Source organism: Carcharodon carcharias, chromosome 26 (genome assembly GCF_017639515.1).
Source record: "Carcharodon carcharias isolate sCarCar2 chromosome 26, sCarCar2.pri, whole genome shotgun sequence".
Taxonomy (NCBI): domain Eukaryota; kingdom Metazoa; phylum Chordata; class Chondrichthyes; order Lamniformes; family Lamnidae; genus Carcharodon; species Carcharodon carcharias.
Window position 1 is genome coordinate 19,497,311 of NC_054492.1, and position 1,096,305 is coordinate 20,593,615.

The 1,096,305-nt window shown below is 42.4% G+C and overlaps 3 protein-coding genes, 1 long non-coding RNA gene and 1 other non-coding gene across 13 annotated transcripts; 3 read left to right on the forward strand and 2 right to left on the reverse strand.

Moving 5' to 3' along the window:
- The first annotated feature begins 3,300 nt into the window (after positions 1 to 3,300).
- LOC121269822 (protein unc-13 homolog C-like) lies at positions 3,301 to 603,206 on the forward strand. Of its 5 annotated transcripts, XM_041174809.1 has the most exons (40): positions 3,301 to 3,448; positions 34,985 to 35,014; positions 48,168 to 48,267; positions 51,603 to 51,720; positions 59,746 to 59,869; positions 72,890 to 72,963; positions 82,363 to 82,438; positions 89,496 to 89,655; positions 110,599 to 110,721; positions 121,535 to 121,837; positions 135,027 to 135,090; positions 268,887 to 268,951; positions 325,159 to 325,237; positions 329,772 to 329,843; positions 332,267 to 332,486; positions 334,650 to 334,877; positions 344,420 to 344,561; positions 364,104 to 364,273; positions 370,952 to 371,067; positions 371,939 to 372,102; positions 378,618 to 378,768; positions 381,633 to 381,701; positions 384,592 to 384,681; positions 387,249 to 387,377; positions 403,952 to 404,085; positions 423,010 to 423,095; positions 461,204 to 461,330; positions 467,180 to 467,276; positions 467,466 to 467,609; positions 468,012 to 468,089; positions 482,612 to 482,689; positions 506,318 to 506,406; positions 512,353 to 512,502; positions 512,813 to 512,936; positions 530,158 to 530,214; positions 536,715 to 536,795; positions 551,640 to 551,787; positions 600,800 to 600,892; positions 601,014 to 601,173; positions 601,878 to 603,206. In XM_041174809.1, exons 1-40 carry the CDS (start codon positions 3,346 to 3,348, stop codon positions 602,161 to 602,163), a joined length of 4,902 nt encoding a protein of 1,633 aa, XP_041030743.1. In that variant the 5' UTR covers positions 3,301 to 3,345; the 3' UTR covers positions 602,164 to 603,206. The 5 variants fall into 5 exon arrangements, with proteins under 5 accessions (XP_041030743.1, XP_041030744.1, XP_041030745.1 ...); XM_041174810.1 differs by lacking the exon at positions 110,599 to 110,721; XM_041174811.1 differs by lacking the exon at positions 121,535 to 121,837 and having other exon boundaries at positions 3,303 to 3,448.
- On the forward strand, positions 508,336 to 508,407 carry trnag-ccc. The gene has a single exon. It is a non-coding gene; the product is annotated as a tRNA-Gly (tRNA).
- Positions 603,207 to 718,171: 114,965 nt separating the features above from the next.
- On the forward strand, positions 718,172 to 720,939 carry LOC121269776. Its single transcript, XR_005941410.1, has 2 exons — positions 718,172 to 718,369; positions 720,672 to 720,939. It is a non-coding gene; the product is annotated as an uncharacterized LOC121269776 (long non-coding RNA).
- Positions 720,940 to 919,789: 198,850 nt separating this feature from the next.
- Positions 919,790 to 931,526, reverse strand: rsl24d1 (ribosomal L24 domain containing 1). Its single transcript, XM_041175312.1, has 6 exons — positions 931,361 to 931,526; positions 925,466 to 925,579; positions 925,297 to 925,369; positions 923,642 to 923,705; positions 921,765 to 921,850; positions 919,790 to 921,595 (listed from the first exon to the last, which is right to left on the reverse strand). Exons 1-6 carry the CDS (start codon positions 931,439 to 931,441, stop codon positions 921,522 to 921,524), a joined length of 492 nt encoding a protein of 163 aa, XP_041031246.1. The 5' UTR covers positions 931,442 to 931,526; the 3' UTR covers positions 919,790 to 921,521.
- A 21,285-nt stretch (positions 931,527 to 952,811) lies between these two features.
- On the reverse strand, positions 952,812 to 1,079,445 carry rab27a (RAB27A, member RAS oncogene family). Of its 5 annotated transcripts, none has more exons than XM_041175140.1 (8): positions 1,079,295 to 1,079,445; positions 1,069,123 to 1,069,177; positions 1,039,519 to 1,039,635; positions 1,005,750 to 1,005,922; positions 982,812 to 982,897; positions 973,837 to 973,940; positions 970,985 to 971,108; positions 952,812 to 954,129 (listed from the first exon to the last, which is right to left on the reverse strand). In XM_041175140.1, the coding sequence occupies exons 4-8, from the start codon at positions 1,005,900 to 1,005,902 to the stop codon at positions 953,928 to 953,930; spliced, it is 669 nt and encodes a 222-aa protein (XP_041031074.1). In that variant the 5' UTR covers positions 1,005,903 to 1,005,922; positions 1,039,519 to 1,039,635; positions 1,069,123 to 1,069,177; positions 1,079,295 to 1,079,445; the 3' UTR covers positions 952,812 to 953,927. The 5 variants fall into 5 exon arrangements, with proteins under 5 accessions (XP_041031074.1, XP_041031076.1, XP_041031075.1 ...); XM_041175142.1 differs by lacking the exon at positions 1,079,295 to 1,079,445 and adding an exon at positions 1,069,477 to 1,069,573; XM_041175141.1 differs by lacking the exon at positions 1,039,519 to 1,039,635.
- Between the last annotated feature and the right edge of the window lie 16,860 nt (positions 1,079,446 to 1,096,305).

Sequence of the window (1,096,305 nt, forward strand, 5' to 3'; positions counted from 1 at the left end):
GATCACATTTTTAAAAAAAAGTTATAATTTGTATTCCCTGCTTCTGTAGATATATTTCATAGTCACTCTGAGTAAACCAAAATGTAATCCTGTCTATGTAATGTACATCCTTCCTCAGTTAAAGCATTAGTATCAATTTTTGGCAGATTTACTTATACAAAGAAACTAAATCCAATGCAAAAATACAGTTAATGAACTACCAAACAAAGGTAGCACTGAGGACAAAGCTGACTGCAGTCTGGAAAATTAAAAGATTTTCTTTGTGTGTAGGTGGGGAGCATCACACGGTGCTATTTCCAGGATTAAATTCCCCTCTGAATCAACAACTAGTTCTCCCTGGAAAAAGAAAAGAACTCAAGCAGATGCTGATAGGTTCTTTGCGCGCAAGCAGAGACTTCAGGGAATATGATTATACTAAGAAAGTGAGCTAAACAATATAAAGAATAACAAACTTGCAATTATAATACTTCTTTAAAATTCAGGATGGGAAAACTTACTGAGAAAACTGCCAATATTCCCATAAATGTGGTTAGCCCTTTTTAGGGGCTTCACAGATAGTGTCTGTGCCTTAGAAACACTTTTAATAATACTGGTATGCACAGTTTTCCCACAGATATTGCTAGGACACAAAAGATGGTAAATGTTTTCTATAATATATTTTCACTATTTGAATGGTATGCTGTTCTGCATGTGGGCTAAAGCATTATATGTCCACCCTCAAATGATACAGAAATTCTAATGGGTGGAAAATGGAACAAGAGCTTAATGTAATCAGTTCCTAACCCAATTTCCATCTCTTGCCAGTCCAATTTATAGCAGTTTTGAACTGGTATTGGCACTGAGGTACCTCTGTGAATCTCCGTATGTCTGTAGGCGTTGACCACTCAATGCCAGTTCAATTTTACTGTTAGCTAACTTTAAGATTAGCACAGATATAGTTCTTTGCTAATTGAGTGGGTGAATAAAATGAAGTTTAAACAGTTCACAGGCCATCAGTTGCATTTAAACCTTTGACCAGTTGCAGTTACACGGTCGAGCTGAAGCTTTATGACACACTTCATACCATTTTCTACAATTTGATTTGGGGAAACTTGGCTGTGGACCCAATGTAAAACAGTCAGTCCCTTTGTTTAGAAACACAATGTGCAGTGTAATTGCCCTAAAGATAGTTGACTGCTTAAATAGAAGTTGGTTACAGCTACTGTGTTTAAGAACACTAGAGTTTTAAGGAAAATTCAAGAATCTGTGATAAAAATTCTTTATAAAACATGCACTTCTGTAAGTACTTCCAGAATGGAACTGGTCAGGTTGAGGCGTGAGAATCCTGAAGTTTTGGTTCATTACCTTGAGGACCATGTGGTTAAGGAAAAATTTCAGAGTTCTTGATTGGTCATCACTAACAACTAAGATGCTGATTGTAAATGGTCAGTGGAACGAACAATCTTAGGAACTAGTACTTTAAAAAAAAATAAAAACATAACATACTGGAAATAAGGAACAGGTTGGGCAGCTTTTGTGAGGAGAGAGAAAGAGTTAATGTTTCAGATCCGTGACCCTTCTTCAGAACTTCTTATTCTTCCATGGATATGTGCCTATCTTATTTAACCAACGTTAGCCAAGAGGAAATTGATCGATTTAATCTCTCGAGTATGCCAAAGTTGTAATTTAGAAAAGCAGATTAACATAAAACAGGCGAGTCTTTTCAATCAGTGGAAATTCCCTTGTGCAGTAACCAATAATCTCTACTTGGTTGTGCGCACTAATTTGGTTACAGGGAGGTATGTCACCCTCTCGTTTACAGCAAGAGCAGCCTAATGGTAATGTGACATTCTTCCGTCGTTCACATCCCCATCTCAGTGGAATTAATACTTCCCGTAATCAACAGCAGGATACAGGCTTATACCATTGAGTGCCATGGGTGTAGACTTTTCCTTGGCGGGTTATCATTGAGGCAGGCAGATGGACCGGAACAAGTATGAATTTTTTTTTTTTGGGGGGGGGGGGGGGGGGGGGGTGGCAGGAGTCAGAGATCTCAAAAGACCGGAAAAAAATTGCACCCTATGTTGCAGAACCTTAACAAACTTTGTTGCTAGAAATCAGTCTAGTTTTAAAGGGAACATTTATTTGCCGGTGTGCATTTTTCTAAGCAAATTCCTGTGATCTGGACAACACTGCGGTACTATATATAAACCTGCTCAATCTAAACCGACATCTGGTCAATAAATGTTGTATTTTATGTTGTTTGAATGTTTCGCGGATCTCAATGGGGTTTGTCAAATGTAGTTAATCTACCATAATGCCAGATGTGGTGTCCAATAGAATTGAACTAACCAGTGTCATGTGAATTAACCAAATGTACATTTCGGAACTCAATGCGCGGTCCTGATAAGTAATTAGGATGTCCGACTTTTTACTTCACACACCGGGAATCGCTTTGAAGAAATCATTTGATGTGCACGACGCACGAAGCCGCTGTCTTGACAGTAATTGGCGGGCTACACAGTTGGCACACCGCACCATGTCAGGCAATAATGGATGTATTTTTGCAAGAGAATTATTTTCAACAGGTGCATGCATCTAATAGGGTGAAATCGGTGAGCCTGGTATGACTTTGCACGTTGAAAAAAGTTGCAAGTTTATAACGTGAAAAGCCAACTTTGTATTCCGCCCCTGAAAAAGACGGGGAAATAGATATCCATCCACCTGCGCGAGTTCCCAGCGACTGTGAATTAATTGTTCGACTGACTCGTGTGGATTGTCTAAATGACTATATCACAACAGCCTAATCACATTCGTTGATAACTAAGCTTTCTGCCTTTTAAAACACGATTGTCTGTCACGTACGACACTGTTTACATTAGACACTTATTACAAAGGGGAAATCAGGCAAATATGCCGGAACCGTTCATACAATCCCTTCATGTTAACTGCGTTAGGAACTGTACCCACCTATTAGACAAAAAGGGAACTGCTGTTCCTCTTTTTTTTAATTGAAAAAATATTTCGCCTCTATATTGACTGCATTTATTCAAAATAGCCAATCAAACCATGTGACCTGTAGAAATAGGTTTCCTCGTTTTAAAGAGTTCCGGGGAAAAAAAGTTATTTCCCCTCATACTCACTCACGCCAGTTAGATGATTTACTGCGGCTTCAAAGCATCAAGTTCCTGACAAACCAGAAAAGCTCTCCGGGACTCAGGCAGCCAGAACCCACCCCGGCCTACCGCCGGAGCCGATTGGTGGGAAGAGCTAATCTTGCCGGCAGTCCCCTGGGCATGGCAAAGCCTGATTGGCTACTGGGGATGTCAGTCACCGACCTTGCTTGCTCTCCCTCATCGTGAAGTTATGAGCCACACGTTCGGCAAAGCTTCACTCACACCCGAAACTCAACAAGGAAACACAAGGGGAGTTAGCCCGCAAGTGAAAATGTCACTCCTGTGTGTTAAAGGTAATTAGTTTCAATTCAATAGCCGAGTAACGTCCTTCTGAAGTGAGTTTTTTTATTGCGGGGCGGGGAAGCGTTTGCTTTCTGCCAACCTATTTATTTTTTATCAAACAAATAAGAAAAAAAAGAGTACTTTGGGAGGGGGAAAAACAGGTGCCAGATATTACTTAAGGCACATCAGACGTAACCAGATTTCTGGTGGTACTTGTTGAAACTCGCTGGATAAACGAACTAGTTGCTGGATAAAACTTATTCTTCGGAAAAAAGGCAGCCTTTGGGTTAATGGGGAAAATACAGGCAATTTCTGACTAATGTCAAAGGCAGGTTTTGCATTTTCAGCTGTGATCCATGCTTTGCACCGCGTGAAACTCTTTGACACTTGTTTTCTTCCTCCCTCAGACTGCCTGTGTGTGTGTGTGTGTGTGTGTGTGATTTTTCCGCTGGTGTTATTTGAAGGTTACTTCTAGACAACAAGCGGAGTGGAGCGGGCGGGGGCGTCGGCAGTGCGCGTTTGTGCGCGAGGAGCCAGCACGCGCGTTCGCGTGCTTCTCGCCCCCACCTCTGGGGAGGGCAAGTGTCCTTTGGCATCTTCCTCCCTCCCCTTTTCCCATCATTGTGTGGGGACACTTACAGCAATCCACACTGCTCGCTAGGTAAAGCGTGCCCGTGTTGGAAAGAAGAAAATAGATGGCTTTATAAATGGTGCTGTAGCGAGCGCCGTCCAAATTATAGGGTTCAATGAAATTAGAATTGGTGCCAAGGCTGCAAGCATGCACACCCGTTTAGTTAATTTATTTATATGGCACGTCTTCACAAACTCAAAAACCAAGTAAAATTGCAACGAAAGAGTCACATTTATATAATGCCTTTCATAACTTAGGTTATCCCTTTACAGTCAAGAAAGTACTTTTTGAAGTGTGCACTGGTGTAATATAGGAAATCTGGCAGCCAAGTTGTACACAGCAAGGCTGCACAATGAGCAAAAAGCAAAATACTGCAGATGGTGGAAATCTGAAATAAAAACAGAAAAGGCTGGAAAAACTCATCAGGTCTAATAGAATCTGTGGAGAGAGAAAGAGTTAACGCGAAAGAGGCAAATGGAAATCGTGTCGGAAGGAAGAGCAGTATTTCTTCAAGATAGGCATTCCTGGAAGAGAAGTGGCAGTGAATCAAACAATAGAATAGTTTGAGTCATACGGATTCAGTGTTAACTCTGTTTCTCTCTCCACAGATGCTGTCAGACCTGAGTTTTTCCAGCATTTTCTGTTATTGCACAACAAGCAATGACCAGATAATCTGTTTTTGATGATGTGGTTGAGAGGTGGGGATCTTGTGGTGCAGTGGTAGCACCCCTACTTCTGGGCCAGATGCTCTGGGTTCAAGTCCCACTCCAGGAGTTGATGACCATGGAAGGTGTGTTCATAACGTGGTCAGACAGGCTGGTTGTCACCTGTAAATCCTGACAATACACCAGATCGCAGGCAGTAAGTGCAGGAGAGTTTCCTGGTCGGCCATACTGCAGAAGGCACTGGCAAACCACTGAAGTACTTTAACTGCCACCAATCCATGGTTGCCAATGCCCTCGTAGGACATGGTACCTGGAGGAGGAGGTTGAAGGGTAAATATTAACCTGAATATTGAGGATAACTCCCCAGCTGTTCTTCAAAATGGTGATATGGGCTCTTTCATCTGAGAGCATGGATGGGGCCTTGGTTAATCATCTCAATCTTAGTACTGCACTGGTGTGTCAGCCAAGATTATGTGCTCATCCCAGCAGTGGAGCTTGATCCCATAACCTTCAGACTCAGAAGTGAAGAGTGCTACCACTGAGCCACAGCTGACAACCTAACTGTAAACGCTCCTTCCTTATTTGTTTGAAAGGAATAACTTTTCAGGAACCACAGAATGAAAGACACAGAAATGTCATGAATGTTTTAAAAATATCACTTGGTCAAATTAGCCTGCTGTAGATTCTAACTGGTCTATGCAGTTACTTATATTCCACATGAGCTTCCTCCCACTGCTTTTCCTCTGACACTATTTGTCACCCTACTTTTCCTCTCTCATGTTGCTTATCTAGCTTCCCCTTAAATGCAACTATGCTATTTGCCTCAACTATCCCTTGCAGCAAATTCCACATGTTTACCGCTCTTGGAATAAAGAAGTGTCTCCTGAATTCCATGTTGGATTTACTGGTGACTAACTTATTTTTGGCCCCTGGTTTTGGTGTCTTCCCCACAAAGTGGGAACATCATGTTTATGTTTATCTTTTCAAAACCCTTTATAATTTTAAGGGTGCCTATCAGGTCAACCCGAGACACCAGAACTGTGCGTTGTACTCCAAATGTGGTCTGACCATACAATTTAACAAGTTCTTTGCGTTTCAATTCTGTTTCCCTGGAAATGGACACCAGTACTTTGGTTTTTTTTTTAATAACCTTGCTAACATGCAGTTCTACTTTTGTGATTTGTGGATGTATACTTCTAGATCCCATTGCTCTCCTACTCCATTTAGATTCTTGTTATCCAAACAGAGTGTTGAAACCTTATTCTTCATACTGAAATGTAACCAGCCCTTCACTTACCTGTATGAAGTAATTCAGTTGCCAGTTACACATCTCTTCTAGTTAATATTTTATATTTTATCACAGTCTTTCTCAGCATTAACTATACTATCGACTTGGTGTCATCTGCAAATTTTGAAATTTTGCTTCTAATTCCCAAGTCAAACTCATTTATGTAAATTGTGAACAGCATTGGTCCCAGCATTAATTCTTGTGGAACACAAATCCCCACCGTTTGCCAGTCACAGTAGCTACCCTTAATCCCAATACCTGTTTTATTTAAGTTATTGCGGATTTTAAGTACTTAATTAGTAGGCACAGTTAATTGTATATTTGTATGACATGGTAAACATTAACTTGGGATTCATTTGTGCCCCTTTAAAAAGGAACAGACTGAATCTGTTGTTATTGGGTGAAGAGGTGTATGTTTGCAGTGTGTAGCTCTGTAGAAGTATGTAAAAAATGTTTTAAAAATCCCCAGTTCTGTGCTTTCTGGGATATAACATTGTTGAAGAGGATTGTTGCACAAAGATGAAAGTTGGAAACTAAGAATATTTCAGACAGGTAACCAAATTCCTAGTGGTCATTATGCCAAGGGGTCTTGTGGTGCAATTGTTCCCTGCCTCTGGGCTAGAAGTTCTGGGTTCAAGTCTCACTTCAGGATTTGATGGTTATGGAAGCTGCATTCATAACGTGGGCAAACGGATTGATTATTAGTCTGTAAATCCTTCCAATATGCCTGATGGCAGGTGATAAGAGTTGGAGAATCTCCTGGTCAGCCATACTGCAGAAGGCAATGGCAAACCACTGCAGTACTTTGCCAAGCATAATCATGGACCTATCATGTGGAAGTCCATGGCTGCCAATATCCTCTTTGGACATGGGACCTGAAGGAGGGGGAGTGGTCATTGTAGAAAATGGCAGAAAGCAAATTAAATTGTTGGGATTTGATTATTCTCTCATACTCTTGAAGTCTGAACCATGTGATAAATGGAAGAATGAAGTGTTTATGTGGACGTGGGTTAAGTCCCTACCAAATATGGCCTTGATATTGGTGCTTCCTATAAGAAGTAAAATCAGAAGTAAAGTATTTTGAGATGGATGCCATCAGTTGGATAGTGCTGAAGGTTTGATCTTTCCTTTGACTTCTTGAATGAAATCTGCACATAAAGGCATTTCCCAGATCATCTGTGAGACATGTCCTCAATTTAATAGGAAGCCTATGCCCATTCCATGGAAGACTACATCATGAATATTATAGATTGTAGAAAAGATTGACAAAATTCAATTTGGGGTCCTCTGGATTAGTACTAGTGTTTGAATTACTGGATTGTGCTCAGGTATCTCATGGAGTGGCTACTGATTCTAATTGGTGTTTTGTTCTCAGAAGATGATCCTTTTGGATCAGATGTTTGCTACCTTATCAAAACATCCTGAGGAAATTAATTTTCTTCCACCTTCATGGAAGAAATTGGACTTTCCATGCTGATATAAAAGATAGTGTTTGTACTTCAACAGTTTGTGGGACAGATCGGTTAAAATGTTATCTTGATTCGCTAAAGAGTGGGGATTGACACAAGGTTAAGGAATATAAATATACTACTTTAAGTTGTCATTACCAAACACGTTGAGGATACTAAAGATTCTATGTAAACTAGCTGGAGGAAATAGTACTGATGTAGTCTCTAGTGCAATAATTTATTCAATTGAGTGAACCTTCTATGGAAATGGCACAAATGAAACTTGACATGGAGCATGATAAAGCAATTATTTTTCGACAGTCAGTTTCTGTAATTTTCCTGACCAGGATGTTATTGTGTCCCTTCAAAACTGCATGTTTCTGAGTGTTAGGCAAGTATTAATAGGATCAGGTGATAAGAATTCTGGAGAAAAATGTAAATGGTCTTAAAGTTACTTAGATAATTTGCTCACCCTACTTTACAAAGGTTAAAAATCTTGCTAAAAGATGATTATTGAAGGATATATAAAGCTTATCGAAGAGATTAGTGAGAAATGTGATAAATTGTGAAGTGTATTGGAGGATGCTATTGTAAGCCTTCCATTGGCATGTGACTTTAACGAGATAGTTGCTGTGGATCCAAAGGTGTGGAATAAAGACAAAATGTAAAATAAAAATATTTTTAGAGACCTGATGACAATTTTGTCCTTTTACCTTAATACATTAAGAAAAGGTTTTTAATAGACAACATCATGGAGAAATGCATAGAGACCAGATGTGGGACACCGGCAAAGTTTCTGTCTGAAAATGAACAATGATTAGTTCAGAGATGTGTGCAACATCATGGACCTGAATACCATAGCTGAAAGTCCTTTCAAGAACTGATTTTGTGAAAGGAATATTGCAGTGAAATGCTGCATAAAATTTTAGTTGATCAACCAGACTGCAAGTTGACAGCCGTTGTGGCATGGACGATGCATGCAAAAAGTTCGCTCCAACCAACCATCAGTTAATCTTTGGACAAAGTCCCCAATCGTCTTCTGTTCTTTGTCCTTGGGTACTAGATGGCACTGCAAGTAGTTACATTTTTTTTCTGCACGCTTGAATACTTTGCATGCAGGGAAACTGGTTTTCATCAAGGCCAAGGTCTCAAAGAAAATTCAGAGAGCAGACAGGTGTCATGTAAGACCATCTGAAACAGACTTCAATTCAGTAGATCTAATATGAGAAAAGAGAGGCTTGTAGGAAATGGAAAGGTCATGGTGGTAAGACAGTACTTTTCAAAGGTGAAAATCAGACTGATAAAGATCATTCCTCACCAGTGTTGTAATGTGTATTTAAGGGATAGCAGCATGCCATCACTAGAAGGGAGATTTCATGTGATCTTTTTCAGTTTCACTTTGACCTGTGAGCAGAACACAGTTCTGCTGCTGATGTCTTCAAGCCCTTTATTCAAGTATATCTGTTCTCAAGTGCTTAGTCTAAAGAAATGTGTTTACCTAATCCCTGAAGAGTGCTGCTTTTTTTTGTTCATTTATTGGATGTGAGCATCACTGGCTAGGCCAGTATTTATTGCCCCTCCTTAATTATCCTTGAGAAGGTGGTGGTTGCAGTCTGATCAGAACGTCGAGGTTCATCTTATGTCATGTAGCACAATCTAAGGCTGTTTACCATGTTGTACCTGTATTCAATTTTACTGTTTGAGTGCAGCTCTAGCAACATTGAAGAACACCATCAGAACAAAGACTGCTTGATTTGCACCCGATCCACAAACATTCACTCCCTCCACCACTGACAAACAGTGTCAGCAGTGCATACCATCTGCAAGTTGCACTGCAGAAACTCACCAAGGTTCCTTAGGCAGCACCTTCCAAACCCACAACCACTACCATCTAGAAGGACAAGGGCAGCAGATAACTGGGAAAACCACCACCAGGAATTTCCCTTCCAAGCCACTCAACAGCCACTTGGAAATATATCGCAGTTCCTTCACTATCACTGTGTCAAAATTCCTCCCTAACAGCACTGTGTGTACCTACACCATGTGGACTGCAGTGCTTCAAGAAGGCAGCTATCCGAGTTCAAAATTTTGAGTACAGAGCTATGGTTTCTTGATTTAGGTGTATCTGAACCAGACAAGCAAGCCATAAAAATTCACCTAGCAATTGGGAAATAAGTTCTACATAGGCTGAACATGTCAGGGTTAACAGTAGAAGAGATAAAGACCCCAAAAAGATATGGACGACATTGGAAGACTGGTTCAGAATCAGAAAATTTCCCATTTCTTCTACTAGAGTTCGTCATTTCAACAAAAGCTTCTAGAATCCGTAGATCACTTGGTTAGCAAATGCACCAAGGGTATATATTGTGATTTTTTTTGAAACGTAGAGCTAATAGACATAGTTGTTGTGTTGGTGATCACATCCACTCCCATGGAAGCATCCAAGCAGGATTTGACAGACCAGCCCAAAATGTACAGCATTGAAGAGCTACTCGAGGATGGATGTAAGTATGAAGCAATCCTAACAGGTTGATGAAGTTTAAAGCCCTAAGCACAACCTCAATTGTTGATGCACTTATATCTCTTATGTGCCTATTGTCAAGAAGTGAACCCCATTGTGTTTACCCAATCCCTTATGAGGGGTGCTTTTATATCGTTATAAAAACATAACAATGAGTAAAATGGAATTAATTACAATATCTTGGATTTTGTGCAGCTGGTCCAGGTTAACGAGGCTCCTTGTACCCAAATGCTCGTGTCTTGTAATGAAAGTCCTGAAAAATCTTAGTAAATTGAGGGCTAGGTAGTAATAACGTGAGTGATCATGATGTGCAGAATGTAGCCATCATATCCACAGATTAATTGCCCAGATAGGGTATCTGGATGACCTATATTGCAATGGAGTCTAATGAATGGAGGGATGTAACAATTGTGGGATATGCAGGAAAAGCTATTGGCAAGTTTTAAATAATGGCTGAATGTTCAAGATGATGGCTATGAAGTGAGGTCTGTGGAATGCAGAACAGAGTGCAAGAATGGAGAACTTAAAAGCACAGTGCCAGCACTGAAAGTGAGTCCAGAAATAACTCGTGTATCAGAAAATCACATCAGAGAAATAGCTTTTGTTAATGCAAGAGGAAAATCTCTGTGTAGTCTCAACAGACAAATGAAAGTGGAGGCCAAAGCTTGAGCAGATTATATGTTGAAATAAAGGTCACAGTACAGTATCATAACAGAATGAGAAGCAGAAGTCCTCTAGAACGTGGTGTTTTGGTGGCTGCCAATAAACGAGAATAAGCTAATAAGACAGACAACTGAGGAAGTTAAATAGTTGGAGAGAGTTTGGAGTTTATTTTGAAGGATCAGAGAAAGGTCAACTAACCTAAGCATTTTGGTGCATTTGTGCTGAAAACATCCTTGCAGATTCGACTATGGAGAGACTAGTTCCCAGGGGTTTTGACGATTAGGACTGGGTAGAATAGGTTCTCCCTTAGTTGGAAAAGTAATCTTAAAAATCCTTTTGGCCCTTTTATTGACTTACTCCATGAGTGTGTAGGTTAATCGACGTAAAAAGCTGCATTTCTGCAGGGTAACACTTCTCTGAGGGAAACGTTTCTGAAACTGCTCAGAGGGCGCAGGTGCAGAAGGAAAACTATAGAAGCTAGACAAATGTACCTATGGCCTGAATGATGCTGTCAAGGAATGGTTTTATGCTGATATGTTTTGTTAAAAATAGGTTGTGTTCAACTAAAGGCAGATCACACACTATTTTGTTGGCACCATAAAGGAAGATTTTCAGGCATCTTTATGATTCAAGCTCTCCATTCTTTCACTCTATTCTGTCGACCTGTGAGGATAATTGGGTTAATGACTTCTAGTTGGTACTGCAGAATTTGCGAAATGTCTTAAGATTTAGGGTAGAATTTAAAATTGGGAGTCAGAAATATATTGGTTTAGATATTAAACAAAGTAGGGCTGGAATAACTTTCAGAATAGGATTGATGATTTAGTTTTACTCCCATCTTCGTTAATCATACTCTGTCATCACGGAAAGAGACCTAGCAATTGCAAAGGATGATTGGTCAGTTGAATTGGTTTTGCACTTGGACTAGACCAAATGCTAATTTTGGTGTGTTGAAATTAAGTACTATGAAATATGCTCAAGTAGAAAATGTTTTAAGGGCAAATAAAATATTAAGCATGCACTTCTCCATATTTTTTTTTAAAAGTTCCCATCCTTGGGTGTCCAAAAGAACACGAAGCTAGTCGCTTTTAACAATGCTTCACATGCTAATAGTCCTGATGGGTGAAAATTGGAAATGTCCTTTTTAGCTTGGGAAAATAAGGGATGTTAAACGTACTTGGCTGTCAAAACACTGGCTTATGTGGAGCAGTGGATGTGGGATTGTATTTGTCAAACTTTTTAAGTGAGATTCTGTACCAAGGGCACGTTATGTAGAAAATTTTGTTCATTCTTGTTCATTGTACGATAATGCACATTCTCTACGAAAAGTGAGAGTGAGAAAAGGTTATAGACTGACCATGCTGGCTTGAAGCAAATGCTGGAGCAAAAGGAAATATCTCAAATTTAAATGAGTGGTAGCAAGTCATCAACAGGCAGATTGTTTTACAAAAAGAAATGCAAGCATGAAAAAATTGTTAGGGGTCTGAGAAGGAGCAGTGCTTTGCAATGTAATGCTTTGTAGAGAATATGGAATTCTTTGAAATAATTTGTTCTGAGAGATGGAATCTGTTAATTGTTTTTAATTGTAAGCAGGTGATGGGCATTAACTGGGGATTCACTTGTGTCACTAGGGTTAGAGCACTGGCCTTGTAAACCAGGGGTTGTAAGTTCAAATCTCGCTGGGGCCTTTCCTGAAATTTTAACATCAAAAATCTATTTAGGAGGTGGCAAATCGAGATTCGGCCGACAGCGCCAAGTGCCTTCTCGAGCCTCCACGTCTACAGGGACCGACCCAGGCTGCCGCTAAACTGACCGAGAGGCCCTGCTGGCTGGCCGTTTTTGTGCATTTTCGGCATTTTTCCCGTCTTTTGGTTGGGCTTGTAAAGCGGCGGCCTGAAGCCCAGGCATGCCCGGGGATGGGTCCCCCTCACCTGAGGGACCAGATTTGCCCCGGTGGGAGCCCCGGAAACGTGCCGAAGCCGGCCGGGGAGGCTAAGGGGCAATGCACCTCGGATTGCATTGGCAAGGCTGTGGAAAGTGGCTGCCGGGCCCACGAGACGTTAGAGGCTGCCCTCGGCCTGCCCTCAAGAAATGGTTAACCAAGAGGACTTAGTCTCTGGCAGAGAGACTAAAAAGGAACAAACTGTTTCAGTACGTTATGAACTAGGAGGTAGTTGGTGACTGTTCTTGTAATGCAAACTGATGTGTACAATTAATGTCCAGATAACCCCTAACTATGCAGATTGCTTCGGTAGTTTTAGTTCACTTGCACTTTTTGGCAGATTTAGTATTCTGCCAGATGTGAACCAAGAGTTATGTAGTTTAAATGTGACCTTATCAGAGACCGGCTTTCAAAAAATGTTATTGCTTTTCAGTGACTTCTCCATATAGTTCATATTTAGAAGTATTTAAGTCTTGTTTGCTGGGCAGGGCAAATATGAGACCATTTGTGCTAAATTACTTCTCAACACTGTCAATACCATTAAATTCAAATGTTTTGGTGAAAATGATGCAAGGGGTTGTTCAGATATCGGGAATGTACAAAGCCTTTGGTTCTGAAGCTACGTTACTCTTGCTGTTTGTGTGAAATTATTCTGATTTCTTTTTTTGCTGAATTCTTTAACTCATTTCTTTTAAAATTGAGGCAGGAATCCCGGGCAAATATGTGAACGTCTTGTACATCGGTACCCATGGGGCCATTAATTTTTTTACAGCATAGATATAATCTTCAGTGGTTGTCAAAGCGATTTCTGCATTCTGCACTGTTAAAATAAAACCTGTGATAAAGGAAATGACCTGTGTTTTTGTTAGAAACATTTTTTGATTTATTTTAACCTAAAACCTTTTTTGTTAAAATCATATTCATAATATTCATGTGATACTTGAAGAGTTGCAACTGATTGCATTGCGTTTTTGCTGTAGTTGTACATTTAAGGATTCAAAAAGTTCTTCGGCTAAAACCTTGGTAGGGACCATTTGTTGGATAACTGCCTATTAAATAGTTTGGAGTGTGGTATTGGTCTTTTTCACTACTCCAGGTCGGTTGCTTGATTTTGTTAAGTTTAAGGGAAAACGATTTTGCCTTGCGACATGCAGATGGCAGATTGCATAGTTTTTCCTTTTTTAAAAAAAATCCGCTGGTGGGAAGTGAGTGTCGTTGGCAATTCTTTGTTCATTCTGAGTTGTCCTCTAAGGTGGCGGTGAGCTGATGACTCCCTAAACCGTGGCAGGTGTCGGTACACTCTCAATATTTTTTTTTACTGTGGCGGTTTGATACATCTAAGTTTGCTATGCCATTATGTTAAGAGTCAACCACATTGCTGTATATCTGGAGTCACATGTAGGCTACCAGGTAAGGGTGGCCAGTTACGTGTCTTGCAGGACATTAATGAATCAGATGGGTTTTTACAGCAATCTGGTAGTTTCATGATCATTAATGAGACTAGCATTTTATTCCAGATTTATTAATTGAATTAAATTCCCCTGGCTCATGAGGCAAGGTTGGAATTCCTATCTCTGGAGCATTAGTCTGGGTCTCTGGATTACAGGTCCGGTAACATTCTCGCAATGCTTTGTCACTGATTTCAATATCCAAAGCTACTTTGTCCATGACGACTGCTGGAAGTGCCATTGGATCTTTTTACTTTTTTCATTTCGGTCATCTGGACTTGGGGAAATTTACTCCATTTTAAAGGTGCTGTATAAATGCAAGTTATTAGATAATTTTAGAATCAGCCATGTAATTGGGGAACTAGAGTCACAGATCCAAGTAGAGAAGACTTGCTCTCCAATTATATTTTTGAAATAGTCCTGCAATTTTAATAACTATTGTATGGTGGAGCTCTCAAATCTTCAGATTTATTGAGTTTGGTTTCCAAACTTGTGGGAATTGAATTGTTGACCCCTGGAGTGCTATTTCTGTGTCATAAGCACTTCACTGTGACCAAGAAAGAAGGAGAGGGCCAATGCCAGTGCAGTAAATAAAACAAAAACAACATGCAATGTTGCTTGCTCAAAACATGGTTAACAAATAATTATAAATCCAAGCATGTACATTTTGGCAAACAGGGAGATCTGTGGTAATGTACTTGTGTGGAATGCAGAAGGGCTGCAAGTTTTCCTAACTTTGATTATTCAAATCCCTCAGGAGGTTAAACAAAACTGGATAAATTCCATTTGGTGCAAATTGTGCGTGTCCTTCAAAAGAGGAGGTTGAGGGCATCTGATGCCCTTGTTCAACTAATTATTACATATTAAAGTTTAAAGCTTTTTTTGTTTCACTTTTAACTCAGCAAAGTGTTCAACTAACTGCAAGTATATGGTCAAACTTAAAATGGATTGTTTTTCTTTCATCTAGAATCAGGTTCTAAAATACTTGTAGGAAATAGCTTTGGAAGCTTGTGTCAAAAGATGTTAACAGGATACACCCATCCTAGTGTCGACAACATAGTGAAGAATTTTATAAAAGTATTTCCTATTGAGTAACTGTGTCTTACTGATCCTTGCACAGGGCCCCAGGGTATTATTTGATTATTAAATGTATTTTTCCTCTGAATTTGATAAGATTAGATTCCATATATTACTTAATGTCTTATATTTGCAAAAGTGCGGCAAACTGTGCAGCTTGAATGCAGCTACAGTTCCGAAGAAGAGTTGTGTTGGACTCAAAATGTTAATTCTGTGTTCTCTCCTTAGATGCTGCCAGACCTGCTGAGTTTTTCCAGCACTTTTTATTTTTATTTATATATTGGTTACAGCACTCCTACTGTGTTCCTAAAAAAGAGCATGCTAAAGGAACACTTTTTACATTAAAAACCTACTGGCTGCCTTGTGTCTAACTAGCCCAGAAATTCTCTCAACTTTTATTAATCCTTTATAACTCTTTTAACTCACCCCCCTGCTTGCCACATTTCCCACTCACGGATCTTTGCCAGCCTCACCCAGTTCACCGACCCTCCTGTCTTGCTGCCTCTTGAGACTCATGGCTTCCCTCTGGCTCTCCCAGTTTGCTAGCTGTTTCCCTTTCCCCAATCTTCGATTTGAGAGGGGGGCACGGGATAAGTGCTGTGAGTTGATGGGGTGGGGGGTGGGGGGGGTTTCAGGGAGAGACAGCAAGTGGCGGGGAGGGGTCAGGGAGAGACAGCAAGTGGCAGGGTTGGGGAGGGAAGCGACAATCAGGAAAGGCGGTAAGTTGGGAGGGTCGGAGAGGGAAGCAGCAAATGGGTGGGTCGGTGAGCAGGAGGGAAGCAGCAGAGTGTGCTGAGTAACCATGCTGAAATGAAAAAGGTGGCAGCGCTATTGGGCGAATTCCCCTAATTTACCAATAGCATTAAAATGAGAACGTGTTCTTAGAACACGCTTTAAAAGAGATACCTGTGCAAATTGTACTGGTGGCATTCAGTGTTCTGTTTCCAGGGCAAAGTGTTCGGTCACAGGTTTATGTAAAAGGTAATGAATTAGTAATGTGTCGTAAACTTGTTGCTGATCTAAAATGTCACTACCTCATCTAAGGTGTATGTCAGAAAATGTTGTATGGAATGAAGTATAACTTGTCATACTTTGAAAAGGCCTTTGAAAGAGGCTGGTTTATATAATATATTGTATAAAACACTGGTGAGGCCACAACTGGAGTACTGTGTGCAGTTCTGGTCACCACATTACAGGAAGGACGTAATAGCTCTGGAGAGAGCAGAGGAGGTTTACAAGAATGTTGCCAGGGTTAGAAAAGTGTAGCTACGAGGAGAGATTGGATAGGTTAGGGTTATTTTCCTTGGAACAAAGAAGGCTGAGAGGTGACTTGATTGAGGTGTACAAAATTATGAGGGGAATAGATAGAGTGGACAGGATAAAATTGTTTCCCTTGATAGAGAATTCTAGAACCAGGGGACATAGATTCAAGATAAGTAAAAGAAGGTGTTGGGGGGACATGAAGAAGAACTATTTTTACACAGGGTAGTGGGTGTCTGGAATTCGCTGCCCAAGTTGGTGGTAGAAGCAGGAACTTTAAACTCTTTTAAAAGATACCTGGATCTGCACCTAAAGTGCTGTAAGCTACAGGGCTATGGGCCGGGTGCAGGAAGGTGGGATTAGAAAGGGCGCCTGGGTATCCTCAGGCTGGCATGGACAAGTTGGGCCGAATGGCCTCCTTCTGTGCTCCTCCTTTTCTATGGTTCTATTTGGAATACTGATCTTTTTACCTGAGATGTGTGACTACTTGATGCTGACATCAGAAGGCCGACTTTCCAGTCGTGAGCATAGTCCTCTCTTGACTTCTTCTTTCAAGTAGCTTAGGTAGGAAAGTGTCTTGGCGTACCAAAGAGTGTTATGGACTTGATTTTCCAGACAGGTTTCTCATTAGAATCATCAGACTTTACTTACAGGCTGCAGCAGCAGTTACATGTTTCCATCCACCTCCACATCTGGAAGAAGGACTCCTACTCTATGGTTCCTCATACTTAGAGCTGATTCGTTCACTCTGTCACATGATACTATACAACACAATAAGTCTTACTTACAATAAGTCAATAAGGACCACGTTCTACAATGGTTACAGGTAGAACATCATCTTCAAATGATCCGTGTGTTTGCGGGTGATCTGGCCCTCCACTTCTAAGTGGTACGAAAAGGGCCCGGTCACAGAAACTATTACACCAGGTAACTAACTTGATTCACCACTGAAGTTTTGGACGCACACTGCTTCATCAGCTAAATTCTCACTCATGACCATGCAAATCATGAGTTGCTTTTTGATTCCCTTGACTTTTCTCCACCTTACTTCCCGATTTGGAGGGGATCAGGATTAATCTTGTTCAAAGGTGTCGCTTCATAAGTAACTCTGAAGGTGAAACTTAAGGTTCTGTTAACCTGAAGGTGCTGTTAAATGCAGTACTGTCGTCTGAGACGATTACTTCTGGCAATCCATGTATAGAAAAGCTTTGATGTGACTTCTATAGTTGCACCTGATGATGGTGAACTAATCTTATAAATATGTAGCCATTTGGAATGTGTGTTAATTATTAGTAGGAACATGGTGCCGAGAAATCTGTACATTCTCACCCAGGGCCTACCAGGCATTCCCATGGGTGTAGTGGGGCTGCCACAAGTAACTTCTGTAATTGTTGGCGTTGTATACAGTGTTTAACCACCACCTCAATATCACAGTCCGTGTCCGACCACCAAATGTAACTTTGTGTGATCTTTATTGCTGAAATTCCCAGATCGCCGCTGTGCAACTCTGCTAAAAGTGGTTTCTTTCCTTGTGAGGGAACAACTACTCACACACCCCATAACAAAATAATTGTCAGTGGTACTGGCATTCAATAAACACAGTAAATTGTAGCATACATAGGAAGAAAGTAATTAAAGTAAATTAAATAACATAAGTTAGAATGGTGGGACAGGTGTAATGTTGCAGCTGTGAGATGTGGGAGCTTTTGGATGCCAAGGCGATCCAAGGCAAACACGTCTGCAGGAAGTGTAAGCAGCTAGAGGAATTCTGCATCAGGATTATTGATCTGGAAGCCAAAATGCAGACACTGTACAACATAAGGGAGGGGGAGAAATACCTGGATACTTTGTTCCAGAAGACAGTCACACCTCTTAGAAGAGGGTCAGCAGTGAGGGACAGGAGGATGTGACTGTCAGTGAGGTAGATAATAGGGGAGGAGCCTCAGGCTTTGCAATCCTCATAGGTTTGAGGTGCTCACAATCTGTGTGGATGAAAGCAAAGTCTGCAAGGTGGATGAACTGGCTGGCATGGCACTGGTACAAGAAGCCGTTCAAGTGAGGGAGAGCAAAAAGGAATCTAGTGATAGGAGATAGTATAGTGAGGGGGATTAACACTGTTCTACGCAGCAAAGAGTGAGAGTCCAGACTGCTATGTTGCCTGCCCGGTGCCAAGGTTTGGGACATCTGCTCAGGGCTGGAGAGGAACTTGCAGTGGAAGGGGGAGGATCCAGTTGTTGTAGTCCATGTAGGTACCAATGACATAGGTAGAACTAGAAAAGACGTTCTGCAAAGTCAGTATGAGGAGCTAGGTACCAAATTAAGAAGCAGAACCTCAAAGGTGGTAATCTCTGGATTATTACCTGAGCCATGTGCAAATTGGCATAGGGCAAATAAGATTAGGGAGGCGAATGTGTGGCTTAAAGACTGGTGTGGAAGAAGTGGGTTCTGGTTTTTGGGGCACTGGAGTCAGTATTGGGGGAAGTGGGGGCTGTACTGTTGGGATGGTTTACACCTGAGCCATGTGGAGATGAGTGTTCTCACAAATGGCATAACTAGGGAAGTAAAGAGAGCTTTAAACTAAACGAGGGGTGAGAGATCAAGCTTGGGTAGAGGTAATAATTCAAGGTGTAGAGTGAAGATCGGAGAGCAAAATACTAATATAAGAAAAGAGAGTCAGAGAATGGCAGGGAGGGACAGAGAGAAAACCGTAGAATACATCAACAGTCAAGACTAGATGTAACAAAAAGACAAAACTGAAGGCCCTGTATCTGAATGCACGTAGCATTCATGACAAAGTAGATGAATTGATAGTGCACATTGAAGTAAATAAAAATGATCTGATAGCAATTATGGAGGTGTGGCTGCAGGATGACCAAGATTGGGTCCTTAACATTGAAGGGTACATGACATTCAAGAATAGGAAGCTAGGTAAAGGTGGAGGGGCAGCACTATTAATCAAAGAGGGCATTGGTGCAGTAGTTAGAGATGACCTTGTTTTAGGAGATCAGGATGTAGAATCGGTTTGTGTAGAGATGAGGAATATTAGGGGGGAAAAAGTCATTAGTGGGAGTGGTCTACAAGCCTCTTAACAGTAGCCACAGCTTAGGACAAAGTATTCAAGAGAAAATAGTGTGCCTGTGACGAAGGGACAGCAATAATCATGGGTGATTTTAATCTACACAAATTGGAAAAATCAGATTGGCACTGGTAGCCTGGATGAGAAGTTCTTAAGCTTTCAAAATAGTTTTTTAGAGCAGCATTTTCTGGAACCAACCAGAGAGCAGGTTGTTTGATTTGGTATTGTGTAACATGACGGGATTAGTTAATGACCTCAGAGTAAAGGCACCCCTAGGTAGCAGCGACCACAATATGAGTGAATTTTACATCCAATTTGAAAGGAAAAAGAATGGGTCTAAGACTAGTATCTTAAACTTAAATAAGGGTAACTGTGGGGATGAAAGCTGAGCTAGCTGAAGTGAACTGGGACATTAGACTAGAGGATAGATCAATAGAGAAGCAGTGGCAGACATTTAAGGGGATATGTCAGAGTATTCAGAATAAGTACATTCCTACTATAAAGGAAGATTCTAAGGGGAGGAACACCATCTGTGGTGAATAGAGGTGTTAAGGAACGCATCAAATTTAAGGGAAAAGCATACAACTCTGCAAAGATGAGTGGAGGGATTGAAGATTAGACAATATAAAGAATGGCAGAAAATGACAAGGTTGATGAGAAGTAAATTAGAGTATGAGAGGAAGCTGGCTAGAAATGTAAAAATGGATAGCAAGAGTTTCTACAGGCATTTAAAAAGGAAAAGAGTAAGTAAAGTGAGTGGTGGTCCTCTAGAGAGTGACAATGGTGAGTTAATGGAAGATAATAAGGAAATGGCAGGGGAAATGAACAAATTTTGCTTCTGTGTTCACTATAATGGATACAAAAAACATTCCAGTAATAGCTGCAAATCAGGAGGTGAATGGAAGAAAGGAACTTAGTGAAATTGAAATCACTAGGGAAATGGTACTGAGCAAATTGATGGAGCTGTAGGCTGGCAAGTCTTCGGGTCCCAATGGACTACATCCTAGGATTTTAAAAGTGGTAGCTAATGCGGTAGTCGATGTGCTGGTGTTAATTTTCCAAAATGCGCTAGATTCTGGAAAGGTTCCATCAGATTGGAGAGTAGCAAATATAATCCCTTTATTAAAGAAGAGAGGGAGGCAGGCAGGAAACTATAGGCCAGTTAGCTTGATGTATGTCATGGGGAAATTATTAGAAGGCATTATTAGAAATTTCCAGAAGGCATTTGCTAAGGCGCCACATCAAAGATTATTGTGGAAAATAAAAGGGCATGGTGTAGTCGGTATTGTATTAGCATGGATAGAAGATAAAAGGGCATGGTGTAGTCGGTACTGTATTAGCATGGATAGAAGATAAAAGGGCATGGTGTAGTCGGTACTGTATTAGCATGGATAGAAGATAAAAGGGCATGGTGTAGTCGGTACTGTATTAGCATGGATAGAAGATAAAAGGGCATGGTGTAGTCGGTACTGTATTAGCATGGATAGAAGATAAAAGGGCATGGTGTAGTCGGTACTGTATTAGCATGGATAGAAGATAAAAGGGCATGGTGAAGTCGGTACTGTATTAGCATGGATAGAAGATTGGCTGGCTGACAGAAAACAGAGGGTATGCACAAATGGGTCTTTTTCTGATTGGCAGGATGTGACGAGTGGAGTCCCACAGGGGTCTGTGTACAGGGGCCTCAACTTTTTATGATTTACATCAATGACTTTGATAAGAGTGAAGACATGGTAGCTAAAGTTGCAGATGACACAAAGATTGGTAGGAAAGTATGTTGTGAAGAGGACTTGAGGTTGGAGATGGATATAGGTTGAGAGAGCGGGCAAAGATCTGGCAAATTGAGTTTCATGTGGGAAAATGTGAAGTTGTTTACTTTGGCAGGAAGAGCAAAAAAAGCAGAATACTGCTCTAAATGGAGAACGGCTGCATAATTCTGAAGTGCAGAAGGATCTACGTGTTCTGGTATATGAGTCACAAAAAGTAAGTATGTAGGTACAGCAAGTAATTAAGGCTAATGGAATGCTATCCTTTATTACGAGAGGGATTGACCATGCAAGTAAGGATGTTATGTTTCAGTTATATAGGGCATTGGTAAGACTGCACCTCCATTCTGTGCACAGTTTTGGCCTCCTTATTTAAGGAAGGATGTAAATGCATTGGTTCAGAGGAGGCTTACTAGATTGATACCTGGATTGAGTGGGTTGTCTTACGAGGAAAGGTTGGACAGACTAGGCTTGTTTTCACTGGAGTTTAGAAAAGTGAGGGGCGATTTGATTGAAGTATACAAGATCCTGAACAGCCCTGACCAGGTTGACTTAGAAAGGATGTTTCCTCTTGTGGGTAAGTCCAGAACCAGGGGGCACTGTTTTAAAATTAGGAGCCGCCTTTTTAGAACAGATGAGAAATTTTTTCTCTTTGCGGGTTCCATGACTTTGGAATTCTGTCTCAGACGGTGGTGGAGATGGGGTCATTGAATGTTTTTAAGGCAGGGGTAATAGATTCTTGTTAGGCAAGGGAATCCGAGCTTATCAGGGTTAGATGGGAATGTGGAAATGGAAACATAAGGTCAACCAAGATCTTATTGAGTGGCAGAGCAGGCTCGAGGGGCTGAATGGTCTACTTATGTTCCTATTTTTTTATGCTCTTATACCATCCTGACTGCTCAATTCATTCCTTCGAGTGAAGAATGGTTTGAATTCATCAGGGACTGGTTCCTGGGACCATCCTTTCAACACTGTCTCACCCTAGAAGGCTTGGATCACGATTCGTCCAGTTTCTTATCTGTCTTGCACAGACTAGCAAGGAACCCAGGAAATTCATCGCTAATACGATCTTTTGGGGAATTGGGGCATGTTCATTGCTCTCCTGCAAAGGAAGGCAGCTTAGGGCATCAGCATTGGTTATATGCATCCCTGGTCTGTGCGCAAAAGTGTACTCGTATGTGGATAAAATTGGAGCCCATCTTTGAATTTGTGCAGAAGCTATGGGAGGGATAGCTTTTTCTTCTTTGAATAGACCCAAGAGTGGTTTGTGGTCAGATACTATCATAAAGTGTCGGCCATCCACGTATTGATAGAATTTGGAATTCTGTCTTAGAAGGTGGTGGAGGTGGGGTCATTGAATCCGAAAATAATCGATACCCCTCTCCTCGATTTTGCAAATACTCTTTTTTTTTTGGCTGTGGAAAGGGTCCTGGACAAAGGTTAACTATTAGCCTTTCTGAACTCTCATCCATCTTGTGTGATAGCACTGCTCCCATGCCATAGGGTGACTTGTTGTAGGTTAGTATCAGTTCCCTTGTCATTTCATAATTACTAATAAGTTTGAAGAGTGCAGGAGTTATTTAACTTTGTGAAGGCTTCTTCATGGGGTGACTTCCAAACCCAATACTGGTTTTTCTTCAATAATGAGTGTAGAGGGGCTAGGATCATTGATAAGTTGGGTAGGAATCGCCCATAATAATTAACCATACTTAAGAATGACTTGAGTTTAGAGAACAAAAACAGAATTACCTGGAAAAACTCAGCAGGTCTGGCAGCATCGGCGGAGAAGAAAAGAGTTGACGTTTCGAGTCCTCATGATCCTTCGACAGAACTGAGTGAATCCAAGAAAGGGGTGAAATATATGCTGGTTTAAGGTGTGTGTGGGCGGTGGGGGGGGGTGGGTGCGGGGGGGCTGCGGTTTGGGTCGGGGGAGAGAAATGGAGGGGTTTGGTGTGGTTGTAGGGACAAACAAGCAGATCATCAAAAGATGTCACAGACAACAGAACAAAAAAACACACGTTTTTAGGCAAAGGTGCCTCCTTAATAGCTTTCTCTTCTACTGGGTGTAATCCTCGGGCATCCGCCCAGTGGCCCGAATAAACAACTTTGTTTGCTTGAAAGCTGCATTTTTCTTTAAGTGCACCCTGCTTCCAAAAATTGTTTCAAGACTTCCGCCAAACTAGCCGAGTGTTCAGCATCTGTGAATCCCATTATTAGGATGTCATCCAGGTAGACCACGACTTGAGGTAATCCTTGTAGCAAACTTTCTGTCGTCCTCTGGAAAATTGTGCAGGCTGAAGAAACACGAAAGGGCAGACACATGTATTGATATGACCCTTTGTGGGTGTTTATGGTCACAAACTCTCTGGAGGTATCATCCAGTTCCAGCTGCTGATATGGTGCCTCATATCTAGTTTAGTATAAGCTGTCCCTCCTAGTTTAACATAGAGATCCTCAATTTTGGGAATAGGGTACTTGTCCAACTTGGCAACTTTGTTTACTATTAGTTTATAGTCCCCACAGATCCGGACAGTCTGACCCGGTTTTAAGACAGGGACTGTAGGTGCTGCCCACTCAGAATTGAACCAGCTGTATGACCACCAGCCTCTATTCAGTGACTGTCTGCTCCCTCGGGGCATGTGGCACCAGCCTTGCTTGAAAGGAATGAGGAGTCGCTTCCGAAACAACATAGGTCTTAGCCTGTAGGCCTTTGATTCTCTGCAGTTCGTCTCAAAACCTTGTGATGTTTCTTAAGCTCTGGCAGTCCTCCTACTCGTAACTGGAAAAGTTCAGACCAATTTAGTTTAATTTCTTCCAGTCAATCATGACCTAGAAGCTTGTTCCTCACCACCTACCATCTCTGGGAGTTGTGCTGTTTGGTGTTTATAATGAACAGATACAATGGTAATACTCTTCACTTGGATAGCTTCGCCAGTATAAGTTTTCAAATTGGCTGAAGTCTGCTCCAAACTCAATTGTTGAGTACCCTTATTTAAATATTTGAAGGTGTGCTCTTCCACTCCATTGGTTAAAGTACCAGTGTCCACTTCCACCATTTAAAGGTTTTCCATTTACCTGCAGAGTAACAGTGATCGTCTTTGTTTTCCATATTTTTACATTAAATAAAGATTAAGTATCAGAATTGGTGGTTTCTAGGTTCTTCCACATTAAGTTTTTCAGGAGTGTGATTGCTTCCGCATTGGTAACAATTCATTTTCAGATTTGCTACTGAGTTGTTTCCTGTATTTATTTTAAATTATCAGGTAGAAGGGACTGTCTCCTGCTTTGCAGCGGAGTCCTGGCTTTGCACGCCACACCCAACTGTCCATTTCCGCCCCAACTGGAAAATAGTGCCATTTTGTGCACCTTGTATAGGCTGCATGTCCCATTTGGTGCTCTCCGTCGTGAGTGCTATTTCCAATGCTTTTTTAAAATTTGAGGTTTACTTCAGCTAATAATCATCATTGAATGGCATCATTTTGCACACCGCAGACCAAATGATCCCTGAGCATATTGCTTAGGGTCTCCCCAAAATCAGTGTTTGGTCAGTTGTTTCAATTTCGCCACGTGGAGCAATGGTCTCCCACGGGGCTCTAACCTTCAAATTGAACCTGAACCTTTGCATGGTGACTGAGGGTATGGGTTGAAAGTGTCCATTAATGAGGTCTACCAATTCACCGAAGGTCTTCGAATTGGTGTCCAGGGCTGTCAGGCTTTGGATTAAATTTTCGGTTTTACTCCCACAAACACTTAGGAGAATTGCCCTCTTTTCCTCCCTCGTTATTTCATTTTCCTGGAAATAGGACCCGAGGCATTCTAAACATTGACACCAATCCTCTGTGGGTAGTTCGAAGGGTTCAAACCTGCTAAAATGTAGCATACCTGTTAAGTACATCTTCCTTTTCTTCTGTTTAAACAAGATACTCAGTTGCTAGGTGAGGGACAATGCTGGACCCGATTTTATCCTCTTCACCAGTTTGTTATGGACTTGATTTTCCAGACCAGTGTCTCATTAGAAACACCAAACTTTATTTATAGGCCATTGCAGCAGGTACATGCTTCCATCAAGCTCCACAACTAGAAGGAGGATCCCCACTCTTAAGGTTCCATGTGCTTAGAGCTGACTCGTTCACACTGTCACGTGTTACTACACAGCACAATACGACTTAACCCTACAGTAACTACATTCCATTAAGCTACAGTTACTACAGAAGCCAACCCTACTTTTCTGCACATCCTGAAAAAGATGTCCAAAGAATCTTCAGAAAATGAAGCAGACTTGCTACCTGCTGCAGTCATTTTTTTGTGTAATAGAACAAATGAATTTGTATTTACGCAGTAACATTTATATCCTTGATGTCCCAAAGCACTTCCCAGCTAATTGATTGCCTTTGGACATCTTTTTCAGGATGTATGGAAAAGTTTCTGCCTTTGGTGTGCCAAGACAATTTCCTACCTAAGCTACTTGGTAGAAGGAGTCAATAGAGAGTGTCCACCATCCAAAAGACCTAGAAGCAGTGTGTAATAAAAATGAATACCCTCATCAAGTTTACTTAAAGATTGTCCAATATTATAAAATCCAGCTCGCCACTTCTCTCATCTGTTAGATCCTGACACAGAATTCATCCTAAATTCAAAATAGTTCTTCCTATAAGCTTCATTTACATGGATGTATACAAAATGTGTCCTTTTGCATATGTCATTGTTGTTAATAGGCAAATGTGTTAGCCAAATTGTATACAACAAGGTCCCACAAACTATAAATAAGACCAGTTCATCAGTTTTAATAGTGTTGGTTGAGTGATAACTGTTGCCTAGGATATTGGCGGAACTCTCCGCCTATTCAGATAGTGCTCTGGGATCAATTACATCCCCTTGAACAGACAGATTCCATTTTATTTGAAAGCAGAACCTCTGTCAATGCAGCACTCATTCAATATTGCACTGAAATGTACTGCAGCAATTCATGATGGCCCCTTTTTAAATTGCAGCTGCAGCCGTTAAGAGTTACCTGCCTCATTTATTGGCGATCTCCCAGCACCAGGCACAGTCCAGAATCTGAGCACAGAACATTTAATTAATGGCCCCAGTTAGAAAATGCTGATGTATAATCGTGAGTTTCACTTGCCATTGGGACAAGGGATTTCTACAAACTGTTGTAAATGGAAAGATTTAGTTTTTGAAAAATATCTTATAATGGTGGACATCTTTGAGAGCTGGTTGAATTCAAGAAAACATTGCTTACTATCTGTATTAGAAATATGCTTTACCTCCTTTTTTAAAAAAAAAACATTTGTACCCATTAGATCAGCCTAGTTTTATTGAGGAAGTAATATAGAAGACCTTTTGAAGACTGCTTCAATTTGTCATTGAATATGTTAGATGGGCATTCCATAAGATTTAGTAAGTTTCATGGTTCATTTCATACATCCCATAAGCAGTTGCTATGGATGTGAACTTAAATTGTTATTTTGGATTTTGAATAGAATGAATGGTGGGTTGGGAAAAGCTGTGTAGTTGAAGGAAGAGATGGCTGGTTGAAGGAAGAGATTGTTGTCTTCCTGTTTTCCATTAGGAAAAAATGAACAGAAGCGCTTGGTTGTGATGTCACAGTGTAAACCTGCAATGGATTGTTCATGCACTTCAAGAGAACGTGAGGATATTTGCTTAACTTCATGTGATGATGGATTATTTGCTTTATTAGTTGTACGGTAAAAGAGCATTGCTGGATAAAAGACAAATGCAAATTACGTGTTTGTCAGTTCTTAAACCAAAGCAGGTTATTTTTAACGTGAATGAATAAAATGACGCATAACCTAATTTGTTATTTGTTCTTTACTTCAAATTATGGTGATTTAGGTAGACATTCTGTGATGAAGTTGCACATTTGCATCATTTATAAATGAAGTGCCGAACCTCTAAAACAAAATTCAACATGAGTACTGACAGCAGCTTACAGTACTCAAGATAGTGCATCCAGATACTGCCACTATTGCAACACACCATAAAAGGAACAACTTCCATTGGAATTCACCTGGATTATTAGTTGAACTCAGCTATGCTATCCAGAACTCCTGTTAGAATTTTAAAAGGATAGGCCTTGTGAATTATTTTTTTCATTTATTCTTGAGATCTGCGCATTGCTAATATGCAGCATTTGTTGTCCACCCTTAAGTGTCCTTGAAAGTTGTTGTGAGCTGCTTCCTTGAGTCACTGCAGTCCATGTGGTATAGCTATACCTACAGTGCTGTTATCAAGGGAGCTCTGGGACTTTGACCCAGTGACTATGGAGTGACGGTATCATTCTGGGTCAAGATGGTGTGCGGCTTGTAGTGGAAGTTGCAAATGGTGGTGTTCCCATGCACCTGCTGCCCTGTCCGTCTAATAAAGGTTGTGGGTTTGGCAGGTGCTGCTGAAGAAATCTTGGTGAATTGCTGTAGTGCACCTTGTAGATAGTATATGCTGCTGCTGTAGTGTGCTGGTGGTGGAGGAAGCAAATGTTTGGGGGTGTGGCTAAGGGACCAGTGAAACTGGTTGCTTTGTCCTGGATCATGTTGAGCCTCATGGTTGTTGTCGGTGCTGCAATCATTCAGGCAAATGGAGAGTATTCCATCGCATCCCTGATTTATGCCTTTGGTAGATGGGGCTGGGGGGAGGCTTTGAGAAACTGGAAGGTGAGTTGCTTCATACCAAATTCCCAGACTCTGACCTGCCTTATGGACATTATTTATATGGCTGGTCCAGTTAAGTTTCTGGTCAATGGTAACCCTCAGGAAGTTGATGGTGGGGCTTTGGCAATGGTAATGCTGTTGAATGTCAAGGAGTTGTGGCTAGTCTCTTATCTTATTGGAGGTGCTCATTGCCTGGCACTTGTGTGGTGTGAAGGTCACTTGCCTTTTAGCAACTCCAGCTTGAATGTTATCCAGGCTTTGTTGCAGGTGGGCAGGGATTGTTTTAGTATCTGAGGAGATGTGAATGGAACTGAACACTGTACAGTCATCAGTGAACATTTTACTCCTGACCTCATGATGGAGGGAAGGTCACTGATGAAGCAGTTGAAGATGGTTGGGCCTAAGACACTATCCTGAGGGAAGTTCTGTAGCAAAGTCCTGGGGCTGAGATGATTGTCTTCCAACAACCACAATCATCTTCCTTTGTGCTCTGTGTGATTCCAATCAGTGGAGAGTTTGCCCTCTGATATCCATTGACTTCAGTTTGACTATGGCTGTTTAACATCACACTTGACCAAGTGTTGCCTTCTTGTCAAGTCACTGTCACCTCAGTTTTGGAATTCATGTCCTGCTTTTTCTGCCCATGGCATACCCCGGCAATTTTCTACATTGGGTAGATGCCTATGTTACATCTATACTGGAACTGCTTGGCTAGAGATCTGGCTACTGCAGGAGCCAGGAGATTGTTGGGATCATAGCCTTTTCTGTATTCAGTCCACTGAGCCATTTTTTTGATGTGATGTGGAGTGAATTGAATTTGGCTGAAGACTGGCATTTGTGTTGGGATGATTAGCTTTCAGTAACCACAATCATCATCATTTGTACCAGCTATGATTCCAGCCAGTGGAAAGTTTTCCTTCTGATTTCCATTGAACTAAATTTTACTAGCCATCTTAAATGCCACACTCGGTCAAATGCTGCCCTTTTGTCAAGGCCAGTCACACTCACTTTTGGAATTTGTCTCAGTCCATGGTTTGGCCAAGGCTGTAATGACATCGCAGCCAGAGTGATCCTGGTGGATTCTAAAATGAGCAAAAATGAACAGGCCATTGATGACTAAATGCTGCTAGATAGTACTGTCAGCGACACCTTTCATCACTTAGCTCATGGGGTGGTATTTGGCCAGATTGAATTTTTTCTACTTTTTGTGCACAGGACACTCATGGACGTTTTCACACTTTGTCAGTTAGATGCCCAGTGTTGTAGCTGTGCTGGAGTGGCTTAGCTAGAGACACAGTTACTTTGAGATCATTAGTCTTCAGCTGAGATGTTGGGGCTATTGCCTTTGCTGTATCCAGTGTCTTGAGCCATTTCTTGATATCACATGAATTGAATTGGCTGAAGACCGGCATCTGTGATGGTGGGAATCTCAGGAGGAGACCGAGATTGTTCATCATTCAGCACATCTAGCTTAAGATGCTTGCAAACACTTCAGCCTTGTGTTTGTCACGAAAGTATAATAATTCTCATAATATTGTGACATTGTAAAAGATTAATAGTGGGGTTTGGATAGTTTGTGTGTGGGTGTGATTTAATTGAATCAGACAGCTGGTCTGGAGGTTTTGACGACTCAAAAGAAACTAGGTTTGAAATGCTAAATGCGGAAATCTTAGAATGTGAGGTGAGGAGAATTTGCATTTTTAAATAAAATCAGGATAGTTTAAATTTCAAAGAGATGGTAGGATGTTACACCAAGCTGGAGAAGCTAGGCCAAGCAGTGTGTTTATTTTTCCCAAAGGTTACTGACAATATTAGCACCATGAATAGATTTATATTATGGTAAAGTTCCAAAGACACATAGGAGCAATGGAATTTATGTTAAAAGGGAGAAACATGTGTAACGGCAAATGAGGCTGTGTGTGTCAGAGGGGCATTTCAAGATATTACAGAAGTGTGAAAAGCCTCCAGCAGTTGTGTATTAGCTGCTTTCTACAAAAACTGGGAAAAGCCATTTTGAAATCAACTGTCCTGGATATTGTTAACTGGCTGGAATGTATTTAAAATCTATTTTTTTTGTTTACTGTTACCTTAACGGGGGTGTAACTGGAAGCCAGATTAATTAGGGGTTTTAGGAGTTATTATGGTACATTAGTAATTTGTAGACCTATGATGTGCTATGATGTTGAGAGGTTTTTTACAACTCTAACTTAGAGTCTTGGTAGACTTGTTACTACTGAATTCAGGGCATGCATCTCGAAATAAAATACAAATTGCAAAATTGTGGTGACCGCGTGATCCTTGTGGATTTGCTTCACCTCGCACGCATCACCTGCAGCGTCATAAGTGTTGCAATGCTTCACTTGAAAGAATAAAGCAGTTTTTATCGTTCAACGAAATTATATTCTAAAGTTTCTAAACCAACCTGTTAAAGCTAAATACTAAATGTAATGAAGTAACACGGCAGAACAAACTTTATTTTCGCTCTTGCTTTCTGTTAGATGAAACCAATGCTAATTCATTCATTTGTTCAGCTAAGATTTACGGAGTGAAAGACGTAAGTGTTGATGGACCATGAGGAAGCGGAGTGCACTCTAAGCAGCTAAGTGCATCTTAACTTAATTAAGGGTGGATATCATGAATAAGTATTACAATTACAGTGATTGAAAAAGCCTTTGCAAAGAACACAGGGAAACAATAAAGCATAGCAAAAAAAAAATGAACCAGCAGCAACAGCATACGTGATGTGGTTGATTTAATTCAGTGAACTATTGAACATTTGTCCACTATATTTAATACTTAAGGTAATGATTACAGAATGAGAGGGAAGCCTTTCCACGTTTTGAGACTGATTATGCTTGACAGAAATGAACGGAAATTAATTGGAATTGGAACAAATTTATGTCTCATGTGGGGTAGGGAAAGAGTCTGGCCTGAAGGAAGAACTCTATTATGCAAGAAACAATTTCAATATTTGCTCAACATTTTCTCCCAAACTGATAAGCTTCATATTGTCAAGGCCTGAAACTTGGAAAGATTCCATAAATAAACTTTGTCTAAACATATCTGCAGCTACTGATTGAGGGGGTGACAGTCAGAACAAATGGAGATCATATTGGCCAATCTGTTTAGGTTGTGGAAGGCATAATGTTGGAAGGGATCCTAGTTGAGCATGAATAACAGGATGCCAATTAGCTTTCCAGTGTTATGCTTTTTGGCATGTAAGTGAACTTTTTAAAATAAATATTCAGTTTAAAATTTCCTGGCATGCGAGTAAAATGTTATAGCTTGGGTTTTCTCTCAATACTTTTAACTTGTGCTCAAGTCGGAAATACAGTTTCTATAGACAGGCTGAGCCACTAATGAACCAAAATGTGTGCCTCGAGTGGGATAGAGTGCCATATGACTAACAATTACTCTTCAGCTGTAACATATTGTACTGGAGTTCACATGGAAGCCCCACAATGTTCTCTGAAAGGCTGTAAATGCCACCTTGTCAGACCATTACATTTCAGATCTAAATGAATAGAGCTGTTGACAAACAAGATTTTATTTTGGGATATTCAGCACCTTGTCAGGCAATATCTGGGTATGAATTATATTGTGATGTTTACTTCTCGATTGACCTCATTTAGATTTAAAAATCCTATCTGCAACATAAAGCTGGGTTGGTGGGGAAGTGAGGTGTGGGAGAGCAGCTGTGGTGGGATGTCTGTGGAATGCTGCCAATTTTTACTTTAGGCAATGCAAGCCTATCCAGACCCATTCTGCTGATGTGACCTTATTCATAAGACAACAGCAGGGTTTAATTGCCATGGACTTTCTCCTCAAAGCATGGTCCAAGTTTAATTGGCAGTTCATACTGCAGCTCCTGGACAATGACGGGGTCAGAGGCCGAGCACTCAACTGTCCAGTCCGGAGAGCGATGATGTAATTGAGGTGATTAAGAATTGGATAGAGAAGGCAGAGAGAAGCTATTTCCTTTGGTAGGAGAGTCCAGGACAAGGGGGACACAGCCTTAAAATTAGAACACTGTCATTCGGGGATGAGATAAGAAAGCACATTTTCCTGCAAAGGAATGGAAGAAACAACTCTCTTTTCGCTAAAAGCTTTTGAGGTTCTGCCAATAGAAAATTTCAAAACTTAAGATTGATAGATTTTGGTTACAAATGGGAATAAAGGATTACAGAACCAATGAAGGTAGATGAAGTTAAGCTGTAGATCAGCCAGGATCTAATTGAATAGCTGAACTGGGTCTGAATGGGTTCCTGTTCCTATCTGCTGGTGACACTTAGCACTACCACCTGAATAGCTTACTCTTGTTTCTGTGCTCTGAAACAAATCTCCAAATAATACACCACAGAACTTGTAGTTGGTAATTGTCTGAAAAGTAAGTGATTCATAATAGGTTATTTATGTGCTAATACAACAAGATCAGATTCTCAGAAAAAGGAGTTCACAAATTAATTAGTCATAATTTGGCATAAGGTGGCTAAGGCATGACAAATATGACTAGTGTGGGAATTAGAAATATACTGCGGTGGCATTCAGTTAGCGTTTGATTTGACCAACAGCTCATGATATAAAACCAGCATTCTGAGTGCAGGACTTCTCAACAGTCACTAAGTTATCCAAAAGATATTTTGTAATTAACCAGCTAATACCATTTATATAAATGTGGTTTCAAATGGCACCTTTAAGACTTATCTCAGAAACATGGGGATTATTCCGTGGTCAAATGTGGCACCCATTTTGCATTAAAAAGATGCTAAGAACAACAGAGTTGAATGGCCAGTTAACTTTTTTTTTAAGTGATGGAAGTTGAAGCAACAATCTCTGACAAGGCAGCAGGCGAACTTTTCATGATACTGCAATATCAGATACTGAGCTATCCACATATGGATACAAATGAAATTGATTTCACAAGAACATTCGAAATAGGAACAGGAGTAGGCTATTTGGTCCTACGATCCTGCGGCGCTGTTCTTCAAGATCATGGTTGACCTTCCACCTCAATTTCATCCTTTAGCACCCGAAATGTTATCTAGAATAAACTCAATGACTGGAATTCTCTACCCCAGAGAGCTGCTGATGCTCAAAGGTTCACAACCCTTTGAGAAAATTTATCTTTATCTCAGCCTTGAATAGTCGACCCCTCGTTCTGAAACTGTGTCTCCGTGTTCTAGGTTCCCCAAGGTGGAGAATCATTTTCTCAGTGTCTACCCTGTCAAGAGGGTGGCAGTGGCATAGTGGTATTGTTGCTGTTGCTGGGCTGGTATTCTAGTGACCCAGGGTAACGCTCTGGGGAACAGGATTCAAATCTTACTACGACAGACAGTAACATTTGAATTCAATAAAAACCTGGAATTGAAAGCCTGATAACCATGAAACCATTGTCGATTGTTGTAAAATCCCATCTGGTTCACTCCTGTCCTTTTAGGGAAGAAAATCTATTGTCCTTACCTGGTCTGGCCTACGTGTGACTCCAGACCCATAGCAATGTGGTTGACTCTTAAAATGCCCTCTGAACAAGGGCAATTAGGGATGGGAAATAAATGCTGGCCTAGCCAGCGATGCCCACATCCCATGAATAAATGGAAAGAAAAAGCCCCTTCAGAAGTTTGTTTCAATTCTCATCTAAATTCAAGGGAGTATAGGCCTAGTCTACTTAATCTTTCCTAATAGGACAATTTTCTCATCCCAGGAACCCTTTCAATGGCAATTATTAAAGCTTGGAAATTTTTTTAAAAAGTCACTATCATACTGTTGGCTATGGATCTGTGCTTTAAAGGAGCATTTTTTAATATGGTTTGTTTCTCTGCCACCCTGCCCCTGCATCTCATCTGAGTGTTGATTACTGGCAAAGGCACATTTCCAAGGTTTTTTCACACACGGCCCATGGCTCATGTGTAAGCATTGATTAAACTAGAGATAAAAACAAAAAAAACTGCGGATGCTGGAAATCCAAAACAAAAACAGAATTACCTGGAAAAACTCAGCAGGTCTGGCAGCATCGGCGGAGAAGAAAAGAGTTGACGTTTCGAGTCCTCATGACCCTTCGACAACTATTTGTGCACAGTCGAATATCTCAGATTAGCCTTGAGCAAACACCACTAACGGTGAAATCAGGATGAAGAATCCTGCTTGTATTTTTTCCTTACCCTCTTCCCTTCAATCAAATAAGTAATAATAAGTATTGAGATAGAACTTTGGGGTGTAAATTAAAAGGTGACCTATCAAATCTACCATCTCTGACTTCAGAGCTAATCGCAGTATGTTACCAATTTGCCTGCATAACAATGCTTCTGTGTTATCTGGTCATCTCCAATTGCAACTTTTTCCTTTAAGTTTGTGAGTAAGTTTATTAAGTAAAAGAGAAAAAAGTACCTCTTTTACATTTGCCTTTGTACAATTTCTTGGAACCAAATAAATTTTTTCAATTGTGATCTATCCAGCTGTATAGTAAAATGGTCACTGAAATGCCTATTTTAAACCAAATACGGTTTGCACATTTCTGTGACTAGGTTAAGTTGTCAGTCAACAAAATGCAGTTGGAACATTGCCTTTCCTCTTTTTATGATTCATTCTCACCTTGATGATTTCTTTGAAACATAAAATTCATGGCTTTTGATTCTTAATTTCTGGTGTAAATTCACCTATCTTATGTAGCCGTTATTCAGAATTCACAAAATTACTAAAGATATCTCTTCAACCATTTTATACTAAATCCTGAAGGCCAGTTGGAAAACAATTTTGTACGTGCCATCCCAAGTTAAGGGAGGTCACTTGCACTTAGTGTATATAATGTTTAATACTGTGCAAAGGCCCCTCAATTCCATTCTGATTTTATTGAACCGTTTTGATCCCTATTGCACCATTTTGAGCCTTTCTATTTCTTTCATCAGCTGCGTTTGAAAGCTCTTTTATTCCACCAATGTACAATTCAAATCTGAATTATAGTTACCTAATGAAATGTGCTACTTTATTATATAGTGATTTAGAATGAATGTGCAATGACAAATCTACATGCATATTTGACATATGTTTAAACTGTATTGACACCCATTTTTACCTCCTTTTTTACATTTGTCTAGTTAAAAGAGGGAAACTACATGGACCGTCAGGTAAGACATTTACTTTTCTCATCTTTCCTGATGAAGTATTGCATTCGATTTACATACAGTGTTCCTTGGTTTAATTATGCTTTCACCAAGATACCTAGACAAGTGTAAATAATGTGCTGAATTTAACTTTTTTTTCAAAAAGCAAAGGTTTATTTGGCTCTGGATCACTTCCAGGGGTTAAAGTTTCAACTTTGTTTCCTGACCCCAGCCTGCATTTCCACCTTGAACAGAACGCAAAGGTGGGTTGGTGATCAACCCACTCCCAGAAGGCAGGATGCAGCTTTAAGTATGATAATGAGGCTGTGAGCCTCATTGTCATTGTTATGGCACAGCCAATGGTAAATGCCAAGTTGTTCAAATCCCAGTGGGAAACATGAGACAACTGCAACAACTATTTTTCAATTTGTATGTTTCGAGATGCGGGCTTTGAATTCAGTAGTAATAGGACTACCGAGTCTTGTAGGTTTTTTACAAAACTAGATTGAACATTAATAAGAAATGATTTTAAGCACATATGTCTACAAATTACTACTACAATAACTTCTAAATTCCCTAATTAATCTGACTTCCAGTCACACCTCTGTTAAGGCAACAGTAAGACACACTGATTTAAAAGATCCAGGCATGGCACCCTGAAAAATCCAATTCAAAGTGAGTTTTCTTAACTACAGTTCATTGTAGACAGCAACCTGAGATGTAGATGCTGAAGGCTTTTCACACTTGTTAGATGTTAAAATTCCTGCTTTTACACACAGCCTTCTCTCCTTCATACATATTTTCCCCTTTGAATGCAAATTCCCATTGTTTCACCCTGTCTTTGGACTTTACTTCCTTGATCTTAAAATTTATCATAGTGCCAATTTTACCAGTAATCTTTGGGGAAAAATAAACACACTGTTTCTGAACCTGGCTAGGTGACACACTTCACTCCCTCTCCTTAAATCCAAGCCAGTCTGGTTTACTTAAAGTTGCAAATGCCCTTTTACACCTTGCATTGAAACTTCCCCCACGTTTACCTACTTAACATTTCAAACCAAGCTCATCATCTAATACATCGTAGCCGTCAGACCAGCTTCCTTTAATCCAATTAAGATGCATGCACACACGCACGTACAAATTCCAATAACATTATTATATCTTCCTGACAGTCATGCAGCCTTTGAAATTTAATTCCTGTCGCCAGGTCTCAAGGTGGGAACTTGGTGGATTCCAGAGTTAAGTGCTTTCTTAACTACATCCTGGATCCATGTGCCTGCTTGAGGAGCTTCTGCAATAGAGGCATCCACCCCACCCACAATGACCTTTCCCATGATTTTCTATAAGCTGCTTTTGCCCCCTACTAGGCCCTGATTCATCATCAACACCTAGGGATCAATTCCCCCCATTGTGAGGTCCCCAACTTCCTGCCCTGGGCTCAGTAGCTCCCAAAATCGTCAGTCAACCCTTACATCCCCACCCCCTGCAAGTGATTAGATTTCTTGCCTGGTTGGAGGCTCAGAACAATCAGGCTGGCCTCCAAGCAGGGAATCAATCTTCAATGTCTGAAACACATTGTGAAATTAAATCTCCACATAGTGTGGAGAAATAACGAATTGTGAGTTTCCCCCAACCTTCTGAGGAACCCCACCTTGCGGATTAGGTCAGTAAAACTTCTGTCCATGTCTCTGGCACATTGGAAGATAGGGCAAAGCACTGCTCTGAAACATGGAAGCCAAAAATTAACGAGGGCAAATGAGGGAAGAACTTGTAAAAAGAAAATGCATGACAGATGTTGCAAGTCACTGTGATCTTCTATCTGCAACCCTGTGTGCCAAGCAGTTTTAATCTAAGGTAGTGGGAAGACAAACAACCTTCTTTCTATTTTCTGTCAATACTGTTTGAAAACCAGCTGCTAGGCAGTATGAAAGAGCAGTCTTGGATGAGTCTAATCCATTTGCCCTCAATCCTTAGCTTCATTTCGTCAACTATCCATACAATCGAGATTGAGAAGCTTCTAATTTAACTTCAGTGTCCTCTGGTTTCCAAGATCTGCTAATAAGAGCTTGTTCAATGGAGCAAACTCACAACCTGTGCTGTTGATTCCTTGAGACAGGAATATTTTACTCGCATTCTTGGATTTCTTTCTTGCATCAGTCAACAAAAGATTTAATTTTTGATGTGTTACATAAGCAATGTGTTGTAATAAGATTGTCAAACATGAGGTTTTTGATGACTATGTAAACTGAAACTGAAGCTTCAATGTTTTTCCAATACTTCTAAATGAAGGCTTGGATTTTCAATCCAGGGTCAGGTTGATGGGTGGTGTTGGGCTGGATTAGAATCTGGGTTCGCTGCCCACCAGAATGAGTGTGGACACTGCTGGATGCAGAGGTGGGTTGTGCGGAAGTCCTACCTCTGTACACTGGCACTTTGTTACGATTATTGAAAAAAACGAAGAAAACAAAAAAAGCTTGCTCTCTCATCCACCTATAACCTTCTGCCCACCCCCTATGCCTGTCATACTCATGGCAGCCTGTGACACCTACTGATCTCCATAGCCCTTTATAGCTCTATGCTAACCAATGCCCAACACCCTTTGTCCTGGCCATTCCATGCAACTCACTTAGTTTCCACCATGGGCAAACCTTATGAGCCATGCTGGAAAAAAAAAATAAAGTATGTGGCTATTGATGCGACTTAAAAAGAAACACTCACTGATTTGAAAACATACATTCAATAAGTTGAAATTCCTTCAACTAATGTCTTATGAAGACAAACATCTCTGTTCTATAACCACTTGGAACTGCCAGTCAAGCTGCTCACTTAACAGGCACCCTACTGTGATAATGTTAGGTTGTAAAATCAGTCACAAAGCGCACATCCTATAATGATTGCCCTCAGGCTTATATCAACAGACAGAGTGAAATATCAAGTACTGATTTTTTCAAAAAAATTTAAAGCCCAGCAGAGTAAAATCCTTGGCAGCTCCAAAGGGCTTTGACGGTTGTTATGATGTGGCAGATGTGTGCCAGACAGATCAACTCTACGAGGAAAGCTTGATTACGCGGTCAATTTACAATTTGTATTTTATTTCGAGATGTGTGCCCTAAATCCAGAAGTAATAAGACTACCACGACCTGAGGTTTTTTTTTTAGAAAACTAAATTAAACATTTATTAAAAAACAAAAGCACATACATGGGTCTACAAATTACTACTATAATAACTCCTAAAATCCCTAATTAACCTGGCTTCCAGTTACACCCCTGTCAAAGCAACAATAAAAACAAATAGATTTAAGCAGACCCAGGCAAAGCCACACAATACCCTGGGCAGTCTAATTCAAAGTGAGTTTTCTCAGCTTCAGTTCCCGTAGACAGCAACTTGATTCGCAGACAAGAGGCTTTTCACACTTGTGTTAGACCTTAGAATACCAACTGCCTGACACACAACCTCATCTCCTTTTATATGTTTTTCCCTTTTTAATGAAAATTCCATTGTTCCAATAAGTCTTTGGAACTTTACCTTTCTCATAATATAAATCTTTTCATAGTATTTTATCAGTAACCTTTGGGGAAAAATAAACAAACTGGCTTAACTTCTGACTAGGTGTAATATACTACCACCTCTTTGAAATTCAGACTACCCTGATTTATTTATTAATGCAAATTTTCCTCACATTCTAAAATGTCAGCCATGTTTATGTATTTAGCATTTCAAACCTATCTGCTTGTTGCTAACTCACCTCTAGGCCAGTTATCTCCAATTAAACTAAATCCCCCACGCACAGAGAAACTATCCAACCCCCACTATTAACCTACTTTTACAATGAATCACAATTACGGGAATTGTTATAAATCACAATATTATGAGAATTATTTTACTTCCATGACGATCCTTTGATAGCTCCCATGAGTTTATGCGCAATCATGTCCACCAAGATGCCCTGGGACCATATCCAAAATGGTACTTTACCTCTTCAAAAGGATACCCTGGCTACCCAAGTAAATCCAGGAGGCAGCTGCTGATTTATATAGGCAGTTACCTTTATGAACCATGGATGTGCAATATAGAACCTGCCCTCATTTTCCCCCTCCTGTGAAAATAGCGCATGCTGGGTTTGGGAGCTGGACTTCTAGATTCTGGCTTCTGCTGGCATTTTCATGCAGTTGGAGAGCCTCTCCATCTATATGCAAATTCAGGCCGAAGTGTGCTATATCCTTGAAACATACCAACCTGAGTTCTAGATAATTTTTTTTCTCATTTTGCTGTCTAAGTTTTGGTATTTGGAGGTTCCTTGGATCACAGCAAGTGTAATATCCATCCTTCATAGATAACCAGATTCAGTCATTCATTTACTGTCTGAACTGAGGAGATATTATACCTTGGAGTTTGAACTTGGTATGAAATTTTCCTACTTCAGCCTAGCACCGTGTTAATATATGACTCAGTGATAACCTTTTGAATCAGCAAGTGAGAAAGCTATGGGTTTGTTTTCCACTGCACGGTTTAGCATGTAATCTAGATTGGCATTTCAATGCAGCATGCATTTCCCAGTGTGATTTTAAACTGAGGTCCATTCTGTCTATTCAAATGGACATGAAAAATCACAGGCCATTATTTGAAGAGTTGTGAAACATCAGGAATTAGAGGTGATGTTATGGCATGGGTCACAGTTGGTTGGGGGCGGGTGTGTAGGAGATAGAGAATAGGAATAAAGGGAATGTTCTCTGATCAGTATATGACCATTGATATTCCCAAGTGATCTATACTGGGGTCTCAGTGTTTCAACATTTTTTATATTAATGTCTTGATAAATTAGAGAATTATATCCCTACGTTTTCAAATAACACAAGTTAGGAGACAAAGTAAGTTATGTGGATGGGAACAGAAAATTACTAAGAGATTTGGGCAGACAAAATGAGTGGGCTGACATTTAAGGAAAATATGAAATCTTCCATCTTGGATTTAAGAGAGATGATTATTGTCTTAACGGTGATAGACTAGGAGCTGTGGAAGATCAAAGGATTTTAGATGCCCAAGTACACACATTAGTAAAAATTTGTGCATAGGTACAAAAAGTAATCAAAAAGGGTAATGGGATGTTGGCCTTTATCTCAAGGATGTTTAAATTAAAAAATGAGAAAGAGATGCTACAGTTGTACTTCAGGTGGAGGAATCTAGAACTGAGATTGATAGACTTGTGTTGTGTGAACAAATCAAGTGATATGGAACAAAGGCAGGTAGATGGAGTTAACCTACAGATCATCCATGATCTAATTAAATGTCAGAACAGTCTTGAGGGGCTAAATGGCCTTTGCTGTTCCATTACCTCATCGGTGGCCACTGTTTGAGACTAAGCCAGGCTGTTTGCAACATTTAAAGTTTTATTTAACAGCAAGATTCCAACCCACATCCTCTCCACCACAAAGTCTGCTTACTTCCATCTTTGTAGCATTGCCTACCACCGGCCGTACCTTAGTCCTCCTGTTGCTGAAATTCCTTTGCAATGTTGACTAATTTAGTGTTCTCCTGGCTGGGCTGCACTTGTCGTTTACTTTAGCTCTCCAAAACTCTGCTGTCCACATCCTGTTGCTGAATAAGTCCCCTTCACTCATTACTCCTATCCCTGGTCATCACCCAGCATCGCTAGAAAATCAACTTTGTAGTAACTGATGTCACAAGCACAAATAATTAAATTGACATTTTCTCTAATTTTGGGACTGTTTCTGATGGTTTTGTTCCTAATAGCTCTTGATTCTTGTGAGTCTTTGCCAATTCAAGTTCCTTATTAACTCCTTCTCCCATCCACTAATTTTAATGGACTGAATATGCCTGGCTGGGCATCTACAATTCCCCAAGTTATGTTTCCTGTGGGTACCATTCCTTACTAGAATGTGGGTCTATCAGTAAAATGTATTTAGCATTCCAATGTACTCCAACTGTTCAACATTTCAGTAGTTAGAAATATTAAGGCTGTACTTTTTTGTTTTAGAAAACGCATGAAGTAAAATTGTTAATTGTTGTAACATTAAGTAAATGCAAAGAAGAGCTGTTAACTGCTTTTCTTTTTATTTGTCTTTTGCTGATAAAACTTGCTGTAAATTCAGCTTGTTTTGCAAGGAAAGTCTTAAAACTGGAATGTGAGCTTCCTATTGATTTTTAAAACATTCAATATTTAACTGGAGGCATTGTGCCAAGTGCAGATGCAGATCAACATTATTCAGAATATGACTAATTCCATTTGAAATATGCACTTGTACCTTTTGGGGAATAAATTAAATTATGCATTTAGCTTTTAATGGCCTGAGATATGGATGCACAACTCAAAAAAAAAATATTTTCAAATGGACATGCCTAAAAACAGTAATAAATAAATCATATTGAAGCTGATTTGTACCTATACAGTTTATTAGCATACTGTATAAATCAGCAAAGACTTAAAAAAAACATGCATTTATGTTTAGAATACAGCTACAGTGTTTGACACAAGTTGGTTGAATTAGTTAGTACTGGCACTCTCGGTAACAATTAAAACTACTTCAAGTTAAAGATTCTTGTGTTGTACAGAAAAGAAACCATTTCTTCTATAATGTGCTATTAATTACAAGAAGAAAAATTAAAGTTTTGCATAATTTGTGCCTTTTGTATTTCTTATGGTTATTCTTAACATTATCACCCGAAGTGAAACGTATCTAATAAAAGTATTATAATTTGGTGGAACAACAATCTCCTTTTGTAAGTAACTTATCTTCTGTAGTATTTTGGGAAATTTTTGGATCATTCAGCTGGTAACAATAGTGTTTTGCTTTCTTGTGGATAAGATATTTGAATCAATCAGTTGGATGTCTGAAGTACATCTTGTATAAGGGGAGCTTTCATGTATGAATTTCTCCTGTGCTAAGGATATGCTAAACATATGAATTTCAATTTTATAGTAGACTTACAATTCTTGTTCTTGAGCTGCTATCCGCTTCTTTCTGCTCTTCCTTGCTCTACACTGCAACAGTACTACTAGCTTTATTGCTCTTCGTTCAAACATGAATGTGCAGTTGAGTAGCTCCCTTTTAAAATACTCTACTCTAAACCCCAGGTTCCTGACAAAGGAGTAATCTCTAGGAAGTCTTTTTCTAGAGATTTACACAAATTTCAAATGTGGCATTGTAACAATTGCCATTTAATTCATAATTTTCCATGTTTTTCTTAGTTATTACACCCCAGCATATTTTAAACTGAGGAAGAATTCAAGATTGGTGGTTCAAACCAGTTTTGCAGGAGTTCTTTGGGGCAGGATCATTTATTTTCTCTTACTTCATGCCCAGTACAGGCATGGAGATATCTCAAACTTTGAAGCTATAATTTTAAAAAGTGGACATCAAAGGCTGTTTAAAGTGGCTGTCGCATATCATATGTCTTGGTAGCCTGTAGCTCTAAACAGCTCTGAAACTCAGACAAATGTTTAATTACATATGGACAGTCACAGCGATTTGTGAAATTCACGCATCCCTTTTGTTAAGGAGGGGCCCTTAACAGAAAGGACCATGGACAATAGAGACATTGAAACTGAATGAGTGCTAGATGAATATGAAATAGATCTCATCTAACTTTCATTATATTGTGATGGCTTCTTATCCCAAACACACAGACTTTGGTTGTCTGAAACTTGGTTTGAAAAGCCTCAACACAGGATATTTACTGATCTAATGCACAACCTTATTTGGAAAAGGACTTTGGACTTGTGACAGGTCACATGGGTAAGGCAGCAACGTTTGTTATCCGCTTTTAAAATATAAGGGCAGCAGATGTTCTAAGATTGAGACCATTAGAAATATCATCTAAGCCATCAAACCAGCTGCAAGAAACTACACAGCCAAGGTAATACATAGTTATACCTTGAAAGTAGGACAGAGACTCTTTCCCCTGCCCCCGCACCAACCCCTAACCCGTTCCAACTTCAAATTCACCTGAGAACCGACTTCTTGGAAATTCGACTACAAGAAGCCTTGCACCTTACTGGGAATCCTCTGCTCTTACTAGACCTCTGCTTCAGCTAAAGCATCAATTTATCCTAGAAACAACAGGCCTGCTACAAAAGACACTGGAATAATTCTATCTTGTAATGGTATTTTTTTTTCTTCATCTGTATATAATCTTTGTGTGTATAAGATGTCATATTTGAACCTTTAGGGCAAATGTGTGCTAATAAATAATCCTTTAAATTTTAAATTCACAAAAGCTTGCTGCTGGAAATTATTTAAATTGGGACAAATCACTGAGTATAAGAAAACATGCTAATCTCACACATTAAAGCACTTTGATCATGGGCAATAATAAGCCACATAAACCTCTGTCCGTGCTACTTGTCAGTCCAGAAATAGCGTTTCTTCTCCCTTCTAGTACAGGATTGGTAACTTAGTATATGGCTTTAGTATTGCCAATGTTTAGTGGATTAGGTCTTGGCTTCCATGCCTGGGATGCACCCAGGATTCCATCCTTGGCCCTTTTCAGTATTGATGTGCTAAACCTTGATGATTTCATCCAGGACCATGGAATCAGCTATGATTCATGTACCACCGACAATAATCAGCTTGAGTTACCTCGATTCCATCATCCCTCCTGGCTTCAGTAAATTTGTTGTAGTATAGTAATATGCGGTGTAATCATGTTTAGGCTGGTGCGGGATTGATAAAAGTCCAGACACTGCATTCCAGGTCCTGCGAGATGGGATAATCATCAGTTTTAGAAATTTTCATTTATTAAATTTTCATTTTTGTTTTGGATAGTAAGTTGGGGGAAAAATACAATTTTCCCCCCTCCCCAAAATATCAATTTTTTAAATCAACACAAATCATGCCCAGAAGAAAGCAGGTGTTGCATCACATCTGTTACAATGTAACGTAGCATACTGTACTTGCCATGTTGGGGTAATGCAAGTGATACATGTGCATCTCTGAAACCAACTAATAAGCAGGCAAAATGAAGGCCATCCAGTTTGGATGTTCTTGAGGGTTGTGGATCATCTTTGGGTGCTACTGTGGGGACTATATTCTATATAATTCAGCAAACTTTCATTCCTATGAACCAAAGATAGCAATGCACCATTGCTGTTACTCCTGCACAGATTGTGACTTGAAGACTAAGGCCTTTGGTGGAAAGTTGGATTAGGACATATACCAAGGTGCTCTTTACAAAGAGCATTGTTTCCCAGCAATATTCATTATCTACCTCTTGTAGCAGTGGATATGGTTGGAGTTGTAATGATAAATAGAGTAACCTCAAAGTTCCTTGGCAGGGGATGGCGCTTTTGTGACTCAAGTTGGATGAAGAGTGGGGAAATTTGATTCTGCTATGTTTCTGTCCTTTTTTTTTTAAAAAATACCGAGTAAAGTTCTGAAGGGGCAGGGTGACTCTTTGCAGTCACTGCTCCCTCCCATGTTGAATTCTGGCTGTTGGACTCCTTAGCGTCTAAAATTTAATGCGGAGGTACCGTGTTGTTGCCACTGTTATGTACTAATGGAAGTGCTGACAATTGATTGCCGATCATAAAGATTCTCTTTATTCAGGAGGGAGCTGGCACCCAAGTAACAACAAGTGGAATTCTGGCCAGAGCCTTTTGCAAAGTAGCGGAGGACCCATCTGCAGTTGCAGTGAATTTGTTGACATTCCTTCAATTAGAGGATAGCAGTTTGGATCATTTATTTAAGGTTCAAATAGTAAGGCTACAAGAGAGAGCTTTTGAGAATAGTTTTCAAAAATGCATCCCCGATTAGATTTCATTGTTTTACGGTCTAAATTTAGACCTCTGAGAATGTGATTTGGTGACACCCTGTGGCCAAAATGTGCACGCTCCAATGAGGAACTACTATGAGGACCTGAAAACAATTTACTTTGCCTTGTTAATTTCAGTTGTCTGCATTCTTGATCATTTTCTTTTAAGGAATGAGCACTGATAGCGTCCAAGTTATCAATTCAATAGCAATAGTATGGTTGTCAATTCAGTGAGAGAGGCAGGATTGACTGGGTGGTGGTAAATCCTATTAGGCTTAATTGACTATCTTGTTCTTGAATCAAACAATTTTTTTTCTCACTGTCAAAATTGCTAATTGTCAAGGCACAAATCCGTTCATGTTTGACTTCAGTTGGCTGCACAGCATATCTAAAGCACATTTGCTTGTATAGATTTCAGACCAAATAAAACACTTTTTGTTGGAAAATAACACAATCTGAAAGGCAGAACAGAAAACCATTGTTCCAGAAATGTGAGCATTTGGTTTCTAAAAGTTAAAATGAAGTCAAATTAAATTGAGCAATAATTCTTTTCATGGCTGTTGAACGGCTTTTTAAAAATGTGATCGATCTAATGATTAAAATTTTAAATGTTATTGGTTTTAATATTAAATACATTTACGGCTTCCTTGCCAAGCTTGTTGCACTTTAATGCTGTTATTAAGAGGAGCAAGGAAGTTCTCCCCAGTGTTCTGACGCATGTTTGTTCCTCAACCAACAATCACTGAAATAGATTATCTAGCCGTTAGTTTATTGCTGATTGTGGGATCTTGCTGTGTACAAATTGGCTGTTGCATTTCCTACATTACAAACAGTGACTACAGTTCAAAAGTACCTAATTGGCTGTAAATCATCTTGGGATGCCCTGAGATTATTAAAGGTGCTATATAAATGCAAGCTCTTTATTATCATCATTTAAAAACAAATCCAGCATTGGAACTCTTGGGGCATTTCTATTTTCGAGCCCTATTTCAATTTTAAATCGAATGTTTCTCTTTCTAATATTGCTCTCTTGATTTTGTCCTTCAATTTTGAAGTTTAATAACTTTTGCTTGCCTTTATTCTTTTAGCACCCTGCTCCTATTATCAATTTTGAAGTTCGAGGGGAGCAGGTATTCTTTGGCTAAGCACTAGCTTCACGGCTCTCAAAGCTCATATTCTGTAAATTGACAACTTGATATCATCAACATAACCAGGTCAATCTTTGACAGTGCAACGTTTCACTTCAACTGATGGAGCCATTGCTAAAATATATACTAATCACTGCCTCACCATCTGGATCTGTAAACTCGCATGCACCACCTGAATTCTTAATAAAGTGGGCTTTCTGTCTCACCTTCCATCATTGTCAGGTCCTTCCCTCCCAGTTCATGCAACAGCCAATAAAGGCAAATGACACATCGATAACCATCTATCACAAGCCACAATATATTGGTGGAAGTGTATTCAAAGCATCATTTCTGTTTGAAATATACTGGTTGGTGTTCATCCTGTGTTTAGTTTTGATTTCATAAATTTTTACATTTCATTTTATACACCATGCTTTGCCTTTATATAACTCTAATCTAGAAATGACTGTTATGTCAGTGGGTGATCACGTAACACACTTATTTTACGAGTAATTAATAAAGGAAAAATAATATGTCATATTGGGGAAAAAATATAAATAGAAGCAGACCAAGCAAAATGAGGTGATTTGGGCACTAATATATGGGATGAACAGAGGACGAGGAACACTTTTTTGAAAGCTTATTTGCCGAATCAAACTGTGAAGGCATTAAGACTTGTTTGTGGTTGAGATTGCCTTGTATATTTTCACAGTTCCTTGCCATCACTGATTTTGGCAGAGTAGTGATAGAAGCACTGAAAATTTCAGTGTATAGGCTTTCTAAAAAATCCCACTAAGTATACATTCCACAGCCCTACTGTTAGTTTGATCACTGTATCACGAATGCCATCTGGCAACTCTGCCTAGTTGCTTCCCTGGTATTGGTTAAGTTATAAATTTTTTCAAGTTATAATGAAGGGAAGTAAACATGACAGAAAATCAATGGGTTTAACTTTCCTAAGTGTACAGTTCTTCTCCTGTTTTTGCAATATTAAATGGAGCTTTTAATGCACTTAATATTTCACATCTGCCTTTGCCCTCGCTGAAACCGAGTGTTACTATATTTGAATATTCTCATTATTCAAATCCTCATCCTTCTTTGCACATCCCCTCATGGCCTTGCCTGTTCACTGGATCCACCCCAGTTGGTGAAGTTAAAACAAAGTCACAGCAGCATTTTTTTTGCTGGACAGAGTTTATTGACTTAGTTCATAGTCAATGCTGTTCCACACTACCAGTTATCCCCATTTATAGGTGTACAAATACCAACCACCTGTTCAACAATGTAATTTCCATTAAACCATAGCAATGTAATTAAGATGATATTGACATTGCCTCTTCCTATAATCTCCTTCAGCCCTACAATCTTCCCAAGATATCTGCAGACCTCTATTTCTGGCCTCCATGAGCATTCCCAGTTTTAATCGCTGTACCACTGGTGGCCACACCTTCAGTTGCCTAGGCACTAAGCTCTGGGAACACCCTTCCTACTACTCCCTGCCTCTCACCTCGCTTTCCTCCTTTAAGATACCTCTTTGACCAAGCATTTGGTCATCTGACTTAACATTTCCTTGTGGCTCAGTGTCATGCTTTGTTTCATATTTCTCCTGTAAAGTACCTACGGGCCTTTCATTACATCAAAGGGATAACAGGTGGGCTGTGCTAATGTATGACATGGATGATGATATAGCACTGACATCAGTCAGTCATGTGGTAGACTTTCGAGACAGAGGTTGGAGCTCAATACCTAGGAGTAACATGTTTAGATGTAACAAATAAGTGTTTAGCAGATATTGGAGTATGACTACAGTCTTTCTACTAATCCAGTATCACACCGAGGGTTCACAGATAAAAGGGTCATCTCGGAACAAAAGGTGCATAAGTTGTTGTTGAATAAAGTAAGGTGAAAGGGCAGGGTAGTATTAGCACTATCATATGCATCTCCAACCCAATTTGATACATTTTGACACATGCAAAATACTGAGGATGCTGGAGGTGTGAAATAAGACAAACTGCTGAAAATACTCAGCAGGTCAAGCGATAGACAAACGGATGAAAGGCCACAGACCTGAAACATTAACTTTACTTTTTTGTCCCACATCTCCACTGTTCAGCATTAGCAATCTCTGACTCAAAGGGAACATTATTGGTTTCATTACTTCCCTTATCTTTCATTTTTTGTGCACACCACAGGAGATTTGATAACTTTTTAACACGTTATGTAATAACATACTGGAGAGTACCTTTGCAATGTAGTGCAACTAATATTTTTCATTTTCCAGAAAAATTTAATACATATGTAACTCTGAAGGTTCAAAATTTGAGAAGCACTACAGTGACCAGACGAGGAAATGAACCCTGCTGGGAACAAGATTACATGTTGTAAGTTAAAAATGTTCTGTTGCTAATACATCTTATTGTATCGGTATGCGGCACAAGGTGAAGATTGCAGTTATACCATAGAACTGGTCTCTGGTGGGAAAGTATGAGATTGGTGGCTGGTGAGATTGAAGTGATGCTGTGTGCTGCAACTTGTATTGCGCTTGTCAGAAGGTTGCTCTGCACATCCATGCTTCTATGCATCACAGACTTCCTCTTGCAGCCACTTTGCAAGATTTGGAGAGCCAGGGTAATTTTTGCTTTTATTTGATTTTTTAGAAGGTGGAATATGGAGTTTGGTGAAGTGGCAAGAGAATGCTGCAATTCTTAAAAATCCAACCTTACACCAGGCTGCACTTGTACTTGACTCAGCGTGAAACCCAAGCAGCACGAAATATCCTCCTGGATAATCTTGCCCTCCATGGCAGTAATGTACACAAGAATTTTGACTTGAAAGTGGCAGTGAAACTGCAGCATAAAGATATAAAAGTGCACAATTTATTTCCAGCAGTTTTTATAAATGCGGTGCAATGGGGTTTTATCCGAGAGTGCTGGGTGGGAGATGGTCAAATCTAGATTTTAGAAGCATGTGTGGATTAACATTTCCATATTGTTTCACCCAGTCTTCCCTACGATAACTTTGGAGAATCTGTGAAACCTTGGAAAAATGGCTGTATTGATTTCTTGGTAATTGCATGCTGATTTCATTGTTTATTTCATGGTGTCCTTGGGTTTCACTTCTGAAGTCATTCACATTTTAATTGTTCAACCAGCTGCCATCAGTGGGTGTTAGCTGTGCTTAACTAGGGCCCAAGGCTATCCCACTGGCCATTCTTCACTACCTGCTGGCTTAGAAAGGAGTAGAGTTGAAGGAAGCATGTGGTACAGGTATTGAAGATCATTACAACCTGAAGTGTCTTATACTATCCACTTAGCAAAGACCTCTTATGCAAATGCAGTCTTAGGTTAGCTGTGCGATTGGTGCCACAGGGCACGTGCATTGGCAGGGCAACAGTGCAGCGTCCAATGCTAAAGCATGGGCATAACTGTGCACTTGGAATATAGGTTGTAGCCAAAATTCTGGACATTCTCCTTCTGTAATGCTCCGATGAGCCTACAGTGACTTGCTGTTAAGATGTATTATAATTGTTTACATAGTATAGTTTCCTCGGAAGCCTTCTGGAGACTAGTAAACATTTTTCCCTCTCGAGGCTTCTCGGTCATAGATGAAACGTTCACTGCAACAATTTGCTTTGATTCTAAAAGAACGTACCGTGTCTCTGAGTGCTGAGCACTTATACAGCACATGCTAACAATTTCAGATCCTTTGGTAAAATATTGTCTTCAGGTTATTATTTAGATAGGGAGTTTGATAATATGTGAGCCACATGTACACAGCTTCTTTGCCTGAATGTTATTCAAAATCCAGGAAGAATTGCACAATCTATAGATATATTGTCTTAGTCACATCATTAACTTGAACAAAAAAGGTGGACTACCAATATATGGTGATGTATATTAATTATATTACTGTGTATTTTAAACACATGACCAAACAAGATATTACAGAGATGACATGGCCTCTTTAATGCATTTTGGTTACCTATTTTAATAATCTTCTCAAAATCACTTTTGGGTTACTCGGTGACAAAATTTATCTGAGAGACCCCTGATTTTTAATTGAATGGCTGGAGACTTTTACAGCATCCTATTTTATTAACCTCCTGAAAATAAAAACAGGAACCAGCATCTTATAGGAACATAGGACATAGGAAGAGGAGTAGGTCATTCAGCCCTTGGAGCATGTTCCACCATTCAATAAGACCATGGTTGTGGTCTCAGCTCCACTTTCCTATCTGCACCTCATGATCCTTGACTCCCTTATCGAGCAAAAATCTATTTAACTGTGCCTTGAATAAATTGAAAGTCCCAGCTTCCACTCCCTTCTGGGGAAGAGAATTCCATACTCAAATGACCCTCAGAGGAAAAACATTCTCCTCTTCTCTGTCCTAAAAGGGACACCCTTTATTCTTAAACTTTTTCCCCAAGTTCTTGTTTCGCCACAAGAGGAAACATCCTCCTGGTATCCACACTATCCAGTCATCTCAAGATCATCCACATTTCACTAAGATCACGTCTCATTCTTCTAAACTCTGATGGATATAGATCTGACCTGTTCAAGCTTTCTTCATAAGATACGCACATCATCCCAGGAATGTGTCAAGTGAACCTTCCTTGAACTGCCTCTAAAGCCATTGTATCTTTTTTCAAATAAGGAGACCAAAACTGTGCACAGTACTCCAGATGTGGTCTTGCTGAGGCCTGTACAGCTGCAGTAAAACTTCCCCACTTTTATATTCCATTCCTCTTGTAATAAATGACAACGTTCCGTTTACCTTCCTAATCACTTGCAGTACCTGCATACTAACTTGTTGTGCTTTATTACCAGGCCGTATAAGGACTATATAAGAATCAGGTCAAAATTCTTAAATCGATCAATTGATCTTTAGGTTGTGTGCTAACTGCAGAGATGGATAGATATCAGGGGACTTCATTTCAAGTTTCGGGTCTTCTGTAGACATCTTATTTGGTATATTGTGCTGATCATTTCTGTAAGCATTTTTGCCCTACTAACATTTCTGGTAGGGAGACTTCTCCACAATAGAATGCAGATTGGTGTTGCACTGAGGTCCTTCAATTGAATACAATTGGCCTAGCTCCCAGAAGTGCCTCTACCCTGTCAATTTCCTTCCTCGTCTGAAGTTCGAAAGTGCTAGCTAAAATTCTTGCCTCCAGCTTGATTGTTAGTTTTCTCTGGAATAGTAAACCGGGCCAAAACTGGCTTTGAGGATAGCCCCTGAAGTAAATACCAAATGCTCACATAATTTAATCCATCACTGCAACAACACATCACACATGCCCTGATGCTGGATCTCAATACAGAAAACACTTCCCTCAGTCATTGTATAAAGTTTTGAAAAATCAAGTGCAATAGGATATTGATGGATGATTAGGTTATATGATAATTAAACCAATTGTTATATAACCTTTTTATTTTATTTAAATTTTCCTAAATGTGATTCATCTTAGCAATAGATATGAGAGATCTTTCTTCATTATTTTTCTTTATAGTCTAATTGGGGATATCACAGATTAATTTTGTCTGAATCTGTTCCTTGTAACAAGAGACTTTCCAGAATTATTAACACTCGAGTATTTGTTGTTTGAGTCTGTGCTTTCCGCTTTTCAAAAGGCAACTGGCCAATTAATGAGCAATAATTACAAATATGACCTGCGTTACATGCACTGAATTTAAGAAAACTGTATTTTTCTTACAGTGAAATAAATGATTTAAGGAAAGGTCTTGTTGTTGAAGTATGGGACAAAGGCTTGATATGGGACACGCTCCTGGGCACTGTATGGATTCCACTCAAAAAAATTGAACACGCAATGGAGGTAAGTTTTTTTTTTTAATTTTAATTTTGTATTTCAACCTGATTAAGGAATGATTAATTTTTGAGGTTATGGGTTCAAGTCCCACTCTAGAGCCGGGATTTTTGGGCCACGTCATGGCGGCCGAGCCAGAAATCCACTGACTTTTGGAGGGGTGGGAAAATCCCACCCTAGGACTTGAGCACAAAAATCAAGACTAGTATTCCAACTCTGTATTTAGTGGATGCTGCACTTTTGGAGGTGCTGCTTTTTGCCTTCCTTCCCAGGTGGATGTAAAAGATCCCAAGGTACCATTTTGAAGAAGGACAGGGAAGTTATCCCTTGTGTCCTGGTCAATATTTATATAAGTATCAACATCACAAAAACAAATTCTGATCATTATGGTATTGCTGTCTATGAGAGCAATAACTGGGCAGTGAATGTCCCACTCGCTGAGAGCTGCTGGCCAACCAGAGGCTGGCAGCTTTTCACTGTGCCTAGCTAGCACCCTCCCGACCAATTAAATGTCCCCATCACCAAATTCTTCCCTTTTATTTGTAATCCAAGCTGGAGCATTGCAAATATTTGACACACAAGACAATTGCCCAAACCAAATGTACAGACTACAAATACATTCAATAAACACTTCACATATCTTGGAACTTTCTTTGTGTTGGAAAACATGTATTTGGTGTTCAAAAGGTAAGCAAGGTGCTGAATCCTGAGATGCCCTTTCGTAGGTTGCTGGAAAGGCTTCAGATGCATTGCAGTGTCTGTGGAGAGCTGGCACACTAAGTCGCAGATGGCCTTTTGAAGCTAAGTGTCCTCTTGAACCACTCATTAATCAGCTAACTCTGCCTGGGTTAGTACACAGTCTGAGAGTTTTGTGCTTCTGGCCTCCAAAATTGTGCACCTTGTTCCATTTGTATCAGTGATCCCTTTTTAAATAAAGAAAAATTTTCTCTGTCGTATTTGCATTCATCAGTTCTGCTTGTTAATTTATTTTGGAGAGGTGGGAAATGTCATCCATTTTTCCAACTAAAATTGCTAGTTCCAATAATTTTGCCTTTATTTTTATCATTTTCTCTAATTTATCCAAATGTCCCTATTAAATTTGTGATATACATCCTTTAACCTTCAGCTTCATAATCTTTGATTTCTACAGCTACTTTCATGTAGAGTATAATAAAAACCAACAAACCTTTTTTCATTTTTATAGAAATAGAACTGGCAAGTATTGTATAAAATTATGTCTACTTCAGATTTTTCTTAAACTGCCCTAGTTTCACTGAGAAATTGCATTATTCAATGAAATGTACTTGTAGCAAAATACCATTGATTAGCTTAATATGAATGTAGCCTGACATCTTGGGATTGATCTGTCCCCTTGAGCAGAGTCTTTTGGAGGTGACGACGGTCTTGCCTGCTGGCAGGAGAGCCAGTGAGAGACCCTCGTTGCTTCCTTTGAGGAAGGATCACCAAACAACGAGCCAATCAGGCAGTGGTGTGGCCTTTCCCTGGAGTCAGGACCCCAGGTGTGGAGTTTGGTCTACTGAGAGCTACCAGCCAATCACAGGCTGGCAGCTCTTTTGCTCAGCAGCACCACAGTGGCTGTTGCAGGAAAAAATATCCACCAGAGATCCAAGATCGCAGAGGCTGCAGGTAAGTAATAGTGGGGGTGGGGGAGTTGGCAGCAAGGGCAAAGTGGGCCCCCCTCCCTCCCTCCCAACGCCAAGTCCATTGATTAAGCACGGAATGGCTTTGAAGGAAGGACCTCCCACACCCGGGAGATGACAAGCAGCCCACACAGGCGAACTTGTCGTGCACGCTGCATGGTAACAGGCCGGTTCATAGCTGGGCTAATACCAGCAGCAATGGGATGAGGCCCTTAAGTGGTCATTAATTGTCCACTTAAGTGTCTCAATTGGTGGCAGGGCAGGAAGTTCAACCACGGACCTACCTGCCCCAAATTTGGTTGGGACGGAGACAGGTAAGTGTTGGGGTTCTCACCCACCACTCTCCCACCTGACTAAATGCCATCCCTGCCTCCAAATATGCCACTGGGCAGAAGATTCCATCCCTTGTGTCAGCTGCTGAATCAGTTGGTAGAGTTCTTGCCTCTGAGCCAGAAAGTTTATGCATTCAGGTCCAACTTCAGGACTTGAGCACAAAAAAACTGGGCTGACACTTGCATGTAGTACTGTCAGTGACGCTGTCTTTGAGATGCGCCATTAAACTGATGCCCCATTTGCCCCCTCAGATGGGTGTTAAAGATCCCACAGCATTATTTCAAAGAAGAAGAAGGGAGTTATCCCTGGTGCATCTGGTAAATATTTACCCCTCGATTAACATAATTTAAAAAAACAGATTATTGGGTCATTATCACTTTGTTGTTTGTGGGAGCTTGCTGTGGCTGTGTGCTAATTGGCAGCTGTGTTTCCTACATTACAACAGTGACTACATTTTGTAAGTACTTCATTGGTTGCAACCGCTTTGATACAGTCTGTAGTTGTGTAAGGTGTTCTATAAATGCAAGTTTTTTTGATAATTTTGGTTTAAAACTATTGATTTTTTAAAAACCAGCTTGTGATCCTGAACAAAAACAGAAATACCTGGAAAAACTCAGCATGTCTGGCAGCATCGGAGAAGAGCAAAGTTGACGTTTCGAGTCCTTATGACCCTTCAACAGAACTAAGTAGAAATATGAAAGGGGTGAAATATAAGCTGGTTTAAGGTTGGGGGGGGGGGTGGGGAAGAAGAAAGGGGCTGTGGGGTTGTTGGGACAAGCAAGCAGTGATAGGAGGAGATAACCAGAAGATGTCACAGACGAAAGAACAAAGAGGTGTTGAAGGTGGTAATATTATCTAAAAGAATGTGCTAATTAAGAGCGAAGAGCAGGACAAGCAAGGTAGCTCTAGTGGGGGTGGGGTGAAATAAACGATGGGTGAAAACTTCTTCAAGGTAGGCATTTCTTGAAGAGAAGTGGCAATCAATTTAACATGGAAACTCCACACAAGGGGGAGGACACAGAGATGGTGCCAGGGATCGGTCCCCGAACGGCAAGGAAGGTGCGACCCCCAGCCAGTATCCCTAGGTACAGGGATCTGGACGACCAGCTAAAATCAGCTGACGAACTGATGATTGTAACCGATGATCCTGAAACTAGAGCCTTGGCCATCGGCCTCGTGGAAAGCATAACAGATGCGATACTGAATGAAAGGAAGGTTGGTCAAACTGGTAAGCGGTCCAGGAATACAGTAGCTCGCCCAAAAGACGGAAGCAGAAATACGAAGGCAAAGGAAAAATGGGCAGCTAAAAAGGCACATTTTAAATCTACACAATTGGTATATAAAACGGACAGAAGGAAAGTTGCACGTCAAATCATGGGTGCACCATCCACCCTACTATGCCCACTCAGCAAAGCTGAACTAGAGGAGAGTTTTACAGAAAAACTTTGCAAACCCAATAATAAAGCAAACCTACAGAAGTTTGCACCATACAAGGGAACGAGAGGCTATGACTCTTTGGAAGAGCCCATAAGTAAGGAAGCGGTTAAACAAGCAATACATAGCATGGATAAGAACACAGCAGCAGGTCCTGATGGGATGAAGTGGGAAAACATCAGTGACATCCAGGAGGAGTTTGAAGACAGGATTCCACGCCTCTTCACCCTCTGGCTCATGTCTGGTTCCATCCCTCGGATGCTGAGAAAGAGTCGTACGGTTCTCATTCCCAAGACTGGCGATACCGAAAAACTTAAAAATATAGTCAACTGGCGGCCAATAACAATCGGCCAGATTTTATTATGGCTCTTTACTAAGATCAGCGCCAAATGCTTAAGTGAAGCGGTCCAGATCAACCCCAGGCAGAAAGGGTTTCTGGTGGCGACTCCTGGTTGCGATGAGAACATAACGATTCTCAGTAATATCATGAAAGGGGCGAAATGCAACAGGAGAGAGCTGGCCATTGTCCTTGTGGATCTGGCTAAGGCGTTCGATTCCATAGGGCATAAAATGCTCATAAAAGCACTGCAAAGAGTGGGGCTGCCCAAATCATTCATCAACATGATAACAGATCTGTATACCGAAACAGACACATACATAGAGAGTAAAGATGAAGAACAAAACCCATTAACATCATGAGAGGGCTCAAACAAGGTTACCCATTATCACCTATACTGTTTAATATCGTGATGGATGCTCTGATCTGTACCCTACAAGAGGCACAGTTGGGCGTCCACTTGCTCTTTCGGGGAACAAAGATGTGTTGTTCAGCTCTGGCGTTCGCTGACAACATTGCTCTGCTCAGTGACTCCCATTCCGGCATGACCAAGAACTTGGCCATTGTACAGGACTTCTACCAAAAGATGGGGTTGGAGATGAAAGCCGGGAAGACCAAGGGCTTCCACTTCATCCACAAAAGGAAGACGTTCCTGTACAACAGTAGAGCGAACTGGCAGCTGAAAGGAGGTCCGATCTCTTACATACCACCAGGAGAGATGGAAAAATATCTGGGTGCCAGAATTGACCCTGGCTGGGGGTAACTGAGGAGCAATGGGGATCCAAAATCGGTATGTGGATAGAGAATCTGAAGAAGGCAGCTCTTCGGCCTATCCAAAGGATTGAAATCCTTAAAACGCATATGATACCCAGAATATATTTTCACCTGATCTTTGCAGAGGTCTCCCAGAACACACTAGTTAAACTGGATCACTATATCAAGAATGGAACAAAAGAAATACTACACCTTCCGCCGCATACAACGGATGGTTTACTATACAGCAGTAACAGGAATGGAGGTCTAGCCATGCCGAGGCTTGAAGTCCAGATTCCGTCTGCCATTATCCGGAAACTAGAGGCATTGGAGAGCTCATTGGACGCGGTGATAAAGGCCTCGTTTGAATTCAGTGGTATTGAAAATAAACAAACAATCCACTCCCTGAGGAACCTCAAAGTGCTCAGAGAGATTGAAGAAGCCCTCGAGGATAGTGGAGGTCTAAGAGGGATACATGAAGGAAATGGCGTGGACGAAGTTGGTATTGCTATGGGATGGACGGATACTACCCAAATGTCCAGACCCAAATCCGTCAATAGATACGTGGTTTGGAGGGAGGTTGAATATTTAAAGTGGACCGAACTCCAATGCCAAGGAACGGGCATCAAGTACTACGGCAATGACTACATCTCAAACTCCTGGTTCAAAACCTGTTTTAGCATTAAACAGTCCAGACTCATAAACAGCTTACTACTCTCTACCCAATGAGATCTATCTTAAACAGAGGCAGACAACTCACAAACAAGTCCTGCAGACAATGTGAGGCCCTGTTCGAATCACTGGTTCACATCTCCGGCAACTGTCCATTTGTTAAAAACGCACGGATCAAAAGACATAACAAAATCCTGGACTGCTTGCAACACCTGGAACCGAGGCTCTACGGGAAGGACGGGTCCCTCTGGAATCGTTGGAGAAAGCTTGGGCCGAAAAAGAACACACATACCAACATCTGAAGGATGAGATAATAGAACTGTCAGTGCAATTCTTCGGATTTGTCATGGGAACAAAAGGGAAGTGGCTTGACTTGAATAACAGCCCTCATGTGATTCCTGAAGATTCACAAATACAAATCCTTCGCCCAGCTTCCTTCGAGACTGACTATCTCCCTGACATTTTTTTCAGTTTTCCAGGTATTTCAGTTTTTCCAGGTATGTGATCCTGAAACTCAGACGCCAACAATCCTAACTATTGTTCAAATGAAAGTGGATTCACATGTTCTAGATGCAAATAAGATGAATCTGTTTGTCATGTATTACTTGGGGATGACAAAAATCTAAGCTTTTGTTGCTGTTTCAGTGCACATGGATAATAATGAGTTGAGTACTTGCATGTGATCAATATATTTTTTATGCCACTTTTATTTTGCATGAAAAGCTGCAGTAGCAGCTGTTTCTACAGTGATGCCAAGAGCAATGAAAATATTGCTTTCTGCTAACATTGCAGGAGTTGGGAAACCATAGAGCTGAAAACTTCCTACTTCTTTCCAACTGTATTTTAACCATTACCTTGTGCAAATTTATAATAACCTCTTTGTGTTTGTACCAATTTACCCATACATCAAATCCAAAAATGCTGTTTAACACTTTCAGGGCATGATATATTTGAATCTTGCTGAGTGACTCTGCTCGTATGCCATTCAATGTCGTTCCATTCAATGTATGCTCCTATTCCTTGCTTTGCCTTCCAAAGTGCAATAGCTCACATTTCAATTCTCTGCATTTAATTGCAACTGCATTTAGTCCCGATGTTTTTTTTACAATGGGCTGAAATCTCCTGTGTTTTTGATATCAGAAAATATTAATTTTGTGCTTTCTAAGTCTAAGTCCAAGTTCAAATCATAAATTGAGAACAGAAGTATGCAGAGTGCCAACTCTTAGGAGAGATCACTGTCAAAGTGCCTCCAATCTGAGCAATATCTTTACCCATAACACTTTGTTTCCCATTGCCCAACTTTTTATCCGTATTGTTTCATTTCCTTTCACAATTTACGACCTGAACTTGTGTGAATAGCCTTCTATGGTCCACTTAAACAAATGAATACATCCTGAAGGTCCAGTTAAATAGCATCTATTACATTCCTTTTGTCTATCCCATCATTCGCTTCTTCAATTTGAGAAAAGCTCATTAAATTTGGCAAAAATGACTTGCCTTCCAGAGTCCTTGGTTATTGAGGCCATTTTGAAATGGGAAAGAAGTTGGTGTACATGAACGCGAAACACATCATGGATCATTCCTTCCCAATCTCAAGTGGTGTGACATTTAAAAATCTGACTAGGTACTCCCTTTTGTAAAAAAAAAAGATTCAGTGACAGTCGAAATGTACTCGGCCACTAGAGTTGGTTTTTAATTTTTAAAACTTGCATGCTGGGTTATATTTGCGATGACTGATTTTGATGCTGAAAGTGTCATGTTACCTTACCCTATAAAAGGATTTCTTCTATGTGATCTCATGCAAAATGAATATATATTCCACATTCTGCTGTGTAGTACATCTTTGCCATTGTATTGGAGTGAGGCTCCCTACATTGGTGCAAAGGAAGAATATTTCCTCATAAGTCGAAATGTAACGTATTTATGGATATGTTGGCTATGATAGCTGGTTTTATCCACCTGGTTCTGGAACTTTTCTGTTACAGTTTAGGATTGTTTTTATTACTATCTTCTTTCTCAAAGCTGCTGTTCCTGTTACTTTTTCTATGCCATTCTGCTACTGAGGTGGATACTAGAGGGGTTATTCAATTGAGTGTATTTTTGCACCATGCTATCAAACCAACTAGAGATTTACAGACTGAAGTATTTAATACTGTTATTTAACAATTAAATGCTAATAAATTGAGATGCACATACAAATAGACATGCACGACGTGTCTAAAATTTGTAGTTTGTGCATCATGAAAAACTCTGTATATCATCTTTGTAAAAATGGCTTTGGATTGACAGGGCCTAATATAAAGGTTGAGTAAAGTTTTTTTTTGTTTCTGAACAACAATATTCGGTTGTTTTCATTTTTCAGAATGTCAGATGTATTCTACAGTACCTCATGCATATTTATAACTAACAATAGAGAAACTAATTGCCAGAAATGCTACAATATGTTCCAGGATGAAATTACCATTTTGGTTGGCTTTGTTGACTAAATGAAATATACAATGGAGCAAATAGGATTTATTCCTTCAAAGGAATGTAACTGCTGATTAAATAAAGAAATGAATGCAGCTTTGATCTTCAAGGTTACTGAAATTGTGGTGTTCCCTAATAGCCTACATCTCTTCATTGTAACTTTTCATATGCTCTTAGATGTCACTTGTAGCAGCTTTAGGATTGCAAAAAAATAATTTTTCTGTGAATTTGCATAACTGAGGTATTGTAGATATATTTGACCATCAAAGCATCATATAAGTCTGATTCCTTGTGCTTTTCCTATATAAGTTTTTTTTTTAAGAGAAGTTCACAATCTCCTGATTTGTAAAGTTGTTGTACATATATATTTATTAGGAAGGACTTGGGATTTGGTGGATTTTGAATTCTGAAGTTCTTACAAATGGGGATGAAATTTGTGGTGCAAAAAATCCAACGTTGCATGAAATCCTGTTGGATACCTACTTTGAACTACCTGCTGGTGAGTAAAGAGTTTTGTTTTCCTGTTTTAAAAATTGATTAATGGAAGAGGTAAATTAACTTGGGTTAACTCGGTTTGCTGTAGCTGACACAGGATGGGGACATAAATAAACTTGCAGAATGGGCGTGTAATTGGCAAATAAATTTTAATATAGATTGTATTTTGGGAGGAAGAATAAAAAAGCCACTTATTGGATAATAAGAGTCCAAATTGGGAGAGGAACAAATGCACCTTAGGGGTACACATTGACAAATCACTACAAGTAGTGACACATTAATAGGCAGTTTATAAAAATAAAAGAGGCAAATCGAGCATTGGAGTTCCTCTTGTACAGGGATAGAATTGAAAAGCAAAGAAGTCCTGTTAAACTTGTATTGAATCGTGGTTATATAATACTTGGGAATGGTGCAGATATCCATATTATAAAAAGGTGCAAAAAGATTCACGAGAATGGCACCAGAACTAAGAGGATACATTTATCAGGAAAAGCTAAGGAATGACCTTATAGAAATCTTTTAGATAATGAAAGGATAAATGTAGAGAGTGTTTCAACTAGTGGGAGAGTCGAAAACCAGATTCCATAAACTTAAAATAGTCGCTAATAAATCCAATAGGGAACTCAGGAGAAGCTTCTTACTCATTAAAGAATGCGGGACTAGTCACTACAAGGTGTAGTTGAGGAAAATAGAATGGATACATGTAAAGGAAACTAGCTAAGCATATGAGGAAGAAAGGAGTAGAAGGATATGGTGATAGGATTACATGAAGAGGGATGGGAGGAGGTCCATGTGGAAGATAAATGCTGGCAAAGACCAGTTGGCTTGAATGATCTGTTTCTGGACTGTTGACTCTACTTGGTTAAAGGGTGCATGCACTATGTGTAGGCTTGGCATATAATTAAATGTGGTTTGTTTTCTTGGGGTTTGAGTTCAAATTATAAAGCAGCCCTTGAGTCTTGTACAGTGGGGTTGTATGTCCAATTCTGAGCATGGGTTTATCAGTCTTTTTTATCAGTAATGGCACTTCTCATGATTATCCAAATACATGAATCCTGGAATTACACCAGGGAAAACTAGCATCTGAAATAAAAACCAGAAATGTCAGAAAAACTCAGCAGGTCTGGCAGCATCTGTAGAGGGAGAAATAGCATTAACATTTTGAGGCCATAGGACTCTTCAGGGCTAAAACTAGCATCTGAGTGCTTATTAATTGGCTAAAATGACCTCCTCTGCTATTTTAAGCAAATGAACACCACCTGTAAAATGGTGGTAATAGAAATTTTGAACAAACCCGGTGAATGCCCGAATGCTAGCATCCCATTTTGACACCTAGGCTCTTTAAATCATATGTGGTTAAGCTACTTAAATCCACAAATGAGTTTGCAACCCTGATCATTGTGTGTTATCTGTTTCTGCATTTGTCTTGGCTCTTTCATTAAAGATTTATTTTGCAACACGTGGTGATTTGGACTGACAAGAAACAATCATGAGAATGCTGAAGCTCCACAGGGCAGGAAACACAAGGGCAATGGAATTTTATGTAGCATGCTCCATGGTGCTTCTGGACATTTAGGGTGTGCGTCTGAATTCCTTCTTGTTGCTGTTCTAGCAGTGGCACTAACTTAATTAAAATGCATGAGTGTGCTTCCACCACAGTAACATAGCGAACGTTATAAGATTTGATAGGGTGCCACATCAAAGATTATTACAGAAAATAAAGCACATGGTGTAGTGGGTAACTTATTAGCATGGATAGAAGATTGGCTGGCTGACAGAATTTCAGCATTTGTGTGCTCTTTCCTGAGAGATTGGAATTTAAAGATGAAGATGCCCTTCAGAATGAACAAATAACTAAAGGAAACTTTCCATTTTGATATTTTCAGTGCATGGCTGGGGTGGATATCAGGAAATTGTTGCATTCCCAGCCCATGATTTTCCATGTATTAATTTAAGTGATTAGAAAATGATAGCCTAGTGTTGCAGGGCTGGCTGGTCTGCCCTCCAGGGTGTGTTCCGAGCACCAAAATGGAAAATATTTTTACCTATCCCATTAACACTTCATAATGACTTGATTTTATGAATTTGAAACATGAACATTCTTTCATCAAACATTGAACTTCCTTTAAAAAAAATTCTTTATAACTATTACATATTACACTTAGCATTTCATACCATTTTAAACATTTTTTCCTTTTTGGCAAGAGGAACTGTTCTTGGTCTCTGTAGAGCAACTCTCTATTTTCTCACTCCAACAAAGTTTTTTAAAATAATGTTCAATAATATTTTCATAAATTTAGGTTTATGCAGATAACTTCATGATTCAGTAGTGTCAGTCACTCCTGAAAACACAAGTGTCTTGCTCTTATGGGAATTTCTCAAACATTCCTATATCTAATTTATACAATAAACTAACCAGGTTCCTAAAAAGTAGTCCCCTGTGACGTCAACCAATATTCCTGTCTTTTGCACTGTCTTAAATCACCTGAAGGTGGTACAAGCAAACAGTTGGTGAGACATGAATCAGTAAGGTGCTTTAATTCTCATTTAGATGAGCATGTGTAACTAGTTTCTGCTTCTTCCATCATGGGATGAGTGGTGTTGGCAAGGCTCACATTTATTGCCCATCCCTAATTGCCTTTGAGAAGATAATGGTGGGATGCCATCTTGAACCACTGCAGTCCATGGGGCATGGGTACACCCATAGGTAGGGACTTCCAGGATTTAACAGTGATATATTTCCAAATCAGGATGGTGTGTGACTTGGAACTTGCAGGTGGTGGCATTCCCATCTTCTTGTTTCCGTTGTTCTTCTACGTGGTGGTGATCATATGGGTTTGGAAGATACTGTTGAAGAAAACTTAGCGAGTTGCTACAATGCATCTTGTAGATGGTACACTGTTGCTACTATGCACCGAATTGTCTGAAGACTGATATTTGTGACAGTGGAGATCTCAGGAGGAGTCTAAGATTCACTTGGTGCTTCTGGCTCATGGATGTTTAGTTTTGAGCTGCTGGATCTGCTCTGAATATATCCCATTTAGCACAGTGGTAGTCATACACATATGATGGAGGTTAGATGATGGGTCTTTGTCTTCATGTGGGATGTATTGTGGTCATTCTTACCAATACTGTCATGGACAGATGCATTTGTGACCAGCAGATTGGTGAGAATGAACCAAGTAGGTTTTTCCCTCTTGTTGATTCTCTCGCCACCTGCCATAGGCCCAGTCTGGCAGATATATGTTCTTCAGGACACGATCAACTTGGCCAGTAGTGGTGCTACCAATTCTTTGTTTGCTATAGACATTGTGCTTTGGGTGGGGGAATTCATTCTGGGCTTCTTCTAAGTGGTGTTCAAAATGGAGGAGCACCGATTCATCAGCTGAAGGTGGGAAGAATGTAATGTTAAGCAAGAAGTTTCCTTCCACAAGTTTGACCTGATGCTATGAGACTTCATGAGATCAGTGTTGAGGATTCCCTGGGCCCCTCCCTCCTGATTTTATATCACTCTGCCACTGTTGCCTCTGTCTGCCCAGCCAGTGGGATGGTGGTGGAGGAGTCTAGGATGTTACTGAAGCATATGATACTGAGTTTGACAGGCGAGTTTTTGATTCCATGATACTGGGATTCTTCATGTGCAGACTTGTTGAATTTGGTTTGCTTGGAGGACCATTGGCTTCCCCGGTGTAGGCTGGGTACTGACAGGTGGTGCGATGAAAATACTGATCCATTTGCAACCCATGGGAATCACAAGCCTAGACCCTAAGGACCTCTGCTCTTGCCATCATATACTTGAATGCAGAACACTGTGCACCAGTATGGTACCAATCTGCCCACACCAAACCTAGTGATGTGTAACCCAACTCAACAATGTGCATCATCACCGGTACCCTTCAACCAATTCACCTCCCTGGCTCCCAGTCCTGGCGAATGTTATAAGATTTGATAGGGTGCCACATCAAAGATTATTACAGAAAATAAAGCACATGGTGTAGTGGGTAACTTATTAGCATGGATAGAAGATTTGGCTGGCTGACAGAAAGCAGAGTGTATGCAGAAATGTGTTTTTTCTGATTGGCAGGATGTGACGAGTGGAGTCCCACAGGGGTCTGCACTGGGGCCTCAACTTTTTAAGATTTACATAAATGACTTAGATGAGGGGAATGAAGACATGATAGCTAAATTTGCAGATGACACAAAGATAGGTAGGAAAGTATATTTTGAAGAGAACATGAGGTTGCAGATGGATATAGGTTGAGTGACTGGGCAAAGATCTGGCAAATGGAATTTAATTTGGGAAAATGTGAAATTGTTTGGCAGGAAGAACAAAAAAAGTAGACTATTATTTTAATGGAGAATGGCCTCATAATTCTAAGGTGCAGAGGGATCTAGATGTTCTAGGACATGAGTTACAAAAAGTGAGTATGCAGGTACAGCATGTAATTAATAAGGCTAATGAAATACCGTCCTTTATTACAAGAAAGATTGACCATTCAAGTATGTTATTTTTCAGTTATACAGGGCATTGGTGAGACCACACCTTGAATACTGTGTGCAGTTTTGGTCTCCTTATTTAAGGAAGGATGTAAATGCATTGGAGGTGGTTCAGAGGAGGTTTACTAGATTGATACCTGGAATCAGTGGATTATTTTATGAGGAAAGGATGAACAGATTGGGCTTGCTTCCACTGGAGTTTGGAAAAGTGCTGGGTGATTTGACTGAAGTATACAAAATCCTGAATGGCCTTGACAAGGTTGAAAGGATGTTTTCTCTTGTGGGTGAGTCCAGAACTAGGGGGCACTGTTTTAAAATTAGGGGGTCGCCCTTTTAGGACAGAGATGAGGGAAAAAAATTTCTGTGGACTGTGAGACTTTGAAACTCTCTGCCTCAGAAGCTGGTGGAAGTGGGGTCACAGAATCACTATGCAGAAGAGGCCCTTCAGCCCATCGAGTCTGCACCGACATGTGAGAAACACGTCATTGAATATTTTTAAAGCAGAGGTAGATAGATTCTTGTTAGGCAAGGGAATCGGAGGTTATCGGGGTTAGAAGGGAATGTGGAAATCAAAATACAAGATGATCAGCCATAATATTGAATGGCGGAGCAGGCTCGAGGGGCCGAATGGTCTTCTCCTGTCCCTATTTCTTACGTTCTTATGTTTTAGCCAGCATGAAGGTTGAGTTTGATTTGCATGGGGCTGGTAATCCAAGGCAGCTTGCTGGTTGGGGGATGGTGAGAGATTTGGTTAGCATTTTTGCAGAACTGGTTGACTAGTGCCAGGGTGGTGGTTGGTGAGGGGTAAGGTGCAAGATGCACAAAAGGTTGGGCAGCTGGAGTAATTTTGTGGGACCTTCTCTTCTGCCTCCACCAAAACAAAAGGTAAACATTTCTTGTGCTCATTTTAAGAAACCTCTAAGGCAGTTTATGTAATTCGAGGCTGGTAGGAATGGATGGAATGTTGGTGGAACAGATTCTTCCAATTTGAACATACACATAGGACTTCAATCGCAATTTTTGTCATGGGACTCCAATTTAATAGCCTAGCGCCTGAAACCGGCAGGAACGGAGGCTTTCTGTCTGCCCCTCAAGACTCTAACCAAGCTGAGGTCCTCCCAGTCATTGAGTAAATGGGGCAGTAACTGACTGACTGACCCAACTTTTAGATTACTACCACCTTGTTTATGCTGGATTAAGACAGTTAAAATTGTCAGCCTTATCCTTGTGATCTTTATTTGTATTCTTACACCTTGCTTCTCAACATTAGTGAAGCATATTACTTAAATAAGGTGACTTCTAAATATTCTCCAACATTTCCAATTTATTGGTCTTTTTAGTTTTTGAAACTTCCTCTTTTTTTGGAAAAGACTGATGGTAGTGTTAGGTGAATTTGACTCCCCACCTGTGTTAATGTTTGTGTTTAATCTTGTTCCTATTTATAGCTGGGAAGGAACCAACAGCCTTCAATACTGAGTATGAGTTGCTTATCAGTTTCTGAAGTGAGCTTGTGAATTGTCAATTTATGTGGAATGACAGTCAAAATCTGTGTGACAAAGGCCATGAATTGGGAATACAGCTGGGAGCGCCTTTACTGGATTGCCATCAACTACATCAATACCTCCTCTTTACTTTTCTATCTTTCCTTACCTATTAAGAACGATGAGAATAGGAGCAGGAGTAGGCTGTTATGATCCTTGGGCAGACCTTGGGTCGTGACGGGGAGATCTGGCTAGGAACCAGTAACATTTTGTTTTAAGTAGATGATGTTTGAGATTCAAAAAGCTTACTAAGTGAATAAAGCCACAAGAGTTCATGGGTTTTGAGCATACAAAAATAAACTTGACAATACAAGTTCAGAAGGATAAAACAATTTGAATATTGCTGAAAAAAAGAGACCTTTTTTGTTGAAGCTTTACATCTTGCACTCGACAATTGGCAAGGATATCAAATGTAAAGGGGACGTCAGTTTGTATTATATGAGAAGAATGTGCTGATTGGTTGGCAAGTGAACTCTGGTAGAGGTGTTGCCATGGACAGTGCACCAGTTGCTGATGACTGACAGTTAATTGCCAAGCATTATTTTAAATTTAAACCAGGCTGCTTGATTCTGATTGGTCAAGGTGTTGCCTGTAGGAATGAACCAGTGAATAGCTGTCACTCACTTTGTTTAGCTGGAACATTTGCAATGTGTGTACATGTTCTTTCTGTATACGCAAATACACCACACTGCAAGCCTGATTGACATCTTTATATTGGTTGTCAGTGTAATTCTTAGCTCATGGATTATTTAGCAAATTCTTTCCAATTGCGGAATCGCATCTAGTGTTGAACATTGTATTTTGAGTTTTGCAAGCACAGGCTGGTTGGATACAGTCTGTACCTTGCCCATTGTGAATAGTGGAAGAGACAATGCTGTTTGATATGATCCGCCAGTCTTTGGGCATATGACCTGCATACCTAGCGTTGACAAATGGCACACCCCTTCTGATGCTGTAACCCTGTGTTCTAGATTCCACAGTTAGGAGAAATATTTTCTCAGCATTTACTGTGTCGAACCACTTAAGAATTTTATATGTTTCAATTATATCACCTCTCATGGTTCTAAACTCCAGGGAATATAGACTTAGTCTGCTCAATATCTCCTGAAAGGACAGTTTTCTCATCCCGGAATCAGCCTAGTGAACCTTCATAGCACTCCCCGTGGGACAACGATGCCCTTATTTAGGCAAGGAAATTAAAACTGCAGACTGTACCCCAGATGTGGTCTCAGCAATACCCTGTACCCATTTGCACCAAAAAGTAACATACCATTTGCCTTCCTAATTGCTTTCTGGATCTACATGCTAATTTCCTGTGATTCAAGTACACGGAAGCCAAGGCCCCTCTGAATACCAAGATTTCCCGGGGTCTCCCCATTCAAAACATTCTGCTTCTTTATTTTGCCTGCCAAAATGGATAACTTTGTACTTTGCCACATTGTATTCCATCTGCAACGTTCTTGCTCACTCACCCAACCTTACTTTCCCCTCTCCGCTTACTTTCCCACCTAAATTTGTATCATCAGCAAACTTGGATTCATTGCCCTAAGTCCCTTCATCGAAGTCAGTAATATAGATTGCAAATAGCTGAGGCCCAAGCGCTGATCCTTGAGGTACTCCACTGGTTACAGCCTGCCATCTCGAAAATGTCCTGTTTATTTCTTCTTTGTTCTCTGTCCATTAACCAATCCTCAATCCACGTGAATATGTTACTCCCAATTCTATAAGTCCTAATTTCACCGAATATCCTTTGTGACATCTTATTAAATACTTTTTGAAAACCCAATCACACTAATCCACTGGTTTTCCCCCTCAATCCTCAACTGTGTTACTAGTTCCATCCTCAAATGATTGTAACATATTTGCCAAATGTGATTTCCCTTTCATAAATTTACATAGGCTCTCCTTAATTGTATTGTGATTTTCTAAGTGCCCTGTTATCACATCCCTCATCATAGATTCTAGCATTTGCCTCCTAATAATGGAAGGCTAACTGGCTTATGGTTCCCATTTCTCCAATTCATTCCGTCTATCATCCTTTCTCTCTGCAAATGCAGGTTCTGTAATCAATGGCAGATTTTTTAAACACTCAATGCATACGCCCCCATTATTATAGAGATTGATTCAAGTTAATCAGGTGTGAATGTAACAAACACAAAATAGTTTAATTTAAAAAAAAATTGTTCATGAGCTGTGAGCATCACCGGCTAGTCCAGCATTTATTGCCCACCCCTAACTGCCCTTGAGAAGGTGGTGGTAAGCTACCCTTTTGACCCACTACATTCCATGTGATGTAGATACACCCACAGTGCTGTTAGAAAGGGAGTTCCAGGACTTTGACCCAACGATAGTGGAGGAAAAGTCATGTAGTTCTGGTGTGTGATTTGGAGGGGAGCCTTTAGGTGGTGGTGTTCCCATGGATCTGCTGCTTTTGTCCTTTGGGGTAGTACTGGCCCTGGGTTTGAAAGCCGCTGTCAAGGAGTATTGGTGAGTTGTAGATGGTACACACTATTGTCACTATGTGTTGGTGGTGGAGGAGGGAATGAATGTTTAAGGTGGTTGGTGGGGCGTCAGTCAAATGAGCTGCTTTGTCCTGGATAGTGTCGAGCATCTTTAGTTTTGTTGGGGCTGAACTCATCCAGGCAATTGGAGATCATTCCATCCCGACATGCCTTGTAGATGGTAGACAGGCTTCGGGGAGTGAGTTACTCATTGCACAATTCCCAGCCTCTGCATGACCTATTCCTGTTCCTTCATGGTCTCCCGTAGGAAGAAATGCATTTATATTGTGTCTTTCACCACTTCAGGATATCCCAGCCTGCTTTACAGCCATGAATACACTTTTAATGTGTATTTTAATGTTATAATGTAGGAAATGCATGGTCAGTGTTATAATTTTTTTTTGGTGATATTCATTAAGGGATAAATATTGACTGAGGAGAATTCCACTGCTCTTCTTCAAAATAGTGCCAAGGAATCTTTTGTGCCCATCTGAAAAAGCAGGTGGGTCCTTGGTTTAACATCCTGTCGAAACAATGTACCTATGAGTGCAGCAGCCCCCCTGGTATTGTATTGGATGTTAACCTAGATTTTGTGTTAAGTCTCTGGTTTGGCGTTACGCTCTCCATAGGGGCCAATAACTTTTTCAAAAGAAAAGGTTTGAATTCCTGGTGACTGACTCATGAAGGATCACACAACAAGATTTCATGTTTTAAGACTTTTACTGGAACAAACAAACTAAAATCAATATTGACTAAGCATTAATTAGTAGGTAACTAATACGCTAAACTGCAGAATACTTATTAGTGTTTTAACGCATTCGAGCCTTTCCAGGGGTTCCATCTCTTTCCATATTCTGTCTGGTAGCTAACAGAGAAACAGCCTTTTTTCCCCTCTCCTTACTGCAGTAGCTACTATCCCTTTCTCCCTCTCCAGGACACACACTGTCCAAAGTCTTTGAGACAGTATGTCTACAATAGCAAAAACAGCTGCCTCTCCCTTTGTGTTCAGTTGTTAAACCTGGCAGGTGGATGTCAATAGGACTTAACCTGTGTTCCCATCCCCATGCTAACCAAGTCGCATTGGCTTATCGCCAGGCAGAACCGTTTTACCTTAAATTGAAAGAGACGGTTTAAAATATAACCATCTAGTAAAACCTCATATTCAAAATAATAGGACAGAAGCCCACAACTTTTTGACTCCTGCCTAGTAACTCATTGGTAACTTGGTCATTAGGCCCCTTGTTTGCAGGTTTAGAGAGTGTTTATGAACAAATCACAGTGAACTGAACCTTGCCAGTGCATTTTACGTACACCTGCCCCTTCCAGGGAATCACTGGATTGCTATAAGGCATAAGATCCCCAGAAGATTAGTTCTGACTTCCATTGCCTGAATATACTTAAGCCAAATGGTCACCCAGCTGAGAATATGTAACAAAGCACAGCCAGGGACTGAATGAGCCCTCTGTCTCAGTAGTATAGAACTCAGAATACTTAAATGCTAAACCATGCAGAGTCCTGGGAAATGGAACTGAAGCTGTAACTTGCTGAACTACTACTGCAGTAAATAAGCCAACAGTTACCACATACCTACCATGAGGCTGTTAGCACCACTCTTGAGGTTGTTTCCATCATAAATGAGAATTCCAATCATTACTAAAATCAATGCTGGCATTTATTAGCAACCGTAACCATCAAAATGGTTGCTGTCACTGTTTGTTACAGATTTAATGTATCTTTTTAACTGACTGCAGCGATTAAATTTGGCATGGTGACTTACTTCCTTCAATCTTTTTAGAAACGGAATGATTTTATTGGTGTGGGGAATTCTGTGTGAAGTAGTTGAATCTAAACTACTTATCTTCCATTTTCTAACTTTTTGCACAGCTTTTTATTGAAACGTTTTTGGCTAGCTAGAATTAAATTAAACCTTTGGGATGTTTGAATGATGAACAAATAAAATCCCAGCCTTTTGAATTGTATGTACTTGCAAAATATATTTGTGGCTTACCTTTGCATGAATGAACAGTCCTGCATTGCTTACACTGCATATGCCTGATGTTGCAGCGGTAATACATATTTGGCTGTCCTGCTATGTAGTTTTGATGTCTTGGCCATATAAAATTGGCAGTGTTCCTGCAGCACCCTTGGTCCAGGTTCAGTTTAACAGAAATTATGGAGGTGTCTTGCGTTGCATCAACTTTGTACACATTGCAGTATAACTGTTATATGATGTGCAGTGGTCTCCCAGGTGGTTTGCCTGTCTGCTTGAGAGCTTGGTGCCTACTTGGTGCTGCACAAACATTGAAATTCAGCCGGTATTCATGTGGTGGAGGCTACATACACTCTCATGTTTGGAGATTTGTTTTGCCTTACCAGACCACAATAAGGAATTGGGCTGACATCATCATCTATTGATTATGTGCCGCTACTGATCTGTTTCTTTAACAATACCATTATTTCAGTTAGTGACCGTTGGAATAATACACTGTGATCTGCCTAAGGGCAGTTCCTCTGCTCGTTTCTCTGCACATCATGGTCTTGCATTTTCCCTCTTCTGTTGTTAACATCAATCTTTTTCTCCCTCTTGGCCTACATCCCTCTAATCTTCCTTCCGTTACCTCCTTCAGAAAGCTTTCATGCCTTAGAACATGTCCAGTATAGCCTTGTTGCTTTTTGTTAATCATAGTCACTAACAATCTCTCAATCTTGTTCATTGCTCTTGCTTTATCTCCAATTGACCTGCTCCATCCTTATCCAGGACCATATTTCAACTCTTGTCCACTTTTTTTTTTCCAAGGTCCGTTCTTTAGCCCTGTGCAACAAAATGTTCCAAATCATGGAAACATGAAATTACCTAGATGAATATTGTATTTTAAAATCTAAGTAAAGTAAAAATATTTGAAGATGGCAGGGTTGGAAACTTGTCTCAGGAAGTGTGCAAGGCGATATCAGATTGGCCACCCGTTGCCTGAAGTGGAACTGAATATTGGGCATAGTGTAAAGCAAGTGGCTGATCCGTTATCTCCCGTTTTGTGCCACTGCCCGAGTCAAATTTTGAGTTAGAAATTGTCAATAATGGAAAGTATTTTAATGAGAAACTTCAATCAACCAAATATTAACTGAGAAAGCACATGTGGTTTAAAGTCAGAATTGGTAAATGTAATGCAATTGCATTGACTTCATGGTGAAGGGAACCGCAGCAGGTTAAAGAGGGGGTATATTGATTTTTGAAATATCGGGGGGTTGAGAGGAGCTGGCACGAAAGAGGAGTTGAGGCCTGGAGTAGATCAGCCATGATCTTTATTGAATGATGAGGAAGGCTTGAGGGGCTGAATGGCTTACATCTGCTCCTATTTCTTATGTTCTTATGTTCGTCCTGAGCTGGTATTCATTGGGGGCCCAGACAACATACTGGAAATTGAGGTAATAGCACACTTGGAGGACACCACTACAGAGTGATCCAAGTTCAACTTGATCTCGGAGTTGGATATATTTAAGACCAGAATCAGTATAATTTAACACTACTAAATTTAGGAAATGAGGAAGGTATGAAAACAAATATATTAGGTGGGTCATCCAACAGCACACAATTAGGACAGAAGTGGAAACCCTTCAAAGGTGCAATATTGAGTATTATATATTCTAAACTAACCAGCTTAGAATAAACATGCTTGACCCTAAATTGTATAACAATCGAATTTAAAATGAGATAAGATAAATTATCCCTACAATTCCTGCAGGGATAAATGCAGTTCATTGGAATGTATATAAGAATGTTAAAAAGTGCAGAGACACAACAATAAAACATTTTCAACAATACAAAAATAATGGTGCAGTCAGAAAAAAGTTGAAAATCCCCCAAAAATGTTAAGGGCTTAAAACTGAGGATTAATACCAGTCAATTCTAAATGATTCCTTTCTACAAGTATACATAAAAGAAAACATTAGAAAATGTAATCTCCAACAAAGGTAACCTTTGCAAAATCAAAGACTTCAACATAAAGAAGATGCAAGTCCTAGAGTTGTTTGGGGTAGATGTTATTGCCACAAAGTCTGGAGAGTTGGACTAAACATTGAGAGTTACTGGACATTTGTGAGGTACAAAAGGCTTAGAAATGAGCTAACCTGTCCAGGTTCAAAAGTGACAACATGCATGAGGACAATTAGGAGATTTTTTTTATCTTGCTTCTGCACACTTCCTACAGTTTGGCAAAATTACAGAGGTTTAACGTGCCAATCCAGACTGACTTAAATTTGCAGTGATTATCATGGCATTAATAATTTGGCAGACTATTATGGATAATATATTTTCCTTAATATTTGGACATCAAATGGTGGATGTTGATGGATAATCTCTGAGGAATTTGAGCTTTCTATTGATATTAATTGGTGTCCGCATTAGGCTTAGTAAATCTTCATAGCTAGTTTGTGCAGTAGTGTAATTATTTTCATTTATGGAAGTGTGATTCTTGTTTTATTTCTCAGAAATCCCAGAGGATGAGGCTCAGTACTTAATAGAACGTCTTCGAAGTATAAATGCACAACTGGAAACTGAGCAGGTATGCATCTTTTATTACGCGTGGTGATCACATTACTTGAAGTGTAGAAGCAAGGATTACATAATTCCTAATATTCCTGTATATGAAAGGAAATAAGTAATGCGTATTTATTATTTGTGCAGTGGACTATGCCAAGGTTCTATCTCCTTTGAAGGATGACTTACCAGAAAGACAAACAGGTGTGCTTGCACATGATTGCTTTGTTTGGGGAGAAAAAATAATTGCTTTGCCGGCTGCTGGACTTTCTGCCAATGCAGAGGAAGATCTGTACCTATGAATGGTCAGGAAACCCTCTCAGGTTTCTCTGTCCAGCAGTGTTTCATATTTTAAAGCGGTATTATTGTCCTCAAATGATCTGGTGAAAATGTCTGTACAGCTGGTCTCAGTACCTCCAGATAGAGCATTTCCCTCAGTACATATGACAACCAGCACTTCTGCTGTGGCTATGGTAAACATACTGTAATGCAAAACTGGCTTTAAAGTCTAAACATAAGCATCCATTTTAATATTTTCAGCTGCTCAATTTTATTATTATTTGTAGGCTACTGTTACATCTTGATACTTAAAAAAAAAACTACTGGTAATAGCAGAAGTAGCATTTTTATGAGTAATAGTGAAAAATCCTGAACAGAAGTTTTAAAATCATAACCTGCTTGCCTCTTGTCTGTCTTAGCCCGTTTTCTCTCAAATCCATTATTATTTTAGCTTTTTTAATATTTTCCATCTTTATTTCTTGCCTATCTTCCATTTGCATGATTCTCTGAACCTCTAATAGTCTAAATAGTTCTGAAGGTTAAATGGGACTGACCATTCAGGTCCGTGGTCTCAAATTACCAGTTTAATTGATTTTTTTTTCTTTTATTTGCCTTACTTTGCAAGCCATAAAATACCCAAACAGATAAGGTGAAAATATCTCAGGGCAATAAATGCGTTGTCACCAGTTAAAAGTTCTATCAACTTTTGTTTTATTTGCTGTACATATAGTGGTATCTTCACTTATGTGGTGACTAATTAATTGCAGAAATTTTCTTGTAAGAATTATGATGTGTCTCAATATTTCAGCAACCTGCTGATCTGAGCCATGTAGTTTAATTCATGTCCCTCTCACTATTTGCATACTGATTAGAGCCTTGGAGTGCTCCAGAACATCTCTCGCAATGGGGTAGATTTCCTTCTTTCATGCCAAGGCGTAAAACAACACCTGGACCAAAAGCAGGGAGGAAAATCAGACAGAATGATCAAGCACTAACATTGCTGTTCTCCTTGCAAATGTCATTGCTCACTAGAATTACAGGAGAATGTAATCAATGCTAATATGTTTTTCCAGCCTACTTCCTAATTGCTTGTTTCATCTTTCTGGTCTCCTGGAAATTGAAATGACTGCATGAACATAAATGATGAACTAGGACTTAATGAATGTTTAAATAATTTTTCTGAAATATATTTCTAAATAGCAGTTGGAAAACTTTGATTGTACAATCCATAAAGACTTTGATATGAAGTGTCCTGTATTGCTTATTATTACTTCAATACTTAACAGATGAGTTACTGGCTTATGTTTTGGAGTACTAGTGATCTGTCTAAGGGAAGATGCTCTGCTCAATTCTCCTCCACTCATGGTCTTAGCCTCCTTTTTCAGTTGCTTGATAGAGCTCCCCATTTTCAATTGCAATTTGTCCAACATCATTCTCTTTCTCTTCTAGGTCTACATCCTTCTAATCTTGCTTTAGTTACCCCCTTCAGCATGTTTTCATGCCTTAGAATATGGCCAGTCTAAACTTGTTGCCTTTTCTTGATGTTCACTCCCGATCTTTCTTCTCCCATGACCCTGAGAACTACTTCATTGCCCTTAAGTTCTCTCCAACTGACCCACTCCATCCTTACTCAGAACCACTTTTTACAACTCCTAGCCTTTGAAATTCTGCATTTCTTAAGGCCCACATTTCAGCTCTGTACAACAAGACGTTCCAAATCATAGAAAATGCTGGAAAAACTCAGCAGATCTGACAGCATCATTTTTGCAGTATTTCTGTTTTTATTTCTGTTTCCAGCATCCACAGCGATTTGCTTTTATTTACTCCAAACCACGGTCTTAGCAATTGTCGTCTTAAGATCTCTACTCATACCTATGCTGAACAATACTTCATGTTTGGAGAATGTATTCTTTGCCATTGTGACACTAGCTCTGAATTCTTTATGCCAGTTAACCATCTCCTGGCAAGATGCTTCTCATGGACTTAAATTGTGATACATTGAAGTGGATTATAATCCTAGCCTCTTTGGGACTCCCCTGGATCAGGCATACTCCTCGGATGATCACTATCACTTAAGCTTGAGAAAGACAGGCCCCACAAATGCTTAAATGGGTCTGAAGAATTGATCCAACTCTTCCTAAAGGATAAGAGTTACCAGAGAACATTACTGCCCTCTAGATAGCCTTTTGAACACACTTTGGCTAGATTATAACAACCCAGATATTATAAGAGTCCAGGCATCTCTCCTCAACAATGTAACTCTCCACTGAAGACTGTACAGGACTGGATTCTCGAGTTGGATACAGAAAACTATATGGGGCAATGTACTTTCTAAATAAAGTTTTTTCAAGAACCAAACATGCAATTCACTTTTGATGGTAATCATAACATTGATAGTTCTAGGAAAGGTAAATATAATCTTGTTTCAATTAGAGAATCCACCTCTTATTAATGTTACAGAGCGATATTTAAGATATCCATTGACATTTAAAGTAGTGTTTACCTTACATCCCCGAGTAGAAAGCTACAGAGCCCAGCAAGATACCTCGATCCCAATTAAGGGGAGAATGCTGCTACACTACAGCAGCCATATCCTTACCTTGAGAAATGCTGGAGTGAATCCAACAAATCTAAAAATTCTACTGTGTATTTCCAATATTTATATTATTAAAGAACGGAACCAGCAGGAAGAATGTTAAACACTCGTGCTGGACAACATCTTTGTTTCTGTCAACATCCTTCATTTTAATCAGCATCCTTGAAGCAAACAGGATACTGAGGTGCAGATAGTGGTCACTACACTCAGTTCCCAGGATTTAGTTTACAAGTTATTTAGGGTCATCCATAAGGCTTTCCATTGTTAGATTGTGGTATTTTACAGTTTATCAGTGCTTTGCTGACGTGAATTAGAGGCCAGTTCCTGTTTTTTCAGGGCTATCTTTATGTTAGAGGACATGCCGTATCCTATGCCACATAATGTTGCCCCTGGCGCACATTTATGCCCAGGCATGTTTATAAACTTCTCTCCAGCAGATGAACTCTGCTTTTAATTTTTAATCCTGTATCATTAGGAGAATCACTCTTTTACAGTTATAACTCGCTATTTGTAACTGGATTCTCTGAACTCCTCCACAGCCTGTTCCAGCTGTTGACTATTTATCTTCACCTCTGCTTTCTCACCATTATTTCTTCCAATCTCCTTAGCTTTTATTTTATAATACTTTAATTAACTAATTTGGTTCTAGCGGCTAGCACAGAAAATCTACAGGTACGAGGTGGTGGTGTAGTGCTATTGTTGCTGGACTAGTGATCCAGAGACCCAGGGTAATGGCCTGGGCACCTGGTTTTGAATCCCACCACAGCAGACAGTGAAATTTAAATTAAATAAAAATCTGGAATTAAAAGTTTAACTTACGATTGTCGTGAAAACCCATCTTTAGGGAAGGAAATCTGCCGCCCTTGCCTGGTCTGGCCTACATGTGTAGTTCCAATATTTATGCACCATTAAAGACCCGCAGCGATGTGGTTTATTCTTAACTGCCTCTGAAATAGCCTAGCAAGCTACTCAGTTGTATTAATCTGCTCCAGTGTAAAAGGAATGGAACTGGACGGACCACCTGACATCAACCTAGACACTGGAAACGACAACAACAAATGCAGCAAAGTCCTCCTTAGTAACATCTGGAGGCTTGTGCCAAAATTGGGAGAGCTGTCTCACAGACTAGCTAAGCAACGATCTGACTGTCATACTCATGGAAACGTACCTTACAGACAATGTCCCAGACACCTCCATCGCCATCCCTGGATGGCACTGGTATACAGTCAGGGAGTCCTCAACATCAACTCTGGTTCCTATGAAGTCTAATGGTATCAGGTCAAACATGGGCAAGGAAACCTCCTGCTGATTACCATGTACTGTGCCCCTTGCCCCCCCCCCCCCCACCCCCCTGGTGGATGAGTACTTCTTCCATGTTGAACAACACTTGGAGGAAGCACTGAGGGTGGCAAGAGTGTAGAATGTACTCTGGGTCTCCTTCACCAAGGATGGCTCAGTAGCACCACTCCTGACTTGAGCTGGCTGAGTCCTAAAGGACATAGCTGCTAGAATTGGTCTGCGACAGGTGGACAAGAGTGGGGAAAATATTCTTATTCCCACCAGCCTGCCTGCCGTGGATGCATCTGCCCATGACAATATCGGTAGGAGTAATCTTCTGGAGACAAAGACCCATCCTCATATTGAGGGTACCCTTCACTCTGTTGTGTGGCACTGTGCTAAATGGGGTGATTTCAAATGGATCAAGCAACTCGAGATTGGGCAACCATGAGGTGCTGTGGGCCATCAGCAACAGAATTGTACTGGATCACAATCTGTAAGCTCATGGCCCGGCATATCCCCCACTCGACCATTACCACCAAGCCAGAGGATCAACTCTGGTTCAATGTAGAGTGCAGTAGGGTATGCCAGGATCTGCACTGGACACATGTAAAAATGAGGTGCCAACCTGGTGAAACTACAACACAGGACTATTTGCATGTCAAACTGCAAGTGACAGAGCCATACAATCCCACAACCAACGGATCAGATCTAAGCTCTGCAGTCCTACCGCATCCAGTCATGAATGGTGGTGGACAATTAAACAACTTGACTGGAGGAGGAGGCTCCACAAACATCCTCAATGATGGAGGAGCCCAGTACATCAGTGCGAAAGATAAGGCTGAAGCATTTGCAACAATCTTCAGCCAGAAGTGCCAAGTGGATGATCCACCTCAGCCTCCTCCACCAGTCCCCAGCATTACAGATGCCAGCCTTCAGCCAATTCTATTCACTCCACATGATGTCAAGAAACAGCTTAAGGCACTGGATACTGCCAAGGCAATGGGCCCTGACAATATTCTGACAATAATACTGAAGACTTGTGCTCCAGAACTTGCCGCACCACCAGCCAAGTTCTTCCAGTACAGCTACAACACTGGCATCTACCTGGCTATATGGAAAATTGCCCAGATATGTTCTGTACACAAAAAGCAGGACACATCCAAACCAGCCAATTATTGTCCCATGAGTCTACTCTTGACCATCAGTAAAGTGATGGAAGGGGTCATCAACAGCGCTATCAAGCAGCACTTGCTGAGCAATAACCTCACTGATGCCCAGTTTGGATTCTGCCAGGGCCACTCAGGTCCTGATCTCATTACAGCCTGGGTTTAAACATGGGCAAAAGAGCTGAATTCCTGAGGTGAGATGAGTGACATCAAGGCCACATTTGACAGAGTGGCATCAAGGAGCCCTCACAAAACTGGAGTCAGTGTGAATCAGGGAGAAAACTCTCCCACTGTTTGTAGTCATACCTAGCACAAAGGAAGATGGTTGTGGTTGTTGGAGGTCGGTCATCTCAGCACCAGGACATCACTGCAGGTGTTCCTCAAGGTAGTGTCCTAGGCCCATCTTCAGCTGCTTCATTAATGACCTTCCTTCCATCCATAAGGTCAAGAGTGGGGATGTTCACTGATGATTGCACAATGTTTAGCATTTTCACGATGATTCAGATACTGAAGCAGTCCATGTCCAAATGCAGCAAGACCTGGACAATATCCAGGCTCGGGCTGACAAGTGGCAACCGACATTTGCACCATACAAGTGCCAGGCAATGGTCATCTCCAACAAGAGAGAATCTAATTGTCACCCCTTGACATTCAATGGCGTTGCCATTGCTGAATCCCCCACTATCAACTTCCTGGGGGTTATCATTTGACCAGAAACTGAACTGGACTAGAGGAGGTCAGAGGCTAGGAATCCTGTGGCGAGTAACTTACCTCCTGACTCCCCAGAGCCTGTCCACCATCTACAAGGCTTAAGTCAGGAGTGTGATGGAATACTCTCCACTTGCCTGGATGAGTGTAACTCCAGCATCTCATGAGAGGCTTGACACCATACAGGACAAAGCAGCCCGCTTGATTGGCACCCCATCCACAAACATTCATTCCCTCCTCCACCACACAGTGGCAGTAGTATGTAACATCCATAAGATGCACTGCAGGAATTCAACAAGGCTTCTTAGACGGCATCTTCCAAATCCATGACCTCTGCCACCTAGAAGGACAAGGGCAGCAGACACTGGGGGGCACCACCATCCGGAAGTTCCCTTCCAAGCCACTCACCATTCAGTCTTGGAAATATGATGCCGTTTCTTCACTATCACTGGGTCAAATTCCTGGAACTCCTTTCCTAACAGCATTGTGGGTGTACCTACACCACATGGACTGCACTGGTTCAAGAAGGTAGCTCACCACCACCTTCTCGAGTGTATTTAGGGGTGGGCAATAAATGCTGGCTTAACCAGTGACATCCACATTCCATGAATGAATAAATAAAATGGATAGAATGAATGAAATGGTGAAAACGTATGCAATTTATGTATAAGATGTATTAACTTTGCAGGCAATTCAGTGTATTTAAATTTAGAAGTATGCTACAGCATTTATTGAGTACATAATATACACAGGTCATTTTCACATGAGGATATTGTTTACAAGAAAATATGTCATTTTACTTTTTAGTTATGCAATAATAATATTGTTTTGGCATGGGTTCATTTACCTAGTTTGCACAGTTTCATGGCACCAGAGGCCATAACTGCACTAGTTTCATGATGAATTAGTCTCTACTTACAGCATACTGCTAAGATACACCATGTGCCATTATGTACATAGACCACAACTTCTGTTTACTGGCCATTGTCTGAGGCTGAACCAGATGGTTTGCAATTTCTGTGTCCCCTTGAACCTGAGTTTAACTTCCAACCCCATAACATTTCCATCACCAAGGCTGCCTCCCTTCACCTCCATAATATAGCCTGTTCCTAAGCCCATCTTCTGTTGAAGCCCTCATCCATACTTCTGTTCCCTCTAGACTTTACTATGCTGGTGCTCCTCTGGATGATCTCCCAACTTCCAGCCTCTAAGATTCAGCTCAACCAAAACTCTGTGGTCAGCATTCTACCTAGCACCAGTCCCATTCACCCACCCCTATGTTCACTGACCTACATTGGCTCGTAGTTTGGCAAGACCACAAACTTAAAATCTCCTCCTGGTGTTTAAATCTCTCCGTGGCCTCAGTCCTCTCTCTCCAACTGGGCGCTCTGTGTTCCTATAGTTTTGGCCTTTTGTGCATACCTGATGTCAATTGTCCTGCCATGAGCGGCGGTGCCTTCAGCAGCCTCAGCCCTAAGTTCTGGCATTCTCTTCCTAAATCTCAATGTGCCTCCCTCTCTCTTCCAGTTAAATATTCCTTAAAACCTACCTCTTTGACTACCTCTTCACCTGTGCCAATATCTCTGTGGCTTGGTGTGAATTGTTGTCTGAAAATGCACCTGTGAATCATTTTGGAACGTTCTAGTGTGATAAAGGTGCTGTACAATGCTACTTGTTGTTCAAGTAAGAGTAATTGAAAGCAGAAAACTGCCAGAATCGCTTTTCATTTTTATGCTGTTGTCATTCCTGTCTCCGTTTGGCTTTTAGCAGCATAATATTCATTTTATGAAGTGCGTTGGTAACAACTTTGCATGAGCATTATCAAATTACTCCTAGTTTGTTTAGAGCTGGATATTGCAAAGAAGTGCTTTCAAGAAGAACCATATATCATGAAATATGCAATATTTTTAAGTGAGAGTTTTGTACTTCTGTTTTGTGCTTTTACTTGTCTTTGCCAGGCACTGGGACACTTTTCCATTTTAAGAAAATGATGTACCCACAATTTGAGCTGGGTTTGGGTGTGTACAAAGTAGAACATCATTCATTTTTGCTTAGCAAAATGTCTTATTCTCAACCCCTGAAGAATGCTTTCTGCTGCATAGGGTAAATTTTCTGTTTGTGGCACAGGGTTCTCTTGTGATGTCTCTGAGCAAGGGTGAAAATTTTGGGTGAAATGATGTGAAATTACATAGTTTGTGCCATCCTACTCTGTTTAAGATCCTGGGTTGAAACTGCTCCTGTTTTGTGTAGAATTCTTAAATCTTGATTCACTCAGGGTAGGTTTAACTCTGGTGCCTGGAGCCCAACCAGTTTCGCACTCCCTCCACACACAATTTTAACGATGTCCTGTAGTAATGTGATATGCAATAACCTTTAAGACAAGTATTGTAATGTAAGATCACATGATCTTAATACCCAATAGCAGAGAGACATGGGCTGCCTACTGCTGTGGGGAAAGTCTTGAGTTAGGCACTGAAGAACGAAGATAGAGTTTTGAGTTGTGAGCACAAGTGTAGCTGCTGAGTTTAGTTTGTAAATAAACAGCATGTGTTTATTCTGACAACGATCTCTTGATGTTCTCTGTCTCTGTACCAACTCCGTCACTCCGAAACAAGCGTGCAGCCCAGATCCTTTAGCCTTAACAAACCAAGGGCACTTGATCCAACACACCCAATAGCCTTTTGAAATTTGTTAATAATGTGTTTAAGTTTTGGTATTTTTGTGGATTGAGTGTGAATGGGGTGGATGGGTAGATATTGTGGGGGTTAGGGTGGTGTGGTTTTGTAGATTGCGTTGTAATGCAGTTGTTTTCCTGTGATCCAGAAGAATAGCCTGGTCAATCAAGACATTTTGTTAACGCACACAAAAGCGGGTTATTTGTTTGCCATTCTGGGTATCATCTTCAGAGCACACACTGCAGCCTCCACTTTTGTAAACTTCTTGCTACCTGCAAGACTTCATATTAAATTTGTTTGAATATTTTGCATGATCTTGGTGATGTATACTTGTATGAATACTTGTATGAATATTATAGTTAAGGCACAGGATAACTTTGGTTATAGCGAATTAGCTAAGTAGTTTTCAATTGCCTTGAAATTGCTTTGAGAGATAATGGCATCCCATGCTTTAAAAAGTTTGTCTGAAATTGCCTGATATTCAAGAGGAGTTATTTAAACATTTTAAAATTGTGGAGAGAGGAATTTCAGACAAATGCATTATCCATTCCTATGCCTTTAGCATACAGTGTGATTTTATGGGCATCATCTTGCCTCATATAACTATAAAAAGACTTCGCTGAGACCAGGGCTTGCTTGTTATGAGGGTTAGTGAGTGTATGAAGGTAGCTTCAACACGTGTGAAGGTATTTCTTAATATCTTCTCTTTCACTTTTCAGGAAACCAATGGAAATGTTATCCATTCTAAAAGTTATCCAGATCAGGTCCAGTTATCTTTACCTGTCCTTCGAACTTGTAAGTATATTGCAGTATTTCACAGAATTGTTATGCTGCAGAAGGAGGCCACTTGCCCGATCATGTCTGCACCGGCTCTGAACGAACAACTCACCTGGTGCTATTCCCCCACCTTCACCGGGTAACCATGCGCATTCTTCCTTTCTCAGCTAACAATCCAACTCCCTTTTGGATGCTTCACTTGAACCTGCCTCCACAGGTGGTGTTTTCCAAACTCCAACCACTCACTGCATTAAAAATGTTCCTCCCCCTATCACTCCTGCTTCTTATAATTACTTTAAACCTGTGCCCACGTTCTTGGCCCTTTCACGAGTGGGAATAGGCAAAAATGAAAAAGTCATCTCGATGGAACCTTGCTATTGAGATTCTCTAATTAAAAATTGAATTGTTACAAGAAATTTTGTTTTGACTGAACTCCTGTTGACTTCAGTTTATAATAAGTAGTGAGTTCTGCTGCCAAAATGATGATTACTGATTTGGAAGCTTCATTTAATCTGACAGCATTGGCACTCTAGCTTCAAATAAGCATATAATGATTCAAGTGAACCCTTGTTCTGAATAACTTTTTAAAGCCGTTCTTCAAAGGCATCACCAATAATATGACGCACCAAATCAACAGAAAACAATTAAAGAACTTTTATAGCTGATTTTAATTCTATTTAAATGGTTAATCTTTAGAGATCCTGATGGTCAGACTCCCGCTACATATATATAATTTTCATACCATTAAAAATGTTTGCCTCCCAATCACCTGTGCACCAAACGCCTAGAAAATATCCATAAGTGAACTAATTGGCTCAAATAACTTTATAATTTTTTTTTTAAATTCATTATCTGTTATGCAAACTAGGTGGTATTGATTGAGGAATAAATATTGGCCAGGGCTCTGGGAAAAGTGCCTCTGCATTTCTTCGCAAGAGTGTCAGCACCTTGGGAGATCTTACAAAAAAACCCTGTAAATTTAGCGCCTCTCAAATACTTGGGACATCCCAAAATGCTTCTTAGGCTATGAATTTCTCTTGAAATGTAGTCACTGTTGCTACATAGGTAGCCAAGTTGTACCCAAGGCCCCACAAACAAAAATGCAATTAATGACTGTAATGTGTTTTGGTAGTGTTAGTTAAATCATGCCCATCTTTCTACCTTCTTCCTTTTTCTCTTTTTTTCTCTTTGTCTTCTCTCTTGTGCCAATTGGTACTAAGGAGAGTTTTGCATTTAGTTGCCCTGTAGCTGGCACAATGTTGCTGCTAGTCTGTCATATTGAGTCGATTTCACTGAAGGCAATGTAACTGAAGCAGAGTGCCAACTATAGCATGATGTTCACTTAAAATTGTTGCAAAAGTAATGTATTCAGTTTAACAGACTCTTTGTAACAGCAGGTAATTGCCTGAAGCTTTGCAATATTAGCAGATGCCACTCAAGGATGGTATTTATTATTCAGAGCAATTGTCAGTAGATATGCTCATATAATGCAAAGTTTTATCATTGAGGATTGGGGATATTTATGGAACTGCCTCCTCCAGTCGAGTTGTTTTAATTGTCCTCCACCATTCACGTCTGGATGTGGCAGGACTGCAGAGCTTAGATCTGCTCCGTTGGTTGTGGGATTGCTTAGCTCTGTCTGTCACTTGCTGTTTGACATTCAAACACTCCTGTGCTATAGCTTCACCAGGTTGGCACCTCATTTTTAGGTATGCCTGGTGTTGCTCCTGGTATTCCCTCCTGCACTCCTCATTGAACCAGGGTTGATCACCTGGCTTGGTGGTAATGGTAGAGTGAGGGATATGCTGGGTCATGAGGTTACAGATTGTGATTGATTGTGTACAAAACTGCTGTTGCTGATGGCCCACACCACCTCATGGTTGCCCAGTCTTGAGTTGCTCCATCCATTCGAAACCTATCCTAATTAGCAAGATGATAGTGCCACACAACATGATGGAGGGTATCCTTAATGTGAGGACGGGACTTTGTCTCCACTAGGACTTTTTGGTGGTCGCTCCTACCGATGGGCAGACCTGCGACGGGTAGGTTGGTGAGGATAAGTATTTTTTTTCCCCTCTTGTCCACCAGCCGCAGACTATTCTAGCAAGCTTTGTCCTTTAGGACTCGGCTGGCTAGGTCAGTATTGGTGCTACCGCACCACTCTTGGTGATGGAGACCCAGAGTACATTCTGCGCCCTTGCCACCCTCAGTGCTTCCTCCAAGTGGTGTTCAACATGGAGGAGCACTAATTCATCAGCTGAAGGAGGGCGGTATGTGGTAATCAGTAGGATCAGGAGGTGTCCTTGCCCATGTTTGACCTGATGCCATGAAACTTCATGGGATCTGGAGCTGATGTTGAAGACTCCCAAGGCAACTCCCTCCCTACTGTATACCACTGCGTTGCCACCTCTGCTAGGTGTCTGTCTCCTGCCGGTGGGACAGGAAGTACTCAGGGATGATGGAACATTACCTGTAAGATATGATTCCGTGTGTATGACTATGTCAGGCTGTTGCTTGACTAATCTGTGAGACAGCGCTCCCAATTTTGGCACTAGCCCCCAGATGTTAGGAAGGAGGAATTTGCAGGTTGACAGGAGTGAGTTTGCCATTGTCGTTTCTGGTGCCTAGGTTGAAGCTGGGTGGTCCGTCTGGTTTCATTGTATTTTGAGGCTTTGTAGCGTTTTGACACAACTGAGTGGTTTGCTAGGCCATTTCAGAGGGTATTTAAGAGTCAACCACATTGCTGTGGGTCTGGGGTCACAAGTAGGCCAGACCAAATAAGGGCAGCAGATTTCCTTTCCTAAAAGGACATTAGTGAACCAGATGGTATTTTATGATAATTGAGAATGGTTTCTTGGTCATCATTAGACTTGTAATTCCAGATTTGTAATGAATTGAAGTTCCACCCTTTGCTGTGGTGGCATCCGAGTTCCCAGAGCATTACCCTGAGTCTCTGGATTACTAATCCAGCAACAATACCATTATGTTGCTGCAATAAAATTTTAATTCGAGGGAAATGATTTCATTGTAGGAACATCCATTGTCATTCGTTGAACGTCCATGAATGACATAACTCTCATGCAAATTTCTTTTGCACTTACACTAAGGAAGAATATATGCCTGATGAGATTCATTTCTCATTGTTCAGCGGAGGTTTTATTATGATGCCTGAATCCTGAGATGATCCAGAAAGGAACTTGAACCCACAATCTTTGAACTCAGTCAAGAGTGCTACTATTTGAGCCATGGCTAAGACAAATATGCCATTGACTTAAAAAAAAACACATCACAAAAAAAAAATCACAAAACTCCTCCCTGAGAGTGCAGAGTCTCTGAATTTATCTTAGCATGTATATCTCGAGCTGCACTAAATCAGTCAGTCTAACACCTGAATGCCATGGTATTTTTTTTACCCCTCACTTTATCCAACAAAGATGTTTTCTGCCTTTTTAAAAAACAAAAAACCCCTCAAATTTTTCCATGGTCTCATGAGGGTACTAACTATTATGCGAGGCTTCCAATACCTCAGGCGGCTGGAAACTGAGAGAGTTAGAATCCCTTTCGGTTGTGATACATCTCAAGAGTTGGCATGTGTTGCCTGCAAAAGCTGTGTGTGTGAAGTCAATTGCGTCCTACGCCATGGGAGAGTCCACAATGCTTGTGAAGCTATGTCTTCACTCCACCTTCTGCTCTCTGACAAAAGGGGATGAAATGTAGTCAACTCTCTTTGAATAGAGAGCCTTAGTGACCTCCATTATGCAACAGTCAACAGCAAATTAATATGTTGCAAGTATCTCCAACTCTAATTGCTCCCTGAATATCGTGGGTGGGTTTGCCCTCTTGCTTAGAGCTCCTTTCTTCCTCCCTTTTTCAGCAACTATGTCACCTCTGCATATTCTCCCTGACATTGCTGAATTCCAAGGGGAATATATACTACTGCACCCATGGGCGCAACTGGTTTTTACAGAAGCCTTAAAATCAGGCTGAAGTCCTTCAGCAGCTGCCACACCACTCCCTGTAAACATTAGCAACTTCAAAGAACTCTAGAAAGCAGAAAACACTTATATAATCGTAGCAACAGCCAGTAGAGATCAATCAGCAACTAACCTACAGGTAGTTGATGATCTCTTCAAATAGCGTTATGGGGGTGGGGGCTTCCTGCTGCTGAATGCAGGTTTGACTGTGCGTGGCAAAGGAGGGCATTAGCTGGAGAAACGCGCTTCCAAATGGCATGGCTGGCATCAAATCAGTTAAATGCTGATTGACACATTTGCCTACTCCTATGCGTCCGACCCCTTGATCCAGGCTGTCCTCCCATGGCCCGATGTTAACTTGCTTATTTTGGACACATAACACCCAGAGAAAGAAACAGGGGCTTTTCTATAAGTATGTAGATGGGGACCTGGCTGCAATATGTTATGGAAGCCAGACTTGCCACTTCAGAGAGCGGGAAATCGGGAACTCCAAATCCTGACAGACCTTGGCATTTCCTTGGGCGTGCAGATGGGGAGTTGGCTGTGCATGCACAATTCGGCATTTTGATTTTTTTGGGTTCAGGTTGGTCCCAGTGGGTCTATGCAAAAAGGGAAGAACAAAAGAACAAGTCATTCAGTCCCTCAAGCCTGCCCCGCCATTCAGTAAAATCACGGCTGATCTGTCCCAGGCTTCAACTCCTCTTTAGTGCCAGCCCCTCTTAGATTTTTGAAATATAGGAGAGTTGAAGGCTATTAACTTCCTCTTTAAATACTTTCAGTGATCTAGCCTCCACAACTCAGAGGGTAGCGAATGTCTGGAATTCTCTACCTCAGAGAGAAGAAATTCCTTTGCATCTCAGTTTTAAATGAGTGTCCCCTTATTCTGTAACCATGTCCCCTAGTTCAAGATTCCCCCCACTAGTGGAAACATCTTCTCAGCATCTACCGTGTCAAGCCCCCTCAGAACCTTGTACATTTCAGAAGGCATGAAAACCCGGATTGTGTGACCATTGTGTAGACAGTTGCAGGCAAGTGTCCCACAGGGGAGGAGGGGACAAGGAGAGTCCCCACATTGGGGGGGTGGGGGCGGTGTCCTAGGTGGGAGATGGAGAACGGCCCCAGTTAGATTGAGGGAAAATAAAAAGGAGCAGCAAAAGAGGCCCCAAGCAGGAAAAGGGCTGTGGTTCGCAAATTTTTAAGTGGAGGGGGCTCAGGAGAAGTCCTGGCGATCAAAGAGGATTCAGGAGGTCTAAGAAGAGGGTTAGTGTTTCCGTACTGAGATGTTGGGGCGAAGGTACCCCTTTGGAGCAGTCATATTCTGCTCGGCACAGCTGAAGAGTTGAAGTTGTGCTTGAGTTGACGCTTGAGGCTATACTCGGAAATCCAGGGGAACGGAATCTCGGGAGACGAATTTGAAACCCTGCAAGGTGATCCATCGTTGAGGCCATCCTAGTTGGAGTGACATTTGGAGAGAATTCCAAGGTGAGATCTTCGAAGGCAAAGACTGGAATCCCTCATGGGAGAGACAGAGTTCCAACGAGATTGGTTGATTCACGGCTTTCACTGATGTCTGGGTGGGTTGCTGAGAAATCCTTGGAATCAGTCTTAATCACACTGCACAATAAATGACAGATGCGGTGTGTTCCTCCGCAGTTTGCCTGTTAGTTCACGTGTACATCATTAAAACTTGGGGGCCTGGTCTAGGATCATAACAAATATTAGTCAGAGGCTTGAACAGGGGATCAGTGACAGTTTGCCTGTCAGGCCAGATCTGCCAGTAGATAGATCATGGGCCTGAAGGATCTCAGGCAGTTAACAGTGTTCTTACAGGCCTCGTGGGGAAGCCTTGGATTTCTCTTGTCCCTGTTTTTTTAAAATTAATTTTTCAATCATTTGTTTTCTTATGTACTTGATACAGGGTGTGTAATATGTTATTGGCTTGCAAATTGTGCTGTATCTTAACAGTTTTTCAAGATCTATGTGACTTACTAAGACCCCAAAATTGTGGGCTGGAAATGCATCACCGGCCTTAAGGGGAAAAGACGAACAAAAGATGCCCTTTTTCCTTGGCCAAACCAGATGTCTCTACCTTTGTGTATGCAAATAAGGAGCCTTGTACTTGTTTGGGGTCTCTATTCTAAAATTTATTTGCCTTGAGGCAACTGACAGCATTACTGGTTGCACCTGGGGAAGTTCGCCTTTTGGAACATCTGCAACAAAGATGAGTAACCCAGCTGATGTGGAGTTGGTGGAGCTCCTGCTGACCACACTTTAACCGATTCCTCCATTTGGTGCCACTTGCGAAATGCCTGACTCCTGACCTCCCAGCTGTCCCGATCTCTAGTCTTCCTGGCCTCAGTGTCCCTCTTGCATGACTTCAGCCTCATTCCCCCCCCACCCCACCCCCAATCTTGATTCCCTGTGTCCCTTCACTCTCCCACAGCTCTCCAATCCACAGCTGGATCTCTGGAACCATTTGCCTGAAAGCTACTGCAGTTCTAATGGCCTGACTTTCTGAGCTGTTGTCTACACTGTTCACCAGTGGGCTGTAATGCCACACTGGTTCCATGACACAATATCAGATGCTTCAGATATCACAATCTTTGCCCAAGTGATCAAAAATAGGTGTGTTGGAATTTCTAGATCATGTTAGGTTTTTCCAACTAATTGGTAAAAACCTGCTCTTCAGGGTACTCATTGAAATGATTTATTTGACCATGAGATCAGTGAGGCATTCTTCAAATATAGTGTCATTTACTTCTGAAAATTATTGTCCTTGGCTATTTTCTGTTCCATCTTCCTTAGCTCCCCAATCCCAATCTTGTGTACTTCCTTGCTTGTGGGAAGCGGCTACGGTTGGCATCTTGCCAAGTGGCGTTTGAGTTTGGAACCTGATTGTATGATCTTGCTGTGCAGCCCACTATCTTCTTGCCCAATGCAGCTGCACAGATCAGGCAGGACTGATGTCCTTCGAAATTGCTGTTAGGATTCCAATGACATTTTTGAGTGCAGTGCAGTAATTTGAAATTATTTTCAAGACCGTTAGAGTTTTCGTTTTGGTCAAGTTTCACCTTCACTCTTTTTTGGTCATTTCTTTACAGCAGTCGCAGACGGGGCTTGTGAAGACTTGCATTATGACTATCAAAGCGATCCTAATGATTCATCAATAAAAGCTGGAAATGGACAGTTGACGCATCGTTCTGGCATAATTGACTTGTACTCCAAAACCAAACAGAGACTGTTGCCAGGAAAAGAATTAAGGTAGAATATTTATTCATTTTCAGAATATTTTTAATTATATGAAAACTGAGAACTGTTTGTATTTTTAAAAGTTTGTCCTTGATTCACTCAAATTCCCTGGGTACCCATTATGGACATTTCATTATTTTGATAATTGACAGCTGTTTTATTTTCTCAACCAGTTTCTTCAAATTAATCCTATGGGATTTTACCAGTAGTTAAACGAGTTATTTGTAAACTGGTGGAAGTTAGTCACATATTATTAAACGGCAGTTACTCTGCTTTTAAATGCTCAGTGTCATTTTACCTGTAACCTACCAATGGAAATTGTTTCGGAAAAAAATCTATTTTACTTCCATTTTTACCTTGTAGGCCTTGGAACAGATTTGGTTGGTGCTCATTGTGGGTCTAAAGAGCTGTTATGTGTATAACACGTGCTCAAGGTTCATTCTAGCCCTAAGATTTATATAATTGTGTCTGGTGCACCAGAGTAGCATTCCAGATGCACAACTGCTATTCCTAATTTTAATGTTAAAGTTTGATCCAGATGGCGCCTTTTAAGGCTGCCTTTCTTATTTGCCTTAGCGTTTTTGATTTATAGGCAAATTCTTGCAAGGAGGCCCCAAGTGTCCAACACATCTGGAACCCAAAAAACACTGGCTGCTTCACGAGCAGCAGACCACCCTTTAATAGTTGCTGGAGCATAGCATTCTAGACTGGACACTGGTAGCGCTCCAAGAGCATTATGCAGTGGTAGAGTCTGAAAACTGTCAACGAGCTTGCATTATACCTGAGGAGACCTCAGTGATTGTTAATCATCCTCAACTGAGTTCTCAGTAACTGATGAATTCAGAATTAATACACACACAGCTGTTAAATATGTTGGTAATTTTTCAAATTAAATGGTATTGTCAAGGAGGGAGATGCCCCAAAGTTTAGGCACTTTGACTTTGGAATGCAGGGTAGGCTTTAATTTAAAGACAGATGTAAATTATTTCATGGCTAATATTTTCTGAAATTTGTCAGTAAGTAACAAGGTAATTCAAAGCCCGTTTTTTAAAAAAACTATCTAAAAATATTTTGGAATAAATTTTCTTTGCATTTGCCTGTGTTAATAATTATGTTTAGTATGTCAGTCTGCTTCCTTTGGAATTTAATAACGGTTACATTTGAAGCTTTGCAAAGAATGAAAAAGCAAAAATATGAAATAATTTTTGTAGCATTTCATAAGATCACGTGATATAATTACATATATGCTTACAAATTGCAATATGCAACACCCAGTACTTCAGACATTCTGTGGGCACTTAGGGCCCCAACATGGTTGGCAGGAAGCATGAGCAGCTTTATGATTGGAAGTCTGTCACCCATGTTATTGGGTAAGGGCAAACAAGAAGTCTCCTTTTACCCATGGAGAATCCAACATTTATATATTGAAGTAAAGGTCCCAACACCTGTTTGACATCTGCTGTCTGAAATGGGTTTGCTCTAAGGCAACCAACACCATGGTGCATTTAACCACCCTCTTGATAAACGCCACAACTGATCCCAGATCCCTTATTTTTGCTCCAGCCTCTTAATCACAGTGGCCCAATGTTAAAGGGGGTTTTGGACCCAGCTGCCTGCGCCCACTGTTCGTAAAATTTTTCGGCAATAATGTTTGACTTTTTAGGAATACTAGAAAGATTAACCACTGTTAGAACTTTATTCTTTGTGACTTTGTTACGGAACATGATGGGAGAAGCGCATGGTGAATTCCAGCCCTACTTCTCCATGGGTCGCAACAATAATTTCAATGTTTAATTCGCTTACAAAACTGGCGAATTGTTACATTTGATACTGTTATTCCCAGTATAAAAAGACTCTAACCAAACTTCTTTCAGTAAGCACAAAAAAATTGATTTATTACAAAACAAATAACTTGTTTATTAACTTGTTTTTAAAAAGTAAACATGCAAGTTGTACTTTAGAAGTGTAACAACTTTTCCCTTTTTTAAAAACGCAGATATTCACACCCCCATACACTCTCACACAAACACAAAACAGAATAAAACAAACACAGTCCCCTGCAGAGGCTGGAGTATGGAAAAGTTTCTTTTAAAAGGATAAAATTCAAAGAGATCTCCACTCTGTTCATCTAACAGAATTATGGTCACAATAGTTTTGGAAGTTCCTGCAGACAGATTCTTTGGAGAAACTGTCCTTGATCACTCTTATCACAACTTTGAGACATTTCTGAGGAAAGTTTAGTTTTAGCGCAAAGGTAGGGCAGAGAGGGAAAGAGAGCCTTTCTTCTTGCTTCTAAGGTGCGCCCACACTCTCTCTCTCTCTCTCTCTGTCACTGAGAGGTTTCTTTTTGTTTAAGATGTTCAAATAATACTTTTCTCAGGCCAGGTGTTTTCAACCAATCAGCAGGAGTCTTTAGCCTGGCAACTGCAGTTCTTAACTTAGATATACAAGGTATCTCTTCCCTCCTTCAGGTGTTCCTTGTTGGACATCTATCTTAGCCCGTGATTTCGTGATGAATGGCATAGTCACAGCCCAAATTAATACTGCTAACTTTTAAAAATAACTCAGGAGGAAGAATGTTGAAAATTCAATGTCCTTCAATTTTTTTCCAAAAAACTAGTTTCTTACAGTTTGGACATATTAAACAGCAACAAAAGTTTGACTATTCAGCTAATTAGCATTAGAGAAATTGAAGTTCTGATCAAGAGATAAACAAAGTGCTGGTATGTTCTGTGGATATTATCCAATTGTTTTCAGTTTGGAAGCTTGTCTTGAGAACTAATTCATAATTTTGGTCAATAATAAAATACACAAAGCTAAAGATTGTTTTGTCCTGCTTGACCAGAATGGGGTCCTAATTTACTGGTTCAGTTGGAGATGCATAAATTCCATGCTGGCACCTCATTGTCATGATCATAATGTAGGACAATATGTCTGCTGCGCCACTGACTCCCTTTTAACATGTGATGTAGCCAGCCTTCTGCTCTTAAAGGCAGTCTATCCCTTTTTAAGGAAAGCTGCACTCGAGGGCTGAAGGCTGCCAGAACATGGTTTTGAACAATGAAAAAGGTGTGAAATACCAGCTCAGGGAGAGCACTCCAAGATTCAGTGATGTCATTCCGAAGGTGGTGTGTGACAGGAATGAATGGGTTGCAGGCAGGCTGGGAGAAGGGTAGCATATGTGCCACCTCCCCAGAGGATGAATTCTGCTGCTGGGGTCTCCAATGAAGACTTAATGGGGCAGCCAACAGGAGGTGGCTATTGAGCATGCAGAATGCGATGCTTGCTGCATTGGCAGGCTTCTTGGAAAGCCTTCTGCGATGTACTGTCGCAGAGTGTTGAGTCCAATTCCAGAGTGCCAGAGAGCAAGGTGCAGAGCGTGAAGTCCATACTTTCCACCATGGAAGTGATGATCAACTCCACGATTGCACTAGCAGACCAAGCTGTGATTAAACATTTGGTTTCCACTGTTTCAGTTTCAATTGCAGTACAGACAGAAACTATGCACAGTCTGATTGCTGCAGTGGAAGCTCAGACTGAGATCATGAGATGCTTGATCCCATGTAAGCCCAGCTTGCTGCTATGCAGACTCAGACTGCTTGCCATTATTGTTATGAATCTCAGTGCTCAGTGACATGCAAGCGCTCTCAGCAGTCCAGCAGCCTGTCCTCCAACAAACTTCTAAGGCGCAGCCCCATGAATGTGCCGCTGGCTCTGTGAAATGCAAGCCTGTTTTCCTACTTCTGGATTACTTTTTTTGCTCCCATACTACCACTTTGCCAGTGTCCTTGATGTTGCCTTTCAGCCTGTCAGCGAGACTGCTGCAGCCCATGTTGAGACGGAGCAGTCTGAAGTCAGACCCTCATGGCCCAGAGTTGCTTGAAGGCATCCTGCAATACAATCTGCTATTTCTCAGTGAAAGTCAACCTTGTCATCAGCTATGCTGCAGCTGCAAGACATGCACTAAGGGATTACACAAGGCTGAATACCTCAGTCTTGTTTGTATAATTGGATGTGTTGTTGGATAAAAATGCGATGTAAAGGTTTTTGTTGGTGGTCTTTATTGTTGAATGATGACTTAACGGCTGCTTGATGCAGTGTTTTAGATAACGTAAGGTTGGGGAAATGTAGGTCTCTGGAAGTTTGTATTATTGAAATCAGAGGCTGTTAATCCATTCTTCCAGCCTGTAAGGTTAAAAGGGCTCCAGGATGCCTCCTGTTGTTCCTCATCCTCCCCCACCCTCTATGTAGAGCTTTCATCCTCTGCTTCATATCCCGGTCATGTTGCAGACTAAACTGTACTGCAATCATAGCCTCCATACGTGGGTCAGGGATTCCTCTGCCTTCTGACTTAAGCATGAGCTCTCAAAAATCAACTCTTAAAAACACTCTCTTCCACCAGCTCCAGCCTAAGCTAAGATAATTCAAAATAACCCTGCCTGCAAGTCGTGTGTGTGCCCCTTTTATATATCACTGATCAAGGGCCCAGTTTGCAGCTCAACGCTGTGTCATTGCAGAGAGACGTCTGAATTCATTTAATGGATCTGTGTGGTCTAAATTATGAAGTCTGATATCTCACCTCAGCCAGGAGGGCTCAGCGGCATCAGGATTTCACTGATTTAGATATATCGGTGCTTGTTGGGGACACCACATGGGTTTCCTTCTCGAGGGCGCATCGGAACTGGTTGGTGGCATGGCACACAAACCAGGAAGGTGCAAGGCTTATGGAATACCATCAGTGCTACAGAAATTAAATTTGCACCCATAGTCTCAGTTATTACAGTCAAAAGAAAATGGCAATCATGTCAAAAATATCTGATACTGAAAAATTTCTAGTGTTTAAGAGGTTATAGTGATTACAATACAACTTACCCTTGTTGACACGCACCAATGTAAAGCAGATGTTGGTAGCAAATAGCTCCAGCCTGTCATTTTCTGAATAGCATTTAGTGCCAGAATTCTGTAACTCATCTTACTACTTCCACTATGATAAGCAGTTATTGGTGTTGCTGTAAGGTTGAATATACTTCAAAGGAGTATGAGATCTTCATAATGGTCAGCAATTATTAACAAGAATGTATAGTTGCAAACTGCAGTTAGAGTTGTTGTGGGAGGAAAGGAAAGAGGACAGTAGTAAAAACAGCAGCTTACCTTGGAATGTTCTTGTCTGAGAAAGTGCCAAGATTTTTAATTGGATCTTTCAGCCAGAGGCAGATGTCTAGCTGTCGACAGCCAAGCTGGTCTGATGGTAGGTTTTGAAGTTGGTGAGCTGTGCTGCCAAGCAGGAATCAGGTAGGGCTTTGTGCTAAGGAGCTCTGCTGGCAACCAGGAATGATTTATTTATTATTTTTTGTGGAGCCGCATTGCCCAGGAAAGATTAGCTTTTCACGTTGAAGTGGGCCGAGGGGGTGGGTGGTGGTTGGCGGTAGGGGAGGTAGTTGTTGCTGTTGAGCAGGAATGATTTGTTTCTGAGCTGAGAAGTTGAGTTGGCAGGCAGGAATTATATTGTTCCTTAGTTATGTGAAATGGGAATGATTTGTGTTTAGTGTGGATGAGTTGTTTCCAGTGGCACAATTAATGCATACTGATGAAAATAAATGCACAAAAGTTGAAACATCTGTAAGAAAATGGGGAAGGAACTTAGCAGAAAAGAACATAAACCATGGACAGCATTGGCCAGTACTGTCTTTCAGCTTCAAATAACCTTAAGCCAACGTTTACAATTGTTTATGACTCTCAGACATTAATGGGAAATACCAAAGCCATTAAAAACACTATGCTTTGGGGGATATGCTAAAATGGGGGAAAGTAATCATTATTCTTGTGTGGACCTAGAGTAAGCTTTGACAGGCTGTTTACACACTGAGCCATCAAATCTGGTGACTCTTGTTGGATGTGCACGTCTGGTAATCAGGAGCATCAAGATTTTTTTTCTCTCCCCCTCTCTCTCCTCCCTGATCCAGAGGAACTGAAGACATCTTCTGTTCCTTGACTTTTTTTTGTGCACTCTTCAGCTCAAAAAATATTGTGCCCTAATTTGTTGGAAGTTGACAATGTGGTGAGATAAGGGTAATGGGGCACCTGGCACCTGAGCAACTGGTGGGGCAACGATAACAAAAACAGAATTACCTGGAAAAACTCAGCAGGTCTGGCAGCATCGGCGGAGAAGAAAAGAGTTGACGTTTCGTGTCCTCATGAGCCTTCAACAGAACTAGGTGAATCCAAGGAAAGGGGTGAAATATAAGCTGGTTTAAGGTGTGGGGTGGGGGCTGGGGTGTTGGATAGGGGGAGAGAAGTGGAGGGGGGTGGTGTGGTTGTAGGGACAAGCAAGCAGTGATAGGAGCAGATCATCAAAAGGTGTCACAGACAAAAGAACAAAAGAACACAGGTGTTGAAGTTGGTGATATTATCTAAACGAATGTGCTAATTAAGAATGGATGGTAGAGCACTCAGCATCCACAGTTTTTTGTTTTTATCTCTGGTGGGGCAACGATGTTTCCTTAAACAATTAAGCTTAAAGGTTGGGAAAGAAACTGAAGAAGGATTAAATAGGAAGGTGAATTAGGGTGGGTGAATTCATCAAATCAGGTTCAGAAAAGAGAAAGAAAGAGAGGGAAAAAATATTGGATTAAGAATCAGGAAAAGATGGAAAAGTAAGGGGGATTAGAAAAAAATTGTTTTAATATTTTTTAAACATTTTGCATCTCTGGTGGGAATTTATCACGAAGCAATGAGACTCCACAATTGTTAAATTTCTGGTTCAGAGGTAGAATGACACTACATTAGCAAGTCTTATGTTGATTAAATGATACTTACGCCATTAATTGACAGATGTAACTTTGTGACAAGCTTAATAAGAAATTAATGTGAAAATGAAGTTCTTTAAAAATAACAGCAGCGATGTGTTGTTTGTGTGAAGTAAATGATGGAGCATTGTAAATCAACAGCAAATTCTGAAGACACTCAAATCACAGGTATCTTTTAGTGCCCTAAATTGCTGGCTGATTTGGGCACCATCAACATTATCGCCATTATTTCAAACAAGATCTGGCCCATCATTTTTTGTTCTGGTTTTTAACTGAGATACTGGGGTCCTTTTGGCACAAATTATGTTGCTTTGCAATACTTCATTCTGCATTCTATGAACAAAAGCTATTAGAAATAACAAAAGTGTACGACCAACAAAGACATTTAGAGCCATCTGTCTGGTCCCAGAGTTCAAATGGAAAAAATAAAACCAGAAAATATTATACCCAGCAGGTTTGGCAGCATAGCATGTGTGCAGAGAGAAGTACTTAACATTTCCGGGCCTGTGAGCATTTATCAGAATGGAAAACTCTTATTTTTCTCACCAAGTGTACGCTATCCCTCTCTTTAAATTACGGATGTTATCAACTGCGATTTGCTCCCCTGGACATTTCATTCCAAACACTTAACACCCTATGGATGGAATTTAATTCCCCACTCATTTTCCATCGCCCCCCCCACCCCCCCCACCCCACCCCCCAAGCAGGTGTGGAGGTGGGGTGGAGTGCCCGTCATCTTCCTGACTCCCACTGATTATGTCAGAGGTGGGGAAGGTAGAGCCTTGCCCAGAGGCCATTTGAAGTCCTTGAACGGCCGCTAATTCAATCAGTGGATGGGTGGTGGACTGGGGGGTGTGGGTGTGCATCACATGGGGACACCACCTGGTAAATGATGATGGTCTCTCTGCAGGCTGAAGTAGGGGCCTCTCCTAATCAAGCACTCTGTGACTTATGGAGGGCTACCCTGGCAGCAAGCAATGCTGCGGTGAAAGTCAAACCCCAAGCACCCCACCCCCCGACTCAACAGGGCTTGCCTGGCTGGCCCGGGAATCCTGTCGGACGTAGTCCATGATGGCAGCTCTGGGGCAAGCTGCAACATATAGCCAGTGGCGCTCCTGGAATTGAAGAGCTGCCAGCCCTCCAATTGACTGGCAGCTGGAGGTGGGATCTTCCCCCTTAAAGGCACAGAAGCCCTGGTTACAGGCAGTTAACTACCTGATAGGATTGAATTCCATTGGGGCTTCTGAAAATGGTGGCCGCAAGGTTGCCACTGGAAAAGACCACTGCCAAAGCCGTTAAATGTTGTCGTATGTGTGCAGTAGTAATATCTGACCTGCCTATTTACGTTGCCCCTTCTGAACTTGATCCATGCCCTGCCTGTTGTCGTTTCCCAGGGTTCAACTTTGTTAATTGCCTTATGAGTCTTGTATACCTCAATAAGTTTCCTTCTCAGCCTTCTATTCTCTACTGTAACTTGTTTCTCTATTCTTTTCAATATCGTACCAGTGGATTTGTAATTTATTTCATCATGTTTAAACACTTTTTATTCACATTACATGTTTGAATATATTTGGGAGGTTTTCCTCAATCTAGAGTATCAATCTTTACTAATTCATTGAGCTGGAATTTGTCAACAATGTGCTATTCCCAACGTTGTAACCGGAGCTGTGCACCAAATCCGCTTTCTCCCTTTTTGCCTTTTCCCATGTGATTATAATTAAAATTTGAAGTGCTAGCAGCGTACATGCAAAACACATTTGATTTAGTGATTGGGGAAGTTTTTTTTGGTGAAACCTGCTGAAGGTGCTGCAACTATGGACAAACTATTAGTCTCCTGGTCAAACAGGGGTGCTCAATGTCACAGCCAAACTTTCCTGCCCAACTCCATTGCTTTTAGCATAAAATTTGAGAGCACAGTGTTTTTCAAAATTAAATTTAACTTGTAAATATTTCACATTATATTGGTTTCACTTTATTCATGTGTTCATCATCATTATTTTGTTGAGACTAGCTTAGTCAGAGAGCGAAATGCTGGCATATCTCATGGTTGGCGTATATCGATGGTTACAGGAGAGTTAGTCTTTTATCGTGGAAGGAAGAGTGTCGTGTTTTGTGTTCACTTTTTATTGAATGTTCATGTTAGTGTCCAGTGTTTTACTCGCCACTCTGTGGGACTTGGCTGAACTTGCAGGTTCAGCTGGCCCTCCCTTCTATGCATTGTGAAGGACATTGTTCAAGATCGCTGTTGGTGGGGTAATTGAAATGCTGCAGGTGAATTCAAGGCCCTATAAGGACTTTGCCAGCCAACACTCTGAGATGGACACATGTTTGGACAACACTGAATTTAGGCCCCTGATTTTCTTACCCTGACTGACTGACTGACTGTCCCCACCACACCCAGGATGGCAGGCCATTCCCCCTTCGCTTCTCCATGCCCCTGACCCCACTCCGTAACCACCAACCCCCCCCCCCGTTACTACTGACTCGCTCTTGTCAGTCCCAAGCCGCCATGCAAGAATCCACTCTCCTGCTCTCCTTCCGTGTGCCGTAGAATTAATCAAGGAAAAGTTCTGACCTTACACACTTTCACAAAGCCGACTGTTGCACACCACCTTTAAATAATCATGAACCAGGTGCCATGAGATTCTCTTGTGCCAGTGACTTTAGCCCAAGGATAGGGCTTTATTGAAAACTGTTTCAGGTTAATGAGTATTTATGACATGCAAACATATCATACTTATTGTAACATAAGTATGAACCCGCCACATGCCGGCGTAATTTTGTACACGCTGACTTTATTACTGCATCTCAACCTGCCGTTGGGAAATAGAAATTTTACATCCCACTTAATTAATGCCACATTTCCTGCTCTTGTGGGCTCCATAAAGTTATACCCTTAAAGTTTCAGTATAATTGACTTAATATTTTATTTTCTGACCCTCCTTGTGTGAACTCATAGTGGGTAATTTTCCATTGTTAGCGACGTGCTGAAGTGGTAATTCATGATAGCTGGAGTGTGTCCTGAGAGTGTCATTGACCAATCTCGAGCTTCGCATTTAGCTGCTCAGAATGCTGTGTTTTCACTAATACACTGGGTTACCTTGTGTAGTCAATTTAGTAAATCAACCAATCTATAAATGAAAGACTGAAGTCCCAAATCTATGGAGTCGGTAACACTGCTTTTACACCAATGGTAATGAATTATGATACCCCAGAAGGGTATCAAACAGTTCAACTGGAGCAGGCGAAACAGTCGGCAACCGTGAATGTTGATCCCAGTTGCTGGACAGCTGACTGACCTCAGTTGGAAACAGCTGCCACTGGTTGCTGGCTGGTTGGTTGTTGCTGTTTGGAAACAGTCATCACCTGAGCAGTTTTCCTCTGCTGTGAAAACAGTCCAATTTATGAAAGGTAATTGGTGAATCCCACTCCAGTGGTCAAGGCCTTGTGCATGTATGCAATTGTGAAAAACTAGTGAAGAAACGGAGACACTGGCAGTAAGTTTCAAACTTTTATTGGTAAAACACAATTAAATTAAACTTTATGTAACAGAAAAATAATTTGTCCTCTGGCCTGGACAGAATTCCCAAGTTGCTCTGGGATCTTGATTCCACCCAGCAGTTACATTTGAAAGTCAAATCAGAGACAGGTCAGTATCCCATTCCTTTTAAAAAAAAAGGAAAATATCACATATTTCAATTGATGAGTTGTTAAAGTTCAGGTACCAGTGAATTGGCAGTAGGGAAGGTTAACACTGCAGTCATTGCTCTCTTATTGATCTACATCTACAAGCAGTTGTAGCCACAATTCAGGCCATTAAATTACCTTGCCATCATTTGGGGTGTACAGGTTGCCAGCTGTTTCTCCAAGGTTTGGAAGCATTTGGGGGTGACTCTGCTTTGATGTTGTTGGGGCTCCAGCTGTTGTTGTCACTGACATTCTTGCTGCAATGATAAAACCATTCATGCCATTCTGGGAGGCCACTGGGCCAATGCAAATTTACACATCTGTTTCCCTTTAGTCACAAAAAGGGATGTCAGTAATATACAAATAAGTTACCTGATTCTGAGAGCGCCACAATTTCATTTTGTAGCTTCGCCTCCAGCTTTTCCCTTTTGTGTCAGGATGCTCTCTCTTTTTTAAGCTTCTTGATTGCCTTTTCACTCTTTCAGAACTGTGATTGGCTGGGAGGTGAGCTGGGGGGCTGGGGTGGAGGGAAGGGCCTCAGTCACCTCCGGGTGGCCCGGAGAACCTTTCTGCTTCCACCCGCTTGGGAAGTTTGCATTGGCATCTGAGTCATGCACTCCTTTTGCCCAGCCGATATCCATTCACTCGTGAAGGTGACGAGCTGACTGTATCGGGCCTCCTTTGTTTGAGCAGATGAAGAGAAATAGGCAGTTAGAAAGTCACAGATATCGCATGCTTTCGTTTTAGCTCTCTAAAAGTATTTGCAAATCCTGATCGTATCTGCACCTACCAGTGCCCTCTTCACTCTCATCAGATCCGTGCCAGTGAACATCATCACTGTCGCAGTCTGCCTCGACAGTGGTGTGGATAACCCTCGGCATCCTTCGTTCTCGCGCTGCTACTCAACTGTAGTGCTTCCTTTAGGCCCTCTCCAAATGGGTGAGGGGAGAAATCCGCACACGTGTGCAAATGGAAAGCTGCAGCTGTGTTAGTGATTTGAAAATAGATTCTACTGTTCCCAGTGCAAAATGATGCATGACGTTCCTCCTGGTCACTGATGGCACTGAGGGTCTGTTGGCTTTCAGACCAATAATGTGACCAACCTCTGCTGAGTGGAAGGGTTTTCCTTGAGTGTTGAGGCTGGATTTGATCCATGTGTTTGGTTCTAAGACTGGAGGAATCTTGAAGGGTGGAAATGGTCTGTTTCTGCCAACTGCATAAATTTGTGACTCCCATACTGCAGTTTAGGCCGTTGGACCAGCCAAATTCGGGTCTGTCTGAACTTGGCACCAAATTCAAATTGTCTACTCAGTTCGAGTTTCCCTCCTATGAGTCACGCCCAGCCCTCTTATCACTGCCGGCAACAATTGGATCTGTCGGAAATGGGGGCGAGATCTCCGCATCTGGGTCTTTGGGATGGAGACGATGGGCTTTCAGCTTTCAGAGCCTGCCTGCATTCCTTAATTGGAAGGCAAGTGCACCCTAACTGGCCAATCCAGTCAAAATCAATGTTCGGTTCCTGCTTCTGACGGTGTGGGGTTGAGACCCACATTTTATGCCAGTGTCAGGGGCCCCAACCCAAAATGCAAAATCCTTTCCATAATGCCAGAGCCTCCAGCTTCAAGAGCCCACCCACCATCCTTAATTGGACAATGAGCTCAACCCTGGCCATTAATTGCCCGCCCCTGTGAAAATCACATAGGGTTCGGTTCTTAGGAACAGTCCCAACCCCTCCCACCTATGCCCGCAGGGAATATTCTATCCAAAGGACGACTTCTAAAGTACTCTGGCTCAGTGCATTTTAATAGAAAAATCTTATTTAAAAATGTGACCGTGTTTTGACCACAGCCGGTGTTGATTGCTGCGTAAAACAATTCCCACAGGGAAACTGGACTTACAAGCTATACCCTTTTTTATATCCTGAAAACGATGTACCAATCTCAGAAGTAAGAGGTCCATTAACTTTTGGCATTTTAAAAATTGTAAGTAAAGGTTTATAAACAAGAATAAAAGAAAACTTAAGCACACAAGAGTACAAGTACCCAATTAAGGTTAGCCTTACAAAACATTCCCCTAAAATAGACATCCTCGTTGGTTTGACTTACAAGTAAACACTTCCAGGGAACACCCCCTTATAAATGTTAACTATAGAAAAGATCCAGTAATACACAAGGCAAACTGCTGTAGCTTCAGTAAAAACATACCACATGACCTCTACCCTCATCCACTGCCATTGAAATTCAAGACCTTGCAACAAAACTGCTTGTTGCAACCTATGACTCCTCTGGCTTGACTGGATGGTTAATTCAAATGGCATCCTCTCCCAGTCCAGAACTACCAACTCCAGCTATCTCTAGCTAAGCTCTCCACATTAATTCTAAACTAGCCTTTTCCCCTTTTCATCCTGGGTTCCATTGTTCTCGCACCTCTTTGAAACTCAAATTCTTCCAAATATAAAATCCGTCATGTCTCTATCTTGTCTTTGCTTTCAAGTCAATAAAATATAATATCCCCACTACTATTTACATGTGGAACTCCTGCAAGATGCAAACCTGTTTCTTTATGCCTCTGATTCCCTTTTGATATTCAAACAAACTCTCAACTTTTCTAAATATGCAAATGTTAGATCTAACCTATTTACTTCTCCCTCAAACTTAATATCTCTATCCTTTTCATGTTTTAAACCCCTCAAACAACCGGACTCCTATCATTCTCTTGCACAGCTTAATTAAATCTCTCTCACTCATGCTCTGTCTCTGGCACTTACGCTAGCTTTCTCCCTCTCTCTGGCACTCATTCATTCTCTCTCTCTCTCTTTCTCTTTTTCTCTTGTGCGCTCTCACAGCTGCCTTTACAGAATAGCACAATATTCTCCAAAAATATTTTTTAAACATCCATTCATACAACAGACAAACCGAAAAGCTAGGTGTGAATATATTTAATAAGTACATGAACATGCACAAGAGTTTTCAATTGGAGGACTCCACAAACCGATTGAATCTAATAACTTTTATATATGAAATGTGAAATATATGTTTATGTTTTACATTTCTTTAATCTCTTGGAGAAGTGGTGTTCTGGTCTTTTAGGTTCCAAGACGATACTTTGGAGTCAACAGGAATCGGAGTTGCTAACCTGGTCTTATGTAGAGACCCATTTAAAGCAGCCCTTGTAGACCTCACGTAGGCAGTCCAGAAGAAGTGAACTGCAAATTCAAAAGGTCTCTTTAATATTTCAGTTTTACTGTGCTGAAAAATTAGCATAGCAATTTCAATTAAAGTGTGCAGCAAATTGAAGATGAGATTTCATCAAGTAGTATCACAGGCCTGTGCTGTGTAAAAGACTGCCTGCTTCACTAGTTGAAAAATGTATTTAATTGAAAATGGGCCTGTTGAGATTTCTGTGATAAATTTGATAAAAAGTTTTAATAAAACACCTTTTCTGCAGTAATTGTATGCATTAATTGCATGACACAAGGTGAGGTGATTGGGGTAGGCAGATTATAATTCATTTCTATTATGGAGTTCAGTGAGTAAAGATGATAAATTGTTGCTGGATTCTTGGAAATTTTAGGTGAGGGGAAAATAGTTCCCCTCACCATCGGCCTCTATTATCCAGAAAGCTGTACGATTCTGCTTGCAAAATTTGCTCACCGGATTAAACATAATTTTGTGCTGCACCACAACATTCCCATTTGAAATGGTGGGTAATAAACTCATGAAATTTTAGGACTATAGTAGCTGGAGAAATAGAACTAGAAAAATATGATTCACCAGCATTTTGACATTAAGTACGAATACATTGCAAAAAACCTGTAATGGACCTTTTTCCCCAGATACAACTCCTTCAGCAGGAATACTCTCCAATGTAGTTATTATTTATTATTAGGTCTCATATTGCCAAAGTGAATTTCATTGGTTTCATTTTCTCACATCCCTTTTGGCAGTGATGTAATCTATCACATTCAAACATCTCCCTCAAGTAGTAAGTTATAAATGAGCCTTCCATTTGATCTTTCACCAGTAAGTGGAAGAATAACTGAACTGAAGCAAATTTCCCTTTTTTAAGCTGGTATATTCCCCACTAAAAACAGGCAGCTGCCTATACATGCCAAAGCGCAATGCCCTTTATCGATTAGCATTAGCGTCAGTTTCAAAGTTGCTGGTTATTTTAGGCCAAAACTGCTGTGTTTGCTTAAACAAATGCAAAATACTGCAGATGTTGGAAATCTGAAATAAATCAGAAGATGCTGGAAATACTCAGCAAGTCAGGCAACATCTGTAGACAGCAAAACAGAGTTTACATTTCAAGTTTGTGACCTTTCATCAGAACTAGACCTGAAACATTAACTCTGTTTCTCTCTCCAGATGCTCTCAAATACTGAGTATTTCCAGCATTTTAGTTGCATTTACTTACTAGTTCACACCTCCATTGAGGTGCATTGAATACAAAAATAAACATAAGTAAATCACATCCTGTTAATGTTCAGCTCCTTGCTGTAATTAAGCCCATTGAAAAGAATATTCCATCACACTCCTGACTTGTACCTTGTAGATGGTGGACTGGCTTTGGGGAGTCAGGAGGTGAGCTACTCACTGCAAGATTCTCCTCCCGACTCACCAGAGCCTGTCCACCATCTACAATGCTCAAGTCAGGAGTGTGACGGAATACTCTCCATTTGCCTGGATGAGCGTGGCTCCAGCAACACTCAAGAAGCTGGACGCTGCCCAACACAAAGCAGCCTGCTTGATTAACACCCCATCTATCACCTTTAACATTCACTCCCTCCACCAGTGATGCACAGTGGCAACATGGTGTAACATCTACAAGATGCACTGCAGCAACTCACCAAGGATCCTCTGACGACACGTTCCAAATCCACAGCCTCTACCACCTATAAGCATAGGGGCAGCAGGTGCATGGGAACATCACTACCTGAAAGTTCCCATCCAAGCTGCACTCCATTCTGGCTTGGAACTATATCTGTTCCTTCACTGTCACGAAGTCAAAATCCTGGAACTCTCTCCCTAACAGCACTGGGTGTACCTACACCACATAACTTGCAACGGTTCGAGGTGGCGGCTCACCACTACCTTCTCAAGGGCAATTAGGGATGGGTAATAAATACTGGCCCAGCCAGTGATGCCCACGCCCCATGCAAAATTTAAAAAAAAAACCCCTTCAAGTGCTGTGTGGTTACAGTTTTTCCAAAGTATTGACTGTAATATAAATAAACCTATTTGCACTGCAAGCAATCTTGATCTACACTTCTTGTATAGTACAGCACTATAACAGCAACATCTCATACTGACCTTCAGGTGTAGTGGGCAAATTGCATTCATGTAAATACCCCTGCTGTTAGTGATGGGGATGGAAATTGTTTTGAAGTTTAGATTTCTCACGTTATCTTAACAATATGGCGTTCACATTGCTAACTTAATGGCTGCATTTATCACAAATACAACTTTTTTGCAGTGTGAATCTCAGAAATAGAAATTCATTCTACTCCAAGAAAATTATTTTTTTGCCTGCGATGATGCAGCTAATTCACATTTTTTCCACACATTGATAGTTTACAGAAGTTTTGAGTTTTCATTCTATTATTAATTCATCTATTAGCGATATAAATTAGCTGATCGAAACCAAGGTAGATCAAAAGGCACTGGCTGTTTACATGGAACAAACCAGGGCACTAAATCTTTCTGCAGTTGAAAATTTGTCCCTATGTAATTGTTCATTTAGTTGGTTTTTGCCATGAACACAGAGGCCTGGAATGTCTAATCTTGTAGATTTGGGAAGTATCTTTGATAGGGCTGGAGTTCTTTGTTTGTTGCAAGAATGCTCTTCAGACTTTGGTTGATATCTGGGTAGAAACATAGAAAATAGGTGCAGGAGTATGTCATTCTGTCCATTTGAGCCTGCTCCGCTATTCAATTTGATCATGGCTGTTCCTCTATTTCAACATTCTACTCCCGTGCTCTCCCATACCCCTTGACATTTTTAGTGTCCAGAAATCTATCTATTTCCTCCTCAAATATATTCACTGACTTGGCCTCCACAACCCTCTGTGATAGAGGACTCCATAGGTTCACCGCCCTTTGAGTGAAGAAGTTTCTCCTCATCTCAGCCCTAAATGTATCCTGAGACTGTGATCCCTTGTCCTAGACACCCCAACCAGAGGAAACATCATCCCTGCTTCCAGTCTGTCCAACCCTGTCAGAATTTTATCTTTCAATGAGATCCCTTCTCAGTCTTCTAAACTCCAGTGAATACAGGCCTAGTCAGTCCAATCTCTCCTCATATGACAATCCTGCCATCCCAGGAATCAGACTGGTGAGCCTTCGCTGCACTCCCTCTGTGGGTAAGGAGACTGAAACTGCACACAATACTCCAGGTGTGGTCTGACCAAGGCCCTGTACAGCTGTGGTAAGACATCCTTCCTCTTGTACTCCAGTCCTCTCACAATGAAGGCCAACATACCATTTGCTTTCTAAACTCTTTGCTGCACCTGCATGCTTGCTTTCAGTGATTGCTATACAAGGACACCCAGGTCCCTTTGTACATCAACATTTCCCAATCTATCACCATTTGGATAATACTCTGCCATTCTGTTTTTGCAGCCTAGTTTGGGGTGCCCACGTGGAATGGGCTAGACAGTGGCTGCAGAATGCAGCAGTATATGTGGCTGGTATTTTGTTTGAGTATGAGAGGCCTGTTTGCTGTTGATGCTCACTCTGCTTGATTGGTTAATCCTGGGTGTGGACTCAGAAAAGTAAACTAACTGGAGAAAGTGCTGGAAGCCAGAGCTGAAGCATGGAGTAGACATTTTAAAGTACTGTGAATAAAACCTGTAATGCACACACAAACTGGTGTCATCTCTGCATAACTCTTGAGATATAAAATATACAACTGCTGACAACCCTACTACTGTCTATTAACTTTCGGGGAAAAATGATTTTTTTCAAACAAATGCCTTCCTGTATGCAATTGATCTACTGGCCCTTTCAAATTTTAATAACCGCTCTGCTGTTAATAGCAACAGTAGATGTTGAAGCAAAGAGATTTCTCGTGATCTTGTGGCTCAGTAGGTAATGCCCCTGCCTCTGAGCGCAAATCTCCAGGTTGAAGTCCTACTCCAGGACTGGTTGCCCATGGAAGGAGTGTTCGAAACACAGATTCAAGCAGGTTGTTGAGCAGCCTGCTAATTCTTCCAACACTTCCCCACTCTTCCCCAAAGGGAACAAAATGTGTGAAGATATGAAACACACAAACAAAATGTTGCTATCACCCAGATGATGGAAAATACTTCAGATGGTATATTTCCAACATTACAAGATGACTACCTGAATATGGGTTGACATTTTCTATGCTGTCATGAGTAGAAGGAAATTTACACAGATGCATAAATAGAATGGGATTTGGTAAAAGGATTTCTCAATCGTGGATTTGTCGTGGATCTGCCCCCCCCCCCCCGGCCCCTCTGTCAGTTCTTTGTTTTTCTGCTCCCAGCTGGAAAGCAGTCTCATGCCTTCATTTTGAAGTGCAGTACATGTTGGTAGCTGAAAGCTGACTCTCTTTAATTCTTACCAAACCGCAACTTGTGTATGATCAGTCATGTTTTTGATTTCTGGCTCTCTGCACGATCAGTCCCTGATTAGTTTAGGTGGTGCATGATCAGCTTCTGATTTGGCTTCTCCAGGTTGATGGTCATCTATTGATGTCATTTTGTGTCGCCTCCTGACGGGCCCTCTAATGTGTCATTTACTTGGGGATTGTTCCCCTCATTATAGCTTTTTATGTTATTTCCTTAAATTTTATGACTTTCTACTGAGATGAAGGTGGTCTTAGGTAGCTTTGGTGTCCGCTTAGTTGAAATAAGAGGGCATGTGATATCTAGCTCTAATGGTTAACATTTGGCTCATTGTCCCAAATGTCGAATTGATGTATAGATACCATTGTTGTATGTCCTGTAGAATTCTCATTATGGAAGGTGCCTTTTATGTCTTGGTAAATGAGCTCATTGGCTAAATGGGCTCTAACTGCATGCCTTCCGCTGTTCTCCTAAAGTACTGCTTGTAATCAATAACCGGGAGAGACTGATATAAGAATAAATAGTGATAGTTTATTGAGACATATGATGGAGCACCAGATCATACGTGCTTACTCAGAAACCTCCAGAACTAGACTTCCAGTTCCCAGTTGCCTGTGCTGTACAGTGATTCATCAGTGCTGTCACATGATCAGTTCACTTGCATTATCTTAATGGGACAGGATACCTTACTTTACTACAGCGCCTATCAACATAGTCTGATTATGGGAATGGCTTCACTATTTTTTTGTAGCATCTACCTTTGTTTGGTACAAGTTGATTTAAAAATAGTAAAAGAATACAGAGTGGTGTGTGGCCTTACAGAAATTACAAAGTTACAGGAATTACATGGTCTGTATAAAATACATATAGAATCAGTGCATAAAGATGTTTGTTAAAGTTAAGGTAGCAAGACTAACTTAAAATTACAGCATAATTCATTACATGTTCATGAGGAGTAAAAATCACAAGAATTACATAGCCACAAAAATTGATTACAGAAATTAACACAAATCTTACAGAAACAAAGATGGTTATATGTTGTTAAGGAAAATGACAGGTTTTTTTTTGCAATACTACAAGCTAAAGGACTGAACTAATTCTTCAGAAACAGGACTAACTGCTTAGAACTTTGCAGCTGTTTTACTTCACGCAATAGACTTTTGGATCTTAGGGAATAGAAACTGATAAGTTTTACTTGCCAGGAGGTATGATGGTCCCAGACTAGACTCGGACTGCTCAACCTTAACGTCTTTGCAGCACTTGTCAAGTTTGGATGCAACTGCTAACAAAGACCTAGTTATGTGATGCACAGTGTACTGCATTGACTACAATTAAGCAAAATATCGTATTGGGTTAATTGATATACTTTGTTTACTTCATCATTATAATCATATATAATCTAAATTACAAACCGATTTTAAATAATTATTAAACCTAAACTTTCCACATGCCCATGCCTCCCTTACTTACATCATTTTCATGGTTTATAAAGAGGGGATAAAACTGTGCAAAAGGTTTTGGTTAGCATGTTCTTATAAATTGACTAATGTAGGAATTATATTTTTGTCAAGGGAACTTAATTTCCAAAATGCATGAATAGTAAAGGTGGAATTTAATGCCCTCTCCTGTGGCGATTTAGCTGGTGGGGGGGAGAGGGTGGGAGGTGCCATTTAACCAGGTGAGAGGGTGGTTGCTGGCGATCCCTGCCCTTCCAAGGTCCTTCATCCCGGTGAAGACCTGCCACTGTCCAGTTAAGTGCCTGCGTGGACCTTCAATGGACCTTCCCTGAATGAGGTGATGTGGGGCACTCCTCGGCTCTCCAGCCAGTGGGCAGGACCCTCGACATCTCCATTTTAAATCTTGTTCTGCTTCAAATCTGCCAGACTAAAATTGGTATGCTGCGTTCAAAGGTATGGGAATGTATGAGTACCCTAAATAGTCTAGAAAGAAATAAATTCTTTGGCTATTTAAATGTAAAATGAGGCCTTTTAGTTGTGTTCTAGGTATTTGCTACTTGACAATTTATTAATTTGTATGTAGATATGGAAGGGAATTTTGAATTGGGAAGAGCATGGTAAATAATAAACTGCAAGCTTTTGCTTTCTTTAATGTAGCTATTATAATTTTATAGCAAAAAGTAAAATGGTGAAAACAATTTTATGCTGTGGGCACAAGAATTAAACTCCATTTGAAAAGAAAACTCTCAAATAATTTCAATTGAAACAGTCAGTTTTTTGCTGTTGGTGCCTGTGCTTAATACTCAGGGCAGGAAGTGTGCAAAAGTTTGCATGCTTCATAAATCATCACCTGTAAGGAAACTGTAGCCTTTTTAAAATCCACAGCCAGCTGATGGCTAAAGGAAGATTGTAGAGCCAAAGCAAACTTGTCAAGGTTTACCTGAAATGCCAGCTTAACGAATGTGATTTTACATTTGGGAAACATGGGAAATGAAGCTAAATCTGGCAAAGTGTGATGCTGTACTCTTCGGAATCAACAACATTGTATTAACATCAGAGGAAAGACATTGCAAAAAGTAAGCTAGTAATGGTTGGCAGATGGCTGACAGTGGACCTGGATAATGCATGACCGTTGATTTTCATCAGAATTTATCACCAGAACAATCTATGTCTAGATTGCAATGTCAACCAGTCCCTTCATTACTGTCCTCGTTTGCCAAAGGTTATTAAATTGAACCTGGCTTCAGCAAAGAACTATGGTTATTGACAATTCCTTGCAGTAGTCCATATGTTAACCAGCACTATTTTGGTGGATGATCAGATCTGGTATTTTATTATATTTGGCTTTTGTACCATTATATTGATGGAAATTTGTTTAAAACAGCATACAGTTAACTAGTATTTTTATCAACAGTGAACTTGATAGCAAAGACTCTTTTGACAGCAAAAGTGATTTGGAATCGTTCTCAAGTCGCAGCCAATTATCTAGTCAACAACATTCATTGGAAAGTAAACCTTCATTAGAATTGACTAATAGGTGAGTTGGCTCAACCTTTGTACATCTTCAAAGCATTATTTTATGTTGTGCACTGTAATGTAACATAAACGTTAAATGGTTAGATTTTGTGGTCAATGGTGAAGCAATGCGCTTAATTTCATATTGGCGCCAGCTGTGGGGGATCTCTGGGGTCCAGCAACAGGTACCATCACGCAGGCTAAGCAGCCAGTCCCCCATTGAAGAAATCTCTCAGACAGCATACAGGAAATAATGAGCAGGTTTTATCATTCACTTTTTTATAATTTTGCAAAAACAAAATAATGATTGGGACATACACATGGGATTAAAATAGAAGCTGAGATATAATTAATGTAAAAAGAGTATCTTATTTCAGAAGTCTGTGTAATTTTTACCATGGAATGGAGAAATCTGACATTCCATAAATATTAAATTAGTTTTTCAGGGCCAGAAAGATTATTCAGCAGCAATTATAACTCAAAACACCTTTTACAAACCAAATTACACCTCATTAAACATGCACAGCTTTTTCAAGAGTTTTTACAGTGAGAATAATCATGTAAAAAGCAGAAGTTCACGTCAGTTCAGTTATTTCACATTGATTTTCATCTGCGAGGTCTACAGCAGCGCACCCTGTGGGTGAGCGGGAAATCCCTGACAGCAGCTTCTGGATTTCCATGTTTCACTGCATGTGTGCAGATGCCAGGAGTTGCGCTCATTTCACAGAGTAATGATGACGAATGCTATCTGTCTCACCCTGTTGCAACTGCAAAATTTGGAGTTTTAAAAAAATTTCATTTTGTTTTTTTTCCTCATCAATTAAAGAAGACAGCAGTGTGGAATCCCCATGTATCCAGTATACTCTGATAATGTTGTAGAACAGGTCCCATAGCTTTGAACAACTTCATTGATTGCAGTGTAGTCTTGGCTTCAGATTGACTTTGAACAAAGTATGAGTAGGGCTTTCAACAAGTTGCACTTTGCCCCAGAAAAAAAAAATTGTAACTTTTTATTCCATCAGACTAATGGGATTAACATTATAGAAAAAAATACTCGTTGGACTTTTTCTTTCTATTTAGGATCTTTCTCTTAGTAATTCACAATGAACACGTTCCCCAAGATTGGCGTTAACAGACACATTCATTCCACTCCCACGTTAAATTCAGCAGTAGGAATGAGAGATTTGAATAGCTCCATATTTATTGTCTGAGCTTACTGTACTGTTAGTGTCATTACGCTAAGCAAAAGACCACTATGTGGTAAAAGGCTTTTTAATACTTAAAATAATCATCTCCTGCAGAGCAGGAATCTTCATGACTGGTTTTCCTCTGTCTAATGCCCTGTACATGCCTGTCTATGGGAATTTAGGGAAAGGGTGGAAACTGTAACACAGGTTCTGAACATGACAGATTGATGGCCGGCTGGAAGCTTGGGGTGGTGGGTGGGTGGGGGTGGGGCATTGGCGTGGGGGTGGGGTGGGTGGGGGTTGGGGGGGTTGGGGGGGGGGATGAAAACCATTTCTACCCCTTTACTAGTTAGAAAATGACTGGTGTCAGATGAACTTTAGCGAATGATAGTTACACCTTCTAATATTTTATTATTTACTGCTTATGTAGAATAATTCTTTTTGGGTCAAAATCAATGCAGGAAGCATTTTTTGAAATTTGTGGTATATATGAAGTTCTTATTCAGACAGTGGCACTCCTGTAGCAATTAATTGCACCATTTTACTGCTTTCAACGTGAAGTATTTGCTTGAACAGGGCACTATCTCAGTGCTGTCTTGCAGATGAATTTGGAGAAATGGTTAAAAATAGAGACTGAAAACTTTTATATTAACTCTGTTTAAGGAACTATTTTCCCTCTTGCTTTTCCTCAGTATGCAGGTGTTTCAGATTTGATGTGCACCCATTGTAGTGAGTTTGTTTTAATTCTTTATTGTTTAATGATTTTAAGTATCAGCAAAATAAGGGATCAAAACTTGAATGTAATGAACAAAACCGTAATGCATTTTATGGATAACATAGTTTTGTTTGTGTGTGTGGTTGTTAAAAGTACTAGGCTCAATTGTAGATTTGTTGCAGGTGAGGTTAATTATGTTATTTTTATCTTTTATTCATTCTTGGGACATGATTGGCATTGGAAAGGCCAGCATTTGTTGCCATGCTGAATTCCTCAGCCTAGGTAGTGGAGGTTGTGAGTTTGTGAAGGTGCTGTGAATGTGGTGAAGCGGTGTACCCTGAGATTACCTTGGTAGTGGAGGTTGTGTGTTTGTGAAGGTGCTGTGAAGGTGGTGAAGTGGTGTACCCTGAGATTACCTAGGTAGTGGAGGTTGTGAGTTTGTGAAGGTGCTGTGAAGGTGGTGAAGTGGTGTACCCTGAGATTACCTAGGTAGTGGAGGTTGTGAGTTTGTGAAGGTGCTGTGAATGTGGTGAAGTGGTGTACCCTGAGATTACCTAGGTAGTGGAGGTTGTGAGTTTGTGAAGGTGCTGTGAATGTGGTGAAGTGGTGTACCCTGAGATTACCTAGGTAGTGGAGGTTGTGAGTTTGTGAAGGTGCTGTGAAGGTGCTGTGAATGTGGTGTACCCTGAGATTACCTAGGTAGTGGAGGTTGTGAGTTTGTGAAGGTGCTGTGAATGTGGTGAAGTGGTGTACCCTGAGATTACCTAGGTAGTGGAGGTTGTGAGTTTGTGAAGGTGCTGTGAATGTGGTGAAGTGGTGTACCCTGAGATTACCTAGGTAGTGGAGGTTGTGAGTTTGTGAAGGTGCTGTGAATGTGGTGTACCCTGAGATTACCTAGGCTTGACCAAATTGCTGGGAGAAGTTTTAGGCACTTGAAGTTTTAAAAAAAAACTAGTGGATGTAGTTGGGGCATGACCTTTTGGTCAGACTAGGAATGTGAATGCCTGATCAGGGTCAGGCTGAGATAACCAGATGACTGGACAAATCAGTATATCGTCTAAATAGATGAGACAAAGTTTGTGATTCACAAAACTCTGGGCATCGTTCGTGTTAAAGTTCAAGTCGTTCTGTGACTATTTGTTAACTCGTCTGTAATAGCTGGCATACCAAACTAGACATACAAGATAAGTACATTGAGGTAGCACAAAGGTGATATATATAATTGATGGAAACTGTGAATCTTTGAATTGTCTCTTAGGGCATTCTGAGAGAGAATTCCCTGTATGCATTCTTGTATTGAATATACTGCTGCTGCTTTACCTACAGCTGACTCTGTGCCAAGTGTCTTTAGGTACTCCATAACAGTGGTGATGAACTGCTGCAGTCCATGTATGTTGGTACACTCAGTGCTGTTAGGCAAGTGAGTCCTTGGTGTTTTTGACCAAGTGACAGTGAAGGAACGGCGATATAATTCCAAGTCAGGATGGTATGTGGCTTGGAGGGGGAGCTTGCAGGTGGGGGCGTTCCCATGCATTTCCTGCCCTTGACCACCGAGGTGGTGGAGTTTGCGAGTTTGGAAAGTGCTGTCAAAGAAGCCTTGACAAGTCATTGCAGCGCTTCTTGTAGATGGTACACACTGCTGCCACTGTGCACTTGTGGTGGAGGGATTCAATGTTTAAGTTGGTGAATGGAGTGCCAATTAAACAGCTGCTTTGTCTTTTATGGTGTTGATCACCTTGAATGTTACTGGAGCTTTACTCACCCAGGAAAGGGGAGAGGATTCCATCACACTCCTGACTTGTGCTTTGTAGATGCTAGACAGGCTTCGGAGAGTCGGGAGGTGAGTTACCTGTTGCAGGATTCCTAGCATCAGACCTGCTTTTATAGCCACAGTATTTATTTGGCTGGTCCAGTTAAATTTCTGGTCAATGGTAACCTGCAGGATTTTGATAGGGATTCAGTGATGTTAGCATTACTGAACATCAAGAGAAAATTATTAGTTTCTTTCTTGTTGTATCTGGCCATTGCTTGGCACTTGTGTGGCAAGGATGTTATTTGTCATTTATCAGCTCAAACCTGAATGTTGTGCAGATCTTGATGCATGGTGGCTTCAATGTCTGAGGAGTTGTGAATGTTACTGAGTACAGAACTGAATACTGTGCTGTCATCAGTGAGCATCCTCACTGCTGATCTTATGATGGAGGGAAGGTCATTGATGAAGTAACTGAAGATATTTGGGCTTAGAACACTCCTAGAGGACTGCTGCAGGAATGTCCTGGGGCTGAGGTGGTTGACATCCAACAACCTGAACCATATGTCTTTGTGTTAGGTCTGACTCCAATCAGTGGAGAGTTTTTCCCCTGATTCCTTTTGACTGAAACTTTGCTAGGGTTCCTTGATGCCAAGCTCAGTCAAATGCTGCCATGATGTTGAGGGCAGTCACATTCATCTCACCTCTTGAGTTCAGCTCTTTTGTCCATGTTTGGACCAAGGCTGTAATGAGATCTGGAGTCGAGTGGCCTGGTGGAACCAAGGAAACTGAGCATTGGTAAGTTGGTTATTGCTGAGTAAGTGCCACTTGACAACATTGTCACTGACATCTTCCATCACTTGGCTGAAGATTTGAGTGTAGACTGATGGGGGTCTTGATTGGCTGGTTTGGATTTGCCCTTATTTTTTTGGACAGGACATAACCTGGGAAATTTTCCACATTGTCTGGTAGATGCCAGTGCTGTAGCTGTTGCTACAGAAGTTTGCAAATTGACTTGTCATCTGACAGTTACAAGCATTTGGCAATCGGTAGCAATTAAACGTTAACTGACTGTCAAATGTCATCTATTTAGAGCAGTTCATCAGCTATGATTCCAGGAGCATTATTGCCTCTGAGTCTAAAGGTTTAGGTTCAAGTCCCACTCCGAGGACTTGGATACATAAACTAGAATGATGCACCAATGTAGTACTGAGGGAGTACTGACAGTTGGAGGTGCTGAATTTCAGATGAGGCGTTAAAACAATGACCCCATCACCATAAGACATAGGAGCAGAAATTAGGCCATTCGGCCCATTGAGTCTGCTTTGCCATTCAATCATGGCTGATAAGTTTCTCAACCCCATTCTCCCGCCTTCTCCTGGTAACCTTTGATCCCCTTACCAATCAAGAACCTATCTATCTCGGTCTTAAATACACTCAATGACCTGGCCTCCACAGCCTTCTGTGGCAATAAATTCCATAGATTCACCACTCTCTGGCTAAAGAAGTTTCTCCTCATTTCTGTTCTAAAAGGTCTTCCCTTTACTTTGAGGCTGTGACCTCGGGTCCTAGTCTCTCCTACTAATGGAAACATCTTCCCGACGTCCACTCTATCCAGGCCTTTCAGTATTCTGTAAGTTTCAATCAGATCCCCCCTCATCCTTCTAAACTCCATCGAGTATAGGCGCAGAGTCCTCAAACGTTCCTCATATGTTAAGCCTTTCATTCCTGGGATCGTTCTCATGAACCTCCTCTGGACCATCTTCAGGGCCAGCACATCCTTCCTGAGATACAGAGCCCAAAATTGCTCACAATATTCTAAATGTGGTGTGAGCAGAGCCTTATAAAGCGTCAGCAGCACATCCCTGCTTTTATATTCTAGTCCTCTTGAAATAAACGCCAACATTGCATTTGCCTTCCTAACTACCGACTCAACCTGCAAGTTAACCTTAAGAGAATCCTGGACTAGGACTCCCAAATCCCTTTGCACTCCAGATTTCTGAATTCGCTCCCCATTTAGAAAATAGTCTATGCCTCTATTCTTCCCACCAAAGTGCATGATCTCACACTTGCCCACGTTGTATTCCACCTGCCACTTCTTTGCCCATTCTCCTAACCTGTCCAAATCCTTCTGCAGCCTCCCCGCCTCCTTAATACTACCTGTCCCTCTACCTATCTTTGTATCATCTGCAAACTTAGCCAGGATGCCCTCAGTTCCTTCATCTAGATCATTAATGTATAAAGTGAAAAGTTGTGGTGCCAACACTGACCCCTGCAGAACTCCACTAATCACGGGCCACCATCCTGAGAAGGACCCCCTTATCCCCACTCAGGTGGGTGTAAAATATTCATTATTACCATTTAAAGCAGAGCAAGGTGTCCTGACCAATATTTGTCCTTCAAACATCACTAATGCAGATGATCTAGTTATTATCTGTACATTGCAGTTTATGGGATCTTACAGTATGCAATTTGGTTGCTGTGACTCCTACATTGTTAGCGATTGCACTTCAAAAGTACTTCACTGACTGCTTTAGATGAAGAGGGATAAGGTGAGGCTCACGTGGAGCACAAGTACCAGCACTGACCTATTGGGCCGAATCGTGTGTTTCTGTGCCATACATTCTATGTAAACTTGAATTTTGTCCCAGCAAAATATAAATTTGTGTATAGGTTCTCAACTTAAAACTTGTGATTTTTGCTTTTGGATTAAAATGCAGCTTTTATTCCAGATAATATGGTAGGTAAAGAAAGCTATCAGCATATCTCTGAAGTTTTATGCATTTGAATGTCCATTTGTTTTACAGATAGATTGCTTTCCCATAATCCCAAGGTGGTTGACATTTGTCTACTACGGAGGCAAGGTTCTGTCCTTTCATAGAAACATGAATAGTGCTTTATGAAACTTAAATGAAACACCAATTAATGAAGTTAGAGTGACTAATTAATATTAATTATACCTGCATGTTTAATTACTTACCAACTAAATTTCTAGCTAAAATAATGGCAGGCCAGGTACCAAATCTCTCAGTTTGGTCAGGAAACCCAATTTTCCTGCTTTCTTTTGAATAGCAGAGCCTCATTGAAGTGGAGTACAGTTTTTAGAAGCTAACTATGTAATACAGCATAAGGTTGTAAGAGTAGTTACAGTCTCCTTGTGATAGTCTCATGTAGGATGCACTTCTCATGTAACTGTGCCCTGCTCTGTTCACATCAGCAATCTGTTAATTGCTCAGCTGTCATTAGCAAGATGGCATAATTTTTTTCAAAAAACTGATGCCTTTACTTTTATCTTTTGTTAAAATACTCTTGTGTGCTGGTTGGCTTTTAAATATAGGTACTATTGCCCTCTATTTCAACATTTTTAAAATCATTTTAAAATAGAAATTGTATTTTAATTTTTAATGTAAAAAAAAAATGCTTTCTTTAGAAGAACATTGCTGCCCAGGTTCGCTTTCAAATATAATTTCTGCCATGTTTATCTCTCCTCCCACAATATCTATATTACATTGCATTTCTCTGTGTGTGTTGCTCATCCTGTGATATTGGTCCTTTCTTCCACGACTCAGTTTAGTAATTGGCAATCCATGTGTTTGTTCTTTCTTGCCTCATGCTTTGCAGCTTGCCCTCCCATGCGTGCAACAATTGGCTTCCTTCATGCATTGCTTCATTTTCTGGTTGTAACAATTTTCTCAAAGTATGACCTGCAGGGAATCTGACTTTAATCTCACTGAGATAATGATGCAGGAGTTAAAAAAAAGAAAGTTCTATTTGAGGGAACGAGGTGAAGGGCCAAGAGCTAGAGTCCTGGACATCAAGGCTAAAAAAAAAGGGTAAGAGATTAGGTAACTTCAAAAAGTGGTGATTGTGATACTGAGCCTAGGTTTTAAAAACCTGATGATTCTTGGAGGACGATTGAAGAAATAAGGACTTGGATCATTTTGAGGTTCTGCGAAAATGATTTCAAGTAGGAGGCAATGTGATACTTCATTCAATGCAGTGATGAATCAGGGGGAAGGAGGATTGTGCAAAATGGCACATTTTAAACCTTTAAAGAACAGAAGAAGAAAATTCAGAGGAGCATTGATTGAGGATGCAGTATGGACATGAAAGGCTCACAATAGAGATTGAGAAAGTTAGGGATAAGAGTAGTATAGGCGGGATTCAACCTCATTTCCCGAGACCCTGGCTGATCTGGCTTTCACCTGGGTTAGCTACCCTCTTAACTATGGGTCAGACCGAGATTCAGGTCAGGACAAACAACTCAGGATGTCCGTTGTTTGGATTCTCAAACAAGACGGTTTGTTCAAGCTTGTACAAGCATATGCAGGGAGAGCAGCCTCTTAGTCCATCAAGAGGCTCTCTGCCGTAATTACAAATTCTCGTAACTTTTATACTTTTTCTTATTGTAATACATTTGAGTACATTTGAATATATCCACTCGGTAACCGACACACAGGTACTGTGTTAAAATTATCCTATTAAGTACATAAACATGCGATTCTGCTAACCAATTATTCTAAAGGGTGCATACATAATTATATTATCCAATCAAAATTAATACACATACGCAAAGACCTTGGTTCTCACAACTCAAGACTGGTTGTGTTTCATCAAAGCCCCCTCTTTGTCCTTTGTATGTCTTCCCATATCTAAGCTAAAACCATCTGCCCCTTCCCTATGTGAGAGGGGAGTACATGTAATCTAATTTATATTTTGCTTGTGTCTTCAGCCTGACTCTCAAGGCTGTGCATTGTTCATCTGGTAATCGTCAACTCTTAATATGCTTAGCAGCCATGTCTGCCTGGAGATTTTAAGTGTTCTTCAGAAATTCTTACAGCGTTCTCTTTTAGCATTTTTAATTCTCCCTTAACAAGTAGGATTCTTTATAAGGATTATCTTATCATTAGAATTTCATGCGTATAAGACATCACCACTTCTCAATCCCTGCACTGATTCTAGTTTATTGGCCTGATTCCCTGATGTTTGTGCTTCTGTTATCTCCAGACTGGACTATTTCAATGCTCTCATGGCTGGTCTTCCACCCTCCAGAACCTTGAGCTTGTCTGAAACTCTGCTTCTCATATTCAAACTTCTGCTCACCCATCATTCCTATGCTTGCTGACCTCCTTTGACTTGCATTTCACAACACCTCAAATTTGAAACACTTATCTTCATCTTTGAATCCCTCCATGATCATGTCCTTCTCCTTCTCTATAATCTCTCCCCAGCCCTACCACACTCAGAACTTTGCATTCCTCCAACTATGGACTCTTGTTCATCCTCAATGCTTTGCTCCATCATTGACAGCTATGTCTTCAGCCATGTTGGCTCTCGGTATTCACTCCCTAATGCTCTATAATGCGCTGTTTCTTTAAGACCCTCTTCAACCTAACCTTTGACCAAGCTTGTAGTCATTGTGCATCCCTCACCCCCACCCCCAATCTTTTTGTTTGACTATGCTCCTGTGATGTGCCATGAACCATTTTACTACTGGGTGTACTTACATCACATGGACTGCAGCAGTTCAAGAAGGTGGCTTACCCCCACCACCTTGAGGGCATTTAGGGATGGGCAATAAAAATGCTGGTGTAGCCAGTGTCCTCACATCCTGTGAAAGAATATTTTTTAAAAAGGTGCTATATACATTCAATTAGTGTTGGTGGTATTGTGGTTATTTTTCATTGGAGCTTCAGTTATTGAGTTGAGCTTTCTTGATTACTTTTGTAAGTACATTGGTTCTAGCTTCACTACAGTTCCCATCAATCACATTAAGCCATCGCTACCTTCATTTTGGCACTGGAGTGAAAATAATAGATCGTTCCCTTCTGAATCTATTGAACATTCATGGCGCATTCCAAGGCTTGCTGTTTGTGAGCCCCAGCAGCACTGTTATTGTCTAAAAATGCTGATAATATTTTGTAGGAAATCTGCAAAGTCTTATTATTGACAGCAAGATTGGGCATTCCAAAAGCAAATCAAGGCTTTAAACAAATTTCCAAGCAGAATCTTTACATTTTATGAATTTTAGTTCTTATGGTAACTGCACTACTTTGTGGTTCCATCTCTCCTGCCATTCTACTAGCTAAAGTAGCAATTTTGCTATTGCACCTGACATCTTGAACATCTCGAAGTATCCCAGGCCAACCTTTTACCTGCACGTTTCCCATGTAAAGCCATTTTTGAAGGTGCTAAAGCAAGTTTACTGAACAAAAGCATCAGTTGCTTTTTCTGACCTCCTGTAATCTAGTTCTCTTGCAAAGCTATTTCTTGTAACTTAAATGAATTCTTCTTTCATCTCTTTTCTGCTTTGATGGAAAGTTAGTCACCAGTTTCATTTAAAAAACAAAAATTCCTGAATAATAGGCAAGATTTAATTGTATGGAGGAGCTTTTGGAAATGCCAAGGGAGGATGGAGACATGAAAGCAAGGATATTGGAGGCAAGTAGTGGATACGTTGAGATAGCTTACCTATAAGCAGAGAAGGGATGAAGACAGTTTCTCCTGGTTTGTACCTTAGGGTGATTTATTGACAAACTTGTTAGGACTTCTGTTACAAAGAACTGCACTTAAAACAGAATGCTTTTATTAAAATGTGGAACTTGCAATATGAATGAACTTTCTTGCTTCAGTTTGATATGGTATTTTAAAATAAAAGAGTAATTGAAGGTGCTTTTGACTTGGTGTGTCAAATCAACATTTTAAAATAGTTTTATAAATAAATGTTTAATTGTGTCTTATGTCATGTGACTTAGCACAACCCCCGACTAGTTATTTATCACCTACTCAGTAACAAAGCTTCTGTAATCATCATTTTTAACATGCGGCTTTCTAAGACTGCATTAATTAGAAGGTGTACCATATATTTTATATTTCACGCATTAAAGTAGATTATCAAACTGCTCTGCAAAAATGATTTACTTCTCAACTTTTTGGGAGCTTGATTAAAATAATAAACATCTAATTTGTCTGTCTAATTTGGCCTTTATTATCTTCTGCATGCTGAAGTTAAAGTGATGAAAAATATTGTGGTCTTCAGACCTAGTGGGAATTGATGTATTATTTTGTTTTTTTTCTACTGCACTTTGCATGAAAATAACAGTTTGTACATGGGAAGGCAAAAAAAATTGCAGAATACTTTGTGCCAAACATGATGCAGAAGATTTATTTGTGATTTCTGCAGTGGATCAGTGGAAAGCAGGCAACACCTGTCTACAGCCCTCAGTCATGGCAATTCCCTGCCAAGTTACTCTGAAGGAAGTGAGAGTGATGCTGTACATGACTCTACTGTGGAGAGTGATTGTGAATCCCGCTCTACTGTGTACAGCTACCAGCAGAATTCACAAGGGCAGCCCAGTGACCAAGAGAATAGTACGTGCTGTAGTCAATGCAATTCTAACTGCAGCTGCGTTTCGCAGGACAATCTGAAAATGGAGGAGGACCCTGATGGATCCTGTAACCATACGTCTGAAAGAGAAGACAACATGTATGTATACTTGGAGGCATTATTATTGTAAAACTAAGGAAACAAATTTGCTTTACCTCCATAAATCTCGCGTTTTGCACTATATTGCTTTTCTCCCACCAATTATTATTTGCGCCACTTTTGCAGTAAAAACCTACAATTTTATTTAACACTGTGGTAACACAAAATCATTTTATTTAGTATTCAATAAACCTCGAGTAATTTGGAGATAATTTGAAACAGCAAAGTCCTGTTTTCCTTTGTTGCATTTTTTTTTTGTAGCTCCTACTGATTTATTCTAAAAGGAAGAAAAAGATATGTGCCTACTGAGGGACTTGTATAGAGAAGCCTCATTCTATTGTGGTACTGTTTAACAACTCTTAGTTCCTCACTCGAATAATCATTCTTCATATGTGAGTCTAGACAATGAGTGCTGAGAGGTTGTTTTACTAAAAGGGCATCACAATTGAACCTCACCTGAAACTAAACTCTCTTACATAAAAACAAAAAATAAAAACAAAAAAACTGCGGATGCTGGAAATCCAAAACAAAAACAGAATTACCTGGAAAAACTCAGCAGGTCTGGCAGTATTGGCGGAGAAGAAAAGAGTTGACGTTTCGAGTCCTCATGACCCTTCGACAGAACTAAACTCTCTTTAATAGGTATCATCGGTTAGCGAGCAGCAACACATATGGCTTGTTTTTTTTTACTTTGCCTAACTCCAGAAATAGTGGGTTTAACTTAAAGTATCCCAATTGCTGATAGCCAAAATTACAAAACTCAACACCAAACAGAGACTAAGTTTATAGCTACCTTAGTTTGCAAAGCTCAGTACCACAAAAGTGCCTGTAATAACAGCAACTGCTTGCATTTAAATGAGTACCTTTAATGTAGTAAAATATCCCAAGGAGCTTAACCAGAGCTTTTTTATTTAAAAAAAAGAAAATGACACAGAAATACAGAAGGAGTTGGAGGACAGATGAATTATTAGGTCAAAGAGAGAGGTTTTAAGGGGCATCTTAGAGAGGAAGATACAGAAGTGCAGAACTTTAGGGGGGAGGGGTGAAATTCCAGAGCTTCTGGCCAACGCAGCTGATTCCATCATTGGTAGCCATGCGGTAATTTTAAATCAAGGCTGTTCAAGAGGCTAGAATTGGAGGAGCACGGGCATTTCAAAGGTTTGCAATGCTGGAAGAGGCTACAGAGATGGGGCAGTTTGAGGTCATATAGATGAGGATTTTAAAATTGAAATGTAGTTGAACTGGGAGAGAACTGGAATAGTGAAGTCTAGATGTAATAAAAGGCATGGATGAGGGCTTCACCAGTGGATGAACTGAGACAGGGTCAGAATTAGATGATGATATGGAGATGGATGTGGCAGTCTTGGTGAAGGAGTGGTCAGTAGCTCATCTCCGGGTCAACACAGCACCAAGGCTGTGATCACTTTGGCTCAGTTTTGGACTCTTGCCAGGGACAAAAGCAGTGGTCAGGAAATGGAGTTTGTGGAGGGGATCAAATACACTGACTTCAGCATTCCCATTATTTGGTTGGAGGAAATTTGTTAATACAAAATTGGAGGTTGGACAAGCAGTGTGACAAGTTGGAGATGGTGGAAGAATGAAGATAGATCATGGTGAGATATGCCCGAGTGTTGTATATATGCAATTTAATGTCCTTTTATCCACTGAGTTGAGATGAGTCCTGTTCCTGTGCTGCTTCCTTAACTGAACTGTTGACTCCCTTGCTCATGTGAATGTAATCTAAATTGAGTATTGCCAAAAAAAGAGACATAGCGTTGAAGCTTTTCATCTTGCACTCGTCAGGACAAAATCACAAGAATTCCAAATTTCAAATGGAACGACAATTTTTACCACATGAGGGTGCTGATTGGTTGGTAAGTGGACTCTGGTAGAAGTGTTACCATGAAGAATGCACCAGGGAACAGTTAACTGCCAAGCTTGTGCTATATGCTACATATATTCAAAGGGCCCTCCATTGCAAACAGAGCACGTCCACGCATTGTGCCTTTTTCAACCAAACAGAAGCCTGGGGGCAGTCATTCCATGGTTTATTCCACATGACAATGCCTTGACCAATCAATCAACTTGCCTGGTTTGAATTTAAACAAAAGCTTGGCAGTTATCTGTTCCTTGGTGTATTCTCCATGGCAATGCCTCTACCAATGCAGTATAAGTTGTTCCCTTTGAGATTTGGTATTCTTGTGATTCTGCCCTGGTGAGTGCAAGATGAAAAGCTTCGACACTGTCTCTTTTTTCAGCAATAATGTAAAACTAAAACTCAAAATTCGATTTTTTTTGTGACTCCCACTAATTATGGCACATGGGATCATAAATATTAAAAAATAAAGGTAATCAGCAATGAAATGAATGGAGTTAATTCCGGGATAATGAATATGTCAAATGAGAAGTAAACCAATTGAGTTTTTGTAACATGTTTTGTTGGGGCAGTGAAAATTACAAAGATTAATAAAGGTTAATGTAGGTTAATGAAATGCATGATGTGGCAGAGGATCTTATAGGCCAGAAAGGATCCAAGTTTTAGATCAGTCTTGTGCTAAGTCATCTACCTTTTGTCTTTTGTCGAGAACTCTCAGAACTAGACATGGAAGTTTAACGAACATTGAAAACCATTTTGACGTGAAACTTTTGCTCCCAAGAAACTTCCAAAATTTACCTTTCAGCTTGTTTTCAAATCTTTTGGACAAATTAATTCTAATACTGTGAATGCTTTGGGTGCATGAATGCAAACCTTGAAAACTGCATGAAGCTTAAATTCATCTCTACTGAAAAAGTACAATTCTGTTAACACCAATTTAGGATTTGACAAAAATGTAATTGCTTTTTGTCACTCTTTCTGTTTCTCCCTGAGCTTTCTCATTTTAAAATTAATAACTATTTAAATCTGCATTGTTGCCTGAATAAATTCCTGGAATTAATTCTTCAAATCATTTTCTCATCATTGAAAAATTATAATCATAAATCCACTTTCAGTATCAGCAATGGCATACTTCCATCCACGTTGTCAAAATTACCTTGCGTGTGTTGAGCTATTCTAGTCATTGTTCATGTTTCCAGCATTAAGAATCCTTCAGTCACTGAAGGATATCAATATTAGCTGAAAGGACTTTGAAATGATGTGTGACTTGCTCTGTTGAATTTCAAGCTTGGTAAATTCCATGGGTTATTTTAGTTAGGAATTTGGCTTTTGAAATTTAGCCAAAGTTTAACATGGGAAGTGTGATATCATGAATGTGAAACTATCATCCAGTTATACAATTATACAATTTTAAACAATTTATTCTCTACCTTATTTGTACTTCAAAATATTTACCATAGGGTGGCATCATTTATCACAGCTGCTGCATGTATGCCACATACTTCTGCTTCTTTGCCTGATAATGGCATTAAACCTGTGATACTGGCAATTGAATTGTTGAATGTTCTTCTGAGTTATTCTGGGCTTGTTGACACAACGAGATTGGTACATTAGAAGCCTAATCCGAAATTAAAACTTGCCCCTCTCTCTTTCTTCTAATTCTAGTAAAATGTTTGCTTACCTGTCAGTTTTGAATTCTGGGGGAGGACCCCACTGGACCCTTCTCTCTTTAAAGATGCCGATTAACTTGCTGCATGGTTCCAGTATATTTTCATTTTAAGAAGGTTTAGTATATTTTGTTAGTGATGCTGGGCCACCAGTAATTATTTGCAGATTATAGCAATTAAAGTGCCTGCTTGGGTGTTTAGATTTTTAAAACTTTTTTTCTAATTTGATTCTGTAAGATTAGATGTGTACAAGATGATAACAGGTTTAAGGTAGACATTGAAAAGCTGTTCCTGTTAGCTGATGATATAAGGACTAGGGGATGCAGGTTTAAGGTTTTGGATGGATGAGAGATGTTGATGGGATATGAGGAAGATCACATGGTAATGACCTGGAATTTGCTGCCTCTGAGGGTGGTGGATGTGAAGACTGATTTCAGAAGGAAAGTGGATGAACACTTGGGGAAAACAAACTTGCAAGGCCATGGGGATAGAATGGTGGGATGGGACTGACTAGACAGAGAGCTAACCTTGACTCAATGGGCCGAACGGCTTCCTTCTATGCCAAAATGATTTTGACTCCACAAGCAACTGATTTCTATTAGTCCATGTCTGATTTCTATATCCTCCAGGGAAATCAAACCTCCAGCATAATATCATACTTTCAACATTGGCAACAGCCCACTTGTTCTTTAATATATTATTTTGCATTTCACGAGTTTGCAAAACTCGTTACGCACCTTTTTTGTGGGGTCAGTTTTTTGAAGGAAACAATACTAGGCCTCAAGCTTTCGAAGAGTGTTCAGTAAATTTGTGTTCTACCGATATTAAGTTACAGATTATGGTTCATAATCCTATCCTTGTGGAGGCTAGTGGGGCTATACTTGAGTTTTGGAAACCTTCACCTTATTTGAACAATATTTATCGCTTCAGAATATTGTGTATTTGCACATAACTTAGTCAAATCCCCTCACTACCCTCCCTTAGGCATTCTAATTACAGTAGCCTCATTAAAGATGCTAATAACTATTATCACCAACAGGGAGCTTAATCGGGTTCCTTTAAAATTTCTTCAGATTTTTGTTATTTTGATTTGTGTTCAAGCAGCTTCAATGGGATAACTTAATATAGTGCACAGTGCAAACATCTGTTATTTCATAGCTGCAAACTGTATAAATGCTAAAGGAGATTTTATTAAGGCCTCCAAGGCTATTTATTTTACCGTTGATGCATTTTGGTCTTAAAATGTTGAAGTCCATTTTTATACGTTAAAGGTAATTTTTCTGTTTCTTGCACTGCAGGTTTATATTTATATAAACTTGGGTATTTGATTACTGTTATTATGAATTATTGTGTATAATGCCACTATCCACAAGTATTCCTGACTCATTTCCTATTGATTCTTCAGTGCGCTTTACTCCCCCACTACCCCCTCCCACACCACCTTTCCTGAAGGTAGTGTCTCATGCTATTGCAAGAGTGCACAAGTTTATCTAAAAGTACTAAGCACCAGCTCAGTAGGTAAACGAGCTGCATGCTATGACAGTGAACCATATGGACAGTAATGTCTCCAGTTTGATTCCTGGGGCTGAATTTTTGCCACAGGGGTGGGAAACAGAAGTGGCAACTATTTCTGGGTCTTAAACCTGCCCCCAGGTTGCCAAACTGTGCTGCCATTTGAGTTCTGTGGCTGGATAGTGAAGACTCTCAGAAAACTTTGGGCTGGATTTTTCATTTCTGTGATGCCTCAAGAGAGCCGGAGACCTGCAGGGCAGGACAGCCCCATGTTTTTCAGGCACAGACCTTGAGGTGATGCTGGAGGCAGTGAGGGAGAGGTGGGAGGTCCTCTTCCTGGAGATTGGCACCCCCATATACCGAACAGGCCTGAATGGAGGTAGCTGCCACTGTCAATGTCAAAAGTGTGCTCAGAAGAGGTTTAATGACCTGATATGTTCCTGCAAGGTGTTACCCTCAACCCCCAGTACAGGTCGCTGGTTATTCACCCTTCAGCAGACACACCAGCTGAGGAACCTCAGGGTGCATTATGCTCCAGAATGTGGGAGGGTTGTGCCAAGGCCACTTACTAATCCCTCAGGATGGCTCTGAGCCATAGTGCTACTGAGGACCTGTAACCACTGATACGTGCACCTTCTAATGAATTTGAGCAGCTGCTATCGGCCACAAAGGACAGCATATCCTTAGCTCGCTCTCTTTGTCCTTGCAGGAGAAATGGACACGCAATACCCAAGCAAGGGCCCAAATGGATAAAGACGTATCTTGCATCTAAGGCCTCACACCAGAGGAGCAAAGGAGATAGCCAGGACTGCAGACCACAACCTTGGCGAGATGGACACTCATAATAGAGATGGTGATTACAGAAGGTCATTGTGGTCATTAAAGGCTACATTGCACTTCAACCTATCCTACAGTATTCCGAATCCCAAGTTGCATTGTGTAAACTCAGCACTGTACTCTCCAAGGCGAGCTCTCATGCCTTTTGTCTCCCACAAGTTCAGACGTCCACTCATGGAGACCTTTGCCCTCTTCACTGGGCCGAGATGACCGACCAAGCTCCAAGGGAGCACCCTCCCATCTTAGCGCGTCGCCCACCAGTGCAGATACATTGACCTTGGTGGGTCCTTGCCTGTGGTTAAATAGGGGCACGGGCAGTGGAGTATGCCACTGCGGTGTAGGTGGAGAGAAGAGTGGCAGAAGAAACTGGTCAGTTCCTCTCTGAAGAGGGAGGGCAGACATATCCCTGCTCGGCTAGGCACAGAGGCAGGGCCTCAGAGGTCACAGGAACAGAGGCTCTAAGCAGATCGGCAGCAGCAGATGTACTCCTTATGCTGGAGTTCCCTGATACAGTATGGAGTCATGGGCAGAGAGTGGAGGAGTCCATCAAGCTCATGTGTCGCCATGGCTCAGGGATTTGAGCACATGCACTCCTCCATTGAGACAGTGGCCAACCTCCATGGAGAGTCACATTCAGCAATACTTTGGATTGCATGCAGAACTGCACACAATGTCTGTCACACTATGTAGCTTGTGCTGGTCGGTGGCACTGGTGGCACAGATGTTTTGGAGGGATGCCGTTTACACCCTAGCTGGTGCTACCATCCGAAGCACCAGCCAAGCGCTGAGGATGACACTGAAGAGGATGAGAGTTGCCACCCTTCAAGGGATGCCGTCATCATCCTTGGCCTCCTTTGCTCCTCTGACAGTGGGAGCAGCTGTGCAACAGAGCAGGTGCAGCAACCTCTGTAGATGCCCCCCCCCACACCTCCAAAATGAGGACAGCCGCCACATGTATCTCGGCTGCAAGCGCAGACGCATGAGCAGGCTGCCTCCACCTCTTCCAAGGCCACAAGGCGAGCAGCATGTAAAAGTGGATGAGCGTGGAAGCCACTGCATCACACTGAGCACTGGGTGGGTCTTTGAGGTATCTTGCTGTAACTGTGCACCATTTTTCTTTTTAAGGGCTACATAAATGATGACAATTGAAGCCACACGTGCGACACTCCTCTTACTGATGTCGAAACAAGAAGAGTTATGAGTGGTGAAGGAGGTCAAGCGTTCCTCATGAGGATGGCAAAACCTCTGTGCAGATGTGCGTTCTTTATTCATGGTTTATGTGGCCAAGGCTGCATTGTTTAATGGAAGTGTTAACACAAACGCCTCCGGAGTGTTCCGCACCATGCCGTTCATCTTGGCTCAGGGTGGCTCATTTGAAACATTCCTGAATCAGATGACTGCTGAGATTCGCCGCATCCTGACCCACCAGCCAAGCCCCGTGCGGCGCTCAGCCACCTCTCCTGTGCAGCCAGAGCACCTCTGTTCTGCAACCTAGGATCTTTTTTTTAAAAAAAAATATTCCCCAATTTGGGGATCCAGGTGAGACAGTTTTGAAATAGCCTTGGCTTCCTTGTTCAGTTATAAATTATTATGCAATATCAACAATTCATGAAGCACCTCCATTCCGATGGTTGAAAACACTTTTGCTGTGATGCAGGTTATTAACAGCTGCTATTTCTGTAGCTATTATCCACACCAACAAATTCAGCACTCAATTGTTGATTGTAACACCACCTACTGATACTGTCATACTTGGTGGTGGTGAAGGAGGTTGACCAAATCAAATTCCTCCACTGGGTTGCACTCGGTGAAAAGTTAATGGATAACCAGGGTAAAATATTCTCCCTTGTTTTTATAAATCAGTGACTAAAATGGCATAGCAACTAAGTTACAGTATTTGATTTAGCTATTTTAAGGGTTGTAGAAACAAAAATCTGCAGAATGAGGTTATTTCCATTCCAGAATATTTGTAAGGCTTATTTCAAAGCAAATCGGTGTGCTGGTTAACTATAACTCAAGAAAAACACCCTTCTGGTGTTCCCTACTTTGCACCTGGCTGCCGGTCAGGCATTCTTTCCTCCCAAAGTGGGTGCCGATATTCTAACCTTCACCTGCCCGGAATTTGTGGGTTCAACTTTTGCTTTGCTGTAAGGTGCCAATGGCATTTCCCAAGCCCCTAGCAGGGACCTCTGCTCAGGCTGGGAATAAAAAATCCAGCCTTCAAGACCTGGAGCAGTAGAAGTGACTGTCAGCTCTGGGGCTTCCTGGGTGCTGTCCAAAGCAGCTGTTGGATGGCCTCTAGCCTGAGAATCTGATGGCTTTCTATGGGGAAATGAAAAGAGACTTAATTGTTGACCTGTCTTCACTTTGCTGCCTGTCTAGCTATTATCCACACCAACAAGTTCAGCACTCAATTGTTGATTGTAACACCTCCTACTGATACTGTCCTGCTTGTCGGGGGTGAAGGAGGTTGACCAAATCAAATTCCTCCACTGGACTTGGTAAAAGTCAGACACACTGACGTGAAGGGAGCAGTTTAAGGATAAAGGGTAATGTTAGCTACTTTATCCACATGTGTTGGAGCTTTTCTGGTGAACCTTTGGGAAAATGGGGCAAGAGGAGCTGTTGTAAGTGCAGATATTCTGCTCCCCCAACTCCTTTCGGGGGAAGCTGCAGAAATTCTAGGGTCATTTGAAGGGGGAAGAAGAGCCAATGTCATGGACTGTTCCCTGTTTTCCATTGTGTTGGGAAATTTCAGTATTTAGATAAACATTGGAGAGGTTAGAAACACTATTTTTATTAGCAATGCCAAATGCTACCAAGATAAATAGCTCTTCAACTTCACTCAATTTGAACATCGACTTGAAATGTCTTTCTATCAGTTGGTTGTATATCTCTTTCTCTTTCATCAGTGTCAGGATATCGCCCCCAGAACAAGCTGATTAAGGAATGCTGCTTCAGTTCCCATTAATTTAGAGTTGCAATGCCCACTGAGTTATCAGATGATGCATAAGCAGAAAACCACAAATGTTTTGCAGCCCTATACTGGGTCACAGAATAAAGATCTCTACGTTTTTATATCAACAATGCAAATACACACTTAGTATTTTTTCTATTTAATATTTATGGTGGTAATTAGGCTCGAGTTCATTTTGTGAGGTGTCTAAAGCTGTCATGAGATCATTTTAATGTGTGCATGTTAATTCCCAACAGCTATCTTGCTGTCGTTTATTCTGTTTGAATAATGCTGGAATGCATTGATTATTAGTAATGGAATCATATATAGATCCAAAGAATTTAGTCAGCATGTCATGCAAGTAAAACTGATGTTAAGCACTTAATATTCTTGTGGTAGTTTGCCACATGCAGTTCTTTTGCATGCCTAGTGGTGTTTATAGGGCTTGATTTAATAATCCTGACGTGGGTCCCACCCTCCAGTTGGTGAACTGGTGTGAAACCCACATTGTTTCCGATGCTGTCAGGCACTTAACTGACGAGCTTCAGGCCTCCCCTGGGATTTAAGACACTGGAGGTGGAAATCCCACCTACCGAGAGCTGCCGCTCAGTCAGAGGTTGGCAGATCTCTGTTGCTGGTAGTGCTTCTGGGAGTGGTGGGTGTTGCAATAATGATCCAGGAACTTGACCAGGGATTTCTATTGAATTCCTGCGCTTGGGGTGAATGAGGCTAGGATGGGAGTGGTCATGGGAATGGGTGAGTTGGAGGCAAGAAAATGGCAGGTGGCTTTCGATGTCTCTCACCCCCACTCCCACCGCCCCCCCCCCCCCCGACACCCGTTAGAGTGCCTGATAACGTGGCCGCTTTGTTCCTGCTACAACAGCTAGATTAAATTCTGTCCATAATTTCTGCTGCCTTCACACTAGATTTTGTTTTCAAAGAATATTTGAAGCTTGTAAAAATGTTCCATATTAGCTTTGACTACTTCGTGTATACAGTTTGACATTCAGTGACGAAAAGTTTTTCTAGAACCTTGGAAAGCCCACATGGCAAAAAAAAGGCAAGCAGATCAGAGTGACTGTGACTTCTGTTGTAGCACAAGGATTGGGATTTACAGAAGCACTGTTTCAGTCCTGACTAGTGGTATCACCTACATCCATGTAACAACAGCTCACGAGGACCTGGTTTATTCTCCTTACATACACCAGTATAGTTCAGGAAAGTTTGACAGTTTGACAATGTATGACTCCATGCTGTACGTGACAGGGAAATCATCATTCCTATCCTCCCAGAAGGTCCTTACTGCTGAATTCTTCTAAACAAGTTAAAGCACTTATACTGGAGGAGATTGCTCTTGACTGTCATAATAAGGAAACTGAGCAACAGCATCTCTAGGAAGCCGGTGAATGCTCAGTCACTGAATATTTTCAAAACAGAGATCAGTAGATTATTGGATATGGTGGTAATTATTGGATATGGTGGGAATTATTGGATATGGTGGTAATTATTGGATATGGTGGGAATTATTGGATATGGTGGTAATGTGGGAAGGTGGAGTTGAGGTAGAAAATCAACTGTGATTGTACTGAGGCTGAGCAGACTTGAAGGGCATACTCCTGCTCCTGTACCACTACTGATTGAACTGGCTGAAGGACATATCTGCCAGACTGAGCCGGCAGGTGGTAGGGAACCAATGAGGGAAAAACCAACTCTACCTTGTCCTTAACAATCTACCTTTTGCAGATGCATCCAACAGTATAGATAGGAGTGACAACTGCACACAGCCATTGTCATCAAGGCAGCATTCAACCAAGTATGGTGCCAGATAGTCCTAGAAAAATTGAAGTTCATAGGAACGGGGGGTGGGTGGGGGGTCTCTCCACTGGTTTTTAGTCATACCTAGCACAAAGGAAGCTGGTTGTGGTTATTGGGGATCAATCATCTCAGCCCCAGAATATCGCTGCCGGAGTTACCTAGGGTAGTTTCCTAGGCCCAATCATCTTCAGTTGCTTCATCAATGACTTCTCCTCATAAGGTCAGAAGTGGAGATGTTTGCTGATGATTACACAATATTCAGTATCATTTGCCCCTCCTCAGATACCGCAGCAAGACCTGGACAACATTTGAGTGCCAGGCAATGACCGTCTCCAGCAAGAGAGAATCTCACTATCTCTCCTTGATATTCAATGGCATTACCATTGCTAAATTCCCCACAATCAATATCCTGGATTTTCCATTGACCAGAAACTAAACTGTACTAGCCATATAAAACCTGTGGCTGCAAGAGCAGGTCAGAGGTTGGGAATTCTGCGGCGAGTAACTCCCCTCCTAACTCCCCAAAGCCTGTCCGCCATCTCCAAATTACAAATCAGGAATCTAATGGAATACTCTCCACTTGCCTGGATGAGGGTAGCTCCAACAACACTCAAGAAGCTCAACCCCATTCAGGACAAAGCAGTTTGTTTAACCAGCACCCCATCCACCAGCTTAAACATTCACTCCCTCTACCACTGGTGCACTATGTACAAGATGCACTGCAGCAACTTGAAGCTCCTTTAACAGCTCCTTCCAAACCCACGACCTCAACCACCTAGAAGGACAAGGGGAGCAGGCACATGGAAACATCACCACCTCCAAGTTCCTTCCAAGCCTCAAACCATGCTGACTTGGAAATATATTTCCATTCCTTCAGTTTCACTGGGTCGAAATGCTGGAACTCACTTTCTGACAGCACTGTGCTGCAGCCAATGGAATTCATTGGTTCAAGGGACAGCTCAGCAGCACATTGTTGAGGGCAATTAGGGATGGGCAACAAATGTTGGCTTTGCCAGTGATACCCATATCCCATGAAAGAATTTTTTAAAAAACTCTTATGTTCTTATCTTTGCTGGCCATTTTAATCTAAACCTCTTGAAACTTTGTTCCTCACAAACCAAAATCATTATCTTTGAACTAAAAGTCTTTTTCCTCTACAACATTCTCCTAGGTTCCTCCATGGCAATAGCTTCTTATTAGCTTCTCTAGATAGAGCAATGGCTGCAGCTTTCCTAAACATTTTTCAGATTGACAATAAAGTAGGCAGATTCTGAAGCTTTTGTGAAAACAGTCCTGACCATAAATCTCTGCAACCACGCAGTTGACAAGCAACCTTTTCAACGTTCAGCCCTTCAAGTGTATTTTTTTTCCCTTCAAGAATATTTTTCACACTTGAACCTTTACTGTCATATCTTTCTAAACTGCAGAGATAATATAAGTGGATTGTGTGTTGGAGCTGCTTAGTTTTCAAGCCCTGATGTACTCTTTGTGTTGTCTTATAGATCCATTCCATTTCTAAGTAAATTTAGCTGCCATGTTTTTGTATGAGGCAGTGAAAGTTTTCCTCATGGTTCATTGGAGGCTTTCTTCTGTGATTATCCACACCATTGTGTTGTCATTATTAAAGTAGTTGATCAATGGTAACAAGAGTAGTAATGTAATAGATAATTTTTTGCAGTAGCGCTCATTTGCCCCGATTAGTTGGCATATGCCAAAACAGTGTAGATAAAGAGGATGGTATAACATGGAGGGGCTTAGCAGCTTTAAAATTATCTTTTCACTTTGATATGTGAACATGCTTCCCTTGATCTTAACTTGCTATCTGCTCTCTCAATGCTTTTAAAAGACTTCCATACTGCTGTTCAGATGTATGTGTGCATGTGTGTATAAATATTACATATAATATGTGTTATAGAAGTTATGACAGAAACTAGCCCTTTGGGCTAATCGATCTGTATCAACATTTACTGCTCATGCCTGCAGACAATGCCAATCTAATCTACTGTGTTTCCCTGTCCCTTAATCCCCTTTTCCTCCATTTTTCCTTCATCAACTAATCAAGTCCCCCTTCCCAGCTTTACAACTCTGCCGAAAGATGTCACTCTGGCATTTTGTTTGAAATCGCTTGCATTTAATTTTGCTTCATTCTAGACGCAGCAACTAGCAGAAATGCGTTGCTCTCCATCCTTCCTCGATTGTACACACTTGAACCATACACACTTGAACCCCGTACACTGTTCTAATGGAAGGGAAAAGAACAATTTTTCAAGTTTTCTTTCATTTTTGTTTAAAATCTGTTAAGTTTCAAATTTAAGACATAAGTTTATGTTGTGGTACCAAAGATTATTTAATGATGTTTTCTGCAAAGGTATAACCGATATTTGGAGATTTCATCAGAATAATATAGATCTTAATATGGTGGTGATTAATTTTGCTAATTGATTACATCAGAATACTCTTTTGAATATTGATATTTAGAATTTGTTTCTAAAACTATTACAAATTATTTTTCTGACTGTCTTTCAGGAGTGAAGAGGTGGTTTGTACAAATAGTATTTCAAGATCAAGATGGAAAAGAGTCATTGAAAAAGTAAGACTGAATTTTTTAACTCCTTTGGTTGCTTTGCTTTAATTATATTTCAGACTTTTGGAACTTCTCTGGGGTTTGGTAAAGTTGTTCACACAGTTCACGAGCGGTAGAACAGTGATATATAGAAATAGATAAAACTTGCAGCTTACGCTCATTAGGGTAGAAGACTGGGGAATTGTAGATTCCCTTGTGGGGAAAATTGAGTTGATAATTTTTTTACAAAAATTATTAAACTTATTGCAGTATGTGAATCATAAACGAAAAATGAAGAAATATTTGTAACATTCAGTGGTAAGTTTGCATTGTTAGGCTTGGATGGATTTGCAATACCAAGTTTTATTTTAATTTGTACCATTTTTGACAAGGTGGGAGTTGTATTTCTGGAGGTAATTTTCAATTCACTGTGCCTTTGTAAAACTGGTGTTGTGGGTCATGTGACATCATCGGAGCTGCCCCATTTTCATTTCATTGGAAAGGAATATTGGGCAGTTTATAGATACCTGACTCTCTCTAATGGCTTTACACTCTACTAGTAAATTGAAAATCGCTCCTTCTGAACCCTGCAATATGAAGCAATTTGTGATTTTCAGCAATGTGATTTGTCAGATCATAAGCGCATAAAATTTAAAGGATAACTGGTGGTGAGTTAGAGGTTATAAACTAAGTAATTGAGTCGTGTCATGATGATGAGACTGAAATTAAAATGGTTTCTAAATGGAAATTTAAGAAATAATTTTAGGTGCATGTAAGTATTAATGTCTGACCAACTTTCAGAAAAATGCAGCATTCGTAAAATAATCTTTGCACAAGTGTTTCATCAAATTCACAGCTCTTATCTGTGACTGACAATTTAAATTTTGCACTCTTTAAATCAAACACCATTAATATATTAAACCTGGAGACAGAGAAAATGCTCTTTTTTTTCTTGAAAACATTAAATTGGGTTATGGCTGAAAAGAGTATCAATCTTTAAAGAAAAGTTTCACTTGAAGTAGTGTTGTTCTACTTAGTTTGCATGATATGCTCCTGTTTCCAAATGCATATTTATTTAATATTTTCACTTAAATTAAGAAATATATGGCATAATATTTAAGGTGCTTTCTGTATTTGTTTCATATAAAGTTATTCAGTTTTATAACAGATTGAGCTTTAATTTGCAACAGTTAATACAAGTGTCACCACTCTTAGTCTTATTTCAAAATGCAAGCAACCTGGAGCCTTATGTTTTTGAGTTGCAATGGAGTAAATTGCCCTTTCATTTGGGTGCAAGCCTTTTGAATGCAATCTCATTGCGGCTGAGGTATTTTAAAGGTGAAAATGTGCCCACTTAAAGATAACATTTAATATGCTATTGCTATGAAATTCTTTGCCAGCTATTTTCTGTTATATCCACATGACGAAATACAAATTGGCTTTTCACCTGACAGGTAGGCAGAATTTTACGCTGGTGGGATTTTTGCGGTCCTGCTGAAGTTGATGGACTTTTGAATGGCTCGCCGTGTTTTACAGGCCTGCCCTCCTCATGATGAGGCTGTAAAATTCTGCCCAATGTTTCTATTTTACCCCCCAATCCAATACAATCTGAAAATTAACTCAGTGATATGAAGATCTCAACACACACACATTTTATATGTGTGAGAATATACTACATTCTCGATAATCTAGCAGTATAACTTTTCAAAGTTTAGTTTCAAAGAGAAAAAGCTATCCTGTGGAATAAGTTGAGCCTAGCTGCCAGTTACTATTTATTTGTCTATCTCCTCTTTCTTGCCACTCAAACTTGAGTTATGCAGTTTTCTCCCCTTTGTCTCTTTTTCCACCTCATTCTTACTCAGAAATTGAGAGTTTCTGATTTGCCAGATTCTTGTATCAACCCAAAACATAGGCTCCTCACTGCCAGGCTGTAATATTTCTGTGACTTTGGGCTTGCTCAAACATAGCACTAAGGTCTGAATTTTATCGCAAAAGCATTTTGCATTTTCGGTTTGAAACTCTTTTTGGTTTCTTTCTTGGCAGCTAACTGTTGACCATAGTACAGAATATTCAAATGATGTCCTGGAATAGATTTATCAAAATCAGTGTAAGTGAATCAATATCCACTTCAAATGTGGTTCTTATTACCAGAACAGGGCTTAATTTCAATCTGGTTGGCCCCATCTCAATGCATCTCAATTAGATAGTGTATTGTATTTTTATTGATGAACTGTGAATGTTACCCATAGCCAATAGTCATATAAATCACTTTATAAGTTTTAGAGAATAAAATCAAAATTAACGAAGAATGGTTTCACAAATTGTGTAAACTTGCTCACTTGGTAAACACTGAGCGTTCTATTGCCAATGCCAAGTCATTTGGCACAACTAATTTCCTTGAATCCTTGGTAATGGGCTGGTTAATTTGCAGGGTTGCTTCTGCTTGATTGTTGGACCAGGAAACCAGATTTTTTTTTCTCCAACCATTGTATCTTAAATGTGCCATGGAATTGCAAAAAAGCAGGTCTGTGCCTCTAATTCTACCCTTCTTAAGTTCCTGACCACAAGGCAATTTCCTTTGTAGAAAAAAACAAGCCAATACTAGACATTTCCCCACAGGGAAGTGAAAGAAAATGAAAGGGCGTGTAATCATGACAGAGTTCACTTCGATTTCAGACATCGTTGGCAGAAACCCAGGAACAAGGTTAACTTCTTGACCTCACAGTAAAGGAAATCCCAAATGATCTGGAACTGTAAATGAGAAACGAATGGAATAGTCAGAGTTTCTCCATATTACAACTGCACATTGCTCAGAAAAAATTTGTTGGGAATTGCATTTATGAGTAAGGTATTAAATGTTTTGAATGGAGTTAAATTTCTGTTTAAGCTCAGGAGTTTACTAGCATATTTACGCTTCCTATGTTGACAGTCCTCATACTGGGCATCTGAATGTATTATGCTCAGAAGATTAATGAATTAAACCAGTAACTGATGGCACTGTCAAAGTTCATTAGCTACACACACACGATATAGTCGGGGCATCTGGATCAAGGATTGTCTAAGTCATTGGAAGCATCTGGAGAAACATCATTTTGACATTTTTTTCAGTGCTTCTAATTTGTTTTAAGGTTTCATATATAAAATAATGCTTTGATGTTTCATCTATGTTTTGCTGTGGATATTATTTCTCAGTTTGTGTACCTTTTTTCCTCCCCTGATCTTTTCAAGTAAGTTGGTTTTATCTGAAGAAATGCGAAGAACCTGTTCATGTGCTAAACATGTTTGAGGATGCTTGTCTGTCTTCTGAAACTAGCAGATGAATTTAATATCCCTGATACATGGTGGGAAGTGAGCAGGGAACAATTTTGTATTTGGGGAAACCTGGATGAACGCGATTAACATTTTTGTCTGTCTTGTGGCCACAATCGGCCAGATTGCGAGGATAGCTGGCTGGCTATCAGATGGGTAAACCTTCAGCACCAGGCTACATCAGGAAACAGTGGAGTAGTGGAGTGAATTGAAGAATTGAAGGAGGGTGCTGAGGGGGGAGGTTGGAATGGTGGCCAGTGAGAAGATCAGAAAGGCCGTATCAATGGGAGATCTTGGTTCTGGGAGGGAGACTGGTTGCAGTGGATGGGATGGAGGGGTCTGGTCCTGTGTAGTAGGGAGCAGCTTAATTTTTTTGGTGGGCAGCACAATCGGTGCTAAAAAAGCAATTACCTGTTCCGTGTGGAAGTGCACGCCAGGTTTGTCAAGCTCTGGGAAAATGGGCCGGCCAGGATTAAGCTTAAAACCTCACCATTAAAATGTTTGAATGAATAAGCTGCTTCTTTGGAATGGGTTGGTTGCCCACCCCCATTCCCACCTCACTTGAGTGGATTGGAGGTGGGTTGAGTTCAGGTTTGAGATTTCCAGCATTTTTATATCCCACTCAACCCAAACCCACAATTTTTGGGGAGTTAATATTTCCCTCAAAGAATCAACAGTACCACAATGTGCTTTCCCCAAATCAGTATAAAACCATTATTTAAAAAAGTGACTAAAATATTTAACTATTGACATAGGTCCAATATATCAGATTGTCTGTAATAACATTTTAATTCTTAAATTCATTCTACTCAAGATCCTGGAAAATAAAATGGTGAATGAGTGATTCTCTTGATGTTCAGTAGGGGGATGCAGTGTTTGGTGGTGTGTAAAAATGATAAGCAACTGCTTTTAACCATATTTGATGAATTTTCCCCACTAAAATGGTGGGAGGGTTCAGATTGCTTTTCCTACACACCTAGAAACAACCTCTTCAGGAAACTGCTGAACAATAATATTGGCATTGACAACAAACTGGCAAGTCAGTAGAACTAAAATAATGCTTTTGAAATGGTGGCATCAGGTGATATAATTTTTTTTTTGAATCAATAAATAAGCTTTAACTTCCTTGATTGTATGTCACTTCACCTATGAATCAGATCTATTTTAACTCCCAAATTATGTCTGCCTCAAGTTTACTTCTATTTTTCAAGGACTTGTTTTGTATTACTGTAATTAGAAATGAAGGTCATTGGGAGAAAGTGGTTTGCATCATTTTAATATACCTCAGTCCCTGTTTGCTGCCTTGTGGAATACCTGGACTGCTGTCAGAGCAGAACCTTGTGTAGCAGCCATAGGGTGGACTAGCTGTACGGAAAATGGGGAGATTGTCCAAGTGTCCTCATGAATAGTTCTGTAAGACTATTTGCAGCATTTCCTCCTGTTTCCTTGAGGATCTGTATAGAATTGGGACATCCAGCCCACTGGGGCAACAACTAAACTTAACACATTACTTTTTTATTAAAATATCTCAGTATGGAAGAACTGTTGTGTTTCCATACCAATTACTATTAGGGACTCTACTTGGCCCCATATACCTGCTTTCTAAGCTATTGATTTCCATTATCCAAACTGGCCGTTGCAATTTATTCCATGCTGATGCTTCTTAGTCAAATGTGCCTAAATTTCCCTGAACCAGCAAATTTTATCTATATTATAATGCTATTTTTCTGTTAAAATTAAAATTTAGATAAAGGATTCAGTAACAGTTGTAATTTTTATTGGTGGAGTAGGGCTTCACTCATTATTATTCATTTACTTAAGTATTAAATACATTCTTATGTTGTAGGATGCCCTTTACTTGGTTTTTTGTTGTGGGTTGCTCCTAAAATGAAGTCCCAAATAGGATGCATCATAGGTTCGGGAGCTAGAGTGGCTCAGTGGGTAGCTCTCCTGCTTCTGAGCTGGAAGGCTCTGGGTTCAAGTCCCACTCCTGGACTCGTGGCCAGGGAAGAATCAACCACTGGTGCAGGCAAGTCTGCATGTATCGGTGCCAGTCCCCGGCCTGGATAAATGCGGCGGGATGACAGCAGGAAGGGCATTGGCTGTAAAACCATCCAAATTATGGTTGATATGAACATGATCAACCAGTATTGTGCCAACCCCATGTAATATGGGAAAAGCCGAAAGAGATGCATCCTAGGTTATTGAGAGAAATAAGGGTAGACGTTTTCGGAATCTCTGGCCACAATCTTCCAATAAGTTTTAAGGGAGGGGGGAGTGGAGGGAGAAGGAAAGGATTGACTGGAGTTGTACGTTCACAAATCTTCGAAGGTAACAGGACAAGTTGCAAAGGGTGCTTTTAAAAAATGCATATTGGATCTTCACTTTATTAATAGAGGAATAAAATACAAAATCAACGAAGTCATGCTAAACCTTTATGGAACACTCGTAAGCCTCAGTGCATTCTCTTTCTGCTGGCGGGTTTATTATGTGGAACTTTGTCAAATGCCCTCTGAAACTCCATATACAAAACATGAACCGCAATGCCGTTACCAACCCTCGCTATTACTTAATTGAAGAACTTTCATTAAATTAGTCAAACACAATTTGCCTTTAACACATCTGACTTGCATTATTGTCTCTAATAATATGTGTTAGGTTGACTGGCCAGTAATTGGCCAGTTTATCTACGTCCCCTTTTAAGTACAGGAACACCAAATTCTTCAGCCCTCTGGCATCACAACCATATCAAGGAGGATTGGAAGAATTTATCTCAACATGCTTTCATTTATCCATTTATGGGATGTGGCCACCACTAGTAAGGACAGCATTTATTGCCCATCCCTAATAGACCTTGAGAAGGTGGCAATGAGCCACTTTCTTGAACTGCTGCAGTCCATGCGGTGAAGGCACTCAGTGCTGTTAGTTAGGGAGTTCCAGGATTTTGACCCAGCAATGACACTCAGATCATTTTCATTTTCCACTTTGTCTGGTAGATACTTATGTTGTAGCTGTACTGGAACAGCTTGACTAGAGGTGTAGCTAGTTCTGAAGCATAAGCCTTGAGCAGAACAGCTGGAATCTTGTCAGGGCCCTTAGGCTTTGCTGTATCCAATGTGTTCAACTATTTCTCATCACTTATTTGAATTAAATTGGCTGAAGGCTGGCATCTGCAGTGCTTTGGACCTTGGGAGGAGGCTGAGGTGGATCATCCACTCCATGGTCTTCACTGAGGCAGGTTTTGAACACTTGAGCCTATCTTTTGCACTCACCTGCTGGGCTCCACCATCTGAGGATGGTAATGTTCATGGAACCTCCTTCCCCTGTTAGCTGCTTAATTGTCCACCTCCATTCACACTTGTGTTCACTTCTGGCAGCACATTTTATATGAAGGAGGTAGAAAACTTGGTGAGGGCGCAGAAGAGATTTAATAGAATGCTTCCAGGGATGGGAGACTTCAGTCATATTGAGAGACTGAAAAAGCTGGGGTTATTGTAGAGATTAAGAGGAGATCTGAAAGGAGTATTTAAAATCATGAAAGGTTTTGACAGGCTAAATAAGGAGAAAGTGTTTCCACTAACAAAAGGGACGATAGTCAGAGGGCACTGATTTAAGGAGATTGGCAAAAGAATTGGAGGCAACTTGAGGGAATCTTATTACACAATGAGTTATGATTGGCAGTGTATTGCTTGACACTAATTTAAGTACATTCATTAGTAACGTTTGAAAAAGAGTTGGATAAATACTTGATGAAAGTATTTACAGACTATGGGGAAAGGGCAGGTGAATAGGATGAATTGGATAGCGATACCAAATGGGTATGATGGATCAAATAGCCTCCTGTACTGTTCTTTAACCCCACAGGAGTTTGAGAACATGATATGAGCTTTAAAAAAAAACATTTCATAACTGAGACATCATGCTTTCTATTACAATATTAAAAAAACAAATATCCTGCAATTACTCCTGTAGGTATTGTATTTTAAAGAGCTTTTTGAAATAAACCTATGAATGTTTAATTACTTTGTTAACAAAGCTGTGAAATAAAATGCTACATGATGGAAATGCAGTACATAGTATATATTTAGCTTGATTTATTTGTATTAATTCAGAAGCATTCAAAATTGAATGTTAACCTACATAGAAAATGAATGTGCTGGTTCATGTATTATGAATCAAGTGGCACTACCCTTTCAGTGTTACAGCAGTATGATTAGATGAATCAGATGTTTATATGCCAGGGAAGAGTTCTCCAGATTTGTACTTTTACAAAAATTATGCTCCTTTAATAAAAAAGTTAATACATCTTCTGCAGTGAAGATGCTGGTTTCCTTTGGAGAGCTAGCATTGGCTTTTGAAATGAAAACGCACACAATGCTGGAACTAATCAGCAGACCTGGCAGCATCTGTGGAGAGAAACAGAGTTAATGATTCAGGTCAGTGACTCTTTGTCAGAACTGGAAAAAGTTAAAGGTATAACAAATTTTATGTGGTACAGAGGCAAGAAAAGCAGAGAGGTGTGGCGAAGAACAAAAGGGTAGTTCTGTGGTCGAGTGGAAGGCAGGAGAGATTAAATGGCAAAAGGACTGATGGTGTAAGTAAAGAGACTAAGATGGGTCTAGAAGATGTGTAAATGGGAAGAGCAGAATCATTACCAAAAGCTCCTGTCCAAAAAAAAAATTGAGGCAGTAATTATGACCTGAAATTATTGAACACATTATTGAGTCAGGAAGGCTATAAAGTCCCTAGTCGAAAGATGAAGAGCTGTTGCTCAAGCTCATGTTGAACTTCATTAGAACAGTGTAGGAGGCTGAGAACAGAGGTCAGAGTGGGAGTGTGGTGGTGAATTGAAATGACAGGTGACTGGAAGTTCACATGCATAGGAGATACAACTCCTGCCCATTTACCTTCTTCCTTCCTACTGTCCAGCATTCCAAACCCTCCATCCAGGTGAAGCAACAATTTTAGTTCAATTTAGTATATTGTATTCACTGCTCACAATGTGCTCCCCTCTATATTGGGGAAACTAAACACAGGTTGCGTGTTTTTTGTCGTTTTACTTCTCTACCCCAGTCCCACTCTAACGCTGACCCCCTACACTGTTCCACTGAAGTCCAATATGAGCTTGAGGTGCAACATTTTTTTTTCAAATTATATACTTTACAGACTTCCAGGCTCAATATTGAGTTCAACAATTTCAGATTATAATCTCTTCCCCCAGTTTTTTCTTGAACATCAATTCATGATGATTCTCCTATTTCAATTTGAACCTCCTTTAGATTTTTGTTTTTTTCACTTGTCCAATTACCATCTCAGTTTGCCTTGCACCATCATCCCTTTAGTCATTTAATCTCTCATGCTTTAAGTAGAACTTCCCTTTTGCCTTGCCTCCAACTCTTTCCCTGCCTCCGCATTCGCATAAACTCGGTACATCGTTAACATTTTTCATCTCTGATGGTAAGTCATTGACCTGAAACATTAACTCTGTTTCTCTCTCCACAGGATGCTAACTGATCACCTGAGCATTTCCAGCATTTTCTGTTTTTATTTCATAATTCCCGTATCTGTTTTTTATTTCTATTATGTTGTCACCATATTCCCCTAGAGTTTAAAAATAAAAGAAGCTAGATTGTTGAGCAATTTGTTTTTGGACACATCCCAAACTCAGCTATGTGAATGTCCTAGTGATTAAGGACGACATCGACATAATGATTGTAAAACACAAAAGCAAAATATTGCAGGTGCTGGAAATCTGAAATAAATGTAGAAAATGCTGGAAACATTCAACAAGTCAGGCACTATCTGTGAAGAAAAGTGGGTTCATTATTTCAGGGCGATGTTTTTTTTGTCTGATTTTTCTCTTGTATATTCTTTAAGTATCTTGAATTCCATAACAAAGTTCACTCTTGAGTTTTAAGTTATCTTTCCATATGCTGCCAAATATTGGGCTCCTCCAGCTCCTCGGCTCGTGTACTGCCTTCACGTTGATCACTGCCTCCTGATGATTTTACAGTTTACAGCTTTCAGCTTACTTCACACAGCAATAAAGTTTCAGTGTCAATCTGGAATCTGAGATCAACCAGATCTTCGAAGGATATGGCTTACAACTCCCTGGAGGAGACGGTCCCCTAGGAACAAGTGTAGGCTATTGAGCCCCTCAAGCACGTACTGCTGTACATCACTTGAGTCTTGCATCATGTGGAAGTAACTCAATTGTAGATGTCAAAACTAAGTTTCAGAAGGAGCACGTATACGCATGTATCCAAGCACATAGATGCAGAGCTCCATCCTGAGCAAGAGAATTATAGCTCCAGACAGGCAGTTTAAATGGCATACTGCCTAGATGCAAGCAATAATTTTCAGCTGGCCTGAGACCGGTAGCTACGGTATAAATCACATGGCAGAACAGCGTATCTAATGTAACTATGACAGTGGGACAATGGAGGTAATTTTTCAACTTCATATACTTGTTGAGGCACCAGACTGGCAGTGTGAATTCAGATAATTGCCCCAATAAGTAAATGTCTTGTTTTTGTTGATAAGCATGCACTAGTCATATCTGCATTCTAGAAAGATCAAATAGAAAGTGCTTTCACTGAGCAGTTTTAATAAAACAATTTGTCTCTCGGACATCTCACTGCCTCCTGTGGACAAAGCCTCTCCGCTTGACTGATTCTGAGCTTTAGCAGGGCACTTAGAAAAATTCAAGGCAATCAGGCAGAGTCAACATGGTTTTGTAAAAGGGTGATCATGTTTAACTAACTTATTGGAGCTCTTTGAAAGAGTCATGTGTGCTGTGGATAAAGGGGAACCAGTGGATTTGCTGTACTTAGATTTCCAGATGGCATTTGATAAGGTGTCACATCAAAGGTTATTGCAGAAGATAAAAGCTCATGGTGTAGGGGGTAACATATTGGCATGGATAGAAGATTGGCTAGCTAACAGGAACCAAAGAATTGGCATAAATGGGTCTTTTTCTGGTTGGTAGGATGTGATGAGTGGTGTGCCACAGAGTTGAGTGCTAGGGCCTCAACTTTTTACAATTTATATAAATGACTTGGATGAGGGGATCAAAGGAATGGTTGCTAAATTTGCTGACAACACAAAGATAGGTAGGAAAATAAATTGTGAAGAGGATGTAAGGAGGCTGCAAAGTAACATAGGTTAAGTGAGTGGGCAAAGATCGGGCAAATGGAGTATGATGTGGGCAGTTATGATATTGTTCATTTTGGCAGGAAGAATAAGCAAGAAACTTATCTAAATGGTGAGAAATTGAGGCGTTCTAAGATTCAGAGAGACCTGGGTGTCCTAATGCATGTATCACTAATGGTTAATTTGCAGGTACAGCAGGTAATTAGGAAAGCTATTAGAATGTTATCATTTAATGTCAAGGGAATTGATTACGAAAGTAGGGAGGTTATGCTTCAGTTGAACAGGGCATTGATGAGACCACATCTGCAGTATTCTGTACAGTGCTGGTCTCCTTCTTTAAAGAAAGATGTAGATGCATTAGAAACAGTTCGGAGAAGTCTTACTAGACTAATACCGAGAATGGGCAGGTGTCTTATGTGGAAAGGCTGGACAGGCTAGGTTTGTGTCCGCCAGAATTTAGAAGAGTAAGAGGCAGCAATGTTGATTCTGCCTGATTGCCTTGAATTTTTCCTGGGTGCCTTTAGTAATAGCTTCCAACATTTTCCCAATGACGGATGTTAAGCTAACTGGTCTGCAGTTCCCTGCTTTCTGTCTGTCTCCCTTTTTGAATGAGGGAGTTACATTTGCTATTTTCCATTCTAATGGAACCTTCCCTGAATCTAGGGAATTTTGGAAAATTAAAGACCCAAGAATGAGATCCATCAGGACCTGGGCACTTCTCAGCCTGCAGCTCCAACAGAGAGACAGTGTAAAGAAAGAAGAAATAAAGATCTGTATTTATTAGTCTCGTATGTTGGCTAGGGGACCAGTTTAATGCCCTGCTTATTTTCAAATATTGTCATGTATTCTTTGCGATCCCTGCCAGGACCTTAGTTTAATGTCTCATCTAAAAGACAGCACTTCCAATAGTGCGGAACTCTCTTAGTACTGGACCGGAGTGACAGCCTACTTTAAATACACAAATCCTGATACCCAGGCCTGCACAGCAAACCACCTCACTATGAAATGGCTGTACTACCAACTGAGCCAACCTAATACAAATTTTTAAAAATCTAATTCTTGGGAGTGGTCAGTGCTGGCAAGATAGCAGTTATTGCTATGCTGAATGACCCTGAATGTGGGGCTGGAATCACTTGTATGCCAGATCAGGTAGGGATGATGGATTCCCATTCCAAAAGGACATTTGTGACCCTATTGAATTTTTGTGAGAAAGGAACTGCTTTCATTGCTAGCAGATTTTCAGGTGCTAGCAGATTTATTGAATTCAATCCCAGAATCTTTTCCACGTGAACCTTTGAAATCTCAGCCTCTGATTGCTAACCCAATAGCATAACTACCATATTTATTAACTAATTACGTTGTGTCTGACCTTGGAGCACTTGATGCTGACACTTGGCCCACTGAAATGGGAAAATGTTGTACTTCCCAGCACTAGCTTCCCTCACCTTGAGCGTTACCTTTTGTCGAAACGTAAATAAAATTTATTAATGCTTCTCAATGTGTTATTTGTTTAGCTCAAGATGGCAGTCTACCTAAGAGACTCCGCCCAGAAGACTTTGTGCTTTTAATCTCTTATCTTCCTGCCATGAAAAGTCTTCTCAACATTTTATTATTTTGGGCCTTTTCTTGTTTCCATCTGTCTTGGACTCCTGCCCAGTTTCCAGTTTTTCCCAACTGCACTGTAAAGCATTCTGAGACATCTTATTGATGCAATAAATGCAACATAAATTTAAGTCATTGAGTGCTCTTCTAAAAATAATTGTTTAACTATGAAGGAATTTTAAGTACAAACATCGGCAACATATGTGGCCCCAAGATGTTTAAGTTTGTCTTCTTTCTACCTGAAAGTGGGGCAACTGCAGTAAGACCATCATTAAATTGGATAGGTTTTGTTAGTATCTTTTATAAGTCTCTGTTACAGCACGCAGATGGGAAGAGTCTCAAAAAAGGGAGCTGCCCTTACTCTGACCCTTTAAATCATGGGAGCAGTTAATAACTCAACACCAAGGATGAGTTGAGATCTCTGTCTTCAGATCACTAAGCATTATTGATGTTAAAAATTGAGATGACCACAGCTGAAAACACAAAGCTGAAAATGGTTCTGAACCATTGAAGTTGGAGAAGACAGTGGAAACAATGGATATTTTTCCAGTTTAAGTTGAGAAGGGTAAAGGTTAGTCTTGGAGTTAGCATTATTGGAATGGGTGTCAGAGAAGATCAAGGACTTTAAAAGCTGGGGATTTCTGTGAAGACTATTGCTGAAGATGGAGCAGCATATAGAGACAACCAAATCCAAATAAATCTGCTTTGAGTACAGCCTGCTGTTAGAAATCAAAGAGCTACCTTTTCTGTTTGCCAAGCTTGGTTACCATAGTGCTCTAATACTTCTTAGTGGATTAAACAGTGTACTGTAATTTAAAACTCTTAGCTGAACGGCTGGAATTGTTTGAGTGAGTGGAAGCTGAGTAGCCTCCAACAGTGTGTCATTTTTTGGATGAACTTTGAGGTTGGCAAAATTGATTTCGCCAAAGAGGCGGAAGAATAGGGAGGTTTGATTGTAAAAAAAAAAAGAGGTCAGTTTCTGCACTTTGCCTGTGGATCTACACATCTGTGTTCACAAGGTCTGTTTAATCAGGGAGGCAATGATTAGATTTTTGTCTGCCTGAATATGACCTGAATATTGCCACCACAGGATTGCCACTACCAGTGACAATCAAGGTCACCACAGTCCTGAACCCACAGGTCATACAAACATTATCAATGGATTGGTAATGCTCATATGCATCAAAAGTCACCGATTCATTGCTCACCAGGGTAAATTAATTTGTAATTTCCACTCCTGGCTACATGGGAACCGAATAAAAGGACAGTGCAATTCATTCATGTTGCAGGATTCCTCAGAAGTTTCAGGCATCCTTTATTGCACCCTTGTGACCATTCCACCTTTGTACACCTGTCTTTGCTGTCAACTATGCATATAGTGGACTCCATTCCATCCATGTGAGTGATGGTGACTAGTAGCATGAAGCATGTAGGTCACTGCCTGCTTCAGCGACAGTAGGTATCTACAATTTAATCCTTTATGCTTGCTCTCTTTAAAAGAGAAGCCAAACTTGAATACTAAGGTTACTCGTTTCAGTCTGGTCTATGACCCCTACAAAGAGCAGCAGAAAGGATACAATGAGGCTATGTAGCCACCAGGTCATTACTGAATATAACAAGATGCCTGGATTGATCTGCATATCTTACAATATAGTCCATCAATGGCATTGTCTTCACTATGTTCTAAGCTTATTGGAAGGAGGCCCATCTGCACTTGAGGGGCAAAGGATCATCCAAAAGAGATTTTGTTGGAGCAGCATATTGCAAAGTATTCATATGCAATGCTCTCCTAAAGAGGATCTACAGTGCAATGGCAGTCCTTTCCACATGTGCATAATATATTGGCTCAAAAAATCTTTTGCTGTATTGGCCTCTGTATGAACTCAACTGCCATGGATGTCCATCTTCTAATACTTCATTCTATAATTCAAAAAGAAACTCCCTGTATGCAGTTGAAATGAAGTACACCATATTTAATAGCTTAAGCATTACTAGCATTTGATTTTTTTTCCCTGGCTGTTACTCTTAGCATTAATGTGTGCTCTACTTGCCTTGCATCATTATCCTGGACTCCTATGTGGTTCCTGAGTGGCAATGGTAAGTGAGGTCACCCTGTACCACCTTAATGTTGTTCATGCGTTGATCTGCACCAGGTGCTAACACAGCTCCTGTTGGGGTGCCTGACTGGTCCCGTCAGCTTTCTGATGCACCATTTGTGATTTGAGAGAGATATAAATTGGCCTGGATTATGCAGTCATTGGGGAAGCAACCACCTCCCCCATTGCTCTCAAAGAAAGCTGTGCACAAAGATCTAGCTGTCTCCGTGGCTTAGATTTCCCCTTTCCCAATGGTCATTTAAATCTGATGCCGTCAAAGGGATCTCCAGGCATGCAGCAGCAGTGATGTCAGCAAGCAGAGTAAACAACCAATCACTGAATATTTTCTCAGACAGTGAACTAGGAAGTTAGAGTACTAATTATCACTTTTAATTTAAATTTTAGGCAGTGAAATAAATGCTTATGACTGGTCTTAGATAGAGGACAAGATGTTCAAATTGATATAAAAAAAATAAAAAATGTGGCATTTTTTATTATAATGGTGAATTTGACATTCCAAAAATCTAAAGTTAGCTTCTCAGGGCCAGTGAAGCTGTTTAACAGTAATTGTGAAGTTAGTATGTCATTAAAAGCACAATTACACCTTATTTTCAGCAACGCAGAATCTCAAAGTGTAGAAGAGGCTCTTCGGCCCTTCGAGTCTGCATCGACACATGAAAAACACCTGACCTACCTACCTAATTCCATTTACCAGCACTTGGCCCATAGCCTTGAATGTTATGACGTGCCAAGTGATCATCCAGGTACTTTTTAAAGGATGTGAGGCAACCCGCTTCCACCACCTTCCCAGGCAGTGCATTCCAGACTGTCGCCACCCTCGAGGTTAAAAAAAAGCTTTACCTCACATCCCCCTGCTAAACCTCCTGCCCCTCACCTTGAACTTATGTCCCCTCATGACTGACCCTTCAACTAAGGGGTACATCTGATCCCTGCCCATGCCCCTCATAATCTTGTCCACCTTGATCAGGTCACCCCTCAGTCTTCCCTGCTCCAACGAAAACAACCCAAGTCTATCCAAAGATAAGAGCAAAAAACTGCGGATGCTGGAAATCCAAAACAAAAACAAAAATACCTGGAAAAACTCAGCAGGTCAGACAGCATCTGCAGAGAGGAAAACAGTTAACGTTTCGACTTCTGATAAAGAGTCATATGGACTCGAAATGTTAACTGTATTCCTCTCCAAGTCTATCCAACCTCTCTTCATAACTTCATAACAATGTGTAACTTTTTCAAGGCCTTTTAGAGCAAGTGGAAGTTTGTGCCAATCCATGGTTTTCTTACTGACTGCTGTGTGGAGAAGTGTAGAATCACCAATAGTAACTTCTGGATTCCCATGTTATTTTATACACATGTGGAATCTGAAGTTTCTATCAGTTTCAATGTAGTAACAATGGTGAATGTTGACAGTTTTGCTGTCATTACCACAGCAAAACCAGGTAATTGGAAGAACTTGCAATTATAGTGATTATATTTCATGCCCTCAGGAAATCCAGAAGCCATTCACAACCATGTGAATGTGGAATCAGTAGATGAGCTAGGTGTGGTGTCATGTGAGGCAGCACCCTCTTGCATCTCCTTCAGTTGTATTCTTCCTGCTGGGGACTCTTCAGCTTGTTGAATTACATCCACTGTAATGCAGGAGTAATCACAAAATGCAGTCCTTAAATCTTCCTTGATATTCCAATTGATTCCCAATTACTGTGCCCTCAGAGACTCTGACATTGGCAGCTTTAATAATGGCATTTCTAGGGCTATCAATCAATGCCATCAGCTGTTTTATCACCAAATCATAGTACTTAGCCAAAAATAATATGCATCTTAGACGCACTTTTCAAAGACCATAAGGTTCAAAGGAATTCTCATCTTTAACTATGAAAAACTTTTCCCTGGAAGTATTATAACATTAGAAAATAAAACCATAAACATAAGCCACAGAGCCCATTGAGCCTGCTGTACCATTCAATAAAATCATAGCTGAGCATCTATATACAAACGTACTCATGAATATACATGTGAATTAGGAGTAGGCCGTTCAGCCCTTTGAGCCTGCTTTGCCATTTCATAAGATCATAGTTGATCTGATTGAGGCCACTACTTTCAAGTTTACCGCTTATACCTTTAGCTGACTCCCTTGTCAGTCAAGAATCTAACAGCCTTAAAAATATTCAATGACACTGCTTCCATTGCTCTCTGAGGAAGAGAATTCCACAGACAAATGACCCCCTAAGAGAAAAAATTCTCATCTCCATCTTAAATGGAATGCACCTTATTTTTAAATTGTGTCCCCTTGTTCTAGTCTCTTCCATAAGGGGAAACATCCTTTCAGCATCCAGGATCTTTTATGTTTCAATTAGATCACCCCTCAATCTTCTAAACTCCAATGGGCACAGGGCCAGCCTGTTTAAACTTTCTTCATAAGACAACCCTTCATCCCAGGAATCAGCCTGGTGAACCTCTACACTGCTAATTCAGTTATATCCTTTCTTAACTAAGAAGTCCAAACTCTACACAGCGCTCCAGATGTGACTTCAGCAATGCCCTGTACAACTGTAGCAAAACATCCCTATTTTTATATATTATATTCCATTCTCCTAGCAATAAACAGCAACATTCCATTTGCCCTTCTAATCATTTGCTGCACCTGCATACAAACCGTTTGTGATTCATGTACCAGAGCACCCAGATCCATTTGTACACCTAATTCTACAATCTCTTTCTATTTAACTAATATGCTGCTTTTCTATTCTTCCTGTCTGTGGACAAGTTCATATTTTCCCAAATTATATTCCATCTGACAATTTTTGTTCCCACTCATCTTAATAGGGTCTGTAAAGGGATATAGATAGGTTATGTCCTCTTCACAAATTACTCTCCTAGTTATCTTTGTATCATCAAATTTAGCAACCATTACGTTTGGTCCCTTCATCAAAGTCATTGATATAGACTCTAAGTAGTTGAGGCCCAGCACTGATCCCTGCCACACTTCACTAGTTGCATCTTGTTAGCCCAAAAATGACCCACTTATCCCTACTGTTTCCTGTCAGCTAACTAATCCTCTATCCATGCTTATATGTTAGCCCCTACATCATTAGCTCTCTTATTTTGCATGGTAACCTTTCGATGTGGCACCTTGTGAAATATCTTGTGGAAATTCTAGTACAGGTCCCCTGTTATCCACATTGCTTGTTACTCCCTCAAAGAACTCTAATAAATTAGTCAAACACTATTTCCCTTTCACAAAACCATGTTGGCTCAGCCCGATTGCATTAAGACTTTCTAAGTGCCTTCCTTTAACCTTAATAATGGATTCCAGCAATTTCCCTCTGACAGGTATTAGGCTAACTGGCCTGTAGTTTCCTGCTTTCTTTTTCCCTCCTTTCTTGTATGGAGGGGTTATATTCACTATTCTCCAATCTGATGGGACATTTCCAGAATATAGGGAATTTTGGAAAATTGCAACTAATGCATCTACTATCTCGACGGCCAATTCTTTTAAGACCCTAGGATGAAATCTGTCAGGACCAGGGGGCTTGTCAGCTTATAGCTCCAATAATTTTCTCAGTATTCTTTCTCTGGTGATTATAATTGTTTTAAGTTCCTCCATCCCTTTCACCTCTTGATTGACAATTATTTCTGAGATCTTATTTGTCTTCTACAGTGAAGACAATAACAAAATATCTCTTCAATGCATCTGTCATTTCCTTATTTCCCATTATTAATCTCCCAGACCTTCCCTCTAGAGGACAAATGCTCACTTTAGTTGCTCTTTTTTCCTTAGTAAGAGTTTTTTTTTCAAATATTTACAATCTGGTTTTAGATTTCTAGCTAGCTTTCTCTCATACTCTAATTTCTCCATTTTTCTGGCTATTCTTTGCTATTTTTTATATTTTATCCAACCTTCTGACCTGCCATTAATCTTCACAGAATTGTATGCTTTTTCTTTCAATTTGATGCTCTCTTTAAATGAGCCACGAATGATGAATCCTTCTCCTAGAGCCTGTCTTTCTCACTGGAATGTATCTTTGCTGAGTGTTATGAGATCTCTCCTTAAACATTTCCTGCATCCTGACTCGCCTACCCCTTAACCCAAATTCCTAGTTCACTTTAGTCAGCCCTTTCTTCTTCTCATAATTGCTTTTATTTAAGCTTAAGACACTAATCTTAGACGCACTCTTCTCTCCCTCAAACTGAATGTGAAATTCAACCATGTTATGATCCCTGCTATCTAGGGGCTTCTTTACTATCAGGCCATTAACTAATCCTGTCTCATTGCACATTACCAGGTCTAAAATAGCCTGTTCTCTGGCTGTAAAACCTGTTGCTCCAAGAAACTGTCCCGAAAACACTCTGTTAACTTATCTGTCAGGTTACCTTTGCCAATCTGATTTGTTCAATCTATGTGTAGGCTAAAATTGTCCATGACTTTCAGCATGTCTTTCTCACAGGGCCTTAATATTTCTTCCTGTATACCTCATCCTATTTTGTAGTTACTTTTAGGGGACCTATAAACTACTTCCAAAAGTGACTGCTCACTTTTGCTATTTCTTATCTCTACTCAAAATGTGCATCTTGATCTTTAGAATGGAGGTTATCTCCCACAATTCTATTAATGTCATCCTTAATTAATACCCCACCAACTTTTCCAACCTTCCTGTCCTTCTGAAATGTCATGTACCCTTGAATATTCAGATCCCAGCCTTGTCTCTATAATGGCTATCCGATCATACATATTCATTTCTGTTTGAACTGTCAAATCTTCATTTTGTTATGAATGCCGCATGCATTCAGATACAGCGCCTTGAGTTCTGTATTTTTGCAACCTTATCTGCTGATGTGCTCTTAAGTTTGCGCGCTCTGTCCCTTCCTGCCACACACTGATTATCATTACTGTTATAGCTACCTTGTTCTCTTGCCTTGTCCTCTCCCTTTAATTTATCACACTCTCCTTCACTTGATCCCTCACCCCCACTATTTAATTTAAAGCCCTCTCTGCCGTTCTAGTTCTGATGCACCAGAGCACTGGTCCCAGCACCACGGGTGAAGATTGTCCCAATGGTGCAGTTCAACTTGACTATCTCACCTGAGCTCTGAAGAAGAGTCATACGGACTTGAAATGTTAACTCTGTTTCTCTCTCCACAGATGCTGTTGACCTGCTAAGTTTGTGCAGCATTTTCTGTTTTTGTTTCAGATTTCCAGCATCCGCAGTATTTTGCTTTTATATTTGACACACTCACCTTATTACCAAATTCTTTGATTCTCTTAGTCTCCAAAAATCAATCGATTTCCATCATGAACACCAGGGGAAACAGCGTCTCAACATTTAATCTATCAAACCCTTTAGGAATGTTATATATTTCAAAGCAGTCACTTCTTATTCTATAAGCTTGAGAGACCATAGGTCCATTCTATTCAATTTTTCCAAATAGGATGATCCTCTCATTTCAGAAATCAATCAAGTGAACCTGTATTGCACAGGGATCAAAACTGTACACAATATTCCAGGAATAGTCTCATCAAAGCCCTGTGTAATCGTAACAAAACTTGCTTATTCTTTTACACCAATTTCTTTGCAATAAAGCCTAGCACACCATTGCCATCCTAATTGCATGTTGTGTTGACGTGTTCGCTCTCTGGGATTCCTATATAAGAACCCCCAAGTTCCTCTCAATACTAAATTTACTAGTGTCTCATCTTTTTAAAAAAAAAAAAATTTCTGCTTTTCAATCCTTTCTACCAAAGTGGATTATGTCACAGCACCAAATTATATTCCATTTGTCGTCATCTTGCCTAATCACTTAACTGGCCTATACCCTCTTGCAGATTCTGCATGCTCCCCACAGCTTACATTTAGCTTTGTATTGTCAGCAAACTCAGATATATATTATGTAGCCTCACCCAAGGCATTGGTATAAACTGTAAATATTTGACACCAAGGACTGAACCTTGTGGCAGCCAGCTAGTAACATCTTTTCATTTTGAAAATGATAATTTATTCCTACTCTCTTTTTGTCCTTTTAACCAATCCTCTATCCATGCTAATATATTACCTCCAATCTCATGAGCCCTAATCTTGTGGTATGGTATACCTTTGGTATGGATTCTTGTTGAATGTCTCCTGAAATCTAAATATACCACCTCCACTGTTTTACCCCTTATCTAATCTGCTAGTTCTACCCTCAAAAAACTTTAATACCATGTTCACACTCCCAAATCAAATTGTGAATTTTCAAGTGCCCTGTTACTCAGCCCATAATAATCAAATCTATTCATTTCCCTGTGAGCGATGTCCGACTAACTGCTCTGTAATTCCCTGTTCCTCTTTCTCTCCTTTTTTGAACAGTGAGGTGACATTTGCTATGTGCTAATCAACAAGCGCTCTTCTAGAATCCAAGGAATTCTAAAAGATCCATTATCTCTGCAGCCACCTTTTTTTAAAAAAAACCCTATGTATCGGCCATCAGATCTGACAAGTTTGTACCAGTACCAGTCATTTCCCAAGTTTTACTGGTTTTTCCTTCTGGGGCCCCTCAGTGGCATCATCCAAAGGCACAGTGTTATGTTTCACATGTATGCTCTACCTCACCATCACTTCTACCGAATCCTCCTCCACTGTTACTAATTATCAGACTGCTTTTCAGACATCCAGTACTGGATGAGCAGAATTTTTTTCCAATTAAATATTGGGAAGATTGAAGCAACTATTTTCACTCTCTGCTCCAAATTACCTTCCACCCTTCTCCCTGGCAGCAGTCTTCATTTTAAACTAGTGTATTTGCCACCTTGGTGTTACATTTGACCCTGAGATGAGCTTCTGGCTTCATATTCATGCAATCACTAAGATTTGTCTATTTCCACCTCCGTAACAGTGCCCGACTTCATCCCTGTCTCAGTTCATCTGCTGTTGACACCCTTATTTGTGCCTTCACTATCTTTAGACTTGACTAGTCCAACGCACTGCAGGCTGGTCTTCAACATTCTACCCTCTAAACATTTAAAATTCTGCTGCCCATGTGTTAATTTGCAGCGAGTTCTGTTCCCCTATTATCCCTGTACTCATCGATCTATACTGGCTCCTCGTCAAGAAATGCCTTGATTTTAAAATTCTCATTCTGGTTTTCAAATCTTTCCATGACTTCACCCCTCCCTATCCACTTTAATCTCCTCCAGCTCCACAACCATCTGGCACATCTATAGTCCTCTAATTCTGGCCTTTTGTGCATTCCCAATTATAATTGCTCCACCATTGTGGGCCATGCAATCAATTGCCTAGAGTCCAAGTGCTGGAATGCCACCCCTCTACCTTGCTTGCTTTCTTTAAGACACTCCTTAAAAGGTACCTTTTTGACCAAATTTTAGTCACCTGGCCTAATATTTTATGAGACTCTGGCATATTTTGTTTTTAACATTCCTGTGAAGCACCTTGGGAAGTTTCATTACATTAAAGGTGTTATATAGATATAAATTGGCATTATTGTTATTGTCTCTGCCATTTTCTTATTTCACTTTTCTAAATTTCTCCTGAATTTGTCTCCGAGACCCATGTTTACTTTCAGCTAATCTCTTCACTTCTGTGTGCTTTTAAAAGTTTATACAATTTGCTTTTATATTTATTGCTAGTTTATGCTCATTTTTCTATTTTCTCCGTCCTTTATCAATTTATTGCTCATCCTTTGATTTCTAAAACTTTCCCAATCCTCAGACATACTACTCTTTTGAAAACCTCGTAAGCCTCTTCTTTCAATTTAAAACTTTGCTTAACTTTTCTAGTTAGGCATGGCTGTAGCACTTTTCCGGTGGAGGTTTTAATGTTCAGATCCTTTAATCTAATTTCCCAATTTAGCCATTAAACAAAAACCTAATTACTTAAGCAACACAACTTAGCTTTGTATCTCTATGCAATGTGATTTAACTTATATGGACCACAGAATCCTTAGTGGGACAAAGAGCAATGCTTTGCAAAATTAATGATGAAATTACACTAAATATTTTCAGCCATTGATCTTTGTAAAATATTGCTTAATTTTCACATGCAGCATTTAAATTCTTCTTCCGGTCATGACTGTATATTAATTACTGCAGTCAAGAAAATACCTCCCTAGTTTTCTAGGGGTAATGTTTAATTTGAATAATGTTTGAAACTGTTCATGATATTTTACAGTTTTTTAGTTTGTACTTTATAGTAAAGTTTTATAAGTTGGAGTCTATCGCACAACATTGCCCGACTTCATCCCTGCCTCAGTTCATCTGCTGTTGACACCTTTATTCATGCCTTCGTTATCTTTAGACTTGACTTGTCTAAAGGTAACAAAGATGAACCATTGTGTAAATATCATGGAAATGCGTTCTATCCCCTTGACATGAATAGATGTGCAAAGTTGTGGACAAATATTAGTGATGCAATCTAATGAATGAAAATAAGGTGTGTGAATTTGTGCTGAGGGTGATCTTGGCAGTGGGGAAATGGTTTTTTTAATTTATTGATTTGTGAAGAATCTGTAAACACTGTTCTCATAAGGATAGAGGAATGCTGCTGGAATGGAAGTCCTATTTATGGAGGCATATTTTTGTGCGAGTGAAAATGCAGGATTATTCAACTAGTACTTTATTCTGTAAAATAAACAATGCACTGGGCGCCACCCATTACAGGAAAAGTTAGTGGTGGTCTTTCAATTGCACACAATGTTCATGAGCACATGCAGCAAAAATAGCATTGCTGGGATTGGAATTTGCAAATAAGTTTGATTGTAACAATGCAAATTGTGAACAGTGAAAAGGAAAGCATTGTCGCCAGCAACTGATTGCTGTTTATTAATACAGTTTTGCAGGGCAGTTTTTTCTTTCCCAGTGCTCTCTCATATTCTTGTGTTCATTGTGCCCTGGTGATCCATTCACTCCAGGCATCGAACAGGGAGATTTGCCTCATTAAGTTCTTATCTGGGGGCCACATGCTGCTTTCATTCTCATACCTTCAGTCATATAAGGAATTGAAAATGGTTGTTCCATTACATTGTGCAAGGAATTTGTTCCACACTAAAGATTTATTAAAGAAACAACTGTTTTCAGTTGATTCCTAATCAATGTGTAGTATACTTTCATTTGAGGAATTGTGATTACAATACCAGAAGGAAAGTAATTCTTCCCACATTCTTGGAGAATGCACTTTACTCTGTGCAATAGAGAATCTCATTTTTGAATAATCCGCACTATTGCTGGGGATTGCTGTTGCTGATGTGAAATTGATGTGAATTACCTTAAAAGAAGTTGGAGGAATTAGCTATAAATCTGGACTATTAGAACTGCAAATATTTTACAGGTAATGAACAGATCAATCTCATTAGAAGCAGGACATCTACAGATTTTGCAGCCTATTAAGTGATGTAGTTAAATAGCGGAGCAGAATTTTTTTAAAGGTAGGAAGTGAAACTTACAATTTAAGTGCTGCTTGAAGCCATCTATATTAGAAGAATACTTCATTAGTTTTAATACAATTTTTCTCTCTTTTTTTTTAACCCTTTGTTATAACATTGGTGATGACTTCAGTGGTAGAGATAGCTGCGAGGTGAGGTACATCAGTGTAGGAGATTTATACGCCCATTAAACCTAGATACCACAGTAATGGTTTTATTCTTGAAAATTTAACTGCTTATACTAATTCAGATCCCTCATACTTGGCCAGTTTTCCCAATGAAGTTATGAGCTACTTAATCATTTTTTTAATCAACAGAAATGGCTTGTAATTAAAATGTGTTCAAGTAGATTCCAAATCTTTTTAAAAAAAAAAGACTTGCATTTACGTAATGTCTTATGTCTATAATGCCTCAACATGCTTCACATAGTACAGGTATTGATTGGTCTTTGCATGAATATTCTTTCATGGAGAAAATGGATACTAAATCTCTTTAATAACTGCAATGCTGTTTTAATGGCCTTAACACTTAATATTTGGCTACCTAAAGCTACCTTCCAAAAATGGGATTTTACAATATGCATTCTTTTTCACAAACCTTCAATATCATAAAATCAAAGGATACTAGTTCTTTTCTTCCACATGCACACCAGCAATGCCCAGTTCTACCTCTGAACTAACTCTCCTGAACCTCTCCACAGCATCTGTGTTAAGATGTCTGACTCTGATCATGTTCAGCTAAATCTTGGGAAGGCTGAAGTCATTTTTTTTTTTCAGCCCTCACTAAATTCTGCTTTGACAACTGATTCTAGCCTCACCTCTGACCACTGTGACATCCTGAACCAAATTATTTTCAGCCTTGCCACTCCTTCCAACTCTATGCTGAATTGCTAACCCCATGTCCTATGTATGATAAGTACTGCTTCTGCAACAGCACTTGCATCTGCTCCTATTTCCACAATGATGAAACTAGCAAATGTGCCTTTTGTCATCTCCAGAACTGATTACTTCAAATCTGTCCACCTTAGCCTTCCATCTCCCAGCTCATCTGAATTCTTTTGCTGGCATCCTATGTCTCATTGTGCCTCATCAGTTTATAAAGTCTCCAGCATTGTTGACCGGCAAGTCTTTACCCATGCTTCAAGTTCTCCCCCATTTCAAATTTAAAATACCATCCTTGGGACAGATCTTCCACTAGGTTGTGCCATTTGTCCAAGATCAGCAAAACCAGAGCAGGAGGTCAAGGAATTTCAAGTGCAAGTGGCATTCAGCATAAGTCACGTTTCCATGATCTTTTGGCTGGTTTATAAACATTCTTAGGAGCTGGCTGTGCTCGTGAAACTGGCCATTCCCCCGATCAAATTAATGAGCGTGGTGAGTTTCCATTAATTGTGCCCATTTGCAGCCCATTGAGGAAGTTCTTCAAATTAAGCTGTGCTTTTAAGGTACACTAAGGCACCCCTTCATGGCATATAAATATTATAACAAGATATAATTTGCAAAGAAATTGACTAGGCCCTCTGTATCTGATGTCCATTCTCTGTAACTAGCTTCACTAATTATTGGGATGGACTGCAGTGTCAGTGTAACTAGTGAATGGTTCAGCATAATATTTTTAAAAACCCTTTTCAGTTATTTAAAATTGGATTACTTAAATGCTTACCTTTGTGACTTTCAGCTATATTAATGAAACTGCACCAGGTTACCAGTCTTAAATACACCAAGCAATATGTTTTAATGCAAGGAAAACAAAGAATTACATTGTTTTCTGATTGTGCTGGTCCATGCAAGATTTTAAATTAGTGATAATGCAAGTGAGTTTGAGTGGAAACTCGGACCATAAAATTAATTCTGAAAACTAGTGCAATTTTGAACACAATTTGCATCCAGATTATGATTATGCTCTAAGCAGAAATTCCTACTCCCTTGCCTTTAAATCCCTCCATGATTTCCATCAGTAATCACCCATTACCCTCAACCATCTGCACTATCTGTTCCTCTTGCTCATCCTTGTATGCATTCTCCTCGCTCCGTTCACTTCACCATTGAGGTTTGTGCCTTCAGCTGCCTTATGCATCATTCTCTGGAATTCCTTCCCTAAGCCCACTTGCCTCTGTGTTCACTAGCTGCTCCAGGCCCACTGCATCCCGACATCCATCCCCTGTAACTAACTTCTTCACTAATCATTGGACTAATTTGTTTCACAACATGCCACGGTGTGATATCAGCTGCCAACCTTTGGTCGGTGGTCCGGTGCAATAAGCACTGCCCAAACACTCAACTCAGCCACAATAACTGGGGAATATTGTGAACTCAAATAAAAGCATGACACAAGTGGGAAATTATATGGGTAAATACAGCTTGTCAGTGTGTGAGGACGTCAAATGTTTGACAGAATGAGGTTCTGGTGGCCTCCTATGAAATAGAATTGAGGTGGATGATAAATTAGGCCGCGAAATACTAGGCTGAGCAGCATTTTTCAAATGTTTGGAATTTCCCTGCAGGCACAGAAAGGCAATGATGCTGGCCAATTTATACTGAAAGAAATTGTTCAATTAGTTGCTGATTCCGAGCTGGGGATTGAGCAGGTCCACCGATGATTGGCATCAAGATCCATCAATTCGAACCACCTGAGTATTTTTTTCTCAAAATTCTTAATTTAAAATACATATTTTTAAAAAAAAATGTCTTTCAGACCTGTATATTAGGAGAATGCTAGGGAATTTTACATCTGTGTTCACCAGCTGCTCCAGGCCCACTGCATCCTGACATCCAAATTAAAGGCTAGGGAATTTTCTTTACATGTGTTTGAGTTGGTGCAGAAATTGAATAAAATAACAAAGTACTTACAATAAATTAAGCATATGTAATAGTAAATGAAAGATCAGTTTTGTCACTAAATGCAATGCTGAAATCCTGGACAAATAATGTATCGCATGAACGATTGAACATTCTCCTTTTGGTAAAGGCCCCTTACAGAAGAAATATGGTGCTAAAACCCATTGAAGCAAATCTGAAACAAATGTACAACAGATACAAACAATTCTCCAGAAGGGGACGGAGGCAGGAAGCAGAGAGTAACGAGGTTTGCAGGTGTAATAAATCTGTATCAGGAAACAATACTGCTGATTGTGTTAAAATGTCAGATAAATCTCTAAGAATGTAAAATGCAAACCATCAGATGGAGAGTTGCTACTAGTGGAAATAAGTTAAAGTATAGCCTGACTAACCTGACAGAAATTGAAGCAAGCATGTATGGTTGGTATCAATGGAATTAAATTTGGAAAGGGCTACAGCATTCATGCATGAGAAGTTCAGGGCATGATATATTGAGATCACATTAGATTACATTCAAAGTTTTAAAAATTCATTTATGAGATGTGGGCATTGCTGGCTGGGCCAGCATTTATAGTCCACCCCTATTTTCCTTTGAGAAGGTGGTGAGCTGCCTTGAACCGCTGCAGTCCATGTGGTATTGGTATACCCACAGTGCTGTTAGGGAAGGAGTTCCAGGATTTTGACCCAGCGACAGTGAAGGAACAGTGATACATTTCCAAGTCAGGATGGCGAGTGGCTTGGAGGGGAATTTCCAGGCGGTGGTGTTCCCATCTATCTGCTGCCCTAGCCCTTCTAGATGGTAGCATTTGTGGGTTTGGAAGATGCTGCCTAAGGAGCCTTGGTGAGTTTCTGCAGTGCATCCTTTAGATGGTACACAGTGGTGGAAGGAAAGTGTTTGTGGATGGGGTGCCAATCAAGTGGGCTGCTTTGTACTGCTTCCTGAGTGTGGTTGGAGCTGCAATCATCCAGGCAAGTGGACCATATTCGATCACACTCCTGACTTGTGCCTTGTAGATGGTGGACAGGGTTTGGGGAGTCAGGACGTGAGTTACTTGCCGCAGGATTCCTACCTCCTGACCTGCTCTTGTAACCACAGTATTTAAATGGCTTGTCCAGTTCAGTTCCTGTTCAATGGTGACCCCCCACAATGTTGATAGTGGAGGATTCAGTGATAGTAATGCCATCGAATGTCAAGGGACGATGGTTAGATTCTCTCTTGTTTCTTGTGTGGTGTGGATATTGTCCAGGCCTTGCTGCGTTTGGACATGGACTGCTTCAGTATCTGAGGAGTCGTGAATGGTGCTGAACATTACGCAATCATCAGCGAACATCCCCATTTTTGACCTTTTGATGGAAGGAAGGTCATCGATGAAGCAGCAATGATGGTTGGGCCTAGGATACTACCCCAAGGAACTCCTGCAGTAGTGTCCTGGAACTGAGATGATTGGCCTTCAAAGACCACAACCATCTTCCTTTGTGCTAGTTATGACTCAACCAGTGGAGAGCCTTCTCCCTAATTCGCAATGACTCCAGTTCTGCTAGGGCTCTTTGATGCCACACTGCCGCAGTATCAAATGATACCTTGTTGTCAAGGGCAGTCATTTTCACCTCACCTCGGAAGTTCAGCACCTTGTTCATGTTTGAACCAAGGTTGTAATGAAGTCAGAATCTGAGTGAGCCTGACGGAACCAAGAGTGAACGTCAGTGAACAGGTCATTGCTAGGCAAGTGCCACTTGATAGCACTGTTGATAACCCCTTCCATCACTTCATTGATGATCAGGAGTAGACTGATGGGGTGGTAATTGGCTGGGTTGGATTTGTCCTGTTTTTTGTGTACGGAACATACCTAGTCAATTTCCTATATTGCTGGGTAGATGCCAATGTTGTGGCTGTACTTGGCTAGGGGCGCAGCAGGTTCAGGAGCACAAGTCTTCAGTACTATCGCCGAAATATTGTCAGGGCCCATAGCCTTTGCAATATTTGGTGCCTTCAGCTATTTCTTGATAGCACATGCAGAGAATTGGATTGGCTGAAGGCTGGCACCTGTGATGCTGGGGCCCTCTGGAGGAGACTGAGATGGATCATCCACTTAGCACTTCTGACTGAAGACTCTAGCAAATGCTTCAGCCTTATCTTTTGCACTGATGTAATGCATCATTGAGGATGGGGATATTCGTGGAGCCGCCTCCTTCAGTGAATTCTTTAGCTGTCCAAAACGATTCACAACTGGATGTGGCAGGACTGCAGAGCTTAGGTCTGCTCCGTTGGTTGTGGAATCGCTTAGCTCTGTCTATCACTTGCTGCTTCTGCTGTTTGGCATGCAAATAGTCCTGTGTTCAGCTTCACCAGATTGACAGCTCATTTTTAAGTGTGCCTGGTGCTGCTTCTGGCATGCCCTCCTGCACTCTTTATTGAACTGTGGTTGACCTCCTGTCTTGGTGGTAATTGTAGAGTGGGGGTTATACTGGGCCATGAGGATACAGATTGAGTTTGAGGACAATTCTGCTGCTACTAATAGCCCACAGCGCCTCACAAGTGCCTAGTGTTGAGTTGCTAGATCTGTTGAAATCTATGCCCTTTAGCACAGTGGTAGTGCCACAACACGATGGAAGGTATCCTCAATGTGAAGATGGCACTTCTCCAACAACTATGCGTCACTGCTAGTGATACTGTCATGGACAGATGCATCTGCGGCAGGCGGTTTGGTGAGGATGAGGTCAAGTATGTTTTTCCCTCTTGTTGACTCCCTCATCACCTGCTGCAGACCCAGTCTAGCAGCTATGTCATTTAGGACTCGGCCAGCTCGGTCCGTGGTGGTGCCACCGAGCCACTCTTGGTGATGGACGTTGAAGTCCCCCACTCAGAGTACATTCTGTGCCCTTACACAGAATGGTGACGTTCAACATGGAGGAGTACTGATTCATCAGCTGAAGGGGGAGGGGTGATGTGGCATATGGTAATCAGCAGGAGGTTTCCTTGCCCACGTTTGACCTGATGCCAAGAGACTTCATGGGGTCTGGAGTCGATGTTGAGGTCTCCCAGGGCACCGCCCTCCTGACTGTATACCGCTGTGCTGCCACCTCTGCTGGGTCTGTCCTGCCGATGAGGCAGGCCATACCCAGGGATGGTGATGGTGGTGTCTGGGACATTATCAATAAGGTATGATTCTGTGAGTGAGACTATGTCAGGCTGTTGCTTGACTAGTCTGTGAGACAGCTTTCCCAACTTTGGCATAAGCTCCACATGTTCGTAAGGAGGACTTTGCAGGGTTGACAGGGCTGAGTTTGCCGTTTTCGTCTGCGGTGCCTCGGTCAATGCCGGGTAGCCCATCTGGTTTCATTCCTTTTATGTTGACTTTTTAGTGGTTCCTTACAATTCAGTGGCTTGCTGGGTTATTTCAGAGGTCATTTAAAAGTCAACCAGATACTGCGGATCTGGAATCACATGTTGGCCAGTCTAAGCGAGAACTGCAGATTCCTTTTCCTAAAGGATATTAGTGAGCCAGATAGGTTTTTACGAGTATCGACAATGGTTTCATGGTCATTATTAGATTTTTAATTCCAGATTTTTATTGAATTCAAATTCCACCATCTGCCATGGTGGGATTTGAACCCGGGTCCCCAGAGCATGACCCTGGGTCGCTGGATTACCAATCCAGTGACGATGCTGCCACGCCACCATTCCCCACCCACCCTCTCACCCACTCTCTCAGGCTGTGTGTAATGGGATCTCTGATGATGAGTACAACAACACTTTTTTATATTGTGCCTTTCATCAGGGCCAGGGAGAAAAATCATGGGCCCTAGTGCTGTTCCTCTTTTCGGGCCCCTTATTCCTCACTTCCCCACTCCCACACCTGGTGCCCAATAAAAATATCATGCGTGATATTTTTCTCCTTTTCAAGATTCCCAATCAAATCACCAATCACAAAGGTACTAGGAAAATGATAATGCCAATTGTTGGTATCTGGTTACAGATATCATCCGATATATGTTTAGCATGGGTCATCAATGTGAAGAACGATGCAATGCAGTGTTACTTTGTATGTGCCCTATAAATGATCCCACCTTGACTATTAAACTAACTAGAGAGTAAAAATTTTACTTGATCAGTATCATGCAATATTGTTAACTTGACTGGAAAATATCCTATTGGTTATTTATAACATTGTGCAGATGCTAACACTGATTTTGGTGACTGTCTCAGCCCTCAATAACATGTTCTGTACATTGCACCACATGAACATGGTGATAGCAATTCATATTTGGGGGAAAGTTTCAATACTTGCAACTCAAATAAATGGCACGAGATCTTTTCCATTTTGTCGAAGAATTAGAAGACTTTCTCCTGCCTGGGTGCATGATATTATTCAACATAATTATTTTATAGAAGAGGCATAATTGGATTCTGTTTTATCAGTAATCTCACAGGATAGAATGGTCAAAAACTCCTGAGCAACCAAGTGGAATGACTGAACAACATAGATTTTCACTGTCCGTGAGAAGCATTGGCATCCTCAGGTGTCTCTGTGTGACATAACTTTTAAGAGGCTAGATGGTGGCAACGAGTTCACAATTGTATATGTTTCCTTGATCAGCAAGCCTGAATATACTGCTGCTTCTCGCAACAATATATTTTCAATATCTAGTATGCAACATAACTTTATCGCCATATTTCAATACCTCAAACATCTCATAAAAGTGCCCAGATAGAGTCAGATAATAGGAGAGTAGACTAAAGGCCAGTATTCTTGAAAAGACTCTTGGGAATCGTGCAGGATAAAAAGTTTACTGATTCACTATGAGTTCATTACGCACTCCCGTCCTGGCAATTTCACCCCACAAAGCCTGCTCACAGTAAACTTCCATTAACAGTAAGATAAACAGAACTCTAGCCATGATTCCACCCTCTTTTCCAAGTTAATTATGGATGACAAAGGCTCATCTCAGCCATCCAGAATGAGACATAAACAAATGTATTACGAGCAGGAGTAAGCTATTCTGCCCCCTCCACCATTTGATAACATTGCCTACACTGTACCAGTGACTACAACTCAAAAGTATCGAATTGGCTGTAGAATGATTTGAGACATTGTAAAGGTACTGTATAAATGTAGATTTTGTCTTTCTTTTATTATATCTGCATGAAGTAGGCAGAGGGACTGTAGCAATGGTGAAATTGGAGGCCTTATGCTGATTCTCTAAGGATAATTAATCACAGAGCAATCAACTGATGTTAGGAAAGTGGCTACGAAGAAATCATTACATTTTTAAAACGATTTAACTCTGTAGCTAATACAACCTTAGCATTCTGACTTTTCTGGTGCCAACCCACAATATACCATAAATGGCATCTGCTCCTTTTTATGCTAACGACACTATCCCCAGGATTTGCCATTCAGACAGCTGCCAGCAGCTGAGGAAAAATGTACAGTAGATTGAATTGCTGATCTGATTTTTTTCAGAGAAAAATGATGCAAGATACATAAATTCAATATAGTCTTAACTCAAGAACTGGATTGTTTCCCCTTCCTCCAGAACCTCTCACACAAATTGAGTTGTACACTGAATTTACAGCTTAAAGTGGGAAAATGTAAAATGTAAAGTGGGAGTACGTAACTCCAACAGCAAAGAAAATGAGTGACACCTGCCACCCCAACCTGTCCAACATTGACCAGGAACTGAACTGGACTAGCCATTTAAATACTTTGGCTATAAGAGCAGGTCAGACGCTGGGAATTCTGCAGAGTAATTCACCACCTGACTCCCCAAAGCCTGTCCACCATCTACAAGGCACAAATCAGGAGTGTGATCGAATCCGCTCCACTTGCCTGGATGAGTGCAGCTCCAACAACACTGAAGAAGCTTGACACCATCCAGGACAAAGCAGCCTACTTGATTTTCACCCTATCCACCACCTTCAACATTGACTCCCTCTACCACTGATGCAGCAGTGTGTACCATCTACAAGATGCATTGCAACAACTCACCAAAGCTCCTTTGATAGCACCTTCCAAACTTGCAACCTCTACCATCTAGAAGGGCAAGGGCAGCAGATGTTTGGGATCACCAGCATCTGCAAGTTCACCTCTTGAGTTTTATTCTTTTATGTTAAGTGTGCATTGCTGGCAAGGTCAGTATTTGTTGTCCATCCTTAATTGCCCTGGAACTGTGGTTTACTAGGCTATTTCAGAGGGCAGTTAAGAGTCAGCTACATTGCTGTGTGGCCTGGAATCATATGTAGACCAGACCAGGTAAGGATGGCAGATTTCCTTCCCTGAAGGAACTTTGGTGAACCAAATGTTCACAATTTTTACAACAATCAATGATAGATGTCATTGCTGAGATTAGCTTTCAATTGCAGACTTATTAGTTGAATTCAAAGTCCATGGTGGGATTTAAACCCATGTCCCAAGAGCATTAATCTGGGCCTCTGGATTATTAATCCAGTAACATTTCCACTATGCTCCCCGCACCAAGCACCACACGATCCTGATTTGGAATAATATCGCCGTTCAAGAAGGCAACCCACTGCCACCTTCTCGAGGGCAATTAGGGATGCGCAATAAATGCCGCCCTACCCAGTGATGCCCACACCCCATGAAAAATTAAAAGTAAGGAACATCCTTCACATACTTATATTCTCTTAAATTAAATTTTGCTTAATATGCTTCTGTGAATTGGAAAACATTCCCTGCCGTTAAGATACAGGAAGGTTTATGTGGAGGATCAGGCCATTTGTTCAGACCGCATGTTGGCAGGAGAGATTGCCCTTGTTCTTTGCAGTGTTACTCCATTTGAGTGGGTGGCTGTGACAACTTCACTTATAGAATGCCTTTCATGTTGTAAAATTTCCCAAGGGGCTTCACAGGTGTGTTATCAAATGGAATTTGACACTGAGCCACCTATGGAGACATTCGAACAGGTGAGCAAAAGCTTGGCTAAAGAGGTGGGTTTTAAGGAGCATCTTAAAGGAGGAAGGAGAGGTAGAGAGGTTTAGGGAAGGCTTTCCACAGCTTAGACCTAGGAGATAGAGGCACTGCTGAGAAGAGTTCCAGCTGCCCTCAAGTCAAGCCTAGAAAACAATATAGAAAAGAAAAACAATGTAGGAGAGCTGGTAAAGAGGGGAGTAATCAAGAAAGTGGTAATTCCTACAGTCTGGATTAGCAGCATGGTAGCAGTGAACCAACCTGGAAAGCTGAGAATATGCTTAGACCCAAAGGATCTAAATAAAGTACTGAAGTGATCTCACTATCCTCTGCTAACCATCAAAGGAATTTTGCCGCAACTTGCCAAGGCAAAGCTCTTTACTACCCTAGATGTAAAAGATGGTTACTGGCAAGCGAAACTGAATGAAAGCAGCTGCATTCTAGCTACATTATGGATGCCATTTGGGAGATACAGATGTTTGTGCATGCCATTTGGCATTTCTATGGCTCCAGCTCAGGCAGCATGAGATAGTCCGTGATCTCCCCGGAGTGGATGATCCATTAGTCTATGGATGTGGAGACACAATGGAAGAAGCCATATCCGACCATGATCAGAATTTAATATGGCTGTGAGAGAGAGCTCGCTAGGTGAACCTAAAGCAAACAAGAAAAAATTGCAACTGAAGATGCCTGAAGTCAAGTACATAGATCATGTATATACAACAAAAGGTCTTCGCCCAGACCCTGATGAGGTGAGAGCTGTAGCAGCGATGCAGCAACCAACAGGTGTAAAAACAGTGCAACAATTTGTTGGGTTTGTGAATTACCTAGCTAAACTTTTTGCCTAGTTTGTCGTCGGATTGTGTACCATTACGCAAACTCACTGCCAAGGATGTGCAGTGGTGTTGGGGCACAGAACAAGAAGCAGTTTTCACTAAAATCAAACAACTAGTAACAACTAAACCAATGCTGAAGTACTATGATGTCAGTGATGAAGTCACCTTAGTGTGATGTCAGCAAGACAGGTACAGGATCAACCCTAATGCAGCAAGGACACCCAGTCGCATTTGCATCCAGGGCATTACTGCCAACTGAACAATGCTGCAGTTAGATTGTGTGTGTGCCTGGCTATTGTTTTTGCTTGTGAGCATTTTCATCAATACCTGCTTGAGAGAAAAGTTAGTGGAGTCTGACCACAAGCCACTTAAAAGCATTTTTCTCAAACCCCAACTATCTGCTCTAAAGCATCTGCAAAGAATGTCACTTTGTCTATGAGAGATCAGCTGGACCTGACCTACAAGCAAGGAAAGTGGATGTACATCGTTGACCTACCCAGAGCAGCACTCCCCATGAAGAAAGTTGATGCTACAACAAAATGTGAAAGCTTTCAAATTAAGTGTGAAGCAGCAACTAGACATGCTCTAGAAGTAATCAACGCAACGGAGACATTGAATCTGATGGACAAGCACTTTGCTCAAATCAAACAAACTACCCGAAAAGATGTAATTCTCTAAGTGATGCAAGAGGTACTAAGGATGGCCTGACAGCATCTAGGAGACACCTGTGGTCACAAAAGCATATTGGGCATACCGAGATGAAGTGACAGCCCAAGATGGCACCTTGTACAAAGGAAATAGAGGCATCATCCCGAAGGAAATGAGAGATACTGAAGCACATCCATTCAAGCCTTCAAGGAATTAAATCAAGTCTGAGGAAAGCAAGAGAAATGCTCTACTGGCCAAACATAAGCAATGGAAGCAAAGATCGCATCGACCAGTGCGATGTTTGTAATGAGCACTGAGTTAAACAAGCTAGAGAGCTGTTATGCATATTATTATGCATGGCATCCCAGACAAACCACGAATGAAGTTGGAAGTAGACCTCATCACTATATCAGGAACTGATTATCTTGTCATTGTAGTCTACCTTTCTGACTATTGGGAAGTAGGCCAGCTGACTTCAACAGTGGCAGGAGAGATAGTGGAATGCTTGAAAGCACACTTTGGTCGTTACAGCGTTCCAGACATTGTGATGAATGACAATGACCTTCAGTTCACGAGTGAAGAATTCAGCCGCTTCACAAAGGATTGGGAAATTCAACATTATACATCATCTTTACACTGTCCAAAGTCGAATGGAAAGGCTGAGGCAACCGTGAAAATCACCAAAGGAATTATCAAGAAATTTGAGCAAAGCTAGTACCGGTGTATACAAAAAACCCTGATTGGAGAAACGCCGACTGAAGGCATGGAAAGTAGTCCAGCCCAAAGGCTAATATCAGCCTGTATCCAAACTACTCTTCCAATAGCGAAAAGCTACTGAAGCCAGAAGTTGTAACGGGCATGACTAGAAAAAAATCAGTAAAACGGCAGAAAGCCAAATTTCATTTTGACAAGACTGCCAAACCATTGCCATAGTTGAGCATTGAAGAGCCAGTCAGGGTACAAATCTTCAATGCTCTCAACAGGAGTCAGCTCACATGGCAACTTAGGACATGAATATTACAGTCATCACCTTTATTGTACATGATGAAAGTGAACAACCAAGTATACCTGCGCAACTTCAGGCGCATATGAAGAACTAAAGAAGCAGTTCCCTCACTGCATCAGGAAGATAGGATCTCACCAGCTGTACAGAGTACAGAGCATCCCATCAGTCCCAGAGGTCCACCAGTCCCAAACAATGGAAATGGAACAATAACAACAGTTACTGCTGCAACAAGTGCCATGGGAATGCCACTCCCAGAGAAGGACCATCACCCAAATGAACAGCCAATGAGGACACGCATGCATACCATTAAGAGACCAGCCAGATTCAACAACCATGTATGCGATGCATGATGAGAATAAACAAAGTTTGTTAATGCAGGAGAACAGTTGTGGTATAGTCAATGACTTGGGTAACTCAGTGCATGTAAATTTGTCTTTTAGTTTGTTACATAGGCGGATGTTTGGGTTTTCAAATGCAATCATTACTACATGTCCCATCTTTTTTGCTGTAGACATGACGTCTGCCTCACGAGGCTCCCTGCTGGCAGCCATCCTACGTTCAGTTCAATAAAGACACCGCACTGTAGTCTTTGAGCTTGTAACAAAAACATACTGAATTTAAATCTTATCAGTTAAGTTTATCTGTGGTTGGTAAATTTTAAACCATTCCATATTAAGTTGTATGCAAGCTCCAATTGTAATTTTTAAAAACAGCTTGACTTTCATCTGTCTTAAGATGTTCATTTTTTTAATGTGCATCTCTGGTCAGTACTTGTCAGTTAACATGACTTTCTTCAGAGCTCATCAGGCTAATTTGTGTGATTGGGGTTTCTGCCACTTTTCTGGAGTAAGCAGCTACAAGGAAATCCCTGCAGTATTTTGGAATGAGAAACCTTTCATATTTTACGCAGAACTGGGGATTTCAGACTCTGTGTGACATTTCATCCTTCAACTATATTTACTAATAAGAACTGTATCAAGCAGGAACTTTTTCCACATGTTGTATTTCTATCATTATCCTCGAGGGGAAATGGCTCATGGTTTATCACAGCTTTCTCTCAGAGCAGAGCAGATGTGTTTTTGACAAGCCTCAGATCTGGATTGGCCATGTCATCCTTTATCTAAAGTCAAACTGTCAATACTGCAACTTGACAACCTAACTCCTTGATGACCCTGATGGTATTATTGTACTGTAACAAGATGACTTGTGGGCAGCTGGATTATTTTAAGTGATCTGGGAATATTGTCACTTTGACGCTGAGGGCTGTTTTGACTGATACTTTGTGCTTTGAGTGAGATTTTCTTCTGCTAGTTTGAATGCTGCACAGTTGAGTCGTACCTTTTATTTTCCTCATGGGGTCAGATCGTCAAAGCTTAGGGTTGAGTTTTAATTGCTCAAGTGATTCCTTCTGTCTTTTTGTATGAAAACAAGGCTCACACTGATTAGATGAATCTCTCTGTCCTTTACCAGTGTTAGGGTCTTAATGGTAATCAGGTTGGGTGGTCCTAATGCGGCTTTTGGTGGGCATGAATTTTTAGTATTGAATTGCCTATAATTTGATTGAGAGTATGAGCTATTGGGTTATCAGGTATTGGCTACCCAGGCGCTAATGTAGGCCAGTGAGGGCAGAGGGGGATGGGTGAGAAGGACTTGATACAGGATAGGGTTTGAACACCAGAATTTTAGATTGGGAAGTGTTTGCAGTAGATGGAAAATGGGAGGTTAGCAGAACAGCTTTGAAATTATTGAGTTTGGCAGTGATACAGCCATGCACAAGGCTTTCAGCAGCAGATTGATTGAGATGGGCTTTGTCATGGTGAACGTGGATGATTGTTTTGAGGGAAAGGTGTCATAAAACTACCGTTTTTTTTTTCATTGTATTGTTGTGGCTTACTGTAAAGTAAGTTTATGGGGTTAAGTATAGTAAAAAAGAGAGGCCTTTGCTGAAGATGCTCTGGGATAAATGGTTAGGGAAGAGTAGAAACAAATGAGGATATTTCAATGTGTATCCAATTTTGAAGGTAAATTTGGATAAATATTAGAAACAGAGGAAGATAGAGAGCAGGGTGTTGGAATTAGTTTTGGATTGATCTAGCAAAGAATGTACAAATGACCTCCTCCTGTATTGTAAACTTTTCTAGCTCAAAGGACACTGAGGCCAGTTGTTGTTGCTGCCTCTTTTTTTTCCCCTTTGCACATAGTGGGTTTTCTAATGGGGATCCCTGATGAATCTACAGCAGATTTTTCTGAAAACCTTCTGATCATCAACTTGCCTCATCTCCTTTGTAGCCTGGTGTATGTTGTGTTTATAGAACGTAAATGTATCTTTTACCTGAACAATTTTTTTTTACTGTTATCACTGTTGTCAACGTAAAACATTCATTAATACGTCAGTTCCCATGGCATCATATGAAGCGTTTGCTGGAGGCTGAATCACTCAGTCTATATCTAGGACCTAACTGGAGTTGGTGTTGTGCTGAAAATTACCTGTGCATCTAGGAAGGTTGACTCCTCTATTCAGTGAACCAGAGCCAATGGAGAATGGAGAAGACCAGAAATGATGTGAGTAAAGATTGAGGGGCTAGGATTGAGGTTACGAAGTCATACGGGTGTTAGAATTTGCACTATAGATTAACCATGACCTCACTATTAACTAGATCTCGCTATTAACTATACCTCATTGGGGAGATGCAACACTCTAGGATTGTTACCAGCTTATGTGCAAAACAAGGTTTTGTGCTTGGAAGAAATAAAATCGCAGTATAGGTTGAGAGTGGGCTTCTTTTTAATAAAGATTTAAATGCAGATATACCTGCAGCTGGTAAATACAACTACATGGAATCACTTGAGTTGGTGTGATCATTGAAGTACTTTGTGCTGAAATACTTCTGGTTGCTAGGCTGTTGAATGTGCATAGAATAAATCAATGTACAAAACAAGGACTCTGACCATGAGAGCCACTTGAATTGAACTAGTAACATCGCAATATGCACCAGTTTAAACATTTTAATTATTAAAGGGAAAGATAAGTTCCTGCTGTTGCATCGAATGTTCAGAAATTGGCATATTCCATTCCAATTCTACTAACTGAAATAATGAAGTTGCCATTGATACTTATTTCCAGTGAATTTCTTGCCCTTTATGGTGAACAGTATCAGCATGAGGTTTGGAATACCCTTTCCACTTTTTTCCAAGCATTGTCAATGTCAGTCACACCTAAACTATTGTAGCACAGCTAAATACAGAATCAAGCTCCCTTTAATTTCTCTGAATCATGTTCCTCAGCTTCCAGGTTCAGTGCTACTTATTCTTGATCCATACCTTCTAAAAGACGGATTATGATCCAAATTAATTTTGCATTTAAAAATTGCACGTAACTCTGACAATTGGTTGTTACGGAGAGATATGTTGATTCTGGTCTATTTTTCTTCATGTGTATTAATGTTTCTCCTGTCTATATCAGTTGATATTCTGCTACTGAGTTAATGTTAATGTTACAATGTCAACCTTGTAACAAGTAGAATCCTAAATTATCTTTCAAATTAATTAGTGGCAAATGATCCTTGGCACACGTTGTTTCAATACTTTTTTTGCTGTTAAAGGATATGATTTTTCCATATATTGTGTGATTGTATTGTTTAAAAAGTACCTAAGATCACCCTTCCTCTGTAGCCACAGCTGATGGTCTAGAATTTTCCAGACCTGAAAATGTACCAGGTTCCAGCGTCAATGTCTACACTGCTACCTTCCCAATCCTACTAGAATGCACCCAAATTTAAAATAGGCTTCAATTGGCAATCAAACAATCAGGCCCCAAGAAAACATCAAACGCATACTGCTATATTTCTTCCTAGAGCCTTAAAATTTAAAATTCAACTAATTTAACCAGCATTCATGCACAACAAGTGCAGCATGCTTAAGAACCTGTGATCAGGGAAGCTTTTCCATTTTTAATGTGATTTATACTTATCTCATTAGGACGTATTAAAAAATACAGAAAATACAGAGCATGTCTCAGAGGATAAATTTGTGGGAAAAAATCTAATAAGAGTTGCTGGATCTGAAGATCTAGTTGCAATGTTGAGAGATCCTTGAATAAGTGCGATTGGGGTATACTCATGTTTGAGTCAAAGCTATGGCCAGTTTTGTGGTTGGAGATTCCTTCGGACAGAGTGCTTGATGAAGTTTGAGAGCATTTGGGAATATTGTGGTTATGTGCATAGCTTACCTGCTTCAAATTCCACTATATTTTAATTAGGTTGAAGAATAAAGTTTCAAATTAAAACTACTCATTTGCTGTGACCAGCAAAAATAAAGGTTTAGCTTTTTTAAAAAAAATTAAATTGATACCAATGGCTGGGACTGAAAAGTGAGTGTGTTGCTGCTTAGGATACCTGTGGGTATTAGCACTTCTGTGTCCACAGCCAGTATAAAAGATTCATGAAGCTTCCTGCTACAGTTCAGTAAAAACATGGTATAGTCCCATCAGGACCAGCTACCTCTAGGGTGATGCCTTCTGTTTAAGGTCTGAGATCCAGAGAATGGCTGCTCTTCTGTAATCACTGACTAATCCTGCAGCCAATTTAATTTCCTGACCTCTTTCACTGGCAATTGCTAGCGATTTCCATTGCACAGCAGGGTTTGGTTGACAGATTGTAAATTAGACAGGAGTTGGCACCAATGTTGGCCTCTATCAGAATTGACAAAGCCAGAAATAACTGGCCAGTGTTTCTTTCTGATTTGGAAGTGAAAATGGATCTACTGGTATAAGCGAAGGTGAATTGGTTGGAATTATACATCCCTTTATCTCAAATGATGATCGTAGACATTTCTTCCAGAATGTCTGTACTAAAGCACATCAAGGTATAAGGGTAAACATGCTGGTGTCTGTATTTCATTGATAACACTCAATTTTTAATTCTAACTACTTTGTTGTAACTCCCACATATGGTAGTTTACTGCTCTTTCTGTGAGAGACACTTGGATTTGTACTCATAAACTGCTTTTTGGTGATGTAACTGCTTCGTGGTGATGTAATTACTTAGTTATTGGTGCAGTGTTGGCTTATTTCTGTTTGCTTTCTGATAAATCTGCTGTTACTGGTCTGGGGGGGTGCGGGTGTGGTGGTGGATATGCATCACCTTGGAAGACAGGCCTTCTTCAGACAGGTCTTCTAGCCCTACACAAGTCATGCCATGCTACTGGACACTTGTTCGGAATGATCACTGATCTGAATGGCAACAGCTCTGAGAGCAGCAATTTAATATTTTGATGAGGTAAATTCGAAACTCAGGTGACTGCTGCAGAAATCAGGCCCAGGCTTAGATTAATTTATTAGGATAGATTAATAGATAACTTAGAGGTTTCACTAACATGCACTTTTGCACTTTATGATCAGGTGAGGAGGGGCCAAATGGCTCACCTCTTCACTCTCCTCATTTGACTGCAATTGATTTTTTGTTTGAGAAGAATATACTTAACTTTTTTATGTGCAGTGATCATCAAAGAAGCATTCGGACACATTGTCCTGAGTTTAACAAAGAGGTTAGCTTTATTATACTTAAACTGATCTAAGTAAAATAATAAAGTACTCGCATGCACACTTGAAGTTTGCACACACACACAGATAAAAGTTACTGAGTGGGGAAGGATAGGTTGGCCAAATTAGAGCCTGTATAAAGAATTTACAGTCTGTAGCTTGGTGACTCACTGGCTTCAGGCCTAATTCAATGATCTTGATGCTTCCGATTTAAAGATGTAGAGACAGAGTTGGTGGTTCTTCTGGAGACGGTAGTGCTGGGTTGAATTCGTTTAAGAACTCTCTTTCTGCGTCAGGGCATCCTTGGATAGGTACAGTCAGCAAACAAGGCTCACAGCTTGCCAGGTGGGTTGGAGAGAGGAAGGGAGGCAGGGGAGGGGGGTTGTCACTTGAGCCCTCTCTCTAAGCTGTTTGTCCTTGGTTTCTATGAGAAAACATGCTTGTTGGCTTGTCAAGAAGACCTTCCTTTCTCCAACTGTCAGGGGGATCCAAAAAAAGGATGACTTCATCAGCTCATGTCTGGAAAGCTATCTTAGCTAGGGTCCCATTGTCCAAGCAATAAGCCTTACTGGATCATCTCCAACAGTTGAATACCCGCAGTAATTGCCTTAAGGCCTTGTAAATAGGACAGGAGATGGGAGGCCTTCACACTCCCCTGAAGTCACGGTCTTTGGGTCTTCACATCTTCATGACTGCTTTTCTCCTGGAAAGGTGGAAAATGGGCAGGAAGTAGATGCTGGCTTCCAGAAAATTTAGCAGTTCATGCTCGCACTCAGCGGAGGGCATTCCTGGAGGGGCTTGTAGATTGAAAGGCAAGGGGTTTGGGGAAGGTGTTAATCAGAAGCAGCGGAACCCAGAGGTAAGGGGCATTTTGTTCTATCTAGCCTCCAGAAAGGAAAATAAAATGCTTAACTGTTTGGGTTCCTTCTAATTCTTTCCAGCAGGTTACAATTATTTTTTCAGCCTGATGGCAAATCCACTATGGTTGTCCTGTCAAGGACTGTGTTAAAATTACAGATGTCTACGATGGTATCATACCATCATAACATGGAAAGAAGGATCTCATCAGTTTTGAGTTGGTAACTTAGCTGCTCATCCAGAAGTCAGCATAAAAATTGTGGGTGGATAAATAACTAGGGAGATCTTAACTGACCACCTGCATGGTTTTCACTGGGTGGATAAGATTAAAATTACCCCCAAAGCCTGCACTTTGTGGCACACTCTTTCTCACCAATCTATGAACAAGTAAAACCCAGACAAGAAAATACGTTGGAGCTCTTGGCCTCTATAACAGCGTTCGGAGCATTTGTGAGAGATACTCTGACTGTACTTATGACCTGTGTCATTTGGAGCCCAACACAGATGCCCTTGGAGCTGCTACATGCTCCTTGGTGGACTGCAGCTCTAATTAGTGAATTTATTCACAACCTTGGCCATATGTTGCAGGCTCCTTTGTACAAACTCAAATGATTTGAGTGGACCATGTCCAGATAAAAGACTTCTTTTGTAAGCAAGCTCTGAGGTTCATATTCCTGGTTTTGAAGCTGAGGAAAGAAACAAACTGCTTTCCGACCACAAAGCTCCAACCTTTGCTCTGTCATCTCCACCTACCTTAGAGTTATCAACTCTTGTTGGATGTATTCAGAGAGGTTTCATGACATTGCCTCTTCCCTTCAACAGTCCTACCCCATGCTCCTGCCATCAGCCACCTGATGTTCAATTTTTATTTATATACCCCTCCTGATTTCCTCCAACTTCCACTTGGAAGTTCCCCTCCAAGTCACTCACCATCCTGACTTGGAAATATATTGTCGTCCCTTCACTGTCGCTGGGTCAAAATCCTGGAACTCCCTCCCTGCAGCACTGTGGGTGTACCTACACCACATGGACTGCAGCGGTTCAAGAAGGCAGCTCACCACCACCTTCTCAAGGGCAACTAGGGATGGGCAATAAATGCTGGCAAAGCCCACATCCCGTGAATGAATAAAAACAAAATTACTTGCAGAGTCAGCAGGTTCATCTTCCCGGAAGCTTTAGGACAATCCGGGCAAGTTGGCAACCCTATCTTTTTCCCTCCGGATGCGTGCATTGTGTTTCCAACCACAACTCCCTACCTAAATCCTTTCAGGTGGGTATAATTATGCTGGGACCTGTGGGTAGGTAGTGATGCAGAGTGCTTGAGGTGCTGCTCAGTTGTGTGGTACAATGACTGCTGAATGATTCCTGCAACAAACCTACAAAGCAGAAAAGGGCCATAGACTACAACTCTGTCTAGAGATAGCAGGGTGAAATTTGCTTAGAGTATCTGTCAGGCCCAGTGCACACTGGATGGGTAAAGGGAAGGTGCCTTTCATTTTGCTATCATGGGCCATTTGTATGGTGTAGGAGTGGAAATAGGAACCTGACTGCAGGCCCTGAGAGGGGGAAAAATACTTTATTCCTTACTCTTACTTCGAGTTTAGCACCTGCGATCATCCATAGGAATGTTGCTTGCCATTGATCAGTCTATGTATAAACCCTGTCAATCCTTGACTGTAAGATCTTAGTTGCCTCTGTGTGAGTACACAGTCACATCCCCTTCCAGTCATCTGAGAGATTAGTGGCCCACTTCAATGAGATCATGGCTGATCTGTTTGTGTCTCAACTCCATTTTGCTGTCTCCCTCCATATCCCTTAACTCCAATGTCTGACAAAAAATCTGTCTAACTCTGCCCTGAATAAATTCAATGACCCAGCCTCCACTGCTTTCTGGGGAAGAGAACTCCACATACCAAAGACCTTCTGAGAGAAAAGAAAATCCTCCTCATCTGCATCTTAAATGGTCAAACTCTTATTCTTAAATTATGCCCCCACGTTTTAGTGTCTCCCATGAATGGAAACATCTTCCTGGTATCTACCTTATGAAGTCCCCTCAGAACCTTACATGTTTCAATAAAATCACATCTCATTCTTCTAAACTCCAATAGGTATAGGCCCAACCTATATCTTCATAAGCTAAGCCCCTCATGCCAGGAAGGGTGAACCTTCTCTGAACTGCTGCTAATGCAATTATATCTTTTTTCAAACAATAAATAAACACCGGTCTCACTAAGGCCCTGGATAGCTGTAGTAAAACTTCCCAACGTTTACATTCCACTCCCCATGCCAACATAAATGCCAACATGCCATTTGCCTTCCTAATCACTTGCTGTACCTGCATACTAACTTTGTGATTCAACAGACAGTTGGTAGTTGAGAGAGTGAAGATGAAGGAAAACAAATTGGGATTTGAGGAAAGGTTTTGCTGAGGTTAAGAACATCAAGGGTGGAGCTGAGTGGATGACTGGGCAACTATGGTGGCTGTCGAAGTATTCTGGCAAATGAAAGCCTAAATGCCTCAGCATGTGTTCTGAGTGGGAATATTTGAGGGTGGATGATGGAATGGCTAGGATTTCTTCTGTCAAGTATACAATGGCTGGTGCCCTAATGGACCCTGTGGAGAATGCTAAGAGAGGAGGATATAGATTGGTTTATTCAAGGAGGGATTCAAATTTGATAGTGCAGTAGGAAAGGAGGAAGGAGGAGGAGCAGCGATGTGTTGGAGAAGAGATAAGGGTTGTGGAGAAGATATGAGAGGAGAGAGATAACTGGGTGATCTTACTGAAAAACACTGAGGAGACTTGATAGGGTAAATACTGGAGAATGTTTCCATTTTTGGGAGAGAATAGAACCGGGGGCACTATTTAAGAATAAGAGGTCTACAGTTTAAGACTGAGATGAGTCGATTTTTTTTCTCGAGGTTTAGCCTATGGAATTCTTTTTCCCACAAAAAACATTGGAGGGTGGGTCATTGAATTTATTCAAGACTGAATTTGCCAGATTTTTGACAGGCAAGGGAGTTGAGAGTTATGAGGGGCAGACTTCAAAGTGGTAGTAGAAACCACAACCAGATCAGCTATGATCTTATTGAATGGTGGAGCATGCTCAAAGGGCTGAATGGCCTACCTCTGCTCCCAAGCCCTATGTCCCTGTGCCCTTGTGATAGCAAGTTCCACATTCTAACCACACTGTGGGTAAAGAGGTAGTGGTAGCAGACATCTGTCCATCTTCGGAGACGATGGATTATGCCTAGGGTGTAAGTCACTTCTGGATTGAACATCGTCTGTTGTGGCTGACTCATGAATGGCAATCCCTTCTGCAGCTGGCACAGCTGAATAGCGTTGGCTCAAGATCGACTGATATTTGTTTCTTCCACCAGGCTTTCTTTTCTGCCATCTAGTTGCTTCTTTGTCCTCTGCTTTTACCATGCCTTTCTTGAATGCTTATCTTCAGGCACTCCAGTCAGCAGCAAGGACATCCAATGCATTGACTTGGAGCCCAGTCAACTTGAAGTCTTGCTTGTAGACATCCTTGTATCACAGACATGGGTGACCGGTTGGTCTTGTGCCAGTAGCGAGCTTGCCATGGCCATATCCCCAAAGTCATGCTCTATCATCCATTCAGCTGGCAGGACCCAGCCAGTGAAGTTGCCACTGATTCAAGGGCACACATGCTGGGGTTCCCTGTGCACCAGTGTACTTCTGTATTTGGTACTCTGTACTGCCAAGAGGTGCCCAATTTTCATCTGAGGTAGTGGAAGTAAAAGCTGTTCAGCTACTTCTCTTGGCTTGCCTAAGCTTTCCATTATTTGCTACTACAAAGGAGGGTGCTGAGAACATAAGCCTGGAGCTCTGTATTTTCAGGTAAAGAGGTATCTCCTGAATTTTCAATTGGATTTATTAGTGACTCTCTCATATCTATAGCTCCTAGTTTTTATTGCCCCAAGAAGTGGAAATATATTTTCTACATCTATCGTGTCAAACCTGTCCTAAATCTTAAAGACCTCTATCAAGTCACCTCTTGGCTTTTGTTCCTTTGGAGTAAAAAGCCCAGGTCTATTCAATCCGTTCTGATTGGTATCACCTCTCAGTTCTAATAGTGTTCTTGTAAATCTATTTTGCATCTCCTTCAGTTCCTCTGTCAAACATTTGTTATGTTTTGGGACTGTGTCTTTAATTTAGGATAAAATGAAGCTGGGGTTGGAGGGAACCTGTTTGGAATTCTGTCCGATAGCAGCCTGGGTGACATGGTTGTTAACGATTATAGGGAGGCCCGGGTTGAATTACTGGAAAGAAGGTGTAAGGTGTCCATGCTTGGAGACAATATTAGCAGCATCTGTGTTTACAGTAGTTAGATTGCTAGTCTCTAAAGCCCCACAAAAGTGTAGAGAATGTTGGGTTGTAAACAGTTATACATTAAACTGCCCATTTACTTTGAAAACAAGAGAGTTGGGGTCTAAAAAAATAACTAATCAGCATTTCTACTTGGATATAAGGCCCATGTAATTCATGTTACCATGGAGATGGGCTTTCAGAGGAGAAGAGTTTCTAAGATATCCTAGAAACACTCAGACACAGGCAGTCTGCCAGGATCTGAAAGAGAGCAGCTAGAGGCCAAAGGTCCCTATCATTCACCATGCAGGAATGCGGGTGGGAGCTCTCACTCGGATTGAAAAGAGCAAATTCATGAGGATTTCTACTGAGGCTGGAGGATTCACCTAATTTGCACTGCAAACAGAATCTCTAGGAAAGAATCTTACTATGGAAGACAGTATTGGGGTTAAAAGTTAACCAGCCTGGGAAAGGAAAGGAACGGACATAAACCCTTGCAAGTTAAGAGGCACTTTGGACTGGGTCTGGCAAAATTGAATGACTATTTAAGGGACAGTGTAAATTATACCTGTGAAGTGAGTTTTTCGGTTGTGCTAGAAGTAAAAGAGGAAAGTTCTGTTCTGTAATTTTGAAGTATAAGTTACCGATTTTAAAAAAATAGTGATTAGTCAACTGTGCTTTTAGTCTGTTTGTTTACAGTAAAAGCCTTAAAACGTGATGTCTTGCTGTATAATGCTTTCAGCTATCAAGTGGAAATTCAAAGTTTTTTTAAATGTTATCAGTCTTTAAGGGGATCATAACACTATCTTTTTTATGATTATTGAGACCAGGATTGTCTATAGACTCCCAAGTGTGGTGTAGCCAAGGTTCTATACAAGTTTAACATATCTTCCTCTAGAAAATAATTACAGTGCTTGGCTTCCTTTTTATGGTCTTATTAACCTGTCACTGCTTTATTGATTTGTATATCTATGAGTAGATTGCTCCTCTATCCCATATAAACCCTTATTTTCCAGAGTATATGGTTTCCTTATTCTTCTCACTGAAATGCATTACGTACTTGCTCATTCTCCAGATTTTAAAAAAAAAATTAATTCATGGAATGTAGGCTTCACTGGCTGGGCCAGCATTAATGCCCATCCCTAGTTGCCCTTGAGAAAGTGGTGGTGTTAATGTCATCTTTTCCTATCCTGGTGCCACCCATCTCATTCCACCAAAGCCAATCACATAATCCTCAACAAAAACAGAATTACCTGGAAAAACTCAGCAGGTCTGGCAGCATCGGCGGAGAAGAAAAGAGTTGACGTTTCGAGTCCTCATGACCCTTCGACAGAACTTGAGTTCGAGTCCAGGAAAGAGCTGAAATATAAGCTGGTTTAAGGTGTGTGTGTGGGGGGCGGAGAGATAGAGAGACAGAGAGGTGGAGGGGGTTGGTGTGGTTGTAGCGACAAACAAGCAGTGATAGAAGCAGATCATCAAAAGATGTCAACAACAATAGTACAATAGAACACATAGGTGTTAAAGTTAAAGTTGGTGATATTATCTAAACGAATGTGCTAATTAAGAATGGATGGTAGGGCACTCAAGGTATAGCTCTAGTGGGTTTTTTTTTTATTTTATATAATGGAAATAGGTGGGAAAAGGAAAATCTTTATAATTTATTGGGAAAAAAAAAAGGGGGAAACAGAAAGGGGGTGGGGATGGGGGAGGGGACTCACGACCTAAAGTTGTTGAATTCAATATTCAGTCCGGAAGGCTGTAAAGTCCCTAGTCGGAAGATGAGGTGTTGTTCCTCCAGTTTGCGTTGGGCTTCACTGGAACAATGCAGCAAGCCAAGGACAGACATGTGGGCAAGAGAGCAGGGTGGAGTGTTAAAATGGCAAGCGACAGGGAGGTTTGGGTCATTCTTGCGGACAGACCGCAGGTGTTCTGCAAAGCGGTCGCCCAGTTTACGTTTGGTCTCTCCAATGTAGAGGAGACCACATTGGGAGCAACGAATGCAGTAGACTAAGTTGGGGGAAATGCAAGTGAAATGCTGCTTCACTTGAAAGGAGTGTTTGGGTCCTTGGACGGTGAGGAGAGAGGAAGTGAAGGGGCAGGTGTTGCATCTTTTGCGTGGGCAAGGGGTTGTGCCATAGGAGGGGGTTGAGGAGTAGGGGGTGATGGAGGAGTGGACCAGGGTGTCCCTCCACTCCTCCATCACCCCCTACTCCTCAACCCCCTCCTATGGCACAACCCCTTGCCCACGCAAAAGATGCAACACCTGCCCCTTCACTTCCTCTCTCCTCACCGTCCAAGGACCCAAACACTCCTTTCAAGTGAAGCAGCATTTCACTTGCATTTCCCCCAACTTAGTCTACTGCATTCGTTGCTCCCAATGTGGTCTCCTCTACATTGGAGAGACCAAACGTAAACTGGGCGACCGCTTTGCAGAACACCTGCGGTCTGTCCGCAAGAATGACCCAAACCTCCCTGTCGCTTGCCATTTTAACACTCCACCCTGCTCTCTTGCCCACATGTCTGTCCTTGGCTTGCTGCATTGTTCCAGTGAAGCCCAACGCAAACTGGAGGAACAACACCTCATCTTCCGACTAGGGACTTTACAGCCTTCCGGACTGAATATTGAATTCAACAACTTTAGGTCGTGAGTCCCCTCCCCCATCCCCACCCCCTTTCTGTTTCCCCCTTCTTTTTTTTTTCCCAATAAATTATAAAGATTTTCCTTTTCCCACCTATTTCCATTATATAAAATAAAAAAAAACCCACTAGAGCTATACCTTGAGTGCCCTACCATCCATTCTTAATTAGCACATTCGTTTAGATAATATCACCAACTTTAACTTTAACACCTATGTGTTCTATTGTACTATTGTTGTTGACATCTTTTGATGATCTGCTTCTATCACTGCTTGTTTGTCGCTACAACCACACCAACCCCCTCCACCTCTCTGTCTCTCTATCTCTCCGCCCCCCACACACACACCTTAAACCAGCTTATATTTCAGCTCTTTCCTGGACTCGAACTCAAGTTCTGTCGAAGGGTCATGAGGACTCGAAACGTCAACTCTTTTCTTCTCCGCCGATGCTGCCAGACCTGCTGAGTTTTTCCAGGTAATTCTGTTTTTGTTTTGGATTTCCAGCATCCGCAGTTTTTTTGTTTTTATCACATAATCCTCAATCCTATTTCACCTTTTCCTGCAACCCTTGCAGTAAAATCTCCCTTTGTTTCTCTTGCATGCCAGCCAGTTACCATCCAATATCCTCATCACCTTGAGTGATAGTCGTACTCCATCAATGGCCCCATTCTGGAGCAACCCTGGCTTAAACTGCATTCATTGTGGATGACTTCTTCCCGTCACTGAAGCCAGATCAGCTAGCTCTAGATTGGGCAGAGGGAAATGGTAAAGTTAGTTGTGGCATGAGGTTCACGTAGAGATCCTATTATTCCTCCAGATGCTTCTCTTCATCCAAATACACCATTCTGCATTGTCTCTGACATATTTACTACTATTAAATCCCTCTTATTAATCACCTGACTCCAGTGCTTCTTCATTGAAATCTCTTCCACGTGAGTCATTCTTGATTTTTAATCATCACTGTCTTTCTTGCCTCACTTGACCCTCTAGACATTGCCATTCATTGAAGCTGCCCCCCAAGCATATAAGCTTCCTGACTCTCAATGATGGCTGCTACATTATTTTTGTCACCAGACATGTTCACAATCCTCCCATCACTATCTCTACCACTGATCTCTTTGTTCTTGACTATCTCCTAGGTATCTCATAGGTTCAAGCCCAAAATTCATTATTATTCCAATCTGGAGGCTGGAAAAAAAATTCCAAATTCAATTTTTCCCCATTAAGTGTCTCCTCAGAACTGCTGTACATCTGAACTCCCATTCTCACCTCACACTCAAGACATGAGGAATTTGAGTCCAAAGTCAAGGCCATTCACATTACAACCGCTACTTTCTTAGGTTTCTGCCCTTCTTCCACACTTCCAAACTCCCAGCTGTTCCACTCATCCACCACCAAATGTGCTTTTATCATTTCTGCTCTGTGTAGGTTCTCCTCACTTCCTTGCTCAATTTATCCATTAATCTGTCTTTATCATCTGCCACCAACTCCAGTCTTTCCATAATAGTTGTTACCGTGCCACTCCATGAGGAACCCACTTTGTGCAATCAATGCCAAGAGAAAACCTACCTTTGTTATATGAATGTCACCCTTCTTTGTTGGCTGTTAAGGACTCGTAAAGGCTAATTCTACAAATAGTTGTGAATGGTGGTATCATGCTTGTTGGAAATCAAGGATGTGTTGCTAATCATTTTTTCACAAGTTGTCTGCATTTGTACATTAAGCCTTTTAAGGCTCTTGCATAAATGAGTTTAAGGCAGTGTCAACCCATTTTCTAGTGAGCACAAACTGCCACAAGTGAGTCATAATTTCGACTTAAGCAGCTTCATTCAAGGCAGTCCAAGGATGACTGTTGTGAGAAATAGAGAAGTCACAATGATACAGTTATGGCTCTTCTGAAACTGGGGGCAGGACTGTCATTTGGGTTGGGTCCCCATTATTTGGATCAAATGGATGGCTTGTCTCTCCCCCCCCCCCCCCCACATTGGGAGCAGTCACCTGGTAGTAATTTTCCTTGAATTGGTCAATTAGTAGGCAGAGGGCATGTTCACTGTCCAATTAAGGGGATATAGTCTAAAAATTAGAGCCAAGATTTTCAGGAGTGACCTTTTCTACCCATAGGACAGAATCCTCAGCTCGGCAACTGGGGGCGGGGCCCACTCGCCGAGGCATCAAATGACATGCGGTGATGTCAGGCGTGACATCACTGCGTGTCATTTAGATATTGCGTTCGATGGGTGTGTGCCGGAGGTGGCTGCGCGCCTGCCGAACTGTCAAAGGCCTATTAAGGCCATTAAAAAACCAATGAAACTTGTTAAGGTTGGCAGGCAGGCAAAGAGCCCAGGCGGCCTTCAGATTTTCATGAACGTTTTTGAAGTGTTAAAAGTTTTTAATAAAATTAATGGACATGCCCCAGTTCATGTAACAGTTTCACGTGAGAGGGGACATGTCCTTAAATTTTTTTTTCAACCTTTCTTCAACGTTTCATAAGTGAAAGTAATCTCCCTGAAGCACCTCTGTCCCTCAGAGGTTTCTGTGCTCTTTTGCGTGCATGTGCGAATGAGCGCAGGCCCCGACTCAGGCAACCACCCCCCAGCGCCCTTGCAGGGAGCGCTCAGCGCTTCTGGGTGCACGTCAGTTCGGTGGGCGCGCAGCCAACTCCGGCGCACACCCATTGAAAGCAATATCTAAATGACACTGGGTGGGCCTTAATTGGCCTGCCCACACAAAAACACGCACACGCACACACGCGCACGTGCTTGGGAGTTTCTCCTGCAAATGGCAGTCGATGCTGGGTCAGTTGTTAATTTCTGATCTGAGATAGATGGATTTCTGTCAACAAAAGGTATTTAGGGATATGGGGCAGAGGCGGGTATATGGGCTTAGATTACAGATCAGTCACTGAATGGTGGAACAGGCTCAAGGTGCTAAATGGTCTCCTGTTCCAGTGTGTGATACTTAGCTTCAGCGACTTGGTGCAAATTCTAGACGCAATAAATAATGCAGAAGCAGTCAGCAATATCTCTGCTTTAAAAACTATTCTGACAAGCTTTGTAAAATTATTTTGGTACTATTGTTCTCAGTATTGATAAGTTCTGTCAGAATGAGAATTTAAAACTGTTCAAGTTAGAACTGTTCAAGATGTCATAATGTATCTTATTGAAACAAACTTCCCCCACTATATATATTTCAGTTCATTCCTTTAAATTTTTCCAATAAAATTCTCTGGCCACTGCAGTGCTCCGATGCAGGGCAATTCAGCTTTGAGCACTGTGCGGTGCTTTCAGAAATAATAAGCAGGTACTTCTACAAATATTATTCACAGAACGGAAATTACAGTCAAAAATGTACAATGAGCCATTTAAAAATAAGAAGGTAAAAATAAGCATTCCATTAATAAATCTAATTTAATTCTTCACGAGTAATACAAGGCATCTTTGAGCTATAGCAATTAATATTAAGAACAGCAGCATGCATTCCAATTACCAGTAACTGAGACACTGAACAAAAGTGCAAGATTCAAAGGGAAAACATAGTTTGCAGTTGTTAATTTAACATAACTATGCAAACTGATTGAAGTGATTTTATTAATATGAAATGTAATAAACAATGAAGGTCCATCCCCATCAAAAAGCTTTATTCCACTTGAATTAATTGTAACAATTGAATTTTTATATTAAGTCCAGAATAAAATCCAATTTATTGAAATGTATTAACTCAAATGTGAATTAGTGTTGCATATATCATTTCTGTTAAGATTGTGCATTTCATGCAGTACCTTCTGTATTTTCTCTGATTTCATTCTTTACAGTCTACAAAATTTAAAATAATAGTATGAAGCCGTTAGTTTGGAAAAGTGCTTGACAACTTTTGGTAAATTATGCAGCATAATTTGTTTATTTTCCCAATAACGATTTATTGAGAAAACACAGCATCACTTTGCAGTTTAATCTTTGCACCACCAGAGGGACACAGCTGCCACTTTTTCCCTGTATTCTGGTCAGCTGTGCTTTGTCGGTCCATAGTTTGACCTGCTGCAGAATTTTTCCTGCGACATATGAAAACAACTGCTTGCAAACTTGAGCAACTGTGTAAAGTTATGTACCATGACCAACAAACATCAACCTAACTTGGGATGGAGCGAACCATTGCAGAATTAAGTTGTTTGAACCCCCCCCCCCACCCCACCCCAAACTTACGTTGCCATTTAAGATGAATAGTTACCTCTCTGTTTATGTAGCATTTATTATCCTATAGCCACTTGTGAAAAGGACCCACTTTAAATAAAATTTGATACAATTAGACTACTGTTATAAAAATCTTAATTTTAATAAAATAAAGTCCAATACAATTTCTTGGGAGAATTGGCTTTAGCTGTTTATTTTGAAATGAAAGGTTTCTGAGGAAACCTAATTTAATTGTTGCCAAGAAGACTCAAGAGTCGGACCATGTTGGTCAGCTGGTGTATAGGATCATTCACATTAAAATGTTTGCTGATTTGTTTTTCATTCCATGCAATAAAAACAAGACTTGACCTCTATTTACATAGCACCTTTCACACTCCCACAAATAGTGACCAAATTCTCATTCTTGTGATGTTGATTGTGGGTTGAGTATTGGCCAGGACACTAGAGATAACTCCCCCTCTGTTCTTCGAAATACTGGCATGGGATCTTTTACGTCCACTTGAGAGAGCAGATGGGAGCTCAGCTTAACATCGCATCTAAAAGATAGCACCTCTGAAAGTGCAACCCTCCCTCAGTGCTGCACTGGAATGGCAGGCTAGATGTTTGTGCTTGTGTCTCTGAGGTGGTCCTTGAAGATAGGACCTCGTGACCCAGATGCAAGAGCGCTGCCCACTGAGCTGCGGCTGACACTAATGAGAGGTGAATTAATTGTACCTCCTGAAAATGTACTCACATTCATGTATACTTTCTTGTACTGTCTTTACATGTACTTTATGTGTACCGTTGGCAATACATTGTTAATATATGCATAGTTACCTCTGTCACTTTGATAGCTGGTATATAATTGCTTGCCTCAAAAATTAGGCATCTACCTTTGCACAGAAGACACCCTGTTTATAGACATGTGTATTTTATTATATTTTGTTTTATAATCAACTTCTACAAATTAAATTAGAAAAATTGATCAATGAATTTCCAATTTCACTTAAAGCTATGATTCTTCATCATCCAAAAATAACTAGCAATACATAAGCAGCAAAATACAGTTTCCCAAAAATGTGCTGTTTTCCTGTGCACATTTGATGCCCATATCAACATTTCTTCCCTCATTTATATCAGTAACATAACGTGATGTTTGTTTGAGAAATTGAAGAAAACTTTACAAATATTGGGTGGATTTTAGCATAGTGGAAACGGGGAGGCAATGGGGTTGAAATTGCTGTGCATCTCTTATCGCCTTGTTATCTTTCCGCTGCCATGTTTACTGTTGGGTTCAACTAACCAATGTTAACTGCTGGCCACATGGAACCCTCCTCCACTTTGACCTTGCAAGCTCTCACTTGAATATTTGCTACTGTTTTCTCACTTCTGCCATTCTGAACTTGGTAATTCCATCTAGTCAACACATTTTGGATCTTCCCACAAAATTCTGGTAGAATCTGCCCAATGCAAACTTGAATTCAAGCGAAAGACATCAAAGGCCAAAATGTTGAAGGTCCATGAGATACCGAAATCCCAGCATAGCATAAACTCAACTGGCTTCTCAATGTTTAAATGGAAAGAACTGCTCTAACTTACAAACAGTAGTACACATTGGCCAAACAGAACTTACAACTACTTACAACTGCGAGGCCTTTTTCCTCTTTATCTCCTGGTTCAATTAGGCAGTGCAGATGCTCCATTCAGTGATTCCTTAAAATAGTGTCGGGTTCTGCTTTATGCAAATCCATGTCCTGCAGCTGAAGTATGAGGCTCCCATCTGATTCAGCCAGCAGTCATGCCACAATGAATATCAAGGCCTGTGCTGAGCACAGAAGCCCAAGCCGTTAGAACCCATGTTCAGCCAACGTCACAGGTACACTTTCTTTGCTCAATATTGCACCTTCCTGGAGTTGATGGGTGTGCAGTTTGCATGACCCTTGAAATGGACTTGGCATCCTGCCAACAAGAATAGGTGGGCATTCAACTTGCCCACCCATTCAATGCAGAAAGTTAAAATATGCCCTGACATTTCTGTTTGGCCAATGTGTACTACTGCTTGTAAGTTAGAGCAGTTCTGTCCATTTAAACATTGAGAAGCCAGTTGAGTTTATGCTATGCTGGGATTTCGGTATCTCGTGGACCTTCAATATTTTGGCCTTTGATGTCTTTCGCTTGAATTCAAGTTTGCATTGGGCAGATTCTACCAGAATTTTGTGGGAAGATCCAAAATGTGTTGACTAAATGGAATTACCAAGTTCAGAATGGCAGAAGTGAGGAAATTTCCAATGTGGCTAAAGTACTTGAAGTTGTCTTTCTCCTCCTCATTCTTCTGTGTGTACTATTGCAAGGGCAGCTTACCCAAACATTAGTGATGGGATGGATGAAGAGAGAGAAAGTTACCTTACAGAAAAAGTGATTGTTAACTTCATTACAAAGTTGTCAGAGTAAACAGAAGCAGGAAACCAAGTGACCATTAGGGAAATGTTGCCCTAAATTCAAGTCGAGGTTTGTTACTGTTTAAGTCGATTGTTGTTAAAGTAGTGATTGATTCTGACACTGAATATCAATACACCTCCACGGAGTCTGATTCAATTAGTTGTGACAATCTTAGAGCCAAATTTCTGGTTGTTGATGATTTTTTATGGATGAATGATACCTGGAGAGAGAGCAGGATAGAAGAATGATTCTTGAGACATTCTTCTACACCATAGGGAAGGAAATTTACTTCACATTTGATAAGGAATGCACTTGGCTGTGGCTAAGGACAAAGATTTTCAGCTGTGAGCACTAACAAATGGTAAAGAAGCATTGATATAGTTGAGGGACAATGTAAATACCACATGTCATTGAAGTGAGCCTCCAGTACCAAGATGACGACAAATGTTCATTAATCTTGCTGATTGCAGGTACAGACATTCACAGCCTTGCATTTGTATGAAAAACTGGCTTTTACAGATATAATTGCTGGTTACAATATATCATCAGCCATAGAAGAAAATTTTCTACTTTTATTGCACCAATAACCATTTCCTGTTGACTGATACCCATCTATAAATACATATAATAGAGAAGATTGCTAAAAATCATGATTGCCTTTTTTGGATGAGTGAATTATGCGACCATTGTCTACCTTTAGTAGTCTTTCCCTGTTCAAGTATTTAATAAGATTATTGGATTCAACCTAATTCAAAATGCTTTATACCAGCAACAAATGCCAGGCATTTGGATTCTAAATTTGCTAAGACTTTTATAATTGTATGGAAGTCTACATTAATGCTGATGGTACATAGGCACTCTCCCAAATGTAACTGGAGAAGTTGGCCAGCTTTGAGGTTTTTTTTAATCTTGACCTGGTTTCGCTGTTGAATCTATGAATAAATACCTACCATGCATTTTCAAGTTGTGAAACATAAATGCAGTGAAACAAGTCCATGATTTCCTCACCTAGAGATACTTCCCAACAGTCTCTCTCAATTTCTGGCTGGTAGGGGGAAATGGGCAGTGAGCAGGTCGATAGATGGAATTAGGAACTTTGATACAGAGCACCCAGCACCAACTAATAATGTAACTTTTTTGTTGCTTATGTTTGCTGAGGGAAGTTACTCATTCAGGATGTGATACCAACTAAGCAGTTGTAAAGTAGAGTAGATGTTGGAGAGCCAGTGATCCTGGTGCAGAAACGAAGCTTGTTCTCTCCCACGTACTTGTGGAAGCTAACCCCACATCGACAGATGATGTCATCAAGTAGCATCATGTAGACGAGGAAAGGAAGCCAAGGATAGAGCCTTTGGGCACATCATCTTTTGTGCTGTGGATGGGGTGGAATCAATTTGCAAAGACTTGAAGAAATGAGGGTAAAGATAAACAAGAAGCTATGATATATTCAAGGAGTCTCCTCTTAAGTCTTTTCAATTGGATTCCAGCCTACCCACAGCACAACAATAATCATGGTCAAAGTCACTAGCTATTCCCCTTATGACAATGGTTGCAGTGAAGTGTGTCTCCTTGATCTCTCTATCCTGTATGATCTATTATTCATTTTATCCTCCTCTGTCTTACTTCTCACATTCCATTTCTGTAACTGCCGCAATACACCCCTTCTCCCCCACCCCACCCCCACCAACTATCTCAGCAAAGTCAGTACATTTTGTGTGTTGGTTTCTCCTCTTGGTCACCTCGTGTGCCCCAAGGTCTCCTTTTCCTCATCTGCTTGATGATCCTTGTTGGCAGCATTTGTGGATGTAGGATTGGCATTCACAGGTACATTGGAGAGAGCTAGCTCTGCCTGTCTGCCACCATCTTTGTGTCTCTGACAGCCATTGAGCTTTATGATTGGTTAGCTGTTACCATGTTACCTTGATCAGCAACTTGCATCAACAAGCATTAGCAGCAGCAGTGAAGCCACATTGATCAGTTGGTGCTGGGGTACTCTCTGCCAGGGTTCCTGATTCCATCCATCTACCAACCGACTCACTGTCCACTTCCCCATGTCAAGCAGAATAAGTTATTGGCAAGAATCTCTAGGTGAGGAAATAGTTTAACAGTATCCATAAGTGATATTTAATGGAGGAGATGGGGGTCTCATGCTTACTGGAAAGCTGGTGGGAGCCGAGTGTCCACCCACTCTCAGCAGCCACCCACACCCCCCCACCACTGATACTGGGTGCCTCGATCAGGCAAAGTGCCTCAAAACCAGTGACCCCCCCCCACCCCCACTCCGCCCACTAGGTGCCTACTGGGTTAATACCAGCAATAGTGGAATGAGGCCCTGAAGTGGGCACTAATTAAAGGGCCTCAATTGATGGCCCTCCAACCAGGGACTGAATGGGCCTTTCCTGGGATCAAGAACCCTGGGGATGGGGGGGCCATCAGGGAGAGAGAGGAAGGCAGAAGTCCTGCCCACTGACAGCTGTTGGCCAATCAGATGTCAGCAGCTCTTCAATGCTTGATAATGCCACAGGAAAGGCGGTGGCTGCTGCCAGTAATACATTCAGCTGAGGCCCAGTATCACAATGGAACCAGGCACAGGTGAGGAGTGCGAGGATGAGGTCGTGAGGTGAGGATCATGGGCTGGGGGAAAGGGGTTTGGCAGCAAGGGCAGGAGGGAGGGTGGCTCTCAGCAGCCACCCACACCCCCCCACCACTGATACTGGGTGCCTCGATCAGGCAAAGTGCCTCAAAACCAGTGACCCCCCCACCCCCACTCCGCCCACTAGGTGCCTACTGGGTTAATACCAGCAATAGTGGAATGAGGCCCTGAAGTGGGCACTAATTAAAGGGCCTCAATTGATGGCAAGGCAGGAAGGTTATCCTTGGGCCTCCCTGCCACAAACTTAATCGAGTTAGAGGAGGGAAAGCGGCGGGGTCATCACCCACTACGGCCCTACCTGATTAAACCCCTTCCAACCCCCCCACCCTCAGTCAACAAACTCGCCATGGGAAGGCTTTAAGTTTCACCCTACGTTTATTAACTTGAAAATGTCTAGTAGGTAGGTTGTTCATTCACAAACTTAGCTGTTAAACAGGATCAAGAGAAAAAAATTCAAAGCTGGTTAACTTATCCAGTTAAAGTTGGAAGAGAGACAATGTGTCACCAGCATTAATGTTGTTTTCTACACAGAACCATAGAAAAGTTACGGTGCAGAAAGAGGCCATTCAGCCCATTGTGTCTCTGCTGGCCAAAAAGAGGAAAAGAAACTAGCTGCTCATTTTAATCCCACTTTCTAGCACCTGGTCTGTAGCCTTGCAAGTTACAGTACTTCAGATGTAGATCTAGGTACCTTTTAGCAATCAGTTTTAAAAAAAAAAGTTCAGGAAGTTTTGACTCCAAATATCTGGCACCAGTTGCTGGTATAAGGTACTTAAACATTGGAATCAAATATACTTTTATACTGAATGATGATATTTCTCATCCATGCTTATAGATTTTCCTCACTTTTTGGATGAGTTGATGATAAACTGCTATCTTAAGAATTCACGAGAGTTTTTCAGCAGTAGTTTATGATGTCCAGGCAGCTGGGACTCCTATTAAGCCCAAATAAATGCTCCGGATATCAATGTTAAAAAAGACAGGTTCTAAAACGATAAATTCCTTGTTGAAGTTAAACTTCCTTGAATGCCGTAAACCACTGGCATCCTTGATGACAGCGTAGGGTTTAAAATTGCGCTGTGGTGGGAGTACAAAGCAGGCTATAGCAGATCGATCGCCAGATGTTCCTTCCGATTGAGGTCAATAGGTAGGAAAATTGAGCGGGATATGTCGTGAGCAGCCAATATTCTACTGCCTGTTTTGTATTGCCACCAAAATGAATTTTTTTTTACCAGGATCCTTTTTTTTCAAATTTGAAAACCAAGCTAAAGTGCCACATTCAAAGGACAGCACACTAACAATAAAGGTCATGAGGTCAGTCAGCAAGTGGTAATTAAGTGATGTCAAATGTGGGATTCAAATAGCTAAAAGTTGTTAGAAAGCTAAAAGCCAAAGATGGTGTAGGTTGCATTATTCTAATGTCCCAGGAAATTATGATTTAGAGTAAGAAATCATAAGTTCAATCTTGATTTTGCGCAACGAAAATTTAGGGAGGAGGAAGATCATGTAATATTTGATAGTTACAGCTTGGAAGAAGCAAGACAGGCAAGCTCATAGGAACATTGATCATATTTCTCTCTATTCTATTGATATTAATAAGAAATCACAGGATAAGCTTCCTTGAGCCTGGGACTGATTGCTGTGGCTATTATTGGAGTTCAAGTTGGACCTTCATGTTGCTGCTTTAGCAAAACTTGTTATCTCTTTGCCCGTTCGCTTCTGAAATGATGAGAAATAGGCAAAATGTTTATGGAAGCAGCCCATTATGCAATTCACAGTGACAGTGTTCTAAGTACTCAGTTGCAGTGCTCATATTCAATTGCATAGAATTTGCCAAACATATTGTATGGACTTAGCAGTGGTTCAGGGCACGTGGAGCTGTTCTGGCCTTTTGTCGTGGATTCCAGTCAGTTTTTTCCTCTGATATGGTGGCTCAAGACATCTAAATCTAATAAGTGTGTGCAAGAGGACCTGGTTACTGTTAGCCTTAACTTTATATTCTCCTTGAATCTCTCTTGCCTCAGATAATGCACTTCCTTATACCCCAGAGATACCTCAGCAAAAGTGGAACATTTATAAAGAATGCATTTGAGTAGGGAATGAGATGTTGAGTGGGATGTTCATTGATTTTTATCAGATACAGAGAGAGAGGAAGATGAATGTATTGAATTTCTTGTTTGGAATTTGGAAGCTGCATGAGAACAAGTTCATGAGAGCACTACTCATACTTAATGAAATAGAGGAGAGAATTGAGAAAGGCATGGACCTCAACATAGTGACCAATCCCTTCCAGTTCTGAATTAGTCATCACATCGTATTGATACTTTATGGTACACATCCTGCATTTTTTAGTCATTAACTTTTCTCTCAAAAATCGGTTCATCAAATCACAAATTGAAAAATTCTGTTTAAATGTAAATAACTTTAATTATGTTACTTAGTGACCACCTAAAAACTCTCATTGAAAGTCTACAAGATGTCTTGCACATATTTTACCTTTAATTCTACAAGGTATCCTGATACTGTAGAGCCACCTCATTCATGAGCTGAGTGGTAATTAGCTGTTTGATAGGTCCAGTCAACTTTACACGATTATCTATGGTTCTGCCTACATGCTTGCCATTTGTTTTGTTGGCAGGTTTTCCTCCAATTGTTCAGATATTAAAATGAATCAGCCAGAGATGCTGCAGTTTAACCCTTGATCCAGTGTCTTGGTGCTTTCATTAGCAGTAAAAAATTTTCACCTTTTTCTCATACTTTCCCCCATTTGGGCATGAATGCTTTGCAAGCTGTACCCTGCCTCTGTCTTCTGTTCTTCCCTTTTGGACTGCTGCCAGCCTTGCAAAATAAGTGGCTAGCAGTCAACTGAGTGTTTTGCATCGTTAACCTGTAATTCAGCATGATAAAAATGTGATATGCATCTGCAATTTGATTGGGAAACATTAATCTGTGTTGCACCTTATTCCCTTTGGATATGTTGTTCCGCAATGTTCAATAAACTACAGTGCAATTTATGTTGTGGTTTGACCTCATGCCAATACAACAATGGCTTGTGTTTAGTTTTACTTATTTACCAGAACCTTCAGTGAGGCTTTAAAAATCTTCTAAGTTCTAACCATTATTGCATCAAAAATTGTTCCAAATTATTTTTTGAATTGGTCTACATTGCTCTAGCTAATGCAAAATATTATTTTGGTATTGATTTTGCTGGTTTTTATTAGTTTTACTTTAACCAGGTTAGTTACTAAGTATAATATTTATTAAAATACTGTGCTGGTGTTAAAGCATTTGTAAAGCATTGTGGCAACAACTGCATGTGATTGTTCTTGTGATGCTGGGGTGTTGTGGGGAAAAATGACACGAAATCAATGAGTATAGAGAAAGTAACAGAAAATGAGTCAAAAATAAGTGCATGAAGGGGTTTGAAAAAATAAAGAAATATTGTTAAAGGGAATGTGGTGACATAGCATGTAAAGTGAAGAGTATCATGAATGAGCCAGGCTTTCACGGCAGTTTGGAAAAGCGGCCAACATCAAAATTGAGAGCAAATGCCATTCTCAGTAAAATCGGTGCCTGTTTTGTTTCGTGCTGTTCTGTATTTCTTCATCTTTATTGATGGTCCTCCCACATCTCAGCAAATATGTTGGAGTGTCATAAATGGAAGTTGAAACAAATTTGTAATCTCTTCCACTATCAGATGAAAGTCCTTGTGAAATAATTAAATTAAATGGATTTAACCTTCTTTGCATTTCCTGGTCACGGAAATTGAGTTTGCTCTTCCTTTGTCATGAAACTATTGTATGAAACTCAAAGCTGCAATTGAAATATAGAACATTAAAAAGCTAAGACTGTTGCCAACCACTAGTGATGCTGCCATGTTGTATTGAGTGTACAGTTTAAGTGGACAGACAGGACTGCAGTCTGTATGTTAATACTTGACCATCAGATTTTATGGAGGATGGAAGCAGGGAAGGAGAGTTTTCTTCTGATGGAATAGGGATGAAAGCACATCCCAAACCAGTTTTGTGTTGCTCAATTAGCTTCTAAAGGCCTATCTGTGTGCTAAGGTGATATAGTTATTAATTTAAATACTATTACAGACAAGAAGCATGACCATACAGTTACTGTGCTTCTTTTATGTGGGAGCGAAATGGGGGTCCAAGATAGCACATGTAGAGATGGAAAACCAAAACTGAGAGCACCCTTAATGCAGATGTTAATTTGATACCTGAGAGGGACAAGTGTGCTATATTTTAAGGCATTGTTGATTAACCACCTAGTGTGGCTCATCAATGGGGACTGAAAGTGTAAAACTGAGGCAGGGATCCAGGTAACTTGGTGGCAAGCACAGTGGTCCTAGCTAGATAAACTATCCCACTTTACATGATTGGTTTTTAATCCCCTCTAAAATAGCCTTTCTAGCAAGCCATGCGGTTGTAGGAGCAATTGGTTCAAGGCAACTGGGGATGGACAGTAAATGTCCCCTAGTCAATGTGAGGAATATTTTTTTAAAAAATAGCTACCTCTGCATGGGTACCTGCATGTTTTTAGCTATTTGTTGTCCAGCAGTGCCCGTGCATCTACCCGAGTACCCCCTAGCCCTAAGCTCTTGCTAGCCTGGGCCAAGCCCCCTTCAGCTAGGCAGGAGTGGTAACTCTGATAGAAAAAGCACTTGCATTTATAAAGCAACTTTCACACCCTTTGAGCATATGGAAGCAATTCACAGCCAAGTAAATAATTTTGGAAGTGTATTCTCTTTTGTAACATACAGAAAAATGACAACCAAGTTTTTCACAGTAAAGTTTCATCAACAGCAATGAGATAAATGAAAAAAAGCAAAATACTGCGGATGTTGTAAATTTGAAATAAACTCAGAAAATGCTAGAAATGCTTAGCAGGTCTGGCAGCATCTGTGAGGAGAGAAACAGAGTTAACGTTTCAGGTGAGTGACCTTTCATCAGAACTGAGAAAAGTTAGAAATGTAATAGGTTTTGAGCAGTTGAAAGGAGAAAGAGTGTGAAGAAAAAGAAAAGGAAAGATCTGTGATAGGGTGGAGGGCAGGAGAGATTAAACGACAAAAGGTTTAGCCTCAGGTTGATGCCCTTTCATCAGAACAGATCAAATATCTCCTCTGCTCTTTGGCCTAATATCTCATCCAGAAGACAGAACATATGGAAATCCAGCACTCCCTCAGTGAGAGCAATTGAATACAAAAGTAGAGAGGTTATGCTTCAGTTATACAGGACATTGGTGAGACCATATTTAGAACACTCTTGCACATTATTGACCTTAATTAAGGAATTTGGAAGCAGTTCAGAGAAGATTTACTAGACGAATTACTGGAATGGGAGGGTTGTCTTATTAGGAAAGGTTGGGCAGGTTAGGCTTGTATGTGCTAGAATTTAGAAGAATAGGAGGTGACTTGGTTAAAACATATAAGATCCTGAGGGGTTTTGACAGGGGGGGATGCGGAAAGGATGTTTCCTCTTGTCAGAGAATCTAAAACTAGGGGTCGCTATTTAAAAGTAAGGGATCACCCATTTAAGACTGAGACAAAGATGATTTTTTTTCTGAGGGTCATGATTCTCTGGAATTGTTCCTCAAAAAGCAGTAGAAGCAGAGACTTTGAATAATTTTAAGGCATAGCTTGAAAGATTCTTCATAAACTGGGTGGCAGGGGCGTGTGGGGGAGAGGTGAAAGGTCATTTTGGGTAGGTGGGAATGTGGACTTTAGGTTACAATCAGATCAGCCATGATCTCATTGAATGGCGGAACAGGCTCGAGGGGCCGAGTGGCCTACTCTTAATTTGTATATTCATATATTCAGCTCTGCAAGTGTCAATTTATATTATGTGCTTAAACCTCTGGAGAGATGCTTGGACCACCAACCATTTGACTCAAAAATGAGAGTGGTACCACTGAGCCTAGGTTGATTCTGTAGTAGAGAGGATGTTGCATATTGGGAAAGCTGAGACTCCACTTGCTGATTTGTCAGTAACATGGTTTGGAGACTTGTAAACATGGTATTGGGTTTGTTAATGTGGCTATTATTTGGCTGACCATAAAGAAAAAGAGTGGTGCAGTGTAATTTGTAGAACAGGCTCAAGAGCCTAAATGGCCTATTCCCATTCCTATGTTCTTAATACTGAGGCATTCAGGCCTCAATGCTATTTTTGAAGGGTATAATTGTTTTACAAAGGAAATTGCATGGCTGTTTTTTAATATATAGATTGTTGCAGAAATAATTTAAATTGATGGCCCCTGTTGTGTTCAGTATCACATTTATATAATAAAGCACATGAAATTCAACTTTCTTTTAGTATTTAATTTTGTTGCTTAGAAAACTCTTTATTTGGGCAATATGCGATTCTCAATACAGCCACATAAAATTACAATCGCTCCCAGTAGAATATTTCATTCTTTGAGAAATCGTTTCAATAGATCATATTTATAATGATGCTTTTTTCAACTTTGGTTGCTCGACACTGCAGCTCATTAACTGTTTAAATTACATAAGAGATGAATAGTATTATGTACTGTTCATAACTATATGCAGCAAGTTATTTGGATTTCTGCATTTTGATTCTTGCTTTTAAAAATGGAGCAAAGTAGACAATGAATGATTAAGTACAACTAGTACTCTCCTGACTATTTTGGATGACTTGTGCTATTGTTAACGTTATGCTGTTTAGAGTCACAGAATCACAGCGCAGAAGAGGCCTTTTGGCCCATCGAGTCTGCACTGACATGTGAGAAACACTTGACCTACATACCTAATCCCATTTACCAGCACTTGGCCCATAGCCTTGAATGTTATGACGTGCCAAGTGCTCATCCAAGTACTTGTTAAAGGATGTGAGGCAACCCGCCTCCACCATTCTCCCAGATAGTGCATTCCAGTTGTCCAATTAATGAGTCAATCTCACTGGAAAAATAATGGTATTAACTATACATGCTCTTATTAATCTTCAAGTCGGCCAGCAATCCAGGAGTTGCAAATCTCCAGAACTTGCTGGTCAATTTATGCCACACTGTCATTTGCTTTGCACAAATGGCTCCTCTCTTTAACTTGCCTGTTGTTTTTAAGATCTTGTTGAATTTGCACATTTTATTGCCCATTAACCTTGCTACTGAAAGTGAAGTCTGGCGATTAAAAGTGTAAGTACTTTAAAAAAAATTGATGAATGTTAATGCAATGTCAATCAAGTTGTCGGAATAATTAAGTGTTCCTCTCATTTCTACATGTCAATTGTTTAGAGATTTTTAAAAAATCTCATGTAGAATTGTTTTCTTAATTTTCCTTTGTCACTATTCTAATTTAATCCAATTTTCTGTTTCCTTATTTCTCTTTCTGTGCTTGATTTGACCCTAATTCACCCAGCCTAACTCATTCCCCTTCTGTCATTACTTTTTCTTCCTCGATACTTAAACGTGATTGGTTAAGAACATACACTATGGTCCCACCATTAATAAGGTCCTAGATGCTGGTTGTCCTTGCCTTGGCATTATCAGCTTGCACTTCCAGCAGGTTATGGTGCAAAAGATTTTCTTGAGCTAAAGGGTTCAGAGGAAAGTCTAACTAATTTTTTTCCTTAACTCAATTCATGGGATGTGGGTTTCGCTGGCTGGGCCAGCATTTATTGCCCATCCCTAGTTGCCCTTGAGGAGATGGTGGTGAGCTGCCGCCTTGGAACTGCTGCAGTCCATGTGGTGTAGGAACACCCACAGAGCTGTTAGGAAGGGGGCTCCAGGATTTTGACCCAGCGACAGTGAAGGAATGGTGATATATTTCCAAGTCAGGATGGTGAGTGAATGGCATGCACAGAGATGCCCCATTTCAACAGAAGGCCACTCATTATAAATCAAATGTGTACTGCAGTGAAATTATGCACCGAAATGCTATCTTTTGAAACCTGCACAAACTGTCAATATAGCCAATTGTACTCATTTAAAATGAACTATTTTTATTAACAGTCATTATATACTTGCTCATTTAAACGTCACAACGTAATATAAGTATATAAGGCAAAATTTTCAAGGTGTTTGAGTGACGAGAGAGTGAAATTCCAGACGGTTCTTCGGTGAAATTCAACACAAAGTTTTTTGAAGCACAACCTTTGCATAAGTCCTTATTCTTAGACTTTCCAAAACATGTATTAGATATTCATTGAAATAATCCATCTTAATTCTCTCACACGTAATTAAGAAATCATTATGTTCAAAGAATTATGCGTAAGTAGATACTTCATTGGTGTATATTTTAATTACTGGTTTCCAGCATTGTTGGAAAGAACCTTGAAGCTGGGATTCTCTTCCAGAATTATATTGATGTCATTGCTCTGTATCTGATTGTGATGTGATGATTTTTTAATTGTTTATATTGGTCACATAGTTGAGCCAAAATTATACTGGGAATGAAGTACAAGATTTTTAAAATTGTTTTATCCATTTGAGCAGTCATCAGATCAGTTAACAAAGTGATCATCTGTCATACACTGTCCCCTATTATAGGAAATGGTTATGTAGTTGTTGCAATAGGTCACGTTGAGCTGATAAATGAAAGGTCAGGTACAACACAACCCTGGCAAACAGATTTCCTCACCAAGCCTGAGGGAGAGCTTCACACTGTTATCAGTATTGCAGCGAGCAATGCATCTGCTGTCGGCTGTAGGTCTGTGACAACATTGCATGTGTAATATCTGTGTGCAGGGTTTGTTTTTCTTCTGTGGTGAGCTCATTTCACACCGTCTCTAAGCAGGAAGACACGTTACTATAGGGGAGAAAGACCGGTGGTCGTACCATTCAGAATGTGGGCAGAAGAGTATAAAGCTGTGGCACAAAGAAGGTTGCTATGTGAAGTTGAAGCTGATGCACGCGATGATAGGATTGTCAGTCCGTTGTGGTTGTTGAAAGCTGTACCGATTCAATAGTTGTCAGGGGCACTGACTCTTAATCTCATGCTAAAGCTACGCCAAAGCAGCGTGAAAGGAAGCGGAGAAAAAGACTGTGCTTCAGGTGATGTTTGGGAATAGTGACAGCAATTTACTACATGTAGCAAGTTGTAAAGATGCAGTTAATGCTGCTTAGGGAAACCACTGGAATTTAGAGGAACAGATAACATTGCAGGGTACCAGTATGCCTGATTGCACTTGAGTTGAAGCACTGTGGATCGTCTGTACCGTCTGTTGTAGCATTTCCTTTTTTTCATTAAGCTTGGGAGATCAAATGTGTGCTCTTTGCTTTGTATTTCTGCACTGAAGGAAAAAATTCTCATATGTTCCTTTGTTTGCTGGGCAATTTCTTTCATGATAGCAAATCTGGAAAAACACAGGTATGTTTCTTTCAGTTTCTTATGCATCTGAAATGTACAAATTACTTAATTTTAGATTTATTTCTTCACAATTAGTCTTAAAATGCTTCAATTTGTCTGCTTGGCACTTAACTTAATACTGTTATAAATGCTTAGTCTTGTCTTTTGTTCTGTTTAAATCAATAGTAGCATCAACTGTTGTACCAAAATCGTGGATTGCTAATGTAAGTAAATCTCATTTGATATCTTAGAGCTTTAAATTTCATGTATATTACAGTTTTAGTGCCTGGGGTATCAGAATGTAGTTCAGTGCTTAGCTGAAGAGACCATTAATTCCTTTATCGCCACCATGTTGGTGTTATATTTTTGCTGTGTAATATAGCAATTTTAAGTCAATTCACAAATAGGCATAAAAATGATGTGTTACATCTGTTTTGTGCATTCCGGTGTCCTGATTAATTTTTCAGCACGAACAGCTTGCAACATTGCCATGAACAGACCTGCTTAAAATGTATACTGGTTTTTTTTTTCACTACTACTGTTAGGATAACCCGACAATTGTTCATCCAGTTAGTACCTGTTCTTTCAGCTTGGCATTGGCTTCTTATTTGTACATCTGAAATAATTTTCATTATCATTACCTCTGTCATTCTTAAACCATTTTTAAAAAAGGGTTAAAGAGTGCAAGCTGCCATGTGAGCTATATCATGTAAACCAAGACACAGCATCATGACTCCGTCAAATCTTTATGCAAAATAACACATTCATTTCATGCCTATGTAGCCTGCCATGGAGTTTTCAAGAACTAAAATCTGTTATATAGCACAGTCTACATTTCAGCTATTAAGTCTTGTACAGACAAGGAATACTGCAATCACGTAACTAGTATCATTTGAGCAAGCAAAATCTATTTCATTGCATGATTTCACAAGATTTTAAAAATCTGATGATTGAAGAGACTTTCCTCAATTGATGGGCTTTTCACCATTTAAAGGGGCACTATCAACTCAGTGGGGGAGTTTCAGGCAGCCTTAGACCATGGCTATACTGCTGCTGTATTAACTGCTGGGGAAAGTTCCTACTGCAGTCAATGTTGTATGTAACTTTGGCAATGTGACTAAGTTATTAGTTTGTCATTCGTTCCCCTCCCCCTACTGCCCCCCTGCCCCCAAACTAAATATGCTTCTACAGCAAATCATGCAGGGCTCAGCTCATTAATGGAATGATGTCACTATCTCAGCAATCTTGTTGCAGGCTCCTTTCTTTCCTAACTTTGGTTGCAAGAGAATTTGGCAGCTGAGAAAAACCATTCAGAGACAGTATTCCTTCTGTTTATTGAATATTAACATGATATCAAATTAATGAGTCATGGGTTTAAACCATTGTAAAAATAAAGCTTTCTGTGTTGTAGAAAAATACACAGGAAAATTGTCACCTTCAGCACTGGTGCAGAATGGATCACCCATCCTTTATAAAACTTGGCAATTTTTGTGCCTTTGAAATCAATGGAATGAACATCAGGCACATTCTATAAAGGGCAGGTGATTGGCTCTTAGTGAATATTCCAGGTAACAAAAGATGAAAATCTACCCCACTACTGTAGGAGCTTTTACTGGTCAAAGAAGTTAAGGTCATTGTTAGGCAAAGTGTATAACAATTACATCAAGTTTGCTTCATATATTTTCAAATAATAATAGTTTCTACTGGGGCTTAAATCACATAGTTTAACATGGATGGGTGAGTGTTCAAATTCATTGCACAACATTTGAATCATGGGTGTTGAGAACAAAACAATTCCAGTTTCAATAGCTTACAGTTACAATAAGATAATCTGGCAGCTGCTCAGATCACAAACTGTTTCTTTATATAAGCCTTAGTTCTTGGAGGCTTTGAGTACACTTAGATGTTGGCTCGTGAAAGAGTATATTTCAGAGTCATTTTAACTATTCTTATCCCGCTATGTACCATCATTGGCATCTTCTTTCTTTCAACTGGGAATGTGGCTATGTTTGAAGAGGTTGAAGGCATCTAAATGAATCTGGCAACAATGTCATTCTGTTCTTAATTGGCAGAAGGCGTGATTCCGGCAAGACATCATGGTATAGCCCCGCAAAGTTTGATTCCATCGGGCTGATAATTTTAGGAACAACATGGCATCCATCCCACTTCTGCCCAACTTCTGGAGTGGCCTGCAGTTGAACAGCATCTTGGTGAGGGTGTTAACGTGGGCATTTTGTGTATGCGCCAGAAGAATGCGAACTGGCAGTTTGATGTCAGTCAGCATGTCGCCGCTCTTGTTAAAACAGTCTGTCTTAAACAATAATAACTGAAGGTGTGCTCAGGAAGAGAATTTAAAGGAACCATCAACAACTTGGAGGTTAGTTACTGAGCACTTTCTACTGACAGCTTTTGGAAGCGCAGGTGCTTGGAGTTGATATCAGTGAAGTCTGCAGGGATTTTGGGGGTGTTGCTCGTGTGAAGCCATTTCTTGTGACTCCAGGGTTCTGAGCACATCACTTCCTCCCATTTGTAGCAATCGCCATTGGGATGCACTATGAGAGGGAGATTGCAAATGTAGCAAAGACAAGCTGTTAGCAGAAGGAGGAGAAGGCTAGTGAGAAGGGCTCTCAGCAGAAGGCCTTAGCCACCTAGGGTGTCTCAAAGTACTTCTACCTCCATCTAAGTCAGGAGCAGTGTGTTAGGCATCTGCGTTTCTCCAAGGAGGTGGTCATAGAACTACGTCACCTCTTGGAAGCAGATCTGCAGCTTTCGAAAAGGGCTAACATCTTGCAGTTCATTGTCCATTGCTGCATCAGAGAATGGTGGTTTTGTATGCCAGGAAAGGGGACTTTATTGACCTGAGAGAAGTAGGAGGAACTACTACCCCATCTGGCACATAGTGCCATCGACTTTACACATGTGGCTTTGCGGGTGTGCATGACAATGGTGAGATATACCGAAACAGCACTTGCTCAATGCGCAGTTGGTGTGTGACATGCTCAGCATATCCTGACAGCAGTCTTGATGTAATCATCATGCGTTGTTCTGTTGTTCCAGCAACCTTTCAGCTACCATGTCAAACCAGATTATGGTTGTTTGGGAGACTAGGGTCATCCACTCCACATCTGGCTAATGACTCCCTTCCATAGCTCAACTGCCAGTATTCATGTAATGAAAGCCATGCTGCCAGAAGGAATGTCATCGACCAGATAATTGGGGAGCTGAAGAAATGGTGCCTCAACTGCTCAGAAAGAGCTTTCCCATACTTGCTGGAGCAGATGTTCCAATGCCTAATGATTGCTGCGACCGTCACAACCTGGCCATTATAAGAGCACAGCCTTTGCCCCCGCGATTTGGCAAGTGCCTCAGGAGGAGGAAGGGAGGAAACAGCCAGCACAGCCATGTTCCATATGCGCTGTCTGAAAGCACATCATTCAACTCTGGTTCCCATGAATGATACGTCAGATCCTCATTGGTCAACGGTTCCCCAGGTTAACATTCATACAGACCGTCACAGCATCATCTTGGCCACAATCTTGGAATAAAAGCCACCACAAGAAAATCATTTCATATCAACTTTGTCCAACAAAAGGTATACAATGCTTCACATACAACTCAGTGAATTATCCTGGTGCATTCCTTTTGTGCCTGTCTTGTGAGCGCCTTTGCCTGGCCTAGTGTTCCTGTGCAGTGCTATCCCAAAGGCTACAGAATGGCTAGTAGACCGCTACTACCTTACACTGGGAGAGACTGCAGATGGCCATGTCTTTGAGCAACTCAGGGCCCAGAAATCTAGGCTTTGGATTGTGCAATCATGGCATGGGCAGCAAAGGCATTGCTGGCTGACTGACAGGCAACAGCAAGGTCACTGGTGGAGTGGCATAGTGGGAGGATGAATGCTGTCATCCTAAGAGAAGACAGCAGGCCTTCATCCACATCCGCTGCCACTCCCTGGAAGTGATGCCTCAGTTATTCAAGTAACCTGTTGGAGCACAGATTTCTGTTCTGCTTTGAGAGCCTGTGAGCGCTGTGATCTGCGGCCGTGATGGTAGCAGCCTGAGCCTCCATGGCAACGAGCTGAGATCTCATGGCCTCAATCTGAGCTTCTACTGCCGCACTCTGTTGTCGCACGATGTTGTGTGGCTTCTGCCTATGCTGCATTGCAGATATTAGCTATCAGATACTGCTTAATGGTTGGGTACACAAATGTTCGCAAGTTGTTGGCCACCATTTCCATGTGGGAAGGGATAGCCTCGAAGCCCTGTGAAACATGTGCCACATTGGAGCCAGACTCCATGTTCTTTGGCAGTGAAAGCAGGCTTTCTGGCAGGCTTGCTGGACCACCTACCATTTGTGTGCATGCCCATCAGCCTTTCGCTATACAGAAGCAAAAAACTGCGGATGCTGGAAATCTGAAATAACGAACAGGAAATGCCACTCCATTGATGCCCTCACCTAGTCCTCTGCAGTAGAACTCGTGCCTTCCAGTAAATTGGCATTCTTGCTATTCTTCCCCTCATGCCCTGGCTGCATCCCACTCATGCCCGGTGACTCACCAAATGCAGACCCTGCCTCTAAGCCATCTCTAAAATATGTACAGTGCCGGTATCTGAGCTGATGCTTGTGATTGTCAGATCAAGTGACAGTACTTCTTCCCTCTCAGCTGCTTCTTCCTCTACGCCTTCAGCCTCCTGTAACACTCTTGGCCATGTGACAGTTCTTAGGTATTTGAAAGCATAGAAGCACAAGGGCAGGGTCGTGATGAGGGAAGGGGGGAAAGCAAGAGGCTACACCATCTGCAGATTGTAAATCATAACAGGTTGCAGGGTGAAGGAGAGGTAGGATGTGAGATTGTGGATTAGGCAGGGAAATACCATCGTCTTTTATGGTTTCAGCCATTCCACTGACAATGGCCTCCGTGGCTACCACTCCAATGATGAATAGTAGCACCTCATCCATGGGGATGAGCACATGCAGCTGTGCCTGTGCCCTGTTGGTTCGCTCCTGCTGCTGCCTATAATGGGCCACCTTGTCCAACAAGAAAGAGGGAAGTGTCAGTGAATGTGTTGCAAAGTGTTTGGTGTTATGCCTGTTACAGTTCAATAGCTGGCAGTGTGTGCAAGCTATGAGATGTGCAGCCAACATAAAAGGAAACCCCAACATTTTCTACAGGCGCATAAATAGTAAAAGGGTGGTATGAGGAGGAGTAGGGCTAACTAGCGACCAGAAAGGGTTTTTGCACATGGAGGCAGAGGACATAGCTGACGTACTAAATTAATACATTACATCCGTCTTTACCAAGGAGGAAGATGTTACCAAGGTCAAGGTGAAAGAGGAGGTAATTCAGATACAAGAAGGGTTTAAAATTGATAATGAGGTGGTATTGGATAGGCTGTCTATGCTTAAAGTTGGTAAGGCACCAGGAACAGATGAGATGCACCCAAGGATATGGAGGGAAGTGAAAGTGGAAATTGCAGAGGCATTGGCCATAATTTTTCAGTCATCCTTAGACTTGGGTGGTGCCAGAGGACAGAAGAATTGCAAACATTACGTCTTTGTTTAAAATAGTGTGTAAAGATAAGCCCAGCAACTACTGGCCAGTTCACTTAACTTGGGTGATGGGGAAACTCCTAGAAACAATTCAGGACAAAATTAATAGTCATATGGACACATGCAGATTAATTAAGGAAAGCTAGCATGGATTTTTTTCAGGGAAAATCATGTTTAATTAACTTGCTTGAGATTTTTGATGAGGTGACAGCGAGGATTGATACAGTGCAGCACAACAGGCTTGAGAGCAGAGCTGTAGCTCATGGAATGAAAATGGACAGTTAGAAACATGGATACAAAGTTGGCCGTGTGACAGGAGAGAGAGTACTGCTTAATGGATGTTTTTCCAGATCAAAGCTGATTTGTAGTGGAGCTCCCCAGGAGTCCATGTTGGGGCCCTTGCTCTTCCTGATATATATTAATGACCTAGGCCTTGGTGTACAGGGCACAATTTTAAATTTGCAGATGACATGAAACTTAGAAGCATTGTGAACTGTGCGGAGGATTGTGTAGAACTTAAAAAGGACATAAGCAAGTTGGTGGAATGGGCAAACGAGTGGCAGATGAAGTTCAATTTGGAAAAATGTGAAGTGATTCATTTTGGTGGAAGGAAAATGGATAGACAATATAAAATAAAGGGTACAACTCCAAAGGGGGTGCAGGAGCAGATGGACCTCTGTGCATGAATCATTGAAGGTGGCAGGACAGGTTGAGAGCAGTTTATAAAGCATACAGTATCTTAGGTTTCATTAATAGAGGCATAGAGTACAAAAGCAAGGCTGTTATGTTGAGCTTGTACGAGATATTAGTTTGAACTCAGTTGTTTCCTGTTCTCGGCACTGCACTAGAGGAAAGAAGATATGAAGGCATTGAAGGAAGTGCAAAAAAAATTCATGAGAATGGTTCCAGTGATGAGGTACTTTAGTTATGAAGATAGATTGAAGATGTTGGGACTGTTTTCCTTGGAGAAGGGAAGGCTCAGAAGAGATTTGATAAAGGTATTCAAAATAATGAGGCATCAGGACAGAGTAAATAGGGAGAAAATGTTCCCACTTGTGAAACGATCGAGAGGGCACAAATTTAAAGTAATTTGCAAAAGTGACAGAAGGAAAAACTTTTCACCCAGTGATTGGTTAGGGTCTGGAATGCACTGCCTGAGAGTGTGGTGGAGGCAGATTCAATCGAGGCATTCAAGAGGGAGTTAATACTGTTATATGAAAAGAAACCACCTGCAGGGTTACAGGGAGAAGGCAGGTGAATGGCACTCTCGCTTGGAGAGCTGTTGTAGACACGATGGGCCGAATGGTCACTTCCTGTGTTGTAATAATTTTGTGATTCTGTATAAGGCATGCAGCAGAGCTAAATATGCAAGGGCGAGGCTATGAATGTTAGGTATGAGTTATGATAGAGGTTATTGGTAAACAAGTAAAACTGGCTTGATGAATGGAGCACTGTGTATGGTTTAGTGGCACAGGAAGATGGATTCACTGACCTTGCTGTGTATCCAGGCCCACAGGGCCAGACTGCTGGCATTGACCACAATCGCTACCTTCTTCCACTGCCTTCTGAGTTCTTGTCTGATGGGCCTTCTCAACCCTCAAGGGAAAAGGATCTCTTGCATCTCCTGTGCCTAGAACTCCAGCACAGCATCTGACAACCTTGGGGCACACTGGCTTGCTGCACCATTTTTCTGGGTTCTTCCTGGTGTTCCACTCTTTTAACCAGTTCCACCTCATCCTGCAACTAGAATGCACCTTGCCTTTAAGAGGTGCAAACTGGCTTTAAGTGGTGCAGACTAGCCTTATGTGGTGCTCACCTTACATGAACTAAGACAGGCAGTCACTCAATGGCATGTTGAATGCTGGGCTGTATGCCGCAATCATTATAATGATAAAGTTTGCATGTTGCTGCATCACTTTGAAGTGTTTTGGGTTAATCGCACATCACAATCAATTATCAAAGGGCAGAGATTTAAGGTGATTGGTAGAAGATTAGAGGGGACATGAGAAACCTTTTCACCCAGAGAGTGGTGGGTATCTGGAATTCATTCCCTAAGTAGGTGGCTGAGGCTGAAATGCTCAACTCATTTAAAAGGTAACTGGATCTGTATCTGAAGTGCTGTAACCTGTATGGCTATGGACCAGGTGCTGGAAAGTGGGTTTAAAATGAGTGGCTAGTTTCTTTTTTCTCTTTTTTGGCTGGTGCAGACATGATGGGCTGAATGGCCTCTTTCTGCACTGTAACTTGTCTATGGTTCTAATCCTTGCCTGAGTTTAGGGGCCTCTCCAATTAATCCCCTTTATGTCTTTACCCACTGAGATATAATACCCCTTACCTGAATTTAGGAGACTAAAAAGGACTGAGAGTGATATAATTGCATGTGTAGACTTAAGTTTGAATTTGTGTTGGAACTTAAACTCCTGACCACAGGGTTGTAAAGTAAACCACTTAACTCCCACCTACTGTGGTTCACTGAGTTTAGGATGATTTGTTTTTATTATATACCTCCTAGAATGGAAGTTATTTTAAATTAAATCCTTTTATTTAGCGGAGGACCAAGTCTAAATTTTGTTCCAAATTGAAAGACAATAATACATTTTGATAGAATAGAATTTGTTTTTGTAGATTGGATGATTAATCAGCAACACTTTGCACATAAAGGTAATAATTGCTTTACAATTATGCCTATATTTGTAAACAACAAACTTCTATCATACTCAAAATATATATCTAATTCATTTTTTTAATATTAAGTAAAATTGCCCTGGTGCTGTAAAAATAAGAATCATATCAGCAATTTAAATGTGTCTCAATGAGGCAATTAAATAACATTACAGCCTAGTTTAGTTTGTCCAATTGATGCTCTTTTACATGGTTAGAACAGTGATGAGTCAGTAATTTCAACTCCAGGCATATCCTGTAATAATGTGTTTTATAACTTAATGATTTTAAATCAGTTTCTACAAAAGCTATACAGAAGCCTAATAGTTCATATTGTAATTAATATTTACGAAAGTCAAGTTGGCACAGGTTTTGATAATTCACAAAAGAAGTAATACTTGCCATTTAGCTGCTTCATTATACAAAACAACTGTAAAATAACTTTTAATAAAAGAGATTCTAACATAGCTGGGGCTTTTTACATAGCTTTACCAGCATTTTCAAAAAAGCCTTCACATGTTAAAAATACTCAAACTTTTATAAAATACTTTTATTGTCTCCTTTGCAAATGTTTCCAATGTTTCATGAGGATGATCTCATGTTAAAAAGCATTGGACTCTTCCCAAAGGTTGTAGCTTGGATCATCTGATTTTTAAACCTATATGTTGTTATGAATATAGCCTGCTCATACCTGGGCTGTGAAATGTAGCATTATGTGGTAGAATAAGCGGTCAAGGCCAGTTTGCAAAGAAGCAGACATTTACCTTAGTCAGTCATACAGCAGCATTAGCAGCCTAGAAATAAGTCTGTAGTCCATGCAATGCTATTCACTTGCAGAAGTCGTTAGCACAGCATTGGAAAGTAGTAGTAGAGAGTATCTTTTTCTTAAAGACTTGACGCATGATCACATATGAATGTCACAATGTCAAGAACAGCCATGACACATTGCTCCACATTTTATCAAAACGTTAGTGGCATCATCTTAGCGTTGACACATTTTCCCAAACACAATCATCTACCTTTCATGCAATTGTACACAATTGCCAGTTAAACAGTTTACTGAAGTGCTATCTCCTAATAGCCTCATAAGACCCTGAATAAATTCAATTTCAAATGATATCATGATCTGGAATTTGAATATCTTTCAACAAAAGATTTAACATTTATATTTTTATGCACTATTATTATCAGTCACTTTGACGATGATACAGAAGAACAGGTACTATTTATACTGGTTCGTAAAAGGAAGCTGAATCCTTTGTTAAAATGGATATTATAGTTGCAGATTCAGTTCTAGGGTTAATTTGCTGCTGTGTAGTGAAGAGATCCAACTTGGAGCATTGCATTTTATGACTGTGAAGACTACTGACCTTTCCTGCAAGGTGTTCTGGGAGTACAGAGATAATTGCAGAGAGATATTATGCTTTATAAGTTTACATAGAATACTTGACTCACAATAGGATTTTTAAAATAGTCATAACTTTTTTATTACCAAATTCTAACTGTTGGGGGATTTTTTGAAAAATTCTATTTTGTCATCAGACTGATTTATATTTCAAGGGGAGTCTTTGTCTTTGTAGAACCTTGACAGTGCAAAGATTCTAGGAACATTTCCTTTAGTTTTTTTTACAATCAACCTTGACCACACCAATGTGGATTGTAGCTATTGCCAACAATTAGGATTATTGGAGGTAAACTCAGTTACATCTGGAATGTACCCAAGTTAGATCTTGGGCCTTTAGGGCTTGGTTGACCAATGACGCTGACTTTGGAGCTGACTTTCAGCCACAAACACACGCATCTTGATTTTAACTCATTCAAAACCCATCCACTTGCACAGAATAAAAATTGGGCCCATACTTTTAGAAAATTCCCATCCCAAAAATGAATGTTCGGCGCTAGAATAAATGAGGAAACATGAAAATAAAGACCTTTAAAGTTCCTTAGTAAGAAAAAAGAAGTTGGAATTAATAAATTGGTTAAAGGGGATAGAAAAAGTCATTAACACTAGAATCCATAATACTTAAATGTTTTTAGATGTTTATCTTTGCAGTTTAGAATGTTCACCTTAATCACCCTGCACTAGATATTTAAATTACCTTTTTACTGGAATAATAATGTTTGTTTCAGCGTGAGTTGAAAACTTAGAAAAATAGCGAACCCTAGAAGTTCTGCAATAGTTTATCAGATTTTGCTGATATTACACCTTCAGCATTTTGTGTGGAAACTAAAGTTCGAAAATTTGTACTTCCATGAATCAAATAGCTTCCCTTTATTTTGTGCCAAAAAACAAAACAAAAAACATATTTAGAATCCCCCATGCCCTTTCCCCCACCCCCCAAGTAACATTCTGATTGCTAAAAACAAAATGCGGAAAAACACACCTTTATTGATAAATCTCCTCTTGAGGCTGACCATAACTTAAACTTACTCATTATACAATCTCTCACTTGGACAAATAAAAGCTGTATTGCACGGAGAGACATTAAGTATTCTTTTTAGACCAGGAATGAAAAGTGTAACAACAAACAACTGTGCAAGAGATCTCAAAGTAAATACAGATATAAAATCTTAAGAGTTTTACAATTTTGTTTTGGAGGGCAAGGCATTGTGACATTTTATTTAAATTGATGGTACTGGGGCAATCCACAATAAGGTTCCTGAACTTGAAAATGTGAGACACTAACTTAGAATATAGTGCTGAAATAGCAGAACTCTCAGAAGCACAAAATTTAGCTGAAACTAAGTTGTTGATTCAGCTCCACCACACTGTTTATCCTGATAGTTCCTCATAGTTAGCTTCCTTCTCGAATATTCTCAATATTCACATTTCAAATGAAGATATTGAAACAAAAATGTAAAAAAGAATGCTGGAGCTCCTTGCAGTACATTCTAACAAAGTGACATATCAGCAATCTGTAATGCGTATAAATGCAAAACTGTTATGAATGAAGTGCACATCAAACTTACTGTTAATGCATTCTTCATTTCAAGAAAAGAACTGTCATTTCAGTGAGCCAAACCCTTGTGGAGGGTTTTAGAATAAGCAGCCTGTGCAGAGTGATGCCAAAATGCATTGCAAGAAAGGGATGGAGTTAAGATCCATAAAAGGAAAAAATACAATGCTACATGCTGAGCATTCCTACCACACATCACACATGGATTAGAACATTTATAATAAGGAATAACTACTGCAATGTACTATTTTTCCAAAATAAGTTACATTGCACTGATTTCACAAAGAACGAGACGTTTTTAGAGTTGATTGTTATTGCAAGATTTGGCCGGGAAAAGTATATTAAGCATACATTTGTTTATATTTTGGTAGTTATAACACCAGTTGATGATTTGCTAGCATAATATATTGATGTTCACTTTACATGCATAAACAGAAATATTGGAAATTATGTGTAGTTCAATGCTAATGTCTTCTTTTCTGTAACAGAGGCAGACATGGGATCTCCAACTGGTTCAGTGCCGTTGCCCTTCCCCCAGGACTTTTAGCTGCTTCTGTCAGATACAAACATATTATGATTGCTTTCTGACAATCATCTACGTGAATCTTTCATAGCCTATAAATGCTATCTACTTTTTAAGATATAAAACATACAGTTTGATGCTATTGACGTGGCTTTCGCTGAACGTTACACTTTTTTTTAGAAATGTGTAGCTGGCCTGATTGCAGCTGCACTGGTATTTGACCACAATCAGTGATACCTGTTGCGTTTCCCTATGGTTTCTTCCTTTTTGAAGAATCTACTCCAAGTCTACATTTCAAAACTTTACAAAGGAATGTTTACTAGGAAACCAGCAAATACAACAAGAAAAAAAGAGAGTAATCTAGATAAGAAAGTACAAAAATACCTGCCAGCTAATCCGGCACGAAATCAAAAATTCTCAACAAATCTGAAAACCACTGTCAAAAGAATAGCCAAGTGTCAATCTGCTCGTAACTTATCTGTTGAAGACGAGGAAGGAAAGACCGAATATTCGCTTTCTCCTACATTGAGTTACAGGGTGGCTATAGCCAACGGGCTGAAAAAAAATATTAGTTCATCAAATAATGACAACCTGTGTCCAGAGTTGTGGTCTGTTGATAGTGGCACCTCTGAATCACTAAATGAAGCAAGTGTTTCACAGAAAGTGAAAGAACATAAGTCTCACACTATGCCAGTAAGGAGAAACAGGAAAAGTGTCAGCAGTCTTGCTGCATCTGATGGAAGTTCAGATGCAGATCGTACATTGTTAAGACTTGGTGCATTGCGTAAACTCCGCAAATGGAAGAAAAGTCAAGAGTGCATTTCCTCAGAGACGGAAATGAGTGCGTGGAAAAAATCTCTTGGCTTTAGGAGCAAATCATTGGACAGAACTGGGCGCCTGCAGCAAAAGAGTGGTCTAGAACCTTCATTCAGTTCAACTGGCTGCATTAGTCAAACTCACGATGTCATGGAAATGATCTTTAAGGAGCTTCAAGGGATAAGCCAAATAGAAACTGAATTGTGTGAACTACGTGGGCATGTAAATGCTCTGAAAGAATCTATTGATGAAATTTCCAGTAGCGTGGAAGTGGTGCAAACTGAAATTGAACAATTGCGTTCTGGATTTGTGCAGTCCAGGAGAGAAACCAGAGATATACATGATTATATAAGACAAATTAACTATCAAGGAAGCAATGTAAGTCTAAGATTTATTAATGTGCCTGAAGAATTGCACGAGAACACAGAAAACACTATTTATGAAATTATCGAAGAGAAACTCGGGCTTACAGATGCACGAAAAACTGTTCAGATTGAACTTGCCCATAGACTAGGGCAACAAAGAGACTGTGCCAATGCCAAGCCCCGTCCCATTCTTGTTTACTTTGACAATCCCCAAAACAGAGACTTAATTCTTAAGAAGTGTTATAAGCTGAAAGGCTCAGGCATTGGGATTTCTACAGAGATCTTTTACGACCTAAATGACAGAAAGGAATTTTCACTTCCATCAAAATCCCAGACATATGAAAGTATGAATATGAAATTAGCAACCACAGAAGAGGAGACCAGAGGGGGTAGGTTGACATCACCTGAATCTAGTGACAAAGAGCTGGAAGAGGACCATAATAGCCATAGTTTTGAATTGGGTTCCAAAACCGTTTTTGAGAAGGTGTCTATTGCTTCAAAATTAGGTGCAGAATCTCACAACGTTGTTAACATTGACAGAACTGTTGTTTGCAGCTCCTATTCAAACTCAACACAGTTGTGTGCCGATGACAGCTTTCACTCATCTCCATATGAAGACACCCAGAAACAGATAGAGCCTTATTACAAAGAAGTGGCACCCTCATGGCTGCAAAGTGATTACTCAACAACCAAGCTCAGCCGTTCAGAATCTGATTTTTCTAAACTTTGCCAGTCAATATCTTACTCTGAAGATTTTTCAGACAATCAGTACTTCATCAGAGCTGATGGCGCCTCAGTTGTGTCATCTTCAGAAAAAGATATTTGGCTAAGGGGTAAAGAAGAAGCAGGATCTACCTGGGTTAATAATACAGATAATCAGCAGTATGACTATGAGGACCAACATTATTTGGAACAAAATGAAGTGGAGAACACTGAAACTGCTGATAGTGGCATGAGCAATGGAATAATTTGTGTCTCCGGTGACAGAAGTCATTACAGTGACTCACAGATGTCCTTGCAAGGTGATCTTTCACCATGGAAAGAATGGCAACATTTAGAACAAGGCACAGATTCTGGCCTAGACACATCACAGCATGTCTTTACTTCTGAAGTAAATAGCCCATCAGAGCAAAATGTCCTCAACTATACAACAGATTTTGATGAAAATTACCAGGATGTTGGCCAAGAATATGAGGAAGAAACTTATGAGACAACTCTTGACATCTCTGAATGTTCTGGTTTTGATAGGGAACCTCAAAATCAGTGGGAAAGCACATATGACCCCTATCGTGATTCATATTCTAGTGATAATTATCAGTATCAAAATCGATATTCACTAAGATGTCGCAGTCAGAGCGAGCTTCCAAGCGACAATGATTCAATGGAGGTGCCTGCTAAATCCTGGCATAGTCGTTTGAGTATTGATCTCTCTGATACTGGATTCAGCTTCCAAAAATTTGGATCATCACTTCAACGTGCTAAATCTGCCTTAGAGGTTGTTTGGAATAAAATGGACTCCAGAAGCACACACAGTCTGAGTGAAGATGGAAGAAGAGGCAATTTTATGGGACGCTTCAGGACTTTGTCTCAATCCACAGCAGATGAATCGTGTGCTACCCTCGATTCTGATACGTACTATGAACCTTACTATTACAGAGCTGAGGAAGATGAGACCAGTGAGCAGACAGGAGAAAATGAAATGGATTATGTTGAGGTGATGGAGGAAGTGCTTGCAAAACTGGAAAATAAAACATTTCCTAAAGCAAGTGATGAACAGATATTATCACTTGAGCCTTCAGAAGAATTTACTGTTTCAGTTTTACATGAAGGCAATTACGAGATCCCTTATGATGCTAACAATGTTGAAGATGATGTGGAGCCTACAGCTGACATCTTAGTAGAAGGAGAACAAGATGAAAATCAGACTCTGTCAGAAGATTATGAAAATCAGATGGTTTCAGAGGAATGCCCTGAAGTTCCAAAGAAAGTTAAAATAAGACCCACGTTCAAACAAGCTGCTTGCAAGGCATATAGACAACAAGTAGCAGAAATGGAAGAGAGGATATTTTCTGCAGGTATTAATACTCAAACTATAGAAATGATGCTAAGGTAACATTTACTAAATTGTGTAGGGGAGCCTAACCAGAATCAGAAATTAAATATAATGTGCAATGCATTGGGTGTTGAATGATGAGACTCAGATGAACTCTTCCACTGGGTTCCTGAGATCAGGTACACTGATGTAGCAAAGTAGGAGAGGAGGATAGAATCACTTGGGTTGCTTGTGTGCACCTCCTGCTGGTGGGTTCAGCATCCCATTGGTAGCAGCTGGAGAACAGCTTTCCACCTGCATTTTTGACCACAGTTGATGTGTAGCATTGGAAGATGTGGGAGAAGTAGAAGGAAAAATGGAGGGAGCTTGCTGTGGGGGAGAAAAATACCTAGAACTTTGTTTTTAAACTGTAAGCTACACAAATAGGTTAGAAATGCACTTTTTTTTACTGCTGTCTAAAACCCTGAACCTTTTGGTTGTTGTATGCTTTTGAATTGCAATATCATGCATAAATAGCAACTTTTGTTTATCCTGTAAGTTTCTTTTTCTTTTTGGATTTGATGTATTGTGAAAGTGTTTCTGTCATCTCATGTTGTTAATTGTGTGGAATAAATTACCTTTCTAAAAGATGTAGGCGATAATTGTCACCCTGACTAACGCTAACTCTTGATTATTTTCACTTGCGTTCAAGACAATTTTAAATGTTCAATTACTACACAAGGATTAATAGTTCATCTCTGCTAAAAGTACTGCACTTACAGGGGTTTTACTGATTTATGCAGCAGCCACTCTGTTGTAATTAGGTCTCAAATAATTAATGATTTGATGATTCTGGTAAATGTTGTGAGCTCTACATCGCCTTTGGATTTTGTTTCAGTTCTTAGTATAAGATTATACTATGTTTAGCTGTTTAATAATCTAGATACTTAGCACATTTGAGCTGAAGATGCTTATGTTTTTCAGCAGTAAGTAAAAACAAAGATCGAGTTTAGAAACAAGTATTTTAATCTGTTTCCAATTTGTGTTAACATATTTGATTCTTGTTGCATTCTTTTTAAATACACCATTGTGTGTGTGTCCACACACACACACCACCCCCACCCCCCATATTAGTGTTTGGGTATAGCCAGGTTAGCTGTTATCTTGTTACTTTGATAAGAAAACTAAATCTTGTGCACTACAATATATCTAATTTTCCAGAATTACCATCAGTTTACTAGTGATATTAGTTAGAGGCTTAATAAAGTAGCTACAATAGCACTACATGAATTTATTTGTAAATTGATTTTGCACAGAGTACTTGGATAATTTTAGCACTGCCTAAAGTTTCAAATTAATATACTGTTAACACCTAAAAGCTCAGAGAGATAGGTAGTTTATAGACCAGCATTTAGCATAGAGTATGGTGAACACAGTAGTTTACACTGCAAACCAGTGTAAATATATACGTGACACTCTTACCTTTACTATGACCTAGTTAACCGAATAGAATTGGAGAAGTTTACAGTTTTTCTTTTACAAAGATTTACACTTAACTGTGGATAAAGAGTTAAGCATAACATTTGATAAATATCCTGCAAGAAAATTTGACCAGATAACTCATGAGTGGAAAAGCTGTTTTACAAATCAGTACAAATCATACTAAAGACGAAAGAGTGCAAGAGGAGTGGGGCCACTAACAGTGAGAGAATACGAGAGGAACAGCGGAGTCATCAACAGTGAGAAAATGTGAGGGGGCCATTAACAGTGAGAAAATGCAAGTGGGGCCATTAACAGTGAGAGTGTGAGAGGAGTGGCGAGGCCATTAACAATGAGGGAATATGAGAGTGGGTCCATTAACAGTGTGAGAGTATGAAAGCAGTACAAGAGGAGAGAGTAACACTCAAAATGTGAGGTCGCAGGGAAACAGGTAAGTGAGTATTTTGTTCAGTTATCATTCAAAACTAATTTATGAATAATTGTAATGTTCTATTGGTAGCATTAAGGTCTACTCGCATTCGTAAAAGGGTACATGAGGTATTAGGGTTTATTAATTATAAATTAATTAAGGAAAAGTAAGTAATTAACCAATACACAATAAAGATGGCAGGGCATATGATGTGATGATGGCATGTCTGAAAAGGAGGTTCTGCGAAAAGAATTTGAACAGTTAGGAGCTAAATTAAAAAGCGGAACCTCCAAGGTAATAATCTCAGGATTACTACCTGAATCACAGGCAAATTGGCATAGGGTAAATAATGTCAAGGAGTTAAATGCGTGGCTCCGAGTGATGTGGGAGGAATGGGTTTTAGTTCATGGGGCATAGGAACCAGTACTGGGGTAGAAGGGAGCTATTCTGGTGGGATGGGCTTCACTTGAACCATGTTGGGACCAGTGTCCTGGCAAATCGAATAACAAGGGCTGTAGAGAGGGCTTTAAACTAAAATCAAGCAAGGGGTGAGGGTTCTGGAGAGGGGAATGTACGCTTCCAAAGCAAAAGGATATGGCAGCTATTTAGATAATGATACCCAGAGTGTGACAGGAAGGAACAGAGTGTACAAACATTAAAAAACAGCAGCAAAAAGGGTCAAAGGGGAAAAATGGTTTAAAAAAAAAGGCAAAATTAATGGTTCTCTACTTAAATGCACATATTTTTCAGAACAAAATAAACCAATTAACGACAAAAATAGAGGTTAATGGGTATGATCTTGTAACCACATCTCCACAATGGCTATAAGGAGATCAAAGCTGGGAACTAAATATTCAGGGTATGTGCCTTTTCGAAAGGACAGACGGGAAGGAAAGGGTGGCGAGGTAGCTTTTGTTAGTACGAGATGGAATAAGTGCAATAGCAAGAAATTATCTTGGATTAGAAGATGTAGAATCCATATGGGTAGAGGTAAGAAATAACAAGGGGAAGAAGACACTGATGGGAGTAGTCAGTTAGACCCCCTAACAGTAACTATAATGTTGGACAGAGAATAAATCAGGAGGTAGTGAGGGCATTTAAAAAAGGCAGTACATTAATCATGGGTGACTTTAATCTTGTAGATTGGGAAAATCACATTGTCAGAGGTAGCCACAAGCAAGAATTCAGTGTATTTGGGACAGTTTCCTAGAACAATATGTTGTGGATCCAACCAGGGGTCAGGCTATTTTGGATCTGGTAATGTGTAATGAGGCAGGTTTAATAAATGATCTTAGAGTAGAAGATCCCCTAGGGAACAGTGGCCATAACACGGTTGAATTTAGCATTCTGAGAGTGAGAAACTTGGGTAGGAAACAGCTGTGCTAAGTTTAAATAAGGGTAATTACAAAGGAATGAGGGCAGAGTTGGCTGGAGCAGACTGGGAAAGGAATTTAGCAGAAAAGATGGTTGACAAACAATGGCAGACTTTTAAGAAAATAGTTCATGACTCTCAACAAAGATGTATCCAATGAGGAAGGAGGATATTAGGAAGGGGATAAACCAACCCTGGTTCACCCAGGAAGTTAAGGATAGTATATCATTGAAAGAAAAAACATACAATGTGGCAAAGGTTAGTGGTAAGCCAGAGGATTGAGAAAGTTATAAAAGCCAACAAAAGATGACCAAAAATAATAGAGGGAGAAAATACACTTTTGAGGGTAAACTAGCAAATAATATAAAAATGGACAGTAAAGAATTTCTTTAAATATAGAAAAAGGAAGAGAGAGGCCAAAGTGAACATATGCCCCTTAGAGAATGAATATGGGGAAATAATGGGGAACCAGGAAATGACAGTTTTTGAATAAATACTTTGGATACAAAGTCTTCACGGTAGAAGACACTAATAGCATTCCAAAAATACTAAATAATCAAGGGGCAAAATTGGGGGAGGAAATAACTATCACTAGAGAAAAAGTACTAGGGAAACTAATGTGGCTAAAGACCGCTAAGTCCACTGGACCTGATGGATTGCATCAAGAAAGCAGCAACAGAGAGAGTGGACGCACTGGTAGTAATCTTCCAAGAATCATTAGATTCTGGAAGAGTCCCAGAAAATTGGAAAACTCCCAATGTAAACCCTTATTCAAAAAGGGAGGGACATAACTATAGGCCAGTTAGCTTAACATCCATCATTGGGAAAATGTTAGACTCTATTATAAAGGATGTAATAGCAGAGCATTCAGAAATGCATAATATAATCGAGCAGAGTCAACATGGCTTCATGAAGGGGAAATCATGCCTGACAAATTTATTAGAATTCTTTGGGGAGGTAACAAGCAGGATAGATAATAGGGAACCAGTAGATATAATATATTTAGATTTCCAAAAGGTGTTCGATAAGTAAGGTACTGCACACAAGGCTGCTTAAGATAAGAGCCCATGGTGTTGGGGGTAGTTTTTGGCATGGATAGAGGATTGGCTAATTAAAGAGGGCAGAGAGTTGGGGAAAAGGGGGGCATTTTCAGGATGGCAACCTGTAACTTGTGGAGTGCCACAGGGATCAGTGCCAGGGCCACAATTATTTATGATACATATTAATGACATAGGTGAGGGAAGTGAATATACTATTGCCAAGTTTGCCGATGAAATAGGTGGGAAGACAACTGGTGAGGATGGCAGAGTTTATAGAGGGATATAGACAGGTTAAGTGAGTGGGGAAAAACTTAGCAGATGGAATATAATGTAGGAAAATATGAGGCTATGCACTTTGGCAGGAAGAATAGAGGAGCTGAATTTTATTTAAATGGAGAAAGACTGTAGAAAGCTGCAGCACTGAGAGATTTGGAAGCCCTTGTGCATGAATCCAAAAAAGCGAACAAACAAGTTCAGGTAATAGGGAAAGCAAATGGAGTTTTGGCCTTTCTTTCAAAGGGAATGGAATATAAAATAGGGGTGTCTTGCTAAAACTATACAACGCACTAGTTAGACCACACCTAGAATACTGTGAACAGTTTTGGTCCCCTTATCTGAGGAAAGATATACTGACATTGGAGTCAGTCCTGAGAAGGTTCACTAAGTTGATCCCAGGTATGGAGGGATTTGCTTATGAGGAGAGGTTGAGTCGGTTGTGCCTGTACTCATTGGAGTTTAGAAGAATGAGAGGTGACCTTATTGAAACATTTAAGATTCTTAGGGGGCTTGACAGGGTAGATGCTGGGAGGTTGTTTCCCATTGTGGGAGAGTCTAAGACCAGAGGGCAAGTAAGGGGTCACCCATTTCAGACTCAGATGAGAAGGAATTTCTAGAGGGTAGAGAATCTGTGGAAGTCTTTACTGCAGAGGGCTGTAGAGGCTAGGCTGTTAAGTATATTCAAGGCTGAGATATGTTGTGGATTTTTAATCAGTAAGAGAATCAAGGGGAAAAGGCAGGAAAGTGGAGGTGAGGCTTATCAGATCAGCCATGATCTCATTGAATGGCAGAGCAGACTCGATGGGCTGAATGGCCTGCTTCTGCTACATCTTATGGTCTTATAGTGTTGTAACTGCAGAATGTGGGTGCCTTGGACACCAGTGTAATCCAGGGCAAACATGTCTGGAGTAAGTATCTGTGGCTTGAGGAGCTTCAGCACAGAGTCGTTGAGCTGGAGGCAGAGCTGCAGACACTGCGATGCATCAGGGAGGAGGAAAGTTACTGGACACTTTATTCCAGGAGGCTGACACACCCCTTAAGATAGCCAGAACTTTAGAGTTGGTCAATGGTCAGGGACAGGAGGGTTGGACTGTAGGTCAGGCAGGTAAGGGGACGCAGCATGTGGTGATGGAGGAGCCTCAGCTCCTGACTTTGTCCAGCAGGTACAAAGGTCCAGCTTGCTACCTGTGTGGATGAGGACAAGAACTGCAAGATGCAGGATCAGACTGACCATAGCACCATGGTGAATGATGCCATTCAAGTGGGCGAAGCAAAGAGGAATGTGGTGGTGTTAGGAGACAGAGGAGTGAGGGGTATAGATACTGTTCTCTGCAGCTGGGACAGGGAACTCCAAAGATTTTGTTGCTTGTCCGGTACCAGGTTAAGGACATTTTCCTTGCAGCTGCAGAGGAACTTGGAGTGAGGTGGGGAGGATCCAGTTGTCATGGTCCATGTGGGAACCAGTGACATAGGTAGAACCAGGAATGATGCTCTGCTAAGAGAATTTGAGGAGTTAAGGTTCAGATTAAAATGCACAACATCAAATCATCTCTGAGCCACGCGCCAATTGGCATAGGGTTAAACAGATTAGAGAATTAAATGCGTGGCTCAGAGTGGTGTGAAAAGGTGTTTGATTCATGGGGTACAGGCATCAATACTCGGGGAAGAGTGAGCTATTCAACTGGGATGGGCTCCACTTGAACTGGGCTAGGACCAATGTCCTGGCTAGTTGTATAACTAGAGCTGCAGACGACTTTAAACTAACGGGTGGGGAGCGCTTGTGTGAATGAAAATTTAGAAATCCAAAAGAAAGGTTGAGGTATCAGAACAGTATAGCAACATAGGTAAAGACAAGCAGAGTGGGACAGGAAGGAACAGAGAGTTTAACAAAAGTTGTACATCAGTGAACAAGGTCATTGCAGGGAATAGAAGTATAACAATTAAATTATAGGTGATTTATTTGAATGAATGAAGCATCTGCAATAAGATAGATAAATTAGTGGCACAAATAGAGATAAATGAGTTAGATCTAATCACCATTACAAAAACATGGTTACACGGTGATCAAGGTTGAGAAATAAATATTCCAAGGTATACAGTATTTTGGAAAGACTGACAGAATGATAAAGGAACTGGGGTAGCCGTTTTTTGTAAAGGTTGACATAAGGACGTTAGTGAGAAAGGATCTGGCCTCAGACGATCCTGAAGTAGAATCAGTATAAGTGGAAATTAGGAATAACAAGATTCGGAAAACATGGGTGGGATACAGGTATACAAAAAGGAAGAGAGCAGCTGAAGTAAACTTTGGTCCCTTAGAATATTGATTTCTTAACCTTGTTCACCTTGTAAACATGTTTCTGTAAACTAACATTAGTTATACTATTGGGTAGATCGTTAAACAAGACATATTGGAGACTGTAACAAAAGAAATGTAATAATTGTGGGGGACTTTAATCTTCATATCAACTGGGACAATCAAATTGGCAAGAATGGTTTAGAAGATGAGTTTGTAGAATGTTTTCATGACAATTTCTTGGAGCAGTACGTGTAATGGAACCGACTAGGGATAAAGCTATCTTAGATTTGGTAATGTGTAATGAAGCAGGGTTAATTAATATTGTCAAAGTAAAAGATCCACTGAGAAATCGTGATCATAATACCATTCAATTCCATCTTGTGTTTGAAAGTGACATATTCCAGTTGCAAACAGAAAGCTTAAACTTAAACAAAAGCCAATTACATAGGTCTGAGGGGAGAACTGGCTAAGGTTAATTGGGTGAATAGACTAAAAGGTAGGGAGATAAACGAACAGTGGGAAACATTTAAAGAAACAATTTAAAATGTTCACCGAAAACACATTCCATTGAAGAACAAAAACTCAGCAAGAAGGACCCACCTGTGGCTTTCTCAGGAATTTAAGGATAGTATTAGATTAAAAGAAGAAGCTGACGATGCTGTAAGTAGCAAGTCTGAGGATTGGGAATGTTTTGATGGCAAAGGGCCATCAAAAAGTTGATGAGGATAAAATTAGAATAAGGATAAAATTAGAATGAGTAAATGTGCTAGAAATATAAAAACAGATTGTAAGAGGTTTTTTTTTTTAAGTATATAAAAAGGAAGAGAGTAGCTGAAGTAAACACTGGTCCATAGAAGCAGAGGCGGGGGAAATTGTCATGGGGCACAAGGAGATGGTGGAAGCATTGATCACATATTTTGTGTCCGTCTTCACAGCAGAAGAAGTAAGTTCCATACTAAAAATAGACAATAACCTAGGGCTAAGAAGAGTGATGAAATTAGGGAAAATCAGCAGAAATAAAGTATTGGAGAAACTTAAGGGACTAAAATCCAACAAATCCCCGGGACCTGATGCACCACACCCTAGGGTTCCAAAAGAGATAGCTGCAGAGATAGTGGATGTGCTGGCTATGATTTTCCAAAATTCTTTAAATTCAGGAATGGTCCCACTAGATTGGAAGTTGGCAAATGTTACATCACTTTCAGGAAAGGAGCGAAAGAGAAAGCAGTGAGCTACAGGCCAGTTAGCCTAACATCAGTTGTTGGGAAAATGCTGGAATCTATCATTAAAGAAATCTTAACAATACACTTAGAAAAGCATAGCATGATTAGAACAAGTCAAAAACAAAAACAGAATTACCTGGAAACACTCAGCAGGTCTGGCAGCATCGGCGGAGAAGAAAAGAGTTGACGTTTCGAGTCCTCAAATGTCAACTCTTTTCTTCTTCGCCGATGCTGTCAGACCTGCTGAGTTTTTCCAGGTAATTCTGTTTTTGTTTTGGATTTCCAGCATCTGCAGTTTTTTGTTTTTATTTTAGAACAAGTCAATGTGGTTTTACTAAGGGGAAACCCTATTTGACAAATTTGTATGTTTTGACAGTATAACTAGTAGGGTAGATAAAGGGGAATCAGTAAATGTAGTATATCTGGATTTCCAAAAGGCATTTGAAAAGGTGCCACACAAAAGGATACTATGCTAAATAAGGGTTCCTGGAGTTGGGGGTAATATATTAGCATGGGTAGATGATTGGTTAACAGAAAACAGAGTGGGGCTTTTTCAAGTTGGCAGGCAGTGAATAGTGGACTGCAGCAAGGATCAGTGCTGGGGCCTCAACTATTTACAATCTAAATGACTGGCGAAGGAACAGCTTAATGTATCTAAGTTTGCTGATATCAAGCTAGGTGGAAAGGTAAGCTGTGGGAAGGACACGTAGAAGAATGGAGTATAATATAGGGAAATGTGAAGTTATTCACTTTGGCTGTAAAGAATAAAAAAGAATATTTTCTCAAAGGTGAGAAACTTGTGTTGATGTTCAAAGAGACTTGGGTGGGTGTGCTGGTACAAGGAACGCAGAAAGTTAGCATGTAGGTGCAGCAGGCAAATAGCACTTAGGCCTTTATTACAAGGGGATTAGAGTACAAGAATAACGGAGTCTGGCTGCAGTTGTACAGGGTTTTTGTGAGACTGTATCTGGAGTACTGAGTGCAGCTTTGGGCTCCGTATTTAAGAAAGAATATATTTTGTTGGAGGTGGTACAGCGGAGGTTCACTAGATTGGTCCCGAGGATATCCTACAATGAGAGACTGAGTAAGTAGGGCTTATATTCTCTGGTGTTTAGAAGAATGATGGATGATCTCATTGAAAGCTACAAAATTCTGAAGGGGCTTGATAGAGTGGATGCTGAGAGATTGTTTCCACGGGTGACAGAATCTAAAATAGTGGGGCACAGTCTCGGGTTAAGAGGCCAATCATTTAGGACTGAGATAAGAAATTTCTGCACTGAGTTGTGAATCTTTGGAATTCTCTATCCTTAGAGGGTTGTGGATGCTCCATCTTTGAATACATTTAAGGTTGGGATGGATAGATTGTTGGTGTCTCGGAATTGAGGGATATGGGAAACAAGCAGAAAAATGGAGTTGAAGTCCAAGATCAATTAAAGGTTTAATAAAATTCTTAAATTATATTCAAGTATTCCTGACAATGATCTCTGGGTTCAAGTCCCATATTCTCTGCATAACGTTTGTATTTCTTTATCTGTGTACTTCTAACTTTAAATTCTTGTTGCTTATGCAACTGAAAAAAAAAATCAGTTGTACTTGCTTAGCAGCATTCTATTAATATAGCATGTATTGAAACAGTAAGCATGTCGAACCCTATCCATGCTTTTGTTCACTACCTTAAACTAAATATCAAGGCATATTGATGTAATATTTTTCTTTGAATATGGTTTAAAAATGCACTATCTCACTGTATTACAAATGGCTGCTTAAGAAGGTTCACAGGAAGATCTTAAGTGACTAACCTTCACAATATTCTGTGACGTGCTCTAGTACGATGTCAAGTTGCTATGAGATTGTTTCTATTTGTGAGAGTCTTTAACTGTAGCTTATATAAAATCATGGTGTTTCCTTTTCAAATGTTTCTCACTTTTCTATTAGTCTCTCTACATACATGGCAAGCTAAAAAATCTTTCTGATTGGTACTCAAAGTAGCATTTCTGTTGGTTAGAAGCACAATTGGCCACTGCTACCATGACATAGGAACAGGAGTAGGTCATTTAGCACCTCCAAGCTGGTTCTATCATTTTATTGGATCATGGCTGATTTGTTCCTCAACTCCAGTTAGCTGCTTTTGATCCATGTTTCTTGGTAACCCTACCTAACAAAAACCTTTTGACCTCAATCTTGAAAATTTTGGTTCTTCTAGGATCCATAATTTTATGGGGGCGAAAATTCCAGATTTGCACTACACTGAGGGAAAAAGTAGTTCACAACAACACACCTGAATAAACAGTTATAGTTTTAAGATTGCACCTCTTACTGCAAGAGCCTGTTAGGTAATTGCTTATTGTAGGTCCTCTTGAGTTATTTGGAGCTGGCAGCATCCTTATTTATACTGTACTGGCTAGGTGAGATAATGAATACACCAAATACAATGTTAAGATATATGGGGTAATGTTGGATAAATAATGCTGTTTATGTAGAATTGTTCACTCATCATGCTTTAAAGGAGTCTTTTCATGAGCTACAAGTGCCATGTGTCACAGTTCCTGCTAATTATTTATTAATTATTTATATTGCCCAATACAGCGTAAAATGCTACAATATTTTTAGTGTGTGTCTGTGTGTATGGATTATATATTAAAATATACTCAGAAAAAGACATTTGGTGATAAATTTGCATCTATCAGGTTCTTTGTTGGATATTAGAGATGTTTATTCCGCACAGGGTGGGAAAAAATTCTTATTTTTCCACATGGAAAATCATAGAGAGCACCTGACTTTACCCTTGGGATAAAGACAATATAGAAAGGGACTTCCCCCCTCCAAACGCACCTCCACATAGAGAACTAGGGCCAATGACTCTGCTAACAGTAATGTGAATCTATTTGCAGTTTTCGTTTGAAACAACATCAAGTATAGAGCTGAGCTGAATAAAATAGTCCACATCTGGGAAGTTAATGAAAGCATCACAACAGATGTGCTATTTAAATACTTCATTACATGCTAAAACACACACTTTCTAAAGTGAAGCTTAAAATACAATTTGAAAACATATGTATTACGAAGAGATAAACATAGTTGCATTTATAGTTATTCTAATGAGGTATTCCCCCAGCCCTTAATAGCTATATCTATGGAATGTTTAAATAATGGTATATAATCTATATATTTATATAATTTATATACTAATAGCAGTCTTCAAACTGAAATCTGGGTTCAGAAATACTAACAACACAAATCAAGTTTTATATTTGTAGCTTCATACCTGTTTTGGGATTTAGTTACCACTTTCACCATCAGAAACAAGTGCTCACTCTTCTGGCCTCCAATATTTAAGGTGTATTTCACAATGGGATAAGGCACAATGCCATCTGGAAATGCAGAGCAATTAAAATGCTTTTTTTCTGGTTTTTCTTCCAGACCTGTGCATTGTCATTTGTACTACTTGTAACACTGTGGGAGTATTTCTCTGTCAACACCTGAGCTAGCAATCTCACCAGAAAGTAGATTGATGATGTGCTCCTTCAAGTGAACAGTTTCAGGTTGCCATTTGTCTTGAAAGGCAAAATTCTGCTTCTGACTTGCTGGTGCATGCCAGGAGCATGTGCAGTGAGATTGTACACCTTCAATACATGATTTTCCAGCCATTAAAGTTAATGTGACAGGAGTACAGAAGCTGAAATTTTGCTCCTATTCCCCCCCGCCCCCAGTGCCTGCTAATTTTTTTTTAAACCAATGCAGACCGATTGTGAAACAGTTAGATATGTTTTTCCAGTCCTGGAAAATTACCATTTGGCATCAAGTCAGGAGAGTCGGTGACAGCCTTGCTTTTTTCACTCCACTGGAAGTGAGTTAGTATCAGTAGAGGTTGGTCCAAAATATTGAGCATCTCCGCAATCGTAAGAGATGCAGCATATGCATCTATTGCAAAGTCTTTTTCGTTGTGGTGTCCCTGGAGAAGGGATATGTGAAAGTTTCTTGCCCTTTTCAGCATTTCTATTAATCATTAAGTTTTTCAGACATCAGAACTATACAGTCTGGAATGAGTCCATTGGATTCTGTGTACCATTTTCACATCTGTTGCATTTTTCACTGGGCAAGAGGAATATTTTCTTCCACTTGTCCTTTCAATTGTCTCGTAATGAAACTGATCCTTAGTCTATATCATGGCATTTTAAAAATCCTGTTAGTATTTTAGTATGACTTACTAGATTTCCGCTATCCATTGTGTCAAGAAGTGCTTGGTGACATCACATTGAACATCTTAGCTATAATTTTAAGGTTATCCACTGCCTTGCCCCCAGCAAAGGAAATGGGGTAGATAGTTTCATGCTATCAGCTCCATTAATCATAAACAGTTTTAAATGTTCTGTGCTGAATGGAATACAAACATAGGGCTGGATTTTATGGAGGGTCTTATTCCCCGCCTCCCAGACTGACTGACAAGTCTGTGGTCGGCCCGCCCAACGCGATGATCTACTGGGGGCAGCCTTAATTGAGCCAGAGTCGAAAGCCTGCCCCCATCTGGAAGCAAAACACTTTGCTGGGCAACCTGATTGGCCGGCAGCTCTGTAGTGTCAGCAGCGCCAGAATCGAGTAGAGACCACTGCTGAGACTGCAAGCAGTCCCCAGAGAAGAAGTGTGATGGACCCCTTCCTTCAGGTAAATCCAGGGATAATGGACAGGCCTACCAGGCTGACCCCAGTGAGGAGGGTGGGGATGTGTTTTAGAGGGGCAGTGGTGGCATAGTTATATTGTCACTGGGCTAGTAATCCAATGACCTAGGATAATGGTCTGGAGACTGGGTTTGAATTCCACCTTGGCAGACGGTGAAATTTGAATTCAATAAAAATCTGGAAATAAAAGTCTAATGATAACCATGAAACCACTGTTGATTGTTATTAAAACCCATCTGGTTCAAGAATGACCTTTAGGGAACCAAATTTGCTGTTCTTACGTGGCCTGGCCTATATGTGACTCCAGACCCACAACAATATGGCTGACTCTTACATAACCTCTGAAATGGCCTAGTAAGCCACACCATTGTATCAAACTGCTACAAAGTCCCTAAAAGGAATGAAACTGCACAGACCACTTGACATTGACCTAGGCACCGGAACCGACAATGGTAAACTCAGCCCTGTCGAACCTGCAGAGTCCTCCTTAGTAACATCTGGGGGCTTGGGAGAGCTGGCTAGTCAAGCAACAGCCTGACAGTCATCCTTACAGAATCATGCCTTACAGATCATGTCCCAGACTCCACCATCACCATCCCTGGGTATGTCCTGTCCCACCGGCAGGACAGACCCAGCAGAGGTGATGGCACAGTGGTGTACAGTCAGGAGGGAGTTACCCTGGGAGTCCTCAGCATCAGCTCCAGACCCCACAAAGTCTTATGGCATCAGGCCAAACATGGACAAGAAAACCTCCTGCTGATGACCATGTACCACCCCCCTTTTCCATGTTGAACACCACTTGGAGGAAGCACTGAGGGTGGCAAGGCACAGAATGTACTCTGGGTGGGGGACTTCGATGTTCATCACCAAGAATGGCTCAGTAGAAGCACCACAGATTGAGCTGGCTGAGTTCTAAAGGACATAGCTGCTAAACTGGGTCTCCGCCAGGTGGTGAGGGAACCAACAAGAGAGAAAACCATACTTGGCCTCATCCTCACCAACCTGCCTGCCACAAATACATCTGTCCATGACCAGTTTCATTAGGAGTGACCACCACACAGTCCTTGTGGAGTTCCGTCTTCACACTGAGGATACCCTTTACCGTGTTGTGGGGCACTACCACTGTGCTAAATGGGATAGGTTTTGAACAGGTCTAGCAAAGATTGGACAAGCATGAGGTGCTGTAAGCCATCAGCAGCAGAATTGAATTCCAGCACAATCTGTAACCTCATGGCCCAGCATATTCCCCACTCTACCATTTCCACCAAACCAGGGGATCAACTATGGTTCAATGGAGAGTGCAGGAGGGCATGCCAGGATCAGCACCAGGCACATCTAAAGGTGTCAACCTGATGAAGACTACTTGCACACCAAACCACATAAACAACAAGGGATAAAGCTAAAAACAAAAAACTGTGGATGCTGGAAATCCAAAACAAAAACAGAATTACCTGGAAAAACTCAGCGGGTCTGGCAGCGTCGGCGGATAGAGCTAAGCAATTCCACAACCAACAGATTAGATCTAAATTCTGAAGTCCTGCCACATCCACTCCTAAATAGTGGTGGACAATGAAACAACCCACTGGAGGAGAATGTTCCACAAATATCCCTATCCTCAATGAAGCCCAGCACACAAGTGAAAAAGATGAGGTTGAAGCATTCACAACAATCTTCATCCAGAAGTGCCGAGTGGATGATCCATCTCGGCCTCCTTTGGAGGTCCCCAGCATCACGGATGCCAGCCTTCAGCCAATTCGATTCACTGCACGTGAAATCAAGAAATGGCTGAAGGCACTGGATACTGCAAAGGCAAGTTGTCCCAGGATAGCTACTACGCTGGCATCAACCGACAATATGGAAAATTGCCCAGGCATGTCCTGTACACAAAAAGAAAGATAAATCCAACCCGGCCATTTATGCCATCATTGGTCTACTCTCTGTCATCAGTAAAGAGTTCATCAACAGTGCTATGCAGTGGCACCAAGGAGCCCTAGCAAAATTGGGGTCAGTGGGATTTGGGGTGAAAATTCTCCGCTGGTTGGAGTCATAGCGCAAAGGAAGATGGTTATGGTTGTTGGAGGTCAAATCATCTCGGTTTCAGGACATCACTGCAGGAGTTGCTCAGGGTAGTGACCTGGACAATATCCAGGTGTGGGCTGACAAGTGGCAAGTAGCATTCGTGCCACACAAATGCCAGGCAATGACCATCTCCAACAACAGAGAATCTAACCATTGCCCCTTGACATTCGATGGCATTATCATCGCTGAATCCCCAACAGTCAACATCCTGGAGTTTACCATTAATCAGAAACTGAACTATACTAGCCATATAAATACTGTGGCTACAATAGCAGGCCAGAGGCTAGGAATCCTGCAGTGAGTGAGTCACTCTCTGACTCCCCCAAAGCCTATCCCCCATCTCCAAGGCACAGGTTGGGACTGCGATGGAACACTCTTCACTTGCCTGGATGAGTGCAGCTCCAACAACACTCCAAGAAGCTTGGCAGCATCCAAGACACAGCCCGCTTGATTGGCACCACATCCACAAACATTCACTCCCTCCACCACCGCGGCAGCAGCATGTACCATCTACAAGATGTGCTGCAAAAGCTCACCAAGGCTCCTTAACACCTACCAAACCCCTGCCAACTGCCATCTAGAAGGACAAGGGCAGCAGATGCATGGGAACACCACCACCTGGAAGTTCCCCTCCAAGTCACTCACCATCCTGACTTGATAATATATCACTCTTCCTTCACTGTCACTGGGTCCAAATTGTAGAACTCCCTTCCTAACAGCACTGTGGGTGTACCTACACCACATGGACTGCAGCGGTTCAAGAAGGCAGCTCACCACCACCTTCCCAAGGGCAATTAGGGATGGGCAATAAATGCTTAAAAGACAGGTATGATCTTAAGGGGTGCCTCTGATTGGCATGGGCATCATTCACTACCCCCCCCCCCCCCCCCCCCCCCCCCCCCCCCCACTCACCCCCAGGAAGAAAAACTGTCCTTTCCTGCCTGACAGCCTGTGCAGTGAAAGCTGGATGGGCTGCCCACCTTGCCCTGCTGCCAATATAGCGGCGGAGGCAGAATGAGGCTCTTAAGTGGCTATTAATTGGCCACTTATGGGCCTTAATAGCTTCCCTGCCCATAGTAGTATGGGAGACAGTAGGGAATGGGCGGGAAAATGGCAGGCGGGCAGACCACCCGTTTTAGTTTGAGCCCCCTCCTCACCTTGAGGTACGCTGCCAGAGGACCATTAAATCCAGCCTCTGGTGTATGCAGCTTGTCCTTGTAATTTAACCCTCATGTCCCGTATCATTCTAATGAATCTGCGTGGCATCCCCTCCAAGACCAGTGTATCCTTCCTAAGATGCGATGCCCAGAACTGAACACAGGCCTGAAAATGGGGTCTAATCGGAGTTTTTATACAACTGTAGCATATTATATTCCCTTTATATTCGAACCCTCTTGAGATAATTGTTGTGTTGTGATGTAATGATATAAAACACACCAATCACTCATGAAGGATTGTGCAAACAAGTTGTGGGTTAATTTCTCAATTCTAGACATGTGAAAGCAGATACATATAGGGGAGGTGGTGAAGTGGTGGTATTGTCACTGGACTAAGAGACTCAAGGTAATGCTCTGGGGACTGGAGTTCGAATCCTGCCATGGCAGATGATGAAATTTGAATTCAATAAAAAAAATGTCCGAAATAACTATAATGATGACCATGAAACCATTGTCAATTGTCACAAAAAACCTATCTGATCCACTGATGAGGACATAAAGGACTAGGGAAGGAAATCTGCCATCTTTACCAGGTCTGGCCTACATCTGACTCCAGACCCATAGCAATGTGGTTGAGTGTTAACTGCCCTCCTGAAATGGCCGAGCAAGCCACTCAGTTCTCAACGGCAATTAGGGATGATAAATGTTTGGCCTAGCCATTGACGCCCCCATCCCATGAACAAATAAAGAAAAGGTGTACATGGATACAAAGCTTGAAGACACCAGCAGCAGAGCTGTCTGCGTGTGCTTTGCTTAAAAGCAAAAGTGAAACTAAAACTGGATTGCAATGCACACTTCCATGCTGCAATCCCTTAAAGGCTTACTGCAACAATAAATGCCAGCATTTCATGGGCCTCTTAAATTCCTTTTTGTCCCTGTCCACTGGTGGCATTTACTGATTTTTGTACTGGGCCTCTTAAATCTCTCTGCTCCTCCACTGTCTCTAGCTTCTTGCCATTTAGAAAATACTCTAATCCATCTTTCTTTGGGTCAAAGTGAATGACCTCTCATTTCCCCACATTGAATCCTAACTACCAACTGTGCCACCTAACATGTTGTCATCAGCAAACTTAGGTATACATTTTCCTGTTCTTTCAATCCATATATTTATAAATAGTGACAAGCCCGGCCCCCAGTACAAATCACCAGGGGACAACACAAGTCACAGCCCGTCAATTTGAGTTCATAGCAATTTTTTTCTACTTGCTTCCCTATTTCCTAAGCAATTCCCCACCCATATCAATTTTATATGCTCATTTTTCTTAGCTGTTCTTTTATCCTCTCTTATGCTGACACTTGTGAATAATAATTGCTCGTTTAGCCTGATACTATTAACTGGAAGTAGAAATTCATGGGTTTAAGCCTCACTACAGGACTTGAGCACATCTTGACTTCAGCTCATGTGCAAGGTTGAGGGAGTGCTGCATTATTTTTAAATGAGATGTCAAAGATATTTTAGTATTCTGGTGGACGTTAAATCCCATGACACTCTTTGAATAAGGGCATGGAGCTCTCCTGGTTAACATTCCCTGCTTAATCAATGTCATTGAAATGATTGTGCAAAGTATTTTGAGACGTTTAACGAAAGCACCATGTGATGCAGCGATTATTATTAGGCAACCTAAAGCTTTAGACTCCTGTTTTTTTTTAAAAAAAGACTTGATTAGCTCTATCCTGGTTGTAATTGCAAAAAAGGCAAATGTGAATAAACTTTCTTTTCTTTGGACAAGACTGACAAGACTGCATCTATTGGGCATCCTTTGATACAAGTCTATGTACAACTAAGTTGCTTGTTATTTCGAAGGAATTGAGATTCAACCAGATAGTTTGGGACTGGAATCGTATGTAGACCAGAACGGGTGGTGTGGGGTGGGTGACTGACTCTACTCCCTGAAGGGCATTAGTGAACTGGTGAGGTTTTTGGGGTAATTTATGATCATTGATACTAGCCCATAAATGACCAGACTTATGAGATGGGCTCCGAACTTGCAGCTTCTACATTATCATATATGTATCTCGAGAGATTTCCATGACATAGTTCAATAACAGTGAGTCCTTGCCCTTTGCAGGCATCAGTATGAAGGGGCACTTGGGCACATTGGCACTTGGTTCACCTGCTTAGAATGTAGAGGTGAGGTTTTAACTGCTAAGACAACCTTCATTTCTCCTTTCTTCTTTTCCTCCCTTCCTTCCTTTTTCCTCTTCTCTTATTTTCTTTAACCCTACAGTTAGTTGTGTAAAACAGATCTCGCACAAATAGAGGCAGTTGACTCCTTCAGCTCACCTTGACCCCTGTACTAGCGATGATAAGACATTTGAGCTAATCTGATCTCTCTGGCTCCATAAGTCCAAGTTGTAGCCTAGATTTTCTGGTATATGACAGGAAGCCCCTCTGAAAAAGACATTGCAGTAAACACATGAAATCACACAAAGAGCTGTGTTACTAAAGTGGTAGATATATTCTGATATTTCTAGATAAAAATAACGTTCTAGCTATATTTCACATTTTAGCATTAATATATCATGAGGTTTTAATTTTTTTATTGTTCATGGGATATGGACGTCACTGGCTAGGCCAGCATTTATTGCCCACCCCTAATTGCCCTTGTTTAGAGGATATTTAAGGGTCAACCATATTTTTGTGGGTCTGGAGTCACATATAGGCCAGACCAGATAAGGATGGCAGATTCCCTTCCCCAAAGGACGCTAGTGATCCTAATGGGTTTTTACAACAATCAATGGTTTCGTGGTCATCACCAGACTTCTAATTCCAGATTTTTATTGAATTCAAAATTCACCATCTGCTGTGGTGGGATTCGGACCCAGTTCCCCAAACCATTACCCTGGGTCTCTGGAATAGTCCAGTGACAATAACAGTGCAGTTATTCTGCACAGTGATGCTGATGTCACTGAAATAGTGCTCCTCCTCAGATGATCTGGAGGACACAGTTGCATGCCACTAGCTCCACTCATCACCCTAGTCAGTGAGCCAATTGTATTCTTTTAAATTTCTCATGATAGAAAAGAACTGTTCCCCATCTCTTGCAAAAATGTTCCAGCTTTGAAAATGTCACTAGCAATTAAAGTCTGGTGATCAGAATTCCTGACAATTACTACGTGTGGATTCAGGCAGTTTTGCATTCCCCAACACAAGAATGGTTCATGAAAGCAGTGTTACGGGGGATGGTGATGTTCGTGGTGGTAAAATCCCAGGAATAGTGATCCAGCGACCCAGCCTAAAGTGCTGGGGACATGGGTTCAAATCCTTACCATGGCAGCTGATAGAATTTGCATTCAATTAAGTTTAAAAAATCTAGAATTGAAAGCTAGTCTCAGTAATAGTGCCATGAAAATATTGTTGTAAGAACCCATCTGGTTCACTAATACCCTGTAAGGAGGGAAATCTTCTGTCCTCACCTGGTCTGGCCCACATATGACTCCAAACATGTAGTTGACTCTTAACTACCCCCTGAAATGGCAAGCCACTCAGTTCAAAGGCAATTAGGGATGGGCAATAAATGCTGACCTTGCCAGTGACTCCCACATCCTACGAAAGAATAAAAATAATAACTGCAGCCACCTGCTCTTAAAGCTCTTAAAAGTGCTTGATGCAGAATAAGCGGACCGACAATGGCTGCGACACTATTTAATTCATTTTGTTACAGACCAAAATCACTCATCGTTGGGCTCCCATGCTTTGCAAAAGTCTTGATCAAAATCTAAGACTTTCTTAACTAGGGTTTTGAAGTATACAATTACCAAAATGCAGAGTCAGTATAACAATCCTTACATTAGAATTTTCTTGACCACATCGAAAAAAAAATCCAGCCCAATTTATCCCTACTGAACAGCACCAGGATATGACCAAAAAGCTTCCTCTTCCACTGGAAAGGATTTTGGATTAACAGTTAGTCTTGCTTCCTTCTCAGGAAACATAAAATTCTGAGAATAGTCAGCATTTAGGACTCAATTTTCTTGTCAGTTTTGCTTCTCCAATTCCAGTAATGGCTGAATGCAGACGCTCAGGGTTTCAAAGGGCAGAACTTAATACCTACCCTTGAGGCAAGTTTCGTGGTCAGGGTGCTTAATCAGGTGAGCGACTGGGGACTCTGCTGCCTTCCTGCCTCTGCCCCAATTGAGCCAGGGTGGGAAGGCTCATGGATGGCCTGTCTGCCCCATTGCCAATTGGAGTCCTTATGTCAGCAATTAATGCCCACTTAAGGGTCTCATCCTGCAGCTGCTGGTGTTCTCCCAGTTAGGGGTTGGGGACTTGCCATTTGGGAATCCTGAAAAGCAAATCCTGTCAGGGTTGTTGTGCATGTGAGGTCCTGAGGTAGGAAGGCCCCTCATTCAAAGGCAGTGACTGATTGAAGGAACTGGCATCAGAGAGGGTGTCCTGCTGAGAGCCCTTGCTGCTGACTCTCCTTCCCCCTTTGCCTGGAACCTCACCCTCTGATCCCCATCCTGCCATCACTTGCCTGTAGTCTGGGTCCCAAGGTGATCCTGGTCCTCAGGCAGGTGCCTTACTGATAGCTTCCACTGGTCCCCTAATGGCATGGTCAAGCAATGCACAGCTGCTGATTCCTGATTGGCTGGCAGCCCTTATGTGGTGGAATTTCCACCTGCAGGTCCTTGATCCCAGAAAGGCCAACTGCTGCCCGGTTAAGTGGCTGAGACGCTTTTAATTTGGCTGGCCTTTGCAAAAGGAGACAATGAGGGGATCTTGCTGCGCTTCAGTTGGATGCGGAGACCCCCCTCCCCCATCACATCAGTTAAGTACCGCCCAAAGAGTCTGAGCCAGAAATGAACTAAGCAATGACCTTTCCCACCTTCAGTGATTTGTGATTCTCAGGTTGGGTTGCCAACCCAACAGGATTATCCTGGAGTCTCTTGGAATTGAAGATTAATTTCTAGGCGATAAAACCTCTCAGGATACGTCCAAACAGAGTTGGCAACCCAAATCTCAAGTGCTTTAATCTACCATTCATTGTGAACTCTGTGCTATGGCTGGCTGTATACCTCTTGTCAAAATGTGAAATAAGCCCTACAAAGTCACCCGTCATTCAAATGTTTTTGTTCTATGGTTGTTTATGTAAAACTGTCTGCAGGCTGAACATACTGGTTTGATCCAATAGCAATTAGACCTCACTCCACAGAGCAAAAAATTCTTTCCAACTCTCGATCCTTGCCCCTTCCCTTCTAGGTTCAAGTGCGAGGCTATTTGTTACTTCAATATTTGGCAGGTTTTGGAGGATATTAAGAAAAATACCCAAATGCTCAACCTCCAGCAGGTCAATTATTATCAGAAAGAGAAAAGCAGGCAAATGCTGGGAGGTGGGTGAAGACCCTTCCTTGGAACTCATTATTTGGTAGATTTTCTACCTCCATGCATTGTCTGATATTTGATAAATGATGAGTAGCATTAAATTCACATTGGGAATCAAGCAGATTAAATCGAATAGTTGTTAGTTATGTCAGAAATGAAACATTAATTGGTCATTTGAAGATCAGGACTTTGCCTGACTCTTGGGGCAAAGTGTTGTAATAATTGCCTGCAACGTCAGGAGTGATAGAGCCTGGATCACACCCTGCAAAAAAAAATACTTGACCAGGAGATTCCACTTGGGCACAATTGGTGATCCAGGTTCAAATTGCACCCAGAATTTCTCAGCCTCATTAGCATATTGCTAAACACGCACTCTGTCGTGAATCTCAAGATTGAAATAGTGGTCAGAGGATTATCTATGGATCTTATTTATGTGGACTTCCAGAAGGCATTTATGAACTCACTCATAAAAGACAGTTAGTTAAAGTTGAAGCTCATGGAATTGAAGACAAGTTGTTGACTGGGCTAGGAAATTGGCTGAGTGGCAAGAGACAGAGAGGTTAAAGTGCAGGTACTCTAATTGGCAGAATGTGACCAGTAGTGTCCCATAAGGATCTATATTAGGGCCTGCAATATTCACTGTATTTAACAATTTAGATGATTGGATAGAAAGCCATATACCTATGTTTGCCAGTGAGACAAAGGTGCATTGCTTACAGAGCTGAGCAGTGTTGATGAATGTATAAAATTAAAAAGGAATATTAAATAGATTAAATGAATGGGGAAAACCATAGCCAATAGAATTTGTTGTAGGCAAGTGTGAGATCATTCATTTTGGACTTAAAAAAGATAGAATAAGGTATTTTCCAAATGGTGAAAAGCTAGAAATAGTGGAGTCTGAGACTTTGGGGATTCATATACATAGATCACTAAAATGTCATGAACAGGTACAGAAAAAAAATCAAAAAGACTAATGGAATGCTTTATATCTAGAAGGCTAGAGTACAAGTGAGTAGGAGTTTTGCTTCAGCTATAAAATATGCTGGTAGATCAAACATGGGATACTGTGAGCACTTCAAGTTGCTGCACTTTAATAAGGATATATTAACTTGGAGGGGGGTGCAGATTTCCTTGAATTATGTCTGAACTCCAAGGGCTACACTACTAGGAGAGTTTACACCAATTAGGATTGTATTTCCTGGAATTTAGAAGGTTAAGGGATGATCTGATTGAAATTTTCAAGATTTTGAGGGAACAAATGGGGTCGCTAGAAATAAACAATTTCCTTGGGTTGTGGAATCCAGGACTAGGAGGTTTAGTCTAAAAATCAGACCCACAACTTTTAGGAGGCACAGAGTACAAAAGCAATGACATGGTGAACCTTTATAAAACTCTGAAGCTGCCTCAACTGGATTATTGCACTTCAGGGGGGGTTGGAAAGCTTTACAGAGGGTGCAGCAAAGATTTATGAGAGTGGTTCCAGGTATGAGGGACTTTAGTTAGGTGAATAGGTTGGAGAAGCTGGGATTGTTTTCTTGAGAGCAGAGGAAGTTGAGTGGAAATCTGTTGGAGGTGTTGAAAATCATGAGGTGTCTAGACAGAGTAGATGGAGAGGAACTGTTTCTGTCCCTCCCTGGCAGAAGAGTTGAGAACCAGAGGACACTGATTTAAAGTGATTGGCAAAAACAACCCCAACAGCGATATGAGGATAGACTTCTTTATGCAGCGGGTGGTTAGGGTCGGGAATGCACTACATGAGAGTGTGGTGGAGGCAGATAAAATTGAGGCTTTCAAAAGGGAGTTGAGTAAGCGCCTAAAGAGAAAATAAATGCGGAGTTACAGGTAAAGGGCAGGCAAGTGGGATGAACTGAGCCGCTGTTGCAGAGACCCAGTATGGACATGATGGGCTAAATGGCCTTTTTCTTTGCTGTAAACCATTCTCTTATCTTGGGAGGTGCTGGTGATGTGGAATGTGGGCCTGTCAGAGTCCAAAGGAGGGGAGGTGAGTTGACGTTTGGGTTGGAGGCCGTCCTTCAGAGTGGTGGTAGGTGGATCTGTGCCCACAGTGTTGGTTTATTTGTTCTCTTTCTAGAACAGGCGGACCCACCTTGTGACATTAAACTTTTCTGCTTTAATTTCAGACCTGGCCTGCAGGCCTTTCTTTTGCATCAGTGTGCCATTCATTTCCTTAGTTTTATCTGTATTCTTTGTCTCTTTTAATGTCCATAATTTCCTTAAGGCTGCTTTTCTCCTGTCTGACTGATTTGTGAAATCATCTGCCAGTCACTTCAGCAGAAATCTGATTTGTGTTTCTCTCCCCTCTGTTGCCCTTTCTCTATTTTCTGATGCTGTTGAGATTGTCCAGCTTTCAATTATCAGCTCTGATGAAGGAGGGCCAGCCCAATTCATTGGTGCATAAATTCAACGTAGTTCGGCCCACTTTACTGGCATAAAGCAGACCCAGCGACAAAGAATTTAGCAGAGTTAATGCCTTAGCCCAATCTACATGAGCAGTCGAGCCACTGCTAAAATCACCAGGGTGTTTTTTAAGTAAAAACAGAATTACCTGGAAAAATTCAGGTCTGGCAGCATCGGCGGAGAAGAAAAGAGTTGACGTTTCGAGTCCTCAAGACCCTTCGACAGAACTAAGTAGAAATAGGAAAGGCGTGAAATATAAGCTGTTTTTATCTCTTTTTTTAAGAAACCCTTGTGCCCACTTGATATGAGCATAAGCCTTTTTTTCAAAATTGTGCTGTGTAAGCTCTGAATAATTTTTCAGGTGCTTAACAGAAAAAAAAGGACTTGCATTTATATAACGCCTTTCACGACCACAGGACATCATAAAACACTGGACAGCCAATGAAATACTTTGGAAGTGTGATCGCTGTCTTATTGTAGGAAACATGGCAATTCACACACGAGGAACAGCAATGTCTTAATGATCTGATAATCTGTTTTTGTGATCTTAATTGAGGGATAAATATTGGGCAGGGCATCGGGAATAATTCCCCTGCTTTTTTCAAAATAGTGCCACGGGATCTTTTACATCCACCCCAGCTGCATCTGAAAGACAGCACCTGCAACAGTGCAGGGCTACCTCTGGACTGCACTGGAATGTCAGCCTTGACTTTTTTTGTACTCCAGCCCCGGAGTGAGACTTGAACCTGCAACTTTAGAGGTGAGAGTGCGACCAAATAAGTCACGGCTGACATGATTTAAGCTACCGCTCTACAGTGGCCCAATTGGCAGTCACTAATATTGCGCGTCACTGCAAGCTGCGCTTGGCCTATTTGCCCCCCCAACCCCAGAGCAGCATCCCCCCCCCACCCCAGCCTTACTGGTGGCCTGGCTTGCTGTCTAAGCTGGCCAAAATTCAATGTCTCAATGCAAGTTGACAGATTTATTCCAGTGGGGTCCAAGGATGAATTTCAGTGGCCCTCAAGCCTTTGTCACCTCTTTGACTCACTGACTTCTTTGCTCTCACCACAGGTGCTGACTGACTTTCTATAATTTTCTGCCTTTTTATGTTTTTTGTTTCAAACTAAGTAATATGCTTGTTTGCTAAATGTTCCAATCAGCATTACAGAAATTTATTTTTCAGTTTTTAGCGTTTGCACACAGAATCATAACTTTTGTATTGGATAAATATGCAATATAACTAAATCAATTCCTGTTAGACTCATCTCTTTCTTTTAGCTATTAAAGATGCATTTGTTTTATGTGCTGTAGTTATTGGAACTGTATGCTTGCTCAAAAAACCATCGATAGATTTAAACAAATTGCAGGCGTGTCGCCATTTGCTGAATGATTATGATATTACCCTAGCAAATTAAATGAATTGAGAAAGCCCTTTTATCAGTACGTCCGTAGGTCCAATTGAAGGATTTCAGTTGCTACCTCGATCATGCACATGTCAATGACTGTACTGTGCTCAGCCAAATTTGTTGTGGCGATGTGACAGCACTGGGGTTGCAGCACTATTTCAGGAGTGGTGATGAGACAGAGGAGCTCGAACTTAGGCCCTTCTTGGCGAAGAATTACTGCAGTCTTCTATGAGATGGGAATGCTACTTTAGATGTTGCATCTTGCGCTCCGCACGTGTGTTCCTCATCATCCTGAACACTTTCACACAGCCCTTGTTGAGCTTTAGATTATAAATACTAATGAGGTGCTAAGATTCTGCAGATATTGTATAGATAAATGACCATTCTGCATACACAATATACCCAATTCAATGCCATCTCCCTTGCAATACTCTTTGTTGCACTAAAGAGTTGCTATATTTTTGGTTTATTTCAACTTGAGTCATATCATCTTCCGTGTATGGTTTTCAAGCCATACCAAATTTTCATATGCCTTTACTCTTCTAAACCCGTGGCTTCTATCACCTAGCAGGACAAGGGCAGCAGATACATGGGAACGCCACCACCTTCAAGTTTCCCTTCAAACCACACATCATCCTGACTTGGAACTACATCACCTTTCCTTCACTGTCAATTCGGTCAAAATCTTGGGACTTCCTTCCGAACAGTACTGGGTGTACCGACACTATAAGAACTGCAGTGGCTCAAGCAGGTGCCTCACCACCACTTTCTCCAGGGTAATTAGCGATGGACAATGAAGGCTGGCCTTGTTTGTGATGTCCACATCATGTGAAAAAATTAATAAATTATGTGGGCACTTTCTCCTGAGGTGGATGGGCTGAGCTGCGAGTTTTTCTAATTCCCGCTGCCCACCTCGAGGATGAAAATTCAGACCATTTACAGGATGTGGGCATCGCAGGTTAAGCCAGTATTTCTGTTGCCCATCCCTAATTACCCTTGAGAAGGTGGACTCCAGTACAATACAACATGTATCTGCTGGAAAGGAGAAGAGTGAAGTTTCCCTCCACTTCTAGTTGGCATTATTACCCTTGAGAAGGCAGACTCCAGTACAATACAATAGGTATCTGCTGGAAAGCTCAAGAGTCAAGTTTTCCTCCACTTCTAATTGCCATTATTAACTAGTTGGGAATTGTAGAGCTGCAAAATATGGAATGCAGTAATTTGTGTGGGAACACACACACCACTATGATTGACAAATGGGATGCAAATTTAATGGAACATGGAACAGCCATTTTATTTTGGAAGCAGCGGTCCAGCTGCTTTTGAACTGCCATACAGAGACACAAACTATTCAACTTGTTAAACCGGTTAATTTTTTTACATCGAGGTATTCTGATTCAACTCCTGAAGCTGCTGTACTGGTTGCTTGTGAACCTTGAACTGTAGCATTATTTTGCAGTAGCTCATTGTATAACAGTATTTCAAAGCTGCAAAGTTTTACTGATATCGGTAATTTAAGAGGAGCAATTGTTTTTTTGGGAGATAACTAAGGATGTGTTCGGAACAATGTCTGTGTAATGAATTTGTAAGAAGTTCAACAGAAATGTCACTGAGTGGCACTGCATATAAAAAGGCCAGTTGCACCCAATGACAATTAGATGGGTGTAGAATAGGAGTTAAGTAATAGTTCTCCGCTCTCACTCCACATACTGTCATTTTAATACCCGACTTTTGGGAAGCATCTGAAGCATTCGGTGCAGGCAAGCTTTGACCTTGCTACTTTGTAAAGGCTTGGGTCCTGTCACGCAGTTCAGACTTGATGCAATTTTAACCTGTGATTGTGCAAGTGCCAGACTCGTCATTAAAACTGGCAGCAAGCAGAAGGGAGGACAGAAGTAACTTTGTGCCAGAGACATTTGCCCCCTGAAATCCTGTTCCTGTCTGCTGGCCAATTCGTGGGTTCAGGCAGGAGTCTGACTGCAATTCACCACCCAATTCCTGGTCTTAACTATTAAAATTACTGTGAAACACTTATCAGTGAATTACTTTCAGTTAATCCAAATAAATTATATCCACTGGCTAACTCTCTCAGTTTAGAATCTTTCCAGAGAAAAGATTTAAAGAGAAAGTGACTGAATGTTTTTAAAAATATTGTTTTAGAGTAGTCCTGCAAGTTTTTTTTTTTAAAAAAGCAGTTTGAAACAGTAGGTAGTTATGATGAGTTAGGTTTGATGCAGTTTCTTCAAAAACTGCAAATAATAACGAATCGAGGAGTTGGTTGCTGATTTGGATTTGATGGGCATCACAGAGGCATTTGCATTGGAAGGCTTTTCATTGCTTTTTGATTGTAATCAGCCAGGAGTGAAACTGTAATAGACACCTAAAAGGCAGTTATATCATTGGAAGTGAATCTGGCCATAACTGTTTCTCTATACCTTTAACGTTCCTGTCAAAAAAAGCGGTTTAAAAGCTCAAACCCGTCTTCGCCTCATCTCATATTAACTTGGTCAGCTTTCACAGAATCTCACAGTGCAGAAGAGGCCCTCCAACCCATCGAGTCTGCACCGACGCATGAGAAAAGTTTTGAGGAGATTGAATAAATATTCTTGCAAAAGTTATCAGTATCTAGTTCAAGTCATGAGGCAGTTCCATTGTTACACCAGTAGGTGATAGCATGAGTAGATATAGGGCGGTGTGAGTCAGCTCCCATACAAGATGCCCAAATTGCTTATGAGATTGTACTATATCACTGACCCCAACTTAGAATATAATCCTCATTCAGTAAATTATTTATCATCAATATTTATGTTAGATTTGTGAGCTGGAAAACTTATTTCCCTTGTAACAGCAGACATCACCTTGTGGAAAGCCTCCCCCATGCCCATCTTATACCAGGCACTCAATCTCCTTATTCTAAAGCTCTTGCTCCATCTCACCCCTCTGCAAGTTCTAAGCTTTCTTGTTCATGAAGATCAACGCCTGCTCCCTTGACCCTTTTGGTCTCCATCTACTCCCTACCTAGCTTCCCATTTTTAGTGCCACATTTTCAATATTAACCAGCCCCTATATATATATATATACTTCCAAACGGCTGCCAATATCCTGCTTTTCAAAACCTACTCTCAACTCCACAATTCTCTAATGCTCCATCTCTAACCTTCTGTTAACCTAATATCCTGGAACAAGGCCAGACAATGGTGTATTGGCAATATCATAGGGCTAGTAATCCAGAGGCGGCCCAGGTTAATGCTCTGGGGACATGGGTTCAAATCCCATTGCAGCGGGTGGAATTTAAAGCCAATTGATAAATTCAATTCATAAATCTGGAATTTAAGATTAATCTCTGTAATGGTGACCGTGAAACTATTGTTGATTGTCTCAAAACCCACCTGGTTCACTAATATCCTTCAGGGAAGGAAATCTGCCATCCTTACCTGGTCTGGCCTACATGTGACTCCAGATAGCCACAGTAATAATGACCTAGCAAGCCACTTAGTTCAAGGGTAATCAGTGATGAGCTACAAATGCTGGCCTTGGTGATGCTAGATCCCATGAAAAAATAAAAAACTGTGGTGTTATTTTATTGGTGTATATAATATGTACCATATCTTTATATATCTATATATCCTCAGTTTCTCCATTGCCTTGAGCACTTTTGACTCCTTCAGATTCCACTCTGTGACACTAGCTGCTGTCTCCTAGTTTCACTTTTACCTGCTACATTATGGACACCACGTTGCTTTCAGTAGTCTGCTCCATTGCTTAGATGATTACCTCTGGTATAACCCAAGGCTCTATAGTCATGGTCCCTGCTACCTTTTGATGATATGAAACATGGAATCAGCTTTACTGCTCAAATCTTTCATTGACTTTATATGGTTAACAACATTCGATACAATGCATCACCAACATTATGGCCAGGGTGAACCATGTTTTTAGCCAGCATGATGTCAGTACATTAAAAGCCAAGCTCTTAGATATCCACAAACAACCCCATTCCTCAGGCCATGAAGCCATCCTCAGTGGGCATCATTCTTCGCCATTGATAAACCAGTAACAGTCCATTTTCTCATCCATTTGCACACTATCCTTGTCAGGTCTTACATCTCCCTGCTTCTCCATGTCTTCCAGCTGCATTTCCCTGAATGCGCTCTATACATTGCCAACATCAGTCTCCTTCTGAGTGGTTGCTTTCACTATTCTGCTTTCACTGGCCAGGCTTTCTAACTCTTTGTGACATTTAGGAAGGACAGGAAGCTAGGAAAAGGTGGAGGGGTGGCTCTGTTAATTAATGATGGTATTAGCACATTTGAGAGGGATGACCCATGTTCAGCAAACCAGGATGTAGAACCGATTATGATAGAGATGAGAAACGATAAAGGCAAGAAGTCACTTGTGGTAGTGGTGTACAGACCCCCTAATTGTAATTACACGGTAGAACCCATCTATGTCATCCTGCAGCCATGTCTCTGTAATGGCTATCAGATTGTAATTATTTATTTCTGTTTGTGGTATCGGTTCATCTGTTTTGTTTTGACTGCTCCATGCATTTAGAGCCTTCAGTTTTGTCCTTTTATTATTTTTGTAGCAACTACCCTTATCTGCTGATTTACTCTTTGATTTGTACTCTTTGTCCCTTCCTGTCACTGGTTGTTTATCATCTCCCATATTAATCAGCAGCTGTCCAGACCCTAAACTCTAGATTCCCTCCATAAACCTCTGCCCCACCGCCCCCCCCCCCCCCCCCCCCCCCCCCACCCCCCACCCCCACCACTCTCTCTCTCTCTCTCTCCTTTTAGGATACTCCGAAAAACCTACTACTTTGACGAAGCTTTTGATCATTTGTCCTGATAACTCCTTATCTAGCTTGGTGTCAAAAATGTTTTTCACTGAGGGCATGCTTGTTAAGCACCTTAAGACAGTTGGCTGCATTAAAGATGCTATATAAATTAAAGCTGTTGCTATTATCCAGTACCTTGTAAAGAGTTTGGAGATCTTCGCACCTGAATAATGCTGCAAATACATGTGATTACTTTTGAAACCATGCTGACTCTGTTTCTTAAATAAATGCTCTTGGTATCCTGTAAATTTTTTCATGCATGTTCAATGAATGTTAGGCTAAATTATACCTTTTTCAGTATTGGATTATATTTTTGATCCCATTGATTCTCTGTATTAATATTAACTTAAGTCTGCCCTATTTCCTTGCTCACGTCCTGACAGAATCTGTAGTGTATGCCATCTGGTCCAGGTGCCCTGTAGATATTTAATTCCTAAAGATTCTTTGTGACACATGGTTTACTGATCTCTACATATGTTATAGTAATCCAAGCCAAGAAATATTAATGAGTTTATAATTTAGCCACATTCTTGCTTCATTGATAAAGCTACTATTTTCTAATTTTTGTATTGGTAACAGTACCGTATTACCCCTCAGGATGTCTTAAAGCGCTTTACAGCTAAGTTAGTGTTTGAAGTGTATTTACTGTTATGTAGGTAAATGTTGCAACCCATTTGAGCACAAAAAGATCTCTCAAACAAATGAGTGAATAATCAGATTATCTCTTTTTGCCGATTTTGGTAGAGCCCTCAGGAGATTTCGCACATGTCAACTAAACAGTTGTGATGGGCTGTAAAAATTACATCCATCCTTCATATATTGTGTGAAGTCACCGTTACCTCTTTGAAGCTATTTTTTCTTACGCCCCTTCCAGTCATTTCTGCTTGGAGACATTTTCCCTCAAGGTTGCCCACAGGCACTGCCATTCCTGGATTGCTATTTAACATTCTGCCGACCTTTCTTCCTTCATTTGGCTGCCAGCAATTATCAACCACCATGTTGTTGGCCTTATAATTACTAATTTCTCATTCTGGTGCCTGATCCACCCTGAACAGCTGTTATATCTTTCTGTACCAGCTTGTCTGTGCCTACTCGTTATATGAACAGCTTAGTTTGGTATAGAGGCTACATTTGAAGAGGGAATTTCTGAATTCTTCTCTTGCTGGAATTTCCTGGCCTCCAGTATGATTTTGCTCTTATTTACAGTAGGCCCTTTAGCTTCTTTTCTACCCTGTTGGTTCGTAATTTCCACTTCGTAAGCATCGCTGTCAATGTTTTCAGTGTGGCTCAGAGCCAGTTTGCAGAGTTATATACTCAGACTAATAAATGCTTTGACAGTTTGACGGTTTGTGCTTGTTGCCACTGGAGTTCAATTGTGACCTGAGGTGCTCTATCTAAAGTCTAGCCTGACACTAAGGAAATATCATTACAACTGTAATGCGTATTGACAGACAAATGGGCTATCAGCACTCAAATTGCAATCAAGCAATTTCTTCCTTCGCTGGGTGCTTCCGCTTGTTGGCTGTGTGTTGGCAGAATCAACGCTATATAATTAAAATAATATTTTACTTTTTATGCAGTAGACTGTATTTGAAATGTGTATATTTGACTCCTGCCAAAGTAAATCAAATATTCCCTTTATCTGTTGGTTCCTGTTAAACAAATAGCATTAATAGTATATAATGACCTCCCAGCTTGATTCAGGGCATAGCTTCACTCTTCAAAAGCAATTTATTCAGAAACAGGTTTGCGGTCAGTTCAACAGGCCATGTACAGATCTTTACACTCATAAATTTTTCTCATGTTGGAAGACTGCTAAATACCGAAGGCACAAGATGGGACTAGGTCAGCTGAGGGACAGTTTTAAGTCGATGGAGCTTTGGGGTCTCGATGGCTTTGAATATGAGCCCCATGTAAAATTCTGAACTGCATTCCTTTCATTTTCTCTCTAGGAATTCATAGACACTCTGCTCAAAGTCTGCACTAAATGGCCAAACATTTCTCGTCCTGCCTTCTTCACTTTAAGTGACAAATTCACCCTCAGTATTGACCCTTTGTACAATTGGGCCTGGTATACGCCTATTCTGTTTAGATCTGTAAACTATTGTTTTTTTAGTTGAATGGCTAATAACATAGTTGGAGGAAATTAAAAACTTGTTGATGTTTATGCTGTACTGGCAATGAATGAACTGAAAGTTCACTTGTTACCTTTTGCTTATTAATTTGATATTTTGTATGTATAATGGAAATATAAGTGAAATTTGACAGTGTGAGGGTGATTGTTCAGAATTGAGACTGTCCCCCTAAAAGGAGGATGATTTGGAAGATCGGTATGTGTTGGAGCACTATCAGCTTTGGGCGGATTATGAGAATTTATATCACACAACAGGCTTTCTTACTTTGATTTAAATAAAAAGTATTGGAACAATTGAATATTAATAGAAAACCAATCTGCATACTTTTATTTGGCAAAAGAAACAGGAAATTTGAGCGTCCATTGGCTGATTGAAGAATGAGGCCAGAGGTCAAAACAATCCATGAACCACCCTCCACCCCCAGTTTTCCTCCTTCGCTTCATCCATCCATCCTTTCTTCCTTGTTATACTTATGCCAACAGTGATTTAAATGTATCCCTGGATGACTTGCCCCCCGCCCCCATCCATCTTTGTACCTCACTGCCTTCCTATGCCAATTGGAAAGGAAAAAGATTCATTACTCAATTGGATCATGCTTGACTGCCGCCATACAACCTTTTCTTCCCTCATTTTCAACATTTTTGTATCTGGTAAAGAGAAATGTTCAAAGACAATTGTAAAAAAACAATCTTTTCTAATGTCCCTATGATTTTTATCTAGGGTTGCATGCAGCAGTGTTCTGGTTGGCCATACAAGTTACAATACCAATCTGTGGCCCGTTCCTCACTAAAGTCCTCGATCTCCTAACAGGAATTCCACTTCTTCCCATAGGCCTTTATTTCCCAGATTTACTCTTTATTCCTCCCAATCACCTGCAGTCAAATGTCCAAATGTATTTTTCCTGTGGATTTTTTTTTCTAGAAGAGGGAGTTGGTAATGGAAAAAAATAGCTCAAAAATATTTTTTGAAAAACATATTTAAAGTGTACGACTCATGGTAAAGAAATAATAAATATTCTGGCACTAAAAATGCACCTAATCTGTCAGTGACATTATTAACATAATATTAAGGAATACTCTAATATTATGCTGTATGCGTCAAAACTTTTTTTTTTAAAGCCCAAGAGTGGAGGTCCCTAGTGCTACTGATGCTGAAGAAGTTAGGGCTTTGATAAGCACCTTGGTGACGATACAGCATGAAGACGTCTTCAGTGAGGAAATTGTGAGGTGTATCGATCAATTTACACTGACGCCTCCTCTCCCTTGTTTGTCCACTAGGCAATACACCCCTTTCCTACATATCTTTCTGGGGCTTATTTTTAAGTTGAGAAATATCTGCTGAAGTTTCTTGCCAGGACTGACATTCCTAGATCATGTTTCAAAGTGGAAGCTAAGTGCATATGTTAACATTAGGTGCTATGAAACAGCCGTGGAAATCTTTGGGACTTCCGTTCAGCATTAGCAGTAGCTTATGCAATGTTGTCTGTGCTGAATGCATGTCTCCCAAGCTATGCTTATAAAATTAAATTGTCCTGAAGAGCAGTAGTCGATGAATATTTTTAAGAGGTAGATGGACCCTTGACTAACGAGGGAGTCGAAGGTTGTCGGGGTTACACAGAACGTGGAGTTGAGGCCACAATCAAGTCAGCCATGATCTTATTGAATGGCAGAGCAGGCTCAAGGGACCAGATGGCCTACTGCTCCTAATTCATGTGGTTGTATGCAGTGGCACTAAACACTTAAGCATTTTGACAGATGATTTTGTTTTTCTTTCTCTTCCTTGTCTGTCCACCACATTCCTCCCCTTCTCTTGAAGTGTTTACTTCCTGCGGGGCAACAGTTCCATATGCATTGGCCAAACTTTAGCATCTCGGTCAAGGAGCTTCTATTCATGTGCCATCTGGCACACTGAAGGTCAATTTTAACCATCCCATTCAAGGGTATGCAAGCAGTTAAAATCGCTGTGTAACTTGCTCAGCAACCCTGCAAGCTCCGATTTTAACTTGCTGTTTCAGCTCCAAGTGTAATGTAAAGTGTAAAGGGAATGTCTGTTGGTGAGAAGTATATTATTGCAGTAAAATTTTGCGTTAGTTTGGAATATGGTTCAGCACTGAAGCTGGGTACTTGGAATCCAGCAATCCTGTATCGTTGTTGAGTGTTAATATAGTCAGATATTAGTATAGGAAGAGTGCAGCTGCTGCAATGATCCAGATAGGCAGTATATTCACCAGAGAACAATCAACAAAAGTAAGAAAGGTAGGTTTTAGTTAGCTTAAGCTTTTTTTTAACCACAAATGCAATTCCTTTGAGCCTTGTCTAGAATATTCCTTTTACTCCTTGCTCACTTTTAAAATTACTCAGACATAATTTCTAATGTGAGCTATGGTTTTATTCCTGTTTATTTAGGACAAGGTAAATATTTGCCTCAATTAATCAAAATGTCCAGTTTGAGATGAGTAAGGAACAGAATCGATCATTATGGTAGTTGAGTGGTGGGGGGGCAGAAATTCCTGCTCCTCGTGGCAACACACCCGTTAGTAATTTTTTTTTAAACTTACCTTTTTGGTGGCAGCTGTCTGTGTACCCTTGAAGGATTGTTGATGAAACCACACCGTCTAGTAATTCTAAAAAAAAGAAAGATGTGCATTTCCATGAGGCCTTTCATGACCTGAAGACATAGCAAAGTGCTGTACAGCCAATGAAGTACTTTCAAATGTAGTGACTGTTGTAATGACACTTACCAACTGGCAGCCAATTTGCACACAGCAAGCTCCCACAAATAGCAATGTGATCATGACCAGATAACCTGTTTTTCATGCTGTTGTTTGAGGGATAAATATTGGCCAGGACACCAGGGATTACTCACCTGCTCTACTTTGGAATAATGGCAGTGGGATCTTTTGTGCGCACCTGAGAGGGCAGGTGAGCCGCGGTTTAACGTCTCATCCAAAAGACAGCCCTCCCTCAATACCACACTGAAGTGACAGCCTGGATTTTTGTGCTGAAACGCCTGGGGTGAGACCTGAACCCACAATCTTCTCACTCAGAGGCAAGAGCACTACCAGCTGGGCCATGGCTGATGCCTGCTGTTGCATTTCGAGCAAACCAATTTCTGGTTTGTGTCCTCAAGCATTAAGTTTCCTATTAAAATATTCCAAGATCCCAATGCTTGTTTTTGAGAACGCCTCGATAGCACAGAAAGAGGTGCAACAAAAAGCAATTTCACCACTACCACCCACCTCCATGAGTCAATAAAATTATTTTTAAAAAGTCTAAATTCAATGTAGAGACAACTAGAGCAATAGATTGGGTTAAGATGTCCAACAACACTACAGTAGAGTAAATGAGAGATATCTTTTAGAGGTTTCATGCTGAGCATGGAGAAGAAACGCATAAAGCCAACAAGCACAGACTAAGCAAGTTTGACCCTAAACATAGCCAAAAAGGAAATTTAAAATGATGTATCAAAAAAAGCTCCAAAAAACCCTCAGGTGTGAGGGAGGGCTATTTGGGGGGGTGGGTGGGAACGATTCATTGACATAATCTTAAGAATATGCATAAACAGGCTCAAAACAGAGGATGAGAATAAAATAGTAAATATTCTGAATACTGCACAAGTATTCATCAAGGAAGAATCTCTCTCCCATAGAGCCTACAAACAACATTAATGACCTCGTTATGAATAAAAGTTGCAGACAAGCTAAAAGAGCTCAAAACAAATAAATCAACATGGATTGCTTATATCCCAGATTTCTGAAAGAGACTAGGGAAAAGATTTGTGATACACTGATGACCATTATGAGACAGTAACTGGACATTGAAGAGCTATCGATAGTCTGGAAACAGATCAATGAGATTCCTATGTTCAAAAAGAGTGATAAATGAATTTGGGCAGCTCTACTCAATTACATTGCATGTAACATTGTAGAATCAATTATCAAGAGTGAATTTGAATGGCTTAAACTATTATTATAATATTTTTCTTAGTCATTCTCACTAGCAAGGGATAGCCGTCTTCCATGAGTCCAACGATGGCTGATGAGGCCGATTTGGGGATCTGCAGACTTCATTGCACGTAGGGCGATTGTTGTCATATGGGGTGCCTGGTCCTGTATTATCAGTTTGGGTCATGGCATGTTCTTTTCGCCACTTTCACTTTTCGTCTTCATTTTATTTGCGTTGAGTCTCAATATTGGGATTCTTCCCACAGACTCTGGCTGTCTGATTCGATCCAAGATGATATTTTCCCAGGAGTTGATGTCAATGTTGCAGAAACTTGATTTACGCTCAATGTAACTTGTGTTTAAAGTTCCTCAATCTTGTAAGCTGGTTTGGTCAGTTCTGGGAAAATTGCACCTAAGCCTTTATGCTTATAAGTAATATATTAATTAATTGCATTAGAGGAAGTTTGATTGAGTCACATTGATATTTGGTGTATGCCAAGCAGGCCACAAGTGCAGCACGTTGCATTACGTAGAATATTTGTGCACTGATATGCTAGTAAATGGCTTCCCACTAGAAAATAAGGTTGGCTTTCAGCACATCCTTGATGTGCTTCTTCTGTTCCCCGCTATTGCGTCTGCACTGACAAAGCTGGGAGAAGACGACCTGCTTTGGGAGTCTTGTATCTGACATCTACTGTATTAACCTAGTAAACAGCAGTTAGCATAAATTGAAAAGGCAATACTTCCTGCTCATCCTCTTTGGCTTCTTTAAATAAGAAGTGACAGCCCACGTTGACTGTGGAATGCCATATAACACAGGCTACCCAGACTTCCAAAAGATTTTTAAACCAGTTGTCCATAAAAAAAAATTGTTAAATACGAAACATCAGGACTTCAGACTAAATACTGGGAATGTTTAAGAAACTGGCTGAAGGATCAACAATGGGTACATGTCAAAGAAATTATATTGAGGTGTATTGTCGGGATGACCCAAAGCGCCCTCTGAGATTATTACAGACTCTAAGTTACACAAATGACCTGGAATCCAAAACCTGCCAAGCGGTCAAATCTTTAAATTATGTTAAATCAGGAAAGGCAAGTGAGAAGTTGCCGACTGCTTTGGGCAAAATATGTAAGTGGGCACAACAGCAAAGTAAATTTCATGTGAAGAAATGGAAAAATAGGCGAATACTTTATGAATGGTGTTGCAATGTAGCTTTCAGGTAGGCCTGTAAAATAGCTAACTGTATACCCACCTGCTTCCAGTGGGAGGCTTCTTTAAACATGCAAATTGGGTTCTATGGTTGTAAGGTCCCATTTACAATTTTCACATACAAATGAGCAAAGTGTGCCGGACATGCTCTTTTGTTCCAGTCATTGAACAGCCTGACCAGTGACTCCTCGAGAAACAGCTCCAAATTTTGTTTTGTTATTGTGGGACCAAGGCTCCAGAAAAATAAGATGGATTGCTGCTGCCTACACTCAGTTCGCCCGAGGATTGATCTGCTGGCCTGCTGCCACGCTGATTTCCAGAACCTTCAGACTCGAGTGGTGATATTGCATAAAGCACAGAAAATAGTTTGACTGTCGCACTCTATTTGAATGCTGTCCAACTGCAAGGTTCAACAGGTACAAACAGTGGACTAATGTTTAGTTAAAGCTTAGATGAAAAAAAAAAACTGTTTGCATTTTGCTTTTCTCTCCATCTGTGGGTGTGACCCATGCACCCCATTTCCGGGCTGATGGAATCAGCACATGGTCATCTGTCTAAGTATTTCTCAAGCGGATCATGGCGTGCAGAATTAAGGGTACGTATGGTCTGATCTCTCTACTGAATACTGCATCACTTCCACTTTATACCATTCTAATGGCCCAGCTGAGATCAGGAACTCACCATATGAGGAATTGTAGCTGCAAAATAATTGCTTAACATTCTATTACAGATTCTTGGTTCACCAGCATGTGCAGTAAATGGCTCCTTAATGTATTTGGGGCTCTGTCTGGTTTTGCATTTTTATTTTCTTACATAATTTGTTTGATTAATTATTCGGGCAATCACTGACTAATTACATTGATGTTGTACTGAGTACCATCTGTTATAGTATATAAAACATTAAAAATAACTTTATTTCTGCACTGATGTGCTAGTAAATGGCTTCCTACTAGAAAATTTCTATGTAATGCAATGCGCTGCACTTGTGACCTGCTTGGCACAGACCAAATATCAATGTGGCTCATTCAAAATTACTCTAATGCAATAAATTAACACATTACTTATAAGCATAAAGGCTTAGGTATATTTTGCTCAGAAATGACCAAACAGCTTATAAAATTGAGGAACTTTAAGCACAAGTTACATTGTGCGTAAATCAAGCTTCTGCAATCTTCAATGCTGGTTTGAAAACATTGCACTGGACGTTGAGCCTGCTCATAAAGCTGGCTGTGACCCAGACTGAAAAAATTAGGTTGGCAAGTTTTCGCTGATTGCACCTTTTGCAATCATTTGGAGGTTTTTCAGATTGTGATAGTTTTCTCTTTCTCGATGAAAAGACACCATTAAACACATTTTCAAAGTTTTTAAATGCGTAGGAATAATTTACTAAGAAGCTGACCACTGTACATTAATGAAACTGATGGTTCAGTACTGCTTTTAAAAGTCATTTTCAGTGATTTAAAATCAGGTTGCTCACAGCTGGTGGACTGGACACTGAATCAAAATGCTTATTTTTTGTGAAAACTAATTTTCAACTGTATTAATGAAAGGTTACCGTGCTCTCAAACATATCGCTGAGTATTTTTTTATTGCATAGGAAGAAATAAACAATTGTTCCATCATAGTGTCCAGCTATTCTGGTTCATAGAAGATTTTATGTTTGTAATTATGCAAATGTGTTAGAGTAAAACTTAAAACTATAACTTCATTTGAAATTGTTTGAAGTTAAATTGGTTTTTCAAAAGATTCTCCTTTTGACTGGGTCATGCTGATCGCATTATTGGTTTTAGGCAGTTAGCAGCTATGATAGAAATGGGCTCCATGATGTTTCAGTCATCATTATTCCATAATTCAATTTTGGAGCCTGTAAAGCAGGTCAGAGGCTTTTCATGCTTAAACTGTTGAATCCTGTCTTGATAAGATTCAGCATAGATCTTGAAGTTGATAACTGCATGTGGAGTGAATTTCAACCAGCTGGATTGCAGCATCCTGCATCAGATTGTAGCATCCAGGTTCCCCGATGATGTAGCAAATGTGTGCTGTTAATAACTCAGCCACACAGACCAAGAGGATTCTAGATTTGTCTAGCAGTCTGTACGGAGTTAGCTGATTTAAGCACCTGAATTGGCACTGTTGGTTCTTTTTGGGGTTCAAACCTGCTTTTAGGACTCTGGCAGTATCCAGGCTGACACTCCAGTGCAGTCATGAGGGGTGCAACATCACATTTAAAGATGGCAGCTCTAACAGTGCAGACAGCCCTGACTACATGAGGATCATCTGATACTTTGTTTTAAAAAGCTTCTTCGATTTTCTTTTTTCCTCTCCCTACTTTGTTGACAGTTTCCCTGGAGCCAGGCACCCACTGGCCCCTCAACAAAATAGACATTATTCATATGTGAGCCTTAGAGTGAGCGGCAGCAGGCAATTGGCTCAAAGGGGCAACACATACTTGCTCTTACAGCTTATTACTATTATCGCAGGTGGAATGTTTCATTTGAAGGACTGGACCTAAGCTGGAATTCAGGTGGCTGTTAAGGGTCCCATGGTAGCAATTGAAGATGATTGGCGAATTCTCCTGCTTTTTATTAGTTGGAATGCAATTGGGCTTCATTTGGTACCAATACTTGGATTTACGAAGGGGAAATATTGGCTCGAGCTCCCACAGCCAATTGTTATTTGGTGACAACTTACAAAAACGTATGTATTTGGGTGTGTGATGAGAGTAGGATTTAGTGTGTCTGAGACTCCACCCCATTGTCTGTTAGTCTGCTGATACTTAAGGCTGACGTATGAACATTTTCCAGTTTGGTAGATGTCGATAAGGTTCTTGTTATCCTACAGACGTATGCCAACAGCAGTCAATATCTTCATTGGAGTGTTTTCTTTTATTCATTCATGAGATGTGGTCATTGCTGGCTAGACCAGCATTTGTTGCCCATCCCTAATTGCCCTTGAGAAGGTGGTGGTGAGCTACCTTCTTGAACTGCTGCAGTCCAAATGGTGTAGGAGAACCCGCAGTGCTGTTAGGGAGGGAGTTCCAGAATTTTGACCCAGCAACAGTGAAGGAACAGTGATATATTTCCAAGTCAGGATGGTGACTGGCTTGGAGGGGAACTTGTAGGTAGTGGTGTCCCCATGCATCTGCTGCCCTTGTCCTTCCAGGTGGTAGAGGTCGCGGGTTTGGAAAGTGCTGTTGAAGGAGCTTTGGTGAGTTGCTGCAGTGTGGGAGTTAATTACTGACAGAAGTCATACAAATAAAGTATTATTAGTTCCAATGAGCAGCTAATCTGTTACTTAAGACTGTTGTAGTAATTTTGGCTCTGAAATTTTTAGGGAGGCAGGTAGGGAGGGGGAACAACTTTTACTAACCATTTACTAAATGCTGATGCCCTTCCGAACTTCTCTGTTTTTGGGCCAGAACCCTGCCCGATTGAAAGGCTGGACAACGATTGAGTAGGAAGGCCTGTGTAACAAGACTGCATCCAGTCTTGAGGAGCAAAGGAGTGAAAAATCACCAGAGGTTGCCTGGAGATGATAGCGAAGAAGGGCAATCATGGCAAGTTTGCTTGGTGGGCTGGGGCAAAGCACCCCTGCATTTCCTGGGCCACAAGCAGTGCTGGAGAAGCACCTGTCTGGTGGATCCACCAGCTCTTGCCTTCCTTCATCTGTTGATTTTATCTAAATCTAAAATGCTGCCAAAATTTAAGGGAAGCAGCCGCATAGAGTGGTAACTCACCTGCTCCCTACCTGTCCCAGTTAGCCTTCATGATGGGCTGAATTTGGGCTTTCCACTGTTAAGAATTTAGCCCCCTCCCCTCCCCTGTCTTTCTCCTACCTATATTGCTGGGGTGGCAGGGAGTTAAAATTATCCCCATACTGTCTGGCCAATATTGATGTCATCTAATTATTATGTTTTGCTTTCTTTATAGTTCTCTGCAGCCAGATATTTAGTTTGAAGAGGGATGAATTGTTTAAAAAAAAAGTAACAACCTTGTTGATTGTAACCCAACTGATGTGATAGATTATTACTCTACTCTCTTCATATTTATTTCCTTTTGTGCAATGCTGAGACACAACTGGAAATGCTGTGATTATCTTCTCCTGATCTCCCTAGTGCTGCTGATATAGAAGAACAGAATTGCAGAGCAGTAGTGTATCAAGTGGTTCTGAAATAAATTGCTGCTGCAAGTTTTATTCTATTCAATATATGGAACATATGAATTATTAAAGAGTAATTAGTTCTTGATGGAATTTGGTCAGAAGTTGGGGGAAATTTTGCAGCCTTCATGCATACATTATCTGGAGGTTATGTGGCATAACTGAATTGGAATATTGTGCAACTTATGCTCAGGCTTTGAGAATTCTAATTTGTACAACAGTTCTCAAGATTAATGTCAAAACTTTTGGATAGTGACATCAGCTACTATACAGAAATTTATAAGAGTACCTGAAGCTTTACATGATATTAAATATACATTTTGATTGCATGATCTAACAGGGTTTGTCAAGTTCACATTTAGAATTTGAGGCATTCCATATGTAATGCTGTGCATTTTAAGGATTATAAGTTATGATGATCAAAAAATGACTAAAGATATTGAATTTGAACAATTTCATTTCCATTCGGTTTCTGCATGCATTATATGCCACTGTATTTAACAGTGGCTCTATAGATCTGAGAGTCATAGTGGATTTGCATTCATTTTACCAACAAAGAACCAGGAAGTGTCATGTCAAGTCAAACGGAACAAATTCATTACAGCATGCCCATCAGTTATCATATTTGACCATGAATGGAGTTATACTTGTAACTTCTTTGATTTAGTTTGCAGACCCTTCAGCAATAGCTCACATACATCACAGTGCATTAACATTGAAAGCTTCCATGTTGCTTCTGAATGGCTCAGAATCCTTTACATCTCTGTCACAAGAAGTAAAATTGAAGCCGGTGTAAAAAAGAACTGGGTTCAGTGAAAAAAAAGTTTGACGACTGCTTGTAATAAGTGGTCAGATTGAGACCTGAAACAGAATCTTGATAAAGTTATTTTTCTTATTTCTACAGTTTAATTTTCTTGGGTCTATGATAAATACCTTTTTAAGTGAGTTCCATTGTTGGATAAACTCATTAGAGTGCAGTTCAATATCTCTTCTCTCTCGCAGTGTAAATATTTAACTCGATTCCTTTTGAATTTTTGACAATTGATATTTATTGTTCTAGGCAGAATCTGTTCTTATGTTTTAGATCGTTTGACCCTGAAATTCCACTGGAGTTTTACCAATCTGCTCCTGCAACTTCAGTAGTAGACTGGCAGAACTGCCAGAAAACTGGCTATATTGGGTCTCTGTCATTTCTGGGAGCTTCCTGGTTACCAGGTAAGAAGCAGATGCTCTGTCCACCCCTTACAAAGTAAACGATAGCTGAGGGCTTGGGGAAGGGGAAGCTGGTGGAGCCATAGGTGGGATGACCCAAAACTGGAGTTCCCATTCCTGAGGCTTACCAAAAAATTGGCTAGTAGTAGTGGCTGGTACACTGACCTCCATAACAGCACAAGTGGGCCCCATCAACAACAACACCTTGTATTTATATAACACCTTCACTGTAGTAAAACATCCCAATGTGCTGCACAGGAGTGTTTTGTTTAGTGATCTGCCTAAGGGCTGGTCCTGTGCTCATTTCTCCACCTTCTGCTTTCCTCTTCAGTTGCTCGTAGGAGCCTCCCATTTTCAATTTCAAGTTGCCTAATATCACCAATCCCTTTCTCCATTCTGGTCTACATCTCTCTAATCTTCCTCCAGTTACCTCCTTCAAGTTTTCATGCTTTAGAATATGGCCAATCCTATCTTGTGTTTTTTCTTGATCTTATTTACTAATGATCTTTCCTCCTGGGAACTTCTTCATTGCTCTTGCATTCTCCCCAACTGATCCACTCCATCCTCCTCCAGAGCCACATTTCACAACTTTCTGGTCTTTAGATTCCAGCTTTTCTTTAGGTCCACTTTTCAGCCCCGTACAACAAGACACTCCAGATCACAACCTTGATCATTATTTTCATAAGATCTCTACTCATGTATTTTCTGAGCAATACTTTGTTTTGAGAATGTATTCTTTGCCAATGCTATACTAGTTCTGATTTCTTTGTGCCAATAATCATCTTCTGGCAAGATGCTTAAATTGTGATACCTGTTCCAGCTGTTGACCGTTTATCTTGATCTCTGTTTTCCCACTATTATTTCTTCCAATCTTCATAACTTTCATTTTTTTATTACATTAAATTTCATTCCGTAAGCTGTCCACCTGATTCATTCTATACGTTAGTATATGCAGGTCGTCTGCAAATTGCACTACTGATAGCAATTGGCCTCCTATTTTGACACCTTTCTGTACTTTACCTAGAGCTTCTTTTATCAGGGTCTCCAAATAGATGTTAAAGAGCAATTGTGATAGGAAGCAGCCTCGTCCCACCCCACACCCAATTACACCAGTCAGTCTCACCAATTAATGTTGTAATTGTACCAGACTCTCCCATGCACAGAGCTACAATCACTCTTTTATCTCTGTCAACTCAGCCTCCAGCACTTTCAACAGCTTTTGCCAATTCACCTGGTAACACAGAAACGTTATCAATTAAAATTTTGCACCAAGCCTTATAAGGAGATATTACAAGAGCTAACAAAAAACTTGATCAAAGCAGTAGGTTTTAAGAAGCATCTTAAAGATGGAGAAAGGTAAAAGGAAGCAGAGATGTTTAGGGAGGGAATTCCAGAGCATAGAGCCTAAATAGCTGAAGCCACTGGCAGAGCAATTAAAATCAGGATGCACTAGAGGCCAGAATCAGCGAAATGCATAGTTCTTTCAAGTTTGTAGTGTTGGAGGTGGTTACTGCGATCAGGAGGGGAGAGGCCATGGAGGGATGTAAAAACATGGAGGAGAATGGGCCATAAATCAATGTAGGTCAAGAGCATCAAGATGATAAGTAAATGGGTCCTGGTGTGAGTTAAGATGAGGGCAGTGGGGTTTTAGATGATCCCAATTTCACAGAAAATGCAAGGTGGAGGACTAGTTAGGAGAGCATGGGAATAATTGAGCACAGAGGCAGCAAAGGGATGGGTGACAGTTTGAACTGCAGATGAGCTAAGGCAGGGTGGAGATGGGCTATTTAATGGAGTTGGAAGTAGGTAGCTTTGGTCATCATGCAAACCTGTGGTCAGAAGATCATCTCTGTTAGATACGTTACCAAGGTTGCAAACTGTCTTACTCAAGACAATTGCTCAGGAAAGGAATGGAGTTGGTGGCTAGGGAGTGGCGTCTACGATGGAGACCGAAAGCAGTGGCTTCAAACTTTGAATGTTTAGTTGTAGGAAATTTCTGCTCAGCCAGTACTGGATGCAGGGCAAGCAGCCTGACAATTCAGAGGCAGTGGAGTGGTCAAAAGAGTTGGTTTGAAGTTGAGCTGGCTGTCACCAGTGTCCAGGCAGAATCTATCTTTTGAATGGCCAGGAACCCGAAGGTAGACACAGATTTTCTTTAATTTATTGTAGTTCAGTCACAGCATTGTCAAAGAGGGGGTTTGTGATTGGCATTCCTCCTGGGGCAAGGGTGGGTAGCCAACTGAACAGCCAAATGCCTGTTGGTGTAGGGCAGGCAGGTACCAAAAGTGGGACCAAGTAATGCTTGTGCCAACTGACTCCTCAAGCACAAGTAGGGTTCAGCGTAGGAGGCTGCTAGTGAAAGCAATCCTGGGAAACTGCTGGCGTCATTACCTGTATAATTTCAGGGCATCTATGTCTTTAAAGTATTTTTTTTTTAAATAGGTGGACTTTGAAATAATTTCTTTTCAAGCATTTCTAACTCTGCAGTGTAATTTGTAGAAATCTCCTGCCCACCACCTCCTCTAATCCATGTTGCGGAGTTATTGCTTTCTTGTGATTTTTGAAACCTTGCGGCTGTCCAAGTGTTCTTAAAGATTTTGTATTTTGACAGAATGAAGTACGCCTTACTTGCAGCAATGTAGTTCTTTGAATTACGGCAGTCACTTTTTTATGGAAGAATTATTTTATTAATAAAGTACCTGATAAAAATTAGAATTATAATGAACAATTGTATGTACATATCTGAAATTATGCATACATTTTAATGATTAAATGGTTTCATGCTTAATGTTACATTTTCTAGTCGGCCTTAATTATGGAAGGCTATAGTTGCTTTGGCTTACCTCAAGGCTAAAAAGAAGTGCTTTTAATTAGGCTGGGCAATTTTGACTTGTTTCAAAGACTCCTCTGGGTTCTGTACAGGGAAAGATTGATTTCTCTCTGCAAGTCAAGTGCAAGCCTCCACATCGTGGATAGATCTAAGATGGGATCCAGTTTGACTGCATCGCTGAGAGGACAGGATGCTGCCCCACCACTGCTATTTTTTAATATTTCCATAAAATTAACACAGCATGAAATGGACTACGTGTGACAATCATATAAGCTCTTTTTATTTAAAAAAAAACAAATTGTGAACATTCCTTTAAGATTTTTTTTTTTTAGTAGTCCACTAATATGAATTGCCGTCAGCTTGAGCCATCCAAAACAGGTGCTGTGTTTTTTTTTCGCTCTTTCATGGGATGTGGGTGTCGGAGGCAAGGCCAGCATTTGTTGCCCGTCCCTAATCACCCTCAAACTGAGTGGCTTGCTTAGCCATTTCAGAGGGCAGTGAGTCAACCACGTTGTTTTGGGTTGGAGTCACAGGCAGGGGACAGCTGATTTCTTTCCCTAAAGGACGTTCGTGAACCAGATGGATTTTTACAATGATCATTGAAATTTTCATGCTCACTGTTACTGTGACTAGCTTTCAATTCCAGAACTTTTTTTCAAATTAATTGATATCAAATTCCACCAGCTGCTGCGAAGCCATGTCCCCAGAGCATTAACCTGGGCCTCTGGATTATTAGCCCAGTGACATTACCACTTTGTTACTGTCTGCCCTGATGGTTTCTGAGTTTCACTAAAAGAAATATTGCAAATCACTATTGGAACTTAAAATGTAAAAAAGCTAAATGTTTTTTGAATCCAACCTAAACAATTTGCCATCATCTTTTGAAATGAAAGCAAAATGTACTTAAAGTGAACTATAATAGCTTACAGTAGACCCGTAGGTGAATTGTTTTGACACAGGACTTATTTTAATGGCAAATCCACAACCCCATTTTTGAACATGCCCCATTGTTGAGTTCCAAAAAACAGCATTATAAACGGAGTCCACTGTGGGGGTAGCAGGGGTAAATTGGGACATAACTTTAACTTGCCATCCTTGTGAACATGGGTATTGCAGACCAGCCTCTTCATTTCCACAACAGCTCATAGTTTGAAGAATTCTTACATGCAAGTCAGATTTAAAAAACAACAATTGATCTGTTTTTATTTTATTAAAACAGTACTTAGTTGATCTTTTGCCCAAATGAAAAACCTTGGATTGCATAGATTAGGAGTAATCTCTAGATATACCTGCACAATATGGATCTAAAAAGCAACTATTTCTCTTTTGCAAAGTTTGAGATAATGGGAATATTTGACTTGTTTCCATAAGCATACCTGCAGAAACATTCTGTAAATATCCAGTACTCCGTTCAAAGGAATAGCAACAATATCTTTTAATAAAGAACTCCCGGACATTTCACAGGAGGCATAGTCAGGCAACAGTGGACACCAGGACAAAGGATTGATGACTAAAAGCTTGGTGAAGATGGTGAGGACATGTGTCGCATGTTCAGCTTGGATCTGACATCCATGTCCTCTTTATCACTCCATTTAAGCAGATTGTTTTTTCAGATATATTTATGTATTTTAATTGTGTGTTTATGAAGATGTTATACTTTGCAGGATAAAGACCCCATAGAGATTTTTGCTATTAGCAGAGAACTGCAAGCTTCATTCAATAAAGTAACTGAGATATTAGCATTGTAATGTACGATCCTTGTAATTGAAGCTGTATGTGTGTGGCAAGCCTATCCGCTTTCCCTCTTAAAATAACAACATGCTTGGACAGAATCAATGGAAAAAGTATAAGTCAACACTAGAGCTAAAAGTTTATTTTGGATCCAGTGCCCTTTGGTTTGTTGGGGCTAAAGGATCTGGGTTGCATGCTTGTTTCGGAGTGACCGAGTTGGTACAGAGACAGAGAACATCAGGAGATTGTTGTTAGAATAAACACATGCTGTTTATTTACAATCTAAACTCAGCAGCTGCACTTGTGCTCACAACTCAAAATTCAGTCTTCACTCTTTAGTGTCTAACTTGAGACTCTTCTACAGAGGTAGCCCGCACAACTCTGCCATTGTGATCTTACATTACAGCACTTGTCTTAGAGGTATGTTACATATCAGATTACAGTTTCCAAATAGGTTTATTTGTGGCAACTCTAAATGTAACAGTCCTCTCTTGACAAATATCCTGCTTCCATAAATTCCAGTACATGCAATACTTAAGTTCCCATTCAGAACGCTTAACAGAGGAATCAGTTAAATTGCAAAGATAAGGCTTTCCTACTTTTCACTCATTCCTTCAGTTAAAGTGACCAATTTCAGAATTTCTCTGAACTTTTGAGCCTCTCACCCTTTACTTATAACATGCTGCTTAAAATAGGCACATCCAAATGTGACATTTTACAATAGGGGGAAGTAAGTTGGAGTTTATTCCATAGGTCTACATGAAAACTGTTCTCAAAACCCAACTGTAGCACTAACCTAGTTATAAAATGTTACCCAGTAAAAGCGAGTAAGACTTATATTTCTGTTTTAAGCTTCGCTGGAGACTAAATTGACATTATTTTGTGTTTAAAAAGAAATGCATGGTGGAAGTAATGTAGAAAAGATTTAGAAGCCAATTATATTGAAGTCTGCTATATATCTCAGGCTATCAAATAAACATATGTTTTCAAAAAACATCAGTAGAATCTTCAAATTTTCTTTTTCTTGTGGGAAAATTGAATTTTCATAAAATCTTTGGCCAACTTAGCACCAGGTTTGGCAGATGACATTTTCTGCAATGTTAAATTCACCATTTTGTGGAATCGCAGTCAAATTTTGAGTTGCTGCAACAATTGTAACTTTAGACTGTCACAGGGTTGTAATTTAGATGTCTGGTTGGGAAAAAAAATGCTTTTCACTTTCTAAATAGCGAAAAGCTAGAAAAGAGTAGAGGTCCAAAGAGACTTCGAAGTAGACAAGTGGCAGATGGAGTTAAAACAAGGAGGTATCAGGTGATGCATTTTGACAGAAGTGATAGGGTGAGCCAATATAGACTAAATGGCACAGTTCTGAAGGTTGTGTGCGGGGGCAGAGGGACCTGGGGATGTATTTGCATCGATCTTTGAAGGTAGCCAGACATATTGAGTGTGGTTATCAAAGCATATTGGATCTTGGGCTTCATAAATAGAGGCACTGAGTACAAAAGCAGGGAGGATACGCTGAACTTTTATAAAGCACTTGTTCGGACACAACTAGAGTATTGCATCCAGTTCTGATCACCACATTTAAGGAAGGATGTGAAGGTTCTTGCAAGGGTGCAAAGGAGATTTACCAAGCTGGTTCCAGGGATGGGGATGTTAGCTACAAGGTTAGGCTGGGTGGGGTAGACAAGGAAAAGCTGTCCCGTTAGCTGATGGTACAAAGACTAGGGGCACAGATTCAAGGTTCTGAGCAAAAGGTGCAGGGGAAATATGAGGGAAAACTTATTATGCAATGAATGGTAATGGCCTGGACATTCTGCCCATGACAGTAAGGGAAACAGAGACACTCATTGATTTCAAATAGAAATTGAGTGGGCACTTGACGGAAATAAGATTACAGGATTACAGAGATGGAGCAGGCGAATGGGATTAACTGGATTACTCTACGGAGAGCTGATATGGACTCAATGGGCCAAATGGTCTCCTCCTGTGCCATAAGTACGGCTCTATGACTCTATGGATGGAATCTTGTGCCTTCCTCCTCTGTTTGCAAGTTTGATGGCACGGGGGGGGTGGGGGGGGGGGGGTGCGCAGGTGGGGACTTTGCCACTTTCTTGACTCCACCTCCAATTGGGTCCATGGCGGGAAGGACTGTGGATGAACCCCCGCCCCCACCAATTGAGGCCCTTAAGTGGGCAATTAAGGCCCTATATATGCGTTGCCGGGATGTGGGTAATGCAAAACCGTGTCATTTCCCATTCCTAGTTGCCCTCGGTTGGCGGAAATGGGCTTTCTCCTTTAACTGCTGCACTCCTTGTGCTGATGGCTCTCCCACCACGATGCCAAGTAGGGAATTCCTGTTTTAAAAGGGACGGCTATTGGGCCCGATATGCATTACGATTCAGTGTTGTCATCTGACCTATTGCATACTTGGCAAGATGAAATCTTTGCTTATGCTTCACGCTCCAAACTTCCTAATTATAACAAGTTATATAAGCTGTGGTGGTCACTTGTCAGTGTTTAAGTATCTTTTCACCACATTTATTGTCTATTAATGTTCTGTTTTCTTCAAACTCTTATTAGTTACATTAAATAAATGATAATTTATGTATATTAACGTTTGACAAAGTACAATTAATATTTCTAATTGGCATTATCGGTGCTAACAGCTTGATTTTATAAGAACATAAATCATGAAATGAGAAAAGCACAACAATCTCATTTCTCCTTGTACAATCTAATCTCTAGTGGACTCCAGCACAACAATATAGCAACAGCCTCCAGATGTTATTGATGCACACATACTGCAGCTGAATTTTTGAGCCTATCACCATCAGGGGATCAACTGGCATGGCGTAAAAGTATAGCATCAAAACCATTTTAATTAATGAACAGCTTCAGAAGCTGCTTGCAGCTCAAAATAAAAGTAAGCAAACATTCAGTCAGTAACTAAGTTCAATCAAGGTTGCGGGTCAAGGTGACAAATATCGCAAGAATGTACTTACTGGAGTGGTTTTTAATGTTATAGTAAAAAGCAATGCGCTGAAGTTGCAGTTAAATTTGGAACTGTACTTAAGTTAAATAGCATGTTACAAGGTGTGTTTTTAACTAAAGGTAAAAATTGAAATTATTAGCTTTTACTTTTCTCACAATTGGACAGTGCAATGATTGGAATAAATATTTAAGATTTTGTGTTTAAAATCATTACGACATTCCAGTAGCAGCTATTTACTGTGTAGGAATTTGTTGAGTTTTAATTTAGTTTTTCACCAATTTCATAATTTTTGGAGATGGTTTCCATTGGTTTAAGTTTGCATTAATTTATTTTCCATGTAAGTAGTTAATAGCCCTTGGGTTCATGACTGCAGTAACTGGAGTATTATATATGAGTGGACAAGCAAATTATATAACTTTAGAATGTTGCATATCTAACATCTTATGTCCTCCTCTCCTTGGTTCTTTTTCAGATAACAGTTCTGTGGATCAACAGGTTCTAAATTGTTGTGTTTCATCTTTCATAAAATATCATTTGAATTTTGTTACATTTTTTATGTGGTTTCCATAGTAAAGATGTTCATTTCACATCCTATTTGTATCGCATGGAACCCACCTTTACAAATACATGATATCATTTCTCTTATTTGTCACATGTTCAATATATGATGCATTTGTAAACAGGACATTTATTGCTAAGAATAAGCTTCCACAAATTTACTTTCTCATAATGTACTTCATATTATAAGTGCAAAACGAAAAAAAAATGTAGAATTTTTCATTGAAACTGCAAATGCATTGTTTAGGACTCCATAATGCTTACATTTATTTGTTTGTTCTTTGTTAAAGGCTCAGCTATCAAGGGGAAATGTTTTTGATGCATCTACCCTTTCAAGCTTCAAGACCCCCGGAGGGTGAGTTAAATTTATATTCTATGTATTTCTAATATTGACCTCCAATCAGCAATGTTGATAAACAGTTAAACAACTAAACAAAATCATTTTTGACACTACTTTTTACATACCTACCTTGAATCACCTTTTTTGCACATACCTATCTAGATTTTACATTGTTGATGACTGGGGTTAAATTGCCAAATCTGCTGCTTGAATAGTTATGGAGGTGTTTTAGAGGAACAAAGGAGTAGCATTTAAAAAGATTTGTTTGCAAGATTTAATTCTTTATTTGCACAACATCTAATTCATAGTTTGCACATTCCCGAAAATCACTATTTTGAAATATTTGGTTTATTACAACATAACAACAATCATGCTTGTATAATAAAAGCAGAAAATGCTGCAAATACTCAGCATGCAGATGGGCAGCAACTACAGCGAGAGAACGGAGGGCAAAATTTAATGGTCGCGGTGGGGGACCCGTCCACCAGCTGGAAAACTGGTGGTAATTCTGTCGCGGCTATTTTTAGGAGGCTTGATGAGATTTAATCCCAGTCAGGCACCTATCTTGCCTCTGTGGGCCTTCCCAGCTCCTGTGAGGGGAATTTGCCCTGAGAAATCTTGGCGTGGAGTGGATGTCCCTCCTTTGGGAGTTGCTGGCCAATCAGAGGCTGGCCGTTCTCCAGCATCGGCAGTGCCACTGGGAGTGGTGGCCATTGTCGGTATTGCAGTGTGGCCTGCACCAAGATTGACACCGGAGTCCCAGGAAACAGGGGAGTGGGGCAAGTTCACCAGGGCCAGACATGGGGCCATGTTTATGACATTTACTTTGCTTTATGGGTTTGATGTGGTACCAGAAATGGTTAGTATTGCATTTACCACCAATCTCTGTTAAATATAGGCGCTTTTGGTATACCATGTATAATTTAATATATGCAAGTAGTTGTCCAGTGCCATTACTCATGATAAAATGATGGTTTAATTTTGTAGGGACAGGTGTGCTATACTGTGCAACACACAATGCAGTAGTATTCTGTTACTGTGCATCCATATTCCTTTAAGGTAACACGGGGCAGAATCGTTCTCCCCCATTTGGGATGAGTGTCACAGCGGACGGGAGAGGAAAATATTGGGAGATACAAAAATTAGCTGTCGTAAAACCAGTTTGCGATCGTCCACTTCACCCGTCAATGGCAGGCTGCATTTCCCACCACTGCAGTTTCAATATTTTAGTATCATATTATAAGCCTGCTGGCCGGAATTATCCCCCCATGCTGGATCATCCAGACACGTTGGCATGATTACACACTGAATGTTTCACAACCGTACATAAGTGACGTGCATCTGGCAGGCTGCACTTCACTCGGGACTTGGAGGTTTGTTTGCCTACCTTGCTTCAGGCAGCACTCGCAGTCATCAGTGCCAGGCTTCACAGGCAGCACCCATCACTTTTAGGGGGGCTCACGGGCTGGTCCCTACCTACCAAACCAGCTATAGGGCAGGAGGGGCTTTTCAACAGCTGCAGGGTTTGCTTGGGGAAGGGGGAGAAGGTCCTCAGGCAAGAGAAGAGGCTGTAGGGTGAGGACTGCACTGGGGAAGTGGGGTATCCCAGGGTGTGTATGGGGCACGTGTTGATCTGTGCAAGTGGCCTCAAGATGGTGAAGGATGAGGAGGCAGTCTCCAGGGGAGATGAGGCCAGATGGAGATGTAAGGGTGCATGTCAGAGAGTGAGTGGTGATGTCGCTTTTGCTGGCAGTGAGTGAGATGCCAGTGAATGTGTGATGGGCTTGAGTGTGTGAGTTTAGAGTGATGAGATGATCGCCTTACCCTGGCGGCACGGATGAGATCATTTATCCTCTTTCTGCACTGGATGGCCAACCTCTTCTGTGCGGCATTGGCACTGACCACCACTTCCCAAGCTGGAGTGGCAAGCTTGCTGGACCTCCTGCAGCCAGAGTGGGACGGTGGGATGTTGGGGGAGGGCGGGGGGTGGGTCAGGGGAGAGAGCACAACACAGCGAGCTTCCAAAGGGCATTCCAGTGATGGGTTACTGAACTTGTCTTGGCTTTCAGGACCATGCTTTTACTGGAGCAGACCTGGGCTGCAGGCATTGAGAACTGTGCCCGCAGCTGCTGTTTAGATATGGCTGTTTAGATTCCGGACTGAGGAAACAGTGAGGTAATAGCGTGGTGGGCGATTCGGAGGCTACCCGCCAGTGAGACGGCGTGTTTCCTGTGGCTGCATAATTAATGAGGTGGGGAGTGGATGATGTGGTGCGAAAACCTGTCATTGCGGCTGGCGGGTAAAACATTTTTCACGCTCGCTACTGCACTTAGTGCAATTCTGGGACGATTCCTCCCCATGGTCTAATAGATAAGTAAATAGTACCCAGGCCATTCTGAGTTTAATTGTTTTTTGGCCAGGGAATTTTGCTAATTGAAATGTGTTATGCGCTTCAAGCTACAGTTGAGCAGCAGATAGCATTTTAAACCTGTTTGCATACTTTAAGCGAAATGTTGCAATTAGAACACGGGTTATTCAGTGACTGGTCAGGAACTCTGGAAATTGGAATACGCTTGTCAGTTGTAGGCTTCAGCTCAGTAGCTCAGAGCATTTTAGACTGTTTTCGCCAAGTGTGATAATCTGAGAGTACATTCATATATGTATAGCGGCATGTCTGAATTCTTACTCTCCATTGTATATACTTTATGTATGATTTGCAAAGGTACAACTGAATGTGTTGGTGCCAAGACAGGTTATTAAGCAAACCTTGAAATCTCCTACAATTCTCAGTAGGTTGGTGCTTGAGCCTGTTCAATCCTTCTCTATCTCGGAGTTCTGAATGTCAATTTTCGAGTCCAAGGCTCCACTAAGGGGCTTAATACGCTGCAGGTGTTTTCTGTCTGTCAAAATCAATGGATAAAATATCAACAGCAAAGCCTATGATATTCCAATACATTGTTGTACAAGTAAGAGGACTCAAAATCTAATTCCTGATGTTTCTATAAAATAAGCATTTTTATTGCCAATGCTTATTGTGGAATGAGGTATTGAAAGTGAAGGCTTGAGAATTGAGGGAAGCACAGAACTGGGCCTTGAGGTTAGAGGTGGGCCCTGGTGGAGGAAAAATGATGATGTTGCGGTGAGGCAACTGCAGTCATCAGACACAACAGAAATGGGCCAACTAAAAATGCTGAGAAGAAATATAATCCAAGCAGTTGTAGAGAAGTTTGTAGGCCTGTAACAGATAAATTTGGAAGGCCTTGGAAGATACAGAGAGGCAGTCGGCCATCCAAACTTCACTTCCCATAAGCTTTATCTCTGCCTAAACTCTGCTGCCTATATCCCATCCTGCACATGTTCCTGCTGATCTGTCACCCTGATTCTCCTAGTCACCCATCTCAACTTTAAAATTCTCATTCTCATGCCCAAGGGCCTCACTAATTCTATAACCTCCTCGGGCAATATGAAGATCCCACCGCCTCACTCCCTGTGCCAAAGTCTAAGCTCTTCTATTTCTGATTTCTTGTGCGTCATCCAGTTCCTCCTCCTTCACCATTGGTCACTGTGCCCTCAGCTGTCGAGCCTCGTACTCTGGAATTCCTTCCCTGAATGCCTGTCATGTTATGATCAGAACTTCCCACTCCATGATCCCTCTGCCATATAAGCAAATCAGTACCAAATTTTTTGAGATGGTCAATGGCACTGGCTGTGTTTCCAGTGATTCCAGTATGTGACCTTAGCCATTTTTGTGTTGCTCTAACAATTATTTCCAATGTGCAGAAAATTGAACAGATTTCATTGCATGCATTATGTCTAAATGTCTTGCGTGCACTCTGTGTAGATGATTATTTATATAGTAACTTTAGTAAAACTTCCTCGTAACGAAAGCCCAAAAACTACAAATACTTCCAGCGTAAGGGAATACTACTTGAATAAATCTGCGGAACCTTGGGCGATGTAATTCGATTCTCCTGCGGTTCCCCTCTCTTTCCCCCCGCCACCTCCCACAAAAAAATAAAAACCTGACCCCAGATCTTGCTCTCACAGAAGCCTTTCACTTGGAGCGTGATCTACCATTCAACTCACCCTCTGGTCCATTATAATTAATCCTGGTAGTTTATCAACTTTACATCTTTCTTGAAGTCCTTAATTTACTTATACTGATCAATGGTTCCTCTCGTTGTGAAAATGTTCTTACGTATAATTGCGTTTTATTAGAATTTTTATAAATACACAAAGAATAGGAATTTGGTTTCCATAAACCTTTATGTATGGATATTCAAAATGAGCCACACATAATCTATTAAGTTTTACACACGATCGTGTAGTTGAATAGAGAATATTTAAAGAATGTACTCTAAAGTGTTGTTCATTGTCTGACCCATGAAGGGCTTTGTGATTTGATCATGGCAATAGTGATTTTTAATAATGAATGCACAACCACTTCATATTTCTCAGGTTCAGGGATTAGTGGTTTGGGGGAAAGCTGGTTCAATATTACATTATAGTACAATCCCAATTTGAAAGGAGCGTCACCATCAGGAACTCTGTTAAAAATCCAAACAGTTAAGAAGGATTATAATTCGTTGTTGCTTGCTTAATGTATCTCTGTCAGTCTTTGAGTCTTTTTATTTGAACAACGCTGGTATCGAGTTGGCTTGAGGGAGTCCCTCTGACTGACTGCATGAGGGAGATGGATTAACGTTGGTAGAGCTATAGTCATTAACACGAGCAAACTAGAATCAACTGTGCCTATTATTTCAGCTACTCCGGTTTCAGGCTTAGGTCTTCACCTGAGATGGTTCCTTTCACACTAGCTTATTTAAAAAGTTATAGCTGCTCTAAAAAGAATGGTAAACTTACTTTTCAAAATTCTCCTGAAAACCTATCCTTTGCAACACATTTCAGCTACTTCTTTCTGTGTCCACCTTCCCCTTTTGTAGAGCCCAATGAGGTGTATTTTTACACCAAGAAAGTTAAAACGTTAGCTGTCGTGTGGACAAATGTGCAGTAGAATGCAAAAAAAAATCTTTAAAACTTTTTGTTCTTTTTCTGGGTATTTTGCTTCTTGTTAATTCTCCCCTTTTTGTCCTTCCAATTCCTGAAATCATAATTCACTTTATGTATACTATGGATTTTGGCAGACCTTTTGTACCTTATACAAGTAGTCATTTTTCAATACGAGTTTAGTAGAGAGCAGGGGTACTGGATAGCAACTTGCAGTGTGAGCACTGATTAATTATATCCTGCCTGTCCCAGAACTGCTGAGGTCAATTGTGAGAACCTAAAATGAAAATGACTAACTTGCCACATTGTTAATGGGTGGTACAAATATCAAACACCCAGTAGCACTCTGGACCTCAAGTCACTGCCTGCTGCACCAGAGACATTTCTGTTTATTATCACCTTCCTTCCTACTTGTATTAATACAGTTTTAAATCCAGCAAGCTGATTTTCCATTCATTCCCATTACAATTATTTGAGTAGATTTTGTGCTCTTTAGATAATCATATTGCCCTATAAAACATCTTACTTTATGGCATTTTCCATTCTGCTGGCGTTTGACAAATGGGTCTATAATTCTGTGATTCATGTCACATTCCTTTATGAATATCGGAATTACATTAGCTTTCTGCAGTTCTCTGGTGCAGTCTCACTATTTATGGAAGTACTAGAAAGAAATAAACCTCAGGTAATTTCATGAGGATCTGAGATTGGTGCCAGTATCCTGCAGAAGTTTAAGAGGTAATATTCTGTTGCTAATTTTTATGCCAATTTGTTGTTGTTGGAAGATTTGCAGTTTGTATGTATTAATGTCAGTTCTCCTATGCTAGAGCAGATTGAACACTGATAAATATTTTCTGCCAGTGAATGAATACATCAATTATGGAGGATGGATCCAATTGACCTATATCAAGTTGCAAATTCTAAATTGCTAGGTAGCTCCCTCTGGCAGTCTTCTAAATTACACTCCAGCCTTGATCTGTTTTAGCAGCCTAAAGTTAATTTAATTCGATGTTTGTTTACCATTTGTCAAAATGTTTCAGACAATGAGTGTGCACGCCATGTTGATGTTTGTTAAGTTGTCATATACAGTGATTAGTATTAATCACATTGCTGTGCACTACAATATGTGGAAAATACATTCCTTTGTGTTATATTAGTGCATTAATCTGAGTGCAGAGACACACACTACTGAACATTGAAGAAACTCTTGCAGTTACAACGAGAAAGTGAACAGCCAGCATTGAGTGCTCCCACTCTACACCTGAACTAGGGTAAAGAAGCTGCAATCATGGGAAGAAATGAGTGAGACAAATAATCATATTTTACCTCTGGGCCAAGTCAATTGCAAGGTACCTAATGTGGGATTCCGAATTCCCCAACTACGTTCAGCAGTACTGAATGTATATCGAAACACACCTGGATGCTACCAGACCTTATGGACACCATTAAGGGAACTGATCAAACAAGTACATACCTGCCTCCAGCAGTATATCCTTCTGTACTACCTGCCACAAACAGTATAATGTTGATTAGTCAAGGGGCATTTTGTTTAGAATGAATACATGAATGACTTTCTAACATAATGGAATTTATGCTGAGAAGGTGACGTAGGTTCAGATAACTTATCCTGGGAAGTGTTATAGGGCTAACCTGGAATTTAAACTATGAAATCTAGCAGAGGTATATCTGAAGCCAAGGAGAAGCTGAATGGATTCCTAATGATGGTTAGTGGAGCTTAATGGTTAGTGGAGTTTGCAAGGACAGTTGCTCAAAAGGAGGAAGTATTTTTGTTTTGTCATGAGAGTAGCTCATTATGAGGGCCAACAGGTGAGAGAAAATATCTAAAGGTCTGCTATGGAATTATCGTAGAAAGGATAAACTAGCAGCACTCCATAAGAGCCAACCATTTGCAACTGGCAGGGCATTATTACCTCAAAATATTTTGAGTTTGCAGGAAGATGTTCAGGAGGGGCTATAGAACTATAACTGAAGATTTATAGGGATGACGAAAAGAAGCCTTTAGCTTTGAAATGTTCTTAGAGACCTGAGTAATTCCTATATTGAATTGGTCTCATTAAATGCAAAAGGAATTCAAAATCAAAGCCATTGCCTTGAAATTCTCTGGTATTTAAGCTGTTTAGTGACTGCGATAGCTTTTTTTCAGGAAGAGAAAAAATCCTTAAAGCTTCAATGGTTTTGAAATGCTGGTGATTGTCAGAAGGATAAAACTCCAAGTCTTGTGCACAAGATATGTTTGTAGCTGGAACCTACACAGGAAAGCTAATTGATATGATCGTTCCCAATTTTGTTAATCTAAAACTGTGCAAGATCATATCTGTATTATTCAATGCATTATGTCTATCATATGCTCATATTGCAAAAGTGTGCATGATGCTACAAAATGAGACAAAATGTTGCAGCTGATTGGCTCAAATATGGGGAGCCAAATAATCAGAACTCCTGAAATACCGGCCTGAGTTTTATCCAGAGGTAACAAGTCCAACTTCTGGGAACTGAGTTTGCGCTGGTGGGTGGAATTTTACCAGCAGCAACCCATTAACAGGCCAGCTGCTGGACTGCCTTCCAATTGAGGATGGTGACCCACCTCTGAGTTTTCAGCTGAATCAAAGGGTCAGCAGCCTCTGCAGTTTCACCGTTAGTTTGGCCAGTGCTGAGGCTGCAGGATGATGGTGAGGGCACTTCCAAGTTGAGGCCCTGTCAGTTGGTGGGGAGGAACCTCCTACAGCCAGCACTGTAACTGCAGGGCAGCCATAGTCAGTCATGGGACAGCCATTGCTGTGGTGGCAGCTTCTCCCAACACCGTTAAAATGCCAACAGGTGGCCTTTAATTGGCCAGTTCATTGACACAATTGGATGCCTGTCAGGCAGTCACACCGCTGGGCCTCCCATTGCTGGTAATATACCATGGGTGGGGTAAATGGTGGGCATTCCTCCCAATACCTTCTGCTGCCAGGCCTCTGCCTCCCAATCTATCTTCAAAGTGCTGGTAAAATCCAGCTCACTATATCGACAAGCCTGCAAAATATCAACTGCTACAAACCATTGCCTTTTGTAAATCATGCTTCATGTGTATTTTTGAATACGGACCTTCTATTCTCCAGTTTCTGTTAATGAATAAGAAGAGAAAATCAGATGATTGAATAATTGAAAAACAAACGGTTGTAAAACATCTTTTCATGTGCTTAAGCATGTGTCACAGACGATAAATTACTTTTAAACTGCAGTCACGGTTGCATAGGCAAATAGTCGCAGTCAGTTGTGAACAATGAAGTTGGGCAAACAGAAAATGAATGAATGCCCAGCTCATTTTTTTGCTCTTTGAGAAATGTTATTTATTTATGTCAAGCTATCAGAGATGAGGAGGTGGAAGCTTCATTAGATTTTGATGAAACCCAAAAAAAGGAAGAAAACAAAATGTATTTATTCCTGAATGATACTATTGGACCAACACACATCCATTATCTTCAAACTGGTGAGTTTGACACTCTAAGCACTGACTTCTTTGCGACTTTCAAGACCTAGTTTCTGTTTCTGATACTGAACAATCTTTTTGTAGCCTTTCTGAGGAAGTCTTAATGTTTTGTATCTAAACATGCGATGGGCACTGAAAGATGGCATTTAAACTAGGGAAATAAGAAAAGGACATACGAATGTTAAAAATATAACCGTTAGATTTAACGCTAAAAAAAGGAGACAAGTTGCCAAATTTATACTATAGGAAGGATGCTGATTGGCTGAAGCTTTCCCCATAACAACACCTTGGCTAATCAGAGTTGACTTGCCAACAATTCAGCACACTTTTCTTCTGCAATATAAATTGTTGTCATTTGAAATTTGACATTCCTGCATTTGTCCTGATGAGTGCAAGACATTGAGCTTCAGTAACATGGCTCTCTTTTCAGTGATACTCAAATTAGAAATTAAGCAAGTGCATTCTGTGGTGTTTCAGCAAATTTATCCAGTGAGTGACTAAAATAATCATCATCTAGAATTCTCTGTTTGAAGGCAGGTCCTTGGCAATTATTCACCGAACCACAGCCAGGTGTTGTGGTTTTTTTTTTCTCCAGGTAGGGTGAGGAGGCAAGGGCCCAAACCTGCCTCATCCGGAACAGGGATCGAACCCCATCCTGTTGCCGTTACTCTGATTCATGTGGTAGCCACCTGAGCTACTGGCCCCCACCACTGAAGTATATTGACCAGACATTCTAAGATTTGACCCTGTGCTTCAGGGGAAGTAGTTGCTCACAGCTGGGGCAATAGTTAGGCAACTAAAACTGGCCTCAAAACACCTAGCTTAAGGAGGGAAATTCAATCAGAAGTTCTTGCTTCTAATTGTTATAGTGGAATTGTAGTTCAGAACAGGATCAGGCTCAGCTTGATGACCCATCTGACAAACTAGCCCACTAAAACTCACTGTTGAGGCCACTTTGGGGTGAAGTACAAGAATGGTGACTATTGCCCAATGAATCATGTGCCAACAAAGAGTCCATAATGTAGTTATGGATATATTATTGGATATGAGCGGAGAAAAATTGATGAGAATATAAAGTTAGATAGTCAAGAGATAATAGAGGAGAGTGAGGTGAATTTAAGTCCATTCTTAAGTGTATTTTAGAGAATCGGACAAATATCAAAATAAAATGCACATACAGGATAGGTTAACACTTTAAAAGATTGTTTAATATTTTAGTAGTCTCAGTCCTGTACAAGCATCTAATAGTTCACTAAATAATGTTATTCACCATTTTAACATTAGTAAAAATAGTCATGAGTGAAGCATGGATGGGAAAGGCTTCATTTCGTTTCGTTTCGAAACATTTTTTAAATGTTGTGAAGTATTTACAATGTGTTCTTTTAATACGAAGGGTTTAAAACAGGGCAATTTCCCTCGGACCATTTAGAAAAAAATTTTAAAAAGCATAAAGGAGGAGCTTTTTTGATGTGGCATTGGGTGGTGTGGAGCTCTATGGATTAGAGAAGGGTGTCAGTTTTGGATACCATTCAGTGCTAAAATAGCCATTATTGACTTTAGCAGCAATTTAATTGACATTTCTATCCCTTGGCTAGAGGAGTGGGAAAATCAGACAGATTTCCCACTGCTGTTCATTATCCACCACTCCCTGTTGGAAAGTGCATCGTGTCAGGTGAGAACAGGGTAAGCTGAAGGCTTACGTTTCTCACAATTTAAGCTGTCAGTTAAGACTCGCTTTCACTGTTCACGCAAGAAGTCATCACAGTCCAGCTTGAGAAGAATGAGAATAAAGGAATACAAATTAATTCCAGATGTACTGGATCAGATAGTCGTTTGCTGCATTTCCCTGAAATCTGAAGAGTATAAAGAAAGATTTGGCATTTAAAAAGCACCTTTCATAACCTCAGAATACAAAAACATAAGAAATAGGAGCATTAGGCCATTCAGCCCTTTGAGACTGACCCACCATTCAATATGATCATGAATGATTTTCTACCTCAATTCCACCTTCCCACACTATCCCCGTACAACTTAACTCTCTTAGTATCCAAATATAATCTCTGTCTTGAACGTATTCAACAACTGAACCCTCTGGGGAAGAGAATTCTAAAGATTCACTACCCTTTGCGTGAAGTTGCATCTCATCTCAGTCCTAAATGGCTGACCCCTTATTCTGAGACTGTGACTCCTGGTTCTTAGTAGCTGGAGAAATATCCTCCCTGCATCTACCCTGTCACCCCCTTAACTTGATATGTTTCAATTAGATTGCACCTCATTCTTAAATTCCAGGGAACAGAGGCCCAGTCTCTCAGGGAAGGATTTTAAGGTCCCACTGGTACTGGGAAAGAAGGCAGGTGAGTGCTTAAAAATAGCACAGCCAGTCTGCGTGCTGGTCCCCTAGCTCCATGCTGCCCCTGGGCCATTTTCCCAGAGGCAGGATGAGGGAGGCAGCAAGACTACCTGCCTGCAAGTGACAACTCAAAGGTCTGTTAATACATGTTAATGGTGATCAACTGGGGTTTTCTAGTTAGTCTCCAGTTCCTGGAGGCCGTGGGGCCAGTCAACTCTCTGGAGGTGGTCTCCTGACAGTACGCTGGTGAACCAGCACTTCAGGGAGGCCTAGAGGTCTACCCTACCTGTATGCGCAGTGGCAGCAGCCACAAGTCACCCAATAGAGGGCTGAATCTATTTCCTACTTCCAATTTAGGAAAGTTGGAGAGAACGTGCCTCCGTTTTGAAGTGCCCTTTCACATACCTGCCATGGCATCCTGCTGCTGCTTTCAATCCAGAAGGCTTTTAACTGGACCTCCAGCTTCAAGAGCCCACCCACCATCCCTGATTGGATGGCGAGCATCTTCTGGCCATTAATTGGAAAATCACCAGTGAGTGAGTGACTGTTTCCTCCACAATGCAGGCATCTGACCCTGATTTAAGCCTGATGCTGGGATGATGAAGCCCACAGGAAAAATCCTGCTCTCGATCTCTCCCGGTTAGGACAATTTCTTCTTCCCAGGAATCAGTCTCATGAACCTCTGTTGAATCACCATTAAGATAAAGAATAGAAAGTCCATTCTTAGGTACAGAGATCAAAACTGTACACAGTACTCCATGTGTTGTCTCACCAAAGCTCCACAATTGCAACGAGACTTCTTCATTCTTACACTCCAATCTGTTGTAAAGTGCCACTTGTTTTCCTAATTAATGTAAATTTAATTAGCTAAATCATGTTAATTTTCTGTGATTCATTTATAAGGGCACCAGGTCTGTCAGAGTATCAACATTTCTCAGTTTCTCACCATTCAAAAATAACTTTTTTTCTATTTTTCATCCCGAACTGGATAACTTCACACTTCACCACATTATATTCCATCTGCCATGTTTCTAGCCCACTCACTTAACCTGTCTCTTTGTGTCAGCCTTAATGCTTACCTTTCCACCTAACTTTATATTGTCAACAAACTTGGATGCATTACACTCATTTAATGTCCCCTCATTTAAGTCATTGATTAAGTATTGAAAAAAGATGTAAGCACCTTCAAACTCTTTACAGCCAATTAAGTACTTTTGAAATGTAGTCGCTGTTGTGATTTTTTTATTCATTCATGGGATGTGGGCATCACTGGATAGGCCAGCATTTATTGCCCTTGTTCAGAGGGCATTTAAGAGTCAACCACTTTGCTGTGGGTCTGAAGTCACATGTAGGCTAGACCAGGTAAGGATGGCATTAATGAATCAGATGGGTTTTTACAACAGTCGACAATGATTTCAATGGTCCTCATTAGACTTTTAATTCCAGATTTTTATTGAATTCAAATTCCACGATCTGCTGTGGCAGGATTTGAACCTGGATCCCCAGGGCATTACCCTGGGTCTCTGGATTACTGGTCCAGCGACAATACCACTACGCCATCACCTCCCCCATATAGTGGTGACAACATTGTAATGAATCCTCAGCTTTTCATTTTGTAAAATAGCATTTGTTTAAACTACATACATTAAGAACTTATCCACGTGAAGGAATTGAAGCTGATCGTTATTTTACTAGTGGCCAAGGTAGAACATCTAGGGAATGTGCCAGGTTTATACAGTAAACAGTGTTCACACCACTATGAAACACTCCTATTTCCTGTAGGCAATCTCAGAGCTCAATGTTAAATGAACATAACATTGAATAAAAAAAATTACCATATGTGACATTTGTTATATATGACACTGTTGAACTAGAGAAGCAGGGATATTGTCCCTTGGGTGCATTATGTTGTATAATCTTCTTAACTTGTCAAAACGCATTGTGGTAACTGCAGCTCCCTAGATGTTGCTGTGCATTTAATACTAAAATGACTGACTTGGCAATAGAGATATCACTGCATCTTTCATAGATTTCACTTAAATTATAGCTGCTGAGCTATTCATTACCTGCGGCTGTGCTTTAAGGGTGAAGGTATGGGCAAATACAGGAAACGTGCTTCCGTGGACCCCCTATTCGACTTTGTTTTCGCGAAATCTGTTTCTGTTGTTGCAAAATGTTAAAATACTGTTAGGGACCATTAACATTTAAAGAGAAACCCAAATGCCTCGTTTAGCCAATAGAACTATGCCACAATATTTCATGTTGTTCAACAAAACCAAACTTTGTTGTATATAAAGGCTTAAATAAAACAAGCATTATTAACTTAACAGTATGGTTATAACTATATATGTTATGCACTCAGTTTTACTCCTTACTTCCCCAAGCCTTTTTCTTAAGTCATATCAATCTTAGTTAGTTACTTCTGTATGGACCACATATAAGTATGGCACAGTCCTCTGGAAACTGCTTTAATTCGCCTCAATTCCATCTACTGTTGAAGGTAAAACTTTCATTTCCACCTTTTGACTGTGGATGCCTCTGTCCCTTGTTCTGATTACTTTCTCAATACTTCCAAACTAATCTGGCTGCTTTCTTTTGCTGCAAGACTCTGAGGACCACTGTAGATTTTTCTATTAGCTTCAAACTAGGCTTTGTTCCAGCTTCTTTTCACTCATGAAATCCAAACTGAGCTGAAACCCCCACACACACTACATGCAGCAAATGATGAAGTTAGCTTTTTCTTTGCTTACAGAGCAGGCCTAACAAATTGTCGTTTACTTTAGCTGCCTCCTTTCAGTGAGCTGCACTACACACAAAATCCAAGATGCAACTAAAACTCTCAGCAAACACCCAGATAAATTGAAACTAGAAAATCTCCTTAAGCTCTACCGATCTCCCTGACAACATGGCATGCACTGGGATGCCCTCAAACAGACCTTTAGGTTATGTACCCCTCATTTAAAATTCCTCCCTTGATCTGAAGGAAGAAATGGATTTTCAACCCTTCAGGATTTACCAAATGCTTTTAAACTAATTTAGCTCTAACTCCCAAAACAAAAGCATCTCTCTGGTCTGGACTGCCCTTCCTGCAAGGAATGCAGATGTCGATCTCCACCAAAAGTCCCAAAGATAGGTCATCCATTGTTTACGTTTCTCCCCCTGCTGTTTTATGATAATACCTTTCTAGCTGTTAACCTCTTAAATCAACATGGCCACAACCTTTTAAGTGTAAATTGAAGCTTGTGTGAATTGTATTTGCTTCAGGGTTGCTGATCAGTTTCTCAACCAGATACCCCCATTTCTACAGTTAAAACTTTCATTCCTAAAACTAAAAGTTAGGTTCATTGTTATGACCCCAGCTGAGGTTACCCCTGGACAAGTCTGATCCCAGAGTGAAACCCAGCTTGATAGATCCTAATTTGTTTTATTTATTGAACAAACGTTATTTGTTCGTTTAGATACGTGGAGAGTAGCTACTGAACAGAGGCACAGGGATCAGTTGATGAACTTTTAACAAAAGAATAAAACATTTGTTCAACAAGAAAGGTTGAACCAAATTACAATACTCCTTCACCCACAGTTATACTTTTAAAGGTGTATGCAGAGCTGTAAGGATAACACAAGTTACAAAAGCTTTCTTATATTCTACTGTCCACAGTAAGTAACCAGTCCATGTAAACCTATGGCACCCTGTGGTCAGAAACACCATACTCTGCAACCGAGTGACAGATGCCACCTCAAACGGATGCAATGGATCTCTCCTTAACTCCCCCCAGATGCTTTTCTCACTGTGAGCCAACCAGTCTCACTGAATTCCATCCTTCACTCCACTCTGGACCTTGCCTTGGAATCTTCTCCCAAACCCACGCTTTCTCTCTAATGCCTTGCACAAGGGTTCGCCTCCAGGGTTTTGAACTTCCTTCTGGTGTTTCTGTTCCCTGGGTCAATACATGCATTCAAGCTGTCTTTCACGCACTCTGTCTCACCAACTCAGCCGTCAACAGTACACCACCGCTTCACGTGCCCATAGCAAAGAGTTATAGACCTTCCTTCATGCCTCTTTCAAGCTGTTCTCAATTTGAATCTGCTTTCTGCAGCTCTTATCTCTTTAAATCTGAAGTTTGGAGCCTTTCTCTCTGCCCCTCACTCTTAACTTCACATAACAGGACTTTTTCCCAGGTTCCTACCCTTCCTTTGACTAGGAGGTCTTTGAACTTTCTCCTCTTCCACTTCCCTGGATTTTTGGGGCTTTCCTTAGCTTTGGACTTGCTATGTGTCCCTGCTTCAGTCTCTCAGCTGTCCTCAACCACCTGAACTCAAACAGCTTCCAGAGTAAACTACTGTTTTCCTCCTGTGTGTGCCTCTCTGGGGCCCCTTTTACTAGGCAACAGTCTACTCCTTCTACCCTTGTATGTTTACTTTCTCTTTAGGAGTCATAAAACTCCTCATTTGAAATACTAAAGTAAAACTAAAGCTCCATTTGACCTTTCTTCACACAGCTATAGAAATACAAATCAAACTTAAACTTTAAAGCTAAAACTCATTCCTAACAGCCACAAGTACCAATATAACTTAAGGTAAACTATCGCTATTTCCTAACATCATGAATTATGAAGTAGATGTTCATGACAAAAATATTTAATGCAGTGGTTTAACTGGGAACTGGGGAACTTCATCAAATGGAGTTCAAGTTCAATTATGTGACTAGGTTTAAATTTGAGCAGGAATTGTTTTTTTTAACAAATTCCAACATTTCACTAATCAAAAAGCTGAATACTGTAGATGCTGGAAATCTGAAATACAAACAGAACATGCTAGAAGTACTTGACCAGGTGAGTCTTTCTGGCATGTTCTGTTTTTATTTCCGACACTTCATTGTTTGAGATACCGTGGAAAATTGATGCTAATTTCGTTACAAATTCTGCAATTCAAATAATGAAGAATTGATTTTTTTTTCTCAAAAGAAAGCACCAAGGGAGCTCTGTGGACAAATATAAACGAGGTATCTCAATGGTCGGCATTTTGCCCAACTGTAAGAGATCATTAGTCAGTTTTGAAGCCAGTTTCTTTGAATCTGCCAACAGTGCAGACACGGAATTTGAAACAATGGCAGCCATGCCATATCATGACCTAAACAAATCATTTAAATTCCAGCAAAAACCAGTACAGGCGAGATGGGTAGAAGGGCCTCCTTCTGTACATTCAATGTCTGTGGTTCCATGATTCAGTTTTGAAGACAAGAGGAACATATAAAAAAAAATCAAGACTTTTTTCAAACTAATGTTCATTGGTTTTAATTTTAAATCTAGAGCATAAAAATTGGCATTGGCAACGTTACAATCGAACCAGACCAACTTTCCATACTGACCTTTATATTCATTTTCTCCATTTCTTTTGTTCACTTGTCTGTTGCCTGCAAACACAGAAACTTGGGTTCAGTTTCCTGGCTGCCACAGCTTTCTGCTACCTCATCCAAATGAGAGTGCAGGCATGCAATGGAGTAGAAATTAGCTCCCTGTGAACATTAGAAATAGGAACAGGAGTAGACCATTCGGCCCCTTGAGCCTGCTCCGCGATTCAATAAGATCATGGCTGATCATCACGTGTTTCGATTTCCACGTTCCTATCTAACCCCGATACCTTTCACTCCCTTGCCTAACAATCTATCTACCTCTGCCTTAAAAATATTCAATGACCTTGCCTCCTCCACCTTTTGAGGCAGAGAGTTCCAAAGTCGCGCAACCCTCAAAAAAAAAATTTCTCCTCACCTCTGTCCTAAAAGGGCGACCCCTAATTTTAAAACAGTGCCCCCTAGTTCTGGACTCGCCCACAAGAAGAAACATACTTTCGACGTCCAGCTTGTCAAGGCTGTTCAGGATCTTGTATACTTCAATCAGATCACCAATATGCTTATGGCAATATACTTCAATCGAAGCTCCAATCCCACTGGTTAGAAGTTGCAGCTACTATTTGTTACTACTTGTGTCCTTCAGGAATCAGTGCTAGCCCTGCTATTATTCACTGTCTTTATTAATGCCCTGGTCAGTGGTGGTGGGGCATATGGTCACTAAGGGCAGAATTAATCCAGGGAATGGTGATCTTGTCCGCTGGCTGGAGATTTGGCGACAGCCTCTCTGCCATCTCCTTTGTGGAGGGCCCTTCATATTAAGTGCCAGTCGGTCACTTAAGTGGTCAGCAGTGGGCCTTTGCCAGGATCAAAGTCCTGGGTGGCACAAATCCTGCCCTCCAAGAATTGCCAGACCAAGCAGAGGTCAACAACTCCCTGCTATCAGTGCCACCAGGGGAGTGGTGGCAACTGCCAGCAATACACTAACAAAGGCCCAGACCAGTAAGGGATCCAGCCCCAGGTGAGTGAGGGCTGGACGGGGTCACGAGGTAAAGATCGCTGGCTGGGGGATGAGGGGGAGTTGGAAGAAAGGCAGGGGATGGCTCTGAGCGGAAAGCCTCCCTCCCCTTCCTGATACAGGCTCCCCTCATCCAGGCACTGAGTTGGTGGTAGGGCCGATGCAAAGAGAACACAACATTTGCGGGGAGCAGCATTTTAAAGAAAGAGAAAAAGTCTAGGTAGTGTGTGCAGATCCAATGTAGAGAAGTGGTAGCTGAAGCTAACCAACTATTGGATTGTGTTTGATTCATTCCAAAAGTGCCTCTGGGAGTTTATAATGAAATAATACACTGTAACCTCTCCAGTCCAGAAATCAATTATTCAGAAACACTAGTTGCCTGGAAACTTTTTAAGTAGACCTAAGTAGCTCATGGATTTGTCATTTGACTTTTCAGGCGCTGTAAGTAAAGCAGTGTGTGGAATGACCTGTTCCCTCAACATCATTGGCATCATTTTAGTACAGTATTTGGGAGTGAAAACATTGAAGATACAATATTTAGATTATTAAACAGTTTTTATTACTGCTTTATACTTAAGGTAAACGTTTATCTAATGTTTCCTGGTTCTCGCACTTATAGTTAGACATTCTAACATTCTATAATTTACTGAATATATTTAAGAAGAAAATAGATTTCTAGACTCTAATGGCATCAAGGGATATGGGGAGAGAGTGTGAGTATGGCGTTGAGATAGAGGATTAACCATGATTATATTGAAAGGCAGAGCAGGCTCGAAGGGCCAAATGACCTACTCTTCCTATTTTCTATGTTTCTAAAATTCTGAAATCCGGAAATGACTTGCTCCCAAGCATTCTGGACTGGAGAGGTTATAGTGTATAACATTGACTATCATGTATTGCAGAGAATGGCTTTTAGCTGTGTTTTGTAGTTTAGCTGAATCATTTTTTTGGCCTACTGGTAATGTTGCAAAACATTGTTCATAATATTTCTCAAAACCCAATTTTCTACCTTACACAAAAAGCATATCAGTACCAGTTAAGACTAGTTACTCATTAGATATTGCTTGGGAGTAATTTCCTACTCTTAAAGTCATTGGACAGAATTTTACAGCCACATCATGATGGGGGAGCGTCATAAAATGCAGCGAGCCATCCAAAGGTCCATTGACTTTGGCGGGACCATAAAATTCCACCGCTACTGAACCATTAAAAAAATTGTAACTTTGCATTTCTCTGAAGATTCAATGTTTTCTTTTTAAAGGTGCATGCAGGAAAGATATTAAGTGTCTAATATGTATTCCTGGATTAGGCGATCAGATTTTCGAAGTCTACCGATCATATTTTTAGCACCATAAAAATATTCACTATAATAGAGAATGCTGGAATACTGAGCAAATCAGACAGCATCTGCAGACAGAGAAAGATAGTTAACATTTAGTGACGGTGAACTTTTGGCAGAACTAAATTCTGGGATAAGGAAAGATTGAGTGGACTAAGCTTTTGTTCTCTAGAGTTTGGAAGAATGCGAGGTGATCTCATTGAAACATGTAACATTCTTAAGGGGCTCGACAGGATGTTTCCACTGGCTGTTGAGTTTAGAACTATGGTCACCAGTCTCAGAATAAGGTGTTGCCATTTGAGATGAAAGAAATTTCTTCGCTTAAAGGTTTGGGAACCTTTGCATTCTCCTTCAAAGGGAGCTGTGGATGCTCAGTCTTTGAGCACATTCAAGCAGGGATCAACAGATGTTTGGTTGCATTACAGACACAGGAGGAGAAACAAACTGAAACCCGAATTCCCATCCTCTCTGCTCATAATCAGTGTGTGGTTTACTTTTGAAATGGTAGATTTTTGCTTTTCAAAACCCATATTAGCGCGTGGTCAATTTAAAAGTACTAGCAGCAGACTTATATGGGTTTAAACAAAGAGGATTATTTATTCTCTCTCACACACTTGAAACACTACATCAATCACACATGACAGAAAAAATACAATTAGTGCACATCAAGCATAAATCAAAAGAAAGTTCACAGTTCATATGTCTTTGCAAGTCTGGCGAAGAAGGAAGCTTTTCCCACTCTTGGATTGTAGTTCAGGTATGTTCAGATGACTGGGGGTCCGATATCAGGATTACTTTGAAGGGAAGAATGTTCAGCAGGCCATGAAGTCAAACTCTAATAGCTGCTATATCAGGAGGTCCAATTTCTTCACAGGTGAACTTGGAGCTTTGGAATCAGACTGGGAGGCTTTTTAAAAAAGGACTTTTAAGCCACTGATTCTTAAAAGGCAAAGGTGGTCTTTCTCGGCAGCTGTTGTCTTCTCAGTGTTATTCTGCAGACTTCTACCAGGCCTCTTGAGTTTTGGGATAAAAGTATTTCAGTATCAGACAACCAGTTTCAGTCACATGGTCAATGGCCATTGATATACAATAGAAGGTAGATGGTGGTTTTTTACATTTGTGGATAACTTGTTAGCTTTCCTTTGTTACATTGAAACCCTGGAGACATAAAGTGTAGGCATCCACTAAGTCTCTGTTTTGGAGTAAGCTTCTATAATGGCAGGCATGAATTCTACAAAGGAGTGCTCTTTAGGCATATCCATTCAAGTGGGGGCCCCACCCAGTATGATTCAGTTTGGAACTTTGCGGAAGTTGGATTGTCTGGGTTGAAGTTGCAAAGGTCAACTCGACAGCCATCTTTACAGCTCACTGGTGTCCATTTTTTAAATAAGGGCAGTTCCAGAAGCTTCCTTACAAGTGCAGCCCATGTTTAAAGTTATGAATATGACATGCCTTTTACTGGACATGACCATTGATAAGGAAATCAGAAGATGTAGGGATAGTGTGGGAAGTTATAATTGAGGTAGGCGATCAGCCAGGATCTTATTGAATGGAGACCAAGCCCGAGAGCCTGAATGGCCTTCACTTGCTCTTGTTTCTTATGCTTTTAGAATTTGAAAAATTAGAGATGTAACTTAATGCTGTCTTTAGCTTGGGGTAAAGTACAACTGACCCTGAAGTAGATTCTTAATAGTTTGAGGTTATTTAATGAGTCAAGTTTCAAAATTTGCTGACGATACCAAGCTTAAGTATGTGGCAGACAATGAGGATGATATCATTTGACTGCACCAGGACTGGTAGGATCGGCAGATGGAGTTTAATACATAGAAGTGTGTGAGGTGATGCATTTTGGCAGAAGTGGGGGAAGGGAGGGGCTATATAGACTTAATGGCAGTTTTGAAGAGTGCACAGCGATAGAGGGACTTTAGAGTCCATGTGTATAAATCTTTGAAGATGGCCTGACATTTTGGAAGAGTAGTTAATAAAGTATCTGGGGCCTTGGATTATCAGAATAGAGATAGTGAGTACAAAAGCAGGGCAGTTATCTTGAACCTTTATGAAGTTATGGTTAGGTCACAACTAGAGTATTGTATGTAGTTCTGGTGGTCACAATTTTAAAAGGATGTGAGGATCCTTGAGACGGTGCAGGGCAGATATACCAAAATGGTTCCAGGCATAAGGGATTTTAGCTACCAGGTAAGGTTGGAAATGTTGGGGTTGTTCTGCAACAATGGAGATGGAGGGAAGATTGGATAGAGGTGTACAAGTTTATGACCAGTTTAGATAAGAGAAAAGTCACTCCCATTAGCGAACAGCACATGGACTAAGGAAAATTGATTTGGGGCAAGAGATGTGGGTGGTGGGGCATAGTTGGGCAGGGGGTGTGATGTGAGGAAGAACTTCTTTTATGCAGCAGGTACTAATGACCAGATATTGTTGCCTACAATGGTGATGGAAGTGGAGATGATCAATGATTTCAAAAGGAGAGTGGATGGCACTTGAGGGAAACAATAAACTTGCAGAGTCACAGGAGTAGAGCGTTATGGCAGGGGAATGGGACTGACTGGATTGCTGTTCAGAAAGTTTGCATGGATTTGATGGGCTGAATGGCCTCATTCCATTCCATAATGGCTGTTTGACTGTATGGGCAGAATGTGAAATCGTGGTCCAGCCCCGGTCGTGGATGGCAGTCAGTTACCCGACCACTCCTGCCCACCCCTGCCGAGCCTGCCTGCCGAGGGCAAAATTCTGCCTTGTGATTCTAAGTATAATGGCCTGGATTTTCGCTCCCGAGCCAGGTCGTGGACATTGGAAATTTTCCTGGCTCCACACACCTGCCTTGGGATGAAGCACCCCAAATGGCAGGATCTTCATTTCAGGGGGTGGGGGGAGGGGGGCTGCAAGTGTGGGACGGAGTCAGGCCTGCCAGTCCAGGATGCAATTGGTTCTCTGGGACTTCATCACAGTTCTTTCCTTAAACATTAGGTCTTTACCCCTCGCAATTCCTCAACCCCGACCCAACTTCCATATCCAAACATACCAATTCATGCCCCCATCCAACTCCATGGCCCCGTATAGCCTCTATGCTAACTCACCCAGTATTCACCAGAGACAGACCTTAGGAGTCATGCTGAGATGAAATAAAATCCTAAAATGAAATAAAGTACTTTCTATTAAAATAAATATATATTACTATATACTATATAACTTCACTATATAAAGACACTCCATGCCCCCCCATCCAACCCCATGGCCCCTTATAGCCTGTAGGCTAACTCACCCAGTATTCATTATAGACAGACCTTAGGAGCCATGCTGAGATGAAACAAAATTCTAAAATGAAATAAAATACTTTCTATTAAAATAAATATATATTACTATATACTATATTACTTCACTATATAAAGACACTTCCATTCATGAAAGCCCATTCAATACACTTAAATCCCCTCAGGTGCTCAATCCCTTATTAAAACAAAGACAGCTAATCTTTAATAACCTCTTTCAGCTGTCAATGAAACTTTGAACTTACAACCCCTACTGTGATAATGATAGGTTGTTGGAAAGCAGCTAAGCATTAGTAATGCTATAATGAAAGCACTTAGTGTTATGTTAACAAATAGTTATTAAAACTGCTGGGACAGATTTTTATCAAATCTCTCAGATATGGTCAGTGAGTTTTTTTTATCAATTTGACTGATTATTTAAATAACTTCGCGCTTGACAGTTATCCACCCTTCAAGAGTATTTGCGACTTCTCTTAAGAGTTATAACTCCTGCACTGCAGAGTAAAGTCCTTGCTTCAGCAAAAAAGGGATCTGGTTGAATTTAAAACTGAGTTCAAATGGCCCTGCTGAGTTCGGGTTACCCACATTTGGGAGTCATGTCCCATTTCCCCCCCACCACCACTGCCCTCCCCGCAAAGTGAAAATAGAATCAGTCAGAAATGGGGACGGGACTTCAGATCTGGGTCCTGCATGCCAATTTGGAAGGTCCCTGGAGTCTCCATGACTCTTCAAAAATCCAAGCCAGTGTATAGTATTTTGCCAAAAAATAATCACTATGTAAAAAAAATAATTAAACATAAATGTTACAGCTTACCCATAATAATTCCATATCCTTACACTAAAATGAATGATCAAATAATCTGAATTAAATATAAATAATACAAGTGGGAATTTGGAGATAAATAATTGAATTATAACATCTTTTCAATGAAGAAGAATAGACTATTTCAAATTAACTGTTTTTGTAGCAGTTTGAGCAAAATAGGACAGTAATTATGAAAAACATTAATTGCAAATGACCAAATAACTTTAAAATTCCATGAGTATTTATGAAGATCACTGCTGGGATTTAAGCTGGAAATTTAAAAATGTTTGAACACTTATTGTAATGGGGTGATGATTTTAAGCTTCAATATTAAGCAAAAATGACCTGCCCTCTGAGGAACTTATCTTGGATAAACAGAATTACCTGGAAAAACTTAGCAGGTCTGGCAGCATCGGCGGAGAAGAAAAGAGTTGACGTTTCGAGTCCTCATGACCCTTCGGCAGTTCTGTCGAAGGGTCATGAGGACTCGAAACGTCAACTCTTTTCTTCTCCGCCGATGCTGCCAGACCTGCTGAGTTTTTCCAGGTAATTCTGTTTTTGTTTTGGATTTCCAGCATCCGCGGTTTTTTTGTTTTTAACTTATCTTGGGTGCTACATGAAACATATTTACTTAATTTTCATTTTGAAAGCACATATTTAGTTAAGTCATATGAATAACTACATTCTGAAACAATCACTCAAAATCCTGTAATGTAAATAAATTTAACATACGATAAATACTTCTCCTTGGCTTTTTCCACAGGTTATTGTCCTGTTATTATGCAGTGCTTATGACTGTGGCAAAGTTTACGTTTGTCATTTTATTTGTCAAGTTACATGCAGCAGGCTGCAATAGTTTTGAAGACCAGAACTACATTGTTTAGTTTTCCCTTGTCACCTTCCACTGAAGGGTGTATTTTTATTTGGTTATACCACACAAAAAAAGCACAAACCTCACTTCTAAAATGTAACTATGCATTCTAATGTGCATGGGCAGAATGCCTGCTTAGCAAAATATGGTATTAAGCTGAAAAGCAAATCTAAAACACTTTTGATGAACAGTAAGCATGTTTCCAAAAGGAAATGAAGCAACAGCCCAGGGCATCTGATATAATGCTTGACAATGCTGGACAAAATTAAACTGATGTTGCATTAATGCAAGGATTTCAAAGGAATTTGCAAGATACTCCTCTGTTATATTTTCTTTCTTACTGCTTTCTATCAAATGCGTTATATTTAGTAGGTGTACAGCAATTGGATGCAGACTGTTGCCATTGGGCTGACTCCTTGATAGCCAATTGTTATTCTTAATCTATGTTTTCATAAAGATATTTCCATTATTTCAGTATAGTTTCATGATCTTAAATACGATTTTCAAAGCATATATTTAACATGTTTAAGTATTAAATTACTGAAATATGGCTCATAAATTTACACATTTTAAAGCTCCAGGGTAAATTGAAAATAAAATTGAAGCAATCAATTTTCTGCCTATAATTGTGAATTGATAACGTATATATATATTTCCAAAATGTGTATTATAAGGGTCTATTCATAAACATCAGTACTGCAGTAATGCAAAGAAGGCATGATGATCTATCTATATGTAAAATTATGCTATAAAAATGTTCCATAATTTTACAGCAGAATATTCTTAATTGTGGAAAAAGCAATTCTAGTTGGCGCCAAAGAATGGCTGGTAGACTGAAAGAAATATCACATTGGGCCAACTGGTTAGGTTTGTTGGTGTGTATTTTATTTTAGTTTTTCAAAAAAATTGCCCAAAATGTTGCTGGAAGTGAGAGCTGATAATGGTGCAGCAATGGCAATGGGATCTGAGACCTTTGGAAACAATAAGACAAACAGTGTATCTTGTTAACCAGTGGGGTTTAAGCATTGAGAAGATGAGATGGCAGGATTGTTGTATGAGGAGAAATTGGGCTGACTAGGCCTGTATTCACTGGAGTTTAGAAGATTGAGAGGGGATCTCATTGAAACATAAAATTCTGACAGGGATGGGCAGACTGGATGCAGGAATGATATTTCCTCTGGCTGGGGTCACAGCCTTAGGGTACAGGTAGACCATTTAGGACTGAAGTGAGAAACTTCTTCACTCAGAGAGTGGTGAACCTGTGGAATTCTCTACCACAGAAGGCTGTGGAGGCCAAGTCATTGAATATATTTAAGAAGGAAATATATATTTCTGGACTCTAAAGGGTTATGGGAAAAGGGCAGGAGTACAGCATTGAAATAAAGGATCAGTCATGATCATATTGAATGGTGGAACAGGCTCGAAGTCCGAATGACCTACTCCTCTTTTCTATGTTTCTAAGAGGGTGACTTAGAGTGGATGAATTCAATGTCAAGACAGGTACAGGAAGAGAAATAGAGAGAGGGGAAGAAATATTGGATTAAGAAATAGAGAAAAAAAGTCAAAAGTAAAGGAAAAATGGATAATTTAAAATATGAATTTTTAAAAAACAATTAACCTGAGGGAATGATGTTTCACATTTTCTTACTTTCTAGTCAAGAAAGGATGATAAGTAATCATTACTAATTATCACATCTTTAAAAAGATACTGGTGTTACTAATTTCTAGACTAAACCTTTGCTGAGTTTAATGAGCTATTAAGATGCAAAAGCAGCAACTTCATAAAAATCACAGGGATGTTGAGCATGAGATGCTATTTTCACAAAACTAATAGCAGAACAGTGCAACTCGGTCAGCAACTTGTACCGACCTATAATTTGTGGGGTATCACTTAATGTTGCTGGCTGATTTGTGTATTAATAATGGTGGGTGGTGTCCTGGTGCTGTTATTATTTCTAATGTTGTAACAGTTTCTGTTCCATTCACAAAGTCAACTAATTTGTAATTTGGCAGGCCACTAGGCACCAGTTTATAATGTACTCTGGCATGATCAGAGAATTGGGACTGTTAAGATTTTAAATAAATTACTTAAAAACAAAGTGTTATGATCCCAGCTGGACAAGTCAGATCCCAGAATGGAACCTGGCTTGATAGGCCTTTTTTACCACGGAGGGTACTTGCTGAAACAGATTCACAGGAGTCTGCAGTTAACTCTTTAACAAAAAGATGAAACATTTATTAAAGAAGAAATATTGACTACATTACACTAGACAACAAAAAGGTTGGAAAGATTTCAACACACACTCCAAGGAAAAATGACTGGGACTAACGCTATCCCTTTTTTATCCCAGCAGCTATACTCTTACACACCCAAAACTCCAGTGAAGAGTTACCACTATTTCCACATTGCCCCTTGACATTTAATGGCATTACCATCACTGAATCCCCACTATCTACAGCCTGGGGGTTACCATTGACCAGAAACTGAACTGGACTAGCCATATAAATACTGTGGATACAAGAGCAGGTCAGAGGCTAGGAATCGTGCGATGAGTAACTCCCCAAAGCCTGTCCACCATCTATAAGTCAGGAGTGTGATGGAATACTCTGCACTTGCCTGGATGAGTGCGACTCCCGCAACATTTGAGAAGCTTTACACCATCCAGGGCAAAGCAGCCTGCTTGATTGGCACATCCACAAACATTCACTCCCTCCACCACTGACGCACAGTAATAGTGTGTACCATCTACAAGATGCATTGCATGAATTCACAAAGGCACCTTCGACAGCACTTTACAAACCCACAACCACTACCGTCTAGAAGGACAAGGGCAGCAGATAGATGGGAACACCACCACCTGGAAGTTCCCCTCCAAGTCACTCACCATCCTGACTTGGAAATATATTGGTGTTCCTTCATTGTCGCTGGGTCAAATCGTTGGAACTCCCTCCCTAACAGCACTCTGGGTGTACCTACACCACATGGATTCCAGCAGTTCAAAAAGGCAGCTCACCACCACCTTCTCAGGAGCAATGGGGGATGGACAATAAATGCTGGCCCTGCCAGTGAAGCCCACATCCTGTGAATTAATTTTTAAAAACACCAATGGTAGAGCTGGTTCAGTTGCAAAGAGGTTTATTTTCCAGTAGGCTTCTGAACATTCAGTGGAACTCCTTCCACAACTGGTATGTCCCTTGAGATATAAAAAAAAACACACTAAATTCACATATACGCTAACTTTAAAGGAATACATGTGACTTCCTTAATAGCTTGGCATCATTTCCAGCTAGAGGGGGTCTTGGACATTTTCTGTCTTCACCCTGTGGTATACACATAGCAACTGAAACTGAAGACTGCTTTTCTAGTTTTCCCCCTGCATCTCTGAGTCTCTCTCATCCCCTGTTGCTAGGCAACAGCACAGTATTTTTCTACTTTTTTTTGTTTTAACCTAGCTAAACTACTAACCTCTTTGTAACCCATCTCTTCACTTTGAATCCTAAAATCTTATTAAAAATGCATGTATACAAAGAGGTCCCCAGACTTGCTGGCTGCATCTCAGAAAAGCTCTGAACTGAAACCATGGGTGCATAAACTTCCTTAACAAGGGATTCTAGCTATTTCCTTATGACAGATGTTAGGCTAACTGGCCTATAATTTCCTGCTTTCTACCTATATAAAGGTGTTAACTCTAGTATTTTCCAATCCGCTGGGATCCTTCCAGATTCTAAAGAATTTTGGAAGATTTTAACCAATGCCTCTATATCTCAGCAGTCGCTACTTGTGAGACCCTAGGAAGCAGGCCATCAGGCCCTGGGGACTAGTCAGCCTTTAGGTCTTGTCATCACTGGGGACAGTGCACTGCAACATCAAACCCCACTGTTCCCCAAGTCAAAACAAATCCGAAAAAGTTTGAATTTACCATCAGATTTCCCCAATTCTACCTAACTCTTTAAACTAGATTAACAGAAAACGAGCACCAGATTTGTAAACTCAATAAGTAAATAACTGCTTATTGGACAAACTGTCATTAGCCAGTGGCAAAAGAAAGAAATATTAACTGCTAATTTCCAACACTATAACTCAAACCCTACTCCCTTCCTAAATCCTTATGCGCACACATACAAAACACACAAGGCACACAAAAGCATGGATTTTACAGATGGGATAAAACAGTTCAATAGCACCAATTTTGGAGTACAGGATTCGATGGGTTGACTTTGATTGCTGTCTTCCAAATTCTTTTCCGTTCTTGTTGACACAAGGTGATCTTCCAGCACTTCCAATATTTAGTTCACTGGTTGAGCACTTGCCTTTCAATGTCTCTAACAGCCTCTTGACAGGGGTTTTCAGAGAGAGAGAGAGAGAGTTAGTTATAGTGATATGAGGAGAAAAAAAAACAGCTAGCTATTATTGTGGAATTTCTGGAATCTTCCACACACAGGAGAAAGAGGCTTTAGGTCTTGTTCCTTTCAGCCTAGGAGCTATTCAGCTCCATTCTCACACAAAACCTAGTCAGGAGCCAATTAAAATGCTGTTGTCAGGCACCTCCCTTTGTCTAGGTCTCCTCTCTGCCACCATCCTGCCTTTCATGGTGCACACTTTATTCCAGGACTGCAACTTTGTATATATCTGTTATCCTGTTCAAGTGAACAAGCCTTACAACCTGCAGCCACTTTAAATGTAATTCACAATCCAACAGTAAATAAAAACAAAAACAGAATTACCTGGAAAAACTCAGCAGGTCTGGCAGCTTCGGCGGAGAAGAAAAGAGTTGACGTTTCGTAAATAAAAAGATATGTTCCTTACAGTCTAATAATTTTCCCAGCACCTTTTCCTTGGTGATGGTGATTATTTTAAGTCCCTCCCTCCCTTTCACCTTTTGATTTTCAGGTATTATTGGGAAGGTCTCTAAGTCTTCTACAGTAAAGACAGACAAAATGACAAAGCATGAGTTAAAATAAGAAAATAGCTTTGGGCTAAATTTTAGCACAACTGCCAATGCCACCAAACCAGAAAAGCACAAGATTGATCAAGATGAAAAAGGCCATTCAACCAAACCAAGCTTGTCCATCCAAAAAAGTCCTAAACTAACCAATAATGACACCCAATGGCTCAGTGATTCAAGGCTTTCTAATTACTCTAAGCAGAAACTCATTCTGTATGTCGATCAGTTTCTATGAAAAAAATGTTATTCCTGGTTTACTTTTTACTACTTTGAACCTTTGTCTGCATGTTATGGCTTAATTTAGTGTAGCTTTCTGGATTTACCTTTTCCTGCCATTTTGCTGCTGAGGCTTTCTCTCCTGTATTCCTGATCATCCGAAGTGGATGGACTGCCCCTCCAACTTAATCTCTGTTCCGTGATTTCCCTGTGGGCCTATGAATAAAAGACATCAATTTACTGTCCACCACCCACTGCAGAGTGAATTCTTGACAGAAACCCCATGCTGGGATCAAATGAATAGCTCAACTTAATGATGGCAGGTGTGGATTTTCATTGGAGGCCTGAGATCAGAGAACAAATTGTTACTTGTCTCCTGTGTAAGTTGAAGTACATCTTCAAGACGTCCATTAACATACGAATAGCTTCTTGTCTCAGAGGCTGCAGCTTTATGGCTGAAAGGAGAATTCAGAACCTATGACCTATGTGACCTCACATTTAGGTGATGCCATTTAAATTGAGCAATAATGTAATGTATCTAAGCTTACTATAGAAAAATAGTCAAACAATCGCTACAAGTGTTCAAATGAAACTTAATTTCCTGGAAACTCATTGATGCAGCACCTGATTTTCAGGTGCAAAACAGGTGCATAAGCATCTAGTGGGGGGGGGTGGTGTTGGCTTGGGGAGCAGTGGGGGCAGACAGGAGGATGCATGTGCTCATTGTGTGTTGAAAGTGCGCTGCCCATCACAATGAAAAAGACCTGCACTTGAAACGGGGATCTCCTTCACAAATGCAAATAGAGTGCATTACACCCTTTGTACAGTTAATTTACTTGGGGCCTTCAAGAAAAGATGGTTTGCAAGCAACCTAACAAATGGCCCTTAAAGGGACTGCTGGAGTCTGCCACCAAGAAGGTACACTTTCAAAGAAATATCTCAATGTAGAGTCGGGGGTGGGGGTGTCTAGCTTCTTGTCTCAGAGGCTGCAGCTTTATGGCTGAAAGGAGAATTCAGAACCTATGTGAACTCACTTTAGGTGATGCCATTTAAATTGAGCAATAATGTAATGTATCTATGCTTACTATAGAAAAATAGTCAAACAATTGCTACAAGTGTTCAAATGAAACTTAATTTCCTGGAAACTCATTGCAGCACCTGATTTTCAGGTGCAAAACAGGTGCATAAGCACTTCACTGCAGTGAGGGAAATGATTAGCTGGGAATATATGCTGTGAGGAAGACAGAAAGAGGTTGCAAAGAGAGATGGACAGGTTAAATGAGTCGGCAGCAGGGTAGCAGATAGGGTATAATGTGGGGAACTGTGAGGTTATTCACTTTGTTAGTCAAAATAAAAAAAGCAGAAATTTTTTAAAAGTGTGAGGCTTCTAAATGTTGATGTTCAGAGAGACTTGCTTGTGCACACTCAAGGAACGCAAAACATTAGCATGCAGGTATAGCAACCAATTAGGAAGGCAAATGATATGTTGGTCTTTATTGCAAGGAGGGTGGAATACAAGAATAAGGAAGTCTTGCTACAATTGTGTAGGGCTTTAGTGAGACCACACCTGGAATACTGTGAGCAGTTTTGGTCTCCATATTTAAGGAAAGATATACTTGCATTGGTGGCGGTACAGTGAAATTTCACTAGATTGGACAACCCTCTCCACCCAGGAACCAACGTTGAGAGGCTGAGTAAATTGGGCCTATATTCTCTGGCGTTTAGAAGAATAAGAGAACATCTCATTGAAACATGCAAGATTCTGAAGGGGCTTGACAGGGTAGATATTGAGAGGTTGTTTCCCCTGTCTGGGAATCTAGAATTCTGGGGCAGTCTCAGAATAAGGGATTGATCATTTAGGACTAAGCTGAGGAGAAATTTATTTACTCAGAGGACTGAATCCTTGGAATTCTCTACCCTAAAGGATTGCGCATGTTCCAATGTTGAATATATTTAAGGCCGAGAGAGATTTTTGGGGTCTCGGGGAATCTAGGGATATTGGGGTTAAGGCAAAAGATCAGCGTTGTTCATAGTGAATGGTCGAGCAACCTGATGGGACCTTATGGACTACTCCTCCTTTTTCCTACGTTCATTACTGACTTCAGCTTGGCCTCCTACAGATCACTAGGTTTTCCCCCTAAATCACTCTTCCCCTTATCTCTACCAACATCTTCCTCCCCATCTCCTGGTCACTGCCCCCTTCACCGCATGCCCCCCCAACCCCCCAACTGGACCTACCTGAGGGCAGCAGATGTTTGTAATTTGTGAGGTCTCACGTAAGTGAGGCCTCAAACCAATATCAGGTGCATTTTAAGTACCTATTTTGGCACTGGGATTGTTCCCATTTCCAGGCTCTCACATAACGAACCTGTTTCCTGCTTGATTCAAAAGTGGGGGTGTAGTGGAGGGTGTTGTGATTACAGATTTAAAATTTTGATACATATTTTGATCCTGACTGTAAAAGCACAAGAAAGCAAATGACATGGGGTCAAAGCAATACAAGCAGCCGTCCTCTATTGCAGATTGTAAGTCTCTGTGATAATTGCCATAATGAAGGGCTATTTTTATCCAGTGCACTGTTACGTTGTCAGTGATTCATTCTGAGACCAACACTTGCAATTACTGTTGATATTTTAGTGGGCTAATACCTGGGAGATGTTAAAATAACAATGCGAGGAATACTATCCCATTGTCACCAACAGCCTTTTCCAGTTTTAAAGTACGATTAGTTTAAAGAACAAGTTTTGAGGAAACAAGTGTCTTTTTTTTGGTGGATTATTAGAAGGTACATGTTCACATGCTCAACTTTGATTCAACTTAGTGCGGTATATTTTACTCTTTAACTACTATCTCACTCATCCCAAAATCTCTGCATATGGTTTGATGCAGATGATATTTGATAACGCTTATGCTGAGCACCTTGGGACCCTTCACAACTTTAAAAGCGCAATGTAAATGGAAATTGTCGTTGCTAAGATATTAATACTGATAACTGTTGAGACCCTGGAATCAGATTCGTCATCAGGAACAGAGGGACGACATTACCACAAAACCTCTGCAGTTTGTTAGATCCATTCCACCTGTTTTAAAATAGCCAGTGATAATGTCTGATGTGGCTCAGTGAAACACCTTTACCTCTGAGGCAGAACCTGACCTAAGGCTGGCAGGAATTCTACAGATTAACTAGCTGAATATGCAGAACACTTCACCCAAGTGCAGTGAATTGATTGGGGATTGATTAATCGCTTGCTTCTTCTGTATTTGTCATAGATGCGTCTAATCAATATGCTTTGGCACAGATTTGAAAACTGTTATAGGCTGCAGTTTTTGCTTAATCCTTTCCATTCAGTGCGTCTGCTGTTTATTTCCATATTGGCAGAGGTATAAAATTGATCATATGGGAATCTGCCAGGTGGAGTATGGTCATCAGGCACTCCGATCTGAGTCCGCTGAGTTGGGGAACGGAGCAGTCAACTGCGAAATGCAGCTCCATGTGGTACAAAGTCTGATTAAAAGTCAAGGAGCGATGAGGCTGAACTCTGTTCTATTTCTGAAGCCATGCTTTCTCTATACTTCAGTCTCCTGTTATTTCAATCAACCGCAAGGCTACACTTTTCTACCAACACCCAAATAACAACAGCTACCTGCATTTATATAGCACTTTTCAAGGTTCTTTACAAGAATGTTACCAAACAAAATTTTACAATTGAGCCAATTTAACAGCTATGAGGACTGGTAACAAAGAGAGAGGTCAAGTCGATAGGCTTTGAGAAGCATCTTGAAGGAGGGGAGAGAGGAGGTTTGAGAAGGGGATTGCAGAGCTCAGGGCCCAAGCAACTGAAGGCATGGCCGTCAATGGTGGAGCGAACTAAAAGCAAAATACCGCAGGTGCTGGAAATCCTGAACCAGAAACTGAAAAGCTGGTAACATTCAGCAGGTCAGGCAGCATCTGTGTGGTCAGGTCCCAAATAAGGATGTTAAGACCTGTAACGTCAACTGACTTCTATTTCTGCATGGACGCTGTTTCATGGCGAACTGTTGTGTTCTTTAATTCTGAAATCTCTGCCATCTCGATCAACCACAAAACCCAACCCCGGGTTGGAAACCCCAGTTTGACCTATCCTCAGCCAGGCGCACACGTGCACACGCGCTCACGGACACGCACACCCACACCCGGATTTTCACGGAAACGGAATGACTCTGGAGCCATTTAAAAATGACAGGTGGGACCCGATACTGGGATTCCTGCTCCCATTCCTGGTGCCCCTAATTTTTGCTGGCGTGTGATAAGGGTGCAGATAGCGAGCGCTACCTCAATCAAACCAAGTCAGCATTTCAGTTAAGTTGTCAAAATGGAACTCCCTGCTGGTCTAATAATTTAATTTGCCTGGGCTCACAGCCAACCTCATGGTTATAGCTGGAAGTAAAACCAGGGCAGATTAATATCTATCTGAATCTCAATAGAAGTAGATGAGGTGCTGGTATCTTTGATCCTGAAATATGTTTAAGGTACATTAGCTTTGCATATGCTGGACTTTGTACTGGAACTTGCAAAATGGGAATGTCCCAAATTAGATGTTAAATGTGTCAAAATGAGTTGGCATAAATTAGTTCAAAAACAATTCTCGTACAGATCAACATTCAATATATTCCCCCTTTGACTTAGAACAGCCAAAGTTTTATTTAATATTCTGAATAACACATCTGGAACTGAGAATGATGTAATTAATGCGGGTTTCACTAATTTAATTGGCCTTTGGAATTCTCATCTAAAGAGAGCAGTGGAGGCTGGGTCATTGAATATGTGCAAGGCTGAGTGAGTTAGGCAGATTTTCGATCTACAAGGGAGTCGAGGGATATGGGGAGCAGGCAGGAAATTGGAGCGAAGCCCACAATCGGATCATCCACGATCTTATTGAATGGCAGAGCGGGCTCGATGGACTGAATGGCCAACTCCTTCTATTTCTTATGTACTTACGGTATTGCACAGAAATATTCCAGCCAGAAGTGAATGATGGGTGAATGATATGAGGACACATGAGTATAGGGCAACCGGTTGAAATTTACTGCCCACATACGCTTATAAAATAGAAACTGAATTGTTTCAAGGATAACTTTTTGCATGCAAACAGCAAGACTATAGGAGAGAGGGAGGGGTTAAAACTGTGAGACTATGGGCGGGAGAGGTTAAAACAGAGACTTCAGAGGGGAGAGAGGTTAAAACAGCGAGACTTGAAAGAGGTTAAAACTGCGAGACTTCTGGGGAGAGAGGTTAAAACTGCGAGACTTCTGGGGAGAGAGGTTAAAACTGCGAGACTTCTGGGGAGAGAGGTTGAAATAGCGAGGCTTTTACAGTGGAGCTGGGAGTGTCAATTTGGAAAAAAAACCCAGCGAACAGTGACATCACAGGAAAACTAAGTTGATTAGCTGGTGAGTAACTGCTCTTATGGAGGGTGTGTAAAGAGCTGGAAATTAGAAAGACTTAAAGTTTTACATTTGTTTTAGGGGTAAAGGTCTGTTCGATTACTAAGGTTCAAATTAGTACAGTAATTGGTGGTAAGGAAAGGCACTAAATAAAATAGAAAAAAAAGGAAATAATTAAATAAAATTAAATAATTCATTAAAATGCATTAAGAATGGCAGGGCAGGTGATGTGTTGCACTTGCAGAATGTAGTCATTCCTGGGTGCCAGTGTGATCAAGGACAAAGACATCTGTAGAAAGTGTCTGTTGCTTAAGGAGCTGCAGCTCAGAGTCATTGAGCTAGAAGTTGAACTACAGACACTGTGATATAAGAGGGAGGGGGGAAAGTTACCTGGTTACTTGGTGCCAGGAGGCAGTCACGCCCCTTAGGATAGGGGTCGTCTGATTTGGTCAGTGGTCAGGGACAGGAGGGTGTGGCTGTAGGTGAGGCAGGTAAAGGGACCCAGAGTGCAGGAGCCTCAGCCCTTGCAGTTGCCCAATAGGTTTGAGTTTCTTTCAGCTTGTTTAGATGAGAGCAGGGGCTGCAGGGTGGATGAGCAAACTGACCAGGGACCATGAGACAGGAAGCCATCCAAGTGGGGGGGCAGGGTAAATAGGAATGCAGTGCTAGTAGGGGAAAGTGTAGTCGGGGGCAGCTGTGCTGCCTGCCCAGTGTCAGGGTTCGGGACTTTTGCTTGGGGCTGGAGAGAACTTGCAAAGGGAAGGGGGAGGATCCAGTTGTTGTGGTCCATGTAGATACCGACATAGGTAGAACTATGAAAGAGGTTCTGCTGAGGAAGTATGAGCAACTAGGGGCTAAATTAAAAAGCGGAACCTCAAGGCTAATAATCTCTGCATTATTACCTGAGCCATGGGCAAATTTTCATGGGGTAATTAAGATTAATGATGAACGCGTGGCTCAAAGACGGGTGTGGGAGAAATGGGTTTTGATTCATTGGGCACTGGCATCAGTGTTGGGGAAAGTGAGAGCTGTACCAAAAATTGGGACAGCTGAACCGTACTGGAACCAGTGCTCTGGAGAATCATGTGTTACCAGGACGGTAGACAGGACTTTAAATAGTGTGGGAAAGGGATTACGTGAGAAGATATAGTGAAGTAAATGGAAATGACAAAGTAATAGAGCAGGGCAGCAATTTGAATAATAATTACCAGAGTGACAGAAAGGAACAAAACATACAATCGTGTGAGTGCACTAGCAGATGAGGCCGGAGTTTGCATAAATGGTTTAAAAAAAACCCAAGGGTTTAAGGCTCTGTATCTGAATGCATGCAGCACTTGTAACAAAAGGGATGAAATGTTAGCACAGATAGATATAAATATGTATGATCTGATGGGCATTACAGAGACATGGTTGAAAGGTGACCAAGGCTGGGATCTAAATGTAGAAGGGTATTTGACATATCAGATTGACAGGAAGCTATGAAGAGGTGGCAGAGTAGCTGTGTTAATTAGGGGTGGCATTAGTTCAATACTGAGATGATCTTAGCTTGAAAGATCAGGATGTAGCATCAGTTTGGATAGAGATAAGAAATAGTAAAGGTAAGAGATCACTTGTGGGAGTGGTTTATAGGCCACATAACAGGACAGTGTAGGACAGAGCTTACAGGAAGTAATGTGAGGCATGTAAGAAAAGTACCACAATAATCATGGGTGACTTTGATCTACGTGTAGATTGGGAAAATCAGATTGGCAGAGAGAGCCTGGAAAATGAGTTTATAGTGTTTTCAGGACAATTTCTTAGGGCAGTACATTATAGAGCCAACAAGGGAGAAATCCATCCTAGACCTGGTAATGCGCAATGAGACAGGATCAATCAATAACCTTATGGTAAAGGAGCCTCTCAGTGACAGCAATCACAATATGATAGAATTTCATGTTCTGTTTGAAAGTGAAAAGTAGGCCCATGATGCAATTTTTAAACTTAAATAAAGGTAACTATGTGGGTGTGAAGGCAGAGCTGGCTAAGATGAACTAGGTTAAAAGTTAGGACAGTCGAGATGAAGTGGCAGGCTTTTGAGGAGATATTCAATAACGTTCAGCAAGTGTTTATTCCAGTGAGAAAGAAAAGCTCTTTGAGAAGGATGCTTCATCCATGGCTAAATAAGGAAGTCATGGATCATATTAAGTTGAAAACAATACTACAAATCTGCAAAATTAGTGATAGGTCAGAGGATTGAACAGATTTAAAAATGAACAAACAGTGACCATCAAGATAATAAAAAGGCAGAAAGCAGATATAAGAGAAAGCTAATTAGTAATACAAAAACAAGAGGTTCTACAAGTATTTGAATGGGAAAGAGTAACTAAAGCTGGTGTTGGTCCACTTGAGAATGTGTGTCTGGGCAATTGATGGAAAAGAAGGTTTTGAACAGTATTTTGTTTGTCTTTTTGGTAGAAGGCTTAGAAAACTTCCCAAAGTAATTGGAAAACAAGAGGTAAGAGGGAGGGATGAACTTAAAACAATCACCATCACCAGTTAAAATGTGCTAGGAAAACTATTCGGCCTAAGGCTGACGAGTCCCAGGACCTGATGGCCTGCACCCTAGGGTCTTAAGAGAAGTGGCAGCACAGATGGTAGATGCATTGCTTATAATCTTCCAAAATTTCTTAGGTTCTGGAATAGTCCCAGCAGTTTGGGAAATAGCAAATGTAATACCTTTATTCAGGAATGGAGGGAAATAGAAAGCAGAAAACTAGATGCTAGTTAACCTAACATCTGTCATAGGGAAAGTGCTATAATCCATTATTAAGGAGGTTATAGCAGGATACTTAGAAAATCATGATGTGATCAGGCAGAGCCAACATGGTTTTGTGAAAGGGAAACCATGTTTAACTGATCTACTGGGTTTTTTGACGAAGTAACATTTAAGGTGGATAAAGGGGAGCTAGTAGATGTGGCATACTTGGATTTTCAAAAGGCATTTGATAAGGTGTCACATCAGAAATTACTACATGAGATAAGAGCACATAGCTTAGGGGGTGACATCTTCACACGGATAAAAAATTGGTTAGTTCATAGGAAGCAAAGAGTAGGGATTTTTTTCAGATTGGCAGGCTGTAACTAGTGGAGTGCTGCAGGGATCAGTGCTGAGTCCTCAACTATTTACAATCTATATCAGTGAGTTGAATGAAAGGACCAAATGTATGGTCACTAAAGTTGCTGCTGATACCCAAGGTAGATAGGAAAGTAAGTTGTCAAGAGAAGGTAGAGAGTCTACCAAGGGATATAAACAAGTTAAGTGAGTGGGTAAAAATTTGGCAGATGGAGCATAAGTTGGGTAAGTGTGAAATATCCATTTTGGCAGGAAGAATAGTAAAACAGTAAACTATTTAAATGGCAAGAGATTGCAGAACGCAGTGGTACAGGGTGATATGGGTGTCCTGGTACATGGATCACAAAGGTAGCATGCAAGTACTGCAAGTGATTAGGAAGGCAAATGGAATGTCGGCGCTTATTGCAAGAGGAATGTAATATAAAAGTGATGAAGTTTTACTGCAGCTGTACAGGGACTTGGTGAGACCACATCTGGAGTACTGTGTAGCGTTTGGTCCAATTATTTGAAAAAAGGATATAATGGTATTAGAAGCAGTTCAGAGAAGGTTCACTCGACTCATTCCTGGAATGAAAGGCTTATCTTATGAAGAAAGCTTGGACAGGATAGGCCTATACCTATTGGAGTTTAGAAGAATGAAAGGTTATCTTATTGAATATTTTGAACAGACTGGATAGGGTGGATACCAGGAGGATGCTTCCTTGGCAGGGGGTGATGGAAACTAGAACTAGGGGACATAGTTTAAGAATAAGAGGTCTTTCTTTTGAGACAGAAGAGGAGAATCTTTTTCTCTGAGGATCATTAGACTGTGGAATTCTCTTCCCCAGAAGGTAGTGGAGGCTGGGTTTTTCAACTTATTCAAGGTTGAGTTAGATAGATTATTATTCAACAAGGGAATCCAGGGTTATGGGGGCAGACAGGAAAGTGGAGGTGAGACCGCACTAAATCAGTCATGATCTTCTTTAATGGTGGAGCAGGCATGAAGGGTCAAATGTCTACTCCTGCTCCTATGCAGACAAGTACAATTGTTTCAAAGGAAGAAACTGATGTCAGATGGTTGATGAGAGGTGTGGAATCTGAAACAGCACATTGTTCTTAAAGGATCAGTTTAATCTTTTTGAATTTTCATAAATAAGAAAAGCTACAGGAAATTGAACTCTTTTCTTAACAAATTTAGCGTACGTAAAGTTTGAGGATAAGGTTTTTAAATTATAGAAGCCCCAACTTCAAGTAAACTGGAAATATATTATTGCCAATTTAGTGGCACCTAATGTAAGTTGCCACTTCAGTACAGTAGCAAGAGTGTCTGCATTGCTGGAGGTGTGGAATTTACAAGGTCATTCTCCCTGAGGTGCAGGGGGAACGGCAGTAAGGGTAGAGGGGGTAGCTCTCAGCGGTGCCACCCAACACCACCACACCGCAACCCCCCCCCACCAACTCCTTCCCAATGTCTCATCCCTTAATCAGGCACTGAGTGTCTTTGATTGAGGGGGCCATTCCCCCCACCCCCATCAGCCCCAGGAGGTGACAAGCTGGCTGTACAGTTTTACTTGTTGTGCACGCCACATGGCAACAGGCCCGCCACTGAGTTAATACCTGCGGTGGTGGGCTGAGCCCTTAAGCGGTCATCAGTTAGCCACTTGAGGGCTGTGGAGTGGGGAGGGTGACAGGGTTCCATTACATCCTGCCCAATTACATGCCCTTCCCACCTATAAACTCGGCACGACAGAGAGCACAAGGTTCCGCCCATCATTTTATATATCAACCAATTTGGATAAATTATGATAGTGAGCTGAGGGATTCTGACAGTTCTAAGTGGCCTGGAGATCAATGGTAAGGATCTTTAATAGTCCATTATAAGCTATTATTGGCTGCATGAGATGCTATGGTCCATAGATGACACTTAGATTTTCCAGTTCCGATTTTCAGTCTTGGTGTTTGATTGCACCTCCTCAACTGGAACTTTTAATTAGGCCAAATGGATTTTATTAAGACACTGACATCTTTTCTCTCTGTCTGGAAGTTTCTGTTGAGGTACCTCTGAGGGGAAAATGTTCTCTCTGTTCTACAATGTAATGCAAACCAAACATAATTCAAAATGACTTCAGAGGCAACAATTGTGATGAGCTATGGAGAAATCCTGTGATTGTGTTAAAACGTTACATTGTCATTTGGGATTGAGCTTCTGAAATTCAGAGAGTTTGATAAAAGTGTTTTGAATTGAAGTTCTAGCTCAGTTGTAAGATTTACTCATTTCTTCGGTAGCTGTTAAGTTTTTAAATAGACAAATGGATTGTTTATCTTGAGTTACAGCAATTGTTTTGAGGAATTTGCTTGGTTGCAATACGATTCTAAATAGCATTAGGAGCCTCGCAATGGATTGATGTAATGTAGTTCCAGCAGTGGTTTACAGGAGGCATAAGTAATTGTGCAAAACAATAATGTAAAATCAGTAAATATTATGTAAACAAGGCTATTTACCAGTTTGTTGGAGCATGAAACACTTTTGAGCATAATCTATCTTAGAACAATCTGAATAGAAATAACTTTTAAACCAATGCTCAATTTTTCTGGGATCAGTGGGACTTCCTTTTGCCATTTTTCCAGATGCTGGAATGTAGGTGACTTTTATTCATTGTGATTATTAGTGTTAATGTCTTGTCAGTTACATTGTTAAGGTTGGTTAATGCCATGCCAACTGCATTGTTAAGATTAAGAGAAATGGGTGATAGGTATTAATTGTCTTTGAGTACATATATTTATATGGGGATAGCTGGGGCACTGGGGGGTGGGAGGAGAGCTGATGGACTCAAGTCAATAACCTCTCTTAATAGAGAAAATCTCTGTGGTTTGGTTTTGGCTTCATCAACTGGCTTGAATCCTGTTAAGAATTGGCCATCATGATTGTGTGGGTTATAAACTTATTCTGAAAAATTTCATTAGTTTTAATGTTTCCAACATAATGCAGTCAATTTCCTAATCTAAGCAGTTTAAATAATTGTCAACTGTACTTTTATATTACACTATAACCTCTCTCGTCCAGAAATCTATTGTTCAGCAATACCAGTTGTCTGGAAATTTTTTGAGAAGACCCAAGCAACTTATGGTATCTTCTTAGTACAGTACCTTGGGAGTGGAAACATGGGAGAAACAGTATTTAGATAATTAAATCAATTTTTATTATTGTTTTATCACAATCTTATGCTTCAGGTAATTATTTATACTTATGGAGTTTTCTGGTTCACAAATTTATGGTTAGGCATTCTGGCATCCTTCTATAATGCAGAAAATTCTAGAATCCAGAAATAACTTGGTCCTAAGCATTCTGTACTGGAGAGGTTATAATTTTTAGCTTTCATTTATACTTATTAAATTTCTGGACAATGAAAATGAGCAAGGTTCAAAGAGACATGGAGTAATTGAGTGAGCAAATGGAATTCTATGTGCAGGAGTCTGGTTCAGAGAAAAACAAATAGGAAACATTTCTTAACAGTTAAACACTAGGAACAGTGGAGGAGCAAAGTGATTTAGGTGTACGTGTACACAAATCATGAACAGCTAGTGCATTGATACAGAAAGCAATTGGAAAGGCTAATGGAAATTCAGCAAAGATGTGATCCTTCGGACATACGGAGGCTTGGACAGACACTTTTGGAGTGCTGCATTCAGTTTTGGGCCTCAAACCTCTGGAAAGATTTACTGGCTTTGGAAGGATACAGCACAGATTTGCCAGAATGACCAGGTTTTAAGAGTTAAATTATAAGGACAGGTTGTGTAAACTTGGATAAAAGCAAAATACTGCAGAAGCTGGAAATCTGGAACAAAAACAGAAAATGCTGGGGAAAACTCAGCTCTGAAGAAGAGTCATGAGGACTCGAAACATTAATTTTTTTTTTCTCCACAGATGCTGTTAGACCTGCTGAGTCTTTCCAGCATTTTCTGTTTTTATATAAACTTGGCTTGTATTCCGTTAAGTTTACAAAGATGAGGGGTGATCTAATAATAGTGTTTGACATTGTCAAGGGGACTGAGGCCTCAGTCTATAGTTTTATGAAATATATCGTTCTGGATAATCTATAAAATTTTCCTTAAAACTGGACAAAGGCTTTAAACTTGCTGAAGCCATTACTGGCTATGACTCTCACAAAAGGAATTTTTGGCCTTCAGAACAAGAGCAACCTCATTATCTCTAAAGAGGTGCTAATGCCCTGTGACTGCAGAGATCAAATCCCCAGAACATGTACAAAGGCCCTTTATATTGGTAAGGCCAGACCCTGGCCAATGGAGACAATCCATCTGCTAGGATAAGAGGATCTAGAAACCTCTGTTGAATTTATTAATGGTTGAAACATTAACCATCCAAAGAATCCAGACCAGGAATGTACATCCTTTGTCCAAACAAGTTGAAGAAGTGGGAGTCATATGACATGGCCACCCCCCCATTCTCCCATCCCGCGCCCCCAAACAAGCTGCTTGAACCTGTAATATTGTCTTGTGGAACTGAAAGATTGCCATTTTTCCATCTAGCAGGCAGCAATAGAACCAGAGCTCTGTTCCAGGTTTGAATGCCTGGCCCCAACTATGCTGTTTTACTTGAAATTCTGAATTTCTGCACCAGCACCTACAAGGCTAAATCATCTTGATGTATCTGTACCTATGGAAGTCCTATATATTGGATTATCCTGCATCTGTCTTCAGCCTGCTGACTCTATTAAAGAATACACCGTTGGTCTTTGATTCTGGGTGCTGGACTCGCATGAAACAATAACTCATATCTTCTCTATGGTCTTTGCCCTGTACCTTTTCCTTCCCCTCATCCCTCTTTTATTGTATGAATGTACTAGGCCCTATGTAGTGACACCCCGTCCTGCATTTTGAGTGTGTGTAAAATAAACTAACCGTTTTAGTTCATCCCAGCTGGAGGTTGCTGTGGGGTATTTAATAGGGAATTGGATCACGCCAAGACTGAGGAATTGGGAAAATATGCCACCACATATGAAGGGGGAAATCAAAAATCAAAAACACCTTTCTGTTTACGAATAGGTGGTGAGAGGAAAAATCAAAGCTGTTTAAATTAAACCTCCTCCTGTCTGTAACAAAAGCGATAAAGGATTAGATTGAGGTCCATACGTGTAAATACTTGCTGCAAATAAAGCATAATGGTTTTGAGAAACTACAGATATGAGCAGCATACTTTGGGAGAATAGACAATTCCCAAAACCCCCATATAGATCCTGACCACACAACAGAACAATTTTCTCCTGGCTCACTTCCCTCACACCCCACATTCTCTTGGGATTAACAAGTTGCCGATGCTGTAAGCATGCACCTCTTGCTTTCCATCCCTCCACTCATCACATCACAAACTTTGTTCCCTTTTCCGTTCAGAATCCCAATAACTTCACCCTGGCCATGCAATGATGGAAGAGCAAGAAGATAAAGGAGAAACACATCACTTGCTCTCATACTCGCAGCCACTAGCTCGCTATTGACAATGTGTGCACTTCAGTGCAGAGATTAGAGGCATGATCTGTATATCATGAGATACTGGTAATGAGATAGCTGCAGCCAGGATAGGGGACTGAAACAGTCCATGCTCATATGCAGCAAGACCTGGACAATATTCAGGCTTAGGCAGATAATTGGCAACTAACAAGCAATGACCACCTCCAACAAGAGAGAATCTAAACATCTCCCCTTGACATTCAATGCCATCACCATTGCTGAATCCCCCACTATTAAATTCCTGGGGGTTACCTTTGACCAGAAACTGAACTGGACCAGCCAGTGGCTACAAGTGCAGGTCAGAGGTTGGGAATTCTGCAATGAGTAACTCGTCTGACTCCCCAAAGCCCATTCACCATCTAAAAGGCACAAGTCCAGAGTGTGATGGAATACTCTCCATTTGCTTGAGTGAATGCAGCTCCAACAACACTCAAAGCCAAACACCATCCAGGGCAAAGCAGCCTGCTTGATTGGCACCCCATCTCCAAACATTCACTCCCTCCGCCACTGATGTACACTGGCAGGTGTGTACCATCTACAAGATGCACTGCAACAACTTACCAAGCTCCTTCGATAGCACCTTCCAAGCCAGCGACCTCTAGCACTTAGAAGGATAAGGAGTGCATGGGAACATCACCACCTGCTAGTTTCCCTCCAAGTCTCTCACCATTAGGTTAGGAACTATATCGACGTTCCTTCACTATTGCTGTGTCAATTCCCTAACAGCACTGTGGGCGTATCTACCCCGCCTGGACTACAGCGATTCAAGAAGATGGCTGACCATCAAAGGCATTTAGGGATGGGCAATAAATGCTGGCTTAGCCAGCGACGCCCACATCCTGTAAAAGGATAGTGCAGGTGCCATTTTGCCTGAGAAAAAGGTTGGATGTGAGTTTGGCTGCGGAGCATCAGATGAGGATGTCAGTGGTGTGGCCTACTGAAGATGGCTGAAGGTTGAGAACTATTGTTTAAAAAAGGCTGGTTTTATTGAAAATAACTTGTGGTCTTTAGACCTTTCAAGAAACTTTTATAGGATTTGAAAGCTGGAAATAACAGAATATTTAAACCAGTATCGTCCACGGAAAAGAAGCATATTTATTAACTTGAATTGTTTTCGATAGGAGTTCCAAATCCTCTCAAGTTGGTAAACGAATATGCTTACATGGTCCCTGCCATTTAAAAGGTCCACATTTAAAAGGGGAAAATCACTTCTATCGTCCTAAAAATGAAAGCCATTAACCATTAGCACTAGCATTAGTTTTACTGTTGACTGGTTGTAGTCCGTGGAATTTTCCGGTCCCTAGTGCGGGATTTTGTGGTGGGCAGGAGCGGAAAATTCGGCATGAGGATAAAAGTCGGATCTCTGCTGGTGGAAAAAGGAGTCGAAATTTTCCTCTCGCCACTTCATGGCAGGATGATGGTGTGTCGGCTTTCCCGCTGATCCACGTCGGGGCACAATTTGCATCCGTTAACATGTCATGAACACTGATTTAAAACGCAACTTGCCGGAATCATGTCCCCTTCCAATTACGTGTCACGCCTGCGGGAAATTAGACCGGATATAAGTGGCATGCATCTGTCCACCCTCACTTCACTTGTGACTTTGAGGTGAGTGCAACATTCAAAGCCTAATCGCAGTAGTGCTGTTAGCAATGATACCACTGTCAGCCCAAACTGGTGCGTGTGTTTATGGTGGGGCTGTTCAGTGTCTGCTTGAGCTGGTCTGTTCATCCTGACTGCCTCAGGTGCTGAGCTGGGCTGCTCTCCGTGGTTGCTGTACTACTCCAACAGGACAGTTTTGTGTGCTTTGAGTCCCAAGCAGGGCTGCAGTCTAAAACAGAGACACGAGGATGAAGGGGGATTGGTAGGGATGGAAAGGATTGGGGAAATGGGAGAGACATGAGGGTGAAGGGGGGTTGGGCAGTGGTGGAGGAACAAAGGCAGGCAGAGGGAAGATTGGGCGTGGGGAAGCTGGAGCTTGACATGGAACAGTAGAATGCAGATACACAAGGGGGTGGGTGGGATTTTATTTCCATGAAGGGGAGGGGATACACGCTCTAGAGTACGAAAGGTAGGCGGGGTCACGTGGCACAAGAGGGATAGCTTGCACAGAGACTCATGGAGCAAGGGGAAGGGAAATGGTCTTGTGGTCATTCATTGAGCCAGAGAGGAGGGAAAGACAGTCATAGTCCCAGGACTGATGTCAAGAGTTTAGGGTGAGAGAGTAAAGGCAGTCCTGGCGCTTTGTGGCCCTCGTAGTCAGGGTGAGAGATTAAGCAAAATCCTGGGGCTCTGTGGACCATGCTACAGGGCTATGCATAGCATGCACGTAGTGTTCCCATGCCAAGGAGGGGCAAGGCCTATGTGCTCAATGGGGATCAGGCACAGCTCAGTGTGCAGGGCATGGTCATGGTCTCGCAGTCGATGGCGAAGGGGGTGTTTGGCTCGGGATTGGGCTACAGATGGGATGGTCATGGTCAGGGGAGGCATCTGCAACCTGTAAGCGGTGAAAACATAATAAAGGGGAGGGGGTAGACAAAACTCTCCTGGTGGTGGGGTCACAGTCACCTCTGTGCATACAGCCTCAAGATGGGGAGGGGTGAGGTCCAGATGGATCATGGGGGCATCAACAGTGATGGATTCAGGATGGGGAACAAGAATATTCACAACAATGATAATGGGATCCAGGGTTACTGGAGAGGCTGGAGAATCACTGAAGGGAGTTCTACCTGTACATCATGAGGTTCGAGGAAGACTGGTGGGACCTGAACTCTGCTGGGGAGAGTTGAAACTAGTCTCAAAGTAAAAATGCAGCAGCACCATCTTGAGATCCTTCAGTTATGACAGTTTAAAATCGAAACTGGAAAAGAATCTGCAAGAGAAGGGGGCGGTGGGACAGTGGCTTGACTCAGGAGCCCGAACAGGGGGCACCCTCACACTACTTAGAGTAACAACGTGGAAATGGAGTCTGAGGTGATAGAACTCAGGAAGAGTTTATTGAGAAGTTGGAATTGGAGCCACTGACATTTTGAGCATTTTAATGTGCGACCGCAAGAGTCATTGGGTTCACAATGAAGTTGATCAATTTGAGCATTAGCAGAGAGGAATGTGAGAATGGAAGATGCAGCCAACCATGAAGGGAGAACAGCTGCTGGATATGTGCAAGATGATCAATAAAAGTTTAAGGTGTTTTCTGTAATTGGCATGGCTAATGGGCCAAAGGGTATCCAGTTATTCCAATTCCAGTTAAGGCATAATCAGTACAGACATGGTAGGAGTGCATGAGGTAAGGTTGCACATATCCTGGATGTGCTCCAGCCCCTTCCAAACTCTCTGGAATTGAGATGTCAAGCAGCTGGTGTGGCATCTCGGTCACCTCTATCTATGAGGTTGCACCTCGGCTGGAGCGTTGGATCAGGGAAAGACGAGTCATGCTGACGCAGCTCGAGGGCACAGCGGTGGCTTTCTGGTAGCGATTGGGAGATCTTCTATAGATGCCCATCACTCTTTTTAATCTGTTGGATCAATCTCTCCATTGGGAGGAGGAAGATTGAATAATGGAGCCTATGCTCAATGCTGTATTCTTGATGGAAGTGATCTGATTGAGGATGGGAAGTGCCCGGCACCACTCAGCACAGCTTCGAGAATGGCCCGGCTTGAGAACCACGGTCCAGGGGAGCCCAGCAAGGCCCGGAGGATGAGGAGGTCAGACCTATTGCATGGAGGTTGCTCACGTGACTAAGGGTCTACCGAAGAAGCTGTTCCTATCTGGAGGAGAACGTGAGATGATGTCATACATGTCTACGCTCATCAAGGGATGTGTTGGCTCACAACTACCAGATTCTGCAGGACAAGCTAACACAGCAAAGACTGGGGGGACATTCGCTGCCAGTGCCCCTAAATGTCGTCACCACACAATTTCTTTGCCAGCAGGTCGTTCCAGGGATCCACAGGGGACTGAAGTGGCATCTCTCAGTCCTCAACATGTAAATGTATCAAGGTGATGACAGTGAGGCTCATCATTGTGAAGTTCATACTGGATGAAGCTAGCCAGGCTAGATTCCTGGCTTTTGTGGTAATCTCTGGCTTCCTTGGAGTACATGATGCAATCGATTGCACACATGTGGCTTTGAGAGCTCCATGGCAGCAGCCCCTTGATGTTCATAAATAGGAGAGGGTTCCACTCACTAAACAATCAGCTCATGTGCAACCATCAGAAGAGCACCATGCCAGTTACCCTGCGAGTTCCTATGATGCATATGTCCTGAGGCTCTCCCAGGTGCCTCATATTCAATGGGCCGTGATGCTTACAGGGCTGGCTGCATGGTGATAAGGGGTACCCGCTGAAATGATGGTTCATGACCCCCGTGCGTCGTCTTCAAAGTGCCTCGGAAGATAGATGCAACATGACGCATAGTGTTATGATCCCAGCTGATGTTGCTATTGCACAAGTCAGTTCCTATGTTGGCACCCAGCTTGATAGATCCTAACTTTTACATTTTTTGTTTAGATACTTGGAGAGTGGCTACTGAACAGTCACAGCAGTCAGCTGATGAACCTTTTAACAAAAGAATAAAACATTTATTAAACAAGAAAAGATGAACAATATTAGAATACTCCATCACCCACAACTATACCTTTTACAGACATATATAGATTTGTATGGATAACACAAGTTACAAAAGCTATCTTATACTCTAATTTTCACAGTTATTATGCAGTCCCTGTAAACCTATAGGTGACCTGTGGTCAGACACACCACACTCTGAAACCAAGTGACAGATGCCACCCCAAGCAGGTGCTATGGATCTCTCATCAACTCCCCACAGATATTTGTCATACCATGAGCCAACTGGTCTCACTGAACTCTGCCCTTCACGCACTGGGTTTCCAATCTCCACTCTTGAAGAACTCGCTTTGGAATCTTCCCTCAAACCAACATTTTCTCTCAGACACCTTCTGCAAGGGTCAACCTCCAGGGTTTTGAACTCTTCTTTGGGTGCTCCTCTCCCCTGGATCACCACGTACATTGAAGCTTTCTTCCACGCACTCACCCTCACTGACTCAGCTGCAGTTCAAGGGCATGGTGGTGGCTTTCTGGTAATGATTGGGAGATCTACTATCGTTGCCCGTTACTATTTTTAATCTGTTGGACCTACCTGTCCATTGGGAGGAAGCTTGAATAATGGAGCCTGTGCTCAATGCTGCATTCTTGATGGCAGTGATCCGATTGAGGAGAAGTGCCTGGTGACACCTAGCACAGTTTCAAGAACTGCCCGGCTTGAGGACCATGGTCCAGGGGAACCCCAGCAAGACCCGGAGGATGAGGAAGTCAACATGCCCATAGTAAAGAGTTACAGACCTTTAGCTGTCTCCTTGGACCTTTTGGCTTCTTGCGTGCCTATATTGTTTTAAATCTGCTTCTTGCAGCTTTCTCCCTTTAAGCATGAAGCTTGGTGCCTTCCTCACTGGTCCTTACTGTCACTTCTGCAGAATAGGGCCATTTCCAGACTCCTGTTCTTCCTTTGACTAGAAGGTGGTCTTGGGATTCCTTCTTTCTGTCCCACTCCTTGGCCTTGGGACCTTTCAGTTCTCTTGGGAAGGCTGCTCTCTCTGCAGTTCCCTCTTCCAGTGTCTGTCTCTCTGGAATCCTGGCTTCAACTTCAGTTTTGGACTTGCTATCTGTCCCTCTGCTGGCCAGTCTCTCTGGCAGCTGCTTCCAACCACTAACAGTGAGAGTAAGATCAGCATTGGGCCTTGGACCTTCAACCTTCATGTTTCACCAGGCCCTAATCTTTGGAAAGATCAGCAGCCAAAGCTGTATGTGACTGCTCCAGGAAGTGAAAGGCACTACACCAGCACAAAGCCGCGTCATGTGGACTTGATGCAGTCGTAACCTCCAGAAAGAAACACTTCTTTGCTGCCACAGAGATGTGCACACAGCTGGAGAGACCAGCATGGCTGCAGGTCTTGTGCTTTGGCACAAACAATGGAGACAGCCATTTGATGATGAGATAACATTAGTGGTAACGCTGCAATGCAATTAAGCACACACAACTCCATGGTGTCTTTTAATGTCACTTCCTAACCCAATTTGCAGTCCCTTTCAATAAAGAGGCTGACACATCTCTCTGACATTAGACATGGGGTGAGTGAGTAACATGAGCCGGCTAGACATCACATGAATGTGAGGCTCACAAAGAGAGGCGAACATGGAGAAGGAGCTTGGGTCACCCTCTCAATGAGGGACCACATAGATGCCTGTGCACAACTCATTCAAATGACGAGGCCATTGTCATGAACAGCAAATGTATTTACGAAGGTGCATGACATATGCAGTGAGTGAACACCCCATTACCCAAAAGTGATATTAAGGTTCCTTAATGTTTCTAACCCTACCACTGCATCTTAGTGCATCCCTGACATCTGCAGCAAAGGTGGAGGCAGCCTGCTCACTGATGCGCCCTGTTGTCTTTGATGATTTTGGTTGGTGTCCTCTGGAGCACTGAGACCTGGAGGGCCTCGGTCTGCTTTGGGCCTCCTGTTGTGAGGCAGGTGCACCCTCCTCGGCCTGTGCAGCTGGAGGTGATGGAGTCACAGACAGAGGGGATTGGGATTGGCAGACCATTTGTGGACACCTGAGTGGATAGCCCCGGGGTTTTCAGCTGCTGGTGGTCCTCCCTGTGGATGCCCAAGGGCCCCTGTTGGATTCCTTGAGGGGAAGGGGCACCTAGAGGGAGGTCGAGATGCCCCATCCCCCTCTCGCCTAGCCACTGATGGATCCCACCAATGCCTATAGCAATGGTGTGAAAGTCTGAGTGCAAATCCGGCAGAACCTGCTGGACCAAGGTCTCCGAGGAGGCTGCCACCCTTCTCATGGAGACCTTAAGGCGCTCGTATGGCGGAGCCACAAGATCAGACAGAACGTGGATGGACTGTTCGTCCTTTGCTCTAGTCTGTTGGCTGCCTTTCTGAACTCTGCCTGATGTTCCGCCGCCTGTCTTTGCATCTTCCACATGTTTGTGACAGCCGCATCCAGAGGCTCATCATCTGACTTGGACTCAGTGGGAGGTTATTCTCCAGAAGTCTTCCAAGTGCCAGAGACCTGGGCTGTCAGTACCTCCGACTGCTGTGGAGAAGTGTCTGAGGTGTTCTCCAGAAAGTGATCCTGAGCCTAATCTAGATCTATAACCCACCAGGGTATGTGTCTCTGTGCTAGTGGAGGATGCAGGTGAGTGCTGTGACAGGTTGTCTTCAAATGGCTCCTCCACATCCTCCTCTGAGATGGCCTGGAGACTGGGGCTTATGTTGCCTGTGCTGGTCTGTCTGGATTTGCTGCTGTCTGTAAGAGAGAGAAAATAGATTTAGTTCATGAACAGGCTGAATACATCATTGCATGTCACTCATTAAGAATATCAGGATGTGATCAACTCATGAAAGGCTCATCTGTACTGGCTTGCTGGGAGGGGCCAATCTCGCCTTCACCACAGGAGCGATCTCTGTCCTCCCCTGCCAACTCAGTGGCATCCTCCTTGGATATGGAGAGCTCCTGGATATTGGCTGACCTTCCCCCCAATTCTGGGATCTCTCCCTCTTGTTGTGGGCAAGCTTGGCCTGCATGAAGACATGTGGATGTGATGAGAAGGGATGAAGCAGGGGTTGGGAAGCATGCATGATTACCGTGTGTATGCTGAGCCTCCCTGTAATAAGGGCTGTGGATGCTGTTTTTTCAGGATGATAGATGAGATCCTGGTGAATAGGCTTTCAACGCTGATATCTCCCCTGCTAATATTGTGTCAGATTCCTGAGCTGTGTGATGTTTTAAGTGTATAATGCTATGATATGAAAGAGAGACCTTAGAGTGAATTGAAGGTTGACTTAGCCTGGTGATGCAGATGAGATCATTCATCCTCTTCCTGCACTGGGCGGCATTTCTCTGGCTGTTGCCCGGGAGCTGACATCCTTCGCAACTTCCCCCCAGGCCAGCGGGTCGAGGTTGGTGGACCTCCTGGATCCATACCTGGGGAAAAGAACTGTCCAGTGATGGTGGGCACCTCTAATAAAAGCCTCCAGGGAGTCATGGCTAAATGTTGGCGCATTCTTCTCGTTCCTTGGGGCCATCTCCGGAACTTCCAACCACACAGCTGGGCTGCACAAAGTCATTTATATGTTCGGGTGTTTAAATATGGTGCCAGGAACTTTGACCCCATGAGATGATGGGCAGACGAATCAGTGCCTGCCCCACCATGTGATTCAGCGAGCAGCTTCCCTATGCATAATTAATTACGTTTCAGGCAGAAGATTGGGTGTGAGAACCTGACCTGCCGATCAGGAAACTCGCCACTAATCCCACCTGCCACTGCACTTGGCCTCTGGAGCAGAAAATTCTACCCAGTGTCTTTTAAGTGATAAATGTATTTTGTCCAAAAACAGCTCTATTTAGGTACTCTGAAACGAGAACCACCAAGGTAATGTTTTGTCTAGAAAATATCTGTACAAGCATATGAAAATGACAGCAGAAAAAGACCAGTTGGTCAATCAAGCCTGTCCCACACTTTTGGTGGCTGGAACATCTTGAGTAGACACTTCTTATCCCTAGCCCTCCAATCCCAACCTACTGCAGCCTCTGAAGAGAGGCAACAAATCCAGGGGGGAGAAAAGGCAAATAAAGAGAAGAAAAATCTTTGGGAAATTCCTCTACATCTCCCTCACGTAATAAAAGCCAGTTCAAGAGACCACATGAACCATGTGTTCATTTTTTGTTAATCCACTTACCTTCCATATCATGCAATCTCTGCCCCAGTCCAGAACTTGTGCCTTTTTTTTGTTAATGGGTGTGGGCATTACTAGCAAGGCTGGCATTTGTTGCCCATCCCTAATTGCCCTTGAACTGAGCAGTTAAGAGTCAACCGCGTTGCTTTGGATCTGGAGTCACATATAGGCCAGACCAGGTAAGGCTGGCAGATTTGCTTTGCTAAAGGAAGGTACAACAACTAATGATAATTTCATGGTCACCATTACTGAGACCAGCTTTACATTGCAGATTTATTAATTGGATTTAAATTTGATCAGCTGCCATGGTGGGATTTGAACCCATGTCCCTAGAGCCTCTGGATTACTAGTCTAGTGACATTAACACTTTTCCACTGCCAGAGCAGTTAATTAGAATTCATTATCATTCTATAGTTTTAATTTTCTTCGTTAATAGCTACCTAGGATCTCAACATACCCTAGCCACTTCAGTATTTCAATCATTGCAGAATTGCATGTCTGTTTTCTCACTGCAGCACTGTATCATCTGTGATCTCCGCAAGCAAGCCCGATTAAATTTTAACCAAGGGAGGCACCTTTCCATGCTGGCAAAGGCCCTGTTCTGTAAAGCAGAAATATATGACACAGAGAACAGTGGGATGCTACAGAAAAGCTATTATGTTACAGAACTTACCTGGAGAAGTTTGGACAAAACCTAAGTCAATATGTTTCACATAGTCAGTTGGAAATGAGCTAATGTAGTGCCATCTTTTAAAAGGCTAACAAGGCAGCAATAACAGACCCATTCCTCTTATTTTAGTCTTATGTAAGATAATTGAATTGATGTCAGAAGTAAATTTTTGGGCTGTCTGGACAACAACTTAAATAGCTGCCAGTCCATGATTTCTTTAAGAAACTGTTAGCCCAATTCAGCTCTGTTAAATCCCACAATATGCACTTTAAGCCAACATCTCAAAGCTCTGAACAAAAGGCTACTTTTAAACTCAAATCCATGAGATTCGATGGAAAATTAGTGATGGGTTAAAAAAAAAGACGTCCTCTTCAGAGGAGTAAAGCAGGGATGGAGTGAAGTACTGAGTGGGGTGCCCCAGGCTCTGTGTTGAGGCCATTGCTATTTCTAATTTACATCATTAACATGGAAACAGAAACTCAATGCAATTTGGTCAAATGTACAAATGATACCAAACTAGGAGCTACAAGAAATCCAGGCAGCAGTGCACAAATTATAGGGTGGGATTTTCCGGCCCCTCCTGCCAGTGGGATCTTCCGGTCCCACCCAAGTGAATGGATGTTTGAATGGCTCGCTGCATTTGCTGTGATGGGGCCGGAAAATCCCAGCCTTAGAATAAGTTAAACAAAGTACTTGAATGGGCCAAGCAATGTCAGATTTAAATTTACTGCAGACGAGTGTAATGCGTTACATATCGAGTGTAATGCGTTACATATCGAGTGTAATGCGTTACATATCGAGTCTAATGCGTTTCATATCGAGTCTAATGCGTTTCATATCGAGTCTAATGCGTTACACATCGAGTCTAATGCGTTACACATCGAGTCTAATGCGTTACACATCGAGTCTAATGCGTTACACATCGAGTCTAATGCGTTACACATCGAGTCTAATGCGTTACACATCGAGTCTAATGCGTTACACATCGAGTCTAATGCGTTACACATCGAGTCTAATGCGTTACACATAAAGAAAATTGGGCAACATATGTGCTCCATGAGTGCTGTTGAAATAGCTAAGAATGAAGTTGAAAGGGAGCAAGAAGTCTGAGTTAAGTGGACACTCAATATGGACAACCAATGCAGAGCAGTAATCAATTAGGCCAATAGGATTTTGAACAGCATAGCCAAAACAAGGCCTGGACAACATTCAGGCTTGGACTAATAAGTAGCAAGTAACATTCACGCCACACAGGTTCCAGACCATCTCCAACAAGAGAGAATCTAACCATATCCCATATCCCCTTGACGTTCAGTGGCATTACCATCACTGAATCCCCCACTATCAACGTCCTGAGCATTACTGTTGAACAGAAACTGAACTGGACAAGCCATATAAATACTGAGGTTACAAGAAAAGGTCAGAGACTTGGAATTCTGTAGCTAGCAACTCACTTCCTGACTCCTAAAACCTGCTCACCATCTGCAAGGCACAAGTCAGGAGTGTGATGGAATACTCTCCACTTGCCTGGATGTGTGCAGTTCCAACAACATTCAAGATCTTGACACCATTCAGCACAAAGCAGCCCGCTTGATTGGCACCCCATCCACCACTGTAAACATTCACTCCCTCCACCACTGATGCAGAGTGGCAGCAGTGTATACCATCTCCAAGATGCACTGCAGCAACTCACCAAGGCTCCTTCAACATCACCTGGACTGGGCCTTTATTCTTTGGAGTTTAGAAGAAAGAGACATGATCTCATTCAAACCTACAAAATTCTTACAGGGCTCGACAGGATAGATGCAGGAAGGATGTTTCCTTTGGGTGGGAGGTCTAGAACAAGGGGACACAGTCTTAGGATAAGGGGCAGGCCATTTAGGACTGAGATGAGAAGGAATTTCTTCACTCAGAGGGTGGTGAAGTTTTGGAATTCCGTGCCCTAGAGGGCTGTGGAGGGCTCAGTCATTGAGTATGTTGAAAACTATCTGTAGATTTTTACATATTGAAAGCATCAAGGGATACAGAGAAAGTGCAAGGAAATGGTGTTGAAGTAGAAGATCAGTTACAATCTCATTGAATGGCAGAGTGGGCTTGAAGGGCTGAATGGCCAATCCTATTTCTTCCAAACCAATTACTTTTACCAACTAGAAGGACAAGGGCAGCAGATGCATGGGAACACCACCATCTGCAAATTCCCCTCCAAGTCACGCACCACCTTGAGATGGAATTACATCGCCGTTCCTACACTGTTGATGGGTCAAAATCCTTGGAATGCCTTCCAACAACAGCACTGTAGGTGTTCCCACAATACATGGACTGCAGTGGTGCAAGAAGGCAGCTCACCACCATCTTCTCAAGGGCAATTGGGGATGGGCGATAAATGCTGGCCTAGCCAGCGACACCCACGTCGCATGAACGAATAAGAAAAAGACAGAAGAGTACAAGTCGGAGGAAGTTGTGATCAAACTGTACAGTGTTCTAGTCAGACCGCACTTGAGTATTCTGTGGTTTCCAGTCCTGGTTACCAAGAAATGAGGAAACCAAGTGTTGGAGAGGGTGGAGAGAACCATGAAGATGAACCTTGGTGTTGTTGGACTGAGTTTGAGGAAAGCCCGAACAGAGTTATGCTCCTTAGCATGGAAAGGGGTTGTCTGGAGGCAAACCTATTGAGGTATATAAGATATTAAATGTTGTGGAAACATTTAATCCAGAAATTTCCTTGGAAGTGCTCTTTCTCCGCCACCGTAACCTTGCTTGAAGCGTGGGTGTGCCCCAATTTCTGCACAATACTGGGGTTTCCTCTACATTCTGCCGAAGTTATGGTGGTGAATGCAGGAACAATCTCAAGGAAATTTTGGACCACCATGTTAAACGGTGGGAAATAGGACATGATGCAGGTTCAAACTAATAAATGGTATTCTTGAGACTATTAGCATGAAGTTGCTCTTCATACACATTGTGATCAACACTTGGAATAGATGTGTGGGCAGAGTGATGGAGGTGAAAACATGAATAGAACTGATGATTTTGTTGTGAATAAAGGTCCAGTATTGAAGAATCCATTCTGCTAGGCATGACTTTTATATCTAGCATCATTTGAATGGATATTAGGGAGGTAGATAAGAAGCAAAAATACATGAAAAGAATCTAGATTTATCTTTTGGGGATTGTGTGAAGAGATATTCTTTATGGCTTGAAAGTGTAAGTTAATGCTTTCGCTTGACCGTAAAGTACTTCACTTAGAATATTCTGTCATTTCAGCTACCAGCTGGCCCATGAGTATACATGGTTGGAATTCTGTACCGCTGAGAACAGAAATCTAGCTGTTTTTGGAAGAATGTATTCTTATTCTTATTCACCAGGAAAAAAAGGAAAAAATGAGAAGTTCATCCAAGTATTAATCAAATCTCATAACCCAAGAAGATCTGGGACTCAGCTGATGGCTTGTACCAGAGTGGCACTAGGAGCATTATATATGTGCTCAGCATTCCTGGATTAGGGAAATGGCCAAAGCACCCACTCTGACCATAAGCCAACAAACTCTGCTGGAAGTTTGTTTGCAGTTGAATAGCACAATAATGGTTACTGCCAATGTTCACAAAGGGATGCTGTGAACATGAGAGATACACTATGGGCAGAATTTTATGCCAGTGCGATTTGATGGTCCCACCAAAGTCAATGGACTTTTGAACAGCTCGCTGTGTTTTATGGCCCCACCCCTGCCTTGACAGGGCCTTAAAATTCCACTCAATAGGGAAGTAAATGTCTTCAAGATTAGGAGATTACAAAACGGGAGACAGCTGGTAAGAACATGGCAAAAAAAAATTAAGAGCAGCAGTCAAACGTTTGCTGTGTCTAATTTGGTTAACACAATGCACCCAATATACATATAAACACTCACACGCACGTTCATGCATGGGAAATTCTAGAAAAGGCTAAGAAGAAATCAGATGGTAGACTCTAGGAATGTCCCTCAATTATTGTGAAAATCATACAGTTGTAGCTTTCCAATTCCTAGTATGTAATACACATTTCTAAACTGTATGATTTGTTATAGGGTTGGAAGTGAGCTATATGGCATTGACAGTATGCCAGATTTGCGTCGAAAGAAGACGATGCCTATCGTCCGGGACTTGGTGAGTTAGATCTTGGATTATTGTTGGATTTATTCAAAACATATTTTTCATTTGAGATTTAAAAAGTTGTCTGCTTTCAGATGGCAAATTAAATCCAGGACAAGTGATTTACAAGTTGAAGGAAAATTTACTCATTTCCCTGGTTTTCGAGAAGTCACTTTTTAGAATTATTTTATCTTCCCATTTCATGCCACATTTCCTGAAGTGTAACCTGTTGCTGGGCTCAGGCCAGTGAGTTTTGGTAATCAGCAACTAATTGGAGGGTAGTACTGGCTGATGTGTCCCTCATTTTGTGTCTCCACCCAGGCTTATGAAAAATTAGAAGCTCATTGTGAATAATGGATTCTGAGCTTTTCTGCTGATATGATCAGAAAATCTAATCACGCATGGGCATTGGCCTGGATTTTCCAGTCCCAACTCCAGTGGGTGTCATCAGGGGTGGCTCTCCAATTTTCCCGTCCCGCCCAATGACGATCAGCCTGTGTCAGGGTTAGAAAATCCTGCCCACTGTCATTGTAGCTGCTAATTTTGTTGCATGCTCTCTCTCTGCAGAATTTAAAACAGCATAAAAATCCACTGATGTGTGCTTTGATATTTTAGTTTCACTGGCTCAAGTTGCAGCTAACAACTACATGTAATTTCTTTCCCTTGCTTCGTGGATTAAACAGGCGATGGTAAGTACTTTCCAAGTCCACATACAGCGTGCTACTCTGAGAGTGTTGGTCACAATATTTGTAACAACTTCTGCTCCAGGTAGCAGTGTCAATTATTCGAGGGTCACTGAACCACTGCTTATGCTGTGATTTTACTGTGGGGCAGGGAGGCAGGCCCCAAGTTGTCTTCAGCTGGAACAGAGATTGAACCCCACACTGTTGGTGTTAGTCTGAACCACACACTAACTACCTAGCCAACTGTGCTAACTGGCCCCCCTGGCAGCGGCTACGTATTTAAAAATTAAGCAGGTCAAAGATTATAATTTCCTTTCAAAATTTAAAAGAATGGTTTCTTCTACTCATCATAATGAAGATGCTGTCAGTTCAAAGCATTTGTCTCTAACCTATACTAACGGCTAAAACACAGCGGCTTCTCTTGGCAAATTAAAATAAGATAAAATGGGTTTATTCCCACTTGAAATTTGAAGGGCTGCGGGAAAAGAAGGCTGTGGAACTAATTGGGCAGCTCTTTTATTAAATTGAACGGCATTCCTTTGCAATTCACAGTTTGAAGCATTGGTCCCTGGATTAGCTGAAAACAGGACTGAATGGCTGACTTTCACTCAGTCGAGGTTTATGACACAGTAGTTTGCGTTGACGGCGCCATTGAAGCAGTAAGGTTAATTCAGTTATTTTATTTTAATGCGATGGGGTGCTTAAATAACTCCAGCGCTGACTGAGTGGCACAGGCACTGTCATGGTTTTCTCTTCAGCGCCCCTTCCCCACCCTCAGCAAAATCTGAGAATGATGCATCCTCCGTTGCCTGAGTGGAAAGTGGTAACGATACCAATGCTTCCTCTGAACCGTCTAGGGGTTTTGGCCACCTATCCATCTCAATGCAAACTGTGGAATTGCTAAATAGCTTCATTTCACAACAGTTTGGAAAGTGCTGTCTCTCTTCAGAACTGAGGCACAGTATTAAGCAAAAGTAAGGATGTGCAGTAAACAACTGTAATGAATGGGAATCCTTACTTGACCAATGTAAAAATATGAATATTTCAATGGTTAAATGGTCACAAAAAAATTGTGATTAAGTGAGCTGAAGTTCCAAATCATTTTCATTTTAGTCACAGAATCATGGAATTATTACGGTGTAGGAGGCCATTCGGCCCATCGTGTCTACACCGGCTCTCTGAGCATTTTAACTTCGTGCCAATCTCCTGCCTTTTCCCCGTAACCCTGCTCATTGTTCCTATTTAAATAATCATCCAATGCCCTCTTGAATGCCTCAATTGAACCTGCCTCCACAACACTTCCAGGCAGCGCATTCCAAGCCCTAACTACTCGCTGTACAGTCACTGGTATCAAATGTGACGTCTGATTTTAAAAGAACTCTGCAGTGTTTTCTTCCGCTGAGTAGAGTTATGGGTTGACAGCTATGAAATGTCAAACATTTTGGAACAGTTACTCTTTTTCTTTAAACACAGCTGCACTTTTTGTATCAAGGTGATATTTTTAGCTGTGTTCTCTAGCCATTCAGGAAATATTCCTCAGTATTTTTGTGTAGAAATCCACAGGCTTCATTTTAACTGTTTTCCAAGCTTGCATTCAGACAAATTATGGTGTGCAATTACACACCATGGAATTACAGTAATTCTGTTCAAAGTTGTATATATGCAATATGATAGGTTTTGACGAATAATGAAAATATTCAAAACAAACTGATTATATGTTTTACACACAAATATATCAGCCTGAATTTTCCTCGTTTGGCATTCTTTACATTGAAGCTTCCCAAACCTTTTCCCAATGTGACCTCGTTTTAATGCCTCAGACTTCATGTGATCCAAGAGTAAAAATTGGGGGAGAGGGTTAGGGTTATTGAAGGGGGAGAGGGGTGTAGCTAGATATTTGTTGAGTGGGGGGGCTGTTGAGAGTTGTTCAGTTCGGGGTGTTGAAAGTGGCTGAAAAAAGCAAAGACCCACCTGACAGGCTGTGGCTGTAGCAGCAAGTGGGCCTCTGAGAACACAAAAGATAATGCCATGCCCATTGACAGAGCATGCAAATCTAAAGGGGCCTCACAGCTGCCAAAACTCTGTGTGAGCTCCTAAGCAGCGACCCCACAGGGGGTCATGATCCACAGCTTGGGAACCCCTGCTTTACACAAATGGTGGGATGTGCAGTCAAATTAAATTGTGCTCTTTACGCTCAATTTTCCCAGCTCCTTAGCATATTGTAAGGTGCAGTGTTTGACGAGTTTAGGGGGCACACTCTTTTGTGGAAGAGGAAAATTGTCTTATCTAAATCTCATTAGTGTTGAATAAGATCATTTCTAAAGAGCACTTTTGATTCCCATCTCTCTCTCTCTCTCTCATGCGCACACACACACACGCGCACAATCAGACCTAAACTGCTGAATAAATGTTATCGGCTTTGTATGCTTTCTATCTCTGGTGTCCAGGAGCTTTTATTTGCCAATAAACTTTGCAGGCATCTGAAAGTCTGAATTTTATTCATTGCTGTGTATTTAACTAAGCACAGAGGGCTTGATTTTCATGTTGACAGCTTGCCAGTTTCTGAGGTAATAATAATGTAAGCATATTGTTTGCTGGGTAGTTACACTTTCTAATCACAGAACTGCAACGACTCACCTTACTGAACATGGATACAACTTATGCTACATCATTTCATGATGAACTGTAAAGGAGGCAGAGCCATTTTACCTATGTTTTAAACTCTTCCGGCCTCCAAACCATGGCTCATGTCTCCATGCAGCTAGTGGAGAACCCAACAGCTACTGAACTTCGCCCTGCTCCACGAAAATTAAAAAAACTTACCTGGGGCAAGCTCAATGAATCCACAATGCCGCCACTCGCCTCCTACATAGGAACGGGCGGTTGCTGGGGTCCACTCCCTCCCTCGTCATCAAGAAAATGGCCGAGGGTGGAAACTGAGGTGGGAATTCCAGCCATCCCACTAAGCAGCCGTTTTATATCTTCTCTGATCAAAGCCATGAAAACCTGGCCCAGAGTGTGTATTTTGCTAATTTTCTCTAGGGATATGCATGCATTGTTCCTTATTTTGTATGTCCTTGAACAGTTTGAGGACTGTTTGTTTTGTTGTCCAGTATTCTGTAGATCATTTTAAGAGCCAAATGTGGAGCATTAATAAAGAACAGATTAAATATGCATTTTGTGCTGTCAGTGGTATCAGCACTCTTGTACAGAACAGAATTACTCAACCTTGGATTGAAGGTCGCTTTCCTAATACCTTACTCCAGGAATGCTGCAATGTGCTGCACCATCAGCTGATGAGATGTAGGCCTGTGTCTGTGATTCCCTGCACAGTGATCTCCTGATTTCAAACATCTCCCTGCTGACAATTGCCAAGAAGAAGCCAAACATTTCCTCAGTTTTACTTTAATAATGGCCCTAAACTGCTGTATTTGGAATATTTTGATAACTTTCTTTTCTGTTTTCCTTTTGTGGAGAGCAAGGAGAGGGAACAGCCCTGTGCCCCAGCTCAATGAATATCCCATAGCCAGAGATATGTAATTTAAAGCCCAAAAGCACATTAAGTACAAAGTCTCCAAGTTCATGGGTGAAGGCGATTGCTCCCTATTATGAGTATCATTGGGATAGAGAAAAATCTGATTGATTAAATTGGTTGGATCCATTGATTTTTGGATCATCCATTAGTTTTAAGCTAATCATTGGCTACAGCTCTACCAAGCCTAATCTCCAGGGTGTTTTCTGATAGTACAAAAGCACAAATTCATATATTTACGTTGCAAAAAAATGTACAGTGTACATCCATTAGTTAACTGAAATCATCTTTCAAACGCCCTCTCACCACTTACCATTTGAACCTTTCTCAACAGACTCTGGCTGCCCGAAAAGCAGGTATATCCTTAACCATGGTCAACAGAACCTCAATAAACAATGAAGAATTGGTAAGTGTGTTTCTTTACTAGTATCATGCCTGTAACATGAACATTAGTTGATGATTAGCTTTTACACATTATACACACAAACATTATGTGCAGACAAAGCTAAGAATCTGGGAAAGTCATCTTACAAACTTGTTTGAAAGCACCACCCATAGGCCAGACTCCAACTACTTTGTTACAGACAATTATTTACATACAGGAGTTATAGTCTACAGTCTACATGTTTACACAGGCATTTTCAAAATGAAACATTAACAAAAAAACATGATCAAGAGTTGGGCAATAACAGTTTGGACAGAAACCTTGCACATAAGTCAGAAGTTAGTGACATAAATATTTGTTGTTACAACTTCATGCAAATGTGACGTGAGGAAAAACTTTTTCACACAACAAGTGGTTCAGGTCTGGAATGCACCGTCTGCAGTGTGGTGGAGGCAGGTTCAAGAGGACATTAGATGATTATTTGAATATAAACAATGTGCAGGGGTAAGGGGAAAAAGGACAATGGCAGTAGGTCATAATGCTCATTTGGGGAGCCGGTGCAGACACAGTAGGCCAAATGGCGGCCTCCTGTGCCATTAAAATTCTGTGATTCTGCTAGACTTACTGCTGTTGCAACTGGACTCGAGTGGAAGCAATTCTATTCAACCAGCAAAGCTTCAAGGAAAATCACTAAAAAGCTAAAGCTTGGTGATAAGTTAAAAGCCGTACTAATGAATATTCTAAGTCTATTTCTCAGTTTATACAAACTTATCAACTCTTCAACACACTGCACAAGACATTTCAAAATCTCTCCCACTGATTTGAAAATGGCCGAATAATTTCTTGGAAAGAGAGTCAATAAGTTGAAAACATGTATTAAGAGAAGAACTGATATTGTAGAAAAGAATCAAAATAAAACGTAATTTGGATTTATTAAAAATGTTACCATGATTAAATATGCCCCTCTTGTAGATTAGTGCATGAATTGTTTAAGATAACTGGGGATGTGCTGGGGATTTTCACCCCTCCTAAATAATGGCTATATCATGAGGGGCCATGAAATGTGTCCCTGAGTTTAAGATATGAGGATGGTGAGCTGTTCTGATCTGTAAGTTTCGTTAAATGACAGCAAACATTGAAATCCCACGAAGTTTAAAAAGAACTTAAGGTAGTTTTCTAATTAAATGCATTGTGAACAAATTGGTGCCTTGACCCAATGTAAGAATGCGTATGTAGTGCGAAATGATTACATTTTTGGTTCTTAAAAGTAACAAACAAGTCATATGCTTAAAATATGAGAGACATAGGGTGGAATTTTATGCCAGTGGGATATTACGGTCCCGCTGAAGTCAATGGACTTTTGAATGGCTAGCTGCATTTTATAGTCCTGCCTCTGCTGCAACGGGGGAGTAAAATTTCGCCCATAATGTTAGTTATCCTCATTGTCACTTTACATAAAAATCCATAAAGGAATCCGCGAGACAAATTGAAAACTGAAAACTGAAAAAGTTTGTGTAATTTGGAATGATCTCCCTAAAGACCCTGTGTCTCCTATTCAAAAGTATTCAATCCATATCTCTGACCCTAAGATACAAGGGAAAAATGAAGTTGTTTTCAATATCAATGCATTTCTCACAGATTTCATACACAACACTTCAAACCTTGTTTCAGATGTAAAACATTTCTAAAAGCCGGTCATTTCATCCTAGTTCAAACCTGGAGAATTAAATTTACAAGCAATTTACTGACACCTAATTCACCCCAAGAATTGCAGCAGATACAATTACCTGGCTTCCCCCAGAGAATACCTGAGCAGTGACCTTGAAGTGACAGGCTAGATTAGAAGTGAAACCTCACATCTGCACTTCAGACCCAGGCTACTCAAGAGCAATGTTACAGGAAATCTGATTGTGTACATAAAATTACAATTCACTAATTCAAAGCTGAATACCACAAATGTAATACTTTGTATTTCTGAGAAATAATCTGTATTGTATTTTTATAAATGCAAAACTGTACATGTTCTTCTGCTACTTGGCACCACCTTGAGCACTGAAGAACTATATTGACAAATCCTACCATGTTTCTATTTGCTAACCAAACAGATATTTTCTATTAAGCCTTTCAATGTTGCCACTTTTTTGCTTTATGAATTATATTATAATGCCTGGATGCTTAGTATATCTCCAACAGCATGTTTAACTGAGTAAAAAATAAAACATTTGAATGAATGATAAGAGCAATGTACAGAAGAATACTTATATCCAGAGTCATGTAGAAACCAGTGGTTTCAGTAATAATCATTTTAATGCATTGCCAATTTTACAATCTAGTTACAGCATGGAATATTGTAGTAAATTTTATATACCCACAATTTGTTAAAGCATTTAAAGCAGTTCTTTAAAATAGCAAATTCAGATATTTCTTGATCCTACTTTTAACAGAAAGCACACGTTTATAAGAAGACACTGCAGGCCTTAATCTACCCAATATCATCAACTACCCCACATAACTTCGAGATTTGGACAGCAACTACTCCTACCTACTGCTATGAATGTGAGGGGCTGCTTTGGGGCATAGCTAGGCAAGGCATGCGTTGTACAGAGTGTGGTGTCAAATGCCATGAAAAGTGCCAAGATCTTCTAAACGCTGACTGTTTGCAACGTAAGTATTTTCGCTGACAAATTAGTGTGTCTTACGTTTAGAGAGAGAGGCAGAGCAGACTGGCAGAAAAGAAGTCTCAGTTTAAATGCCCAGATTTTGCAGTCAGCAGCAAACGAATGGTATTTGCCTTTCATTATGTTTACCACTGTTCATTGACCTTTCAAGGGCAGCTGGCAGTTATCAGGAGTCCTCAACAGGAGATCTGGAACTCGTATGAACAGGCCATGCAACATTTCTCTTTAAACATTCAGATTGAAGATTTCCACTGAGACATGCGGTGTCTAAATCCAGAATTGGAAGTTAGAATATTTTTTTCAATGCAGAATCATGTGCAGTTAGCAAAATAGGAGGAAAGAAAGATGGAATTGAGAGAGAAAGAGGTAAACGACTGATAGAAAACTTAAATATATATATCTTTTTAAATCATGAATTAAAATGTGGAAGAATGAGACTCCATACTTGTAAAAGTTAATTTTCAGTGCCAGAGGGGTTGCTTGACAGTAATAACAGCCTCACCATTTTTTACCACAAAATGCAGCCAGTATTATCCCATACAAAGGAACCTGACAATGTAGCACTACTCGGTTATGCACTGAAATAACAGTTTAGATTATGCTCAGGTTCTGCTCAATCCCCCTCAGCTTATCTGTTTTACACATCAAAGCTTCAAAAACTCCCTGATTATTTCAATTTAATTTCCTCCCTCACTATTCCCGTAATCCGGTTACTCTCCAGTATATCTGTTCTCAGTCCATCTATATTCCAGTTATACCTACTATTGCTATATCACAGTCTCCTATGCTTCCAACCACATTCTGACATCACATTCCATATCCGCCAACTCTGTCAAGTTTATAAAATTCCCTAATATCCTGAACCATTCAAATGTCTAGACTCCTCTTGAGTGCTTCCATCCCTCTGATAACTCCTAGACAGTAGTACCCCACCCCCAAGCACTTCCAAATTCGACAGTCTACTGGTGAGAAATGCCATTCCAAATCTTCCAAACTGTCCTGCCATGAGCAGTCCCCAAGGCCAGATACCTCTAAAGTCCTCCTAGACTCCAGACTGCATTCCCACTGAGTATTCAAGACAACAGCACTCCCACATCCATCCTGTATAATTATTCTTGTGCTTTTTCTCAAGTCCCTCCCTCAATCTAGCTCACCCAACTCAACAAATTGATGCTTCCTGGTCACACCGTATTCCCCTTCCTAATAATTCTTCTCTCACCTGTAAGCCCAACACAAATTCCTCTTGCCTTACTGTTTATTTTCAGCTTTAAGATAGGGATAGATTTTGAGTACATCATTAAAATAACTTGCCCAAGGTCTGTAGAGACATTGAAGGCCAAACCATTAATGGTTTAGAAAGTAGGTCAGAAAATGTTTATGGATTTTAAAGTAGGCTACAAGAAATTTAGATATTGCCTTTTAAGCCAAACTATCCATTTAACTTAGCAACTTTGTTTTAAAGAGATGGGAAAACTATCCATGGATTAACATCTTGACTGGTCCTAATTTAAATATTTATAGAGATGTCAAAAAATGATGTTTCTGTGCAGTGCTAAGAACAAGTAATTTAGTGATTCTATCCCACTACAGCTGATGGTGAAAATTGAATTCAATAAAAATCTGGAATGAAATGTCTGATGACCACAAAACCATTGTTGATTGTCGTAAAAACCCACCTGGCTCACTAATGTCTTTTAGGGAAGGAAATTTGCTGTCCTTACCTGGTCTGGCCTACATGTCACTTCAGACCCACCAACAATGTGGTTGAATCTTAAATGCCCTCTGAACAAGGGCAATTAGGGATGGACAATAAATGCTGGCCTTGCCAGTGAGGCTCACGTCCCATGAATGAATAAAAAAAAAACAAAGGCTTTAGGTTTCAGGTGTATATTTTTTTCTCTTGTGAGTTTGTTTTTGAGGTTTATAATTTTAAAAGAAATATTTACCAGAACATTTTTGATTTTCTTTAGAAATGCAATTGAACAGCATGACGGTCTGGCTGTTTGGGGTTCAGTTTCAGAGAAAATAAAATTAGGTAACAGATTGTACTGGAGTCAGGGCATCAAAATCCTTTTGGTGACTTTTACTTCACAAATCTAACTCATTTAAAATTCTAAATGATTAACTGGTTTCACATTTCCAATTTCAGGAGCAGCTGAGAAAAGTTCAAAACATGGTGCGGAGGACAAAACGCAAAACATCATCACAGCTATGAAGGAAAGGATGAAAATCCGAGAGAGAAACAAGCCAGAGATTTTTGAGCTGATTCAACAGCAATTTCAAGTGTCTACAGAAGACTATGCACAACATTTGAAAACAGCAAAACAGAGTGTACTGGATGGAACTTCCAAATGGTCAGCAAAGATAAACATAACAGGTTAGATATCCCTAGAATGTTGTTCCTCAGTAAATACATTTAATACATAAGAATGTTATATCATTGAGAAAATCTCACTTATACCAATTGTTCAGAATACAGTTATGTTTTGGCATTTTTCAGGCTTGCTAAACAAAACCTGTACATCTAGCTACATTAATAATGACATTGTTTCTGCTGGACATTACTTGAGTATGCTCAATGTCCAACGACCTCCAAACCCATTAACTTTATTGCGACGAAATAAAAAATGCTGGAAACACTCAGCAGGTCTGATAGCATCTGTGGAGAGAGACAGAGATAACTTTTCGAGTCCGTATGACCCTTCTTCAGATCTAAAGGGTGGTAGAGATGTGGTGAAATATATACTGATTAAGGGGGGATGGAACCAGTGAAGCTGGATAGAAGACCAGCCATAGGTGGAGGCAAAGGAGAGTTGGCAAAAGATGTCATAAGCAAAAGGCCAAAGAGTTGTTAATGGTGGTGGTACTCGCTAAATGAGGTGCTAATGGTGACATTAAGAAAGCAAAATGTGATAATGGCCGGACCAGGGTATGCACCCTGGAAAATGACAGATGGCCCTAGTGGGGGTGGGGTGGGATGGGGTGCGGGGAGGGAACAGTGCTGGGAAGAAAGATCAAAAATAGGCTAAAAGCTGGGGATAAAACAATGAATGAGATTGGAAATAAATTTTAAAAATAATAATGAAAATAAGTGGAAAAAAATTAATAAAAGTAAAAAATAAATAAAAATGAATATGGAGGATAAAAGGGGTGGGGATGGAGGACAGAGTTCGTGGTCTGAAATTGTTGAATTCAATATTAAGTCTGGAAGGCTGTAAAGTGCGTAATCGGAAGATGACGTGCTGTTCCTCCAGTTTGCGTTGAGCTTCACTGAAACAATGCAGCAGGCCAAGGATGGACATGTGGGCATGAGAGCACGGTGGTGTGTTGAAATGGCAAGCGTCAGGAAGGTCTGGCTAATGCTTGCAGACGGACCGAAGATGTTCTGCAAAGCGGTCACCCAGTCTGCGTTTGGTGTCTCCAATGTAGAGGAGACCACATTGGAAGTAGGGAATGCAGTAGACCAAGTTGAGGGAAGTGCAATTGAAGTGCTGCCATTATCTCATTTTGCTTTCTTAATGTCACCATTAGCACCTCATTTAGCGAGTACCACCACCATTAACAACTCTTTGGCCTTTTGCTTATGACATCTTTTGCCATCTCTCCTTTGCCTCCACCTACGGCTGGTCTTCTATCCAGCTTCACTGGTTCCATCCCCCCTTCTGGTGACTGGTAGCTTCAGCAAGCATGATGTAATCTTAAACATAAGGCCCAATTAATGTTAATCATAAATGAAGTATGATGGGACTATGAGATGATGTGAATATCTTCAACTGCATAAGCTGCAGGCTGGGATTTCATGAATCCTGAGAAAGCAATTGCACACACAGACACACACACATAAGTACACACGCAAACACAGAAAAACCCAAAGTATAAACAATACAAAAAAGTGCAAAAAGAACAAAATCATACTTCAAAAGGTGCAACCATGTTAAGGCATTTATACAAATGTGTTGGCCCCTTTAAGAATGTGTCAGAGGTGAAGCTTCCTGCTTCACCCAGGCCAAATGGACAGGAAAACTGCAGTGTGATCCCATCTTATATGGCTGAGAAATTGCAGTATGTAAGTTAGTTATGACCATTGTAACTATTGCGTATGTTAGTGATTAAATATATTATGGATGCCAGTACTGAAATGAAGCTTTTACATGTTAGCCTGGCATTGCACAAAACAGATGAGGATCTGAAAATATGCATCACTGACTGACTTTGTGTCCTGCCTGCCCATGCTGTGTTGACATCTCCAGCAATGTATAACAAGATTGTCGTATGATGTATCTGTTTCTTGTCCAAATCGTTGAGCACCAGATCTATCTGATTGTTTATAAATGTTATCATAACTGTTTATACATCCAAAATAATCTCTAAAATACAGAACTGTATCTTAGGAAGCCCCTTGTCTTCTGGGAAATCTCACTGATAGAGCTAATCTTATTTTAAGAGCGATGTACTATTGAACTGATTAAATTAGCGGAATCTGTGATTGAGTAAATCGCCTAAAATGTTCTGATGTTGATTTTATTTACTGTCTTCCTCAGTGCAACACTGAAGACTGTTGCATTTCAATTAATCTGTGCAATATCCAGAATGTTTGCTTGGATGCTCAGGAAACCAGATAATCCCCAAATCACATTAGATTTTCACAGAAAGTTCACATGAAATATTTCTGCCAATTTATGGTCCAATGTCATGGAGTTTAAAATGAAACTAATGGGAGCAATTGATGCATAATCAGCTGGAGTTGATATGTCAGGTTTGACAGTTATAAATTGTGTAGCTGAATGCTGAAAAGTATGAAACCCAATTAAGCCCATCCTAACATAACTATGAGCATATGATTTAGGGGCAGGAGTAGGCCATTTGTTCCTCGAGCCAGCTCTGCCATTTGATAAGATCATAGCTGATCTGATTGTGGCCTCGACTCTACTTTCCTGTCTGCCCCTATACCCTTTGACTCCATTGTCAATCTCAAATCTAACTAACTCAGCCTTAAAACTATTCAATGACCCAGCCTCTGCTGCTCTTTCAGAAAGAGAATTCCACAGACTAATGATCCTCTGAGAGACAAAATGTCTCCTCATCTCCGTCTTAATGGGAAACCCCTTATTTTTAACTGTGTGCCCTAGTACTATTCTCTCCAAAACGGGCAAACATTCTCTCAGCATCCACCCTATCGAGCTCCCTCAGGATCTTGATGTTTCAATAAGATCAGCTCTCATACTTCTAAACTCTTATAGATTCAGGCCCAGCTTGTCCAACCTTCCCTCATAAGTTAACCCCTTCATCCCAGGAATCAGTCACGTGAACCTTCACTGCACTGCTTCTAATGTCATTATATCCTTCAATAAGGAGACAAACTGTACACAGCACTCCAGATGTGGTCTCACCAATTCTAACATTTCATTTGCCTTCCTAATCACTTGCCATACCTGGGTACTAATTTTTTTGTGATCCGTGTACCAGGACACCTAGATCCCTCTGTACCTCAGAGTTCTGCAATCTCTCTCCATTTTAAATAATATGCTGCTTTTAAATTCTTCCTGCCAAAGTGGACAAGTTCACATTTTCTCACATTGTGCTCCATTTGCCAAATTTTTTGCCCACTCACTTAACCTATCTATATCCCTTTTGAGACTCCTTATGCCCTCTTTGCAACTTATTCTCGTGCCTGTATTAGTGTCATTTGCAAATTTAGCAGTCTTATATTTGGTCCCTTGATCCAAGTCATTGATGTACATTATAAATAATTGAGGTCCCAGCACTTTTCCCTGTGGCATTCCATCAGTTACAGCTGGCAGGTTATGACATGGCAGGTGGCATGTGCCAGGCAGACCAAAGCCATGAGGGAAACTTAGCCAAGCTATCACAACAGTTTTGCAATTTGTATTTATTACAAGAAGGCTTATGCACTGAATTCAGAAGAATTGAGTCCACTAACCCCTTTAGAGATTTTAAAATTAAGTTAAAACATTTATTAATGAAAGGAAAAAAATACACACAAGCTTACAGTTACATGGTTATTTAGCCTTAACAGTTCCCAGCATTCTTGATTGAACAGGCTCCCAACTACAATAGCCCCTTTTGAGGCAACAGTCCAAAATAGATTTGAAATTGTAAAATCAATCCAGCAGGGTTGCCACAGCACCCACTCGACTTTGGAATTCCAAAGGCTTTTAACATAACTTCAGTTACTGGATACAACAAACTTTTGCTAAAGTGGCTGGAGGCTTTTCCCCAAGGACTGCTTCACATGGTGTACCTTTTGATCTCACACAGCTGCACCCCCTATATAGCCTTCCATCCTTCTTTATGTATGTTTTTTCTCTTTAATCTGTAAATTCCATTGTTCTGTAGGTCTTTGGAAATTTATTTTTCCCATGGTATAAAAATCTTTCATGTTGTCAATATGGCTTCTTTCCTTTTGGGAAAGATAAACAACATACCCTTACCCTATTTATCTTGTTAGTTGTAAGTATCCTACTATCCCTTTGAAACCCAAACACTTTTTCACTTATCTTAAAACGCAAATTTCCATCACATCCTACATGATGCCCTAATCCATATTTACTCATTGCCATTTCACCTAATTCCTTTTGATAATTTCAACCTTGCAGCCTATCTGACTCTAATTTAAGTAAATCAGCCACACAGACAAACATAAGCCCGCAATAATATGAAAAAAAATACGGCTTTGTGACACAGCTTACCAACCTGAAAATGACCCAATTGTTCCTATCTGTTTCCAGTTAGCTAACCAATCCAATATCCATGCTAATATGTTATCCCCTACACTCTTAAGCACTTATTTTGTGTAGTAACCTTTGTGACACCTTTTATAAAATGTCTTTTGGAAATCCGGGTACACCATGGCCAGAACGTTGCTGCCGGTGTGTGAGGGGTGGGCTCGACACACCAACGTGTAAAATTACTCAAAATGACGTCAAGCATGCGTCCCGATGTCATTTCACGTCATTTCCATATTGTGTCTGGTGGCCGCGTGCCGGAGGCAGCTGAGCACCCGACGAACTGTTGAAGGCCTATTAAGACCATTAAGAAGATAACTTACCTCACTAACAACGCTGTCCATCCAACATTAAGGTTGACGGGCAGGCGAAGAGCCTAAGTGGCCTTCGCGTTTTCCAGGAAACCTCATCCACGGGCGGGATGAGGTTTCCTGAAAGTTTTATAAAATTAGTGAATAAGTTTGGTAAACTTGACAAACATGTCCCAGCTCATGTGACACTGTCACATGAGGGGACATGTTTACATAATTTTTTACTTGAATTTTTAAAAACTTTAATTCTCGATTCAGTTTCCCTGAGGCAGCTTCAGGGAGATTGCTGCGTTCTTTAGTGCATGTGCATGAAAGAGCGCAGGCCACGATTCTCCCTCCCCCTGCCCGCAGAGAGGTAACGCTGAGGGCTATGGAATGTGTTTTACTCTGGGCTGGCCTTAATCGGCCCGCCCGCGTAAAATGGAAGCACGCAGCCGATCGCACTCGCCCCCGCCAAGCCCACCCGACATAGGTAAGATTCAGCCCCACATCTACAGGTTCCCCATTATCTTTTACTTTTAACTATTCTTCAGGGTGTCTTCAGGAGACCTTCCATCATAAAACCCTGCCTTGTGTTGGGAGAAAATCACCAATCAGCCTGAGTGCAATTGCAGCAGAATGCTAATTTAGAAAACCAGACCATGAGAAACAATTCATGAGTACAGAAATGCTTGCCTATGACCTTTCATCAGAACCGATCTGATGAAAGTTCACCAGCCTGAAATATTAATTGTTTCTCCCTCCGCAAACGCTGCTTGACCTGCTGAGTAGTTCCAGCATTATCTGTTTTTATTTCAGATTCTCTGCATCTGTAATATTTTACTTTTTGTATTAGTGTTTCCCTTTAAGGGCTTCTAGATCCACCCAAAATTAGACCCAGCACAATCTTCTAAGCCTTGCAAAAGTGGAACTCAGAGAACTAGATTTGCTCTGAATGTCCATGCATCTTCCTCGTCCATTCAGTAATACAATGACATCTACTTCCCAAGTCAAAGACAAAGTTCTGCCTGTGTTCCACTCAACGTTCATGATGTAACCATTAACTTGTCTTGAAGTTTTTATTTGTTCATGGGATGTGCCTTCGCTGGCTAGGCCAGCATTTATTGCCCATCCTTAATTGCCCTTGACAACATGGTGGTGAGCTGCCTTGCTGAACTGCTGCCCATGTGGTATAGGTACACCCACAGTGCTGTTAGGAAGGGAGTTCGAGGATTTTGACCCAGTGACAGTGAAGGAACGGCAATATATTTCCAAGTCAGGATAATGAGTGACTTGGAGAGGAACTTCCAGGTGGTGGTGTTCCCATGTATTTGCTGCCCTTGACTTCTAGGTGGTGAGTTTGGAAGGTGCTGTCTAAGGAGCCTTGGTGAGTTAAAATGAAACAAAAGGTTCATTCCTACACACATCATCTGAATTTTTCTAGATTATCTCAGTCAAATGCATTGTTTATATAATGGTTAGAAGAGCCTCAAACTTAAGAAAGCATTTTCATCATCTGAAAAGAGAGTTGAGGCTGTTGATGATGTGGGACACTATCTTTACAGATATATCCTGTCCCAATGAGTCAAGGCTACAGTATTCAACATGGTCTACTTTGAAAATTCTTCATCTTCTGTATCCTCTTCTAACCTTTTATTACTTCCTATTAAAATCCTTCACTGAAGGTTCTGAATGTTTTGTCCAAATTCAGTCTAGATTTTATTTAAACTTGACCTACTATCTTCCCATTCATCTTGTTAATACTTCCATACCAACTGGCATCCCAATCCTAGAGGGAAGATAACATCACCTGTTGCTCAGAGTGAATAATCCCATTGCCTATAATTTTCAACCCTTTACCTATAGTCCAAGGGCTTAAAGAAGAAAAATCAACACAAAAATATTCTTGCATACAAGAAAGAGCCATGAGATATATGATTGGATAATTACTTGCCCTGACTTCTGTTCAGCCACCATTAGGTCCCAGCATATACAACACAACATTTGCTCCCTGAATCACAGTCTATCGATCATTTGAAATTCCACCATTCTGTGCTTGTTGAGGGTGGGGGGTGGTCAAATTCAATTTGCCAAGTAAGCTGCTACTTCCCAGTATGTCAAAATTCCAAGATTCCAACTGTACCTACAGCTAATTGCTCCCAATATTCTCTCAAAACAGGAATGAATAATTGACTGGGAGGGCAATTTTAACCCTTGAAAGCAGAGGATTTGGCTCAGGTGGGTGGTCAACATTGCTAACCCACCCCCTTCCATTTTTAATGGAGGTGGGACAGAGGCTGGCAACCAGTCGACTCTCGAGAGTTGGACTGATCATTGGTAGGTTTAGAGACAACTGGGTGCCTCCGTTTTAACATGTTTTCCATTTTTAACTCATGTCACCTGGAATTCCCTGGCTTTAGAAAACCTGCCTTGTAAAAGAGGGGAAAATGAGCCAGATTGGTAAGCTAAATTCCACAACCGCATTGGTTGTCGATCAGAGGGAGCAGGAGAGCTTCCCCCTTTTTCTCTTTAAGCCAACAATCTGTAAAACCATTCGCTTCTTCTCTCACCCACACTCCTGTCTGTGATCTGTCTGACCTGTTTATCGCATGATTTCTGAGCCCCTGATTTCACCACCATACCCGATCTCGATGTAGCCCCTGTGAATTTGCCTCCTCACAATCGCCAGCCCACTTCCCCATGACCACGCTTTAACTTCCCATGATCACGCAGTGCTCTCCCACAACATTTCTCCCCCTCCCTCCACCACTAGACCTACCTGTTGCTCCACTTCATCTGTCTGCTGCAGGCTTTCCCACTCGGCAGGCAGTCAACAGGCCACACCGATTGGCCAAGAGGCAGACACCTGCAGAAAACACTTAAAAGCTGTCCTACAATTAAAATCTACAGGACATTTAGGAAAAAACCCTTACTCCACCTGCTCCCTCTGAATGCACCACTTGGTAAATATTGGGACCAGAATCTCTCTTCCCTCCTACAAGTAAATAGTCCCATTGGGAATAAAAGGAAGAGGGTGGTGGTTTTACATGGCATACATTCCTAAGTGACCACAAATCATAATGTTAAATGAGTGGCCAGGTCAAGCTAATCTCAATGAGATGTTTAGATGGGCACTGTAATGGGTGAAGGTGGAGCAAAATGGCCAGGATTCCTGCTGCTTAGTGTTATGCAGTGACCCCTGATTGAACAGTGTCTGGTTATTGGGTGAGGGCAGGATTATGGTTAATTATAGTACACTGTGGTAATAGTGGTAATAGCCTGCTAATACTAAAGCTCACAAGTGGCCCTAAATAGCCACTTAAGTGAAGCACTGGAGTGTAGACAGTATACAAGGAAACGCATTGTTACCTAGGGAAGAATTGCCAAAAAAATAATTTGCTTTTATGCATTATTTTAGAAATATATTGAAAAGTTCATCGGTTTTATATTTAGCTAAAATTTTACTTCGACTTTTCAAGTGAGCATAACCTTTAAACTGAAACTAAAGTGGTATTAGTTTGAGGAAACAGCTGCTATAGCTGCGATTTTATTTTGTTTCCTGAAAGTCTCATTTGGAATAGTAACTACTGGTAGGCACGTAAACTTACGCACACAATTTTAAAGTAAAGTGTTTTTTAAAAACCAATTGACAGTGGAAAAAGTTGGCATGTGTAACATTTTCATTTAGCCCTTTTCTCTAAATTCAAGGTAAGTTACTTTGAATTGAAATTGTACAAAATAGGTGGTATTTTATTTAAATTGCTTAATTTGAACTGCTGGATAAGTTTTTTTTTGAGCTGTATATGATATTGAATTAATAGGAATAGACTTTATGGGTTGAACTTTTCCACCAGGTAAGAAGCCTCACTGACGAGGCTGAAAACAGAACTCCACCCCGTGTACACGGGCAAGGGAACCCTGGGCTGCGTTTTAATCAGCAGTGGCCAATTAAGAGGCTACTACTGGGACCACTGTCCAATTGAGGATGGTGGCCCACCTCCCAGAGCTACCAGCCCAGAGGGCCAGCAGCATTGAAGCCTTGGCAGCAGCACCTTTGGAGGTGGCCACTGCTGAGGCTGCATGATAGAGAGGTAAGTTTTGAAGGCGAGAGAAGTTTTGTTTTGTTCTTTCTGTGCTGGGGCCAGGCAGGCAGGTCCCGGTGATCGGGGGAGAGGTGGGGGGGCGTAACATTGTCACGAGAGTGGCCGTTGCCACCATGGGGCCCATCTGCAGACCCTGAAGCAGCTATACACAAGGAACCCCCCCCCCCCCCCCCCCCCCCCCCCCCGCCCCCCCCTCCCCTGAGAGTGGTAGCAGTTAATTGGGCACTTAATTGGCACAATTGTCCACTCACTGAGCGGCCAGTCCACTGAAGCTCCTGCTGCTGGCAATAAGCGAAGTGGTAGGAAGACAGCAGGCTTTGCTCCCGACACTGTACCCTGCCATTTTGCTAACCCAGCCCAACTCCAAAGTACTGGTAAATTCCATCCTTGCATATCCCCAAATAACATCTCCCAGGAACAACTCAAAGGCCTTCATGTACAATGAAATACCTTGAGGTAAAGCAACTATTCTATATGAGCCAAAATAAAGCAGCATACGTGCTTTATGGGATAAATTTACTGATGCTGAACTTGGGGAGTGCACGTCAGAAGATTGGTGGAACATTGTTGTATTCCTGTCTCTGATCCAAACTCCCTTTCAGTGGGGCTTCTCGTTGGAAGTGCTAGACCAATAACCCTATCCTAACATTTGAACAGACTTTTTATCAGCACAAATGAGCAGTTAAAAAGATGCCATTATAAAATTAGCCATATTTAAATGTCAACATGTCTGATTGAAGTTATTCATTAAACATCCCAAGCTTTCCTTTGTGCATACAGTGCTTTGTGCTCAGGGTTTACAAGCAAAGGACAAGACAGGCTCGAGTGATCCATATGTCACAGTGCAAGTGGGTAAAACCAAAAGGAGAACGAAAACCATTTTTGGCAATCTCAACCCAATCTGGGATGAAAAATTTCATTTGTAAGTACTTGATTATAATTTTCATTGTTCACAGTGTGTTGTCATACCTTTATGGCGAGATCTTAGCTTTCATGTGATATTTTTATTACATTTTTCTGACAAGTTTGACAAGGATGTATATAATATATATGCCCTCATTGAACATCCCTTTATTTCACAATTTTCTAATAAAGTGTAAGAACTGACAAAAGTGAAAATAAGGCATATTCAAGTTGAATGACTAAAGCAATTTTTCTTCAATCATAACATCAAGCACATCGATAAACGGAACTTGTTTCATTGACGGATCTGGTGCAAAGTAAATATTGTCAACAATTTCCTGCCAGCTAACATAATCAATGGAAAATATGTCTAAAAATTCCAAGCACTTCTATGTTTGACTTTTATCTGAGAGAGGTGCAGAATCACGGGAGCAGCTGCATCACCTGTCCAAAGCCAGCTTGGGGAGACTCGAACCGTTTTCGGGCTCAGGCTCCATTTGAATCTTGCTTGTTTATTGCGTGTGCCAAACAGGCATCCATCCCACTGCAGCTCATTGGTTGTGAGAGGATGGGAAATCGGTGGCTCCTACTCTGAGCCAGGTGGCAAAAATGAGCCTGGGCATGAAGGGGATGAGATGATCACAAAGGGTTATGGTGGGAGAGGGGGTTGAGCCAGCTGCAGTCATTTTGCGGAGCCTGGTAGGAGGGATTTTGTTCCTTCTGGACCACAAAATTCTCCCCTTCACCACAAAAAAAAATGGGCTTGAAGGACTGCTGATTAAGCCTCTCAGCACCGAATGTTAATGGACGGAGTGTCAGTGGTGCATACTGTTGCCAACTGTACTTGAAAACTGCAAATCGGTCCTGCAGCTGAAACAGACTCATCTTGAGGGGTGAAGGCATGGGACGGATTTAAAAACAAAGATGAGAAGTTTAGAATCAAGGGGTGAAGGCATGGGAGGGATTTAAAAGCAAAGATGAGAATTTTAGAATCAAGGTGTTGCTTGACAGGCAGCCAATGTAGGTCAGTGAGCACAGGGGTGACGGGGAACGGAAGTTCTGTGGGTTAACACATGGGCAGCAGAGATTTGAAGGACGTCAAGTTTATGCAGGGTAGAATGAGGGAGACCAGCCAAGAGTACATTGGAGTAGTTGAATCAAGAGGTAAAAAAGGCATAAACGAGGGTTTCAGCAGCAGATGAGCTGAAACTGGGGTGAAGTCAGATGATACAGGAGTGGAAATGGCCGATCTTTGTACAAATGTGAGGTCAGAAGCTCATCACGGGATCAAATGTGACACCAAGGTTGCGAACAGACTAACTTAATTTCGGACTGTTGCTGGGGAGAGGGATGGAGTTGGTAGCCAGGGAATGGAGTTTGGAGCATGGACTGAAAACAATAGCTTCAGTATTACCAATATTTACAGTCTTATCCTTGACTAGTTTCAGTTTAACATAGCCCGGCTTAGTTCAGGATGCCACTCACAAGGATTACACTGCAGTTGTATTTTGCAGTAACATAAAGCCTAAAACTGTTATTAAGGATGTAGGTTTCCTAGTCACCGTCTCCATTCATCTCCCTAGCTGCTACCTGAGGCTGCACCAGACTGTTCACAACCTTGGTGTCCCATCTGACCCTGAACTGTGTTTCTCGGCGAGTATCCCCTTCATCACCAAGGCTGCCTACTTCTTCTCCATCACCTGTCTCCATCTCTGCCTTAGCGCATTTGCTTCAGAAACCCTCATCCACGCCTTGCTTTCCTCTAAACTCGACTATTCCAATGCTCTCTGACCTCCCACGTTTCTAACCCTTTGTAAACTTGCGCCCATCCAAATCTCGGCTGATATCTTCACTCGCGCCAGGTTCCTTTCACCCATCAGGCCTGTACTGGCTGATCCACATTGGCTCCCAGTCTGGCAGAGCCTTGCTTTTAATATCCTCATTCTTGTGTTCAAATTTCTCCATGGCCTTGCCCCCTCCATTTGTATGTGTCCTCCAACCCTACAACCCTGAAAGGTATTTGTGCTCCTCCAATTCTAGCCTTGTGTGTTTCACAGATTTTTCTTAACCATTGGGGGCTGTCACTTAAATGGTTTAGACACTTAGCTCTGCAATTCCCTCCCTAAACTCCTCCCTAATCTTCTCAGGTAGTCCTTAAAATGTTCTCCCAATATCTCTTAATATAGAACAAAAGCAAAAAATGCTGTAAATACTCAGGTCAGGCTGGATCTATGGAGTGTGTAACAGAGTTAAGGTCTCTAGTAAATGGCCTTTCACTGGAACTGTGGAAAAGTTTTGAGATATAACAGGTTTCATGTGATGACAGGGGCAGGGAAATGATGGGCAGGGTGGGGGCAAAGAAGAAAATGAAATGTATCTGATGGCAAGGAAGGCAGGAGAAATTAAATGGTGAAGGGGATGATAGTGCAACGAGAAAGGGGGTGGCAATGGGACAGACAAAGAAACAGTAGATGGGCTCAGAGGAGGCGTAAATGGGAATAGCAGAATCATCACCCGTGGTTGCCAGCCAAAAAAAATGGGGACTGACGTTATAGTCTAAAACTGTTGAACCCATCGTTAAGACTGGAGGCCTAATCAAAAGATGAGGCGCTGTTCCTTGAGCTTACATTGAACTCCATTGCAACAGTGTAGGAGACCAAGGACAAAAAGGCGAGAGTGGTACTGGGATGAAGAATTAGAACAAAAGGCCCTCGGAAGCTGGTGTGCAGAATGAGGTGCAACGTAGTCTGTGTTTGGTCTCCCAATGTAGAAGAGGCACATTGTGAGCTGAATTGAAAGAAGGTGCAAATAAATTGCTGTTTCACCTGGAAAGGAGTGTTTGGGGCTCTGGGCAGTAAGAAGAAAGGAGGTAAAATTGTTGTATCCTTTAATCCCTGCCTCACTCCAGCAGTTACCAGAGTCGCAGGCCGTCAGGAGGGGTTTCCCTTCACAAGGCTGGCCTGACAGCTGCGACCACGGTTTGTTTTTTTACCCCCACCTTGAGGTGTCCTCATGGTCTCCCGCCAATATCGGCTGTAACCATTCCTCCCCGTGGGGCTACCGGGTTGCCCACAGCCTCGGATGCTCCATTTGGGCCTCCTGCCTGCAGTGCCTGCCTACTGTCCTTAATTGGAACAGGCTCCCAGAGGCAGCCTGTTAATTGGCTGATTCTGGGAAAATTGCACAGGCGGGTGGGAGTTGGACACCACCAGGATCGGGACCCGCATGTGGTTCCAACGCTCGAGATTTTTCTGAGGAAAAGATTCTGCCCGGGGTCTCCTCCAAGCACTGAATCTTGCATCATCCTCCTTGCCTCATAGTGTCAAAAATCTTGCTTTATTTTCTGTATTTTTTTCTCCTCTGGAAGGACTGGAATAAAATTGTCTAATTTTCAACTCTCTGAACATCAAAACGTTAAAGGAATCAAATAATTATTATTCTCAAGATCAGAATAATTGCTTTTGCAGCTCACCGACATAACCTTTCAACCATTGATATATTTATTACATTAGGGGTCTGTTGAGGCTGGATCCTTAATGAACATTTGTTGTAAATTACTTTAGATGTTTATTTGGTATGTGCAGTAGTAAAAAGGCTGAAGACTTTTTGACAGCTTCATTTGGTACATGTTTATTACCCGGGGTTAACTGGGGTTTTTCCCGTATTACCATCCATGGAAACTCCATAATAATTCCCAAGTATCAATTAAAATGTAGTGTTAATCTTGTCCTGTTTTCCTGAATTCACTCCTAGGGTTGGATTTTACCAGCTCTCCGAGGCTGGGAGACAAAGGCACAGTAAACAGCGAGGGTCGGCAGAGGGTGGAGTCTCTATCATCTTCCTGCTGCTTGTGGCGTTTTACCAGCAGCAGGTCGGCCTTTCGCTGCATGAGGAGACTGCCTAAATGAAGCCTGGCAGCCGCCCTGCAGGCTTAGGGTGGGGCGATCCTACTATTCAGGCTTCAGGCACTCTGACCCCATGGAGGATAGCCCCTCCCTCCCCCTCCCGCCCCCACCGCCACAATGGCTATGGCAACACCGCCCTGCCCTCGCCAACCACCCAGTCATCGGGGCCTGCTTGCTGAGCCCCCAGACCCCACTTAACCTTGTTGGGAGGGCAGTGGGCTTTGATGGTGTTCTCCTCTCCCGAGTGCAGGTGGCAATGCCGAGCTGCCAGCCCTCCGATTGGCCAGCAGCTCTTGGGGGCGGTCTGATGTCCTTTTTAAAGGGACAGCAGCCCCAATGGCAACTAATTAGTTGCCTAACCCCCAAGAAATGCAGCCAGGGGGTGTCCCAGCAACAGCGGAGGAGGGGATCGGTTCCGGCTTTCTGATCCGTTATCGGTACCCCTGCCACAATGATAAAATTCAGCCCCCAGTTTTACTGTGAGGTACGATACAATACTGTTTATTTCTTATTTCCTGGCCTAAATGTGTTGGCATATGTGCTGAGATTAATAGCCATAGCAACTATAGCTAGAATCAGACCTCTGAATCCTTTAGCAATTGAAGCATCAATGTAGGTCAGTAGAAAATATTAGTCTGGGATATGCATATATTTGTACATTGGCAGAATTGGTGATTTTTAATTCCAAACCTCTAAATCTATGCTTAGCAGTCATCGAAATGTAATCAAATATCAGCTTAAGTACAGCTGAAAGCGCCGTTTGTGTGTAGACAAAAGTTAAACATTTCAATGATGAAAGCAAAATACAGCAGAAATCTGAAATCAAAGCAAAAAATGCTGGATAAACCGAACTGGTCTGGCAGCATCTGTGGAGAGAGAAATATAGTCAACGTTTCGAGTCTATGGCTCTTCAGAGCTGCAAAGCATTTTAACACCGCTTGCACATCATATGCAAAGCTTCTGCAAAAGGGCTAAATATGTGATATTACAGGTTCCTACCCTCTTCCTTGTCCCCAACACTCCTAAAACGAATGCACACTGCATCGGAGCCCGAAAAATGAGCCTCATAATTCCTGTGGAGATATTAGTGAATTTGTGTGCAACATGTACGTTGATCAATTTCTAGCATTGAGGTCTTACGTTTAAATCCTTGTGAGATTCTCTTAGCGCACCTGATCAATGTGAATTAAACATTTTTGAACAAGCTTCACGAACGGCTGAGTAGATACATGTCATACCTGGTGTGATACTGGGCCTGACAGAACAGGAAAGTTCGCATTTCATTTCTGTTAGAGTGGGGCTTTCCATTTAGCACAGGGCCCCTGGCCTGAAAGGGAAAGAAAAAGGATCAACTGGGATTCCACTCTTGACTCCTGGGTCAAGACCTACAAAAATGGGAGGCAATAACAAAGAAAAGTCGCAATGCTGATTACTGGTCTTAAAGGTTTGAGTGAAAAGGAATGATTAGAGAAACCCAAGGGGGTGGGAAATAATTGATGCTTGAAGTGCCAGTTTTTCCAGGCACAAAGCATGTGCAAAAATTAATTAGTTCAACATAAGGAATGTTCTCCTAGATGAAACAGTTGAGGTGGAAAGCCTGGTATAATGTCATAAGCAAATGGATGCTGCAACGTGAGAGGGATTTGTAGAGTGTTTCTGTTTAGCCGAGTTAAGGTGAGCCAAATGAGCTTCCTCATTTATGATTATCTTGTTAAATAAAGTAAAACTAGCCTTTATATGTAAAATGAGAGCTTTCCAATCATACATAGGTCAAAGTCAAATTGGGATTTAGCATCCCTGGCAGTAACTATTTGGACATCAAAAAGTGTATAGCATAAGGCTGGCACTTGCTGTCAGTTATTGCATGAATGGTTAGCTGTGGGACATCCAGCTGGCGTCTCGTGAGCCACATAAGGCTCCTCTGCAGCTATAGGATGACTCTTGGCTGCTTTAATTAGCTGCAAAGTCCAGATATTCCTCCCTGGTGTAAGAGGAACAGAACAAAAACAAAACCAGCAGTAGTACTCCAATCCTGAACTGGCTAAACAACATATTAAGAACTAATTATAATCTATTAACTGTTCACTGCTGGATGTGTTTGAAAAAAACTGATGTCTTCGCACCTACAGCACAACATGAAAAGAAGCTAGTTACAAAACTCACACTTACCATTCTGAAAAAAAGTCACTTTTCTTCACCCTATAATTATGGCATTTTTATGATGTTGATTTTATTTTGTGCTTCTTAATGAATCTACACCGCCCCCCCCCCCCCCCACCCCCACTACCACTCCGTCCCAGACCAGTATGTTTGTAGTGAACTAAGATATAAAAAAGGAGCTTAATTGCCATTTTTCTTTCACCTATGCACAGCCAAGCCCCGAATTTAATGGCAAGAGTTGTTCTGAAGACGTAGCAAAGTACAAGTTCCTTTAATTTAACATATAGGACTTCAAAAAAAAAATTGTTCAGCATTGAACTTGGTTTTTGGTAAAGAACTTGGCTTTAGGTTTTTATTCCCAGACTGTGAACTAGAATGCCCATTGTATTCCAATCTGCTGTCACACTTCAATTGTGTTTGTTTCTTCAAACTTTGTTTTGCCTCTGAATGTATTTGTGAAACTCAGTTATTTGGGGAAAGAATCTGGAATGTAAGACCAGACTTTGCTTTTTTGGGTCTTCACAACATTATTCTTGATCCTACAAAATTGACTTTGGAAACAACTTCAAACTAGATGAAGAGGGCATTCAGTAAAAAACATGTTTCCACCATGCTACGTTATTTCAACTCTTCCTCAAGGCTTTTCCCTGCCTGGTTGATGCTCTGTAACTACAAAGCTGAAAACAGAATTTTTTTATTAAGAGCTTCCATCTCTGAGTGGGCTTCAGGTCAATCTACATCCAACAACCTGCTCTGAAAACTTTGCTCACATTTTGACAGCTGTGACAAATTCCACCACAGCAGCTGAGACAATTCACAACTTTCTAAAACAATCAGCAGAATTCTAAATGAAATAACCTGCAACATTTTTTAAAAAAAAAGTCAATTTACCCTATCTCCCAATGTTAACGGATCCTTTTTTTTAAAAAAAATCCAGGATCTGGATTGGGATCTTCAGCAAAAACTAATGAGCTCTTCCTTGTGCCGTAACCTATCTTGTACCAATTTTTATTAAAATTCGTCCATTCGTTTTTGAGATATTGGCCCGTAACTTTCGCGCTCCTCAGCATTGGACTTGGGGGTACCCTCAAAGTGCACTGGGGAATTCATCTGGCAAGTTTCCAGGCAAAGGTTTTCATAGCAATTGCCTAGAAGTGTTAACTTCCTCAGACAATTGTGTTGTACTGGAAACCATCCGAAAATGCTAGTTCCGCCAAGGTTAAAGCAATAGTTACCCAGAAAAAGTTAGAAGAATTAAAACCTCTTCTAACTCCTGGGTCATTATTGCAAGGACCTAGACCAACCACATGGGACTCCCCGAATCCCCCTACCCAACCTCCAACAACCCTCCCTCAATACCCACCCCGCACACCCCTCAACCTTGGACCCCCCCAACTGCTGCCACGCCTCCAGACCCCCACACCCCATCCCTCCGGGCCCTCTCACCCTAACCCCTGACCATGGACCCCTGCCCGATCTCTCTACACCCCTGACCTCCAGAACACCACCACCACCAGCCTCCAGACACTCTTCACGTCCCCGGCCTTCGGACCCCCCAGCCCCCTCCCAACCTCAGGATCCCTCCATCCCCCTCCCTCCCTCACCTCTCTGACCTCCGAACCTCCCCCGACCTCCGGACCCACCAACCACAGATCACCACCCTCTGCACCTCGCTGCCCCCCACCCCACCTGATGCCTGGACTCCCGCCACCCAACTGACGTCCCGTCCCCTGCCACCCCACTGACCTCTGGACCCCTTGACCACAGACTCCCCACCCCAACCTCTGGACCTCCCCACCAGCCCCAGACATCCAGACCCCCAGACCCCATCCCCGTCCCCACAATCTTTGGACCTCCGCATCCACCTCCCGACCTCCGGATGCGTATACCGAACCCCCGGCCCCCCCCACCCACCCCCACTCCCCATGACCTCTGGAATCTGCCATCCCCCGACATTTGGTCCCCCACCCCTAAACTCCAGACCTCCCCCTGACCTATATAGCCCCTGGAGCTCCGGACACCCTGCCCCCCCCCACCTCCCGCTCCCCTACCCAGGCTCTGGGCTCCCACCTCTGGACTCCCACCGCGCCCCGAACCTCCAGATTCCACCCCCCCCCCCCAACTTCACATCCAGTTCCCCCACCCTCCCCGATGCCCAGACACCCCAGTCCCCACCAACCTCTGGAATCCCCCCCCCCCCCCGGACATCGGATCTCGGATCCCTATCTTGACCTCCAGAACCCCCCCTCCCAACCTCTGAGTACCCCAACCCTCCTTGACCTCCGGACACCCCAACCCACAAATCCTATCTGCATACCTTAGACACTTACCTACCCACTAGACTTTCCATGGTAGATGTGAAAAAAAATCTTCAGAAGATAAAAGCACAAGGAGTGTTGAACTGATGTGCCAGGGCGGGCCTGTCCCAGTAGAGGGAGGTCTGCTGTCAATTTAAAAGCTGACCTCACAACCATATTTGATTTGTTATGACCAGGTGAGGAGGAGCAAGCATGCTCACCTCTATTTAGTCTTCTCGATTGGTAACAACAAAGGTTTAAGTTTCTTTTTCATGAAAATAGGCCTTTTCTGAATCAGAATGTACTTAGCTATTTATACAGTGAGCAATAAGGAACCAATCAAACAAGATTGTCTTGAGTTAAAGAAAGAGCAGATTTATTAACCACTAAATCAGGGAAAAACTATTCAAAACGTGATGTCTCACACACTTGGGTACCAGAAATAAGGGAAGTTAGAGTGCAATAAAAAAAAGTTCAAAGAATATGCGTTTATGTGTCCCCTGATTTTCCTTGCGGGGTAGATTTTAAACGTTGCAACCGATTTAGGTTAGCTGGTTTCTTGGATGCGGTCAGATGTCGAAGATGTCGCAATTATTATGAGGTCTCAGCTCACTGGTAGGTTTCTGATGGTTGACTTCTCGAACCGGGTGACACACACTTTTTCCAAAAGAGAGAGAGATCTTGAACAATCAGGGCCAAGCTGCCTGGTTTAAATTTCAAACAATGTTTGACAGTTATCTGTCAGTCACCGTCACTGGCACATTCTCCATGGCAACACCTCTACCAATCGGAGCCCACTTGCCAACCAATCAACACTCTCTTCACATATAGTATAAATTGTTGTTTTCCGCTTATATTGGCATTTTTGCAAAGTGTCCTGGTGAGTGCAAGATGAAAAGCTTCAACTTGTCTCTTTTTTCAGCAATACTCAAGTTCTATACGACCAAACAACTAAATGTCTCTCTCTTCACACTCCCCTAGGGATGTCTTGTTTGCTTTTTCATCTTTACCTTGGCTTTGCATTTTTAAGTAGTTTGTTCTGTCTCACTTCAAATTGTAAAATTTCCAGCTAGTCAAAAGTTGGAAAGTCATATTTTCAAAAAAAAAGGAACACAGCCTGGTGACAGATTGAAATGGCTGTTTCGAAGCTGGCACATTTAAAATTAGAGATTTGAAAGAAAAACTCTCTTTGCATGATACAATAGTATCGGTCGTGAGAGTATTTGTGAATATTTCAATGCTCAGTATTTTAAGTTTGTGGCTGGATGTTGGTAAAAATTGCAATTACTGACTTCTGCGCTTTCAAAATTTTTCAATGTCTGGTTTAGCCCAGTGGAATCAATTTCCTTTCTTCTATTTTAACTGAGGTGCTTACTCATTTAAAATACACAGATTAGTGCCTCCATTGAAAAGCCATAGAGTAGAATTTCATCCTTGCATGTTGGGTGTTAATACAGTAAATTTGCCAGTAGTGATTTACAGCTTCTAATGCTGAGTATCTCCATGTGTGTGGCCAGCTATTACAGCTGCTGTACTGTTACATCAATTCAAGAAAGCTTTAGTGATTTGCCACACAGGATTAAATTTGAAAAGAGATTGAAGAGAGTTAAAACTTAGATGGTAAATAGGGATTTCAGTTGTAGGAACATGGGAATAGGAGTAGGCCATTCAGCCACTCAAGCCTGTTCCATTCCATCAATTAGATAATGGCTGAACTGTGGCACAAAGCCATTTAAATGCCTTTGATTCAAATCCTGTCATAGCTTAAAAAAAGCGTCGACCTCAGTCTTAAAATTTTCAATTGAACCCTGCATACACGGCGATAAAAGCAAAAAACTGCGGATGCTGGAAATCCGAAATAAAAACAAAAATACCTGGAAAAACTCAGTAGGTCTGACAGCATCTGCAGAGAGGAAGACAGTTAATGTTTCGAGTCCGTATGACTCTTCAACAGAACTAAGGAAAAATAGAAATGATGTGAAATATAAGCTGGTTTAAGGGGGGTGGGGGGGGGGTGCGATGTGTGTGGTGGTTGTGGGGGCGTGCAGTGTGGGACAGGTAGAGCTGGATAGAGGGCCAGTGATAGCTGGAGATAACCAAAAGATGTCATAGACAAAAGGACAAAAAGGTGTTGAAGCTGGTGATATTATCTAAGGAATGCACTTCCCTCAATTTAGTCTACTGCATTCCCTGCTCCCAATGCGGTTTCCTCTACATTGGATAGACCAAACGCAGACTGGGTGACCGCTTTGCGGAACACCTTTGGTCTGTCCGCAGGCATGACCCAGACCACCTTGTCGCTCACAAAAAAAGCGGATGCTGGAAATCCAAAACAAAAACAAAAATACCTGGAAACACTCAGCAGGTCTGACAGCATCTGCGGAGAGGAACACAGTTAACGTTCTGAGTCCGTATGACTCTTCAACAGAACTAAGGAGAATTAGAAAAGAGGTGAAATATAAGCTGGTTTAAGGAGGGGATGGGACAGGTAGAGCTGGATAGAGGGCCAGTGATAGGTGGAGATAACCAAAAGATGTCATAGACAAAAGGACAAAGAAGTGTTGAAGTTGGTGATATTATCTAAGGACTGCACTTCCCTCAACTTAGTCTACTGCATTTGCTGCACCTAATGCAGTTTCCTCTACATTGGAGAGACCAAACGCAGACTGGGTGACCGCTTTGCGGAACATCTTCAGTCTGTCTGCAAGCATTACCCAGACCTTCCTGTCGCTTGCCATTTCAACACACCACCCTGCTCTCATGCCCACATGTCCGTCCTTGGCTTGCTGCATTGTTCCAGTGAAGCTCAACGCAATCTGGAGGAACAGCACCTCATCTTCCGACTAGGCACTTTACAGTCTTCCAGACTGAATATCGAGTTCAATAATTTGATATCATGAACTCTCTCCTCCATCCCCACCTTTCCGATCCCCCTTTTTCCCAATAATTTATGTAGGTTTTCCTTTTTCCCCCTATTTCCATTATTTTTAAATGTATTTCCATCCATTGTTTTATCTCTGCCTTTTAGCCTTTTTCGATCCCTTCCCCCCACCCCACCCCCACTAGGGCTATCTGTACCTTTATTATCACATTCCTTAGATAATATCTCCAGCTTCAACACCTCTTTGTCCTTTTGACGATGACGTCTTTTGGTTCTCTCCACCTATCACTGGCCCTCTATCCAGCTCTACCTGTCCCACCCCTACTTAAACCAGCTTATATTTCACCACTTTTCTATTTTTCCTTTGTTATATTGAAGAGTCGTATGGACTCAAAACGTTAACTGTGTTCCTCTCTGCAGATGCTGTCAGACCTGCTGAGTTTTTCCAGGTATTTTTGTTTTTGTCCTGCATACACAACCTTTTGGGTGGAAGAACTCCATATTTGCACCAGCCTTTGTGAAGAAATTTTTGATTTCACTCTTGAAACGCCCAGCTCTAATTTTAAGATTGTGCTCCCTACTTCTGCAATACTCCACCACAGGAAATAATTTCTCTATAACTACCCAATCGAATCTGTTTATCCTTCTAAGTAATTGGGATTAATTAGGTCACCTCTCAGTCTTTTAAACTCATGGGAATACAACCCAAGCTTCCTGTTATTTGCCATTTAATTCACTGCCCAACCTCCCCCTCTCTTTCTCTCCTCTCTCACATTTCTGTCCTTGGCCTGCTGCAGTATTCCGGTAAAGCTCCGCACAGGTTCGAGGAGCAGCATCTCATCTTATAGCCTTCTGGACTCAGCATTGAATTTAATAATTTCAGACCATGAACTCCTTACCTCCAATTTGGCCAGGATTTTCCTCTCGGTGATTTGGGGGCGGTGCCCGCTCACCGAGGGGCAAATGACACGGGATGACGTTGGGAGGAATCCCCGACGTCATCCAGATCTATTTAAATTTTTAGGAAGGCGGGGGCACAGCGAAATCACCTGTCCACCCACCGACCTGTCAATGGCCAATTGAGGCCATTGACAGGCTATTTAAAGTAATTAAAGACCTGACCGTCTAACCTTAAGGCTGGCGGGCAGGCCAGGAGCCCCAGCGGGCTCCAGATTATTCATGAAACTTCGTCCACTGGCGGGATGAAGTTTCATGTCCGTATTTTTAAAAGTTAATAAAGTTTATGTGGTCTTTATTAACATGTCCCATCTCACATGACATTGTCACATGAGGGGGACATGTTAATAATGTTTTAATGTTTCTATTTTTAATGTTTTTGACACTGTCACTGACCTCCCTGAGACAGGACTTTGCCTCAGGGAGAAGTGCGCTCTTTCACAAGCATGCGTGAAAAAGCGCATTTTGACAGATGGGGAATCCCTCCCCCCCTCTGCACAGGAAACCCAGAGTGCTTCCTGTCGGGGATGCTGCTGGGCGGGCCACTTAAAATGGCGGCGGGCTCTGTTTCAGTGGCGGGGGTCGGCTGCCCGTCCACTACCAAGCCGGTGGGGCCCGCCCACCCCCCCCAAGGGCAAGATTCTGCCCTTTGATTCTGTTTTTTTTTTGCTATGTGCCACTCTTAATCTTGTTTTTCATGTTTTTGCTTTTGGACACAGCTGTGTTTATTATTCTGGCATTTACACTCACTCTGGACAAATGTTTTGTTTCTTTACCATTAGCCATTACCACTCCCTTTGCCTTTTGTTCCATGACATCTTTGTCATTTAATCTATCCTACCCCTGCCCTACCCCAGACCTTTTTTTGTTCTTCCCCCGCTCCCCCCTTTCAACAGCATATAATCTATCACGTTTCTACCCTCCTCCAGTTCTGAAGAAGAGTCATAGCTGAGTCAAAAAGATAACTCTGTTTCTCTCCCCACAGGTGCTGCCAGACCTGCTGAGTATTTCTAATACTTTCTGTTTTTACATCATTCCCTTATTTTTGAATTCCAATCCCTTGAGATAAAGGTCAACATTCCATTAGCCATTTTTTTTTTTTACTATTTATTCACTCATACACTAGCTTTTAGTGTTGATCTATCTAGACATCCAAATTCCTTCAATCTGCCCACAGTTTCTATTCTCTCGCTATTCAGAAAACATTCAAATTTAGCTTTTGGAAATCCAAAGTGGATACTTGAGATTTCCCCACAGTGAACTCAATCTGCTGCTTTTTTGCCCAATCACTTAATTTGCCTGTGCCTTTGTAAATTCCTGCTCCTACCTACGCAACTTACTGCTCTTCTTAACTTAGCACCATCTGTAAACTTGGATATACGACTCTCTAATCTTTTGTCCAAATCATTGATATGTATATCCAAGGAAATACATCCTATCGAAAAGATTAGCAGGTTGGCAGAGGGGGTGGGGTTGCTTTGTTAGTAAGAAATTAAATTAAATCGATAGCAAGAAATGACGTAGTGTCAGATGATGTAGAATCTATGTGAGTAGAGTTGAGGAACAGCAAAGATTTAAAAAAAACCATAATGGGAGTTATGTACAGGCCTCCGAACAGTAGTCAGGATGTAGGGCACAAGATACACCAGGAGATAGAAAAGGCGTGTAAGAAAGGCAAGGTTACAGTGATCATGGGGGATTTCAATATGCAGGTAGACTGGGAAAATCAGGTCGGTAGTGGATCCCAAGAAAAGGAATTTGTGGAATGTCTACAAGATGGCTTTTTGGAACAGCTTGTGGTGGAGCCCACTAGGGAACAGGCAATTCTAGATTTAGTGATGTGTAATAAGGCAGATTTGATAAGGGAGCTTAAGGTGAAGGAACCCGTAGGAGGAAGTGACCATAATATGATAGAATTTGAGAGGAAAAAGCTGGAATCAGATGTAATGGTATTATAGTTGAATAAAGGCAACTACAGAGGCATGAGGGAGAAGCTGGCCAGAATTGACTGGGAGATGAGCCTAGCAGTGAAGACAGTGGAACAGCAATGGCAGGAGTTTCTGGGAGGAATTTGGGAGACACAGCAAAAATTCATCCCTAGGAAGAAGAAGCATACCAAAGGGAGGACGAGGCAACCATGGTTGACAAGGGAAGTCAGGGACAGCTTAAAAGCTAAAGAGAAAGCATACAATGTGGCGAAGAGCAGTGGCAAACCAGGGGATTGGGAAGCCTACAAAGACCAACAGAGGACAACTAAAAAAGAAATAAGGAGGGAGAAGATTAAATATGAGGGTAAACTAGCCGGTAATATAAAAGAAGATTGCAAGAGATTTTTTTAGATATATAAAGGGTAGGAGAGAGGCAAAAATGGACATTGGGCCGCTGGAAAATGACGCTGGAGAAGTAGTAGTGAGGAACAAAGCAATGGAGGAGGAACTGAATAGGTACTTTGCATCAGTCTTCACGGTGGAAGACACGAGTAACCTCCCCAAAGTTCGAGAGAGTCGGGGGCAGAGGTGAGTATGGTGGCCATTACCAAGGAGAAGATGCTAGGGAAACTGAAAGGTCTGAAGGTGGATAAATCACCTGGACCAGATGGATTACACCCCAGAGTTCTGAAGGAGATAGCTAAAGAGATAGTGGAGGTATTAGTGGTGATCTTTCAGAAATCACTCGAGTCAGGGAGGGTCCCAGAGGACTGGAAAATCGCTAATGTAACCCCCCTGTTTAAGAAGGGAGTGAGGCAAAAGACGGGAAATTACAGGCCGATTAGCCTGACCTCAGTCGTTGGTAAGATTTTAGAGTTCATTATTAAGGATGAGATTTCAGAATACTTGGAAGTGCATGGTAAAATGCGGGGAGAAGGCAGGAGAGTGGGGTTGAGAAACTTATCAGCCATGATTGAATGGCGGAGCAGACTCGATGGGCTGAATGGCCTAATTTCTGTTCCTATGTCTTATGGTCTTATACATGTGTTGAAAAGCTGAGTACTCAGAACAGATCTTTGGGAACACCACTTGTGTGCAATCAGAATACATTTCCTTTATTCCTGCATTCTGTCTCCTACTTCCAAACCAATTATCAACCCTTTAGATTAGTTTCAATTCCATGTGCTCTCATTTTTGTTGATAATTGTTTATACTGAGCCTTATCCAATACTGTCTGGAAATCTATATGGACAAAATCATAAACACCCTGTCTATTTAGTTAATGACCACCTCAAAAACAAATCAACTAGACTAGTCAGACAGAATCTACCCTTCGTAAATCCATACTGACTCTCTTTAATCAGCTCATGTTGAAAAGCTAAATCGCTCCATCTTTGATGATAGATTCTCGTAACTTCCCCATAACTGATGCTAAATTGGCATATCTGTAGTTTTCTGGTTTCTCTCTCTCCTCCTCTTAGATAATGACACTTTATTTGTAATTTCTCAATCCCAGGGTACAACTCCCAATCTAGAGTGCTTTGAAATTATGCCAAATGCATCTACAATTTTTCAGCCTTTTACCTTTAGTACACTAGGACCAAAGCCCTCAAATCATGGAGATTTATTTGCCTTAAGTCATGTAATTTTCTTCAGTATCATTTTTTGAATAAATTATCTCCATTATGTTCCTCCCCTTGGCTTATGTTTTTAGGGTTCTTTATGCCGCTGGCATTTTGTCCTTTTCATCTCCTGTGAAAACTAATATAAAGTTCTCAGTTAACAAATTTTCCATTTCCTTACTGTCCATTATAGTCTCACCTGTGCCTGTCTTTGTACGGTGGTGTCTGTTTGCAATAGTCACCTTACATTGGCATGGAGTTTGCGGTCGGTAACAAAGGGATAGCTTGTGTAAGTTTTGGAGTGGAGATGTGCACTAATTCTGTGTCTGATCGCTGTGACAGGGCATCTGTGAGCGGGGCAAGCAATAATGTGGCTCTTTAATCAATCAATTAGTTGAAATGTTAATATTTAGATTCCCGACTTCTAACCACACCCTCCGCACCCCCCTCCCCCCCTCCAAAAAACCCCCATCTAATACCAGACCTATCAAAAGTGGGTCAAGGGATGGGCAGCCAACCTGCTCCCACAAGGCGGATTGGCAATTTAAATATTTTAATGACCCTGGCTGCCTCCTGATTTAACCTGCTCAGCAGATTTTAATGTCCATCCACTTTTCTCAGGCCTTGGGAAACACGTCAGCTCAAGGGAAGGCTAGTACAACCTTGGGAGAAGCCAAGTGCCCTTGCAGCACTGTTTGTGGGCCAGGAGGGGCAAGAACACTTCCCTCTGGCTCCTCCAATTTCCTCCGCACTCTGTTAGACTCCGCTCTGATGTTCTGATTGCCATACAAAGAGTCTTGAGATCAGACCCTTCCAACCCAGGTTATGGCTCAGAGCTATCCGCTTCTGTGGCCACCTCCAGAATGCTCTCTGTCCTTCTCGAAACAAAGCCTATCACTGAGGTTGACTTCTAGGCAGGAGCTTGTCAACAACAGATGACACTTGCTGTGGAGTTAAAACGTGGGTTTCCGGTTGGAAATTCCGCTCCCCTGCTTCTGTCAGCCCCCCTTGATATCCAAGCCACTAAGGCCAAGCCAAGGAGTATAAATTAGGTTTAAATTCTGCACAGAAACGGAAAGTAAATTGTGAAAGGCGGCTGGGATTAAAACAGTGAGATAGAAGAAACAGGAAAAGAAAAAGATGTTACTTTAATGTTTATTCCTTGAAAATTTCCAACACTTCTGAAGGAATGAGCATTTTTGATTTTATTTATTTAAATTAAATTTTCAGGGCCAGAGACACTTCTCGGCCGTAATTATCACTTACTACGCTGTTAAAAATTCACTCACTCCTGAATGCATCAGCTTAACTTTTTCTGCTGTCTTTAGTGGGGAACAAGTAGGCAAGTACAGCTAATTGATGCCATTGTGGTCATTCAGTGCTGCATCTATTAGCTAGGACTGTAACAGCTGTATCTCTGATGGCAACTTTTAGATCTGCATTTAATTGTGCATTTATAGATGCCAGAAGCTGCTGTTTGGGTTATACTGTTATAATGGGTGTTGAGCATGATTAGCTCCACCATGATTATGCACGTAACATCCAGCCCATTATGGCTGTGCATTAAGGAAAATTCCATCATTGTAGCCTTCAATGGTGTATAATTGTATGATTCTGTTTGAAAAAATTGGTCATACACCCTTTCCCCATAAATATTATCATAAATATTTCATAAAATGCATGTATTTTTCTTGTGTATTATAATCTGTGTCTTTAAACAATATTATACTAATTTATATTGCAAATGTGCTTTTCAACAATCTCATTATGGTATAACTAGTTCTCTTACAGTAAATTGCACACATTAAACTCATAAGTATTCACAATCTGAGCAAGGCAATATCCAAACTCTCAGCCAGTTATTCTTTAGTTTAAATTTTTCCCCAATTTACAAATTTCATTAGGCAGCTTGCCACTAAATCAGTTTTTATTTGTTGATGCCTGTTTGTTATGCTATGATCACAATAGTTGCTTTTAGGCAGTCTACTGATGACAAGTCTGCATTACTAGAACTGAATCACTTGAGACAGATAAGAGAAATCTCATTTAGAGAGCAAATCCAAGCCTCTTGCCTGTTCAGTACTCCTTTATACAATTATTTCAACATTTTTCCAGTTGCAATAGATGAATAATGATTCAAGCATATAAATGAGACAGTGCTCTGCTCACTGAGCTTCAGAGTATTCAATAACCTAATTCTGTGGCAACTGAGATTGTTACTGATACAGTGGAAAAACCTTTATTTTGTACATCTCAATAGTATATATGAATGACTGCATGTGAGGCTACAACACTATCCAGAGAGATGTGAACGTGATTGAAACTCTGGTATAATAAATTACAAGCAAAGGCTAAGGGCATTATTGAACACTAGAAGTAATTTAGTAGCCCTCTGAGATATTCATGGAATTGAGTAAACTTTAGTTAAAATACTGTTAATTAGCTGGAGATATACAGCAGCTGTTTCTATCTTGAAATAACATTTATCTGTAACTTTCTGGATATACTTATTGGAGTGTTGGCTCAAGTTATTTGAGTTACATAACCATTAATTTCATGTTTTCAGTGAGCCACATTTAATTTGTTTCTTAGGATGTTTCATTCGGTTTTATGACATATTATTTCCTGCAATACAATTTTTGAATTATGGTGGGAAAATGTGAAAGAATCAGGGTGGTTATGTTTGCATTATTACAACTGAAATCTGATTTATTTATCTGTTTAAGACCATAAGATGTAGGAACAGAAGTAGGCCATTCAGCCCATCGAGTCTGCTCCATCATTCAGCGAGATCACGGCTAATCTGATAATGCTCCACTCCACTTTTCAGCCTTTTCCCCAGAACCCTTGATTCCCTCATTGATTAAAAATCTGTCTATCTCAGCTTTGAATATACTTAACCACCCAGCCTTTCCAACCCTCTGCGGTAAAGAATTCCACAGATTGACTACCCTCTGAGAGAAGAAATTCCTCCTAATCTCTTTTTTAAATGGCGACCCCTTACTCTGAGGTTATGCCCCCTGGTCCTAGAATCTCCCACAAGGGGAAATAACCTTTCATCATCTACCCTGTCAAACCCCTAAGAAGCTTTTTTTGTTTCAATAAGGTCCCCTCTCATTCCTCTAAACTCCAATGAAAACAGACTCAACCTCTCCTCATAAGAAAATCCCTCCATACCCCGGGTCAATCTAATGATCCTTCCCTGGACTGCCTCCAATGCCAGTATATCTTTCCTTAGATAAGGAGACCAAAATCACTCTCAGTATTCTAGGTGTGGTCTAACTTGTATAGTTTTAGCAAGACTTCACTATTTTTATACTCCATTCCCTTTGAAATAAAGGCCAATATTCCATTTGTCTCTCCTATTACCTGCTGAACTAAAAAAACTATCTTTTCATCCTCTTTTTGGCTCATTTTTGAGCAAGAACACTAATAGATCGGAATGTATTCTGGTCTCACAGAAAAGCAGAAGCTAACTAAGTCCAAAGCTCAATCTTTAGCAACAGTTTTCCTGTCAATTCATTTGTCTTAATGTAGCATAATGGTTCAAGGAAAATTGCAACGATACAGGAAATATGTAACAGCATCCAATTAAACATATGCATAACCATTCTGTAATAGGCAGATAACAAAATTTAATTACTCTCACGAGAATGTTGTTTATGGTCCAGCAAATCATTTCTTAATGGTGCTAAGAAGTTATTTTACTTAATAAAAAGATGTTTATAAATGAAGTAAGAAAGAGAGATCCTGTAATGTGGTAATCTATGTCGTGCTATACTTTTAATATTTATATTTTATTTATGAACAGTGAGTGCCACAATTCCACTGATAGAATAAAAGTTAGAGTCTGGGATGAAGATGACGATATTAAATCTCGGGTTAAGCAGCATTTCAAGAAAGAATCAGACGATTTCCTTGGGCAAACAATAATTGAAGTACGAACGTTGAGCGGTGAGATGGATGTCTGGTACAACTTAGGTATGTGATTATTTATTGTTGACTACTCGTAAGGCACTGCAATAACGTTTTTGGCTTCTATTATTATGTTTGAATACAGGATCATAGGACATTTGGCCCTTTGAGCTTGTTGCATTATCTTAATAAATCGTGGCATACCTCAACTTCATTTACATGCTTTTGTTTATTCATTTTCCCTTTTTACCCGTCCCTAACAAAAACCCATTGATGTCAGTCTTGAAAATTTGAGTTGACCACAGCCTTTTGGGTGAGTGTTCCAGATTCCTGCCGTTCTTTATATAGAAAGAATTCTTCCTGATTTTATTCATAAATGGCTTGGCCCGCATTTTAAGATTAACATTTCTTCAGCTGAAATTGTGGTTAGCCATTTTCTGTCTCCCTCAATTTTGTTTTCTTTCTCTCTTATCCCTAAATTAGTTTATTTGTAACTACACTCTGTGTCCTCAACAGTAATTAAAAGCAATATATTCACATTGACATTTTAAAGTATCAAGTTAGCACAAAGTTAGATTATAGTTTTTTTCTATTGTACTTCATGTATATTTAAGAACTAGATGTAGATGCATTTAGTTTAACATACTCTTGATCAGCCTGATGAAACTCTAATGGACTGTAAATTTGATTTATCAACAGTCATGATTTCACCATGCACCCTATTAGGTATTCAGTTTCATTTTAGTTGTACTTAAATTATACTTTAACCCTTTCAATTGAAATAGAAAATATTCCTCACCATATAAATCCAAAGTATCCACCATTATCTGCTGCATTGAGTTTATTGGTTTTATATAGGTATTATTGCAAGGGTAGCCCTTTCTGAAAGTTGGAGGTGACACAGATTGGTAACTATCTCCCTGAATATCCTTAAACTTTGGATACACAGCATTTCTTCTAGGGATAGGTAGTTGCTTTTCCAGTGTTTATATTGTTGAAATGGCTTGCTTTTTTCTTTTTTGCTTTAAATCAGATCACATTGTACATGCACAACCAACATCTGCATCACCTATGCATCTGGTATTTAAAATTCTATTCTGCAATTTTTCAAACATTCCTTTGCTGCCTATCTCCTGCATTTATTCCTTCTCTTTAGCAATTTCAATTGAACATGAGGTGCCGATCTTGGCTTCGCCCATACATGGTCCTACATCCTCTTAAGCACACAATACTTTATACTCAACTCTTATGATTTATATCTGGCCTTACACAATGGCACATTATGCATCAAGTAGTACAGTTTCCTCTTACAAAACAAGAGGAATGCACTCTTTATATACAAATATCTAACTTAGATAGGGGTTAGTCAAAAGCTGTAATCTAATTGTGGTTTAGATGAGTTTATAAACTGTGTTATTCCCTTGGTTAAGAATGTCTTCTCAACTCTTCTATCAGATTACAACCCAGCAATTCACTTCCAGATATCCATGTTATGTTTCAATTTTCAATTCATGTTAGTCATACGATCAGAAGTTTAATACATCTATATAAATGCTTTAGCATTTTTGCGACTATAGGCTGTAACTTAATTTCTCTCCTATTCACCCTCAGCAAATTTTTCATTTCCCCACAATATAAACTTATTGTAACATATTATGGTGGCAATCTCCAGCTTTGTGCACATCTGCAGAAGTAAAATGAATATAAAACTTACAAGTCTTCTTGAATTGCCCATCAGGGTGCAGAGTAGACCAAATTGGAACAATTTACAAACCTTTGATTTTAATTTGCTAAGTATCTGGAATATAATTAATTACTGCATCAGATGTAAATTAAGGCAAGATTGCAGTTGAACTTATTGATTTTTTTTGCCATATATCAGTGATTTCAAACATTTGTGTCCCCGTTTTACATAAAAGTGTTTTGAGGAACCGGATGAATATGATGTACCTTATCCAGTGTAACAGATCTATGTAAGATCTGAAGTAAAATTTCCAAAGTTACAAAAACAAGTAACAAAAGAATTAGCTTTTGGCTTGAATTGTTTAAAAACAAATTACAATATAATTATGAATGAGAAATTCAGCATGTCTCAGCTCATTTATCCAGACGGACCTGAAATTCCCACCAGTGCACCTAACCAATTCACTCTTAAATAATTCAAAGATTTTTTTCGTGTGGGGAAGAACTTCTTGATGTCATATATTTGCCTATGATGACTACAGACATCTTTGTGAGAGAGAACCAAACGCAATTTTCCAATTCATGTACTAACCTGCTAGCTGCAGAGCACTGCACTACACTACAGCAGCTATGAATTGTTGACAGGCATATTTGACAGCAGTCAATCGAAATTGTAGGTGCTTCCAATTTTGCTTTGGTGAGTATAACAAATACCTGAAAACTTGTAACTGGCCGATCATGGCATATCTATACTAATGCTTATTCATCCTAAATTAACAAGGAAATGGCATAAAGATGAATATTTCACTCATCCAATAGTGACGATTTTCAAATGACTGATTTCCAGATGAAGGCAGAGTGACCTGGTTAGACAGCTGATCTAACTATGTATCTCCACCCAGATTCCTGCTAACACCCATAATTGGCCTGATTCTCTCTGGTATCTCTCGCATTCAACAATTAGCTTAAAGAGGAGCAATCAGGAACTCATACCATGGAGAGGATCGGCATTTATGGGGAACAACTTACGAGTACTAATTTTTAAAGGTGTCACTGAAATAAATAAAAGTATTTACACACTGGAAGGAATAAGCCTGTATCTGACTTATCAGCTGCAAGTTTACTCAGTTCAGCATGTAGATGCCAAAGGGAAAAAATTTGATCACAGCTGTCAGCAGGATTTGGCTCAGGTTGAGACTTAACAGTCGGAGTTGCCTTTTGGACAGGGTTGCCAGTAGGAGTTGAGTTAATAAGGGAATGTGCTTTAACCCATCATCCCAGTTAAATTGGTCGTTGATGTTTTCTTTCCACAATAAGTATGAGCTGTGCAGATACACCAAATCTTGATCTATTTATCTATGTTTACATGGCTGGTTTCTACTTTTTATTAAAATTTAGAATTTGGTGTTTGCTTCTATTCTCCTCTGAACAAAACTATATGATTTTACTGTCACTGGCTTTGAACAGGAGCATCATAACCTTAACAGAGCATTTTATGACTTGTTTCATTAATTGCATTTCAACCCTTTTACAGTATGTGTAAAATATAAAGCAGCCCTTATCACATCTTTGGCATTGACTTGCATTTAACTTTTATGATGGAAATTTCAGAGGAAATTGTCACTCCGTGTGCTCTCTATATTTAAACCAGATTGGTGCAATCCAATATTGTTTTTATTCATGTGTTGCTGCTGCTTGCCATCTTGAATACAGTAGGGCATAGTGGTAATGTCACTGGACTAGTAATCAAGAGGCCCAAGCTAATCTGGGGATGCGTGTTCAAATCCCACCATGGCAGCTGGTGGAATTTAAATTCAATCAATAAATCGGCAATTGAAAGCTAGTCTCAGTAGTGGCACCCGTGACAACTGTATCGATTGTTGTAAAAACCCATCTGGTTCACTACTGTCCTTTAGGGAAGTAAAGCTGCCATTCTTACCTGGTCTGGCCTACATGTAACTCCAATGTGGTTGACCCTTAACTGTTCTCTGAAATGGCCTAATAAGCCACTCAATGGAGGGGCAGTTAGGGGTGGGCAAAAAACACTGGCCTTACCACAACATCCCCATCCCATGAAAGAATTAAGAACACCATTAGCAGTTGCCTCTTTAGGTGCAAGAATGATATGCATTTGCTCGTTGAAATGCAAAGTAATTGTTGCCCACATACAGGGGGAATTTCATTGTCTTTAAATACATGTTGTATGACCGGGTGAGGATGGGTACAATATTGATCGTAACAGGGTGTTTTGAAAATTGTAAGGATGACTCTGCCAATTTATCTCCTTGACCATTTACATGCTGATTGCAAAGAATTCAGTATGACAGGCTTTCTTGAGATTAAACACAAAAAGGTTAGTTTCTATTATGCTAAAACTCCACCCAGGTAAAAAAAAAACCTTATTTCCATAAAGGTGAAAACTCACACGTGCTCGTGCAGGCACACAATTGTGCTATGCAGTAGAAGAGAGCTTTTGACCAAATTATGATTCAATGATAAAAGGCAAGAAAAATAGACAGGTCACTGCCTATGAGTCTTCACTTGTCCGTGGCTGAGGCTGTTTTTAAAATGGTGGTCCTTGTTTTTTTTCTGTCTGTTGTCCCCAGTATGATGTAAGCAGGTAGAGTTCACTTTAGTTGAAGGACAGAGAGAGAGAGGTATGCAGCCTTATTACTGCCTTCAACTGTTTCTTCTCTGGACTGCTTCAAAAGCAACCAGGGTGTTGTCAAAAAAGACATTTCAAAAGGTGTGATTCTGATCACATGACCTTTTTCTCTGCATGATGATTTTGAGTGTTTCGCAGAAGGTAATTAATTAGCTCATGCCTGGAAAAACCTTGGCTATTGTTATGGTTTAAGTGATTAATTTTTTTTTAATAAGTGGCCAAGCCATCAGTTCTGAATGGCCCATTCTTCCCTGTGATGAGTTAGGAAGAGCATATCACACCTTCAACATAGCCATCATCTCTCTCGCCTCTCTGTCTCTGCCTGATGGCACGGAGTGTAGCTTTGTTGTAATGCAAATAGTGAGAGCCAGTTACAAGTTTCAGTCGATCTTTGAGATATTTCTTTACATCAGGTGTGGGATTCCATGGATGGTTTGCCCACAAGCTGCCTCCATCACATTTGCCACCACATGGTCTAACCTTGCAAAGCAAGGACGCACAAGCATGTGGAACGCCAAGGGCAGCAGATGGATGGGTGCTCCGCCACCTGGAAGCTCCCCTCCCAGTCAGACAGCAGCCTGACTTTGACATGTTTTGCGGTTCCAGCACTGCGCCAAGGTGTAGATCCTTGTGGTAGCCCCTAAAACAGTACTCTGGGTGTCAGTCAACCACATGCTGCAGGTGCAGAATCCATCTCAGCACTACCCTCTCAGGGTGAACTAGGCATGGACAATATCTGCTGTCCCACTCGGTGAGGGACACATGCCGTGAATGATTCAATGCTGTAACTGCACTCAGATGGGGCAGGTGGATGGGAAAGCCTACCGGCTGTGTTAAGTGACCTCTGCCAACATGGTACTCACCCTTCCCACGCGCAAGAGGTCATTGAAACTCTTGTGACACTGGGCTCATGTGCGTCGCACCACATCATGGGAGCTGGCTATGCCTGCCACCTCCTCCCAGGCACATTTGGTCAGGTGGGGGTCCTTCTCCCATCCCTAGGAACGAGGACCACCCACCGTGCTGCTACCTCTTCCAGGCGAGCAGCTAGGCACTCGTCAGAAAAGTGAGGGGCACAGTGCGCCATTGCCCTACCCTGCTGCTTGATCTGCTCACCAGCAGCACGCTGGGGAGCCCTTCTGTTTACCATGATGAACAGCCTTTGCAAGGCTGCCTGCGCGCTATTTGCACAGGCTGCTGGTTCACCATTGGACCCGACGGTCATTGCACTCCCTCCCCCACCGCCCACCCACTCCCGCTATCCTCTGGAACTGCGTTTCACGCTGGGCGGGCTTTAATTTTTGAGAGTTTGAAGACACGTACTTAAGCCAATTAGTTCACCAGTGCAAAACTATGGATAGAGCTGGGGCAAATGAGGTGTAGCTTTGAATGAAAGAGAAGTTTTGTAACTACTTTCGGTGCAAAATCTGAAGGGGAAACAATTTAGAATGGCGATATCAGCCCGTGGCTCAGAAACTAATGTGTGGAGGTAAGAAAAAATAGTTAGAAGTAAAAGTTAGCCGGCCTACATCTCGCTGAATATTGGGCCAAAATGTGCTCCAACAGGGCGCCAAATGGCCTCTGTTGTTGGTTAAATCTACTCCTGCACTCTTCAGTTCAGAAAAAAGCTTGCCCAGAAAGTTGCTGAAAATGCGAGCTGCTGGCGGTGCAGCGAGGGAAGCTGGGCATCTGGGATCTGTGTAAACGGGACAAGCAACTGTGCATCTCTACAGGCAATGAGACTGAAGGATTGGGAAATGATCACGGGAGGGACTGAGAAGGAAGGTGGATTAATAGGAGCGAATTCAAAGTCACATCAGGTACAGGAAGAAAAAGCCGCCTTTGTGCATTAATTGCTGTTTAACTGGGTTGCAGGAAGTTAGGGCTGGCACTTAATTGTGCAAGGATCTTTTAACAATGAGATTTATGTTCCTGCAATGCCACTTGATCTCTACAGCCCAGAAAGGGAACAGTTGAAACTGTGGAGTCTTGTTCCTACAGGCAGTAAATTGTTAAATCTGGAAGTTTACATTTTTACATTTTCTTTCCTACTTTTAATTTTGAAGTTTTTTAAATCTCTCAATTCAATCTTTCATTCCCTTTATTTTTCTGCATTTGATCATCAGATTCACCCTATTTTATTTTTCAATTATTAAAATTATACTTTTGAGTATATGCAAATGAAAATCCTAAAATAATTTTTTGCTTGAAACATCAAATTACAACATGAGTAACAATTATTAACTATGAAGGAAAAATGGAGATGGACAATCTTTAGGGACTTCACTAATGTATCATGTTCATGCTATTTATAAATCATTAACATCTAAATGAGCACTAAGATATTTTCATGCATTGTAGAATATCTCTGAATTATGCACTGTATTTCTTTGCAGAGAAGAGAACCGACAAATCGGCTGTTTCTGGTGCAATTAGAATGAAAATAAGTGTTGAAATTAAAGGAGAAGAGAAAGTAGCCCCGTATCATGTGCAGTACACGTGTTTACATGAGGTGAGGGACAGAGCGCCATTATGTAATGTTTCATAATTTTTCAAATATACACTAATTTTGTGCAGTGCAGATGTGCTGCACTTGGTTCCAACCGAGGAATTAAACAGAACGATTTTCTATTTTGAATGAAGTATACCAACGGTATCCACTTTATTTCTGTAAGAACGCGTTGTTCAAAACTTTTTCATCCAGGATCATTATTTTCTGCTTGATGGATTTGGTAGCTCATTATTGGCCTTGTACTTTAATCTATTTATTACATGGCATTTTAATGTTCACAGTGGAACTTTTGGTTACATATTGGGGAGGTAGAAATTCATCTCAGGTGGCGGAGCAACACGGACATTATCAGATCAGCTCTCTGTTATACGTAGCAATTGATGTTTGGTTCTATTGCAGTCAGTGAAATTAAATATCAGGTCCTGTGTATAACGGGTGGCTGCCCGAGACATATTTCTACCCCCGTGTCTGTCATTCATGTAGATTATGATCTGCTTTTTTTAAAATAAAATACAAGTAGGAAAATTGTAATGTGCATCAAAATAAAAATAGAGATAAAAACAAAAAACTGCGGATGCTGGAAATCCAAAACAAAAACAGAATTACCTGGAAAAACTCAGCAGGTCTGGCAGCATCGGCGGAGAAGAAAAGAGTTGACGTTTCGAGTCCTCAAAACGTCAACTCTTTTCTTCTCCGCCGATGCTGCCAGACCTGCTGAGTTTTTCCAGGTAATTCTGTTTTTGTTTTAAAATAAAAATAGAACTTGGACAGAATGAATAGAATAATACTGTGGACCTCTGGTGTTGAATGTCATCTTCAAGAAGGTCAGAAATATAATGCACAGATTTAACGTAACTCTTATTTTCTTCAGAATCTATTCACTTATCTGACTGAAACAAAATATAACGGTATCGTGAAAATCCCACAAGTGAAAGGAGATGAAGCATGGAAAGTGTACTTTGAAGATTTTGGTCAGGAAATTGTAGATGAATTTGCAATGCGCTATGGAGTTGAATCAATTTACCAGGCCATGACGTAAGTAACTCATTTGTAATTTTTTTCCCCCCGTTATCCTGGATCTAGATAGTTTCAATTTTGATTCTTAAGATATCAGAAGCCATGAATTCATAACCTACCATGCAGTTTGAGAATTTGAATTTGGTTTTAAAAACCTGGACATAAAATGCTGGTATCAATAAAGGTGTCCATGAAGCTATCAATTGTCATGCAAACCCAAATACTTCACTAATTGTAGTAGAAGGGTCTGGTACGTAAGGGTTAATGTAAGACTGAATACAGTACCACCCACACAGTGATGTAACAAGACACCTGACACAGAGCTAGCGTCAGTTTGGAAATGGACACAGTTGGGTTAAGACCTAGCATGGGATTAGCTTGTTACTTGTATCTTCTACTGTAAATATGTGCATAGTTATGAGTTGTTAATAAAGACTTGTTGTTAACACACTCCAGACTGGGAGCCTAGTCCATGGTGTCTGAAGCAGGAATCTTCACCAATAACCTTTAGGAAATTACCCCTGTCATCCTTACACCGGTCCAGTCCCCCAGTAACATGGTTAACTCTCAAGTGCCTTCTGAAGGGGCCTAAGAGCCACTCAGCAGCATCAAAACACCGCTACAAAGAATTGCAGTAGCTCGAGAAGAATACCAAGCATCACCTATTGGGAATAACTAGGCATGGGCAATAAATGTTGACCTTGTCAGTGACCTTGCCCAAGAATTAATTTTGTTTTTAAAAATTAGAATGTAATCATTGTGCATTATTTTCATTGTTCAGCACAAATGAATAGATTCCTTGAAATAATTTGTACATGCAAAGCTGCACTCAAGAGAATTCAAATTTGATATGATTCCTTGTAAGCTGTGCAAACTCTGAACCGTTTGCTTTAAAATGCTGTCTGTATTGACATCCTTAAGAAGTCATTGCTGGTCGGTCGTAGTGGAAAGAATTTGTTTGCTGCAGTCAAGTATACCAGTTGTTTGCCGTCGCCGCGTCAATCAGATTCATTTCAATTATTTTTAGATCACAATTAAAAAAGAGACTTAAAAAAAACCTGGAACAAAAGTGTACTTTCTAATTAAATTTAATGATTATTAGACATGTGTGTCATATATATATATATATATATGTCCCTTTAGGAAAAGTCATAATTAATTAGGATATAAAGCTACAGGCCTAATTATTCATCTTTGTTTCAGCATTTCTTTGTATTAGGGAAGTTAAATTGCAGAATTTTGTTGACTTTGCATTTTCTTGTCCATTTTTAATGTTTTCTGCCTTTAAGTGGTTGTATTTTTTCTTCCTTTCTAACATTTGTACAGCACAGAATCACATGATGCTATATATTGAACTAGATTAACTAAAGAAGTAATTTAAAGGTAAATCCAAGCTGAATTCTTGTGACCTGCACCAGTCCCGGTCAGTCCCTCTCTACTAATGCCTTTGCTGGTGTCCCATGCCCACTCTTCCCTATGTCCAAGGCCCACTCCCAATGCTGAATGTTTGGTTCCCTTTCGTGAGGCTGAACTCTTGCCAGGGAGGCGGCAAATATGAGTTGAGTTTGTTTTCGGGTCACTAAACCACCTCCAGGGGGATCTCCTCATTAAAGTTAAGGTTTTCATGTGGGTGAACCCTTAATTGACACGGAGATGGGTTTGCTGTCCAATTAAGGGCTGTGGGTGAACTCTTGAAGCTGGAGGGCCAACCAGAGCCCTTCTAGCTTCAGAGAGCATCCACTGCAACACAAGATTAGAGACTGGGAGGGCATCTCAACAGGAAGATGCCCTGTCAGCCACATTTTGAAAATTGTAATGAAAAATCAGCCAGACCATGAATGTTGGGGGTCCCCACTCCAAGGTGGCCTATCGCTGTACTCCACCTAGACAGGCAGGGGAGGAGCTGTAGGCCTGCTCGGAGTTGGGACACCCCAGCCTACCACTGGATACCTGCTTCCAGGCAGTTGATCAACCCCTATGTGATCTGGCATTGTACTGTTTTGGTTTGCTACACAGGTTAGAGTAAAACATGGGAGCACTCCAGCATGGTTAGACTCTTAATTTTAAATGTCCACCCTCAAACACACTTTCAGGCTGTAGCAGTTAAAGAAGTATCTAAGGTTACAGCTAAATCTTAAACAAAAACAGAATTGTTTTGGATTTCCAGCATCCGCAGTTTTTTGTTTTTACAGCTAAATCTTACTGTTTGAGGGAGTGCTGTTTTATTTAGTTTTAAACTGAGGTGATTTGTGGGAAAGTAGGGGCTGATGATTTTCCTGAATGTCTCTGTCTCTGGTGCACAAATTATTTAGAGAAACAAAAGAGGGAGACTATTTAAAAAAATAGGCTGAGGATAAAAGCAATAATCATCATAAAGATAGGGAGAGGGAGGCAGGAGCAAATTTGCTGGAAATTTGCGTGTAGTTTTTCTTTAAGGCCTCTCATAAGGAGGGTTGGAAATACACCCTGGAGGTTTCATCTCATGATCTGCCTGCCTGCCCAGCTTTTTTTGCCAATCTCCAATATTTTTATATATAATAAAGAAATGTTCAAAGAAATTGAAAAGAAATCATTCCTTTTAAACACCCTTTTGAATTTTTCTCCTGGCTTGTTTGCAAACCTCTCCAGGAGATTAATCTTTATTTCCTCAATACCAATGATCTTGGAGAGTTCACAACCTTAGGCACAAAGGCTAAAGCTGCACAATATACTGAGTGGGCACATGAACTGGGATTATCTTGTGTATTAAAAATAACAAGTTATTGTTGCTTATATTTAAACATATGGATCATCTTTGAAACCTCAATGGATGAAGTTCAAAAATCTCAAATTTGTCCAACACCAATTATAACCCATGTTGAATATACAGCAACAATTGAATCACAAAAGCTAGCTGGATTCGAACCTAGATAGGAAATAGGAATTCCGAGGTTTGCCTCAGAGTCCATCCTGAGCCAATCTGGAATTGAATTTGGCCTCAGAATCTTTGATTTAGACAAATGAAAAATTATTACTGCCTGAATGTTAATTGTATATCAGTTGGGTGTTAATTGTATTCAGGTAGTGGGTATTAATTGAGGATTCACCTGTATTCATATATAATGGAAGCAGATTGAAAGAGGGATTATTGGTTAAAGATGCATGTTGTGCAATGTGTACCTCTGTGAATAAATGCTTATTTATGTATAAAGGGTAGGTTCCAATGTTCTCCACCACTGCCTGACGGTGAGTTCTCATATTGAAGAGCTGCTTTATTTAGTGAATCCTCCTGGAAGATGTACACCACTTGAAACCAGCTTGGCCTAAGCTTTGATATCTTATAACCTGCCAATATTCACTGCCGCAGTTCATGTGAATAAAGACCATTAGTATTTCAGGTACGGGCATCAGGTTGGTGGGAGTGTGGGCACCAGTAACAGGAACTGTAGCCCAGTCAGTACTTTTGAGAGATGGGAATAGGATTTGGCAGGGAGTGACAGCAGTTGTTTGGGTTACTCCTCAGCTTGATGAGTTCACTTTGCAAGGAGGAATATGCAGAGTTTGATCTGTGTTTTTTCAGCTTGCCTGTGGACATCATTATTGTCAGGATTTTTCATTGCTGAGAGCTGAGAGATTATGCTAATCTTAGTGAAATTCTTCACCCTATACCAGTGAAGTGGACAATTCTGCTTCACTGCTCTCCCTCTCCTTCCCTTCCCCACGAACCCCTGGCCATGTGGGATTTTTTTCAATTAATAAATTAACCAGCAAGCATAAAATGCTCTTTGTGTTAATTGCTATTTGCTGCCGTGAAATATTCTAGCATTAAAACTAAATTATTTTGTTGCAAAGAACAATGGGAATTAAAATTATGCCTCTGACTCATTCACATGTACTCTCTAGAGGATACAATATTTGTTAATTGATTCACTCTGAATACCTGGAAGGTACAATTACTACAATGTACTATAGTGAAGATTTGGAGATAGTGGAGAATTTGTTAATGAATTAACAGTATTCAGGGGAGAGTTATGTCTGTTGAAATCTTGTGCTTGATCATTCAGGTTTTCAGTAAAATTTGAAAAAAAAAATTAAATTAGTACAGTAAAATTGGGTTATTCGTCACTGTACCAACCGGAATTCTCTATTAACTAGAATTTTTGATATCCCCAAACCCCTGCCAGTTCCAATTTTTAAAAAAAGAAGCCAGCCAGAAACCCACAAAGCTAGCTGAAGGTCGGAAGCAGCAGTTACCACTCAGAGCAACCATCAGTGAAAGTGACAGCTCGACTTTCTTTTTAAAGAAAAGGCTGGTCTGAAGTTCAGGAATAAAGAGTTGATTGGCAGATTCCTGAAACCCCAATGTCGGAAATCCACCGTTTGGCAGAAATTTCTCATCCCTGGGCTGGGCACACTGCAAGAATATAACATACATTTTATAATTTGTTCACATTGTACTGTACAGTCAGATCTGCTTGGGGTGAGCATGCGGGCATCGCGCTCAGAGCTGTTTATCCAAACCACTGAGAGTTCCTATTCAGCTTGGTTTCAGTTGTGGTGATGATCTGTTTGCTTCTCATTTTACTGTGATGCCCTGCTACGCCTGGGCCCTTGACTGCCCAGCTGCTTCCCCTTTCTCCTCAAAGGGCAGCACCCCTGGAATAATGTAAGTCCCCGTTAACTGGCATTTTTGATTAACCAGCACCAGAACTGGATAATAAAAATGTTACTATACTTTGTAAAGTATTATGGTTTGAACTTAATCTTAAATAAGTAAAATGTCAAAATTGTATTACAAAAGGATTATGTGATTCAACTTTCTCCAAATATAGTGTTAAGTGCAATTTAAAAAAAAAATCACCTTGGAGAGTTTGCAAAATGTTGCCAGCTCTTAGCTAAGCAGCCCTTTCTCTTACAATCACCAACTATTATTCACCTTCACAATTCTGGTAAAATACATCCACACAGTCTAATGAGTGAACACAATGTGTTTAATGTTGACTTTTCTTTACCGATTTGGACATTCTTGTCATGCATGCACTGACAAATGATATGTTGGTTAGATTGTGTGGCAGACTTACAGATCATTTATATTAGACAATGTATTTGAGGTGCATTTAATACTGTTTTGGTCTAAAATGGATTTCCTTTAATAGTTCATAATTCACTCCTGATAATGAGGCCTTCAAAAACACCTTCGTATTGGCAAATTGTTAAAGGAGGTTGTATTTGAATAGTTAACTCTTATATTGCCAGCAGATCTAAAGTACAGACTCTTGGCCTGACCCAGATAGTATCGTATTCTCCTCCATTGACATTCCAGGACACCATAGCAAACTATATTACAGTAATCTGGTGCGATACAAGCTCAATGGTAGCACTCTTGCTTCTGAAACAGGTTGAAGGTTCATATCCCATTCCAGGACTCGAGTAAAAACAAGGCCTGACACTTCAATGCAGAGATGTTGTCACCTGACAGCCATGAAACATTAAACCACTTTCCGGCTGCTTGTTGAGGCAAAGGATCCTGTTGCACTATTGGAAGTGAAGCAGAAGTTGACCTGCTGACCTAGCCAATTGTGTCTCTACCATCACTGCCATTGCAGATTCGATATTCGTTTATCTCATTTACTGTTTGTGGGATCTTGTTGTGCACAAATCGGATGGCACATTTGCCTACAAATCAACACCTCAAAAATAAATCATTGACTGTGACACGTTGTGGGATGTCCCAAGACTGTAGAAGGTGTTCTTTCCTGTAGTGATAACTATATAGTGCCGAAATACATAAAACACAATTTACTTTTTCTCAAAATATGTAAATATTTCTAAAAAGCCTCAGATCCAAAATCTTTGGGCTTGAATTTTAATGGGGGTTCTTCAGATCATGCGGTGGAGCTTCATCAGCAACCAATGAAAACTTTGGAGCAATGGGGAAATGTACTATTTTGGTACCCAAATGGCCTTTCTTCTTGTCCTTCTGTCGCCCAGGACCTTGAGACAACTTCAGCAGCATTGTGACTCATCTAGCTGAGATCAGCCAACTCAAAGGATTCAATACTAGCACTTCCTGTGTGTGATGTTTTTATCCAGTAGGGTATCTGGAAAATAATAGATCAACCGTTGATACATACACAGAATACCCAGCCTCTGACCTGCTGTTGTAACCACAGTATTTATCTGCTGGTCCATTTACATTTCTGATCCATGAACCCTCCAGGATGTTGATCCTGGGAAATTCCATGAAGCCAATGCCATTTGATGCCTTGTCTAATGTTGGTTATGATCTCTCTTGCTGGAGGTAGTCATTGCCTGGCACTTGTGTGGAGTGAATGTTAATTGCCAGTTATCAGCCCAAGACAGAGTGTGACATGACTGCTTCAGCATTTGAGCAGCAGCAAATGTATCACCTTCACAAAACAGCTTGTATTTTATTGTGATTTATGTTGGTAACATATAACCATGCATCCAAACACTGCAAGTTATAAATTGGTAGTATTCTCTATGAAGAGTGGGATCTTAAATAAATAAATTCATACATTTTTTTCTTATAGGCATTTCTCCTGTCTGTCATCCAAATACATGTGCCCAGGGGTTCCTGCTGTAATGAGCACTCTGTTGGCCAATATTAATGCATATTTTGCACATACTACAGCTTCAACAAATGTTTCGGCCTCAGATCGATTTGCTGCTTCAAACTTTGGAGTAAGTGCAATATTAGTTATGCATTTTGCATTGAAATCTTATTTGCAAATTAATAAAGGATCCCAGATAATATATGAAAGGACTATTGATGTATGAAAATAAACCAAAAAAGAAACTTGCCCCAGGTTGCAATCCATTTTGTTTCCTTTAAACTGTAGGACTCTATTGATGCAATCAATTTTGAAATTCTGGGTTGGAAGAATTTCAAGGTCCCTAAATAAAACTAAAAATCATACTTTCTTCAGGCTGCACCACTATTGGGTATTGGCACTATGACTGCAATATTTGCCACTTGACTGTAGGAGATCATTGTCACAGAAAGTAACAATGGCTGACTATAAACCAATAGTGTGTGGAAAGTAATTTTTAAAAAGTTCTTAGGACTTATTGAATTCACTTGCCAAAGCTTGAAGAAAATGCTGCTAACCTTCCACTCTAGTGTTAATATTCTTTTAGGTTTCAGTTACTTTAATGTTTGAATTCATTTTGAGTGGCACAGATTAAAGGCCTTGAGTTATACTACCCACCTCATTTCATTTTTAGCCAGGGGAAAGCAGAACTGTGGTTTAGACATGTATATAATTAAAAGAATTGCAAACTCAACTTAACTGCTTAGTAAAATCTGTGAAGTCCAGAAAGTACTGACCAGAGGATTGATTACCTTCAAACATTAGAAATTTCAAGGTAGAAGATTGCCTGGACTTTTTTGTTTTCAAATTAAAGCTTGAAAGATCAGTACTGCAACACTTTCCAAAACTTATGGGGTAGTTCCACTTGATTGGAATCTGTTGCATTCATACTCTGGATTTTCCATCATTGTGTACGCTCATTTGTAGCAACACAAATTATGTAGCTTCACCGTGCTATTGGACAGAAATTTTCAGAAAAAAATTATATTTTGTCAAATTTATTGTACAAAACTAAACCTTTCTAATTTGAAGGAAGTATTAAAAGATGCTCTATGGCAAAGCAACCGAGGAAATTTCTACCAACTTGTGTTGAAAATTGGTGGTATTCATCAATGTTTGAAACAATTAACCAAGATGTAAGTCTAGAAGTTGCTGTTGCCACATGGGGAGACAGTGGCATAGTGGTAATGTAATCTGGGCTAGTAACCCAGAGGCCCTGCCTAATGCTCTGGTTCAAATCCCACCGTGGCAGCTGGTGGAATTTAAATTCAATTACTAAAGCTGGAATTGAAAGTTAGTCTTAGTAATGGTGACCATCACGATCTGTCATAACCCATCTGTCCTTTCGAGAAGGAAATCTGCTGTCCTTACCTGGTCTGGCCTACATCTGACTCAAGATGCACAGCAATGTGGTTGACTCATAAATGCCCTCTGTAATGGCCTTAGCAAGCCACTCAATTCAAGGATAATTAGGGATGGGCAACAAATACTGGCACATCTCAAGAAAGGATGAAGAAAAAGCTTACACTGGAATAAATGTGAGAATTGTGGGCAACAAATTATCGCATGTGTTTAATGCACAGTATTCACCTGATCCACACTTTCTGTGGAGGCACTAAGGCTGTTATTCGCTACTGCAGTTCACCTCTGCAGTATGCTTGTGTATTCATTCCTGCAACCTGTTGTTTTAATAATTTCACCAAGTTACTGACTTGCTGACTGGGACAGTAGATTTCCCTATTTACCAAATCATCCATCAGAATTTTCAACATTATCAGATTTTCTCATAACCTAACTTGTTCTTAAGTGAAAAGCCCCATGTGTTCACATCCTTCCTCATAACTAACTCCCTTCGATGAATAATTGATTTGTAAATAATTTCTTTCTGCAAATAATTTTGTATTTTGAACGAATATGACATGATTCCTAATTAGGTACAAAACACTTAACTGAATAGTTGCATAAGAAATTAAATGCTGAAAACTAATGGTCTGAATGCACAGATTTTCACGATTTTAATATAATTTTTCAAATGCTTAAGCACCAAAATTGATTAAAATTAATAAATATCACTAATCTCCTAAATTGTTCAAACATATCTATATTAGCAATTGCTTCACTATAGATATGGCACAAAATATTTCACAATAAATTGCATTCATTAGGATGGATGCACCAAGAAGCATATTCATAACTACTAACCTCCTAAATTAAACTACTGAGCAGAAAAAATGTATTTCAGCACCCAATTTCATGCAATCACTGACTGACTATGCATTAACTATATTGAAACAAAGTAAGAGAAAGCTATTTTTAATAATGGACAATTTGTTGTAAAACCGTGTGGCAGGTTTCTTTTCCATCAAAAACTCATTAAATCCCTTCTGTTTCCTGAAGACCCGAGTATCCATTCTAAGTTGAAAATATAGTTTCTTAGGAATCAATTAAATGGTGAAAATGAATTATGCATGCTCTTAGAGTTTGTGCTGATTGTCTTAGCAAAATGTGTATTATCTGTAGCTTAGCTGCAACATTACAGAAGAATGTTCTTTATAAATTGCGCTGACACTCCTATTCATCATGATAGTTAAAATTGATTTTTTTGTGTGGAGTAGAAGGTTTTCTAAAATTAAGTCTGATTCTGCATTGGTACACTGCTGGTTTTATCAACATCTGTAATAAAACATTTGAAAGTGTATTTTTACTCTTTCAAGGTAATAGCGAAACAAAGTTCTGCATTACAATGCTGGTACTTAGGTGATAACACCAGTCCAATATAATACAACTAGGAAAGTGGCATTAGTGAGATGGAAGTATTGTAGGAAACTTTAGTTACCCATTATATATCATCATTTTCAAATAAATATTTGTCCTTGAAGAATTAAAAGTTGGCAGTCTCAGGAATGTTTTCCAATGACATACAGAAATTTGTATTTTGTTTTATTTATTTTGCAGAGAGAAAAATTTATAAAGCTGCTAGATCAGTTGCACAACTCGCTGAGGATTGACCTTTCTAAATATAGGGTATGTATAGACAATATGCAATGGTGTTATGGCACAGGTAACTGAATTCTCCTTCACTTCTGATTTCTTCCCACATGAGGAGATCTCCTGTCCCAATGTGTCTATGACTGTGAGGAAATAAATACTTGAACCTTTTACATTTAATGAAAACTTTAGCTCTCGGTTACTAGAGAGGAGCAGTTATAGAACTGGGACGATTTGGTACCAGCGTTGCAGGAGGTAGATTTTCCAAGACTTAATCAGACCGATTTCTCTAAGGTTGATGCCATATATTTTTAAAAATATCACTGCTTTTAACAGAGTTTGAGAGTTTGTTCATTTGGATATTGTGAAAAGTAGTGTCAAGTGACTGAAACTGCTGTTACTGAATAATATTACTCCCCATTTGCCATACATTTTTGACGTTTAGATTACCTTGCTTTCAGACAGATATAGGTGCAGTATTCTTGCTTAGGGGTTGAGATTAATCTATGCCAGCGGTACAAATCAGGTGTTAGTGAATCGGGAGCCAATTTTTCCACCATGCCAGTTTTTTTATTTCCATTTGATTTGGAACCAGCTAAAATGGGAAAGTGAGACTAGAAAATGAGCCTTGAAAAAGAGTTTTAACCATTGTTAAGCTGCCAATTCTGGTAGGTTTATAGATCAATGGCAGTGAGTTAAAACTCACGTTTGCAATGAGTTTTAACTAATGTTCTACGAACTTCAGTGAAAAGAACATTGGCCGTGGTAAAAAATCAGCTGAGAGTCACTAGAAACCTGTGGTGAGCTGCTGACTAATTTCACCCCTTAATGCATGGTAATTATATAAGAGTAGAACCTTGCTGGATGAGGATTAGCCATTGATCTATAAACCTAGCAGCATCGGTTTCAAAGGGTATGCATGGACACAATCTAATTGGACGTACTTTCTTAATTGCTTCTGTAAGCTAAGAAAGACTGGATAATTGAATGCTAAGGAAATGAAGAATTCACATTTTTTTAAAAAAAAACTACATGGTGTCCTTCCTCATACAATGAAAAATCTAGTCTGAAGTTCACTGAAACAAAACTAATTTAGATCCAGCTTTTCTCTCTTCTACTGGAACCATTGACTAATGCACATAATCTTATATTCAATAACAATAGATGTTTCCATCCACATTTGGGAATGTGGAGTCAGCATGGATTATTCCACTGAGTTTTATTAATTTTGGAGTGGAAGGCTGATACTTTTGAGAAGGAACAAAATGAGAGAATTGAAGCTTATTAAGACAACAAGAATTCTTTTCTCCAAATGGGTGCTGCACCCTCAGAAATGGAAGCCACTGGAGATGAGGAGCATCAGCCTGCGCAGGCAGGGCAGAGTGCTGGGCATCAGAAGGTCAGAGGAGTGGGAAGAAGGGCACCAAGGAGAAGGAGACAATATCCTGGGTCTACAGGTGAAGAGACCTGAACATGACCGAGAACTTGTGCCAATGGAGACTGTGACTCTTTAGGCAGATGGTCACAGACATCTGTGCACTCAACACTATGGACCACTACAACATCTCACAGGTGGCTGCACACTGGTGCACCACCCCTAATTATGTCTGTAGCGGGAAAGCTCGTGCATGAGCAGAGAAGGTTAAAGGAAGATTTAATAGAAATTAAAATTTATTATAGGTTTTGATAGAGTAAATAAAATCTGTTTCTTCGGGCTAGGATAATCACTAATCAGAGGACACAGATTTAATATAATTTGCAAAAGAACCGGAAGGAAGATGAGACAGTTTGTCATGCAGTTTGTTGTTAGGGTCTGGAATGCATTGGATAAAAGGGTGGCAGAGTCAGATGCAAAAGAAACTTTCAAAAGGGTATATAAAGGATAATGCTTGAAAATGCTTTGTGGGGTTTTGGGAAAAGAGCTGAGATGTGAGGCTAATTGGATAGCTCTTTACAAGAGCTGGCAAAGACACAATGGACTTCTATGATGCAAAATTTGGTGATTCTATGAAACTGGTTGAACTTGATTAAGTAAGTTGGATTGATATGTTGAAATTAAAAATCAAGTAACTATTTCTGGATGATCATTGAACGCCAAGCATTAGATTGTGACGAGGAGCATTGTTGATACATCCAGCAGCAAGCCTGATCTGAATTGCTGAAGTATTCCCTTTGGGCATTTGGTCTCAGGAGGAAAATTCAGGTATCAGCCATGACTCCAGTTGGTGGCACTCTTGCCTCTGAGTCAAGATGTGGATTCAAGTTGCACTCTCGGACTTCAGCACAAAATTCTAGGCTGACACTCCAGTGCAGTACTGATGGAGTGCTGCACTGTCAGAGGTGACGTTTTTTGGATGAGCTGATAAACCAAAGCCCCATCTGCCCTCGAGATGGACATGAAAGATTGCGTGACTCTATTTCAAAGAAGAGCAGGGTGTTTATTCCCTTTTGTTTTGGCCAATATTTGTCCCTCAGTCAACATCACAAAACAGATTATCTGGCCATTATCATATTGCTGTTTGTGTGAATTTACTGTGCTCAAGTTTGTTGCTGCATTTTCCACATTACACAATAACTGCTTCAAAGGTACTTCATTAGCTGTAAAGTACCTTGGTACATCCAGTGATTGCTAAAGGCACTATCTAAGTATAAGTATTTCTTTCTTACTGTAGCTGTTTGTAAACTTTAAGAGGCAAGAGTGTGATTTTCATATCTGCAGACTGCTAGCTCCTGGTCACCATGCAATACAGTAACTGGCTTTATTTCTCTTTTCTATTAAGGTTGTTTTGTATTCTGTGTCACATGAAATGGAAAGGTCATCAACCTGACACATTCATTTGGTTTCTTTCCCCACAGATGCTAACAGACCTGCCGAGTACTTCCAACATTTTCTGTATTTATCACGTTTCTGTGTTATTTTCCCCAGGATAATTTCCCAGCAACTAATCCAGAAAGACTGCAAGACCTGAAATCAACTGTGGACCTTTTGACCAGCATTACCTTTTTCCGAATGAAGGTGGGTTGTTGTTCGACTTAGTGGACTATTATTTGGAATGTAGGTAATTTATTTTAAGCAAAGACGACTTTGCTGATTACTTTTCACAACAAATATATTGTGCAAAAGGATTTTTTTTCATTTGACTCCATGTGGTATGGATTTTTTTAAACTAATTGTTTTCCCTGGTGACTTGACCCTAGTAGCAAGCACTGACTGCAGTGCCAAATTGACGTGGAATCTAAAGTACAACGCTGTGCCATATGGTTATCGCTCTTGCAAACCTGACCATATGATCCAACATCTGTTATCTGAAAAAAGCATTTTAAAAGTTTGTGTTAATTATATTACTGAGCAGTTTTGTTTTAACTGAGCCTTTTTTGTGACTCTAGGTCTAAAGAAATTACAGGCTACTCTAATGTTGTTTGTCATGAGTGGCCATTTCAGTGGAGTTTACTGCACTACCATAAACAATGGGCCAATTCTTCCAGTCTCCAGATTGTCAGGGACCGGAGGTATGACTAAGATGTACATCAGGACCCTGTGGTAGTCCTGATGTTCTGACCTCCGAGGGAATTACCCAGGAAGTTTCAACTTCTGCTGGGCAATTCCCCTGCTCCCCAGGCCCTCTGTGGATCTGTCTGACTCTTGGGACAGTTCCGCAGTACCTAGCTGCGTAGTTACCCAGGAAATGTTAGATAGATTAAAATCTAGTCTAACTGTTGGGTAACTCCAAAATTGACCCCCCCCCCCGCCACAACCTAAATGCTCACTGAGAACACTGCCCCACCCGACTACCCCTTCCCATCCCAATGACGACCCACCTGACTACAGTCCCGATCATCCGACTACGCCCCGACCACTTGCCCCCTACCTACCCACTTGCCCCCCCCCCCACCATTCTCACATCCATTCTTGCACCATTCAGACTGAACATTTAAACTTACCATACAGCAGCTAGTGCTGTAAAAGGGGGCTTGTTTTGTCTTCCCCGACTCTACTATAGTCTGTGGGAGTTCTTCAAGGGATGCTGCGCTGCGCGTTTTTAGGACAGCCGGGTTCGAAAGACCCTGGTAGAAATGGGGAACACTGCCAGGTCAGGTAAATTTCCAGACATGGTGGCAATCCAATGATGATTGCTGCTCCTCTAAAGATCCAGACCCATTATGTCACATGAACCGACAAAGGTCATATATGGAACTGCACCTTCTTACTACACACTCCCTTCTCCCCTGCAGCTCCACCCCCCTAACAGAGAAATTATTTATTCATTATCATGCTCTTTGGAGCAAGAAAAGGCCATTCAACCTATTGAATCTGTTTCTTCTACAGACCAAGTGCAATCTTCCCTGATATGCTCCTCTCAACCCTGCATTTAAAGTACTGAACACCAACTGCCATCATCTACACCCCCAGTTGCGGCCATTCACCAATCTCCCTGATCACCCCAGCCCCCTACGCCCTTACTTCCAATCTTCAGAGAATGTTTGTCCCACGTATTACCTTGTTGGGAAGAAATGAAATGAGCCAGGCCATGGGTTGCTGTATAATAAAAATGTGATGAGGGAAGTGAAGGAAAAGACTTTCGCAACATGTCATTTGCTGTACCCCCTTAAAAGCGACAGTTCTCACCAAAAACAATGCCGCATTATTTGTTAACATAGTATCCATGGTTTGAGGAAAATATTTTATTTATAAAATGAGAATGACTTTGCCCAAGAGCAGTGAACTTTTGGAATGTATTATTCATATTTCTATTAACAAACATGCCCAGAGGATTGATTAGGAAAGAAAGTTCAAGACGAGAAAAGACTCTGCAGTTCGTTTAACTAGTTTCAGAACTAATATCCCTCAATCCTTCTCTTTTTCATTTAGCTTTGTTCCTGTATAACTGAAGAACATTCAATCAGTTGTGTTTCCATTTTTTCCCCCTTGCCAAATTTCTTTTATCCCCTTCTGAAAATGCTGACTGTATGCTGGGGTACAGCTCTTGGATACTGGGTACTGTCTCATACCTCATCCAAGTGATCATTATCCATGTTTGAGCCTGACAGATCAGAAGGTTATTCAGCAGCTAGCACAATTTCTGCACCCCCTCCACGCCCACCCAAACACCGCAAACACAATCACTCACTCACTTCCAGCAGTGATTAATGGTCAATGATCAGTGCTAGGAGCTCCAGTGAATTTTGTCCTCTCTAGCCCAGAAACTGACCCAGCTGATCAGCTACCTCAGGAGTTACTGAGCCAAAATGGGAAGCAGTTTTTTTAAAACCCTGGACTGAGAACTATCCTTTTTGCAGCCTGGACAATCCTTAGACACGAGTGGAGCTGCAAGTAACAGTCATTGTTAAACCATAAATTAAGGTTTCACAATCAACAGTTTTTTTTTTTAAAAAATGATTCCTACTGCATTAGTGATTAAGTTTGAAATAAAATTGGAACCTGAAATCTAAAACCTGTGGCTTCACCACAATTGATGACTTTATGTACATCTCATAATGTTCCTCAACTGGATAAAGAATTGTTCTTGCTCTTAATGCCTCAGAGTGCAAAATTGTTGACTTGTTGATAATTTATGATTTCAGGTTCAAGAACTACAGAGCCCTCCAAGAGCAAGTTCTGTGGTGAAAGACTGTGTCAAAGCTTGCTTGGACTCAACCTACAAGTATATTTTTGACAACTGTCATGATCTGTATAACCAGTTGGTTGATCAGGTAATACATTTTTCTCAATACCTTGTAAATACTGTATTTAAAGACTCCATGATTGCTGAGATAATTATCTGATGAGCTGCACATCGAAGAGATGTTTAAAAGATAGGCAGTGTTTATAAGCTGAGCCCAATAATCAGGATGGCAGTTATGTTAGACACATTTATGTACAGTAATTTAAAATCGCTCAAGTTCTAACTAGGACACTTTTTATCTTTATAACGCTGCATTGAAGGTACCCATTGAATCAACATCTTAATATTATTCCACACTTTCAGTCAACAGAGAGGTTTATTGATTTCATTGAGGTTCATCTGACACTGAGAGAGTGTTCCCACTGCTCAGGGAGCCTAAAATACGGGGGCACAGTCTCAAGATAAGGGGCCGATCATTTAGGATGGAGATGAGAAATTACTTCATTCAAAAGATTGTGAATCTTTGGAATCTCTGCCCCAAAGGGTTGTGAATGCACCACCGTTGAATACATTTAAGGCTGGGATATTACAAATTTTTGGTGTCTCCAGGAGTCGAGGGATATGGGGAATGGACAGGAAAGTAGAGTTGAAGCCCATGATCAGCCATGATTGTACTGAATATCAGAGCAGGCTTTAAGAGCCATACGGTCCACTCCTGCTCCTGTTCCTCCTCCTTGTGTTCTTGTGTAAACTACAAGTCAAATACTCATTATAATACACAAGCTAAATATAGATGGCCTCACTGTTTCAGAAAACCAGCACTGAGCTAATTTTCCTGTCTTATTGTCATGCTCATCAATGTGGTACAATTTGAATGTTCACAAAGTTTAAAACTAAAGATAATGATAATGGGAGCAATCAGTGATAATTGGGACTGTCATGGCTTGAAGAAGTAAAACAAGCACCAAGAAATCCTCAGGCTAGCACAGAACTACAAAGTACTTCACAATTTTACAGTGCAGTTTGCCATTTTATTTTTCCTTTAATAAGTATTTAGTTTGAATCAATTGTTATAATTACCTAGTTCATTGTTCATAATACTATCTTAGAGATAATTTTTAGTCCCGGGAAGATTAAAGTTTAACTGTAGAAGATGAGGTAAATGCAACTAAAGCAACTTGAGGACTATATGCAGTTTTTTTGTTTTTATATTATTATAATTAAAAGGTTGGGCCCATATTGCCTTAAGGGGTTAACGGAGGTAAGATCATAAAACAGCAGCTGAGCATACTTAGCTGGAGATTTGGAGACGAGGTGTCTACACTCTTTGCAAAGAGTTGCAGCCCAGAGAGTTGTTTTGCTTTGGGAGTTAGAGCTACAATTAATTTAAAAGCATTCAGTGATCCCTGGAAGACTCTTTTCACGGTGATGGATGGAACTTAAGAAAGTTTCAGGGTTCAATTTATCTGTTTTTTCTTGTGGAGTAAGCGTTCTGTTCAGGGGAAAAGGCCACATTGAAAAGGTGCTGCTGTAAGTAGGCTTCAGGCAGCAGAAGTGTTGCTGTTAGCTGGCTCTGTGTAGTTGGGGCTTAAGAGAAGTTGCAGGAGTCATATGAAAGCTCGAGAGATGTCCTGGGGAGCTGAAAAGATGGCAGAAATTCATTGGCTCCTTGCTGGCAAGGGTTAGGGCTCAGAAGAAGCCCTGGGAGTCATTTTTAGCTTGGTGTAGCTGAGGAGATTGGAGCTTGGTGAAATCCAGGGGCAGTGTCAGCCAGCCTAGTGAAGCTAGCTGTCTATTAAAGAGCTGCAATAGTGCCAGTAATTAGAGGCTGGAATGTAAATTCCAAAATCCAGGGGAACGGAATGTTGGGAGATGAAATTGAAACCCTGGGAGGTGTGCAGTCATTGAGGCCGTCTGAGTTGGAGCAGCTTTGAGGGAATTGCAAGGCTTGATCTTCGAAAGTGAAAAGTTTGGAGTCCCTTGTGAGTTGCAGTGAGATTGGTTGACTTGGATTTTTACTGACATCTGGGTGGGTTGTTGTGAAATCCATGGGATCTGTCTTGGTCACATTTCCAATTTATTGTGCTGTGTGGTGTGTTTGACCACAGTTTGCGTGTTAATTCACATGTACCTCATATTAACCCTGAATGTTAGAGTATAAGATAGAAATTGCAAATTGTTTTATCTTTTTGACCTTATATAGTAAAGTTTATTTCTGTTTTTTCAAAACCCATGGAATCATGTGGCTTTATTCTCTTAGGAAGTGTCTTGAATCTCCAACTTTGTCTACTTTAAACAAAATGTTATTGGTCCCTAATTGGATTGTACGAAAACCGTGGGATTCTGGTCCAAGATCATAACACTGTTTCAAATCCTTATCCCTCTTCCAGTAAAACATGGCCTCTAGAAAGGCCTCTCTTTCTGGGTTGGACAGCTGTGACAGGGAACAGGTGTGCTTGGCCTACAAACCTTTCTCTGTTCCTAACTCTCAGACAGACATGGTTAGTTGGCAGCAGTACAAACAGATGGACAACAGAAGATACTAGCAACATGACGGCAAGGTGAACACAGGCTGGAACCATACAGCAAAATGAAAAATCTGGCTGTGAGCTATACAGCCAAATAATCAGAAGGTCGAATGAAAGGCTAGAGGTAATGGATAATAGGCTGGATATGTGATGAGCACGTACAAAAACTTGCATTGCACTGGGCAGACAGGCAAGAGGTACAGAGAGGCAAGAAGCAGTGAAATAGAGTGGCAAGCAGTAGATGAAGTGAATATTAGGGCAGATAGAGTACCAGATGAAGATCAGTAGACCAAACCTCAATATGTGGACTGTTAGTTTGAGTCCAGGGAAGAGGATCAGAGTGAAGCTATAAAGATTATAGGTTGAGACTTGCAGAAAGTGAGTAGCTTCAATAACTGAGCTCAGTGATGGCAAAAGATGGAAGTGTGGAATTGGAAATTAAGCAATGGATTAGCTTTATTTGGAGTAATTGGAGGAAGTGCAGTGGAATGTTGTGTGATAGAAAAGTATCTCTGAAACTGGAAAGAAAAAGAAGAATCTACAAAGCAATTTTGAGACCTGCCTTGTTACATGGTGCAGAAACTTGGGCAACATAAGGAAGAGAGGAACAATGTCTGGATACTAATGAGATGTGGATGCTGAGATGGATGTTGGAGTGATGAGAAAGGACAAGATCAGGAAGTGCATCAGGGGCTCAGTGAAGATTGTGGAGTCTTCAAAGTAACCGAGCAGAGATTGAAATGGTATGGTCAATTTTTGTGGGGAGAGAGAGAGAAGAAATGTGTTGGGACAAGTGATAGAAATAGGATTCACATCAAGAAGAAGAGGAAAGCCTAAGACCAATTGGAAAGGTATGGTGGAGAGATAGAGTTAGATGCAGCAGAATTGGAAGGTGAATGGATGACTGTCTGGAGGAGATGGAAAAGGGAGATCAACCAGAATTGTGGTGACCTCGAGTAAAATGAGAGAAGCGGAAAGAAGATAAAGGTAAGTTTATCCAGTTTCTTGCCAGTTATCACTTTTTTGTATCTTAACTGTGTTGCAAACCTTATTACCTGCATGCAATTTCTCACCTTGGCTAAGGTCCAAGGTGGTGACTAAAAGGAGGTTCTCAAAACTATATCTCAAGAAACTTGATTGATTTTTCACTTTATTGGTATACTTTACTAACTGCTCATTGTTGCTTGGTTATATTTATACGTCTTTAGTATCTCATTGGAAAGTTCATATACCGAGGAATGCTGTGAGACCCAGGCAGAGGTGAATGGTGGTTGGCTGGTGGGTCTCCAGGGAAGGGGTTTGTTAGCAAGGGGAGGGGCTCTGGTGTCTCTGGGGAAGGGAGAGGGATTATCAGCAAGGGGAGGGGCTATCTTTCAGCAGGCTCCCCCCCCCCCCCCCCCCCCCCCCCCCCCACCCCCTCCTGTGCCGAGTCCCTTGATCAGGCACTGTCAGTCTTTGAACAAGGGACCCCTCCCATCCTGCCAGAAGCCTGCAAGCAACCCCAACAGGGCTTCCCACATACTGAGTCCCTTGTCTGTGGTGGCAGGATAAAGCCCTTAAATGGTCATTAATCTTCCACTTAAGGGTCTCAGTTGGTGGTGGGGCAGGAAGGTCATGCACAGGCCTCCCTGCCTTAGACTTAATTGAGGCAGAGGTGGGAAGGTGGTGGGGTCCCCACCCGCCTGACTAAATACTCCGCTGTCACCAGACTCACCATGGGGAAGGGCGTTAATTTCCATCCACTGTTACTAGAAATGTACACGTACACCCGTTAACAGAATGAAGCCATATTGCTAGTTATACTTCCCCAAAGTGACATGTCCTCCATTCACTCACGTTTCCTAGTTTAGGTCACATCAAATTGTTCAAAGTTCTTCCGCTGTGGTTGACACAGACAACCAAAGCTTGTAAAATTGCTGCAGCCTCTTACATTTCTCCTAGCTCCATTTCATATCGTCTGCCCTTTCTTGGATACTCTCATCTGAGCAGGGCTGGGTGCAGGTTCGGGGACCCAGTTATACTCTGTGCTTCTGGAGATGTGCCCCCCCCCTCCCCTCCCCCCCACCCCCTCACCCCCCGCCTTGCTGATAATCCCTTTCCCCGGAGACTCCTGAGCGCCCGTTCCCCTTGCTGACAAACCCCTTCCCTGGAGACTCACCAGCCCCTCCCCTTGCTGATAGCCCCCTTCCACAGAGATCCACTGTTACCCCACTTCCATTGTATTTGAATGCTTCTGCCCGTTTTTAGATCCTGAAGTATCTTTGGATTATGTCCCCTCAGGGTGAGGGGGTGAAGGGGAAGTTTAAGAGAGTGAGGATTAGGGGAGCTTTACACTGATCTGAAGAACTGGGCTGATGTCTCTGTGAACGGAGGCGGTTCTTTTAACCTGGCCATTTGGGCGTTGGCTCACCTCTGCTTTGGGCTGTCTCGCCTTCCAAGACACACAATTTCCGCCTGTCAGCGTGGAATCACAACGTCGGAAAATTCCTGACTCCCACTTCCTGCCCCGATGATGAAAATTTGGCCCCACTAGTCACATCCAATTAGCCAATTAGAGTACTTGCCCATGATCCCTACTCTGTGGGGCTGGATTTTGCATTTCTTGGTGAGGTGAGGAAGGCGGAATGGAAACTAAGTGGTCTGCTTGCTCCTGCCCCTGCCTTCCCTGCCTGCCCAATCAAGCATCAGATGGCCAACTAATGGCTGTTCGGCTGGAAGGGGGTCAATTACAGGAGCAAACGGGGTTCCGCACCCACTTGGCACTGTAGGCAGGGATGTCATGGGGCAGAGTGGTAATTCCCCACACAGTCATTCATGGCTGGAATTGTATTGAGAGCCCCTGCTCTCTGAATCAGGTATTTATTTTTTATTGAAGGCACACAAAAGTGTTTAAAAAAAAAAATGACTTTTTTAAAAAAAATACAGGAGCTGCCCCCTTCTCCCAGCAAGTTTTGCTGGTACATTCAACCATGATCTCAGTGACAGGCCTTTTCCTCCAGTCTTTTGCCACCTCATCACAGCTGCTGTAAAACACTCCCAAACCTTCTCATGTCCAGCACCTGAAAAATGCAGCAGGCAACGAAAAACCACAGGTGATTGGGTCATTACAAGCTCAATAGCTTTTTTAAAATTCATTTTTATGGGATGTGGGTGCCGCTGAATAAGCTGGCATTTATTGTTTGTTAATTGATTATTTCAAAATGGAAGGCGGACTGCTGAATTCCCCACTGCTCACCGTCCTTACGCTGGGACACTAGCATGATGATGTCATATCGCCGACCCGACGACATCATCGCCTTTTTTTTTTGTCAGCGCATCTGTTTTGTGAACGTAAACTCCGCTCCTATGCCTGATCCCCCTCGGCCAATTTCTTCACGCAATCACTAATTTTCTTTAAATTCCATGAGCTTTAGCCAACAGCCTCTTATGAGGGACTTTATCAAAGGCCCTGGGGAAGTGAAAATAAATTACACCAATGGAAATTCCCTGATCACTATTTAAGTCACCCAACTCAACCAGGCGTACCCTACCTTGACAAAACCATATGGACTGTCTCTGATCAGCTGAACATTTTCAAGGTATTCTGCCACCCCGTCCTTAATTCTCAACTCTAGTAATCTTGCAAAAGCAGATATTAGACTAGCTGCTCTTTAATTCCTTGGTTTCCCTTTTATCACCTTCCTTAAATAGCAGAATGATGTGCAATTTTTTGATCTAAATGAGTAGTTGCCGAATAACTAATATAAAGCAGTAATGGTATAAATAGTGAAACAAAGGATAGCTGTATGGATTCAGTTAGCAATCTCGGGAAAATAAGTAGCACTGATCGTCAAAATATTTATAAGGTGGAGCCCTGAATGAGGAAATGGTAGAATAAATAGCTATCATAGGTCAATTGCTGAAAAATTGCCATCAAAACAAAGGAACAGACAAAGCCACCTTGTTTAAGTAAAAGCTCTCAAAAATCATAACATTTGCAAAGTTGTGCTTTGGATGAATGAGGTATTGGCTGCATATAGCTTCTTGGTATATGGGTTTCTAGTAACTGCTAGATTTTTTTTGATGCAAGATCATTATTATTTGCCAGTATAAGCAGGTACAATTCATAGTAAAGTTCAAAATAAAATGGAAGCTGATTTGTTGCGCTAGTTTTTTAGGCAAAATTAACCTAATATTGGCATAACTAGCACTAAAGATCAGAGTTTTGAGCGCAAATTGTATTCATCATGACTCAAGTTTCTGTGATCCTTTCAGTCAGTTGTAAACCCTTGCGTTATAAGCAGCCTCACTCACAAAGCTGACCCCTTCTCCAGGGTGAATTAATCATCACTGGGAGTTGCCACTAATTGCATTACTTTGCGGCCCTGTAAAGAGGCTTCAAAAAATATTTTTTATTCGTTTGCAAGATATGGGCATTGCTGGCCATTAAATGCCAGTATTTATTGCTAATCCCTAATTGCCCTTGAGAAAGTAGTGGTGAGGTGCTGCCTTGAACACTGCAGTTCATCTGGTGTAGATACGACCAGAGTGCTGTTACGGAGGGAATTCCAGGATTTTGACCCAGCGACAGCAAAGAATTGTAACATGAAGTTGGAATTGTTGGACATGGACATTAATAGATGTGCTTTAAAAGGTTTTGAATTTTTTTAAAAAAGTTTGCAAGGGCACTGACTAAAGCCCAAGCTAACAAAAAAAAGTTTTTCATATTTGTTAAAAGTCATTTTCAGTAACAACATTGAGATATTCACAGGTCATAGATTGATGTTGTGATATAAAATACATATTTTTCTGATGCATCCATTTTGAACTGTATTAATTAAACTTTATCGAGTTACCACTCTTAAATATATTAGGCAATATTTTTAAAGCAAATATTTTTTCAAATCGTTGTTTAAAATACTGTCTAATTGGTTCAGGGCATTCGGTGAAATTCAAATGTGTTTGAGCTGAAATATTGGGAGAAAAGACATACATTTTATAAAACAGGTGCAAATTATGCCAGAAGCGGAAACTCTACCTCAATATCTTTATAATTTCCAACATTAGATGTGATTCTGCAATCGGACAGCACTTGTTAAACAAGCCTGATTATGCTAACGATTACACTGGTAACCAATTTAAGATTGTCAGGTGGGCTCACAGTATGGCTCACTTAGCCGTGCTAGAAGCTATATATATATATATATTCACACACAGGGCAAACAAGAAGAGCATGTCCCATGCATTGCACATTTTTCAACTAGACTAAAGCTTGGAGGACAGCCATTCACTGGTTCATTCCCTAGGGCAATGCCTTGACCAATCAGAGCTGCCCTGCCTGGTTTGAATTTAAACAAAAGCTTGGCAGTTAACTGTTCTGTGATGCATTTTCCATGCATGTCTCTACCAGAGTTCTCTCGCCAACCAAATCAGCACCACCTTCACATGCAGTATAAATTGTTGTCCCCTTTAGATTTAGATACATAGATATGAATTAGGAGCAGGGGTAGACCACTCAGCCCTTTGAGTCTGCTCCACCATTCAATGAGATCCTGGCTGATCTGATTGTAATCACAACTCCATGTTCTTGCCTATCCCTGATAACCTTTCACCCCTTTGCTTATCAAGAATCCAACTACCTCTGCCTTAAAAATATTCAAAGACTCTGCATTCACAGCCTTTTGAGGAAGAGTTCTAAAGACACAGCCTCTATGAGAAAAAAATTCTCCTCTCCTAAATGGGTGACCCCTTATTTTTAAACAGTGGACTCTAGTACTAGATTCTCCCACAAGAAGAAACATCCTCCCCACATCGACCCTGTCAAGACCCCTCAGGATCTTATATGTTTCAGTCAAGTCACCTCTTACTCTTCTAAACTCCAGCGGATACAAGCTTAGCCTGTCTAATCTTTCCTCCTAAGACAACCTGCCCAATCCATGTACTAGTTTAGCAAATCTTCTCTGAACTGCTTCCAATGCATTTACATCCTTCCTTAGATAAGGAGACCAGTACTGTACACAGTACTGCAGATGTGGTCTCACCAATGCCCTATATATGAAGCATAACCTACCTAATTTTGTATTCAATTCCAGTTGCAATAAATGATAACATTGTATTACAATTTCACATTTTCCCACATTACACTCCTTTTGCCAGGTCTTTGCCCACCCACTTAACCTATCTGTATCCCTTTGTAGCCTCCTTATGTCCTCATCACAACTTAATTTTCTACCTATCTTTGTGTCATAGCAAATTTAGTAACCATACCTCCAATCCCTTCATTCAAGTCATTTATATAAATTATGAAAAGTTGAGGCCCCAGCACTGATCTCTGTAGCACACCACTCATCACATCCTGCCAACTAGATTCTTGCAAATCTGTCCTGATGAGTGCAAGACGATAAACTTCAATAACATTTCTCTTTCTCAGCAATACTCAAGTTCTGCACTATCAAGCCAACTGTCTTTATAATTTGTCAAACTCTATTTTGGTCTGCAGCCAATTATGTGATTTTAAATAGGGTAAATTGAAGTTTATTAATTTACCGTACATTTGTTTATTTATCATATTTTTGCAGATGTGACATATAATTGGAGCTATTTTTGTGACACATTCATGCAAAGAATAAGTAACACCAAGTGGGTAGATTCCATTTCTCTGCAGTAGGTGTAACAAGTGATAATCCACCTTCACATTCCAGGAGACAGTGTTTACTCCGATTGATGCCAGAACAAGGTTGCTGCAGTAGTCTTAAAATTGATTCAGTCTAAGACCCTCCTGAGGACCTGATCACATCCAGATGGACTGTTGTTGAGATAAAAATTGAGGATGTGGATCAAGTTGTAAATCCAGCTGAGAACTGTCAAGACTGCTGTTTAAAAAGAAAGTGTTTCCTGCCTTCATGTAACTAGCCGAGATCAGAAAATGATTGTAATGCCTGTTTAAGATGACACTACTTTCCTAAATGTTGGGAGGATGGAGGCAGGCCAAAGACAAGAAAAACCTGAAATAGATGTGTTGAGTATTTAATTTACAAATCTCAGACACCATCATAAAACACGCTGAGCTATAATGAGCTTCAAACTATCCTCGTGTGTATTTTATGGCAATGGAGATCAGACTGTTCTCAATTCCTATTTAAAATTATGCCAGAATACAAGTTTTTCTAAATAGTTGTGCTGGGGATCTGATGCCAATGTGGTCAAATGCACACGCCAGTGTTTTGACATTTTTGTAATTCTTCTCATTGCTTTTTTAAACTCTTTCATGGGACATGGGCATAACTGACTAGGCCAGCCTTTTTAATTGCCCATCTCTAATTGTCTGTGAGAAGGTGGTGGTGAGCTGCTGCCTTGAACCACGACGGTCAATGCAGGATAGGTACACCCACAGAGCTGATAGGGAGGGAGTTCCAGGATTTTGACCCAGCGACAGAGAAGGAACGGCAATATAGTTCCAAGTCAGGATGCTGTGTGGCTTGGAGGGGAACCTGCAGGTGGTGGTGGTGTTCTCACTCATGCATCTGCTGCCTATATTACTCTAGTGGTAGAGGCTGCAGATTTGGAAGATGCTGTCGAAGGAGCCTTGATGAGTTGCTGCAGTGCATCTTGTAGATGGTACACACTGCTGCTACTGTGCGTCGGTGGTTGAGGAGGTGGATGTTGAAGCTGGTGGATGGTTGCAAATCAAGCGGGGCTGCTTTGTCCTGGATGGTGTCCAGTTTCTTGAGCATTGTTGGAGCGGCACTCATCCAGGCAAGTGGAGAGTATCCCATCACACTCTTGACTTGTGCCTTGTAGATGTTGGACAGGTTTTGGGGAGTCAAGAGGTGAGTTACTTGCTGCAAAATCCTCAGCCTCTGACCTGCTTGTGTAGCCACATGTTTATGTGGTTGGCCCAGTTTAGTTTCTGGTCATTGGTAACCCCCCAGGATGATGTTAGTGCGGGATTCAGCGATGGTAATGTCATTGAATGTCATGGGAAGATGGTTGGATTCTCTCTTATTGGAGATGGGCATTGTCCGGCACTTAGGTGGCGTGAATGTTACGTGCCACTTATCAGCCCAAGCTGGAATGTTGTGCAGGTCTTGCTGCATTTGGGCAAGGACTGCTTTTGTATCTGAGGAATCTTGAATGATGTTGAACATTGTGTAATTATCAGCAAATATCCCCACTCCTGACGTTATGATGGCAGGAAGGTAATGTATGAAGTAGCTGAAGATGGTTGGGCTTAGATCTTCAGTACGCTTAAAGGTATGCTCAGTGCAGCAATAATACCCTTGGTATCCATCTATAAACAAAGCCTTACAAAATTCATCCAGAAGTGTGGGCAGAATTTTTGAAGACACTCACTGCCGCGCACAAGGGATGACTTATTGAACAATTGTGGAATATTGCCTGAGACCTTGTGATAAGCCTCTCAGCAATGGCCCACGGCAGCAGAAAATTCTGCCCATATCTGTTTAAATCCACTGAGTGTGGGTAGTTTTCACTTCAGAAATTGGGAGAGGTGTACGACAGATTGTCTGTTTTGTATAATCACCAAACGTTAAAATTAAAGTTAAAAACAAAAAAAACTGCGAATGCTGGAAATCCAAAACAAAAACAGAATTACCTGGAAAAACTCAGCAGGTCTGGCAGCATCGGCGGAGAAGAAAAGAGTTGATATTTCGAGTCCTCATGACCCTTCGACGCTGCCAGACCTGCTGAGTTTTTCCAGGTAATTCTGTTTTTGGTTAAAATTAAAGTTCTGGTCACCTCACAATTGGAAGTATGTAATTACACTAGAGAGGGGGTGGGGGTGGTGCAGAGGAGAATTACGAGGATGTTGCATGGACTAGAGAATTTTTGTTGTGAGGAAAGATTGGATAGGCTCTTTGGAACAGAGGAGGCTGATGGGAGGCCTAATTGAGATGCATTTAATTATGAGGGGTCTAGCTAAAGTGGATAGAAATTTATTCCCTTTGGCTAAGGGATCCATAGCCAGTGGGCATAGATTTAGGGTAGATTTAGGATTTAGAGTGGAATTGGGCAATCTTTCTACAGAGTGGTGTGGTGCAGGTCTGGAACTTGTTGCCTGAAATGTCAGCTGAGGCAGAAACTGTTGTTATATTTAAAATGTACTTGAATCTGCACCTGAAGAGCCATGGCCTACAAGTCTATGGGCCTAGAGCTGGAAAATGGGATTGAACTGGATAGCTATTTATTAGCCAGTGTGGATGTGATGGGCAGAATGGGCTTCTTGCTGTAAATTTCAATAATCCTAAGACTACCTACAGTTATTTCAAAATTCCTTTCCACCATAACTACCTTCGCAGTTGCCCACAGTGCAAGAAAGCATCCAGATAGGCTGCAGCCTTTTTAATTATCAATATATGGGATTCTTTAAGCTCAAAAATAAAGCTAATCATGTTTTTGATTCTACCATTAAAATATTGCAACAATTAACTGAAGGTTGAAATGTTACCATAGAAATTTAAATATATATTCCTATATCTTCTCCACTCTTAGCCCAACAGTTTAAAAAAATACTCATTGGCATTGCATAATTCTTATTCAAATCACATGTGTTCTCTTTATCCCTGATATAATTCGGACTATACTATTAAGATACTTTTAATACTGGAGCTAAATATTAATGTGTTGCAGTGCATTTCAGTTGAACTTGAGCCTGTCAGTCATTCAGAGTTTTTGGGCAGCCTGTATCCATGTCATCTGTCAAAAGTGAAGATCTGTATTTACATGATCAGGATCTTTCTGTATAATTTGTCAGCAATATTACACATGCAGTAATCCCAGACCTCGCATACACAAACCATTGCCATAGAGACTCATTTGGTTCAAGAAATTGCATGAGGAAACGTCAGTTGCACATGAAGGTGATGGATGGCACTGCTCGACTCCTGTGTGACTTGACGTGAATAATTTTTCCCAAATGTATATTTATCATAACAAATTAATTACATTTCAGCACTCTGAAACTTTCCCTCATGAATAGTTAATATTCAGGTTATAGTTGAGAAATTTCACGTCAATTTATGCAAGTTATGTTTACGTTGCATTCAGAGCTAGTACATAATAGGTGCTTTGTTTTAGCAGCTGACAACATTTTAAAAAGCACCAGAACTAATGATACACTTAACACCATTTGAGAAAACAAAATTTGTCAAAATATGTACTGCATTTTTAATCATATTATTTATTTTTAGTTACTCCAGAATGTTAGCAGCCAGCGTGTGTATAGCTGTTGTAAAGTATGTAAGTGTTGATTTGAAAACGAGTCATGTTTTTAATGGGACTTGTTTTCTTTTGAGGGACAATTTCTTTTAGAGGTGGGTTCTTCAGGTAGAATTTTTAGGCCCTGATGGGGACGAGTGCAGAGATGGGTGTGTGTGAAAAGGAAATAAAGCTAATTCTCTCTAACACCCACCCACCAACACCCCCCCCCCCCCCCCCCCCCCCCCCCCCCCCACCCCCCACCACCACCCCCCAACCCCCGAATGTGGTGCAGAGCCAATTAAGAATTTGTAAAGGTATATTAAGCTCTATTGTGAGTCCCTGACTGGAATTTTCCAGGCTCTGGGTCCACCAAGACATCAGGGGCTAGGCCAGATGCCTGGAGGCAGCTGACAGTGGATGCAGCACTCCAGGCAAGCTTTGAGGCCCTGTCCAGTTGTCTGGCCACAAGCTGCCCAGTTGAGGGGTTCCCCCTCCACAATGATGGCCTGGCTGCTGAGTCTATATTTTATTTAAAATTTATAAGGTTGGCCTGCTATTGGCCTTCCAGCTTTGAAGCAATGCTAACGCACACTGGAGAGGCAACAGATTAATTAATGACCACCAAAAATGACCACCTGTGTGCTGAGGACTGTGGCTGTCAGGTTCTGTCTCTGGTGGCACCAGCCCTATGATTCATGCTGGGAATAGATGTCCTTACAGCAAATGGCACTGTTCTGCATTTGGTTTTCTACTAGCCTTGGACCCTGTGAAAACACTTTCTCAGCCATTACTAGGTAGGTGCAACAAAACCAGCAAATATGTATAAAACACTGGTTTGGCCTTAACTGGTGTGTTGTGTCCAGTTCTAGTCACCACACTTTCAGAAAGGTGTGAAGGCAGGAGAGAGAGAGTGCAGAAAAAAATCACGAGAATGGTTTCAGGAGAAGTTGGGACTGTTTTCCTTAGAGAAGAAAAGGTTTGATAGAGGCATTCAAAATCAGGAGGGGTCTGGACAGAGTAGATAGGGAAAAACTGTTCCCACTGATGGAAGGATCGAGAATGAGAGGGCACAAATTTAAGGTAGATGCCAAAAAAAAACAATGGGGAGACATGAAGAGAAGCGGTTTTATGCAGCAAGCTTTAAGATCTGGAATCTGCTGCCTGACATTGTGGTGGAGGAAGGTTCATTCGAGGCACTCGAGGGAATTGGATTATTATCTGAAAAGGAAGAATGGTGGAAAGTTCTGGGGAGAACGAAGGGGAATGACGCTAGATGCATTGCTCATTCAGAGAGCCAGCACAGACATGACAGACCAAATGGCCATCATTTATGCTGTAACAGCTCTGTGATTCTGTGAAATGTGGTTGATAGAACTTTGGCAGGTTCAGTCAATCAGGCTTTGTTTCTTGATGATTACTTCTCTTGTACGGTGCACGTCAGACATGTCACATTATACGTACGGTGATTCTGAAGAGTTATCCCACATAACGGTTAACTGAATCTTCATGTTTGTGTGTGCCATTGGGCCCTCTGTCACTAACTACCTTGAGAGTTGGAGCCTCCACCTTTACTAATTAGTTGCTCCATTGAGACGTAATCATGCCTGGTTTCAGATGGAGGTGTACGAGGACTAGTGACTTGATGCAAATTCTTGCCATGCAGCCAGATCTGCTTGGCAACCCTTTAGTACATCATCCCAGCACCTCAGAGCAATTCCCAAAGGGAAACCCATAATCGCAGTTATAGATGGTGAAAGCAATGAAAATTAAATAATTGGCACAAAGACTTGGGAGACCCTAAGTACCTGGTTAAAAATAACATTTAGAAAAAAAAATAGAAAAGCAGCCCAGGTGAAGTCAAACCAGCTGTAAGAAATTTTCTAATCCTGCATCCTTGAACTGCTCAGCACTAAGCAAGTCTGGATTTCATTTATAATAAGTATTAATTTGTTGTGGCATATAAGTGTGAAAAAAAGGACAAAAAGAAATGGTGGATGTTTAAATGATACTCTACACTAATATGTTATATACATATTTTAATTAAACTCTCCTGGGTTTCGCACAAGAACTTCCTGTACCTACCTACCTACCTCCCTCCCCGCACCCCGCCCGCACAAAATGTCTGTCATGCATAACGGATGCAGACTTGTCATTCTGCATTTCTGCTAAAATTTTGTCTCTGGGCTAGAGCCCATGGGCCATTACAGGGCTCAGCATGCCTTGTACGTCGAATCTTTTGTGACAACTCAAATGTAAAATGTTTCAATAAAAATTAAGTCGAAGAATTGCAGTGCAACCGAATTGCAAAATAAAAGGATTGTAGTCACAAAGGTCCACGTTTCAGTTACAAAAAACAACAATTGTCTTTACAAAGATTAGTGAAATGATGAGGACAGCTAGCAGAAGGAAGGTAGTGGTAACTCTAATATGTAATTGTTTATGGCTGCCTCGACAGCTGGTGGCAGTTCTTATAACTTAGCAAATTCCACAGTATGTGTTGATGTATGCTAGTGTCACAGGATTTTAATAGTTTGGACTTGCAAACATTCGCTTCTGATTGCAGGGCTACAGGTTCAAATTCCCAGGCTGTTTGATGCTCAGCTCTGATTCCCTTCATGGTGATGAGTTTCATCATTGAACAGCTATTAGGTAGAAGTATAGCAGAATATTCCACCATGGGGAGGGAAAAGCTGACACTTCTGTGCTGTGCTACAGGCATTACTCTTTGCCATGGATCAATCAAGTTATATGAGAGGGGACTGCCTGACCCTCCGACAGGAAAAGATTCAGCATCTAAGCTTCAATATTTTGTAAAATATGCCACTAATGGAGGATTTTTCACTTTGTTTTACAGCAGATTTTTACATTGCACAAAAGTTTAACAATGCAGTTACTCTAATATGCGCCATATTTTTGCTTGTTCACTTGATGATGGAACAAAGACATCAAAAATGAGCCAAGGAACAGGAGAGTCAAGTGGCAAAAAACATTTTAAAATATTTTTGGACTTTTTAACCATTACAAAACAAAACAAGAGGTACTGAGTTTACTGTTCAACACTGAATACAGATTTTGCTCAGGTTCTGTCCTCTTTTCCCCCTTGTAGGACAATTTTTCCCTGAGGCACTAGCAGCCATTTAAGTGCTGCTGGTACTGGGAATCCAGCCTTCATGAATCTGTAGTTCTCCCAGCAAGTTTTGGTCAATGCATTCAGAGCAAAATTTATAATGAGCTAACCTTGTATAATGGGACATGGTATATTGGTTAACAGCATAGTTGTAATGTTACTGGATTAGTTAGTAATCTAGAGGACTGGAATAATGCTCTGGAGACATGAGTTCAAATCTGGAGGGATTTAAACTCAATTAACTATTAAATCTGGAATGAAAAACTGGCCTTTGTAATGGTGACCACGAAACTACAGGTTTGTTGTAAAAATCCATTTGGTTCACCAATGTCCTCTAGGGAAGGAAATCTGGCATCCCTTATCTGGTCTGGCCTACATGGGATTCCAGATTCGCAGCAATATGGTTGCCCTTTAACTGCCCTCTGAAATGGCCTAGCAAGCCACTCAATCGTAGACGGTTCATCAGCAGCTGCTCGAGCAGTCAGGGACAGGCAATAAATGCTGGCTTTGCCAGAGATGTGCTCATCCCAAGAACAGATTTTTTTCAAATAAGACTTGGACACATTACAGATCCCCAAGGTGCTGTGGGTGAGATTACATTATTGGTCCTACTGAGTATTTTTAACCAATTATTTCACCTTTTCACCTATTTGCTATCTTATCTCAAATGTTCCATACTGTGTGATTTTGAGCTGCTTAATACAATGAAGATGGTGTGAATGTTGGCTATTAAAATGAAATAGTTTATTTTCTCCAATTCAGTATTACATGTTGCTTTTGAACTAATGAGGAATTTTTTTAACTTGACAGAGTAAAAAACAAGAGATTCCTCGTGAAGACCAGGGACCCACCATCAAAAACTTAGATTTCTGGCCTAAACTCATTACTTTGATGGTTTCATGTGTAGATGAGGATAAGACAGCCTATACTCCTGTCCTGAACCAGTAAGTAAAGTGATAGTTTGTTACGCTTCAGATATATGTTTCTGTGCTAAATAGGAAACAAATTTTGAAGTGATATTAAGCCTCAGTTGTTGTTGCCAATAAAGTGTCATAATGAGATTATCTTCAAGGCTAAAGCTTACAAATAATTTCACAGTTACAGTTTTATTTCTTTTATTTAGCATTTACTTTATCCTGCAACTTAGTAAAATGATGTGATAAAATTAATAACTGTGTTAGAGGGAATGGTTGCTGAGTGAAAGTATTTGGATTCCATTTGGTAGTTTTTTTGGAATCAAGATTTTATTAAGGGGAAATTTTATTATATTTGCGGTTTGTTGCTACTGGTTTTCCTGTAAAGATCAGACAGAAAACATTCCACCTCCCCAGCCCAATGAGGGAAATCGTGGGCAGAAACACATGTTCCATCATTTCTAATTTCAAGGATTCTTCAAACCGGTCACTCTGTTTGTGAATCTAATCCTTGACAAAAGTTAATGAAAAAAGCAGGATGTTGTTAAATATGCAGGAATAGGAAAGCTGATTGAAGCAATTAGTATTGTGGCAGAATCTCCTCAGTCTTCAATCCCCTTTTCTATAATGGAGTTTGCACTATTACAAACTACAGTCACAAATAAATCGTAATTCATCAACGAGCAATTTCTGGCCAGCAAGATGCAAATTTACTCAGGCAAGTTAATGTGAATTCATGGTCACAGCTTAGTGCAGTTGCCATTGAAATTACAACTGTTCTATGTAAATTTCCTATTTAAAGTATAGAATCAGGTTTTAGGATGATTTTGCCTCAAAAACTTAATCCACCTTGTCTTGACAAATTTTTCTCATCAGGATACCTGTGTCACAGATTGCCAGTTATACAGTACAAAAAGCTTTCACCAGCAAAAATGTTATCAAGTGCAGTAAAGTGTTGTACCTTGAAGTGCTAAAGATATTTGTCATATTTGTTGAATGCAGTGCATCACCCACAATTGTAAATCCTTTATGCTTTTTAATAAAGAGCTGTATACAGTTTATGATTTCATAACAAAATACGTTATGCTTTTGCTAGTTGTAAATGGCTCCAAGTGTAAACAAGCAGATTACTAGTGGCCTCAGAAAAATTTAGACAACAAAGTGTGGAAAAAGTTATCTTAATTAGCCTTAGTTCTAAAATTACGCCACTAAGTACTAATACGCAATGATTAATATGCTTGAAATTACTATTTCTGGTATTTTAGTGGAACATTTTATCCCATTTAGTTTAAACAGAGTAAATGCCTCTGCTAAAATATTGCAGAGTGGAATTTCAAATGATCACGATGAGCATCTGTTCACTATCCTGCGGTACCAGTTTTATATGGCACTTATTACTTGGCCCGTCCGTTATTTATTCAAAGTAAGTCTGAGGGAAGCACAGCCTAGGAAGCCAAGTGCCAAATATTTAAATTATTCATTGCTGGAATAAAAATAATAAGTCTTGATCTTTGTTTTCTGTTGTTTTCTGCCAGGTCTCAGTACGCTAGAGCCACTTTGGGCCACCAGATTACCCCTAACTGTTGGTGGTAGCCATTATGAACCTTGTATTTTTATTTTCTCACATTTGATTCATCTGAAAGCCAGAGAATCTGACTATCTACCTAGACTTTTTTTTTCTGTCTGTTTAATTTGTGGCCAGCTGTCTTAAGGCATCTCTATTAAATTACTGAGGTAAAATTTGGCAGAACTTGAATAATTTCATTACTGTTTAAAGATGAGGTGAAATTCTGCTGGAAAAAATGGAACCAATCAAAAAAAAGTTTACATGTATTACATTGTGGGAGCATCCGTATGTCATTGAACTGACCTCAACATGTAAGCTTTGTTTACTCCTTATGCAATGCAATCATAAAATCTGAACTCCTAATACATACACATTGTGCTGACAAGCTACATGACAGTACATCTAATTAAAGTTGTCTTACCATAATGGTAATCAAAGAGAAACTGTGCTAAGTTGAGGATGCAGAGGTACAATCTGTACCCATTTCCAAACTTAAAGATGTACCTTGCGAAATGTTGCCTCTGATCGCATGTTGGGTTGTTTCCTGCTGTACAAATCACTAATGTCTGGCATTCCACCTTATTCATATTTTCATGCTTCAGTAACTGTTCAAAATTACTTGTCAGAATAATCTTTTTAACAAATCAACAAATTGTTAGCCGTAATGCTCATTTTAAGACCTCATTGCAATGTGGAATAAAATGCTGCATTTCAGAAATGTTTTGCTGGCCCAATACATCTCCATCTTAGTTTGCAAAAACCAAAGGCACTAATTTCCTCCATGCAGAATTTAGTCTCTAAAATGCCCAAATAATGATTTGAGCTTCGGATGCAATGAGATTAGAAAGTTAGAAGCCATCTGGTCACACCGCAGCTAAGAAGTACACAGGCGGAGAGAGAATGGGTGAACGGCAGATTATCTAAGAGAACAGGCAGGTACTGCAGAAATCCCCTGAGGCTAGCTCGCTCCCTAATCATTTTTTTCATTTTGGATACTGGTGAGTGAGATGCTTCTTCAGAGGATTGTAGCAAGAGCCAAGTTTATGGCACCAAGGGAGGCTCAACTGCACAGGGGAGGAGGAGGAAGAGTGAAACGGCTATAGTGGTAAGGGATTTCATAGTTAGGGGACCAGACGAGCATTTCTATGGCTGCAGGCATGAATCCAGGATGGTATGTTGCCTCCCTGGTGCCAGAGTTAAAGATGTCGGAGTAGCTGCAGGACATTCCTTTGAATAGCCAGAGCTCGTGGTCCACATTGGGACCAATAACATGGTAGGAAAAGAGATGAGCTCCTGAAAGCAGATTTTAGGGAGTTAGGAAGTGAATAACAGTGCAACACACAGCTTGAGAAATGGAGTAGGAGGGAGAGCTTTACATTTCTGAGGTATTGGGACCAGTTCTGGGCAGGTGAGACCTGTACAAGAAGGATTGGTACTGCTGGGGAGGGTTTAAACATGAATGGCTGGGGGATGAGAACCTGAGAGGAAATTCAGAGTGGACAGGAGAAAAACTGGCAAGTGGGAAGTGATGATGAAATCAAGGTAAATAGAATACTTGGAGAGTTTGGAACAATTAGAGTAGGCAATAGTAAGTCATTAGATGGGGTCAGAGTAAGAGGGAAAGTAAAGTGTAAATCAGGATTAACATACATGAATGTGAACGCACAGAGTGTTGTTAAGACTGGTGAAGTACAAGAACAGGCTGACAGATGGAATTATAACAGAGACCTGGATCAAAGAAGGGCAGGACTGGGTGTTAAATATTTCTGAGTACAAGGTGTTTAGGAGAGACAGGAAAGGAAGAAAAGGGGAGGGGTTGGCAGTATTGATTAAAGATGGCATTATAGCACTGGAGAGAGATGGGTCAAGGATGGAATCTCTCTGGCTAGAGGTAAGAAATGAAAAAGGTGCAATGACATAGATTGGTGTAATATATAGACCACCAACTAGCAGAAGGAATGTAGAGAAACAAATTTGCAAAGAAATTAGAGAGATGCAAGAATTATAGAGTAATTATAATGGGGGATTTCAATTATCCAAATATAGATTGGATAGGAATAGTACAAAGGGGCAAGAGTTTCTGGAATCTGTTCAAAATAATTTTTTGCAGGTACTGTTCATTCTGGGGAATGAGCTGGTCCAAGTGGATGAAATATCATTGGGAGAGCATTTAGGGGACAGTGACCATTGTCATCATAGGGTTTGGGTTGGCCATCAGAAAGGACAAGGAACAATCCAGAGCAGGGATAACTAACAAGGGGAAAGCCAATTTCGATGGTATGAGAATTCGTGAGTGGAGTGGGTTCGAATCCAATGTTGGCAGAGAAGACAGTAGCTGAACAATGGGCTACCTTCAAAGAAAAAGTATTCCTGGCAACATCAAGGTATACTCCCTTGAAAGGGAAAGGCAGGACAAATAAATCCAAAGTGCTGTGGATGCTAGAGATAGAGATAAAGATAAAAAGGAAGAAGTGCACATATGACAGATGTCAGGTCAAAAATACAATGGAGAATCAGGCTGAATATAGAAGGACCAGGAGGGAAGTGAAGAAACTAATGACAAAATCAAGGAGAGAGCATCAAAAGAGGCCAGCAGCAAACATAAAAGAGAATCCCAAGGTCTCCTATAAGCACGTAACTAATAAAAGGCTGGTGGAAGAAAGATTAGGGCCGATTAGGGACAAAAGAGGGGACTTGCATGTGGAGGCTGGAGAAATAGTGGAGGTATTAAATGAACACTTTGCATCTGTCTTTACAAAGGAAGAACTTGCTACCCAGGCCAAGGTGAGAGAGGAAGTAACTGATACACTGGAAGAACTTACAATCGAGAGGAAGGAGGTATTGGAAAGGCTATCTTTACTTAAAATAGATAAGGTACTAGGGCCGGATGAGATGCATCCATGGGTACTGGGGGAAGTGAGAGTGGAAATTGCAGAAGCACTACTGATAATCTTCCAGTCTTTCTTAGATACAGTGGAGGTGCCAGAAGACTGGAGAACTGAGAATGTTACATCCTTGTTTAAAAAGGATAAAGATGGCAACTACAGGCCAGTTAGTTTGACCTCAGTGGTAGGAAAACCTCTGAAAACTATAGTACAGGATAAAATCAATAATCACTTGGACAAGTGCAAGATAATTAAGGAAAGCCAGCATGGATTCATCAAGAGAAAATCATATTTAACTAACTTGCTGGAGTTTTCTGAGGAGGAATAGAGAAGGTTGATAAAAGAAGCACTGTTGATATGCTGTATATGGATTTTCAAAAGGTATTTGGTACAGTGCCACAAAAGACTTGTGAACAAAATTCTAGGTCATGGAATAAAAGGGAAAGTCGGCAATTGGATAAGAAATTGGCTGAGTGACAGGAAACAGAGTAGTGATAAATAGTTGTTTTTCAGATTGGAGGAAAGTTTGTAGTGGAGTTCCTCAGGGGTCAGTGTTGGGACTCTTGCCCTTCCTGATATATATTAATGACCTAGGCTGTGGTGTGCAGGGCATGATTTCAAATTTTGCAAATGATACGAAGATTGGAAATGTTGTCAACTGTGATGGGGTTAGTCTTGAACTTCAAAAGGACATAGACTTGTTGGTGGATTGGGCAGACAAGTGGCAGATGAAGTTCAATGCAGAGAAGTGTGAAGTGATTTGTTTTGACAGAAAAGATATGGTGAAACAGTATAAAATAAAGGGAGAGACTCTAAAGGGGGTGCAGGAACAAGGGACCTCGGTGTTTACTTCCATAGGTCATTCAAGATGGCAGGGCATGTTGAGAGAGCAGTTGATAAAGCATATAGTATATTAAGCTTTATTAATAGGGGCATTGAGTACAGGAGTAAGAAGATCATGTTGAACTTGTATAAGACATTAGTTAGGTCTCATCTGGAGTACTGCATCCAGTTCTGGGCACCATTTTTGAGGAAGGATGTGAAGACATAGGGGAAGAGTACAGAGGAGATTCACAAAAATGATTCCTGGGATGAAGAACTGTAGCTATGAGGATAGATTGGAGAGGTTGGGACTCTTCCTTGGAGAAAAGGCTGAGAGGAGACTGATAGAGGTTTTCAAGATCCTGAAGGGGTATGGACAGGGTAAATAGTGTGAAACTTCACATTCAAGAGAGCATCTAGGACTAGAGGGCGCAGATTCAAAATAATTGGCAAGAGGAGTAAGTGTGATGTGAGGAAAACATTTTTCCACTCAGAGGGGGTTGGAGTCTGGAACAAACTTCCTGAGAGGCTGGTGGAGGCAGGTTTGATCGAGGTATTCAAAAGGGAGTTGGATTGCTATCTGAAAAGAAAGAAAGAACGGGCAAAGTTACAGGGATAAGGCAGGGGAGTGGGGTTAGGTAGAATGCTCTCTCAGAGCCAGTGCAGACTCCATGGGTCAAATGGGCACTGTAAAGTATTCCTGCACTGTAAAGATTCTGTGATCTGTGACATTTCCCCCAGTAAAGCACATATGTAAATTTAACACGTGCCTGAAAAAAACAGATGTTGCATCTGAGCTGTATGTATCACTTTAAGAATAGGGCTTCTAGTATATATAGAACATCCATTCACAATGGCAATACATATATAAGCAATACAAACAAAAAGAAAGATGTACAATGAAAGCAGTAGCTTCCAGCTACTGTCTAATATTGCTTTTATAAAATCAAATTGTAAAATGAGGAATGATGGAATAATGTTGAATAGTAGTGATTATTAAGGCACTTCTTGTTTATCATGATTTCATTCAAATTTCTTAGCTTTTATTTGGCAGATCTGTTCATTTTATTGATAAAATCTGCCACATCAAAAAAAGAAGCTGAATAAACAATTTCCCTTAGCTAATCTGCACTTTTTACATGTCCTCAATCATATCCCATTTCCTTCATATTAGGAATAACAAAAGTTTGAATTTTTCTCTATTCACCATTGAATCATTTAAGTTATTTTATGTTGTATTCTTAAAGTACAATTGACTTGAAAGTGTAACTGAGTTTAATGCATCATCTTGGGTAATTTTTATGAAAGAAATTATGTTCAGAGGAAGTTTAAGGTGTAACGCTTGTGATTCAATTTATTGCCAGTCTTTCAAGTCTCAGGGTAGGCTTGGGACAAACTTAAGTGGAAACTCAAAATCTTGGGTAGGTGGCATCAAGCTTGTGTTATAAATGCCTGTGGATTTTAGAATGAAAGGCTGAGAAGTAAAGAGTTGCATAGTTATGGTTAATAGTTGTCACAACAACACCTTTCATTTATGCAGCACTTTTAACCAGGACAAAAAAAATCCCAAGATGCTTCTGTTACATTCAACAGTTTGTTCAAACTGCTCTTTTGGGAAAAATGTTTCATGCTATCAATGATTTATTAAATGAGACTCATGATTTGTTCCCTTTCTATAGTTCTTAATGCAAGAAGCATGCAATGATACCTAAGGTAACTGTAAATCAGATCTTTGCGTATGTAATGTAGAGAAAATGCAACAAGAGCAATTTCTTATCCAAAAGATATTGGATAACTTTTGCAAAGCTCAGGCTTTTGGTGTGAAATCCGTGGATGGAGCACGGATCAAAGAATTTGATGTTTATGTAAACGCAGCAATTCAGTGAACTCCCAGTTTTTCGGTGATTGAAATGCCTCACCACAGATGGGATGTGCTGGCATCCACATCCTGTTCTTGGGTCTGTGCTCAAATCAGCTTATGCTTCATGTTGAAAGTACAACCTCTCAAACTTCATCCTGACCACACGTGTATTTTATGATTTTACCCTCACCTCATTTAAAGACGGTAAGCCCTACAACTGAAAAATAATGGCCTGGAATTTGCTGCAATGCTAATATTGATACCAAATGCCACAAGTTAGACTCTTGTGCTCCCAGATCCTCCAGTATTGAATCCACGCCAAAATTTGCTGGATAGCTGATTAAAATATGCTGCAATGACCATACCAGTGAATCAGAAGTGGGGCAGCCAATAATCCTGTATTGTATCCTGCTGATGTGTCATCTGTAAATAATCCTGATTGCCATTGAGTCTCCATAAGCCTTGAGTTATTAATATATCATGGTTGTAAAGATGTTTACAAGTGGCAGATTGTAATATTTATTGAACTCGCAAGTGCTTAAATTATTAAGAGGATTCTTTGAGGTCTGTCTAATTCTTTAAGATGAAACCCACTTATCCTCCAACTACTGCCACTCCATCGTGCCAAGGTGGTGCAGTCCAAAGCCGGGCCCCCTTGGCCTAAACCTATTTGAGATTGCCCTCCAAAACCATCTTCACTCTTCTTCATTGAAAGTCAGTAGCATTCTACCAGCCATGCTTGAGCCACTGGGGTGGCATTGTGCAGATGCAAGAACAGGCAAAGGCACATGGAAGGCAGGCACAAAGTCAACACACAAGGGTGATTGATTAATTGATATTTGTATGCAATATGGAATTATTTGATTTATAATTTAAGTTTGGAATGTTTATTTTCTGGTGGCTTTTATTGTTGCATTGTGGGCAAGTGGATAATATGATGGCTAATGACAGAAGCAAGATAAAATAAGGAATTGGGGCTGCGGTTACTGATATCATCGTCGAATGAGTTCTTCTGCGATCACCAAACCAGACTGCCTCTTCCTCCTCTCCTGCTCCTGGCCCTGCTCTAAGCTGCTCAACCTCAGCTGGTGGCAAGGGGCTGTGCAGGGTTGCTCCAGAGCTGTCTAGGCAGTGTTAACATTGTTTCAGCAGTAGTCAGCTCTATCACATTTTGTGTGGCAGCATGGCTTTCATTCGAAGCATGCTGCATATGTGTGTGTGTGGTTTTCTCACTGAATCGTTAGCCATGTGGTCAACAGATGGGCATTGTTATGCAGTAGCCTCCCTTTGGTTTTCAAAGATGACTCAAATGCAGCTGGTACAGTGACTGAATGCTTCATGACAGCTGCTGGAATACGGGGCGTTGAGCTGCAAGATTCCCTGTGTTTGGTTACACACCCACTGCACGTTGAGATAGTGAATTCTCTTTTGGTTGTGATGCACCTCAGAATTGATATGCGGCATCCACCATGTGATGTCTGCAGTCAATGGCCTTATGCACCATGGGAAAGCCTGCAATTCTACCAAAGCCCCTTGCTTGCTTCACCTACTTCTCTCTAGAAAGAGGGAATGAAATGTTGTTAGCTCTCAAAGAGCAGAGAGCCACAGTGATCTCCCTTACATAACAGGAGACTGCAAACTTCAAGATGTTGCCAATATCTCCATCTCCAGCCTGGAAATAGCCAAATTAGCTTGACAACCACTGGCAATCTGGTCCTTGCCAAGCTCTGAGGCTGCTACTGTGGTGACCACAGGTGGCAGATTTCAGTGAGCACCTCCTTGGTGAAGTACAGACATCTGACCCACAATTCCTTGTGGAGGTGGAGGCAGGGGGATTGCTTCTTGAAGGCTGTGAGTGGATGTGGCCTCCTGTTGAGAGCATCTCCCCCTCTTTCTCCTCAACCTCCTCCCTCTTTATATAGCTTGCCTTCCTCTGCATTGCCTTTGCTCATTCTCCCTACCATGCCGCAGGACAAGGGGGGAGTGGAAGCTACAGCACCCAGGTCAGGGAGCCAGTGGTCAGAGCAGAACGCTTGAAGTTAGAGCCAAGCCCATCAGCATTTGCCATGCCACATTGTTCCCTGTAAATAAAGAGAGGGTACGGATCCAAATTATGCACCAGCAATGCAATAACCTCAGTATTTGTCCTGCCAGCAGCTAGCATCATCCTCCCCCATCAGGCGTGTGTTTGATTCATGTCGAAGCTCATCACATTTAAGAGTATCCAAGCCAAACGGTTGAGAAATTCATAATTAAGAGTTTCTGTTCGCTCAGTATCTTACAAACACACTCTTGTAAGTATGCAAACGATTCAATTTAAATCCAGACAACAAGATTAGTGGTTTTGGGTGGCCAAGGCTCTCAGCCCCAACCCCCCAGCCCAGCCCACCCCCCACCCCACCCTCTACCTCTACCCCTGCCACTCTAAGTGCTTTCAGTAAAAACTGGAGTGTGTCCACCATACATCATACCATAACAGGAAACGTTTTCCAACTAGAAATACCCCGTGCGTTTGACTTTTGAAGTTATTTGCAGCCGTTTAGAAAGAAACTCTGCTTTCTCGACAGGCCCATTCCATCCCCCTAGACCCCATTAGTGAGCTTAGCTGGTTAGCCAGTCATTAAAAATACATTGGAGTACTGAGGATCTGTGTGGCTCAAGTATCAGATAGCCAAGCCTGCCACAGAAGTTGGCTCAATTCCAACCTTCTATACTTTCGGATGACAGGCAAGACAAATGAGTGGTTTGGGACTGCCACATTCCAGCTAAAGCAATCTTCCTGCCAAGTCAAATAACATTAGATACAGCAAATCGCACTTACCTATCAAAACAACATGGAGGGAAAAATTGCTGTCCCTGGTGTGCTCTACTTAATAACTAACAGTGAGCATGTCCTCCTGTCTGTCAGTTTTGTGCCTGAGAATAGAACTATGTGTAACTGTTAAAATTAACAAAATGCCTCCTTATGGTTGACTATATTTTTTGGGAGATTGTCTAGCAATAATTTTGGATAATAGACAAGGGGGCAGAAATTACATAGCACCAGCCTGCTAACACAAATTGGGCCAATCCCTACACTAATCAAAATTGGACCTCACTTGAACTAGATCTGCGAGCAGCAAATGCCTGACACTCGTCCCCAGTAGCTCTTCAGCAAAGCAGACATCAGTTCACACGGTGATAGTGGAAGAGCCACTGGAGCAGGGGCAATGCAGTCTCCAATCAGGTAAGGACCCCTGATTAGGCAGCACTCGGATCTGGGTACCCTGAATGCAGCAGATCTGGTGCCGGCTGTGTTCAGAACAGTTCAAATGCAGGAAAGCATCTTAAAAACTCCTATATGCATATGGAAACACCTGCTTCAGGCATAGGCACTGGGCATGTATATTAAAGCATTTACCAATATGGCAGGCAGCTCATTTTCAATATGAACACACTTGTCCACAGTGTTGAATGTTTAGGTGGCCATCTTATGCCAGTAAAATGGGAGCAGTGCAATAAACTTTCTAGGCCTGCCATGTCAGATGTGGCAGCGGCCAGAGTTTTTTTTATTCATTGATGGGATGTGGGCATCACTGGTAAGGCCAGCTTTTGTTGCCCATCTCTAATTGCTTTGAACTGAGTGGCTTGTTTGACCATTTCAGAAGCAGTTGAGAGTCAGCCACATTGCTCTGGGTCAGGAGATGCATGTTGGCCAGACCAGGTAAGGATGGCAGGTTTCCTTCTATAAAGGACTGTAATGAACCAGATGGGTTTATAAAACAATCAGTAGTTTCATGGTCATTGTTGCTGAGACTAGCTTTCAATTCCAGATTTTATGAATTGAATTTAAATTCTACCAGCTACCATGGTGGGATTTGAACCTATATGTCTCCAGAGCATTAGCCTGGGCTCCTGGATTAGTTCAGTGAGAATACCCCATCGCCACTGTCTCCCCTAAGAGTAATACACTCATTTTGCTTAGTCCTGGTCAGTGAGGTGGTCACTTCAGTCAGCTGTTTATCCAGCTCATTTTCATGTCAGACGTTGGGGTCATCATCACCAAAGTATGGGTATTGGAGTGAGTCTGGAGGGTATCTGAGAGATTTGCCCAACCCCCCTCCCACCACAGTGGGAATGGTAGCCATTATACTGTACACAGAGCTCTGATCTGCCAATATTTGAAGTTTGGCTCACTGGTTATAATAAACTGCACACTGAGTATAGCACACTGCATTAAAGATGCTAATATATTTTAAAAATCAGCTAAGAAAATTCTCCTTGAATAAATTTATTTGCAATTAAGTGTGACAGAGTTGAGTAACATGATAAGGTAGATATATGTGTGCATGTTTATTACATTACACTGAAGACAATGTTATTCCAGCAATTCTTCTTAAAAAAAAAAGAAAGCCTGGTCCCTGAAATTTACAAGTAATCTACTTACCTCTAATTGATCTCAGCTATAGGGCCAAACCTTGCTGGAAATTTTTAAAAAATCATTCATGGGATTTGGGTGTTGCTGGCTAGGCCAGCATTTATTGCCCATCCCTAATTGCCCTTGAGAAGGTGGTGGTGAGCTGCTTTTTTGAACCGTTGCAGTCCCTGTGGTGTAGGTATACCCACAATGCTGTTAGAGAGGGAGTTCCAGGATTTTGACCCAGTGACAGTGAAGGAATGGTGATATATTTCCAAGTCCGGATGGTGAATGACTTGGAGGGGATCTTCCAGGTGGTGGTGTTCCCTTGCTGCCCTTGTCCTTCTAGATGATAGTGGTCATGGGTTTGGAAGGTGCTGTCTAAGGAGCCTTGGTGTGTTCCTGCAGTGTATCTGGTAAATGGTATACATTGTTGCCACTGTGCATCGGTGGTGAAGGGAGTGAATGTTTGTGGGTGGGGTGCCAATCAAGTGGGCTGCTTTGTCCTGGATAGTGTTGAGCTTCTTGCGTGTTGTTGAAGATGCACTCATCCAGGCAAGTGGAGAGCATCCCATCACACTCCTGACCTGTGCCTTGTAGATTGTGGACAGGCTTTGGGGAGTCAGCAGGTGAGTTACTTGCTGTAGGATTCTGAGCTTCTGACCTATTCTTGTAGCCACAGTGTTTATATGGCTAATCCAATTCAGTTTCTGGTCAATGGTAACCCCTAGGTTGTTGATAGTGGGGGATTCAGTGATGATCATGCCATTGAATGTCAATAGACGATGCTTAAGCTCTCTCTTGTTGTAGATGATCATTGTCTGGCACTTGTATGGTGTGAATGTTACTTGCCACTTGACAGACCAAGCCTGGATATTGTCCAGGCCTTGCTGCATTTGGACATGGGCTCCTTTAGTATCTGAGGAGTTGTGAATGGTGCTGAACATTGTGCAGTCATCAGTTAACATCCCCACTTCTGACCTAATGATGAAAAGGTCATTGTTGAAGCAGCTGAAGACGATTGGGCTCGGACAATACTCTTGCAGTGATGTCCTGGAACTGAGTTGATTGACCTCCAACCACCTTCTTTTGTGCTAGGGATGACTCCAACCAGCAGAGAGTTTTCCCTGATTCCCATTGACTCCAGTTCTGCTAGGGTTCCTTGAAACTACATTCGGTCAAATGCTGTCCGTCAAGGGCAGTGACTCTCACCTCCCCTCAGGAGTTCAGCTCTTTTTTCCATGTTTGAACCAAGGCTGTAATGAGGTCAGGAGCTGAGTGACCCTAGCAGAACCCAAACTGGGCATCAGTGAGCAGGTTATTGCCAAGCAAGTGCCTCTTGATAGAAATGTTGAGGACCCCTTCTATCACTTTCCTGATGATCAAGAGTAGACTGATGGGACAGTAATTGACCGGGTTGGATTCGTCCTGCTTTTAGTGTACAGGGTGTACCTGGGGGCAATTTTCCACATTTGCCGAGTAGATGCCAGTGTTGTAGCTGTACTGGAATAGCTGGGCTAGGGGCGCAGCAAGTTCTGGAGCATAAGACTTCAGTACTATTGCTAGAGCACTGTCAGGGCCCATAGCTTTTGCAATATCCAGTGCCTTCAGTCATTTCTTGATATCGCATGGAGGGAATTAAATTTGCTGAAGACAGGAATCTATGATGCTGGGGACCACCAGAGGAGGCCGAGATAGATCATCCAATTGGCACTTCTGGCTGAGGATTGTTCCAAATGCTTCAGCCTTATCTTTTACACTGTATGTGCTGGGCACCCCTATCGTTAAGGATGGGGATATTTGTGGAGCCACCTCTTTCAGTTTAATTGTCCTCCACCATTCACAACTGGATGTGTCAGGACTGCAGAGTTTAGATCTGATCCATTGGTTGTTGAATCACGTAGCTCTACCTATCGCTTGCTGCTTATGTTGTTTGGCATGCAAGTAGTCCTGTGTTGTAGCTTCATCAGGTTGCTGCACCTGGCATGCCCTCCTTCACTCTTTTTATTGAACCAGTGTTGACCCCCTAGCTTGGTGATAATGGTAGAGTGGGGGATATGCCAGGCCACGAGGTTACAGATTGTGGTTAAATACAATTCTGCTGCTGCTGATGATCCACAGTGCCCCATGGTTGCCCTGTCTCGAGGTGCTAGATCTGTTTAAAATTTATCCCATTTAGTGGGGTGACACACAACATGTGGAGGGGATCCTCAACGTGAAGATGGGACTTTGTCTCCACAAGAACTGTGCAGTGGTCACTCCTACCTATACTGCCATGGACAGATGCATCTTCAGCAGGCAGGTTGATGAGAATGAGGTCAAGTATGTTTTTCACTCTTGTTAGTTTCCTCACCACCTGCCACTGACCCAGACTAGCAGCTATGTCCTTTAGCTCATTCTGTTGTAAAGCTATTGAGCTATTCTTGGTGAGGGACATTGAAGAGTACCAGTCTGCGCCTTTGCCACCCTCAGTGCTTCCTCTAAATGTTCAACATGGAGGAGGTTTCCTTGCCCATGTTTGACTTGATGAGACTTCATGGGGTCCGGAGTCAATGTTGAGGACTCCCAAGGCAACTGCATACAACTGTGCTGACCTCTGCTGGGTCTGCCCTGCAGGTTAGCATACTCGGGGATGGTGATGATGGTGTCTGGGACATTACCTGGAAAGTATGATTCTGTGAGTGTGACTATGTCAGGCTGTTGCTTGACTAGTCTGTGAGACAGCTCTCCCAATTTTGGCACTAGCCCTCAGATGTTATTAAGGAGGATTTTGCAGGGTCGACAGAGCTAGGTTTGCTGTTGTTGTTACAGAGGGTATTTAAGAGTCAACCACATGTGGGTCTAGAGGACAGCAGATTGCCTCCCCTAAAGGTGGAAATTCCTAAAGGGCATTGGTGACCCCACGGGTTTCATGGTCATCATTAGACTTTTAATTGCAGGTTTTACTTTGAATTGCAGATTTTTATTGAACTTAAATTCCACCATTTGCTGTGGCGAGATTCGAACCCAGGTCCCCAGAGCATTACAAAAACAGAATTACCTGGAAAAACTCAGCAGGTCTGGCAGCATCGACGGAGAAGAAAAGAGTTGACGTTTCGAGTCCTCATGACCCTTCAACAGAACTGAGTGAATATTAGGAGAGGGGTGAAATATAAGCTGGTTTAAGGTGGGGGTGGGTGGGAGGGGGTGGTGGGTGGTGGGACAGAAGTGGGGTGGCGGGGGGGTGGTGTGGTTGTAGGGACAAGCCAGCAGTGATAGGACCTTCAACACCTCTTTGTTCCTTTGTCTGTGACATCTTTTGATTATTTGCTCCTATCACTGCTGGCTTGTCCCTACAACCACACCCCCCCACTTCTTTCCTCCTCCTCCTCTCCCCACCCCCACCTTAAAGCAGCATAATTATATTTCACCCCTCTCCTAATATTCACTCAGTTCTGTTGAAGGGTCATGAGGACTCGAAACATCAACTCTTTTCTTCTCCACCGATGCTGCCAGACCTGCTGAGTTTTTCCAGGTAATTCTGTTTTTGGTTTGGATTTCCAGCATCCGCAGTTTTTTGTTTTTATCCCCAGAGCATTACCCTGGGTCTCTGGATTACTCGTCCATTGACAATACCGCTACACCATTGCCTCCCCAACAAATAGAGTCATGTTAATGACACACTCCATTCCTAATACATAAGTCAACCAGAAAGTTCAGGGCATGATGAGTTGCACCATGAGTTGTGAATCTTAAGAACTTAAAGGTCGACTCACCCTGCTCCAGCATTTGCTTCAGACAAACAACACTTCGCAATCAACCTCCCTGTTATTTTTAAGAACTTGTTGAATTTGCACATTAAGTGCCTATTAAACTCACCACAGCAAGTTAAGGATGTTTAAAAATATGGCAATTGTTAATGCAATGTCAGTCAACCTGTCTAGCCCAGAAAGGGAACAATTCAACTGTCAAGTTCCATTCCTGCAAATAGTAAATTCTTCAAGGTTAAAAAATATTATTGTCCATCTGTCTTTTTTTGCGCCTTGCACTATTTTGAAGATGAGCAAGAGAATTAACCCATTGTCCTGCCAATATTTATCCCTCAACCAACATCGCAAACACAGATCATCTGGACATTATCACATTGCTATTTGTGGAAGCTTGCTGTGCACAAACTGTTTGCAACGTATTCCAACAATGCAGCAACACTTGGAATGTCCTAATGTCCTGAAAAGCACTACATAATTAGAAGTTGTTGTTCTTGCATCTATCTCAGTTTCCATTTGAGAAATTTCAGGCATGACAGCCATGGTGATGAAGCCATTGAATTCATCTTCATTGCTGTCTCCTGTTTGAAATAATTTCAACAGGATCTGCCTTAATTGTCCATTGTTTTCATTATGCATTGTTCAAAAATGGAGCACACGGCGATTTGGTTTTTAAAAACTTCGCCTTTTTTAACCTCCAGTTATTTTCTGGATACCTCATGTGAAACAACATACAAACTAGATTGTGTGAACTTCAATTCCTGGCCTGTGATGAGGTAGCTGGCATAGGGCTGCTAATGGAGCCAGAGCAGGGAAGGAAAATTTAACCAGGATCACTGCTCCTGTTTGCTTTCTAATACCTTCTGCTGATAAGTGTTGATATGTGGGTGATGATTGAGGACAGGATCAGATTGACTCATAAACTGGTCATGGCCCGCCAATACTCATTTTGGATAAATCTGTCCATCACCCTTGGGAGAGAATTGGAAAATTAAAAATTAAACTGCTCAAATCCTCAGTTAGAAGAGGCTGAATCAGGAGAGTGACCACTGTCTAATCTGTTATATATCTACCATGGTTTTCTCCTTCCTGTTGATGAGACAACCCCAGCAGGTTTTATCAAAGGTGCAAAATGGTGTGATGCGTCCTAAATATAGCTTTGAGTACCACTGGAATTTTACGAAAATGTGGAAATATCTGAGTCCTTTACCTTTCCCAGTCAACAGTTAGGAAGGATAAAGCAACATTTGTTAGATACAAGGGTAAATACATGGCTTCCATACTCTCATCCAGAGGTAGCGCTCTAAGAAAATAAAGGTTTAAGAATCGAAGCTGTAGTTTTTGTTGTAGTGTTTCTGGCCCATGCTCCCTTTGTCTGCAGCTCACTGCCAAGAGCAGGTGGGAAGCTGAATTTACCCATCACCCCTTGTGCATAGCTAAAGTATCTTTTAAAATAATACAGGAGATTTTGGTTGGAAAAAAAAATCTGGTTAATTAATAGTTAAGAATTTCTACATATTGATAAGTGACACCACATTTGATCTATTCGTTTAAACAAAAGTCATATTTCAGTTAAATCAAAAATCTGGTGCTTAGCATGATGTATTTTTTAATCTTTGTTATTATTTTGATAGTGTTTTTTAAGTACTGAAGGAAGATAACAATAAAATGCAAAATCTGATTTTTTTTTCTGCCAAGTGCCAAAATAGCTAATGAAAGTTAAATTGCTGTAAATTGTCATCTTACTGTATCAGAAGAATCATGGTTTTGGCTATTACTGTTTGTGACTTTCCAACTCTCAATGCTGGGTCAAAATTACAGTTTTGATAATTTTTTAAGATATTGACTTGTTTTAGCATGGAGCATAAATGTACTGCACCAAGCAATGTTCTGTTACTTAGAATTGTACGCACACATTTTTATTTCCAATGTCAGCTTTGAACTCCATGCTAGAAGGTGCAGTGTTCTTTCAATGGCTTTTCCACTTCTGTAAAATCCACTGTATTGCTGCCACTGCTCTCATTGAGTGCTTAGTGTGACCATTGCTTTGTTTGCACTGAATGTTCTGATGTTGTTCCTTTACAAGTTTTATTTTTATGACAAGTGTGTGCTTAATTTGATCAATTGACATACTATTATTATTATTATTACTATTATAATATGCTAGATGTGGACAGGTCCAAAAACCAGTCAGTAAATTTGACATGACAGAAATGCATTCAGGACTGTGATGTTGCATCGATGAGTTTATGCTATGGAATGATCAGACTGTTATGCTGGTGGCAGATGCTGTGTGCCAGGTAGACCAAATCCAAGGGAAACTTGGTTGCGCTATCATAACGGTTTTGCAATTTCTATTTATTATGAGTTGTGTGCACTGATTTCAGAAGTAATAAGCCCACTAAGACCTTTAGAGATTTTTTAAAATAAATTAAAATATTTATTAACAAAATGAAAGATTTCAAGCACACACATAAGGCTACAATTACTACAATAATAACTTCTAAAATTGCTAATTAACCTAACTCCCAGCTACACTCCCTTTAAGGCAATGGTCCAAAATAGATTTTAGATTTAAAACAAAATCAGCAAGTTAACACAATACCCTGGACAGCAGAAATCAGAATGGCTTTCCCCCAATTCAGCTTCGTTAGACAGCAGACATATGCACAAATGCTGGAGGCTTCATTAAGGCTATTTCACACACTCCTGTTAGATCTTGCATGGCCCTCGGACACATACCTTTCAGTCTCCTTTATATATGTTTCTCTCTTTTTAATATGTCAATTCTATTGTTCTGTATGTCTTTGAAACGGTATCTTCATCATGATAGAAAAGATGTGTTACATTTTGGGAAAAATAAACACATTCCTTAGCCTTGCTTACCTGGCTAATTGTAAACAAACCGAGATCACTTTGAAGTCCAAATATCCCCTCATTTATCTAAAAATGCAAATTCCCTTCACACCTTTCATGCTAAGCCAGCATCCATATTACTCATTAGCATGTCAAGCACCTAGCTTCTTTTGATGAGTTAAAGCTTGCAGTCTGCTTGACTACAAAATGCAATTAAATTACAACAGACCCAACTATACTTACCTCCATAAACCTACTTCACAATAAACAGAAAAATATTATGAAAAAAAAGATAGTTTCATGACAAGACACTGGTTCAGATTCCCTTCCCACCCTCCTCTGTATTCTGCATTGTAATCATATTGTTCTTGGAGATACCAATGGAAAGGAAGTGACTGTCTGCAGATCGAAGGAATTGGCTCGAAAACTCACGACCAAGTCATTCATCCACGTCATTGAGCAACTGACTGAGAGCTAATTGTTTATCAATGATGTGGCCAAGAAGGATTGAATTGGAAGGGGAAGGAGTTCATACCCAGCAAAGTGTACAGGATACTTAGTACTTTTGTGAGAAAGTTTATGAGACTGACGGAAGGGAGGGGCTGGGGTGGGGGGACCGGTGGGGAGATTAATGTATTATATTGGGTGCACATTTCTATTACATTCTTGTAACAAAATGATACGTAAGTAAATTGCATGTATGCAGTTTATATTCTTCCTTTCCAAGTGTAGACAAATTCAAGTTGCATTATCTTGAAAGTAAATTACCTATTTTTATGCAATTAAGTGTTATTTGACACTGAAATACGCTTCAATTTCAGGTTTCCTCAAGAACTTAACATGGGAAAAATAAGTGCTGAAGTTGTGTGGCAGCTATTTGCCCAGGACATGAAGTACGCTCTTGAAGGTAATTTATGTCAATCCTGACATTTTCTAAAAAACTGGAACATACCTAAATGACTGCATTGTAATACAACACGTGATTGGAAGCACTATGTTAGTGAAGTGAAAATATCTCATTGCACTCTTTAGATACATAGTCCATAGCAATTATCCAGTGACCTTAATAAAGATTTAATATTAAAGTCCAGATTGAATGATCGGCTAATTAAATCATTCTGTTTCCAATTATTGAGTGCCCTTTTTTACAAGAGGAGTCACTTTCTTTATTATTCCTGCATAATTTCATATGCTGATGTACTGACCAGTGAGAGCCAAGGGTTTCAGGCCACCCTTCTTAATAAGAATACCATTAATGATGGAAACAGACACTAATGGATATCTGGACTGATCAGTGAGCAGCAATTTAATAGAGTTTTAGATAATTATATGAGCTACAAGGATCTTACAGATTTGCACTAGCTACTTAGAGTGACTGCATAAATAGGAGCCTGAGCAATAAGATGTCAGGAGTGTTGTGTAATATAAAATATGTTGCAATTTAGTTGGTCCTCCATGCTCACTGGAAAAAAAAAGCTCTCTGTTCCTGTGGCTGTGTCCTTGTTTTTATCTCGCTTTAATTCTTCTCATGTTTCCTCTCTGTATTTCCGGTTCTGTTTTTCTCCCTCTGTCTCAGCATGTGATGTCTGTATTATTCTATTAATGTCTGATCAGTCCATAGGGCTGAGTATAAATTCCATTTTCCCAGTGGGAATGTGGTAGTCATGGCCCTAAAATAGCCATGCTGATCTGACTCTCAGCCATTTTTCCTTTGACCTTTTGCTGTGAAGCCCAGCTAACTCCTGAAACCACATAAGGAGATTCAATACTGCCTGTATATCAGCTCCCTATGATGTGTACATGGGAAAATTTTGAAGGAAAATTGGGCTGAGCAACATACTATGTACATTCTACCCAGTTATACTGGACAGTGAAGCAGAATAGGTACATACAGAATAATTTTTGAGAAGGAAGAGCTGGAATACTTAGGCTGCTGTCGCCTTGGGCATGATAGGTTCTACGCCCAGACCTACTTCACTGCCAACCACATGGTATGCACGTTGCCCAATGTTGTGCTGGTTTAAAGTCTCTAAATGGTACGGGCCTCCCTATGTCTCGTGGTTCCAGGAAGTCCAAAATAATGATATAACATAGAATAATATAATGCCTCCTATCAGGAGGGGCAGGTTTACAGCCTGGGTTAGGCTATGTTTGACTGCAAGTGCTACAGCCAGGAAGAAGCAAAAAGAGGTGGTGGTACATGGGAGGGATAAGGCAGATGGGAACATAGACTGTGATGGAGTGAGGACTGGGGAGTATTAAACTCTAAGGACACTCAGAAATTGTTGGTTGGAGATGGGGAAGATTTTGAAAGTCTGGGCTGTGCAAGCACTCTTACATTCAAGGGTCAGCCTAAAGCATGAAAGTTCTTATGGAGTACTGGAAATCCAGAGACTTGGACTAAGAAGCCAGAGAAAATGAGTTCCAATACCACCAGTAGTTTAAAAATTTGAATTCGACTGATGAAAGAAATCTGGTAGTTTAAAAAAAAACGAGTATCTCTTAAAGTAAATGATCACAAAACTGTCAAAATATTGGAGATGCACAACTAGTTCACTGATGTCATTTGGGAAAGGAAGCCTGCTGGGTTTACCTGATTTAGCCTATATGTGGCTCTTACCTGCTATCCCAGGTGGTCTAGCATAGCACTCTGCTGTATCAAGCCACATTTCAGGACAGTTAAGATGAACAATACACACTGACGCAAAAACAGAATTACCTGGAAAAACTCAGCAGGTCTGGCAGCATCGGCGGAGAAGAAAAGAGTTGACGTTTCGAGTCCTCATGACCCTTCAAGAGAACTAGGTGAATCCAAGGAAGGGGTGAAATATAAGCTGGTTTAAGGTGTGTGTGTGTTGGCGGGGGTGGGGGGGGGGAGAGAAGTGGAGGGGGGTGGTGTGGTTGTAGGGACAAGCAAGCAGTGATAGAAGCAGATCATCAAAAGATGAAACAGACAACAGAACAAAAGAACACATAGGTGTTGAAGTTGGTGATGTACATCTAAACGAATGTGCTAATTAAGAATGGATGGTAGGGCACTCAAGGTATAGCTCTAGTGGGGGTGGGGGAGCATAAAAGATTTAAAAATATTTAAAAATAATGGAAATAGGTGGGAAAAGAAAAATCTATATAATTTATTGCAAAAAACAAAAGGAAGGGGGAAGAAACAGAAAGGGGATGGGGATGGAGGAGGGAGTTCAAGACCTAAAGTTGTTGAATTCAATACTCAGTCCGGAAGGCTGTAAAGTGCCTAGTCGGAAGATGAGGTGTTGTTCCTCCAGTTTGCGTTGGGCTTCACTGGAACAATGCAGCAAGCCAAGGACAGACATGTGGGCAAGAGAGCAGGGTGGAGTGTTAAAATGGCAAGCGACAGGGAGGTTTGGGTCATTCTTGCAGACAGACCGCAGATGTTCTGCAAAGCGGTCGCCCAGTTTACGTTTGGTCTCTCCAGTGTAGAGGAGACCACATTGGGAGCAATAAATACAGGAGACTAAGTTGGGGGAAATGCAAGTGAAATGCTGCATCACTTGGAAGGAGTGTTTGGGTCCTTGGACGGTGAGGAGAGAGGAAGTGAAGGGGCAGGTGTTACCTCAATGAATTTCGGGCTCGGCACGACGCTGAACTCTTCTTCCGCCGTCTTCGTCTCCGGGCTCACTTCTTTGGGCAGGAGTCCTCTCCCTGTTCAACGGATCCTTTCACCCACCTCCAATATTCTCCCTCCACCTGGACCCCTCTCTCTGGATTCTTACCTTCTCTTGATCTTTTCATTGAGAACTGTCAGCGCGACATTAGTCGTCTCAATTTCTCTGCTCCCCTCACTCATTCTAATCTCTCTCTCTCTGAACTTACTGCACTCCATTCTCTCAGGTCCAACCCTGAGATTGTCATCAAACCCGCTGACAAGGGTGGTGCTGTTGTTGTCTGGCGCACTGACCTCTACCTCGCGGACGCTGAACGTCAACTCGCAGACACTTCCTCCTACCTCTCCCTGGACCATGACCCCACCACTGAACATCAAGCCATTGTTTCCAGGACTGTCACTGACCTCATCTCATCTCTTCTGGGGATCTTCCTCCCACAGCTTCCAACCTGATAGTCGCCCAACCTCGGACGGCCCGCTTCTACCTCCTACCCAAAATCCACAAACAGAACTGTCCCGATAGACCGATCGTGTCAGCTTGCTCCTGCCCCACAGAACTCATTTCTCGTTATCTTGACTCCCTTCTCTCTCCCCTTGTCCAGTCCCTTCAAACCTACATCCATGATTCCTCTGACACCTTACGTCACATCAACAATTTCCAGTTCCCTGGCCCCTACATCCATGATTCCTCTGACACCTTACGTCACATCAACAATTTCCAGTTCCCTGGCCCCAACTGCTTCCTCTTCACCATGGATGTCCAATCCCTCTACACCTCCATCCCCCACCAGGATGGTCTGAGGGCCCTTAACTTCTTCCATGAACAGTCCCCATCCACCACCACTATCCTCCATCTGGCTGAACTTGTTCTCACACTGAACAATTTCTCTTTCAACTCCTCTCACTTCCTCCAAATAAAAGGTGTGGCTATGGGTACCCGCATGGACCCCTGCTATGCCTGTCTCTTTATGGGGTATGTGGAACATTCCTTGTTCCAGTCCTACTCCAGCCCCCTTCCACAGCTCTTTCTCCAGTACATCGATGATTACTTCAGTGCTGCTTCGTGCTCTCGTCGGGACTTGGAAAAATGTATTAATTTTGCTTCCAATCTCCACCCCTCCATCATTTTCACGTGGTCCATCTCTGACACTTCCCTTCCTTGACCTCTCTGTCTCAATCTCTGGTGATAGACTATCTACCAATATCCATTACAAGCCTACCGACTCCCACAGTTACCTCGACTACAGCTCCTCACACCCCGCTTCCTGTAAGGACTTCATCCCATTCTCTCAGTTCCTTCGCCTCTCTTGCATCTGTTCCGATGATGCTACCTTCAAAAACAGTTCCTCTGACATGTTCTCCTTCTTCCTTAACCGAGGTTTTCCACCCACGGTCGTTGACAGGGCCCTCAACCGTGTCTGGCCCATCTCCCGCGCATCCGCCCTCACGCCTTCTCCTCCCTCCCAGAAACATGATAGGGTCCCCCTTGTCCTCACTTATTACCCCACCAGCCTCCGCATTCAAAGGATCATCCTCCGTCATTTCCGCCAACTCCAGCATGATGCCACCACCAAACACATGTTCGCTTCATCCCTCCGTCGGCATTCCGTAGGGATCGCTCCCTCCGGGACACCCTGGTCCACTCCTCCATCACCCCCTACTCCTCAACCTCCACCAAGGCACCACCCCATGCCCACGCAAAAGATGTAACACCTGCCCCTTCACTTCCTCTCTCCTCACCGTCCAAGGACCCAAACACTCCTTCCAAGTGAAGCAGCATTTCACTTGCATTTCCCCCAACTTAGTCTACTGTATTCGTTGCTCTCAATGTGGTCTCCTCTACATTGGAGAGACCAAACGTAAACTGGGCGACTGCTTTGCAGAACACCTGCGGTCTGTCCGTAAGAATGACCCAAACCTCCCTGTCGCTTACCATTTTAACACTCCACCCTGCTCTCTTGCCCACGTCTGTCCTTGGCTTGCTGCATTGTTCCAGTGAAGCCCAACGCAAACTGGAGGAACAACACCTCATCTTCCGGCACTTTACAGCCTTCCAGACTGAATATTGAATTCAACAACTTTAGGTCTTGAACTCTGTCCTCCATCCCCACCCCCTTTCTGTTTCTTCCCCCTTCCTTTTGTTTTTTGCAATAAATTATATAGATTTTTCTTTTCCCACCTATTTCCATTATTTTTAAATATTTTTAAATCTTTTATGCTCCCCCACCCCCACTAGAGCTATACCTTGAGTGCCCTACCATCCATTCTTAATTAGCACATTCGTTTAGATATATATCACCAACTTCAACACCTATGTGTTCTTTTGTTCTGTTGTCTGTTTCATCTTTTGATGATCTGCTTCTATCACTGCTTGCTTGTCCCTACAACCACACCACCCCCCTCCAATTCTCTCACCCCACCCAACACCCCCACCCCACGCACACACACACCTTAAACCAGCTTATATTTCACCCCTTCCTTGGATTCACCTAGTTCTGTTGAAGGGTCATGAAGACTCGAAAGGCGAACTCTTCTTCTCCGCCGATGCTGCCAGACCTGCTGAGTTTTTCCAGGTAATTCTGTTTTTGTTTTGGAATTCCAGCATCCGCAGTTTTTTGTTTTTAATACACACTGACCTTCACGCCCCATGAATTACTTTCTTGGAGGGGACTGGTGTTCTGAAGCACATCAAAAAATGGAAATGAGATCACTCGAGAGTGTCTGCATGGGCAATTCTCAGATGCTTGGGAATCCTGCTTTAAAAGAGGGAGTTGGACACTGAGGTTGGTGTGATGTGGATCAGTGGAGTGACTAAAATATGATCTGGGGGGCATTGCTGGGTCTGGCATGTGCCAGAAGTGTTGTGTGGTTGGTGGGATGATTACAGAATATTGAGGAAATCAAATGGCCCTGGGTGTGGCAGTGCTGAGGGGCAATGGGTAACAAGAGAGGATGGAATCTCGAGTCACTGAGGTGGGATATTGGACTGTAAGAAGAAAAATAGGAACTTAAGAAGTGTGAACTGCACTCATGCTGGGAGACACGAGGGAGTAAGAAAGAAGGCAGTGGTTTCTTTGGAGATGTGATACTGTGGAAACACGGCGCACACAAGACTTTTAATTACATAGATCGATGTACTGTGACATTCATGGGGAGGTTTATTCAATCTTTCATTTATTTTGCCAACAGCAAAGATGTGCAGATGTCTGTAACCAGTGCAGCCCATGTTATTTGTTATTTGATGTCACAAACAATGAAAGATTAGCAATTATGAAGAAATCACTGAATATTTGAAAAATAAGTTATGATTAATGAGCAGGAAATAATATGGCCAATATATTTAATAAACTGTTAAGAAGCAGGAGGACAATAACTCTGTTACAAATGTATATGGTATAGTTGAAACAATTACTTATATTTCCGTCCATATAGAATAATATATAATCTAAGATTTTGATGACAACAAACTGCTGGAGTGAGGTTTAATTAGCTCTGTGGTTATATATAAATCTCCCATAACTTTAGTGAAGTGAGGTCAGAGAGTGGGGTTGATGAGCATACAGAGATAATTCAATCTGCGTTTGTAATTCATTTATTCTACATATTTTTGTGTATCCTTTATATATTCTAAAGTAAAACTGCGTAAAACCCATCACTCTGCAATTGCACCTTCCTGCTGCCACTGACGACAGTACAGCACCCCCACTGGAGGAGGGTGTAATTGTGGCCTGACACATTTTATATGAACATTATAGATGTGGGCATTAGAATCTTTAATGCAGAGGTTGACAAAAACTCATGCATAAGATTTTATGTATCCATTTTTTTATCTGTATATTGAATGGGCCAAGTTTATGAATTTATCAAAATAAAGGATATTTGACGACTGGGAAAGGGAGTGCACAGTTTCTTTAGTCCCATTACTCCATAGGTCACACCATAAGTGTAAATGTTTAATTCACTGACCAAAATGGCCAATTGTTTACCTTTGCTACTGCTAGACCCAGAATGAAAGATACTTTAACCAGGCTTCTTTCAATAAACTCAAAATAATTGATTTATTATGAAATGAAACTTCTTTTTTAAAACAAGTTACAAAACTGGTTAACATACAATTTGTAATCTGGAAGTGTAGTGATTTATCCCTTTTAAAATCCCAACACACAGAAACACACTAAAAAGGACAAAAATAAGGTCTCTGCAGAGGTTGCCATAACGGAACACTTTACGAAAAGGGATCATGTTCAAAAAGGTCTTGATGTAGTTGATTTGCTGTTCCTGCATACAAAGACAGTAGCTGTCTGGAAGTCCTTTCCAAAGGATCTTTGGTGGAATACTGTCTTTGTTAACTCTCGCTTGTTACAGCTTTTCAGGCTTTCAAATACAGACGAGTTATTCTGAGATGAGAATTTTATGGCTGAAGATGAACACCCACTGTGGATTGCAGGCAATACAGGGAGAGAGAGAGAGGAGCAATCTTACTTCACAGTTTGGTCCCAGGACACACAGTTCAAAAGTCATGTTCAACCAGTACTTCTTCCAGGCCAGGTGTTTTTCAACCAATCAGCAGGAGTCCATAATCTGGCAAAAGCAGTTTTTTTTCTTATTTTAACTCGAGTAAACAAAATAACTCATCTCCCCAGGTGTCTTGCTGGTCATTTAGCTGAAATCATTTAGCTTAACTCAAGGAGAGTCTCCCAATAATTCAATGTCCTTCCAATTTTTTTTAAAAAAGCATTTGGTTCTTGTAGATATGGATTTCTAACACTATGCAAAAGAAAACCTCAACAGTGGGCCCTCCCATACCAGACTCAACATTTCATTTGTGTTCTTTGGAATTCTCTATCCCAGATAACTGTGGATGCTTTGAGACAGAGATCAATAGATTTTTGGACATTAAGCGAATCAAGGGATGTGGGGATAGTGCAGGAAGGTCTGGCTGAGGTAAAAGGTCAGCCATGATCTTATTGAATGGTAGAGCAGGCTAATGCCTACTCCTTTTTGTATGTATAAACTTACCTTTAAATGTTCAATTGTAGTTAAGCACACCCAAAGGTTATTTATTACACAAACACATTGAGGTAAGTTGAATGTTAATTGTTTATCTGTAGTTAAGCAGCTGTTTATTCATTCCTGGCACCTTCCCCAAAAATGAGAAGTCATTAAGAAATTTACTTTGCTTAAATATGACAACGTGCTGCTTGAAATGTATCAGTTTCATCTCAGTACCTATATATTGTTCACAGTTGTCTGCGATCAGGAGTATGGTTTCTGATGTTTACTACAGCTTCTAAGTAAATCACATCAATCTAAAAATATGACATACTTTTCCCATGCTGAAAGATATAGATCTCAGAGCTATAATATTTATCCACCAATTCACAGAAGTCATTTAAGATGCTAAAAAGTTTGTGCTTATCTCTCCAAAACATCTTATTCTCATTTAGATATATTACATAAAATATTTGTCTCTACTTCCCATGGCCCATTTATATTATTTGTCAAAGAAGCACTTCTTCAGTTATTTATATGATTATAAAATAGAGTTTTTCCCACTTAAATCCCATGCTGTAGTTATAGTTCTTGCTGAGGCTGTAATCCCACAGTCAAATCTCCGAGTAACCAGCGACTCATTGTATCCTATTCATCATAGGCACAATCTGGATGGCTGACTGAGGTCACTGTTCTAAAGACTGGCATCAAATACTTCATAAACATTCTCATCTGGTGCATCAACCCCCCATCTCCCCATCAACCATGCCCTCCTCCCACCACAGCAACACACAAGAAAGCATCAGCTCTAACACCATTAATGGTTTAAACTGCATAAAACTGATCAAAATTATCATTGAGTTTTTTTCCTCTCTATTTGCACCTTGCAGTTGTTACTTTCAAATTTTCTGCCTACTTCTCTCAAAACATTCTGGTATTGCAGTTTCACATGGCCAGAGTGAACACTTCCATAATGCATACTTCTTTCTCAGAAGCAGCAAATCTCCCCAGTTCTTTTTCTATTTGATTGTTCAGCGACATGGATGGTGCTGATGCATTCTGGTGAACAGCACCAGAGTGAAAACTGCAATTCCCCCATAATAATTAAGTCACAATTTTATGGGTAGGTTTAAGTGATGTTTTTCATAATTATGCAAGTTGTACTGCATTTGCTGCAGACAATAGGATAAAGTTTCCAATTGGATGCAATCAGCGACCCTGCTGCAAATTGTGCCCAAATTTGAGCCCGTTTTATGATGTGCTTTTTTGTCCCCAGAGGTTTTTCTCAAACTTCCTTTGCATAGCACCAAACGCAAAATATGCCATGAGCCAACTCAATTGGGCAGAGTTTTGAAATGAAATATTTTTTTTAAAAGTTTGCTTTACGAAATATTTGTATTTAACCGAAGTAACTTGGCAGTTTGATTAATAAGGCTGAAAATGGACTTGTCACAGGATATAAGGCTTTTAAAACACAGTGTCAATCCACCCACCTGTGAGTGACCAGATTTTAAATTACTGGGAATCACTATTCAAAAATGTACAGGATGAGTTTTCAAAATTATACTGGGGTACAGTAATTGGTTTGCCAGCAAATTTTTTTTAAAAAAACTTCAAAAGTTTTTAAAACATGCCTATTTAGTGCCCTTGCACCTAAAAGAACCATCCGTGTCACTAAACAACCAAGTAGAAAAAGAACAGGGGAGATTTGCTTCTTCTGTGTTTGATGCATTTGCTTGAAGACGTTAGAGGGGCTTCTAAAAACGAAGATAAAAATCAAAATTCTGCGGATGCTGGAAATCTGAAACAAAAACAGAAAATGCTGGAAGAACTCAGCAGGCCCAGCAGCGTCTACGGAGAGAGAAACCGAGTTAACAGCCGAGTGTTTCGGGATCCGCCGTGGGCGAGGCGAGGCAACGCCCCAGCCAGAAGTCCATTGGCTTGCGGTGGGACCGGAAGATTCAGTGGCGGGCAGGTGCAGAAAATCCCGTCCAACCTTTTGAGGCCGTATGACCCTTCAGCGGGTCTGAAGAAGGGTCATTCGGACTCGAAACGTTAACTCTTGTTTCTCTCTCCACAGATGCTGCTAGACCTGCTGAGTCTTTCCAGCATTTTCTGTTTTTTTTTCCCGATTTCCAGCAGCCGCAGAATTTTGATTTTTATCTTCGTTTTTAGAAGGTCTTCAAACAAATGCAATTAGCGGAAACCCCCCCAAAAGTGATTAATTCACCCTGGGGTCATGGCCGGTTTGTGGGTGGAACCAGCTGCTCGTGCACTGTTTTTAAAATCAACACAAAATGTCACAGAAACTTGATTCATGTTGGACAGAATTTGTGCTTAAAATTCCGTGATCCTTTATGTGGGATGGACTGATTAGGGCCAAATTGCATTAAAAAAAGCTCAACCAAGTGGAAGCTCAGCCCTATCTTAATGTTTCTTTTGTATACAGTTAATTGAGTGAATAAGGCAATTGTTCAAGTTGTAGTTTGCTGTAATGCAATGCATATTTTTGCGAAAGAGAGAACTTTATTTTTTGCAAAAGGTAGTACCTTTCATAACCTCAGGGCATCCCAAAGCACTTAACAGCCGATGAAGTGCTTTTAAAATGTAGGCAAGGCAGTAATGTAGGGAATGAAAATAGGTGCCTAATTTGTCAGTTGTTTCAGTGTACAACTTGATAAGTATTAAATTAAATACAGTGTGAGTCCTGCTTCCTCACCTTCACACAGACGCATGTAATGTCAATGTAATTCCTTTTGCTTGCGTTATCATGTAAACAGAGGCAATAATTCAACCTTCAGTGTTGTGCAAAGTGACAGCTTTATATTTTCTCTTTTGCCTTTAATCCTCTCCCCTCTTTTTCTCTATCTTTTTATCTTTGTTAAATAACCGACTTGGCTGTGACCGTAAATTTGTTTTCTATCACTTTCTCATTCTATAGCTAGAATGCACAAAAGGAGACTGTGGGCATTGTTATGTTGGTACCCAGTAATACAGAGCAAAGTTACCAACAACAGCTCCTGCCTCTGTTGTCTGTCTTGCTATTTGGCAATTAAGACAACCATTGTTGAGAAACCCAAGATTTAGAACTGGGAATATTGTTTGTTCACTATAATACCTGTCCTTTACTTTGGAATCGCCTGCATTCCAGATGCTAACCAGCATTCGTTCCCAGAACTAAACTTTTTTATTTTGTTAAGCACATAAATTCAACTTCCACATGTAAACAAAATATTCTTACAGCAAAAGTATATCAATATTTACTTACCCAGCCAAAGCAGCATTTTATTGTAGCAATGAACAATACGAGGTGAATTTTAAACTACCTGCCCACTGCCAGTTTTATAACTGCAGTTACGATTCAGCCGTCTGTTATAGAAACCGTGAATAAAGGGGCAATTGTTCCACAGGTTGGAGTCATACCTAACACAAGGGAAGATGGTTGTGATTGTTGAAGGCCAGTCATCTCAGTCCTGAGACATCGTTGCAGGGGTTCCTCAGGGTAGTATCCAAGGTCCAACCATCTTCAGCTGCTTCATCAAAGACCTGCCCTCCAACATAAGGTCAGATGTGGAGGTGTTTGCTGATGATTGCATAATGTTCAGCACCATTAGCAACTCCTCAGATACTGATGCAATCTGTGTTAAAAGGCAGCAAGACCTGTACAACATTCAGGCTTGGGCTGATGAGTGACAAGTAGCATTCAAGCCACACAAAGTGTCAGGCAATGACCACCTCCAACAAGAGAAAATCTAACCATCTCTCCTTGACATTCAATGGCATTACCATCGCTGAATCCCCCACTATCAACATCCTGGGCATTACCGTTGACCAGAAACTGAACGAAACCAGCCATATAACTACTGTGTCTACAAGAGCAGGTCAGAGGCTGGGAATTCTGCAATAAGTCACTCCTGACTCTCCAAAGCCTGTTCATCATCTACAAGGCACAAGTCAGGAGTGTGATAGAATCCCTCTGCTTGCCTGGATGAGTGAAGCTCCAACAACACTCAAGAAGCTTGACACCATCCAGGACAAAGCAGCCCACTTAATTGGCATCCCGTCCACTACTTTAAACATTCACTCCCTCCATTGCCGACACACAGTGGCTGCAAAGTGTACCATCTACAAGATGCATTGCAGTAACTCGCCAAAGCTTGTTTGATATCACCTTCCAACCCATGACCACTCCCACCCAGAAGAGCAAGAGCAGCAGATGCATGGGAGCATCACAACCTGCAAGATTGGAAATATATCACCATTCCTTCACTGTTACTGGGTCAAAAACCTGGAACACCCTCCCTTACAGTACTGTGGGTGTTCCTACAACACATGGACTGCAACAGCTCAATAAGGCAGCTCAGCACCACCTTCTCAAGGGCAGTTAGGGATGGACACTAAATGCTGGCCTAGCCAGTGGCACAACACTCTCACCCTGTGAATGAATACATTTTCAAAAATTTCCATTCCATTGACAATCTGCCCCTATATGCTGCTGCAGAGAATATGTTTATTATAGTTGTTTTTTATTGCAGGACAGGCAACTCTGACTAATGTATTTTGAGCTAACATCAGCATATTTAAACCTTTGTCAAGGAATAAAATCAGCCATTAAAGGATATGAAGTTAAGATAGCAGAAAGGATAAAGCATGTTTAACACAGAAAATTTGCTGCTAAACAAACCCCTGGGAAATTTTGTAGGTTAACAAATACTTTATAGAGCTTAGTTTTGTAATCATTAAGGATTATAGCCTCAATGAAGTGAGTTTTGCTTATAGGAATGATTTGATTCAGAATTTTAATGATAAATGGGAACTGTGAATCTCATCAAATGACATTAAGTTGAAGATACCCTGGTTCTGCGATAACAATTCCTAATTATTTAAAATTTTAAACTTTCTCAGCTGAGTTTTGAAGTATTGCAAATGATGTAAGGTGCATTTAGCAAGATATTAGCTTGACGTTGTTTCCATAAAAGTCAAAATAAACATTCTCAGATTGTATTTAGCAAAGCCAGGAAACTGCATGGTACAGGTGTGTGCGCACATTCAGATTGATTTCTATAGAATGATATCAATCCTTGTTCTTATGAAATTGAGTTGACACTTCTCCTGAAGAATAACAACAATGAAGAATTATCCAAAATGTTAAAGTTCCAAAATAATGATACTTGATAGAAATTTATAAATTACATGTCTGATGCTGTACAGTACAAAAATGATTTTAAGAACATTCCATACTAAAGTGTGAAATCAAGTAGCAAAAGTACAGGGCGAGATTTTAACTCGTTCAAAACCTACCATTGAAATCAGGCCCAACTGTCCTGTTAGAGTTGAAAAAAAGTAAAGCATTTTAAGGTGGGGATCACGGCTTTATAATTGATTTCTACTCTAATAGATGTCAAAGGATAGGGTTTTCCCATGAGGGAAGGGGAGAAGGAATTTGAGTAAATTGTTAGATTCTGCTCTCACACTCTTGTTACAATTCCCGTGGAAAGAAATTTGAACTTTCAGTTCATCACTGGAAAGGCTGACACATAAGGTTTCATGTTTTAAGATTTTTACTGTAATAAATGACTGAAAACGCCACTAACTAAATACTATTTTGTAGGCAACTTATACTTTAAACTACATCACACTCCCCAGAGAATTACTGTCCTATAAGCAAACAATCCACAATAGCTTCTAGCTTCCAATGGGTTCATATTTCCCCATTTTGCCAAGCAGTAACTTTGAGTGACAGTCCCCTGATGCTTCAATCAGTTTTCAGAGAGTTTCCCAAATCAACTACCAGCAGTAAAGCCCATTCATATTTTGCTCAAAAAAAATACTCTGTATGAAACCACTTAATTTAATTTACTTTAATTCCAAAGCATTTACCAAAACACCACCAATCAGGAGCTCAAAGAAAGAGAGTGTCAGCCAGTGCTTCCATTGCTGAGTTCCACATAAAATTGTGTAACAGAGACAAAATTCAAAAGCAGTATTTTACAGAAAATAGACGTGAGTAGCATAGATGGTGTAAATAGCATGGAATTAGCAGCAAGCCTATATTTTATTGGACCTGCATATGGGAGAATATTTGGGAAACCAGGAACTAAATTGGCTGGAAGAGCAAAGATATTGAACAATTACTTATTCCAGATTTTTAAAGGGCTAACTTCAGTAAAATAGCAGAGGATTTGGAACAGGTCAATTGGTCAATCATACTGGGTGGAGATACAAGTGATGCTGAATATAAATGATCTGTTTTAAGGAGCCAATCATAAATGATGTGTTTTAAAGAACTTCGTTGAAGTCAAGAGTCAATTAAAAGCCAGTTAAAACAGATATAGCATCAATGTCCCTAATGTCAAAAGAAGGGAGAGTTGTAAGAAGCCAAGGTGGCTGACTGGCCATGTACAAAGTCAGATAAACGGTACGCAAAACTGTTCCTATAGATTAAAAGTACATATCACATAGAAAGTGAAGTAAAACTGTAGCTCCTATCAGATCACCCTTAATGTAAAGAGGCTAATGGAAAGCTGTGGTAGCAATGGGGAAAGCTTTTTCAGCAATGTTAGGAGTTAGGGAGCTATCAAAGACAATACTGAGCCATTAAAAGGTGCTCAAGGGCAGGATAGAAAGGATTCTTAGCGCTAGATGCTAAACGAGCACTTTGCATCGGTCTTTACACTTGTTGCTCAACTGACAGCACTAAGTGCTGCTGTTAACAGCAAAATTGTTAACAAAATAGATAGAGGTCTTCTTCAAATAAGGAAACTTGAAATAGATTGAGCTACAGGCCTGGGTAACATCCACTTCAGAGTCCTTAAAGAAATAGGACAGGTGCAATGAAATCCTTTTGCGTGTCTTTTTAGTAGTTCACTATATTTAAAGACTATTTCCTCAGCCTGGAAAAATACTGACATTGTTCTTATTTTTAACAAAGTTGAAGCAAAACCGGTATCTATAGGCCTATAAGCTTGACTTTGGTAATGGGCAAGATCTTTGAAGGTATCATTAGAGATGCCCTCCGTGGCTTAGAGAAGGCTTTATTAGGAACACCCAAAGTGGCTCCCCAAAAAAGATGGGGGTAGCCTGATGGATGTTGTCTACATGGACTTTTGGAAAATATTTGATAAGGTACTTCACCTGGTAGACTTATCTACAGATAGAATCTTGTGGAATTATTGGTAATTTGCTGAGGTGGATTGAGAATTGGTTAAATGCCCATGAAAAGAAAGTTGCTGTCAATGGATTTGGATTCGCTTGCAGACCTGTTAACACTGGTGTCCTGCAAGAATTGTGTTGGGATCTTTGTTACTTGCTATTTTTATTAATGACCTTGATGTAGGTGTTGGGGGAATGATGTCAAATTTGTGGAAGATGCCAAGTAACATTTAAGTCTTAGGGCTTTAGTGAATGCTCAGCTCTGTAAGCAGACCTCAACATTTGGGGGAATGGACCCACTTTTGGTAAATAATGTTTACGATCCCATAGAGACTGATCTTTTTTGTAAAGAAAGAAATCATCATGATGCTAACAGAAAGAAAACCACTGGACAGGATTTTACTTTTTAAATTTTTTTTACTGCAACAAACCAACTGAAATTAACATAACTCAAATATTAACTAACAGGTGAATGATATTTCAAATAAGGTAATTTGTGCTCTAAATAGTCGATACTACAAAGATATGCTTCACATATTTACAAGCGTTTGCATTACTTTCTACATAAATGTGGCATCCCTTGTAACCTCTGTCTTTCCAACTCAGCTTCTATTTTGTAGGATTTCTCACATCTGATCCAAGTGTTTTTGCTTGAGTCACATTCACCTGCAGCAGCATTCTATCCGAAGTCCCTGGACACAGATATGCCAACAAGGCATATATCTATGAATCTTTTTGCTCTGGCCACAATAGTCCTGATGGCACAGAATCTCCAGTGACTCCCTTATCCTTCCTTTTAAATGGTGTGGTGGTCTTTGGCATCACTTCAACAGCAGCCATGGGTATTGTCCAATCCAAAATCCCTTGCTGCTCTTGTCTTCTGTGTTCTGTCCTTTCCAAATGTATAACATACACAAAGCTCTTCCTAAATGGTCTAGGCAGTGCTTGAGCACACTGTCAACTTTATGACTTTTCTGGTGGCAACATGGTTCTCATTGCTGGCCTGCTGTGCAGCTGTTCTTGGTTACCTGACTGGAGTTGTGAGTCAAGTCTGAAGGGGAAAGAACTTGTCAGCCAATAGCCAACCTGTAGCCTGATAGTCAAGTTGGAATAAAGACGGTAGAGGATGGAAGCAGGATGAAAGAATCCCTATTAATAAAGCCTAGGACATGGTTATGCTTTATTAACTGCTCTCTCAACCTATCCTGCTACCGTCAATGACTTATGCACATATTCACTCAGGTCCCTCTGCTCTTGCACCCCCTTTAGAGTTGTACCCTTTATTTTATATTCTGTCTCCATATTTTTCCTACCAAAATGAGTCACTTCACATTTCTCCACTTTGAACTTCATCTGCCACTTGTCCACCCATTCCACCAACTTGTCTATGCCCACCTGAAGTTCTCCGCCATCCTGCTCACAGTTCACAGTGCTTCCAAGTTTTGTATCATCCACAAATTTTGAAAGTTTGGAATACTTGTTTGAAGCTTGCATTTTTGGGGTTGGACTTTGATAACATTTTTCTGGAAGCACCACACTTTCAGTCCATGATAATTACAGCAAGCCTCTCCCCTCTTTAATCTGGTTTCAGAATCCTCCTCTTCTGTATGTTCTTCTGTATGCTTTTGACAGTAAGACTGGCTATTTACAGGTTTACTGCGACTAGCTGTTTGTAAGCCTCTAAATCCTCCTTTCCCCATCCACTGATGCTAAAACTAGAAACGTGGTAAAGTAATTTTATTCTGTATGGAAACCACTAAACAAAGTGCAAGCCTTTACATTTTGGACTTTATCTGAGGTACCTTAAGTAAATAATTATAGTAAGGGACTGGTTCTTCATGAAATTTAGCAGCCATATGTTTACTTAGTATTCCATATACAAACAGTCTCCCAGAGTCAATCTTCTCACCCTCCCTCAAAATATTATTCCAGCTTGATTTTTAATCCAAACGTGGAGGTCTGCCTTTAAGTGTAGGAAGCCGCTGGGCTCCCTTGCATATCGACTAAACCTATTGAGCAATGGACTTGCTATTTTGTCCTCATCTTCTAATCTACTTTACTGAACAAAATTGTTATTCAACCACATAATCTTTAGAAAATCAGTGCAGAAGGGATGGAGAATATTGAGTAACTTTAGTTCAGCTCATGGTACAGATGTGATGGACAGAAGATGTGCTTGATGCAGTGTTTTCATAGACATATATGTATGCAAAGGTCTCATTCCTTCCCATTCTAATTCTTCTCTGTCCCCCCTTCTAACTCTTGTACTTGCTCTAAATTGTTCTTGGTCAACATGCTCATTCATCTGACTGGAATATTTGCTCAGTTATTCCAGATTCTTTTGGTTCACCCATCCATTCTAAGTGCTTACTAGTCTGTTTGCTCGTGAACCCACCCTGAGTACTTCCTGATTTGACTGTCGTGACTGCTTTGGACATGTTTCTGTTCACATTTCCCTCGCTTCAAGTCATTCCCAGATGGCATAGCCGTATAGCTTTTCTGCCCAGCTTGTCATCTGTCAAGCCCCTTCTTGGCCTGCATAGTTCTCTGCTCAATTCAAATTTTTCCTTATCCATCGAGTCTTCCCCAAGTCTTTCCAGCTCACCTACCTACATTGAGGAGATATTGGTCTGTGGAAATATAGGGAAGAAGGAATCAGGAGAGAGGGGGAGGCGAAAGAGGAGAACAAATGAGAGTAGTAAGTAAAGGACAAGTATGAAAGAGAGAGAAGTGCATCCAGAGAAGAAAAGAAAGTGAGCAAATTGTGAAAGCCTTTGTTTTATATCTTTGTGCATACTTTTTTTTCCCTCCCTTTGGGGACTACTGGGGAAGTGTTGGAATGTTTAGCAGGCTGATTATCAACCTGCTGAACTGGGTCTTGAACTCTCCTTCTGTGACCAGCAAATCCTAGAGTGAAACTTGAACCTGGAGCTTCTGGCTCAGAGGTTGGGGTGCTACCTACTGAGCCACAAGATCTCCAGTGAAAGCGTGAGATGCAGTAACAATTAAAGGAAGAAAGCCAAAAGCACAGGAGGACAGGGAGAGATCTAGAAATGAAACGCAAGACGACCAGAAGCGATAGAACTGGAGAAGGAAAAAGATGAGTAGACATCAAAGGGGAGAGTAAGAAAGGGACACAAGTGAAGGCTAGACAGAAGCTGCTGTGGCTTTCCATACAGGCAGAAGCTGGCCGGCAGCTGGTAGGAAGGATGAAGAGGCTATTCTTGTATGAAATATTCCGTTGTGGGTCCAGGAGGAGCAAGGCTGCTCTTCAAGGCCCCATTAGGAAAATTGCCTCTGTTTCTGTGCCTACCCTGGGTTCCCAGCAATCCCTCCCCCTTCCCCGCCAAACCTCTCTCTGCAAGAAACCCTCCCTCTGCCATTTACCTGGAATCCAATCTGATTTCCCTTTACTTGCACCACTTTGCACCCACTTTGAGCTCATTCCTAGCAGAAAGTGGATCGATGGCCATAACCATAGTTCATGGCCTCCTGCTGCCTTATGTGGGTGGGAAATTATTCCTCCTACACAGTTTACCACTAGAGACTTGCTCTGAATTAGAACCCACATCATTGTTTTTCTTGTTTTTTTTTCCTCTTTGTTTCGTTTTAATTCTAAAGTTGTGACTTTTGTCAAATGGCATCCTGCAATGTAGAATCAAAACTGACACCAACAATGTAGGAAACGTTAATTCACAATATAGGAAGAAAGCTGTCAAGGAAAGGAGAATCCTGCTGAGTGGGAGGTTGGTATGTATTATTACCTCTGATGCAGAATATTTCGCACATTTATAATTACTGTCAGCTCATATAACATGGTAAACTGAAATTAAATGCAAAAATGCCTTAAAACCACCTGCAAAATTTTGCTCCTTTGTGCCTGGGCTTTTGGCGCTACATTTGGCTTCAAAACAGTATCAGTGGCATGAATGCACACTGCTGGTGTGCACAACTCCGGATACCATTTTGGTGAAATTTTCCAGCTTCGGCTTTCCATAAATGGTTCCAGCACCTGCTCTGGTCAGAATGCACCTCCCCTTTATGAGGCGCAGATTGGTTTTAAGTAATGCAGGTAAGGTTTAAGTGGTGCTAGCTTCACCCAAACTTGGGCCCCCTGCTAAGATGTGCAGCCATCTTAGTGCACATAGCAATCAACCAAATTAGATCAAGCAATCAACCAACTTTGTGCTGCCTGCATTGGAACCAGTGGGTGTGGGTCAATTGCGCATCACGATCTCTTGTGCCTGTTTTTGGGGGGCTATTGAATTTAGCCCCCAACACTCTTGGACAAAGTTTTTGAAAGGGGCACAGAGTGCAGATAATCTGGTGAATATTTGAGATTATATCAAATGCAGATCCCAATTGTAGGTGAACCACTTTTGCTAATCAAACAGTTGCTGCTATGAGGGTTGAAGTTTTATGTTGGGCAAATAGTAAAGCAGTACCCAAGCATTAGAAATAAGATAGAAGGAGCCTACTTAGACTGTCATAAATGTCAAGTCATGAGTATATCAGGTGTTTCACTGCAGCCAAGGTTGTTTTTGCACAAGGCAGAAGCAGAGACTTGATACAACTGTGTATGTGTAACACATTTTTGAATCCATTTATATGATTTGTTTCAATGACCTTTCTTGGGTGCTTATTCCATACGTCTGCTGCACACTGTATAAAACTGCACTGCCTGAATTCCTTATTTTTACGTTTTATTTCATAACTTGGAAATAATATCCCATTGTTCTGAATCCTTTATCAGTGTAAGTCATGTGTCTTTTATTTTAAGAATCAACATAATCTTTTAATGAACAGACCAGGTAATTTCCTTGATTGAGTAAATTATTTACCTGACAAGAAGTTGAGTAGATATCTAAAAATCAGATATATGTAGAGTCATAGCACTTCCAGAATTCTAAATCACTGGCATGGCCCAAATTGGAGTATTGTGTCCTATATGGAGCACCATACTCTAGGAAGCTTTAAAGAGGATATAGAAGAGATTAACCAGAATGGTTCCAGGGTTGAGAGATTACAGTTATGTGGATGGACTGGACAAGCTGGTATTGTTATCCATAAAGTAGATTAGGCTAACAGGAGATTTGATAGAAGGGTTTAAAATCACAAACTGTTTAGATAAAGTAAATAAAGAGAAACTGATTCCAGGGGCTGAAGGGTCAATAACCAGAGGGCACAGATTTAAGATAATTGGCAAAATAACCAAACATGATGAGTTGGATTTTCATGGTCGGAGGTGGGAATTGGGCGACGGGACTAATTTTGGCATTGTGATCCCACCTCCAGTGGCAGGCCCGAGGCAGAAATGGAGATGGTCCAAATCCAGACAGGCAGGATAAAAGGGCCTCCCTCTGTTCCCAAAAAAACTTCACCCTGGTGCTTCCAATGCATTCAGTAGCTCACCTATATGCAGTTGAACTGTCTGACCACTTTTAACCTCACCTGACTCCCTCCCCCATTATCCACTTTATGAACAGAACTCCCAAAACCTAATATAATATTTGGAAGCCATTGAATAGCCCATAAATCTCCCTACATAAACAAACAGACTCTTCAAACTGGCTGTGTAAACAAAGTCAAGTACAACCCATAAAACCTCCCAAGTAGACAGACTTCAGAGATAGTCCTTGTCCTCTTCTAGACTGAATACATAAAAGCCCTGGGAAAATATTAAGCACTTATACATTGTTATCATACTAGGCTACCCTTTCAAGAATGTGAAATGCAATCTACTTTTTTATCCATTAGGTGAACATTTTTCATTCTTCTGAAGACTCTTTCAAATTAAAAATGTTGATCTTTTACTTGACAGCTTGCCAGTTGGCAAGAGTAACAATCTAACAAACACATATTTTACTGGATAGTTACATCCTGCAAAAGCTATCATGACTCACTTTATTGAGCACAGATACAACTCATGCTACATCATTTCATGATGAACTGCTTTATGCAACAAGTGGTTAGCTTTCAGAATGTACCGTCCAATAGGGTGGTCAATACAGATTCAATAATGACCTTCAAAAGTGAATTTGACCTATAATTGAATTGCAGGACTATGTAGAAAGAGAAAAGGAGTGTTTGGGACTAACTGGACTTCTCTTCAAAGGGCCCTCAATAGACGAATGGTGTCTTGTTCTGCAATGCTGCTTCTATGGTTCTAATTTGAACTTTGCATTACATGTCCATTTGAGGGAACAGGTATTCCAAGGCTGTCAGGGGCACCATTAGAGTAGCAAAGTCTGCTTACCTAGCAACCTCCTACCCATGCACACAAAATAAGTCAGTCGTCTGGGGTCAAATATGTGGCTTTCTTCCTGCTTCATTCACAACAGCTAGATTGCTAGGGAATAGAAACATGTTATTATGGACAAGGGGGTGGGGTGGGGAGAAGAGTAAACTGAAACCCCGAATTCCCTTCCCCCCTTTCTCTCTAATCAGTGTGATTTACTTTTGACAAGGTAGATGTGTGTGTTTCTAAGCCCCCGTTAGCGTGTGGTCAATTTAAAGGTACCAGCAGCAGATGTTTTCATGGGTTTAAACAAAGAGGATTATTTATTCACATACTCACCTCAAAAAATCTAAATGCTACATCTGTCATACGCCAGACCCTCCAGAAAGATACAATTAAAGAGGATTGTGCACTTCTACAAGTATAAACCAAAAATGTATTTAACAGTATGTGTGTCTTTGAGAGTGCAATGAAGAAGAAAGTTTTTCCCACACTTGAATTGTAATTCCAATAAGTTCAGGTACCTGGGATTGGATATCAGGAATACTGCAGGATTCTTTCAATGAGAAGAGTGTTCAGCAGGTTGTGAAGTCAGGCACTTGTGGCTGTTGTATCAGGAGACCCAATTTCTTCACAGCTGCACTTAGAGCTTTAGAACCTGGCGAGGAGCCTCTTTAAAAAGATTTTAAGCCTCTTGGTTTTTAAAAGGCAAAGGTGGCACAGCCTTTCTCTATAGTTGTTGTTTTGTTGGTGCTATTCTGCAGATTTACCGCAGATCTCTTCCGATTTTTGGGAAAAAGGATTTTAGTATCGGAAAATTGGTTCCAGTCACATGGTCAACAGCCATTGATGTACAATAGCAGGTAGATGATGGCCTTTCACACTTAATTTGTGGGAAACTGGTCTCTTCAGCTTTCCTTTATTACATTGCAAACCTGGAGGCATAGAGTCTAGGAGTCCTTTGAGGCTGCATTTTGCAGTAAGCTTTGAACAATGGCAGGTGTGAGTTGCACAAAAGAGTGCTGTCTAGATATGCCCATTCAAAGGGGAGACCCCCACTCGGTATGTTTCAATTCAGAGCTTTCCAGAAGCTTGATAGTCTGAATTGAAGTTGCAAAGGGCACCTGACCCCCTTAACAGCTATCTTAACAATTCATCAGTGTCTTTTTAAAAAAAAAGAAAGGCAGGTCCGGAAGCTTCCATATGAGTAAATGTTTAAAGTTATTAACCTGACATGCTTTTCACTGGGCATGACAATGTCTTTGCATTAAATAACTGACATACACATGCTCCAGTGATCTGATAACTTTGCTTGTTTGTTGTGGGAGTGGGGGTGTTGTGATCACACATCTAAAGCACTAAACTAGAAATAATTCTCCATACTTTTAATTTGAATGATTTTGGTGCAGCTGAAGCCCTTTCTGATTTTGTACAAGATACATCAACTGTGAAAAAGAGTTGCTGATAGATCTCAAATGCCTGCAGCGCCCAAGTTTTAGGAGGGATTAATCTTCACAATGTCAAATACTACTCAGTCAGCTCCCTAACTCGCGGGACTCAAGCGTGGCAATCTGGCTTTTGCCTACAAGCAATGACTGTCCATACTGTATAGACCAACTCCTCCCTTCACAGACTTCCAAAGAAAGTTAAAAGGGTGCAGAGACACAGTCAACAAAAATATCATCCTGGTAAGAGACGTTGCATCTGAGCCCAGTCAATGTTTTCATCCAGCTCCCTCAAGTGCGCACTTCCATCAAAGGCTAGCAGCAAGCACAGGAAGGCATGGTGAATTTTCCCTTCATAAGTTTTGGGGTTTGTATCATCCCTGTCTATGCCCTGGCTGAGATCAACCAAGTTAACACAGGCCAGCAGTCAAAGTGGGACTTACGTTGATTTCTATAACTCAGCTGCCTACTAGATAAAGCCACTGAGCCATCAGGGGAGCATAGTATTAGCTTCTTAATAATATACATAGGTAAACAATCTCAGAACCCACATCAATATTTTTTAAATTCTTGAAAATTATGCTAATTTTGCATATCTTTGGACCACAAATCCATTCTAGTATAGGTTTAGGTAGTTGACAATCAGTAACATGGCTAATGGGGTACTCTGATGAGCTTTAACACTTGTTTTGAAGTCTTGCTATTTTTTCCAGTTAGAAAGTTTACAATGCAACTTGTGGTTGTGACATGTTGACTTGGGTTTTCAGATTGGTCAAAGATGTTAAATGAGCTAACCTCACCATCCTTTCTGGGGTCATCCTAATTTAAATGTATTCCAAGCATCTTGAATGCCACGTATTGGGAGATGACCTTTTGGCATGTCACTGGCGTTCTCTTGTAGCAGCTTAAAGGTGAAGGAACGCAGAAAATGAATTTTGAAGCAGGCCTGTGAGTTTTCTTCGGTAACATTGTCAATATTTACTGACACCACTGTAGAATTACTGCTGGAAGATATCAGACAAAGGTGGCTGGCCCTTTTTGGGACGGAGCTGCTAAAGCTACCAAAGAAGAGCATCAAGGGATAATGAAAGGAGGTGAGAAAGGCACAAAAGAACAGCCAAAGCACAGCAACTCAGTGCTGGAAAAAAAAATTAAATAACCTTACCAGATTAGCAAGAACCAAAAGGCGCCTCCCAAGAACAAAGATTGAATGGCATTGGCCTACAGGATGCCTGTGTTGACAGTGTGCCACAGATGACAGCTCAGGTGGAATAATCTGCTGCCTAAATTTGCTGAACCAGCCTAGGTGGCCTCGCAGCACACCTCAGTCTACCTTGGATCATCCCTGCTTCAGGCACACCTACAGGGCAGGGCAAAAGTGGACATAAGGTTCAATTTCTGTGGTGCCAATGGGGTGAACGGCAGAAATAAATAGGCAGGTGTTGCTACCTACCTGATTAATGCCACACATATGGGCAGACAGTGACAGTAATGTCAGGCTGTTGTATGCTGAGGGTCATGCACCTCCTTTGCTTCAGACGCTGTTTTTAATTGTTTACCAGTCAGCACATGTGGTTATCTCTTTTGGACACTGTAAATTAAAGCTTAAATGTGTACTTCCATCAACTTTAAAGCTTAATAATGACTATTCCAAAACCCTCAGCACCACTCAAATGAGTCCTTTCAGAAAAGGCTTCTCAAGAAAATTGACAGATAACTAGTAATTCCCAAAACTAATGCTTCAGTAACTGACCATCATACTGTAAAGTCTAACATACCCTTGAGGCTACTGTTATGCTAATCTAGGCGAATGATCATTTGGCTGATGACCAACACTGGATATTCACTTAGTAAAATATTTAGTTATTCACTTGGCTGCTCACTAATTAGTTTTCAAGGAGAACAGTGCTTTTCTTTTTTAGATGAAGGGGGGAAAAGATGATATTTTGTACTTGATGTAATTTGTGAAGAGTAAACGAATCAACCCTGCCAGTTACCAAAGAAGACAATTAATCCATGTGCACAAATTGTTTACTAAGCTTAAAATCAAATCAAATTAAAGTTAGCAGCCCTTAAAAATTAGGTATGCATCTAATTAGTAAGGTTAATGCAAGATTAACTGCTTGCTGATTTGTACATCTACAATTAAGATCATCGTCTGTGATTAATGTGTTATTGAGATTAATCTAGGGTGAGGCACCTTGGATAGCTGATAACTTAACAGCAATAGTCAGTCTATTGAATAGATTGAAGTCTATATGCTTGTAGCTAGCATTGTCGCCAGGTTTAAAAAAAGCTGAGCCAGATGAACTGGTTGCCTCATTTTCCTCTAGAAGGATGGTGATAGCCTTCTGAGACATTGGAGAGATGACACCCATTTTGCCAGGATCCTCTGCTCCTTGGTAAATTTGCCACACACTGGTAGCTGTAGCTACAATGGTTGACTTAAATCGCATTTCCTTTGATCTCATAAAAACATATACAACAAAACATGTATTTGGCTGGTCTAGCCATGCTATCTTAATTTCTGTAATCTTTCTCTCTGTCAGAAATGGATTCTTTGATCTTACAGAGACACCCGTCTACGTATACAAGACAAAGAACTACACCTACAAAGACAGTTAAAAGAATTAGAACAAAACTGAGGATGCAAGGCTGTCTTTAGTGCGAAAGACAGAATCCTTTTTAACATTCATTTCAGAAGCAACCTCTTAAATACAATTGAAGAATCTGAGGTGATATGTTAAAATAGTTCAGCCCTTTAAGCACCTTGCATAACCCTGTTGGTACCCCTGAAGACCTTCAAATCAATGAAGAACTGGTGCTTATCATGCCAGGCCACTCGGTTACTTCCTAGTTCTCAGATCCATGCTCACAGGAGATCTTACATACATCTAGCTAAAGCAGCGCATTTTTATTTCCCCATTAGTAAGCTGCCTCTGGGCCAGTAATCTCAGTGACTTGCTCTCTATCCCATAATCCTTCATGGTTTCATTAGCAATCACTCCTTTTGCAACATTCAATTTGACTAGTGACTCCACAGGAATCAGTGCTGGGGCCTCAACTATTTAGAATCTGTGTTAATGACTTGGTTGAAAGGATCAACTATATTGAAGCCAAATTTGCTGACAGTACAAAGATAGGTAGGAAAGCAAGTTGTGAGGAAGATACAAATAGTCTGCAAAGGGATATAGATGAGTTAAATGAGAGAGGAAAAAATTGTAGATGGAGTAAAATGTGGCAAAATGTTAGGTTGTCCATCTTGGCAGTAAGAATGGAAAAGCAGGGTATTATTTAAATGGGGAGAGAGACTGCAGGATGCTGCGGTAGAGAGGCGTGGGTATCCTTGTTTATAATCGCAAGAAGTTAGCAAGTAATTAGGAAGACAAATGGAATGTTAGCCTTTGTTGCAAGGGGGATGGAGTATAAAAGTAACAAAGTCTTGCTACAACTGCACAGGGCATTGCTGAGCCACACCTGGAGAACTACTTACAGCTTTGTTGGGAGATCAACCCTGGTTCAATGAAGAGTAGGAAGGTGCACCAAGGCACACCTAAAAATGAGGTGTCAACCCGGTGAAGCTACAACTCAGGGCGACTTGCATGTCAGGCAGCGAAAGCAACAGGCGATAAACAGAGCTAAGCAATTCCATTACCAATGGATCAAATTTAAACTCTGCAGTCCTGCCACATCCAGTCGTGAATGGTGGTGGACAATTAAACAACTCGCTGGAGGAGGAGGCTCCACAAATATCCCCATTCTCAATGATGGGGGAACGTAGCATATAAGTGCAAAAGACGAGGTTGAAGTATTTGCAACCATCTTCAGCCAGAAGTGCTGAATACATGATCCATCTCAGCCTCCTGAGGTCCCCAGCATCACAGATGCCAGTCTTCAACCAATTCAATTCACTCCACATGATATCAACAAACAACTGAAGGCGCTGATATTGCAAGGCTATGAGCCCTGAGAACATTTCTGGCAGTAGTGCTGAAGACTTATGCTCCAGAACTAGCCTTACCCCTAGCCAAGCAATTGCAGTCTGACTCCAACACTGGCATCTACCCAGTAATGTGGAAAATTGCCCGGGTCCGGCCTGTCCACAAAAAGCGGGACAAATCCAACCCGGCCAATTACCGTCCCATCAGCCTACTCTCCATCATCAGTGAAGTGATGGAAGGGATCATCAACAGTGCTATCAAGCGGCACTTGGTAGTGCCTGTATGAACCTAAAAGGGGAGGACTGGGCTGTTGTGTACTGAGGGCAAAATAGAAAGGAAGAAGAATGCCAATATCTTTTGGGGGAGGATATTACCAAAATTAAATGGGAAGAAGTGAGTTGAAGAGTGTCAGCACAAACAGGGTCAAGGGGAGTAGGAAAGTGCATCTGCAAACTAAGTGGAAGGGAAGAATAATGCCTTATTAACAAATCATTATCAGTTCAGATCACAACAGCCTGAAATTTTATTGCAAGAAATAAAGGGAAATCACTGCAATTTTACCAGTGTCTTCTCATATTCTTGTTATGAGTGTACTTGTGAATGAGATTCTGAGAAACCCATAGTTACTGCATATTCAGCATAACGTTTTCATAGATTTACAAATTAAGTTGCTTTGAGGTCTTGTCAGTTTTTTTTAGATGCTGTTCATCGCCTGCGAATTTTTTAGGTTGGTAAGTATGTAAACTATTAACACACTTTGGGCAGGATTTGACCACAGGGTTCAGGACCCCAGCATCATTGGGTTCCGAGCCCTGCCAGCAGTGGGATTGGCTCAGCAATTTTACCAGAGGCGACCATCCAGTTGCCTGCCTTCAGGCTCGACGTTCAGTTAAGTATGGCGGGTGGGATGTAAGTATTACTGCCCTAATCAGACAGTCGGCAGCTGTGAAGCCCCATCAGCCCCACTGGGAGAAGTGGGCACTGCTGTGGCAGATCAGGGATTGAAATGGTGCCTCAGCATTGAGGTGGTCTCGAAGAGGTAAGTAGAACGTTTAGAATTTGAGGGTCCAAGCCGGGGTGGCCTCCCCTGCCCAAGGGTCCCCTCTTTGTGGCATGGAGCCTCCAGTCCAATGGGACTCCCAGATGGCTGCAAGGATGCTGCCTCCATGAAGCTGGAGATCACTCCACCACTGCAAAATGGTGGCGAGCCAGAAGAATCAACCCTGAATGGGGTCCTTAAAATTTGCTTGCCCGCCTCCGTTTGACGGGCAGCCACTCCTCATCTGGAAAGCTTCCCTGGTAGTGGGGAGGCATTGCAATGGACCTCCACGCTGCTCTCCTGCCACCCCATGGCCAGGAATGTCCTCCCTTATAACAACGCAGCTTGGCTTCAGCAACAATAACATTTCATATGTCAAAGCACACTCCCACTGGTTTCAATGGGAGGAGAAAATATCAATTCCCTCCACCAATTCACAGTGCAGCTAAGCCTGTTTTTTGAAACCATGAATAGGTACCAGAAGGTCTTTTCAGCATCAGTCTGAGACTTGAGACATTTTTATGTTCCAAAACATTATGCAGTTATGTGTTAATGGCACTTTCAAAGCCTTGACAATGTTGCCAACAGCTGACCATGCGTGAGATTGAAATTTGCCCATGGCAGACTTCCAAAGTCAAACTCTACGTGATTCTAAGGAACAGTTGAGTGAATTGGACGCAGCAAACTTTACAAGACCCAACAATAATCCTGGCTTTTATGTTGAAGATGTGTACTCCAGAAATAGCAACAACAGAAAACTTGCATTTATAGTATGCCTTTAAGGTCCCAAAACACTTCACAAGAACATTGTCAAACAAAATTTGGTACCAAGCTACATAAGGGATATCAACACAGGCTAGGTATTTTCTGCAGTGAATGGCTCACATCCTGACTCCTCAGATCCTCCTATACTATGTATAAGGCACAAATTGGGATTGTGATGGAATACTCTCCATTTGCCTGGGAGGGCCCAGGGGTCAGATAACATGACACCATTTTGGACAAAAGCAGTCTACTTGACTGGCATCACAACCATTTGGCTAAACTTTCACTCCCTCCACCATTGGCATATTGTAATTGCCATGTAGTATGTCTACAGCTTACACTGCAGTAGCTCACCAAGGCTGCTTCAGCAGCATCTCCAAAACTCATGGCTTCAACTGCCTGGAAGGACAAAGCCAGCATATCTATGGGGGAACAATCACTTTTGAAAAGCACGCCATCCTGTCACGTATTGTCGTTCCTTTATCGTCACTGGGACAAAATTCTGTAATGATCTATCTAACAGCAGTGTGAGAGCACCTTCACCACACAAGCTGCAGTGGGTCAAGCAGAAGACCCAACCAGCACCTCTAAGTCAACTAGGGATGGGCAATATGCTGGCCTTACCAGTGATGTCCTCACTTTGAGAATAGACTTTTAAAGTTGCAATACTATTTCCCCTGCCTTACATCCACTTTGGCTGCAGACAGGAAACTCTACTTTCTTTCAAGAGACCAAAAACTTCATATTTAATTTGCATTTAATTAAAATTTAGATCCTTGAACTTGACTGGAGGAATTGATTTTTACTGTAACCTTCCAAGAGAGTTTCACTGAAAAATGTTCTAACTACTGAACAGTAAGAAAATGCTGACCAAAATGTATAAGAAAATTTTGAGGGGGTAAGTTGTCACATCCCAATGTAAACTGTTATACCTTAATGAGGAAACTTGGACATGGAAATCAGCGTTGATTGGGCAGATGGGACAGAGATGTTTAATAGCCACTAGAAGTAACTTATACAGAAATAAAGCTAATTATGCACTAGCAATCTCAAGTTCCAAATTTCCCAGTGCACCATTTTCCAGTACAGCAGTCCAATTAATTAAAGTGTTGCCAGTCTTAATGCTTGTGTTTAAACTTGAATAAGGGTAGAATTACACATGGAAGATATTTAAGCATTATGACATGTTATTTTTGTAGAATAACGGGTTAATCACTATGGTAGCGAGATAGTGATGTGTACTATGATGTAACAGTGACACCAGAGTCATGTGCAAGACTGAGAAGAGAAGATGGAATAGTTTGTATGAGAAAGAGGTGTACTTAGCTAGAAGCTTAGAATGTACTATAGTGTAAATAAAGGAGTTTTGATGAAACCTACCGGAGTTAGACTCAAGTCGTAAGTAGTGGGAAATCTCCCCAATCCAGAATAGGTCACAAGTTACCCAAAGAGAGATCCAAATAATATTCAGAATGGAAACCAAGCCATAAACCATGGTGACAGCGGTAGTGACACCAGCCTAACAACACTTTGGTGCCTTCAACAGAATGCCCATGGGGAAAAATCAGAAGACTCCTTCAAAGGAAGAATCTCTGAAGACTTAGCTTGGTGAGACGCACGTTGAGAATCGGGAGCAATGTCAGCACCAGTCGAGCAGTCACTGCCCCCTCCACAGCCGTTTGCAAACCTCAGAGATCCACACATAGGCCAGTGTTAGGAGTTACGAGAAGAGCAATTGCAGAGGTATTGAGCAGCGTCAGGCTTGCATGCCAAAGAGCAGAAACACCAGAGGCTAGTATATTCCTGTATGCGGTGGGGTTTGTTGCAGCTGACTATGTCCTCCTAAGACAGGGGTAGAAGACACCTCTGCAGATTTTGAAACCGTCCTGAAAGCACTCGATGCGTACTTCAGCATTCAATCAGTGATCCCAAAGGCCCAGGAAATCCATTGAATTGTTCCTTTCGGACCTGTACGCGCTAGCCAGTTGTCACGGGTCCGGTCAATTGAAAGACAAACTTATTCATGACCGCATTGTTGTCGGAGTCCACGACGAAAAGCTGTCAGATTTTCTTTTCAGACCAAAGACGGCCTAACAGTCGAACAAGTGGTTCAATACGCGAGGCAGGCTGAACTTGGGGAGCAAAATCGGACCGTAATCTGTGGAAAAACAGAGGCTTCGAACACATCTGTTAATTGGGTAGGCCCAAAGGCGACAGCCCTGCCCACTCAAAAGTCTGCCAAAACGGGGGAGAGAACAGGATCCCTGTAGCAGCCATTTTAAAGTGTCCATGCTGTGTGGAGCTGAAAAGCAGCACAGCAGGTCAGATTGCCCAGCAGGGGGTGCCGAGTGTTTCTGATGCAGGGAAAAAAGGACATCTCAAGCAGTTACTTAAATCTAAATACCCATCTAAAGGAAGAACGCAAGCGAATGCCTCTGAAAATTAGACAATTCAGGAAATTTGAAATAAGGAAAGAAATGAGAATACAGATTTCCAGGGAGAAGTAAAGGATCAAGAACAAAATTTGGGTCAGTTGCTTTAGTAGTTAAATGTTTTAAAACTGAGTTCAAACTTATACTCGAGCTAGTGTTACAATACTGGCTGACCATTTGGAATGGCTTAAAGCAGTAGGTACCCAGCCATTAAGAATTAAATTGCAAGGCCCAGGTGGTACAGATCTTCAAGTAAAAGGTCAGATAGTCGCCAACCTTACTCTCAAGGGAGAAGAGATTGCCGATAACCTCTATATCTTGCACAGTCAAAGCACGTCTTTACTGAGTGGAAATGCATGTATATGACTGGGTCTTCTGAAAAAAGCAGGTGAAGTCTTACAAAACAGGACAATGGGACAGAGCTCTGCCAAAAATTCCCAAAGTTAATGAACAAATATTTCCAGAAATTTGCTGAAAACTATGGAATCAATCACATTCGTAGTTCTCCTCTTCATCCACAACCAATGAAGAGGCCGAGAGAGAGGTAAAAACCATTAAAATGCTAATGACTATGAATAGTGATTGGAATCCAGCCTTGCTGAATTATAGACCGCCACCCAGTGACAGCTTTTCACCTGCAGAGTTGCTTATGGGCCGAAGGTTGAAAATGCAAATCCCATCAGGAGTATGTAGAATAATGGGTTAATAGTTAGGTCATTCGGCCCCTTGAGTCGGCTCTACCATTCAATGAGATCATGGCTGATCTGATAATCCGCAACTCCGCTTTCCTGCCTTTTCCCCATAAACCTCGACTCCCTCATTGATTAGAAATCTGTCTATCTCAGCCTTGAATATACTTAATCACCCAGCCTCTACAGCTCTCTGTGGTAAAGAATTCCACAGATTCATTCCCTTCTGAGAGAAGAAATTCCTCCTCATCTCTGTCTTAAATGGGCAATCTCTTACTCTGAGATTATGCCTTCTGATCCTAGACTCTCCCACAAGGGGAAACAACCTCTCAGCATCTACCCTGCCAAGCCCCCTAAGAATCTTTATGTTTCAATATGGTCACCTCTCAATCTTCTAAACTCCAATGAGTGCAGGCCCAACCTACTCAACCTCTCCTCATAAGAAAATCCCACCATACCTGGGATCAACCTAGTGAACATTCTCTGGACTGCCTCCAATGCCACTATATCTTTCCTTAGATAAGGGGACCAAAACTGTTCACACTATTCTAGGTGTGGTCTATAATTTTAGCAAGACTTCCCTATTTTTATACTCCGTTCCCTTTGAAATAAAGGCCAACATTCCATTTGCCTTCCTTATTACCTGCTGAGCTTATATGTTAGCTTTTTGGGATTCATGCATGAGCACTCCCAAATCCCTCTGTGCCTGTAGCTTTCTGCAGTCTTTTTCCATGTAAATAATGTTCTGTTCTGTTCTTCCTGCCAAAATGCATAACCTCACAATTTCCCACATTATATTCCATCTGCCATGTTTGACATGATATCAGAGTCATGTGCAAGAGACAGTGAAGAGAAGATGGAATAGTGTGTAAAAGGGAGATGTGCTTACCTAGGAGCTTAGTACTATAGTGTAAATAAGGGAGTATTTGAAGAAACCTACCAGAGTTAGACCCAAGTCACTCATAAGTGGTGGGAAATCTCCCCAACCCAGAACAGGCCACAAGTTACCCGAAGAGAGATCCAAATATTATTCAAAGAGGAAACTAAACCACAAACCAATTATCTCAGAGAACTTATTATGACATGGAGGAAAAAAAATTGTGGCATTGGCTTAACATTTAAACATTCCTCTCTCCCACTCCCTCACACACACACACACTCGCTCTCTCTCTCACACACTCTCTCTCTCTCTCACTCACTCTTACTTATGCACACATGATGCAGATAGATCTGCCTCACAAACAGTGCAGATAAACAACAGACCCTCTAAATTAAGATATGTTCCACAGCTGGAAGCAGTCATAAGTACATCAATTTTGAGTCCACATCATGAAGATGAAATTTATCGATTTTGTAACTCATAAGTGCCCCAGCATTAATATGGATTGGGCCAAATCAGCCATGACCAAAAAATGTCATGATGAGTGTTCTGATATTCAGGTAAGCAAGCAGCCTCAACAAATTGCTTTGAAAGAAGCCCTGCTCCGAATCTATATTGAGAGCTTTCCACACACAAAATTGATCAATATTAAAGTAGGCACCGAAGAAAATGGCGGTTATGCTAACTTCAGCCTTAAGCATTGGTCGACATGAACTTTATCCTGAGTTACATCCATGGTCATTGGCAATAGAAGTGCTCATTAAGAATAGGGGTCTCTTCAAAATGTTTTGTTTGTACACTGGAAATTAGAGGAGCACCATTGCTCACCAATTAAGTAATGCCAGTGTATCTCCTAACAACTTGTTTCCCTTTGGTATAGTAGTCAGGAACCCTTATGTCATGCCCCCATGTTATCGCTCACGGTTTATTTACAACAATTTTAATTAGCATAGCCACGTTTGAGGGAGAATAAAAAACAGTCCACTGATGTCTCCAAGGCATCATCCAGCAAATATTCCCTTTGACTTGACATAATCAGAAAAGGAAATGTCAAAGTAACTTAATGTCTAGTCAGCTTCACAAAACTTTTCAGCACAAAACTTGTTGATTCGCTGTGACAAGGCTCTCACTAATTAAGGAACCGACCAAAGACACTTTGTGATGGAAGCTTTTCAGCACAGATATAACAAAGTATTGAGCATTCACAGAGAGAACTTGGTCTCATTAAAACAGTGTCTGCAGAAATATTTTTTAAATTGATAGTCAATGCTGTGTATTTGGCTTCAGCAAAATAAAGAATACTAAATTATTTTGAAGGACGATAGGTAATTGAATTATTCATTTTGACTTTACCATTGTTTGGAGATCAAAGAAGGTGGAAACAACAGAAACAGAACATGTAAATTACAGCCGTATTTCACTACTTTGGGCAGCTACCAAATTTCAAATGTTATAATTGCAAATTCTGGATATAGTCAGCAGCAGTTTAGAAAATGTTTTTTTGATTGATTGCAGATAATTGCATTTACTGAGTAATGTTGAATGTCATGAGTTTTTTGAGTTTTTCTGATAAAGATCCAAATTTTCACGACAATATTCTGATATATTTTCTGAACTTGAGGTAATCTTTAGAATAGCTGATTTTTTTTTTGAAGTGTGACATGGAACTGAAAAATATTGGTTGAGCTTTGCAAGTTTAAAAGGTATTATTTCATTACTGTTTAATATATTCATGGTGCAAAAATATAATGACCAACCAAGCATGACAATGTGAACCCACCTAAAAATGATTGGTGTGACTGACAGCTTTCCATCTGCAAGAGATGAAAAGAACTTTGGTGAGGCCAGGTGAGATCGTCTGCTGCACTTTTAATGGCTGAACAAGCCGATCCTTGAAAGGCAAAGTCTGCCACAAGTGCCAGACATGAAGTTGTCCCTTGCGGGAGGTGTGGGATGATCTCTGCTGTCGTCCTGTTTGCAGGGTTGGCCTCTGCTCCGGAGCTTCTGAAACCACATGTCGTAATGATGGCAAACTCCTGCCAGTGACATCCACATTCTTGGAATAAAAAAGTTCCAAGGTCAAAACACGGATGATGGAAGTCCATTTTAGCTCATTACCCAGGATAAGAATAACTCACTGATTTAATTCAAAGGTGAGTGGCCATAGTATATGTCTGTAAGTTATTCTTATCCAGGGTGACTAGCTAAAATGGACTTCCATCATCTGTGCTTTGATCTCCTAAATTTTTTTATTCGTGGGATGTGGACTTCACTGTTATGGCCAGCATTTATCACCCATTCCTAATTGCCCTGGAGAAGATGGTAGTGAGTGAACCACTACCTTGAACTGCTACAGTCTCTGCAATGACGGCACTCCACAGTGCTGTTACAAGGGAAGTTCCAGGATTTTGACCCGGCAATGATATAAGAAGGACAATATATTTCCAAGTCAGGATGGTGCATTGACTGCAGGCCAAATAGGCATAGCCCAAAGTTTATCTGGCATTCATAGTTTTCTGGTGAGGGAAGATTTTCGGATTGAAAGGTGCTTGGAAGCTTCAAGCTCCAGTTCAGAAAGAAATGAGGGCTGTCCTTTTTTATTTGGTATATTACTTTTGACAATCTGTGACATTTGAAATGATAGATCCACTCAAAGTTTTATATACAATGTTCATGTCAAAGCAAAATCATTTACAGGTCGAGAATCCTTTATCCATAAATCCAAAAACTGAACACATCCAAAAATCACACTTTTTTTGAACTTCATCAACTTTTAGTGCGGGAAGTCTAGTTGCTTGTCTGCACTGTTTACCTTGCGATTTTTGTGGTGAACATGTCCAAAAGAAACTTTCTACAGGAACCCTCTGTTTATTATTTAGTGATGCAGCTTACTTTTCTAGCCATTTTATTTACTTCAGACTATAGCTAGTCTAGGCTTGAGCCATTGTAATGTAAGTTTATATGCAACATCTGAAATCCGAAATGCAATTGGCCCTGAGGGTTTTGGATAAATGATTCTTGACATGTAGTATATGGCACTAATCAGTGATTGATTATTAAAACCTGAACTAATTCTATGTCAGTAATTCCGACCATCCTTATAGTTAGTTATGAGTAGTAAATTTGGTTTTCCTTCAAAGTACCATTTGTGTATATCTGTATGAAGTAATAAATTACAGCTTTTTAATTTATATAGAGGATTATTCAAATTCATGAGGTGAATTTTACAATGCCCCAACACCACCCCCCAGTGTATCTGAATGCGGCAAGGCATGTAAAGCGGTGGCCAGCCCACTGCCTTCCCACCCTTGTCCTGTCCTCCATATAACATGTGATAGATAAGGTATCTGGCAGCTCACCTACCCTTAGACCTATTGAGGCCCTTAAGTGGACAACTAACTGTCACTCAATTGCCCCATTCCTCCCCCTCCCATGATGTTTTGGCCTGTGGAGAGTACAGAAGGAAGGCAGCCAGCCTAGTAGCTTTGAGAATGCGAGAGTGAAGGGGGTTACCTTCGGGGTCCCCTCTCCCAAGATGGCACCCACCACTTTGTGCCTCCCCCTCCCAACCCCCCCCACCCCAGCCTTGAAACCCAACCCCCCATCCCCCTCACTGGGGCCTCCAGGTCCCCGCCCATCCAAAATGCCCAAACTTACTTACAGGTCTGGGAGACGACATCTTCCTTCCTGGCTATTACTCTACTGGCGCTGCTGGAACCACAGATCTGCCAGTCAATCAGAATGGCCGACAGTTCCTGATGGCAAGACTTCCTGTCCAAGGGATGGAAGTCCCACTCTCAAGGAATTAAGGCCATCCCAGCTCCAGGGCAGCTGGATTTAAAGTTGATGAGGTGCCCACTGACTTTTAGCTTAGGGGGGGGGGGTGGTGGGGGCGGGTAATCCATCTCCCATAAAATTCATCCTGCTTGTTTCATAGTTTTGCCACTGTAGTAGAAAGAAAAATCAATGTACTTACATTGAGATCCTAAATCAATAAACATGGAAGTGAAGCCAAAACATCTCAATAACAGAGTTACAGCAGACTTTCTGATGCTGTCTTTGGAAGTGTACAAAGAAAAGTGAGTGGTGCAAAGTTGATGTCTCTCTTGGAAGGTATAGAAAATAATATTTCATGATCCTGCAATACATTGTCTCCATTTTCATTAATCTCTTAATGTTAGAGGCTACATTTTTAAAGAGTAAAACCTAAACTATATTTAAAAGGGAGCAGGCAGAGAGCAAGCTGCTGTTGCAGCATGTTTATATCATCAGCTAACAAATTAATTGGGAAACTCCAGCAACATTGAAAGCTAAGACAGTGTCCATTATAACTTTATTACTGATAATGGAAAATAGGAGCATATTAAGAAGGCTTCCCCATTATACGACACACTTAGGCAACATTGAAAATTCCTGAGCTGTAATAAGGAGAGCCATACTGAACTTGTAAAAGAACTTCAATTCAGACTGTCTCCAGTGAAGTTCCTTAAGGTCATCTTCCTTGACACAAGCCAGCATTTCCAAGTTACCTGTGTGCCTTTTATAATGCACTGTCTCACCTTTTTTAAAAAGAAACTTAATAATATCACTAGTGCAAAGCTATTGACACTGGTGAGCCACAACAAGTAATTGCTGAAAATCATGATTTACATTTATGATTTATTAAAGTACATATGTACATAGCTATTAATTCACTCCATTTAAGGAGGCGCATCAGCCGTCCTAATGCGCCTGTCAACGTGAAAGCAGCTGGAAGATTTGGAGGTCATCATAGGAACTTGGCAAGATTAGTCACAGACAATTCCTGTTATAAGGATTTGCTGAATTCATTGGGTAGTTCCTATCACAGCTATTTCTTGCATTAGTACAAAAAGTGCTAATAGGAGTTTTTTATTTTTCTTTATTCTGTCACAGGATGTGGGCATCACTGGCAAGGCCAGAATTTGTTGCTCTTCCTAATTGCCCTTATACTAAGTGGCTTGTAGGCCTACATGTGACCATACAGTTAAGAGTCACATATAAGCCAGACCGAGTAAGGATGGAAGATCCCCTAAAGGGCATTAGTGAATCAGATGGGGTTTTACAACTATCAATGATGGTTTCACGGTCACTGAGACCAACTTTCAATTCCACCAGCTGTCTTGATGGAATTTGAACCCATGTCCCTAAACTATAGCCTGGGCTTCTGAATTGCTAGCCCAGATTATGTTACCACTATGCCACCATCTCCCCAAGGGCTTTTATAATGTGCCTCTCCTCAACCACTTGAAATTTGGATTCACGTTTTTCCCTACATCCATGTTTATACCTCATAAGGAAGGCACTATGATTATGCCTTGGCCAAATCTTAAGAGAGTCATTTGCAATTTCAGGACAGGTGACATTGTTCATGATTAAAGGCAAATCAGCTTTTCAAGTTCACTGTGACTATAATTATGGCTATATCTCAATGCTCCAGATAGCTTTTAATGTCACTATCTATGACTGTAGGATTCACCAGAGTCTTCATTTTCTTAATCTTTTATTCTTTTGAAATTATTGAATAGACTGTCAATTTCAACTATGTATAATATATAAGATTTTCAAGCAATCACAAGAAAATTGTGATATTAATCTGCTTTTTTAGAAATTTTAATAATTTAATTGGTGTTTTTAATAGCATTGTATCACTGAAATGTAACATTACACTTAAACTCTGATGCACTTTATGAAAGTATAGAAATATGAATCATCCATTTATTGATGCAATTCTTATTCAGGGAAATATAAAATATGACATTTTCCTTCTGTACTTTATAACAGAGCATGAAAAGCATCGACTTTGCAAGAGTGCTGATTATATGAATTTGCACTTCAAAGTAAAGTGGTTTTATAATGAATATGTGCGAGATCTTCCAGCTTTCAAAGATGCTGTAGCAGAATATTCTTTGTAAGTAATGAAATTTCATTCCACTTCTGTTTATCATACAGAATATAGTTATATCACAATCACAAATTCTCATACGTGAGCCAATACCTGAGGGGGAAAAACATCCAAGAATAGGATAGTAGTTTTGTTACATTTAGAGCATTAAGACTAAATTATTCACATTGCCAATTAATCAAATAGTGTGATGCTGCTTATTTCTTTAGTGTTCAGTTTGTAAGATTTCATTTTTTTTAAAACCTGCAATTGTTATAGCAGAATGAGCGGGGAGGTGAAATTTGGCTTCAGCGCCCATATGAAACGAGTGTTAGCCAATCGTCAGCCAATTTTGCACACCGCCCAGTTTTCTGATGCACTATCGTCGGTTTTGCACGCCTGCCAAAGTTGTCTTTCAAGCCACAGCTCACCCCCCAACCTCCACAGCCCGCCGGGGCGTCTATTGATAATCATTCAGACAAAATTATTAACACACCTTTAGTTATCATCACTAATCAATCATTGTACATGTCACTGACTGCGTAATCCAAAACCATAAGCAATCCTTCAGCCTCTGCCACCTCTGGATCTCTAATCCTGATTATGTTTTGCACGGTGCTGACATCTTGACATATTTCATTACTTTGATCTCCGTGACTGGCTTGAGATCTTTTTGCTTGTGTGCTCTTCGTCCAATCGGTGAGCCTGCACAATAGGATTTTGGTGCTCAATAAGCATTAAAATGAGCACTGATTTTTGTCCGGGAAGAGGGAGCACTGAGATTACCTGACTTATCCTGTGGCATTGTGTTTCCTGTTAGCTGATTATAGTGGCATTGAGGATGACTATCGAGTTTCAAGAAGGCCAGCACTTCATATAGTCTCAGCTGGTGGAGAATGGATGATGGTAATTGGTTTTCAGATAGAAGAAAAACAGAGATGAAGAAATAGATCTTGCATTGATTAGAATTTCACATTTTATCCTTGGTTGTTTGAATAATTGTTGTGTGAAGTCTCATGATCATATTCAAGAAATCTGGGCAAGTATCTTATTTTAATCAAAGTAATATAGATGCTTCTGATGGGGCAATGTTCAATCAGCTAACTAAATTACGCAAACAAGATTATTTCCTTTTTTCAAAAGCTCTGTTAGTGAGACGTGGATTAAAAAAGATTTTTCCAGCATTTTCTGTTTTTATTTCAGATTTCCAGCGTCCGCAGTATTTTGCTTTTATCGTTGAATTTTATATTCCCCCAGCAGACACATATCCTGCAGGGGACACACAAAATGGAGGAGGCAGGTAAAATGGAGATTGCAGGGCAGCCCCCATTAGGTTGAATCCCTCTTCCTTTCTACCTGCTCCCTCCCTTAAACTCACCGGTCCCCCATCTCATTGCCCCTCTCCCTAGCTCACCCAAACCCTCCCAGCCCAAGACCCCAGACTTATCTACTCCGGGGTTCTAAAGGCTTTCTGGCCTTCCTTCTCCAGTAGTCCCAGTAGCAGCCACTGCTGACACCTTCCTGGCAGTGCCAACTTTGATGGAATTGCCAGCCAATTGGATGTGGTTTTGGTGGATTGGAAGGGGGGGGGTGGTGCTAGCAAATATAGCCCTTTACTTCAGATGGCAGACAAATCGCAACATTTAGCAAGATAACCCAGCCATTTAAGCAAATGAAACAGAATTTTATGCAGCTCCTAGTCGGGAATCTTTCAGATTTTTCCTGCTGGCTAGGTTGGTTATACAGAATTCTTTCTGGGTCATTTTCTCCTTTTTAGTCCAGGTTCAGGACCAAACCCTGGGATCAGTCAGCCCTCCCTCATTGTGTAGTCATCTGCAAAGGCAATTTATTCTAAGCCAGCTGAGGGAGAATGAGAAGCATGGACATTTTCGTGTACAGGAAGCATGCACTGGAGCCTTGAGCACGTTATGACCTGTTATCAGACACATTTTCAGTTGCAAGTACAATATGGTTTAAGAAGGGACTTTTTTAACAAGCATTTCTTGGTCTACCTTAATGAATGAAAGCATGCTACAATGCAGCAACATCAGCAGGCAGTATTGCAAGCTGGTACCTCAGTGATTAAGTCCATAGTTCATGGTGTTTTGTTGCCCACATATGGCCCATTAAATCTTTCAACTTTCCTTTCGTTTTTAGCAATTGCAACTATTTAACAACAACAATTGAAGTTTTCATTTGAAGGGAAAAGCAATGTTGCTGGTCAAACAGAAGTATAGTTAGGCTTGTTAGTCTTAATCTAAAGCTAAATCTTATTGCCCACCTATATTTGAAAGTTTCAGAACTATTTGGGGGTTTCCAAAAGAAGGACATGCTTGCCCTAGTGAATTTCACTATGCTTGTTTATTTTTTAATTTATTTTTATTCATTTATGGGATCAGGGCGTCGCTGGCTGGGCCAGCATTTTTTGCCCATTCTTAATTGCCCTTGAGAAGGTGGTGGTGAGTTGCTGCCTTGAACTGCAGCAGCCCCAGTGGCATAGGAACCCCCCACAGTGCTGGTAGGGAGGGAGTTCCAGGATTTTGACCCTGCAACAGTGGAGGAATGATATTTCCAAGTCAGGATGATGTGTGGCTTAGAGGGGAACTTCCAGACAGTGGTGTTCCCGTGTATCTGCTGCCCTTGTCCTCCTATATGGTAGCGGTCGTGGGCTTGGAAGATGCTGCCTAAGGAGCTTTGGTCCATTTCTGCAGTGCATCTTGCAGATGGTACACACTGCTACCATTGGTGGTGGAGGAAGTGAATGTTTGTGGAAAGGGTGCCAATCAAGCCAGCTACTTTGTCCTGGATGGTGTCAAGTTTCTTGAGTGTTGCTGGAGGTGCACTCATCCAGGTAATTCAAGAGTATTCCATCACACTCCTGATTTGTGCCCTATGGATGGTGGACAGGCTTTCGGGAGTCAGGAGGTGAGTCACTCGCCATAGGATTCCCAGCCTCTGACCTGCTCTTGTAGCCACAGTATTTATATGGCTAGTCCAGTTCAATTTCTGGTCAATGGTAACCTCCAGGATGTTAACGGAGGATTCAGCAGTGATAATGCCATTTAATATCAAGGGTTGATGGTTAGATTCTCTCTTGTTGGAGATGGTCATTGCTTGACACTTGTGTAGCAGAAATGTTGCATGCCACTTGTCATCCACAAGTGGGATGAGGTTTCCTAAAGCAAATAAACATTAAATAAACATTTTTTATTTTGGAATTAAAAACAGTCCCATCTCATGTGACAGAGTCATGAGGGGACACGTTTTATTAAATTCTTGCCATCTTTATTAACATTTTTAAAAAGCACTTCAATCTCCCTGAGACAGTTCTGTGCCTTAGGGAGATTAAAGTGCTCTTTCACATGTATGCACAGACTGCGCATTGGACCCAGCTCTCCCTCTCCACCCCCCCCCACCCCACCTGCTTAGGTAACGCTTAGCGCTGCCTCTCACAGTCCACACAGGGCAGGCCTTAAACAGCCTGCCTGTGTGAAATCGCCCTGTGGAGCTGATCACGGGCAGCGGTCGGTTTCCCAAGCACCCCCACCAAGGGCAAAACCCTGCCCATAGAATCATACTACACAGGAGGAGGCCATTTAGCCCATCATGCATGTACTAGCTCTTTCAAAGAGCTATCTGATTAGTCCTTTTATAGAGACAAAACAAAAGCATGAGGAAAATCAAATGAGGGATAAACAGGAAAAAATGTTTGCCACAGCAAAGGATAAAACGAGAAACTGGGACCTTTCAAACAAACGTGCAAATGTATCAGAAAAGAGGCAACTTTATTTAGGAGGCATAAAAAGCACTGTGTGTCTCATGGCAAATGACTTTCAAATTTCCTCTCAAATATAAAACCTAAATGGACAAAACTCAGAACTCTGTACATTTATTTGATATGAAGTTCACAAATATTTGCAACAAGTGTATCTTTTTAATTACTGTATCTACACTGGTGCCTCTCAATGTTGTTCTTAAACCTATCCTGGTACTAAGGACCAAGGGTACCAACATACCTTAATGTCTAAAAACAAAAATAAAAACAAAAAAACTGCGGATGCTGGAAATCCAAAACAAAAACAGAATTACCTGGAAAAACTCAGCAGGTCTGGCAGCATCGGCGGAGAAGAAAAGAGTTGACGTTTCGAGTCCTCATGACCCTTCGACAGAACTTGCGTTCGAGTCCAAGAAAGAGTTGAAATATAAGCTGGTTTAAGGTGCGTGTGTGGGGGGGCGGAGAGATAAAAGAGACAAAGGGGGGGTGGGGGGGTGTGGTTATCACTGCTTGTTTGTCCCTACAACCACACCCCCCCACCACCCCCCCCCCCCCCCCCCCCCTCTCTGTCTCTCTATCTCTCCGCCCCCCCACACACACACCTTAAACCAGCTTATATTTCAACTCTTTCTTGGACTCGAACGCAAGTTCTGTCGAAGGGTCATGAGGACTCGAAACGTCAACTCTTTTCTTCTCCGCCGATGCTGCCAGACCTGCTGAGTTTTTCCAGGTAATTCTGTTTTTGTTACCTTAATGTCTTGTAGCATGATGAGTTTCCTGGGAACGAGGCGACCCTAAATTCAGCATCTAGCTTCTGGGTGGACTTTTCAACAGGCACCATCACTACTGCTGGCATGTTGACAGTCTGGTGTTGTACCCTGCCGTCAACGTGAATAACTACCCTGAGGGCTGTGAGCCGTTATCTTTGTGAGGGTGGAAACTAGGCACACCATTTTTGCTGGGTCTGAGTGCCCAGTGACCCATTGGTTCTCTGTAGATGGAGAAAGAATGAGCCTATGTTTTTGCCTGAAAGCATTTACCACATTTGGCTTAGGAACTTCCTTCTATTTCACTCCACAGAAAGATTGATTCCACAATGTGACGTTTAATTTAGTTATGTGACTACTGATAATCAGATTATCATCATCTTGTTAAAATTCTGGGTATTCAGGGTTAAAGCAATAACTGGCTCAGTTGTTGGTGAACTGCATTCTGCTATACAGTCACCATGAAAAGAAAGACTTGCATTTCTGAACTTCAGGATGTCCCAAAGCGCTTCACAGCCAATGAAGTACTTTTGATCTGTTGTCACTGTTGCAATGTAGGAAACACAGCAATCATTTTGCATACATGTAAGTCCCACAGCAATACGGTAATAATCAAATAATCTATTTTTGTGATGTTGACCAAAGGATAAATATTGGCCAGGACACTCCCCTGCTCTTCTTTGAAATCGTACCACAGGATCTTTTACAGTCACCTGAGAGGGCAGACAGGGCCTCGTTTTAATGTCCAATCCAAAAGACAACACCTCCGACATGGCAGTGATCCCTCACTACTCCCTGGAGTTTCAGACCAGACTTTTGTGCTCAAGTCTCTGGAGTGCAATCTTATTCAGAGGCAAAGTGCTACCAACTTAATTGTAACTAAGAGAAAGGCCAAGTCATTTTACAATGCATTTTCAAGTTATTCTAACTTCATATAAATGTTTAAAATAGTGTCATATGCATTTGGTAAGTAAAAAAGGCACCTTAATGATATTGTTGATTAAAACATATGCCAATTCTTGTTGAAAGAACAGAAGATATTACGTAGACAGTGCAGTCATATACCTGCAGTAAGATCAGGTGAATTCCAGGTTGAAATATTCTAAAGAGAACTGGTGTCACTCTCACTTTCCAAGTTACATGCACTTTCTTCACCCATGGTAAATGGAATACAATCTTATTTGAAAATGATTACTAATGTGGATAAGGCGTACATTATACCTGATAGAAAACATGATAAAGTGACATATAGAATTAGTTGATATTGGTAATGATACACTAAATAAATATAATCTTGCCTCTTAAGATGACATCATCACCTGACTTTTTATTAGGTGGTTCGAGCCCTTTGCCATTGATTGGCTGGATGAAAATGAAGATGTGTCAATGGACTTTCTTCATGGAGCACTTGAGAGAGATAAAAAAGATGGGGCAAGTGTCAAAATTATTTTCTAGGTTGTCTTACAGATGAAACACAATGCTTAATATTTTGTGAATTTTTGCACTAACCATAAAAGTTAATTCAGTTGGAATAAATTGTAAACTGAATTTGATAGAATTCTCTAGTTTGCCTGAAGAGTTGAGCTGTTATGCATTGCGTATATTTTTTTACTAATCTAGTTCCTGCAAACCTCTGAACACGCTCTGTTCTCTTGCTCGGTCGTGGATGTTTTCACTCAACTGAATCAAAGTTTTGAGATTATCAAAAAGCTTGAATGCCCTAATCCAGAGGCACTGGCACATTTCATGAGAAGATTTGCTAAGGTACATGTATTAATAATCTTAAAACACTAGAGCTTGGAATGTTTGAAAAGTGGCAAATGTGATATATGGTGATTGCTACATCTATGTAGCCTCTGTCAGCAGGCAGCAGAGTTGTTACTCTATTTCCTTTCCTGGATAATCATTGTGTCGTTTTAGCAGATACATTCAAAGAAACTTTTCCACATGTTTTTACTATCCAAAAGATATTCAACGCGTTTAAATTCACAATAACTGTAAAAAGGCAACAGAAAATGTAGTCTGAGTTCACAAATATAAATTGTGTTTCTCACGCGGTGCTACACTGTCTGAAGTATTTAATGCACTGTAATTATCTTGAGAAAAAAAATCACAGGGGATTTACTTGAACGAAACTTGCTGATCATACTTTCCTTTTTATTGCAGACCATAAGTAAAGTCCTCCTCCAATATGCTGCTATTATTTCAAAAGATTTCCATTTGTACTGTTCCAAGGAAAAAGTGGTAAGTAAAGAAGTATACATGGACTGTGAACCCTTTACTGTGCTAACAAAATTTACTGCCAATTCTGATGTAGGATACAGAAGTGTATTATTACTTTTTACTGGTAACCCAGATAGTACACGATTAGCAAATCATGAGTGTGTTATGCCTGTCAAATGACCACTTCTGGGGAAAGTGGTTCCTGCAGTTGGAAGTGAGTTTATTGCCGAAACCGTTAATGAGCTCCCTCTGAGTTTCTCTTAATGGAATGTTTGACTTTAAGTTTGTAGTTAACGGAACTCAATATCTAGGATCTTCCAATCCCGTTGCGGCAGGTGTCCTAATGGGCGGGAGCGGAAAATATCAGGATATCACAAAGACCGGTTTCACGTCGTCGTAACACCAGCTTGGGATCGTCCGCTCCACCCATCAATGGCAGACTGTGTTTCCAACCACTGATGTCGGGAAGCTAATTACAATATATTAGGATCTCATTATAAGCCTTGCTTGCCAGAATCATTCCCCTACACTGGATCACGAGCTCATCACTCCGACGTGTTTCACAGCGGTACATAAGCAATGTAGACCTGGCGACCTGCGCTTGCTCAGGACTTTGAGGTTTTTCTACTTTGCTTCAAACAGCAATCACTGCCATCAGTGCCAGGCTTTACAGGCAGTATCACATTGCTTTTAGGGGGGCGCTCACAGGCACGCCTCTACCTAGGTGGGAGTGGCTTTTCAAAGGCTGCAGGACCAGGGCTTGCTTGGTCAAGGGGGAGAAATGGTCTCAGGCAAGGGAAGAAACTGCAGGGCAAAGGTTGTACTGGGGAAAGGGGTATCTTGTTTGGGGGTGGGGGGGAGGGGAGCACATGTTGATTTGTGCAAGTGGCCTCAAAATGGTAAGGGCTGAGGAGGCAGTATTCAGAGATGAGGCCAGACGGAGATGTGAGGGTGTGCATGAGAGTGAGTGAGTGGTAATGTCCCTTGAGCTGGCAGTGAGTGAGATGTCAGTGAAAGTGTGGTGGACTTGTAAGTCTGAGTGATGAGATGGTTGACTTACCCTGGCGGCACAGATGGGATCGTTCATCCTTTTTCTGCACTGGATGACTGACCTCTTCTGTGCAGCAATGGCACTAACCACCTCTGTCACTGCCTCCCAAACTGAGTGGCTTCCTGTGGCCAGAACAAGGGCGGATGACTTCACAGGGGGCCTCCAAAAGGCATTCCAGTGACGGGTCACTGAACTCTTCTTGGCTTTTAGGGCCATGGCTTCATTGGAGCAGCCCTGGGTTGAAAGCATTGAGAACTGTGTGCGCGGCTGCAGTTTAAATATGGCAACCAGAGTGAGGAAAAAGTGAGGTAACAACATGGCAGGAAATTCACAGGCCGTCTGCCAGCGATACAGCGTGTTTCCTGTGACTGCATCATTAATGAGGCAGGCAGCAGGTGATGCCGCACAAAAATCCCGCCTTTGCGGCTGGTGGGAAAAGTATTCATTTTTCAGGCCCACCACTCAGAAAATTCCACCCCATGTTTAATTTTTTAAATTGTAGAAATACAACGATACGTGAACTTCAGTTTTGAATGAGAATTTGTTTTCAAAAGTCAACTTTAGTAATTTGCGCATTTGCTATTAGTTGTTATGTTACCAAGTGTCAAACCATTTTATATTAGCAAGGAAACTATTGTTTATATAGGATATAGCATCCGATTAATGGATTAATTTAGAAAATATGCAATAAATGTAATTGCAGTTAGAAGCAGAGAGTCTAGAATAAATGAAAACTTTTAGTTCCATTTAATTGTTTGCTGTAGGACTTTAGTGTGTGTGAATTCGTCCATTTATTGACAGACTAATTAGAAATGAGATAATTGTTAAAATATAAATATTCATTGCAACTTATTTGAACTATTTGTTGCTCCTGCTTTTTTTGAGTTGTTGGCTGTTAGACGCTATAATTCAAAATTAATAAAAACAGTGTCTTACGAATTTTATTAGAAGTCAGTGTAACACAATAGTTGTTTCACATTTGCTGACTAAAATAAGGGTCATATTACACATAGGGGCACAGGAACAGGAGAAGGCCATTCAGCCTGTCAAGCCTGCCCCTCCATTCAGTAAGATCATGACTGATCGAACACTTCAATGCCTTTTACCCAAACTATCCCCATAACCAATTATGATATTGTTAATCAGAAATCTATCAATCTCTACCTTAAACATACTCAGTGACTGAGCTTCCACGGCCCTCTGGGTTGTAGAATTCCAAAGATTCACAACCCTCTGAGTAAAGATATTTCTCTTCATCTCAGTCCTAAGTGCCTTCCCCCTTAATTTGGAATTGTGACCCCTGGTTCTAGACGCCCCAACCAGGGGAAACACCTTACCTGCATTTACCCTGCCTATCCCCTTAAGTATTTTGTAGGTTTCAATGAGATCGCCTCTTATTCTTCGAAACTCTAGAGAATACAGGCCCAGTTTCCCCAATCTCTCTTCATAAGACAAGCCCACCATACCCTGAACAAGTTTGGTGAACCTTTGTTGCACCCCCCCCATGGCAATAATATCCTTTGAGGAAAGGGGATCAAAACTCGACACAATACTCCAGGTGTGGCCTAACCAAGCTTCCATACAATTGAAGCAAGAGTTCACTACTGCTCTACTCAAATCCTCTTGAGATAAAGACTAACATTCCATTAACCTTCCTAATTGCCTGCTGCACCTGCATGTTAGCTTTCAGTGAATTATGAACAAGAACACCCAGGTCCCTTTGTACATCTACACTTTCTAATCTCTTACCATTTAGGAAATACTCTGCACATCTGTTCCTTCTACCAAAGTGGATAACCTCACATTTTTCCACATTATATTCCATCTGCCATGTTCTTGCCCACTCACTAAGTCTGTCCAAATCCCTCTGTAGCCACTTTACATCTTCCTTTCAATACACATTCCCACCTAGCTTTGTATCATCCACAAACTTGGAAATATTGCATTTGGTCCCCACATCCAAATCATTGATATATACTGTGAACAGCTGGGGCCCAAGTATTGAGCCTTGTGGTGCCCCACTAGTCACAAGTACCAACATGAGAATAACCTGTTTGTTCCTACTCCCTGTTTTCTGTCTGTTAGCCAATCCTTAATCTATGCCAGTAAATTGCCTCCTATCCCATCTGCTTTTATTTTGCTATCAACCTTCTGTCGGAGACTTTATCAAAAGCCTCCTGACAATCCAAATATACTACGTCCTCCTTTATCAATTTTGTTAGTAACATCCTCGAAAAGCCCCAAGTTCGTCAAACATGATTTTCCATTTGCAAATCCATGCTGTCCATGCCCAATCAGGTAATGATTATCCAAGCCTCTATTTATCACGTCCTTAATGATAGATTGTAGTATTTTTCCTAACAGGTCTGTAGTTCCCTGTTTTCTCTCCCCCTCCATTCTTAAATAGTGGGGGTGACATTTGCTACCTTCCAATCTTCAGGAACCATTCCAGGATCTATAGAATTTTGGAAGATGATCACCAATGCATCCACTATCTCTTTCAAACGTCTTTCAACACTCTGGGATGCAGAATATCAGGTCCTGGGGACTTATCAACTTTCAGTCCCATTAATTTCTCCAATACAGCCTTCTTACTTATACTAATTTCCTTCAATTCCTCATACTCCCTAGTCCCTTGGATCTCTAAATCCGAGAGATTTCCTGCATCTTCCTCGCTGAAAACAGACACAAAGTAATCATTTAGCTTCTCCGCCATTTCTCTATTCCCCATTATGAATTCTCCTGACTCTGCCTGTAATGAACCCACATTTGTCATAGCCAAAAGCTTTTTTTACACACCTATAGAAGCTTTTACAGTCCATTTTTATGTTTTTTGCTAGATTGCATTGATGTTCTATTCTCCCTTTCTTTACCAGCCTCTTGGTCTTCTTTTGCTGTATTCTAAAAACCTCAATTGTCAAGGTTACTACTACTTCTGGCAACTTTATAAGCCTTTTCATTTATTCTTATACAATCCTTAGCTTCCTTTGTCAGCCATGGTTTACTGACCTTTTTTGTGTTTTTGCACCTTGAAGAAATGCTGTAAGTGAAGTAATAATTCTTTGAAGACGACCCATTGCCTATGTACAGTCATACCTTTTAATGTATTTTCCCAATACACCTCAGCCAATTTGTCTCACATGCCTTCATAATTTCCTTTATTCAACTTTAACACCCTTGCTTCAGAGTGAACTACCTCACTTTCCAACGTAAAGTAAAATTCTATCATATTGTGGTCACTCATCCCTAAAGGTTCTTTTACAACAAGATTATTAATTAGCCCTTTCTCATTACACAATACCAGATCTAAAATAGCCTGTCCCATCATCGATGACTCAACATACTGCTCCAGAAAACCATCCCTACACTCCAGAAACTCGCCTTCCAAAGCATTAGTGCTCAATTGGTTTACCCAATCTATATGCAGATTGAAGTCACCCATGATTACTGTATTGCCCATGCTACATGCTTCTCTCATCTCCTCTCATATACTATTTGATGGCCGATAAACAACACCAACCAATGTCTGCTGCCCTTTGCTGTTTCTTAGCTCCACCCAAACAGATTCCACACATTGTTCTTCCAATCTGAGATCCTCCCTTACCACGGTATCACAACATCAAGTTTTCTTCATATAATATGGAATGTGATGGAGACCTCTTTCTTGCATTGTCCCCCAGCACTGCATTTAGAAAATCCTTCCCTGCTGTACAACAGGGTGGAGTAATGGGTAGACTATTATTTCATTTAAAACAAGTAGTCCTTAAGAGTTTTCAGGAAGCAAAGCAAATGTCAATCACTTGGGTTGGTTTGAAACTTGTCTAGTGTGCCATGGAAGTCCTGCTTGATAATGAACATCAACATCCAGGTCATTCCTCCTCACTTCTCATTCCCGATTTATAGAATAAAAGAATGGTTACAGCACAGGAGGAGGCTATTCAGCCCATCTGTACCAACGCTCTGCAAGAGCAACTCAACTCGTCCCAGTACCTCACCTTTTCCCTTTTGTGCTGCAATTTTTTTTTCTCTTCAGATAATCTTCTTTGGAAGCCATGATTGAGTCTGCTGCTACCACATTCACTGGCAGTGGATTCCAGATTCTAACCACTTGCTGTGTTTTTAAAAGAAGAGTTTTCCCTCATGTCGCCTTTGGTTCTTTTGCCTATCACCTTAAACCTGGAAACCTCTGGCTCTTGACCCTTCTACCAAAGGGAAGAGTTTCTCTCTACTCTGTCCAGCCCCCTCATGATTTTGAACACCTCTCTTGAATCTCTTCTCAACCTTTGAGAAGAGTTCCAACTTCTTTGAGTGTATTGTCATCACAGTAATTAAATATTTTTTAAGGTTTCCAAGCATCCCCCTCACATAGTCTGAATTAATAACATTTGGCATATGGCATTTTGGTTCTGAAGGTTAAAGTAATTATGTGCTTTAATTAGAATATGGTAATGAAGTTACCAGTATCAGGGAGATCTTCAACTTTGAATTTGTCAAAATTCTCACATAAACGTTATCATTTTTCTGTGTTGTATCTTAAAATATGATCATTTTTTTATTTGTTTGAACCTTTCTTAAGACATCCATCTTAAAAGACTTTAGTTCCACTTTTGCCCTAATGTAATGATTTAAAACAATAATTTAAAATCGCCTGGTTTATATTTTTGATTGCAACCTTTGAAAAGCTCATCAGAAAAGCACAAAATCAAAACTTTGCAAAAATTATTTCTTACAGGGACCACAAGTAAATAACATTAAATCAACAATGTTGCTCTCTAAAACAATGGAGAAGGTACCTGTGAAGCATTTTTTTCTTGAAAAAATGCTTTTAATGTAGAAAAGCAGCAAAACCACGTAAGAGGGGAAAGAAAATGAAAAGGCGAGCGGCTGAGCTGTGGCAGGGAAATTAAGAGACGTGGCTGAAAGCTTGGCCAGAAATGTAGGAAGAGAAGAAATGGAACAGTTTAGAAAGCAATTTCCAGAGAATAAGATGAAGTGACTGAAGATTCTGCCACAATTGTGGTATGAAGGAAACGCAGGGATGCATAGAGGGTCTAAGTTAGTGGATAAATTATGCATTAGTAGAACCCAGCAGGGAAGGCAAATGTCTGATAATTGCAAAGATGTACAAGGAAATGCACATTTTCTCCTGCTGACCTGTGTGAATACTGGGGAGGAAGAATATTTTATTGATGTACCTTTGAATGAGACTTGGTACATCAGAATTATTGTTGTATGGACTTTTGTTCAGGTGTATCAAGCAGGACTCCTTATTCTAGAAAGGGTCCACAGTTCTCTATGTTTCACTTGGTCACTGATTTTCTTGCATCTCAGTTCTTAGTTTGAATCCAATTAAGCATCAGGCTAATTATAAGCTGCTGAGAAATTATTGACGCGCTTACAACAGTGGGTGATACCAGATAATGAGATAAGTCAGAGGTGAACTCTTAGGGCCGAATTTTCAGGAGCGTATGCAAGCCCGGCTCAGCAAAAAGTGTCCCAGATGTTCTAATTTTTATGTCATGTGCGAGGGTCCACCTCCCCCAAAAGAATATGGAGGCACCAACAGGGGCTGTGAAGTGCAGAAGTGCGCTGTGTGAAAGACCCGTTTCAGGGATCCAGGACTACATCCCAACTGTAAAGAAAAAGCCCCATAAATCAAAAAGCAGCCCTCTAGCCCTCACACCACCTCCCCCTCCACACATTCCTCATACCCTATCCATACCACCTAAGGCCCCCACACACCCCATGGCACCCATATCCCACATGCCAACATATGTCCCTCTACCCATTCCCATGGTCCTTACTAGGCCCACGTCAACATATTGCCAACTCATGAACCCCTCCCACCCATGCCCTTTTCCCTTACACCCTCCATGCCAACTCACCCAGTATCCACCATGGGCAGACCTTGCTGAGATTAAATAAAATAAAGTTTTAAGTGTCTATTGATGACTTTACTATTTTTAAAAAAAAACTCTCATTGATAAAGTCCCATTCAATTAATTCCTTCAAATACTTACCAAAACAAGAATTTGTATTCATAGACCCACATCATAGACTTGATAACCACTTAGAGCTGTCAATCAAACTGTGAACTTACAGGCCCCTGCACTGTGATAATGATAGGTTGTGGAATCAGTCATATGGTGCTAGTTCAATAATAACCCTCAGGCTTATGTCAACAGACAGCCTAGTGAAATTGCAAGAAGTCAAAGCAGGCTGGGTTAGTGAAAAAAAGAGCTTGGGGATTTAGATGCCTTGAAAATTCTACTGAATTTATCCACATTTTATACACCTGTCTAATTTTAATACTCTCAAAGGGCACCATACCTCTCCTAAAGGGGCCCTTGGACCTATCCAAGAGGGTCCCTTACCTCTTCAAGTAACTCCAGCAGCTTTAGACATTTTGCTGACATGTCTTAAGCCCATGAGCCATGTTTTGCACATCCTACTTAACAAAAATTGCATCTGTTTGAAGGCAGCTGCACTTTGACATGTGAAGCTGCCTCTGTGAACCACTGGTATGCAACCTACAATGTGCCCCTGTTCTACCCCCTGGCGAAAATAGGTGCCAAGGTCGGGAGCGGGACTTCTGGAATCGGGGCTCTGGCACCATTTTAGCTAAGTCAGAGACCACTTCCGTCACCGTAAATATTCAGGACTTAAGAGTGACCTCGAGGATAAAGATCTATTCTCTTCCACATTAGTGTCTGAAAAATGTTGAGCTCCCATAATATTCAATTTACTTTTTAATAAAAGCAGATGTTTTACGGTGATGAGAAGGTCAGAATAGGTCACTTTTAATGGCACATTTGTTCCCCTAAGCTTGACTACAAGAGAAATTGGTGACCAGAACAATATCACATTGACTTTTTACAATAAAAGAGAGGGGGTAGCAATCAAAGGAGACCATTTGTTTTACTGTCTGAAAAGTCCTGACTAGCAATGAAAATAGCAAATTGTCTGACCATGTTAAATGATGTCAGTTACATTGCCAGAAGGGATTAGAAATTGTCACTCCTCAAAAGGATTTTGATTTTGCAGGAATTGTCCTATTTTGTGCTTGTTGTATTCGATCCTTGAGCCTAAAAGCTCTTTTTATCCCTGTTTTCAAGTCCTGTTGTTTATATGTTATTGCTCTTCACTCCTTAAGACGTTGACCATGTGATAGTTCCAAAGCCAATCTGCTATTAAAAGTACAAAAGTACTATTCTTCACATCTGAGCCTACACCATGTGGGGGTGTTTTTACTTCCAGGAATGAGTGGGTTTGAGTGCAGGTGGGAGGGCTAAAAGTGCTGAAATTGATAGAGTATCCACATTTAACTGAAGCACATTAGGCTTCCTGCAAGAAACCCCCTTGGGAGATGCAGATAGGCAATTTTTGCATTTTGATTGTTCATTATTATTAATAATAATACATGGGTATTAACTAGAGTTTTTGGATTTAGCTGGGGTTGCATGGAAGGAATTTGCCAGTAATAGCAAGATAAGAGCACAGCGGCAATTGAGGAAGGTGAAGAAATAACAGACCAAAAGTTTCCGTGAGCACTGAAATCTTGCATCTGCATTCTTGCCTATTGTAGGAAAGGGTTTTGCTCGTAGTACTTGTTCTGAGAGTTTACTTTCACTACTTTACAAGTTACCTTCACTGATTTGGAGTTGACTTTCACTACTTTGGCAGCAACTTTCACCATATGACCACTTTCACTACAGGAATATTCCATTTTAAATAGTTGATACATTCCTGGAAACCACTACTTAAATTGAAACTACCTATTTTGAAGCAAATTGTCCCATTTAAATGTATATAATATCAGGAGATTCGTCCCCAACTCAAGACTTTTGGCCCCAATGTGTAATATGAACAAGAAAGAAACAAAACACAATGTAAGTAAATCTTCTGCATTGCTAGGGATTAGCAAAGGACCAAAGAATACGGGTTTTGTTTGTCCTGATTTCTCTAAACTAAAGCTGCAAAATACACCCCCTTTATATGGATGGCATATTTTTGCAAGATTGATTTGCCCTGTACCCACCCCATGTTACTTTGTTTCAGCCCTTAAAATGACCAGGTTGCCGGCGCTTGTTTTCCTCCTGTTTGTGAACACTGGTCCCATTACTGGACAGCTTCTTCCTACAGAGGCAGTGACCGCTCTCTGGGTGCTGATTGGTGCCATCTTCCTCATGACACTCTGCCGTTGTGCTGGTGGCTGCCAGGTGCTTTGAGGGCCCCAAGGGATCTAGGGCACAGGGTGGTGACTGGGCTCAGAGCCACCAGCTGCCTGATGAACCATCTGGGGTGAATGAGAGTGGCCATGGGCTGCTCCTACACCAGCACCACCATTGCTGCCAATGCTGCCAGCCATATTGAGTGGGAAAAATAGTACAGCTGCTGGAAATCTGAAATAAAAACAGGCAATACTGGAAATGCAGATCAGGCAACATCTGTGCAGAGAGAAACTGAGTTAACATTTCAGGCCAATAACCTTTAAGAACCCAAGCATTGTGACCCAGGAGCAATACAATGAAAGCCATATCACAACCAGATGTGTCACTGAGCAAGCTAACAACATGCTGAAAAAACCCTTCAGGTGCCTGGACAGATCTGGAGATGACCCTCAGTACATACCAGCCAGGGTCTCCAGAATGGTTGTGGTGTTGACAAGGTGCCGCACAGGAGGCTGCACAGTAAGATAAGAGCCCATGGTGTTAGAGGCAAGGTACTAGCATGGATAGAAGATTGGCTGTCTGGCAGGAAGCAGAGAGTGGGGATAAGGGGGTCCTTCTCAGGATAGCAGCTGGTGACTAGTGGAGTTCCGCAGTGGTCAGTGTTGGGACCACAACTTTTCACTTTATACGTTAATGATCTAGATGAAGGAACTAAGGGCATCCTGACTACGTTTGCAGATGATATAAAGATAGGTGGAGGGACAAGGTAGAGGCGGGGAGGCTGCAGAAGGATTTGGACAAGTTAGGAGAATGGGCAAAGAAGTGGCAGATGGACTACAACGTAGGCAAGTGTGAAGTCATGCACTTTGGTGGAAAGCATAGAGGCATAGACTATTTTCTAAATGGGGAGCGAATTCAGAAATCTGGAGTGCAAAGGGACTTGGGAGTCCTAGTCCAGGATTTTCTTAAGGTTAACTTGCAGGTTGAGTCGGTAGTTAGGAAGGCAAATGCAATGTTGGCATTTATTTCGAGAGGACTAGAATATAAAAGCAGGGATGTGCTGCTGAGGCTTTATAAGGCTCTGGTCAGACCACATTTAGAATATTGTGAGCAATTTTGGGCCCCATATCTCAGGAAGGATGTTCTGGCCCTGGAGAGGGTCCAGAGGAGGTTCATGAGAATGATCCCAGAATGAAAGACTTAACATATGAGGAATGTTTGAGGACTCTGGGTCTATACTCGATGGAGTTTAGAAGGATGAGGGGGGGATCTGATTGAATACTGAAAGGACTGGATAGAGTGGACGTGGGGAAGATGTTTCCATTAGTAGGAGTGACTAGGACCCGAGGGCACAGCCTCAGAGTAAAGGGAAGACCTTTTAGAACAGAGATGAAGAGAAACTTCTTTAGCCAGAGAGTGGTGAATCTGTGGAATTCATTGCCACAGAAGGCTGTGGAGGCCAGGTCATTGAGTGTATTTAAGACTGAGATAGATAGGTTCTTGATTGGTAAGGGGATCAAAGGTTACGGGGAGAAGGCGAGAGAATGGGGTTGAGAAACTTATCAGCCATGATTGAATGGTGGAGCAGACAATGGCCTAATTTCTGCTGCTATGTTCTTATGGTGTTGTCCACTCGGCACAATGTTGCACGGTAGTGAGGTTTGGACCTTCCCGAGGAGCCAAGGCACAAAGCACAGAACCCCTTCAAAGGAGGAGAAATATAATGCAGCTGCAATGCTGCACATTGTTGCCTGGATACCCTCATAATGATGTGGTTCAATTACGTTCCAGCAGTCCACTCATCTGACAACCACATGCTAAACACACGTGTCCCCTTCCTTCCTCCCACAGAAATCAGTCCTGCAATCAGCCAGGCACCCCTTTCGCAGTCAAGCATTCCTTGGCATTAAGTCCCATCTTACCATTCATCGGGAGTGAAAAGGCTACTTTGGCAAGCAGTAGCTAAAAATGGGCATGATGGGAAAGTGGTGAAACAAATAATATTTATGTAGCTTAAAAATGAAATAGCAACTTAACAATCTAACAAGTGAGTAATAAAAACAAAATGCTGGAAAAACTCAGCAGGTCTGACAGCACCTTTGGACAGAGAAACAGAATTAACGTTTCAAGTCTGTATGACCCTTCCTCAGAGCTGGGGAGGTAGAAATGAGATGAAATTTATACTGTTTAAGGCAGTGGAGCAGGTGAAGCTGGAAAGGAGGCCAGCAAGTTGTGCGGTCTGAGCTACTGCATGGTCTGTGTTAGTGCACCCTCAGTGAGCATGTGGCCTTCTCTGTGATGTTACTGTCGTCCCGCTGAGCCACATCCTGTGGGACACTTGGTGGCCATGTGGGAGATTAAAGACATGAATAAGAACTGTCAAGATATTAAAACTTTATGATCATTATGCACATGAACATACTTCACTCACTGCTGACTTCAAGACAACATGGTTGTGCCATATTTAATTTTGCCACCAGGCATTCAGGAGGCCCCTGTCTCCCCATCTCCAATAGACCGCCTGTTATGACTCATGTTGTCTCCAGTGCTCCTTCCCCTGCAGTTGATAGTAGTGAGATTGCTGGAGGATCACCTCCAGTTCTCTTTGTCTCACGGGTATTCAGTGCTCCCTTCACCTGCAAGGAGGAGACCTATGGGTGAGAGTAATGGAATATGTTGAACAAATGGATGGATTGATATTGATGGTGATCATAAGGGTGAGTGTTAGCAGAGAGTAGAGATGGGCATGTGAAGAAACATATAAATACAGAGGGATGGGTGTACCTACAAGGTAAGTTGCTGTGAAAAGTGATGAGTTGGGGTGGGTTTGAGAAGGCAAAGTGAGGGGGTCGGCATGATGCGCACATCAGGTTATAGTTAAATGTGTCAATGTATTACCTTTCCTGCCCTGATTAGGTTGCTAAACTATTGTCGGCACTGGATTCAGGAGTATGGCATCACACTTTTCCTCGTCATCTCTTGGCAATCTCCAGCCAAGCCTTCTTGCTTCAAGTGGCAGGCTTCTTCCTCCCACTGGTAGAGGAAAGTAAGACCCGGAGTATCCTTACAGCCTGCAACATCAGACCCAATGAGGCATCAGTAAAATGAGGTGCAGGCTTGACGCATTGGCACTCCACTAGTATAGTTACATCTTCTGATTTCCACCTCCAGAATCCATCAACTGTCATCTTCACAATGTCTCTTTAAATAATGGTTTGAAATTGACTCATGTATAGGCCTTCATTACGCCCGATTGTGCTAATTAGCTGGGAAATCAGGAAGCTGGATGCAAATGCAGTGGCTGGGTTAAAAAGCCAGTGACAGATGGGCTGCCCTCACTTCTGGCTTGACGTGTGCTACACTGAACACCACCCAACCCCCCATCCCCACTCTCAGCACATTGTCATGTTAAAATTCTCCCTGAATATCAGTAGTCTGTTTAACAACAAAGTCAGACACTTCAGCCACCAAACATTGCATCTCTGTGGCGAGGGGGCACTGGATAATGATCACAATAAAGAACCCTACGTGATGATGATTGGTTCCCCCTGTCACCTAGGGGTGCTGCTCTACTTAAAGCAGTGTTATTGTCATCCTGGCTAAGATCAGCCAACTCATCACAAATCACAGGCCAACTTTTTTACCCATACGATTCAATGTCACACGAAAGGCAAATTGATTCAACTCATTTGTTCAAAAAGTTTCTGTTTTTATCAGTATCAACCATTACAACTTGTTTTGAAGACATTCAGCAAAGTAAAATTAAGCATTCTTCTGATCATTTTAATTTTTCCCAATTCAGACTCTGACTTTGATTTCAACTCCCATCAGACCTTCATTAGGAGTGAGTCATTTCTTAAATTTATTTAAATGTTTCTGCAATCTTTATAATCATTCATCTCACTTCTAACACCTCCTCAGTGTCAACAGCAGTGATGCTTTCAACAATATGGTATTCAGAGAGATCTGCAGATTTAAAGAGCTGTGTCACATTATTTTATCATTTCCATTAGCTACTTATTTTCTGTGATTTCATATAGAGATGCACAAGTAATCTTGGCTCTGGGAAAACCCAGATATTTTTGTTTTTCCTCAAATGACTTTTGTTGTAATTATTTGATGGTTCATACCATGGATTTACCCCATAATAACTAGGCTTTGAAACTACCTTGTGCAAATATTGACATATGAATGCTTGACATAACACTATGAAATATCCTTGTCATTTTAACAGACCTGTTAAAATGGTGGTGAGGTGGGGGCTTGCTTTCTTTAAAGGAGACTTGCATGACAGGAGGGGAGCGACATGCACCATTTGTCCTGGTGATGCCACTGGCTAGTGTTCCTATGAAGTGTTCGACAAGATTGATATTGCCATTTTGTATTTTGGTAATTAACTTGCCAAACTACCTTTCATGAACATCTTTTCCCTTTAAATACCTGTGCTTTGTAACACAGATTACTAATATTTTTATAAATAATTTTGGATCTTGTGTTTAACTTTTTTCTTGCAGGATCATGTAAATTATTACATGGCCAAGGAATCATTTAATAAGATTGTGATTACGACCACTTGGATATATATCAACTAAATTGAATTGAGTCTGCCTAAAGAGAGATATCTTATTTCATCTGTTATCTATAGCCAGTGTTTTTGCAGGAAGTGAAAGAGACCTGTTCTTTTAAGGAATGAGTAAACAATTAATACATGTATGACAGATTCATTTAAAATTTAGTCAGAAAATAATCGGGTTGGTATTTTCCATCATGTCTTGATTGCCCAGAAGAACCTTGCCACTGTGCTTATCCATCTACCTCCATTCCATTAAAAAAGTGTCTTTTTTTTTTACTGTAGTCTATGTTTTTATGATAATGAATTAATGTTGTTACAAGGGGTGAGGTAACCTTAATCATTAACAGGTGCTGAAATGATGGGAGGTGGATGTAGAATTGTTAATGATATTGAATATTGAGCAACACAACTTAGAATGATATGATACTTCAGAGTGAACAAAAGAAGGCTTTTGAAGAAACTAGAAGCATTATTAGATGGAAGAATGGTGGAATAAATATCTTATACAGGGTGAGAGTTTATATATCACTTGTCAGCCTGAGATTGTCTTTCCATAGAGATGAACTGGATATTCCATCATTTCCTTTGTGTCTGACATTTGATTCAGTTGTTGTTTAATTATAGAAAAGATAGGCAAATTGTGTGCCTTCAACATTCTTGCATAATTTGTCTCAGACATTTCTGTGTGGAAATTCCAGTTGACACTGTCAGGCACTTCTAAATGATTTATTGATTGAACTTTTTGCAGCCTTGCATCCTGATGAACAACATCCAACAGTTGAGAGTCCAGCTCGAAAAAATGTTTGAGTCAATGGGTGGAAAAGAGGTCAGTACTTTTTGAAAATGTAGAAGGAAATCCATTAAACATGTATAGACACGACCGATAGATTTCCAGTCTTTAATACCATGAAATACATCATTTGCTTTTTGTAGTCGTTAATTCTATCTTTTGTGGTAATGGTATATGCTTTATGATCAATACCGTGCTTCATTTTTTTCAAGTGCTATTTACAAATAGTAAGTTCCTGATTTCCTAATGGCTAGCTGTGTTTGTTATCATGTAAATAAACCTTTGTAAACATATTCTATATAGCATAGCTTGTTGCATGCTTTGTGCACCATCTGTAATTTGTTTTGTCTTTGTCCAATATTTTTGATCTGCATTCAACTGTGCTGCAGGAGGAAAGGGAAAATGCCTTCTGTAAGGTCTGTGTGAACAAGAATCATAATGGATAAATAAAGACAAATATTAAACTATATTTTTCTTGAACTAACTAATTTAATGAGTCAATGTAAAACTGTTTTAGACAGTTGTGCTTGGCAAAAACATTGATTGGCTGCCAAAGATAAATAATGACTGAAACTAGTTTTAGCAATTTAACAGTGTGATTATGGCTACCAACTACATTCACCATTTTTGACTACTGCTTAAATTCTAATGCATGCTACGCCATTGGCACTGAAAGTAGCGGTCACTGCTGACAGATCATTTACACAGGTTTCACCGTATTGAGAAAAGATGTGCTACCAATTGTGTCTCTCTGTGGAAATATAAGATCAAAGTTTAAACTTTAGGAAGTAGCATTTAAGTAAAATCCCCAAATTTGAGCTGTCCAAAGTTCTATAAGTTTCATGAAACAAAATCTAATAGCTGGTTTGGTTTGCTTCTATTTTCTGTGTCTTATTTTTAAAGATTGGAAGCAAAATTGTGCATTTGCTCAGTTTAATGAACTAGTGACTTCAAGTCGTGGTTTCTGGAATTTTTTCTGTTTCTTAAAAAAAAATGATATCAGACTCTTTAATTCTGTATGCAATTTTTTTTGATTAGAATCATCTGATGTTGAAATCTCTTTGGGATGAAAGCATTTCACACAGTAAAGTGAATGGGCGGAATTTTATGGCCCCTTCAGCCAGCGGGATTTTCCGGTCGTGCTGAAGTCAATGGACTTTTGAAGGGCTCGCTGCATTTTATGGCCGCGCCCCCACCACATCAGATCAATAAAATTCCACCCAATAAAAGCCCACAACGTATATTTGCCTTCCTAGAGGTTACACATTGTCTGGAGCATTGGTACTTGACACGTAACTATTCTGATCTGCTTTAATAATATGTAGGGGTTTTTTTTAAAAATATACTTTATTCATAAAATATCTGGAAGAACATTACAAAACATTTCTAAATCACCATCACAAAAAGTACAATCAGATTCAATTTTTACACATGGATCACAAGGTGCTTCAATACAATCACTGAATATTACAGTCATTTCAATATGATCATTACAGACAGTCAGGCAGTGCAATGGTATTGAAGTTATCAATCATACATCATTTTTGCACTCTGAGGTGCTTCAATACAGCTATGATACAATTAATATTCAATGCATACATTCATTGTGAGCCGTACAGCCCGATTGGTCTACACAATTCCCAGCCCCTCGGTTCACTATGGCAGAAAGGTCTTGAACAGCAATCTTTCCCCATTGCACCTTTGCGGCGACTGCCCCAAGCTTTAGTGCATCCCTCAGCGCGTGCTCCTGGACCTTGGAATGTGCCAGTCTGCAACACTCGGTCGGGGACAACTCTTTGCGCTGGAAGACCAACAAATTTCGGGCAGACCAAAGAGCATCTTTCACCGAGTTGATGATCCTCCAGCTGCAGTTGATGTTTGTCTCGGTGTGTGTCCCTGGGAACAGCCCGTAGAGCACAGAGTCCTGTCACAGAACTGCTCGGGATGAACCTAGACAGAAACCACTGCATCTTTCTTCAGACCTTCTTTGCAAAGGCACAATCCACAGGGAGGTGAACAACGGTCTCTTCCCCACCACAGCCACCTCAAGGGCAACGTGCAGTGGGGGTAAGACTCCTGGCGTGTAGGAAGGATCTTACAGGGAGGGCCTATTCCACCACCAGCCAAGCTACATCTTGGTGCTTGTTGGAGAGTTCTGGCAATGAGGCATTCTGCCAAATGACTTTGACAGTCTGCTCGGGGAACCATCCCACAGGATCCACTCTCTCCTTTTCCTGCAGGGCCTCTAAGATGTTACGTGCCAACCACGGCCTGATGGACTTGTGGTCAAAGGTGTTTCTCTGCATAAATTTTTCCACGAGGGACAGGTGGTCCGGCACAGTCCAACCACTTGGAGCGTTCCATGGCAGCATGGCCAGACCCATCCTTCGCAACACCGGGGACAGATGGAACCTCAGCACGTAGTGACATTTGGTGTTTGTGTACCAAGGGTCTACACACAGCTTGATGCAGCCGCATGCAAAGGTGGCAATCAGGATCAGGGTGATGTTGGGCATGTTTTTTTCCCCCCTTGTCTAGAGGCTTGTATATCACGTCCCTGCGGACACAATCCATTTTCGACCTCCAGATAAGATGAAAGAAGGCTCAGGTGATCGCCATCGCACACAAGTGTGGAATGGGCCAGACCTGCGCCACGTCCAGCAACAGCGAGAGTGCCTCACACCTGATGACCGGGTTCTTACCTGCAATGGAGAGGGAATGTCGCTCCCACATGACAAGTTTTCTTTGCACCATAGATGCTTGCTTCTTCCAGTTTCTAATGCATACCCCGGTCCCTCCAAGCCATCTGACCTGACGGTGAAGGGGATAAAGGATTGGTCAGCCCAGTTCCCAAAGAACATGGCCTCGCTCTTGCCATGATTTACCTTGGCTCCCGAGGCCAGTTCGAACTGGTCGCAGATGTGGATCAGTCTGCGCACTGACAGCAAATCCGAGCTGAAGACAGTGACATCGTTCATGTACAGGGAGGCTTTGACCTGAGTACTCCACTGCCTGGGATTGTCACTCCTCCTATTCCCGGATCGTTCCTGATGGACTCAGCAAAAGGTTCCATGCAGCACACAAACATGATAGGGGAGAGAGGGCAGCCCTGCCTGACTCCAGATTTAATAGGAAAGCTATCTGATTCCCACCCATTGATTGAGACTGCGCTACTGATAGTGTAGAGCAGTTGGATCCAGTTGCAGATTCCCTCCACAAATCCCATTTTGGAGAGCACATCCACCATGTAGGTGTGCGATATTCTGTCAAAGGCCTTCTCCTGATCCAGGCTGATGAGGCAGGTGTCCACACCACTGTCCTGTACATAGGCAATCGTATCCCTGAATAGCGCAAGGCTTTAATAATATGCAGGTTCATTTTTTTTTTGCAAAAATATACTTTATTCATAAATCTTCAAGAACATTTCGAACCATTTCAAAATCACCATTACAAAAATACAATCAGGTTCAACTTTTACAACATGAATCACAAGGTGTATCAGTACAAACAATGAAAATTACAGTCATTGGCAGACATTCATTTTAAGCTGTACAGCCTGAGGGGCTCTTTACAGTTCCCAGCCCCCCAGTGCACTGTGGCAGAAAGGTCTTAGGCAGCGACCCTTCCCCATTGCGCCTTTGTGGCGACTGCCCCAAGCTTAACTGTGTCCCTCAGCACGTAGTCCTGGACCTTGGAATGTGCCAGTCTGCAACACTCGGTCGGGGACAACTCTGCGCTGGAAAACCAACAAGTTTCGGGCAGACCAAAGAGCGTCTTTCACCGAGTTGATGATCCTCCAGCTGCAGTTGATGTTTGTCTCGGTGTGTGACCCTGGGAACAGCCCGTAGAGCACAGAGTCCTGTGTCACAGAACTGCTTGGGATGAACCTCGACAGAAACCACTGCATCTCACTCCAGACCTTCTTCGCAAAGACACAACCTACAAGGAGGTGAACAACGGTCTCTTCCCCACCACAGCCACCTCGAGGGCAACATGCAGAGGGGGTGAGACTCCTGGCGTGTAGGAAGGATCTTACAGGGAGGGCCTTTCTCACCACCAGCCAAGCTACGTCTTGGTGCTTGTTGGAAAGTTTTGTCGATGAGGCATTCTGCCAAATGATTTTGTCAGTCTGCTCAGGGAACCATCCCACAGGAACCACCCTCTCCTTTTCCCTCAGGGCCTCTAAGACGTTACGTGCCGATCACTGCCTGATGGATTTGTGGTCAAAAGTGTTTCTCTGCATAAATTTTCCCACGAGGGACAGGTGGTACGGCACGGTCCAACTACTTGGAGCGTTCCGCGGCAGCGTGGCCAGACCCATCCTTCGTAACACTGGGGACAGGTAGAACCTCAGCACGAAGTGACACTTGGTGTTTGCATACTTTGGGTCTACGCACCGCTTGATGCAGCCGCATACAAAGGTGGCCATCAGTATGAGGGCGATGTTGAGCACATTTTTTCCCCCTTTATCTAGAGGCTTGTACATCGTGTCCCTGCGGACATGATCCATTTTCGACCTCCGGATAAAGTGGAAGATGGCTCGGGTGATCACCGCCACACAGGAGTGTGGAATGAGCCAGACCTGCGCCACGTACAGCAACAGCGAGAGTGCCTCACACCTGATGACCAGGTTCTTACCCGCAATGGAGAGGGAGTGTCGCTCCCACATGCCCAGTTTCCTTTTCACCATAGACACTCGCTCCTTCCAGTTTCTAACGCGTGCCCTGGTCCCTCCGAACCATATCCCCAGCACCTTCAGGCCATCAGCCCCGACAGTGAAGGGGACAAAGGATCGGTCAGCCCAGTTCCCAAAGAACATTGCCTCGCTCTTCCCATGATTTACCTTGGCTCCCGAGGCCAGTTCGAACAGGTCGCAGATGTGGATCAGTCTGCGCACCGACAGCGGATCCGAGCAGAAGACGGCGACATCGTCCATGTACAGGGAGACTTTGACCTGAGTGCCTCCACTGCCTGGGATCGTCACTCCTCTTATGCCCGGATCCTTCCTGATAGACTCAGCAAAGGGTTCTATGCAACACACGAAAATAACAGGCGAGAGAGGGCAGCCCTGCCTGACTCCAGATTTAATCGGAAAGCTATCTGATTCTCACCCATTGATTGAGACTGCACTACTGATGTTAGTGTAGAGCAGTTGGAATTGCGAATTCCCTCCCCAAACCCCATTTTGGAGAGCACATCCCACATGTAGGTTTGCGATATTCTGTCAAAGGCCTTCTCCTGATCCAGGCTGATGAGGCAGGTGTCCACACCCCTGTCCTGTACATAGGCAATCGTATCCCTGAGCAGCACGAGGCTGTCAGAGATCTTCCTGCCCAGCACAGTGCAGGTGTGGTCAGGGTGAATCACCAATTCCAGAGCGGATTTGACCCGATTGGCGATGACCTTGGACAGAATCTTATAGTCCACATTCAACAGTGAAATGGGTCGCCAATTTCTAATTTCCTCCCTTTCCCCCTTGTGCTTGTAGATGAGGGTGATAATGCCTTTCCTCATGGATTCTGACTTACTGCCGGCCAGGTGCATACTCTCGTACACTTCTGGCAGGTCTGGGCTGATCCAGTCCCACAGAGCCGAATACAACTCCGCCGGCAAGCCGTCGCTTCCGGGAGTTTTACTCTTCTCGAAGGACTCAAGGGCCTCAGTCAGTTCGTCAGGAGTTAGCGCTTTGTCCAGATTCTCCCGTGTACTGTCGTCTAAGACCTCCGTGATAGAAGACAGGAAGGACTGGGAGGCCGTGCTGTCTGTGGGCTTCACGTCATACAATCCGGCATAAAAGGATTTGCTGATCCTCAAAATGTCGGACTGTGATGACTTTACTGAGCCATCTTCTTCCTTCAGGCTGCTGATCACAGAGCTCTCTGTGTGTACCTTTTGGAAGAAGAAACGTGAGCACGTCTCATCCTGCTCCACGGAGTGGACTCTGGAATGGAAGATGATCTTGGAGGCCTCCAAGGCAAAGAGCGAGACTTGCTGGCTCTTCACCTCTTGGAGTTCCTCCTTGACATCGACCCCCATCGACCGCAGCCGGAGCAGATTCTGCATGTTTTTCTGGAGTTGGGACATTTCCCTCTGTTCCTTTCTAGCTTTCTGGGTGCCTTTGAGAATGAAAAACCTCTTGATGATTCCCTTGACTGCTTCCCACCAGTGTGTCAGTGACTCAAAGTGGGGTTTCATGGTTCTCCAACCTTTGTAATCCCTCTTGAGCTCCTCAATGTTCTCTGGGGTCAGCAGTTTCACGTTTAGCTTCCATGCCCCCCTGCCAACCCTCTGGTCTTCCTCTAAGTGGCAGACAGCCAGTAGGAGGCAGTGGTCAGAGAAGACCACCGGCTTGACGTTGGTGGATCTGACTGCGAATGCACGGGACACAAACAGGAAATCTATCCTGGAACAGACGGACCCATCAGGCTGCGACCAGGTGTATCTACGCTGCGGTCCGTCTGCAGGGTTGCTGAAGACGTCGCGCAGCTTGGCATCCTTTACTGTTTCCATCAGGGATCTGGACGTGGCGTCCAATCTGCTTTCGGCCCTGCCGGATCGTCCAGCCGCATCGATGATGCAGTTGAAGTCACCGCCCAGCAGTGGGAGCTGCTGAAAAACCTCCAGCCGCTCAGCCCCTTGTGACGGGGAGTAGACGTTAATTACCCAGAGTGGAGCATTCTTGTACATTACGTCTGCTACGAGGAGGCACCCGCCCACCACCTCCTTAACCTGGGAGATGGTGAAGTTGCCTCCCCGCAGCAGAATCCCCAGGCCGGAGGAACGAGAGTGGTTTCCTCCCGACCAGATCGATGGCCCATGGGACCACCACCGTGACCATTGCCTGTAGGAGCTGAAGTGCAGTATCACACACTCCTGCAGAAACAACAGGTCAGCTTTGACCTTGGCAAGGTAGTCCAAGGTCGCAACACATTGCGTAGTAGATTTAATGCTATGCACATTTATGGATACAATCTTTACACCCATTTTAAAACAGTTAGTCGCTTACCAAACCTGTTGTCTCTGAGAGTTCCAGACCTTTGGTCTGCTCCTTCATGCCCATAGTGTGCTCAAATTGCTTCACTTTGGATGGGCTGAGGAAACTGTCCTGAACCTCCCCACTGGCAATGTTCTGCTCGGGTGGCATCTGGGGGCCCGTGCAGAGAGCGGGGTTTGAAATGTTCTCTGGAGAAGCTTCTCCAATCCTCTCCCCCTCTGGGGCGTTGCTGCTCCCGGCTTCGCGGAGCTGGGGTGCGCTGAGCGCCTCACTGTTCCCAGATTCCTGGGGTTGTGGTGCACTGGCCTCTTCGGGTTGTGGGCAAAGTTGGGGTGAGCTGGTCTCTTCATTGTCTCCAATGTTCTGGAGCTCGGGTGTCTCATCCTCCAACTCCCTAGCGTTTTGCCGCTTCTTCTATTGGCGCCGCCCTGGCCTTTCTTCGTCCGAAGAGCTGCTGCTCTTGTTATCCGTGTCGGATAGGAGACGCCTCTTGACTCTTGTCTGGGATGTGGCTTGGTTTCTTTTTAGCCCCTTCTTCCTTTTGGCTCTCTTCACCAGCTGCCACTCCCCCTGCTGCTTTCCCACTGCTGCCTCCTCCTCCTCCGTTGATTCGCTCTCCTGAGGAGTGGGAGGTTCAGGGGGCAGTGCTGTTGATTGGCTGTCTGTTCCCCCAATCTTTTCCTCCACCTTGTCTCTCTCTGTGTCCTCCTTTGTCCCGTGTTCTCCCTAGGGGTCTTGGTGGTTGGAGTGACATGAGGCATTTCTTCTGCTTCCCCCTCGTTGGCTTTGGCTGCCTGTGCATAAGTGCGGCAACGTTTGGGGCAGGTCTTGTAGAGGTGACTTGCCTCGCCACACAGGTTGCAGCACTTAGCCTGTTTACAGTCTTTTGTCTGGTGCCCTTCCTGTTTGCAGTTCTTGCAAAGGATGGCGCTGCAGTTGGCCGCCACATGACCAGACTTGCCGCATGAGCGACAAAGTTTGGGTTGCCCAGCGTAGACAAGGTAGCCACGGCTTCCCCCGATAGCGAATCTGGAAGGGGGGTGGAAGACTGCTCCCTTACCTGGAGTTTACACGTCCAGATCCCCAAATCATCTCTAACCGCAGTGAAGCTCCCAACCTTATCGAAGTACCTGGTAAGGAAGGTGAGCATATCAGCAACGGGGACGAAGGGGTTGTACAGATGCACCGTCGCAACCCGTTCTCATTGCAACGGCCAAGCAAAGAGCGGCTCCGCCGTCAGGATCTTCATTTCTGGCAGGTCTTTCTTTTCCTCAAACACCTTCAGGAGTTTGACGCAAGCTGCCACTTGCTTGAAAGTCACATCAAAAAAACCAGTGCTGGGGATATCCTGTAGGCAGTAGATCTCCGCAGCCTCAAAACCACACAGCTTGAATAGGATCCTCTTGGTGAAGAAGGTCCTATCCATTCCTGTTCCTTGCTCGCTGCCCTTTACCATGACTCGGATGGTGTTAGGTACCCCATGATAAGGAGTTCGACTGGTTATAGCCATTGCTCTTTCCCTGGCAGAAACGCAATGAAGGTCTCTCCCCTGCCAGGTAAGTATATCTTTAATAATATGCAGGTTCTTTAGTCGCAACATGTCTCATCAATATTGGCATATTTGAGGTATCCCATTAATGCTTTAGCTGTGTAGTCAACTGCCCACACTTTACATTTAGATTAGTTCAGGGAGTTTGCATGGTGGCATGCTCTAGCCTTATGAATGTGTTGGGGGAAAATAGCATAATTGGAATTGTTTCATTAGAATCGTTTTAACTAGTCCATCGATACCATTTGAGATCCAATATGCAGATTACAAACACAATGACATGCACTTTAGTTAATTGGAAACTGCAGTTACTTTGGGGACTATCTAGTTGCTGGCATTCATCTTTTTTAAAATGCATTTTTTCCCATCCTTTATGAATTGCATGCTGATATAATGAGTCAAATAATCTGTTGAATAATATTACCATACCTGTTCCAAATATGGTCAGCTATCTACAAAAATAAACTGCATGAAGACAATTAGTGGAATCATTGCATTCACAGTGAGTATTCCTCGGTGCTTGTTCTGAAAATAGAGTATACTTTAGGGGCTTGTCATATGTGAAGTTCATTCATGCCATCTGATGATTCACTTTTCCTAAGTCATTGTGGGGTTACACACAACCTTGAGCAGGTCCCATTAGTCACACTACAAACCTCCAGCCTGGCATTCCCTTTTGCTGCTACAGTTGCTTTTGTTTCTATACATCTTGTCAATGCGAAAGAAAATCTTTTAATTATAAAAATTATAACCCAGAAGAAGTCTGTTTGCCTCATTGTGCTTGTGCCAGCATGAGACCTACACTGGTACAGTCTAATTTAATCACAATTCCTCACCCATTCTGTTTCTCTTTAGATTTTTCATTTTCAATCCCCTATCCAAGAACAATATGCCTTTAACATGGAATATATGCTAAGCTTTTAAAGAGGGAGGGTAAGGTATAAAAAAAGGGGAAAAGGAGTCATGGTTGAGGTGTTAGAATAGGGGACTGTAAAGCCTGGTTGAAAAGATGGGTTTCAATGCCCTTCTGTAAAAGAGTTGCAGAAAGTAAGGCAAAAAGACTGAAAGATCTGCCGTGAATGATGGAGCAAAGCAAGTGGGACAGATTCAGAGTCAGAAGAGCAAGGATTACCGCAGGGGAGGAGATTATTGCAGATAGGACAAGGCCCTGAAGGAGTTTGAAAAACTGGCTAAGAAGTTCAAATTCAGAGTTTGTAGCCGGGGTGCAGGGAACGGGATGTTTGCAGATCAGTGGTAATAGAAGTGATGGGCAAACAGAGTCACTGCAGGACAGCGCACAGGCATGTGTGTTTTGAAGAAGATGGGATTTTTGGAGGGTCGAGAATATGAAGCCAACAGAGAGGACATCAGAAAAATCAAAAAATCAGAAAAATCAAGTCTAGAAGAGACAAAGACATTATTAAGGGTTTCAGCGGCAACTAAGTGAGGGAGGGGTAGAGTTAAGCGTCCTTACTGAGGTGAAAGTAATCAATCTCGGTGAAAATAGAACGTAGGAGGGCTCAAAGCTCAGTACCAACATTGAACATATGGTCACACTTTTACTCAGCATATTTATGGAAGCTGACCCTTACTGTCTTTATACGCCTTTTTTTAACCTAAAGTTTTCTTCAGTTTCTTTATTTCTTTAATTATGGTGCCTCAGACTTTGATTCATTTCCTTTATACCAAGTTGGGATGTGTCTATTTCATATTTAAACATTACCTACTGCTGATCTACTGTTTCACCTGCCTTTTTATCCAGCCAATTAATCTGAACTATAATCTCTGTTTTAGTCCAATTGGATAATTTTCAGGTCAAAACTATTTACTTCAATTCCATGTGACCAACTAGGCTCTGGTTATTATTTCCTCTATTTTCTCCTCAGGTTACCTTTATGACCTGCTTCATTAACCAGACCCAACATTGAATCCTTCCTAGTTGAATGTGCAGGGTCTCGTTACAGAAATATTCTAGGTGCACTCTGAACCCATTGTTAACATCTTCTTATCCTAGCCTTGTTGTGTACCTAGGCCCTGAGTAAAGAAATTGTTATATTAAATTGCATTTGTGCTCTGAACCTGAAACCAAAATAAACCATTTCAGCTTGGAAATAGCCGTGAGTGATGTTGTGGCATACAATGTATCAAATTCCAGGTTCCCTATTTTAACAGAGGCATTCATCCATTTAAAATAAACTACTGCCCATTTAAGAGAGCAGAGAGAATAATTTGAAAAGGATGTGTTAAATATTTATATGAAAACTTTGCTCCCAGTAATTTCTAATGGTCCCTCAAACAACTAATGTGAGTACAGAGCATTTTTAAATTAAAAAAAATACTGTTCAGTTCAAAATTCTGCTCCTTCAAGTTGCTACAGGAAAGAGAGCTGCCATGAACATGCAGTAATCATTGCCAGAAACTCTCCCATTGGATTATACACAGGAATGCCTTTATCTGAGGCTCCGATATCTGTTAGCAGTTTTCTCCTACGTTTGCGCTCAGCGCTGGCTTTGATGTTTAATTTATCGCAAAGTTCATTTCTAAAATGGATCTTGTGTCTTCAAGGTCAGTACTTCAACCTTATTTTCAACTTGATAATGTGACTCGTGGGTACCACAAGGATCAGTGCTTGGCCCAGGGCTATTCATAATCTATATCAATGATTTGGATGCGGGGATTAAATGTAACATTTCCAAGTTTGCAGATGACACAAAACTAGTTGAAGTGTGAGTTGTGAGGGGGATGCAAAGATGCTTCAAGGGGATTTGAAGAGGCTAAGCAAGTGGGGAAAAAAATCTCAATCAAACATACAAAATTCTTATAGGGCTCAACAAGGTAGATTCAGGAAGGATGCTTCCCCTGGCTGGAGGGGGTGTCTAGAACCAGGGGACGCAGTCTCAGTATAAGGGGCAGGCCATTTAGGACTGAGCTGAGGAGGAATATTTTCACTCAGAGGGTGATGAATCTTTGGAATTCTCTGCCCCAGAGAACTGTGGCGGTTCAGTCGTTGAGTATGTTCAAGACTGAGACTGACTGATAGATTTTTACACAATACAAACATCAAGGGATATGGGGATAGTGCAGGAAAATGGTGTTGAAGTAGATGATTAGCCATGTGAGTGGTGGAGTGGGTTCGAAGGGCTGAATGGACTACTCCTGCTCCTATTTCTTTTATGTTCTCACATTATTTTGGTTAATAGATTCACCACAAACTTTCCTCTTCAGTGCTATAATTTTGTTAACTCTGTCTTCAGTGAACTTCCTATTGTCTTTTACAAACTTTTCCCTTCCATCAGCACTTTTGTAGAAAATGGATTCTGCTGCACAAAACACTGTTTCAGTCCAACTCAGCTAATCTTATTGACACACAGTGCTGTCTGAAGTAGGGATGGGTTAGCCTAAGAGAATCACATTTTTAGCTGACTGAAAATGTTCAAAAGCTATTTGGGAACACTGATAGATACCATTTGCATGAGGCGACATACTCAATTCCTCAAACACAAAATGTAATTTCTTTGAAAAGAATGATCTCTAATTTTACTTATCTACTGGCGTAACTCTTTTCTAACAATTTTTCTTAATTTTTTTCATGGGATGTGGGTGTCACTGGCAAGGCCAGCATTTGTTACCCATCCCTAATTGCCTTTGAAATGAGATACTTCCTGTAGTAATCATGGTTTTATTTAGTGTGCAATATACCTTTTAAGCATAATGCTTGTTAAGGGTGATCACATGACCTTTAGTACCCAATAGGAGAGTAGCGCGAGCTACCTCTGTAGTTAGTAGTGTAGAGATAGAGTTTGAGTTGAAAGCACACATGTAATTGCTGCTGAGTACCTTGTAAATAAACTTTAAGTTTCCACCCAAGAAGTGTCTGCTAATCAACTCTATCAATAGTAGCAACTCGGCCACCACTGACAACACTTCCTAGACCAATTCAGAGGGCAGCTAAGAGTCAACCACGTTGCTGTGGGCCTGGAGTCATATGTAGGCCAGACTAGGTAAGGATGGCAGATTTCCTTCCCTAAAGGACATGAGTGAACCAGTTTATACAATTAATTTCAACCATTAGTTTTTACAAGTATTGATCATAGTTGTCATGGTTACCACCACTGAGATTAGATTTATATTTCAGATTTATTAATTGATTTCAAACTTCACCAGCTGCTGTGGTGAGATTTGTACCCATGTCCCAGAATAGTAGCCTGGGTCTGTTACTAACCCAGTGACATTATCACTGTGCCACCACCTCCCCTATTATTACTCATAATAGGATATCAGCATGGCCTGTAGTTACCAACTATGCTATGTATCGAAATAAATGAAGCAGGAGTTAATAGTATCATTTGAGATGCAGATAATTAGTCATCATAGTTAATATTTGTCAGAGAGTAAAATTAAATTGGTTAAATTTGGTGACTTCAAATTATAGCAGGCTCCTCACCCTAAGTGCAAGATCGGGAAATGACCCCAACATTCTTCAGCCTGTGCGCAGTAAATATTTGACTATTATCTGAGTGTAAGGTCAATAGTTAATAGTAATATTTAGTACTTTATGTTAGACTTAATAAAGAAATATTACCATTGAGAGAGAACTGGTTGTATTGGTCCCATGACTGAAATTATGTGGGACTGGATTTTTGGTCCCCTGTCAGGACCGAGTCAGAGATTCATGGGAGCTAAAAATAGTCCCGCCAGTTAGTGTACTGGCTCCATCCATCGTTCATGCCATCTTTGAAGAGGCAGGATTGGGGGCTGGCGGTGCATATCTCTTCAGACTCATTAAAAGCCTCATTGAGGCCCTTTAAAGGAGGCCAACTTGAATTTGTTACGCATCCTCCAGGTTCCCATATGCATCAGGGGGCCCAATTTTGGTTCCTGCAGAGAGGTTGAACCCTCCCTGCCTGCTTTGTGTGTAGGAGCAACCACAGGCCGTTTAAGAGAGTTTCCAACCTCCAACCCCCCCCTCAAAAAAAACGCCTCCTCTCGGGCCCCAATCCCCAACAGTGGTGGCCTGATTGCTGAATCTATTTTTAATTAAAGATTTAAAGAAGTTGGAGAGAGGGCACCTCCATCCTGATGCACCCTCACTCTTTCTTACCATCTATTCTTGCCTACTACTTCTTTCAAGCTGGAAGGACCCTGATTGACCCTTCAAATTCAAGAGCCTGCTCACACCCCTTAAATGGACAGCAAACCTTCCCTTTGGCCATTAATTAGTAACCCTGCGGAAAATCACAGATAAGAGACGACTACCTCCTCCCCCGCCCAGCCCCCCCCAGGGTGGGTTCAGGAGCTCAGAACAGTTGTGATCTATGTTTCCCAGAGGGAAAATATAGCCTATGAAGTGAAAAATCAAGCCCAAATAGCCATAGTTTACAATAACAACTTTTCTTTGTTCCTTGCTAATTTAATAGCCCAATTTGATACTGCATTGCACTAAATCAGTGGGATTTTGCTTCTCGAGTTAAAACTGGTCTAATGAGCATCCACTGTAATATGAAATACCTCAACTATATAACATATAACAATAGCAAAAAGAGTAGTAAGCCTGAGGATTGGGAGAACCTGAGAGTTCAGCCAAGAATGACCAAGAAATTGATGAAGAAAGTGAAACGAGTAAGAGATTACACTAGCAAGAGACATAAAAACAAATGGTAAAAGCTCCTATAGGTCTATTTAAAGGAAGATATTAATGAAAGTAAATTTGGGTCCCTTAGAGGCAGAGACAGAAGAAATTATAATAGGGAATAAGGAAATGGCGGAGACATTAAGCAAATACTTTGTACCCCTCTTCACAGTAGAAGATGCAAAAATCATTCTACAAAACATGGCGAACCAAGGGTTTAATGAAAAAGAGGAACTTAAAAACGTTATTGTTAGTAAAGTTGTAGTACTTGAAAAATTAATGGGCTTAACGCAGACAAATCTGCATCCTAAGGTTTTAAAAGAGGTAGCTACAGAGATGCATTAGTTTTGACCTTCCAGAATCCCCTGGATTCTAGAGCAGTCTGTCAAATGGAAGATAGCAAATGTAATCACATTGTTCAAGAAAGGAGGAGGGAGAAGGCATCCATGGGCCAGTTAGCCTGACATCAGTATTAGGGAAAATGCTATAATCTTTTAATAGGAACATGATAAAATACCTAGAATCATAATATGAATAGGCAGAGTTAACATGGATTTATGAAAGGGAAATTACATTTGAAAAACCTCTTAGAGTTTTTTGACATTGTAGCTAGCAGGGAACCAGTGGATGTAGTGTATTTGAATTTTCAATATGGTGTCAAACAGGAAGTTGCTGCACAAAATTAGAGATTGTGGGCAATATATTAGCATCGATTGAAGATTAGTTAATGGTTAGAAAACCAAAAGCAGGAATAAAAGGGCAATTTTTGAGTTGGCAGACTGTAATTAGTGAGGTACCAAATGGTTCAGTGTTGGAATGTCAGCTATTTACAATCTATATCACTATTTAGATGAGGGGACCACGTCATGCATCCAGATGACAAAGCTAGATTGAAAAGTAAGCTGTGAAAAGGACGCAAAAAGGCTGCAGAGGGATACAAACAGGTTAAGTGAGTGGGCAAGAATGTAATGGACTTAAATAATGTGTAACAAAAACAGAATTACCTGGAAAAACTCAGCAGGTCTGGCAGCATCGGCGGAGAAGAAAAGAGTTGACGTTTTGAGTCCTCATGACCCTTCAACAGAACTCAACTCATGAGGACTCGAAACGTCAACTCTTTTCTTCTTCGCTGATGCTGCCAGACCTGCTGAGTTTTTCCAGGTAATTCTGTTTTTGTTTTTGATTTCCAGCATCCGCAGTTTTTTGTTTTTAAATAATGTGTATTCACTTTGGAATATCAGATATATTTTAAATGGTGAGAGACGGGGAATTATTGGTATTCAGAGGGATTTGGGTGTCCTTGTACATGAATCACAGAAAATTGACATGCAAGTACAGCAAGCAAATGGGGAAGCGAATGGTATGTTAGCCTTTATTACAAAGGGATTGGAGTATGAGTGAAGAAGTCTTCCTGCAATTGTAATTGCACCCAAAACACTGATCCGTGTGGTACCTCACTAATTACAGTCCGCCAACTCAAAAATGACCCTTTTATTCCTGCTCTGTTTTCTAACCATTAACTAATGCTCAATCCATGCTAATATATTGCCCAATTTTGTCCTAATTTTGTGCAGCAACCTCCTGTTTGACATCATATCAAAAATCCAAATATGCTGCATCCACTAGTTCCCCCGTTATCTACCTTGTTAACTACAATGTCAAAAAACCCTCCCTTTTGTAAATCCATGTTAACTCTGCCTATTCATATTATGATTCTAGGTGTTCTGTTACAAAAGGGTCTTGATGAGACCACAGCTGGAGTACTGTCTACAGTTTTGGTCTCCCTACCTAAGGAAAGATATACTTGTCTTAGAAACAGAACAGAGGTTCACTAGACTGATTCCTGGATGATTCGATTGTCCTATGAGGAGAAATTGAGCAGACTAGGCTCATATTCTTTTGAATTTAGAGGAATGAGAGGTGATATAATTGAAACATATAAAATTCTGAAGAGGTTTGAACGTTAGATGATGGGAGGATATTTTCCCTAGTTTAGGAGTCTAAAACTAGGGGCCGTAGTCTCAGAATAGGGGATTGATCATTTGGGGCTGAAATAAGGGAATATTTCTTCACTCAAAGGGCTGTGAATCTTTGGAATTTTCTACCCCATAGGGTGGTGAATGCTCAGTTGTTGAATCTATTCACAACAGAGATTATCAGATTTTTTGGATACTAAGGGAATCAAGGAATATGGCAATAGTGCAAGAAGGTGGAGTTGAGGCAAAAGATCAGCCACAGAAGCGTCAGGCAATGATGATCTCCATCAAGAGAGAATATAACCATCTCCCCTGGATAGTCAATGGCATTACTGTTGCTGAATTCCCCACCATCAAAAACATGAGGATTACTGTTGGCCAGAAAGCTGAACTGGACCAGCCATATAAATACTGTGGCTGAGAGCAAGTCAGAGGCTGGGGATTCTGCAGTGAATAACTCACCACCTGACTCCCCAAAACCTGTCCACCATCTACAAGGCACAAATCTAGAATTAATGGAATACCCTTCACTTGCTTGGATGAGTGCAACTCCAACAACACTCGAGAAGCTCAACACCTCATTCACCACCTTAAACATTAACTCCCTACACCACCATGGAAAATGGCAGCAGTGTGCACCATCTGCAAGATGCACTGCAGCAACTTGCTGAGCCTCTTTCAACAGCATCTTCCAAACTCGTGACCCCCACCGCCCTAGAAGGACAAAGGCAGCAGACGCATGGTAACACCACCACCTGTGTGTCTCCAAGCCACACAACATCCTGATTTGGAAGTATATTGCTATCCCTCATGTTGATGGGTCAAAAACCTGGAACTCCCTGTCCAACAGCACTGTGGGTGTACCACACTGCATGGACTGCAGCGGTTCAAGAGATGGAACACCATCTCCTTATCAAGAGAAATTAGGAATGGGCAACAAATGCTGGCCCTGCCTGCAACGCCCACATCCCACGAAAGAATTTAAAAAAAAGAGAAGCAGTTTTGAAGGGCCAAAAAGTCTATTCCTGTTTCTATTCCCTTTGTTCTTATGTTTTTTTAACCTTGGACCTTGGCTGTCTTTGTCAATGGATTTTCAAGGTACATTGATAAATCCCTTAATTTGCCCTTCCTCTCATATCTCAAATAATCCCGTACTTGTAAATGTAATGTATTATGATGCATTTTGCACAACTCGAGAATTTAATGTCTTCTACAGTTTGGCATCTGTCTTGTAGATGAAATGGAAACGTAATGTACATCTCTAAATATTAATATATTGAATCCTCCTTTTATAGTGCACTATAGCATGAACACTTTCTCATGATGCCTCAGGCACAGTGCTGCAATATTTAATCGGACATCCGGTTGATTATTAGAACAACTGATTCATATGATTTCAGGCAGACTAACGCCTGAGGTCCCATCCTGAATTCTGGCCTACATATCAATTTATTAAAAGCAATTGCAGATGTTTTTGTAACTTGCTCTATTTATGTAAATCTTATTGAATCAGATTTATGTTGCTAAATCTGAACTTGTTGACTGCTGAAGGCTAGAATGTGCACATTGATTCTTCAAAAATCATATTAAGTATTCGAATACTTGGGAGGGAAACTTGAGCAAATTAACTCCTCATGAATAGCCTTTGAGTAAGTTAGTTTCGCTATGTTAAATGAAACATGTGCAAATAAATCCACATGATGAATCGACCCAAGCAGCCACATTCTCTATCAATTATTTTCAATAAATGAATAGCATATTTTTCACATGTGCTCAAGGATTAAATTTCCAATATTAAGCCAGCAGTATTTTGTGAGCCTTATCAAATAATTTAAAGCAATTTAGGCACTGTCATTCCTGGCTTTACAAGTTTTAGTAAAAAGATGCAAGTAAATAGTGATGGGATTTAGGCAGAGGACACTGAAAGGCTAGTCATCTGCAGCTAATTTTCTCAGGATTCTCATTCTCCAATATAGATTAATGAGCATTATCAAAAAGTGCAAAAGTCAATTTTTGGCTGTTCAGGAAGACAAAGAGAATTTGCATTTATATACCAGCTTATCTTGTGTCTGGGAAATGTCAAGAAGTGCAATGAATTGTTCTTTTGAAGTGCAGTCACTGGTATTACATTGTTATTAAAATTAAGGTCATTAATCCAGAGATACACAGTCAAATTGAAAAATGAGCACTTATTCCTGGTCAAATCTGGTATTAACGCATTTCAGGTGTAGCAAAATTTCTAAGCGTAAACCATAGCAATGGCAAAAATACATAGTGTAGAGAAGCCTTATGCCAGGTAGTGCAGGTGTAATGGCCATTAGTGGACATACCACATTGGAGGAAGAGAGTAGCCCAGGACCAGAGAGAAATGCTACTTAAGCATGGCACAGGAATAATGCAAGAGGAATCTGTTCACCAGGGAGGCCATGACTGAGGCATACCAACCGGTCCGGGAAGCTCGTCATGGAAAGCCAGCCATCCGCAGTGCACTATATATAGCAGTGAGCGTCACCATTGTCATCAACTTGAATGCTGCGGGTCTATTCCAGAGTTAACGGGTGAGATTTTAACTTACTCAGAACACATTAACTTACACAGAAGTAAAATCAGGCCCAAACACTTAGCTTTCCTTTGAGCCAACTGAACTTTTGCAATGAAAAGATAAAATCTGCAGTTTGTCAACCTAGATTTTTCTGCTCGAGTCCTGGACTGGGACTTGAACCCATAACTTTCTGACTCGGAGGCAAGAGTCAACTGAACCACCAGTGACACTTCAAAACTGTAAAGCTAAACAAATTCTATTTAATTCTGCGTGGTAGAGGTGTATGCATTCAATCTTGATTGTTGTGAACTTCCCTTAAATGTGGCTCACTAGCAGATGCACCTCTAACTGAAGGAGTGGAGCTGATGCATAGCTGTATAGGCACCTGGCAAGCTTCAAGCAAACCAGAAATCATGCTGTGTGTGTTTACAACTAACCCAGAAGCACCTGCATTAATGCCCATGGGTCTCTTCAGCTGGGCTAGTTACTGTCATGCACAAGAGGGTGTGTGACCTCTCAATATGCTGCTGTACCAGTCTCTGTTTCAAAGCATTACCATATCACATACAATTTGGGAGAGGCATACAGCATGCTCAATCTCTGCTCTGCACCAGCTCTTTCCTCTTTACCCACCCTCACTACTATCCTTTCTGAGCCATGCGTAGTGCTAATGTACCTGTGTTAGCAACTACTTGAACAAGAGGTGCAACTCTTATTCAACTGGAGGCTGACTTGTGTTCTCTTGCTCTGTGAAGAAAGCAAATGATAAATTATGCATAAATAAGCATACTTAAACTGATAGATACTGCAGTCACATGTTTTACTGTGCACTGTGGACATGTTCATTTAGCATATCATAAAATATCTGACTAATAGGATTCAGAGTTCCTTACTATCCTTTAATCTCCACAGACTACATATCTTCTGAACACACTGTCCTGAACAGACTGACAATAGCTTGCTCATATGCCATTAGGGGTTTACGCGGTGACTAACACCACCTGTTCCATTGTACAGCGTACCCCTTCAGTCATTAAAGATTGAGAAAGAGTGATTTGGCTCTCAGGCCTTCCCATTAGGATGCACATAAAGTTATTTACATGGTCCTGCTATTTTCAGTTCTATTACTTTGTTACATCCTTGCTAACGTTACGCTCTGTAGGTGTAGCTTTTTGCATGTCCCTTTTTTTTTTACAACTACAACTTTTTCCACTGAGGCTTGGCCTAAATAGCCAAGTGGTTATGGTACTGGGTTTGTAACCCCAAGATCAAGAGTTCAAATCTCACAATGGCAAACTATGAAACAATGTAACTTCATCTGAAACAGATGGAAATGGGTTTGTACTCGAAAGAGTTACAACTTTCCACCATGTGTATATTTGTCTCCCACTACTACTTTGCATAAATAGTTATGCTTTACCTTCCTGTTCTTTCGTGCAACCTTCCTCATTCACTGCAAGAGATCAGAGTTTCTGATTTTCAGAATCTGCTCCGATGATTGCCTTCCAATTTACATATTCCTTCTTGCCAAACATTGCGGTACTTGCTAGGAGAGTTCACCAGGGCTTGCAAGGATTTATCAGTGAGGATATGTTTTTTCCTGTTGGCATTGTACTATTTTCTATTATTATTGTAAATTAACCAACTAGAGTAACAAATAATCTGACAATTTACTCATTGACTGGTTTTTAAAAATCGATAAAGAATCATGATTACAAGTGCATCCTGAATGGCTCGGTTTTTATTGTGCAAATGAAATCAGATATTTGAGAATCTCATATTTTGCAAGTGTATATTCCCATAATTTCATTACCAGTTCATTAATTTGTACACGGATATTTTGCCAATTTAAAAAAAGGCAATGCCAGGCCTTGAAGAAACTCTAATGACTCTTAACTGCAATGTTTTAAGAGGAGGTTGTGTACATTTAAAATTAAAGATAATCAATTGCACACTTTTTAAGTAGAATGTAAATTTAAATAAAAGCTATGTTACATAGATTCTATCCTCATTTCTGATATTTTTTAAATCCGCAGTAAAAAAAAGCAACTTACATTTATACAGCGCATTTACTGTAGATAATTGCCCCCAAGGCACTTGGGTCATAGTCAAGTAAAAATAGATGCAGAAGCAAAGAAGGAGATATTAGGAGGACTGACCAAAAGTTTGTTTACAAAGGGTTTTAAGGAAAGTCACATTAAAGGAGTAGAGGGAGAGGAGAGGCTAAGGTAGGTAATTCCGCAGCATTAGGCAGGAACTATCTGAAGATACAGTCACCAGTTGTGGGGTAGGGTGGAGGGAGGGATGCACAAGAGGCCAGAGTGGGAGGAATGGAGAGTTCTAGGGAAATGGTAGGACTGGAGGAGGTTACAGATACAGGTAGGGGCAAACCATAAAGTGGTTTAAATATGAGACAACTAATTCCACCAGAAAAATTAGAGATTTGCACACATTGATTATTGCTTAATGAAACAAGTAGGTGATAAGATTGCACAAATTTTTGCATTCGTTTATAACTGATATATAATCACTACAGAGCAAAACTCTGTAAGACTCACAGCAAAGCCTGTGGAGATTAATATGCATGCTGTAGTGTGATACATACAGTGATATAGCAACTCCCTGCAGCATCAGATTGTCAATACACGAGCCTGTTTCTCATTAGCATAATTTTTGGCATGGTAGACTGGCCCGCACCAAATTTACAGTTATCATACCTTTCTCAATACTTGATTCATGCTGTTGGTTTTCTGAGTTCATCTGACATAAAATAACTGAAATGTCACAGTATTTTAACAGATTTGTTAGGAAGTGATGAAATCTGACCCTTCAATAGGATTATCAAATTCCATGTAAAATATATATCTGGTTATCACTGTTTCGAGGAAATGTTGATACACTTGTTTTTTTTCTTCAAAATCTGTTTCAAGGTCATGAAAATAATTCACTTGCATAGTAAACATTTCCCTAGCAATCACGAGGCTTAGCCCTTGTCGGTGGACTGAAATGGTTTAAGAGCATCGAAGTTAGCCCTTGTCGGTGGACTGAAATGGTTTAAGAGCATCGAAGTTAGCCCTTGTCGGTGGACTGAAATGGTTTAAGAGCATCGAAGTTAGCCCTTGTCGGTGGACTGAAATGGTTTAAGAGCATCGAAGTTAGCCCTTGTCGGTGGACTGAAATGGTTTAAGAGCATCGAAGTTAGCCCTTGTCGGTGGACTGAAATGGTTTAAGAGCATCGAAGTTAGCCCTTGTCGGTGGACTGAAATGGTTTAAGAGCATCGAAGTTAGCCCTTGTCGGTGGACTGAAATGGTTTAAGAGCATCGAAGTTAGCCCTTGTCGGTGGACTGAAATGGTTTAAGAGCATCGAAGTTAGCCCTTGTCGGTGGACTGAAATGGTTTAAGAGCATCGAAGTTAGCCCTTGTCGGTGGACTGAAATGGTTTAAGAGCATCGAAGTTAGCCCTTGTCGGTGGACTGAAATGGTTTAAGAGCATCGAAGTTAGCCCTTGTCGGTGGACTGAAATGGTTTAAGAGCATCGAAGTTAGCCCTTGTCGGTGGACTGAAATGGTTTAAGAGCATCGAAGTTAGCCCTTGTCGGTGGACTGAAATGGTTTAAGAGCATCGGAGTTAGCCCTTGTCGGTGGACTGAAATGGTTTAAGAGCATCGGAGTTAGCCCTTGTCGGTGGACTGAAATGGTTTAAGAGCATCGGAGTTAGCCCTTGTCGGTGGACTGAAATGGTTTAAGAGCATCGAAGTTAGCCCTTGTCGGTGGACTGAAATGGTTTAAGAGCATCGGAGTTAGCCCTTGTCGGTGGACTGAAATGGTTTAAGAGCATCGAAGTTAGCCCTTGTCGGTGGACTGAAATGGTTTAAGAGCATCGGAGTTAGCAGCCCTGTTTTGCACTGCAGTTTACCTCACAATTCCCTTGTTTAAAATGTCCCTCCATACAGCATCTGATGCCAGATGATGGATTGTTTAGCCACAGTTAGGTATATTACACCAACTAGCCTTGTCAATACCCAAAATTGGAGCTCAATTAGATACGTTTAATGAGGCACCAAGTGTCAAGGTAGAAAAATTAAGTGGGCAGATATGGGGCATGCCATGAAAGAGGTTTCCATTAAAAAAGGACCTAAACTTATTAATGTGTGAGAAGGGTGATTGGCCAAGAAAAGATACACCCTTTCTTTTGAAAACCTTTTGCACAGATTTATTGCATATCCCAAAAAAGAATACTGGTAACCCTTGCTTCATTTCTTGGCTTATCGTCATGTTTTATGGTGTGTTGATGTACTTGGGTAAGCCATTGTGTGAGATTAAATGTATTATATTAAAAAAAAGGGTTTTGATTTGATAAGTCTGACAGCAGTCTAAAGCTTCTTGATTTACAGCGTACAGAATGATCAGATCAGATCAGTTCTGAAATAGCATGCTGCTGTTGCTTGGTGGGCAAATGGGGTCAGCCGTGCAATAACAAAACCACAAAGGTTTTCCTCATGTCTAAACAAGGGTATTGAACCACTTTGCTTATAACATTGCCCCTGTGTGCATTTCAACACTTGCCATAGCATTTCTCAAATTGAAAATATCCTAATAAAGCGATACTAAGCAGGCTGTGCATTTAAGCTTTTGGTGATTAAAACCATCTATACTTGTTCTCTTGCATGCAACATTGCAGCATGTGGTTGAGAGTAATCTGCTCTGTTCTAAAGCACTTGCAAAGTTGGCTTACTCGAATTTTATTTGAATTATTTTTCACACAAGCAAAACACTCCGATTCATCTGATTTGATTTGAAAACCAATAGTATTCTGAGAGCTGCAAATATGATTGGTGCTCATTTTCACGTGCTCTTAGCATTAAAACATTATCCAAGGATTGACATAAAGCTTTACACAAAAAGTCGTCTTGAAATCAGTTAATAACCATAATGCGGCTGCTATTTCATGGATGATTGTTATTTTCTTTTTAGCTTGATGCTGAGGCAAGTGGTATCCTGAAAGAGTTACAAGTCAAGCTTAATGGTGTCTTGGATGAACTGAGCTATATCTTTGGCACAAGGTATAGTATTTTCAGTAGAAATGATTAATGTAGTTTAATGAGCAGTTTGTCAAGTCATAAAGTACAGAAAAATGGCAAGTCTCAAAAGTTGACAACTTGTTTGAGAATTATTATTTGAGAATTTATTTCAATTTTACATTATATGAAGGGTCTTTTGAAAGTGTATTTTGGAGTATCAATAACTTAAGCTTTTATGGTCAGAAAATTGTACATAAATATATCACTTTTCATCACTCCAGCTTGTTTGGCTCCATTGGTTGCCTTCAGTCAGATGTCAGACAGCCAGTTATATTGCTGCATTGATGCAAGGAGTTTCAGCACTTGCTTTGAAATAACCTGCTCACTGTTGCTCAGTTTGGGTTCCGCTAGGATTACTCAGCTCCTGACCTCAATACAGCCTTGGTTCAAACATGGACTAAAGAGCTGAACTCCAGAGGTGAGGTGAGAGTGACTGCCTTTGACATCAAGGCTGCATTTGACCAGGTGTGGCATCAAGGAGCCCTAGCAAAAGTGGAGTCAATGGGAATCGGTGGGGGGGGAACTCTCCGCTAGTTGGAGTCATACGTAGCACAAAAGAAGATGGTTGTGGTTGCTGGAGGTCAATCATCTCCCATGCTGGAGTTCTTCAGGATCATGTCCTTGGCCCAGCCATCTTCAGCTGCTTCATCAATGATCTTCCTTCCATCATAAGGCCAGAAGTGGGGATGTTCGCTAATGATTGTACAATGTTCAGCAGCATTCATGGCTTCTCAGATACTGAAGCAGCCCATGTCCAAATGCAGCAAGACCTGGACAATATCCAGGCTTGGGCTGACAAGTGGCAAGTAACAGTCATGCCACACAAATGTCAGACAATGGCCATCTTTAGCAAGAGAAAATCTAACCATTGCCCCTTGACATTCAGTGGCATTACCAGTGCTGAATCCCCCATTATCAACATCGTGGAGGTTACCATTGACCAGAAACTGAACTGGACTAGCCATATAAACACTGTGGCTAAAAGAGCAGGTCAGAGGCTAGGAAGCCTGAGGTGAGTAACTCACCTCCTCACTCCCTAAAGTCTGTCCACCATCTATGAGGCACAAGTCAGGAGTGTGATAGAATACTCTCCACTTCCCTGAATGAGTGCAGCTTCAATAACACTCAAGAAGCTTGACACCATCCAGGACAAAGCAGCCCACTTGATTGGCACCCCATCCACAAACATTCACTCCCCCCCTCCACTGACACACACTGGCAGCAGTGTGTACCACCTACAAGATGCACTGCAGGAACTTGCCAAGGCTCCTCAGACAGCACCTGTCAAACCCACATCTGCTCCCATCTAGAAGGATAAGGGCTGCAGATACATGGGAACACCACCACCTGGAGGTTCCCCTCCAAGCTGCGCACCATCCTGACTCAGAAGTATATCACCTTTCCTTCACTGTCGCCGGGTCAAAATCCTGGAACTCTTGACATTACTGTAGGTGTACCTACACCACAAGGACTACAGCGGTTCAAGAAGGCAGCTCACCACCTTCTCGAGGGTAATTAGGGACAGGCAATAAATGTTGACCTAACCAGCGATGCCCATACCCCATGAATGAATAAAAAATAATAAACCTCTGGAGACTGCTCCTGCCATTCAATATGATCATCATTGATCTCCTGCTCCAATTCCACTTTCCCACCCGTTCCCCATATCACTTGTCATAGTCCGCTATTGTGAACAAGGATGCAAGTTACACCTTAATACTTTGCTGTTGCTGTACAAAGCAGGCCCACTAAGGTCTGCATCACCATTCAGTTTAAAAGCAGCATTAGCAGGTTCCTCACTAATTAACACCAGTGATATTTGTTCTTTATTGCTGCTCAGAAGCTGAGTGCTTTTCATTATTTAATTCTCCTGAATTGTCTGTAACTGCATCTACACTGCTGTTTAAGGCAGCGATGGTGGTGTAGTGGCGAGCATGGCTGCTTCCCAAGCAGTTGATCCGGGTTCGATTCCCGGCTATCGCAACTTTTCACCTTCAAGCTGGTTAATCGGACGATGTCGTTTGCTTGGCCTAAATAGCCAAGTGGTTATGGTACTGGGTTTGTAACCCCAAGATCAAGAGTTCAAATCTCACAATGGCAAACTATGAAACAATGTAACTTCATCTGAATAGGAACAGATGGAAACGTGTTTGTACTCGAAAGAGTTACACTGCTGTTTACATTGACTAGTGATGCTTGGTCCTTAGTGAGTGTCACTTCATATTGTGGTGGAAGACAACAGTGCTGATTGGAAGTTAGTGATGGTGCACAATGAGTATTGCATAATTGTGCAGACACTCATTAATGTGACATTTAGCACAAATCATAAAATATCAACATAATGTGGTTCTGCACTTCTCCCCAGTCCTCAGACCCAATCATTTCCAAACTTTTTTTAGAATCAGAAAATCATAGAATGGTTATTGTAAAGAAGGAGGCCATTTGGGCTGTCATGTCCATGCTGTCTCCCTCAAGGGGCAATTCACCTAGTGCAACTTTCTAGCCTTTTTCACATAGATGTGCACATTTTACTTTTCCAGATAATCTAATTCCCTTTTGATTCCTCCCATGAAACCTGCCCTCCCTCACACTCAGGCAGTGCATTCAAGATCCTAACCAGCCGCTGAGTAAACAAGTTTTTCCTCCAGACACCATTGCATCTTTTGCCAATTACCTTGAATCTGTGTCCTCGGATATTCCCACATAGACCTGTGGCCACCTCCCCATGCTTTCTCGTCTTAAGCTCCACCATTGGTTTTACTCCATGTCCCTCTTTTAAGTGCCCAGTTTGGTTTTAAATATTAAAGGAGTGGGGATTGCAAAAGGATAAATTGGACATTGGAAATTTATTTTTACAACACATTGAATCTCCCATCATGTCATGTATTTTGCATAACATTGCTAATTTCGCTACAAACATAGTCATAGTTCTAAAGGTCTACAGCACAGAAAAAGGCCCTTCGGCCCATCGACTCTGTGCCAGTCAAACAAATACCTAACCATTCTAATCCCATTTTCCAGCACTAGTCCCATAGCCTTGTATGCCATGGCATCACAAGTACACACCCAAATGCTTCTTAAATGTTATAAGGGTTTCTGCCTCTACCACCCTTTCAGGCAGAGAGCTCCAGATTGCCACCACCCTCTGGGTGAAAGAATTTTTCCTCTCATCCCCTCTAAACCTCCTGCCCCTTACCTTAAATCTAGGCCCTCTGGTTATTGATCTCTCCTCCAAGGGGAAAAGTTCCTTCCTGTCTACCCTATCTATGCCCCTCATAATTTTATACACCTCAATCATGTCCCCCCTCAATCTCCTCTGCTCCATGGAAAATAACCCCAGTTTATCCAATCTCTCCTCATAACTAAAACTCTCCAACCCAGGCAACATCCTGGTAAATCTCCTCTGCACTCTCTCTAGTGCAATCGCATCCTTCCTATAATGTGAATTCCAGAACTGCATGTGACACTTTAGCTGTGGCCTAATCAGTGTTTTATACAATTTCAGCATAATGCCCCTGCTCTTTTATTCTATGCCTCAGCTAATAAAGTCAAGTATCCCATATGCCTTCTTAACCACCTTGTTTGCCTGTCCTGCTACCTTAAGGGACCGGTGGACATACACACCAAGGTCCCTCTGATCCTCGGTATTTCCCAGGGTCCTACCATTCATCGTTGTTCCTATGCCTTGTTTGTCCTGTTCAAGTGCATCCCCTCACACTTATCCAAATTAAATTCCATTTTCCACTGATAAGCCCGTCTATATCCTCCTGTAATCCAAGGCTATCCTCCTCAATATTTACTACCCCACCACTTTTCGTGTCATCCACGAACTTACTGATCAACCCCCCTACATTCAAGTCTAAATCGTTTATATATACCACAAACAGCAAGGAACCCAACACTGATCACTGTGGAACACAGACATCCAGTCACAAAAACACCCTTGACCATCACCCTCTGCTTCCTGCCACTCAGCCAATTTTGGATCCAATTTGCCAAATTGCCTTGGATCCCATGGGCTCTTGCCTTCGTTGTCAGTCTCCCAAGCCTAGCTGAAGTCCAAGCAGACTATGTCAAATGCATTGCCCTCATCTACACACCTGGTCACCTCTTCGAAAAATTCAATCAAATTGGTCAGACATGACCTCCCCTTAACATCCGTGCTGACTGTCCTTGATTAATCCCTGCCTCTCCAAGTGTAGCTTGATTCTGTCCCTCAGAATTGCAAACGCCTTACATTTCTATGTTCTTTAAATTCTAACATGTGCCCTGTTCTCCTGTGTTGCAATACCATTCAGATACAACCCTGGGGGTGTTCCTTAGTCATGTAAAGCTCTTCCTTTTCCTCAGTATTTGAGACAGAGTTCAGTCATTGGGGTGATGTACTCCCGAGCATTCCTCCTCCTCTGTATATTTGAGGCCCTTATGTCATCCAATATTTTCTCACAACTAGTCACGACCTTGCACTGCATTGTGACTGATATTCTACCAGAGTTGCACACTGCACAGCTGCATTAAAAAAATTTGGGAGATTTATACTGGTTTGGTGTCTCATCTGTTGCTAAAGAAATGTTAAAGGATCATTTTTGCAAGTGCATTATGCTTAGCTGATCTTCTTTCGTTATCACCAAGGAAACCATTTTCCCATAATTTGCACCTTGTATTAAAAAAATCCTATTCCAATTCTCATTGACAATTTGCAATTAGGTTCCCTGATTTCCCGGATCCTCCATGGTAATAGGCAGCCTTCAAGAGGATAAAATAATGCCAAAAAAATAAAATTGTTGAAATATGTCAAAAGTACCTATAAATTTGTAAGAGCATTCAATGTGATGTGACAATAATACTTATATGAAATCTTAGTTTCCATGACGATTAAAAAAATAAGCTGTGAAATCAAAAATACTTTCTGAAAGGTTAATTTCTTACCTATAAATTTGAGAGAGATGTAGTGGGGTGAGAGATACCTTGTGGAGAAAGTATTGCACCCTTGTTTCCCTACCTAACCATCTTTCCTCAATAAATAAGATAATGAAATATGACCACTGTTGTTAATAATGTTGACAGATTATCACTGCTAAATTTGAAAGTTCAATATGCAGTCCTTAAACAAAGAGATGAGGTCCAGTGCAGTAGATGGAGGATGCTGCTTTGTTGCAGAGGTTCAGGTAGCTGTTCACATGGTGTTATTTGCAACACAAGTAAGAAGCTGTCCTAACATCCTGGTCAACTCTCCCTTCCACCCCACTGCCCCCCGCCCCCCCCCCCCCCACCCCCCCACCCCACCCTCACCACCTTTGAATTCTAGAATTGTACAGCATAGAAGGAGGCCACTCAGCCCATCAAGCCTTTGCCAGCTCTTTAGTGCAGCTATCAAAGTAACCCCACTCCTCTGCTCTTTCTGCAGCCGACTTTGCTAAAAATTGATTAACTGTATCAAGTCCCTCATTGCTGTTTGTTCAAACTTGCCGCACCCAAAATGACTGCCTGAGTAACAACAGTCACCTGATTGCTCCATGGTATGTGAAGCACTCTGGGGCTCTTCAGATTTTGCCAATCATGCTTTGTCACCAAGCGTGACATTCACTTCAACAATCAGAGAATTGTGTGTGGAAAGGACACCCTTTGAAAATGGCATCAATGACCCTCTATTAAAGTGTCAATGTGTTTGTTACCTGGCAACCAAAGGCCTTGTCAAATGATAGGCTTCATTTATTAAAAGCTGAACTCCAGCACTGCCTTTATTTTTTTTGTTACAGGTACGGTACGTGTGTTTAAAAAAAAAAGGCCAAATCATTATATTCACATTTTGTTGCAAGTGTCAATGATCTTGGGACAATAGTATCTTCTTAAATGTTATTTTCTGACACTTTTGATGTTTGGTCTTACGTGAATCATTTTATCACTGCTTTTGCTTGATTATTTTAGCTTCCAATCTGTAATTGAAGAATGTGTGAAACAGATGAACATTGAATTATATCAAATGAAAGGAACCGGGAATGCATCTGCTAATAGGAACAGTGCAGCCCTGAATGCAGAAACCGTCTTGAGGCCACTAATGGACCTCCTGGATAAAAAGTAACGTAGTTCTATGAATAAATGTCAGCATGAAGATATTCATTTCATCCCGACCTTCATAGCTTTACAGTAATCCGTTTCTAAATACTCCATCACTTGTATTGAAATGCAAATATTGTATGGACAGTTTGGAAATTTGGCCTTTAAGTTAGATTTACAAAAAGCTGCCTTGCCAGCTTATTTTATGCTGAGACGCTGATGTGATGCTGTTTTGTATGTATGATATGCCTTCAGATTTTGTGAACCATAATACGAATCCTTTGATGTCTCAATTGTCTAGTGACAGTCAATATTTTCAATTTTTTTTCAGCCTTACGCTGTTTGCTAAAATCTGTGAGAAGACAGTCCTGAAGAGAGTTCTAAAAGAACTTTGGAAATTGGTTCTGAATACAATCGAGAAAAAAATTGTTCTGCCTCCATTAACTGATCAAAGCGTAAGTATCAGCTGAATATTTCCCCAGTGTTTTCACAAAACCTAACGTGTTAAAATTATTTCAAAATGAAGTACTCATCTTTGGGTATCTCTCTTGCAAATATCCAAACAGGAATCCAAGGAAAGATACCAATTGTCAATTCAACATACTAATGGACCTTCTAGGTAAAGAGTAGCTGCGAGATTAAATGTCAGCCCAAGATAATGCTGATTGATCTTACCAGGCAACCCGCCATTCATTTCTATTCCAGCGCTAGAACACATTTTGTGTGACCTAACATGGAATTGGATTGCCAGTTATGTTTTATAAAATTTCTGAAGTGTAGCAGCTTCCCTTCCAGTAGCTGGGACTTTTTATCCATTGCGGTTGAGTCATAATAAATGTAATCAGATAACCAGCCACCTTTTTGCAGGAATTAGGATTTCATTTGTGTCTGGATTTCTACAAACTGGAGAAAAAAATAAACAATGGAGTAGAAATTCATGAGGAGCTCCCATTTTCCTGGCATTAAGTGGCTGCAAGGTATCAAATTGAGCAGTGGTGCCGAGTCCAAACTGTGCAGGTGTTGGTCACACTGCTAACTTCGTTGGAACCGTGTCTTGAGTGTTTCAGACAGACACTTAAGCAAAAGCATTCAGGTGCCTGCTGCTTGTCAGTCTAGTTTAAATGAGGTCCAACAGCCTATCAAAAGAGGCATAGGAATTAAACTCTCCGAGGCCTAACACTGAGGTAGCCAGACAGTTTACTTTCTGCTTGCATGGGCCTCCTGCAAGACGCCCGGTGGGATTTAAAATCTACCCTTATATGATTTAGCTGAATGTGATCAGGATGTACAGGAGTTACAACAGATTCATGCTTTTATTTGTTTAATGCTTTCTTCATTTGATTTTATTTATTTTAAACTAGTTAATTGGTTAAAGTTCTTTCTAACATGTTATTTTTCTGATAAGTACATTTTAATGATTTGATTTGATAGCAGAACAATCAGAACCATGTGGCAAGCAAAAATAAAACATTACAGAAGATATATTAGAGGTCTATACATAATCAGGTATCAGGTAGAAGTTAAACCTTGGGGACAATTGCTTTTTAAGAACAAAGCTACAACTGGTACGCAATGCAAAACTGATGAATGCTGAATGTCAGGAGGGACAGAAGTGATTTGTTTCCTGTAAGCATATAACCAATAAAGTTTATAGGTTTGGAAATGTGGCTTGCAGTCACTTTCAGGCATACCGTCCATCTCAACATGGGCTGATCGGTACAGTAAAGTCACTGTCCATACCATTATATTTGTGACACAGTTGCTAAGACTTTTTTTTTTACAGTTGCCACTGTCAAGATGCTTCTGTATAGCACTGAGGCCTCATTTAACAAAAAGGTTACTCCTAGAAAATATAATGCACTGATTAGCACTACATCGGTTTTATAAATGTAATGCAATTTAGGCGAATAGAATTGTTAACTAAATTGCAGAAAAACGTCACACATTTGCTGTAATGTTGTATTGTAACATTATAACTTGCATCTTGGTGATCATGTCCTGGAGTATGTTACACCCAGGTGATTACCTTTGAACTCTAGCTCTATCAGTGAAATAGATCAACAGATAAACCAATTGGAGAGGAATTGGCTAACCCTTGGAAATGGGTGTGTGGATCATGGTATATAATTAACCTCAGGTCCGTTTATTGAAAGGCAGGCAACACAGTAATTACTGGCTACCTGCTGTTTTGCACAATTGCTTTGTGCACCAACACCACCCTCATTGTTCATTGGCTGCATGGATCATCAGTGGGCCCTTTGGCATGAGTGGTTATCTCCTTTCAAAGGCAGTCTCCAGCTTAAAGGGGAGGCGTATTTTTATTTATTTATTCATTCACCGCATGCATGCATCGCTGGCTAGGCCAGCATTTATTTCCCATCCCTAATTGCCCTTGAGAAAGTGGGGGTGAGCTGCCCTCTTGAGCCGCTGCAGTCCATGTGGTGCAGGTGCACGCACACTGCTGTTAGGAAGGAAGTTCCAGGATTTTGACCCAATAACAGTGAAGGAATAGCGATATAGTTCCAAGTCAGGAAGGTTTGTGACTTGGAGGGGAAATTGCAGGTGGTGGTGTTCCCATGTGTCTGCTGCCCTGTCCTGCAAGGTGCAAGAGGTCACAGGTTTGGAAGGTGATGTTGAAGGAGCCTTGGTGAGCTGCTGCAGTGAATCTTGTAGGTGGTACACACTGCTGCCATTGTGCATTGGTGGAGGAGAGAGTGAATGCTTAGGGTGGTGAATGGGGTGCCAATCCTTTGTCCTGGATGGTGTCAAGCTTCTTGAGTGTTGTTGGAGCTGCACTCATCCAGGCAATTGGAGAGTATTCCATCACACGCCTGACTTGTACCTTGTATCTACAGGCTTTGGGGAGTCAGGAGGTGAGTTACCCGCTGCAGGATTCCCAGCCCCTCTCCTGCTCTTGTAGCCATAGTATTTATATGGCTGGTCCAGTTCATTTTCTGATCAATGGTAGTCCCCAGGATGATGATAGTGGGGGATTCAGCAATGGCAACGTCATTGAATGTCATGGAGAGATGGTTGAATTCTCTCTTCTTGGAGATGGTCATTGCCTGCCGCTTGTGTGGTGTGAATGTTACTTGTCACTTATGAGCCCAAGCCTAAATATTACCCAGGTCTTGTTTTGCTGCAAGAAGTGGTGGGTGTCATTTGAGAAACGGAATCTGTGCTCTGAAACATCGAGCAATGGCTGTACATGCAAGAGATCCTGCAACAAGGTTTTCAGACACTGCACTGAAGTTAGTAGTGGAAAGAAGAGATGCCCTGTATCCAAAGGGGTCAGGAGGCAGTGGGAAGAAGCCTGAAGTGTTGCACCAAGAACATGAATGAAGTGCAGGAAGAGTTTTAATTGTCAAGGTGAGTGAGTTAATCTTGGAGTTGACTTATCCTACCAACTGCACTACTCACCTCATCCACAGCTCAACTCAGTACCCTCTGTTACTCATCTCAATCCTAATCTCCATTATTCTACCTAACCCTAAAATTTGTATGCTTTCCCTCACCTTCACACACTTAGCATTGTTATAAGCCTCATACCCACAACTCAGTTTTCACATACTAGCTGCTATTCCACCACACCAAACATATTGCTTGACACTCTCAAACACATTTCCCCCTTTCTTGCAGGAGAACATGGCACATAAGCATAGGCAGCAGAAAAGAACTGAAGGAGGACAAGCACATTTGCATATTTTAGCCCTGATGGAGGAGACAGTGGTGGTCATCATGGAAGGAGCCCTGGACACTGGCAGGGCTGGGGTAATCGATGATAGGGGTACCTGTTTAAAAAAACCGTCCTCCATTCATCCTACTTCACCCTTAACCTCTTCTGATTTAGAACAGCAGAGGGTGTAAAATGTATTTTTTACTTAATCCTCTCCCACTGCTACAACTCAATCCTTGTCCTTTTTACATTTCAGATACCCAAGAACTGGAGGAAGAGCTAGCATTGAAGATGAAGATGCACTGTCATTCGATCATACATTTGCAGGCATCAGATCATCATGCATCTTTTAGAGGCAAAGATAGAGGAGGGATCTGCACATGGTGACAAACCAGGCAAAAGTGTACAGGAGTCTGCGTGTTATGGAACGACCGATGGTAAATGCTGAGTTGTTCAAATCCCAGAGGGAAATGAGAGACAACTGCCACAACTATTATTTGCAATTTGTATGTTTCGAGATGTGGGCTTTGAATTCAGCAGTAATAAGACCACGGAGCCCTGTAGGTTTTTACAAAACTAGATTAAACATTTATTAATAAGAGAAATGATTTTAAGCACATACATATTTCTACAAATTACTAATATAATAACTTCTAAATCTCCTAATTAATCTGACCCCCAGTTACACCTCTGTTAAGGCAACAGTAAAACACACAAATTTTAAAAGACCAAGGCAAAGAAACTTGATACCCTGAACAATCCAGTTCAAATTGAGTTTTCTTAGCTTCAGTTTGTTGTAGGCAGCAGCTTGAGATGTAGATGCTGAAGGCTTTTCACACTTGTTAGATCTTAACATGCCTGCATTTACACACATCCTTCTCGCCTTTATACAAGTTTTCCCCTTTGAATGCAAATTCCCGTTGTTTCACTATGTCATTGGACTTTACCTCCCTGATCATAAAAATTTATTGTAGTAACAATTTTATCAGTAATCTTTTGGAAACATAATTTATATTGGTTGGGTGGGCTTGGCGAGAGTGGGTGGGGGTGGTTGCAGAGCCGAATGCCGCCCAGGATTGGCTCCGCACCACAATTTCACATGGGCGAGCCAATTAAGGCCTGCCCCATGTGGATCGCGAGAGGTAGTGCTGAGAGCTACCTGTGCGGGCGGGGTGAGGAGGGAGAGTCGGGTCCAGTGCTCTTTCTGTGTCACATGAGATGGGACATGTTTTTATTTTCAAAATAAAGGTTTTATATATTCAGTGTTAACTTTAGGAAATCTCATCCCGCTCGCGGATGAGGTTTCCTAAAAAAATGTAAATGCTGCTTGGCTTTTTTGCTTGCCTGCCAACCATTAGGTTGGACAGTCAGCATAAATTTGAAGTCAAGTAATATGTTAATGCCCTTAATAGGCCTGACACATATCGGCAGGTGCACAGCAGACTCCGGCATGCGCCCACCGAACGAAATATCGCAAGACAGCACGATGACATGGGAACGCACACCTGATGTCATCACACGTCATTTTAGGTTCTGGTGTGTCGGGCGCGTTTTTGAATCCAAGCTAGTCTGGTTTATTTAAAAGTGCAATTGTCCTTTTACACCTTACGTTCTAAACTTCCCCCATGTTTATGTACTTAACATTTCAAACCTGGCTTATCTTTGTTATGTAAAAGCCTCCAGACCAGCTACCTTTAATCCAATTAAGTATCTCACACACACACATAACACACGCACATAACACACGCACATATACCACTATTCTCCAATAACATTATATCTTCCTGTCACTGGGCAAGGGAAAAGAGGCAGACGCCAGCTCACACGAGGCAAGGTTGCAGACACTAGTTCTGCTGCAGAGGACTCCGATAAGGGCTTTAGTGGGCCAGCCTAAAGAAGGCTAAGGGGTGGACATAGCCACATGATTAGTGAACTGTAAAGTCTGTTCAAAAACCTGTGTACAATCTTAAAGAGGAGTCCAGCACCAAAGAGGTTCTATACAGATATTGGAGCCTGTACTTTCCAACATGGAACTATTGGTCACCTCCATCAGCATACCTTCTGGAAATCATCGTATTGCAGCATCTGATGGCCACTGTCACAACATGAACTGCAGAACAAACAGCTTTCATCAAAGGTCTGAATGCTGCAGTGGAAACTCAGATTGCTGTCTTCATATAACTGATCAAAAGGGCTTTGAAAGCAACATAGCAGTCCATCAATCTGTTCTCTGACAGCCCAAGGGAGTGACAGTGGCTACATGGAGCATGAACCCTCCAGGTTAATGGGCATTCACCTGCATCCTGCGCTACTTGTGGTTGCTCACCAGTTTCGCACTGAGGGAGTGAAAACTTTCTGATGAAAATGGCCTAAGTCACTTGAGGCGCACACAAGGCATTGCGAATGTAGTCAGTGACACCTGGCAGCAAAGGGAATTCCAGAATCCAAGCAAAGCCTCGTGCCCTCTCTGCCTCCTTGCCTCTGGCAAGAAGGAATGAAATGAAGCTGTTCTCTATTTGTATAGAGAGACTCAATAGCCTCTGTTATGGAGCAGTGTACAGCAAACTGAGAGATGCTGCTTATATCTCCAGCAATAGCCTGAAAAGAGCCATATGAATAAAGGTTAAACACCATAGTCACCTTGAAGCTATAGGCACTGTTATCCTTGCCCTGATTTAAGGTGACAGCTGTGCAGCAGTTGGTAGATTTCTGTCATGGCCTCTTTAGTGAAGTTAAATCATCTCAAACATTGGTCATCTCAGGAATTGAGGTAAATAAAGTGCTCCCTAAAGACCTTCAACAGATAGGGCCTCCTGCTGACAGCGCTACTCCCTCCCCTCCTCCCTCTTCTAGCAGCATGTCCTGTTCTGAATTGCCTCTCTTCAATCTCCCAATCATGCTCAATTCCTATAGAGGAAAGTGTGGTTGGCCATCCATTTCTGGCAGCAACTTTAGATTTGTAAAGGAACAAACAGTTCAACACTAGCCAGTAAATTCCCTGCAGACTGTTGTGACTTTAGACAAGTGTAAGAAATCTCAAACAGCAAGTACAATTGCACCATCAGTTAGAAGAAATAACCCAGCAACAGACTTCTAAGTAGTTCATGATCTCATTAAGTAGCACTAGTGGTGTTCAGCTAGTCAAGAGGAAGACCATTTTAGGCTTCAGCATGATGTTTGAAAATGTTGCATGCTTATTAACGTCATAATCTTTACACAACTGGTGGTTGATAGGTGTGCACACACAAACCATCACCAAGATGGAGTCCAGCCATCAGTAATGTGCAAGTCAGACCCTATTTCTGAGTATTCAAAGGCCACTTAGTACCTAAAAAAGCAGATACTACAAAACCCAAGTGGATTCTGTTGCAGGTCGAACAATAACAATGTTGCTGTAAAACGAGACATGACAAATATTTTCGTCTTGCGCTCATCAGGACCTTTCACAAGAATACCAATATAAGGGGGTAAAACAACAATTTATATTCTCTGTGAAGAGAGTGCTGATTAGTTGGCAAGTGGACTCTGGTAGAGGCATTGCCAAGAGGAATGCACCAGTGATGATGAAATTGTTTGAAATTTAAACCAGGTACCTTGACCCTGATTGGTCAAGGCATTACCCTGAGGAGTGAGTCAGCGAATGGCTGTCACTTATTTCATCAAGCCAAAAAGATGTTCTGCCTTTCACACAAATAAGTAATGTAATATGTGAATTTCAGTGCCAGTGTGATGCTAGGTATGTAGGCTGTATATCCCAAAGATTGACAAATCGTATCAAACAGCATGCTCCAGCTGTGGTTTGCAATGGGCAAGGTACTGACGGTACCCAACCAGCCCGTACTTGCAAAACTCAAAACATAGTATCCAACATTGGATGTGATTCTGCGATTAGACAATATTTGCTAAATAATTCTGTATGCTAAGAATTACACTATCAGCCAATTTAAGATTGTCAGTCAGGCTCAGAGTGTGGCGCATTTGCGTGTCCTGGAAACAACAAATATGAATACATAGGGCCCTGTTCTTTGCAAACAAAGAACATGTATACACATCACGCCCGTTTCAGCTAAACAAAATAAGTGACAGCCATTCGCTGACTCATTCTTCAGGGCAATGTCTTGGCTAATCAGGGTCAAGCTGTCTGATTTAAATTTCAAACAATGCTTGGCAGTTAACTGTCAGTCACCATCACTGGTGCATTCTCCATGTCAATGCCTCTACCAATCAGAGTCCACTTGCCAACCAATCAGCACACTCTTCACATACAGTATAAATTGTTGTTTTCCCCTGATACTGGTATTCTAGTGAAGATTCCTGATGAGTGCAAGGCAAAAAGCTTCACATGTCTCTTTACTCAATAACTCTCAAGTTCTGTACTACTAAACGACTATTAAGAACAATGTTAGGAGCTAGAATGGTAAGTGAGATATTCTACCACAATGGGCCTACCATAAACCTGCTCAGTTATTGAGTGTGACACAGCTATGGGAATTTTAAATTCCGGGCAGGAAGTGGTTGGATGAGCAGACATCCTGTCTGGAAGGGGCAATCGAAGGACCAGCTGATTTTAGTGACTGGGCCTCATTAACATGCCACTGGCTGACTTCCCAAATAAAATGTCTAAAACATGGCAGAAAGTGGCACAGAAGCCTCCCACTGAGGATGGTAATGGACTGTGGGGGAGGGGGGTGTGGTCCTGGGGAGGTCAGCAGTTTGGGAAGAGGAGTTTGAGCTGAGGAGGCTTACACTTCCCTTGTGGATCCCTAGGAAGCAATCCTGCTTGCCCTGGCTATAGGCTTTAAATTCGTTTCACAGGAACTCTTCAGTGTTCAAACCAGGTTCTTGCTGACCTACTGGTTAAGATGGCATCAGGGTCTTATTGACATTAGAAGACCCGAGTTATACAAGGTTCCCACTTGATGAATGGATGCATCATGGGTCTGAAAGCTTAAGCATTGAAAAATTGCAACAGACTTGGGACAAGATCTGGGGAGACAGTGGTGTAGTGGTGATGTCATGGGACTTGTAATCCCAAGGCCCAGGCTAAAGCTCTGAGGACATGGGCTCAAATCCCACCATGGCAGCCAGTGTAATTTGAATTCAATTAATAAATCTGGAATATAAAGCTAAGCTCAGTAATAGTGATCATGAAACTATCATTGATTGTTGTAAAAACGCATTAGGTTCACTAATGTTCTTTACGGAAGAAAATCTGCCATCCTTACTGTACGAGATTCTGAGGGGGCTTGACAGGGTAGATGTTGAGAAGATGGTTCCACTAGTGGGGGAATCTCAAACTAGGGGACATAGTTACAGAATAAGGGGACACTCATTTAAAACTGAGCTGCAAAGGAATTTCTGCTGAGATTAGTGAATGTCTGGAATTCTCTACCCCAGAGAGTTGTGGAGGCTAGATCACTGAAAGTATTTAAAGAGGAGGTAGATAGAATTTTGAAATATCAGGGAGTTGAGTGCAATGAGGAGCTGGCACGAAAGAGGAGTTGAGGCCCAGTGCAGGTCAGCCATGATCTTGAATGGCAGGGCAGGCTTGAGTGGCCGAATGGCCTACTCCTATTTCTTATGTTCTTACCTGCTATGGCCTACTTGTGACTTCAGATGCACAGTAATGTGGTTGACTCTTAACTTACCTTTGAAATGGCCTAGCAAGCCACTCAGTTCAAGGGCAACTAGGGATGGGCAACAGATGCTGGCCCTGCCAGCAGTGCTCACATCCCATCGTCCCATGAAACAATAAATAAAAAATAAGGTGGGTAATTGAATGCCCCCCAACCTTCCCACCTGGTTTCAGCTAGACAGAGGGAATTAAAATTTCCCTCCCGTTTCTGTTTGCAAGAATTCCAGAAATTCTGGTTCAATACAAGTAATCTCTAATGCTGTCTTGTGTGTTATATTCACGAACAAATCCTACTCCTACGATGGAATACAAATCTCGTCCCCCTAAAGCCTGTTGGAGGTTTTGTGTGAATTCTTAGTTCGTTTCACAGGGGACAAAAGTCTTTTAAACAATTCTGTCCCACATGATTGACTTTGATTTGGTAATCTTACACACAGATAGATGGCCGATGAAATGGGCAACCCCTATTGAGGCTATTGTGCAGGATTTTTTTGAGTATATATTGTTGCAGTTTAGATTGTGTAAATGGAGATCCCCCTCTCATCTGATTCAAGTTATCAACCCTCGCCCAGGTGATGGCCACTTTTTGATTTCAAAATGAAATTTAGGTTTCAATTTCCACAGGTTTGACAACTGAACAAGTTACATGGTGATATCAGCCTGTCTGGAGCAGAATTTCGCAGCTTTCATTCAGAGAAGCAAAGTAATATTTAGAGAAAGATGAATTTATTGCTTCTGTGATTTACATAGTAAATGGTTCACAGATCTGATGCATGGCAGCAGTTAATGAGTTGTGATGCTTCTCAGCTTAAAGAGGATCAGGCCATTTCAGAGTGTATGATAGCAGTGGACATTATTTCTTTTTTATCAAAACTAAAGCATTTATGAATTGTGGGAGGTTGAGAGGAAACAGGTAATTTCAGGATTTGAACTGAGAGCAGAGGAGAAGGCTGAGCTGTTGGTGGAAAGAAATCAGCAGAAAAAAGCCTCATTCTCCTACCATCCCAGCCCCCAAACTTACCCTTTCCCTTCGTTGTCCCCCCCAACCCTCCACAACAACCACTCCCCCTTCCATCTGCTTCTCAATTCTTTCCACTCGTCCCTTCACCACCCCTTCCCTCTCCCTCTCCCCCCCTCTACTCCTTACCATAAAAGAATAAAGGGGGGATTTGAACTCCCGCAGCCCCAGACAAAACCAGCAGAGCAGGAGCTTAGATGGAGCAAGTCAGTTTCCTGCTCCCTTCTTGCACTGTGACAATTACAGCGCCGTTCAGACCTGGCAGGGTCCTGTGACGTACAGAAGCGACCCGCCGCAGGGCTCTGGCCACCCAACTGAGCCTCCTCCTGCTGCACCCATTGCATCACCTGTGTACCCACCAGATCTCTGCCAGGGTTAAAGTTTCCCCCCCTAAAAATCTGGAATTGAAAAAGTGAAGTAAGATGCGGATGTTACAAAACACAGTTTTAAATTATTTACAAGGGAAAACAGAAGTGTTTCATTCCCGTCTCTTTTTCTGGGCCCCCTGACACCAAGTATCTCCGAACTGAAGGGCATCAGTTCCATAGTCTCTGTCAATGTTGCTCTGAAATTAGCAGGTACACATGAGTAAGCAAAGATTTGGGGAGGTGCTACCCTTTCCATGGCAACAGCTCGGAGTTTAGGAACTCTGTGTGAGAACGACAAGGCACAAATGTGTTTCATACTGTGTCATGACGTCAAACATTGGTACAGTATGGCAACCCCACTGCCACTCAGTGCCAAAAGTTTCAGACATTCTCCAAGTGCAAAAACAAATTAACACAAGGCTGAGACCATTGTGTTTGATTATTTACTTTAAAACGAGGAACGTTCTCACTTCACACTTTCACCATCTGGATCCTGCTGAGGTATTTTTTTAAATTTTTAATCTTCCCTCAGCTTCCAAATATAAATCTCAACCCATCCCTTGTGATGCGTGGATGTTTTAATTTCTTATTAAACATCCATAGCGTCAGCAATTTATTTTATTTCTAGAAATGACATGAGAAAGCAAATTTGATTCACTTCCGTGGAGTAATGCCAGCAACTTCACATCAAGTCCCAGGCTGATGGCTTATACTAATCTAGCTATGAGGACATTTTTAGTCAATTTGGTATGTTTCATTGTGGAGAGTTTGCTTTGTAATTGTACATGTGCAACTGGATGTGTAATAAAGAGGTAACAAATACCGAAGAACAGGTTGGTCAACGAACGTTGAAGGAAAGGTCCAGAGATGAATAAAACGATTGGAGGGGACCAGGGCAGGGGAAAGAACCACAGATACACAAGTTACGGAGGAAGAACTACTAAGTCACTAGTTTGGCTTGCAAAATGCTTAGGTGAAAATTGTTAGCTGATGTAAATGGTTATCTGAGTGGCAAGATACTTAAACAAAGGAATGCACAAATGGGAAAGTGAATAGACATGGTCCCCACAGAAATTAAATCTACCAATGCAAACAAAATGAAGCTAGAAAAAGCCATCAACACACATCTGTGTTTCAGCCAGCTCCCCAAAAGGAAAAAAAAGTACCATCCCCTCCCCCACCCTGCTTGTACCCTGTTCTGATATAGAGTCTGCATCTGAAATTTCAAGCACCACCAGACTTTTGTCCATCATATATAGTTTTAAAACATTTGTTTTAATATTCTCTGTTTCCAACTTGGCTGCGCACCATTATAATATTCAAAACGTCTCATGTCAAATAACTTGCTTAGAGCACCATCGTGGGCTGCAGAGAAAGCCTTTAATTGAGTTGAAAGGAATTGACTCTGCAATGTTGGGGACAATGATTTGAGTGAAGTTTTCTCCAATTGGTCACAATCCAGCCAGCTGCTCTCTCAAAGCAAATGTAGATTCTGCCAGCTTTAATTTGTCCTTTGGCAAATGTTGAGGATGCCCTGCTTCTGCATTTGTTTTCACTGAATACTGAACCACAATCCACCAACATCTGAGGAACTGATAACTTCCTGGGATTTCATTTAAAAGACCAAGAATATAAAATCCTCCAAAATATACATCGAGTATTTTTGCATTTCTACTTTCCTCTGGCAGTGTTCCAACTGTATTGTGTCAAGCAATATGGTGATCTCTTGGGGTACAAGATTAATTGCACCAAGATGCAAGCTTCTGATATGGAACCAGCAATCGCTGGTCTCTTAAGGCTGGAGAACAATCTGCTTTAAGTATTATGGTTGGAATTTTTTGCACCACTCCCCCTTGCTCCTGGGGCACAAAAACGTACAGCATGGTGGGGCCTATCGTGCCTATCATCTATCTGCCTATGCTGCATAGGCGCCTTTACCAGTGGCAGGGGAAGGGGTATGGGGCATCCACCTGCCCTTGGGCCAGACTGATCAAGAAAATTCTCCTGAATACACCCCTTTGCCCTTAGCACAGTCACTGCCCCATCCAATTTCTGAGTAGTTGAAGTCCCGCATTACCATACTCTATGGGCAGAATTTTTCATTCCCCTACCTTTTGCTTTTGCAGGCAGAGGAGGTGCAAAGAAATTCCTTGGATGGCCTTCCCACTGGGCTCACACGCGCTCCAACCTCTGCGCAATTTTACATTTGATCGGGTGAGGCCAAGGCTGGCCAGCCCACCCACGCCCCATTGAGCTCAACCAGTGACCACTTAAGGGCTGTTTCCTGTCTAGACTCCATTTTCAGGCTGGCAGGAAGAGTTCAGGAGTAGGGGGAATCCTGGAAGATAACCCTGCTCAGACCTCGGCTGGGAAGGGGGGGGGACAGGAGTGAAGCCTCTATCAATAGCGTCTTCATCATCAGGCACTGACCACACCCCAAAAGGTCTGGTCCTTGCGGGTCCTCCCACTCCATCGGCCTCTCCACCAACACCCCAACTCCCTCTTTTCACCTCCTCAGGCCTTACCTCCCCTCCCTGGCCTGACACCCCCATGCTTTCCTGGCCCTGGTCTCCCGGGATTGCTTGCAGTCCTAGTCCTGTCCATTGAAGCGTCTGGCACTGCTGAGGCTGGAGAGCTGCCATCCAGTTTCCCTGAGGCGGGGCTTCCTCCTGAAGGGGGAGGGGTGGAAGTTCCATCTCCAATTAATCAACGCAGTTTGGATGGCAGGAAGGGAAACCCCACCATCCAAAAATCCTGGTCGATGGTTCTTGCACATCGAAGTAGTTTTCATTTTGAAAATCTGTTCTAACTCTTTCTCACCGTTTGACAGCCTATAAAAGACAGCTAGCCCTATAACTGCTTTGTTGCTTCTCGACTCCAACCAAATAAGTTCTGTCTTTGACCCACCCCACCCCCACCCTCAGCTCCACCTCCGGCCCGCAACCAAGGACCTCTCTTATTCTAGCACTGCTGCAGTCTTTTCCTTAATCAAAACTGCCAGATCTCCTGCTCTTCTTGCTTCCCTATCTTTCCTAAACACCTTGCACCCAGGAATATTAAGCCTCCAATCCTCCCCTTCTTTGAACCAGGTGTCAGTTATCATCAGTACATTATATTTCCATGTGGCTACTTGTGACTGCAGCTCACCAACATTATGAACTGCACTACATACATGCGTTCCAAATCTAACAGAGATCTCTGTATTTTCTACAGTCCCACCTAATTCTGTATTATTTCTAATGGTGTCTCTCCCAGTCATCTGTGCACCTTGCTTTTACTTTGTAATGCTCCACCATGTTACCCAACCCCCTACTAAATTAGTTTCAAACCTCCCCAACATATCCAGTTTCCTTTTTGAAAGTTCCTTTTTGACACTTCTATTATATGGTTCCACAATCCTTCAGTCAACGCATTCCAATTCATAAACACCTGTTCTTAAAAAAAACACAAATCTGCTCATCTCCCTTTCGGCTCCTTTTTTTTGCCAGTTCTCTTCAATCAATTCTAGATCTTCTGATCAAGCTGTCTTTCCCCAGACATTTATCTTGTCCTATAGAAAAAAAAAGTGTTAATTTAACTTTATTACTCAGACTGACTTATACTTCCATTCTACAATGTTTCACTAAATCCTACCTTTGGAAACCTTCAACCATGTAGTCACCTTCAGAGATAACAGGGGAGAATTTAATTCATCCCCATTTTTTGGTACATAATCAATATCACACAGTCACCATTCTTACTGTTCTAGAGGCCCTCAGCCTGCCTACAGTTGACCTTGAGCCTTATTGTTGCAATAGTTTCCAGTGCCTGTCGGACTTACCCAGAAGGCTCTCACCATTTGAAGGCTACATGGATTGCCGATCAGGTAGTGAGCCAACAGCAGACCTCTCACTGTTTGCATCTTCCGTCAGTCTTCACCACTATCCAACCCAATTTTGGACAGAATTGCGAAGAAGAATCCAGTCCCACATCTGGATTTACTCTAGGTTTGGAGGAGTACCCCTGGAAGTTTCTAACTCTAACTTAGTCCCATCAACAACTAGTGAAACTGTACAAATCAAAATGAAATTGTTTGAACCAGTACAATGAAAGCAAAATCCTCCGCTAATAATAATAATAAAGTAAGTCAGGAAGCTATGCATAAGCCAATACACTTTCCAATAAAATGAGAGAAATGTTAAATGTAACAATCACAGAGCACCAATGCTGAAACATATAATTTTACAGCAGGATTTTAAAAAACAGTTGATCACAGCTGCAATAATTATTTTTCATGATGTTAAGTAGGTAAGCTTGGTTTGACCCCCAGTAAATGTAGAGAATGGGAGAATTCAGTTCTTAAGTGCACTCGTCATTTAAAAATGCAGCAAAGGCAACAGCACAATACCAGTTTTAGGTGTGAGGCACTGCAATTTCTGTTAAATGCTACCATGCAACTATGCAAGCATAGTTTTGGTGCTTGATGCCCGTCTTCCCTTCTACTGATTTAGATGAAGGAACTAAGGACATTCTGGCTAAGTTTGCAGATACAAAGATAGGTGGAGGGACAGGTAGTATTGAGGAGGCGGGGAGGCTGCAGAAGGATTTGGACACGTTAGGAGAATGGGCAAAGAAGTGGCAGATGGAATACAACGTGGGCAAGTGTGAGGTCATGCACTTTGGTAGGAAGAATAGAGGCATAGACTATTTTCTAAATGGGGAGCAAATTCAGAAATCTGGAGTGCAAAGGGACTTGGGAGTCCTAGTCCAGGATTCTCTTAAGGTTAACTTGCAGGTTGAGTCGGTAGTTAGGAAGGTAAATGCAATGTTGGCATTTATTTCGAGAGGACTAGAATATAAAAGCAGGGATGTGCTGCTGAGGCTTTATAAGGCTCTGGTCAGACCACATTTAGAATATCGTGAGCAATTTTGGGCCCTGTATCTCATGAAGGATGTTCTGGCCCTGGAGAGGGTCCAGAGGAGGTTCACGAGAACGATCCCAGGAATGAAAGGCTTAACATATGAGGAATGCTTGAGGACTCTGGGTCTATACTCGATGGAGTTTAGAAGGATGAGGGGGGATCTGATTGAAACTTACAGAATACTGAAAGGCCTGGATAGAGTGGATGTGGGGAAGATGTTTCCATTAATGGGAGAGACAAGGACCCGAGGGCACAGCCTCAGAGTAAAGGGAAGACCTTTTAGAATAGAGATGAGCAAAAACTTCTTTAGCCAGAGAGTGGTGAATCTATGGAATTCATTGCCTCAGAAGGCTGTGGAGGCCAGGTCACTGAGTGTATTTAAGACCGAGTTAGATATGTTCTTGATTGGTAAGGGGATGAAAGGTTACAGGGAGAAGGCGGGAGAATGGGGTTGAGAAACTTATCAGCCAGGATTGAATGGCGGAGCAGACTCGATGGGCCGAATGGCCTAATTTCTGCTCATGTGTATCTTACAACCAGGCAAGGACCTTGATTTCAAATCTTGGTGAAATCAGTGAGGTGAGGGTGATGGGGAAGTGGGGTTTGGGGGATGGAGGGAACAGGGCAGTTGCCAAACTCAACCCCTGAGCCATAAGGGATGTTAGTTCTGAGAGAGGAATCGCCATCAAGGAAGGGGATGAAGCCTGGAGCTGGGGTTTCCTTGTGAGGTTCAAATGCGCATTCCTGCTTCTCAGAAGTTGTTCTCTCCAGTAGACATGAGTTTCCACCGTGATTGATGCTGATATCTGTTTCCCTGCTGAACATGAGTGCCTGAGGACAAATACTTTGATGGCACTCTGTGCAGTCTCAACTTTCCTCTGACAGCTTAGAAATGGTATTCATTTATTGATCTCAGAAGGATGTAAGGCCGAGTGGGCCTATTGGGATTCAAATGCAGAATTTGCTAGTCTATGTCTGGGACTCAACTGACTGAACTGTGCGCTGTTGCACAGCTATTAGGAACTTATTTTTCTCAAGTAGCTTGTTTTGGTGTATATGTACAATTTATCACTGCATTGTGAACATGTAGGACACCGCCGTTTTATCTAGTTTTCTGCATGCCTTGACATCATACATGGTTGAACCACATAGGGTACAGTGTTAAATTATGCTTCATTATCTCATTTGCCATGACTTCGAGTGAAACAGATTGATGATTTAGAAACAGATCACTTGTTTACATTGATAATTTTTTAAAAAAGCCAGCATAACTGTGCCTGTGAAGATTCGCTGTTGGCCTAGCATGGTTAATAGTTACAGGAGATATGGTAGCATAGCGGTTATGTTACTGGATTAATAATCCAGAGGCCTGGACTAATGACCTGAAGACATGAGTTAAAATCTCACCACAGAAGATGGGGAATTTCAAGTCAATGTGTTAAATAAGTCTGGAAGAAAAAGTCAGTATCAGTAATGGTGACCATCAAATTACTAGTTTGTTGAAAAAAATTCTATCAGGTTCACTCATATTCTTCACAGAAGAAAATCTGCCATCTTTACTTAGTCTGGCCAATATGTGCCTCGGCAATGCAGTTGACTCTTAACTGTCCTCTGAAATGGCCTAGCAAGCCAGTCAGTTGAGTTCAAGAATGTGGCTCACCACCACCTTCTCAAGGGCATTTCGGAATAGCCATAAATGTCAGCATGTAGGCATGTAAATGAATAAAATACCATAGTTATCTTCTAACTGTATAACAACTGATTTTAGGTAGCACATTTTGGAGATCACCCTGCCACGATTGAATTTTACCTGGACCTTGTCTTATTAATACAATAAATGTGATGTTATAAAAGCAATAAATGTTGCAACTGTAATACCATTTCAGACAGTATCAATTTCTTTTGTTTTATATTCTCATAAAATCTTAATCCAGACTATGGTTTGTCATAAAAGGTCACATATTGGCAAGGCAGTCTTTTAAATCTATAAATAAACACAATTGCTCAGAGGATATTTTTTGCATTCATGCAGATAGTTTAGTACTTACTACCATATTCTTTTAATTTTGTTCTTCCAGGGACCACAGATGATCTTCAGTGCAGCTAAAGACTTGGGTCAATTATCAAAGCTGAAGGTATCAATATAAGTGTACTTGGCAATGTATAGACTCCATATATTTCATACTGCCCTCCTAATGCTCTGTCCTCAAATCCCCTTCCCCCAAAAGCCACACATTAACTGTTGAATTCTTTATGTGAAGCTATGTAATATGTACACAAAGCTCATGAAATTCCAGGGATCCCTTAGCTTGAACTCTATTCATCTGCATGATTGTTTTGAAATTATGTGTATGGGCACCATGCGTGTTATAATTCCCATGCCCTTGTCAAAAAATATTCCTTTGTGTATTATTAAAAAGTAAATTCTTCATTGAAAAAGGAAATTACTGCATATTTTAATGCGATCCAAGTATTCATTCCTGGAAATCCAAGCAAAACAATGAAGAAATCCGAGCTCATTCTACTTATTTTTAATTGATAGGCAAAACAGGATTATGCTCAGGGACTGTTATAATCCCTTTTGTGAGGGCTAAATAATACTTTTTTTTTTGCAAAAATATGCTTTATTCATAAATCTTCAACAATATTTCAAAATCATCATCACAAAAATACAATCAGGTTCAACTTTTACAACATGACTCACAAGGTGTATCAGTACAAACAATGAAAATTACAATCATTGGCAGACATTCATTTTGAGCTGTACAGCCTGAGGGGCTCTTTACAGTTCCCAGCCCCTCGATGCACTGTGGCAGAAAGGTCTTAGACAGTGACCCTTCCCCATTGCGCCTTTGCAGCGGCTGCCCCAAGCTTTAGTGCGTCCCTCAGCACGTAGTCCTAGACTTTGGAATGTGCCAGTCTGAGGGCTAAATAATACTTTTTTTTTGCAAAAATATACTTTATTCATAAATCTTCAAAAACATTTCGAAGCATTTCAAATCACCATTACAAAAATACAAACGTTCAACTTTTACAACATGAATCACAAGGTGTATCAGAACAAACAATGAATATTTCAATCATTGGCAGACATTCATTTTAAGCTGTACAGCCTGAGGGGCTCTTTACAGTTCCCAGCCCCCCAATGCACTGTGGCAGAAAGGTCTTAGGCAGCGACCCTTCCCCATTGCGCCTTTGCGGCAGCTGCCCCAAGCTTAACTGTGTCCCTCAGCACGTAGTCCTGGACCTTGGAATGTGCCAGTCTGCAACACTCGGTCGGGGATAACTTTTTGCGCTGGAAAACCAACAAGTTTTGGGCAGACCAAAGAGCGTCTTTCACCGAGGTGATGAACCTCCAGCTGCAGTTGATGTTTGTCTCGGTGTGTGTCCCTGGGAACAGCCTGTAGAGCACAGAGTCCTGTGTCACAGAACTGCTCGGGATGAATCTCGACAGAAACCACTGTCGCAAAGACACAATCTACAAGGAGGTGAACAACGGTCTCTTCCCTACCACAGCCACCTCGAGGGCAACGTGCAGAGGGGGTGAGACTCCTGGCGTGTAGGAAGGATCTTACAGGGAGGGCCTTTCTCACCACCAGCCAAGCTACATCTTGGTGTTTGTTGGAAAGCTCTGGCGATGAGGCATTCTGCCAAATGACTTTGTCAGTCTGCATAGGGAACCATCCCACAGGATCCACCCTCTCCTTTTCCCTCAGGGCCTTTAAGATGTTACGTGCCGACCACTGCCTGACGGACTTGTGGTTGAAGGTGTTTCTCTGCATAAATTTTCCCACGACGGACAGGTGGTACGGCACGGTCCAACTACTTGGAACGTTCCGCGGCATCGTTGCCAGACCCATCCTTCGCAACACCGGGGACAGGTAGAACCTCAGCATGTTGTGACACTTGGTGTTTGCATACTGAGGGTCTACGCACCGCTTGATGCAGCCGCATACAAAGGTGGCCATCAGTATGAGGGCGATGTTGGGCACGTTTTTTCCCCCTTTATCTAGAGGCTTGTACATCGTGTCCCTGCGGACGTGATCCATTTTCGACCTCCAGATAAAGTGGAAGATGGCTCGGGTGATCACCGCCACACAGGAGTGTGGAATGGGCCAGACCTGCGCCACGTACAGCAACAGCGAGAGTGCCTCACACCTGATGACCAGGTTCTTACCCGCAATGGAGAGGGAGCGTCGCTCCCACATGCCCAGTTTCCTTTTCACCATAGACACTGGCTCCTTCCAGTTTCTAACGCGTGCCCTGGTCCCTCCGAACCATATCCCCAGCACCTTCAGGCCGTCAGCCCTGACAGTGAAGGGGACAAAGGATCAGTCAGCCCATTTCCCAAAGAACATTGCCTCGCTCTTCCCCCGATTTACCTTGGCTCCCGAGGCCAGTCGAACTGGTCGCAGATGTGGATAAGTCTGTGCACTGACAGCGGATCCGAGCAGAAGACGGCGACATCGTCCATGTACAGGGAGACTTTGATCTGAGTGCCTCCACTGCCTGGGATCGTCACTCCTCATGCCCGGATCCTTCCTGATAGACTCAGCAAAGGGTTCTATACAACACACGAAAAGAACAGGCGAGAGAGGGCAGCCCTGCCTGACTCCAGATTTAATAGGAAAGCTATCTGATTCCCACCCATTGATTGAGACTGCACTACTGATGTTAGTGTAGAGCAGTTGGATCCAATTGCGAATTCCCTCCCCAAGCCCCATTTTGGAGAGCACATCCACCACGTAGGTGTGCGATATTCTGTCAAAGGCCTTCTCCTGATCCAGGCTGATGAGGCAGGTGTCCACACCCCTGTCCTGTACATAGGCAATCGTATCCCTGAGCAGCACGAGGCTGTCAGAGATCTTCCTGTCCGGCACAGTGCAGGTCTGGTCAGGGTGGATCACCAATTCCAGAGCGGATTTGACCCGATTGGCGATGACCTTGGACAGAATTTTATAGTCCACATTCAACAGTGAAATGGGTCGCCAATTTCTAATTTCCTCCCTTTCCCCTGTGTGCTTGTAGATGAGGGTGATAATGCCTTTCCTCATGGATTCTGACATACTGCCGGCCAGGAGCATACTCTCGTACACTTCTAGCAGGTCAGGGCCGATCCAGTCCCACAGAGCCAAATACAACTCTGCCGGCAAGCCGTCGCTTCCGGGAGTTTTACTCTTCTCGAAAGACTCAAGGGCCTCAGTCAGTTCGTCAGGAGTTAGCGCTTTGTCCAGACTCTCCCGTATACTGTCGTCTAAGACCTCCGTGATAGAGGACAGGAAGGACTGGGAGGCCGTGCTGTCTGTGGGCTTCACGTCATATAATCTGGCATAGAAGGATTTGCTGATCCTCAAAATGTCTGACTGCGATGACTTTACTGAGCCATCTTCTTCCTTCAGGCTGCTGATCACAGAGCTCTCTGTGTGTACCTTTTGGAAGAAGAAACGTGAGCACGTCTCATCCTGCTCCATGGAGCGGACTCTGGAATGGAAGATGATCTTGGAGGCCTCCAAGGCAAAGAGCGAGGCTTGCTGGCTCTTCACCTCTTGGAGTTCCCCCTTGACATCGACCCCCATTGACTGCACCGGAGCAGATTCTGCATGTTCTTCTGGAGTCGAGACATTTCCCTCTGTTCCTTTCTAGCTTTCTGGACGCCATTGAGGATGAAAAACCTCGATGTTTCCCTTGATCGCTTCCCACCAGTGTGTCAGGGACTCAAAGAGGGGTTTCATGGTTCTCCAACCTTTGTAATCCCTCTTGAGCTCCTCAATGTTCTCTGGGGTCAGCAGTTGCACGTTTAGCTTCCATGCCCCCCTGCCAACCCTCTGGTCTTCCTTTAAGTGGCAGCAGCCAGTAGGAGGCAGTGGTCAGAGAAGAACACCGGCTTGACGTTGGTGAATCTGACTGCGAATGCACGGGACACAAACAGGAAATCTATCCTGGAACAGACGGACCCGTCAGGCCGCGACCAGGTGTATCTACGCTGCGCTCTGTTTGCAGGGTTGCTGAAGACGTCGTGCAGCTTGGCATCCTTTACTGTTTCCATCAGGGATCTGGATGTAGCGTCCAATCTGTTGTCGGCCCTGCCGGATCGTCCAGCCTCATCGATGAAGCAGTTGAAGTCACCGCCCAGAATGACCGGCCTGGAGGTTGCCAGCAGCAGTGGGAGCTGCTGAAAAACCTCCAGCCGCTCAATCCCTTGTGACAGGGCGTACACATTAATTAACCGGAGTGGTGCATTCTTGTACATTACGTCTGCTACGAGGAGGCGCCCGCCCACCATCTCCTTAACCTGGGAGACGGTGAAGCTGCCTCCTCGCAGCAGAATACCCAGGCCGGAGGAACGAGAGTGGTTTCCTCCCGACCAGATCGATGGCCCATGGGACCACCACCGTGACCATTGCCTGTAGGAGCTGAGGTGCAGTATCGCACACTCCTGCAGAAACAACAGGTCAGCATTAACCTTGGCAAGGTAGTCCAAGGTCGCAACACATCGCATAGTAGATTTAATGCTACGCACATTTATGGATACAATCTTTACACCCATTTTAAAGCAGTTAGTCGCTTACCAAACCTGTTGTCTCTGAGAGTTCCAGACCTTTGGTCTGCTCCTTCATGCCCATTGTGTGCTCAAATTGCTTCACTTTGGATGGGCTGAGGAAAGCGTCCTGAACCTCCCCATTGGAGATGTTCTGCTCGGGTGGCATCTGGGGTCCGTGCAGAGAGCGGGCTTTGAAATGTTCTCTGTTGGAGAAGCTTCTCCAATCCTCTCCCCCTCTGGGGCGTTGCTGCTCCCGGCTTCGCGGAGCTGGGGTGCGCTGAGCGCCTCACTGTTCCCAGATTCCTGGGGTTGTGGTGCACTGGCCTCTTCGGGTTGTGGGCAAAGTTGGGGTGCGCTGGTCTCCTCATTGTCTCCAATGTTCTGGACCTTGGGTGTCTCATCCCCCAACTCCCTAGCGTTTTGCCGCTTCTTCTGTTGGCGCCGCCCTGGCACTTCTTCGTCCGAAGAGCTGCTGCTCTTGTTATCCGTGTCGGATAGGAGACGCCTCTTTACTCTTGTCTGGGAAATGGCTTGGTTTCTTTTTAGCCCCTTCTTCCTTTTGGCTCTCTTCACCAGCTGCCACTCCCCCTGCTGCTTTCCCACTGCTGCCTCCTCCTCCTCCGTTGATTTGCTCTCCTGAGGAGTGGGAGGTTCAGGGGGCAGTGCTGTTGATTGGCTGTCTGTTCCCCCAATCTTTTCCTCCACCTTGTCTCTGTCTGTGTCCTCCTTTGTCCCGTTGTTCTCCCTGGGGGCCTTGGTGGTTGGAGTGACATGAGGCATTTTTTCTGCTTCCCCCTCGTTGGCTTTGGCTGCCTGTGCATAAGTACGGCAACGTTTGGGGCAGATCTTGTAGAGGTGACTTGCCTCGCCACACAGGTTGCAGCACTTAGCCTGTTTACAATCTTTTGTCTGGTGCCCTTCATTTTTGCAGTTCTTGCAGAGGACAGCACTGCAGTTGGCCGCCACATGACCAGACTTGCCGCATGAGCGACAAAGTTTGGGTTGCCCACGTAGACAAGGTAGCCACGGCTTCCCCCGATAGCGAATCTGGAAGGGGGGTGGAAAACGGCTCCCTTACCATCGGTCTTGAGCGTTACCTTAACTTGGCGTTTACATGTCCAGATCCCCAAATTATCTTTAACCTCAGTGCAGCTCCCAACCTTATCGAAGTACCTGGTAAGGAAGGTGAGCACGTCAGCGACAGGTACGAAGGGGTTGTACAGATGCACCGTCGCAACCCGTTCTCGTTGCAACAGCAGAGCAAAAAGCGGCTCCGCCGTCATGATCTTCATTTCTGGCAGGTCTTTCTTTTCCTCAAACACCTTCAGGAGTTTGACGCAAGCTGCCACTTGCTTGAAGGTCACATCAAGGAAACCAGTGCTGGGGAAATCCTGTAGGCAGTAGATCTCCGCAGCCTCGAAACCACACAGCTTGAATAGGATCCTCTTGGTGAAGAAGGTCCTATCCATTCCTGTTCCTTGCTCGCTGCCCTTCACCATGACTCGGATGGTGTTAGATACCCCATGGTAAGGGTTTTGATTGGTTATAGCCATTGCTCTTTTCCTGGCAGAAACGCAATGAAGGTCTCTCCCCTGCCAGGTAAGTCTGAGGGCTAAATAATACAGGGAAACTCAAACTTGTGTGTTATGCATGTCCTGTTACAGGGCTGTAGTTTAAAAAATCAATATATAGTTAAAGCAACTACATTTTAATTCAGGTTAGCACATATTAAATGACTCCATCCTTTATCAAATGCTGTTGCCATAACAGCCAGTACAAATGTGTGTTTTTGTATTAATTTGCCAAATATATATCAGCTTTCACAAAAAAATGTTGCTATTAGTAAAATATGTAAACTGATTATCAAGTGTTGCTTTGTTCAGTCAGAGAATCCTGATCGTTGCTGTAAAGGTTACATAAGACCATAGTTTTGTTACCTGTAGCCAGTAAAATGAATACTTTGTTATGATTAGTTATGCTTCTCATGCTTCTGACAAACGGCTCTCCTGGAGTAATTTCCGTGTTAGGTTATTTTGAAATGTTCATTAATTTCAGTAAACTGAAAATGTTTTCTTTAATATCCATTTCAAATAGGATCATGTAATTCGGGAAGAGGTTAAAAGTCTCAGTCCACGTCAATGCGCTATAATGGAAGTAGTGTTGGCTACAATAAAGGTAATTTTATATTTTTTAGATTCTGAATGGGCACAGTTGCACTTCACACTGATGCTTTTCTATTCAATTTTGACAGCAATGAAAAGGGGTCCTGTAAAAGAAAGACAAAAGTATTTTTCTCACCCACAATGGATTCATCCACAGTCTCCAAATGAAACTCATCATACACTGACATTCCGCAAGCTGTCAATAGACACGGTGGTCTTGTGCTGTGGTGTAGAAAAAGCAAAAGCAAATTTACTGCTCGTTTTATACCCTGTCCAATTTTTGTTTCCATCACCCATTTCGTGTTACCGCAAAGTCCAATTTCACCCCCTATAAAATTCTTCAGTTTAATTATAGGTGGCCCATACATGGGTTGGAGTACAGTGTTCATTCGATTATTACTTCATGAAGAAGCTGTACAACATTGTACTGCAGTTATCTAACATTCAATATGATTTTAGCTAAAATTCTCAATATACAACTAGGCAGGGTTTTTAAAAATTTCTCCTTGCAGTAATTTCTGAAAAATCATTTCTCTTATTAACTCTTCAAATTATTAGACCTCTGCTCCCATCCTCAAGTTTATGGATGATTTTGACCAGATGACAGCACTTACCATTTATTTAATGCAAATGTAAATGTTCCCATAAATCTTCTGAAATATATATTATGAAACTGCATTATTCTTGTGAGCTATTATTCTTCTTTAGCTTAAAGGAGTTCTGGCTTAGGACATTTTAAACTAGAATTCAATGCTTGTTGGTAAGTGGAAAAACTGGAAGTAACAACATACTGAGAATGTGGGATACCAGCTGTCCTAGGCTTCAGGTTGCTTGCTGTGATGAATAGTTTGTTGTAAAAATCCTGACTTTAATCAGAAACACTAAAACATAGAGAAATCAACCTCTCATACTGATCCACAGCTGTCCCTCATAGGAATATCCAACAGAATCATTTCCACTTTCCGGTAAGAAAATAAATTTAATAGGTATTAAATAATCTACATAATTACAGCATAAAACACCATCCACCTTCCTCAATTTCCACCAAAATACTTGCAAGACAGAGCATTGCACTTGCTACTGCCTCATTACAGAGCCTATTAACATTAATCTGCTCCCGTTACTCATAAGTCAATATCGCAGTCCATGAAAGATTAGTTTCACCTTATGTTATTTGCTTGGTACTTGTCTTGATTCCTCTCCTGTGCCATACATTGAAGGCCAAAATTTGGGGATTTGTGATTATCCACCAATTTTCAATAGCCATCAAAATCTGAGGGATTACCTGTATTCTGTTAGCAGATCAATTTATGGCAGCAGGGCACCAGAGGTGACTAAGTTGGAGACATTCCAAGGAGTTTGCTGAAGTTGATATATGAGGTGATACTTCATGAAGCATAAGTTTTCATCCAGCTAGAGCTCATGATGAATGTGAAATGATTGTAAATGCAACAGTTAATCAAGTTCATTGTAGCCTAATTTGAGAGAGTAGCAGGAATAAAAGTTGAACGCAGTTTTCCTTACCAGCTGCTATTCTGTTATAAGTTGTCTATGTAGTTCTGCCATAGGTCTCTTCTAAGGCATCAGTTGCCTGAGTAAGCACTCCGAGCCTCTTGGTTTAGAAGGAATTGACTCTAATCTATTTATACTTGTGTAAAAGCATAGCCAGTGGGTGTAACATGAGTACCTGAATCAGGTATTCACGGGGAGAATTTTCTCCAAGTCGGGCGGCTCAGTTGGGAGCGGTGTGGGGCGAGGAACCAATCGCCACTTGCAATCGGCCGTGCGCCGCCATTTTGTGTGGGCGGGCCAATTAAGGCCCACCGAGTGTGACATGCACCCAGAATCGCTCAGTGCTACCTGTGTGGGAGGAGGGAGAGTCGGGGCCTGCGCTCTTTCAGGTGCAAATCTTCCTGAAGCACAGAGCTGCCTTAGGGAGATTAATTTAATAATAAAACATTGGAAAAAAGAAAAAACATAATTACTCAGACATGTCCCCTCATGGTATTGTCACATGAGCTGGGACATGTTTGTGAATTTTACTTAATTAATAAGCACTTCATAAAACCTCATCCCGCCCATGGATGAGGTTTCATGAAAAATGCAAAGGTTGCCTGGGCTCTTCGCCTGCCCGCCAGCCTTAAGGTTGGATGGGCGGCCCTGACAATCACTTTAATTAGTTAATTAATGGCCTTAACAGGCCTTTGAGAGTTTGGCGGGTGTGCGCCCGCTGAATTGAAGATCGGAATGACGTGAGGTGACAGAACGCACACCCGATGTCACCGTGTGTCAGGGGGAGCACGCCCCTGTATGGAGGATTCTGTCCCATGTGTTTCTTCAGCCTCTCTAAAAATGGATTGAGAAAGTACCTGATGAGGTACATAAGAATCAGTAAAGTTGCTTTATTTCACGGTAACGTGAACATACAGATCAGCTGTTGTTACTATACTCTCTATTTTAATTCGGAAGCTTGATCATCTCCTAATAAAACAAAATAAAGAATACACTTCGGTTTTGCTTTGTTTAAGCAAGATGGTTTCCAACTATCCTGTAGCAGAAACCATCAGAGAGATCCTTTGAACAAACCCAACTGCCCTCACAATTATTTTGAGGCTGGCAGGAAGAGTTTTGCAACATGTCCCATTTTCTGTCTTTTTGGCCTGAGTTTTACCAAGGGCTTCAGGATGAAAAGCAGGCCCCTAGCCTGGAATTGCTGGCAGTGGGACTGCTTCGGTAATTTTACCACAGGCTGACTCTTGATTGGCCGCTTGAGGGTCCAAAGTCCAAGTAAGGATGGCAGGCAGTTTCCTGATGCTGCCAGTCCATTCAGAGGACTGGCAGCTCTGAAACCTTGGCAGTGCCATTGAGAGGGGACATCACCGCTGAGGTACACAGGAGCGCTCCGGAACTGGGGCCAGGTCAGTAAAAAAAAAATGTTTAATTCATTGAGCTGAGGGTCAGAGGGGAAACCCCTCCAGTGGAGCTCATTGGGGTTCACGGGAGCTGCCTTCTCTGCCCGTGGCCCTCACTTTGTGCCATTGAGCCTTTGGTCCTTCATGTTGCCACTGGGAGGCCACCTCCATTCACCTGGGGACATCTCCCCTCACAGTAGGAGGTAGCGCCCCCCCCCCCCCCAATTAAAATGTTGACAGCGCCATAAGATTCCCCAAGTTTTACCTTTAATTATGCTAATGGTGGCCCGCCTTGCCGGCACAAGCAGCCTCTTCAGACCCAGGGGTGGGGCCATGTCAGGGAGCCAACGCGATGTGGCTCCTCGTGATTTTGCCACCCCTTCCCTGCCCAACCCCCAGAGACTGGTAAAATCCTGGCCTTTATTTCTTGTTGCCAAGCTCACGGAGATCAAAGGATTTATCAAAACAGTAAGCGTGGTGAGGCGTTTTTCAGTTGCCTATACAAGTCAATGAATTATAAAAGCAAAATACTGCGGATGCTGGAAATCTGAAACAAAAACAAAAAATAGCTGGAAAAACTCAGCAGGTCTGACAGCACCTGCGGAGAGGAAACCAGTTAACGTTTCAAGTCCGTATGACATACTGATGAAGAGTCGTACGGACTCGAAACGTTAACTGTGTGCCTCTCCACAGATGCTGTCAGACCTGCTGAGTTTTTCCAGCTATTTTTGTTTTTGTTTCAAGTCAATGTATTGTTTATTGTTTAGGCTCAACCCTCTTTCATTTTAAAGTTGTGAGAATACTCTTCCTAAAAATGCAATATTGAAAGTATTTTTTTCTTTTCAGTGGAAAATTATCATTAATTCCTTAAATTTGGCAGTAGGCTAATAGGAGAATTTACTTATCCCCCTCTCTCATTTGCAATTGGCTGTTGCTGATGCCCTAACTATTGACATGTGAACTTAAGGACCTGGATCTTCCTGTCAGCGCTGAAGCTGTGGCTTCCACTGCTGACTGCAGTTTAAATTGCCATTTGACCTTGTTGGTCAGCTACAGTGGGAACTTTCTATCCCGGCTGCAGTGTGGATCTATTGTCAAGGTGAGCTGGGAGGCCGAACGGCACAGCATAGTTGCAACAAAACCAAGCCAACTTTGTCGCCATGAACTGAAGGAACGGCCCTTGAGGTCTGCCTCCAGTTCAGTGTTTTTCAGCGTTTTCAATGTAAATTCAAATGTATCCTTCATTCTGGATCCGCCCCCCCCACCCCCCCCCAACCCCTTGCCCACTCAACTCTCCCCTACCCAGTGCCACACACTCCCTCCTGTCACCATCACCGCCTCCTCCCCACCACCCCCTCCAAGCCCACCACACCTCCAACCTTTCCATTATGGCCCTCAATATGAATGTCCCAGCATTCATCGTTATTGGGACCAGTAGATCTGGGACAAACAGATTGCACTTTTGGTTAGATATTGTTTTAATGGTATTGGCTACAGCATGTATCTGTTAAGAAAACCTTCTGTATGTCAACAGCAAGTCTTTAGAAACTACTTGTAACATTCTACATATACACAGTAAAGGGTATAGGTAAGGAGCTATCTCCATGTCTTAAGTATTAACACATCTCTGCTCAACATCCCTGTTCTGTTGAAGGGTCATGAGGACTTGAAACGTCAACTTTGTTCTTCTCCACCGATGCTGCCAGACCTGCTGAGTTTTTCCAGGTATTTCTGTTTTTGTTCTGCTCAACACCACACTGACCTCAGCTCTGGGTCATGTGCCTTCCTACATCACTGTGTGGTCAGTAGTGTACTCAGTCCCACATTAACCCAGTATATACCAGACCCCTATACTACAGATGTAGAAGATAAACTAGCTCCTTAGCAGAGCAAGAATGAATAATAAACCAAGTAGCCAAGGAACGGAACAGAATATAACTACTTTTATAGCGGAAAAGCTGACATCCATCCCTCAATTTGCAATTAAACAACTATAATAATTAAGTCACACATGGGACATTAACAATTTTAGCTGTATACTTAATAGGTAGCAGAAACTAAAACAAAATAAAAATTAGTAAATTGCATTGAATTTGTACATTTCTGCTGGAGTAATCTTTAAACCCTAGCAAGTGTTGCGATATGATAACTTATGGAAGTTAAAGGAGGTAAAATTGTGATTGATGCATTTCTTATGTTCTTTTCTCCATTCACTGGCTCAATTTATTATATTACAAGAAGCTAATGGTTAGTTAAAAATCACAAGTTCAAGGTTATTCATCATTCAGGTTTAACTGCTGCACTCTCTGTTAATTCATCAAACCAGAGTATTCGAGCAATATTCTATTCAAGTGGAAATGTTTTCCCACTTGTCACATTGGCCTAGTTTTCCCTTCTCCAAACTGTCTGTTTCTGAGTGGTATTGAGGTAGACTGGGAAGGGAGATCAGCTTGGGAGTCGGATTTCCTCCTGGAAGTGATGGCTGGCTGTGAATATGTTTGCCCATGTTTGGGTGGGTTTATCAGTATTTCCGTGTAAATAAAACATTTTTCTTCTTTTGAATGTTGAGTAGCCCTAGGAATGCTGTAATACTTCGATGCCCCTTACTTCTAAGGGGGGGCTGAAGGGGGCAAGGGCATTCAATTTTATGTGACTCTTAAGATGAGTGTACACAAGGGTGAACAGGGTGACAACTTGCACTGGACTCGCATGGGCAACTTTAAAACCCGCCATTCTCAGTTGCCCCAAGTGCCTGAATACGGCACCAGTCACCTGCCCGCCCGTGGATGAGGTTTCATGCTTTTTCTAATTCCTGCCGGGACTCCTGGCCTGCCCACCAACCTTACGGTCGGATAGGCAGGTCCATGAATTAGCTAAATGACTTTGTCAATGGTCTCATTTAGCTGCGCCCCCGCCTACTGGAAATTTTAAATGGGGTGCGGTGATATCGGGAGTTCCGCCCGACGTCACTGTGCATCATTTTACATGTCGGTGAGTGGGCCCCTCCCCCTTGCTCGCCGACAGGAAAGTCCTGCCCATAAGCATATATATGTGTGTACACTATATGTCTGTGAATATGTAAACTATGATATATACATGTACACCCTCTATAATCTATATACATGTACACACTCATTCTGTTCTTCACCGCCTGTCCATCTAGAATGTAAAATCTATGACTCCACCAGAAAATTTTGTCAAGAACCAACCCAAAAATATTTAAATTAGCTGACTCAAGAAAACCCGTGTGGATGACCATTGGGAGCCAAAGGTGGGGTCTAAGCAGTCACTCACCGTAGTTCTACTGAGATTGCTGCCAATGAGGAAAATCTCAAATAAATATGTTCAGGGTCTTTTTTTTGTACCAAACTCTGTCACTCTTCCTGTTAGTAATTGTTTCATGTCAAATTTTAGCTGAAGGTTGTGAATAAAACAATGATGAGGTGTTGGAAAATCAAAGAGGTATATTCCCATGTGTAAACCAGTGCAAAAAACTTTCTGCCATCATAATTAAATTCCTGGTTAAATAAGACAGACTCTTTCCCATAGGTTCTAGCTATGGCTATAATTCCTTGTTCTTTTGTCAGGATTTATGTATTTGAGTTTACACATTGTCTTACAGGTTGTAAGGCAAGGAAAAGAGGGATTATTATCGCTGCATGACATGCTAAAAAGATTAGCGTAAAGTAAAAGTTTGTAGAAATACAGTCTTGTAATCCCAATGAGAGCATTCTATTCATACATTTGTTGCAGGATTTTCCTGCTTATATCTGATCAAAGGAAAACCTAGATAAGCATATTTGAGACTTGGATAGTAATCATAACTCCTAGAACACCACTTATATATGGGAGATAAACTCCATTGTATAAGATAACATGTTGAAAAGCAAGTTCCAGTATATGTTTGATATAATTAACTTGAAAACTACAATAGGTAACAAAAAAAGATGATCGAACACTGCACTTTATATAGACCTTCTCTGGTAAGTGTATTGTGTCGTCAACAAAACAAGATACATTATACATTGTATAGCAACATCTTATATTTATATAGTGTCTTTAACATGGAGAAACGTCACAAGACGCTTCATGAGTAGGTGTAAAAAAATGAATGTCAATCCATGAGGAAATATATTGAAAAGGGCAACAAAAGTTTAGTCATATGTATGGATTTTGAAAAGTTTGTCAAAGTTCCACAGGGTGAGGCAGCTAAGAAAGGAGGGGTTCGGGCGCAGAGTGCCAAATAGTAGGGTGACGGTGGCTTAAGGCATGGTCACCTATTGTGAAGCGAAGGGAGAGATGGGAAACACAGAAGCCAGAAGCAGAATAATGGAGTATTCAGGACAGCATGTAGAGTTGGATATGATTTCAGAGAGAGACTAGGGCAAAGCTTTGGAGTAGTTTATATATAATTTACTGCATCAATGAAGATCAACAATGATATGGTGATAGTTGAACAAATCTTGTGCAGTGCGGGATCATGCAACAGAGTTTTGAGTAAGTTAGGGTTTATGGAGGAGGGGGGATACGCCAACAAAGTAAACATTGGAGCCATCAAGCCAGGAGGAACAAAGGGATGTAAAAGGTTGCAGGATTGAGTGAGGCTCAGGTAGTGGTGGAGTTGACAATATTGGGGAAGTGTATGGATGGTTAAAGCTCAGCTAAGGGGTATCAAGAATTTAAGCAGTTTGTTTCAGAGCCAAGAAGTTCATGGCAAAGGCCAAAGTCAATTCTGTAGCATAAAATGAGTAGTGTCAGTACCATTGAAGTTGATGGAACCAGGTATTTGGCAGGGAGTACAATAGATGGTAAATATGATTGTGCCATTTTGCACAACCACCCATGATAAATTTCTACCTCAGTGGCTTTGATCTTCCCAATGTTAAGCTGGAGGAACTTGTGACTCAGCCAAAATTTTGGGTTGATCAAGAAGTCTGTTGGTACAGATATAGTTGAAGCTGTACCAGCAATCTATATATTGTGCAGTGTTCATTAGGGTGTAACTTGAAGACAAACAAGATAAATAGTCGTTTGATAGTACAGAACTTGCTGAAAATGAAAGTTTTTGGCGAAGCTTTCCATCTTGCACTCATCAGGACAGCTGATGTCAGGGGAAACAACATATTTATGCTGTATGAGAAGAGAGTGTTGATTGGTTGGCAAGTGGACGCTAATTAGTAGAGGCGTTGCCATGGAGAATGCACTAGTGGATGGCAGCTGTCGATTGGAACATTAATCTGTTGATATGAAAACAATTTATTTTCTGAATGAGAGATTTGTGTGTCTTGGAAATAAATATTGATCATAGGCGTAATTCAATTCCAATTTTTTTCGCTAAAGGAATACCATAATATGTTGATCCATATGGCTCAAGAGACAACATGGTTTTCTTAAAAGAAAAATTAGAAAGCATTTGTCCGATGGGTGAATTTTATTTTGAAGCCTGTAATACACAGCTTTTTACCCAATTAGTAAGTATCTTTAACTTAATGCGGTAATTCAAACATATGAATCAACAAACTAATCTCCTGTGGCATTGGTCATGGATAATCTGGTTGGTGGGGCCTGGCTGTAATGTTTAGCTGCCAAATGATTGCTCCCTTTTGGTTCATTGTTCAGGTACCTCCCTGGGAGAAAGTGGTGTAAATAGATCCAGTTGGAGTTAATTAAAGGCTAATTATTAAAGGAAGTTTTATGGATTGACAGTTGTTTGTAAATCCCCAACTCCAGCTCTTGGTATAGAAACCAACTTATGAAAGTCAGAAAAACTAGCAGGAAATTTCTCTCTTTTTAAGCATGGTCAATGAGTACTGAGCAAATCCTGTTTATTTTTGTCAAACTGAACAATGCTTTGCACCAAACTGATGTATGACAATGATGTAGTCATATTTCAAAATATGATGTACTAATAATACAACTTATACTGTTTTAAGTCGTACTATTACCAGTACAATAGTATACTACTATGCCCATTATAATAAACAGTTATAACCAAATCACAATCAAAAAAATTAAATGGGTTAAAACCCCATAACCTCAAAGAAGCAGAATGTAATCCTCTTGATAAAAGGGTAATAGCTATATGAACCATATATGAGTTATGGCATCTGAAATATTACCCAACCACAATTGGCAGTATTATATTGAAGCCTGTAAGAGCGGGAAACAAGGGGGTGGGGGTGGGGTGGGGGGGGAGGGGGTGGCAGCATACTGAGGCAGGAGCCAAGTCCTGGGTTTCTCAATGACAGATTGAAATGCAGAGATTGTGTTGCAACGACGGGGCAAGCCTCGCACTGCCCTGTGGTGGGTTCCTATTTCAATACATTTGCAGAATGCTCATTATCTTAAAGCTTTTTCAGATGAAGTCCAGCCTTCAAGATTAAGTCAGTGGCGCACGGGAATCTTGGAGCATCGGTTTCACAGTTGTTTAAAGTTGGCGTGCACCAGTCAGGTTTGCCCACTTGGATCTGAGGTGAATGGTTGTTTTTGTGGAAATATGCCACATAGGAGAGGGAAGCAGGAGACTGGCAGCTAGGTGGGTTGGGGGGCTGCGGTGTCAGAAGGGGCAAAGATGATTTGGGGGCGAGTAGGGTGTTGGATCAGGGGCATCTATAGGGCCAGAGGCCTTTGAGGAAGGGGACCGGAAGAGGTCAGGTCATGTGGGGCACAAGAGGGCTTCAAGGAAGTTAGTGTGACAGTGCCTAACAAGAAGGGCCTGGCATCTTGGGTGTGATCAGCCGTCTCTGGCATTGCCTCTCTGACATTTACAGGTAGTTAGTTCTCAACCTGAAGACAGAGTGACACGCCAGTGCCTTTCCTCTACAATAGCTTCCCTGGATGCCTGCGTCCAGGCAGCCTCCCCCCTCTGGTGCTGCTGCTGGCCTTGTGGCTTCTGTTGTTGGCTGGTAACAGCCCTCCTTTGTTGCATTCTCTCCTCAGGGTTGGGGGAGCAATCATGAAATGCAAAATGAGGGGCCTAAAGGGCATGTCCTGTAGTTTCCAATGCCAGGTCCTGGGTGTTGAAGTGAGGAAGCTGTCTGTCATGGGGAATGTCCACAGTTACAATAGGGAGGTCGATGTGGTACGAGAGCAGGCCCAGTCGGAGGTAGGGAGAATGGAATGCCTCAAAGGATGAGGGATTGTAAGGACACCAAGGTAAATGGGGGGAGAGTCTGGGGTCAGAAGAGAAATGTCCACGGTGAGGGGGGGGTGGGAGCAAGGGGAAGGGGTCCACCGTTACAGGGTCAAGGGTAATGATGACAAGGTAATGATGTTCAAGGGTGACAGAGGGAAGGTGCACAGTGATGTTCAGCAGGTTAAGGGTGATGGCTCAAACTTGAGGATGACATTGATGGGGTCCAGGTGGAGGTTAATTCGGGCTCCATCACTGGCCATTTCTCCAAGCTTATGATGAAGCTGCTGAGTCCAGGTCCAAGTGCAAAAAGGCCACAGGGTGGGAGGAGTTTAGGGCGCGGCTCATGGGATGATTTGAAAATCTCATTGCTCAGCAGCTGTACGGATGAAAACTATCAGAGGTGCTCAATTATTGCCTGCCTTCTTCACACAGTTGGACTTGCCATGGGTCTGATACACACCATATTTGCAACCTCGGGAGCATGAGGAAAGGATTCAACAAAGGAGGGCTGTTACCAGCCAACAACAGATGCCACAAGGCCAGCAGCAGCACCAGAGGGGGGAGGCTGCCTGGATGCAGGCATCCAGGGAAGCTATTGTGGAGGACAGGCACTGGCGTGTCACTCCATCTTCAGGTTGAGAACTAACTACTTGTAAGTGCCGGAGAGGCAATGCCAGAGATGGTTGAGGTCGTCCTGAGATGCAATCACAAGGATGTGTGGGATTCTGCAGCGTGACCTGTAGCCAAATGGAATTGGTGGGAACCCCATGCCATGGCCCTCAAGGTGACTGTGGAGCTCAGTTCTTTTCACCAGTTGTTTCCAGGGCTCCACAGGTGATGTTTGGCATTTCTCAGGCTGCCTCACACAGGTACATAAAGGAGGTGACCAGTGCCCTCATCCATTGTGTGAATGAATTCATCAATTTTTCCACAGATGAGAATGGTGGCAAGGGCATTAGGTTTTGTTTTCCTGGAGAGTAAGGGGTCATCGACTGCACTTATGTGGCCATTGGAGATCCCTGGGACCAGCCGGTGACATATGTGAATTGCAAGGGTTTTTACTCTTTGAATATTCAACTGGTCAGTGAACACAGAAGAAGAATCATGCGTGTCTATGCTCCTTTCACAAAGAGCTCTCATCACTCCTACATTTACGCAACTCACAGGTCCCAGAGCTTTTTGACATGCGTCAATCAGCCTACCATCACTGAGAATTTAGATCCTGCAACATCATTTCAGGGCTTTGAGTACACCCACAACAGTTCAGTTATCCCCATTGAGAGTATTCTCAGATAATCTTGACAATGCGTATAAGGAAGAACCAATAGAACCTGCAAGTTCAGCCAAGTCCTACAGAGTGGCGAGTACCAAACTGGACATGGGCATGAGCGTTCAATAAAGAGTGAACGCAAATGCACAACGTTGTTTGCTCCATAATAAAGGAAATGTCCCTAACTCCCCATAGCCATCAACGTGTGCCAACCATGAGGCACTTTTTAAAAGCGCCTCTCTCACTTGTGCTCTCAAAGTCTTAAGTTTTCTGTCACAGCCAATACACCTTGTGCAACCCTGACATCAGTAACTGAGGTGGAGGCAGTCTGCTCAGTGTGCTGCTCCATTGCCTTTGATGACCCTGGTGGGTGTCCTGTGATCTGAGGCTTTGAGAGTTCCGACCTAATGGGGGTCTCCTGCAGTAGTGTCGGGGCATCCTTCTCAACCTCACCTTCTGGGGGCAATGGGGTCAATGGCAGAGGGAATGAAGAGAGGCCACTCACCCAGGGGGTGAACTGAGAGGAAGCCCCCAGGGTGGCAGGCACGTGCCCCTGACCCCTCTCTGTGTGCAGTGCCACCTCCCTGTTTCCCTGAAGAGAAAAGGCACTGGAAATGAGGTCCAGGTGCCATGTGCCCCTCTCGCCTAACCGCCACTGTATGGAGCCCATGCCTGGAGTGACGGAACGCAGCTCAGAGTGTACATGGGTTGTACGTTGGACCTGACTCTGCATGGCTGTATGGCGTTCGCCAACCTCTCCGTGGAGGAAGTCACGTGCTCACATGCCTGAGTAATGGCAGTACTCATGGCTTGCATGGACTCCCCAATTGCCTGCGTGAAGCTGCACGTGACCTCTGGCATCTCCAATATATGTTCCCCTACCTTTTGCTGCATTGCCTGCAGGCTTCTTGTGGCTGCAACCAGATGCCTGCCATCATCATGGGGCTCAGCAGGGGCCTGGTCCCCTGCAGTCTTCTAAGTGTTAGGGGCCTTGGTAACACAGTTTCTCTCAGCTGCTGGTACATGTTTGCAATGTGCTTACCAGATTGTGCTCCTGAATCTAAGCGCAAACCTCCCATGACCTGTGTGTGCACCTTAGCTGATGGAGGTTGTGGTGATGGTGCCTCCTCCGGGTCAGTGAAATCATTGTCCCTGGGGGTGAAGTCTTCAGGCTCCTGCTGTGGCTGTGGCCTGGGCTGGGCATTGCAATGACTTGTAGTAGAGAAGAAAAAAAAAACATATTAAGTGTCAGCACAATCTATGAGCGCATTATATTTCCTCATGTGCTTCTTGTGTGCCCATATGCCAACATAGGTTTGTGCCCTGTTGTGTGTGTTACACCCTGTTAGAATGAACATCGGAGTTCAAGTTTTGATCATTTGGCATAGACGCTCTGCATCATCCTTTCAGGTAGCCCCATTAGTTGCTCTGACTTTGAGGTTCCCTCCCAAAGTGACAATTCTGACGACAGAACTTTTCTAAATGAATACACAAGAGCACACTATGGGCAATACATCAATATTATTTTGAATTTGAATTGTGTTCGTTAGCAGGCCTGTTGTCATTAATTTCAGCATCTTAACCAGTTAGGAAACATGTTCTGCATGGGAAAAGTTGCATTTTATTTTAGCCTCTTTGACACATATAGTAGATAGACTAAGATTTCTGTATTAACTGTCACCTCATTACATAGCTGCACGGTGAAGATTATGACAGCACTCTACATGGGAAATGTGTGATGCAGTGGCTAACCAAGCATCTCTGAGCCATCAGCTCAAATTGCCTGTTGGATAGAGTCTCCACATTGAGACAGCTCTAACTGTTGGAAGCAAAATGTGTTTGTGCTGTTGCAGCCTAGTTCCTGGGGAGTGATTGACCGCAGCACAAAACTGCCCTGAAATCATCTGTAATTGAGCAGGCCTACTCAGTTGCTTTAACATGATGTGGATAATTGCACACCAATATTGTGGGAAGCATAAGAAAAGGAAAATGTTATTTAAATAGAGGGAAACTACAGGATGCCAAGGAACAGAGGGATCTGGGGGTCCTCATACATAAATCACAAAAAGTTAGCATTAATGTATGGCAAGTAATTAGAAAGGCAAATAGAATGTTGGCTTTTATTGCAAGAGGGATGGAATATAAAAGTATGGAAATCTTGTTACAACTGTACAGGACATTGTGAGACCATACCAGGAGTATTGCATATAGTTTTGGTCATCTTATTTAAGGAGGGATATACTTGCATTTAAGGCAGTTTAGAAAAGGTTCACTTGGCTGATTCCTGGGATGAAGGGGTTGTCTTATGAGGAATGGTTGAGTAAGTTGGGTCTGTACTCAATGGAGTTTAGAAGAATGAGAAGTGATCTTATTGAAACGTTATAAGATTCTGACAGGGATTGACAGCATAGATGTTGAGAAGATGTTTTCCCCTTAATGGGGGAATCTATAACTGGGAGGCACAGTTTCAGAAGAAGGGGCCTCCAATTTAACACAGAGATGAGGAGGAATTTCTTCTTTCAGAGAGTCATTAATCTTTGGAATTCTCTCCCCTGGAGAGCAGTGAAGGCTGGGTCTTGGAACATGTTCAAGGCTGAATTGGACAGATTTTTGATCGACAAGGGAGTCGAGGATTATGGGGGGGCAGGCAGGAAAGTGAAGTTGAGGCCACAGTCAGATCAGCCATGATCTTAGCGAATGATGGAGAAGGCTCAATGAGCCAAATGGTGTACTCCTCCTATTTCATTTGTTCTTTTATGAGTTTGTGTGAAGACCCTTTGTACAATATTGTAAAGGATGTTTTCATAGAAATAATAGAGAAATTTCATTCAAACCTAGTAACCATGCATATGTCAATAACTGTACTGGATAATTTCAAGGCCATCAGAATGACCTGGGATATAAATTCTTGGATCAGTGTAAAATGAAATTTACTATAGTACAGTGATGAAAAAAACTACATTGTAAATCTAGCTCTTTGTTATTTATCATTCTTGCAATTGCATAAAAATTCTGAAGTAATCTATATTAAAGTATAAACTGCCAGTAATGGGATACATTTTCCTGGTCTTCTGCCTGAGGGCACTGGATGATCTGATCAAATACAAGCAATCAAGAGGGGAAGAGTGAACTTTGATGAGACAACATTTTGTCCATTAATTTAAATGGAATCTCTAGGATAACATCCTCCCCACCCAATTTCTCATATTTGCTGCATCCAGGCAATTCAAAGCATTCAGGTGGATGAACATGAAAAATGACCCCATTGACAGATTTTTGGATGCTGCTTTCAGTTACACAAATACCAACATCTTTAATTGTCATGACCTAAAGTACGCAATCTCCGAATGATATGAGCAGTTGATGGTTTCTATACTTCCGATCTGGTTGGACTGTAGAATTTAAACACGTACTGCCGTGGATATCGGTCTCAGTATGTTTGATGGCGCCTATAAAAATTGTGTAGTCTTGTTCGCATCATTTTTCTGCTACATTGTCATTATTTAATCCCTTTTCTTGATGGATTGGCCCACTCTTTAGCAATATTTCCACGCTGGAGGAAATGGTCTCAAGAAGACATTCTTAGAGAAGAGCCCAGACATGCAGTCGTTGAAATATGCACTTAGTCTCTACACTCAAACTACCGATGCTCTGATTAAAAAATTTATCAGCACCCAGTCTTCACAAGGTAAGGAATGACAAACTAAGTGTTAAATTACATTGCATAACAAGCAATATGTCAGCAGAAAAATGCTTTTAGCGACATATTTTATCCAATATTAGGTGCTGTTTTCCTTTATTATATTGGTGCCTGCATTTCACACACACTTGCATTTATATAGTGCCTTTCATGGCCACAGGACATCACAAAGCTCTTTACAGCCAATGAAGTACTTCTGAAGTGTACTCACTGTCGTAATGTAGGAAATATAGCAGCCAATTTGCCTTAAACAAGCTTCCACAAACAGCAGCATGATAACGACCAGATAATTTGTTTTTGTGATGTTGCTTGAGGCAAAAGTATAAGCCAGGACACCAGGGTAGATCCTCTGGTCTTTCAATAGTGCCACGAGATCTTTTACAGCCACCTAGCAGAGACACTAGTCAGGGCTCAGTTTAACGCCCCATTAAAAAGATGTAGGCACGCATCCATACCCCACCCCAAATTCAGGTCTGCCCTCATTACACTGATGCAGAGCTTTCCAGATCAGCGATTTTAGGGCCATGGGTTAATGTGCATGGATGCCTCATCCAAATCGCTGTGGGAAGGGGCAGAGTCGAAGGCAGGTGTTTCCACAGAAAAAGCGAGGAAAAATTAGAAAAAAAAACTAAAGTTTTCAACTCTTAAAAGTTGGTTTATGGCAAACACATGGGAGTTGACCAAAGTACTGGAAATACTCAGCTGGTCTGGCAGCATTGGTGGAGAGAGAAACAGAATTAATGCTTCGAGACAAGTATGACTTCTTCAGAACTGGAATCAACTTTGACCTGCTCGAGCTGGTGCAGAACCTGAGGAAACCTGGTGACAGATAACTTTGTGGGAGAGAGTTTTTGTGAGAAATAATAATTATAGATGACATTCTCGTCCTTTCTATCTATAATCAGCGAGTGTATATCTGATGACATTTCTAGGTATTTCATAAAAATACACAACTTAAGTTTTGGCTCAGAGGTAGTCAGTGAAGTTTCATTACTAATGACTTTTAATTTGTACTTGAATTCTTGATTCGAATTTAATTGTGAAACATCTTCTGTATTATTTGAACAAGCAAACACATTAAATAAGATTGTAAATATGGCAATTTACTGCATGTAAAATATTTCTGTTTACAATGCCCTAGAAATTATTCTGTTATTTCATTGCATAAATCTTTCCTTCCCCTTGCTGCTTTTGCATGAAGTATATTTAACCCCTCTAGGATGATGCCCTAGTCCATATTGTAGAGCACAATATTTTCAATTTAACAATTGACCTGAATTGTAATTGCACATGTTTGCGTTCCCAGTCCATTCATTATGGAAGTGAAAGGTAAAACAAGGACATAAATCATTTTGCTGCTATGGAGTATTCACAAGTAGAAATCAAATATCTCCCTAATCCACTCTTTCTTGCTTTCAGGATTTTACATATCCAGATTTTATTCTCATTAACTAAATGCAGAAAATTATTGTGAATACCCATGAAAAGGGAATGTTTTATTGAATTTGTTTTGTATTTTAATTTTTGTGGAAGTGCTGACTAAAACATTTGAATTTATTAATGTTATGATCTTAGTGTTAAATATGTGACATTTTACAAGCGTCTTTGGAGGGTATGATATGTGATTCTGACATAAGCCATCAATTGTTTTTTAAATGCTGAAGATAAGTTGCAACATCAAAATGCTTCATACAGACACTCTTATGGAGGAAAGCATCAAGTGTGTTCTGATCTCTTTGAGATAGTTGCACTTTTATTAACATTTGAGGATCTAAGGGAGGCTGCATAAGAATCAGAATTTGAAACAAAATCATTCACTTATTCTTACAGTTCTAATATCATTGTTAAGCGTCCTGTGAAATATTTGGTGGATTACAATAAAATTATAAATGCTAAATATGATAAAATTACAAATGTTTTGAGAGAAAGAATGGCTGAGGTGACAAACCAATTGCCTCTTGAACAGAGGTTTTTATGGTCCACATGTTGTTTGGTATTGAAGTCTTGCTTTCCTTGGTTGGAGCATTTTGGTTGGAGCTGAAGGGGTAGCTGGTAGAAAGAACTGGTACAAGTCTATAACAGTTGAACATGTCAACTGATTCTAATGGCATAAGTACAATGCAAATTTGTTGTAGCACATTTTTTTCAGCCTCCTTTCCCCTAGACGTTATAGCTGCCAGTTGGAATGGTCTGTGACAAAGCACAGAAAATGGCACAGTATCTCAGGTAACAATGTGCAGAAAAATCAGCAGACATTGTAAAATAAATATTATACTACCAGAAATAAATATTATACTACCAGCCTAAGTAGGACGTAAATTATGTCCTGTTATAACACTACTTGAGCTCAGATTAATATGGTAACACAGATTTGAACCTGCATCAAAAGCAGTTTAATTGTAAATTGCTGATACAAAAAAGCAGAGGATTGATAACAAGTATTCAGAGAAATCCATAAAGTAATTATATTGTTGATTTTAAATCTGAACATTTCATAAAGAACAAACAGTGTAGATAAGCTAGAAGAATTAGTACACACACATTTTCCATAGTTACGTATAACCATAATGGTTATGTTATTTGAATCATAATTTTTTTTATTCATTTACGGGATGTGGGTGTCGCTGGCTGGGCCAGCATTTTTTGCCCATCCCTAGTTGCCCTTGAGAAGGCGGCGGTGAGCTGCCTTCTTGAACCATTGCAGTTCCTGTGGTGTAGGTACACCCACAGTGGCTGTTAGAAAGGGAGTTCTGGGATTTTGACCCAGTGACAGTGAAGGAACAGCGATATATTTCCAAGTCAGGATGGTGAGTGGCTTGTGGGTATCTTCCACGTGGCAATGTTCTCATGCTACCCTTGTCCTTCTAAATGGTAGTGGTTGTGGGATTGGAAGGTGCTGCCTAAGGAGCCTTGATGAATTCCTGCAATGCATCTTGTAGGTGGTACACACTGCTGCTACTGTGTGTCGGTGGTGGAGGGCGTGAAGGTTTGTGGATGTGATACCAATTAAGCGGGCTATTTTGTCCTGGATGGTGTCAAGCTTCAAGTGTTGTTGGAGCTGCACTCATCCAGGCAAGTGGGGAGTTTTCCATCACATTCCTGACTTGTGACTTGTAGATTGTGGACAGGCTTTGGGGAATCAGGAGGTGAGTTACTCGCTGCAGGATTCCCAGCCTCTGACCTGCTCTAGTAGCCATAGTATTTATATGGCTAGTCCATTTCAGTTTCTGGTCAATGGTAACCCCCAGGATGTTGATAGTGGGGGATTCAGTGATGGTAATGCTATTAAACATCAAGGGGTGATGGTTAGATTCTCTCTTGTTGGAGATGGTCATTGCCTGGCACTTGCATGGTATGTATGTTATTTGTTACTTGTCAGCCTGGACATTGTCCAGGTCTTGCTGCATTTAGACATGGACTACTGAGCCATCGTGAACATTGTGCAATTAACAGCGAACATCTCCACTTCTGACCTTATGATGCAAGGAGTCATTGATGAAGCAGCTGAAGGTGGTTGGGCCGAGGACACTACCCCAAGGAATTCTGAGGTAATCCAGAACCAACAGCAGGAAGAGGCTCCACAAACATCCCATCCTCAAGCGAGTGCAAAGGATAAGTCTGAAGGGGTTTCAGCCAGGAGAGTGGAGTGGATAATCCACCTTAGCCTCCTATTGAGGTCTTCACCTTGACAGATGCAAATCTTCATGTAATATCAAGAAGTGGCTGAAGGCACTGAATGCAGCAAAAGTGATGGGGCCCCGACAACATTTCAGCTATAGTGCTGCAGACTTGAGCTCCAGATCTATTCGTACTCCTAGCCAAGCGGTTCCAGTACAGCTACAACACTGGCATCAATCTGATAATGTGGAAAATTGCCCAGGTATGTCCTTTACACAAAAAACAGGACAAATCTAATCCATTCAATTAATACCCAATTAGTCTACTGTCAACTATCAGCAAAGTGATGGAAAGTGTCATTGACAGTGCTACCAAGCAGCACTTACACAGCAATAACCTTTCATGAATGCTCAATTTGGCTTTCACTAGGACTGCCCAGTTTCCGAACTCTTTACTGCCTTGGTCAAACAGGGCCAAAAGAGCTGAATTGAAGATCTGAGGTGAGAGTGACTGTCCTTGAGAGGGAGGCAGCATTTGACATCGAAGAAACCTAGCAAAATTGAAGTCAATGAGAATTAGGAGGAAAACACTTCACTGGCTGGAGCATATAACTAGCACAAAGGAAGATGATTGCGCTTGTTGGAGAACAATCATCTCAATTCCAGGACATTGCTACAGGAATTCCTTGACAATGTCCTTTGTCCAACCATCTTCAACTGCTTCATCAATGACCTTCCCTCCATCATAAGGTCAGAAGTGGGGATGTTCACTGATTGCACAACTCCTCGCATAATGAACCAAACCATGCTGGCACGGATCAAAATTTGCAATTTGCACAACATTCAGGCTTGAGCTGATAAGTGGCAAGTAACATTTGTGCCACACATGCCAGGCAATGACCGTCTCCAACAAGAGAGTGTTTAACCATCTCCCCTTGACATTCAATGGCATTACCATCACTGCATCCCCCACCACCAACATCCATTGACCAGAAACTTGACTGGACCAGCCATGTTAATACTGTGGCTGCAAGAAAGTGCTCTGTGGCAAGTAACTCAATTCCTGGCTTCTCAAAGCCTTTCCACCACCCACAAGTCAGCAGAGTAATAGAATACTTGTCACTTCACTTGGTGACTGCAGCTCTCAGTAAACTCTCAACACTCAGTAAACTTGATTCCATTCAGGGCAAAACCTTTTTGATAACCCCATCCGTCATCTTAACCCTTCACTCCCTCTAACATTGGCACACCATAGTTGTAGTGTCTACCATATATAAGATGCACTATAGTAAATCGCCAAGCCTCCTGCAACAACACCTTCCAAACTTGTGAGCTCTACCAGCTAAAAGAACAAGAGCAGCAGGTGAGCATTACTATCTACAACTTCTCAAAGACAATCACCATCTCGACTTGGAAATAGATCACAGTTCCTTAATCGTCACTGAGTCAGTATGCTGGAAATGCCTCCCTAATAGCACTGTGGGTGCAGCTACACCATCAAGACTGCAGTAATTCAAGAAGGGGGCTCAACATCATCTTCTGGATGGCAATCAGGGATGGGCAATAAATGCAGACCTTGCCAGCGAAGCCCACATCCCATGAATGGGAAACTAAATCACATTACTTGGTAAGATCAAAGTCATTAAAATACAAAATTTGTAATTGTAACCTAACACTGAACATACTCAGCACCGAACATGTTCTGTGATAAATGTTAAAATGCAAAATCTTTTGAGTAATAATAATTGAGGCATCCAAAAAGAACATAGTTACAAAAATTACTTTCTCTAAAATAAAGCCAGCAACTAAAACAAGTGATTTGTAACAAGTAGAGGTATTTATTATTTTTTTTTTTAGAGAGTGATTGTACCATTGTGTTAATCAACAAGTAATTCAACATTGTAGTGAACAATGAAATCTGACTACTCACCGCGGTCTAAACAGAATTGCTAAAGCAGAGCAATGTATAGCAGCACTGGGCATCATATTGACCTGTCACTATAAATTGGATGAGATTTATTGGAAACTCAAAGTCTCAACTCATCTTTGCCAGCTCTTGCAATCCCCAGGAGGTTTGATAAAATTGAAAAGCACACTTCAGCAAAATGAATTGTGTTTTCTTTTCCTTATAACCGAACAGAAAGAGAACACGAGAACAGTAAAGGGCAACAAATGGCTATGCTTTTGAATCTGAACTACTAGATCCCCAATTCTTGCAGCTGAGCACCCAGCTATACCTCATAATGCTTTGATTGCATTACCTTGCCTGGGAGATTATTTCAATCCTTGGGCCAGAATTTTCCACACCTGCTGGCGTCGGGTGTGCGCGGCTGTGTGAGCGGACAATATGGTGAGAAGGCTAAAATCAGTTTCACAACGTCGTGAAACCACTTTGCAATCGACTGCTCTGCTCGTTTCCTGACACCGGGAGCCTCATTGTAATACATCTGCATAAGCCCATCCTGCCAGAATCATCTGAGCACGTCGACATAATTGCATGCCGATGCGTTTCACAACAGCATGTATAAGGTTTGCTCTTTGCTTGCTGCACTTCGAGGGAAATGTGGAGGTGAATGCAGAGTAACTTTGCGCAATGCTCACGACGGTCACCTGTTGAACTTCAAGTTTGAGGCGACTTGGGGAGGGGCAAGTGCTGCACTGCAGTTGAGGCGAGTTGTGGGGGGACAAGTCTGCACTGTGGTTGATGGTGGTGCACAAGCACGTGTGGGCTGGCGGGGGGAGGGAAGCGGCCACGCATTAGGGAAATCTTGTAGAAAGTGACCGTTCCTCTGCAGCTGAGGTAGTTCAGGTGCAGCCACATTTGACATGCTTGGAGTTGGGCCTCTAGCTCATCTACCTATTCAAGCAACGCAGAGGTATGAAATTGCCACCGACTGCTCCAAAGCTTTTCACCCCTTGGGCACAGACTGCAAACTAATGAGCATTTTGGTGGACTGCAGAACAGTTGGACGACTGGGCACATTGTACATTCTCCTTGCAAAAGCTGGCCATGGAGCAGTCACCAGTGGAGGTACTCAGAGCCCCTTGTAATGTCATCATTTTGGTTTGAACCAGTGAACCCCATGGTTCAAGCTAATAGCGCAGCCTTGCAGTGTGGGTTGGGAGAATGCCTGAGCTGAGAGCACAGCATGCAGTCCAATGGCCGAAATTGCAGCCAATCGGTCAGGTGGAGTGAAGTGGAGCAGGGTGGGGTTTTGGGCAGCCATACAGTGCACAAAACTCTGACCATCCAATTTTGGCCAGAACGCTTTGGGATGTATTAAGGGGCCTTCAGCCTTAACCAGGAGAGGTTCTCAGAACACCCAAGCTAACCCAGGCGCCTGTCTCTTTCAATCTGCAGGAGTACATCAGGAGCATGGAGCCTGGTGAACTAGCTGTCCATCTCGTTACGTGCAGAGACAAAGGAGAAGAGAGCGACGCAGGTCCTGGGTGTGCAGAGGGAGGAGCAACACCCTCAGGAAGAGGGGGCAGCTGGGGCTCCCGCACACACCACTGAATAGTCACAGCGAACCATTGTTGGTTGGCGCCTAACTAGACCAAGGGTCTATAGCTGCCATCTTTCATTCTGCAGATGACCGAGAACCAGTGTCACCGAAGACTGCGCATGTCTCGGGTCACATCTGTCAGCTGCTGCAGGAATTGGTGCCATGGGGATATGGAGGGCATCCTCTGCCCATGGCCATGAAAGCGACCAAGGTGCTCAATTTTTACCCTAGTGGATCCTTTCAAGGCTCCACAGGTGACCTTTGTGAGAAATCACAAGCCTCCGCCCACAAATGCATCCATGACACCACAGATACCATCTTCGCGAGGGCACACAACTTTATTCATTTCGCCCAGGATCAAGAGGGTCAAGATGCAAGAATGATTGGATTTGCCCAGATCTCAGGTTTCCCACAGGTGCAGGTTGCCATCAACTGTACTCATATGGTGCTCAGGTTTCCATCACAACAAGAGGTCAGCTATATCAGCCGCAAGGGCTTCCACTTGCTGAACATGCAGCTAGTGTGTGACCACCAGAAACATATCCTGTGGGTCTGTGCACGGTTCCCACATAATGTCCAGGACTCCTACATTCTCAGTCGGTCACAGATCTCTGACATCTTCCAGGGTCCGCAGAAACTGCAGGGATGGCTCCCCGGGGATAAGGGTTAACCACAGAGGGACATGGCTGATGATACCTGTGTGGTGGCCTCAGACTGTAGCGGGGCGAAGCTTTACTGAGGCTCAAGCTGCAACTCGCACCTTGGTGAAGCAAACCATCGGAATGCTGAAAATGAGTTGCTAGTGCCTGGGCTGGTCTGGCTGAACCCTGCAATGCAGTCCACAGAGGGTGTCATGCATCACCGTCACCTGCTGCGCCCTTTACAACCTGGCACTGCAACAGGGAGAGGAGCTGGCTGAGGAGGAGCTGAAGGTCTCCTCCGATGAGGAGAACACCGACAGGGATGAGGGTGAGGAGGTCCTTGAAGGCAACGATGATGGTGATGAGGCCCTTGCACTGGCCTGACGAGGCACCATAGATCCTCACATTGCATCTGTGAGCATTTGACTCCATTTTGACTTATGGCAGCGCACATACTCTCTGTGCTAATGCTCCTGTAATGGAGATGCAGTGGAGGCCCTAAAGTTGTTCAGTTCCAGGAGGCTGATGATAACGTGCAGTGAGGACACTCCATAGATCTTCACATAGCCTCTCTGAGTATCTGACTCCTGGCTGGCTGAAGGCAACTCACTTGCACTCTGTCAACAGGGCCATGTCATATAGAGACGCAGCCATGAAACCTTAAAAGCATCTGATCCTTTGTCTGCTTTCAACACCTGAGCCCTTCAGGAGCACAGCCTCACTGGTCACAAATGCTGAAGAGATGGGGGCCAGCCCCACCTTAAAGGTGCTGAGAGCCACACAGAGAGAATGATGGAACTCTGTGACGCCTGCCCACGACATTCTGGCAGCAATGATAAACACCATCGAGGTTCAGACACCTGTAATGTGTGCAGGGAGTGTGAGGTTGGACAGTCATTTTGGGCTGAAGGCTGCACAAAGCACAGGAAGAGGCCCCAGACTGAGACACCGGCCTTTATCTTGTGCAGAAACCAAGGCTTCACATCCGAGTGACAGGAACACTGTTCATCAGAACAAGGAGCCATAGGCAGGGAGACATTGGGAGTTTATTTACAATAGTGAACATTATGTAAAAGTGATTAACACCCATGCTCAGGCTGTGCAATTATTTTGTTAATTTAGTTTAATTGTTTTAACTCCAAAAGAATTACATCTTCTTAACCTTCCTAACCCTGCTGTCTTGGTGCTCCACCAGCATATACAGCGAAGGTGGAGGCAGCTTGCTGACTGCTAAGCTGTCTGTGATGTCCTTGGCGGGCGTCCTCTGGAAAGCTGAGACCTGGAGGGCTCCGGTCTGCTTTCGGGGTCCTGCTGTCTCGCAGTGGCACCCTCCTCGGCCTGTGGAGCTGGAGCTGCTGGGGTCACAGGAAGAGGGGATTCGGATGGGCCAGACACTCCCGCAGTCACCCGGGTGGATGGCCCCAGGATGTGCACCTGCTGATCCTCCTGCCTATGGGTGCCCAAGGGCCCCTGGTTGACTCCTTGTGGAGAAAGGGTGGCTGGAGTGAGATTGAGCTGCTTCGCACCCCTCTCATGAACACACTGTTGGAGTCCAACTATGGCATCAGCGATGGAGTTGAGCCCGTGCAGCAGTGCAGGAGCCAAGTCCTGGACCAAGGACTCCATGGCAGCCACCATCCTACCAGTTTTGACTTTGGTGTGTTGGATAGCTGGCGCTATCACCTCAGCCTGAAGGTGGACAGACTCCTCCATCGTGCCTTGCAATCTGAGGAGTGCAGCAGGCATCCTTTCAGATGTTCACAAGCTTGCCTTTGCTGCTCCAGCAACTGGGATATGACCAAGTCCAGAGGCTCATCATCTGACTTGGAATCAACAGATTTCAGGCCTCCAGCAGTCCTCTGAGTGCCAGAAACCTGGGAAGTCCTTGCTACCACTTGTTGTGGATCAGACAGTGCGATGTGCTCACCAGATTATGATCCCAAGGCTACTGTAGAACTAGGTCCCACCGAAGCGTGTGTCTCTGCTGGTGGGTGAGTGCTGTGATGGGTCTTCAATGAAGGTGCTTTCAGATTCCTCTTCAGAGATTTCTTCGGAGCTTGATTGGAGACCCTGGGTCAAGGACTCCATCGGCTGTTTCCCTGGTGTGCCTGCAAAAGCAAGGAGAGATAATTAGTGCATGGCAGTAGCCTGGGAAACAGGACATATCACTCATCGCATGGTTGTCTGACGGATGTTGCACTGCTGAATCCTCACTTGGTAGAGCAGCACTGACCTCCCCGTCAGCACAGGAACGGTTCAGAACTTCACCCAGCCAGCTGGATGGCTTTATTTCCAAAGTCCATGAGAACCTTAATTTCAGGCCTTCCTCTGCTGGTCTTGCAGCCTTGTTGTGTGCCAGCTTTTCTTGCATGAGTAGAGAGGGAGAGTGTGTGAGCTGGACACCTGCCAGGCCAGATGATAAGTATGCCTAGCATATGAGGGTGATAAGTGGTCTCATGGATGGGCTGAGGATAATTAAGGTGTGTGTGAGAGAGCCGCTTGAACTGGCAGAGATTGAGACCCCTGTGGATGTGCGATGGATTTGTTACCATGTGAGTTGGGTTTGTTGAGAAGTAACATACCCTGGTGGAACGAAGGAGATCATTCATCCTTTTTCGGCACTGGGTGGCTGTCCTCTTTTGCAGGATGTTGGCACTGACCACCGCTGCCACCGCCTCCCATGCTGGATTGGTGATGTTGCTGCCCATCCTGTGGCCAGTGTACATCACGGCGAGCCTCCAGTACGTCCAAAAGTCGCTTGAGGGACGCACCATTAAACCAGTTGTCTTGCCTTTCAGGGCCATATTTTCTTTGCAGCTGTTGTGGGCTGGAAGCACTGAGAGGTGTGCTTGCAGCTGCACTTTAAATATGTCGCCTGACGTAATGAAGCAGGGAGGTGATGGTGTGGCGCGCGAACAAGAGCCCCCCCCGCCATCGAAAGGGCGTATTTCCCAGGAATGCATAATTAATGAGGCAGGATTGGGATGATACAGCGTGAAAAGCCGCCATTGCGGCCAGCAGGTAAAACATCCTTTTTCCTACCCACTACTGTATTTAGTGCAAATCTGGGATGATTCCGCCCTTGATGTGCTCTGATGTTATTGAAAGTCTTGTCAGGGTTTACTTTGTATCTATTAATCAGTACATTTCTAAACCTTTGTGAGATCTCCCATAACCTTCTGCTTTCTAGACTGTATGGTTTGAGCTTCTCTAATCTCACCTCGTTGCTCCTCCCCTTTATATTTGGGATCACACTTTCCAGTGTCTTTATGTCCTTTTCGTGCAGTGTTCAGAATTGAGTGCAATACCCGAATAGCTAATGGTGGAACAAATGAAAAGTCATGTTCTATTTTTGGCTGGCTTTGCTGTGCTCTAATGAACACTCAAGTATACTCAGTGTACTTTCTTGGGTGCTTGTGAATTACAATTAACTCACAGCTGAGCAATCATTCCAAACGCATTTACTGAATGGTGTGCAAATACTATCAATAGATTCAAGTGCATCAATACAGATATTAAGTCTGCACATTCGGGAACCCATGGAGGTTCCAAGGAGACAAATTTTCCAAGTTATAAATAGGGCTCTGCAATCTTATTGTTGATGTGTTAGAACCACAATATACCCTCTATGGATCAAAACATCAATTCATTGTAAAACATAGTCCAATGGGTTTTAGAGACATGCATGGAGGAATCCCCAGCAGATTTAGAAAGATGTGTGGAATAATATATCAGCTTTAAAGAAAAAAGAAGGCCAATAATAAGAAATATTGTTGCATATTTCATAGAATTGTAGAATAGTACAGCACAGGAGGAGGCTATTCACTCCATTCATTCTGTGGAGTCCTTTTGAAGTCTAATCCAGTTAAGTCCAGTCCCCTGCTCTTGGCTCATATCTGCATTTTTTTTCTCCCTGTGTTCATACAAGAGGTATCAGCTAAGCTAATAAGTTTGCATGAGGGCCTAAAGACATTTCCTATACAGTCGAGGAACTTTGCACTGAATTTTACTCTCATAATGCACAAAAGTTTTGAGCTTTATGTCGCCTTAAACCAGGAGTCAGCAACCTTAATAACAAGCCATTTTTTATAACATAGTCAAAATGCAATATCTGAAAAGTTGCAATGCTGTTACTGAAATGGCAGTAATGAAAAGCAACAGACACATTTCAACAACATTTTAAAGGTTTTTACAAAAATGTTAATTGAATGGCACTTTCTCAAGTACAATGTTAATAAAAGTTCAAAAAAAAGGAACAAGCCATTTAATTATCATCAAAATGGGTTTGATCATTCAAGGTGAGGATCCACAAGCACCTCAAGAGCTACAGCTTGTAGACCCCTGCCTTAACCTTCCACTTCAAAAAATAATCATACTTACTAGCACTGTTAGTAAATTTCAAAAAATCTAGATGACACACATTTCAGTGGAATCATGTTAACAGGAAAAGCATTAGTAACTGGTCCTGCTTACACCTCAAAATAACTGAACAACCATAGAAAACATTATCAGTCTGGTACACTGCAATTACAGGATACAACAAACCATCAACCATAGTGAAACCTGCCTTCCTCCTTGTGTCACATCAGCAATTACTCCCACTGAAACACTTATTATTGCCCTATAACTAAGCAAAATAGTTTTGATGAAGGAATGCTGTCCACCTGCCTGGATGAGTGCAGCTCCAACAACACTTAAGAAGCTCAACACCATCCAAGATAAAGCAGCCCACTTGATTGGCACCCCGTCCAAGTATAACCCCTCTATTCAAGAAGGGAGGGAGGCAGAACACAGCAAACTATAGGCCAGATAGCTTGACGTCTGTAGTGGGGAAGGTGTTAGAATCGATCATTAACGAGGTTATAGCTGGATAGTTAGAGAAATTCAAGGTAATTGGGAAAAGTCAGCATGGTTTTGTGAAGAGGAAATCATGTTTAACCAATTTATTGGAGTGTTTTGAAGGAGTAATATGTGCTGTAGATAAAGGGGAGCCTGTAGACACGCTGTACTTGGATTTCCAGAAGGCATTTGATAAAGTGCCACATCAAAGGTTATTGTGGAAAATAAAAGCTCATGGTGTAGAGAGTGACATATTAGCATGGATAAAAGGTTGGCTGGCTGGCAGAAAACAGAGCAAGCATAAATAGGTCTTGTTCTGATTGGCAGGTGGAGTCCTGTATGGGTCTGTGCTGGAGCCTCAACTTTTTACAATTTAAATCAATGAGTTGGATGGGAGTGAAGGCATGGTAGCAAAATTTGCAAATGACACAAACGTAGGAAGGAAAGTGTGTTGTGAAAAGGACTTGAGGTTGCAGATGGATATAGATAGGTTGAACAAGTGGGCAAAAATCTGGCAGATGGAGTATAATGTGGGCTAATGTGAAGTTGTTCACTTTGGCAGGAACAATAAAAAAGCAGAGTATTACATAAAAGGACAACAGCTGCAGAATTCTGAGGTGCAGAGGGATTCAGGTGTTCTAGTTTATCAGTCACCAAAAGTTAATATGCAGGTACAGCAAGTAATTAAGAAGGCTAATTTAATGCTATCCTTTATTATGAGAGGGATTGAACATAAAATTAAGGATGCTATGTTTCAGTTATACAGGGCATTGAGACCACATCTCAAATATTGTGTGCATTTTTGGTCTCCTTATTTAGGGAAAACTGTAAAGAGATGTAATTGCGGTTCAGAGGAGTTTTACTAGATTGATACCTGGAATGAGTGGGCTGTCTTATGAGGAAAGGTGAAATAGACTGGGTTTGTTTCCACTGGAGTGTGAAGAATGAGGGGTGGCTTGATTGAAGCAAATAAGACCCTGAATGGTCTTGACAAGGTGGACATGGAATGGATGTTTCCTCTTGTGGGTGAGTCCAGAACAAGGGGGCACTGCTTTAAAATGGCCTTTTAGGACAGAGCTGAGAAGTTTTTTCTCTGAGGGTTGTGCAACTTGGGAGCTCTCTGCCACAGAAGGCGGTGCAGGCGGGGTCATTGAATATTTTTAAGTTAGATAGATTCTTGTTAGGCATGAGAATCAAAGGTTATCAGGGGTAGATAGGAATGTGGAATTCAAAACACAAACATATCAGCCATGAACTTATTGAATGGCAAAGCAGGCTCGAGAAGCTGAATGGCCTGCATCTGCTCCTATTGCGTATGTTCGTATGTCCAGCACCTTTAAAAATTCACTCCCTCCACCACTAACGCACATTGGGAGCAGTATGTGCCATCTACAAGATGCACTGCAGCAACTCACCAAAGCTCCTTCAACAGCACCTTCCAAACCTGCGATTTCTACACCTGGAAAGACAAGGGCAGCAGATACATGGGATAAAACCCCTCCAAGTTCCCCTCCAAGCGACACACCATCCTGACTTGTAACTGTATCACTGTTCCTTCACTCTTGCTGAGTCAAAATCCTGGAAACTGCTCCCCTGACAGCACTGTGGGTGTACCTACACGACATTAACAGCAGCTGTTAAAGAAGGCAGCTCACCGCCACCTCAGGGGTAATTAGGGTAAGGAAATAAATGCTGACCTAGCTAGGGGCACCCACATCCCGTGAACAAACAAAATTGTAATAAAAGAACACAAAGGTTCATAGCTTGGAATTCACTTACCTAACACTGTTGTAGACGCACCATCATCTTAAGGACTGTAGCAATTCAAGGAGAAAGCCCTGTGCCCCCACCACCCTGTTAAGACAACTATATTTGGCCATAAATGCAACATTGCCAGCATCTCCAACATCTCAAAAAGAATAACTGTGTTCTTTGCGCAAATAAAATCTGTGCCCAATGTGTGTAATTCATGGTGTCCCCTGAAAGTTTCATACTCTGTCACCCTGTGAACATTTGCCTATGGTATTGCATCTGTTCGCCCTTTCTTGTCGCAATCCAATTAATGCAAATTGGTATATCCAAGTGTGGTCCAATAGATTGTTCATAGAGAATGATAGAGGATCAGTGATCAACAGTACCAGGATTGAAGAACACCTAAAACAATTCCAATGGATGGTTTTCTCCCTTACAGTGGGGTTCCAGAAGAAGTATCCAGCCACCCTAATAGCATTAGCTGTTAGCGCTAGTTCAAATGACCTGTCTCTAAGTTGTCCAACTTGGGATCCTGCCTTCTTCCCCCGATTTACCTGAGGATGGAACATTATCCATTCATTAAATTAGCAAAACTCACCTGTCATGGACTACAGTCTCCCCAGAAAATTATCCAGCTTTAAAGGCAGGCTGTTCAATTGTGTCAGCTGTAGGATAATATATTTCTCAGTCTGGGTGAATAGGCAACTTCAGCTAACTTTTGGCTTAGCACAAACCCATGAACTCTTATCACCTAGAAGAACAAGGGCAGCAGATGCATGAGAATACCATGACCTCCAAGTCATACAGCATCCTGACTTGAAACTATATTGCCATTCCTTCACTGTTGTTGAGTCAAAATCCTGGATCTCCCTTCCTAAAAGCACTGTGGGTATTCCTACAACACTTGGACTGTAGCAGTTCAAGAAGGGAGCTCACCGCCACCAACTCAGTGGGAATGTTAGGGATGGGAAATAAATGCTGACTTAGCCAGCAACACCAGTACCCCATGCTTGAATAAAAAAAGAATGTGGCTAATTTTCTGAGAATTGGAAATCATTGAGATGGATGCCTTTGTTGCAAGTCTCTAATCTGGTGCCATGTGCTTAGCGATCATAACATGATGCTGGCTTTCGAGTTTAATTTGTGTGACCCACTGACTTCTGTAGTGGGGAAGGGGTTGGGCATAAATCTGGTAAATTCCTTTCCAACTTTTCCCCACTTCTTCCCCCATGACAATTAAAACTAGTCCAGGAGATTGATCACTGTGGCCCAAGTAGTTTCATGCAATATCTTTCTTTTGTATGAGGTGATCTCCACCCCAGCCAGAAAGAGATCCAGAACTTTCTCCCCCTGTGCAGGAGGCCTGATGATGCCAAGCTAAGACCCAGCATAGGCCATATCTCAGGTCCAAATCTCAAACCTGCAAGGCAGCAGGAAAGCTTTGTGATACCCTGTTTGGGAGTCAGTGGAAGAGGTCAAGAGCAATCGATAAGAAAGACGAGAGTTGGAAGATAACATAAGTGAGCAAGCGGAATGTGGTAGGAGGTCAAAAGATGGTTTTAGGACCCGGAAGGAAGTGGAGGCTGGGGGAAATGAGTGGGAGGGACTCCAAATATCAGCAAATAAATTGCTAATTGGGATGGCAAGCAGAGAAGGTGCTATTGTCCAATGATTTAGGCAATTATAAAAGTTAGTTTACAAAAAAGGCTTAATTTAGAACTTACCACTTTTTTACTGTTGGTTACATTATAAGTGTTTTTTTCTCGATAAATTTGGTCTTAATTCCTGTTTCTGCTGCTCAGTTGTTATGTGTTGGAGTCTTATGCAAGTGAATTAAATATGAGCCAATGATTGCATAGAATTACAAAGTGGAAAAAGGCCATTCAGCCCAACCTGATCGTGTTGGTGTTTACCTTCCACACAAGCGTTAGTCCTAAGAGAGCTAACTTATATATTTGTTAACACTTTGAGGCTGAATCCAGTTTAAAACATTTGAAATGTTCAATGGCTATTGGACATATATATATATACTGGAATGTAACAGCAACTTAAAAATAATTGATAACTTTTAATAAATGAAACTTCAAAGTATTTGGTGTTGCATATGGTTTGACCTTGAGATATTTTACTATGTTAAAGATGCTATAAGAATGCAAGTTGTAGTTAACTTCAACACACACATGCACACTTGAGAAAATAAAGAACTTACAGACTTTGCAGGGAATATTGAGATTTACTAACTGGTGTAACTTCCATTTTGCCAAAAGCACAGAATCAGCTGCCAAATGCAAGTGATTGTCAGCATCCCTGAATAGGGAGAAGCGGGTTGTTGCAAAAAAAAAATGGGATCATATTTTGCTGTAGCAGGGCTTCTAACAGCAGCTACCATTAGTTAGATTTACCCTTGGCTGTTTAACTTCTTAATTTTTTTTCCATGGCAAGTTGCTGGAAATGTGAGCTATTAACAGCAAAGCAAAGGAAACAAAGGTCCGTGACCTGAGTAAACAGTGAACTGTGTGTGAGATTGAAGGATTGTAAATTAACAACGCAAAGACTGAGAAGGAAGTGTAAATTAGAATGGGTAAATTAAATGTCAATTCAGGCACACAAAGAAGAATAAAGAGATGGAAAGAAAGGGGGGGAAAAGGACAAAAGAAAAGGAAAAAAGCATTGTGTTAATTAACTTTTAATTTAAAATCTCCAACAACTATTAAAACCTGAATGAGTGATAACTACGAGTCACTTATAGTTATCCATAGTTGTTATAGTTCATTTTCGGTACCAAAGAGGTTGATTGGCAGGAGGCAACATACTACATCATCATTAAAAGGGAATGGAAAGACTTAACTTTGAGTGGCATGTTTCACTTTTATTTCACAAACACAGCAACCTCATGCAATTCAATGCATGTCAATGTTGAGGGAGAGAGCAAAAGAAGTCAACATATCAATTTAATAATCAATTCCCTTTTAATGATGATGTAGTATGTTGCCTCCTGCCAATCAACCTCTTTGGTACCGAAATGAACTATAACAACTATGGATAACTATAAGTGACTTGTAGTTATCACTCATTCAGGTTTTAATAGTTGTTGGAGATTTTAAATTAAAAGTCAATTAAAGTGATAAACATTTCCACAAAATTGTAGTCTCAAATTGTGATAGCAGGAAGTAGGGCTTTTAGAAAGGAAGTGCATTCCCTGTGCAAGTAAGTAGCTGGAATGTCGAAGGCCAGTAACCAAGCAGTTCTGCAGCAGGCAACATAGACTCAAATTCAGAATAAAGAAAGAGAACAAGCAATTTAAATTTCACTCCTTTAAATTTGGTGGTCCAGTGGGTAGTCTCCCTGTCCCTGAGCCACAAGCCCTGGTTTTGAGCCACAAGCTCTGGTTTCAAGCCCCACTTGATAGCCATAGTAGGTGCGTTCATAACGTGGCCAAACAAGTTGAGTATCAACCTGCAAACCTTCCTATACACATGCCAATGGCAGGCAGTAGGAGCAGGAGTGGTTCCTGGTCAGCCTTGTGATGGAAAGAACGTTGGAGCCTCTATCATCAGTATCGATAGCTCCAGAATACAACACGCATGTACAAAAAAAAAGTGCATGTTGCCACAGCAACTTGGAATCCCTGAGTGAATTGTAACACCACTTTAAGTTTACATTAACCATACAGAATTGACCCACAGGGAGGGCTGCCTTCAAATTCAAGATGGAATTAGATAAATATTTGAATTGAGAGATAAGCTTGTAGATAGTATTTTTTCAACTAGTCCCACAATGATATCTTCTGGTCATTTACATTTCTATGTACCACCATTGTATTATGTGAACAGCACAGAGCTAACAAGAGAAAGTGGAGCTGTGCAAATGTGTACTTAACAAATGCTCGGAAATCTCAATTCACCTGCTTAGAAATCTCAATTCACCAGCCACAGATTGTCAGTGAGATGTTTTAATTTGAGAAAATCCAATTGTCTGTCATGTTAGCTCTTCTCAAAATTTAGCTTTGCATCATTTGCCGTTACGTTGCTACAGTTAAGAGTGGCCACCTCCAGATGTTTAAGTGGACTTGCTACGGGTGTGGTTGGGCTACTGTCAAATTCCAACATCTTCCGTTGCTATTCATTTCAGATTTTCCAGCTTTTACAGTTCTGTTTTGCTATTTATCTCTGAGTACCTCACACATGAAAACAACATGTTTTAATGACTTCAACACTGCTTTATCTTGCACCAGAGTAACATGAAAGCATTGTGCACTGATTCAAGATGTGTGACATAACTGTCTAATAAATTACTGCAGAGTCACCCTGGTGTTTGTGGATGTGAAATCACAGCTACCTCATGAATACAGCTAGACCTCCAAAAGAACAGAGTTTCCTCAAAAAACAAAAATTAGGTATTTACCAGACATCATCAAGAAGTGATGTAGATATCTATGTGGCTCGTTTTCCTGCCTACCCCAAATTAATTCCATTCTAATATCTTAGATCATTCATGGGAGTTAGTCCGCACTCCCTAAAAATTTTAAAGACAACAGCCCTTGTCCATATCCAATTTCTTTTGGAAGGCTACAGCACTGGATCCATTTTTTTCATGACACACTACCACTACAGGAACATTTCAATATCTGGAAAAGGTTTTCATTATGTTATATATTAAATGCAAATGCATGAAGAAATCTATACTCATTATTAATATCAAGTTCAGTGTCATGCGAAGCCTACATCTATCTAGTGATGGAATATTTTAAACATTGTTAGCAAAAGCCATAGAGTCATTGAGGTCTACAGCACAGAAAAAGGCCCTTCAGCCCATCAAGTCTGTGCTGGTCAATCAAGTACCTAACTATTCTAATCCCATTTTCCAGCACTAGGCCCAGAGCTTTGTATGCCATGGCATCACAAGTGCACATCCAAATACTTATTAAATATTATGAGGGTTTCTGCCTCTACCACCCATTCAGGCAGTGAGTTCCAGAATCCCACCACCCTCTGGGTGAAAAAATACTTCCTCACATCCCCTCTAAACCTCCTGCCCCTTACCTTAAATCCATGCCCCCTTCATCCTGGTATTGATCCCTCCACCAAGGGGAAAAGTTTCTTCCTGTCTACCCTCTCTATTCCCCTGTTTGATACTCCTAGAGTCAATGGGCAGAATTGTCCCAGAAATTGGCAAAGTCCAATATCAGGCAGGAAAGCAGCTTTTGATGTGCCAATGACAATGGTGGTTTTTTCTGCCATATCGTGTGGCACTTTGTTTCAGAAATGCAGTGGCCCGGTTTCACGTCGGATTGCTGGTGAGGCGGCCTCTGATTCGCCCGCCCCACTGTGACCTCAGGCCTTCAGTAATCCGGGCGCCCTTGCACAGAGCTAGCACTCCCTCAGGCATTGAAAGCTGCTGGAAAATCATAGCTGCCAAAGGAAGGAAACATGCTGCCCCCAAATTTAGCGACGCTCCCCTCAAGCACTTACTGGATGCAGTGGAAGCCCACTGCAAAGCCCTTTACCCCCAACACTGGGCAAAGACCAGCAAGCAAGATTACCAATCAGCATGGGAGGCGGTGGCAGCGGTGGTCAGTGCCAACGCACTGCAAAAGAGGGCAGCCACCCGGTGCCTAAAGAGAATGAATGATGATCTCCATTCCGCCAGGGTAAGTTACTCTTCTCACCACTCTCAGCTCTCTCACTCACAAACCCATCAGATATCCACAGGGCTCTCACACATGGCCAGTTCCAGGGACACCACCATTCACTCTCTCACACACACCTTCATCTGCCCTTCAGATTGTGTCCTCATCCTGTCCATGGCACCAGTCAGCACCCGCACAGGCCAGGCATCCTTCACATCTAACCTGTCAAGCGTCCTCCTTACGCTCTCTCCATCTGTCTTCATGTAGGACAAGCTGGCACACACCAAGAGGGAGAGGTCGCAGACTGGTGGAGGAATGCCCGACATAAAGATCACAGGCTTTGAAAACAAAGTCACCCAGCTGGCCGGAGAAGATCTGGACCATTCCTGTGCTGACGCTGAGGTCAGCGGTGATCAACCAAGTGAGGATCCGGCAATGCAACATCCATCAGTCAACCATGCTGTGAGTGAGTTCCCCTCTTCTGCAGTCCCCTGCCATGCACTAATTATCTCTCCTTGCTTTCACAGGCACATCTGGGAAGCAGCCGAGGGGGTCCATGACCCAGGTCCTCAACTCGAGCCCCAAAGACATTTCCAAAGAGGTATCTGATGACGCCCTAATTGAAGACCCATCACAGCACTCCCCCCAAACCCTCCACCATTGCAGAGACACACAGCTTGGTGGGACCTAGTTCTAGAATAGCCCCTGGGTCACACACTGGTAGGCACATCGCACTGTCTGATCCACAGCAGGCGGCGGCAGGGACTTCCCCAGTCACCAGCACTTGGAAGACTGCTGGAGGCCAAAAATCTTCTGAGTCTGAGTCGAATGAGGAGCCTCTGGACTCGGTCATGCATCAGCAAGACCCTGAAAGCAGGCCATGGCACTCCAGGCCTTGGCCCTTCAGAGGACGCCCGCCGAGTTCATCACAGATAACGGTGGAGCGGTCAGCAGGCCATCTCCATCTCCTCTGAGGACATTAGGGGAACACCAAGACAGGGTTATAAAGGTCAAGAAGATTTAGATGCAGAACGTGGGCATGATCCTCATTGTATCTTCTCTCACCAGAATCTGAGGTGGCTGCACAGGTGTCATCAGCCACATCCTTTGTGGGTAGCCCCTGTCCACGAGGAGCCAACCCAGCATCCTGTGTAGCCCCTGGAAGATGTTAGGGATCTGAAACCTGGTGAGGATGTATGAGGCATGGACTTTTCCAGGTTGTCTTGCGTACACCTGCAAGTGTTGGCAGCTTTGGCCACTTGACTGCACTCTGACCTCTCATCTTGGGTACAGGCATTTTGCTAACCTGGACTCCAAGGCTTCACAGTTTGCTTGTACAATAAAGGGTGACTTTTCAATGTCAACTCAGACATAACGCAAGGGACTAGGATCGCACCCCTCTGTGTTCAATGGCCACCTTTCCCAACAGGATCCTCATCCTGCAGCACCATAGCACTCATTCGAGTTTGAAGTGTGCGTGCAAGGGATTAATAGTAGAGGAGCAATCATTGGCCCTGTTGGGAATCAGTGCTGCTTGAGTGGGCACAGTTGTTTGACTAGGCTGACTCCAAGCATGTCAATTGAGCTCAAGCTAAATGCTCTCGGCTGCGCTGGAGTGCTCACCTTTGACATGTTTTGCCATTAGCCTGGCCATTTTGTTCTCACCTCCACCCCCACCCCAGCATGTGTTATGTTCAAACTTCAGTCAGTGCTGCCATGACCCCCCCACCCCCAGCACTGTCCCTCTTGCCTCAAGGTTGCCTTCTCCCCCTTCCCCCTTTGTACTGTCGCTCTTGCCCCGGCACCACGAACCAGCCATGAAGAAACCGCTGCCGGGAGATTTGCCTATGCCCCCCTAAACCTGCGGAGCCACTGGGATCATCGCAAACGCTGTGCAAGATTGCGCGCACTCACCTCCAAATTCCCCTCGAAGTTGAGGTAGCCAGGTTCATGCATTTTAAAGGCAGTTGTAAGCCAAGCCATCATGAAATCAGGGCAATGTGGGATTTAAATTTGACGTGTGAGGATGATTCCGGCGTGTGGCCACAATAATTAGATGCTAATTTATTGCAATTATGTTCCCGATGTTCGAAGGTAGGAAATGCGGCCTGCCATTGACGGGGGAGGGAACAATCGTGTCCTGGATTTGCGTCATCGGGAAACGTGACTAGGGCCTTCTCGCAAGATTCTCCGATCTTGCCACCAAACACGCCCACCACAAACATATTCCACTAAGGGGCTGTCCGATGGCAGCCAACCCAAATTCAAAGTCCGCACTCAAAGAACATGAAAGAGATGTGCCTAGGTGTACCACCAGAGCTGCTAACATTAGCCAGATTTCAGTGGTATGTCCAGACTAGTAGTAACCGCAGATGCAGCTTTATATTGGACCAGAGTTGATGAGGCCAGGCAGCCAACAGCATCGGCCATCAGTTGGACCTTTGACCTCAAAATGTTTGCCCATAAACTTGCTGAAAGTATAAGGCGATAACACCACAGTGAGGGAAACAGTATGTGGGACCGGAGTAAACAGGGCATCTCCTTAACCCTTAACCAATTAGGTTTAAAGATAGAGAAATAAATACAGGAAGAACTGAGAAGGAGGGTGAATTCAATGTTATATCAAGTAGAGGAGAGAGAAAGAGAGAGAATAGCACTGGGTTAAGAGAGAGAGAAAAAGAAAAGAGAATGGGAAAAAAAATCAATATTTTTTAAATCGACTAAAAATTTCAAAACCTGAAGAAATGAGACTTCAAACTTAATGGTTAATTTTCAGTACCAAAGATTGATTGACAATAATTAACACTTAACACATTGTTAAGAGTACACGTACTACTAATTACTAGCCCTAAATATTTGTTCTGTTTCCAAGTATCAGTAAACGCAGCAACTCCACACCATTGAAAGCTTGTCACTGGTAAGGCAGACAGTGAAATGCAGAGCACTGTGCAGCAGAACTCAGACTGGAAATTTTGAATATTCTCATTTGACCACATGCCTGAAGATTACATGAAAATACTGTACGATTTACGGATAAGATTTACACTATTAGCCTCACCACTGCTTTCATGGCAAATTCTGATTGGCTATGTTTCAGTCCAAAAGGTCTGCACAGAGAGCTTTTATAAATTATCTGTTTATGGGACGTGGGCTTCGCTAGCTCGGCCAGTGTTTATCGCCCATCCCTAATTGCCTTGGAGGAGGTGGTGGTGAGCAGCCTTCTTGAGCTGCTGCAATCCCTGTGGTGCACCCACAGTGCTGTTAGGGAGGGAGTTCCAGGCCTTTGACCCAGTGACAGTGAAGGAACAGCGATATATTTCCAAGTCAGGATAGTGGGGGGCTTGGAGGGGAATTTCCAGGTGGTGGTCTTCCTATGTGCCTGCTGTCCTTGACCTTCTGGATGGTAGTGGTCATGGGTTTGGAAGGTGCTATCTAAGGAGCCTTGGTGAGTTTCTGCAGTGCATCTTGTAGATGGTACACACTGCTGCTACTGTGCGTTGGTAGTGAAGGGAGTGAATGTCTGCAGATGGGGTGCCAATCAAGCGGGCTGCTTTGTTCTGAATGGTGTAAAATTTCTTGAGTGTTGTTGGAGCTACATTCATCCAGGCAAGTGGAGAGCATTCCATCACACTCCTGACTTGTGCCTTGTAGATTGTGGACAGGCTTTGAGGGGGTCAGGAGGTGAGTTACTTGCCACAGGATTCCTAGTCTCTGACCTGCTCTTGTAACCACAGTATTCATATGGCTAGTCCAGTTCATTTCTGGTAACCTTCAAGATGTTGATAGTGGGGGATTCAGCGATGACAATGCCATTGAATGTCAAGGGTCGACGACGGTTAGATTCTCTCTTGTTGGAGACAGTCATTGCCCAGCACTTGTGTGGCATGAATGTTACTTGCCACTTGTCAGCCAAGCCTGGATATTGTCCTGGTCTTGCTGCGTTTGGACATGGACAACCCCATCCCCACCCCGCACTCACAACTCCATACTGTTGGGCTCATGTTGAGTAATAGGTTAAAATCCTTATTATCACGTACAGAAGCAGGGTTATTAGAGAATTAATCTGTGATTACATGGTTCATTTATGCTTACTAGAAGCGACATACATTCATACGCAGTGACCTGTTCTTTGCAAACAAAAGGAATAGGCTCAAGTCTTGCATTATTTTTGAATTACCTGGGAGCTTGGGGAGCCCATAGTTCTCCATTGCTTTCTCCAATGACTTGGCCAATCAGAGTTGACACGCCAGCCAATCAGCAGCCATTTTTTCCTATAGAATAAATTGTTGTGATCGTTTGGTGGAATTTGAATTGAATGAAAATCTGGAACTAAGGAAGACGATTTGCTTAACCCTGGAACTTGCTGACTATGAGGATGATGGAAAAGGAGACAATTAATGATTTCAAATTGGATGGGCATTTGCAGGGATAGAGTGGAGGCGTTGGACTGAATGGATTGCTCTATGGAAAGCTAGTACGGACTCGATGGGCCCAATGACCACCACCTAATGACTCTAAGGGCAGAATTTCATGCCTTTCCATGTTGTGTTTGGTGGCGGGGGGACATTTAATTGGGAGTTGGTGGTGGTGGGTACCCTGCTGTCTTCCTGCCTCTACACCAATTAAGTCTGTGGTGGGAAGGCCTGTAGACAGTCTTCCCACCCCACCACCAATTGAGGCCCTTGTGGGCAATTAATGCCTGTTTAAAGGCCTCATCCCACCTCTGCAGGTCTTCACCCACTGGCAAGTGGGAGGGGCGCTTGCCATGCAGGGAGCACAACAACCAAACCCATGTGGGCTTGCAGGGGGTATCTCTCGCTCAAAGGCACTCGGTGCCTGATTGAGTGACCGGGCATTGCAAGTACGGGCCCACTGAAAGCCACCACCCTGTACGTGTTGCCAACCCCCACCCTGTGACCCCTTTCCTGCCATCATTCACATGTGGCCTGGGATCCAGCAATGATCCTAGGTCTCGGTTGGGTGCAATACTGGCAGCAGCGGGCTGCCATTCAGTAGAGATACTGGCCCCTGGCCAGCAGCTCTCAGGGACGTGGGGCTCCCACCGGTTCCCCAGTCAACAAGCGAGACCCCCATCACCTCCATTAAATCCAGCCCTATGACTCTCTGCAGCTACAAAGTGGTGAAGCAGAACACCGGCACTGGCATCTCTTCCAAGACCATGAGTATTGGAAACTCCATTGTGAACAGTATTTTTGGCACATTGCAGGTGAAGCCTCTGGCCTGGCTTGACCGTTAGTGACTGAAAGATCCAGACCACCAAGCAACTGCTGCTGCTGCTGCTGGCTGAGTGTGCTGTGTTGGAAGGGACAAAAGACATATGAAAGAAAGACTTGCATTTATATCATGCCTTTCACGACCTCAGGAAATTCCAAAGGGCTTTACAGCCCATGAAGTACTTTTAAGTTGCAACCACTGTTGTAGGATTAACAGGAATAATGCCGGCTCCAACTAAAGTTCCACAATGTACTGTAAAAACATAAATGTTTCAGTAGCAGTGCGTGTGAGAAGCTAATCATGTCTCCTTTTAACATTATAATGAAGAGCAGAAAGAAATCAACCTGTATCCAAGCATTTTTATGTATATATACATACATATATAAAACTGTGAAGAAGAGTCATACGAACTCAAAACGTTAACTCTGTTTTTCTCTCCATAGATGCAGTTAGACTTGCTGAGTTTTTCCAGCATTTTCTGTTTTTGTTTCAGATTTCCAGATGCGCAGTATTTTGCTTTTATATCTACGTAGGCACGGAATTGTAGATAATTTCACAGGATTTTGTTGGAGCACAAGAGAGGGCCATTTGGCCTGTTGTGTCTGTACCAGCTCTGCGAATGAGCAATTCACCCAGCGCCCCTGCCTTTTCCCAAAGACCTGCACATTCTTCCTTTTCAGATAACAACCTAATCCCCTTTTTAATGCCTCAATTGAACCTGCCGCTGAGCTCTACTTACAGAACTCTAGCTCCATTCCATAATTTCTAAAACTTGAAAAGAACCACGGAACAGTGAGCTCTTTTCAACTGGTAGAAATTGAAAATTGTTTAATGTATTAGGACACATTTAAACAATTATCACCTGAGTGCTACAGCAGGAGGTTATATAATCCCATGAGGTTCTCACCTTAAATGACCTCCTCTGTGTTGTCAATGCATTTGCAAGATCATATGGAGATTAATGGCACGCCATTGCTTAAAGATTGGTTGTAACCCTGGTGTTTTTGCACTGTAATCAGTGTGAGGAGAATAATTCATGAAAATTAAATAAAAGTTTAGCCATTTCAATGCACAGCCTTGGATTTATGTCTGGACAATCAAGGTATGGAGAACCATAAAGTCAGACCTCTTGACCCTTCCCAAATCATTGGCTCTGATTTTGATGGGTGTTGGAAGCTTCCACCTGAACAGTATGTTAATGTATTAATGAGGCCCCATTGGCATCTTTTCAATGACCGCACCATTTTCTGTCATTTCCCCCTCCACTGTAACCCCCTTCCCCAGCCAAGTGCCAATCCATTGCCCAACCAAATTAAAATGGATATAGAGGATTGTCAGATAGAGGGTTGATTACGGGAGTGGTCTTCAAGAAGTCCACCTGAGACTTCTAGGTGCATTTTGAGGCCATTTCTGAACCTTTGTTCTTTTAGCAGGGAGCTTTTTATTTAGGTAGTCAGCAGACAAACCTTGCACATTTACAAATTGATGTTGACATACTGAGCAGAGTCTGAGAAGCACTACCTGCTCTGACTGCAATTCACAGGAAGGCTGTGATGAACAGTACCCCACAACCTGGAATGTAAACTGCAGCCAAACTCATTCCCTGGCACAGACCTGTCCGTAGCTGTGAAAAGCAGGGCAGCCCTTACATTCTTTGCCTTCAGCTTCTTCCAAAGTGCCACTGGCAACATTACCCACATTAATCACACCACAATGCTCGAGCAAGTGACAGATTTCTTATTTGTTTGAGCAAGTAATTTCCTCTGCTTCCCTATCGGTAACAGGCAGCTGAGCAGGCTCTGCAACTTTACAAAATGGCTGGATTCCCAAAGGTCCTGGAGAAGCTAGCTTGCAGCCTTGCTCCATTACCACATTATGAATTGGAAGGGATTCCAGGCTCTGGAACATTCACATTACTGACAACCATCAGCACAGCACCCCCTTGCAAACTGTTGCCTGTCCCTCAAAGGGTGCTGCAGGTCTCAGAATCCTACAGCAACATGTAATTTTCCCACTCAGCACCAGACAAGATCCCAATCACAACGGGCAGAATTTTTAGCTTGGCAGGTGGGGGGGGGTGGGGTGGCGGGGGGGGGCGCACCTGACCCGCTCGAGCATTAAATAAAGCGCGTTGACGTCGGCCGAGCTTGCTGCGTCAATGCACACTCGTGATATTTTGCTAGGTGGAGACGCGATGGAGATGGAGGCACATCCACCATTAATTAAGTGGCCAGTTAAGGCCTTTGAGACACCAATTGTCTCTGACTTCAGGTAGCCCATGTGATTTTTAGGCTGTCGCATGGGCAAAACGGGCAGGCAGGCAGGTCACAATTTGCAGAACCTCATCCATGGGCGGGATAAGAGGGGTCAATGGCCTTGTCAATGCAATTAGTGATGAGTGCAGGATTTCACTTGTTGCTGGTTGCTTCTGTGAACAGGACAGCTTCATTCTGCTTCAGAGCTGCATTCAGAGGTTTTAGAGGCTTCAGTTCAGGACTCAACTGTTGTCTTCCAGGCCCCCGGTGGATTCACATCGCGTGGGGCCTTCCAGGTATCAGACAGCCTTCCCTTATCCTGGTAATGGGGATTGTGGTCTCCGCTGGAGGCACCTCCTCTGAGGAGGAAGAGAGGGCCAGAAGAGGGAGAGGCGCAGGCACAAGGGGTGCAGGGCCAGCAGGAAGGCCAAGGTGGAAGGGGCTGCAGAAGACACTAATATCCTGCTGCCAGGTTTGCAGGTGGCAATGCAGCTACCTCAATATGTCTGAGGTACAATGCTGACAGGAGACAGTGACCTCAATTTGTCAGATGATCAGCTCCAACTGTGGGTGTGGATGGGCACCCCATGCCAGTGGCGCTGAAGGTCATGGTGGCCCTCAACTTCTCTGCCTCTGGCTCTTTCCAGGGGTCAGTGGGGAACCAATCAGCTATCCATAGTTACATCAAACTGGTGACTGACGCTCTGTTCAGGCGTGCATTGACTATCATTCATTAGCGTATGGACGGAGGCCAGAGCAAGTCAGAGGCTTCGCAGTGATTGCTGGGTTCCCCTGTGTCCAGGCTGCAAACGACTGCATACATGTGGTCATCGAGGCACCAGAGGGTCAGCCGGGAGCCTTCATCAACAGGAAGGGATTCTGCTTCATGAGCGTGCAGTTAGTGTGTGATCACAAGATGCAGATTCTGCAAATCTGTGCAAGGTACCCTGGCAGCTCCTACGACCTTTAATCCTCAGACACTCCCAGGTGCTGAGGCTCTTCAGTGCTCCAGCCCGGCTGGATGGATGGCTGCTGGGTGACAAGGGCTATCCCCTCAGAAGGTGGTTCATGACGCCTCTCTGCCATCCAAGAACAGAGGCTGAGCAGCGGTACAATAGGTGCCATGCCTCCACAAGGCCTGTGGTAGATAGAACAATAGGTCTTCTCAAGATGCTCTTCTGAAGCCTGGACCGTTTGTACTGCAATTCCCCCCAGATCATGTTTTACTGATAGTGGTTGCATGCTGCACTCTCCACAATCTGGCACAGGCAAGGGGGATCCAGTGGAGGAAGAAGATCTTGACACAGCTCCACAGACGACAGATGATGAGTCCAATAGTGAATCCGAGGACGAGCACGGTGAGGAGAACGCTGGGGGCATAGATGCAGATCTAGGTAACCTACAGGGAGGCAGAGACACCCGGGACGCTTTGATCCAATGCTCCTTCAGCTAGGCTGCCAAATGAGAGCCACCACATGCCAGGGCTGCAGGCTCCATACTCGATCCCTGACAGGACCAGTTCCTTTGTCAACAACATACACTATGTGCCTTTGCAATAAAGTTTCAGGTAACACGTCCATCATGGCCTATCCTGCACCTACAGAACAAATGAAGCATACAGAGGCTAGTTGCACAAAATAACATATCATTTACTTGTGAATGTGAAACATTGCAGAAATTAACATTAACCGGTGTTTTCCATCACACCAGTAATAAGTGAAGAAAAATGGGGGTACCGAATATCACCCGTGATAAGGCCATGTTGTGCTTAAAGTGCTTTAAGTTTTTGCTTGCCGGTGCTATGTCTATGTCCTCCCCCCTCACTGGCACCAGCATTGGAGGCAGCCTGCTCACTCTACTCTCTTGTTGGTGTTGATGACCCTGGTGGGCGTCCTCTGGTCCATGAAGCCTGTGTTCCCCGCCTGGGAGGGAGCGGCTGGTGCCATAGCTGGTATTTCCCGTCATTGCAGCCTCATCAGATGCCACGATCGCTGGCAGAGGGGCAGAAGAGCTGCTGCTGTCATCTGGAGCGTCCTGAGAGGAGCCCGCAGAGACGACAGGCAGCTTGTGCGCCAACGTGAGGTTGCTTCAGACCTCCCTGCTCGCCATTGATGGACAGACACCTAGCTGGGATACTGGGTGCCAAATCCATCTCCACATTGACACTGACCAGCTGAGGTCATTGCTGGTGTGAGGGCTTGCAGCTCCGAGCACATTCCCAGGAACCCCGATTGAGTCCTTGGACGAGCCTCTCCATGAGAGTTGCCACTCTCTCCATGTAGGAGGCATTGCGCTCGGCCATGAGGGTCAATGCAGTACTTATGCTCCTCAAGGACTCCTCCACAATGGACAACATGGCACGCATTCCCTCATGTATCTCTGCCAGATCCTCCACACCCTGCTGGACATCCAGCATCTGTTGCCTCATGGATGACTTCTGAGGCCCATCATCAGCCGTTGACTGAGCATTGTCCTGGTCTGCAGCATTCCTCCGACTGCCAATGCCCTGGGCACTCTCTGCCTCTGCCTGCACCTCAAGCGAGTGTGAAGTGCCCTCACCAATATGCACTACAAGGTGATGTTATGCCCATCAAGGCGCTGGTATCTGCGCTGGTGCCTGCTTGACAGAGAGGGTGTGACTCAGGTGTGTGGTGAGCATGGTGACTTCAGGGGTCAGGCCTTCAAGCTCCTCATAACGAACAGCTGCAGGTGAGCCTAAAAGGGAGAAGAAGGACATTTCATTAGTTTAAGTCTTGAAACTGTCACTGAGCATACCTGGAACCCTGATGGGATAGAGATATGCATCATGGTGCCTTCATCTTTTGATTATCAATGGGGGTTCCAGGCTGCCATTAATATGGAGACAACACTGGCATAGTAGCGATAACCGACATTCTCACCTCAGTGCACCCCAACATCACTGCAGCCGCTTGACCAAGATGCATGGTGCCTCTCCATCTTCCAGGCCTCCTGCTCGTATCGCATGAGGATGAGGAGATGTGGGGGTCCCCTGCCAGTCCGCGACCTCTCAGCATTGTTATGGGATGTTTTCTCCTGAAAGGATAGACGTGCATTGATTAGTCCACTTTCTACCTGCATTGCCATTGCAGCCTGGCCAACCCCACCTGAGGCAGGGCTGAGCTGATTTATGACCCTGGAGCCACAAGGCACTCAGTCCAAGCAGCCAGGGCTCAACCCCTGCCTCACTGACATTTGCCACTCTCACTCTCAGACCGCTGAGGTCCATGGGTGGGGGTCGGTGGGGGGGGGGGGGGGGGGGGGGGGGGGGGGGGGGGAGGGGAGATGAGCCGCTCTTAACTGTTTTGCAAAGTGACCCATGCCAACGCTGTACTCGCCCTTCCTGATCGCAGGAGATCAGTGAAGTGCTTCCGGTACTGGACCCATGTGCACCTCACCATGTTGTGGCTGCTGACCCTGAATGCTATCTCTCAACAGGCCTGTGTTGGTGGGGGGGGGGGCCTCCTCCCGTCCCTGGGGACAAGGGTTTCTCTCCTCGCTGCCACCTCCTCCAGGAGGGCTGCAAGGCACTCGTTCGAGAAACACGGGGCCCTATGGCCTGCAGACCTGCCCTCCCGTCTGCCGTGTCCACCCGCTAGGGTTCCCATTCGCAACATTCCCACGTCCACGTCCTGGCTGCTGAGGCCACACTTGAATCTGCCGCTGGATCGCCATTGGATCCGGTGGACATCATGTCCCCGCCCCCGGCCGCCCCTTCATGCTCATTCCCAGGCTGCGCATCACACTGGGTGGGCTTTAATTGGCCCGCCCACGTAAAATTGCGGAACGCTGCCAATCGCGGGCAGCGGTCAGCTTCCCGATCCCCTACGCCAAGGGTAAAATTCTGCCCAGTGTTTCAAACACTAGAATCCTGCTGAGAACAGAACCGACCACAGAAGTATGCTGGGTCAGCACACGGTAGATCGTAGAAGGGTGGACTTTTTTCAGTATCGAAGGAAGCCATTCAGACCATGTGTCCATGTGAACACTTTACTAAAGCAATTCCAAATTAATCCCACTGCCCTGCTCTCCTTATAGACCTGGATGTTTCTCTCCTTCAACAGTTTATCTAATTAAAAATTGTGGTCTCTGCTTCTATCACGCAAGATAGCAAAACATGCGATTGCCTAACACCTCTCATGTAAAAAAAACTCTCTCAACCTCTCCTCACTCAGCTGTGATTATTGACACCCATGGACAATCTCCTTATTAATAGGAAACACATTGCAGCAAATCACCAAGGCTCCTTCGACAGCACTTTCCAAACACAAGACCTCTACCAACAAGAAGGACGAGGGCAGCAGATGCATGGGAACACCACCACCTGCAATTTCCCCTCCAAGCCACTCACCATCCTCACTTGGAAATATATCTCAGTTCCTTCAGTGTCACTGGGTCAAAACCCCTGATTTCCCTTCCTAACAGCACTATGGGTTACCTAGAGCACATGGACTGCAACAGTTCAAGCAGGCAGCTCACCATTATATTCTCAAGGGTAATAAATGTTGGCCTAGCCAGAGACGCCCACACCCTGTGAAAGAATAAAAAAACCTTTACCTTAATTGCCTGTTGAAGCCCTTCATACTCCTAAAATCATCTGATAACTATTTTCTTTGGCCTTCTACATTCAGTCCCATTATCACAAGGTTCTCACTTTTGAAACTATCCTATTCTTTTCCTACCGGCCCACTTCCAGGCCTGAAAACCAATTTTAAAATTTTTTTTAAGACATATTTAAACAATTACCATTTTTTACACTTCAAAAGGTTTAAAAGTTGAGTGTGTTTTGAAAGCTTAAAAAACGGTGTTGGCCTCGCTTTTTGAGGCAAGTCACAGTGTAGAGCAGATGAACTCATGCCTCCCTTTTCAAATAGAAATTAGCACATTGGTGATTTCAATGCAGAAGATAAAAGTAATTTTTGATGCAGCAGTAATAGACAGGCTGTACTCACCTAATTTAAGCACTATTATAGCTTGTACCAGTGTTTTTAATTTTTAATTAGCACCATTATTGTACAAACCAATATTCCAAAGCAGCATCCAAAGGAATGAGTTTCCCCTTTGTCTGTTTAAGAAACATTTCAGGGAAGGTTTTTATTGCCTGTTATTTTATAATTCACCTGTAACATTTTGGAAGCCAAGACCACCATTTTCCAAATTTAATGCTAACTCTGGTGCAAGTATAATTTGATTCCAGTATTCCGCCTTCCCGGCAGGCAACCCTTGTAAATTATTCATCGGTTGAGGAAAATAGATTTCAGGCAATTCAAGGATAAAATGCTTTTCACATCAAAGTATGATTTTTTTTTTTGCAGTGAGAACGATCAGGTATGAATTGAAGACATAAATAACATTTCTGTTACTGAAAACGTACATTTTTATTGTATAATTAGAATATAATTAGCTACCATAAAATGCAGTGCATAATTAATACCTTCAAATACATGTTGCATCTCAAAACCCTGCCCCTCACTATCAACATCCTGGGGGTTACCAGAAACTGAACATCTGAGAGTGTGCGCGCCCTCCCACTCAGTCTCTGAGCCATCATGAAACCTGCTGCTGGCACATTCCACACCATCAGCGGTAATGGGTGAGTGGAGCCCCACACGTTCTGCTACATAAAAATTGTATCTAATCAACATTGAGTGCTAAACCTGCAGAATGTTCAGGCTAATTCAAAGTATGGCAATTAACAATTGGGACTAAAATTGTGCACTAAAACCCAGACTTTCAAACAGGAATGTCTGCACAGCACCCACTGAGCCTCTGGTTTCACCCTTTCATTGAAATAACTCCTGACATGTGGTCTGAAATTACACACTCTGTTTCACCATTGCAGAAACCTGCCCCCCAAAATAACATCCTGGGTGTTAGCATTGGCCAGAAATTTAAAGGGACCAGCACATAAATTCTCCAACCTCAGGTACAGAGAGAGGGCTTTGGCGCCCATGGGCTTCCATTGGATTTATCCATGTTTATGCTTGGAAAAGTACTGCAGTGGTTTGCCATTGCTTTAGCAGTATGGCTGGTCAGGAAACTCTCCCATCCTTACCACCTGCCATCAGGCATATTGAAAGGATTTAAAGGCTGATAATCACCTGAACGCACCTTCCATGACCATCAAGTTTTAAGACGGGTCTTGAACCTGGAGTTCCTGGCCCAGAGGTAGAGACACTACCCACTAAGCTGTATCACTGAATAATAAATACAGGGCATCTGTAATAAGTTTCTTTTTGACATGTTCACCACGAAAACCACAAGGTAAATGTACAGACAAACAACTAGACTTTCCGTGCTAAAGGTCGATAAGGTTTTTTTTTTAAAATGTGATTTTTGGATGTGTTCGGTTTTTGGATTTAGGGATAAAGGATATTCCCTCTGTACTCTGCAACCATTGTATTTTTCACTTGCTCTGTGTATTGTGTCACAAGACCTCCTAACCACATAAATATTGTAGCCATAAAATGAGCAGGTTAGAGATTGGAAATTCTGCAATGAATAATCCAATTTCTGACTCCCCAAAGCCTGTCCAACCACAGGCACAAGTCAGGACCCTGGACAAGTGCAGCTTCGAGAAGTTCAACACCATCCAGGACAAAGCAGTTCACTTGATCGGGACCCTATCCACCACATTCACTCCCGCAACCACAGTCAGCAATGTGTACCATCTACTAAGTGCAATGCAACAACTTCCAAACCCTCTAGCAGCTGGAAGGGCAAGGGCAGCAGATTCCTGCAAATTTTCCTTCAGTCCCTCACCATCCTGATGGAACTTTCCTTCACTGTCACTGGATCAAAATCCTTGAACTCCCTCCCTAACAGCACTGTGGGAATATGTACATCCAATGGACTGCAGTGTTTCAAGAAGGCAGCTCATCACCACCTTCGCGAGAATTGGGGTGGGCAATAAATGCTGGCCGAGCCAGCAAGGCCCACACTCCATGAACAAGTAAAAGAAAATTGAGCACATCTACTTAATCATTCATTTTATATGTGATAACATCCAGGTTACAAAGAGGGCATTTAGATCAATGCGTTGAGTAGATCCCTGACCATAATTTCAGGACAAGTGGTTTTATGCGCTCTTTTAACATGCTAGTTATTCTGTCTGTTGTGCTACTTATGTCGGAAGTTGGTCTTTTTTTTAATAAGAAGCCAAATTCATATGAAGAATTTTGACCATTTTACCAAGAGAATTCCCTGTGAATAGTGCCAGAATTTATTACAGCGAGTAGACAGCACATCAGTTAAACACCTCAAAAGAAAAGACATCACACACATTGCAATATTCCTTCAGTAGTGCACTGCAGTGTCAGCCCAAGGGATTGAACCCTGAGCCTCCTGAATGAGAACTAAGTGGCTACCAACTGAACCACGATGACATGACATTTACTCTGTGCATTTAATTTTGTAATTAATGTTAATCTGGGTGAGAGGGCTGAGTTTTGCCTTGGAGCTCTCAAAATTATAGCAATAAGCCAGGAATACTAATGAACTGTACTTCTTTCCAAGTTATTACAGGTTGCATATCCTTTATCCGAAACCCTCGGCTTTGCTGATTGCATTTCAGATTTCAGATAATTTAGGTTTTTGGATGTTGTGTATAAACTTACATTAGACTAGAGCTAGCTTAGACTATTGTATAGTAAATAAAATGGCTGGAAAAGTAAGATGTATCCTGAATAATAGACATGGGTTCCTTTTATAAGTTTCTTTTTGACATGTTTACTTCAAAAATCGCAAAGTAAACAGTGCAGACAAACAACTAGACTTCCTGCTAAAGGTCAGTGAGGTTCAACAAAGAGCAGTTTTCAGATGTGTTCGGTTTTTGGATTTACAGAAAACGGATACTCAACCTGTTCTCTGCAACCATTGTATTTTCTCTGCAACCATTGTATTTTTCATTATTAGCTCTGTGTATTGTGTTTCTTCGAGGAACCATGCATGAATGAGCCCTGTTGTTGATCCTGATATGAGGTTTATAAGATTATGTTTTGGGTCTATGTCTTTAATTTTGGGTAAAGTAAAGGGAGTCATGTGACCTGTTCTGAAATCTGCCTGACAACAGGCCTGGGTTATGTGGCAGATTAAAGAGATTACAGATTAAAGAGAGGCCTGCATCTTTCTGCTGGGAAAAAGGTGTAAGGTGTTCACACTCTGGGAAAATGGCAGCAGCATCTATGTTTACAGTGGTTAGGCTGCTAGTCTCCAAACTCCCAGGAAGGTGTTGAGAATGTTGGGATGTGAACAGTTATGCTTTTATCTAGGAAATATATGGACAGTTTAAAGAGAGTTGGGGTCTCAAGGATAGCTAATCAGCATTTCTAGCCAAATGTAAGGCCCATGTGATGCATATTGCCATGCAAGTGCACTTTGAGAGGGGAAGGGTTTCTGAGATATTCCTGAAACTGACAGATATAGGCAAAATCTAGGGGAGAGAGAGCGAGTGAGCAACTTGAGGCCACAAGTCTCTATGGTTCATCCATGTAGAAATGCAGGTGGGAGCTCACGCTTGGAATGAATAGACCAAATTTGTGAGGTTTTGAAATAAGGCTGGAAGATTCACTGGCTTGTGCTAAAAGGAGAATCACTAAGAAAAGCTCTCACCATAAAAGACAGGTCTGAGGTTAAAAGTTACCAGGCTGGGAAAGGACAGGGACGGAAGTAAACCCTCTGGAATGAAGAATCACTTCAGACTGGCTCGGGGAATCAAAATGACCACTTAAGGGATAGTATAAAGTATACCTGTGAAGTGGGTTTTTTGGTTGTATTAAAAGTAAAAGGGGAAAGTTCTATTCTGTAGTTTAAAGTATAACTTACCTACAAAAATGGTGTTTAGTCATGGTGCTTTTTTACTGTAACAAACAGACTAAGTCTTAAAATGTGAAATATTGCGTCAATCTTTTGCTATCAGCTACAGCAGGATTAGTGGAAGCACTGTGTCACACAAGCTCTTTGAGTCAGAGGAAGTGGTGCTGAACCTTTGCAAGGGCTGAACTGGATCTTGAACGTCTCCGAGCAGAAAAATTACTCTTGGTCTATCGTTGGGCTACAACATGACATGGAGATGAAGCAGAGGCAGCAGAGAGGGGACACTGCTCAGAGGAGGCAGTGGAGGGGGAAAACTCTGAGCAAAAATCCATACCCACCTAGGGTCTTCAGAGTGCACTCCTCCTGCATTCACATCAGCCAGGACAGTGCCTAAGAAAGCTACCTTTCACCAGGGGGGTGGTTGCAGAACTGTGCCACCTGCGGTAACCTGTAGCTGCAGAGTAGACCGAGGATGGCACTGCCAGTTGCCATCAAGCTCACTCGTCCTAAATTTCTACGCCTCAGAATCCTTCGAGGATGGAACTGTCAACATCTTCTAGTTCACCATGTATCAGGGAGGTCACTGAGGCCTGCAGGAACTTAGAGAGTGGAATTAATTATTTCCTCTCCAAGCAGGAGGAGCAGTTTATTTTTTACTCTTTCTGCAGATGTGGGCATCGCTGGGAGGCCAGCATTTGTTGCCCTTCCCTAATTGTCCTTGAGAAGGTGGTGGTGAATTGCCGCCTTGAACCATTGCAGCCCTTGTGCTGTATGTACACCCACAGTGCTTTTTGGGAGGGAGTTCCAGGATTTTGACCCAGCGACCATGAAGGAACAGCGATATATTTCCAAGTCAGGATGGCAAGTGACTTGCAGGGGTACTTCCAGCTGGTGGTGTTCCTATGTATCTGCTGCCCTTGTCATTGTAGGTGGTAGAGTTTGTGGGTTTGGAAGGTGCTGTCGAAGAAGCCTTGGGGATTTGCTGCAGTACATCTTTTTTATATATATATATATATATATACACACACACGGCTGCCACTGTGCATCTGTGTAGAGGAAGTGAATGTTTAAATTTTTGGAAGGGGTGTTGATGAAGCGGGCTGCTTTGTCCTGGATGGTTATCAAGCTTCTTGAACATTGTTGGAGCGACACTCACCCAGGCAAATGGAGAATATTCCATCACACTCCTTACTTGTGTCTTGTAGACGGTGGACAGGCTTTGAGGACTCAGGAGGTGAGTTGCTCATTACAGAATTCCCAGCCTCTGACCTGCTTATATTTGCAGTTTTTATATGGCTAGTCCATTTCAGTTTCTAGTCAGTGGCAGCCCCTGAAAGATGTTGATAGTGAAGGATTCAGTGATGGTAATGCCATTGAATGGATTTGTAAGGATATTGATCTACCGAGTACTACAAGGAGACAAAGCCTGTGGGTGTGGCCAGCTAATCTCAATGAGATCTAGCAGAACCATGAAGTATTCCACTTCCTGAACATGCAGTGGGTTTGCAACCATGCACAGACTATCATATTGGCGGTTGCCTGCTATCTTGGCAACAGTCATAATGTTTTCATTCTGTGCCAGTCAGTTATTCCTGAATCACCAAGTCAAACCAGATAGTGGCTGCTCAGCAACAAGGGCTGCCTGCTCTACACATGGCTAATGACTTACCTTTGCCATCCGGCATCATGTGGACAGTGCTCCTATATGGAGAGCCATGCTGCAAACATGGAGCAGATTATCAGCCTCCTCATACGATAATTCCACTGTCTGATCTGCTCAGGAGAAGCCCTCCAATACTCACAGTTGGTGGTGGTCTGTTGTATCCTCCACAACCTGGCAATCATGAGGTCACAGCCATTGCCACCAGGCCTTCGCCGACCACCACAAGAGTAGGAGGAAAGGAGGAGGCATCTGGGACATCATCACTCTGGAAGGACTGTCAGTGAACATCTCATCAGACTCCAGCCGCCTGAAAGAATTCTCAGATCACTGCTGCTCCACCCATTCCCACCTTTCCATCCCTCTATTATGCACAATCACAGTGACCTTTCAACCAAAAACCTGAAAGAAAAGACACCACAAATGAACCCTTTATCTAAAAACACTTCCAATAAAACATTTTCACTCCTGTGCTTTCCCTTGGTTGCCTTTGCTTCCCTGGTGTTTCTGTGCACTGCTACCCTGGTGCCTGCAGCATAGGTGGTGGATGTAGCTGATTTACAGTGAGAGAGACTGCTGGCTGTCTTGCAGGACAACTTTGAGCGGCTCTGGGCTTTGAGTAACCTGCTCTAGGCTGTACCACTTTGGCATAGGTGGCAGCAGCCTGGGCTGGCTCTCTGGCAGGCACTGACAGAGCGTGAACGCTGTCATCCTGAGAGGGTTTATGCTCCCCAGAGCCACTGCCACTGCCACACTGCTGGAGCGACACATCAACAATCCTAGCAACCTGCTGGAGCAAAGATTGCTGACTGCTTCAGAGGTTGCTGATCCTGTGGGCCCCTTTGAATACTGGTGTCCACAGCCATGGTGAGAGCAGTTTGAGCCTGCGCGACATTGTGTGCTGCCTGCTTCACCTCGATTGTGTACAGGGTAATCTCACATCTCAGTCCCTGCGACTGCAAAAGGGCCTTATCCAATTGTTGGCCCTTAAATCAGGATTGATACTGCGCTATAGTTAAACTCCATGCAGTGTCAAACCCCAGGTTGGTAGATGCCCTCAGGGGTGGTGGAGGCGGAAAAAGTCTCGCACCACTGCATAACAAGGTCATGTTGGAACCTGACTCTAGCAACTCTTTGAAGTGGAAGAGCTTTGCAACAAAGTAAGAATGACAGCATAAGTGTACTAATAGGTTCTTTTATAGACTAGAGAATCAGAAGACTGCTGCAGTGTTGCAGGAATATTTGGAGCACTTCAGTCAAATATTCAATATACAGTTAAGTTAAATGTATAGCAATCTGCACAAATTGCAATAAATGTTACCAAATGGTAAATGGTACCAGGGAGACTTTGCACTGGCTTATACAAAGAAGAAGCTGTATCATAAGCACTGTAGGCTTATCACTCATTTATAATGCATAGAATCACAACAGTGTAGCAATACCAGCTGAACAAGCTGTGGTAGTGCGCTACTGCAAGCACAAGTATATTATATAGCCTATTTATAATTAAAGAGAATAGTATGAGAGGCTGTGTAAAGAGTGTGGCTTATTTATACTGCAGCTTTGCTGCTCATGTGTCACATAAAGTACATTGCTTCAATTAACAATCCGTAGTATAACTAAAGGGGAAGGTCACTAATTCGATGATGCTTTAGGTTTTGCTATGTGATCTGAGCTCCTCTGGAAGACTCATCTCTGACTGCTTCCAACTTTGCACCCACAGAAATTAAAAAGTTTCAGCCCATTTTTTGGATTTTTTTTGGATTTCAGCATTTTTTTTTAGCATTAATAGCACCATCTGTCCTGTAGAACCTTCAGCCACATTTTGGAGGCCAATAAGCAGAGTTCTGTAGACTTACCTGACCAGAGAACATAACCAGCAGTATAACTCATTACTGCTATCACATCAAGCAATCTCAAACCAATATTTGCAATATAATAATGTCAAACAAGACATGCTGCAGACTATTTTGAATAAATTATGCACATGTAGTAATCACAACTATTTAAAATTACTACTGATGCAATCATTTCTCAAAATAACAATGAAGATGAATAGTACTACGGCAAAACTCCATATTGATTACTGTAGTGTAGAATAATAAATGCCATTTTATCACACCTTGCCCCACAAGTATGAGTTATTAATAACTGTGGCTGCATAATATGTCCAAGCTTTTATGACAAAGTTCTATTTCTAAAAGGACATTTGAAAAATTCAATTAAAATGGAGCAATTTATTGTTTACCAATTCAAAGATATTTTTAAGTGCTTTTCATGTGCTCAGAATATCCAAAGTGCAATGGCTGTTCTTCAGGAGACAAACGTGGTAGCTAAGTTGCAGGCAGCAAGTTTCCTTAAAGAGCAAATGAATAAATGATCAGCTAATATGTCTTTGGTGCTGTTCATTGGGAGAGAATTAGTGGGCAGGACACTGGGAGAATTCCCTGCTCCTTTTTGGATAACGCAATAGAATCTTTTATGTCCACTTGAACAGGTAGGCAGGGCCATATGTTATCTAAAAGTCAGCACATATATATGAAAATACTCAGAAGTTACAACACATGTTCCAGCCTTTTGGCCCAACAGCCCAAGTCTCTGTTTACATTTCATGTAAGCAAATATCTCCAATGAATATGTTTCCATATTCCTTCAATCCATTTCATTCATCAATCTATGCAATTTAATCCTGAATGGTGATATAATTTCTGCCTTAACCATGAATTCTAAAAATGAATTTCATAGCCTTGCAGTATGACACAATTTCTCTGGCCCTCAGTGCTAAACTTTTTGCATTTAATCTGGTATTCATGACCCCTCATTCTTAATCTGTCAACCATTAGAAACCCCTGCTCTTCTGCAACCTGAGTTCTAGTGAAAAAAACCCAACTTTTCAAATCTTTCTTCATACCAAGCAGTATCCCAGTGAATCTACGTTAGACCTTCTGTCAGGCCTCAATGACTTTATTACTATGTGGAGGCTGCAATGCACAAGGTACTGTAACTTAGGTCTTAATCAGTGTTTATATAGGCTCATCATTACCTTTCTTGGATTTTATACTCCATACCTCTTGAGATAAAACTTAGAATTTTTGTAGCTGTTTTTAAAGGCTTATGAACCTAAGGCATCTTTAATGTCTTCCAATCAATTTTTATTCCAGTATATTACCCTCTACCTAACTGTATGCCCCTTAATCTTCTTTAGCCATCTCCCACATGGTACCTCGTCAAAGGCTTTCCTGAAGTCCATTTACGCTAGATGTTCAAAATTTCCCTCATGAGCCATGTCTGCTATCTCCTCAAAGAATTCTGAGTTTTGTCACACCCTCTGGAAATCCAGGCTGACTGCTTCTATTTTCTCTTTATCTGTTTATGTGGTTATTTCATCTTTAGTTAAAGACTCTTGAGTGGAATTTTCCACGCCCACTGTTGGGCGGGCATGATAGGTGGCGGCAGCGGACAATATGGCGCGATCAGTTTCACGAAGACGGGAAGGCAGGTTGCGATGGTCTGCTCAGCCTGCCATCGGCAGGCCACATTTCCCACCGCCGGTCATTGGGAACCTCATTGTAATACATCATATCATTATTAGGTCATCCCGCCGGGCTCTTGCACCCCTGCTGGATCGCCCACCCAGAGCAGAGGCGACGTGCACTTGGCAGCCTGCTCTTTGGGTAAACTGGAGGTGAGTGCACAGCAACGTTCTGCAGAGCTCTCCAGGGCCGCCTCTTGCTTTGCAGGCTTCAGGGGGGGGCCGGTGGGGGGGGAGTCAGGGTTAAGTACTGCCTTGCCTCGGAGGCAACTTTTGAGGAGGAGCGGGGAGCAAGTGCGGCGTTGCCATTGAGGCACCTGATAGGGGTGGATGGGGTGACAAGGGCAGCCCTGCTGTTGAAAATAGCACACAAGCATTTGGGGTCGGCGGGGTGGGTTGTAGGGTGGGCGAAGGGAAGTGGCCACACATTTGCGAAACCTGTAGAAATCCGTAGAAAGTGACCATTCCTCTAACTGAGACAGTTCAGGCACAGCCACATTGATATGATTGGGGTCGGGACTTATCTGCCCACTCAAGCAACGCAGAGGCATCAAAGTTGCCACCAAGTTCTCCAGAGCTCCCCCCTCAACCCCCACCCCAGCACAGACTGCAAATTGATGAGCGTTTTAGTGGACAGCAGAGCAGTTGGACAGCACACGTTGTACAACCTCCTTGCTAAAGCTGACCATAGAGCAGTCACTGCTGGAGGTGCTCACAGCCCCTTGCAATATCAGCATCCCAGCTTGGACCAGTCTCCCCCGCGGTTTAAGCTAACAGGGCAGCCATGCAGCGCACTAATCTCCGGCCATCCAAGTGGTGGCCATCATTCTCCAGGAAGCTTTAAGGTGCCATCTCACTTAACCAGGACAGGCTCTTAGTACACCCATGCTAACCACGTGTCTCTCTCTCTCATCCTGCAGGAGGAGTACATTAGGATCACGGAGCCCGGTGAATTAGCTGTATGCCTCATGGCCTATAGAGAGCAAAGAAGACGGAGGAGAGAGCGACTGAGGCTCCTGGCTGCACAGGGGCAGGAGCAGCAACCTCAGGAAGAAGGGGCAGCTGGGGCTCTCGCACATGCTGCCTGAGAGTTAGAGCGAACCATCACAGACTAGAGCCTAGCGATACCTATAGACTCCGCCCTTCATTCCTGCAGATGACCAAGAACCAGTGTCGCCAAAGACTGCGAATGTCTAGGGAACTGGTCACTCATCTGCCACCTGCTGCAGGATTTGGCGCCAAGGGACATGGAGGGCATCCAGTAGCTGTGAAAGTGACCGCGGCGCACAATTTTTATGCCAGTGGCTCTTTTCGTGGCTCCACAGGTGACATCTGTGGGGTTTGTCAAGCCTCCACCCACAAACACATCCATGAGGTCACAGATGCCATCTTTGTGAGGGGACACACAACTTTGTACATTTTGCCTGGACACAGGACAGGCAGGATGCAAGAGCGATTGGATTTGCCCAGATCTCTGGTTTCCCACAGGTGCAGGGTGCAAGTGACTGCACTCATGTGGCGCTCAGATCTCTGAGGCAACACACGGTGGACTACATCAGTCGCAAGGGCTTCCATTCGCTGAATGTGCAGCTGGTGTGTGACCACCACAAACACATCCTGCAGACCTGCTCATGGTTTCCAGGAAGCGTGCACAACACCTACATCCTCAGTCGGTCACAAATCCCTGGAGTCTTCCAGGGTCCACAGAAGCTGCAGGGTTGGCTCGGCTCCTTGGGGACAAGGGCTACCCACAGAGGACGTGGCTGATGACACCCGTGCAGCAGCCTCAGACTGCAGCAGAGCAATGGTATAATGAGGCTCATGCAGCAGCTCACAACTTGGTGGAACAAACCATCGGGATGCTGAAGATGAGGTTCCGGTGGCTAGACCAGTTTGGTGGAGCCCTGCAATACAGTCCGCAGAGGGTGTCACGCATCGTTGTTATCTAGTGCACCCTTTACAACCTGGCACTCCAATGGGGGGGGGGCGAGCTGGCTGAGGAGGAGATGGAGGAGCTGCACGTCTCTTGTGAGGAGGAGGACACCAATGGGGATGAGGCTGAGGAGATACTTGGAGGCGGCGATGACGGGGATGGGGCTCTCGCACTGGCTGGACGAGGCAGGCACACTCGGGAGGCCCTCCTAGCTGCTAGACTTTTGAAGGATGATGACGACATGCAATGAGGTGACTCCATAGTTCCTCCCATCACATTTGTGAACATTTCACTCCAGCCTGGCTTGTGGAAGTGCGAATAGCCTTTGTGAGAATGCTCCTAACAGTCACTCGATTGCAGGGGAATGATGATGACATTCAGTGAGGACACTCCATAGATCTTCTTACAGCTGCTGAGAATGTCTGGCCGAGGGCAGCTCGCTTGCGCTTCGTGATCAGGGTCATATCATAGAGACGCAGCCACGAAACTTTACAAGCATCTGATGCTTTGTCCACCTTCAGCACCTGAGCCCTTCAGATGCTGAAGAGATGGGAGCCAGCCCTTCCATAAAGGAGAGAATGAGAGATTCCTGTGGTGCCTGCCCACTACATTCTGGCAGCAATGGCAAGCACCATCAAGGTGCAGGCATCAATAATATCTCCAGTGAGTGAGAGGCCGGACCATCACTTTGGTCTGAAGCTGCACAAGGCCCAGGGAAGGGGCCCTGGACTGAGACGCCTGCCTTTATCTTGTGCAGAAAGGTTTCACATCTGAGTGACAAAAACACTGCTCATCAGAACAAGGGGCAATAGGCAGACAGCCATTCTTGGGACTTTATTGACGATAGTGAACAGTATGTTCAAGTGATTAACATCCGTGCCCAGGCTGTGCAACTAATTCTCCTTAACCTTCCTAACCCTGCTGCTGTGTATTGGTGCTCCCCGGATATCCACAGTGGAGGTGGAGGCATCCTTCTGACTGCTCCGCCCTGTCTGTGATGACTTTGGCGGGCATCCTCTGGAAAGCTGAGACCTGGAGGGGGGCCTGCTTTCGGGGTCCCACTGTGTGTCAGTGGCACCCTCTTCGGCCTGTGGAGCTAAAGCTGCTGAGGTCACAGGAAAAGGAGAGTAGGATAGGCCAGGCACTGTCAGAGTCACCTGGATGGATGGGCCTGGAGTGCATATCTGTGGATGATCCTCCCTATGGGTGCCCAGGGACCCAGGCTGACTCCTTGAGGAGCAAGAGTAGCTGGAGTGAGATCGAGCTGCCAGGCACTCCTCTCGTGTACACACTGTTGCAGGCCAACTATGGCATCAGCGATGGAGTTGAACACACACAGCAGTGCAGGGCCGAAGTCCTGGACCAAGGTCTCCATGGCAGCCGCCATCCTACCAGTGTTGACCTCAAGTGCATTGTCATGCCGGCACTTTCACCTCAGAGTGAAGGAGGATGGACTCCTCCATCATGCCTTGTAATCTGAGGAGTGCAGTGGATATCTCCGTCTAATGTTCTCGAGCTTGCCTTTGCAGCTCCAGCAACTGTGACATGACTGAGTCCAGAGGTTCGTCATCTGACTCGGAAACAGCAGCATTCAGGCCTCTAGTGGTCCTCAGAGTGCTGGACAGCTGGCAAGTCCCTGCTGCCGCCTGCAGTGGATCAGACAATGTGACATTGCTCACCAGATTGTGATCCAGGGGCTACTCTAAAACTACATCCTACTGAGGTGTGTGTCTCTGCACAGGTGGAGGGTGTGGGTGAGCGCTGTGACGGGACTTCAGGGAGCCTGCCTCCAGATTCCTCTTCAGATTTTTCTTCAGGGCTTGATTAGAGGCCGTGGGTCATGGACTCTGTCGACTGTTTCCCATTTGTGCCTGTGAAAGCACGGGGAGGTAATTAGTGCACGGCAGTGGCCTGTGAAAGAGGACACATCACTCACAGTATGGTTGTCTGATGGATGTTGTACTGCTGGATCCTCACTTGGTAGAGCAGCACTGACCTCACTGTCAGCACAGGACCAGTCCTGGTCATCGCCGGCCAGCTAGATGGCTCTGTTCTCAAAGTCTGTGAGGACCCTGATTTTGGGCATTCCTCCACCAGTCTGCAACCTCTCTCTCTCATTGTGTGCCAGCTTGTCCTGCATGGATAGAGATGGAGAAAGTGTAAGCAGGATACTTGCCAGGCCTGATGATAAGTATCCAAAACAAAAACAGAATTACCTGGAAAAACTCAGCAGGTCTGGCAGCATCAGTGGAGAAGAAAAGAGTTGACGTTTCGAGTCCTCATGACCCTTTGACATAACTTGAGTGAATCCAAGAAAGGGGTGAAATATAAGCTGGTTTAAACTGTGTGGGGGGGGGGGGGGGTTAGGGGGGGTGGGGGGCGGTTTGGGTTGGGGGGAGAGAGAGAGAAGTGGAGGGGGTTGGTGTGGTTGTAGGGACAAACAAGCAGTGATAGATAGAAGCAGATCATCAAAAGATGTCACAGACAACAGAACAAAAGAACACATAGGTGTTAAAGTTGGTGATATTATCTAAACGAATGTGCTAATTAAGAATGAATGGTAGGGCACTCAAGTTATAGCTCTAGTGGGGGTGGGGGGAGCATAAAAGATTTAAAAATATTTTAAAATAATGGAAATAGGTGGGAAAAGAAAAATCTATATAATTTATTGGAAAAAAACAAAAGGAAGGGGGAAGAAACAAAAAGGGGGTGGGGATGGGGGAGGGAGCTCAAGACCTAAAGTTGTTGAACTCAATATTCAGTCCAGAAGGCTGTAAAGTGCCTAGTCGGAAGATGAGGTGTTGTTCCTCCAGTTTGCGTTGGGCTTCACTGGAACAATGCAGCAAGCCAAGGACAGACATGTGGGCAAGAGAGCAGGGTGGAGTGTTAAAATGGCAAGCAACAGGGAGGTTTGGGTCATTCTTGTGGACAGACCGCAGGTGTTCTGCAAAGTGGTCGCCCAGTTTACGTTTGGTCTCTCCAATGTAGAGGAGACCACATTGGGAGCAACGAATGCAGTAGACTAAGTTGGGGGAAATGCAAGTGAAATGCTGCTTCACTTGAAAGGAGTGTTTGGGCCCTTGGTTGGTGAGGAGAGAGGAAGTGAAGGGGCAGGTGTTACATCTTTTGTGTGGGCATGGGGTGGTGCCATAGGAGGGGGTTGAGGAGTACGGGGTGATGGAGGAGTGGACCAGGGTGTACCGGAGGGAACGATCCCTACGGAATGCCGATAGGGGGGGGTGAAGGGAAGATGTGTTTGGTGGTGGCATCATGCTGGAGTTGGCGGAAATTGGCAGAGGGTGATCCTTTGAATGTGGAGGCTGGTGGGGTGATAAGTGAGGACAAGGGGGTCCCTATCATGTTTCTGGGAGGGAGGAGAAGGCGTGAGGGCGGATGTACGGGAGATGGGCCGGACACAGTTGAGGGCCCTGTCACCGACTGGGGGTGGAAAACCTCGGTTAAGGAAGAAGGAGGACGTGTGAGAGGAACTGTTTTTGAAGGTAGCATCATTGGAACAGATGCAACGGAGGCAAAGGAACTGAGAGAATTGGATGGAGTCCTTACAGGAAGCGGGGTGTGAGGAGCTGTAGTCGAGGTAGCTGTGGGAGTCGGTAGGCTTGTAATGGATATTGGTGGACAGTCTATCACCAGAGATTGAGACAGAGAGGTCAAGGAAGGGAAGGGAAGTGTCAGAGATGGACCACGTGAAAATGATGGAGGGATGGAGATTGGAAGCAAAATTAATAAATTTTTCCAAGTCCCGACGAGAGCATGAAGCAGCACCGAAGTAATCATCGATGTACCGGAGAAAGAGTTGTGGAAGGGGGCCGGAGTAGGACTGGAACAAGGAATGTTCCACATACCCCATAAAGAGACGGGCATAGCTGGGGCCCATGCGGGTACCCATAGCCACAACTTTTATTTGGAGGAAGTGAGAGGAGTTGAAGGAGAAATTGTTCAGTGTGAGAACAAGTTCAGCCAGACGGAGGAGAGTAGTGGTGGATGAGGATTGTTCGGGCCTCTGTTCGAGGAAGAAGCTAAGGGCCCTCAGACCATCCTGGTGGGGGATGGAGGTGTAGAGGGATTGGACGTCCATGGTGAAGAGGAAGCGGTTGGGGCCAGGGAACTGGAAATTGTTGATGTGATGTAAGGTGTCAGAGGAATCACGGATGTAGGTGGGAAGGGACTGGACAAGGGGAGAGAGAAGGGAGTCAAGATAATGAGAAATGAGTTCTGTGGGGCAGGAGCAAGCTGAGATGATTGGTCTACCAGGGCAGTTCTGTTTTATCTCTGATGATAAGTATGCCTGGCCTGTGTGGGTGCTGAATGGTCCCATGGACAGGATGAGGACAATGACGGTGTGTGTGAGAGAATGAATGGTGATGTCCCTTGCACTGGCTGGGAGTGTGGATGTGTGCTGGGTTTGTGCATATTGAGAGTGATGAAAAGAGTGACTTACCCTGGTGGAGCGGAGGAGATCATTCATGCTTTTGAGACACTGGGTGGCTGCCCTCTTCTGAAGGACGTTAGCGCTGACCACTGCTGCCACCGCCTCCCAAGCTGGATTGGTCATGTTGCTGCCCATCCTGCAACCAGAGCGGGAGTACAGGACATCCCAGCAGGCCTTTACGGCATCCAAAATTCGCTTGAGAGACCTGTCATTAAACCGGGGGTGGGCTGCAGTCTTCAGTTTCAGGGCCATATCTTCTAGGAAGCAGTGGTGAGCTGGAAGCACTGAGATGTGTGTTTGTGGCTGGACTTTAAACATAGTGCCCGGCATGATGCAGTGGCAGGATAATGGCGGGCGAATGAGAACCCGCCCGCCATGGAAACGGCGTGTTTCCCAAGAGTGCATAAATAACGAGGCATGTTCGGGACGGTACAGCAAGAAAACCCACCATCACGGCCGGCGGGTAAAACGTCGTGCAAGCTCTGGAAAATTCCACCCTCTGAGTTTTTCCCAGTACCAAGGGCAAGCTAATTGATCCATAATCATTGAGGTTAGCTCTGTCTCTTTTTTTAAAAATCATACGACATTGACAACTCTAGAGTCCTCTGGCAAACATTCACATGCGATAAAGATCTGAAATTTAATTTCTGGGGCCCCTGCAGTTGGTATTTCTTACTCCTTCAGAGTTCTAGGATGTATCCTGCCAGACCCTGCTACTTTGCTTTCTCTTAGTTTGCCCCACTTGTCTAAAACTTTATTATCCATCATAATATTGGTCTGACAATGAAGCTCTCCCTTAGTGCCACATTGATGTTTTGACATAGATAATTATGCTCAAATCTACAGTGGGGCTTAAACCCAAAACCTAGTCATTCAAGTAGAAGTGTTAGCACTGATTCAAGCTGAAACTTGTACTTCATACTGTAATTATTGAATACTTAAAATTTAAGGAACAAGGATTGTGCACTATAATGAAACATAGATTTATGAATTACATGAGGTAATGATGCTTTATGGATGCAAATTACAAAGTTGTACTTATATCTGAACTCAAGAGGTACAGGTTTTTTTTCTGGTTTCATTAACATTGTTTTTCTTGTCTATTGTGTTACTTTTCAGCTCAATCTACAAATGGCTCAGTGGGAGAAATATCGGTCCATGTGGATCTGTTTACACATCCTGGGACAGGAGAGCACAAAGTCACAGTTAAAAGTAAGTATCACAACAATCCAGGAAAGGTAATGCGCTCTGAATATTGTGTAAAAGGCGAATCGCTCTAAGACAAATATTGTGACAATTTGAAGTCCATTGGCATTTTGGTTTCTCTTTGCAGTTGTTGCAGTCAATGAACTGAACTGGCAAACAACTGCCATGTTCCGACCATTCGTAGAAATTCATGTGGTTGGGCCAAACCTCAGTGACAAGAAAAGAAAATTTGCCACAAAGACAAAAAACAACGCTTGGTCCCCAAAATACAACGAGACATTCCACTTGTAAGTGATCATGTGAATTCTGTCTGTTTGTTCCTTAAAGCTATTTACACATTAATTTAAGCTATTGGCTTCAACGTGTATAAATTGCAAAGATATATCATAACTTCTAAGTCATTCTTTAGTAGAAACCATAAACTTTAACATCAATGGAAGGAAAGATTTTGGGATCCCTACCAAAGGCGAAGGTAGAAAAACAGGTACAAATAAAAAATATAAGAATGAATAATCAGCTTGGATTTCAAAAGAGAAAGTGTTGGAAAGGTGTCATTAATACTTGGCGCAAAAGAGCACCAACTTTCCTCTTTCTCTCTTTCCCCCCCCCCCCCCCCCACCATTATGATGAGTTGTTACTTCTGGAGAATGGAACAATTCCCAATTTAAGGCAAAATGCCCACAATAAATTTATGTTTAAATAGGGACTGCAGTCTGTGGTTGTAATTTAGCCAGTTCTTGACCTGGTCGCTGATTGGAGTACCTGGGTAATGGAATATTGTATCTCTGGGGTGGGAGATGAAAGAAATAAACTGCTAAAGTTTTCATGGTGACTCTTAACATGCCACCAAGGGCCAAGAGCATATTGTCCTATCAGCTAAAGGAAGAAGCACAACTGCCAAGCACATTGACATGAGGATAAATAAGAGTAGGAGAAATTAGAGAGAGAGGTGGGAATGATCTCCATACTAAATGTCTGTTTTTGCATACAGCATCCTGAGTAATGAGAATGGCCCTGAGTCCTACGAGCTTCACATGTCTGTGAAAGATTACTGCTTTGCCAGAGAAGACCGGATTATAGGAATGACAGTGATCCAGTTAAAGGACATAGCTGAGAGAGGAAGCTGCGCATCATGGTATGCACTGATCAAAAATGTTTACATGGATGAAACTGGACTGACAATTCTCAGAATACTCTCACAGAGGACCAATGATGAAGTGGCCAAAGAATTTGTACGCCTCAAATCAGATACCAGATCTACTGAAGAAACCACATAAAATGAAGCAGAAGAGATAGACAGCAAGGAAGCATAAGTTGAAGTTATCTTTTGTGCATGTCTGTTTAAATGTGTGGGTATGTTTATCTGAATATGTGCAGGTGTGTGCAGATAATTATAAAGTACTTCAGCCCATAATTATGTTGATGAAATGGGGAGTACTGAAATACATGATCTTTGGTCTCAGACAGCTAATTGTTCTGATAAAGTGCCAAATCAAGATTATCCAAGGGAATTTTTCCTGGTATTTTGTTTTTTTTTCCTCTCAATTTGCTAAACAATTAAATTCTAGTACTAAATTGCTATTCAGTAGTTTTTAACTCAAGTATTTGTTGGTCCCTCGTTTGTGGCAGGCATTGTCTCTTTATCTCTGTGATGTTGGGCTGTATCTATCCAGCGCATGTTAATGTAACTTTGCTAAGTTACATCCTAAAACTTACTAGCATCTTCTACTTTATTGTTAATTACAAATGTTTTTTTCTCCACACATATTAAGATGTTTATATTGAGATAGATGTTTATTACATCTATACTGCTTATAATTTTTCATAATTTAATAAAAACCACACTTTCTAACCTTATTAAAGGTGCAAACAACTAACATTAGCTTCATTGAATTTTTCTAACACATCACTCTGAAGATGCTGCTTAGCTGACATTGTAACCACTTTTCTTAAAAAAGAACTCTCAAGCAAACTGGCATTGTTAATTCTCAAAAGTTGCCAAAGGGATCTAAGGTCCATTCAACACTTTTTTATGCCACATTGAGGCCACATGTTTACAGAGCTACGGGCTGTTTTGGTGATTTGAATAGAAGAAATTACTATGTTTCTGATAAATAGTGAAGCTGTTACTATTTTCAATGATGCGCTTGTATAATGTTGCTTTATAAAATTGTACTACTGGTTCGGCTGTAACCCCATTGTTTCAACATTTTCAACAATTGGTAATTATGCAACATTCTTATGTATTGCACTGATGTTGAAATTAATGTCATGTAAATATATTTAGTGAACAATTGTACAATAAAGTATTGGAAGATTCCTCTTTGGTGTCAAGACCCATGGTTGCTGAAAACTTGTTTGGCATTTCTAACTCAATGATTTTTCAGGTTGAAATGTAGTGTGGTAGAAAAGTGGGTTTAGATACTGTGGTAATTTGAATGCTAACTACTGTACAGAACATAGCATGATATATCTTAAGACTGCTTTATATTAGCACCAGTGTCAAATTGTGTACCAGGTCCTACACAATGGTAGATGCGTTACAGTGGTAAACTAAGTTTGGCAGTTATTTAGGGCAGGAGTTTCCAGCCCCTCCCACCAGCAGGATCTTCCATCATATACTGATTACTAAAAGAATGTTAAATGTCACATTTGGGCTAGGCTCTAACAATTCCATCAATAGCTGTGTAGAACTGACAGCCTGGCTGTTGTGCTGTTGTACCCCTCTCTGATGAGGGTAACCATGAGAAAGAAGGACTTAAGCCACATTAGAGATGGAATGGGCTTCACTTTTCATCCAGGCCTCTTACAGTACTTCTGGGAGATGTAATAAACAATGATATTGGAAACTTGATTTAGAGGGAACATCAATGAATCTAACTGCTTTGTTTGTATATTGAAAGTGATGGCTGTCTGAATGTTTATGGCCAGGAGCTTTTTCCTGGTAATGTTCTGGGATACTGAACAAAGCCCCATGACCAAATGATGCCTCTTTATATGATTATATGGCATCACATTGTGTGTCAATTCCCTAGTGATAGTTCCAATACAACTATTTGGTGGTTCGTCATAACAGATATATCAAACAGAAAATACTTAACTTCTTAAAATTTGATCACACTGATAGTACTGTTTATATCCTTCCAATGCTGTAAGATTAGTAGCTTGTTGAGCATCCCTAAGACTAATGTTCACTTGCTTTTCAACCGGCACTTCAATCATCTGATCTTTGCAACTGCTGTCACCAGTGTACTTTGACCCATAGAGGTGCTTCATCACTTCATACCAAGTGATAACTCATGTGGTGTTGATGCAGCACCATATGTGCATGTAAGCATCTTAGTCTCAATGTGCTATGCTACCACAGAGCTTCTATTTTCCTTTTGTTGTAAGAGTATATATTAAAAGTGTATAGACTATCTTTTTGACTATATTACCAATGCAGCAAATGTAAATCAATTGCAAATATTTACATTAGCATTGGTATGTTACTACCTTTCTACTGATTGATTGTCAATGCTGTGATTTTCTAACTCGCCTCACAAGGTAAAGGACATGGGGAGATCGTCACTATGTTGTCTTCAACGTCATGTGGGAACCTTCATCACTAATGAAGGCTTCCACATGAATTACTTACATGACCTCCAAATGCTGAAAATCTATACCACTCACTTCATCTCAGCATAGGAGGGGGCCATTTGGCCCACGCCTGCTTTTGAAAAACATATCCAGCTAATCCCATTCCCCTGCCCCTTTCCCATAGCCCTGGAATTGTTTTCCCTTCAATTATTCATCCAATTCCTTTTGACAGTTATTCTACATCCGCTTCTGCCATCCCTTCAGGCAGCGCATTGCAGATCGTAACAACCAGCTGCATAATAAAAATTCTCCTCATCTCCCCCGGGTGTTTTTTTGCCAGTTAGCTTAAACCTGTATCCTTTAGTTATCAACCTTTCTGCCACTAGAAACAGTTTCTGCTTCCTTTATCAAACTATCATGATTTTGAACATTTCTTGCTCCAAAGAGAACAATCCCAGCTTCTCCAGTCTCTCCACATGACTGAAGTCCTGCATCCCTGGCACCATTCTAGTAAATCTCCTCTGCATCCTTTCCAAGGTCTTCACAACTTCCTAAAGCGTGATGCCCAGAATTGGACACACTACCCCAACCAATGATTTACAAATGTTTAGCATAACTTCCCTGCTTTTGGGTTCAATGCCTCTGTTTATAATATCCTGAACCCTAGTATGCTTTTTTGAAGACCTGTCCTGACATCTTCAAACATTTGCATATAGCAGGCACCCCCAGGTCTCTGTTCCTGCAGCTTGCTTTCAAATTTTACCATTTGGTTTAAATTGCCTCTCCTCCATACCACCGTAGTGCATGATATCACACCTCTGTGTTAAATTTACCCTTGGTGGCAAAAGTGGTAATGTCACAAGACTAGTAATCCAGAGGTCCATGCTAATGCCTAGGGTGCATGGGTTCAAAACCCACAGGCAGAATGTGGAATTTAAATTCAATGAATAAAATCTGGAATTGAAAGCTAGTCTCAGTAAAAGTGACCATGAAACTACCATTGATTGTCTTTAAAAACCCATCTGATTCACTAATGACCTTCAGGGAAGGAAATCTGTCATCCTTAGCTGGTCTGGCCTACATATAATTCCAGGCCCCACAGCAATACGGTTGACTCTTAATTGCCCTCTGCAATGGCCTATCAAGGGCAATTTGGATGGGCAACAAATGCTGGCCTTGCCAGTAATGGCAACATCCCATGAAAGAAAAGAAATTGCATCTTTCATGTGTGGCCATTTCACAGTCTTCATGAAGTCAGTTACTATCCTCACTACATTTGAGTTTTGTGTCGTCTACAAATTTTGAAATTATATTCTGTATAAACCATTCCAGGTCATTAATATATATTACAAAAAATCTGTGGTTCAAATATCAACCCTTTAGGACACCATTGTTTACTACTTTCCAGTCTGAAGGACAACCATTTTACTCTGTTGTCTATCTCTTAGTCAATTTCATACCCATGCTGCCACTGCCCCATTAAGCCATTCATTTTTGAACAGGTTATTATCAAGTGTAATTTAAAAGTCTATATAAACAACTTCAACTGTATTACTTTCTTTAAGCCTTTTGGTTCATCAAAAAACTCAAACCAATTAATATCCTTTTCCTGAACTCTTGCCAAACACGTCATGGGCAATGTATTCGGCTGCTGTGGAATTTCCTCTTCAGCTTCTTCCTAGTGTGTGAGAGTCTGTGGGAAAGCTTAAGGCCTGTTCCAAATGCTAAAGACCCTGTGAGCCACAGCACCATCACAGCCTCTGGAAACCTAGATATTTGTGGCAGAGCTGCCATTTTGATCAGTTCTGCTGGTGTAAAAACTCATAATGATTCCTGCATCAAATCAACCCAAGGGCAGGGCTGAAATCCTGCTCCTCAGAGCTGCCAGTGTGGCCCTCGGGCCTTCACCACAGATCGTCGCTGGAACCCCTGGAGAGAGAGGTGAGTGGGGGCAGCATGAGGTGGGGGGGCGGGGGGGGTGTGGTGCACAAGTGAGAGAAGGGGGTTGGAAGCAAAAGGGTGGTTTTCCACAGTCCCTACCCCCAATGTTGGTTTCCTCGATTCGGTACAGAGTGCCTGAAAATGAATGCCCTTCCACTAGGCCACAGGCAAACCTGACTGTTTGCTTGGTGGTCTTCCCTGATGGTGAGTTCCCTGCCCACCGCTGGTTGAATAATGTCAGCATTGAGAGTGATGAGGCCCTTGAGGCTACTTAAGGGATTCAATTGGTTTCCAGGCAGGCCGCCCTCCACCCTCCCCCCCCCCCCCCCCCCCCATGGGGGCGGGGGACTCAGAAGGGCAGTAGGATCTCCACTCCCCACCCTCCTGCCTGATCAAATCGGCTCCTCACCTCCGAACTTGCCTTCAGGCTGTGGCATTAAACTCCACCCCGTGTATGAGACAGAAAAAGAGCTAATGGACCAGTTCAGATGAAAGGCCTTTAACTCTGTTTCCCTCTCCAAGGATGCTGCCAGACTTGCTGAGTGTTTTCCAGGATCTTCTGTATCTATTTCAGATTTTCAGCATCTGCAGTATTCTCCTTTTTGTTTTATGTTTATTGGAGTTGATTAGAAAATGGGATTTTTCATCTTTCAGCTGATAGTGCGCTTCCTCATATAACAATATCTTGCATTTGTACAGCGCCTTCCAAAAATCACCAGACATCCCAAAGTGCTTTACAGCCAATGAAGTACTTTTGAAGCGTGGTCACTTTTGTAGTGTAGGAGACATGGCAGTCAATATGTGCACGGCATCTCACATCGAAACAGCAATAATGTAATAATTGGTTGAGGAATAAGTATTTGCCAGGACACTGGGGAGAAGTTCCCTGCTTCTCTTCGAAATAATGCCATGGGATATTTTGCATTGGCCCGAGTAGACAGATGGGGCCTTGGTTTAGTGCCTCATCTGAAAGATGGCACCTCCAACAGTGCAGCATTCCCACAGAAAAGGATCTAAAAGGTGAGCTTCAGTCTTACAATGCAAGGCATTGTCAAATTGAAATATCCTATCCAGATGTTTTTCCTGGGCTCTTTCAGTGCAGCTGGAATAGCTGCGCTAAAGATGCCGGAATTATGTTAATAATCTGCACCCTGTAGATAATGTTTATTGACCTTAAGAAGTTTATGATATGGTATTGACTTCCAGATGATTAAAAGCTTTTGCCTGCATTATCTAAATGTCAAAAAGCAATGGAAAATGTTATGATATCAATCAGTTTTTGATGTGAAAATATGTCAGCTACTTTCTATTTAACACTTGTACGATTTCTACTGTGCTTTTTAAGGAGCGCAAAACTTTTTGTACTTATCTTCGTTCCTCTCTCAGTTCTTTAGCTTTCAGAACAGTTACCACATTCACCAGTAATAATAACTTCCATGATCACTGCCAGAAAAAGTGCTGACTGGATGTATTGCTGGACATGCATAAGGTTCCTAATGAAACAAAATGGTTTGATGAATACATTGATTGAAAGTGTAATATAAGCAAAGACAGTTTTGAAATTACAAAATGTATTGAAGTGACAAATGGAGTAAAGGATAAGATAAATGCTGATAAAAAAACACCAGAAGGAATTGTCCTTCATCTTTGAACTAATTACTGGATGGATGGGGTGCTTTTTAATCATATCAGAGCCAAAATTATTGCTTAAAATCATTATTATACAACTATATGCAATTGATTTCTGCACCCCACCCTCCATTTAACTTCTTCAATGACTGACCTGCCAGTAACATTTTACATCTGCACTATCGGAAGATTTCTTACAAGTTACCATGGTAACCCAATTTGTTCCTATTTTATGCCAAGCTACTGGAACATTGAATGCACAGTCTTGATTACATGATGGATTAATCAGTTAAACATAGGTTTAAACCCTGAAAATGTCTTTAACCAAATTTATTTTCAGGGAGTGAGTTTGCTTTATTTTATTTTGGGAACAATTTTTTTAAAAAGTGTTCAAAGGATAAGGGGACCTGAATTTATGAACGCATTCTTATCAGGATTTTCATGGTTGTTAAAGTTCAACTGTCTGGACAATTCACAGACTGATCCATTAATCCTCTTCACACAAGCCTCCTGCTTGTCAGTGTGACCTAGCAGACCATTAGTGGACCACAAGATGTTACAAATCTAATAATAGCACCAGCAAGATGATTCTCTGTACGTCAGTGAAGCTTACAGACCATACAATGAATCCCATTGGCTCCATATGGCCTCAATTCTCATTGACACAAGAACAAGTCATAATGCTGAAATATCATGTGATTTTTTTACATTCCTTTAAACTATCTATATTGAAGATTTTGTAATTGTTTGTGCTTCCTATCCACATTATTCCACTTCTTCCGTTACACCTCTACAAATAGACACATGTCAATGTGTCACAATTGGAATAACTCCATGTAAACATTTATGATAGGAAAATTCTATATCACTGTAACATTTTGTAGATGATCTTCTTTGGCAGACCCTTGGGATTGAGAATGACTTGCTTCCACTCCAGTTCTAAAATGGCTGGTAAGTCCAAATGTGTGATCTGCAGACTCTGCCACATGCAGGGTAGGCGGTGCTTGAAGGGCTGGGCAGATGAGTTGTTTCGAGGTTTGTGCGCGCTCCACAACACAGGTTCCCGATGAAGCCTCTCGATATGTTCAGTACCTTCCTGGATGAGCCTTCTCCATTTTGGTGAGTCCACTAACCAGGGACTCCCAGGAATCAGCGGGTATGTTTGACTACCACCAGCCCCTGCCCACCACCACTCTGCCCCACCTCAGGGTTGCTTTGTTGGTAAACTAATCAAATCACTCAAAAAGCTTTGCAAGAGAAAAACCTTATTTTTAAAGTTATGTTTTATCAATAACAAATAGCTACCGTTCGAAACTAAGGTTTTAAACAAAATGACATAATTAACAACATTATTAAATTCACCCACTGACTTTTTTTGCCTTTCAGCTTCAGATTCTTCCAAAAGCCTGGGCTAGATATCATTTTGGCTCTGTCTCTGGAATCAGGCCCACAAATTCTGCTTCCACAACGCAGTTGGGAACTTCAAGTGGCTGTCCGATCCTGGGAAGCTCTGGCCTCTCGTGATGCATTCTGGGATGCACCATGGAAGGTTTACTTTCCCCGCCCTGCCCTGGTGGAACTGTATTACCCAAAATGCACCACAACACGGGTCACATGGCAACGGTACCGAAGACCTGAAGTGGTCAAGGATGGAGGGAAGGAAAAATCAAAAGGTTTCTCTCTCTGTCGTTTTCCATGATTGAAGCAATGAAATAAAATTCTCAGCTAAAGTTGTTGTTTGGGCTAAGGTTTGCTCAGCAACTCAGAGGGGAGCAGGAAGGAAAATTTATGAGATACTTTGTTGCTGACCTCGTTCTTTGAAGCGGGATTATTTTCCACCCTGGCTTTGCTGTCTTCCCGCTGAAGCTGTCGTTGGTGTGGAGCTCCATTGCCAAGTCTCGTCGGCACTTTCAACAAGTCACATTTACCCAGGGATGGTGGAGGCTGCCTGTTTGCACCGCAGCAACTGCAAAGCCAGAGTGCATTGTTAGGAGTAGGGAGTTATATCCATGTGAAAATAACCGAGAGATAGGTTTGGGGTAAAAGAATAAGAGCCACAAAAAAATGAAGGATTTGCATCTTACCATAAATTCACGGTGGGACTAAAAATCGGTGTCAACGAGGATAGGAAGCTTGGAGAAGTTTGTACAAGTGGCGTAAATTTTGTAAAGTGGGAGGGAAATGACATTACAAAGATTGAGATGTTGTGTGCAGTACACACTGGATCACCTGGATGCAATGACAAGAAGAAATCTGGTTCAGGAAGAGCATGTGCCCTTAAGGTAGCCAACCTGATCTGTCAGTTTCAAGAATGGCAGATAAGCTAGGCTAATGGTTTGCACTCCTCCCCATCTGCTTCTCCTGTATATACCATTCCCAGCTGTTGTTTCTCTAAGTGGGTATGTGTCCATAATCTGTATCAGGCAGGATATGATATCATCTGTCACATGAGACAGTAGTTGGAATGTGTCAGTTGGCCAGGCAGGAGGTACTATTATCTCTCCAGCTAATGTGTATGTACCACTGTAATCCTGAATAAAGAGCTCAACTTATAGTTTACCAGTTCTCCTTGAGTGATTTGTGAATTTGTTTGAAGGATAGAAGGAAACATAACACCAGGTTATAAGACCATAAGACATAGGAGCAGAAATTAGGCCATTCAGCCCACAAGTCTGTTCTGCCTGATAAGTTTCTCAACCCCATTCTCCCGCCTTCTCCCCGTAACCTTTGATCCCCTTACCAGTCAAGAACCTATCTATCTCGGTCTTAAATACACTCAGGACCTGGCTCCACAGCCTTCTGTGGCAATGAATTCCGTTGATTCACCACCCTCTGGCTAAAGAAGTTTCTCCTCATCTCTGTTCTAAAAGGTCTTCCCTTTACTCTGAGGCTGTGCCCTTGGGTCCTAGTCTCTCCTACTAATGGAAACATCTTCCCCATGTCCACTCTATCCAGGCCTCTCTGTATTCTGTAAGTTTCAGTCAGATCCCCCCTCATCCTTCTAAACTCCATTGAGTATAGACCCAGAGTCCTCAAACATTCCTCATATGCTAAGCCTTTCATTCCTGGGATCGTTCTTGTGGACCTCCTCTAGACCCTCTCCAGGGCCAGAACATCCTTCCTGAGATACGGGGCCCAAAATTGCTCACAATATTCTAAATGTGGTCTGACCAGAGCCTTATAAAGTGTCAGCAGCACATCGCTGCTTTTATATTCTAGTCCTCTCGAAATAAATGCCAATATTGCATTTGCCTTCCTAACTACCTCATCAACCCGCAAGTTAACCTTAAGAGAATCCTGGACTAGGACTCCCAAGTCCCTTTGCACTCCAGACTTCTGAATTCTCTCCCCATTTAGAAAATAGTCTATGCCTCTATTCTTCCTACCAAAGTGCATGACCTCACATTTGCCCACGTTGTATTCCATCTGCCACTTCTTTGCCCATTCTCCTAACCTGTCCAAATCCTTCTGCAGCCTCCCCGCCTCCTCAATACTACCTGTCCCTCCACCTATCTTAGTATCATCTGCAAACTTAGCCAGGATGCCCTCAGTTCCTTCATCTAGATCATTAATGTATAAAGTGAAAAGTTGTGGTCCCAACACTGACCCCTGCGGAACTCCACTAGTCACCGGCCACCATCCTGAGAAGGACCCCCTTATCCTCACTCTCTGCCTCCTGCCAGACAGCCAATCTTCTATCCATGCTAGTAACTTGCCTCTAACACCATGGGCTCTTATCTTACTGAGCAGCCTCCTGTGTGGCACCTTGTCAAAGGCCTTCTGGAAGTCCAAGTAGATAACATCCATTGGCTCTTCTTTGTCTAACCTACTCGTTACCTCCTCAAAGAATTCTAACAGATTTGTCAGGCATGACCTCCCCTTGATGAAACCATGCTGACTTTGCCCGATTTTACCATGCACTTCCAAGTATTCTGAAATCTCATCCTTAATAATAGACTCTAAAATCTTACCAATGACTGAGGTCAGGCTAATCAGCTTATCCCAGATGCAGGAGCAGGAACACCTATCCTGATATCTATTGAGACCCTGTGACTTCCAGTATCATTGAGGGGAAAGATATTTATGCTTCAAGTCAGCCGTAGGAGATATATCAATTCAGTGAACTGTTCTGCGGAGATGGACAAATGACTGTCATGTTTAGGGCTGAATGGGCCACAAAAAAAAACATGAGAATCTGCTTTTCGGGTCCCAGAATTATCCATGAGTGGGCTACTCATTAATATATCAGTTTCATGTTTATTTCACTAGCCTCATAAGCAGGGTGTCCATAAATCTGTTCTTTGTGTCAGTGAGTTTAAATCCTAGAGGTGTTGCGAACCTGTGAAAGGTGCTGATGCTGATATTGTTACTTCAGTCAAGTTTAAAAGAAGGAAAGAGGCGTGTTGTGTTCCTTGTTTATGGAGGAACTGGAATATGCTTTTGCTGCCTGCACACATATTTGGTAGATTTGGATTTTCACCTCAGCCACATTTTCATCAGCATTAAAGTTCTCAGATGCTTCTAATAATCTTATTTAAACCTTGCTGTGAGTTCTGCCTGGTTCAGTCTTTATATATGATTCACCCACTGTGAGTAAGTATCTCCATTAGCAGAGTTGTTTTATTATTGTTAGCCAGGCCCCTGATTGCAGGTTGCTAGCCATGTTTACTCTGACACAAATGCAAGTAATTAGTATGTTTTCGTGTTTGGGAACAATGTGGGTGGTCCATTGAAGGCCTCACATTCACTGATGTTTTGAATTTATTTCTTGTGTATTTAACACAAGTTGTATTAATTAGATAGATTAAATTTCTGTCTTCTCTGGTCATTCGTTTTCTATTTTGACCCCTAACGATTAATGCGATTATCTTTCTGATTGGAACTATTCTAATTTCTTTGACAGTTTGACAGAATTCAACATCAATAATGCTGGAAAATGTGCTTGAGATGCAATGTGTGATTTCCTTCAATGGTTAGCTGTTTAAAATACTTTTAGCAGAATCATGTCATAGAGCAGATCTTACTCAAATGTACTTGGGAAAATTTCTTTCACTTGCTTTACCAACTATTTCTGGAAGTCTTTTTTCATTTATGTGTTTGTTGATCTTTGAGCTCTTTCCTTGCTTTTCACAAATGATTATCATCAAAATCCTCAAAATAGCTCACTCTTCCATCAGTATCTCCTTAACTGGAGGAAGCATTTCTTTGAAATTTGCAGAGCATTTTGTGTGTGATATTTAAGGTGCATTATACTTCAAGCTCAGAATTGCATATTAATATGGAGTGTAAATCAAAACCAGAGATAAGTGATGCGTGGGTCCCAGGAAAGTGCAGTAGACATGAACATACGAATTAGGAGCAGGAGTAGGCCATTTGGCCCCTTGAGCCTGTCCCACTATTCAATAAGATCATGATTGATCTGATTGTGGCCTCAACTCCACATTCTGTCAACCCTGATAACCTTTGACTCCCTTGTTAGTCAAGAATCTATCTACCTCTGCCTTAAGAATATTCAATGACCTTGCCTCCACCGCTCTCTGGGGATGAGAGAAAAAAATTCTTCTCTTCTCCGTCTTAAATGGTAGACCCTTTATTTTTAAACTGTGAGCTCTAGTTCTCACAAGGAGAAACATCCTTTCAGCACCCACCCTGCCAAGATCCCTCAGGATCTTATATGTTTCAATAAAATCACCGCTCAATCTTCTAAACTCCAATGGATACAGGCCCAACCTGTCCAACCTTTCCTCAGAAGATAATTCCCTCATCCTAGGTATCAGTCAAGTGAACCTTTTTTGAACTGCTTCTTACGCATTTGTATCCTTTCTTAAATAAAGAGACCAAAACTGTACACAGTACTCTAGATGTGGTCTCACCAATGACCTGTACAACTGGAGCAGAACATCTCTATTTTTATATTCCACTCCCCTTGCAATAAACAACTGTTACAATCCCAGCTGATGTTAGTGCTGGACAGGTCAGATCCCTTGGAATTGGCTTGATAGATCCTAGCTTTTATTTTTTGTTTTGAGACGTGGACGGTGGCTACTGAACAGAGTCTCAGGAGTCATCTGATGAACGTTTAATAAAAGAATAAAACATTTATTAAACAAGAAAAGATGAATTATATTATAACCCTCCTTCACCCACAACTATAACTTTACACATATGTACAGATTCGTAAGGATAACACAAGTTACAAAAGCTTTCTTATACTCTAATGTTCACAATAAGTACAGTCCATGTAAACCAATAGACAATCTGTGGTCAGGCACACCACACTCTGAAACTAAGTGACAGATGTCACCCCAAACAGATGCTATGGATCTGTCCTCAACTCCCCCCAGACGCTTGTCCCACTTAGAGCCAATTGGTCTTACTGAACTCCATCTTTCACGTGAGGGTTTCATATCTCCACTCTCAAAGAACCCATTTTGCAATCTTCTCCTAAACAATGCTCTCTCCCAGATGCCTTCCACAAGGCTCCACCTCCAGGGTTTTGAAATCCCCTTCTGTTGTCCCTTCCCTGATCATCACATTCAAGCTTTGCCTTCTACACACACTCTCTCAGATATTCAGCTGTCCCAACAGAACACCACTGCTTCACATGCCCACAGTAGAGAGTTACAGAACCTCAGTTGCCTCCTTGGATCTTCTGACTTCCCACCAGCCTATTTTGCTTTAAGTCTGCCTTCTGCAGCTTTCTCCGTTTAAGCTGTGAGTCTTCCTCTCTGCTCCTTACTTTCACTTCTACTGAACAGGACATTTTCTAGACTCCTGTTCTTCCTTTGACTAGAAGGTCATCTTGGGACTTTCTTTCTTTTGGTTTCTGGGACCTTCTACTGTTCTTATGGGAAATCTGTTCTCTCCAGTTCCATCTGCTGTGTCCAGCCTCTCCTGGCTCCCGGCTTCAACTGAACTGAAAAAACCGCTGTTCTATTTGTCCCTGTCTCTGTGTGGACCTCCTGTTGCTAGACAACAGCATAGTTTTTTCTAACTAGTGTTTGTTTTAACTCCCATTCAAGAGTCATAAAACCTCATTAAAATGCAAAATGTGAAACTAAAACTCATGTTACTCCCCCCCCAACTAACACATAGAAACAGATAATACATAAATACAATACTTCTTCACCCACAACTATAACTTTACAGATATATACAGATTTGTAAGGATAACACAAGTTATAAAAGCTTTTTTATACTCTAATGTTCACAGTAATTACACAGTCCATGTAAACCAAAAGGCAATCCATGGTCAGGTGCACCACACTCTGAAACCAAGTGATAGATGCCACCCCAAACAGGTGCTATGGATCTCTTAGATATAAATACAGAAATACAAGTTAAATTTAAACTGAATTGTATACTTATTCCTAACACACACAAATGTAAGTACAACTTACTTAAACTATCTCTAGTTCCTAACATTCCACTTGCCTTCCTAATCAGTTGCTGTACCTGCATACTAACTTTTTGTAATTCATGTACCAGGACACCCAGATCCCTCTGTATCTGAGTTCTGCAATCTCTCCATTTAAATAATATGCTGATTTTCTATTCTTACAGCCAAAGTGGACAAGTTCACATTTTCCCACATTATACCCCATTTGCCAAATTTTTGCCCACTTGCTTAATGTAGCCAAGTCTCTTTGCGGATTTCTTATGTCCTCTTCACAACTTACTTTCCTACCTACCTTTGTGTCATTGGCAAATTTAGCAACCAATCATTTTATCCCTTTATCCAAGTCATTGATATAAATTGTAAATAGTTGAGGCTCCAGCACTGATCCCTGTAATGCTTCACTCATCACATCTTGTCAACCCAAAAATGACCCATTTGTGCCTCCTGCCTGTTTCCTGCTAGCCAACCAAATCTCTATCCATGCTAATATGTTTCCCCCCTACACCATGAGCTCTTATTTTGCATAGTAACCTTTGATGAGGTACCTTGTCGAATATCTTCTGGTAATCTAAGTACAGCACATTCACAGGTTCCCCTTTACCAATATTGCTTGTTACTTCCTCAAAGAACTCCAATAAATTAGTCAAACATGATTTGCCTTTCACAAAACTATGCTGACTCTGCCTGATTGCATTGAGATTTTTAAAGTGCCCTGTTATAACCTCCTTAATAATAGATTCCAGCAATTTCCCTACAACAGATTTTAAGCCAACTGGCCTGTAGTTTCCTGCTTTCTGTTTTCCTCCTTTCTTGAATAGAAAAGTCACATTTACTATTTTCCACGTACCACAATGAGCTGAAACTGTGTGCCATATAAACTCACTACAAAGTCAAACCTGATTGACAAATTGTTCAGGTCGTATGAGGTAGACACTGTTTAGCAAAATGATAAGGTATGTTCTAGGAATAACCAGGTATATTATATTACTCCCTATATGATTCCAGTAAATTAATGCAGAAATTCTTTTACGTCTGTGTTTTGTGCCATGAAGCCTTATCAATGAAAACTACTCAAATAGTTTATTTAATTCATCTGCTTTTGAAGGATTTTTTTTCAAAAAAGATATGCAGTAAAATTTCTGTTATCTGGCACTCTGTCAATTGGAATTCTGGGGTCAAGTCTGTTTTTTGATTCAACATGTCAAAGTCAAATAGTTATCAGTGGCCTGTCCTCAGCTTGGTCTCGTACTCTGCAGCACCATCTCCCCTCTGTGCCCCTCACTTGATTCACGTGCTCCCGCATCTCTTGAGACCTCAACATCCATGTGATCATCCTGGAGCTTTCCAAAGGTGTGAAAACTTGCCTTACATCTCAGTTAACTGGCATCTTTGGTTAACTGGAAGCTCCCATTCCAGGAGAATGCCAGATGACAGACATTTTCCTGTGCTTTATTCATAGAATTTGTAAAAGTACATTGCAGAACGATGTTCAAATTTGACATTATATAAAGTACAATACAGTTCCATGTGGCATTCTGAGGTGTCTCACTACACTTACGACTACAGATTATATTTACAATATACATTTCATATCAAACATTTTCCAGGACATTTGGTCCGAGAGGTTTTTGCACAGGTACCAGCCCCTCAGTGTGTGATGGCAGAAGGACATTAAACAGTGGCTTTCCCCTATTGAGTCTTTGTGGCAGCTGCTTCAAGTTTTACTGTGTCCCCAGCATGTAGTCCTGGATCTTGGAATGTGCTAATCTACAACAATGGGTCATGGACAGGTCCCTACAGTGGAAGACCAACAAGTTGCAAATATGCAAAGGAATTGATTGTAATTTTCAGCACGCAACATGTAGTCAGTAGTTAGAGTGTCACTAACATTTTCAGACCCAGGCCACATTTGCACACACCTGGTGAACTACACACACTAAACCTCTGCTCTGAGGCAGCTTGCTGATCAGGAAGGAATTGAAATCATCCAGATACCATGAGGAGCTACCTGACTAGACCCGAAGGATGAAATGAATCTATGGGGGTTTGTTGGGGGTGGGGGGGGGGGTATAGAGGGTGTAGGGTAAAGGATAAAGGGTGTTGTCCAATATCTAGAAGCAGATGGAGTATTTCCACTCTTCCAGGCCCTAGAAAAGTTAAAGTAAAAAAATCCCTGTGCGATGTTTCCTTAGGACAGTCTGCCCATTTGTACCTTAAAATAGCAACAGGGTTGATGCACATGTCATAGGACCCATATTGAAAATAGCTTCCTGTCTAAACCAGGGGGAGGTGTGAGCCTCCCTCTAAGAACCCTACCCAAAACGGCAACAGTCAGAATACCAGTGTACATAAAGCACAAATAACCCATCATCATTTTCCTGCCACTACCACCAGAGACAGAGACAGTTAAAACTGGTTTTAATGTGTTTAAATACCATTGGTATTCTAGAGTGGTGCTTTGCACATGGTTTGGATAACTGTAGATGTACTAACTATCTCAGCAGATGAAGTGTATGTATTTTACCTTAACCTATGGAATTAGAAATTTTGAACTGGTACAACAGACTCCGTCTATTTTTTAGTCATTATTTATTTCCAGAATTTAATATAGTTTGCTGGAACTTGAACACTCCCTCTCTGGGCATGTTCTGTAAATTCCTTAAGGATTGTATCTTCTTCCCTCCCATTTTGTGTAATTTGCTTTCTGCCAACCCTAAAGGCTATCTACATGATTTCTTAAAATGAGGGGTCGTCTTCTTGAACTGCTGATAGTTGTTTTATATGACTGAATGGCTTGCTAAACTGCTTCAGGGGGTGATTAATGTTCAACCTTGTTGGTATGAACCTGCAGCCAGACTGAGTAATGACAGCAGATTTCACAGATTTTTCATGGCACAGAAGGAGGCCATTTGGCCCAACGTGTCTGCATGTCTCTCCAAATGAGCATGATGACCTAGTGCCATTGCCCTGCCTTTTCCCCATAGCCTTGCACATTGTTTCTATTCAAATAATCATCTCATGCCCTTTTGAATGCCTCCTTCCTTAAAGGACATTTATGACTATAATAGCCAACATGGTTGACTTTTACTGGTGCTATTTATTTACTTTCAGAATTTAAATTCAGTTGAGTGAAATTTAAATTCACATTTTCTGGATTGTTAGTGCAGACATCTGGATTGCTAGTCTGGTAACATAACCAATATTCTAGCATGCTCCTACGCTACAGTGTCATCTGTATTTTTGTAGCTTTTCCAATGTAATACCTTGCACAGTATAATCCAATATTTCACAGCAGTAAGGACTTCCATTTATGTTATCTTCTTAAATCACTTTCCAGCTAATGATGTGTAGTCACTATTGTAATGATGTCAAAGGGGGCAGTAAATTTGCACTCAGCAATATCCCATAATGTCCCATAGCTAGAGATCAAGACCAAACAGTCTGGCTGTCTTTAGCAGGGAGGGATGGAAGAAGGAATTGTAATTATGCAGCCCCTGTCATAACCTCAGGATATCCCAAAATGCTTTACAGCCAATAAAGTGTAGTCACTGTTATAAAATAGCAAATTTGCACACAGCAAGCTCCCATACAAAGTAATGAAACAAATGACCAGGCCATTCATTTTAGCTCACCTATATCCAGACTGTATAGGTAATAGACATTTAAAAAATCAAACAAGATATTGAGAGGGAAGTGTAATAAGAAAAGACGTAACACTTTATCTTCCAATGGTCCAATCTCCCAGCCAGTCTGAATGAGTCATGTTTCTCAATACAGTTCTTATCTCTAATTTTTAATAACCTTACGCTTTCATCTAATCAAATGTGTTACATATTCTATTTCAACCTAAATGAAGTCCAGAATAATGTCTCCCTGGCCCAAACCACATCTTAAACAGAGATTGAAACAGACGTGCACCATTACAAGTTCTAGGCTCTGTCACAAATTATGGTATGTGTAAGTGCCAAATTCTGGCCTCATTACATAACCAGCAAATTAATTTAAAACTAGATATAATACAATAAACAATGCCAGAATGATGTGGGAGTGTTTATCAAAAATCTCAAGACTGAAAGAACATTGTGCCTGCTTTCATCTTATTGCCCTCATGTTTAATGTTCAGGCTTTTCATCTGTTCTTATTGCTGTTGAAATTTCCCAGTTGGATGCTATCTTGCAAACAGCTGTGAGGTTCTTTTCAGCTGTCACTGCCTTTTGTGTGTATGGATTAGTCACAATGAAATTTCCACGGATTAGCAAAGAATGGAACTCTTTTTCAGCAAAATGTCCAGCGAATCCAAGTTCGGGAAAGAGATGTGTTCACTCAAAAGAGAAGCAGTTTGCTATTTGGCAATGTGCAGTTATTTCTTTAGCCTCTACAATCTTTATTATATTTTCAACATCTTGTATCATCTCATAATCTTGGAAGAATACAGCAGGCAGTGGATATCTGATTCATAATGAGCATTTCCCACCATATTGGAGGGGTGATGATGATGGTTGTCTTTCGAGTTTGAAGAAGATGATGGATGTGCAGACTCATCAAGGATGATCACAGAGATTGTTATGCAGTCCCAGTCTCGATGCTCAGAGCCAGAAACACTTGGGGCATTGGAACTCACACGTTGTGACGTGGGCATATGTTGCTCCACGAAATTGTCCATGGGCAGCAATAAGATGTTGACATTAGTCCTTTTCAAGAGTGACAGAAGCTCAATGGATTGGGGCTCTCCAGCGAGTCCCTTTCTCACACTGACTCTTCCAGCTCATTAGGCTTGATGCTGCACCACTTCAGATTTCCCTTAAGCATATCTTTGTAGCATTTGTGTGGTTGACCTTGGGTTCTTTTGCCTGACGCCAACTCTCCACACAACAGCTGTCTCGGAAGGCGATGGTCCTTCATTCTAATTACATACCCTACCAGCACAGTTAGGCTCTCAGGAGCATTACCTCAATATTTGTTGTCTGGGCTCGGTCTAAGATTTTGAGATTTGTGATCCAGTCTTGCCAGCAGATGCCGAAGATGGAGCGAAGAGTACACGTGTGAAATTGTTCCAACTGCCTTGTGTGTTTGTGGTGTGAAGTCCAGAATTCACAGCCATAGAGGAGGGAAATAATGACAAGAATGTTGCACATCTTGATCTTCATGGACAGTCTGATGCCGTGGTGGTTTACTACTCTGGTTCAAAGTCTTCCAAGGGCCTGGCTCACCTTGCTGATTCTAGCTGATATCTCTTTATCAAACGAAACTTCATTGGAGATAATGGTTCCAAGGTATTTGAAGCTATCAACATTCTTCAGCTTTGTATCATCAATGTTAAACAATGCTGGAATTTGGCAAGGGCTTAGAGGTGTAGGAGGTTCTTTAACACCCAAAATTCAGGTGGTGCTCAGCCAAATTTCTAGGTCCCATATTGGGCTTTTCTACCTTTGTGCTTGCTAGACCATATTAAACTGAGTATTAAAGTGACTGGAGGGAAAATTGTGGAGAGGCACGTACAGAAACAGAACACATTGGTTACCATTTCTTCTGACTAACCACATGCAAGGTAACAGGGGATACACAAGTGTAATTATACATTTACAGTGGACAAACTTGCGTGTGAATCCTGCAGTGGATGAAATGATTTTTAAAATCACATCTCTGAAAGCCAAGCTCACTCTTTGCAAATAGCTTTTAAAGATGATGTTTCCTTTCCTGGAATTCCTCAGCATTGTGGAGGCTATATTTAATCTAAACAGCTTCTTGAAAATTGAAATCAGAATTTCAAATTGATTGGTTCCTTTGAACACATATTTTCAAAATGTCTTGCTCGATTCAGTCACAGATTTACACTCTGGAAATCCTGTATTTTGAATATCCAACCAATCAAATTTAAAAAGGAATTATTAGTTAAACTGAAACAATGACATGGCTTTGCTCAAGAGTCAATTATTGCTTACACCAGCCTGTAACGAATTAAACTCACACTTGCACTGTTGCACTGAACTAATGGTGCAAATCTCATTGGTTAAAGACTGGACTGCAGTCATTTTTTTGAGCTGCTTATGTATTTTGACTGGATTAAGAAGCAACCATTCAATCAAAACTGGACAAAAATACTTTTAGATTTGTTAGAGCTTGCTCCTTCAATTCACTGAAAGGCTGAAGGTGGAGCAATATAAGATGGTGTTAATCCCTCTGAGGGAGGGAAGAACACAAAGTGTCCTAAAGAGTTTTTGTAAGTTGGTAGCATTACCAATATTTTATCTATGAAACCTTGGCCGTTGTGTTCATGATGTAATATGCTTCCTTCATCCCAATCTATTGCTTCAGTAAAGTACTACTGTCTTACAATGATGGCAAAGTGCTGTTGCTTTTAGTTTGTAACTGGACGGCAATAAACATCAGAAACCAGAAATCAGTACTTCAAGTCATGGAGTAGCAAGAGTTAACAGCACAGAAATCTACTAGAAGTCTACAAGTGGAAACAAGTATTATTCTTACAAGGAGACATTGAGCTGCTTCTTAAAAGAAATCTGATGTTAGGAGATCCAATTCTAGGACATCTCTCTAATGTCAATCATTGTTGCTTTCAGACCTCATGTTGATGTTTATTGGGAAACATGACATTCTGAAGATCTATGTGGCATTCTGCGAGATAACTAATAATTGTTTCCATCATCCTGGAAACCTTCCATAATGATTGTGATAATTAAAAGCAAGACCAATTCTATTCATTCTGATCTATCATCAATCAGAGTTGATGAGCTGTCTTTTGTTAACAATTTTAGGCTGAAATACCTTTTGACATATGGCATAAACTGAATCAATCAAATCTGCTTGTTGCATATGCATTAAGTCAAATATTATCCTAATTAATAGGATCCAGAGAAGTGTTTTACAAGTTTTACAACTCATGCAATCTGAATATTCAAAACTATTTTGTCCTTAAATGAGAAGAACTTTGAAATATGTCTTATCTGCATGATTAATGAAGGCAACAATGAAATTCTCGCTTTCAAAACATTTGTAATTGTTGAATATTGCAACACGCACTGACAAATGTTGTGAAAATGTATATTAGGTAAATCATGTTTATTACTTGGTGAAATTAAGTCAAAAGCTCATTTAAATTACTGAGCTGTAGAACTATGATGCCACTGAGTCTGATTTTCATTAAGATTAATTCATTGCTTCTTTCACCCTTATGCAAAATTATCCCATAGTGGGGAACAATTATACTTTGTCCACATTTATGAAAAGTTCATAATATGTGGTTTGAGTCACAGACGCAGATTTTATATAGGCGATGAATAAGGTTCAAATCAAAGAAAGATCTCAGAGGTCTTGCAAAATAGCAGATTTTTCCAATGATACAAACAATAAAAGAAGGACTGCTGCATAATGTAAATTGATTACATTTCCAGATAAAACTAAACTAGGAATGACAGCTGATTTTAAGGAGTTAGCTCAGGAAAATGAAAATCCTCTGGCTTAAATATGTATGCAGTAAATGAAAAGGAACAGAGATAACTAAAGTACTGCACAGAAAAAAAAATAGCACAGATACTTCAGCACATGGTGCAAAGGCTGAGAGACATCTAGGTACTCAGTAGACTGGAAATTCACCAGGTCTCACCAATAGAAGCTGAACTATAGAGTCAAAGCAACACAAGAGAGAGAATTGCTCAAACTGTACGGTAAAATGTTAAATTTATATAGCATTTTTCATGACTAGTAGACATTCCAGCCAATGAAGTACTTTTTTTGAAATATAATCACTGTTATAATGTAAGAGATGCAGCAGCCAATTTGCACACAGTGAGATCTCCCCCTCACCCCACCACCCCAACAGCAATGTGATGATAAGTAGATAATCTGTTTTTGTGATCTGGATTGAGGGATAAATATTAGCCCAGACACCAGGGATAACTCCCCTGCTCTTCTTCAAAGTAGTGCCAGAGGATCATTTACATCCACCTGAGCAGCTTCAGGTTAAACTTTCACCCAAAAGACAGTATCTCCAATAGTACAGCACTCCCTCAGTACTGCAGTGAAGCGTCAGCCTTAATTTCTGTGCTCAAGTCTTGGAGGACCTTGTGCCTTAGAGACAAGAGGGCTATCGACCAAGGCCCAGCTGATACTCTGGTCAGGCTACACCTTGTGACCCTGTGTCCATTTCTGGTCACCAAGATACAAGGGAAACATTCAGAGCAGAGTTCCAAAGTTGACCCATAGTGTTAGATAGGAGGAAAGACTGAAGGGTCTGATGAAGAGTCATATGGACTCAAAACGTCAATTGTATCTCTCTCCGCAGATGCTGTCAGACCTGGTGAGTTTTTCCAGGTATTTTTGTTTTTGTGCTGAAGAAATGTTGATTTTTTTTTTCAGGTGCCAGAGTGGGTGACTGGGTCGTGAATATAAAGATATGCAAGAAAGCAAGCAGTTTGGAACTGGAAAATGACTTCTATATGAATTGTGAGAAGGGCGAGCTTGCGCAGGTTCAAACTAACAACATGAAAACTTAGGATTGATGCGAGGGAGCTTTCCTTCTTAAAAGGGCTGATGAATGGACCTCAGCATGGAACGGCAGAGTTAAACCCTGGAATTGCTTAGGAAACATTGGATGTGATGGGGATACTGTAGGCTTTTTCTGGAAGGATGGATGGATGAACACCACCACCTGGAGGTTCCCCTTCAAGTCACTCACCATCCTGACTTGGAAATATATCACCGTTCCTTCACTGTCGCTGGGTCAAAATCCTGGAACTCCCTTCCTAACAGCACTGTGGGTGTACCTACACCACATGGACTGCAATGGTTCAGGGCAGCAGCTCACCACCCCCTTCTCAAGGGCAATTAGAGATGGGCAATTAATGCTGACAGCGAAGCCCACAAGCCATGAATGAATAAAAAAATATATATTATCTACACGAGCTGGTTTTTCATCTTAGAGGCAAAAATTCAGTTTCAGGGGATTTCCCAATGTCAGAATCCAGCCTCCTGACCGACAGTGCCCATGGGGAGTTGTGGATAGGCTGAAGTTGAGGCTGGAGGCCTGAAGTGGAGATGGTACTGGGCCAGTGATGAGGTGGTCAAGTTAAAATGCCTTCCTCTATTCGCTGAGACATTACCCCAGTTCTGGAAATGAGTTAAAGGACCCTTAACTCTCCTCTCTACAGTCCATCCCTCCACACATTTAACCCCCACACCCTCAACCGCCATACTCCCCATACATCTCCCCTTCACCCCTCACTCCCTAAACTCATCACCCTCCCCTCACCCCTACATACTCCCCTAACTCTGCCCTTCCCATCATATGCCTCATACCCACTCATCCAGTCTCTGCTATATACAGAACTCAAGGGTCATACAATAACTTTGGGAAGTCTTTGAGAAGTCCATAAATGTGTCAAAATATGCAAACACTTAAAAAAAACTAAAATCCTATGACCAGCTCAATATAACAATATCACAGTCCTCTTTACAGTTATGTCAACAACCCCTGTTGAGCTGAATCCATTATTGGGTTTGAACTCAGCCAAGCATTCATAATGAGACTCCATTGAACAACTGTGGCAACAAGACCTCCAGGGCTGAATACATCAAAGCCTTGGAACACCGTCAGAAGCTCAGCCATCTATCAAAGCTTTGAAACAGCCAAACAAATAGCTGAGTTGAACTTCAATGAAAACATGAAAGTAAAGTGGATAATTCTCATATTCAAAACTGAATTTTGTGATTGTGCAATGCAGAATAGCACTTTATCCAGTGGATAATGAACTCTAATGCATCTTAAGACTTTTGCATGTTCACAATGCTGTTCAATGTAATGGTCACTTACCTTTTCAAAACAAACTCCTATAATTAGTCACAGTATTAAAAACATATACAAAGTATGATACAGCCTGCAAGTATGACATGTGAAGTTGGAAACATCTTTTGAACTTCCCTTTCATATGGTTCCCAACTCCAAATCATGGTTCACCCATGGTTGATGACACCTCGGAGTTGGTGCGAACCACATCACCTTCAACAGCAAGCCTGGCTCCATGGAAAATGCAGAGGGTCTGAAACGGCCACTGCTGTGTTTTTCTTCTCGTTGTGCTGAATTAGTAGATAAACATCAAGGCACAATCCATGGATAAGGCATTGGTTAACACAAAAATACATAGGGTAATTTATTAAGGATTGGCAAAGTTGGTAGCAGTATTACACAGCTAGAGGACTTGTACACGTGTCTGAGTTAGCAGCTTCCTTAGAACAAACTATGTCTGACTCACATGATACACTGCATCATTTCTCCTCTAATAATGTATACAGAAAACATAACCACACCCACTTAAAGGTATACTCCAACACCTACTCCTACAATGGAGCTGCCAACACCAGGACAGCTGGATGGGGCCTTGTGTTCCACCCCCTTTCCTGCACTTTTGAAAATTGCTGGCGATGGAATGGGGATGAGAATCGTCCAACCAGGTCCCGCCCTCCATTTTTAAAAGCCTATCCAACGCAATTCATGCACACTTCAAGACAGGAACTACCGGCCCAAAACTTGGGCTGGAGTTCTCCCATGCCCCCTGCCGGCGGGATCAATGCGGGCAGGGGGAAGAATTCGGCGGGAGGCCCGAAAATCAGTTTCACGGTGGCGTGAATTATCGGTGCGATCTTTCGATGCCGCCCACAATGGCGGATTGGGAACCCTGCTGGAGGCCAGCGTGAAGCTGATTTGCATCCCGCTAATGGGATGCAAATGAAGGCCCGACTGGAATTCCAGCCCCCCACTCCCACCACCCCCCCACCCACGCTCAATTCTCAGTTACGCCAGAAGGAAAACACGCCGGTCCAGAACACATTTGGACAAGCGTGACATGCAGAAGTTGGGACTTGCTTTTAAGGCCTAGCTCAGATTGTGGACGTCCGAGGAGAAGACGATGCTGGAGCCCTGCAGCTACCAGACCCTGAAGGTTCACATGCATCACGCGCTGGGTGGATCCTCATGCATGAGGCTTTGGAACTTCATGGACCTTGCTGATGCCTCGGCTCTGCTTTGTGGACTTCGCTATGGGCTGGTAAGGATGTGGCAAAGGGGGGGTGGGGAGAAGGAAGGTTTAGGTGTGAGTGTGAGAGGAAGGTCTTAGGTGGGGGGGCGAAGATAGGAGGGAGTGAAGGTGTTGGGGGGGTGAAGATGGTGGGGCAAAGGCATCAGGGGGTGAAGGTGGGAGAGGGGAGAGAGTTCGGAGGGGGAAGGTGAAATGGGGGAGGATGGTGCAAGTGGGGAGGTAGGTGTAAGGGGGAATTTGGAGGGGGGAAGTTCAGGGGAGGAGGGAGTATGGGGGGTAGGAATAAGTATGGGTAGGGAAGGAGTAAGAGGGGAGGATGGTGTAAGGGGGCTGGAATATTTGGGTGAAAGTGCAAAGGAGGGGTTTGTGGAGTCAATGATTGCTTCTTGGGGAGTGAACTGAGGGTAGGCGTGGTAAGAGGGGATGTTTAGAGTGACAGGGGGCAGAGGGAGCCGGTAGGGTGGGAGGGTGAGGGTGCATTGGTAATGATAGAAAGGGCAGCAAGGGTGGCTGGTGGGCACGGAGGCAAACACAGACCCTGGGGGTGGGAAGGAGGAAGTCAGGGAGCTCAACATGTATTCAAGAAGGAAGGGAGTGTGCACATTCACTTGGACATCCTGGAATGAGAAGGGTTTGAGTTGGAAGGTGACAGTGGGGAGGTCGAAGGTTATGCTAGGGGGGGTCTATTGTTATGGGGGAAGGACATGGGTGACTGGGAAGGAGAAAGGACAGGGGAGTTCATGAGATATTTGACCACTACCATCTTTTTGAAACTGAAAGTGAACGGGCTGCATGGGAGTGTGATCAGTGGGTGGGTGGAGATGCAGGTCAGCTCAGATGGGCAACTGAAAGAGAACCCCAGCAGGCAGCTTCAAAAGTGCTCAGGACAGTGAGATGAGTGCAATGGAGGAAGGCTCAGCGTGTGTGGCTTGCACAAGGCTGCAAAAGGCCTGGCCACAGATGCTTCTCCCTCCAGAATCACCAGTGGTCTGGCTGCAAGCAGCTGAACTGCTCATGGTGTGGGAGGGTGATGTCTTGTGAAGCCTATATAATGACGCTGAATGATAACAGTGAACATTATTTAGTGATAGTGAATATATTTGCAGCTAATCCACCCATGAAACAGCTTATGAACAAATTTTCTTGATTTTATGTTGCCTACCACTTCTTGTAGGTGCTGCTCTGATGTCCACAGCAGGGTGGAGGCTGCCTGTGCAGTTGTTTGCCCTGTTGCCTTTGATGATTTTGGTGGCCGTCCTCAGGACAGCTGAGCCTGGAGGGTCCTGGCATTCTTTGGCCATCCCCCTGTGGGCCGGCTGTTCCCTCTGCAGTGACAGAGGACAAGGCTGAAGGGGTCAGAGGCAAAGGGGATTTGGAGGCAGTGGACAACCTCGAGAGTCCTGAGTGGATGGCCCAGGGGTGACCAGCTGCTGCTGCTCCTCCGTTCGGGTGCCCAAGGGCCTCAGCCTGACTCCTCGAGGGGAAGGGGCATGTGGAGGGACATCGAGGTGCCCCTTTCCCCTCTTGCGTAGCCACTGCGTGAACCCACCCATGGCAACAGTGATAGAGTGCAAGTCAGCGCACATCTCCGGCAGAAACTGGGCATTCTGCTGGAGAAGGGTCTCCCTGGCATCCGCCATTCTCCCTGTGGAGACCTCCATACACGTACATATGGGCACCACTTTATCAGAGAGCAGGCAGATTGACCCTTTCGACTCACTCACCACTCTGAGGGCTTCCAACAGCTCTGCGTGATGTTACCCCGCCTCTTGCTGACTCTCCACCATGAATTGGAAGGCCAGTTCCAGAGGCTCATCATCTGACTCAGACCTCACAGATGTCTCTTCCCCAGCAGTCCTCTGAGAGCTAGGGAGCTCGAGTGAGGCCACCTCCTCCTGCTGCAGACACGTGTCCATGTGGTGACCACCAGATTGTGAGATCCTTCCTAAACTAGCACTAATACCCACTGAGGTGTGTGTTCCTGAGCTGGTGGAAGATGCAAGTGACGCTGTGACACTTCTACAGATGTGGAGCTCTCCTCTTCCGCTCCCTCCTGGCTCATCTCTGGGCTGGGACTGGGGCATATGACTGATAGGGCATCCTCATCCTCCTCCTCCTCCTCCTTGGGCTTTGGTCTCTTCCTGGAGGCACCTGGAAGAGATGAGTGTGCAAATGACAGCACCAGCTGCCTCCAACATTGGAGACACATTCGACCCTCAGGTTCACATTGAATGGATGAATCATTACTCGGTGGATACCCATTACCAATGGCTCGGTCCTGCTTCACTCCTGCGAGCTCAGATGCCCTCTTTTTGAATTCCATCAGAGAGCTGAAAAACGGACACCCCCTCCCATCTTCTCACGTTCTCCACAGTCGTGACCGACTCCTGCTCAAAGAAGAGAACACGCTTGAGAGGAGTTGCGTGGATTGGACCTGTGGAAATTGATTCATTTATCATACCTCCCCTCGTAGCTTAGCCCATTCTGTGGCACGTCATCACTGGTGCGAATTGGGCAGAAGGGTTTTGGACCAGCTCCCTCCAGAGCACTGAGCAAGTCCACGTGCAAGGGGAAGGCTCAGACAAGCATGTGATTGCAGAGGTTGCTGGTTCCCTCTGCACCTAATTCGGTTTCCCCTCAAACCCCCCATCCCCCTTCCATGCAGTGTTCTATGTCTGCTGAAGGGTGAAGGAGGCACAGTGGACACTCCACTGCAGCGTGGATGCACTGAAATGGAGTTGTGAGGCAGGACATGCCATTGCCACTGGGCCTTGGACTCTGACATATCGGAGTCTTCGTGGTTTATGCAACCATCTGATAAGGCTTTAGGGTGAAAGGGGAAAGGTTTCGGGGGAACATTAAGGGGGACTTCTTCACTCAGAGAGTGGTGAGAGTGTGGAACGAGCTGCCATCTGACGTGGTAAATGCGGGCTCACTCTTAAGTTTTAAGAATAAATTAGATAGATACATGGATGGGAGAGGTCTGGAGGGTTATGGACTAGGTGCAGGTCAATGGGACTAGCGGAATAATATTTTGGCACAGACTAGAAGGGCCGAATGGCCTGTTTTTCTGTGCTGTAGTGTTCTATGGTTCTAAGACTTAGCTTGGCGGAACAGATAAGGTCGTTCATCCTCTTATGGCACAGTGCTACCAACCTCTTGTGCGCCCCCTGGGCACTGACGGCATTGGCCACCTGTGCCCATGCAGCATTGGTATCCCTGCTTGGCCTCCTCCTCCCATCAGATAGGTGGAGTACATTCCTGCGCACCTCGACATGGTCTAGGTAGATGCGCAGGGAGTAAATTTCGGAGCTGGGCTGGTGGATGACCTTGCAGACATCTCTCTGTTTTTGGTATAACAATGTGGATATCTGGGCGCCTTTTAAATATGGGGCTCGGATATGATGGCAGGAAGCGTGCCATCAAGCCCGCCCTGCAACAGAAGACGGCGCAAAACCAGTGGCATAATTAATTACATCAGAGCCGGAAGATATGGCGTGCTTTCCCATTGGCTTCCACAGCAAGAGACGCTCCCCACCACCAGCGCAGCCACGGGACATAGTCCAGGATGGGAGAATTCCCCCCTTGCTTTCAGAATGATGGAATGGATCTTGACTTTGTGCAGAAGCGTAAAACAGGTCATAGTGAGCTGGCAGCATATTTATGTACTGCCTAAATAATATTTCTGTCCATTTCACACTATCACACAGTCGAGATTGACCCCAATAAGTAATAAGAATAAGCCTAGCCTTCCATTCCATTTCTGGTTTCAATGTTTGATGATATTATTATCTTATATTTCATCAAAATATATTACCACCTGATTAATTAGCATAAAGGTGGGAAATTTAAGAGCAACATGTATAATTCATGTTTATGTGCAAGCATAAGGGAACTGATTCTTATGATAGCCAGCGATGACAGGTTGCAAACTTCCTTCTGAACTCCTAGTAATTTAATGAGCTTTTGCAATGGGACAAATAGCACTGCTACTGTTGGAGTGTGTAGTAGTGGGAACTAAAGATCTCAATTATACACAGCAATAAGAAATAGCCTGTGTTTCTTATTGTGTCTAGCAACTTGGTGAGGTCTTCACCACGAGATAATGAGCTTTCCTGCACTGAAAGTAAAACCACGTGTCATACTCACACCAGAATGGGAAGTGGCCCATTAGACAAGGATTGGTTCTTCAAGGTAAGAGGAACATGTCATTATAGAAACAAAGCATATTGGGCAAACAGGAACTCCACTTGTGTGGATTTCTCAGTAGCTTGGACCAGAGACTCTTAAGTATTATGATGTTTTTCTGCACAGACAAAATGTGTTGCAACTTTGGATGCAAATTGGTCAGAGTGACCGTAATTCTCTCTATATAATATGCCCCTAAGATATAATGCACACCCTGACTTTCATTCCATGAAAGAAAAGTCAAATCTGCTGTACAATACGCACCTAGACTTTAACAATATGCAGTCAGAGTGACTGACCCTTTATTGACAAAAGTAGTGAGCAAACCCAACTAAGCTAGATGGCCCATTTCCACCCTTGTTTGCTGAGCGGCTGAGTGGCTAGCTCCCACACCCATACAACATGTGTGATTCTGAAGTAGGCCGAATGAGCCAACAGCATTTGTCAATCGATCAACCCAGGCTGCAATGAATCATCTGACAAGCTCTTCATGGTTCATTCACAGGACTTGGAACCAATCAGTTCCTTTTTATGAGCAGATGCTTGTAAATAAATGTTCCAAAATCTCACGTCTTAACTTTTGATCATTTCTTTCAAAAAAAAAACCTTGAACTGCTACGAAAAGAAAACACATTTTGATTTGCTGCCATGGATAATATGCACTCTGACCTCTAGATAAACTTTCAGGGAATAAATGTGTATTATATCCAGAAGATTACAGTAATCATCGTAGACATAACCATCTTCAGTTCAGATAACCCTGACATGACAGCACAAGGGACGATTAGGCAATAGCTAACCTTCTGGGCAATTGCTTGGGTTACACTGACAGGTGCTTTTAAACATTGACGTGTTAAATTCAAGGGCAGAGTCTTCCGGTTGGCTTGTTCATTCGGGGGGAGCGCATGCTGGAGTTGGCTGCGCACCGGCCGAAATGTAAACGGCCTATTAAAGCCATTAAGTAATCAATTGAGCCACTTGAGAACACTGCCTGTCCAACCTTAAGTTGGGGGGCGCAGGATGAAAGCCCAAGTGGCCTTCGTGGTTTCCGGAAACCTCATCCACGGGCAGGATGAGGCTTCCTAAAGCTTTTATTAAATAAATTAATTCATTTTGAATAAATATAAAAACATGTCCCCACTCATGTGGCACAGTCACATGAGGGGACATGTTTAAATAAATTTTAAAATCAATTTTTTTATCGTTTTAATATCCACTCAATCTCCCTGAGGCAGCTCCTTGCCTTGGGGAGATTGCTGCGCTCTTTTGTGTGCATGTGTGAATAGGGGCTGGCCCCGACTCTCCCTAGGTAGCGCTGAGCACTACTGGCTGCGTATTACGCTGGGCGGGCCTTAATTGGCCTGCCTGTGTAAAATGGCGGGCACAGAGCCAATCACGGGCAGCGATCGGCTTTGCGCCCGCCCCCATCTGCTCCCGCCCAGCCGGCCCACCATAGGAAAAATCCTGGCCCAAGAACATACAGGCCAGCAAAAGACATACTGCCTCTATAAAACCTAATCATTCACTTTGCTCTTAATATTCTACTAACTTCATACTTACGGTGCGTTTTCTTCAGTCTGCTCTTCCTTTTTTGGTTCTCTCTATTTCAGATGGCTCCACTTGTTTAAGCCAGGTGATCCGCTCCAAATGAAAAGCTCTGCTTTTGTTCTCACCCGCTGACACTAATACTGCTTCTTTGATCAAGCGCTTTCATTAGGGCACACAGAGACTGAGAGTTTCCCTGAATGAACTTAACTGACTTGTTTTACCTCGGTGACTTCCGTAAGATATCGTGCCTGCTTGAGGCTTTCTTTTAAGAAACTAAAGTTGACTGACAGGAGTGAAATTGGGAGAAACAGAAACTTCTGATTATTCATCACAGTTGAATTACGCGGGGAGGGGGGGATGTCTTAGGTGTCCACCAACTCACCTTGCTGAAACACTGATCACAAACCAGAACACTTACCACTATATTTGTGGAATATGTAACAGTCTTCTGTTTTTGAATAATTGAAGAATACCCGGGGCAGAATTTTCCCCTTGTCGGGTGGGCACGTGCCCGACCTGAACGGGAGTAAACCAGCGCGCAATGACGTCGGCATCACGCACTCTCACAATGGATCTCATGATCCAGCAGTTGCTGTCAGTGAGTCCCCGTTCCTTCCAGGGGTGTGTTGTGTGTTGCAATTGTGAATTGACACAAACTTTAATTCTTACATTGTTAGTTTTGTTGTAAAAACCCAGAAAAGGTTACACCTGGTTGAATGAAGGTGCAACTAGATCTTTAACTGCGTACTAACTTCAAAATTACTCTTAAACACCCTCACTAGTCCTGAGAAACTAATTTTATATTTTTGGAATGTCAAGTTTCTCCATTACCATAAAAAATCCGCATGTTTTTGAAGTGCCATTTTATAAAGTTTGTTTACGCTAATATTTTAACTTCTATCAAAATCCAATCATGATCATTCACTCTGCCATCTAAAAATTTAAATTAAGAGTTAAGGGATTGAGCGCTATTTAATTTCCTGGTTTGCCATCTCCATGAATGTGTCAGTGTAATTGGCTGCTAACCATGCTTACTGACGTCAATGCTGCTGCATGCTGGGAGGTCCCTTTGATTTGGCATCAGATCTAAACTGCAATCAGGGAGAGGAAAAGCCATGTCACAGAGATCACTGGATCTTATGGGCAGCTTTCTTCGAGGTCAGCAGCAAGTGCTGTTGCTTTGCTGCTATCCGCAAAATCCAACCCATAGATTTGCACACCCATTATTGCTGATCCCTGAATTTTAAAAAATCTATTCTTTCATGGGATGTGGGCATCACTAGCAAGGCCAGGGCTTTTTGCCTATTTCTAGTTGCCTTTAACCTGAGTGTCTTGCTCGGCCATTGCAAAGGGCTGTTAAGGGTCAACCAAATTGCAGTGGGTCTGGGTCTCACTCACATGTAGGCCAGACCAGGTAAGGAAGACAGATTTCCTTCCCTAAAGGTCATTAGTGAACCAGCTGGGTTCTTACAACAATTGAGAGAGGAGTTGGCATCAGCATTGGTGAAACTAGCTTTATATTTCAGATTTATTGAATTTAATTAATTGAGTTTTAATTCCACCAGTTGCCGTGGTGGGATTTGAGTATTAGTCTGAATTACTGGCCCAGTGACATTACCACTACACCACAGTCTCCCTCACGTTTCTGATTCATGGATTAGCTTAATCACTATCCTTGTGGTGAATCGTGTACATATATACAGTAAAGGATTCAAGTTAGGAGATGTCTCCATGCTCGCTTGTGCATGCGGCTCTATCCAACACCGGAATGACCTCTAGGTGCAGGTCATGTGTTTTCTTACATCACTGTGTGGGCGGTATTGTGCTCAGTCCCGTGTTAACCCTTTGTGTGCCAGACCCTTATACTGCAGTTCTATACCATTGTTACACTTCTAAATATCCAAGGTACATCTGTACAAGGTACATACAAACCAGTACATATGGTACATGTGGATTAAAGTGCAATTGGTTTGTGTGTTGAAATGAAGGCGGCTTTTTTTGTACAAACTCCTAAAATTGTCTGACAATGAACAAACTCACTGTTCATCAGGGGTTTTTTTTTAGCAAATTTATTCAAGCAATAACAAGCAAATGTTCAGAGAGTTTGACATTATTTGTTGAGAGATTGGAGACCATAAAGGATTTAACTTGAATTCTGTGGGTGTCTCATGTTTGATGAGTTATGAACGATGACTGCTTATTGCTAAAATGTGATGCTGGACTGTCAGTGATGTAAACCAAGTAATGAAGATCTGCATTTAGCAAATAATCTTGCAGAGGCTATTTTACAAATGTGCATATTGAAATGCAACAATCTACATGTTTAGTAACATTTCTAAGTTGCCCGAATGCCTGTTGAAGATAATTTTGTCCTTCATGGTCCTCTTCCAATAGCTAACATGGATCTGACAGTTTTCTCAATTTTTTTTGACCTTAGAAACGACATGAATTACTTGCAATTTCTGCCCTGGCAAGATGTTCATCCATTGTGGAGGAATTTACACAAACCAAAAGTTTACACTTGATATTCTGCTGCTTCATTTCACAGGCCATAGGACTAGATAATTCACTAAATGCACAAGGGCTACATTTAGACTTCTCGAACTCTTGTATTTCCCATGCTGGTTTTCCCTTGTTATTTTCAACCATTCTTTGCTGACGCTAATCTTATTTATAAGGCTCAAGGGGCTTGTTTTCAGGTACTTGTGCTCATTCAGGGATTATGCTGTATGTTTGAGTAACTTTATAACTTTAAACGTACATTGAGAACTCAGCACAGCAATTTTCCTAACAGGTTCCAGTAGATTTGTCTGAGTGGCTGCTTGGGTTTGTTCCATGACATCAAGTCCATGAATTCCTGATTTACAAAGACAGCTGAAGCTCCCCCCGCACCGGGGCCACTCATTCAGAAAACCAGCCCTGTAAAATTGTGGATTCTTTAAGTCTGTTATTTTCTTGAAACAGTTTGCCACATTGATCTTATCAGAAGACTAGATCAATTAGCCACCTGCCTACTCCTGGACCTGTTTATTATGCAGCCATGGATGTGCTTTGCTACTGCCCTAACTCACAGCTCTGTTCTTCATCCTCAGACACTCCTGGTCCCAGCCCTGGATACACTGCCCCTGCCACTGGTTTCTACTGAGATTGCATTCTCCTCTGAACTAGCTACACTATAGAGTCTGACCTATACCCTGGACTCCGTGGGAGCTTTTCACTCCACACCGAGCTGGATCTGGTCTTTCCCTGCTGCTTCCCATCTTGTTCTGGACTCTGCTCCCCTGCTGATGTAAGATCCCTGATTTTCTCCTTTCTGCTTGCATCCTGGGGCTGTTGATTCTACTCATCCTTCAGAACACCACCGTGACCCTTTGATGGACTGAACTGTGCTCCTCAAAACCTTACTGATGCTCCTCAATGCTGTGTGCCCCTCACCTTCCGATAGCTGCTCCAGGGACCAGCTTCCTAATGTCATTGGGCCCATGGATTTCCCTTTCACATTCTGCTGTGGATGTACATGGGGAGGTAGTGGCATAGTGGTATTGTCAGTGGATTAATATTCCAGAGACTTGGGGGACCCGGGCTCAAATCCCACCATGGCAGAAATTTGAATCTAATAAAAATCTGACACCGTTGCTGTAAAAACCCATCTGGTTCACTAATGGCCTTTAGGGAAGGAAATTTGCCATCCTTGTCAGGCCTACATGTAACTAATGGTTGACTCTTAACTGCCCTCTGAACAAGGGCAATTAGGATGGACAATAAATGCTGGTCTAGCCAGTGAACAAATAAAAAAATATATACTGGGTCCACTGCTAACACCAAAAGACTCTACAGATCTCCACAAAAACTCCGGATCATCCTCTGCTGGTCGTGTGGACTCTCCACTCCTCCTCCTACTGGACAACCTCAGACAATGCATTCACTGATACTCTGCCTCACAAACCACCCCTGCATCTATTCAATTTCCAAAACTCTTGTTAATGCTCCATGATGATTAATAAAACGTTCATCATTGCCCCCTTGCAAGTAACAATCCTAATATCCTCCTCCCTCAGTGACCTTCCAAGCCAGCCTGCCATTGGGAGCAAACCTCTTTGTCATCCCACCCACTCCAGTCACCATTGCCTCCTCAGACTCTGCCAGTAACCCTTGCCAGCCATGATCTTATTGTGAATGATTGCCTTAATATCATCGTCAAAATTTTCCCAGACCCTTGAAGGTGGGTTTGGAAACAGGAGGATGGATGGCCAGAAAGATAAGGGAAAACCACTTTGAGACAGCTCATTTATGTGTTCCCTGGGTGAATTACTCCAGGGCTGGGCTGTGAGTGGAATCAGAAGCCTGTCAGTGGAAGGCGGACGGTTAAAACAGTTAAAGCCTCAATAACAGCCATTTTCAGAGAAGGAGGCAAGTTTCCTGGTGCTGCATCAGGAACCTGGCTATATCCTGGAGATGGTTTCATGGTGGGAGATTTGAGCTGCAAAGCATTTGAATTCTTTTATTCATTTGCCGGCAATAATTCTCAAGGCTCACCTATCCCAGGAAAAAGTTATGTCACTGCAGCCACTTGGTGGAGACTGATCTCTCTGTCAATGCTGTACCTGCTGCGATGATAGTTGCTCCCTTCCAACCAAAGGCACCTCCATTGAACCACAGCACTCCTGTTGCTGGTCCCTCCATTGTGCCCACACTGCAAAGGCAGCCGGCCGACATATCCACAGGCTGTGGTTAATGTACCTCCCAGCAGTGGAAACCAGCCACCATCGCTAATTGGATGGGGCTCCCAAAGACGGCTTCTTATTTGACTGCCTCTGGGAAAATCACATCTAACATCTTTCCAACAGGCCCAGGGCAAGAAATAATGGGTACTGGTGCTTCTCCTGTTTCCGGGCCCACTGATCGCATTATATAACGATTTTAATTACTGAATTTAAATAAGTTTGACAACCTGTTTGTTTGGTAGTATAGAATTTGAGTATGGCTGAAAAAAGAGACATGTCCAAACTTTTCATCTTGCACTCATCAGGGCACTTCACAAGAATACCAATATAAGGGGAAAACAACAATTTATACTGTATGTGAAGAGAGTACTGATGGTTGGCAAGTGGCATTGCCATGGAGAATGCATCAGTGATGATGACTCATAGTTAACTGCCAAGCATTGTTTGCAATTTAAACCAGGCAGCTTGACCCTGATTGGTCAAGGCATTGCCCTGAGGAATGAGTCAGTGAATGGCTGTCACATTTTTTTTTAACTGAAACAGGCGCAGTGTGCGTACACGTTCTTTCTGTCTGCAAAGAAGGGGCCCCGTGTATTAATATATGTCGCTTCCAGTACATGCAAATGTACCACACTGCAAGCCTGACTGACAGTCTTAAATTCGTTATCAGTGTAATTCTTAGCGCACTGAGGATTACTTAGCAAATTTTGTCCAATCGCAGAATCACAACCTAATGTTGGATAGCGTGTTTTGAGATTTTGCAAGCACAGGCTGGTTGGGTACGGCCTGTATTGCGAACGGTGGCTGGGACAGGCTGGTTGATCTGATCCACCAGTCTTTGATATGTACGGCCTACATAGCTAGCATCACACGGGCACTGAAACTCATAAACCACATAACTCATTTGTGTAATAGGTAGAATGTCTTTTTGGTTTGGCGGCAGCATCCTGTTAGTGGACAATACCACTCGTGTTGCTACTGCAAAGTAGCAGCGTCAAGCAGCTAGTTTCATCAGTTGCTCAAATTTTTGAGATACCTTTCCCTTCCAGGGTAACCTGAGATAGACTGGGCACTTCTCAGGGCCAGAAGTGACGGCCATAAGCCTGTTCATGAGTTTGTGCAATATACAGAACAAAATGATCTGATCAGTGTAGCCATTATCCCTCAGGATGCCTTTTATGTGCCCTATTTCAGCGTCAAGCTTGATGGTGAACTCATGACTTGGGCCCTACTTACAAGGTTGTCAATAAGACCAATCTTAGCGCGCGTAGAACTGTAAGAATCCCAGTGTGTGTATTGACCAGTGAAGGTAGGCTCATGGTAGATCGTGGTAGAGGATCCCCTGGCAGTTTTCTCAACTAGTACATCGAGAACGGGGGGTTCATTTGACTGCTCCATTTCAAAGGTGAATTTGAGCACATGGTGGAGCCCATTAATATGTAAGGAAATTATTACATGTAGCTGTGGATTTAAATAAAGCAAAGATATCATCCATATGTCAGAAATATGCAAGGATTAGGAGGTTAGGTGTCATTTTTTATGGAACCCAACAAAGGTGTTTGAGACAGCTGGGCCTAGGGGAGATCCCATGGCAACACCATCTATTTAGGCATACATGGTGTCATTAAAGCTCAATTCAGCTGCGTGAGTTGCCGAGTTCATAAGTTCAATGAATACTGATTCACACAATGGTGGCGGGTCTAGATCACCATGCTGCAGCGCAAATACCTAAGGCTTCCTTAAGTGGAACATCGGCGACTAGGCTAGCAATGTCAAATGAGCACATAGACACAGCATTGCTATCGATGTGCAAGTCCTGTAAGGAGTCCTTCACCATGTATGTGGAAAACTTGGTCAAAACTGGTTGCAACAATTTACCCAACCATTTGGCCAATTCATGTTGTGCAGAACCAGTCATAGAAAAGATGGGGCGTAAAGGGCCATCATCTCTATATGTCTTGGGCAGCCCATACATACGCTGGCGTAGTGAACCATGAGGACGAACGTTGTCAACTAAATCACTGCAGCTCAACACTTTTACACAAGTCCAGCAAGCATTTTTTCAGCTTACTTTCGAGCAAGGCTGTCCAGTCAGGTTGAGCGGTAGGTCCAATGGATACGAATTTGGACCTATTACTAAGACTGACATGCGTTTTGTTGATAAAGTCACACTTGTTAAGGATGACTATTCCCGTCTCTTTCTCAGGTTTACTGATGTGTGTGTCTGGGTTGGTATAAGGCCTCACAATGTTGTAAGACATTTGCATTGCATGTGAAAGTCGGACAGGTTGTTCGGAATCTCGAATATGCGTGAGCTAGGTCAGCTAGGCACACTTTCAAGGATTCCGTGTCTTCAGTGGACACTGGTTTGTGGCGGGATCATTGGGAGTAGAGGAGTTCGAACCCAGCAAATAGCTCTTCCTGTCTGATTTGTTCTGGAATTTCAATTTCTTTATACACAATACCAATTTTATTACAATGTAATATGCTACATTAAACTAAACATATATATAATGGCAGTCCATCTGTCATTTGTAAGATTTGACCTTTGTAATTTGGAATCAAGAACCATCCTTCCACACAAAGAGAGCCATGCACCACAGAATCTAAAAAGTGGATAGAATTTTATAGCACAGAAGGATGCCTTTTGACCCATGAAGTCTGGGCAGACTCTTTCAAAGAGCAATCCCACTCTTTCCCTGTAAATTTTTGTCCTTTTCAAACACTTATCCAATTCTCTTTTGAAAACTTCTACTGATGCTGTTTCCCCCATCTTGTCAGGCAGAGCTTTCCAACCATTCACTGCAAACAAGACATTTTTTCTCATGTTGCCTCTGTTCTTTTGTCAATTCACCTTAAATTTGTGTCCTCTGGTTCTGAACCCTTCAGCTACTGGAAACAGTTTTTCTTTATTTTCTCTATCTAAGTCCTTCAAGATTTTAAATACATTTATCAAATCTCCTCTTAGCCTTTTCTGCTCAAAGGAGAACAACCCCAGCTTCTGTAGCTGTAATCCCTCATCCCCAGAACCATTCTGGCGAACTGTTATTATAGCCTCTCCAAAATCTTCACATCCTTCTTGAAGTGTGGTGCCCAGAATTGAACACAATACTCCAGGTGGGGTGAACTGTTGCTTTATATAGATTTAGAATAACTAACTTTTGCAGTCTATTCACCCCACTCCCACTAAACTGTTGACCACCCAACTTCCTTTCCTAGTTCCCATGCTAGCTGAAATGGCTTAAAAAGTTCACTATCCTCAGGTACTTTCCTTTCCACATTTGAAACTCCTCCCCTAAAGAAAACAACATTCAATCCCTCTGCCCTTGTGAGTTACTACTCTATCCCCAGCTTCCCTTTCCTTGAGCATGTTGTTGCCTCCAGAGCCCATCCTTCATGCAAGTTTGTTTTTGAGTCTCTCTAATCAGGATTCTGCCTCAGCCCCAGCACTGAAACGGCTCCTAGCCAAGCCGCAATGACATCCTCAGTGACGGTAATCGAGGAGCATTCTCTGGCCTTGATCTTCCTGCAGCTTTTGACAAGGTTCCACCAATACATCCTTTCTCTCATTTGTTTTCACTGCCCTTCAGCTCAGTGCGATTTCCCTCAGTTGGTCCCAGTTTTAATATTTGATCGTAGCCAGGACTTCTCCAACAATGGCTTCTCTTCCCACCCGGTACATGTCAGCTTCCACATATATGTTGATTGAGCTCACCCAGCCTCTACCCTCTCTACCAATTCTCACCACCTCCTCTTTATTGCCACCCTCCTCATCTGTGATCCAGTCTTTAATGAGCTGTAATATCCTCCAGTTAGGTATGTTAAAACAGCACCATTGCGTCTCGCTCCCTATTCACCATCTCAAACTAAACCAAATTGCAATCTCAGCGTCCTATTCAACCCTGAGCTGAGCTTTCCATGGCAAAGTGCCAAACTGATGCTACATTGGATAAATTATACATGTTATGAATTTTCTAACTAACTGTAACACTGCTGCAAAAGGGAAATGCAGTGCACTTATATTCATTAAACCATGACCTGGGTTCCACTGCTCAGCTCCTTTCAACACTCCTATAGCACAAACCATCCACACGTATAAAAGAAGACCAGCAATCATCTGAGGATCAGTTATTGGCCTCCTTTAAAATTCAGAGCTGTATTTATTTAGTTTTGGAACTGTTCCAGTGAGCTCTGGAGGTCATACAGACTTGAAATGTCAACTCTCTCCACAGGCGCTGTCAGACTTGCTGAGTTTTTCCAGCATTTTCTGTTTTTAGTCCAGTGCAAGTGTTCAATTGATGGACAGTGCCACGGAGCAATGGAAAGCTGAACAATCAAGCGAATCAAGTGCAGCTCCCCTGCCCTCTCTGTGCCACTCCAGTCTTCATACCTATCTGATGGAGGAAATAAATGGGAGGTGGTAAGAAATAAGAGTTCACTTCGGAGCAGTAATGCTGGGCATCAACTTTTTATATAAAAAGGGGGTGCTTGCATCAGGGCCTTCCTAAGCCCCAGGCACCAGTAAACACTCTCTGCAACCCCCTCTCCTGGGCCCTGCTTCCCAACCCAGACCTGATCTCACTGTTGGGAGCCCAGGAAAATTCCAGCCCCTGGCCTGACTGAAATGTGGCTCACAGATGGCAACACCTTTCCCCTTTCTGAAGCCTCCACACATTTTCCACCCCCTATATTTCCCAAACTGCTACAGTAGCAATGTGGCCCATATCATCAAGGCACACTGTCGTTTACCTTACCATCTCTCAAGTACCCTTTCCTCCTTCGAGGGTTTCACCTTGTTCCACCCACCTTTCCTCTCCTTTGAAATCTTTGTTTTCTGCTGCTCACTCAAACACCAATGTTCTCCTGAGATATCCATCCTTTCATCGCTCAGCGTCTGCAATACGAAGTTCCTCATCCTCAGACAATTTCAATCTCAACTCCCTTTAGCCACTCACCTCTGATTTCACTACTCTCCTGTCCTCCCTTGTCTGCCCTTCTCTTGTAAAGTTTTTGACACCTATTCACATCCCATCCTTTACTCCCATGGTCTCAGTCACATTCAAGGCCATCTCCAACTCCTGCCTTTTATCTCTCACCACTCAAATCCACCTCCTGCTTTCAATCTCACTTCTTTTTATATGTATCCCTTGAAAATACTCTCCCCCAGGTCATTTACAATTGCACGTTGAGACTCCCCAACTGCCAGGACCTTGGTCTTCTATTTGCTGTAATATTACATGGTGTGGCCATGCTCTTCACTCCCTCAAACAATGAGATTTGAGTCTCTCTAGAAGGACCACATGAAGCACTATCAGACCTTTCTCACCCCTCTGCCAAACTGTCTACTCTTCCAGGATTATTCTGGAGAGCGAGGAAAGATCTCACTTGTTTTCTCCATGATCAAATCATTTCCTTAAATCCCTTTTCCCTGCTTCATTCACTCTCACCTCCAACAGCAGGTGTGAGGAGTTCATGGACTTCTTTGGATAGTCTCAACCATAGTGACATTCAGTTACCTACCCCACTTTTTTCTTAACAAGCCAAGCCTCCTCTCAGTTGGACTATAGCCCTGAACCGGCTGTTTCATTGATTCCTCCCCTAGTTCCCTTCTTGGTCTCTCAAGCTTCCCTTGCCCACAAGTTTCATACTCTGCTCCCTTAAACCATACCAATAAATTGCTGATCCCAACTCCCCTTCCTCACTGCCACGTTTGCTAACATTGTAAATGGATATTTCTCCTCAGATATTGCCTCCCTCTCTTTCAAAATTGAGTCATCATCTCTGTTTCTCCATAATCTTCTCCAGCTCTACAGCATCCACTTCCCCACCCTCCCCTGCAAACTCTGTTGCTCTGTCTCTGGCTGTTTGTTCCTCTTCCTCTTTTCTCACCGCTGTTGCCTTCAGTCGCCTAGGTTCACATTTAGACAATTCCTTCCCTACATCTCTTCACCACCCACATTGCCTCTTCTTTTAAAACTCTCCTTAAAACTCACCTTTAACCAAAATTTAGTCACCCCCCCCCCCCTTTAATATGGCCTCCTTTACCTTGGTGTCCATTTTATTGCTGCATCTCTGTTTCGTGCTTTAGGGCTTTTGCTCTGTGTTAATGGTGCTGTGTAAATGCAAGTTGCTGCTGTTGTTGACTCACTGCAAAACAGCACCCTTCACAAGTCAGGTGAAAAGACCGTTTAACACATTTAAATTATTACCATTAATGTCCGTGAGATTAGCTAAAAGACTGCCAATGTGATGAAATTCTGGCAAGCACATTCTGCAGCGATTCAACAACAGCTGTATCGAAAGGTCTGAATTTTTAAAAATTCTTTCATGGGATGTGGGCGTCGCTGGCAAAGCCAACATTTAGTGATGGTCATTGTCTGGCACTTGAGTGGCGTGAAGGTCACTTGCCACTTATCAGTCCAAGCCTGAATGTTGCCCTGTGAATTCCAATATTTCTGCCAGAGTTTAGATATCTGCAAGAGAATTCACTGAAGTCTGTGAGGTAAAGGCTGGCACCACCATTTGCTTTCCTGTTTTTATGACACTGAATATTGAATAATGCTAATCTCAATCAAGCCTCAGGGGAAAAGTTCTGATATAAAAACTGAAATACTGTGGATGTTGGAAATCTGAAAACAGAACAAAAAAATGCTGGAAATACTCAACAGGTCAGGCAGTATCTGTGGAGAGAAACAGAGGGCAGGAACTTGCGCTGAGTGGGCGGACCCGCTCGAGTGTAAAACGACGGGTGATGACATTGGGCGAGCGTCCTGATGTCATTGCGCACTCGCACAATATTTTGGTTGGCGGATGCGCGTGGGAGCCAACAGTGCGCCCGCCAACAAGGTTACACCTGGGCAGGACTGGGACTGATGTCCTGGGGGAATATTTGCTAGAGTGGTTGGGGAGGGTTTAAACTAAAATGGCAAGGGAATGGGAACCTATGCAAGGAGTCAGAGGAAGGGGAATCAAGGACAAGAACAAAAGACAAGAAAGGGGAATACGAAAAGTGATAGGCAGTGAAATCAAGGGCAAGAATCAAACAGGGTCTCAGTGAAAAATAGAGGGAGCGGGACAAGTAATGTTAAAAACACAAGCCTTAAGGCTTCGTGCCTTAATGCAAGGAGCATTCGCAATAAAGTGGATGAATTAACTGCGCAAATAGATGTAAACAGATATGATATAGTCGGGATTACGGACACATGACTGCAGGGTGACCAGGGATGGGAACTGAACATTCAGGGGTATTCAGTGTTTAGGAAGGACAGACAAAAAAGAAAAGGCAGTGGAGTTGCATTGCTGGTTAAAGAGGAAATTAATGCAATAGTGAGGAAAGATATAAGCTCCGACAATGTGGAATCTATATGGTTAGAGTTGAGAAACACTAAGGGGCAAAAAACATTACTGGGGGTTGCATATAGACCCACAAACTGTAGTGGTGATGTTGGGAATGGCATTAAACAGGACATTAGAGATGCATGCAATAAAAGGGACATCTGTAATTATGGGTGACTTTAATATACATATAGATTGGGCAAATCAAATTAGTAACAATACCACAGAGGAGTAATTCCTGAAGTGTATACGGGATGTTTTTCTGGACCAATATGTTGAAGAACCAACTAGAGTACAGGCCAAAAAAAAAGAGATAAAAACAAAAAAACTGCGGATGCTGGAAATCCAAAACAAAAACAGAATTACCTGGAAAAACTCAGCAGGTCTGGCAGCATCGGCGGAGAAAAAAAGAGTTGATGTTTCGAGTCCTCATGACCCTTCGACAGAACTTGAGTGAGTCCAAGAAAGAGTTGAACCAGCTTATATTTCAACTCTTTCTTGGACTCAGGGATCGGTGCTGGGACCCCAGTTATTCACAATATATATTAATGATTTAGATGAGGGAACTAAATGTAATGTCTCCAAATTAGCAGTTGACACAAAGCTGGGTGGGAGGGTGAGCTGTGAGGAGGATGCAGAGATGCTTCAGTGTGATTTGGACAAGCTGAGTGAGTGGGCAAATGCATGGCAGATGCAGTATAATGTGGATAAATGTGAGGTTATCCACTTTGGTGGAAAAATCAGGAAGGCAGATTACTATCTGAATGGCTATAAATTGAGAGAGGGGAGTATGCAATGAGACCCTGGGTGTTCTCGTACACCACTAATCGAAGGTAAGCATGCAGGTGCAGCATGTGATAAAGAAGGCAAATGGTATGTTGACCTTCATATCCAGAGGATTCGAGTACAGGAATAGGGATGTCTTGCTGCAATAGTACCAGGGCCTTGGTGAGACCATACCTGGAATATTGGTGCAGTTTTTGTCTCCTTATCTGAGGAAGGATGGACTTGCTATAGAGGGAGTGCAGCGAAGTTTACCAGACTGATTCCTGGGATGGGGAGACTGACATATGAGGAGAGATTGAGTCAGTTAGGATTATATTCTCTGGAGTTCAGAAGAATGAGGGGGATCTCAAAGAAACCTATAAAATTCTAACAGCACTATATAGGGAAGGATGTTCCCAATGGTGGGGGAGTCCAGAATCAGGGGTCACAATCTGAGGATGTGGGGTAGACAAATAAGGACTGAGATGAAGAGAAATCTCTTCACACAGAGAGTGGTGAGCCTGTGGAATTCGTTACCACAGAAAGTAGTTGAGGCTAAAACATTGTATGTTTTCAAGAAGGAGTTAGATATAACTCTTGAGGCGAAAGGGATCAAAGGGTATGGGGAGAAAGCGGGAACAGGCTATTGAGTTGGATAATCAGCCATGATCATAATGAATGGCAGAGCAGTCTCGAATGGCCAAATGGCCTCCTCCTGCTCCTAGTTTCTAGGTTTCTATAAGCACCTGCAGGGAAAACATTTGCTGGGTTATAGGGAAAGGATGAGGCAGCAGGATTGGCTGGGATACTCTTGCAGAGAGCTGGTACAGACAAAATGGGCCAAATAGTCTCCTTCTGTGCTGCAGCCGTTCTATGATTCTATGGTTTATGTCAGTAGTCAATTAGCTTTCAGCTTTCAGTTAATTCTGCTAATGTCTGTTTTTTAACTGAATGTGGCAATTCTAATTTTAGCTGGGTACCTCAAGCATGCTTCATGCAACAACTATTTATAACCTGTAATTGCCTTTGACTTTTCAGATTCAAGAATTTCATACAACTCCTAACACAATTAAAATCAATTCTGTAGTTTTGTAATGCAATTCTCAGAGCTCAAACTATTTCCTCACTGCAATCGTTTGAAAGAAAGTTGAAGTGCCACACAATGGGCCTTCCATAGATTTGAACAGTGATAATTATCATCTTCTTCATATATAGGCCAGTAAATTTGGACACCTTTCTTCCAATTATACAGCTGTACGTTCATTGCCTCTGGTCACAGTTTACCGATGGAGAGGTATGTTATTCAGTGCTGCTGTGATTGCTTTTAACACTGCTCCTACGTGAAACCAAATGAAAGGCTCTCTTTTCAAACATAACAAGTAGCTTGGTGCTTAATTAAGATTGTTAAACAGTCAAGCAGTTGAGCCAGAAGCTTAATTTAGTGTCCAATTATGCATTTATGGGCCTGAAGACACTAAGTCAGTGTAGTCCGGGATTGCCTGTGGATGACAGACAATCACACAGAAGGGGGTACACGGTGTAACAGATTTTAATAGGATCCAAGTTAATATTTCCAAATAATTACAAGAGTCTGATGCAAAGTCATTTTTCTCTTTGAAATAAATAATTTCTCTGTCATGTTCTGCTTCAGTCCATTTAGCCTGGATGTGAATTTTAAGATGAGTTGGCTGCAAGAGTGTGGCCCTATATCACATGGGAAATCCAGATGTAAGTTCAGCACATCTGTCTTTTTAACGCAGTTAGCTTATTATTATTTTACCTCCAAGCCAGGCATTGTTTGTGTTTCTGTGGGCATGATGAGGACCTTGCATGGTGCAATTCCAAGACCAGCATTTAAAAGGCCCACACAAATTAGCATTTGTAGGAACTTGGAATTGGAAGCAACAGGGAAAGAAGTCTACTATGGAATCGGGATGCTGAAATTCTGTGCTCTGCTTTAATGATTTTACTAGATTCTGGAAAGGTTCCATCAGACTGGAAAGCAGCAAATATAACCCTGCTATTCAAGAAGGGAGGGAGGCAGAAAACAGGAAACTATAGGCCAGTTAGCTTGGCGTCTGTCATGAGGAAGTTGTTAGAATTGATCATTAAGGAGGTTATAGCTGGGCACTTAGAAGAGCTCAAGGAAATCGGAAAGAGTCAGCATGGTTTTGTGAAAGGAAAATCATGTTTAATCAATTTATTGGAGTTTTTTGAAGGAGTAACATGCACGGTGGATAAAGGGGAGCCTGTATACGTATTGTACCTGGATTTCCAGAAGGCATTTGATAAGGTGCCATATCAAAGGTTATTACAGAAAATAAAAGCGCATGGTGTAGGGGTAACGTATTATTATGGATAGAAGATTGACTGGCTGGCAGAAAACAGACAGTATGCATAAATGGGTCTTTTTCGGATTGGCAGGATGTGACAAATGGAGTCCCACAAGGGTCGGTGCTGGGGCCTCAACTTTTTACGATTTACATCAATGACTTAGATGAGGGGAGTGAAGACATGGTAGCTAATATATTACCCCTAATTCCATGTGATCTTATCTTGTGTTTTAATCTTTTGTGCGGCACCTTATCAAAGGCCATCTAGAAGTCCAGACATACCATATCTACAGAATGCCCATTATCCACTTTGCTTGTCACATCTTCAAAGAACTCTAGCAAATTAGCCAAACACGATTTACTCTTCATAAAACCATGCTGCTCTGATGGATTGCATTTTGACTTTCCAAATGTCCCATTACTACTTCCTTAATAATGGATTCCAACAAAAAGCAGATGTTTCCCCTTCAGGGGCATTCTAGAAGCCCTTTAGGCTAAGGGGTGGTAGATTTAAATCAGATATGAGGAGGATTTACTTTTCTCAAAGGGTCATGGATCTGTGGAATTCACTGCCTCAGAGTGTGGTAGATGCTGGGACGCTGAATAAATTTAAGGAGGGAATAGACAGATTTTTAATTAGTAATGGGTTGAAAGGTTATGGGAAGAGGGTGGGAAATTGGAGTCGAGGCCGAAATGAGATCAGCCATGATCATAATGAGTGACGGGGCAGGCTCGAGGGGCTGAATTGCCTACTCCTGCTCCTAGTTCTTGTGTTCTTATGTTCTTATGTAGAAGAGGACAGCCACTCAAGTGCCGTAAAAGGATGAATGATCTTCTCCGTTCCATCAGAGTAAGTCACTCTTTTCATCACTCCCAACTCACACACTCACAAACCCATCACAAACCCACAGGGCCCTCATTTATTGCCAGTGCAAGGAACATCATCATTCACTCTTTCATACACACCAATATTGTCCTCAACCCATGTTTGGGACCACTCACCACCCACACAGGCCAGGTATACTTATCATCTGGCCCAGCAGGTTTCCTGATACACTCCCCTCATCTCTATCCATGTAGAACAAACTGGCTCACAACAGGAAGGAAAGGCCACAGACAGGTGGAGGGATGCCGGAATTCAAAGTTCTCACAGAATTCAAAAATACAGCCATCCAATTGGCCAGCGATGACCGGGACTGGTCCTGTGCTGACGGTGAGGTCGATGCTACTCTACCAAGTGAGGATCCAGCAGTGCAACATTCATCAAACAACCATGCCGTGAGTGATGTGTCCTTTTTCACAGGCCACTGCCATTCACTAATTTTCTTTCTGCCCCTGCTTTTGTAGGTACATCTGGGAAACAGCAGACGGAGTCCATTACCAAGAGCCTCCAAGTAAACTCCAAAGAAACCTTCAAAGAGGAATCTGAAGGCACCTTCCCTGAAGTCCTGTGACAGCGCTTACACACACCCTCCACCAGCACAGAGACACACACCTCGGTGGGACCGAACTTTAGGGTAACCTTGGGACCACACTCTGGTGAGCACATTGCACTTTCTGATCCACAGTAGGCAGAGGCAGGGACTTCCCAGGTACCTGGCACTCGGAGTACTACTGGAAGCCAGAACGTTGCTAAGTCTGAGTCAGATGATGAGCAGCTGGACTCGGTCATGTCACAATGGCTGGAGCTGCAAAGGCAAGCTCGGGAACATCAGGAAGGGATGTCCGCTGCACTTCTCAGATTGCAAGGCACGATGGAGGAGTCCATCTGTCTTCGGGCTGAGGTGAAATCACTGGCATTGCAACACACCAAGATCAAAACTGGCAGGATGGCGGCCAACATGGAGGCCATGATCCAGGACATCACTCCTGCATTGCTGCTTGGGCTTAACTCCATTGCTGATGCCATAGTTGGCCTCCAACACTGTATACTCAAGAGGGGTGGTGGGCAGCTTGATCACACTCCAGCTACCCCTTCCACTCATGGAGTCAACTAGGGGCCATTGGGCACCCTTAGGGAGGAGGATCAGCAGGTGCTCCAGGGCCATCCACCCAGGTGACTCTGGGAGTGACCAGGCAACCTGGCTCCCCTCTTCCTGTGACCTCTGTGGACCCAGCTTCACAGGCCGAGGAGGGTGCCACTGCCACACAGCAGGACCCCTCCAAGTCTCAGCTCTCCAGATCACACCCGCCAAAGACATTACAGACAGGGCGTCACAGTCAGCAGGCTGCCTCCACCTCTGCTCTGGATATCTGGGGAGCACCAAGACGTAGCGGCAGGGTTAGGACAGCCTGGGCACGGGTGTTAATCACTTGTACATAACATTCACTATTGTCAATAAGCTCCCGAGAATGTCTCCCTGCCTATGGCTCCTTGTTCTGATGAGCAGTGTTCTTGTCACTCAGATGTGAAACATTTCTGCTCAAGATAAAGGCAGGTGTTTCAGTCCAGGGCCTCTTCCCTGTGCCTTGTGCAGCCTTCAGATCAAAGTAATGGTCCAGCCTCACACTCTCTGGAAACATTACTGATGCCTGCACCTCCGCAGTGCTGGTCATTGCTGCCAGAATGTAGTGGGCAGGTCCCACAGAGTTCTCTCATACTCTCTGTGTGCTCTCAGCACCTTTTTAAGGTGGGGCTGGCCCCCATCACACCAGCATCTGTGCCCAGTGATGCTGTGCACCAGCTCCTGAAGGGCTGAGGAGCTGAAGGCGGGCACAACATCAGCTGCGTCTAAAGTTTCATGGCTGCGTCTCTGAGATGGCCCTGATCATGGAGCGCAAGCGAGCTGCCCTTGGCCAAACAGGAGTCAGACATTCTCAGACACTATGTGAAGATCTATGGAGTGTCCTCACTGCATGTTGTCATCATCCTCCTGCGACTGAGCGACTGTTAGGGCCTCCATTGTATCTCCATGACAGAAGCATTCTCTCAGAGGGTATTAGCGCTGAGATAAGCCAAACTGGAGTCAAACGTTCACAACTGCGATGTGAGGATCTATGGGGTCACCTCACTGCATGTCACCATCATCCTGCACAAATCTTGCAGCTATCAGGGCCTCCTGAGTGTGCCTGCCTTGTCTAGTCAGTGCAACCGAGGACCCTCTCACCCTCATCCCCGTCAGCATCCTCCTCAATGGAGGAGACATGCAGCTCCTCCATCTCCTCCTCAGCCAGCTCCTCTCCCCATTGCAGCCAGGTTGTAAAGGGCGCAGCATCACCCCAGTTTGGATCATCTGGGCACATCAGCATGATTGCACACCAAGCTGTTTCACAATTGTACATAAGCAATGTGCACCTGGCGAGCTGCACTTCGCTCGGGACTTTGAGGCTTGTTTTCCTACCTTGCTTCAGGCAGCACTCATAGTCAGCACCAGGCTTCACAGGCAGCACCACATCAGTTTTAGGGGGGACCCATGGGCAAGTCTCTACCTACCAGACCAGTAAGGTGGGGAGTGGCTTTTCAATGGCTGCAGGGCTAGGGCCTGCTTGGCGAAGTTGGAGAAGTGGCCTCAGGAAAGGGAAGAGGCTGCAGGGCGAGGGCTTTACTGGGGAAGAGGGGTATCCTAGGGTGTGTGTGGGGGCACATGTTGATCTGTGCAAGTGGCCTTAAGAGGGTGAGGGCTGAGGAGGCAGTCCCCAGAGGAGATGAGGCCAGATGGAGATGTGAGGGTGTGTGTGTGAGAGAGTGAGTGGTGAGGTCCCTTGAGCTGGCAGTGAGTGAGTTGCCAGTGAATGTGTGATGGGCTTGTGAGTGTGTGAGTTTAGAGTGATGAGATGAGCCTTACCCTAGCGGCATGGATGAGATCATTCATCCATTTTATGCACTGGTTGGCCGACCTCTTGTGTACTGTGTTGGCACTGACCACCTCTGTCACCATCTTCCAAGCCAGAGTAGTGAGACTGATGGGCCTCCTGTGGCCAGAGCTGGGGTACAGGGCATCATGGCGGGCCCCCATGGTGTCCAGAAGGCAACCAGGGATGCGTCACTGAATTGGGAGGGCTGTACTCTTCTTGGCTTTTGGGGCCAAGTCTTCACCAGAGCAGTCCTGAGCTGCAAGCATTGAGAAGTGTGCAGATTAAATTTGGTACCCTGCGTGAGGAAGCGGCAAGGTAACGGCGTGGCGAGGTGCCCGCCAGCGAGGTGGCGTGTTTCCTGTGGCTGCATTGTTAATGAAGCGGGAATGGGACAATTCGGTGCAAAAAGCTGCCGTTGCGGCTAGCGGGTAAAATTACATTATTCCCCATCCGCTACCACACTTTGTGCAAACCTGGGCCAATTCCTCCCTCTGACTCTATGAGATTTGTAGACTTTCTAAAAGCAACAAATGATATTTGCACTCGAGGTTTGGCGGAGCATCTGTTAGATGGTCGTAATCTCTGCCAATTCTATTATTTTGCAGTGATCAACATTGGATCAGAGTAGTGAGACTGATGGGCCTCCTGTGGCCAGAGCTGGGGTACAGGGCATCATGGCGGGCTCATTAAAAGTGTAGCAATCTCATCACAATCTTCAATCCTTCAATGTCATCCTGCTTCTACTACACAAAGGGTAGAAAATAAAAACAAATTCGAGAAGTACCTCTTTAGGTCACTTCTGGCCTGACTGTTCATCCCACTACCTTCACCCGGATGGAAAGTCATAAAGGCTTTCTTTGTTGAGAATAAATTGATACGCTGTACTTTTGCATTTGCTTGTGTGTAAATGTATGTGTTTTACATTATTTTAGAAAATATTTTACCAAACTAAAACCCAGTGAAGAACAAAACTGTTTCCAATCTCCACGCTTCTGAGGTGAAAGTGGTCCTGTTTGTTTGTGCAAGTGGACAATAGTGAAAAAGCAAAATGTTTTTCATCCTTCCCAATTTTTTTTTGCTTTATTATCATTTTCTGCCTTTCCTTTAAGTGCCTTGATCCTAATAGAATTCCCTCCAAAGCCGCTCTGCCTCCCTAACTCTCTTTCCTCTTTTAAGATGATTCTAAGACCTACCTCTTTGACCAGGCCTGTTCAAATACCTCGATATTTGGCTTAATGTCATATTTTGTCTGCTAATCCTCGTGTGAAGCACCTTGGATGTTTTGCTACTTTAATGGCATTATATAAATGCAAAATACCGTTGTGTTATAATATCTGGTGCCCAGTTTGCATCATATATGCAACAAGACAAATAAAAATACAATTTAGTTCAGAGTCCCTCAGGCAACAGAGTTTGAAGTAGAAATTAAATCAGGAGCCATTGCTTTTGAATCATATCTTCTGTAATGGCTAGCAGTGTTCCTTTTAAACATTCTTTATACTTGGCAGGCTATAAACTCCTCTTTCTTGTCAATGGACGGTTTAAATTTTAAAAGAGGTGATTTGCAAAATGTTGGAAATTTCTCCCAACAGGCTAGCGGAGTTGTGAATGCATATTTATTTCAATGCGTGGGTTACATTCCAGATTGCTGTATGCAGCCATGCAAGCGCACATCTTAGAGGGAAAATATCTTGAATCGTTTCTTCTTTTCCCACCTGATGTCAAAAATGAGATTTCTCTTGACAATAATTTATCATTTTGTGCTCACACAGACTTTGTTGATAAAATTGTTGAGAGGAGAAATTTCTAATAATTATAGAAAGAAGATATAATATTTATTTAACGTCCTATTACCAAGCATATTAGATTTGCATCGCTTCCTCAAACATGGGGAAAAATTTAATTCCCTATCCTGAGGCAAGTTTGGTGATGGGGGGCATTTATTCGGGCAACAGGTTGGTGGACGGTGCTCCTCGGTTCTGATTAAGTCTGTAGAGGGAAGGCTTGTGGATGGCCTTCCTGCCCCACTGCCAATTGAGGTGCTTAAGTGGGCAATTAAAAGCTGGGTGCTCGCCATGGGGGAGGCCGAAAAGTGAAACCCTGTTGAGGTTGCTTATGGGCTTCCAGAGGAGGGTCCCTTGTTCAAAGGCACTTAGGAAGAAGTGCGGGGAGGGGGGGTGGTGGGGGAGGGGTGCTGCTGAAAGCCAATCTCCCTGCCCTTGCTGCTAGCCCTCTCCCCCTCCCCCACAACCCCCATCCCACCTTCACTCACCTTTGGCCTAAGATCCCTCAGTGATCCAGGGGCACTGGTGGGTGCATTACCGGTAACTGCCAGCGCTCCTGCTGGCGCTGCCTGCACCGGACAGCTGCCAGCCTCTGATTGGCCTAGCTCTCAGGGGGCAGGATTTCCATTCACGGTGTCTTTGATTGTGGGGAAGGCCAGTTGCTGTCCACTTAAGTGCCTGATTAGCACTTATTGCTGCGGGCCTTCCTGAAAGGAGGCGATGCAGAGCTCTCGCCAGCTCTCTAGCGTCCTGCATCACCTGTATTAAATACCGCCCACTGTTTCTACAATAAAATCTGGATATGGATAATCTAACTTGGAACGTTTTTATATTCTTGCACTGCAGGATTTCTGATATTGTGTTATATTGTTCTTCTTTCTACCATCCATCTCTCAGTACATTGACACTGACACCTCTTTTCAATAACAAAATTGCTATTAAGTTATTACAACTACTGATACTGCAGGAAAGGTGTTACTCTACAATGCTTGACAAGGATGAATTCATTCTTTTCAAGTAGGCTGTCTTGATACATGTGGAAATCCATAACAATGTCAAAGAGTTTGCCAACAAAGATACTGAGAAATCGGTGATTGTAGACTTTCTGTGTATAGCTAATATGAAGAACATACTTTCTCCCTAAAGTGACACCCCTCACTTATCTTAGTCCAGGGAATTCAGGTTCGTGTTGGCAGATGTGCAAGGAGTAAGGAGCACTAAGTGTGTAAAAAGGTCCCATTAGAGTTTATCCAACTAAAGCATAGCATGCCAATATAGAGAGCTGGTAGGCTTGACCTGCTAAGATTCTCCTTATGTCTTACAGAAAGACAGTTACCTGGAGTCAGGTGGGGGGTAATTCCATCCCCACTGCCAGATCTCCCTCACTGGGTTCTGTTGCTGAATTTCCAGTTAGTTGGTGTTAGTGGATTTCCCGTTGTTAAACAGTTGTAATAAGAAGGATCGTTCATTAGTCCTGCAACAAAATCCTCTGTGTGATTCAGGTCCAAGTGGTTTATGCAACGAGGAGTTTTTTCCTTGACTCTACAGTGTTAGAATGCAACTGTCTTCAGATTGCATTGAATGGCAAGCAAGGAAAGGATGAGCAAGTGACACAGCTTTCCCCCAAGGCCTAGAGTGATTAGTTCTGGCTTTCTGGGTTGTCGATAAGGCGAATGGATTTCTGAATCGAAAAGGCTTTACCTTTGTACTATTCAGCAACCTTGGGCTGTACATACTTATAACAGTATTGTTCTTCTTAACAATTGGCACAAATATAATTTTAGCTTTATCAAAGGTTCAAGTATTTTGAATATTTGTTGGCCTTAAAGGGAGGGAATGAATGTCAGGCACAAAGCACTTGCTGCTACATAAGAAAGATGCAAGGACAAAAACCCTCTTTGGCACTTCCGGGCACCCTTCCCTGGGGACAAGAAGCTACCTTGCATGTCAGGAGGTGGAGGCCAGGTTTACCGCTTTGTTAAAGTACAATACCCTCTGGATACTCTGCATTGTTTGGGATTATGCCATCCTGGAAAAGTTCTGTATTCTGTTATGCTGGTTCCCTTTCTCCACAGAGAAATGCCGAACACAATTCCACCTTGCATACCTCTGTCACTTGCTTCAGGCACCTCTTGGATAACCAATGAACTGATTTGGTATTTGATAGTTGTCTGGAAGGATTCAGTAGCATAAAAATGCCAGTAGGAAGAATTTTCCTAATGGTGCTAGTCATCTGCAGGTTGGCCTCTGGAAGATGGCATCACTATGTGCCAGAGCACTGAGGAAAACTCTACTCTGGGTCAGTAAATGTGGGTCCCAGAATAAGGATGGATCCATGGATATGAATGAGCTAAGAATGCAGCTGTCTTTCTAATCCCTTCAACAGCCTCTCTTCTTCTCTTCTTCATTCCAATTGAGATACCCAACAGAGTTCCCATTCTGCCCATTCTAATCATTCAAACAGAAGAGCAGATGGATTCAGTACGTTTGTAAAGGAACAGTGTTGGAAATAAAAGTTTTACAATACCAGCAAAAATGACCAAGCAGCAACAAACAAAAGTTAATGCACCGTAAAGCAACTCCATTCACACGCAGCCTGAGGACAGGCCCTCGGCTCATTGTCTGCGGATGCTTCATCCTGAGCCATTACTTGGCAGGTTTAATCAGTTGTGGTTTCCAATTACCTTGCACTCTCAGGGGTAGGGTGAGGAAGCAGGTTCCAATACTACCCCAGCCAGAGTAGGAATTGAATCACAGAATCACACAGTGCAAAAGAGGCCCTTCGGCCCATCGAGTCTGCACCTGCACTGTTAATTTTATTCTGAACCCCACACCAGCCAGCTAACCAGCCCCCAAGTAAAGCAATATAGGAAGACAAATCTAATTCTCTGGCACACAATTAAAAAGTGACATCCAACTATTAACAGTCTTACTTCAACAGGTCCAAGCATCCACACACTGCTTCATCCCTTTCAAATATGAAAATGGTGCTTTCAGTGGACAGAGATTGAGAAAGCTGCTGAATACAGCAAGAGATCAATTCAGGTATATTTTTGGGAAGTGAATGAAACCTGCCCTGTATCTTTCTTTACCCCCAAAAATAAGGCAAGCTGCAATGTGGGTACTTTAACCTGCACAGTCATCCTGCAATATGCCTTCAGCCCTGCCCCTCCCCCTGAGTTAGCCCCTACATCACCAGAACTACCTCATCAAACGCTTGAGTCATTCCAGCAATGATAAATCTGGAAAAAAAATGATCCAAATGATGAATTCTTCGATACCTGCTGTATGTTAATGCATTCGAAGACAAGCCAACTATAGCAGCTGTACCTTCCATCAACTGAATTATTGTTGCGGCTGTGATTGTTCAGATGGCTTGACTGATAAATACTACATGGCAGCAGCTAGCTTCTGCTGTAACATTCAGGTTTAAAGAGTGGCTAAAATTGCAATAATTCCAACACATCAATGACTTATTTTATTTACAATGATTTTCTCCACATATATTTCCTTCAGTTGTCAGCTTGTCATCACATTTTGATTGCAGTGCTGAATGATTGTTAGAGAGTCTTCTACTGCAGCAGTCTTCCATGCCATTCCTGCATGGAGTATTGTGTCAGTCTTGCCTCCCCTGGTTTGTTCTTACTGTTGTCGAGTGACAGCAGCTGTGTACACAAGAGCTGACCCTTGGCTGCTGGTTTCCTATACTGACAGAGCAGCTGAGGCTGTGTCAGGTCTTCTGACTGATGGGGTGAACTGGATGTGTTATCAGTCTCGTAATGGCAAGTACAGGCCTGGCAGGACTTGTGTGTTGCAAATCTCTACTGTGGTCAGTCCCCAAACCATCTTGAAAGCTGTCTATTATTATGAGGACATGCTTATGTCAAGTATTGGGCTTTTAAAAATGCAGATTTTCTTTGGGATTACATAGGATATATGGCACAGACCATTCAGCCCAACCAATCAATGCCAGTGCTTATACTCCACTCAAGCCTCCTCCCATCTTTTCTCTTCTAAATCTACCATTGTAGCTCTCTATTCCCTTCTCCCTCATATGCTTGTCCAGCTTCCCATTAAATGCATCGATACTATTCACTTCCTGTGGTAACAAGTTCCACATTTTTACTTCTCTCTGGATAAAGAAGTTTCCTCTGAATGTCCTTATGCATTTCTTGGTTACTACCTTGTTTGATAGCATCTAGTGATATTCTTCCCCACAAGAGGAAACATTCCCCCTGTTTCCACTCTTTAAAAATCTTTCATCATTTCAAAGACCTCTATTAGGTCATCCCTCAGCCTTAATTTTTCAAGAGAAAGAGATCCTGTCAATCCTTTTCGGAGGTCCTGACAGACCTCGGAGTTTCCACACATGGGCAGACTGAGAGCAGGCTACACATGTGCAGTTTTGCATTTTTTTTAAGTTCTTTGGGCCCAGTGCACCTGTGCATGAAGAAAAATGGTGCAAAAACCCAGATCATGTTACCAAGAGCAGAGCACCATTGCAAACAAGTGTCCCAGGCGGGAGACAGGGAGAGATCCCAAAGGGGACAGGAGACATGGAGTGGTCCCAAAACAAGAGTCGCAGGCAGGGGACAGGAATGGGAAGAGGTTCCAGTTAAGTCAAAAAGTAGGAAAAGGGCTACAAGGAGCAGACTTTAAGTGAAAAGGGCTCCAGAGAAGCCCTGCTCATTGAAGAGCACTTAGGAGAAGCCCTGAAGATCCAAGAAGCCAACAGAAAGCTGGTGACTCTGTGTTGTGGGTGTTGGGACAAAGCTACCCCTTTGGAGCATTAGAGTTCTGCCCGGAGTGGCTGAAGAGCTAACATTGTGTTTATGAGCTGGTGCTTGAGTGCATATTCGGGAATCCAGGGAAACGAGATCTCGGGAGACAGGATTGAAACCCTGTGAGGTGGGCCATTGTTAATGCCGTCTGAATTGGAGTGACCTTTGGAGAGAATTCCCAGGTTAGATCCTCAAAGGTGACAGTGGGAATCCCTTATGATAGAGACAGAGTCTCAGTAACATTGGTTGACTGACAGGGCAGGATTTTCGGGTCATCAAGCGGGCCTGGGAGCGGCTGGGAAACAGTGTACAGCTGCGATTGGCCCCTGACCATGATTTAACGCCTAGCCAGCGTGAAAGTCACGCTGAAAGGCTCAGCGCTACTGGGGTGGGGGGGGGGGGTGGGGGGGAGAGTGCAAGTGCAAAAGTCTGCGCATGCACGGGGGAGCACATACTGAAAGCTTCCTGAAAGCAGGGAGCTACCTCAAGGGGCTGAACAATTTAAAAATCAAAAATAAAAGTTTTTAAAATCAGAAAAAAAGTTCTGACATGGGACTAACTCACAATTACATAAGCAGAATAAAAATTCTACCCAAAAATTTATATCTATTTTTTATTTAATTGTGGAAACTTTATCCCGCCCGTGGCTGAGATTTGTTAAAAAATCGAAAGGCCATGTAGCTGATTCACCTGCCCACCAACTAGAAGGTTGGACAGGCAGCGAAAAAAAAGCTTTCAATTATTTGATAAAGGGCCTTCATAGGCCTCTTAATTGTCAACTGAAATATCACATGAGTGCACAATGACATCAGAATGCTTGCCCAATGTCACCGTGTACTCACCCACCCGTGGGATGTAAAATCCTGCCCACAGTGTTTACTGACATTTTGGTGGGTTGTGGAGAAATCCATGGACTCTGTCTTGGTTGCATGTGTCATTTATTGTGCAGTGTGGTGTGTTCGACCACAGTTTGAATGTTAATTGACATGTATCTCATATTTACCCTGGATGTTCGAGTATTGAATAGATATTGTATATTGTTTTATCTTTCTGACCTTGTATAGCAAAATTTATTTTTATTTATTCAAAATCCATGAAGTCTTGGGCTTTATTCTCTTGGCAAGTGCCTTGAATCACAAACTTTGTCTACTTTAAAGAAAACATTATAGGTCCCTAATTGAACCTTACCAAAAATTTATGGGTCCAGTCAAAGATCATAACAAGTAACATCCAGATATAACATAATTTTCCTATTTTACAATTCTATCCCTTTAGAAATAAAACCTGGTGCTTAGTTTGCTTTTTTATGGCCTTTTTACAACTCAATGACTTACATTGGTTCCTACTTGAGCAACAACACCAAAAAATTCTAGCATCAATTGCCATTTGCAGAAGTGAGTTCCAAACTTCCATCATCCTTTGTATGTAGGAATGTTTCTTAATTTCACTCCTTAAATGACAAAACAAAAGGGAAGCTCTGCAATAGTATGGAGGTCAAGAGAGACCAATTAACAATATAATCTTTCCTCCCTACCACCCTACTGATCTATAGCAAGATGGCTGAATCTAATTACATCACTACATCAAAGACAACAAGTCAACAAATTCCATTACAGACAATGGTGTCCATGGGGGCTTGTAAACAACCCTTTCCCTGCCTTAACAGAGATATCAATCGAAGTGTCAATAGTATTCAACAATGGAAAATGAACCATTCAAATATTAATTACTTGGACAAAAGTCCTTGATTTTTTTCTAAGATAGTTCTCCCAAACGAGCTAATCAAGTTATCATTGGAAAATACACTTATTTTTTGAAGTACTGGTAGTCGGAGAGAAGTCATGTCACCAACCAAACTTCTTATATGTATACGTATTATATGTATTTGAAGCTTGTGCTCAGGGCAGAACATCAGCGGCAGTTGTGTGAAAGAAAGCCTCTTGCCCTTTCTCTCTCCCCATCTAAGGACTGGCCCCTATCTACTAACATTGATTGTGTCTTCATTGTTCAAGTAGGCAGAGAGTTTTTAAAGAAAGATTTCATTTTTACAGTAGCATCTCCAGAGAAGAATAAAACACCTGCTACAACTTTAAACCACCTCAGCACTGAAAGCATCAAGATTATTGGATCCTATCTACAATACAGCAAGCTACGAACTGTGAACTTTTTTTTAATGACCTCTGGTTTGGCCAAATTTATCCTCCTCTATTCTGTAATCTGCATTTGTGTGTGTAGTGTTCAAGTGTTTGTGTGTGTATTTGTGTTGTGTATGTGTGTTTGGTATTTTTTCCAGGTTGGTTTTAGTGTAATAAACCTAATCCCTTACTTTGTCTGACTAATTCTTCACAATCACAGCACATAAACAGTTAAGTACATGGAACTGGCAAGTATAACCTCTTTGTAACAAAATGAGAAGAGGGAAAAGAGGGGGGGCTCTTTGACTCTTCTTCATCGAATTGTAACATTAGTCCTGCATCAGGATCCACTGGCCATTAGAAACTCAATCCTCAGTTCAATCATATAGCATCTTACAATATGCATTCTGCCTCATAGTAATAGTGTTATGGGCAGATGTGGGATTTACTGTTCCATAATATGTGTGAAAATGTACCAAAAATACTGAGATTTCTAATTTAATGGAGTGGGTTGTTGCTTTTGAACAATAATTCATTTATGATGCTCTTCTTGTACATAAAGGTCCTGAGTTTATGAGGCTGTGCCTCATATGCATCCGGAGGTGTCCACAGAATTGGGACTTGGTTGTCATTTTCCATGTCCATGCTCAATTTTAAAGTGATAGTTTTGGGGACTTATTTGAGACCTGCACTTAAGATGTACAATGGGCCTCCTTAACATAACGACCCTATAAACAGCCTGGTCATTTTTTGTGACTTTGGGAAAGGTACTGCCCACAGCCTATTTTCCACATGTGAATAATTGTGAACTCTAAAAGCTACTGGTCCTCTTGGAATATTGTGACCCACAGACAGAGTTGTTAACAGATCTATCTCACATGTGGGACTGTCTATGTCCATTTCAAGAAGGGACCATTGAGAGCACAATGGACGTCATTTGCATCTTGATAAGGTTACCCCTCTGGCAGAGTCAGAGGGTCTGCCTAGACAATAGCTTCCCAACACCTGAATAGAACCTCAATAACAATGGTAACACTTTCAAAAGAAAATGGCTGGGACATTATCTGCCCTGAAACCAAAAACCAGTTCCAGACATTAGATAAACATCCCTTTCAACATAATTGTGGAGAAAGAAGGTCACATGACTCAAGTTACCATTTTGAAATCTCTCTGTTCCTTTGAGAACTGAGAAACCCTCAGTCTACTGTTTAGCATCCACCCTGTGAATACCTAGAAGCAGTTCTCCAGGCTAACCAACAGCCTGCTCCTCAAAGCCTGTCTCTGCTGGAAGATTTCCTACCATCATTTGCAGAACTGACCCAGTCTCTGTGCACCAACTTCATCATGTGATATCAGCACCAACTGTAAAGAGAACTCTACAACTCTGGACTTCAGCCAGCTGAACATGAGCTCTACTTGGAAGAACTCCTCATTGAACTCTGACTCTGGACTCTGATAACCACTTGAACTAATATTAATTTCTGTGGTTCTTTTACTGTTACTATCCATAGTTGTAAAACTTTATTTTTTTCTAACCCTACTTACTGTGTGTGCATGCATAGTGGACCGGGACATTGCGAACACTCCTCCCCCAGGTTTGAATGTGAATAAACTAATCTTCTGAGTTAATCATGACTCGAGTTTGCTGTGAGTGTTTATTAAGTTGGATCACATAAACCGAGGGATCTGGGAAACACACCACAGCCTTTTGAAAACAATTAAAAAAAAATACCTTCCACTTAGGAACAGTTGGTGAGAGGATAAAGGAATTCAGTTTGTCTTTCTGTCCTGACAGTAACAGTTGAACAAAAAAACACTCTGAGACTGTCTAACCATCCACAAGCACAGCTCCATAGTTGCTATACTTAGTTTGAGGTGCAGCCAGCAGTATAATGTCTTACAGCCTGAGCTTGACTAAGCTATACACAGTTTGAGATCCCAATCTATAGCATAACTGTAGCCTGCGATTCTTCACATGCACAGTTTTGAATTTCTGCAATGCCTCAGGAGCTGAGAAGGCAAACAACCAAGTGGAGGTTACCTGCAGATAATTCAGGTTACTCCCACGGACCTTCTATGACCAGCCTTCTGCCTGCAGCTCACCTATTTCCCTTCTTAGTTCAAGTATCACATACGGTAACACAAATCCTTAAAAGGACGGCAGGACAGAGAGTCAGAAGAATGTAACTGGAGGTGGGAAATAAAAAACAACGATCAGTTCACTTCAAAGTAAAATGCTTTTTTACCATAATATTTCTACTGTATTAAGTGACATTAAAGAGTTAGATATTTGCACTTATTCACTGATAAGTTGTCAGCACAGATAGTTTAAGATTCAGAATGTATTTACAATTAGCTGTGATTTGATATGTAACCCTCCTCATCATGGCATTAAAGGATATTCAGCAGTTCTACTCAGTAGCCATCCATTACTTGATTTATCACAAAACATTTGGAAAGCATCTCACGGGTCATCTAAGGGGATCAAAGGTTACAAGGAGAAGGCGGGAGAATGGGGTTGAGAAACTTATCAGCCATGATTGAATGGCGGAGCAGACTCGATGGGCCGAACGGCCTAATTTCTGTTCCTATGTCTTATGGTCTTATGGGTCTGCACAGATTCAACTGTACCCCGAAGTATTAATCCTAGTTTACCAAATTACTGTGGTTACTACTGGATAGTAAATGACATTAAAGAATTATATATTGCACTGTCACCAACTTAAGTCTTAATTGTCACTTTTAGTGCTAACAGTCACAGAAGAATGGCTGCGTCACTCAGATATTAACAGCAGAGAGATGAGAGGAAGCTGACAGCTGATTCCTAAAACTTGATACCGGTTTCTCATGGGCAAATCATGTGTATTCTTCTCGCATGCCAGAAGTCTTTGCAATGCAGTATGAAACTTACAGCTGACAAAGGAGTATGACCTTAAACTCAGAGCTGGGCCATTCAGGAGGAGAGAAATTAGAAAACAGCCTTTCACCCAAATGATGAAGTGTGGAACTCCCTTCCACAAAAAGGAGTAGATGCTGGTTCAATTTAATAACTTTAAGTTTGAGATCGATATATTTTTGCCTGACAAGGGCAGATGGATGGAGTTAAGATGCAGATCAGCCATGATCTCACTGAATAGTGGAACTGACTCGAAGAGCTGAATGGTCTCTTCCTGTTCCCATGTTCCAATCTAACATCTGATCCCGGATATCTGGCATGGAGATGCCTCGGGGAGATTGAAGCGGTTTTTAAAAACATTAATAAAGACAGTAAAAATTTAATAAAACATGTTCCCTCTTGTGACTCTGCCACATGAGATGGGACATGTTTTTCTCCAAAATAAGGTTTTTATTTAATGTTTATTTGCTTTAGGAAACCTCATCCTGCTCGTGGATGAGGTTTCCTAAAAAATGTAAAGGCTGCTTGGCCTTTTCGTCTGCCCCTAGATTTGAATTTAATGAGCTTGTTAAGGGCCTTAATAGGCCTTTTAATTGTTGGCGGGCGTGCAAATGCATGATGACATCAGGATGCACACTGGACGTCATCGAGCGTTACTTTACGCTCGGGTGTGTCAGGCACATGCTCGCACGCTGAGCGTAATATTCCGCCCAATGTTACAGAAAGGTACAATGGCCTATCTGTACATATCAAGGTCCCATAAACAGCATTGAGATAAATGACCATTTTTTTTTGGAAATGTGGGTTCAAGGCCAGGAAACTGGGAGAGGCTTCCTTGCTGCTTTTACATGCACCTCGACTGAACTGGCTTCTATTTAGCATCTCACCCAAAAGACGAATTCTTGAACAATGCAGCACTCCCTCAACCCTGCACTGAAGTGTCAGCCTATTGATGTGCTAAAGTCCTAAAATGGGATTTCAATCCTCAAAACATTAATTTTGAGGGAAAGATAAAAGTGGAACAATATTAACCATTGGATAGAGGGATGGGTTTATTATTGTTTCAAACAAAAAACGAGAAACTTAAGTTTATTTAAGGGTAGTGGCAGTAACTGGTGCAACAGTGAATAGGCTTGAACTTGACCTGGATGTAGAGAGAGACCAGCTGTTCTAGTACAGATACAGCTAAATTAGCTGATTGGTTGTGTTTTTGTAACTGTTGCCTCGTGTTTACAATAACCTGTTGCAGACTATTACTGGTTGCCATGGCAACCTGGTGCTCAGACACACAACCAAGAATTCATGGTACATGGCGTGACTATAGAGTAGGTTCTGCTAAAATAAAACTGGCTTCACCAGTACAGAATAAGCAATTATTTACACTGTGCAGGGCAGTGAAAGCAGGGCTAGGTTGGAATAATGTCCTAATAATGTATAAAGAATTACTCCCATATTCCATACATGGGTTGATAGTAACTATCTACACACATCAAAGTAAATACCTGAGCAGTTTTAAAATAAATCATAGAGTGACACTGGAGTTTAACCATAGAATACTGATTTATGTATAGATGATTCTCCCCATGTCCGCTCTATTCCAGAAACAATGTAGAACTGGGCTGACATAATATCTTCTTCTAACCTTTTATTTTTGGCTTTTCTATTATTTGTATGGCTGGGGGAGCATTACAGTTCGATGTTGAGGTTAGCAATCCATCCAACGCCTTCAGCTGATGGTTGTGATACCACCAGGAATAGATTTCCCAGAGTAAGAGTTCATTCTATGGGCGATGCTCTGACTTGGGTGGCCACAGCCACAATTTGGACTGTCCCTCATGTTCCATTTGTGAAGCGAGTCCTCAAGCGGTTGAGGGTTGTCCAGATTTTCCGTGGAAGGTTGAAACCTGGGACTTGCCACTCAGGTCAGTTACCAGCCTGTGGTTAGTGATGTTTGCAGTCGACCAGGAAGTGTGCCATCAAGAATTGGGACTATCATCAGTTTGTAGTGTGCGGAGTATGTTCCAGTAGGGACTATGGGATTTCAGATGGGTGCGTACGGTTTTTTGAGGTCCAGCGTAAATGAGACTGCTTCATTATCTGTTTGTTCTTTGAGAAAGATGTTTTCCCTGTGAGCTTCAAGAGGTGCTGGCACAAGAAGCCACTCGAGCTGCATTGGCTCAATGTTCCAGAAATAATCCTCATGGCATCCCAGAGGTAGATATTTACCATGTTTTTGTGGTGCCTCCTCAGACAGGTTAAGCAGTAGTACTCTGCTGTTAGGTAGACCAGGATGAGTGAAACAGCATGTAGTGTGTTGGTGCTCCACGTGGTACCCACCAGGTTCCATATGAGAATCACTCTTGTCTTGACCTTTGCTCCATTGTTCTGGAGGTGTTGTTGATAGTCAATGTACGGTCAAGAGTGATGCCAAGATATTTTCGCATTGGGTTGTAAGTGAGTGGTTGGCCACTGAACTGGACTTGACTTTCTTCCCTGCCCTTCAAGTTGTTCAGATGGAAAACAACAGTCTTGGCAGAGGCTGGTTGAAGTCTCCGTTTTCTGAAGTAGGCTTCAAGAGAACATAGATCTTCAACGAGCGTTTTCTCAATGTCCTGAGCTATTTCGGCTGGAAAGCCGGGGCTAAGTGTTATGGTAGGTGGATGGTAAATGCCAAGCTGCTCAAATCCCAGAGGGAAACTTGAAGCAGCTGCCCCAACTACTTGCAATTTGTATTAATTTTGAGATGCAGACTTTGAATTCAGTAAAAAGGACGCCACCAAGGCGTAGAGGTTTTTTACAAAACTAAATTTAAAAATTATTAATAAAGGAAAAAAGTTTTAAGCACATACATATGTCTGCAAATTACAACAATAATAACTCCTAAATCCCCTAAGTAATTTGACTGAACAGTCAAATTCAAAGTGAGTTTTCTTCAGTTTCAGTTCCTTGTTGACAGCAACTTGAGGCTTTTCACACTTGTGTTAGATCTTAAAATGCCTGCCCCTTATACATTATGTCATCTCCTTTATACAGATTGCTCCCTTTTCAATGTAAATCCCATTGTTTCGATACATCTTTTCAACTCTACTGTTCTAATAATAAAAATCTACCATCATACTAATTTTATCAGTAAGCTATGGGAAAAGTAAACACACTGTTTGGCTTAGCCTCGGTTGGCTAGATGTAACACCTTACCATCTCTTTGAAATTCACTGCTCTACTTTATCTAAAAATGCAACTGTTCCCTTTACACCTCACATTCTAAAATTCCAGCCACGTTTACCCTAATTAACATTTCAAACCTAGCTTCTCTTCTTGATACATCAAAGCCTTCAGACCAGCTGTCTCTAATTCAATTAAGTCCCCCCCACACACTGGCCAGGATTTTCCCCTTGGTGATTTGGGGGCGGGGCCCGCTCGCTGAGGGGAAACTGATGCGGGATGACATCGGGAGAAATCCCTGATGTCATCCTGGGCCATTTAAATTTTTAGGAAGGCGGGGGCACAGTGAAATCAGCTGTCCGCCGGCTGACCTGTCAATGGCCAACTGAGGCCATTGACAGGCTAGTTAAGATAATTAAAAACCTGCCCGTTCATCCTTAAGGCTGGTGGGCAGGCCAGGAGCTCCAGCGGGCTCCAGATTATTCATGAAACTTCATCCACTGGCGGGATGAAGTTTCATGTCTGTTTTTTAAAAATGTAATAAATGTTAAGTGTTTATTATTAACATGTCCCATCTCATGTGACAATGTCACATGAGGAGGGCATGTTAATAATTTTAATATTTTTCTATTTTTAGACCTTACTTACCTGTCAGTAAACTCCCTGAGACAGGACTTTGCCTCAGGAAGCAGTGCGCCCTTTGACAGATGGGGAAGCCCTCCCCCCCTCCCTGCACAGGAAGCGCTTGGCGTAGTGCTTCCTGTTAGGCAGGCCGCTGGGTGGGCCTTAATTGACCCGCCCACTCAAAATGGCACCAGTTGTTGGTTGTGCATGGGTGGCTGATTTGATCTCTAAGGTGGACACAGAACTGTCAGTTGCTGGTCGTGGAGTCATTAATTGTAGGATTTTCACACAGCAGATGATTTTGAAGAGTTTCAGCAGCATGCGTGTGCACCGCACTCTGTTACAGGCCCAGGTTAAGTCAGCAAAGGCTGTTCCTATCTTGAAGCCTTTCTGTAAACCAGCCTCAATGAGGTCAGAGCTAGAAGTTGCTCAGAGCAGTTATGGCCTGTGTGGAAACTACCAGTTGTGGAGGGAGGTGGTGGGGGTCGGTGGTGGGACATTGCTGCTTCCAGGTTCGGACTCAGTCTATTTAGCAGGAGGCATTCCAGGACCTCATATGGTTTTGAAAGCAGGGAGGCGGGGCAGTAGCTGTGTGAGTCATCGAGTGGCATTCCTGGCTTGGCAATGGCCATTCTCTTGGATTGGTGGCGGGTATTTGGAATGTTGCCTGTGCTGTGAATGTTGGTAAACAGTTTTTCTTGCCACTTCCTTCCCTGTGATCCAATGTTCTTCAGGAATTCAGGGTCCATCCCATCATTTTGGCTACCCTTCCTGACTTGGTAACCTTCAGGGCGCTGTCCACTTCCTCTTGTATGCAAGGCCTTGGGAAGTCTGTCTGCTCTGGGGCAGTCTTCAGAGACTGCATATTAGGGCTGTTTTTACCATCTGCTTATCTTCCCTCCTGGCCAATATCTTTGAGTTTATTAGGAGCTGTGAAGCAACAGCATCAGCATTGATTCTGGACAGCTAGTGTTGATTGGCTGCTCCCAGGCAGCACAGGAGTTTCCACACCTTTTGGCTTGAGCACATGAAGTCAATCTTCTCCGCTGTTTCTCACCATTTTATAAGGTGTCCTTCGTCGAGAGACTTGAGGAATGCTGTTCCCACTTCGGGGTCTTTGTTATCTCTGTATTCTTCCAGGAGCCATTTACTTTCTGGGCTCCAGCAGGAGATGGAAGCTTTTCTGAAGCCCTGGGGGACAATTTGGTGGCTGCCAGTTTGTGAAGTCGAGTAAAGCAGTTGTAATTTTCGGGGAAGGGTGGGGTCTTGTTAATGGGGGGTTCTAAAGCATCTGCTCTAGGCATGTCAGTTTCCCTTCTATAGATTCCAGCTTGATATTATGGATGGTAGCTCAAGGTCAATGTGAGTGAGGGTAGGGAGATGTTGGGAGTGGAGGAAGATGGACAGAGCACTTGTCGTGAGCACATCAGCAATCAGCCATTGCTGTCATGGGCTGTAAAGCAAAGATTAGGTGGGAAGTCTTTCTTCCATCTCGTGGATTGGAATTTCCCAGGCTGCTTTGCATCATACACAAGGTTTAGATCATGCATGGAGGTCCAGTCTTACAATTGGCTCTCCCATGGTGAAGAACTATTTGGCTATTTCCTTTCCAACACTTCTCATCTTTGGCCACGTCTTATGGACAGTGGGTGATGCAAACAAGTCGGAGGAGTTCATTTTAAAAAAAATTTTCACAGAATGTGGGCATCACCATCCCTAAATTGCACTTGAACTGAGTGGCTTGCTAGGCCATTTTAGAGAGCAGTTAAGAGTCAACCACATTTCTGTGGGTGTGCAGTCACATGGCAGATTTGCTTCTGTAAAGGACATTAGTGGACCAGATGGATTTTTTTTAAACAATCAATGATAGTTTCATGGACACCATTACTAAGACTAGCTTTCAGTCCCATATTTATCAACTGAATTGAAACTTCACCTGCTGCAGTGGGATTTGAACCCACATCCCCCAGAGGCATTAGCATGGGCCTCTGGATTGCTAGCCCAGTGTCATTACCACTACACCACCCCTTCCTTTGGTCCACTGCTGGTCCTGGTGAAAATAGCCATTCACCTGCCCCACTTTTGTGGGCTACTTCAGGCCCAGGTAGCCTTGGAGAGGGACGATGCACTGCCTACTCGCACACCACCTGTGACCGGTTGGCAATGCAAGACACAGAGTGACCAATCAATGCCGATAATATGTTCAGCAAGGCGGGAAATTGAACATTTTTCCACAATTACTGCTCCTTGATAAAGTTATACACTGTTGAAGGAAAGCATACAAAAAACTAAATACACAGTTAATCTCTCTCAATACTGCTACAATTAGATGGCTTCAGCCCAATCTCAGAAGAGGCCCATCCTAAATTCACCAATGTGAATCTTTGTTGCATTTTCACTAACTGTGTTTATTGTTTCTGTGTGTCAGATTGCAACATGGACCCGGCACTCCTCTTTTAGCAACAGATGAAAGAAACATCTGTTTCTCACCATAATTATCGAACAGCATCAAATCTGCCTCATTCTCTCAGAGGACCTCACTGGAGGTCAGCATAGTTGAAAGGAATGCACAGAGTTGAGGCATGAATATTAATGTAAAGCTGCAGTCTCTACAGCTGGATTAACAAATTTTCTGATACGTATGCCAGTTGAGAGACTTTTCTTTTTTATGAGACAACAAGGCCCAAGGGGTGAGTCTGGGTATGGGCATTTATACAAAGAGGAATTTAGTATGGCAGAGAAGTCGGAGGAGTCATGTCAAGAGAGTTTAGGTATAGGTTAAAGAGATAGTAGGTCCAAAGGCTTAGGGAGGGGAGACAGGATGCCATTCAAAGAAAGATATTCACCTAGATGTAGGCTTGAAGTGAATTATAACCCAGACCAGGAGCACTCCCCCAATAATCACCCTCATTTCAGTTTAAAATAGTCACTTGCTGCAGACACTTGTTTTGGGTCTGAGCAAGTGAACCATTTCTCCCCCAATTAAGATAACAATCAAGAGATATTACTTTCTTCCAGATAGCCTTCTGAAATAACTAGCAGCTAGATTATAATTACCTGGTTATTATACGGGTCCAGGGGTCTCTCTTCGAAAAATTGTATCTCCCCACTTTAGGAGAACAAGAGAGAGGGGGTTCCTATATTGCTTACAGAAAACTGAGATGTTGTATTTTACTAACTTATTTAGAAATTTATTAAAGAACTATTTAACATGCAATGCACTTTAAAAGCAGATAAGTACATTGCAACATTAAGGGCCATAGAAAGATGGAAAACATAATCTTAGTTCAAACACAGAATCCAGTAAAAGAGACTCTTAAAAATGTTACAGGCTGAAATCTCTCAGGACATCCATCGTATATTTAAAGCAAAGTATTATCCTAAATCCCCAAGTAGTTTTAGCTGTCGGAAGAGCAGGACACAAAAAACTGCTTGTTTATAGTGTCCAACTCTTTGACAGCTTGAGAAGCATTGGTTTAAGGTTTCCTCTTAATACCTCTGCAATGCTTATTATTTTCTGTGCCTGTTTCTATATACCCTGCTAAACGAAATTAAATGATCCCTAGAAGCTATGGGTGCTGCCTCCTTGTATAAGCTCCTTCCTTTTGATTATACCTTATAATTCAATATTATTGATAATTATTTAATTGTTGAGGATTGCCTAATTAGGTGAACGTTGTGAGCATTTATCTGGTCAATTAATTTTTGTAATTTGTTCTAATATCATCCCTAATTAATTTATCATAGAGTCATAAAGTCATAGAGTCATAGAGGTCTACAGCACAGAAAAAGGCCCTTCGGCCCATTGAGTCTGCGCTGGTCAAACAAGTACCTAACTATTCTAATCCCATTTTCCAGCACGAGGCCCATAGCCTTGTATGCCATGGCATCGCAAGTACACATCCAAATACCTCTTAAATGTTATGAGGGTTTCTGCCTCTACCACCCTTTCAGGCAGAGTTCCAGATTGCCACCACCCTCTGGGTGAAAAAATTCTTCCTCACATCCCCTCTAAACCTCCTGCCCCTTACCTTAAATCTATGTCCCCTGGTTATTGATCCCTCCACCAAGGAGAAAAGTCCTTCCTGTCTACCCCAGCTGTGCCCCTCATAATTTTATACACCTCAATCATGTCCCCCCTCTGTCACCTCTGCTCCAGGGAAAATAACCCCAGTCTATCCAATCTCTCCTCATAACTAAAACACTCCAGCCCAGGCAACATCCTGGTAAATCTCCTCTGCACTCTCTCTAATGCAATCACAACGTTCCTATAATGCAGATTCCAGAACTGCACGCAATACTGTAGCTGTGCCATAGCAGTGTTTTATACAGTTCCAGCATAACCTCCCTGCTCTTATATTCTATGTCTCAGCTAATAAAGGCAAGTATCCCATATGCCTTCTTAACCACCTTATCTACCTGTCATGCTACCTTAAGGGACCGGTGGACATGCACACCAAGGTCCCTCTGATCCTCGGTACTTCCCAGGGTCCTACCATTCATCATGTATTCCCGTACCTTGTTTGTCCTGCCCAAGTACATCGCCTCACACTTATCCATATTAAATTTCATTTGCCACTGATCAGCCCATCTGACCAGCCCGTCTATATCCTCCTGTAATCTAAGGCTATCCTCCTCACTATTTACCACCCCACCAATTTTCTTATCATCCGTGAACTTACTGATCAACTCTCCTACATTCAAGTCTAAATCGTTTATATATACTACAAACAGCAAGGGACCCAACACTGATCCCTGTAGAACCCCACTGGACACAGGCATCCACTCACAAAAACATCCCTTGACCATCACCCTCTGCTTCCTGCCACTCAGCCAATTCTGGATCCAATTGCCAAATTGCCTTGGATCCCATGGACTCTTACCTTCGTTATCAGTCTCCCATTGCGGAACCTTATCAAAAGCCTTGCTGAAGTTCAAGTAGACTACATCAAATGCATTGCCCTCATCTACACACCCGGTCACCTCTTCGAAAAATTCAATCAAATTGGTCAGACATGACCTCCCCTTAACAAAACCATGCTGACTGTCCTTGATTAATCCCTGCCTCTTCAAGTGTAGATTAATTCTGTCCCTCAGAATTGCTTCCAATAGCTTCCCCACTGCTGAGGGTAGACTGACTGGCCTGTAGTTCCCTGGTTTATCCCTTACTCCCTTCTTGAATAACGGTACCACATTGGCTGTCCTCCAGTCCTCTGGCACCTCTCCTGTGGCCAGAGAGGTATTGAAAATTATTGCCAGCGCCCCTGCTATCTCCTCCCTTGCCTCACTCAACAGCCTTGGATACATTTCATCTGGGCCTGGCAACTTATCTACTTTTAGGCCTGCCAGATCACTAAGAACCTCCTCCCTTTCTATGCTAACTTCTTTAATTATATCACAGCCCTTCTACCTGATTTCCATACCCATGCCTCTACACCCTCATAAAGTGATTTTCAAACCCCCAACACGGAAATAGCAATTCTTGAAGTTTCCTTCCAAGTTTCTTTCCTTAGATCAGCCAAAGGCCACGTTCTCCCAACATCTGCATCCTGTACAAGATGTCCAACAGTGTTCAACTTCAACCCCCAGAAACCTACCAGTCTCCCATGAGATGCCAAGCTAAATTTCAAGAATTCCTTCCCAAGAGGCAACGACACCAAACCCCAGACCAAACCACCATCAATGCACACCACCACCCCCTCCTAAAATTCCTTTGGTAATGAACAAAGAACTCAAACCTTGAAAGGGCAGTCCTCACTGAAACCTGCTTCCAAAAAAGGCCACCCCTCCAGAATTCCAGCGAACGCCACCAACATGAAGCAATGTTCACCTGTCTCCAATCAAATTCAAAGCTGCCCCTGCAAGTGTGTAAAAAGGCCTCTGGGCAAAATGGCCATCTCCAGCCATTTTGCTGTCTGTAACCATCCACTGAATCACAAAGTATAATGTCCTAACTGTATGTGAACTCCACCCAACATCCATATTCTACCTAACTATCTCCATAATCCATGACAGGCTAAGCTGGGGAAACAATGCAGGTGCAGTGAGCAATTAGGAAGTCAAGTGCCAAGTTGGCCTTTTTTGCAAATGGGCTATTGTACTAGAACAAGGAAGTCTTGCTACAGTTGTACTGGACTTTGGTGAGACCACACCTGGATAACTGTGTAGTTTTGGTCTCCATAACTAGGGAAGGATTTATTTGCCTCAAAGGCAGTGCAGTGAAGGTTCACTAGATTAGTTCCTGGAATTAGAGGGCTGTCCTATGATTAGAGGCTGAGTAAATTGTGCCTATACTCATTGGAGTTTAGAAGATTGAGAGGTGATCTCATTCAAGCATGCAAGATTATAAAAGGGCTTGACAAGGTAGACAATCAGAGGTTGCTCCCCCTAGTTGGGGAACATGGGGGCAACAGTCTCAGGTTAAGGGGTCGATTGTTTAGGACTGAGCTGAGGTGAAATTTCTTCTTTCAGAAGATTGCAAATCTGTGGAATTCTCTACCCAGAGGGTTATGGATGCTCCATCATTGAGTATATTCAAGGTTGAAGTAGATAGATTTTTGATCTCTCAGGAAATGAAAGGGCATGGGGAATGAGTGGGCAAATGGAGTTGAGGCAGAAGATCTACCAGGATTGTAATAAATGGCTGAGCAGGCTCAATGGGCCACTGTTCTATTCCTGCTCCTGTTTCTTATCTCCTTAACAAGACCATGTTTAAAAACATAGTATTTAATCACTTACATTATAATCTGAGAACTCCTGTTATATGTCAAATCTGCACTGATTGGCCTTATTAGCATTTGAAAAATAAACTTAGTTCCCTAATCTACTGAGCGAATGTACTACATCACTGCACCGTAACTCACTCTCCCTCCCTTGTGAATGTTTTAGTGCAGTGACAGCGTAACAAAAGGTTCCATATCTCCTAAAATAAGCCAGCAATATTCTTTATTGTTTATTAAAATATCAGCGTGTCAATGACAGCCTCAGTAGGTGATTTGGGAAAGTGCCTGTGTAAGCAGAAGGAGACTGGTAGTGATGAGGACGGCAGTGATTGTAGGAGTTTGAAGGAAAGGAGGAGAAGGCAGTGTTGTGACTAATGTCACTGCAGGTGTGGGATGAGAACAATTGAGGTAAGAAGCAAGATTAATTCTTACCTTGAAAACTCTGGTGAGGTCATCAATTTTTTTACGGCATTACTGTCATATCCTGGGAACTAAGCTCTTGGTATCGACCTCATGTGCAACCTCAGTGATGCTTGATGTCTCCCCACGATGGAGGGGCCTGATCTCCCTCCTCCTGAGCAGCACCTGGACCGGGGTTTCCAACCCTGCACCAGAGAACCTGAGTGTCCTCTCTGTACCTCTTGCCGCCATTTCTCCACTTGCAAAATTTCCCATACTGTCGGCTATCAGAGTGCACCTCCATTTTGAGAGGAGCTGGCTGTCTTTATAGTGCCAGCAGTGAAGCCTGATTTCATGCCCCTGCAACCACCACCCCCCACACCCCCCCCCCCCCCCCCACCCCCCCCCCCCCCCACCCACCCCCCCACCCCACCCCCCCCCGCCCTGCCAATCCAAACATGTGTGCAGGCAATGCCCAGTGTGGGTAGCACTGACTGCTGCTTGGCTCATTATAATGAGCTTTGAGCATGAGTTTCACATTATCCTTGTGTTCATGTGAACAGGCCCCTGCAGTGTGGAGCCCCATGCCCTGTGTGCCTGTTTTCAATGACTAGACCTTTAAGTCTTAAGTGGAGTTTGTATTTATCAGATTTTTACAGTGTTATGGGAGCTAAGTATATTTATTCACTGACATACACTTTTATAAATCATGAGACAGCAAGAGGCAGTAAAAGTGCCTTCTTAAGAAAAACATTACAGATTAAGAATCCCCTTTTGTCAAAAGATTTGTTGCATACCTATGATAAAAGTCTAATCTCTGCAAAAAAAATGATCACCAAACCCATAGAGAGAATTAACACACTGACAGGGAAATAGCCTCTTGTGACTCTTGTGTTTGTCGATGGATCTTTCATTTGTCTCTCTAATGTATCATCTATTCATGCAAGTCTGGCTTGATTTAATAACTTGTTCTATTCCAAATGCCTCAACTTGGATTGGTGGTAGCTTTCCAGCTCGTAAGATGCTGGTTTGCGCCATGGTGGTCAAATCTGTGTTAAGCATCGCCTGGTGTGGCTCAGGAGCCTCACTCCAACATGGCAGTCTCTGTCACATTTGCTGCAGTGGGCTGAGAAGGTGCAGGATTTGCTGTCCTCTGATTTCTCTGGGCCCTCTTCTCAGCTAGCTGAACTTTTGATATCTGCTTGCCTCTTTCAATGCCCTTCCAAACAGTCAGCCTCTAGAGGTCACAGCCATCAGCGACTGTCTCCCCGTTGTCAGTGTCAATGTCCACAATCTTTGTATCTTGCTTGCAGCTGTCCTTGTACTGGAGGAATGGATGCCCAGGAGGTCGTGACCCAGTGGCCAGTTCACCGTACAAAAGGTCTTTGCGTATACGACTGTCACCCATCTGACGAATGTGGCTGAGCCAGCGCAGATGACATTAGCTTAGCAATGAGTGTGTGCTGATGAAATTAGTATGCTCCAAGATCTCTGAGCCGGTAACTTTGTCCTGTCGCAAGATGCCGAGGGTACGTCTGGGACAACGAAGGTGGAAACTGTTCAGCCTTTTGTCCCCTGCCTAGCAAATGTTCAGGTCTCACCAATGTAGAGGAGTATGCTGAGGACACAGGCTTGGTAGACGTGGAGGTTGGTGTTCTCAGTCAGGTTGCTGTAGTTCCACACTCACTTACTCAGCTTGGACAGAACCGCTGCAGCTTTTACGATGTGTGGTTCGACTTCAGCATCAAGTGACAGATTGCTGGTGGTTGTGGAGCTTAGGTATGTGAAGCTATCAACAAGCTCCAGCATCACATTGTCACATTGTCAATGGTGCTAGATGGCAGCATGGTAACATCCATGATATTTGTCTTCCTGATGCTGCTGGTCAAACCAAACTCTTTACACACATTAGAGCGTCTCACTTTAGATTGATAGAGGATATAGACTGGGAATAACCTGAAGAATAGCTGCACTGCATTTCCAACATAGTTATGAGGTTACGGCAGAGGAGCAGAAGAAGTCTCAGGGAAATGTTCAGCCTACCTTGGGATTGATAGCTAGTTAGAAATGTGATGCTCAAAGGGAAAGCTCCAAAGGCATCTGTTTGGGATCTGTTTTTGTACTATCCATAATAATATGGTGCAAGTAACACTGTGAAATGTGCAGTTGGCATTAGTTTATGTGGCCAGGCGGATAGTATTCTTTTTGATATCATTCAAAGAGATCTAGAAAAAATAAATGTTAGAGATAATTTGATTTTAATATTGAATGCAGCTCAGGGCCTACATTCCTCAGAACATCGTTCGGTAGTGCAAAACTTGATTATTGCTGAAAAAAGACGCTTGTTGTTGAAGCTTTTCTTCTTGCACTCATCAGCACAATTCACAAGAACACCAGATATAAATGGAAAAACAATTTATACTACATGAGAAGAGAGCATTGATGGCAGAGACTCCAACATCATGGCTGACCAGGAATCTCTCCCATCCTTACCGGCTGCCATTGATGTGTGTTGGACGCTTAGCCTGTTTGGCTGCGTTATGAACACACCTTCATTAGCCATCAAGTCATGGGGTGGGGCATGAACCTGGAACATCTGGCTCAGAGACAGGGACACTACCTGCTGATGCACAAGATCACCTTAAGCAAAAATCTCTCTATGCTAAATAGGTGAAAAAATCAAGACATGACAATAATTTAAAATTTCATTTCGGGGCAAAGCTGACATTACAAACTTTCTAATTTAGTAACAGTTTGATAGTCATCTTTCAAATGAGACATTATCCAAAATCCTGGCTGCCCTCCCAGATGGACATAATGGATCCCGTGGCACTACTTCAAAGATGAACAAGGGAGTTCTCCCCAAGGTCCTGGGCAACAATCATTACTGAAAATGATAACTGGTCATTTATCACATTGCTATCTGTGGGATGCTGCTATGCACAAATTGGCTGCAGCATTTCCTACATTAAGCAATTGACTGTACTCCAAAAAGTACTATAAAATACTGTGGGACATCCTGAAGTCCTGAAAAGTGATGTATAAATGCAACTCTCTCTTTCTACTCATTCTATCTGTTACATTCTTTCAATTCTTTTATCCTATGTACTCATGATGTTCTGCCATCTTTGTTTCATATGAATATCATTCATTCTGTTGGTGATCCTTGCTGTGCTTGGTGCTTTCTTTGTTTAATGCCTAGTCACCCAACAAAACCATACCCACCTTTTTGCACAATGCTGCTTATAGAAAATAAAGAACTTGCATTTATTTAGTGCCTTTCACTACCTCAGGATGTTCCAAAGTGCTATACAGCAAATAAAGTTCTTCTGAAGGATCACGTTGATGTGATGTAGGAAACATAGCAGCCAATTTGCATGCAACAAAATGCCATGAACAGTAATGAAATACTGCATTTTAATGATGTTGGCTGAGGGATGATTATTCGCCAGAGCACCATGGACAACCTTTCTGCTCTTCTTCAAAATAATGCCACGTGGCCTTGATTTAATGTCTCATCTACTGAAAGACAGAATCTCTGACAGTGCCACTTACCCTTAGCACTGCACTGGAGTGTCAGCCTAGATTTTGTACTCAAGTTGCTGGACTGGGGTTTGTGACAGAGTTAAGAGTGCTACCCACTGAGCCATGACTGATACAATTGACAGCAACTCCGGGGTGTGGTTCATGGAATATCCATTACATTGTAGTTGTTCATACATTTATAATTCAAACTGTGCACCCAAAGCTAGAGTGTTAGATGTTTGAAAATTTATGGGAGTTAAGTGGTACTTTACCTGCTTGCGAATTGTGCATGGAGCATTATTCCATGTGCATCGCAATTGCCTGCTAAATTTGGTATTGCCAGCAATGAAACTTTAATGTGGAATCAGTGTGTAGAAATAGTGCTTTCTTATTTGTGTTATAAATGGTTGTTAGAATATCCTGTTCCACTAATTTTTCAAGCTAAAGGATGTGTGAGCCTCTTGGTGATGTAATTGGAGAATTAATAAGCTTTACTGGTAAGAGTTTAATCTTCAGTCACTCAGGATCATTGTGTGTCACAAAATGGAAGCAGTCAGTCAATTACTGTAAAAAACTTTGGAGTTGAATTTTCATAAACGTTGTAATTTTAGCCTAAGATCCAGAGAAACGGCGTAATGCCAAGTCTCACTTGTCTCCAGGGTTTCTGCAGATCTTTCTCCAAAGTTATGATGTGTGATCAGGACAACTCCACAAATATTTAACCCCCTTGTTTTCCGGTCGGAGCTACAGTTTGCCGTCACAAAGTTTTCTTCAGGCGAGAGCGTTGAAAGTGGACAATGTAAAAGCCACTGTCATACTGCACTGTCACTAGTCAATAGTTGCTTCTACAGTGAAACAAACTAACATGACAGCTTTTCCTTCTGCATCTTACAGTTCATCAAAGAACTGGTAGATTTCCTGCCAAGCAGTAATAGATGAGCATGAGTACCAGCCAGCTCAAGTGTTTGAACTTACCACCATCTGGTTAGGAAGCAGGTGCTGTAATGTCTTAGTCACTGGATTGCCAACTTCATGTTCTTTGTAGACTGGTTGTTTTTTGTTATATGGCTGGAAGCCCAGAATAATGGACACTTTATATCTTTACTTCAGTGTTTTGAAGATTAGATTTGCTGCAAATCTTCAATAAAGGAAGCCCCTATGATACTCATCAAACCAATTTAATACAAGCTGTTCCTTCTGCCATTTTGGACAGAGCACACAATGGTGCGAATTACACAAGTGCTATTCATAATATCAAACGATACAGGGTAGATCAATAATGAGTTTATAATTCCCCATGCATCACCTCTCTCAATTCATCAAAGGTTCACAATCTTTAAAAGGAACAGATAACTTAAGTGGCAGCAGTGGGAGTTCACCAAAGGAAAAAATAAGAAATCATACATAAGAGCTCCTAAAGCATTATTGTTAAAGTTTAAGGGATGGGGCCACTTTATGGAGCTTTTATGAAAGCTAGAAATTTCTTCAAAGTATTTTTCATCATTTACAAAGAAGAGAGCTGGCCAAATAATACTGAACAGTAGGAAATAGAGACAATGGGGAAGACTATGGTGCAGTACCCGATCATCCAAATCTCATGGCTGGTGAAATGGAGGTGCTGCTGCACAGGTTGGGTGTGTGAAGATTTTCTTATTCCATGGCACTCACACCAGGGGACTGCATTGTGTCCCGCAACAAACAGGCAGGAGTAGGCAATTCAGCCCTTCATCCTACGTTATGTGACTATACTTCAAAAGTATATTTGCTGGAAAGTGGAACATCCTGAGGTTGTGAAAGGCACCACATAAATGCAAGTCTTTCGTTCTTCAGATCATGGATAGGCCCAAAAGAGGGCCTGCATGCTCCACATTAAGCAGAAAACACACCCTCCTATCTCATTTTCATGGTTGCCAATACTTATGTTTCTGTATCACTCCAGTGAATGTGCAGGAATATTAGTTTGCATTATCTCATGTTAAGAAAATGACATATCCCTCTGCAGTCATCAGAGCTAAGCTGTGTTCCAAACATAAGCTGCCTGTCTCTTTTAGCCCAAAATGGAAATAAGATGCAGATGCTGTTCAAAACCTGCAACACTTGAGATTGGATGCAGAAAAGGATTCTACATACAATGTAACTGGTGTAGTAAAACTATCCAGTCATACTGTTTACCCAGCAGATCTGTAATGTGTGCATCTCACAATATAGTCCTTGTCAATCTATGTTATATTTACTGCTAGCCCGGCCATACCAAGCCTGCACACTACCTTGTTTAAGTTGGTGGCACACTTATCTTAGCCTGAGATGTTGTGGGTTCAAGGCTTACTCCAGGGTTTGTGCATGTAACCTCGGTTGTAATTTCTGTGCTGGGAAAGGAGAGTGCTGCATTGTCAGAGGAGCTGTATTTCAGTTAAAATGTTAAGCCAAGGTTCCAATTGCCAGTTTTGTTGGATATAAAAGATTATGTGGCAACATTTTAGAGAAGGAAAGGGAGTTCTGTAAAAGTTCCTCAGCCAGAAGTGCCAAATACAATTTAACTAGTAATTCATCTCATTTGCTGTTGTGCAAAAATAATTTGCTGCAGTGTTTTTCTGCATAACAATAGTTAGTGCACTTCAAAAAATAATTCACTCAAAGTGAAGTGCTTTGGAACATTTTAAAGAATCATAAGGCACTATATAAACATAAGTCTGTTCTTATTTTTAAGCTTGATCGCTGCTTTAACACAAATGCCCATATTCCAGCAGAGAGCGCATTCATAATCCAGCTCCCAACTGATACTCTAGGCACACTCATCGTCACACTTCAAATTATTGTAATACACACTATGTTAATGACAATGAGGTCACTTACTGACTCACAGAGTGAGCTGTAGGGCGACTACATGCTGCTGCCGATGGCCACCCTACTTTGGGGAAATTGAACTGCATTTATCATGCTTCAAACCCAACTGACATCATTAATTTTTTGAGTCAACTTGCCAGCTGCCATATGGGGCTCTTGACTTGATGCCTTGTTGTTGCCTGATCTCCACTGAAAATGTCTGGTGACATTTTCTTTTCTCATTCCCTATTTTCTTCAGACCTGCCTGCTCTGCTGTGGGTTAAGGAAATGGCATAACCACAGCCAGCTTTCTAGTCAATTTAGCAGGCGAAGTTCAGCTGTTTAAAATTCCACATAAATAACAAGTATGTGTGAGAGAGAAAACAAAAATCTTTAAAGCTTCTTTTTAAATAACATAAATGGGAAAAGAAAAATCCATAAAATACCACAGAATCTTATAGCTGAAGCCAGCACCAAAACTTTAATGCAAGGCCAAAAAAAAAGCTTAAACATTTCAGACTATTTGGAAATTCATCATTTATTGAATTCACTTTGGACTTACTTGAGATGGACAAGTAGAGCACAGAAGCAGACAGAAAAGTAAAGCAGGTTCCATGTAAATGTAGTATAACAGATCCATGGCCCTTTATGATAAAACCAAGCTAAAAAGACAAAGGTAGTGCAAATCCAGCCACATGGATCTGATAATCATGATCTCAATGCCTGTTCTTCCCTTGCACCTCTCGCACTTTCGAGCTTGATAAGGAGTGACCAGGACTTCCAACCCCACAGAAATGCTCATACTTTAAGAATTATGATAAACTGTTAAGTTGGGACCAGCTTTTCTGTGGTAACTTCAGCTTTTATTTCTTTGAAATAAAATAACCATTAATTCAGTATTACTGGTAACTCAGTAACTTCAGTTGTTTGGCACAGTTCCGGGAATCCATTGCAAAGCTGTTAATATTATCGGCTGAACAGATCGTTTCCCAGGAGACAGGTTATGGGCTATGGTGTAATAACTGAAACAGTGCCATTGCAGCCTGTTGGCACAATCCTGTACATGAGATTTGGAATCTGAGCAAGTGGCCTTTCACAATTTTTGTTGGCCAGGAGTTAGTTAGGCCAGGCCATCCTTTAATCCAAGTATTAGGGATACATTCGGTTTTGATGGTCAGCACCAGGCTGACATATTGCTGAAACCAAGTATTAATCCTCATAATGATGCACATGGCATGAGTTTGCCTGGACAAAGGTGAAAGGCAGAGAATGCTTTGATTTCTCCCAACTAAGTGATCAAAGCTGTACTGGCTACAAAACAAACAGGATTCTGACTCTTTCTAACGGCCTGCCGCTTGTAATGTTCTTAAATAAAACCTGCTTTAGGAGTCTATAGTAATTCAACTGAATGAGAAGGAAAATCCATGGGGTATATATCACCCTTTGCCAAGATGCTGTGACAGCTCCATTTAGATATTGAAAGCTCGAGATGATCCCATCATGTATTCAGCCCAAGCTTGTGTACAGAGAAGCTGCACATACAGAGGAGCTGTTAAAGGGCCGTTGTCATTTCTAGTTCTCTTTCCTTCAATAGATTTTCGCCCACATATTAACGGTTTTGTTAGCTTTTTGAGATTTTCTTCTCTTAGCTTGTTTCCATTATTGCTCAAGTTTTTCTTTTGTTCTTGGAATATGGTCAGAATAATTTTGTGAAAGCAAAAATATCCGCATAATATTTTTCAAAGCCCCAGGGAGTCCAGAGTTAAGCAAGCAATGGGAATAGCAAAAGAACAATGGGTGCAAAAAGGGGCTGTTACAAAGCTGAGTTATATTCCAGCTCGGGTACTTAACAGAAGCACACGTACCAGCCTCGACAGTGGGTAAAAACTGACTGAGTGCTTCAAGAAAATTGGAAACTCAAATAGAGTCTGTGAGTATAGGCCAGGTGACAGAGTTAAACAGAAAGTGTAGTGAAGCACAAGCTAACCATAAGCTGCAGGGCTACTACACATTCAGCCATTTTAAAAGCAGGAAAAGTACACACCAACATGCAGTTTGCATCAGTGCTGAATTAATCACTGAACTGCAATGTTGAAAACATGATCTTTATTTTCCAGAGAGCCTGGCCCATGAAAAACTAGCCTGAATATTTAGTTTTTTTTGCACTTTACTTAGTGCACTTCCTGGCAATTTGAATCCTACTATAATTCTGGCCTTGAAGTTATAAACTATCCTGGAATAGTTGTGGATAGTATAAGCGTGAAAATCAAAGCCACTGAATTGACCTCAACACAACTCTAAGGGGTCTGGTTCATTTCATTGGGAATGTAGCCCCAAATTGATAGTGTGAGTTTGCACCTGGGGTATTTGGGCCAGGATTTTCGCTCCCGGGCCTGAAGCCCAGGAATGGGATATTTGCTTGGGAAATAGGATTTTTGCTTGGGAAATGGGATTTTTGCTTGGGAAATGGGATATTTGCTTGGGAAATTGGATATTTGTTTTGGAAATAGGATTTTTGCTTGGGAAATGGGATATTTGCTTGGGAAATGGGATATTTGTTTGGGAAATGGGATTTTTGCTTGCTCTTTTGCTTGCCAACCCAGCTGGGCAAAAGAGGCCCCAGAAGGTGAGATTTTCACCTCGGAGGGAGGAAGGGTGGTCATTGGATTAGAATTCAGGCCACTGCTTCCTGGAATGAGTGCAGAGGCTGCTAGGTGTGGTGACAGGCTGGGCAGAAAGCTTGCCTCTGCACTCCAGCACTTTGAATTTATTTAAAAAAATAAACAAAACAGAAAACAGCCCTCCAGCCTTCACACCCCCTCACATCCTACACACCCCCCTATCCAATCCAGGTCAGCCCATGCCACCACATGTCCCTCATGTCCACCTCTTGGCCCCTCATACCCCCCCTATGCCACCTCATGTCCCCCACCCCCATTGCCCCTCATACCCCCTATGCTACCCTATGCCCTCCTACCTGTTCCCCATGGCCTTTCATATCCCCAGTGTCACCCAATGTTCTCTACCCACCCCCCTGGCTCCTCATTCCCCATTGCCACCCTATGCCCCCCTAACCACCCCCTATGGCCCCTAGTACCCCCAAAGCCACCCTATGCTCCTCTACCTACACCTTGCCCATCATACCCACAGTGCCACCCTATGCCCCTATACCCACCCCTATGGTCTCTCAGGCCCCCAACATCACCCTATGCCCCGCTACTTATCCCCATGACTTCCTCATACCTCTTATGCCAACTCATGTCCCACACAACCCATGGCCCTTTATAGCCTCTATGCAAACAGTGCCAATTCATGCCAACTCATGCCCCCATGCACCATCCTTTGCCCTCACCCCCTCCATACAAATTCACCTAGTATCCACCATGGGCAAACCCCGGGAGTCATGCTGTCATAAAATAATTTGTCTATGGATGATGTCACCATTAACAAAAGACTCTCTTGATAAAAGAATATTCAATACATTGAAATTCCTTCAGCTAATCTCTTATGAAAATAAATATTTCTATTCTATAACCATTTGGGGCTGCCAATGAAACTGATCATTTAACAGGCACTCCACAGTGATAATGTTAGGTTGTAAAATCAGGCATGGAGCACAAATCCCATAATGACAGCTCTCAGGCTTATTATAATAAACAGAGGGAAATATCAAACACTGACTTATTTTAAACTTCACACTTCTTTGAAAATATAAAGCCCAGCATTGTTAAATCCTTTGTCATCTTTGACAGTTCCAATGGGTTTTAACAGTTCTTTGACAGCTCTGTCGGTTTTTTGACAGCTTTGACAGTTCATCGACAGCTTGACGGCTCTTCTCCCAAAGGATACCTTACTTCTCTCAAAGGTATCCCAGGACCATATTCAAAGGAGCATCTTACCTCTCCTAAAGGCTACCCCTGGCTAGCTAAACTAATCGACAAGGTTCAGACCTGGTCCTGCCAGGCCTAATCTGCACACCACATTTCAGGCACGTAACTCACCAACATCTGGTATTGGAAATAAAAGTCATTAAACACTTCAATTATTTTTTTTAACCTAATGAGCATGAAAACATGGTTTACAGGAAAAATGTGTGGAAATAAATCTTTTGACCTAAGGTCAAGCTGCATGACTGCCTGCATTTCTAGGGTTTGCACGCTATTATTGATTACTAATATCACTCTTCCCACTTCTGCATGGACTTTGGTCACTCCAGTGCTCAATGGCACACGTTTTCTCCCTAGTTACTGCATCTTAATAAAGGGACTGGCTGCTCAACAAACTGTAGAGTCTTTTCAGAATTAGAAAACATAACTGGGCGCTGTACTCATACACAATAGACCATCAGTCTACATCCCATAAACTCTGGCCCACTGCTATATAATGGTAAATATAAAGGGGATCTCAGTGTCATTTTTTTAAGTGAGGTTCATCTTTGTCATCTGGGAAGCTAAGCATTGCTTGGGTGGAGGGTAAAATCTATCAGGGAGTGGCACCAATGCCTAACTATCCAACCATTGAAATGAGTGGAAGAAAACCCCAGTGGGTTATTTAAGAGGCAGCTTAAACCTCCCATCCCCCCACCCCATTCTAAGGTGTTAACGATAAGAATCTACCCATGTCTGAATGGCTTAATCAAACTGATATAAAGCATTGACATAGAAGGAAAAGGATATCAATAAATGTTTAGGCCAGGATTTAGCATGGAGGTTGCAGCCCCACCCCCTGGCTGGAAAATTAGGGGAGAGCCCGCCTTCATCCGCGGAAGCCATGACTCTGTTTTACTTGATGGTTCAGGCAATTAGTTGCCTGACGTTATGGCTTCCGTCCCTCCGCAGCACCGTGTCCCGCCTCCAAGAGTTGCTGGTCAATCGAAGGGCCAACTGCTCTATGGTCCCTGCATGCCACCACAAATAGTGGCCACTGCCGGCACTGCAGCAGGCCCTGGAGTAGGAGCATCACCGGAGGCCTGGAAGAAAGATGGGTGGGGCAGGTTCGCCAGAGCCAGTCAGCAGGCCCTGGCATGGTGGCAGTGGGCATGCTGATTCAGAAACCAGGGGAGTCTTCCAGCAAGAGCGATCCTTTCCCTGGGGAGACCCTCTGTGGGGCATGCGGTATACCTGGCAGCCTTGCCGCATATGGGCTGGTAAAATACCAGTGAAGGCAGGAAAGCAATGGGCATGACCCCACCACCACCCCCCAACAAACACACACACACACACCACACTATGCCATCTGATTTTACTCACCGCCCTATCTCCCAGCTTGTTCCCAGGGGCAGGGGCATAAAATTCCAGCCTTAGGCTATAAAGAAATCATTCAGAACTATTTAAAAAGAAAACAAAAGCAGAAGAAAAATCAGAATAAGAATATTACAAAATTTTTAATTGGTTGGTAATTGTGCAATTGACCTAACACCATGTAGTAAATGCAGTCCTCAATTAAAGTCTCAGTGTGATGGTGTCAGCAGTGGTTCCCCATTTTATGAGATAGGTTTTAAAATGATAATGGTTTCCACTTGAACTGGAAACAGCAATTGAGACAGATATTGATCCACTTCAATTTAAAAGACATCAAACAAACTCAGTATGAAAAGGTAGTCCGTTGCACATGTTCACCTTTGTGTGTGTGGCAGGGTGGGTGTAGTAGAAGGGTCTGGTATATATAGGGTTAATGTCAGACTGAGAACAGTAACACCCACACAGTGATGTAAGAAGGAACATGACCTAGACCTATGGTCAGCGTGATGTTGGCCAGAGACGTGTTAAGACCTAGAATGGAGATAATTCCATGCCTGCACCCTTTCCTGTATATATGTACATAGTTACAAGTAGTTAATATCACTTGATGTTAACATACAGCAGACTACATAGACTCCTTTAACAGACACATTCTGCAACCAACACCATCCCAACATGGTGGCAGCTCCAGATTGAAAAACCCTCAACCTTACATAAATGCTGAAAGACTTAAAAAAAAGGATGTATTCAACGGATTCTGAATGGAAAGAAGCTCCCAACTGAAGCTACAGACACTGAGAAAATGCACCAGAAGAAGGAGTTCCAGAAAGAAGAGCCTGTAAACTAAAGGCAGAAGTTTTATTGCAGCAGAATACCTCAAACAATTTCCCTTGGAAGTCCAGCTTCAAAATACAGAGTTCATAGCCTGTAAGGGTGAGCTAAGTCCTTTTCACTTCCAGGCTGCAGCCTGAGAAGCCCTTTTACTAATTCAGTCAGAAGCGCTGTTTGAATGAAACCTGTCACTCATTCCGATTCCCAAACTCCGAGCATCAACACGCAGCCTCCGAGTTGAACAGAAGAAGACAAATTAATAATTAATTTACTCAACTCTTGGGAATCTCGCGCTTGTCCAAATCCTTAAACAGCAAGCCTGCATTTCGTTCAAACGTTCCACTACTTGCAATGCTAAGTCGCTGATTAAATCAAGTTGGCAGACCGCCAACACATGCAGCCATTGCTGAAAATTCTTCTTCCAGAAGTGCATCGCTGCCATTTTGCGAAGCCTGCCAAAGCGGGCAAGCACGAGAAATCCATTTTCTGCAGTAAACTGTGACAACAGCTTGGAAGCCTGTAAGCTCTTAAAGCTGTACATACACTTTTAAAATCTTCAACAAGGATCAGAATTCCACACTTCCAACTTCACTAGGACTCACCCAAGGCACAAAATTGGAGTCTCTGGAGGAAAAGATTTTTAAGATACAGCATTGCTTCAGGTTTAAATAAAAAACAAGTAAACACACTTCTTTACTCAATAGGACCAATTGCAGATGGCATCATTGCATGACAGGACATTGATGAGCCATCTGCCAAATTTGAGAAGGTTTTAAAATCCTTCAACATTTATTTCAACTTGAGATCCAACAAAATATTGGAAGAAGCTAAAGTCAATAAGAGAGTCCAACTGCCTGGGGGAACCTGTCGATTTCTTCATAACTGATCTCTGCAGGATGGCAGAGGGGTGTGAATATGTAGTTTTGAAGTCTGAACTCATCTGAAACAGAATCGTGGTGGATGTTGCAGATGATTCACTTTCTGACTTCTTACAAGTTAAAGATGATCTCACCCTAGACAAGGCAATCCAGCTAGTTACAACTTGAGCTACATGCACAACACAGGACAATCCTAAAGGAAGAGAAATGGGGCAGAAGCCAACCCTCAGTCCAGCTTAACAGGTCACAAGGATGCAGGGACAATCTAAGTCAGGGAAAGCAATTCCCGAACTGTCAGCAGAGTGACCTTGTCAGTGCTACAGTGCGAAGAGATCCGTGAGATCAGGATAGATCAGAGTCCTGCGTGCACTGCCCAATGCTTCCACTGCAACAGACAAGGACACTTTGGTAAACTGTAGTGGTCAAAACCCCAGCACCGCACAGACATCCCAAAGGTAATCCATGAGATCAAGACCAAAAACCCAGAAGACACACAGCCATGCTTCTTGAGTGAGGTCAAAAATTGGGTGGTTCTTCATTTTGGAATGCTGACAACCTGGTAAATGGTCATCTAATAATTTTTTAATTCGACTCAGGAGCCTAGAATCACAGCCCTGTCATGTGAGGATACATGGCTCAAAGGCATTTAGCTTTGAACAATGGACAATCCACTTTACAGAGAAAGGGGAGTCAGACTTGCCATCGTCAGCATGATTCTGGAACCACTGAGGTAAGGCAGCAAACAGATGGTTGAGCTGATGGTATGTCATCTGTAACCAGTCTTTCCCTGCTCTGAGCAGGGATGCCTGTGTAGCTCTGGATCTCCTCCAGACAGCAGAGGATGTGAAGGCTACATAGAAACATAGAAAATAGGAGCAGGAGTCGGTCATTTAATCCATCAAGCTTTCTCCATTATTCAATATGATCATGGCTGATCCTCTACCCCAACACTGTACTCCCGCACTCTCCCCATATGCCTTTAATGTCCAGAAATCTATCTATTTCTTTCATAAATATATTCAGTGACTAGGCCTCTGCAGCCTTCTGTGGTAGAGAATTCCATAGGTTCGCCACCCTCTGAGTGAAGAAGTTTCTCCTCATCTCAGTCCTAAGTGGCCTACCCCATACCCTGTGATTGTGACTCCTTGTTCTGGACCCCCAGCCAGAGCAAATATCATTCCTGCATCCAGTCTGTCCAGCCAGCCCTGTCAGAATTTTATATATTTCAATGAGGTCGCCTCTCATTCTTCTAAACTCCAGTGAATACAGGCCTAGTCAGCCCAATCTCTCCTCATGCAACAATCCTGCCATCCCAGGAATCAGTCTGGTGAGCCTTCTTTGCACTCTTCTATGGCAAGTATATTCTTTTTTAGGTAAGGAGACCAAAACTGCACACAATACTCCAGATGTGGTCTCACCAAGGCCCTGCACAGCTGCAGTAAGACATCCTTGTTCCTGTGCTCAAGTCCTCTCACAATGAAGGCCAAGATACCACTTGCCTTCTTACTGCTTGCTGCACCTGCATGCTTGCTTTCAGTGATTGGTGTACAAGAACACCCAGGTCCCTTTTCAACATTTCCCAATCTATCACACTACCACTGTTGTTAGCCAGAACAATATGCTCCTGAGTACTCAACACTAAGGAATATTAAGACTCAGAATTCACCTTCGATCCCTCTTTTCTCTCTGTGGAGCAGGTTTGTCCATTATCATTCCAGGTCCCGGAAAGTCCCCAAATGGTCACCAATCTACTGCTCACGAGATTACCATGGCACCTCCGGTGGAATTGGTACCGGAGAATGATTGGCGGTCTGAGAAACCGCTACCTCCAACTACAATGATGGTACAGCTGGTAGACACATCAGCACACACTGCAACTTCCATCCAGCATGCCACAATGACAAGAGATACTGCAACCCAGGTAGCTGTCTATCAGCATCGACAACAAAAAACAGAGGTGTGTGTACCACTCAACCTACTTCTCACCACTGGAAGGCTCTTCCTCAACCTCAGAGGCTTCCAGATGGCCCACACAGAAAAAGAAGAAAAAGCAGTGCCAAGGAGACGAATACCATGTTCATCCACCTTGCAAGAAATGATCGAAAGTAGCAGTAACCATGGATCAACGCAACAGCTGAACCAACCAGGTGTGGGTCAACATAAAGCAATGGAAGAAAAGAATGAAGGCATACCTAAATTCCAGTCTAATCTCCAAGCCAACAATACAAACCAAAAACTAGATCCTGCCACCCTCCCAACAGAACAGTGAACGAGAAGTGGAAGGGTTATAAAACCTCCAGGCCACCTGAACCTCTAACTTCAAGGACTTGAAAGGGAGAGATGGGGTAATGAGAATGTTAATACTGCAACAGCAGTAATCTTGGAATAACATTAACATTGTAATAATAAGGTGAATGCGAGAGACTTATAACAAGGTAAGACTTGAAGTAAACTAAACTAACTCTATATCCATGGGATAAAGACTTGGTGGAGGTGTAGTAGAAGGGTCTGGTATGTATAGGGTTAATATGGAACTGAGTACAGTACCACCCACACAGTGATGTATGAAGTCACATGACCTAGACCTAGGGTCAGTGTGGTGTTGGTCAGAGATGTTTTAAGACCTAGGATGGAGATAGCTCCATGCCTGCTCCCTTTACTGTATATTTATAGATAGTTACAAGTAGTTCATTAAGGCTTGCTGTTAACATACAGAAGACTATGAAGACTTCTGTAACAGACATGTACTGCAACCAACACTATCCCAAGAGAGGATGGGGCGGGAAAACTATTTTCTCTAGACCTGTTTGAAATTTGTTAACTTGTGCCTTGGAGTAGAGTCATTTACTGCACAGAAAGAGGCTATTCAGCCCATTGTGTCCATGCTGGCTTCCCGTGCAGTAATCCAGTCAGCCCCATTCTCCCCCTTGGTCCCTGTAGCCCTGCAAGTTTATTTCCTTCAAGTGGCTATCCAATTTCCTTTGAAATCATTCACTGTGCTCAGAAACCTAGTTAAATAACACCTTTGCATCAAATAATTTTTGTGGGTCGCTCTTTATAGCCTCTGTTCACAACTATGACAACTGACAAATCCAGCTCTCCAGTGTGTTGCTGTAATTGTTTCATTTCAATAGGAGATGATGTTTCTCCCCCTAAGGATTATTTACTTAGCTTAGTTATTTAACAGTAGACAGGTACATCCTGCCTCAAGGAGACAGAGAGAAAATTGATTGAATACCTAATGTCACACACAGAGGAAAACACAAATCCATATATTTATATTGTCAAATAGTGGTCGGGATTTACTGAGTTTCAGACTGCTGCAGATTTTCCAGTTACCTTCACCCTGAATCTCTGGCCCTTTTGCTAAAGGAATTGCAATTCCCAATGAATCCCCAGCAGTTATGACACTTGCTGTTTTTCTTTATAACAAAGTTTCCTCCCTTGCACATCAATGACAGGATTTTGAGCCCCCATCAGGGATGGGGACAAAGGTAAGTGGGTGCTAAAAATAGCCCTGCTGGCCGGTATGCTGATTCCACAATTCCAGATCATTTTGCAGAATTGGAATGGGGTGGTGAATTGTAGCAGGAAGAGCCTATGGAGGCCAATTAAAGGAGGCCGACTATCTATATATCCCTGGATTTCTGCGGGTGGCAGGAGCCAGTTTAGATTCCTGGAAGTGGCCTTGGAGGCAGCTGACCATGAGGCCTCTCCCTGCCTCCCCAGGTGCCAGGCTGTCTTATACAGGGGCACCCCCTCACCCTGTCTCTCCCCCCCACCACCCCCCCCCCCCAACTCCCGCAGCCCCCCCTCCCCTCCCCACCGATGCCCCCAACACCACAATAACGACCTGACTGCAAGACCTACGTTTTAATTGAAGTTTAAAATTGTTGGTGAGCGGACACCTTCTTCTTGAAGCACCCTCTCTCTTCCTTACTCTCTATTGTAGCCTCTTGCTCCTTTCCAGTCGGAAAGTCTCTGATTGGCCCTCCTGCGCCAAGAGCCTGTCCGCCATCCTTAATTGGTGAGATTGAGCCACTCTCCAGGCCAATTATGGCCCTGCCTCCTTGAAAATTGGGGCCCGTGACTGTTGCCCCCCAGGGTTGGGTTCAGGACCCAAAAACAGTCCCAACCTCTATTTCCTGTCCCCTGAGGGAAAATCTTGTCCCAACTCTTTAACACAACTAACAATTTGGGATCCCACATGGTTGAGTCCTCATTTTCTAATTCTATTGGGTTCCACTTGGAGTTACTCATCAGTTCAGCATAATGGCTGGCTTGTTGGTCGAGGGGTATGATTCTTGTTTAGGGATTTTCAATTTTGAATGAATATGCGAGAGGTTCCCTGGTTCAAATCCCCGACGCGAATTTAAGGTAGAACTGACTAGAGGGGCTGAATGGCCTACTTCTGCACCTAACTTGTATGTTCAATGGTGATTGTGAACAAATAATAATAGCAGCTGTAGAAATGCAGTCACTTACTAATGTCACAGCAACAGCTCCTGTTCAGAAACTGATAAATTCATGTTTGTTGAAAGGTTGGTGCTGAGTGTTATAAATTGTAATTTATTGTCAATTAGCAGATTTACTAATAGATTCAAATTTACTGCAGATTTAAGAAAGTGACTCTTAGGTCAAAGGTATCAACAATATGGGAAGTCTTAGAATATATTTAATTAAATGACTAGAGCAGACAAGCAAATGAAATAGATTTCTTTGTTAACAAGATTAGTGGTCAATTAAACAAATTGGAATTCTGTTGTCTTCAGTAAAGTACACCGGTATTTCATTCCTAATTTATGTTTTCTTTCTAAATCCTGAATGATATTTGCCCATCACCTTTCAGTTTGGATTCACTCTTATACTTTTAGATTTGAATTTGGTTTTGGTCTTCAAAGGGTCAGACTCTGTGGGAGTTTCTAAACAGGCGTAATTGCTACAAAAACCTTTTCCAAACTTTCAAGTTGCCTGTATTAGTCACCAGAAAGCTTCTTACCACAGCAAATGTGATATGATAGTATAATGGTGCCGTCGTCACATTTTCCTATTTTAAAATACTGTTATTGCTGTGATAAATTGCCTCACAGATGGAGCAATTCATACTGAAAGACAATAGTTATTGTATCTCTCACATTCTCGGGATGAAGATTAGTCACTGTTGTAATACAGGAAATGTAGCCAATTTGTGCACAGCAAACTCCTGCAAACAGCACTGAGATAATGATCAGAAAATCTGTTTTGGTGATGTTGGTCAAAGGATAAATACGGGCCAGTACTTATTTATTTGTTCTCTGAAATAGTGCCATGAGATCTGTTACATCCACATGAGAGGGCAGATGAGGCCTTTGTTTAGCATCTTGTTTGAAAGACGACACCTCAGACAGTGTAGCACCCCATCAGAACTGCACTGAAGTGTCTGTCTCATTCTGTCCGCAGGTTTCTGGGTTGGATTGTGAATTCACAACTCTCGGAGGCAATGTTGACACCTGTGATATATGTTTTCAAACGTCCTTGTAAAGTTTACATAAGAACAAAGGCCTGAATTTTCAGCTCGGCAGGCAAGCCCAAGAGTGGTCGTGAAACGAACCGGCTGATGGCGATCAGCCCCCGACTGCAATTTCACGCTGGTTGGACAATTAATGGCCAGCCAGAGTGAAGCACTGATACGATCTGTACTGGCTGGGTTGGGGGCAGGAGGAGGGTGTGCGCTAAAGTCAGCGCAGGTGCGGGGGAACATGGAATGAAAGCTCCCTGAAGGCAGAGAGCTGCCTCAGGGAGCTGAAGAATTTAAATTAAAAAAATAAAGATTAATTGGCTTGCCGGTGTGAAATCGCAGGTCAGGCGCCGATCGTAGGCGGAGGACCGATTCCCATCTTCTCCCAGGCCCACCCACCACGTCCGCCCGACCACCTCAAAATCCTGCTCTCTGTTTTTTGTTTCTGTGCAGCATTTGAAAGTTCTCAATTTGTAGCACGTGCCTAAAGACTGCCTGAGACTCAGGGCTAGATTTTTAGCCCAATCAGCACCATGATCAGAGGTGAGGTGGTGGGCTAAAAGTAGGACAACCAGCCTGGGAGCCTGGTCCTGACTCCATTCCTCCTTCCTGGGCCATCTATACAGTGGCACAATGGGAGGTGGAGCAGGACTACCCTTTGGTGGATAGCTGACCAAAGCAATTAAGGGGCTGTTAAAGCCTAGAGACCGAGTGGGCTTTTCCAGTCATCTTCCAGGTGCCCGCAGATGGCAGAGATCAGTGTAACTGCCTGGGGATGGCCTCCCCATAGGAGGCCGGAGGGGGCAGCATTCCAGGAAAGGCCTAGAGACCTTCCCTGCTTGCCTGGGTGCAGCAGCAGCTGTAGGCCATCGTGTGAAGGGACTCCCTAACCTTCTTACCCTACCCATCCCACCCCCACAGTGGTGGCCTGGCTACAAAAGCCATTTTTAATTTTAAATTTAAAAATATTGGAGAGAGAGACCTCCATTTTGAAGCGCCCTCCTTCTTACGTACCTCTCATTGCCTCCTGCTGCTGCTTTGAATCTCGAAAGCCTCTGATTGACCTTCCAGCTTTGAAAGCCAAATCCTTCACTTGGTTTGCAAACCCACCCTCTGGCCAGTGGGGAAAATCACAATGAGTCACTGTTTACCACACAGTGCAGGCTTCTGACCCCCAGTTGGGCCAAGTGGCGGAGTTTGGGAGCCCACAGGGAAAATCTAGCCCCCAAACTTGATATTTTTTTTCTAGAGTTGGCAGAGGAATGAACGTTTAACCCAGTGTGAGCTAAACAGCATTCTTGACAATCGGAGTTTCTTAAATTGGACTTGCTCCAATTTGTGAGCTATCGTTTATGGGACCCTAGGTTCTCACAATTATAGCAGTGGATTGGAGGCTCAGCATCACTTCAGGTATTTTTTTTTTCACAATCTACTGATTATGTAGAAGGTCTGGGTCCCTCAAAGTCCACCAGTAGAAGAATGGACCTATTTCTATTTGCCCGGCAGTTTAATGGAGGAATTAACTTTGATTCATGCCAATGTTTTAAGGCTGCCTCCCAGCAGCTGTTCAAGACTAGAGGCAAAAAAGCTCAGCAGGAAAGTTCAAAGCGAGAATTTAGGCAGCTGATATTTGAAATAGCAGAAAATTCTATTAAATTACCACAGTAATCCTTTTGAAACATACTTTGAATCCAAATTATATAAATTTGCATTCGTTAGGATTCAGGCCACTCAAGGTTCAGAAGTGAATGTGTTTGACTTAAAAAGGACAGACTAATCTTCTACAAAACATCATGCCGCTATACATGTGCATTTATGTCCTAGAATACTTCACCTACAACTGGCTGTAGTCTCCACATAGGATATTTATGTATACATAATATCAATCAGTGAATGCCAGTCAAAATGGTGATTATTCCTGCCTATGTTGCTTTGCGTTGATGTAACCAAGGGTGATGTAACCAAGTTAACCAGCAGACCAGAAACTGAAAATGTTTAGTAAAAGTTTCTTGCAAAACTGATTGAAGATTACAAGCCAATATTTCAATGAGACTAAAAGTGAGATAGGATGTAAAAATCAAAGAGCTAAAAGGTCAAGAGTAATTGGAAATAAAAGATATAGGAAGAAGAGCAAAGAGCTAAAGTGTTGAAGAGTGGTCAGGCCAAACACACATCCCTTTCTCCCTTCCCTACATTTAATTTCATATTTCCCTCTATTTAATGGGGATTTATTGTCTAATATTTGTTACTGTATTTTTTGGAGTTCACCAAAACATAAAAAGCAATATTATTTGGAAATTGTGGTCAAAAATGATGTTAGAGCTAACTGATGCTAATTGAAATCACTTCCAGCACATAAGACATCCTTTACTTTGATTACATCAGGCAATCTCAGAGGACAACCCTGGGAATTAGAAGATTCACACTAGAGTGGAAAATCTACCTGAGTATGTTCAGAAAAGAGAAACTTCAAAGTTAATTGTTGTTTCTAATCCAATTGGAGTGTAGATTTCTCTGATGTATTACGACACATCTAGACCTGTCCTTACTTACTTGCTCAACATTGCATCACAATTCACAACTCTGATAACTATCCATGTTTACAAATTCTCAGCTCCTATAGAGCTCGAGGACACCTAATGCCCCCACAAAGGTTACCACACACTCCGGTCCAGTATTTTATGGGAAGGGAACCCGAACTGTGTGTTTGAGGCTGGGTGAAAGTTGGACATGCTGGGAATATGGAGGCCTTGCTGAATTTAGCAGCAGGACCTCACTGCAATTTTCTTACTCAGTTTCCCGTCTGGCAGTCAACCAGATTCAGAGGTAGGCTGGCTGCTGGGCAGGAAAGCCTGTGGCACAAGGTCATAGCCAGGGATAGCTGGGGAATGGCCCCCGGCAATGATAAAGAGGTTGGTAGAGGGGCTTGGAGAGAGGGAGCAATCACGGAGAAGAAAAAGATTATGGGAGGGGGTGGCTGATCATGAAGTAGGCGGAGATTGCAACAACAGGTTTGTTTGAGGGCCCAGATAGGAAGAAGCACTCCTGCTACTCTTGGCCCACGAACAGTGCTGGAAAGGCACTTAGCTGCTGGCTTTCCTAAGACTCAGGAAACACAGCCATTAGGCTGCCAAAATCTGAGGCATGGAGCCTCATTGAAACATTACAACCACTGACCCTCCTCCCCAGAGCGGGTTTCTTAGAAAGCCCCAAATCCGTCATGGTTAAACTAGAAGTAGACGTGTTCACAGTGGGTTGAGGTAGAGCTTCACACTGTTACATATTTAAGCCCTGCCAATCCTCACCCATTAAACCTCCTTCCCTCCCCCACCTCCGTGCCTCTAACAAAATAAATTTAATCTAACAATCTATTCTGTAAATCTCTGCATAAGTGGTACCATTGTACAATCTTCCATGTCTTAATAAAGACAGCTGGCAGTTGTGAAAGGGGAGTTACTAAATTTGAAAATAAAAACAGAAAGTGCTGGAAAGGCTCAATAAGTCTGGCAGCATCAGTGGAGAAAGAAACAAGGTTAATATTCTGAGTCGAATATGACTGCTTCAGTTCTGAAGAAGAGTTGTATTCAACTTGAAACATTAACAGTTAGGGTAACATTTAAGAGTGACTCTATTTGTTTTCTTGTATTATTAGCTTGTGTATTGTTCTACTGACAGAGCCCGGCTATTCTGACAAAAACTATGTTGAAAAGAAATTAATAGTGACATTCTGGATGTCCAGCACTCTTCCACATTGTGATGTTGAATGGTTAGCTGCAAGCTGTAATGCTTGCAGGTGTCTGCAAGTACAGGATGTCTGGACACTACTGTTTTATTTATGGCTGATGGTTTGCAGATAAGGGGATCGATTCAGATTGTCCTCACGCACTTTACAGATAACTGCTAATCACATCATATTATTAGCTACAAAAGGTCATATGACCCAACAAGCTATTTAACAAGGTTCCTCTCAAACAATATCTAATAAAAATTAAGGATGAAAGATAAAACTGCAAATGGAGTATGGAATTAACTTTTCATTAAGTAGAAGGCAAAAGAGACTGGAAAAGACTCAAAAGGCTCAAGCAAGGCACCATTGCAGAGAATTAACTGACATTTGTAAGCATGATGTCAGTGCTGCTACTGCAGAGAACTGTCAGCTTTAGCATTTTTCAAATGCATATGTGGGAGTTTAATTTCACAGTAACCACTGAATTCATTACTTCATTTATTACTAAACCAATGACACCTGCACTGGCTTGTCACGTTCATCAGTTGATAGCTATATGCCCAATGACCTTCTGTACATTGAACTGGTCACTCGGTCAGGATCTGCTAGATGTCCACATCTCTGCTACAAGGACTCTTGCAAGTGAGATTTGAAAATGGCAAATACTGACACGGAAAACTGTGACACAATCACTGACGGCCGTGACCTCTGGAGGCTGATTGTTTGGAAGGGCCTAGGAAGAGGTGAGGAGAAACAGAAAGCTCATCTGGCCGAAAAGATAGGATGGAGAAAACAGAGGCCAGTAAATCATGCACCTTCTCGGCCCACTCTCTTCATCTGCGGCAAATGCGACTGATACTGCTATCCCAGAGTGGGGCTCCTGAGACACACCAGGCGATGTTTAACACAGAGCTTGGCTATCATGGCACAAACCAGCAACTCACGAGGCGGAAGGCTGCCAAAAAACACTGAAATGGTTGCACTGCATAACAGGTATAGAGTATTTGAAATTAGGGAATTTGAACTCGATTGGAATTTTCATTTTTTGGCTATGACTTTTTCTTTGAAATCTTGGGCCTCTCTTCGGGTAACAAAATAATCTTCTGTGATTAAAAAAAGGTCTTTCTATTATAAAGCAGCAGTTGCCAATAAGTGATTTTCATCAATAGTATCACCAGTTGTGGAGTTCAGAGTCCTTTGAGATAGACCATAAATCTAATTTCACTTGCTGGAGTAACACTGGATTCAGATAATCAAGTTTACAGATCAGCTTAACTGGCTATAATTTATTTGATTGCCAACAAAACTGACATGGCCAGGCTCGAAGGTAGATTAAGGAAATATATATAAAGGGCACAGAAGTGTACTGTTCAATACAGTGGACAGTAATCCTGCTATCTGGAATTTCTCAGTTCATGAATGTGGATTTAGGCCACAATGGAGACCTGGAGCTCTGAAAATAGAAGTGAATAAATCCAAAGCCCAAATAAGATGTTGCGAGGAATGGCCTTAAATGTTGCATAAACGAGTGGAACTGTAATATGGGATGTTGCTGCATAGAATTTCATAATGCAGGAGGAAATGCATTAATTATTGTGGGATTTTTTCAAATATATCTTTCAGAAAGAAGTGAAAGAAATTGCAATTTATAATGTGTTAAGCCTCAGAAGAGAAAGTCTTGCATAACTTACTAAAACATGCTGATGTTAACTTTGTGCAATATTCCCTGAAATGGTTGGCTCCTCAATAAATCTGTCTCTTCCATTAAACTTTAGGAATTGGCCCTAAGCTTTAATCTTATATACTGCCGGATGTCTAGATGTTGCCAGATTATCAGTGCTGTCAACCATGCACTTTGTTAATCTAAATGGAGCATAAGTAATTCTGATAGTTCTTTGAAAGGGTCAACTTAAACTCAAATGATCCTTGAGACCACTTTGATCCTCATTAGTGCAGTAAACCTCTGAAGTGGTGCAGTGCAGTCAAAATCTACACTTCTTCAGATCCTGATTTTGGCACTGGCTGCTGGTTAATTATTACTTCGGGGAGAAGGTAATTCGAAACAAGCCATTCTCATGATGAGCAGTAGCATTGGCCTGAATATGGTACATGGTAGACAAAAATGAGAGGAATCTGGAGGAGAGTGAGAAGAGAAATAATTAAAAACGGGGAGGGATGCTCTGGAAGGAGTTCATCATGCATGACCGCAGCATTGTATGCAAGTAAGAGTCACGGTTGACACTTTGTGCTTTGAATAATGTACACAATTCAAAAAGGTTATTTTTACTTCAGCTTATTCTCAACCTTTCCAAGTCCAGAACAGAAGAAAAGTTGCAGTAGAGGAAAAAGAGAGCAACTCCTGTAACAAGACAGAGGCAATTTCAGCCGTCACTTGTCATTTGGAAGTATTCCAGACATCTCTACTTAAAATTCATGGGACTCTCAAATATTCAATAGTTTCCATTAGTATTCTCTGGAAAAATTATAGTCACAGAGCACAGTCTCAGTCTCTTGGTGATACCAGTTAGGCCCTTGTGAGCAAAGTCGTCAATGTGTTAAACCAGCCTATTCTGAGGAAGAAATTATAAATTTGTATCAACGACTCCAGTTAACCTGTTTAGATAAGTGCTTTCCTTTTTTATTTATATGACAAACACAGGAGCTGGAAATCACAATGGCTACCTAAATCTCAGTTATATATACATGTATTCTCAGAAGTCTCATGCCTCATGCTGACCCACAATTTTTCAGGATTAGGCATGAAAAGAGCTAAAGAAGCTTTTAGCATCTAGGTGGCAAGACCGCTGACAGCAGCTACAGGAGGCCGAGGCCTCATTACCATGCACTGGCTAGCCAGTGACTGAAAGAAAGGTGAGTCCATGACGGTGGCCTACCTGATTCTCTTGGAGCGCCAAGGGGCATTCCTTCTCCTCCAACCCCCAGAAAAATAAATTTAACATTTAACTTTTAAAGCCTCTTCCTCTCGCTCACCAGATTTTACTAACCCTAACCCTTAATCCCCAGCCCTTAACACTAATACCTAACCCTAATTTTAACCCTAATCCTAATCCCTAAACCTAACCCCTAACCCTAATCACAATGCACACTATTCCCAGAGATTGTTAAAATTGCATTTAGGATTCTGTGGGTGTCAAGTGATTTGCATGGACATCACTCATGTGTATCTTAGGCAGCCAATACGTGCATGGACAGATAGGGTTGGGGTTAGTAAAATCTGCTAAGTGCCCAAAAGAGGCTTGAAAAGAAGCTTTCTACGCGGGTCTGTATTAGGTTATAGCCTCAGTTCCAGAGAAGAATAATGGTTGTTAAATTCCTATCAAATTCTTGAAGTTTTGATAATCCCATGCATTACGAATGTTTCACAAGAAATTCAAAATACAAGAAAACTCAAGGGGCATTAGGGTGATGAGCGAATGAGTTCACTCACACAATTTTAACACAACTCCAACCCCATTTCTACCAGTTGGAAAGGAGTTAAAATCACCCCTCATTAATTTCACATCTCATTGTATTGAATTAGATGAATTACAACCTTATTTGAAGATCAGTATCTTGAATTTCTTGTGAAGCATTTTTAATGGCTAATCAAAGTTGAGTTGGCAACCAATCAGCACCCTTTTCCTCCTGTAGTGTAAATTGTTGTGCTCACTTGAAATTTGCCATTCTTCTGTTTGTCCAGATGAGTACAAGAAAAAATTCTTCCTCAACATGTTTCCCTTTTTAGAAATATTCATCTCTCTTTTCTTCTATGGAGGTAAAGGGCTCTGAGTTTGATTAGTTTGGACACCCTGCTCTGAGTAGGTACAAGTCCACAACATAACAGAGCAATTTTGCTGATGGGTAGCAGTTCATCAGCCTGTAAAGTCACTTAGCTATAGTCAGGAATAGATGTTGAGATAAGGGAAGAAAGCCAGCAGCGATTCCATCATCCATTCACCCCCAATTGTACCAGAAGTTTAGTTTTATGTTAAGCATATAGAAGTGATATGTGGGGCGCTAATTAAATAAATATGGGGAACAAAAGTAGCATAAAAATCAGAAAGTGCTGGAAAAACTCAGCAGGTCTGGCAGCATCTGTGGAGAGAGAAACAGAGTTAATGTCTCAAGTCTGTATGGCTCTTGGGTCATACAGACTGGAAGTTTTAACTCTGTTTCTCTCTCCGCAGATGCTGTCAGGCCTGCTGAGTTTTTCCAGCACTTTCTGGTTTTATTTCAGATTTCCAGCATCCTCAGTACGTTGCTATTATTTTAGCATAAAATTCAAAAGTGGAAGAAGACAAAAAGGCCATTTTCCACCATAATTGAGATGGAACTCTTTATGCAGTCACTGTTTGTATGTAAACACAAAACAAAGTCACAAATGCACAGCATTTGCACAAAATCGGGAAGATCCAGTGCACTAAAACTTGTGCAATCTCTTAAATGAGAGGATTGAATGAAAACAGGCATATGAAGAGGACGATTAAGAGCCAATCCCTATGGGTGATATTGAGGCCGGTAGTGGATGGGGAGCTACTTTTTTCATAGAAGAATCACAGCGTGCATTTATATAGCACCTAACAACCTCAGGACGTTCCAAAGAACATTACAGCCAATAAAGTAGTCACTATCATAATGTAGAAAACATGGAAGCCAATTTTTTCATAGCAAGGTCCCACAAACAGCAATGTGATGATGGTCAGATACTCTGTTTCAGTGATTTTGGTTGAGGGATTAATGTTGGCCAGAACGCCTTGGAGAACTCTTCTACTTTTCCTCATAATCAAGGCACAGGATCTTCTACATTTGTATGAGAGAGCAGTTTTGCCTAGGTTTAACATCCTGTCTAAAAGACAGTACCTCAGACAGTATAGCATTCCGATCAGTGCCACACTGGAGTGTCAGCCTAGGTTTTGCGCTAAAGTTTTTGATGTGGAGCAACTTTCATGATTTAGAGGGTAGAGTGCTACTGATTGAGCCCCAACTGATATGCAGTAACCATTACAATGTAGTAATTCATTCTAAAGTGCTTCACAGGAGGGTTGTCAAACCAAGTGTTACACCGAGCCACATAATGAGAAATTAGGAAAAGTGACCATAAACTTGGTGAAAGAGGTAAATTTTAAGAAGCATTATAAATGGTAAGAGAGAAGTCAAACGGTGAAGAAGATTGGAGAAGAAATTCCAGAATTCAGGGCCTAGGCAGCTGAAGAGGCTCCAGGCAATGAAGGGATGATAGAAACCAGTGATATAAAGGAGGCCGGAATTGGAGAAGAGCAGAGATATCAGAGAATTGTCAGGCTGACAGAGATTGCAGAGAGAGATTGGGTCAAGGTCCCAGAGGTATTTGAACACAAGGATGAGAATTTTAAATTTGAGGCCCTACTGGGCTGGGAAAAATGTTGGTCAGCAAACACGGATTTGATGGTTGAATGAGAATTGGTGCAAAGTAGGATATGGACAACATCGTTTTGGATGGGCTTAATTTTACGAAGTGTACAATGTGGGAAGCTGGCTAGGAGAGTATTGAAATAACCAAGTCTAGATGTAACTGAGGCATGGATTCAGGTTTCAGTGGCAGATTGGTTGAGGCAGGAGGTAGGCAATGTTACTGAGGTGAAAGTAGGTGTAGGAATACAAAAACCAAGCAATTAAATACAAAGACAGTTTCAAAAGCCAGGGCTTGGATTCCCTTTTGAATTCCCACCCATTTTGGAGCATATTTGGGAAAAAGCAGCATTCCAAATCCACAACAACAAAAAAATCACATCTCTGGTTCCAACCCAAAAACTCTCTGCCCCATTTAAGTGAGATCAAGACAGTATGACTAATTTCTGAACCCCATTACCTTCACTTCTACCCTAGATTTTTACTGTCACTAAATGAGTGTCAATGAGTGTTTTGTTGTTTGTTCAGGGTCTAGATGGGGCTCTTGGGGGCTTGTTTGCTCTCCCAAAGTAAGCTTCTTGATACCATACTTTCCTAAAACCATTACTCTTTATTTATAACTACTATGTACATGTTGGGACCTCTGCACGAGGTTAGAGACTCCAGATTTCTATCTCAGTCATGCGATCTGACATCATTATTACCTCAGCATCAGGTATACTTCAGATGTTAACCCTTTACTCTACATCCTCACCCAAGTCTTTATCTCTCATATATTTACATCCTCCTACATCTCCTCCCAGAGTCTTAGACTTCACAGGATTAGTCTTTAAGGCGCCTTTACCAATCTCCCTGATCTCGTTCTGATCTCCTGAGATCAAGGATATTCAATACTCTGCCTTCTGTCGGTCTCCTGGGTGGCTGTAGAGCTTTGTTTTACTTATTCTTTCTCTTCAGGGTCTGAGGCATAAGCTCAAGTTACTATTGGCTTTCTCCTCAAAGATATTAAGGTGCTGTGATTTCTCCTTATGGCATTCTGGTCTGTCTCAGTTCTGTATGAGTGGGTTGTGGATTCTTTTGATGATTGTACCTTCCCTTTATTGATCTCGTACCCATACTCTCTCCCCGGCTTCAGCACTGGTTACTCATGTGCTCTATGCTTGTGGTTAAAGTTCCAAGCCTGTTTGTTTCTGTTCTTTCTCATGCTGTTTTACTCTCTTGCGGTTGTTTGTGGTGATATTATGTTTGTGTTTTTGTTCTAGAGATGGAAGCTGTGTCCTCAATCTCCTTCCTCTTAGTAACTCTGCAGGCGAGAAACCATTTTGTCCTGGTGAGATTTGATAACTCAGAAGGGCGAGATTATGTTCTTTGTTTTTCTTCAATAAATGTTTGACTGTTTAAACTCTGCTCTCAGCTTCTTCACTCGCTTGAGGATAGAGAGGTGAACTGGTTACAATAAGGAAGCCATATTCATTTGCAAAATTGTGGAATAGCTCATTAGCAAATTGCAGCCATTACTGGACACTATGATGTCTGGGATGCCATGTGTTCCTCTTGAGGGATTGGATGACTACTTCTGCTGTGATACAATGCAATCTGTTTACATGAATCCATCAGGAGTAGTAATCAATGACAATAAAGAAGGTTATACCCCTAAATTCAAATAAGTCCATTCCCAGGTGCTCCCACAGCCTTGATGGAAATGTAGGAGGTAATAGGTTTTGTTCTTGTTTTGTTTAATTTTGTTCTTGGCTGTTAAAGTCACATGTAAGACAGTTAGAAGTCATTTATTCAATAGAGTGAGTAATGCATGGCCACCAGGCTGAATGCTGTGCTCTCACACAACATTTTGCTATTGCTAGATGATCTTGGTGAAGTCTTTGAAGAATATCAAGCCAAACTACTCTCGATATTACTATTCTGTCATTGAAGACTATAAAGTTGTTAATGACAGTAAGGTGCTTGCGCTATTCAAATTACTGCCGCAGTATTGGATTAGCGGGGATATAGTCTGGCTGTCCTTCCAGACAGTATTCTCGAATGTGGAACCATTCTTCACCTTATTGCAGGATTGCTTTATTTCTTGCAACATGTTTGCGGTAGCCAGTAAGCACTGAGTGATTAAGGATGTATACACTTCAACCTCCTCGATGAAGTGTAAATCTTCTTGTTTGGTTCCTTCTGATGGTACACTTGATATGTGTTTGTTTTTGTTTGACACTTCCCTTGCACATACACTGTGTTGGAGTCATATCTCATCAATCTTAATTTGAACCACTGGATACTGGATAGCATCTTCACAATTTCTTCATGTTCAGAAGAGTGAGAAGTGACTTATGGTATGTTTTGTTTTTGAAACGTAATCCCATAAAACATAGTCAGAAAATGCTTTGCATTCCCACTTTGCTGCCCATGTTACTTTTTATAGTGTGGTGTATTGTCATTTTGTTTCTGTTAGTGACCTAGAGGCATAATAGACTCGTCTACACTTGTTGCCTTTCTGTGCTTGAAATAAAACTTCCCCCAGACCTGCAGATGATTCATCTGCTGCTACAATGGTCAGTAATTCTGGGCCATAATGTGTCAGGATTTCAGAAGAGATAAAAAGCTGTTTAATCTTTTCAAAATCATTTTGCTGGTCCACATTCCAGCACCACTGTTGACCATCTCAATGGCTGCCTCAAAGGCTCATTAATCTCTGCTAGATTTGGTAGGAACTTGCCTACTTGGTTGACCATCGCAAGGACCCTTTGAAGATCAGTTATGTTCCTGGGTTGTAGAAACTCTCTGATTACTTTTGTTTTTTGTGGATCAACTGCGATTCCAGTGGCTTGTGCTATGTGACCTAGAAACTTGACCATAGAATGAAAGATGCGAGTTTGCCAAACCTAAGTTAGGCCTGCATCCTGTAAGAGTCTCAGAACTGCTCTCACCCTGAGTTCATGCTCTTCTCATATGGAGCCATGTGCCAGTACGTCAGCATAATACTCCTTCCATGCCTTCTAAAGTGTGAGACATTGTTCTCAGGAAAATTTCTAGAACAAACTCCAATCCAAATGGAAATCTACTAAAACAACAACAACTGAATAACATTATGAATGTGGTCAGCAATCTGGATTCTTTGTCCAGAGGCAACTACCAAAATACATTGCTTGCTTACAATTTGGTAAATGAAGTTACTCTTGGCTCATTTGACAAGATTCTCATCCACCTAGGCCACCGGGTGGATCTCACATTCCACTGAAATGTTTAATTTTCTCAAATCCATGCAGATTCTTATAGAGCCATTTGGCTTGGGGCAGTAACCATTCCTGAATACCATTTTATTGGCATGGTGACCAGTGAAATAACCCCTTGTGCTGCATCTTTTCAATTTCACCTTTGCCTTTGTCCAAGAGTGGGTGAGGGAATTTCCTCAGTGTAAAGAGGCCTTTGGTCTAGCATCAGCTCATAAGGTGATATGCTACTCGGTCTTTAATTTCCTTAGCCCTGTAAATAATTTTGGCAATTCATTTTGATCCATACTGCTGTAGTTCTCATCAGCAACTTTATCCAATTTATAGATTAATTTCAGCTTTAGGCATGCCTGTCTGCTTAGACGAAAGCACTCTTGATGTTGAATGACAGAGAGGTTCGAAGATTTCTCTATCTTTATACTTCAACTTTGCCATGAGTTGGCCTTTCACTTTTAATGTAGTCCCACCAGGATCATATAAATTGATAAATGAGGGTTGTAATGTGATCTGCTTGAACCATTTGACTTTATCTGATAAAACAGAAACCCCTGCCCCTGTGTCTAATTTTTAAACTCAGTGGGGTGTCCATCCACTTTGAATTTAACACTCCAGTATTTATTTGCAGTGTCATTCACCTCCTTAAGAAGGTTGCTTCCTTTGTTTGTGGTTCTTCCATTTCTCTTATGTGTCTTTGATTTAAAATTTTCTCCCTCTTCTTTACAGGTTGTGAGCATTTTTGAACAATAGACAGTTTTGAAATGGCCTATTTTTCCACAGTTGTGGCACTCTGATCCCCATGCTTGACATTCTTCTCACTTGTGCAGCTTGTTTCTGCCATACCAATGACATTTCAAAATGGCAGCCGGCACACTTTCCCCATTTGGGCTGGCTTAGGCTTTGGAGCGCTTTTTTCCTAATGGCCTTCAAACTGAATGGTCTCACTTTATCTTTTCCATGTGTCCTCTCCTTCTCCTTGAACAAACAACCTATTCTGTTTTTATTCTGTTTTCTGAACTCAGTTTGTCTCATGGTTTGTACTGCTTTCATTAATGATAAATCCTCTCTTGTCTGTAAGAAATGTGATAATGCTTCATCTAGGACCCCTGTAATGACTCTGCCACAAATCAGCTTGTCCTTTAAGATCCTGCGATCACAGGACCCTGCCAGCTTATATAGATCATTGATGAACAATCTCATGCTTTTGCCTGGAATTGTATCCTCTTGTTAAATTTAGCCCTGTCAATTATTAGCTTCCAATATAAATATAAATAAAATCCTGCAGGACTTCTTTGTAAGAAGTTGAAGTCTCATCAACCCCCTGCCTTGCTATCACATCGGCAGCAATAGATCCAACTGTATAAAGTAGTGTACTGACCTGGGATTCTTGATCATTTCTGTGTAAGCCAGAAGTGGTTCTGCATTTTGTGAAGCTCTATCTCCTTCTGTACTCTGAAGTAGTTGTGGTAGTGATAGTGTCAATTTCATGCTTCTACTGAACCCTGGAATTGTGCCTGCTTCAGTGCTGCTGCTTGCTGCTTTGGGCCCACTGCTGCCCAGCCTCCAGATCTGTTCTTCAGCCTGTACCTGCTGCACCTATGATGCTCCCGATTCCATCGTGAGTGTTGAATTTGTTCCTTTTGTCCTTTTTTCAAGGATTTCTTGATTTGCTAGGGCTGTAGTTGCTTCTTAATGTTTGCTGGGTCTTTTACTCATTGTCCACTGCCAACATATTTCATTGTGTGGTTGGGGTCTAGATGGGGTTCTTTGGGGCTTGTTTATTCTCCCAAAGCAAGCAGCTCAAGACTATAGTTTGTTAAAACCACTACTCTTTATTTGCAGCTGCTATGTAGATGTTGGGACCTCTGCAAGAGGTTGGAACTTCTGCTCCTTCCAGATCACTCTTTCTCAGCCATGAGATCTGACATTATTATTACATTAGCATCATGCATGCTTCTGATGTTAACCCTTGACTCTACAGTAAGAATTGCTATGAGATTTGTCTGAAATGGGTACAACGTGTTGCTACTGATGGTTGGTGCTTCTTTGTCTTCAATAGCAACCTTTTAAGTGTGCTTGTCGGTCTTGAGTCAGGGATTTTGCTGCTAGTTTTGCTGAGGCTTGCTTAAAGTCCTTTTCTGTACTCTGCAAATAGGCCCTGAATTCCCTTGAGTTTCTTGCCTGCTTTAACTTGGCTGCAAGTGCAATGGAAATGAAGGCACAGCTGCAAAAGTCTAAGAAAATTCAGGCCTCTGGCTGTCTCAATGGGAATATTTTGAAGTTATGAAGAGGAGGAGGGTGAAGATATGAAAGAGGCTAAGTTGGAGATTCCTACAGTCAGACATTACTGAGGGTATCAGTTGCCTATAGAGATACTAGCTCACCTCACTGACATTAGAGCTCACGTAGCTCAGCACACAGTGGCATTTGACCAGGAAGAAATGTCGAATGAGTGTAAAAGCATTGCAATACTTTGAGAAAGCACATGAATCTAAACCTGCACGTGACCAGCTTGCCTCCAACCTCACCATCACCTACTTTCTCCCCTGTATATCTGCTGATAAAGCCTAGCACATTCTCAGCCTGCAGACTGATGCTGATGCTCCATGATGGTGGTGATCTGCCAGGGATCCTTCTGTGGCACTGCTTGTATGCCATTGACTCCATTAATGGCAAAGGGGGCAATACTGCAGGCCTGCGGATGTCATAAAGAATGTCCCATATGAGGTTCTCTTTAAATGAAGTGTCCTTGAAGTCCTTCTGTCACTCAAAGTGGACCGAAAGAGTGGTTTTCAGTAAAGAATGTCCCTTTGTTCTTGGAAAGGTCATCCTTTGCAGAAACAGATTTCCCTGACAACCAGGTACAAAGACAGAAAGGGTATAATAACAAGAAAAACTTTTGCTTGTATAGCACTTTTATGTCGTGAATCTATGAGTTCACTATTCAAGTAAACTTGAATTGCACACCTTCATGTATACTTGTTAGTTGATGCTCGCTATCAATAATGGAGACCAACATAAGAACAAACTCTGATTGTTTATTGCAACAGAAGGCAGAGCACTAAATCCTTGCATGCTCCCAAAACCACCTCCAGCTTTAGACTTACAGTCAACCAGTAGTCTGTGCTGTACATGGATTGGTCAGTACTATCACATGGTTAGTCCACTTGCATTCTCTTAAAGGTACACGGTACTCCACTTTATCACAAGCACCTTTGACGCAAATAAAGAGTTGTAGGAGTGAATGAGGATGCATTTGGCACCAGAGCCTTGACTTCCCTTGACCATTCCTGCGAGGTCATTTAAGCTTTTCCTGCATTGTGTGACAGTTCTTTGGGGGGGGATGGGGGTGGGGGATGAGTTATACTGATTGTCTCTGCTTCCAGGCAGCTTGGCCCTCACTTCTGCCAGGATAAATTGTGAATGCATCAGAAAACTTAGGGGCCTTTCCAATTGCTGACCCTTCTGCCATTTCCTGAGAAGTAATTGTTGTATACTTTGTATCTCGGATATTTGCAGAGATGATACTAGTTTCTATGTGTGTAACAGATTTTATTCACAGTGCTTCAAAATGTCTACTCTGTGCTTCAGCACTGACTTCCCACAATTTCTACAACATTGTTTACATTTCATCTTTGAGTCCACACCCAGGCTTAATTAATCAAGCACAATGAGTGTCAATGGTAAACAGAACAATTGTACGGCACCGTAATGTTGCTCTTTAACTGTTTGCAGGATTTTAAATGTTACATGAGAATTGTACTTACCTCCCTCCCAGCACTGTTAAGGCACCAAAGAATGGTTTACTGGCTTCAGACTGCCCTCTATAATTAATGACGATATGGTTAGCAGTGGCTACACATTGGCTGGCATTAGAATCCCATTGCACACCTGCCAATGAGAGGAGAGTCCAGGCCCAGCTCTCCTACTATAAGACCTAAGGGCACCCAGGGTACAAATCGGGCTGGATGGGTTTCTGAACCTTCAACAGAGGAGGATTGTATGGTTATAAATGACTGCAGAGCTTCCTGTAACTTACAGATGAAAGATCATTAGTTAAAGAACTGAAATGTTGTTCACCCTTGAAGAAATTTGGGATAATTCTTACAGGAAATTTAGTTTTAATGTTTGGATCCAAATGTCAATGTGCTTTCTATACTGTGGGTTATTTTTCTAAAATACTGTTGTGCTAACATTTCATCAGGTAGTAAATCAAATTTTTTAAAAAGGACCTGCATTTATATAGCAATTTTCACCACCACCAAACGTCTCAAAGCTCTTTACAGCCAATGAGGCAGCGTAGTCACTTTTGTAATGTAAGAAATGGAATAGCTATTGTGCACTCAGCAAATTCCCACAAACAGCAATGTGAACTGAGCAGATCATCTATTTTTGTGATGCTAATTGAGGGGTAAATATTGGCCAGGACACCAGGGATAACTCCCCCTGCTCTTCTTCAGAATAGCCCTGTGGGATCTTTTATGTCCACCTTTGAAGACAGTTGGGGGCCCTAGTTTAACATCTAACCTGAGAGATGGCACCTCCCACAGTATAGCACTCCCTCAATACTACATTGGAGTGCAAAGCTTGGCTTATACTCAAGACCTGGTGTGGGACTTGAAGCCACTGCCTTGTGCCACAGTTGACGCGAAAGGAATCTATTGATGAAACAGTGCAGAAGCGGTACTGCAATATAAATCCATCATTAGCAAAGTGCATAAAAGCTTGTCTTCATTACAATACTGTTGAAATTGGAATGGGGAATTCCTATTTGATGCAGTCGTGTTTATCCATTGAAAGGTGTGCATCCAAACATGTGGCAGCATGACCCAACTTGATAGATTCTGTGACAAACACTTGCGCCCAGGTGAAAATGTTGCTGCGACTTTGCAGATCGATCACTCTGCACAGTCTGCTAATCCCCTGTTATTAAAAGCTGCAGGGCCTGTTTCATTACAATCTTTCAGTTTGACTTGAAATTAAACTGCAGGGCTGGATGAGTGATTTTCAATGAATATCATGTAAAGAACGAAACAAATTCTACCAGGTGGTTACTTAATCATTCCTCACCCTCCTAGAGACTCCATACAATGCATGCAGTTTACCACAGTAGTACAAAGTTAAGAGGGGAGAGTACTTTTGCAGGAACCAGAGCACAGGTAGGCACAGCTGATCTTCCAGATACATTGTGTGATACCCTTAAATACACACAGTGATGTTTAGTGAATGTGTGACGGCTACTGCTGTTATCTAAGAGTATGATTTTCTATCTTTGAAACACCGTAACAATTGCCGGAATTTTAAGCCAGCAGGATTTTCCTTTCTTAACGAAATCAATGGAGTTTAGAATGGCTCACCGCATCCTATGACCCCCTCCCTGCCGCAACAGAATCATAAAAAATTCTGGCCCATGTTCTGAAAGATTGGGCAGGATTTTCCCGCAGGCTTCGGGACCCTGATGTTGGGACTAAATGGGGTCCCAAGCCTGCAATTGCTAGGAGCAAGAACAGGAGAGCTATTGGCCCGGGCCTTCGAATTGGTCACTTCCGAGCTCGTCAGCCAATTAAGGACAGCAGATGGGCTCCCAACGCTGTTGACCCCTTGATCTGGAGCCTTGACAACCACATAAACAGAGGTCGGTGCTGCTGAGGCAGGTAGAAGAACTTGAGAATGCCTCAAAATGGAGTCATCTTCAAAGGGGTGACAATTGTTAAAATTTTTAGAGGGACCAAGCAGGCAAGCCATGGGCGTGGTATTTTCTGCCAGTGGCCACCTGTCTGGGGAATGGAGCCCCTCGCTGCAGGGAGACCACTGGCATTAAGCTGGTGGCTTCCCCATGCACAAGAACACACAAGAATTCAAAGCAGCCCATCAAACCTACTATGCCATTCAGTAAGATCATGGCTGATTGTGGCCTCTACTCCAGTTTCCTGTGTCCACCATTAACCTTGACTCCATTATCAGTCAAAAATCTAAATAACTCATCCTTGAGTATATTCAATGATCCAGCCTCCACTGCTCTTTGAGGAAAGGAATCCACAGACTAACGACCATCCGAGAGAAAAAAAACTTCTCATCTCAGTCTTAATTGGGAGACCCTTAATTTTTAAACTGTGTCCCCTAGTTCTAGACTCCCCCTCAAGAGAAAACATCCTCTCAACATCCACCTTGTCAAGTCCCCTCAGGATCTTTTTTGTTTCAATAAGAACACCTTTCATTCTTCTAAATTCCAATAGGTATAATCCCAGCCTGCTGTCCGTTGAGGAGGCCACTCTGCCATGATCAGAATGTTGTAAGTGCTCTAAATGACCTCTATTGGAGTCTTAAATATGCCGATCCCCCTGCAGGCCCAGCCCAGAGAGACATCTCTGGCAACTGGAATGTGTTTGGCAGCCAACCCAATGCGGCTCTCCACTATTTCCCCAACCTCCTGCCTCCACTCCTGTCACCCCAGCATCAGAGGACATCTGCCCATTATGTCTATGTGAGAATCATATATGTTCCCTCATCTGTCACTGTTAATCTGTCAGCTTGACTTTGTTCAACAAACAATCTCAGCATTAGCTGCATGTGCAATATACTGGGCTTTGTATAATTTGCTGCAGGAGTGGCCATTCAGAGAGTGTGCCAGCATTTACTGCTCATCAACTCTTCCCCCATCAATGGAAAATCACAACAAACAAAACTGTTTAAAATCAGCAAAAAATATACAAATACTACATACATGCTAACACCCGACAACTACAATCAGCTAGTAAGAAAATCAAAGAACAGGAAAAGGCTCTGGCCAGAATGAAATATCTTGTAATATTCTAATTGGTTGTATTTTTATTTAAATTGATATGAACAGTAGTTGTTGTAAATTCTTGAGGAAAGACCACGCCAAGAATACTGTACACAGTTTTGTCTTCCTTATTTGGTCTCCTTACTTAAGGAGGGACATACTTGCATTGCAGGCACAGAAGATTCACTGGGCTGATTCCTAGGACGAAGGGATTGTCTTATGAAGAAAGGTTAAGCAGGTTGGGCCTATACTCACTGGAGTTTAGAATAATGAGAAATTATCATTTTGAAACACAATATTCTGAGGAGGCTTGACAGGATGAATGCTGAGAGGATATTTGCCCTTGTGGGGGAATCTAGAACAAGGGGGCACAGTTCAAAATAAGGGGTCTCCCATTTACGACAAAGATGAGGAGGAATTTCACCTTTCAGGGGGTGGTTAGTGTTTACAATTTTCTCTTCCAGCAAGCATTGGAAGTTGGGCCACTGAATATTTTCAAGGTTGAATTAGATAGATTTTTGAATGACATTATGTTCTTCTTGTATCTTTATGTTCTTAGACAGCAATAAGCTCTGGAGGGACTGTACAATTATTCAACTTTGGAGAGGGGTGCTGAAAGTTTAAATGTTTATTTTGGTTAGACCAAGTGCTCTTACAGAGCTAATTGTTCAAGAAGGAAATGTGAAAATATTAATCTTTTCTTAGATTTCATACATTCTTTGACTTCATTGTAAAAACTCACATTCTAAATAGATGAGCAACAAAAACTGTTTCCCGTGTTAAAAAAAATAAAAGAAAGACTTGTATTTATATAGCACTCTTCAAAACCATTTGAACTCTCAAAGCAAAAATACGTTTGATGTGGTCACTGCTGTAACGTGGGAAACACAGCAGCCAATTCAATTTGCACACAGCAAGCTCCAACAAACAGCAATGTGATAATTATCAGATAATCTGTTTTTGTGATGTTGATTGAGGGATAAATATTGGCCACGGCAGCAGGGGTAACTCCCCTGCCCTTCTTTGAAATGGTGCCACAGGATCTTTAACATCCACCCAAGTGAGTAGTTGGGACCTCAGTTCGCATCTCATCCAAAAGTTGGCATCTCCAACAGTGCAGCACTCTCTCAGTACTTCACTAGAGTGCCAACAGTAATTATTGTGCTTGAACCCCGAAGTAGGATATGAATCCCAAACCTTGCCACTACAGAGGTAAGAGTGCTACCAGCTCAGCCATGGCATTGCAGACATCTTACAAACAATTAATTCTTTACAAAAATGCACTAACTGAGGGAACAAATTTATTGATCTATCTACCTGTAGTCAGTAAGACAAATATCATTTATTCATCTAATTAGTAAATAAATGAACATTATTAACCAAGACCAATGCATTGGATGTCTGCTTGTAATAATTCCACAATGAACCTAAACTCCACGCAGTCTCAAAATTAACCTTCCACTGCAGCAGCATGACTCCATTTGTCAAACCTGCTGCCCGATATCTTCTCTAAATAATAGCCAAGCTATTGCTGCATCTTCCAAATCTGGAGAGTATTGTTGGCATCTTGAAGCACTGAAACTATCTAAGCTCCAGGGTCTTATAGTAAATCAGAGCTGTTTTTTAATACGGCATATCTAGACAGATTTAAAACCCCACAGTGAAAAATAATTGCAGTACCCAATCTTTTGAGATCACAGAATACAGCAGTTTAAGATAATCAAGATAGATCTTAATTGAAAGGTGTAATCATTATCCAGTAATTACCGCAATTACACAGGTTTCTCATTCTCCTGGCTTTATTTAGTTAAAGCACAAAAGGCAGATGTTTGTGAAATGTTGGGAACGAGTCGTTTAGTTCGATTGAAGTATTTTGTTTCGGCCCTTCAGGCTTATATTTTCAAGACAACGAAAATGGATCTCTGAGGGAGTAATTTTTGACGAAGAACTTGTTTTCATTGCCAAATGTACATGAGTTCAACAAGATTCAGATGGCGGAGTTCTGTTGTAAATCAATCTCACTCTGTAGCTTGTGGGTCTGACTCATTGCCTGGGTTACTCATTAATTGCAATGACTTGTTTCAATTTTGAAAGGATCTGATTGAAAGGTCCAGTGGGGTTAAGCCTATGAAGTAGGACCAGTGACCAAACTGGCACCAAACATGGGTTGGGTCAATTTGTGTTATCATCTGAACTCAATGCTGATTGAAATAACTCTAAACCTTATCATTTGAAGTCTTCTCATCTGAGACGTTCCAAACAAAAAAAAATAGCAAGATGAATGTTAGAGATGGACGTAAAAAAATAGTTTCATTCGAAGAATTCAATAGTGAGGTACTTTGGAATTCCAAAATCGGACATGTTCAAACAATAGACCACATTTTGCATTTGTAATATCAGTGAAACTGTTGGCATCTGCCGTTACTCTGTCAAATTGACAGCAACTTTTGATGCCATCGTTACTGTCAAATTGACAGCAACTTTTGACATCCACACATCTGTAGTTAAGTGTGAAAATCCAGAAGTTGCTGTCGACTCCTCCGCAGGTACATTGTGGAAATTCCCACAGATGAAAATCTTTAGAAATCAGTGAGCACCATCACTTCACCACTAACCCTAAAATCAGGGTCAATGTCAATTACTCCTGCATTGCAGTGCAGATCTGTTTACTCATCACTTCTGCTCTGTGGTCTGCCGTTGGGCTTTCTTTGACCTTTCCTTCCTGGCTTCAGGAGCAAAGGTGTTCCAAAGATTGAGATAGTTACATTTTTGCTATCACTATGTCAAATGTTGTTCTGTCCCCCTGTTAGGGGGAAATTAAAAATGCTGAAAGAGAATACAGTAAGAATTTACTGAAAAACCCTTGAAATCTCCAGGCAGACATGGCTGCTAAACATATTAAGAGTTGAAGATTACCAGATGAACATCGCACATCATTGAGGGTTAGACTGGAGACAAAAGTAGGACATAAAATAGATAGAGTGTAATCCCCTCTCACATAGGGAAGGGGCAGGTGGTTTTAGATTAGATATGGGAAGACGTACAATGGACAAAGAGGGGGCTTTGATGAAACACAAACTGTCTTGAGTTGTGAGAACCAACGTGTTTTAATTTTGATTGGATAATTATATACACAGCCTTTTAGAATAATTGGTTAGTAAAATCTTATGTTTATGTACTCAATAGGATAGAGTTAGCCTGGGACTGGTGTGTCGGTTACCAATTGGATGTATTCAAATGTATTATGATAAGAAAAAGTACATAAGTAATGAAATGTAATCAATCTGGGAGCTAGGTCTTCATTCTAAGGAATCATTGCGGCTCCCTTGCATATGCTTGAATAAAACCGATTAAAGGAAGCCTGAGTCTCTGTGATCGCTGTGGGATCGGAGAGTGTAACTTCTCCTCTTCAAAGGGGCTATGTGGTAGTTGTAGGATTGGAGGGTGTACCTTCTTCACCCCACTTAGCTAAACACAGTGTTCTCTGTGGCTGCTAATAGCAATCACACCCTATTCTTTTGAACTGTCAAAGATAGAAGGCTTTAGCCAGGAGGCAGAAGAAAGAAGGTAAATTGAGATTGCATTCTGTAAGAACTATAAAGTATAGTAATCATCAAGTAGGCTAAACTGGGTAATGGGAAAATAAAGGATAAATATGAAGATTTAAAAATAGAAAGAGAAAATAGCAGGTGAGGATGAGAAAAGGACCGCAGGCACACAGAATTCAAGTGTTTATAGTTTGTTATTGCAACTAAAATTGAGTTTATGTATTTCTGCAGTTTCTAGGTAATATTATATTGATAAAACCACTTCTGATATTTGAGTAAGAAAATTAGTATTCATTCAAGTATAAGAACTGAAAATGAACAAACACTGTCCAAGACAGAGAGACAGTTCATTTCCTTGAACTTGCTGGCAGTGTAGGATTAAGTTCATGCTAATAGCTCCAGCTAATTTGTCTCAAAGACTCAAGCAGCACATACACTAATCACATTGAAGAATGCTGGTGCTATGTATCTGAGCAGAGATCATTTACCCAACAAATACAATAGATCACCTCAGGTATGGAGTGTGTGGAGTCTTCATAGGAATGATATCTTTTTCACAAAACATGTGAATATGTCACATGATGATGAGGAAAAATTAGTCAAGCCAGCTGGAAAAACCAACTGATCATAACTGATTTGTACCGAAAAAACAGGTCACAACCGGTTTTAAATAGAGTAACTGGAGATTATAACTGGGCACCAGTTGATATCCGCAGTTGTCCAGTTGGATTTAACAGGGGCATTCAAATGTTTACAGTAAACAAGTCAACAGCTTCTAGTAAAATGGCAGGGGCATTGTAATTTTACTGGAAGCCGTTGACTTGTTTACTGGTTTAACTGCATACAACTGGAACTGGCACTTACCTGTTCTGATTCCACTTGCCCAGCTGAGTTCAACTGTAAACATTTGAATCTTACTGGGACTAGTTGACTTCTGTTGGAATAAGCTGAAAGGTGAACTGGAACTAATTGGAATTAAGTGGAGCCAGTTGCCATGTAGCTGCTTCAATGATTCTTCAAACTGGAAACTCTTACCAGTTGAAGCCAACTGGATTGACTTAAGTTAAAAAATTGCCTGAATAAGGCAAAAACGCATTGGCCTGTCAGTACATTTTCACATCAAGTTTGCAATGTGTTACAAAGAGCACAATGATATTATCTCCCCACCTCACAGATTGAAACATAGAAAATAGGAGGAGTAGGTCATTCGGCCCGTCAAACCTGCTCCACCATTCAATACGATCAAGGCTGATCCTCTATTTCAAAGACATAATCCTGCTCTCTCCCCGTACCCCTTGACATCCTTAGTGTCTAGAAATCTATTTCCTTCCTAAATATATTCAGTGACTTGGCCTCCACAGCTTTCTGTGGTAGAGGATTCCACAGGTTCACCACCCTCTGAGTGATGAAGTTTTGCCTCATCTCAGTCCTAAGTGGCCTACCTCATAATATAAAAAGTTTCTCAGGATAGAAAAATAAATCCAAAGAACTTTTTCTCAGCAGCATGACAAAAGCCATTATGGGAGTAACCATTACCATAAGTAACTTAGTTGCCATGATAGAGTGTCAATTGTAACTCAGTGGTAGCATTCCTTACATCTAAAGTGATTAGGAAATAGCCTCAAATTCTCTGGTAACCCCTGTTAAGAATGGATAATGGCAAAACCTGCGTGGGCATCAATTAAGAACCATTTGAAAAGTGGCACATATAAGTGGACCAAAACTAAAAAAAGACATGCATTTTGAAAAAAAATGTACATAAGAAATAAACAAATACAAGTTATGAACATAAATGCTGAACATTACAAGTAAACATACAAATACAAGGTGGGAATCTGCAGTTTCCCTCTCACTGGTTACGCCTCTCCCCCGCTGCCTGCCGACTTGGTCCTGATCGCCGAATCTCTCGTTGGGGCCACTCGCCTCCTGATCCCTGAGTGAGGGCGAGCGGCTGGGGAGGTGCGGGTCAGAAAGGGGCGGGCGGCCCCCAACGAGAGATTCGGCGATCAGGACCAAGTCGGCAGGCAGCGGGAGAGAGGCGTCGAATGACGGGAAGGGCGAGGCGGGTGGGGACTGCCATAACGGAGAGCGGCAAGGGAAGCAGAGAAAGCGAGAGGGAGGGCATCCGTCACCGGTGGGGGGAGGGGGGGGGGGAAAGGGGCAGCCGTCACGCGGGAGCGGGAGAGGGGGGGAGGGGCGGCCCTCACGCGGGAGCGGGAGGGCCAATGAAGCAGCCCCAAGCTCCCTGGAGTCTGTGCAGGCGGCAATGTGGGTGACAGGAGGAGGCCGCGCCCGCTACAAAACCCGCTTTCTGATTGGCTATGGTGTTTGTCAATCACCAGTTTGTGTGTGTGTGTGTGTGTGTGTGTGTGTGTGTCCCAGCCCCTGCAGTGTTGCATTCTGGGTTATGGAGGAAAAATGCTTTGATTTGAATTTTGTCCGTCCGGAGCGGGGGGAGGAGACGAGGATTTGACAGTTTTACTCGGGGCAGGTCTGAGGCCATGGAGCTGTTTTAATATCACTTCGTTAAACATCCGAATAGCATCTTTGCTCTTTTGTCACATTTTTTCAATTAATTCTTCAGCGCCTGCCAGCGTTTGCCTTAATTAATTCCTCGATCAACGGTACACCTGTGGAATTGTACAGCAATTATATATAATTATACAATGCGTCAGCAACGTCAACCCCTCTGTGGTGCAATGGACCCCATCAAACAGCGGTAGACTGCAAGAAGTAGAGTAGAAAGTGGATTTTGAGTTCTAAGCTCATCCTCATGCAGCCAATTCTCCTTGGAGATTCATTCGATATTTTAGCAGAAGTGTGGGGGCGGGCGGGGAAATGATAGGTCGATGATCAGAGGGTAGCGGGGGGGTGGGGGGAGGTGGTGAGAAAACATTTTTCATCCAGAGGGTTTTGGGTGTCTGGTACAGGCCGCAACTCTCAACTCATTCAAAAGGTGTCTGGATAGGCACCTCACAAGTGCCGTAACCTGCAGGGCTATGGACCAAATGTTGGAAAGTGGGACTAGGCTGGGTGGCTTGTTTCTCTGCTGGCGCAGACACGATGGGCCAAGTGGTCTCCTTCTGGCCCGTAAGCTTCCTATGATTCCCACTGGTAACGTTTCAAAGATACAAGGAAACTACCTTTTCATCAAAAGGGACGAGAGGATTTGTGAATCATGGAAACCATTTGACTGATATAGTGCCCCAAACAACTAGACAGGTAAATCTAAAATGTGCCGTGCAATGCTATTAAGTTGTTCTTGACCTGTAGACGCCTGTGAAGAGATCAGATGGCAGGTGTTGGAGATGCCTGCACCACCCAGGCAAAGTCAACTAGCCCACTATATACAGCACAAAGAGGCCAGTGAGCATTTGTACATTGCAATTGATGACAAGGTAATGATTCTTAGAATTAATTTTCAAAACATTTCACTATCAATGTTAGGGATGGACACTTTGTTTGTTCTTTGTATGTTCATGTGAAGTAATATAAATATTTATTTAAATTAAATGGGCTGAGTTGGCTAGATGGTTTAAATAGGTGCCAGATGCAGCACAGGCTTGTAAAAGAATGGTGTGTGGTGCTGGCGTACTGGGTTGGGTTCTCATTTATTGATTGTTAGCAAAGGAGACAGTGTCATTGGCTTGACAAGGCATTGATGTCTTGGATGCTTAGCAGAAGATTGACTGGATCAAAGCATCCCTGTTGCCCCTGCCTCCATGAGGGTTCCTGTCCTTTGCCTTGAGGTCCTCACCCTGCACTTGCCCAGGCTATTCCTCTGAGTCATCCTCCCTGGCTTATGGGGCTGCCTCGCTTTCCTCTGCCTCAAGGGTTCTCCCTTGATAGAGCCAGGTTGTGCAGGGTGCAGCATGCGATGACTATGAAGGAGACACGCTCTGGAGGATACTGCAGTGCTCCCACTGACAGGTCCAGGCATCTGATGCGCATCTATAGCAGCCCGATTGTCCTCCACCACCATCTTTGTGGAGGCCTGACTCCTGTTGTATCTCTCCTCAGCCTGAGTTCTTGGGTGACGGAGTGGAGTCATCAGCCACCTCTTCAAAGGTAGCCTTTGTCATCCAGGAGCCATCTATCCACTCATGCAAGAGCCACAAACAGCATTGGTACCTGTGATTCCCACAAGACATAAGCATTGTGTGAGCTCCCAGGGTTACAGGCACAAGCTTGGAGAATCTATGTTCCATGGTCACAGACAATCTGAACAATGATTGAGTGGAACCCCTTTCTGTTTATGAAAGCTCCCGGCTCATCTGCTGGTGCCTTGATGGCCACTTGAGAGCAATCTACTATACCCTGGATGCAGGGGAACCCAGCCATGGCAGCAAAGCCTCATGCCCTCTCCGCCTGGCTTGCCTCGTCTGTCCAGAAGTGGATGAACGTGTCATGAGCTTGACATAACTGTGTGCAGCTGATTGAGAAACACCGCACAGATCCCCCACTGAGCCCTGAAAAGAACCGGAGGCATAGAAGTTGAGGGCCACTGTGACCTTCAAAGCCACCGGCATGGGGTGTCCACCCACACAGTTGGAGGTGATTTCTGGACCTATCATGTGACATATTGCTGTAACTGTGTCCCTGGAGAGGCGGAGTCTCCTGCAACATTGGACCGTGGACCATCTGGAGGTAGTTGGAGCGCCGCCTGAACACACTGGGTAGTGGCGTCTTCGGCATGCCCTCCCGCCTTGGCCTCCCCGCTAGCTCTGCACCAACTGAACGCGTGCTTCTCCTCTTAAAGGACTGTTTCTGGGATGCTGCCCGTGCGGACCTGGCATCTTTTCCCACCTGCCCCTTTCTTCCTCTTCAGAGGAGGTTCCACCAGTGGAATACAGTATCCCCATTAGATGGGATGCTGAGGAGCAATGCCTTGAAAATGAAGAAGCAGTGCTGCAATACTCAGGGGAACCTTCCAGGGAAGATGAGGACCTGAGAAACTGAAAGGCTGGCTTGACAATCAAACAAGATGCAAAGAAGCTCTGGGGCAACTCTGTACTCACACAGCAATGAACCGGCAATGACAGAGAAAGTGCTGCAGCTCCGGTGGCCTTTTATCCCACCCGTGGATGAGGAAATGATTAAAATATGATTCCTACTTTGCCCATGCGACAAGGTAAAAATCGCACGGGCAGTGTAAAATCATTGCCTATTGGCTTGTTAATGGCCTTCATTGGCCCTTTAAATACTGGTGGGCGCGGAACCAATTCACACACGGGCCTGCCGACTGCGAAATTGAGTGCGTGCGCGATGACGTCAGGAAGCATGCCCGACGTCATTTGGTGATATTTTATCGGTCAGGTGGAGCGCACAGCCAGCCCCCGAATGTAAAATTCTGGCCTAAGACTTTGGCTTTTGGGATCTATGGGTCTGATGAACTGACGGGCTGTCTTATTGCAGGCAACATACAGGATACAACTTCTTGCAGCAGGAGGTTGTCTTGGAGATGTTTTGTCACCTGTTTTGGAAGTCCCCAACTAATTTGAAGCCTAAACCTTTTACTTTACAGCATGTTTCTCCCGCCACCTCCAGACCCAGGGAAGGAGGTTTTCAAGAAAGAGTTATATCCAAGAAGATTCAGGACCTAAAGAAGAAACAAAAATATCCAGTGAAGCATTCTGCATGTAAATGCTTAAGTTCAGTATTTTGATTAACTGCTGCAATTTAACATTTCTGTACTTTTACTGTATTTATTTTTCCGGTCCTGCAATGTCTCTTTCGTTTTTGTATCATGGGTTTTGTGTTTTTATGTATCACAATAAAATTTGAAACTTGCAGTGCATTCCAGTCGAGTTATATTTTACTGCAGCACACACAGACTCATTATTGGTAGCTTTTCTTCATTTATTAGTTGTATTTATATGAATGGAGTGAATTTGTTTTCCCTTTTGCAAGTTCTGCCTGCTTAGCTGCAGGGTGACTAGCCATCCCATATTTTAAGGCCAGAATTTTACATCTCGCGGGTGGGCGCGCGCCCAATCTGAATGGATGTGAAATAGTGCAAGATGACATCGGGCGGGCATCCTGACGTCAGCTTGCACGCGAGCAATCTTCAGGTCAGCGGGTATGCGTGGATGTCGGAGCTGTGTCCGCCAATAATTAAAGCACCACTTAAAGCCATTAAAAAGGCAATTGATCCCAACTTTACATTGCCCGTGCGATTTCGTGCTTGTTGCATGGGCAGCCCACTTTTAACGACACCTCATCCAAGGGCCTCCTCCACAAGGACTGCGAGGCACTCATCCAAGAAATGGGGGGCCGTGTGCCCACCCGACTTGCCCTCCTGCCTGACGTCTTCTGCCACTGGTGAGGCCATTGTTCAAGGGCGGGATAAAAAGGGTCAGCAGCAATGCCATTGTGAGTAGTGAGGAGTTTAGGAGATAATTTGCTGCTTGTTGCTTATTTGAACTTGTAAGCCTCATCAAAAACAAAAACAGAATTACCTGGAAAAACTCAGCAGGTCTGGCAGCATCGGCGGAGAAGAAAAGAGTTGACATTTCGAGTCCTCATGACCCTTCAATAGAACTGATTGAATATTAGAAGAGGGGTGAAATATAAGCTGGTTTAAGGTTGGGGGGAGGGGTGGGGGGAGAGAAGTGGTGGGGAGTGGTGTGGTTGTAGGGACAAGCAAGCAGTGATAGGAGCAGATAATCAAAAGATGTCACAGACAAAGGAACAAAGAAGTGTTGGTGGTGATATTATCTAAATGAATGTGCTAATTAAGAATGGATGGCAGGGCACTCAAGATACAGCTCTAGTGGGGGTGGGGTGGAAAGGCTAGCAGGGCATACAAGATTTAAAAATAATGGAAATAGGTGGGAAAAGAAAAATCTATATAAATTATTGGAAAAAACAAAAGGAAGGGGGAAGAAACGGAAAGGGGGTGGGGATGGAGGCGGGAGTTCAAGATCTAAAGTTGTTGAATTCAATATTCAGTCCGGAAGGCTGTAAATTGCCTAGTCGGAAGATGAGGTGTTGTTCCTCCAGTTTGCGTTGGGCTTCACTGGAACAATGCAACAAGCCAAGGACAGACATGTGGGCAAGAGAGCAGGGTGGAGTGTTAAAATGGCAAGCGACAGGGAGGTTTGGGTCTTTCTTGCGGACAGACCGCTGGTGTTCTGCAAAGCGGTCACCCAGTTTACGTTTGGTCTCTCCAATGTAGAGGAGGTCCGTGTGCCCACCCGACTTGCCCTCCCGCCTGACATCTCCAACCACTGGTGAGGCCATTGTTCGAAAGAAATGGTTTCCTGGATGGACTCCAAAGATTCTCCCCCGGCAGTCTTCAGGGAGCTGTTTCTGCCGGTTTTAAAGTGCCCACTAAATCGCCATTGGACTCAGCGCCCGACAGGCTCCCGCCCCTGCCCAGCCCTTCCTGACCAATGAGAAGACGTGTTTCATGCTGGGCGGACGTTAATTGGCCATTCAGCTTGAAATCGTGTTTGCAATGCAACCGCGTCCGGGACCGGATTCCACATCTGCTTCTGCTCCTGCCGACTGGGCGCAAACACCAAGCACGAAGTTCAGTTCTAAAGGATTGTTCATTAACTGTTTGTCCAATGTGGGATGACTTGAGTTCTGTATTTTCTAGGAGACCCTGTGGAGACTGATCCTGGGAGTCTGCAGGGTGAGTTTGAGTGATTCAAGTGGCACTGGAATTGAGTTAGTCAGCCAGCAGAATGTCTCAACAAGGTAATTTGTAATCCCCGCTCCTGGCCTCAATTAAAAGAACCTCCATCCCTCTGAACAATCACCCCCCACCCACATACACTTACCAAACTCCTATCCCCTGCTCTCACTGTCAACAGCACCCCACCCCCTGTCCAGTCCCATGGTCAAGGTGTTCCTTTAAAAAAGTTGATCAACCAGGACCAGTACATTTAACCAGGCTAACTGGACACAATTGGAACCAGCTTGACAACTTAAGTGGAAATAATTCAACTGGGAGCAACTCAACTGGACAAATTGGAATAGCTCAACTGGCCAACAGGGAGCAGCTCAACTGGCCAACAGGGAGCAGCTCAACTGACAAAATGGGAGTGGCCAAAATGGCCAACTGGGAGCTGGTCAACTGGTTGACTGGGAGTAGCTCAACTGGGATCAGTTCCAATTCCCATTTAAAACTTGACCTGTTGACAACTTATTTTTTCCACAAAATCAATTGCTAGCTGCACAAATTTCATTTTCTGTTGTTCTTGCATTGCCAAATATGTGAGGCTTGAGATTTGAAATGACCATACAGCTTTAAGAACTAACAACTTTTCTGCCAATAAAAGTTGTAAACTTCATCAACCGTTGACACTGTCCCTTTAAGAACTTTGTTCCATGGGCAAACAAGTAACCTCCCCTAAATGTTGAGCAAATTGGGTCTATACTCATCGGAGTTTAGAAGAATGAGAGGTGATCGTATTGAAATATTCAAGATTCGGATGATGCTGAGAGGATGTTTCCCCTCGTGGGGGAATCTAGAATGGGAGGCACAGTTTCAAAATAAGAGATCTCCCATTTAAGATGGAGAGGAATATCTTCTTTCAGAGGGTCGATGGTCTTTGGAATTCTCTTCCACAAAGAGAAATGGAAGTCGGGTCTTTGACTATATTCAATAGATTTTAGATTGACAAGGGAGTCAAGGGTTATGGGGGACAGACAGGAAAGTAGAGTTATTGCCATAATCAGATCAACCATGACCTTATTGGCTGACAGAGCAGGCTTGAGGAGCTCAATGGCCTACTCCTGCTTCTATTTCTTATGTTTTATGTTCTTATATTTCGGTTTTATTCTGTTCCAGGCCCTCACTTCTTCCACCACATGAAGTAGTTAAGATAAATAATAACAGGAAGGGTAATGAAAGGTATACTCCAACTATTATCAGATCAGAAAAAAGACAAGACATAGATCAGGACTTGATGGCCATAGAAGGTGTGTTCTTAATGCGGCATCACTGGCAAAGCCAGCACTTGTTACCTAATTACCCTTGAGCTGAATGACATTATCAGGCCATTTCAGGGGGCAGTTAAGAGTCAACCACATTACTGTGGATCTGGAGTCAGATAGATTTCCCTGCCCAAAGAGCATTAGTGAACCAGATGGATTTTACAACAATCAATGATAGTTTCATGGTCATTATTATTGAGACTAGCTTCATATTCCAGATTTATTAACTGAATTTAAATTCCACCAGCTGCCTCGGTGGGATTTGAAACGCAGTCACACGAGCATGGGTCGCTGGATTATCAGTCCAGTGATAATACCACTACACCACCATCCCCACTCTGCTCCAAGCTGGGCTGGGTGCGGAATCTACCTGGCACACTTCTTCTGAATGATACTCTAAATTGAGGCCAGCTTGGCGATTGTGGAGCGCATTTTGTGAGATGACCAAAAACACCATTTCCTAACTCATCGCCATACACACTCTCCCATCTGGGTGTTGCTGCTCACCCCAATTTTGGTGAGGCAGATTGTCAAAAATTCCAGAGCAATGTAAAGATGGAAGAATGAAGTATGATGGGACAGAGCGAAATGATCCTCATTGTGCCCATTTTTCAGACATGAAACAGGGACAAGGAACAATCTGGTGGCACAATGGCTCACACCCAATCTGCTCTTATTTTAGGCCCCCTCCAAGAAATTGGTTGAAACCAGACAGGGGAGGAAGGTGCCCAGGGGGAGGAAGGTGCCCAGGTGGAGGAAGGAGTAAGAGTGGAGGGAGGAGGCGGTGACGGGGTGAGCTGCAAGGGAGGAGGCTATGGAGTCGATGACTGCCTCCTGGGAAGTGAAATTAGGGTGGGCATGGTAGGAGAGAATGGTGAGAATGAGAGAGGGCAGAATTAGTCTGTAGGGTGGGAGGGTGAAGGTGCGACAGTAGCGGTAGAAGGAATGGCGAGGGTGGTTGGGGGGGACTCAGAGGGAAACACGGACCCCAGGGGTGGGAAGGAGGATGTTGAATAGATCAATATGGATGGGAGAGGGATCGTTAGGAAGGTAGGGAACACGCACATTCATCTGGATATCCTGGAAAGAAAAGGGTTCTAGTTGGTCGGTGATGGTGGGGAGGGAGAAGGTGTTGCCAGTGGAGTTGGGGGGGGGGTCAACAGTGATGGGGGCAAGCACATGGGTGACTGGGGGAAGTGAAAGGACTTGGGAGCTAAAGACATACTTGACCAGTACTATTTTGCAAAATTGAAAGTGAAAGGAGCTTCATGTTGGGCAGGATAGGTGCTGCATGGGAGTGTGATCAGTGGGTGGACGAAGCAGGTCAGCTCAGATGGACAACTGAAAGAGAACCCCAGCAGGCAGCATTGAAAATGCTCAGGACAGTGAGATGAGTGCGATGGAGGAAGGATCCATGTGCATGGGACTGCGCTTGCATAATGCCCAGAATGGCCCTGCCACACACACGCTTCTCTTTCTAGAATCACTCATGGGCCGGCCACATGCAAGTCAACAGCAAGTGGTGAAGGGGGATGTAGGGGGAGGAAACCCGAAGCCTGTAAATGAAGCTGAAAGACACCATTACTCAATGAAAGTGAATATATTTTCAGATTATAAAATGACAAAATGTGTTCATCTGTGTAACCACTTATGCAACCTCTTCTAGGCTTACCACTTCTCCTAGGTTCTGTCCTGACATCCACAGGAGGGGTGGAGACAGCTTGTGCAATGGTTGGCCCTGTTGCCTCCTGATGACTTCGGTGTGGGTCCTCTGGAGAGCCGAGGCCTTGGGCCTTGGCGACCCCTGTGTACTTTGGCTGCTTCCTCTGTGGTGACAGAGGATGGGTTTGTGGGGGTCACAGACAAAGGGGACTCAGAGGGAGAGGACAGCCTTTGATATTCCTGAGTGGATGACCAACGGATGTTCAGCTGCCGCTTCTCCTCCCTTCGGTTGCCGAGAGCCCTGGCCTGACATCTTAGGGGAAGAAGCACATGGAGGTATGTTGAGGTGCCCCATTTCGCTCTCACATTGCCACTGCAAGAACTCACCCATGGCTACCGCAGTGCAGGTCTGCACGCATCTCCATGTTCTGCTGAACCAGGGTCTCCATGACATCTGCCATCCTACCCATGGAGACCTCCATACACAAATGTGGGCACCACTTCACCAGAAAGCTGGCAGACGCACTCCTCCGACAGCTCTGCGTGATGTTGCCACCCCCGCATCTGCTGACTCTCCGTGATGAGTTGGAAGGCTAAATCCAGAGGCTCATCATCTGACTCGGACCTCACAGATGCCTCTTCCCCAGCAGTCCTCTGGATGCCAGGGAGCTCGGCTGAACCTGCCTCATCCTGCTGCATCACGTGTCTGTGCAGTGACCAGCAGACTGTGAACCCAAGCTTGCTCTAGATCTAGGTCCCACCGAGGTGTGTGTCCCTGTGCTGGTGGAGGGTGTGGGTAAGCGCTGTGATGGGTCTTCCAGGCTGCATATGGTGTGCTCTTGGCTAGAGGTGAGGACCTGGATGGAGCTGAGGGACTGACTGGTTGCTAGACAGAGCTCCTTGTGAACCAAAGTAGAGATAATTAGTGCTTGGCAGCAGAGTCAGAAACAGGAGAGGGAGCACTCACAGTTGCATTGAACGGGAGAAGATGCGATGCAGGATCCTCACATGGGTGTTCACCACCAACCTCACCGTCGCCACGACACAGTCCACATCCTCACCAGTCAGTATGATGGCACGCTCCTCAAAGTGAGCAAGGGGCCTATTGTGGGCCACTGCACCCCAGGTCTGGGACCTCTCCCTGCTGCTGTGAGCCAGCTTCTCCTACATGAAAACAGGTGGGGAGAGTGTGAGCAGGACATGTGGCACTGCGTGGAATGTTCATGTGGTGAGCGGAGACATGGACGGGATGAGGATGCGAGTTCCAGAGAATATGAGTCCGATGGAGATGTGAGGGTGTGTGTGAGAGTTAGCGGTGTTAACCCTTGAGGTGTGAGATCCCTGTGAATGTGTGATGGGTTTGTGAGTGTGTGAGCTGAGAGTGCTGAGACGAGTGACTTACCCTGGCGGAATGGATGAGACCATTCATTCTCTTTCTGCACTGAGTGCCAGTCCTCTATTGCAGGGCGTTGGCAATGACCACCACTGCCACCGCCTTCCGTGCAGGATTGGTGACCTTACTTGTTGGCCTTGGCCCAGAGCGGTGGTAGAGGACTGCGCGGCAGGTCTCCGCGGCATTCAAAAGGCGTTCCAGAGACATGTTGCTGAATTAGGTGTCTGCAGTCTTGCCTTTTGGGGCCATGTCTTCTGTGCAGCCGTCCTGAGCTGGAAGCACTAAGGGATGTGCACACGGCTGCACTTTAAATATGGCGCCCTGTGTGAGGAAGCAGTGAGGTGACAGCGTGGCGGGCGAATCGGAGACCGCCCGCCAGTGAAATGGCGTGTTTCCCGGGAATGTATGATTAATGAGGCAGGATTGGGATGATATGGCGCAAAAACCCGCCATTGTGGCCAGTGGGTAAAACATCCTTTTTCCTGCCCACTACCACACTTAGTGCAAATCTCGGACGATTCCGCCCAGTGTGCAAGACTTGCGCTCGGATACACAGCTGCGTATTGCATTCCGTGCTGTCTGCCATTATACCTTAGCCTCTGTTCTGGACTGCAAGACATTTGAAAGGACAGATTTTCACAAACTCTAATTGGAATTCACATCTTGGCCCAGCAGAGCTTTCTATCAATACACCTGATAAACTCTATAGCCCAATTGATAATTAAAACCAAATGAGGTTTTAGCAACAATTTGACAATGGGAGGTTTTCTAGAATTTGCAACAAATGAATCAAATTATGTGGAAAGCAGTTTAAAAATCCTTATTGCGCTGTGATTGTGAATTGACTAAGGAACTTGAACAGATGTGCTGTTGCTTTAAGATGATTACAATCAGATGGTGAAATGATTTGGTGCCAGAACTGTGACCTGGACAAGTTCATTTCATTTTAAGTAATCACTAGTTACATAAAAATAAATAATGCAAAAAATACTTTGGTGCCAAATCAATTTTAGTCAAAGACGGGCATCATTTTAACATATCCTGTTATTATTCCTTCCTTAAAGTAGTTTATAGAGGCTATTTTCACTCCATATAACCATAAGAAATAGGAGCAGGAGGAGGACAAATGGCCTTGACATTCAATATGATCATAATTCACCTCAGTTCCACTTTCCCACTCACCATCTAATTAAGGGCAGCAGGCGGGAGGTGGATGTTGCTGGCTTTGCCTGCGGACCGGCAGCTCAGGACAAGTGGGCACTGCTGAGGCAGGTTGAAGACCGAGGATAAGTTTTAAACTAAAGTTCTGAGGGGCCAGGCAGGCCGGCCCTTCTGCATGGCCCATTTGAGACATGGGGGAGGTGGGGTGGCCTTCGTAGCCTACAGCCCCTTCTTTGGGCCTTGGTGCCTCTAGCTCCAAATGGCACCCCACCCCAGACAGCCACAGGACGGCTGCCACCACTGAGGCGATGGCCTCCTAACACAGCAGGGTGCAAACTGCTGGTGGGCCCAAGGAATGGGTCCTAAGTGGCTGGTTAATTATTTAAATTGGAGGCGGGCAGCTGCTCTGCAATTGGTCTTGCCCCTGGGGAACTTCCCCAGTGGCGAGATGACGCCAGGGGGCCAGGCTGTAAGGGTCCCGCTATTCTCCCAGCCATTCCCATCCACCAGCACACCCCCCCACCTCCCCCTCACCAACCTCACAGACTGCTACTCTGAGGGGACTGGGAAATCCTGCCCTTAACCTCCCCTACCTACGCACCTTCCCTTTTTTCCTTTTCCCCCCTCCCCAGTCCTCTGCCTCGGTACTTGCTAAAAGCCTGTCCCATCTCGAACTCTTTCTGGTTCCAGTCAACCTGAAGCATTAACTCTGTTTCTGTCTCTACAACTGCTGTCTGACCTGCCGAGTATTTCCAGCATTTTCCAGTTTTAATTCGGAATTCCAACATCCACTGTATTTTGCTTTTGTCGAATGAAATCATCTACTCGACTATAATTTGAAAATAAAGCTGTATTTAAAAAATGGAAGAGGTAACACAGACTGACTGTCAGGATGGTGATCGCAAATTAATGTTATACGATTAGCTTTCCATAATCCACCTAATTTAAGTTGGATCAGAGAGCCGCCTCAGGGAGCTGAAGAAATAAAAAATTAAAAATAAAGAATTATAAAATGGTAAAAAAAAAATGCCCCCTCATGTGACTCTGTCATATGAGCAGGGACATGTTCTTAATGAAATGTTAAAATTGTTATTTGATTTTTAATTGCTGTTGGAAACCTCATCTCTCCTGTGGATGAGGTTTCTTAAAAAGTGCAAAGGCCACTTTGCCTTTCCCAATCATAAGGGCAGTGAAAAATAACATTTAATTGGGACTTTAATGGCCTTACTAGACCTTTTAATTGTCAGCGAGCGCGCTACTGACTCTCACGCATGCCCACCGACTGAAATATCGAGCGAGTGCACGGTGACATCAAGATGCTCGCCCAACATCATGGCGTGTCATTTTATGCTCGGTCGGGTCTGGTGCACGCCCGCCCAACGCGTGTAATATTCTGGCCTGTGTTAGTGTCCTGTTCTTAGTTCCAATAAACCACCAGTGTTTGTTCAGTTAATCAGTCCCTCTCTTCCTGTATTGTTTCAAGCACCAGCTAATGTGTGAATATCAAGGGCGCAGTGAACCGGATAATGTAAACCATAAAACTGCCAAAGAGAATAAACCGGATCAATTGACAGCAATCAAGAAAGCCGTGGCAAGCCAGATATGTTGCTTCGCCACTGCCTTGAAGCTGTTTGAAAGCGCAGTCTCCTTAGCCATCGAGTATGCCGCGGTTTGGGCATCTTGAACCCTTCGACCCTGTTTCCGATGACTGGTCTCATTACACTGGTTGAACACCTAGTGCTCTTCTTTACCGCTAATGACAGCGTGGGGGAGGACAAGAAGAGGGCGATTCTTTTGTCCACATGCGGGAGCAAAACGTATGGGCTGATTCGCAGCCTCATGTCCCCAAACAACCCCGATACAAAGAATTTCGACGAGTTAGTAAATATTGCCAAAAACCACCTGAAGCCAAAGCCCCCAGTCACTATGCAGCGTTTTAAATCCAATTCGAGGAATAGGTTTCCAGGAGAGACAATCGCTGGCTATGTAGCTGCTTTAAAGGAATTAATGATATATTGTGAATTCGGAACTTTAATTAATGACATGTTGAGAGACCGATTGATATGCGGAATCAGGGACAATGCTATTCAAAAGTGATTGCTATCTGACGCTAATCTAGACTTCAGTAAGGCATTAGAATTAGCAACAGACATGGAGAGTGTTGTTAGAGACTCGAAGGCAATGAAAGATACTCAAAATGGCTCTGTCCATTGTGTAGGGTGGGAAGGACCAGTAACAAAAGGCGCAAAAACATTGGACTCTGCAGAAAAGTGGGAAACGCCCACTATCCACAGACCATTGAAGAACAACAGTACTACAGTGAAAACCCACAATATTAATGAGAGAAATGCATCTAGGCAGCCTGCAGGCCATCAACAGTTCAGAAATATCGAATGCTTTTTCTGCAATGGTCACATAATGCGGCATTGAAAAGATAGGCTGAGACAGCTTTTTAAAAACAAAGACAGAAATCACGAAATCTGTCTCGCTGAAGAGCCAGAGGAAGCAGAATCTGTCATCTATTCATTATACAACCTGAAAATGGGTAGAACTGAGCCAATCCAGGTAGTCATTAGAGTCAATGAACAACCCATCAAGATGGAGATCGATACCGGGGCATCAATATCTATCATAGGAGAACACAGATTCAGATACTTGAATAAAGGAGTCCATTCTTTAAGTTTGTAAGAATTGGGCGCTAAATTAAAAACATATACAAGTGAAGAAATAAGAGTGAAAGGGATATGTCAAGTCCTGGTGCAGTATGGGGATCAGTCTGCAAATTTACCCCTTATAGTAGTAGCTGGGGCAGGCCCCAGTTTAATTGGTCGCAACTGGCTCAAAATGATTAAATTGCAATGGCCTGAGATTTTTCAAATCAGAACGAGAAGCTTACGGGAATTGTTACAAAAGTACGCTTCCATTTTCAGTGACGAGCTAGGAAGAATTCTTGGGCTACAAGGCAAAATCCACGTAGACCCTAACACAAGCCCCCAGATTTATCACAGCCAGGCCAGTCTCTTATGCTCCACGGGACAAGGTCAAGACCGAGATAAACAGGCTGGAAAATTTGGGTATCTTACAACCGGTGCAATTTTCTGAGTGGGCAGGACCCGTAGTACCTGTACTGAAACTAGACCAAATTGCTCGCTTATGCAATGACTATAAATTAACTGTAAACAGAGTAGCAAAACTTGATGGACACTCGATACTGAAGATTAACGAATCATATTCGAAATTGGCAGGGGCACCACATATTCAAAACTCAACATGAGGCAGGCCTACCAGCAGGTAGAGTTGGAAGAAGGCTCTAGGGATTTTGTGACCATCGGTACACATCGAGGATTGTATCATTATACTCAACTACCCTTTGGGGTCTTATCGGCATGTGTTAGTTTCCAGCGTACCATGGAAAATCTACTTCAGGGACTGCCACATGTCGTTGCTTATCTTGATGATGTCTTAGTCACTGGACTAACAGATGAAGAACATTTAGCTAATTTGGAGGAGGTGCTGAAAGTGGGGGTACGCTTGAAACAAGAGAAATGGACTTTCCAAGCCAAGGAGGTCGTTTAGTTGGGCCATAAGGTCAATGCGCAGGGCCTGCATCCTGTCGAAGAAAAGGTCAAGCCTATTCACAAGGCACCTACTGAAGAACATTACAAAACTAAAGGTATTCTTAGGCATGATAAACTACTATGGGCAATTTCTCCCAAATCGATCAACTGTACTTGTCCTGTTAAACAAATTGCTTATGAAAAACCATAAATGGATTTGGCAACACCAGAAGGTGTTTCTGAAGGTAAAGCAATTGTTAAGATCATCGGTCCTACTGGTCCACTTTGACCCAAACAGAGAATTGATTTTAAATTACGACGCATCTCCTTATAGAGTAGGGGCTGTACTTTCACACTGGGTGGCGGATGGCTCAGAGTGACCCACTGGTTATACATCTCACACGCTCAGTGCTGCAGAGCGACAATATTCTTAGATTGAGAAGGAGGCTTGTCTGTTGTGTTTGGTGTTCAGAAATTCCATCAGTACCTTCAGATTCACCATTTTCACTATCCGACCAAAAGCCTCTTTTGGGATTATTTGGAGAGGATAAGGCGATACCCCCCATCGCATCTGCTCCCATCCAGAGGTGGGCACTGATATTGGCTGCTTCTGAGTACACTTTACTCACCAATCGGGAAGCCAGATTGCACATGCTGACGTGCTGAGCCACCTACCCCTACTAGATAACAACATGAAGGTTCCAATCCCCCAGGAACTTGACTTAGTATTACATTTTTTGGATTCCGCCCCTATCCAAGTCAAACAAATCCATGAGTGGACAAGCCAAGGTCGACTTTTATCTCACACCTGGGAGCCGGTTTTGAATGGATGGTCAGGAGAGCCAAAGGCTGTTGACATGAAGTCTTATTTCAATCACAGATTCGAGCTCACCTGCCAGGATGGAATATTACTCTGGGGAGCAAGGGTTATTGTGCCCCCGTGAGGGTAAAGGCCATTAATGGCCGAATTACATAGCGCTCACCCTGGCATTAGTACGATGAAGATGCTTACGTGCAGCTACTTGTGGTGGCCAGGGATAGATGCGGACATCGAAACCCTAGTCAAAAGTTGTCTTCAACGCCAGCAGGTATAAAAGCTACACCCTTACCTCCATTGCACCCCTGGGAATGGCCGGGGCAGCCATGGGTGCGCCTCCACATCGACTACGTGGGGCCCTTCTTGGGCACGATGTTCCTTTTACTAATAGACGCCCACTCCAAGTGGATGGATGTCTACCAAGTCCGGTCACCCATGTCTGCTGCTGTCAAAGATCGTTTGCGACAGAGTTTTGCAGTGCACGGGTTACCGGAGGTGCTCATGTCAGACAATGGGACTGCATTTACCAGCGTGGAGTTCCACAGCTTTACAACCCTCAACGGAATAACTCATATCAAAACTTAACCTTACCGCTTCACCACTACTGGTTTGGCTGATCGGGCAGTCCATACTTTTATTTCTGGGATAAAAAGCTGGACGGGGATTCCATCAGCACCAGATTGTCATGGTTCCTGTTCACATACCGGACGACGTCACACATGAGCACCGGTATTGCCCTCGCTAATGAGATGTCTCTGTATCCGTCTAATTCTTATCAGGCTAAATTTAGTGGGGAGGGTGGAGAGCAGCCAAGAGGCGCAGATAGCCATAATCATGAAAGAAATCTCATGGTGGGAGACACAGTTCTCATGAAGAACTTTGGAGATGGGCCCAATTGGCTATTGGGTGAAGTGAGTGCTGTGACAGGACCTCTCTCCTATAACGTATCGATAAACAGCTGAATAATTGGACAACACGTGGATTATCTCTGGAGAAGAGACAGTCCCACAAGAAGGAATGCAATCATCACTTGCGTTTGAGTCTGCACCTAACGTGGAAGAAATGTCACATGATTTGGAAGTACTGGTAGGGCCTTTTGGACCCAAGAGGGTCGAGGACACAAACTTGCCCACTTCAACTGAATAGCCTGGTGGACATTTGAACCCTGCGGAGGGAGTCTCGGAGAAAATAGCCAAAGTTGTTGAACTACGATGCTCGACATGTCCAAGGAAGCCTCCTGAGAGACTTGAATTGTACATAGTTATTAATGTAAATAATTGAGATGTTTGAAGCTTGTCAGCTATACTTTCAAGTAAAAGGAGAGGGATGTGGTAAAGTGGAGTGCTTTGTACCTTTAAGAGAATGTAGTTAACTGGCCACATGACTGTAATCGCTATGCACAGGGACTACTTGGGTAACTAAGTCTAGAGGTGGAGGTGATTGAAGAAGCACATATTGGTTAATGTCCTGTTCTTAGTTCCAATAAACCACCTGTGTTTGTTCAGCTAATCGGTCTCTCTCTGCTTATATTGTTTCAAGCACCAACAAATGTGTGAATATCAAGGGTGCAGCTCGCGTTTGCTGGACTAAGCAAACCTGAAAACCTAAAACATAAAAATGGGTGAGCTCCTGCCCAACGTTTTAGTTGGGGGAGGGGCGCAGGGAACACGGTTCAGGTGGAAAATTGCCTCTCAACACCCTGGGTGGGTATGGCCTCCTGCTGACAGCCCTTCTCCCCCTCCTTTTCCTCCCTCTTCTAGTCCTGCTCTGTGTTGCCTCTGCCCATTCTCCCTGTCATGCTAGTATTCCAAGGGGTATGTATACTACTGTACTGTACTCGCAACTGGTGTGTGCAGAAACCTTGAAGTCAAGAAAAAGTCCTCCAGCGCCTGTCATTCCATTCCCTACAGACAGAAGCAGTTTTAAAGAACTAGGGAAAGCACAAGACACTTGTACAATCTTGGGCCTTTTAAATACCACTGATGGTGACGTGGGTGGGGAGGGGGTAGTGTCCTTCCTGCTGCTGAACATGTGGCTCAGCGAATCATGATTCAGAGAACTGGAGGGTGGAATTCTAAAATAGCAGTGATGCTGTCAGGTCTGCATCATGCCATGATCTTCCTACACTGCTATGCATCCAAATTCCACAGCACAAGTAGTGGTGATCAATGTGAATGTAGAGCATTCTAGAGAGCAAAACACTACTCTATAGAAGTTAATAATTCACTCATGTAACGAGTGATTTCCATATGGTTGAAACATCAAATTGCTGAGGAATTTAGGGAGGAATTTCCGAGAGGGATAAAAGAGAGTAGGTGGAAGCATAGTGGCCCATCTAATTAAACTAGTAATTAGACAGATTACTACCCAGTATATTGGCATTGAGCACAGGGGCACATGTGAATCCCTGGAATGAAGCAGTAGTCAAAGTCGGAGGATTTAAAAGGCTGAATTTTCTACCGTAACCAATTACAGAGCGATTGATTTGCAGTGGGGAGACAGGCCTATTTGGAAACAGGCCCAACTTCGGTATTCAGCATTTATTTTACACACACAAATGGTATTTTAGTTGTATTACATCAGTAAAAATGGAAGCAAAATCTGTCACATAATTGAAAAGTTACGATAAAGCCTAACCATTATATACAAATAGGAAGCAAAAGTGTAAGAAAATAAAATTAGCACAAAGATAAAACAATTCTTTGTCAATACGAGATGTTGCTTTAATGGTCACGGGAAGTCCAAGTGTCATTTTGTCTTATTCAGTTTAGGTTTGTTCACCCCTTTCAGAGTGGAATCAAATCATCGAATGGTTACAGCGCAGAAGAAGGCTATTAGGCCCGTCAAAAGCAATTTAGCTGGCCCTACTCCCTCACCCTTGTTCAGTAGCCCAGCAATTTTTTCTCCCTTCAGTTTCATATCCAAATCCCTTTTGAAAGTCCTTATTGAATCTGCCTTCATCACTTTTTCAGGCAGCGCATTCCACTCATGTAATCACTCACTGCGTAAAAGATTTTCCTCGTGTTGACTTTGGTTCTTTTGCCAATCCACATTAAATCTGTCCTTGATCCTTCCACTAATGGGAACAGTTCCTCTCCATTAACTTTGTCTGGCCTCCCTCGTGATTCAAAAAAAATTGAGTTTTAAATATGGGGGCAGGATTTTCCTTTCGTCGGGCGGGCGTGACGAGCCCAGGAACAGCTGCAAAATGGATCGCCGCCCGCAATCGGGCTGCAACAGAGATTTCACACTGGATGGCCATTTAACGGCCAGTCAGAGTGAAACGTGTGCTAAGAGTCTCAGCGCTGCTGGGGTGGATGGGGGGGGGTGGGGGGGTGCGGTGCAGAGGACCGCGAGCGCTAAAGTCTGCGCGTGCATGGGGCAGCGCGCACTGAAAGCTCCCCGAAGACATGGAGGCTGCCTCAGGGAGCTGAAGAATTTTAAAATGAAAAATAAAGATTTTAAAAATAAGGGAAACGTCCCCACATGTGATTCAGTCACATGAAGAGGGACATGTTACAAATGATCTTTCAAAATGTTTTTTTTTTAATACTGTTGGAAACCTCATCCTGCCCTGTGGATGAAGTTTCCTCAAAAATGCAAAGGCTGCCTGGCCTATTTGTCTGCCCGCCAACCGCCAGGCTGGACAGGCAGCGAAAAATAGGATCAAATTAATTGATTAATGGCCTTAATAGGCCTCTTAATTGTTGGCGGGCATGTTGCCAACCCTTGCACATGCCCGCTGACCAAATTATTGCGCGAGTGCCAATGATGTCAGGATGCTCACACGACATCATCGCTCACCATTTTACTCCCCATCGGGTCAGACATGCGCCTGCCCTAGGGATGTAAAATTCTGCCCGTGGAAATGTTTCTTTTCCTCTTTGACGGGTTAAAATGTGTTTTAATCTTACATCAACAGAAGGGTCAAAAGTCTTGCATTTATATAGCACCTTTCACATCCTCAAATTGCCCTAAAGTGCTTTACAGTCAGTGAAGTACTTTTGAGGTCCTGTCACTGTCATTTCTTATTTTAACTGTAGGCATTATGAATGTGTAAGCAATTTTGTTACAGCTGAATAATAATTAGAATTTGTGGATAAGCATCAGTGAAGTTCCAATGTGATTAGCTTCTGCCAATAGTGTTAAAAAAGGTGATATTCAGTCAGCTGCTTGTTACACTCTCTCTCCCAAGTTTCTTTTCCGTTGAAGTCAATCCCTATTCTTCCCTCTCCTCTGCCCAACCATCCTTCCTCCCCCAAATTCAGACAACAGTACACGACACTAACACACGGTTACATAACACAATATCAGTATAAGAAGGACCAGGAGAGTAAGTCATCAATCAGTATCACCACATTGAAATTGAACTCAAAAGCACAACAGTTAATGCTGGAAATCTGAAAGCAAAGCAGAAGCGTTAAGTGACATCTTGATTTTAAAATTCTCATCTTTGCTTTCAAATCCCTCCATTCCCTCACCCCTCCCTATCTCTGTATTTGCTTCTAGCTCCATGATCCTCCAAGTTATCTGCACTGCCCTAATTTTAGCCACTGGAGCATCCCTGATTTTAACCACATCACCGTTGGTGTCCATGCGTTCAGTTGCCTTGGCCCCAGCTCTGGAATCACCTCCCTAAATCTCTCTGGCTCTCTACTTTGCTTTCCTCCTTTAAGATGCTTCTTAAAACCTTCCTCTTTGGCCAAGTTTTTTGGTCACCTGTCTAATATTTCCTCATGTGGCTCAGTGTCATATTTTGTTTCGGAATGCCCATGTGGAGCGACTTGGAGCGTGTTATAATGTTAAAGGTGCTATATAAATACAAGTTGTTGTTCTAGAAATGTAGCCAAATTCAGTCAGCGTGTGTATGCGAAAGGCAGGTTATTGCTTTGGGTGGAGCACCTCTCTTTCAGAAGCAGGCTGACCATCTCTTGTTTCAACAATACACTTCATTAGGCCTCTTATACGTCCCCATTCTGTACTCAATTGAGCATGTCAGCTGAAATCAAATAAACATTCTGTCTCGTGAACAGTAATATTTTACCTTACTGATCATCTTGCAAATTGCTACCGATGCAAGACTGGCCTAATCTCAGATCGGACTTATAGAAAAGCAGAGCAGGGACAAGGTTTTCTCTTCCCTATGTTACTTCTGAAGTTTATCACCATAGTGACAAAGTGGGAGAGGAGGGGAAGATCGGGAGTAAATTGGTTTTCTGATATCACGGTTCTTAGTGATATATTTAATTGGATTCTTAACCTCTATTCCTGGCTTCATGGCTTCTGCATTGACTGCAGATTCTGTTTAATGATCTAATTAGTGTCTTATTCTGTTCTAATTTGTCATTGTTGTCATTTCCTAAGGAAACCTGATGGTTCCTTTTCTTTACAGCTCTCTGTCAAGTTAAACTTTCTCCCAATGTCAAAATGTGTAAATGTTCAAGTTCTCTAAGGTCTGCAAGTACAGTGCAATTCATCCAGTTGAGAAGATATTGAACAGCAATCACAGAGCCAAAACCAGGGAAACATTTATTACTGCCTTGTGATTACTGGATATGGTGGATATTATCATAGCCACAGGTTTATGATGAAAGAAAAGTCAAATTATACAGATTTGTAGGTTCTTCAATCACTGGATCATACATCAGAGAAGGAGGAGATTCAGTCAGTAATGCTTCCACTGACACTTTGAACGAACTATACAATTAGACCCACTCCCCTGCTCCTTCCCCATGGCCCAGTAATTTGTTCCTTTCAAGTACATATCCCATTCTTTTTTGAGAGTTACTCTTTTAGCTGCTTCCTCAATGCATTCCCGATCTTGGGACTCAGCATTAAAAAGATTCTCTTTGGCTCCTCTTCTGGTTATTTTGGAATGATCATAAATCTGTGTCCTCTGGTTGCCAATCTACCTAATGGAATCTATCAAAACCCTTCAGAATTTTGAATACCTCTATTAAATCTCTCCTTAACATTCTCTGCTCTAAGGAGAAACCTCCCAGTCTTTCACGTCTCTCAGCAAAACTGAAGTCCCTCATCCCTCAAAGTTTTACAGATCTTTGGGGGAATCAAGTCTGCAACTCTGCCCGTTTTTTGGTGAAAATTGTGTATCGGTGGCCAAACACCCTCGCAAGGATCCTGCTCCACATCATCCCTCTCTCAATGCAAACGTGAGTGCTCTCTCCCCTGCTTTTGACTCTACTGCCATGAACTACTTATCTCTACTTTGGTTCACAGGGAGCTCTGCCAAGCGACCAACAACCTCAGCCAGTCAGTCCCTCGGCTCCATCCAGGTCCTCACCTCCATTGCAGAGCTGGAAATATGCAGCCTGGAAGACCCATCACAGGGCTTACCCACACCCTCCACCAGCGCAGAGGCATACACCTTATTGGGACCTAGATCTAGAGCAGGCTCAGGTTCACAATCTGGTGGTCACCGCACGGACATGCACGGACATGTGTCTGCAGCAGGAGGAGGCAGTTCAGCCGAGCTCCCCGGCACTCGGACGACGGAGCAGAGGGATCTGTGAGGTCAGATGAGGATCCTCTGATATTTGGCCTTCCAACTCATCGTGGAGAGACATCAGAAGGCAGGGGATCATCAAGCACAGCTGTTGGAAACGCTCAACAGAGTGATACGCGAGTTCGTGGAGTCCATCCACCTGCTTTCTGTTGGAGTAGTGCCCACGTGTGTGCATATGGAGGTCTCCATGGGAGGGATGGCAGGTGCCACAGGGACCCTAGTCCAGCAGAATGTGGAGATGCGCACAGGTCTGCACTCCATTGCGGTAGCCATGGTTGAGTTCCTGCAATGGTAATATGAGAGGGAAACGGGGCACCTCAACTTCCCTCCAGGTGCTCCTTTCCCTCAAGGAGTCAGGCCGGGGCCCTTGGACATCCGATGGGAGGAGGAGCAGCCAGTTGGACACCCTCGGTCACCCACTCAGGACTCTCAGAGGTTGCCCTCTGTCTCCGAGTCTGCTTTGCCTGTATCCCCTTCAATCTTGTCCTCTGTCATCACAGAGGGAGCAGCTGGCCCACAGGACAGCCAAAGCAAGCCAGGGCCTTGGCTCTCCAGAGAATGCACGTCAAAGTTGTTGGAATCAAATCTCTTGAGGCTGAATTGTTTTTTATTTTGTAATGCCCGACCTCCAAAGCCCATCTCTGCAGAGAGAGACTCTATCCGTTTGTCCTTTGTCTGTCTGTTTGTCTGTGTGCTGGACGAAATCTTTGGGCCGAGATGGACAGTTATAGATCCTGATCATAATTGTATGTTTAGCAGTATTTGCAACTTGTCAAAAGGAGTTTTCTTTTAAAAACAAATTAATTATTTTGAGTTTTTGAAAGAAGCCTCGTCAGATTTCTATTCTTCTGGGTAATAGAAGTAAAGGTAAACAACTGGCCATTTTGGTGAGAAAATTAAACATTTCAATTAATGGTACAGCCTGCAGAGTGGTGGGGCTTGATAATTCATGCACTCCACCCATCCCGGTCATCACAAAGTCATCAGAGGCAACAGGACCAACTGTTGCACAGGGTGTCTCCACCATTCCTATGGATGTCAGGGCAGCACCTAGAAGAAGTGTTAGGCCTAGAAAAGTTAAGAAATTCTGATCACAAAGTGGTTGCATGGGTGAACACATTTTGTCACTTTACAATCTGAAAATATATTCACTTTCACTGACTAATGTGTAATGGTGTCTTTCAGCTTCATTTACAGACTTCACAAGTCCTCCCACTGCACTGCACCTCCCCCTACACACACACCACCACCATCTCCCCCCCCACCCCCCCAACAATTACTAGCAGTTTAGCTGCAGGCAGCCAGATCACGAGTGATTCTGGAGGGAGAAATGTGTATGTCGCCTCGTGCAAGCACTCTCTCCCACACACGTGGAGTCTTCCTTCATCACACTCATCTCAATGTCCTGAGCATTTTCAATGCTGTCTGCTGGGGTTCTCTCTCCGTTGTCCATCTGAGCTGACCTGCATCTCCACCCACCCACCAACTGCACTCCATTGCAGCATCTGTGCCCATCCAACATGAGGCTCCACTCACTTTCGATTTCAATGACTATAGTAGGTGTTAAGTTTCTTTTCAGCTCCCTTGTCCTTTCCCACCAATCCTCAGTCACCCATGTTCTCTCTCCCATCACTATTGACCCCACTGGCATCACCTTCCATCATCACTTACCAGCCAGAACACTTTTCTTTCCAGGATGTCCATATCTTACTGAAAATCCCACCTCCATCCACACTGACCTCCCCGACCTCCTCCTTCCCATCCCCGAGATCCGTGTCTGCCTCCGAGTCTTCCCCCACCACCCTTGCTCTCCCTTCTATCGATACCGTTGGACCCTCAGCCTCCCACCTCTGGCTCACTCAGCCCCCTCTCACACTCACAATTCCCTCCTACCACTCCCACCCTCAGTTCACTCCCGAAGAGGCAGTCATTGACTCCACAGACCCCCCCCCCTCCACCTCACTGCATGTTAACCTGGACATCCCCCCCTTTACTCCCTCCTACACCCTCCTCTCCCCGGACTCCCTCCTCCCCCCCATCCCTGACTCCCTCCTACCCCTGCACTCCTTCCTCCCCCTGGACTCCTTCCCACCTCCGAGCACCTTCCCCGCTCCGAAATCCTTCCCTTACACCTACTTCCCCACTTACACCTACCTCCCCAGTTGCCACATCCTCCCCCATTACACCCTCCCCCCCAACACCTTCATTCCCCTCTCCCGCCCTCACCTCCCCTGACATTTTTGTTCCCCCTCCCAATCTCAACCCTCCCAACACCTTTGTTCTCCTCCACCCAACATCATCCCCATTCTACTTCCAGATCCTTCTGCTCCAAGTCAATCCTAGACCTTCCTCTCCCACAGCACCTCCCCCCCCCACACCCCCCACCCTCACGGGGTACACCTTCCTCTCCTACTCACAGCCGGAGCCTCCTCTTCCTCCCCCCAACGCATCCATAGCAGTTCATGGCTGACACCGTTATGTCCCAATGCAGACTCCAGACATCAATGGCGACCTCCCACCATCGGTGAGCTGCTTCGTGGCACAACCTTGTGCATGAGAATCCGCCCAGCATGCGATGCATGTGCTCCTCTGGGGTCCGATAGCTGTAAGGCTCCAGCATCTTCTGTTCCTCGGATGCCCCGCGATGTGAGCAAGGCCCTAACAGTAAGCCCCGATTTCTGCACGTCACACTTGTCCAGACATGTCATGGGCTGATGTGTTTTCCTGCCAACGTGGGCGGTAAATTTGATGTGGGTGGATGATTCTGGTGAGCAGGCAAGACGGTGAGATGCAAATGTGGCAATTGGATAGCGGGAAAGGTGGGCCGCCATTGACAGGCACAGTGGACAATGGCGAATTGGTTTCACATGGACAACATGAAAGCGATTTTTGGCCATCCCACCGTATTGTACACCCCCGCTCGCCATGACACCCGCCGCTAACGCAGGCGGAAAATTCCAGACCTAGTCTCGCTAAGCAGTGAAGGACTACAGCTTCTTTCTGGGCAGATGAGCAAGGTTAGGCAGTGTGATCTCCTTCAATAGCATTTGATTTGTGAATAAATTCTAATGCATAATGTCTTGGAGGTGAGTACGGTCAGGTATCTCCTACAGGGAAGCAATCGCAACAGATTCAACCCCTTCCCAAAAACAAGGGGAGTGAGGGAAAACCTGAGTGCTAAATACTAACTTGTCTAAAGCGTTGGCTGATAGACCAATTTTAGCTGCTGAGTGGAGCAGCAAACATCAGGGAGAAACTATGGGCCATTTGAAGTGGAAGCAGTGTATGAACTAAGATGTAAGATAACGTTTATGTTGCTGTCTCTTACTCTTGTCAGTTTATCAGCTGATGCCAAATATAACATGGCCCAAACAATGAAGTCAGGATATAGAGTGTAGCCTGGGTCAGGATTTCTGATAACATAGCATTAGGAGGTTTGGTGGCATTATGTAATGAGAGAGAAGCAGGGCAATAAAGTATGGGATGGATGTGTATAAATAAATTGCCTGGACTTTATCACTGCTACTTCTAACACATCCATTACTTGAATCTCAATCCAGACTGACTCTAGTTTAATAAGCTACACAGCCCAGAGGCTTAGTATAATCACATTACATCTTGGTAGAAACCTATGTTTTTTGCGAACCTATGAATTTCAATCATGAATACTGTTTTATCAGTCCTGCACAATGCTGCTGGATATATTTCTCAAGTGACTTGGAGCTTTAAGGAAGTTTTTTTATTTAACCACTGAATACTGACAGAGGCCAGCTTATGGCCTTGTTACCATTCATGATCAGAATCTCATTCGCAGAAACATTTTTTTATGTTTCTTAGTTACCAGCCATTTCCAACGATGTGAGTTCGAACAGACGGGCAAAATAACTTTTTCAATATAATTTAATAGGTGTTGAGTTGAGCTTCAAACCTCACCTGCTTTGGAAACACTCGCCTGCATTTTCTTCGCTTCCTAGTTTGACTTCCAAACAGTTCTGCTGACTTCCCAAGCTTCCCTCTACATACACTTCTACTTGCCTATCACCACTGATCCTATTGAAACATATAAAATCCTGAAGGGACTTGATAAGGTGGATAGTGGGAGGATGTTTCCACTTGTGGGAGAGGCTGGAACTAGGAGACACTGTTTAAGAATAAGAGGATCTTTTAAGATGGAGGTGAGGAGATTTTTTTTCTCTCAGAGGCTCATTGGTCTGTGGAAATCTCTTCCCCAGAAAGCAGTGGAGGCTGGCTGAACTTATTCAAGGCGAAGTTAGATGGATTTTGGATAGGCAAGGCTGTCAAGGGTTATTTGGGCCGGGGGGGGGGAGCGGGGGGGGCACACGGACAGTGGAATTGAGATCAGCCACAATCTTATTGAATGATTGAGCAGGCTGAAATGGCCAAATGGTCTACTCCTGTTCCTAAGTCCAATGTTCCTAAGTCCTATGCTTCTATGTTCCACTGCACTCTCCAGCTTCATTGACTCATGATCCTGCAAAGCACTGACTTCAAATCCATCATTATTTATCTATTCCTCCCATAGTTTCACCCCACCTGATCTCTGCAACTTAGCCTTTTCCTCGCTCTTCTGATTGTAGCCTATTGTGCCCCAGCCCTAAACCCCCACCATCCCCTCACACCCCGCACAAACATTGCCTTCAGAAGAGTTTCCAGCGATTATGACAATATTCTTTGGAACTCTCTTCCAAAATCCTTCCAACTTTCCCCATTTCAAAGGCCTTCAAATAGCCTCTTCAATCATCTCTTTGTTCTCTTCTGATTACTCTTCTCTGACTTTACCTCAGTGATTTAGAATGAGAAAAGATCCTAGATAATGTTTCTTATGTTAATTGAATCAATAAAGAATGTAATTGCCTATTTTAAATATATTCTTTCTTATCGACATGAATATCATGGTTTCACTGATGATTCTTAAAATCCGTGTAATGTTTGTTAACATTAAACAGAGAAATCCATGGAGAAGCTTCTACTTAAATTGAACTTTACATGCAGAATGGATCTTCTGGGAATAATTTTTAGATTTTATGTTCCATGTAAAGAGAATCATTCAGGTATAGATTCCTGTTGCTGGGCATCCAGGGCATGTTGAATGATTTATTTTTTAAAGTGCATTACAAAATCAATCCAAGTTGCATGCTGAGTTTTTTTATAATTCAAGCTCTACCTTTGCTAAATCAATGGGTTGTAAAAAAAAGGCTCCAATAATCTTTAAACCTCCATCATTTTCAAAAGGACTCAAAGTTGTTGACTGTGTTGACAATTGAATCATCATATTTTTCAGTTAAAATGTTTTATATAATTCCTCAATCACTTGTTTGATAAATTCATTGCCTAGTGTAAAACCCTGCCATATAGATTAGGTTCAGTCCTCATCCTGTATAGAGTTATGCAGAGAATGTATAGAGAATGGCAATAGGGTTTAGATTTTCCCCCAGTATCTCCCTGTCCAGGATACAAAGCAGCCAGTATTCCTGCTGATTATTATTATCCAATGACACCTGCTGGAAAGTACACGTGTGCAAATGTCAATTGATGTGAGAAGCATCAAAATTCACCGAAATCTCCTCATGACCAAACACCCGCCAACACTCAGCATACTACAACAACATTTGCATATCTGTAGTGCTCCTTTTGTCAAAAAGGCATCTCAGTATGGAGAAAAAAATGGACTCTGAGTGGAAAGGAAATACAGTTGAATTATTGGATTAGACCAAATGGTAGAAGATTTACCAATGAAGAATTGGATACATGGAAGAGGGAGGATTGGAAGGACATTTGTATTAATTTGTGTCTGTGATCTCCCATATGGCTGTACCTTCAGCTCCAGATGTCAAATAACAACTTGATAATTGCCAACATGGAGGGAAGGTCAAACAAAAACAGAATTACCTGGAAAAACTCAGCAGGTCTGGCAGCATCGGCGGAGAAGAAAAGAGTTGATGTTTCGAGTCCTCATGACCCTTCAACAGAACTTAAGTGAGTGGGTGGGTTAGGGACTTCTAGTGTTGATTGTATGCACATTTTGGAATCAAAGGGTGGAATTTTATGGCCCTGTTGCGGTGGAGTGGGGCCATAAAATGCAGCCAGCCGTTCAAAACTCAGTAGGAGCAGAAGGTCCCACCAGAAGGGGGGGCTGTAAAATTCCGCCCAAAATCTTGTCAGTCAGGTTTTACACCAAAACATTCCTCTAGCTCTCACTTGTTGCCATTGGTTCCTAGTTTCCCCTGCATTAGAGGCAGAAAGTGGCGGAGAGGGAAACTGAATCAGGACCAGTGGCACTATGTCTCCATCTTATTCCATGATGCTCTGAAATTTCCTGGGTGTAAGGAAGTTTCCCCTGAATTCCCCATTTATCAGAAACAGTTGAACAGGCTGGGGCTCCTTTCTCTAGGAAAGAAAAGACTGAGGGGTGACCTAATGGGCATCTTTAAAATTATGAAATATGGATGTAGAGAAGATGTTTCCACTTGTCGGAGAGACCAAAACTAGGAGCCAAGAATATAAAATAATTACTAACAATTCCGATATGGAATACAGGAGAAAATTCATTACCCAAAGATTAGTAAGAATGTGAAACATTTACCACATGAGTAGCTGAGGAAAACAGCATATATGCAGGTCAGGAGAAGCTGGATAACCATTTGAGGGAGAAAGGAATAGGAGGCTATGCTGATAGGGTTAGATGAGGAGGAGTAGAAGTGGGCGTGGATAGAGCATAAAATGAATGATCTGTTTCTATGTTGCTGTCTCTATGTATTTCTGTGCAACTATGTTTCGTATTGCAATGGATACACTTAATTACATAATAACTTATTGCAAAAGACAAAAGCTTTCTGTTTAAATCTGTGGGTTGAGTCTACATCAAATAATAAATAGTCTCAAAGGATTCCAAAAAGCTTCCCTGAAGCAACACTTAATTTTTGTTTTAAATTGCAACAGCTGGAGCTCCACTATGTTAACCATCAGCATTATAAAAAGGAATGACTCAATCGGCTATTGTGCATGTTGACAAAGGTTTAAAAAATAAAAGGCTTCACCTAACGTGCTCTGACCCTCCTGAAGAAAGCACTTTGTGATCCATTTGAATTTTTATGAAGCGTGGACAACATCTCCAATGTTAGCATTGTATCTGTTCAAACTGTATGGAAAACATTAATATCCCAGGGCAAGAAAATATTTGACTTTTAACTAAATGTAGGCCCACAATAAAAACCCCTGTTTCATAAAATATAAAACACTTGCAAGTTTGTATTTTACAAGCCTTGTAACATCGTGATAGAGCTGAGGTAGTATTGTACCTCTCCAGTTTCTACCCCAGGGAGGTCATTGAATATTTTTGAGGCAGAAGATTCTTGGCTAACGAGGGAATCATAGGGTTTCGGGGGTAGGCAGGATAATGGAGTTGAGGCCACAATCAGGTCAGCCATGATCTTATTGAATGACGGAACTGGCTTGAGGGGCTGAATGGTCTACTCCTGCTCCTAATTCTTATGTTCGTATGTAAAAAAAACTAAACCAAATTGTAATGACAGAAAAGTATAATCGAGAAATAAAGAAAAACGGCTCTTTATAAAGACACAAGTTTGCTGCCACAATTGAAATGCTCATTTTATAGATTATGGGGATTAGCAGATGGTTGAGAATTTTTAACTTACACAAAAGATTTTATATATGAATCACACTCTCAGCAAAAACTTCATCCAATGGCAACACAGATTAGGAATTTATGCACAGAGGTTAAACAATCATGCAAGATGGAAAATTCTTCTGAAAACTCAAAGTCAAAGGTTATACTTGATAACGTAAAGCACGAAGCAAGCCAGAGGAATAAAAACAAGCATAATACAAGTGACATAAATTGAACTTATTTGAGGCGTGACATGGATTTACATTAGATAGGAGACTATATTAATAGGGTGTGAAATAAGACAAAATCACATACAAGAGAAGTGGTAGCAGTTCCTTGGGAAGGTGGGTTATTGAACATGGCTAGTGGGGGTCCCATTGTATTACTATCACATGCAATGAGAATGTGGTATTTTTTCCATATTTTTAATGAAGGTTTAATTAATAATTGTCACTATAAGTTATAATTGTCTTAATTATTGATAATTCTACAAGTAAACCTGATAAGATATTAATTGTTCAAATTAATTATTGATTCTAAAGAAAGATTCTGAAGTGCTGATTAAAAGGTGTTGAGAAGACAAGGATTTGGGAGAGTGAACCCTGGTTGAATTTCAATGTGTTTGTGTAATCTCGGGCAGAATTTGCTGGTCGGCGTGTGGGGGTGGGTCCGACACACTGACATGTAAAATGACGGATGATGATGCTGGGTGTGCGCCCCAACGCCATCGTGCTCCATCGCGATATTTCATTCAGCAGGCGCATGGCGGAGTTGGCTATGTGCCCGCCGAAATGTAAACGGCCTATTAAGGCCATTAAGAAATTAATTAAAGCACTTGAGAACGCTGCCCGTCCAAACTTAAGGTTGGCAGGTTGACAAAAAGCCCAAACGGCCTTCGCGTTTTTCAGGAAACCTCATCCACAGGCGGCATGAGGTTTCCTGAAGCTTTTGTTAAATAAATAAATGTTCATAAATTAAAAGCATGTCCCAACTCATGTGACATGAGGGGACATGTTTAAATAAATTTTTAAATCATTTATTCAATCCTTTTAATATCCATTCAATCTCCCTGAGACAGCTCCAGGCCTCAGGGAGATTGCTACACTCTTTTGCGCTCATGTGTGAATGGGCGCTGGTTTCAACTCTCCCTCCTCCCCCCACCCGCACAGGTAGTGCTGAATGCTACCAGCTGTGTATTACGCTGGGCGGGCTTTAATTGGTCCACCCGCATAAAATGGCAGCGCACAGCCGATTGCGGGCGGCAATCAGCTCCGCGCCTGCCCCCACCTGCTCCTGCCTAGCCCTCCCACCATAGGAAAAATCCTGGCCGTAGGCCCATATCTTCCGTTCTCCAGAGGGTTTGTTTTGGCACAGCCGATGGTAAATGCTGAGCTGTTCAAATCCCAAAGGGAAACTTGAAACAACTGCCACAAATGTTTTGCAATTTGTATATATTTCAAGATGCGTGCTTTGAATTCAGTAGTAATAAGACCATCGAGTCTTATAGGTTTCTTACAAAACTAAATTAAACCTCTATTAAATAGAAAAAAAAATATTTTAAGCACATTCATTGGTTTACAAATTATTACTATGATAACTCCTAGCACCCCTAGTTAATCTAACTCCCAGTTACACCTCTGTTAAGGCAACAGTGCAACACATAGGGCAGAAATTTCCCCCCTTTGGGGGCGTTGTGTGGAGGGTGAGCGGGGGTGGGTGTGAAGTTGTACATCGCTGGCAAGACCAGCATTTGTTGCCCATCCCTAATTGTTTTTGAACTGAGTGGCTTGCTAGGCCATTTCAGAGGGCAGTTAAGAGTCAACCACATTACTGTAGGCCTGGAGTCACTTGTGGGCCAGACCAGGTGAGGAGGGAGGATTTCCTCCCGTAAATGAACCAGATGAGTTTTTGCAATAATCAATAATAGTTTCATAGTCACCATTATAGAGTCTAGCTTTCAATTCTGTAGTGTTTAATGGTTTGTTTGATCTGCAGTTGATTATGCTAGTCTGTTAACTGATCCTTGTACACTTGCTTGATTGCTTAAACCTTTGAATGCAGCTAGTGAGCTGAAAATCTGGGAATATTCCAGAAAGGATCTTGGATCTAGCAGAGGCTGTGTGTATGTCGAAATCCTGTAAGTTCTCAGATATTTTAAAGTTCTGTAAATAAACTGTTTGAATTTAGAACTAGAGTCATTTCTTCATTACTCTGAGGTAAATATGATATACATGTAGCAAAACTGGTGAATGCATAACAAATTCCAGAATTGTGTTATTAATTAATTGAATTTAAATTCCACCAGCTGCTGTGGTGGGATTTGAATCCACAAGCTTTAGCCTGGACCTCTGGATTATGTGCTTCGATGTTTTTTTACATTTGAAGCCAGTTACACAGGCCAACAAGTTATTCTGGTTTTGTAACTGATGTGAATATACCACAAAAATCTCTGGCCCTGAAGATTTTGCATAAGTGTGGCTGCCTGTGACCCACACCTCTGATCCTACCAAGCTACATGGGGCCAGCAGAGGTTGCTTCATTTTAATATTTTTGGCAGATGCCTGTGATTAGACCACACACCAGTGGAGGAGGGACTGGGACCCCAGAGAAAGGTTCCTCCTCCAAAATATTTCTGGGATTTGCCTATCAGCCGCTATTGTAAGGGGGTCAATAAATCCTCAAAGTGTAACAATCTTCAGCCATTCAGGCCACCACCCAGGCCTGAATCCAGAGGTGAGGCCCAGCTCTGTCAGATGGGTCGGTAAGCCACTATACAAAGGCTGGGAGACTCTTTTCCTGTCCATTCACTGTCCTAATGCTGCTTTCCTTGCTTGAGGCTGGGAGAAACTTTGTCCCCAAGATATCTCTGTAGGAAACAGTGTGTCCAAGTACTGGCTGAACCCAAAGGCCTACATGCCCACCAGGCCCATGGGTAGGAATGCATTGCAAAGGCCACACCTGTTTGGCCCAAGTGTGTTAAACTGTTTGATCAAACCATGGGCCCTGATCATTTTATTGATTTGTGTTCTTTAACACCACACCATTCACTCTTCAAAAACATTTATTATATTACTTTTGCCCTTATTGTACAGCTTACATTCCTTAATATTGGATAACACTTGCCCAATTGTAAACTCTCTGCTGCTTTTAAAAGTGCCCCTGCCTGAGAACATCCTGCTTCACTTTACTGTTTGGTATTGCCTACAGACACAGGCATCTGTTCTCAATATTTTCATCAAGACCATTTAGTAGGTACAAGAGCAGCCTCAGGACTAAACACTGTGGTATTCCACTGATCAGTAACCCTATTAAAGTTACTATAGAAGCTATCCTTTGCTTCATATTGTCCAGCCAGTTTATACCTCCTTTACCCCATGGCCTTACACTTCAGTGACACATCTCTTGTAGGGAACTTTATCAAATAATTTCTGATAATTAATACATCATCCAATAAAGGACTGCTACTGTGAAACACCATGTGAAGTGTAATGAACCCTTTGAGGTCAATTAATGAACCATTTCTTTGTTTGGCCATTGCGAGAACTAGGGAGGGAAAGGAGGGTTGTTCTATTGTGAGCCTCTCCATTGAGAGCTGCCCTGGAGCCATTCTAACACTAGACACATTCACCAGTAAAAAAGGTTTCTCTGATAGTGCTTTTTAAGGTCAGCAGAATCCCCAAGGAAATGACTGTTTAAGCTGGTTCGCTGCTGTTTTCACTAATCTCTGTGGAAATTGTTACTGGAAACTCCTCTATTAACCCTACCTTTTGGGGCCTTCATGAGTTTTGCATACATGTTGCATAGTAGATTGTCACATTTTTTGGAAGATTATAATTTTTTTTAAATGTGGGTGCAGCTTCAGATACAGCCCCAGTCAGATTACCTTAAATCCACTGCATTGGAGAAAATGTTTCACTCGCCCAAGTATCGAGGTCAATTAAAATAGCAATACCAGAGATTCCTCCTGTTTGACTCAGGAAAGTGGCAGAATAATTCTGTGCTGGTGGACAAATTGGGCTTTAAGCATCAACCAAAAGTTGTAAACAATGGAAGAATTTGCTTTTGGCCTTGGCTTTCCCAATGAGTCAGGTGCCTGTTTGAAGGGAATGAAAGAGGGAACGATGAGATCTGGGTGGCATTTGTATGACATCTTATCGTATCTGAAAACTTTTCCCATAATGTGCATAACTTGGAAATTTGGCAGGACCGGAAGATCCCACTCTCAATGACTTATTATTTTGACAAATACAGCAGCCATTTTACAAGCAGCAAGCTCCTTATAATTTTGCTGTATGATGTCCTCAATACTTGATTGGAGAGAGCATTGTGCACTCTGGAGCACCATTGAAAATCATGAAACATGAACATCTCTGGAAATGCCTAGAGGCACTTGTGAGGCTATTGTAATTACTTCTTTAAGGGATAGGTTTAAGTGAATAAATTGGCTTACAGTCGCTTTTAAACAGACCTCATGAGACTGCAAGTTCCTATCCCCTGTCTTCTGAGCATTGTAGTCTTGAGCTTTAGCAGACAGATGTCCACAAAGGATTCACAATAATGCAGGATATCCTGTCATGAGATGCACCAATTATTTTCAATGCCTGTCAGCCATAGAAACAAGCCTGAAGGACTTTCTTGTTACATCAGGTTTTGGTCAAAACCCAACCAGTGCTGATAAGCCTAGTTTCCATTCACCCTACTAAAAAAATAAGAATTGTTGCAATATTGATGAAATGAAAGACATGCTGCTGAAGCTTATCATCTTGCACTTATCAGAACAAATGCAAGAATGCCAAATTTCAAATGATTACAACAATTTATATTGCTGGTGTGTTGACTATGATTGGCCAAGGCATTGCCGCGAAGAAAGCAATGGGGATGAATGTATGTTGCTTTTAGCAAGCCTAAATGAGCCACGTTATAAGTTCAACTGATTATCTTAAATTAGTTGTTAGTGTAGCTGTTAGTGCACTCAGGATTGTTCAACAAGTGCTGCCCAATCACTGAATCACATCTAACAATAGACATAAGTGGACTGATTGAGTATAGTCTGTACCCTGCTGTTTGTTGCAATTAGTTTTTCTACAGTTTAGGTTTGAGCAAATAGTGGACAAACCCAACTCCAGGTATAAGGTTTGGGTCAAAGTAAGTTCAGGTTCTAATCATTTCGTATGATTCTTTGGTTTATAAAAAAAATTTCACAGTCTTAGATTTTTCTGCACAATCTCTAGAGGGCAATTTTAAATAATAGGTTCACAATCCTTTTAGGTTCCCCTCCAAATAATTATAATTACACAATGTTTCCAGGTGTGTAGGATCTTATTGAATTTAGTTTGAATATGTTTTGTGGCTCTTTAGGGTGTCTTACAATATTTCAGTGTTCCAGGTTGTTGTCCACGTTTCAAATGGCAACAGGATGATTCTGTGGAATCGATGCTGCTTTAACTGTTGCTGTTCTCTTAGACAAAGGTTTTCTCCCGTTTACTTCCAAACCCTTGCAATAGTCAGTGGTTGCTTCTCCCCAGTAAAATATGTGAAACATATTTCCCCCATTTGGATTTTCAAACATATTCAATTCCAAGATTACCTCAGAAAATGACAGAATGAATAGACAAAATGTCTTTGACAATTCAATTTTGAATAACTTTCTTGACCGCAGGTTTGTTTTAGAGAAATCATTGCAAAGCTGATTCTTAATTGAATCCTAGACACTGTGGCTCGTGAATAATTCTGCTGCCTTTGTGTCACAATGTTGTGGGTTCAAGTCTTGAGGCAATATTAGGCTAACAATTCAGGTCAATTGTGGGGGTGCTGTGCTTTGCTGGGAAGTTAAACCAAGGTTCTGACTGCCCTCTCAGGTGGATGTGAAACATCCAATGGTGCTCTTTACTGATCGAGCTTTCCAATCAGGTAGCGGAGAGAGTTGATGTGGTGTACATGGACTTCCAAAAGACATTTGTTAAAGTATCATATAACAGGCTTGTCTGTAAAGTTAAGCCCACGGACTTAAAGGGACAGTGACAGCATGGATATGGTGTTGGCTGAGTGACAGGAAAGAGAGAATGTTGTGCTGAACGGTTGTACTTTGGACTGGAGGGAGGTTTATAGTGAGGCTCCCTGGGGTTGGTGTTAGGGCCACTGCTCTTCTTGATATATATTAGTGACCTATACCTGGGTACAATTTCAAAATTTGAGGATGACACAAAACTTGTAAATGCTGTGAACTGTGAGGAGAATAGTGATAGACTTCAAGAAGATCTAGACAGACTGGTGGAAAGGACGGGCACATGGCAGATGAAATTAATGCAGGCAAGTATATTTTACTAGGATGAGTGAAGTGAGACAATATAAAATAAAGAGTGCAATCCGAAAGGGCATGCAGAAGCAAAGGGACCTGGGTGTACATTTGCACAAATCATTGAATGTGGCAGGACGGGTTGAGAAACCAATTACTAAGGCATACGGGATGCTATATTTTATAAATAAAGGCACAGATTACAAAAGCAAGAAAGCTATGGTGAACCTTTATAAAATACTGGTTCAGCCTCTACTGGGTGGAGTATTGTGTCTCAATTTGGGCACCCCACATTAGAAAGGATTTGAAGGCTTTAGCGAGGGTGTAGTGAGAATTTATGAGAATGGCTCTGGGATGAGGGACTTCAGTTATGTGGATAAATTGGTGAAACTGAAATTGTTCCCCAACCCCAAGAGAAGGTTGAGAGGAGTTTTGATAGAGGTGTTCAAAATTTTGAGGGGTGTGGACAGAGTAGACAGGGAGAAGCTGTTTCCATTGACAGGAGTGTCGAGAACCAGGGGATACTGGCTCAGTGTGATAGGCAAAAGAACCAGAGATAACATGAGGAAAGATCTTTTTACACGGCAAGAGGTTAAAATCTGGAATGCCCTGCCTTGGGTGTGGTGGAGACAGGTACAACTGTAGCTTTCAAAAGAGAATTGGGACAATTATCTGAAGAGAAAGAATTTGCAGGGTTACAGAGAAAAGACAGGAAGTGGGAAAGCTGAGTTGCTTTTGCAGAGAGCCAGCATAGATACGACAGGTCAAATGGCCTCCTTCTGTGCCGTAACCATTTCTTCCATCTATTACCTGTAACCGGGAAAACTGAAAGAGGATATGTGTGCGTAATGATGTAAGTTCTAAATGGTTTGGCTCAAATCTAGATTGGGAAGAATCTACCGAACAAAACAGATGCTTGCGATGTTAGTTTTCAGATGTTACAGAGAGAAAAAGCAGCTCTGGAAACCGAATAAAAGCGTGTCTCCCACCTTTTCAGTCATGGTTATGAATAATTTGTTGACTAATTATCAAAACGTTAAGCTTGGGATGATGAAAGCATGCCAGCTGTGAGAAAGTAGGTCACACTGCTCACAGAATTGTCTTTAAAATATAGTCGCAGCTCTATGAGGCTTTCTTAAAATTAAGGATATTTGTTTTTATTTCGGATTTAATGTGTTTGTGTCGGCAAATTTTATCACCCAAAATGCATGGTTTTAAGGTAGTTAAGGAACTTCTTTATTTGCATTTCTCTTTGTTTCAGCAGAGTGATATGATCATTGAAAGAAGCATTTCATGCCATGTGTACCACAACATGGTTTGATCTGTCTGCGTTTTCACTAATGACTTGGTGTATCTGTGTAATGAGAGTTACTAATTGTATTGTCTGCAGGGGCCCCTGTTGCTATATGCATACCCCCTGGTATGATAACACAGGGGGCATTCATTTAAATAATCCCTGCCTTACTGTCTATACCACACGTCTGTTTTTTGGCTATGACGACAGCAATAGCTGACATCTACATTGCACTCCTCTGAGGTGCAAAGTGCCTGTTACCCCTGGCATTATTTAAACCAAAGGCCAACATTCATCCATTTAATAAAGTGATTGAATAAAAAAATAGGCCATGAAAAGTATCTAGAATCTGCTGTCACTTCTTACCCAACCAATTCGCAAACCTAGGCATGAGGGTAGCGGGGAGATTATTTTGTGCTCGTTAAGACTTGTAGAAGAATAAATTGGATATCCCATGAAAACAGGTGCAGGGATAACAAAGTAACTTGCTTCTCTCAGAGGATGGTTAGCCTTTTGAATTCTTTTCCCCAGTGAGAAGTGGAGGCTGTGTCACTGAATATATTCAAGGCTGAGTTAGAGAGATTTTTGATCGAGAAGAGTTAAGGGTTATGGGGGACAGGCAGGAGTTAAAGTGGAGTTAAGACCACAATCAGATCAGCCATAATCTTACTGAATGGCAGAACAGGCTCATGGGGACGAATGGTCTACCCCTGCTCCTATTTCTTCTAGTCTTATGTAAGATTACCCTGCACCTGTTCAGTCTCTTTTATTAGGCTGTCCTCAGGATTGAGGATGACTGGCTTCCACTCCAGTTCATTGGGTTCTGAGATGGCTGATAAGCCCAATGTGTGACCTGCAGACTCTGCCCTTCAAGGGTAGGGTAATGAGCTATTTGTAGGTTTGGACGCTCTGTCTGACGCCTCGACTTCGCCTCTGCCTGTTGCTGACAAAGTCTCTCTATGTGCTTTGTGCTTTCTCCTGAATGAGCTTTCTCCATTTTGGTCGGTCACAAGCCAGGGTCTTTTCAATGGGGATGTGCGAGCTCTTTAGGGACGCTTGAGGATTTCCCTGAAGTATTCCCACCGTCCTCCTCGGAGCTTCCTGCTGCAACCAAAGGTCATAGTTCACTAAGGTCATGGCTTGTCTGTTCAGTATATTGCAGTCAACACACCAACTCATACTGCCAATGATTTCTCTGTGCAGTCATTCTGACTGCACTGTTCACTGGTTGCACACTTCAGTGGGGGACCCAAAATCGTAACTTGCTAACACTACTTAAAACTAGCCTGCATTTCTGGGGCAGGTGCTGACAGTCATATAGGAAATAAATCTGACTGGGAAAACTGTGAAGAATGGGGGAGAACAGGCTCCAAGATCTTCAGATACTGCACTAGATGTCTTGCTGGAGGAGTGAAAAGGAAGAGAGATGTCCTGCATCTGCAGGCTGCCAGGGGGCCCTCATGACACAGGTCAAGAGGCAGTGGGAGCAGGTAGTCATGGAGATCAATGCAGGGAATCAAACCTCGAGGACCTAGATGCAGTGCCACAAGATGTGCAATGACCTCACATGTGTGGTCAAGGTCAGCAAATGCATCTTCAAATGCCACATCCAACCAACCGTAGCACCAGCCTCTGACAATGCTCAATGCACCACATCATCATTGCTCAACTACCGACAATTTCAGTCAATCAGGAGTCATAACTAATACTCATACACTTCACATCTTACATCCCCATCTCATAGTTTGGTCGTCTTGCTAGCTATTCCACCATGACCAGCAGATAAAAACAGAAGCAGATAAGAAATTGGAGCATAAGCAGACCATTCAGTCCCTCAAGCCTGCTCTGCCATTCAATATCATCATGGCTGATATTCTATCTCAACACCACTTTCCCACCCGCTCCCCATGTTCCTTCATTCCCTGAGAGATCCAACATCTATCAACCTCCATCTTAACTATACTCAATGATGGAGCATCCGCAACCCTCCAGAGTAAAGGTTCTCAATCCCATGATTAGAGAAAATTCTTCTTATCTCAGACCTAAATGATCATCCCCTTTATCCTGAGACTGTGCCCATGTGTTCTAGGTTCTGCAGCCAGAGGAAACAACCTCTCAGTGTCTACCCTGTCAAAACCCTTCAGGATCTTGTACACGTCAATTAAATCGTCTCTCATTCTTGGAAATTCCAGAGGGTATAGACCCAATTTACTCAGGTTCCATCATAGGACAACCCTCTCACCCAGGAACTAATCTAGTGAATCTTTGCTGTACTGCCCCCAAGGCAAGTGTATCAGCCAAACAGATTGTAAAATTTTCATTGACACACTTCCCCCTCTCTTACATGACAGGATGGCTCTTAACCAGAGGCTGCAGGAGCTAACTGGAGGGAGACAGATACACCTCCATATCCTACCCCTTATAGAAGAGACAGTGTTGGCCATGATTGAGACACTCATTACTGTGACAGTGGCCAGCAATGGGGCTGGAATCATCGAAGATGATGGTACCTTCATACCTAATCTCCTTCCGACACCCCATTTTCCCCTCATTCCACACAATCTTCTGATTTACAAATTGCTGGTGGGGGAAGCATGCACCTCTTACTTTCCGCTACACCCACACTGTATCCTTGTGCCGTTTTCCTTTCAAGAACTGTAACCTGGCCAGGCAGTGGAGGAACGACAAGAGGGCAATGATAAAGGCACAACACCATCACTTGATTTCCCACTGACAGCCAGCAGCTCAAACACTGACACCATGTTTAGCCTAGAGAATAGATTAGACGTGGTATTGGTGCTTGGTCAGATGCCAAGCGCAAGTGGGCCAGGCAGGGGGGCAAGGACAGCACTGGTGCCAACTCGCCAGGGATAAGATCATATATGGGCTCCACTTCAGAGGACTCAGCTGAACACTTTGCAAGGGCAATCTCCAGAACAACGCTGATGGGTCTACACAAGGAAATGCTTGGTGCCTTGGGAAACCAACTGGAAAGCCTGATCTCAATATCAAGGAGCAAGGAGGATCCCAGCATCAACTCGGCACAGGATTTTCCACAGATTTTGGAGCCCATCCTTTCCCGCAAACTCTGTTTGCCCACTTGTGGATCTGTCCATGATGCAGTGTTTGATGGCTGATGTTGCAGTTTCCATTGCAGCATAAGCAGCAACCACCCAGTGTCTGAATACTGCACCAGAAGCTTGGGCTGCTGTTGTTAGGGCTGTGGATTACAGTGTTCAAAGGGGTTTGCAGGGTATACAGCATCATCAGTCTGTCCTCTAACAGGTTGCTAAGATTGCTGAGGTGCTGCTGCAGGAGGAGTGGCAGTGGCTCCATGAAACGTGAACCTGCTGGGCTCTCTCTGGAAGACATTTGTCCTCCCACTCCTGCCACTCCGCCAATGCCTTTGCTGTTGCCAGACAGCCTCCCTAGTCCAGACTGCTGCAACCCATGCCAAGATGCTGCAGTCCAGAGCCACTGGTCTGCTCTACACAGGATTACATTGATAGGATTTAAGTCACAGAAACAGGCCATTTGGCCCAAACAGTCAATTCAGATGTTTACATTCCACTCGAGCATCCTCCCATCTTTACTCATCTAAATCTAAATCATCATAACCATCTATTCCTTTCTCCCTCATCTGCTTGTCTAGTTTCCCTTAAATGTATCTATACCATTCACTTTAGCCACCCTGTGGTAGCAAATTTCACATTCTTACCACTCTTTGGGTGAAGAAGTCCCTGTTGGATTTCTTGGTGACTATTTTATATGGATGCACCTCTGATTATGCTCTTCCCCACAACAGAAACATTTTCTCTGTATCCACTCTGTCAAAACCTTTCATCACTTTAAAGAGTTTGATGAATTCACTCCTCAGCCTTTTTTTCAAGAAAGAGATCCAGCCTGTCAATCCTTTCCTGATAGGTATACCCATGTATTTCTGGTATTATCCTTGTAAATCCTTTCTGCACCCTCTCCAGTGCCTCTATATCCCTTTTATAAAATTAACTGCACACTGAGTGAACTGACCAAGGTTTAGCTACTTTTCAGTTCTGTCCCTCTAACAATAAAACCTAGTGCTTAATTTGCTCTTTGTATGGCCTTCCTAACCTGTGCCCTACCTTTTAGTGATTAATGTTTTTGTACTCCAACATCCCTTTGTTCCTCTACCCTACCTGGACTTCCACCTTCCAAGTAGTGAGTCCTATTCTTCCTATCAAAATATGCGACCTCACATTTATCTGTGGTAAACTTCATTTGCCACACTTCAGGTGGCAGCATATTTATCCTTTATTTAAGAGTTTTTGGCCTATTTCTACCGACTTTGCAGCCAAATCAAGAAGTTCAGTATTTTACTCCAGATCAGACCTGGCACTGTTGAGCTGAACGAAGAAGAAGTTTTCAAACAGGCAGAAGGTGGGGAACTTGCAGGTAATGGTGCTCCCATGTATCTGTTGCCCATGTCCTTCCAGGTGGTAAAGATCCCAGGTTTGGAAGATGCTGTTGAAGGAGGCTCGGCAAGTTGCTGCAGTGCATCGTGTAGCTGGTGAACACTGCTGCCACTGTGTGTTAGTGCTGGAGGGAGTGAATGTTTAAGGTGATGTTTAAGAGTGCTGATCAAACAGGCTGATTTGTTCTGGATGGTGTCTTCAATGTTGGAGCTGCACTCATCCAGGCAAGTGGAGAGTATTCCATCACACTCCTGACCCATGCCTTGTAGATGGTGGACATGCTTTGCAGACTCAGGATATGAGTTACTTGCTGCAGGATTCCTAGCCTCTGCCCAACTTTTGAAGCCACAGTATTTTTATGCCTGGTCCAGTCCAGTTTGCTTTGATGAGTCCCTAGCTGGAGCTGAACAGTTCAAGCTTTGGCACCTGAGAATTCAATGTAACTTTATTAATCTGGCATTCCTTATGTGCTTATTCAAAATTCTGGCTAATTCTTATGTGGGAAAGAGAAAACATTTATTTGTACCTTTAGCTGCACAAATACATTTTCACTCAAGGGAAAGAAAGTCCATTAAGGGTACTTTTTGTTCAAACTACTGCCTCATTTTATAATGGTCTAAGCAATTTTCATTGCCAAGTTGTCTACCAGACTCCGGTCTGGTCTACCTCTTTGTTAAGCTGCTCAAGTGACAGCAAAACCCTGGAAGAGGCTGGAGGTGCAGCTTCCCTTACCTGAACATCATTGGGATGGCCAAACAGAAACTCAATTTGAAGGCATCCATGTTAAAATGTAAGATATTTTTAACTGAAATAGCCAAAGAAATCTATTCAACAATTTCTTCCATAAACAAATGTTTCCCTAGAAACTATTTTCTCTTCACCTCAAAAATGAGAGGTTTGAGTTTGAATCACCAGTAAATTAATGATTTTGACTTTATTTATTGCATCTTAATCACATATTCTGCCATTTCTGATATTTATGGATGTTGATGATTTATTTGGAAAGTTAACAATTTGGTGTGGTATTTACCCACTTGCAAGCAAATGTCTACCAACTGCTCTATTGTACAGCAAAATGGCAGGTTCAGCACCAGATCTCTAACTTGTCATTGGTTCTGTTTTGGTTTAAGAGTTGCATTCATGCCAGGGGGCTGGTTAGCTTAGTTGGTTAGCAGCTAGCGTGAGTATCAGATTAATGCCAAACACAGGGAGTTCAATCCCTTATCTGGCTGAGGTAGTCTCAGGACCCTCCCCATTCTTAAAAAAAATTGCGTTGCTTGGCTGTTTGGCAAATAATTGCCAAGGACCTGCCTTAGGACAGAGAACTGAAGAAGATTCATGGCATATTTTTCAGAAAAGAGTTAACATGGCTCCTGAACTTTCATCCCAAGAGACAGTTGACATTTTCCTCTTGTGTACAACACTGTGGGGAGTCAACTGCAAGTGGTGCACGGTAAGGTGTAAAAGCAATGTTTTAAGTCTGAATATGGTGATTTGATACAGGATGTCAATTAAAGGTAGTAAATTTGTATGAGAATATATAGGAAATGAGAAGAACTTTTTAAATGAGATTTCAGTTTCTGCATCGTTGTTGTGTTACAAATGGTGGCAACTTAATTTTGCATCAGGCTTTTTAAGACCTGGGCATTCAGAATTATACAAACTACCTGGGAAAAGATGAATTGCAATCCATGTGATTCTCAAAATGTCCAGCACCATTTAATCCCACAGCTGAGAACTCATTTCAAAAGTTATATGAGTTTTGAAACTGTCGGGTAAATTCAGCGTTCCAGCAGTTGATCCAATAGGAATGCTCTCCTACTGCAATCTCTGTGAAGGGCAGCTGGCTCTTTGTACTTTATGGATTGACCTTGGATTGTTTCTTCCGCAACTGCTAACAGATTTCTGATGATCACTTTTCTGTCAGAGTGATGAGTAACCCAGAATAAGACGGCTTCTGTGAGCAATGTATCCCTGCCCTGTGGGTTCTTTTAAAAAGAGGAACATCAGTCAAACTGAAGCAAGAGCCATTTTATTACGGTGATTAATGCTTTCACCGATCGGGAGAGGTGCAAAACAAAACCAAATATGAGCAGCAGAATAAATAGCACTGTTCATAATCTTGTAAATAATTGTCATTCATAGAGAATTCCTGGAAACAATAAAATGGAGTTGTGTTTCCTGGCCCATCACACATATTAAAAACTAAACGGATCAGTTAACTCATATAAAAGTAATAAAAAGATTAATCTTAAAGAAAGAACAATGCCTTTCATGTGGACAGGATGTTCCAAAGTGCTTTATGGCCAGTGAATAATTTTATTTTGAAGTGTAGTCACTGTTGTTTTATGGGCAAATGCAGGAGTTGATTTCTGTACAGCAAGCACAAACAGCAATAAAATGTATGATCAGATAATCTGTTCTGATGATGTTGTTTGAGGGCTGAATGTTGCCCAGGGCACTGGGACCTTTTACATGTACTGAGTAGGCAGACAGGGTTCAACATTTCATCTAACTGATGCAATACATCCGGCAATGCAACACCAGCTTGTGTGTTTGACTAGCTATATAACTAATTTATGCAAGATATATCAAATACTAACCTATCCCTTTCCTTCATCAATTTCTTTTACTGTTTTATCCTGTCTCTCATTACTCCCAGTAGGACCAGGTGTTTTCTAACCAAGACCTGTTTTGCCAGTAGTAGTTAGTTGATTGGGAATTCGGATAAGAATTTCTCTGCCAAATTACCCTGGAAAACTTCTCATTCCATATGTTGTCAAGCACCCAGTACTTTGTAAGACCAGCCTCTCTCATGCTAGCAAATAAGAAAATATTTGTTTGAACAATGTTGGCCATTTGGAAAATGGCTTCATCGCTCACCTCAATAGGGAGGTCAATCTTTCACCATCTTTTGTTCCTCTCCGGTGTTTCCTGTCCCTCTTTCAGCTGCCAATATTGGTTTGACTGGAATGTGTTACAACCATCAGCTGGAACTCACTGGAAAGCAAAGTCAACCCTATCCACCTTCTTCCCAGTGGGTTATGCTGGGTAAATTGATCTTTTACAAACACAATGATGAAAGTGTGAATCGAAGAACAAACAGAAAGAAATAGGCCAAATCATAGGAAGCCATGCCATTTCCTGCAGTAGCTATTTTGGCAAACTTCTTGTCACTCTCATCCATTTTCATTTAGACCTAAATGTAAAGCAGGAGGACAAAGAAGTTCGCAGGTGACATCAGAATTGCTTTTGAGGCTGACAGCAATGAGGAAAGCTGTGGACTGAAGCAAAATTTGAAACACTGATACTCCAGTCATGTCAAGCTCTGCGGGAAGCCAGACTTAGAATAGAAAACAGGCTCCAACATCAGGGCTCGACAATTTACTAACTGATGTAGGGCTCGTGGGATTTTAGCAAAAGATAGGGAGAAATGATGACAGATTGGCTTCCCAATTGAGGTAAGCGGTGAAGCCTTTTCCAAAATAGCAAGCATTGTTCAAATGGGTATTTTACCAGCCAGGCTTCCTTCCATGATGCCACACTGAATTGAAAAGCATTTATTTATGATCAAATTATGAACATGCCGAAATAAAGGGCAGAAACCAAGATTAATTAGGTCTCCCCACCAATTCCTCCCTTAATTATCCAGGTAACTGTGGCCCAGAAACTTCTGATTGAGCACGTCAAATCTCTGGTACTTCTTCCCAAATGTGCTTTGTCATGGAACAAATGTCCGTTGGGGCACAGGCACAATGGCCTCCTCATCTGCAGCAAATGGCAGGATTTCACCTATGTCTTCAATTCACACTTGCACATCATTCTGTGCACTGACATGGATTTTTTTTTATTATTCATTGGCTAGGCCAGCATTTATTGCCCATCCCTGATCAGAGGGCATTTTAAGAGTCAACCACATTGCTGTGGGTCTGGAGTCACAAGGACAGCATATTTCCTTCCCAAAAGGGCATTAGTGAATCGGATGGGTTTTTTACAAGAATGGTCATCATTGGACTTTTTAATTTCAGATTTATTTTCATTAAATTCAAATTTCACCATCTGCTGCAGCAGGATTTGAACCCAGGTTCCCAGAGCTTTATTTGGGGTCTCTGGGTTACTAGTTTAGTGACAATACCACGATGCCATCACCTTCCTCTCTGGCTGTCCACCATTTTCATGCTCTCTAATTCTTTCTTGTTGACAAATGGCATGGGATATTGCACACGCTTGAGGATGAAGTGACATGGATGGTAACAATAATGCTTTGAATAAAATAAAGGCTGCTTCCCCCACTGCTGCTGACTCCCAGAGCTGAAATTAGCACAAGGGTAGCATGTCAGACGGTAGGATCTGTGACCTAACTAACAGGACAATAAATTGTAAGCTGTATGATCCTGCTGTCAATTGAACTGAAGCCTGTGGCAAAACAAATAGTTAAGCGCTGTTGTCACTTTTACCACTGTTGGCAGTGCATTGCTGATGTTGCTCTGTGGTTGCAGGCACGATTCCATGAAATACACAATTCATCTCTGGCTTCGATCGAGACACATAGCCTCTATGGGAGATTAGAGATCTGTCTCGTTCAAATTATGAAAGGCTATTTTTGGGACCAGTTCAATAGACCAACTGCTCTTTTCCTGTCCATCAATTCCACATGTTCTAATAGTTCACTCCTAAGATGTACCCACGCACTCCACAAGAACTTTTGGTTAAAATCCATAATTGTGGACCTGCATGTTGTTCATGTTCACATAATGGCTGCACAATGACATGCTCTACCAAATCACCGCTACCTCTAATACTCATCCGAGTTAAAACTCATAACCTGCCACGTTAATATATCCCCCTGGCAATAAGTTGGCATTCTACGGAGATTCTACCGTAGTGGTAATGTAACTGGGCTAGGCCCAGGCTAATGCTCTGGGGACCAGGGTTCAAATCAAACTATGGCAGCTTGTGGAATTTAAATTCAATTAATAACTCTGGAATTAAAAAAAAACTGGTCCCATAAAACTATCATCGATTGGCATAAAAACCCATCTGGTTCACTAATGTCCTTTAGGGAAGGAAATCTGCCGTCCTTACCTAGTCTGGCCCACATGTGACTCCAGACCCACACCAGTGTGGTTGATGCTTAACTGCCCTCTGAAATGGCTGAGCAAGCCACTCAGTTCAAGGGCGATTAGGGATGGACAATAAATGCCAGCCTTTCCAGCGACTCCCATGTCCCAAGAAAGAATTTTCTAAAAACATGGCAAAGAAGGTGTAGGGAGTTTATTTCCTTATTACTTAGCTTTATGTTTTGCTTCTCCAATGCTGGTCTCAGTTGCAGGGCCTGTGGATTCACACCTTACGAAAGTTGTACGGAAAGAAAGCAGGAACTTGCATTTCTATAATGTGGTATCACATCCTTAGGACATCTCGAAGTGCTTGACATCCAGTAAGCTGGGTCATTCTTGCAGATTCAAGTAAATTGGGACCACTTTTCCAAGATCGTCCCATTGGTTCCTTTACTTTCATCTCTCATGAATCAACTCTCATCATTTGCGACCCCCTCTATCATAAATTCGGTGACCCGTGAGAATGTGTGTGTAAACCAAATGGCGATTTGCGACCCCAAAACTTCACTTATCTGCGACTCAGAAAGTTAAACTCTCACCTTTCCCACGTAGAAAGCGCGCACTGCGCATATGCCGTCTCTGCGCATATGCCATCTCTGCGCATGAGTGAGATCACCATTTGCGATTTCACCCTTCACGAGATTTCACGCGAGCGATGGGAGTTGACTAAACTTTATTATGGGATTTGCAAGCTGACCACTATCAATTGATTATTGCTTGCTGGAAGTAGATGATCCAGGTAAGTATTTGAAACACACACATGTGACTTTCTACATTACAATGATCACTTCAAAGTACTTCATTTGCTGTAAAGCGCTTTGGGATGGCCTGAGGTAAATGCAAGTACTTTGTTCTTTCTACATGCTGAAATAACTTCAGAAGTCCAGGTGGACAGCTTCACAATGGTAGGCACAAAGGGTCTGATTTTATCTCAAAACCTATACACTTATGTAGAACTAAAATCAGGCCCAAAATTCATTCAGGTGTTAAAAACAGCTCATACTGTTCACCAAGTGCTTCCACAATCAGTTACAGCCGTAGATTCGATCTGGCAATGAATCAGTTAAGGGGTAGAAAATAAAGAGGCAGCTTCCACGCCCCCTCTGTCCTGAAAAATGTAATTATTTAGAATCTTGATTACTATGCTGCGAACCACATCATCTGTCCCATCAGGGAGTCCTGCAAACCCATCCTCACAACTTGGCTCTTCTCTGAAAGGGCATGGATGGCTGAAGGTTGTTAAGAAGACCAGCCTAATTTCTTTAAATCCTGCTGTGACTGAGAAAGACTGTTAAATTGTTAATATTATCTCTTTGATACTGTTTTGTTTGAGTTCAAGTTTCAAAGCAGAGAGTGGGTACACCTTCTGCCCTGCACGCGGCTCTTCAACAAATTACTGCACCGCCAAACAGTTGCTCCACTTAGTGGAAATCCATTGTGAATACCTACTTTCATATGTGTTCCAAATTGTGTGAATTATCGAAGGTTCGAGGCGTTCCTTAATTTTAAAATCGGCTTTGGCTACCGATTAGAGATAATGGCAGGTGTATTGCAATGGGGATTCTGCAAAGCCAAATTGGCAGAGCCATGGAAACCCTGGAAAAGCAATGCAGTTTATCCCATTTTCCTGGGACTTCAATGGCTCTTTGATGAAATCACAGTGAATAATTTGGAGCATATGCACCCATGGAAAATTACCCCCACCTCCCTATGTCGTTTCACTGCGTCTAGTGAAAATCACGCTTTAACTCCTTTTGCTCCTCAGCAAACCTGATTTATAGCTGGAAAGAACTGGGGCAGGATTTTCCCTGCAAGTTTCTGAATCCCACCATCAGGCTCAAATGGATCTGGAAGCCTACACTGCATCGGAAACAATCATTCACCTGTGATTTCCCCCAGATTGGTCAATTAGTGGCCAGAAGATGGCTCATCATCCAACTAAGGACGGTGGGAGGGCTCTTGAAGCTGGAGGGCCAGTCGAAGGGCCAGAAGAAGCAGCAGGTTGCTCTTTCAGGTGAGAGAGAGGGGGTGTCCCAGGATGGAGGCACCCTCTCTCCAACTTTTTCAAAATTTAAAATAAAATTGCCTCAGAGACTGGGCCAACATTGTCGGGGAGGGGGTGTAAATCCCCTCCACATCGGCCTGCAGCTGTTGCAGATGCCAGACAGGCAGGTGGGGCCTCCCTACCTGAAAATTTTAACACCATTTTTGCTTTCAAGTGTACTTGATGCTATCAATTATAATTTGACATCAAAAGATCTAATTTGGAATGAATTTGACATCAAATTTGATAGTGCGCTCAAAGCTATCCAAGTGCACTCAAACCTAGATCCAGCGCCTCAAAGCTATCAAATGCGTTCAGTAATCTGCATTGAAAAATAGAAGGAAATTAATTACTCAAATAATATCTGAATTTATCCAGTTTTTCATTTTGCCCAAAAAAATCTATACAGTACATGCTTGAGAGCAGTACCTAATACCCAGCAGTTCTTAATTGATTTTAATCTTAGGGTCTAAACTTTCCAACCACTCACCCCCCCCAGGTCTCAAGGTCTAAATCTCCAAAACCTCAGGGTCCAAACTCTCTCCCCAGCCAATCCCTTCCCCCACCTCCTGTATTAGGGTCTAAAATCTCGCCCTATCCCTCCAGCCTCCAAACACACCCCACCCCCCAACCCTCCCCTTCCCACCAGTCTCCGGGTCTCTGGCCTTCCAACCTCTCTTGAGTCCCCATGTCTTCCCCAACACTTACCTTGTTGTCATGGAGGGGGAGGGGGTGTGGAAGGAGAGGAAGGAGGGAAGATGGGGGAGGGGAGGGGAGGGGAAGGAAAAGAGGGCGTGCTGGGGAGGTGGAGGAGGGGGAGGCGGAAAGAGGGAGGCGGAAAGAGGGAGGGGAAGAGAGGGGGAGGCGGAAGAGGGGGAGGTTGAAGAAAAGGAGGGACAGATGCGGAGGGGTAAGAGGGAGAATGGGGAGAGGGAGCGGGAGGGGGTGGGGGGAAGGGGGAAGAGGAGGAAGGTGAAGAGGAGAGGAGGGAGGGGGAAAGGAGGAGGGGAGGGAGAAGACGGGAGGTGGAAGAGGAGGAGGGGAGAGGAGGGGGAAGAGGGAAGGGTAAAGGGAGGGAGGAGGGGAGGAAGGGGGGGGAAGGCGAGGGCAAGGGGGGAAGGGCGATGAAAAGCGGAGGGGGAAGGGGAAGGGGAAAGGGGGGGATGGGTGGAGGGGTTAAGAGGGGGAAGGGGGAACAGGGAGGGGATGAGAGGCTGAAGGGGATGAGGGGAGGGGGAAAGAGGGGAGGGGAAGAGGAAAGAGGGAAGGGGCGAAGTAGCATGGCAGGGTAGTGCGGGCAGGGTTGTGCTGCACAAGTTATAGGTTTTCTAAAGTTAGCTCAGTTTTATGATGTTTGAAACTATCGAAATTCAGAAATATGAAAAATAAACTCTGATCATTTTTGGTGTCTGAATGCTTCAGTGATGTTGCTAATCACAAATGGTTGCACACTGTGGTTTGTGGCAATTGATGACATTGATGTCAGTTACAGTACATGTAATATTAAATGATAGCTAAATGATTGCTTTTGAGCGCATTTGATATAAAATGAGTGCAAATAAACACTGTTGAACACAAGTGATATCAAACTTTTCAGATAGGGTAAGCCTGGAGTGCCGGTCCCCTGGTCTGTCACCAGGAGGTCACCACCAGGCAGCTGCCCTGTTCCTTGATGCATCAGGTTGACTGGCAAGTTCCAACTGGACCAGACTCATAGGGCGGGATTTACCCCCCATCAGGGGCGAAGTTGAAGAGCAGGCGCGCTTCCAATTGGCGCCTCCGATTGGGGGCGCGGCGCCATTTAATGTGGGTGGGCCAATTAAGGCCCGCCCAGCATGACTTCTGCACGGAAGCGCTATCTGCTCCCTGTGCCAGCGGCGGGGTGGGGGGTCGGGGGGAATCCCAAAATCGAGAGTGTACTCTTTCGCGCATGCGCACAGAACAGCGCACTCACCTCCCTGAGGCTAAGCGCTGCCTCCGGGAGATTGGCTGTTCTGTGACAGAAGTTAAAAATAGACGAAAAAAAGATTCCTGACATGTCCCCTCATGTGACACTGTCACATGAGTTGGGACATGTCCATAATTTTAACAAAAACGTTATAAAAACTTTTTAAAACCTACATGAAACTTCCTCCCGCCCGTGGATGAAGTTTGATACATTTTCTAATTCCCCCTGGGGCTCCTGGCCTGCTCACCAACCTTGAGGTTGGACAGACAGGTCCATTAATGAGCTCATGACTCTGTCAATGGCCTCAGTTGGCCATTGATAGGTCGGCGGGTGCGCAGCTGCTTTTGCTGTGCCCCCGCCTACCAGAAAATTTAAATGGGGCGGGGTGACGTCAGGAATTCCACCCAAAGTCACCGTGTGTCATTTTACACATCAGCGAGCGGGTACCCACCCCCCCACCCCCCCGACTCGCCGACGGGAAAATCCTGCCCAGAGGCTTAGGCCCTTAACCAGTTGAATCTGTTACCAGCCACTTGCAGACAGGCAGCCCTGCTGTCTCCACTCCAACCCCCACCTTCCCACCTCTGGGAAAATGGCCAGCGCATGGGCTGGAGCTGGGGAACCAGCATGCTCGCCAGCGGTATGAACTTGCACGTCCAGCCGCTTCCACGCCTGCCCCCATCGATGGCTAAAAATCCTCCCTCTGGCATTTCACACAGTTGTCCATCAGTCAGAGAGAATGAGGCATCTCAAATGCTCAGAGAGGTTATGAACTGTTTAGCATTGTTTACCCCGGACACACTCCATTCTCGGGTTCTTTGTACATAGAGCCGCGTGCATTGGTTCATGGAGAGCAAGGCCTTAAACACAATAATATTCTTTAGTGCTCTGTGTAAACTGTGAATCATAATCATCTCTTCATGTATAACACTTTAGTAAGGTTATGGTAGTTCAATAATCAGCAAGTAGTAGTTGGCTGAACTCCGATTGCCTCTATGCTGCCTAGCTCCCTCCTTTGCTGCTCTTCCTCCTTTTTGTCCAATATGTCTGACACAGTAAAACTGTTGCTTTGTGAAAGTTTTGAGTCACCATCAACTAAAAGAAGTAGATAACATCTCCACTAAAAAAGGGAGAAAAATAATTCCATTATAGGTGCTAATAATCACAGTGTCAAGTCTTTCTTTGGTCTCCAGCTGTACTCAGTGCTGAATCTTTGCTGCCTCTCTGCCATAAGCAGACATTACTAATGCAACATAGCAACAGGGGAAGACCATTTAACCCCTCGAGCCTATTCTGCCATTTTAATTAGATTGTGGTTGTTCTGTACCTTAACTCCATTTATCTGCTTTGTCTCTAATACCAAACAAAATCCTGTCAGTCTTAATTTTTAAATTTTCAATAGGTCCCCAGCCTCAACTGCAGAGTTCCAGATTTCCACAGACTTTTGTGTGAAAAGGTACAACCTGGCATCACCTCTGAACTGCCTGGTTCTACTTTTAAAGTTAAAACTCATGATCTGATTTACCCACCACAGGAAAGAGCATTTTTCTATTAACTCTATTAAATTATTTAATCATTTTTAACACCTCAATTATATCACGTCTTAATCTTCTGTACTTGAGGGAATGCACGACTAGTTTATGCAACCTGTCTTCATATCTTAAATCCTTTTAGCCCTGTGGGTTAGAACAGGCTGTAATTCAGGCAAGAACCTGCTTGAATGGTACTTGACAAACTCTTAATAACCCAATCAAGATGGGAATACTGAATCTGTGCACTAACATTCACTGAAATGGTTCAACCCCGAGGAAATTTTGAGAATGTGAGCAAAATTAGAATAATCACTAATACTAATGGTACAATTACTACACAGTGAGACAACCTGGGTACATGTGTTAAATCAAATCCAAAAGAGGAATTTCACCCCTTTCCTTAACACATGTTGTAGCTGCAAAATTTCTAGCACTGACCTGGGGAGAGTCACCATTACCTAGGCGGAGATGTAAGGAACTTGGGGTGGGATCTGGTTCGGGATCTCAGTATTACTTTTTAGCCTGTTGAAAATTCTGCCAGAAGTGAGGATGGGTCTGCCTTGCATCAGGCCACTTGTATGCAGACAACACAGAAAGAGGCAGGACCAGCAGGATGGCATCAGAAACCTTACCTGTCTTGCCCAACTGCAGTTTGCCAGGGCCCGGTCCTAGTGGAAGCCTGGCCCATATTGTTTTCAAAAGACTAGTTTGGGAAAGTGGCAACTTGGCACTTACAGGGTTTAATAGATTTTTGGGGGGAATTACTATTTAAGGCAATTGACAAAAGAAGCAGTGGTGACATGAGGAAAACCTTTTTTGTGCAAAGAGTGGATAGGATCTGGAGCCTGACGGAGACAGGTTCCATTTTGGCTTTCAAAGGAGGACTGGGTCGTTATCTGAATCAGAAAACTTTGCAGGGCTTTGGGGAAAAGCCAGTAGATGAACGGCTTTTGCAGAGAGCCAGCACGGATACAACAAATAAAATGGCCTCTTTCTGTGCTGTAGCCATTCTATCATTCTATTCTGTACAGATATCACAGCCAGACGACTTGTCAAGTGGCAAGGTGTCTCAGCAATATGGAGAGAAGAAACAAAGACTTGCATTTATATAGCACCTTTCATAATCACTGACCAACTCAAAGAGCTTTAAAGCCAATGAAGTACTTTTTGAAGTGTATTCACTATTGTAATGAAGGGAAAATGGCAGTCAATGTGCCTATAGCAAGTTCTTTCAAACAGCAATGTGATCATTTTTATTTTAATTCATTCGCGGGATTTGGGTGTCGCTGGCTAGGCCAGCATTTATTGCCCATCCCTAGTTGCCCTTGAGAAGGTGGTCGTGAACTGCCTTCTTGACCACTGCAGTCCCTGTGGGGTAGTTACGCCCACAGTGCTATTAGGAAGGGTGTTCCAGGATTTTGGCCCAGTCACAGAGAAGGAACGGTCAGGATGGTGAGTGACTTGGAGAGGAACTTCCAGGTGGTCTTCCCATCTACCTGCTGCTCTTGCCCTTCTGAATGGTAGTGGTCATGGGTTTGGAAGTTGCTGTCTAAGGAGCCTTGGTGAATTCCTGCAGTGCATCTTGTAAATGATACACACTGCTGCTAATGAGCGTTGGTGGTGGAGGGAGTGAATTTTTTTGAATGTGGTTCTTTGACCTGGACGGTGTCAAGCTTCTTGAGTGTTGTGGTAACTGCACTTATTTGGCAAGTGTGGAGTATTCCATTACACTCCTGTCTTGTGCCTCGTAGATGGTGGAAAGGCTTTGGGGAGTCAGGAGATGAATTACTCGTCACAGGATTCCTAGCCTCTGACCTGCTCTTGTAGCCACAGTACTTAAATGACTAGTCCAAATTAGTTTCTGGTCAATGGTAACACACAAGATGTTGACAGTGGGGGATTCAGGTGGTAGTAATACCATTGAACGTCAAGAGGCGATGGTTAGATTCTCTTTTGTTGGAGATGTTCATTGCCTGACACTTTTGTGGTGTGAATGTTACTTGCCACTTGTCAGCCCAAGCTTGGATATTGTCCAGGTCTTACTGCATTTGAACATGAACTGCTTCAGTATCTGAGCAGTCACGAATGGTGCTGAACATTGTGCAATCATCAGCAAACATCCCCACTTCTGACCTTATGATGGAAGGAAGGTCATTGATGAAGCAGCTGAAGATGGTTGGGCTAAGGAACCCTGAGGAACTCCTGCAGTGATGTCCTGGAGCTGAGAAGACTGACCTCCAACAACCACAGCCATCTTCCTTTGTGCTAGGTATGACCCCAACCAGTGGAGAATTTTCTCCCCGATTCCCATTGACTCAGTTTTTCTAGGGCTCCTTGATGCTACTCTGTTAAATGCTGCCTTGATGTCAAGGGCAGTCACTCTCACCTCACCTCAAGAGTTCAGCTCTTTGTCCATGTTTGAACCAAGGCTATAATGAGATCAGGAGCTGAATAACCCTGGCGGAACCCAAAGTGGGCATCAGTGAGCAGATAATCTGTTTTCTTGATGTTGATTGAAGGATAAATATTGGCCAGGACATCTGGGATATCTCCCCTGTTCTCCTTTGAAGAAGTGCCATGGGTTCTTTCATGTGCAGCATGTAAGGCTGACATGGCCTCGGTTTAACATCTCCTCCAAAAGACAGCACTTCCAGCAGTGCAACATTCTCTCGATACACTACTGGAGCGTCAGCCATAATTTTTGTGCTATATTCGTGGAGTGGGACTCTGGAACCTTTGGACTCATCCTGGAGGTGGACACTCATGAAAGCTGAAATAGGCACTCTCCTGAAAGATATTTATCCCCCACTGACCCCAGAATTAGGCATAGAGTGTGTGGTACCCCAGTGGGTGAGAAGATGTTCATCCCCATTCCAGATACACTCCAGGTTGGAAAAGGAAGCCACGTGTCTGTCACAAAAACAATGTGACACCAAAGAAAGGTCAGGTTTTATAGTAAGTTACAGACAATCACAAAAACAGTTCTATACTTGTTTCACTATCTTTCTTTTATATTTGTTCATGGGATGTGTGTGTCACTAGGAAGCCTAGCATTTATTGCCCATCCCTAATTGCTCTTTGAGAAGGTGGTGGTGAGGCACCTTCTTAAAATGCTGCAGTCCATGTGGTATAGGTACACCCACAGTGCTGTTAGGGAGGGAGTTCCAGTTCTCTGACCCAGTGATGAAGGATTAGTGATATAGTTGCAAGTCAAAATGGTGTGTGGCTTGGAGGGGAGCTTGAGGGTGGTGGTGCTCCCATGTATCTTTTGCCTTTGCCCTTCTAGGTGGCAGAGGTCGTGGGTTTGGAAGGTGGTGTTGAAGGAGCCTAGGGGAGTTGCTGCAGTGTGGCTTGCAGATGGTCTATGGAGCAGCCACGGTGAGCCAGTGGTGGAGGGAGTAAATGTTTAAGGTGGTGATGGGGGTGCCAATCAAATGGGCTGCTTTTTCTTAGATGGCATTGTGCATCTTGAATGTGTTTGCAGCTGCAAATTCTACAATTCCAGGCACGTGGAGAGTATTCCATCCTGACTTGTGCCTTGTAGATGGTGGACAGCCTTTGGGGAGTCAGGAGGTGAGTTACTTGTCACAGGATTCCTAGCCTCTGACCTGATCTTGTAGCCACAGTATTTATATAGCTAGTCCAGTTCAGTTGTGGTCAATGGTAACCCCCAGGATGCTGATAGTGGGGGATTCAACGATGGTAATGCCATTCAATGTCAAGCAGTGATGGTTAGGTTCTCTCTTGTTGGAGATGGTCATTGCCTGCCGCTTGTGTGCCCACCTGTCAGCCCAAGCCTGGATGTTGTCCAGATCTTGCTGCATTTGGACATGGACTGCTTCAGTATCTGAGGAGTTGCGAATGGTGCTGAATATTGTGCAATCATTAGCGAACATCCCCACTTCTGACCTCATGATGGAAAGAAGGCCATTCGTGAAGCAGCTGTAGATGGTTGGGCCAAGGACACTACCCTGAAGAAATCCTGCAGTGATCTCCTGGAACTGAGATGATTGACCTCCAACAACAACAACCATTTTCCTTTGTTTGAGGTATGACTCCAACCAGCATAGAGTTTTCCCCCTAATTCCCATTGACGCCAGTTTTGCTAGGGCTGCTTGATGTCACACTCAGTCAAATGTTGCCTTGATGTCAAGGGCAGTGACTGTCACCTCACCTCTGGATTCAACTCTTTTGTCCATGTTTGAACCAAGGCTGTATTGAGGTCAGGAGTTGAGTGACCCTGGCAGAACCCAAACTGAGTGTCAGTGAGCTGGTTGTTTCTAAGCAAGTGCCGCTTGAAAACACTGTTGATGACCCCTTCCATCACATTACTGATAATTGAGAGTAGACTTATGGGGCGGTAATTGGCCGGGTTAGATTTGTCCTGCTTTTTATGTACAGGACATACCTTGGCAATTTTCCACATAGCCGGGTTGATGCCAGTGTTGTAGCTGTACTGAAACAGCTTGGCTAGGGGTGCGGCAAGATCTAGAGCACAAATCTTCAGTACTATTGCCAGAATATTATAAGGGCCCATAGCCTTTGCAGTGTCCAGTGCCTTCAGTCATTTCTTGATAGCACATGGAGTGAATCGAATTGGCTGAAGACTGGCATCTGTAATGCTGGGGACCTCCGGAGGAGGCCAAGGTGTATCATCCACTCGACACTTCTAGCTGAAGATTGTTGCGAATGCTTCAGCTTTATAAGACCATAAGACATAGGAGCAGAAATTAGGCCATTCGGCCCATCGAGTCTGCTCTGCCATTCTCTTTTGCACTGATGTGCTGGGCTCCTCCATCATTGAGGATGGGGATATTTGTGGAGCCTCCTTCTCCAGTGAGTTATTTAATTGTCCACCACCATTCACAGCTTGGATCTGATCCGTTGGTTGTGAAATCGCTTTACTCTGTCTATCACTTGCTGCTTATGCTGTTTGGTACAGAATTAGTCCTGAGCTGTAGCTTCATCATGTTAACACTTCATTTTTAGGCGTGCCTGGTGCTGCTCCTGGCATGCCCTCCTGCACTCTTCATTGAACCAGTGTTGATCTCCTGGCTTGATGATAATAGTAGAGTGGGGCATATGCCAGGCCATGAGGTCACAGATTGTGGTTGAGTACAATTCTACTGCTGCTGATAACCCACAGTGCCTCATGAATGCCCAGTCTTGAGTTGCCAGGTCTGTTTGAAATCTATCCCATTTAGCACGGTGATAGTGCCACACAACACATTGAGGGTATCCTCAATGTGAAGGCTGGACTTTGCCTCCACAATGACTGTGTGGTGGTCACTCCAACCGACACTGTCATGGACAGATGCATCTGCGGTGGGCAGGTTGGTGAGGATGAGGTCAAATATGTTTTTCCTTCTTGTTGGTTCCCTCACAATCTACCGCAGACCCAGTCTAGCAGCTATGTGCATTAGGACTTGGCCAGCTCGTTCTGTGGTGGTGCTCCAGAGCCACTCGTGGTGATGGATATTGAAGTACATTCCATGCCCTTGTCACCCTCAGTGCTTCCTCCAAATGATGTTCAACATGGAGGAGATGATTCATTGGCTGGGGTTGTGGTGTACGTGGTAATTACCAGGAGGTTTCCTTGTCCAGATTTGACCTGATGCCATGAGACTTCATGGGGGCCAGAGTCAATGTTAAGGTCTCCCAGGGCAACTCCCTTCCGACTGTATACCACTGTGCCACCACCTCTGCTGGGTCTGTTCTGCCAGTGGGACAGGACATGCACAGGGATGGTGATAGTGGTGTCTGGGACATGATCCATAAGGTACCATTCTGCGAATATGACTATCCCAGGATGTTGCTTGACTAGTCTGTGAGACAGCTTTCCTAAATTTGACACAAGCCCTCAGATGTTAGTAAGAAGGACTTTGCAGGGTCGACAGGGCTGAGATTGCTGTTGTTATTCCCCGTGCCCAGGTTGATGCCAGGTGGTCCGTCCAGTTTCATTCTTTTACATTGTCTTTTTAACAGTTTGATACAACTGAGTGGCTTGCTAGGCCATTTTAGAGAGCATTTAAGAGTCAATCACATTACTGTGGGTCTGGAGTCACTTATAGGCCAGGCCAGGTAAGGACAGCAGATTTCTTCCCTGAAGGACATTAGAACAAGATGGGATTTTATGACAATCGACAATGGTTTCATGGTCATCAATAAACTTTTAATTCCAGATTTTGATTGAATTAAAATTCCTCCATCTGCCGGTACACTGGGTCTCTGGATTACCAGATTAACAATGCCACTACGCCACCATCTCTCCAGTCGTATCAGGAGTCAGGAGGTGAGTTACTCCTTAGAATTCCCAGCCTCTGACCTGTTCATTATATGGCTGGTCCATTTCAGTTTCTGGTCAATGGTAACCCCAGAATGTTGGCATTGGGGGAATTTAGTAATTGTCTTGCTATTCAATGTCAAGGGGAAATGGTGAGAATCTCTCTTACTGGAGATGGTCATTGCCTGGCATTTGTGTGGCGCAAATATTACTTGCCACTTATCAGCCCAAGCCTGAGTATTGTCCAGGTCTTGCTGCGTGACAAGGACTGCTTCAGTGTCTGAAGAGTTGTGAGTGTTGCTGAACATTGTACAATCATCAGCGAACATCCCCACTTCTGACTTATGATGAAGGGAAGGTCATTTATGAAGCAGCTGAAGATGGATGGGCCGAGGACACTACCCTGAGGAACTCCTGCAGCAATGAGATGATTGACCCCAAACAGTCACAACCAACTTTCTTGATTGTGCTAAGTATGATTCTAACCAGTGGAGAGTTTCCCCCCTGATTCCCATTGACTTCAGTTTTGCATCTTTTGAGTATATGAAAGGGTTTGATAGTGTAGGTGTGTGGAAGATGTTTCCACTTGCAGCGGAGAGCGAAACTAGAGGACATAAATATAAATTGATCCCTAATAAACCCAATAATGAATTCTGAAGAAGCCTCTTCGTGTTGCAGCTCCAGGAACATTTACCAATAGTCCCCCACTTTGAAAGGCATGCTGCTACAGGAAGTAGAGTGGGAGAAGGCAGTGATTAGAATGCGGAACTTGCTACCATTTGGAATAACTGAGACAAATAGCAGGGATGCATTTAACAGGAAACTAGATAAATATGTGAGAGAGAAAGGAACAGAAGGTTATGGTGATAAGGTTAGTTACAGTTGTTTGGGAGGAGGTTCATGTCGAGCAGAAACACTGACATAGACCATTTGAGCCTAATCACCTGTGTCTGTGCTGTATGAATTTTTTCTACAAGTCCTTTCAGGCTATGATGTTCTTTATTTATTATTTTCACTCCTTCCTACCCTCACCATGTTGGCTCATTCCCACTGTATTATTTATCTATGTCCTGTTGCTTTAGTCTCACTGCATATTTTTATTTATTTCTGGCTGGCTCCATTTGGTTGGATTATTTATTTATTTCCTGTTAAACCCATAATTATTGACTTATTTTCTTCCCAGCTTGTCTCTGCTGTTGACTTTATTTATTTCTCATCACAGCTGTGGCTCAATCAGTATCACTCTTGCCTCTGAGTCACAAGGTTCTGGGTTCAAGTCCCACTCCAAGACATGAGTGTGAAAACCAAGGCTGACACTCCAGTGCAGTACTGAGGGAAGGCTGCACTGTTGTAGGTTCTGCCTTTCAGGTGTGACATTTAATGGAGGTGCCCTTTGCCTGCTTCGGTGGATTTAAAAGATTCCATGACACTATTTTGAAGAAGAGAAGGGGAGTTGTTCCCAGTGGCCAATGTTTGCCCCTCAATCAACATCACAATATATTGATTATTTGGTCATTATCACATACCTATTTGTGGGAGATCGTTGTGCAGAAATTGGCTGCCACGTTTTCGACATTACAACAGTGACTACAGCTGGGATCTTCCAGCCACACCAACAGAGGACATCATCACAGGTGGGAAAATTTGGAAAGCAGCCAAAAGGCAATACGCCCCATATTTCAAAAAGTACTTCATTGGCTATAGAGTTTTGAGATGTCTGGCGGTTGTGAAAAGCAATTTATAAATAAGTTCTTCCCGTCTTTGAGTTTGGCCCACATAACTATTAACTTCCAGCCAGCTCCTACTCTCAGTGAGTCAACACCAGCCCCCATTCAAGTCAAGATAACAGAAGACCTGCTGTGCTTTCTATCAGGACATGATGTATTCTATAGTAGGGCATTCCTGTCATTATGAAAGAGCACGCTCTCCATCTCACTGTGAACATCTAGTAAATTCATTATTCCTTTAACCATTTTATTTACATGTCATTTTGCAAATAGTGTTTGCTGTACTTTGTTAATTCAACCGTTGGGCATTTTTTTCCCATCAATCTGAGCTAGAAGGTGTTGTTGATTAGAATGGGTTAAAAATCTGAATGTCTTTTGCACAGCGAGAGGCTGTGAATCAGCGCATTTTGAACAAAACTGAAGAACACTTGCTCACATTTGGAATGTAACCTACGTGCTGGTGAGAATGGAATAGATCATGAATGCTCGCTGTAAACTCATTCTAACATTTCCCAGCCTACATTGTCAGCAAATCTTATCAGATGATGAATGGTGCAGTGCAGTGACAAAGAAGAGATATTACATTACTGCCCCAAGTGCAGTGCAACTCATCTATATCCATCTGGTTGGGATAAAGGAAAATCACTGGCTTTACCCATAGAGTTTCTATAGGGAACATCAGGTAAACAGCATCTATTAACATAACCTTGTATAATTTAAATATATAATATATTTATTCTTGAGAAGTTCTGAATTAATCACAAAAACTTGTTGATATTCATTTGGAGTCTACCAATAACAATTACAGACATGATAATTAACTTCTCCCTCTAGAGAGCCAGAGTTGGGGAAAGTATTGAGTGGCGAATCCCAGCAATCAGTGTTGATAAACATTACCTTTCTAATTCATATTAATGCCATGGATTCAGAAGACGAATGAAAATTGGTCAAATTCTATCAAATGCTATCAAATTATGACGTGGGGGTTGGGTGGGGAGCAGTTGAATCCAAGGAGGCTTCTCAGGACCCACAAAACTACAATGGCCAAGGAAACACAACACAGCACCGCATGTGGAAAGAAGCTATGGATACCTCATATACTCCATGAACAGTGCTGAAATAACACAGGATGAAGTTGAATAAGATCTTGGGTCTTTAGTAGACTGGATACCCCCCCGTGGTCAACCATTATAGAGCAGCAATCGAAAAAGCACATAGGAGACAGAACAATCTGGCCAACATAGCAGAGGAAATCATACTTAAACCTTATAGGACTTTGGTCAGATTACATTGTTAGCATTTCATCCAGATCTGGTCACCAAGATATAAAAGGGAGACAATCGAGTGCTAGACACAAGGTAGGGAGGAGTCGCAGGAATGGCTGGGCAACTCTGGCTATCAAGGAGGTAACTGAGAAGTGATCTTACAGAGAAATGTAAGATAGTAAATGGCTTAGAAAAGGGACGTCCAGAACCTTGCCTCAAACTAAACGATGAGAGTAGAAAAGGGAATACAAGTTTATACTAATCACCGATAAATGATGTCAAGAATTTTTCATATAAAGAATGACAAATACCAAGCCTGGACCCCCAGCTGAAATATTGAAGGCAAATGTTCAGTGGACTGTCAAGGTAGGGTAATGTAGGTTGAGTTAAGAAGGGCTGAACAGTCGTCCTTATCTGTTTCTATCTTGCCATCTTTTACAAATTTATGCTTCTTCTGATTTGGTGCAGCATTTCACTCACATTCTGAAGACATTTCCTAGGTAGTAATTCTGCGTCCCCCCTCACTACCATGTTGCACCATCATTGAAGCTGTTGTACAAGCAAGACAAACAGCTGCTTCAAGAAATCCCTGCCTATGAAATGTGAGTCATTGTTGGCTGTTTTCTGGAGATGCCTGGAGTTGCCTAGTTGTGTCACGTACTGTACTTCAAACAGCTAACCCATATCTCCAAAGAGTCAAACATTGAACTTGCTATAATAAGTGTTGAGCCCATAATTCCCTTAAGATATGAGCATGTGGCAAACCATGTATTCACATGCAGCACATAGAGTGAATGTTCCAGATGCTGCCTGACCTGCTGAGTATTTCCAGCAATTTTTCTTTTTATTGCAGATTTCCAGCATCTGCAGTATTTTGCTTTTGTATCAATGCTGATTTTAATGTGCTCACTAACATGTCAAACTAGGACAGCTACCCTTAATTATCACATTCCTTAGATAATATCACCACCTTCAACACCTCTTTGTCCTTTTGTCTATGACATCTTTTGGCTATCTCCACCTATCACTGGCCCTCTATCCAGCTCTACCCCAACCCCCCTTAAACCAGCTTATATTTCACCTAAGTATTTTTACTTAGTTTTGTTGAAGAGTCATACGGACTCGAAACGTTAACTGTGTTCCTCTCTGCAGATGCTGCCGCACCTGCTGAGTTTTTCCAGGTACTTTTATTTTTGTTTGGGACAGCTGTGACCTGAGTCATGTAGCAGTGAACCACCAAACCTGCTAATCCTTGCCACATCCCCAACCATTGCCATGGGAGGTGTGTGATGGGAAATTTGCCATTGTCACCTTCATTGCTTTTGGTAGCGTGAGGTTGATGCTGTTCCCTGATTGCAAGTTCAACTCCAGCAAGTGGCAGAATTCATCCACGGAAGTGAGGTTTATACAATCCTTTGGAAAGGACTGCCAGGAATTCTGACCCACCCCCCAGAACCTTTGGCTATCCATAGGAAAACAGAGCTAACATTGCAGAAAACAAATGTTATTAGCATGCAACAACATAAATTATGCATTTAAGGGGAAAGTAGTTAAGTACATGAGAGAGCAAGGAATAAGAGGATCTACTGATAGGGTGAGATGAAAGAAGGTGGCAGGAGGTTCATGTGGAATGTAAACACTAGCACAGGCTGAATGGAATATTTCTGTGCTGTAAAATCCTATGTAATTCTATGTGGAATGACAAGCTGGTAAACCAATAAATGCTGATACATTCTGAAACCTGATGTTCATGTGGACACTCTGAACCCCAGCTGAAAATCTACAGCTTATAGTTGATTTGGTTAATCACAGCTGCAGTTCATTGACATTATACACTGCAGCTCAGGTAACTGTCACTTGCAGTAATCATGCTATCTTAAGTACTAGTTGATCCAGGTAACTCTGTTCCTATGGAACCCCCTTTCCTCTCCTCTGCTGTTCCTCCTCCAACATTTTCAACAAGAGTAACACTTTCTGATCACATAGGTATGAACTCCAGCAGCTAAGTCACTCTTTCCACTCTCCTGCTCACGCCCTGTGAAGATCTTCTCTTCCACTATACGAGCAACACTTGGAAAAGCATTGAATAAATACTTGAAGGGAAAATATTCACAAGGCTATGGGGAAAGAGCAGGGGAGTAGGATTAATTGGATAGCTCCAAAGAACCAGCACAAGCACAATAGGCTTAATAGCCTCCCTCTGTCTACCATTTTGATACTGTGAATTGGTTCCATTTCTAACATTTCAGTTTGATCATTCAGTTCAATATCATCCACAACACAGATTGTGTACAACCAAGACACACACTGCTTAGAGCAGTAATTAATTCCTCAAATCGAAGAAGTTTCCTCAGTTGTTTCTAAACTGTCCAACACAATCTTAAATCCCATTTTCACATACCAATTTACAATAAAGGCAGACAATACATAAGGCTTACATGCTGGGTCAGCTTTCTCCTGCTGTCAATCACCTTAATTAGTTTATAGAAGTAGCATAACAACAAGCAATCAGAGAGAACTGTGACAAGGTCATACGTTTCACACAATCATTCCTGGAGCTCTTTGGGAATACAGAGAGAACTTGAAGCAAATTGCCACAAATTTCACACAGCCTGACGCCTGGTTGAGCAACACTGTTTCAGCAATTAGTAGTTAATTCTGCATTTTAGCTTCTTCATGGGACAACCCTGTCTGAGAGAGAGAGATAGTTCCACATACAAGATAAGCATTGGACATAACGCTGCTGTTGGTCTTGGTACATCATTTTGATTTGCAGCAACCATTATGTTCTTGGCACAATTATGGTGCTCTGGTTTAACCATTAGCAACCATGGGGTGCTTCACCAGTCACAGTCTCAAACAATTGACAACTCTGTCTTTGATGATACAGAGACTAGGCTTTGGTTTGGAGCATCCTTATGAAGCCCATTGATTATGATTGGGTTTACTAAGGCCAGAGGGAAGAATGGGGTATTCTCTGCAGTTATCAAGCATGGCTACAGAATTCCATCCTGTACTGAGTAGATGGGGCTGATCAATGTCATAGTCATTTTTGGCAGAGCTTTTAGCTTAATTTTCTTGGTGCTGTGGATAACATCTCACTTACCTGCCCATTGTCCAATGCTGTCTAAACCTGTCTTCAATAGTTCATTTGCATCTGACAGAATAATGCTAATTACACTTCAATAACAAAGTAATTCACTAGCTGTAAAGCACCTTGGAACTTCCTGTGAAGGTGACAATATGAAGGCAAGCATTTTCTTTTCCTATTACAGCAGGATTTGAACACTTTGCAGCAGGTAGCATCATAAATAAAGAGAATATCACTTTTGATGACATCCACCAATTGATTTCAGATGAGAATCTGAGTCAGCATAAGTAGAGTGACAAGATGACAGATACATATTAATCATAATTCCCTGATTGTGTCCCGGGAACAAGTTATGCATCCAGCTCAGGAGCTCACTGCATTCGGCACAAGAAGCCAGCTTTTCAAGCTAATACATAAACATGACTGGCGACTCCAGAAATTTCAAAGATCCCTTCTGAAACTTCATGCTGACTGAACCAGTGCAAGGGGCTGAATGGCCTACTCCTGTTCCTGTTACTCCCATATTGGGTGTCAGGAGAACTGCTACATTGCAATATTCTAAGAGATAATATCAGAAATCCCATTATTTCTTCTGTGGCCAAATTAATAGCAGGTGGCAGTGTCTGAAACGATGCCAACAGCTTCTCAATTAACTACAATTTAGATGAGCTTTAACAAGTTTGGCAAGAGAGATACAAGCCATGGTTATTCGATTTGGAACTTGCTCCTTACTTGTTTATTAGTCAATAAGGATGAATCGGGGGCAGCCGATTTCATGGATAATGTTTTGCTAGCCTTGTCATTAATGCAATTGAGTCAGTAATTTTATTCTAGGCTTTAGCATATTTAGCCCTGTGTCTGATTGATTAAATTGTTATTCTTCAACAGGACAATTGGTGCCAAAGCTCATATCTTGGGTACCTTCCAGCCAACATCAAGTTTGACAATAACACAAAAGCAAGAGACTGCGGATGCTGGAAACCTGAAATAAAGACAGAAAATTCTGGAAAATGGTCAGGCAGCATCTGGAAAGGTCACACACCTTCAGTGTTAACTCTGTTTGTCTCTCCACAGATGCTTCCAACATTTGCATTAGCCCCAAAATTTGGGCATAATGCTGTCCTTTCACAGGGGTGGTTTAAGTGAGGTTGGAGGCAAATATAGCTATAATACCAGGTTTTGGAGCCTGTTTAAAAATCATGTCTTTTGGGGCTTATGGTAATCTTGGATCTCTGGCTGACAGAACATCTATATGTTGGGATAAGTGTCTGTGACCCTTCCAATGCCCGGTCTTCACCATTTACCAAAAGACGTCTACTTACTGATTAATGCAGCAGCATAAGTTTCATTAAACAAAGCTGTGAATCAATACTGAAACTTAACTGTGTGGATTAGATCCTATGTCCCTTGGTCTGAGTCCAAATGAAAAATGGATTCGTCTTTGGCTGATAGATGGGACAGAGATAGCAACTTCCTGCCTGTCATCCATTTTAGAGTACACAGCCAAATATTGCACGTGATACTATTGTTTAGATCACAGAAAAGTGGCGCTGGATTAGCAATGTGTTCAGTTGGAAGTAGCAACAATAGTGTCTGCTTTAGCAGGATAGGCTGAACAACTGGCCATAATTAGGAAAAGTTTTCTAGCACCATAGTCTTGTCACCTGTACACTGTGTAGTATGCAGTTAGCTAATGACAAATTCTTCCCCAGCTCAATCATTTGTTGTGCGCAGTAGATGTAGCATCTGTGACTGTTCCCTCACTATGGGCTTTTTTGGAGTCAATGACCTGAATCGTCTGAGGAGTGGCAATCACCAATGGATTTTTCTGCTCCTATTTCTCCACCTTGCCGGAGCTCTGCATTCCTGGCCGGGTCTTCCAATCCCAGTTTCTCCAGAAATGCAGAGCGTATTTGAAATCCAACTGTTTCCTTGTGGCGTTGGATCGTTGGGGGAAGACAATCCATGCCCCTTTTTATGGCTCTAGTTACCGTATTCTGGAGTTTAAATGACCCAAAGCTTCTTAAGTAACTGAGGGAAGATTAGAAGGCCCGCCTCTATTCGCTGGGACACCTCTACAGTTTTTTACATGATTGTTAGGCCTTCAGCCCTCACCCCTTCCCAACTCCATGCCTGCCTCCATTTGTGACTGCCAGACATGGGTTTACCCCACTCTGGGGCAGCAAAATCCAGCCCTATGACTCTATGACTTTTGTTTATCAGTTACAAAAAAAATATATTGGAGATGGAGGGAAAATAGACTGTTTGACTGGTTGGGGCCTTTGGTGGTGGAAGACCATTTGATCGAACCTTCAGGTATATGTTCAACCAAAGTTGGCAACCCTGTACTGGACTGCTTCCAGGGCCACACATTTACGCAGTTTGTTCACTGAATCACTCACTGACATGTTCATTTGGAAGTACAAACCGTACAACATAATGGGCACATGGAGTTAAATGGTGCACACTGATTGGAGGGAGGTAACCAGATGAACCATGGATTGGACATTCCAACAATTTATATTTATATAGCGCCTTTATCATAGGGAAACATTTTTCAAGGCACTCCACAGAAGCATAAGGGAAAAATAGAGCAAACCAAAGATAGAGATAATATTCCTTCAGGTAATTTCTGATAAGTGAATGCCTGAGCAAGTGCTTCTTCCCTTAGTTACCATGCGATGCATTCCAATTAAAATCACTGGCTCAGAAAAGCCGCATCAGTCATAATGGGACTTGGATTAAAGCACAGACAGGCCAACCCCTGTGACACAGAGAACTTGTCAACTTTAACCATACCTGTATTTTCAGGCCTCGGGTAAATGGCAGTCTCCCAACCCTAAACATTGTAACCCTATCAGCAAATGCAATCACTTTAAAACATATGCAATTCATGTAGCAATTAATTATTACCAATGTTTCACTGCAATTCTATTTAAAGGAATTAAAAAGATGTATATTTCATGGAATAACTGTGCACAACCTGCCTCATTATTATGTGTTGCTGCATTCTGGAAGTTCAATCTGTGCTTTGCAGATAATACTCTTGGTTGAATGGTATTGTCCTCATATTTTTGTTGTAAATTTTCTGACAGATGAGAGGTTGATTTCTATTATTCGTATTTGTCAAAGTTGGAAAATTCTGCTTAGAATTTAACCTTTGGAGCGACCTGACTCTGACTGAAAGGCCTGGCATGTATAGCAGTTATTTTGATGATATTTTTCATGTGTCCTTCTGGGTGTTTTTTTTCACAGTTACCTTTGAAAGTTGACACCAGTCTTATTGAACAATATTGAAATATCTTCTCAGTCACTTTTGGGTTGTCAGTGAGACTGTTTTCTTTTATTCGTTCATGAGACATGGGCATCGCTGGCTAGGCCAGCATGTATTGCCCATCCCTAATTGCCCTTGTTCAGAGGGCATTTAAGAGACAATCACATTGCTTTGGGTCTGGAGTCATGTGTAGGCCAGACCAGGTAAGTACAGTAGATTGCCTTCTCTGAAGGACACTAGTGAACCTGATGGGTTTTTATAACAATCGGCACTGGTTTCACAGTTATAGTCAGACTTTTATAATTCCAGATTTTTATTAAATTCAAATTTTACCATCTGCCATGGTGGGATGTGAACTGGGGTCCCCAGAGCATTACCCTGGGTCTCTGGAATACTAGTCTGGTGATAATAACACTACGTCACTACCTCCCCTGACCAGCGTGGATAATGACCAATGACCAATTCTTTCCTAATGATCCTTAACATTTCATCCTTCTGAGATTGTCTTACTTTAAATAAGTTAATACCACCATTAAATTGATGGCGAGAGGAGCTTGATGCGAACATCTTAAGCAATCATATGCAAACATCACGTACTGTAATTTCAACCCTGTGGTCTCCCACCTTGACATAGAATAGGATACCAGACACTAATTGTGACATCCTTTACAAAAACTTGTCACACTCTCCAAGGTAACAACTTCTAATTTAACTTTCTTTCCTTGAGGGAAGTTTTCCACTGTTAGAAGAGTGTGTGGAGCCAAACGGTCTATATTTTCATTGCTTTCTCAATTTTGAGATGGTAGTTGTACAGGTACAGATGGGAAATGGGTCTTGGCATCCGTTATGCTAGATCTCTTTGGCACCCCTGCCCAATTTTCAAACCAACATTCAGACCCATTTTTGGATAGGTAACAGCACACATGCTTGTTATTTTGTGAAATATTAGAGAAGTAAAGTGGTGGGAATGGCAATGTAGACAGCATTAAGGTTGCAATGTGATTTATGTTTAAGGTTTAAGCGGTAAAAAAGGCAAACAATTTGTAAATTGAGGCATAGAGTGCAAAAGCAAAAGAGTGATGAACATTTATATAACACTGGTTGGACTGGTGAGCTGGCGAGAGCCCTGAGTCCCCTACTACCTGGAAAGCCTGTCAAATTACGTGCAATCAGGCATTTAACTAGGCCAGTAGCAGGACTTCCCTGGGATGAAGGCCCTCTGAGAGCTGCTGGCCAATCAGAGTTTGGCAGCTGTCACTGCAGGCAGTGCCACCGGAGGGAGAAGTGGCAGCTGCCAGCAATGCACCCACCCAAGGTCTAGGATTGTCAAAGCACCCAAGTGTGTGACGGCAGGAGAGGAATCACAGGGTGGGATCATGGGGGAGGTGGGAGGGAAGTCGGCAGCAGGAGCAGGGCAGTAGCTCTTAGCGGACCCCCCCTCTTCCCAATGCCGGGTCCCTCGATCAGGCACAGTGCCTAACAACGAGGCATCCCCTGGAAACCCACAAGTAACCACAACAATGTTTGTTTCTCAGGCTTTCTGCATGGCCAGTCCCCCACTCTGGGTGAACACTAGTGGTGGCAGGATCAGCACCTTAAGTGAGCATTAATTGCCCACTTAAGGAGCTCAGCTGGCAGTGAGGCGAGAGGGGCATCCACCAGCCTTCCCACTCCAGGCTTAATGTGGGCAGAGGCAGCAAGGTCTCCACCATTCCACCTGATTAAATGCCCTGGGGGGAGGGCATTAAATTCCGCCCATTGTGTCCAATTCTGGAATGCAGAAAAGATTTGCAAGAAAGGTTCCAGACATAAGAGACTTCAGGTACATGCTCAGATTGGAGAAGTTGGGTTGTTCTCCTTGGAGAAGAGATGGTTGAGAGGAGATTTGATAGAGGCATACAAAATCATGAATCTAGACAAGAGTAAGTGGAGCGAAACTGTTCCCATTGGTGGAAGCGTGAAGAATCAGTGGACACCGACCTAGGGTGGGTAGCAAAGGAGCCAATAACCAGATGAAGAAAAGCTGTTTTACACAGCAAGTAGTTATACTCTGGAATGCACTGCCTGAAACTGTGGTGAAGGCAGATTCAATTGTGACATTCAAAAAGGAATTGCATAAGCACCTGAAGAGAGAAGATTTGCAAGGCTTTGGGAAAAGGACAGGGCATGGGACTAGATGTGTTGCTCTCACAGAGAACTGGCACAAGCATGACAGGGGAATGATCTCCTGTGTTGTAATAATTCCATGATTCAATGTTAATTAGTATTGCAGATACGCAAGTGCATCAGAGGTCATGGCTGGTTGTTTTTCAGAAAAATGAAGAATAAACAGATGCTTATGATGCTAAGAAGTAGCACAGGTTAGGTGCCAAGAGAATATAAATTTATTGTGTGACCATAAAGTGACTATTACTGTCATGTAACCCAGTACAGGGTGTATGGGCAAAGAAACAGCCAATTGAATAAGAACATAGAGAGAGGATAAGGACATTTAGTCCCCCAAGCTTACTCCACCCTAATCATGGCTGATCTGTACTTCAACTCCATTTACTCATCCTTGCTCCATATCCATGATGTGCTGAACTAAAAGACATCTATCAATCTCCAGCTTCAAAGCTCGAATTGTGCCATCATACATAGCTTTTTGGGGGAAAAAAATTTTGGAGTTGTACTACTCTTTGTGTGAAAAACACTTCCTGGTTTCCTTTCCAATTGCTCTAGTTTTACCATTTCAGCACCGATATGAACCCGATATGAACCACAACCCTGCACCCTCCTCCACCAACAACCCCCACCCCTCCCCCCAACTATCACAGGCAGGACAGGGTCAGGGGATAAGGGAGGTTAAACTCTTTAATACAGAACTACAATCCTAACGCCTCGCATATGTTCCCCTCGCCATTTGTACAGCATTGAACATTGTGGCAACCAGTGTCACGCCTTGGAGAGGCTGAAAACTTTATTAACGTTTTTAAAGAAAACGGTATTTATATTTCACCCCTTCCTGGGATTCTGTGGAAGGGTCATGAGGACTCGAAACGTCAACTCTTTTCTTCTCCACCGATGCTGCCAGACCTGCTGAGTTTTTCCAGGTAATTCTGTTTTTGTTTTGGATTTCCAGCATCCGCAGTTTTTTGTTTTTTGTTTTTACAATTGAGAGGCAGAGTTAAAATTCACTCCTGCTGCCAGGCTTTCCCAGAAACCCAGCAGTGAACATTCAGTGGGAGCTGCTTCCTCTTCATGGTAAGTCCTTGTCCAGCTCACCTCTCCTCAAGTCCCACCCATTGAGCATCACCTACCCACCCATTTCCTGGGGTCTATCCCCAAGACCCCCATCTGTGGTCTCCGGCTGCTGATTTTCCCTTCCAGCTGCTGGCTAGCCTGTCTATTATAATGAGGCACTGGGCAATAGGTTTTGGCAGGTTCTCCATGTCCCTGGGCTTGGGGAGGTCTTCAAGCCATTTTCAGCCTCCTCTGTTTGAGCAGATTGGGCCTATACTCGTTGAAGTTTAGAAGAATGAGAGGTACTCTTATTGAAACATATAAGATTCTGAGGGGCAGGGTAGATACTAAGAGGATGTTTCCCCTCGTGGGAGAATTTAGAATCTAGAATTAGGTTGGAACAGTTTCAAAGTAAGGGGCCTCCCACTTCGAATGGAGATGAGTCAGAATTTCTTCCCTCAGGTCGTTAGTTAGAATTCTCTCTTCCAGCAAGCAGCAGAGGCTGGATCATTGGATATATTCAGGACTGAGGTAGACCGACTTTTAGTGAACAAGGGAGTCAAGAGTTATGGGAGACAGGCAGGAAAGCGGAGCTAAGGCAATATCAGTTCGGCCATGATCTTATTGAATGGCAGAACGGGCTCGAGAAGCCGAATGGCCTACTCCTGCTCCTATTTCTTATGTTCTCCTCATAAATATTGGGGCGTTTATCCCCTTGTTCATTGTTTCCCCCATCAGAGGAATTATTTTCTCTCTGTCTACCCTATTGAATCCTTTTAACATTTTTAATGTATTTTTGTGTCTGTCAACAGTGATTCTCCCTCATGCAGGATGATCTTCCTCTCAGGATCATCGTCATGAACAAGTTTTCTACCCTTACATCACTACCGGTCATGATGTTGCGTAACATACAGCAGATGGTGACCATTTCATCCACCCTCCCAGGGCAGACAGCCTTGCTCCAGTATGATAAAAACTCACTCAAAGTGACTTTGACCCAACTCTAAATAACCGCCTGCAAATTTCTGAAAAAAAACCTTCTTAACTATGTCAGTCATTTTTTTTATATATATATATATAGACCAGTAACCTGGCTAGACTGGTGAAAATGGCAAAGATCTCCCAGTTATCTGGTAGTTTCAATGTCCATGAGCACTGTTGTTGCTGAATGGCAGTGGGAAGCAAACCCCAGGTTTGGCACTTTTTGAATGTAAAATTTATTTTACTTCCATCTACAATGCACGCTATCACCAAGCCAAGCATTTTCTTGGCTCAGAGGTAACTATTTCACCTGTAAATCAGGGGTCATGGGGTTGAACTCCCATTCCAAGGAGTAGCTATTGAATGGTATAACATGAATGATGGAGAACAGGAGCTCATTCTATACTGTGAAACGTCCAGTTTTTATTGACATTGTTAGTAATGATACTGTACTATTCAAAGATTTGGAGTAAAAGATGGTGAATGGGCTTACATCCCTCAACCAACACCACTAAGTACACATTAACTGGTCACTTATTTTATCGCTGTTTGTGGGATCTTACTGTTTGCATATTAGTTGCTGCATTTGCTATACTACAATGGTGACTACGCTTGAAATAAGGTGCCGATGGGGCCAATTGCACAATGTAGCAAAGGGAGCTGACAGTATGTGACTTTGCAAGGTCAGCTCATCTTATCAATAATCACTCACTTGTGTGTTGTATGCAAGATATCTGCCAGTCACTGTTAAAACAGAGCTGCACACTGGAGATACTTAAAGGATCACTACCAGCATTTGAAGTAGGCACAAGGCAGACAGGAGCAGGACTCTTTCTTTGATAGTGATGCTCCAGAGGTCTTACGCCTACAGGTGCAGCAAAAGAGGTGGGCTTTCTTCTTCAGAGCTGTGGGATACCCTATCCAGGGCGAACATGAGGAATACTGTGCCTAACTAGAGATGGTGGACATAGTCTTCCCATATGCAAAAGTCATGGGAGCAGGTGAGAGAAATGTTTTCTGGACTTGGGGAGTTTGTCTAACTTTAGTACATGGCCTTCAGTTGAATGCCAGCAATTGTTCACTCTCTATGGGGATGGTTCTATACAAAGGTGTAGTACTGCCAGGATACACTGGACTGCTGGCCTGGCACCTCCTATTTAAAGGCTTTCACATTCACCGCTGGATGGTAAATTCTCCTTTGCTGATTGGCCATCCATTATACATCCCACTTGATCTATTTTTCCACTAATCTCAGTGGAATCCACTCCATGAATTGTCTGACTGGATTTTCAATCTGTTAAGATTGGTGTTGATTTTAATCCTCATTGCCTCCAGTTTTGAAGCTACTCATGTCCAGGAGTAATACATGCAGGGGTGGGGGAGGGTGCGGGGGCGTGGTGGGGTTTGGCTCATCGATGGTAACAATCAGAACTGGAGGGAAATCCTCTTGCAACCACGTGGAGCTGCATGACTTGTGTCACAGAGATGGCTGGCGCAGGGACCATGTTGAATGAATTTGACCTGTGTTATTATGTGGGGCACAAGGGCAAGCTTGGCCATGAGTTCCTGGAATTTGAGTTAAGGCTGGACATTAAGAGTTGATCAGAATGTCTGAAGCTCATGGCTGTGAATCCAGAGCCTTTGGAGATTAAGAGGTTGCAGAGGGAAGGCCAGGCCCAGGGTCCCAGGCTTCACGCTGCTGCTGCTGAACGTCTCTCAGTCACTGCTCTGCAGCAACAGCAGTAACCTTCCTGCACAGCTCCTGACTGTAAAAAAAATACAGACCTTACAATTCCCCGCACATAGTTTTCTCAGAGTCTTTGAAGCTCAAGATTCTTGGGATCTAAAGCAGCATCAATATCCCCATACACCCTGCTGCGATGCCATTAATTCCTTGGCTGTGATCACCTGAGGATGTGAAATGCAGGATAGTGTTTGCATTCCCTGCTGACAGCTTTATATGGAATTTACACCACAGAGAAAAGGGCATTTGGCCTACCTCATCTATGTTGGTGTTTATGTTCCACACTAGCCCCCTCCCACCCTTCTTGATTACACTATCGGGGTAACCTTCAGCTTCTTCCTTCCTCATGCGTTTATCAAGTATCTTAAATGTATCTATACTAGAATCATAAAATGGTTACAGCACAGAAGGAGGTCATTCAGCACATTGTCTCTGTGTCAGTTCTCTGTAACAGCCACACAGCTATTCCCACTCCTCCACCTTTTCCCTGTAGCCCTGTAAAACCTTTGCTCTTCAGATAATTATCCAGTTCCCTTTTGAAAATTGCAATTGAATCTGTCTCCACCACAAGCTCAGGCAGTACATTCCAGACCCAAACCACTTGCTGCATAAAAAAAGTTTTTCCTCATGTCACCTCTGGTTCTTTTGTTAATCACCTTAGGATTCGCGACCTTCCGCCGATGGAAACAGTTTCTCCCCATTTATTCTATCCAGACCCCTCATGATTTCGAACATGTTTAACAAATCTCCTCTCAACCTTCTCTTCTCCAAGGAGAACAGACCCAGCTTCACCAATCTGTCTGCACAACTGAAGTTTCTCATCCTCGGAACCATTCATGTAAATCTTTTCTGCACCCTTTCTAAAATGTTCACATCCTTCCCACTGTGACTGAACCAGTATTATATGAAAATTCATAACTTACTTGCTTTTTTATTTTGTTTTCCTATTTATAAAACCCAGGATTCAATATATTTATTAACTGCTTTCTCAATCTGTCCTACCACCTTCAATGATTTTTGCACAGATACACCCAGGCTCCTCTGCTCTTGCATTTCCTTTAGAATTGTACCCTTTATTTTATGTTACCTCTCCTTGTTCTTTTGACCAAAATGTATTACTTCACACTTCCCTACATTAAACTTCATTGGCCACATGTCTGCCCATTCTACCAGCCTGCCTATATCCTCTTGAAGTCTATCACTTACTTCTAAGAAAGTGTCACAATACTTCTAAGTCGTGCATCATCTTCCAATTTTGAAATTGTGCCCTGTACACCCAAATCTATGTTATTACTATGAACCAAGAAAAGCAGTGGTCCCTCTTTATACCATCTCCCAGTCAGAAGTAAGTAAAGATTTCTGTAATTCATGTTTTGAATAGGCTTGAAATAAATAATTGAAACTGTTGCATAATGAAATTCCAGCTATGCTGAAGATTAATGATTCCAAATACCACATGGCTCAAAATAAAATGCCTATCAGCATACATATTTTACACTTAAAAAGCATAGTTTTCTGATTTTGGGGGACTCAAATGATTGCTACATAAGAAAACAACGTAATAGATTTAGAAACGCTTTGGCAACACATTTTCTTGAGCTCCTGCACCTCAAAATTTGGCACTACACCCCTGGTTCTATATTTATAATCACTGACCCTATGAACCCAGTCAGGAGGCATCTAGGAATGGGACCTGGAGGGATTGACGTTACACTGTTGTAGACTAACTCGGACCAGCACTCCTTTTCAGTATGACTTGCTCCCTGGAGGTTAGGAATTGGTGAATTTGCTCTGAATGTTTCTTCTCTATAGTCATAAAAGTAAAAATCAGTTTAAAATCATTCCACTATAGGAATTTCTCATTGACAAGACATAGCCAGCGGTGACAAAGGCAACATTTACTGCCCATCCCTAACTGCCCTTGAGAAGGTGGTGGTGAGCCACCTTGTGCACCATTGCAGTCCATTTGGTGAAGATACTCCCACAATATCGTTAGACAGGAAGTTCCCGGATTTTGACCCAGCAACAATGAATAAGCAGTGACATAGATCCAAGTCAGGATGGTGTGCGGGTTGGAGGGGAACTTGCAGCCCTGTGCTCTGTGTCTCCCATGTGTCCTCAGCTGATGCCTTTCCAGGATGGTAAAGGTCATGGGTTTGGAAGATGATGTCGAAGGAGCCTTGGTGAATTCCTGCAGTGCATCTTGTAGATGGTACACATTGCTGCCACTGTGCATTGGTGGTGGAGGGAGTAAATGTTTAAGGTGGTGGCAGGGGTGCCGATCAAGTGGGCTGCTTTGGCCTGGATTTGTCAAGCTTTTTGAGTATTGTTGGAGCTACTTTGTAGATGGGAGAAAAGCTTTGGGAGTCAGGAGGTGAGTTACTCACTGCAGAATACCCAGCCTATGACCCCCTCATGTAGCACAATATATATACAGCATCAATTGGTGCAGTTAAGGTTCAGAATTGAAACCTGGTCTAGGGTGCAGAATTTCTTAGCCCATCCACCTGATCAACATCAGCCCACTCAACCGTCAGAAACAGTCCCAACATCTTACAATGAATGCAGACTAATTTATACACTTTTGAGAGAGCATTGAGGGGAAAGAATTCCTCTTTGAGGAGAATGGCTGTGCTTTCTTTGTCTCTGTAACTGGCAACCTGCTGACTAAATTAGGGGAATGCATAAATTCAAACATGCTTTTTTTTGAAAATGTGATGTTAGTAATGGCTTATTGAATGTGGGAGGAAATAAGTATACTCCCTTATTTATTAAATAAGAAGATAGTACAGAAGGTAGACAGAAAGAACATGTGCACGCATTACAACTGTTTCAGCTCAACAAAATAAGTGACAGCCATTCACTGACTCATTCCCTAGGGCACTGCCTTGACTAATCAGGGTCAAGCTGCCTGGTTAAATTTCAAACAATGCTTGGCTGTTAACTGTCAGTCACCATCACTGGTACATTCTCCATGTCAGCACTTCTATCAATCAGAGTCCACTTGCCAATCAGTCAGCACTCTCTTATCATTCAGTATAAATTGTTGTTTTCCCCTTATATTGTGAAGTGTCCTGATAAGTGCAAGACACAAAGCTTTGACATGTCTCTTTTCAGCAATGTAAAAGAAGGATTTGACTGTGATGATTAAATGTGAACATTAACATCAACATCATGAGGAAATGCTAGGTGGAGTTCAGATTTTATTTATTTTAGGACTGTAACAGATGAAATGCCAGATTGCTGATTGTAGATGTGTAATTTAAAAAGGCAGAGTTACATTTCAATTCCTGACCAGTTCCCACTATCTTTTGCCGAAGATCCCTCAAATGAAGAGGCCTCTTTCCTCTTTGAGTTGATTTGTAGATAGAATCCCTTAGGAAAGCTAAACCTCGGCAATGAGAGGATCTGAGTATCGACCTAATCAGCAGCAGCAATAAAAAAAACTGGGAACAAACTGCACTTTAAAAGAGAAAAAAATACACTCTGGGAACCCTTATTAGTGATACTGAACATGGTAACTGGGAGCTTTAAACTGATCTTTCTGCATTTGAAGCTGACCTTTGACAATGCTGGAATTCTAATTTTTAAGACTTATATCACTGATGCTACGAACTATTTTTGCTTTTGACCTGTACAGCAGCCATCCCAGCTTATTTTTCGTGTCTCTAGACATTTTCATTCAGAGCAGTTGTTCTGCATGGATCTATTTTTGGACTTTCTTGCCAGCTCTCGCACAGAAGCAGCACAAACTTATTACAAGATTCACAAAGCTGTTTTTGGCAGTCCTGATCAAATAGGTCATATTTACTTTAGCTACAGAGCCAAGACCAAACTGTAAAAACACAATTTAAAACTGCTACTTCTAATGCCTGGAAGCCTAATACTGCTTTGTGATTGCATGTACATGCTTCCAGTTAATAAACAACTAAGAGATGGTTTCTATACTCAGTGACCCTGAATTTGCTCCATGAACATGATACAATTTGGCATAGGCAAAACTCCATCTGATGAATGTTGTTCCTCTGTGAATCAAACATTTATTTGTGTATAGTGCACCAACCAGCGACCAAATGCACAAGGTAATAAGGTTTAATACAGCAGTATCCTCTATCCTAAGTAGGCTATTCAGAGTATAGCCACAGAGCCACCCAGTCCTAGCAGAATGCCAGTCTCCTCTTTCACCCAAAGCTATGAGCTGTGTGTGCAGATGTTGGAGCTCATTGCAATGCCACATTGGGAATCAGTAGGTGTATCCGCAAATCTAATATGACATCTGCAATCACCTCCTGGCATGAAATAGGGAAATGTTCATTTTGTTTCTACAGATTGACCACTTCAAGTGTGCCACCATCAGTCCACTGCGGCCCTGAAAACCCCCTGATGAATATCACTTCTTTCCAGTTTTACTTTTCCTGTCTCCCCGCTGCCCCCACCACACTCCCCCCCACCCCACCCCACCCCACTCCCGCCGCGCACCCCCCCAACACCCCCCAGCCCTGGCCTCTTCTTTCAAAGTGGCAGGCTCCTATGGGGGCTGCATTTCTATTGGCCATTCCTTGCATATCAGCTTAGAACATGAAGTTATTTAATTATAAATGGTGTCATATTAAATCTAAAACCTGCATGCTCTCGCACACTTTACTGCAGGAGGTACCAGGTTGCAATTAGGAAGTAGGAAACTGGGATAATCTATCCGCGCCTCTATAGCCTCCAGTTGTTGAGACCAATTATTGCACCTCAGTTGTAGCCTGACTTAAATCAGTGAACTCATAACAGACAGTTCTTTAGGCAAGTGGTCTAGTCTGAATTATTTTTCCAACAGGCAGTCCATATATAACACTGAGCTATCAGAGCATGGCTTATTAATCCTTGAGATAAGTGGCTCAATGTAAAATCTTACGTGAAGCACTTGTGAAGTATTTTAGTAAAGGCAAACATTAAATAAATAAAATGTATTTCAGGTGAAAAATAGCTGTGGATTCTAAATAACTTAAAATTCGTACACAATATCAAACAGCTAAAAACCCTCATGCAAAAAAACATAAAATGCTGCCATTGCTAGACTTTCTGAAATATATATTGCTGGAAGCACTCAGCAGGTCAGGCTGCATTTGCAAAGCAAAGAGGGTCAATGGCCTTTCTGCAAAACACAGGTTCAGAGGGTCACATTTCTCTTGATCCCTTCAAGGAGAACTGTCCACATAACATCGGCTGTGTTAGTTAATCCACTCCCCTTACTCAAATGCATCTCCCTCTTTACTCGCAACACTCTGTTCTCTCAGGTCCAACCCTGGCATTATTATCAAACCTGCTGACAAGAAAGATGTTAATATTCTTTACCTTGTGGAGATGTAACACCAGCTCCGAAAACTCCTCATACCAGCCCCCCATTATCTCGCTACTGAATGTCAACTATCACGTCTCAGTCCATCACTGACCTTTCACCTCTGGAGACCTTCCCTGCCTTATCCTCACCTATATCCTCCAACCTCATAATCCAAGCACACTACACAGCCTATTTTTACTAATTCCCCAAGATCTTCAAATGTGGAATTATTAGGGCTGATTTTAACTCCCCACATCCATTGGTGGGCAGGGCAGTTAAAATAGGATAGAAGACCTTTCCCACTCATTTCCCAATTTAATCAGGCTCCACCAGGAAAGCTCAGGTCTCTTTTGCTCCCTCACCACCTGTCCTGACTGGGAATCCCCTCTTACGGCACTTACCTTATCCCTGAGCTCCAGGGAGTGACCTCCTGATACCTGATTTTAATAACTGTGCGACTGCTTCCCGCTGAGTTCCTGACTGTTTTAGTTCTCAGGTCAGCAAGCAGCGTAGCAAAGAGACTCAGAGGCTAACACGCCACCACTCCTGGACAGGTCTACCGCTCGCTCGGGCACATACCCGTCAACCAGTTAAAATTGAACTTTTCGTTCCTACCGCCTCCTGGAACCTATTTCCTCTTTCCTCGACTTCACCTTTATTTCTGCCCATGAGCAGTCCCTGCCCACATGCATTGCTCTCAGCGGCTGTAAAGGACTTTGGGACATTCTGAGGTAGTGAAACGTGTTGTATACATGCCAGTCTTTCTTTCTTCTTTCTCTTCTGACGTCCTCCACCAGTTGGGAACAAGAGGGGGCCAATCAGTTCCTTGAGCCCCTTTCAGTATTCATTGAGATAATGGCCTGTATCTTAACTCCATCCACCTGTCTTGGCTTCATATCCTTTTATACCTTTGCATAGCAAAAGTTTGTCAATTTTAGGGCCAGAATTCTTAGCTTGTTGGGCAGGTCTGTGCCCGACCCAAACCAGCATAAAATGACGTGCAATGGTGTCGGGCGAGTGCCCCAATGTCATTGGGAACTTGCGTGATATTTCGGTCAGTGGGCATGTGTGGGAGTCGGCAGCTCGCCCGCCAACAATAACAAGGCCAATTAAAGCCATTAACAATGTAATTTAATTTAATTTTTCATCTCCTGTGCATCCTTACAGTTAGCGGGCAGGCAAAATGGCCAAGCGGCCTTTGCATCTTTTGCGAAACCTCATCCACGGGCGAGATGAGTTTCGATCCATTATTAAAAAAATAATAATTTTCTTGCTAATTTCCAGTTGGCAGGGCACCAATCCATCTGCTGGTCTTTGCGCTCCAAGGGCTTGTGCCTCCTCGCTTAGCAAAGTGACACCTTGTGGTGCCACGTGTGAAGGAGGCAGCATTTGGGCAATGTGGGGGGGGGGGGGGGGGGGGGGGGATCAGCCCTAGCTTGTTTGGGTGAGTGTAGGGCAGCTGCGGGGTGCCAAAGAATTGGAGTCCTACAATGTCCCACTCTGGTTGGGTTGGCAGGGATGCGACGGAAATTCAGGTGCAGGCTGGACTAATGAATGCTCCTCTCGTCTTTTCAGGAAAAGACTGTGCACAATGCATTGGAATGACTGCAGATTGGCGGAGGGCAGGCCCAGTTGGCCATCCTTATGGCTTTTGAGCAGTAGGCCGTGGACCTTGAGAGGTGCCATCCTCCCAGGTCCACCGGTGCTGGTGAGGTTGGGGTGCCACGGGGAGGTATGTTTGGTGAGCATTCAGGTCACCATGTGTGTCATAGAAGCCATGGCACTGCTGAATGCTCCGTGATTGCAGTTAGCAACATGGGTTGACCACTGATTATGGAAGGATGAGTGCATGATGATCTGGGGGAGCAGCATGCAGGTTGACATTGTCTGCACTGTAACTAATCAAATGTCCTTTGTCTTCCTTTCAGCATCACCAGAGCAGGGCCGGGAGGAGGAATCAGAGGGCCCACCCCTCACCCCTGAAGTCCCCGAGCAAATGCACTCTCCAGCGTCACACCATCTCAGCCAGGCAGGCACCAGCGCAGATACCAGCAACTCCGTGGGAATTAGATCTTCGGCTAGTATCCCGGGGCATGACAGTGAGAGCCCTTCACACTCACTTGAGGTGCGGGCAGAGACAGAGAGTGCCCAGGGCGCCGGCAGTCGGAGGACCGCTGGGGACCAGGTACTTGCTCTGTCGGTAACTGATGATGTGCCTCTGAAGTCGTCTGTGAGGCAGCGAGCGCTGGAAGTGCAGCAGGGTATGCGGGAGGATCTGATAGAGATACATGGGGCTATGCATGGCATGGTGCCCATGCTGGAGGAGTTCACGTGGAGCATCACCGATGCAATGTGCCTCATGGCTGAGAGCCATGTTTCCTCCATGGAGAGGGTGGCATCTCTTGTGAAGGGTCTCCTCCAGGAGAACAATCAGGGCCTCCTGGGGTTGCGCTCGGACCTACAAGCCCCCACAGTGGCACTGGCCATAGCTGGTCAGTGCCAATGTGGGAGAAGGTCTGGGCACCAAGTTTCTCAGCTCGGTGCCCATCCAACAACGGTGAGCAAGGAGGCCTGAAGTGACTTCACATCACTCAGCGCAGCAGCTGCCTGTTGCCTCTGCAGGCTCCTCCCAGGGTGCTCCGGATAAGGGCAGCAGTTCCTCCATCCTTCTGCCAGTGACCGTGACATCCGATGAGGCTGCGGCGACTGGGGAGATACCAGCTGTGGAACTGGCCGCTCCCTCCCAGGCGGGGCCATCAAACGTTCCGCAGGCCAGAGGACGGCTGCCAAGGTCATCGAGACCAACAGGACAGCAGAGTGAACAGACTGGCTCAGATGCCAGTGCTAGTGAGGGGACAGCACCAAGACGTAGCACCCGTAAGTGTAAATTTAAGGCACCTTAGGCACACCACGGGTTTCTCACTGGTGTGTTTACGTTGGCCCACAGCACTTAGTCGAAGACTTGGTGTGATGTCCAACACCATTTTTGTTTTGCTTTATGAATTTACTTTTGTTTACTCAATAAATTTTCTCACGTTGCCATACCTCAGGGTGATTCCTTAGTTCTGCAGGTGGATGGGAAGCCATGATGTTATGAGTGAGTTGTTTGACATTGAGCTTTATTGACAAGGGCCATAGTTAATGTTATTACCCAGGCTGATTTAGCACTCAGGTATTGAGTCTGGAGCCTGCAGCCCTGGTGTGTGTTGAGGGTCCATCTGTGGTGGGATAGCTGAAGGTTCTCTGGCTTAAAGCCTCCCGGGGGTCCCTGCCTCCCTGGAGGATGCCCGGGTCAGTGTCTGCCCCCTCAGTGTTCTCCTGTGTGTGCTCATCCTCGGACTCACTGCTGGGCTCAGCATGTGCATCCGGAGCAACTGTGTCTACATCTTCCTCCTCCACTGTGCTGCCCCTTTCCAGCACCAGATTGTGGAGGGCGCAACATGCAACCACTGTCAGTGACACATGATCTGGGGGGTACTGGAGTGCACCCCCTGAGCGGTCCAGGTATAGGAAGCGCATCTTGAGAAGACCAATGGCTCTCTCCACCACAGCCCTGGTAGAGGTGTGGCTCCTATTGTACCGCTGCTCAGCTTCTGTTCTTGGATGGCGGAAAGGTGTCATGAGCCACCTTCACAGGGGATAGCCCTTGTCACCCAGCAGCCATCCATCCAGCCGGGCTGGAGCACTTGAAGAGTCCCAGCACCTGGGAGTGTCTGAGGGTGTAAGTGTCATGGGAACTGCCTGGGTACCTTGCACAGACTTGTAGAATCAGCATCCTGTGGTCACACACTATCTGCACGTTCATGGATTGGAAGCCCTTCCTGTAGATGAAGGCACCGGGCTCACCTGCTGGTGCCTTGATGGCCACATGTGTACAGTCTATTGCACCCTGGACATGGGGGAAGCCAGCAATCGCTGCGAAGCCTCTGGATCACTCCGTCTGACTGGCATTGTCCCTGCCGCAGTGGATGAAAGTCAATGCACCCCCAAATAGAGCATCTGTCACCTGCTTGACACAAGTGTGGACAGCTGATTGGGAGACTCCACAGAGATCACAGAGATTTGGGCTCTGACCCAAATTTTTAATTCCTCTCTGGCCACGGGGGAGGTGCCAGAGGACTGGAGAACAGCTAATGTGGTTCCACTATTTAAGAAGGTTTGTAGAGATAAGCCGGGAACTGCAGGCCAGTGAGTCTCACATCAGTGGTAGGGAAACTATTGGAGAAAATTCTGGAGAGAATCTATCTCCACTTGAAGAGGTAAGGTTTGATCAGGGATAGTCAGCATGGCTTTGGCAGAGGGAGGTCATGCTTAACAAACTTGATTGAATTTTTTGAGGAGGTGACCAGGTGTGTAGATGAGGGTAGTGCAGTTGATGTAGTTTATATGGATTTCAGCAAAGCCTTTGACAAGGTCCCACATGGGACACTTATAAAGAAGGCAAACGCACATGGGATACAGAGTAGTTTGATATTATTTGTCATTTATATAAACGACATAGATGACCATGTGGGGGTTAGGATTAGTAAGTTTGTGAATGACACAAAGATTGGCCGGGTGGTTAATAGTGAGGTTGAGTGTCTTGGGCAACAGGAAGATATAGACGGGATGGTCAAATGGGCAGATAAGTGGTAGATGGAATTTAACCCTGAAAAGTGTGAGGAGATACACCTTGGAAAGAGTAATTATTCAGTGAACAGCATGACACTAGGAAGTTCTGAGAAACAAAGAGACCTTGTTGTGTGTGTCCATAGATTTCTGAAGGCAGAGAGGCATGTTAGTGGGGTGGTGAAAAAAGCATATGGGACACTTGCCTTTATCAATGGAGGCATAGATTACAAAAGTAGGAAGGTCATGTTGGAGTTGTATAGAACCTTGGTGAGGCCACAGCTGGAGTACCGTGTGTAGTTCTGGTCACCACATTATAGGAAGGATGTGATTGCACTGGAGGTGGTGCAGAGGAGATTCACCAGGATGTTGCCTGATGAAACATTTAGGTTATGAAGAGATTTTGATAAACTTGAGTTGTTTTCGTTGGAGCAGAGAAGACTGAGGGGCGACCTGATCAAGATGTACAAGATTATGAGGGGCATGGACAGGGTGGATAGGGAGCAGCTGTTCCCCTTAGATGAAGGGTCAGTCACGAGGGGACACAAGTTCAAGGTGAGGGGCAGGAGTTTTAAGGGGGGATGTGAGGAAAAACTTCTTTACCAGAGGTGGTGATGGTCTGGAATGCACTGCCTGGGAGGGTGGTGGAGGTGGGTTGCCTCACATCCTCTAAAAAGTATCTGGATGAGCACTTGGCACGTCATAACATTCAAGGCCATGGGCCAAGTGCTGGTAAATGGGATTAGGTAGGTAGGTCAGGTGTTTCTCATATGTTGTTGCAGACTTGATGGCTGAAGGGCCTCTTCTGCACTGTGTAATTCTGTTATTCTGTGATCACCCACCAACCCCTGGAAAGAGCCGGATGCTTAGAAGTTGAGGGTAGCTGTGACCTTTAGAGCCACTGGCATGGGGTGTCCACCCATACAGTTAGCGGAGATCTCAGGCTCAATCATCTGACAGATGGAGGTGACTGTCTCCCTTGAGAGATGGACCCTCCTTCGGCACTGGACCTCAGTCATATTGAGGTAGCTGCTTTGCCGCCTGTAAACCCTGGTAGCAGGATAGTGGCGTCTTCTGCAGCCCCTTCTGCCTTGTACTTCCTGCTGGCCCTGCACCCCTGTACCCGCACCTGTCCTCCCAAAGGTGGCTCCGCTAGAGGCTGAATGTGGACTTCTGGCTCCTCCCCCTTCTGGCCCTCCCTTCCCCCTCCAGTGGAGAGTATAGCTCCCATTCCCAGGCTAAAGGAAGGCTTCCTGAAAGCTGCAGGCCCCAGAAATGATTTCTACTGTAGAGTCCTGACCAAGGCTTTTACTCCAGTCCTAGCAGCTGGTATGAGTTTTGAAGTCTCCCTGCTCACTCAGGCAAGTATAAGTAACTTTCGCACTTAAATAACTGAAAGATCATATTCTCGAACCCACTCACCCCTCTTACCCTGCCTGTGGATGAGGTTTATACAAACACCTCCTACCCGCCTGCCCATTGCGCCTGTGTGACGTCCGGAAGATCGCACGGGCTGCGAAAAATTGAGATCAGTTGCTGCCTCAAGGGCCTTAAATGGCCCGTTAATTGATGGCGGGCGCACGTCCGAGCTCATAGCACCCGCCTTCCCAAATATCGCAATGGCGCGCGGTGACATCGGGATGCTTGCCTGACGTCACCGTGCGTCATTTTACATGCGAGCGTGTGGGGCCCACCCTCGCACACCAACGGGAAAATCCTGGCCAATAAAAGCGTCGATCGAATTACCCTTTAACTTGTTATATTCCATGGGGTGCAAGTCTAGTTTATGTAATTTCTCCTCATAATCTTAGCTGAATCCAGTTTTGTGGCCTTAACCATCTCAACAATCATCAGTGTGAAATGCTCCTACCTCCCCGCTTCGTAGGTGCTACTTGACCTACCGAGTGGTTCCAGCATTTTCTATTTTTATGTTAGAAACATTCAGAGACAGTAAGTAAGCCACTGGTTCTATTTTTCACAGTCAGTGTTCATTAAAATTACAACACCCCACTGAACTCAATCTTAAATCTCAAAAACAAGTGCTTTGCAATTGGGTCAAAGTTTGAGACTCATGAAATGAAACAGGAACCCTGCGTGCCCATTTCTGGTTTAAACGGAGATGGGACAAGAGGCAGGACACCAATCCATTCACCAGAGGCAGGTTAGTTATTTAAATAGTTTAAGGAGATTGCAAGCCTTCATTTTAAGTGATTCTATTTTAAATTGCAGATGGCTGGGTTTCCCTGGCTCCAAGGAAACCCAACAGGTCAAAGGAGGTGAGAAGGGCTGAATCCATCAGGTAAGTATCTTTACAGCACTGCTTGTGGGCCAGGAGGATTAACAATGTTTTCTCTAGGCTCAGCAAGCTAACCAGTTGAACACCACAACACATCTGATGCTTCCCTCACCATGTCTTTTCCCACCACCTCTGGAACCAATGACTACCATCGGTAAACCCCTGCCACCTCCATGACTGGGCCTACATCCCTACACCACCCAACAGGTCTGTAACCTGTTAATCAGACTCGCTCTGGGCAGGAAACCTACAGGACAATCGAGCAATCTGTACTTCAGGGTTTCCCGAACTCAAAATATCACCTCCCCAACCCCCACCCACCCATTGGCCTGGCCACAACCTAGCATGGGATGCGCCTCCAAGCTAAAATCCAGATCACTGAGTTTGTCTTCCGAAGTCTAATTCTTTTCTCTCCCTCCCCCCGGTGAAGATTTCATTAAATTGATTCTCTGGTGTAGCTATTTCTACGGAATTAAATTTCCTAACATCTGCTGTACTTTAACTTGGGTTTTTTTTTTAAATGCCTGTCTTGCCTAGTGACCCACATTCCCGATGAATATGCACCCAGGCAATGTTAATGACTGTAACTCACTACACGACTCCACTTTACAGGGTGCTGTACATTATTGCATGCCAAATAAATGGATGATCTTTCTGATCACAAGTGACGCTGAGTAATTGAAGTGCTGGAGCCCAAATCGGTTCATTTATTTTTCATCCATTTCCCAGTTGCCCTGGAACAGACAGGTGGTTTGTTTTTGTGCCTCCTTCTTCTTGTCCTACTTTGGTCACCAATAATCAAAGAGTGACTTTGAGAGTCCAGTCCAACATCAGTCAGGATACAAAACCGACAGGAATAATATTTTGTATCTCTCTTTACGCAAGGGGCAGGGTTTTCCTGTTGGCGACATCACCGCGCGCCATCGCGATATTCCGTTGGGCAGGCATGCGATGATATCCGATGCGCGCCCGCCATTAAACTAACAGGCCACTTAAGGCCATTGAGGCGCCAACTGATGGCAAGTTTTCGGCGCCCATGCGATCTTCGGGTTGTCGCGCGGGCGCAACGGGGCAGGTGGGTAGGAGACACTTGTGGTAAACCTCATCCACGGGCGGGATTAGAGGGCTCAGTGGGATCACGAGTGTGGTCTGTCAAATATTTCATTTGCAAAGTTACTGATACTTGCCTGTGTGAGCTGTAATACTTCAAAACGCATACCAGCTGCTTGGTCTGGACTCACAGCCTTCAGGTCAGCACCCTGCAGTGAGGAATCTTTTTTGGGCCTGCAGGTTTCAGGAAGCCTTCCCTTAACCTGGGAATGGGAGCTGAACTCTCCACTGGAGACACCTGCTTTGAGGAGGAAGGGAGGGCCAGAAGGTGGAGGAGGCCAGGGGTGCACATTCAGCCCCCAGGGGAGCCACCTTTGGGAGGACAGGCGCAGGCACAATGGGTGCAGGGCCAAGAGGTAGTCCAAGGTGGAAGGGGCCACAGAAGACGCCCCTATCCTGCTGCCAGGGTTTATAGGCGGCAAAGCAGCTACCTCAACATGTCTGAGGTGCAGTGCCGAAGGAGGCTCCGTCTCTCAAGTGAGACAGTCAACCAAATCTGTCAGATGATAGGGCCTGAGATCTCCCCTAACTGTGTGGATGGACACCCCATGCCAGTGGCTCTGAAGGTCACAGCTGCCCTCAACTGCTATGCTTCTGGTTCCTTCCAGGGCTTGGTGGGTGATCTTTGTGGTGTCTCCCAATCAGCTGTCCACACTTGTGTCAAGCAGGTTTCAGACGCTCTGTGCAGGCGTGCATTGACCTTCATCCACTTCCGCTGGGACCAGGCAAGCCAGACACAGCGAGTCAGAGGCTTCACTGCCATTGCTGGCTTCCCCTGCGTCCAGGGTGCTATAGGCTGCACACATGTGGCCATCAAGGCACCAGCAGGTGAGCCCGGTGCCTTCATCTACAGGAAGGGCTTCCACTCCATGAACGTGCAGATAGTGTGTGACCACAGGATGCTGATTCTACAAGTCTGTGCAAGGTACCCAGGCAGCTTCCCATGACACTTACACCCTCAGACACTCCCAGGTGCCGGGGCTCTTCAGTGCTCCAGCCCGGCTGGATGGATGGCTGCTGGGTGACAAGGGCTATCTCCTCAGAATGTGGCTCATGATACCTCTCCGCCATCCAAGAACAGAAGCTGAGCAGCGGTACAATAGGAGCCACGGCACCACAAGGGCTGTGGTGGAGAGAGCCATTGGTCTTCTCAAGATGCACTTCCGGTGCCTGGACTGCTCAAGGGGCGCACCCCAGTACCCCCCAGATCGTGTCTCGGTGATAGTGGTTGTACGCTGCGCTTTCCACAATCTTGCGCTGGAAAGGGGTGGACGCAGTGGATGATGAAAATGTAGACACAGTGGCTGCAGCTGCACATGATGAGTCCGAGGATGAGCATGTACAGGGAAATGCTGAGGGGGTAGACGCTGACCCAGGCATACTCCAGGCAGGCAGGGACGCTCGGGAAGCTTTAATCCAACGAACCTTCAGCTAGCACAACACAGATGGACCTCCAGGACAAGACTGAGCTGCAAGCTCTATACTTGATACCTGAGTGCAGAATCTGCCTGGTTAGAAACATTAACGAAGGACCTTGTCAATAAAGCTGAATGTCCCACAAAACACTCATTACATTATTAGTAACTATCCATCTGAAAGAGAAAAGAGGCAGCCTCAGCCAGGGTGACATGTCTGAATTTTTGGTATAACAGAAGCAACTTAAGAGAACAAAACGACAAAGGTGTTCAACATCACACCAACTCATAAAGACCTCAAACCAGTGCTGCGCCTAAGGTGCCTTATGTTTCACTTTTGGGTGCTACGTCTTGGTGCTGCCCCCTTGTTGGGAGTGGCATCTGAGCCAGCCTGCTGACTCTGCTGTCCTGTTGGCCTCAGTTACCTTGGCAGGCATCCTCTGGCCTGTGGAGCCTGTGCCGGTCCAGCCTGGGAGGGATCTGCCAGTTCCACAGCTGGCATCTCCCCAGTCGTCGCAGTCTCACTGGATGCTATGGTCACTGGGAGGAGCTGCTGCCCTCATCTGGAGCATCTTGAGAGTTGCCCACAGAGACGACAGGAAGCTGCTGCACCGACATGATGTTGCTTCGGACCTCCCTGCTCACCATGGGTGGATGGGCATCGAGCTGGGAAACTTGATGCCCAGACCATCTCCCACACTGGCACTGACCAGCTGAGGTCAATGCCAATGTGAGGGCTTGCTGGTCTGAGCGCATCCCCAGGAATCCCTGATTGGCCCCCTGGAGGAGCCTCTCCACGAGAGTCGCCACTCTCTCCATGGAGGAAGCATGGTGCTTGGACATGAGGCTCATTGCCTCATGGAAGACACTGGAAGAATTCTCCTGCCCTTTTTTTGCCCCAAAATAGAGCCACGGGATTATCTGCACAGACCTGAACAGCCAAACAGGACCTCAACTTAATGTCTGATCAGACAGAGGGCACCTCTGACAGTCCGTCACTCCCTCAGTATTGAATTGAAGTGTCCTCTGAGGTTAGGTGTTCCAAGTAGGCGTGGAACCCACAGCCTTTGAGTCAGGAGTAGAAGCATTGTCAACTGAGCTGGGCTGCCAGTGTTTACTTGAATATGCTGCAAAGTACAGATGTTTGAAATGGACATTAAATCCTAAGAGTTGGTTTGTCAGAAACTGCAAGCTTGTAAAGGAACCTCCATTTCCTTTTACGGCCAAAGCACCTCAGGGTCCAAACCTAAAGGGGCAGTCCTGGCTAAAGGTACCATTGTGGCAGTCGCTGTTAGCACCGATACAAGGTTCAAGCAGCTACAGCACCATCATAACATGGACCATTGATATCCAGAAGTGCTCTTGGTATATTTCACAGAATATTATCACCATCTTCTGCAGTCTTCTACACAATTTTTCAATATTAAAAAGCTTAAACATGGACTAGGAGGAGATTTACCCCGAGTTGAAGCCAGAGCAGAATGCAGACACTAAGCGAGATGAAGCCGTTCATCTGAGATAAATATACTGAAGGCACTGACATGGATCTTTAAACAAAGTTTCAGTCCACAGGACACTGAGAAAATAGTTCCAAGCACTTTCTAACATTCTGCATTTCCTTAGCATGCCCATCAATGACTGCACTGCAGCTTTATTCTCCACATGAGAGAGCAACTCTGGAAAAAGTTCAAATCCAATGCAACAAATTGATTCATCTGCTCTGTGTCAAGAGTGAGGTCGGTGTTGTTTTCCAAAAGCTTCACCTTAGCCTTCTTTTGTGTTAGAATAAATAGTACAAACAGAAGGGAAGCATTTGGCCCATCAAGTCTCTCACTGTGTACAGTATTGTAACCCTAATCTGTAACTTCAAAAGCCCTTCCTAAGTGGCTGGAGTAAATGTGCTGACTGGCTCCTGTGCTTGAGTGGGAGATTCAGGAGACCCTGTATCCCCAAGTTGGACTTGCAATTGTTTCAGCCATGTTTGTTGCCATGTAGGGAGACTGAATGAGCCAGGCGTTAACCAGTATTATCTGTGATCAATCCATCCAAACCCCAGGACATCCCCTGATCTGCATCAGACCAGAGGAGAGTAGTGAGGTCTTTGGAACTCTGACTCTTGGCCTAATATCCCAGTAGTTTGAAAGTGCGCAAGAAAACATCTGTGCATTAAAATCCAAGACCTCTATAGATGAAGCCTGAAGATGAGATGTTCTGAGATATAAGAGATACACCGACTGGACTGTGCTATTGGAGGCTCCATTATGAATGTATCTGGGGTTGTCATATAATCAAAGATAGACTGCATGACTGAGAACCTTCCTGCATGACTACGCAGACATACCAGTGGACTCCTCCAAACTGCCAGTCATGGAGTCTTCCACATTTGAATGTTCAAATCCCCAGCAGCTGAGTTCGAACTTATTTAGCTTTTAGGCAGCAGGTCATGTCCTGTCATCCCCTGCTGCTCCTTACTCCTGCACTGTAACTCGCCCTCAAACTCAATTTCTAAATCCTTTGGGGTATGCGCAGCTCTCCTGCTTGTGAAAGTTGGCAAGAACGATACCGGATGCTGTGAGATGTTGGGTTGGGAGAATGCCTACGCCTGAGCTGAGAGCCCACAGCATGCAGTCCAATGGGCAAAGCTGCCACAAATCAGTCAAGTGGAGTGGGGTGGATGTGGATGGGGTTTTAGACAGCCAATGAGCGCACTATGCCCTTGGCCATCCAAGTTGTCGCCAGCACTCTCCTGCATGTATAAACGGGCCTTCAGACTTAACCAAGACATGTCCTTAGTTCACCCATGCTAACCCACGTTTCTCTCTTTGATCCTGCAGCGGGAGGAGATCAGGGTCATGGAGCCTGGTGATCTAGCGGGATGCCTCATGGCTTACAGAGACCAGGGAATAAGAAGAAGAGAATGGTGGAGACACCTGACTCGGCAAAGAGAAGAGCACCTCCCTCAAGATGAAGGGGCAGCAGGGTCTGTTGCGTATGCAGCTGAAAATCCACAATAAACCATCGTTCATTGGTGCCTTGCTAGACCCAGGGTCTATAGATGGCGCCTGTCATTCCTGCAGATGACTGAGGACCAGTGTCACTGAAGACTGCACATGCCTAGGGAATTGGTCAGTCGCATATGCCACCTGCTGCAGGATTTGTTGCCACGGGGACATGGAGGGCATTCCACTACCAGTGGCTGTGAAAGTGACCATGACACTCAATTTTTACACCAGTGGCTCCTTTCAGGGCCCCACAGGTGACCTGTGTATATCCAGGAGCTCACGGACAAAGGCACAGAACTTTGTGCATTTCACCCGGGATCAGGAAAGCCAGGAAGCAAGAGCACTGGGATTTATGCAGATCTCAGGTTTTCCACAGGTGCAGGGTGCCTTCGACTGCACTCACGTGGTGCTCAGATCTCCGTGGCAACAAGCAGTCAACTATATCAACCACAAGGGCTTCCACTTGCTGAATGTTCAGCCAGTGTACGACCACCAGAAATACATCCTGCAGGTCTGCGCACGATTCTCAGGGAGCATCCATGATTCCTACATCCTTTGTAGGTCTCAGGGCCCTGACATCTTCCAGGATCCAGGGAGGTTGGCTCCATGGGGAGAAGGGCTACCCACAGAGGATGTGGCTGATGATACCCATGCGGTGGCCTCAGACTGCAGCAGAGCGACGGTATAACGAGTCTCACACCGTGACTCAGACTTCGGTGGAGCAAACGATAGGAATTTTGAAAAATTTTGGATGGACCGGAGTCACCTGGGTGGTTAGACCCAGGGTGGGCACCTGCTGATCCTCCTCCCTGTGGGTGCCCAACAGCTCCGGGCTCACCCCTTGAGGAGAAGGTGAAGATGGAGTGAGATCGATCTGCCCTGCATCCCTCTTGCGTTGACACTGCTGGAGGCCAACTATGGCAGAGCAAGGGAGTTCAGCCTGCGCAGGATCGAGTCCAGAACCAAGGTCTCCCTGGTGGCCGCAATCCTACCTGTGTTGACCTCCATGGGGAGAAGGGTATACTGGCACTATCACCTCAGATTGAAGGCGGACAGACTGCTCCATCATGCCTTGTAATCTGAGGAGTGCAGCGGACATCCCTTCCTGATGTTCCCGAGCTTGCCTTTGCAGCTCCAGGAACTGTGACGTGACCGAGTCCAGAGGCTCCTCATCTGACTCAAACTCAACAGACTTCTGGCCTCCAGCAGCCCTCTGAGTGCTGGAAACCTGAGAAGTCCCTGCCGCCGCCTGCTGTGGTTCAGACAATGCGATGTGCTCACCAGATTGTGACCCCGAGGCTACTCTATAACGTGGCGTGTGTCTCTGCGCTGGTGCAGGGTGTGGGTGAGCGCTGTGATGGGTTTTCAATTAGGTTGTCATCAGATTATTCTTCCGAGGTGTCTTCAGGGCTTGAGTTGAGGACCTGGGTCATGGAGCCCCTCAGCTGCTTCCCAGATGTGCCTGCGAAAGCAAGGAGTGATAATTAGTGCATGGCAGTGGCCTGGGAAACAACATGGTTGTATGAAGAATTTTGCACTGCTGGATCCTCACTTGATTGACCTCGCCATCAGCACAGGAACAGTCCAGGTCATCACCAGCCAGCTGGATGGCTCTATTTTCAAAGTCTGTGAGGGCCTAGATTTCAGGTATTCCTCCACTAGTCTGTGACCTCTCCCTTTTATTGTGTGCCAGTTTGTCCTGCATCAATACAGATAGATCTTAAAATCTAAGCAGGATGGCTGCCAGGCTTGTTGATAAGGATGCCTGGCATTTATGGGTGGTGAGTGGTGCCACGGATGGGATGAGGACACAATCCTCAGGGCAGACAAAGGTATGAATGAGAAAGTGACTGGTGATGTCTCTTGAACTGGCAGTGAGTGAGATCCCTGTGGATGTGTGATGGGTTTGTGAGTGTGTGAGTTGAGAGTGATGAGAAGAGTGAGTTACTCTGGTGGAACAGAGGAGATCATTCATCCTCTTTTACCACTGGGTGACTGTCCTCTTTTGGTGGGCATTACCACTTACCACTACTGGCACCACCTCCCATAATGGATTAGTGACCTTGCTTTCAGATCTTCACCCAGACAGTGGGTAGAGGACTTCACACTGGCTCTCCACAGTGTCCAGTAGGTGCCCAAGGAAGGTGTCACTACAATTGGGGGCAGCATGTTTCCTCCATTTAGCAGCCATGACATTCCAATGCCTTAGAGAGAGCTAGCTCTGTGCAGGGGCATCCTTTAAATATGGTGCCTGGATTACTGAAGGCCTGAGGTGACGGTGGGGTGGGTGAATCAGAGGCCGCTGCATAGGGACCTGGTGCGTTTCCCGGGAATGCATTATTAATGAGGCAGGACACATTGGGAATGGAACAATACAGTGCGAAAAGTATCCTTTTTCCCACCTGCTACTGCAATTTGTGCAAATCTAGGACAATTCTGCCCATAGTTTCAAGTGTACTGAACAATCCAGTATTGTTTTATTTTAACCTCATTTGATATTTTATAATATTGTTTCTTATTGCACCGAAATAGGGAAGTTACAGGCTCTTGAGGTTTTACACTAGAAATCCAGTGTCATGAAAGTATAATCATTTTCATAACATTTTTCTGGTTTATTGTGAAGTAGGTTTATGGTGTAAGTATAGTTGGGTTTGTCTGTGTGTAATTTAATTACATTTGGAGTCAAGTAGACTGCAAGCTTTAACTCATTAAAAGAAGCCAGGTGCTTAGCATGTAAGGTGCAAAGGGAATTTGCATTTTTAGATAAATGAAGGGAGATTTGGATTTCAAAGGGATCTCAGCCTGTTTATAACTAGCCAGATAAGTAAGGCTAAGAAGTATGTTTATTTTTCCCAAAGGTTACTGGCAATAAATAGTAGCAACATGAAAGTTTTTATATTGTGAGAAAGATAGTTTCAAAGACATATGAAACAATAGAGTTTACATATTAAAAAAGAGAAACATATATCAAGGAGAATGAGGCTATGTGTCAGGAGAAGGCCATGTGAGATCTAACAGGAATGTGTGAAATAGCCTTAATGAAGCCTCCAGTATTTGTGCATAAGTCTGCTGTCTACTGAAACTGAAGCTAGAGAAAAGCTATTTGGAATTCCACTGTCTAGAGTATTGTGTTAACTTGCTGGATCTGTTTAAATCTAAAATCTATTTTTGGGCTGCTGCTCTAAAGGGGGTGTAACTGGGAATCAGGTTAATTAGGAATTATTATACTATTAATTGTAGTCTTATGTAAGTGCTTGACATCTTTCATTTTGTTAATAAATATTTTAATTTATTTTTTTAAAATCACTTAAAGGCTTGGTGGACTTATTACTTCTGAATTCAGTGCACACATCTCGAAATAAATCCAAATTGCAAAGCTGGTGTGATAGTGCAGCCAAGTTTCCCTCGTGGATTAGTCTGCCTGGCACACATCATCTACTGCATCATAACATCCAGATTAGGTTTCGTGGCAATGACAATCTTGTAATGTCTTCTGTGACCCAGATTGTGTCTTTATCTGCCCAAAATCTCACTAAATGTAGCAAGATCGAGACACCGAAAGGCCAACTCTTGGCACTATATTCCAACTGACTGGATCAGATGCAGCCATGTAACCTTTTCATCTTCAGTAGGTCAATTGAATATGCATTCTATCAGAACAAGGGTCTACCTGTAAACCCATGAATATAGTTATTTAACATTAAGCAGGTAAGTGAACTGGATTCAGTGCAAACAGAACCTCAGGCCTGATGGGTCCATGTGAGGTGATCTTCAACCCAATGCCGCAGGTGCTGCTGACCCTACTGGAATTCCTGGGTTTTTACACAAAGCACTCTTGCCAAAATGGGCTGCCTGTCTCTGGACATTAAAGTGGGGGCTGATTACCCCACTAGTAACCAGACCCAACAAAACTGACCGAAACAACTTACCAGATTGTTTCCAATTGGTCAGCTTTCAGAGCAGAGCAATTGATTAGTGGACAGACAGTTGTGATAAATAACTTAAACAAGCTCTGACACCCTGAACAATGCCAAGAGCCAGTGGAATACAGGCATCCGTTCCATTCATATAAGGGCAGGAATTACCATGTACCCCTACATTTGGATGCACCCATTTGTGGACGGAGGCAGGAAATAAGCTGTACTTGGTTCTCCTCCCAATTTCAACCCATGTCCATCCCAAATACAGTATTTTAACACTGAAAAGACAAAGGGGATTCAACCCCGTTGTATTTACAATAGCTCGAGATGTCACTATTCTCAAAAATACAAAGGCCGCCTTTTTTATTAAACCTCAGTGCAATGTTGATCCTTGAAATACCGTCACCCACTTCTTGAATCATTGGCGTAGTCCCTCTAAGTTTAAAGTCAGCCTCAGATATATTATTCAAAATCTATTGACAATATACTGAAATGAAATGTATCTCTCAATATTCCCTGAGAGCAACAGCCATTGACAGGTTATCAATTATATGGCATATGTAGTCCCTTGAAGTACCTGCTTTTATGGTAAAGTTGAAAAGTTGTCTCCCAGCCTCTCTGGCTACACCCAACCAAAGTGTCAAGATGACCAAATTGAGCGGATATGGCATCTAAGCAGCAAGGAATTACAACATGCTTCTTTGAAACAATACATCTGAAGTAACTTTTTACGTTGGCTATAGTGCATGTTCCTGTCGTTTTTAGAAACAGCCATGTACCTACAGTGGCCAACAGAAAGAAACCAAAAGCTGGTCTAACCCAGGAAAAATTTTCTATTAAATACTACCAGTGAGCAGTGTCAATTCTGCGGAGAAGCTCAACAGAGTGAGAAACGAGTGAGATCTCGTCTTTTAAACTGAGAAGAAGCTATAGTTTGGCCGACTAAAATCGGTCTCCTTGCTGAGAGTCCAGGGAACCCCACCCGATCCCAACTCCTGATTTCACCATTTAAAGCACTAAGCTTGCACCCGAGGTCATGCACATGTTAACACAAAAGCAAAATACTGTGAGTGCTGGAAAATGGAAATAAAAATGCTGAAAATGTGTCGCAGATCTGGCAGCATTTGTGGGGCAAGAAACAAAGTTAACATTTCAGGTCGTTGGAACTGGAAAAAGTTTGAGATGTAACAGGTTTTAAGCGAGTACAGGAGCAGGGAGAATGAACAAAAGGGAAGATATGTGATAGAGTGGAAGACAGACAATGAAAATAATGAGATTAGGAAATGGCTGAAATGCTTTATCTCCTGAACTTCTCCTCCTGGTTTCCTAAACTGCTTTGTTGTCAGGTCAGGTTCAGTGGTGTTCACTCATTGAAATATTATCAATATGTTAACCTTATTCGTAAAATACACTTGAATCTTAAAAACTTATTTGACACAGTGATGTATTGATTTTTAAATTATTTCCTTTGCCGTGTGAATAACAACATCATTATCGGGTGCTTTGAGTGGCACTGAAGTACTGGAGTGCCAATCATCACCTTTAATTTTACTGAGCTTTTCATCCGATGTATATAACATTATGAAACACTCATTGTTTGATCCTTTTATTGGAATATGACCAGCTACAAATGAAATCTTCCTATAATCAAATTATCAAAACACTGAAGCCAATAACAACAGATAAACAAAGACCAAAATCTCAAATGTTGGCATTTTGGATATCACAGAATTGGCACTAATGATTATAGAGAAATGTCACAATTCTGCAGGGCCAGGAATGAGTATAGTCTCTTGGCTCTTTACATTGTAACCGCTGCTTAGAAGGACTTACTGTGTGATGCTCTTGAGACATCATAGAACCACAGAATGGTTACAGCACAAATGACATAATTAAGGATTATTGTCCGGGACCCAAGCCGTGATTTCAAACTTTATAAGGCATCAAAAAATACAGATGTTTAACACTGCAACGAGCTAATGATGAAAGGGAAGGAATCAGGCCAATGTGTCCATGACAGCTCTCCCCAAGAGAAACTCACCTAGTTCCACTCTCCCGCCTTTTCCCAGCAGCCCTGAAAATCTTTCCCTTCAGATAATTATTCAAATCTCTTTCGAAGGCGTCGCCCATTTAAAACAGAGATGAGGTGAATTTTTTTCTCTCAGAGGGTTGTGTGTCTTTGGATCTCGCTTCCTGAAAAGGTGGTGGAAGCAGAGTCTTTGAACATTTTTAAGGCAGAGGTGGATGGATTCTTGGTAAGCAAGGGGCTGAAAGGTTATTGGCGGTAGGTGGGATGCAGATTTCATATCAGGTCAGCCATGGTCTTATTAAATGGCAGAGCAGGCTCAAGGGGCTGAATGGCCTACTCCTACTCCTTGTTTGTATGCTTGCATGATTGACTCTGCCTCCACCATCTCAATGTGAGTGTAAGTTGAGGGCTGTAATTGTGCCGTGATCAGAATTCAAAGGACTGCAAGGTTCAACAAACGTTTTAAATCAAGAATATCAAACCTTCGGCCGACAGCGCTGCTTCATCCGACCCGGAGACTCTCCATGAATAAAAGCAAAATACTGCAGATGGTGGAAATCTGAAATAAAAACAGAATACATTGGAAATACTCAGCAGATCTGGCAACAACTCTGGAGAGAAACTGAGTTAAGGTTTCAAGTCCAGTATGACATATTCGAACTGAAACATTAACTCCGTTTCGCTTTCCTTGAATGTTTGAGTCAGAAGAGCCCAAGCAAGGACAAAGCTGATTTTTGAGTGGGTACATAACATTGGACTCACAGAGACTGGCAGATGCAAAAAGCCAGGGAGAAGCCACTAGGAGCTAATCTGGAATAGAAGCAGCAGGTTGAAGCAATGAGATGGATCAGAAACCCAAGAACACAATGACGAAAGTGCGTGGATCGGCAGAAAAGCAACTTGTAATAAAACCATCCAATTTATCACATTATCAACTCATTGGCAAGTAACACACTCCCAAAAAGGCATCTCATACAGCCATAGTCATCTTCACACTTTGTTTTTAAATCAATTAGTGCTATCAACACAAAATTGACATGATTTCACTGAATAAACACAGTCATCCACTCGTTAAGTTGGTTAATAAATTCAATGAGCAGCTTCAAAACTTTATTTATTATTGAAATTTAATTTTAAATGTGCAAGACAAATGTGCACGAATGAGAAATTGCTCCACATAGTGCAAGCTGTCTCCAAAATGAAAAAAAACAGAGAAAGGAGAGGAAGAAAGTGTACTGTGGAAACCCAACAGGGAAAAGAAAGGGGCCTGAATCTCCGGGTCGGTGAGCAGGGGTGGGACCCACTCGGCGGCGTGTGAAATGGCGCACAGTGATGTTGGGTGTGCGTCCCGACGTCACTGCGCATCATTCAGACCTTGAGTTCGGCAGGCGAACACCGGAGTCAGCTACTTGCCTGCTGAGCTGTCAAAGGCCTATTAAGGCCATTTAAACAGCAATTAAATGAATTAACTGAGCTGCCCGTCCAACCTTAAGGTTGGCGGACAGGGGAAGCGCCCAGGCGGCCTTCGCATATATCACGAAACCGAGGTTTCATGGAGGTTTTTAAAGTTTAATAAAAAATTTTAATAAAATTCATTGACATGTCCCAGCTCATGTGACACTGTCACATGGGGGGACATGTCTGAAAATTTTTTTCCTCTCTTTAGTAAAATTTTCAAAAATCAAACTAATCAAACAGAGCTGCCTCAGGGAGATTTCTGTGCTCTTTTGCATGCATGAAAGAGTGTAGGCTCCAACTCAGCCTACTCCCCCCCGCCCGCACAGGGAGCACACAGCGCTTCCAGGTGACCGTCACGCTGGGTGGGCCTTAACTGACCCGCCCATGTAAAATAGCTGTGCACCCGCCCACGCTGCCTGCTCCCATCCAATTCTCCCCAGGGAAAATCTTGGGAAAAAGACCTTTTAAATTTTTTATTCATTGGATGTGGGTGTTGCTGGCTTGTCCAGCATTTATTACCCATCCCTAATTGCCCTGTTTAGAGGACATTTAAGAGTCAACCACATTGCTGTGGGTCTGGAGTCACAAGTAAACCAGGTGAGGCAGCAGATCTCCTTCCCTATAAGGGGTTAGTGAACCAGATGGGTTTTTATGACAATTGGAAGTTTTGTACTCACATCAGATTATAATTCCAGATTTTTATGGAATTCACCATCTACCAAGGTGGGATTTGAACCCAGGTCCCCAGAGAATTACCCTGCATCTTCAGGAATACTAGTCCAGTGACAATACCACCTTCCCCCTATGTATGTAGACAATAAAATAAGTGGATTAATTGAAGATCAGAAAAAAATGAAATAATTAAGGATTATTGTCCGGGACGCAAGCCATGATTTCAAACTTTATAAGGCATCAAAAAATACAGATGTTTAACACTGCAATGAGCTAATGATGAAAGGGAAGGAACCAGGCCAAAAATTAACATTTGTACATGCTTTACATATTGGTTCCTGTCAAGCATATTACTTGTCTGTTCTTTGAACATTAAGTCAGTTCTGTACAGTAAGGGATTAAGGTTATTTTAATTAGACAATGATGTTAATGATGATGTAAGCATGACATCAGGGTCAGATGACCAAGAGACACCAAGTGAGCAAGACACAACACTCTGTGTCCAAAGAATAATGTATTTACCATGAGGTCTTGGGTGTAAATAGTTCTAACTAAATAGTTTTGAGAAAAGCTAAATACTGACTATCTCCAAGTCTCTTTTAGAGTAAGCAAACTTCATCAAGCCAGAACACAACACAAGTAAAGGGCTACAAACCAAACCATGGTGGCAGTGCTGGAGGCCGCAGTTTAAGAAAGCTGAGACCACAGATTGGTAACCCACGGACAAAGACCCAGGAACAGCTCAACTTCACAAAGAAGAAGAACAAAAATAAGACGTACCTTGGTAGGGAACAGTGAGCGAACCACTCAATATGTCTACCGCCATTAAACAGACACTAGTCCTTCCACAGCCCTTCCAATACATTCAAGGTCTGCAGCTAGGGCAATGATGGATGCTCTGGCGCCGACAGTTTGAAAAGTACCGAACAACTTGGAGCTTACAAAAAAAGGCACAAAAGCATCAAAACCACAAAAATAAGATGTTATAGCAGGACACTTGGAAAAATTCAAGGCATTCAGGCAGAGTCAACATGGTTTCGTGAAAGGGAAATCATGTTTAACCAATTCATTGGAGATCTTGGAAGGAGTCACGTGTGGATAAAAGGGAACAGGTGGATGTACTGTACTTAGATTTCCAGAAGGCATTTGATAAAGTGCCACATCAAAGGTTACTGCGGAAAATAAAAGCTCCTGGTGTTGGGGGTAACACATTGTCATGGATGGGAGATTGGCTAGCTCACAGGAAGCAGAGAGTTGGCATAAATGGGTCTTTTTCTGGTTGGCAGGAAGTTAGTGTGGAAATGATATCACTACCTACAGAAAGTGAAATTACCACCCTAAGAGTAGTAGGGAAGTCCTCCTTACCTTGCCTTACCAGTGTCTTCAGAACGCTCTTCATTCTCCTTTTCATCTACCAGATTCAGTCAGGCCTCAGGTATTGAATACTTCTCTTGTCATCACAGGAGTGGTGAATGATACAGCTGCAAAGTTCTTCATAGGAGCTGAAAGAGCTTCATTTTCTCAAACTGTTGTTTTCACCTTTCCCCAGTGTGCAACGCATAAAAAGATAAGAGAGAGAATTTCAGTTCTTTGTCTTCCTTTTCAAGGGGTTGTGATCATTCAAGTCCTGAAGGTGAATCAGTTTTGCCTCGACTGCTTTACACTGCCTTTACATTCAGGTCATAGTTAGAGTCAAAGCCCAGGAGCCAGCTGTCGTGAGAAGTTACTACCCCACTCCACCAATGCGTTTGTCTTCCAAGGAGAAGATAATGGAACATATGTGTCCTACACGTCCTCTAAGAGAGCCGAGAACATTGTTGGGGATTGAGTCAGAAGATAGTGCAAGTAAAGGACAACAAGCCGGACCAAGCTCCTAAAATTAAAATACAAAACTTAACAATTCTGCCAACCTGGTTGCTATAGATATGTGTTCACCTGGCCTTTCCATCAGTTTGGGTGAAAAATTCCTAAGTTTTTCTAAATCTTGTTTTATTGTGTTTATACTGCCACCTGGCATTTTAACTTTATGTCTAATCTATGAAGTCAGATTTAGTAAAGTCCCCCCTTTATATTGCCAACTCTGAGGAGGGTATTTTTATTGATGTTTTGTTTATACGCAAATAATTAGCATTGTGGATGGGACTTTCCATTTCCACAACCTCCAGTCCAGGATTTGTTGTCTGTTTAAATGAAAAGTCTGATAATCGTGAACTTGGGGGGACACAGAAACAGAAAGTCTAAGCTTGTACCAGGAAGTTTATCACTGCTCTGTAATACTCAAACACTCTTTTGGATCACTGTTCTTTTTGCCCAATCTTCTCTCTTCTTATATCTAGCTCATGTACTATTTATGTTTGATTTGCATATGATGCATAGCTTTATTTTCTATAACAGACAGTGCCCTAGATGTTGCAGATGTCAGGTTGGGCAGAGAATAACTTGGCTTGAGAATAATCCACGCTAATTTATTTGCTTTGTACACTGTTGTACTAATCAGGGAGTGGGTCACAATCCACAGCTATTGTCCCTTAGGTGATGGGTTCCCAATCTCGGCCTGGCCTGGTGGGAGAGAGGAGATTAATGACTTCATCATGAGGCTGGAATAATGAAAGAGGAGAAATTCAACCCAGATTTCTTTCTCAATAGCACTGGCAGCAACCCGAAATCTGTGGTCCTGTCTATCAGTCTTTAAATATTTAGCAATGAGCGAGCATAAGGCAGAGAAAAATTACTTCATTAATCAAGCCAAAAAAAGAGGTAAGTTAAAATATTGGAGGAAGATCCCTGTAGACTCTATCACCAGAGGAGACATTATGCTTTGATTGATGGGTTTCTTGTCAGTGGATGTAAATCTGGAAAGCGATGCTTTTGTGACATCACAGCAGCAAAATTACTCTCACAGTAACAGGAACAGTGTCTTACATACTTACTTACTGTGATTGACATATTTTGAATATGTGTAGATATCATTTCTAAAAGCTTCTTGAGAAAATTGAACATTTCTGACAAAATATAGGGAAGGACTGAAAATACCTGACTCTCCCATTTCTCCAGAGGCAGAAAGATGGCCTGGTTAGCTTAAGTTAGCTCAGGAGTCAGATAAAACCAGGTCCCAGTCTTCCATGGATGGTTCTGCAGGGCCTTGTAAGGCAGAAAGCCTCAAACAAAACCAGCAGCAAAAGGAAGGGGCCTGGCCAGGGTGTGGGGCCTCCCAGACCAGAAGATCCAGTAGCTCCTGCTTGGAAAGTATTGATAAGTATCAAGTGCAGCCATCTCTACCACCAAATGGGGCCTATTGTGGCCTGCACTCTTCATTCCCAGAGCAGCCACTGGAATTTTCAATCTCCTGGATCAGACAAGCATCCAAGGTTTAGTAACATAGGCACCCACAGCATTATATCAATAAGGTGAATTCCAAATATCCCCATAAAGGTTCAGTCCCAGGATCACTGATGGACAGAAAGCTGCCGATTTCAGAACTGACAAATTTGAGTTTAACTGTCCCAGCTCAGAAATAACAGGGCTGTTCAGTTCAGTTCAGAACCGCCCGTCATTTTGATGCTATGAGTGCTGTTTTGGTATCAAAATAGTATCTTTACCACATGCACACACTTTCATTGTGACCCACACTGAATGCCATCTTGGCGAGGGCACTGGCGTGGGCAGTAGGAGATGCGTCGGACGTAAGCAGATATCACGTCAGTCAACATGTAATGCTGATTTGATGCCAGTGCTCTCATTTTCAGCCTCACAGCTCCAACTAATGCCCTCTCTTAAGCTCACAACTGAACATGCCTTCAGCAGCAGGAAGGACCCTCACCAGGGCTGTTTAAAGGAATCACAAACACCATTCAGATTAGCTGCTGATTACTCTCTGCTGGATCTGTTTGAGTTTGTGCTGTGCTTGGTGTTTTACAGAGTTAGCTAAACTTGGTAAGGTTGATAGGGGGTAGTGCTACACAAGGGAAACACCTTAGTTCAGACTTCAAGGGCTCTGGTCAGACCCTTGCTCCCAGCCATGGATGTTATATTGCAATTCCCCTTGGGCTGCAGCAGGAGAGGCAGATGAAACAGAGGCAGCAAAAAAGTGGACAAGCTACTCACAGAGGGAGAGTGAGAGCTTATCCATCTAGAATGTTCTGCTCCCACTGCCTTCATAGTGTCTGTCAGGAAGGTTCCCAGTACCCTAGTGAAAAAGACCTCTCTCTCCCTGTGCCAGTGCTCCATTAGAGAACCATAGAGCACGGTCTCTGGCATGTTGAGTTATTTCCATCCGTCTTTCTCTGGTCAGAGACTCTTCGCTAATCAGTTCCATTACCTGCAGTAGCCAGAATGCACCTCCCCTTTAGCGTTAAGTCATGCTGGCCTCACATGAACTTGGGCTGCCTACTGTGGCGTGGAGCCACTCAACAGTGCATTTAGTACTGCACCGCACACCACTATTATTTCAATTAGCAGGCAGCACAGACTGTGTGCTCTGAGCAAGCTCAGCTTAATAATATATAAATGTCCCTGCATCTGTTTTCCAGCCTTATCCACTCTTTCCCTCAGGCACCTCCAAGGGAATTTTCATCAATTTTGAGTGCTTTGGATTATAATTCATGATATATGATATTGTGACAGAACAGAACTTAACACTGTATATTTTTACAAAAATAGATCTTTATTGCTAACTGGGCTTTTCAGTTGAACAAAGACCATTAAGACCCTCTGTCTGTGAGTTATCATATCTGAGTCTCCAGAACAAAAGGATTCACTTCTCAGTTTCAGGCATGTCACACCTCCCTATGTCTAAAGAGCTTCTACCAGGCCACTTGGGACCTGCAAAGCCCAACTTCAAAGAGAGCTACTGGAAGGCCATATGCATTTGACAAACCGCGCTTACTAGCGGAGTCTGTGAGTCTACAGAGACAATGCCTTCCCAAACACCAGACTTTCAACAAATAGTACATCTTTCAACCCATCATGGTCAAGACGTTATCAGCCTGGAACACAAAGCCTTTCCAGACACTGGGTAAACATCCTTTGTTCAAGATATTTTGGAGACGTCACATGACCTAAGTCTCTGGCTTGTTGAGCAGGTTAATATTGCTTCCCTAGGCTGCAAGCCCAGTCTGCCGTTCAGCAGTCTGCTGTTTAACATCTGACAGGCAGGCCACACTGGAGTAAGGCCTGGCCAAGCTGGACAATGGGCCCCCAGCTAACCCAACTGTGCTGGAAGTTTTGTACCATCGCCTACAAAACTGATTCATATCTACGTACTTACATCATCTTGTGAAGTCAACACCTCTGGAAAAGCGAATTTTACAACATTGGTTTTCAGCCCACCAACGCTCCATAAACAAATTCCTCAGGACTTTGATTTTGGACTCTGGAAATCATGTGTGCCAATATTCATTTTCCTTTGTGGCCCCTGTACTGTCAAACCTTCTTCTCTCTGTCCCTTCCTTTATGGTATGAGGGTGGACGGGAAAGTTGCGGACCCTCCGTTTCACGGTTTTTGAATGTGTGGTAACTAACTAACTAAGCTAATTAAACTAACATTCTGAGTTAATCCTACCTCGAATTTGCTGTGGTGTTATTAGTAGAATAGCAGAACACACAGAAACCGAGGGGTTGGGAAATAAGGCCCCACTATTCAAAGCAAAACAATTCAAAACACCCTTCTTTATAGGCAGTTGGAGAGAGGAAAAATCAGTACTGTTTGAACTAACCCCCACCCCCCGGTTCCCACCACCTTCTGTCCGTAACAATATGCTACGATATATCTCAATAATTCATCTGTATGAACACTGACCATTTTTTTGTTGGACAGGTTTTGGGAGAATTTCACAGTTACAGTGAGGAACGAGAAACCAACAGAGTGGAGAACAGAATTAACAAGAGCTGACAACAGAGTGAAGGTGAATAGAATCAGTAAAAAATAATAATGATTAGTTCACAAAGACATTGGATCCCAGAATATGAAACTAGCATTGCCCCTAATTAGTGAAGCCCTCTTCCAGTTAAATACGCCCCTGTAACGAAGTAAAATGTAACACAAAGCGAGTGATCTCAAGTGGCAAAATCTTCCAAGTAACTCTTTCGAGTACAAACACGTTTCCATCTGTTCCTATTCAGATGAAGTTATATTGTTTCATAGTTTGCCATTGTGAGATTTGAACTCTTGATCTTGGGGTTACAAGCCCAGTACCATACTCTGAAGAGGTGGGGGTGGGGGTGTTGTGGTGGGAGGTATCAAAACCTCCCCAAATCACCAAAACAAAGCTAGCTTTTGCCAAAACAAAGCATGTTTAAATGAACCAGAGCAAATGAAGAGAATTATTTTTCATGCAGTGGGTTGCTAAGATCTGGAGTGCTCCTGCCTGAGAGTGTGGTGCCAACAGATTCAATGGTAACTTTCAAAAGGAAATTGGATAAATATTTGAAAAAGGAGATTTGCATGCCTATGAGGAAGTTGCAAGGGACTGGAATCAAATGGATTGTTGTTTTAAATGGCCAGTGAAGATGTAGTGGGCTGAATGGCCATTTCTGTGCTGTGATCTTATATGCTTCGAAGGGGATCTCCCAAATGCAGATGGTTTTTGGTGAAATAATCATCAAACAGTTGGTATTTCTCTGGATCTTCAAGGATCACCTCCCAAGTATGACTGTGCAGTAAGCACAAATGAAACCCAGAGTCAGGGAGAAATCAAAAGTAAAGGTGTTCATACAGAAAGTGTGTTTGCATTCTCGGTGTCTGTGTATGTGTGACTCGCATGTTGCTGCATTAATGCACTTTCATCTCCGATGTATGATTCACATGCAGAACAATGAAGTTGAACACATTATAATATGTGCACTTTCCTTGCTAATGTTATGCAAGCTTCTCTACATCAGTTACATTAGGACCGCTGCAAGAATATTTTAATACACTGCACCTCATGTAAAATAACAGTGACAATTGCTCATCCACAGTAAGTCAAGGAACATTTGTTTTCCAGACAGGTATTCCTGATTGAAGTCAATAATCATGACTCTGAAGACCATTCGATGTGAGTTAAATGCCACTAAGATCCAGATTATATTGCTTTATCACCGCTGCGCATTTTGATTGAACACTAGCAGATGCTGGTTGACTGTAAATATTGAATGATGGGTACATGGTAGGTAATATACATCACATAAAACTGTCTATCTTCAAACGAGAGCAAGCCACTGCAAAATCACTTTTTTATTATTTTTGGGTAGGAATAATAACAACTTGCACTGATATAGCATCCTTAATATAGTAAAACATCCCAAGGTGCTTCACAAAAGCATTCTCAAACCAAATCTGGCACCAAACCACATAAGGAGAGGACAGGTAACCAAAAGCTTGTTCAAAGAGATAGGTTTTACAAAGCGTTTTGAAGGAGTATAGCGAGGCAGAGAGGGTTAGCAAAGGAATCCAAGAGCTAAGAGCCTCCGTAGCTGAAGCTTCAGCCACTGATGCTGGTGTGAGTAAAATCTGGGATTGCAAGATGTCAGAATTGGGGTGACAAAGAGATTTTGGAGGGCTCTAGGGCTGAAGGAGTTTAAAAGGTAGTGGGGGGTGGGGGGGGGTGGTTGCGGGGTGGGGGGGGTGGGAACAAGACCGTGGAGGAAATTGAAAACGAGGATGATATTTTTTAAATCGAGATGTTGTTGGACCAGGAGCTAAAGTGGGTCGGTGAGCACAAAGTGAGAACAGGATTTAGAGTGATGTAGAATTCAGCAACACGCTCTTCTTTTGGCAAATGTTATTTTAAACATCATACGCGAACATTCGAATAAAAGGTCTAGGCAGGGATTTTCCGGCCCTGTTGTGGGTGAGGCGGAGCCCCAGCCAGGAATCTGTCGGCTTGTGGCGGGACCGGAAAATCCCGGCAATGGGCAAGTGCGGAAAATCCCGCCCCTAGTTTATCATCTCAATCTGCAGTTAGTCAAATATACGCACACACTTAAAATAGTTGACGGTGATGACCATTGTGTTTATCCAATGAATGTGGAGCTGTCATCATGACACTATCATGTTGTGAAACAAGGCCACAGTGCAAGAGCCTTTTAGCAGCGTGCTGTTCACACTTGGCTTTTGACATCATTCGGTGATTTTTGAACAACCAAAATCAATCTTCTAAAAATGCTCACCAAAAAATTATACATTGTTCCCAACAACAAGCTTTCATGGTTATTTGTTAATGTCGCCCCCAGATGACCAGATTTATTGAATTTAGTATCTTTCTGTGCTGGGATTTGAACTCACACCTCCAGGTTACGAATCGGTGCGGTACACTATCCTGTGTAGTGCAGCCTGTACCGTTGACTGTCATAGAAAAAAATGACAGTAAATCTATAACAGCTGCAATAGTGTGATTACTGGTGAATGAAGTTCTTTTATTCCAGTTTTGTAATAATATTCATGCATTATGGAGCATTTAGAATCCCCAGTGTGTTTCTTGAAAACAATTGGTATGGGATATTCTGGAAACTTTGTAAAATGTTCCTTGAGAATCAATAAAATTGTCGGATCCAGCTGAAGACTATATTGGTCTGGATATTGGCAGTTTTCTTTTTTTCTTTCATGGGATGTGGACTTCGCTGGCAAGGCCACCATTTGTTGTCCATCCCTCATCGCCCTTGAATTGAGTGGCTTGCTAAGCCATTTCAGAGGGCAGTTAAAAGCCAACCACATTTGGATCTGAAGTCACATATAGGCCAGACCAGGTAAGGATGGCTGATTTCCTTCCCTAAAGAATGTTAGTGAACTGGATGGGTTTTTACAACAATCAATGATAGTTTCATGGTCACCATTACTGAGACTAGACTTCAATTCCAGACTTATTAATTGAATCTATGCCCCCTGGGTATTTGCCTGGGCCTCTGGATTACTAGCCCAGTAACATTACACCACAACTCCTCCATTCATTAAGACTACAACTGCCCACAGACTTGTCATGAGCTTTTGAGTGGCAACACCTGTTCTCAGAAGTCCAATACAGAGGATCTGGAACCTGTATGAACAAGCGAAGCATGACTCTGCAACAAATAGTTTGAAGAATTCTAACTGAGACACACAATGGGGTGATTTTAGACCCCACAATGGTGGGTTTAGGTCCATTGAGATGTTAACGTGTAAAATATCTCAAACCCAACTCCAAGCTGATCACTTTTGGCTTTAGTGGAAGTAGGGTAGGTGGATGGGCATTTCTAGGAGGCGGGTTGGACATCCATAATGAGGCCATATGCCTCAGATTTTATCTTCCTGTTGGTTTAACCCTGATTCCCAGCCCTTGGCAAACCCAACAGCTAAAAAGAGTCAAATCTCTACAGCGTTCAGGGATCCGGATTTCCATCCACAGCTACTGCCCATATACGACAAACCTGCTCCAGGAAAGATCTGGACAAGAGAGGCTAAACTAGGACATGTAAGTTGGAATATTTAATTCATTGGCCCAGACCTTCCGGTCTCCGGATCATCGGAAACCTGACATACGACCCAAAATGCACTTCAGGAACCCGTGGAAGTCCAGACAAGATGACCTTCATGGGAATTGCCTGGAAAGCTTGAACTTCTGATGGGCTATTCCCCTGCTTCCCAGGACCCTCCATAACAGTCTCTGATTCTGAGTTGGAGTTGGAGACTTTGGACAGTTCAGTGGGACTTACCTGACTAGTTACCTGGGAAATGTTAGTCAGAAAACAGCCTAATTCCTGGATAACCACAAAACTGACCCCCCAGTCACTCACATTGACTGCCCATCCCCCCTCCCTGCCAGCACTTTGATCACTCCCTCACCCCCTGACTACCCACCTGACATGACCCAACTACCCCGACCTCCCTGACTACACTGACCCAATCTGATTACCCCTCCTGACCATGCTAACCCCCAACCACCCAACTACCCCCGACCTGACCTGACTACCCCTCCCAACCTGACCCGACTACCCCATAACCAGAGATAAAAACAAAAAACTGCGGATGCTGGAAATCCAAAAAAGAAACAGAATTACCTGGAAAAACTTAGCAGGTCTGGCAGCATTGGCGGAGAAGAAAAGAGTTGACGTTTTGAGTCCTCATGACCCTTCAACAGAACTGATTGAATGTTAGAAGAGGGGTGAAATATAAGCTGGTTTAAGGTTGGGGGGGTGGGGCGGAAAAGAAGTCGGGGGTGTTGGTGTGGTTGTAGGGACAAGCAAGCAGCAATAGGAGCAGATAATCAAAAGATGTCACAGACAATGGAACAAAGAAGTGTTGAAGGTGGTGATATTATCTAAACGAATGTGCTAATTAAGAATGGATGGCAGGGCACTCAAGGTACAGCTCTAGTGGGTGTGGGGTGGAAAGACTAGAAGGGCATACAAGATTTAAAAATAATGGAAATAGGGAGGAAAAGAAAAATCTATATAAATTATTGGAAAAAACAAAAGGAAGGGGGAAGAAATGGAAAGGAGGTGGGGATGGAGGAGGGAGTTCAAGACCTAAAGTTGTTGAATTCAATATTCAGTCTGGAAGGCTGTAAAGTGCCTAGTCGGAAGATGAGGTGTTGTTCCTCCAGTTTGCGTTGGGCTTCACTGGAACAATGCAGCAAGCCAAGGACAGACGTGGGCAAGAGAGCAGGGTGGAGTGTTAAACTGGCAAGTGACAGGGAGGTTTGGGTCTTTCTTGCAGACAGACCGCAGGTGTTCTGCAAAGCGGTCACCCAGTTTACATTTGGTCTCTTCAATGTAGAGGAGACCGCATTGGGAGCAACAAATACAGTAGACTAAGTTGTAGGTGGGAAGGGACTGGACAAGGGGAGAGAGAAGGGAGTCAAGATAATGAGAAATGAGTTCCATGGGGCAGGAGCAAGCTGACACGATCGGTCTACCGGGACAGTTCTGTTTGTGGATTTTGGGTAAGAGGTAGAAGCGGGCCGTCCGAGGTTGGGCGACTATCAGGTTGGAAGCTATGGGAGGAAGATCTCCAGAGGAGATGAGATCAGTGACAGTCCTGGAAACAATGGCTTGATGTTCAGTGGTGGGGTCATGGTCCAGGGAGAGGTAGGAGGAAGTGTCTGCGAGTTGACGCTCAGCCTCCGTGAGGTAGAGGTCAGTTCCTTCGCCTCTGTTGCATCTGTTCTGATGATGCTACCTTCAAAAACAGTTCCTCTGACATGTCCTCTTTCTTCCTTAACCGAGGTTTTCCATCTACGGTCGTTGACAGGGCCCTCAACCGTGTCCAGCCCATCTCCCGCGCATCCGCCCTCACGCCTTCTCCTCCCTCCCAGAAACATGATAGGGTCCCTCTTGTCTTCACTTATCACCCCACCAGCCTCCGCATTCCAAGGATCATCCTCCGCCATTTCCAGCATGATGCCACCACAAACACATCTCCCCCTCACGCACCCCCCCCCCCCCAACGGTGGCATTCCGTAGGGATCGTTCCCTCTGGGACACCCTGGTCGACCACTCCTCCATCACCCCCTACTCCTCAACCCCTACCTATGGCACCTCCCCATGCCCACGCAAAAGATGCAACACCTGCCTCTTCACTTCCTCTCTCTTCACCGTCCAAGGACCCAAACATTCCTTTCAAGTGAAGCAGCATTTCACTTGCATTTCCCCCAACTGAGTCTACTGCATTCGTTGCTCCCAATGTGGTCATTGCATGCATTTGTAATGAGAAGCTATGGTGAAGTTGAATGTATGAGTAAATAGATTGGGTTTGAAATTTGCATTATATGGTAAGTAGGAGTTTGACTTTTATACTGTTAAGTTTTAAAGCGGGGTTAGAAGTGATAAGGGACTTTTACAACTTACAAAATTTTCATAGGTAAACAAGGGAAAGTTATTTTATTTTAATTTACTCAAAAGTGGAGGCAATAGGAAGACATGAAAGGTTTTTATATTTTGGAAAAATTGAGTTCGAAGAGGTGCTTAGGATGGTGGAGTCTAAGATCAAAGGGCAAAAGTATATTTAAGAAAAGATGTTTATTCGAGTTATGTTGGGGCAGATGTCCTGAGACCAGCTCTGTGCTGAGAAGAGTAAATTGAAGCAGCCATCCAGTTTCAAGCCAGAAAAGTCTTTGTTTTCAGAATTTTCTGTTTCTGAATTTCCTTCAGTTCCACAGCAAAGCAGAGAAGAGTGAGAATTCGTGTGGTATACTTAATTAAGGTAGCTACAGTTTCTGCCTTGGATAATATTGCTGGATTTTTATAATTAAAAATCTATAGGGGAACTGTTGCCAAGTAGTTTACTTGAGTATTTTGATCAAGTGGAGTTTTTTTGGGGAAATGTTTTGTAAGACTGTTTAACCATGTAATTTTAATCTTGCGAGCTTAAGTTTTCTTTTCTTCTTGTTAATAAACCTTTTAATTTTAAAATCCTAAACATATTGCTGGGATTGTATGCTTCTATGATTAGTAGCTTTCCCCTCATTTTCAAAATAAAATAAAAAGGTTATGATCAGTAAGACAAGTTTCCCTCTGGGATTTGGCTTGCTCATCGAAAAACATCAGCTGCAGTTGGAACAGTGGGACAACAAAGATATGCTTTAGGTAGTTACAAGCATATGCATTACTTCCAGCATAAATGTGGCATCGCAAATAATCGTACAGTCTTTCCAACTCGACCTTCTTTTTCTAAGATCTCTCACCTCCAATCCAATCATTTTGGCTCTTGAGTTGCATTCCCCAGCAACTGTATTCTATCTGAAGTCCTCAGACATGGCTACCACTGGCAAGGCGCATATCCACGGACCCTATCTCACTCAGGTTATGACAGTCCTGATATCACAGTATCTTTGGAGAATCTCTTCTCTGAGCTCTTTAAATAGTCTGCTGGGCTCTAACACCAATTCAACAGCAGCAATGAATGTTGTCCAATCCACAACCCCTTGCTCTTCAATTCTTCAGTGTTCTATCCTTTCCAACTGTATAACACACACAGTAGCACAATCTCTGATCTTTTCTCAGGGATCTGCTTCAGCACCTGGATCTGTTTGGAGACTGCCAAACAAAACACTGTTCCATTCAGAGAGACCCTTACATGTTCTCTCTTTGCACAACCTCCCAGTGTTTCAAACTTCCAAACAGAAAAACAGGTTGACTCCACCCCACTGCGGTTAGCTTTCTATTTACCCCTTGCTTCTTAGCTGTTCATCTCCTTGGCAACTCCACGTCACATGGGTGTTTCTTGGAACCTAATGATGGAATGATCAGGAGAAACAATTAACCATCTTTCAAAATACTACCCAGCACATTTTATTTCTTAAAGGGACATTGCACAAAAGAACATCCAGGTTTTTCTCAGTGCATGGATCATCACAGAAGTTGCTGTCTGATTCATTCCTTATTTACAGTGAATGCTAAACCTCATTATCATTTCTACTACAAAACCTGGTCATTGATACCTTCCCTCCTTAAAACTTTCTGCTTCTCTATCCTCCTCTAAAATATTCCCAAGAACCTATCTCTTTGAATAAGCTGTTGGTCACCTGCCTAATATCTTTTTATGTGGCTTGGTGCCAAATTTTGTTTGACAACATTCCTGTGAAGCACCTTGTATTAAAGGCACTATAAAAATGTGTAATAAAAACAGAATTACCTGGAAAAACTCAGCAGGTCTGGCAGCATTGGCAGAGAAGAAAAGAGTTGATGTTTCGAGTCCTCATGACCCTTCATAAAAATGCATGTTGTTAAGCCTCCAAATGGATAAGAATTCATAGAATACACTAAACACATGTCCAATGTTCCTTTCCCTCCTAAAGATAGACTCCTGCTGGAGTAAATTCCACCTCTGCTACCATGCACAAATAATAATTAGTTTTACAGTGTTATTACCATCTGAATATGCATTCATTATATGTAAATGAAGGAAAATAGAATGTGCATTTATATAGGGCCTTTCATATCCTAAAGTTGTCCAAAGTGGTCTGCAGCCAATGAAAAGGTCAAAGTTACAATGTAGGGAAATTAACAGGAAATTTGTACACAGTAAGATCCCATTAATTGCAATAAGATTAATGACCAAACAAATGCCGACACATGCATGCTCCAGCTGGTGTTACGAGATAATAATCTAGTGTGAAAATTCTGTCCAGTACCCACTCCTCTCCAACTCAGGGATGCCAAAGCCTATTGTTATATTTATGCCAGGCCAGCTGAATTCAGCTGAGACCAGAAATAAACCTTCCTGAAATATCAGACTCAGATCTAGACCACACTGTATACCTACCAACTGAGCCATCACTTCAGGTTTCCTAAATGTGACTTTCAGTTCTTCTGGTAGCTTTCCATCCACTGTTAGCAAACTGCTGACATTGGCAAAATTTCCATTTTCAATAAAAGCACTTATCAGGCCAATGCTTAGTTTCTTGCCAGGCTGTGTCTTTCATCATTATTTGGATGTCAATACTTCAGACATACAATTCCCACTCCAGGACTTGATGGCCAAAGAAAGTGGGTTTATAACATGGCCAAACAGCATGAATATCAACTTGCAAATCCTTCCAAAACACATCAATGGCAGGCATTAAGAGTGGAAGAGATTCCTGGTCAGCCATGTTGGAGCCTCTACCATCACGATCCATAACTCCAGATTACAACATGCATGTAAAAGTAAATGTTGTCAGAGCATCTTGGACTCCCTGAGTGAACTGTAACATGCTCCCAACACTTGAGATTTATTCACTGATCTTGAGTCTGCCAGTGCGGCTTTGTCATTAGATAGGCTACATTTAGTCATTTGGTAATTCAGAACTTGAGTATTGCTGGAAAACGAAATATGTTGAAGTTCTTCATCTTGCACTTTTCAGGACACATTGTAAGAATACCAATACAAGGGGAAAACAACAAGAAGAGAGTGCTGATTGTTTGGCAAGTGGATTCTGATTGGTAGAGGCATTGCCATGGAGAATGCACCAATTGATGGTAACAGACAGTTAACTGCCAAGCTTTTTTAAAATTTAAACCAGGCAGCTTGATCCTGTTTGGCATTGCCCTGAGGAATGAATCAGCAAATGGCTGTCACTTACTTTGTTTAGCTGAAACAGGGCGCAATGTGCATATATGTTCTTTCTGTCTGTAAAGAACAGGGCCCTGTGTATTAATATATGTAGCTTCCAGTCCAGACAAATGCCCGCACTGCGAGCCTGACTGACAATCTTAAATTAGTTGTCAGTGTAATTCTTGGCACACTGAGGATTATTTAGCAAATGTTATCCATCGCGCAATCACATTTACTGTTGGACACTGTGGGCAGAATTTTCCCTCCATCTGGGGGGGCTGTGCGGGGTCGGGCGGGAGCGGGCATGAACCTGATCGGCGGCCCCAATTGGGTCTGCGCCGCCATTTTACATGGGCAGGCGAATTAAGGCCCGCCCAGCATGACACTCGTCCAGAAGCGCTGAGCGCTCCCTGCACGGGTGAAGGGGGGTTCCCTGAGTTGGGGCCAGTGCTCTTCCGCACATATGTGTGAAATGGCGCAGAAATCTCTCTGAGGCACCTCTGTGCCTCAGGGAGATTTGTTTAAGTTTTTAACGTCCAAATAAAGAAATTAAAAACTTTTAAAGCATGTCCCTTCATGAGCTTGGACATGTCAAGGAACATTAATGGAAAACTTTATTTAATTTATAAAAACTTCATGAAACCTCATCTCGCCTGTGGATGAGGTTTACTTGAAAAATGCGAAGGTCGCCTGGACTCTTTGCCTGCCCGCGAGCCTTAAGGTTGGATGGGCAGCTCGTTTAACTATTTTAATTAGTTTTTAACACGCGTTAATAGGCCTTTGACAATTCGGCGGGCGCACAGCCAATTCAGCTGCGTTCCTGCCAAACTGAAAACCCGCCCAACATCACCACACATCATTTTACGTGTCAGCGAGCAGGCCCCGCCTCTGCTCACCGACCAGAAAACTCTTCCCTATGTTTTGAGTTTTGCAAGCATGGGCTAGTTGGCTGCGGTCTGTACCTTGCCCATTGTGAACTGCGGAAGGGACATGCTGTTTGATACGATCCACCATTCTTTGTGAAGTACAGCCTGCATACCTAGCATCACACTGGCACTGAAATTCATACACTACATTACTCATTGTTATGAATTGTTATTTTCTCCTTGTATTGGCAAGTTACATTGTAGAGAAAGACATTCATAACACCATCAGAATATTGATGTTTTCCCATTCTGCTTCGGATCTGTGACCCTTTGTTAGAACTGGAAAACGTTACAAATGTAACAGGTACAAAGCTGGTACAGGTGCAGGGAAAGGGGAGAGGGGGTAAAAGAACTAAAGGCAAGATCAGTAATGGGGTGGGAGAAATTTAATGAAGAGCAGAATCACATGCTGTCCAATAAAATGGGAACTGTGGTTATAATCTGAAATTATTGCACTTGAAGTTGAGTCTGGAAGACTTTAAAGGGCCCAATTGAAGAATGAGGTACGGCTCTTTGACCTTTCGTTGAGCCTCAGCAGCGCAGACTGAGGACAGAGAGGTCAGAGTGGGACAGAGGTTTAAACTGGCAAGTGACCGAGAGATCAGGATCACGCTTGAAGAGTGAAAACAGGAAACCCCATCTGCATCTGGCCTTCCCAGTGTTAAGGAGATGGTCACATGAGCAGTGAGTACAATAATCAAAAGAAGCGCTGCTAAATGGCTGTTACACCAGGAAGGAGTGTGTGGAGCCCTGGATAGTGGGAAGGAAAGAGGGGCTAAGAGTCTCCTGCACTCACATGGAAAGATGCTGTGGGAATTCTAATCCTTCCAGTCAGGCGTTATTTTGGAGTGAAAGAAAAGATGCATCAGTAACCAGGTACAAAGGAACGGCATCACAGGGCATTGAAGAAAAGCAAACATTTAACTTGAGCAACCTTCCATATTCACATAACCACACCCATAGTCAGGTTTGATTGCCTTGGTTTCCCAAAGGCTGCCTTGGAGTTTCTCTTCACTTTGAGATGGTCTCAAAACATGTAAATTTAACCCCACCCCCGCCCACAAAAAATAAGCATTGATTTGCACAGCATTTTCGCCAGTGGCCACACACCATCTGAACTTTCAAGGATCTGTTGGTAAAAAAGGAGGGTGCCACATAACAAAGAGGGTGATGCGAGTGCAATCAGCGCCTTGTTAACAGCAGATGCCACACTCTGGAGGAATTTTATTTGCCTTTACACATGGTGTTGCACGTTGCTGTTGTGTTTAGTGCAGATTCCATCTCACAGCTCTCCCCTCCCCCACTCTGACAGCTCTCCCCCTCCCCCACTCACAGCTCTTCCCCTCCCCACTCTCACAGCTCCCACTCCCCCACTCCCCCACTTTCACAGCTCTCCCCATTCCCACTGCTCTCCTCCCTTAACACCCCCCCATTCTCACTGTTCTCCTCCATTAACCCCCTCAACTTTCACAGCTCTTTCCCTCCCCCGCTCTCACAGCTCTCCCCCTCCCCCGCTCTCACTGTTCTCCCCACATTGTCACAGCTCTCCTCCATTGAAACCCGACCCCACTCTCACAGCCCTCCCCCGTTGCCTCAGCTACCCCTCTCCCCACTCGCACAGCTCTGCCCTTGCCACCCCCTCCACTCCCCCCACATCCACTCTCACAGCTCTGATCCTACACTTGGCTCCTGCTCTGGGGTCAAGGCAATTTTCAAACCTCAAAATGAAGTCACAGTGAGAAAACATTTGGGAGATAGTACCTTATCCATACCTTATACCTCTAACGTTGAGCTCTCTATAACATAGTCTTGTCATCCTTTCATCCACCTGCCATATACCCCAACTTGTCCAAAACTGGGTGGTTCATTCTTTGCCTCACGGTGAGTCTTGCTCAATCATCACCCCTGTGCTTGGTTGCATATACTGGTTTCCTGGACCCGAGGTTTTGAATTTAACAGCCTGACCTTCAAATCACCCCACCCAACATCTGGAACTGCCTGCAGCCTCATGTCCCCTACAAAATCCCTTCAATCCTTCAACTCTCTTCTTCTGTGCACCCCTTGCTCCCTTTATCCCAGCAGCGACAGCCGAGCCTTCAAACTCTTCAGCCGTACTCACCCTCACTAAAGCATTCAGCCTTTCTCATTCTTTCTCTATGGCCTGAATTTTTCAGGTGGCGTGTGGGGGCAGGCCCAAAGCGCCAGCGTGTAAAATGATGCACGACCATGTCGGGGGTGTGTCCCGATGTTATCGCGCTGTCTCGCTATGTTTTGTTCAGCAGGCATGCGCCCAGAGCCGGCTGCGTACTCGCCGATATTTAAACAGCCCGTTAAGGAAGTAATTAAGGTCAACTTCAAGCTGCCCGTCCAATCTTACGGTCGGCAGGAAGGCGAAAAGGCCACGAACCGGTTGAGGTTTCCTAAAGCTTTTATTCATTAAATTTTAAAAATTTCTGAAACATAAAAACATGTCCCATCTCATGTTTAATTAAATTTTTAATCCATTTATTTATTTATTTCAAAAGCTCTTCGATCTCCCTGAGGCAGCTCCTGAGGTAGCATGTGTGAAAGAGCGCAGGCCCTGACTCTCCCTCCTCCCCCCTGCCCACACAGGTAGCGCTGCTACCGCTCGCATCTTACGTTGGGTGGGTCTTAATTGGCCCGCCGAATAAAATGGGGGCATGGAGCCAATCGTGGGCAGCAGTTGCCTCAGTGATTGCCCCCACCTGCTCCCACCAATCCCACCCACCAACTGAAAAATTCAGGTCTACGGTTTACCTATCTCTCTCTCTCTTACTGTTGCCTGACATCCATTTCTTTTATACTTTTCGCTCCCTCTTTACAGCACCTTGAAAAGTATTCAATGTTAAAGGCGCTTTACAAAACTGGAAAGTGGACCATCCAGATGTTGCCCCCTGGATGCACAACTGATTCCAAGACTGGCATAGATATGAAATTGTGTCCTTGTTGAAGCTATTCATCCTTACTCACTGATTCTCAGTGAGGCTCGGGCCAGTGGTACATTGATGGTTATAACAGTATTGGGGGAATCCTAAAGTAAAAATCTCCCATATCATTGTACCTCCCATGATGTGGTGTCCTGTTATTCACATCCTTCTTCCTTCAAAGTATACACCTTTGAGAGGTGAAGATTGCAGATGTCATCTTTGGGCAACTTTGACTGGTTCTAAAATGTCTTATTCTTCTCAGCCTTTCGAAATACCTGCAGTAAATTATTAAGTTAAAGCCAGCAGTAAAAATCGCACTGACATGAAATGTTCTAGCTGATGTTGTACAGAAGTTATTTGGTGTCGCTGTGTTTCCATTAGAACCTGATAGATTGTAGTTGGGAATCATAGGCCTGGATATTGACACTACGGATTAGATAGGTGGGTGGGCAAGGTTTCAGATGAGAATCCCGGAAGTCTGGATTTCCCCCACGTCCTTGGAAATTCGAACCTATGGCATACATCTAACAGGCACCTAACAGGTTCCCCGCCCGGAAGTCAGCCTGATTGATGGGGTTTAACTTTGGGTGGGTTCACTCCAGAGCAGGCCCAAGGAACAGTAATATCTGACCCGCAGCTCCAGAGTGGGGTGCGGCGGGGGTTGGGGGGGAGGGGGAAGCGTTCCGATCCCAGGCCCGAGGAGGGGAGGGGAGTGGAGTGATCTGATCCCGGGGTCTTTTTATGGGGGACAATGTTCTGATGTTGGGGGGGAGCTGGGGTGGGGGGCAGGGCCTGCAAGAGGAAGCGTTCCTGCTTCTCAGCCCATGAGCAGTGCAGTTACCTTTCTCCCAAAGCTCTCTTTACCTCCCTTCAGCTGCCGGGTTTTCCCAGGGCCTGGGAAACCCAGCCAACCATTTTAAATCTGTAAAACAGGTTAAGTCAGAAGCTAATAACCTAATTAGAATATTAAAATTGTCAACCTGCCTCTTGGGAGCAGGCTGACTGCCTGTCCCTTGTCCTGTCTGCACAAAAATGGGTGGGGATGCACTGGGAGATGGGTTTCAGATTTGAAAAATTTTAACGTCTGCCCTGACCACAATACATCCATTTTAGGGTGTTGAAGCTCAGCACAAAATATTCTACCAAGCATTTTGGAATAGAACTGACAGAGGGATATTATTATTTCCATTTTACATAATCATTTCTCTCAGGAATGGGGCATTATAATTGATTAATAATTCATAAGATGTGTAGAATTTAGAATCCTTCAAAATGCATCTTGCTCCTAATTATACTTTGATTCTTGTATGACAATATTCAGCGCTTAAGGTTAGTAAGTGACCCAATGCTGAGAAACACCGGTATATAAACCTTCAGAAAAGCTAATCGCTTACACACATTTTGCTAATTTTGCGTGACTGATTTTATCCATGCCTGAACAACCTGGTGAGAGTATTTATGCGACTCTAACACTACAGTGACAGCTTATTAAAGTGCTTTGGTGTGAAGATAGATTGCAAACACTTGATGAAATAGAAGTAAGCCTTGCTGACATACTGAGAGTGATTTTTGTAGACACCCTTTATTTGAAATAAAGAAAAGCAAGGAATCAAATCAGAATCAACATTCACAAGAAGCCAGTAAATCCAGTGCAGTTTGAGGAAACTTTAGACACTCTGGTTCACTGAATATATTCTGGTTAAAAAATAAATAAACTTGTCTATGTTAACTAAACTGCTAATATTTTTATTGCTTAGTCTTCAGTGTGCAGCAAATGTGCATTTTTAAATCTCCTGTTGTATGCAATTAGAATTTACTTTCCATGAATTTAAATTATGTGATTAGTATTGACAGTATATCAACATTTTTATCTGGAAGAATACATTATTTCTGTTATTCTATTACACTGATATCACCTGCTTGTCAAATATAAACATCTGAGTTTAAGACACTTTGACATATCACTACCAAGCCTCAATGCCCCATCCGTGTGCATGCTGTGTATCTCCTGCTGGCTTTCTTCAATGCTTCAATATTGATTAATGGCCAAGACATTGAAATATTTCCTCCTGGGACTGAGCAAAGTCTTCCACAGACCTAAAATAAAGCAGAAGTTGCTCAGGAGAAAATACCTGTAATACATAAAATTGGTGCAATTTATTAACGCAATCTGATGGCAGCGCCTCAAATTATGCTGTTCTTTCAAAAAGGATGAAAAGTTATGTCATAAGAGCATGTTGGATACAGACAGTTGTTTTCAAAAATTATTCTGTCCAATTAGCATATTGAGCTGAAAATTGAGCAGATTTCAAAGCCAAGAGCTGTCTGCTGATTTTTGGTAAGATTAAGATGTCAGACCTCAATCAACGACAAGAATAACAACTTGTATTTTTATAGCAACTTTAATGTCATAAAACATTCCAAAGCTCTTCACAGGGGTGTTATAAAGCAAAATATTGACACCAAAGTTGCATCAAGAGATATTAGGACAGAAGCCCAATAACTTAGTTAAGCAGGTAGCTTTTAAGGAGATTCTTAAAGGAGGTAGAGAGGTGGGGAGGTTTAGGGAGGGAATTTCAGTGTTTAGGGCCTTGGCAGCTGAAAGGAGAGCCATCAATAGTGACGTGATTGAATCAGATATGCTCAAGAAGCAAGAATTAGGTGAGCATTGATATCTTGGAGAGTTGTGCAACTGGAGGGAATTACAGAGACTGGAAGGAGCAAGGCCATGGGGGAGACCTTGGAGAAAGTTTGGACCAGTGGACGAGTAGGAAGGGAGGGAAGTGACTGAAACAGCTGATCATGTTGTCTCAATTTTAGTGACAAAGAAGTTAATGAACTCCTCGCACTGATTGTTGGAGGTGAGAGTGGAAGAGACCGGGAGAGGGGTTTAAGAATGCTTTTGCAATAAAGCTGGGGTTATCGTTGCCTTTCAGGGTGATCCTGGGACAGTGAGCTGTTTTAGCAGACAAGAGCAGGACCTGATAGTGTGCTTTATGACATTCCTACATGTCTGGCAGTGAATGGTTAAACCAGCTGGCTGACATATCAATAGAAGGCTGCTTCCCATAGACTTAAAGGAGTGAAGATGAGGGCTGCACTGGGGAACTGGTCAGGGTGAGAGAGAGTAATAGTTTTAATGGTGACTGGGGCAGTGAAGGTAGAGGTGAAACTCCGGTGGAGCAGTTGGTTGGTAGCTACAGGAATGTCAGGTTGAACGGATGGGACTTTGAAAGTGGCTTTGTAAGTGAATTGGGAGAGACTTTTTGTTTCCCCAGGGACAGGCACAGATGGTTTGGGAGGATGAAGGGAGATGTGGGTGGAGAGAAATGCAAGAATGTCATCAGAGGTGGTTTTATCTGTGGTTGGCACAAAGTGAGGCCACAAGAGATGGCAAGACCAAAAGGCTGGCCATGTATATGGGTTGAGGAGTTTATAAAGAAGGAGAGATTAAGGGAAGATAAGAGGGAATTAAACTCTGATGAGACAGAGCAGAGAATCATAGAAGTTCACAGCACAGAAGGAGGCCATTCAGCCCATCATGTCTGTGCCAACCAAAAGTATCCATCCAGTCCAATCCCACTTTCCAGCCCTTGGTCCATAGCCCTGTATGCCTTGGCCGTCACCCCATCAAGCTGCTATCCTTGCCTGCCCCCCCCCCCCCTCCCCACCAACACCTCCACTCTAGCCCTGGCTCCTGTGCACTTGTGCCAGTCTCACACCACACACACAAACTGTTCAAAATGCAGCTTTCAAATCCCCCTCTCCCAATTACTGTACCTGATCAGCAAAATACCTAGCATCTTTAAAACATAATGAATTGAGATGGAGTTTGAAATCACCAAAGTTGAAAAATTGCTCGGTGCAGAGGCTGAGGGAGGAAATACACTGTGAAAGTCATTTTGGGGGTTCGAAATTATCTGGCTGGAGAAGGAAAAAGTAAGCAAGCCATCAGGAACTGAGAGTAGCTTTGGACTGGTTCCAGGAGAATCTTGGTAAGAAAAATGTTATGCTACTTGGGTGAACAGTAGAGAACAAGGATTTTAATTTGCTATGATTCCTGTAGACACTAATAACTTTTAAACAGATATTTGAATTTCCAGTGACTGGCTGGAAGGATCACATCACAAGGTTTCAAGTTTTCAGATTTTTACTGTAACAAATAAACTAAAAGCAAAAGTGATTAAACACTACTTCAGTAGACAACTTGTACTCTAAACTACATAAGAGTTTCCCCATTTAACTTTTCAAATGACTGAAAATCCCCCTCAATGGTTAAATTTTACTTTCTCCCTTAAGTGGACACTGGATTCTCCTGGAACCAGTCCAAAGCTATTCTCAGTTCCTGATGGCTTGCTTACTTTTTCCTTCTCCAGCCAGATAATTTCTAACCCCCAAAATGACTTTCACAGTGTATTACCCTGGAGATCTCTCCCTCTGGCTAAAGACAGTTTAAATTCTCACAACCTTGATCTCTTCAATCCAAGCCCAAGTTCCCACCTGTTTTCATTGTGGTAACCAATAGAGACTGGCTGCTCTCTCTCAGATCCTTGCAGACTGACCTGTCTGTGAAATTCTGGGAAATCTTAAACCTGCCTCCCAATATCACAGTGGCTATGTACTTTTTCTTCCTAAAGTCCACCCCCATAGCAAGGTGAATCACATGGGCCTTGTATCCAAGTAGAAATGTTGATTAGCTATCTTCTAAACCCCCAACTCCATTCTATCTTGTAATTAAATGGACAATTTAAAATATAACCTTTAATAAACCTGACATTCTTAACACCTCCCTGTGTGACTTGGAGACTAACAATCTATTCTCTGACAGCACAACTCCTCTGGTCATTGTTTACAGGTATGAATTTCTTGCATTTTCTTCCCAATAGGACAAAGTGGGCCCCCTCGTTAACCTTTAGTTAGGAAGCCACTCAAGCTTGTTGTCAGGCAGGAGTCAGAGCAGATTACATGACCCCCTTTGTTCCTCCATTTTATCCTAAATTGAAGAGGCAGTCCCAAAACATAACAATCTGACAAACTTTGTATTTGTGACAAAATAAGAGGTGAGAGTGGTAGAACAAGGTAAGGTGCTCAAAGGAAGAGAAATACCAGAGGAATAAAGGTACAATCCAAGGTATGATTTGGTGATGACACCACAACAATCTGGAGGTTTGGGAGGGCGGGGCAAGTGGTAGAAGATATAGAAAGGCTTCATTTAAGGGGAAGGCATTACCACCCCTCAGCGAGATATTCGTCAAGGCCTAGATGCAATGATTCACAGTGAGCTCATGGATGGCAAGAGCCTCATTCACAAAGGCATTCTGTAGGGAGTGCAGACAGAGGCACAAAATATTTGAGAATGGAGACCATTAGCAGTGGATTGGATTATCTTTCTTATGCATCATGTATGGCACCGCCAATGGTAAATGCCGAGTTGTTCAAATCCCAAAGAGAAACGTGGAACAACTGCCACAACTTGTTTTGCAATTTATATAAATTTCAAGTTTGTGTCTTGAATTCAGTACTAATAAGACCACCAAGCCTTACAGATTTTTACAAAACTAGATTAAACATTTATTAACAAGAAAAATTATTTTTAAGCTCATACATAGATCTACAAATTACTACTTTGAAAACTTCTAAAACCCCTAATCAATCTAATTCCCAGTTACACTTTCGTTAAGGCAACAGTAAGACACATAGATTTTAAAATACCAGGCAAGGTGACACATAATGCCCTGAACCAGTCGATTTGAAAGTGAGTTTCTTTATCTTCAGTTCTTTGAAGACATCAGCAAGAGGCCTAGATGCTAAAGGCTTTTCATGCTTGTTAGATCTTACCAATGCATACCCTTACACACAGCCTTCGCTCCTTTATACATATTTTCCCCTTTGAATGCAAATTCCCATTGTTTCACTATGCCTTTGGACTTTACCTTCCTGATAATAAAAATCTCTCTTGTACTAAGTTTTACCAGTATTTTTTGGGAAAAATAAACACTGAACTTTTCAGTCTGTAGGTGGGCTTGGGTCGGAGTGGGCAGGAGTGGGCATGAGTGGTCACAGAGCTGACTGCCGCCCATGATCGGCTCACCATTTTACACGGGCAGGCCTATGAAGGCCCATCCAGGGTAAGACGCAAGCCATAATGCTCAGCACTACCTGTGCGAGCGGTGGGGAAGAGAGAGTTGGGGCCAGCACTCTTATGCGCACACGGTACACAGAGTTGCCTCAGGAAAATTGAATCGCTATCGAAATAATGAAATAAATGGGAAAAAAAATTAAACATACCCCTTCATGTGACTGTGTGACATGAGATGGGATATTTTTTATATTTCACAAAGCTTTTTTATTTGATTTATAAAAGCTTTAGGAAACCTCAACCCGCTCGTGGATGAGGTTTCCTAAAAAACGTAAATGCCGCTTGGCCTTTTCACCTGGCTGCCAATCTTAAGGTTGGACGGGCAGCATTAACAATGATAATAATTAATTAGTATCATTAATAGGCCTATCAGTTTTTGGGGGGTGAGCAGCTGACTCCAGCTCATGCCCGCTGAACGAAACAGCGTGAGGCAGCGCAATGACATTGGACACAAGCCGAACATCATCACATGTCAATTTATGTGTTGGCGTGTCAGGTCTGTCCTCGCACACTAATTGAAAAATTAAGGCCACTGTTTCTGAACCCCACCTGGCCAGGTGTAATATTTCACTCCCTCCTTTGAGAACAATCTGGTCTGGTTAATTTAAAAATGCAAATGTCCTTTTACACCTTACATTCTAAACTTCCCCCAAGTTTACTATGTTTACATCAAAGCCTTCAGACCAGCTGCCTTTAATCCAATTAAGTCTCACACACAGACACACACACAGACACATATAGATACAGATACAACTATTTTGCAATAAATTCCAATAACATTATTATATTTTCCTGACAATCATAAAATATATATCTTATAAACCAATACTTTATGACAAAAAAGTCTAACTTCGCTAAAAGTACATCAGGTGAAGTGTTTCATACACCTGAAGTTAGATTTAACTCTGCCTTTACTGGTAAGTTTGTAATTTTCAGTATCTCATGTTTTTGCATAGAATCCACTCTCTCTCATAATGCACATCCAGGTTTTGACTGTTTACATCTAGGAATAGAAATTGTTAAGCACTAAATCGCACATATTTGACACATGCCACTCTTTTTTTTAAAATAACTGCTAAGTAGATGGTTGTGTCACATCTAATTTGCATATCAGAGTTTGAGAGTGAGCAAGAGCTGTGTGTGTGAGAGACATGTACTAAAAGTTGTCAGATGCATGCCAATTACAGTTAACTGAAAAAACATTGGGCTGTATAATATCAATATGACAAGCATAAATTATGTAGGCACAACGTTAAGAAAATGGACAACAGGGGGCCTGATATTCCAATGCAAGGCTGTGTGACAGTGAAAAGTTAACATAATAGCTCTTGTTTTTCATTAACTCCACACTCCTGTGTGGTCACGATCAACAGAGCTATCTTCTGTTTTATCTGGAGGTTGAAAATGGATCGTGTCTGCAGGGATGTGATGTACAGGCCCCTAGATAAAGGGGTAAAAAATGTGCCCAACATCACCCTCATACTGATGGCCACCTTTGTGTGCGGCTGCATCAAGCGGTGCGCAGACCCTCAGTATGCAAACACCAAGTGTCACTATGTGCTGAGGTTCTACCTGTCCCCGGTGTTGCAATGGATGGGTCTGGCCACGCTGCTGTTGGACCGTGCTGTACCACCTGTCCCTCGTGGAAAGATTTATGCAGAGAAACACCTTTCACCACAAGTCCATCAGTCAGTGGTCGGCACGTAACGTCTTAGAGGCCCTGAGGGAAAAGGAGAGGGTGGATCCTGTGGGATGGTTCCCCGAGCAGACTGTCAAAGTCATTTGGCAGAATACCTCATCGCCAGAACTTTCCAACAAGCACCAAGATGTAGCTTGGCTGGTGATGAGAAAGGCCCTCCCTGTCAAATCCTTCCTAAACGCCAGGAGTCTCACTCCCTCAGCACATTGCCCTCGAGGTGGCTGTGGTGGGGACGAGACCGTTGTTCACCTCCTTGTGGATTGTGCCTTTGCAAAGAAGGTCTGGAGAGAGATGCAGTGGTTTCTGTTGAGGTTCATCCCAAACAGTTCTGTGACACAGGACTCTGTGCTGTATGGGCTGTTCCCAGGGACAGACACCGAGACACACATCAACTGCAGCTGGAGGATCATCAACTCGGTGAAAGACGGTCTTTGGTCTGCCTGAAACTTTTTGGTCTTCCAGCGCAAAGAATTGTCCCCGACTGAGTGTTGCAGACTGGCACATTCCAAGGTCCAGGACTACGTGCTGAGGGGTGCAATAAAGCTTGGGGCAGCCGCCGCAAAGGCCCAATGGGGAAGGGTTGCTGTCTAAGACCTTTCTGCCACAGAGCACCAAGGGGCTAGGAATTGTATAGACCCCACGGGCTATACAGCTCAAAATGAATGTCTGCAAATGATTGTAATTTTCATTGTTTGCACTGATGCACCTTGTGATTCATGTTGTAAAAGTTGAACCTGATTGTACCTTTGTAATGGTGATTTTGAAATGGTTTGGAATGTGGTTGAAGATATTTTAGGAATAAAGAATATTTTTGCAAAAAAAAACTGCAAATTCAGTTCGTCAGGCAGTGGTCAGCATGTAACATCTTAGAGGCCCTGCGGGAAGAGGAGAGAGTGGATCCTGTGGGACAGTTCCCCGAATAGACTGTCAAAGTCATTTGGCAGAATGTCTCATCACCAGAACTTTCCAACAAGCACCAAGATGTAGCTTGGCTGGTGGTGAGAAAGGCCCTCCCTGTCAGATCCTTCCTACAAGCCAGGAGTCTCACCCCCTCTGCACGTTGCCCTTGAGGTGGCTGTGGTGGGGACAAGACCGTTGTTCACCTCCTTGTGGATTGTGCCTTTGCAAAGAAGGTCTGGAGAGAGATGCAGTGGTTTCTGTCGAGGTTCATCCTAGGCCGTTCTGTGGCACAGGACTCTGTGCTCTACGGGCTGTTCCCAGGGCCACACACTGAGACACATGTTAACTGCAGCTGGAGCATCATCAACTCTGTGAAAGACGCTCTTTGGTCTACCCGAAACTTGTTGGTCTTCCAGCGCAAAGAGTTGTCCCTGACCGAATGTTGCAGACTGGCATATTCCAAGGTCCATGACTGCGTGCTGAGGGGTGCAATAAAGCTTGGGGCAGTCGCCGCAAAGGCACAATGGGGAAGGGTCACTGTCTAAGACCTTTCTGCCACAGTGCACTGAGGGACTGGGAACTGTTGAGAGCCCCTCGGGCTGTACAGCTCAAAACGAATGTCTGCATTGAATACTAGTTGTATTATAATTGTATTGAAGCACCTCAGAGTGCAACATGATGTATGTTGATAACTCCAATACCATTGTCTGATTGTCTGAAATGGCCATATTGAAATGACTGTAATATTCATTGATTGTATTGATGCACCTTGTGATCCATGTGTAAAAGTTGAATCTGATTGTATATTTTGTGATGGTGATTTTGAAATTTTTTGTAATGTTCTTCCAGATATTTTATGAGTAAAGTATATTTTTCAAAAGAAAACTGCAAATTCATTGATTGTATTGATGCAACTTGTGATCCAGGTGTAAAAGTTGAATCTGATTGCACTTTTTGTGATGGTGATTTAGAAATGTCTTTTAATGTTCTTCCAGATATTTTATGAATAATGTATTTTTTCAAAAAAAAGGTGTGATTGGAGTTCTGAATTTGTGATAGTAATTACTTTAGAAACATTTAATAATACCCTATGTGTGGGTGATCAATACAGTGAATGTAATGCTTGAAAAGTATTTTATTAAGAATCATTAATCTCAGTTCTGCTCATGGGTTTAAATAATATGCATATCTGCCATTTAATCAGAACAACAATTTTTTGTTTCCATTTACAGTCCTCTCTCTCTCTCTCTCTCTCATTTCTCTTGTTAGGTTATGGTAGTGTAGAGACTATGGTACTGGATGAGCAAACTAAAGGACATAAATTCAAGTCAGGCTTTCGAATTCAGCTCAAAAAATCTGACCATTTGTGGGCATCAGAAAAATGACTGTAACACCACAACAGATTTGGTCATTCAATTATTTGGAAATTGGTTCCCTTCAGTGAAGTGACCCTGTTGTCACCTTTTTCATCCACCCCTCCCCTACCACACATCTAGTTTCGTCTTAAGGGCCTAACTTAGCTTAACTAGTTTACACTGGTTGCACAAATAATCACTTTAGAAGTCAGATCAGGTCAAGATGGACAACAAATGCAAATATGGCAGCGCTGTCCACACATCAAAATCAGTCTAAAAGATGTGCTGTTCACACCATGTCAAGCTAAGAGCATAGATTGAGTACAAAGAACCCATTCTTTCAGCAATGTCATTTTGTAACTGTTGGTGGGATATGCACAACAGCAGGATCTGACACCTGGTCTCAGGGCCTTTTCTCAATCAATAACATGTTATGTGGGGGAAATCATGGGATTGAACCCATGAACCATGTGCAGCACAATGCATTGGAAGTCCAAACAACATACCAATGGTCATTATAACAGGTCTGTTCATTTTATTGTTGCTATGGCTACCCATGTGGATTCCAGCTATGTCTGTTTTTGTGGGGTATGTGGAACATTTCTTGGTCCAGTCCTACTCAGGATCCCCTCCCTCAACTCTTTTTCCACTACAATGATGATTGCATCAGAGCCACTTCCAGCTCTCGCCCTGAATTGAAAAATTTCATTCACTTTGCTTCCAATTTCCATCCTTTTCTCATCTTCATGTGGTCCATCTCTGACTTCTCTTCCCTTCCATTCTTCAACTTCTCTGTCTTGATTTTTGGGGATAGGCAAGTATTCATTATAAGCTCACTGATTCCCACAGTTACCTCAAATACACTTCCTCACACCCTGCTTCCTGTAAGGATTCCATTCCATTCTCCCAATTTCTCCACCTCCAGCACATCTGTTCTGATGCAACCTTCCAAACCAGCACTTCTGATATGTATTCCTTTTTCCCCAACTGAGGATTCCACCCCACAATGATTGACAGGGCCTGTGACCATGTCCATCCCATTTCCCACATTTCTGCCCACACCCCTTCCCCTCCCTCCCAGAACCATAATATGGTTCCCCTTGTCCTCACCTTTCACCCCACCAGGCTTCGCATTCATAGGATCAAGCTCCGCTACTTCCACCCCCTCCAGCGTGATGCCCCCACCAAACACATCCTCTTCTTCCCTCTCCTTTCAGCATTCCAAAGGGACTGCTTCCTCTCTTATACCCTGATCTACTCCTCAATCACCCCCAACACCCTCTCCAATTCCTATGGCACCTCTCCATGCAAACTCAGGAGATATAACACCTGCCCTTTTACCTCCTCACTCTTCACCATCCAAGGCCCCAAATACTCCTTCCTGGTGAAGCAGTGATTTACACGCACTTCTTTCAATTTTGTCCACTACATTCACAGGGCAGGTGGTGGTGAATTGGCATTGGCACTGGACTAGCATTCTAGAGACCCAGGGTAATGCTCTGGGGACCTGGGTTTGAATCCCACCATGGCAGATGGTGAAATTTGAATTCCATGAAAATCTAGAATTGAAAGTCTGGTGATGATCATGAAACCATTGCCATAAGAACCAATCTGGTTCACTAATGTCCTTTAGGGAAGGAAATCTGCTGTCCTTTCCTGGTCTGACCTACATATGACTCCAGAAACAGCAATGTCTCTGAAAATGCCCTCTAAGCAAGGATAATGAGGGATGGGCAATAAATGCTGGCCTAGCCAGTGATGCCCTCATGCCATGAATGAATACAAAAAGTCAACAAGCATGACCTTGAGCTAATGGTGGCATGTCATTTTAATCCTCCACCTTGTTCTCATGTGTATCCTTTATGTCCTCAGCCTACTGCAGTGTTCCAATGAAACTCAATGCAAGCTTGAGGAACAGCAGCTCATCTTCGATTAGGCACTTTACAGTCTCTTTGACATTCAGTTCACTGTAATCACTGCCCCTCCATTTGCCTCCTTTTTTCATGTGTTGGCCGAATCTTCTTTTTCTCATCTTGCTTTCAAATGGCAGCTGCTCCTAATTCTGCCATTCACACCTCCTCTAGACTCATCTTTTGTTTCTTTACTTGGCCCATTACCACTCCCTTTGGTTCTGCCCTATTTAATGTCTCCCATCTTCCACCCTATCACAGTCCTTTCATTTTGTTTTTTTTTTCCACACGCCCCCATTTCACCTGCACATAAGCAGAACATTTCTAACTTTTCCCAGTTCTAATAAAAGCTCACAACTGAAATCGTAACTCTGTTTCTCTCTTCATGGATGCTGGCAGACCTGCTGAGTACTCCCAGGATTTTCTGTTTTTATTTCTGTTTATTTGTTTGTTTGGAAATTGCAATCTGATATCTTTTATTTTTTTTTTGGTTCATTCACGGGATGTGGGCTTCGCTGGCTGGGCCAGCATTTATTGCCTATCCCTTGTTGCCCTTGAGAAGGTGGTGGTGATCTGTCTTCTTGAACCGCTGCAGTCCATGTGGTGTAGGTACACCAACAGTGTTGTTAGGGAGGGAGTTCCAGGATTTTGACCCAGCGACAGTGAAGGAACGGTGCTATATATTTTCTACATGCTTATTGGCACCAGCGGAGATCTTCAAGAAATAAAGAGGGAGATTATGATCTTTCCAGGATTCAGATTCAGGCTTTCATTATACCCAATTTCAATCTGGTAATGAATGAGTCTTCCTGGACTTCCAGGAAAAACATGTCCACTACTGCAATCCTCTACAGCCCATTCTCTAACTTCAAAATATAAACTATTATCACCATTGTAGATTTGTACCATGCCATTAGACAACACTTTGCTCTAGGTGTTTGATTTTAATCCACAATTGAGGCACCACTATCTTTCCGGGAATTCCAAAACCCAACAACCATGATCACAGTCATAATGTGGATGCAAAGACTGTGTGTTCCTATAGCAATCCTGCTGCATCTTCTCTATCTAGCCAGCAGGAAGAAATAACAGTTATGGGATGGGTGAATACTCCACACCCACTGAGACAGCTCGCTCACCAGCTTTATGATAAGAGCTGCCAACATATGTTTACTTGCAACAGACCTGCTGTCTTTGGCAGCTATACAAAAAGCATCTTCTGAAGGGGTAGGGGGGGAGATTGTTTTCTCTCTCCATTCATAAGGAAGCCACAACAAAACTTCATGCTTCATTAACCTTATGGGACAGAGCAGAGTGTGGGTTACTCTATTTTACTTTGTTTTGGCTATTCCAAAATTTATACTTCAGCACCCAGGACAGCTGCCTAGGAATGGGAGGCCATTTATATTTTCCTGGTGTCCAACACTTATTTCTAAATCAAACTGACAAAACTAAATACATAATTGAGTTGGTACATAGTATTTTACATTCTGCATAATGCTGCTTGGCAGCAGCAGGTGAGTGGCCTGTTATACTTGTACTTCTGTAGACTAGATGGCCACTTGTATGTCTAGACACGAGCTGTACAATCCTGCAACCAGCAAGATGTGATCTTTTGCCACTTACATTACTTCTGATTAAGCACTTAAAGAGGTTGTCTCCCAGAGTTACCAACTTACATTTTAGAGGCTAGCTTTGACAAAAAGGAATTGTCTGTGAGTGATGGTATGACTGACTAACTGTGGCATCGCGACTGCTCATATTTCTTTTGGTTAAATTTGCAAAATAGCTTCTTCAATGTGAAATAATTTGTCGGTTTTTATCTTAGATTTCCACCAGCTGTCCCCGTGGAAATTACAAACAGCAGTGATGCTCCCTCACCAGTCCCATTATTTTTCAAAGTGATTGCCGGAGACTCTGCAATCTAAAGTGTGCTGTGCATGGGAAGAGCACTGGAGTGAGGAAATTACATTCACAAAATATACTATCTTTTGAAATTTTTCCAGTAATACTCCGTTAGCCTATTCCTATCCAATTGACAGCAATATTGATTGAATGAGCCATGGTGATTCCATTTGAAAATTCAACATTGATTCAATAGATTTGTGCTACATTTTAAAGTTATGGATAGGCTTGGGAAACAATTGTGCTCATGAAGGTAATGCTAACTGTTCAGCAAAGTGTTGAATTGCTGAAACAAGACCTTCCAGGAATGTTGGTTCATTTCAGACAGACATACCAACATTCTCCAGGATGTAAGCGGTGACTAAACTTCACTAATCTGCCAAAGATTAAATACATATGAACAGATGGTTTCTGTTAGTACTCATCTGTACTAAACAAATACACTCACTGCAATCTGAAAACATCAGTTCCAACCATTTTTTCCTTTCTGCAAGTGTTGATCAGGAGCTTGAATAGCTACACTGAAACATTAGTATTACTTGTGGTAGTCAGTTTTGGCTTTAAGCAATAAAAAGTTCCTTAATGTCAGTTTGGCTTGGCGGTAGCCCTCCTAGCATAAGAGTTAGAAAGTTGTGGGTAAAAGGCATATTTGAGCATATAATTGAGGATGACACTTCAGTGTAGCACTGAAACAGTTCTATTGGGGGTTCTGTCTATCAGATGAGATGTTAAACTGAAGCTCTATCTGTGCAGGTAATGTAAAAAGATTCCATGTTAAAAGGAGGAAAGGAATTCAGCATTCATCCCTCAAATAACACTAAAATTCATCCCTCAACTTTGGGGAAAACAGATTAATTGGTCTTATTTCCTATTTTTGGAATCTTATTGTGTACAAATTGGCTGTTGTGTTTGCTTACATAAGAACAGTGACTGCTTTTCACGCTAATATATAGACTGTGAAGTGCTTTGGAACATCTTGAGTACATGAAAGGCACTATACAAATACAAGTTATTTCTTTCCTTACATTGAATTTCGGGCTATTTCTCCTTAAAACTATTTTTACTGGAAGCCAAAATACTGGCAAACAGCCAGGAAATTCATGTTGATATTTCACATGCCTACATCTTGTTACATATCCTTTAATTATACTACATTATGTGGTCTATGGGCGAATGGCTTGTTTGCAGTTGTTTGTTTTCCACCTGGGAGTAACTTGCTGTGATGTTACACGACCTTAGCTTCCCTGGAGCTGCAAATGTCACAATGATTTAGTGTTTCTCCCCTTTCATATTAACTTGTAATGTTAAGGTACACCAAGAAAATTAACTGCACTTTCTGGAAAAACAGAACTTCTTCTTACATGAGAAGATTACCCACCTCCCTTCATTATGTATAAATCAATTGATTCCTAACATTACATGAGCTATTTTCAATAGGTCACAACTTTACTCTCTTAAATATAGTCAATGAAAAAAGACCTGGGCAATGCTTTATTAGAAAAGTAGTGATTAAAGTGTTAAAGCCATCTTAAATACAAGTGACTACACTGGAAAAGATTTCATTGGTTCTGAAGCTGTTTTTCACATCCTGAGGGTGTGAAAGATGCTGAAAGAAGTTTCTTTCCTTCCTCTCTGCCCCCCTCATTCCTTCCTGCCCTCCCTCCCAATCTGAGTATGCAGATGATAAGAGCCTCCTCTGTAAAACCGATTCTGCCATGACTCAAAGGAGGTCATTCTGACCTGGTGTGACAGTGTGAAACGGGTGATAGTGAATTGGCAACCATTGTACATTCTCCCAGTTTATACTCCCATTGACTTCAATGGTTTTACTCTATTGTGTAAAGCTAAAAAATTACCCACAATGAGTCTATGTTGTGACAAGTTGCTGGTGGGGTGTGATCACACTCTGAGATATAAGCATAATAAATTCTTTTTGTTCAGTATTTTAATGAAGGCATTGACCCAGTTATTTTAAAGACTTTAATGCCTCCAGCAGCCAAAGGAATGTCTTCAAATGCATTAATATCACAGAGTGCAATTTAACCCCTCCTAAGTAAAATTAGCATCAAACAGTCATTTCATTATCATCATATGGGTGCACTTCCAGAAGGCAAATCCTTGGCTCGTTGTCTGCTTATGCTTCATGCTGAGCTGTTTTCCTGCCTTCCACTCTCAGGAGCAGGATGAGCAGGCAGATCCCAAGTCTAACTCAACCAGAACAGGAATTGAAACCATGCTGTTAGGATTATTAAGAATCACATGCTCACTATTTAACCAATTGAGCTAACTGATCAACAAGCTGTTTTTTATGCTTTTCTATTTATGCAACTTCAAAAGTATTAACCAAACCCTTTTCTACTCCCTCGCTCATTTTTTTTCGGATTCTATGCTGTGTGCCATCTAATCCAACTTGGAGCACAGTTGTTTTTAAATGTGTAAACATGCCAGTGTCCTACATGAGGACGACATGAATGGGAAAGAGCAGTTCCCATTCTCCAATGGTGAATGGAGTAATCCAAAGGTACAAGGACTTCCCTAACTCATTACTTTGTCTCACGGTCCAATAACATGCCCATCTTAGCACGTATTCACCATGAGGGATTGAAGATGTACAGAAGTGGTAGATCATCGCTGTCGAACAGATGGAGCGCATGTTTACTATACACGCCTCAGGCATCTGGTCCATCAGAGGAATTACTGATCACTTTGGAAAACATGTTATCTCCAGCACAAAAGATCAGTGGGATTTGTGTATAATAAGCACAAACCTTGGCCATTCATCTCCCAAAGAAGTATTGAGCATTCATTTTTGACCACCATCTCTCAAGGTAGAAAAGAAGAAAAAACACTTACGAGAAACTACCTTACATGTTCTCAGGACATCCCAAAGAAATTGACAGCCTGCTAAATACTTTTGAAGTGCAAGCAACACTGTAATGTGGGAAATAACTGAAACAACCTGGTTCACTTATATGGCAACTACATGTTCTCACAAATGTAGAACTGAACTGGTGGTGACCCCCCCATCCATTTCCACTACATCAAATAATGGCTGATGGAGGGTTAAGAATACAATAATCAGCTTTAAAGCAGACGATTAAAAAAAGCAACAGCCAAATCAGCGGAGCATTCATTGTAAAATTGCATCATTAACATAAACTAAATCACAGACAGCATCAGCAGCCAATAGGCAACACTGTACAGTCTAAACTGTGGTTTCTCAGAAGAAAGATAATTGAGAGTAGTAAGCAGTTCAAGTTGTCTGATTAAGAGCACATTTTGGATTTTTATGTTCTAAGTTTAAAAGTGACAGATGGTAATCAATAGAATGCTGAGTTGAAATGGTGCTAAACAGATACATCCTGGTTTAGAGGAAGTACTGCTTTCTGCCTCAGTGTTTTCCCCAATCCTGCCCTTCATGCTTAATTGTTAAATAATCCATATACTGTACTTATGTTCCTCGTTGATTACTAAATGCACTTTGATACTTGTTTCTTTATTCCAAAGACAAATCAATAATAGGCCTAGCATGTGATAGAAGCCAAATCTCTGTTGCTAAGCAGTAGTCAAAACGAGCCTGCAGTTATTGATTATGTGGGATTGTGATAATTCCCAAATGTACCCTAAACTTTTAGAATGGAGTGTCTACCTTTACTAACAAAAGAATGAATTTAATTTAACACCATTATAGTTTCAGAAAGCACCATTTGCAAAATAAATCAAGTGGAAGCATTTGGACTTCACAAAAATTTACATTCTTTTATTGATTCATGACTCAGCTATTGTATAAGATCCTTTGTTGCATCCAGATATAACTGAACATAATTTAGAGCAGTGTGAGAAAGGATATCCCTCAGAGGGGGATCAAACGGATATGTTATATGATATTTTTTCTTCTTCAAGCCAAACCCCAATTATTTACTTCAATGCTTTGAAATTATGATGTAAAGTATGAATTCTTTGGCCAACTACTTTAATGAGACGTGCCTCCATTGACAAAACGCACAAAGGGGCTGCACACACCTACGTGAAACATCGGTGCACTAACATTCTCAGTACAGTCAAGCACCTTGTCTGACCGTATGAGCAACAATCCATACTACAGATTTTTGTTAGTGGGAATGTCACTATAGGCTTAAGTGATAATCCGAAATAAATTGATTTCAATAGCAGGCATTAAAAAAGAAAAGACTCTTCAACCCACCAAACATGTACAATCCATTCTACATCTGCACTATTGAATCATGAGCTGCTGCGTTCCAGAGACAACAACCCTCACCCACTGTTCCACCAACACAGGAACACTTGGCATCTTTGATCATCTCAGACAAACCTGTTCCTTTTACCCTGTTCCCAGATATAATGCTATTTTAACTGTTTAGTTATTCCACATGGTGTTACTGTAACTCTTTGATCTGAGGCAACAGCCCACAAATTCGCTGCTCTCTACAGAAAGAATGTCAGCTCTCTGCTGTTTTCCTGGAGGGGGTGCAGTCGTTCCAAGTATCTCCAGTCAGACCTATCACTGGTAGACCAACAGAATCCCTGTGGGACTTCAGGCCTTTTGAAGATGGACTGCTCAAAAATTTACACAACCAGAATAATTTCACAATCCCAATGGGTGACCTTACTTGCAGGCGAAGTCGTTCATTAAAAAAAAGCCTTTGAGCCTTTTTACTCACTTCCCTTCAAGTGCAGCTTCTGTGCTGAAGCCATGGGTTCTTTGGATCACCGTTAATATTTTGAATTTAACCTCACCAGTCATTTGTAGTCAAAGGATTTTGAGATGCAGTCTAGTGTTGAATGAGCTTCATGTCATCAAGAATTTTTTGTAGTAATAAATAATCACAATCAATATTAATTTATTGAATCCATGTTAACCAGAAAAGGCAGGGCTATTATTACAAAAATATTTTCAGTTTTCAATGCACTTAAGATATTTTTTGCTCTGCATTAATAGAGCTGGATATGGAAAATGCTGGCACAGCGGGAATGTTACTGGACCAGTAATCCAGAGGCCCAGGCTCTGGGAACATGGGCTCAAATCCCACCATGGCAGCCAGTGGAATTTAAATTCAATTCGCGAAAAAGATCAAAATCAAAAGGTCAAAATCTTGGAACTCCCTCCCTTAGAGCATTGGGGGAGTACCCACACCACATGGACTGCAGTGGTTCAGGAAGGCAGATCACCACCACCTTCTCAAGGGCAACTAGGTATGGGCAATAAATGCTGGCCCAGCCAGTGATGCCCTCATCCCATGAATGCATAAAACAAAAAATCTTGGGGATGCTAGTCTCAGCAATGGCGACCATAACAACTAACATTGATTGTCGTAAAAAGTGATCTGGTTCACTAATCTCTGAAATCTGCCGTTCTTACCTGGTCTGGCCTTCAGGTGACTCCTGACCCACAGCAATGTGGTTCAGCATCAACTGCCCTCCGAAATGGCTTAGCAAGCCACTCAGTTCAAGGGCTGTTGGGGATGAACAACAAATGCTGGCCTCACCAGTGACACCCAAATCCCATGGAAGAATTTTTAAAAACTAAAGAATTGAAATCCACACGGATCCTCCAAGCTCTGTTGTTGTATTCCAGGCCTAGTTGGATAATGGCTTGAATTTCACACTCCCCCACTGGCGGCTTCTAGGCAGGTGGGGGGGGGGGGTTGCGGGGGGGTGTGGGGGGTGGGGGTGCGGAACATGAAGTAAAACAAATGGGCTTCCTGCTGGATTCCCACCACCCTGACCTCTCAGCGATTTTACACTGGGGCAGGCAATGTCTCGGATGGGCCCCCAACTTGCCCCAATTAAGGCCCTTAAGGGGTTAATTATTGACCACTTAAGAGATGTTTCCCACCCAACCTCAATTTTTAGGCTGGTGGGAGGATTTCCCTGAGTGAATGGGGAGAAGCCTGAAAATGATCTGATTTATGCCTCAGGCAGGAAGTGGGTGGGGGTGCACCTCCATCAGAAGTCCCCTTCTAACTTCGGGCACCCCCCCCCCCCCCACCCCTTAATGTCCTTTGGCCGCTGGACCTCCCTCCCCACTGGCCTTTCCCCCGACACCTCAAATCCCCTCTATCCACCCCACCTCCCCTAGCCTCCCTGCCCTGAAACCTCCAAAACTCACCTTTCCCTGCACTCCCAGGACTTAGGCGCTGTGGACTGCATGAAGTTCCACTTCTGCCCACTGCAGCTTCTGGCGCTGCAGGGACTAGAAAGCTGCTGGCCGATCAGATTGGCCAGCAGCTCTCTAAAGGCGGGTCTTCGTCCCAAATCAGGAGCAGAAGTCCCGCCTGCAGCCAATTAATGCTCATTGGAGTGTGAAATGTGTGCAGGACAGGCATTGTTGGTGGGGGTGTGTTCCAATGTTTTAGTTAGATCAGCAGTTCACTAGCCAGGCAGTGCTTGTTTAAACACTAGAATCCTACCTCGAGGTAAAGCAGGAGATTGAAACTTATTTGAAATAAAATTTGAACGGGTTCGCACAATTCAAAGTCCAGGATACAGAGTGTAAGCAGTCCTTGCCTGTTAGATTTCCTGAAAGATGAAACCATTCATCTTTCTGGAGTTTCCCCTGCCGCATGTCGCAGATTGTAATCAGGTGACGGAATAGGAAGACCACTGGCTGTCTTTCAAGTTAATGTGACAGATCATTACTTAATCAAAATATTTAATCTTGCTGTTGCTGGAGAATTGTTTTTTTATTGATTTCATTAAGTTCCCTCTAAATTGATGAGCTATTATACTTTAAGTAGGAACGTGAATTAATCATGATAGTTAATATTTAATTAAATCCATCCTGTACAACATTTGCTCTTTAACTGTAATGGTCTCCATGCTTCTGGTAGATAAAAGTTGTTGGCAAAATAGCTATCTAATTCACCTAGGATTTTGTAAATAGGGGTTATTGAATGACTCTCTGGCTGCATTGAATCTCTTCCCTGGATGAGGAACAATTATGCAAACCTCCCACTGCCCGAGCTGGGATCATCTATTTTAACAATGAGCCTGCCTTTGAGTTATGCTGTGTCCTGGGTGGATTATGGCACAGTGGATGGTAATTGCTGAGCTGCTCAAATCCCAGAGGTAAACTTGAAACAACTGCCACAACTGTTTTGCAATTTGTATTTTTATTCTGAGATGCATGCCTTGAATTCAGCAGTGATAAGTCCACCCAGTCTTAGAGGTCTTTTTACAAAACTAAATTAAACATTTATTAATAAAAGAAATAATTTTAAGCACAAACATAAGTCTACAAATTACTACTATGATAACTCCTAGCTCCTTTAATTAAACTGACTCCCAGCTACACCCCTGTTAAGGCAACAGTAAAAACAAAATAGATTTTAACAGACCCAGGCAAAGCACACAATACACTGGACAGGGATATTCACAATGAATCGTCTTAGCTTCAGTTCCTATAGGCAGCAGCTTGGTCCAAAGAGGCCGGAGGCTTTTCACACTTGTTAGATCTTAGAATTCCTTCCTCTTACATGTAGCCTTCTCTCCTTTATACAAATTTTCCCACTTTGAATGCTAATTTCATTGTTTTAATGTCTTTGGACTTTACCCTTCCAATAATAAAAATCTTTCATAGTACCAATTTTATCAGTAAGCTTTGGGAAAAATAAACACACTGTTTGGCTTCTTCTGGCTAAGTGTAACATTTCACCCTCTCAAAATTCAAACTACTCTAGTTTTTTCTAAAAATGCAAATCTTCCTTTACACCTCACATTATAACACTTCAGCCATGTTTACATATTTAGCATTTCAAACCTAGCTTCTCCTCTGATACATCAAAGCCTTCAGACCAGCTGTCTTTAATTCATTTAAGTCACACGCACACACACACACACACACACACACACACAACTATCAAGACCCCACTATTCCTACTTTACAATAAATCCCAATAACATTATGAAAATGATTATATTTTCATGACATGGGTGTTTCACACTGTCTACTCTTACCTTAGATACACTGAGCAGACATGACAACAATTCCTTACCACCATTTCAGCATTTTCCACATTAATTCAGTGGCTTCTTGGCTGAGGGTTTCATTGTCTGATATGAAGAAACAGGAACAAAATTCTTTAAAGCAGCAGCAAAGCAGAAGAACAGCCACGTGTTAAGTATATAAGCACAGTGCCCATGACTAACAGTAGGGATGGCATATCATTTGAGAATATTCAGGGGGAAAAGAAATCACAGTGGAACTTGTTCACAAACCGACAGACATGAAATTCTTCTCTTCTGAGCTTTCGGGGCAGGCGGTGGAGAATCTGGGAAATGGTCCAGCTTCACCAACTCTCCAGACTATTTTTCCTTGAACAATAGAATTCCACCAGAGGTGGAAGTGTTGGGTCAGCTTGAAGAGTAAAATCAGGCAGGATGTGAATCAAGTAGTCAATCCAAACTCTCCACTGGTGAGAAAGGATCTGGCCTCAGAAGATCATGAAGTGGAATCCGTATGGGTGGACATTTGGAATAGCAAGAGTTAGAAAACACTGGCGGGAGTAGTTTATAAGCTCCATAACATTAGTTAGAAGGTTGGGCAGAGTATTAAACAAGAAATTATTGAGCTTGTAACAAAGGAAATGTAATAATTGTGGGGGACGTTAATCTTCAGATAGACTGGGACAATCAAATTAGCAAGAATGGTCTAGAAGAATGGTTTATAAAATGTTTTCATGACAGCTTTCTGTATCAATACAATATGGAACTGACTAGGGATAAAGGTATCTTAGATCTAGTATTTTGTAATGAAGCTGTGTTAATTAGCAATGTCACACTAAAAGATCGATTGGAAAACAATGATCATTATAACTTTCAATGCCATATTAAATTTGAAAGTAACATATTCCAATCACAAACAAGAATCTTAAACTTAAACAAAGCCAACTACATTGGCATGAGGGGAGATCTAGCTAAGGTTAATTGGGTAAATATGCTAAAAGGTATGCAGGTAAATTAACAGTAGGAAACAGTTAAAGAGGCAGTTCAAAATGTTCAACAAAAATACATTGTATTGAAAAACAAAAACTCATCAAGAAAGACCCATTGATGACTCACTCAGGGAGTTAAAGATAGTATTAGATTAAAAGAAGAGACTTACAATGTTGTAAAAAAAAAAGTAGCAAGCCTGAGGATTGGGAGTGTTTTAGAGACCAGCAAACAGCCACCAAAAAGTTGATAAAAAGGGAAAAAATAGAATACGACTGTTAACCAGCCAGCAATATAAAAACAGATTGCAAGAGTTTTACTAAGTATATAAAAAAGAAGAGATTAGCAAAAGTAAACATTGGTCCCTTAGAAACAGAGACAGGAGAAATTATCATAGGGAATGAGGAAACGGCAGAGGCATTGAACAAATATTTTCTGTCTGTCTTCAAGGTTGAAGACACAAGTTTCATACCAGAAATAGATGGTAACCGTCATTTATTGTTGTATTATCTGTAAAGAGCTAGGAACTAATTGTTATGTGTAAGTGTTCCGGGGAACCACTTTTCAGGGCTGCAGTCGAGAGTCATGTGATGTGTAACAGAACCAGTTCAAACCAGTCCTTCTTTTGTCCAAGGAAGCACAGCAAATATTAAACATAAAGAGCTCTCATCTTTTCACTCTTATGGTGTGTTTATAACCAACATCAGGGATCCAAAGGACAACAAGAGCATATAGCAGTAACCCAGGGGTTAAAAGAAGTAAGGAAACTAAGGAAATTAATATCAGCAGAGAAAAAAGATTGGAGAAACTTAAGGGACTAAAATCCAACAAATCCCGGGGATCTGATGGCCTACAACCTTGGGTGATAGCCTGCAGAGATAGTGGATGTGTTAGCTATGATTTTCCAAAATTCCTTAGATTTGGGAACTGTCCCCTTAGATTGGAAGTTGGCAAATGTTTCATCACTTTTTAAGAAAGGAGGGAAAGAGAAAGCAGTGAACTACAGCTGGTTAGCCTAACATCAGTTGTTGGGAAATTGCTGGAATCTATTATGAAGGTAGTCTTAACAATATATTTAGAGAAGCATAGTATGATTAGAACAAGTCAACATGGTTTTCCTAGAGGGAAATCCGGTTTGACAAATTTATTACAGTTTTTTGAGCATGTAACAAGTAGAGGCATGTAAAGGGGAAACAGTAGATTTCCAAAACTCATTTGATAAGGTGCAGCACAAAAGGTTAATAGGCTAAATAAGGGTTCATGGAGTTGGGGGTAATATATTAGCATGGATAGATGATTGGCTAATGGGTAGAAAGCAGGAAGTGTGCATAAATGGGACTTTTTCAAGTTGGTTGGCAGCAAATAGCGGAGTGCAGCAAGGATTGGTGCTGGGGTCTAAGCTATTTACAACCTGTATCAATGACTGATATGAAGAGATAGAGAGTAATGTACCAAAGATTGCTGATATACCATGCCATGGGGTAAGGTAAGTTGTGGGGAGGACACAGAGAGGCGGCAAAGAGATATAGATAGGTTAATTGAATGGGCAACAAGATGGCAGATGGAGTATAATGTAGGGAAGTGTGAAGTGTGACTTTGGTCATAAGAACAGAAACACACAATAATTTTTAAAAGGGGTGAGACTTGTAAGAGTTGATGTTCAAAGAGGCTTAGGTATGCTCATGCAAGGGGCACAGAAAGATAGCATGCAGGTGCAGCAAGCACTTAGAAGGCACATGGCATGTTGACCTTCATTGCAAGGGGATTGGAGTACAAGAATAAAGAAGTCTGGCTACAATTGTACAAGGTTTTGGTGAGACCACATCTGGGGTAGAGTGTATAGTTTTGGGGTCTCCACATTTAAGAAAGGATATTTGTGTATTGGAGGCAGTACAGCAAAGGTTCACTAAGTTGGTCCTTGGGATGAGAGAGTTATCCTATAATGAGAGACTGAGTAAATTGGGCTTATGTTCTCTGGAGTTCAGAAGAATGGGAGGCTTGAAAACTACAAAATTCTGAAGGGGCTTGCTAAGGTGAATGCTGAGAGATTGTTTCTGCTGGTCTAGGAATCGAAAACACGAGAGTATAGTGTCAGAATTGGGGCCAATCATTTCAGACTCAGATGAGAAAAAATTACTTCACTCAAAGGGTTGTGAATCTTTGGAATTCTCTATCCCAGAGGGCTCTGGATGCTCCATCACTGAATACAGTTAAAGCTGGTATAGATAGATTTTTGTTCTCTCAGGGAATTAAGGGTTATGAGAAATGGGAGGAAAATGGAGTCGAAGACCAAGATCAGTCATGTTCATGTTGAATGGCAGAGCAGGCTCAACAGGCCATGTGGCCTACTCCTGCTCCTATTTCTTGTGTTCCCAGCTTCTCCCTGGGCGGATTGGGTTAAAATTACTTCCCAGTGTAATTTAAAAGACACTTTCCCTACAGTTCACCAAGTAACTGGCTGTCATCGGAAAAGTGACAAACTTGAAATCTAACTTTTAATAGCAATAGCCCTTTGTCTGTATATTTCTTATCAAGCAACTCATGAAGTTCCTGTTAATATCGATTTTGGCCCCGATCCAGGGACATTTTACTGCTGATGTTTTCCTTTCCTATTGTGTCAATAAATTGAAAACTCTGAGGGTGCCCCATGCACTAATTGAACAGCCAGAAATCAAGGGAGGTAGTGACCAGAAAGATGTTTAGCCAGCTGTCTCGGAGACTGTCTCACTGACTGTCAGAGTGCTTGCACAATGAAGTAAGAAACATTCATTAGGGATTCTTGCTCTATTTATCTGATAGCTTGTGGACATCCAGCCCTTCACTTACCCTATGGCCCAGCGGCATTTTAAACTTTATTTCTTTTAAAATAATGTCTCCAACTCTTGCATAGCACTTAATGCATTTGCTCCAATCTTGAATGAGCAAGGTTTTTGGAGTACAGCGTATGAGTGATTTGAGATGTGACATATGATGGGCAGAATCTTCTAGTCCTTCCCAGTAGCAGGAAGCTTGGTGGGCGGGACAACTTAATTCGGCATGAGGCCAAAAATCATTTTCCCGACGTCAGGATGAACTTTAGGAATTCTGTGCCCGGGACTTTTGAAGGCAGGTTAAAGGCAGGTCAAGCTTCCCAACATTTACACACATTAAACTCCATTTGCCAGATCTTTGCTCACTCACTTAACCTATCTATATCCATCTTCAACGTCCTCATGTCCTCTTCACAACATGCTTTCCTACCTATCTTTGTGTCTTCTGCAAAGTTCACTACCATGTCTTCACTCCCCTCATCTAAATCATTGATGTAAATTGTAAAAAGTTGAAGCCCCAGCACAGACCCCTGTGGGACTCCACTCGTCACATCCTGCCAATCCGAAAAAGACCCATTTATGCATACTCTCTGCTTTCTGCCAGCCAGCCAATCTTCTATCCATGCTAATATGTTACCCACTACACCATGTGCTTTTATTTTGCATAATAACCTTTGATGTGGCACCTTAGTGAGAGTGCACTTATCCTGGCGGAGTGCAGCAGATCATTCATCCTCTTCCGACATTGCTGCGCATTTCCATGCTGGGCCCCATGGGCACTAACCTTCGCTCCCTGCTCCATCCAGGCTGCCATGGTCAGACAGGAGGGCAGCCTACTGCCATCCTGAGGAAGCAGCACCTCCAGCCTTTCCTGGATGGCCTGGAGGAGCATCTCCGGGGTGGTGTCACTGAACCATGGGGCCGCAAGTTATTTTCTTCTCTGGGACATTAAGGACAGCCAGACTGAAGCTCCTGGCCTGCAGTGAGTGAATGGCTGTCCAGGTGCCCTTTAAATATGGTACCCAGATGACTGACCATATAAGGTAACGGCTGGGACAGCGACTTTCTGCCCAGCCCTGCCACAGGATTTGCCGTGCTCTGTACGGCTGTACAGGTAATGAGCTGACCAAAACTTAAGATTGTGTGCAGTCAGCTATCCCACCCCCAGCTCTGACTACCACTCCCACCACTGAACTTAAACTCCAGAACAGAGATTCCAGCCAATAAGTGTAGCTTGCTTTGAAGAGCAGGTGATTTTGGGCCTTGGTTCCCAACGCTCTCGACTGTTTCAGTTTTTCTCCCCTTTAATGCCTGGGTCCATTGTGGGCTAATTAATGGTTACAATTAGTCAGCACCTCCAGTGTCATCACATCAGGCAATGGAAGATGCAGAACTCGATGGCTACAGGTGAGGTGGGGAGCTTTCTAAATGATAAAGTACATTGCTCGTCCCATGCATCATGATGCCATTTCTGTGCAGCCAGTTTAATTCCTCATGGGCACAGCACATAATGTGCTGAACTGTTTATTTTTAGATAATTCTTTATCGTGCTTATATGAAAGGTGGAGCACATATGAAACAATCCCTGAAGGTACTGGTGAGGGTCAAGACTTAACAGATGATTATCCACTACATCAGAGCGAGAGCATGGCATAGATATTAAAGAGGGTGCAAACACCTTTTATCCCCTCTTGTTGGCCCGGGGGTTCCCTACATTCAAGCTGAGCAGCCCAGGAAATGTCATTTGTTGTAGGGATTAATTTTAGTTCATGTTTACAAACTGCTGAACAGCCATCATCCCACTCCCATCTCTGATTCTATAATATTCATATTGTACCCTCAAGCTCTCTGACAGAACTGGAGATCAGGCAAAGAGGGTATTGTAGAATTGAGGGTTAAATTGCTCTCATTCAGCATAAAAGAAGAAAAAAAATCAACTTTTTTTCTGCCCTGTGTCCAGGGGTCTGGGAGCAATGTAACAATGTATTTGCTATCTTCCAGCTCTGACCTCTTGTGAATACCTGACTTCCTAGGCCTCACTATTGGTAGCCACGCCCACAGATGTCCAGGGTCTAAGCTCTCCATCCCACTCTTCTCCTTTAAGGCATTCTGTGAAATCTACGTCATTGACCAAGTTTTTTTTGGTCACCTGTCCGAATGTTTGGACAGGGCCTTTGGAAGACCGCAACTGCTCCGTACAGTTTTGGTCACCTTACTTGAAAAAGGATATAATTGCATTAGAAGCAGTTCAGAGAAAGTTCACTTGACTCATTCCTGGGGTGAGGGGCTTATCTTATGAAGATAAGTTGAACAGGTTGGGCCTATACCCATTGGAGTTTGGAAGAACGAGATGTGATTTTATTGAACCGAAGAAGATCCTGAGGGGACTGGAAAGGGTGGATACCAGGAGGGTAGTTCCTCTTGTGGGGGAGACTAGAACTAGGGAACGCAGTTTAAGAATAAGAGGTCTCCCTTTTAAGAGGAGATAAGGAGAATTCTTTTCTCTCAAAGGGTCATTAGTCTGTGGAATTCTCTTTCCCAGAAAGCAGTGGAAGCTATGTTATTGAATTTATTCAAGGCTGAATTCGATAGGTTTTTGATAGACAAGGGAGTCAAGAGTTATGGGGGGCAGACAGGAAAGAGGATCTGAGACCATAATCAAATCAGCCTTGCAGCAGGCTCCAAGCGCTTTATGGCCTACCCCTGCTCCTAAGTCCTATGTCCCTATGTTCCTGTGTTTGGATGCCCTTTTCGCTCTGCCATGCCCCTACATCCAGCAATGGAGATTGCTCAAATTAGGGGATTATGATACGACTCTTGCAGACCGATAGCAAGGCTAAGGAAAAGGAAGAAGAAAGTCTGTGTTCTATTAATGTTGGGGCAATCCTTGACTTTTCCTCTTGTGAATCTGGACATCCAACTGACTCACCTGATTTGACAAGATGCACTCCCAGAATGTACCATCGCTAAATCAGCCCACATAACAAATATAACAAAAATGAAAATTTCGCAACCGCCAACTAATTTGAGGAACTGACCAAGATTTAGCATGTAAATGACCACAATTTAACATGGAGCTATGACTTGACTGTCAGAGGTTATTTTAAAGCCTGATGCATAAGGTACTGAACTTTAATTTGACTTCCAGAACTTTGTGGAATGTACATGAAACAGGAGAATGAACATTTATGTAAATATGATGTGCTATGCCATGACAGTTTTGGCCTCTATATAAAATCAGCTCATGATATACTTGGCTAATGGTTTCTACCCAGGAATGACAGAGCAGCGTTCAGGAAGTTCACCGTCAGGTAGGAACCAAGGGCACTTCACTTCCTACTGAGCTCATTGCTCTTGGTAAAACTATTTCCCTTCTACCCTTCTTTTCATTTAGGTCATGAATGCCAGTGCCATCCTTTACTTAGACCTCTGTGTTCCTATTCATTTTGGAAATGTTTGGACATTTTTAACCTATCTATTTCAATGCTGTAATTTCAAAGCCCATAATCACCCCCGTTTTCTTTAATGAATCCACTCGTTGAAAAGTGAAGTTGGCGCTGACTGATAATATGGCTAACACCTGGGGGATTTTGGTCAGTTATGCTCCCACCAGCAAAATAAACCAGCAAATAATCATCAACGATTAGGTTCATTCCTCACATCTGTCAGTGTCTACGCACTAGTGCCGACGTGCAATTCATCACCATCTCAATAAAATTCTGCTATACCTCCATTCTTTCCAGCAATCATCAGTGATCATGAAAAACTGTGTGGAAAACTCCTGATGATGGTTTTAATCAAATTTGCTTTTGCTTCCAGCTACAGGCCTTGGACTTGCCATGACTGATGTTATGGTATGAGCACCTAACACATTCCTATCATGTTCCTGCCTGCTATTATATTATGAGTGGTAAGCTATCACCCCTGTTAAACCAGCATGGAAATGGATGTGATTGAAGTGAGTTAGACATTAATATGATAACATCACACACATTAATTGCTAGACTATAGCTGTTTTGAACCATTCCCTGAAAATGATAAGGGCTGAGATCCTCCAGAGGGAACATTCACCACCTGCTGTGATAATTAAGGTTTTCAAAATTAGGTTATTAATCTTATGGCCCTCCTCTGAATTTCTTCCAAGGTGTTGCTATCTCCCAACTTGTGAGAGGACCAGAACTGGACCTTATTTTCCAACCATGATCGTTTTTGTTTTATACAGATTGTTCTAACTATACAACCTAATTATCTACTTGCTTTTGCTATAGTCTCTCAGCACTAGTCACGGACACTTAGAGACTCATGCACCATAATAACCCAATCTCTTTCCCTCTCAACATACACTAATTTAGAGCCCAGCATGGTATGCGTATACTTTGCATTAGCCGTTCCTTCACCCTTCAGTCGCTGGGTCAAAACCATGGAATTCCCTCCCTAACAACACTGTGAGTGTACCCACATCACATGGACTGCAGCGGTTCAAGAAGGCGGCTCACCACCACCTTCTCAAGGGAAATTAGAAATGGGAGATGATTGCTGGCCTTGCCAGTAATGCCCACATCCTGTGAAAGAATAGAAAAAAAGGCATCAGCAGCTCACTTGATACATTATGAAGCCTGAAAACCAATTTCAGGTGCTTCTTGGGCCAGCCTCTTCTGTCAAGTGCAGTGAGTGTGAATAAATTTATCCCCCATAGTGTCTAAAGAGCTATCTTTATCCATCAACCTAATATCTTCTTCAAAAAATTGAACTAGAATGAAGACTTCAACGAGGTGCTGGGATCTGGGACATACACAACCCATATCCTGGGAAAGAAAGGTTGAAAATTAAGGAAGGACTAGACTAAAACTATTGGAGTTGCACTAAACATGTTTGAAACTGTTGGAAAATAACAAATTATCCAATTTAAAATGTTGGAACAAACTGATGGAAAGATAATGTAAAACATAATAAAGGATTGTGAAGATTTTGAAAACTGCTCCTTTTCGCCGAATTAGTTTATTCTCCATGAACACTGGCTAAATCCTAACTTGGATCAATGTAGCTGTGATTAGATTTATGAATATTCTTTCTCTTATACTTGAAAAATTTCCCTTTATTCTTTGGCTAGATCGCAGCGCTTGATCGAGCTATTAACTCAGCAAACTTTCCCAGATGTTCAACTGCACAAAATTTGTTGCTCTGACAATACAAGTAGGGCTGTGAGAAACTCAGTGCTTATTTAACACAAGCTAGAGTCAGTCAGCTATGTTAATTACTAAGCATGTCAGCTCCAGTAATTACTAAGTATATTTCTGATCCCCACCATCCAGCATCCTTTAGTCCCCCTCAGTCACATTTTTAGTTAAATGCTGCAGAAAGTTGCAGCTAATCAGGGGGAAATGCTCTTCCTGACACCAACTGGGACTGGACTCACTGCTGGTTTGCTTAAGATGACAAAAATGCTCCATCTGCATTCCTTCTATCCAGTGTCATCAAAAGAAAACCTTGATGGATTTTGTTTTAGATAAAAGGTTTGTTTCAAAACATTCAGCAAATGCTTTTTACCTAGCTGTGAAACTTTAACAGAACTTAAATGCAGACTTCTCCAAGGGGAATAATGACCTTGAACAGAAAACCTACTTAAATAAGGTACGTGATGAGCCTTTCAATATCCCACTGTTGTCTTATGAAGCACAAGAGCGCTTCTTCCAATCAGCAAGTTTGCTTTCTTGTATCCTACATTACAAAAGTCATTAATGGAAGTCTTTCTTCCTTTTTATAACCAGCTTTGACTTCTCAGTTGATAAGTTGCTTGATTGTTGAGTCGAGAGTGCTTCCCAAACATTTCTTGAATATTTTGCTTTGCTTATTCGATTTGACTTCAGATTCAGACTCCAAAATGCTATGGTTTTCAAACATTGAACATCACATCCCGAATATCGTGAGGATTCTTTTCATATGCTCATAAATCAAGGTTTGATGAACCAAGAATTCTGTATCTCCTTGCATGAGGATAATTGAAACGTGAAATAATACATCGCTCCACTAAACAGGTTTGTCTTATGTGTTAGAACACAAAGCCTTGTTATTTTGACCTTATCCAACCATAACAAGCATGATGAATTCAACTGCTATGAGAAATCTTATGCGAAATGAACTACACCATCCCTTGGGTTTCTTGATCTACTGTAAATGAGTATGGCGGTGTACCGATTATGTTCCTTGTCCATAAGTCCAGAGAATGTGAATTCAAATAGCACATTGGTGGTTTCAATTCAGTTAAAATAACATTTTGAAATTAAATGCTGGCATGGCAATGTTGGATTGTGGAAAAAACCCAACAGGTTCACTAATATCCTTTAGGAAAGGAAACCTATGTGTGACTCCAGGTCCACACTGACACTTAACTATACACTGAAGGGCCTAAGTCACTCGGTTGTATCAAACCACTGTATTTATTTAAAACCCACCTCCCCCCCACACCCCCACCCCCACCATCTCCCCTACCCCACTGGCTGAGGGCTAGTGGATGGCAGTGCCCTAGTTGCCAGTGATGCCCACAGCTCAAGGATGATCATTTTTTTTAAAACTTTGACACATTTGATCCCTTTAAGAGCATGATCTCTCCTTGCACGTATCTATCCAATTGAATGTTAACCATTGCACAGGTTGTTAAAGGACAGAGGACAAGAATCAGACTGACGGAAAATGGGGCTCATGAGACTGAATAGGAGCCTGAGAACAGTTAAAACTTGATAGGGATAGCATTCCCCAGAAAGTAATTGGATTGTAGGAAATCTGACACTGTTATTCCTCCCCTTCAGGCAGCTTTTCCTGCTTAGAATTCTCTATCGTCCCTTTTTTATAATGTTTAAAACTTTCATTTATTTTTGTTTTTACTAGGTCTCGTTGTTCAGCCAATGAACACATTTCCCTCCAAATGTTGTATTGGGATATGAGCAGCCAGGATCATGGTGTTAGTTCTAGAGTTTAGTTGATTAGTTAGAACTAGAGTTTAGAAGATTGTGAGGTGATCACATTGGAATATGTAGGATTCTTAAGGTGCTTGACATGATGGATGCAGAAGTGAGGGTGTTATAACTGCTGTATGTTGTATGTTCAGTTCAGTAGGTCTCTCAAATAGGCTCTCAGTCTTTTATAATTGAACATTAACTGTTTATTGCTAACATATAACTATGTACATATATACAGGGTATAGCTCCAGCTATGAGCTAACTCCATGCTTGCTTCTACACAGGTCTCTAGCCAGGCCACAACTGAACCTAGTCTCAGGTCATGTGTCTTTTTACATCACACTCTGGATGGTACTGTTTTCCAGACCCACATTAACCCTTTCCAGTGGAAAGCACAACTCCCAGTCCCAGGCTAAGGGGAGGCTTCCTGAAAGCTGCAGGCCCCAAAAATGATCTTTATTGTAGACTCCTGACCTGAAGGCTTTTAATCCTGTCCAAGCAGCTGGTACGAGTTTTGAAGTATTCCTGTTCACACAGGCAAGTATAGGTAACTTTCACATTTAAATAACTGAAAGATCACATTCACGACCCCACTCACCCCTCTTACCCTGCCCATGGATGAGGTTTATACAAACGTCTCCTACCCACCTGCCCAGTGCACCCGTGCGACATGCTGAAGATCGCACAGGCTGCAAAAAATCGAGATCAATTGCTGCCTCAAGGGCCTTAAATGGCCCGTTAATTGATGGCGGGCGCACGTCTGAACTCATAGCACCTGCCTTCCGAGATATTGTGATGGCACGCGGTGACATCGGTATGCACGCCAACATCACCATGTGTCATTTAATGAGCCGGCATGCAGCGCCCACCCCCGCACGCCAACAGGAAAATTCTGCCCATGGACTGGGTAAACCTAAGCAGCACCAATGTTGTGGAGGACGAATTCTTGGCATGTATGTGATAAAAGATTAATGTATGCAAGAGAAAGATTAAGAAAGGGAAAATAGAATATGAAAGTCAACTGGCGAGGAAAAGAAAAATGGACAGTAAAAGCTCCTAAAGGAAAAGATTAGCAAAAACAAATGTGTGTCTATAACAAGTGGAGTCAGGAGAATGGGGAATAAGGAAATGGCAGAGAAACTAAACAAATACTTTGTGTTTGTCTTCACAGAGGAAGATACTAAAATCTTCCCAGAAATAATGGTGAATCAAGGGACTAGAGTAATTGAGGGACTGCATGATATTAATATTACTAAAAAAAACTAGAGAAATTAATGGAACTTAATGTAGATAAATCCCCTGGACCTGATGATCTACATCCCAGAGTGTTGAAAGAGGTGGCTGCAGAGGTAATAAATGCATTGGTGGTCATCTTTCAAATTCTATAGATTCTGGAATGGTTCCTGCAAAATAGAAAGTGGAAAATATAACCCCATTATTTAAGAAAGGGGGGAAAGAGAAAATGGGGAACTACAGACCTGTTAGCCTGACATCAGTAGTAGAGAAAATGCTAGAATCTAGAAAAAAGGATGTGCTAACAGGACACTTACAAAATAATGCTAGGATTGAGCAGAGTCAACATGGATTTATAAAAGGGAAATCATGCTTAACAAACCTGTTGGAGTTTTTAAGGATGTAACTAGCAGAATAGATAAGGGGGAGCCGATGGACGTAGCATATTGAGATTTTCAGAAAGTTTTTGATAAAGTTCCAAACAAGAGGTTAGTAAACAAAATGACAGCACATGGAACTTGGAGGAATATACTGGCATGGATTAAGAACTGATTAATGGACAGCAAACAGAGAGTAGGAATAAATGGGTCATTTTCAGATTGGAAGGCTCTGATTAGTGGGGTACTGCAAAGACCAGCACTTGGGCCCCAACTTTTCACAATCTCTATCAGTGATTTGGATATGGGGATTAAATGTAACATTTCCAAGTTTGCAGATGAAACAAAACTATGTGGAAGTGTGAGTTGTGAGGAGGATGCAAAGACACTTCAAGAGGATTTAGAGAGACTAAGCAAGTAGTCAAAAATTTGACAGTTGGAATACAATGTGGAGAAATGTGAAGTTATCCACTTTGGTAGGAAAAGCAGAAATACAGAGTATGTCTTAAATGCTGAGAGGCTGCGAAATATTGAACTTCAAAGGGACTTGGATATCCGAGTTCATGAGTCACTGAAAGCTAACATGCAGGTACAGCAAGCAATTAAGAAGGCAAATGGTATGTTGGCCTTTATTACAAGAAAATTTGAGCATAGGAGCAAAGATGTCTTACTGCAATTATATAGAGCCTTGGGAAGACCAGACCTGCAGTATTGTGTGCAATTTTGGTCTCCTTACCTAAGGAAAGATATACTTGCCATAGAGGCAATGCATTGAAGGTTCGCTAAATTAATTCCTGGGTGAAGGGATTGTCCCATGAGGAATGATTAAATAGACTGGGCCTTTATTCTCTGAAGTTTAGAAGAATGAGAGGTGATCTAATTCAAATGTACAAAATTCTTACTGAACTTGACAGGGTAGATGCAGGAAGGATGTTTCCCCTGACTGGAGGGTCTAGAACCAGGAGACATTTTTCAGAATAAGAGGCAGGCCATTTAGGACTGAGTTGAGGAGGAATTTATTCAGTCATAGGGTGGTGAATCTTTGGAGTTCTCTGCCCAAGGGGGATGTGGAGGTTCAGTCGTTGACTATATTCAAGACTGTGTGATAGATTTCTTCATATTAAAAACAGGAAATGGTGTTGAAGTAGAAGATCAGTCATGATTTCATTGAATGGGGAGTGGGTTTGAAGGGCTGAATGGCCTAGCCCTGCTCCCATTTCTTATGTTTTTATGTTCTTATACCCTTATACCGCACCTCCCCCAAGTCCTTACCTAACATGTTTACTTTACAGTCATGGTACCTCTTCTCCCCCACTCAAGGTTTTGAAATTCAAATGGTCTGAAGGCTTGACAATTCTTCCAGACCTCATTCTGATCACATTCGGAGGAGTGGCAGCCTCTGTTAATTTGGGCTAACTTTGTTGATTCGGAGTTTGAGTTGTAGTCTGTGTTTTTGGCACTTGGTTGTCTTCTTCTGATATGTTTTCGCTGCTCCTTGGAGTTGAATTTCTCTTTGTCAATTCCCCAGTTTGATTGCTCGGGTCCACCAGCCTCTCCACTTCTTTCCAGAGAGAGTGTTCACTCCGTTCGTTCATGTTACAAGCCTGATTTTTCTTTTTCCATGTAGTCCACCGTGATCTTTGTGGGAGTTGAAGGTGTCTCTCCCTGTCATTTTAATGCTCCTCATTAGTGGCCTCACCTTGCACTTTGGCTTTTATCACAACGCTGGGTTTTTCTGTTTGTTTTTTGTGTGCTCTGGTGAGTTGATGGTTACTAGTTCCTTGTGCCAGCATCCTCTTGCAGCTTTGTGCATTAACTGGAGGTTGCAGTGTCTGTGCCATGGTGTTTACAGGTAGTGTGACAGCAACCATTTGAGCCTGGGGTTGGGGCTTATTCTTCTGTCGCTGTTCATTTTCCTGTGTGACTCCCATGTGAGGTACAGTGGTAATTATCTGAAGGTTTGACCGATCAGATCAAAGAGGATCTTCTGCTGCCTGCAAAGAAATTGGACAAACCGGTTCTGGGAAAAGTGAAGACAATTCAGAGCTGAAGTCCCAGTCAAGAGTCTCTCTATTGGTGGGCCTCTCAGGACCTTGAGGTTCCATGTAATTGATGACAGAGGTTGGTCTTGACATTTTCTGCCATTTTAAGGAGGTTAAGGGCAACACAGGCATCTCTGCTCAAGAGAGAAAAAGGTGTGTTTCAGATGATGTACATACCTTCGAATATCTGCTTGCCACCATACCTTAGTGGCCCTAGGATCGTGCCTATGATTAGAAGTCAGGTTCCTCCAGGCCCATAGAGTGGTATGTCTGTCCTTCGCAGCCAGAGGTCTCTCAACCACGGTCCCTTATTTGAGAGGACCATAACACAGGCTCCCTGTGTCCAATTTGAAGTTGGTGAGGTGACCTTTTACTGATATGTTCGCATTCCAGAAAGAGAATCCAGGATCCTTGACCTCACCCAAGAAACACAATTGGGTCCCTTCCTGGTGTGAAGTACCTCAATCTCATGGATTGCCTTGGGATCCTCTGCCCATCGGTGTGTCTTAGCTTTCCGAAGTGTCCCCAGTGGTTGCAGTTGAAACACTGCACTGAGATTGCTGGATGTTGCTCCTGCCTGTGAGGTCGTTTGGCTCCACAGCGCTGGCATGGTCACCCACTCTCTTGTTGTCAGCTTGGGTATCGTCTTCTTTGACCTGGAATCCCTCTGCCCTTTTACTAGCTGGACAGTTGGAGTTGTTCTGTACCAAGGCTTGCTTTCGCCACATAAAATGGATTGGTGCTGTTGTTAGATTTCAGACTGTCTGACTATTTGGATGGCCTTTTCTAAAGCCAGATCTTCCTTGGCCTGTAATATGTCTGAAGGGACAGCATCAGCCATTCTGACAACAATTACATCCCTAATGAGTTCTGACTCAAGGTCACAGTAGTCACAGCCTTCAGCTAATCTATATAATTAATTCATAAAAGACTAAAACGATTCTCCAAACTGTTGGGTATGTCTGTTGAATCTCACTCTCTCTAATATCTTGTTGTTTCTTAGTTTAAAATATGTATCGAATGATTTTAGAACCTCTTCAAATTTATCTGAAGATTCATTTATTCCTTGCCTCACAATAATTTCACTGACTATCAGACCTACTGAATAAAGTAATGTATTCAATTGTTCAGCTTCTGTCTTTTTAGCTAATCTGACCTTCCTTCCATCATAAGGTCAGAAGTGGGGATGTTCGCTGACGATTGCACAATGTTCAGCATCGCTTGCGACTCCTCAGATACTGAAGCAGTCCATGTCCAAATGCAGCAAGACCTGGACAATATCCAGGCTTGGACTAACAAGTGGCAAATAATATTTGCACCACACAAGTGTCAGGCAATGACTATCTCCAACAAGAGAGAATCTAACCATCACCCCATTTATGTTCAATGGCACTACCATCACTGAATCCCCCACTATCAACATCCTGAGGGTTACCATTGACCAGAAACTGAACAAGGCCAGCTGTATAAATACTTTGACTACAAGAGCAGATCAGAGGCTAGGAATAGTGCGACGAGTAACTCACCTCCTGACTCCCCAAAGCCTGTCCACCATCTACAAGGTACAAGTCAGGAGTGTGATGGAATACTCCCCACTTGCCTGGATGAGTGCAGATCCCACAACACTCAAGGAGCTTGACACCATCCAGGACAAAGCAGCCCGCTCGATTGGCACCCCATCCACAAACATTGCCAAATTCTCTTATACTACACTAGGGGCTATAGTCCCAAAACAAGGATCTTCCATTGAGATGAGGAGAAATTTCTTCACTCAAAAGAGGTCAAAACTTTTTAAAATTTTCTGCCCCATAGACCTGTGGATGCTCGAAACGGACTCAAAACGTTAGCTCTGTCTTTCTCTCCACAGATGCTGTCAGATCTGCTGAGTTTCTCCAGCATTTTTTGTTTTTGTTTCCGAAGAAGTCATATTGGCCTCAAACGTTAACTCTGTTTCTCTCTCCACAGATGCTGTCAGACCAGATGAGCTTTTCCAGCACTCTCTGTTTTTACTTCAGATCTCCAGCCTGCCCAGTTATTTATTTCTATTTTAGCGAGTTTTCTCTGGCTGATACCCACTGCTGTGATCAACTAACTGAATCATGAAGCTCACAGAGCTTTGGACTGATAGATTGGATGGTCAAACTCCCTGGGAACCTGAACCTGTAAATCACTGAGGAGAAGTTAGCACAAGTGTCTGGTCAAGTCATTTAAAAACCAACTCAAGTGAGTTTAAACACCACACAAATAATGTGCAAACGCAAGCCTGCCTGCATGAGCATGGAGCTCGATCAGCCACTGGCTTCTACTCATGGTCTTACAGTTGGAGAATTTGCATCAAACCTTTCTCTAAAGGTCAGCACATGGCACCAACTGTTACATTGAGTTGCTGAGTGGCCTTAGCTTCAGAGCTCAGTCACGATGGATAGAAATGAAGCCAAACTGCCACAGCTCTTGAAAAATCATAGCAGAAGGTAGGGTCTGGGCATTCTCAGTCAGAGATTGCAATCACTCTCTTTCCCACTTGTTCAGGCTTGTCTAATGAGAAAGAATCCAATTCAAAACAGAACATGCACATCGTGCCAAAGATGGGATCTTAATGGCCTGATTGCTCACTGCGAAAAATGGTTGGAGTTAGATTGCACCCAATTCATTTTGTAAAAGTACTCTAAACTCTCCGGTTTATTCATTCACGGGATGTGGGCATTGCCGGCAGGATCAGCATTTATTGTCCATCCCTAAACGCACTTCAGAAGCTGGCAGTGAGCCACCTACTTGAATCTAATGGAGGGCCCATTTCAGAGGGCAATTGAGAGTCTACCACTTTGCTGTGGGCCTGGAGTCACATTTAAGCCAGCAGATTTCCTTCCCTAAGGGACAGATTAGTGAAGCGGATGAGTTTTTATCACAATCTGGTGGTTTTGCACTCACCATTACTGATACTATCTTTCTTTTAATTCCAAACTTATTAAATTAATTGCATTTAAATTCACCAGTTGCCATGGTGGGATTTGAACTCCCGTCCCCAGGTCATTAGTCTGGGCCTCTGGATTTCCAGTCCATTCATATAACCAACATTCTGCCATACCCTACAAAGGGGTATTCCTAGTGCAGTGCCAGCTGTTGTTCCTATTTGCAGTGAGGGTGGCAGCAATTCTGTGAATTTGATGTTGTGCTGAACTGCCGTGCTAGGAACAGGAGTAGGCCATTCAGCCCTTCAAACCTGTTCCGTCATTCAGTTGATCTCTACCTCGACTCCACTTACCCATCTTTGCTCAGTAATGCTATCCTTGATAGCCTTACCGAGCAAAAATTTATCAATCTCACAAGAACACAAGAATTGGAGCAAGAGAAGACCATACAGCCTGTAGAGCCTGCTCTGCCATTCAGGCCTTCAACTCCATTTTCCCACCTGCTCCTCATTTCCCTTGATTCCCTGAGGGACCAAAAATCTGTTTATCGCAGCTTTAAAAGTATTCAACGATGGAGCATCTACAACCCTCTGGGATGGGGCATTCCAAAGATTCACAACTCTTTGGCTGAAGTAATTCCACCTCATCTCAGTCCTAAATGATCTACCCCTTCTTCTGAGACTGTGCCCCCATGTTTTAGATTCCCCGACCAGCGGAAAAGATCCCTCAGTGCTTACCCTATCCAGCCTCTTCAGAACCCTGAACAGATCCCTCAGTGCTTACCCTATCCAGCCTCTTCAGAACCCTGAACAGATCCCTCAGTGCTTAAAAACAATAAAACTGCGGATGCTGGAAATCCAAAACAAAAACAGAATTACCTGGAAAAACTCAGCAGGTCTGGCAGCATCGGCGGAGAAGAAAAGAGTTGACGTTTCGAGTCCTCATGACCCTTCGACAAAACTTGAGTTCGAGTCCAGGAAAGAGCTGAAATATAAGCTGGTTTAAGGTGTGTGTGTGGGGGGCGGAGAGATAGAGAGAGACAGAGAGGTGGGGGGGGGTGGGTGTGGTTGTAGGGACAAACAAGCAGTGATAGAAGCAGATCATCAAAAGATGTCAACGACAATAGTACAATAGAACACATAGGTGTTAAAGTTAAAGTTGGTGATATTATCTAAACGAACGTGCTAATTAAGAATGGATGGTAGGGCACTCAAGGTATAGCTCTAGTGGGGTTTTTTTTATAATGGAAATAGGTGGGAAAAGGAAAATCTTTATAATTTATTGGGGATGGGGGAGGGAGCTCACGACCTAAAGTTGTTGAATTCAATATTCAGTCCGGAAGGCTGTAAAGTCCCTAGTCGGAAGATGAGGTGTTGTTCCTCCAGTTTGCGTTGGGCTTCACTGGAACAATGCAGCAAGCCAAGGACAGACATGTGGGCAAGAGAGCAGGGTGGAGTGTTAAAATGGCAAGCGACAGGGAGGTTTGGGTCATTCTTGCGGACAGACCGCAGGTGTTCTGCAAAGCGGTCGCCCAGTTTACGTTTGGTCTCTCCAATGTAGAGGAGACCACGCTGGGAGCAACGAATGCAGTAGACTAAGTTGGGGGAAATGCAAGTGAAATGCTGCTTCACTTGAAAGGAGTGTTTGGGTCCTTGGACGGTGAGGAGAGAGGAAGTGAAGGGGCAGGTGTTGCATCTTTTGCGTGGGCATGGAGTGGTGCCATAGGAGGGGGTTGAGGAGTAGGGGGTGATGGAGGAGTGGACCAGGGTGTCCCGGAGGGAGCGATCCCTACGGAATGCCGATAAGGGGGGTGAAGGGAAGATGTGTTTGGTGGTGGCATCATGCTGGAGTTGGCGGAAATGGCGGAGGATGATCCTTTGAATGCGGAGGCTGGTGGGGTGATAAGTGAGGACAAGGGGGACCCTATCATGTTTCTGGGAGGGAGGAGAAGGCGTGAGGGCGGATGCGCGGGAGATGGGCCGGACACGGTTGAGGGCCCTGTCAACGACCGTGGGTGGAAAACCTCGGTTAAGGAAGAAGGAGGACATGTCAGAGGAACTGTTTTTGAATGTAGCATCATCGGAACAGATGCGACGGAGGCGAAGGAACTGAGAGAATGGGATGGCGTCCTTACAGGAAGCGGGGTGTGAGGAGCTGTAGTCGAGATAGCTGTGGGAGTCGGTGGGTTTGTAATGGATATTGGTGGACAGTCTATCACCAGAGATTGAGACAGAGAGGTCAAGGAAGGGAAGGGAAGTGTCAGAGATGGACCACGTGAAAATGATGGAGGGGTGGAGATTGGAAGCAAAATTAATAAATTTTTCCAAGTCCTGACGAGAGCATGAAGCGGCACCGAAGTAATCATCGATGTACCGGAGAAAGAGTTGTGGAAGGGGGCCGGAGTAGGACTGCAACAAGGAATGTTCCACATACCCCATAAAGAGACAGGCATAGCTGGGGCCCATGCGGGTACCCATAGCCACACCTTTTATTTGGAGGAAGTGAGAGGAGTTGAAGGATAAATTGTTCAGCGTGAGAACAAGTTCAGCCAGACGGAGGAGAGTAGTGGTGGATGGGGATTGTTCAGGCCTCTGTTCGAGGAAGAAGCTAAGGGCCCTCAGACCATCCTGGTGGGGGATGGAGGTGTAGAGGGATTGGACGTCCATGATGAAGAGGAAGCGGTTGGGGCCAGGGAACTGGAAATTGTTGATGTGACGTAAGGTGTCAGAGGAATCACGGACGTAGGTGGGAAGGGACTGGACAAGGGGAGAGAGAAGGGAGTCAAGATAACGAGAAATGAGTTCTGTGGGGCAGGAGCAAGCTGAGACGATCAGTCTACCGGGGCAGTTCTGTTTGTGGATTTTGGGTAGGAGATAGAAGCGGGCCGTCCGAGGTTGGGCGACTATCAGGTTGGAAGCTGTGGGAGGGAGATCCCCAGAGGAGATGAGGTCAGTGACAGTCCTGGAAACAGTGGCTTGATGTTCAGTGGTGGGGTCATGGTCCAGGGAGAGGTAGGAGGAAGTGTCTGCGAGTTGACGCTCAGCCTCCGCGAGGTAGAGGTCAGTGCGCCAGACAACAACAGCACCACCCTTGTCAGCGGGTTTGATGACAATGTCAGGGTTGGACCTGAGAGAATGGAGTGCAGTAAGTTCAGAGAGAGACAGGTTAAAATGGGTGAGAGGAGCAGAGAAATTGAGACGACTAATGTCGCGCCGACAGTTCTCAATGAAAAGATCAAGAGAAGGTAAGAATCCAGAGGGAAGGGTCCAGGTGGAGGGAGAATATTTGAGATGGGTAAAAGGATCCGTTGAACTAGGAGTTGACTCAGTGCTTACCCTATCCAGCCTCTTCAGAACCCTGAACAGATCCCTCAGTGCTTACCCTATCCAGCCTCTTCAGAACCCTGAACAGATCCCTCAGTGCTTACCCTATCCAGCCTCTTCAGAACCCTGAACAGATCCCTCAGTGCTTACCCTATCCAGCCTCTTCAGAACCCTGAACAGATCCCTCAGTTCTTACCCTATCCAGCCTCTTCAGAACCCTGAACAGATCCCTCAGTGCTTACCCTATCCAGCCTCTTCAGAACCCTGAACAGATCCCTCAGTGCTTACCCTATCCAGCCTCTTCAGAACCCTGAATGCTTCAGTGAGACCGCCTCTCATTTTTCGCCATTACAATCAAGCCCCCAGTGCCCACATTGTTTTGGAGAGAAAGTTGCAGATGCAAAGACTGTGCTGGAGGGGATGCATGGAGCCAACTGCTAGCTTCCCAAATGTTTCTGATATCAACTGTGTGAGGTTTTCAAGTTAGTCCAACATGATTTTACTGATAAGATGCTGGATTTACTCGGCTGTTACAGGTACTGGAATTTTGCATAGTTTAAGAAAGTCTTCTCCTGCCCTATTTCTTGTGTTATTGTGAGATTGATAGATTTTTGCTTGGTAAGGCTGTGGAGCAAAGATGGGTAAATGGAGTTCAGGGTATAGGTCAACTGAATGATGGCACAGGCTCGAAGTGCTGCATGGCCTACTCCTGTTCCCAGCGCCGGACTTTAAGGATTTGATTCAGAGATTTTCTTTATATTAACTACCCAATTTACTTGGTAACTCCCAGAGTGATTAAGTGATGATGGATATGGTACTGACTCATTCACATTCACGCTCTGATTGACGTTACTTTGCTAAATGACAGGGAATGGGGGGAGGAAGGGGCAGAGGCAGGGGGTGTTGAACAAGTGACACCTTTTCTCTGTAGCAAAATAAGATGCAGCTGACAGTGAATGCAAGGTGGAAACTGCAGGAAAATGCAAATATAGATGATTAGAGCTTTCCTTGTGCCTAGAGTTTATGGCCCCTTGTGCTGGTTGGTAAGGTTCATTTAACTTTATCAGTCTTTTTTTTTACGGCACTGTCTTTAGGGGGATTTGAAATATCAGTGTGAATAATTTATTATACTGAAACTTGTGGTGGAGCATGAGGGGTTGAGGCTTCTACATGTGGGGAATTTAATGTTGCCAAATCACCATTTTATTTTAATTATCTCAGTCCCAGACATGCAGATTTTCAAAATCTATGAAGAATACACTGAAATAAAAAGAAATTTCAAATATTACTGCACTAATAGCAAAAAGATGTTCTCAGTTTTATTCTTGAAAATATTCTCCAGCACCGCACCCTTAAATGTCTTAAATTACTTAAATGTCACCACCTAGTGACAGAATTCAGTAGTTACATCAATGGTCAAAAACTGGACGTGGAAAGACTGTCTTCTGCGATGCAATAACAGTCCATGAGTTAGTGGCTTGTAGAATAATGATCTCAGGGCAATAAATCTTACCTAGATAGAATGAGTAGCATTCCTGTAGTGTAAATATTAAGCATGATCCAGCAAAGTTGCAGAACCTGAGCTTCATTACTAAAGAGATCTAAATGATTCATGACAAAGGGATGTTATGAACACCACTGCCTGTTCCTTTGGCACATAAGAGAGTTATAATGGCGTACTCCAGCACTAACAGTGTCAGTCCCCATCTCTACTCCTCTGGTGAATTACAGTATCCATATATGTTTCCGATAACAATTCCCATTCAACAGGTAAGCATATTTGGTCCTGTGAGATCCCTGATCACTGTACCAACGACAGATGCCAGCACATGACTAGACAGTCTCAAGCAGGCTGGAGGGTAAATTAAAGTACTTAAATGAGTAATGAAACGAGCCCCAAGAGGACATGTTCATCCTATACTTGCAAAATGGTGAGAATAAAACTCTTGACTCATGAAACATCCTGTACAGCTCTCCATCCTGTACATCCTGTATCCTGTACATCTCTCCTACCTGTACCTCCTGTATCCTATACATCTCTCCTTTCTGTACATCTCTCCACCCTCTTTATCCTGTATTCTGTACAACTCTCCATCCTGTACATCCTGTATCCTGTACATCTCTCCTTCCTGTACAGCTCTCCATCCTCTTCATCCTGTATCCTGTACACCTCTCGTTCCTGTACATCTCTCCATCCTGTACATCCTGTATCCTGTACACCTCTCCATCATGTACATCTCTCCTTCCTGCACATCTCTCCATCCTGTACATCTTGTATCTTGTACATCTCTCCATCCTGTACATCTCTCCTTCCTGTACATCTCTCCTTCCTGTACCTCTCTCCTTCCTGTACCTCTCTCCTTCCTGTACATCTTGCCATCCTGTACATTTCTCCATCCTGTTCATCTCTCCATTTCTCTCCTTTAACTTGTAAAACAAGGAGGAAAAAAATGCTGATTGTTTGGGAGGCAGAGAGCCAGTGGTGCCAGTGCAGAAGTTGAAAATGCTGATTGTTTGGGAGGCAGAGAGCCAGTGGTGCCAGTGCAGAAGTTGGCACCGATTGTGGTTGCTCCTGTGACTGCATCTGGTCACAGGTTTGTGAAGGAGTTTTAACTGCTGACTGCCTACAAATGCATAATCTGAGGAGATTACTTAGTTACAGAAGAAACATACTTATTAGAATATGTCCTAAAACTCGTAGCCAAAAAATAAAAATGTGCGACTTCTTCCAAGGCAAAGAGTAAAATGTTGACCAATAATGATATCTTACAGCAAGAACTTTCAGCAGAAAATCCCTCCAATTCCTGGATTTATTGGATACAGCTCAATCCGAAATCCTAGTCCTGCAGCTTTGCACAAGGAAGCCCCGTAGCCGATGAAGATTGAGCAGTAACAAATTGTTTCCTCAACTCTTGCACAGGAACACTCTTTTAAACCTGCCCTAGGTCTGATAATCTGAGCAGCAAATCCAGAATTGCAACCACCTCACTGATAAGGAAATTCACTTTCGTATTGACAAACCCTTGGACTAAAATCAAATCGCAATTCTGGCCGGGCTAAGTGAAGGTGAATGATGCTTATTGACTGCGAGCAGAGCAATCTGTGGCTCCTGCAGCTTAAATCCTTTCAAACTTCTTGTCAAAATTGTGCAGAAAGCTGCTAAGACACTGCATAAAAAAATGAACTGGCCACTGCACCTATCATTCAGGCTTCCTGTTTCTGTTATTCTACCTTTTGTAGACTTATTGCAGTTACTTGGGCCTTGCAGAATTTATTGTGAAAGGTAAATTTAATAAGGTCCACCACTTAAAGACAGCATTTGCCAGCTTGATATATTATTTATGTTGTTTGGACTAGAAAGCTGGTCACACTTGTACAAAACTAACAATGTACTTAGAATCCATTCTGCCCTAAACATCAGCCTTGAGCTGTCAATATTAGTCCGTCTGCATCAGTTATCTGGTTTAATAACATTCTCCATAATAGGTAAATTCAACCACTATAGGGGATGAAGCACAATTTTCCATTTTCCCAGTGATTTTCACTTGGCTCTGCTGTGCTGTTATAACCAGGGTTTTCTAAAAATACCGGGCTAAATGTTTGGCCAGTGTTGCTCCATTGAACTTGGCTGAGCGGTCATGGTTGGAAGAACTTCATTGCATTTTAATACTCTTCAGGTTTGTTAATTCCCAACATGGACCAGTTTTTCTGAATGAAAATGAGCCAGCCAAGTGGGCATGTCTCAGTTATGGTCAGTTAGGGCTGTGCCTGGAACTTTACACCGCTATAATGCAAGATCGACAGCACTCAGTCATGCTTCCCACGCTCAAATTAGGGAAGATCAGAAGAGTCCTGTCATGGTGCAGCTTTCTCTTTAACCTTTAGACAAGAGGTCACTGGGTTGATTTTTATATCTTAGTTTGAAAGTTTACCTCCTGGAGGAGATCTCCCAGCTCACACCAAGTAACAAACTGACATTTGTACAACCACTGTAGTTAATCTTTACAATTGGTATCAAAATTGCTTTGGAACAAAGCAAAATGTGCAGTGGAAGCACACTTTAGGCAACCTCTGTGACAGAAGTAGGATTAATTGGAGGGCTCTACCAGAGAGTTAGCAGAAGTACAATGGACAGAATGGCCTCCTTCAGTGCTGTACTATTCCATGATTCTGAAGTATCACGATCCTTTTCCATTACAGCTCCAGTCTTGGGATAGTGATAGCAGAAGTGGGTTTCCACCGTTAACATTATAAAAGTCAGATCATTTATGTTTAGGATTGGACTGACCACAAAGCAAGAACCAATCAGCAACACTTCAACTCAACACCAATTATTTATAAAGATGTGTGGCTCACTCTGGACTTTAAGAGTCCATAAAGTAGAGACTCAGCTCAGTGCTCAATCTGCCTGCTATACCCTGGGTCACTCACTTCAGCTCAGCACTGACAAAGTACGATCTCACATATTTGCCAACTTTGCTCATTCCTATTCCAAAGAGAACTCACCTTTATGTTAATTTGGGACAGGAGAATGGTAGCAGTAGAGTGTCCTGCTGCTAGCTGTCAAAATATTCGCGCAGGAATTAAACACCTTCCCAGTACAACAGAGTGACAGAGGCATTGCAGCAGATCACAAGGAGAGTTGAGATTATGGGATATCCTGGGTCGGCCTAAAGAGATTTTCTTGTTTTTACCATCTCATTTTTTATGCTAGCCTGAAGATGGCTTAACCTCTTGTTTCCTTCTGCATCTGGAGATCTCTATTTATATCTTTCCTGCAATTAACTACTTTTGAAACTCAAGAGTTTTATTGTTGAGCATCGACATAGATGTACAAGACTCTCGCTCATGAAGAAATTGCGTATATTTTCCAGTTTTTCAAGAAAACTCTTTTTGTAAACGATTATAAAGCATTGGGAATTTATGTAACATATGTATCTATACATCCCTAAAATATACCAAATCTGTAACGTGTTTATATACCAATTATACTGAGTCTGCAACAAACCAATTAGAACTGTTTGAATATGGGTTTCATTCTTGCTAGCTCAATCGCAGATGAATCTGTCTTGTTTATTTCATGGTATTAAAGGTTGTTTCAAAACTCTGATAAAGTTATCAAACATTCCTTCAAAGGTTATCGGGGATAGGCAGAATGTGGAGTTAAGGCCACAATCAGATCTTATTGAATGGCAGAGCAGGCTCAAGGGGCCAAATGGCCTACTCCTATTCTTAATTCGTATGTTTGTATGTTCGAAGCAAAACAACTCTCTCTCCTTTCATCCTCCAAATTAACTTTTCGGCTTTAGGGATATAAAAAGAGTGCTCCGATTTTCGGTTTGATCAGTTTAGTGTGAATTGCTGTCAAACTAATGTTGCTCTCTTTACTCCTTCAATTTTCTCTGTGGGATCAAAATATTGGGCTAAATGCAGCCAATTTTGTTTTATGGAACTTGTTCCATTCTGCAATCGGTTAGCACCAACGTCTGCTAATCTCATCTGATTTTTCAAATCATGTTAGCTTTAGAATTTATGGCAATGGTCAAAGGGACTCTCTTAAGTCAATGAGTAAAGGAGATGCCCTTTTCCTGTCTCCTAAAGATGTACAGATGCTCCATCAAGAAAACGATTTTGCTCTTCTAGTTCTGACATGACTCTACCTCAAAGGGCCCAAGAGATACAATGGATGTTGGACTATGCTTTCTGGGGGGAGTTATATATTTTAAATGTGACCATGATAGTGTGGGAGGATTAATTTCAAAAGAACTCAACATGAGAGGAACTTTCTAATTAGAAAACATCTTTGACACAAGCACAACACGGTGCTATAAACGAATGAATCATAGCATGCATCCTTTTTGTAATGGAAATCTGAAGTTGTAGGAATTAGAGATTAAGTTGTCTACGGAAAAAAACAAACAATAAATCACATTTACAGGGAAATCAGTCATGCTAATAACTTGCAAATGGATAATAATTTCTGAGAGGATTAAACAAATAAAGCAAGTTTTTCTCAACTGGACCCTACAATTAAATTATGATAAGAAAATTACACCTTCAGATATTAAAATTGTGTTTCTCTTTTTCGAATTATAGGGTATGAGTTGATTGTGTGTACAAAGAATTGATTTGTCCTCGCTGAGTATTTCTAAATCTCTTCCTGATCAGTGTTGAGGAGATGTTCAGATTCAGCTGCAGCCCTTAATATGGTAACTAGAAATTTTATTGCGTATTCACCTCCTTCTCTCCCTTTTCCCTTCCTCCTTTGACATTAAGGCACCACTGAGTTCAGATTTTGAGTGAACAGAAGACTGCAGCAGATGTTGTAGGACGTATGAGGAAACTATTCCTTCCCTCCCTCATGTTGTTCAGATTGTGGCGTTATCACTTGCGCAGGTACAGTAATATGTTAAACAGTGTCGGTGTCTCAGAAATCATGAGAAATATGGGCCGCAGAGTGAGTCTGCCTGAGGAATTTACTGAAAGTGCTGAGACTCATTTCAATGGGAATCTCTGGCCTCAGGGGTGACCTTTCAATAGCTTAGCTGGGTGCTGGCTAAACCTAGGGGAAAGGGGACTACGTAAACCTAATGTCTCTATTCTGTGAGCTGCTCAGCTCTATCATACAAACTTAGTGAACATCAAGTCACACCTCTCCTCTCTTCAAGTTCAAAGTCTGCCTGGTTACATTGAAGCCAAATTGAAGAACTGAATTTTACAAATCTGTCACTATCTGAACACAGGGACAGGAGGAGGCCAATCAACAACCTTACCCTGTTGTGCCTTTCAAATGGATCATCACTGACCCAGATTCGACTCTATTTACCCACTTTTGCTCCATATCCATTTTTAACCTTACCTATATCTGAACCTTTAATATAGGAGGTCTTATGGCTCAGTAAGTAGTGTCCCTGCCTCTAACTCTGAGTTCAAATCCCACTCCAGGACTAGTTGGCCACAGAAGGAGTCTCTGTGATGTGGATCAATGGGTTGATATTCAGCCTGCTAATCCTTCCAACTCTTCCCCACCATTTCCCAAAGGGGAGCATACAAACAAGGAGCAGCAGTAGGCCATTCAGTCCCTTGAGCCTGCTCCGCCATTTAATAAGATTGTGGCTGATCTGACAGTAACGTCAAATCTGCATCTCACTTACCGCCGATAACCTATCACCCACCCCCTTGCTTATCAAAATCTATCCACCTCTGCCTTAAAAAATATTCAAAGTTTATGCTTTGACCACCTTTTCAAGAAGACTCACGACCCTCTGAAAGAAAAATCTTTGCCTCGTCTCCATTTTAAATGGGCAACCCCTTATTTTTAAACAGTGACCCTAGCTCTAGATTTTCCCACAACAGGAAATATCCTCTCCACATTCACCCTGTCAAGACCCCTCAGGATCTTATATGTTTCAATCAAGTTGCCTTTTACTCGTCTAAACATCAGCAGATACAAGCTTAGTCTGTCCAACCGTCCCTCATAAAACGACGCGCTCATCCCAGGTATTAGTCTGATAAACCTTCTCTGAAAAAGTGTGTGTGTGTGCGTGTGAAGATATGAAACAAACAGTCTTGAAATTCTTCATTCCCCAGCCTTTTATGTTGTTGTTTTCTACTATTCCCTTCTGCCTGGATGTGATTCCCTATTTCCTGCCTGAACGGCCCAGCTCTAACTTTACTCCAGATGGATCTGAGCTGCTGAAGCATTACTTCATCCACTTTACATTCCAGCCTCTTGAGATTGCATTTGCCTTTTTGCTTGCAAATAAGATGAAGGAAGGAGCTAGAACCAACATCAAAGAGACACACCATAATAACGCAGGATCCCTATGGCGACAGCGTATTTCATGGACATGTCAATTTCTGTACAATGGTAAGGCTCAGATGAAACAAATCTACCTGTGTACAAGTAAATACTAATCTGTTTCTCAAGAATCTTGTTCTTCAGGTTTATATTCTGTTAAATATATTATACCAAAAGGTGTTAAACACCACAGGCGCAAAATTCATATGCGTAGCCAGTTCTACAAAGACCTATCTAGTTTTCCCAGGGGCCAGCTGTGCCTCTGGCCATTACCTGTGTGACAAGCTCCAAGGATACGGCGCCACGTAGGTGCACCCCCAGCGGGCACCGGAACACATTAATTTGGCGCTAACGTGAGACCACAAAAGATGAACTGGCTGTTGTGGTGCCAGGATGCCAAAATTTGAACAATGCAGGTTCTGGCAATGCCTGCACCATCCACTCGTTAAAAAAAGAAGCACCAAGTAGCAAGCTGGGCACTGCGGTCATATTGGATAATGGGCAAGGCAACCTAATTGTAGGTAAGTTAAATATTTAGAACATTTTCTAGCTAACAGTATTACTATGCTTCTTATAATCTGAGAGCAGCATTGGACACAAACATGGCATCAAAATAATAATAAAAACAAAAACAAAATTTGGCATCCTGGCACCACATCAGCCAGTTCATCTTTTGTGGTCTCACGTTAGCGCCAAATTAATGTGTTCTGGTGCCCGCTGGGGGTGCACCTACGTGGCGCCGTATCCTTGGAGATTGTCACACAGGTAATGGCCAGAGGCACAGCTGGCCCCTGGGAAAACTAGATAGGTCTTTGTAGAACAAAAACAGAATTACCTGGAAAAACTCAGCAGGTCTGGCAGCATCGGCGGAGAAGAAAAGAGTTGACATTTCGAGTCCTCATGACCCTTCGACAGAACTTGTCTTTGTAGAACTGGCTACGCAAATTGGAGGAACAACACCTCATCTTCCGACTAGGGACATTACAGCCTTCCGGACTGAATATTGAATTCAACAACTTTAGGTCGTGAGCTCCCTCCCCCATCCCCACCCCCTTTCTGTTTCCCCCTTCCTTTTTTTTCCAATAAATTATAAAGATTTTCCTTTTTCCACCTATTTCCATTATAAAAAAAAACCCACTAGAGCTATACCTTGAGTGCCCTACCATCCATTCTTAATTAGCACATTCGTTTAGATAATATCACCAACTTTAACTTTAACACCTATGTGTTCTATTGTACTATTGTCGTTGACATCTTTTGATGATCTGCTTCTATCACTGCTTGTTTGTCCCTACAACCACACCACCCCCACCCCCCCGCCTCCACCTCTCTCTCTCTCTATCTCTCCGCCCCCCACACACACACCTTAAACCAGCTTATATTTCAACTCTTTCTTGGACTCGAACTCAAGTTCTGTCGAAGGGTCATGAGGACTCGAAATGTCAACTCTTTTCTTCTCCGCCGATGCTGCCAGACCTGCTGAGTTTTTCCAGGTAATTCTGTTTTTGTTTTACAAACATGGCATCCATCATTACACTCCCCATCACTTGTGCCTACATTTTATTGTCACAACTGGTGAACACAGAATTTTGGGCACAGTGAATTTTTTTTCCAGATTTATTGCAAAGGTGAAATACCTCTTTAGCAAGTGAATTCCAAACTAATCACCCTCAGGCTCCGGTTGCTATTCTTCTACTTGAAGTTATCCTCTGATAGTATGAGCTGAAATTAAACTGGCACTTTGAGTTCTAATTAAGAAAAAGGTCACAACACTAGACTGTACAGAGTAATGACCCACAGGAAATATGTAAACTGATAAATCAGCAGTAGATAAAATGTGCTGAATAAAAATAGTTAACTTAAAAGGAGAGGCCTAGCTATGTTATCTACAAAGGGAAAGTGCCAAAGGCTACCCAGATAGCCATAATAATCATTAAAACAATGATAGATGAATCTCCGGAAATGATACTCATTAAGTGACAATGTCTGGTGAGAATCAAACTGGTACTAATACAAGACAGTTTAGAGAAAGCACTGTGAGAAATATTTAATTGGAATCTAGTTATTTAAACTGAAAAATAAAGTACTCCAGTGCTCTTTCTTTAGTTCCTATAGTCAGAGTTATAGAGCAGGAACTGGTTTTGCGGTGTGTGCTTTAAGAGATGTGGAGCTGATAGGGTAGAATTATGCTTCCAGCTCCATGTCACTTATAAGCCAGACAAAGCAAGTAGGTTGAAGAGCGGGGCTTCACACGCCAAATGCCAATTAATTTCAACATTATGAAGAGCCAATGGAAATGTAACTTTGAAAAGGTTAAAAATGAAGTTGGAGATGTTCCTAGGTGATCCCTAATAATGGCTGGCAACATCTTAAACTTCACTTCACACTGGCTTCAGCCAATAGGAATCCAAGGTTAAGGTCACCCCTTGAATTTGGGCAACTCGACACTTCAGTTACATTACACAAATTGCATCAATAAAAAGGCTATGACTGTTTCATGTCAAAGAAATGATGAACAGTATAATTGACTTAAAATAATTAATGATAAAAGATGATCTATAATGTAATATTTCTTTCAAAAAAATACTATAATAGTCATTAGACCAGTAGATGGCTTTCAGTAAGGATCAGAAGGAAGTGCTGGTGTGTTGGTTGTATTTTCAATATTCTCTCTCCCACAAGTATGTTACTCTCTTTCAGCTCATTGGGTGGGAATATCTGGGATTTTGTCAATGCTGCTTCTTAGTTGGCACATAGCAGCTTGAATTCAATGGAAGGGAGTCATTCACTACCCTGTGACACTTCATCCAAAAGCCCAACAAAGAACTCAGCCAGTAAAGAACTGAAGTAGATGGAGTCTGATAACAAGCTGCCTCAAGACTTAAGTGTTTGAATTTCTAGCTACTAGACAAATGCAGGGGTATCCAAACAACTACCTGTGCCCCCTTGTTAATCCAACTAGTGAAGCTCAGGCAAGTCAGTTTTTTCTGTGCTTACTCATTGCTTTACCTGTTGGAGTGTTGGAAGTTCGAATAGGGCCTCTCTAGTTGATGAATCCTGGCTTAAAACTGCAAGTGCAGTTACATTCACAACTTGAGATATGTGCAAATTTTATGCAGCCCATGAGGCTTCTTAAGCAGCGATGAAGATAAGGAAATATCTGTGTAGATTTAATACTTTTACACGTAAGTATTTTCCCATTGACATCTTCTTCAAACCTAGCATTTTATATTAGTGCTCTGCACAGTCCATTTGTTTTAAGTTCTGCTGATGCATCCTGACAACATTGGATCCTCAAAGTGCATGATCCTTGCTCAGCACTGAGTAATGTAGCCTCATGTATCATACATGTTGATTGGAATGCATTCATTTTTAAACATACAGTGTGTGAAAGTTCAAGAGAGGAAATAATAATCTCTCAAATGCACAGAGCTTTTTTCTAGCCTTTGAGAAGAACATCTTAGAAAAGAAGAGCTCGGGATACTAAATATACTTTATATATATTATATATTAAAATAATCCAGGCTAATGATTACTATTGTAAAACCATATTTCAAATGCTGTTGTCATTGGTGGCAATTGTATGCGCCATCGCCCCACCCCCGGTCCAGGGGCAGTTTCAAAGGTGGATGTGATGTAAAGTCAGGTGGCATGCTGGCAGCGCTGTGCCCATTGCCTACCTGCCTGCACTGGAATTCTGCCCATGGCAGGGGAGGCATCAGGCTATTGAGGCCCATCCCACCATCACTGGGATTTTACCAGTGTCGGTTGGGGGGTGGAGGATGTCCACACCACATGGTGAGGTTGCCAGGCAAAGCCATTTGATTGGCCATCAGCGTTCAGAGGCGGGAATTCCTTGCAGATGGGGTCTTGTCTTGAACTGAGCCAACTAAAGCCCAAATGCCATTAAACGGCTTAAGGCAAAACACAGCAGATAAAAATAAGAAATAAAAGCAGAAAATGCTGGAAAAACGCAGCAGGTCTGGCAGTATCTGTGGCGAGAGAAACGGAGTTAACGTTTCGAGTCCGACTGACTCTTCTTCAAAGCTAAAGAGGGGTAGAAATGTGATGGATTTTACACTGTTTAAGAAGAGGTGGAGCAGGTGGAGCAAAATAGAAGGTCAGGGATAGGTCAGAGCTCAAGAGAGATTGACAACGATATCGTGGACACAGGACAAAGGGATGGTTAATGGTAGTGCTAAAGGTGTTGACAGTGGCATAAATGTAAGATAGCAGAATGTGTTAATAGGAGAACAAGGGTCAGCTGTCTGTGAAAGCAAAACATAAGAACAAGTGGCAGATGGCCCTGTGGGTGGGCGGAAAATAATTAATTAAAATTATATTTCTTTTAAATGTTAAAAATGAGTTAAAAAGGGGGTAAATATGGAGGAGCGAGTTCATGGTCCGAAGTTGTTGAACTCAATGTTAAGTCCGGAAGGCTGTAAAGTGCTTAGTCAGAAGATGAGGTGCTGTTCCTCCAGTTTGCGTTGAGCTTCACTGGCACATTGCAGCAGGCCAAGGACGGACATGTGGGCATGAGAGCAGGGTGGAGTGTTGAAATGGCAAACGATAGGAAAGTCTGGGTCATGACTATGGACTGAGTGAAGGTGTTCAGCAAAGCGGTCACCCATTCTGCATTAGGTCTCTCCAACCTAGAGGAGACCGCATTGGGAGCAGCGAATGCAGTAGACTAAATTGAAGGAGGTGCAAGTAAAACCCTGCTTCACCTGAAAGTGGTGTTTGGGCCCTTGGACGGTGATGAAGGAGGAGGTAAAGGGTCAAGTGTTGCACCTTGTACAATTGCATGGGAAGATGCCGTGGGAAGGGGATGAGGAAGTTGGGGGAGATAGAGGAGTGGACCAGGGTATCACAGAGGGAATGGTCTTTACGGAATGCTGACAGGGGGGGTGGGGGGTGAGGGGAAGATGTGTTTGGTGGTGGCATCATTCTGGAGTTGGCGGAAGTAGCAGAGGATGATCCTTTGAATGCGGAGGCTTGTGGGGTGAAAAGTGAGGACAAGGGGGACCCTGTCTTGGTTCTGGGAGGACCATTAAGTATCTGCTGGTGGCCCAGCTAAGTGGGGGTGGTCTTGCCTGACTTTTCAGCCAGGGCACAAGGCCACTGCCTCCATGTAAAATTCAAATAAACGCAGTATTGTACTACAGTGGAACTGTGTTTAGGGCAGCCTGTCCACTTGGGGCTACAAAGACTAATTGCTGTAAATCCTTCACTAGAAGTTCATTGCTGATGAAAGACTTTTTCAGAGTGGGAGTGGCTCATAGGTTTCCTACCCAGAAGAAACCAGCACGTCACAATGGCCCAGGAGGTCAGGTAACATCTGTGGAGAGAGAAATGAGAGTTAACCTTTCAGGTCGATGACCTTTCATCAGCCGTAGAGTTAACTCTGTTTCACTCTCCACAGATGCTGCCAGACCTGCTGAGTAATTCCATCACTTTAATTTTTATTTCAGATTTCCAGCATCTGCAGTACATTGATTTTATATTGAAATGATTGTCTTTCTTTTATTCATTTTTTTATGTGATTTTTGGAATGTGGCTTCTGAAATATGATATAAAATAGGTTAGTTGCATTTTGGGTTGGAGACTGTTGCAACAGGAATACTGGGGTTTGCAAGTGCGAGAGTGGGCTATATCTTCATAGAAAGGATTTGAAAAGAAGTTCATAAGGCATCGCCCAGAGACAGTGAAGTGTTTTTTAAACTGTTTCCTGGAAAATACCTTGTATTTTCTTTACTCAGTGCAGATTGCTCACACACAATAATAAAATAAATAAATAAATTCTACATGAACTATGGGCAGCTTTTAATGTCCATCTGTTTTGGTTACAGTGATTGCTAGAAATATATAAAGATTCAGAAAAAATAAAACTAATTTGCATCATTATTTTTTACGAAATAATCTTGCTGAAAAGAGAGACATATTGCAGAAGCTTTTTATTTTGCACTCATCAGGACAAAGGCAAGAATACCAAATTTCGAACAATCACAACAGTTTATACTACAGGGGAAAAGGGTGCTGATTGGTTGGTAAGTTGACTCTGATTGGCCAAGGTATTGCCATGGAGAAAGCCACAGGGAACCATAGGCTCCTCAAGCTCCTGGGATCTTCTGGGTAATTTGAAAAAGGTGTAAGGCTGGAACATATTCCTTTGGTGTATGAATCACATCTAACAGTAGACATTTTATGTTGGGTTTTGAAAGCACAGGTTGGCTGAGTATGGTCTGGACTCTGCCTATTACGAACAACCGAAAGAACATCCTGCTTGGTTCGATCAGCCAATCAACGGGACTTACTGCCTTCGTACCTGGCATCGCACCAGCACTGAAATTCATCCACAAAGTTTCTCAACTGTGTGGTTGACAAAACATCATTTTGGAATGATGGCAACATCCTGTTAGTGGAAAATAGCACTCGTGGTCTCTGCATAGTAGCAGTGTGAAACAGTTTGCTCAACCTGCTGTTCAAGTTTTTGAGATACTTTGCTTTTCCATGGTAATTTGAGGTAGACTAGGCACTTTTCCGGTCCATCTGTAAGTTTGTGTGATTCACAGCAAATAATGGTCCGATCAGGATCCCATTGTCCCACAGGATTGCATTTGTTCCAATGAGTGTAAGATGAAAAGCTTCAGCTTCAGTGTCTCTCTTTTCAGCAATATTCAAGTTCTGTACTACCAAGCGATAGCAAAATAATTCTGCTTCAGGGAATGTTACCAAAAATTCAGCTTATATGAAGCTTAACTTGCACCCAGCAAATCTAGGCTGGCACTCCAGTGCAGTACTGAGGGAGTGCTGCACTGTTGGAGGTGCTGTCTTCCATATGAGACATTAAACCAAGGCCATGTCTGCTTGCTCAAGTGGACATAAAAGATCCCATAAAAGAGGTAGAAAGTAGAGCTTATGAAGTTCTGCATCCCATGAATGGCCAGTCTGGTTGCCATTCATGAAAAATATCTACAGGAGTTATAGGCATAATCTATGCTGAGAGATCCAGTCTTCTAGCTTGTTGACTCTATTCAGCTGAAGCTGAAGGCTTTGAGAACTCCATGACTGTCAGGCTGGAAGATATTTCTAATTTAGAGAAGACTATTGCACAGGCCTGTTTAATCATTTCAGCTACCTGGATTGTTTGGAGATGCTGGGTCTATTGTCCTTAGGGAAGAGAAGGTTGAGAGGAGATTTGTTAGAAATATTCAAAATCAGGTGGGCCCTAGGCAGAGTAGAGAGAGACAAACTGTTTCTGTTGACGGATCGAGAAGCAGAGGACACCGTCCTAAAGTGGTTGGCAAAAGAACCAACGGCCACATGGGGAGGAATGTTTTTTTAATGCAGCGATCTGGAATGCATTGCCTGAGGCTGTGGTGGAGGCAGAGAGCTGGCATGGAAATAGTATGCTGAATGGCCTCCTTCTGTGCTCTAACCATTCAACGGTTCCCTGGTATGTATTATAATGCAAATCCTGTTTCCTGTAGAAAGTGCTCAACTTAACTGATGAACCAAGATAGGGATGAGCAAATATTTTGATTGATTTCAATGGATTGCTTCTTTTTAATGTTTAATCTCTGCTCGTTATTTTCGTATTCTTCTGGCTTTTTTTTTCATTTCATTCACCCATTTTTTCCACATTCAATTGGTACATTTCCTACCTAGCCTGTGGGGCTTGTCACTGTTTTATATTATGTTTAAATCCGTTCTCTTCTCCTTTTTGCTAATCAAGCATTGAGATGCCAAATCATATGCATATAGTCATATTGTATTCATATGATCAACAAATAGCTCAGATTGATTGCTACAGCTTTAATTCATTCAACTTAATAATTTAACATGAAGCACTCTTATTATTTTGATATTTACATTTAAAATTGATGCAAATGCCAATATTCATGGAACTTGTGTATTTAAATCATATTATTCAGATAAAGTCCTTTCAAACTGGCCCAGAATGCTGTATATAGAGTGATTGTCAGGGATTGAAAGATTTGTGCAGAAGCAAGAGAGTTACGTCAGCTAGCACACAATTAGTGCTCTAAACAAGTGCCCCACAGTGTGGTTTATTTTAGCAACAGGTCAATGTTTTAACAATTGCTTCAATTTAAACTAATCTCAGTGCTGAAATTCTTGCAGAGTAGCTGCTGTGCATATAACAAGAAGACTCCAAGGGTTAAATTATGAGGAGAGATTACACTAACTAGGTTTACAAACCCTGGTTTATGGAAGGGTGATTTGGCTGAAGTCTTTAGGATGTTGTAACCAACTGACAGGGTAAATGGAAACATTTCCCATTGGTGGGGAACAAGTATTACATTATCAGAGCCAGGACATTCAGGGGAGAAATTAGGAAACAGTTCTTCATGCAAAGGGTTGTAGAAATGAGGAACTCGCTCCCATAAAAAGCAGCAGATGATGGCTCAATTCATAATTTTAAATCTTTGATCAATAGATTTTTGTTAGGCAAGGGTCTGAAAGGATATGGGACCAAGGCAGGTGGATGGAATCAGCCATGAATTGATAGAATGAAACAGGCTGAACAGGCTAGGCAGGTGTGTGATAGGTGCTCATTCGTGGATACAGGGGTATATTTGTGGGGGGTCATTCTTTCTCCTGTTCCTATGTTCCTATTCAGAATAAATCACGTGAAATAATCTAAAATCGAAGGAGGAAAATGGGAAATCATCTGAAGCTCTTTCTCCCAAAAAACTTGTTTCGCTTTATTGGCCAGGATGTTACGGCTGCTCCCACCCAGCAGGATATTACAGTTCCACTGAACTGAACGGAGATTTAAATGGCTGGCTGCATCAGCCGGGAGAGATGCAGTACGGCCGGGTGGTAAAATCCTGGCCATTGACTTTTGAACAGATTTACACATTCAGGTAACGATAGAATAAAAGATAAAATGCTTTCTGGGTTGACTGAACATATTCATGGTGGACTCAATATATTTATACAGGCTTCACATTTAGGCAAGGTTATCATTTACCGATGTCATGGTCTCTTCTGGCGAGAGGATGAAAAGTCTTGCCAGACAATAGGTTTGTGTTTGGAACCTGGACAGGGGTAAAGTTGGAGGTCATGGACAAGTCAGTTCAGAAACATCCTAGGGCTCCCTTCAGGTGTGAGGGCTTGGGGTGAAGAGTTTGCAGGAAGACAGTCGATAGTTCTTAACCATCACCTAATCCCAAAGGTTTTTTTTGCTCACATTTGATTTTTGGCAGCTGGATGTCAGATGGTACCCGAGCTGAGGAATTCCCCTTCTTACTAGTGGTGCAAGAGGTGCGACCAGTGGTGGAGTTTCCTTTGCTGATTGGGCCTGTGGTCAGATCAAGAGGGCAATCAAGCTGGCTGTGAATCTACCAAGAGAGTTCTTAATAAACTGAAAACAAGAAACTGAGATGTATGGAAAATCCTCAACTCTTCCTTTCTGGAAAATATGGAATGGATCATGCTTCTTTCCACCTGTAGGAAGCAACACCCATATAGTCAATGCACATTGCATGAGAGCACCAAGAGGCTCACTGCTCATCTACTGCAATTATAAATGATAACAATTGCTATGAAACATGCAACAGTCTCTGAAAACTAGGTGGTGAAGTTGCAGCCAAATTTAGGGAGGTTATTTGCTAAAGTTATGAGGTGATATCAAACGTTGCCTTTTTAATCCATTACAAGTATATAATTAGAGTTCAAACTTGAGTTGTACAGTGTGAAGAAAAGGTTCTAGACCTGATATAATATCAACTAAAGTTTATTTTAATTTGACAGTAAAACCCCAAAAATAAAGGGCGTAATTTTCCCAGAATTACATTAAGTGTGGTAGTGGGTGGGTAAAATGGAGTCCTACCCGCCGGTGTAAATGGTGGATTTGCTCGCCGTATCTTCCTGAGCCGGCCTCATTATATATTCACTCCCGTGAAACACGCTGCTTCCATGGTTGGTGGGCTCTCGTTCGCCTGCTCACCATCACCCCGCTGTTGCATCATGCCGGCCGCCATATTTAAAAGGCAGCTGCCAGCAAAGCACTCATCACCACCGGCTCACCACTGCCGCCTGGGAGACATGGCCAGCAAAGGAAAAAAGACTGCAGCCCCCCCCGCTTCAATGACGGGTCCCTCGAACGACTGCTGTTTGCCATGGGGGCCCGCAGGGATATGCTCTACCCCCACTCTGGCCACAGGATGCGCAGCAATGTCATCAACTCAGCTTGAGAGGCAGTGGCAGCAATGGTCAGGGCGAACACCTTGCAGAGGTGGACAGCCACCAAGTGCCGCAAAAGGATGAATGATCTCCTTCATTCCGCCAGGGTAAGTCACTCTTTCATCACTCCCAACTCACACACTCACAAACCCACAGGGCCCGTGGCCAGCCAGTGCAAGGGACATCACCATTCACTCTCTCACACACACACATTCAATGTCCCCATCCTGTCCATGGGACCACTCACCACCCACACAGGCCAGGCATACTTATCATCTGGCCTGGCAGGTGTCCTGATACACTCTCCCCTTCTCTTTCCATGCAGGACAAAGTGGCTCACAACAGAAGGGAAAGATCACAGACAGAGTGGAGCGATGCTGGAAATCAAAGTGCTGACAGAATTTGAAAACAGAGCCATCCAGCTGGCCGGCGATGACCAGGACCGGTCCTGTGCTGACGGTGAGGTCGTTGCTGCTTTACCAAGTGAGGATCCAGCAGTGCAACATCCATCAGACAACCATGCTGTGAGTGATGTGTCCTGTTTCACAGGCCACTGCTGTGCACTAATTATCTGCCCTTGCTTTTGCAGGCACACTTGGGAAGTAGCAGACACAGTTCATGACCCAGGGCCTCCAAGCAAGCTTTGAAGAAACCTTCAAAGAGGAATCTGAAGGCACCCTCCCTGAAGTCCTGTCACAGTGCTCACCTACACCCTCCACCAGCGCAGAGACACACCCTCGGTGGGACCTAGTTTTAGAGCAGCCTTGGGATCACAATCTGGTGAGCACATCACACTGTCTGATCCACAGCAGGTGGAGGCAGGGAATCCCAGGTCACTAGCACTCAGAGGATGCTGGAGGTCAGAATGTTGCTGAGTCCAAATCAGATGATAAGCCTCTGGACCTGGTCATATCACAGTTGCTGGAACTGCTAAGGCAAGCTCGGGAACATCGGGAAGGGATATCCACTGCACTCCTCAGATTGCAAAACATGATGGAGGAGACCATCTGTCTTCAGGCTGAGGTGATAGCATCAGAATTGCAACGCACTGAGGTCAACACTGGCAGGAAAGCAGCTACCATGGAGACCTTGCTCCAGGACATCACTCTTGCACTGTTGCACAGGCTTAACTCCATTGCTGATGCTGTAGTTGGCTTCCAACAGTGTGTACGAGAAAGGGGTGCTGGGCAGCCTGATCTCACTCCAGATACCCCTGCTCCTCATGGAGTCAACCAGGGGCCCTTGGGCACCATAGGGAGGAGAATCAGCAGGTGCACGCTCTGGGGCCATCCACCCAGGTGACTCTGGGAGTGACCGGCCCATGTGACTCCCATCCTCCTGTGACCTCAGCAGCTCCAGCTCTACAGGCCGAGGAGGGTGCCACTGCCACACAGCAGGACCCTGAAAGCAGGCTGGGGCCCTCCAGGTCTCAGCTTTCCAGAGGACGCCCACCAAAGTCATCACAGACAGGGCGTCACAGTCAGCAGGCTGCCTCCACCTCTGCTGTGGATGTCTGGGGAGCACCAAGAAGTAGCGGCAGGGTTTGGAAAGTTAGGTAAAAGTAGTTGCACAGCCTAGGCACCGGTGTCAATCACTTGTACATACTGTTCACTATTGTCAATATGTTCCTAAGAATATCACTCTACCTGTGGCTCCTTGTTCTGATGAGCAGTGTTCTTGTCACTCATATGTGAAACCTTTCTGCTCAAGATAAAGGCAGGTGTCTCAGTCCAGGGCCTCTTCCCTGTGCTCTGTGCAGCCTTCAGACCACAGTGATGGTCCAGCCTCACACTCCCTGGAAACATTACTGATGCCTGCACCTCAGCAGTGCTGGTCGTTGCTACCAGAATGTAGTGGGCAGGAGCCACAGAGTTCCCTCATTCTCTCTGTGTGCTCTCAGCGCCTTTAAGGTGAGGCTGGCCCCCATCACACAAGCATCTTTGACCAGTGATGCTGTGCACCAGCTCTTGAAGGGTTGAGGTGCTGAAGGCGGACACAGCATCAGATGCGTCTAAATTTCCATGGCTGCATCCCTGAGATGGCCCTGATTATCTTAGAGAATGGCAGGTGGCGTCAATAAACCCTGGGTGTCTCTAGGCACCGGCCAGCCACTGCTCGCTGTCACTCCTGGGCAGCGTGTACGGGAGCCCCTGCCGGCCCTTCATGAAGCTGCTGCTCCTGCCTTTCCGCGGCCAGGAGCCTCAGTGGCTCTCTCCTCCATCTTCTACAGTCTCTGTAGGCCATCAGGCACACAGCTAGGTCACCAGGATCCATGATCCTGATGTCGTCCTCCTGCTGCATGAAAGAGAGAGAGAGAGACGTGGTTATCATGGCTGTGCTTATCACCTCTCCTGGCCCTGTGTGACTACCCCTTAATGCTTCCCAGAGAGTGCTGGTCACCCCTCGGATGGCCAGAGGTGAGTGCGCTGCATGGCTGCCCTGTCAACCTGCGACATGGGGGTCACTGGTCCAAACCGGGATGCTGGGATTGCAAAGGGCTGTGAGCACCTCCAGCACTGACTGCTACATGGCCAGCATTGGAGAGGAGATTGTACAATGTGTGCAGTCCAACTGCTCCGCAGTCCAATAAAGTGGTGGCGGACTCAAAGTCTGTGCTGGGGAGCTGGGCAGGCGCTGGGTAAGGTATGGAGCATTTCGTGGCCCTTTGGTGCCTCCATGTTGCTTGCATGGGCGGGCAGGCTAAGAGCCTGACCCCAATCATATCACTGTGGCTGCGCCTGATCTGTCTCAGTTGCAGAGGCATGGTCAGTTTATACAAGTGTCCCCAATGTGTGGCCACTTCCCTCACTTACCCTGCGCCCCACCTCAACTGCCTGTGCACGGGATGCAGCATCAGGGCAGCACTTGATCATCCCCCCCTCAGCAGTCGCCTCTGAGTCTGGCCAGCACTTGCCCCCAGACACCCCCCAGCCCTCAGCAGTGGCCTGAGGGGCCAGGCATCAGTTTCCCCCACACCCTCCCCAGTGCCCAAAGCCTGTAAACAACGGGTGAGCTGTGGTGAACGCTCAGTTCCCCCAAAGTAAAGGCCGCCAAGTGCATGTTGCCTGTGTGCTGTTGTGAAACAGGTTGGCGTGCTTTCCCGCCAATGTAGACAGACGATACGGTGGGGTTTCAAGAGCCTTAATTATATGCTAATGTATTACAATTAGCTCCCCACTGACCGACGGTGGGAAACCCAGCCCACCGTTAGCAGGTTGAGCGGAAGATCACGACCTACCTTCACACCCTCGTGAAGTGGGTCCCACCATATTCTCCGCGCACGCCCCCTATCACACCCACCACCAGCGGGCTCCGAAAATTCTGCCCAATGTTTGTGATTATGAGGTTGTGGCTCCCTCATTCCCGTTGTTGAAACTTGAACCAAGTGCACGGATAAAATATATGGATAAATTTACAAGATTCAAAGATTCTACAAAAGAACAGTACAGGAATATCCCATTTTAAGTAGTTGATACATTCCAGGAAACCATTATTTAAGTTGAAACTACCTGTATCAAAGCAAGTTTCCCCATTTAAATGTATGTAATATCCAGGGCTCCATCCCCAACCCAAGATTTTTGGCCGCAATACGTAACATAACCATGAATTAAACAAAAGACACTTTAAATAAAATGCAAAGGCCGCTTGGCCTTTTCACCTGCCTGTCAACCGTAAGCAGCAAAACATTTGCTTCAATTACCATTTTAATGGCCTTAACAGGCCTTTTAATTGTCGGCAGCCAGTCTGGTGTCTGACAGACACTCATTTGTGGATGCAGGTGTATGTTTGTGGGGGAACGTTTTTGGCTCCTGTATTGTTTCATTAGTTTCCTGTTGGCTGGTTGTGTCACATATTTGTCTGCAGCAATATTCTGTTTTAAGTAGTCCCGCACAGAGCCATTTCGTTATTAAGTAGTTAAAAATTTACTACCCATTTATTCATTTTAAGTACAACCTACACCATTAGTTAGGAACAGGGAGCAAAAGTGTTTTGTGACTGCCTGCAAGGCCATTGGCTTGGTGAATCAATGAAAGGGCTGTTTCCCCAGTCTCCAGAACATTTGGCTTCAGTTTTGGACTCCTCCCCATCACGTCATACTATTCCTGCTGACAGCCTGGCCCTGCATGTTCCAGGGCTGATCATTTAAAGGGATGAAACAAATTATCAGTGTTTATAGGGGAAATCGATCTGATAAAAATATCCCGACTATATCATGGGGATGTATTTTGTAGCTTTAGTGTAGAGAAATCAGGGAAAACTAAGCCTGTTCTCTTTGTTCTTTGCCACATTACTGGGAATGTTGGATAGGCAGGCCCATCAATTACGTTAAGTACTTTGTCAACGGCCTCAATAGGCCAGGGGGGTGCGCATAGCTGATTCGGCTGCACCCCCGCCGACCTGAAAATGGAGCTGACACGGGGTGATGTCGGGAGTTCTGCCAGACGTCAGGCCGCATCATTTTATGCGTTGGCGAGTGGGCCCCTCCCCCTCCAGTGAGTGGGCCCCGCTCCCCCCTCCCCCGCTCACCGATCTAAAGATTCTGCCCTATAAGTTTCAGCATTTCAGGTTCATCATTTGTTTCAGGGTGTGTTTTAGTTTCAGGATGTTTATTAGCTTCAGAGTCTTTGCGCTAAGTGCGGTAGTGAGCAGGAAAAGGGAGGTTTTACCCATTGACCACAATGGCAGGTTTTCACACCGTATCATTCCAATGCCACCTTATTAATCATGCATTCCTGGGAAACTTGCTGTTTTGCTGGCGGGCGGCCTCCGATTCACCTGCTGTGCCATTACCTCGCCGCTTCCTCATGTCGGGCGCCATATTTAAAGTGCAGCCCCGTGCACACCTCTCAGTGCTACCAGTTCAGGACTGCTGCACAGAAGACATGGCCCTGAGGGGCATGAAGACTGCAGCCCCCCAATTCAGTAACGCATTCCTGGGATGCCTTCTGGACACCGTTGGAGCCATGATGTCCTCTACCCCCTGCTCTGGCCACAGGAGGCCCATCAGTATCACCACTCTGGCTTGGGAGGCAGTGGCAGAGGTGGTCAGTGCCAACTCTGCACAGAAGAGGTTGACCATCCAGTGCAGAAAGAGGATGAATGATCTCATCCATGCTGCCAGGGTAAGGAAACCATCTCATCACTCTAAACTCACACACTCACAAGCCCATCACACATTCACTGGCATCTCACTCACTGCCAACTCAAGGGACATCACCACTCACTCTCTCACACACGCCCTCACAACTCTACCTGGCCTCATCTCCTCTGGAGACTGCCTCCTCAGCCCTCACCCTCTTGAGGCCACTTGCACAATATGTGTCCGCACACACACCCTGGGAAACCCCCCCTTCCCCAGTAATGCCCTCACCCTGCAGCCTTTTCTCTTGCCTGAGGCCACTTCTCTCCCTTCCCCAATCAAGCCTTAGCCCTGCAGCAATTGGAAAGCCACCCTTACCTTCCAGCTGGTCTGGTAAGTCAAGACCTGCCTGTGAGCCCCCTTAAAAGTGATGTGGTGCTGCCTGCGAAGCCTGGCGCTGATAACCATGAGTGCTGCCCAAAACCAGGCAGGAAAACAAACCTCAAAGTTCTGAGCAAAGTGCAGCTCACCAGGTGAACATCACTTCTGTACAGCTATGAAACAGGCCAGAGTGCATTCACACTGGTGTGCTCGGATGCTCCAGGGTGGGGGAATGATTGCGATGAACTGGGCTTACAATGACATGCAGATGTATTACAATTAAGTTCCCGATGTCCGGCAGCGGGATATGCAGCCCGCCATTGACGGGCGGAGCGGATAGTTGTAAGCGTGTTTTACGACGGCGCAAAACCGATTTTTGGCCTTCTTGCCATATTGTCCACTCACGCCTGCCATGACGCCCAATGCCAGTGGGCACGGAAAGTTCTGCCCTTAGTTTCAGGTTCTGCATCAGTTTCGGGTTCTGCATTAGTTGCAGGTTCCACATTAGTTTCAGGTTCCGCATTAGTTTCAGGATGTGATTTAGTTTCAGGCACTGTACCATGTTGAACATCCAAAATCCAGCAAAACCTGAAATCCAACAAGTGTGCCAGATTTTGGATATTGAACCTGTACTACCAGTGGCTTCAATCTTGTTGAGAAATCTCTTGTGCAATATCTTATTGAAATCTTTTTGGAAGTTTAAATAGACAATGTCTCGTGGGCTTCCCTCATCCACCAACTTTGCAACTTCTTTAAAAATTGCAATTAGACTTGTAAAACCCTTTACAGAGTCATGGTGGATGTCTTTAATGTATCCTTTTATAGTCAAGCAATCATATTTTGCATCCCTAATGATTCTTTCAAGCATCCTTCCTGTTACTGAGGTCAGACTCAAGTGCTATAATTACCCAGATGTATCTTGTTGCTTTTTTCAAAGATAGAAACTATATTAGCCTCCTCCAGGAGAACCATCACATAGTACAGTGAACTATTAAAAATATGCGATAGGATCTTGCGCAGTATGTCCCATCTCCTGAGGACTCTCAAGTATATACCATCCAGCCCAGCTGCTCTATTTTCAAGTTCATAGTTCTTTCTAAAACAACATGCTATCTAATTTAGTATGAGAGTATTAGTTTTCATGAAAAAGAGATATGCAGTTGAAGCTTTTTGTCTTGCACTAATCAGGACAGACGAAAGAATACCAAATTTCAAAGGGAACAATAATTTATTCTGCATGAGAATAGGGTGTTGATTGGTTGTCAAGTGGACTCTGATTGGCTTGAGGCATTGCCATGGAGAATGCACCAGGTAACAGTTATCCCCAAACATTTGTTTAAATTCAAAAAAGTCAAGTGAACTCTGGTCAAGGCGCTGCCATGGGGAATACAACAGGGAAAACTTGTCTCTCATGTTTTTGTTTAATTGAAAAAGTTACAATGCCTGGACATGTTCTTTCTGTTTGCAGAGGACAGGGTCCTGCATATGAATGTATGTAGCTTCTAACAAGCATAAGTGAGCCACATTGCAAGCCTGACTGATAATCTTAACTTGGTTGCTAGTGTAACTCTTAGGACACTTGGGATTGTTCAGGAAGTGCTGGCCAATTGCAGAATCACATTCAATGTTGGACACTATGTTCTGAGCTTTGCAAGCATGGGCTGATTGGGTACAGTCAGTACTCTGCCTGTTGCAAGCAGCTGTCGAAACATGCTGTTTAATATGATCCACCCATCATTGGGACATACGGCCAACATACCTTGGATCCACTTAAACTGAAATTCGTAGAGTCATAGGCATAGTCATTGCAGCACAGAAAGAGGTCATTTGGCCCATCAAGTCCATGCTGGCTCTCTGCAAGAACATTCCAATCAGTCCCATTCCTCCGTCCCTACAGCCCAGTAAATGCCCATCCAATTTCCGTTTGAAATCATTCATTGTCTCTGCTTCCACAACCGTAATAGACAGCAAGCTCTAGGTTATTTTCACTCTACAAACAGGGAGGAAAGAAAATAATGAATACATATCTGGTGAAAATAAAATGACACTATTCTTGAATGGAAAAATTAGTGCCTACTTTATATTCAGTGACAATTCACACATTCAAGGCACTTGTAACTGACAAATAATTTTTGGCGGGGTGCTTTATTATTGGGTTCATGGAGTTGCTGATGGGACCAAGTTGCATTGGTTATTCCACATTACTCATTTGTGTGGTAGGCAGAATGCCTTTTTGGCTTGATGGCAGAATTCTGTTAGTGGCGAATACCACTCGTGTTGCTGCTGCATAGTAGCAGCGTGAAGAAGCTAGCTTCACCTGTTGCTGAAAGTTTTGAGACACCTTGCCCTTCCAGGGTAATCTGAGGTAAACTGGGCACTTTTCAGGGCCAAACATGCAGCTTGAGGCCCATTCATGAGTTTGTGAGATATAGTGTGCAATGATTCAATCGGGGAGCCGTTATCCTACATGGTTAGCTTTGATGTGCCCTATTTCAGCATCAAGCTTACAAAGTGAGCAAATGGCTCAGGCCCTATTTACGGTTGCTGATAAGGCCAACCTTATAGCTCGTGGAACTGTAGGAATCCCAATGCGTATATTGACCAGTGGAGGCAGGCTTGAGGTATATGGTAGTAGAGAACACATTAGTGGATTTCTCAACTAGCACAAGGAGGAAAGAGAGCTTGTTAGACTGCTCCATTTTAAAGGTGAGTTTGAGTGCAGGATGGAGTCCACTAAGGTGTGTAAGGAAATCCTTACATGCAGCTTCAGATTCAAATACAGCAAACGTATCATCTATGTATCAGAAATATGTAAATTCACCTTTGAAATGGAGCATTTAGCATTCAATTCCAAAAGGCAAACATCGTCATCAGGAATGAAGGCTGATGTAAAGTACTCAAATATTTCTGCTATATTTAGTGAGTTCTTTGTAAGCTGTCTTTTGAACATCCTTTAATGACCCAATACATTCTTTGACAGGTCTACACATTATTTGACAGTTCTGCATGAAACACATTTCCACTGATTGAAACCCCTTTCTCTTTATGATTTTCTTTTAATTAATACCATAGGTCAAGTCTTTTTATTCCATACAGAACACCAGAGTGTAATGGGATACCGTTCATTCTCAGGTACGATTTTGCTTGAAAAATGAGTTAACTTGCTGCTGACAAGCTTAAATTGGAATCATTGCATCAGAAAATAAACATGAACACTCCTACAAAGTGCTTACACATTTCTAACTAGCAAAAATCAAAGTATATTTAATCCCATTAAAGCAGTTCAGGATTATGTAGCATGCAACGTGAAAGCAAAGTAATAAAGCCATTACAACAATTTGGATCAGCAACGTGGTGAGATTATTTCATATGCACACTGCTTCTTTTGTCTATTAACAATCAATCAAGCCACTAAACTGAATTTTAAATACTCCAAAAAGTCATTAATCTTGTTCCAGAAGACACCACAACTCAGGTAACTGAAATTCAATAATTTCAAGGTGTCTGCTTATCATGAAGTTGTTCAATGACCTTGCTTATAATGGCTATATCTCTTATCGAAACTGCAACAATCTTGATAGAGTTCTAAAAAGAGAAAAGAAAGCATCTGCATCGATCTAATAACAAAGTTACATCTCTTGCACTTTGGATTTTCCTTCAGCCATTCTCTGGACTTGAGGTTGTTGGCAGGACTGACATTTATCGCCTGTCCCTAGTAGCCCTTGAGAAGGTGGTGTTGGGCCTCTTCTTGAACCACTGTAGTCCTTGTGGTGAAGGCGCAGCTGCATTGCTGTTAGGTAGGGAGTTCTAGGATTTTGGCTCAGTGACAATGATGGAATAATGTTATAGGTCCAAGTTTGGACATGTTGTGACTTGGAGAGGAACTTAGATATGATAGTGCTCCCCAATGCATCTAGTTTGGGAGATGCTGTTGAAAAAACCTTGGCATGTTACTGCAGTGCATCCTATTGATATTGCACATTACAGCCACTCATGCTGGATGGAGTGGATGTTTAAGCCGTGGATGTGGTGTTATCAGCACAAAAAGTAAACCACAATCCAAACCCTTCAGCAGTGCAATATCAGCATCAACACAACTCCTTGCTATGCCTACCTCATATATTAGTACAGCTTGATAGCATGTTCTGTGAAGCTAGCTATCAGTGCCTACAAATGGCATTAAAGACCATAAGGTAATTTTACAGAGCTCCAATCCCAGAACAAAATCTTATTAGATAGCAGCTCAATCAGATATGGGGCTACAACATCGTAGAGATAGATTCTGTATCCTACACACCACCCTGAGAGCTAAGTTCGCTCAAATTGGCCCTGAGGGATCTAGAGCCGCAAAAGGAAAGTATAACTTCCGATATCCCCTGTGGTAGATGACCAACCATTGAATACAGCAGACAAGAGAAAACGCTGAAGATCAGACCTTAAGAGATCACACTGCAAAGACAAAGTGGAGAGCCATGAAGTTCAGTTGCTAGAAAATGCAGCTATGAAAGCCCATACCACCAAAAATTATTGACATACTTATCAGGTGAAATACTATACCTCCAAGAACACTGTTAATGGAATGTTGTGGCAATTCAGCAACAAAATGATGAATTTAACAACGTGAAGATTAAAGTTTCATGATATTGCATATTGGCAGCAAGCCATGATTAGAGCTGAAATGTGTGGAAAATACCTCTTATGTCCTGTAGGTTTATTCTTTTTACTTTCTTAACATATTCCTTTTGGCTTTCTTTCTTTTCTGGAACTTTGCATGTTATTCCTCTCGCATATCCCCTGTGTTCCCATTTATGTATAACGTCCCCTTTATTTTGGATTTTCCAGAATTATGTTTGCTCTGTGAAGTCATCCTGTACCTTTTGCATTTTGTGCCCCTGAATTGCTGAGTCCACCAGCTGTGTCAGTGATTTTCACCTTGCTGCATTACTCTACTTACCTCCATTGTTTTCCAAGTGGTAGTTAGAATGCTTCAGTTCAGCAGTACCTCCTTCACAATCTTGGGATTCCTTACTTTTTTAAAAATTTTGTCTTTGTCCAGTGTACAAAATAAACTCTGCAATTCTGAGTTCTTACACAATCCACACAACATTTAGAAGAGCCCTTGAATTTCTTGGTTATTGACCCACAATTACATTAAATATAGCCCCAGGTTTTTTACATTCACATTCTTCAACAAACATCATTTTAATTCATGTCCAACTGAATAAAGCCTTTGCATACATGAGAAACCAGTCAAGGGACACCACAGCAGAGTGTCTAATGTTCAACAACATTGCAATTCACATCTGACATTCATTTCAAAAGCATTTATATGCCTTTGAACCGTAGGCTGCATTTTGAAAGTCATGTATTTAAACAGCAGTGGACATCAACTCTAGCCTGTCGCTTTAGAGCTTTTGCTGGTAGAGAAATGGATCATTAGTCCCAACAATCCATTGCTTTAATTCTAGTTAATAAGCCCATATGTTGCTATTCCTCAAACACAAGTATCATAAAACATTCATTAAAAGATTTTTATGGCCTTATCCATTTAGGTGTTATGTTTAATGGCTTGTGAACACGGACACACAAATTTCTCTGCTCTTCCACAACACTCATTTCTCTCCTCAAATATAATTACTTGCTTTTTAAACAATATGTACTATCCTAATTTATTAACATTGAATCCATTTGCCAGCTCTTTTGCTATTACACCATTTTTATCAACATCCCGTTGCTCCTCAGAATTATCTGCTAAACTTCCTATCTCAACATCATTTTCAAATGTGGGCATCACTCCCTCAAGTCCTATATTCAAATCATTGGTGTATATAAGAGAAGTGGTCCTGAGCAGAGTCCTGTGAGACACCATTAATCACATCCAACCATTCTGAGAAACAGCCCTTAACTCTCACTCTGTTTCCTACCTTCCAAACAGTGGTTAATCCATTTGCTAACCACCTCCATTTCCATATTGTTTGATCTTCAATAGTCTCCTGTATTGTACCTCGTCAAAAGCTAAATTTAATGCATTTACCCCAAACTGCCATATGCACCACTCCTTCAAAAAACACTATCAGGATTTTCCTTTCTGAAATCTGTGCTGACTTATTCTAATTAATTCCTTTAATAGTGATTTCAATTTTTTTTCCCACCGCAGATGTTAAGCAAACTGCCATAATTACCCAGGTTGGTTCAGTCACCGTTTTTGAAAATGGGTATTACATTGGCCAATTGTCCTGTACACAACTCTCTTCAATATCACAGTGAAATCTAATTCCTAGGGCGTCTTATTCTAACCACTAATTTTCTCAGGCTCCTTGTATGTATGGTGCATTGAAAACCTAATTACAGTAAGACAAGCATCCATCTTTAACTTATATCTTGTATTTTGTTTTTAACTAATTCTGAATTTACCAGCAGCCCAAAATCCTTCTCTTTTATAAATAACTTGCGTTTATATGTCACCTTTAGAGTAGTCAGGGGATCTTGTGGGTAGCATCCCTGTCTCAGAGTCAGAAGCCCTGGAGCGAGTCCTACTCCAGAACTTGATGGCCATTGGAAGATGCATTCACAATGTGGCCAAACAGGTTGGGGTATCAACTTGTAAACCCTTTCAATACACCTAGGACGGGCAGTAAGAGCGGTTCCTATAGCCTCTGGTGACAGGCTGACAACCTGTTCCAGGAGAAACTAACCATAGAAACAGGCATAACCATATGCTTTGCCTGCCTTGTGTGCCACAAGACACAGGAAAGCCTTCAAGTCTGAGTGTAGTAAAACCCAAGACACTTCACAAGAACAAAATCACACTGAAGCAAAGAACTTGCCAAGTATAAGATAAAAACTGAAAATGCTGGGAAAATTCAGCAGGTCCGGCAGCATCTGGGGAGAGAGAAACATTTCGAGTCCGTATGTCTCTTCTTCAGAGCTCATGCTTGTTAAGTATCCCTGCCAACTTCCACTTGTCCTCTAACTCATTGTACTTTCCTCTCAGAAGCCCCCCTCCTACTTAACAATTTTCTTTTTACTAACATATGTGGAGAATGATGTTCTTTCACATTTTTTGAGATTTTTTCTTCATAATCACTCTTTGGTTTCCTTATCTCTTTCTAAATCTCTCGTTATTTTCTCATAATCAGATTCTTAGAACTTTCATAGCACCAAAGGTGTTAATTTATTTCTAACCACTATTCATCCACAGCATTCCAAAACTTGTAGACTCACTTTTTCAAAAAGTTATATATTTATCCTGTAACTCCACAACCTTTTATTTAAAAAAATCTCATTGCATCTCAACCCCTTCAGAGGGCTGCCTTTGGTCGCAGCTGTGTGGCTACGTTGGTGGGGAGGCCCTCAAAGGCTCCCCCTTTTCCCCACACCAAAAACATTAAAATGAACTTTAAAAGCTTCTATAGATATGTAAAAAGGAAGCATTTGTCTAAGGCAAATGTGGGTCCATTACAGGCAGAGTCAGGAGAATTTATAATGGGGAATAGCAAAATTGCAGAGAAGCTAAATGATTACTTTGTGTCTGTCTTTACTGAGGAAGATGCAGGAAATCTCCCAGAATTAAGATCCAAGGGACTAGGGAGAATGAGGAAATGAAGGAAATTAGTATTAGTAAGAAGGTTGATAAGTCCCCGGGTATTCTACCTTGCAGAGTGTTGAAAAAAGTAGCTATGGAGATAATGGATGCATTGGTACTCATCTTTCAAAATTCTGTGGATTCTGGAACAGTTCCTGAAGAATGGAAGATAGCATATGTCACTCCACTATTTAAGAAAGGAGGGAAAGAGAAAACAGGGAACTACAGATCTCTTAGCCTTATATCAGCAGTAGGAAAATGCTAGAATCTATTCTAAAGGGTTTGATAAATGGACACTTGGATAATAATGATCTGATTGAGCATTGTCAACATGGATATATGCATGGGAAATCATGTCTGATGAACGTATTGGAGCTTTTTGAAGATGTTACTAACAGAATTGATAAAGGGGAGTTGGTGGACATAGTATACTTGGATTTTCAGGAGACTTTTGATAAAATCCCCCACAGGAGGTTGGTTAGCAAAATTGAAGCTCATGGGATAGCAGGTAGTGTATTGGCAAGGATTAAGGATTGGTCAACATGCAGGAAATAGAGAGTAGGAATAAACTCGCATTGGCAGGCTGTGGCTACTGGAGTGTCGTAAAGATCAGTACTTGAGCCCCAGCTGTTCACAATCTATATCAATGATTTGGATGTGGGTTCCAAATGTAATACTTCCAAATTCCCTGATGACACAAAGCTAGCTGAGAACGTGTGTTGTGAGGAAGATGCAAAGCAACTTCAAGGAGGATTTGGTCAGACTTAGTGTGTAGGTAAGAACAGGAATATAATGTGAGGTTATCCACTTTGGTAGGAGGAACAGATGTGCAGAGTATTTCTGAAACAGTAAGAGATTAGAAAGTGTAGATGCACATTGGAACTTGGGTGTCCTCGTCAATAAGTCACCGAAAGCTAACATGCAGGTGCAGCAAACAATTAGGAAGGCTAATGGTATGTTAGCCTTATCGCAAAAGGATTTAAGTACAGGAGTAGTGAATTCTTGCTTCAGTTATATAGAACCTTGGTTACACCACACCTGGAAAACTGTGTGCAGTTTTGGTCCGCTTAGGAAGAATATTGTTGCCAATGAGGGAGTGCAACAAAGGTTCACCAGGATGGCGGGACTGTCTAATGAAGAGAGATTGTGGAAACTTGGCCTGTTTTCTCTAGAGTTTCGAAGAATAAGAGGTGATCTCATTGAAACCTACAAAATACTTAAAGGAATAGACAGGGTAGATGCAGGTAAGATGATTCCCCTGGCTGGGGAGTCTAGAACCAGGGGACACAATTTCAAAATAAGGGGGAAGCCACATGGACTGAGATGAGAAGGCACTTTTTTACTCAGAGGGTTGTGAATCTTTGGAATTGGAATTCTCTACCCCAAAGGGCTGTGGAAGCTCATTCACTGTGTATGTTTAAAGCAAAGATTGACAGATTTCTAAATACCAATGACATAAAGGAATACAGGGATAGTGTGGGAAAAAGACATTGAAGTGGATGATCAGCCACGACCGTATTGAATGGCAGAGCAGGCTCCATGGGCTGAATGGCCTGCTCCTATGTTCCTATGCAGCCACAGTGAGGCTATCTCCAGGAGTCTGACCTAGTTTCTGATTCTGCACAGGGCCTGAAGGCCAACTGGAAAATTCCAGTCAGCCTCTGTTAATTGGTCTTCAAATTACTTTAACTTGCAGGCAGGTAGCCAATCCTCATGAAAAATGGCCCAGGGGTAGGATGGTGCTAGCATACCAGCACGCTGGCCAGCAGCGCAAGATTGTGCACTAGCCCACCTCAGTTTTGGACCCATCGGGGCTAAAATTCAGCCCCATGTCCTCTTAGCAAGGTCCTAATTTGATTTCAATAGGCCTTGGTCATTCAGTTCACAACTGTGGGCTCAGTTGTACCTAAATTTCAAGCTAGTGCACATATGGTAGTTTTGGGTCTATACTTGTAACCCAAAGCATTCAACCCCCACCATGGCATGTTGTGAAATTTAATTCAATAAAACTGGCAATTTATGTACTGGCTGAAGAAAAATTATCAAACCAACTGTTTCACTGATGCCTTTCATGCAAAGAAAGCCCACTTGGTCTGGCCTATACAAAACATATTACCTGGTTGACCCTTATTGTCCTTTGAAGTGGCCAATGGTAAACTACTCAATTGAAAAAAAGCTGCTCTGGTATAAACACTTCAAATAAACTGCTGCTGATAACATAATTCTCACGTTCTCCACTGCGTATCTTTTCTTCATCAAGTTTTTGGAATTATACCAAAACAAATCACCACTTATCTACAATTCACAGCAGGAATGATATCAGGAGAAATTCTCATCATTTCATTCCAAATTTCAACTCAGAACATAAGCACGCCTTAAATCATACATTAGAAAAGGATCCGTCCAATAATTTTATATGAATATCAATGATATTTTCAATAATTTAATTGCATCTTGGCATTTCTCATTAGCACCAATGAAAACAGCATAAAACAAGCCATCTTATGACTCTCACTGTCACATGTCCTATCTTTCCACAATTGGAACCAGGACTTCGTAAAAACCAAAAATATGACAGTACGTGTTTCCTTCATTTACACAGAAAGCTCAGTGGCTAGGATTTCTTTTTCTTATGCAACAATAGCACTAATATGCTCTCCCTCAGAGCCATTAAGTGTGGAAAAACAATCAAACACAGAAAAGCAAAATAAAAAGAATTCCTAAATTATGCACAAATTATATACACAGCTGGAAGCAAAATTTTCCCCATTGTACACTGCTGTATTCTTCCAATCTTACATTATTCTGTTAACAACAGGTCTTACCCACACTTACAGCCATGCTATAAATCAGCCTCTTTCACAGGAAACTCATTCAAAACGACGTGCATGTACAAATCAGCAGATCTGGCAGCATCGGCGGAGAAGAAAAAAGTTGACGTTTCGAGTCCTCATGACCCTTTAACAGAACTAGGTGAATCCAAGGAAGGGGTGAAATATAAGCTGGTTTAAGGTGTATGTGTGGGGGGGGTTTGGGTGGGGGGAGAGAAGTGGAGGGGGGTGGACACCACCCCCACACACACACACCTTAAACCAACTTATATTTCACCCCTTCCTTGGATTCACCTAGTTCTGCTGAAGGGTCATGAGGACTCGAAACGTCAACTCTTTTCTTCTCGCCGATGCTGCCAGACCTGCTGAGTTTTTCCAGGTAATTCTGTTTTTGTTTTGGATTTCCAGCATCCGCAGTTTTTTTGTTTTTATGCATGTACAAATGCTTGTTGGAAGTCAACACCTGGAAATCGACCGTCATCTAGAAGAGATAAATTCCTCGCCATCATCAGTCACAAAGAAACAAAGGCAGGCATTAAGATTCGGGGGTAACTGCTGAAGAGAGCCATGAGGCTGATGACAGCTGTCAGGAATATAAACTATGAAGATAAAATGGAATGACTTAACATTTTCAACTTTGAATGGAAACATCTGAGAGGTGATCTGATAGAGGTAAGAAAGATTGTTATGGGTTTGGGAAAGCTAATAAGGAATATTACTTTAAATTGTGAGAAAACCAGGCAGGTTCAAATTAGTAGAAGGTACTTTAGGTATTGATAGGTGGAAATCCAATGCAGAGAGAGTGACAAATTTGTGGAGTAAACTTCCAGATAGAAGATAGAAGAGAAAAACCATGGAATCTCATAACTGAATGCTACGATGGAAGGACATTAGGATTGTCATGAAGCTATTAATGCGTATAATATTTTGGAAAATATTTTTCTTTTAAAATAGAGATTTAGTCTGTGGTTATGTCTTAACTGGATTAAAACCAGCTAGTCTGGGTGCTTTAATGTACTAGTTTGCGATGTAAACAGGGAGATAGCGTGCATTTGCATTTTCTGAATAGAGCATTCAAGAAGTGACATCTTTCTAACAGATACCAAGCAATTTGTTTATATTACTAATAAAAATGGCATTATGAAAGGGGTTTCATTGTTAAAAGGCAAAGTTCAAATATGTTGTTGATACAATGAGAATTAACATTCAATGGGGCTGGTAGATCTAACTTCAGTAGTTTTATAAAAGTAAAATACTGTGTATGCTGAAAATCTGAAACAAAAACAAAAATAGCTGGAAAAACTCAGCAGATCTGACAGCATCTGCGGAGAGGAGCACAGTTAACGTTTCGAGTCTGTACGACTCTTCATCAGAACTAAGGAAAAATAGAAATGAGGTGAAATATAAGCTGGCTGAGGGGGGGTGGGACAGGTAGAGCTGGAAAGAGGGCCAGTGATAGGTGGAGGCAAAGAAGAGATTGCCAAAGATGTCATAGACAAAAGGACAAGGGGGTGCTGACGGTGGTGATATTAGCTAAGGAATGTGCTAATGGTGACATTAAGGTGGAAAGCAGGATGGGCAAGTGACAGATAGTCCTAGTGGGGGTGGGGTGGGGTGAAGGGACTGAAATAGGCTAAAAGGTCGAGATAAAACAATGGATGGAAATAAATTTTAAAATAATAGAAATAGGTAGGAAAAGAAAAATATATTAAAAAATATATATTTTAAAAATTATAATTTATTGGAAAAAGGGGGATTGGAAAGGGGGTGGCGATGGAGGAGAGAGTTCATGATCTAAAATTGTTGAACTCAATGTTAGGTCCGGAAGGCTGTAAAGTGCCTAGTCGGAAGATGAGGTGCTGTTCCTCCAGTTTGCATTGAGCTTCAGTGGAACATTGCAGCAGGCCAAGGACGGACTTGTGGGCATGAGAGCAGGGTGGAGTGTTGAAATGGCAAGCGACAGGGAGGCCTGGGTCATGCTTGCAGACAGACCAAAGGTGTTTCGCAAAGCGGTCACCCAGTCTGCGTTTGGTCTCCCCAATTTAGAGGAGACCACGTTGAGAGCAGCGAATGCAGTAGACTAAATTGAGGGAAGTGCAAGTCAAGTGCTGCTTCACTTGAAAGGAGTGTTTGGGCCCTTGGACGGTGAGGAGGGGGGCATAAAGGGGCAGGTGTTGCACCTTCTGCGGTTGCATGGGAAGGTGCCATGGGAGAGGGTTGAGGTGTAGGGGGTGGTGGAGGAGCAGACCAGGGTGTCCCGGAGGGAACGGTCCCGATGGAATGCTGACCGGTGGCGGGGGGTGGGGGGGGGGGGGGGGGGGGGGGTGGCGGTGGTGGGAAGGGGAAGGGAAGATGTGTTTGGTAGTGGCATCATGCTGGAATTGGTGGAAATGGCAGAGGATGATCCTTTGAATGCCGAGGCTGGTGGGGTGATAAGTGAGGACAAGGGGGACCTTATCATGGTTCTGGGAGGGAGAGGGCGGATGTGTGGGAGATGGGCCGGACACGGTTGAGGGCCCTGTCTGTGCAGGCAGAGGCAATGTATGATCAAAAGGCAACTGCAAGCTTCCAACTGGCTCCACTGTGGAAAGAACCTCATTTTGAATTCGTAAGGTGAAAATGCTTTGCCTGGTGTTTTTCCCTCAATTTAGTCTATGGGTTGCTGCTGCCTCACGGAGATTAGTTTGGGAATTTGTTAAAAGTTAAGATAGCAGTAATTTGTAGCCATGTGTACATATACTTTAGCTTGTGTAAATTAATAAAATGTTGCATTTAGTTCAATGTAAAACCTCAAGAACTAGTGGTCTGATTCCTGAGTTTAGAGTCACATCTCAAACATGACATTTAAAATTATTGGTTATGACAGTTGTTTAAAGTTTCCCTTTGGGATCTTTAAATAACTCAGCTTTACCAATTGCATCAGTCATAATAAGGATTTTTTAGATGCATTAACTAAGACCAGCTAAACAGCCTTCCTTATACCTGGATTCCAAGGGAACCTTAAAAGGAATCATTACGCAATCTAGTTTGTATTTCTTGGAATTTAGAAGGTTAAGGGATGATGTGGTTGAAGTTTACCGGAATATTAAGAGGAACAGGTAGGAAAGATAGAGACATACCATTTCCACTAGTTGGGGAGTCTAGGACAAGGGGACTGGTCTAAAAATTAGAGCCAGACCTTTTGGAAGTGAAATTTAAGACACTTCTACACATAAAGGGTGATAGAAGTTTAGAACTCTCTTCTGCAAACAGACATTGATGCTCAACAATTGCAAATTTTAAATGTGAGATTGATAGATTTTCTTTACCCAAAAGGATATGGGGCAAAGTTGCAGGTCTCGCTGAATGGCCAAACATGCTGAAAAAGGCTTGACTCCCTCTTAGTTAAGGCCACAGCTTCCCTGTGTGCACCTCTTGGGCCCATCAAGGCAATCATTGCTGCCTATTTGCAAGTAGCAACCCTAACTGCCTAAGCCTGCTCTCTCACTGACTTTCCAACCCAATGCACACATTTAGGACTAATCTTTCCAATCTCCTTCCCATCCCACTCATCCCTCCCAACATTGACACCTGTGCCATTGGATCAGCTATCACTGCCCCTTTTTGCATCTCCCTTTAGAATATCGTTTCACCTGTGAACAAGGCCCTAGCCATCTGTGAGCTTATTATGGATGTAAACAACCACCCATCTTCACTCTCCCCTTTTCTCTCTAAAGTTCTTGAATGTACTGTCACCTCCTAAATCTGTACCCATATTTCCATGCTTGAATTCCTCCAGTCAGGGTTTCTTTGCATAGCACTGAAAGTACCACAAATAACTTCACAAAATACATTCTATGCCCCTCCTCATCCTTCTTGACCATTTAAAGCCTTTGATTGTGGATTACAGCATCCTATTCCAGCTCCTCTCCTGTGTCATCAAATTAGGTGGGGCTGCATTTGCCTGGTTTGATTCTTACCTATCCCACTATCCCGTCATAGCCAGAGAATCACCTGCAATGGCTTCTCCTCCCGCTCGTATCATTATCACTGTAGTCCTCCAAGGATCTATCCTTGCCTGCCTATTTCTCGTCTTTCAGCGACATTGTCTGAAAACACTTCAGATTTAGCAAGGACGCTGACAACACCCAGCTCTACCTTACCATCACCTCGCTGGGTTCTTCCATTGTTTCTGATTTGCAATATGACATGTGCAACATCTAGTACTGCATGAGTAAAATTTCCTCCAACTAAATATTGGGAAGACCCAAGCCACAGTCCATGGATGGTAAATGTAATTCTCGTTCTGTACAAGATGGACAGAATTGTAGGAGTTCAGAAACTCATTCTACAGCACAAACCTATTGACCTGCATGTATAACCATATTGTCACATGTATATATACTGGAGCTAAAGTCAATGCTTTGATGTCAAATGTTGTGAAAAATCATGACAACTGGAATTTGGACAGGAAGTGTGCACATACACAAGACTTTAAAATACACTCATCGATTTCTGGTGATCCTGCACATGGGGAGCCAAGATCAAGTATAGTCTTCATTTGAAGCAGTGTCAGAGGATGGGCAAGAATTGGGTTAAGCAGCATTGATGCAATTCAGTTCCCTTTAAAAGTCTTATGTTCTGCTTTATTTTATATACTTTGATTCAATATTCTTATGAGTTAAATACCATTAACCTACAACAATTTGGAAAGCAGATTAGTAGCGTAGGAGTATAAGTTGAGGAGCTGAAAGACAAAGGTGCCACTGGGCCACGACTGATGAAGGGGCACAATTTCAAATGTGACTTTACATAGGCAGCGTTCATTAAGGTAAACAAAGGGAACTTGTGACACAAAATATTATTAAGATTTGATTGTGAGTAATATGCCTGGAAAATGAATCCTTGTGAAAGTATCAATTTGTCAATCTCATCTGCACTACGTGAAAGAATTGCCCAACTCCTTTAAAATTACCATCTCAAATTATTCCTACTAATCACATTGTACATTCTTCAAGAAAATCAATAATGTACAGGACTGGAAAGCACTAATTTGTTCCATGTGTTAATGACCTGGAGCTTGCTGCCTACAAGGGTGGTAGAAGCAGAGGCGATGAATGATTTCAAAAGGAAATTGGATGGGAACTTGAGAAAAATAAATGGGGATAGAGTGGGGGGATGGAACTGGTTAGATTGTTATAAAGAGAGCCAGCATGAACTATATGGGCCAAACGGCCTCCTCCTGTGCCATAATGACTATGACTCTAAAAGCTATGCAACATTATCCTTTCATTCTCCCTTTTCACCTAATCATCACTATCAAAGACACATACCCTTCAGAACACGTTGGACATTACAGACAAGTTGATTAGGTCATTAAGCCTCAAACCTTCATTTTGTCAATATATGCTCACGCTAATGGTTTTACTGGAAAACTCCCAATATTAAGTCACTTGGTCACCCAAGAGATCCTTGGTACAGAACAATCACATTTCAACCCAAGCAGCAGCAGCAAACAATTCTGCGAAAACACAGCATTAGAGAGGGCTTATGTAATTCTTGAGGCAACTTTCCAATCCGCTTTTCCAATTCCCCAAGGTGATCTTTAATGCTCCACTGAAGCAATGCTTGATCTTACTTCCAGTAGTGACAGAACAGTTAAATCAAGGTGGAAATAGTCTTATTCACTGGCAACCTTCACCACATGCTTTCCCTGGATGAAAGAACTTTTATTTTTGAAAATTTATCTTTCAAATGAAAGCACTTGCTTAGAACAAGGCTGCAATTAAGGGAACAGTACCTGAGACAATATGCAGGTTATCTTTCTGTAGTCAATGCATAACTTATAACCCGTACTAGGCTAAATAACAGTTCAAAAGAATTGTCAAGGCTTACTACACTGACAGTAAAATGAAGAGGTGATCAAAATATAACAAGGTCATTCTCATCTACTTGTAAAGCAGTCAGCATCAACACAAATTTGAATGTGTCACATGCCAAGTTTAATTAGCTGAATGTTCAGAAAAAAATGAGCCTCAAAATATAAGTCAACAGGGATAGGAACAACGCCCCAAATTTGGCTAATAGCAAAGTGGAAACCGTTTGCAAATAATCAAGAGCAGGGTGATTCTGTACAGAAGGATCTTGAGATTTGAAAGTTGGGTTAAAAATGGCAGATGAAATGCAGTGCTGCAAAGTTGATGAGTCTAGATAATAGAATGATCAGAACTCTGTATTAATCTACAGGAAACAATAAAAATAAAGCATTTAAGCATATTGGTAAAAAGGTAATTGAAAACATCTGCATAATATGTAGCAGTAGTAAATAAGCAAATAGGAACTTGGGTTATGTTGCTTATGGTCTAGAACACAAATCTCAGACTGGTCTTGAATTTATACTGAGCATTGGCTTCTCCCCATATGCAGTGTGATCATGGTTAAAAAAAAATAACATGGCACTGCAAAAGACTACCTGGTTGGAAAGTGACAGACTATGAAAGCCAAGTTTGTTTACAACACAGCAGGCTTACTGAGGTACTCAAAGGTACTTGAGGGATTTGATAAATTGAATCGAGAAGGCCTTTGCCATGACCCCACAAGGAAGACAAAGGCACAGAGGATGAAACTTGAGAGATAGCAGGTGAATGGATAGATTGGATTTAGCTAATTCAAACAAAGGGTGATGAATGTTTGGAATTGCTGAAAAAGGTAGATGATTGAGAACTGTTAAAATGAGAGTCAATAAACTGTCCCCCTAAATTTTGCTCCAATCCATGAGTATTCTGACCCATCTGTAAATCTTTCTATATTCATTGCTGGACACATTAAACAGTAATGGAATTCAAATGTAATCCTAGACACTTGGCTGATAACAAGCAACTGTATCAATAGCAGGCGGACAGACAATAGAATGCATAATTAATATTGGGTACATTTAGCAGATAGAATGATTCAGGTTTCAATCATGGTTGATATTCCGAATTCAAATGAAAAATGTTAACTAAGCTACTTTATGGATGTTACATTGACAGTCAGAATAGAACTTTACTGGTCACTGAATTGGAAGGATCAACGCTTCATATGAGTGGAAATACAGGAAGTTAATTATAATGACAAATTGTAATACAGTGATTAAATTAACCTGTAAGCACCTATCAAATCCTTCATGCTTCTCTCACCTTGCATCCTTGTATGAAGAGGACAGAACATCCTGAGATACTGTATAGACTTCAACCCATGCCAACAATACAATTCTAACCAGTAGGATGAATTACAATTGAACTAGGATAAGTTAAAAATAGTTTTCACCCTGTCAATTAGATTTTATTCCTCCTTCTATGTTTTGTTGCTGAAAATTTAAAAACTTATTGAAAGAAAATTCAAGTTATGGTCAGCCCTGGGGAACATGTAAAATCATGTGGAAATCAAAAAAACACTTGAACCTCTAAGTTTATTACATGTTTGGCACTCCAGTGAAGCAATCAGTGCTGTTTTAATGGTACTTAAAGCACACCATCCATACACGTCGAAAATCAAAGCTAAGGTATGTTAGAAATGATCACTCAAGAACAGCATGACACAACTGGAAATAAGTTCCATGGGACTGATTTCAGCTTTTTATTGCTGGGTGGAAGAAATTAAACATTTCCAACATTAAAAAACAGCCAGATGAATAAGACGCTGTTTGAATTTTAAATGCTGTATATGCTAGTGTAAAAGTCAAATTTTTGAGAACAAGTTTTTTGGCCAAAAGTCATGAGGTTGACTTTTACACGGATAGTGTTTGAGAGGTTGATTTGCATGCTTGATTTGGGTCCAAGGTCATTGCATTGGAATAAAGCAAAAACCAACAGCACTAAAAAAAAAATTGGATTAATTATCATTCATAATCTGATCACTTTAATACTTTGCATGAATAAAAACAAAACTTGAACATATAAATATTTTAAGCATTTACTTACTGGATTTCATTTCATTAATATTTATTCATTTACAATGAAATCAAATTGTTAATATCTCCAGCATTATACTTTGGTTCTGAAATTTTTGGCTTTGATCTCTGAAAAACTAGGATCCTTTCAAATAGCAGTGCAGGCTCAAGGTGCCAAATGGATTACTCCTGCTCCAAATTGGTATGTTTGTATGACTTATGAAATATATGAAAAACTAGTTCTTTAGGCCAAAAATCATGGAGTCAACTTTTACAAATTCACACATTTTGGTCAGACGTCAACAATACTAAAGGGAGACTGAAATAAAACATCCATCTAAAACTCTTTTAAGGTAAAAAATTGGAGCCATAAATATTAGATAGTCATCAATAATTTCAATTGGGAATTCAGGAGAAATTTCTTTAGCCAAAGAACAGTAGGAATGTGGGACTCGCTGCCACAAGCAGCAGTTGAGACAAACGGCATAGATACAGTTAAGAAGAAGCTAAATATACACAAGTGAGAAAGAAAAAGTTGAATATTCAACGAAGAGGTTGATAGGAGGCTCGTGTGGAGCATAAATGCTGGCACAGACCAAATGGGCTGAATGAGCTGTTTGAGGAGTGATTTCTTTGTAGCTTAATGGTGCAAATGGAAAAATCAAATATAAGCCTTTAGTTCCAATACCCAATAAAAACAGGAACACAAAATATTGACAACTTAATATCCACATCACAATATTGCAGATTAACACGTCTACAAGCTTTTTTCTAAATTAAATATATTTATTGACAGGATTTTTGCATATCAAGTTTAAAGCAACCCACATTTAAAGTGGGCAGGTCAGTCAACAATTTTTTTATTCCAATACATATGTCACACTTCTGGAACAGAAAACTTTTATCATTAGAGAGGAAAACAAAAACCACATCAGATTATTCATATTAAAGCAGAAGGCTGATCCCAATTGTTCTGCACAAGGGACAGTTTTCTTCATTCCCACTTTCGTATAAGAGGTATTTTCTTGTCAGAGTTTTATGAGGAGGATGATTCGATAATCCTGATTTTTTTTTTAAAAGGCAGGTAACGATTCATTAATGGTACAACAAATGATACCATCAGGGTCCAAACTACAGCATGTAGGCCCTCACAATTTGACCCATGAGCCTGATTAATCTCATACACCAAATCCAGGTAACTGAATTTTTATTTCCACCTACATTTCTTTTGCACTGGTTTGTCCTGCTTGAATTTTGGGGATCTGAAGGTTTGAAAAGTGGTTACGGGTGGATAATTCTAAAAATTGTTAACGTCCACAGGTTGCAAAACAGGCAAATTAATGGGATATTTATGTATTCACGTATCTTGTACATTCCTTTCTGGGCAACAGTTAAGAATCTTCTGCCATTTCCAAATCTTCTTGTAAAGTATGTACCATCTTCTCTTCCAATTTCCTTGGTGTGTCTGTTAAAAGAAAATATCAGAATTATAAATGATCAAAACAGAACATTAAAACAGGTATACTTCTAAACCCCAAATAAGTTTTTAATTACAGACTGCAGACATTTGATATGTTAGGGCCTATAGGTTTCCTTTGTACACCATGAATATCTAAGCAATCCCAGTCCATTACCTGCATGAGGAGCCTTGATGAGATGGATATTCTGTTTGACCTCCTTGATGTCTGCCTTTGTCTGTAACTCTTTGCTTTTTTTCAACCTTGGACAAAAAGCAGAACATTCATTACATCAGCAATCCTGCTTTATTAAACACTAATTTCCAATAAGTAAGGTTTCAGCTGCATACTGCAGCTGATCTTGCACAGCCAAGGCTCAAGAATCAAAGAGAGAACAGGCATCAAATTAGAAATCAAAATAAGTGTACACAACAAGCATGGTTACATACATAAGAGGCGGTGGCCATTTGGCCCATCAAGCATACTTCACCATTCAATAGGACTGTGGCTGATCGGATTGTGGCCAGAATTCCACTTTCCTGCCTGTACCCAATAACCCCTAACTCCTTTGTCAATCAAAAATCTGTTTAACACAGCCTCCACTGCTCTTGGGGTAGAGAATTCCGAAGACTAATTATCCTCGGAGAAAAAATGTCAGCATCTATCCTGTCACGCCCCCTCAGAATCTCATATGTTTCAAAAAGATCACCACTCATTCTTCTAAACAACAATGAGTACAGACCCAACTTGCTCAACCATAAGACAACTGCTTCCTCTCAGGAATCAGCCTCGTAAGCCTTCCCTGAACTGCTTCCAATGCAAGTATATCCCCCCCTGAAGGAGACCAAAATGAAACACACTACTCCAGATGCAGTCTCACCTATGTGGTGTACAGTTGTCACCAGACTTTCCTACTTTTATACTCCATCCCACTCACCATAAAGAGCAACATTCCCTTTGCCTTCCTAATTACTTGATATAACTATGTTAACATTTGTGATTCATGTACCAGGTCGCCCAAATCCCCCTCCACTGCAGCACTCCCTCCTTCTAAATAACAATCTGCTTTTCCATCTTTCATGCCAAAGGGAACAACCTCACATTTTCTTATATTATACTCCATCTGCCATTTTTTTGTCCACTTCCTTAATTCAGAAATAATAAAAGATTATATTTTCATCAAATATACCTAAAGACACATTCAACTTTGCCCTACTTAATCTAAATTTATTGACAAACATTTAGCATTTTCCCTACATATTGTGAACACTCACCTTTACTATAAATCTACTACAGCATGGACTCAATTTGGTCTATTTCCATTTGATTCAAATCTCCAAAAATTCTTACTCTCGTCTCTCCTCCCCTACGCAAATCTCCCACATTCATCAGGCAACCTGCTCCCAATGTTTCGTCTAAGATGCGTGGCCATGCAGCATCCAAAAGATCCTCGCACAGAACACACAAAACCAGCCCCCTTTAGGGCAAGTAACTAGGGTCTGTGGTAGCTTTTTCATCATAGTTACAAGATTATAGGCTCACGGTCCAGCTCAACACGTAATCTAGACTGGCACTTTAATGGAGTACTGAGTGAGTCCATTTTCCATGAGAGGATAAACTGAGGTGCCATTTATCTGACAGGTATATATAAATGATCTTATGGCACAAGTGGAAGAGGGGAAAGTTCTCCTGGTGCCCTGGCCAACATTCATCTCTCATCTCATGCCACCAAGCAGATTAACTGGTCATTAATCTTATTTGCTGTTCATCAAACTGAGTGTCACATCTGACTACGTAATCTTGATTATACTTCCAAAGTAATGAACTAGGCATGAAGGATTTTGAGGCATGATAAATTGTCACCAGAGGACTGTGTGGCCTCTTTCTCAGCTGTATCCAGCCATGAAATATGATATAAATGCAATTTCTTGATTTGCAATCACCAGAAATATACACAAACTATTTTAGGACTGGAAATTTTAACAATTGGGTTAAATTGTATGTATAAATGTTGCACTTTAAAACATATTTAAAATTCTCAAGTTCGCACTCACCTGTTCATAATAAATCTTGCTTGACGTTTCTGTTTGATTTCCTCAACTTTTTGCATTGCCACAACTGTTGAACATAATTTCATCGTTAATGTAATGAAAACATTACAGTTTCTCAATGGCCTCAAATAAATGTAACTGGAGAAATAAAAGTAGATTCTAAAAGCTACTTCTCTAAAGCCAACAAACTTCAACACCCCTTTGCCAGCAAATGGAAAGATGAGCCAAGGGCTCCCCACTGAATATTCAATTTCAACCACTGCTCAGAAATGCACACATAGACACCCGGTGAGAACAGATGTGACGCACCCACTGTCAAATATCCTGCTGAAACAAGGTCAAAGCTAGCACATGAAGAATGACCACTTGGAAATGGTACTAAGAGGACGACCAGTGCCTCCCAGCAGACTTCAGGCAAGTCATAATGGGGTGGGGAGAGAAATTCGTTAAATAAGATCATCAATCCAGATAGAAGGCATTTCCCTGAACCCACACCAGTTTTCATCCACGCCTGCGAGCACACGCACACACGTCACTGCCAGATTGCTAAGAGAATCTCCATTTTTCATGTTTACAATGTAAGATCTATAAAACCGATGATCTTAATAAAACCAGGCTAATTCCTTCTGGCACAAAATATGAACTATATTTGTTGATTCAGCATTCTCTCCATTACTGCTGCCACCATGTAATGTTAGTTATTTCTAAAGGAAGAATGTATGGAAAACTAACCAGCGACTTCCCATGAGCTGAATATGTTTATTAAGGCAAGTTTATTTCAAGATTATGGTGACTTTTCTGTACTGAAGTGGTAATCTTCAAAAAAATTGAGCTTTCATTATGCTGAACCCAGCAATTCCTTACAAAGTATCACAATAAAAAAACTGCATAACTACGTCAACTATTATGCCTTCCAACAAAGATAAAATCCACTAAAATTTCAAAGAAAATCATCTATTGTGCAGAGCAGTTAGATTCTTTGCTTGCATATGAAATACCAATGCAAAATTAGGAGCAGGAGTAGGCCATTCATCCCTTCAAGCCTGCACTACCATTCAATAAGGCCATGTCTGATCTCATTGTAGCCTTAACTCCACCTGCACCCAATAACCTATGACTCCTTTGTTAGTCAAGAATCTGTCTACTTCTGCCTATGTACCCCACTTAAATATGCAGTACCATACTTTAATAATCTATGGATAGATAATGGAGAAACAGCTTCCGTGACTAGCCTGTGATATCAATGACATTTCTGGTAAGTTAGATTTTTGTTGGGTTAAAATGTTGTCACCCAAGGCACACATCTTTAACGCAGTGACCCCCTGGCTCCACTCCTCACATCAGATATGCAGAAACTGGTACGCCACTGTGCACTCATCCACTAGCTTAAGACCATCACTGATGCAAATGTATCTGAAATGTTGGATAACATTTCCACTTCTGAATTATTTATTCAGTTAAAAGGTTTGCTTCAGATTTTCCCTTCAAATGCCACTTTTGTTACTGTCCCTTAATCACAGAGGTTAATCTAAAATCAAAACAGAAATGGAGATTCCACTCTAAATAGGCTGAACATCTCATCGGATCCATCAAAACTACTACTGTAACCTACAGATGTTCAATGTATTCATAACACAAATGCCACAAGAGCTGCTTACCTGACTTAGACCACAGCTCTCTCTGGTACTTGACAGGCATATTCCTGCGTTTTTCGAATTCAAATGAGTTATCCTATAAATAAAAGATTAAATGTCAAGATCATCAAATTAGAAATGGAGTACAATGGAAAGCTGGACTGCAGTTTGAGAAAAGCTGCTTCTTACACACCACAGTCAATTCTTTGCCAGCTGATTTCCGGAAGGCCTTTGTCCATTTGACCTTTCTTGGGTTACGCTTCTTCTTAAAACCCTTATGACACTTTGATCTGCAGAATCTGAAAACCTGGAAGATAAAGAAATTTAAATAATTACTGGATTTCATGCAGTGTTACTCACAGAAAGTCAGGACAAAGTGAATTTCCCTTAGAGAGCATCAGTGATGCTGTAGACTCAGGGGCCTGCAGTTTGACACTTCCAAAAAACATTTAGTGGTAAAAGTGAGGTGTAGGCATGACCATGTGACACGTAACTTTATAATGGAAACAACCCAATGAAATGTCAACTGGCAGAACAGCAGAATGGCGATGAGTCCCACAAGAGGAGTGCACAATTTACAGAGCAAATTTATGATGTTATTGATAAATATATAACAATGAAATTGGAGTGTCACTTTACCTCATTTCTCTTCTAGGTTAGGCAGGCAGGGCAATTGGATAAATAAAACATGAAGGGCACTTAATCTCAAACTAGGCACAACAGCTTAACCAAGTTCAAGAATTGAATGGATTGAGCAGAAAAACACCAAACTAAACCAATTCTTCAGCAGCTCAGCATTTCAACATCTCAACTGCCATAGACAAACATCTGGGAAATACTAAGTTTACGGTAGTTAACTAACATAAATTTATTCGCGTTTCAAACAATGTTCAAATAACAATGAGACGTCATGTGATAAACTGATTGAGTGTTTGGATTTTCCCTCTATCTATAAGAACCCGATATATTAAAAGAATATTTTGAGGCTAAGGCAGATTTCACATGTTGCCCTTAAATAAGTAAAGTCAGGCGCCGCAACAATCTGAACTTCAGAAAAACTCGCTGCTCCATAACAACAAAATACAATCTGAACACACTGTATTCTGCAGTACAGACATGCCACATTGATTCTTTTTTGTGGGGGAGGGACGATAGAACAGAGGAAAGGGAGATGAGATCAGCTTGTTCATGTGCAGGTATGCCTGATCTACATCAGTCCTGACAATGCTGTGTAGGGGCCTCAACATCAGAGACAATGATTACAATAAAGTGTAAAGAGCGAGGGACTATTCAAGTGTAAAGAGCAGGGATACCAGAGTAATTAATTAATTAAATAAAATATGATAGCAATGGCAGGACAAGTGATGTGTTGCTGCTGCAGCATGTGGGAGCTGATGGACACCAAGGTGATCCAGAGCAAACACACCTGTAATAAGTGTTTGCAGCTTGAGCAACTTTCAATCCAAGTTTAGAAGTTGGAGCCCGAGCTGCAGACATTGCGCCACATTCGTGAAGAGGAAAGTGGCCTGGACATTCACACCGCTCAGATTAGGTAATTCAATTTTGTCTGTGATCAAGGGCAGGAGGGTGTGACTGCAAGTGAAGCAGGTATGAAGACCCAGGGAGTAGAGTTCGAGGAGCCTCGCCTCCTGGAAATGCAACTTACAAAGTAAAAGGATATGGCAGCATTGCAGGGCAGCTGTTTAGGTAATAACATCCAGAGTGTTACAGGGGGAGACAGAGTGTACAAACATTAAAAAAAGCAGCAAATAGGGCCAAAGGGTGAAAATATTATAAAAAGGCAAAATTAATGGCTCTTTACTTAAATGCACGTAGTATTCAGAACAAAATTAATTAATTAACGGCACAAATAGAGGTTAATGGGTATGATCTTATAGCCATTACGGAGACGTGGTTACAAGGAGGTCAAAGCTGGGAACTAAATATTCAGAGGTATGTGACTTTTCGAAAGGGCAGGCAGGAAGGAAAGGGTGGTGGGGTCGCATTGTTTGTACAAGATGGAATAAGTACAATAGCAAGAAATGATCTTGGAGCGGAAGATGTAGAATCCATATGGGTGGAGGTAAGAAATAACAAGGGGAAGACAACACTGGTGGGAGTGATCTACAGACTCCCTAACAGTAGCTATACTGTAGGAATAGAATAAATCAGGAGATAATGAGGGCATGTAAAAAAGGCAGTACATTAATCATGGGTAACTTTAATCTTCATGTAGATTGGGAAATCAAACTGGCAGAGGTAGCAAGAATTCACGGAGTATATTCAGGAGTTTCCTAGAACAATATGTTGCAGATTCAACCAGGGATCAGGCTATTTTGGAACTGGGAATGTGTAATGAGGTACACTTAATAAATGATCTCAAAGTAAATGATCCTCTCGGAATCAGTGACCATAGCATAGTTGAATTAAGTAGCTTGAGAATGAGAAACATGGGTCGGAAACAACTATGCTAAACTTAAATAAGGGTAATTACAAAGGAATGAGGGCAGAGCAGAGTTGGCTGGAGTGGACTGGGAGAGGAGTTTAGCAGAAAAGACGGTTGATGAATGCCTACGTTTAAGAAAATAGTCCGTGATTCACAACAATGCTACATCCCAGTGAGGAAGAAGGAATCTAGGAAGGGGATAAACCAACCATGGTTAACCAAGGAAGTTAAAGATAGTATCAAAATTGAAAGAAAAAACATACAATGTGGCAAAGGTTAGTGGTAAGCCAGAGGGTTGGGAAAATTTTAAAAACCAACCAAAGATGACCAAAAAATAAAGAAAAAGGGAGAAAATAAACTTTGAGGGAAAACTAGCAAGTAATATAAATAGAACCATAAAAGCTTCATTAAATCTATAAAAAGGGAAAATGAGGTCAAAGTGAACATAGGCCCCTTAGAGAACAAGGCTAGGGAAATAATAATGGGGAACCAAAAAACGTCAGAGGAGCTGAATAAATACTTTGCATCAGTCTTCACGGTAGAAGACACTAATAGCATTCCAAAAATACTAAATAATCAAGCAGCAAAAGCAGGGAGGAAATAAATACGATAACTATCGCTAGAGGAAAAGTACGAGGGAAATTAATGGGGCTAAAGGCTGATAGGTCCTCTGGACCTGATGGATTGCCTCCTAGGATATTAAAGGAAATAGCTACACAGATAGTGGATGCACTGATAGTAATCTTCCAAGAATCCTTAGATTCTGGAAAAGTCCCAGAAGATTGGAAAACTGCCAATGTAACGCCCTTATTCAAAAAGAGAGGAAGATACAAAAAAATGGTAACTATAGGCCAGTTGGCTTAACATCCATCATTCGGAAATTGTTAGAGTTTATTATAAAGGATGTAACAGCAGAGCATTTAGAAATGCATAATATAATCAAGCAGAGATTGCATGGCTTCATGAAAGGGAAATCATGCCTGACAAATGTATTAGGATTCTTTGAGGAGGTAACAAGCAGGATAGATAAAGGGTAGAAGTGTTCAATAAGGAACTGCACACAAGGCTACTTAATAAGAGCCCATGGTGTTGGGGGTAGTATATTAGCATGGATAGAGGACTGACTAACTAATAGAAGACAGTTGGGATAAGGGGGCATTTTCAGGGTGGCAACCTGTAACTAGTGGAGTGCCACAAGGACCAGTCCTGAGGCCACAATTACTTACAATATATAGTAATAACTTGGATGAGGGAAGTGAACGTTTGCGGATGACACAAAAATAGGCAGGTGATGAGGATGACACAAGGAATCTACAAAGTGACATAGGCAGGTTAAGTGAGTGGGCAAAAGCTTGGCAGATGGAATATAATGTGGGAAAATGTGAGGTTATACACTTTGGCACGAAGAATAGGGGAGCTGAGTATTACTTAAATGGAGAAAGACTGTAGAAAGTTGCAGCACAAAGGGATTTGGGGGTCTTCATGCATGAATCCCAAAAAGCTAACATACAAGTTCAGCAGGCAATAAGGAAGGCAAATGGAAGGTTGGCCTTTATTTCAAAGGGAATGGAGAATAAAAATAGGGAAGTCTTCCTAAAACTATACAAGGCACTATTAGACCACACTTAGAATACTGTGAATAGTTTTGGTCCCCTTATCTAAGGAAAGTTATACGAGCATTGGATAAAGTCCAGAGAAGGTTCGCTAGGTTGATCCCAGGTATGGAGGGGTTTTCTTATGATGAGAGGTTGAGTAGGCTGGGCCTGTATTCATTGGCATTTAGAAGACTGAGAGACAACCTTATTGAAAAATAGAAGGTTCTTAGAGGGCTTGACAGAGAAGATTCTGAGAGGTTGTTTCCCCTTGTGGGAGAGTCTAGGACCAGAGGGCATAATCTCAAAGTAAGAGGTCGCCCATTTAAGACAGAAATAAGGAGGAATTTCTTCTCTCAGAGGGTAGTCAATCTGTGGAATTCTTTAACCAGAGGGCTGCAGATGTTGGGTCGTTAAGTATATTCAAGGCGGAGATAGACAGATTTTTAATCAATAATGGAATCAAGGGTTATGGGGAAAAGGCACGAAAATGGAGTTGAGGATTATCAGATCAGAGCAGACTCAATGAACCGAATAGCCTACTTCTGCTCCTCCATCTTATGGTCTTGTAACGTATATTTTCAGGTCATGGGCAGGTGCAAAATAAATTTCTAACTGTACACTAAGTGCCAGCCGTGGCTCAGTTAGTAACACTCCGGCGTCTGAATTAGAAGGTTGTGTTTACCAAGTCCCACTCCAAAAGCCTGAGCATACAAATCGAGGCTGACATCCAGGGTGATACTAAGTGAGTGCTGCACTGTTGGTGCCACCTTTTGGATGAGACTTTAAGCCAAGGCCTATGCTCTTTCACGTGGACGTAAAAGGTCCAGTTGCACTACTCTGAAGAAGAGTTGGGGTATCATGGGCAACACTTTAATCCCTCAATCAACATCATACAAAAAAAGATTATCTGGATCATTATCATATTGCTGTTTGTGGGATCTCGCTGTGCTCAAATTGGCTGTTGAGTTTCCCACTTTAAAACAGCGATTCGAACTTCAAAATATACTTTGAAAAAACTCAGCAGGTCTGGCAGCATCGGCGGAGAAGAAAAGAGTTGATGTTTCGAGTCCTCATGACCCTTCAGCAGAACTGTTGAAGGGTCATAAGGACTCAAAACGTCAACTCTTTTCTTCTCCGCCGATGCTGTCAGACCTGCTGAGTTTTTCCAGGTAATTCTGTTTTTGTTTCGGATTTCCAGCATCCGCAGTTTTTTGTTTTTATCAAAATATACTTTGCCGGCCGTAAATCCTTTGCGCACATTCTGTTGTCGTGAAAGGGGCTATATAAATGCAAAACAAAAACAGAATTACCTGGAAAAACTCAGCAGGTCTGGCAGCACCGGCGGAGAAGAAAAGAGTTGACGTTTCGAGTCCTCATGACCCTTCAACAGAACTAGGTGAATCCAAGGAGAGGGGTGAAATATAAGCTGGTTTAAGGTTGGGTGGGGGGAGAGAAGTGGAGGGGGGTGGTGGTATGGTTGTAGGGACAAGCAAGCAGTGATAGGAGCAGATCATCAAAAGATGTCACAGACAACAGAACAAAAGAACAGAGGTGTTGAAGTTGGTGATATTATCTAAACGAATGTGCTAATTAATAATGGATGGTAGGGCACTCAAGGTATAGCTCTAGTGGGGGTGGGGGAGCATAAAAGATTTAAAAATAATGGAAAGAGGTGGGAAAAGAAAAATCTATATAAATTATTGGAAAAAACAATAGGAAGGGGAAGAAACAGAAAGGGGGTGGGGATGGAGGAGGGAGCTCAGGACCTAAAGTTGTTGAATTCCATATTCAGTCCGGAAGGCTGTAAAGTGCCTAGTCGAAAGATGAGCAAATGTTTCTAACTGCTACCCGGGACCGAGCGAAGGCAGCGAGAACCACCCCCCTCCCCCCCCAGCAGCTCTAACCGCATCACTCCCAAACAGGTCCGAGGCTCCATCCGGCAACAATATCACTATGTACCGCGGGGTTAGTGAGAGAAGCTGCCGGCTCCAGGCCGACAACCTGGGCCCAATCACTCTGCCTCTTCCCCCCACCCCCCCGGCCTCACCTTACAATCGTTGCGGACAAACATCATCCCGTGACCCGGATACACCGGCGCCGAGCAGAAATAACACTTCTCGATCCGCATTTTCCCTTCGGCGTGTGGTTTAACCGCGCGGTGCGCCCACACCGGCCTCCCGCCGCCCTGCCTCGCAATAAAATGGCGGAGCCACACGTTGGACAGTTGGCCCAGAAGACAGCGCCCCCAACCGGCCCGGAGGACCACAGGGCAGCGTCCCCAACCGGCCCGGAGGACCACAGGGCAGCGCCCCCGCAACCGGCCCGGAGTGCCATACGACAGCGCCCCCAACCGGCCCGGAAGACCACAGGACAGCGCCCCCAAAGGGCCCGGAGGACCACAGGTCCCGGAGGACTAAATGACAGCGCCTCCAACCGGCTCGGAGGACCATATGACAGCTTCCCCCAACCGGCCCGGAGCACCATTTGACAGCGCCCCCAACAAGCCCGGAGGACTGCTCACAGGTTAGCGCCCCCACGCCCTCTCTACCCCTCCACCGCTTCAGGTGCTGCTCTATCCTGTAGATCAGTTGCAATTCGTCTGATTCTTCCGTGACGAGTTGAAAATGTTCTATAATGTAAACCGGCCTTAAAAACTCTGTTTTACAGATCCAAAGCTGTTTTTGCCCCTAAGGTTGACAAATTAATGACTTTCTATTGTTACCAAAAGGCAACAGTGGAATTCAAGCAATGGTCCATCTTAAATAAAAACAAAAAAACTGCGGATGCTGGAATCAATGGTCCATCTTATCTGTCTGAGTTTTGACTTTGTAAAAGAATAGCAACAAGCTTGGTGTCTCTGTCGCCTCAGCTTTGTGAAACCTAGTCCAGTGTTGCTGCAGACAGACAAACACAGTAACCATAATGGGTCCGCATGCAGAGTTGGAAAAATGCAACAGTCATAGTATATATAGTTCAGGCAACCTCAACAAGCCCATAACTATAAGGCAAAAACCACAGCCAGATGGATGGGTGCACGCTAGCAAATAATTGTATACATTTGAAAGAGTCAAATGTGTCTCATCCTGAATCATAATTGATGCCGAGAATCAATTTGAATTATTTTACTGTGTGTAAAAGGAGTTGAGCAGTGAGCACTCAACACCTACCCCCCGTTCTTGTGAAACATAAACTATTAAGCGCAACACTGGTCTAATGTTTCAAGGGATGATTAGTAGCGTGATCTACAGTCACTGATTCTAAATTATTTTTACACTATTTAAACATTGTGATGAAAATTAAGGAAGTTAAACAAATATTTGGAAAGACTGTCAAATCCCCCAAAATAGATATACCTGCTGCAAAGAGCCATGATTAAAGGGAGCATCAAATGCTATGTTATGTTAATATTTACCTGATAGGATATCAGCCTCAAAAATGCTCTAAAGAGATGCCTGAATCCTGCCTTTTTAATCATAAAGTGTTCAACCCCCATGAGATTCTCCAATCAGCCCTAGTAGCGAGTTTCAAGTTTGCGAAAGAAATGAACGTGTAATTTCACAGCAAGTATTTACATAATTAATAAAGTTTGTGCACTAAATTGTTTTTAAAAGCAGCCAGTGTCTAATTAGCAATTCACTACACAAACTGAAATAAGAGTTGTGCTTAATAGTTTATGTTTCACAAGAACTGGGGGCAGGTGTTGAGTGCTCACTGTTTAACTCCTTTCAAGAGAATCTTGAGCTTAAAGTCAGGTTCACCATACATAGGATGGAATTAAGGAAACAGTACTCTTGAGGTTGGATATAAGTACCATTAAGTGCCATGATAAAATTCATTTTATTATACTGCATCTTTAGCCATTCTTAATTGGCTGAATTAAAGAGACACATGGTTATGGATTGATCATCTGTCGTGGATGGAGCCATTTGTACCAAATGGGCTGCAACAGAAAGCAAATTAACACTTCGCCTGCATGTCTCTGGCTAACTGGTGGCCGGTGGAATCTAACTGCTGCCAAGACAGAGCTAAAATCCTGTTCAATGGCCTCATGACCCAGCAGCAGCCACATTGATAGCTCCTTGAATCACATTTGGAATAGGACAAGAGAATTAGCTTCAAATTAAATTGCACATAAATTCAAAAAGTAAGTTTAATGTACATAAAAGGCTTCCTCCTGATTCAAAACAAAAGGACATTTCTACACAGGGAATTCATAACAGTTGGCAGCCTGTGGTTCTGATTTCTTTGACAGGAAAGAGTTTTCAACCAAGGCTTTTAGTGACATTGGGATATGTTGGATTTCTTAGAAACAGCATTTATTTATTGGTCCAAACCATTCCCGTGAGACCACAATCATAACAAGTTATTTAATAACATCCTGCTATCTGAGATTCATCCACTCTCGAACATTTCTGGGCTCTTCAATTAATCTTGAGCAGTTTTCCCTCAGGTATCCTGCAAGATGACACATATTGCCCATTTCTTCCCTCATTAATCAGAGTGCGCTTGACTTCTTCAGCTTGAAACCTCCTCTGGAATACTCCTAAAGATAAAAAAAAGGTAAGAAAAACTGGATTACTCCAAGGCCACTGCATTTCTTATATGAAACTGGGTAAACTGAATTCTCTGGGGGCTCTTTTCTCCAGAATAGAGAAGGCTGAGGGGTGATCTGATAGCGGTCTTCAAGATTGTTAAAGGGTTCAATTGGGTAGACATAGAGGAGTTCCCACCTGTGATAGAGGCCAGAACCAGACAACATATAAGCGATCTGTAGAAGGAGAGACAGCATTAACATTTCAAGTCTGTGACTTCTTATTAGAACTATTATTGCATTTTATTACACTTTTAACTTTTCCCAATTCTGATGAAAGATTAAAGGCCTGAAACATGAACTCCATTTCTCTCTCCACAGATGTTGCCTAACCTGCAGAGTTTATTCCAGAATTTGCTGTTTTTATTTCAGATTGCCAGCATCCGCAGTATTCTGCTTTTTGACGTAAATTTGATAGTCACTCATAAAACCAATAAGGATTCCAGGAGCGACATCTTTAACCAGAAAGTGATTAGAAAATGGAACGCACTACCTACCACAAGGAGTAATTGAAGCAAATAGAATAGAGACATTCAAGGCGGAGCTAGATAAACACATGAGGGGGAAAGAAATAAATGCATATGTTGATAGGGTTAGATGAAGATGGGTGAAAAGAGGCTCATGTGGAGCATAAACATTAGTATGGACCTGAAGCAAATGACCTGTTTCTGTGCTGGAAATGCTTTGTAACTCTATGTAATTTGATTTTCCAGCTTCAGGAGAACTGAAACTCCATCCCAAGCAGAAAATATAAAAAATCCATCTCAATCACACTGGACCAGGTAAACAAAGTTCTTTGCACCTCCTAATGGAACCCACTATGGCATAAAGTGGGTAGAAGAGGACAGAAGGAAATACAAAATAGTTAAATACTAGGCAGCAAAGGTATAACAGGACCAGAGTTGAAAAATACTTACCATAAAATGTCCATTATATGTTTTGATTATGTAAATAAGAAATGTGAGCAGGAGAGGCCATTTGGCCCTTTGACCCTGCTCCGCCATTCAGTACACTCGTGTCTGATCTCCTACCCCAATGTCAACTTCCCAAGTCATTTGGTGAATTATGAAACTAGACATCGATAACTTTCTTGATAATGGGTTTATTCACAGAATGCAGCATTGCATATGTATACTTCCTACCTACCAAGCCCATGTCCCAGCAGTCTCTCTTTATAAGTGCTCTAAGTGCTTAACTAAACAATGCCCTTTGCCTGTACATCTTAAAAATGTAACTAACATGTCATCAACATACACAATCCCAATTTCTTTTAATATCCAAAACCTAACACTCTCTCTTGAATACATTCAACAATATTGTGTAAACCAACCATTTCAAATTTAAACCTGGGTGTTGTTAGCTGCCTCTGTAATGAATCATTTTTGTCTTTGTGTGGCAGGAGGGAGAATGAAAGGCACAGGTGCTGTATGGTATCATTACAAGTTAATTGCAATATATCTGTTGTCTATGAAAGATTGGTGCATAAAATCTGACATATTTACTATCTCCACAGGCAGAGTCATCAAAAAAGGGGAGGTTGGGTGTACAGCATTAATAATTTCGAGAAAATACACTCAATTATCAATGTGTTTTTGGACTGGCTTGACTGACAGCTTTCTACTGATGGGCAAATTATCCTGCCAGCCAGTTGTTGCATCTTCAATTTTGCTTGAATTGTGTCCAAGGCAATCTTTGAAGTCAGTAGGAAAGACAAGAACAATAGACTTACTCACATCTAAACATCTCAGAACATTTTGTACATGATTGGATCTTGAAAGAAACATGTACTGAACAGACATTTCCAAATGCTTAAACATCGATCAAAATTTGTCTTTTTATAGAATTATTTGTCTTGCTGGTTTCTTTCTGTTTTGGTTTGTTTCTATGTAATCCCAATTCTCATAAATAAATTTCACTTCAAGTCTTAGCCTAAACAGTATGTTCTGACAGAAATAATTTAGAAGAAATGTGAGTAACTTCTGGTGCAAACTTTTTGTTAGCCTTTGTTATGCTATGTGGTGTCAGCCACAGCTTGGTGGCAGCACTAAAATAAAAGCAAAATACTGCAAATGCTGGAGATCTGAAAAACAACAAAGTGCTGGAAAACTCAGCCAGTCTAGTGGCATCTGTGGAGAGAGAAATAAAGTTAACTTTGAGTCCATATTGGAAGAAGAGTCATATTGGACTCAAAACATTAACTCTGTTTCTCTCTCCACAGATGCTGCCAAATTGGTTGAGTTTTTCTAACATTTCGGTGGTAACACTCTTGCCTCAAGTCAGTAGGTTGTGAGTTCAAGACCTACTTCAGAGATTCAAGGACATAATTCTGGATGGTGCTCCAATACTGAGGGAGTGCTGCATTGTCAGGGGTGCCAGCTTTTGGATCAGACGTTAAACCGAGATCCCAGCTGCTCTCTAAGTTGGAGCAAAGGATCCCACAGGTCAGAATTTTATGGTCCCCCACCAGCAGGCTGACAGGTGGGGAGACCTGTAAAATTCCCTGGGTGGCCTTTCCACCCCCCCTCCCACCTGCCCCCAGCCTGTCTGCAATTTTATGGGGGATGGATGAGGCTGAGGACAGTCTGCTTGATCTCACCTCAGTTGAGACTCTTAAATGGCCACAGGACCTGCTTCTCGTCCAGTCTCAATTTTGGGTGGTTGGGGGGGGAGCGGAGAAGCCTGGCTGGGCACCCTCCTCAGGCAAAAAGAGGGCTGGCATCTCTCAGGTGCCCCCTTTCCACACAAGTCTTTCTTCTGTGAGTGCTCCCTTCCCCCACCCCGGCCTCTCCTTCATGACCCCCAACTCTCAGGGCCTCGCCTCTCCTCCCTTACACTTACCCGGTCCTGGACTCCGGGCCTTAAAATTTGGGGACTGCTTGTAGTCCCAGTCCTGACCACTACTGCTGCTGGAACTCCAGAGCTGATTAAGGGCCAGAAATCCCATCTCCAATCATTCAACACTCTTCGGGGAGTTAAATGGCTGCAGGCTTGCTGTGATCAGTGGGGATGCATTCCCCACTTCTTTGGGAGGCAGGGCAGGAATTCATCAGAAAAATCCTGTCCATGCTGTTGATTCAAAGAAAAGCAGCTGAGTTATCCACAATGTCCCAGCCTCTCTTTATTCCACAATCCATCCAAACAGATTATCTGGTCATTATCTCATTGCTGTTTTTGGGAGTTTGCTGTGCATAAGTTGGCTGCTGCGGTTCCCACATTACGACAGTGACTATAGTTCAAAAGTAATTCATCGGCTGTAAAATGCTTTGATCACAAAAGACGTTATATAAATGCAAGTCTTTCTTCCTACTCTTGGTCATGAAGTCATTGGAAAAGAATATCAGGAGGGCATTGTCCGTTCCTTATCACCCATTTTCCACTCCTGTCAAACCTCAGCTTCATCCCTGAGCACAGGAGATGTAGGTCTAACATTGAAAATTGCAGAAAACATGAATAAAATGGGCCCCTTCTAGATCAACAAAAGTAGAAATCCTCCAGATGATTAACCCATTTATCCAGCATTTCCAGATACCTAACCCCAGTTCATGATTGGAGATGACCATTCTCAATTTGTGAATAAAATTAAAATTGTTTTTTTTCTCAGGAGCTCTGGAAATTAACTATTTTACAATACTCGCTGATCTAACCTATTTCCTGTGGCATTACTCTCTGTTTACCTGCAGCATGCTTATTAGGTTATTAAATTGCTGTGATGTTTAACATGCCTACTCCCTTAAGATCACTGTTTAACTACTGCCTGTGGGACAGTGATCTAACTGGGCACACAAACCGGGCACACAACAAAAGGCCAATTAGAGGTTAATTGCTTTCACAGAGAAGAGTTTGCTTAGATTTGGCACTTGCTTGCAAAGCCTCACCCCCTCCATCAAGGGATCATTAACCTGAGAATAAATACAATGGGAAATGAGTGGTTTTCTTTTCCCCAGAGACACTGTGATTTGTTACTGACTTATGAATACAATTTTGGAGTCAATCATGAGTATGGATGACACTTATGTTGCACATTAGATGGAGACTTTATCCATTATATATTAGATAACAATACCTCCCATTTATGGTATTAAACACCTCTAGATTAGATATAGATTTCTGCCAGTCTGAATCTAAGTAATTTCACTCAGCTTGAGGTCTTACAGCACAATTTTGAAATTTATAACATTACCAGAGTGAAGGATGGCGTAGAAGAGGCATCTCAGAGGGTGATGAAACACAGAAACAGGAATTTTAGTGTCAGCTGTGGCTCAGTCGGTAACCTTCTTGCCTTTGAGACAGAAGGTTGTAAGTTCAAGTCCCACTCCAGAAACTTGAACACAATAACTTTATTTTAAAAAGCTGTCACTCCAGTGCCATACTGAGGGAATGCTACACTCTCAGAGGCGTCATCTTTTGGGTGAGATGGTAAACCAAGCTCCTGTCTGCCTTTTCAGGTGGGCATAACAGATCCCACGGCATTATTTCAAAGAAGACCAGTGGAGTTATCCCCGGTGTCCTGGCCAATATTTATCCCACAAACAATATCACAAAGGAGAAACAGATTATCTGGTCGTTATCACATTGCTGTTCGTGGGAACTTGCTGTGTTTAAATTGAATTTTCCCTTTCCTTACATAGAACGATGACTACCCTTCAAAAGCACTTCATTTGCTGCAAAGCACTTTGGACATCCTGTGGTCATGAAAGGTGCTATTTAAATGCAAGTCTTTCTTTTCTTTTTAAACCATTCAGTCAAATCAGGGTTACATTACACCTCAACACCATTGCCCTACCTTCCATATCTCACCGAACAAAACTCGTTTAAATCTCAGTTTTGAAATTCTGCATTGATGGTTCACATTTTGCATTCAGCAGAGACATTAGAGCCGCACGAATTGCAGTGAAACTCTTGTGTTCATGTGCAGCACAAAGACCGATTTCATATTCGCTGCTGGGAAAGGTGAGCAGGAAAGATCCATCTCTGCACCAACATCATCTCAGCAGTGGAGTTGGCTCCACCAGTGATTAAAGCTGCAGGAGGCAGCATTTTCTCAATCCAGTAGAAGGGTGAATTCCACTTATTGCAATTCTGCTTTTCTTTTTTGCTGTCAAACAGGAGCCAAATTACCCAAATACTCAGCAACCTCCCCCCTGTTTGTGATGATAAATTGAAGCATTTGTCAAAGTGACTCTCACTGGGGGTTGGCAGTTTGATCAGATTTATGAGCACAGGGCCACTTCTGGATACAGTGCTTAACCGAAGGTCTGGGCTGGGCTCATTTACAATACATTTTATCCATGCTACATTGGATTCGAGATGTCTCCCTCAGGAGCTACCTGTTTACATGAAGCTTTGAGTCGACACTCCATCAGATCTATTTGTCCGTACCCGTCTAGTTCACTTATGTCCTTTAGGGAAGGAAATCCACCACCCTTACCTGGTCTGGCCTACATGTGACTCCAGACCCACAGCAATATGATTGACTCTTAAAGCCCTCTGAACAAGGGCAATTAGGGATGGGCAATAAATGCTGGCCTGGCCAGTGATGGATCTTGTGAATGAATAATAAAAAACCCAACAGGGGAAAAACCATCAGAACGAATTTAACAGCCAACGCACTATTCCATGGCCCCGAAACGATGCACTACATTGTAATAAGATGTGGGCCACGTGCTCACGATCCTTCACATGTTTAATATGCAGCCGTGCCATTCTGGGAAGGATTAAGCAGATCCCTGGGCCGGAATTTTCTGCCCACCCCTTCCCGCGGCGGAAGCGGCAAGCTATTCAAACTTCCATTCACTTTGGCGGGACTGGAAGATCCCACTGGCAGGAGGAGCTGGAAAATCATGTGTTTGGAACTCCCCCAGAGACAAAGGGAACTATAGTGATAAAGTTACCAGAGGCTTTGGGCCGAGGTTGCCTGCTTAACATCCCAGCTGGGGATGGAATGTGACAAACACGGAGAAATTGGAAGAGGTGGAAAAAAATTACCTTGAAGAACATCAGACATTTTGCCACTGATGGCTCCTTCGAAAACTCCTCCAAATGGTAACTTTTGATGACTTGGAGGGAGGGAGGGAAGGGCCAATTTGCCAAGAGGATCAGAATCAGGGTTTACAGGGTCCTAAACTGGGGAGGACGATATGCTAACCTGGTGTCCTCATCCCCTTGCACAACTCTAGCAATTTGGAATTGTCAACACATGGGCTGAGGCAGGGAATAGGAGCCGGCTTTGTGTTCAGGTCAGAAGCCTGCTTCGAGGGTCGGGGTGATGGGGGGAGGGAGGTGGCGGGGCTGGGGGAACTGATTAAAGTTAACATGTTCATGTGGCAAACCATTATTTGGCAAGGAGACATGATCCCTATCCAATCATGAGCTGTGGCGGGCTCTCGAAGCTGGAGGGCCAATCAGAGGCTTTCCAGCTTCAGAGAAGCACCTGGCTGCAATAAAAGGTAGATGCCCTCTCAGCCACTTTTTAAAACAAAGCACCCAGACAATCATTGGGGATGAGGGGGGTGGAGGGGGGGTTGGCGACTACCCTCTTTGGCTGTACCCTCCCCCAGGCAGGAATAAACCTGAGTGCTGTTTGTTCACAAGATTCATGCCACACTAGAGCCGTTGGTTTAAATAACACAGAGGGTGGATCATCTGCTGTCAGCTAGTGAAATTCAAATAATGCAAAAACAAAACTGAATCCGTAGATGTGCCCAACCACAACCAAACAAATGAATAGGGAATTGGGCCTTGCTGTGTGCTGCAATTTATTCATTTTCTCCTGAGATTTAGCTTAAACAGAAAAATGAATCAGGCTTTTTCATCCAATAATACATGTCAAAATATCCTTCACAGTAAAACAAATAGCACAGATTACTGAAATTACTGGTGGATTTAGATTCAAATGGATTCTGACAGCTGGACACGCCCTTATATCACATGGTTCTGAGAGACGGGTTTGTTTGTCTAGTAACAAGAGTTTTCTTGTATGCTGCAATAGTCATCGAATGTTTATGAATTTTCCACAAATTCCACTGAATTTCCAAAAGTCAAAACAATTAAGATCAAAATTAGCTTCACTATTTTGGAGTTGTGTTCAATTCGAGCTGTCAGGTGTTGTGGCGTCTGATAGTAGAGGCTGCAGCAATGATTTTTTTTTAAGTTGCATCTCATCACCCCAATCACAAAGAGCAAGGTTATTATGATTGTCTTGTAACAAGCCCATTTGTGCATAATGCAAAACATCTGCCACAGCTCCCAAAATGTAACTTGGGCAACTGAAAGATTGTCACATCATCCAGGCATGTGACAGCACAGATGAAAAGATCCATTTTCAAATTGATACACAGAACAAACTACTGTCTTCAGATATAAAGAATTCTGAAGGGGTCTCTCGTTCAATTAATCAATCTGGCACAATTCTAATCTTTGCGTGTCATTTTTCCATGAACAGTTATTATGTGTGTGATCATTTAACTGTTAATGGCAAGAGATTAAAAAAAAGGATCCTTTCCCAACAAATATCCTTCCAGTGGTGTGGTTCTGTCTGTTGGTGTTAACATGATTTACCTTCTATAAGCAGTGGGCAGCAAAAACAAATCACCACCGTTGTGATCCCTGCAGGATCTACTGATCACTGAAATACCAATTAATGTGGGATGCAACTTCCAGTCAGTCTGTGTCGTTAAGAAACCCTATACTTACCTGCGGAGGTCAGGAACTCTGAACTCTGATTCCTGGCCAACCTAGGGCCTTCCTTCAACTGGGAAATGGCCGCACATGCGCAGTTCGGTTATTTGACGCTCTTCAGGCTGAGGACCAGCCCTGCACACCTGCGCAGAAGGAAGAACAATGGTGTAAAAAAGGCAGGTCTAATGACCTGATTCGGAGCGCCGTTATCCAGTAGAGGTCCCAGGGACCAGGACACAGGAGGGGGAGAGGGAGAGGTCTAAAAGGAAGTTCCAGGTAAGGGATAAAGCCAGAGGACAGAAATAGATCCCATGAAGTGAAGTTAAACGAAAGGAGCAGAGTAATAGGCTCCAAGTTAAAGAAAGAGCTGCAGGGAGCGGACTTGAAGTGAAGTGGGCATGAGAGAAGCCCTGAAGATCTGAGAAGGCAGCCAAAGGTTGGTGACTTTGTGCTGCAGGATGTTGGGGTAAAAGTACCTCTTTGGAGCAGTGGTATTCTGCTTGGCATGGCCAAAGATCTGAAATTGTGCTTATAATTGGGTACGCAAGTATATTTGGAGATCCAGGGGAAAGGAATCTTGGAATTGAAACCTCTGCAAGGTTGGTCAAACCTCTGCAAGGTTGGTCATTGTTGAAGCCACTCGAGTGGGAGCGACTTTAGGAGAGAATTCCAAGGTGAGATCCTTAAAAGATGGAGATTGGAAACCTTGTGAGAAAGACAAAGTTTCAGTGAGATTGGTTGCTTCACAATGTGACAAACATCTAGGTGGGTTGTTGAGAAACTCATGGAATGACATTTGGTCACATCAGTCATTTAGTGTGTAGTGTGGCGTTTCCAACCACAGTTCACATGTTAATTCATATGTACCCCATACTTAACCTGAATGTTAAGAGTATAAGATATATATTGTAAATTGTTTCATTTTCCTGAATTTTTCTAAAATTTATTTTTGTTTGTTATAAGCCCATGGAATTTTGTGGCCTTGTTCACTTAGTTAAGTGTCTTGAATCTCAAACTTCACCTACTTTAAACAAAAAGTTATTGGTCGCTAAACGGATCTCCCCCCATGATTAGGGTCTGGCCAAGGATCATAATCTAAAAGCAACAAGTCTAGCTAGTCTGCCAGCAAACAGGAAAGACACCATGGGGTTTCACCAAGGCTTCCCAATTTTTGGACCATTGTATTATATGCTTATGCCTTTATAATTGATTCCAGCGGTAATGGGCAAATATTGCTTGCCTGATATATGTGGTTGCCATGCTAAGTAAGGACGGTATCAGTGGAAATATTTTTCTTCACAACCAACTGCCACAAGGAGCAACGTGATAATGGCCAGATAATCCATCTTTTTATGTGATGGTGGTTGAGAGATAAATATTGGCTAGGACACTGAGGATAATTCCCTTACTCTTCTTTGAAATTGATCATTTGTACCTACCTGAAAGGGCTGACAAGACCTTACAACTCATCCGAAAGATGGCACCCCTGACAGTGCAGCACTCCTTCAGGATTGTCAGTTTTTTTCTGCTTAAGGGGTAGGACCATATCATAATTTCCAACGAGGATTTAAGAGCAGTTGTAAAGGGCAACAGGTTAAATTGAATACATAATTAAGCCAATTATTTATTTTTAATGAACTAATTTTCCGTTTTTTACTTCTTAAGCATATGCGCTCCATCAGTTCACTGGCCAGTTTTCATTTCTCTCGTTGTTCATATAATGCTACGACTGATGATTCATTAATTTTGTACATACTTGACATGGTGGTTCATGGTGCAGCAGAGTCAAAAGTACAATAAATCAATCGGGAAGAAACCTAAAAGGGTTTTAGGCTTGGGGTAAATGTATACATTATAAAAGTTAGGTGTTAAAACACAAGAATGGCAAACATCACTAGAGGATAACAACATTGGCCTGACCTTGATGAAATTTGCCCACAAGGATCTGGTGATCGTTGTGTCACAGTTTACCCCATTCCCACTGGTAGTTTAAATCTGGCGTAAAGTTAAGGGGATGACCTGACATCCAGCAACAGTGATGTTGGTGAACAACCAATCATACTGAAGTATTCTTACAGACAGTAAATCGGGAAGTTAATTTAAATTTTCAAAAAGTAAAATAAATGAGTATGATTTGGATTTTGGTAGAAGCTAAAGTAACAAACGTTTAAAACAATTAAAATATATGGAATATTTTATCATAAAGGAGAAATTTGACATTGCATAAATATAAAAGTACATTTTCTGAGCCAGTGAGGGTGTTTAGCAACAATTATGAACTAAGTACACCACAGAAAGCCCTATTACATTTCATTCAACCATGATGCAATTTTCTCAAGGGTTGTTAGAGTGTGACTAACAGAATAAAAATGGAAGCTTTTAGTAAGTCACTAAGTGTTTAGGAATTGCACCCTGGAGGAACCACAATATTGTACCTTCTGGAGAAGCATAGAATCACTGACAGCAACTTATGGATCTCTGTGTTATATTGTGGATGTGCATACTCACGAAGTGCCATCAGTTTCAGTGGAGTAACATTGGTGAACGCCAACAGTTTCACTGTCATTACCACAAAATTCAGGTCAAAATTGGAATCTTCAATATCACGCAAAAGACAAAACACTTTTGACATGCAAGTAATAAGGAAGGAAGGGGAGAAATTAGCCAATGTTCCATTCCTACTGATTATTCAGCAAACATGTTGTGTGAACTTCAGTTATGTAAGGAAGCAGTCTAACAGCTGATTAACATCCACTGAGGCTCACCGAGGCTCACATGTGAACAGGTTTTGGAGTATAACCAGTGCCTGTGGAAGTATATGATGAGATGATTCAGAGGATTAGCAAAGAGAAATGAGCCCGCCCGTTTAGCCAACTGCACCCAGATACAGTTTAGTGGTGCTTAGCAGTTAGGAAGGGCTAGATATTATGGTTTCTCCCCGCCCCCATCAGGTGGGTTTTTGGTGGTGGGGGCACGTAAAATATAAGGGATGCCCAACCTACCACATTCCTGCCCCACCCTTGAGCTGTTCCCCATAATATGGTCGGTGGGCGGGCATTGATTTTAAAATAAAGAATTAACAATCAAGCTTGTTACTAAGCCGTTGACCAGGATGTTTTGCTACCCATGCCATAATATGGTTGGCATGAGCAAGCGGGCAGGAGTGGGCAATCCATTTTTGGAGCCCAAGTTGTAAAAAGATGGAAAGGAAAAGGGGGCACACCATTCTGTGCCCTGTGCACAGGCTGCTACCCCCCCACCCCACCATTGCTCCTTCCTGCTGTCCTCCAAAACCAGCTGCCCCACCATCCCCTCACTCCCCTCCCCAGGCTGCCTGATCCCTCCCTAACCAAAACGTCCCGACTTACTTGGTTCCATCCTATTTCATCTTATTTTCTTTGTGGGATTGTTTGCAGTTCCGGCAATGGTAACTACTGAGTTCTGATGCTGCTGTGACCGCTAGAGCTGCCCGCTAATCAGATTGGCCGGCTGCTCTCGAGGGTGGGACTTCCTACCCCTCTCTTCGTTTGACCAGCCAGTAGAAGGTTATGACTGCAGGGTGGGCTTCTTTCAGTTGTGTCAGCTGCTGGCCAACTTTCCTTCCAGTGGGGCGAACAGTCCACCACCAACACCCCCTCCCCACCCCCATAAAATCCCACCCAAGGTCACTAAACCTCATGGAAATTACACTACAAATGAAAAGTTTCAAGCAACTTTGGTTTTTGCTCAAGGAATTAGGTGTGTGTATGAATCAACAATAGGCAGCATTATAAGCAGTGTTGATGGAAGCATAATCTATCAATATTGCTTTGGAATCTTAAGTGAATGTTTAAAAATGTGGCAAATGGTTTTCAGTGTCAATAAATGTGAACTCATGCACTTTTAAGCATAAAAAGGATAGGACAGGGAACTTACTGAATAGTAGAGCTTCAAAGAGAATGAGGCATCCAGGTACATAGATCATTAAAGTTGTTAAATTTCAAACTGAGATTGATAGATTTTTGTTGATAAAGTTATTAAGACATATTGGGAGGAAAAAAAGCAATGGTCACAGGACAGCCATGATCTCACTGAATGGCAGAACAGACAGGAGAGGCTAAATGACCTACTCCTGTTCTTATGTTCCTATAAATACAGCCAATCTATCTCATTGTACTTTTAATATGCAGCTCTGCCAAGGGTCCTTCCATATGGTGACATATCATTGCTGTGTCTTTTTTACCCTACCCCATGGCTGGGCTTTCTGCAGATGTTGTATCATATTCATCCATCAACATTTTGTTGCTATTGTCATTCCCTTAACCGCAGCTACAGAAAATGCGGACACCAGATATCAACAAATGATTTGCAGTGCAAAGCTATACTAAGTTGTAGAATATGATAAGAATAGTACTTTGATATTATTTCAAAGGAATTTTCAACCACAGAAAACTACTCAAAAGATGTGCAAATTGCTATTGGGTTTCACAACTTCAATGTAGTAAAACGTTCCATGTTGGTTTCCAGGAGTCTTATATGACTCTCACATTTTGTCCGATAAGGACAGATGACCAAAAGCTTGGATGAAGCATCAGGTTTTAAGAAGCATCTTAAAGATGGAGAGATTGAGAGGAGGAGAGATTTAAGGAGTGAATCCCAGAGTTTAGCGCCTCGGCTGCTGAAGACATGACCACCAGCTGAGGGACAAAGAAAATTGAGGACGCACAGTGTTAGGACATGGCAAATGATATGTGTCAGGCAGACCAAATCCTCAAGAGAAACTTGGCTATGCTATCACAATGGTTTTGCAATTTGTATTTATTACAAGAAGCTTTGTGCACTGAATTCAGAAGTAATGAGCCCAATAAACACCTTTGAGATTTTAAAAACTAAATTAAAACAATAACAAAATAAAAGATTTCAAGCACATACATAAGATTAGTTAGTCAATACTACAACAAATCCCAAAATTCCCAATTAGCCTGACTCCCAATTACACAGTCCCTTTAAGGCAACAGTCCAAAATAGATTTTAAAATTTAAATAGCAAGCTAGCAAGTTTACCACAGCACCTACTTGACAGTCAAATTCTGAAGTCTTTCCTCCACCTTTGTTACTGGACACAGATTTCTGCTATAGTGGCCGGAAGCTTCCCCAAGGCTATTTTACACAGTCCTCTTAGATCTTACATGCCCCCTCCCAACACATACAAAGAGAATGGAAGGCTATGTTTCTCTCTATTTCATCTGTAAATTCCATTGTTCTATGTCTTTAGAAATGTACTTTTTCCATAACATAAATATCATTCATGTAGCCAATATGATCAGTACCTTTGGGGCAAAAATAAACACACTGCTTGGCCTTGTTTATCTTGTTAGTTGTAAACATCCCATCATCCTTTTGAAATCTAAACAACCCCTTCACATCTAAAAATGCAAATTTCCTTCATACCCTACATGCTAAGCCCTCATCCATGTTTACGCATTAGCATTTCAAATGCCTTTTACCCCTAACTTCTTTTCATAGTTTCAAGCTGGCAGTCTATCTGACTCTAATTTAATTAAATCGCACAGACAGCGTCATACATACTTACGCCCCATAAACCTACTTTACAATAAACCACAACAGTAATGAAAAATGTTAGTTTTATGACAACAGGAGGTCAGAATTGGAGGAGGGCTGAGTTTACAGAGGGTTTTGGTGCTAGAAGAGGCTACACTGAGGGCAAGATCATGGAGTAATTTGAATAGAAGGATGAGAATTTTAAAACCAAGACAATGAGTCTATGGTCTAGCAATTGCAAAAGGACTAGCGGAATAGTTCTCTTGAGATTTCTACAAACCCCAAAACTTACAGCACCTGCCTCACAGGAAACCCATTCACATAATATTCAAAATCTGGCAATCCAAGGTCTAACACCAGAGATTGAGGGCCATGTTATCTCCCGATGAGTGTAGATGGATTGAAGACAGATTTCCTTCTCTGCATTGGTTAGTTAGAGGTGCATGGCAAACCCCTGGCCATATCACCACTCTACAAAGGGAGACAACACTGCAAATAGAAGCAATTCGACCATCGTGCGCAAAACTGTGGAGGGATGGGGCGATTGAGAATGGGAGAAGTCACTGTTCAATTAAAATAATCCCTTGGAAATGGCACTACACAAATGCAAGAAAGGTTTAGGACAAAAGAAGTTGGTCCCAAGGAGGCCCTCCACCTCTTAGCTTGCCCAGCCAGTCCAGCTATTTGTTCTAGCAGTTGTACTGGAGCATAAAAACAGACGATTCCACAAACCCTTCTCGCTTCCACCCCGACCATTTAAATGCAGTGTGCTGGGCCAGGGGACAGTCAGTCAAGATCCATGCTGGGATGGGAATAAGAAAATTTAAATTAAGGGTGGACAGTAGACCTCCCCACCCCATTTTTCTTTTGGGTAGCACAGCAAAAGTAAATCCAGGCCCTGGTATCATATTTTGAGCAGACCCCAAATACTCACCATCACCAGATCACTGGCCTTTTGAGCAAGTGAATAAACAAACCTGAAAATAGCAACTGATCAGGGGCATGTCTTACAAGATCAAATACATTTTCATCAAAAATAGGGCTGCTATTTGATGAATCTGCCAGTTTGTCACTTTGCTGGAAACACATGAGTAATCTGGGATTGTGTGTTTTAATTTATTCATTCATGGGATGCAGGCATCGCTGGCTGGGCAAACATTTATCACCCATTCCTAATTGCTCTCATGGTGGTGGTGAGCTGCTTTCTTGAATCACTGCAGTCCATGTATTGCATCCAGAGTGCTCTTAGAAAGCAATCGATTGTGATGAAGGAAATCATAAATAAGAAAGAGCAAGGGGAACTTGAAAAGCCTTCAAACAAATACTAAAAACTGACCAAGATAAAGTAACTATTCAATTCTATCCAAGTTCAAAGGAAAACTCCCATTTGTAGCAGAGTTTTACTATAGATTCTAGTCTTGGGACAGTATAAATTGTAGCATAGAAATATATTTACTGTTCTGAGGCTGTTCAAAACATTTCCTATCATTTGATTGTGACAATGCTGTTCTCCAGTTGGGAATAAAAATGCATTTGAAGATTTAAATAGTTAACACTTCAATAAAAATAAAAGACTGCAGATGTTAGAATTCTCAAATAAAAACAGAAAATGCTGGAAAAACTCAGGAGGTCTGGCAGCATCTGTGAAGAGAGAAACAGTTAACATTTTGAGCCCGTGACTTCATCAGAGCTGAAGCGAGGTAGAAATGTGATGGATTTTATGCTATGAAGTTGGGGGGAGAGAAGGGAATTGGAGCAGGTGGAGCAAAATAAAGGTCAGGGATAGGTGGGAGGTCTTGAGGGATTTGACAAAGATGTCATCATGGACGCAAGACAAAAGGGAATGTTAAAGACTAAAGATGATGTTAATAGTGGCATAAAGGTTTGGTAGCAGAATGTGTTAATAGCAGGAGTGTCAGCACTCTGTGAAAGCAAATTATAAGAACAAGTTACAGATGGCCCTCAGTGGGGGTTGGGTGAAAATTTTAAAGATCAAAATGGAGGTTCATTGTCTAAAGTGGTAGGAGGCTGTAAAGTGCTTAATCAGAAGAGGTGCCATTCCTTCAGTTTGCGTTGGGCTTTAAAGGAACATTGCAGCAGGCCAAGGACAGACGTGGGCAGAAAACACTTATTTCAAGATTAGTTTAAATGGGATCCAAACCAACAATTGCAGCAGGTCCTTTGGTGAGATGATTGTGAAAGTACAACAGAAGATTTGGCTAAATCAAACAATTGGCTACAAAATGAAAGTTTTAAATAGGCAATACAAAGTAAAAATGAGGGTTTGAAAATTGCAACACCTTCAGAATTGCTACCAAATTCAGTTTATTTAGACATTATGTTGTAATAGCCACTTCACTACAGTAACCTAATGTATCGGGACCTGATAGAGGAGTATAAGATTATGAGAGGCATAGATAGGGTGGGTAGGAAGGCACTTTTTCCATTAGTAGAGGGGTCAGTAACCAGGGGGCATAGATTTAAGGTAAGAGGTAGAAGGCTAAGAGGGGAGTTTAGGAGAAATTCTTTCACCCAAAAGGGTGGAGAGAGTCTGGAACTCTCTGCCTGAAAGGGGATGGTTGAGTCAGAAGCTCTTGTAATATTTAAGTAGTATTTAGATGCTCACTTGCGTCACCATCGCCTCCAGGGCTATGGGCCAAGCACTGTAAAATGGAATTAGTGTCGTCAGATCTTTATTGACCGGCGTGAACACAATAGGCTGAATGGCCTCCTCCTGTGCTGTAAACGCCTATAAGTCTCTATAGAACAAGGCATTACACTCTCTACAAGCACACTATTCCTTTCTGAGTTTGCTAATTTCAAAAAACAAAGATGTACATGCAGAATGGTTATAATCTGCCAATGGATTATAGCCATGTTTATTAACTTGAATAAATTGAAGGTTAGGACAAAGGAATTCCTATCAGACTTGGACAAATAGATTTAGAGCTACATATTACCAGGAAGCAAAGGTTGTGAGGGGGTAGGTGGAGGCAGAACAGCTCAGACCCAGCCCCCACCCCCAGGAAGCAAATTTGACATAAATCAACTCACCGCACAACCGTAACACACTGCTGGTGGGCTAAATAGCCTGCCAGTGGGACTTCCAGCCCTCACTGGGAAGGAAGTCCCGAAGAGCACATTAGTGGGTGCTGCCAGGACTGCAAGCAGCCTCAAGAAGGTGGCCCAATGGATCCTGGAGCAAAGCAAGTCCAGGGTATTAGACGGGGAGGGTTGGGCCAGTTTAGGGAGGGGGATGAGGGGTGGTGTGTTTTGGTAAGCAGGCAGGTAGGAAGGAAGGAGGGGACAGTGTATTATCTTTGGGGGGAGAGGGGGTCTATCACCCGATGCACAAAGTGAACCCTCCACCCTATAGATTGTACCCCCTTTCCTTTTAAAAAGTTTAATAAAAAACCTGCCCACTCTTGACAACTGCCCACGTCAACTGTATTATGGCATGGGCAGTGTATTATTGGGGTCATTTGGCTTGTTAACAAACTCAATTGATCGTTTATTTAAATATGGCAGACAGGCTGCCAATTTCAACGCCCACTGACCTATCGTGTTATGGGGATCGACTCCGGGATGGGTGAGGTGGTGGTGGGGAGGGCACCCGACTGATTTTTAGGTGTCATTCCCCACCGCAACCACCCCCCCCCACAGAAAAACACAGGGGCATGTAAAACCCAGACTTTACTGTACAATCACAGTTATTTAACCAAAAAAGCAAATGAGAAATTATGATCAGGAAATTTCAATTGAGTTGAAATCAGCCAGCTTTAAAGCTGATGTTTGGGGTATCCAATAAAAGCCAACGTACATGGTTGACTGTTACATTCTGACTTTATCCCCAATACTTGTGAATTCCTGTAGCATTCATTGAATTACTTCTTGCTCTTGGTCAATAATTCCTTTTATCATATGGCTGAAATATTACACTTAAGACTTGGTTAAAAAAATTGTCCAGAATTCACTGCAATGACTATATTGGCAACTGGATATCATAAATTAAACTGCTGTACCACCTGAACACCCAGTGGTACACCATAACTTACAGGAAAAATGACAATACATCAAGGTTGAGAAATTTCAGTCCAATTTATGTATTTAGATTTTGTAGTAAATTACTAAAAGACAAACAGGAATAAATCTTGGCAATGAGAACAGTCATTAGGAAAGAAGCAGCATCACCTTTCTAATCCTATGGCTAGAACTTTGGATGTTATGAAGAGTGCTGTATTTTACCCATGATGTAACCAATTTCAGAATCAATGCAACGCAGTCACCCAAAAAGCAATTTTCAGTGTTTCTAGGATTACCCTCTTCCTTCCCTATCCTCCACTCCCAATGACAGTATATTCACATTAAATTTCCAAAGATGTAGGCTCTGCTTTGATTCAGAAAATTCAGATAACACCTGTAATATATTGCCTGGAAGCAATATTGGCTCTTTTGAAGCACATTCCTGTTATAATTCCTGTATACTCAGCCTACCAGCACCATTCTGCAATGATTTATGCAGCAGCAGTAATTTCAGATTTCTTTCATTCAGCAAACTCAATCCATCCATTAATTTTAATAGCAAGTAGAACTATATTAGTTGTTTACTACCAGAAACAACTGAGTGGGCAAAAGTCTCAGGATATTATGGAGTGCTGCAAGTCAGTTGAAGTTTCTTCCATCATAGCTGTGCATCATAAACCTGGCTCTGCACAGGGGGTGCCATTGTAATGGCACGAATCTCTTAAGAAATTCCAGACCAATATCTAATGACAGAAAACACGCATCTTCAAACAATGATCTAGACAACTACTTCCGCTTGTTGAAAGTAGAGCATATTAATGGACAAATTATCTGGACAAAGTGCATCAGGATTTGCCAATGACACTGGGTCACCATTGTGAATCATCTTTCAATTAGTTTTTGAAGTCAGCTGAAAGAATAAAACAGGGAGTGGTGTTGAAATGAAGGCAAAATACCGTGGATACTGGAAATCTGAAATAAAAGAGAAAATGCTGGGAAAACTCAGCAGGTCCGGCCACAGCTGTGGAGGGAGAAACAGTTAACGTTTCAAGTCTGTATGACTTCTTCAGAGTGGTGTTGAAATATCATGCTGCTGGTCATGTCGGAATGAAAAGTTCGAGTTTTTATCCCCCAATAGTTTCAAAAATAAATGGTCGACAGAAACATTTTGAAATGAACATTTCCGGTAATTTAATTGAATATATTCACAAATTTATCTTTTTTCCAATAATAAAATTCAAAGCAATTTAACCTCAGTTGTTCCTGATCTTTACCGATCTGTTTATGTGAAAATGGTGTTCCATTCAGCCAAACGCTATTCTCCGTATGATGCAATTGAGGATATCGTCATTAGGTCCTCAAATGTGCAACTTGTTCTGAAGTAGCAATTGATTTAACTACATCAGTTAACACATTAATATGTAAGATTTGAACAAGGACACCAAATGACTGGAAGAAAAACATGGTTATAATAGCTACTCATCCTGTGAATATTATAGTTCACTCGCAACCAGGGATAGTCATTGTTTCGTACAATGGTACAGAGTATAGGAGGCAGCATGAAGCCAAGGACTCAGTCCCATCCCTCTCTCCATTTAATTCCATTGCAATCAGCTTCATTATGTCAATACCACCATTTCAAGCATGTACAAACCAAAACAGAACCATAGAGGGGATTTTATTTTATTAGAAAGGATATTCTGAACATATTTTCAGAACACGACTTTTCTTTAAAACAGTATTGTAAACTGATACATTGAGAAAAATACAATAATTTGTATCAAATCTAATTACATCTACATTCCAGAATCTTTTAATGCAATGGAAACAATTTAGTATTTCTGAAATTCTGAACTGCAGTACATATTGATTTGTCACACTGATTCATGCTCCTCTGAGTCATTTGCTAAAGTGCTCGCTGACCTTCATTTCAGTAACCCAAAATGTATCAAATCAACTCAAATACCTCAGCAAATAAAAAGTTTATTTAAAAAAAAAGGGAAATAATGTTTTCATCGAATAAGAGGAGTTCATTAAATAAAGTCCTAATCTTTCAATTATGTATTTGGCAGGTTTTAGACAATTTGGCATCACTCCAGTGTAAAAACTTGGCAATGCACCAGTAATAGTTTCGGCACATACCTGTAATGAAGTTAAACAAATTTTCAAAAAAAAAGAAATCCTAATACACTATTTGTGTGTCAACGTATGTTTTGCTCTAAGTCACAAGATTCAGAAGTTGGCGCTGAAACCATAAAAAATGAATCAGCCACCAAGTGAGGAAGCTGGACTTTCAGAAGAAACCCCAATGTTTTAAAAAGGGAGAAGAAAGGAGACTATAAACATATGATGTACCATGAAGACCCATGTAAAACGTGGGCTGTATGAGCAAAGATTGTGCATTGGGCGTTTGATTCGATTTTGGCTGTTGATTCTTACCATTTTGGGGTCCATATTATACTCATTAATTTTATGAAGTTCAACAGCCAAAGATGGCTTATCTGTTACTCATATTTGCAAGATCTTGTAACAGCCCATAATAAAACTACTGCTGATACTCAGCCTGCCCTGACTTCCTGCAGTAACAGAAGAGTACAGAATAATTCACACAAGACATCAGTGACCTCTTGCATTTTTCTTTTAGATGGTTGGCAAATAAGTAATTAGTCCATTTTGTTCTCATTATACCAAAATATTAGTTTTGAGGGGGACAGCATGCAGTTGGTTTAAGAAAAAAAGTGTTTAGCTCAATTATTAACAAAAAGGTTTCCCCATAGGTCAATCTAGCAAGCACATTTGCTTTTATCCGGGTCCTCTGCATTTAGGTGTTCAGTGGAGCTGTGGCCATTGGACCTTACAACCCCTTCAGGTATCCAAGATTTGTCCACGCACCGTTCCATGCGCTTCATGATGAGCTCCAACAGAGTTTCCACCGCCTTATTCACATTGGATGCCGTTGCTGCACTTGTTTCAAAGTAGGGTACTCTGTGAAGAAAGCAGGTTGTCAAATAGGCATAAATGAAAAGAGACAAACTACATATATTAAATTAATGGGTGCAGGACAATGATAAAATGCAAATGTAATACTAAAAACTTTAGACATTTTAATAAAACCAACCACATTGCTATCAAACAAAACTCATTTAAGCTTTAATGTTGCTTAACTGCCTCAGAACATTAATTCATCCTTGCACTACCATTATTTTGAAGGACATTAAACTTATTAACAGCGCAAGACAATCAAAGATCAGTTATGCGACTCAAGGTCATGAATGACCATGCCAAAAGCAGAAACAGTATCCAAACAGTCTAGGGATATCTACTCTCTCCCTCAAGAGAGTCAGGTTCATGAATTTTGATGTTACCCCCTCTACATGAGTCACACCATTATATGATGAGACAATTCTTTGAAGGGTTAATAATGTATGCAAGTTTGTAAAATAGGAAAAGTAGACATTCAACTAAAATCTGACCCCATCAGGATTCTGTTTACCTCTTACCTGCTTAAGTAGAAGTGGTTGCTATTTCAATTGACTAATATTTTGAAGATCAAATAAATTCTACACAATGTACTTTTTTAGATCTCAAAAGTAAAAGACAGCACCACAACTGGGTAATAGCTCTGCGGTACAAAGCACCCTCCTTCACATTTTTCCTTCCTTGTAGGAAATAGACAGAAACCCAAACCACACTCACTAGTTGTTCATCAAGTTTCCAACTAAAGGTTGTTCTGAAATCAAGTACTGACCAGGTGAAGCGTTGATTGTTGGTTATCTGATGTATTTCTTTATTTTTCAGATTGTGAACTTATCTTGTTTGTAAAGTAAATCTATTCATATTAGTCTGACAATACAGTCCAACAAAAGCAACCCTACCTCTGAAGGAGCAATAGAAGAATATGGTGGATTTTTGCCCAGTATGTTATACAGTGGGGTAAACGTTCAGATAAACTTGGGTGTACTCGCACAAGAAGCTCAATGTTAGCATACAGGTGCAACAAGCAATCAGAAAGGCAGATGGCATGTTGCCTTTTATTGCAAGGATTCTGGAGAACAAAAATAAGGAAGTCTTGCTACAAACGTATAGAGCTTTGGTAAGATCAGACCTGGCATTCTGTGTGGTCTCCACATCTATGGAAGGATGCATTTGCCTTGGAGACATCACAGGGAAGGTTCACTAGATTGATTCCTAGGAGGAGAGGATTGTCCTCGAGAGAAGGTTATCCTACGGGGAGGGGCTGAATAAATTGCACTTATACTCTCTGGAGTTTAGAAAAATGAGAGGTGATTTAATTGGAACATACAAGATTCTAAAGGAGCTCGACAGGTAGACATTGAGGTTGGTTCCCCAGTTGGGGAACATGGGGGCCAGAATCAGGATAAGGAGTCAATCATTTAAAACTGAGATGAGGAGAGATTTCTCCACTCAGAGGCAAATCTTTACAATTTGCTGCCCCAGAGGGCTGTGGATGTTCCATTGTTGAGCATTTTTCAAGACTGAAAGAGACAGATTTTTGATCTCTCAGGGAATGAAAGGATATGAGGAGCAAGCAGAATATGAAATTGAGGCACATGATCAACCATGATTGTACTGAATTGCAGAGCAGATTCAAGGGGCCGTTTGGACAACCCCTACTCCTATTATGTTCTTAAGAAGGCTGATTACTGGACCCAAGGCATGGTATCTCATTCACAGCATGTGGTAGGATGCAAGCCTCAGTCCATGCAAGACCTCATCTGCTTATGGGAACTATTCTTTTTAATAGTAAACAACAGTAACTGTGTTAAGGGACACCCCAGTTTTAACTATTTTAATAATTATGATGGCAATTGACTGACTTTCCAGTCTGTAAATTTACTTGTAATTGTGCGTTTCCTTGGATAGATCAGAGGTTGCTTGCAATGGTTAGCGCTCTACTGAACACATGGCATTTGACAATGGGTTTAATAACCTTCTTAGCAACCAAACATTCATGCATGCATGATTATATTTCATTAATGTGCCATATTAATTGACAAAATATAATCTCAAACCAGCAATGAAAAGACACCAAACCTTAAAAACAAGTGGAAACATTCATCTGCAGAACACATGTATACAATGCAATTCTGGGTCACAAAATAGTTCACAATTTCATCATGCATTTTCAATTGAAGGAAATCAATATAAGATATTCAAATCAGGAAAGAATCATTAGTCCCTTATACTGATTCAGTGATAAACCCATCTTATTCCCCAGAACTACAGCAGTTTTAAATTCCTCATTCCTCTACCACGAGAGAAGTAACCGGGTCTTTTTATACTGCTTTTTAAATAAAAAGCATGTGTTGCTGAAGTGAAGACTCCTGCGAGAGCAGGAATTTCAGAAACAAGGGATTTACAAGACCACACCTCATTATAGATATTACAGCTCTGACATTGTCATTTTCTACAAATCATACATTTCTAATGCAATTGGATACCTGAATAGTACAATGCAATCCAATTCAGCCCTCGCCTCTGTCTCCGAAGAGATGTGCCAGCTGGTGTAACATAACAGAATTTCTCCTGAATTCTGTGACAAGTAATATTATTTGGATGAGTTTGGTGCGATTGAATATAGGTCTTCCATTGTTGTTCATTTCATTCCCTTCCCATTTACTCTTCCTTAATTCTTGATTAAAATTCACATCATTCCCACCTCCTACAAAGTGATTCAGTGCAACACACTCATTCTGCAAATGCACCTTTGGCCCATTGGTGTGTGAAATCTAACATTTCAGAAAAACAAATCATAGCATTCAATAGATACCCATCAAATGGGAAGATGAGGATCTGAAAACAGTGGCCTGTTGTCCTCCACTTTTTCCATAATAGTAACAATTGTTTGCAGATCAATTATTATCCCCATCAAAACTGACAACCTACTTCTCATTGGGGTTCAGTTTTTGTTATCGCCATCTTATGCTGGGCAATGTGGCAAAGCAATTTAAAAAATAAATACAATGCAAAACTGCTTAGGCAAAATCCATGAAGTGCTGGCAAGGCATGTAATGCTCAAACAAGTGCTCCAGCCAGACCACTAATTATGTCTCACTGACCAGAACTGGAAGAGATTCGAGCACTGGAAGCAGTTTAGAGAACAGCCATGGGATTGATCCCTCGAGGAGGGTCTTTCTGAATTGAATGAATGGATTTCTCCATCTATATTTATGATGTGTGATCAGTGGAGTACAAGTGCCCAAAGGGTTTTGTTAAAGTTTGCAGCACTCAGTTCTGGTCTATACACAGTTGAAATAATCTAAGGGATAGAGAGACAAAGCACTGAGGACATTTAAAATGCAGCTCAATGCCATGAAATGTAAGTTAGTGGCTTTGAGAGATGAGTTTCAAAGGGTTCAAGGTGCATGACTCATCTTTGACAATGATGTTCTTGGACAATTTGAGGGGCGAGGCTTTCAAATCCTCTAAAGTCATTGGCAAGAATCTGTTCACAAAGAAATCTCCCAAATCTTTCCACCCCCCAAATCAACAACTGGTCGCACAATGGTGAAACCACTCTCAGGTCGCAAACCCCAACTTCTGCTTAGCGAGCTTTTGCTTGTTCTGTATCAGAACAAACCAATTAAGAGCCCGGGTCAAGGCTCCCCAGCCAACGAGGAGGGGTTTCTGTTTAAAGGGACCATGCCTTGATTCGGAAAAGCTCAGCAACACTTGGATGTTTGAAGCTGCAGCATCCACAGGGATGGAGAGACGACCTGAAGTACTACCCACCACAGCGCACACACACACACCCCGCGCACTACCCCCCCCCCACCCCCCACCCAACCATGCCCCCAGCTGAAGGATCTGAGGGGTTGCAGCGAGTTGATGGGAGGGGGAAGGATAACCTCTTTAACCAAGTAGATGTGGGTGGAAACGGCCAAGGGTGTCAGCTGCTGAACCATGTTCCCTCTATCATGGAGTGAGATCACCTACAGGATCCAGGACCTCCTCGGGGCATGACAGGTAAGTGGCATAACATTTCCAGGTTCCAATCCTAATAATCTAACTTGCCCAGCGTTCTCCCGCACAGCACTCCTCAGGACAACACCTTGCAGTTCCACTCATTCCTTGTAGGCCCATCAGAGCTGCCAATACTTACATTTGTCTTCTGCCAACCCTCAGTCACCCTCCACGAATAGTGGCCTTTCCTTCTCCATGCAGAAGTCTTTACCAGTATTCACACCTCCCTGTTTTCTCTTCTTGCAGGACAAGACAGCACGCAACTTGGTGAGAGGCAGAGGTGCAAGGTGAGAGAAGGCGAGTGGTTGGTGGATGTCCAGTGGCAGATACTTTATCAGACACTGGCAACGTATGCCCACATGGTCCACTGAGGAAACTGCAGAGGTCAGCAATGACTTGCTGAGAGAGCCTGAGCCACCTGAGGCTCTGGTGTTCAGAGATGTCAAGAGGGCTGCTTCTCTGCCTGTAGACCCTGTGTTGGAGGGGGGAGGTCTCGCCTCCTTCCAGCTGGATCTTGGTGGCCATTCTCTGCCCTATGGAGGGGGCATGTGGCTAAGGAGAAGACGGCTACTGCTGGTGTTGCTGTTGGCGGAGATGTGGCTTCCGCTCTTGACCCTTGGCAGAGCTGGCGTTGGAGTTGCACCAGCTGTTCCTGTGCCACACTGAAGGCTGGAAGGAAGGAAGGTATAGATGAAGGTCGATATAGTACCTTACAAAGCAGTTGGCACTCACCTGTCAAGCAGTGAATGCACTCTCTGGCAGAAGGAATGCTTTGCACAGCAGCCTCTCACCTGGCCATGGCTGGAGCTCTGATCATGGCCTTCACCTCCTGCCAGTTTCACTCAGGCAGTTCCTCCCACTGCGCTTTCACCTGCTCCAATTTTCTGGGTTGCAGACACCGTGTGGAACTGCACTGTTGGCAAATGAGGGAATCTATGCGCAAACAAACAAATAAAATCTTTTCCCCTAAGCAGCCCATTGGCTTCCTACCTCAGTCACAGGGATAGCGCGCTGCACTTCCAACATCATCACCCCTTACGTCGGGGAGGGCTGGTAGGGGATCACGTCAAGACCCTGACCCAAAGTCTGCAATTTTCCAGCCCCCACAATCCCAAAACCCACCCCCACCCAGTCTGTTTGAATTGTGATGTTACAGCCCCACAAGATGCAACATGAGGTTACACACTGGAACCAGCTTTGATAAGCAGGACATTTTAAGACACAAGAGACAGCGGGTTTAATCTTTCGATTTCACAAGCTGCTATTGATGTTCCTGCCTGCACTCTGATGCTGTCACAACAAGCAGTCAGATTCATGGAAGCGTGTGTAAAAAAAGTCATTTAGAAATATTTCCAATACTGACAAAATCATCAACTTAAGCTCAGTCAGAATTAACTGTCCACAGTGGGCAACGAAAGCCACTCATTCTGATCTGTAAGCTGTTCATCTAACATCGGCATCAAAATCCGGGGATGGGGGTAATGTGACTGGATTGAAATCCAGAGGCCCAGGCTAATGCTCTGGTGACACGGGTTCAAATCCCACCATTGGCAATTGTCGTAAAAACCCATCTGGTTCACCTCCTTTAGGGAAGGAAATCTACCATCCTTACCTGGTCTGGCTTACATGCGACTCCAGACCCACAACAAAATGATTGATTCTTAAATGCCCTCTGAAATGGCCTAGTAGTTGTATCAAACCACTACATCTAGATGATGCTTTTGAGAGAATGTACAAATCCCCCAGCTGGTGTGCAATTTTGCAATGGGTTTCTCGCTGATAGCTCCCACTTCCTGTGATGTTGGCACTGCCCCATCTCAATCGTCTTCCCTCTCACATTAGGTCCCTTCTTGTATCAGATTGTACACACCACCCTCCTTCCCTTTCTATGATTCCCTATTCTACACAACTATGCACAACTTTGCATATGAGCATCAATTTCCTTCACCTTAAGGTCAAAAACCCCTTTGTTTTGTGTCATGTCAAGATTTTGTTTTTTCTGGAGGGCACAACTACAGGAGAGCGAGAAAATAAAGGGAGCATATAATCGAAGAATGAAAACACTCAGCAAACAATAAGAAAGAAAAATCCTTCCACTGATAAATTACTCCTAGGTAGTCTTGTTACTAAGTCCATATTGAATAAATAGGAATATCTTCCTTCTTAACAATTCAAGCTTTCAGATTGAAAATTTAAATTCGTTCATTTTCAACCTTTCAGACAGTGATTGTTCCAGGCCAAGTAGTCTTAGAAAGAAACTTTTTGGACAATTCAGCAAGTTTCTCAATCTTCAGGAAGCACTCAAATATGCCACTCACATTCCTTGGTAGTTGTAGCTGTAATATATGAGAAACAGACACTGCATGATGGCAATTTCTGATTTAACTAAAGCTATAGCACCCTGCTTTGCAGAGGAAAAAAACTGCATACAATTAAAGCAACTGTTGAAGTTAGAAGCCACAACAGGATTACCGGTGAGTAATAGCTAGTTTGCAACTTTGGTCCTTTATTGCTTTAATTGTATCAGTTAAATCAGAAATTGCCATCATGCAGTGTCTGTGTGTCTGTTTCTCATATATTACAACATCCTGGACAAACCACATACTTTCTCTTTTCCAAAATCTTTGCACCCCCACAAAAGGTGCCCAGTTCATGAGAATGTTTTCCAAGGTCTCCAGGTTAGTGGCATGACTGGTCATGTCACAAGGACACATTATTAAAAGAAGGAGAAGGAGACAGGAAGAATCAGACAAATTCATTGAAGGGGAGATTCTTCAACATTTGGCTAGCAGGCCTATCCAGCTGGGACACAGTAATCTCTCAGCCTTTTGGCTAAGATCAATTGTAGTCGTGAAGCGATGGCTATGACCAGTCGAGCCCCATACCATGGGGTACCTAACACCATCCAGGTGACGGTGAAAGACAGCGAAGGAGGAGCACCCATGGGTCGGGCATTCTTCATCAAGCGGATCCTGTTGAAGGTGTGTGGATTTGAAGCGGAGGAGATCTACTCCCTGCAAGACTTCCCCAGCGCTAGATGTTTCGACATGAATTTCAAGCGTGTGGCAGCTGAAGGTGTTTGAGGAGAAGAGAGACCAGCCGGAGATGAAGATCCTGACAGTGGAGCCGCTCTTTGCTCTGCCGTTGCAATGGGACCGTGTGGTGATGGTGCATCGCTACAACCCCTACGTCCCTGTCGCCGACGTGTTCACCTTCCTCGCCAGGTACCTCGACAAGGTTGGGAGCTGCACCGAGGTTAGAGACGCCTTCGGGATTTGGACATCGCCAAACGCCAAGTTAAGATCACACTCAAGACTGATGGTAGGGAACCATCTTCCACCCTCCTTACAGCTTTGCTATCGGGGGAAGCCGTGGGTACCTTGTCTACGCTGGGCAGCCCAAGCTTGGTCGCTCATACGGCAAGTCTGGTCATATGGCGGCCAACTGCAGCGCCTCCCTCTGCAAGAACTGCAAACAGGTAGGGCACCAGACAAAGGACTGCAAACAGACTAAGTGCTGCAACCTGTGTGGCGAGGCACGTCACCTCTACAGGACCTGCCCCAAACGCTGCCGTACTTATGCACAGGCAGCCAAAGCCAATGAGGAGGAAGCAGAAGAAATACTTCGTGTCACTACTACCAAGGACACTCCCACCACCATGGCCCCCAGTGAGAACAAAGGAGGACACAGAGAGAGACAAGGTGGAGTAAAAGATTGAGGCAGCAGACAGCCAATCAACAGCACTGCCTCCTGAACCTCCCACTCCTCAGGAGAGCGAATCAATGGAGGAAGGGGAAGCAGTGGAAAATCAGCAGGGGGAGTAGCAGCTGGTGAAGAGAGCCAAAAGGAAGAAGGGGCTAAGAAGGGACCAAGCCACTTCCCAGACAAGTGGCAAGAGGCGTCTCCCATCCGACACGGATGACAAGGGCAACTGCTCTTCGGACAAAGAAGTGCCAGGGCGGCGCCAACAGAAGAAGTGGCAAAGCTCTAGGGAGTTGGAGGACGAGACACCCGAGCTCCAGAACATTGGAGACAATGAGGAGATCAGCACACCCCAACTTTGCCCACAACCTGAAGAGGCCAGTGCACCACAACCCCAAGAATCTGGGAGCAGTGAGGCGCTCAGCGCACCCCAGCTCCGGGAAGCCGGGAGCAGCAACGCCCCAGAGGGGGAGAGGATTGGAGAAGCTTCTCCAACAGAGGACATTTCAAATCCTGCTCTCTGCACGGACCCCCAGATGCCACCCGAGCAGAACATCTCCAATGGGGAGGTTCAGGACAGTTTCCTCAGCCCATCCAAAGTGAGGCAATTTGTGAACACTATGGGTATGCAGGAGCAGACCAAAGGTCCGGGACTCTCAGGAGGTAACAGGTTTGGTGAGAGACTAAATGCTTTAAAATGGGTATAAAGATTGTATCCATAAACGTGTGTAGCATTAAATCTACTACGCGATGTGTTGCGACCTTGGACTACCTTGCCAAGGTCAAAGCTGACCTGTTGTTTCTGCAGGAGTGTGCGATACCGCACCTCAGCTCCTACAGGCAATGGTCACGATGGTGGTCCCATGGGCCATCGATCTGGTCGGGAGGAAACCACTCTCGTTCCTCCGGCCTGGGTATTCTGCTGCGGGGAGGCAGCTTCACCGTCTCCGAAGTTAAGGAGGTGGTGGGCGGGCGCCTCCTCGTAGCAGACGTGATGTACAAGAATGCTCCACTCCGGTTAATTAATGCGTACGCCCTGTCACAAGGGGCCGAGCAGCTGGAGGTTTTTCAGCAGCTCCCACTGCTGCTGGCAACCTCCAGGCCGGTCATTCTGGGAGGTGACTTCAACTGCATCATCGATGCAGCTGGACGATCCGGCAGGGCCGACAGCAGATTGGACGCTACGTCCAGATCCCTGATGGAAACAGTTAAGGATGCCAGGCTGCACGACGTCTTCAGCAACCCTGCAGATGGAGCGCAGCGTAGATACACCTGGTCACAGCCAGACGGGTCCATCCATTCCAGGATAGACTTCCTGTTTGTGTCCCGTGCGTTCGCAGTCAGATCCACCAACGTGTTCTTCTCTGACTACTGCCTCCTACTGGCTGACTGCCACTTAGAGGAAGACCAGAGGGTGGGCAGGGGGGCATGGAAGCTAAACATGCAACTGCCGACCCCAGAGAACATTGAGGAGCTCAAGAGGGATTACAAAGGTTGGAGAACCATGAAACCCCTCTGAGTCCCTGACACACTGGTGGGAAGCGATCAAGGGAAACATCGAGGTTTTTCATCCTCAATGGCGTCCAGAAAGCTAGAAAGGAACAGAGGGAAATGTCCCGACTTCAGAAAAACATGCAGAATCTGCTCCGGTGCAGTCAATGGGGGTCGATGTCAAGGAGGAACTCCAAAAGGTGAAGAGCCAGCAAGCCTCGCTCTTTGCCTTGGAGGCCTCCAAGATCATCTTCCGTTCCAGAGTCTGTTCTGTGGAGCAGGATGAGACGTGCTCACATTTCTTCTTCCAAAAGGTACACAGAGAGAGCTCTGTGATCAGCAGCCTGAAGGAAGATGGCTCAGTAAAGTCATCGCAGTCCGACATTTTGAGGATCAGCAAATCCTTTTATGCTGGATTGTTTGACGTGAAGCCCACAGACAGCACAGCCTCCCAGTTCTTCCTGTCCTCTATCACGGAGGTCTTAGGCGACAGTACACGGGAGAGCCTAGACAAACTGCTAACTCCTGACGAACTAAGGCCCTTGAGTCCTTCGAGAAGAGTAAAACTCCCAGAAGCGATGGCTTGCCGGCGGAGTTCTATTTGGCTCTGTGGGACTGGATCGGCCCAGACCTGCTAGAAGTGTACGAGAGTATGCTCCTGGCCGGCAGCATGTCAGAATCCTTGAGGAAAGGCATCATCGCCCTCATCTACAAGCACAAGGGGGAAAGGGAGGAAATTAGAAATTGGCGACCCATTTCACTGTTGAATGTGAACTATAAGATTCTGTCCAAGGTCATCGCCAATCGGGTCAAGTCCATTCGGGAATTGGTGATCCACCCTGACCAGACCAGCACTGTGCCAGGCAGGAAGATCTCAGGGGTACGATTGCCTATGTGCAGGACAGGGATGTGGACACCTGCCTCATCAGCCTGGATCAGGAGAAGGCCTTTAACAGAATATCACACACCTACATGGTGGATGTGCTCTCCAAAATGGGGTTTGGGGAGGGAATTCGCAATTGGATCCAACTGCTCTACACTAACATCAGTAGCGCCATCTCTATCAATGGGTGGGAATCAGATTGCTTTCCGATTAAATCTGGAGTCAGGCAGGGCTGCCCTCTCTCCCCTGTCCTGTTTGTGTGTTGCATAGAACCCTTTGCTGAGTCTATCAGGAAGGATCCGGGCATAAGAGGAGTGACGATCCCAGGCAGTGGAGGCACTCAGGTCAAAGCCTCCCTGTACATGGACGATGTCGCCACCTTCTGCTCCGATCCGCTGTCAGTGTGCAGACTGATCCACATCTGCGACCAGTTCGAACTGGCCTCGGGAGCCAAGGTAAATCATGGGAAGAGCAAGGCTATGTTCTTTGGGAACTGGGCTGACCGATCCTTTGTCCCCTTCACCATCAGGGCTGATGGCCTGAAGGTGCTGGGGATATGGATCGGAGGGACTGGGGCATGTGTTAGAAACTGGAAGGAGCGAGTGTCTATGGTGAAAAGAAAACTGGGCATGTGGGGGCGACGCTCCCTCTCCATTGCAGGTAAGAGCCTGGTTATCAAGGTGTGAGGCACTCTCGCTGTTGCTGTACGTGGTGCAGGTCTGGCCCATTCCACACTCCTGCACGATGGCGATCACCTGAGCCTTCTTTCACTTTATCTGGAGGTCGAAAATGGATCACGTCCGCAGAGACGTAATGTACAAGCCTCTAGATAAAAGGGGAAAAAACGTGCCCAATATCGCCTTCATACTGATGGCCACCTTTCTGTGCGGCCGCATCAAGCGGTGCGTAGACCCTCAGTATCCAAACACCAAGTGTCACTACGTGCTGAGGTTCTACCTGTCCCCGGTGTTGCGAAGGATGGGTCTGGCCACGCTGCCGCGGAACACTCCAAGTAGTTGGACCATGCCGTACCACCTGTCCCTCGTGGGAAAATTTATGCAGAGAAACACCTTTGACCACAAGTCCATCAGGCAGTGGTTGGCACGTAACGTCTTAGATGCCCTGAGGGAAAAGGAGAGGGTGGATCCTGTGGGATGGTTCCCCGAGCAGACTGTCAAAGTCATTTGGCAGAATGCCTCATCGCCAGAACTTTCCAACAAACACCAAGATGTAGCTTGGCTGGTGGTGAGAAAGGCCCTCCCCGTCAGATCCTTCCTACACGCCAGGAGTCTCACCCCCTCTGCACGTTGCCCTCGAGGTGGCTGTGGTGGGGATGAGACCGTTGTTCACGTCCTTATGGATTGTGCCTTTGCAAAGAAGGTCTAGAGAGAGATGCAGTGGTTTCTGTTGAGGTTCACCCCGAGCAGTTCTGTGACACAGGACTCTGTGCTCTACGGGCTGTTCCCAAGGACACACATCGAGACAAACGTCAACTGCAGCTGGAAGATCATCAACTCGGTGAAAGGTGCTCTTTGGTCTACCCAAAACTTGTTGGTCTTCCAGCGCAAAGAATTGTCCCTGACTGAGTGTTGCAGGCTGGCACATTCCAAGGTCCAGGGCTACGTGCTGAGGGTCGCACTAAAGCAGCCACCGCAAAGGCACAATGGGGAAGGGTCGCTGTCTAAGACCTTTCTGCCACAGTGCACCGAGGGGCTGGGAACTGTTGAGAGCCCCTCGGGCTGTACAGATCAAAATGAATGTCTGCATGGAATACTAGTTGTATTATCATTGTATTGAAGCACCTCAGAGTGCAACATGATGTATGTTGATAACTCCAATACCATTGTCTGATTGTCTGCATTGACCATATTGAAATGATTGTAATATTCATTGATTGTATTGATGCACCTTGTGATCCATGTGTAAAAGTTGAATCTGATTGTACCTTTTGTGATGGTGATTTTGAAATGTTTTGGAATGTTCTTCCAGATATTTTATGAATAAAGTATATTTTTCAAAAAAAAAAGTAAGCTCCAAAGCAGGAATAACAGGATGGTTTCCGCACCAAAATCTGGTCTGCGGTCCTGTTTCTAAATTATTGCTCAGGGGTTTGCCAGGAATATTTTTTTTTTAAAACTGTCTGGTGCAAGAACCTTGAAAGTGGTGTCATTTGGAAATTCTGTGCTTTTTACAAACCTTTTTAAGTTAACACAATAGGAACACAACGAGAAAAAGTAATTTGTTCCCCACTTCCTCAGTTATGTGTTAACCTTGCTCAGACAGAACATATAGAAATGGAATACATTTCAAGACAAAACATTCAGATCCGAGGTCACATTCAAGCCAGGATAAATCTTATCTAGGGACCGTGAAATTGTTTTATTTTTAAATGCAACTCTAACCTTGACTAACGCATTTAGATGGCGCCATGGAGATGTTATTCAATATCGTAGTCACCTCGTGCTACAGCAAATTTTGTCATGTTGGATCACCTCAAATCTCCAAAAAGAAACTTAAATCATTTCAGTTTCACACAAAAAAATTCTCTTTTGAAGTTTCTTATATTAATCCAGAAAAATGGAAACTAAGTACAAGGTGTTTAAAAAGTCCTTTTGCAAATTTAAAATTCAATAACTTTGGATGTACACATAATAGAAGCAACGTGTAAATGACAAATGAAAGCATAATTCATTAACATTAAAAAAAAAACTTTGGCCCAGAACTTCCATGGAGTGGCAATCACTGTCGGATTGCCTCTTTGCTCCTTTCTAGTTAGCCAGGTTGGGAGGTGCACATTTCTTGCCTGACCTTCCGACCCGGGCCTATTGAAAAATGTGCAGCGCAGCAGCTCCGGAGTCCTTCCCATTCAAGGCAGCAGCATCGGGGGGGGGGGGGGGGGGGGGGGGGCGGTGGAGGGAAAGCCACCCCCCATTTTACACTAGCTGCCATAAAGGGGGTAAGTTTAAAGGTCCCAGCCACTTTGACAGAAGAGAAGGTAAGGGTGTAAGGTAAGTGGGTAGGAGGGGTCTGGGAGGAGTAGTTAGGGGGTTGGGAGGCGAGTCGGGAGCTCCAGTCAGTACCATAGTTACCCAGGAGTTAGAGGTGGTTTTAATCCTAACATTTCCTGGGTAAGAATTCTGCTAAGACAGTTGGAACCATCTGAAGTTTGATTTAAATCAGAGCTCGGATGGTTCCTGATGGAGGGCAATTGCCCTTCGGAAGTTTAAAAGCTTCCCTGGCAGTTTCTGTGAAGTCCTTGCCTGGGGACTTCAAGGGAGTCCCCCAACGCACTCTCTCAGGTACCTCCCGGGTATGACAACCCCCCCCACATCCACCCCCGCTGCCCTCCAACCTGGAACAGAAGTTCTGGGCCAATATGTTGTTGTTAACACGGTTAATATTCAGAAAAATCCCTCAGGAGCAACTGAAGAACATTTTCAACAAGTTGGAAAAATTAATTGAAGGATGCATCGCAAAAGATAGTGGGTACACTGAAGCTTATTGTGTTAAGTCTTTCTAATGCCATTTATACAGTTTGTTTTTCTCATGTGCACAAGCAAAGCTAAAGCTTGTAGCTATACAATTCTCTATATAATTACCCCTCAATAAAGCAAACAAAGTTCTGTGTCCACCTAGCAATAGGTTTTTTTCCCCCTTTTTGTTTTGGATTCAGGTTTGCAGCTAATGCTGCACATGGACTTTGCAAATCAAAGATACTCAAAGAGAGAGCAGCAAACAGTTTCAAACTTCATTAGTTATTGAGTGAGTTCTCAGCATTGTAAATGTCTGTATTCACAATTCCAATCAGAGAGAGCACATCAAACATTTATCAAGATACAATTTTCTTTTCCAGAGGCTGTTACATAGCATCTGAAACTGTTAACTATATTCAGGTTTAAGGTGCACCCTAATGTAAACAGTTAACATTTTCAAAAGCTTCGTTGAAATAAAGTCCACTTCATAACATCTCAAATATTGCTGAAACTCAACTCCACTCTCAATAGGAAAAGTTCTCAAATCAAGCCTGGCCTTCCATGGAATGCTGTAAACCTCCCTTTGGTTCCGTCAGGGCAATATGATGCCAAATCTCATTATAGCCATTATAACATCGACAATAGAGTTGAATTTCAAAGGTGAGCTGAGTGCGACAGCCCTTGACATCAAGGCAACATTTTGCCCCAGCAAAACGGAAGTCAATGGGAATCAGGGGTAAAAAACTACACTGGTTAGAATCACATCTAGCTCAAAGGAGGATAATTATGGTTGTTGGAGGCAAATTATCTCAACCCCAGGACATCACTGCAGGAGATCCTCAGGGTAATTCTCCTTGGCCCAATCATCTTCAGCTGCTTCAACGACCCTTCCTTCCATCATAAAGGTCAGAAGTGCATGGGGATGTTCGCTGATGACTGCACAATGTTTAGTATCATTCACGACTCCTCAGATACCAAAGCAGTCCATGCCACATGCAGCAAAACCTCAGCGACATACAGGAGTGGTAAGTGGCAAGTAACATTTGCGCCACACAAGTGCCAGACAATGACCAACCCAACAAGAGAGAGTTTAGCCATCTCATTCATGCTGTAATAAGCACATTTTTCAGATATTTTCAAGTATTCAGATTTCCACTGTTAATAGCATGGTTTTCTTTAAAAGCACCCAATTAAAAAGAATCCTTTACAATGGGACATTGAAACGTCCAGCAGCATGGATACTGCTCAATCAGAGATTGGTGACAAGAACCTCTAAGAGTTAGATACAATGAGTGAGGCTTCTAGGCTCATTCCCAACATTTAAGTCAGTGGTAACTTAAAACATTGTTCAGATCCCCATATTTTTCTGCAGCAACCTATATAGTTTTCTAAAAGGCTATAATTGAGCCCCTACATGAGGCATGTTCTTTTCCCTTCCCTCTCCAGTGACACATCTTAACCCCCAAAGGAGTTCCTGCCAAAAGGAGAACGGAAGCCTTAAGTAACTTGTGTGCCCCACCCCCATGGGAAAATGCAAGAGCTCTCCTCAATATCTGCCAAATCATGGTCCTGCAGGCCTCATCAATCCAATGCAGTGCAGCATGCTACCATTGTACCCTACTGCGTCACAATGCTCACATCCCACACTTACCATTATATAAAAGCAGAATATAGCATCCACACATGAATGCTTTGCCATTTTACATTATGGTGAACAAACACTTTACTGATCACAGAGAATGTGCTTTGCAAAATTATAGTAATGAATGCAGACATCCAATAAATTGAATTTATTTGGGAGACTGACATAGTGGTAATGTCACTGGACCAGTAGACCAGAGACTCAGGCCAATGCTCTGGGGACAGTGGTTCATCTCCCACCATAGCTGCTGTGGAAGTTAAATTCATTTAATAAATCTTGAAAGCTAGTCTCAGTAATGGCGACTGTGAAGCCATCATTGATTGTTATAAAAAACCATCTGGTTCACTCGTGTCCTTTAAGGAAGGAAATCTGCCATCCTTACCTGGTCTGGCCTACAAGTGACTCCAATTCCACAGCAATGTGGTTGACACTTAACTGCCCTCTGAAATGGCCGAGCAAGATTATAACTTCATGGGAAGTTAGGGATGAGCAACAAATGCTGGCCTTGCCAGCGACACCCACATCCCACAGAAGAACAATTTAAAAAAATAAAATGCAGGAATGAAAAGCAATTCTAGCCATTGCAAACAATGCTGACAGAGATCTTAGCACCAAATGTTAAAAGCAAGCAGTCCATTCAATTCGATTCTCCTATTCTCAAATGGTTTGTAAAAAGGCACCTCATCTGAGAGGGCAGGCCAGTAGAGACTGATTTTTCAAAGTCAAACACCACAATATTCACACTGCAGTAACATTTCAGATATTCTATTTAAGAAATCACACGTTCAATACCAGCTCAGGACATATATCACCTTCCTTTCAAATACAAATCACACTGCTTTACTTTCCTCCCACACCAGCAAGAAACACTCAATAAATCACAACAGAAATGCCTCTGGAGCAGGCACTGATTAGCTGGCAGCACAGCTCTGTTCTTTCACTGTAAAACTAGCAAGCCATGTATTATTAATAAGGTACAATGCTTCCTACTTCTCCATTATATTTCACTATTTCAGGCTGCATAGATTATACAACAATATAATACACTTATCCACCCAATAGGAATCAGAGAGCTGGAAAAGTATCTGATAGCTGATGTCATGCTGTCAATCATTAAATCTCACTGAAAGCTGAAGAGTGTAAATGTGAACAAATAGATTACACCCTGATTTTTGATGATCTTGGTTGGATCACTCAGGATTAGCAGCAGCAACTCTTCAAACTTCCTCTTTTAAATAAAATTAAAACCAATTTCAATTAACTCGTGTACCGAAAAATAAACCAACTAGTGAGATCAAGGACTGAGTAAAACCCAAGCTGGGTTTATGGATGACCAGTCTCAACTTAATGAGCTAGATGCCGAACAAAAACCATCGTCTTTTAGGTCCTCTTCCACCTTTAAAGCATTTAATGAAACAATTTTTTTCAGACATTTGCATCTGACTGACACAATGAGAAAGTTGTGCTTATGCAACAATCATATTAGTGAAGTGTATTGCAATCTTACACTTAACACGTAAATATTTCCCCAGCAACCTTATTGAACACACTGCTTTAAGATAGCCAATAAGAATGTCTGACTCGCAGTAAAATTCACTCACGAACATAGGGACTTCCCATTCGATAAACATCAAATGTTTTACAGTTTGGGAGGAGAACACTTACCCATATTTCTCTGCCAACTCCCTGGCTGCTTCTTCTTTTACAGCCCTCTGATCCTCTAAATCACATTTATTGCCGCATAATACAATGTCTGGGTTTTCACAGTATGCATGCAACTGAAGCTGGCCTGGATGAAACATTTATCAGAGAGAGAAAGACACACACAACTATATTTTATAAAAAGATAACAGTGCAGTTAAAATTTGAAACTTCACAATTCCTCAAGAACACCCATTACAGGTGAGACACTGAACAGAGCAAAGAATACAAAATGCAAGATAATTCCAGCATCCAATCCCCAGAAAGGAACAGGAAGCTCCCTGGAAAAGATTACTCCAGGATAAGGCACTACAGTGCTTCAAATGTATTTCATTTAATAAAAATACACCCGAACCAAAGATTAATGGAACAATTTTTTATTTCAAAATTCACCATACAGCAGTTCATCTCCTGATCCTGTATACATCTCCACTGCTAGTTTGTGAAGACTGTGAAATCCCTGTACTTTCCAGTTCACTGAAGATGAGCGTTAAAGCTGAGACAGAGCAATAACATCTTCAAATTCTACAACTTGTTGCATAGATGCCCTTGTCAATGGCCAAACCAACATCTATAATTCAGAAATGTAGGGGTTTTTTTTGATAAACAAAGGGATCTTTATCCAGGAGTAATCCTTTACAAAACCAAAATTTCTGTTCTTCAGTATGATTTTACATTAAAACATCAAGATATAACTTCTTAACCGCTTCAAACAATAGCTGTCTTGCTTACATGGGCCAATAATCCAAAAGGGGAAGAATGAATGGGCTGCCCAACTCCTTAATCACATGGTCAACAAACATGGGGCGCTTTTCCCCCCAGGGGTGCAGGTGTGAATCCAATACTCATCCCCACCCCACCCATCCCCTGCCAGCAGGTTTGAAGGTGGGGTGAGGTGGGGGCTTGGGAAAATGCAGCATGTGGCCTGCCTACTGCTAGGCACCCCCCCACCCACCCCAGGCTGTCACCCATTTTATGGGGGATGATGGAGGCATCGGATGGCTCGCCTATTGAGGCTCTTAAGTGGCCAATTAATGGTTGCTTACAGGTCCCATCCTGCCGATATTTTACCAATGGTGGTGGGGAGGGGGGTGCGGGGGAAAGAGAGCCCATGACAAGCTAGTTGTCCGGCAGCTTTTTGGCTGCACAGCTAGTGCCATGCAAGGGGGCAGTACCTCTTTTGGGGATCCTGTGTCAAATGGAGGCACCACATGCTCCAGGTCATACCTATAACCCTCCCTCTCCCCAAGATTCTCAAATCTGACCTCCAGCACCCTCTCACTCCCTCGCTGGGGCCTGCCAGCCAGGGTTCACCAATACCCCAAACTTGCCTTCAGCCTGGCCTCCTCGGGGATTGGCTGCAGTACCAGCAATGGCCACTGCTCAAAATTAGCACTGCAGGGACTACAGAGCTGCGGGCCACTCAATTGGCTGGCAGCTTTCTAAGGTTGGGACTTGCTACCCAGGTGCGGGTGAAAGTCTCGCCCCGAGCCAAATGAATGCTGTGTTGAACATTGCAAACAAGGAAAGCACAATGTAAACCAGAACTCCAAAGAGTAATTAGTGTACATGGGATGTATGACAAAAGCAACAACGTAATGTACAAAGTACTCAACTGCATAGGTCACGTATTCCCCAGGTATTAAAACTACATCTCCCTCGTTTGTAATTTATGGACAAAATCTAAAATCCAAATGTTTTTGGCTCCCTACACAAAACATTAGCTGAATAAGCTATCGAGGAAATAAAAACACTAGGGGAATGAAAAAAATTTGGCCAGATAGTAAAGCAAACACCATTAAAATACAGGTAAATGCTCTAAGTGCCACTTGAGTTTTCCCTGTCCATTTAACTTCAGACTGTTAGTGAACATCTTTTTACATTTTGTCAAACTGTGACCTCTCAAAAGAGCTCATAAGTTCTGCAAAATAGCTGGAAATACCTTAAGTTATTGTAAAGCCATTTTGAATTCAGCAGATAAAGGATCAAAAAGTAATCTCTGCTAGCGCATAAGGAGTTTCAGAAATTCCAAGCGCTGGAGTAAAATGGTTAATGGGATTGTCACGGAGATAAAAGGAGCAGCAGAAATAAAACAAATAAACAAGAGCAGGAGGCATCAAAAGGAAGAAGAAGCTCTCCTTGGGGTGGAGGAGGGGGACAGCTGGCTGCTGCTATGCTGCATAGGTCTGGTTACAAACAGGAAAAGATTGTGAATGCGAGTGGAACTTGCACCTGTGCAGCTCAGCTAATGAATCAGAATATCATACATAGCACAGGCCAGGGAATTCACATTAATGCTGGCAGGTTTGTCAATGCTACAATTTCAAAAAGGTAGATGAAACATAGTGTATAACTCTGCACATACACCTAGATGAAGGGATCAATAAACCATTTAGTTTTCTGAAATGATAAAAAAAAGTTCACCAGTTCTTAGAAACCTTGCTGAAAATGTAACAGCCAATTGGGTCAAACAGGATAGTACAAAATTATGACTGAAAACTGCTATATCTGTACTAATTAAAGACATTTCTCTCACTCCTCCCATCCAATTCACATCAACATACTCCGCAGTTTTTATGTCCCCATTCCCACATGGACATCAGTGGGTTAGCAGGCAAAGTGAACTTCCTCACTGCCATGGTTAACCTAGCTCCAAGGATGTGCAGGTATGAACCAGTTCTCCGACTGTAGAGAAACTAAGCATCAGTGAACTGCTGCCACCTTTTTGTGCATCAGCCATGCAAAAGCAATAAAAAACAAACTTTGAGCTCAAGTAAACAGAGGCAAGCTTCTATTTTAAAAAAAGCTGAACTTACTTATCCAGTTTCTGACATTGAGGAAGCTTTGCTCATTTGTCAAGTCAAATATCAAAAGAAAACCCATAGCATCTCTAAAGAAAGCAGTCGTTAGGCTACGGAACCTAAGAGAAGAAAGGAAAATCATCACAGGGCTTCAAAATAGCATTATGTAACCGGCAATTGCCAATAGCAGAAAACAGATAACAGTTTATGCTAAAGAAAAGTTAGAAAAATGTAATTACAGAATTAAAATAACTTTTATGATAAGAGGTCCACCTTCAGTTAACTTTGGCAATCTGAAGCCCATAGAATTAGAGACTTCCTCAATAGTAACTGTACTCTGGAACTCCCTCTCTAGTTTCCTCCATTTGTTTACAAACCTTCTAAATACCCTCATCCCTGATCAATCCCACTTCAAATTGTAACCTCTCTCCTGTTCCCTTCCTCCTCCTCAAAGTTTTCCCTTTTACCTCCTGTTTAGTGTCAACTATCCCCTTCCTATTCACGAGAGAGCAAGTGTGTAACCCAAGTAGCTTTAACGACAGTGGCTGCAAAGCCAAGTATAGGACAATTAACCAGCTCTGGTGAAACATGGCCTCAAGTGAAGTCTTTCTGATCATTTGCATGTCAGGATTATGGAAACACATAGGTGGAGAGAAAGGGACTGGGAATATGAAGTTACATTACGGAGAAACATCTTTTTTAGGAGCCAAGCAGAAACTTCGCTTTGTGCATTCATCCAACCGAGGATTAACTTTGATTCAGTCAAACTGTTTGAAGCCATTTCACCTCAGACATCCCCATATAATTTTATAAAATTTCTCAACTAAAATATTTTAAATAGCTAAAAGGCCTCTTGTCACATTGATGTTGATTTTACCCCATAACTGGCATCAGGTAAATTCAAAAGGCAAAACTTTCAGTCACATCAGCCCCATATCAAAACCACTGCCTCACATCAGAAACAGTGCCAAGGTACACCCAATCGCACAAACACACACACTCTGTTTCTTACAATTTCAGAGTTCACTGTTCATAGCATGAGCTCTGCTGCTTTTGACTCAAGAGTTACCTTAAATTATTTGGAGAAATTTGAATCCTATCTCTGCATCACTGGAAGATCAGAAGTCAGCCAGAGGTTATCTTGCTGATTTCCAAGCTATAAGTTAAAACTGTAATTTATTTTTACTGCAGTAAACATTTACACATTAGCTGATGGATTCCCTTGACTATTGGGATTTTTGGAGTCATTAGTTGATGGTACACACAGACATGGGCACCATAAGATGTAGGAATAGAAGTAGGTCCATCAAGTCTCCTCTGCCATTCAATGAGATCATGGCTGATCTAATAATCCTCAACTCCACTTTCCTGCCTTTTCCCCATAACCTTTGATTCTCTTACTCATTAAAAATCTGTCTATCTTAGCCTTGAATATTTAACGACCTAGTCTCTACAGCCGTCTGTGGTAAAGAATTCCACAGATTGACTACCCTCAGAGAAGTCCTCCTCATCTCGGTCTTAAATGGGCAATCCCTTACTCTGAGATTATGCCCTCTGGTCCTAGACTCTCCCACAAGGAGAAACAACCTCTCAGCATCTACCCTGTCAAGCACCATAAGAATCCTGCATGTTTCAAAAAGGTCACTTCTCATTCTTCTATGCTCCAATGAGTACAGGCCCAACCTACTCAACCTCTTCTCACAAGAAAATCCCTCCATACCCAGGATCAACCTAGTGAACCTTTCTGGATTGTCTCCAATGTCAGTACAAATTTCCTTAGATAAGGGGACCAAAACTGTTCACAGTATTTTAGGTGTAGTCCAACTAGTGCCTTGTATAGTTTTGGCAAGACTTAGCAAGACTTCCCTATTTTTTTCTCCATCCCCTTTGAAATAAAGGCCAACATTCCCTTTGCTTTCCCTATTACCTGCAGAACTTGTATGCTAGCTTTTTGGGATTCATGCATGAGGACCCCCAAATCCCTCTGCTGCAGCTTTCTGCAGTCTTTCTCCATTTAAGTAATATCCAGCTCTTCTATTCTCCCTGCCAAAGTGCATAGCCTCACATTTTCCCACATTATATTCCATCTGCCAAGTTTTTGCCCATTCACTTAACCTGTCTATATCCTCACCAATTGCCTTCCCACCTATTTTTGTGTCATCCGCAAAATGGCGATAGTACATTAATTTCCCTCATCCAAGTCATGAATATTTATTGTAAATAATTGTGGCACCAGCACTGATCCCTATGGCACTCCACTACTTACAGATTGCCATCCTGAAAATGCCCCCCTTATCCCAACTCTCTGTCTTCTATTAGTTAGCCAATCCTCTAGACAGGCTAATATACTATCCCTGACTCCATAGGCTCTTATGTGTGGTACCTTATCGAACGCCACTTGGAAATCCAAATATATTACATCTACTGTTTCCCCTTTATCAATCCTGCTTGTACCTCCTCAAAGAATTCTAATAAATTTGTCAGGCATGATTTCCCCTTCATGAAGCCATGCTAACTCTGCTTGATTATATTAGGCATTTCTAAATGCTCTATTACATCCTTTATAATAGACTCTAACATTTTCCCAGTGATGGATGTTAAGCTAACTGGCCCATAGTTACCTGTTTTTTGTCTCCCTCCCTTTTTGAATAAGGGCGTTATATTGGTATTTTCCAACCCTCTGGGACTTTCCAGAATCTATGGATTCTTGGAAGATTACTACCAGTGCATCCACTATCTCTGCAGCTACTCCCTTTAATATCCCACAATGCAACCCATCAGGTTCAGGGGACTTATCCACCTTTAGTCCCATTAGTTTCCCTAGTACCTTTTCTCCAGTGATAGTTATTGTGTTTATTTCCTCCCCCACTTTTGCCCCTTTATTATTTAGCATTTTTGGATTTCTATTAGTGTCTTCTACCATGAAGACTGATGCAAAGTATTTATTTAACTCTTCTGCCATTTCCTGGTTCTCCATTATTATTTCCCCAGCCTCATTCTCCAAGGGGCCGATTTTCACTTTGGCCTCGCTCATCCTTTTTATATATTTAAAGAAGCTCTTACTGTCCGTTTTTATATTACTTGCTGGTTTACCCATTTATTTTCTCTCTCTATTTTTTTTGGTCATCTTTTGTTGGTTTTTAAAACTTTCCCAATCCTCTGGCTTACCGTAATCTTATGTTTTTTCTTTCAATTTGATACACTCCTTAACTTCCTTGGTTAACCATAGTTGGTTTATCCTCTTCCTAGAATCCTTCTTCTTCATTGGGATATATCTTTGTTGTGAGTCATGAACTATTTTCTTGAACGTCTGCCATTGTTCATCAACCATCTTCTCTGCTAAACTCCTTTCCCAGTCCACTCAGCCAACTCTCTCCTCATTCCTTTGTAATTACCCTTCTTTAAGTTTAGCATAGTTGTTTCCGACCCAAGTTTCTCACTCTCAAACTGAATGCTAAATTCTACCTTGTTATTGTCACTGTTTCCTAGGGGATCTTTTACTTTGATCTTATTTATTAAACCTGCCTCATTACACATGACTAAATCCAAAATCACCTGATCTCTGGTTGGATCCACAATACATTGTTCTAGGAAACTGTCCCGAATACGCTATGAATTCTTGCTCGTGGCTACCTCTCCCACATATTATACATGGAGGCTTGCTCTATACAATTCCTTGTCTTTTGCAGTGGTGCAATTTTGTTGTTGTTTACAGGAAGCGAGCAAAATTCAAGTAGAATTAGGCCTAGTGTGGCACCATAGAAACTGATGTTTACTGTGTGTGTACGAAATCAAAATTGTGCGACTAAAAATTTGGTAAACATTTCAGAGAGGGCTTGCAATCTTTCTGGTCAACATTTATCTCTCAAACAGCACCAAAAAGCATTGGGTTGAATTTTACAGGGGCGTGTATTACTTATCCTCCCACCCCCACCCCCGTAGATGTCGGTCACAAACCAACCAGCTTTAAAAAGACTGCCCATCAGTGGCCTTAACAAGCAGAGGGTCAAGACTTTTGTACCTCAGTGGAAGGAAGTCACACTCTTGAGAGCTGCAGGCCAATCTGATTGGCCCAGCAGCTCTTGCAGTCCCAGAGGTGCCAGAACTCACTAGTGGGTGCAGCTGGGACAGCTAGCAGCTCCATGTAGATGATCACTGGCACCTGGACCCAGGTACATCCCAGGCTTTTTAAAAAAAAATTATTCATTGGATGTGGGCTTCGCTGGTTAGGCCAAGATTTATTGCCCAACCCTAATTGGCCTTGAGATGGTGGTGAGCTGCCTTCTTGAACCTCTGGTGTAGGTACCACCCACAGTGCTGTTCGGGATGGAGTTCTGGGATTTTGACCCAGCGACAGCGAGGGAACAGCGATATGTTTCCAAGTCAGATGGTGAGTGGCTTGGAGGGGAACTTTCAGGTGGCAATGTTCCCATGTCTACTGCCCTTGTCCTTCTAAATGGTAGTGGTCATGGGTTTGGAAGGTGCTGTCTAAAGACCCTTGGTGAATCCTGGCAGTGCATCTGGTAGATGGTACACACTGCTACTACTGTGCGTCACTGGTACCACTATGCGTCACTGGAGGAGGGAGTGAATGTTGGTGGAAGGGGTGTCAATCAAGTGGGCTGCTTTGCCTGGATGGTGTCAAGCTTCTTGACTGTTGATGGAGCTGCACTCATCCAGGCAAGTGGAGAGTTTTCCATCACAATTGGGGCTTCTGCTTTGCAAATGGTGGACTGGCTTTGGGGAGTATGGAGGTGAGTTACTTGCCGCAGGATTCCTAGCCTCTGACTTGCTCTCATAGCCACAGTATATGGCTAGCCCAGTTCAGTTTCTGGCCAATGGTAACCCCCCCAGCTATTGATAGTGGAGGATTCATTGATGGTAATGCCATTGAATGTCAAGGGCCGATGGTTAGATTCTGTCTTGTTGGAGATGGTCATTTTTAAAAGATATTCATTCATGAGATATGGGCATCGCTGGCTAGGCCAGCATTTATTGTCCATCCCTACTTACCCTTGTTCAGAGGAGGCATTTAAGAGTCAACCACATTGCTGTGGGTCGGGAGTCACATGTAGGCCAGACCAGGTAAGGACACCAGGTTTGTTTCCCTAAAAAGGACATTAGTGAACCAGATGGGTTTTTACAACAATTGACAATGGTTTCATGGTCATCATTGAACTCTTACTTCCAGATTTTTAATCAAATTTAAATTTTATCATCTAGTGTGGTGGGATTCAAATCTGGGTCCCCACAGCATTGCCCTGGGTCTGTTTAACTTGCTGCCATTGCCTGGCACTTAAGTGGCAAGTAACATTCCCAAGCCTGGATATTGTCCAGGTCTTGCTGCATTTGGACATGGACTGCTTCAGTATCAGGGGAGCCACTGAATGGTACTGAACATTGTGCAATCATCAGCAAACACCCCCACTTCTGACCTTTTGATGGGGGGGCGGGGGGGTGTGGGGGGGAAGGATAGGTCATTGATGAGGCAGCTGAAGATGGTTGGGCCTAGGACACTACTCTGAGGAACTCCCTGCAGTGATGTTCTGGAACTGAGATGATTGACCTCCAACAACCACAACCATCTTCCTTTATGCTAGATATGACTCCAAACAGCAGAGAGTCCCCCCCCCGCCACCAGCAGCACCCACTTACCACCAATTCCCATTGACTCCAGTTTTGCTTTTTCCCTGAGGCCACACTCGGTCAAATGCTGCCTTGATGTCAAGGACAGTCACCCTCACCTCACCTCGGACGTTCACCCCTTTTGTCCATGTTTGAAGCAAGGCTCTAATGAGGTCAGGAGCTGAGTGACCCTGCCAGAACCCAAACTGAGCATCAGTGGGACAGTAACTGGAAGGGTTGGATTTGTTCTGCTTCTGGTGTACAGGACATACCTGGACAATTTTCAACATCACAGGGTAGATGCCAGTGTCGTAGCTGTACTGAAACAGCTTGGCTAGGGATGCGGCAAGTTCTGAAGCACAAGTCTTCAGTACTATTGCCAGAATATTGCCAGGGCCCATAGCCTTTGCAGTATCCAGTGCATTCAGCCGTTTCTTGATATGTGGAGTGACTTGGCTGAAGCCTGGCACTGTGAGGCTGGGGACTTCCGGAGGAGGCAGAGATGGATCATCCATTCAGCACTTCTGTTCGAAGATTGTTGTAAATGCTTCAGCCTCATCTTTTCCACTGATGTGCTGGGCACCCATGTCATTGAGGATGGGGATATTTGTAGAACCCCTTCTTCAAGTGATTTGTTTAATTGTCCACCACCATTTACAACCGGAAGTGGCAGGTCTCCAGGGCTTGGATCTGATCCGTTGATTGTGGGATCACTTAGCTTGGTGTATTACTTGCTGCTTATATTGTTTGGATTGCAAGTAGTCACGTGTTGTAGCTTCACCAGGTTGTCACCTCATTTTTTGGTATGCCTGGTGCTGCTCCTGACATGCCCTCCTTCATTGAACCAGGGTTGATCCCCTGGCTTGGTGGTAATGGTAGAGTGCAGGATATGCCAGGCCATGAGGTTACAGTTTGTGCTGGAGTACAATTCTGCTGCTGCTGATGGCCCACAGCGCCTCATGGTTGCCCAGTGTTGAGTTGCTAAATCTGTTCGAAATCTATCCTATTTAGCATGTTGGTAGTGCCACAGAACAGGATGGAGGGTATCCTCAATGTGAAGACAAGACGTCGTCTCCACCAGGACTGTGCGGTGGTCACTCCTGCCGATACTGTCACAGACACATGCAACTGCAGCAGGCAGGTTGGTGAGGATGGGGTCAAGTATGTTTTTCCCTCTTGTTGGTTCCCTCACCACTTAGCTGCTAGACTGGGTCTGCAGCTATGTCATTTAGGACTCAGCCATCTTGGTCTGTAGTGGTGTTACTGAGCCACTCTTGGTGAGGGACATTGAAGTCCCCCACCCAGAGTACATTCTGCAGCTGTGACACCCTCAGTGCTTCCTCCAAGTGGTGTTCAACATGGAGGAGCACTGATTCATCAGCTGAGTGGGGTGGGCTGGGGGGTGGGGGGTGGGGGGAACGATACGTGGTAATCAGGATGTTTCCTTTCCCAAGTTTGACCTGATGCCATGAGACTTCATGGCCTCTAGAGCCGATGTTAAGGACACCCACAGCAACTCTCTCCCAGCTGTATACCACTGTGCCATCACCTCTGCTGGGCCTGTCCTGCTGGTGGGCTGGTGATGATGGTGTCTGGGACATCATCTGTAAGGTACAATTCTATGAGTATGGCTATGACAGGCTGTTGCTTGGCTAGTCTGTGAGACAGCTCTCCCAATTTTGTCAGAAGTCCACAGATGTTAGTAAGGATGACTTTGGAAGGTCGACAGAAGTAAGTTTGCCATTGTCATTTCCGGTGCCTAGATTGATGCTGGGTGGTCCGCCCTGTTTTACTTCTTATTGACTTGATTTTGGCAGTTTGATACAACTGAGTGTCTTGCTAGGGCATTTAAGAGTCAACCACATTGCTGTGGGTCTGGAGTCACATGTAAGTTAGGCCAGGTAAGAATGGCAGATTTCCTTCCCTAAAGGATATTAGTAAAACAAATGGATTTTTAAAAAATTATATTTGACATGGTTTCATCGTCATCATTAGGCTCTTAATTCCAGGTATTTTATTGAGTTCATATTCCACCATCTGCTGTGGTGGGATTCGAACCCAGTCCCCAGAGCATTACCCTGAGTCTCTGGGTAACTAGTCTAGTGACAATACCACAATCGCCTCCACTTTTTGGGCAGGGAGGGATCAGGAGAGTGGCAAAGGGGTGGGGGACCAGGTTTTAGAGGTAGGGCAGGGTCTACAATCTTGGTGGTGGGGGGGAGGGGGAATCCCCCAAAGTATGTACACTACCCCTCCCCCATCCTTACTGCCCTTTCACCAGTTTTGGTGAAAAAAATAGCCTTTCTACTCTCGCCAACGGATTGAGATCCTTAAGCAGCCATTAATTGGTCACTTAGGGCCTCAATAGGCACAAGGACCTGTGGGCTAGTGGGCCCCTTACCCAACCCCCATTTTATGAGGACCGGGTTGGGGTAGGTGGGAAGGTCACATCATATTTTACATGCCCCTCCACCCCCGCCCCCCCCCCCCACTGTCGAAAACACCCAACAAGGGCTTGTAAAATCCAACCCATTATCTGGTCATTAGCAAAGATTGTTTGGTGTGCCTTGTTGTACAAGGTGTCTTCCACATTTCCCACATTACTTCGTCTCCACAAGGACTGTGCGGTGGTCACTCTTACCAATACTGTCGTGGACAGATGCAGCTACAGCAGGCAGGTTGCTGAGGATGGGGTCAGGTATGTTTTTCCCTCTTGTTGGTTCCCTCAACCATACTTCAAAAGTTCTTCATTGGCTGTAACGCACTTTGGGACAGAGGCAGTGGAAGATGCTATATGAATGCAAGTTTCTGAGGGAACACAGGGGAAGGCCCAGGTAAAAGACTTGATATACTGGAGTTGGGGAAACGACAGCACACCTGATGGAAGAGACGACTGAGGGGTTGGGCTCAAGGCTGGTCAAATATGTCTCATTAATGGAACAAAATCAGCCAGGTTCACAGCTTCACTGTCTTACTCTTTCATCTGTTAATGTCTTGCCTGTTGCAGTAAGAAGCAAGAATTTTTTACGTGACAGGTAATGGAATAAGACCAATAGTCCAATTCAAGCTGGAAGAGCAACAAAATAGGCTTCACCACACAGTGCAAATCGGTGCCGTTTCCTGTATAGAATAACTACAGACATACATGAACTTGGTTCCACTTAGAGATAAGCTGCAGGATTGAACAACTTTAATGAAAATCGTGTGTGCACGCTGTGCGTGGTCAGAATGGTGGAGCCTCTGGTTGGGAGGAGGAGATATTTCAATATTGTATACTGAAAATAGTGGAATCAAGTGCAAAGAGTTCCCATAGATCTCATCTCATAATCCTTCCAAAAAAACCCTTGAAAATGATAAACACCCACCTCTCCTGACCAGCTGTGTCCCACAGCTGAAGGTGTATCCTCTGTCCCCTCCCTGTATTACCATCTGGGCCACTGGGCTTATAAACCTATGAAAAGATTTAAAATTTTATTTTAAAAAAAGATAGGTTACAATAGCAGAGCAGCAAGCAAGCTAGCCGAAGCTTGGGATGAGGTCAAGGAGGTTTAACATAGCACATCTCAGTACAAATTATCAGCTGATTCAACTTGGGTTTTTGCCAAAGGGTGGTGTTCACAACAATGGTTTTAAAGCAATTACTATCCGAAAAGTCAATATTTGTTTACATGTAGCACCTTCAGTCAGTAGCCTTCATGAAGAGAGTCCGCACATGGGCCCCATTCTACAGTATCCTATAGCTGGCAGGCAGATGTCTCCAACACACTCAGTGAAGGTGGCATACACAGCACACATTCATCCGAGATAAAAGCAAAATACTGTGGATGCTGGAAATCTGAAACAAAAACCAAAAATGCGGGAAAAACTCCACAGATTGAATTGAGTCTGTATTGCTCTGGAGAATCATACAGACTCGAAACATTAACCCTGTCTTTCCCTCCGCAGATGCTGTTAGACCTGCAGAGTTTTTCCAGCATTTTCTGCTTTTGTTACACATTCTTCCAAATCTGCTTTGCTGCATCAGATCCATCAAAAGAGAGACGTTAGTGCTGGAGATCAGGATATTTCCAAGCTTTCAGCCACAGCTTCAAAACTAGTACCAGGTAAAGTATAGGATGGATACGTGCAAATTAAAAGGGTTTTCCCCTCTCCAAACCCTCAGACAAGTTGCCATTACTGCAGCACTGGCCACAACAATCCCCAAATTCTGTTAATATAGCTCCAGAGTGAAATTGATGATTTTGCAGGCCAAGCAGCTCATCAACCAGACAGGGATGTTTTCATCAACTTGGGGACTTATGTAAGAAGTAAATTTGCAGCAATCATGAACCAAAAGCACTTCAAAAGGCAAAGTGTAGAAATTTGTAGCATCAGTCATATGTCAGGCCACATAATTCACCCTAATCGTGGGCCAATGTGCACTGTGGACCCAAATCCATCACAGATGGTCATGAAAGAAACAAGCCCATTTGTGCTGAAAATCATATATACATAGTGCTCACTGCACGTAAAGTGTGAATAACAGAGTTCAGGCAGTGTCTAAAGTGAAACATTTGCAATTGCACACTATTATTTTATCCCTTTTCTTGACTGCCAGTTTGCAGAGTGTTAAAAATCTTGATAAGCCTTAATTTTAAACAAAGATAAAAGCAAAATACTGAGGATGCCGGAAACCCAAAACAAAAACAGAAAATGCTGGAAAAACTCAGCAAGTCTAACAGCATCTGTGGAGAGAAAAAAAATGGAGTTAATGTTTCGAGTCCGTATGACTCTTCTTCAGAGCATTTAGCCATACGGACTCGAAACGTTAACTCCATTTTTTTTCTCTCCACAGATGCTGTTAGACTTTTTGAGTTTTTCCAGCATTTTCTGTTCTTGTTAATTTTAAACAAACTGGACATCCTCAAGTGGTGATTTCCAGGTGGAGACATGTGTTAGTTGGAGACGTGGGTTACGAACTTCTGGTTTGCAACCAAAAGGAGTGGGTTAAACATCAAGTCCAAGGGAGTGGGGTCAAAAATGTGGCCAGCACAAGTCAGGATAGAAAGGAGGTATCAAGGAGGTAGCAAAGTAGGCAGAAGGTCGGCTGGGTCTGTGTGGTAACAGACAAGGCAGAGAAAATGACTAGCTTTGCAATAAACCTAATTCTAAGTCTTGGTAGGTTATCTTACTGAGCAATTCAGTTCCAGCAGTAATTAATTGGAAAATCTCTTTGATTAAAACAAGTTCTATAAATCCTTCAAGTTCAATATGTTCAATATGTTCTTACTGAACCTGTTTCCTCAAAAATCTGACAGCTAAAGACCAAATGGCAGCTGAAAGTGCTTCCTGGCAACTGTTTCACCCACTCCATTGTCAGTCAATGAAACATGAAGAAAATCAGAACTCAGGCATAGCCCAGGAGGCACTTCCAGTTACAGATTTTGAAAGAAATGACTAGAGAGCAAACGACTGCAATAAAAAGCTGGAGATAATGGAAATAATTCAACAAGGAACTAACTACAAAGAACCAAGCAGTTACAAGTCAGCAAAAACAGCTCTCAGAATAATCAGACAATAATTAGCTGCTTGAAATCAAGACAGATGACTATTAAACCACAAAGCAAGTCAATTGCTTTAATTATAGCACTTCAAAAAGCAGAGCAGAAAATATAGATTTAGCACTTCAGCCACTAGCTGAATCATATTCTATTGCTCACACAAATCAAAATAGTTACAGGAAGTTCAGACACATGGTTACATCTACAGAAACAAAATGTCCCTAAATGTCGGAATCCAATACATTCCAAACAGAAGGAGGTAACATCAATTTTGTCAAAAGGACTTTGAAAAAGAACCTCATTGACGATAGCAAAATGCTAGTATTGCAAACTGCAGTTCATCTCCAGCCCCCTCTCTCTTCCAGCGTATTTGATACTGCAGCAAGCCCAATTTACACTCATCAATGGATGGTTGGATTTCTTACTCAAATTACTTGCAAGAGGGGCCTGAAGTGAAGTTACATGCAACCTCCTCAGAAATGTTAAAAGAAGAACTTTGGCTGTGTATTTAAAACTACAGAATTCATTCTCCCTTTTGTGAATGGTGCTTTAATCCCCTCACCACCCTCCATTAAAGCCTTTGAAAGGACAGAGACCGATATCACTTTAGATTGAACACATTGCAACTTCCAGAATCAAGTGCTGAAATCTCCAGTGCTTCACATGCTCTTGAGCCACCATTTAAGAATTAATGTCTTCTTAAAAAAAAAGAAAGTAATATTTGATGCTATTGCTACGACCCACCCTCAGGTGAGGTTCCCCAAAGCGAGATCCCTCAATTTGTCACCATCTGGCTGGGACATCCCTAAATTGTTATGCTCCAGGTGAGGAGGAATGAACTGGCTCCCTGTTTTTATTCAGCAACCCCCCTCCCCCTTTTGGTCGCAACAAGATTTAATCTAAAAAGGATCCCTTTCATGGATATCTTTTTCCCAGACCCAATCATTCTGGTTTTGAAGGAGTCAACTTGATCAGACTTTCTAGAGTTGAAGGTAAGAGTAAATTTATTAACTACCAGAGGCAAGAAAGGATAAAACACATGTATGTACCATTTTACAGGTTAAAAGAATGCAAATTGTCGGTTTTGAAGTTCCAGTAGTGTTGATTTCAGTAGAGAGGGAGAGAAATTGGGATACCTGCCAAATGGCAATTTGGAGGGGTAGTGAGTGTGGCCATTACTTCGGTGTCAAACTTTCAGCACTTGCTCTCTCAGAACACCCACCAGACAGGCAGACAGACAGACAGACACCAGGGCAGCTTTTCAGCTCACTTTTAACCCCTCCTTTGTATATTCCAAGTGGGAAGCAAATTCACAAATCTGCCTGGGCATTGCCCACAAGATTTCTTGATGAGATGATACTCATCTCCCATTATGTCCCATTGTCTCTACCAGAGGGAGCAATTAGTTTCTCGATGTCTTTAAAAGTAGCTTGTCTGGCAACAGGGAGGGGTTCCATTACCTCTTAGGGAGTTGCCCTGCAGCATTCCAGCCAGTGGCTTGTGTGCATTTTTAAAAACTCAGGTCTTATTTTTAAAGTCTAAAATTTCCAGGTGCCATTCAGTGTTTTTTCCTTCCTTATCATGGCACTACGCAATGTTCAACAAAAAAATTCACAGCAACTTTGTGCCTTCCTGAAATATGTTGGGTCAGGATTCAATTGGTACTTCAGAGCTGTGATTCGCCCAATGGGAATTTACAGCCAAGGTTTCTTCACCCATATTCCAGACTCATGCAATTCCTGTAGGGGCCACCGGACAGGCGACAAGTGTGAGCATCCTTGTTAGTTTTCCACTGCCTGGACACAGGGCTAATTATAGAGACCTACTCCTGTATGGCTCAGATCAACCAAGGCAACAGACTGCAGACCCAACCAGGTACCTTCCTGCCCTCAGCTGTTCAGACCATACATAGAGCAAAAAAGCATACAGCAAATCAGGGAAACTAGCCAGGGGGAGTTCCCTCCACTCTTTCCCCAGCAATGGACTTCACTCATCGGCCTCATTTGACCACCATTGTCTTTTTACACAAGCGATCCTTGTGGCCCAGCTGAGACTGAGCCAAGTTGGAACTGACTCTGTGCTGTGCTGTTAACTCATTACGAAGTGGCTTGTTGAAGAAAAGGTTTTCAGCTAGCTAGAATAAAGCTCCTGGACAGGAAATGCCAATGCTTCAATTCATTGTGTACCTGGTTCCCCTTTATATAAATGCTATATTTTAATAAATCAGACTTTTTGAGACAATTTATTATAAGTAACTAGGGCCACGGTTTCAATTTCAGCAATCACACTACCAATAATAATCACATGGGTTTTCATTACTGACAGTGACCCAGGGTCCTGTAAAGGCAGGTTAGAGCTTGACCAATTATAAATCTAAACTTCCACACCTATTAGTTCATAATAAAGATCTGTGCTAAAGTCACCATCCTCTTCCATTTGGGCCCAGCCAGCCTCAACATTTCCGGCAATGCAACTAATGCTTACACTGCTTTTATTGTAGCACCACCCAAATCTCCATTGGGAAACAGCAGGATTTGCAGTGGTGTATTTTAGAGGTTTGTTTTGAACATAAGAAATATGAGCAGAGTAGACCACATGGCCCCTCAAGCCTGCTCCACCATTCAGCACGATCAAGCTTTTAAAAAGGAGAGCAGACATAGAAAGCAAATGGCAGCAGAGCCAATAGGCGAGCTGGGAGAGGCACAAGAACATGCCTTGGAGACAGAAAAGTGTAATACAGCACAAAGAGAATGTGAAGCATAACCTCAAAATGCACAAATTAAACTGCAGGAGGTATATCAGCAACCTAAAAAAATTATGAAAGGATGATGACTTTGAAATAAAGTCTAGGGAAAAATTGAACAGTGTTCACCAACATAACCTTCCAATTCCAAATGATACAAATGAGATTTGTATGATAGTAATATTTTCAGTCAACTTTCAGCTCATTATTGTGGCCTTCAGGTAGTCTGATGTCTGCAATCATCCCATCCACACAGGACAACAGCTTGTGAACTCAATTAAAATATACAATAAGGCAGCTACATGTTTGGGAGCACCCCTAAAGATTTTCTTTAAATATTTTTTGGCGGCAGGGGCTTGAGGGGGCAGGGAGGAGGGATATCATCCGCATTTATCAAAGTGACAAGAGGGGAACATTTAGCTGAGAGAAGTTAATGAGCTATCAAATGTGAGGAAGCTAAATTAACATTAGTAGAGGGAGTCATTAACCAAGAGCTGATCAGAGACTTAAATTTCAATGGCATTTATTAATTCAGCTCCAACATGCTGGCAATACACTTAAATCTAGTCTCCCCGATGTTATCAACATTCACTGTAAAACAAAAACAGCCCAAACATGTAACAGTATAGAAAGGAAAAAGGAAAATGTCAAAAATTAATTCAATTATTTCAGATAGGCTGGTGATGATGTTGCCTAGAAAGTACAAATAAATCTTAAGGTTGTAGCTGCCTGTTCATATTTAAGAATTACCCAAAGGCTCTGTGACCAAGTGGATTTTAAGGCAATAAGATACAACAGTAAAAGGATCTAGGTTCAACCCCTGGGTTTTTGGAGAGTTAGCTGAACTGCACTGGAGGTGGTGCTATTATTGGGCAAAAGAGAATCTGCCAGAAATGCTAGTGACCTCTGCTGAAAAGAGCACCAACATGGTGCCCACCATTACCAAATACCATGGTCTCGGTTGTCACATGGCACACTGAGCACCTAGGTGAAATGCAGAGGATTGTGAACGTGAAAGGATCTAAACCCCTGCTGGTATCCACTTCAAGAGTTTGGAGGGGGGTGGGGGGGGGGGGGGGGGTGGCGGAATAGAGAGAAAACGTATTTAAACCGCTCTCTGCCCATACCACTTCAACCTGCCTTCACTTTTAATGGTGTGTTATCACTTACGACACAGAAAAAAAGCAGCATATGCTCTAAAATTGTCATAACATTTCCTTTACTGTTGGTCCCCGGGTTGTTTCAATTTTATTTGTCTCCCTTCTTGAAGAGATGGAAACACCAAAAGAAGCAATACATCTTATATAATAAAACTGAAGGCCACTGCAGATTTCCACCTATTGACACTATTTCAGACACCCAGTCACAACTTTTTTAACCCATTCTGCCCGTCAATGAATTGTGGAAAATTTACGGTGTAGAGGGAAGCCAATTGGTCAGTCTTATCTATGTTGGCCGAAAAAGAGTTATCCAGCCTAGTACCACTTGGTCTGTAGCCCTTTAGGTTAAGGCTCTTCCAAGCGTCCATTCCAAGTACTTCTTAAATATGATGAGGGTTTCTGCCTCAGTGACCTATTCAGGCAGTTCTCCGCTCCCCTCTAATCCTTCTTCAAATTTATGCCTCCGGTTACTGACCCCTTTCCTATTCACCATCTAGACACAATCATTTAATGCACCCCAAATAAATCGTCGGTCAACCCAGTGTTCCAAAGCAAACAGTCCCAGGTCAGAAGTGGGGATATTCACTGATGATTGCACAGTGTTCAGCACCATTTGTGACTCCTCAGATACTCAAACAGTCCATGTCTAAATGCAGCAAGAACTAGACAATATCCAGGCTTGGGCTGACAAGTGGGAACTAACATTCACACCACACAAGTGCTAATAAGAGAGAATCTAATCATCATTCCTTGATGTTCAATGGCATCTTTATCACTGAATCTCTCACAAACAACATCCTGGGGGTTACCATTGACCAGAAACTGAACTGGACTAGCCATATAAATACTGTGGCTAAAACAGCAAATCAGAGGCTAGGAATCGTGCGAGAGGTAACTCATCCCCTGACGCCCCAAAGCTTGTTCACAAACTACAAGGCACAAATCAGGAGTGTGATGGAATACTCTCCACTTGCCTAGATGAATGCAGCCCCCACAACACTCAAGAAGCCTGACACCATCCAGGACAAAGCAGCCCACTTGATTGGCACCACATCCAAAAACATTCACTCCCTCCACCACCAACACACACTGGCAGCAGTGTGTACCATCTACAAGAAGCACTGCAGGAACTCATTGGCTCCTTAGGCAGCCCCTTCCAAACCCACAACCACTGCCATCTAGAAGGACAAGGGCAAGAGTTACATGGGAACAGCACCACTTGGAAGTTCACCTCCAAGCCACTCACCATCCTGACTTGGAAATATGTCACCATTCTACCACTATTGCTGGCTCAAAATCCTGGAACTCCCTCCCAAACAGCACTGTGGGTGTACCTACACCACAGACTGCAGTGGTTCAAGGCAGCAGCTCACCACCACCTTTTCAAGGGCAATTAGGGATAGGCAATAAATGCCGGCCGAGTCAATGACGTTCACATCCAATGAATGAATTAAAAAAATTTAATCTTTCCTCATAGCTAAAATTCTCCAATCCTACACAACATCCTCACAATTCTCCTCTCTACCCTCTCTAGTGCAATCACATCTTTCCAGTGTTGCGATAACCAGAACTATACATGGAATTACATAGACTATAAATGTGAGCAGACCAAATTTAAAGCAATGTTTTTAAGCTCAAAAACTGTGAAAACAGAGATATACTAACAAAAAAAGTCAACACATCCCATTCAACACAAGTCTTTCGAAAGCATTTACTATAATTAAAAGTTAACTTCAATTGAGCTTTTGATTTATTAGGGAATCAAATTCTCCGATGTCAGATTTCATGTTGCCACAAGACTGCAGCTGGCAAGGCAATAGCATGACATTAATTGAGGTATTCATCAAAATGTGCACTGCACCATGATACGTTTCAGAGATGAAAACCTCTTAGTCATTGAGCCATCTGGGAAGCCAATTCATACATAGATCACACTAACAGCTAACAGAGACAAAGTTTCACTCCTAATGGATCAACTGCTGCACTCAGCAAACCACTTGTGGTGACTGAGCAGCAGCAGCCAATATCTTATTGACAAGGCCATTGAGGACATTAACAGTAAAATGATGGAACTATAAACAGAGATGCCAACCCACTGGGAGAAATACCAGGATATCAACTGAGACAAAAATGGAACTTTACTATGTTGGCTAACAAACTCATGGCCTTAAAAAAGACAGACGTGGACAGAATTACAGAAAGAGATTTGCAGAACAAAGAAAATGTTAATTTGATTAAGATTGAAGTAAAGTTCAACCACTGCAAAACTATTTACCCAACATCGATAAATCCCAAGGTAAGACACACAGATAAACAGCTGGATGAGGAGCAGGACAAGGGTTGCAGCTTCGCTACACTACTTCCATTTGGCAGACTTCAAGGTCAGAGAGTTGCTTGGGAGCCCAGGAAAAGAACGGCAAAAGCATACTATAAAAATAGTATTGAATATATTTTATAAAGGTTAAATGCTTTTCAAAACTTCTTTAGTATGGGAGTCAACAAAACAAAATTAAGTGGGTCAGATTTAAAAATCACCTGCACTGGGAGGTAAATAGAACGCATGTCCTGTTGAGTTTGTAGTTCCAAATCATTCCGAATGCCTCTTTACACACAAATAAGTCATTTCAACAAATATTTAGGCAAGTTCCCACATTCTTTACAAATTATACTCAGATCTGGATTTTGCTGCAAGGATATGTGCACTTGGTTTCTCAAGATGGAGGAGATAATTTTTTTTTGCAGAAACACTGCTTTTTTTAAATTGAAAAAAAAGTTCAAGTGGAAAAGATTGGCCAGGTGGTTAATAGTGAGGTTGAGCGTCTTGGGCTACAGGGAGATATAGAAGGGATGGTCAAATGGGCAAATAAGTGGCAGATGGAATTTAACCCTGAAAAGTGTGAGGTGATACACTTTGGAAGGAGTAATTTGACAAGGAAGTATTCAATGAACGGCATGGCACTAGGAAGTTCTGAGGAACAAAGGGACCTTGGCGTGTGTGTCCATAGATCTCTGAAGGCGGAGGGGCATGTTAGTGGGGTGGTGAAAAAGGCACATTGGACACTTGCCTTTATCAATCGAGGCATAGATTACAAAAGTAGGGAGGTCATGTTGGAGTTGTATAGAACCTTGGTGAGGCCACAGCTGGAGTACCGTGTACAGTTCTGGTTGCCACATTATAGGAAGGATGTGATTGCACTGGAGGGGGTGCAGAGGAGATTCACTAGGATGTTGCCTGGGATGAAACATTTAAGTTATGAAGAGAGGTTGGATAGACTTGGGTTGTTTTTGTTGGAGCAGAGAAGACTGAGGGGCGACCTGATCGAGGTGTACAGGATTATAAGGGGCATGGACAGGGTGGATAGGGAGCAGCTGTTCCCCTTAGTTGAAGGGTCAGTTCATGGAGAGGGGCAGGAGGTTTAGGGGGGATGTGAGGAAAAGCATTTTTACTCAGAGCATGATGACGGTCTGGAATGCGCTGCCTGGGAGGGTGGTGGAGGCGGGTTGCCTCACATCCTTTAAAAAGTACCTGGATAAGCACTTGGCACGTCATAACATTCAAGGCTCTGGGCCAAGTGCTGGTAAATGGGATTAGGTAGGTAGGTCAGGGGTTTCTCATGTGTCGATGCAGACTCGATGGGCTGAAGGGCCTCTTCTGCAATCTGATTTTGTGGGGCAGGGGAGGGTTCGTTCAGCGGCATAATTTTCGGCAATCTCGAGAGACTTGGATTGAAATTCCAGCAGACTGCTTTTGCAGTAGAACTAGTGTGAACATGCCCCTGGCGCCACCCAAATCCCAGGCCACGGTAAATTGTAAATGGGTAATCAGAACCATTTTCAGCATAATGGAGGCACCTGTTTGAGGTGGTTGGGGAGGTATTATAGGAATGAGAAAAAATGTACAATCCAAGACACATACGAGAGAGCAAGAAAAAAATAATGATAGAGAGCAAGGGAGTGAAAAAAAAGGAGACCCCAAGGAAAACAAAGGACAGAAGAAAAATGGAAGGACGGGCAAGAAAGCAGGAGGATAGGAACCCCTAGAAATTTCTTAGGTTATGCTATTGTTAGGAATCTGAATTAGCAAAACCGGTCAATGGGGGAAGGGAGTGGGTTCAAGTTAAGTTCATACAGGCACTAATCAGCACATTGTATGGGTTAAGGTAGAATACAGTCTTTTCCAATCTTCAAAAATGTGCCATTACTCTGGATTTGCAGGTCAGCAGACCAACCTTCATTTAACATTCCCCTCCCCCCACCCCCCAACTGATAGACACATTACAAAATAAACATTCACTTGTACCTTAATAGCTGTATTCGCAATTCCAAATCTGGAGAAGCTTCTCAAAAAAAAAACAGCTCAGTATTGCTCAACAGGAAGCACCGAAACAAAATCCTTCACTTATCTGAGCTTATAACATGATAAAATAACATCCGCTGTACCTGTTGTCTATATGGATTGTGATTCATTTGGCAACAACCAATATATTTGCATATCAAGCAAATTTCACTGTGGGTATAAACTTTTGCTTCAACCAACTTCTGCAAACTGCAGTGATTAAGGAAAGCCTAAGCTTGCAGCTTAAACCTTGCTTACTTTCTCCTTTAAGGGCACATGGAGCTGAGCAGAGGCTCTCTGACATCCTGCATCTCTGCTTGTGGTAAACACATCATTTTATTTTGGTCAATTGCCAGCCTGGACAATGTGCTTTGAGCATCATTTGAAGTCATTGCACAGACAAGAGTCTCTTGCAGCCCAAATCAGGTGTTTAATTGCTAGACGGGCACCCCGGTCATAAAAATCAGCCTGCTGAGTGCACACAGTGCAAGTGTACAGAAATAGGACAGGCAACTATCTATATACAAGTGCATTAGTGTGGTTTATTATATTAAAATAAATCATTGGAAATGGGTGTGCAGATCTGCAGGAAGCCCAGTTGTGTCACCTAACTCTTGGCCCCACCAGTCAGAGTCCAATGAGAACACTTCATCCAGCGTCAAAACTCTGCATGGTCATTTGAGAGATGGCTTCTCGAACTTAAAATTACAATTGAAAAAGGTTTGCAAGCTAAAGTTTAATCACTTCAGCCAAATTAAGATCGGATAGTTTGTCTACATCAGTTATAAAAGAGAAAAATAATTCTGTTGCAGTTGTGATGTGCTGGATGATCCCTCAGAACAATGCCCCTTGTCAAGTTCCCAATTGCAGTCACAACGCCAAGCAGAGCCGATCACAGGAAGAGGGTAAAAGTGAACGGAGGTCACCACTTGGGAGATATTTTCATACAATTGCTGGAAAGCTGCTGCAGAGTAGCACAGACAGAGTTCTGGAAGCAGATTTGCATCAACGCATTTACATGACTCAGGATGATGCAAGGCTTTGTCATATTTTCCATGATCATTTTGTGGTTATGATTCATTCTGGATAAAAAAAGGATATACCTTGTAACAGTTGCCGACTTCGTCAATGCAGTCTGCAATGTCAGTGCAATATACTAGCTCAACATTCTGTCAACCCAGACATTAGTACTTAAAGGAATCTTTGCAACCAAGAAACTTCATCATCCAGAAACCATCTTAAAAATTCACAAGGAGACAGAGAATATTGCTGTTTCGATAGTATCTCAGCTATTTTATTCCTCAATCACCAATTTGTGAAATATGAAATCATTTTACCAATGGAACAACTCTGGCAGCAGAAAATGCACAAACATTATACTAGGAATAATCAGACATTAGAAAAAGCCAGTCGCAATGATTCCAACAGAGGGAGCTCCACAGCAGCCCACTCCGCACCTCAATGTTCATTAAATTGACTAAAGGAAAAAACCTAACACATCAGTTACAGTAGGTCCCAAGTCAACGGAAGATCCACTCCCACTGTGTCTACCATTAATTAAGCAGCTGAAGTGGAATCTTGTCTCCTACCTTCATTTATATAGAGCCTTTAACATAGTAAAGTGTCCCAAGACACATCACAGGAACACGATCAAACAAAATTTGCCATTATGAGGTACATGATGAGATATTAGAGCTAGTGACCAAAGGTATGCATCCACTAGAATTCAGAAGAGTAAGAGGTGACTTGATTGAAACCTTTAGGATCCTGAGGGATCTTGACAGGGTGGATGTAGAGAGGGTGTTTCCTCTTGTGGGAGAATCTAGAACTAGGTATCACTGTTTAAAAATAAGGGCTCGCTAATTTAAGACAGATATGAGGAGAAATTTTCTTTTTGGAACTCTTCCTCAAAAGGTAGCAAAGTCTTTGAATTTTTTTTTTAAGGCTGAGCTAGATATATTCTTCATTAACAAGGGGGTGAAAGGTTATCAGGGGTAGGCAGGAATGTGGGGTTGAAGTTACAATCAAATCAGCCATAATCTTATTGAATGGCGAAGCAGGCTCGAGGAGATGAGTGGCCTACTCCTGTCCCTAATTTGTATGTATTATATGTAAGGGATAGTCGTAAAGAACATCTTAAAAGCAAGCGAGAGGTAGGTGGGTAGGCAGAGATGTTTGAGGGAAGTGGGGGTGGAATTTAAGAGGTTTAGGGCTGAGGCTGCTGAAGACAGTTATTGATGTCTGAGCAATGAAAATTTGGGATGCTCAGAGACCAGATTTGGAGGAACAAAGATCTTGGAAGTTTGTAAGGCTGGAGGGAATTTGAGACAGGGAGGGGCCTGGCCATGGAGAGATTTGAAATCAAGGATGAGAATTTTAAAAATTGAGGCATTGCTGGACCAGGAGACAATGTAGATCAGTGATGGGTGAGGGGATATAGTGAGAGTTAGGATATGGGCACAGAGTTTTGGACAATACAAGTCAAGATAAACAATGCACAGCAACAAAGAATAACAATCATAACCTAACTTTTGGATTTTTAAAAAAAATATTCGGTCATGAGATGTGACCGTTACAATTGCCCATCCCTAACTGCTCGAGAAGGTGGAGTGAGCTGCCTTCTGGAACCATTACCGTCCATGTGGCTGTGTGTTGAGATGTGGATCTCAAGTTTTTTTTAAATTATACAGTTATTAAAGTAGATTTAGTTTCATTTTATATGAAAAGAAATAAGTTAAAGTAATTCCCAATTGTCATTTTACACACACGTACCTAGAATCTACACATAGTACTGTTTTTTTGATGAGGTAACAGAGGATTGATGAAGTCAGTGCAGTTGATGGGGTGTGTGTCAACTTCCAAAAGGAGTTTGATAAAGTGACCTATAATAGACTTGCCAGCAAAGTTGAAACCCATGGAATAAAAGAAAAAGTGATAACATGGATAACAAACTGTCCGAGTGACAGGAAACTGATGAACTATTGTTTATTGGTCCGGAGGAAGGCGTACAGTGGGGTTCCTCAGGAATTTGTCCTAGGATTACTGTTTTTCTTGTTATATATTATCTGGATTTAGGTGTACAGGCACAGTTTTAAAATTTGCAAATGACAGACTTGGATGTATAGTGAACCGTGAGGAGGATAGTGACAGACCTCAAGAGGACATAGACAGGCTGGTGGAAAACGTGAAATTTAATGCAGAGAAGATAAGAAATAGGAGCAGTAGGCCAACATCCTCTCGAGCTTGCTCCACCATTCAATAAGTTCATGGCTGATCTGATCTTTGCCTTGGCCTCAACTCCGCTTTCCTGAACCACAGGGGAGTCAAGAGTTATGAACAACAGGCAAGAATGTGTCTATACATTCAATGACCCAGCCTCAGCTTTTTAAAAAAAAATTCTTTCACGGGATGTCTGAATCGCTGGCTAGGCCAGCATTTATTGCCTATCCCTAATTGCCCTTGAGAAGGTGCTGGTGAGCTGCCTTCTTGAACCGCTGCAGTCCATATGGTGTATGTCCACCTACAGTGCTGTTAGGGAGGGAGTTTCAGGATTTTGACCCAATGACATCGAAGGAACAGTGGATATAGCGCCAGATCAGGATGGTTAGTGGCTTGGAGGGAAACTTGTAGGTGGTGGCGTTCCCATGTTTCTGCTGCCATCGTCCTTCTAAGTGGCAACCTGCAGGTTTGGAAGGTGCTATCAAAGAAGCCTTGGTGAGTTGCTGCAGTGCAGCTTAGGGATGTTATACATGGTTGCCACTGTGCATTGGTGGTGGAGGGAGTGGACGTTGAAGGTGGTCGATGGAGTGCTAATCAAGCAAGTTTTGTTCTGGACAGTGTTGAGCTTCTTGAACGTTATCGGAGCTGCACTCATCCAGGCAATTGGACAGTGTTCCATCACACTCCTGATTTGTGCAAAGTAGATGGTGGACAGGCATTGGGGAGCCAGGAGGCAAGTTACTCACTACAGAATTCCCAGCCTCTGACCTGCTCTTGTAGATGTAGTATTTGTATGGCTAGTCCAGTTCAATTTCTGGTCAATGGCAACCCCCTGGATTTTGATAGTGGGGGGTGCAGCGATGTTAATGCCATTGAGTGTCAAGGGGTGATGATTGGATTCTCTCTTGTTGGAAATGGTCTTGCCTGGCACTTGTGGGGCGTGGATGTTACTTGCCACTTGTCAGCCGAAGCCTGAATGTTGTCCAGGTCTTGCTGCATTTGAGAGCAACTGCTATCTGGGGTAGAAAATTCCAAAGATGCACAATCCTCAGAAGTAATTCCCCCCTCATCCTAGTCCTAAATGGGCAACCCCTAATTCTGCCCTTCTCCAACCCTCCTAGACTTCCAGGGGTAACATCCTCTCAGCATCTGCCCTGTCAGCCCCCTCAGAATCTTATAGCTTTCAATAAGATCACCTCTCATTCCAGCCCAACTTTCCTCATAAGACAATCCCTTTGTCCCAGCAATCAATTCTCTGAACTGCCTCTAATGAAAGTATATGGTAAGGCGAGCAAACCTGTATGCAGTACTCCAGGTGGGGTCTCACCAACATCCTATACAGCTGCAGCAAGACTTGACGACTTTTTACAGTCTATCCTCTGTGCAATAAAGGCAAACAGTTCACTTGCCTTCTTTACTTGCCATACCTGCATGCTAACATTTTGGATTTCATGTATGAGGACACTCAGATCCCTCTCAGTAGTGTTCTGTAGTTTCTCTCCATTTAAGTAATATTTTGCTTTTCTATTCTTCCTGCCCAGGTGGATAACCTCACATTTCCCCACTGCCAAATTTCTGCCCACTTACTTAACCCAATCTATATTCCTTTGCAGACTGTGTCCTCCTCCCAACTTGCTTTCCTACCTATCTTTGTATTGTCAGCAAATGTGGCTACAAAAGACAGTCTCTTCATCCAAGTCATTAAAATGGATTGTAAATAGTCGAGGCCTCAGCACTGATTCCTGTGGCATTCAACTAGTTATAGCTTGTCAACTTGAAAATGACATATTTATCCTGTTTTCTGTTGGATAGCCAATCCTCTATCCATGCTACTATATCACCCCCAACAGCACAAGCTCTCACCTTGTGCAGTAACCTTTAATGAGGCACTTTATCCAATGCCTTTTGGAAATCCAAGTACACCACATATACTTTTGTCTACCCAGCTCCTCGTTACATCCCCAAAGAATTCTAATAAATGTTGGTGAAATGATATATCTTCATAGGAAGAACAAGGAAAGGCACTAGAAAATAAAAGGCTACAATTCAAAAGGGAGCAGGAGCACAGGGACCTGGGTGTATATGTACACATACTGTTGAAGGTGGCAGGGCAGGTTAAGGTGGTGATTAAAGAGGCCCTGGGCTTTTCAACTAGAGACATAGAATACAAAAGCAAAGGAGTTATGATGAACCTTTATGAAACACTGATTTGGCCTCAGAAAGATAATTAATTAGGTGTGAAATATTTTAGGACATCTCTAGCATAAGTGCTCTACAAGACTAAGGCTTTTTATAAACTTCTGTGGAAAACTGGTTGTATTTGCATTTGAACAAGTTATACCTCAACTGGAATAGTGTCCAGTTCTGGATACCGCACTTCAATGAATATAAAGGAATTGGAGAGGGTGCAAAAGAGATTTACAATAGTTCCAGGGAACGGGGCTTCAGATATATTCACTTTCACGCTACCCTTGGGTTTGAAGCACATGTTGCTCTGGGCCAGTGCAAAATATCTCTTTGTGGAATTCCAGCGTAATGGTCAATAAATTGCAGGTTAAACCATTTGCAAAATACAAGATATTTGGATGTGCAGAGCTTTCCTCCCCTCCCCCACCCACCTTTTAACCATTAAGGCATGATTAAAAACAAGAAGCAGCAACACATGGACACACAAAATTCCACTATCCTTGCAGGGGAACTGGGATGCGCAATAATAATGCTGAGACCCCAACCGGGTTGTTATTTCTGGTGGGGTGAAGATTTAATTACATGACCTCCCATCACAAATCACTCTGCGTATGCAGGTACAGCAAGCAATTAGGAAGCCAAATAGAATTTTTAAAATTATTTGCTCATGAGATGTGGGCTTCGCTGGCTAGGCCAGCATTTGTTGCCCGATCCTAATTGCCCTTGCTCAGAGAGCATTTAAGAGTCAACTGCATTGCTGTGGGTCTGGAGTCACATGTAGGCCAGACCAGGTGAGGAAGGCAGATTTCCTTTCCCTAAAGGATGTTAGTGAACCAGATGGGTTTTTACAACAATTGACAATGGTTTCATGGTCAATATCAGACTTTTAATTTCAGGTTTTTATTGAATTCAAATTTCACCATCTGCCATGGTGGGATTGGAACCCGTGCCCCCTGAGCATGACCCTGGGTCTCTGGAATACTGGTCAATGACAGTACTACTATGCCATCGCCTCCCCCAATGTTGATCTTTATTGCAAGCAGGGGGATGGAGTATAAAAGTAGTGAGGTCTTACTACAACTGAGACTACACCTAGAGTACTGTCTATAGTTTTGGTCTCCTTATTTATAGATGGACATACTTGCATTGGAAGCAGTTCAGAGAAGGTTCACTGGGCTGATTCCTGGGATGAGGGAAGGTTGAGCCTATACTCAAGCGAGTTTAGAAGAATAAGAGGCAATCTTATTGAAACATAACATTCTGTGGGGGCTTGACAGGGTTGATACTGAGGGGATGTTTCCCCTCATGAGGGAATCTAGAATTGGGGGCGGGGGCATAGTTTCAAAATAAGGATCTCCCATAGAAACATCTTCTCTCAGGGGATCATTCACATTTGGAATTCTCTTCCACAGTGGGCAGTGGAGGCTGGGTCACTGGATATAGTCAAGGCTGAGTTAGACAGAATTTTAAGGGAGTTAAGAGTCATGCAGGAAAGTGGCGTTAAGGCCACAATCAGATCAACCATGTTTGTATTGAATGGAGTAGACTTGAGGGGTCCAATGGCCTACTCCTGCTCCTATTTCTTATGTTTTATGCCCCCATCCCCCTGCTATTGCTGCATCCTTCAGGCTTCCCTCACCAACTGGAAAGGGAGCAGACCATTACCCAACTTGGCGAACTTCGACTGTGAGTTTATTTTCACCAACAGAAGCGTTTAAAGAAAGTGAAATGAAAAATGAAATGAAAAATCCCATAATCTTGCTTTGCATTTGGGTTGCCTGGAACTGAATCCTGGCTGCTAAACCAGATCCTCAACTTTGGGAGACTCAAGTGACTGGGTTACCCTAGGACCCAGTCAGAATTTTTTTTGCTGCTTCTCTCTGTACAACTTCCTCAACTCCCATCTCACTTGACCTTTCACCTCGCTAGGCTTAAGGCAGTGCTTCCCAAACTTTCTCCCTCACTGTGACTCATTTTGAGGCTTGAAAGTTGCCCTGACCTGGTGAGCCAGGAGGTGGGGGGGGGAGGTTAGAGTTGCGAGAGTGGAGGGTCACTGGCTTTTTTGGAGCAGGACCAGGCCTCAAAGGTCAGTTAGTTAGGTCATGACTACCAGTGGGAGAAAAACCTGAGGGGTCTTGTAGCTGTTAGTGCTTAATCCAAGATGGAATGCTACCCGGAGCTTGTAGCTCCAAAATCCCATCTCGTGACCCCACTGGGAGTCGCAACCCACAGTTTGGAAAGTCTTGGCTTAAGGTAAACTGATAGTTTTTAAGCTTAGAAGCATATCAGGGACTCAGACTGAGTGCGACAAATATCTTGAAGCTGGTAACAAATTAAATTTTGTTTTTAAAAAAGTGAAACATAGGCTACTGGAAATTACACTCTCAATTTAAAGTTTGAATTATCTGACAAGGAAAATCCTCTTCAGCCCTAAATTTACTTATATTGCTTCATTTAAATTATTGGATAATTCAAAGAAGTGTTAAATATGACTCCCATGACTATACTGTTGCTTCAAGGTAACTAGAAAATCTCTTGCCCACCTCCCCGCCATGTGCTACTCACCAGAGGTCACTACCAAAGAATGCACAATAATTTCCATACTTGACCTCAAGATGAGCTTCTAATCACATATTTGACCCATCACTCAGACCACCTATTTCCAACTGCGTAACACTGCCCAACTTCACCTGTCTCAGCTGATCTGCTGCTGAACCCCTCTTTCATGCCTTTGTTACCTCTAGACTTGACTATCACAATGTACTCTGTAAACCTGAGGTCATCAAAAACTCTGCTGCCCATGTCTTAACTCGCACCAAGACATGTTCCCATCGGTTCTGTGCTCGCTGACCTACCCTGGCACCTGGTCAAACGACATCTTGATTTTAAAATGTGACCGCTCATGAGCAAACTTACATTCGATGTACTTGTATTTAAGACCAATCACTGACTACTTCAGCTTTAGCGACTCAATATGCATTTATCATAAACAGTATTCTCTCAGTTTAAAAAAAGAGGACCTTAGAACAAGTTTTAACAGCCAAGATAAACCAATCTGACAATAAACCACCCACAGGAGAGTAAGGCAGACTGTTAAGGGGTCAAATGGTGTTCTCATCACTGGGCACTCTTCAGCACCAGCTGACAATCATCCCACAAAAGCCAGATTAAATGTAACAGGGCAAACGGCCCTCAAAAAATGCAGTGCACAAGCACAACACTTAAGTTTACACCCAACAGCTTACACAGGAGGCTCCCATACCGTACAATAGGATTATATTTTAAACTTGCAGTTCTACACAAATCAAAGTACCTTAGCAATTACTACCACTGCATTGAAATTCAGAAAGAAGTCAGCAGTGATACTACTTAGTACAGGACTTTTCCCTGCCTTTTACATTGGTTTTAAAAGGTTAATCAGCAGAGTCTGTCCAACTGATCCACAAATCTTCTGAAGTGCAGAATTGGGAAAACTTCATCAATGAAGGGCAGTTGTAGTGATGATCAGTGACCACTGGAATTCCTCAGTGTCTGAACCAACACTTCAAAAAAGGGGAAGGAAAGTCAGTCTGGGGGACTACCATTTTCTTCAATTGATTCTTTTGACTTCTTTCTTTAAAAAAGGTTTTTACCTTCCTCCCATGACGGGACAGTATCCTTTCCTGTTGGGCTACTTGGATATCAATTATGAGACACATCTGGAGCAGCTTTCCAGAACTGGGAGGGCCTAAAGGAAAGGCACAACTTCAAACTAGTCTAAGCCCGATGCTGGGAAGCCAGATTATAAACCACCTCGACAACAAATTCCACATCCTATATCGCATAGTTTCCCTGTTTAGCCTGAAGGAGTTCTTGGATCTATTGAAGTTGCACCTCAACCGGTTGAGTGGAAACTCCGGCATGTTTTAGTTTTAAATATATTCACCCTTGGGACGTGAACGTCACTGGAAAGGCCAGCATTCACTGCCCATCCTCAACTGGCCTCAAGATCGAGCATCCGTCACCAGCTCAGCAAGGAAGGGGAGACCCACTTGAGAGACTCCGTTGCAGCAGGTAATTTGAAGAGTTAGGTATACAGTTATCCCGTGTTTAACAACCCTCCACTGTCTAGATTAAGGCTTAAATTGAGCGGGGGGAAAAAGAAAAGACTTGTATTTATATAGCATATTTCAATAAGACAGGACAATTGAACAGATACTGGAGAGCTAGTTAATCACAGGGCCTATATTCAATCTCCATCCTCCCCTCCTGACAGACTTCTAGAAGGTGTCACTGGATAATGGAGAGTGGGAACATTTTTCAACCTTTCCTGCCTTTAAGTTGGAGGTCACTGAAGCAAAATGCCACGTTACCATGTCCTCCTCCAGCAGCCTAAAAATAAAAATGTAGATCATGCAGCTTGAGGATGAAACAAATCAATTTCCCGTTCATTAGAAAATTGGCGTTTGCAACATCATTTTGAACAGTGTAAAATGAGTCACATAAAATTGTCTAGAGGGAGGAAATAAAAATCAACTCCAGACCAGAGCCGAGATCTGAAACCTCTTACAGAAAATTAATTCTCAGCTGTACATCATAATTTAAGAACACGTTATGCAGCTTGGGAAAGTGGCCCGTGAAATCGCAGCCTTGGGATTTGTGTTTCTCCAACTCTGCCTGACAATATAGAAAGAATCAAATAAGTTTGATGAATGAGTTTCTGAAGGGTTGCTGCCTGGACAATCATAATACAGGAGATAGAGATTAACAGGAACTTTACATTTAACAGCAGCAGTCAATCAAAATCGCAATTCTTTACTATCAATTACCGATCTGAACTTGACACCTTGTCAAACCAGCAGTAGTTTAAGTCTTGGCAACTTGTGCTAGTTCCTCTTCAGCTCAGTGCCCAATGGAGATTAGCACATGGCCCAGGGTGGCAAAATCAGTAGATGTGTGCACAATATTCAAGACAAATATTCTAATTACAAAGATGAAAGCAGTATTGCTTGGTCAGGATCTCTTGCATGCCACACAGTGCAGTGATATCAATGTTCCAAATGCTATGCAGGGAAGTTTATATCAGTTTATGGATAGTGTGGACCTCTGGCACAGCTCAATTGGAATACCACCTTGGCATCTGAGCTTTATATTCAGGCCAGTCAATAACAATGCATTTTCCCACCACCAGAACATGGCTGCCTACATCCCTCTTCCCTCCATCTGCCTCAACACCCTGACCTGTGCTATCCTGTTGATAATTTGCATCTCAAATGTTCTCACCAGCCTCCTCTCTGCCACCCCTCACCAGCCTTTCCTCCTCCACAAGCTCATAATTCAAAACGTTGCAGCCAGTGTTTCAGTGCATTCCCTCTCATCATCCCTATCCTTGCCAAGCGCCCCTGCAAGTTACGTACTGAAACATCAGAGCTTCGAGGCTCAGCTTTCTACTTGTGGAAAAGGACAAGATGTGAAAAACCCAAATATGAGGAGGAACAGGCATCTGAAATAATTAAGTGAGACAAGTAGGTATTGAATCAAGTTTATCCAAGAGTAAATAAGCCCACATAAACCAGGATGATCTGAAGTTCAAGGCCTGATCCAAGTGGAGCTCGCTGATGTCAGCTGAGGGTGCTGGGAGCTGAATTCAATTGGCCGCAGCACCATAGTCGATGAATATCTAGCTGACAAGCAAGTCTCCTTTCCCCAGTCAGCAAGGAAGCGTTCTTAGCATTCAGCCTTTTTGTTTTTAAATTTCTTCTCAGAGGCAAGGCTGACACTAAATAAAGTCACATTTATTCCTCATCCCCGGATACAGGAGGTGGCGAGTGGTCTTTGGCTGCGACAATTGTTTTTATAACAATGTTTTGCCATGCCATTTCTTAAGGCACTGAGCCAACTACAGTGTGGTGCCGGAGTCATACGGGAGGTAAAGTCAGGTAGGAATGTCAGGTAGTTAATTGTATGCAGACAGTGGGCCTTAACTAGGGGTGCAACTCTAGGCATGCAATGCTTCTAAGGGCTTGTAACGTTTGGCTCCAATGCTAACCTTCGCACAGTACTGCTATACTCCGGACAACTGGCCGGGTGGGTCCCCCTGTGGTGTGCGTGTGTGTGCGGGTGCGTAAAAAATAAATCAATCCATGGTTATTTTCTCAATCCACAAATTATCTGATTTGTTGACTTGAATCTGACAATTAGTATTAATGGAATTTAATAAAAGAGCAAGCACTGGCAATAAGAAGTGATAAGCTTTGCCAAAGTCGTTAAAGAATTGCAATTTAGAGGAAATTAAAAGCAGAGGATGGAATTGAAACTGTTCACAGATTCAAGTCTCCCCTTGAAGCGGCATAAAAATTAAAATCAAGCTTAAAATCATTGCGGAAATCTCATGTTATAGAGCGGATACTGAAGTGAGAAATGGATCTGAATAGGTGAATGTGAAGATTTATTTTCTACAAACGCAGTAGTGAAGAGTTTCCACACTCAGATTAAGCAATGTTGACAGAAGCTATGTTGTGGAAACATCAATAATCTGATCAGAGTTTGACTTGTGGACAGAACCCACAAAAGAAAATGGCACTAACTGATGCGGACCTCAGCAGCTACAGAGGATCCTCTGATCGAGGGAGAGGCACGTCTACCAGTTACATTTTCAGTACAGGGCTGAGGACATATCAGCTGAGAGTAGAACTTGCGTTCTAATGTAATGCCTCCGTTGCCATGCCAGAAATGAGCAAACACTTACTGCAGAGGCTCATGTGTAAATGGCCAGTCAAGTAAGGTATTGGAGCCAGCAACATGTCAATCCCTTCAGGGAGAAAAGCAAGAAACCAGTAGTTAAGGAGATATCACATAGCATCATAGTCGTGTGTGTTTTTTAAAAAAAAATCTAGCTTGGAGTCAGAGGATAATTGAAGGAATAATCATCATGTCCTGAACAGGGACATAAAGTCTGATTTACAGATACAGGCACAAAACGTAATAAAAGGGATCCCAAGAGAAAAAAAATAATCAAAGCTCACAAAAGGTCCACATCCCCAGGAGGCAGCTAAAGGCGTTGTTCTTATGGCAGCTACAATTATCAAGCAAAAGCAGTGTTGGTAGAACCATCAGTCTGCTGCTTCTGATTTACTTACCACTCTTTTTTCTCTGAAGTCTATGCCAACTGTTGTGATGAACTTGGAGTTGAATTTGGCATCTGTGTATTGATAGAGGAAGCTGGTTTTTCCTACTCCCGAATCACCGAGTGCTAGAAATTTGATGAGGTAATCATAGTCTCCATCAGACATAGTGAAAGCTTAATGCTGACCTGCAATGAAGAAGAAAATGGTTTTAAAGAGACTCTGACCCAGAAATAGGTGTTGTGCTCTCTCTCTTCCTATCTGCCCATCCCAATCACCCCTTCAAAATGCATTCAGCTGGATTTTTCCCCACTGATACTTACACCGTGGCATCTCCAGTATCTAAACAGAGGACCAAGGGTGGAGAGAACAGCAATTGGCAGATAACTCCATCCTTGGGAAGTGTGTGTGTTGAGTCTAATACAAATCAAGTGTATTCACAGGTTTTCTTGAGAAGTGAAATTGATCGATAGCAAAGAGAGAAGGTATCATCAGTGCCATCAGCTACATGGCTTCAAAACACAAGAACTCTCCGGAATAAGTTTATTTCCCCTCCACCAACTCCCCCATTTGTTTTGTGTCTAAAACAACCAAATCCACAAAGACAACCTGCCATCCATGTGAACCAGAATATGCCAGAAATACTCAAGGCCTTCTTAGCCACGGGCACCAAAATCCGGCGTCTCCTGGATATGAGTAAACACAGGGCGCTTTGGAAGGCAGAGCAACATACTGCAGCTTGTCACTTGTATCATATGACTGCCCCATGAGAAGCCATGTAGACAAAGCTCAACATTCTTCTAGAGCAATTAATTGCCATAAGTATAAGCAACACGACAGATTAAGATCCTTTTTTAAAAAAAAATCAGCGAGTCAAATCCGTTTAACAAAAGCAATAAACTAATTGAAGGTAAAAGCTTAGACACCTTGGCCCGAAACTATTTTGAGTGTGTGCTGGAGGAAGGTTCAAATCAAGACTTTCAAAGGAGAATTACCTGAAGAGAAAAACATTTCAGGAGCACAGAGGAAAGGTAGGGGAATGGGACTAGGTGAGTTGTTCTTGCCGAGGGCCAGCAATGGACATTAATAGGCTGAAAGGCCTCCTTCTGTCCACCAGCCTACGATTCTAACATTTTTGAATAACACAATCCTTCCGGTTACAAAAGGAGCAGAGTCTTAATCCTACATTACATCAGTGACTACGCTTCAAATAAAGCATTCCATCGACTGTAAAGTTCTTTGTAACGTCCATGTTTGAAAAGCACTATACAAGTGCCAGTCATCGTCTTTCTAATTTTAAGAGCAGAGGATAGTGCAGAAAGCAAACTTAACAATAGCTGGCCACAAATCCAACTACCAAAACAACTAAATTCAACCACCTTCAATCTCCATTCAAAGGCGCTGTCATAAAGGTACACATATCAGTACAGAAATAGGCCATTCAGCCCCACCAGTTTGTGTCATTGTTTATCCTTCACGTGAGCAAATAGCTCCCATTATATTTACCCATCCAATTCCCTTCAACCCTTGCTTCTTCGTCCACCCATCTAATCTAATCTCCAACATTGACTTCGTTTCTCACACTTACAAAGCTTCTCCTGTCGCTTGTTGCAAATCCCTTACTTTTAATCCAATATCCATGGATTCTATACCATGTGCAACTGGATTAGTTAACAGCTTTATCGACCCAAGGTGCTGTCTTTAAAGTTCTCGTGATCTGTCACCCTCAGTCTCTCTGCTCGGCCATCATATTGAGCAATTCAGAGTATAATTAGTGCTGTTACTTTTTAAAAATAAGAACCACCTACACTCAGATATTGGGTGGAATTTTATATAAATGAGACTAAGTGCCAGAACAGGTGGTTTTGGCAGTGCCCAACCTGCCAACCTGAGTGGCAGGAACTTGCACCCAATTCTGCGCTTGAAGCCTCATTAATTAGGCAAAGGCGCGTATTGGTCCGAATCACCTGGATTGATTCGTTTGGCGGAGGTCCGGGCACCATATATAAAGGCCAGTCCAACACACAATCTCTCTCTCTCCAGCCCACCAGAGATGTTCAGCAGCCAGAGCAGGAAGGCCGAAAGCCTGAAGGTGGCAGCAACCTGCTTCACACACTAGGCCCTCCAGGCCTTGATCAGAGGGATGCAGGCGCACAGGCAAGTGCTCTATCCCAGGAATGGCTGCAGGAAGCACAGCACCCTCACCTCTCCAGCCAGGGAGACCATCGCAGAGCAGGTCAGCGTAGCTGGCACCCGCACCTGAAGTGCCACCCAGTGCAGGAAGAGGATGAATGATCTCATCCGCTTCACCAGGGTAAATCATCATTCAACTCCATCCAATATCAAACTATCATAATAACATCGTGCACCCAAATGGCTGCTCTCTTCAGGGGTCTCTCACAACCATTAGCGGAGACACATCAACACTCGTTCTCTCACCGAGACTTTCAGATCACCACCGTCCCATCAGGTCGTGTTGCTCACACCCTGTCCTCTGGCCCTTCTCATCAAACACAGGGAACATCTCACAAAACCTCTGCTCCATCCTCTCTCATCAAACGCCTTTCTTTCTTCATACAGGCCAAGCTGGTGCACAGTGGGCATGAGAGAGCACAGAATGGGGGAGGGACGGCTGACATCACTGCCCTCATTGAGTGTGAGGAGGCTGCAGCTGAGCTGGCTGGGAGGGGGAGGTGGGAACAGGGATCGCTCCTGTGGGGAAGGGGAGATCGGCCTCTCCCACCAACCCAGTACGGATCACAGCTCCATCTCTTCATCAAATCCTGACATTCACAGTGAGTCACATGCAGTCTTATCTAGCTCATGCTTATTGACTGAAACTCCCTTTTCTATTTTCTAGGCCCAAGCACATCGAGGCCCCAAAGCCATTCCAGCACCAGTTGTGAGACTTCATCAGAGGAGGAAGCTCTGGAAGAACCATCATGGCACTCACACACACCCTCCTCCAGCTCAGAGAGACACATTTCCGGTGGGGCACAGCTGCAGATTAGGCTCGGGCTCACTTTCTGGGGAATACCTCACTGACACGTCCCCGCAGCAGTCAGAGGCAGGAACAGCCCAGGTCTCTGGTACTCAAGAGGACTGCTGGAGACCAGCCACCAGCTCAGTCCGAGTCAGGTGATGAGCCTGTGGAAGCAGCCACCAAATCAATGCTGGGGATACAACAACAGGCAGCGGAACATCAGGCAGAAATTCGTCAGTCACTCAGCAGACTAGAATGAACGATGGAGGAGTCCATCCGTATTGTGTCTGACATCGTGGCTCCAACATGCAAGCGCCTCAAGGTCACCATGGAAAGGCTGGCGACCAACCACGGACACCGTGGTCCAGCCGGTCTTGCCAGATTTGTGCTCGGCCCTGCACTCCATGGCCACACATCCTGGTGGGCACCATCAAGATGTAGGTGACATGGGAACAAGGCACCTTGACCTCCGTCCAGGTGTCAAGGGGTCCCTCGGGCACCCAGAGGGAGGATGCGCATCAGCCAGACATCGTGGGGGCCTCCTTTCAGGACACTCCAAGAGTGTGCAGCCGCTCACAGCCCCCTCTGCCTGTGACCCCCATCCACTCCAGCTTCTCAGGCTGCCGAGGGCACTTCTAGGGCACCCTGAGCAGGTGACCATCAGCAGGCCGGGGCCCTCAGGCCACCAGAGGACGTTCTGACAAGGTCATCACAGACATCAGGACGTAGCGGTCAGCAGGCTGCCTCCACCTCTGCTGTAGATATCAGGGCTGCACCCAGGCATAGCGCTACAGTTAGGAAAGTTAAGAAAAATTGATGTCAATTTTGGGTGACAGGTGTGCTGCATATGTAAATAAATTGCACTTTTGTTAATACATTTGATGGTTATATGAATGTTCCTGTCAACTGAAGGTGTGTGATTTTGTACTTTGGAATCCTCTTATTTTGAGGTTTAGCCTTCCTCCCGCTCGGTGATAGTGTCCCTCACTAAGATTCACAATCCTGTGATTTTAACCTCAGTTGAACTAGTATCCACACCCTTGTGTGATGTCAGGGAGATGTGTTTGAATCTTTATTGGAAGTGGGTGATGTAAGATTTCTAACCCTTCTTCCTCAAAGAACACCACTGAGTGAGGGCAGTTCATCAGCACTGATAATCTAGCAGCACTTGTGTCTCCTCAGTGGTGGTAGCAGAAGGAAAGACATGCCCAGGAGGAGGAGATCCCTAGGCATGTCCACATCTCAGCTGCAGCAGTGTTTGCATCATTAGATGGTGGCGAAGGCTTCAAGTCTTCTCTCACTTCACTCTTGTTCCTAAATGGGCTCTCAGTTCCCAGAGTGAGCTCACTCACAGGGCCCCACAGACCCAAGCAAAGATCATGGTCTGGCGATTCATGGGGTAAGTATGATTGTGGGATGCAAGTGCATGGACATCCCCTGAGATCAAAGAAAATGGCGTTGAGGGCGAGGAGAGATGTGGCCACATTCCCTCACTTAACTTTACTCTTGCTGGGACCTGTCAGTGATTAATGTATCATCGCCGCACCTCCCATGTCTTCCTTCCTCCATGGTGTGATTGCACTCACTGACCCTCAGCAACCTCCTGTGGCTCTTGGGCCTCCGGATCTTCATCCTCCAATGAGCTCTCATCCTCCTCCAGGTCATCCTCTGGCAGGGGGTCACCTCTTTAAATGGCCAGATTGTGAAGGGTGCACCATACTGCCATGATGCAGGAAACCCTGTTGAGAGTGTATTGGAGTGAGCCACCTGAGCGGTCCCAGCATCTGAAAACACATCTTCAGGAGCCCTATGGTCTGCTCTATAAGGGCGCATGTGGAGCTGTGAGCAGCGTTGTACCTCTCCTCAAAATGACTCAGGGCAACGCACTGGTGTCATCAGCCAGTGTTTCAGTGGGTACTGCTTATCCCCAAGCAGCCATCCCTGCAGATGTATTGGCCTCTCGAAAATTTCAGGCACCTGGGAGTGACCCAGGATATAGGAGTCATGGCAACTCCCAGGGTACTGTGCACAAACATACAGTATGTGTTTGTTGATGGAATGAAAGCCCTTGTGGTTTATAAACATTAGGGCCTGCTGCCATGGAACCCATATAGCCACATGGATGAGTCTATTGCACCCTGCACTCTTGGGAAGTCTAAGATGGCAGTGAGGCCAGTGTATCTCATAGCCTGGCTATCTTGGTCCACAGCAAACCTGACAATGATGGGCCTGCCCATATAGGGCATCTGTGACCTCCTTTAGCCACCAATGTGTTACAGACTGAGAGATACTGCACAGGTCACCTGTTGATCCTTGGAAAGACCCAGAGGCCAAGAAATTGGGTGCAGCAGTCACCTTCAAAGCCACTGGCAGGGGATACTCTCTAACTCTACATGGCATCAGGTCTCTGTGAAGAATGTGGCATACACGACATACCAAATCTGGGGACATGCGCAGCATTGCCTCTCATTCATTTGTAAATAGGAGACACTTGGACAATAAACCCTATTTCTGGTAAGTCACCCCCGTTGTCTAGGTCTCTTCTCCTGACCCTCCTTGTTCATGCTGTGGCTCTGCTTGACCATGTCCCTCCTGTTGGAGCTGCGCATGGAGTTGTCTCTTCCTCTTTCATTGCATTAGGATCTTGACAAAAGCAGCATTGAGCCCTGATCCATATCTGCTTTTTTTCCTTCTCTCTGAAAGGAAACATTAATGTCTTCAATGTTTCAAAGGTCAAGGAAACAAAGCTCAGAAGATAACACATTTGGAGACTGTAAGGGTCCATAATTTTTCCTGCCCTGCTTGCAAAGAGGCTGATGCCACCTTGTCCCGGAGACAATAGACACACATCGAGGTGACCAAGATGGCATCACAGATGTAACATCTTGAGCTCTGCAAGGGATGCTAAAGTTTAAGCAAGATGGGTGACCCAACCTAGCCTCTGTACTCCAACCTCTGATGTGGCATATCAAAGACCAGTAGCTCATGGTCAATGAGTGGATGCCCTTTGGCCCAATAGGAGTGTCACATCTAGTGAGCATGTGACAGGCCTTCATTGATGGAATGCCATATATGATACAGCTGTGTCTCCCTCACTATTGCCTGCATTCCCAAATTATACATTCCAATGTCTTACTCTTCAGATGCAGTGACTGATGTGTAGCCATTGAGTTCCGAGTAGCCCTTTAACAGTGCTAACGAAGCCATTGACTTTAAGTGGCTTTCATCGCAAGGAGGTATTCCTCCTTTCGAAGCAGATTCCTGCTCAATCCTATGGCATCAAGAGGTTAGAGGGCAACCCCAAGATGGTCCTCACCGTGTTCGTCCTTCCCCCTCACTAGCATTCCACCACCTTCCTTCCTCGTTGCCCCCATTGTGTTCGTCAACCCAACCCTCACCTAACAGCCCACCCCTGGTTGAAGTGCTAGTCTCTGAAAGTGGAGGCCTGAATGAGTACCACAGCACAGTGCTTTCATTGTCCCAAGGAACACCAAAGAGAAGGAGCAGTGCAACCAGCAGAGTGGTGTTCATCACATTAAGACCAGCGCAGCACTATGGCAGATATGTTCCACTCAGGTCAAAGTTACCAGCGAACTGAGGTCAGACTTGCGCACACCACCCCTTTTCAAACAGGTCTGAAGCAGACATAATTTCCTGCTTGCGTGACGGAAGATTGGAAGGTGTGGCAAGATTCCGGCGAGTAGCTGTTTTAATGAGCATTCGTGACATGCTAAATGAATGCAAATGGCGTTTGCGCCACTAGCTAGCGGGATAACCAACCTGCCATAAACACGCCAGTGGGAGAATTGTGACTTTTAATGACGGCGGGTTTACGACTTTTTGCCTGCCACTGGATTCTCTGCTCCTGCCCGTCAAGAACCCTGCCACAGGCGGGATGGGAGAATTCCAGCCATTGAATTCATTTGGCCACTTTTTAGCTCAATCTCTCGTTGCAAGTTTCCCTTGTCTTTCCAAACACCTTGAATAGGTTCCATTTTGGTGCCAAGTTTTGCCACTTCTTCTAGGCCTAATCCCAAATCACTGATTATAAACCAGTCAGCAGAACAGAATCCCGAGGGACCGCCATTACCTACTTCCAGCCACTCGAAGAAATCACCCAGTTAACTGAAAATAGAAATAATGTAGGTTAGCTAGCTTATGTCAATATAGTATGGCCATATGAATTCAGTAATCTGTACAAACTGCACTCAAGCCTTGTTGGATCAATTATATTTAATTGCACAGTTTGATTTAAATATATTATTTATACATAATGACTTGCCAATGCCAAACCAGCTGCCATTGGAACTAGCAATAAGACATAATTTCCCCTTTTATTTCACCTCCCCTGAAGGTGGCGATTCTTGTGGAGTTGAAGTTCCACAGCAACCGGCAACATCCCTCCTCCCCCAAGTGCCAGCAATACATGGTTCATTTGTCACCAAATCCAAACAGTGATTGTCAGAGGGTTATAAGGCATCGGAGCCAAGTCGGAACTTGGCCTTACCAGCATCCACGCAAGATCTCTGGCAGTACTGCCAAGTCCCTGATATCTCCCCCATTTTCCTCTGCAGCTTATATCCACATTGAAACTATGACCCCTTTCATCCGTGCCATTAACCCTCACTTTTTGTCTTCCTAATGCTTTCCCACAAATCCCCACCCCCTTACACACAGCCTAACTGAAATAAACTTTGCGTTTCTTTGCTTTTTAACCATTATCTGCCTCTCCAGTGGTAATTAGCATATCTGACTGTTCACACTCCAAAAAGGACTCTTTTTCCTTTGTCCAGCTGGGATAAAGGGTTCCATCCTATTCATTAACCCATCATTTCAGAGGCGAATGTTCATCCTCCCATATGTTCAAGCTTTGCCAGAACAAGTGCTGGAATTCAACACTTTTTCCAAAGGCGTTGGAGGTTTGTGGCTGAAGTTGTACAAATTTCAGAGCCTTCACACATTCCACACCGTCTCAGTTGCTCAGTGCTTCCTCCTTGGAATGCTTCCAATTTCTGCTCAATTCCCAACTGAGCACCCGCAAGCCCACCCAGCCCAAATCTCTATGAATTGAGATGAGTTATACAGAGCAGACTCCCTGAAAGTTATTAAATAAAAAACATACAAAAACCAGAGGGGGAGATGTAAATGGTTCTAGCAGAATCAGCATATGCTTCTCAAGAAAACAGGAGCAGGGATTATGATCAGGTAACAGTACTGACTCAGCTGGTAGCACACTTGCCTCTAAATCAGAAGGTTGTGGGTTCATATGACCTCTCTAGTACAGTATGTTGGAGTACTGCACTGCTGGGATCTACATTCTTTTAGTTGAGATGTTAAACAGAGCCCACGTCTGGCTTCCCAGCTGTTTTTTTTAAAAAAATCACATGGTACAATTTGTAAGGAGAGCTGGGGAATTATCCCTGAGGGAATTGACCAATATTCATCCCTCAAATCAATACAATAATAGTTCCATGATAAATCCAGTCATTATATTGCCTTTTGAGAGAGTTTGCTGTGTACAAATTGGCTGCCACACTTCATTAGGTTTAAAGCGCTTTGAGACATGAAAGGCTCTATTTAATTGCAAGTCTTTCTTTTAATTTAAAGTTGTGACTTCAATGTTGAAGCCAGAATGCTGTAAATGCCCAACATTTCCTCTGGACATATCTTTTCTTGTCCACTGCCATCCACTCTGGCTTTGCACCATCATCCCTTTTCCATTTAATGGCTCCTGGCATCCAACCTATCATAGACCATCACCTCGGTTCTTTCCTCACTTCTCACTAGCTTTCCCTGGCTCTGTACTTGAGAAGAGCAAGACAGGGACAGCTGGAACGCAACAAGGTCTTCCCACCACGAACAGAACATAGAAGACACTGACCACTTCCCCTACCTAGGGAGCAACATCTCCAGGGAAGCTGATGTGGAGAGATCAATGTCCACATAAGAATTGGAAAAGCAGCATCAGTCTTCAAATAGCTCCACACAGTCTGGGCATCCAGCACCATCAACATGGCCATGGAGCTGTGACTCTACATGTCTATAGTAGTACTGGCTGCGATCTATGCCAGCGAGACATGGAAGAGAACAGCAAAGGTGTCATTTAAGTTAGACAGCTTTCACCATCATTGCCTACATAAAATCCTGGGCATCGCATGGAGACATCACCACCAAAGTGCTACAGAGAACTGGTCAAAAGCACCTTTGGGACATCATGATGGAGAGATGAGCGAGACTGGCAGTAGAGTGGACACCACCAGATGAGAAAAGACGACCGGGCTGACCGAAGAAGATCTGGCACAGTGATTTAAGGAGGACCTTTGAGAGCATGACATCATCTGGACTGGAACTAAAGAGATTGCAATGGACAGGGGCCGGTGGTGGAGTCTTGCTGCCCTTTTACTGGCATGGGACCACAGGAACTAAGTCTAAGTACTTGCTTATAAATTGTTAAGTCTTCAACTTCTCCCACTTCATATCATTGACCCAACAAATTAACCCTCTTTCCACAGATACTACCCAACCAACTGAATGTTTCCAGCGTTTTGTTTTTATTTAAGATTTCCAGCACTTGTAATATTTTGCATTTTGCCCCCATGATACACATCCTTATTAAGTCACACAATCTCATTCACTTAGTCTAAATATTCCAAAGTAAATGATGCAACACCTTTGATGCTGAAATTAATCTTAAAAGTGCAGAGATCGTAAAGCTACCTTGTGTACAGTGCTAGCTAATGACCTCCACCCTATTCAAATATTTATTGAAGACTCTCCACCACATGAGTGAGTCATTGATCAGGCATCAGATGCAACACCTCTGACTATGTGAATTAGTGTTATTTTATGTCCTAGAAATGATGGAGAATTGGTTTCATCCCAGTTCCAATTTAAATCATTGTCCATAACTTGTGGGCACTTAACTTTCGAGAACTTCAAGTTTCCATTTCCTTCTGGTCAGACAGCATCAACTGAAAGAAAGAGTGTCAATGTTTCAGATCATTCACCCTTCTGATGACCTGTAATGACCTGCTGAACCTTTCCAGATTTTCAGTTTTTATTTCCGATTTCTGCAGTATTTTGCTTTTGACAGGTTTACACAGTGGATCAAGACTACTGAATTTCCTTATAGCGTATACAGGAGTGTCCACTAGAGCGGGTTTCTTGGCATAACTGTACATGTTTGGAGGCTTTGTACATCAATCCCCGGAATGGATTCAATGAGTCAAATAGCCTTCTCTCTACTGTTATGAATCTATGGCTAACCAGTTTATGATATACTATGGCCAGTAAACTATAAGAAAGAGTAACATTATGTTATTTGCAGTGTTTAGCTGAGCGTTGTTACATTACACCCTTAGCTCTGTAGTATGGGTCTAGTAATCCTTTTAAATTATGATTACACCAGAACGGTTCTTGGGGAGGAGATGAGATTCATTTAGCCTCTAGGAAAGGAACCTAAACTGCCTACTATTTCTTCACTGCTAGGTGGAGGCCTTGAAATCACAGATTGGGAAAGATGTTTTACTATACTGAGGCAATACACTTTTTTGCTGCTAGCATTAAACTCTCTATTCCATATTGCTATTCAAAACCCAAAACTCTGCCACCCTTTTTCTACCTGTACTCCACCATCAGGGTTATTATGTATTTGAACTTCTGGTTTTCTATTCATGCACACCTTTTAATTGAGCCTAGACTCCAATTTCTGATCGTTCCTCCCAAAATGGATTACCTGGCACAAATGCACATTAAACTGCATCCTCCACCTGTCAACCCATTCTGCTATAGATACTTTGGATTTGAGCATAGAAAAACACTGGGAACAGACAATAAACTCAGCAGTGGCCTGGATGTGCCCACTTCCAATCCTTCACAGACCTAGCAACACCAGTTATTCAAAGTTGTTTTTCTGTCTGTGAACCAACTTTCTATTTATGCTGTTGGATGTCCATATCCCTGAATTTTAATAAGTCTCTAAGACAGACTCTTCCTTGAATAGAAAGTCATCTACACATTCCCTTAATCACTCCAAAAATTGATCACATTTATAAAGTAAATTCTTGCTGCTAATTTATTCAATTGATGACTTAATGTTAGAGCCCAATCCCCACGCCCCGTAAGATTCTACTATGTTTGTAGGCATGAAAGTAAGTTTGCAATAGCTGAGGCTTTTTTCATGGTCAAGGTATAGCTTGGAGGAAATGGAGGTACCATCAGTAAAACTGGAGTTTCCTTTAAACAATTGAGGCTTCAAGGCAGTGTCTAATACGAATAGGTCGACAAGCAGAAAGTTTGGCAATTGGCCGCTTCAAAGTCAGAGAGCAACTTTTGAGGAGAAACACATCCATCTTCACGTTCTTCTGCTGGGCTGAATCCATTCACAGTGATCGTCAGTTAGGCGCTCAGTGTATCAGATTGGGGGAAAGGAGGACAGGCAGGTTGAGGAACAACAAAAAAGTTGTGCAACAAATTGGTCTCGTCGAGCAATATCAATTGAGTGCTCCAGGGGGAGTGTGGGAAACCCACCTGCAAATAAAATATAACCAAGGACTCGTCTCCAAAACAGAGGAATTTTGGACACTGATCATCAAAAGAAATGACTTAATTTATTTTACTATGTTAATTATGTATCAGGAGATTATTAGAAGGATGGGAATATCATAACACGTGAAACACATTATTTGGCTCCAATGTATGCCCTTTTAAAGGTGCCCCTTTAATTGCAAAGTAAATGCCTGTTGTTAAGAAGCCCATAGAAGTGGATTAAAGAGAGAATGTGGATTTGTGGCTCCAGAATCTTGTGTTCCTAGACCATCTTGTTACTTTCTGGATACATTTAAATGTACATTAGACAATCTGTGACATCTGGGCGTTGCACAGAAAGTGCATGAACATACATGCTCAGCAGTCTTTGGTGTATAACGTACAAAAAAGCTTTCCCCATGGCACAGACTTGCAATACTAGCAGTTAATATTCCTTTTTATTCTACGATTAACGTTCATGTTACCTCCCAAACGTACAGAGGTCAAAAGCTAGAGAACTGACCTATCCACGCTGATTGGTCACAAATATTCCATTTTAACCAAATGTACACCAAGCAAAAAAGAATTTGAGTACACAGGCAAGAAAAGCAACAAACCAACAACCCATTAACCAAAATGATTGAAAAAAAAACTACAAACCAGGATGTGCACAACTGACCAAAATTGTTCAATAGCACTCCTCCATTTTCCTCTTCTGCTGGTCTTTGATGTGCCATTTTTAATTGCACCCTTCAGTCCATATACCCAAAACTTCAATTATTAACCATACTACAATCAAAATGAGAAAAATGAAATAGAACTGGAATTTGGTTCCCCTTGTGTCAGTGTCCACTTAATCCCTTTTCTTCCTCCCAGCATTCCCTCAGCCAAAAACAGGAATACTCTTCTGCCAGATTCTTCAGATCCAGCTTCCAGCTGCCCTCGACAACCAGAATAAATTATTCGCTATACACAAACACCCAGGCACAATTTTAATTACACACAGTGTGCAAGACCGAGTGACAACTGAGTGAGATGTATCGTGGGTATTGTAAGAGAACAGAAGAGCTACAATACCCAGAGTACTATTGTCTACCGCAAGCCTATCTTCACTGGTCAATATATGCGTTGGGATTCCTACAGTTCCACACCCTATAAGATTGGCCTTATTGGCAGTCTCATAAACAGGGCCCGAGCCATTTGCTTGCCATGCAAGCTTGCTGCTGAAATAGAGCATCAGTGCTATCCTAATCAGATTGCAGTTCACTGTATATTGAACAAACTCTTGAATGGACCTAAGGCCACCACCACTTTTGATCCTGAAAAAAGTGCCCAGTCTACCTCAATATTACCCTGAGAAGGTAGGGTGGCTCAAAGGTTTAAGCAACAGATGAAGCTAGCTGCTTCACACGGTTACTATGCAATAGCAACATGAGTGGTATTTTCCACTAACAGGTTGCTGCCATCAAGCCAAAAAGACGTTCTGCCTATCACACAAATGAGCAATGTGGTATATGAATTTCAGTGTCGGCTGTTCACAACAGGCAAAGAGCTGACTGGACCGTACCAGCCCATGCTTGCAAAACTCAAAACAATGCCCAACATTAGATGTAATTCCACGATTGGACAACACCTGCTAAACAATCCTGATTGTGCTAAGAATTATACCAAAATCCAATTAATTATCATCAGTCAGGCACACAATGTCGCTCACTTACAAAAGCTAGAAGCCACATGTATTCACACACAGGGCTCTGCCTTTTGCGGACAGAAGGAATAAACAAAAGCTGAGAGAACAGTCATTCCTGGTACATTCCCCAGGGCAATGCCTTGAGCAGAGTTCACCTGCCCCAGTTTGAATTTGAACAAAGCTGGGCAGTTAACTGTTCCATGCTGCATTTTTCATGGCAACACCACCACCAGACCCCACCTGCCAACCAATCAGCACTCTCTTCTCATGCAGTATAAAACTGTTGTTCCCCTGTTACAGTCGGTAATTTCTTGTGAGCTACCCTGACAAGTGTAGAATGAAAAGCTTTGATCGCATGTCTCTCTTTTTTCAGCAATACTTTACATTTAATCACATATAAAAGTGGTTATTGTAACAATATAGGAAACGCAGTGGCCTATTTGCATGTAGCAAGATCCCACAAATGAAACAAATGACCAGATTATCTGTTTTTCGGTGGAGGCATAAAAATTGGCCAAGATATCAGGAAACACCCCTGCTCTTCTTTGAAATAGTGATGTACAATCTTTGGTGTCCGCTCAAGGAGGATAAACGGGGCCACATTCAAGTGCCTCATCTGAAAGACAGGGGGCAGAATTTTCTGCCTGTTGGGTGGGTGGGCCCGACCCAACCTCCGGTGGGCAGGGAGCTGATCCCCGCCGGAGAAGCAGGCCTCACCACCATTTTACATGGGCGGGCCAATTAAGGCCCACCCAGCGTGACGTCTGCCGTGAAACACTATGCACTTCCTGTGCAGGAGGCGGGGGGGTGGTGTTGGTGGTGTTGGTGGTGGTGGTGGCAGGTGGGGTGGGGGGGGGGGGGGGGGGGGGGGGGGATTCCCCAAAAGCGAGAGTGCGCTCTTTCGCACATGTGCACAAAGGAGCACACATCTCCCTGAGGCGGTGCCCCTGGTGGATGAGGTTTCATGTTTTCTCTATTTGCCCCCAGGGCTCCTGGCCGGCCCGACAACCTTAAGGTTGGAAGGGCAGGTCCTTTAATTGTTTTAATGATCCTGTCAATGGCCTCAATTGGGGCCTCAAGCAGGCCCACAGCTGAGTTTGCTGCGCCCCCGCCTTCCTGAAGATTTAAATGGGGCGGGATGACATTGGGGGTTCTCCCTGATGTCATCCCGTGTCATTATGTGCATCGGTGAGCGAGCCCCACCCCCTGCTTGCCGACAGCAAAATTCAGCCCAGCATCTCTGAACAGTGCAGTTTCTCTCCTTGCCACAGTGAACAGTCAGCCTGAGTCAAGCCTCTGCAATACACGTAAACTCATGACCTTGAGCAATTACTTCAAACCCACCACAGAAAGCACCGCAAAATACAACAAAAGTCATACAATTAAATGTGTGTTGTGCAGCAACAGCTTGAAAGGAAGTTTTGCAAAACTGGATCCAATTTTAGCCTAATCCATGAAAAAAAAACAGGCTGGGTCTGAGTGGGGCCTCGCTTTTTACTTCCATTTTATGGTCCATCGAACTAAAAGAAAAATGGGCTGGATGCAAAATGGACATTTGACCAAAATTCATTCCAACCAGCCCGCTGATGTTCAAAATATAGGCAAGCAATATTGTTGGGACATTTGTATCTTTCAGCATCACTGGCCTAACATTTTTAAGCTGTTAGCCAAGCAAAGTATTGCTTCAACAAGTGTTGTGTTTGAGTAATAGGCCACATTTCAGCTGCTGCTGCACTGTCCAAGTCACAGGAGTTACACATACGAACAAGGAGCAGGAGGCAGCCATTCAGCCCTTCAAGCTTGTTCTGCCACTTAATAAGATCATGGCTAATCTGATAATAACCTCAAATCTGCATCCTGCCTACCCCGATAACCTATTACCCCCTAACTTACCAAGAATCTATCCACCTCTGCCTTAAAAACATTAAAAGGCTCTGCTTCCACCGTCTATTCAAGAAGAGAGTTCCAAAGACTCATGACCCTGGGAAAAATAATTTCACCTTAACTCCATTTTAAATGGGCGACCCTTTATTTTTAAACAGTGACCCCTAGTTCTAGATTCTCCCACAAGAGGAAACATCCTCTCCACATCCACCCTGTCAAGACCCCTCAGGGCCTTAAAGGTTTCAATCAAGTTGCCTCTCACTCTTTTGAACACCACCTTCTTCTCAAGGGCAACCAGAAATGGGTAATAAATGCTGGCCTAGCCAGTGATGCCCACATCCCATGAATGAATAAAAAAAGATACAAGCCTAGTCTGTCCAACCTTTCCTCATAAGACAACCCACCCATTCCTGGTATTCTTCTGGTAAACCTTCTCTGCACTGCTTCCAAAGCATTTACATCCTTCCTTAAATATGACCAACACCGTACACAGTACTCCAGATGTGGCTCACTAGTGCTCTGTATAACTGAAGCATAATCTCCTTAATTTTATATTCAATTTCCCTCGCAATAAATGATAACATTCTAATTAGCTTTCCTAATTACTTGCTCTACCTGCACACTAGCCTTTTGCGATTTAAGCACTAAGACACCCAGATCCTTCCATCTCAGAGCTCTTCAATCTCTGACCAGGTGCCAGACTGCACTGAACACCAGCAAAGATGATAAGACAAATGTATTGAACCACTCATTTTGATAGGCAAACATCAGTAGGAAAGTATAGCATCAGCTTTGCTCCCAAAACAAACTGTGCAATCCAATTTCAGAGACAATGGAAGAGGACAGGGACATGTAGGCCTGTCACATCCACAGAGCAAGGTCAGGAGAAAAAAAATTCAATGAGCTTCCAGCCCATTACTGTAAAAAATCCCATTGGTGAAAACCATAGAGGATAGTAGATTTTAAAGTCCATCAACTGATCCGTTCTACTTGATTCTGAAAACAATGTCGCATTTACTCTGATCCGTGAATAGTCCAATTGTCTGGTGTAAGATTGCACTACATAAGAACCCTCTGTAGTTCATTGTTAATTTTAATTGTTTTGCAGTACAGACCAGGAGTAATTCTGAGTTACTTAGAGAATCCAGTTTATATGATCAGGGGATGATTATTTTCTGATTTAGGACATGTACAAGAGAGAGTAACGGTGCAGACAGCACATGTCCAATGTTAACTGCCATTGCTAGATTACTGGTAGATGAGAATAAGAATATTCTCTCAACCTGCAAACAGTAAAAAAAATTAGCGATATTTGGGAGTAGGGTTGAGTTCACAAAGGTTTAAAATAATTGCTTGAAACAAAATGGTTCAGATGTTATTTTAAGATCTGCAAACAATTCCCAGCCACTACCCAAAATAGGGCTTCCAGAACAGCCCACAATCAACAACCGCTCAACAGAAGCTCCAATATTCTGAGGACTAGGCTAAGTCTCAGGAACCTCCAGTGCATGAGTGCATGGTTCCAGCAGGCCTAGTCAGCAAGTTACACCAAAATAAAAGAAATTCAAAAGTTGGAGTTATTCCAAAGGATTCAGATTCTCCTACTCAAGGTGCGTCTGGGGGAAAGTCAATGTGGACAAGAGGTCAAGATGACAAACTGTTACATTCCTCAAGTTATGCAGAGGATGGAAAAACACACATTGGAAAAACCTGTTCCTATGAGTTGGACTTCATGAACAAAATCAAAGGTAAACTCCCTATATTAAAGATTATTCAATTACATGAACTTCGCAACACAAACAAGCTATTTGGCCCAACTGGTCTATGCCCCATACAAGCCTTCTCTCATGCCCATTAGCATTTTTAAAATTATTATCCAGTCACAGGATGTGGGCTTCACAGGCTGGGCCAGCATTTATTGCCCATCTCCAGTTGCCCTCGAGAAGGCGGTGGTGAGCTGCCTCCTTGAAGGACTACAGTCCATGTGGTGTAGGTACACCCACAGTGCTGTTAGGAAGGGAGTTCCAGGATTTTGACCCAGCAACAGTGAAGGAACAGAGATATATTTCCAAGTCAGGATGGTGACTTGGAGGGGAACTTCTAGGTGGTGGTGTTCCCATCTATCTACTGTCATTGTCCTTCTAGATGGTAGTGGTTGTGGGTTTGGAAGAAAGGAATTCCTGCACTGCATCTTGTATATGGTACACAATGCTGCTACTGTGCGTCATGTGATGGAGGGAGTGTATGTTTGTGGATGTGGTGCCAATCAAACAGGCTGTTTGTCCTGGAAGGTGTCAAGCCTCTTTTCTTGAGTGTTGTGGAAGCTGCACTCACCCAGACAAGTCAGGAGTATTCCATCACACTGCTGACTTGCATCTTGTAGATGGCGGATAGGCTTTAGGGAGTCAGGAGGTGAGTTACTCATCGCAAGATTCCTAGCCTCTGACCTGCTCTTTCAGCCATGGTGTGTATATGGCTAGTCCAGTTCAGTTTCTGGTCAATGGTAACCCCCAGGATGTAGATAGTGGGGGATTCAGTAATGCCTTTGAATGTCAAGGGGCAATGTTTGGATTCTCTCTTATTGGGGATGGTCATTGCTTGGCACTTGCAAGGCATGAATGTTATTTGCCACTTGTCAGCCCAAGCCTGGATATTGTCTAGGTCTTGCTGCATTTGGACATGGACTGTTCCGTATTTGAGGAGTCACTAATGGTGCTGAACATTGTGTAATCATCAGCACACATCCCCACTTCTGACCTTATGATGGAAGGTCATCAATGAAGCAGCTGAAATGGTTGGGCCGAGGACACTACCCTGAGGAGCTCCTTCAGTGATGTCCTGAAGCTGAGATGACTGACATCCAACAATCACAACCATCTTCCTTTGTGCTAGGTGTGAATCCAACCAGTGGAGAGTTTCCCCCCATGATTCCCATTGATTCCAGTTTTGCTAGGGTCCCTTGATACCACACTTGGTCAAATGAGACCTTGACATCAAGGGCTGTAACTCTTACCTCACTTCGGGAGTTTAGCTTCTTTATCCATGTTTGAACCAAGGCTGTAATGAGGTCAGGAGCTGAGTGGCCCTGGCAGAACCCAAACTCAGTGAGCAGGTATTTACTAGGCATATGCTGCTTGATAGCACTGTTGATGACCCCCTTCCATTACTTTACTGATGATCGAGAGTAGGCTGATGGGGGCAGTAATTGACCGGTTAGATTTGTCCTGCTTTGTGTGTACAGAACATACCTGTCCAATTTTCCATGTAGCCATGTGGATGCCAGTGTTGTAGCTGTACTGGAACAGCTTGGCTAGGAGCGCAGCAAGTTCTGGAGCACAAGTCTTCAGTATTTTTGCTGGAATATTATCAGGGCCCAGAGACTTTGCACTATCCGGTGCCTTCAGCCTTTTCTTGATATCACGTGGAGTGAATTGAATTGGCTGACGCTGGCATCTGTGATGCTGGGGACCTCCAGAGGAGGCCATGATGGATCAACCACTTGGCATATCCTTCTATGTCTTTCTCCCTGATTAGTTTCTTTAACTTCTCCTTAAATGCATTTATGTAACTCGCCTAAGCTGCTCCTGCAGCTTCCTGTTGGTGCACTTGAGCCTTAAAAGCATTAATTTTATCAACGATTCTCTTGATAGATTCAGCTAGATGGACATCTTGAGTTGGCCATTGTAGGCACCAGCCAATGTGAAGAGTAGGCCAGCAGTTAAGCTGTCTCTGCCCTCTTTATATTAATGGTGCTGCTAATAGTAGCTCCACAATACAAAGAGGGACCATCACTTCCAGACCCCTGCCACCACCTCCACTCCCCCACCCCACATACCCATCAAAACAAGGGCTTCCAGCAATTACCAGTACTTGCACCCAATCCCAGCAATCCCTCAGCTGTTAACAGGGCAAGTCATTTTTGAGAGAATCCATCAGAGCTACCAATACCAGAAGAAAAACAAAAATCATCTAAACTCAAACAAGTGTGCCCTGGCCACAAAAACGCAAGATAAATCCAATCTAGCCACAACCAGTCCATTAGTCTACTCTCAATCAAAATGGTGGAAGGTGTTGTTGACAGTGCTATCAAACGACACTTACTCAATAACAAGCTGCTCACCAATGCTCAGTTTGGGCTCCAATAGAATCTCTCAATTTCAGACCTCATTACAATCTTGGTTCAAACATGGACAAGAGCCGAATTGCAAAGGTGAAGCGAGTGACTGCCCTCGACATCAAGGCAGCATTTGAGCAAGTGTAGCATCAGGGAGCCCTATAGTGAAATTGAAGTCAATGGGAATCAGGCTGGAGACACCCCTCGCACAAAAGAGGATGGGTTGTCGTTATTGGAGGCGAGTCATCTTAGCCCCAGGACATCACTGCAGGAGTTCCTCAGGATAGTGCCCTAGGCCCAAACATCTGCAGCTGCTTCATTGCTTCATCAATGACCTTCCCTCCATCATAAGGTCAGAATTCAGGATATTCACTGATAGTCGCAATGTTCATTCACAACTCCTCAGATACTGAAGCAGTCCATGCCTGCATGCAATAAGACTGAACATTCAAGCTTGGGCTGATAAAACATTCATGCCACACAAGTGTCACACATAGGACTTCTCCAACAAGATTCTAACCACCTCCGATTGACATTCAATGGCATTACCATCACTGAATCCCCCACCATCAACAAATAGGAGGTTAACAATTGACCAGAAACTGGAACAGGTATATAGATATCATGGCTCCCAGAGCAGGTCAGAGGATATGCATGCTGCAGCGAGTAACTCATCTCCCGACTCCCAACATCCAACATACACAAGGCATAAGTCTCGGATGTGGATGACAGCGCTTCAACAACAGTCAAGGAACTTGACACCAGCCAGGACAAAGCAGCTCAATTCATTGGCACCCCATCCACCACCTTAAACATTCACTGCCTCCACCACACCGTGCATGTACCATTTACAAGATGCAGTGCAGCAATTCGCCAAGGCTTCTTTGACGAAACCCACGACTTTTACCACCTAGAAGGACACCACAGCAGCAAGCGCATTGGAATGCTCCCACCCATAAGACATAGGAGCAGAAATTAGGCCATTCGGCCCATCGAGTCTGCTGGCCATTCAAGCATGGCTGATAAGTTTCTCAACCCCATTCTCCCGCCTTCTTCGTGTAAACTTTGATCCCCTTACCTATCTAGAACCTATCTATCGCGATCTTAAATACACTCAATGACCTGGCCTCCACAACCTTCTGTGGCAATGAATTCCATAGATTCGCCACTCTCTGACTAAAGAAGTTGTTCCTCATCTCTGTTCTAAAAGGTCTTCCCTTTATTCTGAGGCTGTGCCCTCAGGTCCTAGTCTCTCCTACTAATGGAAACATCTTCCCCATGTCCACTCTATCCAGGCCTTTCAATATTCTGTAAGTTTCAATCAGATCCCCCCTCATCCTTCTAAACTCCATCAAGTATAGACCCAGAGTCCTCAAACATTCCTCCTATATTAAGCCTTTCATTCCTGGGATCATTCTCGTAAACCTCCTCTGGACCCTCTCGAGGGCCAGAACATCCTTCCTGAGATACGGGGCCCAAAATTGTTCACAATATTCTAAATGTGGTCTGACCAGAGTCTTATAAAGCCTCAGCAGCACACCCCTGCTTTCATATTCTAGTCCTCTTGAAATAAATGCCAACATTGCATTTGCCTTCCTAACTACCGACTCAAATTGCAAGTTAACCTTAAGAGAATCCTGGACTAGGACTCCCAAGTCCCTTTGCACTTCAGGTTTCTGAATTCTCTCCCCATTTATAAAATAGTCTATGCCTCTGTTCTTCCTACCAAAGTGCATGACCTCACACTTCCCCACGTTGTATTCCATCTGTCACTTCTTTGCCCATTCTGCTAACCTGTCCAAATCCTTCTGCAGCCTCCCCGTCTCCTCAATACTACCTGTCCCTCCACCTATCTTTGAATCATCTGCAAACTTAGCCAGGATGCCCTCAGTTCCTTCATCTAGATTATTAATGTATAAAGTGAAAAGTTGTGGTCCCAACACTGACCCCTGCAGAACTCCACTAGTCACCAGCTGCCATCCTGAGAAGGACCCCCTTATCCCCACTCTCTGCCTCCTGCCAGACAGCCAATCTTCTATCCATGCTAGTACCTTGCCTCTAACACCATGGGCTCTTATCTTATTGAGCCGCCTCCTGTGCAGCACCGTGTCAAAGGCCTTCTGGAAGTCCAAGTAGGAAACATCCATTGGCTCTCCTTTGTCTAACCTACTCCTTACCCCCTCAAAGAATTCTAACAGATTTGTCAGGCATGACCTCCCCTTGATGAAACCATGCTGACTTTGCCCTATTTTACCATGCACTTCCAAGTATTCTGAAATCTCATCCTTAATAATGGACTCTAAAATCTTACCAACGACCGAGGTCAGGCTAATCGGCCTGTAATTTCCCGTCTTTCGCCTCACTCCCTTCCTAAATGGGGGTTACATTAACGATTTTCCAGTCCTCTGGAACCCTCCCTGACTTGAGTGATTCCTGAAAGATCACCACTAACACCTCCTCTATCTCTTCAGCTATCTCCTTCAGAACTCTGGGGTGTAATCCATCTGGTCCAGGTGATTTATCCACCTTCAGACCTTTCAGTTTTCCTAGCACCTTCTCCTTGGTAACGGCCACAATAATCACCTCTGCCCCCGACTTTCTTGAACTTTGGGGATGTTACGCGTGTCTTCCACCGTGAAGACTGACACAAAGTACCTATTTAGTTCCTCCGCCATTTTTTTGTTCCCCACTATTACTTCTCCAATGTCATTTTCCAGTGGCCCAATGTCCACTTTTGCCTCTCTCTTACCCTTTATATATCTAAAAAACTCTTGAAATCTTCTTTTATAATACTGGCTTTATTTACCCTCATATTTAATCTTCTCCCTCCTTATTTCTTTTTTAGTTGTCCTCTGTTGGTCTTTGTAGGCTTCCCAATCCCCTGGTCTCCCACTGCTCTTCGCCGCATTGTATGCTTTCTCTTTAGCATTTATGCTGTCTCTGACTTCCCTTGTCAGCCATGGTTGCCTCGTCCTCCCTTTAGTATGCTTCTTCTTCCTAGGGATGAATTTTTGCTGTGTCTCCCAAATTACTCCCAGAAACTCCTGCCCTTGCTGTTCCACTGTCTTTCCTGCTAGGCTCATCTCCCAGTCAATTCTGGCCAGCTCCTCCCTCATGCCTTTGTAGTTGCCTTTATTCAACTGTAATACCGTTACATCTGATTCCAGCTTTTTCCTCTCAAATTGCAGGGTAAATTCTATTATATTATGCTGTTCCTTCATAGGTGCTCATCAAAAACCTGGAACTTCCTCCATTACAGCACTGTGGGCTGTAGCAGTTCAAGGCCAGTGGCTCACCACCACCTTCCTGCCGGCAATAAAAACTTGTATTGTCGGTGATGCTCGTACCCCGTGAATGAAGTTTTTTAAACAATCAAGTTTCAAGAAGGAGCGAAATGGCCACTTGTGCCTGTGGAATCGTTTTCAGTGAGTAACTCGCATGGCGTACAGGGAATTTTTTTTTTTAAAAAGGCTATGAAAAACACAGCCTTCCAGCAAGTCTGAGCAAATCAAAATTGAAGTAAATGCTGTTTCTATCTGGATGAGAAAACCTGGAATGTTGCACTGAGCAGTTGTGCATAAACTGACCTCAGTATGTTTCATTTCGTAGTTCCTGTACATTCAGGCGTTTTAAACAAATGGTACCACATTAATCAGCCTAGCCACAACATTTACCCAAACCAGTGCTGGGAAGGCCGTTTCCACATTCCTTTTTCCGAGAGCATTGATAATAATATTAAATTATTTACAGTGACATGTCAACTTGTTTAAAATGCCCGAGTATACTTTGTACATAAACAGCTTCACAACAAGGTGTCAGGATGCAGGAGACTCAACTTTAAAATAATCACAGATAAACATACAAAAACAATAACTTAATGGCACAGTCCAACTACATTAAACACATTCTACGTGCCAGAGTAAAAAACAGCCAGTCGCCATTCTGTGCCAAAAAGCTGAAACCATTAATGGCACTGAAAAATCTTTGAAAAGTCCCAAGTATCCATGTCGGTGAAATAAAAAGTGTGCGGAGTCGATAGCAACATTTCAAATCCTTTCAGAAAGACTGAAGAGTGAGAGCGCGGCAGAGTTGTTAACAACAGCGTTGGAGGTGGTGGGAGAGCAAAGAGGGCACCCAGAGCTTTTCAGCACAAAAACCACCAACCTGGAGCACTCGTTCAAAGCCATCCTTACCTGCAATAGTTCTAGAGATTCACTTTAAAAGTAATTTGATTCAGCCTGTGGCAGCACTTTAACAGCTCCACCTGCAAAGCACACAGCATTTTAGCTTACGTGTCAGTGTTTGCATTTGCTCAGGAACTTCCTGAAGTGAAGGCGTGGCAGCTGCAAGTGTCATGATGGAGAATTAAGGTGTGTGGCAGGTTTGAAGGAACCTCACCACCCCAAGTATTAGGAAACAGTTCTAAGCGTTTAAAAAGGAATTGGTGAAAGTCGATATCTGAATTTAGCAAGTGAGCAAAATGAATCAATTTTAAAAAGTTTGGTGTGTGCAAAAAAAAAAGGACCTTGGAATAAATATTGGATTCAGTGTCAAGTTTCAAAAAATTATTTGTGTAAGGGGTGAGAGAATGGAAATTTGGTCAAAGAAAATGGTGTTCACAATCCTGGCTGAAAATGGCTCATTATTCCAAATGCAACACCTAGAGGCCAATAATACGACCCTGGGGAAGCTGATGTGTAAAATTCCTCAGGCACTAGTTTCCCATCGTTTCAGACACATGAAAGGATGTGTGAGCAATCTGAACTGTTTGGCTCTGCCTGCACTCTGTCCTTGCACAACAGGTGTGCAAGACTCATTAAAGAACTCATTAAGACTTGATTTCAATTCCCACTCTAGAGACCTGAGCAGAAGAATCGAGGTTGGCACTAGTGCAGTACCAAGGGAGTGTTGTATATACACTTCCAGATCATGACCAGTTACAGAGTAAATTTCCAACTTTGCACCAATAATCTACCTTAAGTGTCGGCTGTGGCTCAGTTAGTAACACTCTCACCTCAAGAGTTAGAAGGTTGTGGTTTCAAGTCCCACTCCAGAGACTTGAATACCAGAATCTAGGCTGGCAATGCAGTGCAGTACTGAGAGAGTGTTGCACTGTCAGGGGTGGTGGTTTTTAAATGGGATATTTACTTTTGAGGTTGCGCTTTTTAATTTAGTGCCCAGCTCCTCATACTCTCTATGCAGAACCTCTTACCTTGTCTTACCTACGTCATTGGTATATACATGGACCATGACCACTGCATCCTCTCCCTCCCACAGCAAGTTCCTCTCCAGTCCCAAGCAGATATCCCAAACCCTGGCACCGGGCAGGCAACACAGCCATCTAGACTCTCATTCTCGACTGCAGAGAACAATATCTATGCCCCTGACTGTACTGCCTCCTATCACTACCACATTCCTCATCACTCCCCCCACTAGAATGGCATCTTTCACCATGGTCAGCCTACTCATCCACCTTGCAGTCCTTTCATCTACCTTGTACCTGCTGGACAAATTTAGGGGCTGAAGCTCCTCCGTCACTACATACTGGTTCCCCTTAGCTGCCTGACTTACAGTCACACCCTCCTGTCCGTAACCATTGGCCAACTCAAAGTTCTGTCTAACCTAATGGAATGATTGCCTCCTGGAACAAAGTGTCCAGGTAACTCTTCCTCCTCCCTGATGTCTGCCAAGTCCTGTAACTCAGACTCCAGCTCAGCAACTCTGAGCCGGTGTTTCCTAAGCTGCAGGCACTTTCTTCAGGTGTGGTTGTCTGGGCTTGCAGTACATTCCACAGATTCCCACATGTTGCAGTCAGGGCACACCACCAGCCCTGCCATTTCTGTCCAACCTTATTTAATTTTATTAATTTATGGAATGCGACATCGCTTGCTGGGCCAGCCTCCCTAATTGCCCTTGAGAAGGCAGTGGTGAACTGCCTTCTTGAACCGCTGCAGTCCCTGAGGTGTAAGTAAGCCACAGTGCTGTAGGAAGGGAGATGCAGGATTTTGACCCAGTGACAGCGAAAGAATGGTGATATATTTCCAAGACAGGATGGTGTGTGACTTGGAGGGGGACTTCCAGGTCATTGTGTTCCTATGTACCTGCTGCCCTTGTCCTTCTAGAAGATAGTAGTCAGGGTTTGGGAGGTGTTGTCTAAGGAACCTTGGTGAATTTCTTCAGTGCATCTTGTAGATGGTGCACACTGCTGCTACTGTTTGGTGGTTGAGGGGGTGAATGTTTGTGGAAGGGTTGCCAATCAAACAGGCTTTGTCCTGGATGGTGTCAAGCTTCTAGAGAGTGTTGTTGAAGCTGCACTCATCCAGGCAAGTGGAGTGCACGATTCCTAGCCTCTGACCTGCTCTTGTAGCCATAGTATTTATATGACTAGTCCAGTTCAGATTCTGGTCAATGGTAGCTCCCAGAATGTTGATAGTAGGGGATTCAGTGATGGTGATGCCATTGAATGTCAAGGGGCGATGGTTAGATTCTCTCCTGTTGGAGATGGTCATTGCCTGGCACTTGTGTGGTGTGAATGTTACTTGCCACTTGTCAGCCCAAGCCTGGATATTGTCCAGGTCTTGTTGCATTTGGATTGCTTCAGTATCTGAGTCATCTTGAATGGTGCTGAAAATCATGCAATCATCAAACATCCCCACTTCTGATCTTCTGATGGAAGGTCGGTCATTGAGGAAGTAGCTGAAGATAGTTGGGCCTAGGGCACTACCCCAATGAAATCCTGCAGTGATGTCTAGAACTGAGATGACTGACCAACAGCCACAACCATCTTACTTTGTGCTAGGCGTGACTACAACCAGCAGAGAGTTTTCCCCGATTCCCATTGACTCTAGTTTTGCTAGGGCTCCTTGATGCCACACTTGGGTCAAATGCTGCCTTGATATCAAGGGCAGTCACTCTCACCTCACTACTGGAGTTCAGCTGCTTTGTCCATGGTTGAACCAAAACTGTAATGAGGTCAGAAGCAGAGTGCCTCTGACAGATCCCAAACTGAACATCAGAGAGCAGGTTATTACTAAGCAAGTGCTGCTTGATAGCACTATCGATGACCCCCGCCCATCACTCTGCTGATGATCGAGAGTAGTCTGATGGGGCGCTAATTGAGCAGGTTGGATTTGTCCTGCTTTTGGTGTTCAGGGCATACCCGGGCAAGTTTCCAAATTGCCAGGTAGATGCCAGTATTGTAGCTGTTCTGAACAGCTTGGCTAGGGGTGCAGCAAGTTCTGGAGCACAAGTCTTCAGGACTGCCAGAATATTGTCAGGGCCCATAGCCTTTGCAGTATCCAGTGCCTTCAGCTGTTTCTTGATATCATGCGGAGAGAATCAAATTGGCTGAAGACTGGCATTTGTGACACTGGGGTCATCCGGAGGAGGCCGAGATGGATCATCCATTTGGCACTTCTGCCTGAAGATTGTTGCAAATGCTTCAGCCTTATCTTTTGCACTGATGTGCCAGGCTCCTCCATGATTGAAGATGGGAATATTTGTGGAGCCACCTCGTCCAGTGAGTTGTTTAATTGTCCACCGCCATTCACGGCTGGATGTGCCAGGACTGCAGAGCTTAGATCTGATCCGTTGGTTATGGAATTGCTTAGCTCTATCTATCACTTGCTGCTTATGCTGTTTGGCATGCAAGTAGTCCTAAGTTGTAGCTTCAACAGGTTGACACCTCATTTTTAAACATGACTAGTGCTGCTCCCGGTACGCCCTCCTGCACTCTTCATTGAATCAGGGTTGATCCCCTGGCTTGGTTGTAATGGTAGAGTGGGGGATATGCAGGGCCATGAGGTTACAGATTGTTTTCCTGTGGCCTACAGCACCTCATAGATGCCCAGTGTTGAGTTCCTAGATCTGTTCGAAATCTATCCCAGTTAGCACGGCGATAGTGCCACACAACACAATGGAGAGTCGCCTCAATGTGAAGACGGGTCTTCGTCTCCATTAGGACTGTGTGGTGGTCACTGCTACTGATACTGTCATGGACAGATGCATTTGCAGCATGCAGATTGGTGACAATGAGGTCACGTGTGTTTTTCTTTCTTATTGGTTCCCTCACCACCTGCCACAGACCCAGTCTAGCAGCTATGTCATTTAGGACTCAGCCAGCTCGGTCTATGGTGGTGCTTCCGAGCCACTTTTGGAAGTCCCCCACCCAGAGTACATTCTGCACCCTTGCCACCCTTAACGTTTCCTCCAAGTGATGTTCAACATGGAGGAAATGATCCATCAGCTGAGGGAGGGTGGTATGTGGTAATCAGCAGGAGGTTTCCTGCCCATGTTTGACCTGATGCTATCAGACTTCATAGTGTACATCTCACTCAGTTGTAGTCACTTATCTGTACGCCTCTTTCTCTTTCATTTTAGCAGATATTCAATGAAGTTGGATAGCTTGGTTCTCAATTGGGTGGTGGAAGTTCTGTATATACTGTGGGCTTGTACTCACTACAAACTGTGGTTTAGATAGTCTAAAGTTACTTCACAAAAAGATCAGAAGCAGAAATACAGAACTTCCAATAAAGTGGAGGTGCATGTTGTGTCAAACACAGATTCCAGAACATTCTAACCCAATGCACCCTTAGGTACTTCAGAGATCATGAAACTCGGATAGAGACTGTGCCAGGAGATTAAGTCTTGAGAGGTGATCCATCTAGAATATTTACTTCAACGAAGAGAAAAAAAAGCAAGCTTGTTGTTTTAACCGAAAATATTAATGAAGTGGTTTATACAGATCCAGCCTTCAAACAGATTTGTAAAGTTTTGCTCTTACCAATTTATTTAAAAGCACAAAGCAAACTTTAAAAAAAATCTCAGAGGCAATTTTGTAACCAGCCAAGTTAGTTCATTTCACAGCTCTCATATTATCAAAATTTCTTCCGCTATTTTAAGGGAGGGGAGAAAGACCATAAGACATAGGAGCAGAAATTAGGCCAATTGCCCCATTGAGTCTGCTCCGCCATTCAACCATAGTTGATAAGTTTCTCAACCCCGTTCTCCCACCTTCTCCCCTTAACCTTTGATCCCCTTACCAATCAAGAACCTATCTATCTCGGTCTTAAATACACTCAATGACCTGGCCTCCACAGCCTTCTGTGGCAATGAATTCCATAGATTCACCACTCTCTGGCTAAAGAAGTTTCTCCTCATCTCTGTTCTAAAAGGTCTTCCCTTTACTCTGAGGCTGTGCCCTCGGGTCCTTGTCTCTCCTACTAATGGAAACATCTTACCCATGTCCACTCTATCCAGGCCTTTCAGTATTCTGTAAGTTTCAATCAGAGCCCCCCTCATCCTTCTAAACTCCATCGAGTATAGACCCAGAGTCCTCGAACATTCCTCATATGTTAAGCCTTTCATTCCTGGGATCATTCTCGTGAACCTCCTCTGGACCCTCTCCAGGGCCAGAACATCCTTCCTGAGATACGGGGCCCAAAATTGCTCATAATATTCTAAATGTGGTCTGACCAGAGCCTTATAAAGCCTCAGCAGCACATCCCTGCTTTTATATTTTAGTCCTCTCAAAATAAATGCCAACATTGCATTTGCCTTCCTAACTACCGACTCAAACTGCAAGTTAAACTTACGAGAATCCTGGACTAGGACTCCCAAGTCACTTTGCATTCCAGATTTCTGAATTCTCTCCCAATTTAGAAAATAGTCTATGCCTCTATTCTTCCTACCAAAGTGCATGACCTCACACTTCCCCACGTTGTATTCCGTCTGTCACTTCTTTGCCCATTCTCCTAACCTGTCCAAATCCTTCTGCAGCCTCCCCACCTCCTCAGTACTACCTGTCCCTCCACCTATCTTTGAATCATCTGCAAACTTAGCCAGGATGCCCTCAGTTCCTTCATCCAGATCATTAATGTATAAAGTGAAAAGTTGTGGTCCCAACACTGACCCCTGCGGAACTCCACTAGTCACCGGCCACCATCCTGAGAAGGACCCCCTTATCCCCACTCTCTGCCTCCTGCCAGACAGCCAATCTTCTATCCATGCTAGTACCTTGCCTCTAACACCATGGGCTCTTATCTTACTGAGCAGCCTCCTGTGCGGCACCTTGTCAAAGGCCTTCTGGAAGTCCAAGTAGATAACATCCATTGGCTCTCCTTTGTCTAACCTACTCGTTACCTCCTCAAAGAATTCTAACAGATTTGTCAGGCATGACCTCCCCTTGATGAAACCATGCTGACTTTGCCCTATTTTACCATGCACTTCCAAGTATTCTGAAATCTCATCCTTAATAATGGTCTCTAAAATCTTACCAACAACCGAGGTCAGGCTAATCGGCCTGTAATTTCCCGTCTTTTGCCTCACTTCCTTCTTAAACAGGGGGTTTACATTAGTGATTTTCCAGTCCCCTGGGACCCCCCCGACTCCAGTGATTTCACCACTAACGCCTCCACTATCTCTTCAGCTATCTCCTTCAGAACTCTGGGGTGTAATCCATCTGGTCCAGGTGATTTATCCACCTTCAGACCTTTCAGTTTCCCTAGCATCTTCTCCTTGGTAATGGCCACCATACTCACCTCTGACCCCCGACTCTCTTGAACTTTGGGGATGTCACTCATGTCTTCCACCGTCAAGACTGACGTAAAGTACCTATTCAGTTCCTCTGTCATTTCTTTGTTCCCCACTACTACTTCTCCAATGTCATTCTCCAGTGGCCCAACGTCCACTTTTGCCTCTCTCTTACCCTTTATATATCTAAAAACACTCTTGCAATCTTCTCTTATATTACTGGCTAGTTTACCCTCATATTTAATCTTCTCCCTCCTTATTTCTTTTTTAGTTGTCCTCTGTTGGTCTTTGTAGGCTTCCCAATCCCCTGGTTTCCCACTGCTCTTCACCGTATTGTATGCTTTCTCTTTAGCTTTTATGCTGTCTCTGACTTCCCTTGTCAGCCATGTCCTCCCTTTAGTATGCTTCTTCTTCATAGGGATGAATTTTTGCTGTGTCTCCCAAATTACTCTCAGAAACTCCTGCCATTACTGTTCCACTGTCTTCACTGCTAGGCTCATCTCCCAGTCAATTCTGGCCAGCTCCTCCCTCATGCCTCTGTAGTTGCCTTTATTCAACTGTGATACCGTTACATTTGATTCCAGCTTTTTCCTCTCAAATTGCAGGGTAAATTCTATCATATTATGGTCACTTCCTCCTAAGGGTTCCTTCACCTTAAGCTCCTTTATCAAATCTGCCTCATTACACATCACTAAATCTAGAATTGCCTGTTCCCCAGTGGGCTCCACCACAAGCTGCTCAAGCTGTCTCGTGTCCACCAGACAGCAGCAAGCTAATGAAAGGGTCATACAGATAATGGGCTGAAGGTGAAGTCAGGCAGGCGTGGAGACTAAAGGCACTGTGGAAACAGGAGGCAGCTATCCAGCATCTTGGACCTGCTCCACTGTTCAATTGGATCATGGGTTGACCTGCACCTCAACTCTACTTATCGGCCCATGTTCCATATCCCTTGCTTACTTAATAAAAAATCTGTGGATCAGAGTCTTGAAAATGTCTTTAGGAGAAACAAATTCAAGATTTCCAAGAGCCTGTGTAGAAGAAGTGCTTCAGGATTTCATTCCTAAAAAGGATTTTGAAAACAGGAAGAGAGGAGAGGTGTGTAGATACAGTGGTGTAGGAAAATAATTCCCAATGCCAGAAGCATGATGGCTGAAGGACTGACCTCTAGTGGTGGAACAAGGTAATGTGGAAAACAAGCTGTTCCAGAGGCTTGCCTCCCTGCACCAAATTAATGAATTAGCTTAAGTTTTAGAAGATAGAGATCAGACAGCAGCGAGAAAACTGGAAAGCATTTGAGAAATTAGGTGGAGATAATATTTTTAAAATAACCCAGCTTCTTACGTGCTTTGTGTATTGCTGCCCTATGGTCTCTAGATGTCATCAGCCAACACCACTAAGTCTCTACTTTTTAGCCCAGTTATTGGATGCTCAAGTTGTGCGTATTTTTAGTTCTAATTTATGATAACTTACTCGTGTCCACATTGAATTTCCTTTGCCACTGATGCATCTATCTGTAAACCTTACCCATTTCTTGGATCTTGCCTTGGAGTCCAGAACAATCCACATTTGGTGTCAATTGAATTTAATGCACTTGAGATTGATTGCCAACTGTCTCCACAGACTAAGGACTGGAGAGATCCCATCACACCACAGACCCCTCATTCTGCAATTCGGATATGGCATCAGTGGTCCAATTTTAACACACAAAAACTAACCCCAATGGGGCTACAAAGAGGGGAGTCAGAAACACTATTTAATTGAGCCACTAATTTTTAAAACCAGAATTGAACTAAATTCAAATGTTAATTTAGGGGAAATAACAGGAACCTTTTTGATACAAGAGAGTTGCAGTTCTTAGTGGAGAAAGAATATTTGGCCTTGCCCTGCAGGATAAGTAGCGAGTATGATGATTTGTCGACTGCAACTCTCCATTAACAAAAACTATAATACTCCAGAAGAGCACATACAGCAATTTATCCAAATAACCTTAATAATCCTACTGAATTGCAGAACTTCAGTTCACTGAAGCATCTATTTTTTGGAATATTGTGGATGGTAAAACAGCTCCAAGTTCTCTCAAAGCCAGAGTAGCATTGTCGATATGTTTCTATTTTCAACAGAAATCCTTACTACAGAAGCTGATGGGGAAATAAGACAACCTACACTGTTGCTGCAAAGACTTCAATTAATACATTTTCTTGACATCGATTGCAACACTGCTACAAGAACTCAGTCCAAGTGTTGGGAGTGCTTTAGAGGTGCAGCATTGGGAAGTCAATATTAAGCTGCAGTCACAGGGCAAGAAGCAGTTTCACACTAGGATGTGCATTTAGAGTGGTGCAAACTGGTAATGGTAAATTATACAAACCAGTGCTTTGTTAAAGAATGCTCCAAAGGGAGCAAAGTAGTATGGCTTTAAAAGCAAATAATTTCCCTTGGGGATTTGAATGCTTTTGTTTTGGGCTGTCCAGGGGCCTTTGGAAGCCTCAGTACATTGATGTCAGTTCTTAAGGCAACACAGGTTCTATTGGAATAGTCACTGGCCAGGACCCTCGCTGTAGCCTGGGACCACCCCCACTCCTCCCCCTAAATTCTCCATCAGATGGGAGAGGAATGGTTGGCAGACTTGCACTCTTTCCTCACTCCCCCAAGTAAGTATTTTCAATAGAACATCTTAAAAGAACAAAAATAGGTCATAAAATTAAATCCACATTTTTGCTCTTCGACAAATTCAGGGGCAATTACAACATAGCCTTCCAATTATTACACAATATTCTGTGGTGCTAAACTTACGGATGGAGAATGTTGCTACATTGTCATTTTCCATTGAGACAGAACACACACACACACACACACAGTAGGAAGCCAGCCATTAGACTGCTTCCCTTCATGACTTAATTATTAACATTGAAATCAACAGCATTTGCCGAATTTAAAATGCGTTTTTGGTGCATTAAATATTTGTTTAGCGTCCAATTGCATTTTGCCAGATGGAGATGGGGTGATCCTGCAAAGACTGTTCAAATCTCCCATTTGCACTGCAGAGAATCAAATGCATCCAGCGCTGGATTTAAAACTAAGGGAAGAGGCCAACTCAAACCATCATAAAAACCCAACTGTGGGTCAGAAACTCTAGGTTCATTTGCAGTGAGTCAGCCAGCTGAAGAGAAAATATGAATGGAAAAAAATACCATTCCTAATGCGTATATATTAGGGATCTTATCAATTATGCAATCGCAACTTTCAAAATAAAATAGTGAACTGTTTGGGAAAGGGTTTTGCGTAGCCCTGTATTTAAAAAAAATCACAGAGGTGGCGTGGATCTGATCTATTCCCAGCTCTGACGCAACTGCCGATACTCTTGAGTTAGAATCTAGCATGAAGGGTGAAAATTAATTCACCCTTGGGGGATAAAATAACATTTTTTTAAAAAATCAGTCGTCATGGCTTGCTTTCTCCACCAGATGACATGAGCTGAAAGTCAGGTACTTGGGGGTAGGGGGAAAAAGAGAGAAAAAAGGAGGAAGTATCAAGTCCTAGTATACCACTCGGCTTCAAATGTAAAGCAGCTTCATCATCAATTAGCTGGGGCTAGAACGTACAAATTAATTTTAAATCAGCTCACATAAAGGCAGATTCTTAAGAGGCATAAAACAGTTGCTTCTTTGCATCAGACAACAAGCATCAGACCACAAGCATGTACAGAATGAAGAAAACCATTTGTTTAAACTAAGTTACGTAGAATCGTCATACTTCAGGATACAATTCCCACATTCAGATGATCTCATTCATGATTTCATTTCATTACAGCACTTGAATTCAGTGAGCAAACTCCTTAGTCACTCACCGCCTCACATTATTAATGGAATGGCTTTTTATCTTTTAAATGAAAATCCATTGCACTTGATTAAATCAGAGCCAGTGCCAAAGCTGCCCAAATGATTCTTAAAAAAGATACGGTGGATCAAAGTTGTTCAAGGCTTTATAACACTTCAAGATACTGAACAAAACCAATTGGAATATTGATCTAGTTAAAAATTGCGCAAACAGCTCATACCTTCGTACGATGGAAAAAAAATCCAGCCCGGTGTCCAAACTTTCCGTGTCCAATCCCACTAGGAAGCGAACTCCACTGTCCTGGCCCGGCCACTAAGTGTCTGTTTCATCCAGAATGCTGAGATGGGGGGGCAGGGAGAGAGAGAAAGAAAGGTTTCAAGAAAATCCGAATGCTCCGACCATCTAACTGGGGCCTTGCCCAATGCACAAAAACCACTAAATCTATCAAGAGAGAGACACAAACTTACACAGCAAATCCAATAAACACGAGAAGCAGTTGCCAACTACAAAGACTGCAGCCTTTCCTAATAGGCATCAGCTGCTTATCATGTGGTCCTGAAGGCTGATCAAGGCCTTTTCCTTCAGAACAAACTATCCAATTAAGTTCTGAAACCATGTCTCCTGCACATTAACCAAATCGTCTAAGATTTTGAAACTTCGATAGAGTAAACTGCATTATAAAAGTCCAGCTATCCACGTTATCTGTGGGCTAAAGGCTTCATTTGTCCAAATCAAATGTAGTCAACAAACAAAAAAAATTGTGTTCCACAATAATACAAAAGTAGAAAATACTGCAGATGCTGAAGTCTGAAATAAAGACAGAAATGCTGGAAATACTCATCAGGCCTGGGAGTATCTGTGGAGGGGGGAATCCAGAGTCAACCTTTTAGGTCGACTATTCCATCAGAATGGAATGTTCCGATGTCACGTTTTATTCAAGTTATGCATTTCAGTTGACTTTTGAAATCTTCCCCAAACATTCCTCCTTAGAGCTCTGATTCTTGAATCGACATAACTTTCCAAACTTTAAGAGACTCAACCAGCTAGCTGACTACAAATCTCAGAACACAGCCCAAGGAACCCTCTCCTCAGAGTCCAACGAAAATATCTTGGAGCAGAGGCAAAACACCAGATAGATGGATTGTCATTTCGATGAACAGCAAAAATACATGGCCACTTGCAAAGTGCGGTGAGTAAAAAAAAGCAAGAAATAGTTTTAAGGCAGCCTGTCCGCCATTCAATAAAATCATGGCTGATCTGATTGCAGCCTTAAGCCCACTTCCCTGCCCATCCCCAAAACCAGCTATTTTTTTCCCAATGAACCAAACGAAAACAATAGTATAAATAGCCCTGTTACGCTCCTGGACGAGGCCCACAATTTTATTAGGATCCACATAATTGTTGTAAAGTAAACAAAATTTGAAATCCCAGTTAATCACGAAGAGAATAAATTGACAAGTTTCCAAAGTTTTAAAGAAAACAAATTTTACTACACAAGAGTCAATAAGGCAAATTGTCAATACTATCCATCTTATAAAGATCCAAAACTAACATGAGGCAGACATGAATTAATAGGCGAACTGTGGTCAAACAGCACAAACTGCACAATAAGTGACAGTCACAACCAAGACAGATCCCATCAATTTCTCAGCAACTCACCCAGACATTAGTGATCACTTGAGTCACACAAATCCTAGAAAACTCTGTTTTCATGAAGGATTTTAGCTCCTTTCCTTCAAGGAAAAAGCCTCTGATTTTTCTCAACAGCTTCTCCAACTCAGATTGCCCCAACAACTGCTCACCTCCCAATTATTCAATCTCTTCTCTTGAGACTCTGATACACTGGATTCACAAGGCCGTACCCCAGCATCTAATCACTGGCACAATCCCAGCTGCCTAGCTGCTCTGAGCAGAACACTACCGCTCACTGGCTTTCCTTTGCCCCAGATGCCGGCTTCACAGCGCAGACATCTTCACTTCAGCCTCACCGAGCTGACAAACTGGACTTCCCCGAGCCCCAGCAGCATGGCGCAACACCTACTCCGGGACTTCTCTGGATCATAGCTGCATGGAGCCATTGACGGCATTTCACGTGGGGCCATCAACCCTCTGCTGCCTCTTCACCTCCGGACTAATCCATCACTTGGGCTCCTCCTCACGCCCAAAACCCGAGTCCCGAGGTCGAGTTTTTTGCGCTGCACACCAGGGGAAGTGAGCAAGCTTTTTGAACCATCCCCTCTACGTCCTTTGCTTGGGGTTTCAGTAAACAAAAAATGCTTTTAAGTCACCTTTTGTACATGCGCGGCATGTCCCCCGCCACTCTCTGCACTCGCACAGATGCCCCGGGCATGCTAGAACTTATACTCCTTGGCTCCGAAAGCGCACAGCACAAACCCAAGAATACAGATTCCCTGACAGCAGTAAAATATATATATCCACAGCAAGGGGATGTTATATACAATGGTGCAAACGTGCTATTGTTAGAGAACCAGGTGGACACAGTTTGTACACAGTCACAAGTCAGAAGGTTGAAGGTTCAGGTCCGGCTTCGGTACATAATCTTGCCTGACACTGCAGTAACCACAGGAGTTCCGAGTTAGTACGGGTGGCATCTAGCAGATGAGATGTCAAAGGGGTACAGCCTTGTGAATCCCATGACATTCTTCAAAGGCATCAAAGAGCAGGATATTCCCCTCTCCTCTTTATAAACATAGTCTTCTCTTAACCACTAGCACTAAAGGAAGACCTTAACTGAATCAATTATTTCATTTTCCATCTGTGGGATCATTACTGTGTACAAATTGGTTGCACTTCAAAAGTAATTTGTTGGTTGCAAACACCACTCTCACCAGTCTCCATAGAAACATTTCCATTCTCCTGACTTCACTGTTCCCATCAACCTTTATCTGGTCATTTATCACATTGCAGTTTGTGGGATCCTGCTGTGCATTAACTTGGCTGCCATGTTTCCGACATTACTACAGTCACACTTCAAGAAGTACTTCAAAGTAAAGCATTTTGGGACATTTGGCAATTACCAAAGGCACTGTTTAAAGTGAAAGTCCTTTTTATTTTCTAACCTTACACTTCACTCGACAGCTCCGCTCCCTAGAGCAGTGCTCAATTCTCCACCTGACTCCCCCAAGCCCCTGACCAGCACCCTGAACAATGTGATCAGCCACCACAAAAGGAGGTAATCTTATCAATATGGGAAACATAGGCAGAAGATTTGTCTCCTTCACATCTATGACACTTCACTGAAGCTGCCAACATTGGCCAGTAAATCTCTGTATGTGACGGCACTGTAATTCTAATATTTCATTTTAACAATGCTTAGCTGTAACGGAGATGACTAAAAAAAGTAAATAATACCCAATTAGGTTGATAAACTAGCCAATATTTATACTGCTATTTATGTCTGAAATACCAACAACTCAGAGGAAAACATAAACCTTAGGAAAGTTGTAATGGCTATTTCCTGGTGAGAAGACTACCTGCGAATGCTAGGAGGCATTTCCTACCCTGGTACATCACATTATTGCATCTGTTGATTGCATTTTAATGGTAATTAATTAAACACTAGTGGAGGGCATTAATTGAGGTTTCACTTGTGCAGGTAAGAAGAGACACTCATTGAAAATAAGGTGTGGTTGAGTTAGGAGATATATGCTTGCAATGCTTCATTCCGTAAACAAACATTACACTAAGTAGAGATTGGTTCCAGTACTATTCTTCACCAATTGACTTCACTGATTCTAACAGTATCTGGTAACATGGCGGGTAGTATCTCACCAGCTGATCATTCCACATGATGCAGAACTGGTACAATTTCATTTAAAATTCCAGATATAAACAAACAGTTACTAGCTATAAAGTGACATCTAGCCTGAAAAAGGCGCGGATGTTTATTTAAAGATAAACACAGCTGTTGATCTAGTTACACCTTTAGTGCACTAACTTATATTTAATTAAAAAAATAAATCAAACTTTGGTGAAATAACAGACAGGGTATACAATTTCTACGCTAATTGAAGAGGGGAGATGGAATGATTGCTGCTAGCGAAATTGGCAGCCTGCTTTTTTTTTCTGCTAACGTCAACAGGAAAGGCCAACAATTCGCTGTCACCGAAGACTAACCTCACCCTCACTGAATGGTTACAGCACAGGAGGCTGTCTGGCCCATCAGCTCGCTGTTAAGAGTGACTCAGCTAGTTCCACTACACCTCCCCTTGTTCCCCGTAGCTCTGCAATCCTTTATTTCCTCTTCAGATAACTATCCAATTACCTTTTGAAAGTCACAACTGAATCTGCCTCTACCACACTGATGCAGCACATTCCAGATCCCAAACATTCCTTTTTTTTTTGAAAGTGCAGTTTTCCCTCAAGTTACCTCTTTTTAACAATCATGTTAAACTGGTGTCCTCTGGTTCCTCTGCCAATGGGAGTAGTTTCTCTCTATCTATTTTGCCCAGACCCCTCATGAATTTGAACACTTATTCCATACCTCACCATGATGGAGAACATATTTCCCATGAACAAACAGTCCTGGCATGACCAGGATTACAGAATGGAAACTGTAGCCCATTCACAAGAGCCAATTCAAACTTTCAATCCATGCTTTATTGATGGGGATCAGTGACTGATGGACATTTGAGAAGCTATGGCACAATTGTGCCGGAAATGGAAACAATAGCTCAAATAAAGGCAAGTGTGGTTCAGTGCCAAAGGATTTACTTAAATATAACAATGGAAATGGAATAGACTACAGCTTCATACGAGGAGCCAAGAAACCCAAATTGGTTTTCTAATTCAGGTGTGTTAGTGAATCATAGCCCTTTGTAAAGAGGGATTGCACAAATCCTTTGACTTTCTCAGCACAGGTCCATTCTCAAACATTACTTTAAAAACATATTTGGAAAGGTCCATATGGAACAGCAACCCCTTTCAAACCAGCACCATGCACTGGAGAAGGGAGGTTTATCATCCAAAAGGATGGAACTTCAGTCACTGTTTCCACCTCAGTATTTTACGGTGAACCTTAATCAGGACGGCGTTAATCAGTAAAGGTTGTGGGTTCAAATCCTAGACCTGAAGCAGGAACTCACAACCTTTTCAGATGTGCAACTGTCAAATGACCCAGAACTAATCTTTTGATCCAAAACAGCTGGTTTCAAAAAACTTGAGCCAACAGACCGTCAGCAAATTAAGTTAAGATGTCAGTGTTCGCATTCAGCTTAGAATCAAGGAAACTTCAAATCATATAGGACCTTTGCTACTACCTCGAATTGCCAGTTCAGGACAGCTTACTTCTCAAGCAGTATTCAAATTTGTAGAATTCTAAATTTCCTGCCTTGACTGCAGGAAAGATGCAGGATTTTTTTTTAAACTTGTCTGCTGCACAGCCAGAGCATTTCTGGATCCATAAAGTGTAACTGAACAAAATCTGCAACACACAAGCCAACTTCAAACCGAACATACCAACCAACCACATACTCCTTTAGATAAGGAGGGAATGGACTGCCTTCAAATTTAAGATTGATAATTCTTTGAAACCAATGTGTCCCAGTTTGACATTGCAGAATTGCTGATACTATAATCTTCCCATTGTCTGTGATGTGTGGGACAGGCAAAGTGAAGAGATGCCAGTGTTTTAATTCACTTTCCCTGCACTCTGCAGTAGGACTGCAAACAAGGCAATCAGAGATTAGAAAAAAAAATTTCCCAAAATATAAATGTTACAACTCCAGCCCTCAAAAAGAAAAGAGCACGTTAAGACAGTCACAAATCAAACAACTGGGTTTCAGACTAGCAGTAAATGAATACCTCAACTTTTGAGATTTGACGGTGAATCAGTGAACAGCGCTGGAAGTACCTCGCTACTAACCCCCTATTCCCAAAGCCTAAACATACTGTGAGGAGCCCATTTTTGGAAAAACTTGAAGGACATTAAGCTTTGGACATTCCTCCTCCTGTGTTATTTTAAAAGTTTGTAATAATAATTTGGGATGTGACTATGGCATTCCTCAAGAAACCATGGATCAAGATAGATAACCAACAAGGAACTCCTGGAGAGGGAAGAGATACTTTGCATATCTAAGTTAACAAAGAGCTGCAGTTGCCAGGCTAAAGACTCTTGCTGATTGGTTAAAAACACTTGGCCTGAGTGAACATCTTAGCCTTTTAAACTCTCAGTGAGTGAGTGTGGGGTGCCTTAGAAGCAGGCTGCAAGAAAGAAGCTCTCTTTCCCACCTTTACGTTAAACTTACCTCAAACATCTCATCAAGATAACATCTGTTTTTTTGAGAGTTCACAAAGCTGTGATAAGAAAGAGTCATCAAGGACAGTTTCACCAACAAATCCATCTGAAAGAACTTCCAGATCTATTGTGACCAGAATTCTATTGGATCAACAGTGTCAACTCTCTTCAAATTTTATCCCTTTAAAGGAAACTTTCTCATACTCCAGGCTGTGCAGGGGACTGTATTTGTTTTGCTCTGTTCTGAGGTTGAGTGTGTGTGTGTGTGTGTGTGTGTGTGTATGTGTGTGTATGTGTATACTGGGTTCAAATATCTGCTTTTTTTTTAAAAGGGGGAAAAATCATTACACTTCTAAACTACAACTTGCATGTTAACCAGTTTATTAACTTGTTCTTTTTAAAAAATAGTTTATTTTATAATAAGTCAATATTTTTTGTGTTTACTGAAAGAGGCCTGGTTAGAGTCTTTTTACCCAGGGAATAATAATATCAAAAGGTAACAACTGGCCAATTTTTGGAGTGATTTAAATTTAAACTATTGTTGTGACCTGTGGGGAAACGGGACACACTCCTCCCATCCCAGTCCCTAACAATACCTGCAACTAAGAATGAACAGCAAAATAACTATTTTAAAGAAAAGCTGTTGAGCAATAATGCTACCAGCAACCTGCAAGCAAATCAGGCCACTGTGAAGTTGCCATTAAGAATTAAAATGTCAAATTTGATGAGTGCCTCCATTAGCCTACATGCAACAGTTATTACTACATTTGCAGCTTGGTGCAGGGCGGTGGGGCCAAAAATAAAATGACACCTTTCTTCACATCAAAACAGTAAAAGCATTTATCCAGAATCAATCTTGCTAAAAGTTTATATTTTAATCCATTTGTAGATCAATTCTTTTAAAACCTCCCCCCATGCTGTCCCCGTCCATATACACACACACACCACACACACACACACCACACACACACATACACACACACACACCACACACACCACACACACAGACACCACACACACACACACACCACACACACACACCACACACACACACCACACACACCACACACACACACATACATACACACATAAACACACATACACACACACATACACACACACACACACACACACACACACACACACACACACACACAACAGGCAGAATCTTGCCCTTGTTGGGCAAGCTCGGCGGAGGCAGGCAGGAGTGGCCGTGAAGCCAGCTGCTGCCTACAAATCGGGCTGGACCGCAGTTTAACATGCCCGCCCGGCAAGAAACGCAAGTGGCAGTGCTCAGCACTGCCTCTGCGGGTGGGGAGTGCGAGAGGGGCCAGCGCAAACTTTACGCATGCACGCGCACTAGCAAATCTCCCTGAGGCAGTTCTGATGAACAGATTTTTTAAAAAAATAAGATTTTATAAAAAAAATGTTATAGAACATGGCTCCTCATGTGACTATGTTATTTTTATTTGCTTTTGGAAATCTCATCCCGCCCATGGATGAGGTTTCCAAAAAAAGTGCAAAGGCCGCTTGGCCTTTTCGTCTGTCCGCCAACCGTAAGGTTGGACAGGAAGGATTGCTCTTAATTAAATTTTTAACGGCTTTAACAGGCCTTTTTATTCTCGGCGTGCGCGTTGCCGACCCTGGCGCGTGTCCACTGACCGAAATATCACGGGAGCGCGCAATGACACTTGCCTGACATCATCACACATCATTTTTACGGTCAGTCAGGTCCGGTGCCCGCCCGCGCACCAAGCTAAAAATTTTGCCCTATGTATTATAAAAGCAACTTGCACACAAGACGACCAATCAGCAAGGAGAAGATTATTGTTAATTAAGTGATGTTGGTTTAGGGATATATATTGGCCAGGGCACAGGAAGAACTGCCCCCTTCTTGAAATAGCACCTCTAACAGTGCATTATTGATCTATTTCAGTTTGATATGCTGTAATATTATTTCAAATCTAACTACAGACTTCCTTGGGAACAAATCAATGTTAGGTTAAATCAAATTTTGCGATTCTACTTTCTATTTCTTTACATTGGGACCACGTGGCTTTGCATTGTTCCTACGCTCAGATTCACCATGTTTCTGTTTCAAACAGCGTGGGATGATACGAGAGTTGAGCATTAAAGGTCTCTCTCGCTTTGGTGCTGAGCTGGCTAATGAGCTGAAAAAAAAATGTTCACTGCCTCCCACGAGACTATCTTAATAGTAGTACACATATGAAGGCTGAGCTTCAGATTAGAGAAAAAGGATTACAGGATTAAGAACAATTAAGAGAATCAAAAATAGTGACAGGCGAGAGAAAAAAACTATTCATTGCATCCAAGATCATCCATCCAGAAAGGAGCAACATTCACATCACAGCATCAGAATGATTTATGGTCTTTGTTTCCACTTTCATACTGAGGGGTCAATTCCCTTCGTTATTATTCTCTGGGCAAAGAACTTCTTTGGACAATAAATTATAAATAGGCAAATATGGAAATGAAGAACTGACTCCTGACTTGTGGTCGAAAATAAACAGGGACAGAGCAAGTTCTGGTCCTTTGAGAACAAAGTAAGTTTATGTTTTAAAAAAAAGATTCAAAACCATGTTCATGGGGCGGACTATCTGTAACACGTGTCAAAGGTCAAAGTGTGCATTTAACAAGGAGCAAATTGTACAAACATTTCAGTCAATTTGCAAACAAATTTATTTCCTTTGCTGCCCCTTCCCCAACTAATATTTCCAATATATTTGTAACCTGCATATTTCACAAGAATTACTTTTCTCCCCCCCAAATTGAATTGCTGAGTCTTTTTCATTAGAGTTTTTAACTTTGAACTGTCAGCCCACCTCAAGAAATTGGTCTGATTTGGTTACCCAAACGCCACTTCCAAATAATGATTTCTGACCTGTTTAAATTCTTTCTTGTCGAGTCAATCACTTGTGTGGAGGGATATGCCAGGGACATACACCACACAACATGTACAGAACTACAAAACAGAGTCACTGCCCAGTAACTGATTACGAATTCAGCTCCAGGAATCCCACGCAGTGACCACACTGCAAGATTGGATCAGTGAAGGTGCAGTTACATAACCAGTCAGTAACTCCTGACCATTGTTATCAGTTCACAACCTTCAATTGGATGTTACATCATTGCATCCAGAACATGTGCATTTCTCTGCATGCAATCTTAATGAGGGTTTTTTAGTCTGTTCTTTCATGGGATGTGGGTGCTACTGGCAAAGTCAGCATTTGTTGTCCATCACTAATTGCTCCTGAGAAAGTGGTGGTGATCTGCTTCCTTGAACTGCTGCAGTCCATGTGGTGTAGGTGCTGTTAGGAAGGGAGTTCCAGGATTTTGACCCAGCGCCAGTGAAAGGAAATGGTGATATAGTCACAAGACAGGATGGTGCATGACTTGGAGGGGAACTTGCAGATGGTGATGTTCCCATGTGTCTGCTGCCCTTGTCCTTCTAGGTGGTAGAGGTCGTGGGTTCGGAAGGTGCTGCTGAAGGAGCCTTGGCAATTTGCTACCATGCATCTTGTAGATGGTGCACACTGCTGCCACTGTGCGTCGGTGGTGGTATGAGTTCTGTTTTGTTGGGAAGCATTTTATGACAAGCAGATATTTAATTTTCAAAGTTTATTTCAGGTTGCATTCATTTTCAATTTCTATGACCTTTTTGTTGATCAGGATTTTTATATTCCAAGTCATTTTCTTCTGTTTTTACAGAATGTTTAGTTCAAAAATAATGTATCATGAACTCCTATGTTAAAGCTCAAGGATGTTTTTAAAAAAAAAATGTGGGGATGATGAACTTTTGAGCTGATGAGACAACAGTAGGAGAGCTTCAGTAACTTATCAATCATGGGGGTGTTATGTTTCAGGAAACATTATAATTCATACCAGCATAGGCTAACTTGGTTTAAAAACAAGTTAGTACCGGCCTCAGCTTGAAATAAAAACTTATTTGATTGGCTGGTTGGCGATTTGAAACTTTCTATTGGTTTAAGTTGCCCTATCACTACATCCAAATAGACTCAAAGATTTAAGCAGTCACCATTTTGTCACAAATCATTTGAATTTTAATGCCCTAGGTGTAGAGTAAAGGGTTAATGCTAATGATACTTCCTTACACATGTCATAGTGATGTCACAGAGAGAAGGAGCTAACAGTGATGTCACTCACAGAGACAAGGAGCTATGCCATAGTGATGGCACTCCCTGAGATGATGACTAAGAAACACCTAAGAGAGAAGCTGCAGCGCTGTCCTGATGTTTTGTAACCTTGTATATAGCTAATTACAGAAATAAAGATTGTGAAACAAAGACCATTGCCTCCAGCAAGATCCCTCCTAGAGTAAGAAAACCAATGTCTCCCGAAATAACCCAACAATAGCAGACCAAGGACACATACAAAATATGGAGCAGTGTCCTCTCCCAGTAATGGGCTACAAGTGAAATGCCAGTTATCCTTTAGTGATTAGGGAGATCAGGAAGTCCTTATACAAAAGAAGCTCACTTTCCACTGCTGTCAGTTCATACACTCCCTATTTTCCAGACCAATACAGCATTGTATAGTCCACAGCACATGAAGAGACCATGTGGCCCAATTGTGCATCTCTTCACACAATTATAATAACCCATTGTAGCCGCTTTCAGACAAATAAATAAACCCACCTCTGGGGTCAGATGCCAACCACTGAAGCTTTACTAGTTAAGAGGTCTTGCGTCATTTCTGTGCATGCTGACTGGTGTCCAACTTGGCATCAAACAAAGGGATGATCACCAGAGGTCAGTGGAAAACAAAACCTACAAACGCAAGATAGCTGTTCCTTCAATAAAAAAGGAAAGTCTGTGGACAGACACACTCCTTCATTTTAGCTTGGAAAGTGAAACATTTACTCTAGTTCAGCAACATTGAAATAAAATCTTAGCACTGGAATCCTTTGATGGGGCACTCGCTCAAATTTCGTGTCTCTCTAGGGGTCTGACCTGCATGCAAGAGCTAAATCCTGGAATCCAGCAGTGAAGCAGCCGATTCATTTTTAAGTTGGCAATCAGTGAAAATAATTTCAAATCCCACGTTCATGGTTGGCAACCTTTCCCCACTCCGCCCAACACCCGGCCTGAGGAATCTTTCTTCACCTGCAAGTCAGGACATGGATATAGTTGGTGGGGAAGGGAATGGGATTTTGCAGCAGAATCCTATACCCATCCCTACCTGATGTCTATATACGCTCATACCAATCATGGAGCAGGAATCAGGAGGAGAAAATCTGGACGTTTATTTCTCCTTCCCAGGCTGGCACTGAGGCCAATTGTGACACTGTAACCAGGGACAGTTGTTGGCAATTAGTTCATGTCAGTAACCAAGCTTGGAATTCTTTCGGTGGGAGTATCAAAATTGTTGCCAAAGTCCGAAGAAAGATTCCAATCTTTTTTTTAAAAAAGAAAGGCCACAGTTTTATACAGAGGAGTAGCTACGGGACACGCCCTGAGGAGCAAGTCTGCTACAGGTTTACACTCTGGGAGGTACTTCGTGTTGAACAATGTGTGTGTAATCTGTTAAATAAAGCAAGGCGTTCAAAGCAGGGAAGGGAGGAGGCAGATTACACTGATCTGCACCCTCTGATAAAGAAAGTGGGCAGGCACTCACCTCTCATGGCAGGAAATGCCACAGACTGATGCCAAGTATAAATTGACCCTTTATACCGTGGCCCAGTTTAAGCCAAATCAGGCTTTTTGAAATTGCCAAATTATAAAAGCATGGTTTCATTTGAGGTTTTCTAATTCGGTCAGATTAACTATTTATATCCATAAAGGCAAATTTTCCTCATGCAAAGGGTTTCTGCAGATTTTTTTGACCAGATATTTGTCACAATAAGATTTCCTAAATCAGAGTGCCAAGCTTGCTAAGTTCCTTCTATTTATAGGAGGAAGGCGATGGAAGTGCTGAGTTTAAATGAAATGCTAGCTTCTACTAGTACCTGTAATCAAAGCCTGTAATCAAAGTTGAAGAGTCATACGGACTCGAAACGTTAACTGTGTTCCTCTCTGCAGATGCTGTAATCCTGTAAGCAAAGTGAAGAGCAGCACTCAAAGGCAGGTCAGTGGTGGGAGGGAAGATTTGACTTTCTACTACACACTGACATGGAAAAGCAGTGCATGTACAAAAGCAGAGACTGACTGAGAGAGATCACAGCCCAGTACACCAGTTAGTGTATGACCTAGAATGGAAAACAGAAACGACAAATTGAGGAGACAATAAAGTTACTCTACAGCACCATAGCAAAGAGTCTACAACCCGCATAACCCGCATCTGAATGCCTCATTTGAGAGAATATAAGAATTTGGAAGCTTTAACACCATCAGTGATTGATCTTAACCTTACCACCTTGTCAGGCAAACAAAAAAGTCACATCTCCTCCATTGCTAAAGCTGGCTCCAAGCTCAAAGCTCTTTTGGTCCAAACACAGTTCTTCCTAACAAGAAGCTCTTATAAATCCCATATCTTTCTACCTGATTTAGGGAGGCTCCAGCATCTTTTCAATTTCATAGATTATAAGCAAAGGTAAGTAACCCTCTCAACTCCAACTGAACCCCACTACTTCTCATTTAACTGGCCTTCACTTTTGCCCTTTTAAACCTTGATTAAACTTCTGAGGTATTGCAAACATTCACATTTTACACCAGGATTTAGAACAACACCTCTTCCATCGATATTTACAATGAAAACTGCCTATATAAATATTATTTTGTGATAGCCATTTACCTGTCACAGGCTGCCTGCCACTAGGGTGGCCTTATGGTATAGGATTTTACAGCACATTGGCCATTTGGTCCTGGGTCAAACTTAAAACTTCAGGAAGTAGTCATTTTATCCAAATTGCAGCCCACAAGATGTCACATCCTTAATTCTCCTACCAAAATGCATCATCTCATACTTAAATCAAAATTAATTTGCCACTTATTTGCCCACTCTGCCTGTATTTTAATCACAATATTTTCTGCATTAACTAAACCTGCCAATTCAATGTCATCCACAAATTTTGAAATTATACTTCCCTTCTGATTCCCAAGGCCAAAACATTTACATCAGTGAAGAGTCATCCCAACATCAAACCCTGTGGAGTACCACTTCCCACCAAGCTGAGTAAATACCTTTTAACCCATGCTCCCTGATTTCTGTTTTATCATCAGCTTGTTATCCATCATCTGCTTGTTCGCCGACTCCATGTAGCCTATCCTTAAATCATGAGGCTACTGCGCAGGACCTTATCGAAGACTGAAAATCCAAGGTTTTGATCATTTACAGTCACATGATCAAACCAATGCCAAGGCAGACTTGCAAGATGTGTATAAAAAAGGCATTTAAGTGATTAAACAAAAGTGAGCCATCAGTAGGCTATCATTTGGTGATTGAATAACCACGGATAGCTCAAAATTCTGCTGCTTTACTTAAAACACCAACTCTAATACCAAGGCCCGACAGGTGTCTGTTGAGCTGCCAGTAACAGAAATAACTAGTTAACAAAAACATTGCTCAGGCCCACGTAAATAATTAAACATCTTGACATGTGTTTGTTAAGTTTATAAACCTGTATCTAGGAAAACAAAGTGAGAAAAGCTTTCATCTCCATGAGCCTTATTCCAGAAAGGCACAGTTCATTTAGGTTTAAAAATCAATATTAAACCCAAAATTTTACTTTTATTATTTCAGTAAAGTCTACACAGCCTCATTTTCAATCAATAATAAAACTGCAATAAATATATTCCATTTTATGTTATGGGACTATTTATATGTAGATTTAAAACAGGTTAAATTTTTATGAAGTTCAACGTAGACGGCATAGCATTTTTAATAAAGTGTTCTGCAATATTTATTAACTGAATATATTAGACATGAAACCTCTTACACTAGACATTCATTAATGGTACAGATCTTTTATTAACCCTGTAAAACTTATTGTTTTTGTTGTCTCAATTCTTTTTGCTTCTTTAAAAAGCTTGTACACAACTGATCTTTTACACCTGGCTGTTAAATATTAAGAAGCTTTCACCCTCTCTGTCCCCTCCTCCTCCACAGCTGTCCGCTCCTTCCTGGAGTTTGGTTCCAGTCCATTCTGGTATCTCACCAATTTATGCATGAATCTCAGTGCCCACAGGTTGTGGGAGGAGCAGGTTCAGGAACGATGGCAACAGAGCTTGATCCCAGTCCTCATATCATTAGATATGAATCAGGATGGCCGAAAGAGTTTCAAATGGTTAATCACAAATCATTTAGCTAGTTCATCAAAATTAATTAGTTTTTCCAAATTGTATCAATCAAAAATACAATGCCCCAGAGCTTACTGGGAATGTAACAAGAGTTCAACACGCACACTATAATGTGTGAATAACCCAGCAAATTGTGGCGAGGAAGAGATACCCTGTGAGTTAGTGAAATGCCACAAATTGATGTGACGATTTTTGCCACTAGCCTCGCAAAAACAGCACCAATCTCCGCAAGTTCAGAAAAGAATTGAAACCACGAGTCTTAATTCAGCAGGCAATAAATCATACTCCGCAATTACATTTTTCCTCTTTTTCTTCCCCCCCACCCCTGCCCCCCTCAGTAATCCAATCTCTTTCTTTCCCTCTTCATTCTTCTTCCTCCTGAACCCAATTTTCCTCATCATTATTCCTGTATCTTTCTCAAACCTTCAACCTCACCAGTCAAGGAAATAGACTGGTCCAGTCACTAAAGTCCCAGATGCCCCATTAATCAGCCCACACAAAACAGCACAAAACATTTGGAACTGAAGGGCGGGGGTAGAAAATAATTCCAATAAACAGGGCACAAGATACCCTGTTCTAGCAAAACCCCAAGCCGATATTTTATATTCAAAGCGCAGCACAGGGAGGTACAAAAAACACCGGATCAGAAGTCTGACAATAATTCTGAAAGTGGTTGACTCAATACATGCCACATTGAAAAGGTTCAATTTAAAACTGGCTATCCCATTAGTCTTGGAGACAAAAGATAAAGCCTGACTCGTGTCAGCTGTGTGACCAGTTACTGCAACCATACCACAGTTTCCTGTATCACAAAATAGCAGCTTTTTGTTAACACCAACAACCGAATTGTCACTGCTGATTCATTTCATATTTACAAATGCTGCATTTCTACACCCACATCATATGTGTGTAATTTTAGGAAAGTTTATAGCTGATTTCAACAGACCAAGGTGAGGAAACATTGTAGATAAAAGCGAAAGAACCATTGTACCCTGGGCTCTATTGCTCAGCCTACCAGAAAAACAATTAAATTTTCCTGTGCCTTTCTCACCTCTTCGCACATGATGCTGCCCACTACACACTAGTTCAAAAGTCACTTAGAAAAGCATTCTTTCTCAAAGACACAGGCACACAGAAAAAGCCTGCAAGAAGAATGATATATAGGAGAGACAAGTTAGAAAATGAGCAATCTGAGCAACAGCTCCTGAAGTGAGGGAACAGTGCATCCTTATTATTTTGATAATATTGTGCAAACACAATAAGTGAATCAAACCATTTTTGTACGTTTATCCAAAGAGGACATAAAGCAGCTTAACACACAAATTTCATATCAAGTTAGCATGGTCCATTTTTAAAAGTGATTGAAGGAAAATGTACGAATGGCCTGTTAACTCAGTTGGTTAGATGACTAGAGTGTGGCACAGATTAATGCCAACAGTGCAGGTTCAATCCCCACACTGATTGAGGTCAATCTCTGAACCTGCCACTTCACCTTGCCCCATAATGATATCATGGCACAAGTCACACTGACCAACCCTCAGACAACGAGGACACTACATAGCAAGAAGAGAGTGCGCTGAAAACTCCTTTCCACCCCATGTCTCCCCTCCTCTCCATGAGGCAAGAGAAAAACATGGGGACACATTCCCACTTTCGATTAGGACCCCCACCAAACTTGCTGAAAGTGGACATTAATCACAGCCAGGTCCAAACTTACAATTTTATTTTATCTGTAGGTTATATTTATAGATAAAATTATGTCTCTACTGCTACTCTAGGCACAATTTGAAGTCTGTGGTGATCATAGAGATTATTGCTTCTTAATTCCCATATTGAGAAGCTCTCAAACAAAGAGACAACTCAAGACAGCTGGTTGCCAAATAGGCTGCTTCGGTCAACATTTCTTCAGCCTCAAGCCACTCTGGCGAATCCAAGCAAGGTCCCGCTAATGTGGGGACATATGCAAAAATATCATAGTTTAATTCGGATCACTGGTTCCCCATCTGGTTTAATTTCCCTCATTTTAATCAAGGCAATGCCCAACATTTCAGTGTTCCAACTATATCATTCATGTATCCTGGAGGCATAAAAATCTGCAACATTGTCATTAATTTCAGGAATTTTAATTTCCATTTCTGCTCAGAACAAGGTAAGAACAACTTACAGTCAGTGAACCCTCGCATGTTTAATATCACATATGGGATAATGATGTCCTCTCCTTCCCAGCCATACAGAAGTCAATGATTAGGAACAATTGCCCTTTGGAAGGAGCGGGCAGGGCACCAGTGAACAGATGCCAAGAGCTTGTTTTCCCTGGCTGGTGAATCTAGAACTAAAAAAAACTTTTGCACACTTTCTTCTATTATTATTAATGAAGTTGCTGGTCTGTTGTATTTTGTTTTATTCCCTTGTGCCAAGGCAGAGTTCTGCCAGTGCTGGTGTAGAAGCTGTGAATGTGATTGTTAGCTCCTCCTGGGTGCTTGCAGAAGGCTTGCTAATTAAATCATTTCAGGGGAGGCCACAAGGGCATCAATTCCTATAAACAAAACGCATCTGTATCACCATATTAAAACATGTATACAAAATCACTACTGCTCACCTTTCTTGCAATGTTGGGATTAAAAAATATAGGTACATAAGAAATGAAAATAGATACATTGTAAATACACCGTTTGCTCTCAGAATGGTATTTGGTGCGAAACAGTTTCAACTTTACATCAACACTCAGTGGAAATGCAGTCCAAAACAGGAATGAGGGCCTAACCTCACCCCCCCACCCCCCCACAGCACACTGAAAAGGAGCAGGATTCCCTGGAGAAGTCAGTCTCACTCCACTGGGAGTTAATATCAGGCCTCACTAGATTGACAGACTCCAAGTTCAGCAAAGCCAAAAAAACAACTTCATATTAATGGTAAACTTGTGAAGATTCAACCTCATACACAGCACACTCCAATATAAATGCAAGTTATATAAGATTACATCAGTGTGTTCACTCCACTCTGCCTCAATCACCTGCGCAAAATACAGCAACGGACACCACAGCCACTGGTGACTGCAGAATGCTGCCATTAAGTCCACAAGCACAACCTTCCTGTCACTTGTCATTTCAATTCTCTACCTTGCTCCCACTCTGACCTCTCTGTCCTTGGCCTGCTGCCATGTTCTAAAGAAACTTAACAGAAGCTCGAGCAATAGCACCTCAACTTTTCACCTCTGCAGTCTATAACCACCTGGATTCAACGTTGAGTTCAACAATTTTAGGTCATAACCTCTGCTTCCATTTTGTTTTGTGTTTTGTTGCTGGTTCAATTTTTTTTTCATTTTCTTCACTCCTTCACTTGGCATTCTTGCCTCCAACTGCCCTACCCCTCCCTACACTCCTGTCATTTGTCACTAAACATGGCAAAACCCCCTTCCTATAACCAATCAGAAAGCGATTAGACTCATTACCAAACTGAAGGATTCTTGGCCGTCAGTCAATAGCCCTCCCCCAACCCCATGTCCGATATTTTTAAAAACTAATAAAATAAAGATCGGGGGAGAATTTTTACCCCGTCAGGCGGGCCGATCGCATTTCTACCTGATACAAGGCCCATGTGATTCACATTGTAATGGAGATGGGTTTTGAGTGGGGAAGAGTGTACAGGAGGTCAGATCAGGTTACAGGTTTTCCTAAAAGATCACTGAATATCACAGACAAGTTAGTATGTCAGGATTGAGAGAGAGAAGCAGCTCGAGGCCAAGGAGCTTGTGCTCAGGTTGAAAAGACTAAATTTGTGAGGATTTGAAACAAGTCTAGAGGATTCACCTAGCTTGAGCTAGAGGGAGGATAATTACCACTAAAGGCAGTTCTGGGGTCCAAAGGAACAAAGTAAACCCTCAGGAGGCAGTAATCACTTTGGACTGGGGCTGCGAATAATGACTTAAGGGATACCGTGAAGTAGGTTTTTTGGTGACTTTAAAAGTAAATGGGGGTTAAAGTGGCCTACAATAGAGTTTCTTTAATGGTGCTTTTAGTCTGTTTGTTACAGTAAAAGTCTTAAAACGTGAAATCTTGCCAAGCCATCCTTACAGCTGTCAGCTAGAAGGTCAAATCTCTTTTTAAAAAAAAATGAGGTACTGGTCTCTATAGACATCGTAACATAATAAATAGAAAGAAAATCGAGACAAGGACACATGCAGAAATAATATGTGGACAAGGCCAAAAGTCAAGATAAATTCACTGATGCCCAATTTAGGGAATCCAAAGAAAGCAGCAGGAAAGATTAAGACAGTATGGGAAAGAGAGACAGAGAGACAGGCTCGGATTTTGAGAGAATGTTAACCCTTTGCATGGACAGCTTTAGCAATATTGGCAGTTCCACCAGAGATCAGGGAGGTATGTGCTGAAGAGTATCAATAGATTGACTTACCAATTCAAATGAAAAGATGCCATCCAAAATGAACAATATGTTTTTTTTCCAGATGCCGAGTAATTAATTGCATTTCCGATGTCCTAATAGGTTCGATTTTGACTTATTGATATGTCAAATTGATTTAAACTTGCTCAATTTGAATTACAATTAGATATTGCTTAATTTGAATTAGATATTTCATGCTTTTGTACAAAAAGCAGTTTTCATGTTTTGCATCAGAGACTTGCATATTTATTGCATATTTCATAACTTCAGGACATTGCAAAGCGCTTACACTCAAGAAGGAACTTTCCAAGTATAGTATACAGTGAAATGTAACATAGGAAAGACAGCAGCCAATTTGTACACAGCAAGCTCCCACAAACAGCAGTGTGATAATGACCAGATAATCCATCTTTAGTGATATTGGAAATGCTACCTTAGGAGAGGACTTAACGTGATGGTGCAGAAGAAATCCTCTTTGTAGTTGAGCACCTTACATGGCTGAGTTTGCAGCACTCACTATCCGGGTGACAGTTAGTAGATGCAATGGCACATTCCTTTCTTTTTGGGAGACAGAATTTATTGAAAAAAATAAAAAAGTAGCAACAAGACTTGAAATTGGAAAATTTCACTGCAAAAATGTTCTCTCCTGCCCAGACATTTGAACATTTACCACAAAACACTGAATACAATTAATTGTAGAAATTAGGTATTTGATAAACATGCAATTCAAATAAAGACTTATACTCAATGCACGTGGCTAAAATTCCTGCTACATAACTAGCTTTTCACTAATTCATTTATTGCTACAAAACATTACAGTGTTTGGCACAATACCTAGCTAAACAAAATAAGTTTATCTTCATTTCTTACTTCCAGAGAACTGTATTGCAAAAAGACACACTAACAAGTTATTGGTGGGCAATGAAATGCTTTGCATCAGGAAGCAGATGAGGTTTTAGTGCAATTGTGTTGCAAAACCACAGAACGCGTGATCTTGGTGCCACCTTCATCCAGGAGACTTCCGGCTACAAAAACAAGGATCGTGTACGGATGACAAGTTAGAAAAGGAGTCGTTTCATTATAAAAGGAAGATGTATCAGAATTCAGGCAGCTTTTTAGTCCTGTAACCTAACTGCATCTGCAGCCAAACATATGCAAGTGCAATTCAAACTCCTACATTCGGTAGTATAATGTGTACCTCATCGCCCCTCACTGATAATTTGTTCATTTCCTGAATATAGTCATTCCTTGCTGGTGTACCACTAATGGAGAAGATGGTCTTCAGTCCCTGGATGAAGTGACATTCTTCATGATGAGGTGAGGACCATTAGTAATCATCAAACTTTGAGGTATTTGGTCCTCCCATTGCAGCCACAGAGGCTGCAAACCCTTTTCAGTTTCTTGGAAAACCTTTTACTTGAGCTTTGTTTGCACTTGTCCCATGTTCTTGATTTTTGGGCACCCGGTGTGGAGAGGGAGGAGGACTTCCTTGTGAATCTGCTGCTGGGCCTGGCCAAGCTGGCCATCAACAGGTCCAGGCAGCGGGCCATCCAACTCAACTGTCTGCCCCTCTTCTGCGGTTACGTTTAAGGACGCCCAGCTGGGGAGCGGGAGCATGTGGTGTCCGCTGGCACGATCGAGGCCTTCTGTGCCCAGCAGGCACCACAGGCACTGGGATGCTTTATCAACCCGCCTCACTAAATTAAAATCAAAATGCGATTAAGTTTCCTTTAAGATTTTGCTTTTCATTTTGTAGTATCCTTTTAAGGGGCTGTTTTTAATTTGTTGTTAATTTGTTTTAAATAGGTGCCCAAAATAGTCATAGCATCCACAGAACAACACCTTTAGGAGGAACCAGTGGGTAGTAAATCAGGACCCTGCAAAGTGACCCATTTTCTTTTGCCTGGACAGAACCTAGCAACAATTGAATCATCATAGCATAAAACTTTGGAATATCAAAACTGGCAGCTCCTCACTCAGTAAGGTTCAGATACACTAGATAAACTATCAAGGGCCTCAGGTGGTATTCACATCAAAACATAAGATTAGCACAGGACATGAGTGTAAGAGAACACTTTGACCACTCCTTAACAGAGAAGGATTGATATGAAAATTTAGCAAAGTTACCACCTTGAATAAACCCATGCCACGGTATGGCACCTGCACTGTTTACATAGCAAAGCCCCATTCTAGTGTTATGATCCCAGTTGATGTTAATACTGGACAAGTCAGATCCCAGATCGAAACCTGGCTCGATAGATCCTAACTTTATTTTAACAAAACTGTGAGGAAAGTCACTGAACAAATTCACAGGAGTCTGTTGAACTTGTAACACAAAGAATAAAATATTTATTAAACCAGGAAAAATGAATTATATTACACCAGGCAAACAGGTTAGAAAGATCTTAATACAAATACAAGACAATGCTTCAAATTCACACTATTCCTTTACCCCAGCAATATCTGCACAGTCATATAAACCAGTGAAGATTTACCATTACCTTGACACAAAGGCTTCTCACTCGGGGCTCGCACAGTTGCAAATGGTTTTCTTCCAGTGAAATCCTGAGCATTCACTCCACACTTTTCACCCAACTGTTATCTTTCCCAGAGACACCCAAAACCCCACTCTAAACTCATTATTACTTCAAATGCAGAGCAAACACAAGTTCCCCAAGTTCAATGTTGCAGTAGCACCTCTGCTAAACTGATCACTTTACAGAGTTCTATAACTGTCTGTCAACTAGTGTCCCAATACTCTTGGAATGTTTTCTTCTCAGAGAGCTGAAAATCCCCATCTTCACACTCTGACACACCTTGAATTCTCCCTTCTATCTTTATCTCTGCAGCTGTGTCTGGCCCGCTTTTGCTAGGCAACATTAAAGTTTTTTTACTTTCCAAAATCATTGAACTTATGACCTCTTTTAACCCTATATATACTTAACTTAATAATCATACATTGTCCTGAACACTAGAATCAGGGTGTGCACTGCTTTGGTTTGGTCTCAGAACCTTCATTGAACAGAACTTGGCAAAGTAAAAATGATTCTCTCATCTACCACCTACATTATTACAAATTTCAATGCTACTCGACTCTAGATATTCCCTCACATTCTGCCTCACCTGTAAAAGTGGGCCCAGCACCCCTTATGATGAAGAGTCTGCCTTTATTGTCAAATATCAATGGCTGTACAACACTGTGAGTGATGGGTTGCAACATTTGTGTGTAACGTACTCTGTAAACTCAATGTCCAATGTTCTAGATAGACTGATTCAAACTGAGTGGAGATAAATTATAAAGTGACCCAGATCTTTGGTTTAATCAAAGCAAAGCATGCCAGGAGGAGCACCTGCCCTATCTAAAAATGAGCTACCAATCCAGTGAAGCTGCAACACAGGATCATGTGCATACTAAAGCTGCAGAAGCAGTACGCGATTGACAGAGAAAGCAATTCCACAACTAACAGATCAGATCAAAGGTCTGTAGTCCTGCCATAGTCATCGTGAATGGTGGTGAACAATGAAACGACTGACAGGAGGAAGGGGCTCCATGAAACATGAACATCTTCAATAATGGGAAAGCTCAGCACATCAAGTTCAAAAAACAAGGCTGATGGATTTACAATCATCTTCAGCCAGTATTGCTGAGTGGGCAACACATCTCAGTCTCCCCCTGAAGGTCCCCAACATTATAGATAGCTGTCATCAGCCAAGTCAACTCACTCCAAGTGATAGAGAAATGGCTGAAGGCACCAAATACAACAAAGGCTATGGGCCCTGACAATATCACAGCTGTTCCACTAAAGACTTATGCTCCAGAACAAGCCACACACCTAGCCAAGCTGTTCCAGTACAGCAACACTGTCATCTACTAGATAATGCTGAAAATTGTCCAGGAATATCCAGTCTGCAAAGAGAGGCAATCCAACCCAGCCAATTACCGCCCCATCGGTCCACTTTCAATCAGCAGTGATGGAAGGTGCTGTTGACAGTGCTAACAAGCGGCACTTACTCAACATCAACCTGCTCACTGACGCTCAGTTTGGGTTCTGCCAGGATCGCTCGGTTCCCAACCTCATTGGTCCATGTTTGGACCAAGGCTGCAAACAGCTGAATCGCAGAGGTAAGAAGACAGTGGCTGCCCTTAATACCAGGCAGCATTTGTTCGAGTGCAGCATCAAGGAATTCTAGCAAGACTAAAGTCAATGGGAATCAGGGTGGGAGTGGGGGAGAAATTCTCCACTGGCTGGAGTCATACTGAGCACAAAGTTAGATGGTTGTGGTTTGAGGCCAATCATCTCAGCCCCAGGACAATGTTGCAGGAGTTCCTCAGGGTAGTGCCCTAGGCCCAATAATCTTCAGCTGTTTCATCAATAACCTCCCCTCCCTCATAAGGGCAGAAGTGGGGATGTTCACTGATGATTGCTCAATGTTTAGTACCATTTACAACTTCTCAGACACTGAAGCAGTCCATGTCCATATGCAGCAAAATCTGGACAAAATTCTGACTTGGGCTGATAAAGTGGCAAGTAACATTCACACCACACATGTGCCAGGCAATGACCATCTCCAACAAAAGAGAATGGAACCATCGCCCTTTGACATTACCTTCACTGAATCCCCCACTATCATCATCCTGGGGGTTGCTGATCGATTCAGAAGCCAAACTGGAACAGTTGCATAAATATTGTGGCTACAAATAGCAGGAATCATGCTGAGGAACTTACCTCCTGATTCCACAAAGCCTGTCCACCATCTACAAAACACAAGTCAGGAGTGTGATGGAATTCTCTCCATTTGTCAGAGTTGCACTCATCCAGGCAACACTCAAAAAGCTTGACGCCATCCAAGACAAAGCAGCCCACTCGATCTGCACCCCACGCAACACATTAATCATTCTCATTGCCACTGGTGCACAGCGACAGCAAGTGTGCACCATTTGCAAGATGCATACAGCACCTCATTAAGGTTCCTTCAAGAACAGCTGCCAAACCCACAACCTCTACCACCTAGAAGGATAAGGGCAACAGAGACATGGAAACACTGTCAGCTGCAAGCTCCCCTCCAAGTCACACATCATCCTGATTTGGAACTATATCGCCACTGTCACTGGGTCAAAATCCTGGAAGTCCCTCTCTAACAGCACTGTGGGTGTAAACTACAGACTATAGTGATTCAAGGCAGCAGCTCAACACCACCTTCTCAAGGGAAATTAGGGATGGACAATAAGTGCTGGCCTAGCCAGTATTGTTCACACCCCACAAAGAATGAATAAAAATGTGCAGAACTGAACAGAGCAGTCTCCAATTAGATTTCTACCGTACATAGTAATGACAAACTCAGCCTGATACAGGCCTGGATTCAACTTTGCCAGTCATTAGTCACTGAACTGATTAGAAGGGGGAATCTCAGTATGTGATTGTTTTGCCTCTCAAGTTCTTTCATACCCTCTCTCAGCTGGGCAAGCCAAATGCTTGCATCAGCCTCTCCAGCTCTTGAAACCTTAGGACTGGCTAATCAAGCTGCCAAAAGGCAAACATTTCGGCTCGAGGCCTTTATAATCCACCCCCAAATTAGAATTTGTGAAAACGGCTTCAGGAAGAAGTTGCGGTAATGGCTGTAAAGCCAGAAATTAAGCAGTGTTTTTCAATAGATCAATCCCATCATCCTATTAATTCCCTGTAAATCCATTGCACTCTTAGGCTCCAATGTTCTTCCCCAATAACTTTTGCTTCCTGTAAAAGAGGGGAGTTCGAATTGAGTGCTTTCTGTTGGGTTTAAGATCTTTGCATGTTCATGTGTACATACATTGCAGATTTCTCAATCACCTTGCTATTATAATGAATCAAAGGTAAAACTGGAATGCTTACACTTGAAAAGTGGTCTGCAGTGTAGCACATGGTATGGCTTCAAAGTTAAACAGTTTAAAACATTAGCCCTCAGATCAAGTTAGAAGTTTCATGGAACATCTGTTGCCTTGCAATACAATCAGTACTAGAGCTGCAAGAGCAATTAGGGATTTTCATATGGGTATCTTAATGAAAATTATAAACACAACAACTTTAAACCTATAGACCATCTCACTAATAGGTTCAGAACTTCAATAGCAGGCGGACACAGGCAGCTGCTCCAGATATTTGGCCAGAGAGAGAAAAAGAAGTTACAGGGCCTGCAGGAATCTTACAATTGGGAATTCCCACAAGTTACATGAAGGACAAAGTTCAGACACACACAGCTACCATCCTCCAAGGACTTGCATAGTTTCAACACGTACTGTTGTTTCATATAGGAGACAGAATGAAAAACAAATCTGCTCACAAACTAGTTCATATCTCCCACATCACAGCACTGAAAGTTCTCCTTGAACCTTTAACTCCAAGTCAATGCGACACAAAACAGGAAATCCCAAGTTGTTCACGTGAACTTTTTCCAGTAAAACAGGAATATTTACAAACGAAAGCTGCAACTTCTGTCCGGACTGGAAACACCTGCTTGCTTAAAAAAAAATTCATAAGAATCTTTATGATAAACTGTATCTCTACCTTGCAGTTTTCACTTGATAATAACAAACTCCATGAGTAAACTGAAACTCATTCACTTTTAAATATCTCCATATGGACATCTATGACAGTAAGAACTTCTGTATATTTTTCATTTGTAAATAAATTTAGTCTAGTAGTTTTAGCCTGCGCCCATTCCTCTGATAATTTTCCCCTTCTCGGATACAAAAAGAATACATATCCATTATATCTTCAGAGAATGGCTAAAGATTTGTTATTTTAAAAATGTACACGCACAACACAATTTGTTAGTAAAGATGCAGGTTTCAATTGATAAACTGCTAGTTGCAAACATTTGAGTACTGGGAAAAGCCCAAACTCCAAGAGGCGTGAAACCCTCTCTTATATCATAAGCTGGGAGTGTGTGCTGCAAGGACATTGATGCATATATGTGGTATAATAGAATTATATTGACAAAGCTAGAGTGAAATCACAGTGCAAATGATGAAACCTGGACACAATTCAGTCAGTTGGTCAAAAAAAAGTAATCAACCAACTGGTTGATATTACTAGTTTTTAAAATAGGTTTTAAAATTGGTTATTTAACAACTAACTGTCGCTTCCCAAAGGGCTTAATCATTGAGGGAACTCCCAATGTGAAACGGAACCATAGAATACAAAGGTCCAGAGAGTCTTGTGCTGAGGTAACTCCTTCCAGGGAGGCAAAATGAGAAGAGTCATTAATGAATTCCACTCCTCATTGATAATAACCCCAACTAATAAAACACAAAACAAAAGAAGCTGCTCCACAAAATCCAAGAGAAATAAAGCACAGGAAATGCTGGCGTCATTCAGCTTTGGTGGAGAGAGGAAGGCAAAAGGCTCTAGTTTCACGCCAATGACCTTTCATCAGAGCCAACTGCTCTTCTAATTCCTCTGCTTCCAGTTGCACTAACCAGAGCTGAAATAACAAGATGCCAATTAAGAAACTTATGCACAACACATTCCTTCAGCCAAAAACCTGGAGGGATTCCAAGAAAGTCAAATAATGATACCAGATATTACATTAGTTGTAAAGGGGCATAATGCCAACATATTGCAACCTGTAAAAGTGTGATACATCATGACTATAGAGGTGTCAGTAAAAAGCACACAGGCTGATTACAATACTGCAGTGTGAGGAGGGAAAAGCAGGGGTAGGTGCATGTCCACACAAATCATGTTCACCAAACACTATTTTCTGTATTACCAATTCAAACTGCTAAAGACAGCTTCCTGTATTAAATTAGAAAAAAACCCAAAAACAATAGAGATGCTGGGGCAGCCACACTTATATTGCACCATCACTGTGAAACAGTGTCACAATGAAAAGCCTGCATTTGCACTACGTACATCAGTGTGGTGCAGATATTAATACCACACAACAGGACTGCTTCTCACTGACAGAAGAGTAAAAGCTTTTCAACTTGGAAAATTAGAGAACAGAGAGAGGATGAGGGGAATATTTTTTTACAAAACTAGGATGATTAAAAAAACTGCAGCTTTTGGAAATCCAAAATATAAGAAGGAAATGCTTTATACAAAGGTGGCCCCCAATTTAAAACTTCAAGTTAACTAACTTAGATGAGCAGTGATGTTAATCCCCTCCTGCTACTGTGCTCTAAGAGGGCATTGGCAACCTTGGACTTCCATTGGGTTGGTCCATAATTGTGCTTGGCAAAAAACTGCGTGCTTTGTCATTGCTTTCTGCAGTATGGCTGAGCAAGAAACTCTCCCAATCTTACCACCTGCCACCAAGCATATTGGAAGGATTTACAGGCTGATAATCAACCTGTTTGGCCACATTATCAATGCATCTTCCCTGGCCATCAAGTCTTGAAACGGGACTAACCCAGAACTTCTGGCCCAAAGGTAGGTGCACCACCGCTGTGCCACAAGACCAGAGGTGTTAATACAACTAGAAACGCAATCCAATTTCCATTTCATAACTCACCAACAGGCAATTAAAAGACAGTCATTGAAAATTAATGTTTCAACTTTAATTCAGAATCGTCACTGACAAGCAGGGAAAGTCAATTGCAACAAGAAACACAACTGAATGGTACCTTAGCAACACAGTAACTTACAATCGATCTTCTGAATGACTGAATCCCCATTTGCCTTTCTCTCCATCGGCCTTCATGCAGTCTCCACTTCCCTGACCCTCCCCACACTGGCAATAAAGGAACCAATTGAGAAAAGAGAGGTTGCTCTGCTTTCACAGTATACACAGTTAATCAGGCCCCATTGATCACGCACTTACAAAAACTGACTGAAGCCTCTACTTCCTGTGGGTAGACAATAAAATCAAAAAACATTTAGCACTCTTAACCAGCCTCCCCTCCTTCCACCCTTCCACCTCCCTGTTAGACATCAGCTGGTGAAAAAGAGGTATAGGAGACTCAGTGATATAAGGGTTGGACAAGAGGCCATCTGAGGTCGAAAGCTTATGGAATTGTAACTCTTCTGCGCCAAGCGTTGAGAGAGCAGCTCCATATCATTTCCCCATGGTTTCTCTTTTTAAACCCAGTGCTATTCTCCATCAAGTGCCAGCCAAAAGTAGATCTGATAACTCAAGAACCAGCTCACCGGTGTCTTTTGCCATACGTTAAAACATACAATCCCTTAAAGAGGCGGAAAAGGAAAAACATTTAGCTTTTGTGGATGGCCCCAGACTGATCAGCTTTAACAACATCCAGATACTACAACATAACTAACAAAATAAGGTAAATGCAAAAAAAATCATTCACAATTTGGCACCAAATCCACTGATTATTCAATGACCTGTAGCTTCAAAATAAACCACAAAAGCTCCTTTGGAAATGAAAATACTCCAATTTTCAGAAACAAGTCAAAAGCAGCATCATTCTCAGTAAAAAAAAATCTTTTAACAATTTTACAAGGGGATGTCCCTTTAAAAGTTATATTTATATTAGTTTTTTTTAAATATAAAAATGGGAAAATTCACTTTATCTAGTTAATGCACGAGCCTAACATCAATCCAATTAAACACTGGATTTGCAGTGCTGAATGAATTCTGGAAAAAAGAACAATTGCTGCGAACCATTAATTGCTGAATATTTTCACTGGGATGTCATAACCTTGTGGGCAGCTAAATTACTAGATTATAACTAGAAAGTAAATAACTGCAATGCTTTCACATTGTTGCATGCAGTGCCCACACACTAGAAGTCTTCTAAAAGGTTCAGAATTCTGTTTAGGGCCATAGCTAATTGAACAGGTTATAAATACTCCCAACAAGTTTTATCATTTTACAGTTAATAGACTGCTTAATTGAGTGATCTGACTCAGTTCTTAGACACCTCTTCAGACTGATTTACATTGTAGAGTGAGCACAAGAGATAACAACGCATTCTGGCTGCCTTGCTTGAATTACACATTAGATTCTTTAAAAATCCTAAACAAGCTTCAAAGGCATATCACCGACATGCTACATTGCAGAAAGTACGAGGCTGTGACTATTGAAAGGATATTTTCATTTGTCAATAACCCATGGGTCAAATTAGCTTATATAGTAAACTAGAGACATACAGTCCAATGATTTTGTTGGAACATGGAACGTGTACATTCTAGTTGAGTCAATAGTTGGAAGCATTGGTACATATACTTCAAGAACTGGATCACGGGCCAATGAAGCAAATCTTCAATTGATGAGAGAACCTATTGTAAATGTCACAGCGTTCCAGGTTCAAGTCCTATTCCAGCACAAAAATCAAGGCGGACACTCCAGTGCAATACTAAGGGATTGATGCACAGTTGGAAGTGGCGTCTTTCTGATGAGACATTGATGGGTCTTCGCTGGTGGACATAAAAGATCCAAAGGCACTATTTTAAAGCAGAGCAGGGGTGTTTGCCCCAGTGCCTTGGCCAATATTTATCACTCAATCAACATCACAAAAAACTAGACATTTACCACTTGGCTGTTTGTGGGAGCTGCTGTGCACAAAATTAGCTGCCATATTTCCTGCATTACAACAGTGATTACACTTCAAAAGTTGTTCATTGGCTGCAAAGAACTTTAAGATGTTTGGTGGTTGTGGAAAATCATAAATGCAAGTCTTTATTTTTGTAAATTAATGAAGGCTTCAGACTTGAGGTTCTGGAGATTTGGAATTGTACTCATTACACCAAACAAAATTAGCCTCCACAGGAAATTCCTTCCAGAGAGTTTGTCTTTCTACATAAAAGCAAAATGTCGCATCATTGAACAATGACTCTATAAAAATGTGTCATTCCACTCAACGTCTAATGTTGACTGTTGCCATAGTAAACAAAACCACCAAATCAATTAACACATTCCAGAGGCCAAAATGGAAGGTGAACAGAATTACCTGATCAGTACTGCGAGAACCTCTCTAGTGAAGGCCGGGCCTTGGGTCAAAAGACCTGAAAAGAACAAACAGTAAGATAGTGAAGTTAATACCCAAAAGTCTCCTCTCTTCACCCCTCCTTCACCTCAGTGCATTCTCCACAGAATACGATCCTAAAAATCTGAAATTGAAGTAAACCCCAAAGTTATGGAGCCATTTTGTTCAGACTGCGAACCCAAAGCTGAAAGGAAGTCAGAAATTACTTATGATTGTGATATCAAACAACCAATTGCTTCCTGAATCTCATTTTATGGGCGGGTGGACTTTCTACAAAAGTAAAAAATGGTTAACATTAATTTAAAAAAAAATGCTCACTCTATTCCACAATATTGTCCAAGGTTCTACACTGGTTGCCATAGTTAGCAAGCAATATCCCCAATTCAAATGTACAGAATTATAGAGTTGAGATGGGAGATAAAGGCGTGTATTCAGTCCAAGGGCTTGCTTCTGGTGAAAGAAAACATTCTAACAGGATATAGCATGACTCACTGTGTGAAGCTGGAAATCTTAAACCGAAGGGCAGAATAAACAGCTGATAATGCTGCAATCTTCAGACATGACAAATACATTAGCCTAAGGCCTGTGTGCAAGTCACCAACACGTAAAAAAATCCCATTGGTACTTTTTTTTAAAAAAATGAAAAATAAAAAAGGCAGAATGATCAGAAACAAAGCCCCCACTCCTGGAACTCAGGCCCATTTGTTTATTCATGACTAAAGCAAAAAGTGATTCAGTCGTCATAAGAGGCCTTGACCAGTTTGAAAAGATCTTAGACCTGATCATACCCAGTTTAAAGAAAACATCTTCAAGCTATGTTTCCAAAAGCATGACGATAGCTGAACATGGCTAAAATGGTTTACATACACTCAGACATATATTATTGCCATATTTTACCATGTTAAAGGCACTATATAAATGTAAGTTGTTTTTATATTAATTCCTTCTTTCTCTGTCCTGAATCTTATTTTCTTCCACATTTACTTTGATCCACTGCAATGCAGTGGCATTAACAGTAGAAAGTTCACTGAATCAGGAACTGCCAAACACCTGAAGCAGATACTTTTGGTAATCATTTCATTGAAGTGAGGGAGGCCACATCTAGTCCTTTTCCAAATATTCGACATTTTGGGATCCAGGTCAGCTCGCTTAAGGACATATTGTTCAGTAACTACTGCTGACCCCATTGTGAATTTTGTGCTGGTTTGTACAAATCTTAATCCATACTGAGAAGTGCTACAGCTAAGGCAGGCATTAAACTATCTACTTGCTTCCTTGAAGCAGCTTTTCAAGCCAATATTTTGGAGAGAAATTATGTGCACTCTGTGATACACACACCGACAGTATTGAGCTTAGGCCTTACTAAGAGTTGCTCATTAATGCGGTTAGTGTTGTACAGATGGAGAAGGAGATTGGATGCTTTGTTCAAGTCCCACTCCAGAGGCATAATCTAGACTGACATTCCAGTGCAGGATTGCGAGTTGCTGCACTGTGAGAGATGCCATCTTTTGGACAAGTTGTTAAATGTCTGCCCTCTCAGGTAGACATAACATTTCCTTTGGCACTATTATGAAGAATATCAGGAGTGTTTCCCTGGTGTCCTGTGCAATATTTATCCCTCAGTCAACATTAACAGGTTTTCTGGATATCATGTTCATGGGAGTTTGCAGTATACTAAATAGCTGCCACATTTTCAGAATTACAGCTGTTACACAGTGACACAAAAAGACTACTTCATGGCCGTGAAGTGCTTTGGAGCACTCTGAAGTCACAAAAGGTGCGACATAAATTCCAAGACAAATTTGATTCCAACAGATATTCTGCCTTTCACTTCAGCCGTATTCTTTTTGATGTATAATTTCAAAAATGTGGTAGCCATTTTGTACACCGCAAACTCCCACGAACATGATGTCCATCTAACCTGTTAATGTTGACTGAGGGATAAATATTGATCAGGATACCAGGGAAACTCTCCTGATTTCAGCAAAAATCTCTACAATTAGGTGAAATACAAAAATCTCACTAGGTCACTTCGGAAAATGAAGTTTGAGAAATTATGCTGCAAATCATTGTTAAGACTTTAACATCAATAGGGGTTCATTATTAAAAAGAAGTGTGGGTGGTGGTGGTGGTGGGGTGGGACGGGGTGTGGTAGGAAGAAAGAGCACCACCTTGTAGAAGCCCCACCAGCTCACGGTGGAGAGGAGGGTGTGTGAATGATTAGGACCTTAAGAGAGGAAGTTAATTGGCCACTGTAGGAGGGCAAGTCAGGAACCTGTAAAGAGATTTGAGGTGGTGACTCACATTTTGTTATGGTTAACAATATAAAGAACTGGGAAGATGGGGCTGGATTTGCAAGTTAATGAAGTTTTTGAAGTGTAGTCACTGTTGTAATGTAGGAAACTCCACAGCTAATTTGCACTCAGCAAAATCCCACAACCAGCAATGGATAATTTCCTCAGTATTGCACTAGTGTGTCAGTGTAGATTTTTGTGCTCAAGCCCTGGAGTGGGACCTGAACCCAGAACCTTATGATTCAGAGGCCTAGGTGCTACCAACTGAGCATACAAAGCCAAGGAGTAATATGCTGACTATTACTTACAGGATAAGAAAGCATGCCATCACGTACAACCCAACAAAAATAAATTAAATTAATTCCACAGCCATGCATCGATTCCCATCGTCAAGCAATTACAGAAGGTAAGAATGATAGATGACCATCTTGAAATTTAGGAGATCAAGGTTTTCAGGACAGAGTAGTGAAAGTCCTTGTATCGTCCCAGTCAATATTCTAGACAGTTGGACATCTTGCACAGAACGAGAGCATGAATTCGATTCCTTGTTCCCAAATTGAGCTTATTTTCACAGGTATTCTAGTGACTATAGTGGTTCAGGTGGGTTCTTGCTTTTCCCAGTAGGAAAGTATTTGTAAAAGAGCATATCATTCAGCAAAAGATAACCCACAGTTTCCTGGTATTCTTCCACTAACATTGTTAGCCAACACAACTATTTACCAGGATGCGTAAAGAAGCTGCACTGGGCAAGATAAGATTTGTACGCACAGCACTATTGTTCCAGAGAGAATAAAATTCTTCCACCAGCTTCACCTGATAATCAGTGGCCCCTTTCCAGTGCTGCTGCAGCCATTGTATAGTGAATGGGGCAACATTACTGCTTCCAGCACTATGCATGAATATACTGTTTGAACTAACCAGCACTTCCACAGGAGCAGGGCTGAACATTCATTGTGATCAGGGTATGAGATTCAGTTTGCCCAATCTCTGCTCTGTCCAAGCTTTCACCTGAAGCTTTGGTCACAGTTGCCCAGGAATTTGTAAAATGTAAACTTGGCACCAAGGCCCGGATTTTCCGTTTGAGGTCGGGACCCCAGCGTCGCCTCAAATGCAGGTCCCGATCCTGCAAAGTGGCGGGAACAGTCACCTGACGGCCATTTTTATCAGGATTGACCAATTAATGGTCAAAGGGCATGCTCATCATCCAACAGAAGGACAGCAGACGGACTCTTGAAGCTGCAGCCAATAGGAAACCTCTGGTGCTGAAGGAGCTGCAGCCTGCAATTCAAGGGAGGGATAAGGAGGGTACACAAATTAAGAAATGGCCTCAGATGCCAGACCACCATTGTGGAGGAGAAAGCCTTCCACAAGTGGCCACCATCGCAGCTGTGGCCAAGTAGGTATGACGACTGCCAATGGGTGGGAAGGGGCCTGACAAGTGAACTTGGAGCACTGGTTTTCCCTACCTCCAGCCCCGAGGCTGCCTGAAGGCTCAGAGGCTAACTGGAAAATCCCAGTTGGCCTCTGATCAATGACCTTGATCGGCCTTTTAATTGAGTTAACAAGCTACCCGCGAATTGTGGGCAGGTAGCCAGTCTTCCCTCACCCAATCCAGCCTCCTGGACAAATGACCAGGAGTCGGGGCCGTGATGGGGAACCACCATACCAGCCAGCGTCACGAAATTCCGTGCCTGCCCAGCTCCCTATCGCACCAAAAACCCTGCCACTGAAGTCTGTTTCTCCCATAACCCTCCATGAAAAACAGCTTCCCCTCCATCACCTCTGCCCCAGTAACCGCGCCCCCCCCCCAAACACACCCCCACCCCCAAACACACCCCTGGTTTCTGGGGTGCTTAGCTATTGACGTGTTCAATGATGTATTTTTCCAAGTCACAAGAATTAAAAAGGTGGTGCCCCAAGAAGTACTAAGAGCTGGATCAGCACAAAGTAATCTCTGCACTTGAGAAATTCACAGATAGCAAACCTCAATATTCTTTAAAATAGAATTTTTTGTTTCTGAAGGAAAATTTAGCGTAGAGGAATTTTTTTTTAACCATTTCAGCTCCCATGTATCAAGGATACCTCAATCAGATACAGCAGTGTTCACTGTAAAGCATCCTCACCAACCTCTAAGATCCCTCCCTGGCTTCTCCTTTTAATCTCTCACACTTCATTAATTTTCTCAGTTAAGTGTCCATTTTTTGGTCACACCATACTCCCTTTGAAATAACAGCCTAAACTATTATCCATGCACACTCCACAACTCAACTCCATATCTGCCTCCTCGAGCTAATACACACCTTCTTTTCCCCCACTGAGAGAAATCCCAGGCTGGATCCATTGAGGCAACAGTAAATCAGGAACACTTCACTGGACCTCTTATGTCTGAGGCAAATTCTTCATTGCAACCCGGACCACTTTCCATTTTGCTCATTCATCATGGTGAACAGCGGATAATTGGGATAAACTCCTGGGGCTGGCCGGGGAGGGGGTGTGCAGGGGGAAGGGGTTCCCACTCATTTACCCATTTATAATATTTAATAAAATGTATTCTTCATTGATATTTATCCCATAGTTTTGAGGCAGCACCATGACAAATATGGGAAGCAACGTGCTGCAAAATGGAATGCCAGCATTCCTTTAAAAACACAGCAGAACACTACTGGACTGAGGGGAAAGAATAGGAGGAATTATTGGTTGGTGCATTGCTGGACTTGTTCCATCACTTGCTTACCTTGTGCGTTGGCAAAGGCAGCAATAGCACAGGGGAGGTACTTTTCACATCCGTTCTCCTCCTTCACTGTCAGGAAGATTTAATTATTAAAGGGTGCGGTCTGTGAAGTATCACCATTTTGGAATCTCCGCAAGAGGTGTGGGGAGCACTATTCAGTCGTTATTCCCAGCTAAAATACTTCCCAAATCAGCAGCAAGAATAGCAAAGGAAGTCAATCAATATGATTTTCTATTTAGCCACTCACTTATGGACCCTGCAGCTGATTTCCAACAGTACTCACTCAGACTTTAACCAGCTTAGTACATACTAATTGTATGGGAAGGAAGAAGTAATTTAAATGCATCATTTGCATTCTTTAAATGATGGTCAGCCACAGATTGCCTGGAAACTACAGCACCGAAATCTCAAGCCATCACAAATCATGAACATTCCTGCCATAATAATAAAAGCAAAAATACTGCGGATGCTGGAAATCCAAAACAAAAACAGGATTACCTGGAAAAACTCAGCAGGTCTGGCAGCATCGGCGGAGAAGAAAAGAGTTGACGTTTCGAGTCCTCATGACCCTTCGACAGAACTTGAGTGAGTCCGAGAAAGAGTTGAAATATAAGTTGGTTTAAGGTGTGTTGGGGGGAGAGAGAGAGAGAAGTGGAGGGGGTTGGTGTGGTTGTAGGGACAAACAAGCAGTGATAGAAGCAGATCATCAAAAGATGTCACAAACAACAGAACAAAAGAACACATAGGTGTTAAAGTTGGTGATATTATCTACACGAATGTGCTAATTAAGAATGGATGGTAGGGCACTCAAGGTATAGCTCTAGTGGGGGTGGGGGGAGCATAAAAGATTTAAAAATATTTAAAAATAATGGAAATTGGTGGGAAAAGAAAAATCTATACAATTTATTGGAAAAAAAACAAAAGGAAGGGGGAAACAGAAAGGGATTGGGGACGGAGGAGGGAGCTCAAGACCTAAAGTTGTTGAATTCAACAACTTTAGGTCTTGAGCTCCCTCCTCCGTCCCCAATCCCTTTCTGTTTCCCCCTTCCTTTTGTTTTTTTTTCCAATAAATTGTATAGATTTTTCTTTTCCCACCAATTTCCATTATTTTTAAATATTTTTAAATCTTTTATGCTCCCCCCACCCCCACTAGAGCTATACCTTGAATGCCCTACCATCCATTCTTAATTAGCACATTCGTGTAGATAATATCACCAACTTTAACACCTATGTGTTCTTTTGTTCTGTTGTTTGTGACATCTGTTGATGATCTGCTTCTATCACTGCTTGTTTGTCCCTACAACCACACCAACCTCCTCCACTTCTCTCTCTCTCTCTCTCCCCCGCCCGCGCCCCCCCCCCCACCCCCCCCCCCCCCCCCCCACTGCCCCCCCCAACACACACACACACACACACACACACCTTAAACCAGCTTATATTTAAACTTTCTTGGACTCACTCAAGTTCTGTCGAAGGGTCATGAGGACTCGAAACGTCAACTCTTTTCTTCTCCGCCGATGCTGCCAGACCTGCTGAACATCCCTGCCATCCTAGTCAGCAGCCAAGCCACACATATGAGTTAGCTGATCTCTGCTGGGATGATGGAGGAGGCCGTGCTGTTAGACTGAAGCTCACACTTAAGGGCTCAAGATGCACAAGGTAAAGAAAGAAAAATTAACATCACCATCCAGTTAACAGGAGTGGGTGAACATCAGCTTCAGATTGGCAGACCCTAGAGTGGAGTTGGGTATTGGGTAGAGTAACATGGTGGGAATGCTTTGTGACCTCGACAAAGCACAATGATAGCGGGGTAGAAATTGACTCGTTGCATCCATTTTTCAGACTTAGCAAGGCTCAATTTCAGGGACCAACATCCTGCATGCCAAGGACACCGAAAAATGAAGTCTGACCCAAAATAGGGTCAGGCTATTTTTCAGGTGGCCCTGGTGCCCAACTAGGTCTTAGGCCTTTTGTATCCAAGACACCCTATGCCTGTTTTATATCTCCTGACAGAAATTGGTCAATTGGTGGGGTAGGGCTGGCCTACCCCATTCCGATTGCAGCAGCCAATGAAAGGGAAGCTTTTATTAAAATAAAATTTGAAAAACATCCTGGGACCTAGGAAAACACGAGTGTTAATATAACTAAACACTCGTAGTGATCGTCACCCTCGGCAACCCTGTCCGTCCTCCCAGGGCTTACCTTCAGGCCTCTGGTAGCAAGCCAAATGGCCCAGCATTAGTCATCTTCAAGTCACAAGATGCTGTGGAGAGCTGACAGACACCAGCAGCTCCACACAAAAAAAAATGTTGATGAAGCCTCACGCTAAAGGGCCCCAGGTGCACTTCTACCCCAACCAGTTCCAATTACACCCTTACGAAAATGAATTCAACAAATCATTCATTTGCATACTGACACCAGTAAATCATTCATTCATTTGTAAATCATTCATTTGCATACTGACAACAAATCATTCATTTGCATACTGACACCAGTAAACCAAAAATGACCAAGACAGATCCCAGACTGTCACACTCAAGAAAAAACAGGCTCACTAAAGTCCTTCAGGATAGGGAAAGCAGTCTGGCCAACACGCGATCCCCATTCCATGCTACGTAGTTGCCTCAAAACGCTGCGGGTGGCTCCACAAGTCCCTCAGCTTTTAAAATAAAAACTCCACACCAGCATTGCAAGGCAGCAGCTGACCAATAACTTCTCATAGAAACTTAGGATGGGCAAAGAAAAAAAATGCATCACCACCCACAGCTCGACGACCTTTCTAAGAAAAAAATCCTAAAAATAAATGAAGTTTTGGTCCATCATTCAATGCCAGTACTAACTCATCTGGACCTGTCTGCTCTTAACAGGCAACTTCCCTGCTCTTTGGGAGGAAGAGAAAACAAGTAGGGAAGAATTTTAATCCAGAATTAATTGGAATGTGTACAGCAGCTTCCCCAAGGAGCAGCATAGGTGGCACATTTGGGTAGGGCTGTTAGTGTCAATGTGGGAAGGCAATTATAATAAAAAATTTAAACATATCATGTGGAGTGGTGCAAGGCAAGTGAGCTGTTAATGAGTAATAACAGCCCGCTTACCTGTTGCGACACAGCCGCTGTAGAAATCAGTGACAGGAACAGAAATGTTCTCATTCATCTGTAGCCAGAAAGATCCACAGTCAGTTTAATAAATGTTTGAATTGTGTTTCCACGATGCGCACTGTACTATGGAGAATCAGTGTAAAAACATGCTGCAACAAAAGTTGGTTAATGTTACTATTACCAACCCAACATCTTAAGCAGATCCAATGTGTGTGTTCAACAACTTTATTATCACTGCTTCACAAGGGTTTCCAGATCCAGGAAAGCAGGTAATGTTGATTTTTGGAATAGACTTGAATGAAGTTTATGAAAATGAAAGGCTATGGTTCATCAAGTCATGATGGTTGGAGCATCATGATGAGGTACCTCCTAGTCCTTCTACAAACCAACCCCCGCCACCCTGTCAACAGCAATCAAACAGACCTACACTGTATCAGCCACATCACTTCAGTGGGATCTTCAATGTTATCTTTAGCCAAAGCATTATACGAAATAGGAGTTCTTCACATCACAGCCTTCCCACCAACTACAAGGCACAAGTCAGGAGTGGATGAGTTAAACATGATATGTTTAAATTTTTTATTATAATTGCCTTCCCACATTGACACTAACAGCCCAACCCAAATGCCTGGATGAGTGCAGCTCCAACAGCACTCAAGTTTGACACCATCCAGGACAAAGCAGTCCGCTTGATTGGCACCCCATCCACAAACATTCACTCCCTCCGCCAACGATGCACAGTAACAGCAGTGTGTACCACCTACAAGATGCACTGCAGCAACTCACCAAGGCTCCTCAGACAGCACCTTCCAAATCCATGACTACTACCATCTAGAAGGACAACAGCAACAGACACATGGGAACACCACCACCTGGAAGCTCCCCTCCAAGCCACTCACCATCCTGAATTGGAAATATATCAGCTTTTCCTTCGCTGTCGCTGGGTCAAAATCCTGGAACTCCCTCCCTAACAGCTCTGTGGGTGTACCTGCACCACATGGACTGCAGTGGTTCAAGGAGGCAGCTCACCACCACCTTCCCAAGGGCAATTAGGGATGGGCAATAAATGCTTGCCTAGCCAGTGACACCCACATCCCATGAATGAATAAAAAAAGCCCATACAAGTTACAAATTCTAAACTCCTATATAGATAATTACTTATCTTACAAAGGGCACAACAAACCACGTAGGGTCCTCTCTAAAGGCAGGAATGGATGGTTAGCCAATATTGCAGACGTGTCGAGCACTCGGCATCTTTTGGACCAGTGCAGTTTTTCCCTCCCCACCACCGCCCCCCGCCTCCCCCTTCGAAATGAACTCGGGAGTGTGTCATCAGGGGAGTTGGCCTGACACACACGTGCAATAGACTTAGCAATGTGGTGACTTGCAGAGAAATACTGAAAAACACCCCCAGCATCCTGATGCAAAAAAAAAGCCGGACAGATTGTACAAGAACTGGGGTTGAGGCACCAGCTGGGAAGTAACTCTTTTACGTGGGTTAAAAGGTGCGGTAACATGACCAAGGACATTGATGTAAAACGACAACCACTACGGGCAACGATGAGTCTCTTTGGGGTCAAGTCACTCGGGCGCATGGGGGCAATGAATTTCCATTCAGGCTTACAGCAGTGAAGTGTTCGACCGGTCTGAGCAGAGTTTGGGAAACTGGGAGGAAACAGAACGACAAATTAAAAAGTGCAGCCATAAAAAGACAGAGAAACACAGGTCCGGTTACATTTAGGTGCCTGGCACAGCCCACGTCATTCTTAGCAAGTATAAACCTGTCTATTTCAGGAGGTTCCGCGTCAGTGACAGAAATAAACTTGTGTTCTTCAGGTAATTCTCTTTATTCTAATCACTGGTGCGTCCAGAGAACTTTTTACGAAACGGAATTCAATATTTGCAGCAGCAACAAAAACACTTCATTAAACTGGATTCAAATCTTTCAAAAAGAAAAATATCAAACACCCCAAAAGTCCGATCATTAACGTTTCTAATGGAGCAATAAGATACCTTCTATTCACGCTCTCTCCCCCTGCTGCACTCAGCCAAGTTCACTCACTGGTCACACGCGGAAACAGCTACCGCTACCAAAACTTGCATTTAAATGCACTTCAATGCATCTCACATCCTTCCTCTTCGGGGGTGTGGGGGGGGGGGGGGGTAAAGTATTTTTTCTCCGTCAGTGTAACATCACTTCCCGTAACACGGCTCCACCTCTCTGCTGCAGGAGCTCCCGTACCTTAGCAACCACGAAATGTGCTGCCTGCTGGTGACTCAGTACCGTAGTCTGCAGGGTAGGCTCAGCGGGCGGAGTAGCAGCTCCCTGCCCTCTCTCCTTTAACACATTGGAGTGGGCCCTATTCAAACTTCCAGCTTTTGAAAACGTATATTGCAGCAATAAAACGCATTACAGGTCATGGTAAGGGATAGTCTCAGGGTGTCTGCCCCGCAGAGATCTGTACAAACTGCTTTTCACACATGAGATGCCATCGCCTGTGTACCCATTGCCTTGCTGAACGATGGGCTAAGCCAATGGGGGGATGACTGCCTCCAAGTGCGGCATCAATGCTCGACGAAGTTGAAAAGGGAACCTTTGCATTGAAAAGTACAGAAGACTTGCGTTTTATAAAGCGCTTTTCCGACTATCAGACCTCTCAAAGCACAGCCAATGAAGTACCTTTTGAAGTGTAGTCACTGTTGTAATGGAGGAGACACAGTAACCAATATGCACACAGCAAGCTCCCAGAAATAGTTCTTCCTGCCCCATCACCGCACCCCCCCCCCCCCCCAACCCCTCCAGTGGCTTACAAACTCTTACATTTTTATCTTTCCTCAGTTCTGATGAAAGGTCACCTCGATCTGAAAGTTAACTCTGTTTCTCTCCACAGAAGCTGCCTGATCTGCTGAGTAATTCCACAATTTTTTGTTTTCATTTTAGATTCCCAGCACCCACAACGTTTTGCTTTTGTGTTAGAGATTAACAGAGTTTCTCTCCTGTTATGTTTCTGTATCCTGATAAGCACAGGAAGCTCAAAAGCCTTCTCACTGCTTTCATTCCCCTGTGAGACCTCAGCTCCAGTGATGGTTGTCTCACCACTCAGTGAGATGGTGCAGCCTTCAGGCCCCTCTGCCAGGCTTTTACACATGAACTAGGCTGACACTTCAGTGAAGTACTGAGGGAGTACTGTACTGTCAAAGGCATTGGGCAGAAATTTCCACTCCCGTTGGCAGTGGGAATGGTGGCGGGCAGACAGGGGCACTTAATTTGATGGGAGGCATAAAATCATTTCCCCAACAGTGGGATAAATTGTAGGAATTTCATTCTCCTGACTTCCAAGGTAGATCAAAGCTCTTGACGACCAATGTCGGGATTGCAATTTGCAGACGTTAGCACCTCATGCATGGTCACTAAAAGACCACCTCGCCGGAATTCAGTTCACCCTCCAAATTAAGTTCCCTGCCAGTGGGAAATTAGAATGTGCAGTTATACGACTGTACATAAGCGGCAAGGATCCCGGGTAAGCTTCATCTCGTCCACGACTTTGAGGTCTGTAGATGTTGCTGTCTCCTTCATGGGGACCTCGCATAACTTCACTTGCGTGTCGTTAGCAAATGCTGCACAGAGGCTGGACACGGGGAGGCAACTGAAGGCTGGAAGGGGGTTGGGGGTGGGGGTAGGCTGGAAGGGTGGAGTGAAGGCTGGACTGGGAAGACAGGCTTATGGGGGAAAAGTGGGAAGAGTGTCCGGGAAAGGGTTTAATGTCCGAGGAAAAGGGGCAGGGGGGAGTGTGTCTGGGGAAGTGGGTTGCCTTAGAGGGTGGGTTCGGTGGTGTCGACAGTGGGGTGCTGGGGGTAAGAGGGAGAGGGAGGAGGGAACAGTCAGTCAGAGAGGGGAGTGAAATGTGGTAGGGTGGCAGGTCCATGGTGGGAGTCTGTTGTGAAGGTCTCATGGGAAGGTCATGAAGTGGGACAAGACAGGTGGCTCAGATAATTGGGGGGGGCAGAGGGCAAGGTCAGGGTCAGGGTGAGCAAGGAGATGGTAACAGGTGTTGGCTGAGGGGAGGAAAGACGTGGAGGTGGGTCGTGATAGGGTCCAGGGTAACTGGGGGGAGGGTCAAGGGTGACAGAGGGAGAGGAATGGTGACATTGGGTGGGTCTATAGTGGTGGAGGAAGTTGTTGGGTGACAGGGGAAGGGTAGAAGGCGATGGAGCGAGTTTGAAAGGTGACGGGCAGCATTTTTCAAACTGACATTGAAAATATGGTTAGTTAGTCAGTGAGAGCCCTCGGGGTGGGAGGAGGGTCTTTTTGGGTGGGTGGAGTTCAAGGTCAGTACAAGTGGTTGAATAAAGGGACACCTTAATAATATTGAGGCAACTGGATGTCAAAGATAAAAACAGAATTACCTGGAAAAACTCAGCAGGTCTGGCAGCATCGGCGGAGAAGAAAAGAGTTGACATTTCGAGTCCTCATGACCCTTCGACAGAACTTGAGTTCGAGTCCAAGAAAGGGTTGAAATAGGCTTATTTCAACTCTTTCTTGGACTCGAACTCAAGTTCTGTCGAAGGGTCATGAGGACTCGAAACGTCAACTCTTTTCTTCTCCGCCGATGCTGCCAGACCTGCTGAGTTTTTCCAGGTAATTCTGTTTTTGTTTTGGATTTCCAGCATCCGCAGTTTTTTTGTTTTTATCTTATGGATGTCAAAGATGCTCACTTGTGTTCTCCTCTCTCAGATGAATCCCACACAGCCACAGCTTTGTTCCCGACTCATGGGTCTCATAACATTGAGGTCCCAGCAAGGTGTGGAGCTGCCTTTCATTCTGTGCCATTTGCCAGAGGCAGGGATGAAGGAGGGAGGGAGGTCGATGCCTCCAAGGGGCATGACTGGTGGAGAGCAGCCAACTCACATCGCCAAACCTCCATCCTCCCGGGTGAATGGTCATGGCTGACAGGGGATCATGCAGTTAATCTTTCTATGCTGCCAAGGCAATGGTCTCTCTACAGAGATTCGAGAGTGGTGGAGACAAACGGAAAAGTGTCTGAGTGAAGCTTCTTGCATGTGGCTCTCATCACCCTGGTCAAAGAGCAATGTCTCCATATGCATTAATGTATGAACTGGATGTCCTTTACATGGAGAGGGTGGGGCGGGGATGCCTCTAGATGGAGGCCAGGTGAAGGGCCTTGCCTGTTGGCTTTGAGATGGAGGGAAACCTGAAAAAGACTTGCTCACTTCAATTCGTTCATACATTCACTGAGGCATTGATGATGCAGGCTGCAGCAACCCTGCCTTGGTAATGGCTCACATCCAGATGAGGAGAAGGGGGGGCCCATTGCAAGTTGGCACAAGGCCAAGCGGAGCAAGGGCCTGAGTAGCAAGAGGCAGCAGGGCCTTATGAAGGTCAAGATGATTAAAAACAAGCTACACTGTAACAGTGAGCATTGGCCTGAGCATGGGTCTCTCGCCAGTGGTGCTGTGGTCTAGAAATAAGCAACAGGCAATGCTGAAGACACCCTTGTATGTCCTGGGATGTGGTTGCTCACATCCGCCAGCTTCTCCAGTATGATCTGTGGCTGCAAGGACTCTGGAAGAGTAATGGGAGGCATCTGGCCTGCAGTGAGTGAATGTCTGTCCATTTTAATATGGTGCCAGGACCTTCGACCCCATGAGGTAACAGCAGGGCAGGCAATTTCCGGCCTGTCCTGCCACGAGATTCCCTGGGCTCCTCACTGATGCATAATTAATGAGCTGAACAGTAGAAGATTGCGTGTTCAGCTGTCCTGCTGCCCAGTGGGAATCATGGCGACTTTACTGCTCACCACTGGACTTAGACTCCAGAACGGAAGATTCCACCTGTTGCCTTTCAGTGCAGATGTTAATCTAAAGTCCTGTCTGCACGTTCAGCTGGAGATGAAAGATCCAATGGCACCGTTTGAAGAAGATCAGGGAAGTTGTGGTTAACGTTTAGCCCTCCACCAAACACAGATGATCTTTCTGCTGCTTTTTGGGACCTCGCTGTGTGCAAATTCTGCCCTGCAGTTGCCAAAAAAAATCGATTATTAAGATTATTACCTTTCAAAATTAATTCATTGGCTATAGAAGTATTTTGGAAAATTTTTAAATTAATTCATGGATTGTGGGCTTCGCTGGTTGGGCCAGTATTTATTGCCCATCCCTAGTTGCCTTTGAGAAAGTGGTGGTGAGCTGCCTTCTTGCACCGCTGCAGTCCATGTGGTGTAGATACACCCACAGTGCTGCTAGAAAGGGAGTTCCAGGATTTTGACCCAGTGACAGTGAAGGAACGGCCAATAAATTTCTAAATCAGGACGGTGAGTGGCTTGGAGGGGACTTCCAGGTGGTGGTGTTCCCATGTATCTGCTGTCCTTGTCCTTCTAGATGGTAGTGGTCGTGGGTTTGGAAGGTGCTGTTGAAGGAGCCTTGGTGAATTCCTGCACTGCATCTTGTAGATGGTAAACACTGCTGCTACTCTGCTTCGGTGGTGGAGGGAGTGGATATTTGTAGATATGGTGCCAGTCAAGTGGGCAAATTTATCCTGGATGGTGTCAAGCTTCTTGAGTGCTGTGGGAACTGCACTCATCCAGACAAATGGGTTGTATTCCATCACACTCCTGATTTGTGCCTTGTAGATGGTGGACAGTCTTTGGGGAGTCAGGAGGTGAGTTACTCATCACAGGATTCCCAGCCTCTGGCCTGCTCTTGTGGCCACAGTATTTATATGGCTAGTGCAGTTCAGTTTCTGGTCACTGATAACCCCCAGTATTATGATAGTGGCCTCAGTGATAGTAATGCCATTGAATGTCAAGAGCGATGGTTAGATTCTCTCTTGTTGGAGATAGTCCTTGCCTTGCACTTGTGTGACACAACTGTTACTTGCCACTTGTCAACCCAAGCCTGGATATTGGTCTTGCTGTATTTGGACATGGAGTGCTTCAGTATCTGAGAAGTCACAAATGGTGCTGAACATTGTGCAATCATCAGCGAACATCCCCACTTTTGACTTTCTGATGGAAGGAAGGTCATTGTTGAAGCAGCTGAAGATGGTTGGGCCAAGAACACTACCCTGAGGAACTCCTGCAGTGATGTCCTGGAGCTGAGATGATTGACCTCCAATAACCACAACCATCTTCTTTTGTGTTAGGTATGACTCAAACCAGTGGAGAGTTTTTCCCAATTGCCATTGACTCCAGTTTTGCTAGAGCTCCTTGATGCCACACTTGGTCAAATGCTGCTTTGATGTCAAGGGCAGTCACTCTCACCTCACCTCGGGACTTCAGCTCTTTTGTCCAAGTTTGAATGAAGGCTGTAATGAGGTCAGGAGCTGAGAGAACCCAAACCTGGCATCAATGAGCAGGTTATTGCTAAGCAAGTGCTGCTTGATAGCACTACTGATGACCCTTTCCATTACTTTACTGATGATGGAGAGTAGACTGATGGGGCAGTAATTGGCCGGGTTGGAATTGTCCTGCTTTTTGTCTACAGGACATACCTGGGTAATTTTCCACATAGCTGGGTAGATGGCAGTGTTGGAGCTGTACTGGAACAGTCTTCAGTACTATTGCCAAAATATTGCCAGGGCCCAAAGCCTTTGCACTATCCAGTACCTTCAGCTGTTTCTTGATATCGCTTGGAGTGAATCAAATTGGCTGATGACTGACATATCAGCAGCAGCAGAATTGTACTCGAACACAATCTGTAACCTCATGGCCCCTCATATCCCCCACTCTACCATTGCCCTCAAGCCAGGAGATCAACCCTGGTTCAATGAAGAGTGCAGGAGGGCATGCCAGGAGCAGCACCAGGTATACCTAAAAATGAGATGTCAACCTGGTGAAGCTATAACACAGGACTGCTTGCATGCCAAGCAGCATAAGCAGCAAGTGATAGACAGAAGTCCCACCACATCCAGTGATGCTGGGGACCTCTGGACGAGGCCGAGATGGATCATCCACTTGGCACTTCTGGCTGAAGATTGTAGCAAAAGCTTCAGCCTTATCTTTTGCACTTATGTGCTGGGCTCCTCCATCATTGAGGATGGGGATATTTGTGGAGCCTCCTCCTCCTCCAGTGAGTTGTTTAATTGTCCACCACCACTGGAGCTCTGTCTATCACTTGCTGCTTATGCTGCTTGGTATGCAAGTAGTCCTGTGTTGTAGCTTAACTAGATTGACATCTCATTTTTAGGTATGCCTGGTGCTGCTCCTGACATGCCCTCCTGCACTCTTCATTGAACCAGGGTTGATCCCTTGGCTTGAGGGTAATGGTAGAGTGGGGGATATGATGGGCCATGAGGTTACAGATTATGTTTGAGTACAATTCTGCTGCTGCTGATGGCCCACAGCGCCTCATGGATGCCCAGTCTTGAGTTGCTAGATCTGTTCAAAATCTATCCCATTTAGCACGGTGATAGTGCCAGATAACACGATGGAGGGTATCCTCAATGTGAAGGCAGGACTTCGTCTCCACAACGACTCCTACCGGTACTGTCATAGACAGATGCATCTGCGGCAGGCAGTTTGGTGAGGATGAGGTCAAGTATGGTTTTCCCTCATTGGCTCCCTCACCACCTGCTGCAGACCCAGTATAGCAGCTATGTCATTTAGGACACGCCAGCTCGGTCAGTAGTGGTGCTACAGAGCCACTCTTGGTGATGGACATAGAAGACCCCACCCAGAGTATATTCTGTGCCCTTGCCACCCTCAGTGCTTCCTCCAAGAGGTGTTCAACATGGAGAAGCTCTGATTCATCAGCTGAGGGAGGGCATATGTGGTAATCAGCAGTGTTTGACCTGATGCCATGAGACTCCAGCGTCCAGAGTTGATGTTGAGGACTCCCAGGGCAATTCCCTTCCGACTGTATACAACTGTGCCACCACTTCTGCTGGGTCTGTCCTGCTGGTGGGACAGGACATACCCAGGGATGGTGATGGTGGTGTCTGGGACATTATCTGTAGGGTATGATTATCTGTGTATGACTATGTCAGGCTGTTGCTTGTCTAGTCAGTGAGAAAGCCTTCCCAATTTTGCCACTAGCCCCCAGTTAGTCAGGAGGATTTGCAGAGTCGACAGGGCTGAGATTGCTACTTGTCATTTCTGGTGCCTAGGTCGATGCCAGGCGGTCTGTCGTTTTATTTCTTTGTTGAGACTTTATACCATTTTGATACAACTGAGTGGTTTACTAGGCCATTTCAGAGGGCATTTAAGAGTCAACCACATTGTTGTGGGTCTGGATTCACATGTCAGTCACTGTCTTATGTTGTATAAATCACTGTTTAAATGCAAATTTCTTTTCATTTATTGTCGTGTATGTCGCTTGTCTCAGTTGGTAGCATTTTCACCTTTGAATCAGAAGGTTGTGGGTTTGAAGCCCCACAACAGGACCAAAGCACATAATTCAGACCACAAAGCCAGTGTAGCACTGAGAGAGTGCTGCACTGCCTCTGGATGCAATATTAATACTTTGTGAATGAGCCATCTGGCTATTCTAAGGACACATTCCACGGCACAATTTGTAGAAGAGCAAAAAAGTTATCTTGCTGCCCTGGCTGACATCCTTTCTTCAACTAGCAGAGCCAAAAATATAGTAACCTCGTTGCTGGTTGTGGGATCTTGCTGTGCACAAAAAAGCACTGCTGCACGTGGCCCAGGAACTAAAGTAAGCGTTTCTCAAAGTAATTCATCATGTATGATGTGCCTCGAGACTTCTCTGAGTGATGCGAGATGTGCTACAGAAATCAATTTTTTTCACTTTATGCAAGATTTTTCCACTTAGGAGATTCATTGTTTGCCACTGTGGATTGAATAATATTGAGTGACAGTTTGTTGCTGCAAGTGTGTTCACTTACAGCATCACCACTCAATTTGATTTCAGTCTGAGTTTGTGGATTCTGGACATTAATTTAAAGACTCAATCCGATACAGAAACGTGTTGCATGATTCTCTACCTCATTAGCTTTCAAACCCAGCTTGAAACAAGCTGAATATTTAACAACAAGAATATTGGACTCTTGAGGTTGTCTGCCTCCTGAAAAATTGCTAAGACAGAGTGAATGAAGACCTGAGAAAAAAGAATTAGGATGTTCAGTTGTTGTGCGGAGAAATTAGTCACTTTATGATTGGAATTGTTGATTTATGTTGATCTGCAAGGCATATATTCCATTGCTTCTCGGAGGAACGTTAGACCAATACACTGACAATAAATAGCTAGAAATAATAATACGTTCACAGGAATATTCATTGAAACATAGAAACTAGGAGCAGGAGTAGGCCATTTGGCCCTTCAAGCCTTTTCCGCTATTCATCATGATCATGGCTGATCATCCAACTCAATAGCCTGCTCCCGCTTTCTCCCCATATCCTTTGATCCCTTTCCCCCCCGGAGCTATATCTAACTCCTTGAAAACATACAATGTTTTGGCCTCAACTACTTTCTGTGGTAGTGAATACCATAGGCCCACCACTCTCTGGGTGAAGAAATTTCTCCTCATCTCAGTCCTAAATGGTCTATCTACCCCGTATCCTCAGACTGTGAGCCCTGGTTCTGGACTCCCCCCACCATCGGGGGCATTCTTCCTGCATCTACCCTGTCTAGTCCTGTTAGAGTTTTATAGGTTTCTATGAGGTCCCTCCTCATTCTTCTGAACTCTAGCAAATATAATCCTAACCAACTCAATCTCTCCTCATATGTCAGTCTCACCATCCCAGGAATCAGTCTGGTAAGCCTCCGCTGCACTCACTCTATAGCAAGAACATCCTTCCTCAGATAAGCAGACCAAAACTTGGTGTGGTCTCACCAAGGCCCTGTATAATTGCAGCAAGACATCCCTGCTCTTGTGCTCGAATCCTCTCGCTATGAAGGCCAACATACCATTTGCCTTCTTTACCGTCTGCTGCACCTGCATGCTTACCTTCAGTGACTGGTGTATGAGGACACCGAGGTCTCGTTGCACATTCCCCTCTTTCAATTTATAGCCATTCAGATAATAATCTGCCTTCCTGTTTTTGCTACCAAAGTGGATAACCTCACATTTATCCACATTATACTGCATCTGCCCTGCATTTGCCCACTCACTCAGCTTGTCCAAATCACACTGAATCATCTCTGCATCCTCCTCACAGCTCACCCTCCCACCCAGCTTTGTGTCATCTGCAAATTTGGAGATTTTACACTTAGTTCCCTCATCTAAATCATTAATATATATTGTGGATAGCTGGGGTCCCAGCACCTATCCCTGCGGTACCCCACTAGTCACTGCCTGCCATTCAGAAAAAGACCCATTTATTCCGAGTCTTTGTTTCCTGTCTGCCAACCAGTTTTCTATCCATCTGAACACGCTGCCCCCAATCCCATGTGCTTTAATTTTACACGCTAATCTCTTATGTGGGACTTTGTTGAGAGCCTTCTGAAAGTCCAAATAAACCACATTCACTGGCTCCCCCTCATCAACTCTACTAGTTACATACTCGAAAAATTCCAGTAGATTTGTCAAGCATGATTTCCCTATCATAAATCCATGCTGACTCTGTCCGATTCTGCCACTGTTTTCCAAGTGCTCAGCTATTAAATCTTTTCTAATGGACTCTAGAATTTTCCCCACTACCGACGTCAGGCTGTCTGGCCTATAATTCCCTGTTTTCTCTCTACCTCCCTTTTTAAATAGTGGGGTTACATTAGCTACCCTCCAATTTGTAGGAATTGTTCCAGAGTCTATAGAATCTCGGGAGATGATCAACAATGCATCCACTATTTCTCTGGCCACTTCCTTAGGTGCTCTGGGATGTAGATTATCAGGCCCTGGGGGTTTATTGGCCTTCAATGTCCTCAATTTCCCCAACACCATTTCCCTACTAATACTGATTTCTTTCAGTTCCTCCCTCTCACTAAACCCTGTGTTCCCCAACATTTCTGGTATGTTATTTGTTTCTTCCTTTGTGAAGACGGAACCAAAGTATGTATTTAGTTGGTCAGTCATTTCTTTGTTCCCCATTATAAATTCCCCTGTTTCTGACTGTAAGGGATCTAGATTTGTCTTCACCAATCTTTTTCTCTTCACATATCTCTAGAAACTTTTACAGTCAGTTTTTATGTTCCCCACAAGCTTACTCTCGTACTCTATTCTCCCCTTCTTAATCAATCCCTTGGTCCTCCTTTGCTGTATTCTAAACTGCTCCCAATCCTCAGGTCTGTTTTTTTTTAACCAATTTGTAAGCCTCTTCCTTGGATCTAATACTGTCTCTAATTTCCCTTGTAAACCATGTTTTGGCCACATTTCCTGTTTTACTTTTGTGCCAGACATTCAATTGTTAAGAACAAAACAAAAACAGAATTGCCTGGAAAAACTCAGCAGGTCTGGCAGCATTGCCGGAGAAGAAAAGAGTTGACGTTTTGAGTCCTCATGACCCTTCAGAACTCCTTCAGTTCTGTTGAAGGATCATGAGGACTTGAAACGTCAACTCTTTTCTTCTCCACTGATGCTGCCAGACCTGCTGAGTTTTTCCAGGTAATTCTGTTTTTGTTTTGGATGCCCAGCATCCGCAGTTTTTTGTTTTTATCTCTTTATTCAATTGTTAAGCTTGGTTATTGAAATTTTCAGTATTAGTTGACCTCCTGTAGCATTGCTCATTGACAATAGTTAACCAATTATATTTTATTATTTGGTTACATATTTCTTGCCAACCACTAATATTATTTTATGTTAGTAGATAATGTAAGTAGAAAGTAAATATTGAACCAGTCCATTCTAATTCATACTCTACCATTGTGGTAAAACACATTGGAAAGGAATTTTCTTTTGCAACCAAAGTAAAATCCATTGAAATTCTGGTGTGCTCCCTCTTTTGGGTTCTGATGCCATTGCTTGTCAGGGCCCTTAGTTACCACAAAGCAATGAGCAGAGATCAACATCGACCAATGACCGATCTGATTTTACAGTCGCATTGTTCCCTCAGAGCAGTCACAGTGGGCAAATCCACTTAAGCTGCAGTTACCATGGAAACAATCATATGGTTACCAGGGACCAATGAGTAAATAACTGTATAAATGGAAATCAATGCCCCCATTATCTTGGCCTGCTGTTAACAGCCTTGGTCTGGAGCCTGTCAGTCAGGCGGAGACCCATTCATGTGGTTAGCAGTAGCCAATAAAATTGCTTAAAAAAAACAATAGAATGGTCACTTAGTGATTATTGGTCATTGAAATTGTGCAAAACACCATTGGATTGTATATAAGAAAGCAAATTGATAAATTTTTACCAAATAAATTTTACCAAATTTGAATTCTCGGTTACAGACTTGCAAGATATTTCCAAAGAGATGTAATGAGGTCATTTAATCTGTCACTATGGAGATCACAACATGCTGTAAAGTCACTGACACATTAGTTCACTTTCACTCTCAAAACTGAAACTCAAATTATTTTAGCAAGTGGTCAATTGCACGGAGGGGGGTCAAAGGCTTTTGTTACATCACAGTACTCGCCCTGCTGTAGGCCGAGTATTAGAAAACGTGTGTCCTCTCCAGTCTGCCTTGGCACTGGCTAAAAGAAAGTGGAAAAATGTTGAAAGCCCATTTAAAGATCCCATCATTGAGGGCAGGTGAATTACTAACCACGAAAGGGGCAAAATTACCATTTATATCAGGATAGCTTATATCAGGACAGCTAAACCGAGGAATCCAATTGATAATACTGACCTGGCAAAACTGCATTTTAAACCTGGAGGCCCCTTTGCACTGGGGCCATTTGATGCAATGTTGCATTTTCACACATTTTCATTCTGATAGATTTCACAATTCATGCTGAATGTTACTGATACATGTAGTATAAGGGTCTGGCACATGTAGGGTTAATGTGGGACTGAGTACAGACCTGCACCCAGGGTCTGTCGAGTGTTAGACAGAGCCATGCGTACCAGCAAGCACGGACACAGCTTCTAGCTTGTAATCTTTACTGTATATTTGTTAATAGTTATAAGAGTCAATAACTACAGTTAACCTATGTACACCTACAAAGAATTCTTCGGACCTACCGAACAACAATAAGTACCTCAGTCAGCTTTCCGTTTTCACACCTATATTTGAATTTTTGCAGACTAGAGGGGATATTTGCTGGTCAGCTTCCTCACCCCAAAGATAAAGAAAAGTATGATCTGTGAATTATCAATTTACAGGTAGTAATAACGATTGTGAATGAAGAGATTCAATGGGCGGAGTATCTTTCTATTCTGGAAGTTGACTTAACAGGAAGATATACGGATAAAATATTTCATATCGTTGACGTCTCTGCTGATTTATTTCATTTCAATCACCATTATAATGTTAACACTTCATTCTTTATTTGGGCATTTGTTGCCCATCCCTAACTGCCTTTGAATTGAGTGGCTTGTTCGGCCATTTCAGAAGGCAGTTAAGAGTCAACCACATTGGTGTGGGTCTGGAGTCGAAAATAGGTTAGCTGGAGTCACATTTGTGAACCAGATGGGTTTTAATGACAGTTTTATGGTCACCATTACTAAGACTTAAATCAGGACTATTTTTTACATTAATTGAATTTAAATTCCACCAGCTGCAATGATGGGATTTGAACCCATGTCCCCAAGGTATTAGCTGGGATTACTAATCCAGTGACATTACCACTGGACCACCACCACCTCCTATTAGCTCATAACCATAGCGGGACCTAGTGTCATTAGCACTAAAAGTTGAGATATTCCACCTTTCAATAACATTCCCTAATTTGAAGTGAAGATGGAACAACATTGAATCTCAGTATCAAAAACTGATACCAACTGGAAAAGCCAGGAGATGGAGTGCTGGTATAATAGTGAAAAGAAGGTGGGGGTAAAGGGTGGGAGTTTGAGTCCCAAAGAGTAGGGAGTTGTCCCTACCCATTTGCTGCCTTCCCTCGTCTAAGCTTTTCTCTGAAAAAGTTAACAAGTACCCTAATGTCATGACAAAAAAAGCCTTGCCATTAGCATTGTTCACTGATCTTTAATGAGCAGTACTACAAAAGCACACAAAAACGATTACATTCAACAAAGGCCAGCAATACTCTATCCGATTTTCAAAACTGAAACTGGGTAACCACATCAAAGCAGGATGTCATCATTTCAGTCTGCTAAAAAGATCAAGTTAAACAATGTTAAAAGAGCCTTTTAGCTCCTCTGATGGTTCGGAGAGTTAATTCAATGAGTTACTTATAACACGCACATTATGGCAATTCCAGTTAAATCCCAGTATGTACAGGGTTAGCTGATAGCAGCCAAAGAAGGATGAGAGGCGTTCTTATTGAGAGGTGTAAGATTCTGAGGGCCCTTGACGGGGTGGATGTTGGGAGGATGTTTCCTCTTGTGGGGGAGTCTAGAACTTGGGGTCACAGTTTAAAAATTAGGGATCTTTCGTTTAAGGTGGAGATGAGGAGGAATTTTCTTCTCTCAAAGAGTTGTTAGACTTTGGAATTCTCAGTGAAGACTGGGCCATTGAGTATATTCAAGACTGAGTTAGAGAGATCTTTGATCTACAAGGGAGACAAGGGTTATGGGCAGTAGGCAAAAAAGTGGAGTTAAAGCTGCAATCAGATTAGCCATGATCTGATTGAATGGCAGGGCAGACTCGAGGGGCTGAATGGCCTACTCCTCTCCTATTTATTAGGAAATCAGTGGTAAACGTGCTACAATTAACTTCAGCATCCCCGAGCTAAAAGGCAAAATATATCAAAGAGTGTGCTTGTTTCTGGTTACTGTTTGAGAGTTTGAGGTCGTGAAAAGCAGTGTATAAATGCCAGTTCTTCTTTGTGACCATAGCTGTGATGCTGCTTACAGTCAAATGGCTTACTGACATTCACGATCTAGGTCATACATGATTAATTGTCACTAGGATGTTGTATGAAAGAATAACCAACAATTATGGAATTGCACCCAACAAAGAGTCACTGAACCTATACCAGCATGTCCACAAACTGGGTAGGGGTCACTGGATACTGATCAGAAGTAGGAACCCTGTTTGACCTTTCCACTTCCTAACACAGGAGTACTGGCCATATTGAGATCAGCTGACTAAGCACAAATCAGGGATTAAAACCTGGTCCTTCTTACTCCATATGACTAATACCAAAGAAATACTACAAATGACACTTGAAAGATTTGCATATAGCACTTTTCACAACCACTAGGCATCTCAAAGTGCTTTATAGCCAATGAAGTGCATTTTGAAGTGTAATCACTGTTGTAATGTAAGAAATGCAGTAACCCATTTGCACACAGCAAGATCCCACAAACAATGAAATAACGTCCAGATAATCTGTTTTTTGTGATGTTGATTGAGGGATAAATATTGATCACCAGGGAGAACTCCCCTGCTCTTCTTAGAAATAGTGCCATGGGATCTTTCACATCCATATGAGTAGGCAGATGGGGCCTCAGTTTAATGTCTCATCTGAAAGACAGTACCTCAGACAGAGCCGCACTGCCTCAGTACTACAGTGGAGTGTCAGCCTTGATTTTTATGCTCAAGCCCTGAAGTGGGACTTGAACCCAGAAGCTTATGACTCAGACATGAGCACGATACCAACTGAGCCACAGCTGACACTTGACAAAGCAAATCAGACAAGTTTGAAAAATGGAATGAAAATAAATGCTTAAAAAGGCAAAAATCAAGAATAATCACAATGAAAGTGGATCCACAAATAATTGATCTTATTGTGAATAATATGAAAGTTGAAAGAGATAAAATTATATGTGTGGGCTGTCTGATGCAATCAACTAAGATCGAAACAGCACTGTGCGTGCACCTACACTAAATGGACTGCAGCAGTTCAAGAAGGCAGCTCACCATCACCTTAAGGGCAATTAGGAATGGGCAACAAATGCTGACCTAGTCAGCGATGCCCACATCCTGTGTAATGAAAAAGAACAATAAAGAAATGAGCCAGAGGGTAGCAATTGCAGAAAAGGTGTTTAGCTTGAGGATGTTACTGTGTAACTGCAAAAATAAAACTGGTGTTATTTGTGGTCAACAGCACTGTACAGACGTATAAAAAAAATGGACCTCGGACACAGAGCTAAAACTGGAGGCGTCAGAGTTATGGTGCTTAAGCAATGGTTCCTGAACCAGAACAAAGAGGAGCCTTGAGGTTAATAACAAGAAAATGGCAGGCTAGCTTTTCCCTCCATTGACAATACACAGGCAATGATGTAACCTGGCAAAGTGTGGGCACATTATTTCATTCCAGGACTTGTCTCCCATGGAAGAACCCAGCCCCTGGCACAGGCGAGCCAACGTGCACTGGTGCCAGTGCCCAGTCCGCATAACTGAGGAGGGTTGGTGGCAGGAAGGACACCCAGCTGCAAAAAAACAAAGCGCCAAAAGACAAAGTGAGGGTTGATACGGATAGAGATGGAGAAGGGTGACCAACCAGCCTTGTGTCAACCCCATGTAACATGGGAAAAGCTAAAAGAGAGAGCGCGCGAACAAGAGAGAAAGTGGATGTGGGCACATTATTTGGGAGACAAAAGAAAGGTTATTTGAGTTATCACTGCCTACAAAAGTTGATTTCATAGATCAAGAAGGTACAGGGCAGAGATTTAGGAGGAAGCTGGTAGATCACAGAATCTTTACAGTGCAGAAAGAGGCCATTCAGTCCATCCAGTCTGCACTGGCTCTCTGAAGGAGCATTCTACCTAGTCGTACTCCCCTGCCTTATCCCCGTAACCTTGCACATTCTCTCTTTTCAGGTAGCAATCCAATTCCCTTTTGGATACCTCGCTCAAACCTGCCTTCACCACCCTTTCAGGAAGTTCGTTCCAGACTCCAAACACCCTCCGGGTGAAAAAATTTTTCCTCACATCACTTCCACTCCTTTTGCCAATTATTTTGAATCTGTGCCTTTTAGTTCTTGACGTTCTCTTGAGTTGAGGCAGTTTTTCCACTATTTACCCTGTTTCTCATTATTCACATTATGGTAAATGATCTTGAACACCTTCTCATCAATAGTTCAAGAACCGTCCATATTTGACAGTCTGGGATTAATTCACTTGCCCAGATTCTTTGTTATTTATTTTATTGGGTTTAGACCGAAAGCCACTGAACTATATTCAAATATAGTGTTCTGATCCTCACAGGGGAAAACACCTGTGGCTATCTGAGCAGTTCTATGTTTCCTTTATTTCGCCACATTTTATTTCCTTTCTTTCGCCACATTATTTTTCCTTTCTGCTTTTGAACTTCCCCTTTAACGAAAAAAAATCTCACCAGCAGCAGTAGTGCACTACTCGGTTTCTCCACAGAGTGGTGCCAATCCTCCCTTCCACATCGATTTACCGTCCATTTGTGCTGTGCAAAAGTAGAAAATGGGGTCAGTTCTGCAAGGCGCCACAAGGTGGCAGGAATTAGCTATTGAAATACAGTATTGCAGTCGCGAAGTCTGTTGCACCGCACAGTGGCAGAAATAGTGCCGCACAATAGCAAACTATATGGTCAGATTTTAAAATTCTACCTATAGCCAGACCACGACATGAAAAGGAAAACTGCAAAGAGAAGGAATCTAAAATTTAAGCAGAAAATGCTGAAACTATTTTTAAACTAGGTTTCTATAATTAACTCTCCCAAGGCAAATAGACAAAAGGATTTTTTTTGCAGGAGTTTTGATGCCAATACATGGTTACACAGTTATGGCAATGCCTTCCATGCACATTTGCTAATGGTGCTGATTTCTGCAATTCTTACAAAGTACAGAGTGGGAGCCCAAAGACAAGAAGCTAAACATGTTTAAAATAAATGGCATAAGGTACACTTCCTCCCCACACCCCTCCTCCCAGATGGATTTTTCAGCTCCTTGGCAGCACTACCATCTGAGTCACTCAGGTTATGAGTTTGAGTCATTCTCCAGGATTTGAGAACACGACTTAAACTAACCTGTTAGTTTAGCACTAAGGGCGTGTAGCAGTGTCAGATGAGATGTTAAGACATTTTCGGAAATGTCATCTCTTGGATGTACATTAAGTTTGAGGCCCCCA

Excerpts from the sequence above, each read along its gene's own strand:
- rsl24d1 (XM_041175312.1), bottom strand. The coding sequence starts at position 931,441 with ATGCGGATCGAGAAGTGTTATTTCTGCTCGGCGCCGGTGTATCCGGGT. Across the intron at positions 925,370-925,465 it reads CTGGCAAAGAATTGACTGTG|GATAACTCATTTGAATTCGA; the intron begins GTGTGTAAGAAG and ends TTTTATTTATAG. Across the intron at positions 921,851-923,641 it reads GCAAGATTTATTATGAACAG|GTTGAAAAAAAGCAAAGAGT; the intron begins GTGAGTGCGAAC and ends TTTTTGTCCAAG.
- LOC121269822 (XM_041174809.1), top strand. The coding sequence starts at position 3,346 with ATGAGCCACACGTTCGGCAAAGCTTCACTCACACCCGAAACTCAACAA. Across the intron at positions 48,268-51,602 it reads TGGGAACAAGATTACATGTT|TGAAATAAATGATTTAAGGA; the intron begins GTAAGTTAAAAA and ends TTTTTCTTACAG. Across the intron at positions 372,103-378,617 it reads TCAATTTACCAGGCCATGAC|GCATTTCTCCTGTCTGTCAT; the intron begins GTAAGTAACTCA and ends TTTTTCTTATAG.
- rab27a (XM_041175141.1), bottom strand. The coding sequence starts at position 1,005,902 with ATGTCTGATGGAGACTATGATTACCTCATCAAATTTCTAGCACTCGGT. Across the intron at positions 982,898-1,005,749 it reads ACTTCAGAGAAAAAAGAGTG|GTTTATAAGCCCAGTGGCCC; the intron begins GTAAGTAAATCA and ends ATCTTTTCATAG. Across the intron at positions 954,130-970,984 it reads GAGTTGGCAGAGAAATATGG|AGTACCCTACTTTGAAACAA; the intron begins GTAAGTGTTCTC and ends CTTTCTTCACAG.